The sequence below is a fragment of the Chelonia mydas genome, chromosome 1, assembly GCF_015237465.2.
Source record: "Chelonia mydas isolate rCheMyd1 chromosome 1, rCheMyd1.pri.v2, whole genome shotgun sequence".
Lineage (NCBI taxonomy): Eukaryota > Metazoa > Chordata > Testudines > Cheloniidae > Chelonia > Chelonia mydas.
In genome coordinates this window covers 45,742,642-46,896,074 of record NC_057849.1, presented here as the reverse complement: position 1 = coordinate 46,896,074, position 1,153,433 = coordinate 45,742,642, and the positions used below count along the sequence as shown (strand labels likewise).

Below are 1,153,433 nucleotides of genomic sequence, written 5' to 3'. Positions count from 1 at the left end.
TGCTCAGGGTGTGAAGTTTCAGAGTAACAGCTGTGTTAGTCTGTATTCGCAAAAAGAAAAGGAGTACTTGTGGCACCTTAGAGACTAACCAATTTATTTGAGCGTAAGCTTTCACGAGCTACAGCTCACTTGTGAAGGTGTCCCTCAGACAGGCAGCTGTCATCCTCTGCCTCCCTGCTGTGCCAAGATATATGCACATATGGCATCCCTGGACCTGCTGAGAACTGGGACCAGTGTGCACGTGGATGGGATCCAGAGGCCTGTATAGATTTTTATAAAGCAGACTTGTCCTGATCCCACTCAGGACAGAAGCACTCCCTGTTGCCTTCACAAATGTTATGGAGTGCACGATATTTGATTACAAGAATGGTATTTGCCACATGGGCATCCAGACGGGTACGTAGGCACCACCACCACTAAATGCGCACTCCACAACCATTCTGTAGCCACTGTGTTTGCAACTGAATTCCCATTTTCCAGGGTTATTGATGTTGGGGTATAGTTTCATAAGCTAAGATATGACTGGGTACGGGGGGGTTCCTCAAAATAACAGTTGGCACAAACACACCATAGAGAATCATATAATTTCTGGGGAATAATGTCCCTTCTTCCCCCTTCAAAACTCAATCCCAATCTCCTCAGCACCATGGCATCATGGCCCTTTCCAGTGTCTCCCACTTTGGCATTCATGAATTGGCCTCTGTGGGCCACTAAGCCTCACAGAACGTATGAATAGTAACCTTTTTGGTTTATGTACTCACTATCCCCCTTGTGATGAGGAACGTACTGGATATGGATGCTATCCATGACTCATGGACAGTTTGGAAACCCCATCCTCTGAAATCCAGCTATTATTTCTAGAACTTTTCTTATGTCAGGCACCTGTGGGAAGATCACAATGTCAATTGTCTCACAAACGTGCGCAACCACAACCCCAGCAGTGGACTTTCTGACCCTGACAGTGGAATTTCCAACCCCAAAGTTGTTTGCAATGGGTCTATAGCTGTCTGGTGTTGCCAGTTTCCACAGGGAAATAGCTATCTGCTTCTGCACCAGCATGGCTTCCCTGAATTGAGTGTTCTGGTGCTGGAGGTTTGGTGTAACCGCCTCACGCAACTCCATGAAGGTCTATTTCCTCATTCAGGGAAGTTCTGAAACCACTGCTGGTCATTCAAGGTTTCCAAAACAATGTGATCCCTGGGTCTCCTGGACCAGAAGTGATGGCCCACCCATGGGCATACCGTGGCAATACTGGCATTCATCATATCCATAGCGTGGGAGCTGAATGAATTGTCCTTGACCTTCAAGCTCAACCGTCTTTGACATGTCAGAAAGTTCTACTCAAATTCCACCCAGGATATCACCGATCACCTACTCCACTAAGCATTTGTCCCGTGATAAGGAGCAGGAGCAAAACTACATCATCCCATTGTTCCATGTCTTCCTCTGAGTTTGGCAGGGGGAGATGTAAGCAGGAACTGCCATTCGCAAATGTGTGAAGGCAGGAGACAGTACCAACAACACACAGCAAAGTGGTTCCTAGAACATCTCCCTGTGATACACAGAACCTTGGGATACCTGAAATGGTAGCATGAATATCATGTAACAACCATGGCAGTGTGGACGCAGGTATACACGTGTACACAACATTATACCTGTGTTCCGCACAGCATAGGTGCACACTTGTCGCAAGTATGAGGAACATGTGCGAGCATGTACATGGTCAGGTAACCAAGTATGTGCACCGGAGTAGACATAGCCTTATCCTGGTGTAACTATTCCTGTTTGGGAAGGGAAATAAGCTATACCCACATAAAGCTTTTTTATGTTAATATAGCTGTATTAGGTTTGCCAGGTGTCTGGTTTTCGACCAGACTTTCCCATCGAAAGGGGACCTGTGCAGTGTCAGGTCAGTACTGCTGACTGGACACCAGAAATCAGGCTGCCGCAGTAACTGCAATCAGCCTCTGCCGCCAGGAGGGTGAGAAGAGCAGCTGCAGCTGGAGGAGAAGGGAACCTGATAGTATGTCCCGTTCGAGGAGCAGGGCTGGCTGCTAGGCTCGCCGCCTCTGATGGCCCATCCTGCCTTCTCAGCCTCCTGGGGGCCCAGCTCTCTCCTACCCCTCGCTCCGTGGACCTCCCCCTCCCGCGACTGGGCAGGCAGGCAGGCTTTGGCTCTGCAGGCGGCAGGTGAGTCCAGGACGAGGGGAAAGCAAATGACTTGGGAGCGGGGGTGTGGAGCGAGCAAGCAACAGGGGCGTTTTGAAAATTGGAAAGTTGGCAATCCTAAGCTGTATCCACACTAGTGGTTGTACCAGTACAACTATATTGGTAAAAAAAATCACACCCCTAGCCAAAATAACAGACCAGGCCTTAGAGTGGGTGCAGTAGAGAAGTTTGTAACAGCCATGGTGAATGAAGAAATGTTACTTACTTTGCCATCTGTCTTTATTTTGCTGTTCCGCTCTATTGGATGCTGCGATGCTGCCAAGAGAGGGGCTAATAGGTACCCCTACTGCGTGCCCTAGTTAGAGCAAAGGACAGAGAGAAGCGAGATTGAGAGGTGGAACACAGAGACCCAACGAAGGATAGAACAGGCTGAGCAAAACCTTTCAGAAGCTGGACCACCTGAGCAAACATGACTTCACGGAGATGCCCTCTAGCCCAGCCATTTCACGCTCTTTTAAACCTTTCTTGGCCTGGATAGCTTATAATTCTGAAATGTCTTCTTGGAGAAATTCTCTTTCAAAAATATTTTGCCTCGTATTTTTAGGTCTAGGCAGTTTGATTTGGATCCTCAGTAGTCAATCTACTGCTGCAGATTGATTTCAGGGTTTATTTTTTTCCTTTTTAAACATGCCACACACACACACGCCAAATCTGTGCACTTGGGGTTTTTTTTTCCATTAAAAAGCCTTTTTTTAATCTTAGCAAATGCTTGGTCTTTTCCACTTCAATAGCCTGAAATTCTCCCCAGGGAGTCATAAGCTCTTTAAATATTTTTAGGTTGCCAGATTTCTTATGTTCTCTCTCCAGGAAGCCAATTTGGTTTCTAGGCTCTTGAGAGTAGTGTAACTTCATCTTTTGCGCACTCACTGCATCACAATAAAATGCTGCCTAATTGCTGCCTTTGTGGAGTCCCAAAGGTGTAAGTGTTTGTCTCGAGGCTATCATTGTGGACAATATACTCTTCTCAGGCTGGAGTTAAGCCTTTTTATTATTTAAATCTGAGTCATGTAAAATTAGTTTACTAGAAAGAAACCCATAAGGATCTTGTATGAAAAATGAAAAGGAGTACTTGTGGCACCTTAGAGACTAACCAATTTATTTGAGCATAAGTTTTCAAGCTTATGCTCAAATAAATTGGTTAGTCTCTAAGGTGCCACAAGTACTCCTTTTCTTTTTGCGAATACAGACTAACACGGCTGTTACTCTGAAACCTGTATGAAAAATAACTCCCACGTATTGTTTTCCAGCACCATGCGAGGACAATCGGACATAAAGATTTTCAAATGGCTGATAATACTAGATGTAATAGAAATGCTGAATTTTATGTCAGTTGAAAGGAAACACAAATGTTTCTGTGGGACAAGGAGCTACTGACAGACCTCAACTAACCCTTGGTCATCCTCACTATGTCCTCTTGCTCATTTCAAGTTGGTTGGAGGAGCAGTTGCTCGTTTCCTAGCTGCCCCTTCAATCTGCTACACCTACCAAATAGAAAAAACAATCTGTAAGACTGATTCCCAGAGTAGACCAAACCTAAGAAACAAGAAAGATTCAGGGCTGGTCTACACAGGAACTTACATCAGCATAGCTAATTCTCTCCGGGGTGTGAAAAATCCATCCCCAGAGAGATGTAGCTATGCCGACCTAACCCCTGGTGTAGACAGCACTAGGCTGAAGGAACAATTCTTCTGTCAGCCTAGCTACCGCCTCTTGGGGAGATGGATTGCCTATGCCAGGGATGGCCAACCTGAGCCCGAGAAGGAGCCAGAATTTAATAATGTACATTGCCAAAGAGCCACAGTAATATGTCAGCAGCCCCCAATCAGCTCCCCCACCCGCTCCCAGCACCTCCGCCCACCAGGAGCTCCACCTGTCAGCACCTCCCCCTCTCTCCCTGCTCCTCCCGATCAGCTGTTTTGTGGCATGCAGGAGGCTCTGGGGGGAGGGGGAGGAGCGAGGGTATGGCAGGCTCAGGGGAGGGGGTGAGAAGGGGTGGAGTGGGGGCAAGGCCTGTGGCAGAGCCAGGGGTTGAGCAGTGAAACACTGGAAAGTTGGCGCCCATAGCTCCAGCCCCGGAGTCGGTGCCTATACAAGGAGCCACATATTAACTTCTGAAGAGCTGCATGTGGCTCCGGAGCCACAGGTTGGCCAACCCTGACCTTCGCTGATGGGAGAACCCCTCCTATAGGCAGGTAGTGACTACATTGAAGTGCTACAGCAGTGTAGCTGTGCCGCTGTAGCGTTTTAAGTGTAGACAAGCCCTCAGTGTAGACATACCTTCTAACATCTTTCTATCCCCTCTATCTTTCTTCTCACCCGAGACCTCTCATTTGCCCCTCCTTTTCATATCCTTGGCATAGAATCATAGAATATCAGGGTTGGAAGGGACTTCAGGAGGTCATCTAGTCCAACCCCCTGCTCAAAGCAGGACCAATCCCCAACTAAATCATCCCACCCAGGGCTTTGTCAAGCCTGACCTTAAAAGCCTCTAAGGAAGGATCTTCCACCACCTCCCTAGGTAACGCATTCCAGTGCTTCACCACCCTTCTAGTGACAAAGGTTTTCCTAATATCCAACCTAAACCTCTCTCACTGCAACTTGAGACCATTACTTCTTGTTCTGTCATCTGCTACTACTGAGAACAGTCTAGATCCATCTTCTTTGGAATCCCCTTTCAGATAGTTGAAAGCAGCTATAAAATCCCCCCTCATTCTTCTCTTCTGCAGACTAAATAATCCCAGTTCCCTCAGCCTCTCCTCATAAGTCATGTGCTCCAGCCCCCTAATCATTTTTGTTGCCCTCCGCTGGACTCTTTCCAATTTTTCCACATCCTTCTTGTAGTGTGGGGCCCAAAACTGGACACAGTACTCCAGATGAGGCCTCACCAATGCCGAATAGAGGGGAATGATCACATCCCTCCATAGGCGCCAACTTTTCCAGGTGCCGGTGGGTGCTCACCCTCGCCCCGCCCCAACTCCACCCATGCCCCGCCCCTCCCACCCTTGCCCAGCCCCATTCTAACCCCTTCCCCAAAGTCCCCGCCCCAACTCCACCCCCTCCCTGCCCCTATTGGACTCCTTCCCCAAATCCCCGCCCCAGCTCCACCTCTTCCCGGAGTGCACTGTATTCCCCCTCCTCCCCAGTGCTTGCTGCCATGAAACAGCTGTTTTGCGGCGACAAGCGCTGGGACCTAGGGGGAGAAGTGTGACGCGGCACACTCAGGGTCGGAGGTGGAGGTGGAGAAGAGATGAGCTGGGGTGGGGAGCTGCCAGTGGGTGCAAAGCACCCACCAATTTTTCCCCAGAGCACCCACAGAGTCTGTGCCTATGCATCCCTTGATCTGCTGGCAATGCTCCTACTTATACAGCCCAAAATGCTGTTAGCCTTCTTGGCAACAAGGGCGCACTGTTAACTCATATCCAGCTTCTTGTCCACTATAACCTGTAGGTCCTTTTCTGCAGAACTGCTGCCTAGCCACTCGGTCCCTAGTCTGTAGCAGCGCATAGGATTCTTCCATCCTAAGTGCAGGACTCTGCACTTGTCCTTGTTGAACCTCATCAGATTTCTTTTGGCCCAATCCTCTAATTTGTCTGGGTCCCTCTGTATCCTATCCCTATCCTCCAGCGTATCTACCACTCCTCCCAGTTTAGCATCACCCAAGGCATCACTTAACATTTTGCTGTCCCAGTTTAACTATTTGTAAATGTGATGTATTACTTCCCAGAGTCGTGTGAGAATTAATTAGGGTGATTATAATGAATTTTGGAATGAAAATCTAAAGTATAAGTGTAAAGTGACGATTGTTGTATGACCACCGCTTCTGGGACACTGCCTGAACTCTGTCTTTTCTGAAATCCCACTCCATGCCTCCAGCTACTCTACAGAATGCACTGTCCCCAGAACAGTGCCGACCTGGCTGTTCTGCACAAAGAAGCACCAGCATATTTCTCTTGGCCTCAGACAACTCCACAGGAGTCACATTCATTTCAGCGCCCAGTTCAACATTGCCCCTCGTTTCTAAAACTCTCCACAGCCTTCAGGCTGTTTCATTCCTTCTCTGTCTATTCCCCTCCACACCCTCTTTATCCATTTAGCACTGACTTTCCCCACTGCTTGTATCAGAGCCTTTTCTTCCACCCCATCTGGAACAGTCCTGCTGCCTCTTTGATTCCATAACCGAGGGCATAATTTTACCGCAGAACCTTCATTACTAATGTTGATAACCAAACCAAAAAGGACATAGTTTGACCTGCAGGTCTCAGGTTGCATTTGCTGGGGGGGCAGTTAAGAAAAACCATGGATTAACTCCTCGCCCCATTGAAATCAATGGGAGCTTTGCTGTTGACTTAAATGGGGCCAGGATTCCATTTGATATTTTTATCTGCAATTGGAGAACATTTATTTTGGAAGTCACAGTAAGTATTGAATCCCATTGTGCCATTTTTAGAGTAAGTTTTCAGAGTATAGCCACACTAGCTCTCGGTGCCTCCTTCATCCATCTGTAGAACTGGTATAATAATGCTGAGAGTGGAGTGAGGCTTAGCAGATGAATGTTTGCAAATTGCTTTGAGATGCTCTGATGAAAGGTGCTACAGTCGTGCAAAGCATCATTATACTACATTCTCTCTGTAATGGGGTCTACAAACCCCATACTGAGTTTAGGCAGGAGTGGGAGGGGAGCCTCTCCTGTCTGCAGGCGAGCAGCTTGACCACACCCACACGTAGCTGCCAGAGCTGCCAATCATGGAGGTAGGCACGCCCAGCTGTGCCCTGTGGGGGAAACAAAGCCTGCTATAAAGGAGAGAGTGCAAACAAGGAAGGGAGGCAAAAAGGTCTGGGACGGAAATGGGGTAACACCCCTGCTCCTTGCTGCCTCCCTGACTGCAGCCGAGAGTCTGAGACACACTTCTGGACTCAGTCAAAGTTCTGAATCAAAGAACCATCCTGAGCAGGGGCAAACTAAAAGGGGGTCCCGATGGGGGCAGCAGTGACTCTCCAAAGAAGCACACCCAGCGCCAGTGATGCTCCCGTTCTCTGTAAATCAATTTGTGATATTTCACATGAAGGATGCTATGCATAATTATTTGTATTTTATCTATATATCAGATATACTGATATATATATATATATATATATATATATACACACACACTCTTTATCTGAGACCTATCTATGGAAAAATATTTTATGTTAATATTTTAAGCACAATCATGTAAAGATTGTCTTTGTTTGGGTGGATGCGTTTATAAGGTTATCTTACATAGTCCTGTAGCATAATGCAGAGCGTATAAACAATATGGCTGGATTTTATATTTACTGCTTGGAGAACCATACTAGCTGATTTATTTAAGCATTGCTTCCAAGAAATGAGTATGTTTAGAATCTCAATGAAACTTTCAAATAGGAAAGATACTTTCCACCATAAATATTAGCCAATGACTGTGTCTAAAAAGGTACTCCTGGGGATATTTAGAAAACCAGTTTATATTACAGCTCTACGTCACACTGTATGTACATGTAGTCTGTACATTCCTTTTTATTAAAAACACTTAGGGACAAATTGTCCCCTGCGGGTTATTCCTGAATACAAGACTACAATCTCCACTATACACTCTATCTATAATTACACATGCCTCATATGTGCAGGTGACATTCATGGGATAAATTGCTAAGCTATGTTATATAATGTCCTATATTAGTAATTTGCATCGAATTATACTTGGATGATTTACGTGATGAAGAATATAATTAATATTGCATATATGTCATGGCTGACAAAGCTACACACAATGAGTATAATCCATTCCACTTTTTATATGCTCAACACCTCCACAGAGTCTCATTGGACTTTAGGATGTCCCTGTGGGATGGATTTTACATTTAGTCCTCTAACTTAGTGGAAAGAGTGTAGAATTGCTGATACAACTACTGACTACAATGTGAGCGGGCCCATGTGGGGTGCTTTATTACAGCTAGTATGTGAAATATCTTGTGCTCATGAATAGTGGTATTAGCTGCATTTGTTTTCAAAGGCTGTATAAAAATAATACAGTGGCACGGTCCAGAATCTCACCCCAGTAATTTCTCCAAAAACATAACTCGTAACTACTAAAAATAGTAAAAAGGTTGATTGTATTCTCGGTTTGTGGTCACCCATGGTAATTTGTGCTAATACACAAAGGGAGATTAATTACATGATGTATATGATATTATGTTATAGGATGAGACACATTACTGCTAGATATTGGACAAGCTCTCCTAATAGTGGCCATTATTGGAACCAAATACTGCTGAATTTGAGTGGCTTCTTGCAAGCCTTAACAGAGACTTAGGCCTATTCTATGCTACAAAGTTAGGTCAACATAAGTGGACTTGTGTCAACCTAGTTGTGAATACGTCTACACTACAATTTGTCTCCCGCCAATGTAAGCAGCCCATTACAGTGACGCAGTAGCATCATCTCCTTGACTGATGCAAGTGTAGATACTGCATTAGTTGTATTGACCCTTCCAGGCCTCCAGCAGCTGTCCCACAATGTCCTTGACACTTGGACAGTGGTCACAATTTTGAACTCCGCTGCCCAGGGATCACAGAGACCAGAAGCCTACCTGTACCCCCCTCCTTTAAAAATTCTGCTATGTTTTTTAATGCCTTTTCCTGATTGCCCACCTTGGTCAGTACACCTATCAGTTCTCCTTTGTTGTGTGCATCTGACCAAGCTGGCTCCATGTGCATAGACTACTGGACGTGTTCCTGGCTGGAGCAGGCACAAAGTCTTGTATCTCCTTGGCCTGTGGGGAGAAGAGACTGTGCAAGCACAGCTATGGAAAGCTATAGAAATATCAACATCTATGCGCAGAATGCACAAGAGATGTTGCAATGGGAATAGCCATAGTGCTGCATGAAAGTCAAGGAAATATGCCAGGCATATCACAAGGCATGGGAAGGCAGCAAGAAATCTAGTGTTGTCCCCGCAGACCTTTTACTTTTAGAATAACTGCATGCAATACGTTGGCAGTGACCCTACTAGCACTCTGCTGACAACTGTGGACATACAGAGGCACCTGAGCTGCCACAAACAGGGAAGAGGAGGAAGATGGGAAAGAGGGGAAAGAGAAGTGATGGGGGACTCAAACCATGTCATGAGCCAGGAACTGTTTGAAACTCTGCCTGAGTCAAGCCAGTCCTGACAGGCAAGCGCAGATTAGCCTGATGATGAAGGGCAAGGGAGCTTGGGTAAGTGTGTACATGCATTATTCCTTGTCTTTTTTGGCTTTTTGTTTCCTGAAATCTCCTTTCTCTCCCTCCTTCCTTCCATCCCTCCTTCCCTAGCCCTGGCTCTTCTTCCCGATTTAACAATGGCACCCATCCCATCCATAAGTTTAGAGAATACAAAGGTATTGAGTTTTGATTAATTTACTGGTGTAATGTTGTAAACTAAAATGTTAGGGACTAAATACACAAAGAGTAGTATGGCAATTTGATTACACAGTCCACACCAGATCAGTGTCCTGCGCTCAAGGGGAGGTAGAACAAACACAGAATTAAAGTCAGCATCGGCTTTTCATTTCTTCGGCTTGCTGACATAGATGGGGGTGGGAGGCATGCAGAGTAAGTTGTTGATCTGAATAGGGATGTCCCTTTTATCCTCTTGAAAGATCTTGAGGAAACTTTCATGGAGATGCTCTCCAATCCTCTCCCAAAGATTTGTAGGAATGGCAGCCTTGTGTCTTCCTCTGCAATAGGAGACTTTCCCATGCCACCAGGGCCGTGCGGAGGAATTTAAATTTGACCCCTTTTGGGGGTGGCACAGGGGCTTGCTGCCCCCCTTCCTTCTCCTCCTTTCCCCTGGCCCCAGGAGGATCGCTGCCCCCCCTTCCTACCCCTTCCCTGGCCCAGGGAGGAGCTCGCTGCCCTCCTCCACTCCCCTCTCCCAGCCCCGGGAGGATCTTGATTTTCCCTCCCTCCACCCGGCCCTGGCCAGGAGCTTGATCTTCCCTCCCTCCATCTTGCCCCTGCCCAGCCCTGGCAGGAGCTCAATCTTTCCTGCCTCTGCGGCCCTGGGGCAGGAGAAGTTCTGTGCCCCTGACCATTATTGGGGATGCCCCTGCTTGTCCCCCTTTGTGCACGCCTCTGCACGCCACTCTGCAATGAGTGCGGCTGGCACCATTGCAGTAAACAGGCTAGCAAGATATGGGCCTGGACATCTTCAGGAAGCCAGTAGCAGGTCAGTCCTCTGTGCTTTAGTCATCCTCAGGAGTCTGGTGGCAGCTTTTTTCCCTTTGCCTCACATATATTATGCAGTACACCATAGGCAGCTCTAACCATGGGATGTTTCTCTCACTGAGATCCAATATAGGCTATGTCTACACTGGCAATTGAACGACAAAACTTTTGTCTTTCAGAGGTGTTACTCCCCACCCCCATAAGACAAAAGTTTTGCTGTGACAAGTGCCAATGTGAACAGCATGTTGTTGGCAGGAGCGCTCTCCTGACGACAACGGAAATGCTGCTTGTTGGAGGTGGAAGGTTTTTTTCGGCAGGAGAGCCAACAAACAGCGGCTACGCTGCACTCCTTTTAGCAGCAGGCTGTAGTGACATAGCCATGTTGCTAAAAGCTATGTAGTGTAGACATAGCCATTGTGAGTAAACAGCACCTATGTCCCTTCAGTCTACCAAAAGCATTCAACAGTCAATCTGCATCTGCTGAGCTGGTAGTTCCATCTTTTCTTGGCGCTGTCAAGATGGCCAGTGTACGGCTTCATGAGCCAGGGGAGTACGGGGCAGGCTGGGTCCCCCAGAATCATTTCAACATCGCCAATGGTTGGTAACCAGCTGGTCAGGGAAGAATGTAGCTTTCTGAAAAGTCCTGTGTGCTTAGAGATGTGAGTATCATGCACCTTCCCTGACCTGCCCACACCAATATCAGTGAACCATCCCTGGTGATCTACTAGCACTTGCATAACCATGGAAAAGCATCCCTTGCTGTTGATGTACTCAGTGATAAGGTAGGCTGGTGCCAGAACAGGGATATATGCAGGGCCGTCCTTACCAATATGCAAAGTACGCAGCTGCGTAGGGCACCAGGAAATTTGGGGCACCAAATTTCCTGGTGCCCTGCACAGCTGCGTGCTGCTCCTTCCCCTGTCCCGCCTCTTCCCCAGGGCCCCCGGACCCCTCTTCCCCACCCCAGCCACGCCTCTTTCCCGCCTCTTCCCCACCCCAGCCACGCCTCTTCCCACCCCTGCTCTGCCCCAGCCCCGCCCCCACTCCTCTGAGCTCCGCAGCAGGGTTGGGTCTGCACTCACCGGTGGCGGGAAGTGCAGCGACCCGGCCCCAGCTGCGCTGCCGATGAGTGCTGGGGGGTGGTTCCCCCCTGCCCCACAAGCCAGCCCTGTCCCCCCACGGAGGCCTGGGGCCAGTCCCCCCGCTTCCCTCCCACAGAAGCCTGTGCTCCCCCTACCCCCACGGAGTGGGCAGTGGAGGGACGGCGTAGGGCCCCAGAATAGCTAGGGACGGCCCTGGATATGTGTGCTATCTATCACCTCACCACAGTTCAGGAACACAATGCTGTAAATCCATCCACTATTTCCTGTACATTACTGAGAGTCAGACTCTTGTATAGCAGAGGATGCCGAATGGCATTACACACTTTGGTGACCACGGCCCCCACTATGGATTTTCCACCTCCAAACAGATTGCCCACTGACTGAGAGCAGCCTGGGTTGCAAACTTCCAGAGTGTGATCCTCACTTTCTTCCTCGCTGACAACGCAACTCTCATTTTGGTGTTCTTGCGTCGGAAGGCTGAGTTGAGTTTGGCATACAGATCAAGGATGCCCAAATAAATCTGTTAGTCTTTAAGGTGCCACCGGACTCCTCGTTGTTTTTGTGGATACAGACTAACATGGCTACCCCTCTGATACTTAGATCAAGGAACGTAGCTTTCTGCAGACAAAAATTCTGCAGCCACTGTTCATCATCCCAGATCTGCATTTACAATGCAATCCTACAATGCTTGTTTCTCAGGCCCAGAAGTGGTGAACCACCATTTGGAGCTGCTCCACAAACACCACCAACAACCTGACATTTTGAGTTGCTGTGTCCATCAGCATCCAGTTATTGTCCTTGAACATCTCCACATGTCCCTCACAGCAATCTTGCTTGAGCAGTACTCTTTCAAACGTTGCAAATACAGGTGAATCATGAGTCCTGTAGTAACAACACTCATGCTTCTACCAGAGATAGCAGAGGCCAAAAAAAGTGCCATGTGGAACTATAGGAGTTTTAAAAAATTGTGTGAAAATTATGGGATGTGAAAAGTATTATGGAGAAAATGACATAATGGGAACTTGACCCCTAACTCCCAGAAAACCCTGAGTGAATCGCTGATATCCTACAAAACACTGGGATACCAACCATGGTGCACTGCATTTTACATGAGAGCAAACACTCCTGGGGACTATACGCAGTACCAATACAAGCACCCATATGTGCATGTGCCTGAGCGATATATGAACTTCGGCAGCTGTACACCATCGGACACCTTGGTCGTGTCCTTAGATCCATTTATAAAGTTTAGAATCCACCTTTACAGCATATTGATGATTCCATTAGACTACTTTGTTTAGTTTCTGAGCCTTTAATATGGATACCTGTGATATACAACCTGATTCACCTCTCATCTTACATTGATGTAAATCAATTGTAGGGCTCCATGTTTGTCACGGAGCCAGAGGTGCGGAAGTCACGGATTCCGTGATTTCCTGCAACCTCCATGACTTCTGCAGCGGACAGTGTGGCTGACCCCGGGGCCACCTGCTCAGAATGGGTTTAGATAATTATTTAAGAATGATGGGAGAGGACATTCTGTTGCTCTCCTGATACAGCTGTGTAGCTTCTCCAGCGCCTACCTTCTGCAGCATCTACCTGCAGACACGTACCATTTTGAGTAGACCTTCAAAACAGTTTTCATTGCATCCCTCCAAATGTAACCATCTTCTGTCTACTTTGATCACAGCACACCTGAGAGGACAGCTTGAAGATACTGATACTTTGGGATACCCACCCCAAATTTAACAGACTCACTGAGGCAACGGGAATTGGAGTGGTATGGGGTTAGTCCCCACCCTTCCCTCATTTTTCCTGGGGACAAATCAGGAAGCCCCTTTTATGCTCGGCTTTTGCCCTTCCCTTTGGGACTTGAGTTCTAAGAAGGGTCTTGCTGGCAGGTATGAGTCCGGTCCACTGCCTCAGCTGCCACCACAACAGAAGTTGGAGACTGTTCCCACTGTTCTCCTGAGCAAACAGGTGTTGTCATAATTGTCTTCCCCTTTACTTTTGATTCCTTTTCTCAAATAATCCACCACTTTATGAACATATTCCCTGTGATTCATTTTGTGAAGTTTTCTGAGGTTTCTAAATTGGAGGCAATATGCGTCTGGGGTATTTTGAAACCTACTGAACATAGACTTCTTATACTGGACATATTTCATAGCGTCACTTACATCCATATCATTGAATACTTGCAAAACTTTACAAGTAATTTGGGAAGTGAGTCATTCTCCAGGGGTTCTGTGTACCGTGCATATCCTTTTGAAGGTGGGTAAATAGTCTTCAATGCAATCAATCCCCCTGTAACTGTCGGGCACACTTTATCTCAACTGTGACTACCTGGTGAAGATTACCTACTGGCTGAGGGACCTGACTTTCTAATTTCAGTCTTTTGATCATGAACTGCCTTTCCAGCTCTTTCCTGAGCTGCTGCTTTCTCTCCTTCCCATTTTTGCCCTTCTAACTCGAGTGCTCTCTGGTGGGTCTCTTCTTGCACTGTGGTTTCTCTTTAGCTGCCCATATCTGGAATTTGCCAGAAGCTGGGAATGGGCGACGGGATGGATCACTTGATGATTACCTGTTCTGTTCATTCCCTCTGAAGCATCTGGCATTGACCACTGTCAGAAGACAGGATACTGGGCTAGATGGACCTTTGGTCTGACCCACTATGGCCGTTCTTATGTTCTTATGGACACGCATACAGTTGCTAGTGTACATGTAGTCTGCCTGTGTCCACAATACAGCCCTGTCTACACTTGAAAGGGTTTGCCAGGAGGGGGTTGAGATACACCAGCAGAGCTCTACCAGAAAACCCTCCTTGAGGAGACACAGCTTTTACTGGCAAAAGAGTTCCCCAAGTGGAACATGCGATACAAGCAAAAGGACTTGTTGCCGGTATAGCTGCATCTACAATAGGACTTTTGCCAGCATAGCTGTGTTGGTAAGGGGTGTGATTTTTTCACACTTCTAATCAACTTGGCTCTGCTGGTAAAACTTTTAGGTGTACACCAAGCTGGATAGATGGAGGGGTACGGGCATGGGCGGTGGGTATAATAGGCCCGGCACTGACGCAGCCGCCAGAACCCCGGTTGCGGGGTTTGGAGGACGGAAGTTTTTGTTTTATTATGCCCCATGCAGGTTCTGGGGCAAGTGAGGAGGCAGTATGTGCTATTCAGCTTCCCGGGTTCATCAGTAATGTCCCTGGACTCGAGAGAGATTATTGATGAACCCTGGAAGTTGAGTAGCAAATATCGCCTCCTCAGCTGCCCCAGAACCTGCATGGGGCACAGCAAAAGCTTCTTCCCGAGAGAGCCAGATGCTTTTCCCCGTGGTGGTTTGGGGTCTGGGGAGGGTTCAAAAGAGAACTAGATACATTCATGGAGGATAGGTTTATCAATGGCTATTAGCCAGGATGGGCAGGGATGGTGTCCCTAGCTTCTGGTTGCCAGAAGCTGGGAATGGGCAACAGGGGATGGCTCACTTGATGATTACCTGTTTTGTTCATTCCCTCTGAAGCACCTGGCAGTGGCCACTGTCGGAATACAGGATACTGGGCTAGATGGACTTTTGGTCTGAGCCAGTATGGCTGTTCTTATATTAATTCTCATTCCTTCTCCACTTTTGCCATCTCCAACATGGTGAACTCCAACTTCATGGCTGTTTCACTGAGACCTGTGCTTGCACATAACTTATCTTGTTCCTTGACTGAAAATCTCAATTCCTTCAGTATTTATTTCCTGAGTTGTGCACTGCTGGTCCAACTACTGCCTCTTTAGTTTGGAATACGATTCTTGCTTAGTCACTGGGTGCTATTGTCTGTTCTATTTCCCTTACCTGAAATAAACAAAAAGAAAATAACAAAAAATAATCTTTTTCATTTCTGTTTCCAGCCATCTCATTTGTGAATCTCTCAGTATCCATGGGCTGGTGGTCTACACTAGAAAATTAGATCGACCCAGCTAACGTCGCTTGGGGTGTGAAAAATCCACATCCCTGAGAGATATAGTAAAGCTGACCTAAGTTCCTGTGTAAACGGTACTAGCTCGATGGAAGATTTCTTTCATTGATCTAGCTATCGTACTGCCTAAGGGGTTACGCAGAGGTCTTCTGGGGGTACATCAGCTCATCTAGATATTTGCCTAGTTGTTTTATTTTTGCTTGGAGCTTCAGGGATGGCAGTTGGGAGCTTCAGGCTACATAAAAAGCACTAGCTAAGTCAGTACAAATGAATATTTCATACAGACAACTCGTTTGTACTACTCTACATGCTATACACTGAAATGTGAGTACAATATTTATATTCCAATTGATTTATTTTATAATTATATGGTAAAAATGAGAAAGTAAGTAATTTTTCAGTAATACTGTGCTGTGACACTTGTATTTCTATGTCTGATTTTGTAAGCTAGTTGTTTTTAAGTGAGGTAAAATTTGGGGGTACACAAAACAAATCAGCTTCTGGAAAGGTTGAGATCTACTGGTTTACAGTAGTATGTTTGGCCATGTCTTGATGGGCAAAAAGATAGGATTTTCTATCAAATTTGTTCAATCAAGTTAACATAACACAATTGACAAGTCTTCTTAAAGAGTGCTAAAATGTAGGTTAACACACTGGAAGTTGAAGATCCTAAGCTACAACAGAGCCACTTAACATGACTCTAAACATGTTAGGTTAAGTTAAGCTTTTCAGTTGTGTTAATCTAACTCAATTGAGCTGATGAGTGAAAAACACACCTTTTTTGTCTGTCAAAATAGGCTTTAAGACTGAGAGCAATTTTTGATTTTGGTTGCATGTCCAGAGTGGAAAATCCCACCTGTGTAAACTCCAAAAAGGTCAGATCTTGATTTAATAAATTGATCTTTAGAAAGCAAACCTCATTTGCCAAGGTATAAATTAGCTCTTATTGGTAAGGTTAAGATTTTGTCTCAGTTATTTTTAGTAAAAGTCACAGACCAGGTCACAGATAATAAACAAAAATTCATAGAAGCACATGACCTGGTCTCTGACTTTTACTAAAAATAGCTGTGACAAAATGGGGATGAGCCCCAGCCCTGCTGCGAGAAGGAAAGGGGAGGAGGATCCAGCACCCACTGCCACTAGGAGCTCTGGGGTCCCTCAGTGCCAGTGGTAGCTGCGAGCTCCGGGGTCCCCCTGCTGTCTGAGGTGGCTCGGTGCTGTGGGTCCTCGGCTCGGAGCTTCAGGGCTGGCAGTTGGGAGCTTCGGGGTCTCCCTGCCGCGCGTGGTGGCTGAGAGCTCTGGGGTACCAGGCAGCTGGGAGTTGCGGGGGCTCCCAGCGGTAGCTGGGAGCTTGGGGTGCCCTCCGCCCCCCGTGACAGCACAGAGCTCCTGGGTACCCGGGCAGCATGGCTGCAGCGTCTCCAGCCCTGGTGTGCCAGGCAGCTGCCCCAAACCCCAGTACCCCAGACGGTCATGTGGTGTGGCCATAGCACCCCCAGCCCTGGAGTCCAGGTAGCGCAGTCCTAGCACCAGCCACCCTGAGTCCCTGCGGGAGGCAGGCCAGCCAGCCAGCCCCAGCCCCAGACAGCCTGGCCATGGCAGAGTGCAGGGAACTGCAGAAGTGGGTCTGGGGGTGGAGCATGGGCAGGGCCATACCAGGCTGTTTGGGGCGGCACAGCCTCCCATTGTCTATGATACTTGCAGCCCATGGCTCCGGGGCTGGTGGCTCGCAGCTGCGAGTCTCCTCACCGCTCGCATCGGCTGGGAGCTTTGGGTCCCCCAGCAGTGGCTGGGAGCTGCTGGTGCACCTGCCACCCGTGGCAGCTCAGAGTTCTCAGGCCCACATTGGCTGACAGCTTCTCCCCTGCTGCCCCGGGGCTGAAGACATGGGCGGCGGGTGAACCGTGGGCTCAGGGAGGCTAGTCCCTTGCCCAGCCCACCCCTTCTGCCCAAGGCCTCGCCCTCGCAGCCCCAGGATGCCCGAACACCTCCAGCCCCAGAGTGCTGTGTGGGTGGGTGGTGCGTGGCCCCGAGCCCTGGAGCACCAGGCCCCACGGCCCCACTGCTGGGTGGCCTAAGCACCAGTATGGAGCTTTACCATGAACAACAATCGCTCAGTAGGCATATGGGCTTTACTTCTGCAAATGGACATGGAGGATAGTTTTTTGCAAATCAAATTGGAGCTCTCTTCCTCCTACAGCCCTAGTTTCCTAGGCACACTTCACTCCCCAGCCTGGGTGCTGCAGCCCCACACTTCCAGCCCCAGCGCCCCCAGCACAGGGTGGGCAGCCCCAGTGCCTCCAACTGCCCCCAGCCCTGGAGCACCAGGGGGCACACCCGGGGTCTCCCCAGTGCTGGGTGGCCCCAACTGCCCCAAGTCCCAGCCGCAGGCTGGCTGCCCCAGAAGAGAAGCAACCTGCCTGGGCTGGGGTCCAGGGGGAAGTGGCAAGCAGGAAGGAGCCTCAGGTGGAGCGTGGGCGGGGCCACATAGGGCTATTTGGGGCGGCTTAGCCTCCCCCAGCCTATGATATGCGCTGCCAATGGCTGAAACATCAGATGTCATGGAGGTCTCAGAAGTCACATAATCTTAACCTTACTTACTGGAAACTGGATGTGTGAAGGCATTGCTCATGAGCCATAGAGCCTTTCCCCTGTGCATCACCAATTTGATTTCAGCCCAGCTCAGCAGGATTAAAAATCATTCCCATCTGTTGGAAGTTCAGTGGGTGAGTGCCAGCTTCCACCTCACAGACTCACAAACAGCGTATGGGTACGTGGGAGGACAGGTGAAATAAGGGGGGGGGAGGCACTGTGTGGGTACGTGGGAGGATGGGGGACATATGGGCTGTGAGGGGACAGGCGTGTGGGTACGTGGGAGGACAGGGGTCAGGCAGAGTGTGGGTGTTGGGGGGACAGGCAGCGTGTGGATATGTGGGAGGACAGGGCACTGGCAGGCTGTAGAGTGGCAGGCAATGTGTAGGTGTTTGGGGCAGACAGCGTGTGGATACGTGGGAGGACTGGGGACAGGCAGTGCGTGGGTGTTGGTGAGACAGGCAGCGTGTGGATATGTGGGAGGATGGAACACAGGCGGGCTGTGGGTGGGGGACAGGCAGCATGTGGATATGTGGGAGGACTGGAGACAGGCACGGTGTGGGTATGTGGGAGAACTGGGGACAGGCAGCGGGTGGATACGTGGGAAGACGGGACACAGGGGGCTGTGGGTGGGGGACAGGCAGCATGTGGATACAAGGGAGGACGGAGCACAGGTGGGCTGTGGGGGGGGGGGGGGGGGGGAGGGTGGACAGGTGTGTCTGTGAGTCATCAGATACGCCAGAAATCACCATTTAGGCTTTTTAAAGTCTCATGAAGGGTGGTGTCTATGGAGTCGGGTAACCACCTGCCCCGGGTGTGGCAGGTGGAGGTGGGGGGTCTGTGGGGGTGGGTAACGCTGCTCCCCTGGGTGTGGCAGGTGGAGGGTGGGTGTCTGTGGGGTCGGGTAATGCTGCCCCCTGGGTGTGGCAGGTGGAGGTGGGGGTCTGTGGGGTCGGGTAACGCTGCTCCCCCGGGTGTGGCGGGCGGAGGTGGGGGGGGGGTCTGTGGGGTCGGGTAACGCTGCTCCCCCGGGTGTGGTGGGTGGAGGTGGGGGGTCTGTGGGGGCGGGTAACGCTGCCCCACGGGTGTGGCGGGCGGAGGTGGGGGGGGGTCTGTGGGGGCGGGTAACGCTGCTCCCCCGGGTGTGGCGGGCGGAGGCGGGAGGGCGGTCTGTGGGGGCTGCCCCCCCCGGCTGTGGTGGAGGAAGGGGAAGGGGTCTGGGTTTCACCCACCCCCCAGGGAGGCCAGCCCGCCCCAGCCTCTCTCTGGGCGGGGGAGAGGCGGAGCAGCGGGCTACCCAGACACCAGGGCCGGGCGTCGCCCCTCGCCTCCATGGCAACGTGCCGCCGCCGCAGCTCGCAAGCCACGGGCTAACGGAGCCGGCAGGCTGTGCCTCCCCCCACCCGCACGCGGGCACGCACCCAAGGGCAGAGGTGCAGGTGGCTCCACCAGGTGAGGGCAGGGTCTGACTGGGCCGCGCCTATCGCGGCTGCTGGGGCGGGGACGCGAAACAAACCCCGAGAGGCGCCGCGGCGCGAGCGGCGTTGGGCGACTGAACGTTCCTCTGTCCTGCCGGCCGCGGGGGGAGGGAGGTGCGGAGCCTCTGCCGCGAAGCAGGATGGGCGACGTAGTTCTTGGGCTCACGCGTTCTGTGACGCCCAGCAGAGGCGCGGGCGGGAGCGGACTACAGAGCCCAGCGCGCTGCGCGTAGCCGGGTGGGGGGGGCACAGCCTGGCTTTGCCCCGGCATCTGAGCCTTTGCAGGGGTCGGGGGTGATTTGTTGGGGGCCCGGAGGTGGGTGCGGCACCGGGGCCTGCGGCAGCGCCGGCTGCGCCCCAGCGTGGGGCCGCTGCCGCAGACGGAGGTCGTATAACGGTGCTGAGGCTGCTCCCCCGCCCCACCGTCTGTCGCGGGATGGTGGGGCCTCCGCATCTCGGGCGGGGCCCTGCGAGCGGACAAACCAGCGCCCCAGAACCAGGCAGGGGGCTGGGAAACGCTCCCCTCCCCGGGGCTGGGGGAGGGGGCGAGTTGTGCGTGGGGGCTGGAGGGTGAGTGCTGGGGAGAGGAGGGGGAGCTGGCAGGGGCGGGCTGAGTGCTGCATGACGAGGATGGAGAAGTGGGGGTGGGGAGGCTGAGAGCTGCATAGTGAGGATGGATAGGTAGGTGGGGGTGTAAGGGGGGGCTGAGTGCTGTATAATGAGGATGGAGAAGTGGGTGTGTAAGGGGGTGGGGATGAGTGCTGTGTGAGGGGACATGGGGGAATGAAGGAGATGTGTAAGGAGGGAGTGAGGGCTCTGGAGTGTCATCCAACAAATGATTTATTGTATGTTGTGCAATTCTAATGCACCTCTCAAACACTGACCCTGTTGAGTTAGCTGCTCTACGCATGCACACAGCCAGTTTTATTTTTTCATAGTTCCTTTTGTCTTTGAAATGCTCGGCTTTTCCATCCTGATTGCACAGCCTCCTCTCCCGAGGTTGCAGATTTAGTGTGTTCTGCAGCTTGTCCCTTTAGAAAAGACAGAAAACAAAGTTCCTGCTCCGAAAAGATTTAGCATACAAAAGTCTATGTTCAATATAGTAATTGGAGATGGAACAAAATGTTAGGTCATGCTTCATCCTGTAGGGATTAGTGCAGGATTTTTCCTTACAGTCTATTCTTCGGTGGCTTGTGTCCTCTACTTTTAAAATGATGGACATTTGTTTCTAGTGGGGGAGGAAAAAACATTTCCTATCCTAGACACACCATATTTTGTGCATTTTACTCTAGTTGTAGCAGATGCACTGAGATTTTACTTGAGCACCTGTGAGTGGTTTCTAAAGTGTCCAAAGAGGAAGGATTGATTGGTGAATTAGCATATGATTTAGGACTCTAGGGATTTCTTTCCCAACCGTTCCTAAGATATTCACAAATTGTAAACATTTATAATTTAATTACATTTGAAAAATTGCTATCTCTTGCTGTAAATGCAGTCAATACATTTAGTATGCTGCTCAGTTGGGAAAAGTTAAATATTTTCAACTTATTTATTTTATAGTACCCAAATGTGTGATACATCCATCAGAGAGGAGGAAAAATGCTGTCCCTACCCAGAAGAGTTGGTGCTGGTCTACACTAGAAACTTAGATTGGCTCAGCTATGTTACTCATTGGTGTGAAAAATCCATACCCCAGAGCAATGTAGTGAAGCTGACCTAAGTCCAATGTAGACAGCACTAGGTTGATGGAAGAATTCTTCTGTTGACCTAGCTATCACCTCTTGGGGAGGTGCATTACCTATGCTGATGGGAGAACCTCTCCCATTGGTATAGGTAGTTCCTACACTAACGTGCTGTAGCAGTTCAACTGTAGACAAGCCCTTGACAACCCACTCTTAGGCCATGTCTATACGTACAACGCTGCAGTGGCACAGCTGGTGAGAGCATTCCTGTTGGCATAAAAAACCCACCTCCATGAGCAGCATAAGCTATGTCGGCAGGAAAAGCTCTCCCACTGACAGAGCGCTGTGCACATGAGTGCTTATGTCAGTGTCGCTTATGTTGCTCGGGGTGTGGAATATTCACACCCAGGGTGATATAAATTTTGCTGACATGGGCTGTAGTGTAGAACATGGGCGGAAAGTGGACACCACTTTCGGGGAGGCTAGCCCCCTGGCCCTGCCCCATGCAGCAGAGTCCTGAGCCCCCCAGACCACCCCTCCTGCGTCCAGAGAAGCCCAGGGCCCATCAGAACCCTAAGCCCCCACCCCAATCTCTAGAGGAGCTCCAGTGCCCTACCCGAGCCCTGGTCCCCAGCAGCCCAAGCCACCCCTGGCCGTGCTGGCCTGAGCCACCTCCGTGCTGGCCTGAGCCACCTCCCTGCTGGCAGGAGAATGAGAAAGGCGGCACACCTCCCCCAGCCACCCAGCGGAAGAATGGGGAGCTCTTTATATGCACCATGCAGGTTCTAGGGCGGCTGAGGAGGCGGTATCTGCTACTCAGCTTCCTGGACTCTCTGGAGTCCAGGGAGATTAGTGATTACGGGAAGCTGAATAGCAGATACAGCCTCCTCAGTTGCCCCGGAACCTGCATGACGCATAATAAGTTAAAACTCTCAAACGGCGTCCTGTGGCAGCGGCTGTGCCAGGGAAGGCCTATTATACCCGCTGCCTGTGGTGTAAACATAGCTTTAGGCATAACACCATCAGTAAGGATTACAGCAATAGGGAGGGAGATAGTGTAAGGAGAATGAGGGTTACAGCAAAAGCATAATGCAGCTATTTGCTATAAGATGTACACATCTTAGTGCTTTTCTTTTTTAATGGGAAAATAAAACAGGTCACATTAAAACCAATGAAAATAATGGACTCATTTATTGTAGACATTGCAGGAAAAGTGAGAGTTTTTTTTTTGAGCACAACTTAAATGAGGCGAGGGTAGTGCCTTGGTAGACAAGAACAGGGAAGGTGTTGCTGGTATAATGGGCAGCATGAAAAAAGGCAGATAAGTGAATGAAAAGGGGGTAACGGCTGGTATCTTTTGCCTCTGTATTTTCTCAGCTGTGCTGCTCTTGGTAGTTAATGTTCCACTGAAAGCAAATGAAAAGTTAGGATTCTTGCTACTTGATGTTTATTTACAGTGACAGGACAAACTTATTCTACCTGGAACTTTTGGCATCAGTAAAGTTACTTATTTATAATAAGCTGCTAGAAAATATATATGCTAGGCGTATTCAAGTCAGACTTTCTAAGACTGGGAACCAAATACTGCTTGCTTTACTCATACCCATAGTCCCATTGAAGTCAATTGAAATACTTAAATGAGAGTATGGCAAGAAAGATTTTGACCCTGGATGTATAGTTTAAATTTTAGTGTCTGAGCACTGAGGGTATGGCTACACTTGCAGATGTAGAGCGCTTTGAGTTACACCCACCTTCGGAGAGGGCAGTAGGGAAAGCGCTGCAGTCTGTCCACACTGACAGCTGCAAGCGCACTGGCGTGGCCATATTTGCGGCACTTGCAGCAGCATTGGGAGCGGTGCATGATGGGCAGCTATCCCACAGAGCACCTCTTCCCATTCTGGGGCTGTGGCTTGTGGGAAGAGGGCGGAGGGTGCAGGGCATTCTGGGTCCTGTCCCAACGCCCCGTGATGCATCAGTTTGCATCCCAGCGATCCCTGTGCTTCTGTCCACATTTGGTGCCATCTTTCAACGTTTTTTGTACTGCGCGCTCTGTGTTCTCTTTTGGTCTGCGGGAATGGAGCCCGAACTGCTGAGGAGTATGCTGATGAGTCTTGCCAGCACGTCACATTTGGCAGTCAAGTTATTCCTTATGATCCAAAATGACAGTGAGGACTCCGACGATTATATCGACTCGAGTAACGCATATGACACGAGTTTGCTTGTGGCATTCATGGACATGCTCACCACCATGGAACGCTGCTTTTGGGCTCGGGAAACGAGTACTGAGTGGTGGGATCACATCGTCATGCAAGTCTGGGATGACGAGCAGTGGCTGTAGAATTTTCGGATGAGAAAAGCCACTCTCATGGGACAGTGTGAGGAGCTTGCCCCCACCCTACTGCACAAGGACATGAAATTGAGAGGTGCCCTGACGGTGGAGAAGCAGGTGGCTATTGCAATCTGGAAGCTGGCAACTCCAGACAGCTACCGATTGGTTGCTAACCAGTTTGGAATGGGAAAGTCGACCGTTGGAATCATGTTGATGCAAGTTTGCAGGGCCGTTAATCGCATCCTGCTCAGAAGAACCATGACTCTGGGTAACGTGCACGACATTGTGGTTGGCTTTGCACAAATGGGTTTCCCTAACTGCGGAGGAGCGATAGATGGCACACATATTCCAATTCTGCCACCAGCCCATGTAGCCTCAGAGTACGTTAATCGGACGGGGTATTTCTCTATGGTTCTCCAGGCACTTATGGATCACCGTGGGTGTTTCATTGACATTAATGCAGGCTGGCCCGGAAAGGTGCATGACGCACGCATTTTTCAGAACACCGGCCTGTTCAGGAGGCTGCAAGCTGGGACTTTTTTCCCAGACCAGAAGATCACTGTAGGGGAAGTCGAAATGCACACTGTGATCCTTGGAGACCCCGCTTAACCTTTAATGCAGTGGCTCATGAAACCCTATACAGGGAGCCTTGACAGCAGCAAGGAGTGGTTCAACAGGCTGAGCCTGTGCAGAATGACTGTGGAGTGTGCTTTTGGCGTTTAAAGGGCCCCTGGTGCTCTCTGTATGGGAAGCTGGACCTGGCCGATGACAGCATCCCCGTGGTTATATCTGAGTGCTGTACCCTCCATAACATTTGTGAAGGGAAGGGTGAATGATTCACTCAGGCATGGAACTCGGAGGTTCAACACATGGAGACTGAATTTGAACAGCCAGAGAGCAGGGCTATTAGAGGGGCCCAGCGCAGGGCTGCAAGGATTAGGGATGCCTTGAGGGAGCAATTTGAGGCTGAAAGCCACCAGTAATGTCTGGTGCCCTGCCTGGGAGTGAAGTGCAGTGGTTCCAATGTTAGTAGGAATCTGTGTTTGCTATGCTGACTTGCATTGCCTGTTTCTTTCCTGGACTAAGGTATCTTTTACTTTATGCAATAATAAAGAACGTTTTCAAAGCCAAAAAATCCATTTATTGAAAAGAAAATAATTCATTGAAAAGAAACACAACTTCTTGGGAAACAGAAAGGGCAAGGGGATGGGGTGGGGAATGGTACAATCACAGATTTGCGTATGTCCTGTTATCATACCCAGCCTTCCTGTCTGGAGTGCTGTGCAATGAGTGCTGCACTTCAGGATGGCTATACTGCATGGTGATGGAGGTTGAGTGCAGTGGGTAAGGGTCATAGTTTTCAGGGCTGGGTTGTGAAGCTACAGGTGTTGGAGGCAGCTGGTTGCGGTAAGAACCCGGATGTTGGGGAAAGTGGGTTGGAGGTGACATGGGGGCACAAGGGAAAGAGTTTTGGGACAAGGGCTGCAGGGGGGGGTCGGGCACGGTAGTGCTTCGCCTGCATGGCTACGAGCGCCTGGATCGAGTCTGCTTGGTGCTCCATTATGCTTATCAGCCAATCTGTGCTTTGCTGCTGGAGCACCGCACTTTTGTGCTAGCGATCCTCATTCTGCTGGCGGATCCTCCTTTTGCTGTCCCGCCACTCCTACACTTTTCAATTTTCATTACTTGAATGCTGCATTACTTCATGCAACATGTCTTCCTTGCTTCTACGTGGCCTCTTTCTGATTCTTTGGAGTCTTTCGGCCAGTGATAACATGGATGACTGAGATCTCAAGGTTGCATTTGTAAAGGCAAAATGCAACACTTAACAGAGGCAGCATTGTTCACACCAGACAGAGCAATGATTCCCCTGTACTTCAGGGCAAGCCCAGTCTACACAATAGCATAACTTGCCCGTCCCAAAGCGAGCGCACATAACCCACAGGAGCCCCAAAATGGTGAGTAAGCACAGGGTCAAGCTTGACTGACTGTTTCACGGCTGAACTGTCTTCTGGGTTTCTGTGTCTTGGGGAGAGTCAACAGCGGCAGGGGGCCCCTATACTGAACACTGTCCCCACATTTTCCACAGGAGTTCATCCTGGAAGAAATCTTGCTGCTGAGGGTGACCTGGGAAGCAAGGGAGGGTCTTCTACTGCAATGCGGATTCCACCTTGGCCCATATGCAGCCTGCCTGTGTGCAGCAATGGTCTCCCCGCCCCTCACGGCACAGTGTCGCGGACAAGTTAGCCTTACTGGGACAAGGAACACAGTGGCTCTCCCGAGAAACCTGCGCAAGCGCATTGCCCAAGTTCTGAATGAGACCTCTGAAGAGATCACTGAGCCAATTACCACGATGTGAGAGAGCGCATCAATGCCCTATTCCGTATCTAGGCATGCATGCAGCCCTAACCATCCTCACCCCAAGAGCCTGCACCGAATAACTTCCTTCCCAAAATAAAAGCCGCTTACTGGGAATCTCCTCAGGTGTTTGTCCTTCCCCAAGCACCAGCCCCCGCTACTGGCTACCTTCCTCCTGGCTTGAGAACAGCTACTGGCTGCATGCATGTAAGGATTCTGGGGTGTCTTCCTCCATCTCAGCACCCTCGCTCCCGCATTGCTGCTCCTCCTCCTGCCTTGTTGAACTGGGCTCTGAAGTGTCCATGGTGGTACTCTGAGTGGAGGTGGGGTCGCCCCCAAGTGTCACGTCCAGCTCTTTGTAGAAACAGCAGGTTGCAGGGGCAGCACCGGAGCGGCTGTTTGCCTTGCGGGCTTTGCGGTAGGCATTCTGCAGCTCCTTCACTTTATTCCTGCACTGCAGTGCTTCCCAGTCATGGCCCCTTTCCATCATGTCCCTTGATATCTGCCCGAAGGTATCATAATTCCTATGGCTGGAGCGCAGCTGGGACTAGACAGCTTCCTCCCCCCAACCACTGATGAGGTCCAGCACCTCGCCATTGCTCCATACTGGGGATCACCTGGCACGTGGAGTCATGGTCACCTGGAAAGATTCGCTGAGAGCACTCCACACCTGGCTGGGCAAACAGGAAGGGTATTTTCAAAATTCCCAGAGAATTTAAAGGGCAGGTTTGATGGTTGGTCACCTCAGGGGAGGGCAGTAGAGTTCAAAGTGATGACCAGAGTAGCTAGAACAGGCATTGTGGGACACTTCTGGAGGCCGATCAGAGCACACTAACAGACCAGGGAGTCCACACTCGCACCGCGGCGCTCCAGTAGGGGTGCACAAAATGTTATTCCACTCACCGAGGTGGAGTACCAGGAGCGCTTTAGCCGCGGAGTCAGAGCACTCTACATGCCTTGCCAGTGTGGACAGGTAGTGAGCTAGTGCGCCTGGGGCTCCTTTAATGTGCTGTAACTCGCAAGTGTAGCCAAGCCCTAACTTATTTTACATTTCATGCTGTGGGATAAACATTTCAATGTAGATCCATCCATTATTAACAATGGTTTATCATTTCAAAAATATACATCTTGCAGTAACAAGAACCATAATTTCTTCAGAAGATACAAATACAAATAAGATACAAATTCACTGAAGTTTCTGAGATAAAAAGACTGAAATTACACTGGGATTCAAATTTAAGAAATATTCTAAGTATCTGTTTAATCTTTTCTCATCCCCTCAAATTTATATTTTCAATCAATGACATTGCATTGCTTCTTATTATTTAAAGTAATATTTGTTCACAGTAGTGCAAACAATGCATGCCATTTCCAAACATTCAAGAAGGAATGGCAGGTACTCCAAGGAATGCACAATCTAAGGCTGGGAAGAGAAGTGGGCAGAAGTTAGGGCAAGGTGGATCAATAACAGGCCTTGTATATACAAATATGAGGACGTCTTCAACATAACTAATTGTCACTCAAAAGAGTCACCTTTTTAAAAATTGAGATATCGAAAGACTTGAAACCTGCCACACCAATAATAGAGAACTTGTCTCTGGTGTCTACTTGTCTAAACCAGGGGTTCTCAAACTTAATTGCACTGCATCCCCCTTCTGAAAACAAAAATTATTACACAACCCCAGGTGGTGAGGGGGACAGAAGCCTGAGCCTGCCCTAGTCCCGTTGCCCTGTTTCAGAGGGCCAAAGCCCAAGCTCCACTGCCCTGGATGGGGGGAGTCAAAGCCAAAGCCCAAGGGCTTCAGCCTGAGGCAGGGGGCCTCCAACCTGAGCCCTGCTGTCCAGGGCTGAAGCCCTCGGATTTTGGCCCTGGGCCCAGCAAGTCTAAGCCAATTCTGGCGACTCCATTAAAACGGGATCACGACCCACTTTGGGGTCCTGACCCACAGTTTGAGAACCGCTGGTCTAAACCATTATTATCTGAGTAGATAAATATCTTTAGCTTGTTCATAATCATAAGAAGACAATTAGTTTGATTCCTAGAGAAGTACAGTTTAAACGGGGAAAAGTACTGAGGCCTAAATTAAAGTAGTAGTATACATTCTGATCTTTATGGCCCTGGTTTACAAACACGTATGAGAGTAACTTAACATTAATTTAGGGGGAACCACTCATATGCCTTAAGTTACTAATGAGCTTACGCATCTGCTTGATTTAGCCTAAAGTCAGTTAAAATCCTTTATTGAAGGTTGTACCGGAAACAACTTTGAGATTTGAAGGAGGGACTAAAACTGGCAGTCCCGTCAAGAAATAACATAGCAATCTGTAATTCCTCTTTGTCAAGTACTTCAGAAAACCCTAGTACATAAGCATTAATGTGTTTAGGTTAATTCATCAGAACTTTAATTTTTCCATTCCGTAATAGCATACTATCTCTAATCATAACATTGATCAACTGCTTAGTGCTTTCTTCTTTAGTTTTGACTACCATTAACTTCTGAAATTTTTTTAAGATTCTGTTTTTGTTTGCAATTCAGGCAATTCAAATTTGTCCTCAAAAGAATTGAAACAAATCTCTTTTGAGAGGCAAGTGTTGATGCTACAGGCCTAGTACCTGGTGTCCCCTCTTCAAATATACTTGTAACATTTCAAAATGGATTTCACTTCACTACAGTCTGAAGACTGAAATGCAAGGAAAAAAACAACTTGTTGCTTAATTTTTTCAGAGCTTCCCTTGTGTACTTTTAGGGCTGGAGTGAGGAAGACATCCCTGTTGAGGACCACAATTAAGCACAAGCTCAGATCCTGAAGTCAATTGAAATGTAACCACATGCTTAAAATTAAGCCTGTGTTTAAGTGCCCTGTTGAAGTAGGGTCATGGAGTCTGCAAGGTGATAAGCATCATCAACTCTCATGGAAAGACTTGCTTGAAAGTTTGGGAACTTAGTGAAAACAAAGCTAATGGAGGGAAGCGTGGTGTGTGTGGTTTTGTGGGGGAGGGATTTTTGTTTTTCCCTACTGAAACTGGCAAATGCTCTTATTAGCATCCATCCTTCAGTTTATCTGATGGGCTTTAGTGAAGACTAAGGGTATGGCTAAATTATAGCGGCACAGCTAGCACATTAGTGTAGATGCTTCCTACGTTGACTGAAGGGGTTTTTCCATTGATGTAATTCATCCACCTCTTTGAGAGGCGGTAGCTAGGTCGATGGAAGAATTCTTCTGTCAACCTAGCTAGGTCTACAGTGTGTGTTTGGTCGACCTAACTGTCACACAGGGTGTGAAATTGTTCACAGCCCTTAGCTGTGTAGCCAGGATGATCTAATTTTTAGGTGTAGACCAGATCTCAGGGCAGCACAATTGCACCTACAGCGCTATAGCGTAGACACTTCCTACAATGATGGAAAGGGTTTTTCTGTCACTATAGTAAATCTACCCCATCAACAGGCAGTAGTTAGGTTGATGAAAGAATTCTTCGGTCGACCTAGTGGTGTCTACATCTGGGCTCAGGTTGGCTTAACTATGTCTCTCAGGGATATGAATTTTTCACAGCCCTGAGTGATGTAGCTAGGTCGACCTAAGGGCTGGTCTACACCACAAAGTTAGGTCATCTTAACTACAGTGCTCAGGGCTGTGAAAAATTTCACTCCCTGTGCAATTGTGATTAATCTGACCAAAGCCCTGGTGTAGACCCCACTAGGTCGACAGAAATTTTTTTATGTTAACCTAGCTACCACCTCTTGGAAAGGTGGTTTTACTACAACAACGGAAAAACCCCTTCTGTCACTGTATTAAGTGTCTAAGGCTTTGTCTACACTGGCACTTTTGTCTCTAAAACTTTTGTCACTTAGGGGTGTGAAAAAACACAAAAAGCGCTGGTGTGGACCGCGCTTCGTTGGCGGGAGCTGCGCTCTCGGCGATGAAGCTACCACCCCTCATTGGAGGTAGTTTTATTTTGTCACCGGGAGAGCTCTCTACTTGCGATAAAAAGCAGCCACACAACTGACCTTACAATGGCGCGGCTGCAGCCGCACAGCCACACCATTGTAAAGTGTGCAGTGTAGACGCAGCCTAAGCTAGAGCACTACAGTGGTGCTGGTGCAGTGCTGTAGAGTTTCTAGTGTAGAGAGGCCCTAAAGTTTTAGGTGTAGACTAGGCTGTAGCATCTACAATAACACAGATGGCCTCTGATGATTGACCTCAATGTGAGTCCTAGTTCCTGAGCAGGCGACAATGTTCGTTACAGACATCAGTGCCAATGATCCTAGGATGTAGAACCTGAAATGAAAGAAATCTATTTGTTACACACATACAAGATTAATTTAAAATATTATGAATAATTTAATATTGGATGAATAACCAGTTCGGAAAGGTTTCAGTGTTAAAAAACCCCTGTGCTATTGGTATTGTGAAGAAATATAATATGAAATTAAAAGGCTATGATATGAGAACATTCCTGCAGACTTGTAACAGGTGTGAGACTGGCTGAAAATGAAACTGGATTGGTTGCTTTTCTCTGTTTTGATAAGTGTTACCATTCATGCTACTCGTTCAGGTTCTGTTAACATATCTATTATGTTTATATTTTAAAGAGCTTACAACTTTGAAGGGAAAGTGAGAGATAAGATGGTTATATAGAAAGCATTGAAATAATAGATAAAGGGAGGGAGAGAGATATTCCAAATTGATCAAAGATATATAACTAAAGTGATGGCGTTAAATTCAAGAAGGGCAAGTTTAGATTAGTTGTAAGGAAAACCTTCCAGATGATATGACCATTTTAACAGTGAAACAGCAGCCAAGAGCAGTTGCTGAGACACTATTAATGGAAAAATGCAGAGATTAGGAAACAGACTTGGAGAAATAGCCTGTGCTTAGACACAAAGGGTATGTCTACACAGCTCATGGCAGCGAGCCTCCCAGCCCAGGTCAACAGACTGAGACCTGGTCTACACTAAAAAGTTAAATTGGCCCAGCTGTGTAACTCAGGAGTGTGAAAAATCCACACCTTTGAGATACATAGTTAAGTCAACCTAACTCCTGGTGTAGACAGCGCTAGGTCGATGGAAGAATTTTTATTGACATAGCTACCACCTAAGTTCCCTCTAAGCTATGTGGCCGGGGATTCCTCTCCCCCAGCCCGGGACTCAACCCAGTCCAGCCACAGACCTGCCACAGGTGGGGGAGACGGGCCCGGCCCCAACCCAGCCTGGCCCAGACTTGCCATGGCCGGGGGAGATGCGCCTCTCACCTAGCCCCAGACCTGCTGCAGCAGTGGGAGAGGCGCCTATCCCACGGCCCCAGCCCTGGAGCTGCCATGGCGGGAGAAGTGCCCCTCCCCGCCAGCCCAGGTGCTGCTGGGGGGAGTTCTCTCTCCCCGTCACAGCCCCGGGGGGAGCCTTCACCCCAAACACCTCATCCCCAGCCCCACCACAGAGCCCGCACCCCTCATCCCCCTGCACTCCAACCCTCTGCCCGAGCCCCCTCCCACATTCCCAACCCCTCGGCCTCACCCCCCATCACATGGATTTTGTTATGTGCACCAGTATGGAGGTGATGTGCCTGGATAAAAATTGTAAAGTTAGTAGTTCCTTCAGGAACATAGGAATTGTTGAGAAGACCGCTGGCTTTATCTCTGTTTTACATACAAACCATGTCATAATAACATTATTAATGTTACAATGTCAAGCATACAAAAGCTAGGAAATGGCAGAATGAAGGTTGCTGTGCAGCCATCGTTTGCCTCCCTTGTCCATATGCATTATGATACCGACGTTAATTAGATGGTCATATACTATTTTTTCCATAAAACTCCTGCCTCATTCAGTGCAGAGGATGGATGGGGCTCACTTAATGAGTAGCTATTCAATATTTTGTTTTCTTCTTATTGCTCACTGTGTGACCCCGTGCCTTATTTACTGCACGCTATTCAAAACCCTGTCTGAGTGCTTCACAAAATTAGTTAATCTTCACAATACCCCTGTCATAAATATAAAGGGAAGGGTAACAACCTTCCTGTACACAGTACTATAAAATCCCTCCTGGCCAGAGGCACAAAATACTTGTACCTGTAAAGGGTTAAGAAGCTCAAGTAACCTGGCTGGCACCTGACCAAAAGGACCAATAAGGGGACAAGATACTTCCAGGAGGGATTTTATAGTACTGTATACAGGAAGGTTGTTAGCCTTCCCTTTATATTTATGACAACCTCTGTCAGGTAAGGGGGAGATATTACCCTCGGTTTACATATGGGGAACTGAGGCATCGAGAGATTAAGGTTAAAAGTTTCCACCGATTTTGGGTGCCCAATTTGAGATGCCTAAAACCTGATTTTTTAGAAAACATAACATTATACAGTAAAAGCTCAGAGTTACGAACACCAGAGTTACAAACTGACCAGTCAACCACACACCTCGTTTGGAACTGGAAATACACAATCAGGGAGCAGCAGAGATACACACACAAAAAAAGCAAATACAGTACAGTACTGTGTTAAACATAAACTACTAAAAAAAAAAAGGGAAAGTTTAAAAAAAAAGATTTGAAAAGTAAGGAAATGCTTGTTTCATTTAAATTAAGATGATTAAAAGCAACATTTTTCTTCTGCATAGTAAAGTTTCAAAGCTGTGCTAAGTCAATATTCAGCTGTAAACTTTTGAAAGAACCACCAGAACATTTTGTTTAGAGTTACGAACAACCTCCATTCTCGAGGTATTCGTAACTCTGAGGTTCTCCTGTATAGCACTTTATATGTTCAAAGCGCAGCTCCAATTGACTTCAGTTGCGAGTGCCTAGCACTCCTGCAAATCAGACACCAATGTATTAAGGTGGGCACCCAGGAAATGAGGAACGTGCAATTAGTTTGAACATTTTGGTTTGTTTCTTGTCTATGGCAGAGGCAGGGATAGAATCCAATTATCCAAGGCAGCCTTTAGCTGTCTTAACTATCTTTTCTGTTTCTGCAAAAGCCTTCCTTATTCATTATACCCTTCCAACTTCTGCAACAAATGAGGCAGAAGTCTTACAAATAATAGCTTCCTTTGCTACACATCCATGATTCTGTGCACTGAATGAGATAGGGATCTTCTGGATAAAATAGGATGTGATCATGTAATTAAAGACTGTATCGTGCATGTGCACAAAGGAGCTGGGATTTCCTAACTTTTGAATGTTTGACTTTACAACCTTACTATTGTTTTATCTTAGGATTTTTATGTGTAATTTCCTAGTTTTTAAAGAAAGCAAACTGAAAAACAGATAATTCATCATGTGGCATCATATTGACACCCCCATGGTTCATCAGCAGAGTTGGAACCTTTAGCTCCACTGCCCAGTTCTCTGCTACTAATGAAGTAACTGATAGCAGTAGTAGGTTGTCATCCTTTGTGTGTACCACAAGAGGGGGTGTGAGACACATTTTGCTAGTGGTTTTCACAGGTATTTGCTGTCAGCAGAGGAATGATGAGACTTAGGAATTAATGGTTTTTTTTTTTTCCAGGCTGTGGAGAGGATTGTTCTCTGTTGGGCACAGACTTTTGCCCATTCTATCCCTACTCCCCTCAGACTTCATCCCTTCTGCTCAATCCTCTCCAATCTGTCCTAGTCCCATCTCTCCCCGACCCTGGCTCCTTCTCCCAGTCTCATTCTCCTTGCCTATCCTATTCCAGTCTTTAGTCTGCAGGTTTTTCCTGGCTCCTTGCCCAGCCACTCCTAGTTTGCTGCTCCTGGTCTGATCAGCCTCCCTGCTTTTTCACTTGCCCTCTGTTCTAGCTGCCTTCTCTGGGTTCCTCATCCAATCTCAGTCTATCTCCCTTCCTTGTTCCAGCCTCTCTTCCTCTTCTCCCGCAGATCCCAGTCTCCTTGCCCATCCATTTGTTGCCCCCCAACTCCCAGGAACAGTTTGTCCTTTTCCTGCCCCTTGTTCTGGATTTAGTCTCCTCTGCATCCCAGGCAGGCAGCAGTCTCCTCGTGCAGTGTGACTCAGCAGGGAGATCACTGACTTAGGTTATGTCTACACTAGAGACCTTACAGTGGCACAGTTGTAAGGTCTCCCATGTAGCCGCTCTGCTGATGGGAGAGAGCTCTACCGTAGGCATAATTAAATCACCCCAGCAAGCAACTGTAGCTATGTCAGCAGGAGAGCATCTCCCGCCAACATAATGCTGTCCACTCCAGCACATCTGTCGGTGTAACTTATGTTGGTCAGGGGTGTGGTTTTTTCACACTCCCGACAAACAAGTTTTACCAACAAAATTGCTAGTGTAGACATAGCCTAGGCCTCTTAATTTTTGCCTTATTTTTTAAAGACCCTGGCTATGCTGCATTAGCCTTACGATAGCTCATGTTTATAGAGGATTTATAGTTATTTTATTTTTTCCTTTTATTTTTCAGGAGAAGGTGGATTTTTGTTTTCTGAATTGTTTTCTTTGTTATTTCTCTGTGATCCAGTTTAGTTGATTTTAGTTTATTTTGCTTTTTCCATAATTGTGAGGACCACTTATTTATTTTATATATTTTGCTTAGTTTTATTTCTGTGTTCTACATCGGGGTTCTAACTTTTTTCTTTCTGAGGCCCCCGAACATGCTATTAAAAACTCCACGGCCCACCTGTGCCGCCACAACTGTTTTTCTGCATATAAAAGCCAGGGTTGGCATTATGGGGTAGCAAGCAGGGCAATTGCCCATGACCACACGCCACGGGGGGCCCCAGGAAGCTAATTTGCTCGGGTTTGGGCTTCAGCCTTGCCACAGCGGGGCTCCGGCTTCAGCTTTTTGCCCTGGATCCCTGCTTGGCAGACCCCCTCTAACCTACTCGCAGCCTCTCTTCCCCTCATCATGTGGCTCTTTCCTACACTAGAGTAAAACAGCTTCCCATCACGTCAAGACATCCTTAGAAATGTCTTAGTTCACGGAACATTGGGAAGAGGAACCATTTACAGACATTAGTGTCAATATAACTGCTACAGATGGGCCCTAAGTTTGCTTGTTAAAAATCCTGCACTAGCTAGGCTAAACAGGTCACAAGGGATATCAGTCTTCATTCTTTGGCACATAAGCTGAACTGATCCCTAACTGGGGTCAGGAAAGAATTTCTCTTCTGTGGCATACAGTTCACAACTCATCAAGTACATCAAGTATAAAAGGCTTTTTAGCCTTCTCTGGAGGATCATCATTATATTGGCTACTACCAGGGGACAGGTGTAGACAAAGCTGGTAGCACTATCTTTTAAGATGGCCCAATATTTCCCATTATGAGATCTGGTTTTTAGCTGCTTATTACTTGCCAAACTTAAATCATTCGGGATGAAATTCTATATGCTAGGTGTTTGGTTCAGACTGTTTTTTTAAATTTCAACCAAAACAATTCATCCACATCTGAGAACAAGGTTAGGGAAAAATGTATTTTACCCATGTTAAAAAATTCTGATGACCTTTTCTTTGAACAGCTCTGTTACCCCCAAGCTTTGAAGCAAAGACGTGAAATTGGGTAGGGAGTTGGCCTCTTAGAGATTCCAGTACAGAACTGGAGTCGGAACTGGTTTCCAGCCATTAGAAGTTCCAGTCTTCAGGCATATCCAGTTCCGGTTCCAAGAGAGGGTCTCAGAAACCCAAAGGTAGCTTTGGATGCCACACCAAATCCACTGTCCTTGGTGTCAGGAGATGGAGAAAAGAGGAATACAATGGCACCATTGCTCCATGCAGTCCTGTTCCTGAGGATCAGGCAGGCGATTGGCAATGAAAATTAAGGTGGAATTGTCTGGTGCTAAGGTAGGAGGTTCTTGTTATCAGAAGCCCATCTCCTTGGTTCTAAGGAGTAGGTCCATCTTATCTAGTTCTGATGGAAAGATTGTCTATTCTCCCCAGTTTCAGTCCTGGAGAGGCTACAGTTTTCATTTCAGGCTTCATTATCTGTTTTGCTGAGCAGAAATCCCACAATGCTCCACTTGCTAGGGTGACGTTAAAGATTCCCTTGGAACTGTGGATTTGGAGCTGAAGTTTCCTTATTGTTGCTTTGGTGCCATTGGAATAGAATGAGAGGTTCATTCTAGGGTCATTTAGTTCCTTTTGCCTCAAACTAGACCTTTCTTGGTTTCATCATCGGCACTGAGTACTTCAGTACATCCCTCTCGGTTGAGGTTTTGAACCCCACCTTCTGCCCAAGGGCTATTTTGCACATTTATCTGCCATGGGCCAACTGGCCTTCCTGGAGATCATAGTCTTGGAGGATAGGAATGGCAGTCACTTTTTAATCTCCCCCTTAGTATACCAACCTGCCAAACTCCTGTACTACCTCCTTCACTGAGATATGATTCAGATTCCACAGCTGAGGAAGAGTGTGTTGGCCATACTCCATACGACTGATGTTTCTCCAGAGGATGTTATGATAGACATTATCAGTATTATGGAAGATATAAAATCTTCCAAGACCTGCTCATCAGGACCATGGATGCATTGGTCTTTGAGTTATCTACTATTCAAGAAAAGTCTCACAAATTGTTGGATATTCTGGAAATGAGTCAGTTAGACAGAGGGGTTGTACTAATAATGGCCTCATGGATCCTACCAAAAATTTCTGGATGACACCAGCCTCCATCTCACCAAGTTCTCAGAAACTTTTCAAAGGGCTCCAAGCTTTGGGTCCACCCCGGTGATGTAGATCTGTTTTGACAATCTTTTTGAAGACATCCAGCGGCAGGGGAGTAACCTTGTTTTATGATTCAAGTAAAAGCAACATTCCTGGGACAAAGTGTGTCCAAGCTTTCAACACCACTGCCCATGTCATGTCCTATGATTTCAGAGAAGACTTGAGTTTCTATTGCTGTCAATTTGGCACGTTTCATGAGCATTGCAATTCATATTTGAAGAAAACCCAAAAAAGCTGACAAACATTTGCCTCATCAGACCTCGTTAGATACAATATGCAAATTAAAAGAAATTGGATAGTATACAGAAGTACATTTGTCTTTATAGTGCATGGAATGTAACTGAGCTCTTTAGACATAGAGTAGCTGGGAACTACTGGGTTAGAGATATCTTCAGGGCAACTGCTACTGAGAAGAAAATATTTTTAAAAGAGAGGAAGGATAGTCTCGTGGTTAAGGCGCATTCATATGGGAGTTGAGAGCTGAGGTAAATTCTTGACTCTGCCTCTATTCCCAATCTTCTGCTTGCATGGCCTTTCCCTTTCTCCTGTCCTTTCCCTGTCTTGTATATTTAAAATGTAACCTGGTTAAGATGAGGTCTTTTGAAAGTTCCTAACCCAGTGGGCCCTTAATGTTGATTTGGATCTCCTAATCACTCATGTAATACAAATAATATCATAAATGTAAAGCCTCATGTGATATATGATTCATGGGTAGCTGGTTGCTAATATATGTTGTGGTGTTACATAAATTAAAGCCTGATTCTGTCCACAAACACTTAGTTTGCAGTGAGATGGAGTATAAATGTATCCTGCACTAGCCTGCCATGAACCAAGCATCTATGATGTGGACCCTGTTGCCATGCACTAAAAGTTCCCTACTGCGCTTTGACTCGCTTTGAAACTGGAATGGATTAAAGCATACTAGTGAATTGTTAGTGTAAGGCAGCATGGTTCACACAGGCACTTACCCTGCACTAGCCTGCCGTGCACTATGTTTACACCCTAGCTTGCTGTAAACTGAGTATTGATGATAAGAGGGATCAGCATGGGTGCTGCAGTCCACTGGCATGCAATGATTTAACAGGCTCAGGGCAGAGGAAAAATACATAAGCTTTACCAGTCATCTGGGACAATTGTGGTTTTTTTGTCAATAATCAGTATAATAAGGAGGTACTATAATAATCTGTACATCTAAATGGTAAAATGGATGTAAAACAGCCATGCAAGGAATAGCAAAACAAAAACTGCCTAATGATTTTCTGAATCATTATATAGCCTGTATGAGTTTTCGTCTTACGATTAAATGTTATGTTTTAGGTTTGTGAGAGACGATGAATTTGGCTGAGATTTGTGATAATGCCAAAAAAGGGAGAGAATATGCGCTTCTTGGGAACTACGACTCCTCTATGGTATATTACCAAGGTGTCATCCAGCAGATTCAGAGACACTGTCAATCAATCAGAGACCCAGCAGTTAAGGGCAAATGGCAACAGGTATGATGAAGTGGTATTGCACTGTATGTGGTAAATTTGGAAAGAAATAATGCATTGCACAAGCTTTTAAAATTTAGCCCAAGTATATATTGGCTAAATTGAAGTTCAGGATATTTATGTGGCAGTATTTCTTGTGACATAGTTAGAAGGGATTCTTTAGTTCTAATTGAATCAATTTTCTTATCTTCACTGGACTAATTGTGTGTGACTGCCTATTTTGGAAATACTATTATGTTAATGATTTCCTTTTGCTGTCTCATCTTTCATCCAACTAATATGCAGTAAGCTATGATGTGAGGAGATGGGCTTGTATCATTAAAAAGATCAATATAGTTGCAATTATCTAAAAAGTTATCTGCAGATTTAGATAGTACTCTTAGGCCCTGATCTCACAATCACTTGGGCATGTGCTCAACTTTATTTGCATGAGGAGCACTGTTGAAGTCAGTGGGAGTAATCCTGGGCTGAAAGTTAAGCACTTACATAAGCACTTGAGCTTTAATGACCTATTCTGGCCACATTCAAGTAAATGGCAAAATTCCTATTGATTGCAGTGATGGAAGGATTGGACTTTTTAAATCATTTTGAAAACTGATCAGCTTGTCTTCAGCTTTCATCTTGGATTCCCTCTGTTATACAAAAAGTGTTTTCTAACATCAACAAATTAATCTTTGGAGGATATGTGTACAAAGTGTATTCATAGTACAGATTCTTATTGTATAAAATGTATTTTGAATGGGAGGCAATATGTCTTGTGCACTTTTTTTTTTTTAACTTGAACTAAGGAGATAATCTCAGGTAAGTATTTTAAGTTTTAATTTTTGCCTGTTTACAGTAGTATCACATATAAACATAAACCTGTATTGTCACCCTACTTTGTCCATTTTGCCTTGATAAACAGATTTTTTTTGTGTGTGTTTTGAATGGAGCTGAAGTTAACATAGAACATTTTGTCTACAACAACTTTAATTTAAATAGTGCCTTATATTTTGCCAACATGTGTCTGACATCAGTATCAATCTAATTATATGTGTTTGTTTAAAACCTGCACAGCACATAACACTGGATCAAGCTCTATCCTTGGTTGCCTGCAAGGGGGCTCCTACTAAAGCCATGATACCAGCATGCCCAGATCCAAGGACAGAATTTGTCCCATTTATTTTAATAGATTCCACAAAAATAGGCAGTTTTTCTGCCCACCCCTCCCTGCCTCCACATGTAGCCTGTTAACTAGTTTTTTTTTTAAAGTGATATTTGAAATCCAAGAGATTTACGCTGTAAGAATTTATCCAAACCCAGACTGACATAGATTCATAGATTCATAGATATTTAGGTCAGAAGGGACCATTATGATCATCTAGTCTGACCTCCTGCACAACGCAGGCCACAGAATTTCACCCACCACTCCCACAAAAAAACCTCACACCTATATCTGTGCTATTGAAGTCCTCAAATTGTAGTTTAAAGACCTCAAGGAGCAGAGAATCCTCCAGCAAGTGATCCGTGCCCCATGCTACAGAGGAAGGCGAAAAACCTCCAGGGCCTTCCAATCTGCCCAGGAGGAAAATTCCTTCCCGACCCCAAATATGGCGATCAGCTAAACCCTGAGCATATGGGCAAGATTCATCAGCCAGATACTACAGAAAATTCTTTCCCGGGTAACTTGGATCTTACCCCATCTAAAACCCATCACAGGCCATTGGGCCTATTTACCATGAATATTTAATTACCAAAGCCATGTTATCCCATCATACCATCTCCTCCATAAACTTATCGAGTTTAATCTTAAAGCAAGATAGATCTTTTGCCCCCACTACTTCCCTCGGAAGGCTATTCCAAAACTTCACTCCTCTGATGGTTAGAAACCTTCGTCTAATTTCTAATCTAAATTTCCTAGTGGCCAGTTTATATCCATTTGTTCTTGTGTCCACATTGGTACTGAGTTTAAATAATTCCTCTCCCTCTCTGGTATTTATCCCTCTGATATATTTATAGAGAGCAATCATATCTCCCCTCAACCTTCTTTTAGTTAGGCTAAACAAGCCAAGCTCCCTGAGTCTCCTTTCATAAGACAAGTTTTCCATTCCTCGGATCATCCTAGTAGCCCTTCTCTGTACCTGTTCCAGTTTGAATTCATCCTTCTTAAACATGGGAGACCAGAACTGCACACAGTACTCCAGGTGAGGTCTCACCAGTGCCTTATATAACGGTACTAAGACCTCCTTATCCCTACTGGAAATACCTCTCCTGATGCATCCCAAGACGACATTAGCTTTTTTCACAGCCATATCACATTGGCAGCTCATAGTCATCCTATGATCAACCAATACTCCAAGGTCCTTTTCCTCCTCCGTTACTTCTAGTTGATGCGTCCCTAGCTTATAACTAAAATTCTTGTTATTAATCCCTAAATGCATGACCTTACACTTCTCACTATTAAATTTCATCCTATTCCTATTACTCCAGTTTACAAGGTCATCCAGATCCTCCTGTATGGTATCCCTATCCTTCTCTAAATTAGCAATACCTCCCAGCTTTGTATCATCTGCAAACTTTATTAGCACACTCCCACTTTTTGTGCCCAGGTCAGTAATAAAAAGATTAAATAAGATTGGTCCCAAAACCGATCCCTGAGGAACTCCACTGGTAACCTCCCTCCAACTTGACAGTTCACCTTTCAGTAGGACCCGTTGTAGTCTCCCCTTTAACCAATTCCCTATCCACCTTTCAATTTTCCTATTGATGCCCATCTTATCCAATTTAACTAATAATTCCCCATGTGGCACCGTATCAAACGCCTTACTAAAATCTAAGTAAATTAGATCCACTGCGTTTCCTTTATCTAAAAAATCTGTTACTTTCTCAAAGAAGGAGATCAGGTTGGTTTGGCACGATCTACCTTTTGTAAAACCATGTTGTATTTTGTCCCATTTACCATTGACTTCAATGTCCTTAACTACCTTCTCCTTCAAAATTTTTTCCAAGACCTTGCATACTACAGATGTCAAACTAACAGGCCTATAATTACTTGGATCACTTTTTTTCCCTTTCTTAAAAATAGGAACTATGTTAGCAATTCTCCAATCATACGGTACAACCCCTGAGTTTACAGATTCATTAAAAATTCTTGCTAATGGGCTTGCAATTTCTTGTGCCAATTCCTTTAATATTCTTGGATGAAGATTATCTGGGCCCCCCGATTTAGTCCCATTAAGCTGTTTGAGTTTCGCTTCTACCTCAGATATGGTGATGTCTACCTCCATATCCTCATTCCCATTTATCATGCTACCATTATCCCTAAGATCCTCTTTAGTCTTATTAAAGACTGAGGCAAAGTATTTGTTTAGATATTGGGCCATGCCTAGATTATCCTTGACCTCCACTCCATCCTCAGTTTTTAGCGGTCCCACTTCCTCTTTCTTTGTTTTCTTCCTATTTATATGACTATAGAACCTTTTACTATTGGTTTTAATTCCCTTTGCAAGGTCCAACTCTACTTGACTTTTAGCCTGTCTCACTTTATCCCTACATATTCTGACCTCAATAAGGTAGCTTGCCTTACTGATCCCTCCCTTCTTCCACTCCCTATATGCTTTCTGCTTTTTCTTAATTACCTCTCTAAGATGCTTGCTCATCCAGCTTGGTCTACAACTCCTGCCTATGAATTTTTTCCCCTTTCTTGGGATGCAGGCTTCCGATAGCTTCTGCAGCTTTAATTTAAAATAATCCCAGGCCTGCTCTACCTTTAAACCCATAAATTCTTCAGTCCAATCCACTTCCCTAACTAATTTCCTTAATTTTTGAAAGTCAGCCCTTTTGAAATCAAAAACCCTAGTCGCAGATTTATTTTTGTTAATCCTTCCATTCAGTTTGAACTGAATTAGCTCATGATCACTTGAGCCAAGATTATCCCCTACAACCATTTCCTCTATGAGGTCCTCATTACTCACCAAGACCAAATCTAAAATGGCATCCCCCCTAGTCGGTTCAGCAACTACTTGCTGAAGGAATCCATCAGCTATCGCATCTAGGAAAATCTGAGCCCTATTATTATTACTAGCACTCGTCCTCCAGTCTATATCTGGGAAGTTAAAGTCTCCCATGATCACACAGTTTCCATTAGTATTTACTTTATTAAAAACATTAAAAAGGGCTCTATCCATATCCAAATTAGATCCCGGCGGTCTATAGCACACCCCAAGCACTATCCCAGGGGAGGCTCTAATAGTTTTCTTCCCCAATTTAATTTTTGCCCAGACAGACTCAGTCATACCCATTTCATCGCTTCTTATTTCTTTACATTCTATCTTATCATTGATATACAGTGCTACTCCACCACCTTTACCTTTATTTCGGTCTTTCCTAAACAGCACATACCCTTCAATACCTGTAGCCCAGTCATGACTACTATTCCACCAGGTCTCTGTTATACCTATGATATCTGGTTTCACTTCCTTCACCAGTAACTCTAGTTCCTCCATTTTGTTACCTAGGCTCCTTGCATTAGTGTACAAACATCTTAATTTTTGCTGTTTAGCCTCACTCACATTCTGTACCCTATTAGGCACGGTTATTTTACTACCAGTATAACCTATTAGACTTGTATCTACACTGCCCTTCCTCCTACCTACAGCTGTATCCACTCTTACTTCATTTTCTTTCCACTCTATGCTGAATTCTGGCGTGGAGATTACCTGGACATCTCCCAACCATCTCCCCCAAATTCCTAGTTTAAAGCTCTCTTAATCAGTTGTGCCAGCCTCCATCCTAGAAGTCTATTTCCTTCCCTACTCAGATGAAGTCCATCCCGAGAGAACTGTCCTCTATCCATGAATGCCTCCCAATGGCCATACATCCCAAAGCCCTCCTTATAGCACCACTGCCTAAGCCATCTATTGATAGTCATAATCTTGTCACACCTTTGTTGCCCTTCTCTAGGAACAGGCAGAATCCCACTAAAGATCACCTGAGCCTCAATTTCCTTAAGCGTCCTCCCCAGCCTAGCATAGTCTCCCTTAATCCTTTCCAGCGAGAATCTAGCCGTATCATTTGTTCCCACATGAAGGATAATTAGGGGATTCTTTCCCGCTCCCTTTAGAATCCTTTTCAACCTCAGGTCTACATCCCGTATCTTAGCACCCGGAAGACAGCACACCCTCCTATTTTCTGGATCAGCTCTGGTTACAGGCCTATCTATTCTTCTCAGTAAAGAGTCCCCAATCACATAGACCTGCCTTTTCCTAGTGACGGTGCTATTCTCCAGTCTATCCCCTGTTCCCTCTGGCTGCAAGTTCTTTCCATTCCCATTCTCCCTTGTAATCCTTTTTAACCCATCCTGTATCCTATTGGGGCTCATATTTGGTGTAATCTCCATTAACTCTTCCCCTTTTCCTATAGGACTAACCTCTCTTCTCTTCTTCCTTGCCCTGTCACCCTCAGTGACTACCTGCTGAGCCCCTTCTTCATTTTCCAACTCTGCAAACCTATTCTTAAGCTCTATTTCTCCTTCACTAGCCCGCCTTTTCCTCTGCCTAGTTCTTTTAGTCACATGCTTCCACTGACCACTTTCCTCACCCAGTCTCCCCTCAGAATTCCCTAGTCCTGCTTCCATCTGCAAGTCTGAGCTTTTCCCTTCAGATACCTCATGTCTTTGCTCCATAATCTGCTCAAACCCCTTCCTAAACTCTACCAGACTTTCCACCTGCATCTCCAAACCTCGGATCTTTTCCTCCATCAGCTCTATCAGACGGCACTTCATGCAGACAAAACTCTTACCAGGTGCCCCCTCCAGGATCATGTACATACCACAGCTTCCACATCCAGTCATCTTCATTGTGTCATCTGATACATGGGTCACTCCCACTGCCACCTCTGTATCTGTCATATCCTTTCCACCTAAATCCTGTTAATCTGGGAAACACAAACCACACCAAAACACCACCACCCACAGCAAATCCAAACCCCACACGAGCACCACAAGACAAACTCCCCTTTCAAACTCCCCTGTTTACAGCTCTGTTTGCTAGCTCCTGTGCCGCTGCAGCTGTCTGTGCCGCTGCCTGACTGGCTGCTACCTTAACTAGGACCCCTAGTCAGTGAAGCCCCGCCCCCTAATCAGGGCTCAGCTTCTCTCCCAGCACAAAGCCCCTACAAGCCTCTACACATACAAATACTACCAATACAAAACCAAGCACACACAAATACCTTCTCCTCCAACAGAACTCCCACTCAAACTCCCCATATGTGAGCTCGTGTGAGTTAATGGACTGCAGGATCCAACACTAATATTGTTACACTGTTGAGCTAACGCAAATGTTTTGGCCTAAAAACTGTGACATTATCCCTCAAAGATTTCACATCTGTTGTTAATATTGTGTTTAAGTGTTGAATCCATGATTTATGCATTTCGGCCCTTTTGTATGTTTTCCTTGCTGTTGGATTTATCTGCCTTGGAATCTAAGACAACACCTGCTTATAGCATTAAGTCATGCAGCACACTGTCTGCTGCTTATCTGTTTCTACTGCTATGCCAGTCTGCTTCTTCCACCTCTGCACTAACAAAGATCAGTAGCTCGGGAGCAATTTACCTCCCATTAGCACTACAGATTCGTTCTCACTCTTTCCATCGCTGCTAGAAGTTGACCCACAAATACTAAATATCATACTATTCATAGGTCTTTACATTGGGGCTATGAAAGGTCTTGGCACTTACTAAGGTTTGTCAAACTGCCACATTAACTTGACATTTCTAATACTTGGATTTCAAATTCAAATTAATTTAGTGCATTAAAGAAAAGGATTTCCTTGATTTCAGTGGGAGTTGGATCAGGCCAGGAGTCAACAGATAGTAGATTAACAAGTATGAGACAGATAATTCCTTAAAATGTATTTGAATGGTGCTAGTTATCTACTATATTCTCTGACCAGTAGAAAATGGAAGTTGCAAACATACAATGCAAGTGAATAACTTCACAGTCAGACTTCCATTATAAAAGTAAGAAAACGTGGCTGAAGTAATATCTTTTATTGGACCAACTTCTGTTGGTGAAAGACATAGGCACCGACTCCATGGGTGCTCCGGGGCTGGAGCACCCACAGGAAAAAAATTGTGGGTGCTTAGTACCCACCTGCAGCCCCCCTATCAACGGGCTCTCCCTCCCACCAGCGCCTTCTGCCCGCTGGTGGGTACCGCCGATCAGCATCTCCCCCTCCCTCCCAGTGTCTGCCGCTTGCTGTGGATCAGCTATTTCACAGCGTGAGGAGGCGCTGAGGGGGAGGAGCGAAGGCGCAGTGTGCTCAGGGGAGGGGGTGGGAAGAGACTGGGTGGGGCATTGGGAGAAGGGGTGGAGTGGGGGCAGAGACAGGGGGAGCCCCCCCCGGCAGATTAGAAACTCAGTGCCTATGGTGAAAGAGACCAGCTTTTGACCTCCATAGAGCTCTTCTTCATGTCAGCTTGTCTCTTTCACCAACAGAAGTTGGTCCAATAAAAGATATTTCCTCACTCGCCTTCATTCTCTCATATCCTGGGGCCAACATGGCAACAATAACACTGAAAACAAATTATAAAAGTAAGTCATGTTCCCAGTTTCTTCTGTTGCTTTAGTTGTCCTCTTAACCTAGGCTACCTTTATTGCCCCTCTTTCATATCTGTATTACTGAAAACATTTCCTGATGCTGTGGATGTATTGTGACTGTTCAGCTCTACAAGTGAACATCTCTCTCAAGTTTTGAACAATATCAGGGCATTGGATCTCGCAGCCCATACTCTCAAGATTCCATTGAAGTGTAATAGGAGTAGCCACATGTTTGAGAGCTGCTGGATTGGACCGTGTGATGGGTTGGATCACAGAAACCCCCTTGGGGCAGCCAACTGATGTGCCAAGACTACTTCTGCCCCTGCTTTCCCTGCCCTCCCAGCTTGGGACTTCAGTGCCCTGCCTGGTTTGAGCCAGACCTGCTAGCCTGCTGCAAACCCAGACCCAGGTCTGAACCACGTCCCCTAACAGCTGTAGGCTTAAACTGAAAGCAGCTTAAGAAGTGTTCCTGTCTTTAACACTCAGATGCCCAACTCCCAATGGGGTCCAAACCCCAAATAAATCCGTTTTACCCTGTATAAAGCCTATACAGGGTAAACTCATAAATTGTTCGCCCTCTATAACACTGATAGAGAGAGATGCACAGCTGTTTGTCCCTCCAGGTATTAAAACATACTCTGGGTTAATTAATAAGTAAAAAATGATTTTTATTAAATACAGAAAGTAGGATTTAAGTGGTTCCAAGTAATAGCAGACAGAAAAAAGTGAATTACCAAGCAAAATAAAATAGAACACGCAAGTCTATGTCTAATACAGTAAGAAAACTGAATACAGATAAAAACCTCACCCTTAGAGGAATTCCGGTAAGCTTCCTTTTACAGACTAGTCTCTGGGTCCAGCAATCACTCACACCCCCTTAGTTACTATCCTTTGTTCCAGTTTCCTTCAGGTATCCTTGGGGGTGGAGAAGCTATCTCTTTAGCCCGCTGAAGACAAAATGGAGGGGTCTCCCAGGGGTTTAAATAGACTTTCTCTTGTGGGTGGAGACCCCCTCCTCTCTCCTATGCAAAGTCATAGAATCATAGATCATAGAATCATAGAAAATCAGGGTTGGAAGGGACCTCAGGAGGTCATCTAGTCCAACCCCCTGCTCAAAGCAGGACCAATCCCCAATTTTTGCCCCCAAATGGCCCCCTCAAGGTTTGAACTCACAACCCTGGGTTTAGCAGGCCAATGCTCAAACCACTGAGCTATCCCTCCCCCCAAAACATATTTGCATTGGCCGGGAATTGAACCCGGGTCAACTGCTTGGAAGGCAGCTATGCTCACCACTATACCACCAATGCATCTGGCTAAGTCCAGCTCGAAGATGGAGTTTTGGAGTCACATGGGCAAGTCACATGTCCATGCATGACTCAGTTTTTACAGGCAGAAGCCATTGTCCACATGGTACCTTGGACATCCTTATGTAGACTTCTTATGTGGATTGGAGCCTTCCAAGATCCATTGTGCATTAAGTGCTTCTTGACTGGGCACTTAACTTGCAAATTCCTTTCTAAAGAAGCTGACCAAATGCTTTACTAAGGCTACTTAAAAATCAAGCAAGTACACAGCCAATATTCATAACTTCGAATACAAGAATGACACATGCATACAAATAGGATGAATATATTCAGTAGATCATAACATTTACAGAGAATTGTTACATGGCATATGTAGAATAAAACATATTCCAGTGATGTCATATATACATTCATAAGCATATTTTCATAAAGCCTTATGGGGTGCACTGTCACAGACTGTTAGTTTTTTGTAAATGTTAATTTATTCCACGGGAGTGAACATTTTCTAAACCTTTTTTTCTGTTGTAAATTGAGATTGTATATAAAAAATAAGACCTGTGCAAAAATTAAAACAAGTTTTTTCTGAAATCACTTGTTTATTTTGAAGGTCCGGCAAGAATTACTGGAAGAATATGAGCAAGTAAAGAGTATTGTCAACACGTTAGAGAGTTTTAAAATAGACAAACCTCCAGATATTCCTGTATCCTATCAAGATGAGCCATTTAGGGATCCTGCTGTTTGGCCACCTCCAGTTCCCGCTGAGCACAGGTAACTGGAAAGCACTATGGGATACTTCAAACTGTAACTCCACCCTTGAACATTAATCCCTCTTAGCAGTGGACAAATTGATTTTTCAAGAGTCTGTTGCTACCTAAAAAGAATGATGCAGTTCAAATGTGGGGGTGATTTTTGAGGAATTAGATGTGTGTGTACGGTGGAAGAGGAAGTGTGTTTGGGTATTATGGTGTGGTAAAGCCTATGTATGGAGGTTGGGCAGGATGTTAATGTTTCCATAACTGATTTTCTTGACTTTTGATGATTAGTTGCTAAGAAATTCACTCGAACAACTGTAACTCTCTAACAAAATTCTTTATTATAAATGCCTTGGAATCATAAAAATTACAGATAGAAGAGACCTATTAAATCAGCCAGTCCAGATCCCTGACCCTGTAGAATGGGTTATTCGCTAGTCTGAACAGTGACTGTTTTTGAGGTCAGTAATTGTTCAGGTATGGCCTAAGGTACATAATATGTTGCCTGAAGCCAAAAGCTTCAGGCATTGCTTTAGTACTGAAGGAGGTCTGCAGACAAGGTGATGCTTTGCACAGCTAGGGCCTGATCCAAAGCCCACTGTAGTCCATGGAAATACTTCCATTGAATTCATTGGGCTTTATAACAGGCCCCTAATGTAGGTCTCTAGTCTAACTATTTACAACATAAAAGTGTTACACATTGTAGTTAAGGAGGTCTCTGAAAATAGTTGAGTTGCCCATTTTGTTGTTTGAAAGAGTGGTCAGTTGTCTGATTTTTGATTTTTAATTTTTTTTTTTAAATAAACTATTTTCATGAAGTCCTAAAGGCTTTCATATCAGGTCATAGGAGGCTTTTTCTGCCAGTTGGAATTGAGGGACACAATAGAAAAAAGTAAAGCACCTATATTAGTTTTTGATGTCTCAAATGCCTTTCATCTGGAAGGATCCTGCTCAGCAGAACTGGAATACAAGCACGTGCGGGATGGTGTGACAGAGTAGGTAGTGGGGTGGATTGACCTGGGAATGTTGCGTGGGAGTTTTACTGGGACTGTCTGCATTGGTGATGGGGATATCAGGGTGTGATTTCACTTGAGGGACGACACCTGAGTATGTAACCTGAGCCCAGGATGGGGATTGGGGCCAGGTGACACCTTTGCCTGGGAAACTGGACAAAGGCTGGAGGAGGAGCTTGGGGGAGGCTGGGTGAGACTGCTGGAGGGGGTTTTTCAGTTGGGAGTTGACTGGGGAAACGGAGGGAGCCCCAGGTTTGGGGTCTAAGCTCCCTGCCCCCCAGATGGAGCTGACTGAGGGGGTCCTGTTGTCTGTACCTACAAGCTCTGATTTGGACTGTGTTCCTGTCGTCTAATAAACCTTCTGTTTTACTGGCTGGCTGAGAGTCACGGTGAATCGCAGGAAGTGGGGGGTACAGGGCCCTGAGTCCCCCACAGATGGACAACAGCAATCTGTGAAAGGAGGACGGGGCTGGCCTGCTCAAAGTGCTCTTGGGATATTTATCATCTTGCAAGATATCACTGAATGATGTAGAGCCGAGTTAGTACAATTGGGAATTTTCTACACGATTTAGGAAAGCTAGTGACTGTATTTGGTAGTAATTGGAAGCCATTACTAACCAAAGGCTATTTTGTAGCCTATATGAAATATGTTTGGTTTTCTTAGTGCATTACCTAGTGGACAGGGGCCTGATTCTTCATTGCTTTGCACCATGTGTAGTATTTACCCCCTGTTCAAAGTGGGTGTAAAACATTACCATAGCTTGCTGCTTCAATTTCCCCCATCTCTACCTCATTACACTGTTGTGAGTGTCAAGCTATTGCAGTGACTCCAGAGCATGAGTACCAACCTCAGGGCAGACTATTAAGAACCAGGGCACTAGCCCCAAATTGATTGTGAATTCTATACTTGGATTTCACCAACCAGTTATCAAGTGGTAAGGCAACTCCCATCTTTTCATGTATTTATATCTGCTCCTGTATTTTCCACTCTATGCATCTGATTAAGTGGGTTCTAGCCCACGAAAGCTTAAGCCCAAATAAATTTGTTAGTCTCTAAGGTGCCACAAGGACTCCTCGTTGTTTTTGCTGATACAGACTAACACGGCTACCACTCTGAAACCTGTCAACAATATTCAGGTTACTCCCAGTCCAAAGGACTAGTCATGTACCCAAGGTCAGTTGCACCTTAGATTTCACTCCAGAGACAATGCTTGTAACCAATCCTATAATAAATTATATACAGATTTATTAAAATATGAAAGGAAATAAGAGTTACTTACAAGGTTAAAGCAAATAAACAGATACACACAGGTGAGTTGCAATCTTAAATTTCAAAAAGTAATAGAAGCTTCTATAATAAACAAGCTCTATATGTTTTATAGGGCTAATCCAGGCTAAGCAGCTGTGGGGACCTCTCACTTATGCCTAGAAAACCTCTCTCTCTAGAGTCCAAGCAGCATAGATCTCCAGTTCCTTCTTATTAGGAGGTTTTTATCTCCCTCATCCCTTGTTCTCTGAGCTGCAGACTCAGCTGAGGGGGGGAATCCACTTACGTGACTCATCTTCATGTGGGGAAGGGCAAAACAAATTTATGCTGTCCTCTTTAATGTCCCACAATAGTCCATCTGGTGTCACTGGACCTTCCGTGTTGGACAGGACATAACACCTTCTGTGGGAGACCACCATTTCACACTAGTTAATGTCTCTCTCTCTCCTGTCTGGTGATTTACAGAGGTTTACAATACAACTTCTCAAATATTACCTTACAATATGGGATACAGATGTTATAAGTGAGATTAATGCATGCAGCAGCTCACAAGCATTCAATAAAATCTAAACACATTCTTATAATTCTAATACCTATTTTAACAATACTAACAGCCAGACTGGCTCCAGCTATGTGTCTGTCAATGTTCAGCTGAGACATGGGGACCTTAGTATGAGCTGGTACCTGGTCTGCCAGTGTCACAGTGAGCTTTAAAGTTTGCAGGCGATTTTGGATGAAGGGCAATATAAAGTGCAAAGTGGATTTATTTATTTATGTTGTTTATAGATTAAACTGTTTCTTGGTTTGGGTGTACGGTCATAGATGGGAGAGGTGACCCATCCCAGCAGGTCAGCACCACTTGTAAAATAAATTAAAGTCTCATGCAGCTGCAAATGAGTAAATAAAATTACTTTCAACAGTAACAATAGCAGCAACTCTTCTATTCCTTTACGTGTGATGAAAAATTATTTGAAGTAAACACTTAGTAATCACATCCAGTTTGTGAAAGTGTGTGGGAGAGACTTTTAAAAATGAATCTTTCAGGAAAGTAGTTGCAAGTTTTGAAACAATGGCAGCAAATATGAATAAAGGGATTTATTAGAGGGAACGTTAGTTTAAATTGATTAAATCTTGGCCATATATTTTGTTCTATATTTCAAGTCTAAACGGACCTCCCAAGCAAAATGAATATGACCTCTCAGTTTAATCTTAAAACCAAATTCTGCCCCCTCGTACCACTGCTCCGCTTCCATTAAGGTCAGTGGGAGATATACAAAGGTGTACGAGTATGCAGTTTGGTTCTATCTAGTCCTAACTTTCTGGACAATTTGTAAGTGTTGACACTTTCACATGGGGGAATCAAGATTGAGAAAGGGTCACTTTTTTCTCATTGTCTTGCTCTCTTAGATATTGAGGCCTGTCAAAGTTCTTAGCTGGCCTATTTCCTGGAATTTCTTCTATGACTGTGCTTTTGAATATAGCATAATTTAGTTCCATGATTTATAGCTTCAGGAAACTGAACTCAAACCCTGAAACTGAAATCTGATTTATTTTTTTCCACATGCATTTTGGTTTGTTATTGTAGGGTTGGTCACGGGTGCTGAGCTGTTGGTATTGATCCTTTTTTTTTTTTTTTTTTTTTTTTAAACCAGTGAAGCGTTTTTTTAAAAATCTCACACAGTCACATGATGCTGATTGACAAATGGAGGGGAATGAATAGAAGATGGAAATTTGGGCCTTTTGGATTTGAAAGTGATTTTTCAAGGGAGTTAGTGAAATATTAAAGCATTGTCATTTTTTTTTTTAACTGTGATTGATATGTTTTCTTTGTTTGCCAGGGCTCCACCTCAGATAAAACGTCCCAACCGAGAAGTTAAACCTTTGAGGAAAGAATCACCAGGATTGCAGCCACGAGGGCCTGTGGGCAGAGCCCACCCAATATCAAAAAGTGAAAAGCCTACCAGTAGCCGAGAGAGGGAATCTAGAGCTAAAGGGAGAGAGGACAAGGTAAAAACTGGGGAGGAGGGAGGGTTGTGTGTGCAGGGGGAAGCATTTTTTAAAAATAAATAAGCAAAAACTTAAGTTTTCCTGTGCAAGGGCAACGTGGAGGGTCTACATCAGATCGTGGACAAAGTGCATGTTAGAGTGATTCAATTGTAATATTACCAAGCTGGGTACCACTTTAAACTCTCAGCGCTGTTTTTAATCAGGAAGGTTTCTTTTTTATAACAGAACAGTTTACTGTAGCTTTATTTTTCTGCATGTTTCAGCAAGGTTATGGGCCTGATTCTAATCTCCTGTATAATAGTGTAAATCAGGAGTAAATTCTATTCAGTGTAAGAGATCAGAATTGGGCCCTATTATAAAGTTTTCCAAGTAAAGAATATAGAAGTGAGACCAGTGAGATTCATTAGATATTATGCATTTTTATTACGATTCTGCAGGATTTAAATTAAGATGAGTTAAAACAATTGAGATTGTTCTGTAAATTCTGCAGTGATCTACAAGTATTTACAAAAGTATTTTTTAAGTATGTTCTTAACTAGAAGGTGGAGATATACCAAATGCATACAAATTTAAAAAGACAACCAAGCTTTTAAAATAATCCTATCATTAGGAGATTATTATTATAAATAATAAAACATTTAGAGGAAGATGTTTCTTTGAAAAGCATTGTGGGGAAGACACAGTGTTCTGAATTAAAATGGGCTGGGAATTAAAGTTAGTTTTTTAAAAGGTTTGTTGTAAAAAGAGAAACAATACTAGAGGAGAGAGAAGAAAGTAGGAACTGATTCACCAACATATAACTGTAGAAGACATTTCAAAAGGAATGCTTTTTGAGAAAGTAAGATGCATGTGTGAAAAATTGGGTGTTTATAACTGAAACTGCCTCACAACCTTAACTGTGGAGTCACTATCAGGAAGCCATGGTATAAAGCAGTGATACGCAAAACTCAGTGGTTCAGGAGCCAAATTACCCAAAAGAGCCACAGTAGTGTGAATTTATTGTGTTGTTTACTACTATTCATAGTACTATTCATATTTAAACAGTCTGACAGGGGAAATACTTAGTTTTTATATACATATATAGTATTCGCACAGCAAATAAGTTAATAACTTAATTGGTTAACATATTAAAAGCATCCTGATTGGTTAATAACTTAGAGGGGTTAATAATTAAATCACACAGTGTTTTAATATTATGTGCTGCAAAGAGCCGCAGGAGACATGTCAAAGAGCCTCTTGTGGCTCACGGGTCGCAGTCTGAGTATCACTGGTATAAACAGTACAGGACTGGAGCATAATGAGATGGCTTTACTTTTGTGAGATACGCAGTCTTACCTGTTTGGAGGTCGTGGTATAATACAGGTTGTGATTGGTGAGTTAGAAAATATTTTGGTAAGTTTTCATAGCTACACACTAAATATTCAAGAATGAGAAAGGACTTAAAGGGAAGAATCCAGCTCTGTCAAGGGATAGACAAAAGTGACCTTTGTATCAGTCATTTTTGATTCTGCGGAAGAGGGTATTAAGCAACACTAGTCCTCCTTGTCACTGGTTGTTCGGATATAGTCTTCTAGCAGTGCCACTGAATAAACTTTAAATAAACTTTGAAATGTAAAGTTGAATCATTTTAGAAATCTCTCTCTGCATGCTTAGAACAGCAAGATTTACAATAACAAGGGAACACTCTGCAAGCTATAAAAAGCTTTTCAAGAACGGTGAAAATTGTTTACTGTTCTGCTAGTGAAATGAGGAACTAGAATCATGTTGTGTGACCAGTTTAATACACCAGGCACGTATGCATTCAAGTCTTGACTCTAATGAGGGTAAAACCATGCACTCTAAAGTTTCCTGTAAGGAGCATTATAAGGCTTTACTATGGATGAGCCGGTGCTGGTACTACTTCTAGGACAGTAATTATCTCTGGGAGTAATACTACTACTAATCTACATCAGGGAAGCCAGATGGAGAAGTTTCATAAATAGAAATATATTTCTATAGTACTTAACATTTTAAAATAGATTTTATCTGAATATTTTTAAAAAAACTTCTCATAGTTTACATTAATACCTAATATAAGCAAGAACTTAGATTTCTCCTACCAGTTTTATCCTTGTCCGCTAATAAGCACTGATGTCATGTAGTGTTTGGAATGGAGCTGAAATTAGCATACTTCTTTTTCTCAGCACGTCAGTTGACATGAGATCAGTTACTGCTTATGTTCCATTTATTTTTAAATGTTACTGGGAGTAGGGCACATGTTGAATAAAATTCTGTTGGTTGTTCCATAGGCACTTGTTGCTATAAATCATGCTGCTCTACAGCATGCAGAGAGATTTCTAAAATGATTGAATGTTGTATTTTAAAGGAGATTTGTTTGGTTGCCTGGCCAGGTCTTGCTAGAAGTTGTAAAGATAAGATTCTCATCCAGTAAGACATTGGTTGCAATGTGACTGGTTGTAGCTTGTGCTGGGTATGCTAATGATGATATATAGATATAAGTGCTCCCTTTTCTGGATTTGTAGCCAGAACAACCATCTCATCTTATGGGTTTGCAACCATCCTCTTCCCAAGCCATGTAACAACCTCTTCAATCTGATTGTAAGCAGTGTCATGGAGTTTGTCCTTTATTTGCCTGTAAAGTAATATGCATGTTTATGGTGCTACATAATTAATAATTTTAATTAATACTATCCCACTCCGCTGGTGCTTATGCACTAGCACCCCTTTAAAATGCTGTTTCCCAAGTGTTATTTTTTTTTCTTTCTCTGCTGCCCTGAAAGCCTTGAGGCTGGTTGTTGTGGTGCCCCCCGCTGGAATATTGTCAGGAATTTCAGCCTTTCAACCCAGCGGCTTATTTTAAATAGGCAATATGTGTATGTTACTAAGGTTGTATAATGCCCCATGAGTACCCTAGGAGAATGTTTGGGAGTATTCTGAAAATTAGATTAGTGTCTTCTAATAGGGAAGCCACCACAAAGCCATGCAGAGCAGTTCTACCAACTTAATGCTATAAAAGGAGATGCTGTTATGCCTGGAAAAGTATTCAGAACCACCCACGAATGTATAACTCAACCCTTATTTGGGCAATTAATCCTTAAATCTGTGAATAATACTATTTACGTTAATAATGGAGCTACGTGCAAGACTAGTGATTAATTACCCAAGTAAGGGCATCAGAATTGGGTTTATTTGTAACTACTATTAATCATTTTGTTGCATGTGAAAACTATAAATATTTTAAATCTTACTTTATTTCAGTTGTAGATAAGTAATAAAATGCCCTGTTCTACAGCTTGAGTGTCAATTTGGCAGAGCGTCTATTTTTGAGGGTTTATTAATTTCATTTTTTGGAGTTTATTTTTTAGCAATTTCTGAGTTTTATGTAGTGTCCAAAGAATCAGGGTTTTTCAGGGCTCTTTATATATTCTGTAATGAGTAATGTATGCAATATACATTGCTCATCACAGTATGTAATGTAATGCATAATCTCTTTGTAAGGTTCCCTAGTGAACTTTAATGTAGTACTGTTTCAACCAGCACTACCGTTAAGTGCATTAGGGAACTTCTAGTGTGCAGCAGCAGGGTCTAAACAGGCCAATTAATGTGCAACACATAAGTGTGCTTTAGAAATTACACCCCTGTTGTCCTCATTATTGCTCCATGTAGACGAGCCCTTAAGTAACCCTTTCCAGTGTCTTTCCATTGTTTATTGGATAAACACTGATTTCATTTTTATTTTGTTACACCCCCACCACCATCCATTTCAGGAAGGGTTTACTCAATACCTTCCCACCAGTATTCAAGCCCAGATCCCTGAGGGACCTTAATCTCGTTATCTCTGCTCTGACAAAGCCACTGGCAATGTGCTCCCTCTCCCACCTCTCCATGAAGGTGATATTCTCAGTAGCCATTACCTCAGTTAGATGGGTCAGTGAACTGGCGGCCATGATTGCAGACCTCCCTTACACTGTATTCCACAAGGACAAAGTGTCCTTACAGCCACACCCTAAATTCCTCCCAAAAGTAGTGTCGAAGTTCCACCTAAATCATTGCATCTACCTACCAGTTTTCTGCCCCAAACCACCCCCCTCCCATGTGGACAGGGTCCTGCACTCCCTTGATGTCTGCCGTGCACTGGCATTTTACCTCCATGGGACTTGCTCCTTTTGCACATCGCCAAAACTATTTGTGGCCATTGCTCACCAATCCAAGGGCCAAACCCTCTTCTCCTAATGAGTCTCCAATTCGGTCTCTGGGTTTATCTGCGAATGCAACACACAATCCAACATTCCCCCACCCAATGGAGTCACAGCGCGCTCTACACGAGCGCAAGCATCCACACTGGCCTGCCTTGCTGATATCTCATGGCACGAGATCTGTAGTGCAGCTACCTGGCGCTCCATCCACATCTCACGAGCGATGGATATGGAGGTTGCTGTAGGCCAAGCAGTACTGCAAACTGTACTGTACTTCAACACTGCTCACTAATCACCCACGTATGGCATACGTATAGCGACCATCACTCGAAGAAGAGGAAGTTACTTACCTGTAACTGGAGGTTCTTTGAAATGTGTGGTCCCTACTTATATTCCAGTACCCACCCTCAAGTCCTCTGCTGCGGGCGAGACTGCACTACAGTAAGAGGGACCCTGGTGAGGCATCGACCCAGCTGACCTATTATATCCTTGGCTGCGAGCATGAGGGGATGCGCTACACTTGTGCAGGTCAACAGACACTGCTAAGAAACACTTCCAGTCTCAGGGGCATGGTGTGCATGCGCACCAAGGTATGGAATATAAATAGGGACCACACATCTTGAAGAACCTCCAGTTACAGGAAGTATCCTCCATTTTTCACCAGGACTAAGATTATCAAAATGTCTGCAAAGTGGCATTTCGTTCAAAACTAACTCTATGGCTGCAGGAAATTCAAATGAGTTATGTCAGAACAGATTGTTTATAACGTGACACTGTTTAAAAAATAAGATCTGCTGTGGAGGCAAATTTTCAGATGTGATTGTTTAGTTTATAAAAATGATTTATCATATAAATGAATGCATACAATTGAGAAGGCTATGCTAGAAGGTTGCCAACTTGTGAAAGCTGTGCATAAGAGGACCATGAAGTGGAGATGAGAGCCTGTAGCATTCTTATATTTTATTTTTATTTGGCATAAGATTGATTTACTTATGCAGTTATTTTCAGACAGTACTTGTAGTATCCTTACAAATCCCTTTGTTCATGTTTTTCCTTTTATGCTGCCACCCTGTGGTTGTTTGTAGTAATTACATGGTTATGTAATGGTCTTAGTTGCAAGTGGATAAATAAAGTTGTTGGCATGCTCCCAGCACGCAGCAGCTGGGCGGATGGCTCTCTGGCGTTGTCTGTTTTTTGTTTTCACTACATAGATCTCACATTATCTTCTGCAATATTTTGTTTATTTGTGTACCATCTTTTTGCATAGCAATAATGTACACTCTGGTTTACCCAAATGTTGGAGCACACCTCAGATATGTTGTTCAGCCCTGCTGCTTTCTTTCACCTTTGCCGTGCACCAATAGCCTATTGAAGTATCCCTTGGCTTACTGCTATTAAAGCTTGGCTTAATTTTGTTTCAATTTAAAAATTCTCTTAATCAGCTTTTCAGGGTGCAGCAAATCCTTCCACTGTAAAAAGAAACCCCCCTAGCTCATTGTAGGGGGATAAGAGAGAATTCAGTGTCAGAGAGAGTCTGCAAACACCTTTTTGTCACTGTGAATACTGTTCTTATTTTTGCCTTGATAGGTAGGTAGGTAACTCCTGTCTTTTAAAATCTTTTCAACACTATGGGTCCCTTCTCATTGTTCCTTTTCTTCCTGACTGTGTCGTTTTGACAGCAGTTTCTGGTCCCAGTGCAACTTTCAACTTGCTGGCTATTATAGGTTCAGTTTTGTAATAAAACTGAGAGTTGAAAGAAGCTAGAAGGGCACAGACAGCTCCCTGAAGGGCATGTGGGTTAATGGGCAAAGGGAAGAGGCATTGTTAACTGCCCCTTTCTCCTCTGCTAGCTCATTTGTCTCTCTGGCTCCCTCTTCCTGTGCTGCCTCTGTCTACTTTCCCAGAGTCTGCTTTTCTGAGGCAGCTGGGATACTTTAACTTTGTTAGTAGTACTTAGAGGCTGTGTTAGGAACTCTAAACCAGCTTCCAATTTAGCCTAGTTCAGTTAAAAGCAATGCAGCTGCTCCTCAGGCTCCACTTAGCCCTGCTGTTGGGCTGGGAGGGGAAGTACATTCCTACTGAAGTGTTAGAGGAGGAGAATTAGAAGTGTTGCTTCAGAGGGAAGATGTTACGTCACCCATAAGATCAGCAGAGCTGTGGAACTACTGACTTTGGAGTTCATGATCAGTTTGGGGCTGAGGCTGTTTTATCCAATTGTGGGACAGTTCTGAACACACCAGATGCTCCTGTAATAAAAACAATAATTAGGCTCAAATGTAGGGTTGCCAGCTTTCTAGTTTCTGAAAACTGGATGCCCCTGTTTCGCCTCTTCCCCCAGGCTCTTCTACCCCCGTTGCTTTCCCTCTCAACTCCAGTGTGAGTTGCCCCAAGAGACTTGCAAAGCCCAGCTCCGGCAGGCGGCCTGGGAATTCAGGTAGCAGAGAGCTGCCGCCGTGTGGAAGCAGCCAGGCAGCCGCACTGGTGAGCTAGGACGCAGCAGTCCTGCATGGCAGCCTCCCACCTCCTTCTGCGTGGCTTGCCCAGCAGCCCCCTCCCCTGCTCGCTTGAGCCCTTGCCACCCTGGAGTTGCCTTAGCGTGGCCAGGGGAAGCACTGGCTGGTGGGGCAGCTTTCTTTGCTTCCCTCCCGCAGAACATTCTGTGTCCACTGGGAGCCCCTTAACCCACTTGCTATGGGCCCCCACACCTGTCCTCCGCCACAGTCCTGCAAACTGTGCTCCTCAAAGGGGCAACAGACTACCCCTCCCCTCCCCCCTCATGGTAACTGGACTTTCCAGTCAAAAAGGGTTGCCAACTCTGACTGAAGCTATTCCAGGAGGTTTTTTCCCAACATGTTGTAATGTCATTTTCTTAAAATAGCCTATTAAAATCTCCCGGATTGCTTTCAATAGTCACTGGGAGATCGATGCCGATTCTGGGAGACTCCAGGCCAATCCTGGAGGACTGGCAACCCCAGACTCCTGACAACCCTACTTTAGGGCTCCTAATGCAGCCCTTTAAATGAACTTTAAAGTATCCTGATTGTGTGGGGGATTGTGTTGTGAGACAGAGAAAGGGAATAGGAAATAGACAATTGTTGGAGTTGGGGGAAGAGAAGCAGCCAAGCAGGGAAGACCTTTTCTTTAAGTCCCGACTATATTGAAATAAATAAATAAAATATATATCCGTTAAAAACCAGGCAGAAAAAAATCTTATTTCTCCCATCAAAGAGAACAGGTATAGGGATTCAAAAAATTTTTTTTGGTGGTGGTAGGATCTAGATCTATATTAGTACCAGCTGGCCAGCAAATGTAGCATCATCTGGCCCAGCTAGCCAATCAAAATGCACCTTTGGACAAACTTGTCCTAAGATGGGATCTAATATAGCATTACGTCACGACAGAGTATGCAGATAGGCTTGTGCTGCATCTGCCTCGTATGTTGAACATCATGAGAAGTGTGCTGGTAATCTAAAGAGTGATTTATTGCTACTAGAAAAGGAGGACTTGTGGCACCTTAGAGACTAACAAATTTATTTGAGCATAAGCTTTCGTGAGCTACCGCTCACTTCATCGGATACATCCGAGGAAGTGAGCTGTAGCTCACGAAAGCTTATGCTTAAATAAATTTGTTAGTCTCTAAGGTGCCACAAGTCCTCCTTTTCTTTTTGCGGATACAGACTAACACGGCTGCTACTCTGAAACCTGTCATTATTGCTACTAGAGTCTAGTTTGTAAATTAAAAAAAACCACCATTTTAAACTGATTTTGGGATCAAGGTAACACCCCTTTATGAAAGATGTGGGACTCTATAGCACATTCTGTTGGACTGGCGATAGTGACAAGTATCCGGAGACCGTGGAGATAAGAAGTGAAAAGATTGTGCTTCCTTGCCTTTTGCAGGAATGAGACAGCCCAAAGTTCTGTGTAAAAATCTGAAATTTCTCTTGGCTTAAACATAGTAGCAACTGAACAATTTTACTCTATGATTCAAATCTTGGAGCTGTTCAAAGTAAAAGTTTCATTATAGACTCCTGTGATTTCTTAACGTTCCTAGGGAAAGAAAATTCCACAGGAAGGTGCTGGTGATGGGGAAATTCAGAAATTTGATGGAGCAGGATATGATAAAGACCTGGTTGAAGCACTGGAAAGGGACATTGTATCAAGAAATCCAAGCATTCATTGGTATGAGAATTTTCTCAATTAAATTCTTTAGCCAGGTTGGAGGGGAAAGAGCATGTCCTCTCATTAAATTGGGACCTTAACTCTTTTAAAATGGCAAACAGTCATGACTTTCCAAATAGGGGAAACAAGCTTCTGGTTCTAATCGCATACTAATTTGATTGCTGAGTAAGACTTTCATTCTTAACCAGTATGATATGCAAAATGTCCATTACAAGTACCTACTCAAAAGCCTAACTGCACCCCAGAGAACATTAAAAGTATTGTTTTAATGATCACCAGGGATCCTAGAAATCCATTTGCAATGGGGAAAAACAAGGAAAACCATGGATTTTGCGTTTTCACAGAGAATCTTTAGTTCTTACATTTTGTGAAAAAATAAAAACATATATTAACTGTTAACTATATTTTACTGAAAGTACCAGTGTCACTTATTCAGCGTGTGCAACCTCCCCCTCTTGTGGTTGATTTTTGAATGCGCTTTAAATTTACAGTGGAACCCTGTTTATCTGATCTAATTGGGACCAGGGCCAGATTGGATAATCAAGAGAATTTGCAAGAGCTTCCTACCCTTATTTCGATCCCAAGCTGCTGATGGTTCGGTTAATATGGAGAGCCAGATAATGGAGGCTTGGCTAAACAGGATTCTACTGTATATCAATAAAACATGGTGTTCAACTGATACCTATATGTACTGAGGGTAGTTCAGCGTTTCATTTGAATCAAGGAAAACCACAGATATTTGATTCTTTATTAGAGAGTTTTGGTCTTTTTAACATGGAAAATTAGGGTCCCTGATGATCACGTGAGCCAAAACAATTTTTAATTGAGTATCCTAGTAACCTTAGCTGAAAGTAATTTTTTTCCTGCCTTTCACAGGAGAGGTCAACGTAAGGTCACAGATTTATAGCAATGGTCTCAATAGGAACATACTGGCATAATAGAAAGGATAGTGGTACACACAATACTTTTCTCTGTTTTTCATGGCTTAAAAACAAAGTGAAATGTTATGCTTTGTAAATTTGTCCCGGTCTTTTGCAGGGATGACATAGCAGATTTGGAAGAAGCCAAGAAATTATTAAGGGAAGCGGTTGTTCTGCCGATGTGGATGCCTGATTTTTTCAAAGGGATCAGAAGGCCGTGGAAGGTGAGAATGCACGACCACGTTCTGCAGACTGGTCATGGCGCTTTCATGTATGCCAAGTTGTATCTACATGAGCGTAGCATCGTGTGCTCATGCTTCCTTGCAGTGATGGTATACTGTAGTATGTATAGCTATTAGACTGCCGTAATAGCCTAAAATACACATTTATTGAGCAAAGATGGATAATTGTTTAATTATAATAAATGTGGGATTGATCCAGAGTAGCTGGGCCTCAGTAAGTGAGAGCCCAATTTGGATCTGGTTCACAACTTGAAAAAAAAATTGTTGAGGAAGCATGTGAGCTGCTGTGTAAACAGAAAATGAAATGACCTAGCTTTTGGTTCGGGACTAATTGTCCCTTATTCAGCGAATGACTTACGATACAGTTGTGGAAAAGAAGCCCTTGAGGAATTCCACCATGATTTCAACAATTTCCATCCCACCATCAACCTCAGCCTGGACCAGTCCACACAAGAGATCCACTTCCTGGACACTATGGTGCTAATAAGCGATGGTCACATAAACACCACACTATACCAGAAACCTACTGACCGCTATTCCTACCTACATGCCTCCAGCTTTCATCCAGACCACACCACACAATCCATTGTCTACAGCCAAGCTCTACGGTACAACCGCATTTACTCCAACCCCTCAGACAGAGACAAATACCTACAAGATCTCTATCAAGCGTTCTTACAATTACAATACCCAACTGCAGAAGTGAAGAAACAGATTGACAGAGCCAGAAGAGTACCCAGAAGTCACCTACTACAGGACAGGCCCAACAAAGAAAATAACAGAACGCCACTAGCCATCACCTTCAGCCCCCAACTAAAACCTCTCCAGCGCCTCATCAAGGATCTATAACCTATCCTGAAGGATGACCCATCACTTTCACAGATCTTGGGAGACAGGCCAGTCCTTGCTTACAGACAGCCCCCCAACCTGAAGCAAATACTCACCAGCAACCACACAACAGAACCACTAACCCAGGAACCTATCCTTGCAACAAAGCCCGTTGCCAACTGTGTCCACATATCTATTCAGGGGACACCATCACAGGGCCTAATCACATCAGCCACACTATCAGAGGCTTGTTCACCTGCACATCTACAATGTGATATATGCCATCATGTGCCAGCAATGCCCCTCTGCCATGTACATTGGCCAGATTGGACAGTCTCTACATAAAAGAATGAATGGACACAAATCAGACGTCAAGAATGATAACATTCAAAAACCAGTTGGAGAACACTTCAATCTCTCTGGTCACTCGATTACAGACCTAAAAGTGGCAATTCTTCAACAAAAAAACTTCAAAAACAGACTCCAATGAGAGACTGCTGAATTGGAATTAATTTGCAAACTGGATACAATTAACTTAGGCTTGAATAGAGACTGGTAGTGGATGGGTCATTACACAAAGTAAAACTATTTCCCCATGTTTATTCCCCCCCCACACCCCTCACTGTTCCTCAGACTTTCTTGTCAACTGCTGGAAATGGCCCACCTTGATTATCCCTACAAAAGGGTCCCCCTCCGCCTCTCCCCCCCCCGCTCTCCTGCTGGTAATAGCTCACCTTACCGGATCACTCTCCTTACAGTGTGTATGGTAACACCCATTGTTTCATGTTCTCTGTGTATATAAATCTCCCCACTGTATTTTCCACTGAATGCATCCGATGAAGTGAGCTGTAGCTCACAAAAGCTTATGCTCAAATAAATTTGTTAGTCTCTAAGGTGCCACAAGTCCTCCTTTCCTTTTTGCGGATACAGCGTAACACGGCTGCTACTCTAAAAGTTGTGGGCTTGTCACTTCATTGAGTTAGTTATGATGATGAAGTCCAGGAAGATATTTCCTATTGAATATCCTCTTTATGGCCCTGATTCAGCAAAGCTCTTAAGCATGTGATTAATGTTAAATACATGAGCAGTCCCAGTACTTAAGGCCCAGATTCAGCAATATACTTAAGCACATATTTGTTCTAAATACCTAACCCGTTAGTAGTTAGGGTGGCATTGTGGCTTCCCTTTCATGGCTGGAGCTTTTCTTCTTCACTTTGCCCTGTGGGAGAAGCAGACAGAATGTGGCTGTTAACCCTCTCTAAGCAGACTCGTGTGCCGGTGGTCCTGTGTGGGGAGGGCAAGGCCCCTCTTCCCTCCTAAACCCATTGGTGCTCATAGGCCAGCACTCTTCCTGACTAAACATAGGCGTCATGCATTTGCAGCCATCACTTTCTGAACATCCAAGAGTGGTGGTTTCCTTTCTCTGACCTGCGTTTGTGCCAAGAGGGCCCTGTCTTTAGTTGGGCATCCCACTGCTCCACTAGTGGTAGTTAACCCTGCAGTGATTTCATCAAACCACTTACTCCCTGCCGTGCATATTAGCTTCTTATTGGGAAATACTGGATCAACAGAGCCAAAGAGGAAGAGTAAAGAAGGCTTTATGTTTATAAAAGTTTTTAACTAGTCAGTAACTGCCAGGCTCATAGGTTGTATAGAGAGAAAGCCGCTCATACTTCCCCCTCCTTCCCCCTTGTGCATCTGTCTAGCTTAGCTAGCAATTCAGGCTCAGTGTGCACCGATCCCTGTATCTTGTGCATCCCCAGTTGACATCATTCTCCCACTGCTTTGAACCCTATGAGGTCATTCACACCTGTGCAAAGTAAATGTAAAATGCTACCATTCCCACTTGGTAATGTTACACCCTGTTTACATAGGGATAAATGATGACACAAGGTGTAAGACAGTGAGCAGTTAGGCCCCTTGAATTCATTGGCATTGGATGGGGTATATTTCAAGACAGAACTTGGCCCTCTGTATCGCTATTCATTTTAAGACTGAAGCCTTGTCTAGAGTGGGTTTTTAGCCTCCAGTTTAGCCAGACTGGTGCAAACCCCTAACGTGAACACAACTTGCACAGGTACAGTGTGATTTGAACTGGGGCAGTTTAGCTCTGCTTTCAATCCAAGGTCAGCGCTGATGCAAATCAAGTTGCACCAGTGTAAACCATGAGATTAATAGATTTTAACTCCAGAAGGGATCATTGATCATCTAGCCTGACCTCCTGTATGTTCAGTACCCCCTCGTTATAACAAACCCCTCAGGATCCACACCATTCGTTTGTTAGAGCCAGGGGTTTGTTATAGCAAAAGAGCTCTTCCAGCACAGGGGCTGCGGCTCGAGGTGGGATCCAGTGGCTGGGTTCGTTACTGTGAAGGGAGTTATAGCAGGGACGTACTGTACAGGCCACAGAATTGTATCTAGTTACCCCTGTGTACACCATGGTCCTCCACTAGTATTGCTGTACGGGTGGAATTCTAGCAGGGACTAACATTCCAGTGTAGACCATGCCTGATGAACTTGCAGAACAGGAGTCCATTTATCTCTTATAGTTGCTGCCTGGGAGTTTAGGATAACTTTGGCATCCTTATAAAGGGAGGTGCGGTGTCAGCTCTCTGGAAGGAATATGATCGTTCGTAATTTAATTTACCGATGAATGTCTGTGGGAGCTTGCAATAGCTAAGTGTTAAATGGCAATAAAGGTATTAATGGTTAATGGAAAATGTAGGCACAGAGAGGCTATTGCTCTTGATGAGCATGGGGGAAAACATTTTTGAATAATTGTATTCCCGGTTGATTTGTTTTTATAGATTTCTTCCATGTCATTCTTTGTGCTCCTTGCGGTAAATTTTGTGTAGAACAGACACAATTTAATTTGCAGCATGGATCGCGTTTAACAGATATTTTATTGTTGTGGTATTTTATGTAAGATATTAATTGCAAAGCACATTATGATGTGCAAATCTAATTCCAGCTCATTTGATTACCCTTGAAACACGGTATGACTTTACCTTAGTAAACTCTTGTTAGTATGAAATCAAATCTTGCATTTGCAAAAGAAAGCTGCTCAGAAAGCTGCCATATTTGTGACAGCAAAGTATTTGGAATCTCCGTATTTCTTCTTGTCCTTTCTGGGTGGAGAAAACATTGTGTCTTTCATTACCACGATGGCTGCGGGAGGCCCACAGTTTGGAAAGCAGATTTTCAAAGTGTCTTGATGAATTCTATTTAAAGTAATTAATTAATTATCAAGTATTACTCCCCTCCTCGGGGCAGTTCTAACCCTACTAGAGAAGGGGAAATGGTCGTTACCACCACTCATTTTTAGGAACTCTTGACATGAGGGGCCTTTTAAAAACTAATGTCTTTCTTCAGTCAAGACGATTAGCAAGCCCCAGCATGGACGCCTAATTTGGGCCCTGAGAACTTTCTGTCCATCCATAATATCTTGTACACTTCAGTGAACAAACAGGCACTGATGTAGAGGAGACTAGTGCTCTCCCACCTTGCCCTCTCTTTTACCTGGATGGGAGATGGAAGGATGGTTAGGCCACTAGCCTGGGACTTGGGAGAACTGGGTTCATTTACCTGCTGGGCCATGGACTTCCTGTGCGATCTTGGGCCAGTCACTTAGCCTCTCTGTGCCTCAGTTCCGTCTCTGTACAGTGGAGATAATAGTCCTTCCCTACCTGATAGGGGTGCTGTGAGGATAAATACAGTAGATTTTGAGACACTCAGATACTGTGGTAATGGGGGCCATGTTAGTACCTTAGTAAGAATAAATAACATGAGAAACCCACATATGCAATTAATGGTTTTAGTGAAACGAGTGCTTGGGAACAAAAAGGAGGCCCAGGCATATGGCAGAGTTATGTTTTTAAGCAATTAAAATGCAGAACTTGGGTCACATTTAGACCTAGTGCAGCTCAGCTGATTGTTGTGGATTAGCATTTTGCTTACATCAGGGCTGAATTCGGGGGTCTCATCTTGTCATTTATTTATTACTCTGTATGGAATTTTAGGGTGTTCTGATGGTTGGCCCCCCTGGGACTGGCAAAACCATGCTAGCAAAAGCCGTTGCTACGGAATGTGGGACAACATTCTTCAACGTTTCCTCCTCCACTCTGACGTCCAAATACAGGGGCGAGTCTGAGAAGCTAGTCCGCCTGTTGTTTGAAATGGTAAGTCCTCAATGCTAGGGACCTTTGTTGGTTTATCAAGGCCCTCACAGCACATTGTTGCAGGATTGAGTTCACTATCCCTGAAATCTCTCCAGTGGATGGGTGTGCACGCTTATATAGCAGGCCCTTCTTGATCATAGAATCATAGAATATCAGGGTTGGAAGGGACCTCAAGAGGTCATCTAGTCCAACCCCCTGCTCAAAGCAGGACCAATCCCCAATTTTTGGCCCAGATCCCTAAATGGCCCCCTCAAGGATTGAACTCACAACCCTGGGTTTAGCAGGCCAATGCGCAAACCACTGAGCTATCCCTCCCCCCAAAATGTATTTTTTATGATGTATTTTTGAGGATTATGGAGTAAATTACCCTTGTTTCTAGAAGCAAAATGTGTTTCATCTATTTTCTCTGTTCCAAACTGAAGGTTGGTTTCTGAAAATCAAGGGCCAGATCCTGAACTGCAGCTGAGAAATATTTACACACAGTCTCACCCCAGGAACTGTGCTGTGTGTGTGTGTGGGCGCAAATATGCCATTTACCCTCTCCTCATCCTTATTTGCTTCTGCACTTCCAAGATGGTGCCCATTAAAACACCTTGCGATTTTTAGATAGACTGAAAACTGAATCTTCCCTCCCCTCCCAACCTTTGCCTTCACAAGAAGCACAATATGTATATTACAAATAGTATATTTTGATTGATCCCCCACCTCCTTTGCAGGATCAAGACCTAAGAAAACAAAGTTCAGATGTAGAATAATTGCTATCGGTCCTCATCCTCAAAGGAAAACTGCACAACACTTTCAAAAGATGAGCCTGGGAGCTTGTGATATACCCAGGGTACAATCTAGACCAGGGGTGGCCAGCCTGTGGCTCTGGAGCTACATGGGGCTCTTCAGAAGTTAATATGCAGCTCCTGGTATAGGCATCGACTCCGGGGCTGGAGCTACAGGCGCCAACTTTCCAATGTGCCGGGGGGTGCTCACTGCTCAATCCCTGGCTCTGCCATGGGCTTTGTCCCCACTCCACCCCTTCCCGCCCCCTCCCCTGAGCCTGCCGTGCCCTCGCTCCTCCCCTTCCCCCTCCAGAGCCTCCTGCACGCCACGAAACAGCTGATTGGGAGGTATGGGGAGGGAGGGGAGGTGCTGATTGGTGGGGCTGCCAGTGGGTGGGAGGTGCTGGGAGTGGAGGGGGGAGCTGATGGGGGGCTGCTGATGTATTACTGTGGCTCTTTGGCAATGTACATTGTTAAATTCTGGCTCCTTCTCAGGCTCAGGTTGGCCACCCCGATCTAGTCTAACGAGTATCTGTGTCTCCCTTGCCCTATAATCTTTAAACTGATTTGCTGCTGTCGCCTCTAGTCTGGACTGCTCACAAACAGCCTCCCGCATGCAAGTCTATGTCTGCGTGTGTGTGCTGCAGGGTGACCTCAGCCCACTCCCTGTCTTAAATTCCGCCCCCCCTCCCCCCGAGATATGTGTCCTGTACTGCCCAGCCCTCTCCTGGACAATACAAGTATGTTAAGTCCCCCCCTTTTTTTTTTAAAGATGATGATATACCAGCTTAGTATTTCAAATAGTTCTTCAGACACCTCATTTGAAACATACTGGATTAGATAAAACCGTAAAACAAGTTTATTAACTACAAAGAGAGATTTTAAGTGAATACAAGTAATGAGGCATAAAAGTCAGAAGTGGTTATAAGAAAAATAAAGATAAAACACAACTAGCGCCTTAACTATGTTAAATGCAAAGCAAAGTTTTTCTCACCACATGCTCTCAACAGACTTACTGGCCAAACTTCTTAGGCCAGGACCCCTTCTTCTGTTTAATGGCTGCTTCCTTTGTCTCTTCTCGTGCAGTGAATTGATGGGCAGAAAGAGAGGGAGGAGACAGGGTGCCTTGGGGTGTTTGTCCCCCTTTTCTGTAGTGTCAGCCCCCCATTTGGAAAACATTTCCAGCTGAGATTCGGGAGACAGAGAGTCTACAGAAAGGGATCTTCCCAGCTGCTCTTTTTTCTTCTTTTGTTTTCCTTCCTGCTTGATGACTTTGTTTAGTTCTTAAATGCAGATTAGGGAGAGCACATTCTTTTGTTTGAGACAGACCTGTTGCCACCTCAGTTTGGAACATGTGTTGTTAACAACATACAGGGAAATCTTCAGGGGGGCGGGTCACACAGGCTGGGGGCAGCTCAGCCTCCCCAAACAGCCAGGCATGACCCCGCCCCCTGCTATAACTGCTCCCTGCCTGTGGCTCCAGTTCTCTGGCTCCAGCACCCCAGTGCTCCGCTGGTGGGGCTGGGGCCCCGCACTGCCTGCCTTCCTGTGCTCCTGAGCTGAGGAGGCTGCGACTGGCAGCCACCCGCTGTGCCAGGGAGGCTGGGGTCGCCCGCCTTCCCGGTGCTCTGGGGATGGGGAGGCTGGGGCCATGCACCGCCCGCCCTCACGGCGCTCCTTTGGGGATAGAGGGCTAGCTGTGGCCATGGCCGGGGTGCGTGGAAGGGAGGGCTCAGCTCTGGTGGGGGATGGAAGGGGTGGGGCCTTGGTCGGAAGAGGTGGGGCTAGGGGTTATCCTCCCCCAGCCGGCGGTTCATGCGCTGCCCATGGAAATCTTATAACTGCACATTCAGTGTTGCCGCACATTTTATCAGGACAGCATTGACGAGCAAATTGAGTCTTCAAATGATACCTTACAAGGTATACTTTGTATAAAGATTATTACAACAGTGTGTAGGGTGTGGACACAGGTACATTCTGTCACAGAGCTGAAATTCATTACTCTGCTAGTGGCTAAAAATCATGGACTGAACAGAGACGCTGGATTTATGGTTTATTACAACAATCCGTACCCATCCCCTTTTTGTCTTATGACTGCAGAGGTGTTAATGGGCCACTCTACCTTGAATGGTCCCTTAGAATTAGGGTGACCAGATGTCCTGTTTTTAAAGGGCCAGTCCCGTTTTTTGGGACTTTTTCTTATATAGGCACCTATTACCCCCACCCCCTGTTCCATTTTTTCACAGTTGCTATCTGGTCACCCTACTTAAAATGCATGCTAAAGAATCTGTTCCACCTTGTATTTAGCTGTGCCATTTGGAGTACCTTTCCCGGACCCAAAGAGCTCTGTGTTGCTCAAAAGCTTGTCTCTCCCACCAACGGAAGTTGGTCCGGTAAAAGATAATCCCTCACCCAGCTTGTCTGTCTAATATCCTCAGACTGACACAGCTACAACTACACTGCATACAAGAAAACAAGTAACACACACAGACTTCTGCACATGCTTAACTTTCGGCACTTGTGAAAGTTAACCATTGACTTCAGTGGTACGACTGTGTGTGTGTGTGTGTGTGTGTGTGTGTGTGTAAAGTTCGGCACGTGTGGAAGTCTTTGCAGGGTCAGGATCTTAGATGAATTCTTCTGTGCCTGGGACATATCTTCCAGTTGTTCAGCACCTAGCACAATAGGGCCTGAAGTCTGACTGGGGCTTGTGCTTGCGCCTGCAATCTAAGTAATTGTATTTTCACTTCAATAAAGGCAAGGTTTTATGCGCCAACAACAATCTTCATTGATGAAATCGATTCCATCTGCAGCCGCAGAGGCACTTCCGACGAACATGAAGCAAGTCGCAGGGTCAAGTCGGAGCTGCTTGTTCAGATGGACGGTAATTGGTGTTTAGATACCTCAGCGTGGAGCTGCTGTTTCTCTTCTGGTTTTGTGACATGCTTTGTAGACACTTCATTGTTCAGAAATGAGTAGAGCTGGCAGAAGACAACCACTGCTTTTTATTGGGGGAGGACGGGGGCGGAGGAAGCGATCTCTTTAATTCACCATCTTTTGGTGAATGAGAGAGTCCAAAATATTTAATTTTTTTTTAAAGTATATTTTTTTATAAACATGACATGGCTGCGAAAGTTTTGTTTAAGCTATTTTTGATAAACTTTAATTTGAAAAATGTAGCCTGCTTTAGGAGAAGCATATTTTGAACATTCATGCAGTTTAACACAGACCTTTGTGTGTGGTGCAGTGCACGGGGGGTTTCTGCAGTACAAAGTTGTGAACAAACGTCTTCTTTGATTCTCCCACGCAGGGCCTCTTTGTTGGATTTGACTAGACCAGACCTTGCATTGACGACTAGTGTCATTTCATTAATAATACGTACCATTGGATCACTGTTCTCTGTATATGTACCATTTAACACCAGCATCAAAGGAATATTTATGGTACAGGGGTCTGACCACCCACCACTCTGTCGTTGCTGTTAGTCATTGTAGGGCAGCACCTCCAAGTGTGTAGGCACGCCCAGAGGCGGATTAAGGTTTCCTCGGGCCCTGGGCCAGAGCAAGTGGCGGGGGGGGGGGGGGGGGACACACGACCCACCGCACCGCACCCCTTCCACCTGCTGTCCTGCCCCAGTTCCACCCCCACTGCCTGCAGCCCTGCCCTTGTTCCCCCCTATTCTGCCCCTCCACTGCGGCCCTGCAACCCATTTGCTACTTTCTAGCCCCCACCCCACTGGGGCCTTAAGACTGGAGAAGCTCTGTCCCCCCACCACAGTCCCGGCTGCAGCGGAGAGTGAGAGCTCCCTGAGGCCGTGGCAGGTAGCGAGATATCCTCCAGTCCCAGGGCCACAGCAGGGGTTCGGGTGCTGGGGCTTCCCCTGCTACCCCGCAGCTTCTGTGGGGGCCCAGGTTAGGGGCGCTGGAGCTTCTCCCACCTGCTCGGCGCTTCTGCTGGAGAGTGCGGGGGAGCTTCCCCTGCTGCCACCCTCAGCTTCTACCTGGGATGGGGTCGGAGGGCGCTGGGGCCTTTCACTGCTGTCCCCCAGCTTTTGCCGGGAAGCTGGGCCAGAGAGCGTGGGTGCTTTCCCCGTTGTGCGGGGGAGCAGGGTCGGGAGGTGCAGGGGCTTCCCCCGTTCTGCGGGAGAGTGGGGTCGGTGTGCGGGGGCTTTCCCTGCCATCCCCAGCTTCTGTGAGCGATAGGTGTGCTGGGGGCTTCTGCCAGGGAGTGTGTTTGGTGCGCAGGGGCTTCCCCCATCCCCCGGCTTCTGCCCAGGAGCCATGTTGGAGTGTGCGGGCATTCCCCGCCACACCTGCCCAGCGCTGCTGTCAGGGAGTGGGGTCGGGGAGTGGGGGGTTTCGCCTGCTGGGAACAGCTGCCTGGGAGTGGGGTTGGGCGCAGGGGCTTTTCCTGCCCCTGCTGCCTGGCGGTTGGGGCTCCGGGGCCCCCCAATGGGCCGGGTCCCTGGGCACAGGCCCCGTAGGCCCAGTGGCTAGTCCACCACTGTGCACACCACAGAACATGAAGGGACAACAGCTTTTTGCCCAGAGGGAATCAGTTTCTTTTTTAATCTAACTGCTTGGGTTGGGAGGTGACTGAAAGTTTTTTACCATCTCTTCAGTGGCCAATACAGAATAAGTTGGTCGTTTCAGTTCAGTTCATAGCGGGCAAGTGTCCACGCACCACAAAACGAGGTTGTTGGCAGTCTGGCAGCGGCCAAGAACCGAACGGTCAGGCAGAATAAACCGTTCTCTCCTCCCTAGAAGTAGGTGCTGCCTCCAAAGCAGAGCTGGGGTATGTTGGGAGAGTGGGTTAGAGAAGCTTGCACTGCTGCGGCCCGTGCTGTACCCATGTACTGACAACTGCAGTGCCGCCTTCTCCAAGGTTTGTCAGTCCAGCACCCTGAGCAAGCATGGTATTTGCTACAATCATTAAAATGACTCTTTTTGCTACACTGTTGGACTTGCAGGAGTAGGTGGTGCACTAGAAAATGATGACCCTTCCAAAATGGTGATGGTGCTGGCTGCTACAAACTTTCCCTGGGACATCGATGAAGCGTTGCGAAGAAGATTAGAGAAACGGATTTATATACCTTTGCCAACAGGTACGATTGCTACAAGCATTTTCCTTTAAATGTTTTTTTCTAGGAAACTTGTTCTTCACTGTATCTCTTAGAATTGTTAAGACCCTTGATATGTCTGTTCTAAACATTGCATTTGAGGGGTTAATAACTTGGCTGGCTGGTTTCTTAAAAAAATTGCCTGGAGCTCAGAAACAATGAGCTATGGTATTTCATTGCAGACCCATTGATGGGTTCTTATGTTTTGAAACCAAGTTAGTTTTAATGAGCCTGGAATTATTTTAAATGTTGCAGTCAATCCTTGAGTGATCATCAAAGGCGGCCTTTGGACTTTTTAAGAAATATTGCAAATGCATTCCCATGCCCTTGCAGATGAATGCAGAGAAGTGGATCCATGAATTATCACTTCCAAGCTTAGCATATTGTAAATCACTGCTTGCCGGCTTTTATGCCTAGACTTCAAGTCACTCAAAATGTAGCAGGCTGATTGCTCTCCTGCCCAAGATTCCTTGGCTTGTATTGTCATTCTTGGCTGTCACTCGTATATCCTATTAATTTCAAGATTTGTATCACTTGAAGGTTGTATAGCTTTGTTTCTTCTTGGGACAGTGAATGCCTTGTATCGCTGCATGAGCGCACTAGATAACAAGATGCGTGTTCATGGTGACAGCAATTGTGATTGAGTTTAACAGGTATAAGGACATTTTAATAGGTATACAGCTTGTCTTTGCAGCTCACAGACAGTAATAGCTCATCACAGGATGACTGGCTTTATGACCAATTAAGTGTAAAATTTTATCAGTTTGCTCTTGTTTCTAATTGAGCAAGACTTGCTTTTGACATAGTGTAATACACCCTGCACTTCTTACATGAGGTGGATTGCCACTGTAGTTGTGAGTTTACATTCTATCATCTTATTCCGCCTGTGAGGAAGTTAAATTGTTCCGTGCATCTCCAGATGATGTATTTGCATTCATGCTTTGTCATTGGAGATCACCAGGGATTTCAGTTGGGAAAAGTTTAAACCAAATAAATAAATTGTAGGATCTGGTGTAGTGTGAATTTTATAATGTGATATTTCTAAAATGACATAAGGCCCTGGAAAAACTTAGGAAAATATTCTGTTTCAGAGAAACAATTCTGCATGTGTGCCATGTGCATCTATGGTGTTCTGTAAATAATCAATAACCCTTCTAAAGAAAATGCCATCTCTCTGTACAGACTCTCTCTCTGGATTATAGGTAATTTTGTAAGGCACTTAAGGTACCACAGTAGTATAAATACTTTCTATATTTTCTTTTTCACTGTTCTCCGTTAGTCACCAGGGACACTTATAAAACAGGAGTTGTGTTCTTGAGATTTTGTCTGCTCATCTTGCTGCTTCCCCCTCAAAATGGTCATCCTCTGTTTTTAAGGCATCAAAGCTGGTTGCTGTAGAAATGAAGATGCTGATGTAGTGTACATTTTCCCTTGCAATAAAAAACTGACAAGAAACCCTCTTTCTCTTCACCCCCACCCTTCAAAACAACATAAAGGGACAAACTTTCAAATGTGGGTTCTCAAAGCACAAGCATAGGACTTGCATATGCACATGCTATGTGTGCAGAAAGGTTAAATTGGCTGTGTAAATGGGTACTTATTTAGTCAGTTACCTTGCTGTGCACACAGCATCTGTGTTTGAAAATTGGCCAATGCAATTGTTTCTAAATATAATTTCTGTTTTCCATGAGGCTTCAGCAACTCTGTTGGGCCCCGGTTCAGCAAAGCACTTAAGCATGTGCTTAAAGTTTAGCATATGCTTAAGTGCTTTGCTAAATGCTCTCTACCTCTATGTAAATGGAAATATTTGTGTCATCAAGTCCATGGTGTGTCTAATAAAACCATGTAAATATTGTGCAGTCCAACTTCTGAAAAGACAGGTGTATCATAGGGGTCAAGAGGAGAATCAGAGGTTTGTAGGATCACGCCTTTGTTTCTTGTAAGAATAATATTCCCTGCTGGTCAGCTGTGTACAGTGAGAAAATGATGCACAACAAGGTATGTGGTTATACCAGAGACAGTATCTGTTTGTCTCAGGCACATTGTGCAGAATGAGGCAAATGGCTAAGTGCTTTCAGTCATCTGAGAAGAGTAAGCATTTGGTATGATTGCACTTCCTGAGCTGTTTTGCGGTTTTATGAAGTGTCTGTACGGGATATTTTTTAACTTCATGCTCTGCCAAAAATGTGCTCGGTTTTGTTTTTCTACTGTGTGAGTACAAAGGAGATCACTAACCATAGGTGCTGCCCAGTGTTCGGGCAGAGCATGCCAGGTTCTTTTCTTTCCTGGCACCTCCTGTTGAGAACTGCTCTAGTCTGTGATGGTGTGCTCCTTCTGTGACGCAGCCCTCCTGCTGGGTGTCATGTTGATGTCCACCCCTTCTGGAGTATAAGAAGAATCCAGCAATGGGGTAGCCCTCTAGGTAAAGCAAAGGGCTCCCGAGTCAGGGTCTTGACTCGTCTGTCTTTAGTGCCTTCTCTCATCTAGAGTGCCCATCATGGTTAGACTTCTGGCTTTGATACCCCTAGCCTAAGGGATGGTAGGGCAAGCTGGGACCACCCTCTCCACCAGCTTCCAATCCAGGGCTCAGTAGTAAGCAGCTACATCCTGCACCCCAGAGTGCTACACTGCTGCTTCTCTGGGTCACTTTGCTACCTGTCCCCTCTTTTCACAACAGATAAAGTACAGTAAAACCTCAGAGTTACAAACATTTCCAAGTTACGAACAACCTCCATTCCCGAGGTGCTCATAAGTCTGAGGTTCTACTGTAAAGATTTTTAATAACTGGAATCAGAGATAAAGTCTCAAACCTTCAGAGAATCTCTAGGCTCTTCCCTTTGGGTTGTGGCAACTTTGCCAAAGGCAGGCATCAGGGGCTCCTGCAGTGCTCCTTCCCAGGAACTCAGAATGTATGTCACTTCACCTCCACTGTATGCTGCCTTACTGAGCTGACCCGTTCCTTTTGTGCTCCTCCTCCTCCTCCAAGCCATGCATGCTTTGCAGGTGTGGCCTGGTGAGGCTGCCTGGGTCTGAAGCAGCTGCTTATCTCCTTCCTTGTTGGTGCTAGGTTTGTATAACCCATCATAATAAGTCTTTTCATCTGTAGTTTCCATTTAAAGCCTAGATCGTGTTTGTCTTTTTTTGAGTATGCGTGTCAGTGACTTGAACAAAAGTATTATTAAACTTTAAACAAGTGATTCTTGTATCACAGCAAAAGGTAGAGCAGAGCTGCTTAAGATTAATCTTCGGGAAGTAGAGATGGATCCTGATATACACCTTGAAGAAATTGCTGAGAAGATCGAAGGCTACTCTGGTGCTGATATAACTAATGTTTGCAGGTATTTTGTTCACTTTATTTGCAAACAAATATAAAATCAATTGTTATGTTACTCAATAAAAGAGAGCAGCACCAGGCCCTGCCCACAATAGTCGAAAGCATGCTAGCAGCAACTATGTTTAAGACTTGAATACACTTGCTAGCACTATTCCGTACAATAGGATGGTTCTTAGAAAGCTCGGAGACTGTGTCAAGATGTGACGGTGTCTGCTATGGTCGTGGGAGAACAGACAGCCTGAGCAAATGTTTTGTTACCATTGTCTATTTTCACCGACTCCTGTTTTAATCTTCTAATCTAGTATAAAGCCGGGTTGTTTGGGGTTTTTTAACCTTGTGGATTTAGGAGCTGGAATTTCCTGCTGCAGAGAGAAACAAGATATTTTACTTATTCCTATATAATATTTTCTATTGCATTTGTGTCCAGAGACCCAATCAGGACTCAGCTGCTCTCTGTGCTAGATAGAGCTGGCTGGAAACTGGAATCCCTATTCCGCAGGATATTCCAAAATTTATAAAACATATTGCTTTGAACCAAAAAGAACAATGACATTTCCTGCAGAACGGGAATTCCAATATTTTGTTTTGAAAAAGTCAAAATGACCTCTTGTTTTGATCTTTGTCAAACATTTCAGTGGCTTCCTGCGCTCACAGGAACACTGTCAACTTTCCAGGCAGGGAGATGGGCAACTTGGGGACCCACAAGCCAAGCCTGGGAGCTTGGGATCTGTGGCTTCCAGGGCCTCCAGGCTCCCCCAGGCTTTCCAGCAGACTGCCTGGTTTCCATCAGAATTTCATCAAAATCCTTGTTACTGCAAAACATTTCAATTTAGAAGAATCAGCATTTTCTAATAGAAAAAGGTTCTGCTGGAAAACGTCCAACCCGTGCTAGAGCTAGGGGCTGAACATCAAGTACAAACGCTTGGTCCCTGCCCAGAGTAACTTACACTCTACGAACATGTCTCAAGACTGTGGTCACCCATATTTCTGCTGATTAAGTGGCCATTAACCTGTGTTGAAATGACTCCAGAGTTTTGAAATCTTTGTGTTGAACTGTACAATAGTTAGGTTAAATGTTGTCCCTCGGGCCTATATTCTCCCTTGTTGGGAAAACTGCAAAAAGAGAATCCATAGCTGAAAATTCCACATGGGCCATGCTGTGAGAAATGAGCGACGTTCTCTTTTTCTGGTGAGCAGGGCTTAGAAAGGGCCAGGGGAAGAGACTACCAGACGAAAAGCGCATAAGGATCTGCAGGCATCGGTGTCCTCAGCCCTGTGGATTAATATGTCATGTGTGCTTTTTGGCTGCCACTCTGCACTTTCCGGACCAAGTGACCCTGCCAAAACTGGCAGCAGGGCTGAATTGCATGTCAAGCTGCCATTGGCTCCCCCACCAGGGACTGCGCACTGCTAAGGAGGTTGCAGCCATGGAGTGGGAGTTAGTGCTGCATCAGAGGGGAACAGAAGCTTGAATGTTTCAAAAAGGAGGGATCAGTTGAGCACAGTTTTTGTTTTCATGAGTTTAGTGACTGCATTGAAGTCACAAGATTCATCTCCATGAATCATTGTAAAAGGTTTTCAGTTTTATAGTTTTAATTATCTCTGCACATTTACCATATGCTTAAATGGATTTGGGTACCAATGCATTCTTTACATCAAATGAATGTAGTGATCTTGGAACATAGAAGCGAAGAAAGATGTATTCTACATCTTAGAAGTTAATGCATTCTTAAGTGTTCCTTCCAGTGAAGCTTGAGAATATAATCAAAATTCATATGGCTCACAGCACACAGTACTGACATTTAGTTCCCATGTATTTTCCTTTGTTTCCAGGGATGCCTCTTTGATGGCAATGAGACGGCGCATTAACGGTTTAACCCCAGAAGAGATCCGTGCACTTTCTAAAGAGGAACTTCAGATGCCTGTCACCAAGGGGGACTTTGAGCTGGCTCTGAAGAAAATCTCCAAGTCTGTTTCAGCTGCAGACCTGGAGAAGTATGAAAAATGGATGGCGGAGTTTGGATCTGCTTAACATCAGTGACGTCTGTTCTGGGCAATAGTTTTTTTTATCTTTTTCTGTTGTAAACTGTAAAATGAGTTAAAAATGTTTTAAAAGCTTTAATAAAAGATTTGATTTTTTTCCTTCTGGTGACAAGAATCCCTCCCCCCCCCCCTTTTAAATTTTGTTACTCTTGAAAGGAACAAAAATGGTAACTCACACGAGACATAAAGATGCTTTTTGACTGAATAGTAAAATGCATAAATAGCAAAGGGAAAATACACTTTTGAAGATAAGCTGCACTTTTCCAGTGAATTTCAGTGTTCCTTATTTTCACACACACTAGTCTTTCGTGGCCCAAATCTGTAAATCAGGCATGGGAGGGTGATGAGAGAAGCTAGCAGAGATTTGCTGCACACCTTATTTGTAGGAATTGCTGTATTTCTAGTAAGGATCGGGTTCCTTGCCCTTGTATGTGGCACTGAAGTTACTGTTCGGCTGCTGCTTCTCCTTTCATTAGGTTATTCTGAGCAAAGTAAGTGGGTAAAATTGGCCTTGTTTACAATAAGCAGAGAGCAGTTTGCATCAAGACTCAAATTGTTAATGATTTTGTTGGAAACTTTTTCAGCCTAATTTTCCTCTCACTCTCACCAATTTTATACTGGTGTAACTTCACAGACTTCTGTGGTGTTACTTCTGACTTTACGCCAGTGGAAGTGAAAGGAAAATCGGGGCACTTGATTTCTTTTGGTCAAGCTTAGGCCACATTTGCACCAGTGTAACCAAAGCTGTGATTTTTTTTTAACTGATTTTAGTTGACCTTCCACTCTTGCACTATTACGCATCCCCCTATATTTTGTTTGTGTTTTCTAGATATTTTTTATTCTTATTTATTAAACACCAATAGTGTGCTTGACTCAATTCAAGACTCTAATACCAAGCCCATTCCTGCTCCTAGAAGACAGACACTGGACATGGAGCTCTTGTTTTCCTATCAGTCACAAACACTCTCTTTCCTAGACTTGGTACAGGACAACATTTGTTTACGCTGTGGAACTGTTTTTGCAGTTAAAACTTTTATGCAGTTTTCTTAAATGTGTAAAAATGCTTTGACTGGGAAAATGATTAATTTCAGTAGATTGTCTCCTACCCCAAGCCAATGTAGTGCTGAAAAATGCTGGATTGGCAGCTTTGGCGCATGAAGGCCTCCGTCCCAGAGTGTGGCTGTCACACTGGAAGTAGCTGTGCTGGCCCCTCTCCACATGAGTTTGTGGCTCTCATATCTGATGTACCGGAGCTTCCTCTGCTAGGAACAGAGAGAGAGTTCAGTTTCAGTGGCCATCCTGTCCTTGGCCTCTCTGCTGAGGCTGTCAGTAAGGCTGCCAGTTGTGACGGTGGGGATTGTAACATCGACCTGTTCTTTAGGAATTAGACCGAGTCCACTTTTCGTATAATCGCCAAACTGCTGTGGCATGCAAGCAACTTCTTGCTATAACTGACTTTGACCAGACCTAGAAAGGTTCCAACTACCATTATTACTCCACCGAGCTAGCCAGCCCTTCATAGTACCTGCGGGAGATGGCCAGAATTGTTTAAATGAATTGCTGGTGCAAACACAACTCTGGTGCCTCACCCATTCACTTGTTAGGGGAGAAAGATGTCTGGGATTTATTCTAAACAGTTCTACAGCACATAACTGGTTACGTAGGCTACATTTGCAATAGTTTTGCCATGGATTCATTATCTGTAGATACCTTGGACGTAGACAGCACCTTGGGCTGAGCCTGTGAATGGTACGGTTTGCTCTTTTCAAACAAAGGGCCTGCTGTAACTTGAATGGAAAAAATCCCAATAAATGTCCTGATGACTCTCATTCATGTTGCATTGTACTTTTGTTTGGATGCAGACTTTGGGCTCAGCTGTGGCTCTTCTGGCCCAGGCCCCTGTGGCTGACTTGGGCACGATGCCTCTTGAGCTCTGGCAGTGCAAGGGGAGCACAGCTGGTGCAGAGACCTTCCAAAGGATGCAGCATTCGCTCCATTGGCCAGAGCTGTGGGAAGGGAACTGTGGGCCCTGCTGTGCTGTACCCCTGCCGGGGGAGGCTACCGGGCTCAGGGAACACATGGACTCTCATTGTGGTCATCCCTTGAAAGGTGGAGAGAGAAGGCTCCATTTGCCCTCTTTCCCCTGACTAGTTTGCTGCACTTGTGCAGGGCTGGGCACATTTGGACCCCTTGTGTTTTCACATATCACTAATGATATGTGTGACCATCAGACTAAATAAAGGGGCAGTCTCGGAAGTTGCAAGAGGAGCAAGTGGAAACCAAGTGTAATCTATATTGTTCTAGAATAGAATTCATCCCTACTCAGGCGGTCAGCACAAGCCCTGTGGGCTTAAATGGGATTTAATTGGTGCATTGCCCTTTGCACAAAAATGAATGTCACCCCTAGTGAATAGCTAAGCCTTTCCTGGGGGGTGGGGGGAGGAGGGAGAAAAGCTTTTAAAAAATAGCAAGCTTCTATAATTACTCCTTGTTCCTTCGTGGGTGGTGAAGCTGTCAAGCATTGCACTTTCCTGTAATTACTGTTGTTCATTTGATTTTAATATTATTCTTTCATGTGGCTACTAGATGGACGCTGCAGAAATTAAAGGACCCAATGAGATTCTCTAATTAGTACTACTGGAGTAGTGCCTTGGTCCCCCATTGTGCTAGGCACTGTACAAACAGAGAGAGAGAGCGTCCCTACCTGAAGAACTTACAACCTAGGCAGACAGAAGACTGAAGGGGAACTGGAGGCAGGACGTGACTTGCCCAAGGCAATGCAGCAGCTCTGTGATAGAGCTCCTCCTGACACCCAATCAGGAGCCCAACCCACTAGATCATGCTGCCCTCCTCTGTAGATTCATCTTGTAACAAAAGTCTCCTTTGCTACTGTGATTTGCTAGGGTTGGTTGCCTCAGTAAACAGGGGTCACTCGGGGGGAATCATAGTCATGGACTTTTCCCTCCTACCCATCCGAATTCTGATCCCTGTTTTGGGCTTTGAACATTACACTTCAACTTCCGATCTGGTGGGCGCAGCTGTAACTCCAGTGAAATCAAAGGGGTTGTACCTGCTACAAGTGACCACAAGACTCTAACATTGCTGTTTGGGCTGCTGCACAATGCGAGTGTCCCCCGCAAGGTGCATTCAGCCACCGTGATTCAGAAAGTCTCAAATGTCCGCATGTTCTTTTGTGTCATGTGAGGCAGGGACCCGCTTGCCAATGAGAGCACTGGGAGGATGGGGTGATCTTAAGAGAGGTTTCATTACCCTTAGCTCCTCACTCAAACTGCCACTCTAAAGTGTTAAGCCATTATGTCATGTCATTGGAGCCATATGTGAAACAAAATTCACTGTGGTGGGACTTAAATGTTCAAACACCTTTCGAACCCATCCACACACGCAAGACCAAAATGTTATATCACTGAGCCCCCGATCATGAGCCTTCTCTCCCACACCTCAATCAATTTTCTCATGTTGATGGTGCCCTTATAGAAATGTATTTCACAGCTGCAGAACAGACTTGTGAAAATGCCCCCAAATCACAGATTTTATTCTTTTATCTGTATCATGGTAGAGCTCAAAGGCCCCAGCCAGGATCAGGGCCCCATTGTAAAACCACACTCTAAGAGTCTCTGCCCCAAAGACTTTGCAAGATAAGGCCCTGTCAAGGTTCCTCCCCCACTCTGAACTCTAGGGTACAGATGTGGGGACCTGCATGAAAAAAACCTCCTAAGCTTATCTTTACCAGCTTAGGTCAAAACTTCCCCAAGGTACAAAATATTCCACCCTTTGTCCTTGGATTGGCCGCTACCACCACCAAACAAATACTGGTTACTGGGGAAGAGCTGTTTGGACACGTCTTTCCCCCCAAAATACTTCCCAAAACCTTGCACCCCACTTCCTGGACAAGGTTTGGTAAAAAAAAGCCTCACCAATTTGCCTAGGTGACTACAGACCCAGACCCTTGGATCTTAAAAACAATGAACAATCCTCCCAACACTTGCACCCCCCCCTTTCCAGGGAAATGTTGGATAAAAAGCCTCACCAATTTGCATAGGTGACCACAGACCCAAACCCTTGGATCTGAGAACAATGAAAAAGCATTCAGTTTTCTTACAAGAAGACTTTTAATAGAAATAGAAGTAAATAGAAATAAAAAAAAATCCCCCCTGTAAAATCAGGATGGTAAATACTTTACAGGGTAATTAGATTCAAAACATAGAGAACCCCTCTAGGCAAAAACCTTAAGTTACAAAAAAGATACACAGACAGAAATAGTTATTCTATTCAGCACAATTCTTTTCTCAGCCATTTAAAGAAATCATAATCTAACACGTACCTAGCTAGATTACTTACTAAAAGTTCTAAGGCTTCATTCCTGGTCTATCCCCGGCAAAGACAAAATATAGACAGACACACATACCCTTTGTTTCTCTCCCTCCTCCCAGCTTTTGAAATTATCTTGTCTCCTCATTGGTCATTTTGGTCAGGTGCCAGCGAGGTTACCTTTAGCTTCTTAACCCTTTACAGGTGAGAGGAGATTTCCTCTGGCCAGGAGGGATTTTACAGGGGTTTACCCTTCCCTTTATATTTATGACACGCCCCCCAAATCTCAGCTAGGGTGAAACACTGGCTGGGATTTCTTCCTGGAGCTCTAGGAAAAACAGAGTTAATAAGACACATGCATCTCTAAATATACTACCACGTACATAAAGACTAACAATATTTTCTACATCTCAAGGACGATTTTAACCAGTTGATTCTGGGAAACTTTCACGGGAGAGTGCATCAGCCACTTTGTTAGAAGCTCCTGAGATGTGTTGGATGTCAAAATCAAAATCTTGGAGAGCTAAACTCCACCGAAGAAGTTTTTTGCTATTTTCTTTGACCGTGTGAAGCCACTTCAGTGCAGCATGGTCGGTTTGCAGGTGGAAACGCCATCCCCAAACATATGGGCGTAGCTTTTCCAGAGCGTAGACAATGGCGTAACATTCTTTTTCAGTGACTGACCAGTGGCTTTCCCTCTCAGACAGTTTTTTGCTGAGAAACACTACAGGGTGGAATTCTTGATCAGGTCCTTTCTGCATTAAAACTGCTCCCACACCACGCTCGGACGCATCTGTGGTTACTAGGAACGGTTTGTCAAAGTCTGGGGCCCTTAGTACAGGGTCAGACATGAGTGTCGCTTTAAGCTTGTTAAAGGTCTTCTGACACTTTTCGGTCCACTGAACCGCATTTGGCTGTTTCTTTTTGGTTAGGTCTGTCAGTGGGGCGGCGATTTGGCTGTAGTGCGGTACAAATCGTCTGTAATAACCGGCCAAGCCTAAGAAGGATTGAACCTGTTTCTTTGACTTTGGGACAGGCCACTTTTGGATAGCATCCACTTTGGCCTGTAGGGGGCTGATAGTTCCTTGACCCACCTGGTGTCCAAGGTAAGTCACTCTGTTTAGGCCTATTTGACACTTCTTAGCCTTAACAGTTAGTCCTGCCTCCCTTATGCGCTCAAGGACTTTTTGTAGATGTTCCAGGTGGTCTGCCCAGGAATCCGAAAATATGGCCACATCGTCAAGGTAGGCGACTGCATATTCTCCTAATCCCGCTAGGAGACCATCTACAAGTCTTTGGAAGGTGGCGGGTGCATTTCGCAGCCCGAAAGGGAGTACATTAAATTCATACAGCCCGAGATGTGTGGTGAAGGCTGACCTTTCCTTGGCAGATTCATCTAGCGGTACCTGCCAGTACCCCTTGGTTAAGTCCAAGGTAGAGATGAACTGGGCCCGTCCCAGTTTCTCTAATAGTTCATCTGTGCGTGGCATTGGATAGTTGTCTGGGCGAGTTACAGCATTTAGCTTACGGTAGTCCACGCAAAAACGTATTTCCCCATCTGGTTTGGGAACTAGAACCACTGGAGATGCCCATGCACTTTCAGAGGGGCGGATTACACCCATCTGTAACATATCCTGGATCTCCCGTTCTATAGCAGTTTTAGCTTGACGAGACACCCGGTAAGGTTGGACTCTAATTGGGCGAGCATTACCTGTGTCAATGGAGTGGTATGCCCGTTCAGTCAGTCCTGGGGTGGCTGAGAACTTTGGCGCGTAGCTAGTGCACAGCTCCTGGATCTGCTGTCGCTGCATACGCCCAAGGGTCATGGAGAGGTTCACCTCTTCCACACCACCAGCACATTTCCCTTCGTAGTAGACACCTTCAGGCCACTCAGCGTCGTCTCCTCCCTGGGCTGTAAACTGACAAACCTTTAATTCTCTGGAATAAAAGGGCTTTAGAGAATTAATATGGTACACCTTAGGCTTTCGATTGGAGGTGGGGAATGCTATGAGATAATTAACAGCTCCCAGGCGCTCCTGGACTGTGAATGGCCCTTCCCACGATGCTTCCATTTTATGAGCCTGGAGCGCCTTTAAGACCATGACCTGGTCCCCTACTTTGAAGGAACGCTCTCTGGCATGTTTATCATACCAGGCTTTTTGTTCTTTTTGAGTATCCTGTAAGTTTTCTTTAGCAAGGGCTAAAGAGGTTCGGAGGGTGTTCTGTAGGTTGGTTACAAAGTCCAGAATGTTAGTTCCTGGAGAAGGTGTAAATCCCTCCCATTGCTGCTTCACCAACTGCAATGGCCCCTTAACCTCACGGCCATATACAAGTTCAAATGGGGAAAACCCTAAACTGGGGTGTGGTACAGCTCTGTAGGCAAAGAGCAACTGCTGCAACACTAGGTCCCAATCATTGGAGTGCTCATTTACGAATTTACGTATCATGGCCCCCAAAGTTCCATTAAACTTCTCCACCATGCCATTTGTTTGATGGTGGTAAGGAGTGGCAACCAAGTGATTTACCCCATGAGCTTCCCAAAGGTTTTTCATAGTTCTTGCCAGGAAATTAGTCCCTGCATCTGTGAGGATGTCGGAGGGCCAACCTACCCTGGCAAAAATGTCTGCTAGTGCCTGGCACACACTTTTAGCCCTGGTGTTGCTTAGAGCTACTGCTTCCGGCCATCGGGTGGCAAAATCCATGAAAGTCAGTATGTACTGCTTTCCTCTGGGTGTCTTTTTCGGAAAAGGACCCAGAATATCCACAGCTACTCGCTGAAATGGAACTTCAATGATGGGGAGGGGCTGGAGAGGGGCTTTGACCTGGTCTTGGGGCTTTCCCACTCTTTGGCACACCTCACAAGACTGGACATAGGTAGAAACATCCTTGCCCATTCCCTCCCAGTGGAATGACCCCCCCAAACGGTCTTTGGTCCTGTTCACCCCAGCATGGCCACTAGGGTGATCATGGGCTAAGCTCAAGAGCTTGGCCCGGTATTTAGTTGGAACTACCAACTGTCTCTGAGGATGCCAGTCTTCCTGGTGTCCACCAGAAAGAGTTTCCTTGTATAAAAGTCCTCTTTCTACAACAAACCTGGATCGATTAGAAGAGCTGAGAGGCGGTGGGTTGCTCCGTGCCGCCGTCCAAGCTCTCTGGAGGCTTTCATCTGCTTCCTGTTCGGTCTGGAACTGTTCCCTTGATGCTGGAGACATCAGTTCTTCATTGGATTGTGGACCTAGGCTTGGTCCCTCTGGAAGCGATATAGGGGATGGAGCTGTTTCTGTTGACTGTGAACCGCTCTCCGCTGGTGCACTATGTTGGGATTCAGGCTCCGGCTGAGCCTCTTGTGTCGGGTTATCGGCTGCTGCCGGTTCAGGGTCGGTGGGGCCCTCTAGTGTTGAGGTTGCAAGTACTGGATTCAGGGCTGACAATGGGTCTGGTGTTGGTTGTTCGGCTGGTTCCGGTTCTGGGACTGGTTCCATCTGGGTCTCTGGGACTGGATCCACTACTGCTGTCGCAGACATTGGCCTGGGGTCCGGGTCCATCACCTCTGACCGGGTCCTGATAGAAGTTTTCGGAACAGAGCTAGGCCTCACGGCTTGTTTAGCCTGGCTGCGGGTGACCGTTCCCACCCTCTTGGCTTGCTTCACATGATTGGCCAAGTCTTCCCCCAACAGCATGGGGATGGGATAATCATCATAGACTGCAAAAGTCCACGTTCCGGACCAGCCCTTGTACTGGACAGGCAACTTGGCTGTAGGCAAATCGAAAGAGTTGGACTTGAAGGGTTGAATCGTCACTTGGATCTCTGGGTTGATTAAATTGGGGTCCACTAAGGAAGCATGGATAGCTGACACTTGTGCTCCGGTGTCCCTCCACGCGGTGACCTTCTTCCCGCCCACACTCACAGTTTCCCTCCGCTCCAAGGGTATCTGGGAGGTATCTGGGCCTGTGGACCTCTGGTGCGATTCCGGTGCAATGAACTGTAATCTGTTGGGGTTCTTGGGGCAGTTGGCCTTTACATGCCCCAGCTCGTTACATTTAAAACATCGTCCAGCTGACTGGTCACTGGGGCGAGGAGGGTTGCTGGAGAACGGGGTGGAGGGACGATAAGGGGTCTGGAGGGTTCTTTGGGAGGTAGGTGGGGCTTTGGGCGGCCCCCGGTAATAGGGTGTGGTCTGGGGTTGTCCCTTCTGGTCTCCGCTCCAACTGCGACCAGTTTTCTTCTTCTCTGCCACCTCCACCCATCTGGCTCCAATCTCTCCTGCCTCGATTACAGTTTTGGGCTTCCCATCGAGGATGTATCTTTCTATTTCCTCAGGAACACCCTCTAAGAATTGTTCCATTTGCATTAGGAAGGGCAAATTTACTGGAGATTCAACACTTGCTCCGGATATCCAGGCCTCCCAATGCTTCACAATGTGGTAGGCATGTCGGGTAAATGACACATCTGGTTTCCACCTTAGGGCTCTGAACCTCCGACGAGACTGCTCGGGTGTTATCCCCATTCTGACTCTTGCCTTGGATTTAAACAGTTCATACTTGTTCATGTGTTCTTTAGGCATTTCAGCTGCCACCTCAGCTAAGGGTCCACTGAGCTGCGGCCTCAGCTCTACCATGTATTGGTCAGTAGAGATGCTGTACCCAAGGCAGGCCCTTTCGAAGTTTTCTAAGAAGGCCTCAGTATCATCACCTGCCTTGTAGGTGGGGAACTTTCTGGGATGGGGAGTGGTACCTGGAGAAGGATTGCTAGGGTTTGTTGGTATATTCTGCTGAGCCTTTACCTTCTCCATCTCCAATGCATGCTTCCTCTCTTTTTCCTTCTCCTCCTCCACATGCTTCCTCTCTTTTTCCTTCTCCTCCTCCTCATGCTTCCTTGCTTTTTCCTTCTCCTCCTCCTCATGCTTCCTTGCTTTTTCCTTCTCCTCCTCCTCATGCTTCCTTGCCTCCATTTCCCTCCTGTGGGCAGCCTCCTGTACCTCCTTCTCCAGGCGCATGAGTTCTATCTGTCTTTCATGTTCCTTTTGTTTTTCCTCAGTCTGAAATCTGGCTAATTCCATCTTTTGTTGTGCCGTGGATTCTGTCATCCTAAACTCTCTGTTTTTTAACTAACTTTACACCCGAGGTTTAGAAATAAACAAAACTTGGCTGTAAAATTTTGCTGTGCTGGAATAGAATACCTATTCTCTGATAGTGATTGTCAGCCTACAAAAAAAAAAGACAATTCTCTTGTCTCTGCTCTGGGCCCAAATCAAAGCAAAAACTTCCAGCTACTTTGAAACCTGTTTACCCAGCCCAAAGAAAAACCAAGTTTCCTTTTTAACTTGTGCTCCTTGTAAAAAATCAAAATCCAAAAAAAAAAAAACCCTGCCCCTTTTGTCTCCAGGCAAATGGGTAGAACACCCCCCCTTCTATTTACTTTTAGGGAAAAAAAAACTCTGGGTTGGAAGACTGTGAATTTCCCTGCAGGAGTTAAGTACCCTGCCTCCAGGCAAAGAGAACCTGCAATTCACAAAGATAATCCCCTTTTGTCTCTGCTTGGCCACAAAGCAGAGAAAAAAACAAGCTGCTTTCAGTTTCAGCTGCTTCTGGACTTCCTTTTTAAAAATCTGTATTTCTAGTTCAACAAAATCTCAACTGGATCTCAAAATGATTTCAGGTTAATCCCACCACTATGCCACCATGTCAAGGTTCCTCCCCCACTCTGAACTCTAGGGTACAGATGTGGGGACCTGCATGAAAAAAACCTCCTAAGCTTATCTTTACCAGCTTAGGTCAAAACTTCCCCAAGGTACAAAATATTCCACCCTTTGTCCTTGGATTGGCCGCTACCACCACCAAACAAATACTGGTTACTGGGGAAGAGCCGTTTGGACACGTCTTTCCCCCCAAAATACTTCCCAAAACCTTGCACCCCACTTCCTGGACAAGGTTTGGTAAAAAAAAGCCTCACCAATTTGCCTAGGTGACTACAGACCCAGACCCTTGGATCTTAAAAACAATGAACAATCCTCCCAACACTTGCACCCCCCCCTTTCCAGGGAAATGTTGGATAAAAAGCCTCACCAATTTGCATAGGTGACCACAGACCCAAACCCTTGGATCTGAGAACAATGAAAAAGCATTCAGTTTTCTTACAAGAAGACTTTTAATAGAAATAGAAGTAAATAGAAATAAAAAAAAATCCCCCCTGTAAAATCAGGATGGTAAATACTTTACAGGGTAATTAGATTCAAAACATAGAGAACCCCTCTAGGCAAAAACCTTAAGTTACAAAAAAGATACACAGACAGAAATAGTTATTCTATTCAGCACAATTCTTTTCTCAGCCATTTAAAGAAATCATAATCTAACACGTACCTAGCTAGATTACTTACTAAAAGTTCTAAGGCTTCATTCCTGGTCTATCCCCGGCAAAGACAAAATATAGACAGACACACATACCCTTTGTTTCTCTCCCTCCTCCCAGCTTTTGAAATTATCTTGTCTCCTCATTGGTCATTTTGGTCAGGTGCCAGCGAGGTTACCTTTAGCTTCTTAACCCTTTACAGGTGAGAGGAGATTTCCTCTGGCCAGGAGGGATTTTACAGGGGTTTTACCTTCCCTTTATATTTATGACAGGCCCTAATCCTGCATTGCAGCTCCCTGCAGATAGATCCTTGAACCGTCACAAAGCCCCAGTGAGGCCAATGGGGGCTCTGCAGGAGTCTACCTCACCTACCAGCTTGCAGGATGTAAGAGTGAATGGGGAGGGAGGGCAAGGCTGACCGTGACAAGAGCTCATGGTTACCTAGATTAGCTATGGGCACAATTAGCAGGAATCAGTTGACTTAAAAAAAAAAAAAATCTCTGCAGTTGTGACACAGTAAGTCATCGCTCTCATTTGGTGATGCCTGAACTACCATGGGCACAAAGTCCAAATGAACCACACTCTGGGATAACGATTGGATCATTTTGTGTATATATATATTGTTGTTCAATGTGTGGCCTCTCAGTATTTTGTACCTAAATTACAGGGGAAATTGTTTTAAAACAGTATTAAGGTATCTTTCCAAACATCTGCGAACATCTCTCCTGCTGGCACCGTTAATGTCGTAACCTTAATACATTGGTTGTATTGATAAACATGGAGAGTCTTTCTCTGTTTGCTCTCGCAAACGTTTTCCTGATGTTCAATCTAGGAGTCTCCCACCTGAGAGTGAGATTTTTTTCAGCATGTGGTGTTGACATTTGAATCACTAAAACCCTCGGCAGCCAGGGACTGATGTTCACAGAATCTGTGTTTTGGATCTAATCATCAGTCATACTTTCCATTCTCGGCATGCCTTTTGTGGCCAGAAGCTATAAAACAGTGTATGCTGCATGGCTGATGCTGATGGAAGAAATGGGAAAGGCCCTCTCTGATTTTCAGCAGAGAGTTAATGCCCTGCTCAGACCTTACACAGTTGTTTAGCTCTACTTTTTTACCTGCTCCTGAAAGTCTAATCAGGCACTCAAGAAGCTATATGATTAACAGACCCCATCTGGAGCAAAACCTATGGCACCTCCTGTTCTACCTGGTGGTGAACAAATCCACTTGGGATAGTGACTGCTACCTCCGGGTGGAGCACCTACTCGTGGTGAGAGGAGAAGTCCCTGCTTAGGTGATCTGCTAGCATGTTCTTGGCACCCGGAAAGTGACACACTTCTAGATGAATTCTGTGGTCGATGCAGAAGTCCCAGAGATGGAGTGCCTCTTGGCAGAGGATCACGCTCCCTCTTGTCTCTTGTCTGTTGATGTAGAACATTGAGGCTGTGTTGTCCGACAGGTGAGGTAGGAAGACCGCACACGCTTTGTGCACTGCCCTGAGGTCTTTGAAGTTTATGTGTAGCGTTGACTCCTCTGGGGACCACATAACATGAGTCTGGAGGGTGCCAAGGTGTGCAAGGGTGCCGAGGAGTCCGAAACCAACTCGGCTGAGTGAGGAGTGCTGACAAAGGGAATTCCTTCCAGGACTTTCCAGGGGTAGGTCCACCATCGCAGCGAGGTAAGTATCATTGGAGGGATGGTAACGACCTTTTCCAGGTAGTCCCTGGACTGGGAGTAGACCATCGCCAGCCATTTCCGCAGGGGTCACATCCGGAGCCTGGTGTGGTGCACCACATATGTACACACTGCCACGTGACCTAGTAGGTGCAGGCAAACCCTGGCCGTGGTCAGAGGAAATGCAGAAACTTTCACAATGAGGTCCATCAGTGCCCTGAATTTCTCCAGCGGCAGGAACACCCTGGCACAGGTCGAGTTGAGCACCAGTCCAATGAACTCGATCCTCTGCACCGGAACCAACGTGGATTTTTTGTAATTTACCAGTAGGCTGAGGCAACGGCAGGTGGCTAACAGCATCACGGCATCCCTTTTGGACCTGGGACCGGGAGCTGCCCTTGACTACCCAGTCGTCAAGGTATGGGTAGATCTGGACACCCCGACATCTGAGGTAAGCAGCCACCACCGACATGCACTTGGTAAATACCTGCGATGCAGTCGCTAGGCCAAATGGGAGGACCGTAAACTGATAGTGGTTGGGACCTACCATAAACTGGAGGAAGCATCTGTATCCCTCGAAGATGGCGATGTGGAAGTACGCATCTTTCAGACGGAGGGCGGCGTACCAGTCTCCCGGATCCAGGGGGGGAATGATGAAGGCCAGGGAGACCATGCGAACTAGGAAGCAGTTCAAGTCTCGCAGGTCCAGGATAGGTCGCAGACTGCCCTTGGCCTTTGGGATTAAAAAGTAGCGGGAATAGAACACCCCTGTTCCTGTACTCTGGAGGAATGACCTCCATCACACCTAGCTGCAGTAACCCCTCTACCTCCTGCGAGAGGAGACTCTTGTGATAAGGGTCCCTGAAGAGGGATGGGGAGGGGGAGTGGGAAGGAGGGGTAGAAAATAACTGAAGGGTGTAATCCCGCGCCACCGTACTGAGGACCCATTGGTCCAATGTTATAGGTGCCCATGCAGGGAGGAAAGGAGAAAAGTGGCTGGCAAAAATAGGGGAGGGAGGATCCTGAGAACAGTCCAGTCGGTAATCCTTGGGCATACCTTCAAAATGAGCGCTTGCCCGCCTGCGTATTGGGGTTGAGCTTGACTGAGAAGCCTGTGGAGGCTGGTGGCTAGGACGCTGCTTGTAGGCTCTGAATTTCTTACAGGGAGGCTCCTGGCGAGAGTGACTCCCCGGCCCTGAGGCTGCTGCGGCTTAAACTGCTTGCAGGGAAGGCCGGGCATATACAGGCCCAGCGTTTTAAGGGCCGTGCGGGAGTCCTTTAGGCCATGGAGCTTGTTGTCTGTCTGTTCCGCAAATAGGGCTTTCCCATCAAAGAGAAGGTCTTTCATCGACTGCTGAGCCGCCGTGGACAAGCCAGAGAGGAGAGGCCAGGATGCCAGGCGCATGCCAACGGCCGAGGCCATGGTTCAGGCAGCAGTGTCTCCTGCATCCAACGCCACCTGGAGCGTTGCCCTGGCCGCAGTCGTGCCCTCCTCCATAATATCCCGGAACTCCTTCCTAGAAGCCTCAGGAAGAAAGCCCTCAAACTTGGCCATGGCTTGCCACATGTTAAAATCATAGCGTCCTAATAGGGCTTGATGGTTGGCCACCCTCAACTGGAGACGAGAGGACGAATAAACCAAACAAGTCTATTCTCTTGGAGTCTTTGTTCTTAGGGGTAGCCCCGGGTTGACCTTGTCACTCCTGGTGGTTAACTGCTTCTACCATTAGGGAGTTGGGAGCAGGGTGGGTGTACAGCTCCTCGTGGCCTTTGGATGGCACAAAGTACTTGCACTCAGCCCTCTCGGAGGTGGGTGGCAGGGAGGAGGGAGTTTGCCACAGGGCATTAGTGATCTTAGAGACCCCATCATGAAGGGGCAGAGCCACTCTGGCCAGTGCTGTGGAGTAGAGGACATCAAAGAGAGAGTATGAAGGCTCCTCTAGCTCCTCTGCCTGAAGACCTAGGTTGGCAGCTACACTCTTCAGTAGTTCCTGGTGCGCTTTAGCATCATCCGGAGGAACCGGGGGAGGGGGCCTCATTATAGCCTTTTCCGGTGATGATGAGGAAGATGCCAGTGACGTAGGGTCCTCCAAGACCATTGGTGGCCTAGTGGCTTGTTTCCCTGCTCCCTCTTGGACCTGTGGGGTCCTCACGCCTGAGGCTTCATGCACCGGAGGAGGATGGGAGAGAGAGGCAGCTGATCTCTCTGAGGCTCCAGACACCGAGCAGGCGGCATGGGAGGGCTGGGTGAACCCCGCAGGTTCCATGGGTACCTTGGCACCGGCCACTGTGCCTGGGGCCATGGGGCCAGTTTCAGTGCAGACAACATAGCCGGTACTGAAGCTTGTCCCGCCATCAGGGAACCTTGTCCAAACCAGGCTGGATCCTGAGCAGTCGCTCTAAGGTGACCAGGATGGAGCGGAATGGTGGCTTTGTCCTGACTGATGCTGGTCACTCTGCCTGGAGTCCGATCAAGAGTGGGGTCTTAGGGACCAGTGCCACTCAACGGATCTGTGACGGCTTGGAGCCGGTGATCTACATCTCGCACTTGCCGAGTGGTACCGGGATGAGGAGCAGGACCAGGAGTCAGAACAGGCCCAGTGCCAGGAAGCGCCTACCTGCGGTGATGCCCTCCTAGGGGATTGGTGATGGTCTGAGGAATGGTAACATCGATCCCTCCACAGATCCCTGGAGCAGTACTGCAGTCTCGGAGATACTGGGTGGCGGGATCGGTACTCCTGCTGGGGGGCGTGTGCCTCCAAAGGTCTGCGCCCGGTGGCCAGTGAGCTGCGCCTTGAGCCTCTCTGCCCATGCCCAAGGTCCGGGGACTGAATGGGGCTGCGTTGCTTCTGCCTTTCGTGGTCAGATGTGTGGTGGCTACGGGAGGGCAAGCACTGGCGGGACATCCCCCACGATGGGGAATAGTGCCGCTGAGTTGGGACACCGAAGTGGTCTGAATGCGGGTTTACCCTGTGACCGGGGAACCACAGGAGCTGGTGTGGGTGGCACCAGGAGGGACATGATCTCCTACGCCGCCTGCAGGGCCTCTGGTGTGGACGGTACCTAGAGCTGATGGAGGCCTCTGCCACTATCCGGGGTAGCTGGCAGGAAGCAGGTTGGGCTACATCGCTCCACCGGAGCTTGGACCCAAGATCCCGACATGGGTGAAGAGTTGCCCAGCATGGGACCTCACTCACATCCAATCTTATCCTTTCCCTTGCAGGAGGTTGGAGACTGGCCTCACCCTGCCTTCTTGGACTTCTTGGTCGGAGCCACAGATCAGGACCGGTGCCGGCCAGTGGACAGTCCCGGTGGGGTGCTGCGTACCGAGGTCACGGTACTCAGTGCTGAGTTGGAGTGTTGCTCCGGTGCTGGGGTGAGGGCCGACTCCATGAGGAGCGCTTTTAAACGAATATCGCACTCCTTCTTAGTCCTTGGCTTGAAGGACTTGCGATTTTGCTCTTCTCACTAATGTGCCCTTTGCCCAAGCAACACAGACAACTGCTGTGTGGATCACTAATGGGCATGGGCCTCTTGCAGCGATCACAGGGCTTCTAGTCTGGGGACTGGGGCATGCCCCATCCCGAGGCAAAGTCCTGTTCAGGACCTACGAAGTCTCTAACTGTAGCTAAGGGATTTATAAAGACTAACAGAAAACTCTATATGCTATCATACAAGAGATAACTAGTTTGTATGAACGAGCAGCAACAGCACTGGCTGAAGCAGCCACAGTTCCAGCGCCATCTCTGGTGGCAAGAAGGAACTGAGGGTGGGGGGAACTGGCAGAGCCCTCTATGCTGCAGCATGTGTGCACCACTCCAGGGGGTGCCAGAGCCGGTACCCTACAGACACTGCTGAGGGAAAAACTTCCTGCACCGGTGCATGTGGCGAGCACACGCACCTAAGTTGAATGGACATGAGCAAGCATTTGAAGAAGAACTTCTGAAGCCAGTTCACTGTTCAGCTGACAACCCCATGGCTACAATTCCTCCAGTGTCAGCTGTTTACTGTGGCAACTCTCACGCCCACGACTGGTGGTTTTATACAAGTTTTATTCCATCATGAGCGCACTGAGAGACTGCCTGGCTGCATACCTGCCACTGGCTTAGGAATGGTGCCTTTGCTATGTGGACACCTGAGTCAAATCAGGCCCCATCCACCCATGATTACACCCACTTACTTTACATTGGTGAGTAATGAATACCACTCACACTCTGCACTCTCCCAGGTTTTCACTTATGCACAAATGGGCAATAATATAATTTGTATTATAGTCATGCTCAAAATGTGCCAAGCACTGTAATTGCAGATAGGAATAACAGTCCCTAATTGAAGTTTACATTCCTGGACCTGATTCAGGACAATTTATTCCAAAATTGATGGGAGATTTTTTTCACATTTCCTCCTCGGTTGGTTTCACATGATCTCATTGTTTCTCTAGCTATCCAGATAGTTTGGTGCACTCTCTCCCTTTACAAGGTGTGTGCACGTTCTTTCATCTTCAGTGACCAGAGCAGTATGGTGCAACTTTGTATTCTCTTTTTTTAAATGGACGTACTACAAGTTCTATGTGAAATTACCTTCCTTTCAGCTGGTGGAATGGGTCAACAGGTTCAGCAATGGAAAGAACAGTCCTTTGGTCAGCAAGCTTCATTCTTGAAGTGTTGGAGAATATGGTGACCACAAAACACCTTTAAAAAAGTTAACATAATTAGAAAACAAACACACACAACTTGGGCTCAGGAAACCTGGGGTCTCATGTGCCCTCTCCTCTGACAGTTAGGAGTGTCCCTGCTTTTCCACCTCCCACTTACATAGCTGCTGTGCGGTTGTGCTGAGCTTTATGATCCCCATATGCCTTGACGTGTGTAGATGTTTTCATGTCTCTTCACAGATGTCTTTCACACATGGATTGGTTCAACAGGCACCTATCTTGCTTAGCAATGGGTATTCTTGTATAGGCTGTTTGTGCCATGTATAACTGAGCAGGTTGAGTGTATGAGATAAAGTGAAATAAAGGTCATTGGGCTGGTGAAGGTGAGAGGAAGCGTGCGGAATAGCAATTGGGTGGAAAGTAACAGAAACCATAGCAACTCTGTGAAGGGTTTATAAATATAACAAAAGAAAAGGGAATAGCCTGAAGGAGCTGCTGTGCTGACAACACGCTGCAATATGCATGTTGATCAGAATAATGCCGTATTCACCTCTGGGCCAGTACATTTCTGTACTGTAACAAACTGTGTCTGCTTTTGAGACTGAAGGAAGGACTGCCTCAGTCACTAGCTTCTTAACCTGCCTGGTTTCTCAGTGGTTTGCCGGTCTCTATATAGGATTGCGAAGGACGCCAAAAGGGCTCTTTTATTTAGTCTGTCATGGAATCACAGGCTCAGTGCCCTGGAACTGCTCTGTATGAAGCCAGACAGGATTCTGGCGTAGCATGCCTCAGCCATTGTCGCCAGGGCATGAAGCCTTTTCGGCTATGGCCTTCCTGGGTCCGACCCGCGTTCTCACCATGCACCCCAACTTCACAGTCAGCAGTGACTCTCAGAAGGGTTTATTAGTCAACAGGAACAAAGCATAGAACAGAGCTTGTTAGTACAGAAAGCAGGACAATTCAGTAAAGTCCATCTTGGGGAAAGGGAAACCCAAGTCTTGGGGGTCCTGGCCCTCCCCCTTGAGTCCCAAACAGGTGACTGAAACAGTTCCAGCTGCCTGGCCCCAGACACACCTGTTGCCCCTTCTCTTCCTTTGTCTCTTTCCCCAGCCAGCAGGTCACCTGATCTGCTTGGACACCTCTGGCTAATTCTTTCAGAAGAGGGGGCTTGGTCATCAGTTGCCAGGCTACAGAGTGTCAGCCATTCTCTGTCCCAGGCAGCCAGCTGCAGTCACACCTGCCCTCTAGGGATCACTGAAATTATCACACACTCTCATTCCAATTCCTAAATACTTGAGTAACACATAGGGGAAACTGAGGCATGCACACACTATTCAGAGAAGACATTAAGAACATTCCCAGTTTGTCACATTGGCATATTTGACTTCCAGCTCAGATTTTCTTTAAATGGCTCATTGGTGTTCCTTGATATGATAAGGATGATGAATAAATAATAATACAGTGATGTATTATTGTAGCACCTCGCAGCCCCAGCTGAAATAGGGGCTGCCTGGTGCTGAATACGAATATATAGTAAGTAGTGATCTCCTCCTGGAAGGGCTTACAAGCTGCATAGATAAGACAGACAAAAGATGGGAGGGGAAACAGGTGAAGTGACTTGCTCAAGGTCATATAATGGGTCAGAGCCAGGAATACAACCCAAGTCTCCTGACTCCCAGGTCCCTGGACCATGTTACGTGCCAGTCTTAACAGAACTTGTTAAAGAAGATGCCATGTGATGACACTGTTGATTATAAACGTACTTTTTGCTAGTTTGATTAAATGGATGCGACCCATGGGATGCGAGGTTCTATAGGGGAATTCATTTACAGTGTTCGTACAGTGAAGGTTAGCATATTGTCAGCATATGGCACAATTGTTTAAAATAAATATTTGATTGTTCTTAATTTATGCTTGTGCACTAAGGTCTCTGAACATTCAGATCCCTTTGTCGATCATATCTAAATAGCTACCTAGGCATTTATACCACACTGCTAGGAAACTCTGCCTCTCCCTCCTAGCTGGGGATCTGAGCAGTGATTCCTGCATTTTTCCTCTCCAGACTGGATTCCTGTGTGTAGGATTCATACAAGGTTTATGCGCTTGGCAACATTCAGGGCACACCCGGAGTGTTGTGCTGGACCTGTGCACACACAGCTCCTCTCAAGGGCATGAACCTTGGAAACTCGCCCAGATGACATGAACCGTGGGAAGCCTCCCAGGACTGGGCTCAAGGCCCGAGAGCAAGGAATGCAGTAGATAGAAATTGGTAAATAAGAATGTTAAACAAAGCCAGTGTATTCCTTTTATCTGTTGGAGAATGTAATGCGCAGGGGGAGAGAGAGAATAAAGGGGAAGGTGGAAAGCTGACAGGCAGAAGCCTGTTAGCAGAGACCAGCTTGCTTGCTTGCTAAAAGCTGTGTTCCGTCTTGTCATTGAACCGCCACACCTGTGTCTCGCTATATGTGGGTGAGAAGGTGACAACAAGGCAGAGGCCCGGGCTCATAGAAAAGGCTTCACTGGCCAAGGCTGCCAGGAGCACATGGCCCCTATGTTCTCCATTCCAGTCTTCTTCCATTGCCAGTTCAATGTCCTGGTCCTGAGCCTAAAAGCCATCAAATGAGCCAGCTCTCAACTCCGCTCAATCAGTGACTGTACCTCTGTCCACAGCCACCAAGGGAGCTACGCTCCCCTGGGACACTGATGCTTGGAAAAACCAGAATGAAGCATGTGAGAGCAAGACAAATTGTTCTGGGTCTCAGAGAACAAGCTTCAAGAGGAGATCAGGCTAATCTAGCCTGCTTGTTGTCAGGGCATGCTGATCCTCATGTCTGGTAACATGCTTCCACCATATTCAAATTCATGGAGGGTGAGGGGCAGAGAAGAATGCCACCCTGTGCCCAGTGGAGAGATACCAAGCATAGCTCCCTCTGCCATGGCTGGGAGAAGAGCAGGAAACTCCATGACGTTCACTAGGGACCTTGCCATGCAGATCTAATTTATCTGGGAAGCGCTTAGCCACCGTGGTGGTGATGGGCCCAAGAGAAAAGCCTATGCTAGGTCCATCACCAGATCATCTGGGTGCCTTGAAAACTCTAAAAACAGGCACCTTAAGAGATCTCTCTCCAGGTCATTCCAGGCCCCGGCGGGGGTTTGTTTTGTGCTGTTTTTTTGGATGTTTGGGTCCTTTCTGCTCTATGCAGCACGGAGAGAAATGGAGCATCAGCCTGAGTTCTGATTTTTAAGGCATCTTCAGGCTGGGAGTCTATTGTCAAGTTGTCTCTTGCTGCAGGTGAATGACTAGCCCAGACCATGCATGCGGCCGTGTCCCCTTTCACTGCCAGCAGCCCCTCCCTTTGTGCTCAGATATTGTAGCTTCTATCTCCATGACTCTGGGCATAGGGGCAGCCACAACTTGGCCTTGAGACTGTAGACTCCTAGGAATTTAGCTCTTGTTTGTGTCTGATACTGTACATCTCACTTGTGTTGGGGACACTGGGGCATGGCCACTAGGTAACTCGAGGGGATGGAAGACCACGAGTGTCGATGAAGCCCCCTCGCACTAGGCCCAAGTGTCCTTGCCCCCCGCCCACCTCCGGCCTGGAGGCACTCGCAGCAGCTCTGCGTACTAGGCCCAAGTGTCCTTGGGCCCCCCCCCCTCCCCCCCACCTGGAGGCACTCACAGCAGTTATGTTGCGGAGTCAGACTGCCTGAAACGAAGCAAGGCCAAACAGGGCAGATATGGAAGAACAATGCTGAATAAAGCAGCTTTATGTATGGTTTAACAAATGATACAGAGAACTTGGGAACTGGATTGGCTGGCTATATGGATACTTAGGGCAGCTTGCTGTTGGATAAGTATGCTGGAAAAAAGGGTGTATAAAAGCCTGTGTAACTTCCTGCTCTGGGTGCAGGATTTGAGATTCTATTCTCCCTGTACCTTTTTGCAGCTGCAAATAAACTTTTCTGCTTCTCCACTCCATTGTGATGATTGGGTGTAGCACACCGGGTAGCGAACCAACCCCAGCTGTTGTTTAGCCTCTCGGCACTGGGTGCCGGCAACAGCTTTTGGTGTCCCTGGGTGGGCGATGAGGCTGCTATTTAGCCTTGCCCGGACCCCTCCTGGAGGTCGAGGATTGCGGCAAGAACCGACGCCCAGCGCGCACCGGTGAGTTCATTGGGGACCTCGGAGGAGACGCGATTTGATCGACCCCGGAGGGCACAACGATGCAACGCACTCATATAGTGGAGAAGCAGCTGTGGACGACGGTGAGGAACCAGTCCCTTGCACATAGGGGAGGAGCAGCTGCGGACGATGGTGAGGAACCGGTCCCTTGGATAAGGTAGGAATCTTTTGAAATCCGGATTGTATGCTCTGTTGGAACCTGGGGACGCCCAGAGTTACCCTGTAGGTATGGGACAGGGACAGAGCTCAGGGGTTAGGGCACGGTGTACGCCCCTAGAATGCATTCTAGCAAACTGGAAGGTATTTGGTGCGGATCCGATGACTAAGAGCCAATTAAAACGATTCTGTACAGTTGACTGGCCTCAATATCAACTAGAGGACCAGGAGTGGTGGCCACCAGGAGGGTCAATTAATTACAACACGATCCTTCAGTTACTCCTGTTCTGTCAGAGAACAAGGAAATGGAATGAACATATGTATGCGCATTTGTTTCTGACTTTATGTACTCGACCAGATATTTTACAGCGCTGTAATCTGACTCCGACTGGTTCGGTAGCAGCTAATGTTAGTCCCCAGACCTCCACCCCCACTGTAATGGCAGAGCCGGTGTCCCCTTTGGCCCCTACACCCACACCTTGTAAGTCCCCAGTGGTTGGCCTATACCCCTTACTCACCGAAACTAAAGTCGCACAGTCTGGATCGGACAGGCGTCCGGCCACGACTATGCAGGTTTATACTCATGTGCCCTTTAATCCTATGGATTTGGCTGCTTTCAAAGCACAGGCAGGAGCGTTTTCCACCAACCCAAGCAGGTTTATATCAGTCTTTGAGGGGTGCCTCAGGAGTCACAAGCCGGACTGGGATGATTGTAACATCCTCCTGAGAACTCTGTTGTCTGAGGTAGAGGGATCAGGTTACAGCTAAGGCAAGGGGAGCATCAGCTTTCAAGCGAAAGAAAGGAAGCTATCTGTCAAGTTCCTACCCCAAGTAATCGTAAGCAGCTCAGGGCATTTCTGGGTATGGCAGGCTTTTGCAGGATATGGATCCCAGAGTTTGGACTGTGGGCTAAACCCCTGTACGACTGTGTAAAAGGAGCAAATCATGACCCCTTCTATTGGACCCCAGAGGCTGACAGGGCATTTAAAATCCTAAAAAGAAAATTGATGGAAGCCCCGGCTCTGGGCCTGCCGGATCTCTCTAAGCTGTTTCAGTTGTATGTACATGAGCGAAAGGGGGTGGCCCTAGGAGTGCTTACACAGCTGTTAGGAGCATGGAGACATCCCGTAGCTTATTTTTCGAAGCAACTGGATCAGGTTGCAAAGGGTTGGCCGGCATGTTTACGGGCAGTCGCAGCTACTGCCCTAGTGCTTGAGGAAGCCGAGAAGCTAACATTGGGAGGGGTTATGCAAATCTATACTCCCCATATGGTCCGAGCCTTATTGGATGCAAAGGGAGGGCTTTGGCTCACCCAGGCTCAGATTGCTCGGTACCAGGCTAAGCTGTTAGAGAACTCTGAAGTCACCTTACAGCCTTGCCCCTCCCTTAACCCAGCCACTCTCTTGCCAGAAACAGAGGAACAAAAACGTGACTGTTTAGAGATCATAGATGCCCAGTACTCCAGCCGTCCGGATTTAAAGGATGTACCCCTCCCAAATGCAGATTATGAGTGGTACACTGATGGTAGCAGTACTGTAATGGATGGGCAAAGGAGGGCGGGTTATGCTGTTGTGACCCTCCATGACACTGTGGAAGCTGAAGGTTTGCCTGCTGGGACCTCTGCCCAGCTTGTCGAACTAATAGCCCTGACCCGTGCACTTGAACTGTCAAAAGGAAAGCGGGTCAACATTTTTACTGATTCAAAGTATGCTTTTGGTGTGCTACATGCTCATGCTGGCCTATGGAAGCAAAGGGGAATGCTGACAGCCCAAGGCTCCCCAGTCAAGTACGGGCCCCAAATCCTCCGGCTCCTAGAAGCCGTACAACTTCCCTGGGAAGTGGCGGTGGTACACTGTAAAGCCCATCAAAGGGAAAATCAAGCTGTGGCTAGAGGTAACGCCCGGGCAGATAGAGAGGCTAAGCATGCTGCCACCCTGCCATCCCCTCAGACTGAGAACGCCCATATGCTGCCCTTATCCCATCGGTAGGGGAGCTTCCAACCCCTCAGTACTCTGGGGAGGAGAGACAGCTAACTGACAAACTCGGTCTCCGGGAAAAGGAGGGATGGCTCCATTCCCCGGAAGGGAAGGTCCTCTTACCAAAGGGCCTGATCCGGCCAGTGCTGCAGAAACTACATCAAACCACTCATGCTGGCAGGGAAGCACTTATCCAGCTAATGGGAAAATACTTTATCACTTCCGGACTCCGACCCCTGGCTGCCCAGGTACAAGCGGACTGCTTAGTCTGCCAAAAGAATAACCCCTGACCGGGACATCCTGTGCCACCAGCTGCCCTAGAACCCACTCCGGGCCCTGGACAAGTGTGGCAAATAGACTTTACTGAGTTTCCCCGGACCCAAGGGTTCAAATATCTCCTTGTCATAGTGGATCGGTTTAGCGGATGGCCAGAAGCCTTCCCATGCCGTAATTGCACTGCCAGAACAGTGGCCCTCAAGTTTGTTAAGGAGATCATTCCTCGCTTTGGACTCCCCCTGTGGATGGAATCTGACAATGGGACACACTTCACGTCAAAAATCATTCAAAGCATCTCACATGCCTTACAGATCCCCTGGAAGCTCCATACGCCCTGGAGACTGCAAGCCAGTGGTGTAGTGGAACGTACCAATCAGACCCTTAAACAGCATCTCTCAAAAGTGTGCCAAGAAGCCTCACTGCGATGGCCTGATGCTTTGCCCCTCGTCCTACTTCGTATCCGTGTTCTCCCTAAGGGTAGATTAGGACTTAGTCCCTTTGAAATTATGTTTGGAAGGGCATGGCCTATGAATGGCACCCTGGTTCTGTCAGGGGAATGGGAGCTGGGTAATGGTTTTTTGTCTCAGTATATGCGTTCCCTGTCTGCTGTTCTCTTGTCTCTTCACAGGTATACCAAGGATTCCCAGCCTCTCCCCTTGGACTCTCCCGTCCACTCCTTACAGCCCGGTGACTCTGTGCTTGTTCGTACCTGGAAAGACGAGCCTCTCCAGGAAAAGTGGAAAGGACCCTATACCATCCTGCCGGTCTCCCATACAGCGGCAAAGATCGAGGGACACAAGAACTGGATCCACCACTCTTGTCTGAAGGCAGTACCCGCCCCCTCGTCAGCAGAACAGTGGACCGTCCAACCTGCTGACTCCTCATCTAGTGACGATCTCGGGCTAAAGCTACTGTTTAAAAGACACAAATAGTGGGCACCTTTACGCTAAAATGGGCCCACCCAGGTACTGGAGACCCTGGGTTGGGAAGACTCTGCTGATAATTAATTGGGTAACATTGTTATTCTCTGTATTGGTATTTCCAAACTGTGCATATCGGGAGCATAACTCCTTTGTTTTGCTTGCGCACCATGTTGCTACTTTAACAAACCAGACTGATTGCTGGGTATGTGCTCCAACTCCACTGTCCCCCAAAACGGGAATGCCCCTTGACATGCTGCCCCTGACCCTAGCACAATTAGCCGCCACCAAAGAGCAGGAAAGAACGGACTCACCATTCTGGAATAAGACCTCTTTACAGCAAGCCATCTATCAGGTCCAGGAGTATTCAGTTGCAGTACTCACTGAGGGAGTGTTATGTTTTACCCGAAACCAATCTGATCACTATGGGCGTCCTGTGGGAAAAAGCTCCTGTGTTATTACACAGTGGGCTGATGGGTATTGGATAAAGACCAAAAGGGGAGGACAGCAGTGTGGGTGTAATAGTTCCTCCCCTGTTAGGGAAACTCTTACAAATAATCTTACCACAAAAAAAAAAAAAGGGTTTGGAAATATAACTTGCCATCCAGTTAATATCTCCAATGTAGCAAGCCAATGGTGGCTTTGTAGTGGTCCCTATGGCGAGTGTAATTTGAAATGCACAATTAGAAACGCCCCCACTTGTACCCAATCAGGAGGATGGGATGCCCCCTTAGGGGCATATGAACTGTTTGGAAAAACAGCCTTAAATATCCCAGGAATCCCCTTAAGAAACAGTCCTTACTGGGCCCTACAGGATCACTATTTTGTATGTGGCCGAAAGGCTTACAAGGTGCTGCCAGCCAACTGGACAGGTAGCTGTTATATAACTCATGGAGTTCCTCATCTTTCCATAACTGCCACACTGCCCAAAGGAAAGATTAGAAATGCCCGAGACACCGCTGTTGAGTCACGAGAAAAGGCTGAGTGGCTTTTCTGCGGCGATTGACTACGGCATTGGAGGGCAATAGAATCATAGAATCATAGAATATCAGGGTTGGAAGGGACCTCAGGAGGTCATCTAGTCCAACCCCCTGCTCAAAGCAGGACCAATCCCCAATCAAATCATCCCAGCCAAGGCTTTGTCAAGCCTGACCTTAAAAACTTCCAAGGAAGGAGATTCTACCACCTCCCTAGGTAACGCATTCCAGTGTTTCACCACCCTCTTAGTGAAAAAGTTTTTCCTAATAACCAACCTAAACCTCCCCCACTGCAACTTGAGACCATTACTCCTTGTCCTATCCTCTTCTACCACTGAGAATAGTCTAGAACCATCCTCTCTGGAACCACCTCTCAGGTAGTTGAAAGCAGCTATCAAATCTCCCCTCATTCTTCTCTTCCGCAGACTAAACAATCCCAGTTCCCTCAGCCTCTCCTCATAAGTCATGTGTTCCAGACCCCTAATCATTTTTGTTGCCCTTCGCTGGACTCTCTCCAATTTATCCACGTCCTTCTTGTAGTGTGGGGCCCAAAACTGGACACAATACTCCAGATGAGGCCTCACCAATGTCGAATAGAGGGGAACGATCACGTCCCTCGATCTGCTCGCTATTGTTAAGAAAAGTTAGCACATGTGACTCCATTTTGGTTTGGGGCCCACCATTGTCTAAATGCCAGCACATCATACACCAGGAGGAGTAATCCTTAGGTACTGAATCCGTGTGAAAATCCTCCTCCTTGTCTCCAGCCTGCCTTGATTTGCAGTATCTGGTTTTTGTCAGCCTCTAACTCCCTGTCTCTTGGCCTTGATGTGAGGCCTCCCATCCTGATAATAAAAGTTACTGATGCATGGCTTTAGGACCATGCTGTATAATTAACACACTGGTATAGCACGAGGAATGCACCAAGCAGGGATAGGTGGTAGATAAGACAAGGGTTTGTTTATTGGCTAAGGTTTCTGATGCACGAGGGCAACATGCTTTGCTAAAAAGTATATAACCTTTGTATAATCTGTATTCAGGGTCCCCTCCTGGCTAGCAGGGGGGCACCACGCTCGAGCGTAATAAACTTAGTGCCTTTTGGGAACTCTGCAGTTGTGGACTTTATTTCTGTGCCTCAGCCTAGATTCGAACTGTGCGTGTCCTATCAGGTATAATTCGCAGCACTTGTGTGCGTGTCCTAACAAGGTGTAATTCGTAGCGCTTGTGTGCGTGTCCTACCAGGTGTAATTCGTAGCACTTGTGTGCGTGTCCTACCAGGTGTAATTCATAGCACATGTGTGCGTGTCCTATCAGGTGTAATTCGTAGCACATGTGTGCGTGTCCTATCAGGTGTAATTCGTAACAGTTTTGGCGACCACGAAGGGACTCTAGGCTCGCCCCAACAAGCGAGACTACACTCCTCCTCTCGGACAGCTCCAGCCGGCACAGGGTGAGTTCACCTTTGAGTACTCCGAGGAGGGGGGGTGTGAGCCGTCGCTTAGGCGATAAGGTGGCACATTTTGTGTTCTTTTGGTAGCCCACTATGGGTTCTGGGCAGAGTATAAGTAAGGGGACCCCTTTGGCTGAAATTCTCGAGAATTGGGAAAATATTTCTGGCACCCATGGGTTAGGAAGGAAAAAAGCTGTTATTTTGTGTAAGGTTGAGTGGCCAGCACTAACAACTCAGACCTCTGTTGAATGGCCACCGGATGGGTCTTTTGCTGGGGATACATTAACGGCGCTTAGAAGGAGGCTGGAGGACAAAGCTCCAGCCCAGATGGATTATTGGTATGTATAGGACAACTGGGCTTATGCGCGTGCGAAAGGACGTCCTCTTTCCTCCTCCTATTCCTATCTATCTCAGGGGTCTTCAGCCCCACTCTGTGCTATGCCTGTCTCTTCTCCTCCCCGGCCTGCTTCTGCCCCTCCCCCGGCTTACCCCCAGCTTTCTGATTTATGCCTATCATCTCCCTGCTCGCCACCCCCCTGCCCGTGCGGGCCCACCATTGACCCACCGGTTACTTTGCAAGCTCCCCTCATTCAGCAACCCCTTGTTACTCATGGCACGGACGGGAGTGAACAGTTTGCTTTCCCCTATGTTCACCGCCCTTTTGGCCCAGGCGATTTAGTAACATGGCAACAGCAGATGCCTCGCCTGCGTGACGATCCAGAGAAGGTTCTGCAAACCATTCGGTCTGTATTTACCGCATTTAACCCTACATGGGGAGATGTCCAGGTAATCCTGGACACACTTTTTACCCCTGATGAGAAATATTCCATTCTGGATGCTAATAGGCGCTGGGCAGGGGAGGATAGTACCCGGGCTTCTTGGCCCCTGACTGATCCCAATTGGAATCCTAATGTGACCACTCAGATGGGCCTTTTAAAGGCGGGTAGAGACGGCCTTTTAGAAGCTGTACGTAAAACGGCTAACTGGTCTAAAATTCGTGAATGTCAGCAAGAGCTCACTGAGCACCCCTCCGCCTTTTTGGCCCGGTTGTCCAAACAAGTTCGTGTATACGGGGGCGGCATAAACCCTGAGGCGGAGGAAAACCGTCCTATGATGGTCTCCTTTTATGTTGATCAGGCAGCATCAGATATAAAAAAATACTTTTCTAAGCATGTGCCCAATTGGCCAGGAAAACCCCTCCAGGAGGTTGTCCGCCTGGCCACCTTTGTGTTTAACGGCAGGGATGAGGAAAAAGCACGGGAAAAACGTAAACAGAAGAAGGAGGAGGTAAGTATGTTAGCTGCTGCCTTGCAGACTCCTTCGGGAAACCAGCATTGGCAAGGGCGCGGAGAGATGAGGGGAAGGGGGCATGGACGGGGGACAGGAGGAGGGGGAGGTTGGGATAGAATGAGGGAAGGGAATTGTAATTATTGTAAACAATCAGGGCACTGGAGGAGGGAGTGTCCCCTGATTCCCCGAGGGGCTCCTTGGAAGAGCCAGGTAGAGGCTAATCCTTCTTTTCCCCCTAACGCCCCCCAGAACCTTGTTAACCCCCAGTGACTAGAGGCGGAGGTTTTGGGGATTTTGGGAGAGTTGGAATGGGACTTGGGATTACAGTCACAAATTTATTTAAAAGTTGGGGGACACCTTGTGCCTTTTCTAGTAGATACTGGGGCCACCCTCTCCACTTTAACTTTTGTTCCGGGCTCTCTGTCCGATACAAGGGTTTGGGTGCAGGGTATAGAGGGTAATCCCTGCCCGGCTCCTTTATCCTACCCTGTCCCTATCGAGCTTGGTTCTTTAAAGCTATCACATAGGTTTGTTGTAATGCCGGAGGGCCCCGCGAACCTCCTCGGGCGGGATGTGCTGGGCAAATTGGGGGCACACATATATTGTGCCCCCGAGGGGCTCCGCATGTCCGTCCCGGATTCGTCGGTTGCTTCTCTTATGGCATCGGTTACCCCTATTCCTGGTGTGCCCTCTAAATTGTCCAGTGTTCCCCACACTTTGTGGAGCACAAATCCTACTGATGTGGGTCTTCTTAAATCAGCAGTTCCAGTGAGTCTGAAAACAGGGGGCGGACTGCCTCCCTCCGTAAAACAATACCCCTTGCCGAAGGAGGCGGAGGAAGGCATCTCACTCCTTATTGACAGCTATTTGACTCAGGGAGTTTTAGTCCCCTGCAGTTCACCCTGTAATACTCCCATTCTTCCAGTAAGGAAGCCTAAACCGGGACCAGACGGGCGTCCAGTCTATCGATTTGTTCAGGATCTACGGGCTATAAATGGTTATGTTATAGCCCCCCACCCAGTTGTCCCTGATCCGAGCACTATTCTAACGCTAATTCCTCAGTCAGCTACTTGCTTTACTGTCATAGATTTGTGTGCAGCATTTTTCAGTATTCCTTTGCACCCTGATTCTCAATATTTATTTGCATTTACCTGGAAGGGTCAGCAGCTAACATGGACACGTCTTCCCCAGGGGTTCTCAGGATCCCCTACTATTTTTTCCCGAATTCTCACCGAGGATTTAAAAGACATTGTTTTGCCTAGTTCGTCTGTCCTGGTTCAGTATGTGGATGATTTGCTAATTGCTGCCTCAGATTATAACGCATGTTTAATTGACTCTGTTGTTTTGTTAATTGCATTAGCTAATAAGGGTCATCGTGCATCTCCATCCAAGTTGCAGCTGTGCCTAGATCAGGTAATTTATTTGGGCTTTGTAATTAGGCCTGGGGAGCGTTTACTATCCCCTGATAGGGTGCGGGCAATCCAGGATTACCCGCGTCCGACTACAAAAAGGCAGTTACGGGCTTTCCTAGGGGCTGCGGGGTTCTGCCAACCCTGGATTGTGGCTTTTGGGGAATTGGTAAAACCATTAGTTCAAGCTACTACAACACTGACCCTCGATCCTGTCTCCTGGACCCCGGAAATGGAAAATGCTTTTAAATCCATCAAGAAGGCTCTGATCTCTGCGCCCGCCTTGGGATTCCCGGATTACGGTAAACCATTTTCTCTTTTTACTCACGAACGGCAGGGAGTGGCTAGCGGCGTCCTTTTGCAATACCTGGGGGGTCGCCCACGCCCCGTAGCCTATTATTCCGTACAACTGGACCCTGTAATTCAGGGCTCTGTCTCCTGTGTACGGTCTGTTGCTGCTGCTGCTGTCATGGTTGAACGGTCACGACCTATTGTTTTGGGGCACCCTCTGACTGTTTGGGTCCCTCATGAGGTTGAAATTCTTTTAAAACAGCATTCTACACAGGCATTGTCTCCACAGCGGGCTCACAAATATGAACTAATTCTGTTGGCTGCTGACAACGTTACTTTACGCCGCTGTAACGTCCTCAATCCAGCCACAATGCTACCCCTCCCGGAGGACGGTACCCCTCACCATGTATGCATGGATGTCGTTGCGCAAGATGGTAAGCCCCGCCCGGATTTAGTGGACTCCCCTTTAGTTAAGCCCGATTTACTTCTTTTCACAGATGGGTCCTCGTACTATTTAGATGGCCACCGGGTCTCGGGCTATTCGGTTACCTCTCAGGCAGACGTTATCGAGGCTGCCCCCCTACCACCTTCCTTCAGGCCCAGGGTGCAGAGTTACACGCACTTACCAGGGCTTGTTTGTTGTCTTCAGGGAAAACTGTTACCATTTATACGGACTCTAAGTATGCTTTTGGGGTTTGTCATGCTACAGGCCAGCTCTGGAAGCAACGAGGATTTTTAACCTCCTCAGGCACGAAAATCGCTAATGGCCCTCTCATTTCTACCCTTTTGGAAGCTATTCAGGCCCCTCGCCAGGTGGCGGTGGTTCATTGTTATGCGCACAGGCAGTCTAACAGTGTTGTGTCTCAGGGCAATGCATTAGCTGATTCAGCTGCAAAGGCTGCAGCTCTACAGCCCCTTCTGGTTTCGGCTTCCCTCCCCCTGGATGTGTCCTTCCCACCTGCTGACTGGACACTGCTGTATGCTGACATATCCTTGGAGGAGCTGCACGACTGGAAACGCTGGGAGGGATCTAAGGGCTCTGATAAGGTTTGGCGAATCGGGAACAAACCTATTCTCCCCCGTCGTTATCTACTCGCAGCTGCTCATTATTTTCATTCCCTGGGTCACGCTGGTATTCAGGGCACAGTGGCTGCCATACTAAAGTCCTGGGCAGCACTGCATGTTTATCCTGCGGTAAAGCGAGTTCTTGGCTCCTGCCCTACTTGCCTGGCCTTCTCTGCTAAGACTCGGCTCGATGCCAATTCAAAAGGGGGGAGACCCTGGGCAAACTTCCCGTTTCAGCGCTTGCAGATGGACTACGCAGAAATGCCTAAATGCGCAGGGTTTCACCACCTTCTTGTTATAGTGGACCAACTTTCCGGATGGCCTGAAGCAATACCAACCAGAAAGGCAGATGCAAGATCTGTGGTCAAGTTCTTAATGAAAGACATTGTACCCAGGTTTGGTGTCCCTGAAGTCATTGATTCAGATCGGGGCTCACACTTTACTGCAAAGATTTTGGAGGAACTGTACCGGTGCTTGGGGATCACTCGACAGTTACACACCCCGTACCACCCCCAGTCTGCAGGCCAGGTGGAACGCATGAACCGAACAATAAAGACTATGGTAGCAAAGTTTTGTAAGGAAACCGGACATAAGTGGCCAGAGGCCTTGCCTATAGTTTTATGGCATATAAGACGGACGCCACGCATGCCCCTAGGCCTGTCCCCATTTGAGGTGCTGTTTGGGAGGCCAGCTTTAGTCCCGGGAACTTATGTTCCTGTACATGCTAGCCTCTTGGATGGAGATGAAACTTTGGCCAGATATGTTGCTAGACTGCAAAAGGAGCTGACTGACAACCAGTCTGAAGCTCAGTTGTTTCAAACCGCACCCTTAGGGTTACAGGTTCATTCCTTTAAGCCAGGGGATTGGGTAATGGTAAAAAAGATCCCCCGCACCGACCCCTGGAACCCCGGTGGGAGGGGCCGTACCAGGTTCTGTTATGTACTTATTCTGCTTTAAAAGTTGCAGGTAAAGGTTCCTGGATTCACCATAGCTACGTCAAGTTGGCAGCAGAACCCCCCACCTGACCCTGGCGAGCCAGCAGACGAGCCACTTCACGAATGAACACTACAACCAACCCATGGACTGAGCTTTCCAGCTACTGGGACCTTCACAGCCCACCAGGACTTTTTGTGTTCCTGTCTATTGGACTTACATTAGGGGTAGTGTTTTTTTGTATGGTACAGGGGAGGATGTCGACATTGGTATGGTTTGCCTGGGGGGCCCTCTCCCTATTCCCAAGTCCAGTACAAGGATGGGAGGGCAATAGCTTCTTAAATTTAACCCGTGCTATCAAACAGGGTTGTAAATCGAACGCAGTGTTGGATTTGTATTCATACCCCCACATATTTAGGTCAGGGGGTCCCGTTGGTAGGGGTACCAATCCCCCTTAATCGAACACTTCAAACTAAGCTATGGGCAAACACTACATTTAACTGGAATGTTACAATCCAAATATGGTCTATTGATATGGTGGCCCAGGGTAATTATGCTTTATGTGTGTCACGACGTAAGGGCATAGAAAATACAGTTTTTGTAGGGAATTTTGTGGGGTGCAAGGACACCACCCAAATCAGCTCTGGTGCAGGAGGCCCCTCTACCTACTCCAGAGCCCCGTGGCCAGTCCCCGAGGGGTCTGGCTGGTATTGGTTATGCAATCATACAGCCTATAAGGTTCTCCCAGCAGGATGGTGTGGTACATGTACCTTAGGGGCTGTAGTACCCGCCGTGACAGTACACCAGGACCTGACCCGGGGAGAGATCCGCAATCTAGTATGGAGGGACCGACGAAGTATTCCTTTAAACTCCCTTTCTCAACGGCCCAAAGGCTTTCACTCCTTTGTGCGTTGGTTTCTGCCATGGTTGGGAGTAAGCGAGCTGGAAAAAGCTATAGTTAATATTTCAGCTGCTTTGGAATTAATGGCAAATGCTACTGCAGATGCTCTGTCGGCCCTTCAAATTGAAGTCACTCAGCTATCCCAAACTACATTGCAAAACCGCCTAGCCCTGGATTATCTCCTTGCAAATCAGGGGGGGGGTTTGTGCTCTGGTCAACTCAAGCTGTTTGTGTATTTGTAAATCAGCACCATAGGGTGGAAACTGACATCCACATCCTCAAGCAACAGGCAGCCCTATTCCACCCGCATCAGCCTCGACACTACCAACGCCGGATTCCAGGAGGTCTGGGACTGGCTCACCGCATGGCTCCCGGATGTGGGGACTTGGGGACGGCGTATTTTGTATTTACTTTTTTTGACTGTTATTGTTTTTGTGTTATTTTTTGTATGCCTGCAATGCTGCAGTATGTGCTGTCGGCAGTTGCTAACCCTGCAGCGCGGTTACTCAGCCCCGATATAGCTTACTGACGTACAAAAAGAAAGGGAGGACTGTTAAGAAAAGTTAGCACATGTGACTCCATTTTGGTTTGGGGCCCACCATTGTCTAAATGCCAGCACATCATACACCAGGAGGAGTAATCCTTAGATACTGAATCCGTGTGAAAATCCTCCTCCTTGTCTCCAGCCTGCCTTGATTTGCAGTATCTGGTTTTTGTCAGCCTCTAACTCCCTGTCTCTTGGCCTTGATGTGAGGCCTCCCATCCTGATAATAAAAGTTACTGATGCATGGCTTTAGGACCATGCTGTATAATTAACACACTGGTATAGCACGAGGAATGCACCAAGCAGGGATAGGTGGTAGATAAGACAAGGGTTTGTTTATTGGCTAAGGTTTCCGATGCACGAGGGCAACATGCTTTGCTAAAAAGTATATAACCTTTGTATAATCTGTATTCAGGGTCCCCTCCTGGCTAGCAGGGGGGCACCACGCTCGAGCGTAATAAACTTAGTGCCTTTTGGGAACTCTGCAGTTGTGGACTTTATTTCTGTGCCTCAGCCTAGATTCGAACTGTGCGTGTCCTATCAGGTATAATTCGCAGCACTTGTGTGCGTGTCCTAACAAGGTGTAATTCGTAGCGCTTGTGTGCGTGTCCTACCAGGTGTAATTCGTAGCACTTGTGTGCGTGTCCTACCAGGTGTAATTCGTAGCACATGTGTGCGTGTCCTATCAGGTGTAATTCGTAACACTATGCCCCTACTTATGCATCCCAAAATGCCATTGGCCTTCTTGGCAACAAGGGCACACTGCTGACTCATATCCAGCTTCTCGTCCACTGTAACCCCTAGGTCCTTTTCCGCAGAACTGCTGCCGAGCCATTCGGTCCCTAGTCTGTAGCTGTGTATTGGGTTCTTCCGTCCTAAGTGCAGGACCCTGCACTTATCCTTATTGAACCGCATCAGGTTTCTTTTGGCCCAATCCTCCAATTTGTCTAGGTCCCTCTGTATCCTATCCCTGCCCTCCAGCGTATCTACCACTCCTCCCAGTTTAGTATCATCCGCAAATTTGCTGAGAGTGCAATCCACACCATCCTCCAGATCATTTATGAAGATATTAAACAAAACCAGCCCCAGGACCGACCCCTGGGGCACTCCACTTGACACCGGCTGCCAACTAGACATGGAGCCATTGATCACTACCCGTTGAGCCCAACAATCTAGCCAACTTTCTACCCACCTTATAGTGCATTCATCCAGCCCATACTTCTTTAACTTGCTGACAAGAATACTGTGGGAGACCGTATCAAAAGCTTTGCTAAAGTCAAGAAACAATACATCCACTGCTTTCCCTTCATCCACAGAATCAGTAATCTCATCATAGAAGGCTATTAGATTAGTCAGGCATGACCTACCCTTGGTGAATCCATGCTGACTGTTCCTGATCACTTTCCTCTCGTGTAAGTGCTTCAGGATTGATTCCTTGAGGACCTGCTCCATGATTTTTCCGGGGACTGAGGTGAGGCTGACTGGCCTGTAGTTCCCAGGATCCTCCTTCTTCCCTTTTTTAAAGATTGGCACTACATTAGCCTTTTTCCAGTCATCTGGAACTTCCCCCGTTCGCCACGAGTTTTCAAAGATAATGGCCAATGGCTCTGCAATCACATCCGCCAATTCCTTTAGCACTCTCGGATGCAACTCGTCCAGCCCCATAGACTTGTGCACGTCCAGCTTTTCTAAATAGTCCCTAACCACCTCTTTCTCCACAGAGGGCTGGCCATCTACTCCCCATGTTGCGATGCCCAGCGCAGCAGTCTGGGAGCTGTCCTTATTAGTGAAGACAGAGGCAAAAAAAGCACTGAGCACATTAGCTTTTTCCACATCCTCTGTCACTATGTTGCCTCCCTCATTCAGTAAGGGGCCCACACTTTCCTTGGCTTTCTTCTTGTTGCCAACATACCTGAAGAAACCCTTCTTGTTACTCTTGACATCTCTTGCTAGCTGCAGCTCCAGGTGCGATTTGGCCCTCCTGATTTCCTTCCTACATGCCCGAGCAATATTTTTATACTCTTCCCTAGTCATATGTCCAACCTTCCACTTCTTGTAAGCTTCTTTTTTATGTTTAAGATCCGCTAGGATTTCACCGTTAAGCCAAGCTGGTCGCCTGCCATATTTACTATTCTTTCGACTCATCGGGATGGTTTGTCCCTGTAACCTCAACAGGGATTCCTTGAAATACAGCCAGCTCTCCTGGACTCCTTTCCCCTTCATGTTAGTCCCCCAGGGGATCCTACCCATCCACTCCCTGAGGGAGTTGAAGTCTGCTTTCCTGAAGTCCAGGGTCCGTATCCTGCTGCTTACCTTTCCTCCCTGCGTCAGGATCCTGAACTCAACCAACTCATGGTCACTGCCTCCCAGATTCCCGTCCACTTTTGCTTCTCCCACTAATTCTTCCCTGTTTGTGAGCAGCAGGTCAAGAAAAGCTCCCCCCCTAGTTGGCTCGTCTAGCACTTGCACCAGGAAATTGTCCCCTACGCTTTCCAAAAACTTCCTGGATTGTCTATGCACCGCTGTATTGCTCTGCCAGCAAATATCAGGAAAATTAAAGTCACCCATGAGAACCAGGGCGTGCGATCTAGTAGCTTCTGCGAGTTGCCGGAAGAAAGCCTCATCCACCTCATCCCCCTGGTCCGGTGGTCTATAGCAGACTCCCACCACTACATCACTCTTGTTGCTCACATTTCTAAACTTAATCCATAGACACTCAGGTTTTTCTGCAGTTTCATACCGGAGCTCTGAGCAGTCATACTGCTCCCTTACATACAGTGCTACTCCACCACCTTTTCTGCCCTGCCTGTCCTTCCTGAACAGTTTATAACCATCCATGACAGTACTCCAGTCATGTGAGTTATCCCACCAAGTCTCTGTTATTCCAATGACATCATAACTCCTTGACATCACCAGGACCTCCAGTTCTCCCTGCTTGTTTCCAAGTCTTTGTGCATTTGTATACAAGCACTTGAGATAACCTGTTGATTGCCCCTCCTTCTCAGTATGAGGCAGGAGCCCGCCCCTCACAGACGTTCCTGCCTGTGTTTCCTCCCGGTATCCCGCTTTCCCACTTACCTCAGGGCTTTGGTCTCCTTCCCCCGGTGAACCTAGTTTTAAAAGCCCTCCTCCACTAGGTTAGCCAGCCCTGCTCGCAAAGATGCTCTTCCCTCTCTTCGTAAGATGGAGCCCATCCTTCTGCCCAGCACTCCTCCTTCATGGAACACCATCCCATGGTCAAAGAATCCAAAGCCTTTCTCTCCGACAACCACCTGCGTAGCCATTCGTTGACTTCCACGATCCGACGGTCCCTGCCCCGTCCCTTTTCCTTCCACGGGGAGGATGGACGAGAACACCACTTGCGCCTCAAACTCCTTTATCCTTCTTCCCAGAGCCACGGTAGTCTGCAGTGATCCGCTCAAGGTCATTCTTGGCAGTATCATTGGTGCCCACGTGGAGAAGCAGGAAGGGGTTAGCGATCCAAGGGCTTGATGAGTCTCGGCAGTCTCTCCGTCACATCACGAATCTTAGCCCCTGGCAAGCAGCAGACTTCTCGGTTTTCCCGGTCAGGGCGGCAGATAGATGACTCAGTCCCCCGGAGGAGAGAGTCCCCGACCACCACCACCCGCCTCCTTCTCTTGGGAGTGGTGGTCGTGGAACCCCCCATCTCAGGACAGTGCATCTCATGCCTTCCAACCAGCGGAGTCTCCTTCTGCTCCCTTCCCTCAGACGTATCATCTGGTCCACTCTCCGCATATGAAGAATTCCCTCACAACCGAGAAGCTTGTAGGGTGCTCTGTACTGGGAATAGCACCACTGTTTACCGGGCCAGCTATGGCATGCATAGGCCGCTATACTGTAAGACTGCAAATGGTACTTGAGAAAGTGGCCTTAGAGTTAGAGGACTCGGTTAGTAATTTAGGGTCAGCAGTAAAAACATGAAATAAAGAGGTACAGCAGCTCAGGATGTTTTCCCTCCAAAACAGGCTGGCTTTGGACTATCTCTTGGCACCCCAAGGAGGGGTTTGTGCCCTCGTCGGGCCCCGATGTTGTGTATATGTAAATGATAGCAGTTATGAAATCTATGAAAAGGTGTACAGGCTGAGGCCCATGCCCGAGCTGGAGCACAGGTTGCCTATACTGCCCCAGAGAGCGATTGGTTGCAAACCTTGTTTTCAGGCTGGGGTTTGTCGTCTTGGCTTGGTGGTTTATTTAGCCTGTTATTGAAACTTCTCTTTCCTGTATTGCTTGTATTAATGGTATTATGCTGTGCAGTATCATGTGTCAGGGCCCTTTTGCAAAAGTTAATAAGTCATTCTCTTCAGGGCTATCACAAAGTGCTTATGCAAAGTCCTATTGTAAAGAAATAAGTAGCCCAAGTGAGAAAACTCAGAGCCAAGGCTATTGAGTGTTCTCAAAGGAGGGGGTTGTTGGGGACACTGGGGCACGGCCACTAGGTAACTCGAGGGGATGGAAGACCACGAGTGTCGATGAAGCCCCCTCGCACTAGGCCCAAGTGTCCTTGCCCCCCTCTCCCCCTCCCCCCCCCCGCCTGGAGGCACTCGCAGCAGCTCTGCGTACTAGGCCCAAGTGTCCTTGGCCCCCCCGCCTGGAGGCACACACAGCAGTTACGCTGAGGATCTGCAACGATATGTTGCGGAGTCAGACTGCCTGAAACTAAGCAAGGCCAAACAGGGTAGATATGGAAGAACAATGCTGAATAAAGCAGCTTTATGTATAGTTTAACAAATGACACAGAGAACAAGGGAACTAGCTGGGAATTGGATTGGCTGCTATATGGATACTTAGGGCAGCTTGCTATTGGATAAGTATGCTGGGAAAAAGGGTGTATAAAAGCCTGTGTAACTTCCTGCTCTGGGTGCAGGATTTGCGATTCTATTCTCCCTGTACCTTTTTGCAGCTGCAAATAAACTTTTCTGCTTCTCCACCCCATTGTGATGACTGGGTGTAGCACACCGGGTAGCGAACCAACCCCAGCTGTTGTTTAGCCTCTCGGCCCTGGGTGCCGGCAACACTTGTAAAAGAACAACACGCCCAGCCATGGGGGATAGACAGATACTAGGCTGGGCTGCTAATGGAGGCTCCTCTAGCTGAAGGGACAGCAAAGCCTAGGTTGTGCCACTTGTGGCCACTCAGTCACATTTGCTACTCAGAGACAGAAGCCAGAGCGTCTATCCCAGCTCACCGCTGAGCCTCTACCACAGGGCACAAGCTGACATCTTGGGGAGGACAGCCTTTGAGTGCCACACCCTTCCAGGAAGATGTTCTTCATTTCAAAGCAAACTGGGGGAGGAATAACTTGTAGGAAAAGTTTGCCTCCGCCAGTGATGGGGAATATGCTCCCCACTGGTGTGGAAAGAGTTCACTGTAGCCAGAGAGTGGATTAGCCGCATGGGTGTACCCAGAGGGCGGAGCAGGCCCAAATAAAGATGAGGCCCAGCTGTGAGGGTTGGGGGGTGGCTAATGAAAGAAGGACTTTGGGAGCGTAGGTGTTGGGATCCTCTTCTGAGATGGGAACTCTGGCAAAAGGCCAGGAAAGGCACTGAGATGCTAGAGGGATGGAGCAAGTGCCTGTGGTGAGCCTGGATAAAAGGGTAGGAACCAGGCCCCCGGACAGACCACCCTGGGAGGTGTTGCTTACTACCAGAGCCAGAAAGGGTATGGGAATGGGGTCTAGAGACAATCAAAGGTAGGTAGTAGTCCAAGGAGTCTGAGGAAGCAGATCTTAACCGCTCACTACAGGGCCCTTGGACACCCAGAGCAGTGGGAAGGCCTAGGTTCACCTACCAGCTGCTGAGGGGTAAATACTCTTGAAAGTCCTGGGGAAAAGGGTGTAAGGACCACTGGGCCCAGAGTTGCGGGCCAAGACCTGATGTAAGGTCATTGGACTATTGATTGGGGGACTCTCCTACCTATAATGTGTGGTAACTCTGTAGGGAAGAAGAGGTCTGTCATTCAGCTTTCAGTTGTTTGATCTCTGTGATGTCATAACCCTACTTGTTTCCCAGTTGTCTGCACAGACTTCAGACGAAAACCAGGGTAGAGAGAGAACCTCAGTTCTACTGTTTAAATAAAAACAAAATACAGAAACACTCATTTCAAGCCTACTTTATACAGGATAAAGAAGGGCCTGAGCCCACTTGTGTGTTTCCCTTTGCTGGTCACCCAGTGAGAGAGGAATGACACAACAAGGCTGTGTAATTCAACAGCCTTCCCCACCAAGTCATGCTCCTCTACTCTTCAATAAAACTTTCCATTGGGATCCCGTTGCTAACTCCTGTCCATACAAACTGTTGCAATTGCACATGCTTCCACAGCTTCGCTGTGATCTCCCCTGGAAATACCGTGCCGACAGGCCTAAGGTTGCTGGAGAATAGGGTGTTCAGGCTCTGTCCAGTGTCAAAGGAGGATTCTTTCAGAGAGAGCTAGAATTGCTAGTGCTGGTTGTTTTGGGAGAATCTGGAAATGAGCCAGATACACTCTCATCTGTGCAGGCATGGTTCAGCTCGCAGTGAAAGGGAGAAATCCAATCCGGTACACAGATGATGTTTTATGTTTTTCCAGCCAAAAAAAAAAAAGTTTTATCTCCGTGCCAAAGCGCATGAGATATAAAGATGCTGGGGAGCGCTGGCATTCTCAATGCTCGGCAGGATTTCAAAGGATGTCCTGCAGGGTCCAGTAATAGCTATCCAGGGCCTTGCAGTTGGCAAAGAGTGGTGAAGGTGCCATGCGTTCTGCCAAATACTTAACCATTCTTTCCTGCCAGAGGCTGACGTTCATTTCTCTACCCTGCGTGGCTCCAGGGGAAGGAGGTGTAGCACAGAGAATGGTACAAAGCCAGTGTTCTGCAAATCACAGTTCAGTCCCGGCCTGAGGAAGAAGTCCCGAAGTGAGCTCAATTTGTAAGATAACCCAGGTCTGGCTTGTACGAGAGATGAAGACCTTCTGGGCTCCATGAGCCAGAGCCAGGGGGATGTGCAGGCTTGGTAGGGAGAAAGATGGACTCAAATAAGTGAGCTGTAGCTCACGAAAGCTTACGCTCAAATAAATTGGTTAGTCTCTAAGGTGCCACAAGTACTCCTTTTCTTTTTTCAAATAATTTGGGGTCTCAATATACTATACCAGAGGTGCTGACGGCTATTTGGGTTTGGTCCTACCTGTAGATTTTTGTACATAGGCTGCTCAGGCAGTTTGTTAACCAGTTCTTGAAAATGTTTGCTCTGAATTCTCGCTTTGCACCATTTTTTGCGGGGGGGAGCATCCAAAAATCCTGGTTAACATCGGTTCAAAACATGTACCTGTACATTTAGCTCATTGCCCAGTGAGCGGCATCACCAAATCCTTTCATCACCCTTCTTGCCATCCCCGGTCAGTTTATGCCCTGGCTACTTTATATTCTGGTGTCCATAATTGGACTCAGTTGTCTGAATGTTGTCTGAGTCCTACACACTGTGCTAGAATAGTATTTTCTCCCATCTCCAGTGGTCCTCTTGATTATATATCCAAGTACTTCGTTTGTTTCTTTGACAGCAGCCATACATTGTGCTGACAGTTTCATGATTCTTTCCTCTGTCTCTCATTGTCAATAATTATTAGCTAACTTGCCCTGGGCTACACTGAAAATCGGCCCACTTTCTCCTTGGATGTTACAGGCAGTGTCCTCTTCCACTTTCTTCTGTCTCGGAAAGAATCTCTGCGCATTTCTCTCAGCCCCCAGACAGTATGCAAGGCCACGTTGAGGCTGGCTAGCGTCTGGGACTGCTTGCACTTATAAATCAAGTTTACTTTGCAGTTCAGAGGCAGAATCCATCATTTACCTGCTGTGCATTAAAGACACACATTTTTCTCATTCTCTCATGCAGAATATCGTGCACAGATGGGAGGGAGCTTACGGCCTAATGTCAGTGAATGCGATCCAAATCCAGTGGAAATAGGCCAGGTCCACAGAGGGGTGCGGGAGGAGAGAGAGAGCATGCATGTGTATGTGCGTATGTTTGGGGGGGGACTCGGTAGCTCCCTGTTATGGTTCTTCCTCCCCACCCCTCTGCTCTTGTTGAAGCTCCAAGTCAGCAAGGCATTTAAGCTTGTGCACAGTCCCTATTAAAGTCAATGGGACTAATCTAGTTAGCCAGTACTTAATACTTTGCGAGAGCAGAACCTCTCAAGTGATTGCACCAGGAGCCTGGTGGGGCAAAGCTGGGGGATGGCCACTCTCTGGAGCATCACCCTGCAGCAAATCCGTGGGGATTCCCCCTTGGGAGGTGATGACCCCTCTCTCTGTCTCTGTCTCTCCTGTACAGTGAACCCAGCCACACAAAGCCTGGTGGGAGACAACTACCAGCAGGAGGCCATGACAGCATATGTACACAGAGCACCATGGGGCAGGGCAGTGTGTCTATAGGAATAACTCCACATAGTTTATGAAACAACAAATTATTTTCACAGGCTTGAATTTTCTAATCCCTCTCTACAAGTTTGCCAAGAAACCCAAAACATCAGAGCTATTATACATAAAGCCAATCCCTAAACCTCACATACAACATGAAAAGACACAGTATAAAAGAGAAAACAATCTGCTGAATATTACAACCTCAGCATCTCTCTGGAGCCAACACAGATCGAACCCTACCATCAAATCCAATTCCAACAAAATGAAATTGGGCTGTTGGTCATGGTGATCCCTTCTGGCCTTGAATTCTATGAATTCCCCCTGTGTGTTCCTTCTTCATAGACCATGGGGGAGAATTGTATTGGTTCAACATGCTTGTAACACTCACTGCTGTGTATTAAGACAATGATTATAATCAAATCTCATGCTTCAGGGCTTCAAATGATTGCTTGCTGGGGTCAGGAAGGTGTTTTTTGTTGTGTAGTTTTTAACCCCAAAGATGTGTCCCTAAATTATGTAACACTTTTTGGTGACTTTTTTTCCAAGTCTCACCCAGTCCTTGTAACACTGAAAGAAAAACATGCAAACTTAAGGATTACCCACCCCATAATGTGTTACATAATTTGTAGATTGCCCCCAATACATAACTGGCCAGATGTATTCTGGGTCTTTCCCCCCGAAGCATCTGGAGATTGGCCACAGCAGGAGACAGGACACCAGTAGTTCCAGTGCAGGGGCCTCAGATATTGGTGGCACCTCATTCTTCCCTATTCTCTGCATGTGACACACAACGGTTTAGTCTTCAGAGAACTGAAATGTTTTAGTCTCACTAAAGTCTTTGGGCTCAATATGGGGGGTAACTGGGTGAAATGTAATGGCTTGTGTTATGCAGAAGGTAAGACGAGATGATCACTGGTCCTTTCTGGCCATGAAATGCTACCTTTGCAAGTAACCAGACTGTCTGAGGCATTAAATAAGGCAGATGGAGGAAATTTCATATGCTGGGGTGCAAGAAATACTCGAACTGTATTCTTTGAAAGAGCGCCATTGTGGTATGGCCAGGGAAGTAAAGTTAAACATTCCATTCTTGTTCTTTCAGGGAAAGGGGATCATTTCAGTTCAGATGTACTGCTAGTATTATCATTTATTACTGATCACATCTATTGCAGTAGCATCGAGAGGCCTCTTCTAGGTTGTTGCCCCGTTGTGCTAGGTGCTGTACAAGCATAGAGAAAATGATAATCCCTGCCCCAAAGAGTTTACAGTCTAAAAGACAAGATAATGTAGACAAGCCAATGTAGGGTGTGTGTTTGGCCGGGAGAGGGGGTGTGCGTGGAAGAGAGGAAGGAGTAATAAAAACATGGCATGTTCTAGCACAGATTTGCTGTATGCCCCATTTTTAGCCAGTCAGTAGCAGCAATGACTATAATAGCAACATGAACAATAACTGGCAACAAAATAACTGTAAGCACTACCACATTCTGGCCAAATCTATTTCAGATATTATTTACTATACATAGATGTAACTAACTTGGCGTAAGAAGCTGTGACATGAAGCACCCCTGTATTCATATCCTACGCAGTATTGTAGTAATCTTTGTACAAAATATGCCATATGAGGTATCGTTTGAAAACTACCAATTCATTGATCATTATTCTTGTGCGATGTATGTCTGAGATGTGTATTGAGAGTCTGAGTTTATGCTGGAATTATAACAAACGGTTGTGTAGACCAGGTGTGTCAGCGGGAGTTGTTTAACATGTTTCTCCTAAACATAAAGAATGTGTGTTTACCTCAATTTACATATACACAGTAAACAGACTCATCAAACTATCAAGGGATGGGGGCAAACCTCACATTAGGAAAGGGGGAGGAGACAGCCTGGTGTCTACACCCCCGCAGGAGAGAGAAGCTTGGTCTGGGTTTCAATTTTCAAATAATAAATTGCAAAGCTTTACTAGTGGTGGTGGGCAGGGGGGCTTGAACCTCAAGTGATAAGGAACTGAATCAGGTGACTGTCTACAGTACAGAGTGAGGTCTTTTCTAAAAGCTAATGACAGACTGGCGATTAATATTGTGCAATGTATGGTATTAACACTACGTAGGGAGTTACGGATACTCGTTGATATTAGGCTGTACAGTCTGCCCAGATACAAGGTGTTGTGTATTTGGTTGTCGTGGTAATATCACCTTGTTGTTGCTATGGTAACTGAGTTAGGTTATTAGGGGATAGTCCAGCCAGTTTTGGCTGGTTTGGTTAGTTCAGTGTGTGAAAATAAATGGCTGCTTTCATGTTCTCTATATATATAAATCTCCCCACTGTATTTTCCGCTGAATGCATCCGATGAAGTGAGCTGTAGCTCACGAAAGTTTATGCTCAAATAAATTTGTTAGTCTCTAAGGTGCCACAAGTACTCCTTTTCTTTTTGCGAATACAGACTAACACGGCTGCTACTCTGAAACCTGTCGCAGCTCTCTGTGTCTCAAGTGATTTCTTCCTAAAACTGCTGCCCCCAAGGATACAACAAAGTGGCGACGAGGATGGGATCCCTGTGCTGCCCCAGCAACAGAAGGAAGTAGAAGTCAAGGTTTTAAAAAAAAAAAAAAAGAAAGAAAGAAATTAAAAAAAACCTACCAAAATCCACTAGCTGTTGGAAGGGGGTGAGAACTGGCTTGTTTGCACTGACTGTGAAACCTGAAACTAAAACCATGGCTACACTTACAGGGCCACTGGGACCTTTTGAGGAGAATATAGTGCAATGGCATGTGTGTACTGAGCGTTTTGAGCTTTTTGTTATTGCAAATGACATTACAGAAGAGAAGAAGGTGCCAATATTCTTAAGTGTTGTGGGGGCTAAAACCTACTCCCTGCTACGCAGCTTACTACACCCTGTTAAGCCTGAGACCAAATCTTACAATGACATTGTGGAAATCCTGGGGTCCCATTTTTCCCCAAAACCACTGGTAATTGCTGAAAGATATAGGTTCCACAAAAGAGGCCAAAAAGAAGATGAAACAGTTGTACAATTTGTAGCAACTTTAAAAAGGCTAGCAGAACACTGTGAATTTAAGGAGATGTTATATGATGCCCTGCGTGACAGGTTAGTGTGTGGCCTGTACAGTGAAGCTCTACGGAAGCGCCTATTGACAGAGGCTCAGCTTACCTTACAGAGGGCTGTTGATCTTGCGGTCTCCATGGAACTGGCTACAAAGGAGGCACAATACATCAGTGCATCCCCTAGGGAGCATAAAGTGTCAGAAGAACCTACCCACAGAACTGTGCAGAGTCAGGAATGTTACCACTGTGGTAAGCCGGGTCACCAGCCATCAGAATGGTGGTGTAAAGACCTGGTTTGTCGACACTGTGGCAAAAAGGGACACATTGAGCATGCCTGTAAACAAAAGAAAAAGAGGCCTGTGGTCTGGCCGACCAAAAAGGGGACCCTGCATACCCTAGAGCAGACCCAGGATGACCAAGGAGACACCTCATCACAAGAAGAAGTGCCACTGCACATTTTGTCTTTGGCCGTGGGCTCACATGAATACTGGGTAACCCCGTTGTTGGATGGCAAACCTATGCGCATGGAACTGGACACCAGTGCAGCCGTCTCACTGGTCTCCAAGACTGTGTATAAAGAAAAGCTACAGCAACTTCCCGCTTAAGGCAACAAAAACTGTTCTGAAGATGTACATGGGAGAAGAGAGACCTATTGCTTTTTGCTTCACACACTCTAAGCAAAGCAGAAACTAACTATGCCCAAATCGAACGTGAGGCATTGGGAATCGTTTTTGGAATTTGGAAGTTTCATCAGTACCTGTTTGAGCGGAAGTTTAGTCTTCTTACAGACCATCAACCTCTGACGTCAATTTTTTGTTCCCTACACAGGCATTCCCCCATTAACTGCTAGTCGTACGCAACGTTGGGCATTGTTACTTTCAGCACACACATATGAAATCAAATATCGGAAATCCACTCTGCACAGCAATGCAGATGGTCTCTCAAGGTTGCCTTTGCCAGTCAAACATCAAGATACCGCCCAAAAGGAAATCTTCTACTTTGAACACGTAGAGAATACACCCATCACTGCTACTCAGATAAAGAAGGCAACTCGCATTGACCTAGTATTGTCCCAAGTTATGGACCTGGTGATGCATGGGAAATCTCGACAAACCTCTCCGGTCCCACCCAACCTTGTTACCTACATGTCCAGGAGGATGGAGTTATCGATCCAATCTGGTTCTTTGTTGTGGGGGAGACGTGTCATTATCCCACCACCACTGAGATCACAGATGTTAGAACAGCTACATTCTGGTCACTGTGGACTAGTGTGCATGAAGGAAATTTCACGAAGCTATTTTTGGTGGCCTGGATTGGACAGTGCTATGGAAGAGAAGGCAAGAGCTTGTATGTCATGTCAGGGTGTCAGGAATGCACCCCAGTGGGCAAACCTACACCCATGGGACTGGCCTGAAAACCCGTGGCAACGTATTCATGTTGACTTCACTGGCCCCCTTGAAGGAAGCATGTTCTTGGTGGTGGTAGATGCCCATTCTAAATGGCCAGAAGTCTCTATAATGCAGTCCACTACTGTAGAGAGTACTATTCAAAAACTACGGGGACTCTTCAGTCATTTCGGTCTGCCAGAACAACTTGTGAGCGACAACGGACCGCAGTTCATCTCTCAGGAGTTTCAAAATTTTATGAAGACAAATGGGATACACTACATCACTTCAGCACCATATCATCCATCCACCAATTAGCTGATTAGCTGAAAGATTTGTGCAAACAATGAAACAAGCTTTGAAATCAGCAAGGGGACAACACTCCGTTCAAAAGTGTCTGGACACCTTCTTACTTTTCTACAGAAACACACCTCATGCTACGACCAAGGCATCCCTGGCCTTTCTAATGATGGGACGACAGCTGCACATTTGCTTTGATCTGCTGAAACCTTCTGAATCCAGACAAATTGTGCAATGTCAGCAGCAATATCAAGTCATCAGACATGCACCCAGAGCAAAAGAACGAACCTTTACCTCGGGACAGCCAGTTTTGGCTCGGAATTATACTTCTGGAGCTAAATGGGTCCCTGCCGCGATCATCGCTCAAACAGGACCTGTTTCCTACACAGTCTGGATTGCAGAGAATCTCACCTGGCAGCGACATGTAGATCAGCTGGTGTCAGGTCATGCCAGTCCTCAGGATACATCTTCAGTTGAGTTGTCTGACTTCACCTCTTCTGGCGAGACACCGAATCAAAAATCACCTGTTCCTGACTATTCTCCTCCATTACTGCCAGTGGCTGAGATACCCCCTTGCCCGGAATAAGCTGATACCACGTCCTCACCCGTTTGCGCTACAAACCCTGAGCCCATTGTCAGGCCTGCGCCCAAGGTACTTTCGGGTGCAACAACACCAGAAGTTCGCTGTAATCCACCTAGAGACAGAAGACCTTCTCAATGGCTGGATCTTTAGCTAGGGCAAACCCACGGTTATGGGGCAAAATAATCCCTGGGGTTTAGCCGGAAATGGAGGCAGTCTAGTTTAGTGTTTGTTTTATTTAGGGGATGTTCTTATTAAGTGGGGAGGAATATGTTGTGTATTTGGTTGTCGTGGTAATAGCACCTTGTTGTTGCTATGGCATCTGAGTTAGATTATTAGGGGGTAGCCCAGGCAGTTTGGGCTGGTTTGGTTTGTTCAGTGTGTGAAAATAAATGGCTGCTTTCATGGCTCACGGCTCTCTGTGTTTCAAGTGATTTCTTCCTAAAACTGCTGCCCCCAAGGATACAATACAAGGGAGTGTCACAGCCATTTACCTGTCTCCTATGTAAATTACGGTGGAATCAGAAACAATGGAAGCCCCATTTACATACAGGGGTGGGAAGCCCACAGGAGGGGAAGAACAGTGTGAGGCCATCCTGTGCTCATTGAACGTTGGAAGATATAAGCAAGGACAGAAGCCATCTTTGGCATCCATCACTAGACAGACACAAGAGGCTAGAGCTCTTGTAAGCTGAGAAAGATGGGTGCTTCCGCCAACGAGGGGTTGAAGTCTCTGGAGCTGAATATAGGTGAGAAACCTGCTTAGGTAAAGATCTTTCAGCTAAGAAGCCAAGGGAAGACAGCACCTTGTATTCTTTCCCTCAGGCAAGATCTTCCACGAGTCAGCCATCAGGGCTGTCCCTACCCCTACCCACCCCTGCTCCGCCTGCTCCGCCCCTGAGGTCTGCAGCAGGGTTGGGCCTGCACTCACCAGCAGTAAGTACAGTGACCCGGCCCTGGCCGCGCTGCCGGTGAGTGCTGGGGGGCAGTTCCCCCTTGCCCTCCCAAGCCAGCCTCCCCCCGCCCCACACACGGAGGCCTGCCCCCCTGCGGTGGGGCTAGGGCCCCAGGTTAGCTAGGGACAGCCCTGTCAGCCATGACTGGAAGGAAGAATGGTTAGTGTGAAAAACCATCTGGAACAAAGCCTGTATCTTGCTAGAGTGTTTTAGACTTTTAGAAGTGTGTTTTGTTTTACTTGTAACTCCTTCTGTCTTCATTCCTTATACTTGAATTCACTATAGCCTATGTATATTTTGTTAATAAATATATTTCATTTTTACCATAAACCATCCCAATGTAGTGTTTAAAGGGAAGGGTGTATTTACCCACAGTTAAGTTAATAAGCTGTGATGTGTCTTAAAGGAACCAATGAACCATATCATTTCTCTGAACTGTCCAGGAGAGGGCTGGACATTGCAGAGCACGTGGTTTTGGGAAAATTCGGGACTGGGCAAATGTAACCAAGTAGTAGGAGGAACCAAGGCTGGTGGAAGCCAGAGTGGGGGTGGAGGGCTGGAGACAGGCTGCTGGGGTCAGAGCTGCTGAACCAGGGCCATCTAGCACACAGATGCTCAGGGTATGCCCTGTAGGCTGGTTGTGAGTGGCCCAGGTTGGGAGTTACAGGTACAAAAGGAAAGCACTGTAAGGCATCCAAAGTTACAGGACAAGTGGTGACACCCCTCACTGGTCTGATTTGTGCCCCTGAACTGTGACACGCTCGGACAGAAGCGTAGACCATTTCTATCAAATATGACCTTGGCTAAATGAAGTTACCCAGTCTACTGATGTCTTGAGAGCTCATCTGACAGCCAGCCAACTCCCTCATACAGCCTAATTCTTTGGGTAGCCCAGGGTGCTTGAGAAGTGTTATGCAGAGTCTTTCTGAAAAATGGGTTTCTCTCTCATGTCATTGATTCCTACAGCATTTGGCAAATTTTTTTTCCTCTCAAAGAGAAGCAGCAGGACACTGCGCAGCTCCTCGCTGAGGCATTTTCTGAAGCCCTTTCTGCTCCCAACGTCATTCTCTCACTGCTATTGTTGTACACTGCATAACTAGAACACGTGTATTGTGGATGTAATGCCCCATAAGAGGGATTTGTTTTTGCCTTGAGTAGCAATATCCCATACTATAAAACATACATTTTTGTATTCTCCTCTTTCCTCCTTGAAAACTAACAGCAGGAATTAGTCTCTCGGTCCTAACATTGCATTCACATTTTTATTAAATTTTTCAATAAAGAAGAACAGAGTATAGAGAGATTCAGCTTGTAAGTTCAGCCAGTGGAATTCCCTTGAACTCACAAACTGAGCTGATTTGAAGTTACTGTTTACAAAGTTTACACCAGCTTTAAGTGCCTATTCCTTAAACCAGTGGTTTTCAAACCATGGGTCGCGACCCAGTTCTGGAATGGAAGGGACTGAGTCACAGCGGCTCTGGTCAGCACCACTGACTGGCGCATTAAAAGTTCCATCGGCGGTGCTGCCTGGCTAAGGCAGGCTAGTCCCTACCTGTTCTGACACCGCGCTGTGCCCTGGAAGCAGCCAGCAGTGGGTCTGGCTCCTAGGCAGGGGGCCACAGGGCTTCGCACGCTGCCCATGCCCCGAGCACCAGCTCCGATGGGAGCTGAGAGTGGGGCGGTGCCTGCGGGCAAGAGCCATGAGGAGCCACTTGCGTACCTCCGCCTAGGATTTGGACCTGCTGGTGGCCACTTCTGGAGTGCCCTGCGGTCCAGGGTGCTAGCACAGGGGAAGCCTGCCTCTGTACCCCAGCTCTGCCACTGACTGGGAGCCGCCGGAAGTAAGCCCATGCCCCAACCCGGCGCCTCAATCCCCTGCCCCAGCCCTGAGCCCCCCTAAACCCAGAGCCCCCTCCTACACCCCAAACCCCTCATCCCCAGCCCCACCCCACAGCCAGCACTCCCAGCCCAGAGCCCTGACCTCCTTCCGCACCCCAACCCTCTGCCCCAACCCAGAGCCCCTTCCTGCACCCCAAACTCCTCATCCCTGGCCCCACCGCAGAGCTTGCACCCCCATCCCAGAGCCCTGACCCCCTGCCCCAGCCCAGAGCCCCCTCCCACATCCTGAACCCCTCATTCCTGGCCCCACTGCACAGCCCTCACCCCTGCACCCCAGCCCTCTGCCTGAGCCCCTCCCATACCCTAAGCCCCTCATCCCCAGCTCTGTTGGGTCGCAGTCATCAAAAATTTTCTTCAACTGGGTCTCCAGAAAAAAAGTTTGAAAACCACTGCCTTAAACCACAGGCCTGGCCTACATCTAAAACTTAGGGTTGACCTAGCTATCTCACTCGGGGTGTGAAAAAGTCACACCCCTGAGAGGCATAGTTAAGCTAACCTAAGCCCCAGCGTAGACACCACTAGGTTGATGGAAGAAGTCTTCCATGGAGCTAACTACAGCCTCTTAAGGGGGTGGATGTATGACAGAAATGGAAAAACCCCTTCCGTAGGCATCTACACTCCGGCAGAGTAGCGGCAGCTGTGCCACTGTAGTGCTTGTGATGCAGACATACCCGGAGGCTGCAGCCTTGCATAGCTTAAGAGCTGAACTGGAGCAGGACTGAAATTTCACAGAGCTCTGGAAGCCCTACAGTTTGGCTTTTGGAGCGAACAGATGCATGGTGAACTCAGCCATCTGTAAAACTAGGTCCTTAAGGAGTTGAGACAAACTGCTTTAATTAATTTCAGGCCCCTTAAGCACTTCAGGAAGTTTTAAGAGCTTAAGTTAGCTTAACAGTGGCCTTAAGTGCTCAGGAACCTTAAAGTCTGTGAAAGCAGCTGCTAAGCCAGTCCAAAGGCTGTGAACAATTAAGGGCCTCAACTCAAGGCTGAAGTGGTTTTAATACCCGCCCTTCACTCTAAACTGCTTTGAAACAAGCAGAAGTCAAATGCACGTATGCACAAAATCCTATCTTTAAACATCCACAACCTTAAAAACCAGTATAGAGCTGAGCTCCTAAAAAGCTGGCTTGTCTACAAGCAACTTTTAAAGCAAGCTAAATTTGAAGCGAAATCTTAACGTCCCCAAGCCCGTCATCATTTTTCAAGTAAGAACATGGGAGGAAGGATTCTTCATGTGCTCAGAAAGCGGTAACCATTTAAAAGTCAGCGTTTACTCCCACTTCCCATGGAAGCTGGTGGAAATGTTTGTGTTTTCAAACTGTGCATGATGAAACATTTTCCAGTAAAATGTTGTTGGTAAATATTGAACCTGCTGTAGTCAGCACCATTTCCCCTCTGTACTTAGAATGGGAAATAGTTATGATACCAGTGTGATAGGAAAGGTATAAATCTAGGTAGAGGTATATTGTATTCTCATCCTGAGGCTCTACACATGTGAGTGGTCCTACTGAAGTCAATGGGACTACTCATGCCTGAGTGTCGATAGGATCAAGGCCCTAGATACCGGTCACCAATGACAAAGTGGCATTGGCTTTTTAGTGGCAATTGTTTTAATGTAAAATGGCTCAACTGACTTTGTTCAGACTTCAAACAAACAAACAAACAAAAATCGGGGGAGCAAATATACCCAATTTTATCCCCAAAGGAATTTGTCTGAGGAAGGGACAAGCAATTAAAAAAGCAGGTTTAGAATGAAATTTGGAACTCAGTCTTTTATCAAATTTGTATCGATTACCATAGCACCTAGGTGCTCAGTAGTGGCCCAGGACCCCATTGTGCTAGGCGCTGTACAAACTCAGAACAACAAGACAGTCGCTGCCCTAGACAGTTTACTGTCTAAATGATATCCAATGCTACCTATGCCCATTCTATGTTCGGGGCATGTTGGCCCACGTTTTCCAAAGAGCCCAGCCTCTTTGTAGGCACCAAAAGAGGTGGGCAGATTTTCAGAAGTGTCGAGCATATTGAGTGCTGAGCTTTCTAGAAAATCTGTCCATTGGTGTCACAATGGGAGCTGCTGGGTGCGCAGCACTTCTGCAAATCTGCTGTTGTGAATATTGTAGAGCCTTTCAGGACGGCTGGTGAGTGGGAGGGCAAGTGTCTGGGTTAGTGGGTGCTGCCCGGCTTCCACAGCAACCTCCCTAATGAGAGGAAAGAGACAACAGGCATAATTGCTTATTTTGTCAAGTCACACCCTTATTCCTCTGCCTCCCCCTGCCTTGTGCTTGCACCCATTTCCCAGGATCCAGGTTCACATTTGGATGGCTGCCTTCTTCAATGGCATGGGACAGATTTTCCTAGTTCAGCTGAGCACGATGCATTCTGGGGGAGCAGCTTGTGGGCCTGTGAAGGGGAGAGTATGCCAGAAGTTTTCTTTCCCTCACACCTGCCCCCAGGGAGTGAGCAGATACCATGAGTCTCTGCTCCCTCCTAATACAGTGGAGGGTATAAACTGGTCCCCACAGAGGAGAAGGAAGATGCTGGGCCATTCCTGCACCCTTTGCACTAGCCAACAGAGATGGGTACAGAAAGGAGAGCTGTCTGCATCATCCTGCATATAGGGACATAGGTGCTGGAACAAGGGGTGCAGAGGGTGCTGCCACACCCCCTGGCTTGAAGTGGTTCCAGCATATAAGGGTTTACAGTTTGGTTCAATGGCAGTCAGCACCCCTGCTATACAAATTGTTCTAGTACCTCTGTGTGGGAGCTCTGGGAGGGATAGCATCTGAGACACAGCGCCTCCTGTAGGCAGTGTGGCTCTGCATCACCCTCCCGGCACGGCTGGTGCCTGGCAGACACATGACCTCTATCTGAATCAATTAGAAGGAGACTGGAGAGAGTCTGAGCTCAATTACACTGGTATAAATTAGGTGTAAATTCATAGAAATCCATTTAAATTCGCCGCTCGCCCCCACACATTCCTCCACACCCCACTTTTTTGACAAAAGTGGGCATTTGGCCTGTTTGCTCTTGCCAAATGATCAAGTTGGCAACAGCAAATGGGACAAATGCCCACTTTTGTCAAAAAAGTGGGGATGGCCAAGACAGGGCTTAAAAAACTGACTGTCCCAGCCAAAACAGGACATATGGTCACCCTACAGCCAAAGATTACATTAGCCCTCTTTGCCACAGCAGATGGCAAAAGAGAGCCCACATTTAAGAACTGCGAAACTACATAGTGATATTAAAAAAAGAAAAAAGGAGCCAAGAGGAAAGCAGCATAACACACCAAAGCAGCAGTAACAGCCCAGTGTGACGCTAGCCTGCAGAAATTGGTCAATATAGAACGCCGATTAAAACAGTTTCTTCTCCTTTAGAGACTGTTACAGCCACGTTGTGGCTATTTCCCTTTCCTTTAAGCTGTGATGACACCTTGATGGGCAAGCCACGAGAAAGAGACGAGAGCGAGCAGCTGTGCGATTTGAAGAAGCCGACAGAGGTGACGCAATACGAAGAGGATTGGTTCCTGCTGTACTGCAGGGCACACACAGCCTCTTGTTAAAATTCTGTCCCCAAGCCGACTTTTGGCTGACTTCCCTCCCTCCCTCCCCTGGGATCACCCCTCCGCTGGATGCTGCCAATTAGCCCTGCCAAATGTGCTTTATCCTCAGGTTTCAGAGTAGCAGCCGTGTTAGTCTGTATTCGCAAAAAGAAAAGGAGTACTAGTGGCACCTTAGAGACTAACAAATTTATTTGAGCATAAGCTTTCGTGAGCTACAGCTCACTTCATCTTTATCCTCAGGGCTCACACAAATGCTAATGAAGAGCACTTTTCTGTTGCAGGACATGCAGATAGTTCACCACGCAGCAGGTGTTTTCCTAAAGGTCTTCACCCACCCATCTTTCCTTTCAAATAACACATACTGAACATGGTGCTATCCTGGACTTGGTATAGTTTTCAGGAACAATCTGTGACAATTTCCAGCATCCCAAATGTTCCCAAATGTACTTGCAATATGCTGGTCTGCCAACCAATGCTGTCCCCTTCCTGTGTCACAGTTAACAGGAAATTTGGGCCTTTTCCAAAACCCATGAAAATCAATTGGAGGCCATGTCTGATTGTCTCAGAGGTAAATGAGAGCAAGGATGGTCCAGTGGTTTGAGCGCTCCCTTTGGATGGGGGAGCGCTGGGTTCCAGGCCCTGCTCCATCATTGGCTTCCCATGTGATTGCATGCACTATAGCGCCTAGAAAATCATGGGAACAGCACTGCTATCTGCAAAGGCAAGTGGGCTCCCTGTACAATGAATGAGGTGAGACAGGCACCTTAGATTGCAATCCAAAAAATTCTGAATGTTATGTGGGGAGCTGTCTAAGCTAGCCAGTGGGAAATGCCAACCAAAGGGAAGTGTGCTAAACCCTGCCCCTTAAGTTCCTAAATCTGGGCTGTATGAAATTTTAGTTTGTACTGACTTTGCTAGTGCTTTTTATGTAGCCTGTTGTAAAACTAGGCAAATATCTAGATGAGTTGATGCACCACCTGGAAGAGCTCTGCGTTCCCCCAGGGGTACGCGTACCCCTGGTTGAGAACCACTGGGCTGTAGAGTCATTCTCTCTTTCCCAGTGACTATACATGTATTTATCAACAGAGGAACAGCTTCAACAGGAGAGACCGAAGGAGGCCCACATCAGAATAGTCCCTAGCTTTGTGCTTGGAGCACTCTCCTGAGAAGTGGGAGACTCCTGATCAAATCCCTGCTCCTCATCAGGCAGAGGAGAGGAATTGAACCTGGGTCTCCCACATCCCAGGGGAGTGCTCTAGCCATTGGGCTAATAGTTAAAAGGTGGGCAGTGCACACCCCTCCCCTGCCAGATTTTGAATGGGACCCAATCTGGTTGGCGGCCTCTGAGCTTGCCTACTGGACTGGGCCCTGCATAGGAGAGAGGAAGGCGAATGCCTATCTTCCCCTGGTTTGTGGATCATCCTGGGGCTTAGGTGGGAGATAGACATCCAGATGCCTAGAGTCACAGGTGCTGACTTTCCAATGTGCTCTGCCCCATGCCCCGACCTCACTCCACCCGTTCCCCCAAGGCCCCACCCCACCCCGTCTCTTCCTGCCCCAGCCCCACTTCTGCCTGCCCCCGGTCCATCCCTGCCCTGCCTTTTCTGCCCCCTCCCCCAAGCTTGCTGCACTCATGCTCCTCCTCCCCAGAGCCTCCTGCATGCCACAAAACAGCTGATTACGGTGGGCGGGAGGTGTGGGGAGGGACACAGAGGTGCTGATTGCCGACAGGAAGCACTGGGGTGGGGGAGCTGATAGCGGGGCTGCCAGTGGGCGCTCAGCATCCATCATTTTTTCCCTGTGGGTGCACTGGTCGACGCCTATGCTTAGAGTGAGAGAGCAGTGCATATGCACAGCAGCAGCAATTCAGGCACCAAGGGATTTTTTATCCTGGAAATGTAGATGCTGAGTGAGTTTAGGTGCCAACAGGGTTTGATGGATGGTTTGTGGGTCCCAGTTGAACTAGCAGCCAGAGCAGAGCTGACCATGTGGTGACTGACCTCACCTAGGGAGCTGGAGGGATAACGCAGCTTGGGTGGGGGAAGGTTTCCCAACAAAGCTCTACCAACTGGGAGTCACCTTGGAGAGGGAAAGGCTCACGCTGAGGGATCTTGCTTTCAGGTCCCCAGAGGCCAGTTCTCTGCAGGAACCCTGAATGCAGGCCTGGGACTCATCAACTCCCCACTAGGGTTGCCAACTTTCTAATTGCACAAAAGTGAACACCCTTGTCCTGCCCCCTGCTCCACCCTGGCATCTCACTCTCTATTGCTTGGCAAGCAGACTCTGAGTCTGCCCTTGGCTCCCCTTCCTACCAGGGACAGTGCGCCTCTCCCTGAGGTACCAGCACACAGGGCCCCAGGATTCTGGTAATCTTGAGGGTTGCATATTTTGCCCATGGAAAAACTTGCAGTCTGAGCACAAAGAGCATTTGCTTTGCGTTTACCAATCACGTGTCTGGGCACCAAATGCAAACAAGTGTTGTCACAAATGAACAGAGCACTCCAGAAAATGTGGTCTCCGTGTCACAGAAACCAAACACAAAGATCCATTCTGCCACGTAATTAAACAAACAAACAAATTGAAAACCCTGTTAAAACAACTACATCTTCAGCACTTTTCAAAGATCATGGTACCTAACCCATTTAACATCGCTAACAGGAACTTAGGGTATGTCTGCTTCCATATCATAGAAATGTCACCTGAACTATATAAAAAGCCGGCCCCCACCAACATCTGTAACATCTTCTAAGTACCTTAAAGCACCCAGTACTTGTAAGTGTACAGCACCACAGAACTCAGAGTTCAGCAAAACACCGAGACATGTGCATACATGTACAGCAAGCGTCGCATCATTCATAGGTTCAGAAAAACACACAGTGTAATATTTATAGCAAGCACTACACAATTCCTAACAGCACCCAAACCTTCATGACCAGAGCTCTGCTGACCGATTAGTATAAGTGGTGGAAAAATGAAGATACTTCATGAAAAATCTTGAAGTTTTCATTCCGCAGGGCTTCAAAGGACTCCATTATCTTTCCTTTTGAAAATTTTTGAAATGTTTTAAGCAAAATCATGTAATTTATCAAACCTTTTATTAAGCAACTGTTATCAACTTTGATTAAAGTCTACCAGTTTTCATTTTTAATGTTAACAATTCTTCACAAAATGTGTTTTGAAAAAAGGGTATTTCTCAACAACAAAAACGACCTGCATTGTGAAAGAGGGCTTGCTGCCAGATTGCTTATGGTGGCTGTTTCCCCACCTGCAGTCCTAGGAGAGACCACGGTTTTCTGGCTTCATGAGAGAGGGTTTGAATAGGGTCCACCCGCTCCATTGCAGGCTGACACTTGTCCTGTAAGAGGGAGCAGGGCTGGACCGGTGTACCTTTGACTCATCAGCTCACAACTGGGTTTTAAGAGAGGGCACCTGGGCCATATAAATGGGGGAGTAGGTGAGGACAGAGAGTGAGTCAGGCAGGAGACTGGGGGAGGTCTCTGAGCAAAACTGCAGAAAACTCTGTCGGAGAGAGGGAAGAAGTATTAGCAAGCCAGTGGAGGGCCTGGCCTGCTGACTTCCAAGAACCAAAGCCAGTGCTGAAAAGGGCTGAGGGCCAGGAAGCTGGCATCCTGCAGCTGTCCCATAATCACAGTCCAGAATTCCCCAGCATCATACAAACAATACATGCAACTCACCAAGTACAGCTCCAGCATCACTCACCACACTTCACACAACCTTCAGCCTTCTCTGGCCCCCTACCTTCAGCTCCCTGGCACAGAGAGCCACCAGTCATCTCACACAGAGAGACTTTAATCAAAGTTGAAAAGTTGTTTACTAAAATGTTTGATAAATTATGTGATTCTGGCTCCTAAGTACCTTTCTTCTGTAATACATTAACCCTCAAGGGCTATTTGTGCTCAGACTGTTTGGACTATTTCTGGGGATTCTAAAGAAGGGAAACCGAGGCAGGTGTACATGTTGCGCTGCGGCCTGCCACAGGAGGGTGTTCCAGGCAGGGCCACCCTATGACAAGCACATTGTCAAAGGGCTGAACTTGGGTGATAGATGGAAGAAGTCCCTCTCTCTGAAGTAAATGACATACAAGCAAGGCCCTTTGTTTTCAGTATTCATTGAACAATTCCTGGATTTTACAAAAGCTGTTTGTTTCCATTGATTTTACACTTAAAATTTGGACCACTCAAGTACATGAAAATACTGATTATGTCAAGCAGATTCAATACTTACATTAGGTAGATGTGTTTATGTTAATAATAAGTTAGCCTAAGTGTAAATGCAAGGCTGTCTGTGAAAGTAAGGCACTGTAGTGGAAGATATATATATACACACACACATATATCTGCATACAGGCACATCAGTGCTCAAGTGCTTTAAAAAAAAAAAATTCTGGCTCCCGGCTCTGGAAGGAGAGATGGTTGCTCGGTAACCTGGGTGACCCAGATAACCAGGCAACCATCTCTCCTTCCAGAGCAGAAACGGTGGAGGAGACAGCATGAGGAGATAGTGCACTTGCCCCTTCCACCTCTGGGCCCATTTTTCTCTTTGTTGCCTTTTTTTTTTCTGTCCCCCGATATTTACCCAGAAAACCGTGAAGTTAATTTTTTGCACCGATTTTTTTTACCTATTTTTAATTTTTTTGTAATAAACAGATAAATTCCTGGGAAATGTTAAACAAAATGAAAATGAAGGGCCTTGTGTACACACATTCAGTGAACAGATCTGGCTTTGCTAACCAAAGACAATTGCCTCGAAACTAGCTCTCTGCGGCTGATGGTGCTGCCACAATTCCCAAGCTACAGAACCAGCTGACTAGGGCTGGTGCCGATAGTAGGAGGCTGTTGTGGAATGTTGAAGACATGGGGACAGCAAGTCGGAGCCCAGATCGCCTAAGCTCAGCTTTGCAACAAACTTACTGTGTTACTTGGGCAAGCCACTTGCTCTGTGCTTCAGTTTCCCCAGCTGATAATCAGAGCCTGGTGCAAATCATGATTAAAATCTCCCCACTTTATTTTCTACTGCATGCATCCGATGAAGTGAGCTGTAGCTCATGAAAGCTTATGCTCAAATAAATTTGTTAGTCTGTACGGTGCCACAAGTCCTCCTTTTCTTTTTGCCATTAAACAGTAACTTTTACAATAAGTTACAACGCAGCGCTGCAGGTGCTAGTGCAGTTATTTCCTATTCGAAGCACAGAGAAATCCTGCACTCCTTAGCTACACTAATTGTTGCTAAATACTGACTTTTTAGTTGTGATCCCTGTACCATAAGTTCACTGTAATAATAGTAGCACTTTGCAAACACTTAGGCACTTTTGTTCATAATCTTTCTCTAGGACAGAAGTTGGTAATCCTTTATTATTGAGTAAACTCATCACCTGTGAGGCAACTAATGAGTCACAGATGGAACGAAGCATAACTCCCTTCATTGGCTACCCCCACCCTGTGACACCTCCTGCAATATTGTGCTGGATCAAGCCCAGAGTGATGAGTACCTTATTCTTCAAAGGTGACTACAAATTTTGGGGGCCGAGTCCCTTTTGAAAATGGAAGCCATTGTTTATCACAACTTGCCGCCTAGAAACAGAAACATGACACGAACACACACTGCAGTGCCTGTAAGTAAATAGATCAGAAAAAAACTCACTAGTCTTTGAAAAGGCAGAGCAAGAGCCTTTGGGATACTGCAGGCAGCCAGTAACTTTTCCTTTATCTCCAAGTCTAGAGCAGGCAGAGCAAAGAGGTTCTTTAACCCAGATCTTGCTCTGTAGTGGATTCTAGGGCCAGAGGGAAACTTCCTTACAGAACCACAACAAGCCTGGTCTGGAAGCTCTTCTCAAAGAGAGAATTTACCGGCCGGCTCCACAGACCCAGTGGTCTTGCTTGTCTCAAAGTGAATTATTTACACAGAGTGCAGTCAGAAATCCTCGCACTAGACAGTTGTCTGTTGGTATGATTTTAAAATGATCCCCACCCTTTTCTTGAGCCCTTAATTTTTGGGGTGGGAGGGCTGCCTAGTGGTTAGAACACTGAACTGGTCTCCATGTTAGGAATTCTGGTTTCTGTTCTTGACACTGATTCTTTCCTCTGCAGATGACGTGCTGTACTGCCTTTAGCAATTCATTCAGGGACAAATCCAGGCCCCAGGCAAGTGACTGGGTTAGGTGTTGGGGGATGGGGCTAGCAACGATCCTCTACCAACGAGGGTGATGCTCTCTAGAGCCTAAGACACCTGTATGGCTGGCTTAGATTATGCAGGTCCTTTACACAGGCCCCTGCTAGGATTGCCAACCCTCCAGGATTGGCCTGGAGTCTCCAGGATTAATCTCTATTTAAAGACTCTCATGTGATGAAACCTCCAGGAATCCGTCCAACCAAAACTGGCAACCCTAGCCCTTGCTCACCCCCTTGTAGTGTGTGTGTGTGTGGGCGGGGAGGCAGGATCTGTACATCATCATTCCTAAGGCTAAGATTTTGTCATGGTTATTTTTAGTAAAAGTCCTGGACACGTCAGGGGCAATAAACAAAAATTCACGTCCCATGACCTGTCCCTGATTTTTACTAAAAATAACTGTGACAAAATGGGGAGCAGGGGCTCCAGCACCAATCCCTGCTGCTGCTCCTGCTTCCCACAGGCACCTGTGGTGGCTCGGAGATCCAGGTCCCCCCCGCTGCCCATAACGTCTGGGAGCTGCAGGGGGTCCCCAACCACTTGCAGCGGCTGGGAGCTGAAGCAGGAAATGTCATGGAGATCTCTGGAAGTATGGATTCCGTGACATCATCTTAGCCTTAACATTCCCACTCATTGCCCCACTCCTTATGTGCTACTGCTTAAGGGGTTTGCACGCAGAAGGGCTCTGCAATACACAGTGTGACTTCACCTCTTGTGCAGGCACCACTCCCCACGTCCCGGCTGCACCCTGCACAGCAGAACCACACTGCACGTGGCGTCTCAGGGTCGCAGAGCAGGGGGCTGGATTTGTCCCTTCATCTCTATTTCTTGCCCCTCACCCCCTGGGAGTGTTGTTGTGCGGCTCCATACGCTAAGGTTGTACAAGGCTTTGAGATTTGTGGATGCAAAGTGCTGCAGGAAATATTTTTTCTCTGTCCCCTACTTTGGCGCTGGCAGGTGGGAGGCATGGGGTTTAAAGAGTGGATTTCAAGCTTTGGTTTGACCTTTAGGATGGTCTGTTTTTCTTTACCTATTTTTAATGTCCATTTCAGTATGATGTCTGTTAGGCCTGGTCTAGTCAGCAAAGCAGACCCGTATAGCTATTGCGGATTAATAATAATCATTAGGTCTGGTCTTATTCCACAATAAATCTTCTTGCGGACACTGGTGTGCAATAGCTTATTCCCACTGCAACAGCTATTCTGGTCAGTTTCCCTACGTTGCCAAGCCTAAGATATAGAAACCCTCTTGATATATGTGCAGCTTGCTGAATAAGAACATTGAAACTGTGATGAAACTTTCCTGATTTCAAAGGCTTTATCTTTCTAGGACAATCATGGTAGCTACCCTGGGTGGCAATATCTTTTGATTTGATCGGGGGCTGTCCCTCCCCTGAAAGGATTGCCTGTAGTTAACAGCACAGAGCAGAAGGAATGACAGCCTGTGCATCCCAGGGCTAGACAGCTCTGAACATATCGCTGTGTATCCATGGCCTCACAAAGGAGTTTACAGGCCTGCCAACTTGCATTCATTATGCGTTTTAAGGCAGGAGAAGGTGTCTTGTCATTGTTCAGTAGGCTAGCTACCTAGACTGGGGTCCAGAGGGGCAGAACAAAATAGCCTTATTATTACTGGAGAGTGTCTGTTTGCGATGATAAAAGGTTAGGTTTTTGGGGTGGGTTTTTTGATCAGAAATGACACTTCATAAAGATTAACAGATGACAATTCTTTCCCTGTGTTAGTTAGTGGCATGGCTCATTTCTCGCTAGTAAAATAACCTCTTCAATTAAGCTAATGAGGTTTCAAACCAGGCAGGACGTTGTTGCATGGGAGTGGAGGAAGGAGGCATAGGGCATGAATCGGTGTGGGGGGGGGGGAATTAGGGACTCTTTCCAACAGTTACATGAATGTACCCTAATTGCACGGAAAATAAGTAAATACAATTTTCCCTTGCCAAGTAATCTTCATAACATTCTCTCTCTGCAGCTAAAGAACATAGGGGCAATCATGCCAAGATGACACACATGGAAAAGGGTCATGATGGGTGTTAATTCTTGTCTTATAGAGTATATAGAGAGCTTGCAGGGGACTTCAAATTCTCCAAAGGCTAATCACAGGGAAGGGAGGGAATGCCATTGCAATGCCTGGGGGATGGGGACGAGTTCACTCACACACTTCTTTTCAGTCCCCTTGCCATAACACTGCCTAGCGAAGTGGTCAAGGTGAGCAGGAGAGAGAGGATAGGTTAATAGCCACAATTGTAAGTACTCAGTATGTGTTTGCTTAGTATGATTAGCCCTCCTTATGGGGAAGCAGACGGTCCAGGGGACAGGGCACCGGCCTTGACAATGGGAGGCTTGGGGTCTGTTCCCAGCATAGGTGCCAACTTAGAATCATAGAATATCAGGGTTGGAAGGGACCTCAGGAGGTCATCTAGTCCAACCCCCTGCTCAAAGCAGGACCAATCCCCAACTAAATCATCCCAGCCAGGGCTTTGTCAAGCCTGACCTTAAAAACTTCCAAGGAAGGAGATTCTACCACCTCCCTAGGTAACGCATTCCAGCGTTTCACCACTCTCCTAGTGAAAAAGTTTTTCCTAATATCCAACCTAAACCTCCCCCACTACAACTTGAGACCATTACTCCTTGTTCTGTCATCAGCTACCATTGAGAACAGTCTAGATCCATCCTCTTTGGAACCCCCTTTCAGGTAGTTGAAAGCAGCTATCAAATCCCCCCTCATTCTTCTCTTCCGCAGACTAAACAATCCCAGTTCCCTCAGCCTCTCCTCATAAGTCATGTGTTCCAGTCCCCTAATCATTTTTGTTGCCCTCCGCTGGACTCTTTCCAATTTTTCCACATCCTTCTTATAGTGTGGGGCCCAAACCTGGACACAGTACTCCAGATGAGGCCTCACCAATGTCGAATAGAGGGGAATGATCACGTCCCTCGATCTGCTGGCAATGCCCCTACATATACATCCAAAATGCCATGGCCTTCTTGGCAACAAGGGCACACTGTTGACTCATATCCAGATTCTCGTTCACTGTAACCCCTAGGTCCTTTTTCTGCAGAACTGCTGCCCAAGCCATTCGGTCCCTCGTCTGTAGCGGTGAATGGGATTTCCTTCAGTCCTAAGTGCAGGACTCTGCACTTGTCCTTGTTGAACCTCATCAGATTTCTTTTGGCCCAATCCTCTAATTTGTCTAGGTCCCTCTGTATCCTATCCCTACTCGCCAGCGTATCTACCTCTCCTCCCAGTTTAATGTCATCTGCAAACTTGCTGAGGGTGCAATCCACAACATCTTCCAGATCATTTATGAAAATATTGAGCAAAACGGCCTGAGGACCCTTGGAGGCACTCCACTTGATACTGGCTGCTAACTAGACATGAAGCCGTTGATCACTACCTGTTGAGACCGACAATCTAGCCAACTTTCTATCCACCTTATAGTCCATTCATCCAGCCATACTTCTTGAAACTTGCTGGCAGGAATACTGTGGGAGACCGTGTCAAAAGCTTTGCTAAGTCAAGGAATAACACGTCCGCTGCCTTTCCCTCTCATCCACAGAGCCAGTTATCTCATCATAGAATGCAATTAGATTAGTCAGGCATGCCCTGGTGAATCCATGCTGACTGTTCCTGATCCCTTTCCTCTCCTCAAGTGCTTTCAGAATTGATTCCTTGAGGACCTGCTCCATGATTTTTCCCAGGGACTGAGGTGAGGCTGATTGGCCTGTAGTTCCCAGGATCCTCCTTCTTCCCTTTTTTAAAGACGGGCACTACATTAGCCTTTTTTCCAGTCGTCCGGGACTTCCCCCGATCGCCATGAGTTTTCAAAGATAATGGCCAATGGCTCTGCAATCACAATCGCCAACTCCTTTAGCACTCTCGGATGCAGCGCATCTGGCCCCATGGACTTGTGCTCGTCCAGCTTTTTTTAAAATAGTCCCAAACCACTTCTTTCTCCACAGAGGGCTGGTCACCTCCTCCCCATGCCGTGCTGCCCAGTGCAGTAGTCTTGGGAGCTGACCTTGTTCGTGAAGACGAGGCAAAAAAAAGCATTGAGAATACATTAGCTTTTTTCCCACATCCTCTGTCACTAGGTTGCCTCCCTCATCAGTAAGGAGCCCACGCTTTCCTTGACTTTCTTCTTGTTGCTAACATACCTGAAGAAACTCTTCTTGTTACTCTTAACATCTCTTGCTAGCTGCAACTCCAAGTGTGATCTGGCCTTCCTGATTTCACTCCTGCATGCCCGAGCAATATTTTTATACTCATCCCTGGCCATTTGTCCAATCTTCCACTTCTTGGAAGCTTCTTTTTTGTGTTTAAGATCAGCAAGGACTTCACTGTTAAGCCAAGCTGGTCGCCTGCCATGTTTACTATTCTTTCTCCACATCGGGATGGTTTGTCCCTGTAACCTCAATAAGGATTCTTTAAAATACAGCCAGCTCTCCTGGATTCCTTTCCCCCTCATGTTATTCTCCCAGAGGATCCTGCCCATCAGTTCCCTGAGGGAGTCAGTCTGCTTTTCTGAAGTCCAGGGTCCGTATTCTGCTGCCCTCCTTTCTTCCCTGTGTCAGGATCCTGAACTCGACCATCTCATGGTCACTGCCTCCCAGGTTCCCATCCACTTTAGCTTCCCCTGCTAATTCTTCCCGGTTTGTGAGCAGCAGGTCAAGAAAAGCTCCGCCCCTAGTTGGTTCCTCCAGCACTTGTACCAGGAAATTGTCCCCTACATTTTCCAAAAATTTCCTGGATTGTCTGTGCACTGCTGTATTGCTCTCCCAGCAGATATCAGGGTGATTGAAGTCTCCCATGAGAATCAGGGCCTGCGATCTAGTAACTTCCGTGAGTTGCCGGAAGAAAGCCTCATTCACCTCATCCCCCTGGTCCGGTGGTCTATAGCAGACTCCCACCACGACATCACCCTTGTTGCTCACACTTCTAAACTTAATCCAGAGACACTCAGGTTTTTCTGCAGTTTCATACTTGAGCTCTGAGCAGTCATACTACTCCCTTACATACAGTGCGACTCCCCCACCTTTTCTGCCCTGCCTGTCCTTCCTGAACAGTTTATATCCATCCATGACAGTACTCCAGTCATGCGAGTTATCCCTCCAAGTCTCTGTTATTCCAATCACATCATAATTCCTTCCAGGACTTCCAGTTCTCCCTGCTTGTATCCCAGGCTTCTTGCATATGTGTGCAGGCACTTGAGGTAACTCGCTGATCATCCCTCTTTCTCAGTATGAGGCAGGAGCCCTGCCCTCTCGCGCGCTCCTGCTCGTGCTTCCTCCCGGTTATCCCACTTCCCCAATTACCTCAGGGCTTTGGTCTCCTTCCCCCAGTGAACCTAGTTTAAAGCCCTCCTCACTAGGTTAGCCAGCCTGCTTGCGAAGATGCTCTTCCCTCTCTTCGTTAGGTGGAGCCCAACTGCCTAGCACTCCTCCTTCTTGAAACACCATCCCATGGTCAAAGAATCCAAAGCCTTCTCTCTGACACCACCTGCATAGCCATTTGTTGACTTCCACGATTCGATGGTCTCTACCCAGGCCTTTTCCTTCCATGGGGAGGATGGACGAGAAGACCACTTGCGCCTCAAACTCCTTTATCTTAGCGGGTGCTCCAGCACGAGAGCAGCACCTGGCGAGGGCCTTGAGGGAGGGATTGGAGCACGGGCAGCAAGAAGCGGAGTGAGGTTGGCACCTGAAGTGGGGCAGAGCAGGGACGGGAAGAGGTGGGACAAGGGCAGACGGGGTGAAGTGGAGGCAGGGCATTGGGGCAGAAAGAGGGTGGAGCACCTCTGGGGAAAAATAAAGTCAGCACATATAGTTCCCAGCTCTGCCACTGACTCACCGTGGGACCGTGGGCGAGTCGCATCCCCACTTTGTGCTTCATTTTACAATTCTGCTCACCCCCTCATGAAAGCACTTTCAAATCCGTGGCTACAATTCCCTAGCTAAGTGCTGTTATTATATAGGGTCTGTAATTTAGCACAGTGCTATGAATAGATTTCAGTTTCTGTTTTGACTTTAACACAGCATATGCTTTCATTGCATGCTTAACAACCCCCCCGTTCTAATGTGTACTTGGAGGGAGATCCTTCTCACGGGCCTACATGTGACATTGCAGCCCTCACCTGGGCAGCGTAATTGGCTATACAGTTGTCTGTCGGTAACCACAGCTTAGTGTGTTCAGTGCACAGGCTCTGGAAGAACACTGGGCCATCCCCTCTCACCAGCTGGGGTGAGGGAAACTGATTTCTGGAACGAATGCTGTGGAGCAGTGTTGACTATAGGGATTTTGCTGCCCCGGGGCAGAAAACGATTTTGGCAGCTTCCCCCCCCCCCCCCCAAAAAAAAAAAAAAAAAAAACCACACCAAAAAAAACCCCAGCTGAGCAAAAAAACCCAAACAAACCTGATTTGGTACCCCCAGAAACTGGCACACAGGGCAACCACCCTGATCGCGCCCCCTCCCGCCCCGTATGGGAGTCACAGTGCCACCAGCTGAATTCAGAGTCTGACTTCCCAAGCCCAACTCTGTTTAAAAGACAGTCCTGCACCCATAGAACGACAGACAGAGATGCAAACTACATTTGCAAGGGCAGGGATAACATCACAGTGAAGAATGTTTACACCCAACAGTGACATTGTTCAGAACATGAGAATGGCCATACTGGCTCAGACCAATGGTCCATCTAGCCCAGTATCCTGTCTCCCGACAGTGGCCAATGCCAGGTGCCTCAGAAGGAATGAACAGAACAGGGTAATTTATCAAGTGATCCATCCCATGGCGTCCAGTCCCATTGTTGTCCTTTGCTCTTTACACAACAAACACAAAGGAGGAACCACACGGTTACTTGGACTCCATGGTGCCCATGTTTGTTGTATATGTACGACAACAACAAGCACTGCCTAGCTACATAGGCACCCTGCTGGTTTCTGGTGTCTTCTAAAACCCAGAACATAGTGAGAGCCACTAAAGGGCTCACAGGCTATTTAAAGGGATACTCCCCAATTTTTATACATTACAGACATCACAGGTTTTATTTGATTTTGCTCAATATAAACATAAAGTTGGAAAAGGATGAATGATGCATACTTGTGGGCAACGAGGAAGAGGTAAAGGGAGAGTTGCAGTTTCATGGACTGAAGCAGACAAGACCTTCCCGGGGGCAAGGAAAAGAAGCACAGAGACACTGGAGGGAAAAACAGAACCCTGCGCCATTAATGATAATGGGAGCTTTGCTATTGACTTCAGTGAGTGCAGGATCAAATTGGGTAAAATATCTTCAATGGGATTACTCATACTTAAAGTTATGCATGTACTTCAGTGCTTTGCTGAACTGGGGCCTTAATCTGATGCACCTAATTGTGTTTAAAACACAGACCTTCACATGCTGTGTTGGGTTGTTGCTAGCTGCCATGCTCCAGACTATGCATCATGTGTGACAGTTGTGAATTAAAGGTGGTGGCTTTTGAGGAGTGGACTGCAGTGTCTCCCAGGCGGAGGACTCCGACACTGGCTGCTTTAATTCACTTGTGACAACTTTGTTATCTAGCCTTGTTCACCTGAGAAGATCAGTCAAAAGTGAAACCTAGATGGATATTGTCGGCATGCCTAAAACGAAGCCAGACTGCGCTGCCTCTGTGTCATGTGTTTATTTTTTTTTAAATAAACAGAAGTGCTCAGACCAATATACTGTGTGTGCAGCAAAGTTCAGGATCTGCTATGCAAAATACACCACTATTTGGATAGTCGAGTAAATAGCAGCAGGGTGCAAGAGCACTGCATTCCCTTATCGGAAAAAAAATATTTTTTGAATATTTGTTTGATACTCAAGAGCTAAGAACTTCCCTCCTCTACCTTTTGTGGGAGTTGCACACCCCTCAGGCATGTAACTGAGAGTTAGCCCTTTCTCAAGGAAAAAGGAGTTTAATGACTCATGGAAATTCATTCTTTGCTCAGACTGTGGGCTGAACGCTGCTTTTCATGTACAGAACATGACGTTCATACGGAAACAGCCCAGTGTTTTATGAATAGGGCCCCTATGAAAACTTAAAGCTCTCTGATTTGGGGCTTTACAGAAATGGCATGAACTGAACCTTAAGGATAATTGAATTTGACGCAAACATTCTTTCTAACGTTTTATTTAAGCAATCAGTATGTTAGAGTTCAAACAAGCTATTATATTATTCGTGTGTGTGCGTCTGCGTGTGCATATGACTAACCTCTTGATGCCAGCTGGCAGAGGGCACAAGGCGCACATATGAATCACGGGAATCCCTCTGGGTCTGGTATTCACATTATAGTTCATCAAAGAATGTCATGCAAGGTCTTTAATCTGTGAGGACAAAAAGCTAGCTTGATTTTAGGAGAAGAGGTCTCAACCAAACTGGTTAAAAACACTGGGGAAAGAATTTGAGGTAAGCTATCTGATAAGAGATAGGTGAATGCCTTGTTAGTTAAGTTTACTCTCTAGAGAGCATGTTATGATTTTGTTTTATATTAGGGCTGTCGATTAATCGCAGTTAACTCATGAGATTAACTCCAAAAAATTAATCGCGATTAAAAAATGTATTGCAATTAATTGCTGTTTTAATCACACTGTTAAACAATAGAATACCAATTTAAATTTATTAAATATTTTTGGATGGTTTTCTACATTTTCTAATGTATTGATTTCAATTACAACACAGAATACAAAGTATACAGGGCTCACTTTATATTATTATTTTTATTACAAATAGTTGCACTGTAAAAATGATAAGCAAAAGAAATAGTATTTTTCAATTCACCTCATACAAGTACTGTAGTGCAATCTCTTTATCGGGAAAGTGCAACTTACAAATGTAGATTTTTTTTGGTACATAACTGCACTCAAAAATAAAACATTGTAAAACTTTAGAGCCTACGAGTCCACTCAGTCCTACTTCTTGTTTAGCCAATCGCTAAAACAAACACATTTGTTTACATTTACGGAAGATAATGTTGCCCGCTTCTTATTTACAATGTCACTGTAAAGTGAGAACAGGTTTTCGCATGGGACTTTTGTATCTGATATTGCAAGGTATTTATATGCCAGATATGCTAAGCATTCGTATGTCCCTTCATGCTTTGGCCACCATTCCAGAGGACATGCTTCCATGCTGATGACGTTCGTTAAAAAAATAATGCGTTAATTAAATTTGTGACTGAACTCCTTGGGGGAGAATTGTATGTTTCTGGCTCTGTTTTACCCACATTCTGTTATATATTTCATGCTATAGTAGTCTAGGATGATGACTCAGCACATGTTGTTCATTTGAAGAACACTTTCACTGCAGATTTGACAAAATGCAAAGATGGTACCAATGTGAGATTTCTAAGGATAGATACAGCACTTGACCCAAGGTTTAAGAATCTGAAGTGCCGTCCAAAATCTGAGAGGGACGAGGTGTGGAACATGCTTTCAGTAGTCTTAAAAGAGCAAAACTCTGATGCGGAAACTACAGAACACAAACCACCAAAAAAGAAAATCAACCTTCTGGTGGTGGCATCTGACTCAGATGATGAAAATGAACATGCATCAGTCCGCACGGCTTTTGATTATTATTGAGCAGAACCTATCGTCAGCATGGACATATGTCCCCTGGAATGGTGGTTGAAGCATGAAGGGACATATGAATCTTATATGAATCTTTAGCACATCTGCACATAAATATCTTGCAACACCAGCTACGGCAGTGCAATGAGAACACCTGTTCTTGCTTTCAGGTAACATTGTGAACCAGAAGCAGGCAGCATTATCTCCTGAAAATGTAAACAAACTTGTTTGTCTGAGTGATTGGCTGAACAAGAAGTAGGACTGAGAGGACTCATAGGCTCTAAAATTTTACATTGGTTTATTATTGAATGCAGTTTTTTTTGTACATAATTCAACATTTGTAAGTTCAACTTTCATGATAAAGAGATTGCAGTACAGTACTTGTATTAGGTGAATTGAAAAATACAATTTCTTTTGTTTTTACAGTGCAAATATTTATAATACAAAATGAGCACTGTACAATTTGTATTCTGTGTTGTAGTTGAAATCAATATATTTGAAAATGTAGAAAACATCCAAAATATTTAAATGAATGGTATTCTATTATTAACAGTGCAATTATTCATATGATTAAAAAAATTAATCATGCGATTAATTTTTTTAATCGTTTGACAGCCCTATTTTATACGTAACCAGTTTTTCCAATATTCTTACTCACTATCACTTGAATCTCTTTGATAATAAACTTATTCTTGTTTTCACTATAAATGTATCTAAGTGCTGTGTGTTCAGCAGAGCTGTATTCTAAGGTATAACCAGTAAGCTGCGGTGTACTGTTCCTTTCGGAACAGCAGGCCTGATAATTCTGTGAGTCTTCAGTGAATAAGGGTCAGGACTCTACAGGGATGCTCAGAGGACTCGGAGAGTGGGAGGTGTGCTTATCACTAATGTGTACAGAGAGAGGGAGGCCTGCAGAGGCCTGGAAAGCAGTGCTCATATTGCCAGAGGCTGATGGAGTCAGGGAGCTGATCCACAGTAGGAAGAGACGGAATTTTCTCATGCTAAGGGCAGGTAGTGGTGAGGTGCCTTACAACCCTGGGTACCCATGGGAAGCGTCACAGTGTATGTTTAAGGAATAAGTATGATGCTTTTCTAAAGCCTGATTCTGTGAGGTGAGTGCCTCCAACTCCTGAGAGGGGCCCATAACTTTGGAGGATTGGGCCCATGCTGTAACTTTTCAGCAGATCTCTGTGTTCCACAGAGCACAGATTCTATCAGATCCTTCCCTTTCACAAACGCGGATCTCACTCTGTAGATCTGGCTAGGGTAGAGATGTGAAGAATTCTGCCCTTTCCCAATCCATGTGAACAGCACTTAACTCTAATCCCATATCTGGGGCTAGATCTAAGCACTGCTTGTAACAAGGAGACAAAGTTTTCTCCAGGATGTTTTAAACTCCAAACAGAACTAACGCCTCAGTAATTTTTTTTTTACTTGAGTTACATGGAAGGACAGATTGTGACAAACGTAGGGGTGCTCACTGGTGAATATTGGTCTCAAAATGTGTCTATGGATAGGACTCCTGAGGGGGAGGCTTGGAATGTCATGGGGAGAAGACAGTTTCAGCGCACTCTCCCAGTCACAAGATATCTGATTGCAAGCCATTGCACCTGAATGGCTTATAGACTGCCAAACGATGGAGCATGGTAGTAGCAGCCATGTCAGTCCCAGCACAGGAGAGAGACAAGGAGGGTGAGGTAATATCTTTTATTGGACCAACATCTGTTGGTGAGAGATGTGCTTTTGAGCCACACAGAGCTCTTCTTCAGGTCAGACCCTCACCCACCTGGCTAAACAATGGAGCAACCATTACGGGGCACTTCTAGATGGCCAGGCTGGCTAGTCTGAGGTAAAAGGAAGACTGCAAACTTATGCACTGTAACAAAGACCATTGGGCAGCATATCTGGAATTACAGGATTGCCAGTTCATTCCAAGTATTTAACATGCATGTAAAGGCCAGCTTGGACACTCCCCACACAGTTCTTGCAGTCTACAAATGTGGCTAACCCATAGGATGAACAACATATGTTTGCATCCTGGAACAAAAGACAAGTCCAGTGAAGCTGAGCGCTTTGTCTCTTGTGTGAGCCGGGGCCTGTGGGGCTTTGAGAGAAGGCAGTTTTTCCTGAGAGAAGGAACTTGGGAAGCAATTCTGGGAGACATTCTCTGGAATGAAAACTGGTCCTGAGAGCTCCTTGGCTTCCTAAAGGAATTCAAGGTGGTTCTGCTTTTTTCCTGTAATTCAAGAGGGAAACCCATCTAATTTAGCTTGCAGTGAAGTGTTAGATTCAGTGAGACTGGGTGTAGGCTTTTTGAAATCATTTTCTCTAGTGCTCAGTTCTGTTTTCTAATGAACATACTTGTTTTAAGAAGGCTGTTTCCCCTCTGTTCCACTGATCACAGGCTCCTGAAGGGAAGACATGCAGGTGTCCAGTCAGACTCACAGGTAAGGGGAGCCGGAACAACTTTCACCACAGCATCCTCTGCACAGTGTGACCTTGAACATGTGTGCGAGGTCACGCCAGAAGGGGCGTTCTGGTAGTGCACAACCTATTCAGGGCTGCACCATTGGTCGCACCTGTGTGCTAAGAAGTGATTGGCAGAGATAGGGTGTTGTACCCAGATTCCAATCCAAAGCTGTCTACATGACAGTGGCACAGTTGCAGTTACACCACTGTAGCGTTTGTAGTGCAGACACATGTGTGACACTGGCAGACCAGGTGCCAGCTCATGCCAATGTCCCTATTTCGCAACTGAACACTGACAAATACGTAGCTGGAATCAGTCTGGCCCACCTGTTTATTAGTATTATTAAAATGGGTATTAGAATTATAAGAATGTGTTTGGTGTTTAGAGTTTATTGAATGTTTGTGAGCTGCTGAATGCACTAATTTCACTTATAACATCTGTATCCCATTTTGCAAGATAATATTTAAGTGGTTGTGTTGTAAGCCTGTGCGACAGTGTAAATCACCAGTCAAGAGAGAGACATTAACTAGTGTGCAGTGCTGGTCTTCAACAGAAGGTGTTACGTCCTGCCCAACCAAAAAGGTCCATCAACACCAGATGGACTATTGTGGGATGATAAAGAGGACAAAAGGCATTGGCTGTTCTGCCCTCGTCTCTGTCAAGACAGGTCATGCAAGTGGATTCTTCTAGTCAGCTGAGTTCACAGCTCAGAGCACAAGGGAGGAGGGGGGATAAAAACCCCTAACAAGAAGGAACTGGATCTCTAGACCACTTGGGCTCTGGAGAGCAAGGTTTACTAGGCATACACAAGAGATCCCCATGCTTAGCCTGGATTATCCTTCAAGGATATATAAAGCTTGCTTATTATAGAAGTGTGACTGTTGTTGCTTGGAGGGGCCATACTGAGATAGCTCTATTAGGGCAAACTGCAAAAATGGGGCAAACAATCCCCAAAACTGGTGGTTATTCTAATAATTAGATTCACCAAGCCAGCAACAAAACAGCTTCCACAACACCTTACTGGTTACCCAGAAGCCAGAAATATAGTTCCTTTAAAGCAACCGAGCCTTGGGCTCCCACCCAGACAGCCAAGTCAAATATGGTCAGGATTTCTGAAAATATTGTTCATCATAAATAAAGTTCTACCAGTCCCAGGGGATCGGACACATTACCCACTAGGTCAATGAATATTTCAGATCTTACCCAAATACACTCTTACAGCCAATTCATATTAATTAAAGAAAAGAGAGAGAATATTGTGGTTAAAAGATCATCATACATACAGATATGAATAAAGATCTTAGGTCAGTTTCATAGTAGAGACGGTAAGCTGCTGAGTTGCAACAAGTCCTTTCCAGAATCAGTTCATCCAGTCATAGTCCAAACAGGCAGTCCATATATAGAGTTTGTTCAAATTATTCCATGAGAATTAGCAGGATAGTCCAGACTGGAGCTGGAGACCTCAGTCTTGCGACTCAAGCTTCCCCTGACCAAGCTTAGGCAGATCTAAGATAACAGGATCAGGGCCCTAGAGTTCTTTTATAGATCTCTGGCAGATTATCGATAGCCTCTTGACAGCAGGTATTCCTTGGGTGAAGCATTGTGGCTTTGAAGTAAAACCTCTTATTTCCTATGTATATACAGGTAATTGGGTGCATTCATCAATATAAGGTCATTATCCATTAAGCAGTTCATAGACGGGTTACTACAAACTTCAAAAAGAAATATAGACAATGATATTATTACACCCAAGTTTCATCTAAATGTTAATATTCCCTTTTGCTCTCTGAATCAATAGAATATAGTAACAGATGGGAACCTTCTGGTTACATGGTTAACCTCTAACAAGATATAGGTAAACACAGACCAATACAATCACTATCTTCTTCTAATTCTCTAACAATACAAGTCTTCGTTTCAAAGCTCTAATCTATCTAACATGGCTTTGTTAGTTATTTATAAGGAATGGCCTTAGTTACCATTTATATACTTTTCTAATTTGTCTTTAAAGGTTGAATGTGAGTCATTTAGCCTTTAAGTTGCTTAACCCTTTCTGGCTCAGTGTCACAAGAAGCTTCTATTACTTTTTGAAACTTAAGCTTGTAACTCATGTGTGTATATAAGTTTACCTGCTTTTAACCTTGTATATAACTTTCTTGTTTCTTTTTCCTACTTAGTAAATCTTTATATAGTGTATTATAGGATTGGCTAGAAGCACTGTCTTTAGTGTAAGATCTAAGGTGCAATTGACTTGGGGTAAGTGACTGGTCCTTTGGACTGGGAGTAACCTGAATATTGCTTGTGATTCTTGGTATAAGGGACCATCTGTCACTAAGATATGCTCACCTGTGTAGCAAGATAGATTGGAGAAGTCAAGACTGTCCGTGACTCCATGTTTACGCTGTTACAGTGCCTAACTATAGGAATTTACACTTGATAATTGGTTGGTGAAATCTAAATATAGCATTCACAGCCAATTTGGAGTTTGTGACCTGGTTCTTAACAGTGTGCCCTGAGATTAGTACTCATGCTCTTGAGTCACTGCAGGCAGCTTGACAACTTGTTACAGTGACAGAAGGGGTTTTTCCATCACTGTAGTAAATCCACCCACTCAAGAGGCAATAGCCAGGTCGATGGAAGAATTCCTCTGTCGACCTAGCAGTATCTAAACTGGGGCTTAAGTTGGCTTAACTGCATCTCTGACGGATGTGAATTTTTCATGTCCCTGAGTGATGTATCTAGGTCGACCTGTGCAAACCCGGCCTAAGAGTGGGAGAATCATGAGTTTCCATCCCAAGATAAGTAAGAACATGTGTCTGGGCAGCTGAAGGGGTGCACCTAGACACTAGAAAAGGGCCGGGGTGCAATCGGCCTCGGAACCATGTCAGAAATATTCCAAGAACCTACAATATCTGTACTTACACCTATTTGTGCATGCAACAGACATTACCATGGCAGGCACAGAAGGCCTGATTGCATGCAGAAGTGCTCTTTGGCACATGAAAATTGGTGCATTCACAAAAATAATGAGTACTTTTCAAAGGGGCTTTGGAAATTTGGCTTTTGTTATCTTCCTAACGAGGAATAGCATTACCCAGAGCGTCCAGTAGCTAATTGGAAAGACTGCTCCATCGTGGGTTCTCTCTAACTGTATTTAGAAAAACAGCTCCAATCACAAATAGGGATCAATGAGAAGGCTAATAATGATAACATATTAGCAACATCAAATGTCAGAAGCTTACACAGACATTGTATATCAGCAGTTGTACAGATCTTGCCATTACAGTGATATAGCCCTCCTGTTTTCAACATTAGAAAACTCAGTGGCTTCCAAACACTGTGATGTTTCTAGTGCAGAAACACAACATACCTGAGTGTCAAGCACCACAGCATTATGTAGAAGGAGTAGTGGCAATATGTATCATGCATGTCCATGTAGCAAGAGACGTGTCTCAAACTCATTTTACTATGATGGTGAGTCACTTAGGCTTAGCTGCCAAACTGCTTGCTTGTGGCCGTTCATGCCACAGCCAAAAATTTAAGTATTTATGTCATGTCTCTTATTTCAACATGCCCCACATGTGCCACAAAACACCATGATCCCTTTCACTCTTGGCACAGGCAATTTCCATATCATGGTGTCTCCTCACAGACACTGGTGTAAAATAATAAAAAGAGAACTGCAGTGATTTTTCTAGCCCAGCTGTCTGAAAGCCTAGAAGATGGTGCCAGCTTAATTGTTGCAGTCACTATTCTTTTTCTTCATTTATTCATGCTTGGAGGGACCTCTCTCCTCATGACATTTAGAGTGCTGGTGCGTAGAAAATTGGTACAGTTTCCTTTAGCTTTCAGGGGCAATACAGGAGTTGGATTATATGTCACAATTGAAAATACAACAGCTGTGCTCCATGCTAGCCATTCCTTTTCTTCTGGATCCAAAGTCTTCAAGGGAGTATCACAAATCCACATAATGATTCTGAATGCCAGGTTTGACATTTGGATCTCTAGTTTGGATTAGCGATAAGGGAAAACACATATGGTCAGAAAACTGACTCTTACAGCATGGACACATCTGTGCATTCTGGTGAGTGCAGGTTAATACTGACTTCTGCAGGAATAACTTGAGTTTAGAGTTTATTCTCCATATCCAGCTGCCAGTTGTCCAAGTTCCAGGCACTGATGAGAGAGAAAATAATTCCTAGGCTGTGAGTTATGATGCAAAATAACAGAGTTCATTCTACTACACTAGTTAGGATTTTTAGTTATTTATTTAAAAATGATTTGCAGATAACTTTTTTTAAAATTGGGGTTGTGCCCTTTCTTGCTGCTTTAAGATGTATATGGAAATCGTGTTCTTTTTTTAACAAAAAGCCATATGTTTTCTTTTCCACTTGTATTTTGCCTTAGAAATATCAGGAACGTTGATTGAGGCTTTCCGTATTTCTGCGGCAGGCTTCCTTGGTGGTTTCAGAGATGCATATTGTGAGCTCTCCCACATTAAGGTGTCTAATCTTTAACAAAAAAATCCTTTTTCCAGTATGTCCATTAGGCGTTATAGTTAAATATATGAAAACAAAAATCCATATGTCTTTGTGTCAGATTCAAGGGCATTTTCCTTCTTCACCAAAGGCTGACATGGAGGTCTTAGGAGCCAATGTACTGCATAAATGATAGTGAGACCAGAAACTTAGGTTTTGTGAATGTTGAACACCAGTCTTTCAATCATAGCTGATTTTCTACTGATTTGAACTTTTATGTGCTTGTTTTATGACATCAGTTATCTTCCCTTGCCTGTCTTTGATTTACATACCACTCTGATCTTCCTTACCTTTATGTCCACCCTTTCCCCCTGGCTCCTCCACTTCATGCTGACCCCTCTCCGGCTTCTACTCCTTCCCATATCTTAATTCCTCAGATTTCTTCTTCCCTCACATACTCTCCCACCTAACTCTCCCACCTTTGTTCTATACCCATCCCACCAAAAACAGCACCTGCATTTATTTAAATGTACGTGTACATATACCCAGACTGCATGTGTTTATGTTCATGTCAATATATTATATAACCATCAGCACATACATATAACCCCATATAGCTGCTGAATCTCAGTTTTGCAACTCTCAACTTGCTGTCCACATCTTTGCATCACAGTTTGCTGTAGCTGCTCTTTTAGGTTGTGATCTTTTCGGGACGGAAACTGGCTGTCCTCTGAGGCGCCTAGAAAATTTCAGAGCACCAGATAAATAATAATGCTATCAGCTTCTGCACTGCCTGAACACTCGCATGTGAAATGAACTTAAGCCAATGTAATTGAAACACTATGTAAAAGATTGACAGCCACTGAGGATCTGGGCCTATATCCAAAAGATACTATTTGGAATAATTTGCAGCCCATGGGTCTACAATTATTTAATTATTTGGCTAGCACAGCCATTTCTGTTACCCAGCTTGTGTGAGCTCTTAAAGAATGGGCATAAGGGGCCTATGCAGATCTCAGCCTGCCCAGGGAGGTTGAAGATAAGGAGCTAAATCAGAAAATGGTGCCTACTGAGTGGCGTGTTTCATGATCCCATCAGGCAAAATATCTGGTTTACCTTAGCAGTACTATACTCACAAACAATATTTTCTGTGTTTAAGCAGGGTGGAGCTGCCCTCTACTGTTTCAATTATGTACGACTGTCCACTTGTTTATTTAGAAAATAAAGGACCTGTATTGATATAGTCTTCTGTTTTTTAAAAAAAAAGCCCCTCCCCTTTGAAATGAAGCAGTGTGTAGTAAAACTGCAAATATATTCCTGGAAGTGTTGACAAATTGTATTTCTTTCTACTGTCTGGCAACTTCCCCAGAGTCCGTCACACACCGTATGACGAGTGATGAAGTGACATCTGAGATTGCCCCAAAAGAAGCATTGTGGAATTTGCATTGCATCTGAAAAGGGGGGCAAGTGGAGACTCGTTGTTCTGATTTTGAAAAGCTTTAATGCCCCTGGATGCTATTTATGAGCAGGGATATCCTGATGTTTATACCCAGTTTCTCAATCGTCTCTGCTGCTCTTAGAGAAGCTTTGAGCTGTGTTAAGATTAGGACGATCTAAATTTGATTTCCAGGGAAAGGAATGAAAGGAAGAGAGGATATTTAAATACCAATGGATTTAAAAAGAATTCTCAGCTATCCTGCCACAAAATATTCCTGGTATTGTCAAGGTGCACTTTCCCATTCTGTGACTGCATCTTGGATGAACAAAAGCAAAATGTGTCACAGATACCTACTGTCATGCCAGTTCCACTAGGCTTAACTTTATTTCTAGAACCAGATTCTCAGCTGCTGTGAATCAGCACGACAGCACTGTCATCATCAGAGCTGCGTCCATTCACACCAGCTGAGAATCAGATTCCTTGTGTCTTGCTACTGGCTTTCATGTTCTGACTTCAAACTAACAGGCTGAGTGCAGAAAGTGCAGGGTCCTATGAGTCATAAGTATCACTTGTCGCTTCTTGTTTGGCATATTCTTGAACTGCTCTTCAGAAAACCACGATCATGCCCTATAACTGAGCAGCGTGAGAACAAATATCTCACAAGCAATGCCCCAATTTGGGCTTTTGGCCTGAGACCCTCAGGATTGTCCCCACGTTTCTCAGCCACAGCCGTTGTAGCTACTGCAGTCATGAAAGCAATCTTCAGTAGAATAAAGGGAGAATACAGACATGTGTCTTGGGTCCATTCTAGCTGTTAAAGCAGATAGTATTTGGATTCATCGGCCATAGGGGTTTGTTACTGTCCTGATTTTTTTTAAGGACTTTCCCCCCACATGTATTCGAGGGAAATTGGCGTGGCGGGTGGGGAGATGGGATGGTTATCTCAGCCAAGAACAAAATCTCAGGCTTTCTAAATCCCACTCTAGCTAGTGTGTTCCTGGGCCTATGACTGTGTGGGGAGATCTCTATAGATGGTTTTTTTAGTGTACAATAAAATGGTGAGTCAAACAAAAACACCAAAGTGCGTCGATAAGCCAGGTGATGTTCATGGTGGCAGGACCTGCTGTGGGGAGGAATTCCCCAGGCCTAGGAAAACGATGTATAATTGGCCGAGTCAGGGGAACACTGCTGATCCAGAACACTGGAATGACACCAAATTTGATTGTTTTAGTGGGCCCCTGTTGGAATGTGAATTGGGTTAGGTTCCAGGCCAGCCATTCTATTAGCATTAAAGTGGCCCTTTGCACTCCCTGTTATAGCTGTTCAGAGCAGCCCAGGACTCTGAAAATAGAAAAAAGGGACAATGAAGGGACGAGAGTAACAAAAAGCACTATGTAGTGGGAGAACACAAGGGTGCTAATTCTCTAGGAGAGCCTGCAGCAGTATTTCCCCCGAGTGTAATCCTGTCAGATCTCCTTAGCTAAGCAGGGTCTAATCAGTACTCGAGTTGAGGCCTTGCTAGGGAGAAAAAGCCTAGCAGGAAGTGGTGCTGGTGCTTCAGTAGGTGGCGCTCTTCTCTCTGAATTAATGCTGAACCAATGTCCCAGCATACTGTTAAGGGATGTTGTGCTACGGGAACAGAGGTATTTGGATAAAATGTAAAACCATGATCCTGTCCAAAGCAAGACCTATGGTCTAAAATGGCACTTTTTACATGAGTTTGTATGTTAACCTGGGTGTATTGGAGAAATTCTAATTTGGGGAATTACTTTCCACCTACCTTAAAATTCTCCCTACACTTCCACTGAGGGCAGTCCTCTGGGGTGCTGAGCACTCTCAACTCCCATGTAAGTAAAGGTGTTGAGCACTTCATTGGACTGGCCCCCTTAATTTTTCTATTAAGGTTCTTATACCTTGGCCATCACCACCGTAGCATCTGAACGCCTTCCGGTACTGCACTAAGTAACATGATTAACATCTGTCACATGTTTGTTCTCTCATTCTCCCCCCTGGGGAAGAGGTCTGTGTGCAGTGGGGTGACTTGTTTTTGTACAGTGTCTCTTGTATTTTAGTTTTATTTTTGAGTCTCTCTCTGTGTATGTGTAATATACCTGTTGCTATGTATTTGCTAGAAAAGGCAAGGTCAAAGAAATACACCTTGCCCCTAGAGCGGAAGGTGGTGAAGTTTGTGATGGTCCTTAGTCCTGCGGGAGTTCATTACACAGTCTTGAACTGGCCCCAAGAAAGTTCTGTGTCCTGCACAAGCAAGTTTTACCATTCTGGTTAAGAGTTCTGTTGTGCCAGAGGAGTGAAGTTATTGACATTGGTCTTTGTCCCAGAGCCTTAGGTGATCTTTTCGATATCCTGGGCCCAGGCCAATGAGTGCCTTGAAGATAAGGACCCAGCCCTTGAACTTGATTTGAAATTCTTTGGGAAGCCAGCATAGAGAGCAGAGGGCAGGTGTGATGTGCTCACATTAACCAGTATTGTTGAGGAGATGCACTGCAATGTTCTGTGCTAGATGGAGTTTCCTAAGTGCTGAAGTTTTCATGCCCAGGTATATCACATTGATGTAGTCCAGGTGAGGGGTGACAAAGGCATGAATAACTGAGGCCAGGCCTTCATCCACCAGGATGGGATGGTCTCCTAGCCAGCTGGCAAAGGTAGAAAGCGTTACTTATGGATGCTGCTGTGTGAGCGCTTAGCGTGAGTGAGGAATCCGGGAGCACTCCTAACCTTGGGCTGAACTGACCGATTGTGAGTGTGAACCTTCGACCTAAGAGGACTGCACTGTGTCTGCACGCTCTTCAAAATGCTTTCCTCAGCCCACCAGCATCAGATCTGTCCTGCTTGAATTCAGCTTCCACCAGCTGCTCTTCATTCATGAGCTGATCTCATCCAAGCAACTAGGCCATCTTAATGGCAGTGGGCTGGTCGTATCGGGTGAAAGAGAGGTAGAGCTGTGTGTTATCTGTGTATTTCTGGCACTGGAGTCCATGTCACCTGATCAGTTCCCCTAGGTTATGTTTACATTGCAGCTGGAAGCTAGTGTACTGAAAATAGCAGTGTGGGCGTTAGGCTCTGGCCGAGACTTGGGCTAGCCACCTGAGCTCAGACCCAGGGGGTCAGCTGCTGTGCATGCCACAATGGCCACACTGCTATTTGTAGTGTGTTAGTGCGAGTCCTGCTAGCCCAATTCTGTTTATCTACTCTGGGAGGCTCACTCCCAGCTGCAGTTAGACATATCCCTAGTGGCGGCATGTCGATGTTGAAAAGAACCAGAGGGAACTGATCCTTGTGGAACTCCACAGATGAAGGGTGTAGTGGTGGAGGTCCAGTTTCCCATCACTACTCATTGGGTGAGTCTCTCCAGGAAGGACTCAAACCATTTTAGCACATTACCTTGGACCCCTTCCATCTCTTTTGGGTGAGACTGCAGTATTTCATGATCAACAGTGTCAAGTGCTGCAGAGAAGTTTTGACCGAGTGGGAATTTTTTATAATATTTTGGATGAATATTGTGTGTGCCTCAGTTTTCCCTATGTGCTGCATGGTTAAGTAGGTGTGGGCAAAATGTTGTTTTGCAGAGATCCAGGTTTGATTGGTGCCTAGCTGTCTGGGGCCTGGGCCCAATGTCCATGGAGGGCCTAAGAAGACAATGGCTACTCCTGGACATCTGGTACCCAGCAACTAACGAGTAGGGAGCCAGCTGGCTGGGACCACCTGGAGAACAAAGGGCTAAGGGCAAGGCCAGGTGACCATGCTTCCCAGGAACAAGAAAAAAGGACTAAAGAGGGGCTCTTTGGGGTTGTTAAGTGTGGGCTGCTGGTAGCAGGAGACACTTCTGGGTTGAGACTACAGGGGGTCAGAGAGAGCTCTTGACTGACCCAGATGGACTTTGCTGTAACTTTCTAATCTCCGTGTTAACCAAGGACTCTCTGCGCTGTGTGCCAGAGATCTAATAAACCCATCTGTTTTTGCAACGCAGGCTGAGAGTCACTCCAGAGTCAGAAAGTCGGGGGTGCATTGCTCCCATTGGGTGCAGAAGTCTTCCCCAGGTGTCCAATGCAGGTCAACTTGCTGCAGAGATCTTATGGCGTAAAGTGGGGGTGCTGAAGGCTCTGAGGTTCGGTCTCAGTGAAGCCAAGGGGCTTACCCCAGTGAAAGAGTGTGACCCTAAGGGGGTTAATACGCTGAAGGGGGGTCCTCCCAGGGATTGTCCCATAGCTGGTCGTGAGCACTGGGCCTGTGGATCCGTAACAGAAGTCCAGGCAGATGAGAATGGATATCTGTCTCTTATCCATTGACAGCGGGAGTTCATCCATCAGTACCACCAAAGCAGTTTCAGTTCCATGTCCTGGCCTCAATCCAGACTGAATCCACCACTACTATGTATTCTTGCTCTGCCTATTGACAGTTGCCCCAGTTTATCCCTAAAGTTGGGAGCACTTCAGTGGTGGACAAAATGTTGCTCTATGACATAGTTCCCAGTTCTGCAATTAGATCTATGGAGGCAGATGTCCACATGTCAGGAGATCCTTTTCTCCTTCTCTGTTTTGGCACCAGCTGAGCTCTGTGGGGACACAAGGGTCTAACTCAGGGGTGGGCAAACTGTGGCCCGCGGGCCGGATCCGGCCCCTCAGGGTTTTGGATCCGGCCCGCAGGATTGCCCCCCGTGGTGCCGCAGGCCCTGCGCCACTCTCAGAAGTGGCCGGCACCACGTCCCTGGGGTTCCGGGGATGGCGGTGAGGGTGGGCAGAGGGCTCCGTGAGTTGCCCTTGTCTCCAGGCACTGCCCCCGCAGCTCCCATTGGCTGGGAATGGGGAACTGAGGCCAATGGGAGCTTCAGGGGAGGTACCTGGAGGTGCGACAAGGGCAGCGTGCAGAGCCCTGTGCCCCCCCTCCCCCAGGGGCCGCCCAGGGACGTGGTGCCGGCCACTTCCCGGAGTGGCGCGGCATGGGGCCAGGGCAGGCATGCAGGGAGCCTGCCTTGGCCCTGGTGCGCACTGCTGCTACCCCAGAGCTGCTTTAGGTAAGCAGCGCCAGGCCGGAGCCTGAACCCCACCTCCCAACTCCTTGCCCTAAGCCCCCTGCCTGCAGCTTGCACCCCTCCTGAACCCCTCCTGCACTCCAACTCCCTGCCCTGAGGCTCCTGCTGCACCCTGCACCCCCGAGCACCCCAACCCCCTGCCCTGAGCCCCCTGCCGCACCCCACACCCCTCCTGCACCCGAACTCCCTGCCCTGAGCCCCCTGTCACACCCCGCACCCCTCCTGCACCCCAACCCCCTACCCTGACCCCTCATACACCCCGCACCCCTCCTCTGCCCCAGTCCCTTGCCCTGAGCCCTTTCCTGCACACCACGCCCTCTCCCACACCCCACACTCCCTCCTGAACTCTGGCCCTGCATATAATTTCCCACCCAGATGTGGCCCTCAGCCCAAAAAGTTTGCCCACCCCTGGTCTAACTGCACAGATCCAATTGCAGGACTGAGGCCATAATTTGCAAAATGCATTGGGCTCCCCCTGACAAAAGGCACTATTTATTATCATTGGCAAGGGAAGTCCCAGCACTTTGGAGCCATTAGCAAAACAGCAAAAACATAGTTGAAAAAGCTCTGGACACAATCTCCGCAAGATGAAGCGGAAAGATAAAACTTCTTCTTTCACTTGCTCAGCTTGAAACAGAAGGCGATCATTTCAAACAGAAATGTAACCATCAGGGGGTTTGTTTCGGATTTGTTTTTTAAATTCAATGTGATTGATGATAAATGTGTTGGACAACAGCAATTGATGCAAATAGCTTGGCGTAATTCTAGGAACTGTAGGAATTTTATATTGACTACATCTGCTGAATCACTAGTGGACACTGAAATACATAAATGAGAAAACCCTTCTAGGATGATTCATAATCGTAACAGCAAAGACAGGAATAACTGTTGTTTTTTGGGAAAGTGGAAACTGAAGTAATTTAACGTGAAATATTTTACACATAACGAGTAGCTTATGAGTGTTTAATTAAAAATGCTCACAGTAAGTTGCTCATTTTAGTCCATTCAAACAAGAGAAAAACATTGATTGACAGTAATATTTTGTGCATGCTGTCATGGAGTCACCGGGCAATGCTCTGGAACTACTCCATACGAAGCCAGTCAGGACTCTGGGGGAGCATGCCTCCTCTCTCTGAGCATATTGTCACCAGGGCAAGAAGCCTACACAGCTTCGACCTTCCTGGGTCTGACCTCGGAGCATTCAGCATCCCCTTTTCATACTGTGCGCTTCCCGCAGGAGTCCACCTGGACGGGACTCCTGGGGAAGCCAGGGGGTCCTGCACCCCAACTCCGCAGTCAGACGTGACTCTCAGCCAGCGTAAAACAGAAGGTTTATTCATCGACAGGAACACAGCGTAGAACAGAGCTTGTTATTACAGACATCAGTGACTTTCAGCCAAGTCCATCTTGGGAATCCTGGGCCAGATGCCCTGGATTCCCTCTCCTCCAGTCCCCCCATGCAGACTGCCAGCCTCCAGCCACCCAACCTCCGACACCCCCCTTGATGCCCCTCCTCCTTCTCTTTGTCTCGCTTCCTCCTCGGGCCAAAAGTGTCACCCCATCACATGCCCTTCCTGGGTCTCAGGTTACATAGGTGCAAATAGCTGGGCTGTCTCACCTGCCCTGAGGGCCTCAGCAAAGTCACACACCCAATTCCCACCACCGAAGCATTGGTGCAGTACACTGAGAAACTAAGGTACACACAGTATTAGTATAGGACAGTAAGACTCACATGCAACATAACAAGATGAATAAAACCCCACTCGTCACACATGCATAACACTCTTCCTGTGAGGCTCTCACAGGTCTCTACAGAGCGGGAGTATTATCCTGGTTTGACAGTGACAAAACTCGGGCACAAGTAAGCTAAATGACTTGTCTAAGACCAGAAACAAAGTGAAAGCTGCCCACAGAACTCAGTTCCTGCTCTAAGCACTAGACTGCTAGGTCCAATTCTCCACTGCCTTGCACTTTGTGGAGTCATCTATTCCTGTGAAGAGTAGGTGTTTTAAAAAAAAAAAAAGGTACAAAATCAAAATTTTCCATTCACTCACACACCAGTGGCAATGCTTTACCTCCATTTTGCTGTTGCTTTGCATGGGAGTAAATGACTATATGAGATACCAGGCAGTGGAGAATCAGGCCCCCTATCTCCTTAGATGTGAATCAGTGTACGGAATAACAAGGAGAGAACACAGACTGATTGGCAGGTGTCTTCAAGTGCTAACGGTCAGCTCATTACTACTGCTGAAGATTATCCCAGTTTATGCAAACTCTTCCAAGTCAGGAGTATCAGCTTCTTCCCTCTGCTTCCCAGCTTCTTTCTTTATTCCTCTAGGCCAATTCAGTTCCTTCTTTGCTTCTTGCATGTTGCACACTCCTTTCTCCTATTTCTTGTCTTCATACACCCTGCTGTGAGTGATATTCCACAAGGGCTTGGTACAAAGCCCACTGAAGCCAATCGGAATCTTCCAAGAGACTTCAAAAGCCCCGATTCAGCAAAGTACTTATGCAAGTGTGTTCTATCTTTTCTACGTCATTCATTATTTTATATAAAGCAGCTAAAATAATGAATGGGATAGAGCAGATATAAGACAGGGAGAACAGAAGCTCCTGATCTAACACAAGGACAAGGGGATAGTCAATGAAACGAAAAGGTGGCAAATTCAAAATTGATAGAAGGAAATAGAAAAGGAGTACTTGTGGCACCTTAGAGACTAACCAATTTATTTGAGCATAAGCTTTCGTGAGCTACAGCTCACTTCATCGGATGCATACTTTTCCACAGTATGCATCCGATGAAGTGAGCTGTAGCTCACGAAAGCTTATGCTCAAATAAATTGGTTAGTCTCTAGGGTGCCACAAGTACTCCTTTTCTTTTTGTGAATACAGACTAACACGGCTGTTACTCTGAAACCTGTCAGAAGGAAATACTTTTTCATGCAATGCGTAATTAGACTGTGGAACTCATTGCCACAGGATATCATCAAGGCTGAAAATTTAGCATGATTCAAACATTTATATGGATAGCAAGAAGTTATAACAGTTAATGCTAATGCTAAGGGATATTAAACCTCATGCTTCAGGGCATAACTCAGTCTCTAACCATTAGTGATTCCCAAGAGATCTTCATGGGGGACAGATTTACCCTCATCTGCCTCTCGTGGGGTTTCTTACACTTTCCTCTGAAGCATCTGGTGCTGAGCACTGTTGAAGGACTAGATGGACCTTGGGTTTGACGGCAATTCCTTTTCCTCTATGTTCTGTCCCATTTGAAGCTGGGCCTTAAGCATGTGCTTTAAGTTAAGCACGAGTTTGAGTGCTTTGCTGAGAGAGAGTTGGGGGAGGAGGGAGGATGTCGAAGGTCAGTTATGCTCTGCAGGTTTCTCTCTGGTTTCTCTCTTTGAATCACAATGCTCAAAGCCTTCCCGAGGGCAGAGGTGCCTCAGAATATATTGCTCTTCCTCTGAGCTGTGGAGGACTCTGAAACTGCAGCTGTCCTAGCTGTCACTGCTCAATCTGCTGAAATGGATTTCAGAAAAGAGAGGAGACCTAAGAGAGGAGACCCTCCCATCCTACGTCTCCCTCTACCCCCCATCAAAAATATATTTGTCTTATAATCCTGTGCCTCGCACGCTATTTCTGCCTGGTCATCACTCCGAGCGTTGCAAAGTCTAAAAGGTACTATTGAGATATTATATAGCTGATTGCTATCATGTATACAGTTTGATATTTTCAGTAATTGCAGCTGCCTCTGGGAAGCCCGACCGTGCATTGTCAAACTCTCTGACCATGCCTAATGTTTCACCCAGCTGTGCTATGTGAAGCCTGAGCCCTCACAGCTCCTTTTGCATACCAGACACGAGTGTAATACTGCAGAGCCCACTGGGTGCATAATTACCAGCACAGGTGTCTATGCCAATGTCGTAAATTATAGGATGGATAGTGCAGGAGAGCATCTAATTGCATTGCTAGTCGTAGTGCTAGTACTCAATGCTTCTCTGTACTTGAATACAGTATTTCTTCCTGGGAAGAGAGGGATAAGTATGTGGGTTTGTATTTGCCCCTTCAAGCCTTTTTTTTTTTGGCTGCAAGGGCTAGCAGAGACTTCAGAGCCAATACGATAAACTGCATGTTGGGAAATGCATGTTAGTGTGGTAATTGTATGGCAACTGCTGCCTGTTCTCCAGGCCTCTGAGCCTCAAGTCCTTGGCTCCCTGGTGCAGTTCTGTAACGCAGGGAGACAGGATGCAGGGGACCCCATGCCTGATGCAGAATGCAGAGCCGTGCTTTGTGGGGAGCTCTCTGTGCCTCAGTGTGTAGGGGCTTGACAGAGGAGAGGCAGTGGATCTGTGACTATGTAGAGCCACAACTCTTTATCCAGACAGGTGACGGAGGAGGAAGGGGCTACTGGAGAAGACAGGGCTGAGTACAGGGCCTTGAGGCCGCAGTAGTGGACGTGGAGCACTCTGGTGTCACTCTGCATTCTGGAGTTCAGATTGTCCCTCCCCCATGCCCCAGCTCCTGTGCAGATCCCCAGTGCCACAGCCTGGTTTCCAGGGCTGTGGGACCAGGATTTGGCCAGTTCAAGTGGTAATCAAATGAGTTTGTTCAACTATTTGTAGGCACATCAAACTGTATCACATGTCCCACAGACTCCCGGAGCTAAATCCTGCCCACTACTGCATGAGGGAATAGGGTGACTCCTCTGCCCATACAACCAGCAAGGCAGATGGCCTTCGTCATGTTACTCGGGAGCCCTGGGGAGGAGGGAGCGCCTAAAGCTTTGTCTTCATTGCCAAACCAGGTATGTGTTTAGCAAGGGATAACTAATATGCGCTCGCTAACTGCTGTAAAAGTCCCTTTTTGGGCACGAACACCAAGCCTAACGATGTGTCAGCCTGTGACCCATGTGTCCAACAGGATGATCTGCTGCTCAGCAGGCATGGCTGCGCACCCTGCCTGACCGCAGACGTCTCCACCATTGAGCAGCAAGTCGCAGCTTGACACACTTTTCACCACTCCTCTGAGCAGAAGCAGTGCATCCCCTGCATGGAGACCTGGCCTAGTCCTACCCTGGCCAGTAGGGATCCTATAACAGAGGATGTAGCAAGCAGCATCTTTGCTCCCCCGGTAGCACTTGCCACTGCAGGACTCAGTCGTAGAAATTAGAGATGAAAATTCTTTTGCCATCCTCCAGGGGGCGATGTGGGACTGTTCTCTCCAGTGTTTTGTCTTGTCAAGGGCTAAATGTCCCAACCAAACAACAGTACTTCCATGGCTTTCGGGAGGCTACATCTCTCCGTGTCAGGAAGCTTTAGCTGTCATTCAGCCTAAATTTTTATTTTCTTAATTTCATTCTTAATGTTCTTCACCGAAGCCCTCAGGGCAATAAACAGAAGCCAGGTTGGTAGGAATAGCTCAGTGGCTGTAATGAGATTTCTGCACTGCATGGTTTTGCCTTCTCATTTGTCTGCCTTATGCCACTTCTGGACGAGTCAGCATCCTTCTGAGACATATCGCTCGCTGAGGTCTTTCCCGGGGTTTTATTTTTAGTTTTGTTGAATCAGGAGCAATTAGCTCCATATGCATCTGACTGTCTTACCTGGGGCTGGCTTTGAGGGCTTTTTGTGTCCTAGGAAAACTGAAAATTACAGGCAGGCCTTTCCCAGCTCACAATTTCTCCATCCCTCCATCACTGGTTCTCTCACATTTGTCTCACTTTTTGCAGCATTTGGGTCTTCGTTCTTGCTCTTATTTTCACTCAGATTCTGCTCTCTTTCTTCTGGGACTTATTTTATTACTTTGGTTTAGATCCTTTGAGCTAATTTTCCCTGTTACTCTGCTTTCTTTTCATTCTCCTTCCCTGCCGGCTCCCTACCTAATTTTCTTATTCAGTATTTGTCTTTCTTTTCCTGGTTCTATATCCATTTCCATACTTTTATTCTCTCTCTGTGTTGTCTATAAGGGGCTCAGAGTGGTGGGATGGCTTATGGAAAAGTCCACAGTGACCTCAGCTTGGTAGGAATAATAAAATAACAGTAGTACCATGGTTAGTAAAAATTCTACAAAAGACTGCTGTGGATGAGAGATGGCTACCAGAGAGAGAGAGATGGCATGTCAATAGCAGAATAGACTCTTTAATTGTAGGATTTGGCTCCTAGCTGCCTTGACACTAAACGTATTCTCATTCCAAATATTTTATTGCTGCTCTGTCCCTTCCATTTCCTATAAAGCCCCTTCTTTGGTTATTTAAGATGTTTGCCATCTCAGCTAGTAGGAAGATCTGTAAGCTAAGCCAGGGGCTGGAGTAGATGAGATTAGTTTATTTTCTGTTTTGTCATCTCCTAGGATCTGTGACAGGGGTGGGGAACCTATTTTCTGTCATGGGCCATTGACCCACAGAACAAATCAATCGTGGGCCACTCACCTGCCGAGGACCCCAGGTGGGGCGCCGAAACTTACCGTGGGCCAGATGAAATTAATCAATGGGCCAGATGCGGCCTGCGGGCCGTGGGTTCCCCACCCCTGTGCTAGAGCAATCTTCTTATGCCTCACAGACTTCTGGCCATAGACCTGATTGTGTTTTACAGCATTGCAAGACTCATTTTTGACCACCTGGGCAGCTCTTGGAAGCCACTTGTTGGGTGAATCAGCAAGTCATACTTGGACTATAAGCTCCTTGGGGCAGGGGGGTCATGGTTTTGTTCTGCGTTTTGTACGTCACCTAGCACAATGGGGTCCTGGTCCATGACTGGGGCTCCTAGGTACTATGGTAATAGCAAAAATAATAAATAATTAGCCCCCTGGCAGACGAGTTAAACATGAAATGTGGACTATGAAACTAACTCTAGCTTCCAAACTCTGAACACAGACCTTCAGTAGCAAAGGCATCATCACAACAACATACAAGCCACAAAGGGTCTTAGTTAGTGTCTACACTACAGCCTTCCTCTCACCAATGCAAGTGCAGTAATACGCCGACCTAATAACTCCACCTCCACAAGAGGTATAAGGCTTATGTTGGTGTAGTTAGGGCAACACAATGTCTGTGTAGACACTGTGTCCCTTACATCAGCTGTCTTGTCAATTTCATGGCAGGAGCTGTGAAACTGACAAGAAAGCTCAGGCTCTGCTGGAGAGCTGGCAGCTGGACCCTGCTTCCAGCTGGGAGCTGAGGTGAGAAGCCCAGGGCGCTTGCTCCCACTCCTAGGCCGGAGCCGAAGCCAGGGCAGCTTTGGACCCCCCTCCCAGCTGGGAGCTGGGCTGAGAAGCTGAAGTGGCTTTGGACCCCACTCACAGCTGGAAGCGGGGGTGAGAAGCCCAAGGGGCCCCATGCCTGCGCCCTGCCAGAGCTGGGCAGCTTTGTCAATTTCAGGGCTCTGTGAGCCTTGAAATTGACAAGGCTGCTGGGCTCCCTGCAGGGAGCAGATGGGTGCGGAGAGGGAGCTGAGAAGCCCCAGGCGGCTTCCCCCTGCTCCCGCCAAGGAATGGGGAAGAGAAGCCAGGGCTTCTGTCCCTGGCTCCCGGTGGGGAAGCAGGGAAGAGAAGCCCCAGGCAGCTTCCTCCCACTCCCGGCAGAGAACGGGGAGCGGAGAGGGAAGGCAGTCCTCTGGGAGCCTGTGGGGGAGCTGGGCTCCCAGCAAGGAGTGCCAGCAGAGCTGAGAGACCGGGCTCTCAGCTCCCCACACTGCCCCTCTTAGGTCGGCGGAAACACTCTTGGTGAGGACACGCACCACCGACCCAAGGAGGGTAGTGTGGACATGCAGCTGTAAATCGAGCTAATGTAGGTTGACTAACATTTCTGGTGTAGACATACCCTCAGCGGTAGCTGTATCTTGAACTAGGGGTCTGGCCATTCCACAGTGGATCTCAGGGAGTGCAGTGCCTGGAGCCGTGGCCCAATTGAGCCCGGGCTTTGCTCAGCAGAGGTGCACTAGCAGCTGCAGTTCTTCTGTAAGAGAAAAGAAATAATAAAAGGCATGGTATCATTATGAAGGAGAAATCCTTCTCCTCCTCTGACTCTCTCTCCCCCTCTCCCCAGCCTGCTCAAAATGGAGTCTGCTTCAACTTGAACTTCAGGCCTACAGATAAACTGTAGAGCAGGTGTCTTTGAAGTGAAATGTATACCCGAGAGGAGATTGTCCTGTACATATTCAGATTTGCTTTTACCTGTGTGTTTCCTTCCCAAATATTGGCCTCTTCCCATAATGTTGATCACTTCTGCCTATCTCCCAGCATTTCAGGTGGCTAAAATGGGATGCATCACCACTCAGGTTTGGCCGGGTTGCCCCTCTGTAGATGGAAGGTCAGCCTCTCCCTAGTCAGAGAGGGAGGGTCAGCCGGGCCAGACCTGAGTGGTACTGCAAACCCATGTGCCAGGTAACAACAACACTCAGTTTAGGGACCCTCAGGGAGCAAACTGCCTGGAACAAACTGCCCCTTTTGTCACTCCTCTCCCTCACCGCCACCCTCAAGAGCAGCCTTGAATGTGGGAAATGTTCACTTCAACCAGGACAGTAGGGTTGGGAGATCAAAGTGGGACAGTCCTGTGAAACCTGGGACTGGTGGGAGGTCTGTGGGTGAACCCCCTCTCCCTCTTTAACAATTCAGTTTACTAGCTCCGCAACTGACATTATTTGATGTGCTTGGTAAAAAAGAATTTCTCCCTGGGGCAATTGGGGTAGATTGGTTCCCTTTGTGGCATCTCTCTGATTTGTATAGATCACAATAAATATAGTCTCCACCTCTGGTTATTCGGACAGTAACTGGTCTGGTCAGGGTGACTAAATCCCAGGGGTTTAACTTTCTTATATGCACCTTTTCTTATATTTTGCCACCTTAGACATTTTCTCTCAGTTTTAACTAACATTCCCCATTAGTACAGCTAAATAGCATTCCCAGTCCAATGCTGGGGGTTTTGGAACAGGTTCCTCTACCTTTGCTGTGGGATGAGACTGTGAGTTACAAGATACTTTTGGCTGAAAGGAGAAGTTCCATTCTAAGTATATAGCAAATTAACACCACAATTAGTACTGCTGCAAAATGATGCACTTGTTGCTACAGTCATCAGAGTATGTCTCTCTTACCGTATGCAAACAGGCCCCAGCCAGCCAAGTACATCAGCAAATGCGTTGTCTCAATGACCTCAACGAGACTACTCACATGGTCGATGTCAAGCATGTGTTTACCTTTGCTGGATCAGGCCCTCAGGAAATGCCCAATAGTTCTGAGACAAAACAGACACAACAGGTTCTAAATGAAATAGCTCATCAAGAGATTCTTTGGAGGATGAATTCGCTCTGGGATGTCCCCATGCCTTTCCTTAGCTCCCTCTCCCCATCCAATCCCTCCTCAAAACCCACCTCTTTCTTCAATCTCGCTCTCTGACAGTGACCCCCCTCCATTATGCCAACCTCACAACTGAAAGAGACAAAAGCCCAACAAACAAACAAAGGAGTTAACATAGAGCCTGATCCTGCAAAGACCAAGATCTGACTCATGGCAGTAAAATTACTCTTCTGTGTATGGCTTCACAGGACTGGCTCATCCCGTGCACCATTCAAAACAAGCCACCTCATCCTTTGTTGTTGTTCTTAATTTCTCCCTTCCTCCTCTCCCCCCCACCCCCGCACCCATTATCAGTCCCTGCATCATATCATAGATATATTTAACCTAGATTATGAGATTCTTAGGGCTGTGACTGTCTCCAGTGGCTATGTAAAGCACTATGCAAACAGAGGGGTCTAAATACATGTTGAACCATAGTATTCACTAATAATGGTCAATGGAGCCAGCTCTCAATGCCACTAGCTTTCACAATCCGATTCCTGTTCTGTGATTCCTGTTGGTCTTTGGTGATCGCACATGGCCCTCACTGACTTTCTCTGGCCTAGCACTGGGCCTTCACTCAGCTATTCATGTAGCCTTCAGCTCAACTATGCCGCCAACAGTTCATATGCTGGAGAATGAGTCTTTCTAAGGGTATGTCTACACTACGAAATTAGATCGATTTTATAGAAGTCAATTTTTAGACATCGATTTTATACAGTCAATTGTGTATGTCCCCACTAAGCGCATTAAGTCGGCGGAGTGTGTCCTCAATACTGTGGCTAGCATCAACTTACAGAGCGGTGCACTTTGGATAGCTATCCCACAGTTCCCGCAGTCTCCGCTGCCCATTGGAATTCTGGGTTAAGCTCCCAATGCCTGATGGGGCAAAAACATTGTCACGGGTGGTTTTGGGTACATGTCATCAGTCGCCCCTCCCTCTCTCCGTGAAAGCAATGGCAGACAATCGTTTCGCACCTTTTTTCCTGGGTTACCCATGCAGACGCCATACCACAGCAAGCATGGAGCCCGCTCAGCTCACCGCTGCTGTTGTGAGCATTGTAAACACCTCGCGCTTTATCCTGGAGTAGGTACAGAACCGGGCTAAGAAATGCCAACACAAGGACGATTGTGAGGAGGACATGGACACAGACGTTCCTGAAAGCATGGGCTGTGGCAATTGGGACATCGTGGTGGCAATGGGGCTGGTTGATACAGTGGAATGCCGATTCTAGGCCTGGCAAACAAGCACAGACTGGTGGGACCGCACAGTGTTGCAGGTATGGGATGATTCACAGTGTCTGCGAAACTTTCGCAAGCGTAAGGACACTTTCCTGGAACTTTGTGAGTTGCTTTCCCCCGCCCTGAAGCGCAGGAATACCAAGATGAGAGGTGCCCTGACAGTAGAGAAGCGAGTGGCGATAGCCCTGTGGAAGCTTGCAACGCCTGACTGCTACTGGTCAGTTGGGAATCAATTTGGAGTGGGCAAGTCTACTGTGGGGACTGCTGTGATCCAAGTAGCCAATGCAATCACTGATGATCTGCTATCAAGGGTAGTGACTCTGGGAAATGTGCAGGTCATACTGGATGCTTTGCTGCAATGGGGTTCCCTAACTGTGGTGCAGTGATAGACAGAACGCATATCCCTATCTTGGCAGTGGACCACCTTGCTAACCAGTACGTAAACCACAAGGGGTACTTCTCAATAGTGCTGTAAGCACTGGTGGATCACAAGGGACGTTTCACCAACATCAATGTGGGATGGCCAGGAAAGGTGCATGACGCTCGCCTCTTTAGAAACTCCGAGCTGTTCGAGCAGTTGCAAGAAGGGACTTAATTCCCAGACCAGAAAATTATCATTGGGGATGTTGAAATGCCAATAGTTATCCTTGGGGACCCAGCCTACCCCTTGCTCCCATGACTCATGAAGCCATACACAGGCAGCCTGGACAGTAGTAAGGAGCAGTTCAACTGTAGGCTGAGCAAGTGCAGAATGGTGGTAGAATGTGCCTTTGGATGTTTAAAAGCTCGCTGGCGCTGTTTGCTGACTAGGTTAGACCTCAGCGCAACCAACATTCCCATTGTTATTACTGCTTGCTGTGTGCGCCATAATATCTGGGAGAGTAAGGGGGAAACGTTTATGGTGGGGTGGGAGGTTGAGGCAAATCACCTGGTGACCGATTTTGAGCAGCCAGACACCAGGGCAATTAGAAGAGCACAGCAAGGCGCTCTGCACATCAGAGAGGCTTTGAAAACCAGTTTCATGACTGGCCAGGCTACGGTGTAACAGTTGGGTGTGTTTCTCCTTCCTGCAAACCCGCCCCCTTTGTTGATTTTAATTCCCTGTAAGACAACCACCCTCCCCCCTTTGATCACAACTGGCAAAGGAAATAAAGTAACTATTGTTTTGAAACCGTGCGTTCTTTCTTTATTAATTAAAAAAAAAGTGAGATAACTGACAAGGTAGCCCGGGTGGGGTGGGGTGTGGGAGGAGGGAAGGACAAGGCCACATTGTTTATTGGAGCCACACTACAAATCAAAACTGTTTGACAGTCTTCTGTTGTTTTGGCATCCTCTGGAGTAGAGTGGCTGGGTGCCCGGAGCCTCCCCTCCGCCCCACGTTCTTGGGTGTCTGGGTGAGGAGGATATGGAACTTGAGGAGGAGGGCAGGCATTATACAATGGATGCAGTGGGGGTCTGTGCTCTTGTTGTCTTTCCTGCAGCTCTAACAGACACTTCATCATATCCGTTTGCTCTCCCATTACCTCAGCATCGCCTCCTGCTGCTGCTCTTTGTGCTCACTTAATGCTTTCCTGGCCTCTGCCACTGAATGTCTCCATGCATTAAGCTGTGCCCTATCAGTGTGGGAGGACTGCATGAGCTCGGAAAACATGTCATCGCAAATGCGTTTTTTTCGCCTTCAAATCTGCGATAACCTCAGGGATGGAGATGATAGGGGAAGCATAGAAACATTTGCACCTGGGGGGAGATAAAAAGGGAGAGTAAAATTTAAGATGATACATTTCTGAGAACATAAGGGAGACTCTTTCACAGTGAATCAAGCAATTCACAGAAGACAGCACATGTGCTTTAGGTACAAGGTCGCATTTTGCCTTTTATATTGAGCATCTGCTGGTATGGTGTCACATCACAAACGGCTGGGCAACAGAATTCGGTTTCCAGGCAGCCATGGTAAGCCTTTTGGTATGCAGGGTTGGCTTCCTAACATGTGGGAATGGTTTCAAACTGCAATGCCATCCTTTCCCATAGCAAGCAATGCTGGCTGGGTTTCACATTTAAAAGGAGGGGCTGCAGTTTTCAGGCGGATGTGCAGCACACACCTCCCCCAACCCCACTGCATAGCTATTCTCTGGGATGATCCCTTCAACTATCCCCCCGCCGCATGGCTATTCTCCGGGATGATCCCTTTTAGCCAAGCACAAACAACCCAGCATGAACGAGGGCCTTTTATTGTTCCCTTAAAAAATTACCCTATTTCAACCAGGTGACCATGAATGATATCACTCTCCTGAGACTAACACAGAAAGATATAGACTGAATGTTGTTGAATGCAACCAAAACCGAGGACCACTTGCTGCCATGCTTTGTGCTGCAGTGATTCCAGACAACTTACTACTGGATTGGTGTGGTAAAGTGTCCTTCCGTGGAGGATGAAATAAGGCAGCCCTCCCCAGAAACCTTCTGCAAAAGTTTTCAGAGTACCCCCAGGAGAGCTTCATGGAGATGTCCCTGGAGGATTGCCGCTCCATCCCCAGACACGTTAACAGACGTTTCCAGTACTGGCCGTAAATTCATCCCAAGTCTTCAGGGCGAATCAAACATTGAACACTATTGCTTTTAAACCCTGTACTGTAGTTATAAATGTGCACTCACCAGAGCTGCCTTCTCCGGCTTCAGGGTCAGGGATCCCGCCTTGGGAGGGTATTGGCTCCAGGGTGATGAAAAGGTCCTACCTGCTGGGGAGGATGGATTTACCACTTGCCTTCTGCGCATTCTCCTTCCTCCTCCTCCTCCTTCTCTTCCTCATCCACAAAATCCTCCTCCCTGTTCCATGAGACTCCCCCATTGCAGGTGTCCACAGACAGTGGTGGGGTAGTGGTAGGTTCCACCCCTAGAATGCCATACAGCTGATCATAGAAGCGGCATGCATGGGGCTCTGACCTGGAGTGACCATTTGCCTCCTTTGTCTTTTGGTCGGCTTGTCTGAGCTTCTTAACTTTCATGTGTGTCCTTGTAGCCTCTTTCCACCATGCCCTGTGTGATTCTGGCATATATTTTAGCATTTCTTGTTTTTGATCAGAGTTCGGCCTGCACAGATTCTTCTCCCCATACAGCAATCAGATCCAGTGTCTCCTTTTCGGTCCATGCTGGAGCTCGTTTGCAATTCTGGGGGGACTGCATGGTCACCTGTGCTGCTGAGCTCGCCATGCTGACCAAACAGGAAATGAAATTCAAAATTTCCCAGGGCTTTTCTTGCGTACCTGGCTAGTGCATCGGAGTTTAAAGTGCTGTCCAGAGCAGTCACATTGGAACACTCTGGGATAGCTCCCGGAGGCCAATACCATAGAATTGCGTTTGCACTACCCCAAATTCGACCCAGCAAGGTCAATTTTAGTGCTACTCCCCTCACTGGGGAGGAGTACAGAAGTCGATTTTAAGAGCCTTTTAGGTCGATGGAACAGAGTTGGTTGTTTAGATGCATTCGTTATAAAATCAACCTAAAGCGGCTAAATTCGACTTAACTCCATAGTGTAGACCAGGGCTAACTTCCCTCCCCTTACATCTTCCTCCCACTTCCATGCTTCAACCATTTTGTACAGTTCAGTGTGCTTGATCCAGTTCCATCACAGGGAATTTTCAGTGACCAGAAAGTAAAATCTAGACAAATGTAAAATCTAGACTTATGTTTTGAAAGCTGGGAGGATTGCTGCAGGTCTCTGTTCTCAGTTATTATTTCTGTGCCTAAGGATCCCAAAGAAGGATTGGGATCCTGTTAAACTAGGTATTGTACTAATAGTGGGCACAGAGGCCTTCTGCCCCAGAAAGCCTGCAATCTATGAATTAGGCCAGTGGTTCTCAACTTATTACACATTGTGGGCCGCATATGCGGCCCACAATGTGTTTCCTGGGCCACAGGGGCTGGGTGGCAGGGCAGCAGCAGCTCGGATCCCGACCCAGCACCTCTGCCACGTGGGGCCAGCCGACTGGCCGCTCTGGACCCCCGCCAGGCGGCTGCCCCAGGGCCAGACGGCTGCCCCGGTCCCCAGAGCTCATGAGGCTGGCTGGCAACCCCAGAGTCCACCACGCGGGGTAGGCCAGCTGCCGCGATGCCACAGCTCATGGGGACTGGTGGCTGGCTTGGACCCTGTGGGGCCAGCCGGCACCCCTGGATCCCTGCTGCGCGGCTGCCCTGACCCTGGACCCTAGACACAGCTGCTCTGACCCCAGACCCCCACTGGCAGATCCCAGCTCGCGGGCCGGCCTTTACCACACAGCTGAGTTGGGCCGCAGCTGCGTGCTAATTGCGCTGTGGGCTGAGAACTACTAACTTAGGCAATATGCAGTGCCTGAATAAAGAGACAAGCAAGGGGGAGAGGAGTAGGAGGACAAGATAAGAGCCAAGACATATCTCAGTAGCCCCAGTGAGCTAAGTAACCACAGAGAGGTGCAATTTTAGCAATGCTTGGCTCAAAATCAGAGAATTGTCTTTTTCCAGGTTTCAGCTACTGTACAGGGAAGGTCTCGAAATCCTGTTCTCCTTGGTCTGGTCTGGGCTAAGTACCACAGAAAATCTGTTGTTTTTTAATTATTTTTTGTTCATTGAATGTGGATAGTGACTATTTGGTATTCCAACAAATATAAAAGAGACCAGAAACCCCCCCCCGCCCCCAAAACCAACAACCCCACAAAACCCTGCAGCTAGAGACCATTAAAGTGGCAAAGTCAAACAGTCAAAAATTAGGAACTGCCAGAATTAAGGTTGCCTGTGCAGCCTTCATTTGGTCCACTTGCTTCAATGCATTATGATACAGTTTTTAATTGTGTGATCATATCACATCCACAGGACCCCCCGCCTTTTTCAATGAATGAGAAGTTATTCAATATTTCCTTTTATCCTCCACCTTCAGTGTGTGCCTCCAGGCCTTACTGAATGCATAGCAGCCAGCCCCTGAGCTGAATACATAATTATTAATTTGTTTATGGGCATTCCTGTGGTGTTTGCCCCATAATAACTGAGTGCTTTACAAATGCTAATGAATTTGATTGTCTTCATAAACTTCCTGTAAGAATAGGTGATATTATTATCCCCCTCTTATGGATGGGGAATTGAGGCACAGTGACCACTAATTTGAGGTGCCCAATTTGAGACACACGAGGCCTGATTTTTTCGAGTGCTTTGGTATGACATAGCTCTTTATATGTTCAAAGCCCAGCGCCCATTGACTTCAGTTCAGTTGCGAGGGCTGGGCTCCCAGAAAATGAGGTACACATAATTAGCATGAACATTTTGAATTGTGACTTGCCCAGCATTACATAGGGACTCTGTTGTTGCTGGAAGGGATGGAATCCAGTTCTCTAGGACAGCATTCAACTGCCTTAGCTATGAGAGGATCCTTTCTCCTCTTGCTACCGATCAGGGGTGAAAGTAAGTTAGAGGACTTACCGGTACACCGGAGTCCTGAGCAGGGAGGGTGGCCTCAACCGGAAGAGGCAGGGCCTTAAATCCCCGGACCCTTTACATCTTGATTTAAAGAGCCAGGGCTCCAGCTGCGGTAGTGGCGGCTGGGAGCCCGGGGCCCTTTAAATCACCCCCGAGCTACCAGCTGCAGAGGCGGCTGGGAGCCCCGGGGCTTGGGGGCGATTTAAAGGGCCCAGGCTCCAGCTGCCACTACCACAGAGGAGCCCCGGGCCCTTTAAATCACTGAGGAGCCCTGGGGTCTCCTGGCTGCTACCACTACCCCGGGGTTCTGGGCTCTGGCAGAGCTTTAAAGGGCTTGGGGCTCTGCTGTGGTAGCAGCTGCCGGAGCCCCGAGCCCTTTAAATTCCTGCCTGAGCCCTGCTGCCCGAGCCCTGGGGTAGCGGTGGCCGGGCTCCATTGGGGATTTAAAGGGCCCCGGGGCTCCAGCCGCCGCTACCACCCCAGCCCTTTAAATGCCCGCCGGAGCCCCACCACCGCTACCCCAGGGCTTTGGCAGCAGGGCTCTGGCGGGGATTTAAAGGGCTGGGGCAGTAGCAGTGGCTGGAGCCCCGGGGCCCTTTAAATCCCCGCCAGAGCCCCCCACCCCTACCCCAGGGCTCGGGCAGCAGGGCTCAGGTGGGGATTTAAAGGGCTTGGGGCTCCAGCCACCACTATCGCCCCGGCCCTATAAATCCCCTCTGGAGCCCCGCCGCCGCTACCCCAGGGCTTCGGCAGCAGGGCTCAGGCGGGGATTTAAAGGGCCCCAGGAGGGTAGCGGGGGCTGGAGCTCCAGGGCCCTTTAAATCCCCGCAAAAGCCCCGCCGCCGCTGCTACCCCAGGGCTCGGGCAGCAGGACTCAGGCTGGAATTTGAAGGGCCCTGGGGGGCTGGGGGGGAAGCAGTGGCTGGAGCTCTAGGGCCCTTTAAATCCCTGCCGCAGCCCCGCTGCCGCTACCCCAGGGCTTTAAATTGCCCTCTCGGAAAGCCGGTCCTGGTACAGTGCACTGGCTCTTACCGGTACGCCGTACCGGGGCGTACCGGCTTACTTTCACCTCTGCTATCGATTCCCTGCTTCATTCACTGAACACCTTCCAAATTCTACAGGCATCTTACAGCCAACAGCCTCCTCCTTCACTACACAACTCTAATTCGTCCCCAGAGCACGGTCCATTCTGTGCACTGAATGAGGCATGGGTCCTGTCTCAAACTAATGTGTGATCATGTAATTAAAGACTGTATCATAATGCGTATGCACAAGGGGTCCGAATTAAGACTGTGTACATATATGTAGGCTAGATGTTATGATTACAGATGGAGAGAGAATCCATCATACAACACTCTAGGACAAGCATTCTGAAAGATGAAGTTAACAGTTTACAGAGACTGGGAGTGGCTGGATCATTACACATATTGAATCTATTTCCCTATGTTAAGTATCCTCACACCTTCTTGTCAACTGTCTAAATGGGCCATCTTGATTATCACTACAAAAGTTTTTTTCTCCTGCTGATAATAGCTCATCTTAACTAATTAGCCTCTCACAGTTTGTATGGCAACTTCCACCTTCTCTTTATGTGTATATCTATATCTATATCTATCTTCTTACTATATGTTCATTTCTATGCATCCGATGAAGTGGGCTGTAGCCCACGAAAGCTTATGCTCTCATAAATTTGTTAGTCTCTAAGGTGCCACAAGTACTCCTGTTCTTTTTGAGGATACAGACTAACACTGCTGCTACTCTGAAACCTACAGAGCAGTGGTTATTTTTAGTTCTTGTTTATATAGCATCATCTAAATCCAGTTTAACATCAAATCTTATATCATGGCTGGGCCCTTTCATGTGGGAACGCAACACTTAGATGAAATCTTTGTGGTAGGATGTATTATCAAAACTTTACTAGTATGGAAAATAGAATCCAGATGAATCAGCAGCATGTGATTTGGGATGCTGAGTGTCAACAACAGTCCAAAGTAAAGGTGAATAAGCTGATGGGGTGAACAGCTGCTTTCATCCCAGACTGGCTCGTGTCTTCAGCACTTCCAGAGCTGTGATTTCATGACACACGTTAGTAATTAAACAATTTAGTAAGAGAATTACATACTACATAATTATACCTTCCACTTTAGTGGCAGGAGTCCCCATGCACAACAACTTAGTCATGGTGACATCACAGCTACAAGAAGCAGGAAGGTGGGACATCCAGTTTTATTATAAGGGCCGAATACTGACATCCTTACTCAGGCAAAACTCCCACTGTAAGTCTAGGAGTGAGGAAGGATTCAGGAATCAGCCCTAAATGTTCATAAGACTGAGGTGTAACAACATGTCCTAAATGTACTGTCCATTGTTCTCATGATAAAGTGATTCATACTTTTGCCTCCTTAAAACTTTGTTTTGACTAGCCAAAGCAAAGCTTTCTAAGGTCTGCATGTGTGTGGTGGGTGGAAGTGAGACCCATTACGGAGAGCTATCTGAGCTGAATATCAGCCCTTACTCATAAACATGAATGTCAAATGGAAAAGTTTGGGTCTCATTTGGGAGCCTGCACATGCATGAGTGGGAGGTCAGATGAGAGGATTTGAGCCAATCAGGGGCTAGATGTAGACTCCCAGTCATGTGACCTATGGGAATCAATCACTATGGTGTCACTTCTGCTTATTCCATTCTGAGCAAAGCAGGCTCGAAAATTTTGATGCAAACAAAATTTTTACCAAAAAAGAAGAAGAAATTTGCGGGGGATTCCCCCCAACCCCAGTTTGAGTACTGGCTGAGAGTGGAAGCAGTTTGCTGCTGCTCTTATGCCCATTAGAAGCAGCTGTGATAGCTCACCACAGTCAAATGCTTCTAAAACACCCCTTTTAAATTTAATAACAACCTGAAACTCCCTGATTTTCCAATCCTGTCTACTGGAGGAAGGGGAAGGGAGGGGATAAGAGCATCAGGAGTGGGGAGCCAGCAGTTCCCTGGCTCTGCAGCTGTCTGCAGTGCTGGTGTTATGGCAATCATGTAATATTAGCGGGGTTTAGGAAGGAACACAAACTGCAAACAGCAGGACCCAGCAGGGCTCTATTCTCCGGTGTACTCCGCACTGCAGTCAGTATGGTGGCGATTGCTGGCAGCTCAAGCTCCAAGGAAAGCTGTTTGCTGCTGCATAATGTTAGCAGCTGGGGCTGACTTAATTTTGAATTAATACTCCAGGTCCTGACATCGGATGGACTCTCCAGTCAGAGCGAGACTGTGATGATGTTAGTTTAGGGTCTGAGAGAGATCCAATCTGTCGTCGTCTTCTTTTTTAAACATTCATAGTATAAAAATAACCCTTCCTGCAGTTACACAGCAGCCTGGAGCTGACAGGGACAACTGGCAAACAGCAGCAAGGTTCCTGCATCATCCAGAGCTTGGTGACAGACCCAGAGTTCAGCTCCAATCGGCTCCCTGCTGCCAGCCTGGGCTACAGTTTGTTTTTGTAGTGACACATTTGGCGCGTGGGACAGTTTATTAGTCATACTGTAGTTTAGGGTCAGAGAAATTTATGTATTTCCTACAAACTTCAGGCATCTCAGCACAGCAACAAGCCCAGTGACAAACAACACAGGTCCACTTAAACTAGGCTCAGGACTCCTCCAGTCTCTGTGGCTTGTAGCTATGTAGTGATGGGAGCTACAGATTGTAGTGGTGGGAGCGACAGCTATTACTGCTTCTTCTTGCTGGGGCTACAGTCTGAGCACTTTCAGAATGGTACACTCTGGGTCAGCAAGGACTATTATTAATCATAGCCTAGCTTAGGTCCCCAGAGACCTGTGGGTTCTCTATTTTAAAAGTTGTAGACAACTCTCTGCAGGAGGAGGCACAATGGCAACAAGATGAGATTCCATACTCGGGGCAAGACCCTCGAGTCTCTGCCTTGGATTCCAGGGTCAGATGCTGGTGCAAATCCACAGTTCCTCAGCAGAATTCAGTGGAGTTACTCTGGATTTACTCACAGGGCGTGAGATCAGACTGTGGTTCACCAAGTTGTTCTGAGAGCCAGCATGCGGTTATTGCTGCTCTTGGAGGCTGTGTTTTAATTCCTTCCTGTGCAGGCCAGAGGGACTCTCCTAGTTCGTGCACTGGTGAGTCACTTCCTCCCCTGTGTCTTAAGTATAGATGGAAGTTATGTGACTTACCTAAGAACACACAGGGAGGCAGTAGCGGAGCTGGAAAACAAAACCCAAGAATCCCAGTGGCCCGCAGCCCCTTCAGTTTCACCCAGAGTGTCACCGCCTTCCTAACGGATGATAAATGTGAGCAACTTGTTTACAGAGAAACACTCCTTTGCACTCAGCTAGCTGTATAAATGCAATTTAAATAAGTATTATTTTAGATGGCAGGTGATTCCTAACAGAATAAAGGGTGGCTGCTTCCTGGCTTTGTTCCTCCCAAGACCTACTTAACAATTAACCAATCCACACAAGGGACTGCTCTTTCCCTGTAAACATAAATATACACCATTGTTTAAAAGGTGCAACCAATTGTTGACTACATTTCTGGTTTGTTATTTAAAACTAACCACGCTTAGCACGAAGAAAAAACGGTACCATACGAAAAGGAGATATACATACCCTCCTTCCCAGAGGGAAATCTTATCTTGCAGATGAAATTCAATAAAGACAAGTGCAAAGTACTATACTTAGGAAGGGAAAATCAGATGCACAACTACAAAGTGGGGAATAATTGCTTAGATGGTAGCATTGCTGCAGAGGATCGGAGGGTTATAGTGGATCGGAAACGGAATATGAGTCAACACTGTGATGCAGCTGTGAAAAAGGCTAATATCATTCTGGGGTATATTAACATGAGTGTCAGATGTAAGACATGGGAAGTAATTGTCCTGCTCCTCTTGGCACTGGTGAGGTCTCAGCTGGATTATTGTGTCCAGTGCTGCGCACCATACTATAGGAAAGAGGTGAACAAATTGGAGAGTGTCCAGAGGAGGGCAACCAAAATGATAAAAGGGTTAGAAAACCTGATCTATGAGGGAAGGTTAAAAAAACTGGCATGTTTAGTCTTGAGAAAAGAAGATAGGGGAAGGGGACCTGATCAGAGTCTTCAAATATGTTCAGGGCTGTTATAAAGAGGATGATGATCAATTGTGCTCCATGTCCATGGAAGGTAGGACAAGAAATAATTGGCTAAATCTGCAGAAAGGGAGATTTAAGTAAGATATTAGGGAAATCTTTCTAACTACAAAGGTAGTTAAGCTCTGCAGTAGGCTTCCAAGGGGGATGTGGAATCCCCATCATTGGAGAACTGGTTAGAAAAACACCTCAGGGATGGTCTAGGTTGACTGGGTCCTGCTTCAGCACAGGGGCCTGGACTCAATGATTTCTGGAGGTCCCTGCCAGCCTTACATTTCTATAATGCTATGATTCTATGCTCACCTTACACAGAAGATGTGTGCTACAAAGATATGCCCTCAAACCCTCTTCTATTTACAGTAACTCCTCACTTAACGTTGTAGTTATGTTCCTGAAAAATGCAACTTTAAGCGAAATGATGTTAAACGAATCCAATTTTCCGATAAGATTTAATGTAAATGCGGGGGGGTTAGGTTCCAAGGAAATTTTGGGGGGGGGGCAGATAAAAGGCATTATATACTGTACAATACTGTACTGTGGTTGGGAGGTGCCCCTGGCTTACCCCACACAGGCACAGCCTGCTGCAGACAATGAGGCAGGCAAGGAGGCTAGGAAGCACCTTGCTCAGCAGCAGCGGCAGCTTCCCCCCAGAAGAACAGGTACCGACTTTGCCAGGGGATGCTCCAGGCCTGCCTCTTTCTGTCCCCGCTCCACTCCAGGCCCACCTCTTCCCACCCCCACTCCACCTCCTCCTTGGAGCACGCCGCATCCCCGCTCCTCCCCCTTCCTCCCAGTACCTCCCTGCTGCCAAACAGCTGTTTGGTGGTGCTTAGGACTTTCTGGGAGGGAGGGGGAGGAGCGGAGACATGGGCTTCCCCGCTTCCCCCCTCCTCCCCCTCCCTCCCAGAAAGTCCTAAGCACCGCCAAACAGCTGTTTGGTGGCGGGGGAAGTGCTGTGAGGGAAGGGGAGGAGGCGGAGAAGAGGAACTTGTGCAATGCTCCCTTGTAAAGTCGCAGCTCTTCCCAGAATCCTACAAGCAGTGGACAGAGCAGGCAGCCAAACGACCTTATAAGGGAGCATTGCACAACTTTAAATGAGCATGTTCCCTAATGAAGCAGTGACGTAACTTCGAAACAACGTTAAGCGGGAGGACGTTAAGTGAGGAGTTACTGTATACTGTAGTTGTTTGCAAGTGCAAAGCCCCTATATGCCACCCAAAGTTTAAGTTTAACACACTAGTTCGTACCAGCCTTGTCCTTGGTACCTCCCGATACTTTCCTATATCTCGTTTGGAATCTACGTTCAAGGCTTGATGAGCCATGACAGTGATTCGCTCGCGGTGCTTGGTACAAAGTATTCATGCAGCTTTGCTTTGACAAATGTCTTTTTTCTGATGCCAAAGCTGGTTTCAGCTTTGCAAAGTGCTGTGGGATGCTTGACATGGGTGGACAGAATTGTGGGAAGAGCATAATACATTTAGTGAACATAACTTCCCAACACCATATATATATATATATATATAATGTACATTTATACCATGGACATAATGCCTACTAATGTAGTGAATGCTACACTTAGCATACATGTAATGGATAATACCACCTACAGACAGCATCTGAAGAATCTCCCCTTCTTCCAGCAAAAGGCATCTAATAATATCTCCTAGCAACCTCTCCAATCCACCTCCCTCTCTAAGGATAGGTCTATGGGTATATCTATGGTGCCGTCGGAGGTGTGATTGCAGCTTGCGTAGACATACCTGAGCTAGCTTTAATCTAGCTAGTGTGGGTACAAATAGCAGTGACTTAACCACAGGCTAGCCACACAAGGAAGCAGCCAGGGTCCTGGATGGACTTGTACAGCCCATGTTGAAACCTTTGTGGCTGCAGTTTCACTGCTTTTGGTACCCGCGTTGGCTAGTTCAAAGCTAGCTCCACGCATGCTGCAACTACGCCTCTGATTGCAGTGTAGACAAACCCAAGAGGAAGGATGTGCTTTGCAGGATGTCCCAAAGGTTCATGGCGCCAGGCCCTAGAAGATCAAGGTGGATTTTGCATCCCAGAGTCGAGGCTCCTTCACCAAGGACATTCTGCCAGCAGCCCCCTCTCTTTGAGAGAGAGCTCCAGATTGAGCGTTTTTGCTGATCACAAGGTTGGCAGCTTGGCATGGGGATGGGGGAGGGGGAGGCAGTCTCTGGGTAGGCAGGTCCTACAGCATTCAAAGGTCAAAATCAGCACTTCAGTCTACACCTGGAAACCAACAAGCAGAGGCTAAGCTGGTGTTACTGGGATGCCATCTGTGTGCGGGGGTCTGCCTGCTTGGCTCTGGGGTGATACTTTGTTCCAAAAAGTCCTAGAGACTATCAAAGGCCAGGTATTCCAGAAACTGATTTGTGATATTCCGGTGTAGGAATACTGTTCGTGCAAATCTTTCCTGCCATGGTTACTGTTGTTCTGGGAGTGGAGTTCTGTTTTTCATATAGCTGTAGTCAAACGTAAAGCTACATTCTTCATTCTTTAAATATCAGGGGCCCAATTTTCATTTATGCTATTTATTGACACCCCTTTATTCTGCCACTGACTGAACTGGCAGCGTGTTACATGGTGACCTTATCCCTGTAGAACAGTGGTCTCCAACCTTTTTACGCCCAAGATCACTTTTTGAATTTAAGGGCAACCCAGGATCAATCCTGCCCCTTCCCCAAGGCCCCGCCCCTTCCCCAAAGCCCCTCCCCACTTACTCCATCACTCCCTCTCTCTGTCACTCACTCTCCCCCACCCTCACTCACTTTCACCGGGCTGGGGTTCGGGGGGGGGGTGCGGGCTCTGGGCTGGGGCCGAGAGGTTTGTAGTGTGGGAGAGGGCTCTGGGCTGAGCCTGGGACAGGGGGTTGGAGTGCAGGAGGAGATGAGGGGTGCAAGCTCTGGGAGGAAGTTTGGGTGCAGGAGGGGGCTCCGGGCTGGGGCAGAGGGTTGGGGCTCTGGGGGGGGGTCACGACTGGGGCTTGGGGTGCAGGAGGGGGTTTAGGGTGCTGGCTCCAGGAGGAGGCTCAAGGCTGGGGGTTAGGCTGTGGCCTCCCGCTGGGCAGCACTTACCTCTGGCGGCTCCTTGTCAGTGGTGCAGTGTGGCTGCTGCTAAGGCAGGCTCCCTGCCTACCCCAGCCCCACGCCTTGGCGCCACACTGGCTGCTTCCAGGAGCTTCCGGGCAGGCAGGGAGCCTGTCTTAGCGGCAGCCCTGCTGTGCCGCCAGAGATCGCGATCGGCGGGTTGGTGACCACTGCTCTATAAGCATGTTTAATACATTAGAAATAGCATTAAAATTAATTTCTGCTGCCACTAGAGGTCAGACAACATACCATCTGCATGAAGACAGCAGAACAATGCATTGTATTTCTAGATACACCAAGCAAGAGAAATATGTTGTAAGTTTTACATAAAAAGGTATTTCAGACCATGGCACCTTCTGTATCTACTTGTCCTCTCTTGGCTTTTGTGACTCTGTCCTCTCCTGGTTCTCTTCCTACCTCTTTATGCAGTCCTTCAGTGTGTCCTTTGGAGGATCCTCCTCATCCACCCTCCAACCTTCTGTGGGGGTTCCACAGAAAAAGGGCTTTGGTTTTGATCCCCTTCTCTTCTCTCTCTACACCTTATCGCGAGGTAATCTCATCCACAGACACAACTTCAACTACCATCTTTATGCTGACCATTCACAGATTTACCTCTCTACTTCAGATCTGTCTTCTTCTTTCCAAACTAAAATCTCAGCCTGCCTTTTGAACATCTCCTCGTGGGATGTCTGGCCATCAACTCAAGCTCATCATGGCTAAAACAGAGCTCCTAATCTTTCTCCTCCCCAAATAATCCTCTTCACTACCTCCCTTCTTGAACAATGAGGACAGCACCATCATCCTGCTTGTCACTCAAGCCCATAACCTGGGCATCATCTTCAACTAGCACCTCCCTCTAGGTCCTTGCTGTATCTAAGGCCAAGCTTTACACTATATCGGTATAACTTATGTCGCTCGGGATGTGATAAATCCGTACCTCTGAGCGACTAATTATACCGACTTAACCCCCTATGTAGACAGTGCTATGTCGGCTGGTGAAGCTGTCCTGTCAACATAGCTACCACCTCTTAGGGAGGTGGATTAACTATGCCAACAGGAGAAACTCTTCACTAAAGCTCCACAGCAGCACTGGTGCAGCTGGGCCGCTGTAGCACTGTACACAAAGACAAGCCCTCGATGTCATCATTCTTCCTGCATAACATCTCTAAGCCCTGGTCTACACTATGGGGTTAGGTCGAATTTAGCCGCATTAGGTTGATTTTATAATGAATGCGTCTACACAATCAACCCCGTTCCGTCGACCTAAAGGGCTCTTAAAATCGACTTCTGTACTCCTCCCTGGTGAGGGGAGTAGGGCTAAAATCGACCTTGCTGGGTCGAATTTGGGGTAGTGCAGACGTAATTCTATGGTATTGGCCTCCAGGAGCCAACCCAGAGTGCTCCAATGTGACCGCTCTGGGCAGCACTTTGAACTCCGATGCACTAGCCAGGTATACAGGAAAAGCCCCAGGAAATTTTGAATTTTATTTCCTGTATGGTCGTGGCGTGGCCAACTCAGCAGCACAGGTGACCATGCAGTCCCCCCAGAATTGCAAACGAGCTCCAGCATGGACCAAAAGGGAGACACTGGATCTGATTGCTGTATGGGGAGAAGAATCTGTGCAGGCCGAACTCTGATCAAAAACAAGAAATGCTAATATATATGCCAAAATCTCACAGAGCATGGTGGAGAGAAGCTACGGTAGGGACACACAGCAGTGCTGCATGAAAGTCAAGGAGCTCAGGCAAGCCTACCAAAAGACAAAGGAGGCAAACGGGCGCTCCGGGTCAGAGCCCCATGCATGCCGCGTCTATGATCAGCTGTATGGCATTCTAGGGGGGGACACTACCATTACCCACCACTGTCCGTGGACACCTGCAAGGGGGGAGTCTCATGGAACAGGGAGGAGGATTTTGTGGAGGAGAAAGAGAAGAAGGAGGAGGAAGGAGAATGCGCAGCAGGCAAGCGGTAAATCCATCCTCCCCGGCAGCCAGGACCTTTTCATCACCCTGGAGCCAATACCTTCCCAAGGCGGGATCCCTGACCCTGAAGCTGGAGAAGGCAGCTCTGGTGAGTGCACATTTGTAACTACAGTACAGGGTTTAAAAGCAATAGTGTTTAATGTTTGATTTGCCCTGAAGACTTGGGATGAATTTGCAGCCAGTACAGCTACTGGAAAAGTCTGTTAATGTGTCTGGGGATGGATCAGGAATCCTCCAGGGACATCTCCATGAAGCTCTCCTGGAGGTACTCTGAAAGCCTCCAAGGTTTCTGGGGAGGGCTGCCTTATTTTGTCCTCCATGGTAGGACACTTTACCACACCAAGCCAGTAGCAAGTAGTCTGGAATCATTGCAGCACAAAGCATGGCAGCAAATGGTCCTGGGTTTTGGATGCATTCAAGCAACATTCGGACTTTATCTTTCTGTGTTAGCCTCAGGAGAGTGATATCATTCATGGTCACCTGGTTGAAATAGGGGAATTTTTGTAAGGGAACAGTAAAAGGACCCCGTTCATGCTGGGTTGTTTGTGCTTGGCTAAAAGGGATCATCCCGGAGAACAGCCATGCAGCAGCAGGAGGGGTTAAGGGATCATCCAGGAGAATAGCCATGCAGTGGGGTGGGGGGAGGTGTGTGCTGCACATCTGCCTGAAAACCGCAGCCCCTCCTTTTAAATGTGAAACCCAGCCAGCATTGCTTGCTATAGGAAAGGATGGCATTGCAGTTTGAAACCATTCCCACATGTTAGGAAGCCAACCCCGCATACCAAAAGGCTTACCATGGCTGCCTGGAAACCGAATTCTGTTGCCCAGCCATTTGTGATGTGACACCATACCGGCAGGTGCTCAATATGAAAGGCAAAAGGCGACCTTGTACCTAAAGCACATGTGCTGTCTGCTGTGACTTGCTTGATTCACTGTGAAAGAGTCTCCCTTATGTTCTCAGAAATGTATCATCTTAAATTTTACTCTCCCTTTTTATCTCCCACCAGGTGCAAATGTTTCTGTGCTCCCCCTATCATCTCCGTCCCTGAGGTTATCGCAGATTAGAAGGTGAAAAAAATGCACTCGCAGTGTCATGTTTTCCGTGCTCATGCAGTCCTCCTGCACTGATAGGGCACAGCTTAATGCATGGAGGCTTTCAGTGGCAGAGGCCAGGAAAGCATTAAGTGAGCACAAAGAGCAGAGGCAGGAGGAGATGCTGAGGCTAATGGGGGAACAAACGGACATGATGAAGCATCTGTTGGAGTTGCAGGAAAGACAACAAGAGCACAGACCTCCACTGCATTCATTGTATAACTGCCTGCCCTCCTCCCCAAGTTCCATATCCTCCTCACCCAGACGCCCAAGAATGTGTGGCAGAGGGAGGCTCCGGGCACCCAGCCACTCCACTCCAGAGGGTGGCCCAAGCAACAGAAGGCTGTCATTGAAACAGTTTTGATTTGTAGTGTGGCTCCAATAAGCAATATGGCCTTGTCCTTCCCTCCTCCCACACCCCACCCCACCCGGGCTACCTTGTCAGTTATCTCACTTTTTTTTTAATTAATAAAGAAAGAATGCACGGTTTCAAAACAATAGTTTCTTTATTTCCTTTGCCAGCTGTGATCGAAGGGGGGAGGGGGTTGGCTTACAGGGAATTAAAATCAACAAAAGGGGCAGGTTTGCAGCAAGAAGAAACACACCCAACTGTCACACCGTAGCCTGGCCAGTCATGAAACTGGTTTTCAAAGCCTCTCTGATGCGCAGCGCGCCTTGCTGTGCTCTTCTAATCGCCCTGGTGTCTGGCTGCTCAAAATCGTTGCCAGGTGATTTGCCTCAACCTCCCACCCCGCCATAAACGTCTCCCCCTTACTCTCCCAGATATTATGGAGCACACAGCAAGTAGCAATAGCAATAGGAATGTTGGTTGTGCTGAGGTCTAACCTAGTCAGCAAACAGCGCCAGCGAGCTTTTAAAACATCCAAAGGCACGTTCTACCACCATTCTGTACTTGCTCAGCCTACAGTTGAACTGCTCCTTACTACTGTCCAGGCTGCCTGTGTATGGCTTCATGAGTCATGGGAGCAAGGGGTTGGCTGGGTCCCCAAGGATAACTATTGGCATTTCAACATCCTTCTTGCAACTGCTCGAACAGCCTGGAGTTCCTAAAGATGCAAGCGTCATGCACCTTTCCTGGCCATTCCACGTTGATGTCGGTGAAACGTCCCTTGTGATCCACCAGTGCTTGCAGCACCATTGAGAAGTACCCCTTGTGGTTTACGTACTGGTTAGCAAGGTGGCCAAGATAGGGATATGTGTTCCGTCTATCTCCCCACTATAATTAGGGAATGCCATTGAAGCAAAGCCATCCAGTATGACCTGCACATTTCCGAGAGTCACTACCCTTGATAGCAGAACATCAGTGATTGCTTTGGCTACTTGGATCACAGCAGTCCCCACAGTAGATTTGCCCACTCCAAATTGATTCCCGACTGACTGGTAGCAGTCAGGCGTTGCATGCTTCCACAGGGCTATCGCCACTCGCTTCTCAACTGTCAGGGCTTGGTATTCCTGTGCTTCAGGGTGGGGGAAAGCAACTCACAACGTTCCAGGAAAGTGGCCTTACACATGCGAAAGTTTCGCAGCCGCTGTGAATCATCCCATACCTGCAACACTATGCGGTCCCACCAGTCTGTGCTTGTTTGCCGGGCCCAGAATCGGCGTTCCACTGTATCAACCAGCCCCACTGCCGCCATGATGTCCCAATTGCCACAGCCCGTGCTTTCAGGAACATATGTGTCCATGTCCTCATCACAATCATCCTTGTGTTGGCATTTCTTAGCCCGGTTCTGCACCTACTCCAGGATAATAAGCGAGGTGTTTACAATGCTCACAACAGCAGCGGTGAGCTGAGCGGGCTCCATGCTTGCTGTGGTATGGCGTCTGCACAGGTAACCCAGGAAAAAAGGCACGAAATGATTGTCTGCCATTGCTTTCACGGAGGGAGGGAGGGTGAGTGGGAGGGAGGGGCGACTGACGACATGTACCCAAAACCACCCTTGACAATGTTTTTGCCCCATCAGGCATTGGGCGCTTAACCCAAAATTCCAATGGGCAGCGGAGACTGCAGGAACAGTGGGATAGCTACCCACAGTGCACCGCTCCATAAGTCGATGCTAGTCATGGTATTGAGGACACACTCCACCGACTTAATGCACTTACTGGGGACATACACAATCGACTGTATAAAATCGATTTCTAAAAATCGACTTCTATCAAATCGACCTAATTTCGTAGTGTAGACATACCCTCAGATACAGCATTTCTTATCCATCTGCTCAGCTAAAACCCTCATCCTGGCTGTCTTCCTCTCACGTCTCAGTTACCACAACATACTTCTCTCTGGCTTTGACAAGTGTGATCTGACTTTGTTCTGGGTTTGTGCAGTGCCTGGCCCAGGAGCAGGTTTCCTAGGCCCTATGATACTGTAAATAATAATATACAACTGGTGCCAATATTATATTTGTTTAACAGACTGTTACCAAACTCCCACCTATGCAGCAGAAAGCATGTGTATTTCTTGAAAGTACAGTTAGGATGTGGACAAAGTCCCATATGTCAATGACTTTGAGCCCCTCACTCCGTTTCCCATTGCCTCACATTTAATCGTGACTGAAACGTGTAACCGTGTTTGTATTCTCTTTGCACCCTAAGTAACATTTTACCAGAATGTCTTATTTATATATTTAATATAAGAACTCCCTGCTCTAGTATTCCTCTCTTTATAAGAGATGCAGACCCCATACATTTGTACAGGATGTTGTATTAATAATGATTCATGCTGCAATCCATAGACAAGGAATACTTCCCCGAGACACCTTACAGTACTTAGTATTTCATAGGGCTATCTATCATTTCCTCCTCCCCAGACTGATTGGAAAGGAAATTACAATCTTTAATTTGGTTGAGTTCAGTTGCAATCCTTTCTCTGATCAGCTAGCACTACCAAGGCTGCCTCTCCATCCAACTGCAGTCTCAGAGCTGTGGAAGATATAGGATTGTCCTTTCTGTTTCACTGAGATCCTGGCATGGAGGCTTAGGTTTTTCAATAGAGCTATCTAGTCATTCACTATTCAGCATCAGTAAATTTTTATAAGCAACTTCTAGTGCTAGATGGATTTCTGGAAAATTCAAAGAAGAAAGGTTAACTTGCCAAGATGGCTGGTATATGAAAGGCATTGTAGTATATTGCCTGTTCACCTGAGTCATATCTACTATAAATGGAACTATTCCAGAATGACAAGGGAGGGGTGAGAGAGAAAAAAGCTCCCCTTTTAAAGAGCTAATTAAACAGACCATGCTAACTCACTGAGGGCTCAGTGCTACACAACCCATTATTTTGTCAGTATTCGGATTGTATCTAGATAACAAGCTGGCCAGAACCTTATCAACAGGGAAAATGGAAAGATAGGGGTTATCGTCTGTTCTTTACAGTGATGTCAGGTAAGGGCTGACCACACCAGAACAGAGGGCTAATCTCACCAGAAACCTGAAGCTGGGAAATAAAAATTCATTTTCTGGAGTTAAGCCTCCAAATTCCGGACAACTTGTACATCAAGGCAGCAGATGGTGAATCTGCTGCCACTATTAAGACATATGGCTCTGCACCGGCTTCCATTTGTCCTGAGTGAACTAAAACTAGGGAGTCTGGCATGCGAGTGAGAGCAGCCAAACCAGTGAAGCCCAAATCTGACTTCCTTTGGGATGTTATGGTTTTGTTAAGTCATTTACTCAGTTGGCAGCTTCCCTTGCAGCAGCATGGATTTGGCTGCAAACTGACTGATTCTTGGCCCTAAAATGGGCTGTGAGGGCAGTGAGTGGAGAGATTAATTATGAATAGATGATCAGAAGAATGTAGCCGTTTTTCCCCATCAGTGTATTTTGTCATTCACATGCATTCACTGAATAGTTTGCCTGAGCATATTTCAGCCCACGGGTTGTTTGCAAACTCCATATTTGTGATAGGTGAGTAGTCACTCACGATAGGGTATTTGTTTCTGCTCCCTGGTTGGATGCCTACAACTTTTTTAAAGAGGTCAATGACGAATGGTGAATGGCACATAGGTCCCTGTTCTGATTGCCACTTATGCAGGTTCAAGGTGGTGTATGTGTGCAAAAAACTAGCCTCGATGTTTCACCTGCTAGAGCCACGAGGAGAATCTTCAGCAGGGGACGTGCAACTAGTTTCTACTCCCTTTGTGCTCCTGGGCAGTGCAAAGGACTGAGAGTACGTCTACACTGGAGCTGGGTGCACATTAAAAATAGAAATGTGGCTACTGCAGCTGGAGCAGTGGGAGGGGCTTGCCATCCATGTACTTAGGGTCTTGGACCTGATTGTACTGGGCGGCAGCGAGCTCGTCCCTCTGCTCATGCCACCATGGCTACACTTCTATCTTTAGTGTGCCAGCTGGATCGGAGCTAGCATGGGTGTGTCTACTCAAGCTGGAAATGACACCTACATCTCCAGTGTAGGCATACCCTGAGAGTGGGCCAGAGGATCTACCCTATAAGCCCTAGAGAAGGAAACCCCCAAATGTCTGAATTCTGTCTGGGAGGGCTAGAACTCAGTTTGGAACATGAGCTGTTAATTACTGATTGTTCATATTGCTGGCGGTTCTGGGGGGGAAATGGCTTGGGGCCAAATGAAATGTTTTGATTTTGTGAAAAGACGTTTGACTTTTTCAGACTTTTTCCTCCCACCTCCCGTCTTTTTTTTTTTTTTTTTTTTTTTTGACAGAAACAATTCAGTGGAACTGATACAAATTTTTGAAACATTTTGGTGTTACCAAATTTGCCTTTATTGCCAAAAAAGCTTCAGTCAAAAAATTCCACCCACCTCTAATTGCAATCCAGTTTTGCTTTGCCTCCTTAAGGTTTAGCAAGATCCAGAAGTCCTGTGTCCCTTCCTATGTTGAGCAATATAATGAAAAATCTGATAGGAGAGTCCCCCACAGGCCTGTGAGAACAAATGCAATAAAAGACTAGATTAAATCCCAAAGGTATAGAAGTAAAAGAGGGTGATTCTTGCAAACATATATGGTTGGATTTAAAAATGAAGAGCCCTCATGTCTCATCCATCTTCACACCCCTTTGGTGTTTACTCTACCATGGACATGCAAGCAATTGAGCTCTGCTCAGTTTACAGAGGGCCAGAGCTCAAGGGCCATGTACCTCTTAAGTCTGTCTTAAGAGGGATTTAACTGTTGCATATGACTTGCATTGGCCTTCTGCTTCAGTGTGGATTCATGGGAGGCTAACTTTAAACAGAGCAGTAAATGACCAGACTAAACTGTGGCCCCAGCTTTCCCTACCAGGCTGTCGATGAAGACACACCAGGATTTTGTGTCTATGGCTAGGCAATGAGAAGGAAAATACAGCCCAGTAAGTGAAATACCCTGACTATATTTTATACAGATGTGACACTGCTTGACTCAGCATAAGAACGGCCATACTGGGTCAGACCAAAGATCCATCTAGCCCAGTATCCTGTCTTCCGACAGTGGCCAATGCCAGGTGTCCCAGAGGGAATGAACAGAATAGGTAATCATCAAGTGATCCATCCCCTGTTGCCCATTCCTGATGGCAGGGGCACAAGGTTAGCAGAAACGCTGCCACAGTGGACATTAAATAAATCAGGCGAGGATCTGATCTTACACTTTGCAACTAGAACTGTGCATGTACAATTGACTAGGGTGATTACAAATGAACTCGGCCAATGGATCTGACAGCAGCCTCGATTCTCTCTGAATGATTCCTCAGGCAAAGCCTGAATGGCCAGAAAGGATGAAGTGACCCCATTATTTTTAACTTTGACAGTCATCTTTCTGGTGACAGCATATCATTTCTCTCTGACATCTTGTGGGCTCTGCTACCGGGCACGGTTATAAACCTTTAGGAGAAAAGTAGTAGGTTTAACGAATGAACTAATGAACGAACTAAACTATGTTTCACTCCCTTTCTCTATCACCTCAGCTATTCAGTAACTCCCTGGCTCCTGGCCTAGTTATCTGGGTGCCAGAGCCTTCTTGGGCCTGGTCTACACTGTGAAAAATGTCATACTCTGAGTGCTGTAGTTAGGTGGACCTAACCCCTGGTGTAGACGCAGCTAGGCCGACGAAAGAATTCTGGAAACCTAGCTACCGACTGTCTCTCGGAGAGGTAGCTTAACTACACTGCTGGAAAGAGCCCTTCCATCAATGTAAGAAGAAGAAGTGTCTACACCACAGCACTATGCTGGGCACTGCTGCCGCGCCATAGCTGGGCTGCTGCAGCGGCTAGACATGCCCTCAGTCTCTTAAACCCCTGTTGTCTTGGGCAATATTTACTCCTGCTGGTATGGGGAAGGGCTGAAGATAAAATGACTCTCACTCTAGATGGCTGTGGAGGCTTACAGGGAACCTGGTCAGGGCTTTGTACGAATCAGATTGTGCTCTTCTCAGTGGAATTAATAATAATGTCAGACCCACGCATACTTGCAAAACACAACTCTCCAGTGCAGCTTAGTTGCTATGGGCAACCGTCGAATGCCAAGCTATTAGAACACTGCTCCAGCACCCAACACCACAAGGTACCCGGAGGAAACATGCCATGAAAGCCAAGTGGTGATAAGCGGGGTCCGCTCCACTGTAGCTGCACTAGAGATAGGAAATTTAAGCCACCCAGGTAGAATTAAAGGAACGCAAATATAAACAGTCAGGTTATTATTCTCAAATGCTTGTGAAAGGATATTGAAAGGTATCCAGGTTTTATTTGCATCCAAAAATCAAAATATAGTTTGATTGAAGCCCTCTGGGCATTTGAATGTGGACTTTGCCAGGTCATATACACGCTTGACTTGAAGGCTGTTCCAGATGAAGTTTTTCTCTTTCCTCTTATCTCAGTTGATGTTATCATTTGTTCCTTGTATTTCCCTTAGCCCTGTGACCAAGAGGAATGTGGTGTTGTAAAAACTACCTTAGGGAGAAAACTGCCTTCTTGTTGCTGCTAGCTGCTGGCATGGTATCAATGAGGTGAAAGGTTCAGGATTAAAGGTCCCCGTTGAAGCAGCATTGATCCAATAAAGCATATTTAGTGGATTGCCCATTGATCTGTCTGGGAAATGCTGGTGGAGGATGCATGGTCTTGTGGCTAAGGCACTGAACTTGGGCCTGTGAAATTTGGATTAAATTCCTGAAGTTGCCTAACCTCAACGTGCCAATTCACAGGGTTTGGGGCTCGGTGGTGGGTAATCGGGACCATCGTGATCCCTGGCCCAGCCTGAGCACCTGCCTCTGCCCAGCACTGGCAGCCCCCAAACTCTTCCCTCGTTCGCGGGCAGGGAGTGCCTTTGAGGCGTGCTGGGGTGCCTGGTGGGTGACAGGCAGGGCTGCCAGGTGATCTGGTCGAGGCACTCAGCAGGCTGCTGAGGCAGAGGGTGTCTGTGGGAGCTGTCTGTGGCACCTGCCTGGTCTCTTCTCCTGCTCGCTGGCCCTGGTCCCTGCTGAAGCAAGGGGCCACACACGCTCTGCGGGGCCCCTCTCCCTGACAGACGCACGTTAATAGTGGGCTGCAGTGCCTATTGTAGCTGCACAGGTGGGTGTGAAGGAAAAAAGTTTGGGAATCCCTGGTCTAGGAGACTGAAATGCTTCCATTCTTCATTGAGCTGAGAGATGAATCATTCCAGTTAGTCCATTTTCTTTACATTTTAAAATAAATGCCTGAATAAGCCTTTTCATATCCCAGCATTAAAGAAACTTTGAACTTAAAAACAGACTGCAAGCTTCCTTCGCACTGTTTTCTACAGAGAGATGCCAGGTTGTTTTATTGCTGCTATTCTCTTACATGAAATAATTACTCCCAGAACTACGCCCTAACCTAGTAAGTGGGCAGACAATGGAAATATGTTGGCTTCTCTGAGCATAGTAAAACAAGAGCATGTTGTGTAAAAAGCCGAGGGAGACGGAAGGGGAGATAATGTTCATCGTGTCACTCTTCATTAAACTATCTAATGACCAACTATGCCTAGGAAATGTTAAAATGTATTTACCAAGCAGATGATTCAAGAGACTTTTCTACACCAGAGAATTTTGGTGAGCTCACCACTTTGTGGACTCTCTAGTGCTCCTATGATTGCCCCAATGCGCTGACCTGTTCTCGCTGGCAAAGGGTCCCTAAAAGTCTACTCTTTCTCAGGGCAAGGTTTCCCTGGCAGAGCACCAAGGAAGACAATCATAAGGCTGACATCCAAGACCCCCTTGCCAGCCCTGGCATAGGGAGCATGCACAGGATGAGAATGGAGGTAGGAGAGTCATGTTGGGGGCAGGGCCACAGCACGCAGCACCGGGGGGACTCCAGGCAGAGCTTCTGCCCATAGGGCAGCCAAATGAGACTGCTGTAATTTAGGCTCCCAGAGCTCTGTAAGTTACACTGGGAACCTCACCAGCCCCTGGAGCAGCCCACGCTCAGGAGGGTGCAAAGGTGGCTTACAGCCTCCTTGACTCATCTCTCCTTCTGGGCTGCGAGTTGTGTGCGGCACTCTGATAGTGTGTCTACACTGGAGCTGTAATTTCCAGCTTGAGGAGACCTCCCTGTGCTAGCTCTGGTCGAGTCAGCATGGTAAAAATAGAAGTGTAGCTGTGGCTGTGCAAGCAGACGGGGGGGCTAGCTGCCCAAGTACAGACCTAGGGCCTTGGACGGGGTGGCGAGCCTGTCCCGCTGCTTGCACTGCAGTGGCTACACTTCTATCTTTAGCAGGCTGGCTCAATCAGAGCTAGCACACGTGTGTCTCCTTCAGCTCGAAATCACCCCTCCAGCTGCAGTGTATATATACACGTTGAGCCCAGTCCAGAATTTCACCCGTTGTGTCTACTAAATTGGTACCAACCGTGTGTAGACATTCACCCCACTGTATGGATTGTACCTGCTCTGCACAAGGATAATCACTGTGCCAGTCTCCACTGGGCAGTGCCCGATGTCGCAGTTGCAATGAGGAAATTAGTCTCCCATCACCATCCCAGACTACAAGGGTCATTTGCTAGGTAGCCTCTCTAGTCAGGTTTCTGTACTCTACTTTGCCAGGGCTCAGTTTCCGGGAAGCCGCACGCTTTCTTTCCATCATCCACTTCTTTGTGCTCTCTCTGTTCCCAAGCCACTCTTGGGGCACGACTGAGAAGATTCCATGCTGTGACCATGCTGCACGCTGGCCCAGGACAGATGCCAGCACATGGGGCGATAGCATTCCAGCTCTGCTCTGTAATTTAGAATCCTTTGCCGTATGACCAGGTGTGCAGGTGTCTTGCCCGGGAGCCTATCACTCTCTCCAGAACACTGCCAGGAGAAGATAAGGATCTGAAAGGCCACACCTTCAGTCCTGGGCTGTCAACACCTACTCCGTGGAAGGAAGGAAAACTTCCCCTTCCATGGTGACCTTGGTCACCTCCTGTGCACTTACAGCCTAATCTAAGCCCACTGAGTTCTTTCCACTGACTTCAACAGGCTTTGGATCAGGCCCTTACAGAGCCAGATTTAATCATGGAACAAATCCAAGGCGCCTGGCTGTTGATAGCAGGACTTAACTACCAGGAACCAAATTCTGCTCTAAAGGGCAAATCCTGTCCCCTGTGCCAAACTCAGGTACAGGGGTGTGGCAGGGACAACGCCACAGGGGTTGAAGGGAAAGAACATTCCTCCAGACTGGGGAGCAGCAGTAAGCAGCTGTATAACTATTCCTACGCTTTCAGTGTTGCAACAGCCGTCCACAAGAGAAAACTCCAATAGGACAGCTTAGTGAGAGAAACACTGTATCTGCGCATTCTCCCATCAGTGTGGGAGGATCGCCATGGAGCTGGGATGTGCAACCCAAGAGCTGCTTATCCCTTACATGGGTTCTGGCATCCTGGCATCATTCCCCTTGTGGAGCAAAACTCCCCAGGGCTGTCCCTTTGCCCGTAAGTGACACCTCTGCAGCCCTATGGCCCAGTGCTTCTAGAATGTTCTTGCGTTTTGTTGAGGCAGTTTCGATATTGCAAATCCCCTGGGTTATATATATACTCCGTATTGTCTATAGACCCGTACACCTCTTTTCCCCTGGCAGATCACTTCAGATGGCTGTGGGTTGTGTTCCTTTTGTTCAGGGTTTTTTTTTTTCTTAATTTGACAGAGATAAAAATAGTAAAAAGAGTGTGAGTGGGACTGTCTTTTTTTTAAATACCTCTTCCCCTAAGTACAAGGGGTACTGGGCTTGCTTTTTTCATTTGAAAAGTGGAGAATTTTCCTGGGATCACAATTCACTTTTGTAGGCATGGCTCCTCTGAGGCAGCTCCCTGGGGCTCTGGCAGCTGTTCCCCAGGACAAGTGAAACTGACATGGCTTCCCCTCCTCCTCATTTTAAAGATTAAGAAAACCTCTACCCCACCCTCCCCCTGTGAAGAGATTATTAAAGAAAGGGGTCCAGGCTCTTTGCTGAGTCTGACTTAGAATGGGCTCCTCAGAAAGCGGGGCTGTAAATTATAGTTTCCTGATTCTTTGCTGCAGTCCTGAACAATTTATCGGCTTCTGGCCTGCCTTGACTGGACAGGCTGGTTATGGTCGCCTAGTGACCACAGGCAACCTGGGGATTGCCGGCTTCACCCTGCAACTGCTCCTCCAGCCTGTTCCTCCTCTGCCCTGTCACGTCCCCTGCACTGGGAGAGAGCTCTGCCAGCTCTCCACCTGCCAGGGACTCCCCAGTGCCGGGGTGGCCTCTGTTGGAGTTACAGGAGTTTTTGCTCCCCTGACTCCGTGCTAGTGACTGAAAGGGAGCAGACCCTTTCCCCAGGCATGAACAGGCAGAATGTCAATCCCACAAACCTGTGTTGCAGCACTAGTGATAAAGAATGAGATCCATGCATAATAAAACGATTGTGGGCCTAAGCTCGGTCACAGAAACCACCATAGGAGCAGAATCAGCCCACGAAGGCTTCCATGACATGCGTTTTTTCTTTACAATACCTAGGTCAGATCCTTAGCCAGTGGTCATTGGGACAGTACCATTGTGGAGCTATGCTGATGTGTACCCCACCCAGGAAGTTTTCAATAATCTCATGATTTCACATTAATGTATGGAAATTAAACAGTGAGATTACAACAGGTTTTTGTGGGCTGGCGGCACACGGGCTACATGCATTAAATATTGAACCTTGTAATGAGATGCAGCTGGGACTTACACAGAGCCGCTTTTCCTCTTATTGCTTCTAGCAAATTTTGAAGTGCTGGAAAGGGCCCGGGTATCCCTGAGCAATACTGAAGAACACCAAAGGCTGGAGAAGAGCCTCCTTAAATCTCCCCCAAAACTTTACTTCTCCCCATATTCTCGGGAAGATCCTCAACTTCCTGCTCAATTCAGAAGAAAATAAACCTCTTGGAGAACAAATTTTTTAAAGATAATGGGCCAAATTCCTCAGCTGGTACAAATTGTGCAGCTCCATTGAAGTCTGTATCTGAGAGGCTATTTTTCGGAGCTGAGTCAATGTAGTGATATCTGTTTACCCCAGCTGAGAATGCGGCCCATGACACGTTTTAGGCTCGCACTACAGCTGTTCTATTCACATGCTCTGGTTCATCTTCACTAGGAGAAGCAGTCTGTGGCGAGAGAGTTGTAAGGGAAGAAGATTTTTTTTAGGTGGTGGTGGTTGGGGAAATAATTCACGATCATTCCCAGGCAAGGCCAGCTTCTGTTGTCCTGCCTGTTGTGCCCCTTATAGGTTCACCATCATGGGGGCCTATGAGCATATTGTATACAAATACCCCCTATGGCCACACCAATTACTAAGGAGGGGTTCCCTGTCCTGCAGTCTTTAAGATCCAGTTACAAGCGGTGACCACAGACTGATTCTCTTCAGAACCAGAAGTGGTTTTTCTCCCTCCTTGGATTGAGAGAGGCTGGGAAGCATAAAAGACGCGATTCTAAATGCCTTCTGGCGTGTACAGTCAGTGTCAATTCAGCTGTACGGAGGGAACTGGTGTGGTTAACCCAGACAGAGAGAACCCCCTTGTTTCTTTTGCCCCCAATTTCAGTCATGTTTTGATCACATTTTTACTGAGAAATGTGACAGATGTCACATCATTTTAAAAAGGCAATCGCTTTTTCGCAACTTTTTTCATTTTTGAAAAAAGCCTTCTTTTTAATGAAAGAGTTTTTTGTTTAAGAACTATCGACCAGTTCTACTTCTAATACAACTTACACCCACTTTGTGGCCCCTTTACACTGGCCGAGCGGTGAAAATGGGATTGTGGTGTAAATGGGAATTGGGCATTTTATTTTACAGCCTGCCAGGTTATGCTGTGATTCATTCTGTGCCCTCGTGCTGTTGAATGGCACAGCCCTACCTAAGTATTCAAAGCCTCTGAGCAGCACCTTCCTGTTACAAATATTTCAGCAATCTAAGTTGTCTTACTTGTTTTTCCAGTCAGGTGTTTTTGTGGCACGCCGCCATATCTGTGGTTTCCTTTCCTCCATTTTTGTGTTATTCTTTTTAAGGAGCTCACAAGTGCCCAGGGGTGACACAGAGGAGGTCTTTCTCTTGGCAATTGCAGTGTTCTGTAGGTTCCTTTTCTTAAAGTCTATCATCACCTATTATCTCTGACCACTTTGTGAGCAGGAGGAGGGAGGGGGCATTTTTATGGCCCACCCAGGAGAGTAGAGAGCCATGTGTATGTGTCTGGGAATGTCAATGGGGCTTAGGCACTTTTGAAAATGTTAGCCTATATCTAGAAATGACCCCTTAGAATTCAAAGTCATATTCTGAACAGACCAAACAAGCTTGTTGTTCATATTTTATTTGTATTACAGTAGCACTGAGAAGTTGAAGCCACCATCAGGACTGGTAGTGTTAGGCATCATAAACACAGCTAGTCTCTGTCTTGTCAAAATTGAGGTTCTCTTCCTTTGTTTTCAACCACTCGTCGCCCTTGAAGATCACTCCCTGGAGAATGAACCCTCTCCTATATTGCAGATGTTCAATACCTAGAAAATTAGTTTCAAAATATCCATGGGAGATTCATCGTTACAATTCCAGGTTATCCACCTTCCACACCCTGAGCTAGTGTATTGGGTTTGTTCAACAACAAGGTAGTTTACTTCCTGACCAAGTTAACACCCTTGTCTTTGGGTTTTACATCCTGTGGACTCTCAGGAGTCATTATTCTTAATAGACTTCCAGTCTTCCTGTTGACTTTGTTATTGCTCAAGATTCAGGAAGCCTATTATGTCAGGTGTAACAAGGTCTTTGGTTTAAGGTAACCCACACAAGTGAGATCAGTGTTTCAAGAGTCAGCAGAATATGTGACGATAATTGTTATAGTGAATACAAATGAAAATCCTCAATTCAGGTAAAACAGTTAGAAACTTGAGTTAGAGTAAGTGAACAAGCACACAAATTAGAAATGCTTTCGCACAACAAGGATTTTATTAATTGAGGGCCAGAGTTCACACCCACTCCCCTTTCCTCACCCAGAGCACTACTTTAAACCACAAGTGGTTCCATTGCCTTCATTGGGCCTATTTGCAGAATAAGGTTACTCCATTGCACTTGGCAATGTACAGTATTATACATTGCGAGAGTCATGCAGTCTCACTAACATGAGACCTCACTATAGCACACCACTGCATTGTGACGTATTTCCTGTCAAGGACCCGCCTCTTTTTGGTAAGAATTACTGAACCTGCAGTGCAGATTGATTACTAAAGGGAGAATAGGCATTAAGGGAGCCAGAGATTCTTACCTTTAAAAAAGCTCTGAAAACAGAGAAAGGGACGTATCTGAGCGTGAAGCACCCTAGTTGTTATACCACGTTGGTTGTGCATCATTTTATCACACTCACTATTCCCCATTGCTTTGCAAGATGGAACACATTCTTTAACATGTTTCGCTGGCATGGAAACAAGTGTGTGACTGTATGTGACTTCTGGCAATGGGTAAGATTTCAAAATAGGCATTAAGAAAAAAACAGCTTTTTGTGAAACCGCCTTGGCCCAGATTGCAAAAGTAACATGGGGGAAAAAAATCAAGGTAGGTAGGGGGTGTGTGTGTGTGTGTGTGGCCTTCCTGTCATAATGAAACAGGAATGATCATCCTAAATCAATTAAACATGCCTTTCATCTTTAGTACACTTAAATTGGAGATGTCATGTAGGACAAGAATTAAACTAGAAACATCAACTTCAGTTGTAGGGAGTGAAGCTGAAAACTCGTGAAGGGAAAAACAAGGGTTGTGTGTACGATAAACAGTATTCAGTTAAATTTTGCAGCTCTTCTTTGTATCGTTCCCAATCAAAACTCCCAGTGGACTACAGCATTTGGCCAGCTGTGACTCATTTCAGCACTGCACTCAGATCTGCTACTCTCTTTTTAAAAATGCCATCAGAATTAATTCAGAACCAACATGCTTACTTTGTATTTGACTTTTCTTTTAAAACACTATTGTGAGAATAATAACAGAGGCTCTACGCAACCATTTGAGGTGGGAAATAATATCCTGACTGCCTGAAATATTTGACTTTTCTCCTGAGCAAACCTGGGATGCCCCTAAAATTGTGGATTTGCAAGGCAGAAACCTAAAAGGATTAATCAAGAAGTCAATAAGTAGTGGTAAATAACATGAGTGAAACTCACTGGACAAAGTATGTTCTGAAAAATATAAGCAAATAATATACATACCTTAACCATGGAGCTATGACCGGTACCTCCATAATTATCTAAATCCTTACAGGCCCAATGCTATGAGTTGTTGAGCATGTACTGTAAAGCGTTGAGTGTCCTTCCATTGAACTCCCATTGAAGTCAAAGGCCCTGAGTACTGAAGTGAGGAAAAGCACAGGCCAACATCAAGTGCTCAGACCCTTACTTTTTTCTACCTCGGGTGGTGTCTGTTGTATATAATTTTGCCCAGACATCTAGACCTCCAGCAGAGCTAACGGCCCCATCAAAGAGATGCTGAGCCAGGAGTGCCCTCTGTTCCCAGGGAATTCAACTGGCAGTGGAAGGCGCCCAACAGGCCCTCCTAAGCTTGGGCCCTAACAGAACTCTTTCAGCTCGTGATTCCTGGCCAACAAATGAACAGCCAGTGTTCTCTGCAGCAGGGAGAGGGGCTCATGAGCTCATTCTGGCCCCACTCCAGGATTACACTTAAGCACATGCTTAATTTTAAGCATATGAATATGCTCATTGAAGACATGGGCTCAAGTGCATTGCTTTATCCAGGCTTCTGTGCTGTTTTCAGAGGCAGGGTTAGAGTACGTGAACAAGCTATTGCCACTGAAATATTGTCTGGAACTCTCTTAGCGTTCTTATGATAACTGGCCCTGAAATACTAGAGGACTCCAGGAATCTGGAATATTCATTTTGCAAAACATACCCTTATTTCTAGACTACAGTCTGAATGCACATAGTTCCTTTCCTGTTCGAGGCACAGCGGTACTTATAGGAGGCAGGAGCAGCTCCTATTTTTGCAGCACTTCAAACCCACAAAATAATGTAAGATGTTCATGAAATCTCCAGCGTCACTAGCCGCACTTGCCCTTAGTTCCAGTCAGTGCTTGCAAAGGACGAACAGACATCGGTGTTAGAACGTTTTGGCCAGAATCAGGCTTCCTGAGTTAATACACTGAAGGAAATTGCTCTCTGTTGCATTTTCATTTTGTTTTTTTTTATTTATTCACTCTCAGCAAGAAAATTAAGCCCGACTTACAAAATATGCTTCAATTCTATGTATAGCCTGTAGGCAGGGTGGCCAACTTTCTAATTGCACAAAACCAAACACCCTTGCCCCGCCCCTGCCATGCCCCTTCTCTGAGACCCTACCCCTCACTCACTCCAGCCCCCACTCTCACTCACTTTCACTGGGCTGGGGCCAGGGGTTGGGGTGTGGGAGGGAGTGAGGGCTCCGACTGGGGGTGTGGGCTCTGGGGTGGGGCTGGGGATGAGGGCTTGGGGTGCAGGAGGGGTCTCCGGGCTGGAGCAGGGGATTGAAGTGTGGGAGCAGGCCCAGGGCTTGGGCAGGGGGTTGAGGTGTGGGAGGGAGTGCAGGTTCTAGCTGGGAGTTTGGGCTCTGGGGTGGGGCCGTGGATGAGAGGTTTGGGGTGCAGGAGGGGGCTCAGAGCTGGGGCAGGGGGTTGGAGTGTGGGAGGGGGTGAGGGTTCCGGGAGGGAGTTTGGGTGCAGGAGGGGGTGTGGGGTGTGGGCTCTGGGAGGGGGCTCAGAGCTGGGGTACGGGGTTGGAGTGCAGGAGGGGGTGCGGGGTTCAGGCTCTGGGAGGGAGTTAGGGTGCAGGAGGGTGTTTCGACCTGGGGCAGGGGATTTGGGGTGCGGGCTTCGGCCAGGTGGCACTTACCTCAGGCGGCTCCTGGTCCGTGGTGTAGTGGGCCTAAGGCAGGGTCCCTGCCTGCCCTGGCTCCGCGCTGCTCCCGGAAGTGTCTGGCATGTCCAGCCCCTAGGCGCAGGGGCAGCCAGGTGGCTCTGCACAGTGCGCACTGCCCGCTCCCGCAGGTGCCTCCCCCGTAGCTCCCATTGGCCCCAGTTCCCGGCCAATGGGAGCTGTGGAGCCGGCGCTGGGGGCAGTATGCGGAGCTTCCCTGATCACCCCTGCATCTAGGGACCAGACATGCTGGCTGCTTCCAGGAGCAGTGCAGAGCCAGGGCAGCAGGGAGCCTGCCTTAGCCCAGCTACACCACCAACCAGACTTTTAACAGCAGTGCTGACCAGAGCCACCAGGGTCCCTTTGCCCAGTCGAAAACTGGACACCTGGCAACCCTACATGTAGAATTAAAGGTGTTCCTGTGTTCAGCTCAGAAAAAGGCCTGATTCTCCTCTCACTTACATCAGCGCATTACTGATGTAAATCCACTGACTGTGCTGGGAATCGTGCCAGATTTATGCTGGCATAAACAAGAGGCAATCAGGCTCCTGGTCTTTAGACTTATATGGTGGATGTGCCAAATACTAAGGCTAAAAATGTCATTAGACATACCAGAGTTAGCTAACATGCTTCTTTTGTCTCTCAGATCCTCTGAAGTTGCAGATGATATAGGCCCACTCCATATGACAGTCCATAGGGCAATCTGCTGGTGGTTATCCAGGAGACAGAAAAGCAGGTTGATAAGGGAGCAGGGAAGGTTAGGTAAATGCCACGTTTTAGCGACTGTTTAGTTTTGCAAAGTTTCTTTGAAAAGATTATTATTTTAGACTTTGCAGACTCATGCAATCCACTTCTCATCCTGGCTGCTCAGGGGATTCAGCACAGAATTCTGAAGCTGGTGCATATTTCTCAGTGCTATTTGCTAATCATCTTTAAAGCCTTTTGACAATCTATGCTAATTTATTTAATTGGTGGAGATGACTATTTTACTGCAAGGCGGTGTGCAATCCATACCATGACTCACACCTGATTGGCCTGGAGTAAAATAACATAACATGGGCATTTTGTGCCCTGGCCTCCTATTGAGCCCGCAACAAAAGGAAGAAAGGTAAATTCAGGCTCCTTGCTCTCTGTGTGCTTGAATATCTGTTAGCTGCAGAGCAATGCTTGCAATGCGAACACTTCTTGTAGGCTGTTATTTTGAACTCAGAGCTGATACGAGGGCTTGTGGAATGCATATTTACAAAAGTCCTTATTTTACTGTGTCGAGTTGCCATGGAAATCTGTGACACATAAATCTGACTTTGGTAACTGTCAGTCATCTTTTGCAACAAGCAAGGCAGATTGCTGGGTTCCAGCTGCTTTTGTTGATTCTGCACTAAAAATCCGTGGCCCGCAGAGGGCCTGATTCTGACATGTCGATTAGTGCTTTACACCACAAGTAGACACACTGATTTCATTGGGATTACTCATGGAATAAGGTACTACTCAAAGAGAGTAGTGGCCCAAAATCAAGCCTGTATCAGGGTTTTGCCCAATGAGACCTGATCTGGCCTCTGCTGAGTTCAGTGGGAGCAGGATTAGATCTTCAAATACGTCTACACTGCAGTCACTGGGTGTGATTGCAGCTCAAGTAGACACACCTGAGCTAGTTTTTATCTAGCTAGCTTGGATCCTGGCACAGTGGCGCTGTGGGAGCGTGGGCTTCAGCGCAGGCAAGCCCCATGAATAATTACCTTGTACAACTGTGCACTGCTGCGGCTTCACTGCTCTGGAACCTGAGCAAAGCTCAGCTCTTTCTACATGAGTTGCAGTCGTCACACCTTGTGATTGCAGTATAGACATACCCTTAGTTTGTCAGGAACCGGACACCACCCTTCCTGTTTTAAAATATGTGATCTTGTAATGAAAGACGTCTCTGATCACCGATTAGTCTTCTACATCTCTAGAGCATTCCAATATGCCTGCCCCCAAAAGCCAAGCATTAGAGAATGCTGATCGTGTGCTACAGCTGACTATGATTTCATCTCAAAGAACCTAACCTTTGTCCATCCTCCAGATCAACAGAACATAGGGCCTTAGTCACTGCCTGCCTTTGCTAATTAAAACAGTTTGGCTGACAAGATTGTGACTCAAGAACCACTGGTTAACAGCTGGCAGGGGACACAAGGCTGCATAAGGGTTACAGGGATCCTCTGGGTCTTGTATTTATATACTAATTCACCAAGCAATGTCATGTAAGGTTTCTATTGAAAGCCTTGAGCCACACAGGTCATCATAGCCATTGTGAAATGTATGTGTGGATAATACGTAAGGAGATAGGTATATATGTTGGAAATTATGTTCCTAAGGCCTTGTAGTTAAAGGCAGGTCCCTCAGCTGCTTATCTGCCTAGCTGATTGTGTGTCTTACAACAGAAGTCCATTAGCATGCTGAGTAAAATGCTAATGAAGCGATTACAGGGACTTCAGAAGGAAAAATTAACAGGAAGATATAAACAGCGGGCCGGGGGATGCAAAGGGGAGAGGGGAACGAACCCTGTTTTACAGGTGAAGACCAAAGGACTGGTCTGATATATCTGGGCATGCGTAAAGATGCCCGGGCATCTTCCATCTCAGGAGAGAAGTTGCCAGTGGGTTTGGTCTCATGAAAGAGAGTCTCAGCCATTCTGGTTGAAAAACACCATGAGAAGGACTTTGGGGTAACGAGTAAGGAATATCTTATTAGATAAGAGAACATCTTGTTAGTTGAGTTTAGGCCCTAGAATGTGTGTTAGTATTTTATTTTATCTGGAGCTCTTTTTTTCCAATGTTTCTGCTTGCTATTATTTAAATCTCTGTTCTTTATTAGACAAACTTATATTTGCTTTCTCTGTAAACAAATATAAGTGTCAAGCTGCTCTTTAGTGGCTCAGGAGCGTGAGTACCAACCTCAGGGCAGACTATGAAGAAGCAGGGCCCAAACCCCAAACTGGTTGTCAGTTCTATACTTAGATTTCACCAACAATATCATGGGTGAACTCCTCAGGCATGGAAACAGCCTTAACATGGAGTCATAGGCAGTCCCCTTGGCTACTCTGATCTATCTCTCCACCCAGGTAAGCCTGCCTTTGTGATAGATGGTCCCTTACACCAAAGATCACAGCACTATTCAGGTTGCTCCCAATCCTGAAGGTCCAGTCACTTACCACAGGTCAATTTCACTTTAGATCTCACACCAAAGACAAAGCTTGTAGCCAACCCTACAGTAAATTATCTAAAGATTTATTATATAGGGAAAGGAAAAGAGAGTTGTTTATAAGGTTAAAGCAGGAAAACATATATATGTGCACAAATGAGTTCCAATCTTAAGTTTCCAAAAACAGTAGAAATGTCAATAATAAGCAAGCTCTATATTGGCATTTAGGGCTTACTCAGACTACGCACTGGGGATCTTTTACTTATGCCTAGTAATCCTTGCTCTGCAGAGTCCAAGCATCATAAAGATCCAATTCCTCCTTGTTAGAGGTTTTTATTTGCTTCCTCCCTTCTGCTTGGAGTTGCAAACTCAGCTGATGGGACGAATTCAGGAGAGTAAACAATGAAGTCTTTTGTCCCTTTTAATGTTTCACTCCAGTAAACAACAAAGTCTTCACTTGCAAGTCTCATCTTCCTGGATGGAAGAGTAAACACTGACGTCTTTGGTCCCTTTTAATGTTCCACTCTAGTCCATCTGTCCTTGATAGGCCTTCCATGTTAGACATAACACTTTCTGTGGGAGCCCAGCATTTCACAGGAGTTAATGTGTGATTTACACAGCCACAGAGGCTTACATTGCAGATTGACAAATATTACCTTACAATGTGGGATACAGATGTTATGAGTGAGATTAACCCAGGCAGCACCTCACAAGCATTCCATAAAGTCTAAACACTAAGCACATTTTATACCTCTAATATCTATTTAACAATACTGACATACAGCTGAGCCAGGCTGGTTCCAGCTATGTATCTGTCAGCGTTCATTGGAGACATGGGGATCTTGGCATGAGTTGGCACCTGGTCTGCCAGCATCACACTAAGTGCTGTGTGTGTCAAGCAAAGCGGGGGTTTAATGCTATGTCTACATAGCAACTAGACACCTGCAGCTGGCACATGGCCAGCCAACTCGGGCTCGTGGAGCTCAGGCTGTGGAGCTGTTCTGGGATCCTCCCACTTTGCTGTCCTGGAGTCCGGCTCCAGCCCAAGCCCGGAAGTCTACACAGCAATGAAACAGTCCCTCAGCCTGAGCCCTGCGAGCCCAAGTCAGCTGGCATGGCCAGCTGCGGGTTTTTCTTTGCTGTGAAGACATCCCCTAAAATGTAACCAGTAAGCCGTGGTGTACCATTCCTTTGGGAACAGCGGATCTGGTCATTCTGTGATTGTCCAGTGGATAAGGGGCTGGACACCATGTGGGGATGCTCAGAGGACTCAGGGGTTGCAGTGTGCCTACCGCTAGCCTGCACAAGGGACAGCAGAGCTCACTGGGCTGGGAGGGGAGTGCTTGTGCTGACTGGGGTAGGGGGTGTCGGGGAACTGACCCTGGCAGGCACGGACAAGGCTTCAGCGTGCTAAGGGCAGGTGGGAGCGAAGTGATCACAACCCTGGGGAGTGTCACAAAGATATTCTGATTAGCTGCTATTTTTCAAAAGATTATAACAGTGCAAGTAATGGTGTTTATAACATGCCCATTCCTTTCTTACTCCTTCAAAGTGATCAAGGCATAAATAAAATGAGCTGGAAATAATAGTTCAAATATTTTCCAGTAGACCAGAAAAACGAACCTACTTTTCCGGTAATCCCAGCACAGCGGGGCCTGCTCTGGCTGATCTCTGGGTACCACTGCAATACAAGTTAATTAAGACTCAATATACATGTCCAAAGTGGGAACCTTTCTATCTTCCCCAGATCTTCTTAAGGAGACCGTTCTTTGTCTCATTGAACTGTGATATCAAAACGAAATGCAAGTCCCGCCCACCCTGGTGAGTACTTACTGTTGTGAGTACCCATGTCAACATCGAAGGGATGACTCATGTGAGTGTGTGCTCAGCATCTCGAGAAAGGGTTGCACAACAGGGGCCTAAATATAGCCAAGATACTGTAGATAAAGCCCAGGGCAAGTATAATTGCTATAGCTTCGGGGCCCAATCCAGCTCCCAATAAAGAGAATGGGAAAACTCCCATTTGACTGCAAAGGCAGCTGTTACAAACCCAAGTCCAGAAGCACGTATTTATAGCAAGTATAATTTCTTGGATTCCGTCCAAATCAAGTACTGTATTACCTGATATTTTTTTACAACTAAGAGTAGATTTTCTAAACCAAAAAGGTGACACAAAGTATCTGTGATTCATTTTTGTTTTGCAGATTCTGAGAACTGAGGTTAAGTGCAGTGTGGGAAATGAGTTTGGACTGCAAGGAATGAATGACCTTTTTCTAACATATTGTACAGCCAGACTTGTATTCCCTCTTTAATAACATTCAGACACATCATTGCACCTGTGTTTTGTGTCACATTAATTTCTGTAAGATGGATAATGTATGCAAGCAGTGATATGCAACAGAATGTGCAATTATAGCATCACATATGCCATGCATGCTGTGGGTGTGATGTGAGTGACTCCCAAAATGCACATAGGTATGTAATACCAACAAGACTAACCTAGAATATTATAATTGCTCTTAAATTACATTGCTCATAGGAAGGTATTCACCTGGTACATTTTGTTTGTTGAAGTGACAATGCTGATGCTTTACTGTTCCCATGTTTTGTTCCTTGACATCTGCTAGTTTGCGTATGTCACAGATTCTGCAGGTTAGTCAGATAAAAAACATCCTGCCGAATGTCAGTCTGAGTTTAAAATCCATCATCACCGCAGGATCTATTCTTACGTATCTGCAATGATGGGTGCTGAACCACCTTCCACGATGTTGTAAAAACAGGAAGTTAAACTCGTGAAACAGGGCCTAATCCTGTGCGGTTCTGCATGCCTCCGGGCAAGGGGTGAGTGCTCTCTGCTGCCAGAGACTTTAGGAAGTGCCCAGCTCCTGATGAGATTGAACCATTAGGCCAAAATTTTAAAACTTGGGTGTCTATAGCTAGTCACCTAAAGACTTAGGTGCCTAAGAAATTGGCCTGATTTTCAGAGTTGCTTAACACATGCACTTCCCTTAGAAGTCATCATGGTTACCTGCGAATTACAGGTACTTAGCATCTCTCAAAATTGGGCAAATTATTTAGGAACCTAACTAATGTTAGACACTCATTTTGGAATACCTTTGCCTTCATCTTTGAGGGCCTTATCCTGCTCACGTTTAGAGAATGGGAATTTGGCCAGTGAGTTCAGAGGGTGCAGGATCAGCCCCAGAGTGGTGTTGTAAAGTAGAAAGAGTGCGTCTTTCGTATAAATTGAGGTCAAGTTTCAAAGGTAATGAAGAAAAAAGGAAAAGGCTTCTGACCAAACCATAGCACTGGGTGAGATGCACATTAGCAATTTACTGTTATGCAGGACTAGTCAAATGCAATCACTGAAGAAACTGTAGAAACTTCTAAGAGACAAGAACTGAAGGGAACGTGATCTGGCCAATGCAGTGTTAACTGATTATTAATTCCCTTGCTGTTTCCAGAGAATGCTTTTGTCCCAGCAAGTTTTCCAAGGAGCATCCAGTCAAATGACTGGCATGTCATAATATATATTCCTTCCATATCTGGAACACCTAGAAACAAATGTTATGGAAACATACTTGGCCCCTAATCATTAAGACCATATCTTCAGCAACAAAACCCGTGATTTTTGTGAGGTGGGATGTGGGGTTCGCTACAGAGTCATCATTTTTATCCTGTTCAGCTCCACTACATATTTTTACAAATTTGGTTCTGTATATGTCCAGTGCAATGGACTATGGGGCTTTCAATAGCTTAAAACTATTAGTTAAGTATTATGAAATGGTTTGAATAAAAGTTTATTGTAAAATCAAGGATATCCTTTCTCAGACTTAAATATTTTATGTCTGGACTCATCTTTTCTTTTTTTAAAGCTAAAATGATGACTTCCAATGGGACTTATGTTCCTAAGTCACTTTGGTGCTGTTCAAAGTCACCCTCTGTGACAGCTGGAGGGGGTGGGAGAAAGTCAGAGTAAACAGCCAATCAGCACTGAAGGGGTTCAGAAATTATGGCCTTTACCTGAGTGGATTTACTATCTAAGCCAATTTCACAGCTTTGAAAAATACATCTGAAACCCCAGAGGCATCTCACGTAAAGACTTTGAGACTCAGGTCAAGTGGTCAGTCGATTTTTTAAAGGTAAGATTTTTGCTGTGGGGTGTTTTATAAAGGTCCAGACAAAGAAGGGTCAGCCTTGACAAACCAGGAATTAGTATAATCTCAATGGGGAAAGATAAAGGCACAAGTCAAAATTTCAGGATCAATATGTATCAGAAGTGCTCTGGATGTAGTACTCAGGTACTTCTGATCTTTAGATGGCGCTTTGGAACTACCTCGGTGCTATACTTGCTTTTAAAATGTTGTGACGCTGGATCTAAAACATCTGAATTATATTGACGATGAGCCATTATGACCTGACTGTCAGGGGGACTGAGCACCCACAACTCCAGTTAAAGTCAGTGTGACCTACAGGGGCTCAGTATTTCTGGAAACCAGGCTATTACTGTACTAAGGATGATATGTTATATGTCTATATCGTGTAAAATGATTTCAAAACAAAATGCTTGTCATTGCGTGAAGTATGGTTATAATCAGAAGAATTACTTTAGAAATGACACTGCAGGGTTTCCAACACTACCAGTCTACAAGTAGGTAATAACAATAATTAATAAAATCCCATATTCATTCTTTTTTATTTACTGTCTGTACATTTAGACTGTAAGCTGTTTGGGCAGGGTCTGTCTCTGATTATACATTTGTATAGTATCTAGGAAAATTGGGCCATGAACTTGGTTGGGACAACTAGGTGCTAAGATAACACAATAAATAATACTATATATGAAATGTGCTTAATGTTCATGTTTAAAAACAAAAGATGGGTTTTTTCTAATGGCCATAATTGTAAATTCAAAATGAGATCTCTGCATCAAGCAGTTTTTGTTCTCTCTCATATCATTACTGTTGATAATGATTGTGCTACTAAGATTTAGCTGTCAATTTTGTTGGTGATACATGAGGCTTTCCCCTACTACAGTGCACTGGGCAGCAGAGATGTGTTGAATATGAAGGTCACTTTTCTGACTGTAACTACATTTAAAGGCTGCCGTGCTTCTCTTGACTATTTATTGAATTCCAGCTGATTTCTGGGCCTGACAAACTATTTGAGACTACAGTTACTCTGACTAATTGTCTGGCTCTTTGTTTTGTTTTTTTAAATCTGAGGCTTGTCTGTTTCTTTGCACTACTGGGTGATTACACTGCCTTTATTTTCTTCCAACTCATTATCAATGGCTGTTCCGTCCCCTGGCATTTCTGGAGTCAGAAAAATGGATGGTCAATGCAACATGAGAGGGGTCCTAGGGCTAGTGAAATTATTGACATGACTAAGCTCCTTTGTACTGCTGGTAACCAGCCAGCCTGTCCTTTCCTGTTTTAACTGGTTAACACTGGCAGTCCAGAGGTCACTCAATAATCTCCCTCGCCCTGAGCCATCACTTCAGTTGCTTTGACCATCCAGTTTTATGACACCGTTATTAGTATTTTTTTCAAACACCCAACAATGTGCAAACGCCTCAGAAAATGGAGCAAAGATGCAGTCTCTGCTCTAATGAGTGCACAGTCCAAATGGGACATAAAACAGGGGCCTGATCCAAAGCCCATGGAGGCCTTCAAAGAGACTTTCCGTTAGCTACATTTGGCTTGGGCTCAGGTCCTAGGTGAAAGTCAGAAATAGACCAGGAAGAAGGGAAGAGATAGGACAAGAGTGTCGGTAGTGATTTGATGTAGTTACCCAGGAAGGTGTGTACACATCTTGGTGGAACTTTTAACTTGTGGGGGGGGCTCTTAAAATATATATTTTTATCTTTACCTTTCCTCCCCCTCCCTCCTCGCAAACAAGAAAGCACAGGTTTAAGGAAGATTTGAACATGGTGAAACTAGATGCTTGAAAATAGCTTTAAAAATAGAGCTTTCTATGTATGAGGCTGCATTGGAAAAGATACAGATACTGAGGTGATAGAAGGGAACAGAGAGGGCACCAACGCTGGTATCACGAGTGAAACAGAAGATGCAGAAGGATAGTCTTATGATTAGGGCATTCGACTAGAGCTCAGGAGATATAGGTTGGTTCCTGGCACTATCACAGACTTTCTGTGTGACTTGGGCCATAGTTCCTATCCACAAAATGGGAATAATAATCCTTAAATTGGTTAGTCTCTAAGGTGCCACAAGTACTCCTTTTCTTTTTGCTAATACAGACTAACACGGCCGTTACTCTGAAACCAATCCTTCTTTTGTGCGCCTCATTTATTTAGGTTGTAAGATTTTTGGGCAGGGACTTTGTATAGCACCTAGCATAACATGGCTACAGTCTCAGTAGAGGCCTCCAGGCACTACTGTAACATAAATAATATATAATAACCTTGCAATTAGTCAAAGATAAGGTTAAAGATATTGAGTGGGCTGAATACAAGGAGAGAGCTCAGAGGGGACTAATATCTTAGTTGGTGCTTCAGGAAATATTCTATTGGAGAACAGTTTTTTCTTCCCTATTTTTCTTTTCTCTTTGTCTTTTTTATTGACCTGTACGTTGAGATTTGTGTGGCTGTGACATTTAAAAGTCATTAGCACCTATCCCTTTGTCTGTCGACCCTATCTCAATCATTGTTTCTGGCTTTCATTGTACTTCCCAATGTGTTTCTCTTTGGCAGTTCATCTCAGCCATTCTCCTGGAGGCCTTTTAACCACGTGAAACTAAAGTTTAGTTTTTATTAGCTCCTCTCTTGATTTCTGTGCTTCAAATACTAAACATTTTCAGTGTCTTTTGTAGCCTCATCTTGTTTTTACCTGCATAAACATATCTTGTATGTCTTATGCCCTTGATTATTCTAAGCAGACATGCCTGAGTATATGAGAGGATGTAGACTACAAAAATGGTTAGTGTGTTTATATCTGCTCCTATTACAAGGTATCTGATAGTTCCTCCTTGTTATCTAAGCTGCAGTATTCTGTCCATATTCCTGTCTAAGGGCACTAGCTGTGAGGGGCAGTAGCTATGTCGGTGGGAAAAGCTGGCATAGCCCTGTCCACACCACCACGTTAGGTGTAACTTATGTCACTTGTGTGTGTGGGGGGGGGGGTGATTTATTCACATCCCTGAGCAACATAAATTATGCCAAGATAAGCTGTAGTGTAGACATGGCCTAGGAGTTTGTAACAAGCATAGAAGAGACAATTCCCAGGGAATCCTTTCCACACTAAGACTGGAATGGGATTTGCGGAGTTTAGGCCTTGATTTAGCAAGGTACTTAAGCACACGTCTAACCTGAAGTCAGGGGACTACATGTTAAAAGTTAAGCACATTGCATAAGTACCATGCTGAGGCCTCAATCATTGCTGTGTGAATGTTCATGCAGTGTAGGTATGATTAATAAAGTCATGTACCCAATTACTGATGTTCAGTGGAAAACATATTTGCACAGCACAATGGGGGCCAGTGGTGAGTGGGGCCTTTGGGTTTATTGTAATCTCAAGAATAATAAATGCCCTGATTTAAGAATAACCAGGAACACAATACAAAAGTCACCCGTGATTTCTGAATGTTTTGCTCAGTACTGTCTCAGAAACCTAGCCAGATGGTGCTTTAGTTCATCACCCTTCTGAGTTCATCCTTACAGGATAAAAAGCTATGTACCATTCATATAGTTCACACTGGGGCAGTGGAGTGACTCTGGTTCTTGCAGGGTCTTCTGCTTGAAAATTTTCTTTAGATTTATTTGTGCATGTAACGATTTGGGGCCAGAGCATGGAAGAAGAATGGATTCATTCAGGCTAGTGGGACTATTGACATGATTAGTAACTGCTCACCTACGTGATTAGGTGTCCCATAATATAGAGCTAATTTTTCAAAATAGTACCTATGTTTCATATGCAAACTACTAGAAATTGCCTATTTTCTGCTATTAGCTCTGTATCATTAAATTTAGCAGCCCATGCCTTTGGTTTGAAATCGGAATTTCCCTTTTCCTAGCGATTGTGGAGGAAGACAACCAAGGGGAAGCCGAAGACTCGGTACTTGGACTAGATATCTGCAGACCTTAGACTCAGAAAGACCGATTTGCATAACAGCCAGGCATACAGTCATGAGTTTTGGAAGAAGGCTATAAAAGTTGCTGACCATGAACAGGGAACTGGCAAGAACAAGAATTAGCTCTGCATCTGTATGAACAACTCAGGTGCCTGTTCTTGAAAATTATCAGCTAGAGAGTCTCCTTTTCTATCTTATTCTTCCTTGTGATCTATGACATATACTAACTCTGGCATAACACCAAGGTAACGCATTCCTACTATTTAAGAAAAAATAAAAATCTTCTTCCACTGAAACCTTTCTAGGAGGTCGGAATTGTCATTGCCAGCAGCAAATAAAATCTGAATTGTATCTATATTGGCATATCTATTCTTACCATTCCAACCAGTGTCTGTGTCTCTGCCATGCATGGTGTCCAAATATTACTATAATTTTATAATCAACAGTAACCCTCATAACATATACAAAGCCATTGTATGGACCACATTGTAAAAATCCCATCAGTCTTTATTCTAAGTCACTTCATCATCTGACGTCCCTTAGAGTTGAGGTTAGATGTAATGATGCCCAATTTCTGTAATGAGATATGTAACATAATTCCGGTACTTGCCTTTTAATGAAAATGTTAGCTAATCCATCAAAATATTAGAGCTGAGTAAATAAATGATGTTTTTGATTAATTAGCTGAACCAAAAAATCTGGAAAAAAATTGCTTAGTTTCAAACTAAATGGATGACAAGATGAAAAACTTTTCATTTGGGTTGAACTAAAAATTTTGAACATTGTTTTGAATCCACATTTTGTTTTAGAAATGTCGATTTGAAATGACACAGTTTATTTCTAAATGAAATATTGAAACACTTCATTTTGAAAATGTCATAATGAACCGTTTCAACTTTTTTGACGTTTTTATTTGGCTAAAAATTGGTCGAATTTGACCTGAATTTGCAAATAGTTTCAGTTGCCCCGAAACTGCATATTTTGGCAAATTACTATTTGACCAAAAAATTTAGCCCATCTCTACATAGTGTACTAAACTCAATCAATCCACAGTACCTTGGAAGTAACAGAAACCTCTCTCCCACCAGTGAGCCTTTCCCTTTACAAATATGAATTGTTTACTTAGGAGCAAATTCATCCCTGATATAACTCTATTTATTTCAGTGGTGTTTTGCTGAGACTTATGTTGCCACTAGAGCCTTATCATGAGCCATAAGTAGAATATTTAACTATAGAGCCAACACTTTTGTTTCAATCTGAAATGCCCAAATGTGATCCCTCTTGCACATTGATCTGAACCATTGACGAGAGTGTCTGTATGAGCTGTTAGTCCAACCGCAGATTAATGCATACAGGAAATGTGACCTGAGATAAGCTAAAAATACGCAGGTATTGCATATATTCTTAGCGACAATTTTAGCTGAGCTTCTTTAACCATATAAAAAATTAAAACACATGCATATACTGCCATTTTCTTTCTCATACACTCCTGTATCTTTACCGAACAAATCCCTTCCCTGACTGCGAGAAATAGCGTAGGCTCTTTACTAGGCAACGCTTTCTCAAGTTTTATAAATAAGGGGGATCAGCCACATACTTGAGCCTTCTGGGAGTATTTTCTATAATAATCCTAAAGGAAGACTGCTCAAATGAGCATTATATTTTATATAATGTACAAAATGGTGTAATTATAAGCACTGGTAAAAGGAATCCTTGCTATATATTGAAGTTGCATTGTCTTCAATTCATCCTTATCAAGTAGTGGAGTCATTTTAGCAATGTCTGCTGAGTTCTGGACTGATTTTCTTGCACAGATAAATCAGTCCAGGACTCAAAGTACTATAATGGTATATGAGGGTAAGAACCATAGTATCGTAGAAATGGAGGGCTAGAAGGGACCTCCATAGGTCATCAAGATCAGCCCCCTGCACAGAGGCAGAACCAAGTAAATCGAGACCATCCCTGAAAGGTGTTTGTCCAGCCTGTTTGTAAAAAGCTCCAATGGTGGGGATTCACAGCCTCCCTTGGAAGCATATTCCAGAACTTAACTACCATTATAATTAGAAAGATTTTCCTAATATCGAAGCTAAATTTCCCTTGCTGCAGATTCAGCCCATTACTTCTTGTCCTACCTTCAGTGGACACAGAGAACAATTGATCACAGTCCTCTTTATAACAGCCCTTAGCATATTTGAAGGCTCTTATCAGGTCCCCCCTCAGTCTTCTGTTGTCATGCTCAGTTTTTTTAACCTTTCCTCATAGGTCAGCTTTTCTAAACTTTTTATCGTTTTTGTTGCTTTCCTCTAGACTTACTCCAATTTATCCACATATTTTCTAAAAAGTGGAACCAGTACTGAACACTGTAGAGCAGCTAAGTGGCAAGTAGAGCAGGACAATTACCTCCTGTATCGTACATTCAACACTCCTGCTAATACACCCCAGAATTACATTAGCCTTTTTTGCAACTGCAACAGATTGTTGACATATTCAACTTGTGATCCTTTGCAGCAGGGCTACCACCCAGCCAGTTATTCCCCATTTTGTAGTTGTGTATTTGATTTTTCCTTCAGAAGTGTAGAACTCTGCACTTATCTTTACTGAGTTTCATCTTATTGATTTCAGATCAATTCTCCAATTTAACAAGGTCATTTTGAATTCGAATCCTGTCTTGCAAAGTGCTTGCAACACTTCCCAGCTTGGTGTCATCTGCAGATTTTATAAACATATTCTCCACTCCATTGTCCAAGTTATTAATGAAAATATTGACTAGTCCTGAACCCAGGACTGACCCCTGAGGGACCCCCCACCCTTCATATGTCCCACCCATTTTGACAGGACATCTTTGATAACTACTCTTTGTGTATGGTCTTTCAACCAGTTGTGCACTCACATTACAGTAATTTCAGCTAGACAACAGTTCCCTAGTTTCCTTTGAGAATGTCATGTGGAACGGTGTCAAAAACCTTACTAAAATCAAGATATATCATGTCTACTGCTTATCCCCTATCTACTAAGGCCAGTAACCCTGTCAAAGATATAAATTAGGTTAGTTTGGTATGATTTGTCTTTGACAAATCCATGCCGGCTATTCTTTATAACACTATAATCCTCTAGGTGCATAAAAATTGATTGTTTAATTATTTTTTCCAGTGTCTGTCCAGGTTCAAAATTAGTCTGCTTGATCTATAATTCTCTGTGTCCTTTTGCCCATCTCCAGTCCTCTGGGACCTTACCCATTCTCCATGAGTTCTCGACGATAATGCTAATGGTTCCAAGTTTGCTTCAGCTAGTTCCTTAAGTACCCTAGGATGAATTTCATCAAGCCCTGCTGACTTGAATACATCTCACTTACCTAACTAGTCTTTAACCTGTTCTTTCTCTATTTTAGCTTTCGTTTCTTCCCTCTTGTTGTTAATATTAATTGTGTTGAGTGTCTGGTCACCATTAACCATTTAAGTGAAGACTGAAGCAAAATAGACATTAAACACCTCTGCCATCTTGAAGTCATTTGCTCTCCTTACCTCTGGAAGTACAGGATCTACACTTTCCTTTGTCTTTCTTTTGCTCCTAATGTATTTAAAGAACCTCTTTTTGCTTTTTATGTCCCTTGCTCACTGTAACTCTTTCAAGAAGCATTCTTGAATCTCACATTCCAGATTTACTCTTCCATGACAGCAAAGGGATATTTCCTTAGATCTGGACAGCTGGCTGTAGGGAAGTTCATCAACAAACTAGCCAGTTTGACACCTCTATAGATGCTTGTGTAACTCCCCCAATGGGTATTATTTGGAAGTGTCTATCAGTATGGGAATGCTCTCAGCAATGCTGTGCGATAGCCTTCCAACAAAACATACCCTCAAATGGAAGCTCTCACCTCGTTTCCCATCCCACTTTTTGCCCCACCTCCTTTTTCAAACGTTTATTTAAACTGTTGAAAAACCTGTTGGCCTAAGAGAAAACAGCCAAACCAAGAACCTCAGCATTCCTCAACCATTCCTCCTGCTCAAATACCTTTATAATCAAAAATAGAGCTTATTTATACATTTATTCTACCCATTCAGCTAGCCAATGAGATGGACCTTTCCTCAAAATCTTCTGTAATTTTTGAGAGGGAGGGATGACATTTTCTGTATTGATGTCTGTGTGTTGTCAAGCTCAAAGCTGAAGAATGAAGGAAGGTATTTAAACTCCTCCCTTCTCACCTTTATCCTTCAGTACCTATTATTGGTATTTGGATTAAAGGGTAAGGTTTGGCTCATTCTAGAGATAGGGGGTCATCTGGAATGTTTGGATCAGAGTCCAAATCCAGAGACAAACATTGCCAAAATGTAGGAGAATTTGGATCCAGAAGTTGATCCTGGCCTATCTCCAACATTTTATATTAACTTCTTATATTCGGGGGGGGGGGGGGGGGTGGACACCTGCACTGAAACCTCATACATATTTTTGTCAGAATTATACCATCACCTCCTTCCTACACAATGACTTAAAAAGTCAGCCAGAAAATCATCCAGTTTGGTTACTTTGTTCACTGGCAGGCTCTAATGTGGGTCATTTCCTCCTTCTGTTCTCCTTGCCTCTACTTCAGCCACACCAGCTAGTGTAATTTAGCCATATCTATGTTTATCCTTAGTATCCACCTGTTTAGTATTGATGGCTGATGGAACAGACGCTGGTAGAAATGTACAGATTCTTCCTTGGCTATTCTTGGGCCAGGAATGTTTAATATGAGTGATTGTGTCTATTCTAACCTATTCTGTATAGGTTCTTGTACCACATTCATCATCATAGTATCTGAGCACCTTCCAGTAGTGTGTTGAGCAATGTAATCACACATCTATCCTATGTTAACAGGTTTCAGAGTGCTAGCCGTGTTAGTCTGTAACAGCAAAAAGAATGAGGAGTACTTGTGGCACCTTAGAGACTAACACATTTATTTGAGCATAAGCTTTCGTGGGCTAAAGCTCACTTCATCAGATGCATGCAGTGGAAAATACAGTCGGAAGATGTATATATATACAGAGAACATGAAAAAATGGGGGTTGCCATACAAACTCTAACAAGACTCATCGATTAAGGTGGGCTATTATCAGCAGGAGAAAAAAAACTTTTGTAGTGATAATCAGGATGGCCCATTTCAAACAGTTGACAAGAAGGTGTGAGTAACAGTAGGGGAAAAATTAGCATTGGGAAATAGTTTTTAATTTGTGTAATGACTCCCAGTCTTTATTCAAACTTAATTTAATGGTGTCCAGTTTGCAAATTAATTCCAGTTCTGCAGTTGTTGGAGTCTGTTTTTGAAGCTTTTTTGTTGAAGAATTGCCACTTTTAGGTCTGTAATTGAGTGTCCAGGGAGGTTGAAGTGTTCTCCGACTGGTTTTTGAATGTTCTAATTCTTGACGTCTGATTTGGGTCCATTTATTTCATGTTGTTTGTTTTCTCCTTCTCTCCACAGACAAAGTGCAGTGGAGTATCTAGTTTACTGCCATCCCAATGCTCTATCAGTTCTGTTAATTTTTTCTAAGTAATGCCTCTTAGTTACCTGAATCATAGATTCCATTTTTGTTGTTTATTTTTCTGCTATTATTGATTTCTGCTATTAGCTTTGAGGATTATTTCCTCCAGGACCCATCAACAGAGTGAATCCTCTGCATTGTGATTTCCCGCCTGCTGAATAGAAAGGTGGGGATTGGTTAGCAACTTCCAGACCACCATCCTTCCATCCCAGAATCTGTAGATCCGCCTCTGAGAGTCCTAGGATCTACACATGGAGAGAGAGCGGGAGAAGACAGAGATGAAGGAGGGCCAGCAGGCAGATTAAGCCTGCCCTAATTTTTGTGTGAAGCTCTCTCTGCATTGGGAAAAATCTCCGTTCGGGGGAAGCTACCTGTGAGGTACACCCCAGCAGTGCATCTCAAGGGGAAACTCGCTTCCTGGGTGTCAGTAGAAGCAAGGTGGGCCCAGAGCTGTGAAGAGCTTAGGGTCTGCAAGCAGTTGGCCCTTTGCCTCCAGAAGATCCCCAGAGATCTCCAGGCTCTTGAGGCTAACCCCCTTGACAGGACCCTGGGGCAAGGAGGGAATGCCCTATCCTCTCCTCTGATGGGTCCTGGGGCTACCAGTTGTTCTCTCTCATGAGTTGGTCCATGCGAGGGGTCAGTGCTTAATTTGTGCCAGGGCTGAGCTCTGGCACCTCTGAGCTTGCTATGTCAGTTATGAATGTAAAAAAATTGCTTGAGCCCCGGCACCTCTTTAATTACAAATTAAACACTGCTGGGGTGGTCCCATACCAAGCCTCTGTTGACTTTTTGGTATTTTCAAAGGAGTCAGTGGGTGTTAGCACCCACTTCCCACTGATACCTTTACCATCTAGATTCAACACAGGGAATTCTTTGCTGTTCATCATTTTTAGCTAGACCTGATAAAAGGCGCGTTTGAGGAGGCTGAATAGAGAGAGAGAGAGAAAGATTGGGAAAGAAACATTTTTTTTTAAAACAAGCCTCCCCTGGGGTTGGCAAAGCCCCTGCTCTGAGGCACGTTAATTCAGAACAACACAGAATAAGCTTGGTGAGCATTATCTAAAAATGCTTAATGTTTGAGGCAAAACATAAAGGCTGTAGTTTTCAAAGGACGCTAAGGGAATTAGACCCACTAATTGACACCGAATTACATTTGCCGTACCCCAAAAGATGCTGCTTTTGAAAATGTGGCCATATATATAAAAGCCTTTCAGACTTTTAATCAGGTATAGCAAAAATTATGTGTTTCAGAATAGCAGAGAATTGCTCATGTTGAATCTAGACTGTGGAGTCCCAGAGAGAGAGAGAGAGAATATCGGTGCCTCCCTCCGGAGCAGCATGGGGCCTGCACTGTCAGCTGCCAGTCCCACCTTTAGATTTCCCTTGTGAGAAGCCTGATTCTGGCTGACTCTGTCTGAGGAGGGGTGGGTGGGGCCGAGAGAGCTCGAAGGCTCACACCGTCCTTGTGCACCAGCACAGGGTGAGCCACATGTCAGATGCTTGTGGGCCCTCAGTGATGCTGCTGTAAATTCTGGGGTTACAACAGTGAAATCAGCAGCTTTACTCTGGATTTCCACCAGTGATATTGGGATGAGGATCTGGCTTCCTGAGTTGCAAGGAGCATTAGTGCCACCAGTCGCACCAGGTGACTCCAGCGGGGAGCATGCCAGGAGAGTGGTAGTGAGCCCACTTCTTTCCACGCCTGTCAGCAGCCTGGAGGTAGATGCAGGCAGGATACAGATTCACAACCCCCCCCCCCGAAAGGAGAGGAAAGAGCTCCCTGTGCATATGCTCCTCCCCAATTCCCCTCCATGTACTCCACACACAGAATCCCTCCTGCCACTGGTGAACACTGTGTGCTGGGCCGGGTTCGCCTTTTTACCTCAGTATTTATCAGGATTGACTCAGCTGAGGTCAGTCGTGTCAGCGAGAGGGGACCCGGGCCCACTCTTTTTACTGTGGCTGTGCCAGCAATGCCGCCATCATAGAGGCCTTAATCACCTGGCATAATTTTAGCTGAAGTGGGAAAGCTGTTGTGGTGAAGAAAACTTTCCATTGGAAATTAACCCTTTCTTTTCTTTTCGAGGAAAAGTTGGGCAAGCTGGACTGTGGCATATTTGGCGGTCAAAGATGCACACTAAGAGGAGGATGCTTTGCTCCCCAGCTATCTGTTCCCAATATGCTGCTGTGAACGCCGCGTGGGAAGAGAAGCACCTTGGCATGGTTGCAGTGATGCCTGCAGTGCTAACAGCTGATAAGCAGTACAGAAGGGGCCATTTCTTGAAAGCACGTGTCCAGTAAAATTGTTCAGGGCACGTATGGGTTACCTGAATCAGGAAATATTGGCTCCATGTTCAAAAATAGAGGAGAAGAAGAAAAAAGACCTGTTTTTCGTTCCTTCATCCATAAATGTCTAATATGAAACATGTTTTCAGGTCGGAGAAAGCAGCAAGAACAATTGCAGATTGCACCTGGCAACATCCCACCCCAGGTGAGCCTTGATGAATTTGGATGTTTGGGTAAATTTCTCGTATTTTTATTGTGCTTTGGCTGTTATGGCTTCATTTGCAAAACAGCAAGGAAAGAGAGGTAATTGTTGGGTCGGGCGCTGGGTGTGCTAATGTGAGCCTCACTTGGGTTAAAACTGGTCAGACATAATTTGCAACCCACATGTGCCTAAAACCAATTTTGCATAATCTCCAGGGACATACAGTTAGTGCCTTTGTGAGTGCTGGAAGGAGCATTGCCTTATCTTTCAGTAAGGATATTACTTTTCCTTGAGAAACATCAAGCGAATATTCTCTGTATAAATAGAAAAGAGGAAACATTTTAAGAGCAGGAAAACTCACAAGTTAGCTTGCAGATGAAATCAATGTAATAAACAGGAAATGAATTTTCATATGAACAAGCTCATATGAGCCTGCGGGACAGGAATCCTCTCAGTCTGACATTTGGCATACAAAGGACATTTTATGTTTATATATAACGGATTTTCTATTTTTTCTGTACTTTGAAGTGAGGGTGAAGTTTGAGACAACAGGGAGGAGACACTGAACCATTATTGGCTCCAGAATGGACTGGGACTGAGGGAGAGCTGAGGAGAGATCACAAGCTTTAAAAAAATGTTAAAAAAAAAAAAACATTTGCCATTCAGGCACTGGCCCCAGAGTCATCTTCCCTATCAAGACAAACAGGTCTTGTGTTCGCCACTATGGTCCCACGCAAGGATAATGTACTAAAGCCATTGATTATCACTAGCACTTTTTATCTGTAGATATGATCCAGTGTTGCCAACTTTTGTGACCTCAACTCAAGTTGCAATATTTGGTGTTTGTCTTTAAGCATGAGACCCTGGAGTCAGGTGACTATACCATGAATTACAGGTGTTCGATTTTTTTAATGTAAGTCTCTAGGCCTCGTGGTTGTGGAAGAAAACTTGAAAGCAGAAACCCCGAAGGTTCAAAAGGCAAGTGAAAAGAATCCAACTGTATTATTTTATAAATTTCATGTTTTTAAGCAAATCCCATGATTTTGGAGGGACCTTATTTCAGATGTTGGGACACAGCTAAGAGCACCAATCTCAGGCCAGACTGCCAGAATACAGGGCATTCACCCCAGATGGGTGGCGTACTCTCTCATAAGATTTAGCAAGCCAGTAACCTATGTGTACTTCCAAAATACTATACTAGTTATTATGAAGCCACAGACCTTCAGGTCCTCTGGCCCCTCATGCACCACCCAGACAAACCAGACTTTATGTGAAAGGCTATTAAACCATAAGTCATCACACATTAGGTTCTTCCAGCTCTGGAGAGCCAGCCACTCACCCCAGGTCAATATGTTCTTCAGGATCTTACCAAAAAACCACGCTGATGCCAATCCTCTAGTAAACTAAAAGTTTATTAATAAAAAAGAAGAGAGTTATGAAAAGGTTAAAGTGAATCATATACATTACAGTTGATTTCAGAGTCTGTAGATCAGGATAATAGCAGCGATGTTAAATCTGCCAGCTTGTAGTAAGTCTTTCTGGTTCAATCAAACGATGAGGGTCCTCAGTATATTGTTCAAAGCTCCCCTTGTTAGAAGTTCAGAGATGTGGGGCAGGAATGAGACCAAGAGGTGCTGTCTCCATCTCCAATTTATATCTCCAGCCAGGTACTGGATCAAACACGGAGTTATGCATCACATGTTCTACGTTCCACGATGAACCATGGGGTCTCCATTGTCCATGTGCTCTTTGAGGCATCCTTGAGAAGGGCCCACTGGAAGAGTTGATTCTCCTGATTGGCCTATCAAGCATGGCTGTCTAGTCTGGATGTAAATCTGTCTTGTGGGTGTTACCCAGGAACATAACATGTTTAGTGGCAAGCAAAATTTCATAACTTCATACCCAATGATGATATATGCATTTCATCAAGTTATCACTGTTCCACAGATTACAGCTTTTCCAATGATACCTTACAAGGCATACTTTGTACAAGATTTATCACAATTGCGCAACAATGGTGACAATATTAGTGTAGACAGTCACCTTCCTTTATATCAGTGTCATGATTTTTAAGCAGATCCCATGATTTTGCGGGGACCTGACTTCTGACATTTGAATGCTTGTGGTTGGCAATACTGGATAGCAAAGGAGATTAAGTATCTTTATCCCCTTTAGAGAGATGGGGAAAATGAGGTACAGAGGAGCTAACTGACTTGCCCAAGGTCACATAGCTATTTGGTTGCAGAACTGGGAATAGAACATTGGTCTCTTGACTTTCACGCTGGTATCCTGTCCACAAGGCCACACTGTAAGAGCTGATGTAATGTATAGGGCCTTGTTTGGGCCCTCTGCACTATCAATTTCATTCTGTAATACTGAACCCACATGTCATTGTAATGGGGTTCCTCTCTTCCACTTTCTGGGTTGCAGGTGCATATGGTTTGAGAGAGGCTGCAGAAATGGAAAGTGAGAAGTGTTCTTGAGTTTGGTGCTTCCTGGGGACAGACACTTGCTGTGTGAGGACTTGGGTTGCATTAAGATAGGATTGCTAGATTTAAGGACAGTGTGCTGATCTACCTGGGGCCCAGCGTGTGTGGAGGAGGTGTGAGTCTCCCAAGATCCTGGGGTTGTCAAGATCTGTAGTTGTCATTCAGAGATGGATTTTGTGGCCAGTGTCTCTGGGGCAGCAGCCAGGTCTCCTCTGTGATGGGAGAAGCCCAAGGCTAATGGGGGGGTCACCTAATCCTGCCTGGGGCTGTCCAGGGCCCAAACCCTGATCTGGCCAAAATGGGGGCCTGGGCCTCCTGGGCTATATAAATACTGGTGCTAATAATGGTAGTAAAGTACTGCACAGTATTCAAGTTCTGTTTTGCACAAGGTGTTCAAGGGTTTAGGAATGTGACATAGAAAGGCTGGCATATTATCGCAGTGTTACATTAGAAATGTCTGCCTAAGTGGCTGAACAATGTGGTATTGTCTAGCATTTGGCAGCATGCACAGATTGCTTAGATAACTTACTGATTGAAATAGGACCTTTGACATTGATGGTGCCTGCTACATCCATCAACTGGTAAAATCGATGTATCACCTTATTATGAAGCAAAACCAGCTGTATTAGGCTCAGAAATTACAACCCAAAATAAGGGGCTTTATTGGAGACAGAAATGAACACTGTGTCTTAGGACACTTAAAAGACACTGGTTTCTGTATCTCTTTTTTTGAAGATGCAGTAAGCACTCTCCCCAGAAATGACCTTGGACCAACAGCTGTACACAATGGTGGAGGAGGATGGGCCTGTAGCCACACTCCCTTTGGGGGGCATGCTACTATTACCATAGCCAGCACAATGACGCCACTCCACATTGTGCTCAAGAACTCCTTGCACTAAGATTTTTCCTGCTGGGCGCAGGTGTGCCATGGTAGGAAGAGCTGCCTGTGTTTTTCCCCTCTCCTTGCTCGCCTGGGCAGAGAATCTTGCCCGATGAGTTCCTTTGTTAGCAGTAGGAGGAGCAGGAGGAGGAACAGGAGGCCAGTTCAAGCAAATCTATTGAATCTAGCAGGCTTTCTATCGCTGCGGGATCTAGGAATTGGACATGCGGCTTAGAAAGGGGTGGTCCAGATTCTCCTGTCATCCTGATTTTACACTGGTGTAATTCCGTTGACTTTAATGGAACCACTGCTGATTTATACCAGAGTTTGTGAGAGGAGAACAAGGCCCAGTGAGATCTGTCCAGAAGAGACAGTCCATTCCCCATCCCTCTCTTTGTTTGTAGCTAGGCAGCCGTGTGCACTGGCCCCTTTGGGGGGATGCTTTGCTGAAGGGGTGGGCTCTGCAATATGACCTGAAGATGGTGAGGCTCAGATATGAGCCTTGTTGGGGAAGGCTGTTCCCAGTTATTGGGCCTGCTATTAAAAGGCTCCTGCTCTGTATCCATTGACTCTCTACCTGGACTTCATTAGTCATAAGATCCTATCAGTCCATAAGGTACTCTGGGCCTATCCCATTAAAGGCTTTGTAGATCAGAACCTTGAACTGGGCCTGGTAATGAAGAGGGATACAGGGTATATTAGGGAGCAGTGGGGCAATATGCTGTTGTAATCTTCCCCCTGCTCACACAACAGCTTGGTGCAGTGTACCAGCTAAAGCTCCTTTTTTGCTAGACCCAAGTAAAGCAAACCATGATAACACATCCTGAAGGTGATGAAGGCCTGGATGGCAGGTCAGCAGTGCAGTCTGGATCCCTTGTAATGGCCCCACATGACTGTTAACTAGATGTTTTAATAAATATCTTCAGGAGGGGTCTGGAAGTCATTATTTGCACACACAATGGCTGTACTGGCATAGCTAACTATAGGTGCAAATTTGCAGGCTGTTTTTTTAAAACGTGACCTTCAGCATCTGTTAAGGAAGAGGGAATGATGAGGGAAGCAATGAGCAAAATGGACTAAAGCTAATCAAAAGGGAATAAGAAGGGATGGGGTGCACCTGTCCTTTACAACTCCCTACAGGATGGCCTGCGGTCCTATTACAACCTGCCTAAGGAAGCAGAGATATAGGAGGAAGGGAGCAGTGAAGGTGGGTCCTCCAGGCCTGCCTCTGGAGACCTGGTCCTCCAAGGGCTAGCGACAGCCAGTAAGAGCCCTGCAGGCTCAGATAAAATGATGCTGTAGGGCACTGGCAGGGCAGTCCATGGCTGGAAGTGGGGGCTGGGGAGAGAAGACAGGTTCTCCTCTCTGGCCAAAGGAGCCTGACAGTCAGGCAGGGTTGATGGCTGCCTGAAATTACACAGGTGGGACAGAAGGACCTGAGGATACTGACCTTAAGATAGGGCTGGAGATGACAGGGCCTGGTGGGAGGAGGCCCAGAGAAATAGCAGCAAAGGATTGAAGTGAGCTGTAAGTGCCTGCTGTACGCAGAGTCCCTGGGTTGGAACCTGGAGTAATGGGCGCTGCCTGGGTTCTCCTACTGCCACAAGTAAAGTAGTGTAGACCCCAAGAAGGGGACAGGGCTTATTTGGAAACCCAAACCAAGGCCTGGATTTAAAGACCTGGGGCTGACGACCTTACTGAAGGCAGAGAGATGGCTTATTTATTGGCCTCTTTCATTCAGACTTTGTGACTCAGCTGCAGGACCATGCCACTGAAGACCCACCAAGATTGTTCGGCACCTACAGGGGGCACCAGGGGTGAGGAAAGGACTGTGGTACTGCACCCAGTTACTCGGAGGTGCTCAAAAGGTGAGTGCCCCTTTCCAGGCCTTTACACATATAGCAAGGAGAAGAGAAGAACAAGGGAGGAAGTAGGTCACCGAATAAAGAAGGGGGATGAAGTTAATGGAGACTCAAAATATAACTGAGATGCTGAACATCTTTTAAAAATCTGACTTTAATACGAGAAACGGAGTCAAACAACTCTCCGAAGGAATGAAATCGATGGAAAGAAATTGAGAGATTATGTATCAGGGATGCTGGACTGAGACTCAAACTTTCTGAATCTCTAATTCTGCGATTAGGACTCAGGCAATAGTTTTTCAAAAACAACTCCATAAAACAACAGGACACTTAAAGAAGTGTGATTCTATAAAGCTCCAACCCAGCCTGGTGAGGACTGACTGACACACCGCAAAAGACCTCGCCACCAGTTTATTATTTCTTGTATTGCAGCAGTGCCTGCTGTGCAAGGTGCTGTACAAACGCATAGTGAGAGACATAATCTAAATAGGCAAAGAAGTGGGGGTAAACAGAGGCACAGAAAGGTGAAAAGATTTGCCAAGGTCACACAGCAGGGCAAGGACAGAGCTGGGAGTAGAAGCTAGATCTCCTGGCTTTCAGGCCAGCTTCCTACCCATTAGACACACTACCTCCTCAAGGGTTGGCATTGGTGTGATATTTACAGTTAGACGGTGTTGCATGAGAGATGATTGCTACCAGCCAAACATAACTTTTACATTGTAAATCATTTTGTGTTTGGTTACCATTGTCTGCCAGCGACCTTTGCCACTGCAGCTAGTCACACTTCTTGTAGTGGTTGGTTTCCCTTGGCCCAAGTAAGAGGCTTTTCCTTTCACTTCTTCTTTTCCCTGCTGCACACAGTCCCTGGGTATGCAGCCACTAAGCCTGAGTTCTTCTTTGCAACTTCCTCTTCTGAGCTGCTCCTTATGCACACAATTAACCTGATTCACCTTTTTGTTATTCCAGCTTTGCCTGGAATAGGTGGAGTTACCGAAGCAGTGAATCAGGCCAGCTGGGTGGACAATAATTTCCATACTGAGGGTTGCTTCTGTTCTTAGCCAGGATGCTGTGCTATGTCTAATATGCTAGAGAACACTTGAGTCATGCCCGTCCGCCAGGCGCCAGGCCTCCGTCCAGCTGTTATTTATGTTGCACTTTGCAGAAGTTTGCAGGCTGTCATGGACTCTTGCATCTGGGTCACGACATTGGCATTGCACAGGAAGCAGAACTGGGGACTTTCATGTAACACCAAAGACATGGGCGGTTCGTGGCATTGAAAATTGTCTCATCTTTACATTACCTATTTCCATATTTCTTCTGGTCATTTTAAGCAGTGATCCAACTGCACTGATATTTCTGCCAGGTGTAGCTTTAACCAAAGACACAATTAAATGGGCCCAGTGTTGTGGGGGTGGAAACAGTTTGCTGCAGTTTTAAGTTAGAAACTGGTTTCTTTAATGTTACTACTGTAGGGCTAGATTCTGGCCAGACTCAGCACAAGTGCACAAAAACCGGGAGGATACATCCTCTTCCCCTCTCCTCCCACCACGGCACCCCTAAGTAGATGCTGCTCAGAATCCCATTGGGGAGCACAGACCCTGCCTGCTCCCTCCTAGCAGCCCCATGAGTGCTAACTTGCATAAGGGAGCAGAGAGTATGAGACCTTTACCCCTCCCTGCACTGGTTTGTGAATAAGACCATAAGCGCGGCCATACTGGGACAGACCAATGGGCCACCTAGCCCTGGATCCTGTCTTCTGACAGCAGCCAGTGCCAGATGCTTCTGAACAGCGCAATTTATTGAGTGATCCATCCCCTGTCGTCCAGTCCCAGCTTCTGGCACTCAGAGGTTTAGGCAGTCAAAGGACCAGGCCAGAGTGCTACATCCTCTCCAAAGGCTGGTGGAGCTACAGCTCAGCGGGCCTGATTCCAAGCCCGTTAAACTCAGTGGGAGTTTTTCCACTGAGTTAACTGGATTTTGGCCCAAGTCCAGTGTGCACATCCTAGGGGCCCACTAGAACGAGTTGTGGATGAATCAGCCACAATTCCTCCTGGGGCCCCAGCTAACACACTGTCCCTCTGCAACCCCTCTGGAGCCCCAGAACCTTGCTCTTAATTATATTTTACACAGCTGATGCTGGGCAAGGGCTGAACTAGGAAACATGGGAGATTTTTATATATACTTTATTGAGGTAGGGTTTTTTATTATTAGGAGAAATAAAATAAATGCACAAAATGCTGTGATTTATTACAGTGGAACTTAATGTAGCTCATCTTTTGGGAATCTGTCACATCATTCTTCACCTGTAACTCAGTGTATTCTCCAGCTGGGCATGGATTCAAGGCACCTAATTCAACTAACCAAATCAGGTCTTTAACCAAGCAAATTCTTACAACCAGTACAAGCATGTTGGGTTATAGCTTCATGAAGATCCAAAAGAAATACTTAGAGGAATCTTCCTTACTCTATGACGTACTCAGAACTGTTGACTCTAAATGAGAAATTGCAACATTTATTCTGATCTTACGGCGTGCCTCCCACAGCAGTTACAGAATATTCATCTCAGATCTCAGAATGGAGGCAGGGATAATATACCAAACAACACATTTGAAGAGGCACTCTCAGGGTTAACAGGGCCCAACTTTCTCCTACATTAAAGCTGCTTTTTTTTTTCTTTTTCTTTCTCTAGCATCCTCATTCTCATCCTGATCCTGAACAGTCTTTCGAGAGACAGGTGCAGTCTAGTTCTTAAAGTGCAAGGCTAGGAATCAGGAAGTCATAAATTCTAATCCCGGGCTCTGACACGGGCTCTCTCTGTGCTTTTAGACAAGGCAATTATGGCTAAAATGGGCCTGCCTGTGTGCAGGTGTGCTAGAGTGGACAGGAGGCACAGGAATCTCCTTCCTTTCTTTACTGTATTTCTGCAGGGCACAGACAGACAGCTGATTTGCAGGGCTCCAGAGACTAAGCATCAGGGCAGGCTCCTTTTGCCTGCAGTGCTGATTGGGCCCCATCCCAAAGCATTTCTTTGTGGGATGTGAGCAGAATCATGGCCTGTTTATTTGTCTAGGCTCTTACATTGTGCTCATCCCTGCATTGTCCAAGTAGTGGGTTGACTGCGCTGTGAAGATTATTTGCACCACCCATGGGTGGTGGGTATCGCAGGCCAGGGGAGGCTGAGCCTCCCCAAACAGCCAGGCATGGCCCTGCCCATGCTCTGCCCTGAGGCCCCCTCCTGCTTCCTGCTCTTCCCCCATTGCCCCAGCCCAGGCAGCTCCTCTTCCCAGAAGCAGCTGGGGCTGGGGCTAAGGCAGGCTGGCTGGTGGCCCGGGACTCGGGGCAGCTGGGGCGGCACTTGGCTCACCCAGCGCTCTGGAGCTGGGGTCACTGGGGCCACCCGCCCGGCGATTTGGGGCTGGGGATGCTCAGGTAGGCCAGCTGAGGCTGGGGTGAGGGGAGCTGGCAGCCAGGGCCAGATGGTGGGCCTGGACTCCTGGCAGCTGGGGCTCGGGCAGAAGGGGCTGGGATGGGGGCTAGCCTCCCCGAACAGGCGGCTCACACGCTGCTCATGGCACCACTTTTTCAAAGATGAAGCCAGGGGCACGACTGACCTTATTCGCTCATGCCCCACTCTCATCTGGGCATCTCTTCCTCGTATGCAGAGCTCTCCAGTAGTGTGGGAGTTACAGTTTGACTTTCTCTCTCAGTTTTCCCCAATGTAAAAGGACTTCAGTGGAGCAGCACGTGCTTGTGCCAGTGGACAATTTAGCTTAGAAAGCATAAATGCAACATACAGCAAGTTATCACATTGTGGTGATAGGTGAGATGCCACTGTTATTGTTTGTACTATCTAGGAGTGTTGTCTAGTGGCTTGAGCACTGGACTGGGACTCAGGGGAGCTGGGCTCTATTCCCAGCTCTCTCCCTAGCCTGCTGTGTGGCCTTGAGCAAATCGCTTCACCTCTCCATGCCTGTTTTCTGATCTGTGAAATGGGGATAACAATACTTATCTCCTTTGTAAAACGCTTTGAGGTCTATTGAAAAGACCTAGGTATCTCTGGTAAATGTTGACTTTTTGATAACAACCACTGGCAGGGTTTGGAATGTACAAGAATCCTGCTCTCTGAAGTGATTTATGTATTTCAAACTCCTGCCTACTCACAAGAGTGAAGTCAACAGACAGAAGGATGAGGGGATGTGATTACGCTCGCAGGTGCTGTGTGCATGTAGGTGCTGTAGTGAACCAGAAAAAAAGCTACTAGGTTAAAGTCTGGCATGTGAAAATGTCACCTTCAGACAAAAAGGAGATGCCTTGGCACTGTCCCTTTAAAGTAAACACATCTGGATCGAAGCTACACCAATGCAGCAGACTGCAGCTTCCACTTTGTAACTCTACGAATCACTCTATACGGAAACAGAAAATGATTCTCAGATTGGAGGTAAGTCCTGAAAATTACATTGGCTTAGTGGGAGTCACACAGCTAATACTTCCTACAAATGTTTAGTAGCGTACATGTCATCGTAATCATTTATCTACATTTGTCCCTTTTCACTTAAATTCCATTGGGACAGTTTGGGGAAAATGTCTGTGTCAGTGTCCGAATTCCTTTTGGTTTGTGAAATAGTATTTATGACTGTAACCTTCGGTGTGGATTAGAACCTCCATTTTGTAGCAGAAACAGAGTAAGGCCAGGTCTATACTCTTGTCGGTATAGCTATACTGGTACACAACATTGGCAAAGCCCTCCTCGTATGGACACAGCTGAGACTGGCAAAACTGCACTTTTGCCGGTGTATCTTATTCTAGCCCCCTTGAGTGAAACAAGCTATACCACTAAGTAAAAGCACAGTTTGCCTGTATAACTGTACCTACACTCGGGGCTTGTGCCAGCACAGCAATATTGGTCAGGGACCACACTTCTTCACACCCCTGACTGATGGAGCTATGCCGCCAAAAGCTTAGAGTGTAGACCTGGCCTGTGTCTGAGAAGCTAAAACAGGGTCTTCAAGGGGCTGCCAACAATTGAATACTGTAGTGCTACCTTGGTGGGACAATAGGGTTGCTACTGGCAGAGCCATTGACTTTTAATGACCCTCTGCCCAACATCCAAGAGGGGGTTGGAGCATGGAACATCCACAGAGGAAGAAGAGAAAGAAAAAATGGGTCTCAGGCTGCTTTGAAAAACAATATACCCAATAGGCAAGGGAGGCAGCCCATCACCAGAAACAGGAGACCCCACTGGAGGAGTGGTGGCAGACAGGGCTTTGCTGTCCCTAGGGTTGCCAACTGTCTAATCACACAAACCCTTCCCCAAGGTCCCACCCCTGCCCCCCCCATTCACTTCAGCCCCCCTCCCTCTGTCGCTCACTCTCCCCCACCCTCACTCGCGTTCACCGGGCTGGGGCAGGGGATTGGGGTGTGGGATGGGGTGCGGGCTCTGGGCTGGGAGGTGGGGCTGAGGGGTTTGGAGTGTGGGAGGGGGCTCCAAGCTGAGCCTGGGGCAGGGGGTTGGCGTGCAGGAGGGGGCTTGGGGTGTGGGCTCTGGGAGGGAGTTTGAGTGAGGGAGGGGGCTCAGGGCTGGGGCAGGAGGTTGGGGTGCAGGAGGGGGTGCGGGCTCTGGGAGGGAGTTTGGGTGTGGAAGGGGGCTGGGGCAGGGGGTTGGAGTGTGGGAGGGAGTTCAGGGTGCAGGGTCTAGCCTGGCGGCACTTACCTCGGGTGGCTTCCGGAAGTGGTGGCATGTCTGCCAGCAGTTCCTAGGCTCCTGGGCAGCCAGGTGGCTCTGTACGCTGCCCCTTCCTGCAACCACCGCCCCCGCAGCTCTCATTGGCTGTAGTTCCCCATTCCCAGCCAATGGGAGCTGCGGAGTCAGCGCTTGGGGTAGGGGCAGCGCACAGAGAACCCCTGGCTGCGCCTCCTCCGAGGAGCTGCTGCCAGACATGTCGCCACTTCCAGGAGCAGCATGGAGCCAGGGCAGGTAGGGAGACTGCCTTAACCCTGCTGCGCCATCAAACTTTTAGCGGCCTAAAATCTCCCGGATTGGCTTCAGTAGCTTGCGGGAGATTGAGCCCAATTTCTGGAGACTCCTGGCCAGTCCGGGAGGGTTGTTAACCCTAGCTGTCCCCCAAGGGCACTGACCAACCCAAGGACCCTCAGGAGGGTTAACGACTCAGGGGGAGGGGAGAAGAGCATGTTCAGTGGTTTTTTGTTTTGCCTAGATCTGAAACTTTCCTTGGTTTCTAAAAGCAAAGAGAGAGAGAGAGAGAGTGTAAGAAGTTCCTGTGCAAAGCCTGAGTTCCTTGCTTTACCTGCCATGTGTCCTTGAAGAGTTAACTAGAAACCAGAGCACCCACAAAAGGGAAACTCTTGGTAGTGTGCCCAAAGGGCTGGCAAGGCTCGGGAGGTCTTGGGGCCTAGGGCAGCTGGACTGTGGAGTCCCAAGGACAGGCTACAGACCGGGAGTCTGTACCTGGGAGTGTGCCCTAGAGGCCCAGCACTACAAACAGGCTGGGCCCTGCCCAGACCCACGCGGCTTAGCTGCATGTGGGATCCAGAGGTTGGGCCCGATTAACTCAGTTTGGTGATCGTCAGACAGGTCTGAGACATTTATTTCTTGTCAAATGTTTTTCATGTTAATTTTATGGTTTTCTTAAAGTCATTCCTATAATAATAACCCGGTACCTATAGACCCCTTATCACAGTACTGTATGAGCACCTCCTGGTCATTGACGGGAGGGGGTGAGCTTCAGAGCCTGAGCCGCAACTTCAAAGCACTCGTACTAGCACGAGCCCCCACTAGCCTGCGTCTGTCGATCGGGGCTGGGAGGCGCGCTGCCTCGGGCCGTGTGGACATTACCAGAAAGTCTCTGGAGAGCTGGGAGCTGAACACAGGCCTCCAATGTCCCAGTCCCGTGTGTTAACGGCTACGCCTTCTTCCGCCGTAATACCGCAATGCTGTGACATTAACCTCTCTCTGTCATAAAGGTAGCCACACAAAACACTGCAGCTTCTGAAACACATTGGCAAATCTTCACTTGAGTTCCCCAGCAATGTACTAATATGGGGAAAGAAATTCTGGTTCTGAAATGATCGTTGGTTCCTGTTGAGCGAAGTATGAGATGACACATGACATGACTGAATGTACTCAAGAAAAGTCGGTAAATCCACAACATGTGTGGTGCTCAGCCTTGTACCACAACGCTTAACCAGTGAAGAAGCATAAGTGTTTCCACACGTGCCGCTTGAACCGTGATGCATATAATACATAATATATCGAGAAAACCCCCCATGAATTCAAAATAATGTATTAATAAATTGATTTCTGTGACAAACAATAGCAGCGCATTTATTGCTTCCAAAATTAGTACACGGGATGTTTTCAGTAACAATAAACATTTTTCCTAAAGCAAACCTTAATGTTACATTATGAAAGCAATTTGATAAATGGATCTTCTGCCTCCCCCTCTAGTTCTTACCAGCAGGTGGCATCAGTACATTCATATCTTGAAAGACAGGCAGGCTGAGCTACACTAGGGAGGGTAAAGCTCCAGGCCTTGGGAAGCACAGGGAGGGATTTCATGCCAGCTGCCTTTCCCCACGCAAAGTTATTACTGTTGCTTTGAGTTTCTAAACGGTGGAAGGATTCTGGTAAGAAAAGTGCTGATGCATATGAGGATGTGAGAACCTGTGTCCCATCACTGCTATGTCTTCCGGTGGCCAAGCCATTTTAGGAAATGAAACAATCATCACATTTGTTTTGAACCTGAGGGACAGTGAGCAGAAAAACGTCTCACTGGTAAATTAATCGAACACAAGGTGCTACAAAAGGCTGAAGCGCCTGATTCATGAGAACCCAAGCAATGCTTAGGAACAATACACTATTTCTTCGTTGAAAGCAAGGGCCTGAACCTTTGAGGTTCCGAGCACCCTTAAATCCCTTTGACTTCAGGGGGAGTCAAAGTTTTTCAGTTCCTTACAAGGGGTATTCAGACTGAGCCCCAAGAAAATCTCTGTCGGATGACAACACAGACCTCATTAGCTGGTATTATTCACCTGTGACATAGATAAATACACAATGGGTTCTGATCAATATCCCATCCCTATATCAGTTCATCTTTTTTTATTCTGTGCAGAAGCAGCCCTTTCTCCAATACTCTGAGCAAAGCTATGTGAGTTGGCAAAATCAGACTGACTAAGCATTTACATACATACATGAATGGATTCTCTGCTTAATCAGGGGCACAACATACAAGATCTTGCAGTTTTTTAGCAGCCATTACTTATGCACTGATTGTTTACCAGCTTTAAAGTATCTATTTCCTCTATTTGAAAAAGCAGCTACCTTACAAAATTCCACTGGTATGAGATTTAATTTCCCTCTTCCTAGTAGCTATGCCAGTGGTGGGCAACCTGCGACTCACGGGCCGCACTCAGCCCATCAGGGTAATCCGCTGGTGGGCCGCAAGACAGTTTGTTTACATTGCCGTCCGCAGGCATGGCTGCCTGCAGCTCCCAGTGGCCGTGGTTCGCCGTTCCCGGCCAATGGGAGCTGCGGGAAGCGGCGCGGGCCTCAGGGACGTGCTGGCTGCTGCTTCCTGCAGTTCCCATTGGCCGGGAATGGCAACCTGGGGCCACTGGGAGCTGTAGGCAGCCGTGCCTGCGGATGGCAATGTAAACAAACTGTCTCATGACCCACCAGTGGATTACCCTGACGGGCCGCAGGTTGCCCACCACTGAGCTATGCTGTACTTTCTGAAAGAAACACAAACCACTATATCTTGTCATCTGTCGTCATACACATCTATATTTCTTGCAGTGTGTCAAAGGGTTAAGTATATTCTGGTTTGCACATGCTGTTAATGATTAACAGCTGTCTGCTAGAGTAACTGGTTTTTTCCTTCATTTCTAAAGTCAATAGCCATCTTTAGAGGAGAAAGAAGAGCAGCATTGCACTGGATTCAGTAGGGACTTGTAAATACTGCATTGATGATACAGAAGATGACAAAGCATTTGGAATCTGTGCCACAGCTTTTAGCTGGTCTGTTTGCTATTAGGTTTCAAAATGTGTATGAACAGAGGTGCATGAGAGAAAGGATGGGCTTGGGGTTAAGGCACTGGATTGGCCTGAGACTCAGAAGATCTGCATTAATGTCCTGGCTTCGCCACAGACTCTCTATGTATGACCTTGGGCAAATCACTTAATGTCCTTGTGTCTCAGTCCTCTACCTATTAGATGGGGATAATACTTCCTTCTCCCACCTTTTGTCTGTTTGATCTCTGTAGACAAAGCTTGTCAGGGCAGGGATTGTCTCTTACTGTATGTTTGTGCAGTGACTAGCACAACAGGGCCCTAATCTTGGTTGGGGCTCTACATGCTATTCTACTACAAGTAAAAACTAAGGATATTAGCAGTAGGACAGATTCTGCACTGACTCACTCCTAGGTGTTCACTGTGCTTATCTTCAGGTCTCTTAGAGGGCTGGGACCAGGTACCTTATCAATCACCTCTGTCTCTGCATGGCAGTGGTCCACCATGACAACTGCAATCACCAGAAACACTAGAGTTGGCTGTGCCTGGGCTGAAAGTCACAGGAGACTGGACATTCTGTGCAGCTATGGAACTCCCTTCCACCAGACATCAGAGTGACCACAGATGTCACCATCTCCTGAGCGACATTTGGACTCCACCTCTTTATGCTAGCATTCAGCTCAGATGGCAAATGAAAATAAAAACGCCAAAGATTTAGATTGTAGATGATCTAAGCAAAGATTTACCCATCTGTAAAGGGCTCACAAATATGGGTTCTAAAGAAATTATTTGTGTACACATGTATGTAAAGGGTTTAATTCTCCCCCACAGACCCACATGGAAGGGGCAGGAAACTGAGCCGGTCAGAACTTCCTCCCACTCCTTGTCTTGTCTTGTCTTGTCTCTGCGGAATGAGTAGAGGAGTTAGTCCCTAAGCCCTTGTAACGTGGCAAATCTGTGGATATGAGGGAGACCTGCAGAGGGCAAAGCCATAGGCATGGAGGCCCATGCTTCCACTCTGCATTCCAGCAATCCCCAGAGCTTCTTTGAAAACTCACAGCTGCTTCTGTCCTTGAAGCCGAGGCAGACATTGCATACAATACTGCTGACAATGTTACCATTAGCTTACGTGATGAATGAGGGGGGATGATGCTGCAAGCTATAGCCACCACTCTAGCCCTGTCCCCTTCCGACCTGTGGCCCTCCTGCTCTGTGGAGCACCCACTCATGGAAACTGAGGGATGATCACACGCCCGTTGTGAAATTTGCCATTGCTTGTTATCTTTTCTAGAGTGTGGTTCAATAACGTCGAAACAATGGTGAAATAATCACTAATGTGGATTTTAGGAACCGTCCACTGCATCCACTGTTGCTCCTAAACATTTTGGAAAACTAGTTTCAGACACAGTTATAAAGTAGTAGGACTGGGACTGTCCTGTGGTGAATATAAGCTGTATAATATGTCTGTACTGTGTGTACTATACCAGTATGCGTGTACTGCTAATATTCCCGTAGTTAGAGCCAGAGGCACCGACTTTCTACGTTCCCGGGGGGTGCTCCACCCCTGCTCCACCCCAGGCCCCACCCCCACTCCACCCCTTCCTCCAAACCCCCACGCACCCCATCTCTTCCCGCCCCTGCTCCGCCCCCTCCCCCCGCAGTGCCGCCTGCACACCGCTGAACAGCTGGTCACCGGTGGGTGGGAGGCACTGGGAGGGAGGGGGAGGAGCTGATCTACAGAGCTGCCAGTGGGTGCTGAGCACCCACTGTTTTTTTGCTGTGGGTGCTCCAGTCTGCACCTATGGTTAGAGCATGATCAGGGACTCATACCCAGCAATTTCACATGCTTAAAATCCATCAGCCGTTCATTTAGCCCTTTTCTTCAAACCCACATGCTTGTATTTCAGTGTATAGATACAGTGCATTCCTCAACAGAAATCTAAAAATTGGGAGGCTCCTACCAGAGACTCCACAATTAACACTCGGCTATAATTTCACACTGCAAAATTTCAAGACACTGTGTGCCAAAAGCTGGTAGATCTTGCTCATGTAATGGTGGCCCCTTTGCGAAATGTGACAGCGAACGCCCTAATTAATCTTAGAAATGTCAGAGCCCACTGGAAGTAATTGGGCCTGACAGTTCGAGGGCTAATTAACTTCAAACCATGCATCTTATTTTTGCTTCCTCCACGCTTGTAGGTCACTTCTTTGCTTTATTTTTACATGACACTTGTTCTGTTTGGAGCTGTATTAGTGCCTGCCTGTTTGTGCGGAGGCTGATGTAAAGGTTGAGAGCAAAGTGTATCTAAATAATTGCCAGGTTGGGTGTATTGCAGGCAGTCACAGGAAGTCCCCTAGTGTATCCTGACTTGAAGGGAATACAAAACGGCAGTAAACTCTGGGCTAGCCCCCTGGGAACCGCTCAGTGCAGGAGACTGTAAGAGTAAAACCTCATGAGGTCTCCTATTCCCATGCCTCAACAGTGTCTAGAAGCAGAGCCGTAACTAGGCATTTTAGTGCCTGGGACGAATAACCATATTTGTGCCCCCTCCTGGTTTTTTTAATAATTTTTCCGCCCCCGCAGCTTTGCGCCATGGGCAGCTGCCCCCTTCACCCCGCCCTGGCTATGGCCCTGTCTAGAGGCATAACAGTTATCACTTTCAATCCCCAGCAGAGTGGTGGGTGAAGCCATTATCATGCTTCAACATTGTCCAGCAGCCATAATGAAGTGGCTGCACAGCGCAGTTTTATTAGGCCCGATCCCACTCCAGTTTAGCCGGAGACTGCAACATGAGCAGGATCAGGTTTGCTGTGAGCCTCTGCTAAGCCAAGAAGGTGAGGATTTTGTGCTGCACAGAGCTAACGAAGAATCCTAGGCTCCTCTCCTTCACTCCACCACCTTCTACTTTAATCTCCTCTTCTTTCCCTGTTTGTAACTATTTTTGTAGGTATTGAATACGCGTGAAAAGCATTCAGTTGGTTTCAACTCTTGCAGTTTTTCTCACGCGTCAGTCCAGGCGCACAAATTCCTTCTTTCCAACATAGACAGTGGGTTTTGAATAATAGAATTTTGAAAGGTACGGTACACTCCTGCGGCTTAGTTCACCCCCACTGGTGCAGGGATGAATATATGTGCAACTTGCACTCCCCTGCATCAGCAGGGACCACTGCACCAAAGGGGGAATTCACCCCAAGGGAGGGCAGCATTAAACTGTGACCAGGATGGCCTAGGAGCCCTACCCTTGGAGGCTGCCTGGGTAGTGTCTTGAATTGGCTCAGCTCCCTGACTCCCCAGCCATCTCACCCACCCTCAGCAGTGACTCCTTTTGAAGTGTCTTCAGGTTCCTCAACAGAGTAGGGATTGTGAGTGCTCTGTGCTGGTCCATACCCCCTGTCAAGCAGACTTTAGTTTTAAATGTCTCAAGTGGTGGGGCTCCCATCACTTCCTTCGCAGACTGTTCCATAGCCTAATGCTGTAATTCTCACTCCTAGAAGGTTTCTCCTTTTATTTAGACTACAGTTTCCTCTTGCTTAATTTCATCCCATTACTACATATTATTCTGACTTGTACCAATTCTTCACCCTACTTGGCTCCTGATCTGTCCTTACCTTGGTAAAACTCCATTGACTTCTTCAAAGGATATTGCCTGGGGAATGATCACAGAATAGGTCCCTTGGCTCTTACATCATTCAATGTTTATGGAAAGGCATAGAATGGGATAGAGAGGGAAAGTAAGGGAAAAGGGCAGCTAGTAAGGGCTTGTCTATATCAAGAAATTGCCTAGAGTAGCTATTTTGGAATACCTCCCCATAAGGATGCTCTTATTCTGAAATAGCTATTCTAGTCAATTTCCCCATGTAAAAAAACCGTAAATGGAGTTGGAAGGAAATCCCAATTTAGACTGTATGGCGGTTCAATGACAAGACGGGACACAGCTTTTAGCAAGCAAGCGGCTGGTCTGCTAACGGGCTTCTGCCTGTCAGCTTTCCACCCTCTCCTTTATTCTTTTCTCTCCCCCCGCGCATTACATTCTCCAACAGATAAAAGGAATACACTGGCTTTGTTTAACATTCTTATTTACCAATTTCTATCTACCGCATTCCTTGCTCTCGGGCCTTGAGCCCAGTCCTGAGAGGCTTCCCACGGTTCATGTCATCTGGGTGAGATTCCAAGGTTGATGTCCTTGAGAGGAGCTGTGTGTGCAGAGGTCCAGCACAACACTCCGGGTGTGCCCTGAATGTTGCCAAGCGCATGAACCTTGTATGAATCCTACAAGACTGTAAGGTCTTTAGAGCCGGGACTGTTTCTGTCTGTACAGCACCTAGCACTGTAGAGCCCTGATTCTGATTTGGGTTTCTGGGTGCTACAGTAATACAAACACTAACAAGGAGCCTCTCCTTCTTAGCATCACAAGAACTGGGGTCCAATCTGGTGATAAGGCTATCTGTGGGAGTCAGGTCTGTCTATGCGGAGGCAAGGCACTTGAGATATGAACTATGTAGTACCCAAGTAGGAGGATACACTCCAGAGAAGGAAAATTAGGAAAAGTGTGAGAACACTATACCTGATTGTCATGGGGTTCATTGATCTTAATTTCTTTTCAGCTAGCACTCTTCTTCAGCTGCCACTTCACACTGCTCCAGCCAATATCTAATTATCCATCTTATGCCTGGCACAGGAGTATCTAAGTGCCTAGTGAGTGTGGTACCTCGTTAGCATTCACCGAAACCTGTTGTAAAGGGACAGTACTGAAAAGAAAAGACTCAGTTCATTAATGAAGTTGCTTAGCCCAGGTCTACACTACGAGTTTAGGTCGAATTTAGCAGCGTTAAATCGATTTAACCCTGTACCCGTCCACACAATGAAGCCATTTTTGTCGACTTAATGGGCTCTTAAAATCGATTTCTGCACTCCGCCCCGACGAGGAGATTAGTGCTGAAATCGACATCGCCGGGTCAAATCTGGGTTAGTGTGGACGCAATTCGACGGTATTGGCCTCTGGGAGCAGGCCCACAGTGCTCCATTGTGACCGCTCTGGACAGCACTCTCAACTCGGATGCAGTGGCCAGGTACACAGGAAAAGCCCCACAAACTTTTGAATTTCATTTCCTGTTTGGCCACCGTGGCGTGACCACACAGACAGAGCTCATCAGCAGAGATGACCATGGAGTCCCAGAATCGCAAAAAAGCTCCAGCATGGACTGAATGGGAGGTACTGGATCTGTTCGCTGTATGGGAAGATGAATTCATGCTATCAGAACTCCGTTCCAAAAGATGAAATGCCAAAATATTTGAAAAAATCTCTAAGGGCATGAAGGACAGAGGCTATCACAGGGACCCGCAGCAGTGCCGCTTGAAACTTAAGGAGCTCAGGCAAGCCTACCAAAAAATCCAAAAGGCAAACGCTTGCTTGGGGTCAGAGCCCCAGACATGTCGCTTCTATGATGAGCTGCATGCAATTCCAGGGGGTGCCCCTACAACTACCCCACACCTGTATGTAGACTCCTGCAAGGGAGTCTCACGCAACAGGGATGAGGATTTTGGGGATGAGGAAGATGATGGGGAGGGGGAGGTTGAAGATAGCGCACACCAGGCAAGCAGCGAAACCATTCTCCCCGACAGCCAGGAACTGTTTATCACCCTGGAGCCAATACCCTCCCAACCTGGGCTCCTGAGCCTTGAAGCCAGAGAAGGCACCTCTGGTGAGGATACCTTTGTAAATATAATATGCGGTTTAAAAGCAAGCGTGTTTAATGTTTAATTTTCCCTGAAGACTTGGGATGCATTTGCGGCCAGCACAGCTACTGGAAAAGTCTGTTAACATGCCTGGGGATGGGGCAGAAATCCTCCAGGGACATCTCAATGAAGCTGTCCTGGAGGTACTCCCAAAGCCTTTCCAAAAGGTTTCTGGGGAGGGCAGCTTTATTGCATCCTCCATGGTAGGACACTTTAGCATGGCAGGACAGTCGCACGTAGTCTAGAATCATTGCATAAGAAAGCATGGCAGCATGTGGTCCCAGTGTTTGCTGGCATTCAAGCAACATCCGTTCTTTATCTCTCTGTGTTATCTTCAGGAGAGTGATATCAATCATGGTCACCTGGTTGAAATAGGGGAATTTTCTTAAGGGGACATCAGAGGTGGCCGTTCCTGCTGGGCTATTTGCCTGTGGCTGAAAAGAAATAATCCCCGCTGTTAGCCACGCGGTAGGGGGGAGGGGTGAAGCGATCATCCCAGAGAATTGGGTGTGGGAGGGGTTTAGTTGGGTTTGTGCTGCACGTTAACTCGAAAACATCAGCCCCTCCTTTTAAATGGCCAATGTGTCTTTTTCAATTTTAATCTCCCTTTTTTTCCTCCCGCAGCTGCAAATGTTTCAACGCTGCGACTAGCATCTCCGTCCTAGAGGCTAGCGCAGATAAGAAGGCGAAAAAAATGCACTAGCGATGAAATGTTCTCTGAGCTCATGCAGTCCACCCAAACTGAAAGAGCACAGCAGAATGCGTGGAGGCAGACAATGGCAGAGTCCAGGAAAGCACAAAATGAACATGAGGACAGGAGGGACGTGCGAGAGGATAGATGGCTGGAGCAACACGAGAGGTGGCAGGATCAAGAGGACAGGTGGCGGCAGCATGATGAAAGGAGGCAGGATGCAATGCTGAAGCTACTGGAGGATCAAACTGATATGCTCCAGCGTACGGTTGAGGAGCAGGAAAGGCACAGACCGCAACTGCAGCCCCTGTGTAACCAACCACCCTCCTCCCCAAGGTCCATAGCATCCTCACCCAGATGCCCAAGAACATGGTGGGGAAGGGGGCCTCCGGCCACCCAGCCACTCTACCCCAGAGGACTGCCCAAGCAACAGAAGGCTGGCATTCAATAAGTTTTGAAGTGCTGTGTGGCCTTGTCCTTCCCTCCTCCCCTCATCCACCACCCCACCCAGTGCTTCCCTCCTCCCCCACCCCTCCTGGGATACCTTGGCAGTTATCCCCCTATTTGTGTGACAAATTAATAAAGAATGCATGAATTTGAAACAACAATGACTTTATTGCCTCTGCAAGCGGTGATCGAAGGGGGGAGGAGAGGGAGGCTGGCTTACAGGGAAGTAGAGTGAACCAAGGGGGCAGGTTTTCATCAAGGAGAAACGAACAGAACTGTCACACCGTAGCCTGGTCAGCCATGAAACTGGTTTTCAAAGCTTCTCTGATGCGCAGCGCGCCCTGCTGTGCTCTTCTAACCGCCCTGGTGTCTGGCTGCGCATAATCAGCGGCCAGGCAATTTGCCTCAACTTCCCACCCCACCATAAACATCTCCCCCTTGCTCTCTCAGATATTGTGAGGCACACAGCAAGCAGTAATAACAATGGGAATATTGGTTTCGCTGAGGTCTAACCAAGTCAGTAAACTGCACCAGCGCGCTTTTAAACATCTAAATGCACATTCTACCACCATTCAGCACTTGCTCAGCCTGTAGTTGAACAGCTCCTGACTACTGTCCAGGGTGTCTGTGTATGGCTTCATGAGCCAGGGCATTAAGGGGTAGGCTGGGTCCCCAGGGATAACTATAGGTATTTCAACATCCCCAACGGCTATTTTCTGGTCTGGGAAATTTTCTGGTCTGGTCTGAAACCCTTGTTTCAGCTGTTCATACAGACCAGAGTTCCTGAAGATGTGAGCATCATGTACCTTTCCCAGCCATCCCACGTTGATGTTGGTGAAACGTCCCTTGTGATGCACCAATGCTTTCAGCACCATTGAAAAGTACCCCTTTCGGTTTATGTACTGGCTGCCTTGGTGAACCGGTCCCAAGATAGCGATATGGGTTCTGTCTATCGCCCCACCACAGTTAGGGAATCCCATTGCAGCAAAGCCATCCACTATGACCTGCACGTTTCCCAGAGTCACTACCCGTGATAGCAGCAGCTCAGTGATTGTGTTGGCTACTTGGATCACAGCAGCCCCCACAGTAGATTTGCCCACTCCAAATTGATTCCAGACTGACCAGTAGCTGTCTGGCGTTGCAAGCGTCCAGAGGGCTATTGCCACTCACTTGTGAACTGTGAGGGCTGCTCTCATCTTGGTATTCTTGCACTTCAGGGCAGGGGAAAGCAAGTCACAAAGTTCCATGAAAGTGCCCTTACGCATGCGAAAGTTTCCTAGCCACTGGGAATCATCCCAGACCTGCAACACTATGCGGTCCCACCAGTCTGTGCTTGTTTCCCGGGCCCAGAATCGGTGTTCCACAGCATGAGCCTGCCCCATTGCCACCAGGATGGCCAAATTGCCGGGGCCCGTGCTTTGAGAGAAGTCTGTGTCCATGTCCTCATCGCTCTCATCACCGTGCTGCCATTGCCTCCTTGCCTGCTTTTGCAGGTTCTGGTTCTGCACATACTGCAGGATAATGTGCCAGGTGTTTACAATGCTTATAACTGCCGCGATGATCTGAGCGGGCTCCATGCTTGCAGTCCTATGGCGTCTGCACGGGCAATCCAGGGAAAAGGGCGTGAAATGATTGTCTGCCGTTGCTTCCACCAAGGGAGGGGAGACTGACGACAAGGGCAAATGCAAGGTGTTTATTTACAATGCTCACAACTCCAGCGGTGATCTGAGCAGACGCCTGCTTTCAGAGCTATGGCGCATGCACGAGCAATCCAGGAAAAAGGGCGCGACAGGATTGTCTGCCATTGCTTTCATGGCTGGGGGGGGTAAGGGGGTGACTGACGACATGTACCCCAAACCACCTGAGGCTACCTTTTCCATTATCTCATTTATTTTTAAGTAATAAAGAAAGAATGCATGGTTTCAAAACAATAGTTGCTTTATTTCGAAGGGGGAAGGGTGGTTGGCTTACAGGGAGTTAAATTCAACAAAGGGGGTGGGTTTGCAGCCATGAGAAACTAGTTTTCAAAGTCTCCGTGATGCACAGCGCACCTTGCCCATCCCGCCATACACGTCTCCCCTTACCCAGGCATCGCGTAGCACACAGCAAGCCGCAATAAACAATGCAAATGCTAGTTGCGCTGAGGTTTGATCAACAGCAGCAGCGAGCTTGTTAATGTCCAAAGGCACATCGCACCACCATTGCTCCTTACTACTGTCCAGGGGTCATGAGCTGTGGGAGCAAGGGGTAGGCGGGGGTAGGTGCGGCCGTGCGGTGCTGCTGCCTGTGACAGCAGCCAGGTTGCTGGAGATCAGGATGGCAGAGTTGCAGCGGAAATGGCGGAGCGAGCAAAGCAACACTGCATTGCCGCTCCGAGGACAGTTAAAAGTCATAATTAGGACGACGGCTTTCAGGCCTATTGCACGATCGGCTGCTGGATTGCAGGAGCTCGGGATGGCAGAGTTGCAGCGGAAGCGGTGGAGCGAGCAAAACATCATTGCCGTTCCAGATGGCTACAAGTCCTACTCATGAGGACGGCTGCAAGACTTCTTCTCCGGCGACAAAGGAGATGAATATGATGCGCCTAAAATCTAAACAGTCCCGCACATGTCCCAGAGTCACTACCCTTTAGACTTGCCTGCAACAGCAATGGTGATGGAGAGCTGAGCGGGCTCCTGCTTGCAGTGCTATGGCGTCTGCGCTGTTAACCCAGGAAACAAGCCGTGAAACGATTGGCTGCTGTTACTTTCACAGAGGGAGGGAAGGAGCGAGGGTTGACTGATGACAGTTACCCAAAACCACCCGCAACAAATTTTTGGCCCCATCAGGCATTGGGAGCTCAACCCAGAATTCCAATGGGCAGCGGGGACTGCAGGAACTGTGGGATAGCTTCCCACAGTGCACCACTCGGAATGTCAACGCTAGCCACGGTACTGTGGACGCGCTCCACCGACTTAATGTGCTTAGTTGGGACGCACGCATTCGACTTTATACAATCTGTTCCCAAAAATCGACTTCTATAAAATCGGCCTAATTTCATAGTGTAGACATACCTTTAGAGGAAAAGAAGTGCTATCACATGGCTATATGTAACATCTCCTTTCATAGCTGTTGGATTAGGAGTTCAGTGTAGTCAAGAAAATGTACAAATATTTGCAAGATACTATATGTAAGGTTTTGTTGTTGTTGTTTCAGTTTTTAAAATAATAAGCACATTTTCTGTTATTTGAACTGTTGTAACAAATCAGAAGTTACATGGGTTACTGTGAATTATTTGTACCTAAATAAAGAGGCCCAATTCTGATGGACAAAGGGGCTTCTGAGAAGTTTGTGGCCTGTTGCAATGAAGTGGCAAATACTGTAAAATGGAAAAGACAGCATGAATCCCTTTCATACATGCATTGTAATATTTCCTCTGCAATCATGTCTTTCTCCTTCTTACCATTTGAGGGAGATAATTTTGTTGAATTTCACTTTTTCTTGGGCAGTTGTTACATTTTTAAATCCTGTGTGAAATGATGTTGTGATGGCAAAAGTTCTACATGATTCACTGCAAAACAAGGTTTTTGTGAATAAAACCACAGATGAAAGAAAGCCAAGATACGGATTCATCAGACACCAGAATCCAACTGCAGAAATTATCAGTCTTTTGCTTTCACTAGGAGGATTCCGTAAGTGCTAGGAAATCGCCTTCACAAGCATCTCCTCATCCACATTAGAAATGAACCATATGGTAACATGGCAGGAGCTGTCAAGTCACTGTTGGGGAGGCAGGGGGAGACTTTGAATAATGGAGCAATGAGTGGGCTATATGTGTTCAAATTACTAAAGCTCCCACTAAACTAATACAAGCCTCATTTTTAATGTAGTTCTTAATTTACCTTATCCTGGCTCTGGCTACAGCTACTTTGTGTTGCTCTCGTGACGCACATGGCCATGATTCTAGTTTAACCAGCTGGCGGAAGGTTCCTCTAGAGTGAGGAATCCCCAAGTGGTATATTATTGATTGATTGATTGATTGTATTTGTATTACAGTAATATCTACAGACCCCAATCAGAGACCAGCACCTCTGTGCTAGGTGCTGCACAAACCAAAAAGATGCCCCATACCTCATGGAGTTTATAATCTAAGTAAGCTTCTGTAATGGTTCTTCTGCCATTCCTTACCCAGCATAACGATAGTGCCTGGGAGGAAAAGGCCTCACTGTAGGCCGGTGTGCATAAGTTAGAGCAGCCTCCTATGTAAGGGACCAGTCCAGTCTCGAGCCAGCCCCAGGATCAGAAAGCCACTTTGCCTCTACCCGTGAGCAGCAAAAGATCACGGCCTTTATCTTTAGCAGGTTTATTTTTTCAAAGAAAAAAGACCCCCTCAGTGAGTGAGCGCTATTGCTCTGTAAAAATGTTTGCACTGGGGCAGGAGATTCTAAAAGTGTAAATATTAAAGTTTGTCCTACTTGGGATGTCTATGAAGACCAAAAGGAGAGTTAACAGAGATTCTAAAATCCATTTATGTTCTGCCAGATGAGATAAGGGCACCTGAATGTATGCGAACCTTTCAGATGATTTTCTTTCTGAGTCAGTCTGAAGTACCATGCACACAAAGTGGCATTGCTTGTTTGGGTTCAGTGCAATTCTTTTTATTCTGGAGGTAGCATCTCCCCCTCCCGCAATCTAAGCATTGTTGACTTATTTGAATGAATTATGTGACTGTTTGGAGCAGCGACTGCATGTGCAAAGTCTGGCACAGCAGGGTGTCCATCTGGATACAGATAATAGGGCTTCCAGCTTACTCTCTGCAAACAGGGTGAACCTATGGCATTTTCACACTAGAGAATTGTATGTGCTCTGGAAATAATGAGGGAAACTAACTACTGGTTGGTGGTCAATTTGCCCTGATATTGTGAATGTTGTGCCTGCACAGATCTACATAAGAACATAAGAACAGCCATACTGGGTCAGACCAAAGGTCCATCCAGCCCAGTATCCTGTCTACCAGTGGCCAATGCCAGATGCCCCAGAGGGAGTGAACCTAACAGGTAAGGGTCAAGTGATCTCTCTCTTGCCATGCATCTCCACCCTCTGACAACCAGAGGCTAGGGACACCATTCCTTACCCATCCTGGCTAATAGCCATTAATGGACTTAACCTCCATGAATTTATCCAGTTCTCTTTTAAACCCTGTTATAGTCCTAGCCTTCACAACCTCCTCAGGCAAGGAGTTCCACAGGTTGACTGTGTGCTGAGTGAAGAGAACTTCCTTTTATTTGTTTTAAACCTGCTACCCATTAATTTAATTTGGTGGCCCCTAGTTCTTATATTATGGAAAAAAGTAAATAACTTTTCCTTATTCACTGTCTCCACACCACTCATGATTTTATATACCTCTATCATATCCCCCCTTAGTCTCCTCTTTTCCAAGCTGAAAAGTCCTACCCTCTTTAATCTTTCCTCATATGGGACCCGTTCCAAACCCCTAATCATTTTAATTGCCCTTTTCTGAACCTTTTCTAACGCCAATATATCTTTTTTGAGATGAGGGGACCACATCTGTACGCAGTATTCAAGATGTGGGCGTACCAAGGATTTATATAAGGGCAATAAGATATTCTCCGTCTTATTCTCTATCCCTTTTTTAATGATTCCTAACATCCCGTTTGCTTTTTTGACTGCCACTGCACACTGCGTGGACGTCTTCAGAGAACTATCCACAATGAGTCCAAGATCTTTCTTCTGATTAGTTGTAGCTAAATTAGCCCCCATCATATTGTATGTATAGTTGGGGTTATTTTTTTCCAACGTGCATTACTTTACATTTATCCACATTAAATTTCATTTGCCATTTTGTTGCCCAATCGCTTAGTTTTGTGAGATCTTTTTGAAGTTCTTCACAGTCTGCTTTGGTCTTAACTATCTTGAGCAGTTTAGTATCGTCTGCAAACTTTGCCACCTCACTGTTTACCCCTTTCTCCAGATCATTTAGAAATAAGTTGAATAGGACTGGTCTATAGGATAGGATATCTAGCTGTTACTGGTTTTTTTCTTACTTTCTATCAAATATGCGACTTGTATTAAGCCCGTGATGCTTGGCTCAGACAATTTCATTGGGCTTTAGAAGCTGGAGTATAATGGCATATGTACAAGTAAATAGTATTTACTTTAACTGTTTTTTACTCTTTTTATTTAACTGTTCCAAATGTGACAGTGCAAATAATTATGGACATTTTGCTACTGTCTTGATAACTATGAATGTTTATGTAGCCGCTTACATTTTGGCAAATTGAAACCTCACTGTTAAATTCACAGCTGCATAGTCAATTTGCAAGGAAGGGCTCAAGCACTGGACTTCCTTGTTAAGCTGATATGAATGCTTCCTCTTTCTTCTCTTCCTATACCCAAAAAACAAAATAAAGAAAATAAACTGATGTTTTCTCCTGTCAAAACCTGAGTACAGTTGATAACATCATTAACCTCTAAAGCTGTGTGGGGCATGCAGCTTCTCCAGATGTTTTCTGCAGTGTTGAATTTGCCAGCGATAGGCTAGAAAACCCTTAACCCTGCACTCAGGTTTCGGTAAGTAATTTAAATTATCAATGATTTTTCAACTATTTTGTTGGACTAAAGTTTAAAATATGCAGCACCTACATAAGCGCTTTACAGTTTCAAAGTGAGAAGTATAAATAATCGGATACCAAATTTGGATCTTTAGCATTTTTAACTGGCTTACTTTATTTGTGTACAAAAGCATCTTTGCTCACCTATAAGCAGACTCTGATGGCTTTGGATATAATATAAGTGTGATCTACCTGGTCTCTGATCCCACTCCCACTGACTTCCTATTGACTTCAGTGAGAATTGAACCAAGCCCCTGACTTCTACCGAGCTAGAGGGATCTTTGGTCTGACCCAGTCTGACCCAGTATGGCCGTTCTTGTTTCTATAGCATATGCAATATGAAATCAGTATATTATGTTTTGTGACAAAGTTCCTGCTCTACCTTGGTGGGTCTTGCGCTTATTGGCAGATTTGCTTGCCTTGGAGCTTCACGGCAGCCCTCAGCTTGGCTGTTTTTCTGAACCCACAGTCCAGGTCGACTCCTCCTGTGTCTGATCAGGAGTTGGGAGGATTTGGGGGGAACCTGGGCCTGCCCTCTATTCCAGGTTCCAGCCCAGGGCCCTGTGGAATGCAGCTGTCTCGAGTGCCTCCTGGAACAGCTGTGTGACAGCTACAACTCCCTGGGCTACTTCCCCATGGCCTCCTCCCAACACCTTCTTTATCCTCACCATAGGACCTTCCTCCTGGTGTCTGATAATGCTTGTACACCTCAGTCCTCCAACAGTATGCGTTCTCACTCTCAGCTCCTAGTGCCTCTTGCTCCCAGCTCCTCACACGCACACCACAAACTGAAGTGAGCTCCTTTTTAAAACCCAGGTGCCCTGATTAGCCTGCCTTAATTGATTCTAGCAGCTTCTTGATTGGCTGCAGGTGTTCTAATCAGCCTGTCTTAATTGTCTCCAGAAGGTTCCTGGTTATTCTGGAACCTTCCCTGTTACCTTACCCAGGGAAAGGGACCTACTTAGCTTGGGGCTAATATATCTGCCTTCTATTACTCTCCTATAGCCATCTGGCCTGACTCTGTCACAGTTTCTAATAGTATGTTCCCTAAAAGCTGCACTGTATGATGCTGTTAGGCATGAATATGCTGTTAAGGTTTCATTATGCGGCTGTATGTACTCGTGTTTTTATGTTCTGGGAGCAATAACATGGAGGTGTTCTGTTCAACATCTGTAGCCATAAAATTGCTGAAGGACTTTGTTATACTGAATGTTGTGACCTTCACCACTACCTAGGACAAGACCTCTGCTCTGATCATTAGGAGGGTTAGAAGGAAGAAGGATTTTGGAAATGGGCCAGTGGGTACTGGGTAACTAAAATGAGAAAAGTTAGGCCATGTTTACACTACAGAGTTAAGTCGACCTAAATTTTGTCGACGATCATAAGTTGCTTTAATAACATCGGTGGAGCATGTCCACATAACACTCCTTGTAACACCTGAGTACGTCCACAGTCATTGCTTTTGCATCAACAAGAGAGAGTGTTGCATCGTGGGTAGCTATCCCACTGTGTAACTTGCCACCCTCTGTCACCCTTTGCCACTGGGAGCTCTGGGAACAGATCGTGGTGCATCATGGGGACATGCTCGGAATCCTGTGATGTAGTTCTTTCCGTCCCATCATTTCATGGGTTTCATACTTCCTAGTTGGTTTCACACCATTTTTCAACAGCCCCTATTGAACAGAAAACCACCGTCTCTGCCTAACAGTGTGGATCCTGAGCTGCTGACCATTGTGGTGATGAGCATTATGAACACAACTCAACTGGTCCTGCAGTATTTCATGAGCTGCAAATCAGAGAGAGAATCAGTGATGCTTGTCCTGCTGTTTGCTATAGAAACAAATAATTCAAGATTGCTGCTCACATTCACGGAACAGCTTGCCACAGTGGACTGTCCGTACTGGGCTCGGGAAAAAAGCACTGAGTGGTGGGATCGCATTGTAATGCAGGTCTGCTATGATGAGCAGTGGCTACAGAACTTTCGGATGCGCAAAGCCACCTTCCTGAAACTGTGTGTGGAGCTCGCCCCAGCACTGTGGCACAAATAAAACCCAAATAAGAGCTGCCCTCACTGTGGGAAAGCGAGTGATGGTCGATTGTGGAAGTTGGCCACTCCAGACTGTTACTGGTCAATTGTGAATGAGTTTGGAGTTGGAAAGTCCACCATGGGGTTGTGGTGATGCAAGATTGTGCTATCAGGGATTAGAGCATTTAGAGCAAACAATGGCTAGCAGCATTGGTCTAGATTCTGATCTAGCTAGCTCGATTTACTCTGGATTTCCATGAATAGAACAGAACAGAACAGAACAGTTAGTTGCTATTTTCTTTAATTGAAAAACATTCTTTTAAATAGAAGGGAAGAGGAAGTATGGGGACGGATATTGGCAACAGAGACACATTCACACAATTCTAACAGCTTAACTCAAACAACCGGTTTAGTATAAGAATCAACATACACTACACCAAGTATGCTGTTATTTATTCATACACATATGAGAAATCAGACCTAATGTTGTTAAATATTCTCTAATCGCTCATTCACTGGAAAAATATTTTTCAAGTTGGCAAGATCATTCATACTAAAATACCAGTCTGATCTTAAGATCTCTCTTTTTCATTTTTCTAGTATGTTTTGAGCCTTTTGACTTCATCTCATTATCAGCATCTGAGGGGTTTTATTTACATTCACCAGCATGTCCAGATCCACTCAAATAAAACCCCTGTCTTTAGAAGAGCAAGCTGATAGAACGCTATTAGACTATTTCCAGCCAGAAGAAATCAGCCCATTCACATTTACGGGTAAACACTCCCTTTTATCCATAGAAGTAATAATCATATGATGTAGTGATCCTACATTCATTAGTGGGCTAGCCTGGCATTTCAGTCAATGGAATAAAAGCAAGTATAATTTTGCTGCATTCCAGCAGCAATAAAGATGGTATGCTAGAGAACCCAGAAAGCTGTTCAAATCCTTTTCCTTCCTAACTCTGAACATTATCTGCTTTATGTGTTTCTACTGCTGGAGCAAAGGAAAAAGAAACATGGACTATATAAAAAAACTACACAGTTTGAAATTATTGTAAAAGTTGGATTCTGGAAAACAATGGCAAAAAGATTTTTTTAAAAATAAGTGGTTTTGATTTCATAACTGTTCACATCATGTGCAACAGCACACACAAGGTTTTTGTGCTCCACCAGAAATGTGGGGTGAAGGCTATACATAGGTGAAGTAGTGTTAAGTGCAAGGTGTTGTGTCCTCTGCAAGGACTGATAGTAATTCTGAACCTCTTGATGCTCAGTCACTTACCACATGTTCAGGGTAAAAAAAAAAAAAAAGGTCAGTGGGGCAAGGTAGGGCAGGACAGTATTGGGGAATGGGTGTGTCAGGAAGCATGGGGAATGGTGCGGTGTTTAAGTAATGGTTAGCTATATGTTCCTCTCATAGGTCTGATTCCTGCTACTGCTGCTAGCTATTCCAGGGTAGTGCTCTTATTAATACAGAATTGGGCTCCCATGCTCTGTATGTTCTGCTCATTAATTTTTAACCTTTGTGATCGAATGCACCCCCTGTATTCACTCCCTACACACTATTGTAATAATCATGGTGCAAAATATGCCTTGTGAGGTATCATTAGAAAGCTCAGAACTTGCTGGTCAATAATATCATGGAGAAATGTGTGTCGCAACATTATATGTAAAGGTATTAACATAAGCTGAAATTATGACTGAAATGTGTTTACCAGACAAGTCTGGGAAGGGGGTAAACCAGTTCCTCAAAGACAAAGGGCAAGCTGACACCTCTAGCCAGGTGTCATTAAAGTTGATTGGCAATCACCAATCAAGTGTCCATTCTTTGGCAATGGAGGTGATAGGGACAGATCGGTCTGCATTTTAACAAACAACAACATGGAACTTCTTTCACCATGAGACTCCATTTCTCTGTCTTCACAGCAGGAAGAAACTGTACCTAGGGATAACCCTCAGGAAAGTGCATTTCGAAGGGGTACTGGGCTATAAAAAGTGAGGGACAAAACACCCCAGGGATTCTTTCTTTCTCTCTCACCTAAGAAGACACAGGAACCAGCCTAAGGACTTTGGGAGGGGTTTTGACCTAAAAATGTGGTTAGCAGCGTTGCCGGGACCATGTGGTAAGGATTTTATCTTGAACCAAGTCTAGTTTAAGTTTTAGTAACTAGAAAGGATTTTATCTTTTGCTCTTGTAACCATTTCTGACTTTAATGCCTTATACTTGTACTCACTTAAAAGCTATCTCTTGTAGTTGAATAGACTTGTTTTATTTTTTTAATCAAAACTAATCCAGTGTTGTGTTTAAACTGAGCTGTTTGGTAACTCCAATTAAAGTAGCAAACTGTTGTATATTGACCCCTTACAGGGGAGATGGACCTCTAATGTCTGAACAGTCCAGGAGACGGCTAGTCAGTGCAGAACACACATTTTTTGGGGGGGAAGGGGGGAATCTGGCACTAGGAGTGTGTTGGGGTCACCTTGCAAGTAGTAACGGAGAGTGTGACTGGAGTGTTGCTGGCAGGCTGCAGCTATATACATTCAGGGGGTGACCTGCATGCTGTCTGGGAGGGACTCAAGGAGGGAGCTACAGCAGCAAAGTATTTTGAGTACCCAAGGTTGCAGGGCAGGTGGTGACACAACCCCTCACTGGTCTGGATTGCATCCCAAAATGTGACATATTTGCAGCACTCCACATTATAACATTGTTGAGAGTCACTAGAAGGTGCTATTACAAATGGTTGTTAGTTTAGATTAACAGATTGTATAAATTTATTGTCAGCTGTGCTGCACTTCTCTTTTGATGCTGAAAATATCACCAGTCAAATCTGTTCTGCCTGAGTCTGTCTCTGACTGAATCTATTTTTAGGTGTAACTTGCCTACTAATGCAAGTAAACAAAACATTACGTGATGCCTGTCCCAGTTTCAGAGTAACTGCTCCTGAATTCCCCTCTCCGAGGTCCACTCCCGAAGTGCCCAGTCAGGTCTCAGGTCTCCAGCTGTCACCTGTTGCTGGGCAGGGACCCATGTCCCAATCCATTCTGACTAAGGGATTTTAAGGCTGCACAGCTCCCTGCTTTACACTATGATGTTCCCAGCAAGACGGCCTGCCTAATGGCCAGTCCCTGTGTGTTGCTTACTCTCTGTGGGCTATGACAGGTGTGATTTACCAGTATGACCACACAGCTCTCTCTGCAGTACATTTATTCTTAAGGTAAAAGCATTACAGAGAAAAGATATAAAATACAAGAAAAGTTCCTACGTGTTTATTAAAATCTTGCCCAAAGTAACTCCCAACTCCAACATAGGGCTCCGGTAGGTGTCAGTCTTCCCAACCCTTCCACAAAGAGGAGTCCTTCTAGGACCCAAGGTCCTGTCAGTTTGTTGAGTCAAAAGGAAGATCCTATATCAGTTTAAACTCAGGCTTTTATACCAAAAGCCCTTCTTTGTCTCTTGGTCTCCGGAAAACCCAGTTTGAAGCAGTATATGCAAACCATCCTGGGGGTGAGGGTGGGGGTCGGTGGAACTTCTCTGGAGTTCTTTATAATCACCGGGGTAATCACACACACCCACACCCCAACACACACACACTGTTTAGTTTCTCGGGGAGCTGTGGTAACCCTCCCCAATGGAGTAGAACACAATCATACATAAACCATTCATAAATGTAATGCAATAGTCCCCAAAGATACTGCATTATAGTGAGGCGGCTGCCCCATTCCTGGAGAAAAGGGGTTAAAAGCAGCCAAGCTAGGCTGATTGGGCAATCAGCCACAGCTGGGGTCATGCCAATCAGGTCCCAGCTGGCCCTGATAAGAGGGCTGGGGGGTCAGGAGCTGAGAGGAGTCGCTTTCTAGCTGTTGAGAGAGAAGGACCTGGCTGCCTGGGAGCTCAGGGTACCGGCATTAGAGCAGTGCAGGGGAAAGGCAAGAGTAGCTGGGGAGCTCCAGCCTGGCAAATCCCCAGGCTGTGGGCCTTGCTAAAGGCCAAAGCAGGTACTCGGGTTGCAGAGGTGCAGCCCGCGGTTAGGCAGAGGCAGCTGGTCCGACCCCCTTGCCAACGATGAGTGGCCTTTACAGACTGCAGTTTGCCCCAGTGACAGGGGGTTAGATGATGACTGGCAGTAGCCACTGAGGCAAGGTGGATGAGAGGGTTGGTGTCTCCCCTGGGTGGGGAGACCCAGAGAGTGGGACCCAGGTACTCCTGGTGCCAAAACCCTGAGGAAAAGGGGCACTGGGGTCCTGGAGGGACATGGGGCCTGAAGCAGGTAAGACACTGGCCAAGAGAGGGCGCTCTGGAGCTGGAGTGAGGTAATCCCCAAGATGACTAGCAGGAGGTGCTGTGCCTGTGAGTCGTGGACCCTGCTACATGCATGACGTTGCTATATCTGTCACAAGGCCAAAACATTACATGGTGGCCGGAGCCCTGTAAGTGCAGAACCAATTTATGAAATAAACTGACCTGCTTTACAGAATATGCTGGAGTCCAGCTGCCCAAAAGGAATTGGGGAAAGCCCGAATCTTCTTTTGGGATGAAAGAAGCTCGGTCAGCATGGAGAGCTGTGTAGGAACAACACCTAAGTACAGAAGTGTTTTTACAAATGAGCTCTGTATCAAACAGATTTCGAGGGTATATATGCATGTGGCGATTATGACAAAATGTATTTTTCATTTCATTATGTAGTTCATGGTAGTCAGGAATAGTACAAGTTAAATCTGATGACAGCTTTCACTCCATTTCTTTTACGGAAAATATTGAATAGCTTTTTTGTTTTAAGGTGCATGCTTTGCTCCTTTAGACTAATACTCAAGCCATCTCCCACTTTTTAAAGTACCATTCATGCCCTTCTTAGGTCCTGGGAGAATTAGGTTTTCATACAAAGTTGAAGAGGTGTTTCATCAATAAGGAAACACAGATTTTGCTTTTACTGCAGTCATTTATTACAAAATGGCTGAGAAGTGAACAGCATCTTTGTTTGGTGGCATTTCTAATACTTTGCAAAATACACTGTATTGTTCTGCATTAATATTCTGTGTTAAAACATACATTTTGCTGGATCTGCGAATAAATTTGTTCCAATAAAATAGAAAGTATACAAGTATTTAATCTCACAATGAAGCTGCCCGGAAGAGAGCTACCTATATTTTCCCCCTTTCAATTTTTCTTCAATTTATTTTTTACAAGTTTTTATGGAGTCTCTCACCACATCCTCAGTGCTTCAGAAAGGGAGGCTTTCTGGAAAGTGAATGGATTTAGGATCTCATACAACTCTCATGGTAGGCAGTGGGAGTCTTCCCATTTGTTTTAATGGCAGCTGGACTGAGGCCCCCATCTTGCAAACACTGATGGGCATACTTAACTGCAAACTCCAGTTGCCACATTGTAAATGTCTATAGCAAAGCCAGTGATGAGTTTTCGTCTATTTCTTATGAGGTTTAAATATTTTCTTAAGATACCATGACTGCAACATTTGTGAAGTCACACGCTCATTCATCTGTTTGAAAAAGTATTATTAATTAAGTGCCAGCTGCATACTCAATGTTGTAAAAGAGATAAAATAAGACAAGATTCTTGTCCTGAGGAGCTTACAATCTAAAACCTCAATCCTGCAAAAGTTTACAGACAGATTTAACTCTTAAGCACAGCACTAGTCCTGTGTGTGCTAGTTAATTCTGACTTCAGTGAGACTACTCCCATGCTTTCAGCTGAGCACAAGCATAAATGTTCACAGGATCCTGGACTTTGGATCATAGGCTCTTTGGAGCAGGGATCATTTCTCATTCTGCATGTCATACTGCACCAGGAACATTGTTAGCAATTAATTAATAAATAATACACTTTTAAACAGAGGACTGAATGTGTGACCTTGCAAACATTGGATTTATGGTATCTTTTAAGAAATCATTTACACTCTAATAAAAAGAATTGAAATTTTATCACAGATTTTGTGTATGGACAAATATATATGCCATTACAGTTGTATGTGGGTGTAGTCTCCAGGCACCCAGATTCTAATAGTGATGGATGCTTTAGCACTGAATGATGAGATAAATGTGCATTGAATTCTCCTTTTATTTAACTTTGAGTTAATACAGCTTATAATTGAGCTTTTAAATGAATGATAGAAGCAGGTAGTGCCTGCTCAGCACTATTAGAAATCGTAACCAGCTCAAACGCTGTTGTTAAAAACTGTTGTGTGGGTGTCTCAATTATATGATTTTTTTTATGCTAGTTATCTGGTTTGGGGGTACAGGTCTATACTATATAAATACTGCTACTGTACATCTATGCACAGGGGGTAGATTTAATTGATGCACTCTGGAATTCTGCAACCTGTCATCAGTAACTCAGCCAGAGGTGACGGGTGGGCGAGGTTCAGTGTCCTTCAGTGTGCAGGAGGTCCGACTAGATGATCATCGGAGGCGGATTAAGATTTACCGGGGCCCTGGGCACAAAAAACATTTGGGCTCCCCACACCTTGGGGGCTCAGCGGCGACGGAAATGGAGGGGCCTTGCCTGCCCACTTTTTAATCTGGGCGTAGTAGCCTTGGGCAGGTGCAGAGCGGCTGCAGCAGGGGCTGCGCTTCACAGCTGGGGAGCTGATCAGCCTCTTTCGAGTGCAGGGGCTGAGGTGGCCCTTAGTCAACGCTCAGTACAGGGCCCCACCCCCTGCTCCTCCTCTTCCCCCTAAGGCCCTGGCCAAATCAGAAGCTGGAACCGGGAGGTGGTAAGAGGCCCCCAGAGAGCCTGGGCTGCTACGGAAAGCTCTGAACTAGGCTGTCAACTTTCTAATAGCAGAAAACCAAACACCCTTGTCCTGCCTCTTCCCCAAGGCCATGCTTCTGCCCCACCCCTTCTCCAAGCCCCCCCCCTCCCCCCAGCCACTCGCTCTCCCCCACCCTTGCTCACTCGCTCATTTTCACTGGGCTGGGGTAGGGAGTTGGGATGCAGGAGGGAGCGAGGTCTGGAGGTGCAGGCTCTGGGGTGGGGCCAGGGATGAGGGGTTTCAGGTGCAGGAGGGGGCTCCAGGCTGGGGCAGGGGATTGGGGTGCAGGAGGGGCTGAGAGCTCTGGCTGGGGGGCTGGGCTCAGGGGTGGGGCCAGGGGTGAAGGGGATTGGGGTGCAGGAGGGGGCTTTGGACTGGGGCAGGGGATTGGGGTGCAGGAGGAGGCTTTGGACTGGGGCTGAGAGATTCAGGGTGTGTGCTGAGGCAGGTGGTTGGGATGTCAGAGACAGTGAGGGCTCCAGCTGGGGGTGCAGGGTGGTACCAGAAATGAGGGGTTCAGGGTGCAGGAGCGGACTCCGGGCTGGGGCAGGGGATTGGGGTGCAGGAGGGGGCGAGGGCTCCGGCTGGGGGTGCGGGCTCTGGAGTGGGGCTGGGGATGTGGGTTTTGGCATGCAGGAGGGGGCTCCAGGCTGGGGCAGAGGGGTTAGGAGTGTGGGAGGAGGCTCCGAGCAGGAGCCGGGGGTTGAGGTGCAGGAGAGGGTAAGGGCTCTGGGCTGGGGGTTCAGGATGTGGGAGGGGACTCCGGGCTTGTGGAGGGGGTTGAGGTGTGGAAGGGGGTCTGGGCTGCAGGCTCTAGGAGGGAGTTTGGGTGCAGGAGGGGGTGAGGGATGCAGGCTCTGGGCAGCGCTTACCTCAGGCAGCTCCCGGAAGTGGCGACATGTCCCGATGGCTCCTAGGTGCAGGGGCAGCCAGGGAGACTGCACACGCTGACCTTGCCCGTAGGCGTCGCCCCTGCAGCTTCCATTGGCTGCGGTTCCTGGCCAATGGGAGCTGCGGAGCTGGCACTCAGGGGCAGCTCACAGAGCCTGCCTGTCTGCCTAGGAGGCAAACATGTCGCTGCTTCTGGAAGCTGTGCGGAACCGTGCAGGGAGCCTGCCAGCCCCTCTGTGCCACAACCTGACTTTTAACAGCCTGGTCAGCAGTGCTGACCGGAGCCACCAGGGTCCCTTTTCGACTGGGTGTTCCAGTCGAAAACCAGACACCTGGCAACCCTACCCTGAACCCTCTACCTTCCCTGGGTAGTGTAGACGCGGGCCGGGGGCTGCTCTTGGGCCTCCGGCCCCCACGCCCAGTGTAGGTGGAGTGTCCAGGGCTCCCCACAGCGGCCCAGGATCCCTGGGTGGCTCTTACCACAGCCCAACTCCAGCTTCGGCCTAGCCAGGGGGCAGGAACTCAGGGGGAAGAGGAGGAGCAGGGACAGGGCCAGAGTTTTGGCACCAGTGGCCCCACCACCTCAAAACAGGTTCCTGCACTTCTGCAGGGATGCCCAAATTGTCTGGGGCCCTTGCGTATGGGCCTGTTAATCTGCCAATGATGATCATTACGGTGCCTTCTGACCTGATGGTCTGAGTCTATGCCAGTGCCATGACTGAATCTTAAAGAAAACAATCTGTCACAACAGCTGCAGCATTCTAGATTATCTGGGTCTGGCAATATAAACAGAATAAAATTCAGATTGAAATGTAATGGAAATTCCAGTTAAAGGGCCTGCTGCTGCTCTCCCATCAGTGTAAATCATGAATAACTTAGTCAATGGAGATACACTGGTGGTATGGAATTAGTTTGAGATCATAATCCAGCCCAAAGTCCCCACTTTTTTTAAAAATTAAAAAAAACAGTCATATATGTACAACTCCATTCCCCAGTACTGTTATTTTTCCCCTTTACATGTAAAAGAAAGCAGAGCATTCAGCAAAACAAAAAAAAGGATTATTCACATGTTTCATATACTGACAACATTCATCCTCAGGAACTCTTTGTTGATTGTTCCTAGTAGCTCTAGTAATAAATTTAAAGAAATACAAAACAGTGGTGTCCCCGTACCCCATAGACGACACTATACCATTGTCCTATTATGTTTAAAGAATGTAACAGTGACTGTAAAGAGTTTCCTGAGCAAACAGCAAGTGGTAACCAAAGGACAAGTAGTCTCTTGAGTCAATTAAAAAAGCAGAATTTCTAAATGCTGCTTTATTCAGATTTTGCGGCTCGTGAATGTTAGAATATAAGTCACATTGATGGTTTTTTTACACTGATGTAATAATGTATGCAACCAATAAATACGTGCTTGGTATAAAAAGGTCTATTGTTGCTAATTATGACATCATAAAAAACACAAGGACATATTTTGATCTTGGTTAAACCATATAAATTCAGAGTAATTCCACTGGCTGGTGTAGTTGAACTGAGAGGAAGTGTTTCAGAGAACGAAAAAAATATAGTTAAGATCCTTAGGTAAATGAATAGAGCCCTGCGTGGATACAAAATTATATCTGCAGATTTGCAGGGCTCTAGATATAAAATTTGTATCCGCATCCGTCAGCGATCCACAAACATGGTCCATGGATATCCGCATTGGCAAATATTGGGGATTATAAAGTGGATATTCACAGATATGCAGGGCTCTATAAATGAAAACTTGTCTTAGTACAGTACTAGGAGTCCTAGTGGAGTTTATGTAATGCAAACATAAACACTGAGAAATCAGGAATGGGAGCCCTAATAATAGTAAATGAATATAGCATTGCTTCTCTGTGCTGCAAGTCCAGAAAATACCCTGTGTTAGTCAGCAAAAAATAGAAATGACAAACTGTAACCGTACTCCAGATTCCCCATGAAATTTGATTCTCTGAAGACAACAGGCTACATTCAGCCCTGGGCTACAATGGCTTCTGCAAAACATAAATGCAGGCTGGGATTCTGGTGACACTAACAAACACCCTGAGCATCACTTTTCTTCCTTAAGATTTGTTAAAGCCCTTCTTATTCTCCTTGAACTTTTTCTTAGAAGTAAGAAATTCTGTTTTCTAGTGCTCTTCTATTTCCCTCCTAACTTAAGCATGTATTTTTGTTTTTTCCCCATTTCTCTTTCCCATGCAGTTAATTTTATAAACTTGTTGTAGTGGTCATTCATGAAGCTGCTGCTCCTTGTTCCTTTTTCTGAAGAACTGCAGTCCATTGTACTTTTATTATGGCACCCTTGGGATTCTCCAGCCTTCTCCAATGCTGACAGTTTTAGTACTTCTTTGCTGCCACACCTTTAGTCACAAATTTTTTTAATTTCCCCAGATTTGATTTCATGATGTTTAATATCCTTTTACTGCTGTGGTCTGAAACCCATTCCTCACAATGCTAAATTCAAGCTCCTGGCTCAGATCTTCCCTATTATTTCCAATGTTTTCCTTCAGTTCCACCTTGTTGGTAGGAAACAGACCCCAAGATGGATTGTCGTCTGCTTGGATTTTTTTATTGTCTGGCTCTTGTCTTACATATGTAACTTAGGAATTTCCATTTGCTTTTTTGGCTGTGTTTGTTACCTCATAGATTTCTGGGTAGTTAAAATCCCTGAGTATAGCATCCTGGCGCTTCATATACTTCCAAAAGTAGTTCTAGGAATGTTTTTGCTTTGTTCTCTTCATACCTACTACTGTATCCCACCCCCACCCCTTTGTTTTTTCATTCCTTATGTCCTACTCCATCGAATTTTACTCCATACATTCTTCATTGTTGACTTGCAGCTCATTGGCATAAAAATGTTTGATACATGACACCAATATTCCATCTTGCCTTTTCTACCACTTGTATCCATTAATACTGGCATTGCACTATTGCCTCCAGGTTTAATTTATGACAACTAGATCATAATTATCATCACTTTGTAGCACTTCTCATTCTTCTTGTTTGTTCCTTACATTCCTTACCTTTGTATATAGATACTACAATATAAACAGGTGCATGGAAAAAGTAAACCCTTGAAACATAAAGGGATACTGTTAATGTTTTAGACCCACAATCTGAGTTGTTATAGTATTTTTAATTATATCAGTCTGACACCTAATATTGAAAAAAAAGTAACCACTAATGTGTAATGTAAACACTGCAAAAACTCAAAAGTTTTCTTTTAATCTCCTTACTGGCTCTGAAGCAGAAGTTAACTAATAAATGTTATTCCCAGAATGCTGCTGACATCAATTGATGTGGCTGGTACATACGCTGTGTTGGCTTGACATAAGCAAAACTTGTGAAACAAACGAGGGAAAATCAATATTTTGCAAAATGAAAAGGAATCATTGTAGTAGGGGGGAAATATTTCCAAACTTGGAGTCAAATCCTGATGTCCTTATCAAGGCCCAGTCCTGGGAGCTGCTGAATATCCTTACCACATAGCGTGGACAATGGAAATTGACAATGCTCAGGACATATCAGGAGGAGTTCAGTGTGACAGATATGGCAGTTTCTTGCAGTATCAAGAAATGGGACTACTTGCAGCCCATAAAGTTAAGCACATGTGTAAGTCTTTGCAGGACCTGGGCCTAATCATAGTTTGGGGACAAAATTATTATCCGTTGGACCTGTTCACAGTTCCTCAGTCTGTCACAGATTTAACCATGCATGCACAGGAAGAATGTGTCTTATGAAGGATGGAGAAATATTGCTGACTGAGACTCCCTTATGGTTGGTGTTCTACAATGCTCATTATTTTAAATTCTTTTTGTGATACATCAAAATACAAAGAGCTTAGCTCTTTCACATAAAAACCCACCAGCAACTCCAAAACTTGAGAATTACCAGAGAGATCAATACAATCAATGCCCCTAACACTATCCTGCTGCTCCCACAACTACCAGTCCTTTTATTATTATTTCTGGTCATGTAGTGCCAGCCCTAGAAGCCCCAGCTGAGAGCAGGGCCCCATTATGTATGGAACCATATACACAGAGTGAGAGTCAGTCAGTGAGCTCACAGACTAAACAAGCAAGAATGACCAAGGATAGCAGGGAAAACAGGCACAGAAAAGTGAAGTGATGTGTCCAAGGTCACACAACATAACAGCAGGGGAGCTGGGAACAGAAACCAGATCTCCTATTCACATGGCCTCTCCACTAGCCCTCTCTTGTAACACTGCTCATGCCCCCAAAACTTTGGTAATGAGTTGGACCTTGCTGCAAGCGATGGAGGTCAACAGCTTTGTGGTATTTTGGGCCAAGGAGTAGAGAAATGCATTCCAAACCGGAGGACCCATCATGAAGAACATCCTGCTGTGAGTTCCCTCTGTATTATACTGAGAGGGCTCCTGCTCAAATGCCTCCTCTGAACACCACTGCTGTAGTCTAGCGTGGGGAGAGAGGCAGTCTCTAACTTTCTGAACTATTGAACTTAGCCATATTTTGATGTGGGTTTACAGGAAACTTATGACCCATAGACACCAGACTGAATGTGTAGATGATAGTGAACCATCCTTAAGGAAAAAGAAAAGGAGTACTAGTGGCACCTTAGGGACGAACCAATTTATTTGAGCATAAGCTTTCGTGAGCTACAGCTCACTTCATCAGATGCATTCAGTGGAAAATACAGTGAGGAGACTTATATACACACAGAACATGAAAAAATGGCAGTTATCATACACACTGTCAGGAGAGTGATCACTTAAGATGAGCTATTACCAGCAGGAGAGCGGGACAGGGGGGAAGAAAACCTTTTGTAGTGATAATCAAGGTGGGTCATTTCCAGCAGTTAACAGGAACGTCCGAGGAGCAGTGTGGGGTTGGGGGGGGGAGGGGGAATAAACATGGGGAAATAGTTTTACTTTGTGTAATGACACATCCACTCCCAGTCTCTATTCAAGCCTAAGTTAATTGTATCCAATTTGCAAATTAATTCCAATTCAGCAGTCTCTCGTTGGAGTCTGTTTTTGAAGTCTTTTTGTTCTAATATTGCGACCTTTAGGTCTGAAATCGAGTGACCAGAGAGATTGAAGTGTTCTCCGACTGGTTTATGAATGTTACAATTCTTGACATCTGATTTGTGTCCATTAATTCTTTTACGTAGAGACTGTCCAGTTTGACCAATGTACATGGCAGAGGGGCACTGCTGGCACATGATGGCATATATCACATTGGTAGATGTGCAGGTGAACGAGCCTCTGATAGTGTGGCTGATGTGATTAGACCCTATGATGGTGTCCCCTGAATAGATATGTGGGCACAGTTGGCAATGGGCTTTGTTGCAAGGATAGGGTCCTGGGTTAGTGGTTCTGCTGTGTGGTGTGTGGTTGCTGGTGAGTATTTGCTTCAGGTTGGGGGGCTGTCTGTAGGCAAGGACTGGCCTGTCTCCCAAGATTTGTGAGAGTGATGGGTCGTCCTTCAGGATAGGTTGTAGATCCTTGATGATGCATTGGAGAGGTTTTAGTTGGGGGCTAAAGGAGATGGCTAGTGGCGTTCTGTTATTATCTTTGTTGGGCCTGTTCTGTAGTAGGTGACTTCTGGGTACTCTTCTGGCTCTGTCAATTTGTTTCTTCACTTCAGCAGGTGGGTATTGTAGTTGTAAGAATGCTTGACAGAGATCTTGTAGGCGTTTGTCTCTGTCTGAGGGGATGGAGCAAATGTGGTTGTATCGTAGAGCTTGGCTGTAGACGATGGATCGTGTGGTGTGGTCTGGGTGAAAGCTGGAGGCATGTAGGTAGGAATAGCGGTCAGTGGGTTACCGGTATACGGTGGTGTTTATGTGACTATTGCTTATTAGCACCGTAGTGTCCAGGAAGTGGATCTCTTGTGTGGACTGGTCCAGGCTGAGGTTGATGTTGGGATGAAAATTGTTGAAATCATGGTGGAATTCCTCAAGGGCTTCTTTTCCATGGGTCCAGATGATGAAGATGTCATCAATGTAGTGGAAGTAGAGTAGGGGCATTAGGGGACGAGAACTGAGGAAGCGTTGTTCTAAGTCAGCCATAAAAATGTTGGCATACTGTGGGGCCATGCGGGTACCCATAGCAGTGCTGCTGATTTGAAGGTATACATTGTCCCCAAATTTGAAATAGTTATGGGTAAGGACAAAGTCACAAAGTTCAGCCACCAGGTTTGCCGTGACATTATCGGGGATACTGTTCCTGACGGTTTGTAGTCCATCTTTGTGTGGAATGTTGGTGTAGAGGGCTTCTACATCCATAGTGGCCAGGATGGTGTTTTCAGGAAGATCACCGATGGACTGTAGTTTCCTCAGGAAGTCAGTGGTCTCTCGAAGATAGCTGGGAGTGCTGGTAGCGTAGGGCCTGAGGAGGGAGTCTACATAGCCAGACAATCCAGCTGTCAGGGTGCCAATGCCTGAGATGATGGGGCGTCCAGGATTTCCAGGTTTATGGATCTTGGGTAGCAGATAGAATGCCCCAGGTCGGGGTTCCAGGGGTGTGTCTGTGCAGATTTGTTCTTGTGCTTTTTCAGGGAGTTTCTTGAGCAAATGGTGTAGTTTCTTTTGGTAACCCTCAGTGGGATCAGAGGGTAATGGCTTGTAGAAAGTGATGTTGGAGAGCTGCCTAGCAGCCTCTTGTTCATATTCCGACCTATTCATGATGACGACAGCACCTCCTTTGTCAGCCTTTTTTATTATGATGTCAGAGTTGTTTCCGAGGCTGTGGATGGCATTGTGTTCTGCACGGTTGAGGTTATGGGGCAAGTGATGCTGCTTTTCCACAATTTCAGCCCGTGCACGTCGGCGGAAGCACTCTATGTAGAAGTCCAGTCTGTTATTTCGACCTTCAGGAGGAGTCCACCTAGAATCCTTCTTTTTGTAGTGTTGGTAGGAAGGTCTCTGTGGATTAGTATGTTGTTCAGAGGTGTGTTGGAAATATTCCTTGGGTCACTCGATTTCAGACCTAAAGGTAGCAATATTAGAACAAAAAGAATTCAAAAACAGACTCCAATGAGAGACTGCTGAATTGGAATTAATTTGCAAACTGGATACAATTAACTTAGGCTTGAATAGAGACTGGGAGTGGATGTGTCATTACACAAAGTAAAACTATTTCCCCATGTTTATTCCCACCTTGATTATCACTACAAAAGGTTCCCCCCCGCCCCCCGCTCTCCTGCTGGTAATAGCTCATCTTAAGTGATCACTCTCCTTACAGTGTGTATGATAACGCCCATTTTTTCATGTTCTGTGTGTATATAAATCTCCTCACTGTATTTTCCACTGAATGCAACCGATGAAGTGAGCTGTAGCTCACGAAAGCTTATGCTCAAATAAATTGGTTAGTCTCTAAGGTGCAACTAGTACTCCTTTTCTTTTAGCGAATACAGACTAACACGGCTGCTACTCTGAAACCCATCCTTAAGGAATCATCTGCTTGATTTTCTTAATATTTCCTTTGACACTTTTACATGAGCAGATATGTGTGTCTATACATCTGCATCTTGGTTAAACAGTTGGACATCAGTTTTTCCTTTTTAGAGGTGGAATATCTCTTCCACCTGACATTACCTTTACTTAGTCAGGGCTGGGATTCCAAATCAGACTGTGGTAAGGCATAAATTTTCCTACAGCCTCCTTTTAAGAAAATTTGGCCTTGAAGTAAGGAAGCATTTGGTGAGGGACCATTTTCCTTTTGAAACTGCAATAAGTCATCATTTCTGCTATGGGTCCCATTGGAGCTTTTCAGTGGAAGAACTACGCAGCTTAGAAAGAATGGTCCAGACTAGAAATGACTGATATTTCAGGCTAAAAAAATCGAAGAATTGAGAAGTACAAAGAAGTGCTGTGGCACCTGAGACATGCGAACCTGTGATATGAAGAAATAATTCTCTTCTACTCAGCTGGAAAATGTACAGGAACAAAACATACAACCATATTTTGTAAATAATACCATCTAAAAGGGCTCCCAGTGGTCTCCAAGTAGCTGTAAAGTACGTTACAGCCCACCTCATGAAAACAGTGCAATTCATTTAATATTTACGTGGAGGTTTATAATATATAAAGAAAACAGGTGCATTGTAACACATCATCACTTTCAGTGACTGTGTCTCAGTTGGTGCCTGGCCCCTGGGCCAAGCTCACAGAAGTTGCACTAGGAACATGGAGTGAAATCCAGGCTGAGAACTTTGGAAAACTACATCTGCTTGTGGCCCAGCTGGGTCTGTAAGGAGCTCAGGGAACTGGGTGCCCTGGTGGTGCCAAGCTCTGCAGGTGGCCCAGCTTCCAGCCAGAGACTTTGGAGAGCAGGGTGACCATTGGGACTGCAGCAGGGAGGGGCCCTTGGAAAGTGTGGGGCTTCTAGGCTGGAAGCCCCCTTGGGAAGTGTGGGCCCCCCCTGAGCTTGCAGCCCCCTTGGGAAGTGTGGGACCCCTCCGAGCCAGGGAACTGTGGTCGAGGCGCCCGGCCTTGCTGGCCCCCACATGCTCCCCCGTGACAACACGGCGGGATACCGCCCCCACGACCTGTTGCCAGCCCTAGCAACCGTTGCTGAGTGAGGGCGGCGCTAGACTCTCCGGGCTGTTCGTTCTTGGGGCTTCCCCCGCTCCGCGGCCTACAATCCCCATGGTGCCCCGCGGGGGATGCCGTACGTGACGCACGGGGGCGGGGCGGGACTCGTCTCTCCCCTGCTGTGTCCCCTTCCCTCGGCTCGGCGGGCGCCATGTTGGCTTGAGAGGAAGATGACAGGCAGCGGCTGCGGGCGCGGGGCAGAGAGCGGATCGCACTGAGACGGCCCCAGCCCACGGCGAGACGAGGCAGGGCAGCCCGCCCGGCAGTGGGGTCCCCGCCGGGCCGCTGAGGGAGCCGTTGGACGGGGGAGGCAGCGGCGATGAGAGCAGAGACCTGAGGCTGCTGCGGGCTGGAGGCGGCTGCCGTTTAAATTCCCCTTGAGGCGCTGCCGCTCCCGGAGCGGTGTGGGGGAGGGCACCCCGGGCCGGGGAGAGACGCTGCCCTTCTCCCTCGCCCGCAGACACCGTGCAGGGTGGTCCGCCCCCGGCACCCTCCCCGCCTCCTGGGAGGACACAAACTTCAGCCGCTCGCTCCGGCCGCCGGAAGGTCGCCCAGCCTGTCTGGGTCGCCCGCTTTAATGAGGAGGTGACTTGGGCGCAGAGCTATCCCGTGAATCATCCCGTCATTATCCGTCTGGGCTGGAGAAGGAAGAAAAACCCCCGCCCGCAGTTCATGTCACTGTACAGCCCTGCCTGGTCCACCTGGCACCGCTGCTGCTGACAAGGATCTGCTGCCATCTCCGGGCTGCTGCTGTGCCCGCTGGAGACCGGCTCCTCTTGGATATTTCCCCCTCAACAAACAGCCTCGTCTCTGCGTATCCACCACTCACAGTAACATTGAACTTACTGCCGCCGTACCGGGCGCGGATCCCTTGCTGTGCGAGCCTGGTATTATTTTTTTTTTAAAGTTGTTTTAAACCACTAGAGTATAACAGCAAGATGTCCAGCAGTGTCCCAGCTGACATGGTAAGTACCGGGCCCCTTATTTGCTGTCGTTACTACAGCCATTGGTTGACAGTCTGTTGGGTGTGTGTTTGGGAGATGAAGACGGAAAAAGAGAGGGGTTCAGCAGAGAGGGTTAGCAGAAAATGACATTCCTGTCCCTTAAGGATGTAGGGGACAAAAAGTTCCAGCCTTCTAGTGTCTCCTTCCTCGCCCACCCTCCCCCCATACGTCCAGATGCTGCTTTGATTTTTCCTAAGGGAATCGGGGAGCTGCAGTGTCGTCTTGTATGTAGTAAGGCAACTCGGAGAGGTAATTGTTCTTCTTCTTTACCTACACCAGTGAATAGCTGTCTGCGTCTTTTCATTTTGTGTAGCTGTATTGTGTAACTCTGTGAAGCATTTTTGAATTATAATGTGTGAGCGAGATGCTATACAAAATAAAACTGTACCGGAAACCATTTGTGTCCAAACCATAGCATACTGGAAAGCGTTTATCCTCCAGAACCAGCTGAAATTCGGCCCTATTCTCTCCTCCCACCTCCCTGGCTTCCCACCAACACTTTGGCATCTAGCATTGATAGGGAGATAATCTCTTCACTTGATACAGGTGAACAGGCAAAAACTCACACATATATTTACACAATAAGATCTCTTGTGTACTAGCTGCAGTATTGACTTTTTTCAAGGACAGTTGTATTTCTTTTAGTGAACTATACTTTGACCAGTATAGTTCTCTGTTGAGCTCCCGTTGGACCTGCCAGATCAATAAATTTAAAACCAGAAAGGTGTATAGATGGGCATGTTCTGGTGCTTTGGGGGGAGGAGGAGAGAGTTCTTGCACTAGTCTTTCAGGTCTGCTAATTAATCTATTTGCAGCATGAATTTTCTGATGTTATATATTGAAAGAAACTGGTTAATACATTTTTATGTGTTACCTCTTTATTCTTACAGCAAAACTCTTCCACATATCACTTCATTCTTCATATTTCAAGGTGATTGGTGGTGACTTTGTTTTAGAGCAGAAGACACGTCCATGCTTCTGTCATTTGGTGTGAAATTACATTTTGCCTTGATAACCTAGTGCTGTAGAAAGAATGTAAAGATGGATAGCCCTTGTTTCAGGCATAGTAGGTATGCAGTTAATGTGCATATTCATGCTAATCAGGCTGTTGGAATAGTGGTACCATTTGGGAGCTTACTTTCATTGTTTCTTGCAGAGTGTCATTTTGGCTGCTGTAGAAAAATTAAATTTTGCCAAAAAAAGAAGTAATAAGATAAACGATTAAAAAAAATCGGTGGCTGTGGGCTTTTTTTCTCTCTGATATATTCTGTATATTATGACTTGGAGGATGGGGGGACTGTTGTCTCTGAGTTTGAGTCCTTTGCAGTGTAATTTTCAGTCATAATATTATTTAGTGTATGTTTCCTTTCAGGGTCTCCTTAGCCCTGAGAATACGCTGAATAGTCTTTCCCCTTCCCCTCTCTGACTAATGCGTCATATCACAGCAAATCTTACTCTAGCTGAGGAGGGCTGGATGCAAATCCCTTAGCATTGTTTTTGAAATTTGCTGGAGGGGTCTCTAGACAGCAACAGGAAGCACTCTTCTCTCCCCTTTCCCTGAGCTGAGCAAGTTGCCCCTCCACAGTACTCCTGGACCCTACCTACTTGGGAATCATTGTGCTGTCACTAGATATCTTGTGCTGAAGACTTGATTTTATATCAATGCACACATTTAAATGATAGAAATAAAAAAATTTTAGCTATAAAAACTGTTCTATCTTTTAAAAGTAGTAATTCTGATGCCATATTGGCACATTGCTAGTAGTAAAATCTAGGCCTAAAGATATGCCATTTGTTCATAATCAAGAAGATTGTTAGCAGTAGTGATTTTTTTGGATATATGGGGATGAAATATCAAATGATAACATCAGTATCCATTCATTTTAACTGGGGGTATAAATTCATGCTGGCTTTTTCAGGACCATTTCAATAGGTTTCTGCATTTTTTTTTTTTTTAGCTACAGTTGTCTTGTCTTAACAGGCTTGAGTCATATACACTGTGGAAAATTGGGCTATTAAGTATGGATAAATTGTTAGAAGGAACATGGGGAAATGACACCCCCCTGAGTGCTGCAAGTTTCAGTGCTGTAAAATGCTAATATAGACAGTGCACCCATGCTGGTAGCCATGCCCCTCGTGGAGGTGGGTGTTTTAGAGTGCTGGGAGACCTCTCTCCCAGCGCTCTGCTGCAACTACACAAGCCAAGTTAAAGCGCTGCCGTGTAGACTAGCCCTTAGTCTCCTATTATCAACAACCTCCTCACTCCAAAAGCTTACGTTTGCTAGTAATCGCTGTTTAAACTGATTGTTCCTAAAAGAGAAGCATTTATCAGGCTGTCACCTTGTTTGTTTGTATTTACTGTAGAGTCTTGGTAATTTTGCATTTCCCTAATCCACCCACTCCATAATTTGTATGCACAAGCAATGGTCTTTTTCCCAGTTCTCAACGATTTAATAGCAGTCTAGAGGGATGTCGTATTACTAAAATTCATTACGTTTACAAAACCTTTTACAAAACACTGAACTATTATAATAAATAATTAAAACTAAACTGTATTTGTCAGATAAATGATTTAGTATCTGCTTTTTATTATTTTAATGGCTACTTTGCAAAATGTAGTTATTTGTAATAGCTCTTTCTATCAGTGGAAATTAGCAGTGTTCTGTTGTGTGTGTGTGTGTGTGTGTGTGTATATATATATAGTCTGAATTTATATAAATCTATGGAAGCTGTACAGAAATTTCAAGCTAGTACAGTATTTGAATATGTGCAGAGCTTTGACCTCTTTCTCTTCAGTCACGTTTGATTGACTTCCTCTAGAATTAGTCGCTTTTTATGTTGCTAAACATTTCAACACATCAGTCCTAAATGATTAACATAATAATTCTTTATCATTTGCATTCTATTAACAAAGTAGATTATGACACGCCACATTCCAAACATCATTTTGTAAGTATGTGTTTTGCTGCTACTGTTGCAATACATGCTACTCAAAGGTTAAGGCTCCAGTTCTTCAATGAAACCTGCTAGTGTTGACCTATGTGGCTGTGTGGCTTTTCATCAACTAATTAGGACTCTAGACATGTGTAGGGGTCAGTGGTAGCAGATTGTATTGCAGGATTGGATCATAATTTTGTTTGTTTTCTCATAGTTCCCTGTTTTAGTAAAAGAATATTGGGGGTGCCAGTGACCATAGGGATCATCTCTGAATATTTCAAACACTTTTACCAGAAAATTGACCATTTTTGCCATGCAGTAGTGGTTGGAAATAGATTGTAGATAACAGGTGATCTGTTATCAAGTCATATTTCTTCGGTAAAAATAAGAAGGCACTAAGTGGTTTGTGGATTCATATAGTTAATTTGACTCTACTCTTTTAACTTAATGAAAATATTTAGTTTTCTGTTTGAGTTTTGATATAAACATAGTTGAGTGTTTTAGCACAAGTGACTCAAAACATGGGCTCAGTACAGAAGCTATTACTTAAATGAATAATTCCAGGGATTTCAGTGGGACTGTCATGTGAGCCATGTCTCTTGTACTGTTACTACACTCTTCCTTACAAATCTAATTTCTTTTCAAGGACTTCCATCTTTGAAAAGCACCTTGTATGGCTTAGTCTCAAACTGGGCCCTTCCTGCACCTTCAGACATTGCTTAGGGCATGAACAAGACTTTGCCACCCCTGAATATCCAGGGCCACCCTTTGTATGTCTTCTGTGTTGTTAAGTCCCATACGTTTTCTCTCTCTGAGTAATGTTCGAGGGAGATATTCTTTTTGTTGACCCCTTTTGCATAGGCACCATGTAAACAACAAAACATTTATAAATTAGGAATTTATAGACTATTAAATTATTTTATACAGTCTGTTTGAATCCATATACTAAGACTTAAGCAAAAGACATCATGGTGTGTGGAATGCCTATTTTTAGTAAAACTTAATTAGCGTCTATCGTGCTAGGCACTTAACAGACGCAAGACAGGTGCTTGTCGGGCAGAAACACTATTGTCTTAATGGGTAATGAGGATAGTGGACAAAAGAAGGGCGGCAACAACAACAAAAACTGGTTCCAAACTTATTCCACGGTTTTTGAAGGGGTTTATATGTGTGCCTGTACAAGCTATTTCAGGAAGTAAAAGGTAGGGAGAAGGTGGGTGGCCTAGTGTATACTGGCACCTGTGAATTGTGATTTCATGAGGGACTTGATGGAGAAAAGCAGACCGGGACATGGCCTCAGGCAGATTGCGCAGCCTGAAAGAAGGTGCAGTAAGACAGTGGAAGAAGAACCTGAAGAAGTAGTTGTGTGCAGTTAAGTTTCAGTATCCATCAACCAGTTTAAAAATATTCTAAATATAAGAATACTTAAGGAGAATATCAACATAATATATTGGAAATAAAGTAGTTAAACATATTTGATTTTATTCACAGCATTTCATTTATGGGGATAAAATTCAAAAAGTGGTGCATCTTTATCCTCTTACCTTATTTATTTTAGTTACTGTTCCTCCTTTTACCTTTTCATAGGCTTTGTGACAGAATCTGAAATAACTTTTCTTATTTTTTAAACTGATTAGATACCAAGTTGACTGTGATAACTTTATTAAGGAGTGCTTGAGGGAGTGACTAATAAATGCTAAAATGTTATTTCTGTGCATTTTACATCCCCTTCTCCAATCTGAAGAGTTTAAGTATTTATTCATGGTATATTGTGTTCTGTATTTAACTGTAATATGTTATCCAGTTTGCAGCCAGGAAGCATTTGGGTATTCTTTCTTTCCTGATACAGTAGAGAGTGAAACATATCACAGTGTACCATTTCCTGTGTTGTCGTGGTTTTCCTTTTTGTGTGTGTATGTCGGGGATGTGGGAGGGGATCAGGATGAAGAAAGCTCCTTTTCTGGTTCCCTGTATGTTGAATCAGGGTGTGTAACATATTGCAGTGCTGCTGTTAAAGGGACAAGACATTTCTCCCTGCCTGTCTTCCAACACTCTCTTGTTGCCTGCAGCTGTGATCAGGGCCATACATGCTCAAAGCTGATGTCACATATATACTTGGCAACCTCTACTAAAATTATCTGAAAATATTTCCCCTGCCCAACAAACAAAACGGAACAACCCATGTATCTAACCAGCTGTACCAATCATTATTATGATCATTTGTTTGTATACAGGACATTGTGTACTCCGTGGCAGAATAGGACCAAATTCCACAGTACCCATCCATAACTTTTAGGAAGTGTTAATTTACTCTTTTCACAATAAAATGCCCCATATCTTATTCCCCCACACGAACACAGATCTGTGTCTCATAGTTGAAAATACTCAGATGTAAAATTTGTCAATGGTTATTTTTGAAGATGAGGTTTTTTTGCTATGCTCTCCAGGTGGCCCAGCTCCTCTCCCTGGGCCTTGGCTCCTATGTTGTTATTCAAGTTGTTTGGCACAGAACTTGCGTCCACCATTGTGCAAGGAACTGACAGGGCTTATAGTCTGCTTCATTGGGACATTTCCTCCTGGCCTTGGCTGCTGCACTGTTTTCCAGGCAAGTTAAGTCATCAGCCTATTTTCTGGTTCCCCCTGTTTCCTGGCTGCAAGCTGGACTCCAGTTCTTGCTCTCCAGCTCCCCCTTGTCTAGTTCCATGAAACAGTGCAGGGAGCACACACTGTAATCCAATTAATTTCCCCTTTTGGGGAATGCTGGGGAGCCAGAGGCAACTGCTGGCAGGTCCTGGAAAGACTGAGAGACGGAAAACAAAAGCTGGGTACCTGGAGTAGCAAAATGATGAATTCTACAGCAACAAAAGTTGAATTTTGTCAAAAAATAGCCAAATTCTGCAGCTCTGGAGTCCACAGGGCTCTGTTTGAGATAAATGGGGCAATTCACAGTTCTCAGAGCTATTGTTTTGGTCTCTGTGCAAATGCAGGCAGGTAACAGTGTTGATGCTTTCAAGGTTTTTTCCATGATCACTATGACTATAGACCAGCGTTTTCCAAACTGTGTTCCACGGAACACTGGTGTTCCACACAATGTGAACAGGTGTTCCGTGAAAGAATCTAGAATTTAATTTTGACTCTTGCTCTTGATTTTTGTACCTCTTTATACGCGTTTTCCAGTTAGAAATTGTTAGTTCAAGTTATTTTAAATTTGTATTTTTGCTTTGTTTTATAAAATAAAATATATTTGAGCATAAATAACGCAATTTTTTATTTGAAAACCAAACGACTACAAAATAATATTATAAATGTTCTGTAATAGGCTAAAAAGTTTGGGAAACGCCGCTATATATAAATAGAAGCTCAGATTCTGGAGCACAGCTCTGTAAACGGGGTGAAATCTGAGGCTATGCAACGTGAAATACGTGGGGCCTGCTTGTGTATACACTTATATCCAGTTTTTGTCTGTTTCTATGCTTTAATAAGTTTTAGAGTATAAGGTTTGAGGGCTGGAACTGTTTTTTCATATATGCTTGTACAGTGCACAGCACAATGGTGTTCCAGTCCTGTCTGCACCCATTGAGCGCTACTGTAAGATAAATGCTAGAAATAATGTGGGAGAAACTGTGGAACTGACTATATGCAAAGTGCTGTCAAATACACAAAGTAAATAATCTGAAAAAATAGTGATGTTGCAACAACAGCAATCCCAAATCCCCAAAATAAAACCTGTTTTTCCCCACAGAGAAGCCAAGCCCCTGGATCTTAGAGAATTTTTTCTGTTTTTTTGTTGTTGTTGTTTTTTTTAAACTTTTGACCTTCTTCCTCGCTCTGAAGAATTTACATTATTCTTGGGAGGGCAGTCTTGCAAGATTCTAGGCACTTCTGGAAAGTTCTGGGTAATCTTGATGGTTCTGTATATGGCTCCTCTTATTTTTCAGTCTTCTGTCTGCACTATTGCATTCACTAGATATTGGCCATTTATTCTAAATTTAGTAACAGTGAAAACTTTTGATTCCATCATTGTCATCTAATCCTAGCCATGATGCTGATTTAAGTCTAAATTTCAGACCTTTTAGCACATCTACAACTTCAGCTTAGTTTTGGAGTAGTCTCTGGTTTTGGTATCCAAAAATTGGCAAAGATCAATCTATGACTATGCTATAACAACAACTTGCATTTGATAGGATTTGCAACCTCTTACTATGCTAACCACCTCCAGGGTAGCACAAAATGATCAATTTAAAGAAATGACTGAAGTATTTTGGCCTGGCTATACTTCCCAAAACAAATTTAAAATGGCAGGTCCACCACCAGATGCTACTTGTGATGAAAATGAAGAAATATTGAAGGAAAAAATTAAAGAACGAACATTTATAATTGTAAGGACTGTTGGTCAAATATGAGAAAATTCTTGAAATTGTGTCTATGCAGCCAAATGCATTCTAAGTTAATGCTATTGATTCTACATCAGAAAAGAAAATTTAGAGAATAATATGTCAAACTTGCTGAAGGGGCCTTCCAAGAACATTGGTAAAATTGTGTCAAGGATATCTTCGTTATTTGTTATGCCAACGGAAAAAAGATGAGACTTCTCAGTTGTAGTCATTCTAAACTTCTGATGTATAAGTCTTCAGAAATATTTAAACCTTGTTAAAGAAGTAACATCGAACCGTCCTAAAGCATGGAGTGAACACTGAAATATTCTTTGACAGCCACTCTCAGTTTCAGGATGGGTTGGTTGGTTGTTTGACAGAGAAGGATTGATATGTTCTAGTTTGACAATTGCAGTCAGTGGAATCCGTTGGCAGGTTCTCTCTAAACTTGCATCTAGTAATCATCATAGATGTGTTTGAAATTTGCACTAAAAAGGAAGAGGGCGTTGATCAAAACATACTATAAATTTTCTCCAAAAAGAGTCTTCACAGAGAGCCACTAAACTTATAAAAGCATCTGAAAGAGGAGGGAACTTGACACATTGCAAGGTGATGATGCCACTGACGCAGGATTGGACTCTTTTCAAGTAATTTTTTTCTATAGTTTCTGGCAGTGGCTAAGTGGCTTAAAAATAATTTGTCAATGTTAGGTCCACATGTCTATATTTCTTACCTAAAATTCTTTGGGAGATAGATTTCAAAACTTCATGGAAAGCTAGTGGTAGAATCCCATACAATTAATTATCTTTCCAATTAAGATATTATTTTGTTCCATGATAGTTATTATGGAGATAGAAATAAATATAAATTGACTGAGTTTAATGTATCCCATTTTTATTAGCCAAGTCATAAAACAGATGTAAATAGGACCAGGTCCTGTCCAGCACTGTGCCAGATTTGTGTTAGCCCTCCACCAAAAAAACTTCCCTATACTTTAGTGGGTCCAGCTCCTGGATAATAGTATCTCATAGTCACCAACTAAGAAGTGTGTCTATGGCACTCCTACACTGTCTATCTGTTGGAATGGCCCCTGATTGCTCCAGGTAGCTGTCATCGATTCAAGTACTGTTCAGGCTCATCTGATTTACACCAAAGGCCTGGACCTGTGCCAGGACAGCCATAGTAGATTCAGGGGGAAACAATCCTGGCTCTCTTCTTTTAGTGCTATTCAGTTGCAGATCTGGACTTCAATTTGTAATGCCAGTATTTCAGGTATGGATGAATGCTTCGACCATGAAAAACTTGGGTCTTTGCTCTTTTGGAAGCTTTCCTATGATCTTTCTTACACCATATTATGTTATGTAAGATAAGAAATTCTCTTAGATGTAAATGTGGTACCTTTTTAAAATAAACATAACATGGTGGGGTTTTTTCTTCTTTTGAGATTAAACAGCGAGAAGAATGTGTTTTATCTCCAAAGTAATTTCATTTCAGAGTTGGATATTGCAACATTGGTTAATATCTCCTCTGTGCAGCAAGCATGATGTCCCAGTGCATTGTGGTCTAATAGTCGCCTGTGCCACACTAATCTGTTTCTGAACTCTAACAAACATATCAAATGATACTGCTTATAGTCCCTTAGAATACTGACGTATATATTTAATATAGAGATTCCATTATTGTTCGTAATAAAAATAAATAGTGGAGATCAATATTTAATCAATTGTGCCTTTCAGAACTGCGGTATAACTTTAAGATGCTGATGGTGTGTTGAGCTTGATTAGTTATCCAACAATCCCTATTTCCTTGTTACCCTAATGAGTCATCAGGAGCGCACTTCAATTATTTTAGATCGTGGCCTTTATTTATATATAAAAATATATATATATATATATAAAAGTTTATAGTTTCCAAAGGAGCTTAAGTACCAGGTTACCTTGGCTCAGATATTCTTTTCATAGCATTATGTATTGTATTATTAGTGACTGAGAGAATGGCTAATAATGAGCTATACAATATCAATAAGGTTTAAAATTGTGGATGTAATAGATTTTGTTACACATTGGTACTTGGATGGGCCGGTGGCATGAATGTGACTGTTTGGAATAATGTTCAGTTACTTTAGTTGTTGTACAGTGTACTAATAAGGGTTGAAGTTTGTATGTCATCTTGGTGCTATACATTTTTAATTTTAGTCTTTACAAAGAAGAATTATGCAGAGTAATTAATAGCTGTTGTGAAACCAGGGTGGATAAAAATCAATTATTTAAAAAATAAAATAAAAAAAATCTGATTTTATGTATATAAATCAGATTTTTTTTTATTTTTTTTTTTTTTTACAAAATGCATCCAGCAATCATCCCTCCATAATGCCAGCTATAATAAACTTCAGAGCTAAGGGTGAACCATTCAAGAAATATGTTTGCTGATGATGTTTTAAAGAAAGTCACACCAGTGAACTGGTGGAAGTCACTTAAGCAGTTGGATTCAGAGACTGTTGAAGTGATGATAATCTCACTTTTTAACAGCAGTAGCTTCTTCTGCCGGTGTAGAAAGAATATTTTCTTCCTTTGGACTAATTCATTCCAAATTGAGAAATCGTTTGGGACCTGAAATAACCAAACAATCATTCATTTTCTGATATAGCTGTAAAACTAATCTGAAAAGTTTTCAAAATAAATCACTTTAAATATGTATAGTGTGTACCTTCTAAAAATGAAACCTACATCTGTCTCTGAGTTGTGAAGAATATGTATTAAGGTTATAACAACCAACAAAAATGCACTTTTATGTAGAAATCCATGATTAAATCGAGTCTTCCTGACTTGTAATTTAAATCATGATTTAAATCAAATCCATCCTGTGTGAAACATCATAAAGCAAATATAATTTTCATTTGTGAAAACTGAATTACTGATGTAAATGGACACATAATTACATTTCTTATTGGATTTACGTAGTTATGCATGTTGTCTTAATCTTTACAGTTTAAGGTAAATCATTATATGGGGACTCATCTGTATTTGTATATATGATACTTGTATGCAGCTTTTCTTTTTTCTGTTTACAACAATACCAAGACTGGTTGCAAAAATATTTCAGATTTTGATTTATCAGGTTTTTTTAATGAGAGAGGTAGACAATCGTGAACTCTTTTTATCTTGCTAATAATGAAAATATTGGAACAGAATTGAAAATATGTAAAAGAATTGGTGACTCTTTACAGTTGTATTGCATCAGGTGAGCTGGTAATATTACTAACTATGTACCTAAAATGAAAGTACTTTTACGTGCTGTTCGCCGTCATTCTCTGAAAAAAGAACAGTATATTATTATAGGTAGGGCTGGTAGTGCTGTCTGTTACTAAGGTTACCTGATACTTCCCATTTTGTTCAGTTTCTTATAACTTTACCACCATGTTTGCCTTAGGCTTTGTTTTTTTATGAAAAACTTCAGCCAAAACAATTCAGCCATTTCAGAGAACTAGGTTAGAGAAAAATTGTTTTGACCACATTAAAAATTCCAGTAATCTTTTTTTTTTTTTTTTTTGAAACCCACTAGTGCATCCATGCTTTGGAGCAGGGATTTGAAATTTTGGCAGGGAGTTGACCTTTGTGTCAGTGATGTCTTTGCCATCCCTGTAAAAATCCACCCAAATTTGGCCAAGTTGCATTTTGTGCATGCTCAGTAGAGATTTAATAGAACTTTGCTGCTAAATTCTTCAAAGATTCCATCCACCACCAAGCATACTGTAGTCCAGGTTTTCAGCAACCCAGAATCATCTTAGTTCAGGTACTATGTCTTTGCTATCTCTTTACTTTTATAAAGACAACCTGCCCTATACATGGATTATAGGCTGATCACTGATTAGTCCTTCTATCTACAAGTATGTTATTTTGTGTGTGCTTGATTATATGAGTTGAGTTTGAAATTGTAAAAGTGAGGGACTAAGAATTCTGGGTAGAGCTGAGCCAGGCATAGCCTGTAAGTACCTAACTTGCCTTTCTCAGTTGGTTCTGCCACTTCACATCAGTCCGACCTTCAACACTTTTGTTAGTCTTGGGCATCTTCTGAGCAGAGACAGACAATTGTGACCAATTACTGTATGTAGTATCTTTCTGATTGTAATAACCCATCATTTGGGATTAGGTTGAAATCAACCAATTTGTTTAATTTGTGACCTGAATGAGATCTATACTTTGACCTGTCATCTCTGAAGGTGTGTAGGTATTAACCAACGACCCTTCACAGCCATGGAGTATATTTTATAATATTAAAGCCCTTAAAATCGTAAACAAATTAGGTCTTTATTGATGATAAACCTGCCATTAGGAGATGTTCATTTTCCCCTTAGCTTCCCCCATCCTAAAAACTTAGTTTGAGTATTCGAATGTACTATTTTTCAGTGTATGAAAACAGCTGAAAGGAAAAAATGCTAAAATTCATAGACATGAGAGGAAGGGAAGAGTAGTAACCATAGGTAGTAATTTCTGGGTGGCTGTGTGTGGTGGACTGTTCATATATATTTTTGGCCCTTTTTATCCTTCTTAATACTGAAGATACTTTCATATACCTTGTCATGCCTGAGCAGCAATGAGCTCTATGTCAGTGGCTCTCAACCTTTCCAGACTACTGCATCCCTTTCAGGAGTTTGATCTGTCTTGTGTCCCCAAGTTTTACCTCACTTAAAAACTACTTGCTTATAAAATCAGACCAGTGTCAGAGCACACTATTACTGAAAAATTGCTTACTTGCTCATTTTTGCCATAAAATTATAAAATGAATTAGAATATAAATATTGTACTTACATGTCGGTGTATAGTATATAGAACAGCACAAACAAGTCATTGTATGAAATTTTAGTTTTTACTGACATCGCTAGTGCTTTTTATGTAGCCTGTTAAATATCTAAACGAGTTGATGTACCCTCTGGAAGACATCTGCGTACTCCCGGGGTACACGTACCCCTGGTTGAGAACCACTTCCCTATGTTATTGAATAGGTATACTTGGCTCTGCCTCAGCATGGGGGAGATGGATTTAATGACCTCCCAAGGTCCCTTCCATCTCTACATTTCTATGGTTCTATGAAAGACTGAAAATAAAACATGACAGATATTGTTTACATGTTACTGCGCCCAGAGTTTTTTTTGTTTTTTGCACTGAGTAGGTATTTCATACTAAAATACTGAAACATGTTCTAAGAAATATGATACTTTTCCCCCAGGAGAACCAAGATTCCTATTTATACCCTCTATCCCTGAAGATCAGTTCCGATTTGCTGTTATATAGAGGAAATTGAAAGGTCCTCCTGTAGTTAAGGTTGCATAGTAGTTTGTTATAACCCAGTGTTTGTATTGTGGCTCATAGCAAGTATATGTTGTTCAAACAATTCTTGAGAGTTACAAAAATATTTAAAAATCGAAATTTGTATGTTGAAAGAAAGGCAAGACTACCTACTCTCTGCCTGTTAACTTTGAGGGTAAAGCCAGTTGGCTGTTTTTAGCTGTACACTGGGTGCTGCGTTAGGAACAGTAATAGCCAGCTTCAGAGTGTCTGAAACTCTGAATATCAGCCAACCAGCCATAGAATTGTAGGACTGGAGAGGACCTTGAGTGGTCTTATAGTCCAGTCCCCTGCACTCAAGGCAGGACTAGTTTTATCTAGACCATTCCTGATAGGTGTTTGTCTGACCTGCTCTTAAAAATCTCCAATGACAGAGATTCCACAACCTCCCTAGGCAATTTATTCCAGTGCTTAATTACCCTGATAGTTAAGAAGTTTTTCTTTATGTCCAACCAAAACTGCGCTTGATGCAATTTAAGCCAATTGCTTCTCCTATCCTGAGAGGTCAAAGAGAACAATTTATCTCCCTCCTCCTTGTAAGAACCTTTTATGTACCTGAAAACTGTTATCAGGTTCCCCCTCAGTCTTCTCTTCTCCAGCCTAAACAAACCCAATTATTTCAATCTTCCTTCACAGATCATATTTTGTAGATCTTTAATAATTTTTGTTGCTCTCCTCTGGACTTTTTCTCATTTGTCCACATCTTTCCTGAAATGTGGCTCCTAGAACTGGACACAGTACCAGTTAAGGCCTAATCAGCACGGAGTAGAGCGGAAAAATTACTTCTCGTGTCTTGCTTACAACACTCCTGTTAATACATCCCAGAATGATGTTTGCTTTTTTTGCAACAGTGTTATACTGTTGACTCATCTTTAGCTTATGATCCACTATGACTAAGGCTGTGAATTTGTCATGAAGGTCATGGATTCCGCGACTTTCCGGGACCTCTGTGACTTCTACAGCAGCCGGTGCAGTTGGTCCGGGTGCCACCTGAGCAACTCAGTCAGCCCCTGGGCCAACTGCACCAGCCACTGCTGGGGCAGTCTTGGGCCACTGCGCCCCTTCCCCCCGAGCAGCAACAGGAGTTTGTGTGTGGGAGGGGTCTCAGGGTTGGGGTCTGTGAGGTGGGGGTGAGGGTTCTGGGAGATGCTTGCCTCAGGGGGGCTCCCTGGAAGTGGCTACATCCCTCAGCTCCTAGATGGAGGTGTGGCCAGGGAGCCCTGCACGCTGCCTCCACCTGCAGGCACCTCCCCCACAGCTCCCATTGGCCTTGGTTCCCAGCCAATAAGAGCTGTGGAGTCAGCGCTCAGGGCGGAGGTAGTATGCAGAGCCCCATGGCTGTGCCTCTGCCTAGGAGCAGAGGGAGAGGGATGTCACCGCTTCCAAGGAGGCACGGAGCCGGGTAGGGAGCCTGCCAGCCCCGCCAATTCCCCCTCCACAGCCTCAGCAGGGGTTCCGGGCCACGTGTCCCCTGGGCTTCCCCCCCCCCCACAGCATCCGCAGCTCCCCCCAGGTGGCCTCCCCAGCACCCGCAGCACCCCCAGGCCTCCCCTCCCCGCCCCTCAAGATTTAGTCAAGGATATATAGTACAAGTCATGGACAGGTCACGGGCTGTGAATTTTTATTTACTGCCCGTGACCTGTCCATGACTTTTACTAAAAATACCCATGACTAAAATGTAGCCTTAACTGTGACCCCCAGATCCCCTTCCGCAGTTCTCCTTCCTAGGCAGTAATTTCCCATTTGGTGTATGTGCAACTGATTGTTCCTTCCTAAGTGGAGTACTTTTCATTTGTCTTATTGAATTTAATCCTATTTACTTTAGACATGTAAGAGGAAGAGGAAATTTGCTGTATCGTTTTATCAGTAGTTCTAGTTGGGTTACTGGTGGGAAAGAACAAATTCACTTTCAAGGGTAGGCATTGTGAATTGTATTTAGACCTTGAAGATTCTGTGGTTATAGCTGCTGTAAAGGGTTGGAAGGAGAAGTCATACAGTCAGCCAGTGAGAAACCTACAAATATTGGAAAGAGGGGAACCAAAGTTAACAGACTTACTTATGGGCAATAAATTAGCACATAAGCATGGATGGACAGCCGCAAGAAGTCATGTAAAGTAAGGAATATAGTTCTGAATTAAGAAAATGCCATCTCATACATTTGTAGGCTTATTGGCCAACTTCTATTATAAATCGTTTTTCTGACATGTCAGATGATGATGATAATGCAAACCCTTACCCATTCCTGAATCTGTTTTTCCCTTTCTTTAAATTTTTTATTTATATGCATTATTAAACTAAAAAAAAATTATCAATACAGTCTTGTTTTAAGATTGAGTGGAGGTAGCACTAGACATCAGTGTATGCAAGTGCAACAAGGTCTATCCGTGTGCAGCAGAATGTTTGCTTCAGCCTTTAGAAGTAAAACTTCCACATTTAAAAGTAGGGCTATAGTGCAGCAGAACACTTCAGAATGTTTAGAGATGTATGAAGTCCAGTCTTGGCCACAGTATGTGTAACATTTACATATATTTGTTTTTGTAGATGGCTTTCCTGTAGCTCACCAGTTTTGAAGTACTTAGGTTACAACAAATGATAATTCTCCCAGGTATTATGGTTGCTCCTGAAAAAAGTTGACTTTCATATTTAAAGGTACAAATTTTCCAAATCACTGGAAAACAAATATAATCAACAATTTTTCCAGTGCTGGGAATGTATGTCTTTCCTCTTTCACACTGATCTAGAGGTTTGAAGGAGAATGAATTCACAGATCAACATGGATATTTAGTGGCACGTTTATAGTGCTTATTGCCAAAGTATTGGAGTGCTTCATAAGACTGAGTACTGAGAACTAGTAGTATTTTTTCTTCCTTTAACTAAGTAAGAGAGGAGACAATTGAAACAATTTTGGGGGCGGGGGGAGGGGTGGAAAGGTGGTGGATGGACAATTTAGCACCAGATTACAAAAATGTAACAGATTTTACCATGTTGAGTAAAATGGTCAAGTTCTGAACCTTGGTTGAAAATAGTCTTATTACCAATACCAGGAGTTTAAGTATAATGTCAGTCATAATTTTAGGGGAATGTTGTTTATTATGTATGTCTTTATAAACTACTAAAGTTTGTAATACTGTTTAATTTCTTGTAATGTATTTTTTCTGTGCTAAAGATGGAACTGGTAAACGGTTATCTTGTTACTGTAGTTATATCAAAAATAAGGTTCAAGGCAGCAGTTGCAGAAACTGTTCTAAAAGGCTAAGAATACAGATTGTGACATTTTATGTAGAATGTCACTCTAAGGGCTGTTGGCTTAGTGTTTCTGTTTTATTGATGATCACTTTCTAGAAAAGGAACCATTATTGTAAAGGGCTTTATGGCACCTGAAATTCATGTAAAGTGAATTGCAACAGTACTGAAGCCCACTACTACAGCTAGTAGATTTTCAAGCCCTTGAGTACATTAAGTAAAAGAGATGATACTTTTATTTCTATTCTACTAAAGAAAATATAATGGGTATAAAATATAACAAGGTAATATATAACATGTATAAGACAAGTCGCTGTCCCATCACTTAAAAGGCAGCCCCTGTCAGGATGGAATATGACTGTGTTGCTGGCACAGAATGGCTAGCTGGCATTGTTGCGGGTTTTCTGTTTTTGGATGGAGGTGAAGGTGAAGGAATGTAATATTAAAAGCAATTAAGTCTTCCATTTTGGTATGCATTTCTTCAAACTGTACCCAAAAACCTGAAAATGACATGGTGGATCACTCATGTCACCGTGAAGTCCAAAGAGTTTTTAAATTTGATATTGTGCTATTGGATATAAGATTTTTATATTGTGATTTTTAAAGGCGAGGAGTTGTGTGTTACTCCCTTAAGTCCTCTAAAAAATCTCAGTCATGGCTAACTTTTGCATACAATTTTTAATTTGTCTAAAAAGTAAATGGTAAATTTCTAGAGACCGTTGACTGCATCTATTAAATACATGTTACCACTTCTGAGATTCGATCAGTAAGAGAATCTGGGAAAAGACAGCAAAAATAGCATTTGATAGTAAAATGCTCATTTGCATTAACAGATACGAATTTGTGAAATGAAGTATGTAGCTCTAATTTGGTACTGATTGCCACCAAAAAGCTAGCTGTTGAAAACATTTTTGGTTGGCAGCTAGGTCCTGGTGAACTGGCAGACCACATTGCAAGTGGGCATGATACTACCCTACCAGATGAGCATTAGTGAAGACATGTTAGAGAACTAATACTTACTCCTGAGGGCATTCTGCGCCAAAAAATTTAAATTCTACACACAATATTTTACAATTCTGCAAATTTTATTTGTCAGATAAATGTGGAGGCTCCAGCATGGCATTGGGGAGCACAGGCCACTGGCTGCAAAGAGTTGGGAGATCACTGTGCAGTGCCCCCTCCCCCCCCCCTCGGGACATAGACTCAGCAGTGAGGCTGCACCCAACCATGATGCAGTGCAAGGACTGGGCCTGCCCCAGGAACACCCCAGGGCCCTGCCCCTCCATGCCAAATGCACCAAGTGTGGGAGGCAGGCTCAGCAAGGCAGGATCCAAATGTGGAGGGGCTTAGTGTGGGGGGGATCCAGGTGTGGGTTGAGAGGGTTTTGTGTGGGGCAATCTGGGTGTGGGTGGCTCAGTGCGGGATCCGGGTGCGGAGGTGATCTGGATGAACGGGGGCTTGTTGGGGTGTTCTGGGTGCAATGGTAATTGGACTTTGCAGAGGGGTCCAGGCAAAGGTGGTTGGGGCTCAGCGGGGGTGTGTGTCTGGGTTTGGGGAGCTCAGTGGGGGGGATCCAGATGTTGGGGGAGTGGGCTCAGTGGGGTGGGGATCCAGGTGCAACTGGTTGGGGCTCGGTTGGGTGGAGATCTGGGTGCGGGTGGCTCGTCAGGGTGGTCCAGGTGCAGGGGAAGTGGGGCTCATCAGGGGGGAGGGGGGTTCTGAGTGCAGGGGGGTGAGGCTCAGCAGGAGGGTCTGGATATGAGGGGGTCTGGATGCATGGGCGTTGGGCGGATGGGGAGCAGCTCCCTGTACAGGGATCCCTCCTCCTGCAGCTGAGGAGCGATGGGTGCAGGAAAGAGGGGGGAATAGGGAGTTTGCAGAGCTTCCTGCAGCTGGGGGAGAAATCTGGAGGTGGGTCTGACCTGGCCCCAGATGCCGTGCAAGGGAAGAGGAAGTCCCAACCTCCCCAGCCCAGATTAGCAGCTAAACTCGGCACAGGGTAGGAACCACAAGCTGGGTCTTCCCCAGTCCCACCTCCTGCCCCACAGTGACTTATCTCTCTACCGGCTCCTCTGGACACCCGAAACATACTGCTGGGGAGGGTTGCATGACCGTTCTTGTGGCTATCCTGCCAGGAAGTCATTTTTCTGGGGGGAAGCAAAGAAATCTGTAGGGGCCATAAATTCTGTGCATGCACAGTGGTGCAGAATTCCCTCAGGAGTAAATACTGCATAAACTTTGAGTTTAATTATTAGGATATATATTTAATTTCAGGAATATTGAAGTGATATCCCATGCAGAGTATTCCTATCCAGAGTTAGGTGGATAGGCTGTTGCTTCTCCAGTTCAGATGGATTAAATCCATAAATACTGTAGCCTCCTATATGCTTGCAAAGTGACTTTTAGATTCTGGTAAATGTGAGAGGTTTTTGCAGAGGAATGAGAGTCACTTTGTGTATTAGTTTAACCAATAGCTGTTTTCTTGCACCTTTTAAGGAATTTATAAAAACTTGGTATGCTTTCAATACAGCATATAAATAGATGGTTTTTTATCTACTCTGAAGGGATTATGTATTTTACTAAACGATCCATCATGGGAATGAATCATAGAATATCAGGGTTGGAAGGGACCTCAGGAGGTCATCTAGTCCAACCCCCTACTCAAAGCAGGACCAATCCCCAACTAAATCATCCCAGCCAGGGCTTTGTCAAGCCTGACCTTAAAAACTTCTAAGGAAGGAGATTCACCACTTCCCTAGGTAACACATTCCAGTGCTTCACCACCCTCCTAGTGAAAAAGTTTTTCCTAATATCCAACCTAAACCTCCCCCACTGCAACGTGAGACCATTACTCCTTGTTCTGTCATCTGCTAAATGGAATGGTAACGCTTAGTCTCATGGCTCAGTTTCAGATGTTAGAAAAGAACTGGGACTTTACCCTTACAAATTGGAGTAGTGTGAAGTAGAATATACAATATTAATCAGCTAGGAAGCAATTTGTATGTGACTTATTTTGATACAGACTAAAAAATTTAGCATAATTAAATTGATATGAGATTAGGGGGAGGGGTATGTGTGTGTGTTTATTTCAACTCACATTTAGGTATTTGACTTAACAATGAAAAATCGTGTAAACATGAATTCCACACCTCTATATCATGGACGTGATACCACTAATGCTTGAAACATTTCTGCTGCACTCTTTTCCTCTGATCTGTGCTTTCATCTCTTTCCACTTAAGTTTGAAACTGCTCCATGGAGTCTATCCATGCTTAGAAATGTTTTAAAATACTTTTATGTATTATATGAGATTTACAATTATTTCTGCTGAATGCAAAGCTGCTTATATTAAAAGCAAGATGTATGGAGTTTAAAGTTACAAACATTTTATTGTAAGTCGCAATGTTTGGATTATAGTAGGTTATGAATGCCCCAAATAAAGAGGACAAGAAATAGATCAGCACACTTATAATTACTTCCACTCACCTCTTTCTGATGTCAACATAACAAAGATTCTGCCACCCAGATGCAAAGGCTGGTTTAGGCTTAAGATGGATGCCCTGATGTCCTAAAGGCTGATGAACAGTGCTGAAGACTGGTGCATGTCAAGGGGGCAAATACATTAACTTTCCCCAGTATTGTATATTTAAAAAGTTAGGAAATACTATTTTATACTGTAGCACTTGAGATTAATATTGAAGACTTAAAAACACCATGCAACATTGAATGGAGATGGAGGCTCTTGTTTTGTCTTTATAATAATCAGGTTTCAGTCCCTGGTATGGCTTGATAGGTGTAGCATCACCAGCAGAATGAATGCTGGGATATCATGAAGCTAGAGATCGTGAAGCAAGACAATGGGATCCATGGATGGAGTGATTGTGGAAAGTCAGCCTGTCAGATCTGAATAAGCAGTGCGGTGTCCTGACTCCATGCCCCTTTACCCTTTTTACTTGAGGCATAAGAAAATAACCCTGAAGTTTTATTTTTTTTAATTTGCAGATTCTTTCTATTGCTGGAAACTGATAGGTAGTAACACTCAGGGTAGGAGATACTCTACAAATGTATGTATCACACATTCTTATGTTTAAAATATTCAGATGTTCAGCTTTGTTTCATCAGTAGAATTCTAAACTATAGTAAGATGGACTGTTTAAATATTACAGTTCAGCTGAACATTGTAAAAGATTATGTTAAGAGACAGAAGCGAAGCCCAATCTCATAACCTGTGCCACCATCTGCTAACTACACTACAAGCTTATGTTTCCTTCTGGAGGGGGTTTAGCCAGCTGTCCATTTTGGACTGCTGACTGGATGAAGGTATGCATTTAAGAGCAACACAGGACTCACAGGAGGCTTTCTGTGAGTTGACGACAAAAGCTTTTTCTGTTTTGATCTGAAACTCTTTTAATTTGTCTATTCTTTTTTATATTCAGTCTTTGCGCAAATGAGAGGAATGTATTTGAAAATTTTCTGCTGCATTCCCTTCCTCTGGTCTATGCTTTCATCTTCTGCCACTTAGGGTTGGAACTGCTCCACAGAGGTACTACCCATGCTTAGAGATGTACATTCCTGCTGAATTCTTTGTGAGGAACGTTGATGTGTTTTGTAGCTGTAACTCTCAGTGCATTCAAATTTTATTGTCATGTAACCCAAGTAGCATTTAGGTCAGTGGTTTTCAAACTTTTTAGGCTCTGTACCCCTTTCCAAATAATGTAGTCTACCACATACTCCCATCTGAGATAGGGTCATAATATATCTATTATTAGATTGCCAAGTCTCACTAAATAAAATACGTTGTCTCGTGTGTCCCCAATCAGAGCTTGGGTACCCCATTTTGAAAACCACTGATTTAGGTAATCTGTCTGACATTCTTCTTTCTTTCTGATCCATTGAGACGATGCAGCTTTTTGTAACTTTTAGCTAAGGGATAGCGGTGTCGTTGTTCTAATTCAAGCTGTATAAATACTGGGGGGTTTTTTGGTTCTCTGGCATCTGGAGAAAAAAAGGTCATTTTGGGTCAACCGCAACCAACATTTTTCAGACTTCTTAGGAAATTGAAATCCGCTTTGTATAAAAAATATTCATTGGGCCAGAGAGAGAGAGAATGACTTTGTTAGTAGGTTGTTTGGGCAGTCACCTGGGAGAGGGGATCTGAGAGTCTCTTCAATGAATATTCAAGTATTTTATACAAGTGCAGCACTCACCTAGTAGGGGAGAGATCTGGGTTCAAGTTCCCACCCTCGAAAAGGGAATAAAACCTGGGTCTCCCACATCCCAGGTGAGTGCCCTGACTACCAACCTGTTTGGTATAAGAGGCAGGAGCACAACTCCTCTTCCTCCATTTTAGATTTTCCTTCATTTACTTATTCCTGGCTCTGTGCAGGTGGCTAGATTCGAGGTCCCTTCCAGCCCTATGAATGGGACAAACGTCCCCTTGTGAATCTACCCCCCAAATCGAAACATTTAGTTTTAGATAATGCTGAAATTAACGTTTAGTAGTTTCTGAATCTTTTTTTCTTCCTTTTTTGACCAAAACAATTTGCCAAAATCAACATGAATTCGTGAAATTTTTCAGTTAACCCAAATCTGTGTGTTCTGCCCCTCCCAAAAGTTTCAGCCAAAATGTTTTGACCAGCTCTGGCTGTAATACAGACTAGTGATGTTTATTGAAAATATACTTCTTGAATGTTTACTTTTGTTTAATTACAGGGTTATAAACACTCTAGCATGGACATAAACTGAAACTGGCAGATATATTTAACTATTGTAGCTATTGCAATTTAATAAACAACATATTGGGGTGTTGAGATCAAGAGAACATTTGATATTAATTCTGCAAAAAGACAGTACATTGTTATTGTAGGTCAGTTATATAATATAATTGCATTATTCTGCCATTCGTTGTGCGGTAAAAGTAGACTTATTTTTAAATCTGATATCAGTGTTTTTTTCTATAAAATTACTGAAAGCAGTTCAAGATTACAGGTCTCCTTCAGACTGAGAATTACTTGAAATGTCTTTAATGTGATCTTAAAAGTAAATGTTGGGAAATCATTCTGCCATCTTCTACAGGAACTATGCTCTGTTGAATCAGACTGTAAGACTTCAGTGAAATCTAGCAGAAATATTTTTAAGGAACTGAATGAGATAATGTATTGTATATTTACTCAGCTAGTTTTCCATGGAATACTCGGTGGATCTTGCAGTATATTGTACAGAATTGTGAGTTCTTCACCACTGGCAATGTTACCATTCTAGTAGCAGGCTTTCCCTGCTCCTTCAGGCAGGAACAGAATTGTCAACTGAAGAAAGACTTCATTCCACCCTATGGAAAATCCTCACTTTTTTCTGACTCCTAGCAGAGTTATCCGGTGGGTCTACAGATTCATAGAGCGCTGAAAAATTGTTAATTTGCAAAGTTTAGGGGGTTCAGGGATCTTTCTTAGTTATGCCAAGCTTTATTTTCTGGGCTCCGCAGAAGAATAACATTTTATTTTGACAGGGCACTCATTCTGATCCACTCAATGTGGTAAATAAACACACCAAAAAGAAGCAAAAAGGCAGGGCTGTTTTACTGATGTCTTTATGGTGTCCTATAGTACTCATTAACCTACTACGTAAGTGCCTGAAATGCTTTGCTCTTCTAATCTCCTGCGTGGATGGGAAACTGCCCTGAAAAAAAAATGAAGCATTTTCTGCAGCCTCTACTGCTGCTACATGTTTTGCAGGGGCTACCTCCATGTGGCACTGTCTCAGCATCAGAGGATCATTCTAGGCAGATCAAAGACATCAAATCTACCCTTTTAAAAAATTCTCTTTTGCCGCAGTCTTGGACTCTCCGATGCCTCACTGAATGCTTGCAGCTACAGCTATACTATTTAACACTGATGCAAGAGAGCACCTCTGAAGTCCTGACAAATGAAGAGCCAAGCCAAGCACTTAATGGTCCTGTTCAGATAACTGAGGGCAAATATCTTGATGAAAGATTGGATAAAACCATAGTCTAAATTAAGGAAAAAAGTTCCATTTCTTTTCCCATCTAGCCTTCAGAGGAAGGACAACAAAAATTGATACAGAGGTAATAAGTCTTTTTGTCATAGGGTGACCAGACAGCAAATGTGAAAAATCAGTATGGGGGTGGGGGTAATAGGAGTCTATATAAGAAAAAGACCCCAAAATCAGGATTGTCCCTATAAAATCGGGATATCTGGTCACCCTATTTTGTCACGTCTTCTCCTTCCCCGGACGATGACTTAGCATTAGTTACTGACCAACATGAAAGAATACTAATATAAAATTCAAATTTCAGTCAGAAATCAGGCTGTATGGAAACTCAGTTTGTGAAACCAAATGTACATTTGTGAGCAGCGAATTAATAGTCGGTGATCTACTGAGAACACAAATTCGGAATTTGCTTAGAACGCCAAAATCAGGCCAGATGGCTTTAATTTAAAAAAAAAAAAACACTAGCTGCCTGGTTGATTGGGCAGAAAAAGCAAAATAAAAGCACTATTTAAAAAAAATCAAATAATAATAAAAGGCTGCCAGGGAATCTCCAGATGTTTTACACTTCTTTGAAAATTGTAGCTATTATATTGAATGAGTACATCTATTTTTATAAAAAGAGACTGTTTTTGATCCACCCTCCGATTCATGAGGTGGCAATATTGTTTGGTTTGATTACCATATATTCTTCTGTTCAACCAAAACCCCTCTCCCCTTTCTAACTCAGTCTCTTCTTCTTTTTAAATCTCACATTAAAAACCTTCCTTTTCTCTTCGACTACAGTGTGACTGTCTCACTCTGAAGTTTTTAGTGATGTCCTGTTTGAAGAACACTATATAAACTCTACTGAACTACAGTACAAGAACTTTTAATTAGGTGGGAATGTGAATTTTTATTAGTAATAATACTAGGCCAAACTTTTAATCAGTGCAACTTGTGAATCTGCAGTTGTTGTACCTATTCATTTCAGAAATGTATCAGTTGTCCCAAGAGATTGGTACTCACATTCTAACCCGGGTGTTCTCTCTGAATACTGGTGGCAACAGCCAAAGGCCATCAGCTGGTGCTCAAACACTGTGGTAATGGGTGGCAGTACGAAATCCTAAATTAAGTCAGAGGGTCTTCAATTCCCATTTTGCTTGGGTTCTGAAGTGGTTGCAGTTCTGCCACTTTGGAGAGCATGTTTTTGTTCTGTGTTGGTACAGAGTCTAGCACTGTGGGTTCCTGGTCCATGACTAGGGCTGCTATGTGCTATGATTGTACAAATAATATATTAATAAGGGGAAAGTGATGAGATAGACATTGTCTTATATATATATCCAAGAGGGGGAAGGGTCACAGAACCTCAAAGTTATAAGAATGTTGGTGAGTGTGATACCGAGCAGTGGGGAAGGGTGAAGGGGTCAGGGTTTGGGAATAAAAAATAAGCTTATTTTTGGCCACATTCAAATTGGGTTAGCAGCAGATCAGTCAGGAGGAAATACCACAGGGTGTGTCTACACTGCAGCTGGTAGTATGCCTCCCAGTCTGGGTAGAAAGATATATACTAGTTCCGCTTGAGTTAGGGTGCTAATAATTGCAGATTCGATGATGATGCCTGAGCTTGGACCCAGAGATTGGGTGGTCTTGCACTCAGGCAGCTAGCCTGTGCTGCAACATCCATATTGCTAATTTTAGCTGGCTCAAGTGGAGCTGGCATGTGTCAGTCTATCCAGACTGGAAGGCATACTACCAGCTGCAATTTCAGCACACCCAGAGAAAGAGATTTGTGGGACTGGATGAAGGGGGCAAAGGTAAACATGAGTCATCAGCAAAGAAAATGGTAGATAAATGTGTGCATATGGTTAAGTCAGCAAAAGATAGGATGTTTCTAGAACAGGGATGGGCAAACTTTTTGTCCCGAGGGCTGCATCTGGGAATGGAAATTGTATGGCGGGCTCGGGGTGCGGGCTCTGGGATGGGGCTGTGGATGAGTGGTTTGGGGTGTAGGAGGGTGCTCCGGACTAGGACAGAGGGGTTTGGAGGGTGGGAGGAGGATCAGGGGTGGAGTTAGGGGGTTGGAGCGAGGGAGGAGGTCAGGGGTGCAGGCTCTGGGTGGCACTTACCTCAAGCAGCTCCCAGAAGCAGTGGCATGTCTCCACTCTGGCTCCTACATGGAGGCATGGCCAGGCAGCTCTGTGCACTGCCCCATCTGCAGGCACCACCCCCACAGCTCCCATTGGCTGCAGTTCCTGGCCAATGGGAGCTGCGAGGGTGGCACTTGGGGTGAGGGCAGCGTCCGAAGCCCCCTGGCTGCCCCTACATGTAGGAGCCGGAGAGGGGACATGCCACTGCTTCTGGGAACCACTCGCAGCTATGGCATGCACGGAGTGGGGCAAGCCCCCTGATCCCGCTCCCCGGCTGGAGCGCTGGAGCAGGGCAAGCCCCAAATCCCGCTCTCTGGCAGGAGCTCGAGGGTCAGATTAAGAATGTGACCGGCTGGACGCACCCTGCGGGACATAGTTTGCCCACCTCTGCTCTAGAGAGAAGAGATTGGTACCAATAGCAGTGCCAGGAGACATGGGGAGAGGTCCTGGAGGCCACATTTAGGCTGCTAGGTAAGAGATTAAAGTCCAGGACCTCCGTGGTAGCATCCTCTGAAATGCTTCCAGTTCCATCTGCAGGGCCAGTTAGACAGGCAGAACATTAGAGTCTCAATGCGTCGAGCAGACGATAGGGTAGGGAGGAGAATTTGGGTTTTTTAGGAACTGGGAAACCTTTTGGGAAAGGAGGAGCCTATACAGGAAGATGGCTCCACCTAAACCAAAAGGGGACCAGATTTTAGGCACGTAAAATTAAAAAGGCCATAGAGGAGCTTTTAAATTAAGGGCTGAGGGAATGGGGGCAAAGCTGACAGGTGTGGAGGAGCGCATAGTTCGGACAAAGATGTCCCATAGGGGAGGTTCTATTAATGGGTATTCTTTAAATTCTAGTAAAGAGGAGAGGATAGAAATTGATAAAGTACAGGTAGGAATAGGAGGGAAACAGTCAAATGAAAGTGTCCCTTTTAATTACAGAACATAATGGCAGACAACTAAAAAGTGACAAATTTTAAAAGTGCTTGTATATGAATGTTAAAAGTCAAAATTTTAAGATGAGTGAACTTGAGTGCCTGGTATTAAATGAAGGTATTGATATAATGGGCATTGTGGAAACTTGATGGAATTAATATCATCAATGGGACATAATAATACTAGGGTACAAAATATACAGGAATGACAGAATAGGTCATGCTGGTGGGGAGAGACACTATATGTGAGAGAAAGCAGAGTCAAATATAGTAAAAATCTTAAATGAATCAAGCTGTACCATAGAATCTCTATGGATAGAAATTTCATGCTTGAATAATAAGTGTATAGCAGTAGGAATATGTTACTGACCATCAGACCAGGCTTGTGATGGTGATTGTGTGAAATGTTCAGAGAGAATAGATTGGCTATAAAAACAGAAAACTCAGTAATAATGGGGGATTTCAACTATCCCCATATTGACCGGATACATGTCACCTCAGGATGGGATGCAGAATTAAAGTTCTAGACACCATTAATGGCTGCTTCTTGGAGCAGCTAGTCCTGGAACCCACAAGGGGAAAGACAGTTCTTGATTTCGTCTTTAGTGGAGCACAGGATCTGGTCCAAGAGGTGAATATAGCTGAACTGCTTGGTGGCAGCAACCGTAATATAATTAAAGTTAACATCCTTGTGGGGGGGATACCAGAGAAGCCCACCAAGTAGCATTTCGTTTCAGGGGAACTATACAAAAATGAGGAAGCTAATTAAGTGGACATTAAAAGGAGCAGTCACAAGAGTGAAATGCCTGCAAGCTGCATGGAAACTTTTTGAAAATGCAATAATAGAGGCTCAAATTAAATGTGTACCCTAAATTAAAAAAGAGTAAGGATCAAAAAAGTACCAATATGGCTAAACAATTAAAAGAAGCAGGTAAAGGCAAAAAGGCATCCTTTCCAAAATTGGAAGTCAAATCCTACTGAGGAAAATGGAAAGAAGCATAAACTCTGCCAAGTCAAGTGTAAAAGTATAATTAGTCAGGCCAGAAAAAAAAAAACTTGCCGAGCAACTAGCCGAAGACACATAAACTAACAGCAAACCGTTTTTCAGTACATCAGAAGTAGGAAACCTGCCGGATAATCAGTGGGGTCACTGGATGATAGAAGTGCTAAAAGAGCATTCAAGAAAGATAAGGCCATTGCAGAGAAGCTAAATGAATTCTTTGCATCAGTCTTCACTGCAGAGGATATCCATTTTAGGTGACAGATCTGAGGAACTGTCCCAGTATGATGTGTCAGTAGAGGAGGTTTTGGAATAAATTGATAAATTTAACAGTAATAAGTCACCAGGACTAGAGGATATTCACCCAGGAGTTCTGAAAGAACTCAAATGAAATCGCAGAACTACTAACTGTGGTATGTAACCTGTCACTTAAACCAGCCTCTGTACCACATGAGTGGAGGATAGCTAATGTGAAGCCAATTTTTAAAAAAGGTTCCAAAAGTAAGCCTAACTTCAGTACCAGGTAAATTGGTGGAAAGTATAGTAAAGAACAGAATTACCAGACTCATAAATGAACGTAATTTGTTGGGGAAGAGTCAAAATGTTTTTTGTGAAGGGAAACCATGCCTCACCAATCTATTAGAATTCTTTGAAGGGAGGGTCAACAAACATGTGGACAAGGGTGATCCAGTGGATATAGTGTACTTGGACTTTCAGAAAGCCTGGGACAAGGTCCCTCACCAAAGACTCGTAAGCAAAGTAAACTGTCATGGGTTAAGAGGGAAGGTCCTCTCATGGATCAGTAACTGGTTAAAAGATAGGACACAAAGTATGGAAAGAATTGGTCAGTTTTCAGAATGGAGAGAGATAAATAGTGGTCCCTCAAGGATCTGTACTGGGACCACTTCTGTTCAACATATTCATAAATGATCTGGAAAAAGCGGTGGCAAAACAGTGATGTGGGAAAATTTGCAGACGATACAAAATTATTTAAGATAGTTAAGTCCAAAGCAGACTGTGAAGAAGTACAAAGGGGTCTCTCAAAACTGGGTGACTGGACAACAAAATGGCAGATGAAATTCAATGCTGATAAATGCACATTGGAAAACATAATCCCAACTTTACATAAAAAATGATGGGATCTAAATTAACTGTTAACACTCAAAAAAGTGATCTGGGAGTCGTGGATAATTCTGTGAAAACATCTGCTTAATGTGCAGCAGCAGTCAAAAACGTTAACAGAATATCAGGAACCATTAGGAAAGGGATACATAATAAGACAGAAAATATCATAATGTCACTATATAAATCCATGGTACGCCCACACCTTGAATACTGTGGGCAGTTCTAGTTGCCCCATCTCAAAAAAGATATATTAGAATTGGAAAAGGTACAGAAAGGCAAAAAAATGATTAGGGGTATGGAACAGCTTTCTTATTAGGAGAGATTAAAAAGACTGGGACTTTTCAGCTTGGAAGAGAGACGACTAACAGGCGATATGATAGAGATCTATAAAATCATGACTGATGTTCTGTGAAAGGGTAAATAACACTTTCTTATTCACTTTCTCCACACAAGAACTAGGAGTCACCCAATGAAATGAATAGGCAGAAGATTTAAAACAAACAAAAGGAAATACTTCTTCACACAATGCACAGTCAACCTGTGGAACTCATTGCAAGGGTTATTGTGAAGGCCAAAAGTATAACTGGATTCAAAAAAGAATTAGATACAGTAGAACCTCAGAGTTACGTGTACCTCGGGAATGGAGGTTGTTTGTAACTCTGAAATGTTCATAACTCCGAACAGAACATTTTAGTTCTTTCAAATGTTTACAACTGAACATTGACGTAATACAGCTTTGAAACTTTACTATGCAGAAGAAGAATGCGGGTTTTTTTTTAGTAGTTTGTTTAACACAGTACTTTGCTGTATTTGCTTCCCCGCTCCCTCTGCTGCTTCCTGATTGCATACTTCCGGTTCCAAATAAGGTGTGTGGTTGTCTGGTCAGTTCGTAACTCTCGTGTTCGTAACTCTGAGGTTCTACTGTAAGTTCATGGAGGATAGGTCCATGAGTGGCTACTAGCCAAGACAATCAGGGGTGTTACCCCGTTCTGCGGGTGTCCTAAGTCTCTTACTACCAGAAGCTGAGAGTGGACAATGTGGGATGGATCATTCAATAGTTGCCTTGTTCAGTTCATTGCCTCTGAAGCATCCAGCATCAGCCACTATGGGAAGACAGGATGCTGGGCTACGTGGATCATTGATCTGACCCATTGTGGGCATTTTTATGGTCTTATGAAGTTGAGTGGTGGGGGGTGGGGGAAGAGGAACTTTTCCTTTTAGTTTTTTGCTTGTCACATTGATATTTCATTAAATACTGTAGTTCAGCTATTTGTATGTTCATTAAGATTTTTTTGTTCCTGTGTCAGCCAATACAATATTTCATGAGGTTGGCCAAAGATTGGTGGCTCCTCTTTGCTATGTGGTACAAAGCCATAACAGACCTAAAGCAGTTAAAGCAGGAAGTGGCTTCTCAGAAGGTATTGGGGAAATTGGCTGTTATGCTGGTGTTTCAGTTGGGAAATTGAGCATTGATACTCTAGAGTTCATATTACAGAATATGCTTAAAGATTCATTTTTTTAAATGAACTGTTCATCGGCTTTAACACAAATAGAATCTTGAAGCAGATACTGTCTCTGGCAGAGCTTAAAGTCTGTGATCACATTTGGTTTGTTGTGAATCCTAAGTAGGAAACCAAAATAGAACTTCAGTTAAAGAATGTTTGCCTAGAGAAGGTTAAATACTTTTTCATGCATTAGTTGCCAAATAGAGATCTGGGGACACCTGCTCTTAAATAAGGCAAAGCTGTTTCCAGATGGGCATAGTGGTGCCTGTTCAAGTAAACAGTTTTATTTAATTGCTAAAATACTTTATTTTTCTTTGTATTGGAAAGTTCCTACATATGTACATATGTTAAAAATTGAGTATATGTGGTATGTAGTTGTTTTTAAATTTACAAATGTGTATCTGCCCTTCCTATTTTCTGCTTTCCACTTTCAGTCATTTTGGGTTAGAGCTGTTCAGAAAAAGATTGCTCTTTTTTGTAATGTGAGAAAGTACTTCCTCCTCTTTCCACTCTTTTCAAAAATGACTGAATTGTTCTTACTCATACTTTTAAAAAAAAAAAAAAAAAAAAAAAAAAAAAAGACTCTTGAGCAATGACCAGGTTTGGGAAATTTCAACCTGAATTTGAATGGTGCAAGGTTCAGAAAGTTAAGCATGAGTGATAACCGAAGGTTAAAATGGAAATGTTTGGGCAACCTTAATTGTAGCTTCCATTCTAACCATATCTGTTATACTGAATATGTTCTGAACATAATTGGGTTAAATTTATAGCCTTCTGTGGAATTTCATGGTTTTCAAGAGCCATTAAAATGGTTGTGACAAATTCTAAGAATAGTGAATATTCTGCCCAGAATAGGTCTAATGTGTTGTGCAATAAAGATCTAATACATGTCAAGGTATTCATTATTAGCAGTCTGTGTACACTTAAATGTTTGCTTTAACCAAATGAGAGGTAAGTAATCAGTGTTACTTCATGAAATCAAATATTTCTTCTACGTTTTGTACTGCTCAGGCTTGAGTGTGTAAAGGGAAATAAATTTTTTTTATTACTGGTTCTAATTTCAATGCCAAGGCACATTTTAGTTAAATAATATATATAAGATTGATATCTTTAGAATAATTTAAATCCAGTCCCAATAAAGACATACTTTTGGCCTGAACCCATAACATCTCCGTCTGTAATCTCACCAGATCCCATAAGCTAATCAAATTCTACTTTTGTCAATACTTAGCTTTCCTCTAAGATCTCCTAGTTATGTTGACCACAGACAGTAGGGGTCATGGTGATTCAGTAGATGGTTTTCTGGCCTCTGAGTCTGTGTTAAACCAATGCTCCAAGTCGGGGCTTCAGTGCTGGAGGGATGGGCTTTGAAACTTAAACCACAGGCTCATACTTTTGAAAGAGTGGTGTGTTTGCATCCTGGACAAATTCCAGTTCTGGAAATTGCATTCTGCCTGCCTAAATAACCATTGCAGATTAAATTGGATTGAACTGAAGTTCTTCTTTTGGGACTGGGCTGTGTCTTGTTTTTGTAGAGCTCAAGTACACTTATGACATTAGTTAAATACTTAATAATCAGTTGCTCAGAGTTCAACCCACATAAGCGGCAGCACTTTGCTGGAGAAATGATTGCCAGTGTGTCTGTTTCTGTAGCTTGACTGCCACCAGTTTGGATAATGAGTTATATTCTTCACTGTGTGTCAGTTAGGTAGATGGTGGCCAGTCAGAAGCGATTTTTGCATCGAGTCCTCTTTCTCACTATGCTCTTTTTGCAGGTTTTCCCCAGTCTTTTTTTGGTTGTTTCTTTTGTTTTAAGTCCTCTCTCTTACAGTAGTATAGCAGCTAGGAGAGCTACAAATCAGAAGGCCTCATACTTCTCAGGAGGAGTGGAGATGAGGCTCTTTCCACTTCACCTGTAATGTGCTCCAGTTGGGAGCTCACTGTCCACCATGAAAGCAGCTAGCAGAAGAACAAAATGTTTCTACCTTCTGTTAATTTTCTGTGGTTGACAACGTCAGTTAGACTCGCTCCCCAGCAGCCCCTCTCTGGCAAAGCAGCCAGTACAATACTAGATAGGGTTAGTCTCCACTATACTTTCATATGAAAACTTTCATAGTCAGCATCATCATTCTCAAGGCAAATCCAGAAGTGATGTAGCCTCCTTGTAGAGTGTAGATCAAGTGTTACCTAGATCAATTTCTATTTAGGTCCTTAAGTCTGGATGTTCATCACCTGAGGAATACCTACAGATAAAGTCTAAGAGGAGGAGGAGGAGGAGTTTATACCTGATAAAATTGTATTTGATTCCAACCAAATGAATAAATTGAAATGCCTCCACATGAATTACGTTAACGTTAACCTTAAGTTAGGAAGTAATGTATTCTGAGTAGCTGTAAATTGCTTTGTTGTCTTCTAAACTCAAGGAGAAATATGGAATGCACACATTACATGAAAGGGTAAGTATACCATTCTTGGGTAAGATTACACTATTTTTTTCTGACATCCTTAAGATAAATAGTCTTTTTCAAAATATAATCAGGTGAGTATTGGGTGTGGTTGTTGGGGGGTTTTTTGAGTGGAAAAAATACAGGAGTAATATACAGAGCAATATTAATTTCATTAGTTGAGATAAGAAAAGATATGTAAGATAAGAAATTTAAGGTGACGCAATGTCTTAAGAAAGGCTATTCATATTTACTCCTACATTACCTTTCCCATTATACAAGGACAAGGGATAGTTATGGAATTTAAAGGTGGCAAATTCATAAAAGGATGAAGGGGAGCTTTTTGGAAGGTATATAATTAATCTGTGGAATTCTCTGCTGTATGGTGGTGTTGAGGCAAATGGAATAGTTGAGTAAAAACATTTTTTAAATTACTTTTTGAATAAGAGTATGTACAGTTTCGTGAAGATAAAAATCTGAGAGCTGTTCATCTTCTTCCTTGAAGCATGAAAATTATCATGAACCAAGAAAAAAAATCCCCAGTGATATAGCTTTGCACAATTTAGGCTCATTGTAGGATTTTACTTCTTCCTCTGAAGTATCCAACATTAGAGTATGTCAGGGATAGGATCCAGATGGGTTAGACCATTTGTTTACTCTTTGATGGTATTTATATTCCTAAACTCAGTTTCTGAAGCAAATAAAATTCTGAGTAATGTTTGACCATTTCCCCCACTTCTTCATATTTTGCATATTTATAATTTTGCTGCTGTATGTAACTTCATGGAAATGATGCAAAATGACATTTTGTCTTTTCTGATTTAATATTTTTGTTATACTGCTTTAAAATTGTGCACTAAGGCACAGATCCTCCTACACAATTGAAGTCAATGAGAATTGTGGGGATTGGATCAGGCCCTCAGACAATAACTTTTGGGGACTGCGTGTGGTTTAATATTAATAAACTTAGAGCTTGATCCTATGATTGACTGCACAGACACAGTAGTCTAAGGATACATGGAGCCCCATTGACTCCAGTGGCACTCTGCACAATGCAGAATCCCATGCATAAGCTATCTGTCTCCTGATAAGGTCCTTATTTATTTATTGCTTTTGGATTAAAACAGCAAACTATAATACAGTACCAAGTGTTTCAGTAATTCATTCAAAATATTTCTTCTAAATGACTAAAACAGTGTTTCCCAAATGGTGGGTTCCAACACACCAGTGGGTCTTGGGAAGGGTGCAGGTAGGCTGTGCGTGCCCTGGAAGAGCTTCCTTCCTTCCTCGCTTCTAGAAGGCCTCAGCAGTAGCACAAAGGAAATGGCCCAAGCCAGTGAGTGAGCTGACAGTCAGCAGCCTATACCTGCTTTGTCTGAGTGATAGCCATGTTAGTCTGTGTCAGCAAAAAGAACGAGGAATATTTGTGGCACCTTAGAGACTAACAAATTTATTTGAGCATAAGCTTTCGTGGGCTAAAACCCACTTCATCGAATGCATGCAGTGGAAAATACAGTAGGAAGATATATATATACACACAGAGAAGATGAAAAAATGCACGTTGCCATACAAACTATAACGAGAGTGATCAATTAAGGTGAGCTATTATCAGCAGGAGAAAAAAACCTTTTGCAGTGATAATCAGGATGGCCCATTTCCAACAGTTGACAAGAAGGTGAGAAGAACAGTGGCGGGGGGAGAAGGGGGGAATAAGCATGGGGAAATAGTTTTACTTTGTGTAATGACACATCCACTCCCACTCTTTATTCAAGCCTAATTTAATGGTGTCCAGTTTGCAAATTCATTCCAATTCAGCAGTGCCTCGTTGGAGTCTGTTTTTGAAGTTTTTTTCTTGTAATATTGGGACTTTTAGATCTGTAATCGAGTGACCAGGGAGATTAAGTGTTCTCCGACTGGTTTTTGAATGTTGTAATTCTTGACGTCTGATTTGTGTCCATTTATTCTTTTATGTAGAGACTGTCCAATGTGCATGGCAGAGGGGCATTGCTGGCACATGATGGCATATATCACATTGGTAGATGTGCAGGTGAACAAGCTTCTGATAGTGTGGCTGATGTGATTAGGTCCTATGATGGTGTCCCCTGAATAAATATGTGGACAGAGTTGGTAGCGGGCCTTGTTGCAAGGATAGGTTCCTAGGTTATTGGTTTTTTTGTGTGGTTGCTGGTGAGTATTTGCTTCAGGTTGGGGGGCTGTCTGTAGGCAAGGACTGGCCTGTCTCCCAAGATCTGTGAGAGTGAGGGATCGTCCTTCAGGATAGGTTGTAGATCCTTGATGATGCACTGGAGAGGTTTAGTTGGGGGCTGAAGGTGACGGCTAATGGCGTTCTCTTACTTTCTTTGTTGGGCCTGTCCTGCAGTAGATGACTTCTGGGTACTCTTCTGGCTCTGTCAATCTGTTTCTTCACTTCAGCAGGTGGGTATTGTAGTTGTAAGACCACTTGATAGAGATCTTGTAGGTGTTTGTCTCTGTCTGAGGGATTGGAGCAAATGCGGTTGTATCGTAGAGCTTGGCTGTAGACAATGGATCGTGTGGTGTGGTCTGGATGAAAGCTGGAGGCATGTAGGTATGTATAGCGGTCAGTCGGTTTCCGGTTTAGGGTGGTGTTTATGTGACCATCGCTTATTAGCAATATAGTGTTCAGGAAGTGAATCTCTTGTGTGGACTGGTCCAGGCTGAGGTTGATGGTGGGATGGAAATTGTTGAAATCATGGTGGAATTCCTCAAGGGCTTCTTTCCCGTGGTTCCAGATGATCAAGATGTCATCAGTGTAGAGCAAGTAGAGTAGGGGCGTTAGGGGACGAGAGCTAAGGAAGCGTTGTTCTAAGTCAGCCATAAAAATGTTGCAATACTGTGGGGCCATGCAGGTACCCATAGCAGTACCGCTGACGTGAAGGTATACATCGTCCCCAAATGTGAAATAGTTATGGGTGAGGACAAAGTCACAAAGTTCAGCCGCCAGGTTTGCCGTGATATTATCGGGGATACTGTTCCTGATGGCTTGTTGTCCATCTTTGTGTGGAATGTTGGTGTAGAGGGCTTCTACATCCATAATGGCCAGGATGGTGTTTTCAGGAAGATCACCAATGGATTGTAGTTTCCTTAGGAAGTCTGTGGTGTCTGGAAGATAGCTAGGTGTGCTGGTAGCGTAGGGCCTGAGGAGGGAGTCTACATAGCCAGACAATCCTGCTGTCAGGGTGCCAATGCCTGAGATGATGGGGCATCCAGGATTTCCAGGTTTATGGATCTTGGGTAGCAGATAGAATATCTCTGGTCGGAGTTCTAGGGGTGTGTCTGTGCGGATTTGTTCTTGTGCTTTTTCAGGGAGTTTCTTGAGCAAATGGTGTAGTTTCTTTTGGTAACCCTGAGTGGGATCAGAGGGTAATGGCTTGTAGAAAGTGGTGTTGGAGAGCTGCCTAGCAGCCTCTTGTTCATATTCCGACCTATTCATGATGACAACAGCACCTCCTTTGTCAGCCTTTTTTATTATGATGTCAGAGTTGTTTCTGAGGCTGTGAATGGCATTGTGTTCTGCATGGCTGAGGTTATGGGGCAAGTGATGCTGCTTTTCCACAATTTCAGCCCGTGCACGTCGGCGGAAGCACTCTGTCGAAGTCCAGTCTGTTTTGATTTTCAGGAGGAGTCCACCCAGAATTCTTCTTTTTGTAGTGTTGGTAGGAAGGTCTCTGTGGGTTAGTATGCTGCTCAGAGGAGTGTTGGAAATATTCCTTGAGTCAGAGACGTCGAAAATAGGATTCTGGGTCACCACAGAATTGTATCATGTTCGTGGGGGTGGAAGGGCAGAAGGAGAGGCCCCGAGATAGGACAGATTCTTCTGCTGGGCTAAGAGTATAGCTGGGTAGATTAACAATATTGCTGGGTGGGTTAAGGGAACCACTGTTGTGGCCCCTTGTGGCATGTAGTAGTTTAGATAGTTTAATGTCCTTTTTCCGTTGTAGAGAAGCAAAGTGTGTGTTGTAAATGGCTTGTCTAATTTTTGTTAAGTCCAGCCACGAGGAAGTTTGTGTGGAAGGCTGGTTTTTTATTAGAGTATCCAGTTTTGAGAGCTCATTCTTAATCTTTCCCTGTTTGCTGTATAGGATGTTGATCAGGTCGTTCCTCAGTGTCTTTGAGAGTGTGTGGCACAATCTGTCAGCATAAGCTGTGTGGTATGTAGATTGTAGTGGATATTTTACCTTCAGTCCTTTTGGTATGATGTCCATCTGTTTGCATTTGGAAAGGAAGATGTCTGTCTGTATCTGTACTAGTTTTTTGATGAAGTTGATGGATTTCCACTTCATACAGCTAAATGCCGTGCCTTGCATGGTGACAGGTTTCAGAGTGGTAGCCGTGTTAGTCTGTATCAGCAAAAAGAACAAGGAGTACTTGTGGCACCTTAGAGACTAACAAATTTATTTGAGCATAAGCTTCCGTGGGCTAAAACCCACTTCGTCGGATGCATGCAGTGGAAAATACAGTAGGAAGATATATATATATATATATACACACAGAGAACATGAAAAAATGGGTGTTGCCATACACACTATTAGGTCCTATTCAGGGGACACCATCATAGGACCTATCACATCAGCCACACTATCAGAGGCTCGTTCGCCTGCACATCTACCTATGTGATTGATATATGCCATCATTTGCCAGCAATGGCCCTCTGCCATGTACCTTGGCCAAACCGGACAGTCTCTACATAAAAGAATAAATGGACACAAATCAGACGTCAAGAATTATGACATTCAAAAACCAGTCGGAGAACACTTAATCTCCCTGGTCACTCGATTACAGATCTCAAAGTCCCAATATTACAAGAAAAAAACTTCAAAAACAGACTCCAACGAGAGACTGCTGAATTGGAATGAATTTGCAAACTGGACACCATTAAATTAGGCTTGAATAAAGAGTGGGAGTGGATGTGTCATTACACAAAGTAAAGCTATTTCCCCATGCTTATTTCCCCCCCCCACACACACACACACACTGTTACTCACACCTTCTTGTCAACTGTTGGAAATGGGCCATCCTGATTATCACTGCAAAAGGTTTTTTTCTCCTGCTGATAATAACTCACCTTAATTGATCGCTCTCGTTATAGCGTGTATGGCAACGTGCATTTTTTCATGTTCTCTGTGTGTATATATATATCTTCCTACTGTATTTTCCACTGCATGCATCCGATGAAGTGGGTTTTTAGCCCACGAAAGCTTATGCTCAAATAAATTTGTTAGTCTCTAAGGTGCCACAAGTACTCCTTGTTCTTTTTACCTGCTTTGTGTGTGCCTTGGAGGCATTCCCCTGCTCCAGGCTCTCACTTCCCATAGTCATCAGGCAACAGCATTTTGGGGAGCAGGATCCAAGCAGCAGCGCGGAGGAAACGCTTCAGGGGCATGGGTGGGGAAAGCACAGGCTGCTTCCTCCATGCTGCCACTGCTAGGTGGATCCTGAGCTCACTTCCTCTGGTCAGCAAGCAGCAGTGTGGAGGATGCAGGCAGTGGCAGAGCCAGTGAGCAGGCAGACAATCAATAGCTTAGTGTAGTGATCTTGGCCTTGCTGTGAGGACAGAAGAGCTGGCTGGGGTACAGGAGGTGGCATGGCTGGGAGAGCGAGAGCAAGGGATTCTTGGGGGGAACCAAAGAGGGGGCTTGGCCTGAGAAGTGGGGGACTGGAGGGCTGAGAAAGGAAGGGGAGTGATAGCAGGAGTAATGGTGGGTCCCCCAGAAAGTCAAAATGCAGTTGGTAAGTCACCTTAATAAAAGGTTTGGGAACCGCAGAACTAAAACGTTTTGCCTGATTTAGCGGAGGTCTTTATGAAGAGTAAATTATGATAGCACGTATTATATGATAAATGACAATAATTGCTAACTACAAATGAAAGCTTCCCAAAGAGCGTCTTTTTAAAAAAACACAAATCTGTATACTGGCAATTATTATGGAATGTAGTACTGAAATACTGTCTCAGTTTGCTTTTGTCTTTATGCAATGGCAAACAAATTTTCTCAGAGAGAATTCTACATAAAATTTTAGTATTAATATTTTATGGGTATGTAATACCTCCTGGAATTATTTTTCCCAGGAACATTTTGTATGGAGATTTATCTTCCAGTCTGGTATAATTGACGTGGCCCAGCATTAGCATTCTAGATGGCAGTGAAAATGTTCTCATCATTTGTATTCGTTTTTATGTTTGCTAACAACCTTGTCTCTCTCCTGAGATGCAATAGTATGTCTGATTTATATTTTGAACTTTCAAATAATTTATTTTGTCCTTTATTAATATCAAAGTTATTATCAGACATTCTATCCCCAGAGATTCTTATTTTGTGTTTTAATGGGTTGGAATCTGGTCCATTATATTTGTCTGATATGTATTCCAATATAATGACTTCTGCAAGTCTAGTTCTTTTACCTACTATACAGGGATTTTTTTAATATAGCATAGGTCAGTATTTAAACTTTTTGAGCTGAGGTTTCCCTTTAAGTTACAATTTTTGGTTTTGACCCCTTCTTCCCCCCTCCCCCGACTAAATAGACCCACATACTGGGTGGCTCACTGAGGTGAGTCAGGGTAGCTGTGACGTTATGTCCCCGAACATTTCTCCCACACGGGGCCAGCCCGAACATTCTGCTGCGCTCCCTAGGGGGCACGCACCACAGTTTGAAAACCTCTGGTATAGGTCAACTCATTCTCCTGACATCTAAATAATGGGCTAATTGTAAATATATTGATGTGTTCTCTGCTCTAAGAAGCCTTGGAATGACTGCAAACACTGGGAGTAGTGTAGTATCAAGTGCAGAGCTATATTCATTCTAAAGAACTGCACTGTAGCTGCTGTAGTTTGAGAGAGAGATTGCAGCAGGTAATCACAATAATAGTCTCTTCCTTCACAGCACAGATAGCCCCCTGATGATTTTAGTGACGCATTTAGGGAGGAAGGTGAAGATGATCAGCTGGTTCAGTACTTGCATCAAGAACTAATTAAACTTTTTAATACTACCTTTGAGGCAGATATTGGAAAGGTCCAAAATACCATGGGTTTAGATCTGGGAGAAGCTCACTTATTGTCAGTACTGCAGTTTAGTAGTGAGTTGTCAACTTTTAAAATTTGAAATTAAATTTTAGTGAGGACCTAATAGAAGTAGAGTATTTATCATGTTTGTCTGATGAAAGACTTTAAAGTGTTTCTATCAAAAGTAGTTTCCTAGTACAGTTCTAATCAACTAAAATTATTTGGACAAGCTTTTATTCTTGGCTGTAATGCACAGTTTGTTACTTTATTGAAGCTTCAGTGAAAGTCCTCAAGAATTTGGAGAAAGGGCATGGATTAGTACACTAATTATTCAAAAAAATTGTAGGTATTATATGCCCCCTCTTTCCCCAGTGGATTGATGTAAATCAAAACAATTTAAATAATTTTAATTTTGTTTAGTATTTGCATTAACTGTTTTCCTAAAGAAAGTTTTATTCTTATTGGCTGGTAACGATTAAAACATTGATTTTTTTTCAATTAAATATAGCCTTTACGCTATATTTTGGTGCTTTTTTGCTAACCAGGAGGATACACCATATCTATCCACATTTATTTAAGCAATTAAAAATGGTGAATGATGTATTTCTTATTTACTAGATAATGATTAATTTTCAGTTGTGATTTTTGCCGAGCTCTATTTGGATGGAAATTAAAATGCATAAAACTATAATTTTAAAATGTGTTAATTAAATAAGGCTCTTAAATGTGCTGGATACATAAAGTTTATCAGAAACTTTATATGAAATTGCTTTTAATTTAAAACTGAATTGATTTATTAAAGAAAATAAATATTATCTGTAGCTAGTGAATGGAACTGTTTGGTTTTGGTCATTATGTCCTTTGAGATTTTTAGAACTAGTAGATCTTATCCTCTGGCATTTGATTTTTATTAATAGATTGGAAGCTTTTCTGCTTTTTTCAACTCCCATTAGTTTATTAACTTTCAGTAAATGCCTCATTGAACTGAACTGGTTGAATAAACTGAAATGAAGAAAATATTCTCTCCGCATCTGCAGAAAAGGCTACTGCTATTCACAAGCTGCATTAGCCCTTCGGCAAACTCTGGTGCTTGGCCAGTGACTTCCTTCAGTTCAGTGGTATGATTTTCTTTAAAACTTGGCAGCAAACATATGCTGCTTAATATTATTGTTTTATTCTATTTAAATTATTTTAATAAATTACAGTAAATTTATTCTTTAATGTAACTTGTCATAATTTAAATTTAAAATTTAAATACAGGGTTTTTTAAATGTAAGTTAGGTTTATTTTAAATCTCATTTAAATAAAAAACTGATTTAAAAATTGGATTTTTAAAAATTTGAATAAAATAAACCCCAATTTTTATCCGCTCTGCATGTCCTTTCAGTAGTATCTGAATGTCTCACAGCACACTTGTGACATAGGGAAGTACCATTATCTATATTTTACATGTAGGTGAATTGTAGTACAAAGATTGTGGCTTGCTCAAGGTCATACAAAGTCTGTAGCAGAGCAAGGAACTGAATCCAGGTCTACCAAGTTCCAGGCTATTGCTATCCACTGGACCGTCCTTCTTGACATCAAAGACAGATTTTAGCGCTGATACAAAAGTTATAAAGAGACAACTTGTACCAAAAGCAGTTTACCAGTACTCTTACATGGATACATGTTCTCCCTCAGCACAGCTTCTCCTTCTTGATACTATGGGGAAGTGCTTAATTCTGTATCTATCAGATGGGTCTGTTGCTGTGGAAATTATGTTGAATCCAGGGTCAACACTACGGCATTTCTGCAAGATCAAGTAGTAGGAGAGGGGGTTGAGAAGAAAAGCAAGTCCTTGTCATCAATACCAATTGAGAAATAGGAATTTTAGTAAGAAATACGTAGATAAACAAGGGAAAGTTAAAAAATCTTTGGTAAATCTAAGTCCCCCAGTGCACAAGTTCCTCTTCCCATAAAAATTTCATGTCACAAAATATGTGCTCATGAAAACTTAAACTTACAAAACCAGTTACATTATCAACAAGACATTTATTGTGCTTCTGCTTTTTCAAGGAATCCTCAGTGATTTGTATATCGGGCTATTGCAATGGGGCATCCGCTCACCTGCTGATTGTATAAGGAAGCTGATGTTAACACCTCTCTAATCTCTTAAAAAAAGAAAAGGAGTACTTGTGGCACCTCAGAGACTAACAAATTTAGTTGAGCATCAGCTTTCATGAGCTACAGCATGCATCCGATGAAGCGAGCTGTAGCTCATGAAAGCTTATGCTCAAATAAATTGGTTAAGTCTCCAAGGTGCCACAAGACTCCTTTTCTTTTTGCGGATACAGACTAACACGGCTGCTACTCTGAAACCTCTCTAATCTCTGTTACCATAGTATTTTACCATGTGTGAGCATAGACTGATGTACTCCACTTCTTATATAGTTTATATAATTTAACTTTTTCATACGTGTGTGTTGATTAAAGAAGTCGGGTAAGTTTATCATGTGTGAATATGTGTTTTCAGCTTCCCTGCATTTAAATAACTCCTACATAACAGCTGCATGCGAGTAGATGTTTGTTGTGGCTGATTTTGAATATTTCCTCTATGCAGTAATGAAATGACGCTTTGATTCCCTTCATTTGAGTTTTAATAAATAAGTTCTTAGCTAGATATGTTAGTTATGTTGAGGCTGAGACAAATGTGTGTGTATGTATCTTGCTTTATAGTTTTAAGAACTAATAGTATATTCTGATAACGTACAAATGTACTTAAACTCTATGCAAAGGTTGTTTTATTTTAAAGGGCAGAAGGGACTACTGGACATTCAGTCTGATCTCCTATATATCACAAGCCACCAAAACCACCCAGCACCTGCACCTTAAACCCAACAACTGAAATTAGACCATTATTACAGCCTATAGGAGACTAGATTATTATGTGCCATAGGCAGAGAATAGGAGGGACTGAGGTGCACCAGTTCCCAAGGCCCCCGCAGAAGAAAGGAAATGATTGTTAGATATACTCAGATAATCCTGGCAAGTAACCCACACCTACGTGCTGCACAGGAAGGTGAAAAAAACCCAAGGTCACTGCTAATCTGACCTAGGGAAAATTCTTTTCCAACCAAACTGTGTGGCAATCAACTAGACCCTGAACATATGAGCAATAACCAGCCAGCCAACCACCTTGGAAAGAGAATGCTCGGTGCCACCTCAGAGCTCTGTCCTTTCTCTTCCAACGTCCAGTTTCCAGCTGTGGCTATTCCTAATGCTTCAGAGAAAGGAGGAAAAAAATACGGTGAGGGGTGAAGTGGGGAATCCCTTCTTAACGCCTATAGATGGGTAAATATGAATAAATAAATGTAAACGCATTCTCTTAGATTATTATCTGAGTTGCTTACAGTCTCAGCAGGTCTGATGATGAAGAGATTATAAACTTGATTTTTAGCATTATGGATAATTTGATGCCTGCACTAAAATTCATTTTTTAAACAAGGATCAGCTTGCTCCTAACAGCACCATGCAGTTGTTCAGCCATTTAAAACCCGCTTAGTTCCATGACGATGTAGTTTGTGTGTGGATGGAGAATAGGGCTTTTATTGTACTTATTTTGGTATGTTTTGAGTATTGATGGCAAAACACATGAGATCAACAAACATCTTCAGGCCACATGCCAGAAATCAATTTGAATGAAGCTTTAAAAGATGCTGCCAAGTCAGTTAAGTCAAACACGCATCTTTAAATTTGTCTCTGCTTATATATGGGATGATCCAGTGGATAGGGTGCTAGTTTAGGACTTGCTAGACCTGGATTCAGTTCCCTGGTCTTCCACAGACTTTGAGTGAACTTGGGCAAGTCATTTAACCTCTTTGAGTCTCAGTTCCCCAACAGTAGAATGGGGGTGATACTTCCCTACTTCACAGGGATGTTATGAGGATAAATACATTAAAGATTGTGAGGCACTCAGATACTCCAGTAATAGGAACCATATAAGTATCTGATAGTCTCTTAAATAGGTGGTGTGGGGGTGCTTTTTGTTTCTTTTGTTTTAAAATTTAACTATGTATACTCCCAGCTCAAAAAACTCATAAGAACCCCAGATGTCATGCACATTAGCAAAACACTTCATGTATACCATGTATATGCTGCTTGAGTTATTGAGATGGCTTGTGTGTGGTAGATATAGAGGATGGAAAGGAGGTAAAAACAAATTGAAAAGATCAATTAAAGGAAAACACAACTGATTATTTTAGGCAAATTTCCTAAATTTCTGTCCTATTTTTATATATATAAATAACTGTATTCGCTTTTTTCTAGTGTTTTTGATGAGAAAGTTGAGTCTTTCATTCCCACTTTGCATCATCAGATTGTCATGGTGTCTTCCTGTTTGTGCGTTTTTGGTTTTAAGCTTAAGACATGTAGTGTACAACATCACCTTGCTTCCCGACAGCCCCCCAACCTGAGGCAAATACTCACCAGCAACCACACACCACACAACAGAATCACTAACCCAGGAACCTATCCTTGCAACAAAGCCCGTTGCCAGCTGTGTCCACATATCTATTCAGGGGACACCATCATAGGGCCTAATCTCATCAGCCACACTATCAGAGGCTTGTTCACCTGCGCATCTACCAATGTGATATATGCCATCATGTGCCAGCAATGCCCCTCTGCCATGTACACTGGCCAAACTGGACACACTTTACGTAAAAGAATAAATGGACACAAATCAGACATCAAGAATGATAACATTCAAAAACCAGTCGGAGAACACTTCAATCTCTCTGGTCACTCGATTGCAGACCTAAAAGTGGCAATCCTTCAACAAAAAGACTTCAAAAACAGACTCCAACGAGAGACTGCTGAATTGGAATTAATTTGCAAACTGGATACAATTAACTTAAGCTTGAATAAAGAGTGGGAGTGGATGTGTCATTACACAAAGTAAAACTATTTCCCCTTGTTTATTTCCCCGCTACTGTTCTTGTTAACTGTTGGAAATGGCCCACCTTGATTATCACTACAAAAGGTTCTCTTCCCCCTCCCCCACCCCCACCCCGCTCTCCTGCTGGTAATAGCTCACCTTACCTGATCACTTTCCTTACAGTGTGTATGGTAACACCCATTGTTTCATGTTCTCTGTGTATATAAATCTCCCCATTGTATTTTCCACTGAATGCATCTGATGAAGTGAGCTGTAGCTCACGAAAGCTTATGCTCAAAAAAATTTTAGTCTCTAAGGTGCCACAAGTCCTCCTTTTCTTTTTGCGGATACAGACTAACATGGCTGCTACTCTGAAACCTAACATCATTCTGGGCTACTGTTGAATCAGTCAAGAAACTGTTCCAAGTTTCTACGTGTTCTTCTGTTTGCTTGATGGTGAGCAGGGGACATCTTCCTTGCCCCAAACCAGTGGATCTCAAACTGCCCATCTGGGAGCCCTGTGCTTCTCCAATGTACTTAACCACCATCTGCTCTCTCTGGATGCGACCCTAGTGCTCCTTTCAAAGAGAGATTGATCCAAAGAGTGAAGAAGGGAAGTGGATTAAATTAATGTTGATGAATTCAACATTAAATTACCCACACATTTTGTGGGGTTGATGAAAATCCTGCTGTTTCAGGTACCACTAGTAAGAGAGAGTGGATTGGGACAGATATTGCAGAAAAATGTTTCTTGGCAAGGGAGGGGACTAGAGGAGTTATATACATGTCAGGTATATGACAACTCCTCTTCTGGTCCAGAAATGTTTATTTTTTAGGTTAAATTAACAAAGAAAAGTCCATTCAATGTAGCTTCCCTTTTTCATAAAAATCCTTTTTTCTCTGCTTCGTCCTTCCCCTCCACTAGGTGAGGTATTTTGTGTTTTTTCTCCTTCCTACTCGTTTCCTTTGTTGCCTTAATTTAGGCATAACAAATCAAATTCAGAACTATGGCATCCATGTAATGCTATCGTCCAAGTGAGACTGAGAGCAGAATTTGGCTCGTGTTCAAATTTGGGAACTCTCTTCACCATTTTATTCAGTGTTCCTTTGGATGACTACATCTGTCTCGCTTTATAATACATTCATCACCATGGTATTTGAGCACCTTCCTTTAGCTACTGTTCTTCCGCTTTCCGCCATTATTTCTGGAATCCTTTGTTCTTCACAAGGCCAAACTGGTGTTCACTCTCCATGAGTTTAATTTTCAGTTATTCCTTCTGCCTGTCATCTTTATTTTCTCTCGCGTGCTACTTCTGCCAGTTTCTTCATCTTTGTTTTCTGGGCTGCACCTATCTCTGCCTCAGTTAAGAGCTTAGTAGTGGTCTTAAATTTACTATAAAAGTCTGAGACTTCAACTAGAAATTCAATTTAAGTTTTAAATGCTGGCCAAAGTTCTATGGGGCAAATCAGAACTAACTGTCCCGAATGGTGCTTCTCCGTGCAGAAGATCTGACACTTGGGCAGGTTCATGGAAATAAAATTATATATGCAGCTGTATTTTTGTCCTTTCTACCTAATTGTTCCAAAGACAGCAAGAGGTGCAACTTTCTTATATCGTGTGTTCAGGGGATGGGGAGGAAAAATGCTAGACAACGTCTGACATTACATACATTTATCCACCTACTCAGCTCCTCGGTTTCTGATACTACGCAGCTGTGCAGTATTTGTAACAGTCATCCTGTATAACTTGATAGTCTATTTATTTCAGCTGAAGCGTCTTGTCTGTTGAAGAAATCAATGAAATACAATTGTATTCACATGAGATTTCATAAATGTTCTAAAAACGCTAATTTATAAATAAGAATGGTAATAGTAAAGCAGATGATGCCATAGCTGTCTGTGGCACCACTAAGTGACAGTATCACTAGTCGCAGGTTGATGCAAATTGTCTGTGGTTAGCATGGATAGCTTGAGACAATAGTTTTCTTGATAACTAGTTTGTAAAACAAATGCAGTCTTCTTTTTAAACACCAGTTCCTCCTTTCAGCTTTGTACAGTGATTTGTCTGACAAACATATTGGAAAGAATAGAATAGCTTTAACTATGTGGATTTTTTCTCTCTTCATATTGAACAGCTGTTTCTTGTATTCATTGTAGTGTCCTATGATGGTACACTTCAGTTTTTGCAAGACAGTTGTGGAATTGTAAATGTAACTATGCCATGACTGTGACGGAGCTCATCAAACATCATCTAGGGAATTGTGAACAAATGGATTTCCTAGCTATTCACAAAATACCAATAACTCCCACTTGTAACCCCCAAGTCAACAGTACTTTGTATATATTTTTCATAAAGATTTTGTGTACACAGGGTGGTGACTTGTTCCAAGGGCAATCAGTTTAAATTACTTTCTGATACTCATTTATACCAGAACGTGTAGTTGAAGTAACGTTTATAATGCCATGACAACAATTGTAAAGAGATTTTAAATCCCAGTCTTCCATAGCCAAAAATAAAGCATTTCTCATGTAAACTCTGAAAATCTCTATGAAGTTTGAAGGCTTGTCTCATCCATCAACAGAAATTGGTCCAATAAAAGAGATTACATCACCCATCTTGTGTGTGTCAAAAAATATATATATATATTTTAATTCCTGTTGTTAGAAATGACCTGGCACAACTGAGTTATGCCTGCCTCCATAACTCTGAGTTAAAAAGAAGCAGTCCTAACAAGGAGTATTTCTTTCTGATATATACTGTAATATCTACCCTCCACCCCCTCATTGGCCTGTACCAAAGGTTTAGTTACTCTTATTTTCTGAGGAGTAGCTCTTCTTCATCACTTGTGTTGATTAACCCTTTAGTCAATAATCTCTTTTAAAACTAACGCTCAAGTAAATGGTTTCAGAGTAGCAGCTGTGTTGGTCTGTATCCGCAAAAAGAAAAGGAGGACTTGTGGCACCTTAGAAACTAACGAATTTATTTGAGCATAAGCTTTCGTGAGCTACAGCTCACTTCATTGGATGCATTCAGTGGAAAATACAGTGAGGAGATTTATATACACAGAGAACATGAAACAATGGGTGTTACCATACACACTGTAAGGAGGGAGATCAGGTAAGGTGAGCTGTTACCAGCGGGGGAGGCGAGGAGGAGAGAACCTTTTGTAGTGATAATCAAGGTGGGCCATTTCCAGCAGTTGACAAGAACATCTGAGGAAGAGCGGTGAGAGGGGAATAAACATGGGGAAATAGTTTTACTTTGTGTAATGAGCCATCCACTCCCAGTCTTTATTCAAGCCTAAGTTAATTGTATCCAGTTTGCAAATTAATTCCAATTCAGCAGTCTCTCGTTGGAGTCTGTTTTTGAAGCCTTTTTTTTTTTTTTTTTTTTTTTTTGAAGAATTGCCGCTTTTAGGTCTGTAATCGAGTGACCAGAGAGACTGAAGTGTTCTCCGGCTGGTTTTTGAATGTTATAATTCTTGATGTCTGATTTGTGTCCATTTATTCTTTTACGTAGAATGTGTCCAGTTTGGCCAATGTACATGGCAGAGGGGCATTGCTGGCACATGATGGCATATATCACATTGGTAAATGCGCAGGTAAAAAAGCCTCTGATAGTGTGGCTGATAAGATTAGGCCCTATGATGGTGTCCCCTGAATAGATATGTGGACACAGTTGGCAACGGGCTTTGTTGCAAGGATAGGTTCCTGGGTTAGTGGTTCTGTTGTGTGGTTGCTGGTGAGTATTTGCTTCAGGTTGGGGGGCTGTCTGGAAGCAAGGACTGGTTTGTCTCCCAAGATCTGTGAGAGTGATGGGTCATCCTTCAGGATAGGTTGTAGATCCTTAATGATGCATTGGAGAGGTTTTAGTTGGGCGCTGAAGGTGATGGCTAGTGGCGTTCTGTTGTTTTCTTTGTTGGGCCTGTCCTGTAGTAGGTAACTTCTGGGTACTCTTCTGGCTCTGTCAATCTGTTTCTTCACTTCAGCAGGTGGGTATTGTAGTTGTAAGAATGCTTGATAGAGGTCTTGTAGGTGATTGTCTCTGTCTGAGGGGTTGGAGCAAATGCGGTTGTATCGTAGAGCTTGGCTGTAGACAATGGATCGTGTGGTGTGGTCTGGATGAAAGCTGGAGGCATGTAGGTAAGCATAGCTGTCAGTAGGTTTCCGGTTTAGGGTGGTGTTTATGTGACCATCGCTTATTAGCACCGTAGTGTCCGGGAAGTGGATCTCTTGTGTGGACTGGTCCAGGCTGAGGTTGATGTTGGGATGGAAATTGTTGCAATCATGGTGGAATTCCTCAAGGGCTTCTTTTCCATGGGTCCAGATGATGAAGATGTCATCAATGTAGTGCAAGTAGAGTAAGGGCATTAGGGGACTAGAGCTGAGGAAACGTTGTTCTCAGTCAGCCATAAAAATGTTGGCATACTGTGGGGCCATGCGGATACCCATAGCAGTGCCGCTGATTTAAAGGTATACATTGTCCCTAAATGTGAAATAGTTATGGGTGAGGACAAAGTCACAAAGTTCAGCCGCCAGGTTTGCCATGACATTATCGGGGATAATGTTCCTGATGGTTTGTAGTCCATCTTTGTGTGGAATGTTGGCGTAGAGGGCTTCTACATCCATAGTGGCTAGGATGGTGTTTTCAGGAAGATCACCGATGGATTGTAGTTTCCTCAGGAAGTCAGTGGTGTCTCGAAGATAGCTGGGAGTGCTAGGTAAATGCCTTTATTTTAAAGTAATGTGAGTAGTCTGTGAGAAGCATTATGAGATCCATTAAAATATCACAGAATTATTCAATTTTAACACATATGGTGTTAGAGATCAGGACCCCATTTTAGTGATGACTTTACAAGTGCAGACCCTTGATGTTTACTGTTTAAATAGACAGGAGGAACAGAGTGTAGAAAGAGGGAAGGGTTATTATCCCCATTTTTCAGATGAGAACTGGGGACAGGGAGGTGAAGTGACTTGCGAAGTCTGTGGCAAAGACTGGAATTGAATAAAGAGGGTTCCTGAGTCTCATTCCAGTGCTTTAGCCGCAAAAGCATCCTTCCTTTCAAGGTTTAGTTCTATCATGGTATTAACTGTGTTTGTGCCAAATATACTAAACATAAGTGGTGAAAACATGTTCTTGAGGATATTGAATATGATTGATTCTAATCACTCATTCATTCATCATTCAAGGCAAATCCCAAATGAATGTAGCCTCCTTGCAAATAAAGTGCCACCCAGATTGATGTGTAGCTAGGTCCTTAAGATGGTCTGGTTGGATGTTCAGTCTCTCCATCACTGACGATCTTATGGTGACATTGAAGTTTCGGCAATTGTGTTATTGCTGACCATTTGTAGCTGCATTGCTTGGTAAAGGAACTTCATAATTCATTGATCTTCCATCCTAAAATGCCTGCACCAAGAAAGGTGTCAAAACCAAACCAGTGCTGATGGAGGCGATTGCTGGGTTTGGCTACAAGTATCCTCATTGTTGATCTTGTCCTGCCACTTTATTTGGAGCAGCTGACAAAGACAATGAGAATCAAAACGGTCAATCTGCTGCTCTTCAGCGTCCAAATATCCTAGGTCTAAAATTATCCTATGCCAGGTGTGATGGAAAAATGCTGTTAGATGGGGGAGGGGGAAAGCCTATTAAATGTGGATTGTCATACATTGTGCTGCATACATGTTCGAATCAGTTGTGCTGTAGACTTATTACTAAATGGTAAGAAGCTTATGAAAGTTATTTTTGTTTACTGTTGAATCATCTAAAGAGAATACTTCAGAGTGCTTTACAAACAATTATTAAGATGCAGAGAACTGCACAAGTAGGCCAAATTTATAGAGCCTAACCTTGCTCACTTCTTTGGTGAAGCATATCAGGTGGCTTATCAGAAAAGAATTGTTTTTGGATGGAGGAAAAAACTTGCTAATATTAAGTCTTTCTATTTTGTAATCACTGTGAGGGATATTAAAGTGTCTCCCAGGCAGAGCCTCCTGTATCAGGGAAGGGAGAAAAAGCACTAGACTCCACAAAATCCAATAGACATCTTGGTGCAGATCCAGTTCAGCTGGAAGTTCTTCGCTACTATGGCAATGAATGGTGTATAAAACCCTAAGAGAGGCATCCGGGGTTGTTATGAAATATTGGATTGGGAACTCAGGGCTGAAAAGGGATCAAGTGATCAGATAGCAATTGATAAAGTACAGGTTTCTTTATAGAAGTCTACAGTAGATGTAGAAGAAACATTCAAAGCGGAAAAATTGAGTAATGATCTCTACCCATTAATAACAAGTAGCTAGTACATGCTGCCCAAGCTCCCTTTGTAAGGGAAGTGGTATAATCGTAACTTTTGTCTACCTACTGATTGGTAGGATACATGCAGTGGACTGGCATGATACAGCAAAAATCCAGAAAAGCTACATTTACCCTTTTTAATATACAACTGAATATACTGAACAGAATAGTACCTGGGTCAAACTTAATCTGTGATGTAATGCTTTTGATGTCAGTCAGTTGACTTCAGTGGGGCTGCATCAGCGATGAATTTATCCCATCCCGTTTGGTGTTTGAACAAAACAAATATGTACATTTCTTTAAAAGCAAGTTTTATGTTTTATTGTGCTTTAAGCGTTACTCATTAAGGATGAAAACCTCTGAAGGTAAGGAATGACCATTGGCCTGCTCTGAGAAGCACATTCAATGGCCTAGATCATGTTGTTGGCTTGTAAGGAGTTTTGTTCTAGGGGAACTAGCAAGTAACCTCACAATCCTTAATCCTCTTATCATGTGATTAAATGTTTGCTATGGGCTATATTAGGAAGAACCCAATTAGGAAGAAGGGATTTTGCTTTCATTCATGTCTGAATTGCTTACTTTCACTTGAGTAAACCAGATCTATAGTTACTTAAACAGCCATTTCAATTAAACTTTACTATCTTTTGCATCAAAGATAAAAATATCTTATGTCCTGTATTTTGCCTTTAATTATCACAGCTCAATGGTTTAGATAGTGCTTTGAAATGGCAAAATTCTGGCTGACTGCCATGGTACACAGTAAGTCCAATGAAACTTGGAATCAGTTGCTGATGATAAAAATTTAATTTCATGGTATTTCTGCTCAAGTGAACTGAAATCTGTCTCTGCTTCAGGGTGTAATTCTCTGCTTTGCTCACTTAAAAAAAATACTTGTAAGTACAGAATTTTTTCAGTTTTTCTTGATACTTGCAGTCGAGGCTAGAAAAACTTACCAGATGCATAGTAGCCAAGCCATAGAAACAAGAGAGGACTGTGGGTCCCACCACCAGGACTCTAGGACAACACATTGGTGAGAAGCACAAATTCTACCATGTTCATCTGTTGGGTCGGAAAAGAGTGCTGAGGTTTCTGTAGGGATGCTGACCCTGGGACCCTTCATGGGACCACCATTTTCCACATCATTTTCTGGCTAGTAACTTATGTGTAGTGTGTTTAAAGAATAAGCAATGACCTCACTACATGAATGGCCAATAACTCTTCACTTCTCCCTACACTGCAGCATGGCCATTTTTTTTCTAGAATTATTCAAGCTGTGTCTAAATTCAGTGGCAGATATTGTTCATTTCAGCATTTCATGTAAAATTATTGCACTTGTTCAAAGATTTCTATTTAAAACACTTCTGAATACAGCATTAAAAACATAACAAATGCAACATGCTTTACAATAGAATATGAATAGAACAGAAATTTGAGCTGGATTAATGGCTGCATTACCATATATAGGTTCAGCATTTTGGCCGTAGGCTTGTCCCTCTTTCCCTTGCCACCCTGGATGGGAGCATGTTGGCATTCTCTTGTACCCATCCACTTTGGGCCCAAACAAAGAACAGTTTTAATAGCTTTCAGAAGGAGAGCTATCCAGCCTTCGTCTGCTGGTGGGAGACTCACCATGACATTAGTCCATATGCTCTGATACATGGGACTCCCATCTCCATGAAAAAACAAAATAATTTTGAAGGATGAAGAAACTCTCTCTTTCTCTCCCCCCTGAGGTCTTATATCTTAAGACTTTCAAGGAAGCTTCTAAAATACCTTAACTACCTTCGTTTCTCTTTTGGTAGTAAAACATGTCATTCATAATTTGAAAAAAAATAATACACTCTTTAACATGGAAATGCTCCTCTGGTCCTGCTCTGTTCCTAATGTAACCTGGGCTCATGGGAGAATCCTGGTGTGGCTAAAGTAAATTTTGGAAAACTGAGTGCTCCTATGTATATTGTTTGTTGTTTTTTAAACCATTTTTATTCATTTTAATCCATTTAAAATAAATGTAAGTAAATAAATTAGCTCCCTAGGCAATGCACAACTGACATTCTTAAATTAGTTCAGAGAAATTAGTATTCACAGTAAATGCAGTATCACTGAATGAGCATTGTCTATCTTAATGTGCTGGAAAATTAGTGTATTGGATCTAATGAGATCACATGACCATACATCATTTGCACTCCTAAATATGCTGACTTCATTGCCAGTTAATAACACAGATCTGAAACGTTCGGTTTCATATTGTGTGTTTTAGTGACATCCTTGTATTTGATTTTCAGCTGAAGAGCCAAATTCTGGTCCCGTTGAAGTTAATAGAATTTTGCCCTTAATTTCAGCTGCATCCGGATTTACATCTGGAAGCTTGTATTCATCTTTGCCTATGGTCTCACTGACTTCTTGATTCAGGCTTTAGAGTTCCTCATGTCTCCATGTCCAGCTCCACTGCACAAGCTTCCCCAGTCTTCAGTGTTCTCTGCTTCATTCCCTTCTGTCTCTCAGCAGGAAACCCAGACTGCCATTTCACTCCCGCCTTTTCCTAGTGCACGAGGACCTTTCTATATGCTCTCTCTAGTGCACCAGTAATGTCTTTCTTTCTTCCTCTCCTTATAAGGGTCATACATGAAAATATGTAGGAACATGAATAAAATAAAAGTTGCTAGCCATAAAGCAGCTGTCTTAATTTTTTTCCATTTTCTTTAGTCATGTCTTTCTTTCTCTTCCACAGAGCGTGTGTGCACTCACATACCCCTACCTCCAAATTGGGAGGCCCACGTTACTGTTGGCACGGATAATTTTGGCTCCTCCTGCCCCACTCCTTGTAGCTCCTCTCTACATGTTTGCAGGCTCTTTAAAGATGACTTTGTGGGTAGAATACACTAGTTTTCTATGGGACTTGGTGGATACTACTCCCCTCATTGGTCCAAAATAACCAGAATCTACTGACATTGAGGGAAAGATGCTTCTGTATAGAAGGGCTGCTTAAGAAGCAAATGTTATTGGGGTGATGTTTATGGGAAGTGAGGAATTTGGGATTGGGGGGAATGGGGCTGCTGCATTAATTTAATAATAGCATATATAAATTATGGAGTTTCTGTTTCTTCTTTGAGGGTTTTTTTGTTTTTTACAATAGAACTAGAATAATTCCAGTGGGCTGCTTAGCCATATGCAATAGCTTTCCAGGGGGAGACAATGGATAATTGTAAACTGAATTAACAGGAGCTGCGTAGCCAGACATCCGACGGCAGGTAAAAATAATTGATTTGGGAGGTGAACTTTGTCCATTTGACCCTGAATAAGTTAGCCTCCTATGGAGCCAGCGTCTGGGGTTTGCATTGTCCAGGTGGTTCTGAATCTTTTGATCAGTTAGGCCAATAATAATTATTTTTAGTTTTGGTCATATAATAGTGTTTTAGATATTTCACGTAACAAGCAAAGGTTCACTCCCAGTCCTAAAGATCTTTGGGGAGACAGGGCGAGAAAAGGGGGATTGAATGATAAGGAATTTTTTGAATGCAGTGTTGTTTTAGCCACGTTGGTCCCAGGATATTAGAGAGACAAGGTGGGTGAGGTAATTACCTTTTATTAGACCAACTTCTGTTGGTAAAAGAGACAAGCTTTCAAGCTTACACAGAAAGCTCAAAAGCTTTTCTCTCTCACCAACAGAAGTTGGTCTAATAAAAGATATTTCCTCACACACCTTATCTCTAAGAAATTTTTTGAAATGGTCATTATTACTGTTTAACAGAGCTCTAGATACAGAACAAATCAATTCAATATCTGAGTTGTATTGGAATGAAATGTAATTTAATTTAACAAGTTTAGTGTTGTCTCTGTTCCCCTTACTTGCTTCTCCAAACTTTGCCAATGTATATTGAGACTGCCTTACCTGTACAAAGACTTCCTAATCATTCCTCACTTCAAGGGGCCAATTACACATACAAAACAAGTCTGTTTTTTTCTTTAAAACTATTTGTTTCCCTATAAAGTGATCAGTGCTCCTGTTATAAAAATAGTTACATAGTTCATATAAATCTAGAGAGTGAAGCACTGCATACTGTAAAGTTTTTATGGCCTCATGTTTGGGATGACCACCTTTTTCAAAAGTGGTGTGGCTACAAGTGAGTTATGCAGGTCTACCAAATGAATGGCAATAAAACTTCATAGTGCTCCATGCCATAAATTTGTTTTTGTCACTTACTTTCTTTAATCTTTGTCCATTGTTCATCTCCCTCTGCTTCAAAATAAGGAATTTACTATAGAAATAGGGCCATTTTATGGGCAGAGCTTAGTGATTTCCACAAGTGCTGTATAAGTCAACTTATAATATGTATCTTCAAAACATATCCATTAATGGAATAGCGTTTGTAACATATGTGATATGGTAACTATTAAAATAGCAGTCAACTTCTTTGCCTCCCCCCCGCCCCTCAGTTATTTCAGGGGCTATACTTGTCACCAGCTAATATGTGTGGTTTTATAGTCACAGCTCATAGGCCCCCATCCTGCATTCAGAAGCAAGCAGGTGGACCCTCTTTGACTTCAGTAGGGGCTCTGTGTGGACATGGATATGACTGCATGGTCCTCGGTGCAGGTTTAGGACCACATTTTCCTATTTTTTAAAAAAACTGATTTTCTTTCATGTTGTGGGAAAGACCTGTAGATACTCAAGGAAACTGACTATATTTAGAGTTGGAAGGATTAGATTTTTATCATTAAATGTTGGTAAATGTCGATTTCACTATACATGTACAAACAAACAAATATTTCTGTCAATAATATAAATTTACAGATAAGCAAAGTAAGAAAAATGCTGCTTGAAAACTTATTTTATTTTGATTTTAAGGATATTTACTTTTCTATTTTGACGTGATATTGACAGTTTGTGTTTTAATGGTTATAAAATTTAACTTTTTGAATCTCTGTGACAGCCATTAAATAACTATAGTCTGACACCCTCTCACCCCATAATTTCCCACAACTATGAAAATTTAAATAGATAAAAATAAAAAAATGCTTGAAATTAACATTGATATCAGTCAAAATTATAAAAAATAAAAATTGAATTCTGCCGAGCCTAACTATATTGGAGAAACAGTGAACCTAACTGCACCAGAGTAAACAAACCAAATACAGGGAGACTAACTTTTCTCCCTCTAATCTCTTCGCTATAGAAGTCTTAGGTAAAAAATGTCAGAGTAGTAGTTCCTTTTAGGAAATATAAAATAGTTAATCAAAGTTTACTTAAAGGTGAAAGTTCTCCAAAGCCATTTCTTGCATTGTCAGTTCTCTTACAATAAATAGAATAACCAATATTGGAAACATTATTAAAATAAATTTTATCATGTCATGTGGATGTATTTTATGTTGTACATGTTTTTAATCAGGGGTTTTATCTATTTTATTAAGTAGTATATAAAGTTTGTAAAGTGCTCTGGGTTCCTTTGGGATGAAATGATCTTGTGTAAAATTACATTCTGGTTTAGTTTTTATTTTAGTCATAGCAGTATAAAGAAGAGCATGCTTCTGAAGAATGGGACATTATAAGGGTAAAATGTTTTTTTTAAACATATATTCATAATTAGTTTGAGGTCCCTGAACAGCAGAATACTGTAAAATGGTATTCCTGATCCTGAAAAACTAGAATGATTGTTTTCAGAGTAGCAGCCGTGTTAGTCTGTATCCGCAAAAAGAAAAGGAGGACTTGTGGCACCTTAGAGACTAACAGATTTATTTATTTGAGCATAAGCTTTCGTGAGCTTCATCGGATGAAGTGAACTGTAGCTCACAAAAGCTTATGCTCAGATAAATTTGTTAGTCTCTAAGGTGCCACAAGTCCTCCTTTTCTTTTTGTAGAATGATTGTGTGGCGCTTTAAAAAATATTTGGATATTTGACAGGTATGTGTTTGTGTTGCCTGCTAGGACGTCCCAGAGATACAAAAGAGCCATGGCATACTCAGAAAAACAGTACAATCCTCATAGTTTTTGGTGGAGGAGGGGGACCTCACTTTTTAGCCTGTGTGTTCCAAGAACCTTAGCATTGATCCAAGCTTTTTCTTCAAGCCACTGGTTTGATTTTTTCAGCTCTTTACAATCTCTGTTAAGCAAATCTGACACTGATAAGTAAAGTTTGTATTGTGTGGTGATGTGTACCTAGAGACAGAGAGGCCTTTTTCTGGGCTAGTGATACTGAATCTTTAGGAGCCCCAGATTTATTTTTAAGCTTTGGAGAACATCTCTCTCTTTTAAAACATTAATTATGAAAAGAACCAGGAACTAAATATATCAGACTGCAAAAAGGGAAACTTAAATCTCTGTGTTCCTATATGCTGTTTGCCACCCTCTCTACTCCCTTGGCCCAACAAGTTTTTCATGTAAACATATTTCCTGTGCATGACAGAGAAGAAGTTTCCTTCCCACAATTTAGTGATCATTAATGATCTGGAGGATTGCGTGGATTGTACCCTCAGCAAGTTTGCAGATGATACTAAACTAGGAGGAGTGGTAGATACGCTGAAGGGTAAGGATAGGATACAGAGGGACCTAGACAAACTAGAGGATTGGGCCAAAAGAAACCTGATGAGGTCCAACAAGGACAAATGCAGAGTCCTGCACTTAGGATGGAAGAATCCCATGCACTGCTACAGACTAGGGACCAAGTGGCTAGGCAGCAGTTCTGCAGAAAAGGACCTAAGGGTTACAGTGGATGAGAAGCTGGATATGAGTCAACAGTTTGCCCTTTTTGCCAAGAAGACTAACAGCATTTTGGGCTATATAAATAGAAGCATTGCCAGCAGATCGAGAGACGTGATCATTCCCCTCTATTTGGCATTGGTGAGGCCTTATCTGGAGTACTGTGTCCAATTTTGGGCCCTACACTACAAGAAGGATGTGGAAAAATTGGAAAGAGTCCAGCAGAGGGCAACAAAAATGATTAGGGGCCTGGAGCACATGACATATGAGGAGTGGCTGGGGGAACTGGAATTATTTAATCTGCAGACGAGAAGAATGAGGGGGGTTTTGATAACTGCTTTCAACTACCTGAAAGGGGGTTCCAAAGAGGATGGATTTAGACTGTTCTCAGTGGTAGCAGATGACAGAACAAGCAGTAATGGTCTCAAGTTGCAGTGGGGGAGGTTTAGGTTGGATATTGTGAAAAAGGTTTTCCTTAGGAGAGTGGTGAAGCAGTGGAATGGGTTACCTAGGGAGGTGGTGGAATCTCCTTTCTTAGAGGTTTTTAAGGTCAGGCTTGACAAAGTCCTGGGTGGGATGATTTATTTGGGGATTGGTCCTGCTTTGAGTAAGGGGTTGGACTAGATGACCTCCTGAGGTCCCTTTCAACCCTGATATTCTATGATTCTATGAATTTTGTAAATGTTGCATACTTTGTGGAAAAATAATACCCGCAAACCCAGTCCCAAGTTATCTCAGAGACCTCATCATAGTCTCAAAAACAACGAGGAGTCTGATGGCACCTTAAAGACTAACAGATTTATGTGGGCATAAGCTTTCGTGGGTAAAAAAACCCACTTCTTCAGATGCATGGAGCCCACGAAAGCTTATGCCCACATAAACCTGTTAGTCTTTAAGGTGCCACCAGGCTCCTTGTTGTTTTTGGGGATACAGATTAACACGACTACCCCTCTGATACATCATAGACTGTAATTATTCAGGACAGGTACTAACACTATGTATGTATAATGTATAGCTTTATGAAGGTCCTTTTTTTCCTGATTGGAAGCCTCTAGTCATCACTGTAATATAAAAATTGATAATATCAATATCTAAATTAAAAGAATAGGATGGAAATACTGTAACTTACTTTGCTCACTTCTTGCTATTTACAACGGTTTACAGTATTCTTGTGTTGCAGAATCCTATCTTGGGTCAGAAAATGAAACTCTAGGGAATCTGCAGCATTTAAACAATTTTATAGCCTGTTTTTCAAAAATGGCTGTCGTTTTCACCCAGTAAACACGCTTGCAGTGAAGAAATTTGTTCACCAAGTCACTTCCTTCCCCACATTTACAGTGTTCATAAAAACATTTTAAGCTGCAAGAAATGAGGGTTATGAAAGATAATGTTAAGTTAGTGACTTTATATGCTTAAAATGCTCAAACATAATGTTCATAATTTGATTCTGCAAGAACCAACCAGAGTGGACATAGTCCAGAATTGACACTAAATATTACTTCTAACATCGCTGGCTCTTTTCACCTTTCATCAATAACATCTCAGTTGTTACTACAATACAGAAACTTGAATTTTAAAATTCATAGCAAAGACTCTGGGGTTGTCTTGCCCACAGCAAGAGGCTGGAACCTATCTTCTGTAGTCTTCATAAAAAGAATCACAAGACTCATTGTTATCCTATCCCCCCATGGAGGGACAAACCAGCCACGATCATGAAAAGCACAGAAGGCATAACAAGGATAGAGGACCTCCTTAGGAAGAAGGAAGAAAAATAACTCTTTTTGGTAATCATCTGGGGACACATTTTAATTCCATTGCAGCCTTTCAAATGATGAGATATGATGTATTATACAACTGGCATCTGAATCATTGTATAACCGTAGGAGTTTAAAATTAGCTACTTGTATATTAGATAACTCGTCCATTACTCAGGCTCTCCCCTACTATATGCATTCAGACTCTCAAATTTGCAATAGTATCTTTAAAAAGATCATCTTAATCGGAGAGTTTTGCAGAGTAAGTAGTATAGGAGTTGAATGCCTATAACAGTTCACGGTGCCTCAAGGAGATTTTAAAGACTAGACTCTCAGATTCAGACCTTGTGAGACTGTCACACCACAATGAACAGTAAGATTCCTTCAAGAGAAGATTTAAAAAAATAGATTTAAAATTTAGACAAGCACGCACACTAAAAATATGACTATAGTCTGCATTGCTATAAATAAGAAAATATTTAACCATTTATTAGAGCAGTTGTTTCCTTACATAACTTGACATAACATCTGTTTAAGTATTTTAGGGATTTGCTTCAGGCTTTTGCTAATATTCAGTAATGGTCACATTTTGAGACAAAAACCTTGGTCTACATATAGTTGTAGTGTATACTCTTTAAAAATTTGTTAGCGTTAGCTGAAGCATCTTGATATTGGATCACAGGGTCATGTGAACCTCTGAGACAATAGCAGAATTTCAGCAGTAATGGAGTCAGCCATGTAGAATGAAATGTCAATGAACATTTTTACTCACTTTTTCATTTCTGTTGCTTATCTTCATTTTAAATTCTGTATTTACTCAGAGATGTGTAAGGGACAGCATTAGGTCCTGACAAAAATGTTGCAGTTACTTTAACTTTACTTACATTTTCACACTATTTTTACGTCATTTTTGTTTTCTGTAGTGAACCTGACAAGCCTAAGAAGCAGAAAAACAAGGAAATATGCCATCCCCTAAATACTATACTAAGTGGGGAATAAGTTCTCTGATTAATACAAGGACTATTGCCTTAGGCATTGCTCTGTTTGTTTTAGCTCATCAGTCTTTGGCAGTGCTGGACAGTCAATGTTTGGTGACAAGACTATTCAGCACCTAAAAAAGTAGTGTAACTATTTTAGATTACGTGATCCTTTCTCAACCTTCTGGATTGTTTGGCAATTCAGTGAGAGTAGAGACAGTAGTTGTTAAAATATAACACAGATTGTTGAAACAGATTAATCTAGTACTGTAGGTTTAGAGGTTTTTCTGTAGCATTGAATATCTCCAAACACACAAAATTCAAACAGTCCTTGTATATGCTGTAATGTGTGTCTGTGAACAGCCTATTTGGCAATCTTCTGTTGCTTTCTCAGTATAACTGTTCTTAAGTTTTTCGGTTGGGGTTGGTCTGAGCATTTGAAGAATCTTCCTTGTTTAAACAACTTTTCTACAACTCCTGCCCCTTCCTGCCTTACATCTGCTTTGACTTTATCTGTGTTTTACAGAACAATGCAAACAATAATAAATACTGTGGTATACCATAAAATTATTTATGGGCTTTATGCAAAAATAAATAAACATTGACATTTGGACTATCGTCAAAAAACAAGGTTTCTGCCATTATGACAGGAGTTTAAGAAAAAGAATAATCATTTCATTTGTACAGTAGCCTATTTTCCCCCTTACTGGATTCCTAAGGGAATTTCAGACAAAGAAAAAACTGATAGAAATATCATGTCCTGTAGAACTTTTAAGCTGAATCTCTGTTCAAGCTCCTATTTGTGAGTAATACAGCAAGTGGGAAAAAAACCCTATTGAATACAGGTCAAAATCCAGTAAAGCCTCACTTTTTATTGTTATAGTAATTATTCATTGTCTTACAGCTCAAGGGCTGAAAAGGGGCAAGAGGAACCATATATCTAAAGGCATTTTGTCTAGCACACCCAAGTGTGCTGCGGAGGTTAGCCCTGTGGTTATCACTATGCTCAGGACCGGCTCTAGGCACCAGCAAAGCAAGCACATGCTTGGGGCGGTACGTTTCCAGGGGCGGGATTCCGGCCATCCTTTTTTTTTTTTTTTCCCCCGGCTCTGCTCAGTCAACCAATGAGCCCCTGCGTGGGGCCGGGGCGGTGGGCTCAGCGCAGGGGTCCTGGCCCCGGGGGCGGTCCCTGCCCTGGCCCCACGCCACTGGGGGAGTGGGGCGATGTGGCTCCGCCCCCCCCCGCCTGCCCCTGCAGCGTGTCACAAGTGGCAGAGGAGCCGGAGCTGAGCAGAGCCCGGGATCGGGGCAGGACCCGCAGCCAGTAAGGGACCTGCTGCCCTTGGCAGCTCGACGCTGGGCGGGCGCCCGTGGTACGCCCCCATCCACGTGGCTGACCCACCCCCCAGCCTCTCTGTCGGTTACTGTCCCCTCTGCAGGGGTGGGGCCGGGTCTGAGATTGGGCGGGGGGCCCATGGGCGGGCTGTACAGCCCCGAGCACCTCACGCCAAACACTGCTATAGCATTACGCATTCTTTTAACATTTACCAGTATCAGTGACTTCTGGGGAGCGCAGTTTCTCAGAACTGAAATTACTAAAAAATTATTTGAGGTCCTCCATGTCTGAAAATCGTTTGTCAGGACTCACATGAATTTCAGTTGAAAGTACCATTGCACAAAATGTAGATTTCACTGAATTATTAAAAGACTATGCAAGTATTAAAACCAGAAAAATTTAGTTCATATAAATTCTTTTAATTAATGAAAAACTGCGCGCACCAGAAGACACTAATGTTTTTCATTACACTGTATAGTTGAACCCAAATTGTTTGTAATTGTGATTTTGTTAAAATTAAATGAGTACACTAGTAGGAAATTTGTTTTATTTCACTAACTACAAATTCTCTGTTTTCATTTTTTTTAAATTTTAAACAGTCAAAAAAACCCAAAACAAACAAACAAAAACATTTCAAAGTGCAAACATGTGTAAAAGCCAAAAAAAAAAAAAAAAAAAAGGGCGGGGACACTGCCAAACATTTTTTTGCTTGGGGCTGCAAAAAACCTAGAGCCGGCCCTGACTAAGCAATATTACTTGGAACAGAATGGTAGATGGTGAGGGGGTGGGGATGGAAATTTAGGCTTTGAAAGTCATTTAGCCACTACTAATATTGCTGTAACCAGGACCGTTTTGAGACCTAGACATTAGGACGTCTTTCTATCATTTTTTGGTCTGTGGGCTGGGTCCTGTAGGGATGGAATGTCTTGATTCAGTCCATTAGTAACTCTCAAACAGAAAGGGGGGAAATAATAACTGAAGATGCCAATATCTGGACGTATTGTTTGATGACATCTAAGAGAAAAATTATGGTGTTATTAATTACTTCACGGAGTCAGGATCTTATTCTCCTTGGGAGAAAAGTAAAGTTGCAAGTTAGAGAGATCAGCAGAAGATTCAAAGTCCTAAAACATACAGGCACTGTCTAGAGGCTGTTTGACTTTCTAATATTCTGTAGTGGGTCCATGTGGTAAAGTCAGGTCTGACAGTCAAGGTGCAGATATACAGAAGAGGGGTTTGGAGTTAATCTAGGGTTTAATTTTTAGAAGCAGAATTTCATATTTTTAAATTTGCATATGTTAAGGAAGCAGGTATTCTTATTTTTCTTCCTTCAGTTAAGTAAAAGGTCAAGAGAAGATGAATTCTTAGCATTTAGCAATGTTCTTTAATGAACTTATTTGTTCCTTGAAAAACTGTATTTGATGGTACTGTTAACTAATAAAAGGCATTTGCATATATTGTGATCAAATTAAAGAGCCTTAATATACATGATACATTTTATTAGTATAATTGTCATCTTCTTGGCCCAGCTATAGGAAAACTCCCTTCTGTCCATCCTTTTTGGTTGATGCAAATACGGTTGAAATACGGTTGTCTATATTTAATATTGTCTGTTAAAATCTGTTGTGATTTTTTTTCCAGACTAATTTGGACTGATTAGTTGCTAAAACCAGTGAATGACTTTGGCAATTTAAATAGCCTTTTGATTAAATAGTGCATTTGTATTTATTTTTAGCAAATCTTCCTAATGTTCCATTTTCTTTACAGATAAATTTGCGCCTCATCTTGGTAAGTGGGAAAACGAAAGAGTTCTTGTTTTCACCAAATGATTCTGCTGCAGATATTGCAAAACATGTGTATGACAACTGGCCTATGGGTGAGTCATTCTTATGTGTCCTTTAGCTGCTAACTGTCCAGTTAAAACTGTTTACTCTTCTGTAATTAAGACTGAAATGTTAACAATTTTATCACTGTTCTTCATATTCAAATGGAAGTTTATATAGAGATATTTTATCCTCTGTTTTCAATGGTACAAAATTTGAGATGTTGAAGTATGGTCCATTACCCAGTTTACTTCTGAGGCTACTTCTCATATTCATTGTGCCCTACGTACTGCTTTTCCCTCCTCTTGAATTTTTTTCTAGACAGACTTGGTACAAATCTAATAACTGCAGACTGATCCTGGTGGGTGTTAGATATTATACCCTTTGTCTAAGGATGAGTAAGGAAAATATGCCATTTTATATGAATGAAATAGCAAAACTGAACCTCAAATATTTTGTATTTTTGATCGCTTTGCCTCAGAAACAACCTACAAAAATACAGTAATGTCCAGAAAAAAGGTAATGATAAAAGGCAATTGTAAATGACTTTAAAGGATGAGGAAAACTGGGAACAAATTTAAATATGAAGATATTTTAAATTATTTGGGAGTATTTATTTTGGAAAGTAGAAGTATAAACTGAGATGGTGTGGGTGTAAGTAAAATAATGAATTGTTCAACAAAAACTGATCAGGCAATCTTCATATCCCTGTCATATCCCTGTCCCTCAATCCAAAACACAAGCCAAAACTGAGAAATGACGTTAAATTTGATGAAAGAAAATACTTATACATTCTCTGATACTGGAGGTCATGGGCGGCCATTAACTTAGTGTTGCAAGAGGGCTAGAAAATTACCGCACATGAACAGGAATAATGTGCATCTGTGCTTTCTATGTCAATAGGAGTATCAATAATTCATGCTTAGGCCCTAAACTGGTCTCCTCTGAAGGTTAGGAAGGAATTTTGCTGTCCCTGATGCAGTTTTACACAGTTGACAAAAAGCACAATGAGGAGGTTTGTGGTCCTCTAAAGTATTAGATACAGAGACACGGCTGTTGGAGACTTTTTATACCAAACTAGCTGGACCAATGTTTCTCTTTGGTATGGCAACTCAGTATCTACTGTACATCGTTTTAGTGTGCTTCTGGAATACAACTGACAAAATAAAATTTATCTTGTGTGCATTTGTGTGAATTAGTAATGACTGAAACAACTGTTTTTCCTCTTAAATTTACTCCTGAGTATATTACATTGCAGTTTCAAGTCGGCACCCTGCCTAGCTATTAAGGCGCATAACAGGCACTATGTAACACAGAATCAGGGATTTATATTTTGTGACTCTTATTTATGTGTCAATGAATCTAATTAGTAGCATTTCATCACATTGACTACTTCAGACTTTTGCAGCAGCAATTAAAACTGAGATTTGTACCTTGTACACATAACAAAGAATGAAGAAAATTACGTATTTTAATAGGAAGAAAGCCATTCCATATTACCTAAGGAACGACAGCTAAAGTTAATGTGTGATCATAGTATGCAACATGTACAAGAGAAGTGGCTCATAGGCTGAATATGATTACAGATCAAGTTGTTATGTGTATGTAAATCTTTAGAACAAATAGCTGCTAATGGCCTTATTTATATTGTAGGAGAAAGTACAGTGCCTAGATTTGTCAGTGAAATTGTGATCTCTCTTCTCCATCTCTTTAAATCCCATTTCATGTGTTAGGTTAGTTCTGAGAGGAAGAAACTGGAATTATTTAAAATTGAGGCAGCTCTGAAATTAATTATTGACTTGTTTAAGCCTTCCCAAGCAATGAGCATATGTGAATAATCTCTTGTTCTTTAAAATTTGAAAACTATCTTTGTTACAAGAGTTGATTATAACTGACCTAGAATGACACATTAAAATTATTTAAAGAGGTGACTATGTTGAATCTGTTCCCCCAAGTTTTTTATTTGTTTGATTTGTCCATAAGATGTGCAGAGATGAATTTGCCTTGGGGTCTTTCAGAGATATGAGCGAAATTGTGCTCTTAGGTACAATAATACAGATCCAAATTAACATCACTGAGTTTGGTGGAGATAGTCTCGGTTTACATCACTGCAACTGAGGGCAGAATTTTGCCATATATCTGAAATGTCCTGTCAGCTGCCTAAATTTGATGATTTTAAAGGGTTATAAACTATCATGCTTAAGCCACCTCTCTTCTATTCCCTTCCCCCCATGTATAGGTTGAAATACTCTTAATTTAAAAACTTCCTCACTCCCAGTGAGGCTGTCCAGTTTGATTCATTTGCTCAGACAGACAGTTGATATCCAAGCTAGAAAAGTTTCTCTTTATTCCCTCTTTTCTAAAATTACTTTATCCTTGTTGGAATAATTAAATTTTCTCTTACGATGATCATCTGATAAGCGTTATGACACTTTTCAGTTGAACTTTTTTTCATTGGTTTAGCTAGTGGAGAAGTGTTTTCATTATGAAAATTAAATATCCCGAGTGACTGTTTAAGGGGAAGAATTCCTGAGACTCTGCCAAGGAGCAGGGATTAAAAACATAAAACGGTGGATCATCAGTCAGGAATTAATATACCAAATTGCCACTTTTCATCTTCTGGCCTCTTGTATTATTGCATCTTTCTAGTACTACAAATTGGCTAAACTTTAGTACTGCAGTCCAGATGGTAGTCAGAGAAGTGAAATCTTAAAGCAGAAAATTATAGATAACGTTTCGTCAAGCAGATAAATAGCTGATACTAATAATCAGGATAATTGTAACACTTCATTTTAGCTACTCTATTGACAGCATATCAATGCATTGCAATTAAAACAGGTAGTAAATGAAAACATTGAATTTCAGATGGTTTCAGTTGTCTAGGTTGATCATATCTTGTAAGGCATCTAGTAAATATTGCCACTTCTACACACTTTCCGCTCATACTTGTTTCTGATGTCAGCCCGAACTTTGTAGTGCTCTGTACACCTCTAATCATGTGTCATTGTGCCTGATGCCTCTAAAAGTGAACAGACATCAATTGTAATAGTTCCTTTTTCACTCTTCTCTTCCTGCATCTTTTCCTACCAGATGCTGGTTGCACACTTTCCACAATGTTTAAATACCTTTCCCAACACCCCCGTTTCATTTTCTTTTCCTCTCTGCCCATTGTATCCATTGTGTATTCTGGGCATACAGGTTGGCTTCTCCTATCCCTTCTTGAATATTCGTGTGTGCTTTATAAATGTTACAATAGATGGAGCAGAGCAGAAGCAGATTTGTGAACAGTTGGTATCAGATACCTGGTCAGCATTCTGAAAGAGCAGATTGAAGTTAAATAATTTTGTTAACGTTTTGCAATATTTACCCTTAAAACTTAAGGCAGATTCGCTGACTTGTTTTGAAAATTGACAGAAATTTCAAACAGGAATAATAAGTGATCACCTAATCTTATACATTATTTACTTTAGCTAAAACACTTCATGGGAAAATACATGATTCTTACAGCTAATTTGTGGTACATAAATCTGTACAGACTGTGCTATGAGAAATTTCCTGAAATCTATCAATATGTCTCTCTTCTGCAAGGGTCAGATGCTTACCATTCAGCTTTTCCAGGAATTTCAGGGTATGTTCAGTTCATTATGCCCTCTGGAAATTCAACTGGCTAAATCTAATCCAACACTGCCCAGTAGCCACAGAGAGGAGCACTTCTGCTTACTGATTTTAAATGATTTTCAAATCAGAGAACTGATGTGTTCCCACTATATATGTGGCTGCTTATCAGTCCTAGACTGAGGCTGAACTCAGCCAGTTGAATGTTGGAAGGCAGAGAGATTGAGAATCTCCTGCCACTGCAGGAAAATGGAACTAAATTAACCAGATGGATATTGAGTCTGAATGGGAACAGGAAGTGTCTTCCTTATCATCCATTTAAAAATAGTTTGCATAGGAACTTATAACCATATATATCACTTATAACCACTAATCAAGCAGAAGTAAAGTGAGGCACAGAATAGTTATTGCCCAAGATTGAATGGGGAAGTTAGGAACAGAATTTAGGAGTCTTAACTTCAGATCCTCTCCACTAAGCAGCAGGCCGCACTGTCCTGTTAGTACTGAACTGGAAGAGTTCTGTTTTCTCTTTTCTACCCTGGATGGGTGGGAAATAAACAAACGATACATATGCTGGGCTGTTTCTGACAAAGCCCTCTTCCTTCTTTTTCAGATTGGGAAGAAGAGCAGGTCAGCAGTCCAAATATTCTGCGGCTTATTTATCAAGGACGCTTTCTTCATGGCAATGTGACACTAGGAGGTAATGAAATAACTTGGGTAGTATAATTTAGCAACTTTCCCCAGACAAAGTGAATATTTATTTAAAATACAGTAAATTCTCATTTAAGTAAAACCCTCTCTAGACTTCAAGGTCACAGCATGGTTTTCTGCACAGTTTTGCTGCAGCATAACATGAGATACTCTTGTTACCTTTATATTTTTCCATCCTGCTAGAATCGGGTGTTAGACTATGGTATATATCACTGTGTAAATTAATTCTTTTTTCACATAAGGAATAGTTATGCTATCTTTATTGTCTTTTAATGGAAGAGGGATGATTTTATTCCACTTCTCATATACTTCATTTATAGTGTAAACCATTTCAGAAATCTCTAAGTATATTAAAAATGATGGATAAAGATTATGAGGATTGGCTAAACAATACTAGGGAACTTAGTGTAATGAAGAAAGACACCCTGTGAATTAGAATGAGGGAAAATATTTTTGCTATCTAGCTCTGTCCCAAGGATACAATTGTATAGTTATGTGAGAACAAAAGTAAATGGCTTCACTTTGTATGGTGAGGAAATACAGCTCAACTGTGCCCCCTTGTGTCATGTTTTCTAGTTATATTTTGTAGATTTATTTTTTATTTATCAGAATGTAGTACAATGTATTGTAATTAACAATATTTCCTTTCAGAGGTGGTGGCAGCTATATGAATCTTAAGTAAAATCAATGTCTAAAGAAAATATATCTCTCTTCTCTTTGCTCTTACCAAATCTAAGAAGTGAGCTGAAGGGCCTATTCTCTCTGTCTACAAATTCCTTCTGTTAATGCTGTTGGTAATTATGAATGCACAGGGAGGGGAAAATGTAATATAAAGTCATACCTGGGGTAGCTGTCTGAAGTTAAAGGTAAACCTGGAATGACTTTTTATTCCTTTGTATTTATCATTTTGGTTTGTTTGTTTTCTATCACTCTGTGGTGGCACTAGTTAGAAACTTAAGTCTTTGGCATCCCACAATATCTCACAATATAAAGACTCTGGAAAACAAATGCAATATATTACGGGGAAAGTTTCATATGTGCCCTGTCAATGTGCCTCCACACCAACTCGGAGAGATTAGCTGTAGAATGACAGGGCAGTTCATTCTATTTTTCCCCTTTAATTGTTGCCCTATTTGCTGATAATGGTAACCAGGTTGTCATTTTTTGCTAGTTGTGATATGGATACTTCTCCATTAAGAACTGGACTGGAGCCACCAATTCATTGTAAATAGATTACTATACTGCTATCCGATAACTGCTTTTAGCCATTACTAACCTGGGCTGCTGATCTCCTTTTGGACAATTTATCCTCCATATGGTTCAGTTTTCTAATGCTGCTTTATATACTGGCTAGATAATGATAAACTTCACTGTGTACTGCTTAGTAGTAACTCTCACTTACTTGTGAAATTTTTATTTAGGCTTCAGTTAGTTAATATACGTAATCTCTATTGTGCAATTTTATGGCCCACTCGTGAAAGTAGTGAGAAGTAGTGTGTTCTTAGCATCAGTGAAGATATTGCCTCTTTTCCCCTACCCTTTGCCTCATCCCTCCAACCCCAATCTTGGATCATCATCAGGTTCTCCTCCCATGGTGTCTTGTCTCAGATTATCATTCTCCAGCCAAAGATGGCTATACAAGATGTTCTTTGGTATTCATCTGTAGGTGTTTCTGTGCACCACTGTTACTCACTTTCTTAACTGAGATCAGACTGGACTTCACAGTACGAACAAGAGTCAATGTTATTTATCCAGTTCCACTGGAAAAGAATAGCTAGCATGCTTTTGATTGCTACATTAAGACAGTTTCATGTATTTTAAATGCATACTTAGAATCAAGGAATTTTAGTTCAGATTAAAAGAAAAGGAGTACTTGTGGCACCTTAGAGACTAACCAATTTATTTGAGCATAAGCTTTCGTGAGCTACAGCTCACTTCATCGGATGCATTCAGTGGAAAATACAGTGAGGAGATTTATATACACACAGAACATGAAAAAATGGGTGTTTAGCTGCTAAACACCCATTTTTTCATGTTCTGTGTGTATATAAATCTCCTCATTGTATTTTCCACTGAATGCATCCGATGAAGTGAGCTGTAGCTCACGAAAGCTTATGCTCAAATAAATTGGTTAGTCTCTAAGGTGCCACAAGTACTCCTTTTCTTTTTGAGAATACAGACTAACACAGCTGCTACTCTGAAACCTGTCATTAGTTCAGATTGCTGCTCACTGATGTATTGCAATTTAATCATCACAGCTTCACCCCAGGGATATTTCATGTGTTGCAAAGGTTTATTTCTGTTATATTTTAGAGGTTTGTTTTTAAACATTTATTTCAACACTAATGAAATAATGTAATAAATTTCAACCTGGAGTAGGATTATACGTCTGAGGTATAAATTCCTGAAAAGGAATGTTGATTCAACCTTTACTAAAGCAACATGGATACATTTCATAACAAAAGAAAATAGTAACTTAATGTTTAGTCCAGTATGCAGTTTCTCATGACGTTATAATATTTTGCATTTCTATAGTGCTTTTCACCCAAGGATTTTAGGGGTGTTGAATTATAACATTTATAAAGAGCATTTCATTTGTCTCCAGTGGTTAGTGAATATTGACTGGAGTTTGGGCTTGCTCACCACTGAAAGTCATTTAGTCAGTTGGAGAGGCAACAGTACCCTCAGATTGTCTCTGTGGGAACTAAATATCATCTTTGGTTCTTTTTGTCAAAGTGTGGCAGTTTTCTACTTCTAAACTCAAACTTTATCTTGTAAATACTGACTGAAGTTGAAGCTTAAAACAAACAAACAAACAAAAAAAGTCTTGAGCTTGTTTGCCAGCCTGTGTTAACGCATCTTTTGAAGTATCTGCTGATGCAAGAATGACTGAGGAAACAGCAAAAGTATCAGTGGAAACGGTAATAGAAAAAAACGTTTGTCTCTCAAGTCTGCAGTGTCATTGTTGCAAGAAGTGCCAGATCCATCATTTTCTGTTGCTGCAGTAGTCAGTGTGTGAAAAGATGGGTGGAGAGAGAAGAGAGCATGCTGTCCAGATGCCACCACAACAGTTCATTACTGTTGATAGTTGATTATTAGACTGGTAGCTTGTGGTTGAACTAATTTTACATGAGGTACTGAATTTCAGAAGTTCTCCTTCTCCAATCAGATACTGGGAGGAGGCAATAGAGAATTGCTCTAATATTTCTTCTTTTTATTTAAAAAAAAAGACGAGAGAGAGGACACTGGAGAGAGAAGGCAGAAGAAAGACTATTACAGAGACAGGAGAGTAGAACTAAATTAAGAGAATAATATCAAGGTTGAGGAAAAGAGAAACAGAACCAAAAAAGTCAACAGGGAAGGAGAACTGGGGCATAGATCAAAGATGCTTCTGTCTCCCTTCCTGTACCCCAGTCCAGGGAAATATTAGAAACCATTGACAAGGACTTGTGTAAAAATTATTCAAGCCATTAATTGAAATATTAGCACACTTTTGCTTAATTACGGTAAATAATCAAGCTCCACAGTTCACTAATCAAAGCATAGTCTCCTCTAGTGTCCTTTTGAGTTTAGGTAACGTTTCCCTAATGTGATTAGTTTGTAACATTTTGGTCTTTCTCTAATCATGGCTTCTTAGAGTTCACATAAACTAGATATAAAGGGATTTTCTTCTTTAACTGACTTGTTAATATAGCCTTTGTAGAGTTATCAGTTGTATCAAAGACTCAAAATACTTATTCCTTTCAGACTTAGAACTATCAACAGCCTTTATGTGTAGGCACAGGCAGCTTTCCATAGGGTAAAAACATCCTTCAGATTTAGGCTATGTCTACACTGGCAATTGAATGACAAAACTTTTGTCTTTCCGAGGTGTTAATCCCCCCTCCCCTGAAAGACACAAGTTTTGCCGTGACAAGTGCCAGTGTGAACAGCGCGTTGTCAGCAGGAGAGCCGACAAACAACGGTTACACGGCACATCTCTTAGCGGCACGGCTGTCGTGATGCAGCCATGTCACTAACAGCAGTGTAGTGTAGACATAGCCTTAGTTTACTACGTAGCTTGTTCTCGGGGAAGTACAGATGTCAGTTGTATTTCAAAGGGGTTTCAATGTCTCTCTTTCTCCCGGTTAAGATAATTGCCTGTTTTACAATGAAAATGTTTACAAAGAGAATGTTTGGCTGCTTAGAACTAAATTCATTACATTAGTCCATCTAAACTAGGGATCAGGTGTTTCTGCCCAGCAAGTGCCAGGTTTAGTTTTATATCTGATTCTCGGATCTGCAATAAACTGATCTGAAATGGAAAAGAGAGACTGTTGGGATACTCACTCTCCATCCTCCCTCCGCAGTTACTGTGAGATGGATTATTTCTCAATGCAGATGGCAGACTGTGAGGTGAAAATGGAAGCTGTGACCTGCTCATTAGAGGTTAAGGTTCTGCTTTAAGTCACAGTGGTTATGTATTTGGGCACAAGTACTAAGGGACTGGGGAGGAAGTACCTTGAATTCCTAAAGAGAAACTGAGCTGGTTCATCTATTGCTGATGATATTCCCTGATTGATTGATTGATCTTTTTAATGGAGCATGCAGCGGAAGATATTTTTCTCCTAATTTATAGTGGAAAATTTAAAACCTCAGGAGAAAGTGAAGCTCTAGAAATGTGTGAAACTTTTACAAATAACCATCCTGACAAATGCTGTCACAAAGCTGTGGTCCAGAACATAGAAGCCTTGAGGGGAGCATTGAAAAAGGGTGGGTCAAACCTAATATGAATAGGGTATAAATGCTTTTGTGGTTTTTTGTGTTTTGTTTTGTTTTTTCAGTCAGTGAGATTGCAGTGGAATATTTATCAAAACTCCAGAGTGTTGAAAACGTAAACACGATATTATGAAAACTGGAATATGAAGCTGACCATCTAGTTTTACTGCAGAGTGGAATGAATTGTGAAAAGAAAATCAGATTTTTTAAATTCTTTCAATTTCAATGATACAGAGTAGTAATAGTATGAAGGAAAACACTTTGTCTTAAACAACTGGTTTTAAACAACATTTTAAAGTTTCTGGAGATGCACGGTTCTCACGTACTACTGATGTGATGGGTGTTCAGTGTCAAAGCATGAGGCATCGCAATGAGAGCTTCCATGAAATTATTTGTAAACATCACATCATATCAGCGGAGATTTGGCTTATTTACTCTTCAAGAGAATGGAAAAATGTCAGGGTTCTGGTAATGCACGCTTTAGTGTGCTGTTCAATTCCTTGACAGTAAGTGTTTATATTATGGTTTAAATTAGTCACATTGGCCTAATCACATGCTTAAAATTAAGCACTTTGCTGAATCAAGGTATAAGCGACCATTCCTGCTCCCACTGAAGTGAATTGTACCACTGACTTCAAAAGGAGCAGGGTCAGGCCTCAGAACTTTATCATTCTCACAGTGACAAACATTAAAAGCACAGTATTTAATCTGATCATTCTATAAGACTCTGATCTATGTAACATTTATACAAAACTTCTTTCTAGGATTGGTAAATAAGCAGTATGAATTGTAAAGTGAGAAATAGGAAGCTGTGAAACAAGCGAATCCAGTTAAAGTTATGGATTCAGTTGTGTGTGTTCTGTAGTGATGAAAAGAGTGATTGTGTTAATAAATCATCCTCTATTTTTCACACAGCATTAAAACTTCCTTTTGGCAAGACAACAGTGATGCATTTGGTGGCTAGAGAGACATTGCCAGAGCCAAACTCTCAAGGTAGGCTATACAGTAGGTGAGCTTCCAACTTCAGCTGCATAGGCACGTGTTCAAAAATGTCATGGTTTCTATTGGTTGTTTTGAAAGGAGAAAAATCGTCATGGTTTATGAATAGTTCCTGTCAAGCAAGTAACCAAATGTTTTTGGACACACTAAAATAAAAAGCATATTTCTTAATTATGTATCTGAGTAACATTTTTTGTATTCTCCAGAGCTTATAAAATTGCACAAGATAAAATTTTTGCATCGTTCTTGTATCATTAACGATTATCCCCCCCTCACCCCAACTGAATGTTTTGTAAATGACTTGCAAGCAAATCTTCTTTTCATTGTTCCACAGGTCAGAGGAACCGTGAAAAAACTGGAGAGAGCAATTGCTGTGTGATCCTGTAAACTCTGTCTGCTTTACCTGCTAAGTGTGATGTAATATAGTCTTTGTCTTTCATGCTGCTGCAATAGAAGAGGGCCAGCCTTGCGTCAAACATCTTTAGGAAGAGCCTGTCAGTAAATCCATTGAACTGAAATATTACATAAACACTGTCACATTATTCTCTTTTTCAAAGGAGAGATCTATGAACAATTGCATTATGATTTTATTTCTATTTTTTCTTGCTGAATAATCTTGTAATACATCAGTTCTTGAATGCGTTCAATCTCCAGAAAAAGTTAGTGTTCTCTTCCACAGCAGAAACCATTTTGCTGCCACAAAAATCTTCATTAACCGGAACTAATCAATCAAGCTTTCTAGATGCAATTTGCACTAAAAACAGTTGACAGTATGTTTCTCTTCGGCAATCTCTAATGATATTTGAGACACATAGAAATAATCTACAATATGTAATACAACACTGGAAAATAGAATCCATAATTTAAAAAAGCTCACTAATGGCCAACTCAAAGGAAAAACTGAAGTCAATTCTACCAAGTCAACCTTGGTGGCCGAACTGGCACAGAATACTAACTAAACCGAGCCTCGCTATATATATTTTCACTGCAACAAACAAACAAAAAAAACTATGTGCCTGTAATTTAAAAGCACTCTGTAGAGGGCTGTTGAAACTGGTTTTTTTTTCATTATTATATGCACTCTTTTCTCCTACGTTAGTTGAGTGCTTGTTCATACAGCACAAACAAGTGCAGAGTGCATTTCCTAGCCTTAATATGGGAGGGGTAATTTCCTGTAGTTCATAGGCTTTTATTATTGTGCATAAATATTAGAAGACTTCATTTACTAATCAATTTTATGTATTTGAATATCAGCAATTGATGTTTTTCGGTAATTCTTACTCCTCTGTATCTGTGTCCAGAGTCATGCTTACTCATAAGAGACTTCAAAAGAATTATTAAAGTTAAAAGAAAAAAACCTTTGCCATAGTACTAGTTTTGTTTCTTTATGTAATCTGCATTTGGTATTAGTGCTTGCAAGTGTATTAAAATCAGAAGCTGATTTTTAAAGGCATACATAATTAAAAAGGATGCCATTTTATTTCATATCAATAATTTAAAGGTTGATATGCTAAAGAAATTTGCACAGCACTAAAGCATGAGCTAGTTTCATCTAAACCTGTAAAAATATAAAAGATTTTATATTTTTTTCACTCGGGAAGAATTCTTCCTGGATGAAATTACAAATAAGTGTAGAATATATTTAATAAAAATCTTATAAAATGCATAACTATAGAACTTAAATATGGATTGGCGTGTAGCATAATAAAACAATATTCCATATAAATAGCATTAGCCTTAAAAAAAATAAAAAAATAAAAAAAAGTCACAGGTTGACATTGTGTTCTGTACTTAATAAGTGTTCACAGCCCTTACAGATGTTCTGTGTAATTGTTTTTTCAAATGGTCAGCATCATTCAAATGTAATCAGGTTATTTTACCCATTGTTACTGCTTTGATGAAATGCTTTATATGCCATAGGCCTACAAAAATATTGTTCATACTGATCAGAATTAAATTTGTATAGAGCAGAGTTTTAAAACAAATTGTAAATAGCACTAAACATTTTCTTTCTGCAACCTGTACTGATAGATTCTTCTGTAAACTAAATAAAAGAATATTGTAGTGCATTTTGGTGGTGATCTAAAATTAATGACTGGGTCTGTAACTGGTTTGTGTGTTTTCACAATCATGAAAACTGGTGAAGTGTCAAACCTTGTTCCCCTCTGATTGAAAAAATAACTGTTATAAGATTATTTATAGAACAATTCTTGGTTTTAGTCCGTGTTCAACATCATTTTTTCTTGAGTTTCCTTGGTTGCTCAAACATGGAATAAAACACCCTGCCCGAAAGAGATAAAAATAGATGAACAACGAGGAGTCCGGTGGCCCCTTAAAGACTAACAGATTTATTTAGGCATAAGCTTTCATGGGTAAAAGACCCACTTCTTCAGATGCATGGAGTGAAAATTACAGATAGAGGCATAAATATATATTGGCACATGAAGAGAAGGGAGTTGCCTTACAAGTGGAGAACCAATGTTGAAGGCCAATTCAGTCAGGGTGGATGTGGTCCACTCCCAATAATTGATGAGGAAGTGTCAATACCAAGAGAGGGGAAATTGCAAGAGGGAAATTATATGGGAAAAGGATCTACCACATAGTACAAGAAAAAGGAATGAGATGAAGTATGATTCGTGTCTTGTTAGTTCAATAAATCTTTAGTGTGAACTGGTGGTATTTGAAAAATGATTATCTAGTGTGTTGCTGATAGCTTGAAAATTATATATTAAATACTGAAGAGATAGATCTTGTGGTGGTAGCCTAAAATTAAGCAATTTCCTCTTATGTTGTTCAGTAAGTTTGGACACTTAAGAAGATAACGAGCTTCAGGTATAGTAAAATAATTTGTAGTCATCTAAGGTATTAATACTAATGCCACATTATATACTTATTAGAAAACGTGTGACCCTTCTTTGATCCATTTAAGTAAAATTGCTGGATATTTGCTATTTTGCAAAGAGATTAATTTTAATAGAAATATCAGCATGCTTTTGCCTGCTCTTGAGGAGAACAAAGTACACACACAAGAATGTTCAAATAAATCCTTTAAACTCTGCTCAGCTTTAAAAGTCACTACTTGTGAATATGCAAGGTCTCTAGAAGCAAAGTAGAACACTTTTATGCTTGTTTCCCTGCCAGCTTCCAGAATGGTGTTCCACCTATTCCATCACATTGCTATTGTGTGGACTCTGGGAACAAATGTGCCTGGATAGTTAAGGGTAAGGTTTGTTCGAGACATGTTATGTTTTAAAATACTTAGACATGGAAGCATGAGAAGGAGCAGTTTATCTCCCACTCCCTATTGTAAATTGGCCATATCAGGTACAAAAGATACATATGGGGGATTATAGCCCGATAGTACTAAGATGCTGTACAGATTCTAGTGTTCATAAATCACAGCTTGAATAAATCTGTTGCAGCAGCCTCAGGGCTTGCCTAAGCTACCAACTGGAGGAAGAAAGCATGGTAAATGCCTTTCCGAATTATTCTGTAGGCATTAGCAATGTGCTGCATTGATGTTCATCCAGTACTAATAATTTGTCTGTCTCTAAAATTCCAGTTATAGTAGGCAGCACCTACAACCACTGATACTCTGACCTTTATTTTAGAAGAGGGAAACATGGTACTTAGAAAAAGGTCAACAAGTAGGAATTTTTCATCATCTTCCTTATCAACATATGAAAAGATGCTCTTTCCCTCCAGTATGTGTCTTCAGTACCTGCTCCACTGATACTGTCTCATGAGTTTTGTAAATATGCTGAAAGGGCATGCAGCCAAACAGTTTTTGATCTCTTCTTCAGTTAGCGTGCACTGCAGTCACAGGCTGCTAACATTGCCAGCATACAGACTTTTCAGCACATCTGAAAGCAAAGTCATGAGCTGATTCTCTGTCATCCTCCTGCAATTTTAAGTTGTGTTCATAGGTTCCAGAGCATAGTTCAAGAAGGGAAATCGTGTGCAGTCTGTGGCTCTGTAGTCTGATTGAATGCACCTTTGCGGTCTTTGTTCAAGAGGCAAACTCACGGATATGCCATTTGATCTAAACTTCTCCTGCTAGTTCTGCCTGAGCGTACCCATCTGATTAGTACAGAGTTAGGGTCAAGCACTGCCTTAGATTGGTACTGGGAGCTCCCAGAGATACCAGTTGCACTACTGAAATCAACGGAAATCCTGTATGCTGATCAAAGGGAATATAGAAGCATTCCATGACTGTCAAAGAAATGATTCTACCTCTTTCTTTCCACTGAAATATTTAGAGTTCCTTAGACTTGTATCGTCCTTCTGTGAACTTGAGTGTCAAAATCTAACTTCAGAGTGCAAGTTGAAAAAGAGTGGTTTTCCCTAGTAACAGTGTATTAGGTCTGTCAGTATCCTATCAACTAAATTTATAATATGTTAGTACTATCTGTATTGTAGCAGCACCCCCAGATGCCAACTGGGATCAGGGTCCTTTTGTCCTGGGGGTTGCACTAAAATACAGTCCCTACCCCGAAGATCTAATTATGCCACATAATATATAATGAGAAATATAATTAACAAAAATAATGTTTATTCTGTTCTAAGATTTCTGAGTGCTTTTGAACAGCTACCAGTTTGATTAATACATTTCTTAATGATCTGGAAATGGAAGTGAGCAGTGAAATGCAAAATGATCAGATGACACAATTATTTAGGTTCATCAAGTTCAGAGAAGAAAAGGAGGAACATTAGTGGGACATAACCGACCTAGTTGAGTGGGCAGCACAATGGCAAAGGAAGTTAATGTTGATGAATGCAAAATAATGCACATTGGAGGGAAACATTTAAACTACTCACACAAATTTCAGGGTTCTACAGTAACTATCAACTCAGGAATGGGAGCTGAGCATCAGAGTGGACAGCTCAGTCAGAGAAGAACTCAGCTCAATGGGAAGCTTCACCCAGAAAGAAAAGATGTGAGTATGCATAGCGAATAGTATGGAGAATAATATGGAAAATCTAATAAATTATATATATTACATATTATAAAAGTCAGTGGTGCAGCCTCATCTGGAACAATGTGTGCAGAATCGGTCACCCCATCTCAAAAAGAATATTGCAGAATTAGAAAAGGTTCAGAGAAGAGCAACAGGGATTAGGGACGTGGAAAATCTCTCATATGATGACAGAGTTAAACGATTGGGATCGTTTACCTTAAAAAGGCGGCATATGAGCGCAGATGTGATAACCGTGTGTACAGGAATGGATTAATGGTGGCTCGTGACATTTTTGATAGGTGAGGCATAAATCACAAAATAGATATTTCCTCCCCCGCCCAGCGTATAATTTAATCACTACAAATAAGGTATGTTTTAAATAGCTAAGAAGCAGCAGGCAGACCCAGGAGCTGGAGCTGCCATTGTTGCTACCTGAGCCACTGGGGTTGGGATGGGGCACAAGGCAGGCCTGGGGCTTAGGTGCCTGGTGCACATGCACAGTGAACACCCTGTGGGGGCGGGAGCTGGGGAGTCACAGGGCACAGGCCCCATCCCTACCCCCTGCAAGCCCCCTACAGCTCAGATTTAATCACTACAATCCTGCCTCAGCCTCACCAAGCAGTGGTTACCACGCCAACACCCTTAGAAAGTGACTCTGGGGAGGGGGAAATTACCATGCTAACAAAGCAGTGTCTTGAGGCATTATTGGCTGTACCGAGATTTGAGCCTCATGAAACACTATGTTCTTCAAACTTTCTGGTGTTACGTTTTGCTATTGGAGTGAGTTGTGGCATTAAATCAAATCACAATTTGTCCTTTAGTCTGTATAGATTTCTCAAGTAAGTAAAGAAGACTACGCAAAAGGTATTTTGTAGCTTTGGGGAAGTCTTGGTTATCCTCCCTTGCCGGGGCTGATGAGCCGCCCTGTAATGTGTGCTATTGAGAAAGTAGGTCAGGAGCTTCTGGTTCTCCCTATCTCAAAGCACAACAAGAAGAGGCTGTTCAATGAAATTAAAAGGTTGCAAAAGCAAAACTAATAAAATACTTCTGCTGCAATGTGTAATTAGACTGTGGAACTCATTGCCACATGAAGTCATTGAGGCCAAAAACTTACCAAGTTTCAAAAAGGGATTGGACATTTATGTGGATAACAAGAATATCCAGAGTTATAATTAATAACATTTTGGAAGGGATATTAAACCTCATGCTTCAGGGGTTAAAACCAATCTTTAATTATTAGGGATAAGGAGGAGACCTGATGTGAGGCCACATTATCCCACATCTGCATACTGTGATTTTTTTGGACCTTCCTGTGAAACATCTGGTATTGATCACTGTTGGAGGCAGGATACTGGACTGGATGGACCAGGGATTAATCTAATATAGCAATTCCTGTTCCACTCTGCAACTCCCAGGTTTTCTCCTCTTCACTGTATTTTATTTATCCACACCCTGAAAATGTGCTAATGTCCACTGAACATAAAGAAAGCACAGCCCGTGTCCCAAAGATCTTACAACCTAAAAGTAGGCCTGATCTAACAGGCAGTAGCAACAGACAGCTGTGGAGAAATAGGATAACAAGTTGATGCCGTTATATAATTAATCATGTTTCTTACAGTAGTGCCTGAAGACCAACCAAGAGTGGGGCACCATCGTCCTAGGCACTGTACAAACAGGGTAGCAGATAGGCCTTCTTTCAAAGAGCTTACAAGACAGATTGGTTTTAACCCCTGAAGCATGAGGTTTAATATCCCTTCCAAAATGTTTGTTATTAATTATAAGTCTGGATATTCTTGTTGTCCACATAAATGGGGGAAGGGGCATAACACACCAGCAGAATGAACAGCATGATGGCAACGAATGTTATGTTCGTTCCATAATAATATAGGGATTAAGGCATATGTATTGCAGCTGTTCTGTGCTTGAGTGCTTTTTCGGAGCTGACTTGGAGAGAGTTGGGTATCTTGGCGTTGTCATTTATATAATTGTCATTTGTCAATTATACCTTTGTCATTGTCTGACAACCACCTGCTGCTGTTTGAGGTGAAAAACACCGCTGCTGTTTGATCAGAGCATGTTTAATTCGGCTGCCCATGGAAACTAGTGGTTGTAGACCGTTATAACAGAGACTACTCTGTTAGTGTTCTGCTCAGTTGGAGGCTGGGTGGTAATAGGATATTACAAGCAGCTGAACCATGGGGTAGTGGTCAGCGCACCCATGGCAGAAATTGCTCACCAATGGTGATCACTTGTGACGGAGTTTCTTTTCAAGTCTTGTGCTACAAGTATAAAGGAGGCATTTTCTCCACCATTGCTACTGGGGATTCTCACCCCGGGGCGCTATTCAAGCTGTGAGGTGGTTGCAGCAGCCAGTGTTGCTGAGGGGAGACACTACAAAGTTCAGTATTAGGTGGCCTTTCCTAATAACTGAGGGCTTCATTCCCAGGTATATCACATTGCCGTGTTCCAGCGGCGAGATGATGGAGGGGAGAATAACTGAGGCCAGGTGTGATGGGGTGTACAAACCCCACATTGGGCAGCCAGGGGTTAAGGCGCCGCTCTAGCCTCAGTCAGCCCCCCTTCTCCCCTCACCTGGAGGAGGAGTTAAAAGGCAGGGGAGCAGCTTACTTGGTGGCAGACCAGGGAAGAAAGCAGACCTGCAACCTGCAGCTCCAGCAGAGGAAAGCTGAGGGAAAGGCAGGATTTCTCCCCACGACAACTGCCCAAAAGTCCCTCCCTGAGGGAAGTGAGGACTTGAGAAGGAAGCATTCCCTTCTCCCTCTCATATGGACTCCTAGTTCTGTTAATTCCCCAGCCAGGGAAAGCCCTGGGACTGATCTGGCCTAAGAGGGTGGGCCATACCGCAGAAGGAGACAGTTGCTACCCTAGAAAGGAAGAGAGCTATCCCGCTACGTGCAGCCACCAGAAGGTGCTGGGTGGTGAGCTGACACACTTCATACCACCTGGACCCAGATGGCGACTGAACAACTGCAGGGGGTTGGGGGGTGATAGGAAGTGGCCCAGGGAGAGCAGCTTTAAGCAGCCCCTGGCTGTCAGATCACTGATAACTCTCAAAGGACTCTGCGTGGGAGCCTGCTGGAACAGGAGGCCCCAGGTTCCCCTACCAGCAACCCCCTTGCAAGTCACAGGCCTAAGCCCTGCCCACTAGGCGACACTATCCTACCAACCAACCCTTGAGCTAGGACCATCACCAGGCTATAGTCCACCCGGGTGGGATGGAGTCTCCTAGCCAACCAGAGATGGTACAAAATGTTGCTGACAGATGGAGCTTACTGGCAGCGAGGAACCCAAGGGCACTGCTAGACTGCAGACTGGATTGACCATAACTGGTGTTGCCAGTATCACCCCTGAGTTCTTCCATTCTTTTCTCATTGAGAGATCCCCAAGAGTTTGGGGCAAATGCTCATCCTGCCGTAGGGAATCACTTGTGAGGGGTTCTGCAAGGCTCCTGTCTGATGGGCAGGCACGGCTGCTGAGGGAGAGAGCACAATGATTTGGGCTGCAATGCCATCAGCACCTCTGCAGCATGCGTCATTTTTGTCTGACCCCAGTTGTCTGGTGTGTCTGCTTTTTTCAGGGGCTGGCTGCGAATGAGAGAACAAACTGGCTGAAGATTAAACCAGACAAGACACAGAGGTAATGCTAATGGGGTTGATACAAGGCTCTGGAGTGAGTGGCAGAACTGGATCCTGCCACCACTACTGACATAGTGCGCTCCACTCCAAAGGGTCCGCAGTGTGGGGGTGCTTTATAATCCCCTGCTGGCCAGGAAATCCCAATTGGCATCACTAAGAAGCGCCTTTATTTGATTCAGGGAAGGTGATTGCCACCGTTTCTTTTGGATCCGGACCTTGCTACAGTAATCCATATCTTCAGGACTTTTGCATTGGCTCGTTACAATGCAGTCTACACAGGGCTCCCCCTGGAAACTACCACTGGGCAGAAAGCAGCTGCCTGCCTGCTTGGTGTTTTTAGCCACAGAGCACATGTTGTCAGACATTATAAAACTCTGGCTTCTTTGATTCTGGCTGCAATGGACGCTGTTGGCCTTGATTTATAATGTTCTATAGGACTTTGGTCCTGGCTTCCTGAGCAATGGTCTCTCTCCCTACATACTCTTATGGCCCCTGAGATCAGCTGAGATTCTTGAGTGGTAGATTTAAAGGTGAAATCCTGAGCACATTGAAGTAAATGGGAGTTTTGCTATTGGCTTCAGAGGATGCCAGGATACCACCTAAAATGCCTTGTAACATCAGAGAAAGCTCTCCCAGAAGAGAGCCCTTGACTCTATATTAGCTTCACTTGCCTCACAGATCAAACAGAGCAAGAGTCTATTGCAAGACTCGACCCTTTACTCAAGTGTTTATCTGCAGGGGGAGTTTGGGGGTAACGGCTAGTTTCTTTTTGATTGCTGGTTAAAAGTAGTGAGAATTCTATTGTTCTTCAAGTGATTGCTCCTGTGAGTTCCAATCAGGTGTCTGTGCGTGCGCTGCATGCACAACAGCTGGAATATTTTTCCCCTAGCAGTATCCATCGGGTCGGCCTGAGTGCCCCCTGGAGTCACGCCTTCATGTTACTCAATATAGGGCCCTGCCAACCTGCCACCTCCTCTGTTCCTTCTTACCGCCAGTGATGGCTAGGTGGAACGCTCATTCTCTTGCTTCAGCAAGCTTCCCCACTTTTAGCAGTGAACTTTTTCCTGTTTCTGTATATAGTTAGCAGTTAGTATTCATTATTTAGTGGTCTATAGGTTTAGTTGGTGGTTCCCCCCCCCGATTCCTCTGTTCTCTCCCAGCACCAGGGTTTTAAAGCCTGTGAGGACTATGCCCAAGAGTGATCCCCTACACTTCATGTTTGAAGTGTCTGGGAGAGAGTCATCTCAAGGAGTGCTGCAAGGTTTGTCGAGGTTTCCGCCCCAGGACCCTAAAGGACCAGGACCAGTGCCTTTGTATCCTCCTGATGGAGGCCATGCTCCATCCTCAATCAGACCCTGGCTGGGCGGAGCCGGCCCCAAGCACCTCCTCCACAGTGCACTGGCCCCGAGGAAGGACTCATCCAGAGACCCTCGGCATCACCATGACTCCACCCACAGAGCCCCGGCACGCACCTCTGTGAGGCACCGGTCTCAATCCTCAATCCCCAGAAGAGGAGGAGACCAGAGAGGAGTCGTTCCCCAGCCGAGTCTAAGGACCAGTCGATTGGGAAGCCCCCGTCAGGCCATGCCACCTCAGTACAGTTACCAAGGGTCAGGTTGTGGTTCTACCCGCTGCATAACGGGCAAGACGGCTCCTGGTGGAGGAAGAGGAACTCCAGAAAGAGACCTCACCCTTCTTCAGGCCGGGTCTCTGGCCAGTCGAAGCCTTCCTCAGGCCAAAACCAGGCCTTTTGAAGGTGCGCTCTAGGACAGCTCACCAGTATGAACACTGGATCCACCCTGTCTTACCTTCTTGTGCTGACTATCCCCTTTCTACCCTGCATGGGCCCATATTACATCAGACCGTTGGGTGCTCCACACAGTAGAAAGGGGATACGCCCTCCAATTCTCAACCCTACTGCCCTCCCACCCCCTTCCAGTCCCTCTTCATGACCCTTCTCATGAACAACTCTTCATACAGGAGGTGTACTCACTCCTATCACTAGGGGCAGTGGAAGAGGTTCCTCAGGAGCTAAGGGGCAGGGGCATCTATTCCCAGTATTTCCTAATACTGAAAGCCAAAGGTGGGCTCAGGCCCATCCTAGACCTGGGAGATCTCAACAAGTTCATGAAGAAACTGAAGTTTCACATGGTCTCCTTGGCCTCCATCATCCCTTCCTTGGATCCAGGGGACTGGTATGCCGCCCTCGACCTAAAAGACGCTTATTTTCATATTGCAATCTCTCCATCCCAGAGGAAGTACCTCAAGTTTGTGGTAAACCACATTCATTACCAGTTCAGAGTCCTCCTGCTTGGCCTCTCAGCGGTGCCTTGCGTGTTTACCAAGTGTATGGCAGTCGTGGCCGCATTCCTGCGCAGGCGACAGGTTCAGGTGTTTCCATATCTCGATGATTGGCTGATCAAGAGCAGCTCCAGAGAGCAAGTGGAGGCACAAGTCGACTTCATAAGGGCAACTTTCGATGAACTGGGCTTCTCCTGAACATGCGGAAATCGACTCTGTCCCTTGTTCAGCGGATAGAATTTACAGGAGCAGTACTGGACTCAACACAGGTCAGGGCATACCTCCTGGAAGCGAGGTTCCGGGCCCTGGGTGATGTTATTCGAGGTCTTGGGCAGTTCCCTACCACCATGGCAAGGAATCGCCTGAAACTCCTGGGATATATGGCCGCTTGTACCTATATGGTGCAGCACACCAGGCTCAGACTTCGCTGCTCCAAGCTTGCCTAGCCTTGGTGCATCAGCCGGTTTGGGACAATTTGGACAGGCTCATCACACTGCCTCGCCCAGTCCTCGACTCCCTCCTGTGGTGGCTCGACCCACAGGTAGTGTGTGTGTGTTGGGGGGGGGGGTTCCATTCACCAGACCTCAGCCATCCCTCTCGCTGCTGACGGGTGCGTCAGCCTTGGGTTAGGGCGCACATTTGGGAGACCTCAGGACACAAGGTCTCTGGTCTTAAGCAGAATTCGCTCTCCACATCAACATCAGACAGCTGAGAGCGGTGCATCTGGCATGCCAGACCTTCTGTGTCCACCTGGCAGAGAAATGTGTATCGGTCATGACTGACAACACCACAGTGATGTTTTATATAAATAAACGAGGGAGTGCACACTCCATTCCCCTTTGCCAGGAAGCTTTCATGCTGTGGCACTTCTGTGTAGCTCATTCGATACACCTGGAAACATTGTACCTCCGCAGAGTACAGAATAAGTTTGGCGGACTATTTCAGCAGGTTGTTTCACAGCCACGAATGGTCCCTGTACCTGGACGTCATGAACTTCATCTTCCATCGGTGTGGGTTTCCCCAGATAGACCCATTTGTCACATGATGCAACAGGAAGTGCCAGCAGTTTTGCTCTTTCCTGAACAAGAACCCAGGCTCCATCATGGATGTGTTCCTCCTTCTTTGGAAGGGCCACCTCTTCTACACATTCCCTCCCATCCCCTTTGTTCACAAGGTGCTCCTCAAAGTTTGGAGGGACGAGGCCTCGGTGATATTGATAGCTCCAGCCTGGCCCCATCAACACTGGTACACATCTCTCCTTGAAATGTCGGTGGAGGTTCCAATCACCTTGCCGCTCTTTCCAGACCTGCTAACTCAGGATCACAGCCATCCCCAGCACCCGAACCTCGAGTCCTTGCACCTCACAGCATAGAAGCTCCATGGCTGAACCCAACAGAGCTCACTTGTTCAGACCTGGTCAGACAAGTCCTCCTTGGCAGTAGAAAACCTTCCACGAGGGCTACCTACCTGGCCAAGTGGAAGAGGTTTTTGATCTGGTCAGCACAACACCATCCGTCTCCAACGCTTGTGTCCATACCCTTTATACTGAACTACCTTCTTCACCTTAAGCAGCTGGTTTGTCCATGTCATCAATAAAGGTTCACTTGGCCACCATTTCTGCCTTCCATCCAGGCATAGAGGGCCAGTCTGTCTTTGCCAACCCCATGGTCAGCCATTTCCTGAAAGGTCTCCACAGGCTATATCCGCATGTCCGACAGCTGGTCCCAGCCTGGGTCCTTAATTTGGTCCTTTCCAGACTGATGGGGCCACTTTTCGAAGTGCTGGCGACATGTTCTCTGCTCTACCTCTCATACAAGGTGGCGTTTCTGCTAGCGATAACGTCAGCTAGGAGGGTGTCTGAGCTTAACACCTTAACCTCGGAACCTCCTTACACTGTGTTCTATAAGGACAAAGTTCAGCTCAAAGGCCACATCCTACATTCCTTCCTAAGATTGTCTCCCAGTTTCGCGTCAACCAGGACATCTTTCTTCCAGTTTTCTACCCTAAGCCGCACTCAGCAGCAGGGAGCAAAAACTTCACTCGGTCGTTCACCGGGCATTGGCCTTTTACATGGAGCGAACGAAACCGTTCCAGGAATCCATCCAACTGTTTGTTGCTGTAGCAGACAGGATGAAAGATCTTCCAGTCTCCTCCCAGAGGATCTTGTCATGGATCACGTCCTGTATCTGGGAATGCTACAACCTGGCAGGGGTGCCTACCCCTCTGCTCATAGTGCACTCCACCAAGGTGCAGGCTTTGTCAGCGGCACTGCTGGGGCATGTTCCAACCTAGGAAATATGCAGAGCGGTGGTGTGGTCATCAAAACACACTTTCACCTCGCGTTATCCGATGTGCTAGACCCGGGCCAGTTGGGTACAGCAGAGTATTAGAAGGCAGATATACTGGCCACTGGATAAGCAGTTTTCTGTTCCCTGACTGACCAGAGCAGGGGCTGCTCCAGGCTAGGATGGACACATGATTCCAATTAGCCTGCAAAGAGGCAGTTGAAGCCTTTAGACTAATGAGAACACCTGACTCCAATTAACCTGCAAAGAGTCAGGTGAGGCCGTTAAACTAATGTGAACACTTGACTCTAATTAAGGCCCCTTTGATACTATAAAAGGGCTCACTCCAGTCAGGCTGAGGAGAGCCAGGGAGCCAGAGGAGAGGAAGTGTGGCCGAAGGGCTGAGTAATGAAGACACCCTCAAGCCACTGGAAAGGGAGCCCTAAGGTAACGGTGAAGAAGGCATTGAGAGAGAAGCGGGAGAGCTGTGGGGAAGTGGCCCAGGGAAATGTAGCAGTGAAAGGTCGTCTGCCAACAGCTGCTGCCATTAGGGTCCCTGAGCTGGAACCCAGAGTAGAGGGTGGGCCCGGGTTCCCCCCAACCCGCCACTACAGAAACACCTCCTGGGAGGGGAAGACAGTCCCCTGTCAGGATAGGAGGCTAAACTGTTCTGGAATAAGCTTATAGAGACAACAGAGACTGGGAGTTCTCTCACCAACCTCCTTGCTGGCTTATGATGAAAAGGGCTCAGTAGACTGAAACCATGACCCTAGAAAGAGAAGGGCTACATGGAGGGTCGCAGTGAGCCTCTGAGGCTAGCATAAACCACCTGGAAGCGTGGGATCCATGGGGACAAGGTCGGAGCTCTGCCACAGCGATTACCCAGCAGGCCAGAGACGATGGTAGAGAGGTACTCCAATCAGTGGACATTTAGGCTCCGACCCTGCCTCTAAAATTTAGGCGTGGGAATCACCTAATTGGAATTGACATGAGCAATCATTCGAAGAAGAAAAACCGGTTACTAACCTTCTCGTAACTGTTGTTCTTTGAGATGTGTTGCTCATGTCCATTCCAATACCTTCCGGCAAGAAGGAACTGAGGAGGCGGCGGGTCGACAGGGTCCTATATTGGACGCCATGTAGGTGCGACTCCGGGGGGGCCCAGGCCGACCCTACGGATACTGCTATCTTCCGGCTACCGCACACATGATTGGAATGGACGTGAACAACACATCTCGAAGAACATCAGATACGAGAAGGTGAGTAACTGCTTTTTTTCTCTGAAATACTGTGCATGTGCCTTGAATCGGACCCATTTCATCCACTGAAAATTAATAATGGTTAAATTCCCCAGTGTACATTTGGGCTCAGCTTGGCCACTCTAATTGCAGGCGTTTGTGCATAATGCTCCACAGTTAAAAGGAAATTCCTTTTGTGCGTGCATATGTAACACAAACTACCTTGGAAGAGAGGTCTGCCTTGTCCGTGCTTGCCCCTGCAGTTTGTGTGTACGTGGGAACAACCTGAATATATCTGTGACCAGGGTCCTAGGGGAGCCACACTGAGATTGCTCAGTTAGGGCAAACTGCAAAGAATGGGGCAGACAATCCCCAATACTGGTGGTTATTCTAATACTTAGATTCACCAAGCCAGCAACAAAACAGCTTCCACAACACCTTATTGATTACCCAGAAGCCAAAAACACAGTTGACTTAAAGCAGCCCAGCCTTGGGCTTCCTCCCAGACAGCCAAGTCAAATATGATGAGAATTACTGAAAATCTTGTTCCCCTATAAAAAATTCTACCAACCCCAAAGGATCAGACACATTACCTGCCAGGTCAATGAATATTTCAGATCTTTCACAAATACACTTACAGCCAATTCTCATTAACTAAACTAAACTTTTTTAAAAAATAAAAGAGAGTATTGGTTAAAAGATCATTATAGATACCGATTTGAAACGAATTCTTACATCAGTTTCACAGTAGAGATGGTGAGCTTTAGAGTTGCAAAGAGTTCTTTCAGAATTAGTCCATAGATTCAGTCCAATGTCCAGTATCAGGGCGATCCAGATGGGACTGGAGACCTCAGTCTTTCGGCTCAAACTTCCCCTAATAAAGCTTAAGCAGATCTGAGATAAAAGGATCAGGGCCCAAGAATTCCTTTTATAGTTTGGGGTTTTTTTGCAGCCTTTTGACAGCATGCAGTCCTTGGGTGAACAATAGGCTTTTGAAGTAGCCTCCTATTTCCTAAGCATCACCAGTAATTAGCGACATGGATTAACATAAGGCAATTGCCTGTCTCCAGCCACTTACAGATAATTTACCACAAACTTCAAAGAGAAATTAAGACAGTGATATCACTACATTCACGGTTCATTTAAATGTTGTCTCCTTTTGAGCTCTGAATTAACAGAATACAGCGATAGACAGGAGCTGTTTGGTTACACCGTCAACCTCTAACAATATATATGTAAACACACAAAAACACCATCATTATTTACTAATAGGTCTCTGAAGGTTGAATCTGGGTCAATTAGCCTGCAAGTTGCTTAACCCTTTCTGGCCCTGTGTCACAATGTCAAAGATTGCAGGCACTATTTTAAGGGTTGCGTGAAAAAATGTGGACCTGAAGACTGATGGGTTTAGTTGGTTGTTGAGAAATCCTTAGTCCTACTGTGAGAGAACAGAGTCTTTGCTTTATGGAAAAGGTAAACAATTTGCAACATTGCCCCATCTTGTTCCCCTTGTTTTTGATTGGCTGACAGTTTGCCTGAAGATCTCTTGGCTGAAGGATGAGATTCAATAGTCTACTTTTCTGTGCATGCCCCCATAGGAGAGCATTGGTCAAATCAGAAGCCACATTAGACCTCTCTCCTTACTACCTAATGTAAACTTAATGTACAAAATCCAGCAGCAACTCAGATTAAAACTCTGAATGAACCCTCTGTGATGTTCCCCTGGTGTTATCTGGACCGGTGATCTGCTAGGTCACTCCCATCCTTGACTTTGGGAGCCAGCCTTACCCTGCTCTGCTGTGAGAACCCCCACTCCTGGGCTGTTCACGCACAGCCTCTGGCATGTGAGCTGCTTCCAGCTACTTGCAAGCGAATGACACTAGCCAATATTTCCAGTCCCAGACACAACCCTAGGAACCTCCGTCTTGCAGTGTCCAGTTACGCCCGCTGGATGCTGCAAGCTTATATGAGTTCATCAGTTTAACAAAGAAATTGATATGTACCAGGCTTGTTAAACCAAGGGGAGTCTCTGACACGCTTACAACCAAATGCACTGTTTACTCTACCTGAAGCAAACAGATTTATTAACTACAAAGACAGATTTTAAGTGATATTAAGTGATAGGCAAAAAGTCAGAGTGGTTACCAAAATAAAACATAAGCACGCAGTCTAAACTCTCAACCCTATTAGACTGGGCAACATCTAGATTAAGCAGTTTTTCTCACCCCACTGGATATTGCAGTCCTTAATATACAGGTTTGGTCCAGGTTTAAGGAACAATCTCCTCTGTTTTCTTCTTCTCACTGTCTTAGCTGCTTGCAGCGAAGGTAGGGGCAGGAGAAGGGCCCAGTATGTGTCCACTCTGTCTGTTTTATACCCTCAGTCCATGTGCTTGGGGAGCACAAGTCCAGGCAGGTCTGGGGGGCATTGCTCAACCTTGCTTGGAGAGACTCAGCAATTCCCTTGGTGGGTCTCATGCAGGTGAGTCATTGCATTGTAGCTCCCTTGCTGGACAATGGTTGTTGATGGGTTGTTTGACACCCCACCCAGGCATTGGTTACTTTCCTTGCTGTTGCCTCTGGGGAGCTAATATCTGGCTGATTCCCCAACTTACAGCATGTTTTAGTGACCACCATACAACACAATTCTCATAACTTCACATGCATTAATGATACACATACATGGATAGAGAAATGACTTTCAGCAGATCATAATCTTTCCCCTGACACCTTACAAGGCATGCTTTATATGTAAGATCACGACTATATGGAAATGAGGAATATGGGGGTTACAGTGTGGTCCCCCAAGGTATAGAATGTCGCACCCTCCTGATACTGCATGCTTGTTTCAGCACTTAGTGAACCATCCTCTATTTCGCGGTGAAAAAGAAGAGATGGAAATCCATTCCTACCTTTGTGAGTCACAGAAATCATGAGGGACTGGAGCCAAATTAAGCCACTATAATTAAAATATAACTGAGAGCTTATATGTAACTCCCCTTTCCAGCTGATGGCCTGTTACATATCTTTTTTAACAAGCTGCAGGTTCAAATTGCATATCTCTGGAATACTGGACAGGTTGTTATATCTGGAATATATTGGAGAACTCTCATATACAACCTACAGGACACAAGAGCTGATTAGCTAAATAGAGGATTACAACTCCCACCCACCCCTTCTGCCCAGAGCTTTCCTTTTCCCTGGCCAGGGAAGGGTCCTGAACCGGGAAGTGGCTGGGCTCTGTTGAGAAGCAACAGTCACATGGCAAGCTAGGAGGTGCAGAGAAGGCAGGTGCAGAGTGTAACCCTCAGGAACTGTATGCAGAGCCATGTGTGGAACAGGCTGCGATGGCTGGACATCACAGCTGCATGCAGGTCTGTGTGGGACTTATGGGGAGCAGCAGCAGCTGGGCAGGAAGCCAGTGCAGAGGGGCCCCAGTGAAAGACTAACTGAGCCTGGCCTGGAAATCTGCAACGTCCTATTTGCTTGAATAGCAACTGCACTGGAGATGACACCCCAGGCACTAGGCCTGATGATTGGCCTGCCGTAGGGTCCCAAACAGGAATCACTGTCATGCTTACTTTTCTCTGTAACGGTTTAAATCTCTGTACCTAGTGTATTTGCAACCTTTCCCTCTCCTGCCAGCCCCAGAAAAATACCCTTTAACTCAGCCATGGGTCTGAGGGGTTATTAGGGACCCACCAGGGCTGGTGCCTGCAAAGCCTAGCTGCTGAAACACTTGCAGTGCTTGCCTCCAAATCCAAGTACACCAGGCACACTACCGGCACCCTAGGGGGTTGGTGTACTCCAGCAGCCCCAATATTTACACTGGATTCTAAAGGCTCAAAGCATTCCTCTCTCCCTCTCCCTCCAGAAAGGTACTGGGAGTTATAAAAATACAGGCTGAAACCTATTATCTGCTGGGTGAGAAGCCACTGAAACTCGATAGCCCTTAAGTGCCTCACAACCCCAGTAGACCAAAGAGCGTTCCTTCCTTCCCAGACATGTTGGAACCAGGGAAGGGTGGGGGCGGATGGGCACAGCATCCTCTCCGACAATGTTGCAAGGTGCAGCTATCCTTGGATTTTCTAAAACATATGATGAGGTTTAAATTTGTGGTGTATGGAATCTCCTCTTGTCGTATTTGGCCAAACATCTCAAAGTGGTATTCGGCCAAAGCTGATTTAGAAGCCAAATATTCATAGAGAAATCAGAGTCACATGTATTATATTTATTCATTTGCTGAGGCAGGATGTTAGTAATAAAATCCAATACCAAGAGTTAATCAACTTAGCCATGCAGAACATACCATAGAGAACATCCCATTGAAAAAGCATTGCACACACGCTACCGTTTCATCAAGTCTGGATGAAGCAGGTGTATCCCAGTTTCTGAGCACCAAAATCATAACTAAAGGCTGTTTATCATTTATCATAGGAGCATTTTTATAAATAATTCAAACTCTGGCATTTATCAGAAACACTCATGGTAATGTCTAGTCCCTGAAATTTATTCTGATGAATTTTTACTACTTCTATAAAATGGGAAATGCCATGAGTGCCTAGAAATTACACCTTCGCAATAAGAACTGGTACTCGATAGCTGATTTGACTACACTGAAAAATGCGAATGTGACCAGTGTAAAGAAGCATGTAGCAGAGGTAATGGCTGTAACTTTGTAATATGCACTAGCCAGATTCTGCTGCATTGCTTAGAAGTATGAACTATGAACCAGAACCTCACCTGGTGTAAATCAGCCTAGCTCTATCCAGTGGATCCATGTAGCTGGTGTAATTTCGCATAGCTCCATCCCCTGGATCCAGCTGCAGATCTAGTGCTATGTCTGCTTTTGAGTACTAAGAAGATTATAATAATATTAAAGTAAGGGCTTAAATATGACCAACAGAATTGCTGTCAAATAATAAACATGGATGTGGTAAATTATAAATCAGCCTGAAGTGTCGAGTCATGTGGTACCTTAAAATTCATAATCTGGACATGAAAGCTGTAGCATCTTTTGAAAGACTGAAAAGACAATACACAATATGTTAATGGGCAGATATTGAACTTAAAATAAAAATTGAAATGATAAACAGAAACAATAGATCGGAATCTGATCTGACTAAAATTTCTGTTCTTCGAGCTTCTTTTGCTATGTGATGATACAGAGCTTGATTATCAAAGCTCCTTTACACCTCTGTGATAGCATAAAGGGGTTTTTAAGTGGGGGTACATGTCAGTTTCAGACATTTTAAGGCCCTGTTATGCTGACAAAGTGATGTAAAGAGGCTTTAGTGTAAATGAGAATCAGGCTCATAAAGTCTAGAGTTCTCCTCCTACATTCAAAATTAAGTGTTATTCTGGATTTGTGGACCAGACACTGTGAACCTAGAGTGTATTCTGAAAGTAAGGAGAGAGGATAACTTCTTGAAAAGAACTAATAAAGACCTTTGTGGTCTTCCCAAGAAGAAACTGTATGAAACATAATCCCGACCATTAGAGAACCAATATCAACAGAGTTACTCTGCAAAACTTTAATTAGATTAAACTTTATTTTGTCAAATGATCCTTGTTATGGGAAACAGTGGTGTGTCTAGGCCTGGCTTCACATGAGTAATTGGACACAGTTGAGGCTCATTTCTTGGGAGAAATGGAGGATTAGGGAGGTAAATGACTCGGCAGGCTGGACATAGAATGTCTGTGCTAGCTAAGATAAGGGAGAACGCCCAGGGAACCATTTACAAAGAACAAGATAGCAATGGATTAGATAAACCTGGAACGTAAGATGAGGTAAAGAGTAAGCCGTGCATGGATAGTGCATGCAGTACAGGGATTGGTTCCTACCAAGTAACCAAACCAATCCCAAAATGTGTTGATGCAATATACAGTAAATTCAATGTAATGGGTAAATGTATATAACGTAGGGCTATCAAGCAATTAAAAAAATTAATCTCTATTAATCGCACTGTTAAACATTAATAGAATGCCATTTATTTAAATATTTTTGGATGTTTTCTACATTTTTCAAATATATTGATTTCAATTACAACACAGAATACAAAATGTACAGTGCTCATTTTATATTTTTGATTACAAATATTTGCACTGTAAAAAAACAAGAAAAAGTATTTTTTCAGTTCACCTAATACAAGTACTGTAGTGCAATCACTTAATCATGAAAGTTGAACTTACAAATTCTGTACCAAAAAAACTGCATTCAAAAATAAAACAATGTAAAATTTTAGAGGCTGCAAGTCCACTCAGTCCTACTTCTTGTTCAGCCGCTCAGACGAACAAGTTTGTTTACATTTGCAGGAGATAATGCTGTCCGCTTCTTGTTTACAGTTTTCAGAGTAACAGCTGTGTTAGTCTGTATTCGCAAAAAGAAAAGGAGTACTTGTGGCACCTTAGAGACTAACAAATTTATTTGAGCATAAGCTTTCGTGAGCTACAGCTCACTTCATCGGTGAGCTGTAGCTCACGAAAGCTTATGCTCAAATAAATTGGTTAGTCTCTAAGGTGCCACAAGTACTCCTTTTCTTCTTGTTTACAGTGTCACCTGAAAGTGAGAACAGGCGTTCTCATGGCACTGTTGTAGCCAGCACCGCAAGATATTTACATGCCAGATGCATTAAAGATTCATATGTCCCTTCATGCTTCAACCACCATTCCAGGGGACATTGGTCCATGCTGTTGACGGGTTCAGCTCAATAACAATCCAAAGCAGTGTGGACCGACACATGTTCATTTTCATTATCTGAGTCAGATGCCACCGGCAGAAGGTTGTTTTTCTTTTTTGGTGGTTCAGGTTCTATAGTTTCCACATCAGAGTGTTGCTCTTTTAAGACTTCTGTTTAGCATATCTGGCACATAAATACCTTGCAATACCGGCTACAAAAGTGCCAAGCAAATGCCTGTTCTCACTTTCTGGTGACATTGTAAATAAGAAATTTCAGTTGGTAGTCTATTATTTAACAGTGAGATTAAAACGGCAATCAATCGCGATTAATTTTTTTTTAAAAAGAAAAAAGAAAAGGAGTACTTGTGGCACCTTAGAGACTAACCAGTTTATTTGAGCATGAGCTTTCGTGAGCTACAGCTCACTTCATCGGATGCATAGCATATCGTGGAAACTGCAGAAGACATTATATACACACAGAGACCATGAAACAAAACTTCCTCCCACCCCACTCTCCTGCTGGTAACAGCTTATCTAAAGTGATCATCAAGTAGGGCCATTTCCAGCACAAATCCAGGTTTTCTCACCCTTCTTCCCCCCCCCCCCCCCACACATACAAACTCATTCTCCTGCTGGTAATAGCCCATCCCTCTTTGAAACCTCTCTTTATAATGCGCATGATAATCAAGGTGGGTCATTTCCAGCACTAATCCAGGTTTTCTCACCCCCCCCCCCACACCCCCCTCCAAAAACCACACACACAAACTCACTCTCCTGCTGGCAATAGCTCATCTTACAATGTGCACAGCAATAATCCAAGTTTAACCAGAACGTCTTGGGGGGGCTTTGTAGGAAAAAAACAAGGGGAGATAGGCTACCTTGCATAATGACTTAGCCACTCCCAGTCTCTATTCAAGCCCAAATTAATAGTATCCAATTTGCAAATGAATTCCAATTCAGCAGTTTCTCGCTGGAGTCTGGATTTGAAGTTTTTTTGCTTTAAGATAGCGACCCTCATGTCTGTGATTGCGTGACCAGAGAGATTGAAGTGTTCTCCGACTGGTTTATGAATGTTATAATTCTTAACATCTGATTTGTGTCCATTTATTCTTTTACGTAGAGACTGTCCAGTTTGACCAATGTACATGGCAGAGGGGCATTGCTGGCACATGATGGTATATATCACATTGGTGGATGTGCAGGTGAACGAGCCTCTGATAGTGTGGCTGATGTTGTTAGGCCCTGTGATGGTGTCCCCTGAATAGATATGTGGGCACAGTTGGCAACGGGCTTTGTTGCAAGGATAGGTTCCTGGGTTAGTGGTTCTGTTGTGTGGTATGTGGTTGTTGGTGAGTATTCGCTTCAGGTTGGGGGGCTGTCTGTAGGCAAGGACTGGCCTTTCTCCCAAGATTTGTGAGAGTGTTGGGTCATCCTTCAGGATAGGTTGTAGATCCTTAATAATGCGTTGGAGGGGTTTTAGTTGGGGGCTGAAGGTGACGGCTAGTGGCGTTCTGTTATTTTCTTTGTTAGGCCTGTCCTGTAGTAGGTGACTTCTGGGAACTCTTCTGGCTCTATCAGTCTGTTTCTTCACTTCCGCAGGTGGGTATTGTAGTTGTAAGAATGCTTGATAGAGATCTTGTAGGTGTTTGTCTCTGTCTGAGGGGTTGGAGCAAATGCGGTTGTATCGCAGAGCTTGGCTGTAGACGATGGATCGTGTGGTGTGGTCAGGGTGAAAGCTGGAGGCATGTAGGTAGGAATAGCGGTCAGTAGGTTTCCGGTATAGGGTGGTGTTGATGTGACCATCGTTTATTAGCACTGTAGTGTCCAGGAAGTGGATCTCTTGTGTGGACTGGACCATGACGTTGTGCTGTTGTGCTGTTGTGCTGCACCTGTTGTGCTGTTGTCCTCATGAATAGGTCGGAATATGAACAAGAGGCTGCTCGGCAGCTCTCCAACACCACTTTCTACAAGCCATTACCCTCTGATCCCACTGAGAGTTACCAAAAGCATCTACAGCATTTGCTCAAGAAACTTCCTGAAAAAGCACAAGATCAAATCCGCACAGACACACCCCTGGAACCCCGACCTGGGATATTCTATCTACTACCCAAGATCCATAAACCTGGAAATCCTGGGCGCCCCATCATCTCAGGCATTGGCACCCTGACAGCAGGATTGTCCGGCTATGTAGACTCACTCCTCAGGCCCTACGCTACCAGCACTCCCAGCTACCTTCGAGACACCACTGACTTCCTGAGGAAACTACAATCCATTGGTGATCTTCCTGATAACACCATCCTGGCCACTATGGATGTAGAAGTCCTCTACACCAACATTCCACACAAAGATGGACTACAAGCCATCAAGAACACTATCCCCGATAATGTCACGGCTAACCTGGTGGCTGGACTTTGTCCTTACCCATAACTATTTTACATTTGGGGACAATGTATACCTTCAGATCAGCGGCACTGCTGTGGGTACCCGCATGGCCCCACAATATGCCAACATTTTTATGGCTGATTTAGAACAACGCTTCCTCAGCTCTCGTCCCCTAACGCCCCTACTTTACTTGCGCTATATTGATGACATCTTCATCATCTGGACCCATGGAAAAGAAGCCCTTGAGGAATTCCACCATGATTTCAACAATTTCCATCCCACCATCAACCTCAGCCTGGTCCAGTCCACACAAGAGATCCACTTCCTGGACACTACAGTGCTAATAAACGATGGTCACATCAACACCACCCTATACCGGAAACCTACTGACCGCTATTCCTACCTACATGCCTCCAGCTTTCACCCTGACCACACCACACGATCCATCGTCTACAGCCAAGCTCTGCGATACAACCGCATTTGCTCCAACCCCTCAGACAGAGACAAACACCTACAAGATCTCTATCAAGCATTCTTACAACTACAATACCCACCTGCGGAAGTGAAGAAACAGACTGATAGAGCCAGAAGAGTTCCCAGAAGTCACCTACTACAGGACAGGCCTAACAAAGAAAATAACAGAACGCCACTAGCCGTCACCTTCAGCCCCCAACTAAAACCCCTCCAACGCATTATTAAGGATCTACAACCTATCCTGAAGGATGACCCAACACTCTCACAAATCTTGGGAGAAAGGCCAGTCCTTGCCTACAGACAGCCCCCCAACCTGAAGCGAATACTCACCAACAACCACATACCACACAACAGAACCACTAACCCAGGAACCTATCCTTGCAACAAAGCCCGTTGCCAACTGTGCCCACATATCTATTCAGGGGACACCATCACAGGGCCTAACAACATCAGCCACACTATCAGAGGCTCGTTCACCTGCACATCCACCAATGTGATATATACCATCATGTGCCAGCAATGCCCCTCTGCCATGTACATTGGTCAAACTGGACAGTCTCTACGTAAAAGAATAAATGGACACAAATCAGATGTTAAGAATTATAACATTCATAAACCAGTCGGAGAACACTTCAATCTCTCTGGTCACGCAATCACAGACATGAGGGTCGCTATCTTAAAGCAAAAAAACTTCAAATCCAGACTCCAGCGAGAAACTGCTGAATTGGAATTCATTTGCAAATTGGATACTATTAATTTGGGCTTGAATAGAGACTGGGAGTGGCTAAGTCATTATGCAAGGTAGCCTATCTCCCCTTGTTTTTTTCCTACAAAGCCCCCCCAAGACGTTCTGGTTAAACTTGGATTATTGCTGTGCACATTGTAAGATGAGCTATTGCCAGCAGGAGAGTGAGTTTGTGTGTGTGGTTTTTGGAGGGGGGTGTGGGGGGGGGGTGAGAAAACCTGGATTAGTGCTGGAAATGACCCACCTTGATTATCATGCGCATTATAAAGAGAGGTTTCAAAGAGGGATGGGCTATTACCAGCAGGAGAATGAGTTTGTATGTGTGGGGGGGGGGGGGGGGAAGAAGGGTGAGAAAACCTGGATTTGTGCTGGAAATGGCCCTACTTGATGATCACTTTAGATAAGCTGTTACCAGCAGGAGAGTGGGGTGGGAGGAAGTTTTGTTTCATGGTCTCTGTGTGTATATAATGTCTTCTGCAGTTTCCACGATATGCTATGCATCCGATGAAGTGAGCTGTAGCTCACGAAAGCTCATGCTCAAATAAACTGGTTAGTCTCTAAGGTGCCACAAGTACTCCTTTTCTTTTTTCTTTTTACGAATACAGACTAACACGGCTGTTACTCTGAAACCAATTTTTTTTTAGTTAATCGCACAAGTAAACTGCGATTAATCGACAGCCCTAATATAAAGGGAGAGTTTCGTTGTGTAACTTTGGATGCGTGGTATATCATATACCTGCCCCCTGCACTTGAGTCTGAGCAACTCCATGTAGCTTCGCTGTATGCCAAACAGAGGAACCTGAGTGACGAGGCTGGAGTCAGGCTGAGTTCTTGGGGAAGCAAGTGGTCTCAGGGGAACTCCAACAATGTGCTAGCACAAATAGCCAGTGCAAGGATATTGATTTTCTGAATACACTAACAAATTAGGAGCAAGGTAAGGGGACTAATATTTTGCTTTGTAACCATCTCTAGGATTGCCTAGAAAGAAGAATAAAAAGGAAAAGGTACTGACAAAAGCACTTATAAGCCTCTTCCGATGCCCATGATAGTCAATGGAAAGTCTCCTACTGGCTTCATAGGCTTTGGATACAGCCCATCATGAGCACCTTTAATAAGTAAACCGGGCCAGATTGTGGCTAGTGGTTCATAGGTTCACAGAAGTGGGGGAAGGACAGGGAAGAGGATGTCAAGGAGCTTTCCCACCCTAAACCCTGGCGGCATCCAGTTTTGGGCCCCTCACTACAGAAAGGATTTGGATAAATTGGAGAGAGTCCAGCGGAGGACACTGAAAATGATTAGTGGACTGGGGCACATGACTCATGAGGAGAGGCTGAGGGAACTAGGCTTGTTTAGTCTGCAGAAGAGAAGAGTGAGGGGGGATTTGATAGCAACCTTCAACTACCTTAAGGGCTGGCTTGACAAAGCCATGGCTGGGATGATTTAGTTGGGGTTGGTCCTGCTTTGAGCAGAGGGTTGGACTAGATGACCTCCTGAGGTCTCTTCCAAGCCTAATCGTCTATGATTCTATACATCCTATGTGGGGGCAACCAATCTCCCTACTTGCACTCCCCTACTTTGAGTCCATGAATCTAGTGCCACCATCCCAAAGGGGGTTGAATGGGCCAGGGTTCCACCTCCTCTATCACTTTGGTTGGATCAGATCCTGCATTCTGTAAAAGGCCAGCTGCGCTCCAGTTCTTGTGCACTTCCCAATATTCTCATGGAAAATCTGTGTGCCTGAGAGCCACAGAAATGACTGAAAATGCACTTTATAGAACTGAAAGAAGCTTTTTAATGCCCATGTCTCCAGACATCTCTCCTGCTGGGTCAAGTTAAAGTGGGAGGGGAGGGCAACATATTGCTCAGAAAGATTGTCCTGAAACCTGGGGCTTGTTTACACAGGGGTACTTGGGAAAGTTAATCCAAATTAACTAAAGGTTGAATTACAAGTGCATTAGTTAAACTGCATTAAATCTCTGTGTGGACACTTTCATTCAAAATTAAATTCAGTTTATCTTAATTCACTTTGGTGTTTCTCTGGTTTTCAGTGCAACAGGCCACTATATTTGGGGGTTGAGAGGTGTGTGTGTGGAATGTGATCCTTTTTGTTATGATCACTGAGTCGGCTAGAATGTCTCTGAACCCTCCTGTTACTACACAGCCCTCTCCCCAGTGCAGGCTGTGACTGAAAGTCACACTGAAAGCTTTCCTGCAGTATCCACATCTTGCTGCAGCATGTGCTCTGAAGGAGACTTTCATAAGTGCTCTGTACTGGTCTAATGCTGCTCCCATTGAGGTCAATGGGAATTTTGCCATTAACTTACTTAAATAGGAGCAGAATTAATCCAGCACCGAGTACTTTTGCAAATCTCATCCCCCAGGCAGGGGAACTATTGTGGTAGATACAATACCTTCCTAAGGTGTGTTTATTTTGTAATGGGGGCCACCAAACAGAACCTGTCAGCCTTGGGAACTCTGCCATTCTACTCACCTGGGAACAAGGAACACATTAAAGAATCAGCTGCAGCTTGGCGCGACTATGTACATCTAAAGCCTGGTAATTTGTGCTTTAATCATGTAGTAATAAAAACCTTGGGCCAGATCCTCAGCTGGTATAAATGGGCATAGACTGGAATAGGGCTAAGCCAATTTACGCCAGCTGAGGATCTTGTGCATTGATCTCACGTGCTTCCACAACTGTCTGGTTTTGTTTTATTGCAATGCCCAGTGTACAGACGAAACATTAAGCCTGCAGGCTGCTTTTGTTTTGGTGAGCGTTTCAAGCTATTGCTCCTGATTTCTGTAGAGGAAAAAAGAAGAAACATACAGCACAGATTCTTATTAGGTGCTGTCCTAGTCAGTAGTACTAAGCCCATAAGAGAGACTAGTGCTGCCCATGAATAAGATCTATTGCCATGATGGATTTCCCATCATAGTTTATCACAGGAAGCAGACGGGGGCGGGGGTGGGGAGGGGAAGGAAAGGCCAGTCCACAAGTATATATTCTCCTTCTGGTCCAGTTAATAATGTAGTTAAACCACTTTGGAGGATGGATGATTCCGGATCAGCATTAGCAGCTAGCCGACCACTCTAAGCACCTATGTATTTGTACAGCAAGTTTCACAGATGGATTGCCAATAATGAACAACAGCACGTCTCATTGTCAAAAGCTGCCCAGACTTGAATTTCTCTGCGTGTTAATGCTAATGAGAGTTAAATAAATACTACCACCTGCACACCCGCATACCACCATCGTCGTCGTCTTCCTAATGCTCTGAATACCAAATATCAGCAGCCATCTTGTTGGCTAGCAGGTCTCCATCTGGACAGCTAGTAATGTCACATTTTGCATTATCTTCTGCTAAGCTTTTATGTTCATACACTGAAATGTAGCTAAATAATGGCACACCTGATGCAGGCCTCCAGGTATGTCTGTTGACAAATACAGATGCCAGTGAATGGGAAATGGATTAACTGAACTGCAGAGACCAGGGAAGTTTCCTCCTCACCCTAGGCTAGGAGAAGCTGTGCTAGTTTTTAGCCAAAATTCCACCAAAGGAGGTAAACCTCCCCGGCTTCTCTTCAGCTAGGGCCTGGTCTAGAAACAGTTTTTGTACTGGGGTTTTAATATCGGCTGGGGGGTGATTTTGTTACAATTTCTGGATGTTGACGAGGCCTCTGACAGGCTAGGACAGAGAGGGGAAAACTACGGCCCACAGACCACATCCGGCCCGCAGGACCCTTCCCTCTGGCCCCCGAACTCCTGCCAGGGAGTGGGGTCAGGACAGGCTTGCAGAGGAGCCAGCCCAACTCCCCGGCAGCAGCGTGGTGAGTGGGGCGGAGGCTAGCCCCTGGTCCCTCCCCTTCTGTTCCCCTCCTTCCCTGCCTCCCTCGCAGTCACAGTTCCCCCAGCACCTGGGCAGCGTGGCTGCTGCTCCGGCCAGGTGGCATGGCTATAGCACGGCCCAACCTGGTGCCCCAGGGCGTGGTGGTCAGGGGGAGTTCTGGGGGGGAGGCGAGGAACAGAGGGAGTTGCAGGTGGATGGTTAAGGGGCCTGGGCCCTGCTGCCAAGGATAGGGGCAGAGCAAACCAGCCCCCCCCCCCCCCCCACCTCCAGCATGCTTGGCCCCTGTCCCCAGCAGCCAAGCCCAGACAGGGAGCGAGCCCTGCCCGACTGCCAGGGAGAGCAGCCAAAGGAGCAGGGGAAATGCACAGGGAAATGACTGAACCCCTCTTTCCCCCACCCCACAGGTTAATGTGGGGCAGGGAGGGTTGGGTAAGGGATGGGGGGGCAGTCAGGGGGTGGGGAGCAGGGGAGATTGGATAAGGGCAGGGGTGGCCAGGGGGTGGGGAGCAGGGGGGGATTGGATAGGATGCAGGAGTCCCAGGGCGCAGTCAGGGGTGGGGAGTGGGGGGGGGGAGGTTGGATGGGGGTGGGAGTTCTGGGGGGCTGGAATGGGGGCAGGGGCCATTGTGGAGGCATCGCCTCCCCCAGCCTTCCCTACCCTGGCCCTCCATACGATTTCTGTACCCGATGTGGCCCTGGGGCCAAAATGTTTGCCCATCCCTGGGCTAGCAGCTCTCCATAGGTAAATGTTCCTGGTATTGTAAGCTCTTCCTCACTATGAGTGCAATTCATCCCAGGGCACAGGGCCAGCATGGCCCTGTCTGCCTAGCATGTCCCACGCAGCCCCAGGAGATGCAGGGGCTGACATGGCTTTAAACCACCTTTGAGCACTTTCCCAGTCCTGGGCTGCTCCAGGGGATGACATCCACTGTGTAATGTAGACAGCCCGGTCTAAGAGATTCCTGTCTGGAATCTCCGCAGTGCGGTGGCCCCACCCCCAAAATGCCCCTGCTGCTCTTAGCCTCATCTCTGGCACATTACCTACTCCAGGGCTTGCAAAGGGGTCCTCAGGAGACACACATCTGCAGTGCATTTGTCAGGGGAATGCCCCCTCTGCCAGTTATGGGGTTTCTAGGCCCTCTTTAACCCTGTTCCAGCCCTTTGGCCAAGTGTAGCACATGGAGGGGCCAGAAGGGAGAGTGGGGAATCTCACCGGAGGTCTTAACTGAGTCGTAGTTATTAGCAGGCTTGGCAGAATTCAATGTTTTTTTCCTGCAATTTCAACGGCTAATATGGATATTTATTTTTGATCAGCGTTTAAAATTTTTATAGATTAAAATGCTCACAGTGGAGCAAAATGAAAAGGAGTACTTGTGGCACCTTAGAGACTAACCAATTTATCTGAGCATAAGCTTTCGTGAGCTACAGCTCACTTCATCGGATGCATACTGTGGAAAGTATAGAAGATCTTTTTATACACACAAAGCATGAAAAAATGGGTGTTTACCACTAGAAAAGGTTTTCTCACCCCCCACCCCACTCTCCTGCTGGTAATAGCTTATGTAAAGTGATCACTCTCCTTACAATGTGTATGATAATCAAGGTGGGCCATTTCCAGCACAAATCCAGGGTTTAACAAGAACGTCTTGGGGGGGGTAGGAAAAAACAAGGGGAAATAGGTTACCTAGCATAATGACTTGGCCACTCCCAGTCTCTATTCAAGCCTAAGTTAATTGTATCCAATTTGCAAATGAATTCCAATTCAACAGTCTCTCGCTGGAGTCTGGATTTGAAGTTTTTTTGTTGTAATATAGCAACTTTCCTGTCTGTAATCGCATGACCAGAGAGATTGAAGTGTTCTCCGACTGGTTTATGAATGTTATAATTTTGACATCTGATTTGTGTCCATTTATTCTTTTACGTAGAGACTGTCCAGTTTGATCAATGTGCATGGCAGAGGGGCATTGCTGGCACATGATGGCATATATCACATTGGTGGATGTGCAGGTGAATGAGCCTCTGATAGTGTGGCTGATGTTATTAGGCCCTGTGATGGTGTCCCCTGAATAGATATGTGGGCACAGTTGGCAACGGGCTTTGTTGCAAGGATAGGTTCCTGGGTTAGTGGTTCTGCTGTGTGGTATGTGGTTGCTGGTGAGTATTTGCTTCAGGTTGGGGGGCTGTCTGTAGGCAAGGACTGGCCTGTCTCCCAAGATTTGTGAGAGTGTTGGGTCATCCTTCAGGATAGGTTGTAGATCCTTAATAATGCATTGGAGGGGTTTTAGTTGGGGGCTGAAGGTGACGGCTAGTGGCGTTCTGTTATTTTCTTTGTTAGGCCTGTCCTGTAGTAGGTGACTTCTGGGAACTCTTCTGGCTCTATCAATCTGTTTCTTCACTTCCACAGGTGGGTATTGTAGTTGTAAGAATGCTTGATAGAGATCTTGTAGGTGTTTGTCTCTGTCTGAGGGGTTGGAGCAAATGCGGTTGTATCGCAGAGCTTGGCTGTAGACAATGGATCGTGTGGTGTGGTCAGGGTGACAGCTGGAGGCATGTAGGTAGGAATAGCGGTCAGTAGGTTTCCGGTATAGGGTGGTGTTGATGTGACCATCGTTTATTAGCACTGTATTGTCCAGGAAGTGGATCTCTTGTGTGGACTGGACCAGGCTGAGGTTGATGGTGGGATGGAAATTGTTGAAATCATGGTGGAATTCCTCAAGGGCTTCTTTTCCATGGGTCCAGATGATGAAGATGTCATCAATATAGCGCAAGTAGAGAAGGGGTGTTAGGGGACGAGAGCTGAGGAAGCGTTGTTCTAAGTCAGCCATAAAAATGTTGGCATACTGTGGGGCCATGCGGGTACCCACAGCAGTGCCGCTGATTTGAAGGTATACATTGTCCCCAAATGTAAAATAGTTATGGGTAAGGACAAAGTCACAAAGTTCAGCCACCAGGTTAGCCGTGACATTATCGGGGATAGTGTTCTTGACGGCTTGTAGTCCATCTTTGTGTGGAATGTTGGTGTAGAGGGCTTCTACATCCATAGTGGCCAGGATGGTGTTATCAGGAAGATCACCGATGGACTGGAGCAAAATGGTGTGTTTTAAAGCACTTTTTTCTTTTGTATCTCCTTAAGTTTTCACAGTTGTGGGAAACTATGGAGCCAGGGTCAGACAACAATCTCTTAATGACAGTAGTTCTTGAGATTCAAAAGTCAAAGCTTTATAACCATTAAAACACAAATTGTCAACATCACGTGTCAAAAGAATAATAGGGGAGATGGGTAGGAAGGTAAATAACAGCCTCTTGATGGCAGTGTCCTCATGTATAGCTCTATGGTGAGGACAAGAGCAGCCTTTAGGCCTCCCCATCCCAACACAGATACTGCAGCAATGTCAGCTGTATGGGAACCTAAATTGAGAATCTACAATGGATTGATCAGATTATTGCTAGCTAGAGAGATGCTGACAGCAGCCAGTTCACACCAGTGAATTGGCTCAGTTGGAAGCCCTTTGAGGTTCTTCAGCCCAACAGTGATTCCTGCCAACATCTCTCTCCTAGCTCTCTCACTTCCTCTCCCCTAATCCCTGCTGTCCATCTTTTTGGTGTTTTAAAGCTACCTCTACTTCCTACTCTGGTATGGTGCATTGTGCGGCTTGGCAGGACAATCTAGCCTGCTGATTTTTAGACTGAGATTCAACTAATCTGAAAACACTCAATATGAACAAATTCACGCACAAATCAAAGGTGAATCCAGGCCTGGCCCATCCCTGAAGATAAGGAACCAAAGTAATGAAGGGGGTTATATTGGTCGAATGGGTTCAAAATCATGTTGGTGCAGTAAGATGCAAAGGAAAGTCCGATTGTTTTAGCTGAAGCTGTAGAATTCTTCCAAGCAGTGAGAGATCTGCCAACAGGAAAGGATGAGCTGCACAGGAAATGGACTCCTTCGTACTTATTCACTGTGTGTGTTTTTGGTGGAACAATACGCATTGAAGACATTGCCAAACCAATGAAGAAAATAAACTATCCTTTTTCAGTCTTCCTTTTTGCACATGTATCATAATGTGGATCACATTTTTTGCTCAATAAAACTAGCATGCAAAGGTGCTAATACACACGTGTGCCTTTTACTCCTTGCTATACTAAAAGCACCACAGTCCCAGAGAGCATTTTGCAGATCCTTCTCCCATTTTAGTGTGCTGCCTTTGGGGAGACAGGGGTGTGAAAAGTTTGCAGGAGAGATGCATCCGATGAAGTGAGCTGTAGCTCACGAAAGCTTATGCTCAAATAAATTGGTTAGTCTCTAAGGTGCCAAAAGTACTCCTTTTCTTTTTATGGAAATCTAGGTATTGTTGGCTTTATCTACTCCTATCTGCCCAATCTGTCTATTAGCGAGACATGGTGGTTGCCGTAATACCTTTTATTGAACCAGCGTCTGTTGGTGAGAGAGACCAGCTTTCGAGCTTACACAGAGCTCTGCTTTTTCAGGTCTGGGAAAGGGACTCAGAGTATCACAGCTAAATAAAAGGCAGAATGGATTATTTAGCATAAGTAATTAACACGTATTTCAAGGGACCATTCAAAATGCAGTGGCCTGTTCACACCCCTCCCGTCATAGGTGGGGAAAGAAGGGAGTGGGGAAAAGGGCAGCTGGGGAGGGTTGTTAGTGGGTTATAGATTGTTGTAATAAGCCATAAACCCAGTGTCTTTATTAAGACCGTGATTTTTAGTATCTAATAAAGTTATGAATTTAAGTTCCCAGGCTCGTCTTTTGAAGGTGTTGAGCAGGTTTCATAGATTCATAGATACTAAGGTCAGAAGGGACCATTATGATCATCTAGGCTGACCTCCTGCACAATGCAGGCCACAGAATCTCACCCACCCACTCCTGCGAAAAACCTCTCACCTATGTCTGAGCTATTGAAGTCCTCAAATCATGGTTTAAAGACTTCAAGGAGCAGAGAATCCTCCAGCAACTGACCCCTGTCCCATGCGACAGAGGAAGGCGAAAAACCCCCAGGGCCTCTGCCAATCTGCCCTGGAGGAAAATTCCTTCCCGACCCCAAATATGGCGATCAGCTAAACCCTGAGCATATGGGCAAGATTCACCAGCCAGATACTACAGAGAATTCTTTCCTGGGTAACTCAGATCCCACCCCATTTAACATCCCATCCCAGGCCATTGGGCCTATTTACCATGAATATTTAAAGATCAATTAATTGCCAAAATCATGTTATCCCATCATACCATCTCCTCCATAATTAAGTCTTATATCATCCTGTGAGGAAGATGAATAATACCATCCTCATTTTACAGATGGGAAAACTGAGGCACAGAGACACTACGTGACCTACCAAAGATCACAAAGCAGAGCAGTGGCAGAGCTAGGAACCAGACATTAGAGTGGTGCAACGGGTTCTTAGTGTGAATGAGAATCATGACCATTGATTCTGATTCTCTTCTGTCACATCAGTGTAAATCCAGAGAGACTCTGCTGAAATCATTACAGGTATGCTGATGTAAAGTCTTCCTTTGGAATGAGGACAGAAGTCAGATAGAGAGTGATGGTTTTGTGAAAAGTGTTCACCCACAGGTGATAGTGTCTTTGTCTTATATTATTTTATTGTGTGCATCCATGCGAGAGCGCAGTGATTGTCTTGTTTCACCCATATACAGTAGTTGTTGTTGGGACATTTAGTGCACTGGACGAGGTACAACACACATAGTAGGCACATGGAGGACCCATGGATCTTAAAAGGTGTGTTTGGTGAGCGTTGTTGATCACCATAACAGTGGTGAGATGTCTACGGATTTTACATCTGTTTCTGGTAGGCTCTGGTGCCACTTTGAGTAGGTATTTCCTGGTCTGTGGGGAGCTTGGAGAGGCTGGGGGGGCGGGGGGTTTGAAGGCCAAAAATTGGGATTCAGGAAATATTTTTTTTAGGACGGGGTCCCCAGGGAGTATGGGTTGTAATTTAATGACACCCCATATCAGTTCCAGTGCAGGGTGGTAGATGACAACTGCGGGGGGGGGGGGGGGTGCGGTTGGAGGTGGTTTTATTTCCATATTGAAGCAGGGTGTGTCAGGGTATTTGGGTGGCCCATTCCATGATGCGATCTACTTCTCTGCTGGAGTGTCCTTGTTTGGTGAAGGTGGTTCTGAGTGTGTTAAGGTGTATATCCCAGACTTTCTCGTCAGGTCATTCTGTGGTATCTGAGTGCCTGGCTCTATAGAACAGATTGCTTGGTGTGTTTGGGGTGGTTACTGTATCTGTGAAGATAAGCGTGGTGATCTGTGGATTTCTTGTATACAGAATAGTTGACTGTAGGGTCCCATTCTTGAACCCAATTGTAGTATCCAGGAAGTTGATGCAAGTGTGGGAGTGTTTCAGAGAGAGTTAATGGATGGGTGATGGTTGTTGAAGTTGTAGAAATCTATGAGGGAGCTTAGGTTATCTGTCCAGAGGATGAAAATATCATCAATGTATCTTGAGTATATTATTGGTTTTGTGGTGCATTCGTCCAAAAATTCTTCCTCATTCTGTCCGAATAACAACTATGTGGGTGAAACCAGACCATCACTACACTCTCGAATAAACTCACGCAGGACAATAACAAGACAAAAACACACTGTTGCCTGTGGGTGAACACTTTTCACAAAACGATCACTCTCTTTCTGACCTCCCACTCCTTATTCTCAAAGAACATCAGCACAACAAGATGAGTTTGGGAGCTAAAATTCATAACTTTGCTGTACACAAAAAATCATGGACTGACTAGAGACACTGGATTTATGACTTTTTACAACAATCTATAACCCACAAATAACTCACCCATCTGTATTATTCTCCCTCCCTTCCTTCCCCCCTATGAGTGGAGGGGTGTTAACCTTGAAATGGCCTCTTGAAATACTTGTCAACGACTTATGTTAAACAATCAGTTCCACCTTGTATTTAGCTGTGGCATTCTGAGGCCTGGTCTACACTAGGAAATTAGGTTGGTATAATTATGTCACTCAGGGGTGTGAAAAATCCAACCCTCTGAGTGAGGCAGTTCAACTAACCTAACCCCCAATGCAGACAGCGCTAAGTCAACAGGAGAATTCTCCTGTCATCCTAGCTACCACGTCTCAGGGAGTTGGAGTACCTATACTGACCGCACTGAAGTGCTACAGCAGTGCCTCCGCAGTGTTTTAAGTGTAGACAAGCCCTGAGTATGTTCCCCAGACCTGAAGAAGAGCGCTGTGTGGCTCGAAAGCTTGTCTCTCACCAACCGAAGTTGGTCCAATAAAAGACATTACTGCACCCACCTTGTACTCTAATATCCTGAGACTGGCACAGCTACAACACTACTGCAAACACGCTGTCCATGGCATATGTGCTGTGCATATCGTTATGGTATCTGAGCAGCTAGGTTTAACTGACCAGTTGCATTCTGTCCTGGGTCTGTGCACCAATCCCACTGCAATTAAAGGGAGTTTTGCATCTGTATCAGGTGGCAGAACTAAGTCTACTGACTTCTCCTCTGATCTGCCTTTCTTCTTTAGCATTTCTAGTTGTATGGATAAGATTGTGGGAGTGTCTGTCTACTACTACAGCATACTAGTATCTCACCAGACCTATCGGAATACACAGTGTAACACAGAAGATACTGACACGCACTATGCTATCCTGGTTTCAGAGTAACAGCCGTGTTAGTCTGTATTCGTAAAAAGAAAAGGAGTACTTGTGGCACCTTAGAGACTAACCAGTTTATTTGAGCATGAGCTTTCGTGAGCTACAGCTCACTTCATCGGATGCATAGCATATCGTGGAAACTGCAGAAGACATTATATACACACAGAGACCATGAAACAAAACTTCCTCCCACCCCACTCCCCCGCTGGCAACAGCTTATCTAAAGTGATCGTCAAGTAGAGCCATTTCCAGCACAAATCCAGGTTTTCTCACCCTTCCCCCCCCCCCCCCACACACACACATACAAACTCACTTTCCTGCTGGCAACAGCCCATTCCCCTTTGAAACCCCTCTTTATAATGCGCATGATAATCAAGGTGGGTCACCTCCAGCACTAATCCAGGTTTTCTCACCCCCCCCACACACACACACCCCCCTCCAAAAACCACACACACAAACTCATTCTCCTGCTGGCAACAGCTCATCTTACGATGTGCACAGCAATAATCCAAGTTTAACCAGAACGTCTTGGGGGGGGTTTTGCAGGAAAAAAACAAGGGGAGACAGGCTACCTTGCATAATGACTTAGCCACTCCCAGTCTCTATTCAAGCCCAAATTAATAGTATCCAATTTGCAAATGAATTCCAATTCAGCAGTTTCTCGCTGGAGTCTGGATTTGAAGTTTTTTTGCTTTAAGATAGCGACCCTCATGTCTGTGATTGCGTGACCAGAGAGATTGAAGTGTTCTCCGACTGGTTTATGAATGTTATAATTCTTGACATCTGATTTGTGTCCATTTATTCTTTTACGTAGAGACTGTCCAGTTTGACCAATGTACATGGCAGAGGGGCATTGCTGGCACATGATGGCATATATCACATTGGTGGATGTGCAGGTGAACGAGCCTCTGATAGTGTGGCTGATGTTGTTAGGCCCTGTGATGGTGTCCCCTGAATAGATATGTGGGCACAGTTGGCAACGGGCTTTGTTGCAAGGATAGGTTCCTGGGCTAGTGGTTCTGTTGTGTGGTATGTGGTTGTTGGTGAGTATTCGCTTCAGGTTGGGGGGCTGTCTGTAGGCAAGGACTGGCCTTTCTCCCAAGATTTGTGAGAGTGTTGGGTCATCCTTCAGGATAGGTTGTAGATCCTTAATAATGCGTTGGAGGGGTTTTAGTTGGGGGCTGAAGGTGACGGCTAGTGGCGTTCTGTTATTTCTATCCTGGCCATTCGTAAGTTCCATTTGACTATTTTCTTTGGTTGTTTCCAGCTCCTTAACGCTGCGGTCTAATGATTATCTAATGGAGATAATTCATACAGCTGGGATCCCTCAGCAGACCTGGGTCTATATGTAAGCCCTCGTTTTCAGCTTGTGACATAAGGCTTCAGGTATGATAGGAGAGAGGCCGGCTCTCTTTCATAATTGTTATGTATGATTGATCTGGTACACAGAGTATTAACTGGAGTAATAGAAATCTACAGCTGCAGAAAATCCATCACTTCTGAGAATTCGGGGGCCACCTGCAGATTTGAATGTACTCTCTGAAATCTGCTTTTCCCCTGTTGTTTTGTTGCAGCTGCTGCCAGAGAGAAATGATAGCACCAAGAGAATGGTGCACTTACCGCTTCCGCGGAGGTCAGTGGAATGTTAACTATTTCATCCTCGCTGTCTTATCAGCAACATCTCCCTAATGCCTTCATCCTGCGAGGCGGGATATAGCTGTCATTCTTGATATTCTGTTCCTTGGATAGGACGATAAGGCTGTAAATTCTGAGGAGGTGAAAGTCACTCCTGTGCAGAGGGCCAGTGCAAAATCTATATACCACTTAGGCCTCACTTAAGTGGTGCATAGACCTTGTTCTGGCCCTCTCCACAGGAATGGATTTCACCTAATATTAGCAATAAGCCACAAGAGAGTGTGCATTAGCAGGCAGGTTTTATGGTCTGCTCTGTGTGTCCTTTGACCTCTTGCCCACAGTCACCCAATAAGTGCAGATGACCAATAGCTACATCATGGCACAGCCTGATATGGATTTTTGCTATTAGAGTACAGACCTTTTAAAGTAAAATATCCCTTCACGGTGGAAAAAAGACTTTATGTTAGAAGGATAAGAGGAAAATAAACAGAGCAAAGGTTCCGTTGGGCCAGATCCTTGACAGAGTTGACACAATCGGTTCATGTTTTCAATCTTACTGTGAGGTTCCATGGGTGTGTCGGATCTCTCCATCCGTCTCCATAACTCCCAGCAGCGTGCCTGCCTTTTAGTAGCACTCTGTGGCCTAATTGTCACTTTAATTCACTTCCTATTATCTAAACGCAACCAGGCGCTATTGAAGAAATGCTCCCAATTCTGTTTTATAATAAAGTGGATTCAAAGTGGCTATTGGCCCACAAAGGCTGCTGTTGGAAGGGCAGCGGGCTAATGGGATGAAGGGAGTGGCACCATTGTAGAATTACCACTTAGATTCCGTAAGCATCATCTTTTCCCTTTTCTCTTGTCTTCCTCCCCTCCCCCGTCAGCGCTCATCTTCTTTTAAACATTTATGGTTTCTTTAAAAGACTGCACTAGGTGCTCTGAATCAGCTCCGAATTCGATTTCTTAAGTAAAAACTGATTTTAAAAGAGCTTGGCAACTTCTTTAGCACTGCGAGTACCTTGGTCATGCTTCAGGGGGGAGGCAGTATGTACCCTGCCATTGACCTGTTAGGCCATGTTGTCTGTTTTTTATGCAGATAAAACACACTTGATAATTTGAAGTCATTTACAGCTATATAACGATGTTTGCAAACTTCTGTAGACTGACTAAATCTGTCTGTATTCTGCAAAGTATTCTATTAGCAAGAGATACTGGACCAGCTCCTCAACTGGTGTAAATCGATATAACTTGAAACTACACACATTTATACCTGATACCATTGCCATTGTCTGCGAACACAGTGCCAGCATAGTGAAATGGAGTCTGAACGTGAACAGTGTGACCATTTAAAACTCCCAGGAGGATAATACCATTCTTCAGTGATTAGCTCTAACACGCTCCCTTGTTCATAAAGACTTGCTTTGCAAGCATATTGCACTGAAATCTAGTAGATAGTGATGTAAGACTTGTAACTTTCCTTTGACTGTTAAAGCACTTTAGCAAATCTCATGTGTAATGTAGGACATTCTTCTATCATTGATAATGTTACCCCTTTTGACCTGACCAGTTAGCCAATATTTGAGGGCTTACGGGTTGTTTCCGTCAGGAAGAGAAATTGATAATAGAGTCAGGTATTTCTTTGATGCAATTCAGTGTATTTACACAGACTGTACCCAAAGTTCTGTTTCCCCTGAACACAGTTGGAATCAAACAAGAGGCAGTTTCTTTGCTCATAGATCTAAGCCAGGGGTCTCAAACTCAATTTACCTTAGGGCCAGTGCCAGTCCTCAAATCCTCCCAGCAGGCCAATAATGTCACTGAAGATGGTGTTCAGAAAAGAAAATGTTTATATTGTATTTTTTATTTTGAATTTCTTAGAAATAATAAAACTGTCATACAACTTTGTACAATTCTTCACCTGCCAGCGAGTTTTTAGTGTTTGCCAGACACCTGGCAACACTTTAGTTCTGTCAGTTTGTTGATGTTTGGCCTCAGTGACCGAGCAGTTGAAACCTTCAGGATTGCAGCAAGGTGGGCATCAGATAGTTGTGTTCAGTATTTTGACTTGTTTATATTCATTGTGGAAAAAAGTGACGCTGCCTGGCAACTAATGATGCTGCCTCCATGGCTGACTCTGCCCGGCAACTAATGATGGTATCTCTGTCCCTCTCCCCCAGCCTGTGGGAACTGTGGGGGGCGGCGCCTGCAGCAGACTTTGCCGGCAGCGTGTCTGCATGCGTCTCTCCTCCACAGGCCGCAGTGGGGAGGGTCTCGGGCCGCAGATGGCCTGCAGGCTGGGACTTTGAGACCCCTGATCTAAGCCTCTTTGCATCCTGCACTCTGCCCCAAAAACTCCCTCTCTTGGCTTTCTCTCAGGCTTCTGTGTCACAGTACAGGACAACTGCACCTGTACTCCCCCTCAGTGGTCCAGCAAAGGCACCCACTCTAAGTTTCCAGTTCCCCACCCATTGCCTCTTTTGGGTGGAGACCCACATCTCTCTCCCTTCTGACAGGGGTATTTCTGGGCTGAACCATTCCTTGCCTTCACTGTGTTATTCCCAGCAAAAGACAGTCTGACTAAGCAGGCCTGCTTTTTTCTCTTCAGAGGCTCATAACAAAGTAATTGCCAACAGTTATAAATTACCACTCAGCACTTTCTAGGTAAGCATATTTATTCTTAGGGTAGAAGCATTGCAGAGAAAACATTAAAACAATAAATGAACCCACATGCATGCTAATAAGCTCACCAGAGATCCTCTCCAACTGTCTGCAAAATGGGCTCTGGTCTGGTCCTCCAATTCCCCCAAAGGAGTCTGTTTTGGAGTCACTAGTTTGTGACAGTCTCAGCTCAGAACTAGCACCCTCAGGAACTGCTTAGTCCATCCTTTATGCAGTTTAGGGATCTTCGATCTGGAGTTTCCAGAAGCAGGTAGTCAGTAAACTATGGGTCTGTCACGCGGCACAGCTGCAAAAGGGTAGACTCGATGCACATTTAGACTGCCAGAAAAGACCTGCTGCACTGCCTGCCGTAGCTGGCCAGAGTCAGCTGACTCAGGCTCGTACCCAGAGATTGCCTGAGTCAGTCGTCTAGAGAGGTTAGATACAAGCCCATAATAGCACATACACAATTGCATTTTTAACATAATGGACCCCAAAGCTATTCAACTTAAATTCAATAACGTTTATCTTAATTCTGTAAGGTTTGGCCAGGATATTGTTATATCTGTCACACCATGTCTCCAAAGCTTCTCTTGCTGTCTGCTTGGCTTTTTTGGTTGCTTCTCCTGCCTGTTCTCTGGCAGCTGCTGTGTGCTTCTGCTCTCTGATGCACACCTGCCTCCATCAAACATTAGCCAGTGAAACCCCTATGCCCACATAGCTCAGGTCCTCACCAGCCTGGCACATGGCCCGTATTTTGAGCGGTGGCTCCTATTGTTTCAGCTCTCTACTCTATAAAGGAACTTCGTTGCTTCTTACATTTATGCTGAACGATGGGCAGCTGTCATGCACTTCCAGCTTCAATGCAGTTTCACCGAACTTCCAGCGGAGCAGCACCTTCGGGATGGATATTTTCAAAGCATAAAGGACAGTTAAGTGCCAAACTCGCCTTGAAAGTCAATAGCAGTTAGGTGCCTAATTCCCATTTGTGCCTTTGAAAATCTCTCCTTTTAAAGCACACAGTTTAAAACTGATTGGGAGTGTAATGATCTTAGCCGTAAGTAAAGTCCCCTCTGACGTAGTCACTTTACTATTTCAAAGAATTATGAAGCGGGTTTAATTTAGATTCCCAAAGACAGCTACACCTATTGCACTTTAAATACAATCTGATTATTTACCAAGCTCTTTATTGAGTAGTAACTGTGTATTAGATACCAGGAGGCATGTGCCAGACTAAGTGCACTGAGACCCTCATATTTACTATCTAGGTATCTCTGTGGTCCATGTCGCTTCTGAGTCCCCCGCAGTCATTAATGAATACAGCCTCTCAATGGCTTTCAGGAGGGCACAGAAGTATGATTATCCCCACTTTGCAGATGCAGAGCTGAAACATGCACCGAGTAAGCGACTGGCCCAAGATAACACAATAAGTCCATGGAAGAGCCAGGAGCTGAACCCAGTTCTCTTAAGTCCCTGTCTGGAGCCTTAACCACAAGACCACAATACACTGGGGCTGAAGCCTGTGGTCCATCCAGGATCATTGCTCCCATTAAGGGGAGTTCCTTTGTGCCAGCCTAAGCAATCCTGGGGATGGCCAGACTGGCGTAATGTTGGGTGTTGAGTAGCTACTTATTTTGTGGGACCCTGAAATGGATTAAGGGGAGCTCCTGCAAGTGAATTCCCCACTGTCTGTCATTTAGCTGCAGATCCTGACACTCTGACTCCTTTGTGCAGGTCTTGAGGCTGTCGGTTGCCCCACGTGGAGCAGCCAGCGGGGGAAGACAGGGGTCTGGGGGTTAGAGTGCTCATTGGGAGCTCCCAGAAAAGTTAGTTGATGGGAGGTTTGAGGGGTTGTTGGGAGCTCTGCCAGGCTGCCGCCCCCGATTGTCCAAAAGGGTGAGGTTCCGTTAGCCCCAGGGACACCTACCCAGTGGTGAGCTGGAGCTGGTTCGCACCGGTTCGCGCGAACCGGTGGTTAAATTTTGAAGCAGTTTTAGAACCGGTTGTTAACCCGCTTCCCTGCAGGGGGCGCTGAGGCTTTGATGGGCTCCGGCCGGGAAGTGATGTAAATCCTCCTCCGGCCGCCGGGGGCGCTGCGCTGCGGGAGCCATGTGGGCTGCCGCCTGGCCCTGGGCACGAGCCCTGTTGCTGCTGCTGCTCCCCCGACCCCTGGCCCTGGGGCTCCTGCTGCTGCCTGGTGGGTCCCCAGCTGCTCTGCTGGGCCTGGGTGGCATCCTGCTGCTCGGGCTGCTCCGAGCCGCTCTCCCCACGAGTACCCAGCACCCTGCCCGCAGCCAGCCCCTGTCTCCAGCCACCCCCGCACCCCCTGCCCGCAGCCAGCCCCTGCCGCACGCACCCCCTGCCCTGCCTCCAGCCAGCCCCACACCCTCCTGTCTCCAGCCAGCTCCGCACCCCCTGCCCTGCCCGCAGCCAGCCCCACACCCCCTGCCTCCAGCTAGCCCTGCCCCACGCCCCTGTCTGCAGCTGGCCCCATGTCCACTGGTGCCCTGCAGTTCCCAGGGCAGTAACCCTGCACACCTGCTTCAATGACGGGGGCAGGGAGCAGCTGGGTGCACATGTGCATACCCTAGGGTGACCAGACAGCAAGTGTGAAAAATCAGGACAGGGGGTGGGGGGTAATAGGAGCCTATATAAGAAAAAGACCCCAAAATCGGGACTGTCCCTATAAAATTGGGACATCTGGTCACCCCAGCACACCCCCAGGGAGTGGCGGGGACCCACATTTGTGAAAGGGAGCTCATTTCTAGTTCAGGCCCATCTTTTTAAAAAAGAACTTTAGGCAGGGTGAACACACACCCGTATTTTCCCGGCAGGTCAGGCTTTTTGGTTCTTAAATCGCCGTCCCGGGAAAATACAGACGTATGGTAACCCTGTTGGTACGAAAAATACATACTGGGGCATGTCCCTTACATCAGAACTTTTTACAGGGAACCGGTTAAGATTTTGGGAGCTCACCGCTGCACCTACCCCCTCCCCATCCCAGCTTTCCAAGTGACAGCTCTACAAGCCAACCACAAAGCTGTCCGTTCTCATCACTCTGGAGACTTAGGGCCTGATCCAATGCCCACTGCAGTGAAGGGGGAGCTTCTCACTTACTTTAATGGGCTTTGGTTTGGGTCCTTATGCTCCTTTCTCCTATTAATCATAATGGTAGCCCGCTATGCAAACAGAGTATGAGACGCTTATAAAGGGGAGTCATCTGGTCCCAGCCAAGCAAAAACTCAAACAATCCATTCTAGAAGCACAGAGGTCTCTCTCTCTCAAGTTAAAGGGTCGGGGAAGGGCTGTATTTAATGCAAAATGGTTGCATAATCTAAAGCGATTACTTGAAAGCAAACATCCCTTGCACAGGTTTCACCAACTAATCCTTGTCATTTTGGAGAGCTGGAGATCTTACCCTGCTGCTTTGCTCTCCTTCAGCCTTTCTTAATTGCTGAAGCCATGCTGAATTTAAATTTAAAAATTACCTCTCAGTTCAGGTTGCTGTTCAATAGGTACTTACATAAGGAATGTGTCTGAGTTATAACTAGAACTCAGTGAACCCGGCAAAACCGTTTCCATGAAAATCCACTCACAAGGACTTTGCTATGGTGCAGCTCCTCGATAATATTGTATGAAATCAGATGGATAGTGGAGGAAGGGGTCCGACATATCCATCAGCGAGTGATACTAAGTGCTTCAAAGGCTGCTGCCCATGATGGAAGAACTCAAGTCTTTGGCTATGACACTGTAATTTGATTTCCCCCAAAGGCCTAATGGGTGGCATGCACTCTGCGGGGGTAACTCTCAAAAGTCTGGTGTGATGATCTTCGGCAGCCCTGGTTTGATCGCTATCTGTGTGCAAAAATGTGTTCCTAGCACACTTGAATTCTAAGAAAAGCTGTTTTATTTGGAGGGCTGTATCTCAGGAACCCCTTGTTTAAAAGACCCCCAAATTTAAATCACTGACCTAATTGCGTGCCTTATGAGGCATGCCCACTTTCCAGGCAATCTGAGTAAGTGTATGGATTTTAGAACACTTTGAACAGTCAAGCTTTGAATAAAAAGTTGGTCTTACCCTTAAGTATGGCAGAGTTAGTGCTCTGCTACAATGGGGCAAATACGGAACAGGCTGCAATTAACAGAGTTTTTAAAAACGTGACTGATTCTTGAATGTGTTCCAGGAAAACACAAGCTGTTCACGGATATTCCATGGACAAAAAAGAGGCTAATTTGTTATCTAAATTCTTCATTGCAGATTTTTTTTGGTTCAGCGCTGAGCATTACCCAGACTTAGTACAAAGGTTACATTAATCCTGAGGAGAAGCTGGGCATTGGGAGAGACAGACATGTGTCAGCAACCTTCCACAAAGTATGAAGGGGCTATTAGAGTGTTGAGAGGACTTGGTTAGAAAGCACTCCTTGAAACACTCCTTGAAAGGCCAATGCACTTTGGGATGGCTTTCTACAATGAGAGCAGGGAAGTAGGAAGCTAAGCAGGTAAGATAGACCAGAGGTTCTCAACCTCTTTCTTTTTGAGCCGCCCCACTCCGACAAGCTATAAAAACTCCATGGCCCACCTGTGCCACAACTGTTTTTCTGCATATAAAAGCCAGGGCCGGCGTTATGGGCTAGCAAGCAGGGCAGTTGCTCAGGGCCCTGCGAAGCTAAGTTGCTCAGGCTTTAGCTTCAGCCCCGGGTGGCAGAGCTTGGAGCCCCGGACTTCAGCCCCAGGCAGCGTGGCTTCGGCTTTCTGCCCTGAGCCCCAGCAAGTCTAATGCTAGCCCTGCTTGGCTCTCCCCCTGAAACCTGCTTGCAGCCCGCCAGACCCCTGGTTGAACCACTGAGATAGACATAGCTAGAAAGGACCTTCACAACACTGGGACCATGTTAGAGCACAGATACATCCTGCTAGTTTTTGCTTAGCCCTGTCCCCATGCAGCCTTGAGACATAGCTAGAAATGGTGGTCCTTACGTATACTAGGTCAGCGCAAACCATGAATGGAGTCAACTATTTTCCAGGCTGTTTTTAATCTCTATAAAACTCTGTAAAGTGATGACCTCTGGTAGAAATGCCTTAGGAGCATTTTGTCTTACCTAATTTTTTTTTAACTAATAAATATTAAGATTCTTCTTCAAGTTGTTGTCCCTATGGGTGCTCCATGTGAGGGATAGGAGCACACTTCTACACTCTGTCAGAGATTTTTCTGCTCGTTGTGCCTGTGGCCCTGTATCTATGCTGTACGGCTCCTTGTGCTCCTGTATGAGGGCATACAGAGAGATGCGGACCCATGCCACTCCAGTTCCTTCTCAGCCACCTGCAGCTCGAGGTGGAGTTGTGTGGCACCCGCCACCTAGCTGAAGCAATTTTTCTTCTGCCCCTTTTACTTTTAATTTTTGTTTTATAATTAGTTCCTTAGCTATTTTGTTTTTAATTTACCTTTCCAGCACAGTTTGTGCCTTGAAGGGGGTTCTCCCTGTGACATTACACCCCGTATCCCTCATAGAAATCTGGTTATGATATGAATATGGCATAACTAAGATATACTTTATGCAAGATGACTCATGTAAGATATCATTGGAAAGGTCATAATTTACTGAATGTGATTATCCAATTTGTATGCACGTATCATTTCAGTATCTGAACTTAGGAATATTGACTATGTAATAATTACAACTGTGTGTGTACTTGGGAAAATGCCCACCAGACAGTAAGCAATCATCCTGAATGAGCCATTTAAGAAGGACAATAGAACTCTGAATATACTAATCTCCCACCTTCTTGAGGAGTTTCCTGGGATGCTACATTGGTCAGGTGATAATGTCACCTGATGCAAAATACCATCTTGGACACTGCTGGTACTTTTTCTCTGTAGAGGGATGAGGATCAAAGAAAGGTTTCCTGCCATAGGTGGATCCATTTTAAGGCTGGGGAGGGAGTTGGTCTTGTCTCCCCTCCATTGCCTAACCAAGAAGAAAGACTGCTGAAAGTTTCTGAGGGGAAAGGCAGGGGTGAGTTTAGACTGAGACAGGGATAAGAAGAGAGACCTGGAACTCTAAGCTACAGAAACTCTGCATCCTGCCTTATTCAACATTTAGGGTGAGAAATTACATTTTGTAACCTGTTTCCTTAGTGAATCAAGCTTAGTTTGTGTGTTTTGTTTTATTTGCTTAATAATCTGCTTTGTTCTGTTTGCTTTCCCTTATAATCACTTAAAATCATTCTTTTGTAGTTAATAAACTTATTTCTTGTTTATAACATAACCCAGTTTATGCAATCCATATCTGGGGGTGGGAGCAAGAAGCTGTGCATATCTCTCTTCACATTGAGGGAGAGGGCGAATTTTTATGAGTTTGCGCTGTGCAGATTTTTCTATACAGCGCAAGACAATATACCTTGGGGTCTGCAGCTGGGTGTGGCCCTGCCTCTGTGTGTGCTAGAGGAGGCTTAAGAGCCTGGCTCAGTAAGACAGGGTAAAGGGAGCCCAGGGTGATGGAACAGGTGGGCTCCGTGGTATCCCAGTACATCAGTAGCACCTTAAAGGGGAGCAACCTGTCACACTCCCCAACCTTTTTCTATCTCTTTCTTTGAGGCCCCCCTTTTCTCTCAAGCCTTCTTGATTGGTGACATTCTGGGAGGGAATGCTCAAGACCCAAGAATTCAAGTGTCAGACCTGCCACGGGTCTTTTCCACTTAGTGATGGGCACTCCAGCTGCCTCAACTGCCTTGGAGAGGTTCATGCCCCATCCAAGTGTAAGATCTGCTCTGGCTTCAAGAACAGATCTCGAAAACCTTGAGACAGATCTTCTAGATTCATAGATATTTAGGTCAGAAGGGACCATTATGATCATCTAGTCTGACCTCCTGCACAACGCAGGCCACAGAATTTCACCCACCACTCCTGCAATAAACCTCACACCTATATCTGTGCTATTGAAGTCCTCAAATCGTAGTTTAAAGACTTCAAGGAGCAGAGAATCCTCCAGCAAGTGACCCGTGCCCCATGCTACAGAGGAAGGCGAAAAACCTCCAGGGCCTCTTCCAATCTGCCCTGGAGGAAAATTCCTTCCCGACCCCAAATATGGTGATCAGCTAAACCCTGAGCATATGGGCAAGATTCATCAGCCAGATACTACAGAAATTTCTTTCCTGGGTAACTCCGATCCCACCCCATCTAATATCCCATCACAGGCCATTGGGCCTATTTACCATGAATATTTAATTACCAAAACCATGTTATCCCATCATACCATCTCCTCCAAAAACTTATCGAGTTTAATCTTAAAGCCAGACAGATCTTTTGCCCCCACTGCTTCCCTTGGAAGGCTATTCCAAAACTTCACTCCTCTGATGGTTAGAAACCTTCGTCTAATTTCTAGTCTAAATTTCCTGGTGGCCAGTTTATATCTTGGAAGACTGCCGGAAACTGCTTCTCATGGAACGCTCCCTTAGACCTGTGTGGTCAGTGTCCCCTGCCTCTACATTGAGCTCAGCCATGGAGAATTATCCAGAGACTTCATTGGCTCCAACCTCCAGAAACCAAGGGACAATTTCAATCTCACAGAAGGCAACGAAATGTAAGAGACCCCACTCCCCTGACAGACTGTCTAAAACAGGGGGAGGCAACCAATGGCACGGGTGCCAAAGGCGGCACATGAGCTGATTTTCAGTGGCACTCACAGTGCCCGGGTCCTGGCCACTGGTCCCGGGGGCTCCGCTGCTGGCCTGGGGTACCAGCCGCCGGCCCCCTGGCAGCCAGGGTTCCGTCCGCTGGTCCCGCTCAGCCCACTGCCGGCCCCGGGTCCTGGCCACTGGTCTGGGGGGCTCTGTTGCTGGCCTGGGGTCCCGGCCGCCGGCCCGGGGCTCTGCAGCCACTCCCAGCGGTGGCCCACTGGCCCCAGCCTGGGGCTGTGAGGGGTGCAGACAGAGGCAAGAGGGGGCGCAGCTCAGCACCCCTGCCTTAAAAATTGTTCCAGCACCACTGTGCTGGGATATTTTTAAGACCTGATTTGCTGCTTACATCATTATCCTGCCACGTGGAACAGCGCACTGCGTTTGACGTTGAGATTAGAATGTACGTGCAAGAACTGGAATCTGAATTTTCTGACAGATTTCAAGCTTTCCAGCAATTTGGCCCAATGCTTTCTTTTCTAATTAAAGCTGAAAAGTTCAACGAAAGCGACTTTATTTCAGTGGATGGGTGTTGAAGATTTCGAAATGCAGCTCATTCAGTAAAAAGCTTTGAATTGTGGGCATCAAAGTTTAGAGATCTGCGGAGTGCACTTGAAGTTACTAAGAGAGATCATGGGCCTCTATTCTGGACATCCCTGCCAGTGAAATTTAACTGGTTGAAGAAAATTGTGTTTGCAATGCTTTCAGCATCTGGATCCACATAACTATGTGAACAGATGTTTTCACACATGAAATCTGTCCTCTGTCCCTCTGGGAGCCGGGTAACAACTGATCACTCAGAAGCCTGTGTGCAGCTTAAAGTATCCAAATACGTGCCAGAAATTGGAAAACTCAGCAAGGAAAAGCAAGGGCAAGGATCACATTAAACTGATAAGATCTGCATTTTAATTTAATTTTAAATGAAGCTTCTTAAACATTTTAAAGTCTTATTTACTTTACATACAACAATAGTTTAGTTATATATTATAGACTTAGAGACCTTCTAAAAACGTTAAAATGTACTACTGGCACGCGAAACCTTAAATTAGAGTGAATAAATGAAGACTCAGCACACCACTTCTGAAAGGTTGCCGACCCCTGGTATACTGGAAATATCGTGCTCCACACTAGTCCCCTGCAATGGTAGTTTCGCTCTGTACAGCTTCTTTGTTTTGTAATCCTTTAGCTCAGGGATCGGCAATTTTTGGCACGTGGCCTGTCAGGGGGTGGGGGGTAATAGAAGCCTATATAAGAAAGACCCCAAAATCAGGACTGTCCCTATAAAATTGGGACATCTGGTCACCCTAAGCAGAGTAGTAGATCACAGCTGCAGCCCTCTGAGAGAAAGGCCACGGCAGGAAGTCATGCACTGAAGCTTCAGTAGCTTTTTGGGTTTCCTCTTTGTCTTGATGTGTAAGAAAATCCCTTTGCATCTCTCTCATGTGTTGGTGTTTTTAAATGAATTTTTGCATGGTAGCAAACAGAAGCAAGTATTGAAATGAATAATCCTACAACAGTAAATATGGACACAAAATGGTGTACAACAGCTATTCACATAAAGACAAAACTAGATCTTGTTGGAAAAACCTTGGATGGAACAATTTTCCATTGGAAAATGGAGTTTTGTCAAAATCCAAACGCTTTGAAATAAACATGATTTTGCTCAAATTTCATTTGAGAGAAAAAAACGGGGGAAAGTTTTAACAATGTCAATGCCACATTTCTAGGTTTTTGGAATGAAACAGTTTGATTTTTCCTTTCAAAATCACTTTTCATTTTCAATTATTTATTATATTTTATATAATAAAATTTTAAAAAGTCAAAATTGAAACAAAACATTTTGATTCTAAATGAATTTTTTTTTCCAAATTTTCTTTCATGGAGAATTTTGAAATTTTCAGGTTTAATTCCAAATTGGAATTAAACCAAATTTCAGAATCCTCTGAGAAACAGAATGTCCATTCTCTGCACAGCTCTAGACAAAACACTACCCATTTTTGTACTGCTCAAAGGACAATAGACTTTCTAGCTTTTTAGGCATGTATATTAGATTAACTAAAAGTCACAAATGAAGCCCAAGTAGAAAAATAATATGGATTTTTTTTATTGATGAAGTTGTTTTTAAAAAATGTATCCTCCATTGTAAGGGTATCCCAATTTGCATTGTCTCAGATGCTCATAGAAGCAACATGCTGCACCTTTGGGCAGCAGTAGAAAGTACTGCAGCTATTTAAAAAAAAAAGTCATGGAGGAGGGAATCAACTTGTCTAGTTGGAACATCACTGTTTAAAATTCACAATAACAAACAGCATTCAAAAATCCATATAATAGGATGTGCATCCCACTCTAATAAGCACTCTCCAACAGACATCATGGAAATGAAAACCCCCTCCAGTCGCTCAGCCTAGCCTGCCACCACCCCAATGCTCAAGCAACCTTATAAAGACGATCACAGTGGCACTCTGAGCTTCCAGTGTCTCCTAAGAGAATGAGGTTTATTAGGGCATGAAAAATGATTTATGGAAAATTACAGGCACAGATTAAACATTTTTTTTCCTTAGGAAAGATTGTAGCTGAAAATATGAAGTGGCCATCGCAGGTTTGATCAATAGCTCCATCAGGTCAGTCTCTTTCCCAGGATTTAACTGTCAGTTAAACTCAGACAGTCACATGCTGATTCTGTCTGCTCTCCTTTGTGTTAATCACTGCTCTGTAAATCCCAGCCAAAGGCTGATGTGATCTATTAGCAAACCCGGCTGCAGCCAGCTCCTTTCCCTCCCTTTGTGAGAGTACCTGCATATGATGTTTTTTGACTAGTGTTGCTAGAGAACCTGTGTCACCTGCGTGAGAGGAATAAGAAAAGCCTCGTGCTCTCCGTCGGGAGCACACCATCACTGTCTCTCTCTCTCTGTGTCTATTATTCTAAATTACTTCAAAGGCTATTGAACCAGAACAGTGTTGGTATAGCAGTGGCATCCAGTGGCTTATCCCCAGGCAGGACTCCAACACTTTCCAGAGACGTGAAGCAGGAAGCTGTCAGCTCTGGAGGATTAGGACAAGTGATCCTCAAAGCATAAGCTGCGCATTTTACAGACACCCAGCGTTCATTCTGTTTCCCAGAAGCTGGGAATGAGCGACAGGGGATGGATCACTTGATGATTGCCGGTTCTGGTCATTCCCTCTGGCCACTGTCAGAAGAAAGGACACTGAGTTAGATGGACCTTTGGTCTGATCCAGTGTGGCTGTTCTTATGTGATGTTCTTATTCAGCATCGCAATCAGCCTGTCGCCTTCACCCCAAGGAAAGCCTGTTGCAGTATCATCCCCAGTCCTGCTGTCTGAGTGCGGGATTTCCTGACTGTAGGCCGGTGGTGAGCTGAGACAACTGTGCCTATGCCAAATGTGCTTTTTCACTTTCGTCTCCATGTCACAGCCCAGCTGATTTGTCTGTTTTGTTCGCCTGTCATGTCGTGTCACAAAGCTGGCTTGGGAGCAGTCTTGTTCTTATTATTTCTTTGTATAGTGCAGAGCACAATGCAGCCCTGATTCTTGACTGGAGCCTCGAGGGAACTACTACAATATTATCTCTGAGCAGAACTGTTCACCTTACTTGTTGAAACCAATTTGTTTATTTATAGACTTTAGACCTTTTTTTCTGTATGTCAAATTTCCATCCTGATTTATTATTCAAACCTGTTCAATGCACTGGCATTAGCCACTGTCGGTAGACAGGATCCTGGGCTGGATGGACCTTTGGTCTGACCCAGTGTGGCCGTTCTTATGTTCTTATGTAATGCGCAGTTTTTACAAACATATTTCAGCGTATGCTCAGGAACCATTCACAGTAAAGGCTTGATACTTGCAATGTACTATTTGTGATGCAGGATTGGTCACCTATGTCACATGGTATTGTTTCTGTTCCCTGACTGGAGGACCATCAGGGAGGCAAGAGGAAGCCAGTGGAATAAAAGAAGCCAAGGAGGGCACGGTAGAGGTGCTGATGATTTCTACAGTGCTGTCTTTAGTGTGATGGACGGGCAACCAATAGCAGCAGAGGGGGCAGCACCTAATACACACCATAGGCTGACATGCTGGGGGTGGAGGGCTGGTGCTGCTCAGTGCTGTTACTATTATTATTAGAGTGTGTTGGAAATTTTCCATCGGAAAATGCCATTTTGTTGAAACTGAAACGTTCAGCAGAAATGTGTCAATTCTGATTAAACTTCACTTAAACAAGAAAATGGAAAAGAAGACTTTTGGTGAGGTTGTAATGTTACATTTCGACATTTTCAGAATGGAACATTTTGATTTTTTGGTTTGTTTTGAAATTTATTTTATATTACAAGTTTTTTAAGTCAAACTTGAAACAAAACAAAAAATTGAAACCAGAAGAATTCCCAGCAGGGAAAATAAACCCAGCTTTTTTCTCCTGTTGTCTGTCCCAGGACAGGAGGGAGTGGGACAGAGATTTTGATATACATAAGTAGGCTAGGTCAGCATTTCCATCATGAGTACACGCACATTCATACATGAATACACTTCAACACCAAAGGAAAAGCTCCTCTCCAAACATTTATGCAATGAAAACCAGGTTTGTGCGAAACCAGAACAAAAAGGGATGAACTGAAAAATTATTTAGAATTTGATGAAATAGTCATGGACAATTTTTCACAACATTAATTCATGCCTTTATTTTACATTAGGCTTCCATCTGGCAGTATCACAAATTATAGCGCTTTCCCCAAAACCGTCAACCACAGAAGCTCCAAAACGCTTTCTGCTGTTACAAGGGCTAGGACAAGTTATTAGAGTTAGGCATTTGTAATTACAAGCATACATTTGTGTGTACCTCACTTATGCATGTGAATACCTGAAGTGAGCATGCAGGCATATTTAATATTAGACTGGTATGTGCACATTACAGGCTCACTAATATGTGTGTGCAATTGCTCATTGAAACCCACGCTCTTTATTTTCCAATGCATTTCAGTTTCCTCATAGCAAGACTTGAGTTGGATTGCCATTTCCCATAAATGAGAAAACAGACAAAAACAAGGCACTCCAGGTGAAAGCCACTATCAAATCTTTCAGACTGCAGCTCCTTGAGGCAATAACTGTTATTTATTAAATGTTTGCACAGTACCTGCTACAAAGGGACCCTAATCTGATCAAGGTCTCTAAGAACTACTCCAATATAAATGGTAAATAAAATAAATAAAATAAAACTGATCTTCTTAATATATTTACATAGAATCTATGTTAGAGTCTGTATGCAATCTGTTCAATTTTCTATATAATTTGCAACATCAAGTTACAGTACAAATTGACTAGGAACACATTCATATCAGACATTGCTCTGTTCAGTAAAAAAAATATGGTTAAAAATCTGAACAGTGGAGTAAAGGCATAAGTTCATTTGATGTGCCAGAAAAAAATAATTCTGTATTATTAAAGAACAGAGCATAATGTGGCTTGGTTTCTCGTTTTATCTTCCATGATTCATAGACTGACTCATTTCAGAACATTGTCAGTTACATAATTGATATATTCTTGAAGAGATACAGTGTTCTAAAGTTTTCATGATGAATAAAATTCATATTGAGGCCTCTATTATTATATTACTGGATTGCATCAGCAATGAGACATTCTTGAGAGAAGTAAAAACAGGCTGTAGAAAAGTATGGTTAGGATGGAGTCAGACAAGTCTGCAGCTTAAAAGTTGGAATTTTTAGAATATGCACTAGATAACAGCTTTCTGGAGAAACACCCTGCTGGTGCTTAACCCTTGATGTCAGTGGCGTTATTCTGGGTTCAGACGGGTATAAATCAGAGCAGGATTTAGTGACCCATATATTTGCTTCCTAGTTAGAAGTGAACTTCAGAAATTTGCCTTCTCTCAACAGTGCATGGCTATTGCAGTTCTCCGAATTGTTTAGGGTCAAGACACTGGCAAATGAACAGAGCGCTTTTGACGTCTAGGTTATCAACTGAACCTAGCATAGGTGGTATGACCAAAAGAAGAATTATTTTCTGACAGCTCTTCAGTAGCTTATATGGCAGGAATTGGTGACCTCAATCCAGTTCCTTATGGCCAGCTGTTTACATTATATCATAATCCCAGGTGGTCTCAACAGAAAAGACCAGGCTTGGGGATGAGCATGGAACCTGAAATACCCTCATCCCGGGACATGGGCCTTCTCAAACAGGGTCAAGGCACATGACAATAGCTGCCACTACAAGTTTTATCAGTACAGGGGCTGAAGTGTGTTGGTGCTGCCCATATCCCTCCCACGCTGCACCTTTCTCGCTGCAGAATGTCGTAGCACAAGAGATGTTTCAGGCTGGTGTTTGGGGTTCAAGTTTAGTTAAGAACTTTTCCATTTATTTATTTTAGTTTATGCTTCCATTTATAAGATGCACCTATTGTCAGCAGCCAGGTGCATTTACAGTATAAACAATGGACCAAATCTTGAACCTTGTGGTCATTCTTTATACAGATTAACATCAGACATTTACCTAAGTAAGGACTGAGTAGAAACTGAGTAAAGACCTCAGGATTTGGCCTAGTAAAATCACTATGACAACCAAAATACAGTAATGATAACCAATGTAATCAAATAATCACTTCCCCAAACAACCTGCTTCCCCCCACCCTCCAGTCTGGGAGAACATGCAGCATGTCTTAAAGGGTTCATGGGAGACATGAAGTATTGATGCATTGGCTCTGGGAACAGTAAATCTGGGCAGGACCATAAAAGGGAAGTGTGACTAGTGTGGAATGAACGTAATAAGAGGCAGGACGGTTAGGCCCTGACCCTACAATCCTGTTGCACACAAAGCTTCCTTTGAAATCCCCTTGAATTTATCCCTAATGAAACTAGTCAATGATAATTTGCTACATGGCAGGGTTGTAGGACTGAGTTCTTAGTCTCTTATAATTGTCCTGTACAACAAAGGGAAATCAACCTAAATTGAAACAGTACTGTGGGCTATGTATGCCACCAACCATGATGATGAAGAACATGTGTCTGTTTGCACTGACAAGCAATAACTTTCAAGTGCCAATCTCATTTACATAAAGGCCTTGCTCTGACAGTGTAAAAAGGCCTTCATGTGCACCCATTTTAAGGCCTCTTTACATGGCTCAAGCCGTGTGAAGGAGTCGTAGTGTAAATGAGGGTCTAGGCTTTCCCAGATGCATTTATCTAACTAAATAGCATTGGTGTTGAAAAGGGTTCTCAAAAAAAACAACCTAGCAACCTCAAATAGAGAAGCTCAGATTTCATCACTAAAACATCAGATTATTTCCTCAGTGTTTTATAATTTAATCCTTACTTATGGTTTGGCTGCATATCTGGGGGATTAAGAAGTTGTAGCAAATGCAAATAGAAACTTGAATCATTTCTTCTTGATATTTTGTTAAGCAGAACACTTGAATTCCTTTTGTGTTATTGTAAAGTACTGTATGTAATAAGTCAACTTTGTTATGGCCACTGTGGGCAAAGTTGCCAAATATCCCACAGGGCAAATATGAGAAAAGAGCACCACGGAGATTCTGTACGAATTAGACTTTATTGACTTTTTTGTCTCACCTTCAAATGCCTCAATCAAATATTATCGGAGATTGTGATTTCACAATTTCATTGTGATTCCAGGGGGTAAGTGATAAACGATGCTTACACTGAGATTGACATAAGACCAATTTTTTTTCTTTTCTCTAAGTAAAACAAGAAGAGCATAAGCACGGCAAGGAGAGACATAAAGGTAATTGAGAACAGGGTAACAGTGAGAGAGCTTGATTGAACTCCCACTGAAATCAATAGGAGTTGGACCAGGTCCATAATGAGGAGACGAGGAGTAAGATGGAAAAGTGTAGCTCAGCATCAAAAAGAAAATAGTGACATGACTCCTGAGTTGATCAAGAAACTTTGGATCCCTCGTTTAGTTTATTTTCTTTTTATGAAAAAAGGAGACACTAAAGTATCCATTTTAGTCTGCTACAGAGTCTTGGTCTGCTTTTATTTGCAGCTGGCAAAATCCTGAAGTTTTGGCTGAGTAAAAATGGAGTCAGAACTTCAGGACTTGGCCTTATGTGTTCCTTCAGAGCATTATTTTCCACAAAGAAATGTACTAAACAGCAGAAGCAGCAAGAAGAAAAGCTGTGTAAGAGGCGTGGGTGCTAATACAGACTTTATTGATTAACACAAGAGAGGAATTATCAGTTACGATCAAATTGTTCTTTGTTACCTTGTAATGGATGGTATGCATACTCTACACTACAAGGCTGTTGCTGTTAGCAGCAGGATCTATTCTTGTGTGCGCAGCCTTGAATCTGATTTCCAAAATATCTTCATTACTTTCCAGCTGAGCCAAGATCCTGGAGTGTTACTGCTGGAATTGTCTGCGACTGGTTTTCTCTGTCTTGGCAATTACTTCCCATTTTTGTGTAGAATTTATTTTATGAAGGGCTTAGTCCTGCAATCCTTGGTTTACTCCAGTGGCAGTTCTGCATACAGACAGCTTGTGAGATCAGGCCCTTGACTGTGACGGAGATCAAATCTATGAAATGAAGGCTGTGTAGGGGATTTAGACACATTTTCCATTAAAATTAAAGGAAGATGTATATCTAAATTCTCTGGACCGCTGTGAAAAACTTAATAATATTTTGGCCACTTTTGCTGTGATAGCATGGAGATGAAAAGCAAGGAATGGGAGAAGAGTATTGATGTCTGCTGGTTAGCTGAATTCTCTCATGCTAGCCGCTGCCCACAGTGACTGTGCTGAATGGGAGAAGCCATGGCTGAGATTGTGGTCTGACACTGAGGTCAGTACCCTGATCACAGTCTGGTGTGAGGAGAACAGCTAGGCAGATCCTGAGTTGGCTAAAAACCAGTGAGTGTATCTCACCTCGTGTCAAGTTGACTGGAGAGCCCCTGAAAAATCAAGGCACTCCTCCACTGGGAGGAGTGGTAGATACGCTGGAGGGTAGGGATAGGATACAGAGGGCCCTAGACAAATTGGAGGATTGGGCCAAAAGAAATCTGATGAGGTTCAACAAGGACAAGTGAAGAGTCCTGCACTTAGGACGGAAGAATCCAATGCACCGCTACAGACTAGGGACCGAATGGCTCGGCAGCAGTTCTACAGAAAAGGACCTAGGGGTTACAGTGGATGAGATGTTGGATAGAGGGTTGGACTAGATGACCTCCTGAGGTCCCTTCCAACCCTGATATTCTATGATTCTATGATTCAATGTCAGTGCAGTATTACTGGGTGAAAGACCAGAATCAGATGCTGGCTCATATTGAGAGTCCTATCCCTTTGATGAAGATCTGGACCTGAGTCTCACTGCCAGACTGACCTCCAATCTGAGTCACATAATGCAGAGGTACATGTACCCTACTGATGGGGATGATATGGGGGGTGGGGGAGAAGAAAAATTCAGGGCCTGTAATAGATATTGTTTGATCTTTATTACAGGTGCGGGAAGTGGAAAGCCCAGGGGTAATGTGGGGGTGGTAGATTGGTGTGAAAGAAGATGTGAGGGCCAAAAGGTGAGTTATTTTTGTGTGGTGTGATGGTTGTGCTGGGGTGTGGGAACTGGGATGGTGTGGGTCCACAGAGAGTTGTTGACCCAAAGGAACATGTTATTTATTGTGGTGGTGGTGGTGTGCTCTGAAGCACAACAGCCACTCATCAGTATTTATTGTGGGGCTGCCTGCTGGGGCATAGCCTCCCCAGTTCCTAGTTACCAGTCACCCTTTCAACAGTCAGCAGGAGAGAAGGCTAAACGCCAGGCCCCGACTGTTTACCTATCAAATGAGGAAAGGCTTTATTAGAGACGTGCAGCTAATGCAATGGAAAGGGGATATATATGAGCAGGAAGAACCAGAGGTGCCTAATGAAAAGGAGTTTGATTTCAGAGACAGTTAACTGCTAAGTGCAGAAGGTGAACAACCGCGCTCCTGAAAGCACCTGGTGATGGGGTATAGGGCTTTCCCCAGCTTCCCCTTCCTCTTCCATGGGTGCTCAGGAGAGCTGTGCGGGTGGATAGTGGGGAGACAGAGACAGGAATATGACATTGCAACTGCACACCTAGGGCTCACGGGACTGTGATGACCTGCAAATTGGGGAATATTCTGTTCTCTCTATTTTTGTTTATGTTGAGTTATTTTGGTTTCCCCCTGTTATGAGCATGATTCTTTAAGGGCAACTGAAGCTGTGTTTGTTTTTAATGCTGAGGCATTCCATCCTCTTGTCTGTGGTTAGTTTGCCCCACGTATTGGGAAGGGTCCTTTGAAAGATGGCTCTCAATTCTGATTTTGAAGCTATTACCAAAAATACTGTGCAATGCTTGCCATGCATAAAGAACAAGTCGAGTGAAACATGTCTAAAGCAACAAGTCAACAAAGCCTGGTTGCTGAGCAGAGTTTTCTAAAAAACTGTGGAGGAGTATTGTACTCAGGACTTTTACAACTATCTTTAGAGGGTCTTTTAAGAAAGGTGGCCAGTAAGGGTAGTTTCCATATAGGTTTTGCTGTAATTGGAAAATGGATCCCCTGTAATCAATCAAATATATAACACACAGGCTGACAGCTCACAGTCTATTACCTTTCTTAAATGCTGCATTTCTACAAGATAATTATTGTAATGGAGAGAGAATTCTATTTTTGAATAGTGCAAAGACTTTTTATCTGGTAGTGTAGGTGTAACTTTTAAAAATCCTTGCCATATATCAATTTGCACTATAATTGATCAGTTTAAGTCTCTGTGAGATCCAATCCCCAGAAAGGCAGGATGGTGGTGTTGTACAGAGTGTTTGAGAAAGGAGGTAGTAGAAACATGATTCACCACCGATTAGCTTGGACAAAGAAGCCTCAGTGCAACCCACAGAGAATTTGGGTGAAGGAGGGAAAAAATGTTATCACAACCCTTTTAGGTCCCTGACTTCTTCCATGCATAACTGATCCTCTGCCATTTTTATGAAATTGTCCCCATAGTGTACCTCTGTCTAGGACTTAACCCTTCCAAGTCCGTTGTTGAAGTAACACAGGATTTACCATGGCTAAGATTGACTACTCCCACTTGGATACCTTGATGTCTTCTCCCTCTTAGGAAAAAGACAAGATGGTAGTGGCTACACTTCTATTTTTAGCATGCTAGCTCAATCAGAACTAGCGTATGTCTACTCAAGCTGGAAATTACACCACCAGCTCCAGTGTAGACACATGTCTTGGGGACTCTATGCCAACTACAATCTCCCCAGCTGTTAGTAGGGAGTGCCTTATCTGCAGCATTGGCCCACAAGCAGGCAAGGGAAACACCACAGTAATAATAATAATACTTACCTGTTACTATAGGTTGTTACTTTCGTCTGTTGATCTCAAAGCATTTTACAAAGGAAGGTAAGCATCATTATCTCCATATTACAGAAAGGCAAAGTGACTGCCCAAGGTCCTACAGCAGGATAGTGGCAAAGCCACGGAGAGATCTGTCTATTGTTCCCAAGCCCAGTGTCAGATCCATCGGTGCTCACTGCCCGCCACCCTCTCCCCCCAGCAACCGCATAGCCTCATATCAATTGAAGAAACATTCCTACAATTGCTCCACAGAGTTGATGAAGATGTCCCAGTGTTCACTCATGAGAATGGGAAAATGGTGCTGTGCTGAACTGCAGGGACGGGGCAGAAATAGCCTGCGCAGCCTGGAAACAATAGTGGTAAATTTTTCTCAGCGTCCACTCATGGTAGGACAAGAAGTAATCAGCTTAGTTTGCAGCAAAGCAGATTTAGGCTGGATATTAAGAAAAGCTTTCTAATTATAAGGATAGGTAAGTAATGGAACAGTTACATAGGGAGGTTGTGGAATCCCCATCATTGGAGGTTTTCCAAGTTAGACAAACATCTGTCAAGGATGACCTAGGTATATTTAATCGTGCCTCACTGTGAAGGGATGGATTAGATGACCTTTGAAGTCCTTTCCAATCATACATTTCTATGATTCTATGCAAAGGACATGGAGGTTGTCCGTTTTGACTAGAGATTAGTTAATGATACAATAAAAAAAAAAAAGTCTGCAAGTATTCCTTGAGTTTTTATATGAATGCCCTTTTGTGTTCAGTCTCCATCAGACTTTGGTAGGTGGCGTTGTATTGATGTCTCTAGGGGTATGTCTACACTCGCGCTGGAAGGTGTCAATTCCCATTTGAGGAGACACATCTGTGCTAGCTTTGAGCAAGCATGAATGCTAAAAATAGAAGTGCCACTGTGGTGGCACAAGCAGTGGGAGGGTTTAGCTGCCTCAAGTGTATGCCTAGTGTCTGGAATGGCATTGTCCTTGGAGAGTTTGCCCTCTCCTGCCACTCATGCTGACACGGCTACACATCTATTTTTAGTGTGTTAGCTTGATCAGAGCTAGAGCAGGTATGTCTCCTCGAGCTCAGATTTACACCTTCCAGCTCTAGTGTAGACATACCCTAGAAAACAGCTGGCAAAGTCATTACGGCAAGTTTTTATGTTAAGCCATTCTACAGTTCCTGCTGTGGACTATCTGAGCTGGAACTCTTGCTCACTGGTCCATCCAGCTAATGGTAACAATGCCATGTAACTTAAAGCAGTCACCCAGACAAAACTTTCAATTACCATGTAGCTATACTGTGTGATTTCAGTGTCAGCAGTGCTCCCGGCGCATTCACTGTATTGAGTGCTGAGGGATCTGAGTGAGCACTGGGGTAATCTTGTTTAGTTATCAAATGCAAAATTAGAAAGAACTTCAGGGTGACCGCTATACCTGACCAGTCACAGAACGCTATTAAGAACTTCTCAGGCACCTCTAGTGGGCTACCTAGACCTTGGGTACAGGTGTGTAAGAGTAAGCAGGGCTACTTGCTCACTGACTCCATCCCCTGAGTAGGAACATGAGGAATAGGTGGGGAGAGGGAAGACTTTGTTCAAAATCCCCTCCACCTCCCCTGACTGGCCAGAATAATAGTAATTCACTGCTGTTGGTACAGGGCAGCAATCAGTTACTACTACCTGGAGGTAAAGAAGCAGATGAAGAATTGTGACTGAGCGTAGTGTTTCTAAGTCCCAATGCCTCCCAGTGCTAGTCTTGGGGAGGCATAGCTTATGTACCATCCCTTGCTCTGGGCTATGCCTCCAGGCATAATCAAGGCCTGTGAATATTTGTGATGAATCCAGGATGTGACTAATACAAAAAGAATAAATCTGAAAACAGATTGACCCAAGGGAATCGTGCTCTTGGATATTATACAAGCAGAAAAATAGGCACACTTCAAAGAATGAAGAGCTCTAATTTTTAGTATACTGCCTATATGGATATCAATGCAAACTTCAAAAAATAAAGGCCTCTAAATTTTACACTCTCATTGTCATTATGTTTGCAGTAAATATGGAGGCACTCATCATAATTGATTGAATTCTGTTTCGCATTTAAAACAAGGATCCCATCCCTCTGTTTTGTATGAAAAATACAGTGTATCCTCCCCAAACTTACAGCACTTACTCCCAGAGTACAGAATGAATTTTCTGAAAAGTTACAAGTAAATCTGTTAACTAATATATAACTTAAAATTATTAAATATTGGGCCCTTTAAGAAATCTAGCATTTGTGACAGTCTTTTCTTTGTCCTGAATGATCTTAACAGTGGAATAATGCAGACCCTTCAAATTTTCCTTACAGTTAAAAATAATAGATATGTTGTGTATAGGCTATATTTGAAACAAATTAAGTTGTAATTAAGCTAAGTTATTAATGATTGTTGTATCTAATTGTTATGATTATACAGGCTACAGACAGGGTCAAACCAACAGCTCAGGTAATTCAATCAATCACCAAACTTTATCTATAGTTAATTTGCATGCTATAATTGTATTGGTTGTGATGAATCAGGAGTGTGAAAGAGACTGGATACGTATGTCAAAAGTTCTCATTAGTAAATTACTTAGTCTGTCAATGCTCTTCAAAGCTTTTGCGGCTGCATGTTTTCATACACTCCACTTTACTGCCATCTTAATGCAGTGTTTTTATCTGGGACTATATTAATAGGCTATTCTTGGTGCTCATGACTATAGTAACTGAGCACCTCAAAAACATCAATTTTGCCTCCCAACACACCTATGAGGTACAAGACTTTTAGTATAATGCAAACAGATGAGGCAGCTGTGGTACAGTGAGGTATGTCCAAGGCTGCATGGGAAGACTGGCAAACTTGGAATTGAGCCCCACTTCCCAGTTCCATGCTGTTACCACTGGGTATTTGGACATTCAATGAAAGCTATACTGTCTTTGAAATTTGGCCATCTTCAGATGCATGGAGTGAAAATTACAGATGCAGGCATTATATACTGACACATGAAGAGATGGGAGTTACCTCACAAGTGGAGAACCAGTGCTGACAGGGCCAATTCAATCAGGGTGGATGTAGTCCACTCCCAATAATGGATGAGGAGGTGTCAATTCCAGGAGAGGCAAAGCTGCTTCTGTAATGAGCCAGCCACTCCCAGTCCCTATTCAAGCCCAAATTAATGGTGTTAAATTTGCAAATGAATTTTAGTTCTGCAGTTTCTCTTTGAAGTCTGTTTGGGGGGGGTCTCTTCTTGGCTGCCTGGCTAGGTATCCCAACTCCCAGTAATGTACAGATGGAGGGTAAATTACCCTTGATCTGGGAATTACTGAGGGCAAAATTGGGCAAACCAAGCAAGCTAATGGGCAGACCAAAAGTAAGAATAAGGGTATGTCTGCACTGCAGCTGGGAGTGTGCCTCCCAGCCTGGGTAACAGACACACGCTAGCTCTGCTTGAGCTAGTGTGCTAAAAACAGCAGTGTGGACGTCGCAGCACAGGCTAGCGGCCCAAGGTAGAAGCCCTGGCAAGCCCCTTGGGTCCATACTGGAGTGGCTGGCTTGTGGACTTCCCAGGCGACATTGTCCACACTGCTATCTTTAGCATACTAGCTTGAGCAGAGTTAGTGCATGTCTGTCTACCTGGGATGGGAGGCACGCTCCCAGCTGCAGTGTAGACATATCCTCAGTCTCCTGTGGGCATTGAGTTGCCTGGCTTTATGCTTCACCAATCAGCTAATGCAGACAGGACAACATACCTCTTGCCTGGTTGTGATGTAAGGAGGTGGAGGTACCCATCCACTGGACTGCATCTCTTCGCCAAGCACCATTTCACTGGAGGAAAATAGAGGTGGAAGCCGGCCGGAACCATTTCTCCTCCCAGATGCTGATGCTCCAAATTAGAGATCCCATGCTGTAAAGCGTCTTCTGCCAGGTGCTAGTGTGCCATGGCTAAGGCACTGGTGAACCATCTCTTCAGGCCACAGTGTCATCTCCTTGCTGGATCCCCAGCCCTCCATGTTCCTTGGGTCAAGTGCTTGTGCACACTTTGACATTAACACCCTGCCCTGAGGTCAGATAAACGAGCCCTTAACCTCCACTGCAGTGATAGTCCAACTTTTTTCATCCTGAGGGCCAAACCTATTATTTCTAAAAGGTCATGAAGCCACAACCAATATTTTGGGGAAGTTTCTTTGCCCTATTCTACTTCATCTGCACCCTCGAGCAGTGGAAAAAGAGCAGAAACCATCATAAGCCCTTTGATTTGGGGGAGCAGGCATACAGCTGGCAGAGCTGGCTCCTAGGCCTCTCTCCCTGCAGCCCCTGGTACAGGGGGCATGCAGGGGGAGTGGCAGCAATGGGTTTTGCTCCAGCTGACCTATGACCCCTTGGTTAGGTGACCATATTTTTAAAATGAAAAACCAGCCACGTCTGTGCTGACATTTCTTAGCAGTCAGACCAAAGACAGGAGTGCACTGTTAAAAATGCGGGCTGGTGTCACTACTGCCAACTTCAGACTAAACAGCCGCACAAACATATTTCTCAAAGTGGAGGATTCTTCCAGTAACAGAGTGTTCTGAACTAATTTGTCATGAAACACTGAACAAATGTCATTAGCAGTCACTTGGAGCAAAAGAACAGCTTTGATGTTCAGTCAACTTTTCTGTTTACCCCAAACCCTGTCCACTCGTCCTCTTAGAGCGTGTCTACACTTGCGGCGGTGCGTAGGGAACCTGTAGTTACATGCCATGGCGAAAGGCAGGCTGTGTCCACACGTACGGCAGTGAAAGGCTCATGCAGTGGGGAGGCAGCAGGGGAAAATCATCAACAGAGGGACACTGTGCCTCTAAAAATAGCAGTGTAGCCTTGGGAGGCACTACATGGGTGTGTAGAGTAGGGTATATGCCCGAGGGTTCATATGCCCTATGCACGTAGGGAACTCTACTCTGCCATCTACACTGCTATTTATACCTAGCTGAGCCCGCAGTGTCTGTACTCTAAATGTATGTCTACATTTGCAGTGGTGTGTAGACTGTGTTCCTGGTAAACAGAGAAAATTTTATTTGGCACAGCAATACAACTTGAACAAGCATTTATAGCTGTAAACAATATTTTGATTGATGATAAAAAAAGAAGACATTTTAGGTGTCCCAAAAGAAGTTCCTGGGCCACCAAGACACCATATGAAAAAACAGAGACTGTTCTGGTAGAAACGGGACATGTGGTCACTTTGTCCCTGGGGAAACCGCCCGCTGGTGCAAGTTAGAACAGCCCTCAGGCTGCTCAACCTGTGCCGGGGCAGGGTAGGGCCGAGAACTGGCAGCTGTCACTGGCTGTAAGTCCTTAGCTTCTCTTCTTTTCGCCCTCTGCTGGGCTGCCTTGAGTGGCTGTGTCCTTAGGTGATGGCAAAGCAAGCTGAGCTCTTACTCTGCTCTCCCTGGAGCTCCCACAGCATGGAAGGGAAGCAGGCAATGGAGCAGCCAATTACTCTTTGTTCCCTTCTCTGTCATGCAGCAGGCAGTCATCAGGGAGCTGCTGAACAGCTGAAGCCAGGAAGGGACAGCAGCTGCTCAGAGTGCTCCCAGCTCACGTCAGACCTGCTCCTGGGCTGGAGGGCCACTGGTGCCTCCTACCGCCTTCTCAGGGTTGATTCAAACACTTGGTTTAAAAATCACAGGGTGACACACAGGGAACACATTTTCAATTCCCAATCAAACACAAATGTCCATAATGATTGGCCTTGAGGGCCACAGTTTAAGTCTCAATGGCCACATTGTCCAGAGGTTGGAGAAACTGCTCTAGCATCTTTCTCTACTCACAGATAGGGGAATGTTCCTTAACAACTCCAGAGGCTAGAGCTGTAAGTTCCAAAAGCCTGCACCAGGGGGTGCCACCTCCAGATACGCCATTGGGAACATCCCAAGGGCTCTTCAGTGAGTCACAGATGGGAGAGATCTCCACATCGGCCAGGTCCTGTCAGAAACCAGGACGAATGTTAGAGGTAAGCTCTCCAAACCCTGCCAGGAAATAGTCAGCACAGACTGGCTAGGCAGATAGAAGTCCTGAGGACAGAGCAACCACCCTAAGGTATCACAGTTAAGAAAAATCGCCCTAGAAAAAGCAATATCTCCAAGCTTCCACAGGCAGGAAGGCTAGCACATAGCTGCCACAAACCCCCAGACCCATCACTCCTCAGAGGAAAACAACCACTGCTTTGAAGGGAAGCCACTACTTAGAGCAGAAGCTCAACACCAATCGATAAATAATTGCACTGGAATGACTGAGGAAGGAGACACCAATAAAGGATACTGCAAATCTGTCTGAAGTAAAGAGAGCATCCCAAGTTGACTAATAGTAGGTACACCGAAGCTAGCTCATGTATGTTTACATCTGCTGCCATCACACCTCCTGATTGCAGCACAGGCCTGCCATAACACTGGTGCATAGCTTCTGTGGAGAGCTGACCGCAGACCGAAAGGGACTGACTGAGAAGATGCTATGCACTGGGAGGGAGCTGAGTCAGCTGTAGTTGGACTGGAACATACTGAGGGTGATGGGGATGCAAGGGGCGAGGCCAAAATGCCTGTACCTCTGTGAGCTGAAAACACAGAGAGCTTGGATAGTTCCCACCTGTCTGATGCTAGGGGGAATCCTATGAGCGGTGTCTTCAATGACAAATTAATGAATCAAAAATACCATGACTGAGAAAATTTTATTGAAACTGACGTTACACTGAGCTAACAGGACTCAGTAGCAGGCCAAGTTCAGCCGTACATTTGAGATCAGTGTCCTTTTACCTTCCCAGTGTAACTTGCTTGTTAAAATACTGTAAATATGCGACTGGTCTGAAGGAGGAACCTGAAGGGCAGAGTAATTATCCCTTTTGTGATGAAAGGAAATGTGAGCTAAATCTGTCATTGGAGAAAGGTTCATTTGATATCCTTGTGACTTAAGATGATTGCTTCCATTTTATTCACAGAATATACTTTATGCTGCTCTAATCAGTGAATAATAGAGACTCTAGGACTAATTTTCTCTCACTTCTACTTTATTGCTGCATAACTCCATTGACTTCAATGAAATTATTCCTGCTTTGTGTATTATTAGTAAATAAGATCTGTCTATCTAGGTATTTACATAGAGATACTTTCTGTATGACCTTGGGCATGTCATTTAGGCCCAGATACTCAAAGGTATTTTGGCTCCTAACTTCCACTTATTTCAATGGGAGTTAGGTGTCTAAGTACCTTTGAGGATCTGGACCCTAAACCCTTTTCTCTGCATTTCACTCCTGATTAGCTTAGGCGGCTCTCCACTCAGCATGCTAGCTTCGGAGAATCCCTTACTTAGACGCCTAACTCTCCCAGTACAGCGCATGGAGAACCTGGGTACCTCGCTTCAGGCTGTGACTTCCAGTAGGCAGCAGGGCACCTAGGAGTTGTGTCTCTTTGTGACTTTAACCCTCTGTGTCCTTCCCTACCTCTCAGAGGTGTTGTGAGAAAAAATAAACTGAAGATTGTGAGGTGCTCAGATACCATGATGATGGGGGACATATAAATATGTTAGTAGATTCGATAGATAGACAACCCCATTGTGATTTGCTGAATATGATTATCCTATTTGTATGCATGTATCATTTTTGGATCTGAAGTTATGAATATTGACTCTGGATCTGTGTTTCAAATGGGTTTACTCTGGAAAACACCCACAGCCAGTCTTTCAGGTACAACTGTGGTGAAGCTAGATAGTACTAGTGACCCATCAGCAAAGACAATGGAATATGGAAAAGCTTAGCCCTCCTGTAAACATTTCAGCAAGCCTGTAAGTAATGGCTGCTATGACTCAGCAAAAGCATGAGATCAAACCGAATGACACTGAACTCCATTTTGGGTATTTGTATTTTTCCACAAACTGGGCTGGGAACTGTTTTTTCCTGCCATATGTTAAAGCTATATAAGGTGGGGTGTGACATCATCTAGGGGCCTCAATCCCCACACAGGGACACTCCTGGAAAACACCTGAGGAACAAAGACTGAACTGGGGGAACTGCTGGTCCCAGGCTAAAAGGATTTCTAGTCTGTGTATGGAAGCCTGGTGGATTGCAGTTGTATCGTCAGCTAGGGTGAGAAATTGTTAATGCATATACAATCTGTCTAGTATTTTAGGCTATTTGTGGTTTTGATTATTTGCTAGGTAATCTGCTTTTATCCGTTTGCTATCACTTACAATCACTTAAAAGCTATCTTTCTGTAGTTAATAAACTTGTTTTTTGCTTTATCTAAACCAGTGTGCCTTTGTGTGAAGTGCCTGGAGAAAAATCTCAGTTTGGTTAACATAGGCTTGTTGCATATTCCTCTCCACACTGAGGGTGGGGCGAACTGAGTAATAAATTCATACTGGTTGGGATTTTGACCAGGGCAGGACAGTACAGCTCTGGGGTCTTAGGCTGGGGGTTATCTTGGCTGTAGCCTCTCTATTGTTGGTTCATGCAGTGGCTGGATGTAACTGCAGCTGGGTGTGTCCCTGCCTGTGTCAGTGTTTATGTGAGTGTAGGACTGGGAGTGATCTACAGCTTGTCACAGATAACAGTGTGAGAGGGAGCCAGGATGGTGGGTCAGAGGGCCGGTGTTACCCCAGTTCCAGGTGGCACCCCAGGGAGAACGCTTCACACCCATCAACACAGCATTTGAGTGCCTCACAAACATGAATATATTTATCCTCACAACTCCTCTGTGAGGAAGGAAAGTTTTATAATCTCCTTTTTGCAGGAACTGGCACACAGAAAAAGTGATGCCAGGATTTTCAAAGCTTGCCCTTGGTGCTTATTGTGTTTGGGCATTCAGGGGTTTTCAAAACAACTTGTTAGCTGTGCCTATGCGCTCGAGCTCTCTGGGAGACAAGCGCTCACAGAGGGTAGGGCAGAGGCGTGGTGAAGATGCTGGCTGCAACTTGACGGAGATTTTAAAATGCACTCGGAGGCTCCCACATGTTCAGCTTGGTGCTGCTGTTCTATCTGTGCTGGGGCAAGGTTGGATCAAACGATGTCACTCAGGCACCAGACTCTGCTTTGCCTACGACATACCCAAGAAACCCACCTCCACACTAATTACCCCAAACACTCCGGCAAGCATGAGATTGAAAGACAAACAGACAAAGAGCAAGTGAGAGTCCAACGTTCAGAAATAAAGAGAGCAGTTTTCCAGAGGCTTTTGGGCTAGGGCCAAGCCAGGGAGGGAGGGCAGGACGTTAGATTAGCCAAGGACAAGAGAGGGGAGGACTTCTGGGGGAAGATGTTTCTTAGGTCTGGCATTTTGGGTGTGAAGAGAAGGAGATTGTGTCAGCCATTGCATGCCGCATGACACCCAACAGCGTTAAGGTAGTACACGCTGGGGGAGAGGAAGACTTGCCATGGCTTAGAGATGGATGTTATGCAAATACCCCCACTCAGAGCAGTTTCTCCACCTCTCCTAGTGGATGTGGAGCACTGTGCTTTCCAGCAGAGTAAGTACTGGGTGATGAAGCTGTAGGACAGAGGTGGGCAAACTACGGACCATGGGCCACATCCGGCCCGTGGGACTGTTCTGCCCCTGAGCTCCTGGCCTGGGAGGCTAGTCCCCGGCCCCTCCCCCGCTGTTCCCCCTCCCCTGCAGCCTCAGCTCACTGCACTGTCAGCGCAATGCTCTGGGCAGCAGGGCTGCGAGCTCCTGGGGCAGCGCAGCGGCAGAGCCCGGCCTGACCTGGTGCTCTGTGTTGCACGGTGCGTGGCTGGCACCAGCCAGGTGGCGTGGCTCCCTGTCCTGGTGCAGCCGCGCCACCAGCCACGGGTGCTCCAGGCAGCACGGGAAGGGGGCAGGGAGCGGGGGGGGGGGAGTTGGATAGAGAGCAGGGGAGTTCGGGAGGGTGGTCAGGGGCCAGGGGTGTGGATAGGGGTCAGGGCAGTCAGAGGGCGGGGAAAAGGGGGATGAATGGGGGCAGGGGTCCCGGGGCGGGGAGTCAGGAAGGAGAGGAGGGATTGGATGGGGCAGTGGGGGGCAGTCGGGGGTTCCAGGGCAGTCAGGGAGCAGGGGTGGATGGGGCAGGGGTTCCAGGGGGTGCAGTCAGGAATGAGAGGAGGGATTGGATGGGGCAGCAGGGGGCAGTCAGGGGGCGGTCTGGGAGAAGAAGTGGTTGGATGGGGCAGGGGTCCCAGGGGGCAGTCAGAAAGGAGAGGTGGGGTTGGATGGGGTGGCAGGGGGCAGTTAGGGGGAGTGGGTCCGGGAGCGGTCAGGGGAAAGGGGTGGATGGGGCAGGGGTCCCGGGGGGGCCATCAAGGGGCAAGAAGCAGGGGTGGTCGGATGGGGGCAGGGGCCGGGCCACGCTTGGCTGTTTGGGGAGGCACAGCCTCCCCGAACCAGCCCTCTATACAATTTCTGAAACCTGATGTGGCCCTCAGGCCAAAACGTTTGCCCGCCCCTGCTGTAAGAGAACCAGGTGTGGGGTTGGGGTAGAGGCAGGTATCAATGCATCAGAAGTGAGTATACTCATTATTTCTGGGTGAGGGATGTGTATGCAAACTTTAAGGGCTCATCTTGGGTTTCAGACTCAGTCCAGTATAGTGATGATGGTAGGGAATTAGTGCTTGGAAAAGGGGAGTGGCCAAACACAGCCCAAGTACCTGTGTCTACTGAGCCACGGGAGAGATGGATGATGGGGAAGCTGGGAGTGCTGCAATGTCTAATCTATTAACTGTTGGCCAGTGTACATAAAGAATGCTACAGATTCTGCAAGCCTCCCTAGGAACTCTCTCATTGATGGCTGTACATTGCACATGTTTTTCAGAGTAACATTGATCCAGTATATTTCAGCCAGCAGTGAATGGATTAATGTAATGTGTGACTCAGAGCACTGGCGATTTATTTATCCAGTGTGCACGCTCTTCCATCATAGTGAGCCTCTTCCTCAGTGGATCCACCGAAAGGTGCTTCACCATCTATATGCCCTGGGCCATCAGAAGCTGGAGAGTGTGAAGTGGCATAAGGTCCTGGGTAGGTATGAAGAGGAAGTCTGGCCTCCAATACTTTCTCATTCCCAGAGGGGAAAAGGGAATGCCCTGCCTGGGAGACAGGATCAAGCCTTGGGATGTGGTTTCGGATGGTAACTTGTTGGAGAAAGCTGTTAGTCTCTAAGGTGCCACAAGTACTCCTTTTCTTTTTGTGAATACAGACTAACACAGCTGCTACTCTGAAACCTGGAGAAAGCTGCTGTATCTAGTGGCTCCAAACCCAACATAACAGTATTCTCCTCTCCAGCCACCTGAGTTCTACATGCAGAAGATGACCCACAAGTGACTGCTTCTTCAGCAGTAAGTTCCCTTCTGAGAATCATAGAATATCAGGGTCGGAAGGGACCTCAGGAGGTCATCTAGTCCAACCTCCTGCTCAAAACAGGACCAATCCCCAATTTTTGCCCCAAATGGCCCCCTCAAGGATTGAACTCACAACCCTGGGTTTAGCAGGCCAATGCTCAAACCACTGAGCTATCCCTCACAGGTACCTGTGAAAGCAGGATCTGGAAGCAAGGAGGAGGCCACTCATCACTTTCTACAGGCAACTCAGCCACAAGCAGTGATGATGACATCGCCAGGATATTGGCCTCACAGCTACAGCACCCTGCTGGGTGAGGATTGTGAAATTAGGCAATTCGTGATGATGTGCTTGCTTTGTGTGGTCTGTTACAGCACTTCACAGGATTAGGGGGAAGTGTACACACTGGAGGAGAGTGCCCCAGACAAGGGCTCTCTTAAGATGAGATTGCTGGTATGTGGGTCTGTCAGCACAGTGTTCAGGCACTGAATAAAAGGAGAGAGAGAGAGGATAATCATTATTTCTCTGCTTGTATTTCCAGATCTCCAGTCCTCATGATGGTATACATAGGGGTGCCCTGAAGGGCTGTTTTATCCTGGGCAGTGAGGACAGGGGTGTCCTCTGGCTGGCTTGGTGATCCATTCAAAGGAAGGAAATGAGATCTTTTGGCTCCCCTAGAATCTTAACTTAAATATTTTAAATAATGGTGTGAATGATATTTTCTCACATGTGGTTCTTGTCCGCTTGGGAAAAGAGCCTATAGAACGTAACCCTGCACCACTGGAGATTTTCAGCTGACTGCAGTGGAAGCAGGATCAAGCCCATGCTAAGCAGAATGGACAAATCACAATGCATAATTTTAGGTAGAAATTCTGACCCCATTGAAGTCAATGGGAGTTTTGCCATTGATTTCTGTGGGGCCAGGATTTCATCCTTACTCTTGAATATGTGATTGGTATTTGTCTGTTCCATCCTGAGTGAAATTTTACATGCTTATTTTATTTCCATTTTTTTAATTGTAGTTTTGCCTAATTTGCTTTAATTGTATATCTGAAAACCTCACTAAAAATTATCAACATTCCCTAAAATAACCAAAACTGTTCTTCAGTCCAATATGTGACAAGTCTACCTATATGTACTCTGCGCTCCACTTTTTTCAACTGCAAAATGCGAATGATACATGTATTATATAGAAAATACAGCTTCCACAGTGGATCCTATCAACTTGTCCTAAAGCATTTCAAACTCTCTCTCAGCACTGCGAGGTGTGGGGCTCTTTGGACTCTTAACTCGCATCACTTCATAGCTGGGAACAAGCAATGCAGCCTTGCCCAGAACTATAATTTTTCAAGAGCAAAAGGTACAAAATATTTTTTCATTGGTAGTAATTTTTATAAAGCATGAAACATGAACTACACAAATATTTCCCAGTAAAGTCATCACTTTATTTCCCCCCAGATAAACACAGGCATCCATCCACCACAGCCCAATAAATCTTAACTGGAGAACAAAGTCATGTTGTAAGATGATGAAGAACTTAGACAAGTTCTCATTCAACAGGTGAAAGGATCTGATTGGGAAAGGATGGTAAAAGAACAATGTTGTTAATAATCGGGCCAGCCCAAAATAGTACCAAGATTTTAGCTCCAGTTGTTTTAAGAAAAGTTTACAGGATGACAAAAGGATGGGACTGTAGATGGTCATTTCAGGGGGGAAATAAATAAATAAATAAATCACAGTTCTAAAGTAGTACAAAAGGGTTCATATCACAATACCCCCCCCCCCTACAAACTGCCTTGGCTGAGCACATTCTAGGAATCTCTTTATCCTGATGAGAAAATTATGTAAATGCATAGGGCATGATTCTTCTTTTACTTCTACTGCTGTAAATATGGAGTAATTCCATGAACTTCAATGGAGGCACTCCACATTTACAGTGCTGGGAGAACAGAATTTGGCCTCCAAGGGTTAAAATTCCTTGTCGGAATTAAAGGTGTCCATTAGCTCAATTCTAGTTACATCAGCTTTTACTTACCTTTTATCTCTGGATTCTTGAACTGTTGCTGAATTCTTGCTTTCACCAAACCAGGAGCAAAGCAAAAGAAATGGAATAAACCAGAAACAGTGAAACATGAGAATACTGGTTGCAGTCAAAGCAGGAAAGATTTTTTTACTGAAATGGAAATTCCCCATCTCCGAATTATTTTCCAATAACCTTATTTGTGAGAGGTTATTTCTACAAGGGTTGCTAGCTTGGAGAGAGGTAAAATAAAAACACCTAACTCAAGAGGGCTGGAAAAGGACAAACATGGTATCTATCTTTAAAAACGGGAACAAAAAAGACCTGGGGAATTATAGACTGGTCATCCTAACTTTGATACCTGAAAAGATACTGGAACAAATTATTAAACTATCAGTTTAGGTAAGCACCTAGAGGATAATAGAGCCATGCTCGCTATTCCTTATAACCCTATCAAAAACAAATCATGCCAAACCAAATTTCCTTCTTTGTCAATGGATAGTAGGGAACCAATAGATGTGATATATCTTCATTTTAGAAAGGCTTTTGAAACATGACATTCTCATAAGCAAACTAGGGAAATGTGGTCTAGATGAAATTACTGTAAGGTGGGTCCGCAACTGGTTGAAAAATCGTACTCAAAGAGTAGTTATCAGTGGTTTGCTGTCAAACTGGGAGGGTCTGTCCTGGGTCCAATACTATTTAATATTTTCATTAATGACTTGGATAATGGAGTGGACAATATTCTTATAAAATTTTCAGAAGACACCAACCTGGGCGGGGTTGCAAGCACTTTAGAGCAGTGGCTCAACCTTTCCAGACTACTGTACCCTTTTCAGGAGTCTGATTTGTCTGCATACCCACAAGTTTCACCTCACTTAAAAACTACTTGCATACAAAATCAGACATAAAAATTCAGAAGTGTCACAGCACACTAATACTGAAAAATGGCTTCCTTTCTCATTTTTACCATATGAAAATAGATTAATTGGAATATAAATACTGTACTTACTTTTCAGTGTATAGTATACAGAGCAGTACAAACAAGTCATTGTCTATGAAAATTTAGTTTGTACTGACTTCACTAGTACTTTTTATGTAGTCTGTTGTAAAACTAGGCAATTATCTAGATGAATTGATGTACCCCCTGGAAGACCTCTGTGTACCCCCTGGTTGAGAACCACTGCTGTAGAGGATAGGATTAGAATTCAAAACAACCATGACAAATTGGAAAATTGGCTTAAAATCAACAAGATGAAATTCAAAACAAGATAAGTGCAAAATACTACACTTAAGAAGGAAAAAAATCAATTGCATAATTTCAAAATGGGGAACACCTAGCTAAGCTGTAGTATCACTGAAAAGGATCTGAGGGGTTATAGTGGATCACAAATTGAATAGAAGTCAACAATATGTTGTAGTTATGAAAAAGGCTAATATCACTCTGTATTAACCGGGAGTGTTATATGCAAGACATGGGAGGTAATTGTCCCATCCTTCTTGGCACTGGTGAGGCCTCACATGATTTGGGTGCCACACTTTAGGAAAGATGTGGACAAATTGGAAAGAGTCCACAGAACCACAAAAATGATAAAAGGTTTAGAAAACCTGACCTATGAGGAAAGGTTAAAAAAACAGGGCATGTTTCGTCTTGAGAAAAGAAGACTAAAGGGGGGACTTGTTAACAGTCTTCAAATATATTAAAGGCTGTTATAAAGAGGATGAGTGTTCAGTTGTTCTACATGCTCACTGAAGGAAGGACAAGAAGTAATGGGCTTAATCCGCAAGGGAGATTTATGTTAGATATTAAAAACTTTGTAACTATAAGGGTAATTAAGCTCTGGAATAGGCTTCCATGGAAGGTTATGGAATCCCCATCACTGGAAGTTTTTAAGAACTGGTTAGACAAACACCTGTCAGGGATGGTCTAGGTTTACTGGGTCCTGCTTTAGCACAGGGGGTTGGACTTGATGACCTCTCGAGATCCCTTCGAGCCCTACATTTCTCTGATTCTATTTCCAAGAAACAAGGGGACAGGACAAAGACAAATGAAATCAAAGGCTTATTTGATGTATTGGGTACAAGCACTCAAATATTAGGGTGTTGAGCGTGGTATAAAGGCTTAGATAAATGGACTTATCTTACCTGTAACTAAAACAAATCAGTGATTCTGCTTTTAATTAAAAAGGTAGAGATGATTTAAAGTGCTGCTAGGGTGCAATTCGCCTTTCTCTCACAAAGCCTGAGTAACCGGGCTTTGTGTGGAGAACTCCAAAGGTGTAGTGGAGGGAATGGAAATCAAACCTTCAACCCATGGGCAGCCTGTGGGGATGCAATGTAGCCTCTCCACAGCTACAACTCCAGCCCACGAGCTGGAAGAGGAGTGCAGCCCCGGGCTCTTTTCAGGTTGTAGTTCCTTACCAATGGCTCTGGATCTGATACATGCATACAACAGTGGATACTGATACAGCCTTTAATGGGGTTGCAATGTATACTCCCTTGCTCTAGCCAAGATCTGTTGGCTTGTGTGCATGTTTGTGTGCATTTTCCACAGAGGCTAGGGTACTATAGCTGCTGTTGCTACTAGACTCTCCCAAATTTAGTATGGTCTGGGGTGCAAGGACTAAGGTGGGGCCTGGGCCCTGTGCAGTTGAGTGCTTTTTCAAATCCCAGCCCTTGTGCCTTCTTATATGTACTTCTGCACAGAGTTCGGCCCCATCTATCCTTTTCTCTGCAGGAAATGACGTCTGTACATATGTAATAAAAATTCCAAAGCTGGTTTATAATATTGCTCCTCATTTGAGTGTCAGCAGATTTCAGGGCCTTACAAGTCAGTCTCCTAGTGGAAGATAAATCATTGTTATGGAGTCTGGGTATGTTCTTAGTGCATTTTGTTTTATTTACACACTTACAGCAATCCTAGATCAAAGGTCATCACATGAGGCAACCAGGCAAACCCTCTTTCAGAAATCTCAGCCCCAGCAGCAATGCCTGGTTATCAGAAAGCAACTGTGTACCAAAAATTGCTCTCTCTAGTGAGAGATTAAGGAAAAGATCATATTCTCCTGGTGTTTGCTACAGCTTGCCCAAGAGCCTGCAGTGCAAAACTAACAACACTACAGCATTTTTTCAAAGGCTGAACAGAAGAGAACTTGTAAAACTATGACAGGTTTCAGAGGGGTAGCTGGGTTAGTCTCTAAGGTGCCACAAGTACTCCTCGTTCTTTTTGCTGATACAGACTAACAGATTTATTTGGGCATAAGCTTTCGTGAGCTACAGCTCTCTTCATCGGATGCATGCAGTGGAAAATACAGTAGGAACACACACACACACACACACCCCATGAAAAAAAAAAAAAAAAAAAAAAAAGGATGTTGCCATACCAACTCAACGAGACTAATTAATTAAGGTGGGCTATTATCAGCAGGAGAAAAAAACTTTTTGTAGTGATAATCAGGATGGCCCATTTCAAACAGTTGACAAGAAGGTGTGAGTAACAGTAGCGGAAAAATTAGCAGGGAGAAATAGTTTTTACTTTGTGTAATGACCCATCCACTCCCACTCTTTATTCAAGCCTAATTTAATGGTGTCCAGTTTGCAAATTCATTCCAGTTCTGCAGTTTCTTGTTGGAGTGTGTTTTTGAAGTTTTTTTGTTGAAGAATTGCCACTTTTAGGTCTGTAATTGAGTGATCAGGGAAGTTGAAGTGTTCTCCGACTGTTTTTTGAATGTTATAATTCTTGACGTCTGATTTGTGTCCATTTATTCTTTTGCATTAAGACTTTTTTCCCCCTACTGTTACTCACATCTTCTTGTCAACTGTTTGAAATGGGCCATCCTGATTATCACTACAAAAGTTTTTTTCTCCTACTGATAATAGCCCACCTTAATTGATTAGTCTTGTTAGAGATGGTATGGCAACACCCATTTTTTCATGTTCTCTCTCTCATATATATATATATATATATATATATATAATAGATAGATAGATATCTCCCTACTGTATTTTCCACTGCATGCATCTGATGAAGTGGGTTTTAGCCCACGAAAGCTTATGCCCAAATAAATTTGTTAGTCTAAGGTGCCACAAGTACTCCTCATTCTTTTCGCTGATATAGACTAACACAGCTACCACTCTGAAACCTGCAACAAAAGAGAATTTCTCAGACCATTTCTTAAAAAGCCTATATTGAGGGCTATTTTCTCAAGCCGTTGCCAACCTTACTGATGTGATCAGTCCCACTGAATTGTGTGTGAGGAAAGTGAATTGGTCCTTTGTAACAATGATCTATATGGAGCAAAATGGACTGTAGCTTTACATACACTGGAACTCCTTTATAAAAGTAGCCGAATATAAATGAAAAATCCACAGCGAGCTACTTTGCCCACCAAAGGTAAACATCTTAACATTGTGGGATTGCAGTTTAGGAAGCACTTTAAAAGGGAAGGTCCAAGCAGGTTTCAGAATGATTTGCTCAGATAGCACTTCACAGATGGTCACTCGAGTACTTCTTCAAAGGGGGCTTTTGGGTAGTGTTCTCAAGGGAGCTGTTCCACCTGAGAGAGACAGACATGAGAAGAGAAGGTTAAAGATTTTGAGAGGAAGGATTGCTTTAAATTAGTATATCATCAAAAAGGAACATTTTGCATTATGGTGCCAGAATCCCATCAGAAGATCTGTTATCCTGTTTTATAGAACAGAACTCTCATGAAATAGCATTCCAGATTACATCAGCACCAGCAACCCAAAGCACAGAGAAGATTTTAAAGCAAGAATTATATTTTTGCTGTTTGCTTTCTGTTTGACAAAGAACTTTCAAAACAGAGATCCTCAGTTAGTGTAAATTGGCAACACAGCTCCATTGATTTCAGACAGTTTGTTTGCTAAAGTGATTGGTGATGAAATTGTTCACAATGGCAACATTTTAATTGTCATCATTAGGCTTCTGAATTAACACCGCCTGGAAATGAATGTGTACAATTCACATTTCAGAGCTACAGTTTCAGGCTGTCTGTGCATACAGCAAGTCCACATTCCAAGAGTTTCTTAACAGCCATAAAAGGTTAGAAATTTAATATGTTTCAGTAAAAGAAAGCTCACATTCCGCAGAAACAAATGGGAGCACCAGCCTATGGCATACCACTGAGTACAGGCTCATTCAACCACATACCAGCTCAGTCTAATCCGTAGCCAATCATAAAAATGGCATGGTCAAATTCATAGATTCAAAGAGTTTAAGGCCAGAAGGGACCATTACATCATCTAGTCAGACCTCCCGTATTTCACCAGTTAGTCCTGTACTAAGCCCAAACACTTGTGTGTTCACTAAAGCATAACTTTCAGAAAGGCATCAGTCTTGATCAGAAGGCATGAAGAGATGGAGAATCAATCACCTCCCTTGGTAGTTGGTCCCAACGGTTAAAACTATTGTGCCTAATTTCTAATTTGAGTATCCGGCTTCAGCTTCCAGCTATTCGTTCTTGTTATGCCTTCCTCTGCTAGACTGAAGAGCCTTTTAATATCTGGTATTTTCTCCCCCTGAAGGTACTTAGACACTAATCAAGTCAACTGTCAATCATCTTTTCGGTAAACTAACCAGCTCCAGCTCTTTAAGTGTCTCACTGTAAGACATGCATCCAACGAAGTGGGTATTCACCCACGAAAGCTTATGCTCCAATACGTCTGTTAGTCTAGAAGGTGCCACAGGACTCTTTGCCGCTTTTACTGTAAGGCATGTTCTCTAGCCCTCAAATCATTTTTGTGACTTTTTCCTGCACCTTCTCCAACTTTACAACATCCATTTAAAACTATGGACCCCAAAATGAACAAAGTATTCGAATATCCATCTCACCAATGCCCTTTCGAAACAAAATCTCCTACTCTCTACTCCCCGGTTTATACAGCCAAGAATTGCATTGGCCCCTTAAGCCCCAGCATTGCACTGTGTCCAGTCAGTTGCTCCCAGTTGTCCATGTACCACCTCACTGCAGTTAATGGGATTGCAGACACAAAACTGAGAGCAGAATTTGGCCCCTGGAGCGGAGAACAGAAGCTGGCAGCATGCAGAAGGGAAGGCGTGAGTGGGAGGGAATGCATGTGTGCGAGAGAGAGATAAGGTCGGGGAGGTAATATATTAGATTAACTTCTGTTGATGAGACAGACACGCTTTGGAGGGAGGAAAAGTGTGGGGGGGGGGGGTGTTCAGCAGGTGCTAATAGCTGCAGGGAGGTTTGGAGGTAGCTTTGGTGGCAGATGAGTTTTCTTGGGGGGGGCATCATCGAAGGGGGGGGGGGTTACATTTTTATCTTTAAAATGCAGGCAGTGGCCCTTCTAAACGGGCAGCCTCGCTCTCTGTGTTTCTCCAGCTCTCCTCCTCGCCAGGCCGAAGAAGCCTCTCGGGGGCTCCATGAGGCGGAGACGTTATGCAATTACCTGTCCTCGCCTGCCCCCCACCCCGGCTCCCCGCGGCTGGCAGCCCGCCCTGCACATCCGGACAGCGCCGGCAGCCCACCCAGCCCGGCGAGGCGCGCACAGGCAGGCGGGGGGCGGCCCCGGCTGGATCCCTTTGTGTGCGCGGGCTGAGCCTGCGCTCACACCCCGGTGCCTGCTCCATACAGCGCTGCCCTCAGCCCTGACCGCCCAGACCCGGCCCTTACCTAGCCTCCGCGCTAACCAGCCCGATCCGGGCTTTGTTCCCAGCCCTGGCGGAGACCCTCTCCTTACTTAGCCCCACTCCTAGGCGCGCCCCCCTTCCGGCCCCCTGGTACTTTTGCGCGCAGTCTTTTCCCGGGCGGGCAGGCGGCGAGGCGCTCGCAGGAGGTGAGCGGAGCTCCCACAATGCTGCTGTCTGCGAAAAGGGAGGAGGCAGGGGGCTCCCCGGTCGGCTCTTCGCAAGCCCGCCCATCCCCTTCTCTTTCATCCAGGAGGGAGGAGCCGCGGAGCCTACCACCCGGCAGGGCTGCCACGGACCGGACAGGAGGCGAGGTGTGCAGAGAGCCTGAAACTAAGCCCGTGTGCCCTGCACGTAGCCGCCCCCCTCCCGCAGCAGCACCTGCACCGTCTCTTCCTGAGGGCGCCGGCCGGGGACTGCGCCTCTCTCCCTCGGGCCCCTGCGCCGGTCTCAGCGCCCTTGGCACAAGCCTGGCCCATCTGCTGCTGCAGCCGCCCTTCCAGCCGGACACAGGCAGGGTGAGTGTGATGCGCTGCCCTTGCTCTGCCCCGCGGCGGGCTGCTGCTGCTTCTCACCTTGCCGCGCGCCCAGGGGACAGGCGGGGCTGGCGCTAATGCGGAGAAGCCATGGCCGTGCGGGCTCCACGCGGCTTTCTCCCGGCTGCTGTGCCCGCGTGTGATCCGCCCGGGGGTGCGGGCCTGCTCGCCCTGCCGCGGGCATGTGGTGTCCTCCCGCTGCGGGGGCTGCTTTAATTCACTCTCGCAGCGCGGGGATCCATTTTACTACGCGGCATGGTGCATGATGCAATATTTATACTATGGCGAGAGGAAGTAGCGCCAGCTTCATTGAGTCGGTCAGTGCGCGCGCGGGGGGGGGGTCCCCTCTTGTAGACGGACTTAACCCCCCTCCCTCTCCCCAAAACGCTGTTACAACGAGCTTCCGGGGAGCAAGATCCCTGCTCACGCCCCACATGCAGAGACAGCCGGACAGATCTACGGCTGCGTCCTGGGAACCTTGCCTTACATGGTGCTTCTGGTTGTAATGAGTCGCCGTTTATCGCCCTCTCCTCCTTGCCGAGGTAGTGCCACGCTGCTAGCTTCTCCCACCTCGCAGTGATGCTTGTAACTGGCTGTCCTGGCTTGCGGGGTGGGGCGCTGAATGAAAAGTCAGAGCTGGCGAGCTACCTGCTTGTGGGAGGGAAATGGCCTGGCATATCTTTAGCAGAGGTAATGGCGATCCCACATTTATAGGCATCAGATCTCACGTTTATAGGCAACTAATCTCTCTTGATTAGAATAGAAAAAAACGTCCGATGAATCCGCTCAAACACACGTTCGAAGTCTAATAATGACTACAGTGGCCGCTGTGGCCGGTGCTTTCCCCCCCTTTTTGGGTAAGAGGTGGGGGGAAGCTGGACTTGTGAATTTGGTCAGATTCCCTTGTGACTTTTTTCAATCAATCACATTTTGTCATTGTTCACCCCCCTGTGCGAGCTGAGTGGTAGAGTAAAAGCCATTAAGCCACGTACTGGAAAGGAGGGCCTGTGAGTACTTTCTAGTTGAATGCATGGAGAATCTGTCGCTTCTTTTTCTTGAAGTAGCTAGTTCTCTTTAGTTGCCTAACATCATTCAAGCATGATTGCAATGCCAAGTTTCTTTTCTCTATCAATTGCAAGGGAAGTTTGGTAATACTGGAATTCAGCTATTTGTTGCTTAATTTTTAAAGGAACACCATCAACTTAAAAATCACACTATGTCTGACATTTTTTACCTGCTGTTGTCACAAGTAACACCTGAGATTACTATAATTGAACAAAGATTAGTGAAAATAATGTTTTTGTCTACTTAGGTAGATGCTGACACCATTACACACAAAAAAGAAGTGGATAACCTTTTGTTTGTTGGTTTGAGACCTTGGTAACTATTTTGCATACATATTCTACTCAGCTGTGTCTTTGATCAGTAATTTGAGAAAAACATTGTTTTGGCAACTCTGGAATCCTTAACCCTGCGCCGGCTGCTTTGTGCTGCTTCAGTGGGACAAAACAGACCTAAATTGGGCTTTTCAAGACCCTTGAGGATTTCCTTGCTTTGGGAAATCATCAGGTGGCATATAGCCATGGTAGTGGCACCTAAGGCTTTGTCTACACTGGAAACAGAATGACAAAACTTTTGTCGTTCAGGGGTGTGAAAAAAACCCACCCTCCCCCGAATGACAAAACTTTTGCCGACAAAAAGCGCTGGTGTGAACAGCGCTTTGCGACAAAGCTACCGCTGCTCGTTGGGGGTAGAAGTTTTTTGTCGGCGGGAAATCTCTTTCCTGCTGACAAACAGCAGCTGCACTGCACACCGTTTAGTGGCACGGCTGCAGCGCCACAACCGCGTCGCTAAAAGGTGTGTAGAGTACACAAAGCCTAAGTCCGTACCTTCCGTCCCCCAGCATAGGGGATATGACTGAGATAAAGTCATGGACTATATCTACACCCTGATGATTCTCACATACCAGAGTGGTCCTGTTGGAGGATCTGGGAGCTAGCCATCTTTGATTCCTCTCCTGGCTCCTTTGCCCCCCCCTTCTTTTGCTCTGAGTACAGCTTGGATGGATCACAGCATCTGGTCCTCTGTGTCCCAAGAAAAAGATATCAAAAGATCAATTGAAAACCTAAGTGTATTAACCATCTGTCTGAAATGTATGCAGCAGTGAATCGGGCTTGATATGCTCATATAAATGGCTAATGCAGTGACTGAATAATGGAGAGAAAGAATCAGAAGCAAGAGACTCAACCGTGAATTTGAAAATTGGGTTCACGGACTTGTCAGTTGTAGGACTGGGTTTATTTTATGGAAGTGGGTCTTATCTTACTTGTTAAGGGGTTCCAATTAGAAATGTTAATAGTATTATGCATCTTTAAAAATTATTCTAAGTACATGGGATTTGATGGCTTTAGTAACAGAATATGGAGTCTTCCATCTCTGCATTGCTTATTAAAATCTAACCTACTATTTGGTGGCCTATGTAAAAGGGATTGAGACTGTGGTCCTTTATACTCCTTCAGTAGGGAGTTCCAAAGCCTTGTGTAGGAAGCTAACCTACTCCTATGAGTTTTCCCCCTTGAGGGTTATAGTTTAATAGTTCTTGAGGAATGTCCCTGTTGCAGGAAGGCATTCTTGTTGGGAGAAATGTGGTCTGTGGGATAGACTGGGCCTTGAAGATGAAGCCTGAGACTTTGAAATTGATCGGTCTGTGGGTAGCCATTGTAGTGAGTGGATCCTCAGAGTGATGTGCTCTCAGTGGCTTTATGGCTGAGCTAATTTTCTAGAAAATCTATTTAAAGTGGTGGTTGCTAGAGGTTTTCATCGCTCTCTCTGAGCCCTGGTATTGAAGGAACCTGGCTTGCTGGTGGAGTAATACAGAAAAGATTCCTAATAAGACTTCTAGAAACTCTCTAAAAACTCCTGAAATAGTTTTTTTTTAACATATGTATATATACGGACTGCACAATGCTGTGGTGTGGAAAGATCTTTACTGTTCTAGTAGAACCACTAACTGATGATAGTATCCTTTTCTTCCTGCCTTATCTTCCAAGGAAATAACAAAATACAGCAACAGCTTTCATTTTCATCCCATGGTCCAAACTTTTGGTGATAACAGTAATTAACATTTTTTCCCAATAATTCATCTTGTTTTAAACTATCCAGTGTTATTTTAAAGTCCTCCTTTCCCCCCCTAAAGCCTGGGATGAAACTAAAATGTTACTACTGGCTGTCATTTAAAGGCTCTAATAGTATTAGCACTTATTGTATATGTCTGACATACAGTGCCTTCAGTATCTGATTCTACATAACTGCTCTGTAGGGATGAGATGGGATGTCCAATGGGGTGGTTCTAGGAGGAAGGTATGTTGAAATATATAACTCAACAATATATCCAGATATTGGCTGAAATCTGCTGTTTTAAAATATGATGACAAAGGTGAAACAAAATTAAATAGTGTTTTCCTTGAAAAATGTGGGCATTGATGACAATGCAAAAAAGAACACTATTTTGGTCTTAAAACATCATATGACAAATTTTTCTCAAGGAAAATGTGTACTTGCTTCATAAAACATCATTGGGTTGATGAGGATGTTATCTTGTTGTGGATATAAATATAGTCATCTCCGATAATATTGGGTACTAAGTGATTTCACTTATTTCTATCATGGAGTTCCACATCAGTAACGTGAGAGGCCCAGTGATAATATTGTCAAAGCATGTTCTCAAAACTAAGTACAGTTGAATGAGTGACTTTTAAGGGATAGGAAGCAGGCTTTTGTCCAGACCTGACTTCCACAGAAATAACCATTGATGTAGGCAGATGTGAATGTAGATTGCTATAGAAGCAAAAAGACTGAGTAAGGTTTTATTATAGCAAAGCAGACAACGTGCAGTCTGCCAGGATTGTAAAAGGAGTTATGGAAAATCAGTTAAACTTTTTCAGAGTCCATCTCTTGTATAACTGGACTTCCATTTTAGAATGAGTCAAAATTAACTTTCATGGTGGAGACATGATAAGACTGTAAGAACTAGATTCCCACAGGGCGAATTAGAAAGCAAAATCAGAATGCAAACAGAATAAAGTTTAATGGTGTTGTACAATGACTCTCATAATAGAAATGTAGGGCAAGAAGGGACCTCAAGAGGTCATCTAATTCTAACCCATCTCTCAACACTGAGGAAGAATCCTAGAACACTTTACAAACTGTGGTCCAAGTTAAGGCTCCGATAAAGGAGAAGAAGGTCACCTCAAAAGGATCAGTCTTTAGAGGTAGTATACCTGCATTATTAAGCATGCTATTGAAAGCCCCTATTATACCGTTTGGAAGGGATCCAACTCAGTGGGCTCTCTGCTTGCTGTCTACAGTGCATAGCATGGCTAGGGGCCCACTCTGTCCAGACATGCCTCCTACAGGTCATTCTGCCCTGCCAATAATGTTAGCTGCCCATACTCTGCATGTGGGGCATGCAAGTAACCAAATTATGGCTGCTTTCTACACTGGAGCAGTGAGAGAGGAAGGAGTTCTGTGCACCCTTTTGGTCCATTCCAACACACTTACATTAGAGCAGCCATAGTTTGGTTTTATTAGAGTGGAATGGTAGCACCACTATAGTTAAGGTTGAGTCTGCCTTACTATTGAAGAACTGATTTTTTAAGTGCTCTAAAATCCACATGCTTACTTGGATTGACTTGAAAATTATTGTGACAGATGGAAAGCTGAGATAAGGCAAGTGGTCCAAATGTGAGATTGTTCAAGCCAGGGGTTCCTGAGATTCAGCCCCCATAACAAATCATGTTACATCAAAATTGTATAGTTCTTGTAACTTTTTTTTGCACACACCTGGAGCTCAAACTGTGACTCTGAGCCTCCCCAAGCTGATAACACCCTCTTGGTAATTATCTTGGCTAATGTCTGACATCCACTGCCCCCTTCAGGAAGTGATATTTAAAAAGCTATCCAAAGCTTATGAAAACAGGAGAATATCAGATGTACTAATGCAGATTAAAGAATGAGACAGAGGGAGTGCTAAATATGCAATAGAGATAGAAAACAGTGAACAGTCCTTCTCCATTTCTGTGTTCTGTCAAACTGGTTGGAGGGGAGGGGGAAGGAGAGGAGGGAGTGATTATTGACCAATCTCCTCCAAGCCTGGGAGTTTGACTATTCAGTAGTTTTCTCTCTTTATCACGTGCTCACACTCAGAACCAATGTAACTCTGTATGCTGTAGTTTTCAGAGTATTGGTCCAATTGATGATCTGGAAGGGTACGAGGCAGCGATGGGCAACCTCTGCTCTGGATTAGTGAAGTTTTTGGGCAGTGATACACATACAGCATCACTGAAATACAGCCAGCCTTGGGATGGAAGTCAGAAGCCATAAAGCAGGGAAGGGGTGGGAGGATTTTTAGCCAATGACAGTGGAATAAAGCCTTGTTGGAACAGAAAGTGCCATGGGATGTTCAATGACTATCCAGAGCAGCCAGGATCTCAGTAGTTAGGGTTTCATAGAAGAAACTACCCCACACACAACCCTTTCATAAACTGCATCAAATTCATCTACCGGCCTAAAAATGAGGGGCGGAGCTAATCCTGGTGAGATTTGAATCTGTATTACACAGGGCCTACTTATTTCACACACATGTTTAGCTTACTGAGTCATCCCCTCTGCTTCCGGAATCCTGTAATTCTCCCTGGATTTTTCCCCAAACTTCTATAGTTTGAGCATACATGACACTAGAGATAAAATCATTTCAGTGCTCCTCAGTGTGGCTTTCATTTGGGCTTTGCTTACTGGTCACACGCTATTTAATAATAAAGAACTGCAGAGGAAAGGAAAACTTAGTGGATCAATTATCTCACAGTCTCCTTACCCCCTCAGAGTTTCCTGATTACTATACAAGCAGAGGTCTTACGTAGAAAATTTCTAACAGAGTGACTTTAATGAGCTTTCTAAATACATTTCTAAGTACATTAACTCCCATTAAATCGGAGCAGAACATAACAAATAAATAAGATCTGTGCTTGGTTTAAAAATGCAGTGATTCAGCTGCCTGAATGCCAGTGAAGGTAACACAGCAGTGCATAAAAATCAAATGTCCTGTCACCCAAAGGGCAAAGGCCTGAGACTCAATTTCCCTGTGCTTTGTGGAGTCAATTACATCTGTGCCAAGTGGGACCAAAAGGCTACCGAATCCTGGGGGCGGAGGAGGGAGGCGGACAAAGGTGGTTTTGCACTGCACCCTATGCTGGAGGTGTTGGGGGCTGGTTCAGCACTTGGTGCAGGATAGAGAAGCCTCAGGTTGTAGAAACTGGGAATAACTGGGGTGTAGAAAGGTTCCTGGCCATTCTAGGAACATCTTTGGCATGCTTCTGCACCCTGGACTTTTGTGTCACCACCCAGAGGCAGCCACACTGACTCTTCATCTGTTAGGGACGGTCCCTGTGTGAGGAGAATTCTATGAGAGGCACTTACAGGCGGTGTTGGCCACTGATAAATCTGGCCCTTGGCATGCAGGCATGGGGAAAGATGTGAAGCCTCAATCTAAAAATCAATGACACAGGAAAATCTAAAGCACTTTATTTTTTAAGTATCAGTAACATTATGTTAATCCTAATGAGAACTCACTGACTGGATTGAAACACAACAGTGGTGCATTGTGATTATTTAGACTCAAAGACTTTAAGGCCAGAAGGGACCATCATGATCATCTAGTCTGACTTCCTGCACATTGCAGGCCACAGAACCTCACCCACCCACTGCTGTAATAGACCCATAACCTCTGGCTGAGTTACTGAAATCTTCAAATCATGATTTAAAGACTTCAAGTTACAGAGAATCCACCATTACACTGGTTTAAACCTGCAGGCGACCTGTGCCCCATGCTGCAGAGGAATGCAAAAAACCCCCAGGGTTTCTGCCAATCTGACCGGGGGGGAAAATTCCTTCCCAACCCCAAATATGGTGATCAGTTAGACCCTAAGCATTTGGGCAAGACCCACCAGCCAGACACCTGAGAAAGAATTCTCTATAGTAACTCAGAGCCTCCCCATCCAGTGTTCCATTGCTGGCCATTGGAGATATTTGTTGCTCGCAGTTGCAGATGGGCCACATGTCATTGTAGGCAGTCTCATACCATGCCTTCCATTTATCAATCTCAGCCTTGAAGCAAAGTTTTTTGTCCCCACTGCTCCTCTTGGAAGGCTGTTCCAGATCTTCACTTCTCTGATGGTTAGAAACCTTCATCTAATTTCAAGCCTATTGGCACTTAAATAACTCCTCTCCCTCCCCAGTATATATCCCTCTGATATATTTATAGAGAGCAATCATACCTCCCCTCAGCCTTCTTTTGGTTAGGCTTAAACGAGACAAGCTCTTTGAGTCTCCTCTCATAAGGTAAGTTTTCCATTCCTTGATCATCCTAGTAGCCCATCTCTGCACCTGTTCCAGTTTGAATTAATCTTTCTTGAACATGGGAGACCAGAACTGCACACAGTATTCCAGATGAGTTGGAACTGGGATGCAGCTTTTGTTATGTGCTGTGATGTGGAGAGATGATTGAAAGGCTGTGTGTGCCGTGTACCTGACTCTTGTAGAGAGATAAACTACATGGGGGGTAGGTGGATGGAATCCATTCCCAGTTTATGACAAGGAATAGGGCAGCGTCACAACCCCTCTGTAATTGCTACCCCAGTCCATAGGCTTTAAATACCTTAACACCCCTCCTCGGTGGTGATTTGTGGACCTGGATCTGCATGATTTCAGACACACTAACCATGACCCTGCCTTTCCTTTAATCCCCTTCTATGCTGGTCAACATGGAGTCCAGCTCCACTTCCATAGAATCATAGAATCATAGAATATCAGGGTTGGAAGGGACCCCAGAAGGTCATCTAGTCCAACCCCCTGCTCGAAGCAGGACCAAGTCCCAGTTAAATCATCCCAGCCAGGGCTTTGTCAAGCCTGACCTTAAAAACCTCTAAGGAAGGAGATTCTACCACCTCCCTAGGTAACGCATTCCAGTGTTTCACCACCCTCTTAGTGAAAAAGTTTTTCCTAATATCCAATCTAAACCTCCCCCATTGCAACTTGAGACCATTACTCCTCGTTCTGTCATCTGCTACCATTGAGAACAGTCTAGAGCCATCCTCTTTGGAACCCCCTTTCAGGTAGTTGAAAGCAGCTATCAAATCCCCCCTCATTCTTCTCTTCTGCAGACTAACACTCACTCACTAACACTAGGGTGTGCCGGGTCCTGCTGCACTCATGCTTTGCCATCACCTATTCTTCTGTTGGGTGGAACAGCAGCAGTTCAGCTGCACTGTCCGCCATCCCTATGTTGCTGGGGACTTCACAGCAGCAGAAGGTTCATGTGGCTGAGATGTAGCCATGAAGAATGGACTTTCATCTTGAATGGTCCCTGGCAAGGCCACCCTATTACACTCCGAGCAACAAGGCAGGAGTTTTCAGGTGACGGGATTTGCAGAATGATGATTGCTTCCTTCATTTCTCTAAGCTCAATATGGCTAATTGTATCAATGGGCCTGACACATGTAGTTAGGGGACTAGCTGGGTTGTGCTTTATGTGGGACTTAAATGGCCTTATGAATTTCATTCTATGTGAAAGTGAATGCAGTGTGCACTTACCACAGAAGGAAGCACTTTATATACAGAAACGTCTCTGAAAAATAAGTCCTAAATAAACTCTTACTGATCTTTAAGTAAAACTAAAATAGCACGACAGTCTCTCAACCCACCCTGTAGTGCTCCTCCTTATATACCACATAAGTGCCTTTTAGAAATAGCTAAGGCAGCTATTGATCATTCTTCAGGGAGGTTACCCTGTCTGGTCTGCCCCTTACATTGGCATAACAGGAATATTTGTATTCTGCCTCCTTTCATAGAGGCTTTTTATAAACTCCTTTTATAGCATCCTCTGGGGTTTTTTGCCTGCTGGTATTATACCCTCCTTTCCTAGAGGCTTATTAGCCAGTCTAAGTTCTTCCCACACAAATTTCTTCGTGAGTTGGAGCACACACCCTGTCTTCTACAGCTCCAACAGAACTGTCAGGTAAGCTTGTAGAAGATGCCTTTGGAACTTCCGTGCCTGGTTTCTATGACAACACTGCAATAGTAGTTCACACTTCTCCCTCACAATTGGCTAAAAGTCCAGGTTTAATCACCATCTCCCAGGAATCTTCTTGTTATAGAGGGTGCTAGTTATGACCCTATTATTAAGGTTGCCTCTTACTCTCCGTTACAGGGGTTGGCAAACTACGGCTCGTGGGCCAGATCCGGCCCCCCAGGGCTTTGGATCCGGCCCACGGGATTGCCCCCTGTGGTACTGCAGGCCCACACCGCTCTCAGAAGTGGCCGGCGCCACATCCCTGGGGTCCGGGGGTGGGGGTGGGGGCAGAGGGCTCCATGTGTTGCCCTTGCCTCCAGGCACCACCCCCTGCAGTTCCCATTGGCTGGGAACAGGGAACCGTGGCCAATGGGAGCTTCGGGGGAGGTACCTGGAGGTGTGGCAAGGGCAGCGCGTGGAGCCCTGTGCCCCCCCCTTCCCCAGGGGCTGCACAGGGACGTGGTGCCAGCTGCTTCCCGGAGTGGCGTCGCGTGGGGCCAGGGCAGGCAGGCGGGGAGACTGCCCTGGCCTCGGTGCTCGCCGCTGCCACCCCGGAGCCGCTTTAGGTAAGCAGCGCCAGGCCGTAGCCCGAACCCCTCCTGCACCCCGCACCGCAACTCCTTGCCCTAAGCCCCCTGTCGCACCCTGCACCCCTCCTGCACCCAACCTCCTGCCTTGAGTTCCCTCCCGCAGTCTGCACCCCTCCTGCACCCCTGCCCTGAGCCCCCTCCTGCACTCTGCATCCCTCCTGCACCCCAAACCCCTTCCCTGAGCCCCCTCATACACCCCGCACCCCTCCTCTGCCCCAGTCCCTTGCCCTGAGGCCGTTCCTGCACACCGCACTCCCTCCCACACTCCAACCCCCTGCCCCGGCCCTTCATACAATTTCCCCACCCAGATGTGGCCCTCTGCCCAAAAAGTTTGCCCCCCCTGCTCCATTATAATCACCCGATTTCAACTGATTATAATTTTGCTAAGCTTCAGCCACTGAGGCTGAAATTTTCTATGCACGGTCTCTGCCTTAGGTTGAATTTTTGGGGAGTTTTAGCTGAAAGAGGGCTTTCTCTCGCCCCACCTTCCCCCCCCTCCCCCCCAAGGAGCAGGCTGGTTTAAAATATATGTTGACTAATTTTTGTGTCCATTTTTTTTAAAGAGCTCTTGCACCTCCAGAGGTTGGAGCAAGAACTTGAAATCTGGCAGGGATGTAGTCCTGGGATCCGAGTATTACCTTGTCCTGCTCCTGTGAAAATCTTGCTAGATATGGCCAAGTTATAAATGACAGTAAATCACCATTTTCCTATGTGCAGTATAATATGCTAGAGGCTTGTTTCTAAAATCTCTGAATATGTTCACTGAGCATATTCCCCAGCCCCACTGAGCCTTCTGAAGCAACCACACAGACTAGAACTTTGGGGTGGGACACAGACGAAATTGATAGTCGTCTTTCTCCTAGACTGTAGCCTCATTCACCACACGGTCTTAATTGACTCACTGAGCACTAGCCATCCTGTGCACTGAATGAAGCAGAGGGCCTTGTGAAAAAAATAGGGAGTGAACATGTAATTGAAGACTCTATCATACTGCATATGCTCAGGGGGCTGAATTAAAGTTGCAATGAACAACCTGACTTTGGGACCTTAATATCATTTTTTAAACAATTTTATTCTGTATGTAGTAGCAAATATATTGTTCAGAGAAGCCCCAGTCCTGAGCCAAACTATTCTGTTCCGCATCAGGGCCGGGCTTTGAGATGCAACATACAGAGAGTCAAGTTAAAAACACGGCATTTGCTCTCGTTCTGCTTCATGCATAGTAAACACAGCACAGAAAGATGAGCAAATGGTACAACTGTTACTACAAATAATTCAGTAGCTACGAATACAGTATTCATTACATGAGAACTGATTTTACATCCACTGTTCTGTGATGTTTAACTCTATTTTACCCTCTGTAAAATGGGAAGGATAATGTTACTGACTGGCCAAGATTTTCAGTTAGGCTCCTAAATCTATATTTAGGCACCTAAATCTAAGTGGTCTGAGTTCAGGATCCTCGAGCAGCTACAAGTCCCATTGGGACTGAGGACACTTGAAAAATCAGGTAGGTGCTGAGCTGTGGGTTTAGGAGTCTAACTTTAGGTTTGAAAATGGAGGCCCTAATTTTCATGGGTGCTGTGCAGATGAATTCGCTAATGCGTATAAAAGGTGCACTTTGAAGAGCTGAAGTGTTACTGACTGAGTGCTAAATTTGACCGTGACAGCCTGCTGTGTTGTATGTTGTGGTTTTCTTTTGTGTAAGACTTTTTTGTTTTGACATTTTTTGAACAACAGACCAGTGACCCTATTTCAGAGGGTCGCTTGTTATATTAGCCAGGACTCCCTTCCCACAGAGTGCTGAGCTTTCTCCACTGAAGTGAATGGGAGTTGAAGGAGCAGAGTGCCTCACAGGATCCTGCCCAGAAACAAACATGAGTGACTTTCAGTTAAAATTTTACATTATACAAAAGTGGATCAGTCTGTGGGCGAGGCTGCCATGGCAATGGCTTTTAATGTGCCTGGGAACTGCCAAGCTGTACAGTGTTGATATTATTGATTACTAGGACGCTGTTAAAATGGCAGGTGCTTTTTACTCATGGTAGCTGGGAGCACAGGAGAGGCTGGCCTGGGGGGGTGGGGAGGAGTGAGGTAGAGGGGATGATGCAATTCAAGAGGTTCATTGCAAGTTTGGCAGTCAGTACAGGATGGCAGCATTACTGAGAAGTGACAGCAAGGGTGTGGGGTTTGAAGAAAAATATGGTCAGAATGGTTGAAACCTGACCTTTTTAATCCCAAATTAGAAATGACTGCTCGGTATCCCTGTCATAGCGGGTGGAGGTCAAAGGGATAGTACTCACTCAGGAATCTGGAACAAAACAATAGTATCCATTGTCCATTCTCTGTATCTCTTACAAAGTGTTTCAGGAGAGTTGAGAAAAAATGGGGAAAGTCTATAGCTGTGCTGTGCTCAGTTTGTGTGCAGGGTGGGGGTGGGCAGTGTTTAATTTGTAATGAAAGAGGTCCTGGGGCTCCAGCAATTATTTTACTTTCATAACTGATGCGGCAAGCCCAGAGATGCAGGGGCTCAGCTCTGGCAAGCCCCAGCACAAATTAAGCACTGGGGGTGGGGTCTCTGCAGCAGGGGAGCTTGGGTGCATTTAGTCAGGGTTGTTATGCAAACAGAATAGTGGAAAGGACCCCTACTTCCGTCCCATCATCTACCCCCTTGCACAGCCCCATTCTTTATTTCCTCTTCCCCCGGCTTTTTTCCCTACCTTCTTATTTCTTCTTTTCTCCCCTTTATTCTGCTGTAGCTGTCTTAGTTACACCACGTTTGCTAATAAAGTCAGCACCACTGTATTTCCCCCAACTGAAGATCTGGTCCCCTAGGGCCTTCTTTCCATCTATTTCTCCTTGGTTGCTCCTCCCAAAAGAGTCACCGTCCAAGTAAAAATTATTAGTACAATTTACTGTCAAGGGAGATATACCATAGTTAATAATAATAATAATGTAATGTACTATGCTCAGTACATAGTGTCTGCCTCAAGGCACTTTAAGTTTATGGTCACTTCCATGATCTTGATACTTCTCACTTGTGGTTTAGGGGGGAACTCATGTTTCTGCAGCTGCAATGTAGCCTACTCTGGTCAGCTGCCTGCTCCCACCCACTGCCTCATGTGGGAGCTGAATGACGAATGAGGAGGGGAACAATGATCAGCAAGCCCGGTGATGTTGTAGTTCTTCTCTATAGACAATCCCAGGGATTAGGAGGGTCGCTCCAGTCCCACTATACCCCCTCTAAGTGATTCAGAACAGAATGGGTGTCACATTATTTTCCCCTGCCTACATCTCCGCTCTCATTTCTTTTTACTTTTCTAACGCTGCCTGTTCTCTACTCTACTTACTGCTCCTTTTGTATCTTCCTTCCACTCCCAGTCTTTGTGCCTTCTTCCATACTGCTCCTTACTTGTGCCAGGAACGCCCTCCTGTTCCATGTGTGCTAAATGGCCACCGTCTCCTCTTTCAAATCCCGCCTTAGAACATACATCTGTACAGTAGTCTGTTAACAATAAGCCACATATATGGTTAGCCTACATGCATACTTAAAAAAAGGCACCACCTCTAGATTCTCATGATTATTCCAATGCATTATTAATTATTATTTATATTCTCTTAGAAGCCACTGTCATGGACCAGGGCCCTATTTTATCTGAACTATAATGCCTTCCTAATTTAGGGCTTGATCCTGTGAGATGCTAAACACCCTAAATTCCCTATGGTGTCAACAGTTAGCCCAGCACTTAGGCCTTTATGCTCTAAGGCAGGGACTGTGTTTTCTTCAGTATTTCATACAGTATTTCAACAATTCATTCAATTTATGGCATCTGTTCATTTTGTTATAGCCTGAAGGTGTTTGATGTATGGTCATGTATGGTCAAGCAGAGGAGAGGGACCTAGACAAACTAGAGGATTGGCCCAAAAGAAATCTGATGAGGTTCAACTAGGACAAGTGCAGAGTCCTGCACTTAGGACGGAAGAATCCCATGCACCGCTACAGACTAGGGACCGAATGGCTAAGCAGCAGTTCTGCAGAAAAGGACCTAGTGGTTACAGTGAACGAGAAGCTGGATATGAGTCAACAGTGTGCCCTTGTTGCCCAGAAGGCAAACGGCATTTTGGGCTGTATAAGTAGGGGCATTGCCAGCAGATCGAGGGACGTGATCGTTCCCCTCTATTTGGCATTGGTGAGGCCTCACCTGGAGTACTGTGTCCAGTTTTGGCCCCCACACTACAAGGAGGATGTGGAAAAATTGGAAAGCGTCCAGCAGAGGGCAACAAAAATGGTTAGGGGACTGGAACACATGACTTATGAGGAGAGGCTAAGGGAACTGGGATTGTTTAGTCTGCAGAAGAGAAGAACGAGGGGGGATTTGATAGCTGCTTTCAACTACCTGAAAGGGGGTTCCAATGAGGAGGGATCTAGACTGTTCTCAGTGGTAGCAGATGACAGAACAAGGAGTAATGGTCTCAAGTTGCAGTGGGGGAGGTTTAGGTTGGATATTAGGAAAAAAAATTTCACTAGGAGGGTGGTGAAGCACTGGAATGCGTTACATAGGGAGGTGGTGGAATCTCCTTCCTTTGAGGTTTTTAAGATCAGGCTTGACAAAGCCCTGGCTGGGATGATTTAGTTGGGGATTGGTCCTGCTTTGAGCAGGGGGTTGCACTAGATGACCTCCTGAGGTCCTTTCCAATCCTGATATTCTATGATTCTTAGTGTCTTATTGAATAGTACTTCAGTGGAGATTATTTAGCTACGTGGGGTGACTTGTGCAAGCACAACCTCTGTGACTGCACACACACAATATTAGTGTATATCTATGTGTGTGTACAAGGGGATATGAGAGTCCAGACCAGTAACTGTGCACTTAATTACTTGATTTACACATACAAATCCTCATGTGTATATGCAACAATTGCATGTCAGACTTTGGAAGATGCTTTGAAAAATCTAGCACTTTTTTTCCTCAAATTCTAAATCACCTGTAGGAATGCTAGTGCCAAAGCCAACCTTTTTAGTTAATTTCGCTATAGGTTTCTTTTATATGCTGTATTAATTAAAATCACAGGAATGCAACAGTATTAGATTCATAGTCATGATAATGCCCTTGGAAGTTAGTAATATAGTTTGGAATGCAGCTTAGTTGCTTATAGGAGAAATTAACTTCACTCAGTATAGAAAGGGAGCAGTTTTAAAAAACAAAACAAAACTTTTTCATTGTGTCAAATCATTTGCAAATCTGATGAAATTGAATATAGGTCTAGGGCTCACCCTGACCTGATTCAGAGCTCCGTGCATGGATGGCTTGCAGGAATGGCCTCAAAATCAGTGGAAACGTTCCTGGATTAAGGAAAGCCATTTCTAATTAATTGATTTGGTATGCATTGTAATCCCATTTATCCCAATTAATTTTTTAGCAGGTCTAGTGTAATTCAGTATCAGAAGATGCAGTTCTACTGGGAAGATGGTAAAATCTGTCTTGAAAATGTATAGTCAATCTGTTCTGACACTCTGGTGGAGTCGGCCCCTTGGAGCTGCAGTAATATCTTTTCCCCCCGCCAGCTGCATTATTTATTCACTAAGGGCTAAATCCTCCCCCTGGTGCCAATCCCGAGTAGCTGGTTTAGGATAAGGCATTTGTGTGAGGCCTGAAGGGGGAGAAATTTCCCCCCCACAAATGCCACAAAGCATCAATGGAGCCATTGCTACTATCTGTGGTGAGCTTTGGTCCGATTGCACATACTGGATAGTAGAGCACAGAAGTTAACACCACATGTACAGAACATATTTTCAAGGGGCTCATTTACATTTGCTGTGGATAAAATTTTCCCTTTCCTGCCCTTTTTAAAGCCTAACAACTGAACTGTTGTGCTAACATTTATGCCACCCACGTTTTAGTGTCTGTGCGTAGCCCTGATGCACTGTATTTGTGTTTTCGCATACTGGTAACCACCCCCCAAATTATTAATGATAAATAATTAACCATGAGTCCACCCGTTATGTTGTAGGTATACACACCAACTTGCAGAGTGTAAGAGTTCTATATGGGTGAGTGAACTGAGCTGAGGACAGCTGGCTCCAGACCCTCTGCCCCCTGGTAGGGATGTGGGGGGGGAGGGGGCATAGAGGGTATCCATATCACTTGTGTGCTGCAGAGTGAGCTCCAGGCGAATTCTGAATCATTGTAATCGGGGTGGGAGGGGCATGTTTGAGCAGAGGAGTGTAGGCTGCTGGGTCCTGGGTTATGTGGATTCACGAATCCTCATGTAAAGGGTGTGGAGGAGCTGCAGATGCTATTCCAGTCTATTAGTTAGTATATTGCCCGCACAAATGCTGCACTGTGGCCTTATTGGATGCCCCTGGGATGGGGAGGTGGATTTTATCCAGTAGCACAATTATTTGGAAGTAATTCAGTTATGGGTATTTTCACTCCTGGATTATCTTGCCAGGTGTATACAGGTAAACCCACAAGGTTATGCCTAGTTTTTCTGCCTGCATATGGAGAAAGTAGATTTGGGGAATTCTGAGTTCTTTGCCTTCTGATACATACATACCAAAGCAGACTGCAGAGATACAAAGCTCATACTTTACCCCAATGTGTTGGAAGCACCCCATAATGATGCTTTTTCCAGGCCCCATCTGTCTAACTCAAGGAAAATTGCTGATGTCCCATGGAGAAAGCCACATCTAGTCTTCCTCTGCTGGATGGGGGAGGAACAGATAGGATCAGAAGAGTTCTGAGGTCTCCTTCGGTCACTGGGGGTGAAAGCGAATTGAAGATGTGTTAACATTAAAAATACCAGCTACAGATGTCCAAAACTATCAGATGCACCATTCTCCTAGGACAGGGGTTGGCAACCTTTCAGAAGTGGTGTGCCAAGTCTTCATTTATTCACTTTAATTTAAGGTTTTGCGTGCCAGTAATACATGTTAATGTTTTTTAGAAGGTCTCTCTCTGTAAGTCTATATGTTATATAACTAAACTATTGTCATATGTAAACTAAACAAGGATTTCAAAATGTTTAAGACGCTTCATTTAAAATTAAATTAAAATGCTGATTTTACGCCGCCACCCCGCTGCCAGCCTGGAATTCGGTTCATCTAGGCCAGCAGCAGGCTGAGCGGGTCCTGCAGCTCGGACCCCGGCTGGCAAGGGGCCGGCAGCCAGAACCTCAGACCAGCAGTGGGCTGAGCGGGTTTGGCGGCCGGGACCCCAAACTGGCAGCTCAGCCTGCTGCCACTCAGCCCGCTGCTGGTCTGGGGTTCCGTCCGCCGGCTCCTGCCAGCTAGGGTCCCGGCTGAGGGCCCCACTCAGCCCCGCTGCCGGTCTGGGATCCCGGCCCTGCGCACATAGAGTGGATACCTACCTTCTCCCTGGTTCTAGCCCATTCTCTTCCTCTCTTTCACTGCACTGAGCTGAGGGTGGGAGTGCACTGAGCACAGGGCTGGGGGTGAAGGAGCAGGCTGGGGGTTGGGGTGTAGGGTCTGGCCAGGAGCTAGAATGAGGGAGGGGGCTCAGAGTTGGGGCAGGAGGTTTGGGTGTAGAGTGCTTACCTGGGCAGCTCCCATTTGGTGCCAGGGGTGCAGGTGGGAATGTGGGTGTGTGTGTGCAGGAGCTCCCGTTTGGTGCTCAGGGTGGGGGTGGGAATGTGGGGGGTGCAAGAGTCAGGGCATGGGGTGTGCGGGGGCTGGGTATGTGTGTGGGGGGTGCAGGAGTCAGGGCAGAGGGCTGGGGGCATGTGAGGGGGTTGCAGGAGTCAGGGCATGAGGTGTGTGGGGGTGCTGGAGTCAGGGCTGGGGTCGTGGGAGGTGCAAGGGTCAGGGCAGAGGGCTGGGAGTGTGTGGGGGAGTACAGGGGTCAGGGCAGAGGGCTGGGAGTGTGTGGGGGGAGTGCAGGGATCAGGGCAGGGGGCTGGGGGTGTGGGCTAGGGTCGTGGGGGTGCTCCCAGCCCACTGCCCAGAGCGGCTCACGGCAGGGGGCTGGAGGGGATATGCCCTGATTCCACCCATCTTCCGCAAGGCCCTGTCCCCACCTCTTCTCCGCCTCCTCCCCCCAGCGCGCTTCCCCTTCCTCACAAGGGCCATCAGCTGATCTCGGTGGCAGGGAGGGAGGGAGAGAAGGAGGGGCAGGAACCCAGCATGCTGGAGGAAGAGGTCGGGGAGGAGGGAGCTTGCCTGCCCTGCAGCAGCAGCCAGCAGGACCAAGCTTCTTCACCCTGCCCTCGTGGGGGGGCGGAGAAGAGCGGGCCGGGGTGGGCAGGATTTTTAATGGCACGCTGCTGCCTGCCAGGGTCCCAGCCGCAGGCCCCGCTCAGCCCGCTGCCGGCCTGGGTTCGGCAGTGGGCTGAGCGTGCCATTAAAAATCGGCTTGCTTGCCGTCTTTGGCACACGTGCCATAGGTTGCCAACCCCTGCCCTAGGATACGTTTCAGTGGCTAACCTTTTTATAAAGTACCCATTAGCCCACGGTGCTTTGGAAGTGGGAGGTGAAATACAATGTCAGAAAATATAAAGTCATGACTACATCCTGTCTTTTCCTCTTCTTATTTGTTCAGTAAAAGGTCTTAAGTCTGGCTGAGAACATTATGTCTCTTGGTCTCACTGCCCCATTCAGTAAACTCTGAACGTGCTGTCTGAAGTACCTTAAAATGCTTTCCTCTGGAACAGAGCTATAATGCCAGCCTGGCTGAGGGGTTTGGCTCTGGAAGAAAAAACTTGTTGTATTGCAGAACTGCCTTAAATAAAAATTATATTTACCAATAGTCTACAGTATGCTGGAGGGTGTATGTGGATTTTCAATGTCTGGATTTAGAAAAGCGGAAGGAGAATCAAAGACATTTACTCTGTACAGATGAGTAAGATGGATGTGAATCTTTAATAAAAATTCATAGAATATTCGGGTTGGAAGAGACCTCAGGAGGTTATCCAGTCCAATCCCTTGCTCAAAGCAGGACCAACACCTGAGCAAGGCAACCTGAGTGAAGCCTCAGGAAATCTCTGTGAGAAAACTAAAATAATCTACATGGTTAGTAGTGTAACCAGGGCCGGCTCTACTGATTTTGCCGCCCCAAGCAGGATGTCTGAAGACAGAAGCTGCCGCCGAATTGCCGCCGTGGTAGCCAGAAGAGTGAAGCTGCCACCGATTTGCCGCCGCGGCGCAGCCTGCAGAGTAGAGCTGCCGCCGAATTGCCGCTGCCGCGGAAAGACGAGTGCCACCCTGACGGCACACGGACTGCCGCCCCTTTCACAGTGCCGCCCAAGCACCTGCTTGGAACGCTGGTGCCTGGAGCCGGCCCTGAGGGTAGCAACTTTATAAGGGGAGAGACTGCTGATGTTGTACCTATATATGAAAGTGTTTTGTGCCACTCAGAAAATGTTGGGATTATAAAGTACATGCACATTTTAAGAATTTAAAGATTACGGAATGTATCGTATTCTGGTACAGAAAAAGGCAACAAAAATGATTAGGAGTACGGAACAGCTTTCGAATGAGGAGAGATTAATAAGACTGGGACTCTTCAGCTTGGAAAAGAGATGACTAAAGGGGGATATGATAGAGGTCTATAAAATCATGACTGGTGTGGAGAAAGTAAATTAGGAAGTGTTATTTACTCCTTCTCATAACCCAAGACCTAGGGGTCACCAAATGAAATTAATAGGCAGCAGGTTTAAAACAAATAAGAGGAAGTATTTCTTCACTCAGTGCACAGTCAGCCTGTGGAACTCCTTGCCGTAGGATGTTGTGAAGGCCAAGACACTAACAGGGTTCAAAAAAGAATTAGATAAATTTACGGAGGATAGGTCCATCAGTGATTATTAACCAGGATGGGCAGGGATGGTGTCCCTAGCCTCTGTTTGCCAGAAGCTGGGAATGGACAACAGAGAATGGATCACTTGATGATTACCTGTTCTGTTCATTCCCTTTGGGGCACCTGGCATTGGCCACTGTCGGAAGACAGGATGCTAGATGGATCTTTGGTCTGACCCAGTGTGGCCGTTTTTACATTCTTCTGAGAATGACTTTTTTCTTATTGCACTTAGGGAGAGTGTGTGCAAAAAAACCTGTTATGTTATTCATGATTAAAGAGATACTGCTGAGTAATAGAAACTGTCAACAATGTTACATTTTTCTTTTGATCACAATTGTTTTTTTAATTAGATGAGAAATGCGTTGCTTGGATACCAGCACATAGATCTGCCACACACTTTTGGGAACTATGCAGATTTCTGTTCCCGGAGCTATGAAAGGCTGGGACGATGTGTCAGTTATGTATTCTCCATTTACCCTACAGCTCAAGGGTGGAAGGGGGAATTCCTTTAGTTTGTAGGAAAGCCTGGTGTCCTGCCCTCTCTTCCAAATTGCATTCCCCTTGCAAGCAGCTGCATAGTGAAAGAGGAAGCTTGAATTAGGCAGAACAGTTCAAAATGAAGAATTCACTATGGCCAGGCATGCACTAAGAGCAACCTGCTGGTATAGCTGTACCAATGTACTACACTGGCAAAGCACTCCCTCTGTGGATACAGTTTATAGTGGCACAACTGCGCTTTTGTTGATATAACTTCATCTACGCTGGATGTTGGCACAGCTATGTCAGTCAGGGATCATCCCTTTTCATACCCCTGACCGAAAGCTGTGCTGGCAGAAGTCTGCAGTGTAGACGTGGCCCAAGACTCTGGTGCTACTTGCCGAGTCCCAGACAGCTGTATGGGACGCTGGACCTCACCTGACTGCTCTTTACTGAATCGCCCCCTTTGCTGTTGTTCTGAACACCTTTTAAAATTACTTCTTCTGTTTTGGCAAAACACACTGCAAGACTATTTCATGGTTTAGCTCACACAGTGTGTCCTAAAATCTGAGGGGAACTCTGTTGGTAATTAGACTGGACAAATGAGAGCCTGTGACAGATTGCCTTTTTATTTGATATGGAGTAGATTAACTCTGTGTTCTGTGAAATGACATTAAGCATGTGTGCTTCTTCTGTATCTTAAAGCTCAGATAAAAAGCTGACAATGATTTACTTAGTTTCAGGTGGGCACCTACAGTCATGTCAATTAACATACAAAAATCATGGTCATTAGGCTTGAATAAAGAACAGGTGCTCTTTGGAGTAAGGGATGCTTATTAGGGAAATAAAATTCCAACCTGGGCTGAGAGAAAACTATCAAAATGACTTTGTGTGTTGTTAAAAATGATACAGGGGAAAAAAAATCAGGCCCCCCGGGACATTCATCCAAAGCAATAAATGCCATCTTGAATAGATTGGGCTACATAGAATGGACGGTATTGCAAGGGGCTGTCTTCTGCTCCTTGAAGGGTGGTATAGCTGGGTAAATACCTTTGTAGGTGAGATCACAGGAAGCAGATCAAAGTAGCTTGAAAGGTTGATGGACTGCAGAGAGACAAAGAGAAGGGAAGGATGTCACTGCACCAGACACACATGTGCACTGATCTCTTGCTGAGGTGTCTAATAAGACATTTTAGATTTTTTTCCCTCAAATAATATAGTGGTTGTGTGTGTGTGAACTAGGAGGTTAAAGATTTTAACAAGCATACTGACACACTGTCTTTGCACCAGCTAAATGTGTAATTGGGATGCATTTGTGGCCCGAGCCAGCTCCCACTAAAGTCAATGGAAAGACTCTGTCACGTCAGTGGGAGTTGGATTGGGCCCTGCCTCATGACAGCTGCCATGCTGGGATGTCTTCCAAGAAACCTCTTTAGCAAATGGCCGTGACTGTATTTTTATCGGGATATAAACTTTTTTCTCCATTGGCATGCACCTGTGTGCTGCTACCAAAATTTTGTCTTAGCCAACTCTTAACATGGGCTGGGGGATCACCTACTACACTGGATGAGTTGCCAATTATTCCTGTCGTGTGGTTGTTCAAAGGACACTTTGGGGACATAATGCAAAACTTAAAATCTGTGGGACCTCTTTATTTGTTGTTCTACTGAAAGATCCAGAGAAATACTTTCAATTGCAGTAGATTGACGTGGTAGAAATTCTCTTCCATTGTCTCTCTCCACACCTGTGTGATTTGTTGACCAGTGTATTAACTACATAGAGCCCCTTAAGTCTTTCAAAAGCTAGAATTCTTGAAGGGATACATATTCTTTGAACCAAGCAGACATACTTCACACAGGAATCCAGGGAGGCCAAACATCTTAAATTCCAAATGTTACTGACCTGTTCCAATGACAATGACCCCTAGTCACTCTATTGCTGAGTGGTATAGGTCTCTAGGCCTTGTGTGGCTCCAGTTTGTGGTCTTAGACTTTAAGCTGTCTGAGGCATGTATTCCACTATTTATCTGGCACACCTGTCTTTTGTACAGTGTCTAGTGTACATCTGTGGGGCTAATGGAAATGCTAAGGGCTTGATTCTGCCACCCATACACCTTTTGAATAGCACCTTTCTTTCTTGTGAATAGGCCCTCAACAGGTGCTACTAACACAAGTAAAGATGGTAGAATTGGCCTTTTAAGAACAGTTCTGTCAAATAAATACATTATTTTACTCCTCAGGGAATTCTGCACTACTGCACACACACATAATTAATGAGCCCCGCAGATTTCTAATTTTTTGCACAGAAAAAAGCTTCTGCCAAAATGTTGCTGCAGTTCTGCATTTTTCCCACCAGAGGACTCTGTGGCAATAGAACAAAGCTGCAGCTCACAGCCAGCTAAGGAAGAGAAAGAGCCTGCAGAGCCAGGTCAGGAGACAGACAGCATGGGGGGGGGGGGGGGTCAGACAGGGGCTCATAAGGGCTAGTGGGGGAGGACAGACTGGGGCAGGGGCTGAATGGGAGTGGAGGCACAGAGCTACAGGGGGAGGGAGGTGCAGAGACACATGGGGACAGGGAGAGGGTGCAGAGCTACATAGGGATGGGAGTGGATGGGAGGAGGCAAAGAAACACATGAAGCCTGGGGAGGGGGTACAGGGAGACATAGGGACAAAGGAGAAGCTGGGTGAGGGTACAGAGACACATGGGGACAGGGGCAGATGTGCCTGACTGAATGGGAGAGGCTAGGGGTCAGCCAGGGTCTGCATGGGGGAAGCTCCGTAACAATCGCTCCCCGTCCCCCCAACTTTTCCCACCCATACCTAACCACCCTCCAAGTTCACACCCAGTCTCCTTCCCAGCAATTTACTTCCCTCTCCCTCAGCTCCTCTGTTACCCCTGTCTCCCCCAAGGCTTTGCACTGCTTCTGAGGCGTGGTTCTGTATTGTAGTTTAAATAAATTACTACTCCAAGTTCTGTATTAATATGCCTAGTAAGGAATCTATTTGTCAAAAAACAGTTCCTGAATTTTTATTGTCGTCTGTATTGTTACAGACATACTTGCTGACAGGTATTTTGAAATAAATGACCAAAAATAATTGAAACTGGTGTGATTATATTGTGTTATTTTGACAAATAAAATTTGCAGAATTTTAAAATATTGTGCAGAGAACTTTTAATTTTTTTGGTCCAGAATTCCACCAGGAGTAATTATTTGAGTGCCACATCAAAATAGGCTTCTTTAATGAGTGCTTGTTCAAGGCCAAGTCTACACTACCCGCCGGATCGGTGGGTAGTGATTGATCTATCAGGCATCGATTTATCACGCCTAGTGTAGACTCGATAAATCGATCCCCGATCGCTCTGCCGTCGACTCCGGAATTCCACCATGGCGAGAGGCGGAAGCGGAGTCGACACGGGAGTGGCGGCCGTCAGTCCCGTGCCACGAGGACGCGAAGTAAGTGATTCTAAGTCGACCTAAGATACGTCGACTTCAGCTATGCTATTCTCATAGCTGAAGTTGCGTATCTTAGATCGATTCTCTCCCCTCCCCCCTTCCCCCCCCCCCGTAGACCAGGCCCAAGAAGCAGGCCTATTTTTAAAAGACTAAAGGCCAAACTTACCCTAGGTGTAATGCCACAGTTTGTCAAAAACAATTGTTTTGCACAAGTAAAGCTGATTGTTCTACTTGGATATTAGTAATGAATCCCAGTGATATCTTTTCATGTTTATAGCTATGTTGGGGGAGTCATTTGATGAAGATAAAAGGACATTGAGGGAGAACTGAAACTGCTCATTGGATTGCACTCTAGTATGATGAGAGATGGCACTGAGTGCAGATAACTCTCAAACTCTTCTTTTGTATAATGCATTATAGTAAAATAAATTCAAGTCTAAACCTTCTGCTCCCGTTATCCTTCTTCAACAGCAAATATAGAACGATCCACGGGATCTTCTGTTGCTCATTGTCTCTTTCCTTAAAAGAGGTGCCTGAAGATTTAGCTAAAGTGTGCTTGGCGACTTTATTATACATGAATGCAGTTTTTCTCTTGCTCTGTAGATCATTCCACCTTCTGCATAATCCACTTTGATTTAGGTTCATACACACACTGAAGTTTACTTCTGAGAGCAAATTCTCAAGAACTATTTCAAAGCTCTGTAGATAAGAAATTGTTTCCAGAAGGGAAACAAAATGTAATTATTTAGGAAGAGATAGCACTGTTTATGTAAATTTGTACCTTATCAGCTTATTTTACATGTGGAGTTTTATATTTAGCAGGACAGATGCTTGTTACATTTTCCTTTTTCCTATTAATCAGATGTGAATTTTCTCACCTTCTTACTGCATTGTTCTGAAAGATGTTCCTTTCTTAAATGTCATTAATGGGGAAACCTGATATAGTAGGTATGTTAACCACAATGTAAGGGGAGGAAGAATGCAGGAACTTTGTTTTATCATAAATATAATCATGCACTTGATTTTGAACACAAAGAAACAAAGGCAAAATGCATTAAAAAGTTGTTCTAATAATAAAGCAAAGATATAAACCAATAAGAATGGGTGGAATCAGGGGTCTCAAACTCACTTTACCTTAGGGCCAGTGCCAGTCCTCATATGCTCCCAGCAGGCCAATAATATCACTCATGCAGCCCAGAACCCACCCTGCAAAACTTCGCCTCCCCAAACTCCACCCCCCACCTGCCTAAGGCTCTGGGAGGGAGTTTGGGTGGGGGAGGAGGGCTGGGGTAGGGGATTGGGTGCAGGCTGTGGGAGGGAGTTTGGGTGCAGAAGGGGTGAGAGGTTGGGCTCTGGGATGGAGTTTGGGTGCTGGGTGCAGGCTCTGGGCTGGGGCAGGAGGTGGGGTTGCAGGCTCTGCGAGGGAGGTTGGGGGCTGGGGAGGAGGTGCAGGCTCTGGGCTGGGGCAGGAGGTGGGGTTGCAGGCTCTGCGAGGGAGGTTGGGGGCTGGGGAGGAGGTGCAGGCTCTGTGAGGGGATTGTGGGATGCGGCGCTTACCTGGGGCTCCAAGGTGGGGAGGGGTGGGAGGCCTCCGAGCGCTGCTGCCCCCCAGGCACCGCCCCCATAGTTTCCCATTGGCCGCAGGGGCGCTCAGGGCTGGGGCAGCCCACAGAGGCACAGCCCTGCCCTGGGGCTGCAGGGAGGGGCCGGCAGACACGTGGAGCGAGCATGCAGAAAGAGCATGCAGAAAGCCGCTCAGCTCTGCTGCGCTGCTGGTGGTGGGCGGGGTCCTGGCCCATTGTAAATCGCCCGGGGGATGCACGGTGCGGGGAGTGCTTGGGAGCGGTAGGCGGGGCCAAGGGAGAGACCCGGCCCCAGAATTGCTGGAGCCCTGCGGGCCACATTGGGGAGGTTCTAGGGCCACAGATGGCCCGTGGGCCGGGAGTTTGAGACCCGTGGGTGGAATTCTGATTCCAGTGAAGTCAGTGAAAGAGGTTGTCAGACTTCTTTATGCCAAAGGCTCAGGGACCAGCCCCTCTTGTAGATCAAGCATTTCAAATGTGAGGGAAGCAGGAGCCTAAGCTAGTGTCTCTTGTAAAAAGCATGGATCAGAAGACTGATGGCCAGCTCCATGGGTCTAATACAGCTTTTGGGGGGAGGGAAATGGGGGTGAAGATTCATTTAAATCCCTTTGTGTTCCTTCTGATCCTGGGGTCACCAGGCTTTAGCCCATCCCCCTGCTGAAATGTAAAGCAGAGTGAAGACTACTCTACGTTACACAGCAGCTTTGCGGAGTCTGAACAAAATGGCTAAGGTATAAAGAACCTGCTGGTGCAAAGTCAACATACATATTTCTTTCCCCAAAAGTGGCACTCCATCTTTCCCATTTCCTTCCTGTTCCCCATAAAGGCCCTGCTCTCTGGCAACCTTCCCGCAGGCAGACACTGTTCCCTCTGTAATTGATTGGTGAAGTCACTAGGATGTGACAATGGGGAGTGCTAAGCAAGTGCTGCGAATACAGGGAGTGCAGTGCTGGCTCAGCTCCAACTTGGATCCCTCTTTGGGAGTGGATAGCTGTGCCTCTAGCCGACAGGGTCAGCCCATCACTATTCATTGTGAATGCAGGGCAGCACAAGGCCTACGCAACTTAAGGCCAGTGGGACTGAAGTGATGTCAAATGTAAAAATCCCAAGCAAGGGGTTTCCACCACTTCCCTGAGATGCTATTGCACAGTCTAAAAGGGATTCTGGGGCTGATCCTTGTCTGGCTTTAATCCACATAGCTCTGTTGGATACACTGGAGCTCTAGTGAGTTTCAGTTGAAGAACTGGCCTGGGAATGTCACAGGAGTGGGTGGGTGCGGTTCTGTGGCCTGCAGTGTGCAGGAGGTCCGACTAGATTCTGACCTTAAAGTCTATGAGTGTGCTAACCTTCTGCACAGGGGTGAGTTTCATACTCAGGCTGTTGCTATCGTATACAGTAACTCCTCATTTAACGTCTTCCCGGTTAACCTTGTTTTGTTGTTACGTCGCTGATCAATTAGGGAACATACTTGTTTAAAGTTGCGCAATGCTCCCTTATAACGTTGTTTGGCAACCACCTGCTTTGTCCACTGCTTGCAGGAGGAGCAGTCCATTGGACTAGCTGGTGGGGGTTTGGAACCAGGATGGACCAGCAGCCCCCCATCAGCTCCCCTAAGTTCCCTGTGCAGCAGCTTCCCAGCAGGCTATCAATTGCTGGACAGTTCAGGTGTCCCTCACCCCACTGCCGAGTGCTGCTCCTGCCCTCTGCCTTGGAGCTACTCCGGGGAGCCTCCTGCTTGCTGTGCAGGGGGTGGGGGAAAGAGGGGTGCTGATGTCAGTGTCCCCCTCCCCCTGCTCCTGCCCCCCTGCTCCTGTGCCCCATCTCCACAGAGACAGGACTCAGGACAGAAGGAGCTTGCTGGCAGCAGCTGGTGTCTCAACTTGCTGATCTGCTTAAAAAGGCAATGCACTTAGAGTGGGGTTAGTGTACTTAAAGGGGCAATGAGCGTCTCTCTCACACACACACACACACACACACACACACACACACACGGTGTATGTCTGTCTCACACACACATGCACCCCGCGGCACTTTGGAAAGTGGAGGGAGTGGTGCATTACAGTGGGATAGCATGGGTTCAGTTCATCCTGTTCAGTTTTGGCAGGGAATGTTTGCAGCCACTGCCATGCGTCTATTGTGTCTCCTCCCTCCATTTGTGATGCCTTGTAGAGTGTGAGGCTACATTAACAGTAGTGTGTTAACCCTTGAGGGCCCAGCTGAGTGAAAAATTTCCGTGGAACCTAACCCTCCTATTTACATTAATTCTTATGGGGAAATTGGATTTGCTTAAAAACATTTTGCTTAAAGTAGCATTTTTCAGGAACATAACTACAACGTTAAGCGAGGAGTTACTGTACCAATCTGAAGTTTATAGTTCTCTGGTACTTCTGGATTTTGGGAGTGAACGGCCATCTGTCTGAAGAAAAATCTAGCAGATGTATCTTTGCATTTGGTCCTAACTCAGAGAATTGTCAGAGGGTGTTGACATGCTAATACAGTTAGATAAAGAGTTCTGCCTTCTATATGAAGGGAGAAAATACTTTCCTCATCCTGTGTGCTTTGGAACGCCTACAGTTCAGCAGCTTTTTCTGAGATTTGCCTTGCTGCTTGTTTGAATTCATGTAGCTCATGAAAAGCTTTACTGTTAGCATTGACTTAGATATTTTCCTAAACACTAAACAGGGGGGTGTATGAAATCCTAAACTTTCTTCCTGCAGTTGTAATAATGATTTTTACTGAGTAAGAGCCATTGATTTATATCACGGGGTTAAGCCAGGGTGTGGCTAGTGTCTTCTGAATAATGAATTTGTTTGTTCCTTCAGCTAATGTCTCTGTTCCATGGGTCGATATTATAGATTTCATAGCTGGTGCAATGAGTTCAGTTTCGTAATATAAATGTATTTCAGTTAAGTGTTATATCACCTTTTACACTGTGTATAACCTAACATCCGAAATGTAAATTTCACATGGCCTTATTGTAAATTTTATTTAGTATTTTATACATATATGTTGTTCTACGAGCAGGAGTGATTTGACTGTGCACTAAGCAGATAAAACTCTGAAGACCCAGGCAGCCAGTTTGTAGAGTCGAAAGGTGTAAAGTGAAAAGGTTTTGTTCTTTAAATACAAGAGCAGTACGGTATTACTATGCAGAGATGACGTTTCCTGAGTTACCGCTGGTTTAACTAATTATGCAGCATCTTTCTAACAGGTCTCCACAAAAGGATGGGTTGCCAAGGACTTCTCAGTTTTGGAAAGAAGCTGCTTCGCCGGAAAGTTGTGGACTGGACCAGAGAAGAGAGCCAGCTGTCACGATGCCTCAACACTTTTGACTTGGTAGCTCTTGGTGTAGGTAGCACACTTGGTGCGGGTGTCTATATACTGGCTGGAGCAGTGGCACGAGAAAACGCGGGACCTGCGATTGTTATCTCTTTCTTGATTGCCGCATTGGCTTCTGTGTTGGCTGGACTTTGTTATGGAGAATTTGGTGCTAGAGTTCCAAAGACTGGGTCTGCTTATCTCTATAGCTATGTGACTGTGGGTGAGCTGTGGGCATTCATCACTGGATGGAATTTAATTCTTTCTTATGTGATTGGTAAGTACTGAGGGGCATGCGGAAATACTGTAGCATTCATCCAGAATGCCTGTCTTATTTGTACACTAACTTTCACTTGCACAGTCAGATTGTTATAAAAATAGAAACTACAGAATACCTTGCACCTACAGCAGCCTTCAGATCTGAGCATTTCAGAGCTCTTTCTGGAAATTCAGTGAACTTGGTAAATATTATAGGTTAACAGTTTGGATCAGTGCCAGGTTGCCACTCCCGCTTCCTTTAGTTTAAACGGATTTATGCAATTTTGGCTTGAGGCCCTGCTAGCTATCTACCAGGAATCAGGAGTTTTCCTTCTGCTATGGAAGAAAAATCTGATGTTCAGCTGGCAGGGGGGTCAGCTTCTCACTGCTTCAGCATCTATGGTGTTTGCTGATTAAGGACCCAGTCCTGCTTCCATTGAAATCAGTAGGTATTTTGCATTGACTTTACTGGGTGCAGGATTGGGCCCAGTGTGGGTTGCAGCACTCAGGCTCAAATTTTCACAGATATTTAGGTGCCTCACTTCCGCTGATTTCAGTCCAGTGCCCAATCCAAAGCCCTTTGAAGTCAATGGAAAAATCTCTGGTTGACTACAGTGGGCTTTGGCTCAGGCCCTGAGTAAGTGGACAACTCAGTTCACACTTCTAAGGTTTAAAAAGAAACCGTTTTGGTTAATTAAAGATTCGTCCATTTAATCAAGTTATCAAACATTTCAAGTGTATTATGGTGCCACTGGTCATGGCGCCAGAGCTCAGGCTGAAATCACCATACCAGTTAAGGGAAGAACTCCACTAGCTACAATGACAAACAATTTGCTATTATATTATTGGGGGGGGCGGAGGGGTTAAATTTCACTTTATGGGAAATATTACCATTAAAACTGAGATTGGTTTCCAGGGTGCCTGGCAGGAGATCAGATAAAGACTTGCTTGGTAACATAATTGCTGCTTGTCTTGGCTAGTATTGATTCCATTCTGTATGTTACATGAAACCTCTTTACATTCTAGATTTTGTGTATAAAATGAGAGAGTGACAGGTAAGATGCCCAGAAGTTAGTGTTCGGATATTCTTTTTGAATTGGGTTGATGTCAGGAAGGGGATAACATGTAGTTTAAAAAAACTCCAAACAAACTGATCCTCCTCTCCCCCCCCCAATATCCAAAATAGGTTCCTCTCAAGGTGTTTTGTTCTATAAAAAAATGTTAATTTACCTCTTACAGATGCATCCTCCAGGGTTTAATTGTGGCAATAAACAGAAGACTTCTGTAGTCCAGCAGTTCTCGTTTATCTAGATACTGTACTTATAAGGCCTTTATCACCACGGTATGAGAGCACCAATAAAGCAGAAGCTGTCAGGGGGATTTAGGGCTAGATAGGGTCTCATGGTCCTGATCCTGCAAACACATTCACTTGAGCAAAGTTCATCATAGCATCTGGGCTTAGATGGGCCTGTCCCCGCCTGCCAAGGTGCACCGCCTAGGGCAGGTGGAAGTTCCAGGGCTTCCCACAGTGGCCTGAATTCCCTGGGCAGCGCTTACTACTGTCCAGCTCTAGCTTCTGGCTTGGGCAGGGGCAGGGCCTGGGGCGGGTGGAGCAGGGGGCAGAGCCTCATGGCAAGAGGGGGCCCACCTCAGCCCACCCCACCGGAAAAAGGCTGGCACCACCCCTGAGCCTTGGGCACAGAGCAGCACTGCAGGGAATCTGGGACAAGTGCTGTCCCGGAGTTGGGTTGCCAACCCTCCAGGATTGGCCTGGAGTCTCCAGGAATTAAAAGATATTAATCTTTAATTAAAGATTATGTCATGTGATGAAATCTCTGGGGATACATCCAACCAAAATTGGCAACCCTATCCCAGAGTCATGCAGCCCAGGACTAAGACTTGAACTCTGCATTTCAGCATTGTCCTGCCCAATTCTGGATGGGTGGTCACCCTACTCCATTCCCTTCTTTGTCAGCTTGCTCACAAGAGGGAGTAGTGACTTGTAACACCACCCCTTTGTGGGGATTGAACTGGGGCCCTGTGGCTTGAGCCTTTACTGCCTGAGCAAAAAGACCTACCTATGTTAGCCTAGGCCAAGGCTATAGCTCATCAACGTCTGTTAGAGGGGGGTGATGCCCTGCTAAATGGGTCTGAGAAAACAGGGACAGATGATAAGGGAGCTTGCTTTCCCCTAGCCCCTTGTGCTTGGACTTGAGATATGGGCAAGCCCTGCAGGACTCAGTTATGCCCTATCTTTTCCTGCACAGCTGTATTAGTTTATAATGATCACAAGACCTTCACTCAGGTCTTTTTGGCTAAATAGTGGATCTGTGAGAATTAGTTTGTCAGCCCGTATTTTCAATTAGAATTCTCGTTCTTGGTATTAATTTCATTTTCAGGTGTAAGAGCGATTTCATATCAGTGTTAACAGTGAAAAAATTACAGTTGTTAGGGTGAAAAGTTTTATAAAAAATGGTACTATATAGTCACAAGGGGTCATTGGTGGGGCCTAACCCTGCCAGTACTCACTCCTTGGAGTAGTACCTACTGCTACACTTCATCCTATTGAAGTCACTGGGACTACATTGTGTCTCAGCAGGTTTTGGCTACAGCTACTGGAATGGCACTGAACGATGTTGGTCCCTGTCTACTACACTTGCATCTGAAGTGTGGTCAGCATTGGATCAGCTGCACCTGTTGTCAGCAATGGGGAACTTCTGTAGCCTAAACCACAGTTTTGAGGATATATATTTAAAAAACAAAACAAACAAAAAAACCCTAGATAAAACCCAATGTGAATGCTGGTCTGTTCTGTAGCTCCTTGGATGTGCATTACATGCATGCACTTGAAGAGGTTAGACAGTCAGGAGAAGGAAAGGAAGTGTCAATGTTGAAAGAGTGTTGAGGGATTTTTAATCTTCAAAAGCTCCAAAGTTATTTACATCTTGTCCGAATTTGCGAACTGCATTTCAGCATTTGTCTTGCAGTGCGGTATTTTTCTGTCCCTGCTGTAGAACTTGAATATGAATTTACCCAGCACTCCAGGATTTCTCTTATTTTGTATGATAGCTTCTATTTCCTAGGCAATGCTTCAAGCTGGGGGGTGGCTGAGTTGCTCAAGAATTGGGTTTGAAATACATGGGGCCTGCTTTGCTCTCTGTTAAGGACTGACCTGGCTCCCACTCTCCCATTGAGTCAGCCGGAATCAGTAGAGTCTCTGTGGATTTTCAGCAGTGTGACGGAGCAGATTTTATCTCCCTGTAAACCTAGGTTTGAATTGCAGAGCAGGGGTCAGTTTGCATTTTCCTTCAACTCCCATTCAATCAGTGGGAGCTGTTCCTGCTCACGGGAGGGATGGGCAGCACTGGGGAAACACTGTGACTTAAAAGGAGGAGGCCTGGTATATCTTATACCCTCCTGTGATTTGCTTTTCCTGCTAACCTGCTCATCCCCCTTTTCCCGTCTTAGTGCCTCTTTCTCCTCTCACACCAACGTCTACACTAGCGGAACGCCTTTGAAGTCAGTGGTTTACTCCAGTGTGAGAAGCGGTTTCTGCACAAGGGGCCTTGGGGGCATGAAGGCTGCTGGGGGGAGGGTAAGCAATTGCTAGGCTAGGTCTTCTGCAGGAGGGGCTGTCTTCTGAGATTTGGGTTTGTAGAGAAGCCGAACCTCCAAGTGGACCTGGGGGGGAGGGTTCACTGTTTGCCCCTGCTAACTGAATAGCAGGGGTCAGCTCTGCCCTTCTTGGGCTGATCCCTGCTGCTGTCATGCAGCACTCAGTGTGCTGCTCATTTAGAAATATTTTCTAGTCATGAACAGTGCTCTGCATCCTTCCTGTCTTCTGGTAGGAACATCAAGCGTGGCCAGAGCATGGAGCGCGACGTTTGATGAACTCACAGGCAAGCACATCGAGCGCTTCTGCCAAAAGCACATGACCATGAACGCTCCGGGGGTGCTAGCAGAATATCCAGACATCTTCTCCGTGTTCATCATCTTCATCTTAACAGGTAAAACCTTTGGGAAGGTTGCTGGGACAATACGTTCCTTTTCTGTAATTTCATTCTTTGCTTTTGGTGGACAAGCAAACGCCCTCATTTATTTTGGACAATTTATTAAAGGCTCCTTTGTTTGCCCAAAGTGTCGGATTGACCTATTTAGCAGCTCTGGAGTTCAGACTCTGCACGTCCTGTTTGCAGGCTCTTTCATTAGGGGAGCATTCAAGGTGTTTACAGGAAAACTTGGAAACAATCAATCTTTATACCATGTAGAGTAAGACAGGGAGATTTGTTACCCTGAGACAGGTATGGAGGGCTTTTTTTTTTTAAACTATCGCAGGGGGACTCTGTTCTATTACTCTAACTCCCACTCTGATGATCTGCCAGTTTATATAGCACACTGGCCAGGAAAATGTGGGGGGAAAGGACAGAACTAAGTAACACCCTGGTGCCTCACTGTTTATTTTAAAATATGTGGACTTCAATTTGCAGCAGTGATTGCAGGACTCAAGAGAAATAATTCTGCATGAAAAATAAACTGGTTTCTCTCTTTCCATAACATGCAAAATATGTCTTTGGTTTTCGATCGGAATGCAGGGAGTATTTTGTACAAGAGCAGGAATTAAAACGAAAACCCAGCTGAACTTTCACCCAAATATCAGCTGAACCTTTCAAAACTTTGTCAAACTTCATATTAATTAAAAGAAAATAATTTTCCTGCACCTGTATGCTTCCTAGCAGGTAGGCGATACCATGATACCACAACAGAGGCTCTTCTTGCAATACTTTAGGCCTGATCAGAAGCAGGAAGTGTCAGAACTCTCACAAGGAACCATGTTCTTATGAGGTTCCCAGCCGAGAGCCCTGACCTTGCAAGCCCTTTGATGAGTGTAGAACTCCTATGAAGTCCATCGGAACTCCTCATGTACAGGACTTGAAGTGTTGAGCTCTGAGTTAGAAGATGTGAGGGCAGATTCTGTACTCCGTTAATCTCGATGTAAAGTGGTCTGACTGATCAGAATTTGCCCCCTGAGGTTCCATTTGGGTTTGTTTTGGATCAGTATTCAAACGTATGTGCTTACTTCCATTTCTTTATCTGGAGAGTTTCACTCACTGCTATTTGAGAGTAAAACTGAGTCAGCAGCTTTTTCCTGCTGCATGGGAAAACTCTTCTGATTTTGAAAACTTTGCAAACAGGCTAAACCTTGGCAGCTTCAGGAAGCTTCTGAATAAGCAGCTTTATTGCCACAGGTAAGCAATGGCAGAGCTAGGTTTTGCAACTGGGCCATTGGTGGCAGGCTGGAGAACAAGCCCACTCCACACCACGCAGCCGTGGTGGCTCCCGGCTCCCAGGCTGGGACTGGCTCCTCACTCCTGACGTTGTAACGTGGCGCACGAGCTCACAGCAACATTCAGGTTTGGCCCAGCATGACAAAGGGGCGACCGGGTGAAATCTGACTGAGTGGTGTTGGCACACAGGGTCACGTAGCACTGCGACCCTCTGCTTCATGTCACAGTGCCTGAAGCAGGGAGCTGGTCCCAGCTGCTGCTGCCAGGTGAGCGCAGGGCAGACTCTTGCTCCAGCCCTGTGAAAAAGGAGCTACACATGCACCTAAAGCCCGTGGTCCCTCCCTCGCTCCCTCCCTTCTACTAGCTCTGCCACTGTATATATGCCCTGTAGTTTATGCCTGTCTCAGCTCTCGAAATCACTTCCTTTTTGGTGCTTGATTTCTTATTTTCTGGTTGCCCACCCTGCTTTATCTAGACCTTCTGCTATGTCCACCGCCTATTTCATGGCTTATTTCCTTATTTAAACAAGACAAACTTGGGCATTTGTTGTGTAGGAGGTCAGACCAGACAATCACAATGGTCCTTTCTCACCATATAATCTATGAATTCCACATCTGTGAGTGAAATAAACTCACTGTTGGCGAAATCCTGGTCCCCATCACAGTGTTTCCCTCCCCCTCCTCACACCCAGTGCTTAATTTGTGCCAGGGCTGAGCCCCGGCATCTCTAGCCTTGGCAGTTCAGAGCCCCGGCACCTCTCGGTTTGCAGCATCAGTTATGAATGTGAAAAAATTGCTTGAGCCCTGGCACTTAATTGCTTGAGCCTCAGCGCCTCTTCCATTAGAAATTAAGCACTGCTCACACCTTACATTGGTGTTTATCACTAAGACTACATGTTAGATTTTGGTACACAGGTAACCTCTTTCTTAAACAGCAAGCAAGGGAGTAGGAATTCTAGTTATTAGCTAAAGATCGAAAAAGAGAAACAAAATCCGTTATTCTGAATGTAGAGTGCTGACTCATTGTCGTTATTGCTCGCACTTTTAAAAACATGCTATTCCTCAAGATGAAAGTTTTTTAAGAAATGGGCTGAAAACTTGCTCACAGCGAAGTCAATGCCAGAACTTCCCTTGGCTACAGTGGGGTCAGGATTTTCCCCATGGCTTCTTCCTCTGTGATTTATAACACAAGAACTAGAGGTCATCAAATTAAATTAATAGGCAGCAGGTTTAAAACAAACAAAAGGAAATATTTCTTCACACAATGCAGAGTCAACCTGTGGAACTCCTTGCCAGAGGATGTTGTGAAGGCCAAGACCATAACAGGGTTAAAAAAAGAACTAGATAAATTCATGGAGGGTAGGTCCATCAATGGCTATTAGCCAGGATGGGCAGGAATGGTGTCCTTAGCCTCTGTTTGCCAGACGCTGGGAATGAGTGACAGGGGATGGATCACTTGATGGTTACCTGTTCTTTTCATTCCCTCTGGGGCACCTGGCATTGGCCATTGTCAGAAGACAGGATACTGGGCTAGCTGGATCTTTGGTCTGACCCCGTAGAGCCGTTCTTATGATTCATTCAATTTAAGTGTCAGATAACTGACCTGCTTTGTCTGATCCCTACACTGGCATGATACCTGCCCATCTTCCCAAGGAAGTGTTGAAGATGGCTGGTATTGCTGACTTCTGCTCTTTAGTCAGGGACTGCATGACCACAAAAAGCTACTTCACAAAAACCACCAGTGATGCTTTCTCCAAGGCCTAGAGCTAATCTGATCTGTGGTCTCTGGATGAAGTTTGTATTTACTAAGGGCACAGTCCTATTAACTTTAATAAGACCGTTTTCATGAAAAAAACAGTTTGCAGGATTGGGCCCTATCTTTTTGTATTAGACTTTTACTCAACCTAGCAGCTTTCCAGTGTAGAGAGACCACTTAAATGGTATTTTATTAGCACAGTAATGCAGTGAGAGAGACATGCACAAAAAGTGAGGGCTTCCCTTTGCTCTGCTGTGGCTGGGCCATGTGCTGTTGTTGAAGGAATGTCTGATTGTTCTTTAAAAGCGGCAAAGAGTCCTCTGGCACAGGACTCTTTGCCACTTTTACAGATCCAGACTAACACGACTACCCCTCCGATGATTGTTCTTTGTAATTTTTCCAGGGCTTTTAACTTGTGGAGTGAAAGAATCTGCAATGGTTAACAAAATATTCACCTGCATCAACGTTCTCGTCCTCGGCTTCGTTATGGTGTCAGGCTTTGTGAAGGGATCAGTCAAAAACTGGCACCTCACCATCGATGACATCTATAACACGACCAATGATTCACCTAGAAACAAGTACGTCAGAGCATTTCTTCTCTTCTCAGGTTTGCGTAGTCAAGTCGATCTGTTTTCAGGGACCACCTCAGAGATTCATGTGTAGTCATTATGGGCCAAATTTCACGGCTTTGCCAAGTGGTCACTCGGTCTGCACTCAGGCAGAAATTCCATGAATGTCCGTGGGAGCTCTGCATGAGGGAGGGTTGACTAGACACTTGGGACTAGAACTAGATCACCCATGTTTAAAAACCACAGCTGGGAGGCCCTGTGGGAGAAAACCCCTGTGAGGATCTCTTTGCTAGGAGGGTGAGAGGGACATGGACACGGTCCGGCTCTGAATGAGGAATTTAAGGTTGAGCTCTGTTTCTGTAACAACATCTCATAAGTGCTTACATTGGATGAATCCTACAGTTTCTGAAATCATTTGAGCAGTGAAATGTTTTTTAGTTGTTTTCCACCATAGCTTGGGCATATATACAGTACTGGAAGGCATTTAAATGGTCGTTGCCCAGCTTGAGTCATTTAAACCAGTACATTTACTAGGAGATTTTCTGTGAAGCTAATGGCTCGTTCCACTTCTAGTAACGCTGTCATCACTGTGCACACTTCAGCACTGTCAAATTATCCCTCTCTTTTCCTAAACCTGGGACTGATCACCTGGCTTTCTACCTAAGCCCCTTGTGCTGGAGTGCAGGGAAATCCCAAAAAGCATAGTTCTACAGCAAGCTAGAGTGGTGCAGGCCCCTGGCCTGGGTTCCCCACATCCTGCCCACCCCTCTGCATTGCAGCCATTTGATTCAGATGCATGTAGGGCCTTTAATGGGCCGCATTTGGTTTTCAGGATTCAGCCCATAGTGGACTTATTCTCTGGTAAATAATTCCCTCTGTAGAAAAGGACACAACATGACTCAGCACCAGCATTGCCCTGCATGTTGTGATAATTATTCACTGTAGTTATAGCTTTTTAACCCATTAGATTTGCATTTTGGTGACATGTGCCAGAGGAGCTGGGGTTTGTGCATAGTTTAGCTGCATCTCCAGAAACATCAACATTGGACTGTCTAAATTATTTTCACATGTAATGGGGCTTCCAAAGCTTAGGGGACTTAGCTGTCTATATAGCTGACTGAATTGACAAATCCAGGGTTTAGATTATTTAATGGCCCTAATTTAATTTTTATTAATGCCTTAATTATAGGCGCAAAGTTGTGCCCACAGTTATTTACACAACCAAAACTGGAGGCCAGTGTGAGAACATGTGGCTCATGATTGCATTTGTAGGCCACCTTCTTTGCGCCCTGATCACTTGCAATCTATGCATGTGCTTAACTCACACTCTGAGAGTAGCCCTGTTTACTACAATGGGACTGCTCAGAATGCAGCATGGGTTTAAGTCTGTTCAGGATTTAGGGCCTACCTAAAAATCCTTACAATAGTAAGCAGGAGATGTAATATTTGAAAATAAAAATCTGATGAGGCCATATTTTGGCCAGAGTTATTTAAAATAAACTTTTGTTTAAAATAGAAGATCAACGGAGGACCTGAAAGTAGGTAAACTTCCTTTGAGCATTTGTATCCATTCACCATTTTCAGAATTCAATAAGTTTAAACTTTTTGCCAGGTTGAGATGTTAGGAGACCAAGTTCAGTCTTTCCTCCCCACTCCTCCTCCCACCTCAGCCATGTTAATAAACCCTAGAAAACCATGGACGATCTGAACAAGCCTTAAATGCTGAGTGTTCAAAGGGTTCCCGAGCTGTTCACAGGCTGACTCAAATCTCTATGTAGTGTAAGCTGTAGTACGTGCCATCCTGTCCTCTATAAGTCTGTTGATCGTGTGTACCTGAAACCACACTCCCTCCAGCTCCAGTTATGGTGGATTCTGTTACAGGCTGCAAGAACGCACTTCAGATAGGTGTCTGTACCGAGGCAGAACCTCTCCTGATCTCTTGTTCTTTTCAGTCAAACCCAGGTAGGAGATCTGGAGCGTGGTGTTGGGGGCTTTATGCCCTTTGGAGTCAATGGAGTCCTCTCGGGGGCAGCCACATGCTTTTACGCCTTCGTAGGATTTGACTGTATCGCCACCACAGGTAAGCAGAAAGCTCTCATTGTGAGAGAACGCTTGTTTCCCATTACGAGCTTGGCTGCCCTCAGTAACTTCACATGACACAGTTTACAAATAACTCAAACCTCTTTTCAGCTGAATCAGGAAATCATGCTGTGCACTAGCTGTCCTGTGGAATCACTTCATCTTTTCAGTTTTAGGGTCACCCATCCATCTTCTTCTCTTGCCTATTCTTTCTAAATTTAAGACTTGCATTATACACTCTGAGACAGGGAATATCCTTTATTCTGGATTTGTACAGTTGCCAGCACATTGAGCCCCTGATCCTGACTGGGAGCCTCTAGTTGCTACTACAATGCAACTAAATAATATTTCTGATTTCGTTCACTGAACAGCACATCCAGATGGTGCCCGTCCATTCTTTATTCTTGTGAGATTCCAGGACTTCCCATTTTCTGTTGGTTTGTAAAACTTCAAGAATAGGCTTCCACTGCACTGAGTCCTAGCTGAAACCAGGAAATGCAGCGGTGCGCTATGCTGAAGTGTGGGGCAGTGGGGAGAAATGATTTTGGGCTAAGTACAGGATTGGGGGTCAGGAGACAGGGTTCTGTCCCCACCTCTGATACGGTCATCTTCTGTGACCTTGAGACAGGCTCTTGGCCTCATGGGTCCTGATCTACAAGGTGCTCAAGAGAGCTGGCTAGTCACAGGTTTTAATGGTGGGGTTTTTGGGGGGTTTTTTGGGTGAGGGCTAGAAAAATGGCCTTTTTTCAAAATTTAGAAATTCTGGCAAAACATTTGTTTTCAAAGTTTTTGGTTTCATAATATGGAAACGTAGGTTTTGTGGAGTTTTCTCCTCTTTATTTCCCCCGGAATAAAATGAATAAAAGAAACTGAGATGGGGGCTAGAGAGGAGAAAGAATGGACAAAAAAAGAATGGTGATAAATTAGAGAGGGTTCAGAGAAGAGCCTTGAGAATGATTAAAGGATTAGAAAACCTGCCTTATATTATTAGATTCCAGGAGCTTAGTTGATTTAGCTTAACAAAGGGAAGGTGTCATAAATATAAAGGGAAGGGTAAACCCCTTTAAAATCCCTCCTGGCCAGAGGAAAAATCCTCTCACCTGTAAAGGCTTAAGAAGCTAAAGGTAACCTCACTGGCACCTGACCAAAATGACCAATGAGGAGACAAGATACTTTCAAAAGCTGGGAGGAGGGAGAGAAACAAAGGGTCTATCTATATGTTGCTTTTGCCGGGGATAGAACAGGAATGGAGTCTTAGAACTTTTAGTAAGTAATCTAGCTAGGTATGCGTTAGATTATGATTTCTTTAAATGGCTGAGAAAAGAATTGTGCTGAATAGAATGACTATTTCTGTCTGTGTGTCTTTTTTTGTAACTTAAGGTTTTGCCTAGAGGGATTCTCTATGTTTTGAATCTAATTACCCTGTAAGGTATCTACCATCCTGATTTTACAGGGGTGATTCCTTTACTTCTATCTACTTCTATTTCTATTAAAAGTCTTCCTGTAAGAAAACTGAATGTTTTTTCATTGTTCTCAGATCCAAGGGTTTGGGTCTGTGGTCACCTATGCAAATTGGTGAGGATTTTTACCAAACCTTTCCCAGGAAATGGGGTGCAAGGGTTGGGAGGATTTTGGGGGGAAAGACGTGTCCAAACTGCGTTTCCCAGTAAACCCAGTTAGAGTTTGGTGGTGGCAGTGGATATTCCAAGGACAAAGGATAAAATTAATTTGTACCTTGGGGAAGTTTTAACCTAAGCTGGTAAAAATAAGCTTAGGAGGTTTTCATGGAGGTCCCCACATCTGTACCCTGGAGTTCAGAGTGGGGGAGGAACCTTGACAGAAGGTTAAGGAGTGACTTTATCACAGTCTGTGGGTACCTACATGGGGAACAAACGTTTAATAATGATCTCTTCAATCTAGCAGAGCAAGGTATAACCTGATCCAATGGCTGGAAGTTGAAGCTATACAAATTCAGACTAGAAATAAGGCATACATTTGTAACGGTAAGGATAATTCATCATGGAACAATCTACCAAGGATCATGGTGGATTCTCCATCACTGGCGATTTTTAAATCAAGCTGGGATGTTTTCCTAACAGATCTGCTCTAGGAATTATTTTGGGGAACTTCTATGGCCTGTGCTATACAGGAGGTCAGATTAGATGATCACAGTGATCCCTTCTGGCCGTGGACTTTATGAATCTGTGACGTGTCAAAACCAAAATGGATACATTTTCACAGAAAATTTTGAATACATGAAAATCCAGCCTCCCCCTTTGGAACCTGTGGAAGGAAAGCGACTAATAGTTTCCACAGAGAATTTTTTGATCCATTTTTCCAATTAGCTCAAGTGCTTCCTGATAGGAGTAGAGCACCTTCCATTTCCTTTGACCCGCTGGGGCACCTAGGACCAAAGTCTTCTCTGAAATCACTGAATTTACACCAGAGATGAACCTGATTCAGAGTGCCCGATGCCCCTCTGAATTAAAGATGAGAGCAACTGTATCGGGGTGAAGCACACAGCCCTCTTTTGGAACAAATGCTGGCTATCTGAATTGTAGTGATAATGATTCTTTTCAAACATTCAACTCTAAAACTTGTCACACAAAGCGTTGGCAGTTCCCTTTAAGGAAGTGATTATGAGGAAGATCTCCAGGGACATAAATGGCAGGCAGGCACCTGGCTCCTCTTGACTGTCATTAGTACCTGGCCACCTTACTCTCCCTGGCTCCTTTGAAAGCCCCTCCTCGCCTGTGAGTCTCGTTGAATTAGTCTCTTTGTTTTCTGTGGCTGTAACTTAACTGTCTTTGTTCTAGGTGAAGAAGTGAAAAACCCTCAGAAAGCGATTCCCATTGGCATCGTCGCCTCACTCCTGATCTGCTTCGTTGCTTACTTTGGCGTGTCAGCTGCTCTCACGCTCATGATGCCCTACTACTTGCTTGATCCAAACAGTCCTTTGCCCAATGCATTCCAATACGTGGGCTGGGAGGGTGCCAACTATGCAGTGGCCGTTGGCTCACTTTGTGCCCTTTCTACTAGGTGAGATGCATTGTCTTGTACCCTTCTCAGTGCAGATTTATATTTCCATTGTCTCCTCTTTCTGTGTTTTACGAGTTAAGAGCCTTAGTCCTATGTCCCTTACACTGGTGTAACTCCATTGACTTCAGTGATGTTACTTGGATCTATGCTGGGGTAAGTGCCAGAGGATTCAGGCCCTTTGGGTCAAATCCAGGCCCCACTGACTTCAAAAGGGTCAGGATTTCACCCTGTGTCAAAGGGTTCAAACAAATTCTTAGAATTGGTTTCAGAGCTGCAAGCTCCCATTTGTGACTCAGGAAATCTCCATCTTAAGGACCATCTGAAACGGTGTGTCTCTTGAATACATAAAAAGGAAGCACTCCTTTACCAGTAGCCCTGGGGAAACAAGACACGACTGACTCAGACAGACCAGATGTAAGTGGGAGCAGCTCCATGGAACCAGTGGGGTTTGTGGGTGTTCCTCACCTCTGAAAATCAGGCCACTTCCATGCAGGAGTCGAAATCTGGATGTAGGGCACAGATCCTCCAAGGTCATAGGCACCTAACGCCATTGAAATCAATGAGAGTTAAGTGCCTAAGGACCTTTTAAGGATCTGGGCCTAAGTGGCTAGCTTTAGGTATCCAAATTTGCACATCTGACGTCTTGTTCCCAGTAGTAAGTAGTATGTCTGTGTAGTGGAGGCAGCACTGGGGAAGACCTTGGAATTTGAGCTTTGTTAACTAAAGCCATTCCGCTATTGGGCTGCGATGAACGCACTTCCATTTTTCTGCCTTCGGCCCGTGTGTAGTATGAGAGCTGTACTAGTAGATAATGCCTTTTTCTCTCCTTAGCCTTCTTGGCTCCATGTTTCCGATGCCTCGAGTAATTTATGCTATGGCAGAAGACGGACTGCTGTTTAGATGTTTGGCTACGGTCAGCAAGAGGACCAAAACCCCAGCAATAGCTACGGTAACTTCAGGGGCTGTGGCAGGTAAGTGCCAAGAGTTGCATGAATCCACAGAAAGCAAAAATATGCTCCTCTATTGGGAAAATACAGCAACTCAGCTCTAGTTCTCCATATTGTGTTCTGTATTTCCACAGCATGGCTTCCTGACTTAGTTCTGGGTTCCCAAAGTCTGAATAGCCCAGGACTAGGGAAACATAAAATATCTTTGTATGTGGATATAGATCTTTCTCATGGGGTCTCTCTCAGAACCCACTACTGCCTTCCTTACTCACGCCAAGTAGCACTGTACTCCACTCACTGTTCTTGTCCCAGAGCACCGCTGTGGGTTTTAAAAAAAACTAGCTTCGTGCAGAAGGTGAGCAAGCCCAACTCAGGGTCCCTGTGGCTGTAGCCTTGCCTGTGCCTATGTACCATGGCCACAGACACTGTATAAAGCCTTTACCTAGCAGCCGGAGCTGGGCAGATAAGAGCAGGTAACTGTGTCGGGTATCTGCTCTGTGGCCTACGCATTTGTTAACCAGTTTCTTACAGCAGGTAAGATTGCCTCCCAACCCTCACAAATCTGGGAAGTTTAGCCTCCCGGCTATCAGAGAAAAGCAAAAACTCCCTAAATAGTTAACAACTAACTCTGTGCATGCGTCTCCGCGTTACCCCCAGCCCCAGAGCTGGGACTGGCAATTGATGCTGGATGCGCCACATGTGGGTGCTGTGGACATTTCAGCTCTTATGAAACTCTGACCTTAGTTGTGGGGGCTGAGCCTGTGTCTCAGCTTTAAGGTTATTTTTATAATATTTTTCTTTAGTGTCTTCCAAGTGTTTAGCTGGTCTCCTTTCTAAAGCTCCATATGGCTCTTTTTAAAGCCTCCTATGGGGGCATTGGTTTAACTTTCTGATCAAGATGCATGGCCAGTAGAAATAGCCATCCTCCAGCTGGATGGGTGGCATGATGCTTTGCTCTAACATGATCATGTGACCCTAGGAGCTCGGGCCCTAAGCATAGGCCTGTAGTGCCCCTATGTCTTAATCCTGCCCTGGTGCAGGGTTTAACAGTCCTCCCTCACCCCCCCCCCCCTTTACCCCCCCCCCCCCAACTGGGACCAGAGTATCTCTTCTCAATGGGTCTCCACCAATCAACCTTCATCACACAAAATCAGTAATCCTTCCCCAGCTTGCTCACTCCTGGACCAGAAAGGAGCCTTATATTGTCCTGCCTTCTTCCCCATCAGGCCTTGCTGTGACCTGAAGTCACCTGATCTGGGAGGAAAAGCAGCACAAGCAGGAGCTGGGGCCTGAGCTCTTCTTTAAGGCCCAACTTACACTGTGACACCTCCCAAAAATGAGTTTGCAATGCACGGCCAAGGCCTGCTCCCCTTCCTGATGTGATTAGTCCCAGGGACTCCGGTCATGTCTTTGCTACACGTTTTTACCAACATGACGTTAAAACCTCTGTGGGGTTTGTAAACTTGAGCAAACATTACAGGCAGAGAAGGGTCACAGACAGAAAGAGACTGGAATGCTTCTTTCCTGTGTTACGCACCCCACCTCCTCTTGAGCTGTATACAGCCTTTACCTAGCAGCCTGAGGTGGGCAGATACTAGTAGGTAACTGTGTCAGGAATCTGCCCTGTGGCCTTAGCATTTGTTAACAAGTTACTGAGCTTTGACTAATTCCTCCTGGAATGCCCTTTGGGTCTGTTCTGTTCCCTGCCTGATTAGAAGAGGGCCAATCTGCCACAGTCTGGTTCTTGTTTCCAGAGTATAAGGTGGGAGGGAAGTGTTTTGGAGACCAAACAAAGCTCTTAGAGTCATTCTAGGCTGCGTTAGTGTGGGAACCAGAGAGAAATACAGGATCTGTCTGTGGCAATCAGCAGCAATAAAGAGTTTGGTATGTATTCATTACACCTGAGTCACATCTCTCCTTTCACAAGAGACACTGCAAAGCCCAATGTGTCCTTGGGGTTTCTCTCAGTGCAGATCTGAAGACAGAGCAATGGTCTTGCTTCAACTGTATTGAATTTGACACTCCCATAATGTGACTCTTCTGCAAGCTTATCAGTTTCTGTTTTCCACATTCCTCAGCTGCCATGGCCTTTCTTTTCGACCTGAAAGATCTTGTGGATCTTATGTCCATCGGGACCCTGCTGGCTTATTCCATGGTGGCAGCCTGTGTATTGGTACTGAGGTATGGATTAATGTGATAAACTGTTTGCCAGAGCCTGGGAATGAGTGACAGAGAATGGATCACTTGATGATTACCTGTTCTGTTCATTCCCTCTGGGGCACCTGCCATTGGCCACTGTTGGAAGACAGGATACTGGGCTAGATGGACCTTTGGTCTGACCCAGTATGGCTGTTCTTATGTTCGTATGATATCCTGGAACCCTGCACAAAGAATCATCTCTTGGGAACACAAAATATCCTCAAATGTAGCACACGTGCCAACACATGACAGGGGCATAGCCATGGGTGGGCCTGGGTGGGCTGCGGCCCACCTACTTAGCATCCAGCCCAACCCAAATCTGAGCAGGAGTGTAGTGCTGTGGGAGATCTCCTGTGTTTATTTACTTTGCAATCTGCCTCCTCTGGGCAGCGGTCATCGGGGGCTCACAACCCTGTCCCCACAGGGCAGTTATTATTTGCGCAACACAGAATCCGTTCGACACCTTGGACTGAGCCCTCCATAATGACTTTCTTTTTTGTCCAGGGTGGGCTTGCAAACCTCGCTGTCTAGATCCTCCTTCCTTATTAGCATCTGCTACAAAATAAAATGCGCTGGCAACCCTGAACTGATACAACTCTGTTCAAAAGGGGTGCGATACAAAGTCCTAAAGGCAGCCAGCCTCCTCCTTCGCTCTCCACGCAAAGCACTGAATAGGCACGTCATTGGTGCAGTTACAACCCAAATCCCTCCCACCCCCTTAGCAAAGTGCCTCCCTTCCCCAACTGCTCTGGGTGGCGGGTGCACAGCTCGGATTTTGCATTCTTTCTTTTTTATTATTATTATTTCTTTGCAAAGGGACTTGGACCTAATTCTCCTTGCAAAGAACAAAGAGCAAAGGGGCTTTTCATGCCCAATGCCTTAAGCCGCTCTCTCCTCACTCTTTCTCCTCCCCAGATGTGGTTTGGTTTGGTTTGGCTCGTTAATAATATCCAAGAGATCCCAAGGCAGCCAGTGGCATTCAGCTTCCTGCAGGCACAGGGTGGCTGTGGAGGCTTAAGCCAGCCTTGGGGGACAAGCGGGCAGGCGCTCAGTAAAGTACAATGTGCAAGATCATCTGCCTCTTTTTTTTTCCATCCCCCCCTTGCCCCCACCCTTTTGCAACACCCACCACTGTCACCAAGGGGGAGGTAAGACGAGGACGCTGCAGGACCAAGGCTGTCATTTCATTGTAAGCCTTTTTTGGTGTGGAGATTTTTCCTTTTGGCCTCAGTTTAAATGTCAGCTGTTTTAAACCCAGAAAACCAATTTTCCTGCATGGGTGAAAGGGGTCACTGAACGCCTAGTCCAGACTTCAAGTCACTGTAAATGTCTGATGCACCCGGACTCTGCTGCCACAGCTCCCCCTACATGAACCACCAAGGAATCCACTCCAGTGGTAAAGCCACATTGCCTTGTGCAAGGATTCACTGCCTGCCCAGGAACCCTGCCGTTGGTTAGGTGGGGATCTGGGGGGAAAAGCCAGTACGGGGATGCCTATCAGTGGAGCCTTGCTAAGAGCGGGGAGGGGATGAGCTGCAGAGGTCAGTGAGACAAATCCCTTGAGATGTGAGAAGAAATCCTGCCCCAGGGTCTTTTGGAAACGTTGCTAGAGGAGGAACTGTGTAGTTTTCCTCTGTCCTTCTTCCCACCTGTAGGAAAGCGTGTGCTTCAGGAGATTAGGGGCCATGGGGTCTAATGATTAGAGCAAGAACTGATCACAGGGCTCCTGTGTTCTATTTCTGACTCTTCCACAGACCTTGGGTAAGTCACTAAGGCCCTGATCCTGCAAACACTTAGCTGTGCTGAACTTTAGTACTGTAAGTAAATAGTAAAGCTAAGGAAAGTAATAGTGGTAAAGTTAAGCATGTGCATAAGTGTTTGCAGAATTGGGGCCTTAATGCCTTTTAAAAAAAAAAAAAAAAAAGAAGAAGTGCTGAACACCCACACCTCCCACTGACCGAAACTCATGGTCAGCACGTCTGAAAGCTGAGTCTCTAGCTGCTTTGTGTCTCAGTTTACTCAGCTACCAGGGGGATGATAATATTTTCCTGCTCCACAGAGCAATTATAAATTCCACACCCCTCATGTTTGTAACAAGCTCGGAGCTGAAAGGTGCCAGGTGACTGTAAAGTATTTATCATTTATTCAAAGCCTGGATTTATTCCTCGCTGGATTTCCCCTGTCCAGGCACCCCTGCGTTTTCATTTTATTTCCCAGTCTCCTCTCCTGTGTAGCAATTGCAAAATAGCAGCTCCCTTCCAGTCCTTCAGATGGGCAGGTGGCTCCCTTGTCTGCTGCTACAAGCTGCTGTGTGTTTCATCTGGCATGCAGGGCTGCACTCACAAGGCCTCAGCCGTATCCCGGTAGAGCTAGTGTTGTAAGCCACAGCTGCTTACAGGCCTGAAGAATGGAAGCCTGAGTTCAGCTGAGCTTCAGTTTCCCACTTCGCTGCCTGATGTTGCAGCGTTTGAGTTGCTGCGTAAGTTGTTAGAGGGTCTCACTGCTGGTGCAGTCTTGCTGAGCTTGCACATCTACAAAATCCCACATGCATCCTCATTTAAAATACACCTGCAAGAAGAGATTTAAAAGGGGCCCTTTGAAATGGCCTGTTCCTTTAATTGAAGCTGGTGGTATAAACCTGCGGAGATTCACCAGTAAGGCTCTTGGTTAAAAGAGAGTTAAGGGTGAAAGCGTGTGTTAGAGGAGTTTTTCTTTCTGTTGTGGTAGGACCTGATCAGGCGTCAAGGCCCCATTGTACTAGATACTGGACACACGTAATGAAAACCAGTCCCTGCTGCAGACAGCTTACCATCTTAACATATGAGACAATAGGCAGATACAGCAAATCGATAGATGGGGTGGGGGAGGAACAAGGACAAGGCAACTGTGAGATGATCAAGTTTTGTATAATAAACAGCAGCTACAGCATGCCAGCTGTCTAGCTGTTAGTCCAGCTATCCCGCCTCCAAACCGAAATAGCTGTTCCTTCAAAATTAACTCCCAAACATTAGAAAGTCTGGAAATGAATGATTAAAAGAGCCAGCCAGTTCCCTACTGCCATATCCATTACTCACTGTCACAACCCACTGCTTAGGTACTGTGTTTTGGTGCTACTCCACTGGGGTGATGGCCCTGTGGGGGTCTGCTAGAAGCTGGTGTGACAGAGCTGCCCTGAGGCTGTTCTAAATTGCTCAACGGGGTGAACTGGTCTCCAGCTGCCCAAGGGATTTGGGGGCATTCAAAGGTGACATAAAAGCCACCTTTGTCTCCCGTCCCTGGTTCCTCTGCTGAGCACAGCTCAGACACACCCAAGAATCGGGGCCTATGTGACCCAACGTGCAATCCTCCATCTAGATCTGAGCAGCCTCTGCTCAGCTGAAGGACAGAGCATTGAATTCTGGGACGATAACACAAGAGTGTGGGAAAGGACCTATTAGGACATCTAGTCCATGCTCCTCCCAAATCCAGGATTGCTGCCTACAATATGTATTCCATACTCCAGCCCCCATTTGTGTGCTCCAACCCCCAGTTGCCTAATCCCTGAGCAGTGTCCTCCATCTGTGCATACCAGGTGGTTCCCTTCGGCTCCAGACAAGTAGCCAGTGTGGCTCCCATTTCAGTAAATTTTGGCCACAGCATGTCTTCTGAAGCCTCGCAGGTGTCCGTAACCATGTGGAGAGCTCTGAGCAAGCTTTCTTCTAATTCTGGATGACAGTTTACTGTACCAAGGCAGTGCTCTTTTGGTTTTGTTTTCCTTCTCCAAGGTACCAGCCAGAGCAGCCTAACCTGGCCTACCAGATGGCTAGTACAACGGAGGAGCCAGACACCAACGAGTCTGCAAGCACCAGTGAATCGCAGGCTGCGTTTCTGCCTGAAGAGGAGGAGAAGTATTCCATAAAAGGCATTCTGTTTCCCCCAAACTCAGATCCCTCCAGACTCTCTGGTTTGGTGGTGAACATCTCATCTTGTATCATAGGTGAGTACTGTGAACTGGCATCTCTCTTGCAGTGAGCCAGCTGCCAGTCTAGGGAAGCTCATTCAAACTCTTCTTGGCATCTTAATCGATAATTTATACGTTTGATTAACTGTTTGGAAGCCCATACGCTTGCCTGAGGCAACAAAACAGACATAGAAAACCATAGATTAAATGACTGGTTTAAAAATAAATCCCTCAAACAGTGAAGCTGAACATGCAGAGGCTGGCTCAGAAATTACAAATGTTTTGCTCAGTCACAATTCAATAAACATTGGCCCGTCTTGTTCTCAGGTTTACTTATCGTCAGCTGCTGTAGCTTTACTGTCCTTGGCAAAGACCTGCTGATAAAAGGGACTCCGGGGGCTATCGTCGTGATTGCCATACTCGTTCTCCTTTGCCTCATTGTCGGTTTAATTATTTGGAGACAACCTGAAAGCAAAACCAAGCTCTCGTTTAAGGTAAGCAGCCTGTGAGGAAGGAATGGCAAAGAGCTGTTTGGGAGCTGGCTGTGCATGTGTGTGAGAGGAAAAAAGAGAGAGGGAATTGTGGTGCATATTAGTGAGGGGCTGATCTTCTTGGCTAAAGGTGGGCCTAGTTCAGGCAGGGACACTGGGCAAGCCATCCCACACCACTGCCAGTGCAGCTCCAACCTGACTGCGAGCGCTCCTGTTGTTCCAGCACTAGCCCTCGAATATGTAGAGAAATGTCCTGCGGGAGCGAGGCAGAGATTGCCAAACTCACTTTCCTCTTGTGATCCAAACCAAAATTAAACCCAGATTCCCAAAAGCAAAAGATTAGTGTGTTAACAACTGACTGCCCCTCTACCAAGCCCCTGGAGACAGACTTCATTCTCTTGTATTATCTAGCAGAGTGCTGCGCAGCAAGAGAAGCTGAGCCAAGCAAATCACAGATCAAAACCCTGAGGGGCTTATGTTCTGTGGGCACAAACTGATTCAGTTCAGAACAAATAGTCGGTGCAGTACAGAAAGGAAGCAACAGGTGGTCACTGAAGCTGGAATGTGCCAAGGAATGGGCAGGGTTTTGACGTAGGAGAATGAAGGAGCTTTGCATATGTTAACTGTGAGGCTGTCCTGTGGGCAGGGAGGCACCAAGTTAGGAGAGCGTGAGAAGAGTGGCACTTGGGGCAGAACAGAGGAAGCAGGCGGGGGAAGTGGAAGAGAGGAGGGCTGAAATGTAAGTGGGAGCGCAGAGCCCAGGAGGTGAAGAGGAGAGGCTGGAATAGAGGAATCTTTTGCAGAGAGTCAAGAAATAGGATGATGTGGCCAGAGCAGCAGTGAAGGGAGATGGTTTTGGCAGCAGCTCTTTGGGTGGACTGGGATAAGGAGAGCGGGTAGAGAGGGAGGCCACAGAGGAGGGGGATGAATTGTAGGAGGAGCAGGAACAGGATTAGGTGGGGTCCTGGATGTGAGATGAAAAAGACAGCGAGGAACCAAAGCTGACTCCCAGGTAGAGGAGGATGAAGACAGTGCAGCTAACAGTATCAGAGCAGGGTAGTGGAAAGGGCTTTGGAAGGAAGATGATTAGTTTGTGGCGTCACCTGGAGGGGAAATCCAAGCCAAAGGGCTTTCTGCGCACGCGGGGCTGGTGCTCATGGTGGTCCTCACCTTGGAGAATGGAGAGCTGCGTTTTGACAGACTCATCACTTCTCCAGGAGCCTCTGGCAGATGAGGCTTGGATGTTAGCACAGCTTCCGGCTTACAAGGGACATTCATGTCTCTGTGGTATCATGACCTGTGGACGTCACTGGCCTCTCTTTCTTTTCAGGTACCTCTTTTGCCTCTACTTCCTATTCTGAGTATTTTTGTGAATGTTTATCTCATGATGCAGCTGGATAAAGGGACCTGGATACGGTTTGCTGTCTGGATGTTTGTGGGTGAGTTTAAAAATGTGTCTTTTTCGCCATTTGAGGTTGAGAAACCAAACTTATTTTGAATGTGTACGGCCAAATTCTGCCCTCCCGCGTGTCCTTAAGGGGTTAACCTCATTGACTTTAGTTGCAATGCTGGATATTGCTACGATCTCAAGCGTTAGCAAGATTAGTGTTAGCTGCCAATACATTTTATTGAGACTAAGCGGCCCATAAGTGTGAAAAGTAGCTTTCGCTTGGTTATAGTGCTGACGTTTCCCCTCCTTCGCTCCCACAGGCTTTATCATTTACTTTGCATATGGAATGGGGCACAGCGTGGAAGCTCCATATTCAGCACCGTCAGATCCAGAAAGAAACACGGACACCAACTCGGACAGCGGTAAATGACAGCGTGTTCGGCTGACGAGCAACCCAACCGTCGCTTCAGATGAGGAAGCTTCATCTCGGGGACCCTGAACTACTTCCTCAGTCAATGCGTGCAGCAGAGCATGGGATTCCCAGCCCTGCTTGCTGCAACTTGAAGCTCGCTTTACTTTGATGATGCAGTTAAAAGGGATCCCAAGGAAAATGCCGCACCTCTGGCATACGCCCAACAACACTGTTCCCTGAGGCTGCCGGCGCTCGCTCTCTCTTCTATTTTAAATGTATAGAAAGAAAACCGCTCCTCTGTGTGCCAGTTAACCTTCAATGCTGCTATGAGACTAGGCCTCCTGAAAGTCCTTCTTTCAGTAGCCCTGTGAATTAACTCCCTAGGTACTTGTTTGTAAATGGAGCAGACTCTGCAATGCTAATGTTGTTCCTAGATCAGATCCTTGGATCAAGTGATGTGGGCTGTATCACAAAAAAAAAAAAAAAAAAAAAAGCCTCTCACCAAAAATAATCTCCCATCTGGTTACGAAGTGCCTACAGTGAGTTACATTTTAAAGAAAAGCATCCAGTGGCTTTATTTTAATTGTATTTAACTTCTGAATAGGTACTTGTATACTTTAAAATGCAGCTTTGCCATGATGTTTAGGGGAGCTGCTCTTAGGCTGAATTCCCTTTTCCTTCATGCAGCTAGCACAGACAAATGCTTCTGTGAATAACAGACCCCATCGCTCACTAGAGGGGCCTCCAGCTGTAGCTGTAAATCTGCTCGGTGTAAGTAGTTCAGTGGTGCTAGGCGCAGGTGTCTCCAAAGAGCCCTCCGTTAAAGTCAATGGAGATAGTCCTGATTTATGCCAGTCAGAGTTAGAAGAGAAGCTGACCCTGGGAGTTTGCTTTTGACTTCAATGGGCACAACAGGTTGAAGCCCGTAGAAAATGACGCACAAAAGAGTCTCACGGTACTCAAAATTCTGTGGGGGAAAGTATCTGAGACTCTCCTGGCTCCTGCCAGCTCTCCCAAGCAACCCCCATGTGCAATGTAAAATATCCCCTTAGCCATTCACACAATGGAGCATGCCACCTCCTGCCCAGGCTGAGGGAAGCTGAAAGGCCTGATCAACGCTGCTAAGTGTAAGCAGTTAAACCCACTGTGTGGACACGCTTATTCTGGTATACAAGTGACTCTTTTTGGTTGTGCTTACATCCCTTCCCAAGCAACGTACACTAAAATGAAAAAAAGGGACTCCTATGCCAGAGTAAGTGTGTCCCCACAGGAGTTATACTTGTGTAATTATATCGGGTTACATTCACTCCTTCGCTTTTGCTGAAAAAACTTTCCAGGAGTAGACAATTCCTTATGGTGAAAGTCTTCTCTCCCACCCTGAGCAGAGCTCTGTCTAGGTATCTCAGGTATCTATAAGGGCCCCATTACTATAATGTCTGAGCACTCCGCAAACTTTAATGTGTTGGTCCTTATAATGCCCCTATGTTATCCCCAGAGTGGATACTAAACCTATACCTGTCTATACCTCAAGTTGGGGCTGTGATTCCCAGCAGCTGCAGGAGACACACAGGTGCTAGCCTGAATGTAGCTACAGCGGTGTGAGGGGTTAGTCACCCAAAGGATGTGCCTAGGGTTTTGCATGGGATTGTATTCAGGCAGCTAGCACCTCCTGCCACTTCAGCTATACTGAGAGCTAGCCACAGGTATGGCTCCTCAAGCTGGGAAGCAAACCCCCAGCTTACAGTGTAGCTGTCCCAAAGACCATACAGGCAGTTTGGCATGCAGCATGGAATAGAACCCAGGTCTCCCGCTAGTGACCTAACCACTTGACCATCCTTCCACCTGTTACACCAAGTAGGGCTTAAATGGTGTAGAGCAGGGGTCTCCAAACTTTATGAGCCGAGGGCCATATTAGCTTTTTAAAGGGGCTTCGCGGGCCGTAGCGACTGTGAAAGAAATTAAATATATGCAAAACCGTTAAAAAAATTGTCAGTATTGCTTTAAATTGTAAATCAGGCTCCCCTTTTTGGGTCTGCTCTGCCCCGGGCCTGCTCCCTTCTCCCTGTGCCTGCTAGGCGTGCCTGCTCTGCTGGAGAAAATGACACAGGACTGAAAGTTTGGCTGCACTTTGGTAAGAGAAGCTCCAGGTTCCCATTGTTGGTTGGGACTGTTTGGTCCTATTAGTGCTGTAGTTAAAATTTAACCATTATGAAATTTGTTAATTTCTATCTTCTTTACTCCATTTATTGGAGATGCTTCTGGCTTGTATTTTTACTCTAAGGCAGGGGTCCGTGCCTGCTCAGCTGCAGCAGCAACTCTCCCCTAAGTTGGCTCCCCTTTCGCGGGGACACTGGCTGCTGGGGGCACCCACCCCTCCGCACAGCTCAGCTGAGCCCCCTTCCCCCGGTGCGAGCTGCTGCCAGCGGCCCCTCCCCTTGCCTGCTCGGCATGCCTACTCAGCTGTTCGCTTGTCCCCTGTTGGTCGGAGGGCCAGACAAATGGAAGCCCCAGGCAGGATCCGGCCTGCGGGCCGTAGTTTGGAGACCCCTGGTGTAGAGACTTTGTCCTGGCTTTCTGCATAGGAATGAATTTAACCCATAGCCCTTTTTTGTAGGACACTGCTGATCTGCCACAGGTTCAGAATTTGTCTAGTGCCATTTCAGTGATAACAGTTGGTGGGACTTCAGTAACACACGGATCATTTTAACACTGTTCCTTGTGCTGCTTATTGTACGAAATAAAGGCCACGTCCTGCTCTTGGAGCTATACAATGGCTCTTGACTGTCGGTCAAGTCTCTTCTTGCCTCAGACATGTGAAATTCCAAGAGTTCCACTCAAGCGGGAAGGAAGAATGTCAGACTGTGCAGTTCTCATCCTTTTATCCTAAACGGAGACACTCTTAGTACACTTCACATGCTCAAAACAAGCACTGATGTCAGAGAAAACCACTGATGTCAGAGAAGGGAACGTTTCCTGTGGTACCAGAAACAGCTGAGTGCTTTCTTCAACTTGGGCTACAGCTTTTAAGCAGTTGTTAAATTTAGCACTGCATGACTATTTGATAGGGGTGAGCGCTGGCTGAAAGGTGGGTTTTGAAAGGAAAACTATTTAAATTTAGGCAGATTGCTTGCTGTAAAAATGTTTTGATAAATGTTAACTTATTTTTTTTTTGTCTTGCATTTTTTGTCGTCTTTGGGACCTGCTTGGTCTTCATGTTCCACTGCTTTAGCTCAGCGAATTACACATAAAGTGTCGAAAATAGTAGCACTTAGAAGAAAAAGGAAATTTTTGGTGGGAGATCATTTTTCTTTCATTTCCTTTTCTGTGAGAAAGTTCAGAGGAAAAAAAATCCTATTTAATTATAAGAGGCAGTTAAATTATCTCTTATGTACACGTGTCCAAAGTTTTCTTTCACAAGTTGAAAGGCAAAGTTCCACCAAAAACTTTCTAGGATAATGACATCGATTGTGCTAAATATATGAAGCCCTTTTTTCCCCCTCTGATGTCCAAATGTACCATAGCTCAAGCTGCGTATCAGGGAAGACATGCAAATACTGCTGTAATCTTGCTGTTGTGAAGAACATGCCTGCATTGAGTTGAGCTGCTTTTGTAAATAGTTCAGTAATTATTCTATGTTTATAAGAGTATTTTGTATAGCTGCCAGAGCTTTTCTCTGTATATAAAGTTGGGTGTAGAAATGATGCCTTCTTTGGGATAACGAAAGCAAGAAGAATTGGCCACTTTTTTTCAAAGGAGAGGCCGTGGCAAATGTGGCCAGTCGGAATTTTCAAGGCAGCCTCTTCCCTCAGGAATTTGATCTCGTTTGAACTCTATTTGCTCATACATATCTGAGGGAAGGTGCCTTCTAGGGGAGACCTGTAGATGTTTATTTTTAGGTATAGTCACTAGAGCCTCTTAACATTTTTCAAATGAAAACTTAGGTCAAAAAATGGTCTGTTTCAAAAAGAGGTATTTTTATGTGCGAAACCTATTAGATTTTTTTTAAAATATTTTTTCTTTGAAAATGGTAAATGAAAAATGTAACCTGTTGGGTTTTGTCTTCATTTTTCCTCTTTGTTTTCCATTACTGTTGAGTTCCTCATGTATGTGTTGAGGTGCTGATTTCTTCTTGTTACTCTTTGCAGTCTTTATCATCCTGAGTTGTTGATTTCTTACTTGCCACTATTGATTGATCACCTTAGTTGCTTAGTGGGATTTTTTTTTTTTCCAAATTAAAAAATAAATCACTTTTGAAAACTACTGATTTAAAAAAATGCAGTGGAAAAATTTAGAAAAATAAAACATCAGCTTGCTTCAAAAACTATCGCAAGTAAATTTTCAGATGATTTCCGGGATGGGTCTTCAACTATCTTTTGAAGGAAAGGCAGATAGATGACCTGATTGCTTCTGTTGAAGTCAGTGAGTGACAAAACGTCGGTTAACTTATTTGGCTAAATTCATCCCTGGGGAGTTGGACAGATGAATTTTCTACCAGGGATGAATGTGACCCATTGACTTCAGTGCAAGCAGGGATGGGTCCATGATGAAAACTCTGCAGATGGTTAGCAGACTGAAGTCCCAAATGGCTTCAGTGCTCTGTTTTGCTGGTTTTAGTGACCATCTGTTTAGAGTTAGTGTTGGAAAGGTTAGGTTTTAATTAGCAAATGTTTGCAACTGTCATTTTTGCCCTTTAGCTGAAATGGCTGAAAAGAAATTCCATCACTAACAATAAAAAATGTACAGAGAGGGAAAATTAAGAACATATCATATGATATGTTGCTCTTGTAGATATCTAGCTTCCTCCTCTGTTGCTGTCAGTTCAATTAACAGACAGCAATGTGAACTATTCTGTATTTTGGACAATCGGTCACTACAGTTTATACAAATATTGCCTTGATTTAAAATTTTTAAATTCCCGTTAGTACAAAAATTTCCACTCATGAACACTGAAAAAGATAGTGAGAAATGCTCGCCCGTATCATCTGTCAAAAGTAATCAAGACAATCAAAACCTGATCCTTCCAATCCTATGCACGGGGAATGTGTTCCAAGCAAACCAATGTGCTTACTAGCAGAGAGGTCTGCTGGTTTCTCTCTCGCCTTCGCTTCAGAATGAATATTGAGCCAGTCTTTTATTTTAAGAGAGTGGCTGCTATCCCCTTTAGCACAAGAGCATATTTGTTTCTTAGGCCTTGAGGTGGATACACTTTCAGCATCATGAGCTTGATTATTGGACATATATTTACTGGGACGTTTCAGTGAAACGTCTAAATCCTTTTTAGCCAAAAAATGTACTTCGTGTTAAGTGTGTTGTTTTAAAAAATCCCTTTTGTTCTCCATTGTACATGTGGGTTTACTGACCACACCTGCGTTAGGGGCCCCATGACTTCCTCTTTACAACTCACTGCATCCTCCTACTCATTGGATGCCAGTGGGTGGCCGTTTCTTAGTTGAAGCCAAAACTCTGATGTGTTTGAGGCTACTGGAGTGGGGGGGTGTCATGTAAGTGCAATAGTATTTCCCGCTCCCCACCACCCAACTGTCAAATCCACATCAGGATATATTTCACTGGATTGGAGAGTGCCACAGATTTGGTACATCATTCACTTGGATGAAATTCAACCCCATCCCCCAGCCTCCCACTCAAGTAGAAGCCCCTAGAGACTTGGCACCACTTGTGTTAAGTTTTTTTAAGAGGTGCATAGGCCTTTGTGCAGGGTTGCAGTTCACCCTTATTGTAGAATTTATTTTAACACTGCCTTCTGTTGACTCTCATCATTCTTTGCTTGCACACACGCTATTGACAGGGTAGCTGGGTGATGCGTTCCCAGACTTGGGGGGCCTGTCGGAAGATCCAAAAGCACGTTCTAGTTTTTTAACTGCATTACCCAAGTCTTATTGAAATCATGAAAAGGCAGAATTGTGTACAAATAATGTCTATTTTTGTGTGTATTTGATTATGGTGGGATGGAATAGTTGGGGGAGGCATGGGTGGTAGGCACTTCATAGGATTAAGGAGGGGACTCTATTTTACGAGGATAGTTGGAATTTCTAGTGGAATGTTTATTGACGTGCTGGTATGAGAAGCCATGTTCTGTTCAGCATTTCATCACTGTAACCATGATGCCTGATGCAATTTTAAAGGTTTGCCCCTATTCGCACTATTCCTGTTTCAGCAGTGGGAGGGGTAGATAATTCACTGCTTTTAATGATGAATGAGGTTCAGAGCATGTTACATACGCATATGTATCATACAAAAACTTCCAGGCATTTGACATGGAGAAAAGGGACATGAAAAGGCCTCTAGGTTTTCTGAACCCTTCATGTTTAGTCAGTTACTAGCTGATTTTTATCATATTAAACATGTCTGATAACCAAACTGGAAACCAAATGGTGTAAGAATGCGCTTGTTATGAAACTCCAAGCCACGGTTTCCTCAGGGTATTTGCTTTTAGCTCATGCTTCAAGAAGTGAGGTTAGGCCAAGACGTGGAAACTTCTAAGCAATAGGGCATCTTTTCCCCACTGATAACTTACAGCAAGTCTTTGGCATAGTAACATCGGTGTTTCCAGATGATGGGATGGCTGTGACACGTGTTTACATTGTGCCTTTCAGCTTCAATTGATCGTAGGAGCACAAAGACTGATGACAACTTTGGGTCAGTTTATGTATCACAAACCTACCCAAAACAGGGGGGGTTTCTTCAGTGAAGTTGCTTTTACTGACCAAGAAGCCATGGAAGAGTTTACCTACTTTTTTTATTCATCAAAATGTACATACGTTTCTGTTGTTTGGTTTGTTCAATATTGCTAATGATTTCTCAGAATTTCTTACAATTATGATAAATGATTAGACTCCTAGTCCTAGTTCTGCAAATCTAGTTTTTGTCTCTGTGTGGGGTTTGGTTGTTTTGTTATAAATTCTTTTTTAAACTGTGTACTGTTTAGACCATAGAATTACGTTTAAAAAATGTGAAACTTTCACCGAGAGCACAGCATGGGCAGACAGACACTTTTCAACAGACAACACTGTAAATAAATCTCCCCTGGACTGTGCTTTTTGACTTTGGAAATCGACTTGTAATTAAATGGCACAGTATTAAAATGTTTTCATGAAATTCAGACAAATTACTGATTCATCCTTTATTTTCCATTCTGGTTTGTATATTCCCACTTGTTTCACCAAATCTGTCAGACATGGTCTTACGTGTATAAATCCATCCTTCAGAAGTCTATTGTTAATCTGATTCCCAATATAATTCTGTCCCTTACCCACACTCCTGGGATCTTTCTCCTCAACTGTTGACAGGTCTGTAATTTAATAGATTCTCCTTTCTTAACTGCTCTAGCAACAATCCAGAAGCTGCATCTTCATTTAATTGGGCCTGACAAAGACTTTCCTATTTCTCTTATTACTTCACAGTCTTTAAGATTTTTGGGGTGCAGTTGTCCTAGGGTGGGTCCATTTTTATTAGTGTAAGGCCCTGCTCCTGTGAGTTGCTCAGGGCCCTGTACTTCTAGTGAGGCACTCCTCCACTCCTAAGGACTGGCCCTTGACTTCTTTGTGTTTACTAATCCATGAGCCAGTGGAAGTTACTGATGCTGACCCACCTTTGTTGAGTACTTTGGCTGACAAGTTCTATATAATGTGCCAAGAATTATGTATTGCACTCTCCTTGGTATTATTTGTCTAAGTGCTAATATGACCCCCAATACTGCAGTAATAAGCTTTTTTTTTCTTCCCTACTATTTCCTTTCTATTTTTGCATTTTTCAGTCACATCATGAACCATTCAAGTGCCTCATAGAAACCTTTTCTTTTTGATCTCACCTATATATTACATAATGGGGGAAGGGATAGCTCAGTGGTCTGAGCATTGGCCTGCTAAACCCAGGGTTGTGAGTTCAATCCTTGAGGGGGCCATTTAGGGATCTGGGGCAAAAATTGGGGATTGGTCCTGTTTTGAGCAGGGGGTTGGACTAGATGACCTCCTGAGGTCCCTTCCAACCCTGATATTCTATGAACTCCATTAAAAGAATGCAAAGTCAAGAACTCAAAAGTTAAGAAATGCCAGAATGAAGGCTGCCTATGCAACCTTAGTTCATCCCCCTTGTGCATATGAATTATGGTACAGTCTTTAATTACATCATCCCATACAATTTTTTTCTACAGGTCCCCTGCCTCATTCAGTGCTCTGGATGGTCATTGCTCACTTAACCAGCAGCTATTTAATATTTCATTTTAGCTCCATTAGAGGTGTGGCACCCATGCCTTGTTCACTGCACCCCATTCAACCACCGGTATTAATTTCCTCATGAGCTTTTCTATAGTGCTTATCATTACAGTATCTGTGTGCATCACAAATATTCATGAATTTATCTGCACAACATCCCTGTATTATTCCCATTTTACAGATGGGGAACAAAGGCACCAAGAGATTAAGGTCAGACGTGTCCGGTAATTTTACATCCCCAATTTGAGACACCTGAACCCTGATTGCTCAGAGTATGTGGCATTATGTAGCACTGTGTATCTTCAAGCACAGCTCCCATTGACTTCAGCTGCAGCTGCGAGGGTTCAGCACTTCTGCAGATCAGGCACCAGGGCCTAGAGCCTTACATGTACGTAAGTGTTGCAACATCGAGGTGCTCCGCCACCCAGTGGAATTCCCAGCCCTGAGCTCCCTGACCAGCTGCCCTGTAAAGTGCCTGGGGAGAGGCAGGTGCCTCAGAAAGGGGTTCTCGGAAGCCAGCAGGAGCTGCCTAATTGAGTCAAGAGTGATCTGCTGAGGAGAGGGGAGGGACTAGGAGAGGTGCTGAGGCACCTAGGTGGCTGACTTTGTGCACATGGCTCAGTGCATTGCTCCACGTGGGAATCTCAGCCATGAGCCCTCTCCTGGAGTTAGGCACTGTAGTCAGGACAGTCATGAAGGCAGCCCATGCCTCAGCAGTTGAAACAATCTGTCTCCTGCTCATGCTTGTTACTTTGCTCCTGCTCGCCCTGTGCCTCCATTTTCGTGTGGATGACATGCTGCCCTTCAACCTATGGGTGGCCTGCCTGCAGCCTGCCTGCTGTGGGGTCTGACAGGTGGCAGGTGTTAGGCATGATTAGGGCTGAGCCCCACTGGTGAGAAAGATATTACCCCCACTTAGCTTGAGAATCCCAGTTTGGGGGCTGTGGGGTTTCAGCCGGACGCTGCCTGAACCCTAATTACATATATCCCACAGCTCCTGGGCAGCTCAATTTTGCAAATGCTGACCAGTAGCAAGGGGGGACTGGAGTAGGTGACAGCTATGAAAATGTCAGTAGCACCTCAGGGTGGACTTAGACTGCTAAATACTTTTGAGGCTCTGGGGCCAAGTGGCTCAAAAGTTGGTTACCCAGGAAATAAGGAACAACCAATAATAATTCCTAGCTCTTATACAGAACTTTTCATCCGTGGATCTCAAAGTGCTTTACAAAGGAGGGCAGTACTATTATTCCCATTTTATAGATGGGAAAACTGAGGCATAGGGAGGTGAAATAACTTGCCCGAGGTCACCCAACAAACCAGTGCTAAAGCTAGGCGTTGAACCCAGGTTTCCTGCATCCTAGTCCAGTGAACTAATCATTACGCTACACTTCCTTAAGTTTGGTATAAGGAGCTCACTGGCAGAGACAGGGATAGAATCCAGTTCTCCAGGCCACCATTCAATCGCCTTAACCATGAGCCCATCCTTTCTCCTGCAGTTTCCTGCCTCATTCACTACAGACCTTCTAACTTCAGCAACAAATGAAACAGGGGGGTCCTGCAGACAACAGCCTCCTTTATGACACAAACCTGCTCAATTCCCAGAGCATGGGCCATCAAGTGCACTGAATCAAGCAAGGGTGTGTGTGGGGGGGTCTTTTAATGTAACTTTTGTAAATATAATTGTCTAAATTTTATAAAAGTAAACTGAAAACAAACACGAACCACACAAATAGAAATTCCATGATGTGGAACCATATTAACACCACGTGGTTCAGCGGTAGGGTTAGAACCTTTGACCCACAGCACAGACCTCTGCCACTTCAGTAACTGATAGCAGTAGTAGGTTATCATTCAGACTGTCAACTGATTAAAACAATTAATTGCAATTAATCACAAGACTAAAAAAAATAGTTGTGACTAATCGCAGTTTTAAGCACATTGTTAAACAGTAACAGAATACCAATTTAAATGTATTTTAAATATTTTTGGATGTTTTTCTACATTTTCAAATCTATTGATTTCAATTACAACACAGAATACAAAGAGTACAGTGCTCACTTTATATTAATTTCGATTACAAATATTTGCACTATAAAAAGATAAAAAATAGTATTTTTCAATTCACCTCGTAGCAGTACTGTAGTGCAATCTCTTTATCATGAAAGTGTAACTTAGACATGTAGATTTTTTTACGTAACTACAAATATATAAAATATTAATAATAAAACAATGTAAAACTTCAGCGCCTACAAGTCCACTCAGTCCTACTTCTTGTTCAGCCAATTGCTAAGACAAATAAGTTTGTTTACATTTACGGGAGATAACGCTGCCTGTTTCTTATTTACAATGTCACCTGAAAGTGAGAACAGGATGGAGAGTCTGGGAGACAGCAGGGGCCAGAGGTGGGTGGAGGAGGCAGTGGGGAGCCAGAGCCCGAAGCCCTGCGGCTGGAGGATGGGGCCCAGGGACAGAGCCCAAAGCCGTGCAGCTGGAGCCTGGGGCTGAAGCCCAAAGCCTGAGCCCCACTGCCCCGGGAAGGTGGGAAACTCACGTGCTGCCTGCTCCTCCAGCGTTGTGCCCAGGTGTGCCCAGAGGGGGGCAGGGACAGGGCCCAAATCCTGCTGGCGGCCCCAGCAACCAAAACCAAGGCAGTGCATCCAGGAGCACCAGGGACTTTATCACAGTCTATATGTACCTCTATGGGGAACCAAATCAGAGCCCAGGAGCCTATGGCTGCAAGAAAAGCCCCTGGTGGCCGCATGTGGCCATGGTGGCTGCATTTGTTGCTTTAGAGGCAGGATGAGACATGCACTTTGCCAGTGAGTGTCACAAGTATTTGCTAAGAGGAGGCAAGTGCTGCAGGACCCCCGGGTTCTGTTCCAAGCTATGAGATTGTATTGTAGTGGTTATAGACCCTTCTGCTGCTAGCCCCTCCAGCCTGTCTGTCCTTGTCCCAGTCTCCCCCTGCCCTCTTCTATCCCCTGTCCCCCTCAATCCCACATCCCAGTTCCCCCAAGCTGGTCATCCCAATCTCTCTCCCTCACCAGGCCCACCTCCTTTTCCTCCTTGCTAACAAGTCTCTATTAAATATGTGAAAACAGACAGTCAGAGGCTTATAAATTGGCTACATTCTAGCAAATTTTCACAGGGAATGGAAAAGGCACATCCCCGGCACCACTGCCAAATTTCAAACACAGAGGTGCTAGAGCTTCTCAGTTAAAAGATTGTAAGATTTTTTTAACATTTGCAAGCAACATAGTTTCCCCTAATCTCAGTCTGTGAAATGGCTGAGCAGTTTTGCTGACATTTTCAAAGAATTTCATCTGCAGGCAGCCAATCGGGCATGCAAAATTACAGCCTGAAATGGTTGTTCAGCAAAGTTATACACGAAAATAGGGCCTTTCTTATGATGATAAGTGTCAGGCAATCCTAACTTGAGGTGACTGAGTCCAGTAAGTGCAGGTTCCCTGTGTGTTTCTTTGCACTAGCAAACTATAGGAGAATTAGCATTGGAAATATATGTCATATTGTCTAAAGGCTTTATCCTGCTAGATAATGGACATGTCCAGGAAGTCTAAACTCCTATAGAAGTCATTGTAAGGCTCTGACTAACTCATAGGGTCACAGATTCCAAGGCCAGCAGGGAACAACTGTGATCATCTAGTTTGCCCTCTTGCATAACAGAGGTCACAGAACTGCTCCACAATAATTCCTAGAGCAGAGCTTTTAGAAAAACCTCCCAGCTTGATCTGAAAATTGGCAGTGATGGAAAATCCACCAGGACCTTGTGTAAGTTCTTCCAATGGTTAATTACTCTCACTGCTAAAATATACAACATATTTCCAGCCTAACTTCACCTTCCAGCCATTGGAGCATTCTCTGCGAGACTGAAAGTATTTGTTCCCCATATAGGTACATATAGACTGTGATCAAGTCACACCGTAACTATTTTGTTAAGCTAAATAGATTGAGCTCCTTGAGTCTATCACTATAAGGAATGGTTTCTAATTTTTTCATCATTGTCCTGGCTCTTTTCTGAACCCTCTCCAATTTATCAACATCCTTCCTAAATTGTGGGCACCAGAACTGGACATAGTATTCCAGCACTGGTCACACCAGTGCTAAATCCAGAGGTAAAATAACCTCTCTACTTCTCAAGATTCCCCTGTTTATGCATCCCAGGATTGCATTAGCACTTTTGGCCACAGCATGGCACTGGCAGCTCATGTTCAGCTGGTTATCCATCAATCTTTTTCAGAGTCACTGCTTCCCAGGAGAATCTCCCATCATGTAAGTATGGCCTACATGCTTTGTTCCTAGAGGAATACAAAAATGCATATTGTTTGCTTGCACCCAAGTTACCAAGTGATCCAGGTCGCGCGGTATCAGTGACATATCCTCTTCATAATTTACTGTGCTCCCAATTTTTGTGTCACCTGCAAATGTTGTTAGTGATGATAGTTTACATTTTTATTACTTACCTGGAAGAAAACAAACATAGGGCCAAGGTTGACCCCTGCAGGACCCAACTAGAAACACATCTGTTGAATGATGAGTCCCCATTTTCAATTACATTGTGAAATCTATCAGTTAGCCAGCTTTTAAGCCACTTAATGTGTGCCATCTTAATTTTATATGTTTCTAGTTTTTGAATTAAAATATCATGTGTTAAATGCCTTACAGTAGTCTAAGTATATTCCATCTACACTCTTACCTTTATCAACCAAACTAGTAATCTAATCAAAAACAGATATCAAGTTAGTTTGACAGGATCTATTTTCCATAAACTCATGTTGATTGGCCTTAATTACATTACCCTTCTTTAATTCTTTGTCAATCGAGTCCCATATCAGCTGCTCCATTATGTTGCCCAGGATCCATGTCTCTTGAGTGAGTGCCACCCATCTCTTTCACGTGTACAGTTCCTAATTTCAGGAGAGGATCAAGAATAAGGAAAATATATTTACTGAATTTAGACTTCGGAGAAATTTAGTCATTAAGATTTTAATCTAATTTATAGCATGGGAAATGCAGTCATGTACCTAATCAACCAGACCTATTTCCCCCCACGCTCTCCCTCCAGCCACACATACACAGCCATAAAGAAAACACCGCAAGACACACCAGTTTGCATGCTTCCATCCATATTTTTGCTGGAGCATGAATTTATTATCAGGAATATATTACACTCATCTGTACATCATAACAGAAATAATACAAACTTTTCCTGTAATTCATTAACCACGTATTAAATCAGACTACAGAACTCCTACTGCGTGGGAAACACTTTACAGAAGGATCCCCAGTGTGTCCATGGGACACAAATGCAATCAGTGCAGAGACATAAAATACCTGATTTTGTTAGTTTGTTTTTTTTTCTCGCCAAAAAATGAACGTAACCATTAGGTACCTGCTGATTTATCGTAAGCAAATTATTTCAGTGAAATGCAGGAACTTAACTACTGATCTGATTTATGCAAATTTCTTAGTTGCAAGAATTCAAACACTGCTCATGTCCCACAGACAGATGTGAAGAAAAAAAGAGACAAGAAAGAATTTGTTGCTCTCTGACTCTTTTTCATCATTTGCCTCTAATAGCTGGTCTACACTAAAGCTGTCAGTCGACCTAAGTTATGCGACTTCAGTTAAGTAATTGAAGTTGACGGAACTTACATCGACTGACAGCAGTGTCTACACAGTGCTGTGTCAATGGCAGATGCTCGCCCGCCGGCTAACCTTCCGCCTCTCGGGGAGGTGGAGTACAGACATCAATGGGAGAGTGCTCTGCCATCGACTTAGCTTGTCTTCACCTGACCCGCTAAATCAACACCACTGCATCGCTTGCAGCAGTGCTGATTTAGCCAGAAGTGTAGACAAGCCCTAAGTAAGGCTGCTCACCAGCTGGGTGTGGTCTCAAGGAGGCCCTGCTTCATATGCTCATTCTTTCTGAGGAAGACACTTTTTGGGTGGGAGGAATTTGAAGATGGTTGGGGGCGGATGGGCTCTTTAAAAAACTCTCTCCAGGGACCATCCTTGGGTCAGGGGCCATGGTTTAATTTGTGTTTGTACAGCAACTGCAATGGCGCCTTCAGTCTGATAGGGTCCTTTGGGTGCTGCTGCAGTACAGATAATACATATGCTTAAGGCCAGGCCCCCAAATAAGCTTGCAGTTGTATTTTTATAGAGCAACTGTGACATCCAATGGTCCCCAGGAGTAATTATTCCCTATGTATATATCACCTGCATTCTTTTGCTATCTAAAAGGTAATAGCAATAATCAAGTATCATTGACCTGCCTGGCTGAGTCATCTCTGTAAGGGACAGGGAGTGGAAGAATAATCACATAACGTGTGCTACCTACAGGCCCTGTGCCACCAACGTTACACACACACCCTCCCCCCGCCCTACCCATTGCTGAGCCCAACACTGATCAGTTCACCTGCTCAATACTTACAAACTAAATGAAAACTAAAGTCGAATGCTATTCATAAACCAGTCACGATCTTGATGCTCAAGTGATGTGCCATGAATGGGAGCAATCCGACTACTCTTGCCAACTTCCCCTTGCTATGTCCTAGAAACGGACTGAACCAAAACCTGCCTTCTGACCACCCCCCCCGCAACATTTGGACAGAACCTCATTTCAGATGCTAGCCCTGTGGCTTAGTTGTATTAATGAAAGCAGGACCTAGTGACCTATAGAAGTGACGGTAATTCTGCTTTAGCTACTGGACAGTTTGAGTTTGCAGTGGAGGTGGAGGAAAAGAGGGATTTATTGTATCCTTCCACAGTTAAAGGCATTTCCATTATAAAATGTGGTTTTACAGAGGTTTACAGCACAGCCATAATTATGTGCATTGAATTACAAACTTAGGCCAAAATGTTCAAACCTGGATGCCTAAAGTTAGTAAAACCCACACTTAAGCATCTAAGTTAAACTAGCCCGATTAGGAGAATTGTTGAGCATCCACAAAGCCCACTGAAGCTCAGGCATGTATTCTGGTTCCTTTATTGTAAAATTGTTATTTCACTTTCTATTGGATGGCTTCCAATATAACAATAAAGTCACTTTTAGTAGCTAAATAGCTGTCTTTGTGGACATTTGCTGTGGAGGAAAAGTATACACTCTGTAGCCCTTTGAGAGATGCAGAAACTCTAATGATTAGTGGGTACAGGGCTGGCTAAATCAAAGAGTGGTTTGGCAGCCTTTACTTTGTATTCTCACAGCGTGGGTTAATGAGGAGAGCAAGCGGAGGAACTGATAGGGTTCCTCCATAATTAAGTCTCAGGAGCACTTGCCTTGTAAAAGATAGTCCCTCTCCCCACAATCCTTATTCAGCCTTCACTAGCCGGTAGGGTTTATTTGTAAGTGGATCATTTACTGTTCTGGTATTGAGGCACAATGCATGAACAGCCCCATGCTAACCAACATTAAGAGCATGTGCTGACAGGGTGAGAACTCCAGCTACAATCACAATGCTTTGCTAGCCTGCTGCTGTTTTGGTATAATATAATGACATTTGTTTTGACAGTGAATCCCCACATTGTTACGGTCTAGGACATACGATGCACCATAGTTATGTGCTTGAAAATCCTGCTATTTACACTGGCTGCAAAACATAGATAAATTCAGCCAATAAACTGTAATCCTCCCCAAGTGTCTTCCGCAGGCCTGCACTCATGCCATCAGGAAATGCTACTGTAACAGGGTGAGATTCATCTCTCCTGGATTCAGAGTAGCAGCCGTGTTAGTCTATATCCGCAAAAAGAAAAGGAGGACTTGTGGCACCTTAGAGACTAACAAATTTATTTGAGCATAAGCTTTCATGAGCTACAGCTCTCTTCACCGGATGCCTGTGCTGTGGAGCTAGAGGCGATGCATTTTACCAACCCAGCCCACAGGCAACCTGGGGATCTGTAGCAGTGCCCCATTGTGGTTGCTATTTAAACCCAAGGGCTAAAATAGGGTTGCTAGAGTCACTGAATCCATGTAGTCACAGATCTCTGGGCACCCACAGTTTCAGCGTGCTTAAAGAACTCCTGTACAGCAGGACTGTCCTTGGCCCCTCTTCACCCAGTAGCTCTTTGATGGGTCTTACATAAGTTTACAGGGCTCTGAGCTGATTCTTCTTTGCACTGGTGCAAATTTTCCCCCTAACATATTTGCTCTTTTCTTGTGGCTTGGTATAGAGGATAGGCCCCCACTGACTTTTCCTCTGAATAGATAGTGATGAGTTATCAAAATCCTGCTGCTTCTGCTTTTTAAAACCCTATCTAGAGCCCAGTACATTTCCTGTCATTTCAGCCAACACCTTAACGATGGTAGGTGAAAGATCAGCCAAGTCAGCCACAAATGTGTTGCTGCCTGAAGTCCAGCCAGTAAACAAACCCAGGTCCTGAAAACAAAATCTTTCCCCCAACCTACAGACCTGGGTACTAGCTTCCTAGTGCACCTGTGACTCCCACTGAAATTTTAGTGGGAATTCTGGTGCACAAGGTAAACAGGTTTGGCTCTTACTGCATTCGCTTCAATGCCATTCTTGCACCAGACAGTTACATCTCCCTGGCCAACCACTTCATGCCAGCAGATGTTAGTGTTTGTAAGTGGAGGTGTGGGCAGGGAAAGAGGAGGGGGGATGGGTGCTAGGTTAGGAAACAAGATTATATGACAGAGGGGCAGTGTTCTCCACTGCCATTTAAAAAAGCTTGGTTTATGGATTATACTGGAGGGTGATATGCTTACCACTTGTCAGGGAAAGGCTCACTGGTGGTAATACTGCTGCTGAGGGCTGGTCTATACTACACAGTTAAGTCGACATAAGGCAGCTTACGTCAACCTAAATATGTCAGTGTCTACACTACAGCCTTCCTCCCACTGATGTAAGTGCCCTGCTACACCAACATCATAACTCCACCCCCACGAGAGGCGTAAGGCTTATGTTGGTGTAATTAGGGTGACAGACACTGCGTCCCTTACATCTACCCTTGGCTGTCTTGTCAATTTCATGGCAGGAGCCCTGAAATTGACAAGAAAGCTGGGCAGCTAGAGCTCAGCTGTGTCACTCTGCTGGGTGGCTGGACCCCGCCCCTGACTTAGAGCCAGGGCTAGAAGCTGGAGTGTGTGGGGGGGAGGGCTTCAGACCCTGCTCCCAGCCAGCAGCCAGGGTGAGAAGCCCCAGCGGGCCCCCCTCCCCACCAGCTCCCTGCCAGGAGTTGGGCAGCCTTGTCAATTTCATAGCTGAGCTGTGAAATTGACAAGGCTTCCCAGCTCTGGCAGGGAGCAGAGGGGGAGAGGGGAAGCCCCAGGCAGCTCCCCCCTCTCCTGTAGGGAACCGGGAAGAGAAATCCCGGGTGGCTTCCCCCTAGGGAATGGGGAAGAGAAACCCCGGACAACCAACTGTAGTCACATGAATAGAAGCATCAGCATCCAGTGTCAAACACCATCAGGAAATGACTATTATAAGACAGGGAGAATAGAAACGACACCAAATGATGTTGGGGGTCGCCGGCAGCCCAGTCTGCCCACCACTAAAGCCCCAACTCCCAATTCATTGCTGGGAGCATCCATTGCATGTGCATTTAGCTGATAAAAGGATGAGTAAAGCACCGTAAACAGAGAAATGATGAAGGAAAACAGACTGGCTTAGCCAGCTCAGATCATGACAGTAAAACGTTTTAGTGAGTAGCACATGGGATAATTTAGATTAACATCATGGTAACAACTCGTACCGTAATAGAACACATTGCACTAGACTGGAACATAACAATGAAGTAGGTATTGCAGAGTACCTGTGCACTGAGCAAGTGCAGTATGAAAGTGACTAAAATTATAGTGAGAGTGGTTTTTATTCTTTAACAGCTCTCCTACTTTCAGGGTGTACTTGCTGAACACATACAATCTAGTCATGTATTTCAACGGTGTTAGTCAAATATGGCCTGGTCTAGTCTAATAAGATGTTCAACGTACTCAGTATCATAATATCATGCAAACCTGCTACAAAAATAAATTTCTCTAAAAAAAAAAAATTAACCTAATTTTTACACCTTGGGATGGGCCAAAAACACTTAGATTGAAGCTGGCTGTACCTAAGCTGCAGCCTGAGCATTCTGAATACATCACAGGAAAGCTGAAGCATATTTCAAGTGCAAACAATGCGCATGTTTGCTGGAGTAAATGCCTTCCTGCCTGCTTCCATGCGAGTCATTAGCTGTATACCCACCTTGTGACAACAACTCTTTCACATTGCTTCATGACCCTGGAATATTTTCTGTACGTATTTACATCCTGGCTGTAACTTGGTCAGGTCCTGGAGCACACAGTGTGCTCTGTGAATAGGCAGGAAAAAGTGCAGGGTCTTTGCCACAAACTGAAAATAAAAGCATCATATCATTTAAAAAATTGTTTTTGCTTTTGTGTGGGTGACTCACACGCCTACCCTCCCTACATCAAATGCTTTCACAGTCTAATACAAACAAATCTGATACAAATGCTGGGACCCACATTTAGAGAACATCAAAGACAACAGGACCTCGCTTGGCTTTGTGCAGTTCCCTTCCTGTACCCAGGATCCAGATCAAATACTGTTAACCCCTTCTCATTCTAACTGCTGTTTGAGGTGCTGTACCCCTGGGAAACCAGCGTGTTCACTCAGCATGGTGTGACATTCCATCTGGTCTAGACAGGCACTGCACTGAAAGTTACCGCTGCAACACACGCATGGTTAACAGCTGCAGCAAAGGGGGTTAATATAACAGGGAAACCTAAGAGTATTTGCATTTTGCCTGGAAGGCAGAGGTTTAAGGTAGTCTGGCCTCAAAATATATGGGTTATATGCCGAGGGACAAAATTCTGGCCTCAGTTGGATCCATGAAGCCCCATAGATCTTCCCTGAGGTTCTCCTGGCCATTAACAAGGGCAAACAATAGCCTAGTATGTGCAGGATCCCCTGTACCCTGAGGCAAACTGGATCTAAATTCTTAGAACATCCCTCTAGGGGTTTAATGCTTTTGGCCAAATGTCAAGGTCACAGCAAATATTTTTTTCCTTCTTTCTAGGGCTTGCAACAAAATAATCTGGGACTGGATTTGTTATAGATTCGGAGTGCTTCCAAAAGTGTTCAGTTAAAAAAAAAAAAAGGATAAACTAGGGTTTATCCTAGTTTACTAGTATACTAAAAATAAGGATAACTAGGGTTTGAGAGAGTAAAATGGAGTCACTCTTTCAAATAAACTGTATGGAATGTGCTAAAACCCTCTGGGTTTCGGTCTCTATCCTACATCCACTCACAACATTGATGCTAATAATAATTGAAAGTTGGAGACTGGAATGCGTGGCCTTATCTGGCATTGAGTATGAAGGTGATGGTTTTGAAGGCAGTACTATTTTAGAATCTCATTGTCGCTGGTGTTCACGGTATATAGTGTACCACTTGGTGGTAGTTTGGAAGGCGCTTCTATTTCTAAGTAACTTTCTTCTATTTTGGGTAGAAATATTCCTGGGAGGCTTGACAGAAATGCATTTCATTTAGCTATAAGTCTTAGGCACAAGTTACAAAACTGCTGACCATAATGAAAATATATCAGCACTTAGTAGTGTATCCAACAATATAAAAAAATGCAATTCAGAACATCTTCAACTCCATATATGTTGTGTGTGTCAATATATACACCTATATAGGATGAATACATACATATATATAAACACACATACATATATAGATATTCAAAACATGAACTGTTTGTAACTAACCTGAAACACTGCAGCAAAGGTTCATTTTGATGAACCATTAGTAGTAGGATTTTCTTTCTTTTGGCTCTAACCATGGCAAAATGTTTACACATCAGACTACACTGGTTATACTACTCTACGACATCAGTGTGCCAGTACCGGGAGCTTCTATGATAATAGTACACTGATAATAGTACACTGCCTAGCTTACACTTATGCAGCTACAGAGCATGCTTGCAGTAACCAACCCTGGGTATCTATGGTTGTTAATACTTTCTTGGATGATCACATTCAGCGGATTGGAAAAATGTATAAAAGCCCAGTTAACTTCTGCAGCCGCGTGGAGCGGTCATCTTGGCACCGTGCTGACTTTTGCGGGAGTAGGAGGCCCCGATGAACAGCGATAAATTGGTGTAGGAGACGTAGGAGACAGTTTAACCGGGCTCATGGGCTCCGCTGTCTGGAGCTTCCAAAGTAGCTCTTCATTAGTCCTGCTTAACCTCTTCTTTTCCTTGGTTTCTTTCTCCACGTAGTCTTGAAGATTAGCATTTTCCTCAGATAACTGCCTGAAGAGGGAAATAATGCACCAGTTAACATTTCACAAGTCTAAACAGTGCTGGACTGTCATTAAAGCAAATATGACAGCTGCTGAGGCCACTACCCCCCCACAGCTGTTAAAGTCACCCCCTGTGATAGCTTCATACCAGAGCCATGCTGGCATAGCAATGGTTCGCTCCTGATGAAGCCAAGCAGAGTCTTTCAGGTAATACACCTGCAGTTCCTGGCACAGTGTTTCCATCGCACGATGCTGAGTCAGATCACAGTGACCTAACGCAACCTGACAGAAAATTCCCGGCCCTTTGTATTCTATTTACTGTCATTTTCGACACCAGGTGTACTGCATGTGAGCATGAGGGCAAACCCTCTTGAGTTTGTTATTAAGCAAATCAGTTATTCTGAATACTTTAGAATTGTGTATTTTTTCCCAGATGACACAAAAAACAGTAAATTTTAAACAAATCACAGAAACAGGGATGGGACTGGATGGCTCATGGGCACGTAATGGGATTGGAGCCTTTCAAGTCTTTGTCACTGGGGTCTGAATTAGGTCCAGGTTGGGAGTGACTCAAAGTTGTTGCCATCCGATGGGTGTTTGGAGGACCACATGAAATATTGGGTAAAATTAGTCTGATTCCTAGTGGACAGGTGTCCACACTGCAAAACAAAACACTCCCCCAATTACTATTGGCTCTTCCTGGTATCCTTGATGGCAGTCACAGCATATGCAGCCAGGATGAAAAGATCATGAAGGCTAAATTGATGCTCCCTTCGGGTCAGGCTTAAAGCATGTTGGTGGGGCACTGTGTAACATGCTGTTCCTTTTCTGTGAATAAATAGGACATGTTCAATCTCTAGGGTGGTCAAGCTAACATTGATCATGAGCACAATGGGCCACTTAGCTCAATGCCATGGACGTCAGGTATCGCAGGCCAGGGGAGGCTGAGCCTCCCCAAACAGCCAGGCATGGTCCTGCACATGATCTGCCCTGAGGCCCCTCCTACTTCCCGCTCTCCCCTCCCGTGGGCCAGGGTTGGGGCTGGTGCTAGGCAGGGCTGGCCTGCGGCCAGGGGCTCGGGACGGCTGGGGCCCTTGCTCAGGCCACCCGATGCTGGGGATGACCACCTGGCACTCCAGGGCTAGGGGTGCTTGGGCCGCTTGCCAGGCACTCTGGGGCTGGGGGTGCTCGGGCTGCCCGCCAGGCACTCTGGGGCTGGGGGCGCTGGGGCTGCCTGCCGGGCGCTGGGGGTGCTTGGGCCACCCGCCGGGCTCTCCGGAACCGGGGGTGCTGGGGCTGCCCGCCAGGTGCTCTGGGGCTGGGGGCACTGGGGCATGCCACCTGGCAATGGGTGTGCTGGGGCCTCGCTGCCCGGCACTGAGGGCACTGAGGCTGCGCCGACTGGCACTCTGGGGCTAGGGGTGCTCGGGCAGTCCGGAGCTGAGGGGAGCAGCCGGGGCCATGGTGGGGATCTCGGGGCTCCAGCGGGGGCAGGGCGGGACCAGGGGCTAGCCTCCCCAAATAGGTGGTTCACGTGCTGCCCATGCTCTATTCAGAAATTAATTTGGCTTCATGTTTACAACATTTATTAAATATCAAACTGAACGTTTTTGGAGAGATTTCTACCCAACTCTTTAACTTTTCCATGTATGCTCTGAGCTGCAAGAGGAGAGTGTGTCTAAGGAGACTACCAATGAATTCGTTTTAAAGTGCTGCCCACCACTGCAGTATCTGAGCACCTGCCCTGTAAATCCACAGCAACAGCGAAGTTCTTAGGGGATCTCATGGAGTCTCTGACACGGCTCCTTTTTCAGGGTCAGCTTGGGGGAGGGGTTTTGATTTTTCTTAAAAGACTGTATTACTTTCCTCTTCCCCTGCCACCGCACAGCAATGTGGGCCGTAAAGTTTTTATGCAAGCCCAGATAGGCCAACAACCAACCAATATGTGCCTGCCTGTTTTCTGAGAACAGTTTAGCAGGATGCTCATTGAGCACATTTAGGGAGTAACCCTACAGATCTTACTCCCGTGAATGATTCTCAAAGCCAGTGAAGGCAATGGGGCTGCCCTCATAAGCAGAAATACGCATGCAGCAGCTGGAGAATCAGGCCCTCAGAACACATTAGCCTCTTTTACATGTAATACTGCTTGCCAGCTACACAGAGCGATATCCAGTATTACAGTGAACTTGGTAGACTGTCAGCCAATATACTCTCTTCTGTGACACTAATAAACACTGCAGCTGGCGGCGGGGAGGAAGGCTGTGAGTTATATGCACAACCTACAGGTAATTTAGAGAGACATTTGAGTAGAATAGTGCCTTCATAGCCAAGCACCCGTGAATAGGTTGTGCAATACAGACATGTCCTCAGAAGACAACCTGCTTTAGCATGCAGATAGGAAAAGAGCCCTGGCTTGTAACACTGCTTGTTTCATCTCCCACATGCTGTGTCAGGATAGCGCCATTTCTGCTGTGTCATCTGATGTCATGTAACCAGACACAAGGAGAAACAAGTGTCACATTGCATTGGAGACTGAGGTGGCTTTTCCCTCCTAGGTAGAATACAGTGCTCCTGCTGCCTGTGTGCTGCCACGTACTCCAGCAACCCTGCCACGTGCTTGGTCACATTATGCCAGCCTTGCCCGTGTCATTTTATTCACAGAATCATGGATTCCAAAACCGGAAGGGTCCACTGTGATCATCAAGTCTGACCTCCTGCATGGCACAGGCCATAGAACCTCCCCAAAATAATTCCCAGAGCAAATCTTTTAGAAAAATATCCAATCTTGACTTAAAAATTGCCAATGATGAAGAATCCACCAGGACCACTGAAAAAATGTTCCAATGGTTAATTACTCTCCCTGTTAACAATTTACACCTTACTTCCAGTCTGAAGAGCTCATTATTAAATATTTGTTCTCCATGTAGGTATTTATAGACTGTAATCAAGTCACCTCTTAACCTTCCCTTTGTTAGGCTAAATTGACTGATGAGCTCCTTGAGTCTGTCACTATAAGGATTGGTTTCTAATCCTTTAATCATTCTCATGGATCTTCTCTGAACCTTCTCCAATTTATCACCATCCTTCCTGAACTGACACAGAATTCCAGCAGCAGTCGCACCACTGCCAAATACAGAAGTAAAATAACCTCTCTACTCCTACTTGTGATTCCCCTGTTTATGGATCCCAGGATTGCCTTAGCTCTTTTGGCCACAGCATCACACTGGGAGCTCACATTTAGCTGATTATCCACCACAACCCAGAAATCCTTTTCAGAGTCTGTGCTTTCCAAGACAAAGTCCCCCATTGTGTAAGGATGGCCTACATTCTTTGTTCCTAGCTGAATACATTTGGAGTTAGTCGTATTAAAATGCATACTGTGTGCTTGCACCCAGCTTACTGAGTGATCCAGATTGTTCTGAATCAGTGACCTGTCCTCTTCATTATTTACCACTTCCCCAATTTTTGTGTCATCTGCAAAATTTATCAGTGCTGATTTGAGGTTGATGGCGTATGAACAGATGCAAAGTGATTGCACATTAACAATACACACACTGCCTATGAAGACACATGCCCCAACTAGCTCTTTTCCATCTTTCAAGTAGGATTTGTCATGGGTGCTATGGAAAAGAAACCAATTATTATTCTTGTATCATCTAGAGACCCCCCCCAATTGAGAGCAGGACTCCACTGTACTAGTCACTGTATCAGCAGAGGTAAGACACACTCCCCTGAAGAGCTCGCAGTTTACAGAGCCAGGACAGACACAGAGTGGGGGAAGGAAGGATTACTATTCCCATTCTATAGCATAGGATTTAGGGGCTACAGTGGATGAGAAGCTGGATATGAGTCAACAGTGTGCCCTTGTTGCCAAGAGGACTAACGACATTGTAGGAGCATTGCCAGCAGATCGAGGGACGTGATCATTCCCCTCTGTTCGGCATTGGTGAGGCCTCATCTGGAGTACTGTATCCAGTTTTGGGCCCCACACTACAAGAAGGATGTGGAAATATTGGAAAGAGTCCAGCGGAAGGCAACAAAAATGATTAGGGGGCTGGAGCACATGAGGAGAGGCTGAGGGAACTGGGATTATTTAGTCTGCAGAAGAGAAGAATGAGGGGGGATTTGATAGCTGCTTTCAACTACCTGAAAGGGGGTTCCAAAGAGGATGGATCTAGACTGTTCTCAGTGGTAGCAGATGACAGAACAAGGAGTAATGGTCTCAAGGGGGAGGTTTAGGTTGGATAATAGGAAAAATTGTCATTAGGAGAATGGTGAGGCACTGGAATGGGTTACCTAGGGAGGTGGTGGAATCTTCCTCCTTAGAGGTTTTTAAGGTCAGGCTTGACAAAGCCCTGGCTGGGATGATTTAGCTGGGGATTGGTCCTGCTTTGAGTAGGGGGTTGGACTAGATGACCTTCTGAGGTCCCTTCCAACCCTAATAGTCTATGATTCTATAGATGGGAATCAGAGGCATAGAGAGGTTAAGTGATTTACCCAACACCACATAGGAATCTATGGCAGAACTGGGAACTGAACGTGGATCACCAGCAATTTAACTGCAAGCAATTCTTCCTCCTTGGGAGACCAGCCCTCTCCTCTGATTGCTAAAACCCCAGGAGTTCTCAAGGAGGAGGAGGAGGATGTAGAAAGGATTAGAATCAAATATTATCTCCTCACTGTCTCCATCATCAGCCACCTATTTTAACACTATCTACTGTACGCTGATTCCCGCCTTCCACTGTGGGAGCCCCCCACCATGCCGTCTGATTGGGCCCACCCCTACAGTTATGCTGATGCCTGTATATACAGATCTTTTCATGTCCCCACCTCAGAGTGGGGCTGCCTCTCTCCTTCCTAGTGAGGTCAAGCAGCAAGGGTCACCCCTATTCCCTGCATCTGCCCAGAAGGCGCCAAAGGAACAGGGGGCTTGGGTACTGCTCACTACATGATCTTAGATTGCCCAGTACATGAGCCCACCAACCTGTCCGAGTTGCTCCATGCCTGTACATTACTGAGCTTAGGGTTTGGCTTGTGTTACCCACCTGAGTGGCAGATGGCTTTCTGGAGCTGGCCTAGTGCAGGGCTGAGCTACGTGACTCTTAGAGGTTTACGCTGTGGACTGGACAGAGCCCTTGTTGAAGGAGGCAAGTAGCGTCATAGATTATTTTAAAGGATTACACATTTCTGTGAATGAGAATAGCCCCTGCTGTTACACTAGCTAAGATAAAATGATATGGGTTATCCTCCTGTCTGTTGTTCAACCTGACCACCAACTGAGGGCAAGAAGACATTTCACTCCATACATAACGGGTGAATTGTGGGAGTTTTATATTTTCCTCTGAAGCATCAGGCATTAACCACTGTTGGAGACAAATTACTGGATGTCATTAGATTGCCTCTGTGTGAAAAATCTTATGTTAACCCCTCCCTATACCCATATCTTTCCTTAGAGGTTTTTAAGGTCAGGCTTGACAAAGCCCTGGCTGGGATGATTTAGTTGGAGATTTGTCCTGCTTTGAGCAGGGGGTTGGACTAGATGACCTCCTGAGGTCCCTTCAAACCCTGATATCCTATGATGCTATGATCTGACAAGGCTGAAAAATGATTTGCTTTAAAGTTGACTTTCCAGGTAGATCTTAAGTTCAGGATCCTCTCTGAATAGTTTATTTTTAAAGCAACATTCCCCACATTGAGAAATGTATATAAAAGAAACAAAACACAACACCTACAGGTGACTGTGGTAACCTATCTCCTAGAGCCATGGTTTTCAACCTTTTTTCATTTGTGGATCCCTAAAAAATTTCAAATGGAGGTGCGGACCCCCTTGGAAATCTTAGACAACCTGCAGGAGTCTGTGACCACAGATTGAAAACCACAGTCCTCGATGAATGCTGATGGGGCATATTTGCTTTTAAATGTCTATGTTCAGGAAGCTTTGGTTCATATATATATTAGGGAACTCCTGAAGTTAAGACCCATAAGGAAACCCAGCCACTAAGGAAAAACACTCTTAACTTAGCAGCATCCTTTCTGCAAATATGTGTAGAAAATAACTGTATCTAACTGACATTGAGTGTTAACCTGGTGAGCCTGGAAATGGTCGAGATGTGATACCATTTGTTGGGCCACAATGCCTACAAAAAACTTGACAGTGGTCAGGTTGTTGCTGTGCTTGGCCCACAATATCAATATTGTCTCACTGTTTCCTGGTACTCCCCCGTCTCGCTGTATCCGTCTGGTGTCTTGCACTTAGATTGTAAGCTCTTTGGGGCAGAGATTGTCTTTTTCTTCTCTGTTTATACGGCGCCTAGCACAAAAGGTTCTACTGCAGTATATAATAGAACAGAAAACGCTAAAGCAGCCTTAGGTACAGTGACGCTACCAGCACAGTTAGTCTATTACAGTGCAAACTGCTAGCTCTCCCGCACCCGGTAGCTGCTGACTAATAGTGCGGCATTGTCCCAGTTGCCTCTGAGTCCGGAGTCTTTTGTTCTCAGTGGCGAGGCCAGGAGCTTAATGTAACATGGTTATGTAGCCAACCTCCTTTATGCGAAAATAAGCACAAGGGAATTAAAATGAGTTTCGGGGGGGGGGGGGGAATGCTCTCGAAGGTGCTGTTAGCCCCGGGTAGTTGTAATGTTACTGGTTCCTGTAAAACTCAGGGTGGTTCCCAAGTCTCTGCACGAACCTGGTCACAAGGGTATTCCGATCAATCCGGACTCTCATGTCTTCGTTCTGCTGTTGCAGGACCTGCATTTTTTCTTCCAGTATTGTGTTTTTTTCAGCCTGCAACACGAGAAGGGCTTGTTGAGTTTGCCGCAGTCGCAGCATTTGATGCGGGGGAATTTGGGGTTTAATCCCTAGGAAGAAGCTCTCTTTTCCTTACAGTAAGAGCTAACAGTCCTTCTCAGGGGAAGGTAGATTATCCTGGCTGCAGATGCGATTTTAGGTTGTGAATGGTTCACCAGCACGTCACTCCCATGAAATCAGTGGGGTGACACTGGTATGGCACAGGAGTGAGGCAGCGGTGAATTAGGTACAATGTTCTGAGTCAAGAGAGTCAACCTTTCCCCCCCTAGTACTCCTGTTATCCGTACTGGACCCCTCTGCTCCGCCCGCAGAACCTCCCGAACATGTGTCTGAGTTCCCTCTCCCAAAGGGTAGGGGAGTCATGGTCCCCTGACATCTGCTGGGGTCACACACCCCACATTGAGACCTCCTGTAACAGGGTTATATAAATCTTATCCCTCATGGAAGCAGAACCCTACTGTCTGGCATGGCTGAGAAACAGCACAAACAGAATGACTGGAGACCACCTAGGCCAGGGCATGCCACTGTATCAGCTGTTTCCACATTCAGCTTTAGCTTAAGGAAGCAGCAGCTTAGAGAATGTTGTTAAGAAGTCTGAGCTGCGAAAGTCTATTTCACCCTCTATCCGTTCAATCAACTGGGTTCCCAAACTTCCCCATAAATAGAAACAAAGCTTGCTAAGTGCTGTGCTAAAGCAGCCAGCCCGGCTGCCCCATTGTGGCAATGGCTCATCCTGTCACTGTGTTAGAAGCCTGCTGTAGTTAACACAGGTCAAGTCTCATAAAACGGCTTCACTTTACAATGAAAACATAACTCCTGGTTAAAACTGAAAAGTTCATACCTGGGGAGACCAAAACACAAATAGAGAGAGAATAGAGTGGCTAGGATGCAGTGTTATCTTTATAGTGGGGAGCTATAATTCAAAGCACTCGCAGCATGACCCTAACCTGGGATTTCTGGTTGCACCCTTGCTAATTTACACTACTGAGCAAGACTTCTCACCAATTACTGAATTAAGGAGCGTGACACGGCACAAGTGTCCTCTCCTTCTTCCACCCATGTTGCCCCCACCTTGTTGGCTGCCCCTACTCCTGACTTTGGAGGCAGGGGACAGAGACAGCTGGTGCTCCATACTTAGCTATAGGGATGCAGGAATCACAGCGGCCCCCCTCCTCCACTGTCTCCTCCCCTAGCTAACCTTCCCCTGCAAGCGGAGCAGATTTCAAAGTGAAAACCAGAGAGACCATCACGGGGAATCATGGAGAGGTTTTGGGGGATGTTATGGGGGTTGAAGGAGGCTGGTGGGGAAGTAGATAAAAAGAAGCACCCCCTTCCCACTCTCCCTTTCAGAATGAAAAACTGGGACATTTCACAGGAAAGTGCAGGGGGCAGAAAACAGTATTTAGCCCTCTGTGATCCCTTCATTGTGTTTTTCCAGTCCCAGCCTCCTCCCACTCCAGTTTAGCTCCTAGCTTCCTATCTCCCTGTTCTGGGAGGGGAAAATGATAACTGACCAGCTTTTCCAGTTCCATGATCCTCTTTTCCTGTTGATGAATTAGCTGATTTTTCATTTCCAAAACCTGCTTCAGGCTATTCATATCTTCTTCTAAGTGCTGATATGGAGCTAGTGCAACCTAGGAAAAAAAGGATGACAGTGAATTCTAAGTTTTCCAACCGTAATCGTGTATTCAGCCACTTGGTAAAATTTTCCCAAACACCCAACTGATTTAGAGCCTAACTCCCATGAAAGCCAAGGGGATGCAGGCTCCGAAATCACTGGGGGTGTTTTGAAAATGTTACCCACTATCACCATTCAATCATTTTAGCTATATACCTAACTTCATAAGAGAGACACGGTGGGTGAGGTACTTGCAGTAGGTGAAAGAAGTCTGAACGTTACTCAGTACCCATGACCCAACCCACTGCTAGGTCTCCTAATATATAGGATTGTTTATGTCTGTGCGGAGCTTTACTCTTTCCGGAGAAGAGCACAAGTGTGAAATAGCAACAAAATTCGGAGACGGGGCCTGGGTGTTTGCAGGTTAGAACAATAGCGGATCACGCTGGTCTGTGGTGTATGTGGCAAAACAGGTGAACTATTCATAAAGATTAAAGTCCCAGAGGGGAGAAAGACAGTGAATCGGGACACCAAGATACTCCCCTTTCCAGCTTAGTACCTCTGAAGTTCGGGGGCTAGGGTTCAATTTACCAAAGCAGTATTGGCCCACACTTTTTTCTCTATTACACTGAATGGAATCCAGAGTAACACCAATGACTTCAGTTACTTCGGCTTTACAACGGTACAACTCGCTCCACTGTCGCTGGTGTCAATACTCCGGATTTACAGCAGTGTACCTCAGAACAGAATCTGATCCTTTACACATATTTTGCTCTGAGAGGGCAAGTTCACCGGCATACCCCAGTTGTTCTGGCTGCTCAGATGGAAAGAAGCAGGCGCTGACCTCAATCTAGCCCATGGAAAGTTCTAGAAAGGCACTAGAAAGCAGGGAGTTCTGCATTCTCAAAAGGTATGTGGGGCCCAATGTTAGAAAATGGTCTTCATTAGGTCCAATTTCCTACAGAGTCTGCTAATAATGGGCTTCATTTCGACCACCAGCTTTAGGGATTCTATCACTTTGTTGTATTTTGAACAGGATGTTGATGGAATAAACCTCTCCTGTGATATCCCCTGGGCCAGACAGTCCATTACAGGAAAAATGAGGACGGATAGCAAAGAATCCCAGCAGGGTGAGGGGGAGAGGCACATTAATATGAAAAGATGTGAAGAGGAAGGAGAAACACCACAGAGGGGAGAAGAGAGAGAGGACTGGGGGTACTAAAAAGTAATGGAGGGAGACAGAGAAAAAGCCCAAGAAACAGAACTACAGAAGCAAGTGAGAAATAGACAAAATGAAGCAAAACCAGAAATGGATGGATAATGACCCAGTAATAAGAGAGAGTGGGAGATCTTTGTATCCAGAGCCACGTGTAGATTCCAACCCCCCCCCTACAAAGCTCAGGATCCAGAGCTTTGGTTTGGGCCCATTTGAGCTGAGATTTCCTTTGCTAATAATCTACCAATACAAATGTGGGCCATATTTACAAGCAGGTCCTGCTGTTTTTAAAATGTATATTAAGGTTGTTAGCTACCTCTAGTTGCTCTTCAGTGTTTTTCTTTAAAGCCTCTTCAAATCGCTTTGCCTTGTCCCTTAGAGAATGGCTCTGGAAGGTGAGGGTATCTACTTGGTCCTGCAATTAATGACAAATAAAAAAACCATTAGGCTCTAATGATGCAAATCATTTCCCACCACTGCCAAAGTACATGGGGGAACTGAGTAGAAGGGCTTAGAAGCTACTGCGAGGGGACATTTTTACATGAAATCACTCAAACTCGCAGTGGAGATTTTGATAACTTGGTAACTAACAGAATCAGGATTTCACGTGGAGAACCTGAGATTAATCATGTGGTTAGCTTAAATTGGCCACCAACAGCTGCTTCTAAAACTGTATCAAGCTAAGACATCCCAGCCCTTTTGGCTGTGTGAGACCCAGTCCACTTGCTTTGAAGGACAGGCATGTTTGTGTCATACTCATGAAGCAGATAACCTCTACAAGGTTAGTGCTCCTCAGGGATCAGCGTGGGGAGGTACTCAAATACTGCCCACAATCCCAAGCTTCAGAGCAGCTAGAAGCCTCGGCTAAAATGATAAGCAGTGAAAGAGTCAGGAGCGGTGCCAGTTTCTTCCCAGTGGGGAGGCTGAGGTGGGCTACACAGAAAATTGTGGGGGCTGCACCTCACATCACCCCAAGACCACACCCCCTGTTCCTCCTCAGGTAAGTTCTGGTCCCACCTCCTCCTTCCCCCTTGGGCCCCCATTCCCAGACCAGGTCGGAGGCCGGAAGCCAGAGTCAGGCAGTGCAAGGCAGCTGATGCGCTGGCTGGTGCCATGGTTTGAGGGGCCATGGCACTCCCCCGTCTTCTCCTCCTGCTGTTGTTGCTTGGGGCCCCAGGGTTGCAGCTCCTCCTCAGCTCCCCACCACCCTTCGACTGCTCGCAGCCGACCTGGCTCCAGGGCTGGCAGAGCCCTCAGAGAGCAGCAACCATGGCGGCAGGGCCCAAGAGCATGGGATGGAGCGGGTCAGTCCAGGCCGCTGTGGGGAACCGTGGACCCTCCACCTGCCCTGAGTGGTGTGCCCCGGCAGACGGGGACACAGGCCAGGGGCTGCTCTCAGGCCTCCCGGCCTCCTGTCTGGGCTTACTTCTGCACTGCTGCTGGTGACGGCACTGCCTTCAGAGCTGGGTGGCCAGAGAGTGGTGGCTGCTGGCCGGGCACCCAGCTCTGAAGGCAGCACTGCTGCCAGCAGCAGCTGAGAAATAGCTGCATAACATTTAACCTTTGCCCTGGGAGGGGTGGCTATAGGAGGCTAAGACAAATTTTGGGGTGGCTATAGCCCTTGCAAGCCTCCCCTCCCCCCAGTGCCACCTCTGGAAAGAGTTAACGTTATTGACTTTGGACGGTCATCATTATGTTTCAGAGTTAACACTCCACTAAGATGAAAGGGGGTTATTCACAGCACTCTAAGGACCAAATGCTAAAGCCCAAATAAATGGGCTTTGCTAGGAGGCATCAGATGGGTTAGGGGAAAATAATTCCCTCTCAGTCCAGCAGCTTGGTTCAGAATAGTTGCAGAGCCGCTATCCATCAGCTTTAGCAGCATCTGGGATCTCTGCCATCTACGTGAGGAAAACAATGAGGTGGAGAATTAAGGATTGTGGAGTCAAGTAACAAAGGATCTGCTTGCAACTCTTCTTCCTTTGCCTTGCTAGAAAATTTAACTTGGGATCTGAAAACTACGCTGTGTTCTTTTTGCCTCTTGCATCATTATCAGTGACAGATTCTGCAGTCAGAATGTAGGTAACTCTTTTGATGATGATGTATGAGGCAGAACAGAATCCAGCTTACTCTTTCGTCACGGCATTAGCTCTGCAGCACTAAAACAATACTACAGGTTATAAAACAACTCACCTAGCCCAGTGATGGGATTCAAGAGACACTCAATGTACTTTTGACCCTGGTGAAGGCTTCAGACTGAAACATGTAGGTGCTATTGATCCTACTGCTGTAGCTAGTCTCTTTAATTACTTTATGGAATAAAGGATTTTAAATGTTAACCTCAGTGAACCACTGTCTTGGAAGTTTCAGTACTCATGCAGGTGCATTATTTAACAGTTATAGCTCTGCCTCATGCTGAGCACAGAGTTCCTGATTGTGGCCTGTGGATAACTTTGCACGATAGCAAGGAAATCTTGTTTTTGTAAGTAAGCAAGATACACAGCAGGGGACCAATGATTTGAGAAACAATCTGATCAGAAAAGTGATTGTATTAAAATGGCGCATTAATAGGTCAAGATTTTAATATTCCGACCTTACGTACAGCATCTGCAAAAGCTGCAGTTGCTGTGGAGGCCAATCATTTTGATGTTCTGTCTTTTGTCTGCGTAAAATCTTAACCATAACCTTCCATTAAGGTAGTTTATTGCACCGAATAATAGAACCACAGATAGAATTTTCAATTCTATAGCTACACAGTCAATGCTGCTGCAATAGCTGTGTGGAATTGTGCAAGTTACTTGTTTTTTGAAAAGCAAAATTAGTCTTTGACTAGATAAACAAGCAGCGCTAACACCATTTAACATGGCACCTTTACTTGTTCATACAAGAGCTGCACATTTAGCATGCATCACAGGGACAGACTTTCTCCTGGTGGATTTCGATCTCAGTCTAGAGAACAGAAAGCTGAATTTCACTATACCCATTCTAAGTTGATCTGATTTTCAGCTGGTCATTATGGGGAGAAATTCTGCCAGGCAAACAGAGACAGGATAGTGCAAGTGACAGATTAGAGCTGCAGAACCCAAAGGGGAGATTTTACAAATTGGTATATAAAACTATTGTGAGGACAAGAGTCCAGCTGGGATGGATGAGGAAAGCTAGATTTTGCTCCCATTCACTTGGCTGGGAGCAAGATGGGCCTGAAGAAGGCAAATGAATCAAAACATTTTTTAAAAAAACTTCTTAAAATCTATTTCCCCAGCTGCAATTTCTTTGCTTTTGGGGTTTTCCCTCTTCTCCTTCAGGCACACTTAGCATTTTGCTGCTTCCACTGGTGGGAGAGAAGCTGAGGAGGCATCTTTGTAGCTAGCATACAGCTTGAAAAGAATGAGCACAAGAGCCGAGCAGAGCAGATAAAATGTGCATAATTGCTGGACAGTCCTTTAAAAATCATCATACAGTAATTATGCAAATCCCTAAACTTGGATTGACTAATAACGACAATTAGCCAATCAGAGTGCCGGGATTCACATACTATAGTTATTGAGAACTATTGGCATGGTCATGTTGCAAATCAGACATCCAGAACCCATCCGTGTGTGGGGGACTGCCTTACTGAGAAAATGCTGTACAGTTAGGGGGCAGTAACTATACAGCAGCCCTCAGACTGGCTGAGAGAATTCCATGTCACTAAAGTGCTATCATAATGACCAGTTTTGCAGCATCATTGGGCTTTGGACATAACAAAAGTATTAACCTGGAGTGACAGCCGCAGTTTTTCAAAACTCTCTTCCAATTCTTTCTTTTCCAGTTCGTGGGCAGACATCAGTTCTAGGGAAAATCCACAAACATTACATTGCTAAATGGGTCTAAGAAACAGTATAAATCATGGACAGTGAGTACATTTATCTTCCCTATCATGAACCAAACTTTATTAGGAAGGCAGCTCTAGTGGACTGAGCAGGGCCTAGGAGCCAGGCAATAACTCACAGAAGCCTAAATTTTCAAAAGCATCCACTGATTTTGCGTGCCTCCATTTCTGAAGGCCTTGTAATCAGAGGTACTGAGAACACACAGCTCTCGCTGAGTCTGACTGGAATGGTGGGCGCTCAGACCTCTGAAAACCAGGCCCTTAATATTTCCAGGCATGCATCAAAAACTGAGGTACCCCGAATGAGTGGACAATATTAAGTTTGGGCCTTAAATCTCTTGTATGTGTCCAGGTCCCCATCTGCAAAAATGTGTGTAAGAATATTTACCTAGGATTCTTCACAGAAATACTGGGAGGGTTAATTAATTAATGAGCATGTTGTACTTTGAAGATCATAAAGTACTATATAAGTATTATATGATTCTTTTTATAATTATTGGAATAAGTCACCCAACTATGATTTAATAATCAGAAGTAGATTAAAGTTTAATAATTAAACCAATTGTAACAAACTGTGATTGAATAAATAAAATCAGCTCTCTCTGATCAGCCTTGCTCATGAATGCTTGGAGTACATTACAATTTAACTGATGCAATGCCATTTTCATCCACAAGAGGGTACTTGAAACCTGTGCTAGGAGAAGAACGCACAAAAATTCTGACAGCACATGCCTCAATAGTAACACTAGAGTTCCATCATTGAAAAATAAAGTAGTTGAATAGTTAAAAATATCCTCAGTCAGGGAAGAGTTTTGTTTTCAAACGAAATAATAATAATTTTAAAAGATATCAAACTATTTTCTGTCTATAGGATGAGGAAACAGGTTGCAGAGTTCAACTAACATAGAGTAGATGGTTCTGAACTGTGTTTCTAAAAGGCTGAGCACAAACCTAAGCAATATTACTTAATTCAGGAGTGTAATAGAAAAATCTAGTACAGTGGTACAGGGTGCATAGGCCAAGAGATCCCTTGCTAGAGGCTTCGGCGTCCTGCCACACCCATCCCAAGAAAGGAGCAGTAGAGGACTCCTCCAAGCAGCCTAGAGTGGCTGCAGGGGAAACAGCCGATCAGAAAGGCTGCAGGAGGGCCATATAAAAGAAGCTCCAGAGCCAGAGACAGTTCCTTGCTGGAGCTAGAGCAGTGGCTCTCAGCCTTTCCAGACGACTGTACCCCTTTCAAGAGTCTGAATTGTCTTGCGTACCCCCAAGTTTCACCTCTCTTAAAAACTACTTGCTTACAAAATCAGACAAAAATACAAAAGTGTCACAGCACACTATCACTGAAAAATTACTTACTTTCTCATTTTTACCATATAATTTGACTCTGTGTCTGTCACAGAGGTCATGGAAGTCACGGAATCCGTGACTTTGCATGATCTCTGTGACTTCTTCAGGGGCCAGTGTGGCCCCAGGGCCACCTAAGCAGCTGGCTTTGGGGCCAGCTGCTCAGGTGGCCCCCAGGACAGCCACACCAGCTGCTGCTGGAGCAGCCCCGGGAACAGCCACACCAGCTGCTGCTACTGTGGCCCCCGGCAGCAGTCCTGGAGCAGCCATGGTCCATTGGCCACAGCAGCGGTCCCCGGGCAGCTGGACAGAGCAGCCATGGTCCGTGGCCCCAGCAGCAGTCCCTGGCTGGCCATCTGGAGCAGCTGCGGTCCACAGTCCTGGACAGCTGGTGTCGCAGGCCCTGGGTGCCCCCCCTTCCCCCAGCAGCAGCCCTCCCGGCTCCCCCCCCAGCAGTGGCCCCCATGGATGTCCCCCAGCAGCGCCCCCACACCCTCTCAGCATCCCCCCCAGATTTAATCACAGGTATTTTTAGTATAAATCATGGACAGGTCACAGGCCATGAATTTTTGCTTATTGCCCGTGACCTGTCCCTGACTTTTACTAAAAATACTCGTGACTAAATCATAGTCTTACATAGAATTATTTTCTTACATAGAATTATAAAATAAATCAATTGAAATATAAATATTGTATGTATATCTCAGTGTACAGTATATAGAGCAGTATAAACAACTCATTGTCCGTACGAAATTTTAGTTTATACTGACTTCGCTAGTGCTTTTTATGTAGCCTGGTGTAAAATAGGCAAATATCTAGATGAGCTGATGTACCCTCTGGAAGATGTCTGCATGCCCCCCAGGGGTATGCGAACCCTGGCTGCGAACCAGGGAGATACAGGAGTGCAGATGGTGTTCCTGGCTGGTCACAGGGAATTGCAATATCATAGACAGCTCAGTGCTTGCAGGGACCAGGGGAGCGAGGAAAAGCTCCTGCCTGGCTGCTGGGCCTGAAATTAGATGAGTCCTGAGGTAAGGGTGAAGCTTTGGTGAAGGCTGGGGCTGTGGGGAAGTGGCCCAGGGAACTGAAAGCAGTGTAATTAAAGAGACATGATGGCATGTGGATGCTATTCTTATGGTCCCTGGGCTGGGACCCGGAGTAGTGGGTGGACCAGACGTCCCCCACCCATAGCCACTGTGGAACTGGCCTACAATCGGACAGCAATAAACGCCCAGAAGGGGAACTGAACTACTTAGTGGCCCAGCTGGGGAGCTAGGAACCAGAATAGACTATGAGGGCGAAACTATTGCCTCCAGGCAGGAAGCCCTGGGGGTACAGCCTGATACTAGGGCCAGGACTATTTAAAGACAGCAGACACACCCAATCAGAAGGGGTGCTTGAGAGAGGTGGGGTGCCATGCCGTTACATAGTTATTTAAATATTAGGCATCCGGTGTTTGTGTGTGTGTGTGTAAGAGAGAGTGGTACCCACTGCATATCAATCCACACAAGAAAATTGATGTGTTTTGTGTTTTATTCTGAAGTGCCTGTGTTCTGATTGTCTGATCAGATCACATGGACACACAACAATAAGGCAAAGGATTGAGGGTAAAATTTTCATAAGTGTCTAAGTGACTAAGAAGCATATGTCTATTTTCCAAAGAGATTTAGGCCCAGATTTTAAAAGGTACTTAGGTGTTGCTCTGCTCAGCACTGCAAGGCCTAAGTTATTTTGGAGCTTAAATCTCATTTTCAAAAGTGAAAGTCAAGGGGACTTAAGTTCCTAAATGCCTTAGTCATTTTTGAAAATGAGACTTTGGTTCCTAAGTCTCAAGGTATTACAGTGCTGATCGGAGCAACATCTACATATCTTTAAAATGCAGGTCTCGGAAACCTAATTCCTATTGACTTTCAATGAAGTTTGGGCTTCAAAGTATCTATATCTCTCTTGAAAATGGGATGTAGGCTTCTAAGACAATGAACATTTTTGAAAATTTTACCCTAAGTTCTGGATCTCCATTACCTGGGAATATGACCAATACAGGCAGAATTCAGCTCTCAATTGCAACTATGCAGTTCCCTGTGACTTCAAAGGGAGTCATGCATTTGAATCTCATTTGGCATAATGCAGACTTCTCATACTGTGAGATCCTGAGTGGTGCAGAGAGCCCCCAAGTGAAGCTTTGGGAAGCTGAGTGCTCAGCACCTGGTGGGATCAGGCCTGAAGTTGTTCACAGTTTGCTGATCACAGCATGACAGTTCCTTCCAATCTGAGTGAAGGATTCCTCCCATGCAGTATTTCGGTCTGAAATGCACTGGAGCACTAACTGCTTCCTTTTTTAGCTCCCTTTATAGGTGTTTAATGCTACTCACTGGTGGGCTTATATACAACACCATTAGCACCAGGGTCTTCATTTTAAATCATATCACGGCTGCATTCTCCAACGCAGCCGTTTAATTCCTTTTGTCTCCACGGTTAATGCTCACCATCCTTCACAGCCTAAGACTATTAGCTAAAACTAACATTTCATTTCACGAAAGGCCTGACTGTGCATGGTCCCCAGTACCTCTCAATTCTCACTAACCCCCAGAGAGCGGAGGGCAGGTGTCACCTTGCAGGGTCCAGCTTGACATTAGCAGTGACATGTCTAGTTTAAGGGTGTAACCATGCTGCCATAAAAACAATTGTCCTTTCATTATTCAGGGGTCAAAATCATTTGCACATACTGTAGATATCTATTATACACCACATCAATCAGTATAAATTCCCTAGAACTGGCCAGAAATGTAGGCTTATGACATTATTCTCATCAAAGCCCCTGGTGTAATAGAAAAGCTGGCATGCAGTTTTACAAAACGAAGGGGAGGAATTGGTGACTACACTGGGCTGGATTCTATGTGCCTGCCGGGAGCCTCTCTGCAGTGACAATGTGTGCGTAAGGTCTTGCATTTCGATAGTGGCTGATCAGGAAGGGGAAGGTGTTGGGGAGCAGCCATTCTACAACGCTGGCGCCCATAGCAATAGCCCTTAACTTACACCTGGCAAAATCAAACCTCTGCCCATTGCAGCACTGACTCTAAAGTGCAGAGTTATTCCCTGCCCTGTATTTATGAGTGGGTTCAGTCTAATTTTAAATGTGTACAACAATGATGTTTCCATTAAGAGTGACTGGAGTCCTCCTGTGTTCTGGAGTGGATGTTGGGGTATACTAAGCAATCAAAAGGCATGGGTTCTGCCTTTTCTAGTCAACCCCTATCTTAAGCATTATGCATGTACTGAGGTGCTTTTCTGCTCTCGTCCTTGGCAGCCGATGAAGGTTTATAGGGTTTCATTGTGGAATATTGTTTCCTCCCTTTATCACCTCCCTACAGTGCAACTACACAGAGAGAATTCAGTCCAAAGTTAGAGGGCCAGGGTTATCGGTCAACTGTGATTTTGTCATCTGATGGGGATTAAGGAGCTTCAAGCCTATCTCACAGCACTCCCAACTTTAGGACTAGGATGGCTCCGTATGTATAAGTGTCCCAGGATTACCTTGAACTTTGTTGTCATGCTCATCCTGGAGTACTGCAATGGCAACTGTATGATTGTTTTCTATCTCTAACATTGCAGCTTCGTGAGTGGCTGAAATATCTTCCACCTGTTCAAAAGACAACAAAATGAAGTTATGGACAGAAAAATATTAGTGCTATGAAGCACCAACAGGAGGAACTATCAGAAAACACCAGGGATGTGGAAAATTACAGATGACATGGATTGAGTGCAACAGTTCTTACGTTATCGAGTGTAATGATTAATTGCAAAAAGTGTGTTATGACTCCCCAAGTGATGGCATGTGGCCACTGCAGCCTGCTTTGCTGCTCTTGCAACTTAATGGTAACAATAATGGTAATTAAAAAAAAAACCACAGGCTGAAAACCTTTCATTTGTCAAGGCCATTTATGTGTTCGGAAACCTCAGCAGCCCATAAACTGAAATGTTATTAACAAACCAGACTCTCCTGTATGATCTGATAAACAGACCCAATTCCAAGATATCCTGGGTTTATTGCCCTTCATAGTATTCTACTACAATTATTTTTATTTTAAACCTTGAATTAACCTCAATGGAAGATGCCAAAAAGATTTAGCATTTATTTATAGAAAAACAGCGAAAATAATAGCTAACGGCAAATATAATTTGTTAATTGAACAATAATTATTTAGAGAATCATCATTACAAACTCCTATTCCCAGCTAAAATGCTCATATGCTTATTAATCCAATCCCAGTAAATCACTGATACACTCTGTTAATATAAGCACACGCATTTTCAACTTGGTGCAAAACTAAATGATTGAGATGCCCCTGAAATCAGAAAGTTTCCCTTCTTCTTCTCTTACTGATCACTGAAAGCTTTCCTGTTATTTCAGTCAGATGCAAACAACGACAAAAGCTACATGATAATATATAGACCAGGAAACCTTTCCACTGCCTACATTCAGATAACACAACTGTTGGTTTTGTGTAAGGCGCGACAATGGATCGTTCCTTCACATCTTTTATTATAGGGCCTGTGGATAAGATATAGCCAGATTCCAAATTTTTCTTGTTATGTCCATGAGACCCAGGAGTGAGAATATAGAATTACTTGACTGCAATATTAGGCCAATCCAGTGGCTAAATAGGCAAGGAGGTGAATATATTAAGAAGTGGTTCAACAAAGTGCACTTTATTCTTCAGCTCCCATTGGTGGATCACACACTGGTTTATTTTTGATATGATAATGACAATAAAGAATAAATATATATAAATAAGACTAATGGGAGTTTTGTCTGATAAATCACATAGGATTAAAACCTCTTAATCTAGCTGAGATTCATTCTTAGCACCAGAGATGGGCATCAAGTCAAATATAATGGAATTGTGTCATGTAGCTGTTATCAAAACACAATGCTCATAAAAAAATCAAGTAAAACAGCCTCAGCCTTTTGAATATTCATTCATACTTGTCCGGTGACAAATAGTCACCCTCTCATTCTGATTAACTATTGCAAAGATTCTACAACTACATTGTTTCTTGTGACAGCGCTGATCAGACAATTAATCTACCACATAAGACACTGGAATCATTTCAATCTCTTTTACAGGTGGCTTTCCCCTGCACTTTATATTTTGAGTACAGTTAGTGTTCTTGAAAGGTGTCAGGTTGGCACCCCTGGAGACTGATGCACCTGGCATCTCTATGGAACAGACACATCACAGGCTGTGACAAGATAAACTGTGACAAGATAAACTTCTCCAAATCGTTCTAACCTGGAGCTGGAGGAACTGCCTCTTTGTTTGGTCTCCATGCTTGTTCAAACCTTAGACTACAATGGTGCCATGTAGTATCAGTTGCAGTGGTGGTTTCTGTTGATTTGGACAACTGTCCTAATGGAAATGGACTAGAACCATCAACTCACATCATAGCAGGCTAATGAAAAAACATCAGATGGGAATGAGTCCTTGCCACTATTGACCCAATGACCTAATGCTGAAAAGATCTGTATCCCATTTCCAATTTCCTGGGCCCTCCAGCCTCCTTCAGAGTAATTTTCTGATTGCCACATATAAAGGACTATATAAGTCACTTGCTCTTCTGGGCTTTGTGAGTTATAATGATCACATTCCCTAATCAAACATATTCTCTTGTGTTGTTTTGTAATGTGGTATATCAATTGTATTTTTTAGAGTGAAACAGCTGTTCACTGTGAAGTTGCTTCATGCACACAGCTGTTTTATTTACACAATGTTAGATGAGAGAACAAAGACAGAGCTACAGAACTAGTGTGGATAAGAATAAATGTTTTACTACATTTAATCATTCAAAATATCTAAGTTAGCTCACCCATTAGCTGCCACATTTCTAATTAAATTAGATACATTTACATTTAGAATGAAAAATATACATTTAGTTTGGAATTTGAAATTATACAAACTTGTCTTAATGACAACGAGAAGAGAGGGTGCTATAGTTAAGAATTATTCAGAAAACAAAGTGGGATTTAGTTGCTGAGATGAGCTCTAAAGTGTGAGTCAGTAGAGGGCTGGGTGGCTTAGTGAGCTGGTAACAGGGGCAGCTCTACCAATTTTGCTGCCCCAAGCAGTCGCCGCCGATTGCCGCTGCGCACGGAAGAGCGGCAGGGCTGCTGCTGAATTGCCGTCGTGGGACACGGACTGCTGTCCCATTCTCAATGCCACCCCAAGCGCCTGCTTGAAAAGCTGGTGCCTGGAGCCGGCCCTGGCTGGTAATGTGTATGAATACCATCAACCCCTTCCCCTAGTATGTATATTCTCTTTGTTTGTATGTCAGCCTACCAACACCTCTGAAGCACTGCCAGAATTCTTTACCTTGTGCTTGCTTAAATCTTTTTTCATGCCTTACTTGCTTTCTGTATGAACAACACTCCATTGGAATGACAATGCTAAATCCCTAATCTTCTGAGATCTAGGAAACAGGAGCAGAGTTCCTCTCGCCACCAGCTTCACTGGCAGGTTCCCTCTCAATGAAGCCAAAAAGCTAGTTTTCAAAAATTTCTCCACGGATTTGCCCAGCCTACACTTCTGACTCCATACCCATTTTCCTTCTGGCTCCCGTTGTTCTCCCACTGTGGCCTCCTCTGCCCCTTTTCATAGTAGGTCGATTCTTTCGCACACGGCATCAGATCTCCTGGATTCTAATCTCAGGTCTACCACTGACTCACTCATTAATCTTGACAAAGTCACCTAACCTCGTTTTCCCATCTGTAACAACTACCTCCCAAAGGAGTTATAAGGTGTAAGAACATAAGAATGGCCATGTGGGGCCAGATCAGTGGTTCAGAAGACCTGTCTTCTGACAGCGGCCAATGCCAGATGCTCCGGAGGGATTGAACAGAAGATGGCAACTGTCGAGTGATCCATCCCCTGTCATCCAGTCCCAGCTTCTAGCTGTCAGAGGCTTAGGGACACCCAGTCCATTGGATTGCAACCTTGACCACGGTGACCATATTTCCTATGCTGAATACAGGACACCTGGTAAAATTACTTGTATTCAAGAGAGTTCAATGGCAATCAGTCAGAACTATGCAGTACAAATGTTCAAATTAACATCAAGTTGATTGAGCCCCTGTTAAAAGAAATACTGCGTACTTGGATTCTTTTTATTTACCTTCTTATCTTTAAGGCTTTATGGTTCACACGGAGAGAGGTGACACACACAAACTCCCATACACCTCTCTTACACGGGTTGTGGGGGTGACCGACCGACCTGACCCTCCCTGCCTGGTGCCCTCTGCCCTCCATGCCTGGCTGGGCCTCTGAGATGGACCCGCCTCTCCTGGTACCGGGTGCCGCATCTTCCCGAGGGAACACGTGTGGGGGCATGCCGGGTCACATGCCCCCACTCCCCAGATTTCAGCCACGGTTCAAACCAGAATGTGGACTGTAGCAGCCTTTCAGCACTGTGTGGGAGGGAAGGGACAGGAGCTGCTTCCAGCCGTGAGGGGAGGGGAGAGGAGGTTTGATCTGGCCCATGTCTTTGCAGAGCTCATCTCTTTCCCTCCCCACCCCCTGCAGCTACCCTGTGGCTGGAAACAGCTTGTCCATTCCTGCCCACACAGTGTGGAAAGGCAGCTAACACCTCCAGCCTGCAGCTGGCCACCGACATAACCCAGCCGCCTCCTGTCCCTTGGCTACAGCATGGGCAGGAAGGGGTTAAGCCCTAGCATTGTGCACCAGGGCCTAGGGAACCAGACTGCAGGGGCTTCAGCGAACTGGGCCAGACAGGTGGCTCAGCAGGGGAGGGTGCCTGGGGGACGGAGCAGCCCCACACTCCTGGGCGGGGAGGAGGCACAGGTGAAGAAGCCCTAGGGTAGTGCCCTGCTACCGAAGCCCTAGGATAGTGGCGGCGGGGCTCCAGAGGGGATTTAAAGGGCAGGGGTGGTAACGGCAGCTGGAGCCCCAGGGCCCTTTAAATCCCCAATGGAGCCCAGCTGCCACTACCCCAGGGCTCGGGCAGCAGGGTTCAGGCGGGGATTTAAAGGGCTCGGGGCTCCGGCTGCCGCTACCACAGCAGAGCCCCAGGCCCTTTAAAGCTCTGCCAGAGCCCAGAGCCCTGGGGTAGCAGTGGCAGCTGGGAGCCCCCAGGGCTCCTCAGTGATTTAAAGGGCCCGGAGCTCCGCTGCGGTAGCGGCAGCTGGAGCCTGGGCCCTTTAAATCGCCCCCGAGCCCCGGGGCTCCCAGCCGCCTCTGCAGCTGGTAGGGGGTGATTTAAAGGGCCTGGGGCTCCCAGCCGCCACTACCGCAGCTGGAGCCCCGGGTCCTTTAAATCAAGATTTAAAGGGCCCGGGGATTTAAGGCCCAGCCTCTTCCCAACTTTTTCTTTAAAGGGCCCCGGGGCTCCAGCCACCGCTACCACCCCAGCCCTTTAAATCCCCTCCGCACTACCCTAGGGCTTTGGCAGCAGGGCTCCGGCGGGGATTTAAAGGGCCGGGGCGGTAGCGGCGGCTGGAGCTCCGGGGACCTTTAAATCCCGCTACCCCAGGGCTTTAAATTGCCGTCTGGGAAAGCCGGTCCCGGTACGGTGCACCGGCTCTTGCCAATATGCCGTACTTGGGCGTACAGGCTTACTTTCACCTCTGGGACACTTAAATATGGGACTTAAATATGGGACTGTCCCCTTAAAAACAGGATGGCTTAAATATGGGACTGTCCCCTTAAAAACAGGATATCTTGGTATTCATCTCTCTTTGAAATGTACTGTGAATGGTGGAGGAACAAGCAAATTGCCTTATGTTAATTCGTATAGCTAAGTACCGGTGATGGACCTCCTTCAAAGTCATCCTAATTACCCTTTCCCCCCACTCCCAGGAACTCCAACTTGTCAAAAAGGACATGAAATTGCATAAAAGATCCTTGGGTCCTGATCCTGTTCATCTCAGAGCTGCTTAGGCTTCATCAGGGAAAATTTGAGTCGCAAGACTGAGGTCCCAGTTATGCTGGTACGCCCTGAATATGATATTTGAACATTGGACTATAACCTATGGACATTTCTGAAAGAACTCTTTGCAACTACAAAGCTCACCATCTCTGCTATGAATCTGCACCTCAATGAACTGAACTCATGTTTGTATATATATTGATCTTTTAACCATGCTCTCTCTCTTTTGTTTTTTAATAAAGTTTAGTTTAGGTAATAAGAATTGGCTGTAAGTGTGATTTTGGGTAAGATCTTGAATATTCATTAACCTGGGAGGTAACTTGTCTGATTCTTTGGGATTGGTAGAACCTTTTCTTTTATATGATGAAATAAGGTTTTCAGAAATCACCATATTTGACATGGGTACCTGGATGGAGGCCTGAGGCTGGATTACTTTAAGGGAACTGTGTTGTTGGGACTTCTGAGTAACCAGTAAGGCAAAAAAGAAGTTGTTTTATGCTGGCTTGGTAAATCTAAGTATTGGAATACCCACCAGATTTTTGGGGATTGTCTGCCCCATTCTTTGCAGTTCACCCTAATTGTGTGACCACAGCTGGCCCTCACTGCGACCCCAGTCACATATGTGTACTTAGCAAAAACTGCATGCAGGCTAGCCTACCCAAGCTAGCTTGAATCCACCTATTGCGGGTAACAACAGCAGTGAAGACAGCGTAGTGTGGGCTTCAGTGTGGATAGTATGAGCCTGGCATAGACCCTGGGTATATACTCAGCTCGCTAGCCCACTCTGAAGCCCATGCTGAGCTGTCTTCAGCACTATTCTTACCCATGCTAGCTTCATTCAAGCTATCTGGGGTAAGCTAGACCAAGTACAGCTTTTGCTGTGTACACATACACAGTGTCAACCCCGCTTCCCGCCCCCGCGGTGGTACTGGCCCACGTTCACACTTCCAGGAGAAAGCCCACAGGCAGACAAAATCTAGAGCAGGCCGGAGGACAACAATTCTGTTTCACGACAACTTTTGAGGTTTCAAAGTTTGTTTTCATTCCACATTAGAATGAAACCAAAACCTTTCCAATGTTTTTGGGCGTGTGTCAAAACGCCCATTTTCAGACTAAAGAGGTCAGGTTCTGGACTGGGGTTTCTCTCTCCCTGGTCAGAAATGACCAGAGATCCATGGGCCTCAAAAAACTTCCAGTCAAGAACTTAAGTCAAAATCAAGAAATCTCCAGGGAATTTTTCTACCTGGACAAAACATGGTACTTCAATGAATATATATTTTGTGGAACATGTTTTGACCAACTCTACTAAAATGCCAGCAAACCCCACCAGTAGTTTGACACTCCTTTACTTCCTGGAGGATCGTCTCCTCTTGTGGGAAGGTTTGGGGGTGGAAGAGAGGGTAGGGGCTGAGGTCTACAAACCCAGTGGACCCCTAAGATGAATGAGGACAGCAAAAATGGACCTCATGGACTCCAGGGGGTCTCAACTCCCACTCGGGCAGCACTGCTCCTGTAAGCTAACCCCCACCATCCCTGCATCCTACCCTGACAGAAGACACATGCGAGGGAGTTAAAGCTAGTTCAAGAAGCAGTAACTCTAGGCATCTTTTCCATTGAAAATCCTTCTGTTAAGAGAGCAGCTGCCCTCTATACTGCCGTCTCCTCCCACCCCTGAGTCCCTACCAAAACACACAGGTGGTGGGGAGAGAGAGAGCCCTGCTGTGTTTGGGGATGGGGGAGCACACAGTGGAGCATGAATGGGGGGAAAACACATTGGAAAGCGCCACAGGGAGCCCTTTACAGGGCTCCTAGAACATAAAAAGGGGAGTGGGAAAGGAAAGCTTGAATAGTCAATGGCAATCTTTCTTCAGAGAGCACCAGATAGACCAGTCAGAACCCACAGTACTAGAAGAATGAGGGGAATAGATAAGACATTAGAAGGGTTAAACTGAAGGAGTGAGGCTAAATGATAATGCTATTTTCAAAATAGCAGAGCTAGAGGCTTTGAGTATCTTTAGTGATCGTGGGAGGGAAAAGGTCCAGAGCAGGGAGCAAAGAGGAGTGTCTGGCAAAGAGACAGACAGACAGACTTACTTCCATTACTTCAGATGGCAATAGTGTGGAGGATTAAACCATAACAGACTGGGAAATGAGCAAGATAAAGATGCTAATGGTCCAATCCCAGAACAACCTGTCTGACCTGAGTAAGAGCAAAGCACCATACTGCCCAATATCTCTAAGAGCTGCCCAAGAAATAAATAGAAACACAGCACTGCAAAGAAAACAAAGAACAAAAAACAAAAAAATCCCAAAGCTTAAATCCTCAGCAACTGAAAGTCTCCCCTATGAGTTCCTGAACAATTAGTAATGTCTGATAGTATATAGACTTCACAACAAGACATCTTTAACCAACAAAAATGACTCAACATAAAGGGGTAAAAACAACAAGAAGTATGTTTCAGTATAGATAGTAAAAGATTAAGAAAGAAGATAAGGAAACTCTCTAGCTTAAAACACAAAGACCCTTTGACTCAAACTTTCACAACACTTCCCACCACATACTAGGAAATCAATGCTCAGACAGAAGCATTGGGTAAAACAAGCACAGTTGGGAACGATTTAAGATCAATAGCTACAAAAGGATTTAGCAATTCAGAATGGTCAAAACCCAGCAAGAACACTCCCATCCCTGCCATAAAGGAATCAAACCTTACATAGCAGACTGAAGGAAAACATCCTTGATAAAGACATTAACTAGAATCTGCCATAAGAGATTATCAGTTCATCGGCTGTGAGGAAAAAAAACCCAACAACATGTGAAGAGACACCTTCAGGCTAGAAATGGAGGAGCACGGATATTCTCTATGTACATTCCCAGACAAAAAGCTTCCTTTTGCCAACAACTCCCTTTTCAGCATGAAGCTACATTGGAGAGCTTGTGGCTATGCAGTTATCCTGGCTAGAGCTAGTCAGGATTCAGAGCAGGATCTTATGTCACCCATGTCCCACGGGCATGTCCTAGCCACTGGGCTATAGGCTATTTTAGGATGTCTCTCTTTCTCCCTAATTTTGGAAGGTCTCATTTTCAACCCGATGCTTTGAAATCTTGACAATTTTCGCAGGACGGGAAGACTGTTTCCTGTCCAATTTTAATCCTGGCAACTCTAGTGCTAGCCCCTCTGGTTGTGAGTCCTAGATGCACGTTTTCCACCATTTTCCTTCTCTGCATACCATCCAGACGATAAGACAGTAGATAGCAACATAACATGGTGCAGCACCCCATCTCTTCCAGGCCAACACTCTAAGCCTCCATAAGGAACCATTTGATAAAAATAAAATCAACATCTCCCCACTTTGTACTTGTACTCTCTTTCCAGGATCTCAAAGTGTTTTACCACACACTTGGTACAGAACGTGAATAATATCCTACCCATTTCACAGACAGATGAACTCAGAGACATTGTATCTCCTTCTCCATATCTTGCACCATATGTAGTCATTTACCGTTGTGCAAAGTTAGGGTCATTTTGACTGATTAGTGCTTTACATCCACCTCACACAATTGCAAATGATTACATACAAGGATCAGGGACAGAAAAGTTAGGTGTCTTGCCCAAGATCACTCAGTGTTTCAGAGGCAAAGCCAAGAATAGAAGAACCCTGGAATTCTGAGTTTCAGGCTTTTGCTCCAAACACTAAACTATGAGATACATATTAAAGAATCCAAGTACTGTGAAATTTCAGCCAGGAGACCCTGCAGGCAACAGGACTAGGCTGTCTCTTAGGTTTCAGGGTTAGATTCCACCCAGATATGATGAAGATACAGAAATTAAAATGAGAAGAGCCTTCCACAAATAGCATTTGGTAGGGCAGGTCTACACTACTGTGTAAGTCCATTTAACTTACGTTGTTCAGGGGTGCAATAAACCTTCCTCCTTGAGAAACACAAGTTTTGCGCTGTCCGTGCCAGCGCTGTCAGTGGGAGACGCTCTCCCGCCAACATAGCTTCTGTTTCTTGTTGAGGTGGAGTAATTATGCATACAGGCGAGCGCTCTCCCACCGGCACAGTGTGTCTTCACCAGATGTGCTACAGTGGTGCAGCTGCGCCAATGTAGCGCTGTAGTGTCGATTTGCCTTTAGTCTTCGGGTAGAGTCTGTCAGGGCTGAAATCTTTTTAACCATATCAATTGTTAATTGTGTGCAATATGAATAATTATTCAAAGTCAATGGAAGCAGTCATTTCCATAAACCACAGCAGAGCATCCTGCTAGCACATCCGATTCTACCACAGTCTACACACGAGTACAGTAATAGGCCCATATGTGAGTTAAAATGGCCCTTCAGTTAACTTATTAAAAAATGAGGCTAAAAATACTGTGTAATTCAATTTATTTAGGAAAGAAAAGCAGGAGAAATTTTGAGGCTTATAGTCAAAGTTATGTGCTCGGTTAGAGGCAATAATGTCAAATGGTTGAACAACAGAAGTCAGAAAACCTGGATTTTATCCTTTGTCGTTGACAAAACATGTGCCATTGGGTAAGTCACTTCACCGCTCTTGCCCCACTTTCTCTGTAATTTGAAATATAACCGGGCAAGCTTCTGCTGCCCTTATTTGTGTTGAGAAGTATCTTACTTACATGTAGAGTCATTCAAATCAATGGGAGTAAGGTACTGCTCATTGTGAGTAAGGGTTGTGGACAGGGCCCAATATTTATATTTGGTACCACACAAGTGAGTTATTTGTAAAGCGCTTTAGGATGTGTGAATGAAAGCCATTGTACAGTCAGAAGCATGTGCTTTTCTTTAGACTAGGAAGGGTAGGAAACCTGGATCTTCTACTAGTTATCAGCTTGTTACCAATGTCTTCATACTGGAGAAGGTCACGACATTCAGCTGGCCAGTAACCTGCACTGTAATTGCATTGCTCTATCCCCCTAACATGAATAACTTATGGCTGACCTGTTCCTGGTGCTGACACTTGATCCTCACAAGTTGAAGACTGTGTTCCTCTTGCAAGAGGTCCATTTCACCCCTGTACTGTAACTGCAACCTCTCCTCAAGTGCACGCAGCTCTTCTTGCTGTTGCCAATGCAGCTTCCTCACCTCCTCCTCAAACCTTCTCTCCAGTTCCTCCTTCTCTTTTTGTAATTTCTCACATCTTGCTGTGTTGAGGGCTGTGGAGAGAAGAAAGCACAATCGGTAAGGTCTGAGATAGTAATTTCTATGGGGCAGGGACCATCTTTTTGGTCTGTATTTGTACTGTGCCTAGCACAGTGGAGTCCTGGTCCATGACTGGGGCTCCTGGACACCACCACAATACTGTCTGTATTAAACAAATAATAACAACGTTGCAGTGGCTACAGAAATGATTACCACAGACACGCACACACAGACACTTCAACTCGCAATACAGATTTAACAAGGCATTATACGTTGCCTTAGGAAAGGCAATTCTATTGACGTCATAGGTGTTACTCTGGATCTAGAATATGAGTCTAGGTTTCTGATGCCATAATTTTTATTTCTGTTTTCTGATTCTGATTTAATGCTTTGTCTAACAATAATTAATAGGAAAGAAGTGGATTTCCACTGCTCTCTGTTGAGACACAGTGAAAAATCATTCTATCTACATGAAAAACTGGAGCCTAGATAGAAACTAAATAGCACAGTCCTGGTTCAGCAACAAATCACATATAAAAAGAAGATCTTGAAGAAATAAATGCCCACTTTTTAAAGTTGTTTTTGTATTAAGTGGTTTGTGTGTTTCATGGACCTAAGGAATATAAATGTAAGAGCAACATTTAAGGCAACAAGCGATGGTGGGATTTACACTCTCATGATCCATCATTATTATTATTCCTCTGAGTTAAGGGACCATATCAGAACTGCTTAGGGTGACCAGATGTAAGGGACAAAACATGGGGGAAGCAAAAAAAAAAAGTGGATGGAGTTGCCGAAGTAAAAAAAAAAAAAAAAAAACACCGCTGGAGCGGCCAAAGCCGTTAAATGGCATCCCAACCATGCATCGGTCGGGATGCGGAACAAAGAACTAAAAATCGGGACAGTGCCGATTTTATCGGGATGTCTGGTCACCCTAGAACTGGTGTAACTGGGTGCAACCCCAACAGAAGTGCCGGTGAAGTCAGTGAAGTTTAACCTGCTTCCACCAGGCCTGAATTTGGCTGTAGGAGCATACAGATATTGTTCCAAAACTCTGAGTACATCAATGGTGTGGATGGTTCTTTGTTTTCTTCACCCATCTGCACCAGAGAGTTTCAAAATCCATGTCTGGGTTCAAGCTGAGTGAAGTTGGATAGAACCCACTGATAGAGCAAGCTTGCTAACTTTTTTGAGATCTTTCAAGTAGGGGAAGATTGAAATCAACAGGAAATTTAAAGTGAGAAAAAAATTAGTAAAGCAAGGAAACAGATGTGTTTTGAACTGTACTATGGCATTCCTCTGTCTGAGATCCTTCACCCATAGACATAGCTTGTTTGGAAGAAGAAGCAGCTTTCTGAGGAGACTGGCTGCACCAATTAGTTACCCCTCCTGCCTTCCCATTTCAAATTGCCTCCCCATTTCAAATCTCGAGATTGCTGACCAGAATAATGGCATAAATTAGAATGGTGGATGTTGTTGCAAGTCTCGGTGAACAAGGTTCATATCGTTTCATAAACACACTTGCTCTATAATTTCCATGTCACATTCACTCAGCTTACTTGCCAAAGCCAGTGGTTACTACTTTTATCACTGGTCATGCTCTTTTCTCCTTTTTGCTATGTCTTCAGTCTGAGCCCATTCTTCATGCAGAAGCTGCCATGGTAGCACTAGTTTGTCAAATAAGGTACATCTACACTGTGTACTACTTTCAGTGGCCTGCAGAGTACATACAGTACAAACATAGCTATAAACAGATTGTGCATCCGATGAAGTGAGCTGTAGCTCACAAAAGCTTATGCTCAAATAAATTGGTTAGTCTCTAAGGTGCCACTAGTACTCCTTTTCTTTTTGTGAATACAGACTAACACGGCTGCTACTCTGAAACCTGTTTAGTTTATATATTCTAGAAATCCCCTCATAATTCATGGAGTCATAGAAATGTAGGGCTGGATGGGACCTCGAGAAGTCATCAATCCAGCCCCTTGCAACTAGGCACAACCAAGTAAACCTAGACCATCCCTGACAAGTTTGTGTCTAACCTGCTCTTAAAATCCTGCAATGATGAGGATTCCACAACCTCCCGTCATTCCTTCCTGCAGAAAAACCACGGAAAGGGGAAAATGATCCAGGGAAATATGTGTGTTTGTACTCCCTGAATTCCTGAAGCCTAGTCCTGCTGGTGGGATGGCAATTGCAGAGACGCCTGGAGGCATGGCCCTAACAGGTGTAATTCAGCTCCCAGTGAAGTCCCTGGGAATCTTTCTACTGATTTCAGTTGGGCCCAAATGCATTGATGTTCTAAGATTCAAGGATCTTGAAACAGCTACACAGGTGATCTGCCCCTCTGCACTACTCTTCGGACTCTCCTCTTCCACGGCACCATGGCTGATCAGGAGCCAGGCTGCCATGCCTGCCACCCGCCTCTGAGCCTTGGAACCCCTTTTGAGGGGGCTGACAGCATGGAATGGAACTTGTGGAAGTTAATGATTTCAGGGTCGCTATTAACTTCCATAAGTATTTGCCAGCAGGTTTCCTGGAGGAATGATGTGATGCACAGCAGCTGATCACCCAGTGCCACTACCTTCACTCAGCCATGCCCCTATCAAAACCCAGGGCCCTGACCATTGGTTTTTGCACAGATGAGGTTTCACAGGACTGGAGGGAACAGTTGGATGCTGCTTCTCTGCGTGTGTTTCCTGCCATCTGATAGTTTTGAGAGCACTGAAATGAGTTTCTGCCCTTCCCACATCTTCTGCACCCTACAGGGGGAGGGAAAAACCAATAATTTTGCAAGATCAATATACGCAATGTATGAAGTCCTATTACATGCCTTGTATGTGAAGTAGAAGATCAGTAATTTATATGGACATTAGATGAAGTTTCTTTCCTCTTGCGGTTTTGTGTTATAATTTTAAACGTTCTCTTATTATTTTGTTGCGTGACTATGCAGAGCTACATTTTGTATTAGCTTCCATTGCTGTGTGAAACTATCAAAGAGCCAAAGTACAATGAGCTCAAGCTTCAAGCTCTGTATTCATTATAACTGAAACCTACTCAAGCTTTATATTGGAATTATAATGAAACCTGTCCTTCAGCAGTCTCTTTAATGAGATTGCTCAACACACAGGCCAAGGCTACGAAATGACACTTTTTGAACTAGAAGAAAGTAACTCTCAAACACAAACCATAAACCAACATGTTAAAAAAGGTAACAAAATCCTTCAAATACAAAGCAATTGCAGAGGTCTGAATAGAAAGCCCACTAATTTTGCTAATGGGGGATGGGGGATGGATCACTTGATGATTACCTGTTCTGTTCATTCCCTCTGGGCCACCTGCCATTGGCCACTGTCAGAGGACAGGATACTGGGCTTGATGGACCTTTGGTCTGACCCAGTACGGCTGTTCTTATGATAATGGATCTTGCTATCAGCTAGTGCAGAGGTGGGCAAACTACAGCCCGCGGGCCACATCCGGCCCGCAGGACCATCCTGCCCGGCCCCTGAGCTCCCTCCCCCGCTGTACCCCTTCCCCCACAGCCTCAGTGCACCGCGCCGCCAGCTCTCTGGCCCATCGCTCCTGTCGGGCAGCATGGGTGGCATGGCTGCCTCCGGCCGGGCAGCAGGGCTACAAGCTCCTGCTGCTCTGAGCAGCATGGTAAGGGGGTGCGGTGGGGGTGGGGGTTGGATGGGGTGGAGGTTTTGGGGGGGCAGTCAGGGGACAGGGAACTGGGGGGTTGGATTGGTGTGGGAGTCCCAGGGGGGCTGTCAGGGGGTGGGGGTGTGGATAGGGGTCGAGGCAATCAGGGGATAGGGAGAAGGGAGGGTTGGATAGTGGGTGGGGTCCCATGGGGGGGCGATTGGGGTGGGGGTCCTGGGAGGGGGCGGTCAGGGGACAAGGAGCGGGGGGGGTTGGATGGGTCAGGGGTTCTGAGGGGGGCAGTCAGGGGGTGGAAAGTGGGAGGGGGCGGATAGGGAGCAGGGGCCAGGCTGTTTGGGGAGGTACAGCCTTCCCTACCCGGCCCTCCATACAGTTTCACAACGCTGATGTAGCCCTTGGTCCAAAAAGTTTGCCCACCCCTGAGCTAGTGAGTCACTGGTATTGTGACACTGAGCTTTTCCTTTTCTTAACATAGAGAAATTGCCACACAATGCAGTAGCAATGTGAAATAAATGCCTGAAACCCCAGAGCTTCACTGTCACGGTGACAGATGGCAAATTAAAAAATATAATGTTCCTCAGAGGAGCAAGTCAGTGGAGCTATAGTGATCTACACAAGCTGAGAACGTGACCTTTTAGATTAGATGCCCTACATACTTACAGATATAGATTAGGTGAGATAGACAGAAAGATTAAATACAACAAGTAAAATGAGAATTTTAATTTAGGAGCTCCACTCTGCCCTTTAGAAGATCCACACCCCATAACTTCAAAGTATTGTTGGATCTTTGTGTGCAGGAGGAGCAATAGAACTGAGATCATAGTTATGCTCTTTGATTTTTCTGGATCTCTTCTTGAGCATATAGCATTATCAGATCAAAACCCCTTTTAAATAAGGTCCATATTTAATGCATGTGTAACCCTACATTTTTGCATTTTCCTTGTTGTCACATCTTGGCTTTTCAGGCAATGAAAAAGGATTCCTAGTTAACATTACGTGGAAATAATTTGGCCCAGCATTATTTGAAGTTCACCTGGGACTGATCTGACACGTATTATTTAAAAAGAACCATCTGTGATTTGGTTAGAGCTTGGGGCATACTATGAAGAGGAAAGTGCAAAGAACACAAGGAGTTCTCTTTCCCTCCCTTGTGCCTCTCTGTAGGCTCCAGACACAATCCTACTGTCCAGACACAAAACTACTGGGGAATACAGGCATTGCTCTCTGCTACTGCCCCTGCAGGTGCTAACTAACCTAGGGAGGTAGCTCAGAGGGTTAGGTGGGGCCATCTCTCTTATCTCCTTTGCACTGGTTACCACAGCTTTCTGGGCATGGAGAGGAGCATCCATGTGGCATGCACTGAAGGGACGGCAGAGCTGGTGCTGTATCATGTGCTCTCTGGGAGTCTTCAGGAAGAATTCTGTCAGAGAATTATTCCTGGGGGCTCCTGGTGCACCCTGGGTCCTGGCATCAAACTCACAATGGGGCCCTACATATATTTAATGAAAAGAAGACAATAATAACCAGTGATTTATGGCCAGAATGGCCTTGCTTATGGGTTGGTCTGTTTGTTGGATCATATTAAAGAAGTTCTGTATTAAAATCACAAATGAGTTTGATTCCCCAGGGTATTACTAATTAAGAGGTCTCTTGGTTTTTGGTCTCTTATTTTTACTGTTTCTCTCCCTCTGTGTGAAACTTGCAAGCTGCTAATTGTGTTAGTACATCCTAAGACAGAGTCTGTTCTCAAAGCAATACTTTGTAACAACAACTACTCCCACAGAGAGAGACTCAAAGCGATACTTTGTAACAACAGAAACAGCACACAGAGACTCCCTGCCCTTTTGTTGTATTCATCTCGCTTTGTTAACAATTGTGATTAAAATAGAGATAGAGGATGTATGTGGATCAATGCTTGGTGTGGATAATAAATGAATGATCAGGGAGGTGCCAGCGTCGATCGGCGGAAGAAGGCATCAAGTGGAAATAACCAGAGGACCCCCGGAGGGCAGACTGGAATCCACCCAACAGCCTCAAGGATGGGAGAACCGAAGAGCAAGATAACATCTGGCAGCACGGAGCCGTCAGGAATGTGCCATCTGCTGATTGATTCAGCAACAGCATAGTGAAGCAATTCCCATAGACTGGCATAGGAATAAATTCCTATAAAAATGGACTCTAGAAACTGAGAACTTTGGGGTCTGATTCTGGAAACCAACTTCCAGGAGCATCAGATGAGCATCTGACCAGGCCCTGCTCCCTCCTCATGTCCAGGCCACCTGGCCAGTGGCTTGGCACGAGCAACTCTAAGGCTGGTAACTATGATAACAACCTTGCAGAACCTGTGTGTGTGTATGAATGAATCTGTGAATAAATATGAAATTGAATGGAATGTTATAGCTATAACTAACTGCTTACTATGATTCTTTCTGTATTCACAATAAATGTGGCATTTTGCCTTTTCCCCTTTAATAAGATCCTGCTGGTTTTTATTGTATTGGTATAACATGTTAACCCATATTTAACAGTCATTTCTTCACTATGAAAATGAATGCCCTAGCCCCCACTTTTGGAAACAGACGTGGGCTTCATTTTATAGTACAAAGCTTCAGAGGAGAGTCCAAAGCACAATGCATATGGTGCAACGGCACGAGGCCAAAGTCAGGATGAAGGCAGTGTTTATTGCTAACAAACAGAAAGTCCACATGTGCCCAAACAAATGCAAAATTTCAAAAATGTAGGTGCTCTTGGAAGTTACTGCAGTCACTGACATAGTAACAAAACAAAATCTACATCCCATCAAGAGGATTTCAGGCTGGATATTTTCCCCCGCAGATATTTCACTTGTGCTTTCCAGGCTCGAAGGGACTTTGATATAAAATGACATTTACTAGGATGACAACCTGCTCCAGGTTAAATCACAGAGTTGACATCACTGCTCCTCAGCTTTCCTAGCACCAAGCTGATATTATTTCCCTTGGTGAATGACCTATAGACTATTGTATGCAACAGCCAATCAAAATGTATTTCAGGCCCAGTTCACAATGCAAGGAAGACCTAAATGTCACCAACGGCATGTCACTCCAGTGCCTCTCGCATGAAACTAAACTGAGCAACGTATTTTTATATTCAGCCTTTATGTTCAAGGGGATTGCTAAACCGAGTGCTGATGCAGTGTAACCGCTCACATAGTTGACCTGGTTGCAGTGTTGCTGTAGCCGGGTTGGTTGGGAGCTATGGTGTTTTTGTCACCCAAATACTCCGAGAGAACTGAGAGAACCTGCTTCAATATGAAAAAACAAACAACCCCCGGCGAAACATCTCCGATGGCACACCTCTAGCTGTCACCTACAACATCACACTGGAACCCATACAGAGTATCTGTCATAACCATAAGGGTAGCCTAAAATTCTTCCTTACTTGGAAGGGGTTAAGAAGCTCAAATAACCTGGTTGGCACCTGACCAAAGGAACCAGTGGGGACAAAATATATTTTCAAATCGGGGCGGGGACGGGGGAGGGTAGAGGCTTTGTTTTGGGTTCTTTGTTTCTGTGTTCATTCGCTCTTGGGACTAAGAGGGACCGGACATCAATCCATGTCCTCCAAACCATTCTGAACCAGTCTCTCATATTACAGAAATTGTAAGTAACAGCCAGGCAAGGCGTATTAGTTTATCTTTGGTTTCTCAACTTGTGAATTTTCCCTTTGCTGGAGGGAGGTTTATCCCTGTTTTGTTGTAACTTTGAAACTAAGGTTAGAGGTGGTTCCTCTGTGTTTTGTGCATCTTTTATTACCCTGTAAAGTTATCCTCTAACCTGATTTTACAGAGGGGATTTTTACCTTTTCTTTTTTTTAAAATAAAATTCTTCTTTTAAGAACTGATTGATTTTTTTTCAGTGTCCAAAAATCCAGGGATTTGGGTCTGTTTTCACTTTGTAACCAATTGGTTAGGATATTATTCTCAAGCCTCCCCAGGAAAGGGGGTGTAAGGGCTTGGGGGGATATTTTGGGGGAACAGGAATTCCAAGTGGTCCTTTCCCTGATTCTTTGTCTAAATCACTTGGTGGTGGCAGCATACTGTTCAAGGACAAGGTGGAATTTGTGCCTTGGGAAAGTTTTTAACCTAAACTGGTAAAAATAAGCTTAGGGGGTCTTGCATGCGGGTCCCCACATCTGTACCCCAGAGTTCAGAGTGGGGAAGGAACCCTGACAGTATCATTAAACAATTACAATCCATACAGAATGGGGACCCCATCTTGAAAGAAGTCTTTCCTAGTCCCCCTCTTTTGGCCTTTAAACAATGCCCTCAGCCTCTCCAAGCTCATCATCAGAAGCAAGCTCCTCACAGGCCAGGACACACCAACTCAAAGCAACACCAGCCCCTGACAGAACAACAGATGCAAAACCTGTACTCATATCCCCACTGTTATGATGATCAACCCCCTACCCCACACCTTTCAAGATCTAGGGTAGGGTTGCCAACCCTTCAGGATTGTCCCAGAGTCTCCAGAAATAAAAGATTAATCTTTAATTAAAGATTATGTCATGTGATGAAACTCCATGAGTATGTGTAACTAAAATTGGCAACCCTATCCATGGGTCCCGCACATGCCTATCACAACATGCGGTATACCTCATCCAGTTAATTAAATGCCCCAATAACAACTATGTGGGTGAAGCCAGACAATCAGTACGCTCTCGCATGAATTCACACAGGAAAATGATAAAAGACAAAAACACCATATTATCCGAGGGCAACCAATTTTCACAAAACTATCACTGTATCTGACCTCTCAGTCCTCATCCTCAAAGGAAACTTGCCCAATACCTTCCAAAGAGGAGCCTGGGAACTTAAATTCATAACTTTGCTAGACACTAAAAATCCTGGTTTTAAAAAGGACCCTGGATTTTTGGCTTATTACAACAATCTGTAACCCACTAAACCCCCACAATTTTTTGTCCTATGATTGCAGAGTTGCTAACTGGCCATTTCACCTTGAATGTTCCCTTACAATATATGTTAACTGTTTATGCTAAACAATCTGTTTCACCTTGTGTTTAGCTGTGAGTTCTGAGTACCTTTCCCAGACCCGAAGAAGAGTTCTGTGTAGCTGCTCGAAAGCTTGTCTCTCTCACCAACAGAAGTTGGTCCAATAAAAGATATTACCTCACCCACCTTGTCTCCTTCAGAGTTTATCTGTTTCTGATCAGAGGGCTGGCTCTACAGTTATTGTTCAGAGATTACGATCCACACATCTTTAATTACATATGGGCTCTCTTTTCCTGAACCTTATTTCTGACTGATCATCCTCGTCGACATCAAGGTCTCCTTTGAGAACAGGACCCCGGCTTTCTGCGAAGCCCGAGCTCATAAGCTGGAAAAATACACCCCCCTGGCTGACACCCTGAGAGCAAAGGGCTACGAGGTGCAGATGGATGCCCTGATCGTCGGAGCCCTGGGCACTTGGGACCTCTGCAACTAGCGTGTGCTGCAGACCTGTGGGATCGGTCGATGCTACGCACGGCTCATGCGGCGCCTCATGGTCTCGCACACCATCCGATGGTCCAGGGACATCTACATTGAACACATCACCGGCCACCGACAGTACCAGAAGGTATGAGCCGGTACGACATCGTGCATCCACTATGGGAAAGGGACTGAGAGACTTTTTCCATTGGACCATATGAACTGGAACCATAAACTCACTGAACATTAAATCCCACCAAATGAGGGTAAATCCAACCTCATCATCGTATCCACTCATTATACTCCACACCTGAACATAGCCATTATATGAACAACATATCCCCATATCTCAGTGTCTGTACTTTGACCCGTTAAACTTTTACCCCCGATCGGGGAGATTGCAGATTATGTATTCCTTACGCCACCCACTCCTAAACCGAATTTCACACCCCTTGATAATCTGTACCTTATTCCCTGATAACCAGAAACTTTTATGCTTAAACTCTGTACCGTTTTCTTTTTACTTCAACATCATCTTAATAAAATTATTAAATCTGTTCTTGTTAAAGATGTGCTGAACAGTCATGAAGCCAGTAAATTGGATTGCACTCCTTCCACAGAGGCAGCGCAATGGTGCACACTGCATGTGTCCAGAGGGCAAGGGACTGGGCACTTGAGTGTAACAAAGTGGGGTGTGTACCTAACCTGCAGAGGGAAAACGTGGGGCTTGTGAAGCCCAGAGTGGCATACTTGTAGTGCCAGCGGCTAGTAGCTGGGGATATTTTCCCCTGGTGGGCAAAGACAAGGCTCCCTCCTGCTGCAAGCAGGTGATAGTGATTCACTCCAAATATCTTGGTTAACCCTGCAAAGTGTCACACCTTCCCTTACTGCTCCCTGAGTTACACATGCCCTGAAATAAGGAGTTTATGCATTTCTTCTTCATCAAGATATATGTAGCTCCTGTTTTGCATCACTACTATTAAAAAAAAAAGCAAAAGCTTGTGCGAAAGTGAAGAGATATCATAAATCTTTGCACTCATCATTCCCCTGGCCCACAGACTTAAAACACGAATTCTTTTCTTTTATTGAAGAAAAGGCTAAAAATAAGCTGTGTAGAACAGATTTTGTAATGAAAAAAATATTAAATAAGTCAGCTTATTGTAAAATATGCCTTCCTTAAAAACCCATTAAAAAGCAGAGAAGTTCATATTTCATATGGATGGATATATACCAAAAAGTGCCCTGCTGATCAGTTTTTTTAATACTCTGCCCTTGTGAAATGCCTGCACACTTTCGTCCTTCAATCCATGACTGGAAAATGTCCTACCAAGATCTCCTTCCTCCTGACTTTTTACAAGCGTTTTTAATAAAAACTAAAAATTCACAGTTCAGAGCTCTGTTGTACTGCCTCAGGCCTCCTCAGAACCCGACTCCAGTGTAGGATGTCTGCTTTTTAAAAATAATCTTGTTTTATAAGCATGCAAGGAGCAATAATAATCCTCCAAAACAGGAGCCTGATTCAAAACCCATTGAAGTGAATGGAAAGCCTCCCTTTTGAATTCAGTGGCCACTGGGTTAGGGGCCCTGTGTGCCCAGAAGATATCTCCTTCTCAAGTATTTGAGCTCTGTAAGTATGTTACAAGTCCTTGTCTCACTTTGAATGTTAAGAAGAGAAGGCAGAAACTTTCTAAGGCAAAACCAATACTATGTTAAGGAGAGTTCTTTGTTTGGGCATTAGGGATGGCAGAAGTTACTCAGATGTTTAAACAGAAAATACTGTACTATGGCCCAGATCCTTAGCTGTACTGCAGCCATTTTGTGTTGACCTGCTGGCACAAAGGGACCCTGTAGCCTTCTAGCAGACCATGGGAGGATTACCCCAGTGTAGGGGGAACCCTCCAGTGGCATGGAGACAGTGTAGTAGTAAGAGGTCTGGTCTGGTCTGGGTTAAGGGGGTGAGGCCAAGGTGTTCTTGTGACCTATTGTTTCCTGGCTTCTATGTTGGCCCATTTTGACTTTTGGCAGCCAGTGCAAGTTAGCTCACACCTCAGACTGCTCTATCTCACACAGGGGACAAGGTCAGTGACTACCCTAAAGCCACCTTTGTGATGCCCTCCTGAGGTGCGCTGTGTGCCTCTTGGTCAGTGCTGAGGATCTGGGCCTGTACAGCTACTGTTTGCTGGTCTTTGAAACACATTCTGATAAGAAGAATTATAAGTCGGGAAAATAGTTGTCTCCATTTTTAAGCATACCACTTTTTCTAATCCAGTGTTTACAAACTACTCTCATAGGTTGTCTCTTTCCCAGCATTCCTTCCCTTTAACAGTCCACCCTTCTGCATGACTACTTCACTGACACGAGTTAGGAAGCCTCTCTGGCTGGGGATGAGAAGCATGATGACAGGTACATTAAGAAAGTGGATGGACACAGGTTAGGATCATTAGGTTAGAATCCCTCTATGCTGGAAGCTGGGTGCAAAGATGTACATTGATATACCCTGCCCTTCGCTAAGTTGTGGCTTGGTCACTATTTGACTAAAGATGCAGAGGAAAAGTATATATATCGTATATGGCTGCAGCAATTGTGTTGTTAATTGGCCTTTTGAATTGGACAGATTGTATGAAATCCTGAGCCTTTGGCTACGGCACATCCCCAGCTCTTTGGAGGACATTTTCAGTATGCAATACTGCTTTTTATTAGGTGCCTTCACCTCCCCATTTGGGCCTGTGATATGTTTAAAGACCATTTATACACCAGGCGTTAGGGTGAAGTTGGCTTTGATGATTAAGAAAAAAATCCAACTAGTCATTCAAGTGCATCCTGCATTTTTTATTATGTAAATAATATATCTATTATTTCATTTTAAAACAGCAAGGCAAACCCTTGTTAGTGCACGTGGCGTGTAACTCTCCGAATAACACAGCTAAATTGTGACAGGCTCTGCCCTGCGTAGGGGGACACCTTCTCTCCTGGCACTGCTCCTGGTGCATAGGGATAACAGATTAATCAACCACGTGCCCCAATATAGACAGGATGGAGTGGGAAGGGGGCGGGGGAAGGCAATGATCCAGTTATTTATCCTCCCACTTTTAGGCATCTTGCTCCCCAGTGGGGAAATGGAATGAACAACCTCTTCACTCCCCAGAACTCAGGGAGCGAAGGGACTGCTACTGTGAGAGGACCTTGCACAGACATGCAAGGAGGTGGATGAGGGGAGTCTTCTTGCACATCCCTCTGCCCCTGTGCACCCATGAGAGCGCTTCATAGAATCTGGCCTTGTATAGACAACTTTGCAATCTTTCTATTGCAAGTTTTCTACAGAAAGCACACAGGAGGATGGGAACACCCTTTCTAATCATTCCAAGGGGTCCTGCAGGTGGGCCTGATGACTAACTGACACAGATCCTTTCCAAGCACACACATGGGAGCAAATGACTTTTTCTGTTATCTCTGTTTGCAAAACCGATGTGTCTAGAGTAAAGAACGACAGGGCTCAATTCAGCCCTGGTAAAATGAGTGCCATTCTGGTACTGCAAGGGAGTCCCGCCCACTTATCCTGGGCCTGAGTCTGGCCCAGTCTGCATATGGTTGTATAAGGAATCAGTGGAGTCCGATTACAGTTGTTTGCCACCGATCTGTTGTTTACAAGTTAGAATAATTATTTTTAATATCTTTATATATGGCTGTTTTGCCCCTGCTGTTTAAAGCCCCAGTCCAAGGCCTATTCAAGTGAGTGACGGTCCTTCTACCAGCCCAAGTTGTGCCCTCAGTAGTGTTATTTATTCAGTGATTGCTGTCTCTGGGGAGTAAGAGCAGGTCACCTGCTATCTTTGGTGGGAGGCATGGCCGAACTGCAGCCTCTCCTCAAAGCCTTGCTGTCTCCAAGAAAGGTGCTTTGTTCAGGGGCACGACAGGCCAGTAGTGGCCTCCTCTCAGATGTCCCTCCTGTGACCCGAGGAAAGGGCTGGGCTGCCTCACAGGATCCCTTCAATCTCTGAATGGGAAAGTTGATGGTCAGTAAATGATCTCTTACGCTTCCTTGGGATGGAGACAGCAGACACCTGGTGCTCCTGGCTATAGCTGAGCCTAGAAGCAGAGACCATTTCAGGTGCATTTTATTTCCTTAGGCAAGCACTTAAAACAGCTGCCTATGTTCCTCGTCTGGGATTGGATCCTGCACAGCAAAGGTGTCTATTGTTGTGTATATAAGTGCCAGGTAAATAGTGACGAGTAGGGCAGGAAGCAAAGAGGAACCTGATCCTGCATTATTGAGAATGCTGCAGTGTGACCTCTAGACTGTGTACACTGGATTACACCTTCAGCTCCCAGCAACACTGGTGTAAATCTGGAAGGAGCTCTATTGACTTCAGTGGATTTACACTGGCATAAAGCTGGAGCAACTGGGAGCAGAATCTGGCCCTAGCCAGCGCTTCTCTTTCCCTGCGCCGGCACTCACAAATGCATTGGAGTGCAACAACCTTGTGCTCCCTACCGTGCACTCTTCAGACTCAGAGACAGGCAGGATCAAAGCCAGACTGTTAGTGATACACAGAATTTGAAAACAGGGAATAGGTCTTTGAACCACAGCAGAGCCCTTCAAGTGTTCCCTCCCTGCCTGAAAAGCAAAAGCACCACAGCAATTCTTTTGGAAGGGGAAGGGGAATACACAGCAGAGATGAAAACAGAGATAAAAGTGATATTGCAAATGTGATCTCGGCCCCCGCTGGACCATTCTGTGGGGATGGAGAAGCGAAGCCCTACCACAGTCTGAAAATTCCTACATCAACAGTAGGCCTTGGTAATGCAAATCCCTTTGAGGGCACAGCAGGGAGCCCAAGTTATTGAGCTCCAGCACAAGTGTCAGGGAAGGGTGGTGTAAAGGTTTTTAAAAATGGAAGAAGACAAATAAAGTTAAACCCGAAGTAAAGTCCTCTGCATTCAGTGGGTGTCTCATGCTCTTGAATGCCTGCTCTCTGACTCTCCAGGGTGTGGGTTAAAAAGGAACTGGATGTGGGGGACTCAGGATGGCAGGGTCTGGGGAGACATGGCTTTTTCACAAGCCTGATCAAGCTAATAATCAGACTTCATATTAAGGTTCTGTTTATAGAGGGTTACTAAATGGTTACTATATGTTATAAGCATGTTGGAGTATGGGTTATCGATGATTATAAGCCATTGTTATAAGCAATCACTTAACCTGACGGACTCTATAACAATTTATATAAAACACCTATTGACCATTTATTAACCCTTTATGAACCATTTTAAAATGGAACCTTCATATCAAATGCAACCAAGTTAATGAGGCTCTTAGCTACCCTTAGTCTTGCCATGAAGCAGGAGTAATGTGGAAGCTGTACAGCCATGCTTTCATTGAGACGCGTTCAGTTGTCCCTGCACCCAGCACCCCGGTTCCGTTAATCATTTTTTGCTCTATGGTAAGCATAACACACCCCACCTATGCTGGGATGATTCAGGTACAAAGAATTCAGCCTGATGTCTGGGTCCTGAGGAGGACCCATTTTCCTCTCCCTAGAGATGCAATCAATGTTCTAATGGTCACTGCCTTTCCTATCAGCTTCCAGAACAGAACAAAAAAGGGAAATGTGCTCACCCAGATGTACATAGAATAAATGGGATGAGTGGCACCAGTTGAGTTAGTCCCTGCCTTTCAAGGCACGGAGAGATTATAACCAATTTACTAAGTGTTAGTTTTTGTAGAACACTGATTTTGGGTTTTGACCTTGGTGCTCTTCCATTTGTAACCGGAGTGCAGTACGTGTAGACTCACACAAGCAAAGTAATGAATTCCTAGCTAACAGTGCACTGCCGCAGCTGAAAGCTTTTTGAGCTGGGTGGCATGTTCAGATGCTGTTTGAGAACAACGCCCCTCTGCCATGTACATTGGCCAAACCGGACAGTCTCTACGCAAAAGAACAAATGGACACAAATCTGACATCAGGAATCATAACATTCAAAAACCGGTAGGAGAACACTTCAACCTGCCACTCAGTAGAAGATTTAAGGGTGGCAATTTTGTAACAGAAAAGCTTCAAAAACAGACTCCAACGAGAAACTGCTGAGCTTGAATTAATATGCAAACTAGATACCATTAACTTGGGTTTGAATAGAGACTGGGAGTGGCTGGGTCATTACACATATTGAATCTATTTCCCTATGTTAAGTATCCTCACACCTTCTTGTCAACTGTCTAAATGGGCCATCTTGATTATCACTACAAAAGTTTTTTTCTCCTACTGATAATAGCTCATCTTAACTAATTAGCCTCTCATAGTTTGTATGGCAACTTCCAACTTATCTATATGTATATATATATATCTTCTTACTATATGTTCCATTCTATGCATTTGATGAAGTGGGCTGTAGCCCATGAAAGCCTATGCTCTCATAAATTGGTTAGTCTCTAAGGTGCCACAAGTACTCCTGTTCTTTTTGTTTGAGAACAGAGGATACAGATTTATAGATCACCGTCTGTGAATAATAAAGATAATGCAGGATTAGCTCCAGTGTATATGGTTATGAACCTGTCTCCACAACAACGAGGTAAAATTATTGTTCCCTGCAAGGCCACAAAAATTCACCACTGGGCTTAGGAAGATACTTTATTACAGCTCTGCAGGTTTCCTTGTACCACACAACAAGGAATAACTGCTTTTATTACATGCGAGAAAGGACATTTTTCACATTGTTAGTATCTGAAGCCCTACTTACCAACTTCATCCCTGATGTTTGCAAGCTCCACTGACAACTCCTTTTCTTTCACAAGGGCACTTTCATTCTGTTAAAAAAAATAAAAGGATATGTATAGTGTTAGGATATAGATATTCAGGCCTGTCTGTAAAGGCCTATACTTTAAGAATTTAGGTATACATTTATCATTTAGCTAGTTATAGAGGTATAAAAGAAAGAATCAAAATCACTATCTGCCTGTGTAAGGGCCTTCTCTCACTGTGACGTCTGAGGCCCTGGTCTTAGGCTATGGCCTTTGGCTAAGCTGCGGAGGCAGCCGTAAATTGGGAAGCAAACGGTCACATCCTCACATTCCAACCTAGTCACATTGAAATAAGGCAATCTGGGGCTGTTAGGAAGGTGATCCGATCTATCACTTCCAGAGAAAGGGAAGAGCCTAGAAGATGTAAAAGGAAATTTAGTTTGATAATTTTCTGTTTGGTAAGAACTTACTTATCAATAGACACAGCTGGGAAACACTTATGTCTTTATAGATGTAGTTGTGAAATCCTCATTTCTGTATTGTTTTGTCATTATAGTTTCCCCTTTACAATTGGTTTCAGAGTAACAGCCGTGTTAGTCTGTATTCGCAAAAAGAAAAGGAGTACTTGTGGCACCTTAGAGACTAACCAATTTATTTGAGCATAAGCTTTCGTGAGCTACAAGTGAGCTGTAGCTCACGAAAGCTTATGCTCAAATAAATTGGTTAGTCTCTAAGGTGCCACAAGTACTCCTTTCCCTTTACGATTGTTTATTTGCATGGTCTCTGTCTGGTTCTGTGATTGTTTCTGTCTGATGTATAATTAATTTTGTTGGGTGTAAACTAATTAAGGTGGTGGGATATAATTGGTTAGCTAATCATGTTACAATATGTTAGGATTGGTTAGGTAAATTTCAGTAGAATGATTGGTTAAGGTATAGCTAAGAATATTACTATATAAATTAGGGGCAAACAGGAAGTAAGTTGGGATTCGAAAATAAGGAAAAAGGAACTTGGATTTAAGCTTGCTGGAAGTTCACCCAATAAACATTGAATTGTTTGCACCTTTGGACTTCGGGTATTGTTGCTCTCTGTTCATGGGAGAAGGACCAGGGAAGTGGGAGAGTGAAGGAATAAGATTTCTAACATCTAGTCCCTCGATTTATCCCAGATAAGCACTTTCACATGTTTATTTACTAAGCTGGATTAGGTAAATTCTTCAGATCTAGTTTTGTAATTATTATGAACTAATTCTCTTTTAAAACCAACTGTGGAAGACAGCATTGACACAATCATGTTTCATGGAAGCCTAAGGAAGACAATATTATATTTACATACACATCTGCATTTGCAAGTCAGTGTTTGTGCGTGTCTGTGTTCCAGTTTGTGTGGACAGCACATATAAAATGGTATTAATGATATTAACATAGACAAACATATTTGTGTCCCTGCATATAGCAATAGAGCTAGATCTAGATAGTGCAATATACACATACACATAAATCGGATTGTGTATATTAATATATTTATAGCATTATGTAGATAGTGTACACAGTACACACACAAATACCAGTAATAACCCGACTTTCAAGTCTATATTTCCAGCTTTATGCATGGATATGGTACATTTTAATTAGACCAGAAGAAAAAAGACCACCTCAAAAAAGGAACCCCTGAATTCTTTTAACATATAACAAAGAATTAAGACAAACATTTAGCCGGAAGAATATAAAACATATTTATATTGGCAATACTAAGATGTCTCTACTAAAGAGTCAGGATTTTGGTAGCAGATATTTCATAAGAGCTGAATGAATCACGAGAGAAAGCTAGCTGCAGGGAAATCCACAGGAGAGTGATTTAGTACAAGTGATCCCAGAGTAACAGCATGCACATAAAGCCACTTTTAAATTGGAATGTATCCTGTGATACATTAGGGAGGAGACAAAGGAACATATCCTACTGGGAACGTCACCAATGATTAGGAAAACTAAATCAAGCTACTATATAAATATGCCCCCAGCAAGGAGAGAACCAGAGTCTTTAAAAGGCACTACAGAAAAATCATATTCAGGGGAACATGCAAGGTAGTAGCAAATTCAATGGAAAGGAATCCCAGCAAGTAAACTGGTCAGCACTATGCAGGGCTGAAGGGAATCCAGGCACTTTAAGGACCAGTTCAGCAGCAGGCAGTATGAAACATATGGCAGAAAGCTGGTGATTCTGTAACTGATTTTTATTTCCCTGCAGTCCAACAGTTAATTTAACAAAAATATTAACAGAAATACATGAAAAAAAAAAAGATAAAATTAAGAGCTAGAGAAGAAACTTTCTATAAAAAGGGCAGAAATACCGATTAAAAAAAAAAAAGATTAATAGACTCCCCCTCCTGTCCCTGTTGTTTCTTCTTTAGCCTGCAGTGAGCACAATCCCTTTGCAACCTTCCTGTGCTCCCGTGTGTTCTGCTTTCACACTGCCTCCGTAATCAGCATGTCTCAGCAAAGCCTCTCCCACCCGGTGCTTGTCTCTATGACACAACACCATTTGACTGGTTTTAGGCCATCTTGGATGAACTGTAGCAAGCATTTTGAGAAGAAAGAAAAAAAGGAAAATATATATTGTTTTAAAATCTAGGCCATATTTTAGAGTAGAAACCACATGTACATACACAAACACACAAATGATTTATAGTCTTAGAAAAGAGCTAGAAATAATTTTAAATGCACTATTTTATGGTTGGGAGCAGACTGTAGTCGGGGTGATTCTGCAGCCCCTTTTCATTGCCACAGAACTGCAGAGCACCACAGTCCCTAAGAAACCCAGGGCCTGATTTCCATTCACACTTAGGTCACTTTACACCACTCTGGAAGTGTGGAGGGGCCTCAAAGTGGGAGTGATTTATATTTATACCCACTTAAAGGTCCTTTTTACTTGACTACAACAGTATAAAATGGCCTTAACTTAAATAATTCAGCTGGTTTAAACTCTTAGTAAATGTGAAGGTGATATCATAAAATATCCAACACAAACAATCAACAAGAATTAGAAGGTCCAATTTATCAGAATATATTATATATCTGCTATCAAATATGTTCCAACCATTAGTCAGTGAGTGTGATACTGTCACCACACTCACTTGTCTATCCACTGCTGCCAGGCTGTCTGTTACCACCCACTTCGGCTTCCAACCAGTGCTTTCATACACCAACTGGTGTATGTTCCAACCCAACCTTCCTCCTCCTCTTCTAGTTCGTTCCTCAGTTTTTGGGATGGGAACCGGCAGCAGGTAAGCAGGTGGCATTGGGCGCGCTACACTGGGGATCAGTGAAGGTTTCTGGAAGTGGGGAGACCAAGTGAGTTGAGATTTGTGACCTGCCCTGCTATGTCCTGCACCAGACTTGGACTGAGTGGTACTTTGAAAAAAATAATGTTCTAAACACTATGTGAATGAAATGACAATATTTACTGGCTAAGCTTCTACAGCTGTTAAGGTCAGTTTATGCCATAGGGCAGCATTTCTCAAACTGGGGTCCGTGGATCCCTGTGGGTCCCTGAGGGTACTCCAGGGGGTCCGTGGGCCCTGCTGAGAAACTCCTGCCCATCCCTCAACTCCTCCCCCTGCCTCCCAGCATGTCGGGGAACACGCTTCCTACCTGCCCCAGCTCCGTTCCGCTCCCGGAAGCGGCCAGCACATCCCTGCAGCCCCTGGGGAGCCTAGCCACTATGGATGTAGAAGCCCTCTACACCAACATTCCACACAAAGATGGACTACAAGCCGTCAGGAACAGTATCCTCGATAATGTCACAGCAAACCTGGCGGCTGAACTTTGTGACTTTATCCTCACCCATAACTATTTCACATTTGGGGACAATGTATATCTTCAAATCAGCGGCACTGCTATGGGTACCCGCATGGCCCCACAGTATGCCAACATTTTTATGGCTGACTTAGAACAACACTTCCTCAGCTTTCATCCCCTAATGCCCCTACTCTACTTGTGCTACAATGATGACATCTTCATCATCTGGACCCAGGGAAAGAAGCCCTTGATGAATTCCACCATGATTTCAACAATTTCCATCCCACCATCAACCTCAGCCTGGACCAGTCCACACAAGAGATCCACTTCCTGGACACTACAGTGTTAATAAGCGATGGTCACATAAACACCACCCTATACCAGAAACCTACTGACCGCTATACTTACCTACATGCCTCCAGCTTTCATCCAGACCACACCACAAGATCTATTGTCTACAGCCAAGCTCTACGATACAACCGCATTTGCTCTACCCCCTCAGACAGAGACAAACACCTATTAAATCTCTATCAAGCGTTCTTACAACTACAGTACCCACCTGCTGAAGTGAAACAAACTGACAGAGCCAGAAGAGTACCCAGAAGTTACCTACTACAGGACAGGCCCAACAAAGAAAGTAACAGAATGCCACTAGCCATCACCTTCAGCCCCCAACTAAAACCTCTCCAACACATCATCAAGGATCTACAACCTATCCTGAAGAACGACCCATCACTCTCACAGATCTTGGGAGACGGGCCAGTCCTTGCTTACAGACAGCCCCCCAGCCTGAAGCAAATACTCACCAGCAACCACACAACACACAGCAGAACCACTAACCCAGGAACCTATCCTTGCAACAAAGCCCGTTGCCAACTGTGTCCACATATCTATTCAGGGGACACCATCATAGGGCCTAATCACATCAGCCACACTATCAGAGGCTCGTTCACCTGCACATCTACCAATGTGATATATGCCATCATGTGCCAGCAATGTCCCTCTGCCATGCACATTGGCCAAACTGGACAGTCTCTACGTAAAAGAATAAATGGACACAAATCAGACGTCAAGAATTATAACATACAAAAACCAGTTGGAGAACACTTCAATCTCTTTGGTCACTCGATTACAGACCTAAAAGTGGCAATTCTTCAACAAAAAAACTGCAAAAACAGACTCCAACAAGAGACTGCTGAATTGGAATTAATTTGCAAACTGGATACAATTAATTTAGGCTTGAATAAAGACTGGGTGTGGATGTGTCATTACACAAAGTAAAACTATTTCCCCATGCTTATTTCTCTCCCCCCACCCCACTGTTCCTCACAGGTTCTTGTCAACTGCTGGAAATGGCCCACCTTGATTAGCACTACAAAAGGTTCCCTCCCGCCCCCCGCTCTCCTGCTGGTAATAGCTCACCTTACCTGATCACTCTCGTTACAGCGTGTATGGTAACATCCATTGTTTCATGTTCTCTGCGTATATAAATCTCACCACTGTATTTTCCACTGCATGCATCCGATGAAGTGAGCTGTAGCTCACGATAGCATATGCTCAAATAAATTTGTTAGGCTCTAAGGTGCCACAAGTACTCCTTTTCTTTTTGCGGATACAGACTAACATGGCTGCTACTCTGAAAAGTGGGGTGTGTAGCTACCCTGCAGAGGGAAAAAGTGGGGCTTGTGAAGCCCAGAGTGGCATACTTGTGCTGCCAGCGGCTAGTAGCTGGGGATATTTTCCCCTGGTGGGCACAGACAAGGCTCCCTCCTGCTGCAAGCAGGCGACAGTGATTCACTCCAAATATCTTGGTTAACCCTGCAAAGTGTCATTACACAAAGTAAAACTATTTCCCCATGTTTGTTTCCCCCCCGCCCCCACTGTTCCTCACACGTTCTTGTCAACTGCTGGAAATGGCCCACCTTGATTATCACTACAAAAAGGTTGGGTTTTTTGTCCCCCCCCATCCCCCGGCTGGTAATAGCTCACCTTAACTGATCACTCTCCTTACAGTGTGTATGGTAACACCCATTGTTTCATGTTCTCTGTGTGTGTAAATATCTTCTTACTATATGTTCCATTCCATGCATCCGATGAAGTGGGCTGTAGCCCACGAAAGCTTATGTTCAAATAAATTTGTTAGTCTCTAAGGTGCCACAAAACCTCCTGTTCTTTTTACACCACTGTTGTTTACTAGAGTGAACAGTAAACCCATCAGCATTGTTACATGATATTTGTTTTGCAGTAATGCCTGGAGGCCTGAGTCAGGACTGGAGACCCCACTACACTAGGCAGCGTGCAAAGTTTTGTTGAATAAAACACGCAAAGAGGTGAGCTGAACTGGTTGAGAAATGTATGGGTATGTTCAATGCTCCTCTGCTTCCGCCAAGCGCTCTCTGTTGGTGTCAGTATACTGGCAATCTTGAGTGCTGTTTCCCAAAGCAGCAGCCCTGAACAGGATCCCCTTTATGCAGAACATCACAGCAACAGCTAATACCGGTTGACCAACACAGTGGGGTCATTTTAAGAAGAATTTTAATGGTGACACAGTCAATAGAGATGTAATAGATTTGTGGGGGGTGGAGGGGCAGGGCTGCAGGCAGACTGTGAGAGGGTACACTGGCTATTTTATTGCCAGGTACACTCCTGCAGCTGGGCAGCACTTACTTGTCTCACCAGCTCTCACCTTTTCAAACAAAATCTATTTAATGCAAGGAAGAACTACATAAACCAATGACAAACACATACATACATACCAAAGTCAGACCGACACTTGTTATTATTCTACTTAAATGAAGACACTGAAAAACAAGTAAACAATTATGACGTTTTTGCAAAAAAAAGAGAGAGTGTTAAAAATGGAACTTCAGCAAATTTCTGCCAAGTTATTTATCTTACAGTTAAAATTAAAAAACTAAAATAAAATCCCGTGATGAAACCCAGCATGAATGAATGCATAAGCTCTCTTCATAGGATCATTTTATGCTAACTTGTAACTTGAAGTGGTGAAGCAGTTCACATACCTGGGGTCCACAATCGCAGTCAATCTTTCACTTGAAATGGAACTCAACGTTTGCATTGGAAAAGTCACCACAACAATGTCTAGACTGAACAAAAGGGTCTGGCAAAATAACAAACTGACAGCACACAAAGATCTATGTGTATCGTGCATGGGTTATCAGCACACTTTTGTATAGGAGTGAGACATGGCCTTTTACTCTCATCAGGAAAAAAGACTCAACAGGTTTCATGTATGTTGCCTTCATCGAATCTTTGGAATCTCCTGGAAGGACAGAGTCACCAACACTGAGGTGCTCAAGCGGGCCAGCACACCCAGCTTGCAAACACTCCTCATACAGAGACACCTCCGCTGGCTTGGGCATGTGTGCCGAATGAATGATGGGTGCATCCCAAAGGGCATCCTCTACGGCCAACTGGCATCTGGAAAAAGACCCAAAGGATGCCCCAAATTGCATTTCAAGGTCGTGTGCAAGCAAGACTTCAAAGAAATGGACATGGATGTGGACAACTGGGAAGATCACACTCAAGACTGCAGCCTTTGGAAACAAGAGCTTAACAAAGGTCTCCGGAGTTATGAGAGGAAGCCGTCCAGCTTAGCAGAGGGGAAAAGAGCTTGCAGAAGTCAGAGCCCAAAGGGTCAAAACATCACCTTTAAATGTGACAGATACGGCAGAGATTGTCTCTCTCGAGTGGGTCTCTTCAGCCACAGATGCCATAACACCAACTGAGTAAATTCTTTACCTCTCAGGGGCACATACCTGTAGTCTCTTGAGATTGAAAGACGCCTGCTACTACTAGAGTGCTGGGAACAGAAGACATAGAACTGGAAGGGACCTCTTGGGTCATCAAGTCCAGACCCCTGCTATCACAGGCAACCCTGTCATATGGTCCTGTTCATGAATTTATCAAACTCCATCTTAAAACTAGTTGTGTTGTTTGCCCCCACTATTTCTATTGAAAGGCTTATCCTAGTCTTGGAGATGACTGATATATTGATTACTCTCTCCAAAATAACAACGTTTTCTCTGAATGTGTTATGCTCTCTGAATACAGAGGATGTGCAATAACTAGACACTGGGTTCACTCATATAAAGACCACAGTGCTACCACTCATAGCATCCCCTGGGCTCTGCACTGTCAGTAATAGCCCAGTTTATTTATTGGCCAGAGATTTCTGACTGCCTTCCTCGATCTTGTTTTGCTGTTTGCTGGATGTGAGATGTGTAGATTAAATTCAGTGCCAAATTTTAAAATACCCCTCTTTGAAAAAGATTTTTTTCTCTTTATTAGAACAATGCCACATACATTCAATTTTCCAATTCTTTATAAACATCCTTGAGAAATAGCCCTTGATTTCCTTTGACCCTTTAACTGATGATTTGGAGATTCGCCTTTGGTTTCTCTCTCTGACAGAGGAGATAGGTATGGCATTAGCTAATCTTCATAACAACCAAGAATATCCTGGATGTGCAGTGAACTCACAAATCCCTGACATGTTCTATTATTTTAATTTGCTTTGTCCGTGGTACATTATGTGTTTGGACTGGAGATATTTGTGAGACCAGTGTAAATACTACACTAATATGAAATGAAAAAGCCTCTCTTCATCTTCATCAACACGACTCTACTCAGAGCCACTACTTCAATCCTGGTAAATAAAGCCAGCAAATCAGAGATTCTAGCACCAGTTAAACAAAACAGGACTGCAAAGTCAAACTGAATCCGATGAGAAAACACAGCATCATCACATCCAGTGCTGAGGCTCATTTGGGTCTAGTGTCAAAAACATCACTACTTTTACATAACTCCCCAAAACAAAAGCTAACGTCTGCCAAAATAAATGTGTAAGCATCAAAATGAACATGACAGACCACTGAATTAATCCACCCCATTAATATTTATAGCAACAAAGAATATGTAACAGAAGACAAAGGAACAATCATGCTCCCTAGCCCTGAGCCTTAATAATCAAGCTTCATGACTAGAGGGCTCAAGGGATTAAAGGGATCTGTAGCCTTTTCTTCTCCAGGTCACCAGTTTGAACCCAGCCCCCGGTGACAGTGGCCAAAGGCCAAATTCAGCTCCAGTGTAAAAAGGCCCAACTCCAGTGAAGCCAGTGCCACATCTTATGGTGTTTCCATTTCCACTAGATGAGAAGGGAATAAAACTATGAGCCTGATTGTACATTCCTCACTCAATCAAAACTCCCTTTGCACAGATTCTGACCTCACTTACATTGCTGTAAATCCAGAGTAACTCCAACAGAGTGACAAAAAAGAAAAAAACAATTCATCCAAATAAATAACAGCGGCTAATCACAGTGATAGGTTATGCCATCATCTGTGGTTAAGTGATTTGCAAGCTCCATTCTGCATCCAGGTACCAGGGTGACTGGGCATTTTTAAAATGCCTTGATACGACAGACAAAGAGATACACTATATTTATACCTTAGAGAATAACCAATTTATTTGAGCAATTTATTTATTTCTTTTTGCGAATACAGACTAAACATGGCTGTTACTCTGAAACCTATATTTATACCAGGAACAATGAAATGAGACACTGGGCACTTGGAAATTTGCCTCGTTAAGGCAGGCAGGATTGGGACCAAAGCTTATGGAGCCTGTTTTACACCAGTGTAACTGCACTGATTTCAACAGAGTTACACCAGGGTAAAGCTGAAGAGACCCACTGGAGAAACAGGCTCTCCATGTAACCAGCCTCTGACTCCATTGTATTCACGCAGCCTTATCAAGTGTGATTTTTGTTTTTAATAATTGTATTTGTATTGCTCAGAAGCATTTGCGGCTACATCCTATGAAGTAATGCACATAGTTACATTGCACATATTATGGACTAGTGCAAACTAAAAATATGGTCAAGATGTAGACGTAAACTGGAGTAATAATAATCATTATTATTATATTTACTAATATTGATCTGTATCCTGTAACCCTTAGTCCTTATTCAGGCAGAAGTGTTGACTTCCAAAGGGATTTGCCCTGGAGAGCCTCTTATCTGAGGATCTCAGAGAAATACTAATTATTAAATCTCATGGCACCTTGTCAGGTAGGTAAATATTATTGTTCCCACTTTACGGATGGGTAAAATTAGCCAGAGAGAGGTGTAGAGAATTGCCAGGTGCTACTTGGGAAGTCAGCAGCAGCTGGGAACTGAATATGGGAGTCCTGACACCCTGTCTGTGCTCTTTCCTCAGATCATACTCCCTTCCGCCACAAGGTCTTTAAGAAGGACACTTTTGGTGTGTTATATTCCAAGTTATAACCATACATGTAGTACCACCCTGAGCATTTCTTCCATTTGAACTATATCTAGTACAAACATGCATTGCACACAGATGCTCTATAGCATTTGTGATTATAGCCACTGTTTTATGTCACCCCTCTGCACCTATTGCTTTGAAAATATTTCAGAATGTTTTAGTGTGGAAATGGTGCTTAGTCACCATTGTGCTTGATTCACAGTCACTTGGAGCAAGGTCTTATATTATCATTGGAAGGGCAAGCAGACACATTCATAATACCCTTACAGCAATAAATATTTCAGCTGATTCTTGAAGACGCAATAATGAAATCCATTGCAACGGATGTTCATAAGGACTATCTTCCTTTCCAAAAAGGGGTGACTTTAAAAGTGCCATTTTAATCATACTAGATAGCAGGCAACCTCCCCCCATAATTCCCCTTAGGTTAAAGTTCCCAAGCAGAACTGATCACCAGGATGTTCCCCGGTGACTATATTTTAATGAGTTTTATATTAAACCATATATTTTCCTTAACCTGGCTGGCAACATACCTCAAGCTATATTTGAACGTATATTAAATAAATGGGAAGCAGGAGAGCTTTTCATTAGACCTATTATACGGATCTTTCAAAAATCCAGCCTTTTATGAAATATACTGCACCAGCAAGTGTTCCTGCCAAGATATTTTCTATTAAGCAAATTAAAATCATATGTACTTTCCCTTCCTGTTCTGTATATGCTCAGAAATCTAGGCAAGTGTCCAAAAGAATAGTATGACGAGCTACATGTTAGAACTGACATACAAATTCTCTCCCACATGCTATCCTCTAACTACCTGTGGCTATGATCTTGCTCTTGGTATTGACACATGTAACACAGTTCAGTTCAGTGTTCAAGGTTTTGCTTGTCTACAGATTCACCCTGACAAAGGAAAATGTATAGTTTGCCTTGTTTCTTTTCTAATGGATTCTATAATGTCAGAAAAGGAGGAACAATAGAGAGATAAAATCTTAGGATAGCATGAGAATGAATAATCTCTGCAAGTGAAAAGCTAACTTTAAAACTCCATGCAGGGATCCTGCATAACTCGAGCTCTGAAGGTCTATGAAAAACGTATGAAAATCATAATGACAAATCAAGGCAGCTGTAACTAGAGCCCATGTCCCTGGTACCTTATTGTTTTATGAAAATGCAATTGTCACTTTGAGACTGCAGGATAAAATTATGTAAGGCACTGCAGTGTATGTGAAACCAATGGTTTGATTTGATACTAATGAATGAGAAGTCAGCACATTCTAAATAAGATGAGCATTACACCCCTTTTAGTTACGCCAGGCACATTACCTACATTAGCTAGAGGAAGGAGCACAGATTTAATCAGCGTAACGGCTAGCTCTCTGCCCTTTCAATGAAGCATAAAAAGGAAGATGCAAAGTACCGTCTTGTCCAGGCACTGAAGGCAGTAATAAAGCTTGCAGCAGCACTGGCCCATCCTGGCAGGCTTGCTGAAAAGGAAACCAGCTTCATTCAGAGTGAAATTCCCAGGCAGCAGTAATGTCACAAAAGGCAGGTGCACACTGCTGCAGGCTGCCACAACTTGCATGTGGTCCCCTCAGCTCCCTTATTTCTCTTAATAACTTCGGGAATCCAGAAGAAGGAGGTATAGGAAGAGGAGGCGGAGCAAGCAGAGAGTGAGCAGCGTGTCAGCATCCTGATGTAAGAAGGGAGAGTCACTTTGCCACGAGAAGGTTCAGAGTGAGGCAGATCAATAGAGACGCAATAATAGAGCCTTTACGAATTTCATCACCCTCCGAGGACAGCCAGACTTGTCCCTGCAAACTAACGGCCACCAGCTTGCCCTGCTCAAGCCTCTTCAGCATTATGATCTGGTTTATCTGACACGTTTGCCCACAAAAGACAGTAACGAAGAACACGATTTGTATTCAAGCAAAGCAAAAAAGGAAAAAGATTTTGAAACTTAACAGAGTAAGCACAAAATACAGTGGAATCTAGCTGCGGATCCGTTTTCCCCAGAAAAGGTGGGTCTTTATTGTCCTGGTCCTCAAAGTTACATTGAGTTATTTGCAATGATGATAATAATAATACTGTGCAATTATATACTGCCTTTCATCCAAACATCTGCAAATTCTTTATAGATTCATAGATATTTAGGTCAGAAGGGACCATTATGATCATCTAGTCTGACCTCCTGCACAACGCCGGCCACAGAATTTCACCCACCCACTCCTGCAAAAAACCTCACACCTATATCTGTGCTATTGACGTCCTCAAATCGTGGTTTAAAGACTTCAAGGAGCAGAGAATCCTCCAGCAAGTGACCCGTGCCCCATGCTACAGAGGAAGGCGAAAATCTGCCCTGGAGGAAAATTCCTTCCCGACCCCAAATATGGCAATCAGCTAAACCCTGAGCATATGGGCAAGATTCATTCTTTCTTACAACATCGCTGTACCAGAAGGACGCACTAGTTGAACACCCAGTTGAAAAGGAACCCTGGCGGCTCACCGACTGGGCCATTAAAAGTCCGGTCAGCAGCGCAGCGGGGGCCCGGGGTTATGGCAGGCTCCTGCCTGCCCTAGCTCCGTGCAGCTCCCGGAACTGGCCACCAGTCCCTGCAGCCCCTAGACGCATGGGCAGCCAGAGAGGCTTCGCGTGTTGTCCCTGCCTTAGGGCCGGCTCCACAGCTCCCATTGGCCGGGAACTGTGACCAATGGGAGCTGTGGGGGCGGCGCCTGCGGGCACGAGGGCAGCACATGGAGCCTCCCTGGCTGCTCATGAGTCTAGGGGGCTGTAAGGACCTGGCAGCCACTTCCCAGGAGCCATGGTAAGTGCCGCCGGGATCCTGCACCCCAAAATCTTTCCCGCACCCCAACCCTCTGCCCCAGCCCGGAATCCCTTCCCACACCCAAACTCCCTCCCAGAGCCTGCACTCTGTACCTCCCCAACACCCCAAACCCCGGCCCCCTCATCCCCAGCCCCACCCCAGAGCCCACACCCCCAGCTAGAGCCCTCACCCCCTTGCAGCCCAACCCCTGTCCCAGCCCAGAGCTTCCCTGCACTCCAAACCCCTCATCCCCAGCCCCACCCCAGTGCCCACACCCCCAGCCAGAGCCCTCACCACCTCCTGCAGCCCAACCCCCTGCCCCAGTCTGGTGAAAGTGAGTGTGGGTGGGGAGAGTGAGCAGTTGAGGGAAGGGGGATGGAGTGAGTGAGCGGAGCAGGGCATTGGAGAAGGGGGGTAGGCGCAGGGCCTCAGGGAAGGGGTGGGGCAGGGGTGTTTGGTTTTGTGTGATTAGAAAGTTGGCCACCCTAAGTATTTGCCCTGTTTTATGGTTGGGTAAACTGAGGCACGCTGTTGTGCTATGCTCAGTGACACACTGACAGCAAGTCAATGGCAGAGACAGGAACAGAAGACTTTTGGACTCCCAATCAATTGCTTTAACCACTAAGCCCTCTGTGCAGGTAGCATGATGCAGTGTATACGACCGTGGCTTGGGATTGGGAGACCTGGGTTCTGTTCCTGACTCTGAGACTGACTTGCAGTGTGCTCTTCAGGGCCAGATTTCCCATTAGGCACAGCAGGCCCGTGCCTAGGGGTGCCAGCATTTTAGGGGCACCTAAAAATTCAAATGTTGCTGCTCCTCAGTCCTGGCAGGGGGTGGGGCTGGCTGAGCGGGAGACAGCCCCACATAGCCCTGCTGGAGCACTCCTCGCTCAGCCCGGCGGACAGCGTCACCTCCCAGCAGGGCCAGAAGGCAGGGCTTGGGAAAGTGGGTCTCTGGAGGGGGAGTTTGTGGGGGCACTCTGGGCAGTGAGAGGGCAGGGGACGCTGGGCTGTGGGAGTCTGTGTGGGGCACTGGGAAGTTGTGGTGGGGCTGAGACGGGAGCGCTGGGCAGTGGGGGGTCTGTGGGCAGGCGAGTGCTGGGCGGTGGGATGCCTAAATTTAAAAGTGGCAGGGTACCCAGGCCACTCGCGGTGGTTAGGAACTCTGAGCTGCTGCAGGTGGTGGGGGTACCCTGCAGCTCCCAGCTGCTTCCGAGTGGCAGGGGTCCCCGGAGCTCTGAATCACTGAGGGTGGCGGGGTGACCCCACAGCTCCCTGCTGCCACAGGCAGTTTGGAGGGGAGCTCCAACCCCCTGCTCCTAGGGGCACCCAAAGTGTAAATCCAGCCCTGGCGATCTTGAATAAGTGACTTCACCTCTGCATGCCTCACTCTCTGCATCTATAGAATGGGAATAATATTACCTCTTCTCCTTTGTAAAGCATTTAAGAAATTGTGGGATGAAACGTGACATATAGGCACTAAGTATTATTATTATGGTATGAATGTGTTTGGTTTGCCTTTTTCTGCCTTTCAGAATTCCTCGCCCAAGCCTGAAACTCTAATTGCTGCTTTTTAGATTTGTAGACTGAATTTTCATTTATTTCGTTAGTTAGTTACTGGTGTTACATGAGATTTTTACACTAAATACATAATTGAGTCTGTAACTGCTTGTGAATTTTTATTTAGTTAATTACTGGTGTTAGATGAGATTTTGATGCTAAATACATAATTGAGTCTGTGACTGCTTGTGGCTGGGTAGTACAATCCATTAGAGTGCTTGTATAATTAACCCTGTGTTTATAAAAGGCTTTGTACCCTCCAGGCATCCTTCTACTGAAATACCTTAAATGGGCAGCTATTTATAAGTGATTTAGCACTTTTCATAGGGTAAAAAGACCCACATTAGGGGAGTCCTCTTCAGAGACCCTATATATATACAGAGAGAGAGAGAGAGAGAGAGAGAGAGACTAGACCTTTGTTTTTTTATGTCGCTGAAAATAGACAAGAGAGCCTGTTGATTCACACCCCACCCCTTCCCTATTTTTAGGAAACATGTGTACTGTAAATGTTAAAGGAGTCGAAACAGAAAAGTTAAGTGCACTATTTTTCCACAAGCCTAATCTCAAACCAATCAAACATACAATACATTTATACTGCCTTTCAATTAACCCAGAACAACTCTCACTGTGGGGGAACTACTCAAGTGTCATGCTAGCATAGCCAGCCCAGATGGCAGAAATTCCGGGCCCCAGGGCCAGGGCCGTCCCTAGGGTGGGCAGGGCCCAGGGCGCAAGTGATGAATACGCCACTTCTGGGACTGCCCATGCTGGCCCCCCAAAGCGCAGGGCTGCCCGCCCGGGCAATTTAAAAGGGCCCAGGGTATCCAGCCACGGGCCCCCAGGCCCTTTTAAATCACCTGGAGCTCTGGGCAATTGCCTCCTTTGCGACCCCCCCGTCGGCAAGTCTGAGCATATCTCAGTTCTAGGTGTCCCCAAGTAGGCACAGTTTTTTTGTTTTCAGTCTGTTCAGGGATGTGTGCAGTGTCTTGGATAAAAGAGGAACCAACAAAGAACCTTTGATCAAAATTTGAGCCAAACCAAATCTAAAGGTTCAGATAACTCCCTGGTCCATATTAGCTTTCATTTCTGTGAACCTCTGTTCTTCCTGCGTCCAATGAGGGCTGGAGCAAAGTGTCAGACTATCAAGGATGGGTGAATTTGAAAAATAAAGGAATAATCCCACTCTGTGGCCCTGAGTTTTAACAATCCCATTCAGAGAATCAAAGGTTTCCACATAGCACCTGGAAATTATTGAGCTGCTGGATATTCAGGAGCAAGAGGGTAAGGTTAGAAGGCAATGCCAAAGCATTTCATCCTCAGTGGGAGGATTTAGACTCTGTCCCGTGACTCAGGCTATGCCTACACTACAAGCTGAGGGTGTGATTCCCCTGCTTGGGTACCCATACTCATGCCAGCTCTCATTGAGCTGGTGCAAATATAAATAGCAGCATAGGCATGGTAGCCCGGATAGAGGCACTGGAGGCACGATTGAGCCACGCTGAGCACATACCCAGCGGTTTCAGCAGGGTTTGTACTCAGCACAGCTGGCCAAGTATGTGCACACCAGCAGGGGAATCGCATCCCTAACTTATAGTGTAGACACAGCCCCAGCCCCTCAAATCTGTGATTTGACTCATAGATTTTAAGGTGAGAAGGCACCATCATGATCATCTAGTCTGACTTCCTGCACATTGCAGGCCACGGAACCTCGCCCACTCCCGAAACAGACCCCTAACCTCTGGCTGAACGACTGAAGTCCTCAAATCATGGTTTAAAGACTTCAAGTTACAGAGTCTTTAGACTCTGCGCCCTCTCAGTTCCTTCTCACCGCCAGCGACGGTTGGTTGGAGCACCTTTTTCCCGTTGCCTAGCAAGTGGTTAGCAGTTCTCTCCTTCCTTCTTTCCAAAATCTCATGTCAGAAGAGGAGCACAAATTGCACTCTCTGGACATCAGAAGAGCCCTGGCCTTTTACATCGAAAGGACCAAGCTATTCTACAAGCTGATGCAGTCGTTCGTCGCGGTGGTGGACAGGATGAAAGGTCTTCCAGTGTCTGGCCAGAGAATTTCATCCTGGTTCACTTCCTACATGCGTTTCTGCTATGATCTGGCGAAGGTGCCTCCACCAACAATTGTAACCACCCGCTCAACTAGGGCGCACTCCGTGGCGGTGGCATTCCGGGCCCAAGTGCCCATTCAAGATATCTGCATGTCTGCTACCTCGTCATCCATCCATCCACACATTTATGTCTGATTATGCACTTACCCTGCAGGCCCAAGACGATGCTGGCTTCGGTAAGGCAGCGTTGCAGGCCGCATGACCGTGAACTCCGAGCCCACCTCCAGGGATGCTGCTTGTGAGTCACTTAGAATGGAATCGACATGAGTAAGCACTCGAAGAAGAAAAAACAGTTCGCTACCTTTCGTAACTTTTTTCTTCAAGATGTGTTGCTCATGTCCATTCCATGACCCGCCCTCCTGCCCCTCTGTCAGAGCTGTCAGCAAGAAGGAACCGAGAGGGCGTAGGGTTGGCGGTGCCTAGTGTACCGACGCATGAGTACGGGACTCAGGGGGGTGCCACAGACGACCCTACAGATACTGCGAAGGCACCAGCAGCCAGGAAGGCTAAATCACACCAGGAGTTGCAGCTAGCTAGAGATGTTAAGAGTAACAAGAAGGGTGTCTTCAGGTATGTTGGCAACAAGAAGAAAGCCAAGGAAAGTGTGGGCCCCTTACTGAATGAGGGAGGCAACCTAGTGACAGAGGATGTGGAAAAAGCTAATGTACTCAATGCTTTTTTTGCCTCTGTCTTCACGAACAAGGTCAGCTCCCAGACTACTGCACTGGGCAGCACAGCATGGGGAGGAGGTGACCAGCCCTCTGTGGGGAAAGAAGTAGTTCGGGATTATTTAGAAAAGCTGGACATGCACAAGTCCATGGGTCCGGATGCGTTGCATCCGAGAGTGCTAAAGGAATTGGCGGATGTGATTGCACAGCCATTGGCCATTATCTTTGAAAACTCATGGCGATCGGGGGAAGTCCCGGAAGACTGGAAAAAAGGCTAATGTAGTGCCAATCTTTAAAAAAGGGAAGAAGGAGGATCCTGGGAACTACAGGCCAGTCAGCCTCACCTCAGTCCCCGGAAAAATCATGGAGCATGTCCTCAAGGAATCAATTCTGAAGCACTTAGAGGAGAGGAAAGTGATCAGGAACAGTCAGCATGGATTCACCAAGGGAAAGTCATGCCTGACTAATCTAATTGCTTTCTATGATGAGATAACTGGTTCTGTGGATGAAGGGAAAGCAGTGGACGTGTTATTCCTTGACTTTTACAAAGCTTTTGACACAGTCTCCCACAGTATTCTTGCCAGCAAGTTAAAGAAGTATGGGCTGGATGGATGCACTACAAGGTGGGTAGAAAGTTGGCTAGATTGTCGGGCTCAACGGGTAGTGATCAATGGCTCCATGTCTAGTTGGCAGCCGGTATCTAGCGGAGTGCCCCAAGGGTCGGTCCTGGGGCCGGTTTTGTTCAATATCTTCCTTAATGATCTGGAGGATGGTGTGGATTGCACCCTCAGCAAGTTTGCAGATGACACTAAACTGGGAGGAGTGGTAGATACGCTGGAGGGTAGGGATATGTTACAGAGGGACCTAGACAAATTGGAGGATTGGGCCAAAAGAAAAAGGTTCAACAAGGACAAGTGCAGAGTCCTGCACTTAGGACGGAAGAATCCAATGCACCGCTACAGACTAGGGACCGAATGGCTAGGTAGCAATTCTGCAGAGAAGGACCTAGGGGTTACAGTGACGAGAAGCTGGATATGAGTCAACAGTGTACCCTTGTTGCCAAGAAGGCCAATGGCATTTTGGGGTGTATAAGTAGGGGCATTGCCAGCAGATCGAGGGACGTGATCGTTCCCCTCTATTCGACATTTGTGAGGCCTCATCTGGAGTACTGTGTCCAGTTTTGGGCCCCACGCTACAAGAAGGATGTGGAGAAATTGGGGAGAGTCCAGCGAAGGCCAACAAAAATGATTAGGGGTCTGGAACACATGACTTATGAGGAGAGGCTGAGGGAACTGGGATTGTTTAGTCTATGGAAGAGAAGAATGAGGGGGGACTTGATAGCTGCTTTTAACTACCTGAAAGGTGGATCCAAGAGGATGGATCTAGACTATTCTCAGTGATAGCAGATGACAGGACAAGGAGTAATGGTCTCAAGTTGCAGTGGGGGAGATTTAGGTTGGATATTAGGAAAAACTTTTTCACTAGAAGGGTGGTGAAACACTGGAATGCGTTACCTAGGGAGGTGATGGAATCCCCTTCCTTAGACGTTTTTAAGGTCAGGCTTGACAAAGCCCTGGCTGGGATGATTTATTTGGGGATTGGTCCTGCTCTGGGCAGGGGGTTGGACTAGATGACCTCCTGAGGTCCCTTCCAACTCTAATATTCTATGATTCTATGATTCTATGAAATAAACTTATGGATCTGCTCTTCTCCCACTGAAGTCAATGGCAACATTCTCTTGGACTTCAATGGTGCAAGATCAGACCACAATAATCTCTCTAGGTTGAAGTCAGTGGGAGTTTGGCATAAGTAAGGACCACAGGATTTGTCCCCCAAACATTTTAAATAGGTACCAGGGGTATTGTGAAAGCAGTGCGTGAAACACACAAGGCCAGATTGGAGCTAGGCCAATTTACCTCATCTGGCCCATGGTCCCCTTCGAACGGAATGATTTATAGTCTGAGCAAGTTCAAAAGCTAATGTGCTCTCCACAGAGATAATGGGTGCTCTGCAAACATCTTTACTGGATTTAAAAATACTGCAGCAGAGATTCAGAAGATTAAAAATAGTACAGAACATACCATATATTTTACAGTTTTGAGGAGGATCTTTACATAAAAGATCTGTAACTGTGAGGTTATTTTATTTACAGGATTTCCATGCAAGAAGCACTTAAATCTCCTACTTAAAATATTCTTATGCTCTAGCTTTATTCTTTTAGCAACAACACAAAAAGTGCAAGAACTATGATATGTGTCTCTTCTCTTAAGTCTGCATTAGATGGTGCCACTTCCTATATAAAAACATGTTTTATTATTTATGCACTTGAAGGCTTTCCTATGGCCTTCATCACCATAACATTGAGGTGCCTAACAAACATGAACAAATTTATTCTTACAATATCTGTATAATGCACAGTAAGGGTATTTCTACACAGCAACTAGACACCCATGGCTGCCCCATGCCAGCTGACTCGGGCTTACGAGGCTTGGGCTGCGGGGCTGTTTCTTTGCTGTGTAGACTTCCGGGGTCAGGCTGCAGCCTGGGCTCTAGGATTTGGTGGGGTGGGAGAGCCCCAGACCTTGGGCTCCAGCCTGAGCCCAGAAGTCTACACAGCAATGAAACAGCCCCGCAGCCCGAGCCCCACAAGCCCTAGTCGGCTGGCTCAGAGCTTTTCTTTTCTGTGTAGACGTACCCTTATTCCCATTTCACAGATGAGGAATGGAGGCACAGAGAGATGAGGTGCCTTGTCCAGCGGCACATAAGAAAGTCCATCACCGACAAATTTTAAATCAAGCTGGGATGTTTTTCTAACAGATCTGCTCAAGGAATTATTTTGGGGAAGTCCTATGGCCTGTGCTATATAGGAGGTCAGACCAGATGATCACAATTGTCCCTTCTAGCCTTGGAATCTATGAAAATCTGCATCAAAGGCAGGAAGAGAAGCCAATTGCCCAGAGTCCCATTCCAGTGCCTTCTCCACAAAACCATCCTTCCTCTCTTCTAGAGCAGAAGGCTCTATCCCCCATTCATGGTACTCCTAAGTAAACAGCTCTCTTCAGTCCTCATGACATATTGGAGATGGAGCTGAGTTTTGATAGGGACTGTTCTTTATTATAATGCTTCACATGCAGATGGAGCATTGAATAAAACATGCAAAAAGTCTGTATTGGAAACAAAACTTTACAAATGTGCAATAAAATAACTGCTGCAATAACAGCTCCAAGGAAAAAGTGGGGCCTTCCCAACGTGTTAGTAATATGAGCCGAACAGTTTGGATCTCAGCGTTATTAACCTGCACTAGTTGTACTAGGGTAGTGCCCAGGGGCTGCAGCTAGCACAGGAGCCTTATGGTGCTGTACAAACATAAAAGAAAAGACAAACAGAAAGACAAAAAACAAAGCCATCTGTCAAGCTAAGATTCAACTAACTCCAAGTTTTCACAAAGTTCAGGAGAGGGGAGGGAGGCTCAGGACCAAGGTTCTGGCCCACTGATAATACACATGCATTGTTCAGGTTACAGTCTCTTAGTCCTCTTCCACCATGAACCAGAAGAAAGAAGCAGTCTCTCTCTCTCCAGAAGTCCCCACACTGCAGCTCTGGACAAGGTCAGAGATAAACCTGTCCTACTAGTCAGAGTAATGCTCCCTTTTAATTCATCTGAAAATAAAACTGTGTGGTCCAGTGCTCAGGGCACAGGACTGGGTGTGTGAGCATCCCTATAGAATCACAGAAGCGTAGGACTGGAAGCGACCTTGAGAGGCCATCTGGTCCAGTCCCCTGCACTCAAGGCAGGACTATGTAATAACTATCTTGACAGGTGTTTGTCTGATCTGTTCTTAAAAGAATCTCTTGTCAGAGTGAAAAGAAAAGGAGTACTGGTGGCACCTTAGAGACTAACTAATTTATTTGAGCATGAGCTTTCGTGAGCTACAGCTCACTTCATCGGATGCATACTGTGGAAATTGCAGAAGACATTATATACACAGACACCATGAAACAATACCTCCTCCCACCCCACTCTCCTGCTGGTAATAGCTTATCTAAAGTGATCATCAAGTTGGGCCATTTCCAGCACAAATCCAGGTTTTCTCACCCTCCGCCCCCCCACAGACAAACTCACTCTCTTGTTGGTAATAGCCCATCCAAAGTGACCACTGTCTTCACAATGTGTATGATAATCAAGGTGGGCCATTTCCCGCAGAAATCCAGGTTCTCTCACCCCCCCACCCCCCTCCAAAAACCACACACACGGACTCACTCTCCTGCTGGCAATAGCTCATTTGTGCTGGAAATGGCCCACTTTGATTTTCATGCAGGTTGTAAGGAGAGTGGTCACTTTGGATGGGCTATGGACTGTGCCCACATCACATCTCACTGTTTGGTCCAACCAATCAAGGGGAGAAACTGGATTTGCTGCTTAACCTGACAGTGGCTACAAACCAATCTGATCAATATAGGAACATGGGAATTGTCAGATTAGATCAAACCTGTGGTCCATCTAGTCCAGTGGCCAGTCTCTGACTTTGGCCAGTGCCAGATGCTTCGGGACCTGCAAGAAACCCCAGAGTAGACACATGAGGGATAATGTGTGCTGTCTATCACTCATTATTGTTTTGTGCTTCTGTTACATAAGGAGTATGTTCATAGCTGGTCTACTTATGCAATGGCCCCTAAAACGCAATATCCTGGAGGTCTGATTCTCATTTAACTCACACCAGATTTACAATGGTGTAACTCCATTGACTTCAGCGGGGTTATTCTTGATTTACATTAGTGCAAGAGGAAAATCAGACTATGTTGCTATGTAGGATAATTTCCCTTTTCTGTGCTGGCAGAACTGTGGCCAATCCTTTTTCTAACACAAGAAATATACATAATAAACTTTGGGCTGCTAATCATAAGCCGGTACACAATGTCTACTTCACCTCGTGGGTGCTGGCTAATATCCACAGCAGACAGATTGTGCCTTTCATGAACTTCCTCAAAGTGCCAGTCTGAGCTCAAGTGAGTTTTAGTAAACACTCTGCTGCTGGGAGGGAGAGCAAATAGCCTGAATGGAAGACAAGAGACAGCTCACCGCAGAGATGATACCGCTGCGAACAGACTTACTAAATACACCCCATGTGAAAGGAAATAAAGGTAGTAACCTGGTGCAATATCTATATCACTGAGCAGGGGTTTCCTTATGTAAACTGTGTATTATTATTAAACTTTTATTATGCACTGTAAGTGCACACTGATTTGCACAGAAGAAGTATATCTAATAAATATTAAACCTATGCTGAATGGATAATGGTCCAAGGACACAAGCTGTTTCAAGTGCAGTAAAGAACAATACAATGAAGCACAAAGGTGGAATGCCTCAGGGAACACGTGGGTTTTAAGGAGTTGTTTGGAAGGAGAGCGTATGGTCCTGAGATATGTTAAGTAGGAAGTTATTCCATTTGTTAGGGAAGAAATAAAACTGGGAAGGAGACAAAGGGAGAGGTTAGAAATGATGCTCAAGAAGACTGATGAAAGCAGGAAGAATATCGGAGAGGATAAAGGACAGAAATGTGAAGTTGGGGGCTGAATTGCAGAGAATTGACCTTGCTGTTTAGAAGAGGGGAAACCAGCACACACATTCAAGGAGGGGGATGACACACGGCAGGAAAGGAAAAGGCTTTTGGAGGCTCTCTTTTGGAGGGCATGGAGTAAGATGGCAGAGAGGGAGATCAGAGAGCAGGGGGCTGCAGTAGTTAAGGCAACATATAAGTAACATGTTTTGAATGGGACATATACATGGCTACTAACTAATAGTGTGACCTTATTGCTGTAACTGTCATCTGCCCAGCCTCTCATTTCCTCGCTTGTTGTTGATCGCTCCCACTTGTTGCATTGTTCTGCTATTAGGCTAGAACTCTTCTGGCCAGGGAATTCGTCAATGCATCCTGGCACACTGAGATGCTTTGAATAAATACAATATAAGCCAAACCTGGGTGCCTAATGTTAGGCATCTTAACCTACATATAGGCACATATAGCTGGGCGTGGGGGTGAAGGACTGATTTTCATGTTTATTAATCATCCCCAGCTCTCATTAACTTTAGGGAAAATTGTGAGTGCCCAAGCTCATGTCAAAATCAGACCACTTATTTCAGTGCCTAACCTGAGGGATCCACATTTGAAGATTGTGGCACTAGTGTTCCATGATGGTCCACCAGCACCACCTTTAGCAGGGGATGGAAGCTTGTTGTCTAAGGTAGCTGGAGTCTGGGTAGAATGAAGCTGTTATTCAAGCCACATGTTAAGAGTGAGAGATTTTGGAGTTTATTTGGAAGGTTTCTTGTGTGCAGAACGTTGCAATTACTGATAAGGATAATAAACACAACAGGAAAGACTGAGATCCAGCAATGCTTACTTCCTGAGATCGTGGAAAAGTGATTGTATGGAATCCTTATTCCTCTTCACCCTAATGTCTTTTCAGCCGGCTTTTCATAGCAACTCCAGTTATGTGTGATGTGAGGCTTGGGGATATGCAGGTGGTCTTTGTCAGATTATTTGTGTTTATGCAACCTATTAGGCAAGAGCAATTTATCGGACAACAGCAGAATTAAGGCTGATGTTCAAATTGTTGTCATGTGGGGTTTCGAAGTATCTTGTAATAACCAGGCAAGAGCCTGGGGAGTGTAACCAACTCTTAATGGTATTTTCAACATTTTTAATTTGCCATGGTCTGTTTCATGTTGCAAGCAAAGGTCTGAAATATGATCTTACTCAATCCAAGAATCTCTTCAGAGTCTTTGGCTTTTGAGAGTGACAGTCACAGAATTTTTCTGTCACAGTTTGGAGAGAATCTTTTCATAATAGCCTTACAATGTACTGCAGTCAATCTAGAAAAGACAGTATTTCAAATAAATGAAAAAAGCAAACACATTTTATTAAGTATCAGAGGGGTAGCCATGTTAGTCTGTATCCACAAAAACAAAGAGGAGTCTGGTGGCACCTTAAAGACTAACAGATTTATTTGGGCATAAGCTTTCATGGGTAAAAAACCCACTTCTTCAGATGCATGAAAGCTTATGCCCAAATAAATTTGTTAGTCTTTAAGGTGCCACGGACTCCTCGACATTTTATTAATTTGCTCTTGCTTTCTGAAAGTGTATGACTAAATGTATGACTTAAAAAATGGATGCGATTTTCTTTGATGTAACAACACTTTTGCTCCTGCAAGACAATTCCCCTTCAGATTTGCACCTACAATAATTGAGCGCATAAATAATAGTACTTACATGACCCAATCACTTGGATCTATGCCTCCAAATCCAGCCTTTGGACATTTAGCTGCTAAAATTTGCAATGACAATCCATTCTGAATGTAGATACAAAACTGCACCCAGGAAATCAGAGGTCATATGGAAACTTTCCTAGATTCACGGACTCCAAAGCCAGAAGGAACCATTGTGATCATCTAGTCTGACCTATATAACACAGACCACAGAACTTACCCAAAACAATTCCTAGAGCAGGTGTTTTAGAAAGGCACCCAACCTTGATTTAAAAATTGTTTGTGATGGAAAATTGACCACATCCCTTGGTAAATTGTTCCAATGGTTAATTACTCTTGACTAAGCTTGACTGAAAAAAGCGAATAGTGTCGCTCAAGAGCTTGTCTATATTAGGGATGTTTGCACCAGTGTAGCCAAACCAATGCAAACCCCTGAATGTTGTTTAAAGCATGGCTTGGACTGGTGTGACTTACCCCAGTTTCAAGCCCTGATTGACAATGGAGCAACCCATCTACACTGAGAATTTGCAGCAGTGTAGCTACATCTGTGCAACTATCGTGCTGCAAAAATCCGTAACATACAATACCTCTGTTGATGGATTGATGGATTCTCATGAGAAGAGTTACGTTATTAACAGTCCTGTCCTCTGGGACTGCAACAGTAATTTAGGAGAGACAGTGAGTTATACCAGGAGGGCATTTATTTATTTATTAATTTATTTAACTATATGTGATAGCGAGGGAAGATGGTAAATGATCCTCCAAACTCTTTCCTTCTGCAACTGGTGATTAAAATTGTTTGGGGGAAAAGCTTCTCCCCCATGCCCCAAGATCTGAAGAACCTAGGCAACTGGAATATATTCAAAAGTTCTATGTTTATTAATTACACTCAGAACTGTAATGTGTCTACAGTCATTTTCTTTCTGAGCAGCCTGTACTGTTGTACCGTATAACTGAACTTAGAGATTCCTGTTGCAAAGACAAAACTTCTGGCCAAATATTTGGAATCCGATCACCAATCTAGGCACAAATCTTGATGGCCTTGTGCATGCTGTCACAGCTCCTGGGTTGACTGCGCCTTTCACCCCTTCGTGACCTCCTTGGAGGCCTTCCACTACTCAGGTCTGAGGCCTCTACCCATCACCTCTCTCAGCATGGGACCCACATTCCCCTCTGCCAAGACCAGGGATTTAGGTTACAATTGCTTCTGCCCTTCAGTGCGATCACCTTAGCAAGTCTGAGTTCACGCCAGCCCTTGCTATTCTGTTCTCTCCCAGGGGAAAAGAGAGGGTTAACCAGCAACCAGCCAGCCTTCATAGAGCAAAATATTTATTTACAGAAAAAAACATATAAAACAATGAACAGCTTGCTTGCATGCTTACCAGACAATACCTGTCTACCCCTAGAACCCTAGCAGGGATCAAAGTCCTTCAAACCCTTTCTGCAGGGCCTATCCCTCTTTGTCACAGTGTTGCATCAGTTCTTGGATCCCAGTGAGTGTGACCACTCCTCTGTAGCAGGCTGGTCATTTGGGTTTATTCATTTCTTACCTGCTTTGTTTGGGTAGCCTCCTTTAAGCAGTTTCAACTGGTATATGCATTTTCCCCCCCGGGGGTGAGGTTTCTCTCCTGACTTGTTTACTCGCCTAGGAATTTATATTAATAGCCTACCTCCTCCAGCGATTTTAGTTCCTGCAGGAAATTCCAGTAACTCCCCCACCGCCCCCAGGCCATACAAATATATATAACATTTATAAAGTGAAGGAGGAGCACCTTAGAGACTAACAAATTTATTTGAGCATAAGCTTTCCTGAGCTACAGCTCACTTCATCGAAGTGAGTACTGTTACTCCTTTTGACCCCTGCAGCTAGCCCAAAATTTCAGTCTACTAGGTTGTTTTAGTTAGGAGAAATTGGTGATAGGTATTTCTCGGATGCAGTTTTGATTACAAAGAATGCCCAAAGTCTTCTGAACACAGAAGGAATCCACGGCCAGGAAATAGCTTCTTTTGCTCGCAGCACCAAGAACACCTTTTTCAACCCGCACCCTGACCCAAAAACCTCTCCCCAGGTTCCTTCCATGGTCAGACACTGGACTTTTAGCTGCTCCTTCAGGTTGTCTGTGTGGTTCTCTGTGTTCTGCCTCCTCTCCCCCCACTCCTTACCCAGATAATACTTAGTGAAGTCCCTCTGTCTACTCACTCCTAAACTCCTGAGTGGGTCCACATACCACTTTTGTCTTAGGTGGGGGCTTGTGATTAATTTATCCTTACAGATATTTTAACTGAAGGTTAACTCTCATCAGTCTCAAGGAGGATTGTGATCCATACAGTCACCAGTATCTCTCCGCATAACGCTACACTGGATTTTGAATAGTCTATGATTCTATAGCTCAGTTTATAGGTTGACAGTCCTTGGCAGTTTATACACGCTTATGTGATTTCCACCCCCATCATAGCATTGCCTGTCCTGTTTCCATAATGAACTTCGCCGCTTCACACCCACTGGGTGACAATTCTGAACTGGATCATACATTTCCCCCCCGCCCTCCATAAAAATAAATCCGATGTTTTATAGTTCTTCACACATGCCAGGTTCTATTGTACGGGTTCTCAACTTGGGGACCACAACCACCCTCTCTTTTAGATGGAAGGGGGTTCCTGAACCTTTTTTTCTGTTGTGACATGGGTTTACTGTGTGGAAAAGACTCAGAAACGTGTTCTGTCAGGCCAAATTAATTCCTGTGCCACCCCATTCAAGACACCAGGGATGAATTTATTCCATCTAGGGTACTAATATGGCCCCCCATTACTGTAGTACCTGAGCACCTCACAATATTTAATAATTCACCCTCACATCACTTGGAGACTATTAACCCCATTTCACAGATGGGGAACTGAGACACAGAGAGACTAAGGGTATGTCTACGCAGCAGCTGAGAGTATGCTTCCCAGCATAGGTAGACAAGCACCTGCTAGCTCTGCTTGAGTTAGCGCACTAAAAATAGCAGTGTGGTCATAGTGGCACCAGTTGAGTACAACCCTGCCCCACCCACCGGGTATGCACTCAGGTGGCTAGCCCGAGCTGCTGACTGTGCCATGCTGCTATTTTTAGCACACTAGCTCGAGCAGAACTAGCACATCTGTCTATTTGCACTGGGAAGCACGCTCCCAACTGCTATGTAGACATGTTCTAAGGGACTCACCGAAGGTCACACAGAAAGTCTGTGGTGGAACAGGGAACTGAACCTGGGTCTCCTGGTCTGCACTCTGACCGCACGACCAGCCTTACTCTCTGGCCAATGGGACTCCTCAGGTCAGTCAGGTGAGCAGGGTTGGGTCCTTACTTCAGGAACTTCTTGGATCACCTCATCCTGATCGTTGCTTCAAACACGACGGCTCCTTAAAGTTTTGCTCTTTGTTCCATAAAGATTGCTAGCCTTTCGTCATCATCATCCTATGACTATGTCATAACTAGTGCACTATAGAAATCGCTCCACTGTCTGATTAATGTTAGTGTCAAAATATGGATCTTCATATCTATGGCAAACATACCCTCTATCAACATTAGCCAATCACATTTTGTTATATCAGCATCCAGTGTTTACAGGTTTTCTGTTTTATTTCCTGTATATCTTCTGTTTCATTTCCCTTCAGTTATCATGTTTCATATTATATAATTCACAGCTGCTCCCCCTCTTCAATTTCTTAGGCAATCCCTCCAAGGATTCCATTGAAAATATTTCACTTCCCCACCAGTGAAACCAGAGTGAGGCAATTAGAATGCCCCAGAAACTCACCGTATCTCCAGTGATGCCTCTCCAGTGAGGCCATCACTATGGAATATTGCCTATGAAATGTTACAGTGCTCATTTCTGTAAAGCTCTGGCCACACACTGCGTGCTTAAAACACAACAAAGGGAAAGAGGTGTACAGCCGTGGCATCTTATAACCTGAGTGATTCCGAAGGAATTCCAGTAGGAATTGTTGCTGGGGGCTGGCCCGCAGCACTACAGAAGGAACATGTTGTGGGACGCCAAATATTAATCACATTCATTCGGCGTAAATTAATACGAACCCCAACAACATCCCTGTCGACAGAAAAGGAAAACAGCACTTAATGTAGCCACTTCCGTATTTCATATGTGCGGCGTGCACACCACCCACCCTTGTTGCCTGTATTTCAATCAAGCCACACAAGTAACCACGGCCTTCAGGTCCTCCCGCTGACATAGTCAGAAGCTGTCCTGCTGACATAGTGCTGTCCACACCGGCGCTTAGGTCGGCGTGAGCAACATAACCTGTCATATAGACAAGCCCTCAGTTAGTCATATTTTTTCCTTTTCTTTTAACTCATCTAATTCCAGTCCAGAATGCATGTTTACCCCTTTCTCCACATAATTAAATTAAACAAAACATGCAAACGTTATTTATAGGGATGTTATTGCACTGGGAAACACGTGGGTAAAAATGGATGTTTGAAATAACGCTAAAGTTCCTGGTTTGTGATGGTTAAAAACAAATCAAGGCAATTGTGTGCTGAGCCTGCTGTTTCTGCCGTTGAAAAGTGTAAATGGCTTGATGGACACTTAATATTGTGGTCTCATTACCCTTTGTTATCGGTAATAAGTTGTTCATCTTGCTATGTTACAAAAGTAACAATAAAAAGCCCTAAACAAACCAACTTTTGTTATTTTTAAATATTTATATTATGGGGGGTGGGGATCAGGGCCCCATTGCACTGGGTGATGTATAGACACAGAAAGAGAGATAATCCCTGCATAGGAGGGACCTAAAATCAAAATCTACAGATAAAACATAAGGGAAGGGGGTACAGCATACAAACACATGAACATGGTGACAAATTGGAACTAAAGAATTCCCTGCCCCTAACTCCTCGTGAGAAGTAACTATAAGCATGGCAGCACCACCGCACTGGCACTGAATGCCACAATCACAGCGTCACTGTGCATGCACTTGAGAAGTCAGTTGTGATGTGATACCAACAGGGGACAGGTGTGGCAGGGAGGCAACCTGGCTCTACGTGGCCTCAAGGGCACCTGAAGCGCGTCCCGCCTGTAAAGCGCTGCCGATAAAATCACAGCCTCCACCTGCTCACCCTCCACGGTACTGACGGGACAGGCAGCCTGCATTACTGTGAGAGGCGAGGAAGCTAAACGCTACAGGTGCATTTGTAGGCAGGTGGATACGTCAATTCTCACTTGTGCAAAAGCATCATTTTAAAAAAAGCCCATGAAAGCAGTACATGTGCAGGTGGAGCCGGGAGATATGTGTCTGTGCACAGGTATGACTCGTCAGGCAGCTGCCCTTAGGAGGACGTGGAAAGGATAAGTGTATACGTGAAGGCAGGCCAGACCATGGAGAAATTCCCATAGCACCAGTGCTGCGCTGTGGCTTCACGGCTGAATACACAAGAGTGTGATAGTTCTGTTATTCTTGTGCCGAGTCCTGCCAGAGCAATGCTATCATAACTATCCCCTCGAGATAATACCTATTGTATAACATAAGTAGTTGTCAAATAACTCGATGGTTGGAGAATTCATAACAAATACATTATTTGCCCCTTTCACAGGGCTAATCATGATTTTCTTGATATCATTTGTTTTTCAGAATTTTTCACGAAATCATTTTTGGTAGTTTGTATGTGAGCCGCAGAGCCGACTGGAGGATGACAATTCTGTTTCTTGGCAACTGTCAAGGTTTCAAAATTTGGTTTTGTTCTGCACTGGAACCAAATCAAAACCTATTGAATGTTTTCAGGAAAATGGAATTGTGCAGAAATGCCCATTTTCAGATCAAAACCTGAACTTTATGATTCAGGGGTGTATGTATCTGGGTGCTCAGGGCACTGGCCTGGAATGTGAGAGACCCAGGTTCAAGACTCTGCTCTGCCTTACTCAAGACAGAGGTTTTCCATCCCAGATAAATCTGAATCAGGAACTTGAACCTGGGGTTCCTACTTCTCTGAGCGGTGCCCTAACCACCCAGCAATACTATAAAGCCCGAGTCTTCCTTTCCCAGCACCCCCAATAAAAACTTCATCAAAACAGATGTGTCTCCTCAAAACATTTCAACAGTTCAATTAGCCAAAAATGCTAGCATGCAGTCCCACTGTGAATATTCAATATCAGAAATTCAATCTCTTTTTATTGGACTCGTAGGCCATATGGTATGTTTGTGTTCCCTGATCGGGTGAGTATAATTCTTAGACTTAGGTTTCGGGTGTGAATAATGGGTTAATATACAATTATTTCATTTCCCCAAATATTCCTGCCCGAAAACTCGTCTGCTACCGATGAAGTGAGCTGTAGCTCACGAAAGCTCATGCTCAAATAAAGTGGTTAGTCTCTAAGGTGCCACAAGTACTCCTTTTCTTTTTACGAATACAGACTAACACGGCTGTTACTCTGAAACCTGTCATTATGCAAGGCACTGCATTTAGCCGCATGGAGTGGAAATCTATCAACTGCATGAAAAAACTTGTACAGATACAGACAGACATCATCTTCCTTTCCAAATGCAAACAGATGGACATCGTACCAAAAGGACTGAAGGTAAAAAATCCATTACAATCTACATACCACACAGACTATGCTGACAGCTTGTGCCACACGCTCTCAAAGAAACTGCGGAATCACCTGATCAACATCCTCTACAGCAAACAAGGGAAGATTAAGAATGAGCTCTCAAAAATGGATACTCTCATAAAAAACCAACCTTCCACACAAACTTCCTCGTGGCTGGATTTTACTAAAACTAGACAAGCCATTTACAACGCACACTTTACTTCTCTACAAAAGAAAAAGGACACTAAACTTTCTAAACTACTACAGGCTACAAGGGCCCACAGCAATGGTTCCCTCAACCCACCCAGCAATATTGTTAATCTATCCAACTATACTCTCAGCCCAGCAGAAGCAGCTGTCCTATCTCGGGGTCTCTCCTTCTGCCCCTCCACCCCCTCGAACATGATACAGTTCTGTGGTGACCTAGAATCCTATTTTCGACGTCTCCGACTCCAGGAATATTTCCAAAATACCTCTCAACAACATAATGATCCACAGAGGCCTGCCTACCAACATTACAAAAAGAAGGATTCTATGTGGACTCCTCCTGAAGGTCGAAACAGCAGACTGGACTTCTACATAGAGTGCTTCCACCGACGTGCACGGGCTGAAATTGTGGAAAAGCAGCATCACTTGCCCCATAACCTCAGCCGTGCAGAACACAATGCCATCCACAGCCTCAGAAACAACTCTGATATCATAATCAAAAAGGCTGACAAAGGAGGTGCTGTTGTCATCATGAATAGGTCGGAATATGAACAAGAGGCTTCTCGGCAGCTCTCCAACACCACTTTCTACAAGCCATTACCCTCTGATCCCACTGAGAGTTACCAAAAGCATCTACAGCATTTGCTCAAGAAACTTCCTGAAAAAGCACAAGATCAAATCCGCACAGACACACCCCTGGAATCCCGACCTGGGATATTCTATCTACTACCCAAGATCCATAAACCTGGAAATCCTGGGCGCCCCATCATCTCAGGCATTGGCACCCTGACAGCAGGATTGTCCGGCTATGTAGACTCACTCCTCAGGCCCTACGCTACCAGCACTCCCAGCTACCTTCGAGACACCACTGACTTCCTGAGGAAACTACAATCCATTGGTGATCTTCCTGATAACACCATCCTGGCCACTATGGATGTAGAAGCCCTCTACACCAACATTCCACACAAAGATGGACTACAAGCCATCAAGAACACTATCCCCGATAATGTCACGGCTAACCTGGTGGCTGAACTTTGTGACTTTGTCCTTACCCATAACTATTTTACATTTGGGGACAATGTATACCTTCAGATCAGCGGCACTGCTATGGGTACCCGCATGGTCCCACAGTATGCCAACATTTTTATGGCTGATTTAGAACAACGCTTCCTCAGCTCTCGTCCCCTAACGCCCCTACTTTACTTGCGCTATATTGATGACATCTTCATCATCTGGACCCATGGAAAAGAAGCCCTTGAGGAATTCCACCATGATTTCAACAATTTCCATCCCACCATCAACCTCAGCCTGGTCCAGTCCACACAAGAGATCCACTTCCTGGACACTACAGTGCTAATAAACGATGGTCACATCAACACCACCCTATACCGGAAACCTACTGACCGCTATTCCTACCTACATGCCTCCAGCTTTCACCCTGACCACACCACACGATCCATCGTCTACAGCCAAGCTCTGCGATACAACCGCATTTGCTCCAACCCCTCAGACAGAGACAAACACCTACAAGATCTCTATCAAGCATTCTTACAACTACAATACCCACCTGCGGAAGTGAAGAAACAGACTGATAGAGCCAGAAGAGTTCCCAGAAGTCACCTACTACAGGACAGGCCTAACAAAGAAAATAACAGAACGCCACTAGCCGTCACCTTCAGCCCCCAACTAAAACCCCTCCAACGCATTATTAAGGATCTACAACCTATCCTGAAGGATGACCCAACACTCTCACAAATCTTGGGAGAAAGGCCAGTCCTTGCCTACAGACAGCCCCCCAACCTGAAGCGAATACTCACCAACAACCACATACCACACAACAGAACCACTAACCCAGGAACCTATCCTTGCAACAAAGCCCGTTGCCAACTGTGCCCACATATCTATTCAGGGGACACCATCACAGGGCCTAACAACATCAGCCACACTATCAGAGGCTCGTTCACCTGCACATCCACCAATGTGATATATGCCATCATGTGCCAGCAATGCCCCTCTGCCATGTACATTGGTCAAACTGGACAGTCTCTACGTAAAAGAATAAATGGACACAAATCAGATGTCAAGAATTATAACATTCATAAACCAGTCGGAGAACACTTCAATCTCTCTGGTCACGCAATCACAGACATGAGGGTCGCTATCTTAAAGCAAAAAAACTTCAAATCCAGACTCCAGCGAGAAACTGCTGAATTGGAATTCATTTGCAAATTGGATACTATTAATTTGGGCTTGAATAGAGACTGGGAGTGGCTAAGTCATTATGCAAGGTAGCCTGTCTCCCCTTGTTTTTTTCCTGCAAACCCCCCCCCCCCAAGACGTTCTGGTTAAACTTGGATTATTGCTGTGCACATTGTAAGATGAGCTGTTGCCAGCAGGAGAATGAGTTTGTGTGTGTGGTTTTTGGAAAGGGGGGGGTGGGGGGGGGTGAGAAAACCTGGATTAGTGCTGGAGGTGACCCACCTTGATTATCATGCGCATTATAAAGAGGGGTTTCAAAGGGGGATGGGCTGTTGCCAGCAGGAGAGTGAGTTTGTATGTGTGTGTGTGTGGGGGGGGGAAAGGGTGAGAAAACCTGGATTTGTGCTGGAAATGGCTCTACTTGATGATCACTTTAGATAAGCTGTTGCCAGCGGGGGAGTGGGGTGGGAGGAAGTTTTGTTTCATGGTCTCTGTGTGTATATAATGTCTTCTGCAGTTTCCACGATATGCTATGCATCCGATGAAGTGAGCTGTAGCTCACGAAAGCTCACGCTCAAATAAACTGGTTAGTCTCTAAGGTGCCACAAGTACTCCTTTTCTTTTTACGAATACAGACTAACACGGCTGTTACTCTGAAACACAAGAGTGGGGCAGACCCAGCCAGAGCCAGTTCTTTTAAAGATCTGAAGGAACTTGGGTAGAAAGTGTTTTTGCAGGCTTTGCCCAGCTCCAGTTAATGCATTTTACTGCTAAGTGTGGGAGATGGGTACTAGGTCAATGCCATTAGTAAAGTGCTGATCTTTGCACAGTCTGGAATGGAGCACTTTGTGGTAAAGGTGGTTAGTTGATGAGGTGTAATGTTACAGTTGGCATTAAGGCAATTTAAAATCCATAGATTATTAATTCAATAGACGAGAACAACTATTGTGTAATCATTGCCATTTATCTGGTGAATAGAGACTGATGTTATATGTATATTTAATGCACATCATATTTACACAATTGCTCTACCACGGGTCTCAAGGCTGGATGTGCACATTATCTGTGAAGGACTTTTTAAAGACTCATTTCAATTAGAGACTGTAACATGGCATGTGTTTATATGCATAACAGAAGTTACTGTGATATTTCTGACATAAAAGACGTGGCACTAACGCAGCAAAGGGCTGACCCAAAGCCCTCTGGAGTCAATGGGAGTCTTTCCATTGACTATAATTGGGAGCTGGAGCAGGCTCGAAATGATTTTTCAGAAATTGTGTTAAGGATGTGCCTGTTGTCACTGTCATGAAACTTCATTCAAATTTGTCCAGGCTAAAAGCCTCAGAAAAATGTCAGGTTGCGCATGATCAGCAGAGAGGTTAGCGTTTGGCAGCTAAATTCGCTGAAGATTCCATTGGCACTGAGCATACTCCAGCCCCTCACAAGCACTAACTGCGCCCAGCTGGCCACCATGTTGACTGAGCATGCCCCATCCAGGGCTGCAGGGGCTGACCTGAACTTTCTCTGCAATTGCTCACTCAGTTGCCAGGGGCTGCTGTGATGCTGGGCACTGGAACTGCCTGCAGAGAGACTGTTTCCCTTGTGCTCTCAGTGCTCCTACTTCTGGGGCCCAGACAGTGTTGGGGAGGAGGAAGATGCTATACTGGAATGCAAAGGAGTGAGAAATGGAGTGGGGGAGGGGAAGAAGGGCTTGCAATAGCCAGAGGAGGTGGGTTGGATAGGAACAGCTGGGGGACAGACACAGGCTTGGGGCAGAAGAGTCTATACTACAAGTACAGACTTCCCTAAAGAACTTGGAATTGAACCCAGGGCTTTCCATTTCTGTGCTATCAGTAAATAGATGTGAAACCCATTTGCAAGGTGTGTCTCATCCTCCATCTAGTGACTGGTCCATATAGAGGATAACAGCCTACTACTGGCTACCTGTTACTGTTAGTTCAAGTGGTAGAGCTCTGTGCTTTGGATCTAAAGGCTAAGCCCTGATGATGATCCAAGCTGGAGGTCAGTATGGTTCCAAAAGATTGATTTTCTATTTTAAATTGTTTTTTAAAATAAATGTAGGAAAGTACATACAAAAACGACTTAACAGAATGTAAAGTTGCAAAATCAAGGACTCAAAGGTTGTGTAGTGTCAGAATTAAAGTTGCCTGTGCAAACTTTAATTTGTTGTCCTTGTGTTTATGCATTATGATGGTCTTTAATAATGTGATCATATACATTTTTCCCCATGGGACTCCTGCTTCACTCAGTGCACAGGTTGAATCAGAGTTGTGCCGTGAAGGAGGCTGTTGGCTGTGGGACCCTGTCACGTGATGTGTCCCCCACATAGGCTCCAAAAGCGTTAATAAGGAGAACAATTAACATACCAGGCTGCACCTGGAGGGAGAGCCATGTTTAACTGAGGATGAAGCCCAGCTAGGGAGGGGCTGGGAGAGGACTATAAACAGAGGGAGTTGAGAGCAGAAGAGGGATGTAGGGGAGGAGTCTGCAGTCACTCTCTGGGGCTAGAGTCAGAGATTCCAAACCCAGAAGGGACCATTGTTATCATGTAGTCTGACCTCCTGCATAACACTCCCCAGAATAACTCCTAGAGCATATCCAATCTTGATTTAAAAATGTCAGCGATGGAGAATCCACCATGACCCTTGGTAAATTGTTCCAGTGGTTAATTACCTTCACTGTCAAAAATCTATGCCTTATTTCCATTCTGAATTTATCTAGCTTCCTGAATGCGTCTAGCTTCAACTTCCAGCTGTTGGATCACATTACACCTCTCTCTGCTAGATTGAAGAGCCCATTAATAAATATTTGCTCCTCGTGTAGATATTTAAAGACTAATCAAGTAGCCCTTAACCTTCTCTTTGTTAATCTAAATATATTGAGCTCTTGTGTCTATAGAAACATAGGGTGAGAAGGGACTGCAAGGGTCATCCCTCTAGTCTAACCACCTATCAAGACACAGTATTTGTTGTATCTAAACCATCCAAGACAGATGGCTTTCCAGCTCTTTTTTTTAAAACCTACAGTGAAGGAGCTTCCACAACCTCTCGAGACAGTCTGTTCCTTTGCCCTGCTGTTCTTACTTCTTAGGAAGTTTTTCTTGAGATTTAATCTAAATCTGCTATGCTGCAGTTTGAACCCACTGCCTCTTGTCCTGTCCTCTCTTACAAAAAAGAACAACTTTTCTCCATCTTTTTTTGCAGCAGCCTTTCAAGTATCTGAAGACAGCTATCATGACCCCCTGCCTCCTTAATCTCCCCTTTTCCAGACTAAACATACCTGTTCCTTCAGCCTTTGCTCACATGGCTTGCATTCCGTCCCTTTGATCGTCTTTGTCACTTGCCTCTGAATATTTTCCAGTTTCTCTACATCTTTTCTATACATTGGTGACCAAAAATTGGAAACAGTACCAGAGTGGTACTATCACCTCCCATGACTTGCGTGCTATGCCTCTGTTAATGCCACCTAAAATTGCATTTGCTTTTTTTGCAACAGCATCGCATTGGTGACTCATGTTGAGGTTGTGATCCACCACAACTCCCAGATCCTTTTCAGCAGTGCTACTGCCAAGCCGGTTAACCCCCATTCTGTTTGTGCATTTGTTTTTTCTTCCCTAAATATAGCACCTTACCTTTGTCTTTGTTGAATTTCTTTTTGTTGTCTATAGCTCAGTTCTCCAATTTATCAAGATCCCTCTGAATATTAGCTCTGTCTTCAAAAGTATTGGCAACCCCCCCACCACCTTTGTGTCATCTGTAAACTTGATCAGTGTGCTCTCTATACCTACAGCCAGGTCATTAATACAGATGTTAAATAACACTGGACCCAGAACAAAACCCTGTGGAACCCCACTTGAGACCTCCTTCCAATCCAACACCATTTCATTAATAGTTACATTTTGTTTCCATCATTAAAGGCAGGTTTTCTAGCTCTTTAATTATTCTTGTGGCTTGTCTCTGAATCTTCTCCAATTTATCAACATCCTTCTTGAATAGTGGGCACCAGAACTGGACACAATATTCCAGCAGCAGTTGCTCCAGTGCCAAATACGGAGATGAAATAACCTCTCTAGTCCTACTTGAGATTCCCGTTTATGCATCCCAGGATCACATTAGCTCTTTTGGCCAAAATATCGTGCTGGGAGCTCACGTTCAGCTGTTTATCCACCACAACCCCCAAATCTTTTTCAGATTCACTGCTTTCCCAGGACAGAGTCCTCATTCTACAAATATGGCCTACATTCTTTGTTCCTAGATGTATACATTTACATTTAGGCACATTAAAATGCATACTGTTTGCTTGAGCCCAGTTTACCAGGCAATCCAGATCACTCTGTATGAGTGACCTGTCCTCTTCCTTATTTACCACTGCCCCAATTTTTGTGTCCTCTGCAAACTTTATCCGTAGTCATTTGAAGTTTTTTATCAGCGACCTGAAATAAATGTTAAATTGCATAGGGCCAAGAACTAAACCCTGTCAGATGCTACTGGAAACATACCCACTTGATGACAATTCCCATTTAGTTACATTTTGAGACCTATCAGTTAGCCAGTTTTTAATCCATTTAATAAGTGCTGTGTTAATTTTATATTGTTCTAGTTTTTTAATCAAAATGCCATGTGGTACCAAGTCAAACACTTTACAGAAGTTTACGTAAGTATATTACATCAACACTCTTACCTTTAGCAACCAAACTTGTAATCTCATCAAAAAAAGATATCAAGTTAGTTTGCCAGGATCTATTTTCCATAAACCCATGTTGATTGGCATTAATTATATTATCCTCCTTTAACACTTTATTAATCAAGTCTCATATCAGCTGCTCCATTATCTTGCCGGGGATTGATGTCAGGCTGACAGGCCTATAATTACCCAGGTCATCTCTTTTCCGTTTTTAAAAAATTGTCACAACATTGGCGTTCTTCCTGTCTTCCCCAGTGCTCCAAGAGCTATTGAAAAAGAGAGAGTAGAGAAACTCAGGAGAGAGGAGATAGGGAGTTCCCTCTCTTTGGGAAGGGCCTGGGTGAGGCAGACTGAAGACGACCACAGGGACAGAATTAATCCTGGGCCCCGGAAAGGGGACAAGGCGTGGAGAAGAAGTCCTGAGGGTCAATGTTCCACCAGAGAAAAGAGCTGGGAGGACCTAGGGAGAAGTCACAGGACTGAGAATCAGAGGAGAAGCTGTATTTAAGCACCTGCTACAGGGAAGCAGCACATGGGGCTCAGAGGTAGCAAGTGGCCCAGGGAAACAGCAGCACATCTTGAAGGACCAGACCCACCTACTTAATATATCATCCCTGGGCCAGACCCCAGAGCACCAAATGCAAGTGGGTTCCCATAACAGCCCCAAGGCATGAGCACAGAAATCTGATCTAAATACTTTTGAGCCCAGAGTGGGGCTGAAGACTGAGACTAAAGGAGAGGTAAAAGGAACAGCCCAAGACAGGATAGAAGGATCTTTTGTTTTTGGATTTTTACTTGTATTTTTTTTATCACAAAGGGAAGGACTGGACCACTGCCATTCACCGAATAAAGCAAGAGTGCTGTGCAAAAATGGCATGTTACCATGTAATTAAAGGTTATATCATAATGCATACACACAGAGGGGATGAACTATTCTTGCATTTCCTAACTTATGAGTGCTTGACTTTGCAACTGTAGTGTTCTTTGAATATAGTTTTTTTTAAATGTAATTACCAATGTATATGAAGAAAGAAAAGTAAGTCTACATGTGGGTGGGCTTGCTGGAGCAAAGTGGGGGTTGCTGGGTGGGTAATGCAGGGATATAAGAACACTGGGGCAAGGTAGAGAGGAGATGGAGGTGAGCCCTCTGGTGGGAGGGTATAAAGTTGCAGAAGATGATGACAATGCAGTCACTGGAGGGGCAGGGTGGACTCACCAGGCCCTGTAAATTTTGGCTGTGGCCCTGGATACTGCCTTCATGGCACGTGGTTTTCTTCAGGAGATCAGCTGACCTGAAAAAGGTTCATCCCCCATAAACCAAATCTGACAAACTCTGGTGAAAGGGGCTCACAAAGAGGTGAACACAGGTACATAGTCTCACCCTGTGAGCTGCACAACTGCCTGTCCTGGGTCTATCTATATCTCTTCACTGGGGACATGTAGCCCATGGAATCTGTCAGAGGGGGCATGGAAGTGGAAATGGGGTGGTGACTCCTGTCCACCATCATCCAAGAATGTGGCGAGCATGTCCTCTTCCCCGTCACTGCAGTTATGATGCTGGGGAACCTCACTGCCACAGTACAGAGAATTCCCCCTAATTGCCAAGAGAACTAAATGGTGTTTTCCTCCTTCCAATAGCAGAGAAACAGGAGTCATCTTCAGCCTAATGGGCCCCGCTCCTTCTCCCTAGTTTAGCTCTAAAATATGGCTGTCAGCAAGAGAGGTCCTGCTACACTGAGCAGCAGGGCAGGGGAAAGAAAAACATGTACCAGAAATGGAAATGAAGAAAGAAATGGAGGCAGAAAACTATTCCTCTGTTCTGCCCTCTCAGTCTCCACAGAAGAACTATTCCAGCAGGACCTACTATGTCCTCTGTGGCAACAGAGTTAGAAAAGCCCCTCCTCTCACCAGAGTCACCCACCAAGAGGAAATAGGAAGAAGGAAGGACTTATCACTAGCTACAGGTGTGAGGAGGGCCCAGCAGCAATGGCATTTAAAGAGAACATGAAGTAGGCAGCATCAAGCTGATTTCCCTATCTCAAATGGTAAGTATGCCGAGGCCCTGAACAGAACTACACTTAATGACAAGTACTCGGGTCTGTTTGGTCTCATTCAGACTGAGACATACCTAGAAAAGTGGCAGATGAAGAGTTAATTGCTTAATGAAAGGCTGCTTTCTTGCTCTGTGCCAGAAGGAGATGCCTCTGAACATGCTAATTAGACAAGTTTGGAGGCCTAGGGATTTGCAAGTGGAACAGGTACAAAAATGTATCTGGTGTTAATTGAAGACTAATTATCTTCATCAAGCAATGGGCGGCCAGATGTTCAGGGCTGGGGAGAGGAAAAAGAGAGGAGAACCAGGGAATACAGGTGTGAGAAAGTTGGGTTAGGAATTTCATTCTCTCCCTGACTTGTTTTTCCTAAGAGCACAAGCTCTACGCTGTCCACATTTGTGCACACTGAGCTTGGACAAAAAGTCTCTAAGGTGCCACAAGTACTCCTTTTCTTTTTGCGGATACAGACTAACACGGCTGCTACTCTGAAACCTGAGCTTGGATAGCCACCTTTACAAATCTGGCTCGGAAAGTAGGAAATATTGTGCACTCTTCCCAAGCCTCCCCCTGTCCCTCAACCCCAGAGTTCCTATTCGTCACAGCGGTTACCTAGCAATGTGCAATACTCATTATTTGTTACTTACACAGTGCCACCGACGTGCAGCACTTTACAAAATGCATAGGTTAGATATGGCCCACGGCACTAACGTCTAAATTGGATGGAAATAATACAAACAGCAATGGGTGAGAGATCAGCAGGGATGGAAAGGAAGAGGGCGTGAAGAAGAGACTCCAATGTGGAGATGTAGAATGGCTGTGAATGGAAAACAGGAGGCAGATATAAAGGGCAGGATGGAAAGAAGCATTTTTCACATTTGATCCACAGGAAATCCCTCTTCTTCTGGAATACTAACCCTGGGAAGCTCTGGAGACTTTACTGCAGTAAAAGCGATGGACATACTGTGTTTAGATTTCTATGCCTGACCCATAGATGTCTTGTGCCTCTCCATTCTGGGGTGTGTGTGTATGGCATAATCTAAAGGGGAGGACATGTGACTGCCCCATGTCTCCTCTGCCCAACAACCTTCCCCCGACCCTGTGCCTAGTCCGGAGCTACGGTGCTCTGCCACCCCATTTTATCTATGTGGGGGAGGGCTCTGTCCTTCCCCCGCTGTACCTCTGGCATGTTCAGCCACTCTCCCTGGCAGCCAGGCCCGGGTGGAGAGCGTGATGAGGCTGCTTCTCACACAGCTGAAGCTGGATGCTTCGGGTCGCTGCTCAGTGCAGTGCAAGCTGTCTGAGACAGCTGGCTGGGGAGGAGGTGGGGGGCTGTCCCCACACCCAGGCCTGGCTGCTGGGGACAGGGGCAGAGCGATCTGGAAATGTGCCGGGAAGGGGAGAGTGGGAGAGGGGACCCTGGCTCGCTCAGCCCCTGTCCCTGGCAGTTGGGCTGGGTCGGAGGGCGACCTGCCACCACTTCCCTGGCCAGGCTCTTTTGGAGTGGCCGGTGTGAGAAGTGTCTGTCCTGCCCCTGCCGCTTCCCACCTGGGCCCAGCTGCCAGGGACAGGGGCTGAGCATGCTGGCGGGCGGGCCCAGCAGGAGAAGGACAGAGCCCCTCTCCCTCTCCACCGTGCAGGCCAAGCAGAAATCTCTGGGGAGGTGAGGGGGAGTCACTTGACCCCGCATGCCTCTTCCCCACCACGTGTTGCTTATGGCCTGACCTCATCTTCTGTAACGTTTTTTGTTTCATAGTACAGCTCGTGATGTCATCTCATGCTCCATGACACCTTCTGGAGTCTCATACCCAGCAGAAACAAGGCAGCTAAGTTGCAAAATGCTAGTTTCCTGGTTCTGGAGCTGTTCAGCTGCCAGCATTTGCCAATGAACAAGCGAGGATCCTGGAGGCAACTGCAGCTAGGGGAGTTCCTGGCAATGTGGCACTGTTGGAGCCATGCTGCCAAGGAGGGTGGCCGTGACTGCTGCTGTGGCATGGAGCCTCTATGCAGAAAGCTCTGGTCTCCTGCTGAAGCCCCTGAGATTTGTGCGGCTCCGGAGGAGTCCATGGAGTCTGGCCCTATGGCCTGTTCTGCAAGACAGCAAACTCCATCTGAACAATAAGGAAGAAATCTCAGGTACAACCTCCCTGGGACTTGCTCCCCTTTAGCCCCCTCCCATGGGTTTTCTCTACATTGTTTACGGGGAATGTAGTGTTCCAAGATTTGTATGCTCCCCCTGGGAGAACACATTACATTGTTGCAATAGGGTTCATTCAAAGGACAAAACCACTACTCTTCAGACACATACAGAGAACAGTGTTTGAACGGAGAGGATAGGGGCACTTTCCTTGGCTTTGTTATATTTCTCTGGACACAGCGAAAGTTTCCTGTCTATGACTACTTATCTGATTCAAAGATCTGTAAATGAAGTATTTTATATATACTCAAACAATGGCCACCCTTATTAACATACCAATTTTGTCTTTGATATGATTACATTAGTATTTGCAGTATCCCTGTATTTCCCTGTCAGCACAACAAGGAACACCTAGGGTACTGCAAATGCACACATATCCCTCCTTAGGTATAAAGATTTCTCTGTAAAGCTCCATTAATATTTATGACAATGTATAAATAATAATAATAATAATTAGAGCTGGCTAGAAAATCTTTGATGGACCCACTTCCCATCAGAGAATGCAGTTCTGCTGAAATTGAAATGCTTCATGAAATCATGTTGATTTTGCTGAAATTTTATTTTAGGGGAAAAGTTCCAAAACACTTAGTTTTTTCTTTTCAAAATGACCCTTTGTTTAGAAAGGTTTTATTTTGTATTATAGTGTATATTATGACAGAATGTTCAATTTTTAAAAGTCATAATTGAAATGAAATGGAACTTTTTTTGGAACTTTCTTTCAGTCAATTTCAAAATGTTCATGTTTCGTTCCTAATTGGAATAAAAGAAATGTGAGATCTTCAGTGAAATGAAAGTTCCAATAACAACATCCCTACACATTATATAAAGAGCAATTTCTTGCAACAATTTTATTTGAGAAAGGTTGGGAAGCTCTGTACCTACTTACATAGGCTCCTCATTTACCCAAAGAATCAGGAGCTTGTTAACAAGGTATCTCCACTGTTTTTCAAACTTACATCTAAGCTGGAACTGGCAGAAGAGGAGGTGATGCCATTATCACAGAGCTGCCCAATGCACTGGGGTGGTGTGGCCATGCTAGTGTTCAGCGGAAAAAGCTCTATCTATAAATACGACAGAAATATTTAGATATAGTTTGTCTATTTTTTATTTAAATAAGGGATTCCTTTCCAAAACATGCATCCGATGAAGTGAGCTGTAGCTCACGAAAGCTTATGCTCAAATAAATTGGTTAGTCTCTAAGGTGCCACAAGTACTCCTGTTCTTTTTGCGAATACAGACTAACACGGCTGCTACTCTGAAACCTTTCCAAAACTTGTCACTTGGGGCTACTCTCCTGTAGATGGCACTATTGCCACTTCTAAAAGGCAATCTGCAACACAAGAAAATCCTTTGGCTTTAACACAGGGCTTGAAATTGGGCGAGAAATTTCTTTGATTATCAGGCTAAACTAGCTGGTGGAGGTCAGTAGTGACCAAAGTCACAGAAGGCTGTTTATATTGTATTGTGTGAAATGACTGGATAATCTTAGTTCAATTCCTCGTGGACAGTTTCCTCACTTCACATAATATACCATCACAATTGGTATCCTCAGCACATAAGCTGAGGACAGAATTAAGCATTATGAATGTGAAACATTAAGCAAGAACTATCCTGTTTCAGATAAGTCTGAAATTCCCACTGAAGTCAATAGGAGTTATGCATATATATCTGAGGGCAAAATTTGACCCTAGCTAATTAATCTGCTAATTAATTATTAATTAAAATATAGCTGTCCACAGGCATACCAATCATTACCCTTCATAACTGGCTAATGGCCTGTGTAAAAACCACTGCTTTCATTTTCCTTTGCTTTCTGACTCTGAGTCAGCACCACATTTGTTATCTATCTTCTAGATAACAAGGTGGCAGTCTGTTTTAGTTGCAATTTGATGGGTATTTAGTAAGCATTACTTTGTGTTTCAAATTCCTTGGTACTTATTGGTTTTACAACAGTTTTTAATCTTTTTTTTTTTTTAAGGATTTGTTCAGTGGAGGAGGAGAAAGGAACATTCGTTCTGAGATATCATTGAACAGTCAAATTTCTCTCAGAATGGCTGTCAAGACATATTAGTATAGATTAAATGGAAAAAGCTCATGAAACTTTAAGGTTGCAAGGTTAGTCACTTAAAAGGTAGGACATACTAAAGTTAAGGTTGCACATCTAACCTTAACTCTATCCCTGTTGGTGTACACACTGCAATACAGCCTTTATCTAAAGGAGAAATAGAATACTGCCATGTAACTAAATTAACTGTATAGTTTTTGTCTGAAGAAGATCTTTACCTTAGTAAGGGCCAAATCTGCACAAATGTTAGTGTGAAAGCATGCAAGAAAACTTGCCTCTCCCTTTGCATGGCTGCACAAATGCTTAATCACAATAGCCATCACCGTAAGCAGGGACTGCTCATCCCTTCATTGAGCAAATTACTCAAAGAAAGGGAGGAAGTGACCATGGCCCTGTCCTCTCTACTGTCCTGTAGGATAGGACTAGTGCATTGGGGAACTTGTAGGGTGCTTCCTCACACATGATCTATTCTGGTGCTTCCCACCCGTGAGGGGGTGCAGTTCTATACCATCCCCAATGCAGGGCTGTGTGAAAACTGCAGCATCTAGCCCAACAGCAGCAATTGTGCAGTTAGTACCATTGAACTGAATGGGACTACTCCCAAGGGTGACTACTACTCAACTTGAGTAACAGGTGCACAGTCAAGCCCTCCAGAATGTTTGTTCATGAAAGAGGTGAGACTGGAACTCAGGAACTGGCTCCCAGGCCTGTGTATATTCCTCAACCTCAAGGGAGCATTTTGGCTGGGAATAGAGCAACAGGAGGGAGGGGGGAGAGGATCTTTTATTAGATCCTGGCTTTCCCCCAAAATCTGGACATTTATCTGAACCAGATGGGAGCAACTCTGAGGCACAGCAGAAAAGATAGCATTTTACTTGTATGCAGCACATTATTCCTTACATGCACATTTAGATTCCCACTAATGTCAATGGGTGTTGGATCAGGACCTCTGCGAGCTTAGCAAGACATCACCATGCATTCAGAGCATGGAATTTTCAAGCACTCATTGCTTGTACAAATTAAAACTAAATTCTTCAGGAACAAAGCCATGTCTCTCTCCTTAATTAGGACTACTCCCCTGCCAAATTGCCTTTTAACTCAACCCTCAACCGTTTTGCCTGTGCAGGGACTTCTGTACTCTTTTGTATTTCCCTCTGCTTTTAATCAAGAACACGCCACAGTCAGCTCAGAAAAGAGCTTCAAAAATGCCCAGAAGTCTCAAGGCTGGAAAAAAAAAATAAAGGAAAAAGAAACCCTCAGAAAAATATTTTAAATATTTAGTGTTTCACAAAATCCTCCCGTCACCCAATTTTTTCCCCCTCATTCAGACTCCCCAGCCAACCAGCTAGATCAACTCCTACTTGGGAACAAGGCAGAGCTTCTGGTGCCCCCTCTAAGGCAGCTCTCTCCTGCCCCATCAAAACCACAAACCAAACATAAAAAAAAAGCATGTAAAGCGTTTCAGAATTGTTTTAGAAGGTTTAAAGCTGGGCTCTTTTTTTCTCCACTCCGTGCCCAAAAGTATAGTATTCGCTGTTCCAAACTTAGAGACAAACTGACAGTTCTGGGATGTTACAGAAATCCCGAGCCAGATCCACTGAGACCTCTGTCTGCTTTGCACTGCCCCAGCAACGCAAAGCAGTCGCAAACCCGGCTTCACCTGGAGGGGTACAAAGCAAACAGAACAGACTGGTGAATCTGGCCCCACATCCCACAGCAAGCGGCTTTTGAGGAAAGTGATAGTTAAAACCCTTCAAGAATACCGTGGTTTCTCTTTAAACCTTCCCAATGTTGTCCTGGATTTGGTAAACAGATATGCTTTTCTAATTATTTTGTTCCTGCTATAAGGGATACTGCAAATACTGAGGTATCGTTATTTCATGTATTTAAGGGAATTGACAGGTTTATAAGAGTGATCACTGTAATTTGGATGACAAGTCAGCATTACCCAGCCTGTGGTGAATGGGAAGTGTACAGGTATAGTAGGAAAGTCTCTTTTCCTCCCTCTGCCACACTTTGAGAGATTAACTCTATGACCAGTTTGCACCTTTGTTGCAGCTTTCACAATTTTAGTGAAGTTGTCCATTCCAGCGCTAATGTACAGATGGCTGGCACCTTTTGTTTCTGCATGTCTTACATCCTTAAATCCATTCTAAAACCCCTCCACCTTCATTACAAAGGCATCAGTTACAGCACTCTCCTCTAGCTCGATGCGCCGATCTTCGATTCCCAGCTACATAGTATCTAATTATAATACCCTTCTCATAGCAACCGTTACAATGAAATTATACACTTGGCTCCCAAGAACAGAGTTAAAATTGGGCTGGAGTAATGAGTAGCTCGCGCAGATGACTAGCATTACGACACAGCATTAAACACCTTCATGAATGCTTCTAATGGGGTGCACTTACCTTCCGAAAGAAATGCTGTGTTGTTACAGCGAAGACCTCAAAGCCACGACTGGCCCTTTTAAGTTCCTCTTGAATACAGCTGAATTGCCTGGACTGCTTGTCACACTTTTCCTTCAGCTGCTGCATGAACTGCCGTTCGGCCTCTCGAGTCTGCAGATCTGCCTTGGTTGAAAATCCATTCCTTGGAACAGCTGCCCTTTGTTTAGGGTGTCCTACAAGATGAAATAAAAAAACCAAGACCATAACCAGTTACTGTATATGCATGGACACAGCCTCTCATGTTTTGACGGCTCCTGGAACTCGACTAAAACAATAGCCTGCTGCATTCACACAAGCTTTCTAGTGAATTTACTTGTAAAAAGTGCTGGTACATCAAAGCACAAGTTACTCCTTTGGGCTTGATCCTTCAAGGAGCTAAGGGTGCATCTACACTGCAATTAGACACGCACAGCTAGCCCATGCCAGCTGACGCAGGCTTGTGGGGCTCGGGCTAAGGGGCTTTTTTAACAGCGGTGTAGACGCTTGGGCTGGAGTCCAAGCACTGGACCCTCCCCCTTTGCAGGATCCTAGAGCCCAGCTTCCAGCCCAAAAGCCTGAACGTCTACACCGCAGTTAAACAGCCCCTTAGCTCGAGCCCCGCAAGCCCAAGTCAGCTGGCACAGGCCAGCCACAGGGTTTTAATCGCAGTGTAGACATACCCTAAGTGTGTCCTGCGTGGTGGCGAGCACCTTGAGCTCCCACTGATGCAATGATAGTTTAGAGCATTCAACACCTCACAGGAGGTGTCAGTGCAGTGCAGGACTGGGCCCAATGGTCCTCCTCTCATTAACAAACCTGTGCCCCTTGTCAGTATTCTGTACACCCTCCAGTTACATACAAGCCAAGACGGGCACAGAATCAAAGGAAAGGCATGTTCTGTCAGACAAATGTCATACCCTTCTAGAAAAGCGAAACAAGAATTAGGGTGACTGTCAGGTATATTTGCTCACTTGTTGTGAAACTGTTTTGTGAGTATGGATTTAAGGTAGTCTTCTTCTCTGAATACACTACTCTCTATGCCATCTGGCACACAGGTAATCAAACTCACAGGTCAGTGGCTTTCCGAAGTCTGATTCAGAATCCATGTAGCTAGAGATTGGAAAAGGGGGAGGAGGAACAGGAAGAGATTCTGCCTTTAAAAGAATGAATTCATGGAAACAGGGATCCAGGGGACTAAGCACAGGAATGGAGACAGAGGACCCAAACCTCAGGTGTGCCAGAGAATTGATTGGTGCACCTGGGAGGGCTCTAAAGGTAGCTTTACTTCACCTTTCTGCCCCTCCTCTGAACAGGGTGATGGCCAATTCAGCTTTTGGTGCAATTTAGAGCAGCTTTGGGGTTGCTCTAAATTGAACGAGCATTTAGTGATACCCACATCCACGAAGGGCTGTAACACTGCCTGTATTTTGCCAGAGGATTGTGCTCTTGTTAACCCTGCTATGCCAGTACAGCCCAGAGAGAGCAAGCTGGATTCTGTTCATTTTTGTGCCTCATCAACAGATATGTGAGCACATTCCAATTACAGGACCAATCACGTATAGTTGTGCAACCCAACTGAGGACAACGGAGTTGCACACGTATCACTGAGGACGCAGTATAAAGAAAATAGGATTGCAAAGCCATCACTGATAGCCTGTTCAGCTGTCGAACCTTTACATCTGGTGATGATGGGTGAGGAAGAAATAAACCAGTCTGACTAACAGTGCTGGGGATGAGTTCGCAGGGTTGGCAGTTTGAAAAGCTGTTCTGGAGTCACTGAGACACAAGCCATACAGAACCCCCAATATGCTATTTTTACAGTTAGTTTTTAGAGCAGAACTTAAAATTTCAGTGCTTTCTTCCATCTCTAGAAGTTATAATTAATTCTCCATTGACTGACTGACTCACCAGAACCCAAAGGAATTACTTTGCAGGTCTATATAAAAAACATTAGCTTGGAAATATAGTGCTCAAACTTTATCATCACTTCCCTCTTTTTTGGGGGGTGGGGGGGTGGGGTGGGGTTCTATTATCCCTGTGCAGCATTAGCAGCCTTCCTGATGCTGTCGCTGAGGGAAGTGCTAAGGGAGTCAGCCACAGTGACAGCAACTCTGGACAAAACTCATAACCAGCAAGCAGCAGGTAGTAGTTAAAGCACCACTGGCTCGTCATGGGTTCAGGTCTGCTCTGAGACTTTTGAAAACATTGATGCATTTTTCTGAACTACGGATAGTCTGCGCTCCGGAGACTTTACACCAGAGAACGTTTCTACCACCATTCCACAAATCAGGTTTGAGTTGTCACTCCCTGAAAACAAAACCCCGCTGGCGTTCACTGGTTTGTAATATACATAGGTATTTTCAGTACCATCATTTCTTAGATCCCATCTACAGCTATAACAGAGTCCAGGCAGGAACCCAGTTACAAAACAGTTACAATTTGCAATGTACAATGGATGGGACTTCTCTATGTTCCAATAAACATGTTAAAACCCCAGACAGTCCATGGCTTTAGTGAAATTCCGGGACAAAAGTAAGTCCTGTCTACACTACATCTTTTTATTGGGTTGTAAATGGGCTGTGAGACTTGTTAATAGTTATAGAGCAGATAGGGCCTTATTGTGAGTATGTTGACCTGATATTCCCTAGCCTCCGCATGGCTGGTCTGTCTGAACTGTCAGTCATACTGGAGCCACTTTATATGGTCCCTCAGTAAGATATGGTCATGTTCCAAATCCTGCTCTGATACTTAAGTAGCATATAGCATTTCCCTAGGTTTTATTACTCAGTCGCACTGAAGAAACAAGGAAAGGTGATGTTCCGGAGGTGTTGGCTTCATCGCTTTGGAAATGTGCTCTGGCTTCATATTTTTATTAAGGAGCTTCCACATCAAACGCTTTGTGTTCTACTGGGCAACACCTTGCATGGATTACGACACTGTCTCCCTCTTCATCTCTGATCTCTTTATATTTTTTAGCCCCTCCTGCACACCATGCTGGAACATTTTAGCTCCTACAGGCTCATCTACTTTAAATCTCTCCTTGGGTCTCATTGGTTGAACTTTCCTCCCAGACCTTAGTCCCAGAGGCTCTAGTCAGCAACGGGGAGAGAAGAAAAGGGTCAGACACCTTGTTAATAGGTGCTCCAGTAGAAGATAGACTTGGCCTAGGTACCATACCCAAAATGAGTGTGTGTGGGGGTGTTAAGAGGAAGGCAGAGGTGAAGACAGACTTCCGTGTGTGCATGCACGTGCATACCATGAGTGTGGATGGAAGGGAAATGTGAAGAAGGGCGTGTGTATTCGTGAAAGGGAAAGCTAAAAAGGGAATATGCGTTTGTGAGGGAAGGCTGAAAAGGGGAGGAGGTTACATGGCCCTGCCAAATGTAAAAATAAAAACGGGACATTCATCTCCAACTACCCTTCACCACTAAGTGTGACAGAAAAGCTTCCTTAATTCTGTAGCTATTACATTGAAAAGACAAATCTAACCCAGTTACAAAGGAATAAATAGCTCTCTCATACAGCAATGCAGAACTCTGAACTGATGTTACAAATGAATGAGCTTACATTTCACACAACTGCCAAGAAGAACAAACAGAATTTTAACACAAAAGCTGCATGAACTTTAATCCTCAGGGAATTCACTGATCTCATTTCTGGCAATATGGCAACAGGTGGGGGTTAGAAAATAGCTGTAATTTTTGTAGGACAGCCAGTCTACACACCAGTGACATTACATAGTTTAATGGGCCAGCATTGACATTTTGGGACCCACAAGTATTTGCAAGTATGATTCAGATATTGTAGATACTTAAGTACCCTATTTGAGTGTGCAGTTAGGTTCTTAGATCTGCAAATGACTTAAATGACAGCTACAAAAAATCCAGCATTCATGATTAATTGTGTCTACAACATATGGCTGCAAAGGAAGCCAGATTTAGCAACATTTCATAACTGAATACTTTATGATTAGGGCCCTATGAAATTCACTATTTTGGTCAATTTCACACCATAGGATTTTAAAATAGTCAATTTCACAGTTTCAGATGTTTACATCTGAAATTTCATGGTGTTGTAACCATGGGGACCCACCCAAAATGGGGCTGTAGGGGGGTCGCAGGATTGCCACCCTTACTTCTGCACTGTTGCTGGCAGGGGTGCTGCCTTCAGAGCTGGGCAGCTGGAGAGCAGCGGCTGCCGGCTGAGCACCCAGTTCTAAAGCCAGTGCCACTGCCAGCAGCAGTGCAGAAGTGACGGTCTCAGGTATGGGGAGGTTGTAACTTTTGCTGGGGGGGAGAGGCAGGATCAGCCTTACAAGTGGGCAACCACTCAGGGCTCCATGGTCAGGGGGGCACCATGGTCCAAACAGTCCAAGGCCCCTTTAACTCCCGAGCACTGGGCCTGGAGCTGGGGCAGGGCTGGGGGCACCCCAGCAGGGGCTCCTACTGTGCACTAGACTCTTGCTGCTAGTCCGGTGGGGCTGGGGAGGGAACAGGACTTCCTCTTCCGCTGCAGGGGCCGCTCCCGGGGCCAGTCAGACTCACCTCTGGGAACCTCCTCCTGGCGGCAGGAAGCTCTGTGGCTGCGCTGCCTTCAGAGCTGGGCTCCCAGCCAGCAGCTGCAGAGCTTCCTCCAGCCAGGAAAGTTCCTGGAGGTGGGTCTGACCCCCCGGGAGCATCCCTGGCAGGGGAAGAGGAAGTCCCGTCCCTCCCCAGCCCGGCCGGAGCTAGCAGCTGGAGCCCAGGGCATGGTAGGAGCCCCCCTCCCCTACAATAGCCAGATTTCATGGGGGAGATCAGATTTCATGGACTGTGAGGGATTTTTCATGACCATAAATTTGGTAGGGCCCTAATTATGATGCAGCACTTAAATACTGTAGTGATGGGTGCTACAGAAAACTCTGACAGTTAAATAGATGATCACTTTTCAGACAGGCTCAACTATGACACTCATCACTTTGTACCCATTTCCCTCACCGCTGTTTGTCTTTTCTATTTAGACTGACTTCGGTTAAGGGAATAGTGTCTTCCTGTATGATTGTACAGCACCTAACACAATGGAGCTCCTTTCTGACTGGGCCTGTAGGTGCTACCACAATACAAAATATTTAATAATAACTGTGTTTGTCTGTCTTTTTGATAAAAAAGTCTTTCACTGCTTAGACACCATGGAGGTGGTGATGCAACAAAAGTCATAAACGCAAAGAGAAAAAACTAATCACCTTGAAATCAGTCAAGATTAAATTAACACAAACTATTAAATTGTTTAGTTCCATTCTAAATTTCCCCTGCCTGCTAACATTTGAAGTGTGCATCTCTAAGTTGTCCTTGACAATGGCATAAATTGTCCTTGTAAATTAAACTGTGATATTTTCCTCAGGGATAAATCTGAACTTCTCAGTTCCTCTGGGTTTGAAAAGCAGCTCACTAAGCTTCTTCTGCCCATTGATGTTTGTGTTCTGTTGCTCTGCACAGGATGGGAAATACACTGACAATGCTGGCCCTGATCCTGCTTCCTCTTGTCAATTAGAATATGGGGTGCTGTGGAAAAGCAGGACCACACGCATTGTACTCGGAAATCCAGGAATCATTGATAGCTTCAAAATTCTTAGCACTTTTTTCAAATTAACTGTTTGAAATAAAATATTGTAATAAATACCTAGTGATATTTAATACAATCCATGAAGATTTAGATGTGGTACATGAGCTAATACATTTTTGTCTCCAGTTTCCAGTATTCAGATAAAGAAAGTGAAGAAGTAATTTTGAGGAGGCTGATAATAAGCAGATTGGACAGTGTTAGCTACCACAGTGATAGGCACCTTAGAAATAACTAAAATAGAGACAAGGACTCTAATCTGTCAATCACATTCATGTGGGTGGACCCTTGTGTCTGTGCAAAGTCCCCCACAGATCGAATTGTAGGATCAGGGTTATAGTGATAGATCAGATGGAGGTTCAGGAATGTTGAATTCTTAAAAAAACACTCTCACGAGAGCTTTGGGGAAATCCAGATCCGGATATTGATCCAAACTCTGAAGGTCAGACCCATTGATAAAACACACCAGACAATCCCTCCTTCTGTGGCAGCAATAGGGGTTTATATGGCAGCCAAAAAACAACAGTGAGGGACGGGGGGTGTATTTGAATAGTACAATAATAGAAGGAAAATAAACTTGTTATACTAGGAATAGCAATTTTTCACAGCACATTATCTAAACTAATTTGAATAGTTTGTAAGTTTTCAGAATGCTGTCATAGAAAACTACTCTATTTGCAGTACAATTTTCCTTTGTCATTATTTATTTTATTTTATTATTTTTGTTTAAAGAAAGCAAAGGGCCACTGAAGAAATGTAGACTTCATTTAGATTTTGGTTTAGGCCCAAATTTTCAAAAGTGACTAATGATTTTAGGGTGCCATCATTTTGGGAGCCCCAACCTGAGACACCCTAAAAGGACCCAATCATCAGAGGGCAAGTGCTCAGTCCTTTATGCAAATCAGGGCCCTTTAAGATGTCTCAAGCTGGGCACCCAAAAATTAAGGCACTGAAAATTATTAGCCACCTTTGGAAGTTTAGGCCTTTGTAAAACCCAGCAGCTTTACAAAGCCAATAGAAATGTTCCTGTGATTTCTTTTCAAATTCTAACGGAAACAATTGTTTTTAACCAGCCATGGTGCCAAAACAGCTTGAATGCTCATCTTTTAACCCTGGCATCTGAAGGAGGGAAGGAATTCTGAGGTTAGTGACTGGGAAAGGAAGATTGGTTTTAACCTTTCACTTGCTTGGTTTTGTTGGCTGGGGGTCACATGCAATGGAATTGCTGCAGTTTATTTATAACAATGGGAATCCTGACGTGTGTGTTTTAAGTGATGTAAGTGATGACTAAAGTGAATGGACAGATGCTCTTTTGCTTATTAATTTAGAGTTATAAAACATAATGTTCCCCTTGAACTCTTCTTAACCCAAATACGGTTGCACTGAGAAGCTGAAAGTGAAACTAACGTCAGTGATTTTAAAGGTCTGACCTGAAAAGTCAAAGGGCCTGAACCAAAGCCCACTGAAGTCAATGGGCTCATGATTTCAATGGTGTTTGTTTCAGGCCCAAAGGGACAGACTTACGGCACCGATCTGCCTCTTTAGGTGCCTAAAGACATGTGTAAATCTGGCCCAAAGAGCATTAAATAGTAAGAAGTACTTTGGATTTTTAAAAATGATTTTAGCTGTAAAGAATCTAAGGTTTTATTGGTAACACCGAGTAAAGAAATGTGTTTGTTTACAACATTAATTTTTAAGTTGACAGTGTTGCTATAGCTATCTGAAGGTTATTTCTAAAGATCATCTCTTTCCCAGTTATCTACAGAAATAACCTAGAAAATGTAACACTTCGGCACATCAGTGACCTTCGATATCAAGTGGTGTACTGTTACTGTTGGTGATTGTATTACATGTGGTTTTTGGTCCCTGTATTTGTTTTCTTTTTTTTTAACGTAAAAATAATAAAGATTTTTTAAAATGATCCTTGTACCCTTAAACATTGAAAAGCAATGACTCTGTTTTGGAAGACAAATTTGACAAGTTTAAATCTTCCCTCAAAAGAGCGCTCTGGCGGTTTATAAATACCTGGTGAATGGAGCTTGGTGGCTGATACTGCTAATCTCTTAGGGGATGACACAGTGGGTTTATTTGCATCTTGATCTTTTTGTACTTCTTTCTTCACACCTGCTTTAAAAAAAGAAACCCAATCTTTACTTTATTTGCCATCACACAGAAGCATGCCTCTAACAAGAGTAACAGCATGGCAAAACACAAATACGTTTTCAGTATTACTTTTGGGCCAGATACTGAAAGCTTTGCATATGCCTTTGAACGTGCACAATCACATATGCCTCTTGCCTTAGACACTTAACTGACCATGTGCCTCTGCAAATACGGAACTCTGCACATACAAATAGGAGTGAAATTCACCACACTAATGAGGGCCAACACAAGGCCATGCACACTATGCAAATCCTCTGGCCTTCTGCATGTGGTGTACTTCACTCATGCACACACACATCCTTAAAATTCTGGCACCTGATGTCTATTCTGGTTTACAGCACCATGTTATGTGTGAGATGCTTTACCTGTTCTTATCAACAAGCATTTACTTTCTGAGTCCGGACAGGATGAGTACACTGTTGTCTCACTCATCTTGCAGGGCACCTTGGTGCACAGTGGCGCTCTCTCCTGAAAGCTCAAGGCTGTCTGTAAACTAAAGCTTCCCCTGTTATTGATCAGACTACTGGGGAAAAAATTCAAATAGAAACACAGGTTTGAAATAAAAAGCCTCTGATCAGAGTATGAGTTGGGCCCTGCCATCCCATACTATGGAATGCACTGTTATGCCACGTGAACTGCATAAAATGAGCCCCAAAGTGGAGCTAATTGCAAAGCCAGTATCATTATCAGAGAGTCCATGTTCCCTGGAGGGACTGTTATTGAGGGGGCACCAGTGGAACAGGGAAAGGGGGCAGGTAGGAGGGAAGCAACTCAGCCTCAGGTACACGGAGTCCACAGGGTTTAATAAAGTTTCATTCGTTCAACTTAAACTGCATTCAGCGTCACGCTTTGTGAGTGAAACATGGCGGCAGCGTCTGAGCTGTGAGTTCTCTGCAGTGCAGCAGCTGGCAGCGTGAGCCATGGAAGGTCCCTGGAGCCCTGGATTTTGCAGACACAAACCTAGCCCAGGGATGGACCCAGTGGATGGAGGAGTTTGAGCGGTACAGGGATCTGGCCATGCACAAAAGTAAAACTCTTACCTTACCTTACTGGGGACCAAGGCAGAAAGATCTGCAGCTCGCCACTGCCTCGAGCATCACAGAACTCCTTGGAGCCCTGAGGAATGAGTGCTCCCCAAAGCAGAAGGAAACCGTGGAGCGGCAGGTTTTTCACTGGCAACCAGTCCAAAGGGGAGAGAATAGACCCCCATGCTGCAGTCTTACACACACTGGCTGCTACGTGCAATTTGTGGGACTTGACAGACTCCTTGATTTGGGACTCCCTGATTTGGGACAGGACTTGTGGCACTTGGGATCACCATGTGCAGGAGCAGCTGCTCCAGGAAGACAGTCTCACATTAGGTGCTTAGCTCTGGGGCGTGCAGCGGAGGCCTTGAGAGAAAGGATGAAAGCCTGAGGAGGCACAACACCCCCAGAAGTACAGGCAGAGAGACAACAGCAAGGGAGAGCCGGTGGCCAGGGCTCCATACCTGTAGTGATGTGGGAGAGAACATGAGCAGGTAAAGGAGAAGTGCCCCGCACTAGGACAGCATTGCAAGGAACGTGGCAAGTTGACCCACTTTATTAGTTTCTGCCAGAGCAGAGGAAAGTCCCAGAAAAATTCAGTCAGACCTGTACAAGAGGGGGATGGCACATCAGATGACAGCTTTATTCTTCTTGAGTCCAAGAGCAAATCAGATTCAGGCTGTCATGACAGGAAAGCAACAAGAGACTATACCAACCTCTGTGCATGCAACAATGTTAACAGAGAAATGCCCTGTGCAATTTCAGCTGAACAGTAGGGCCTCCTGCAATGTGATTCCTCAGGGTGAATTGGGCTCAAACACTCCTATTACGTGAGCAGGTGCACTCAAATAACATACAATCAGAGCATAATGCAGCCCACAGGAGATTGTGATCTCCTAGTAACTAACCCCCCAAAACACAGACCGCACCAACTGCAGTTTGTGGGTGGATGGGAAGCACCACAGACCCCTCTTGGAGAATACAGCCATACAAGACAGGATCTGATATGGGTGCAGCATCAGAATTTTATAGCTGCAAGAAGCAAAAGGGGGAGTCCATGGATAATGAAAATCATGAGGGGATGTTTTCAAAGGTGACACGTGCCTTGAAGGAAAGCTGTGACTGGAAGTAGACTCCAGAGAGGAACCTCTGTGTTTACCACTGTCAAGGTTCCTTCCCCACTCTGAACTCTAGGGTACAGATGTGGGGACATGCATGAAAGACCCCCTAAGCTTATTCTTACCAGCTTAGGTTAAAAACTTCCCCAAGGTACAAACTTTGCCTTGGCCTTGAACAGTATGCTGCCACCACCAAGCGTTTTAAACAAAGAACAGGGAAAGAGCCCACTTGGAGACGTCTTCCCCCAAAACATCCCCCCAAGCCCTACTCCCCCTGTCCTGGGGAAGGCTTGATAATAATATTCTCACCAATTGGTACAGGTGAACACAGACCCAAACCCTTGGATCTTAAGAACAATGAAAAATCAATCAGGTTCTTAAAAGAAGAATTTTATATAAAGAAAAGGTAAAAGAATCACCTCTGTAAAATCAGGATAGTAAATACTTTAAAGGGTATTCAGATTCCAAACATAGAGAATCCCTTTAGGCAAAACCTTATGTTACAAAAAGACACAAAAACAGGAATATACATTCCCTCCAGCACAGCTTATTTTACCAGCCATTAAATAAAAGAACATCTAACACATTTTTTAGCTAGATTACTTACTAAGTTTACAGGAGTTGTAAGGCTGCATTCCTGATCTGTTCCTGGCAAAAGCATCACACAGACAGACAGAACCCTTTGTTCCTCCCCATCCAGATTTGAAAGAATCTTGTCCCCTCATTGGTCATTTTGGGTCAGGTGCCAGTGAGGTTACCTTAGCTTCTTAACCCTTTACAGGTGAAATAATTTTGCCTCTGGCCAGGAGGGATTTTATAGCACTGTATACAGAAAGGTGGTTACCCTTCCCTTTATATTTATGACAACCACCAAGGAAAATTCCAGTGGCACTACATAATCCACTACACAAGGAGTTTGAAAGTCTGCAGGGCAGGGGTATTGTAGCACCTGTAGAGGCCAGTAGGGACTGGGTGAGCAACATGGTGGTGGTAAAGGAGCCATCAGGAAAATTACACATCTGCATAGACCCAAACCCACTGAACTGGGCATAGGCGCTGGAGCACCCATGGGGAAAAATTAGTGGGTGCTCTGCACCCACTGGCAGCCAAGCTTCCCTTCCCCTGCCCCACCTCCTCCTTCCCCCCCCCCCCCCCGAGCGCCTCCTTCCCAGCGCTTCCCCCCGGCTGCCACCAAACAGCTGTTTGGCGGTGTGCTGGGAGAGAGGGGGAGGAGCGGGAACATGGCGTGCTCAGGGGAGGAGGTGGGGAAGAGGTGGGGCCGGGGTGGGATTTGGGGAAGGAGTTGGAACAGGGGCAGAGAGGGGGCGAAGTTGGGGCGGGGACTTTCGGGAAGGGGTTGGAATGGGGGCGGGGCAGGGGTGGGAAGAGGCAGGGCAGGGGTGGGGCCACAAGGAGGGGGAAGAGGGAGGGTTGAGCACCCAGGGGAAAGCAGGGAAGTCGGCACCTATGGAACTGGGCATTGAAAAGATGCCACTATCCACAGCCCACAATTGATTACATCTTACCAGAACTTTCCAAAGCCAGAATTTTTATGGTCTGTGATGTGAGGGAACAGGTTTTGGTACGTAAGCCTGGATAAAGAGTCCACCATGCTGACAACCTTTGCAACACCATTTGGTTGCTCCAGATGGCTGAAAATGCTGCTGGGCACACCAGAGGTGTTCCAGAGAAGACTCACCCAAGGATTGGCTGGGGTGAAAGTAATTGCAGATGATATCCTCATTATAGGTGAAGGGAGCAATGATACAGAAGCTGAATGAGACCATGACAGAAAACTATAAGCTTTTCTACAGCAATGTAGGGACAAGAACATAAAACTCAACCTAGAATAAAACACAACTGAAACAGTATCCAGTGACACAGACTGGACATCTGCTCACAGCAGAGGGACTGAAAGCAGATCCCAATAAGATCAAGGCAGTCAGAGACATGCCAACTCCAGCGGATGTGAAAGGGATACAGGGCTTTATAGGAATGATAAATTTTACGTCCAAGTTCTGTCCACAACTGGCTGCAGCAGCAGAATCCATATGTCAGATCACAAGGCAGGATGTTGAGTGGGACTGGACAGGTCCCCAACAGCAAACATTTGACATGCTGAAACAAATGAATACAGATGCTCCTGTCCTGTAGTACTAACAGTCAGGAGAGCCACTGACACTCCTGTGTAATACATCAGAGAAAGGGCTGGATGTAGTGCTTTTGCACAAACAGCCGTGTCATAAATCTATCCATGGCAGAGCACCCCCTTCATGAGCTACGGGGAAGCACAAGTGTGCATGTCCAGTTGCCCCCATCCCCATGGACACTGCAGGGTGTATGAGTCTAGTGAGGCCACTGCTCAACCCTCTGGCTGAGGCCTTCTCAATATTTTTCCCTATCTCAGGTTCCCACAGTCAGCAAACGAGGTTAAATACAAGCATAAAGGAAAAGAAAGAAAACCTGTAGGCAACTTCATCTTGAGGTTTGGTGGCCTGCAATGTGCAGGAGGTCAGACTAGATGATCATGATGGTCCTGTCTGAACTTAAAGTCTATGAGGAAATTGGCCTCTCTTCAGGGGTGAAAGTAAGTTAGAGGACTTACCAGTACGCCGGAGTCCTGAGCAGGGGGTGTGGCCTCAATCGGAAGAGGTGTGGCCTCAACCCGAAGGGGCAGGGCCTTAAATCCCCGGGCCCTTTAAATCACTGAGAGCCCTGGGGGCTCCTGGCTGTCACCGCTACCCCAAGGCTCTGGCAGAGCTTTAAAGGGCCTGGGGTTCCACTGTGGTAGCAGCTGCCGGAGCCCTGAACCCTTTAAATCCCCACCTGAGCCCCACCGCCGCTACCCCAGGGCTTCGGCAGCAGGGCTCAGGCGGAGATTTAAAGGGCCCCGGGAGGGTAGTGGGGGCTGAAGCTCCAGGGCCCTTTAAATCCCTGCCAGAGCCCCACCACTGCCACTACCCCAGGGCTCGGGCAGCAGGACTCAGGCGGGGATTTAAAGGGCCCCAGGGCAGTAGCGGCAGCTGGAGCTCCGAGGCCCTTTAAATCCCCGCCGCAGCCCCGCCGGGAAAAGATGGGAACATACTTATTTACCTTACATGAAAAAGCAGTACTTAATTACAGTACTACTATTCAAAGGTTTTGGAGGTCCATGTCCTGCCTGATACAAGAAGCAAGTCAGTGATTGGCAAACTGAAGGCCCACTTTGTGAGATATGGCATTCCAGACACTGTACTCAATGAAAACGGACCCCAGTTTGCCTCAGAAGAATTCAAGGATTTTGCATGCAAATGAGAGTTTGACCACCATGCCTCCTCCACAGCATACCCCAAAGTATTGGTAAAGTGGAATCAGCTGTGAAAACAGCTAAGAGACGGTTACTCAAAGCTGTTTCTTCTGATTCTGACCCCTTGTTAGCATTCTTGGACCACAGGAATATCCCATCCCAGGGGTGCCAAAGCAGTCCAGGACAGGAAGAGATGGGACAAAGGGACATAGGACCAAAGCCCTGCTAACCAACGAAGGGAGACCAGTTGCAGCTATAAGGATGGTGATACCACTAAGAGGAGATGGCCAACAATCAGAGAAAGCAGGCACTAGAGTACGACAGGTCAGCCAAGGACCTACTGACCCTGGAAACAAGCACTCCTGTGGGGATCCAGCCATTAGAGAGACACCAGAAGGAGTGGACTAAAGGAGTTGTGAGGGGCGCAGTGACACCCAGATCACACAAGTTGACTATGCAAGGGGGACAACTGATCCAAAGGAACAGGAGGCACTTGTGAGTCTGCAGACACAACACCCAGAGAGAGCCTGTGGAGATACTGAGATCGTCACAGAACAGACACACAGAGACCTATCCAGTGGCCAGCCCCACATGGAGGGAGGAGATGCCAGAGAGAGTTTGGTAGACTCGGAGACAGGTGACAGGGAGATAGGGCTAGGTCTTTCCCAGTGTGGTTGCCTGTTGAGGAGAGCAAACTATCTCAAAGACTGTAATCAGCTGACTCTGTGGTAAAGATGAGACTCCAACATGACTACCTGCCAGCAACCTCTGGCTGAAGATACACCGGGGCAGGAGTCTGGCCGTGTATTTGTTTTTTATGTTTATATTAAAATGTTTGTAAAATAGGGAAGATATATCCTGATTAGTGGAGCTGGAGGGCCAATGTTCCCTGGAGGGACTGTTACTGAGGCGACACCAGTGGAAGAAGGAAGGTAGGGAGTTAGGCTGGAAGCAACTCAGCCACATGGACAGAGCAGTGCATGGGATCTAAAACAGTTTCACATGTTCAATTTAAACTACAGTCAGCTTCACACTCAGTGAATGAAACAGAGCTGAGCCTCTGAGGCAGGCTCCTGTGTGCCCAGCATAACTCCTCATCAAATTTGAAGATCTACAGGTCTGCTAGGGAATGGGAAGAGGGGTGGAAGGAGGAAGAGACTTCCCTAGGAATAGCTGATGCCATGATAGAAATTGTAAATTAATGCCAACCAAATCAGTGCAAGAGCTGATCTGGCAGCCCCAGGTGCCAAAGGGATCCATGCCATTATCTTTGCTGCCCACGAGGCTGAGCCAGCATATGGTTCTAGTGCACCGGCAGCCCAGTACGTGCCCACTCACCAACCCAACACTGGCTCTGCAGGTTCCATGCCTTCTGTCTAACATTTACCCCTCCCCGTGCAGCCACTAACCCCCTCACCCTGCCCTTCCACTGAGAGTGATGCATTGGAGATTTCATTGGCTATGAAGCCACGGAAACTCTGTATTAGCTTTCCCCCTTCCATTAATTTTTTAAGCAGGAGAAAGTAACATGGCCTTTATTATTGCCTCCTCCAACCTGCAGAGTTTTTCAGCTGCTGGTTCTTAAAAGCTCTTCAGTCCTCTAGGTTTCCCAGTCAGAGAGGGTAGATCCTGTACCGAGGAACTGCTTTCCCTCTTAGAAGCTTATGTGACCACCTAAGTCTAGAGTTATCGCCTCTGCCCACCATGATTGTTTCATTCACAAAGCATAAAACCAAATGCATCTTAAGTTGAATCAGTACAATTTTATTAACCCCATGCACTGCCCTGTCCATATGGCTGAGTTGCTTCTGGCCTAATGCCCTGTGCTTCCTATTCTACTGGTGTCCCCCCAATAACAGTCCCTCCAGGGAACATGGGCCGTCCAACTCCAGTTTCACTGATCAACATACTGTACAATGAAAAATCACCCTGAGCACAGTAATGTGAAAACATTGCTCTCCCGCTTTCCCTGCCATGTGACAATCACAGACACACAATATTCTACTCAGTCAATGATAAAAAGCTCTTTACGTGCGTAAGTTATGAAGAATGAGAAAACAAAAGCTAAAAGCCAACCATTCAAATATATTTTCCCATTTGTTTGCCTTTTTTATTTTTAAGTACTTGCAATTTTTTTAAATTGTAGTTCTCAGACTGTATAACAGCTATTGGAAATACAATGCAAACAAAGGGAACACAAAAATGGTTTCTGGTAGAAGATAAATAATGTTCACATTATAAACGTCCAAATCTTTCATGTGTACATTCATATGTCCGTTAGGGAAATAACAAATAGAACAATTACATTGCACTGTGTACCCTGCAGGATATCTGAAGCAGAAAAACAAAGCCACTGTTGATACAATTTAAAAACATTTTGCAATTATCTAGTCCTGCATCTGAGACCCTATTCCATTTTGCTTCATGCATATCTGTGTGCTGCACACAGAGAGAGGACAATAGAATTTGGTAATCTTATATTAAGATTAAAATCCTGCCGGTAAATTCTTGTTGGATTAACATAGTTTTCATAATATTCAAAGCTGTAGTTAGAGTTACAAGTTAGGTCCCATGATATGCCCTGTTTTTTGACACACCACCTTCCCTTTACCACATCTTGATAGCTGCATGAAATGAGCTACACACAAGAGGACATTTTCAGTGAACAAGCAGTTTATTAGTCATACAATACCATGAACTACGCTGCATATTCTTTAGTGCCATCTTCTGGCACTCTGTAAATTAAACATTTACATACAGACAGACATCTCTCTTTTATAGAGCACTCCTGTAACAGCACACACAGAGACTGAGCTAAATTCTGCTCTCAGTTATACCAGTGTAAATTTGAAGTTATTCCAGTGAAATTATTCCAGATTAATAGTATTGTAACTCAGAATAGAATGGTTGCTTTATATGACAGATTTGGAGCTGCTCTGTAATAATTTATGAACATTGTATGTTGGACTTGTTATTGGATTGTTTTCTGTATGACTATATTGGTTTAATACAACAAGAGTCTGTCTGGAAAAATAGGAAGGAAAAAATGTCTGAAAATAACCACCCCTTAGCAAACAATTAAGCTTTGTTCAGGGACAATGTCAGAACGTTTAGCTTTTTGTAAGAACTTTTTGCCTCCACCTCCAGCTACCGTACAAAACTGATTTTGATAAGAACAAGAAAAGGTCCTCAGACACAAAACAACACCACTCTGGCAATGTTAAGAGGGAGGCAGAAGGTTGTTTGGGGGAACTGGACTGAAACATGAGACCCTCCCCTGGATGTGTCTGAAGAAGTTAGGCCTGCCTAGGTTACCATCAGGGTTGGTAAGCCTTTAAGTAAGATAGACATGTGTGTACACAGTTTGTTGTATTAAAACCCCTTTTTTCTCTCGTGGCTTGTTCCTCTTGTTAAAACAAACAATACCTTTGATCTAAGAAAGCTCTCTGATCACTGCATACCGCTGCTCACACATTCCCAAAAGGAAGAACCGCAGGTAACCAAACTCAGTCAGACTTGCTGTGTAAGAAAGGTTGACACACATGGTACTGGAGTCCAGGGCCCAATCTAAGAGTGGGAGAACAGCAAAATTCCACCTCAGGTCAGGAAAAGGCAGGAGGGCTGCTGCATGAGGGGGTGCCCTTAGAGAGACCAGAAAAAAGACGGGGCAGAATTAGCCCCAAACCAGGACAACCAGGACAATATATTCTTTTGTTTGTTTCCAAAGGGAGGCAGGGGGAAGAATACTTTTGGATTGAGGTTCTTATTAGAATTTCGTTCACAGAGTTTGAAGGACACGGTGATTCTCTTTTAGAGTGATAGGTAAGTAAAAGTCTCACATGTGAATAGATTTTTTGTTTTCACCTGATACCCATGGATGCGACTCACAGTCAAAGGGCTTGTCTTCACGTCACTCAAAGTTGTGAAAAATCCACACCCCAGAGTGACGTAGTTAAGTCGACATAACGCTTGATATAGACAACACTAGGTCGATGGAAGAGTTCTTCCGTCAACCTAGCTACTGCCTCTCATGGAGATGAATTAACTACAGCAACAGGACACCCCCTCCTGTTGATGTTGTGAGTATCTACACTGAAGCACTACAGCCATGTAACTGCAGCCTTTCTAGTGAAGACATAGCCTAACACAAACTGAAATAGCTGGTAGGATGGCACACAAAGAGAAGAACTAACATCTTCTTAGAGTCGCACCATTCTGAGAAGTTCAGATAAGTTCTAATCACCTCAACATTCAGCACTGGATGGTAAAGGCCTATCAGTGAATCTCCATGCAACCCCAGTCCTGGGAATGAGGACAATCCCCCTAGCACCACGACTTCAGAACATTTCTAATATATTCTGGGACATTTGTAAACTGGAAATATTGAGGCCAAGATTCACATTTGTGATTAACACATTTCACAATGAAATGCCTGAGGATATAAATTTTCTGGATCTGGCACCTGCTATACAGTACTTCACAACATAAAAACAGGTTTATATTGCCATTTCATTGCCAACGACTGAGTGAAAGCTACCTGTGATGGGAGCTGTGAGACAAAAGAGAGAGCTCATATTACAAGCTATAATTTATGTAGTTACAGAGTCAAGAATTATTTTTTTCATGGCAATGACGCCTGGGGGAGGGGGGGGTTTCTGTGGTTTACCAATAAAAATGTGATGCACAAGTGGGCCATCCGCCAGGACACTCAGAAAATGAATCTCAGGGTAATACTGATAAAAGGAAATGCTTTCACTGGAGACAAGGGACATACAAAACTATTTTGATTTTTAAGAAGACTTGAACAAGGAGCTCATGGGGAATTAGTACAGGCTCTTGCCCCCAAACACCAGGCAGGCAGCAAAAATCCAAAAAAGTAAATCTCAGTTTAAATAAAGGAAGCAACAAGGAAAGAAAGGTATCAACCACCAACACAACTCCTCACTAGTAAAACACAATTTTTTTATGTAGCATTCTTTATGGTAAGGGCATATATTACTTTTCCTGATAGCAATCAGAGTTATACCCCGGAACCGATGGCAATACATGTCACAAAATATCAAAGAACATTTTGCAAGAAGGGATAGCGTAGTAGAGAGATGATTCTTTACGGAGCGGTGGACAGCAGCTCTGAAGCAGGCTGCAAGGGAAAAACAACATACTGTACTGTGCAAAGCTGGAGCAGAGCAAGAGCAATGAAGGCTGAAATCTACAACTAGAAAAGCTACAGATTGCTATTTAGTAATTTATTTTATATTGCAGTGAGGGAAGAACAGAACAACGAGTAACAAAGCAGGGAAACAGGAGTGGGTTGACATCCTTCAGCTTATATGAATGGGAAGGTTTGTAACGTCACATTTGAAAAGCAACTCAGTGACTCAAGGAGAGGTGAAGAGGAAATTCTAAGCAGATGGAGCAGCACAGCGACAGAATGACCCCCAACTGGGAAGACGAGGAAAGAGGGGATAGAGAGTGGTGGAGCAGAGCGAGTGGGGGAGGAGCAGGTGGATACAAGGTCAGAGGAGTAGGATGGAGCAAGTCCTTGGAGAATTTTAAAAGCCAGGAGGGCAATTTCTAATTAGATATGAGGTTAGCTAAGGAGCTGATGATGATGATAGGGGTTGATGACTGTGAGGTCTTGCTTTCTGGAGGGAGAGTAGTCTAACTGTAGCACTATGGACCTCCTGATGTTTAGAGGGAAGGGATTTAGGAAGTCCGTGAAAGGCAAAAGAAAGCAGCATAATCCCCAAAAGCAAACACTGGCCTTCTCACCAAGCCCATCACCCGCAGGCAAATTCTTGAGAAAAGAGTTGTCCCTGGCACTGTATCCTAAAAGTCAAAAATGTAGCTTCTCTCTGACCAGCTGGGGGATCAGATTTATGAATCAAGGGCCTTTTCAATGAGAACATCTCACCACTAGCACCCAGACATTAGGGTCTGTTAGATTCTGTGTGGCAGCTGACCTTAACCGACAGATCTTGTGGAGAGAGGTGGTCCCTGAGGCAGCCAGGAACCAAGCCATGTGCTATTCATTGTTGTATTTATTTAAAATAAATCTCTGTACCACCTTTCCAAAGGCTTTGGCTTAAGTACTGTAGCTCTCTTTAAGCCTGTATTTGCATGTGGAAACGGGCATTTCTGTTTGCAATATGGGTAACTGCATGCATAAGCACCTGTCAGTGGGTGCAAAGATGGGTTCAGTTTGTGCAATTTAGGTGCTAATTTTTGAACATTTGTTCACGTGTGTGTATTTAAAAATATTTAAATTTCCAAATTAGAACTATGTAATTTGCTTCAAACTGTACACAAGATGCAAAGATAAAGGTATAAAAATCAAATGTAGCACTTAAAAATGGGAGCTCTTATGTTATCAAAACAATACAGAGGTGCTGAGTCATTCATCAGGAATTTGGCTATGGGCAAACCCCCAAAATGTGTTTGTCTTTTCCCAAACTGTATAGAATCTGATAATAGAAATTAGAAATAAAAATCATCTATTATATTATCTAGGCCATTTTTCTGAGGCCAGTGCAGCATAGATCCATACTGTGTATTTGCCAATCTAGTCTTTAAAAGCCCACATAATACAGCCTTTAACATTGGTTCAATTTGCATTTACCCTTCAGACTGAAAACATACTGGTGAATAAGTAATGAATATTCATTCCTAAACAAACCCTAACATGCTATATATATCATTAACAATGCAGTGTAACCACTGGCTGTGAGTTTGGACTGCAATTGTTCTCAGGCGTATTATATATGTTAATAATGCATTTAGTGAGTTAAAAAAAAAAGCCAAGGAAGTGTTTTCCAGTCGTGAACTGACAGACAACCACACCAAGCTTCTTCTACTCCTCTCCCTCAGTGATAATCATGACTAGTCATGTCCATGGTGAGTAATGAGACTTCCGTGCACACATTGTTTGAGACAAATGAGCAAAGTTAGAAGTATGATGGATTCTCTGGAATAGGAACAATCCAATTCTCTCTAGAGACTCCATACATCCTGTGATCTATGAGACACTGAAAGGTTGTGAATAAATAAGTAGATGTAGAAGAAAGACTACGTTTGTCGAACGAGAAACAGCTAACGCTTGTAGTTTTTCCCTTTGTGTGTTTTTCAAGTTTGAAGTCACCTGGTAAGAGATAAGAGGACAAAGACTATTTCCTTGGCATATATGAAGGTGATTATTTTCTGACATTCTTTAAATGGAGACAGTTTTTCATAAATCAGCTGGTGTAAAACAAAAATAAGAGAAAAAAGACAAAAATATACTAAACGATCACTCCAAAATCAAAGTCTGGCATACAGGAAAATTTATTAAAAAGTTCCTTGAAATAAGTGCAGCATTTCAGGGTAACTTTATTAACACATCAGAGCTCAATTGCAGAGATAATATAAAAACTTGATCTCTTCCTTATATTGTGGATTTCATGGACTCATGTAATCCTCTTATACACAATCCTCCCCATTTTGAGGGTTGAGTCTCTGGGCCAAATTCTTGGGGGAAGGTTGAGGCTCAGTGTCTTACTATAAACTGCTCCCTAGTTTGTCAGATATGAGTTTCCACCTCTCAGATTGAGGTGTCAGTAGAGGAGGTTTTGGAACAAATTGATAAATTAAATAGTAATAAGTTATGAGGACCAGATGATATTCACCCAAGATTTCTGAAGGAACTCAGATATGAAATTGCAGAACTACTAACGGCGGTATGTAACCTATAATTTAAATCAGCTTCTGTACCAGATGACTGGAGGATAGCTAATGTGATGCCAATTTTTTAAAAAGGCTCCAGAGGTGATCCTGGCAATTTGAGGCCAGTAAGCCTCACTTCAGTACCACAACAGTATAGAACAGAATGAACAGACACACAGATGAACATGATTTGTTGGGGAATAGTCAACATGGCTTTTGTAAAGGGAAATCTTACCTCACCAATCTATTAGAACTATTTTAGGGAGGTCAAACAAACATGTGGACAAGGGTGATCCACTGGACATTGTGTATGTAGACTTTCAGAAAGCCTTTAACAAGGCCCCTCACAAAAGGCTCTTAAGCAAAGTAAGCAGTCATGGGATAAAAGGGAAGGTCCTCCATGGATCAGTAACTGGTTAAAAGATAGGAAACAAAGGATAGGAATAAATGGTCAGTTTTCAGAATGGAGACAGGTATATAGTGGTTTCCCCCAGGGATCTGTACTGGGACCAGTACTGTTCAACACATTTATAAATGATTTGGAAAAAGGAAGTGACAAAACAGTGAGGGGGCAAAATTTGCAGACGATACAAAACTACTTAAGAAGTTAAGTCCAAAGCAGACTGCGAAGAGTTACAAAGGGATCTCACTAAACTGGGTGACTGGGCAACAAAATAGCAGCTGAAATTCAATGTTGATAAATGCAAAGTAATGAACACTGGAAAACATAATCCCAACTATACATATAAAATGATGGGGTCTAAATTAGCTGTTACCACTCAAGAAAGAGATCTTGTAGTCATTGTGGATAGTTCTCTGAAATCATCCACTCAATGTGCAGCGGCAGTCAAAAAAGCTAACAGAATATTAGGAATCATTAGGAAAGGGATAGATAATAATGCAGAAAATATCATAATGCCACTATATAAATCCATGGTACACCTACACCTTGAATACTTTGTGCAGATCTGGTTGCCCCATTTAAAAAAAGATATATTAGAATTGGAAAAGATACAGAGAAGGGCAACAAAAATGATTAGGGGTATTGTCATAAATATAAAGGGAAGGGTAAACCCCTTTAAAATCCCTCCTGGCCAGAGGAAAAATCCTCTCACCTGTAAAGGGTTAAGAAGCTAAAGGTAACCTTGCTGGCACCCGACTGAAATGACCAATGAGGAGACAAGATACTTTCAAAAGCTGGGAGGAGGGACAAAAACAAAGGGTCTGGGTCTATCTGTGTGATGCTTTTGCCGGGGACAGAACAGGAATGGAGTCTTAAAACTTAGTAAGTAATCTAGCTAGGTATGTGTTAGATTATGATTTCTTTAAATGGCTGAGAAAATAGCTGTGCTGAATAGAATGAATATTCCTGTCTGTGTGTCTTTTTTGTAACTTAAGGTTTTGCCTAGAGGGATTCTCTATGTTTTGAATCTAATTACCCTGTAAGGTATTTACCCTCCTGATTTTACAGAGGTGATTTTTTTTTCTTCTATTAAAAGTCTTCTTGTAAGGAAATTGAATGCTTTTTCATTGTTCTAAGATCCAAAGGTTTGGGTCTGTGGTCACCTATGCAAATTGGTGAGGGTTTTTACCAAACCTTCCCCAGGAAGTGGGGTGCAAGGGTTAGGAGGATTTTGGGGGGAAAGACGTGTCCAAACTATGTTTTCTCAGGAACCCAGATAAAGTTTGGTGGTGGCAGTGGAAGTCCAAGGGCAAAGGGTAAAATAGTTTGTACCTTGGGGAAGTTTTAACCTAAGCTGGTAAAAGTAAGCTTAGGAGGTTTTCATGCAGGTCCCCACATCTGTACCCTAGAGTTCAGAGTGGGGAAGGAACCTTGACAGGTATGGAACAGCTTCTGTATGAGGAAAGGTTAAGAAGACTGGGACTTTTCATCTTAGAAAAGTGATGACTAAGAAGGGGTATGATAGAGGTCTATAAAATCTTGACTGGTGTCGAGAAAGTGAATAAGGAAGTTCTATTTACTTCTTCATGTAACAAAAGAACCAGGGGTCACCCAATGAAATTAATAGGCAGCAGGTTTAAAAACAAACAAAAGGAAGTATTTCTTCACACAACACAAAGTCAACTCGTGGAAATCATTGCTAGGGGATGTTGTGATGGCCAAAACTATAACAGGGTTAAAAAAAGAACTAGGTAAGTTCATGGAGAATAGGTCCATCAATGGCTATTAGCCAGAATGGTCGGGGCTGCAACCCCATGATCTCAGTGTCCCTAGCCTTTGTTTGCCAGAAACTGGGAATGGGCGACAGGGGATGGATCACTCAGTGACTGCCTGTTCTGTTCATTCTCTCTGAAGCACCTGGCATTGTCCACTGTCAGAAGACAGGATACTGGGCTAGATAGATCATTGGTCTGATCCAGTATGGCTGTTCTTATGAGTATTTAAAGTTTTGAACTGACTTCATGTTTTATCTGCTACTTTCTTACTATTCATCTATTTACAATTTTATGGCGAAGTACCCGAACATCTTATAAAGAGAACATTGTCGCAATTAACCAGTGGACTAGTTTCCGCCCTACATCTCCAGACACATAGAAGTTTTTATTTCTTTTCCCCCACTGCCCTCCCCATCCTCTTCTTTGTTGCTGGCTTTATTCTGGCCGTGAAGAAGCTAATTCAAAGAAGTGCAATTGTACTTTACTGTGATATGGTGAGATCTGTGAGCATACTGGGCTCCTGTCCATCACACTGATTGCACTTTAGATCCTACACTGCTTATTTACGATCTACCAGTACCTGTGGAAGTGTGGAGATGCTGTTTACATTGTAGTTGCAACAGAAACATCTTTCTTTGGTTAATTCAGTTTTCAGAGCAATGCTTGTTGTCATTACTTCACTAAAGCAAGCAGAGAAAACCCAACTACTTGTGAATTTCTCACTGATGCTGTCATTTACACTCAAATTATGCACAGTCTTAGAGAGGGACAGCAGGAATTTGTCCATGAGGAGAATACAAAGTAAAAAGAATAATCAGGCAGAAATAGTTATTCCATCAAAAAGTATGTGCATAGAACAGAAAATCCTTCCACTCCCTAAAGATTTAAAATGCATTTTTTTCTTTTTATGTTCAAATGTATAACGATCCTTCACCTCCTCACGTGTGTAATTCCTGCTGGCTGCTATGGGAGTCTCACACTCAAAGGCTATGGTCTGTCTACACTTTCGACTTACATTGGTATAACTATGTTGCTCAGGGGTGTGAAACATCCACACCCCTGAGCAACATAGTTATACGAACCTAACCCCTGGTGTAGACAGCACTAGATGGCAGGAGAGCTTCTCCTGTCAACATACCTTCCGCCTCTCAGGGAGGTGGATACGATGCTAAGGGGAGAGCTCTCTCCCCTCAGTGCAGAGCGTCTTCATTAAAGCATTATAGTGGTGCAACTGCACCAAGGCAGCTGTGCCAATGCAGCATTTTACAAGTGTAGACCTGCCCTATGTCTTTGTTGCAGAGTTAACTTGAGTTATCTACACTCAAATTACTCCTCTCAAGTTAGCCTAGTTGAAGTGAGAGTGGCCACACTGTGAAGTAACCCTGGAGTTGCTGCGTCTACATGTTTGCACTGGTGCTGTACTCACTCGTGTGTGGCACTAACACGTCTGAGGGCACATCTAATTGTTTTTAGTGCTGCACTAAGCTGAGTCGCTTATGAATTATTTCCCAGTGAATCCTGAGGGAACTTGTCTGACCTTTCTGGGCACAAAGGGAATTGTGGGAAAGCACTGGCAGTCTAGCGGCACTTGAGTGGCACTAGTTTATGCCCATAATACACAGTGGTCATGTTAGCAGCTGATGAGTCGCTCTAACTTGAACTGGAACTATACCCTGGTGGGCCAGCCAACTTGAGTTAACAGCAACACCACACTTAAGGGTTTTAGTGTGTGGATGGGACTTGAGTTAGAGGCTACACTTGAGTTATAACTTGAACTTGCATTGAAAACAAGCCCAAACACTTGCAAGAATGAGACCACAAATGGGTGAAAAACTGCTTGCACACATTCTTAGAATACTTCCTCTTGCAGGTGTCCCTGTATATTCAGAGATGTACGGTAGAAAATCCAGTATTTATGTGGCTCGTAGATCATACATGACAATTACCCCTATTGAAAAAGACAATCCATTAAAAAAAAAATTAAGGGATGGCTCTGAACTACAAAGTTAGCTTCCAGATCAGAACTTCTCAAAGCTCAAAGGTGCATGGCTCTAGGGTTTAAAATAAAATAGAAACAAAATGTTAATCATTTTTCCACTGCATTCCTCAAGACAACTCTCCTAGGCTAATGTATTTCAGTGGATTTAAAGGATGTGTCCCAGTTTTCCTACTCAAATGAATTCTTTTTTTTTAATCTTTCATACATTGCCAGGTATGCAAAAATGAAAGAGGTCCAGTAATGCAATGCACAAAAAGCAACGTACAAAAAGATTAATTAAACCAAATTAAATGTATTGCTTTCACAGACCGATAGAAAAGCAATCAGTTCATGTCATCAAAACAGTTTGCATGACAATGATCTTCTATTGTTATTGTCCCATGCTAGGTCCCCCCCCTTCCCTGCTTTTTTTAACTGCCTGAATCACTGTAGAGCAGCAGCTATAGGAGCCCATTTGCGTTAATTCAAGGAGATCTATCCCCTAGTCCAATTTAGTTGACAAGCAGATTTAGTGAAATACCAGTAATATAATCTCTCTTGAACTTACTATTTTTAATGAGAATTTACTGTTCAGGTGGTCCTTTTTCAGGTAGAATCTAACACATGAAAGGTTTCACACGATGCTTGCTGGTTATTTTTTTCTCATTAATACATTTGGACGTGTGCTTTCACAAATAAATATCCTACTTAGAATGGTTATAATGATGTACGTTTTCAAAATATCCAAACATTTCAAATCTCACCTCGTAACGCTCTCCCTCAGAAATGTTTTGCTTTAAAATTAATGCCAACCTTTGTGCAAGACTCTTCCCCTCCCCCTACATTATTTAAAGTGATGCTGCAGTATATAATTTATATAACGTTAGTGTTGCTATATTTTAACTCTGCCTGTGCAGTGTTCCGAGCTTTATTTGGCTTTAGTAAGGCAGGTGGGTTGCACAGGAGCCTTAAGAAATAAATATATTTATAATAACTGCTACAGGGCTTGGTCCTACAAACACTTAGTGAGTAACTTTACTTATGTGAACAGGCCCAATGGGGAGGGGGGATTTTCCACCCTGCTTTTAAATCCCCATGTGGAGAGGACACTCTAGATGTAGATCTGCTGCCCTTTGGCCCTCTCCGCCCCAAAAGAGCTGCTCAGCTGCCACCACAACACCACCATCCCTCTGCCAGACTCTGTGGAGGCTTTTCCACTTGTTCAAGGATCCACAAATGGAACGGGAGCAAGCACTGGGTAGAAGACACATCATCCCCACACAGGCCAAGGAGAGGATTACCCGTGAAAGGCAATACAGCCAGCTGGATGGAGCTGTCTCATCGTCCCCATGGATCCTGCACAATGAGCATCCTCCTTTAAGTGGAGTCCTGGAGGCAGCTGTGGCCAGGTGAGGCATGGTAAATAGGTTCCCCAGGAGCATTCTACATAGGGGTCCTGCAGCCTGTTCTGTGAAAGGGGAACCTTCCGATGGAATGATGGGGAAACATCCACAAAGGAATCCGTGTGGAGTTTTCTTCACCATTTTAGGGGCTTTGCTGCACCCTTTGACTTTAGTGGCACTGCTCAGGTGAGCGATGAATGGAGCTTGTAGTTTGTAGCTAAATGCAAGAGTCCAACAACAACATCACATTATTTTTCTATGGCTAGAAAATCACCCCGCCTTTTAAGATGATGTCAAGTGATGGTTAAAAGTCCCTCATGCCAGAAATGTGAATTCCTCTTCAGTCTATAAAGGTTTATCTTCCAGACAGAGTGATCTTTTCACCTGATGCTCATCACTGGACGCCCCACATGGAGGAGCCCCTCCTCTCCTTAGGTGCAGCCTTCTGAGCATTTGCCCAACTTGTCTCTCTGCAAGGGCTGGGAAAAAAATCCTATCTTGTGGATTTCTTTGCTTCCAACCCTCACTCCATTCGATCTGGTCTGATGGTGTATCTGTTCTGCAGGAACTTGGAAATACCACTGAGATGGAAGCTAGACCTATTTCCAACCAACCCTCCACATAGGTATTTTCCTCCAGTTCCAGACCATATTAGGAGACCAATAACAGACAGGGTCAGGGTCACATATCCACTGACTCCTTGGACAGCCCTCTTCCTTCTTGGGATGATATCCTAATCTGAGAAGAGGTTAATCTTGCTTGAATGTGAATCACTTCCCCTTTCACCCTCCAAAGCTCTCACAGGTTCCTGAAGGCATGTCTACACTACAAAATTATGTCAACTTAATTTACATCAGCATACAGCCACCACAGTGATTAAATTGCTTCTGTGTGGGTACACTTGGCTCCTCATGTCGGTGATGCACTTCCTCACCAGGAGTTCTTGTATTGATTGTATTATCAGTGTGGGGCATTATGGGATGGCTCCTAAAAGCCACCAACAATCAACATAACCAATGAAGTGTCTATACTGCCACTGCATCAACGTAATTACACTGACTGTGACTCTATGCTACTGGTGGAGGGGGTGTTATTAAGTCAGCGTAGAGAGGCACTTATGTCAGCGGGAGAGAAATTTAAGTGAAGATACTTCCACAGCGAGCTCGACACACAGCAGCTTACTTCGACTTAACTGTGCAGTGTAGACCAGGCCAAAGACTGCATATCTTGATCACTGTTAAGTGTCTTGTTAGGGAGGACTGGGATGGACAGACTTCAGTAAATGAAGGAGATCTATGCTAAAGTCTAGACCCGGGGTCAGCAACCTTTGAGAAGTGGCATGCCAAGTCTTCATTAATTTAAGGTTTCACGTGCCCGTAATACATTTTACATTTACAGGGGCCCCCCAACAGAACCCCAGACTGGCAGCGGGATAAGCGGTACCCGCGGCCAGGACCCCAGCTGGCAGGGGCCGGCGGCCAGAACCCCAGACCAGCAGCCCGGGCGGCAGATGGAACCCCAGACTGGCAGCACACTGAGCCACTCAGCCCGCTGCCGGCCTGGGGTTCTGTCCGCTGGCCCCTGCCAGCCGTGGTCCTGGCCGCTGGCCCGGCTCAGCCCGGGGTTCCGTCCATCCAGGCCGGCAGCGGGCTGAGTGGGGCCAGCAGCCAGGAACCTGGCTGGCAGCAAAGTGCCACTAAAAATCAGCTCACGTGCCGCCTTCGGCACGTGTGCCGCAGGTTGCCAACCCCTGCCAACCCTGGTCTAGACCTTCTGAGATTTATTGTAGATGCTCTGACTCTAACCTTAAATACTCTGTATAAGGGCAGCTGCCTCCTGCTCACCCTCTTTGAGCATGTCTACCCTGCAAAAAAAGACCTGCATCAGCAAGACTCAGAGCCCAGGCCAACTGACTTAGGCTTGAGGGGCTCACACTAAAAGGCTAAAAATAGCAGTGTAGCTGCCCCCAGTTGGGCTGGAACTCGGGCTTGCTCCAGTCCGAGTGGGAATGTCTACACTGCTATTTTTAGCCCTGTAGTGCCACTTGACCTGGGCTCTGAAACTCACTGCCATGGGGTTTGTTTTTGCAATGTAGACGTGCCCTGCCTCTGTTTCCTCTCTTCAGTCTTTCTTGCGGCTAATTGCCCCTGTACTCAGGGCTGGTTTAATAACAGAGGGAGCTGAACACAATCCGCAGGCTCCCAAAATCAAGTCTATCGCCACAACACAAAAGTTCACGCTCAGCTCTGGCTCTGCTACCATACACAGCGCTATCCTTTTGTCCCTGTCTGCTCCTCTCGAAGCTGCCACTGCCAGCCCTTTCTCAGCTCCTGGCTCTGGCTTGCTTCTCCTGCCAGACTCTCCCTGTTCGGAGGGAGAAGGCAGCACATGTACTGTTAGGGTGACTAGATGTCCCGATTTTATAAGGACCGTCCTGATATTTGGGGCTTTGTCTTATATAGGCGCCTATTACCCTCCACCCCCAGTCCCGATTTTTCAGACTTGCTGTCTGGTCACCCTATGTATTGCCCTTCTACAGAGAGCAACTCCTGGGTGGCTGGGAGAGAGGGGTGTTCTGCCTCACCCTACGGTACAGGGCTCCTGGTCCCAGGCCCTTAAAGGAACAGTCTCCTGGGTTTTTCTCATTCAACTACTAATTCCCTAGGACCGCTTCCTCTCTTCCAGCTTTGGACGTTTCATGAGCCTTTGTTCCAATGTTCCTGGAACGGTGTCTTTGTGACATGTAATGGGATATGTAATGGGATATGCTGCCCTTTAAGCCTAGAGGGGGCCCAGTGTCAGTGCAACTGCATCTATAGTCTGCCTCTGTGGTCCACCAAGGGCTCCCACTTTAGCCTTCTGGCTCTCAACCATCCCTTCCTTCCCGACTCATTACTGGCTGCTGAATGTCACTTTATCTCTGGCTTGGAGCACCGGTAAGGGTTCTTTTAGTGATGAGGTTGGCATTCTCCCTTACCATTTCTCCTAGAAATTACTTTTCTCATCTTTATGACATGTCAGTGACCGAAAGTGAGAGGGTGGGATAGATTATTCTTTAATGACTTCTTCAAACATTTTTAAACACTGATTTCACCTCTGCATTCCCCTATCCTTTTTAGTCTGCCGTTCTTTGATGTCCATTGATAAATGAGGTGAAGCTACAGTGCCAATACAGATTTGCCCAGAGCAGAATTTCAGCCACACTAGCCATTATTCTTTGCACTTCGCAATGTCTCAATGTGGCATAAACACTTTGAAACTTCAGACTGTCTCTGGACTATAGGACGTCCTTTTGAAGGATAGCCTTTTCAGTCTGCATTTAGACACCCAGACACTTTCCTCTGTCAAGTTTAAAATATCAAACCTGACACAACAGCAAAGACCATTTGTAATAAAGCTTTGTTTGTCTGGGACCAGAAAACCCCAAAGTAATATGAACACTCCACTTTCCTCTTTTCCCCTTCTAGGTCATCTTTAGCATTTTCCTCCCAATTTAATAAAGAATTTAATTTCACAAAGATCTTTTAGTGCTTTATCATTTAGGAGACGGGAAGAACTGACAAGAAGATGCTTAAGTGGACTGAACAAAGAGAAGTGCCAATAACTAAGAACATAAAAAGATGGTAGCTTGTAGGTGGCTTGTAGGTGGCTCCATATTGCAAAAGGATCTAGACAGCATGCATAGATTCTGGTATGGGAGCTAGAATCAGACTTGTGCTAAAGTACTTGTATTTCTCAATCCTTTGTTTATTTTGTCCTCTGTCTCCATAAAATATTTAGCATTGTGAGGAACTGGAATACTGTTCTCATAAAAAGAAATGTATGACCAGTGCATAGATGCACCTGCTGGTACTCTGGCTCTTACAAAAATAAAATAAGACAACTGAACTGCACATATTTGCTTTTGTTCCTGCCCATGTTATGTATTATAACAGCAACATACAGCACCTGCCAATTGCACCTGTTTAGCAGGGTCTGTTTCTATCTTTTTGCAAAATATAGCTGTTTTTTTTCCACTTTGCACATTTATTTTGCTTCAGAAATAAAACAGGGGAAAGAGTTAATTGTTTGAACTGTACTGCCTTGCCTAATTTAGAATATAAGATCTTTAGGGTAGAGATAGTGGGTTCAACCCATGTTGTATCCAGTCTTTTCTGGATGCAACCAGGAGTGGAGGAGCTGGTTTAGGCTTCCTGGTCTGGGGCGGGGAGGGGTCAGGGAGCCCCGAGCAGTTTAGAGCAGCATCAGGGCTGCTCTATGCTATACCTAGACTGCACCAGCCTCTAATGGGCCACCTGGCAGTTGGGGATTGCCAGAGTGCAACACATTCCTCTTATGTAGGAGAAATCCCCAGTTGGCTGGTCATGGCATCTTTGTGCCCCCAAAGCAGCATAAAAGGGCCACAGTGGGACTCAGCACTGAGCCTTGTGTCTTCCACTCTGTATGTGCAATGCACTGACAGTGCTCAGTCAATAAAGTGATGTTAATAGTTACACAGTAGGAAACAAAATGTGGGCAAGAAGCATGAGTCAGAAAGTATCAGATTGCTGTACAACCACCCAAATAATGTGATATGCTACATAGACAACCAAAACCCCAACAGGTACCATTGGGTAGCATAAAGACAGGAACAAGCCCTTTGAATCAGACACACTAAGATTTAAAAATGACACACCCAATCTTGTAATAAAATAGTGACATGATATAAAGCAATTAGCCAAAAAATGTTTCTTTGGTAGGGAAAATGGAAGGTGTTCTTTTAATGGTGCCAAGTTTTATAATGGCCTGGTATTTTTCAGCTGCTTCTTCAGATGTAGTGAGAGTCAACAGAAGTTTTAGTCCTTTATGTATGAAAAGCAGTAATACACACAGTATAACCAAATCAAAGATCCAAGAGAGTTATTTTTCTTCTATAATAGACTATTAAATACCAGAAAAAACAACAAATCACCCTCATGGGGAGGAGGGCACTGGGGTTTCCAGAAGATAAATCTCCAGATGTTCTTACACTTGAATATTTCCATAGGGGCTGCAGACATGTTCGTCTTTTGCCCCTGAAATGGGCCCCATTAAGTGCTGCCAAAGAGATCCACATGAGGATCATTCACCTTTCCATACATTAAAGCATGCCAGCAAGGGTATAGTTGCTTACCCCAGTCCCTCCTCTGCCTGCCAGGCAGGTCTGACTGTGACATGCCTGGCTGTGTAAGGGCTTTCCAGGGCCACACATTCCCTGCACATGAACAGTAGATCTTTACTAATCTCCTATATTTCAGGCTCTACAGGGTATCATCCTATCTGACACAGACTCACTCACTGGCACAGTTATCTGTGTCTAAGACCTTGTGTCCGTGGCGCAGTGTGAGTGACTACACTACAGAAGTGCTACTCAACGTTAACCACAGTAAGTCTGTCCTTCAGGGAGAGAAAGCAGTGAGGGAGATGGATAACGGATTGATTTTGAGCTGGCTAATGGTGGCGACTGATTTGGGCACATACTGTTGATGAGGGCAATTGGTCTAACTTCACAAATGCAGTAAACACACTAAGAAATCTGTGATCTATAGCTAGGCATTCAGACACCACAGAATATGCTCCAAGGAGAAAGTCTGGGATATACATCTTAACACACTTAAAACCGGTTTCACCAAACCAGGACATGCCACCAGAGAAGTAGAATGCTTCATGGAACAGACCACCCAAATATCCCAAGAGAACCTGCTTCAGTACAGAATTAATTCCGCCCCCCCCCCCCCAGTTGTCACCTACCACCCCACACGGGAACCCATACGGGGTATCATCAAACAGTTACAACCCATAGTTGATGGGGACTACATCCTGAAAGAATTATTTTCTGAACCCCCTTTTCTGGCCTTCAAACAACCCCCCCAGTTCATCATCTCATCATCAGAAGCAAGCTCCCCAGAGACCAGAACATACTAGCTCAAAGCAGCACCAGACTCTGTCAGGACAACAGATGCAAAACCTGTAAACATATCTCCATTGCTATGATGATCAACACCCCCACAATACACCTTTCAAGATCCATAGGTCCTACAACATGCCTATCACAATATGCGATATGTGAAGGTGCACCCCATAAGGCTTTATGGAAATATGCTTATGAATGTATATATGACATAACTGGAATATGTTTTATGCTACATATGCCATGTAACATATCTATGTAAAGGTTATGATCTACTGAATATATTCATACTATTTTTATGCATGTGTCATTGTTGTATTCGAAGTTATAAATTTTGGCTGTATACTTGTTTGATTTTAAATAGCCTTAGTAAGGCATTTGGTCAGCTTCTTTAGAAAGGAATTTGCAAGTTAAGAGCCCAATCAAGAAGCACTTAACAGACAATGGATCTTGGAAGGCTCCAATCCACATAAGTCTACATGAGGACGTTCAAGGTAGCATGTGAACCGTGGCTGCTACCCGTAAGTTCTGAGTCATGCATGGGCATGTGACTTGCCCATGTGACTCCAAAACTCCATCTTGGAGCTGAAATTCTACACAGGCGGGAGGGGTATTGTAGCCAGACAGCCAGCCCCCCCTCAGACCAGCATTGCTGGAAACACAGGAGCCAAAACAACAGGGCACTCAACATAAATTCCAGCACAGCCTTTGAAGCTGTGAGAAGCACAGGTGTGCTGTGACAATGTGCCTCTGGGAACATATACAACGATTAGGCTCACAGCAGACAGAGAAGCTGTGACAGACATGGCTCTTAGCCCCTACTAAATAGCGTGATGCACACACCCCAACATCCTAGGTGGGAAAATATTTACCCTGATAAAAGAAGTGTCCAGTAGTCGAAACTTATTGTTTCTCCCTTGCAAGTGTGAACTACTCTTGCGAGAGCTGGCGTCGCCCAGACAGACCAGCCCCAATTTGGCATAAGAAAGGAGAAAGAGAATAAAGGAGTACAGAGGTATAAGTATGGGACCTACAGCACCATGATTTTTGAGTGCTTTTCACTATCTATCTGCTGGTCAGATAAGTGACAGCCTCCCAAGGCTTCTGCAGCTAAGAGGGTCCCTAAGCCTTGTCCCTTATTCGTCTTTCCGCGGAATTGAGTGACCGATCCTGGCTTGGCACCGCTGGAATCGAGAGATGCAAGGAGGGTAAGAAGCACCCACACCTGATCTCCTATCTTTAGCGTACACATATTTTGAAATAGAGCTCTATACTTTGTTTTCTTTCTTTGGGATTGTGGCTTCAGTTTTGTAACTTGTTTGTGTGTGTAACATCTCTACATTTAAATAAGTAGGCACTAGCAATTTTGTAACCACATGATTAGAATCTAGTTTAATAAATTTTGGTAACCATTGTGCATAAGCCTGACTTGTTTCTCTGGTTTACTGTAAAGCAGCCAACACAATTAAAGAACCTCAGCCGTTTTTGGCTATAAAGCCTGGCCATTAGGTGAGAGTACTAAGAGCCTAGCGTTGAGTTGTGCCGCCTCCACGGGGCAAACTCTTGGGGCACCTGTCAGTCAATCCTGGCTGCCCGCTGCGAAGGAGCTCTGAGCTCTAGCAGTTAAAGTCACGGGTGTGGAGAGGCTCTTAGTGCTGCCATTGGGGCACCTGTCAGTCAGTGTTGACTGCCCGCTGCGAAGGAGCTCTGAGCTCTAGCAGTTAAAGTCACGGGTGGTTAGGACCTTGGGGCATCCGTCAGCCTAGCCCGGGCTGCCCGCCGCGAAGGGACAGTGCGTCCTAGCGGTTAAAGTCACGGATGGTATAAACGGGCATAGCTGGCACCTCACCAAACATCCCTGGCCATCGGCTAACAGATTTGGCGTCACGAACAGGATTGTGATATAGGCTGCACTACAGTAACACAATGAAACCAGTCATGATAAACACCACAGAATTCCCTGAGCTAGAGAAAAGTTTGACCCAAGAGGGATGGGGAAATCCTCTGTGGAGCAAAGAACTGCTGGAGAAATATTGGGGAAAACCAGCAGAGATCTGGCAGCATTTCTGTAACTGGAGAACTGCCTGCAAGATGAAGAAAGGGAAAGGAAAAGGTGCTTGTATATGGCTGCTTACTAACATTTGGCAAGCTACCTGTAAAGATTATCATAGTCTGGCAATAGAATTTAATAGGCTACAACAGGAAAGGGACGCACTGCGCAAGGAATGCCAGAATTTAGATACCAGAGTAAGAACACTGAATAGGGATATGGAACATCTTCAGAAAAGATTACTTCCCTTAATTGAGAAAGAAGGGATAGAACGAAGGGAAAAGCTGGAGACTAAAACACGCAGAATCAACCGGGCTAAAGTTGAGACTGCTCTCTGGCTAGACCCTGAGGAATGGGATGGAGACATTTGGGATTCAGCAGATGAGTCCCCCTCCTCTGAGGAGGAAGGTCCCTCTGTAAAATTAAGACCAGCTATCACACATCACAAATCAGAAGAACATGAGGGAAATTTGAGTGGGGCAGAGCTGGATGAAGAAGGGGATGATAATGATCCATCCACCTCTTCAAAAACAAAAAGGGGAGGTAAAAAGGGAAAAGGGAGTAAAGCTCCAACACACTTTACCAAAATTACCACCCGCCAATATACTCCCATGGAGTTAAAAACAATCCAGGGAGATTTTGCTAAAAAGCCTGAGGAAGGTATAATAGAGTGGCTGGTCCGCCTCTGGGACACTGGGGGTGGATATATACGCCTGACAGCCCAAGAAACTGAGCGCCTTAACTTAGGTGCAGGAATATTCCTGGAACACTCAGAGGGGAACACCCCTAAAACACTTTGGTCTCTGGCTTGTCGATGGGCAAGAGGAATTTACCCAGCAGACCGAGATGAACCCACAGTAATGCACTGGACCAACATAGATGAGGTAAAAGCAGTTCTATTAACTGTGGCTGTCATTAGCATGCTTGGCCAAAACCCTCAAGAGTTAGCCTATGAAAGTCCATGGGAGGGTCAGGTAAATGTAGAGGATCTCAGACCCCTGCTTAAGGGAGCTCCGAGTAACCATAGGGCTGTGGCACTGTCCCTTAGATCAGAAGCTGCAGCACATAACAGTACCTTTCGGGCACTGCTAAACCTTCTGGTGTCATACTTTAGAGAATTCGGAGACATCAGAGCACTGACAGGCAAAGCTAAGATGCGTTCCCTTCAGGGAAACAAGGGGGCACCATCTAAAGGACATAAAAACAAGCGAGAGCCAACCCAGGAGGAAAAGGAGCTTAGAGCCAAGTTGTGGAGACAATGTCTGGCTTTAGGGTATCCCAGAGATGTGATAAATGGACTGCCCACAGAGCGGCTAAAATTATTCACCACCTTTAAAAGAGCTGACTGGGAGACAACTAATGCTACTCCCAGTGCACCTCTGCAGCTCTCTCCTCCTTCCCCAGCTGCAGACACCCGGTATACTCCATTGCTGCAGCAACTGCAAGAGTTACCAGAGCAGGGAAACTAGCTTGCGGGGGTCACTCTCCTCTCCCAATAAACCAGCTTAAATCCAAAGAGGAGAAAACAACAGCAAAAGACCCCCGGATATATGTAACTGTAAATGACAAACACATTGTTCCTTTCTTAATGGACACAGGGGCTCAAATGTCCATGATTAAGCGAGAAAGTTTTCAGGGCTCGCCACTTACTGGCCGAAAGCAGGTACTTGTTACAGGAGTAAATGGCAGTACCATAACTTACCCATTAGTTAAGATAAAACTGGATATCCCATTGCAACCCCACCATCAGCCCCGAAAATATGAGGTGATTTTGGGCAATGCCAACATACTGGGCATGGACGTTTTAAGAGGAAAGAAGGGAAGGATTAATGGGGAAAGATGGGCTTTTGGAGTCAGTTCTGTTCCTCATGCCACCCACCTGGAAGAGGAAAGCCCTCCCCACTATTCTGTAAACTTACTTAGCAGCGCGCCTGCTCTCCCGCCCTCAACAGTAACAAACATAAAGCAGTATAATGTTCCAGCTGAGGCCATAAGCCCTGTTACTGACCTGATCAAAGATTTGGAACAGCGAGGAATTTTAATTCGTACCCACTCTCACTTTAATTCTCCTGTGTGGCCCATCAAGAAACCAAATGGCAAATGGAGACTCACTATAGACTATAGGAAGCTAAACAGTAACACTGGACCATTAACTGCAGCAGTCCCTAGCATAACAGATATTGTAAACACCATACAAACCTGGGATAAACCCTGGCTAGCAGTATTAGATGTAAAGGACATGTTCTTCATGGTCCCTTTGCAACCAGCTGACCAGGAAAGATTTGCTTTTACTTGGAAAGGTGTACAATACACTTTTACCCGAATGCCACAAGGGTTTAAACACTCACCCACTATTTGCCATGGGGCACTGGCAAAGGTCCTAGATGACCTTATACTGCCACCCAATATACAAACTGTGCAATACATTGATGACATCTTAATAGGTGGGAAAACCTCAGAAGAGGTACAGGAGGCTATGAATCAAATCAAAGAAGCACTAGAAGCCCTTAATTTAGAGTTACCAGCTGAGAAATGCCAAGGTCCCTCCCAAGAGATAAAATTCTTAGGTACTGTATGGATGGGAGGTAGGAGGTCTGTGCCTAATGACACTGTGCAAGAGCTAAATCAGGCATCCTCCCCTGAAAGTAAAGATCAATTGAGACAGATTTTGGGAACCCTGGGGTTTTGGAGAAAACATGTACCTGGCTTTGCCATTATAGCCAGACCATTGTACAATTTGTTAAAGAAAAGTGCTGCCTGGGAATGGGCTCCTGCCCATGAGGAAGCCCTCAGGCAACTGATAGGGGAGATACACACCTATCAGGCTCTGGGTCCCATACATCCTGAAGCCCCATTCCATTTGTACCTAACTGTGGGAGCCACTGGAATGTCTTATGCTCTCTGGCAAGAAAGTGACACTGCTCCCAGACGACCAATTCAGTTTGGTTCCAAGTCATGGCAAGGGTCACAGGCTAACTACACGCCTTATGAGAAGGTGCTTCTGGCAGCTTACACAGCCTTGAGAGAAACTGAGGAATTAACTCAGGATAAGGACATCACAATTCACACTCCTCTTCCAATCATTAAACCTATATTGGAAGGGAAAGAGTTACCACCTGGTGTAGCACAAAAAATGACTGTCCAAAGATGGGCACTTTACATACACCACAGGGTAGGTAGTGCAGACACTGCACAAAACCCCACTATGATTCAGGAATCCCTATGGAAAGTAGGAATGCCTGATGAATACAGCCTACCTCCACAGCAATCTCCCATTAAGGATGCTGCCCCATTTGACCCTTCTAAGCCTGAGGGAGTATGGTTCACTGATGGCAGTGCCAGGCTGGTTAAAGGAAAATGGAAGGGAAAAGCTGCAGCAGTGCCTGCAGACACCTCTGCAGCACCCCTAACTGCTGAAATTGATGGGTCAGCACAACTTGCAGAATTGGCTGCAATTAAACTGGCCTGTGAAGCAGGAGCCACCGCAGTATATACGGACTCCTATGCGGTATGGGCAGGTGCCACTCAGTGGATCACTAACTGGAAAAATAACCACTGGGAAATAGGAGGTAAACCAGTATGGGGACTGGAATACTGGAAGTGGTTATATCAGCATGCCCTGCAACAACCCCTGTCTATAGGACATGTCTCAGCTCATCAGAGGAATAATACCCCAGCTGCACAGTTAAACAATTTAGCCGATGCAGCTGCCCAGCTCTTTACCACACAAGTAGAATGGGAACGCTTATATTCATGGTTACATGATAATTTAGGACACACAGGAAGTGATGAGTTAGTGCGGCAAGCACATATCAGGGGGTGGCCTATCACCCACAGACAGGCTAGAGACCTGGTGCAAGCCTGCGCTATTTGTGCTGAGACTAGAAAACATATAGCAGAAGGACAAAGGTTTGCCAGGCTAAGAGATGGAAAAACACTATGGGCAACCTGGCAGGTCAATTATGTCGGACCACTGCCCACTACAAGGCAGAGGTGGAAATACATCTTGACTGGGGTAGAAATTGTTTCAGGGATTGGTTTTGCATATCCAACCCGATTGGCAACAGGGTTGTCCACAATTATGGGACTAAACCGCTTAACAGCAATTGTCCCAATGCCTCAAGAAATCCAATCAGATAATGGTTCGCATTTTAAGAATAAACTTATAAGGGAATGGACCCTTAACCATGGAGTCCAATGGACCTTCCACCTTCCATATCGACCTCAATCTAATGGCATGGTCGAGCGCTGGAATGGGTTGCTAAAGAATCACTTGAAGCCTACTGATGGCACATGGGGAGACAGACTGGACGAAGTGGTGCAGAGATTAAACAACAGACAGACTCCTACAGGAAGTCCAATCAGCAGGGGATTCTTCCCTACAGGGAAAGCTATCTCCCCTGCCAGAACACCACTGCACAGTTCCAAGTATGCTCCCGGGGACACTGTTGTGATTAAACACCCAGCTCTGGGAACCTTTACCTGCGTTTTGCACGCCTATAAAGAGAAAGGTGTATGGGGTGCCTTAAATGCTGATAAAAGGCTAATAACCATTACAGAGGCTTGGATCGCATCCAAGACCGGCTGACCATGTGATTTATTGCAGGAATGGTCCCATGGTTCCGAGCAACCTGCCAGCTAACCTGTCAGCAAAATGGACCATGCAGCAGACCTGTTTGATCACTAGAGACTACTATGGACTGTTGATATATTTGCCATTACTTATAATAGCAGGTGTAATTTTTGCTTTTGGTTTTAAAATAAGTTTTTTAGCTAGAACACGACCACCAGAGATATGTTCCTGCAAGCCCTCATGATCCTTCTGTTGGCTCCAGTCACCATGGCAATACCAGAACATCCTCTTCGGGGAGCAATCCAAACCATCGCCTCAGCTGCTGGTGCTACAAATTGCTGGATGTGCACCTTGCTAAATTCAACCAATGGACTGGGAATTGAATTTGTACCACTCAGCCTAAATGATTGGTGGAACAAAAGCGACATCTTTCGGTGGGGACCACCAGCATGGTACACCACCAACCCTCGCATTGACTCGGGGGGAGGTGGGACAATGGCATCGCACTGTTTGGGGACGGCCTGTGGAATATGTAACGGGATACACTTGGGATTTTCCCTCTCCCCGTTTTTACATTCAGTTGTAAATACTGTTTTAACCATTTTAATTATTGTAATTGTTTTTTGTGTAACTTTATGTATTATGAAGCGTTTGATTCAAACTGCTCTTTCCTCCACACAAATCAGATACCTAGAGCTAAAAGGGATCCTAACCAATTCCGTGAACCCTCATCCTCTAATTTGGTTGTTGGGTATTTCTAGATTTCCCCAAGGAGGGCAAGAGGTGCTGGCATCACCGCCACCTTGCAATCTGGGATGTAGTGTGGTGCATCAGGGGGTGGAATGTAGCCAGACAGCCAGCCCCCCCTCAGACCAGCATTGCTGGAAACACAGGAGCCAAAACAACAGGGCACTCAACATAAATTCCAGCACAGCCTTTGAAGCTGTGAGAAGCACAGGTGTGCTGTGACAATGTGCCTCTGGGAACATATACAACGATTAGGCTCACAGCAGACAGAGAAGCTGTGACAGACATGGCTCTTAGCCCCTACTAAATAGCGTGATGCACACACCCCAACATCCTAGGTGGGAAAATATTTACCCTGATAAAAGAAGTGTCCAGTAGTCGAAACTTATTGTTTCTCCCTTGCAAGTGTGAACTACTCTTGCGAGAGCTGGCGTCGCCCAGACAGACCAGCCCCAATTTGGCATAAGAAAGGAGAAAGAGAATAAAGGAGTACAGAGGTATAAGTATGGGACCTACAGCACCATGATTTTTGAGTGCTTTTCACTATCTATCTGCTGGTCAGATAAGTGACAGCCTCCCAAGGCTTCTGCAGCTAAGAGGGTCCCTAAGCCTTGTCCCTTATTCGTCTTTCCGCGGAATTGAGTGACCGATCCTGGCTTGGCACCGCTGGAATCGAGAGATGCAAGGAGGGTAAGAAGCACCCACACCTGATCTCCTATCTTTAGCGTACACATATTTTGAAATAGAGCTCTATACTTTGTTTTCTTTCTTTGGGATTGTGGCTTCAGTTTTGTAACTTGTTTGTGTGTGTAACATCTCTACATTTAAATAAGTAGGCACTAGCAATTTTGTAACCACATGATTAGAATCTAGTTTAATAAATTTTGGTAACCATTGTGCATAAGCCTGACTTGTTTCTCTGGTTTACTGTAAAGCAGCCAACACAATTAAAGAACCTCAGCCGTTTTTGGCTATAAAGCCTGGCCATTAGGTGAGAGTACTAAGAGCCTAGCGTTGAGTTGTGCCGCCTCCACGGGGCAAACTCTTGGGGCACCTGTCAGTCAATCCTGGCTGCCCGCTGCGAAGGAGCTCTGAGCTCTAGCAGTTAAAGTCACGGGTGTGGAGAGGCTCTTAGTGCTGCCATTGGGGCACCTGTCAGTCAGTGTTGACTGCCCGCTGCGAAGGAGCTCTGAGCTCTAGCAGTTAAAGTCACGGGTGGTTAGGACCTTGGGGCATCCGTCAGCCTAGCCCGGGCTGCCCGCCGCGAAGGGACAGTGCGTCCTAGCGGTTAAAGTCACGGATGGTATAAACGGGCATAGCTGGCACCTCACCAAACATCCCTGGCCATCGGCTAACAGGTATCCACCCACAAGAGAAAGTCTATTTAAACTCCTGGGAGACCCCTCCATTTTGTCTTCAGCTGGCTCAAGAGATAGCCTCTCCACCCCCAAGGATACCAGAAAGAAACTGGAACAAAGGACAGTAACTATAGGGGTTTTGAGTGATTGCTGGACCCAGACTAGAAGGAGACTAGTCTGTAAAAGGAAGCTTACTGGAACTCCTCTGAGGGTGAGGTTTTATCTGTATTCAGTTTTCTTACTGTATTAGACACAGACTTGCATGTTTTATTTTATTTTGCTTGGTAATTCACTTTGTTCTGTCTGTTACTACTTGGAACCACTTAAATCCTACTTTAAGCATGTGCTTAAGTCATATTGATTCCAATGGGACATAAGTAGATGTGCTTCGCTGAATCAGGGCCAAAATCTGTAGGACAGGGATTCTAATATAAGTAACAATCTCTGCTATTGGGCCTAAACTGTTATCATTAATCCAGGCAAAATGGACATTCCCACATGCATACAGAATATTTCCTATTTTGGCCATGATGGATTATAATATTTAGCTCTTATATAAGATCATGTCATAAAAGAGATGGCCCAACCAAGCCATATTTCCAAAAGGAAAATATGAAATGGGCAATGCTCATTTTGTCCTTCTGAGCCAATGTCCATTCCAAGCAGACAGATAACAGGGAGTCAGGTTTAGGGATTCATCTTGTCGTGTCCTCATACTGCTTCCTAACACATCCATGCACAGACCATTGCCTAATCATTGCACTCCACCAGGTCACTGGAAGAGCATTCACACTCAAGCAGCTGGCATCACAGGAGATGCTTCGTATTTTGAGGCTCTCTGCCGCAGCCAGAGGTATTGGGGCCAGTGATATAGCCCCAGGTGATCATCACTTCTCTAGACCCACTCCAGTGCACTATTGATTAAGGGAAGTCCAGGGTTGATCTGCACTGGGTGGTAGGTGCTCGACTGGTGGGAGCCAGAGCACACAGGCTACAGAGTCGTTCTCTACTCTTGTTTGCCATAACTGAACCTTTGCTGGGTGACAATGTTTTGTGTTTAATGGTGGCAAGAAAACTTTGTTGCGACTTCAGTCGACTCAGCATTGGTGTTGTGTAGCCGAGCGGATATCTTGGATCTGTGCATTGCCTTGTGTGTTTGACTCTACAAGCAATACCCAGCACATATCAGGAGGAGCAATACCTGAGAGGATGAAGAGGCTGTGACATGGGTAGGCTTAAGGCATCCTGTAATAAAGCAGCAGGCAGTGTTAACAGATGGAAGAAGGTTTAGGGAAGGAAGAAGCAGAGGGATCAGAAAATCAATGGAGAGTCTTAGCAGAGGTGGGAGCCCAACAGCGGGAAGTCAGTGAGGCATCTTTTCCTTGGGAGGCAACAGGGAAATCAGTAAGGAGTTCAAGGGTCAAGAGTGCAGTGAGCAATGAGAAGTATGAGCTGTCCAGAAACAGAGGCAGGAGAGGGAGCATGGGAGCCATTAGAGAATCTCCCACCTCCAATTTCCGGTTGGGTGTGAGCAAAGCAAGCTGCTCTGAACAACTGCTTGGCTTCGGAGAAAGGCTTTTTTTGTCCAGTTGATGTAGGATAAATCCAGTACACTTCAAGTGGAATTAGCTCACATTAGCTGTGTTACACCATCAAACTATACCATCCTAAGAATGTTTAACTGGCTGGAACATTAAGTTTGCTTTCATCCCCAGGAAACCTTTTGGGATAAAGATGCTGAAAACTCCTGGCCTGGTCTGTCCATATACATTTGTTCACTGCCATAGATTTGGGGTTACTTTGACTCAGCTACACCCTCATAATGGCTTGGATCAAATACAGCCTCAAAATGACAAAATATGACCCAGAGCCTGTAAACCCTCATTCTGACATGCTGCTTCATTGGTATCATTGTCCTACGAGCAAGGATTACTCCTGTGAGTAAGGGATTTCAGGGCTAGTCTCTATGCTGAGGTACTTTCAGAAAGATGAGAAATAGGTTCATCTCAAGAAGAGCTCTGTACTAGCTGCAACTTAATGTGAAACATTTAGATGAACAAAGACTAAAGAAAAAGAAAAATCCACTTGTGAGTTAAATAACAAGAAAATGTTACCAGTGAGTATATACTTACCCGCCCCCTCAGTTTATTTGCCTAGAAATGTGAATCATTTAAGGCCAGATGCTGATACTTTTACTCTGGTTTAGTAACCCCACTGACTTTAGGGGGTTACTCATGAAGTAAGGTACTATTCAGCATGAGAAAGGGCATCATAATCTTAAAAGTTAATCATGCTGGGTCTGATTCTTTCACCCATACACTCACTGAGCAGCTTCTTTCTATGCAAGGAGTCCCAGTGAGGTCATTGTATGAACCATGACAATCTTTTTTTCCAATTTATTATGCAAAAATATTGATGCTTTTGAGTTAGAAAAGAAAGAAGAAAGAAGAAGTCATCAGTATTACAGTAATACATGGATTATTTCATTGGAAAGCTGACGACATATAGTAGAAAAAACACTTTGATAAAGAAGCTTATCCCTTTTCTTTTTTATTTCTAAAATGTGGCTAATTCCTGCTTTGAGCATTTTGATACTTGATCAAACATTTAATTCACATTTATATATAAAGAAATTATATTTTAAGAACATGTTCTTCTGCTCGTTCCCTCCTCACTCATGAAATTCTTCTGGGTTAAGGCCTGTACTGTTAGGGAGACTAGGAATGGTTGTAGGCCTGTTTGAAGAAATCAGTCGTGATGGATTTGAAGGAGGATTTAGTTACAGGGAGGATTTGGAACCAGAATTCCCAGGACTTTTTACCCTGGTTGATTTCTTTTTTTCTTTCCCTCCCTCAAGTGAAAATGTCATGAGTTCCTTGGTTTTGGAATGCCATGTCGTTGTCCTTGGAAATATAATTCACAATGAATTATCTTCTCAGAGGAAGCGTTCAGTCTCTAGAGAAGTTTCATGTCTTCAAAAGGCCATTTTATGGGTATTTTAATGAACATGAATACTGTACACAGCGAATCTGTGGCATGTGCAGTCAGCAGCACTGAAAGCCTTGAACTCCAGAGATTCTTAAGTTTGCAAAATGAAACTACCGCTGTGTCACTAACTGAGGTTCAAATAGACCATGGCACCTTACTGGCAAACGGAACCAAAATCAGATCAGTTTTGGTAATATGTCTCAGAGCCATGTGAAAGGTAACCACACAAGAAATAAAGTATATTAGTAATATTATTTAAACAGAACTTAGGTAATGCAGACGGCGACTTGAATACACAAGCTTGAAAAACTTACCAGCAGGTGTTATGGTAGTTTTTGGTGCTGGAAGTAAACTCCTGCGGGGAGTTGCTGTGCTGGTTGATACCTGCAGTGCAGTCCTACTGGTCCCCTTGGGTAAATCTTTAGAAGGCACAGATGCCTTAGGAGGGGTTTGCTCTTCACTGCCAAAGTTTGAACCTGCAGGAGGCCAAAATTGCACTAATTATAACTTCATAAAAAATGTATGCAAGTTCTGGAGCATAGACTGAGCTCATGTTTACAATTATAAGCTATAAAGGCATATTCTCCTCATTACTCAGACTGGCTCTGTTACATGTATATTTCTCCCAGTGCCACCGGTTATTCACAGGTAAAGGGTTCCCAATACTGGATTTCTACTATGTTAAGTCTAGGCTGCTTTTAGGGCCTTTTTCTGACAGCACTTACTACCGGCCTCCTTAGTGCTTACTACTGTGAGCATTTTTGCTTGACTACTGTCCATGGAACCTCCGATGGCAGTAAGCACTGCCTCTGGTATGTAAGATCAGGGCCAGAAGGCTTAGCACCTTGCAGAATCAAGTCCTTAATCAGCTAGGGTTTGTTACAATCAATTCTTCTGATCTTATACAGAAATTTGAATGATAACATGAAAAGAAAAATCTGCTTTAATCAGCACATACTTTTCAATCATATTCTCGTACTTAATCTAAGGTTGCCAAGGTTTCCATTTGATACAAACCTTTCAAAACCCCTGTACGTGTTCACTTGGCTTTCCTCTATTTGCCACCTAAGAAATAATCACATCCTATGCTCCTTGCAGATATAAGGAAATCAGTTTTTTTCTACATTTAAAAAAGAAACAGTGGAGTGTCTTCTTATCTATTAAGTAGAAAGCCTAAGCGGAGTGAGAGATTACAGCAGGTTTGGACTTGAACGTTCGCAGGAATATGAAGCATTTGCTTGAAAAATGAGCACAGACACTGGCAAGAAAGATACAGAATTTCACAGAAAGACTATAATTTTTTATTTTCATTATTTTAAACAGAGAGGAATAAAATGCTATTTAGGTATGGCCTGGAGTGAAATGATAGCATTATTAAAATAGCTAGCATGCCAAAGTCCTCAGTCTTTTTAAGATGTAGGCTTCTTATTCATGCATAAAGAGACTTTTAATTTTCTTTCTGAACATCTTAGGATCTGTTATAAAAAAGGTGCACGTTTCAAAAAGAAAAGCACCTTTTCTGATAAAAGGAAAAACTGTATCACCCAGCTTTGAAAAAATACCTTAAGATTTGCTGTCCCTTGCGTGCCGGTCTTAAGTTAAAGGAGTGTGCCTAAAGTCTACATGAATTGCTACAAACACATTTAAAAGACAAGGTGGGTGAGGTAATATCTTTTATTGGACCAACTTCTGTTGGTAAGAGAGACCAGCTTTTGATCCACACAGAGCTCTTCTTCAGGTCTGGGAAAGATAGAAGGAGCTCTGTGTAGCTCGAAAGCTTGTCTCTCTCACCAACAGAAGTTGGTCCAATAAAAGATATTACCTCTCGTGCCTTGTCTCTCTAATATCCTGGGACTGACACAGCTGCAACTACCCTGCATACTACAAACTCATTTGACCTTTACTCAAATAACAAGCAACATTAAAAATTCAAATTAAACCATCTACTGTATTTGAATGGGAGCAGAAAAACCACAAGCATGTATCATCCTAACACTGCCATGCACATAACACCCCAAATACATTACACAGTTGTGTTGCTTCAGAATTACAGGAATTTTTCACCAGTTTAACAAAGGTTAAAGATTATGGAGCTAATTCTCCGCTGGCAGAATTCCATGGACTTGAATGAAGTTAGACCACCAGGAAATTTGGCCCAACCTATGTAATGTCCACTGCAGTTGTGCATGCTGAAGGCTCTCCTGGATGTTAGTGATATTTTATTGGGCATGCTCTCATTTAATCATTTAACCACGTGCTGCTAAAATTATTAACTGTTCTTTGAAATGTGCTCACACAGCTGATCTGGGATGATTTTTTTAAAGTATAGGAGCTGTCTTCAAGAGGAAATATTTCTTGTTATTTGCAGAGATATACACATCAAATGTCCTTTTATTGAAACCTCATATGCCTCTCTTTTATTCTCTTATGTGAAATTTATTATACAGAGAATATTTCAATTTAGAAACCTGGCTAGCTTCCAGCAGAGAAGCAATTCTTCTGTCTGAAGCATGAGGTGTCAGGGGAAGCTATATAATCTCTTCTGAGAGAGATCTTGCATTACAAATAAATAAATAAATAAATTCAGTTTTTTAGTATGAAGTGTAGCTGGCAACAAAAAGCCTTGCCCTTTGAAACACAACAGAAGAGGGCCAATAATTAAAGAATCATTACAGGCTGAATGGAAAGCCATCTGAAATGTGATGTGATCATATACCAGGTATCCAGAAATGCCCAGTACCTGGAGAGTGATGTTAAAGCCTATGGTCATTTCCTGTCACATACACTGTTGTGCTGATAATAGAACAGAAGAGGAACAAATACTCTCAGAATTTTTTAAATTATTTGTTCCGTTATTCATCTTTTAATAAGGAGATACTGACTTCTTGAGGATGTCAAGTTGAATAGCAAGATTTATAGATCCAAGAGGTACCACGCTGAGGTCAGTGTTTTACTTAAGGGACAATATATCTCATCTTGCTGTTCACCCAAATATGAAGTCTATACACATGTGAATGTGTGTGGGAATACATGTGTGCACACAGACACACGTATGTTTACATAATCTCAAGGCTGTTCCCGCTGATGTCACTGGGGACAGGATTGGGCCCTCATTGTTCCAATCAGTCGAGCAGCAGGGCTGGAATTCCAGCTTGCTACATACACTTCCGGAATTTTTCTTTTCTTTTAAGCTAACATTCTGAAGCAGAGAGTAAATTAAAACCCACTATTCCTCACCTCCTGAGAGGAGAATAATAGTTTCAATTAACTCAGTGCAGCTACTTACCTCTCGGAAGCAAATTAGGTAACGTGATGACTCCTCACTTAACAATTTTCCGTCAGTCATGACAGCATGTTTCCATCTATGGCCCTGTAGTGGGGTGGTCACCCGCTCCTGCGTTAAAAGGCTTAAAACAGCCCGGGGAGAGCCTGTGGCAGGGAAGGAAAAGTGGGGCTGACTGGGAGAAGCAGCCTCAGCTGGGGGCCATGCCCCAGTCAGGCCGCGGCTGGCTTAATCAGGGCCCAGCTGGCCCTTATAAGAGGGCAGTGGGCCAGGAGCAGACAGAGTCTCCTCTAGCTGTGGAGGGGGACGGGCCTGGCTGCTGGGGAGTGTACCAGGGTACCTGAGGTGAAGCAGGGCTGAGGAAGGCCAGAGGAGCTGGGAGGCTCCAGACTGGAAAAGCCCCAGGCTGTAGGCCTGGCAGACAGCCTAAGCCAGGGTACTGGGGTTGCAAAAGGGCAGCCCACGGGTAGGCAGAGGCAGCAGGTCCAAACCCCCCTTGCCTATGATGACTGGCTTATACAGACTGCAGTCGGCCCCAGTGAAAGGGGGCTAGATGGTGACTGGCAGTAGCCCATAGGCTGAGGCAAGGTGGGGATAGAGGGTGGGAGGTTCCCCGGGGAGGGGAGACCCAAATCTGTGGGGTATTGCCTGGAGGGGCAGCTCCCCAGGCAAAAGGGCACCGGCGTCTGGGAGGGACACGGGGGCCAGTGATGGCGAGACACTGGCAGAGGGCGCTCCAGAGCTGGTAAAAAGAGCTAATTCCTAGACAGCCAGCAGGAGGCGCCGCTGGGTGAGTCTGCGCCCTGTTACAGGCCCATGAGTGACTCAATATTATTTGCTCTCTTAAAATCTACCTATTCCTTATTTTTTTTACTAAAAAGCGTATACAGAAACAGCAAGATGAGCAGATGCATGAAAGGAGTTTCCACGAGATTACATTGCTGTAACCTCCATTCTTCCTTGCCCACTCCTCTTTATACTTTGCCCTCAATTGTTGTGTCATGTGTAAAACTTAAGCCATGTCTACACTTAAAAGCTTACATGGAACAGCTGTATCGATACAGCTGAGCTCTCCCGTTGACATAATAAAACCAGCTCAGTGAGTGGCAGTAGCTATGTTGGCCAAAGGGGGCCTAGGATACACTCAATGAAGCCATGCCAGGTGCATAAGTATAACCAGTTTTATTGCCAAAGTATAAGAAGCTTCCCAGCCTTCATGCATTACTAAATACATGCTTTTCAGCAAGCAAGCAAGAATCAATGCTTATGCCCCTTCTGCTACAGACAGTCCCAGACCCTCCTGCCTTGTCCTTGAGGGCTCGTAGCAGGCGCTGCTCCAGCGTGGGGAATTCCTGGGCACCCACAAGGCCTAGGTCCGCAGGGAAGACTGTTCATCTAAAACAATTCGCATAGCTTCTTTTATCACCACCTCTTTCTCAGGGGAGCGAATTCACCCACAAGCAGGCTCTGGCAGGAGAAACTGTTGCTTCCTAGTCCCAACAGCGGGAGACGCTCTCCTGGTTTTTTCACACCCCTGAGCGACAAAAGTTTTCCCGACATAAGTGCTAGTGCTAACATAAGCTGACGTAAGTGCTCGTGTAGACATGGCCTTAGAGCCTAAGCTCTTCTGTGAAGCACCTGGCGCATCTCATGGGTGCTATAAAAGAAACAAATACACATATATTGTTCTTAATAACACTTCCTGAGTATTAACAACCAGCTGAGTGGCTAAGGGCCTTCTGCTACACTCCTGGTTATCGACTCCTTACTGCAAGTCGTTGATCCCCAAGGATTCCTTCTTCCCTTTCTGTGGAAAAACATGTGGAAAAGGAACAGATTTGTGAGCCATGGTTGCACCCCACCCATCCTCTACACTGTAGGGCATGTAGAGATATGGAAAGGCCAGAGGTGGGCCAAGTATTGTAGGCTAGGGATTTAAATGAAATGGTGAATCAAAACCAGGTTCCCAGCCCGATACACAGACAACAGGCTGTGCACCTCACAGCTCCCTACTCTCATCCTGGTGGCACAGTTAGCAGATTGGTTAGATGTCTGTTAGCCTTTAAAAGAGGCAAGTTTTTTTGCACATACCAGTAGTTCCTAATTTTTTAAATTTAACAAATACCAAATGAAAAAAATTAAAAAGCACGAATAGTTACATACATTTTTTAGGCAAAAAAGTCAGTGGGAATTTTTAAAAATCCTTTGTTTAACTTGAAAGAAATTCAATCATTTTGCCAAGGGAACATGTCACTTTGCGCACATGATAAGTATGAGCAGAGTTCCATTCTTGAACGGTAAACAGTACAGAAGATTTTGACACAGAAGATTTTGCATGTAAGACTCGCCAATGGCGAGTGGGCTAGCATAGTGACAGCTTTCTTTATCTCTATTTGTTAGTGTCCTACAGTTTCTTTCTGTCAGAGAACTTGAGCAGGCTCTGTCAAAAAGAGGCCTGTGTCTGGCAATATTTTGAACTTTTTTGTTTTACTGATAAATAAAACATGAAAAGGGACAAGAGCATTTGGAGCCAGTCCTCTTCTATGGCTCAGTGTCTCATGAGCTGCAACGTGAAGCCTCTTAGATTGAGTAAGTTTCCGGATCTTCACAGCAGATCAAGCATCAGACTGTTTTGGCAGTGAGCTGGGAGATGTTAGTTACCTACTGCAGCTATGATCACACCCACGAGGGAAACACAGAGAACGCATCTGCATACATATATGTTCAGTGAAGCTCTCACGTTCATCCAGAGCAGTACCTGAGACCTTTCTGTTTTCAAGTTTCACAGACACTACTTGATGTCAAGTTTAAAAACAATAAAAAGTATTTCTAGTTGTTATAGGCAGGATACCACATAATAAATAGTAATACTACTTAGCAGTTGTCATCCACGTATCTCAAAGTTCTTTACAAATAGGGAAAATGAGGCACAAAGGGGTCAAGTGACTTGCTCAAATTCACACAGCAGGTCAAGGCAGAGATGACTATAGAGAGCGGAGAAAAAGCATGATCATCAGAATGATTTAAAGATGAACATTCACCTGCAACATTTTGGCCTGATTTTCTATCTGGGCTTTATCAGGTTACACTTTGGTGCCCACAGTTTTGCTACAACAAATATTTGTAGGTGCAATTTTGCATCTATGATTATTTGTGGGTGTAGCTCAGGTCATTTAAGCACTTTATTTGTGGACCCAGTCTGGTGCTTAGATGCTTCACTGACCTAAATTATACCTGCAAATAATTACAAGGAGAATAATGGTGATTAGCTTTGGAAAATCTAGCCTTCTCCTCCCAATGAAAGGTATGTCTGCAGTGTTACTGGATCAGAACCAGGATGTCCTCTGAGACTTCACAAGTAAATAACAGTGTCAAACCGGGCAGATGTGAAAATGAAAAAAGCAAGACTCAAACCACTGAGACCACGTCAGAGAACAACAAATGGTTGTACTGTGACATGCTGCATAACTCAATGGGAAGGACAATACTTCTTATCCAGTAACGATGGTCCCTAGGAACAACATAATAAGGTTTCAAAGATTACAGAAAAGATGTTATCATAACTTACAGTCAATGTCTGGTGCTCTGAGTAATACTCTGAGCAGGAAAATCCCTAAACCATTGTCAATAAGCCAGTGACATTTAAAACAAAAATACAAGCAACATATTTCACTAGCTTAGATCATTTTCCTGTACATTAATTATTAAACTGCCTACTTCAGTTGTGATTTCTTCCCGATACTTTGGCAATCAATTTGTATACTTTAATGATAAGCTGCATAATGAGTCAGTTCACTTTCATATTGCATTAATTTCGCAGTCTTCTTTTCAGTTCAGTCTTGTTTAATTATTGATGCATACAATTCCTTTTACACATCCACTTTCATACTTTTCCACTTGATCTGTAGCTATTTAATTGATCAAGAAACATAATATGAATGAATGCTAGTCCGTAAGGGTTACTATGCTGGCACAAGGTTACCATTATAGAATGGATTATTAGTCCAGCTAATTCACCTTTGCTAGCAGCCAGTATCAGATATTTCAGAAAAAGGTGCAAATCCCACAATGCATCAGGCCAGCTGTGTAATCGATCATTGAGAGTAGTGATGAGGTGACAGATTTTCAATCTAGCACATGATCAGTTCATACCAAGAGGCATGAGGATTGATATTCATAGTATTTTCTTTATCCTAGTTGAAAATTTTTTTATTATTGAACTTTATTTTACTGACTTCAAAGTGTACTTTTGTTCCACATTAAACTGAACTAACATTTTACCAATGCAACTGTATAATATAATTACTGTAGTATATTGTTTGTCTACAGATATTCACACACACACAGGTCGGAATTTTAAAAAGAGCACGACATTGAAAATTAGAATCTGATTTTCAAAAGAGCTCAACCTATTTAGGCACCAAATAAGGAACCAAATTTTCAAAAGCTCTCACTCAGCACACAGTGTCACAACGGGGTGCTGAGCGCACTTGAAAACCTAGTGCTAATTTTGGTTCCTAAATTGGAGCTGAGTTTTTTGAAAATTTAGGCACAGCTGGGGCTCCTGACCTTGGCCCCACATTAATAAAACATATCACAATTTAATCTGAAAAGTCTGGTATGTTTCTAAACCATTGAAATGCAAGACAACAAGAGAAACACTTTCAGCTACTCTATTTCTCTTTTACATGTGTACGTTTATATCTTTTATTTGGCTTTCACAACACAGACCTACACAGAAATAAAGAAGGAAAAACATTGACCATATGTATCAAATGCTGATCCTGCAACTTGGTTTGTGCAGATGGACCTCTGCACCTGCACAGACCATCTTGCAGGATTGGGGCCTTTCTTTGATGGAAATTGTAAAGCCCTCAAATAGTTCAGTAATGAGAGTAGTATAAGTTGACATAATGATTGTTTTAGCTCCATATAGAATCATAGACTTTAAGGTCAGAAGGGACCATTATGATCATCTAGTCTGACCTCCTGGACAACGCCGGTCATGGACTCTCACCCACCAACTCCTGTAACAAACCCATAACTTATGTCTGAGCTAATGAAGTCCTCAAATCATGGTTTGAAGACTTCAAGGTGCAGAGAATCCTCCAGCAAGTGACCCGTGCCCCACGCTGCAGAGGAAGGCAAAAAACCCCCAGGGCCTCTGCCAATCTGCCCTGGGGGAAAATTCCTTCCCGACCCCAAATATGGCGATCAGCTAAACCTTGAGCATGTGGGCAAGACTCACCAGCCAGACACCCAGGAAAGAATTCTCTGTAGTAACTCAGATCCCACCCCATCTAACATCCCATCACAGGCCATTGGGCATATCAGGGGTTCTCAAACTGGGGGTTGGGACCCCTCAGGTGGTCGCCATGTTATTACCTGGGGGGTCACGAGCTGTCAGCCTCCACCCCAAACCCCGCTTTGCCTCCAGCATTTATAATGGTGTTAAAGATATAAAAAAGTATTTTTAATTTATTAGGAGGGTTGCACTCAGAGGCTTGCTCTGTGAAAGGGGTCACCACTACAAAAGCTAGAGAACCACTAAACAGATGGTGCCTGGGGGTGCTGTAGACCATAAGGCCAGTTTGCTAGCTTGCTATATGGCATAATGTGTTTTCTTTATTGGTTTGATTCATATTATTTTATTATTATATCCTACTATTATTGAGTCATCTTATTTTCTTGAGTTTTGTTTATGTTGAATTCCAGTATATACTATTCATAATAGCTATTCATGGTTATTCATGGCTGTAACGCAAGCAACCTACAGGCATAAATCTGGTTCGATTAGCTAGAGCAAGTCAGTATGAGTGTTTGTAACCTTTGGCATAGATAAATGGCCTACCGGTTACCTCTCTTCACTTTGGGGAACTGAATGGGGGAACCGAACAAAGAACTGAACACATTTATCATCAGTCTGGAACAGACCGGTAACCACAGGGCACACCGCGGAATGTGGAAGTCATGTGGAAGGGTAACGGTTTCAGGCATGAGATAATCGATATTAATACATAAGAATATATGTCATAACATGTTAACCTATAGAGTAAGTGTACCCGAAGATTCATTTGGATGAGGAAATAAGATTTCCAGAGACGAGGCTGGTCCTCTGTCTCCTACTACCAGGTCTTCAGGGAAGGGTGTGAGGACGCTAGCTTAAGTACTCTTTTAGAATAGAGATGTTACCACCAGGGGTCATAGAATGGTATTACTTCTTTGTGACTCGGTGTTCAATATCATTTATTGTTCTTTCATTCATATTAATAAAGATCTTATCAATTTGGTATTGTCCTCAGTGTAAGCGTCCTTGCTGCACAACCCGAGAGTCCTCTCACGATATTGAACTCTCTGTGTTCTCTAACCCTGTAGCCTGAATTGGGACAAGAACCTAAAATATCTTCTGATCAGATCAGTGGCGAGCCATAGTAAACAAGCCCATACATTCAGGTCTACAATGCCTTTGCCAGCCAGCACCCCGTCATGGCTGCAGGTAGTATAATGGCAACTCTGCCTCAGTTTCCCCGCTCCAGCAACAAGTCATTTAGCCCTGTGCTGGGTAGCTTTCCTCCATCTGGCCGGGTCATTTACACTCTGTTTTCTTTCAAGGCAATAGAATAGGCAAGAAAAGGAGCCCAATGACCCTAATGAAGAGTTGATAATATCAGACCCCTGCAGAGTCCTGACCCCCCTTCGCTCCAAAGGGGGTACCTATCTCCTTTGCTAGAGATCATATGGAAACCAGGCCTGCCCACTCCTCTGGGGTCCAGCCAGGGAACCTGTGTTAAGCAGCTGGGACCAGTTCCTTACATTCCCTTGCTGCCTCCTAGGGCTGCTTCCTACCTTGCCTCTCTGGAGGGCTTTTCCAGGCTCTTATTCTCCAGTTCTCCCTCTCTGACTTCCTAGCCAGCTTCCTGCCAGTTTGCTACTGAAAGAATCTCATTTGAGTAGTCCCTCGGTCACTCTGGCAGCCACTCCTCTCCTTTGATCACAAATCCATAGATCTCCTTTGATCACAGATCCATAGATTACAAGGCCAGAAGGGACCACTGTGATCATCTATAGTCTTACCTCCTGTATAGCACAGGCCTAGTCTTACCTCCTGTATAGCACAGGCCACAGAACTTCCCCAAAATAATTCCTAGGGCAGATCATTTAGAAAAGCATCCAATCTTGATTTTAAAATCGCCAGTGATGGAGAATCTACCACAACCTTTGATAAATTGTTCCAATGGTCAATTATTCTCACAGTTAAAAATGTACACTTCATTTCTAGTCTAAATTTATTTAACTTCAGCTTCCAACCATTGGATCCTGTTATACCTTTCTCTACTAGATTGAAGAGCTCATTATTAAATATTTCTTCCCCATGTAATTACTAATAGACAGTAATCAAGTCACCCCTTCACCCTTGAGTCTATCAATATACGGCCTGTTTTCTAATCCTTTAATCATTCTTGTGGCTCTTCTCTGAACCCTCTCAAATTTATCAATGTCCTGGAATTGTGGACACCAGAACTGGACACAGTTTTTCAGCAGTGGTTGCACCAGTGCCAAATACAGAGGTAAAATAATCTTTCTACTCCTACTCAAGATTCCTCTGTTTATGTATCCAAGGCTCGCATTAGCCCCTTTGGCCACAGCATCACACTAGGAGCTCATGTTCAGCTGATTACCCACCATGACTCCTACATCTTTTTCAGAGTCACTGCTTCCCAGGATAAAGTCCCCTATTATGTAAGTATGGCCTACATCCTTTGTTCCTAGATGTATACATTTACAATGAGCCATTTTAAATAACATTGTTTGCTGTAGCCCATTTTACCAAGCAATCCAAATCTGCAGCCCTCTTTTTGCCCAGCAGTTACTGACCCAGCAATTACCGGCGGCTAAGGAGACAGCTAGCCTACTTGTTAACCTCTTGGTGGCTGTGGTACAATGGGGTCTATAGCCCATGGCAGATGGGTCTAAGACCAAACCCCAACCTAAACATACTAAAGGTTTTTTGGGCACTGAGTTTTTGAAATCTAGATCCAAATTTTGTGGCTTGGGCCCATCTCCAGTGTCCTTCTTATGTATTTGTTTAGTAAAAATGCAGCCAGTGCTGATGCAGTGCTGTGCACCAATATGGTATTTTAATTTTTGAGCTTGCCTTACCTATTAAACTATATCTTTCAGTAGATACAGTGTCACCTGTTTTGCTAAATGAGCTTTATAATTGAGTGGAGTTACATGCTGCCACTACTGAATTGTTACAAACATTGCTGACCAAGGTGAGTATTTCATTACTTAGTAAAATTTCTATGTACTTTGGTGGAAGAGATGCATACAACTTGCTGACCGTACAGCAGAGTTCTATAACACATTTAATTTGGGCTCATTTACATAATTGGCAAAACAAAGTCACATCTGGCATGTAATAAAAGCAACTTAATACTTTACAGAAGAGCTTTAAAATTCAAGTGGCACATTTAACGGAACTTACACATTTTGTAAAAGGGCCTGCTTTTTAGAAACTATTCCCACTGTTGTTCTACTTGGGATGTTGCTGGGTGACGTTCAGATGACATTGGTTCTGCTGTGATCCATAACAGGCAGACCATAAAACTGTAGAATCATAGAAATGTTAAGAGTAACAAGAAGGGTTTCTTCAAGTAGGTTAGCAACAAGAAGAAAGTCAAGGAAAGTGTGGGCCCCTTACTGAATGAAGGAGGCAACCTAGTGACAGAGGATGTGGAAAAATCTAATGTACTCAATGCTTTTTTTGCCTCTGTCTTCACGAACAAGGTCAGCTCCCAGACTACTGCACTGAGCAGCACAGCATGGGGAGGAGATGACCAGCCCTCTGTGGAGAAAGAAGTGGTTCGGGACTATTTAGAAAAGCTGGATGAGCTTTTCTAAATAGTCCCGAAAAGTCCATGGGGCCGGATGCGCTGCATCCGAGAGTGCTAAAGGAGTTGGTGGATGTGACTGCAGAGCCATTGGCCATTATCTTTGAAAACTCATGGCGATCGGGGGAGGTCCCGGACGACTGGGAAAAGGCTAATGTAGTACCCATCTTTAAAAAAGGGAAGAAGGAGGATCCGGGGAACTACAGGCCAGTCAGCCTCACCACAGTCCCTGGAAAAATCATGGAGCAGGTCCTCAAGGAATCAATTCTGAAGCACTTAGAGGAGAGGAAAGTGATCAGGAACAGTCAGCATGGATTCACCAAGGGCAAGTCATGCCTGACTAATCTAATTGCCTTCTATGATGAGATAACTGGCTCTGTGGATGAGGGGAAAGCGGTGGACGTGTTGTTCCTTGACTTTAGTGAAGCTTTTGACACGGTCTCCCACAGTATTCTTGCCAGTAAGTTAAAGAAGTATGGGCTGGATGAATGGACGATAAGGTGGATAGAAAGCTGGCTAGATTGTCGGGCTCAACGGGTAGTGATCAATGGCTCCATGTCTAGTTGACAGCCGGTATCAAGTAAAGTGCCCGAAGGGTCGGTCCTCGGGCCGGTTTTATTCAATATCTTCATTAACGATCTGGAAGATGGTGTGGATTGCACCCTCAGCAAGTTTGCAGATGACACTAAACTGGGAGGAGAGGTAGATACGCTGGAGGGTAGGGACAGGATACAGAGGGACCTAGACAAATTAGAGGATTGGGCCAAAGGAAATCTGATGAGGTTCAACTAGGACAAGTGCAGAGTCCTGCACTTAGGACGGAAGAATCCCATGCACTGCTACAGACTAGGGACCGAATGGCTAGGCAGCAGTTCTGCAGAAAAGGACCTAGGGGTTACAGTGGACAAGAAGCTGGATATGAGTCAACAGTGTGCCCTTGTTGCCAAGAAGGCCACTGGCATTTTGGGCTGTATAAGTAGGGGCATTGCCAGCAGATCGAGGGACGTGATCGTTCCCCTCTATTCGACATTGGTGAGGCCTCATCTGGAGTACTGTGTCCAGTTTTGGGCCCCACACTACAAGAAGGATGTGGAAAAATTGGAAAACGTCCAGCGGAGGGCAACGAAAATGGTTAGGGGACTGGAACACATGACTTATGAGGAGAGGCTGAGGGAACTGGGATTGTTTAGTCTGCGGAAGAGAAGAATGAGGGGGGATTTGATAGCTGCTTTCAACTACCTGAAAGGGGGTTCCAAAGAGGATGGATCTAGACTGTTCTCAGTGGTAGCAGATGACAGAACGAGGAGTAATGGTCTCAAGTTGCAGTGGGGGAGGTTTAGGTTGGATATTAGGAAAAACTTTTTCACTTGGAGGGTGGTGAAACACTGGAATGCGTTACCTAGGGAGGTGGTGGAATCTCTTTCCTTAGAAGTTTTTAAGGTCAGGCTTGACAAAGCCCTAGCTGGAATGATTTAGTTGGGGATTGGTCCTGCTTTGAGCAGGGGGTTGGACTAGATGACCTCCTGAGGTCCCTTCCAACCCTGATATTCTATGATTCTATGAAATGTAAGGCTGGAAAGGACCTCGAGAGGTCATCATGTCCAGCCCCCTGCGCTGAGGCAGGATCAAATAAACCTAGCCCTACCCTAACAGATGTTTGTCTAACCTGTTCTTAAAATCACTCAGCGACAGGGACTCCACAACCTCCCTTGGAAGACTATTCCAGATTATAGTTGAAAAGTTTTTCTTAATATTTAACCTAAAACTCCCTTGTTTCAGATTAAGCCTCTTACTTCTTGTCCTACCTTCAGTGGACATGGAGAACAACTGACCACAGATGCCCAAGAATGTGGGGGCAGGGAGAGGCTCTGGGCATCCAGCCACTGCACTCCAGAGGATGGCCCAAACAACAGAAGGCTGTCTTTCAAAGAGTTTTGATTTGTAGTGTGGCTACAATAAGCAATGTGGTCTTGTCCTTCCCTCCTCCCCCACCCCATCCTATGCCTCCCTCCCCCCCCCCACCCCGGGCTGCCTTATCAGTTTTATCCCTTTTTTTTATTATTTAATTAAAAAATGCATGGTTTCAAAACAATAGTGACTTTATTTCCTTTGCCGGCTGTGATCGAAGCGGGGAGGGGGGCTGGCTTACAGGGAATTAAAATCAACAAAGGGGGTGCATTTGCATCAAGGAGAAACACACACAACCGTTACACCATAGCCTGGCCAGTCATGAAACTGGTTTTCAAAGCCTCTCTGATGTGCAGCGCACTTTGCTGTGCTCTTCTAATCGCCCTGGTGTTTGGCTGTTCAAAATTGGCAGCCAGGCGATTTGCCTCAACCTCCCACCCCACCATAAATGTCTCCCCCTTACTCTCACAGATATTATGGAGCACACAGCAAGCAGCAATAACAATGGGAATATTGTAATCATTTTTGTTGCCCTTCGCTGGACTCTTTCCAATTTATCCACATCCTTCTTGTAGTGTGGGCCCAAAACTGGACACAGTACTCCAGATGAGGCCTCACCAGTGTCGAATAGAGGGGAACGATCACGTCCCTCGATCTGCTCGCTATGCCCCTACTTATACATCCCAAATGTCATTGGCCTTCTTGGCAACAAGGGCACACTGCTGACTCATATCCAGCTTCTCGTCCACTGTCACCCCTAGGTCCTTTTCCGCAGAACTGCTGCCTAGCCATTCGGTCCCTAGTCTGTAGCGGTGCATTGGATTCTTCCGTCCTAAGTGCAGGACCCTGCACTTATCCTTATTGAACCTCATCAGATTTCTTTTGGCCCAATCCTCCAATTTGTCTAGGTCCTTCTGTATCCTATCCCTCCCCTCCAGCGTATCTACCACTCCTCCCAGTTTAGTATCATCCGCAAATTTGCTGAGAGTGCAATCCACACCATCCTCCAGATCATTTATGAAGATATTGAACAAAACCGGCCCCAGGACCGACCCCTGGGGCACTCCACTTGACACCGGCTGCCAACTAGACATGGAGCCATTGATCACTACCCGTTGAGCCCGACAATCTAGCCAGCTTTCTACCCACCTTATAGTGCATTCATCCAGCCCATACTTCCTTAACTTGCTGACAAGAATGCTGTGGGAGACCGTGTCAAAAGCTTTGCTAAGTCAAGAAACAATACATCCACTGCTTTCCCTTCATCCACAGAACCAGTAATCTCATCATAAAAGGCGATTAGATTAGTCAGGCATGACCTTCCCTTGGTGAATCCATGCTGACTGTTCCTGATCACTTTCCTCTCCTCTAAGTGCTTCAGGATTGATTCTTTGAGGACCTGCTCCATGATTTTTCCAGGGACTGAGGTGAGGCTGACTGGCCTGTAGTTCCCAGGATCCTCCTTCTTCCCTTTTTAAAGATGGGCACTACATTAGCCTTTTTCCAGTCATCCGGGACTTCCCCCGTTCGCCACGAGTTTTCAAAGATAATGGCCAAGGGCTCTGCAATCACAGCCGCCAATTCCTTCAGCACTCTCGGATGCAATTCGTCCGGCCCCATGGACTTGTGCACGTCCAGCTTTTCTAAATAGTCCCTAACCACCTCTATCTCTACAGAGGGCTGGCCATCTCTTCCCCATTTTGTGATGCCCAGCGCAGCAGTCTGGGAGCTGACCTTGTTAGTGAAAACAGAGGCAAAAAAAGCATTGAGTACATTAGCTTTTTCCACATCCTCTGTCACTAGGTTGCCTCCCTCATTCAGTAAGGGGCCCACACTTTCCTTGGCTTTCTTCTTGTTGCCAACATACTTGAAGAAACCCTTCTTGTTACTCTTGACATCTCTTGCTAGCTGCAGCTCCAGGTGTGATTTGGCCCTCCTGATATCTTTCCTACATGCCCGAGCAATATTTTTATACTCTTCCCTGGTCATATGTCCAACCTTCCACTTCTTGTAAGCTTGCGCTGAGGTCTAACCTAGTCATCAAACAGCACCAGCGAGCTTTTAAATGTCCAAAGACACATTCTACCACCATTCTGCACTTGTTCAGCCTATAGTTGAACTGCTCCTTACTACTGTCCAGGCTGCCTGTGTATGGCTTCATGAGCCATGGGAGCAAGGGGTAGGCTGGGTCTCCAAGGATAACTATTTGGCATTTCAACACCCCCAACAGTAATTTTTTTGGTCTGGGAAGTAAGTCCCTTCTAGCAGCTGCTTGAACAGCCTGGAGTTCCTAAAGATGCAAGCATCATGCACCTTTCCCGGCCATCCCACGCTGATGTCGGTGAAACGTCCCTTGTGATCCACCAGTGCTTGCAGCACCATTGAGAAGTACCCCTTGCGGTTTATGTACTGGTTGGCAAGGTGGTCCGGTGCCAATATAGGGATATGGGTTTCGTCTATCACCCCAACCACTGTTAGGGAACCCATTGCAGCAAAGCCATCCACTGTGATTTGCACATTTCCAAGAGTCACTACCCTTGATAGCAGAACGTCCGTGATTGCATTGGCTACTTGGATCACAGCAGCCCCTACAGTAGATTTGCCCACTCCAAATTGATTCCCAACTGACCAGTAGCAGTCAGGTGTTGCAAGCTTCCACAGGGCTATCACTACTCGCTTCTCAACTGTCAGGGCAGCTCTCATCTTGGTATTCCTGCGCTTCAGGGTGGGGGAAAGCAACTCACAAAGTTCCAGGAAAGTGGCCTTATGCATGTGAAAGTTTTGCAGCCACTGGGAATCATCCCATACCTCGAACACTATGCTCGAACACTAGGTCCCACCAGTGTGTGCTTGTTTGCCAGGCCCAGAATCGGCGTTCCACCGTATCAACCACCCCACTGCTGCCATGATGTCCCAATTGCCACAGCCCGTGCTTTCAGGAATGTCTGTGTCCATGTCCTCATCACAATCGTTCTCATGCTGCCACCTCTTAGCCAGGTTCTCGACGTACTCCAGTATATTGTGCGAGGTGTTTACAATGCTCAGAACAGCAGCGGTGAACTGAGCGGGCTCCGTGCTTGCCATGCTATGGCACCTGCATGGGTAACCCAGGAAAAAAGGCATGAAATGATTGTCTGCAGTTGCTTTCATGGAGGGAGGGAGGAAGGGGAGACTGACAACATGTACCCCAAACCACCCACAACAATGTTTTTGCCCCATCAGGCATTGGGAGCTTAACCCAGAATTCCAATGGGCAGTGGAGACTGCAGGAACTGTGGGATAGCTACCCACAGTGCACTGCTCTGTGAGTCGATGCTAGCTACGGTAGTGAGGATGCACTCTGCCGAATTAATGCGCTTAATGGGGACATGCACAATCGACTGTATAAAATCAATTTCTAAAAATCAACTTCTATAAAATTGACCTAATTCCGTAGTGTAGACATAAGTGTGGCACAGAGAACTGGACACAGTACTCCAGCTGAGGCTTCACCCAATGAGTAGAGCGGGACAATTACGTGCTGTTTCTTACATTGAACACCCCTGTTAATACAATCCAGAATTATATTAACCTTTTCTGCAATTGCATCACATTGTTGACTCATATTCAATTTGTGATCCAGCTCCTTTTCAGCAGTACTACCACCCAGTCAGTTATTCCTGATTTTGTAGTTGTGCATTCAACCATGATAACATTGTCATTATCTACCCCAATTGCAAGCAAGGCAGAAGGATGCCTACTTCCAGAACAAACATCTAATGGAGAACCCAAGTAAAGAACCCAGTGGCTTTTCCCTCCCAGGGAAAATATGGTCCACTTTGAACTGCATCCACATACCACACAGCAGGTGCACCTACCTCCTCCAGAAATGATCAAACCCTGGTGGTATCTCTGCCATCCACTCTGTGTCACCAGAGACAATCAATTGGATCACTAACCTAGGCTTGGATCATCTAACATTACTGTTTTTAAGCCACATGGAAGAAGGAAAAGATTTTTAAAAAGTGTTCAGTACCCATTCTCTGAAAATCTGGCTTCTTTTAAGTATCTCAAGTTGGGCACCCAAAAATTGAGGCACCAAAATGTACTGGTCACTTTTGAAAATCTTTCCCAAGGAATTTATTCAGTCCAATGTACGATTATTGTCAAATTGACAAGAAGCAGCCTCAAGTTATTATCATCATGATGAAATGTCTGATGAGATATTTTAAGAAACAGATGTGGTGAGGGTGAGAATGTTTGTTTTTTTTAATTGCGAAGAAAGAGGAATACCTGCATATATATGGATCTTCTGGGGATATGGGTGGGAATTTCTGACAGAATAGAAGATGAGCAGGGATCCTAGATATCCGTTAGCCACCAAAAAATGCGGAAAAATGCGGAATTTGCATTTTTACAGAGAATCTTTAGTTTTTTGCATTTTATGAAAAAATAAAAACATATTAACAATTAACTAAATTTTACTGAAAGTACTAGTGTCACTTATTCAATGCACACAACCTCCCCCTCTTGTGGTGGATTTTTGAATGTGCTTTAAATTTACAGTGGAACCCCGTTTATCCGATCTAATTGGGACCAGGGCCAGATAGGATAATAAAAAATTGGGATAATCAGGAGAATTGGCAAAGAGCTTTCCATCCCTTATTTTAAGATGTGGGGAAAGGGTACAGCTAAAAGGATACAACGCTGGTAAAGGTGACCTGCCAGTGGAGTTAACTAAATTCCATCAGTTTTAGCAGTGTGTGCTGGCGGCCGCATCTCCCCAGACTAACACAGGGGCCAAGCAGCACCTTAACAACTGTCAGCATTTTAGGTAGGTAACATCCAGTCCTGTTCCTGCCTGCCAGCTCCCAGAATGATGCTGATGATGTCAGCAAACATGGAACCCTGCTAGATCACGCAGCAAGCACGCATGTGTCTCTTTTCACTCTTTGGCACTGTGAGGCAGAATAGTGCATGCTGTTACATTGTTATGGGGAAGGGAGCTGGCAGACTGGATGTCATGTGACATAAAGAGTGGTGGGGTGGAGAGCCCACAAATGGATTTCAGATAATTAACTGGGTTTTATTAATTCCATCTTTTGAGACAGCTACCCATAATGAAGCTTCCATAAACTGTACTTTCTGTCAGGCACCTCACTATCACCATGGCATTTCTTTTTTATTATTCTTTTAGGGAGGAACACAAGAGATATGCTGCTAGCTCACAGAGAGGAAAATGTTGCTATAGTGCACTGACTTCTGAGTGGGATCAGGAGACCTGTATTCTAATCCTGGCTGTGCCACTGACTCCCTGCGTTACATATGTGCAAAGTACTATAGTTATCTTCCTCCTTCCCCTACATTAATCTGGATGATCTCAGAGGCAAATAATGAGTCTTCAGACACTGTCTGGACCAAAGCATCAGACAAAGCACTGAGAAAAATCCATGATCTCATTACATTCTGAAAGTGGCAATCATGCTTTCTTTCTCCTCATCTGTATTGCAGGGTCTGACCACTTACGGCAGACAGGCTGTTGCAACAGAGTTGTATTCCATGCACTTTAATTGCAAGAGCTCTTTGTACAGCCCTCCTCAGATTTTGCCATTTGTGTTTGGGAGCCTCATTAACTCTGGGTGTGCAGTGAGGCTTCTGAACCAGAGGCTGAGAATGGGCAGTCAGTACTGAGCGCACCCAAGTCGAACAGAATGTACAAGAACCTCACCTACACTTTGGGAAGACAAGAGGCCAGCCATCCGCCTCTTCCTAGGTTGCTGCTGCCGTCACCTAACCTATTGTTTGTTCCTCAGTTGTTGCGTAAAGGAGAGAGAAAGAGAGAGTAAGAGAGAGGCGGGAAGAGGGAAGATCAAGGGACACCTAGGTCAGATCCAGAATTGCAAAGTATCCCCTGCTCTTGAAGACCATGGACTGAAGCAGAGGACAATGCTATAGCTCATGAAAAAGGAAGTGCTAGAGCGGCATGAGTGCTGATGGAATGGGAGTACACAGCTGCTTTCTGGTATTATAAAGCGTCAGAGCTGAGATCACCCTTGCCCGGGAGTATGTCAGACATAATGTGAGCACGTACCCATGTCCGGAACACTAAGGGTACATCTACGCTGCAATCAGAAACTCACGATTGGCTCATGCCAGCTGACTTGGGCTCACCGGGCTGTTTAACTGTGGTGTAGATGGTCAGGCTCAGGCTGGAGCCTGAGCTGTGGGACCCTCCGACCATGCAGGGTCCGACAGCCTGGGTTCCAGCCTGAGCCCAAATGTCTACACCGCAAGTACATGGCCTCTTTGCCTGAGTCAGCTGGCATAAGCCAGCCTTGGGTTTTTAATTGCAGTGTAGACATACCCTTAGTGGCAGAGTTTATGTAATGTGTACATGCTCCCCTTCGCTGGGGAAAAATGTATTTAACCCCCCGTCCCATTGGAGAAAAAACAGAATGGAGAAAAGAAAGAGACCGGCCTGTTTAACTGTTACACTGCAAGTTTCATTGGTGGCAGAAATGTCTGAAAACACCAGGGAACCCTGTTTTCCTCCATAACCTGTAAATGGCAGGGATGAGCCTGAACCAGGTCCAAAGACCCACAACTTTTGCATGTAGAGTCCCAGGGCCAGATTCACAAAGGTAATTAGGACATTAAAGATGCAGATGGGCACTTTAGTAAATCTCACTGAGTGCCTAAGTGAGTTAGGTGCCTAACTCCCATTGAAAGTCAATGGGAGTTAGGTACCTAACTCGCTTAGGTGCTTTTGCAAATCCCACTACGTGCCTATCTTCATCTTTAGGTGTCTAAATACCTTTGTGAATCTGGCCCCAAACCCCAACCTGAATCTGTATTTTACAGTTAAGGCCCATCTGTAATAGCTACCTGTCTAGCAATCTTACAGAATAAAATTGCATTTAAGAGAAAGTCCATAGAGGCAACAATACTAAAATAAAAAGTAGATAAAAATCTTGTCATGCACCAGGGCTCAGATTGTCAGACAGCCTATTTAGCTGTGGGAGGCTTTATTTTCCCGTATGCTAGATACCCTGCTTTTAGTTCTGCAACAGTGAAACTGACTACATTAAGCTTATTGAGTTTTGCTGTTTAAACAACATTTTCCCCCGCCCCACAAAAAAACATTTCAACTTCCTTAATCAAACTGAATTTTTCTTTTAATAAATTCTTTCACTTTGGAGGTGCTTGGAAGAAAACTGCAATTTGAAAATCTCTGCAAAATAAAAAACAAAAGCAAAACTGGTGCTTTAGATGGTTATTATTTATGGGGAGAAAACATATACTTTCCCATGGGACCTACTGAAAATCTGCCCCATCAAATGTTTGCTGAAAACAATTACTTTAATTAGATTCCTTTGAACATGATCTGGTTACTTTGCAAACCAGCAATTCTAAACACTGTGACCCAGTTTAATAAGTTTTTCAAAGTTTGTTACAGATATAATTGTGCTTCTATGAACTAGAATAATCTAAAACATTTGATGCATAATATTTTGCAGTGAGTAAACAGATGTTAAATTGCAGATACTTTGTAAACAACAATTCTTAAAAGTACATGAAATAAAACTTGCAGTTAAACAACAGAAGTTAAATGGATTTTTTTAAATTTATTGTTCAGTTGTTAACACTTTTATAACCAAAATTACTTATTTCAGAGTAACAGCCGTGTTAGTCTGTATTCGCAAAAAGAAAAGGAGTACTTGTGGCACCTTAGAGACTAACCAATTTATTTGAGCATGAGCTTTCGTGAGCTACAGCTCACTTCATTGATGAAGTGAGCTGTAGCTCACGAAAGCTCATGCTCAAATAAATTGGTTAGTCTCTAAGGTGCCACAAGTACTCCTTTTCTTTTTGCAAAATTACTTAAATTTTCTCCTTCTTAAAACAAAGATCAAACATAACATTTACTTGTTCATTTTTGCCCTGGTCTTGCTCTTCCTACTCAAAAGATGTAGGCTGGATTATTGTCTTGAAATGAGTAGACTCCTTTTATTATAAGAAACACTAATAAATAACAAAATAGTAATAGGTTTCAGAGTAGCAGCCATGTTAGTCTGTATCCGTAAACAGAAAAGGAGTACTTGTGGCACCTTAGAGACTAACACATTTATTTGAGCATAAGCTTTCAGGAGCTACAGCTCACTTCATCGGATGCATAGTAATAATAAATAATAATATGCAGGGTCACCTAAATGAGACTCAGAGAGATTAGCACACAGATGCTCAAAGGTATTTAGGTGCCTAACTCCTACTGATTGTAATCCAGCCTGCATCATTTGGATAGGAAGAGCAAGATTGGACCATAAAGCATTTCAATGGGAGTTAGGCACATAAATACCTTTGAGGAGCTGGGTCTAAATGACTTGCACAATGTCACACAAAATCAGTGGGAGAACCAGAAACAGGACATAGGAACAGGAATAGGATACAAGAATCCTGATTTCCAGTCCCGTGCTGTAATTGCCACAAATCACTGTCTGCCCATATACCATAAACAGTAATATTATATATTATCTTCATCCCCTGTGCAAAGTCAGAATACCTGAGCTTTTGCAAAGGTCCTCTGTATATGTTGAGAATGGACTCCTTCTATTCCAGATACAAACCAACTAAGGCTCATAATAATAAATCACATTATAGAACTGTCCTGCAGCTGCAGCAATAGAGAACCATGCTTCGTGCTCCCCCTCTCTCATGTAACAGAGGTAATTTCTGTCATAGAATCATGTCATGCATCACACAAGCATTAGGTGTGGGTACTGAATGCGTAGAATCCACGACCGATGCTTCCCTCCTCTGCAAGGTGGGAATGAGGGAACTGAAGAGTGGGTCATTATCTTTGTAGTTGTGGACTCACTGGACAGTCCCTTGCTTCTGCTTTCTGCATTACTCATGAGAAATCAGTCACCCATTGGTAGCAGTACTCTATAGTGCACTGGGGACATGGAGTAGTTCCCCTGCATGGCCTATCTGTTCCCTGAAAAGTGAAACCACTAACATTCCACTGTCTTTAGGTCCATCCAGACCCCTAAAGAAGAGGGACAAGGTTTCATCTATTGGTAGAAAATCTTCAGGGCTTTGTCTTTACATAGCCTCCTCTGATCCTCAGATAGACAAACAACAATTTAAAGCATGAACTGTAGGATTTCTTGGGGAACTGTTATTTAACATCTACGCTCTTCATGCATTATATGCATAATACAGCAAACAGTGAAGACTTGAATCAAGAAATCATTTTCCCGATCTTTGTGAGCAAATTGGTACAGTAATTCCACATCTCTACACTTTCTTCACTTACACATATCTTTAAATTAAAAGTTAACTCACCGCCAATGTATGGCATTGACAGCTTTAGGCCCTTACACAGCACATGATGAAAATTGTTTTAGTGCCTATTCTATGGGAAAACACAATTCCAAACCTACAGTGGATGATAAGGGACTGACATCTGCCAGTCATGTTGGGAAAGGAGTACTGCGTAATATGTCAAAGTTCAGTTTATATAGGAAGGATATATTGTTTTCCCGTTTGGTTTGTTGAATATGAAAGGTACCAGCATTAAAATCCTCTGTTCAGAGATCAAGTACAGCCGGACAACCAAGCGCAAGGTTCCTTACGCTACCTGCCCAATGTACCTTAACTCTGACCTAGAAGGACCATCCCAAGAGGATGAGACCTATTTCATTTTCATCCAGTCCTCATTTCTAGCCTGAGACAAGGGTGCCAATTAGTGCAAAGACAGGTAGTGGTTTTTGTTATAGCAAAAACTGTCCATAAGAAAATGGACTGAGGCCACCAACTCAGTTCACTCAGGCCACTGAAGCACCACCCGAAAGTAATGATTTTTAGCAATTTTCAGTAACAGATTACCATTAGCTGAAAGGGCTTGGTGTCTCATTACAAGTACCCTAAGGAATCCTGTCTACCAAAGGAAAAATACGAATGGCCAAACTGGGTCAGACCAAGGATCCACCTGCCCAGTATCCTGTCTTCTGAGTGGCTGGGGCCGGATGGTTCAGAGGGAATGAACAAGACAGGCTAATTTATTGAGTGATCCATCCCCTGTCATCCAGTCCCAGCTTCTGGCAGTCAGAGATTTACAGACACCCAGAGCATGGGGTTGCATCTTGGCTCATAGCCACTGATGGACCTGTCCTCCATGAACTTATCCAATTCTTTTTTTGAACCCAGTTATACTTTTGGCCTTCATAACATCCCCTGCAAATGAGTTTCACAGGTTGACTGTGCGTTGTGTAAAGAAGTGCTTCCTTTTGTTTGTTTTAAACCTGCTGCCTATTAATTTCATTGGGTGAAACCCTGGTTCTTTACTTATGTGAAGTGGAAATAACACTTCCACATTTGCTTTCTCCACACCATTCACGATTTTATAGACTTCTATTATATCACCCCTTTGTTGTCTCTTTTCTAAGATGAACAGTCCCAGTCTCTATAATCTCTTCTGATATGGAAACTGTTCCATAACATTTTTTGCCATTCTCTGTACTTTTTCCAATTCTAAGATATCTTTTTTTGAGATGGGGCAACCAGAACTGCATACAGTATTCAAGGTGTGGGCATACCATGGATTTATATAGTGGCCTTATGATATTTTCTGTCTTATTATCTAACTCTTTCCTAATGGTTCTTAATGTTTTGTTAGCTTTTATTGTTTCCCTTTGTTTGGCAGAGTCTTGCCAGGTGGATTAGTTTCACTGAGGTTTTTGTAAGAGTGCATTTCTTTCCTAAAGGACCCATATAATACATCATTGTATCTTGGGCTACTTTTATGGTAACAGTGCTTTTATTGTTAAATAAAAGGCTGTCAAAAATCAAGAAAATTTTAGTCCACTCACAGATTCTCCCCACTGACCTATCTGCTGGATTATCTGCCTAAGACTAAGATATTTGGGGTATGAGAGGAGATCACAATTCCAAAGATCGTCATTGGCTGCTGGAGCCAGTGACCAGATGGAACATCTACAGAACAGCCATTAATCTTATCCTGCTGCATGGAGCAGTTTGTGGCCAGCAGTTTGTGAGTAATCCCTTTATTCACTAGGCACTTTTGATATGGTATAGCCCCACTGACAGCCAATCAGAAAGCTACAGAGTTTTATGAAGTTTACAATACTGTATCTCACAAAATCTCTCAAACCTGATAAAGGGATGATGCTGTGCTCTAGAAACAATTATTGTTCATAAGGAAACCTTCAACCTATTCCAACAAGCATTCAGTCACAGTGTTTTTACATTATTTGGTTTGAAACTGAACAAATCTGTCTCCGTCATTCCTCTGGGTCACATCCTTATTACATGGTACCAGAAGAAAACTTGAAGATTGGTGGTGATTCTGCTAGTAACTCGGGTGGTATTGTCACTCTGAATTTACATGTTAGGAATTTTTCCCACTTAGGGACAATGCAAATGGAACATCAAATAGTAGGGTGAAATAGCATACAATTATATCCTGAGAAGAACATTCCCTCATTTCTCTAAAAGCTCAGACTGAATATGAAAGTATGCCTAGCGTACATACAATCATGCTGTCTAGCTGGAAATAATGCACTCTCTTAAATAGCATCTAACAAAACCCACCATGCAACAGAATAAAATGACAAGCATTAAGGGGCCCCAAGCTGCTCTCAAGCCAGGACTCAAAGTCTATGTGAGTTGCATCTCATAATTTATTGTTTACATTGTGATATTAACCAAAATGTACAAGGCACAGCGTAGACTGAAGGCAGCATATGGCCTGTAGTAAATACTCCCTTTGCCCAATTACTGTCCATTGTAGGTGTAAGGATGGTATCCTTTCTTGTTCAAAAGACATATTCTTCTGTTGTTTATGTGCACATTGCTTGGCCAAGTGGCATTCATTGCATCATCCAAGAAGGAGAGGGCAAAAGTGACTGCATGTCACCTTTATATGTATTTGACCCTGGGGAGGACTGGAGGCCAGTTCAACCTTCCATATAAATTCAAATTGCCTCAGGGTTGCTCTATCTTATGCTAGCTCGGTAACAATCCAAGGGTCACTTACACCAGCAAGACAGCACAGTGTGTTCCCTTCTCTTGGGCATACCTTCTGGCAGGAGAGGCGGTCAGGAAGAGGTGGTGTAGACCAGGATAATCTGGCTATAAGCTAGCCAGGAAATCTTAGCTGTCCAGTTAGGCCAGCTTCACTTTCCTTTAGTGTGATGTAGACTATGGCCTGATGAATCCCCTGCTATGATGGTATAAACAGACGTGAACTGAAAGGCTTTTCCGAAAATCTAAACTCAAAAAGCTTTTAAGATTTAACATTAATATTTAGTTAGCCTTAAAATGACTGATAAGTGCATTTTAAAAAACAAGCAGGAAGGATTTTTTGGTTTCTTCCTACCAAAAGCAGAGGTTCTCTGCTAACAAAATGCTTGGTGAAGGATTCAGTGTTTGCAAAATTAGGAAAGGATTTTCAAATAATAAATCTGGTTTGATAATTTATTTGTAAATTCAAGATTACCCACTTGTTCTGTTCCAATCCAGTCCATCAGGAGTGAAATGGGCCCGCCGAGGATTTAGTTTCTTAGCAAGTATTTCTGCATTTATAATTTTAAAAGCATTTCATTTCCCCATTGCAATTATTTAGTTTCTAAGTCCATTGCCTTTGAAAAACAAGGTACTGATGTTCCAAGGAGGCAGCTATGTAATTACAATCATCCTTACCACAGCTATTTTTCTTAATTAGGATATTTGCTGATACATCCACTTGCCCATCTCCAGCACGTAAAAACTGAGCTATGGTATTAACCAGGAATATCCAATTAATTTCACCTCTGTATGAATACTTCAATAGTTAAGACTTTGAGAAGACTATTTAATGGAAGATTTTTAATCATACGTTTAGTACATGGGTTATTAAAATGGAAGAGCTTCCGATTTAGCTCAAGTTAAATCCTGCTAAACTTTTCATTAGGATACATACAATTATTAACAGCATCAAAAACTGGGGATCAAATTATGTAAAGGAAGCAGAAAGAACAGTCAGAAGTATAATTTAGACTGGTTTGTACCAATAAAAAAACCCTGGTATCATAGATTTGTTTAACTATGTCAATGACAGCGAAGGAATAGAAATTGTGAGATGATAAAACCAAGCTTCGCTTAATACATGTTTGTAATTCAAGTATTCCAACTTCAGGAAAAGTCTTCAAAGCATCAGGGGATGCTATTAACAAAGAGCTCTTATTCCAGTAAATGCTTATTCCAGGGGTCTTGGGGAAGTATGACTCTGCCAGGATCCCCTTGAGGAGATTTGCCTTTATGATGCTGGCAGACCAGGTGCCAGCTCATGCCAAGGCCCCAGGCTTCCCTGAACACTGACAAATGCATAAGCTGGAATCAGTCTGGCTCACCTGTGTGTTAGTATTGTTAAAACAAGTAATACATTTATAAAAATGTGTTTAGACTTTACAAAATGCTTGTAGGATGCTGCATGCACTAACCTTACTTATAACTGCTATGCCCCACGTTATAAAGTAATATTTATATGTTTGCTTGGTAACTATAAAAATATTTGATCTGAAACTCTAAACCCAATCAGGAGAGAAGCATTACTCAGTGAAAAATCCTAGTTTACCATAAGAGATGTCATCTCCTCTCCAACAAAAGAAAGGCCCACAGGCTTCAGACAAGCCATTGTGAAACATCAGTGGACAAAAGACTTTGCTGATTGCTCCCCCATGCACATCAAGAGGAGACGTGCACAAACTTGTCCCATCAGCTTGAACTCTGGGGGAATGGAGTAAAAATCCTTGTCAAGAAGAAATTGTTATTTCTATGCTGCTTGAACTATGAGGGGTGAAGATTTCTAAGCATAAGCAAGAGTTCCCCAGTGCTTCGCTGGGTTATCCCTAAAGGGCATACAGAGCTTGCATATTACAGCAGATTCTATTACACTTTTGGAACCTAAGACTGTAACTCATTTGTGTGTATATGTTTACCTGCTTTAACCTTGTAAATAACTCTCATTTCTTTTCTCCGTTAATAAATATTTAGTTAGTTTATTATAGGATTGGCTACAAGCATTGTCTTTGGGATGAGATCTGAGGTAGATCTGATCTGGGGTAAGTGACAGATACTTTGGGACTGGAAGTAACCTGAATATTGCTGTGATTTTTGGTGTCATATCATAAAGGCAAGCTTGGCTCGCTGGCAAGATAGACCAGAGCAACCAAGGGGACTGTCTGTGACTCCATGTTTAGGCTGTTGTAGTGCCTGAGGAGTTCACACTTGATACTCAGTTAGTGAAATGTAAGTATAGAACTCACAACCAGTTTGGAGTTTGTGCCCTGCTTAACAGTCTGCCCTGAGGCTGGTACTCACGCTTGTGAGGCCCTCCAGACAGCATGATAGATTTCCCTGTGTTGCTCTGTCAGTTGGATAGGGTTTTATTGCCTCTTCCCCATCATGGAATAGGCCTGCAGGCCTGCCCCAAAACCTATGGATCCTGGGGGATCAGCAGGAGGCCTGAGTCTCTGCAGCAGCAGCCATCTGACCATAGCAACACTGCATGTTGCTAACTCTTGCAATTTTATCATGAGTGTCATGATATTTGGTGTTTTCCTTAAATCCCTGGCTCCTGGAGGCATGTGATTAAATGAGAATCTCAGCTCTCATTTAAAAAAAAGTAAGGAGTTTAGCAGTCATGGCTGTGGCCTAAAACTTAAAAATGTGACCTGAGTGCACCCTTAAGGTTCTTCATTTTAAAGAAATATTCTGGACAGATGGGGCTCAATAGCCATGGCAGACGGGCCACCTAGGAGAAGGGACTCAGATTTCAAACCAAGAATGTCATGCAGTTTGTAAAAGTTGTACCTTTCACACACACTTTACGGGTCTTTGTCTTCAAGGAATACATCAGTATGATGGTAGGGCTGTCCCTGGAAGCATGACCACTTCCCCAGAAAACGGGAAAATGGGGAAAGCCTACTGCATTCTGGGTGCATGTGGCTAAAGAAGTGAGTCTGAGAACTATATTTGGCTTCTCTGACTGTGGAAACAATGACTGGAAATCAAGTGAAGTAGCTGAGATATTTAAAAGAAGGAGTGTGCACATTGCCTGCATACAAGAAGCAAAATGGAAGGGATCAAAATCCATGAACATTGGGAGAGTTACCAGATAATGTATCATGGCTCAGTCAAGGAGAAATGGAGTAGGAATAATCGTAGCAGAAATATTACAAGATAAGGTAGCAAACATCCAAAGGAAGAGTGGCCAGCTAATGCAAGTGAGAATAGCACTGAGTAGAGAACAAATATTTAATGTTATATGTGGAGACACACCACAGGTTGGTTGTATGATTGAGGAGGAGGAATTCCAGATAGCGCTGGACCAAGTGATAAGTGAAGTACAACAAGCAGAGTACTTGATTATCAAAGCAGATCTCAATGGACATGTGGGAGAACACAATGAGGGCTATAGTGACTGTCATGGAGGATGAAGCTTTGGAATCAGAAATAAAGAAATGTTAGAGTTAGCCAAAGCCGATGGTCTGATTGTTGCCAAAACATACTTTGTAAAGAGAGAAGAGCACTTAATTACACACAACAGTGGTGCCAACAGGTCCCAGATTCCAGGATTACCTCCTGACAAGGGAAGAGATGTAAAAAACATAAGAGACTGTAAAGTGATCCAGGGAGAGCAGACTGCAGAGCAACACAGATGGTTTGTAATGGACTTGTGTGTGAAAAGGCTAGTGGGGGACAAAAGACGAGGTATGGAACACAGAATAAAGTGGTAGAGGCCCATGGATAGGGAAAGTTAGTCTGAGACTGAAGGATGAGGTTCTGTGGTGGTTGGACAATGACCAAACCAAAACGACGCCAGCAAGGTTTGGGGGGAAATATCCAAACATATTACACGACAGCAAAAGCTGTCTGTGGCCAAAAGAAAGGAAGGAAATTTCCTGGCAAGGAGACATGACAGTAGTCCAGTGATGTGCAGGAGGCAGTAAAGAAGAGAAAAGTTTTAAGCGATGGCAGAAAGTTATGAGGGAATACAAGCTGGTAAAGAAAACCATAAAAAGAGCAGTTGCAGAACCTAACTGTCAGGCATTTAAAGCCTTATACACAGGACTACTAAGCAAAGTATGGGGGAAAGAAATATATAGCTCAGACAAGATTAGGCAAAGAAGCAGAGAGGACTTGGGGGCTGTGAAGTGTGTCAAAGATGAAAAGGGAAGAGTATTGATGGCAGACGTTGAAATCTTTAGGAGACGGCAGTGATTTTATGAGAAATTCCTCAATAAAAACAACGTGAAAAAACCACTGAGGGAAGTATGAGCAAGCAACAATGTTACAAGACCTATCATCATGCTGGAGAATCAGACATGCTAAAGATGATGAAATGTGGGAAGGCAGTAGGACTGGACAATGTACCAATTGAGGCATTTAAAGCATTAGGCCATGAGGGAGTGGTGATAATGACAAACTTTTTCAGTTTAATTCTCCATCTTGGAAATTGCCTGACAAATGGAGGAAAAACACATTGGTTCCTATCTTCAAGTGTCAAGGAGATGTGCAAGAATGTAGTAATTGCTGATCCATCAAGTTAATTAGTCACACGATGAAATGGCTGGAAACAATTATTGAGAAAAGACTGGGAGAAACTGGAGTATCGAGTAAGTGACAACCAATTCAGGTTTATGCCCGGAAAGTCAACAATGGTCCCTGCAGTCTGAATATTGCAGGAGAAGTACAAGCAGAAACATAAGGAACTATACGTCAATGTTTGTGGATTTACAGAAGACTTATGACAGAGTTCCCAGAGAATTGTTGTGGTCCTGCCTTCAGTCGCACAATCCACTGGAGACATATGTTCAGACCATCATGGACATGTAGGAAAGTAGCACAACAGTATTGAGAAGCAGCTGCGGCTACAGTTGGTCATTCAGTATGAAAGTAGGCCTATATCAAGGATCAGCCTTAAACCTGTTACTATTTGTAAGGACACCTTGACTCACGAGATTAGAAGGGGACTCCATGGAGTATGCTTTTAATCAGTGATGTTATGTTGTACCATGAAGATAAATACGAACTGGAAAGGGACCTAGGACTACGGAGGGCTGCATTAGAAGAAAATGGCTTAGGAATCAGTTGACAAAAGTCAGAACTCTTGTGATGCTTCATTGAGAGGGACAACCAGAAGCCAGTACAATTAGATGGTACAGAGTTAAAGTCTGTGCAACAACGTAAATACGTTGGGTTAGTGTTGAACCACAATGAAAATGTGGATCTGGATGTTAGAAGCTACATGAAGAGTGCTTGGGGTAAATTGAAGTAGTTGACGGGAATTCTCTGCAGTAAGAATATGCCAACTAAAGAGCAAAGTATGCAATCATGAATAGCCCAGCCATGATGCTGGCCAGTGAGAAAGAGAGAAGAACAACTATTTCACAGAGCCAAAATAAGAATGCTCGGTCGATGCTGGGTTAGACAAGAGCTGATAGACTATGCAATGAAACAGTTTGATGCAGCCGTGATGCAGGTAGCCCCCATCACAGAATGCCCGAAGGAATATCGATTGAGACGGCTGGGTCATGTGAAATGATAAAATGTAGGATATGTTGGCCAGGAAGTTCAAGAGCTAATAGTCACAGACAAAGACCATGAAGAACACCTAGAAAAAGGCGGTTTGACATGCTGAAGCAAAACCTGAAGAAGGCTGGAAGACACCCTTGACAAGAACGCTTGGAGATTAACTATAAGAGCCACCAACCCCGATTGACAGGACAAGGTGGAGGCAAAGGAGAAGAGGGTTTTTTAAATTAAAAATGGTTTATACAATAGTGGGAGGAATATGACTTTAAAGGCATTTTACTCTGAGAGGTAATTTTTTAAAAAAATCATGATTTCTAAGTTAATCTCATGACTTTTTGGGTCTTGATTCATGACATTTAAATGCTTAGGATTGGCACTACTGGCACGGCTGCACTGGAACCATGCTATGAGGGGCTTCCCCGGCAACCAATGCCCCAGGGAGCCCCTTAGAATGGGGAGGAAGTGGATTCCTACTTCAGAAAAGATAAAACAAGTTCAGGCTGTATTCCTTTCCATGTGAACTCCATGGGACCAGATGGAGGGTAATATACACCAGCCCCAGCTACCTATTCATCCACCCTTCCAAGTCCTTTCCCAACCCCCAAAGACCCTTGAAGCAACGGTGGGCATCGATGGGGAGTAGGAAAAGCAGAGGTAACTGATTGCCCCTTCCACATGGAAGAAGGAACTGTGTGTGCAGAGGGACTACTGACTTCAGAGGCTACTGGGTCCTAGAGCACTTAGGGCTTCATGGTTAATAATTAGCAACCCAGTATGGAGTCTGAATCACAAGTGCAATGTGCTTTTGTCAGTCTGTCCTGCTTCAAAGATGGGGATCCATATTCTGCACTAGTTGAATTTTTCCTAGGCTGGAGGTGATGGAGGGATACACGTTTGCAGCAAGGTCCATATCTGAGAGGAAAGCATACAATCCATTGGACAAATGGAGACAAAAAAAATTCTGACACTAGCAAGATCTATGCTGCCTCTATAACATACTGAGGTTTGAAACCTGAATGACAGGGGCCCCCAAAAATGAAGTAAACAAAGATGCTATTGGATTTGGCCTGATGCCACCTTCTCCTTAAAGGAGGAGTTTAGGGACTGGGCTACCATAGTGTGGTCACAATTTTCAAGTGAAGGTATCTTGATTGACGTTCAGCGTTTAAGGGCTAAGAGCAATTTCTCTTCATATGTGACAATTCCACTGAAATCAATAGGGGCTTAGCAATGGGCTACTCAGTGTGAGAAATGGTGGGAGAATCTGACCCTATGTGACCTGGGGCAAGTCAGCCTCGTTTCTGGGGCGTCTCAGTTTGTTCCTGTGTCAAATGGCGATGATAATTCCCTCTCATCTCCCAGGAGCGCTCAGAGGATTAATTAATGTAAAATGCTTTATTGTCCCTGGATGAAAGGTGCTATGGAAATGTAAAGTACTATTATTAAGCAGCATTTGAGAAAAATAAGAGGAGATACAGATAAGAGGACATTTTTCATTTGTGCCATTCAAATTCTTGTAAATGTGTGTCAAATTACCCCCAGCCAAGTTGCTATAGCCTTAGGTGTAATATTGCAGTGGTAATTAGTTAATGAAACCCATCTTTATCTTGAACAGCTTTCATTTTTAAACAGGATGGCAAGTACTGCTGTTTGCCTAGAGAGAAGACATGCTATGCAATGAGTAATTCATGGGTTTAATAGGAAAGCAATAAATTGTTTCTTAAAATATTTATAAAGTGCTAGTAAGTTTCTATCTGCCAAGGACTTCTCAGAGTAAAATGCCTTCAAAGTCATATTGCTGCATAAACTGGATGAAAACTAACCTCCACCATTGGATCAACAATATTTTAATATACAAATAATATTGCTTTAAAATGAAAGAAAATTCTGAAAATAAATTGGCACGAGGGATCTTCACAAGATATGATGTAGAACTGGACTGCTGTATCATGGAGAAGTAGCACTCCCTGCACTTATTCCTACAACTTGATTGACCTTATTGTCCTGCCATCTTATCATCCCCATCTACGAAAAACATAGAGAAGAGATTGTGGGGGTTCCTGGGGTGGTGTATCTTGTAGAAATATGAAAAATTCTCCTGGCCAAGTCATTTTCTGGAACAACAAGGTGAGCTATGTCAAACTATTTTGCTTGCAGAATAATCAGTTTAGAAGACTAGAATCCATACTAGAAGCCACCCTCTTTCAGACCAGTATTGCCCAAAGTATGCCTTGGTTCCCTAAGAGTGTTGGTGGTGGGTCTCCACCGAGTGTGTGGCATTTACATTATATAAACATCTAAACATGGGGCATTTTTCACTTTACAGTAAGCAGAAACCTGACATCTAAATAAACACCAATATCTCTTGAAAAACGAGGAGTACTTGTGGCATCTTAGAGACTAACAAATTTATTTGAGCATAAGCTTTTGTGGGCTAAAACCCACTTCATGCATCCAATGAAGTGGGTTTTAGCCCACAAAAGCTTATGCCCAAATAAATTTGTTGGTCTCTAACGTGCCACAAGCACTCCTCGTTTTTTTTGCTGATACAGACTAACACAGCTACCACTCTGAAAAATATCTCTTGAGTTCAGAACACAACCATGTGTTATAGCTGCATAGTAGTGTAGTGAAATGGTTTGTTGTGTGAAAGTGACAGTGAATGATGTTACTCTCTAGAGGCTGACCTAAATTGAGGACAGGATAAGGGACTTACTACTACTGTTGCTAGCTAAAGAAGTTTTCCTTTTGTTCAAATGGTAGAAACCGGTGGGATTTTTATTCAAAGGACCAGGATTCCAGTCTCACATCCCCAGAGAAATAATAAGAACATAAGAACGGCCATACTGGGTCAGCCCAAAGGTCCATCTAGCCCAGTATCCTGTCTTCCAACAGCGGCCAGTGCCAGGTGCTTCCAAGGGAATCATCGAGTGACTGGTAATCATCAAGTGATCCATCCCCTGTTGCCCATTCCCAGCTTCTGGCCAACAGAGGATAGGGATAGATATATGTGTGTGTGTGTTCATGATATATTAACTGTGTTTGCAGTTTCACCACATGGATTTTATACACTGGGTATGTGAGAGAGAAATCTTTGCATCAAGCTAACAGTCAAATGGAACCAGAAGCAGTAAGGGCATAAACGCAATGGCTTTACCAAGCTACAGCACTCTAGTCTCTGTCACCCATAAAATAAGGTAGATTAGTAAATGTAAAACACCCGATCTATGACTTCCTTCCACCAACCACACTTGCTCTTGCTATGAATATATGGTTAGTAGCCGAAAGCAATCATGTTGTTATAAATCTGTCCTGCAAATATTTATAAAGAACCTTTTGGAGGAGGAGAAAGGGGAAAAACCTGCAACAAATATTATTTTATTTACTGGCATGTGGGTGGACTTTAACTTCCTTGTACTACATTTGCTGAATTTACTTTCTGAGCCCTTCCTCAACACCGTGTCCCCCCACATAAGGGCAGGCAGAATTTAGCCCTAAGGGTTTGTCTACCCCGAGCTGCAATGCACACTAGAGAACTGTGATTTCTAACACGCACCAATGTGTTGTGCACTAACTGGCCCATGTAGACCTGCTGGTGTGAACTAAAAGTTCCCTAGTGCACATTAATAAAGTGTGATTTCAGTTCTACATTAATGCATGAGGGAACTTTTAGTTGATGCCAGCAGGGTCTTCAAGGGCCAGTTAGTGCACAACACATTGGCGCACTTTAGAAATCACACTCCTCTAGTGCATATTGCTCTACATAGGCTCTAAATGGTTAAAATTGTCTTGTTTCACACCCTTTTTCCTTAGTGCTCTATTTTTGGCAAACATTTTACAACCGTTCAGGCACCAGATTTCCACACCAGGCCAATCTATTCATACTACTTTCTCACAGAAAAATCAGTGGGATTACTTGGAGAACAACATACTGTTCAATGAGAGGGTGGCGGAATTTGGACCTAGATTTGTGGGGGCTGGGAAAGCTCATATTGACTACTTTGCTAGTAATTTCCATAGGGAGTCAAAGTTATTAATTCAGATACAAGCTGGGTTAGTGATAACATACCCTCTTCGGAATATCCCTAGAAGCGGAAGACAGTCACTCAGAATGTTGCTCTTTAAAGTCATCATCAGCACAATTGGTCTTTTAGTGTAAGTTCCTACCATCATGTATGACGGTCAGGCTAGCCTAGTGGTTATTTGTTACCAGTTGGTCAAATTCTCGCCATTGGTTATATGTTCCAGGAAATGAGGTTTCTCAATAGATTACAAGGACAAAAGCGTTGTTCTGCAACTTTTTGCTGTGGCATTACAGAAACTGAATCATTTCAAATGCCTCCATATACGTGATCCTTTCTTTTGACACTATTGTGTCAATATCAAAATATTTGAGCAGGGAAATGAAGAAGATATAGACTTCAAGGGCAGTTCTGATGATCCTCAGACAGAATACATTGTAGTGGACACCTGGAAAACCTAGGATCACTATTTGGGTTGGTAGAATGGAAATGACCATAGGCAGTTTGTAAGCGCAATCTCATAGCAAACAATGGTACTAAGGGATGAACTAAGCATCACTGAAATGCATCTAGTTGAGTCCAAAACATGTTACGCACTTAACCCAAAGCCATGGACTAGTATCTGAAGAGGCGTAACACAGAAAGGTCAGCAACAAGCTCTCAGATGGTCTTTCATGAGTGGAAACTCCAAGAAAATTTGCCAGGCCACTGTTGTCTTTTGCCTGAAAAGAAGAAATAGTGCTGACCACGTAGGACACAGCTGGAGGTAACATTGGTAATGTAAACCACTTCTCCTATGCAAACTATGCCTATTGTTAGAAGTATGTTAACAGAGCTCCATTCTATCAGGATCCCAGGCTTTAAAATATTCAGTAGCATACTGGTAGCTGGATAAAGCCAATCAGCTTCAGATTGCAAGAGTGTCGCCAAAGCTTTCTGCTAGATTTACTTGGCACAGCTGCATAACACTCCCCTGGGTTTTACTCTAACTTTTTGTTTTTCATACAAACCAAAAATATAATGGGAAACTCAGAGTGGATGGCGATCATCATCAGATGAGGCCAGACATTTACAAGTGAGTTTGTTAGATTTCATAGTGAAATCCTAGCACTTATTACTTGTGAGTTTCAATCAAACTTTTTGAATTCTCTTTGTATTCCCTGGAATCCAGAAATGGCACAAAGATTTAGCAAAAGATTCCAGTGAGCTAGGAAAAGTTTCAAGTTTGCAGCACAACTAGACAAAAGGAAGTTTGGCTTTCCTCATGAATATTTCACCTAGTTCTTCCCATTAGTTGAGTGCAGGGAATCTAAAAACAGATGTGTATTTGTTTTTCAGGCTGATCTTCTGCATGGTTGTATTTAATGAGCTTATGAGAACGATCTTGCTCTGCTTAAACACCAGCGTCCTCTCTGAGCTCCCCTACTGAAATCATTTTGTTAAAAAAAAACAAAACACCTCAGGAAAAGGGGCATTTTATGACATAGTTTAGAAGTGGAAAGGAGAGAAGACTTTCCCTGCATAGGCGAATGGGGAGACACCAAGATAGTCAAGGTGTTGCCCAAGTCAGAACTCTGAGTTACTGTAGGAGTGTGGCAGTAACCTTGGAATCATACTTAGCCTCTCTGAAAGGTGAGCTTTGGGAGGTATGACAGATGCGCACAAATCCAATTGAAATAAGAATACAGCACTAAATGAGGACATTTCCCAATAAATCCAGCTGTCATAAATCTTGATATCAAAATGAGAACTATTTATGTGAAATATATTAACTTAACCACTATATGAATCCTTCAGAAACAAAGACTTTGAGTGGATTACCGAAAAGGAAGTGCTTTCAGCCAATGTTTAATAGATGTCTTATTAAGTAAAAGCACTTCTGACTGTGTTCAATTTGATTATGACCTGAAATCAACTTCAACTTGCCATTTGGGTTTGTCAAAATTGTTATTAAACTCTTTATGCTTTGAAACAATCACTTCAGAAAGAAATGATTACTTTTAAAAACATGCCTCTTTCAAAATGTAAATATGTGGTTCGAATAGTCAGACTACTTCAACCTTGAGGACTGGACTCTGTTGATGCTCATTTCTTAGAACCAGGACTATCCAAAATCCAACTATATGTGTGTGTGTGTGAGAGTGTGATAATAAACAAATTTTGACAAGCACTTCATATCCCATCAACTATGTACAATACTGCTCCAGATGTGGACATATAAAATGGAATCTTATATTAACTGAATTAATTACTTCCTTCCTGAATCTGAAACATTCGGGGTGAGAAAGTTGATCTCCCCAAACTCATTCTCCTCTCTCTCTTTTAAGCAGCCATTCTAGCAGCCTTTTGTAGATTGTAAATTGAAATGATTACTAAGCAGCTGTGTAAACTATGTACACATATGCTTTATTCCTTTATTTTTATATTCTTCCACCATGTGTTTTAGTTTTCCATGAAAAAAAGATTATGCCAAATTAAGTAAATTAATGACATTTTGCAACTAAATTAGATTATTATGTATTGTTTAGTGTTAACTTGGTTTTTAAGTATGCTTTTTAACAGTTAAACCAATTAAGCATACTTACGCATTAACACTGTGGGGCAGATTTTGCTACCCTGCTCTGCTTCCTAGTAACAATACATGGACAGACACAGATGATAAAGCAAATGTTATCATCAACAGTTGATTGGGTTTTTCCACATTGAAGATTTAGGCCAAGATTTTCAAAAGTGATTTTGGGTGCTTCAATGTGACACACCTTCAGAGGTCTGATTTTCAGAAAGTGCTCAGTACCCACCCCCTGAAAATCAGGTCCCTTCAAATTATCTCAAATTGGGCACCCAAAATCACTAGTAGACATTTTTGAAAATCTTGGCCTTAGTGTACCTCTATCAGGGTATATATGACTGAGGTAGCAGTGTATGAATATTTTATATATCAAGTGACTAGCTGCTTAGCTTTGGAGTCATATGAACTGGATTCTTTTCCTTTCTCTTAGAAGAGATGACTGGCTTGTGGTCAGCTGGAGTAAGACCAATAAAGAGTCTTAAGCCTTGTCTACATTTGCGGTGGCATGTAGGGTATGTACAGCTACAGGCTGCAGTGAAAAGCAGGCTGTGTCCACACTGCAGTGTGTAGCTACACATGGCAGTGAAAGGCTCAGGTGGGGAGAGGCAGTGGAGAAAGGCTCCGGCAGCAGGGAGATGCTGCAGCCTTTCCCTGCTGTGCCCCCCTGCTAGAGCCTCTCCTTGCTGCTGGAGCCTTTCTCTGTAATGGAGAAAGGCTGAGGCAGCAGGACAAAACACTGCTAAAAATAGCAGTGTAGACTTCCAGATGTTAAGGCCAGAAGGGACCAAAACAATCATCTAGTCAGACCTCCTGCACGTTGCAGGCCACAGAACTTCATCTGGTATGTCTTTGTTCATCTAAACAGCGCTTCATCATCTACACTGCTGTTTATGCCTTTTGTAGGAGGGCATGCAGTGTATATATTCTACACACCACCATAAGTGTAGACATAGCCACAGTGACTAGAGGGTTGGAGTTCTTTTGGTAGGTAGGAGTGAGGTAGGTGAGCTAGTCCTGACTTTCTTTTTCCTTTCCTTATCTCTCTTGGTCTGAATGGACATACATGTTACGGATTGGTACTATGTATAAGTGGTGTATGTATATATTAATTATAATTATATTATATTACATTTAAAACAGTGCACTATTTAAAGATTTCAAGCACACAGAAGGCAAACAGGCTTCTGTATTGAAAACAGCATGGAAACCAGCAAGACTGAATAGAGACGTACAAATCCTCTTGTAACATCCTGTCCTAACATCTGGAGGCATGGACAAAGTTTCTGAGAAATTTCTTTCTGTTCAGGGCCTCAGTCCCTTTATTGACTTATTGCAACATCAGTGTTTATCAATAATTGACTCAGCAGCTTTTATTGTAGCATTCTTCTCTGAGATGTTTAGTGGCAAATGTAATCAATTTCAGGTTACCAGATATTATTATTAAATATAGGTTCTATTAAGTTTACTGATTTTCATTTCCCAACCATACTGTATATTTCACAATTGCCAAGATGTTTGCAAATCAAACACCTGGTTACCAAGAGACCTCGACAGGATCAATTAGTAATTCACCTTTACTGCCACTAGAGGTCAGTCATTATCCTGTTTGTTGTAACAGCTTGTCTCCCTCACCAATAGAAGTTGGTCCAATAAAATATATTACCTCACCCACCTTGTCTCTCTGACATACAGTAAAGACAGGATAAAAATTCTTTCTTAGATTCTCTGACAAGATTACATCTTCAGATCATCCTACCTTGACTTTGCTTACTTAATTGGATGTAGCAAAAGTAAACATTGCTAAAATACCTCAGCCACACTCCAGTTCCCGTTGTCTTCAGTGGACTTGCATCCAGCTTTTGATGAGGTTGGAGGGTTCGGTTCCCAAGTACAGCAAGACATTAAAATGTTTTAACTGAAATAAGACTGAAATGAAATACAGGGATGTCTACCTTAAGCCACCACCTGAATGGACCAGCAAACACTGGTCTCTACTAAACTACATTGCATTAGACACATTGGGGGATATTTTAGTTGTCACTTAAGATAGACTTGTCTGTTGAAAGTGGTTCTTAGTGTAAGTTTCAGTGTAACTTTGGAATTTTACCCAGAAATGATGGGTAGCTAACACAGGCAATCTCATTAATCCACATAATTTGCATAATGAGAACAACAGAACAGAAGGGAAAAATCACTTCTGAGACATCGGACTGAAAATCCACATTCATCTGTTCAGCCTCTCTGATCCACTGGCCCAGGAAATTATTAACCTGACCCTGTTTAGCTTATTTGTAAAGAGACTTTTTGTTACTTTTAAAGATGTAAAATGCTCCTTGTGAGAAATGCAAAGATCACAGCCCAACCTGTTACAACACAGGGAATGATACATTAAGTCACAAGAGGTCAGTCACTGGCTTTTTGGAAACAAACACTGTCAACAAACTACATGGTTTACATCAGCTCTGTAGGATCACCATAGCCCTGGACTATGCATTCTCACACTATAAAATACAGATGTGAAATATAAGGTGGTTGGTTTGGGACAGTACAAATGACGCAAAGCTAGGATGCCATTTTCAGGAGAACTTCAGATCCTTTTCTCATCCCATGTCTCTAGAGCTACACATGGCTCTCCACTGTCCTACTTGCAGCTTGTCAGGGAGTGCAGAATGCACTGTGCAAATGGAACAGAGATTGCCTTCGCTCATGGAGGGAAAGATAAAGAGCTAATCAAATCTTTATTACTTATTATAAATAAATTATTATTTATTTCTCTGTAAATCTCTGCAATGGAGAAAGGCTGAGGCAGCAGGACAAAACACTGCTAAAAATAGCAGTGTAGACTTCCAGATGTTAAGGCCAGAAGGGACCAAAACAATCATCTAGTCAGGCTTAATTCATATTTATAAAATACTTTGAGATCCTAAAATAGAAGTACTGTATTATTTGATAACGAGGAGTCCAGTGGCACCTTAAAGACTATGGGCATGTCTACTCTTACCTCCAGAGCGATCGATCAAGCAGGGGTCGATTTATCGCGTCTAGTGAAGACGTGATAAATCAACCGCCGAGCGCTCTCCCGTCAACTCCGGTTCTCCACCGGAGCGAGAAGCGTAGGCAGAGTCGACAAGGGAGCGTCAGCAGTCACTTACCGCAGTGAAGACACCGCAGTAAGTAGATCTAACTAGCTATGTTATTCATGTAGCTGAAGTTGCGTAATTTAGATCGATCCCCCCCCCCCCCCCCTCGTGTAGACCAGGCCTAACAGATTTATTTGGGCATATGCTTTTGTGAGTAAAAAACCGCACTTCTTCAGATGCATGAAGAAGTGGGGTTTTTTACCCACGAAAGCTTATGCCCAAATAAATCTGTTAGTTTTTAAGGTGCCACCAGACTCCTCGTTCTTTTTGTGGATACAGACTAACACAGCTAGCCATCTGATATATTATTTGATTTCACTGTTTTGATAAGCAGTAAAGACATTGAAACAGTAGAAGAAGGGTGCAAGTGCACCTAAGTGTTCAATAGTTAGTCAGTGGGCTTGGTTTGGAAATAAGTATTATTTACTGTTTGAGGCCCCAATCCAGCAGAGCAGTTAAGCACATTCTTAATTCTTCAGGTTTGAAGAGTCCCAGTGAAGTTAATGGGACTTCTCGGGCGCTTAGAATTACCTCCTTAAGTGCTTTGCTGGATCACAGCCCATACCATTTGCATTCAGATTATTAGAGTTACATGGGAATAGAGGATTTCTCATACTGGATCAGATCAGTGGTCTATCTAGTATGGTATCTGACTCTAAAAATGAACAATTTCAGAGAAAGGAGAAAAAACCCTATAATGAATGAGGCCAGTTGTGCAATGGCACAACATGAGGAAAACATTTATTTTGAAAGGACTACTTAATACTAGCAGCACTGTGGATTAGTTAATTTTTATTCATGCATTTGTACTGTACAGTCAGAGAAAATGTCCATTGCATTAGTGCACTGCCTTGATGTCAGTGACTTCTAGGAACTCATGCCTGTACAGAAAGAAGTCTTTCATCCATTATTCTTTGTCTGGGATCAAATAATGCCAGCTTTCTCAGTGTAAAATAGCTTTCTAAATCAGAAGATTTAGCAAGCCATCTAAGTCACATACTTTTTCAATTGTAATTTTCAAGAGATAAGAGTCACCCTGAAGAAACAATCTTATCCTAAAAATCTAGGATATTTCATAGACTAATTCTTTTAAAGCATGAAGCCTTTTGGCCAAAATCACAGGGTACAGTTTTTATTCAGCAAAACTATTTCAGGAACTACAATAAAACAACGAAAGTTATGCTCTAAAGATCACATCATTAAAATCAATGAAAACAGGCACAGTGCCGGGGTGTGAAGAGTGGGCCACTTGTGATTGAATAGTTTGATTGGTATCTTAGCTGGCAGGTACATGTTTGTTGATCAACAGCCCAAGAATTTGAGAAAAGATGGGAAAGAATGAAATGGGTTGATGCTTATTTGGATTGTCGGTGTTTCTACATTTCTGAAAAGCACTGTTTTATTTCCCAATCATGAGAAAAAACACACTCCATGTTTAGATGTATAAGATTAAATAAAATGAATGGGATGTTATAGGATTGCAAAAAAGCATTTACTTGCAATAATTCAGAATCCAACCAATACAACATTAAAGAAACATATTCTTTCAATGCGACAACAGTCGCATTGAAATGAACATAGATTTTCTGTGCCCAAACTGAAGGGGAAAGCATGCCCCTACCACATCAGAACTGAGATTCTATAATTTAAGAGTGGAAAAAATGGACACCACAACTTGAAGACTAGTCAGTTTAAAAAAAAAAATGAATCAAAGTGGTTTTCTAAGTACTACTCCTGCTCTGGAGAATCCCTGCTAGACTTTGTGGTCTTCCTATTTTTACAAACATTTTCTCTCTCCCCTCTTGCTACACAAATAGAGGAAACTGCTTAATTGACCATACAGGTGAAACAGTGAAACTGACTATGTGCAAGATTCTGTTAGCTGTATAAAGTAAATAATGTGTAAAACTGAGAAAATATTTTCCTGCAATATTTCTTTTATACTGATCTATTGTAATAATAGTACATTTCAAAAACAATCAGGGAGAAGTATGTTTTTTAAGATGACAATGACCTGTTAAGTGATATTTGTTCATTATTAGGCACTCATTCAGAGGATCCTATCTGATTTGTAAATTACTGGAAGGCCCTGGAGTCCTGGTATAACCTTTTGAGTTTACATGATTATTATTTTTATATTGCATGGCATAAAACTTACTGCACAGACAGGTAAAGTTAACATATACAATTAAGAAATAAAGAGAGAGCAACGTTCAAGTGCAATGTACATTGAACTGGTGAGGGTTATAAAGCTGTCAAACATCTTCCACTGTGGAAAAAATTCACATGAAACAGACTGTGAAAGGCTTTTTACACTAAAAAAAAAATATATATATATATATATATATATATATGTAACCCTTCTGCTCGTCAGAGTTGGCAGCAACAAGGGCCAGGTTCAGTATCTAGGGGTTCCATTTCAATAATACAATGCAAAACCGGCTCGAGCCACCACCCAGTGACCTGGGACAAATACATACCACCCCCGCTGGGCGCCTCAAAGAGGCAATACTTCCCCTCTTGTAAGCACAGAGTCTGAGTGTAGCAAAAGCCTTTTAATAACAGAGAGAAACAATGTGGCATTATGCTGGGGAAATACCACCAACAGGATTCATACCACAATCCATGAGCAAAACCCATCCCAAGCAAATTGGGCCGTGTCCTTTGCCTTTGGTTCTTGAGTCCAGCAATCCAAAAGTCACCCAAAGTCCCAAAAGTCCAACAACCCAAAAGTTTCTGTCCCTGATCAGTGCAGCCCCAGAGTTCGAAAATTTAGCTGCAGAGTTTTACCTCCCAACCTGGGTGGAAATGGGAGGGTTAAGGGGCACCTTACGTGGTCCAAAGCCGATTGCCCCACCTCTCCATGGGGCTCCGCTCCGCTCTACCAGCCGTCCCACGAATCGCTCTGCTCTGCCAGCCCCCACGCATGAGCCGCTCCAGCCATCCCACAAACTGCTCCGCTCCACCAGCCACTCCGCTCTGCCAGCTGTCCCATGAGCCGCTCCAGCCATCCCACAAACTGCTCCGCTCCACCAGCCACTCCGCTCTGCCAGCTGTCGCATGAGCCGCTCCAGCCATCCCGCAAACTGCTCCGCAATATATCTTCAGGCTCCCCCACTACTTAACACAACACTTAGTGATTTCAGCTTGTAGTAGGGGAGCCTCAGTGCTGGTGCACCATTATCCCAAAGTGAATTCAGCACAACAGCCTATAACTAACTCCTAATAGAATCAAAATTAGCTCTGACATTCCACAGTGGAGGAAGAAGGAAGTGCAATTAGGATGTAGGGCCCTCATCAGGGGCCCACACCATCAGGTAGTAATACCTATCCCCAACCTCTCTCAATTCACTGAGTTTTGGAACCCATGTCCCTTGCCTAGCGAGAGCTACTTAGTTGATGGCGAGTCCCTCCATCATAACAAAAGGCCAAGTACAGTTCCACTGTCCTTGATTCACATAATCAGGATAACAACAATTTATTCTTCTTGCCCCAATAACAGAGAAACTAGGGATCCCACAGCAGCCAAAGTGACCATTTGGGCAGCTATGGGCTCACGCTAGGCAGGTTGGGTGTGCCTATGCAAATGAGATCAGCCCCTGAAGTTCTTTTCCACAACTTGCCACAACTCACCACCAGATGTCAGGGTGGAGCTCATCCTGACTCTGCTTACATCTATAAAAATATAAATGAGGATGGAAGCAAAGTGTCTAATGAACGACTTCTAAAAAAGAACCTCTCTTTGGAAAGTGATAAATTTGATACATTTCTGATGATGTTCCACTATAGCAGAGAAATTATCAATTACATATTCAATTTAAAAAAAATTAACAGCAAAAGATCAATCAGGGACATTTGCTGAAAAGAGGGAAAATGTAGAAAGCTATAATTAAATATTGTGTGAATTGTTTTAAAATCAGATATTTTCTACTTAGCAAATTTCACATCTCATTGAGCAGCACTATCTGAGTAAGACAACACGAAAACTATCTTGGGTGAAATGTTAAGACAGCCCCACAAAAAAATCAGGAACAATTGAGATGACTTCAAAGGTTAGTCAAGGCAAACAGTTGCCTTTCACTTTTCATGCAATCAGAAATGCATTGTGCTGAAATCTGCCATCAAGTGCATTCATAGCAAACTAGAATTGAGCAGAGGAAAAACACAGATCTTGGCAAAGATGTAACTTAATAATACATTTAGAAATTTCTCTGGTTAAGGGGCAGACAAACATTTTGACCCAAAGGTCAAGACGTCCAATAGGCAAGCAACAAAAGGCCACTTCCTATCCAGCCTGAAAAACAGAATAAGACCACAGAAAGCACAGAAAGAAGAAAAATGAAGTGGGACTGCTCTTTGCCATTCAGTCTATACAACATATCTGAGATGCCATTCCTCCCTGCTCTCAACTGCTGCCCAAATGGTGCTCTGAATTAGTCATCTGTGATTTCTGTGCAGGATTATTTCTTTTGAACCCATGCAGGATGTATTCCTTGGTTAGCAGCCTCACAACGGTTGTCAGTAGGGCAGAATGGGAATTGTTCCCAGATGATGGAACCATTCCTAAAAGTTTTAATACCAATTAATGCAGACCCCAAAAGATGTACAATAACCTCCTTTCATCAAGAGCTGTGTTTTGTATTTGTTCCCAAATAAAAATCCACTCAAAATGCATTTTCTGTGAAAAATGTTGAAGACTAAATATCAGGGCTGATCCATACTCATTTTCAAATTAATATGAGTTGATTATGAATGCAGATCATCAACGCTAATGGCTGCTGTTCATGCAGCTTTCCTAGAATGTTTCCTGCTGTTTCTTTTTCTTCATAGGTAGATTGTCAGAGGAAGTGTGATCAGGCACAAGTTCTCCAAAGCACTTTGCTATTGTCTAGATGTTATTCCATGTTTTAGTTACTTTCTTACTTAATTACTACAACCTCCTACTTTTCTCTCGTCTCTCTTTCTCCAGACCATCTGAGCCCTGCCACCAAGGTCTTTTTTGTCTGCTCTTACCACCTATTCCATTCTGCTTTGGTTTAGGTTCTTATACCACCACCATAGCTGTGGTATTTGATTTAGAAAACACTGCTGTATTGGCTGCCAGGTCTAATGACATAAGTGAGAATTCTTGTGCTGAGCCACCAGCTTTCCACCTTCTTGAACCCCTGAATTGGCATCATCTCCTCCTCCATGTAAAATTCAAACTCTACTTTATTTCCAGCGCTCCCCATAATTCTATAATCATTTGCACCTGTGCCTTCATCTTCTGCTCTTTGGTCTATCAAGTGTTACACTCCTCACGGCTCCCTTTGTCTCCCCTTCCGCCTCCGCATGTCTATGTGCTCTGTCTCATGCTTCCCTCTATGCCTGGGACAATCTCCCAGATTCACAAGTATCCTGCTCCCCTCAGTCTCCTTTCCAAATGCTACTGAGAACAGATCTATTAAGGGAAGAATCCCAGCTGCAGTGGCATCATACCACGATTGCCTAATAGGCACTTGTCCTTGTTGTTTTGGATGCTGTTGTATGCACCTGTGCCTCGATGAAAGGAGATTTTCTATTCTTTGTGGTACAGTCAACATATTGCAAAGAGCCCTACATACTTAATGCTGATGTACTAGGTAATAAAGGATAGGAAAGAAAGTCTTATAAAAGGCCATTGTCATGTTACTGCCACATTCTTCCTCTGTTACTCTGCCTATTTTTCCCCATAATTTGTCATTGCCGACTGTTCTGTGCTTACACGTCAGTGCCATTACTAAGGTTTCTTTGACATACAGACCCAACATGAGCTGAGGGCACCACATTCTTTATTATACTTCATAAGTCATCTCCAGCTGCTGTCAACAGAACAGTTCCCTCTCCCCCAGCCCTATGCCCTTTGTGTTACCCACAACTACTCCTCAAATGCCATTCCCAATTGATACATTGCATCCATTAAAAAACCCAAACCTCTGGAGAGAAATACTGGCCCCTTTGAATAGAATGAGAACTTTCAATGGTGCCAGGATTTCATCCCTAGTCTCTCGCTTTGCACATGCAATTTAGATGATGGCTTAGGGTGTTATCCCTTAGAGCAAGCCACTCCACTGCTTACCTTTAAAAAAAAACCCACAAAACAATGTCCTTTCAAAAGAACACTCCATTCTTAAGATTTTCCTGGCAGTATTTATAATTATTACTATTCAGAACTGAAAGTTAGCCTTCCAAAGATTCAAAAGCAATACAAATGATAACTCCTATCATGCACAGTAATAATTTTACCATTGCTATACAGAATATTCCCTTTGTTTTTGCCCTCATTGCCTACAGCAGCTCTCACAACTCAGGCTTCATGTCTACCTATTTTCTACTCATAGCATGTACACCAGAGATAATTTGTTTGTTGGTTTGAATCATTTAAATAGCCACGCATCCAAGATCTAAGTGTGAGGCATTTATGTAAGATTGCAGCCAGGAAAGATGAGACAGTCTCTTTTGATGATAACCACCTTTCTGTCTAGTGACTAATTAGTGAGATTTCTTCAATCTGGTTTGATTTCTTAAATTGTGTGTAAGATTCAAAGCAGTGATGTTCTGTCAGGAGCAGAAAGTCAGGGGCTTAGAGGCTTTGAAATCGTGTAAATATCTTTGTAGAAATCATCAATATTTAGCAAACTAAAACCTCAGAATATTTTGGAACAAAGCTAATGTCCCTACAACATGGAAACAAAGAAGGCAAAGCATCTTGTATCATAGCATTTCCAAACCCAGCACTGCTTCACTGCCAGAGTGCTTTTAGATTCATTTAACAGAGCAGGTGGGAAGCCAAGGTGATATGCTTTTATTTTTAAGGAGGCTCTGTGGTGCAAGAGCACAGGCACAAGGAGCCTGGAGGGTCCTGGGATCTAATTCAGTCTGTGTCCCTGTCCGACAGTGTGACCTCAAACTGGGCATATCACTCTACCTTCCCCTTGCCTCATGCAACCAAGCTGTAACTGTGGGTAAACATGCTCATGGAATACATTTGAATGGAAAAGATGTTCCAGGTACTCACAATATGCAAGATTCAAAAGTCAAGTTATGCATCTTGATTATTGGGTTCTACCTGAATTGGAAGATGGCAGATTTAAATATACCTACATTCACCTATTATCTGTAGGAAAGTGCTACAAACCTGAGCCAGGCTTGGAGGGGTGAGAAGAGGAGCATTAGCCAGGCATTAGTCAGACAGGATCCAGCTGGAGACTCCAGCCAGCAAAGGCAGAAGTAGCCAAATCAGGGACTGCTGCACTGCGGGGGTAAGAACTTAAAACAGGGCCTCCAGTAACCGCCTGGACACAGAACTTTGCTGGGGGGCACTAGAACCCAGATAGTCCCTTCCCATCCCCACCATGTGGGCTGCAGGGAGGAGCCAGCAAGAGCCTCCAGCCAATAGGGGCAGAAGCAGCCAAAGCAGGGACCTTTGGACTGCTGAACATTCAAAGAACTTTCCACAGTTTTAACTGGACTTTTTCTGCCCTGTGCTAAGTGGCTGTTTGCTCCAACTCGCCCCCTGCCCCTCCCACACAGTCTCTTCACCTCAGCTGCACTCTACACCTACCTCTCTGACCTCTTCTCCCTGCCCTGTCATCCTCATCCCCCATGCCCTTCACTTTTCTCTCCATTTAGCTGATCCCCTCCTAACTAACCCCCCCCCGCCCAAATCATGGAACTAGCCTGACATTTGCTGCCATCACCTTGTTCTCTCTGTTGGTGTGTTTATATCCCTTCCCCCACCCTGTGCCTGTCTGGTCTATTTAGATTGTAAGCTCTTGTGACAGGGACTGCCTGCTATTCTGTGTTTGTACAGCGCCTAGCACAATAGGGCCCCATTCTGGGCTGGTCCTTAGGCACTGCCATAATGATCATGTGAAATTAAACAACCCGAGCTGAGCTCCTCTTGGGCATTATGCCTGTGCAGTGCTGGAGCAGGCATAATGGCCCCAAGGGGCCTTGCCTTTGATACTTGCTACTCCTGTTTTACAGGTGCAAGCCTATGCTTCCTGCGGAATTGTTCTGCATTTGTCAGCTGTTCATGGGGATGGGAAGGGTGGATGGGGCCATAGCTACTCCTCCTTTAGGGCCTAACATGCTGCAGGCTGTTCTGGCTGGCCACCCCTGTGTTTTGATACCAAATGGACATGTCCAGGGCAGCCCTGTGACTCCATGGATTGTTGCCGTTACTGAGGATCGTGATGGAAAATTTCTCCTGCATGTGACACCAGAACCATTGGTACCATGGCTGCAGCCACAGTGGGAATTTTTCTTTTTTGCTTTCAGGATCTTCCACCTGCTGCTCAGCTCAGCATTTTACTTTGTCTGTTCGATGACTCTCTTTGAGTGCAGTGGTGCATGGGCCTGCCTAGTGGTACACAACAGGGAGCTTTTTCAACAGACTGGGAAATGAAATGAATCCTCATATATCCACTTATGCTCTTGCACCCATTATATTCTTGGACCCTGCACAGGTCAGACTCCTCCATTCTGGGACAGTTCTCTTCACATTCTGGATAAACTGTAAACACTCTTGTTATTCTGGACAAGAGAGGATATTGGAGTTGCTCTGGGGGAATTGGGTGGGCCTCTTTATTTTATTGTGTTTTTTAAATAATGCCAAGGACACCCAAGAACATTGGCTAAGCACTCTGTACAAATCGAAATAAGGAAATGATCATGGTTAGTAGTTAGGAGGAAACTTTCCCTGGGGATTTGTTATCCCATAGCTACCTAGGGCAGAGTTTTTTGCACCTTCCTCTAGAACAGTAGGTACTGGTCACCCCTGGAGACAGAATACTGGACTAAATGGACCACTGGTCTGATTGAGTACAGAAATTCCTATGTACCTATCGTCCTTACACATAGTAAAAATGTAATGTTCAAGGGACAGATTGTGATACTCTTCATTTCACTGAATAATGCCATTGAAGTCAATGGGACTACTAAAGTAAATATGATTCAATATGAGGAAGAATATCAGGCTCTGGCCCCCAGTTAACTAGGAAGCTCTGTCTCAGTGAGGCCTATGACCTGCATGGTATGCTAATAGGTTTGATCAACCTTCATAGTGCAGTAATACATGTCAAGAAAGTGATAACATCTTCATGTACATAGCTTGTAGTGTGCATTTTAATCACAGCAGCATTGTGTTCTTCAGTGCGCTCATTGTATGTATTCATTTTAATAATTGAAGCATTAATTTAGCCTCAAGTCATAATTATCATGAAGGCAGGATACCAATAAAACATATTTGACTAACATGTGGAAAATTAAAGTGATGTATATTTCTCTTAGAGATGAAATAATGCTTTTCCTTTCTGGCCTAACTTGGACAGAAAGTGGTCAGATGAGCTAATATAAAGTCTAATTCAATCTATTCCTAGAAATAGATGGCAAAGATTGAACCTGAGATGGAAAACCAGTCTTATACCAAGATAAAATACTAAGTGTAAAGGGTAACTTTGACTATTGGACAGTTGAGACCAAATCACACCGGCCCTAATCTTGAAATTTACAACACAGACTGCCGAGCCTGTGCAGAGTTGACTTCAATGGCCATTTTGCCTATACATTGTACGTTGCCTTACAGTTGTAAGTTGCCTGTAAGTTGTTCAGAGAAAGCAAGCTTGAAATTCTAGCAGCATGGTAGAAGGTGGATAATTACCCACATGATTCATTGGAACCCACTAAAATAGCAAAAGCTTTTTAAATGATTATAGTGCTTATATGTACACTTTTTAAAAGAATGAACTTCCACTTCAATAAAAAGAAAAGTGCAATAAAAATCGACCCCTTAAAAGAATAAATCTGTCAAATCTAAACATATTTCATAGAACTGCCAAGCCATTTAAAACGAAACCACTGATGTCGACTGGAGTTTAGCACCTAGATCGAGGAAAATGTATGGCAGTGGACCATACAGAAATCTCAGTAGTTTTGATAAGGTGCCATTTTTACATTCTTTCTAAGCACATCCGTTTTCTCGGTGCACTAGGAGTCTGAGCACAGAGCCTGTGTATTCTAGTGACAAAAGTAAAGATTTTACTGCTTTCTACTTCCTCAGAGCCAACACAACTAATAGACAGTGAGATGATTTCCTTCTTTTTTGTGTATCGTCAACAGAATTATTTACAAAATTCCAGCTACCCTTATACAAACCCATCCAGGGCAATGGAGTCACACAGGCGGAACCCCAGAATGGTTAGTACTGGTGCTCTGCAGGAGGGAAGGGACCCATTTTGACTCCTATATCCCAGCCTGACCTTGCTGGCTAGCAGTTAAAAACAAACATCCTTTTACCTGGAAATTGAGTGTTGTTAATATGGAAATCACTGAAGATTTGTATCCAGCGTTATATCTTTTTTATAAGGGGCAGCTGATTATTCCCTGTCCAGCGAGCCAGCTCGATGTGTCAGGGCATAAAGGGTAGAGGCATGACCTTCCATTTTGGGGCACAGCATGTCCCTGGGGTAATGGGGGAGGAAGTGGCTCCTGCATTTTCCTGTCATGCAAATGGCTAACCTTACCACCTCCCATTGCAGTCCTACAGAAAGGCCAGACAGCAGCTGGCCCTGAGACAACACAAAGATGTAATCATACTATGCCATTTTTATGTCACTTTTCAGAGTAGAGCCATGCTTTACACTGACCTGGGTTGAATTCAATGATGTGACTCTGAAAGAGCCCAGAATTTAATGTAACTTAATACAGACCACGCAAAAACATTAGTACAGCTAGAAAGAAGGCGCTCAAGACAAGAATTCACAACACATTCACTCTGCCCCACATGACAGCCTATGGACTTTTATAGAGACAGTCAAACCTATTTGTTGAAAAGACATTGCTAATTTATTTCATGTGCATTTCATGTGCACGTTTCCTAAAGCGTCTTGTCATGAACTGTGCTATTCATCACATCGGAATCCCCTCAATGGAAAAAAGTATTAATTAGGCAAAGGTTGCCAGGGTACTGTAGTAGAAAGGATACTTGGTTTATAAATGTGTATGCTAATAATAAGGCTGGTGGATATATTTAGTATCATTCCTGACATGCATTTAGATTTGAAAACATACTATATAGGGAAAAGTTTGTTCAGCCCAATCAGAGCTTATTCATGCTAATCATAAATCCTTCCCAGTACATTGATAGCTAGCTGTTTTTTTGAAGAGGCCCCCAAATGCTCTGCCTCAGACATAGGTGGGTTCAATCGTTCCATGTACTTATTTAAGCTATTTGGCAAAAATGATCTTTTTATGTTTCTTCTGAGCGTGTCCCCTTTTAGGAGTAAAGACGCCAATGAGAATGATAGCAAGGAAGGAAACTTGACTGTTTCACAAACTAATCTGATCCAGAAACGGGAACCACACAGTGACTCTTCTCATTCTTATCCCAGAACCATTCCATGGAAGGTGGCTAGTTGGGCAAGAGAAGAAGCAAATTTATTTCAGATAAATGCAGCAGAAATGCTGGTCTCTAAAACAATAAAGACTGTGTCTCAGTTGGCAGATGATACCAGGGTCAAAATCTTCTGCTGCTGTAAACCATCATAGCTCCATTGAAGTCACCGATGGAGCTATGCCAGATTATACCAGTTGGCTCAAGATCACTGCTGATGGGGAAAAGACTGATGAAATATATGACATGTTCTTTCTCCATTGTGGCTTTCTAGATCTGACCCTGTCAAAAACATTCCAGCAAGTCCAGTTCCAAACATTTTTTAACTTTCATTTGTACGTGTTTGTACAACCTTACAGGCTGAGACGGAAGAAATAATCTAAAGTGACAACTACATTGTTTATGATTTTATCCACTTCACTTCTGGTTTTCACATCACAAACACACACACAAAAGCGGCACTCAAGAAGAATAAGGCTATTCCCATGATTTAAAAGAATGAACTGTAAGGACAGGCTAAAAATCAAACTTATCCTTTAAATAAAGAAGGCACAAAAGCGCATAACTGAACAAGAACTCCAAGTGGGATTTGCCCACTACACTAGATAATCTCATCATAAGCTTCTTTTCTTTCTATTCCACTATTATAGCCATATGTCTGAATAGTTTAATTTCTTTTTCAAACTGATTCTCAATACCACTTACATTTTTCTTTTAGAAATAGTGTAGGGTTGATAGCTGCTCAAAATTCACTTTAAAATACTTTCTAATCTGGCTGGATACTTGATTTTACATTTGTATCATTTTATTTTAGTGTCAAATATTTTAGCCATAAAAAGCACTAAGGTACATGTCTCTGGGACACCTTTGTCTGGATTTTTAAAACTACTGGTGCCTTTTTGAAACACCATTTTTAGCATAGTGTAAAATGTAAATGAGAATGATTTTAGGTCTATGACCTTTTAGGAAAGCCCCAGGAATACATCCGAGGACAGTTGCCGGTCAAGAGGCTATAAAACTAGCATAGAACGTCATTGCTGATAGTCAGTGACAAACTCCTACAAGCTGGATTTCAGTTTTGCTGATTCCACTTAACGGAGACAAAGGATGCAATTTCAGAGTAAAGTGAAAGATAACTAATAAAAGCATTTTTTTTTTCAGCACAGTTCATTTTTAAGGATGCCTGCAAGCATTAGGACAGATTGTCTTGGTCTTTAACTCCCTCCTTAGTCTGAGCTTAGACCTGCCTTGTCTCACTCCCTTTCCTCTCAACAGGAAGTGATTTATGCATCTAGTGCAGACCTGGTTCTGGAGACAGTGTATGCAGTCAGCTCAACAATATCTCACACCCAGAGCACAGTTCACTTTTTCCTGAGAGTATTATAGTTAAAGGCCTCTCAAACACAGTCACTCCATTTTCCAGATTCATGAGAAGGCCCTCACAGCAGTGGCTAAGGATGGCTTTGCTTCCTCCATTAGTCATCATCCAGCATCTACCCACTGGGAAGTCTGAGATTCACTCACGTGATGGATGCTGCCAGAAAATGCACAGAGGGCAGAATGGTTTGGTCTTCTGTCTTTTTGGTGGTGACTGTGACAAATGCCTTAGGGACAGTTTGAGGGGCCTACCTGATTCATCCAACTATTCAAAGACTTTGGAAACCTGCACTCAAGACTATGAAAAGACTACACTCAAACGTCCTAGAGACCTACAGCGTGTTTCACAGCTCTCCACCCTCACAGAGTTTTACCTTTCTTTAAATGTTATAATATGCATTAAAAAAAATCAAACCCCTGGGATGTGCACATGCAATGTAGTTGTATTGCTGGAAACCTAGTCCTTTCCTGGCCCATTCCCATCCCACTGTTTGTCACTGCCATTCACTGTGCCCCATGGAAAATGTAAATTGTAAGTTCTTTGGGAAAGGAACTGTGTCTTGCTTTGCCCTCTGTGAAAAGCCTCATGCACAGTATCTAATGCAAATAATAGTAATAGATCTAAGGTCAGTGGATCTGGCTTCCAAGGCCCTTCCCCCTGGACCACAGAAGTAGTATGTTCTCCATTATATCTCACCTGCCTCTCTCTAGGTTCTTATACCATTGCCATCACTGCCAGGTTTTTGGGCATAAGCCATGTACATGCAGAGAACTGAAGCAGGAACCACACAAATGATCCGTGAACAATGCAGAAGTCCTAGCCCATTTTGCCCTATCTTGGTATGAATGGGACAGGGGATGGCAGCAGCATGCTGGTGAGGAGTTCCCTTAGCTTTGAAATCTCACTTCCTGCCACGGCGTGCCGAAGCCCTATGCAATAGATTTCTAGGCACAACCCCAGAACCCAGTGTTTTCTGGGCTTTTACCGGGTGAGGAGTGGAAGAGAAAAATAAGCTGTGGCTGAAAGACAGAGGTGGTGTCTGGGGTGGAGAGAATTTTTAAAACCTCACTCCTTCCCATTACTTAGTTGTTGATACCCTGTAATAAAAGCTAGTTTTTATATCTATAATGTACCTAGAACAGGAAATAAATAATTAAAAAATAAGTTGCCTTTCTTTCTCATCTGTACCAGACAAATTCTTGATTCTCTGTTCTTCATATTACCTCATTCTTTCAGTACACGTGAAAGGGTACAGATTAGAACGAAACCTGCTTACTCAAAATGGTGCTGTCAATAACTCTTTCCATATAATTCCCAGCCTGTAGGCCAAATGATTAAACACTGCTTACTTTCTCCAGATTAATGATTTGTGCTGGAAATGGCCCAACTTGATTATCCTACACATTGTAAGGAGAGTGATCACTTTAGATAAGCTATTACCAGCAGGAGAGTGGGGCGGGAGGACGTATTTTTTCATGCTTTTTGTGTGTATACAATAAGATCTTCTATACTTTCCACAGTATGCATCCGATGAAGTGAGCTGTAGCTCACGAAAGCTTATGCTCAAATAAACTGGTTAGTCTCTAAGGTGCCACAAGTACTCCTTTTCTTTCTCCAGATTGTGTCTTTACTTTTCGTCATAGCTTTGAAAATTATTTCTCTCCATCCTAATGCAGTCTTTTCTATTTACTACCTTCTGTAGGAGTGGGAGATTTATCTGTGCTCTTTTGATATCCGTAAGAAAGTTAGTTATTTTGCGAAGATTTATTATATATGCATTAATAAATAATAAGTGATTCAAGCAATTTGTGTGCTTTCATATTTTATAAAATATGCACAATGGAGGTCCCTGTTAATGGCTCTCTCTTGGGAATCTCTCAGGAATGTATTTTTTAAATTAAACATTCTTCTCATGTAAGGAATACAATTAACAAGAGATATGTAATGAATTCAGATGTTGGAACGGTGCTGAGAAATCCAGAATTGCTTCGAAAAATTAAGTGCCTGATACTTAAGCAAACTGTACAGAGAATGTTATATTTCAACCACAGCAGATTTGTGGCTCTGGACCTTTAATATTTAAAGAGCAAATTCAGTTCTTCCAATCTCTACAAGGAACAGAAAAGGGCACTGAAAACCACTTACAAACCCAATGTTCAGTTTTAGCAATGTTACGCTAGCATAATTCGGGCAAGCCACAAGATCTTTCAGGCTTATCACGTTTAGGTATTCTTTATGTAGTTGAACTGCTTGTTAGACTAGCCATGTTCTTGTTTTTTTTCAAAACACCATTTCATTTTCTGCAGCTGAGTTAACAAACCAGGGATGACCTATAGACACACACTTACCACTCAAGTGGCTTAAATGGATAAAACTCAAAATGCAGTACAGGCCCCTACATCCAGTGTGTAGTAAGGGAGATCTCGATCCTTTGAAGCACAACAAGGCTAATCTACGCAGCCTGTTGGGTGAAATCCAATTCTGCAGATCTCACAGATGTGAAAGACCAAGTACTACAGAATACCTCCTACTGGATAAATCTTACTCTCACATTTTAAAAGCATCTAATTAATTATCAAATCCAAATGAATTGCTTCCTGCAATGGATTAATGAATCCAAAGCAACGAACAGAGGGAGCAATTGTTAACTCCTTAGATTGTCATTTTGTCAACATTTTGAATTATTTGAAAAAATCTGACCCAGTGATTACAATACTGTGCATATTGTAGTGAATGTATTGTATTGTACATCTTGAAAGAAATTCTCTGAACCTTAAACCCATTTCAGGCTATAAGAAAACCGTATTTGATTCAACTTCTCTTGAATTTTAAAATGAAACACAATTTATGAGCCATTATACATTATGCTCTCTTTCTAAAAAAACTACCTGCTTACCTAAACCAAAAACCACAATAACTTTGGCACCAATTTACTAAGATTTCCAGATTAATAAAGACAATTAATTTCAGCTATGAAAAGTCCTATCACTGATGCCCATGGCTTTAAGCTCAGATAAACTATTCAGTTCCTTCTTTCACAATCATCCTTCCTGAAATAATCTTTCAGCTGATGGCTCATGATATGATTCATCAGTTGAATGACAGTGGCAATTCTGCAAACATGTGATGGCAGCAGAAAGGTAAGACTGAAAGATTACATTGTCGCAAAGCATTTTTGTTATACAGAAGGTGGGAAAGTGCATATGCTGCCACTCTTAAAATTAACAACACTGCGAATATTACTGGAGATTTTGAACCATTTGTGGCTGAATAAATTTCACATAAATATTACAATTCTCACAGATTTCAGAGTAGCAGCCGTGTTAGTTTGTATTTGCAAAAAGAAAAGGGGTACTTGTCGCACCTTAGAGACTAACCAATTTATTTGAGCATAAGCTTTCGTGAGCTACAGCTCACTTCATCGGATGCATTCAGTGGAAAATACAGTGGGGAGATTTACATACACAGAGAACATGAAACAATGGGTGTTACCATACAGACTGTAATGAGAGTGATCAGGTAAGGTGAGCTAATACGAGCAGGAGAGCGGGGCGGGTGGGAAGAAAACCTTTTGTAGTGATAATCAAGGTGGGCCATTTCCAGCAGTTGACAAGAACGTCTGAGGAACAGTGGGAGGGGGGGAAATAAACATGGGGAAATTGTTTTACTTTGTGTAATGACTCATCCAGTCCCAGTCTCTATTCAAGCCTAAGTTAATTGTATCCAGTTTGCAAATTAATTCCAATTCAGCAGTCGCTCATTGGAGTCTGTTTTTGAAGTCTTTTTGTTGTAAATTGCAACTTTTAGGTCTGTAATCGAGTGACCAGAGAGATTGAAGTGTTCTCCGACTGGTTTTTGAATGTTATAATAATTCATGTCAAGATTGGAGAGCCAATCAGGGCAAAGGAAGAGGCAGCCAATCGGTGCTGGGCTGGGCCCTATATAAAGGCTGCCTAGCAAAGGAGAGGGCAGTCTCTCCTTGGCTAGCAAAGGAGGAGGACTGGCTCCTGAGGTAGCGGCTCGGCTCGGGGGCAGCAGGGGAGAGCTCTGGCCCAGTTACTTGCCAGGCTGCGGCCCCTGCTAGAAAGGGTCAAGAAGGTGCACTGGGCCAAAGGAGAAGTGGCCCAGGGAAGATAGATGGACAAGAGGGGAAAGAAGGAGGGCAGAGAGAGGCTGCCACTAGAGGATCCCTGGGTTGGGACCCAGAGTAGTGGGTGGGCCTGGGTCCCCCTCTTCCCCTGTTTACATTGCACCTGGCCACAGAGGAGTGTGGCCGAGACAGACTGCAACTTGCCCTGAGGTGAGGGGCTAGACTTTGGGGTTGTGGTTGGCCACTGAGGCAGGTGCAAGCCAAAGGACTGTTGTTACCTTCCCCTCTCCCGGAAGGGGGTGTGAATGGAGTAGTGGGTGCTGCTGGAGGGCAGTGTCCTGAAGCGGACACCGCCGAGCGGAGAGCAAGGTGGTTTCCAAATCAGCAGAGCAGACAATGGGTGAGACACCCACGCAGAGGGCACTCCACAGCTGACAAGAGCTAATTCCCGGAGCAACCAGCAGGAGGTGCTAGCGGTGGTAAGTCATGACCCCGTTACACCAGGAAAGAGGGAAGGGACAGCGGATTCTGTTTCTCTTGACTTTCTTTATTGAAAAGCCCCGTTTTCCCCTTTTATTCCAGGTTTGCAAGACTGTCCAGTTTTACGAATGTACATAGCAGAGGGGCATTGCTGGCACATGATGGCATATATCACATTGGTAGATGTGCAGGTGAACGAGCCTCTGATAGTGTGGCTGATGTGATTAGGCCCTATGATGGTGTCCCCTGAATAGATATGTGGACACAGTTGACAACGGGCTTTGTTGCAAGGATAGGTTCCTGGGTTAGTGGTTCTGTTGTGTGGTTGCTGGTGAGTATTTGCTTCAGGTTGGGGGACTGTCTGTAAGCAAGGACTGGCCTGTCTCCCAAGATCTCTGAGAGTGATGGGTTGTCCTTCAGGATAGGTTGTAGATCCTTGATGATGCGTTGGAGAGGTTTTAGTTGGGGGCTGAAGGTGATGGCTAGTGGCATTCTGTTATTTTCTTTGTTGGGTCTGTCCTGTAGTAGGTGACTTCTGGGAACTCTTCTGGCTCTGTCAATCTGTTTCTTCACTTCAGCAGGTGGGTATTGTAGTTGTAAGAATGCTTGATAGAGATCTTGTAGGTGTTTGTCTCTGTCTGAGGGGTTGGAGCAAATGCGGTTGTATCGTAGAGCTTGGCTGTAGACAATGGATTGTGTGGTGTGGTCTCGACGAAAGCTGGAGGCATGTAGGTAGGAATAGCGGTCAGTAGGTTTCCGGTATAGGGTGGTGTTTACGTGACCATCGCTTATTAGCACTGTAGTGTCCAGGAAGTGGATCTCTTGTGTGGACTGGTCCAGGCTGAGGTTGATGGTGGGATGGAAATTGTTGAAATCATGGTGGAATTCCTCAAGGGCTTCTTTCCCTGGGTCCAGATGATGAAGATGTCATCAATGTAGCGGAAGTAGAGTAGGGGCATTAGGGAATGAGAGCTGAGGAAGCGTTGTTCTAAGTCAGCCATAAAAATGTTGGCATACTGTGGGGTACCCATAGCAGTGCTGCTGATTTGAAGGTATACATTGTCCCCAAGTGTGAAATAGTTATGGGTGAGGACAAAGTCACAAAGTTCAGCAACCAGGTTTGCCGTGACATTATCGGGGATACTGTTCCTGACGGCTTGTAGTCCATCTTTGTGTGGAATGTTGGTGTAGAGGGCTTCTACATCCATAGTGGCCAGGATGGTGTTTTCAGGAAGATCACCGATGGATTGTAGTTTCCTCAGGAAGTCAGTTGTGTCTCAAAGATAGCTGGGAGTGCTGGTAGCTTAGGGCCTGAGGAGGGAGTCTACATATATGCCATCATGTGCCAGCAATGGCCCTCTATGTACACTGGTCAAACTGGACAGTCTCTACATAAAAGAATAAATGGACACAAATCAGACGTCAAGAATTATAACATTCAAAAACCAGTTGGAGAACACTTCAATCTCTCTGGTCACTCAATTAGAGACCTAAAAGTGGCAATACTTCAACAAAAAAACTTCAAAAACAGACTCCAAGGAGAGACTGAATTGGAATTAATTTGCAAACTGGATACAATTAACTTAGGCTTGAATAGAGACTGGGAGTGGATGGGTCATTACACAAAGTAAAACTATTTTCCCATGTTTATTCCCCTTTTCCCCCCCTCCCACTGTTCCTCAGACATTCTTGTCAACTGCTGGAAATGGCCCACCTTGATTATCACTACAAAAGGTTCCCCCCCCCCCCCGCCCCGCTCTCCTGCTGGTAATAGCTCACCTTTAAGTGATCACTCTGGTTACACCCATTGTTTCATGTTCTCTATGTATATAAATCTCCTCACTGTATTTTCCACTGAATGCATCCGATGAAGTGAGCTGTAGCTCACGAAAGCTTATGCTCAAATAAATTTGTTAGTCTCTAAGGTGCCACAAGTCCTCCTTTTCTTTTTACAAAATAAAATTGTTTGTTTGTTTTGGGTACAGATAAGAAAACATCTGAGAAGAAAAAACACACGTACTCTATTTCTTTCCCCATGTTTCTGTTTTAAACTTTTCAATTTTACAGTATTCACAGTCAGGGAGACTGCTACAGAGGAAGTGAGGAATAACAACTATATTTTTGCGTTTGTATTGTGATGCTCTAAAACCTTTTTCAATAGCCCTAGGGAGAAAATATCACTGCTTCTTGCATTTGGAATGGTGTCACTCCCCATTCTCCATTTAGCACACTGCACAATATACATATTTGAAAGTTCCAAACATTTGAAACCCAGCCAGTACTATTGCATTTGAACAGAAAATGAGAAATAGAAACCAATCTCCATTCAGCCAATGAACACTGCAGATGCAACTTTTGTTACCTGATTTTCAAGCTTGTAGATGCTCAGGGTCACAAGATATGGAGGTTAACTCTGTCTCTGGTGTGGGATTGATTATTGCCAAGCTTGCAACTTAGACCAGTGTACTTCGGGAAGGAAAACATATTTCTGTGGCAGTTTCTTTTTTAATTGTTACTTGAAGCTGCTCAGAGGATTTCGGCATTAGAATAATTTCCACGTGAGCTGAATTAATAGGCAGAATGCAGGTGACTATCGAAGGAGCATGCTAAATGCAATCTAGCATTTGTCCAGCACTACTTACATATGTGTATATGTATATTTGGGGGACACCACCCCACTATATACATGTGTGTATTATAGGCAGTGCACAGAAAGTATTATAAGACACTTTGTATTATAACATCCTGTTTTCCGATGCTTATAACTTCCCAAACTTTATCCATTTGGGATGAAACTCTACATGCCGGGTGTTTGTTCAACCTGAAAAAAAAATCAATTATTCACCCAGTTCTGCTTGAAACTCTCGGGTCTTATTTGCAGAACTGCTAATCACTTAATCCTTTCCCAGCCACTGTGGCAGCCTCAGGCACTGGTGCACTTCTGTCGCTCCTATCCTCTGCCGGTGGCAAATAATAGTCTAGCCTTGTTGTGGGCTGTAATACTTTGGTCTCATTTCAGTGGTTTGATTTAGTGTGTGGGTGCTGGGTGGTGGTGGCGGTCTGATATACAGGAGGTCAGACTAGATGATTTTGTGTCTCTTCTGGCCTTAAATTCTATGACTCTATTCACAAGTGAAGTCAATGAGAGCTTTGCTTTGAACAAATAACAGGGGTGTTGTGAAAATAAAATTCATTGGTGTTTGTGAAGCACGAGAGTTAATATCTCCGTCTGCAGAGCCAGGCTTGAATAGTGTGTAGTAAAGAAAATATGGAGGCACAGTTCAAATGCATGATTCTGCAGCCTTAATGTTCTTTTAACATAATTTTTGTCATCGTCTGCATGTGCATGTGTGTATATTTAGAGAGAGCACACACTCGTGTGCACACATGCACTTAATTATACACTGAATGAATAAAAAATGAAGAAACAAAGCTCCAACTTTTAAACAAAAAGATAATGTAAATTGCTCTTGCCCCAAAATTTTTTCATGTCTTGGAGCAAGAGTCTTCGTTAGTATAACGTGACTGGGATATTGCAGTCTCAATTTTTCTTTTAGAGTACAATGCGAAGCATATTCAATGAGACAACATTCCACAACTCTTTCAATATTTTATTAATAATGCCTTTTGGCTATATTAATTTACTGTACCAGTCAGAGTTAAAGGAAGTCACTCGCTGCTTAATATCAGCTGAGGGAGTGAAACAGAAGTCTTGAAGTGCTCGTTATCAGCTCCACTTCATAAAAAACCCATGTTTGTTTCCCTCTGTAAATTGCTCTTTTCTTCCTTACAGAAAGAAAAACACCAACAACTTGTTAAATATATGAAAGTCTTTCATATAGTTCCTGTACGGAGGCAGCACAGTAAGATCTTGCACCTTTCCTTGTTTTTCTTAGTTGAGAACATGAACAGTTTCAAAGGAGTAAACAAAGCACTTGATTCTAAAGCATGTTGGCTGAAATACTGGCTGAAATGGAAAGCTTAAAATGTGAGATTCAGAAGGAATTGCAGAATTGAGGCCGAGAGTTACAAAATGCGTTTGATGTTTCCGCTACCATTAGTGTGGCAGCAGAAAGGCACACCATTTCAGACTCCCCCTTTCTGATGATTTTATGTAGTTCAGTGGAGGGTAGTATTTCGACAATTCCAGAGGGGTTCTCTGCTGCCACACTTATCCATGCTGTTGTGCCACTCAGAGGAACAGTGCTTGAATATGATAGATTGCTGTCGAAAATTGTCCCTGCTTAGAGAAAGAGTTGTGCAAAGAAAAAACGCAATCATGCACAAGGTTCCTTTGTCATGCCTGCAGAAATGTTTTTCCCAAATAAAGAAAGAGTGTGACTGGAAAATGCTGAACTGCCCATGCATAGCATTGCTTCATTTTGATTATCCTCACTCACTTATGCCTTTTTGAATTTGTGAACTGAATTTCTGGGATACGATTGTGGTATGAATGAACTACAGTAATAGCCAGTGTGTCATTTTCCATTTGCCAACGAAGGTGAGAGCATGGAACAGTAACTTTCATGACACTGTAGCCTGTTTAGACTTTGGCATTGGCAGCAATACCAGATTAGCGGGTTAGCAGAAGATTCCATCACAGCTAAAACCTCTCATCCAGGTTCTTATCTCATGCCTCCATTACCGCAGCGTCTTCTCTGGCCTTGACAAATGCAGTCTTGCCCTGCTCATATCTGTTCAGAATGTGACTGCAAAGATCATTTTCTTAGCCTGCCACTTTGACCATATCAAGCCTGTCACAACTGGGGCATGGGCAATCGTGCCTACTGGTTGGAGCAGGAGACAGGTACTGGAGCCAAGAGCCAGAGCCGGAGTCAGAAACCAGGAGTTGAGCCAAGGGTCAGAGTCGCAAGAGGGAAGCAGGGATGGAGCAAGACAGGAACAAAGCTGAGAACAATGCAGACACAGAGCAATTGCAGCTGCTGCTGAGCTTCAAAACACGCCTGCTGGATCTCTTCAGCAAATCAGGCAGGCCAGACAATCAGCCAGGCTTACCACAACCCAGCTGAGCTCATTAATCTGCCTGGAGGCTGAGCTGGCTAGTCCTCAGGATCAGTTGAAGGAGCTCATCCTGATGGTACTACCCACACCCCCATCTGTGGTGACTTCGAGGGGCCCTCAACCCAGGCATCTCAGGATGAGCTTGGTGGAAGTCCTGCAGTAGATCTGGTGCATGAGCATTTCCCACTGGCTCCCAGGACTGGCCATCAGGTCCACTGCCTTCCCAATCCACTAGGCAACGAAGCTTACCCCACACTTGCTTGGAGTTCAGAATCCGTTGGACTAAGTATTCCTCTTGTCCTTGGTCTGTTATAGGTGGTGCTGGTAGGCTGGACTGACCAGGGAATAGGCTTTCTATAAAAGGTTTTAGGAAGGAGACATGGAATACCAGGTGGGTTTTCATTGACTCAAGTAGCTGCAGTTTGAATGTCACTGGATTGATTTGCTCCATGATCTTGACCCGACCTATGTATTGATGGTCTAACTGGGCTGATGGTTGCGTTGATCGGAGGCTTCTCGTAGACAACCAGACCCTGTCCCCTATGGTAAGGTTAGGTACAGCCTGACGGCCTTGATTGGCATAGCGCTTGTAGCTATGGCAGCTTCCAGATGTTGTGTGTGTGTGTACGTGGTACAGATAGGTGACTAGATCCACTGCTGCAGGGACCAGGGAAACTGTGGGTAATGCTGGGTGGAAGTGTGGTGCCGTAGCTGACAAAGAATGGCTCTGTTGGGTAGACACATAGACTGAATAACTATAAGCCAATTCTGTGAAGGGCAGCATGGAGACCCAGTAATCCTGATCATTAGGAAGCAATGGAGGTTCCAAGAACTGATTTACCCATTCCATCTGTTCATTAGTCCATCAGTGGTATGCTGACAAGGTAAGAAGTTTTACATCTGTAAACTTAAAGCATGTGCCAGAAGCAAGAGATAAATTCTGGGCCTTGATCTGTTCCTGACAAAGCTTCTCTTTGCATCTCTTCCCTGGCTTCCTCCTCCCTATCATATCAAACATAAGCTTACTTGTCTTAACTTTCAAGACCCTTCATGACTATCCCCATTCCTATCTACCATCTCTCATTCAGTATCAAAAGGTCAACTCCTATCGGCCCATGATACCAGCCACTATCACCCCCTTGCTATATGTCCTTCGTGCTTTTCTCCCATGCTGCTCCTCACACTTGGCAGAAGCTCCTTGTAGATAAAACATTTTGTCCTCCTTCAGATCTCTCCTCAAAACTCTCCTTTGTCATGAGGCCTATAAAAACATGACAACTGTTAGGCCACTGGTATGCTGAGACCACAGATGCTCATGCTGATCACTATTGTTTCCTTGTATTACCCCATCCGTCTGTATCCATCTGTTGTCTTGTCTTATACTTAAATGGTAAGCTCTTTGTGGCAGTAACTGTCTTTGTTCCGTGTTCATACAGTGTCTAGCACAGGATTCCTAGGCACTACTATTCAAAAATAATATTAGCACCATTGTTCATTATTTTGAGTACAGAAAAGGAGGCTTGCAACAGTAAAGGGATTTACTAACACATCTAACCTTTCAACATCTGCCAGAACCATCTGCCTTCCGGGCTACCATTTTTAATGTATTTTGATTTAATAAACTTGCTGCTTTGACAGCCATTTTTCAAACCCTAACAGGTGTTTGTCCTCATTGGCACATTCCCATGACAGTTAAGGAGTAGGTATGGTCAGTATTTATTTTCTGATCACTTAAGACTTTTTTATATGTAAACTGAATTTTCTTCAGACTTTACAAAGACACCTCTTATTGATGACTATGTCAAAGGTATCTGAAAATTAACCCACTTTCAATTATCTCAGTGCAAAAAGCATGATGTGGGGGTTGGGGGTTGCACCATAAGCATTTTGTGTAAGACGTGTGCTTTTCCCCCCATGCTCAGATAGCTTGGGGAAAAAAGCAGAATTTTGTTGAACCCTCTCCTGGAAATTCACCTTACGGCTGAGATAAAGAATGAAAAATGTCATCCCTAAATGAACATTTACAACACTTTTGATTGTGAAAATAGTTTTGGGAAAGAAAAGTCTTTCCAGCTAATAACTTAGGGTATCGTTGTTGTTAAATTTCTTTTAAGGTTAGAAAGTAAAGAATGCCAGAGTTAAGGTTGCCCATGAAATATTAACTACCCCTTTGTGCATGTGCATATGATACAGTCTTTAATTACATTATCACATACTGTTTTTTCTGCAGCCTCATCCAATGCACATCTTGGATGGTGTGCAAGGAATGAGATAGTGGGGAGGGGCTTGTTATTGAACAGTTAGGATGAAAATAAATATTGAGCAGCTGGCTCACTCAAGGTGTTGTGTAGTCTCCATCTTGAGTGATAAAGAGGTCCTGTGGAACTAAGCATATTGCATCTTTAATAAAAAAATATAATAAACTTTAAAAAGTTTTCTTTGTAGCTGGTCATCTAAAACTGCATACCTTGTTGTATCTAGGACAGAGGAAATCCAATTATTTTTGTCAAGGTCCAAATTTCTTGGTCAAGATATAGTCAAGGTCTAGACTGGAGAAAATAATACAAAAATAACAACGATGATGTTGATGATAATCACAAGTAAACAAAAAGACTTCACCGTCCATTCAGAAACATCTGGCACTCCGGATTTGGCCCCCAGCGTGCCTATTCGCTATCCCGATCTAGGGTAATCCAGCTCACAAAACTCTATAAGCAATAGCTAGAAGAACTAAGAAGGTTATAAATATTTCCACACTAGTAAGCCTACTAAATCATACTGACAGAGAATGAATCTGATTAGTTCACTATTTTGTGCTTCAGCCTAAAAGTCAGGCCTAAAGGACACTCTACGTTCCCCAAAACTTGCAGAAGAAAAATTCAGAAATTTGCTGTGCACGGTTTTCTTCAGATGGGTTAATCAAAGATTAATAGAGTATTGTGATGAAACACAGCTATATAAGTGACTAGAATTAGAGGCCTTTCATTCAGCAATCTACATGAAGTTAAGGAAATACACATATAGGTAATGAAGGCTGTGAACAGGACCAGGGAGTAAGATGTAAATGAGTGATTAAGGGAGCAGATGGTGATGTTTAATTTAGAAACAGGAGACAGTACAGGAAAGAACAGGAAATAGCTGAAAGGGAAGAATTTAATATTCAAATGGTCTGTTTGGGAAAGAGCTAAAGGTCAATTCATTAGAAATAATTAAATTACAAAGATGAATGTGAAGTATGGGCACCAAGATACCCTGCATGGACGGGAATCGGTGTTCCAGTTCTGAACAGAGTGATACCAACTAATGCTGCTCCAATGAGTTTGTCTAATATGTAAAGAGGTGAGTGCTAGCACTTTGTGACACCCACAACAAAATGACAATTAATGATTGAGGGGGCAGTTGGGTATATTTGATATGTAACTACTTAATAAAAAACAGCCAATATACATAACATACACAAAAAATGTGCCTATTTTGACTATATCTTTCACCAGCACCCTCCATGCTTGTCATCTTAGACTGAAACCGTTCAGGGGCAAGGACAGTTTTCCTGTGTGCATGTAGTATAGCACATTTTGAGTGCTACTACAGTACAAACAATTAACGGGATATCTACACTGAGAACAAGAGAAGTAACATAAAGGCAGAAGAGAGATAAAGCTTGAAGTAAATGAGGAATCACTAGTGAAAAGAAGTAGAATGGTGGGAATTGAAGTAATGAAAGAACTTAATTAAACGAGTGAATGGGAAATATTAAGCGTCACATGCTGTTAAAATCTAAGGCCCCGATCCTGAACTGGTGTAAATGGACATTTGTGCTGAGTATGGTTTCATTGATATCAGATGGACTCGTTCACCCCATGATGTGTCTGCGCTTTTCCCATTAATGTCAATTAAATTACATCCAGGGGAGAATAGACCCCAGTATTATTACATTAAGAAGGTACTGAAGAAAGAGACTTAACATTAGCTGTTTGGAGGTCAGAACTTTGGTTATGCTACGGGTGAGCATATAACTGATCTTCTGGTTTGTCTAAACTGAAACTGAAGTTTTGGGGCTTTTTTCCCCTCATCAAAACGGAAAACTAAAAACATTTTGTTTGAGTAAACCAAAAGTTTCCAAGGTTGTTTTGAATTTCCAAATGAAAGGCTTATCTTCCAAACGAGATTTCAAAGGGACATATCAAAACAAAATGGTTTGTTTAGAAACAAGATAGCAAAATGGCTTGTTTCAAAAATGTCAGAATGAATCATTTCGACTTAAAAAAAACCCCACTTATTTTTAATTTGGCCAAAATGATTTGCAAATAGTTTGTTGCCCCAAAACTGAAATTTGCAGCAAATTTAATATTCAACTGAAATATTCTGCCAGCTGTAGCCTACTCTAATGTGGAGCATCAAGAGATGGAAACTTCCTAAGTATTCTTAGGAATAATTATTTGTCATACAGTACTAATCCCCTTGCTTTGTGTCTACTAATAAGCAAGGAAATTTAACAAGTCACTTAAACTCTTAATCTCAGAATTTATAATCAACATAATTTTACACTACCTCCTGTACTAAACTGTGAGCACATGTCACATGCTGACAAATCTTGCCCTACGTTGTTGTGATGGGCACAGTTTAGGATGATCCAAGGGGCTGGATGAGATGCCCTTTGTAGTACAAGCTTACTGACGATACAGAAAGGAACAGAAAACTCCACTCTCCTAGCATCTGTTGTCAAATACATCATACAAGCAAGGATGCTGCTTTGGGCACATCTGCAAGCCAGCACACCATGGGGCCCACAGTATTTAGAGGGCTTTAAGAGGGTATTCTGTCCTGCATTAGGGATAGGAGTTCTAGGGAAAGCAGGCGGAGAGGCCTGCCTATACCCACCTTCTGTACACAACATATGGAAAGACTTTCATTCCCAACCTCACTTACCAAATGGAAGGAGGTAGGATACCTTCAGACCTCTAGATACACATTTCTCCACACTGTAAGAATCTTTGTGGACCATATTCAACCAATTCTTACACTTTAAAACTAAAATTACACTCAGTTTTCTTATGCACACTTGCATAAATCCAATGGAATAATGAACGAGTTTCTATCTGGTGTAGCCACCCACTCAATCCATACAGGCATACATAAGCCATGAGCCAAGAGAACGTCGGCAGACGGTTTTGTATTATACCGAAAATCATCATGCACATGTGAAGTATGTTTTTTAAACCCTTGTTACCTGACCAAAATCAAAACCTATTTTTGTCAAACCATCAAAAGGCACATTTACAATCTGGGCATTTTCATGTTTTTAGCTCTAATATCTCAAGTGGGAGGTACAACTTAAAAAAAAAGCCACAAATACTATTCTGAAGAAGAGCTGTGTGTGGCTCGAAAGCTCATAGAAGTTGGTCCTATAAAATATATCACCTCACCCATCTTGTCTCTCTAATATCCTGGGACCAACATGGCTAAAACAACTCTACAAACAAATACTATTTGTTAGTGCAAAAGCCCACCCTCTCCATGCTTGAAAACAGTTCAGTTTGGTATGCTTTTGATAAAACTGAAAGCAAGCATACTAAATTTCAAGCAAAAAAGTATAACATTAAGAAAGTGATGAGAAATTAAAAATGATCCTTCAGAATGGGAAAGCATGGGAAACCTTAATATAGATGACACCGTATCCTGATATATGCCAATGCTAGTAAAATAGTATTGAATATGAATTCTGTGACCAAGTTATATATATGTGTATGTGTGAGAGAGAGAGAGAGAGAGAAGGCAGTGATGACACTCACCTATGTTGTTTTAAGTGGTACCAGACCTAAGTGAGATAGTGAGTTGCGTGCTTCATGAAAGCTTCTCAGTTCGTGAAGAGAAGTCAATTCAGGCATAAAAAAAAAGTTATGAAATGCTGACCTTTAAGGAATAATTTACCACTCCAGTATTAAAGATGTATAAATTATTTAGCCCTCCCATTGCGCAGTTTCTCTTCAGCTGCAGAGGAACCAAACCAAGCTCTGTGTATGAAAAGAAAAATAACCCACTACAGAATATAGTCCCTGTTAAGTACTTCTGACTAGAGAAGTAACTGAAACACGGGGAAAAAAATCTATTAAGGCACAAAAGCATTAAGAGAGAAATGGATTTTTCTTCAAACATATTTTACCAGCTCCTCGTGTTCGAAGGAGAGAAGCAAATTCATTGCATCCCCCTTGTGAAGATACTGTACTGGTGCCGGCTAACATCACCACCATTATGGGACTGCAAGCCTTTCCATAATAAAGTTCATGTTTATTTATAACTCAGCCCTAAAAATTCTCCTCAGGCAGAAACCTAAGATAGATAGCGTTATTTTGAGAGAGTTCAGTTTTCTTACACTCATTTTGTGCCACAAGAAAACAAAAGCAAAACAGAATCTTTCTAGGCAGCTCCTTGTGATAATTATCTCAAAAACACCACCACCTTATACAACAACGTTTTACAGGGGGGATTGTTTTATGAGGTGGATTGATCGGTTTAGGTATTGACCAATTAACAGGTAGATTTATCCAGTGGAAATTAAGGACTTTAATAGGTGGCTACCCGCTTAGTATAACCTGCACTCCTGAGGCTCTGAGGCACTACTGCTTGGCTGTGTAAGCCGCAGGGCTAGGCTCCGAGAGCGAACTTTGAGCCGTAGTCCATGGCTTCTGGCTGGTGTACTCAATACAGCATCCTGACAGATGCAAGCAGCAGCACTGAGAGCAGCAGTGGAGCACAGATCACAACTCCCTCACCCTGCCAAAATCAAAGTTTACCTTCCGCCCCTGCAGAGGAGAGGAAGGGCCCTGCCCTAGTCTCTGACCTGAGGAAGAGGAGAGGGAAAGACATAGCCCGATGCACCCTATTTCACTGTGGGGTGGGGCGAAGGTGATGCTCCATTAGCTCTCTTTGGAAGACATTCCCCAGGCTACCCTCTGGATAAGAGAGAGGAGCCCTAGCCCCTCCATTCACATTTTAGGGCTGTCGTTCTCCTGTTCTTCATGGACACCAAGAAACAAACTGCTGTCAGCCTGCCTGCCCCCTGGTGATGCTGGTCCTGGGAATGGAGGTGAATGGCATCTGCATGCACTGGAGGATGCACATGGGAGGGGAGAAGGGGTAGAAACTGGGGATGGAAAGAAGATGTGGAACATGGGAAAGGTTGGGAAACAGCTGTGTGACGGAGGACAGGGAGCAACTTCACATTTTCGTTTGGCAGCATGTCTAAAAATACCAAGCATCTTGTGGCTACTATACACATGTGGCTATTAGCAACGGCATGCCATAGAGATCTCCACTATTTAGTACTGCAAATCCTGTGACCCCTTGTAGGTGCTGTGTGTGGGCACCAAAAATTACAGAGCTGAAAAGCGCCGCCTGCATCATGTAGTCTCGCTCTCTACAGAATGCAGGACCAGTCCACACAGCTACTGTTGACACATCTTAACAACCTGCTTTGCCAAATGGTTTCATTGTCTAAATAACTTCACTGTTAATAATGCTTTCTTAATATCTAACGCCTTTGAGTTTCAGGCCATTAGACCTTATTCTAACAACTTCACCCATTTAAAATAATGCCTCACCTTCTTATGTTATTACCCCTTAAGTATTCTTAGATTGCTATTATATCGCCTTGTTTCTTCTTTTTAGAAGACGTGGACGTGTTTAAATTCCCTAATCTGCCTCCTTTGATCATTCCCTCTAATTCTTAGAATGTTTGCATTTGTATCTCCTTTGGATTCTATCAAGCTTATTTTTAAAAAAACCAACAACAGACACTGTTTCATACATTGCTTAACCAAAGCTGTACTAAAGGAAAACGATTACTTACTCAGTTGTATATCTGATACACTGGTAGTTGTACATATATCTACATCTATCCTTATCTATCTATCTCTGAGAGTTCATATCTAATTTGCTGCCACTATTATTTACACAGCATTGGTGCTAGGTGCTTTAAAGGCAAATATGAGGAGAGGTCAACGCATATTTTAAAAAAATATTCCTAAATGCAATCTTCTGCAGCAGTGCCTACCGGAAAAATGATTATGTCCACACTTTACATTTTAAAAAATTATTAAATTGCCTGTTATTTAATAGCATTTGTCACAATTCAGGCAACTGCGCCTGTAATCTTCCTCCGTGATCCACCAGGAGCACTCATTCTAGGCTCCTGGCTTCTCAGTCATCACCACTCTAGGGCAGAGACTTGCGTGTCTTTCCTTCCTAACCAGGGTTTTGCAAGGCTGTACAGCTCCCTGTATACACTGTGATACTCCCAGCTGGTCAAACTGCCTAAACAGACCAGCGTCTGTGCTCTGCTTTCTCTTCAAAGGCTTTGAATAACATAATTGCCAGCAGTTATGAGCAACCACACAGCTCTTTATAAGCAAGCACATTTACTCTTCAGGTGAAAGCATGACAGAGAAAATGCATTAAAAACAAAAGAAGTTCCTATACACATTCTAAAAGCTCACCAGACATCAACAACATCAGTCTTATGGGGCATCAGTAGGTCAAAGTCCTTCCAACCCTTCCCAGGAGGAATTGGGCCCCCCTTGGACAGACGGTCCTGTCCGTTTGCTGGATCAGAAGGAAGGCTCTGAGTCAGTTTAAACTCAGACTATTTATCCAAAAGTCCTTTCTCTGTCTGTTGGTCTTGAACCAATATATGTGAGCTTCTCCAGGTGGTGGTACTTCTCTGGATGTGTTATCACCTCCCGACTGTTCTTAGTTCCTGAAGGGCCGAGGTCACCCTCCACCATGGAATTACGTACAGTTCCTGGCCCATAATGATACATAAACTTATTACAGTATGATCTCACAAAGATACTGGAGGAAATTGCCATATCTGTCTGTCATAGCAATGCACTAGCACCAAGAGGCCCCATTCAGCTCAAGGGCCCAGCTGTGGTAGGCACTGTAAATATACACATGTGTAAGGTAAGAAATTAAATACCTCACCCCTCAAGTTTCTGGTGCAAAGTATATTCTCTTCACATGACCAGCAAATCTATCACTTGGGATTGGGAAACTTTGCAGGGACCTGTCTTCTGCTTGCTTCCTGTGAATCATGTTTCACACTTGTGGGCATCATAAAACAAACAAACAATAAGCCAAAAAGATTCTTCCCTTTTACAATTTACAATCTAAGTATTGATGAGGGGTTAGCTGTAAATAAAGGCAAGGGAGAGAACCATGCTGTTTAGCTCATGTCTTGTTGATCTCAGTTTTTTTGGATTTCAAAAATATTGTTATTTTCTAATACTTGCCAGAGTCACAGAAGAAGTATATTGGAGAGTTAGCGGAGACTTTAAGGAGGTAGTGATTTTATGTGTTCTTTTCAGGAACTTTGTTCCAAGAATAAGTGTTAGAATAGAAGAAAACACGACCATGCTTATGGCAGAAGTAGAATAATGAGTGATAAAAGCTTGCTCCATTGGTGGATTAAAGGCAGCAGTCAACAACACTATAATAGGAAAGGTAAGGCATGGCTGAAGCATGAAGGTCGTTAAAGATAAGGACATGAGGCCTGTTTGAGGTGGCTGAGAAGGCAAATTCAGTGGACAGATTCAAAGAAAGGGGTGGCACAGTAAGAACAGCAGGACAAAGAGATAAGGTGGGTGAGGTTATATCTTTTTTGGACCAATTTGGGTTGGTGAGAGAGACAAGCTTTTGAGCATGCACAGAGCTCTTCTTCAGGTCTGGGCTAAAAGGGCAAAAAGAGAGCAGCAGTGTTCTGCATGGATTTGAGGCGGACGACTTTATCCCAGGGGTCAGCCTGGCAGCCAGATACCCGTAGGATTAGTCAGCCACTTTTGTGTTTGGCCACAGCTCAGAATCTGGGCCTTAAAATGAACTGTTTACTCTAACTAGTTCATCCAGCTTTTCCTCTGCAGTGTTAGTTAAACCCACGGTATGGTTAAATAGGAATTTTAATGTTATGGTGCACCTTTGTTATTATTATGGGTGATTTTAAGTACCCTTCTACATATTTACACTGGTTGAATGGCACACCAGGGCGCAGTTTAAAGTAGCAACTTATTGGTGGCACACATTGCTTTCCAGATCACTTGCCTTGGCACAAACAAGTTGTTAACAGCTTTTTCAGATGTGGTTCTAAGGCAATCATACAAGAGGAAAATGGAGGCACTCTGATGCATGGTAGAAGTCTCCACAGGACCATTAAGTTTGATATCATGTTGAGTCCCCTAAAGGCAACACAGTGCGGCCAAAGTTTTTCAGAGGGCGGACTTTAAAACGCTAAGGAAACTAGCAGAAAGCTTAAGGACAAAGCAAGAAATGTAGGACACTGAGGTGCCAGGTGCTGAGGACTCCTGTGAGGTGCTGAGTGCCTTCAACTTCCTTTGAAGTTAGTGGGAGTGGAGGGCTCTCAGCACCTCACAGAAGTGTTCAGTACATGGTAGGACCGCACCCAGAGTGTGCTGCGCTGGAGTCACAAATAGTTTGTATTTAGTCAGATAAAAATAAAAACAATGCCAAAAGGGTGCGGGAGGAGCGGGGGCAGGCAGGGGGAGAGTAGAAAACCACCGCAATGGAGCAAGCGTCTTTTCCCTGCTCCAGGAGTTGTCTCCATATATTTTTATGGTTCCCTTCTTTTACTCCTTCCACAAGTGCTTTCAATGTTACGTTATTTCTTTCCTCCTTATTCTCCCAATCATCCATTGTAAGCTGCAAGTCAATCTTTGCTTTCAGTCACATGACGATTCTTAGCAGCATTCAGTCAGTACATGGGAAAGTTCACTTACCCCTGCTTTCCATCAGTCACTATCAGCAAGTTCTTCTGATTCTTTAATGAATTCCCTGGAGGTGGTTTGCATCTCAGACTTCATGGATTTTATTTTAGACAAGAATTCTCGAAAAGCTGCATTGGTGGCCTTTCTCCACTGTACTTTGTCAGTGGGACATTGGCCCATGAGGTAATTTTTTGAAATCGCTTATGACTTGCAAAGAAGCTCTTAATATTAGAATCATATTTCTGCACAAACATCTGGATATTAGAGAACTCCAGACCCTTGTTAGTTGGAGATTTACTGCTAGAATAGTCTTTGCATCTTCTTCCTTGTAGGGTCCCCTATATTTAGAACTCACCTTATGGCCTAATTCTTTTACTAAAGAATAAATTAGTAAAATATATTGTTTATATCTACACACTCTGGGATTTCAAGGGCAAGGGTGGGGGGAGAGAGAGAAAAGGAGGTCTCAACTAAACAAAAATAATTTATTAGTTAAATCACAAGTCTCAGTCTTATTCGTCTAGAGGCATCTTTAATGTAGTGACTCTTATATGTGACCTACGTTTCATATGTGATGCAGATAACATTGAACAGAAAAAAGCTGAAACAATCAAATAACTTCCATGATACATTCAGTTTCCATCTGCCTGGGACAAAAAAAAAAAAAAAATCTGAGTTGATTCCCAAACTAGGGTCTGCAGCTGACAATATTACGGAGAACAAAAAAGATCAAAAGCCCACAAGATGACCTTTGCTGTTCAACCAGAGTAATGTTTTACCTGACAATAATTTAACAGTGCAAAATAACATAGTGCATTTGTAGGAGTCATCAGTACTGCACTGGAGCTTAACTCTTAATGGTTATTTTCTGCCCCCATACTGAAAATGAGCGTATGCCGTAGCTATCTATGAAATGTTCTCTCTCCACAAAATGCAGTCTCTTTCTTTAATTGACAAAATATTATTAGAAAAACAAACCCAAGGTATTCCAATAAAATTACACCGGAATAGCTCACCTACTGAAAAACAGTATGTTTTGAGGCATGAGCAAGGCAAGAAAAACACCATGTTATCAACTGCAACAGACAGAGGTTTCTTTGTTTTCCTGGAACAAATCCTGCATCTTCACTCATGATGAGAAATACCTTGCCCATTAATTGCAAAGAGACTAGTAAACAAGTACGGTACTACTTAGTGGGAGTAATGGTGGCAGAATTTAGTCCTCAGTGTTTGGGAAACCAAGATAAATGAAATAAGTGAAACGTGAAAAGTGAAAAGTGGGGGAGGTTTAGGTTGGATATTAGGAAAAACTTTTTCACTAGGAGGGTGGTGAAACACTGGAATGCATTACCTAGGGAGGTGGTAGAATCTCCTTCCTTAGAAGTTTTTAAGGTCAGGCTTGACAAAGCCTGGCTGGGATGATATAATTGGGGATTGGTCCTGCTTTGAGCAGGGGGTTGGACTAGATGACCTCTTGAGGTCCCTTCCAACCCTGATATTCTATGATTCTATGACACCCGGGGCATAGGACCAGCACATAATCTATACATTACTGAAATCCCACTTAAGTGCTTCAAGGGCCTTGTGCTGATCCTTTGGTCAAGCAGAATTTATCCCGTAGAGAATTAACAATAAATCATTTACCAAACAATATCTCTCCCTGACAATTGAACAAGTCTAGCTTTTTAGTCTTTTTTTGCTCTGAAAGAATGCACATGGTTAACTGCTTTTAACAACTGAGGTGGCTGCATTTCAGTGACAGATGAAGTGATTCTTCTACTGTGTATACAGTAGTCTGATAAAACACTTGGGGATGCTTCAGGGTGATAAGGCTATATAAATGTAAGTTTTTATTAGTAATGTTATTATGCACATAAATCTCTATCACAGAGATGAGAATATATATACCCCTGTGCCTGAAACATAAAAAGTGTCTTCACAGACAACTGAAATATGATAACTTTTATACCCTTTCTTATCTAAAATCTCTGTAGAAAACACCTAATAATGGAAAATTTGAAACTTAGTACTTACATTAAGCACTCAGCTACTCTGGTGATGAGTAGTAGTGAAAAAAACTCTGGACAGACAGATTTCCAAAACTTTGCACACCACATGAATGTATCACTCAAAGCTCCCAATCATGCCAAAACTTAGCACATGCTTAACTTTACTACCATGAGTTACTCCATTGATTAGGCTACTCCGGTAGCAAAGGTAAGCACGTGGGTTAGTATTTGCAGAATTAGTGTCTAACTCCCTTAATGGCATCCTGCAGTTAGATATCACACAAGAATAAATGGGGAAAGAGAGCAGAAGTCAATACATATCGTCTTCCAATCTCTCAAGTAGAACTGGCCAACATATTTTTCTCTGAAACATTTTTTAATGAAAAATGGCCTCTCTTAAAACAAAAACAAAAAACCCAAAAAATATTTCTCCATTTTTTTTACAATAAAATATTGCTATCATTTTCATTTTCAACATTTGTGTTTGTTTCCCCTGTTTCTTCCCCTCTTTTTCAATAGCAAAGAGGGGGAAATGAAAAGTTGAAAAAACCCTGAAAAATTCTGGCAAAAAGTTTGCATGAAAAATTGTTCCTGTTCAAACCTGCAGAACGACAATTATTTTGAAATCTTGCCCAAAAAATTAGCAGCTGTTTTCTACAGCTCAAGTCGTGTTAAACAGATACGCAGCGTCATTTTAAAAAAAAACTGTAACAAATGTGCAACTACTTCCACGCCAGCCACAAATAATGAAGGGGACGGAGCTACAATTATAATGACACATTTGTAATTTTGAAAAGAAAGTTGTGTTGGTGTAGGCAGTTTCCATTATGCCTGAGGAAGCAGAGATGAATGAAAATATTGACAAAATAATCTCGGCTATTATACATGTGTATAACTCAAAGCAGGAAAGCTGCTGAGATGCTTCTGGAACACTTAGAAGTATTCAGGCCTGACTCTGTAATTCTTATGTTGATGAGTACTTACTTATGTGAGTAATTGTTCAATAATTTCAATGGTCTACTAGCATACATAAAATTGTATACATGCGGCTCTTCAGAAGTTAATATGCGGCTCCTTGTATAGGCACCGACTCCGGGGCTGGAGCTACAGGCTCCAACTTTCCAAGGTGCTGGCGGAGGTGCTCACCACTCAACCCCTGGCTCTGCCCAGGCCCTGCCCCTGATCCTGCTGTGCCCTCACTCCTCCCCCCTCGAGCCTCCTGCATGCCACAAAACAGCTGATCGGGAGGTGCAAGGAGGTAGGAGGAGGCACTGATCGGCAGAGCTGCCGGTGGGTGGGAGGCACTGGGGGGCGCGGGGGAGTGAGCTAATGGGGGGCTGCTGACATATTACTGTGGCTCTTTGGCAATGTACATTGGTAAATTCTGGCTCCTTTTCAGGCTCAGGTTGGCCACCCCTGCTCTAATTCTAGGAGAGCAGAACTCTTCATTTGCTTATTGGCTGTAAAATTCATATTTTACCATGGTTAATGTTATTGAATTAAGACCTTTTTAATTGGTTGAATAGGTCATGAGGGGCCTGATCCAAAGCCTAGTGAAGTCATTGGAAAGACACCTATTGATTTCAATTGGCTTTGGATTAGGAACTGAATCAGTAAAGTGAGATGTGTCCTTAAGTGAGAGTAGGAAGCTGAGTTTGCCTTCACTCCAGTCTTATTTATGCATAAGGATCAATTGTTGGGTACCCCTGGTTCACATAGAAAGGAAAGGATATTAAGAATGTTCATGGGGTCTAGCTACAAGACAAGGCTATGAACAGTATTTTGTACAGGCCTCCTCAGTTAGGCAATAATCAGATGCATATATATGGAAAGTGCAGATTGCTTCCAATCAGGACTAAAGGTTATGTTGTCACAAAACGATTACAGGAGATGTATCCTTGCTGATTAATACAGAATCATGGAAGCTCCACACGTACCATTTTCTGATTTGTTTAAATATCTTCCACTTAACAAGCAATATTGCCGCTTAAATTTTATGCCAGCATTAATCTATCACAAAAATGGAGACTTGATAAGGAAGCTTTCAGTGAGGACGCTTTCATATTACACAACAGAATAGGGATACTCATTTAAAAGGATGCACTGGTATTCTGTGTTATTGCAACGCTCCCTAAGATTATCAAAAGTCAATACGAAGCTGTAGTGACAGATAGATGGAGCATGGTGTATCCTTTTATTGTTACCAGCTGAAAGCAATTTTTAATCAATTACATACACCCATCAAACACGAATTACATATTGGCTAAAAATTATTGCCATGGTTATTGTTATTGTCAGTTTTTGCTGTGTCAGTGCCTACAACATTTTCAAGCAGCAATAAATGATCCTAATTAAAAAATAAATGTTGGTAATTAAGCAATGAGGAATAACAACTGCAGCCAATCCAAACAAGCCATAAAATGAATTTAACCCTCTTTTTTTGTAGGACTGCTTATAAAAAATAGCTATTTCAATTCAGATTCTCTCAGTTTGGAAGACGGATGTATAATCCAATACACTAGTTATGCTATACAATGACTGTGTTGTGTGTCTGTATTTACAGTAAGAATGTAATGTTAGTTTTGCAATACTATATTTAATAGTCATTATTATGTATGGAGTCTGTAAGTGCAGAAAGTCATAAATATAAACCAGAATCAATACTGAGATATTCGGAGGGTCACAAGGAGGTATTGTATAGTATTTGACACATTTTGCTTTAAAAAGTTATAGCTTTAAAAGTAAAAACTTAGTCTTACAAAACATTCAGTAGATAGTATCACAGTTCATTTATTTCAGGCAAATACAAAAAACTCTTCAAATGCATTTAAGAGTTTCTCTACATTAATGATATAAGGAAAGACAAAGCAGGGTTGTAGCTGAATTGGACCACATACTATAAACGTTCAAAAGACACCATTTTAGATTTACTACTTGAAAAACCTATTAAATTGTTTTCTCAAGGATGAGTTAGTTTAATGAGAAGTGAGTTTGAAACAATGCAAAATAATGCATTTTTAATCAAACTCTGAGCATGTATGCATCACAAAATGCTACATAATTTAATTCATCACTCATGGCATCACGATTTAACATGAAACCCAAGATTTTCCTTCCACAGTTTCAAATATTTAATGTTCCATAATCCAACATGGAGAGCCATGAACCACACTAATGACAGAGTACACAAGTTGCTGCTCTATTTTTGATAGCTCACTGATTTTATTTTTAACACTGCTGCTTAAAGCGTGTGAAGGATTTCTCAAGGGTAACACAGTAAATAGAAATGTGCAAACTACCATGGGTCCCTCCTTTGTCGTCAGGAAATTGGTTTCCGATAATCTCAAAGGTAAAGAGAATACATTAGAAGCGTGCATCCAAACATATGCTATGAAAAGGTGCCAGGTTATGCAAACTAAATGGTACATGCCTGTCATTATATGACTTCCAGGCTGCAGGAAAAAACAACTGAAATCAATGAAGCACGTTTTCTAAATATGTAAAGAATAAGCTGATTTAAAGGGGGAGGAGGAGGAGAGGAGGAAAGCAATGACTTACCTGAAAGCTAGTTTTCCCTCAAAATTAACATAAATACAAATTTAAATGCATTTAATAGGTATTTGTCAAGGTTAGAGTGCATCAACCCCCAAAAGGAAATCCAGGCCAGCAATCCAACAATTAAGCACACAATAGCATAATGCTAAATATGAAAACATTCACGAGGGAGGAGAAAGTACTTCAATAATACTTTAAACTGCTGCTGCTTTACCAGTTTCAAGCTTCTTAGTGGCCAATATAAAAAGAATATAATATATTGGATGTAGAATTCCGAATCCATAGGGACTTTGGCTGTTAAACTGAAACCAAACATAAAGCAAGTGAAGGTGTCTACATATGGCCAGATGTAGGCGCTTTTACTCTGGACACAAAAAGGAATTGTTGCCTAGAGCCAGATTCTGCCTGGCTCCTTACAGGGGTGTGCAATGGCTAGGGCTCTTTGAAATAACTGAATATTTGGTGCAGATGCAGGTGTGAATGAAAATTAAAAATAAAAAAATCATTTGGGGCCAACCTGAAATGAAAACGTTTCCAAGTTTTCCATCAAACAATGTCAAAAAGTTTCATTTCATGTCAACCAAAATGCTTCGGTCAACTCTAAACAAACTGTTTTTGTTTCAGTTTTGAGGTTTTAAAAATATTTTAAAATGTTTTTTCAACAATATTTAGGGACATTCTGAAACAACACATCCCTCCAAAACAAAAAGTCAAAATGTTCAGTTTTGGAAATGCCCAAACTGAATCATTTTGATATTGCTGAGATTTTTTTCTTTTGTTTCCGACTGAAACAATTTGTCAAAACTCGCCCAAATTCACAAACTATTTCAATGGACTTAAATCTGTATTTTTTGGGAGAAAAGTTTTCATCGTGAAAAACTTCACCCAAATCTAGCAATGGCAGAGAGCATGTATGGAACCCCCTTCATACAGCGTACCCAAAGGTCATGCATAGCTACAGCCCCAGTGCAAGCTGTTCAAGGTAATGCCTTTCTATTCCCCCCTGGAAATGCACAGTGCGTAAAGCGAGAGAGCTACGGTGTTGGCCACTCCTCACCACTCCCCTCTTCAGAGCAGCCTAAAAGGAGCAGGACTGGTGCAGCAGGGGTAAGTAAGCTGCACCTTTGAAGGGATGTAGCAGTGAGCATGTTCCTCTTTTGCACCAGGATCTTAGGGGTGAACTCCCCCAGTGGTGGTGCAACTTCACACCACCCAGACACAGGGCTCAGTCTAAATGGTGCCATTGAGTCTCATGACACAAGCATTGCAACTGCTACATTATAACAAGGCAAAGTAACAGTTTGCTTAGAAGTGTTCAAACAATGCATTATCCCTTCATTCATTATAGTGTCCAATCAATACACTCTTTCTTCATTGATAAAGCACTCAGCATTACTCTTAATTGTAAATCCTCTTCAGAAAGAGGAGGAAATGCATTATGCATTCCATGATATAATCTCAGCCATTCACCGTTCTTTCAGACAAAATAATATAGCGGCAGTATCCCTATATTCCAAGTTTAAATCTTCTAAACCATTGAAAATGATCTTAGGGTTGAGTAAATATTTAATGCTTCAGTGTTAAAAACTAAACTTACAAATTCACTGTGCCTTTTGGGTATGCAACTGTCCAGGCCCAGCGAGCAAGGAGATGACAATTTTGTATGAGTGCTTACTATTGATAGTACTCATTTGTACAGAAAATTACAGTTGGGCATATGCTGTACGCAGGGGAGATCTTCAGGGCCTGGGCCCTTCTGAAACAAGGATAGTTGACCTACTTGTCCCACTGCTGAACCACAGTGAAATTGTTCTGCTGGATACCGCAGTTTCTGACAGCCTAGGAGATGAAGCCATGTATTCAGATCAGATGCAGCACTGTTAACTAAGTTTAAAAGGCACCAGCAGGAGAAATAAAAGGAGAAACTACTGGAGAAGAGAGAAGTATAGTGGCAGAAGAAGGAAGAGAGTTAATAGAAGAAGGGGAAAATATGATAAATTAGAGATGAAGAGACAACAGAGAAATGAAAGCAAAGAAAAAGAAAACACGGTAAGTAGAGAGATTTTTTTTGTTTATTTCTACTTTATATCACATAATACAAATTCAAACAATATTTTTACTAAAATATAATCATACCTATAGCACAGCTAACATAATAAAAACAATAACTCCAAAATAAACTAATAAAATTGCTTTCCCTCTTACTAACCCTTCCAGTCTTGCACAGGAGAGAATGACAAAATAGATTGGTGAGGTATCCTAGATAAAAGATTCCTCTAAGCAGATGCATACTTGGCTGAAACCACCTTTTAAGAGGTCTCTGAAAGAAAAGAATGGAACCACTCCATCCATTACTGCTAGGGACTACAGCTGTGTCAACAAAACTGCACAGATCAGCGGCATCAAAGGTGGCTGACACACAGACACTTGAGCTTCATCTATCACTAGCAGAACATCAACCAATTCAAACAGTGCAGTTTCAGTACTATACCTATGTTAATTGGTCTAGGACCAAGAAAATCTAAGAACTCCAGAAATTAGCAGTTATTTAGACACAACCTTCTCACAAACCTTTCCTCAAGATGGAACATTAGACATTGTTTGTCAGCATCCAGTGACAGTTTCTTGAGCAGAGGCCCAAAAAAGGCTACTGAAAGGATAGCTGGCAACTGACCCTCCATAGTGAGATACAACAACCTCCACCAACAATGACCCCTGTCAAGGTTCCTTCCCCACTCTGAACTCTAGGGTACAGATGTGGAGACCTGCATGAAAACCTCCTAAGCTTACTTTTACCAGCTTAGGTTAAAACTTCCCCAAGGTACAAACTATTTTACCCTTTGCCCTTGGACTTCCACTGCCACCACCAAACTTTATCTGGGTTCCTGAGAAAACATTGTTTGGAAACATCTTTCCCCCCCAAATCCTCCCAACCCTTGCACCCCACTTCCTGGGGAAGGTTTGGTAAAAATCCTCACCAATTTGCATAGGTGACCACAGACCCAAACCCTTGGATCTTAGAACAATGAAAAAGCATTCAGTTTTCTTACAAGAAGACTTTTAATAGAAGTAAAAAAGAATCACCTCTGTAAAATCAGGATGGTAAATACCTTACAGGGTAATTAGATTCAAAACATAGAGACTTCTAAAATACAATTAAAAGGCAGGTGCAAGTTGACAAAACCTTAGGTAAGGAATCAGTGTAACTGTCCCCACGATATCCAGTGAAAAAGACCATTCACCAAGGCTTCCATGAGATGTGAGGCAAGCCATAATACAGATTAAACTAGATTTCCACATCTGAGTCATTCTTTTTAGGTGACAAATCTGAGGAACTTTCCCAGATTGAGGAGTCAGTAGAGGAGGTGTTGGAACAAATTGATATATTAAACAATAAGAAGTCACCAGGACCAGAGGGTATTCACACAAGAGTTCTGAAGGAACTCAAACATGAAATTGCAGAACTACTAACTGTGGTATGTAACCTACTGTTTAAATCATCACCTGTAGCGGATGACTCAAGGATAGCTAATGTGACGTCAATTTTTTTAAAAGGCCCCAGAGGCGATCCCGGCAATTACAGGTCAGTAAGTCTAACTTCAGTACCAGGCAAATAGGTTGAAACCACAGTAAAGGACAGAATTATCGGATATATAGATGAACATGATATGTTGGGGAAGAGTCAACACAGCTTTTGTAAAGTGAAAGCATGTCTCACCAATCCATTAGAATTCCTTGAAGGGGTCAACAAACATGGGGAGCCACTGGACATAGTGTCCTTGGACTTTCAGAGAGCCTTTGCCAAATGCTCTTAAGCAAAATACACAATCATGGGATAAGAGGGACAGTTGTCTCATGGTTCAGTAACTGGTTATAAAACATAGAAAACAAAGAGTAGGAATTAATGGTCAGTTTTCACAATGGAAAGAGGTAAATAGCAGGGTCTCCCAAAAATCTGTACTGGAACATCTGCTGTTGAACATATTCATAAGTGATCAGGAAAAAGGGGTAAACAGTGAGGTGGCAAAGTTTGAAGAAGAAACAAAATTACTCAGGATAGTTAAGTCCAAAGCAGACTGCGAAGAGTTACAGAGGAATCTCTCAAAACTGGGTTATTGGGCAACAAAATGGCAGATGAAATTCAATGTTGATAAGTGCAAAGTAATGCACACTGGAACACATAATCCCAACTATACATACAAAATGATGGGGTATAAATTAGCTGTTAGCACTCAAAAAACAAAACAAAACAAAACAAGGTCTTGGAGTCATTGTGGATAGTTCTCTGAAAACATCTGCTCAATGTGCAGCAGCAGTCAAAAAAAGCTAACAATATTAGAAACCATTAGGAAAGGAGTAGATAGCAAGACAGAAAATATCATAATGCCACTATATAAATCCATGGTACAGGCACACCTTGAATTAATAGGCAACAGGTGTAAAACAAACAAAAGGAAGTACTTCTTCACACAAATGCACAGTCAAACTGTGGAACTCGTTGCCAGGGGATGTTGTAAAGGCCAAAAGTGTAACTAAAAGAATTAGATAAGTTCATGAAGGATAAGTCTATCAGTGGCTATTAAGATGATCAGGGATGCATCCCATGCTCTGAGTGTCCCTAAGTCTCTGACTGTCAGAAGTTGGGACTGGACTACAGGGGATGGATCATTGCCCCGTTCTGTTCATTCCTACTGAATCATCTGGCACCGGCCACTGTTTAGAAGACAGGATAATGGGCTAGATGGACCATTGGTCTGACCCAGTATGACCACTCTTATAGTAGAAACACAATTGCAGTTAGGACCTGAACATGATAGGGCTCAAACATAAGAGCTGTACTAGACCAGCCATATGAATGTAGCTGTTAGATTTCTGAATGCTGCAAATGAATAGAGCTGGTCACAAGTCTTCTGACAGAAGAGTTTTCCATCAGAAAATGCTGATTCCACAAAAATCAAAACACTCAGTGGGAATGGGTCAATTTTGTCAAAATTTTTGACAGAACCAGGCAGGCAGCCAATCACCTTCCTTGCCTGGTTTTCTGCCAGCTCATCCACCTGCCTGCCAGCCTTCCAAGCTTCCTGGCTCCTCAGCTTCCTGACTGGTGGGTTCAAAGGGAACCAGTCACTTGTTTGCTGGCTCCATGGGTAGCCAGCTCTCAGACTCTGCAGGTGACTGGTTCTCTGAGCTGGCTGAATCTCCTCCAGGCTACCCGAGGAGTTGAATAGCCGGTGAGATCCCCGGTTGGCTGCCTGGTGGAGACATGGGGCTCCCATGTTCCTTGGGCTGCCTTGCTCCTCATCTGGCAGGCAGCTCAGGAAGCTACCCAGCCCAAGTGCTCACTCACCAGGCAGGCAGCTGGCACACTGAAAACATCCCCAAACTTTTTTTGCCTTTCCTCCCTGCAAAAAATTGAGATTTTAATTTTGTTTCAATTCAGTATGATTTTTTTTTAATGTGGAAATTTGTTACAGAATGGAAAATCCCATTCTCACACAGCTCCACTAATGGATTACATTTTGTATTAGTCCTAAAATGTCCCTCTATAAATTGTTATGCTCTCTCACTGAGTCACCAAACAACACTGAATATTTGTATTTCCATGCAATCTACGTCTTAGCAATATTTTTGTTCTTTTTTCCTGTCCTGTGTCTGTTAGGCCATGAAGGCAGCAGAGTCACACATTTGGGGTTTTCCTACTACTCAGAGTAATGCCTCTCAAAGCAACAAGGAAAGAATCTTGTCTGTGTAAGTGGACTGAGTGAAACCCAGATGAAATCAACAAAGTCCTTAAGAGAAGAAAGAGGAGGAGGAGGTGGTCGGGCTTCAAGATCTACTCACACAGAAACTTGTTAATATAATTTATTAATTTTAATATTGTGAACCACTGACAGCGGTAAGCAAGTACCCAATAGGAGTAGGTGGGTTGGCATCAGAAAGGGGAAAACAGAAATGAAGGCGGTTGATGTATTATTCTGAGTGTTAGCCTTGTTGTTCATCGAAAACAAAATCAATACTTTGTACAATGCCATGATGGCGAAAGGCACCATGTCAGCAGCGATGCAGTCAGAAGTCCTCTGTTCACAGAGGAAGTGCTTGTCCAGTTTTATTGCCTAAATACAGTTACATTCTTTGATTTTAGTCTGCTTTTCAGGCCTTCTGACTTGGCATGCAGTCTAATGCTTTAGCCTTTTGCAACTGGTAGGCAGGGGATTGGATTAGAATTAAGATCTCAAATAAAATGAAACTAGACACCGATTAGAGAGACGACCCGTACTACATGAGTGGTTTGAAATCTCCTCCCCACAAACCCACTTATTGAGTCCTACCTATGCTGTGCCAAAGCAATCTGTGTTTAGTTCAGGTACTGTTCATGTTCAAGGCAATTTCTTTTGACTTGTCATACTGTATATACATGTTCCACAGCATGGCCCTATTCCCCAGCATAGCATAGAACCTCCCTAATTATAATTTCATCTGTCCCTTCTATATGACCCATTGCTCCGTAGCATACGAATGACACCATTATATTCTCTACTGTCAGTCATTTTTTATATGAAACTTTACTATAAAATCCCAATTATCTATATCCATATCATCTGTATGTAGAAAGAAGTTTGGTCATCATAGATTGGGTCCTACTGAGCATTTCCTAGCCATCTAATGCTTCAAAAGAAAACAAGCAATTTTAGGGGAGACCCAGGAATAAAATACATGATTCGGAAGCTCAGGATCAAGATACACGGTTGATATTTTATTGCTTTAAAATTTATCTGTGAAATCAGACACTTGCATTTACTACTCTATCATCAACAACTTGCAAAGCAAGCAAACATCAAATATACTTTGACTCACACAGCAATATTCAGAATCATAAATGACAGACACATCAGCATCAATAGATTAGCCATTAATTGTAAGCAAAGGTGTTGCCTATAAACTAAACTTATTTCTGAACTATGTATATCATCAATATGGCCCAAACAGAATTTCTGTGCTGATATATTAGAAGCAGATAAGCCAGGCATTTTCCAGATTAGCTGGTAAATTCATGTTCAGAACTGTAAACTGTGATGGACTGTACAAATCCCACACAGGGCATGAAGGAGTTAAAGGCCAATACTGGACCCAGGTAGCCCCACCCCTGCAGGCCTAGTGAGTTCTGGTGGGTGGGCAGGCACAAGCCCACTCACATCTGAAAACCCCCTCCCCAGACTAAGGGGAGGAGCTACCAAACCCAGGGCTCAAGCAAGGTCAGGGGACAAGTAATGGCAAACAGGGTCAGGAGTGAGGGTCACAGATTTAAAATCAGGGATCCGAAAGGATCCTGGACAGTGCTCACTGCTCCTCAAAGGTGTCTAGGGAGCCAGCAGACTCGGCACAGGGGAACACTCCCATCCCTCCAGACCTGCAGAGCATGATCCTTCTGGAAAGGAAGCTTAAAAGGGAGCAACTCAGCTCAGATGGGGGAGGAAGACAGACCTACCCCAAAGGCTCCTGAACAAGGGTCTCAAAGAAGCCTCCCTGTGAGGAAGAAAGGCTATCTGCTGAGCCTAGCTGGGGCTGAAGGTTTAGTTGTCTTTTCTTTTGCTATCTTATACTGGACTTGGCGCCATGGGGGTAGACAGATGGTAGGAACTGATCCAGGGAGGTATCTTTGGGGCACTCCAGAGTGCATGATGCTGTTGTCTCTCATAGGGTCTTGGAGTGGAAGGACCTGAGCTCCCTTACCTACTGCCCCTGCTGTAGGCTAGGCATAAACCTCATTTCCACCCCCCACCCCCTCTAGCTAGAAGAGGGTAAGGACGTTGAAAACCCTGAGGTGAGTCAGAGCCCAGTGGAGTGGGAGGGCCTAGGCTCCCCTACCAACTGCCCATGTTACTGGAGCGGCATAAACCTCATTTCTCCCCAATGCCTTCTAGTAAGGGGTAGGTAAAGATGTGGAAACCCCTGAGATGAAGATAAGCCACAGACAAAGTTAGGAACTGGACTGAAGGGCCTTCTTGCTGGGAGGCCTAACCACTAGGTAACCTGCCCCTCAGAGGACTCTATTACATAAGCATTTTAACATTTTACAGTCTTTGGGACAAGGTCTAAATCTACTTATGTGACTGTAGAATGCCTAGCACAGTGGGGCCCCCACTTCTGATCGGGGCCTCTGGGTGCCATTTCAAGGCAGTAATACAAAAATAACACCTACTACTGCTATGTGTGTGAGAGAGAAAGCACTCTTCCCCTGGACTGAGAAGAGGAAGGCTGAATTTGTTCTAACAGTCAGCCCTGGTTGACTGGAATATTAAACTGTACTAGACTTGATCACATAAAGGCCTAACAAGGCAACATAGTCGCTTTAAGTGGAGAACAGTGATTATTTCACTGATTTATCTTCAACCTTGTGATAACTGAAAGACAATCATAGAATATCAGGGCTGGAAGGGACCTCAGGAGGTCATCTAGTCCAACCCCCTGCTCAAAGCAGGACCAATCCCCAATTTTTGCCCCAGATCCCCTAAATGGCCCCCTTAAGGATTGAACTCACAACCCTGGGTTTAGCAGGCCAATGCTCAAACCACTGAGCTATCCATTCCCACTGCACAGATTATGTTACCAAATAGTTTAGGGGGGGAACTGTCCTCTTTAGACACACCATCCACTGTTTGTGGGAGAAGCCCATTAGAATTGCTGTCATTTGTGTTATCATTTCCTTTCAACAGCGGACACTACGAAGAAAAGGTTACTTTTTGCTAGTTATGACTTTTACTGAGAAGTTATTGTCATTCATTTTGGCAGAGGGTTAGATTTTACTTTCATATCAGCTTTTATAATGGAACTTTCCACTTGCAAGCAGTAATAGCCAATATTATGCAATTTAAATAATAACCTTGACATATCTATGAGGTTGGCAAATGACTGAACAAATCATATAGTGGATATAATCCTATAAAATTAACAATAACTCAAAACCTTGCATTAGAATATATGCAGAAGTGAACCCACAAAGGGTGCATGCACAGTCAAAAGGTAATCTGTTGAAGTTGAAAGAAAATTAGTGGAAAATATCATGCAGTATTTGCTTCGTTTTAATATTAAGGGATGAAAAGCAAAGAACAAACATAACTGCATTCAGCTGGGTTCTCCCTTTCATATTGTAAAGGCTATAATGTGAGCCTGCAGACATCTAAAGATGATCTCTAAAAAAGTTCACAAGCATCGGAGCCAAAGAAAGCTAATCAATAAGTCCGCTCTTCAGATCCTAATACATGAGTTGAGCCTGATACTGTTGTTGAGGGCATACGTTACACAACAAATTCAGAAGAAGTAACATTTCTGTCATTTCTACGGGCTTGAAAAGAGATTGAGAAACTTGCTTGTCATAATATATCAGCTAGGAAAAAGTTAGCCGTTCTTAGCGGAAAGCAATAATAGAGTTTCTCTTCGAAAAATAACCACACAACCTAGTGCTAGCTGCAATGTCAAAATCAGAAATGCTCACATAAAATAATGCTTACATAGTACAACCTTCTCAAATATGGGGGAATCCTGTTATAAAGATAATTTAATGCTGCCACCCCTTTTTCAGCATGAGCTTCACAAATTAGATATGCGCAAAGAAGCAAAATCACCTTTTTATCACAACAAAAGGTGTCCTGCTAAGCATTTTAATCTATTTACTGCAATTTGTAAAAACACACCACTTTGATGCTCTAGGTACACGCACTAACGTTACAGGTTAAAACAATTTGAACAAAATCCCAGTTTCACTAACAACCTCTCCAAACCCCTCCAGATAATCTGTAACTGGACACTGCTGTTTGGGCAAGTTAGTACTGGGTCTATCTGTCAATCCAACAAGTGGTAACACTTCATCTGCAGCACAGTAGCACTCAAAGAAGTGAAATTCTTTCCTTCCTATCTTTGAAGATATCAAAGAAAATGACAGAAATCCATTGCGATATACCCCACTGATCAGCATAAGCAAAAGGAATCAGCAACAATGGGAAAGGTTTTTTTTATTTTTGTTTTTTTGTGTGTGGAAAATAGGATTTTAAATCCCCAACGTTCAATGATACTACAAAGCAGTGATCAACAAATATAAACTCCAGTGAGAGTTGACGTGTCCATGATATTTACTTTGTCTTTTTGTACTTGATAGACTATCACAAATATATTTGCAGGTCACTTTTGATCTTTTCTTTTGCAGATGCAAAATCCTCAGTCTAAATGCAGAAAAACGATAAGGAGAACATAATATCCATCCATTCCTATGCAACCTTACAGATCTTTTCCTTTTATAGCCTGTAAGCTAAATCTGTACTATTTTTCTTATCAATATATATTTATCAGAACACAAAAAAACAAAGACCATATAATGAATGGAAGACAAACTGAAAAGACTCCTAGAAAGGAACAACGATATCAAGGTAGCTTTGCAACTAAGAATCTTTTACACTTCAACTCATTTAATTGCAAACAATCCACAGATATGTCTCATACATGCAGTAAAATGTAATGGGAAAGACTGTTGTTGTGTTTTTGTATTTCTGATACATACATCCCAAGGTGCACTTATGAATATGCTCTCTATCTTGGAATATTCTTTTTACTACTGCTTAGTGCTACAAAATAGATGTGATCATCTATACTTCAATAGGCTTATTAAAGACAGATTAATAAAACCAATTGGCTAAATATAAATGAATAGCAAGAAACCAGCAAAATTTCTGTCAGAGTAAATTGTCCCTGGCAAACCTGGTAGAACTCTTTATGTGGACAAAGGGATACTAAAGCAGACAGTTTATTTGGATTTACACAAATTGAGGAGACTGCACACAATAAAATACAAATGATACTTTGTAAATATCCAGGGAAATGCAGAATCCTTTTGTGGATTAAAAGCAGAGAAAAAAAGCATTGAAAGAAACTATAGGGTCTTTTGTCAGGGTGAATATTTGGGTGCTCTTAATAACAGTGCTATTCAACTAATTTAGTAATAATCTTGAGGATGAAGTAGGCAGCAAGATATTGAAATTTGCTGAGGAAACAAAATTATTTAGGTTACAGAAACTACTGAGGATTGTGAGGAATTCCAGAAGGATCTAATCAAAGCTGGTGACTGGGCAACATGATGGCAGATGTATTTTAATGAAGGTAAGTGTAGGGCAGTGCTTACTAAGAGAAACAATACTGATTAGCCAGCATATTTCAGGGAAAAGAGCTAGATATGACTACAACAGTGTCTATATTGCTCCATGCTATGATAGAGGAAAATCGCTGAAGAAAAATATTGATATTTATGTTTCTTTCATTCTAAATCCTGTAGTTAGATTGCTTTAGTGTCTATGACCCATGTCAACAGTAAACTCACACAAAGTATAAAATGTTTATAAAATAGCTTTTTCCCTAAAATGTGTGGGACAAACACGATCTGTAAAGTTGTGGCAAGTGAAGCATTACTTGATGGCAATGAGGGTATTCCAAACTCATGTCAAACAAGGGCTGGCACCCTATGGCTATCTCAAATAGCAGGTTGGGGGCCAAAATGTGCAGTCACATCCTTGGGCGGGGCATGGTGGCTGCTAACCAATTGTGGCCCTCCTCTGTTAGGGAGGCTGCCATCAATATATTCCCTACATTTCTTTTAAGCACTGGGATTGGCTAACCTGCCCATAAAGAAACAACAAGGGGTGGAAGTGAACCTCTTTTTGATCTACCCACTATTGTTGCAAAATAAAAATCACCACATTGCCATCTGATTGTATGCAGTGCAGTATACTTTGAGTTTTGAGGCAGACACTGCGATTGGCACATGTAAAGGGTGCCAACAGACCACTTTATGTCTTGCCCCAATTTCACTTTCAAAAACAATAATTTGGTGTCATTTAATTGGCTTCCATATTTCAGCCATTCTCAAGCACATTCCTATCTAATCTGGAAAAAAACTACAATTTAGCTAGCAGCGAGAAACCCGCCTTTCAGGGTATTAGGTATCAGTGTTTAGATGTGTATTATTAATGGCTCAACAGACAAAACCATATAACCACCCATGGTCAGCTGTATGTGCAGTACTAGGGAATGATGCGGGCCAAATCACGACTGGTGTCTGTGCAGGAGATCGGGACAGGAAAAGAAGTGGAGAGCACTGAGGAAGTGGGAGTGTGCTGGTGGCAAGAGTGGAGAGCAGGGACTGCCCCGTCTATGTATCCCCTGAAGTGTATATCGCCCTGAAAGGGAGCAGGAAGGAGACAGGGCCACAGTCCCGCACCTCCCCACAGTGCCTCACAGAGTAGACTAGATGCACTGGGTGGGAGCAGGATGCACAATTCTAAAATATGGGGTAGCTTGTGCGTATATAACGCTGACAGACCCTGGTTGTTGGCATGCAGGATCGATCTGTGGACCTCTGGAGCTTACTGCAAGAGCCCCTACAGCATGAGCTAAAAGCCAACTGGCTGTTAGCTAAGGCTATAGAGCAGACTCATCCTATCTCATCTCTAAGTGGTCTCGGTGCCGTTAGGTGGGACAGAACACCATAACCAGGAAGTGTTTATTACACGTACACACGGACCCTCCCCCACTCACCTGTGGGAGCTCCCTGTAGGGCAGTGTGGGCGCACATCGTCCCCAAAAAGCAGTGCTGTGTCTAATTGGCAGAAGATAGCTTCATAGGAAGCTGTGCTTCTTTTTAAAAATGATGAAATATGTGAATTTAATCCAAACTTTTCAGATTATTTTAACTTGTTATTTAGCATTTACGATGTGGTAGCTCTCAACCTCTTCAACCAGCGTGGGGTCCTACTGGGCTAGTGAATAACAGTTCTTGGCTCAAAGACCTTGCGATCTAAAGGCCAGTATACAATACACCAACCTCTGCTGATACAGCTATACTGGTATAGCTATACAGACAGACCCCCCCCATGTAAATACAGGGTATGGCTACACTTCAGTTAGACACTGGGCCATGCCAGCTGTCTCGGGCTGAGGGGCTGTTTAACTGCACTGTAAATGTTTGGGCTCAGGCTGCAGCCCAAGCTATGGGACCCTCCCTACCTTGCAGGGTCGACAGCTTGGACTCCAGCCCACGCCTGAACATCTCCACAATTAAACAGCTCCTAGCCCAAGCCCCATGAAACCGAGCTAGCTGCCCCGGGCCAACTGTGGTCTTTTGGTTGCAGTGTAGACATACCCACAGAGTGTACGACAACAGGAGGAGTTTTTTTGCCTGTGCACGAACACCAACTCTCCAAACGACAATTAGCGATGCCAATGGAAGAAATCTTCTGTTGGCATGGCATGGATTTTTTGCCAGCACAGCTATGTCGGCTCTTGGGTGTGGTTTTTTTCATACCTCTTATGGACATAACTAAGCTGACAAAACTTGGTAGTGTAGACCTGACTCAAAAGACAAGGCATAATAGACTAATGAAACAAGCAAGCAAGTGGACTGGGTAACAAGAAGGCGATATTTTAGCATAAACTAATTGTATGGACAATTCAGAACTCTGGAACACTGAAAAAAAAAAGATTAAATGTGGGATCACTGACTCCTATAGTAATGACAATGAGAACTGGTAAGAGGTATGGTGTCATCAAGCCTACCTTCCCGACAGTGTGGGTTTTTCTCTATAGCATATTTTCATGTTTCATCCAACTACCTTTCAAAGTCACAGTTTCTCTCCCACCTCTACCCACGATATTCATCCCATATTTTCCTGTTCTCTGGCATACTCCAGTAGTTCTTAGGCAGAACTCCAGATAGACTTCAATGGGGAGATTAACCCGAGTAAGGACTGAAGGATCAAGCAATAATTTTCCTCTTGATACCAGGATATACAGCCTGTATCAATTTTATACTCTAAAATGAAAAAAAAATCAGTTTAATCAAACTGAACTCCTCTTTACATATTTTCATACTGAAACGAGTGTGTATACACTGATTCAGATTTGGTAGGCCAGGAACATAACACAGCTTGTCAATAAAACATTATTTACCCTGTACTGGGAAAAAATTATAATTAGGGCTGTCAAGCGATTAAAAAAATTAATCGTGATTAATTGCACAATTAAAAAAATTAGTCAAGATCAAAACAATGGAAAACTTTAGAGCCTACAAGTCCAATCAGTCCTATTTCTTGTTCAGCCAATCGCTCAGACAAACAAGTCTGTTTACATTTGCAGAAGATAATGCTGTCTGCTTCTTGTTTACAATGTCACCTGAAAGTGAGAACAGTATCCATGCTGATGACGGGTTCTGCTCGATAATGATCCAAAGCAATGCAGACCGATGCATGTTCATTTTCATCATCCGAGTCAGATTCCACCAGCAGAAGGTTGATTTTCTTTTTTGGTGGTTTGGGTTCTCTAATTTCCGCATCAGAGTGTTGCTCTTTTAAGACTTCTGAAAGCATGCTCCAGACCTCATTCCTCTCAGATTTTGGAAGGCACTTCAGATTCTTAAATCTTGGGTCGAGTGCTATAGCTATCTTTAGAAATCTCACATTGGTACCTTCTCTGCGTTTTGTCACTTCTGCAGTGAAGGTGTTCTTAAAATGAACAACATGTACTGAGTCACCATCCGAGACTGCTATAACATGAAATATATGGCAGAATGCAGGTAAAACAGAGCATCAGACATACAAGTCTCCCCCCAGTGAGTTCAGCCACAAATTTAATTAGTGCATTTTTTTAACCAGAGTCATCAACATGGAAGCATGTTCTCTGGAATGGTGGTTGAAGCATAAAGGGACATATGAATCTTTAGCGCATCTGGCACGTAAATATCTTGCGATGCCACCTACAACCAAGCCATGCAAACATGTGTTCTCACTTTCAGATGACATTGTAATTAAGAAGTGAGCAGCATTATCTCCCGTAAATGTAAACAAACTTATTTCTCTTAGCGATTAGCTGAACAAGAAGTAGGACTGAGTGGACTTGTAGGCTCTAAGTTTTACATTGTTTTGTTTTTGAGTGCAGTCATGTAACAAAAGAACCCTACATTTGTAAGTTGCACTTTCATGATAAAGAGATTGCACTACAGTACTTTTATGAGGTGAATTGGAAATACTATTTTATATCACTTTTACTGTGCAAATATTTGTATACAAAAATAATATAGTGAGCACTGTACACTTTGTATTGTGTTGTAACTGAAAACAAATTTCCAAATTTCAAAAATCTATTTGAAAATGTAGAAAAACATACAAAATATTTAATAAATTTCAATTGGTATTCTATTGTTTAACAGTGCGATTAATCTCAATTAATTTTTAAAATCACGATTAATTTTTTGAATTAATTGTGTGAGTTAGCTGCGATTAATCAACAACCCTACTTATTATACAAAGAAGGGTTAACATGATGGAGTTAAATGTGACTTTGCATAATTGCACATGGGATTTGAAAGAACAGACTGGAAGAAAAGATTAAAGCTTTCAAAAACTATTTCATACTAATAATAAATAATAAATAATAATAATAATATATACACACCACTTACATTTCCTCAGCTGAAATTTCTTGCTGTCTGTGCAGACATTTTCAGACATTAATGGAAATAAAGACACAACATAAAACACAGTATATATCAAAATCCCAAGTATTTCATGCATAAAAATTCCATCCCAGGCAGTGGTAGCTATCATTATTTTAGTCCCTTATTTACAGTTTCCTAACTAAAAAATACCATGCTGCTATCTGGCACCTCCTAATTCTATATTAGCATTTTCATCCTTGTTAAACGTGCAACTAGGAAGTAATCTGCTTAGCAACCAATATAAACATATTGCACAAGAAGAAAAGAATGGTTACTAGAGAAGTAAACTTGGCTAGGGGCCAGCGAGAGACCTAAAAACACGTCGGTAAAACGTCTGCATTTTCTGTATATTCTATAAATTCAGAAGGGAAATAGCAGGGATAAAATAGGTCAACAGTCATTTCTTGGGATACTGAGAGAGAGGAGACCTTGTTTAGGCACTCAGTTATGGTAATGGTGGCTTTATGAGCAGATAGAATTCTAGATAATTTAATCCTCACAGCTGCAACAAATAGTTCACATTTCCAAAAATTATTTATCAGGACTGTAAACCATCCCAGCAAACCAAATCCCATGGCTAGCTGATTTTGGTTCAAAATCTTAGATTACTGTACTAGTGCCTTTGTAACTTCCCAGCATAGCATTTGAAAGGCATCCTTCTTTGAGACAGTCTTTAAAAGAACAAATCCACTGGGTGTGGGCAGCCTCAGAAATGCAGTGCTTTTGTGTGTCATTAGGAGGATTCTGTCATTACAAAGTAGTATAATCTATGCCACAATCCAAATATAATACTAGTTGCTTGGTGATTAAGGAGGAGGCTTGTACTATGTTATTATCATTAAATTACCAGCCAACAAACAACTATGCCTCACAGCAACTCATTGTCATCAGACTTTCAACCCTAAATTATAGTTTTGAAAGGGATTAAACTACTCAAAACTTTATTTTAATTAAACATCTTTGCCCACCTATAATCAATTAGATTAACTGCTTTTGATATAAAGGTTGTTTGCAGAGTTGTTGTAGCCATGTTGGTTCCAGGATCTGAGAGAGACACGGTAGGTGAAGTGATATCTTTTAAAGGACCAAACTCTGTTGCGAAAGGGACAAGCTTTCGAGCTCCACAGAGCTCTTCTTCAGGTTTAAAGGGGCATTATTGCCCTGAAAGCTGTTATGTGACTATCCTCTCAAAACTTAAGCTCCTAGCTTCCCTCCAAGTGTGCAACACACAAGAGGGAGCAAATGAGTATATAGGTGCATCAAATTCTCCCCACAGGAGTGCCACCAGGTTGAGCACTCTCCAATGTGCATATAATGCACCAAGTGCTGATGTACACCAGGAAAGATGGGTCTAACCACACAAATTTGCATGGGCTCTTGGCCATGCATAGGAATTCATCATGAGGACAGTATAAATTAAAGCAAGTCATAACTGCTTTAAAGTGGGAGATCTGAAGTTAATACTGGTGCAGGACTGGCAGAGGGGGAATGGAGGCAGCAGGTACACAAGGGAGACATGAGATAAGAAAAGGGAAAGAAAGAGGCAGGAGGGGGTGGGGGCAGGTGACCAGGAGACAGAATGAGAACAAGCGAGGGAAGGGGTGACAACACCTCTATCCCTACCCCAGTAGAATCTCCCTCCTACTTGCCTATAACAGGGTAGCCGGCCCCTTAACTAAAATTGGGCTCAGCTCTCCTGTTTCAGTTCAGGTGTGCCCCAGTTTGGTGTAATGAAGAGGGTGGGGCTGCCCCTAGGAGTTATACATGAGAGTCCAGAATGCTGAGAGACAGAACTTGGAGGGAGAGTTTACAACTCAGTGTTTAGAAAGGGACAGAGGCCAGAGAGCTCAGAGGAAGATCAGAGCTGGTCTGAGCGCTTCAAGGAGGGGATACTCCTGATGGAGGGAGTGGTCAGCATTCCCTGGCTGAGCAGTGGACTCAGATTAGGCTGGTGAAAGTAGAAGGTAGGAAGGCAGTCAGGAGGTCACCTACAAACTGTCCCAGGCCAGACAGCAGCAGCCTGAGATGGCTGGAAAGGACTGAAGACGGAGCAGCAGAGGGAGATGTCTGCTGGATCTCTGAGCCAGAGAGATTACACCAGAGAGGGCTGAAGGCTGGGGAATGATGATGGGGTGAGTCGAAGATGTCTCCACACAAGAGCTGGAACTCTACCTGGGAAGAAAAATGGGGTGGAGAAACGCCAGGTGTGGAGAAACAGGGAGGGTTGGGCTCTGAGGAGACATGGAGCATTCTCTCTCTCAAGTGCTTGGCTGGCTGGCTCTTGCTCATATGCTCATGTGTAACTGTTTGCCATATGTGGGGTTGGGAAGGAATTTTCCCTCAGGTCAGATTGGCAGTGACCTCGGGGGATTTTCGCCTTCCTCTCCACTGTGTGGGGGTGGGGCAGGATTATCTGGGTATTTCTCAATCATTTCCCTGCCTTTGCGGGTACCGCGAGCACTGGTGCACCTTGGTCCCTCCTGTTCTCAGCCTGTGGGACATAATAGTCTGGTCTCCTGTGGGCTGTAATACTCTGGTCTCTTTTGGGTTGTTGGCGTTACTGCATAGGTGCTGGGTGGTGTTGGTGGCCTGTGATATACAAGAGGTAATACTAGATAATCTGGTGGCCCCTTCTGATCTCAAACTCTAGACTCTATAACCCCAGCTAGAGCGGTGGGGGTGAGGCATGGTCAGAGAAACTGGAGCCGTACCTGGAGTTGCTGGGGACCAAAATCCTGTTTGGACTGTGCTGGAGTGATTCTGATTTATGGTAAGCGGACTTTTGGTAATAAATTAATGCTGCAAAAAGGGCTACTTACATATGCCAAAGGCTGTCCTGAGTTTGAGGAATCAAGAAAGAAACTGAGGGGCCACTTGCAGGCAGGGGCGGCTCTACCAATTTTGCTGCCCCAAGCAGTCGCCACCGAATCGCCGCCGCCGCAAGCTGCCGCAGCAGGAACAGCAGCGGAGCTGCTGCCGAATTGCCGCCGCGGGACACGGACTGCCGCCCCATTCTAAATGCCGCCCCAAGCACCTGCTTTGAAAGCTGGTGCCTGGAGCCGGCCCTGCTTCCAGGGCTGCCCTGAAGCCATGCATTGACACTGCCAGTGAGGAGGCGCCTCTTCTGTGCAATGCATTTCAGGTTGAATTTTCAAGTTAAATTAATCTCACACAGATCAGGAGAGGGGGAGCTTTCTCTCACAATTAAATAAACAGAAGTATTTCAGACCAAAAACATGAGACTAATTTTTTTTGAAGTTTAATGATATTTTAAGAGCGTCTCATGATTTTGGGGGTTCTGCCATGTGGTTTTTGAACAGAGGCTTGGAAATACCGGTAACACATAGCACAGTGACCCAATGGCAAGGAAGTGTCCTTGGGTGTGGGACACATGGATGACAATCACTCTCCAGCAACTACAGGGAGGACTACAGAGACACCAACAGAGGGGTACCGGGATAGGCTCCTGTTGGGCTATATACCCCATAGGGGATCTGTTTTGTTTCACATACAGACTGTGTGTGCAACTCAGCTGGAGTGCCAGGTGCTTAACATTGTGAGAGTGCTTTTCATTTCATGTCTGATATGGGCCACTGCGACAGAGAAAACTTTGTGAAGATTCTGGGAGCAGTGGCTATTCTGAAAGGAAGCATCCTGTACTGGAAATGGTGGGTGCACAATGTGAATCTCAGGAAACGTCTCTGGGGTGGATAGATATTGATGTGAAAAGAAAAGAGGACTTGTGGCACCTTAGAGACTAACCAATTTATTTGAGCATAAGCTTTCGTGAGCTACAGCTCACTTCATCGGATGCATACTGTGGAAAGTGTAGAAGATCTTTTTATACACACAAAGCATGAAAAAATACCTCCCCCCACCCCACTCTCCTGCTGGTAATAGCTTATCTAAAGTGATCACTCTCCTTACAATGTGTATGATAATCAAGTTGGGCCATTTCCAGCACAAATCCAGGTTTTCTCACCCCCCCCCCCCAAGAGCAATAAACCACATGCCTTTCATAGGGATGGAACAATCACTGCCAACATGACCATAAAAACCTGAATATGTGGATGACGCAAATGAGATGGCTGAGATCGAGGATTAGTCTCCACCCACCTTTCTTCTTAGATATCAGGAAGTAAGTCGAATAGAACTCCGTTCCTTGATATTCCGGGGGAACATGTTCTACACTCCCCATTGTAGTAAGGAATTCACCTCTTGGGTGAGACTGCTGTCATGAGAGTGGTCCCTGAGGAGGCATAGGGAGGGGAGTTTTGGAGGAAGTAGCATGATGAATTCGATCAGATAGCCACGGTGGATGATGTTCAGCTCTCCATTTGTCCATTGTTATTGCACTCCAAACTGGGGGAAAGAGTGCTAAACAACCCCCAAAGGGGGAGGGAGGTTGTGAGGTGGTAGGCAAAGTGGTTAGCAGCTTTCAAGGTTGTCTCAGAAATATCTTTTGGTAGGAGGTTGTAGCTGTGAGGTGAAAGCCTGTGAAGGGGGTCCCAGGAGGTAGGATCTCTGGGTTTTCTGTTGTTTCCTTGGTGCTTCCTTCTCAATGGAGAAGCAGGTGAAGGTTCCCTTGCAGTTCAGGCTGGTTCTGAGGGAGGGTGTTGGGACCAGGGTCCCCAGTACAGACAATAGGCTGGATCTGGGGGATGTTGAGGCAGTCCCCACAGCATGCGGGACCAGTGACTCCAGGGTGGTTGAAGTGGTAGTTGTTGCCAAGACCAGGACAGCCTCTACAAATGCACATATGGATGGTAAGACATCAACAGTCCCTCTCCAACTTCTGATTTTTTGGAGGATGAGAAGGCAGACTCCAGCTCCACTGGCGATACCGTTGGAGCTGGTGGAAGGGTGTAGCAAGGGCTCCCACAGTGAGGGCATATCACGAGGGGGAGAAATAATCTCCCTAGAGGTAAAAGGGCCCAACAGACAGGGTGACCCTGGTTAAGGCGAATAAGTCCTGGGGCACAAACACAGTTCCTGATCTCCCTGGTGTCAGAGGTACCCTCCCTTTACTCAGTACCGATGTTGATGCTGTGGACTTCCCCGGAGCAGGTGAATCCCATGTCTTGTGGGGCACCGGTATGGACGGTATCATGGACCAGTGCTTGGAACTGCCAGATCCCCATGTTTGTAAGACTTCTTTTCATGTCTATGGGATTCGGCGCAAGCTCCATCTCCATGCCTTGAACTCATGGAAGGAGCATCCACTTTCTTTGCCTTTGAGGAAAACTTAGTACCATGCTTATGGGTATGCTTCCTTACCTCCCGACTGGGCCCCAGCACGGGATCCATAGGGATGGTTCCACCAGTATCGGATTTGGACTCAGTAGCAGGAGGTGCACTCCTTGCAGTTTCAGGCGATGTGTGTCCCCTGGCTTCGGTCCACGTGAGGCCTCATGGTGAGTTCCATGAGGTGCCTCTGGAGGCAGAGAGCCTGACCTTCTCAGGTATGGCTGGGGAAGGACTGGCAGATTCTGCACCTAGATATGATGTGAGCTTCCTGGACATAGTCCTGGAGCTGCAGGTGGGTATGGGGGATTGCAGAGAAATGAACCCCCAATCTATCTAAACTAAGCACTGAAAACTACAATAAAACTGGTAAAAATACTACAAAACTCGAAACTTTTTACAACTATGCATTTAAAGGTGCATCAGAGACGAGGTCACTGAAAGTTCCGACCCAGAGCATGCGGCGGTGAGAAGGAACTGCCGGCGCAGTTGGTCCGCTCCACCATTTATCACCTTGGACAGAAGCACAAGGCGAGCCAGGGTGTATGCGCAGACCAACGGACACTACTGTCAAATCCTCTGACTCTGGGTGTATGGTGCGCGTGCCTAACACTCAGTGGAATACAAGAGGGACCATCACTCAAAGAAGAATTTATGACATTCCAGAAACCTAGCTCAAGTGACAAGAGTTTATTATGCCAGAAATAAGGAATAAATGGTTTGATCCTTAGAACAGTCTCACTGAAGTCAATAAGAATACTTTTGAGCTCAATTACGCCATTTAGACACAGCCCCCAGTAAGGGACAGCGTGAACCCACGCCGCCTGATTCCGTGAGACAATAAGCCTCCTGAAACGCTTGAGCAAACAGAGTTGGAGTGGCCCCTGCTATGCGCCACTGTGGGGTGCAGCTTACTTGCCAGCATGTATGGAGGTGCCAAGCAATGACACTGCCTCAGCCCTACCCGCTTTTGGGTTGCACTAAGGAGAAGGAAGCTCCTTGTGCCCTCCTCCTCCCACCCATCACTATTGGAAGGGCCAAACTCTGATCTTGAGTTAGACAAATTGACTTGTGGTGTTGGGTCCTATGATTGCACTGCACAGTAGGTACAGTAGGAGAACAGGAAGGGTGAAGAGAAAGTCTTTGTTTAAAGAGACACTCCCAGGCCACACATGGCTCATTTTTATATATATAAAAAAGTCCCCATGGATTGCTTGTTAAAAACAAACACATTCCATAGGTTGCTGCTGCAGGAGAGGCTTGAAGTTAAATTGACTAGAAACAGGCTAGGAAAAAGGAAAACTGACTAATCTAATTTCACTGTGCAAGTTGGTGAAATGTCCAAGATAGCAGACAATATAAAAGCAAACTGGCTATTTTTGAGCACTTTTAGTTTTAACAACCTCAGGTGGTGTTTGTAACAAAGAAGGATTGTTTTAAAATACCAGTTTTAACCTGGCTGTCTCCCTCTGCACACTGCTATTCTGTCATAAGCAGTTACCAATGAATGCAATGAAAATCTTGACAGTTCAGCAAAGTTGACATCTATTGATAAATATGTTATTTTCCAGTAACAGAACTATTAATAGTTTACTGCAGTATGTTTAAAGACAAAATACTTGTGCATTCATACTGTGAAGACAAGTATAGCAACTGCTGTCTCTTGAAGCAATAAGCATTATATCACTTCACAGCTTTTCACTGTATAAACCCCTAGCCTTCACCTCTCTCTCTCTCTCTCTGGAACAGCAAATAACCCAGTGGTAACAGTAGTATTCAGTCATAAAACTGGTCCTCCATGGCTAGCCAGCCTCATAAGATAAATCATAAATAGATTATGGTTACTGGGAGATAGGATGTAATTTAGTTTAAGATTAGGATCATCACTCTAAACAAAACATTGTATTTGTTTCATTTTGTATTGCAGGGAAGATTTGGGTTTAAAACCCAACATTTGTTTGGATTCAGATCTTTCAGGAAATATACAATATGTTTCTTTGTCACAATACTTCTAATATCACTGCAGCTGCCAGCATATAAGTCTCTCACCAAAACTAAAACGCTTGAAAAGGATCTTTTATTGTCATACAATTTGTGGCACTCTAGGTCAGCTAACTAGCGCTGGGAGTATAATGCTTTGCTTTGTTCATAAAAGCAAACAAGAAAGTGTAGCTTATACTTTTTATGCTCTGATTGCTTTGACCGACCTATATAAGGATCTGGCTGTACATGTCCAGACTTCTGACACATGTTTAAAACCCTTATTCCTGCAGTATTACCATCTCTGTGATCTTTAGTAGCATGGTTTTAGTTCACTACATGCCTTGTTCTGTCTGAATAATCCAGACCAGGCTTCCCAGCCAGTTCATTTTATACAGGGTTGTAAGGGCCTACATTGACCAGATCGCCATACTGGTACTAATGCAAACATTTATATTCATGAAATTCTCTCAGGATGGGGAATTCTATTATGAATACCTTGTTTCTGGATGCTTTTCCAGAGAAGCGGGTTCCCCACCTTCCACTCCTCCTCCCTCATTGACAGCAAAAAACAGGGAGAGGATATTAATGCTTGGGATGGATTTGGTTCTCTCTACATGACATGGGTGTGTGGGGGAGAGAGGGGGAGGGAAGGAACGATGAGGGCATTAACTGGCATGATTTGTCCTGATTATCCACAATTCCGTGCACTTTGGATTTTTAGTTCCATGGGCCTGGCTGGCTGCCTGTTTTTTAAAGAGAGGAGACCTGCAGGTCCGCTGCCCTTTTCATATGCTATGACACAAATGTCATGATCCTCTCCAACATGGGTTTGTCATGTCATAGGTAGCAGTGGCTATCCTGCTTTGCATGACTTTACGAGCACTACTGCCCCACTTGTGCCATGCTCTTATGTTGGGGTTCCTAACAAACGTCTCCTATTTTGACATTGTTTGGGGTGGGGAGTGGGCTTTCCGGTGCCTATTCTTTGATTATATCAGTAGGTTTCAAGGATGGAGGATAAGATCATTTCTATTGCATAGCACCAGTTTTTCTTGCTCTGGGGGTCGTGGGTGGTGATGGCCCCCTCTGTCTGTCTAGTTCTGAGTCTACAAGAGCACAGGCTAGTGGAATAAGCCCCCTTCCTACTTATCTTGTCTCATACATGATGTTATAAAGAATGTAAAGGGTATTTAAGTCTTTCAAATTAGATTACTTTATTACATGAAGACTATTATCCATATCACACTGATCTAAATTAAAAGAAAACAAAGTTGTCTCAGGTTGGACACCCAGAAACAGAAGCACCTGAAATCAGTGGTCACTTTTGAAATGTTGGCCTTATTCGGCCGACTCCACAATGCTTCTGAATTCATGGCCCCTGTCTAACGTGCAGTCAGAACAGGAGATATGATAGAATTTGGATGCCAGCCCTTCGAGCTTCTCTGTACAGGCTGCCCCCGGTGCCTGTGCAGAGCCCCACTGAAGTCACTGGGACTCTGAAGGGGTAGGGGCCTGCGTGTGGAGAGCAGAGCAGAGGCCTTAGACCCTGATCCTGCACAGACTTGCACGTGTGCTTTATGCAATAAGTAGTCCCTCTACTCAAAGTGCATAAAGCTAAGCTTGTGCTTGTGCCTTCGCAGGACTGGGGGCTTAGACTGTAAATTGTTCAAGGCAGGGAGATTGTGGCCTTGTAGGTGCAAAACACCAAGCATGCGTGTGAAGCTGTCGAAATAATAAATAGTAATTCATCAAAACTAAGTCTCACACATGGCAGCACAGAGCACCACCGGGCCACTAAACCATTCTGAGCCTGGCTCTCTAAATAATCATAAATGCACAGGTTTAAAAGATTCAGTAGCAGACTGTACAGATCCTGAAGGATTTTAAATGCGGATATATTTATTAACTAAAATATCTCCCACAATTGTTCTAAGTGAAAGACAAGCCACCTGAAAATCAATTCCTTGTGTAGCTTTAATTACTCTTGAATTTAAATGAGTCTAGCAAATGTATTCAGGAGAATAAAACACCCTTAACTGTGTGTGAAAATGGCACCAAGAGCTTATACTAATAGCCCTTTGAAGACGTGCCTCCTGCATGCCCAGAGGTAGACCTATTTTTTATCAGCAGAGCACCAGCAGAACCGGTGCACATTCATAAAGCTGTAATTATTGCCCTCGTCTTGCACTGGAATCCCTCTGGCACTCAATAGGTTAAACAATTGCCCAAGATTAAACGAGCACACTGGATTCCACTGTGTTAAATAGGCTTGGTTCTTGCTTTTTAAAAATCACAGCTAAACTACACCAGGCTAATTGAGAAGAACAGATACAGCTTAGCCAAAAAGAATATGCAAACACACGTCTGAGCCATTTCACGGATGTATAAATTATTTGAATACTAATTAGAATTTTTTTCATCAGATAGAATAGGGTATGTTTGCCTCATGCAGCAGAAGCTGATTGTGCGGTTCTGGAAACAGCCCACAACTAAGAGGAGAAATCTGAATGACCCAATATTCTCACTACTAGGAGAAATATTTTTGCCAGTTGTGCAGCTCACGTTGAGAAGCTTCTCTTCCAATTTACTTTTAACTTACTAGTATTTTTACTTGCACAGATTATGAAATTAAGGGTCTAATAGTTCTGTAGAGCCAGATATAATAGGACATGTAGGTTACACGCAGGTTTCTTTCAATTGCTTGGATTGTTTTTACTAATGCATCTCTGAATGAGACAAGTAAACTTGTTTTAATGAATAGTTTAAGGAAACCTTAGATCCCAGATTTCCAATGTTAAAGATTAATGTGTTAAAAAGCTGCAATACCAAACCTCCAAAATCTGTGGACCATATTATCAAACATGGTGCCCAAATTAAGTGTCTACAGCCAACATCTGGGAGCTGAAACAGTCATTTCAACATCCAAACGTGACTACGATCTTGATCCTGAACAATGTTTAACATAGTGCTGGTTGGGAATTTTTCGCTCAAATATTGTTTTCCACTGAAAGCTGCTAACTTGAATCCACTGAAAATTTTCTTTGGAAAGGAGATCAATTAAAAAAAAATTCTTAAAATCAAAAATCCTGTCCTGATGTTTTCAGAATGAAAAGTTACATTTTTTAGATCGAAACAACTTTTTGTTTTGAAATTTAAGTTCATTTATAGCATTTTTTAAAAAAATAAGGATTGAAATCCAAATTACGAAAACAAAATGTTTTGACTGACACTAGCTAATTTTTTGTCTGGATTTTCAGTCTGTGAAAGTTTGCGATTATGACTTTTTCACCCAAATTTGGGATGGGAACATTTTTGAAATCTCAAATTTTCGGGGTTGGGAAAACTGTTTCCCATTCCGCTCTAGTATTTAGTGTTCTCAACTCTCATGGATTCAGAAGATGCTCAGCATCTGGCCTCTATTACTGATACAAGTGTTCAAATGTTTGGAAGCTCGTATTTGGACATTGTATAAAATGTTTGAATAGAAGGCTTACTAGTGCTATCATGGGAAAGATTAAGAGGGGATGACTCTGATTTATATAATGTTCTGGAGAAAACAGAGAAATAACGAAGGCAGATTTGCAATAGTGTCAACACAGGCAGAAGGGGCACACACTTAAACTGAGAAAGAGCTGAGAACTAAAGAAATTTAGGTAGAATTGCTTTACACAGAGAATAAGTAACACACAAATTGGATATGTATTTGGAGAGGGAAGTATTCTAGAAATGGTACATTCTAAATTTCACTAATGAGAGACTTATAAATTACCATTTTGCAATGGGAGGTAGTGTTGCCTAGTGAATAGAGAGCATTGGACAGGGATGCAGAAGATGTGGATTCTATTCCTGCCTCTGCCGCTAGCCTGCTGGCTGACCTTGAGCGGTCACTTCATCTCTTTGTGCCTCAGTTTCTCCAGCTGTAAAATGGGACAATGATACAGTAAAAGCAGCCCTGGAGAGGGCTGTGACTGGGAAAAGCAGTGAAAGCACCTGAGTAGCTGACCACAGGTTGGCCAGCTCAATTAAGGCCCAGCTGGCCCTGATAAGAGGGCTGGGAGCCGGGAGATGGGGGAATCTCACTCTAGCCCTGGAGTGGGAAGGGCTAGCTGCCTGGGAGCAAGGTACCTGAAGCAAAGCAGTGCCGGGGAAAAGGGCAAAGGGAGCTGGGGAGCTCCAGCCTGGTAAACCTCCAGGCTGCAGGCCTTGGTAGAGGCCTATGCAGGTACGGGGGCTGGGAGGAGCAGCCCAGGGTTAGGCAGAGGCAGCTGGTCCAACCCCCTTGCCAACGATGAGTGGTTTACAGACTGCAGTCTATCCCAGTGAGCGGGGGCTAGATGATGACTGGCAGTAGCCACTGAGGCAAGGTGGGGATAAAGGGTTGGGGTTTCCCTGTGAGGGGAGACCCAGAGTGTGGGGGCACTGCCAGGGGCAGGACCCCAAGATAAATGGGCACCGGGGTCCGGGAGGGACACAGGGGCCAGTGGCAGGCGAGACACCGGCCAGCAGGAGGCGCTCCATATGCTGGAGAGCTAATTCCCAAGACAACCAGCAAGAGGCGCCGTGCCGGTGAGTCATCACCTCGCTACAGATACTCACTTCCTTTGTAAAAGCGGCAAAGAGTCCTGTGGCACCTTATAGACTAACAGACGTATTGGAGCATAAGCTTTCGTGGGTGAATAAGCACTTTGAGATCTATGGATAAAAGTTCTATTTGAGAGTTAGTTATTACCACTACTGAGAGTCCTAGCTAATTTTTAGGTTATATCCATAAAAAATACTTCATAGTCCGCTATTATTCATTATCAATTCTGACTGAGAAAAGTAACTATTAGATTTTGATTGGCTTTTTTCCCATGGGAGACTGTTGTATTCAGCTAATTACCATAGTGTAGGTCTTTATCTGAATACAGAAATATATGCATTCTGTAAATATATCCGTCCCCTCCTTTTGGTTTCTAGATGGAAAGGGCAAAATGTCTTGAACTTGTTTCTATATTTGCTTTGATTAGCTTACATAGAAAGTCATTCTAATTTCAGTACCACGTTAAAGAAATAACTGTTCCTTAATTCCCTATTTACTGTCAACATGAAAGTTGCCCCATTTCTCCCATTTCGTAACAATTCACCCATTGAAAAAAATGAATGCCTACAAATTGCTTTATAATTTTTAGCATGCAGTGTTGTGTAGCCGGGTTGGTCCCAGGACTTGAAGAACAGCTCTGTGTAAGGTCAAAAGCTTGTCTCTCTCACCAACAGAAGTTGGTCCTATAAAAGATATTACCTCACCCACCTCGTCTCTCTTATAATTTTTAATATGTTGATATGGTAAGCTCAAAATCCATCTATATGGAAGGCCAGGACTGTTGTGCACCTTCGCTTGGAGTGCTTCCCATGCACATTCTCCCTGTATTCGGGAGGGACCTGGGGGAGCAGATGTGTTATCTAAGGCAGAATCCCAATCAAAGCTTGCCCCAGGCAGGTGCATGGTGCAGCTTCACACCACTCTCAGTGTTATGGGTAGCTAAATATAGCACTAAGTGTCCTTCAAATATGTTCACTCTTATCATGACCGCCTCAGTCGTCACTTAGCCAAGCCAGCTCTTTAAGTTTTACTTACAAGTCAGTCTCTGCAATCCCTGATCAGATTCTGTTGATGCTCTTAGAGCTCTCATCTCTACTACTACATCCCAAACCTGCCTCTATGGAACACAAGAGACCTGGAGTGGTCAGGACACTCTACCCCAAACAAGAACAATTTTTAAAAATTCCATGTATACCTAATCCCAATTTGTGCCTGAAAATGGGCTCCTAAATGGTTATTTGCTTCCATGCAAGGTTTGAAAAATACGGCATTAGTCTCTTTGTACCTCAATTTTCCCTTCTGCAAAACCTGGGATAAGATGTACTTATCACACATGGGTACTGCGAAACAAAAGTAATGTTTGCCATATGCACTTAAATGACAGCTGCTAGAGAAGTAGTACGTAATATTACTGGGCTTCCCAAATGTAAATATAGTGGGAACATATTGCTCTGTAAGCACACCACGATATGGATTTCCAAGCTGGTGCAAGAGCGTTATGTTAGGGCCCAACCTTGCTAATGTGCACTACACTCAACAGTCCCACTGAAGTCAGTTAATGAAACTATTTGAGATAGTAAGCAGTACAGACTGGTACTGTAAGTGTTTTCAGATTTGGTCCCTTAATTGCTTTCTGCATTTTTACTATTTAATCCATATGAAAAGAGTCTAACATTGGTCAGGAACTTTTCTATCCTCTTTGATCCATTCTCTTTGATTAACTATAAACAATTATTTAACTGCAGGCACAAATCTGTAAGAATAGAAGAGAAAGTTAAAACATCTATCAGCTCAATGTGCGCGATATAATGTAGTTTCTTATGCTATCCTTGTTAAAATGCATCTGTGCTTGAATAGTTAGTTTGAAAATCCACTAAGCAGCATTTAAGGTTGCTGAGCAACAGAAGACTGCTGCCAACTGTAGCAAATCTATTGTTAATTTTTATTTTCCCCTCAAGTTTTTAGGCTAATGTTAAAGAGATGTTGAATTTAAATATAATTTCTACCCACTGTAACTGTGTGGTGTAAACACAAAACCACTTGATAGGAATATATAACTTCATATTACAACATGGTAAAATGTACAACGTACTGTAGTAGCCTAGTTTTTAATTTCTTTTCTAAATTGCTTGGCAAGGCACCATCTTCCTGCATTTTAGATTTCATTGTCAATGTGCAGTTTTGTTTAATATTAGCAGGCTTAATCTTGAACCATGGGTAAAATTCAAGTAATGGGTCTCTACTCCATCTGGGCCAGGGACTGCCTCTCACTATGTGTTTGTACAGTGCCTATCGCAATGTAATCACTGCAACTATATGTGGTGGATCCTTGTCCAGCTGCCAGTAGCAGGAGGGAAGGAAGGAGAAAGTTTACCAGGACAGAACAGGAAGGAGCATAAAGTGACTGGACCTGGTGAGGGGTACGTGGGGAAGAAGCATGTGGCTCTCACATCTGACCAGAAGAAGGGAGGGAGTATTTATACCCCGTTCAGTCCCAGATGAGCCCCCTTTGACCTGGATCAGAATGGGAGCCTTCACCCATTGAATCTGTAAAAGGACCGAACTTCTGTAAAAGGACCGGGCTTCTGAATCTGTAAAAGGGGTGGGCCCCGGGGGTGCTCAACCCCCCACACTCTGCCCCAGGCCCCGCCCCTACCTGCCCCCTTCCCCAAACCCCCACCCCCATCTTGCCCCAACCCCATCCCTTCTCCCAAGCCCTCACCCCGCCCCTTCCTGCCCCCACTCCGCCTCATCCCACCCAGTTCCGCCCCCCTCCCTGCTCCTCCTCCCCCACCTCCTGCACGTCGCGGAACAGGTGATCGCAGTGGGTGGGAGGCACGGGGAAGGACAGGGAGGAGTTGATTCGCAGGGCTGCCAGCAGATGGGAGGCACTGGGGGAGAAGAAGGGAAGCTGGATGCCAGTGGGTGCTAAGCACCCACTAATTTTTTTCCATGGGTGCTCCAGGGCTGGAGCACCCACAGAGTTGGCACCTATGTTCTTCATCATCTGCTGTGGGCATTACGCTAGCGGCTGGTCCCCCTTTTCCTTGGGGGCTGGGAAGGAATTTTTCCTTCACTGTCAGACTGGCCAAGACGGAGTCGGTTGTTGCAATTTAGTACGTAAAACTTGTGGCAGATGTCCAGTGCAGCTACTCATTATGAAAGGGATACAGTCATCAGATAAAATGGATTGGAAAAGGATTTGTGCAAACTTTTCCAGCAGCACCCCCTTTACCATTCATGGAATTTGTCGCTCCCCCCGTTACTGCTCCCCCTTCTCTTGGCGCTGCTGCTGGCAGTGGCGCTGCCTTCAGAGCTGGGTGGCTGGAGAGAGGCAGCTGCTGGCCGGGGCATTGCCACCCTTACTTCTGCACTGCTGCAGCGGCGCTGCCTTCAGAGCTGGGCAGCCAGAGATCAGAAGCTGCTGGCCAGGGAAGTCATGTTGTTTGCAGTGTCGGAGGACTATTTTTTTAATCCCACCCCGCAATACCCACTCTATTTTTATCCCGCTCCTTCTATTATGGTAGCGGGTCCTGCCCAATCCAAGTTTCTTCACGCCACCCCAAAGAACCTCTTGTGCACCCCACCACCGAGGGGGCTCACTTTCCAGTTTGTACACCACTGGTATGGCATTCTCCCCTCCCTAAGCTGTTATTTCCTGAAAACCCTCTTTTGAGGGACGTTTGTGCAGACATAGGCAGCCTGCAACATAGCTCCTGCAGGAGCCTGGGGGAATAGGGGCTTCCTTCTCTGTGATCTCTGGAGGCCCCCCCAGACCTACCCATCTCATGGGAGAATGTTTTGGAAACTCTTGGAGCTTAAACCCTGAAAAAAATCTCCTAACCCCAAAACCTACTTCCTTAGCAGTTTTGAAGGCAGGTACAGGTTCACCCAATCATTCAGTAATATTCAGGAAGCATTATCCAGAGCTAATCGAATACCTGTAAATTTCCATTGTTAAGTAAGGACTGTGCAGATTAGTAGAGACACTTCCTTTTATGAAAGGTAGTTACAGTTGCTCTTACATTAACTTTTCCCAGTATCTGATAGATTATGTCACCCGGAGTGTACACGGTGCAGCACAATAGGTGAACAGCACCAGACAGATAACAAATCACTGATCTGAAGAGCTCTAAGGGACATGAGACAAAACAGTACAACACAGAATAGTGCAGTGGTCCCCAAACTGTGGGGCACACCCCGTAGGGCGGCATGGAGGAACATTTGGAGGGGCGTGGTGGGGTTCAGACCAGCCCCCAAAGGGGGTTGGGAAGAAGTGCCACCCAGCCCCACTCTGCCCCTAGCTTCGCTCCAGCCCTGCCCCTCAGCCCCACTCCCAGCTTGGCCCCTGGCTCCCAGCTGCAGGCGTGGACAGGTTCCATTACGGGTAAGGGGTGGGGAGCACGACGGAAAAAGTTTGGGGACCACTGGGATAGTGTATGGTCATTATGACAGGAAATCTTCAAGGAACAGTTGTATTTTCAAACATGTGTGAGAGAAGAAACTTGGCATATCATCATTGGCAGGTTCTTCCAGGCATGCCGAGTGGTATTAAAGACGGCAAGAAGTCAGGAGTAGGTGAAATGGACCAAAGCAGAGATCAGGGAAGCTTGGGTGGTGAATAGGGATGAGAGGATGAAGAAGGTCTGAGGAGGGCAGAGATGTACCATAGGCAAGCGCCGGGTTATGGAGCTCCTTAAATGTTAGAACAATAAAGGCTAATGTAGCAATTCAAAGTGGTATCAAAATTAATTTTTCTGACTTTCCTAAAACAAATTCTAGTCCAAGATATTCCACATGCAAAAACAAAAACAAACAAAAAAATCAGTTCAGTCATGTAAAGATGTGAGATCAAATTCTGCTCTCACTGGAGCCAATCACCTCCACTATTCCCCCCCATGCCAACCAATAGGAGACAGAGAAGCACCTCCCCCTCCTCCAGACACTTTCCAGTGTTCATCAAAGGCCAGGGGTGGGGCTGTCTGGTAGTATCCCTCTTGCCTCCCAGCTCAACTGGGGAGAGCATTTACCCCAGTATACAGTAACTGAGAGCAGAATTTGGCCTGTGACAGCTGGAAAAGCATCCATGTTAGGAAAAGATTAACCATTTAAATCATCAGGTTAAACAAGACATGGTTACAGATAACTCAACCAGCTCCCTGTGGTAGGATTCATACAAGAATCATTTTGTTTTAAAAATAAGTTACACTTGCATGAATTATTGTTTTAGAAGACGTTTAGGAAAATTAACATGTTTAGCCAGTGAGCTCTGAACTGGGGAAGACAGACCAAATTAGTACGAAATTATATTGTGTCTAGTTTGATTGATTCAATAGCTAACTCTTTTCTACTGTGACTTTTCCTATAGCTATATTATGCCTTTATACATGGAGGGGGTTTTGTTTTTTAATTTGGCCTTTTATCATATGGTGGACACTGGTTCAGACAACATATAGATAACAGTTCTGCACTAAATAATGCACACCTTTTCCACAAGTGTTTCTTTTGGCACAAGGATCCAAGCTCCAATGTGCTTCTAGAGTTCTGGCAGCGTATTTATTACTAATACAGGTATAATTTAGTGGGCTAGCTACTCTGGCTGCTCCTGGATCAGGATATTGGTATGACTAGAACACATATGACTAGTATACCAGGGGTGGGGGTGGGGTGGGGATATGTACTATTTTTATTTTTATGCATCTTACTTGTAGATTTGAATTTACTTTTAGTTGTGCATTAAACATTTTAAACGTGCATTCGTTATTGATCTGTTTGGAAGGCCTACAGAGAGCTACAGCACCACCTCTCTTGTTTTTACTTTCACATACACTGCACAGTGTGCAAGTCTGTTTTGTATCTACATTTACAAGCTGTTATAACAAGTGATAAATACCTCAATTCTAAACAGCTATTGTGTACCTAGGAGATAATTAAAATTCCTTTGACAGCTGTCCATACTACATAAGTATTTAGTAAACACTGGAACATGTCAGAGCAGGGTTGTTTTATCCCAAGACACTTCAAGTGTTTCAAAATAAAATTTCTGATTAAAGAACAGTTTTGCAATATTGTTTAATGGGAAGGCCCCTTTTTTCAGATTACAAATTCATTTTCACACCATTCCCTATCATTATTGGGTCTGTGCTGGGGATACATCATAAGGTTTTACAATAAATGATGAATGCATTATATAAAATATTTTCGCTGTTCTTGGGGTTGCCAGGCATCCAGTTTTCGACCGGAACGCCTGGTCAAAAAGGGACCCTGGCGGCTCTGGTCAGCAGAGCTGACCAGGCAGTTAAAAGTCTGGTCAGCAGCACAGCAGGGCTAAGGCAGGCTCCCTACCCAGTTCCGCGCAGCTCCCGGAAGCAGCCGGTATTTCCCTCTGGATTCTAGGCAGAGGCTTGGCCATGGGGGCTCCGTGCACTGCTCCTGCCCTGAGCACCAGCACCACAGCTCCCATTGGCCGGGAACCACAGCCAATGGGAGCTGCGGGGATGGTGCCTGTGGACAGGGCAGTGCGCACTGCGCAGAGCTGGAGCCCACACCTCACACCGCCTCCTGCGCCCCAACCCCCTGCCCCAATCCTAAGCCCCCTCCCGCACCCAAACACCCTTCCAGAGCCTGCAACCCCCCCTCGCTCTCCAAACCCCTCAGTCCCAGCCCAGAGCCCCCTCCTGAACCCCAAACCCCTCATCTCCAGCCCCACACCAGAGTCCGCACCCTCAACCAGAGACCTCACCCCACCCCAGCCCCCTACCCCTACCCCAGCCCAAGTCCCCCCTCCGCACCCTGAACCCCTCATTTCTGGCCCCACCCCAGAGCCCGCACCCTCAGCCCAGAGCCCATACCCCCTCCCACACCCTATCCCCCTGCCCCAGCTCGAAGCCCCCTCCCACACTCGAAATCCCTCATTTCTGGCCCCAACCTGGAGTGCACACCCCCAGCTGGAGCCCTCACCCTCTCCCGCACCCCAACCCCGTGCACAGCCTGGTAACAATGAGCGAGTGAGCCAGGGTGGGGGACAGTGAGCAACGGAGGGAGGGGGAATAAAGTGAACTGGGGGCAGGGGCTCGGAGAAGGGGCAGGGCAAGGGTGTTCAGTTTTCTGCAACTGGAAAGTTGGCAACCCTACTTGTTCTCGATTAATTCTTTCATCCCTTTAGCACAAGAAATCCTACTGAAACACTTAAAATTGATTTTGTTCAATCTCCACCCATATCCATATGTTTGTAGCAGTACTAGGAAAGCAACTAAGGGTTTCTCTTTGCTGGTCCATCATGTGATGTTGCGAATAACACGTGCTCTATTCAAGACCCACCCTCATTCAGTTTTGCTTTACTCACCTTTCCTGAAATGGCTAGGTGGAAGGTGCTGTAGCCCTAATGTTTACTCAAAAAACATGTGGGATTTTGATTCAAATATTTTTTCTTTTTTTAACCATTGAGTAAAATAAGTTACCATGGCAATCCTGGGACACACACACACACACACACACACACACACACACAACTTCTGACACGCAAAGCGCCTGAAGGAAACACCCTGCAGTCTGACAGTTACATTGAAAAAAAATAACTTCCAATTCATATTTGTCAATTAAAATCCTATTTTCTTCTTTCTTTTTCAATAGTTAAAAAAAAAATATAGGTCTGTGTATTGGAATTTGTGTGCCTTAAAAACAACAAAAAAGAAGAAACGATTCCATGTACTGGGGGAGAAGGGTCTTGGTGTTGCTATGAAGGCGAGCAGAAGTACTGGAGCAAGCTGCTCTGTTTCTGTATTGTTGCAGTAGGGAGCAGCATGGAGAATTAATGTTTTTGTGTTTGGTAGTAATAAATTACTGAAGCAGAACATAGCCCATCAGCCAGTGCCCGATTTCTCTCTCTCAGGATTAGGAGGGAGGTAAATTGTGTGCACTGTACATGCACCCAAGTATTCTAAACCCTCTTTCACGGGGTATGGAGGAGCACTGAAGTGCTGCATTGGTGTTATTAGGAGTCTATTTGCCTGACTTTTTTTTCTAATAATCAATTGCTGCTGTTTTTGGAGTAAATCCTTCGCCAGGTGCTCAAAACACCAGCAGCCAGACTGGAGCCTGGACCTTCCCCCCAGACCAAGTCCAGTGAGCAGCTGCAGAGCTGCATTGTGGAGTTGAGTCGAGTCCAGTGGCCATTGCTGAGCACCCACTATTCCAGCTGCAGTCAGAGGGTACTTTGGGTGCTCAGCAGCTCTGAAAATCAGACCCTAGAGGTCTCAAGCTGGGCTTTCAAAATTAGAAGCTGCTTTTGAAGATGTGACTATTGAGGGCCACTCTGAAATGTAATTACAAATATGCAAGCACACCGGGTATGTGCAGAAATTCCACGGTGCACACTTTTAATTGAAGTTTATGCATACATACTGCAATGTGCTTATGCAAATCCCAACATGCGCCTATGCTTTGAGATATTTATTCACCGACACTGGCGGCTCAATTTTTTGCAAGCTTCTGAAAATGTAGCCTTTTCTGCAAAGAATGATAACTTGAGATAAAGAATATGAAAACACATCAGCAGCCTATGAGATGTTATTCTGTGTAAATTAAGAACTCAGACTCCTATTCACTCCACATAATCCTGGTTAATTTACTTATTGTTGCCATGAGAAAAGGAGTCCAGTCTTGACTGTAATTTGCAAACAAGTCTAACAGCGGTCAACTTTTCCTGTAATGATATTGACACCACAGGTACACATTAAGGCTAACTGCATGGGAGGCATGTTACCATTTTTCAATCTCACATCCAAGGGAGCAGAGTAAATGGTTGTTAGCAGCTGACGGCTGTGCTATAGATGTCTAGTGTGTCAATTACCTATGTTTCCTATAACCGCTACTCAGAAGGAAAATAATGTGCAACTGTTTCTATTTTATTCAGGTTTATGGTTTTTTGTCAGGGGGTCTCCATTTGTCATTTTTTCTGCCACTACTGTTTTGACTTATTTTAGACCTCAACCAGCGTCTGATTAACACCTAAATTAACTTGAGACACCAGAATTTCTGGCAGAAATTGATGGCTTGTGGTCTTGCACCTAAAGCAGTGCAGAAGTTGACCAAATTGTTAACTCTTTACAGCATCATGCAGTCTTAGATGAGACTCTAGAGAACGTCCAAACAGCAAGATTGAAAGAGCAGCTGTTAAAGCTGCAATCTCCGTTCTCAAATCACAACTAAAAGACTTTTGGCACTATCAAGTGATGCGATTTCTGCATTTTACTGCAGAGAACCTCAAGAACAAATGGAGAGCCTACTGGTCTGACCTTAATTTTACGCTCTTTGGACTTGTCAAACATGATGGAAAATCATCATAAGGGAGATGCCAACCCACCCTATAATGCTGGAAAAGTTTGTTCAAGATGTAGAGTTTTTTGTTCTTTTGGCTATACTCACTATTGTTGTTACTAAATCAGAATTCAAAAGTCTACTACAGGCAGTCATAAGGGGATCAAAGACTGGAATTGCTTTGAAGTTTGCCTTGCTTTGCTCTATTATAAATCCATACCTGCACTAATTTAGCAAAGTTCCCCGATACTAAGCAGTCTCTTCCCCTCCGTAAAAAGAAGAGACATTGTACACACATTTTTCAAATCCCTGTTTGTTTGTGCTCATCATCCATATTCATTTTGCAAGGGCGAAAGATTTAATTTAACCAGTTGTGAACCATGTAGTACAAGGAGGCCAGTGCTGTTTACAGATAACTGTGGGCTAAATGAGGTCTATCAAGAACATAGAGCAATATCATTTGGGCTTTTTAATGTAGTTATTACTAGTAAGGAACATAGTGCTTTATTTCTACATGTGACAAACTTCAAAGGTTTGGCTGTCCACAGCAGATGCTAACTATATAATCTTAATGAGATGATCAACAGCATGTCTAACTTTTTATTTTATTCTTTCCTCTTCCTGGCAATACAGAGCAGGGAAAGCTTTTACCTGGCCTTCGTTTCCTGTTTTGTTTGAGAAAAATGTGCTGGGTGATTTAAAACAATAGTTTGCTGCCATTACAGGGAAGCTACATATAATAAACACATGTTTCATCAACATGGAATATGACAGAGAGGTAGCAGCCTCTTAGGGGTGCAACCAGCTTCCATTACAGAGTGCAATTTTAGCTGTAACTTTAGCTTACAAAATTCAGTTAGTCTGAAAATTGCCAGAGTTACTGGGAAGGCAAAGGAGAAAGTTTCTACAAAGTTTAAAGAAATTGGATCAAAGTCATTTTCAGTTAAACGTCATTTTAAAAATTACTCTGATTTGAATTTTTGACTTCTCTGGCATTTCTTTGCCTCCCTCTAACTCAAAAAACGTTTTGTGACAACTATGGCAAATTTTCTATTCTGGACTGTTAAATCCCCTTGAATGCTTATTCATCAGCTATATTTGAAGAAATATATAGGAATACAGCACAGTTCATAATGATTTTTGTCACTGACAGTGTTTGGTTTGATTGCGCACTCATAGAGGCATATACCTTAAAGCCAGAAGGCACCACTCTGATCCTCTAGTCCAGGGTTGGCCAGCCTGTGGCTCCAGAGCCACATGCAGCTCTTCAGAAGTTAATATTCGGCTCCTTGTATAGACACCGACTCCGGGGCTGGAGCTACAGGCGCCAACTTTCCAGTGTGCCGGGGGGTGCTCACTGCTCAACCCCTGGCTCTGCCACGGGCCTTGCCCCCACTCCACCCCTTCCCGCCTCCTCCCCTGAGCCTGCAGTGCCCTCGCTCCTCCCTCCCAGAGCCTCCTGCACCCCACAAAACAGCTGATCGGGAGGTGTGGGGAGGAAGGGGGAGGTGCTGATTGGTGGGGCTGCCGGTAGGTGGGAGGCACTGGGAGTGTGTGGGGAGAGCTGATGGGGGGTGGGGGTGCTGACGTATTACCGAGGCTCTTTGGCAATGTACATCAGTAAATTCTGGCTCCGTCTCAGGCTCAGGTTGGCCTCCCCTGATCTAGTCTGACCTCCTACTCAACATAGGCCATACAATTTTACCAAGTTTTTTTGCTATTGACTTCAGTGGGTGCAGGCTAGGACATTACTGCCTATATTTTCAACAGTGGCTTTCATTTCAGGATCATTCAATTTGTGTGCGCCTAATTTTGGACACCTACAGGCCTGAATTTCAGACCCCGCACCAGAGCTCCAGCTGAAGTTAATGAGAGTTCCAGGTACTTGGCATCTCTGAAAATCAGGAGACACGCTATTTAGACACTCCAAAACAGAGGCACCCACAACTGGTGAACACTTTCTAAAGGTTGACCTATATGTGGCTGTGAGCAAGAGAGAGAGGGGGGTGCAAAAGGATTGTTTGTGGAGCTATAGGACCACGGTCTTTGGCCCAGCCCTGCCAGGGTGTGTGGTTTACTAATGGGAGACTGCTAAGATTGAAACCATGGTTACATGATAAGGCTGATTTAGCTTTGTAACTCCAAAAGAAAAACAAAACTAACCAACCAAAAAAATTAAAAAAGCCCCAGAAGAGTCTTTTTGTTTTAAGATATTATCACTGGCACCTGATTTAGCAGTGCTCATCAAAAGGGATGGGACAGCTCACACCTCAGATCTACTGGTTCAGCTTCTCTACATGCTTAGGCAGACAATGCTGCATCAGTTATTTCATGCTTTGAAGGTTTTCTTCACACCTGTAACGCTAGACTTTTTTGTTTTTAATGAAAGCCAAGACTCTGGAGAATGGCTGAGAGGCCTTTCTGGACCCTGTTTTCCCCTGGTTAGTTTTGTGTGCCTCCTTAAGGGATGTGACCCACACTTTGGGAAACACTGGCCTAATACAATTTCTGTCTAATGCAGTTGAAAATGTACTTCCTACTAGAGGACACATCACAGTATTCAAGTCAGGGGGAAAAAGACAAGTGGAAAGGAAAAATAGCTGGATTTGGGGGCTGGAAAAATCAACAGGAAGACATATACACAAAAATATACAGAGATATTCTTTTCATATGTAAAAAACATTCTGGATTTACACAATTACATATTTTAGATGAATATTTCATGGCACCAAGTTACACTTCTGATGTTTCTACCTCTCTAGAAGCAATCAGCAGTTGATTTAAGATTTCTGTGTCCACTCTAATTTCTCATTCTCTCCACTCACCTGCATATGTTTGATTACTCTGATACCTTTGCTTAATCTTATGGAAATCCAATATTAATAAAGCAAGCAAAGAAAGGCCAAAAAAAGTGTGAAGATGTGTGGTAAAATGTGTAGGTTGTAAGAGATAAAACCAAAATAAAATTAGACTGAAGAGTTTCCTATTTCAACAATTTTAACCATCAAACATTTGCTGACCTGATATATTATTAGTGAGGCTTATAGAAGCACCCATCACCCTATCCTTTCTCTGCCCCACATTAAAGGAATTCTTTAACTCCTAGAATGTTGGGTAGAGACTGACTAGTGCTATCTTTTCTAGTCCATTCCCTTGCCAAGGGAGAACTGCTTCTTACACTACGCTGTTATTCTATTTTAAGAATCTTAAGCAATAAGGCTTTCACCACTTGACTTGGAAGATTATTTTTACTAATAGATTTTATGACTACGAAGTATTTCCCTGATTTAAAACCTACATTTTCCATGTCTTGAATTCATCCCAATTATCTCATTCATACCATCCGAAACAATGTTTCCTTTTTTGCATTTCTCCCCAATTGAGGCTGTATTACACTGTTTGGTGAAGTGTTTTCTGTACAGTACTTACAGCACTTTGGAATCCCTTTGGATTAAATATACAAAATAAATTAAATCAACATTATATTAAATGAACCAGGAGAAATACCGATACAAGCAACACAGATAACATTAAAGCCAAGAATTATGAGAATTACGCTTATAACACATACAACTGAAACAAAATCACAAACATTGTAATATTGCTATATAATAAACTACAGAAGTGTATAAATTAGAAATTACATGACAAACAGAAAACTTTAGCATACTGTATGGAATTCAGCGTCAAAAACTTTAAGACAAATTACGTGAGAGGTAGATATGGGAGGAGCTAAAGAACTAAAAATCTTAAATTCTGAAAGAAACAGTCATTTCACAACTGTTGCAGGACTCAGTCCTACTCAGATCCAACTCTCACTGACTTCAGCCATTACCTTATTACGTCTTTATTTCTCAACCAACTCTTCCTCTTACTTGGCAAAATTCTCAATCTCCCAATATGAAAATTAAATACATGGCACATTTTAACTTCTGTATTCTCACCAATTCTGGGTATACACAACATTTTAATAATTTTCCTACGGTGTGAAAAAATCCTTTCAAAACCCATGCTCAATTAAAGGAAAATGGCTCATCACATTTATTCAAACCCTCACAATATTAAGCAGCGGGGCTGAAAGCAAGCATAAATTTGTAGCTCATGGTTAATTTTGAGCAAAAAGTGGTGCTTGAAAATCTCCCCCTATAACGTAAAGCTAATTCTGCTACTGTTGCTGATATGCCCATTCCATCCTAAACATCTTCTTTCAAAGGTACAATGGCAATTAAGTGCTGAACTTCAAAGTCATTGTTAAGTCTTACCTATCTTCCCAGATAAAAAACCTCCACTAGGTTAAACTGGAATTAATGTTGAGAGTACAGATCTGTAACTTAAGGGTAGAAAACAAAACACAAAAACAGTCATGAGATTGTTGCAGTTAAACCCAAAACAAGTATTAAAAACCCAGGAAATACCGAGGTACGTTTAAACTTAATACATCCAAACACAGAGAGATCATTCCCGAGAAACGTCTAACAACTGCTACATACCTTACAGGACCGAGTTTTACTTAATTTTAACTGAAACTGATGAACATATGTACTTGAAACTTCTCAGAAAATTCATTCTGTACTCAGAGTAAATATTGTAAACTTGGGGATGATGCACTGTCTTCTTCATATAGAACAAAGCTGCTCAGACAAAACACAAATCAAGCTTTACTACAGAGTCACAGCTAGTGCCTCCATAATGTGTTTATGGACCGGATATCCCTATGACACTTGTGTGATTTATGAGTAACCACACTGAAGCCAACATATGGTTGCCTAACACATTTCTTTATAACCTTGTTTTACACACACACACACCCCTCTGTGTGGGGGGGCAAATGCACTCAGAGAATCCATGTGATAAGTTGTAGAACCCTATGGTAAATTGCAAAAATATGTGATTAATTAATATATGGTGTACCTTTGACCATCTCACTTGCTTACTAAGCCATCTCCCTATGACTTGTTCTAACAGTTCAAAACCCCAGAGCAACAAAACACCTTTTTTTTTAAATCAATCTGCCAGAGAAATGTTTCCTCCTCCTCCTGAGTGCGAAGTTTCTCTGAAGTTGTCTACTTAGTCACTAGTATGCAGAATTTGGAAATAAATCTGTGTTTCCTAGCATGTGTAAATTTATGAGGTTCTACGGTATCTACTTAGAATGTATTGTGCATTACATTGTTTATAGAAATAAATACTTCTGTTAATGGAAGTCAACATTCTGCTCCACCCACAAAGATGTGGCCTTTTACATTTTTGCAACCAGGTATCTATTGTAAAAAAAATTAAAGGTCAAGTTTTGCAATATTAATTGCACAATTAAGCACACTTAAACCACAACAAATTGCCCACATTTAATGCTACAATTGTTTTATATTGTCCCAGTTATTAAAAGCATGCTTGCGTGAAAGCAGAATTCTTAACAGTTTGTTCCACTATAACAAAACACATTTTTACTGACAACTAAAGTACAGCATTATTGGACACAGTGTCCACTGCATCGGAGTGAACACTAATATTTTGGTGCAGGAATTTTATGTATTGACTCACTATTGTTTCATAAACAAATATGGAACAGGACACTGCACTAAATCCTATCCAACATCGCAGACACTGAGTCAAAAACTTGTGTCAAGCACCAAAATAAATATAAAAATGCCACTTTTGGTTTTCATAAAGAAAACCATCATTCTCACCTCAGCCCACCCATTATTTCTGGCCCTCAGTTCTTATAGAGTGGAAAAAAATGGAGGAGCCATCCAGTCTACAGTACAACAATAATAAACCAGATGGACATAATGATCAAAATCAGCTCTGAAAGAATGGCTCAACTCAATTGAGACCCTCCCTACACCATCCAGCCTCCAAGGAAAAGGGTAAGCACATGAGCTGATCTTGCAACACACCTCGAAGGTGAACAAATTCAGGACCAAGGGGGTAGTGAGATACTGATTGCACCCAACATCTTCCCCAGATCTTAGAAATAACAATGTAGGGTCTGTCAGATGTCTGAGTATGCTGATCTAATATGTTTTTATTTATTCATGCATAGTTGGGTTCTTGTGAGAAGAGACGTGGTCTCTAAGGTTTCGACTACACTATGAGCTAGGGTGGGATTTTCCACCTTGTGACACATACTTGCCCTACCTCTCATCCAGCTAGTGGGAGTACGATAGCAGTGTAGTCACAGTAGCACAGGTAGCAGCAGAGGCTTCCCAAGTACATACCCATCAGTTTTAAGTGGGTTTGTACTCGGCACGGCTCAGCCATGCCACTGCCCATGCTATCACAGCTACACTGCTATTTATACTCATTAGCTCTGTGAGACCTAGTGTAAGTATGTGCACACGAGCAGGGGAATGACACGCTCAGACTATAAGTCTAGCCTAAAATACCCAGGCCTCGGAGAATAAAACTAACATCTTAACTGCATCCAGAAACTAATCTGAAACCCTTGTAGACTAGATAGCACAGAGATAACATGTTCCCTGCATGAAACACTAATATGGGTTCTGATCTTGCAAGTGTGCTCAAAGACAGGCCTCACACCCCCACAGAGACCCACTCATTTCAGTGGGGCTCTGTACAACTGCAGGAATCTGTCTGTGAGCATCTCACTACAGTATTGGGACTTAATTGGGCAACCACATTCTATCCCAGCAGAAGACTCCAACTGGTCTTCTGTGATGAGTGCATTGTGGTAATCCAACCTGGAGGTGATGAACACTTGGATAACCCTGGTGTGGGGACTCTGTATCTAACAGGGAAGGTTGCAACCTCCTTGTCAAGTAGAGATGAGCAGTCAATAGGGCATAAATAGCAAATCTGAGTTACAGAAGATGGCCAAACCAGTAAACTGTAATGAAATCATCCACTCAATGTGCAGTGGCAGTCAAAAAAGCGAACAAAATGTCGGGAATCATCAAGAAAGGGATAGATAATAAGACAGAAAATATCATATTGCCTTTATATAAATCCATGGTACTCCCACATCTTGAATATTGCATGCAGATGTGGTCGCCCCATCTCAAAAAAGATATATTGGAATTGGAAAAGGTTCAGAAAAGGGCAACAAAAATTATTAGGGGTATAGAATGGCTTCTGTATGAGGAGAGATTAATAAAACAGACTTTTTAGCTTGGAAAAGAGGTGACTAAGGGGAGATATGATAGAGGTCTATAAAATCGTGAGTGGTATAGAGAAAGTACATAAGGAAGTGTTATTTACTCCTCATAATACGAGAACAAGGGGCCACCAAATGAAATTAACAGGTAGCAGATTTAAAACAAACACAAGAAAGTATTTTTTCATGCAACGCACTGTCAACCTCTGGAACTCCTTGCCAGAGGGTGTTGTGAAGGCCAATACTATAACAGGGTTCAAAAGGGAGCTAGATAGATTCATGGAAGATAGGTCCATCAATGGCTATTAGCCAGGATGGGCAGGAATGGTGTCCCCAGCCTCTGTTTGCCAGAAGCTGAGAATGGGCGAGAGGGGATGGATCACTTGATGACTACCTGTCTATTCATTCCCTTTGGGGCACCTGCCATTGGCCACTGTCAGAGGACAGGATACTGGGCTTGATGGACCTTTGGTCTGACCCAGTATGGCCATTCTTATGTTCTTATGACAGATATCACTTTCTGCATTCTTCTGCTTGTTTTTCCCAACCCATCAGCTGTGTTGTTCTCAGTAAGGCAGAGAGAGTTTGTCTTTAACAATTAAACTAACTTTATTTGAACATGGCAGAACATTCTAACCAGAGCCTGGTGTCTGCAGTAATGTGGCTCCCTGATCTGTCTGCAGTCCTCAGCTTCCCCAGTCAACCTGGATAGAAGTTGCGCCAACATCAGCAACAACTCAGTCTTGCCCAGAATGAGCTTCAGATAGCTGCTAGCTCCCACCCAAGCTCCAGGCTCAGCCAGCCACTGGGAAAGCTGTGTGATCTCACCATCCAAGTTTGATTTAATGGAGACCTGGGGCCAGATTCACCAGTGTGTGCTTGATCCACTTTGCCCGTAAGCAGCACAAAGTGGATTTAAAATGGCCAGAGATGGCCAGTGCAGAATTGCTCTGTGCAAGGAAACTTCCTGCCAATAGAAAGCTGGTTGAGAGACTTTACCTCCCCCATAGGCGGCACATGAGTCTTCCATTTGTGGAGACTTACATGCAAGCCCCTCCCCCACTCTGCTCCCTCCCCCGAGACCCCCCCCATTTGCCTGCCCCTCTCCCCCTCTTCCCACGAGGACCCCCCTTGCTCACCACTCGCTCCTCTCCACAGAGAGAAGCGAGCAGCTGGTGGGATGGCGCCATGGGGGAAGAGGCCGAGTGGGCAGTGCCTCCCCACACTTCTAGGGATCTTCGCTTCCGGCGCTCCAAAGGTGGTGGGCCGGTGCACCTCCAAAGGGAGGTGACCCACGCCGCATCTGTAGCATTTGTCCTCCTGCATGGTCAGCCTTATTTGGGGAAGCTTAGCCTCCCCACGCCTCTTATATTCAACATCCATTACCCCCTCTGATTCCAGCCACTTCTCTGTCCCCAGCAGAGAAGCCAGCAGGATCATGAGGAAGCATAACTCCACTATGCCTGCTCCTCCACTGGAGCTGCTCCCCTACAACTCGATCTGCCCCAGGGAGCAATGTCATCAGCAACTGAGGGTAATGCAACCTAAGCTCTCACGCGATCTCCCATAGCAGCCTAACTTACATGCTGCACCAGAGGGGGGAGAGAATAGAACGCTGTGGAACCCCACACAGGAAAGACCTCACAACTAAAGCTAGAGCTGGATGATTTTTTTTTGGCCAAAGAGTTTATTTACCAAAAACTGCAATATCGGCTGACCCAAAACTGTTTGTGAATTTGACCTGATAATTGTGCCCAAGGAAAAGTTTTTCAGGACCAGTAAACTATGTGAGCGTGCAACCTTTTATAACCTATATCCCAAAGGGTAGGATGCTTGCCAGGCATGGGGGAGACCAGGTTTGATTCCCCACTCTGGAGCAGGTCCTTAAATTCTGGTTTCCTCACTGCCAGGGCTCTAACCACAAGGCCATCGGCTATTCTGGGATGGGTCGCTCTCAATTTCTCCTGTTGCAACTGCTGCATGTTTTATAAATATTTAAATATGCATTGTGCCAATGACCAACAGCAATGAGAACGACTCTACAGCCTGGAGACTAAGGCACTCGCCTGGGAGTTGTGGATTCAAATCCCTCCTCTGAACCAGGCAGAGAAGATGTGGACTTTTCCAACTGGCTGACAAATCACAAACATTTTCTGAACCAAACCAAGTATTTTCCCTGATCTTTTTGGTTCCCTGGCAGTACTAAAAAAATAAAAATAAAAAAAAATCAAATCTATTATTCACTCTATTCACAACAAACAAGAAATCACATCACTGGGTCCTCTCTAAGTGAAAAACTGAGCAACTCAGATGTAATTCTCTGTACGAGAATCAGCAAGCACGCAATCTTTATCCATTGCCATAATGAGACTGTAGACCAAGGAAACCAGAACAGGATCTGTGCCATACCCACGCTTAAAGCCTTCAGGATGGTCAAGAAAAGTTGAGAATTTGGTGTAATGCCAGAGCTGCCTCCCCACAACCTCATTAATAAATTTCTCCAAATAAGGAATGTTACCTATCTCCTTAGACAACCATAATTCAAAGCCATTTATCTGTGTAGAGGGTATTTAATGAACCCATATTAATTTGCCAAAACTAAACAGTAGTATAGTTGCTTTGGAAAGTAATATGACCATTATGTACCACTGCAAGAACTAGCATCTTGAAACATCCAAGAGTAGAGAAAAAAGAGACAGGAACACCTGAGGAAAAGATCATCTGGATCTAATATTGTCCTTTACTATATGTCCCCCCACTCTGCAATTACAGATATCTGCTTGCAGAAGCAATATTTTACCATTTGCTTGTGTTTGTTTGTTTCACTATAACACAGATCAGATCCACAACTATATGCCCCTCAATTTACTGTATATTTGGACTGCCAAGGCGGTTTCAATAATATTCTGTTTTCCTGATACACAGTGGTGCTGCTTGAATAGGAAATCATGTTATCTTTAAAGATTTATAAGGATTCATCATTTAGCACTCTGCACCCCACTGAGGCAGGATATAAATATTCAAAATTTACCCTGCCCCCTGCTCAGCAAATGAATCTGATTTAGTTACATCTTATGATCCAATTTAGAAGTTATAGAATCAGCTATTTATATTAAATAAAACCACTCTTCCAATGGACAGCAAGGGAAAATAAATCATTTATCCTGTTAAGATTTGTTAGATAGTTTCCTCCCCACCTCCCCTTCTATTTTGTTCCATGCGATAGATGCTCAGGTACCTCGGTGACCTTGGTGGAATAGAAACCTCACTGGAACAGAATAAACGTTAGTCTAATTCGAGTACACTAGGTGTGATACCATTGGTTCAACTTTCCTTGATCTACAGAGTATATTCAGGAGGAGTTGGGAGTTTCAGTTTGATAATATTTCTATTACAGTTAATTATTCAACAGTAAGAAAATAAAATGCAATATCTCCTATTAGTTATTTAGAAATAAATCCATCTGACCAAGTTTAAAGGATAGGGAGAGAAGGGTTAATTATCCATATTGGGTTGAAGACAAAATAAAAATAGGTTTTGCTTCTAGTTCAGAAATCTCCTGGTTACGATACATCTCATGTACAGACACAGCACTTGGAAGATGTTTACGGCAATACAAAACTCACCTCTCTGTCCTTCAAGAAAAGGATTTTCCCATGTATTCAGATGAGGAGAAGACTGTTCTTTACACTTCTTAAATGCAAAAAGTGATCTGGTGGTCTGATTGTGGGCAACAGCATGGCCCTGGCAGACACAGTGGATGTATTGTTTCTTGACTTTAGCAAAGCTTTTGACACGGTCTCCCACAGCATTCTTGTCAGCAAGTTAAGGAAGTATGGGCTGGATGAATGCACTATAAGGTGGGTAGAAAGCTGGCTAGATTGTCGGGCTCAACGGGTAGTGATCAATGGCTCCATGTCTAGTTGGCAGCCGGTGTCAAGTGGAGTGCCCCAGCGGTCGGTCCTGGGGCCGGTTTTGTTCAATATCTTCATAAATGATCTGGAGGATGGTGTGGATTGCACTCTCAGCAAATTTGCGGATGATACTAAACTGGGAGGAGTGGTAGATACGCTGGAGGGGAGGGATAGGATACAGAAGGACCTAGACAAATTGGAGGATTGGGCCAAAAGAAATCTGATGAGGTTCAATAAGGATAAGTGCAGGGTCCTGCACTTAGGACGGAAGAACCCAATGCACCGCTACAGACTAGGGACCGAATGGCTAGGCAGCAGTTCTGCGGAAAAGGACCTAGGGGTGACAGTGGACGAGAAGATGGATATGAGTCAGCAGTGTGCCCTTGTTGCCAAGAAGGCCAATGGCATTTTGGGATGTATAAGTAGGGGCATAGCGAGCAGATCGAGGGACGTGATCGTTCCCCTCTATTCGACACTGGTGAGGCCTCATCTGGAGTACTGTGTCCAGTTTTGGGCCCCACACTACAAGAAGGATGTGGATAAATTGGAAAGAGTCCAGCGAAGGGCAACAAAAATGATTAGGGGTCTAGAGCACATGACTTATGAGGAGAGGCTGAGGGAGCTGGGATTGTTTAGTCTGCAGAAGAGAAGAATGAGGGGGGATTTGATAGCTGCTTTCAACTACCTGAAAGGGGGTTCCAAAGAGGATGGCTCTAGACTGTTCTCAATGGTAGCAGATGACAGAATGAGGAGTAATGGTCTCAAGTTGCAATGGGGGAGGTTTAGATTGGATATTAGGAAAAACTTTTTCACTAAGAGGGTGGTGAAACACTGGAATGCGTTACCTAGGGAGGTGGTAGAATCTCCTTCCTTAGAGGTTTTTAAGGTCAGGCTTGACAAAGCCCTGGCTGGGATGATTTAACTGGGACTTGGTCCTGCTTTGAGCAGGGGGTTGGACTAGATGACCTTCTGGGGTCCCTTCCAACCCTGATATTCTATGATTCTATGATTCTACGATTCTATGACACAGGAGCTGATAAGGTTCTATTTTCGGTCCTGCTCATGAGTCACAAACTCAGTATGTGATAGGTAACCACCAATAGTTACAGACGGGTCCAGCCAAAACCCCAATTCCAAACGCACAAACTTCGGAGTTGTTCAGAAATCCTAAAATGAATCTAAGTTTCACTTGTACAAATGGTTACAATCTTTAATCAAGTGGCCTGAATCAAAATCTCTGATCCAAACATCTCCACAAAAACTATGGTGTTGGAAACTTGGATCCAGACGTTGTGGACTGGGTCCATCACTACATATAAACTAAACTACCTCTGTATTTCAAACTCACCAAAACTTGGACTCAGCTGCCTGGCTTTCATATGACTATATACTTCTTCCAAAGTTTATGAGGTTTTGTAATCCTTGGAATACACACAAAGCTAGATTCTGATCACATTTTCATCAGTGTAAATCCAGAGTAACTGCACTGAAATCAACAGACACCGGATTTTGGAGTTGAGAATCTTACTCAGAGAATTTACTAAAATTAAAATATTCTAATAGAAGAGGTTGGAATTATAGGTATCAACAATATCTACTAAGGTTGTATTACATCTGTATACACACAGTTTCTAGCCAAAATACGGTAGCTTGGATTAAACAAATGCTGACATGAGTTTTTTTGCCCCCCTACAAAGGCCTTAGTACCTGATAAAAGACAAATTTTATGAACACACAAAACTGGGGGGAGGTAGGGGACAAAAAAACTTCAGAACAAAAGAACGTTCATTATGAGACAGGTAAGAATAAAGAAGAGTCCAACAGTGTAATAAGGATTCTAACATACGTTTAGCTTTCAAAACCATTGTGTGTGTCAGAACTCATTAGATGTATTAATCGCCTGCATTTCAATGACCCCATATAAAAAAGTGCAAAGAAGAAGAAATCCTGAGGATTTTTTGTGTATTTTTGTTTTTATTTAATGTAGTTTATTTAAAAATTACGGTAATATAAAATCTAAAAGATTTAGGACCCAACAGCATCCTAAAGCCGCTGGAATTTTATGCAATCTGGCACATTCAATTTGAACCACTTCAAGACTGATAACAGTTGCTTTGAAATTGACATGGTTCAGGCTGAAACCAGTCTTCAAAGAAAAACTGGCATTAAAAATCCTCAATCTCCGTTTATGTTCTGAGCCCATGGTATGTGTATATTTCACAAGGAGTGCACACTCCAGCTTGCATTATTTAGTACTTAATAAAATTAACATTAGCTGCAGAAAATAGGATTTGAGATGACATTTCAGCCAAGAGATCTTTCCAAGACTGGAGAAGAGACCACAGCTAAGAAACCAATTCTGATCCTATTTTGTACCCCTCGCATTATTTGATTAACTTTCTAAACCTAGGTTAGCGCACAACACATTAAGAGATGTGCAGAAAAATAGTAAATGAGAAAGAATATACTATTCAGTTCATATAATTTCCCCCCTAAAATGCCTGTTGTCCATGACTGCAATGTGCTGACCAAATACATCTATTGTATTTATTTACTAAAGAAGGAAAATTCTCCAAGTAAAAATAGAGTACAAAAATGAATTAAGTGCATCCTTTAAAGCAATTTCCTCTTCAACAGGGAGAGCAATCCCCCCTATGCAATTTATCTCTAGTAATTATTCATCCACCATTATTTATTAAACATTTTCAAATGGGAAAAATCAGAATTCTAAACCCCCAACCTTATGGAACAGAAGAGACTGTTAAGTTGTCACGAGGATTAAACTAACCCTTCCACCCAGGCTCCCTTTTGAGCATATTTGGGATACATCTTTTTAATATTAAAATACAGAACATTTTTTCTCTGACTTACGGTTGGTTGTTCTGCTTTGATCACTCTGAACGCTGTCATTTGACTGGTTGCTTGAGACAGAGGATACACTCGAGCTCCTGACAAAACCAAATGCTGCCAACTTAGCTGCTGGCAAGCGTGAATAGCCAGGAGGACGAAGTCCAGATTGACATGGCTTGGGGAGATTGGATTTTGCAGCATTTGGGCACGGGCCTTTTTTTAGATCAACTGAAAGAAGAAACAATTTGGTATTAAAACTAGGAAACCAGGACACGTCGCAGAGTACTTAAAATAAATCAATAAATTAATGTAATATGAAAATGAACATGAGTATTAAAAGCTGCCTAAACTGCATGGGTATCTTGGCCTTTCCTCAGCCAAATATACATTTAAAACAATTACAGTTCACAATGGATTGCAAAAGGTGAAATACATTGAGAATCGGAATGTATGAAGTCAAAAATCCATCCAACTAATGGACTAACAAGCAAATAAAATCTTTTATAAATGAGTTATTGTATTACCTTCCACCGTTAAATCCTATTTTAGTTCTGCAAGCTAAAAAAATTATATATATATATATATATATATATGAATGATTTTGGAAGCTACATGGTAGAACGATTGTTTCAAAAATGGCAGCATAAAGCTGTATTCCCACAAAGAAAAGGATTCTGTAAAAACCAGATAAAGTTGCTAAATGAAATCACCCACCCACTTAAACTCTTAAAAGAAAGGAAATGTCCACATCAGATTCCAAGACCAGAAAGGATCATTGTGATAATTTATTCTGACCTCCTATAACACAGACCAGAGACGGTTCCAAAATAATTATCTTTCAGAAAAATATCAAATCCTGAATTAAAAATGGCCAGTGATGGAAAATCCACCACAACCCTTAGGAAGTTGTTCCATGGTTAATTACATTAATTGGTAAAAAGTTATGCCTTATTTCCAGTCTGAATTTGTCTAGGTCAACTTCCAGCCATTGGATCGTGTTATATCTTTCTTTCTTAGATTGAAGGGCCCCTTATTAAGTATTTATTCCCATGTAGGTACTTATAGACTGTAATCAACTCACCCCTTAACCTTCTCTTTGTCAAGCTAACTAGACTGAGCTCTTTCAGTCTATCACCATAAGGCAAGTGTTCTAGTCCTTTAATCATTCTCATGGCTCTTCTCTGAACATCTCCAATATATCAACAACCTTCTTTAACTGTAGACACCAGAACTGGACACAGGATTCCAGCAGCGGTTGTACCAGTGACAAATACAGCAGTAAAATAACTTCTCTACTACTCAAGAGTCCCCTGTTTATGCATCCAAGGATTGAATTAGCCCTTTTGGCCACAACATCACACTGGGAGCTCATGTTCAGCTGATTATTCACCATGACGGCCAAAGCTTTTTCAGGGTTGCTGCTTCCCCCACCCTGTAAGTATGGCCTACATTCTTTGTTCCTACCATTGTGTAAGTGTGACCTACACTTAAGGTATGCTTAGTTAGTACACCTTCACCCCTAATATCCCACATTCACCACTTCTACTGTCAGACTCCTCCCTGCTACAGAAGTTCAACCTAAGCAGATGATGTTTGGCTAAGTTATAAACTACTGAAAACTAGAGTTTAAAATGGAAAATATTAGGCAACCTCAGCAATAGAAATTGCCACCAGATCTACCTATAGTACCTATGATAGCTGTTAACTGACCATTCTTCTCCACTCTACCTCTGACCTTATTGTTAACTGCTATGGCTCAGCCAGACTTTTCTAGACAACTCAGGAATATCATTTCATAACTTTCCCAAATTATCTTCAACTAGGGATATATGATCCTCCAAAGGTTTGGAGTTTGAGTTTTGTTTGAAAAGCACAAAAAGTCTGGATGCTTAGCCCAATTAGATCTAAATTATGCAAGCCCCTTTAGTACACAAAATTTGGTTAGAAGGCTTGCAAGAACAGGTTTTCTTCTGAGTTTTCTGCTATTTCTTTCCTCCAGTTAGGCTACAAATACTGCAGTTCTCTCCTGATATTTTGGCACTTCTGGGTTTCCATCCCTGTTGGAATCCAGGTGTGCAAAGGCATACAAAAGTGACAAAGAAGAAAAATAAATAAAAACCAAAATTTTCCAAAACTTTCTGAAAAATTGGGTTCTAGAAATGTGGAAAGATTCAGAGTCTGCACAGGGGTAAGAAAGTTATGATTTTTTTGAACCTATCCCTACTTTCATCTGCCCTGGAAGTTCTTCAAGAAAGTAGTGGGATGTTTAAAAGCCAGCAAGGTTATATGTTTATTCAGTCAAACTCCTCTCCCCACTTTGTGAAACCAATTTACACATTAGAATTGAAGAATATTTCAAATTAAGTGTATATTCATAATTGTATAGGGGAAATGGGAATTAACTGCATAGAAACAAATACAGCATTCGTATTATCACAATATTTAAATCCACCGTAAATTATGTAGGTCATAGCCTTATTATGTTTAATTAGGGATTACTGTTTGACAAGACTCTACGGAAAACAAAAGTAACTATCTGTCTGAACAGAAAAATAGTTTTAAATAATACTGGAATTTGACATATACTTGCGAATTTCAGCACAATAATACTAACCAGATATTTTTTAAAAGAAAACAATATATGTAACAGCAATGCAAAAAAATCCCCAATCTGTTTTTTTTAAATGATTTTCCTTTAAAGTACTCGACATAAGAGTAAAAGATTATCCACTAAGACAACAATGGGATTTACATGGTAATCCCTTATAACTGTACTTAGAAAAACATTTAATAACTTCTCAGGATTTTAGATAAGTACTAACATTTAAGAAGCCAGGTGTTTGAGTATAAAGTTTTTCACAGGCCATCAGATGACAATGGGCACACATGCACAAAAAAGATTTTTGCTTTTACACTTCTGCATTATTTTGTTAACAAGTGTATTTTAAGTGAGCTCTACTTTCTCATCTTTTTGCCTCCGAATTATTACACAAAAATACAGCACAAATTCTTTCATGCATTTTCTAGTGTTTGATCTGACATGTGGCAACAACTATTACTTGACTTAAACAAAGGAAAAAAACTGGGGAAAAAACAGGGGGGGGCCCCCCTCAGGTACTAGCTTACCTACACTGTCCCTCCATGGTGCTATGACTATGACCTGGAGGGACCACCCCTAGAAACTGAGAGGATAATTTGGTCTCTTTTGACCATTAAATCCTTTGAGCCTGATTTTCTCCTGCCTTGCATCATGTGTAGGTGCCATTTAGACCTGTGTAAAATGAGCTTGAGACACCTCTCTAGGCTGCTGGCCTGCCTCCCCAGCCCATGAAGGACTCGCTGCCATGTCCCAAGTCTGTTTTATTCTTCAAACATAAAACTTCAGCCAAAAAAAAATATCTAAACAACACAGTTCTTCTTCCCAGCATGGGCTACAGCTCCCCAAGGCTTTTCTCCTCGTCTCTCTCAGTGCTAAAAGGTGGACACACCACATCCCACTCCACCCTTCCGTTTCAGGGTCTACTGCAGGAACCCTCTCCCTCCTGCAACTCCTCTCTCAACTGAGCCACTTACCGGCTTTTATAATTACTTGACCCCTTTCCAGATGGGGCTTATAACTGCCCAGGGCTAGCAGGCCCCAGGCCCCTGACCCTTAAAGGGCAGACTACCCTGTTACAATTACCAAACGTGAATTCTTCACTCACACAACATGTGGGACTTTACAGTCACTTTACATGGAAATGACTACACAAGGGACAAGGCACTGGAGACCTGGGTCTTGATATTTTCCTGTCACTGCCAACAAGGTTGGCAATGAATGCAAATCATGTTGGTTGTTTTTATTTATTTTCTTTCAATTAAGAACCATAAAAAGTGCCCAAAACACAGGCTCCATGCACCCCACCAGTTATTTAAAATTGAAATGTGTATTTGGTTTTGTAAATAGCAGCAATCCATACAAATACTAAGACCTTCATGCATTGGCCAATATTTCAAAGGCCAGGCAAAACAAATGGGCCTCTGCAGTGTGGACATTTGAGTAATGGGTTCAGGAATGCAATCACCAACTCATTTCCTGTAAGCCAATGAACAAATGATGACTGTTACAGGTAAAACATAAATAGCTTTCAAGCACAACTTTCTTGCCTTACAGTTCAAGTACTAAGGCTTGGATTCACAAAGGGATTTAGGCCTTGTGACACTACATCACAACATCTAACCTTTAGATGCCTAGAAAATTACAGCAATTCACAAAGAGTTTGTCTCCCTATACAACAAATAGGGGAAAGACAGATTCCTTAGACTGCACTCCACAAAAGGAGCCACCTAAGTTAGCCAATGGGAGATGCCAACAAGAGGGGTGTGTGCTACGTCCCATCTCTCAGAGACAGGTACCTAAATTTGGATTGCAAGTGTTTGCTTATCTCTGCTAGTGATCCACGAACAGGGGAAGACAAATGTTCCTCCACCTTAGTCACATGCAAGGCCCAATCCAGTAGTGTGCTCAGAGGCTGCCTAACTCAGAGGCTGCCTAACTCAGAGGCTGCAAAACAGCTAGAGGAGGGCCTCCCTTTAGCCCAGTGGTTAGGGTACTCATGAGGGACATGGGAAACATCTAGTTCAAATCCCCTCTCTGCCTGATGAGGACAAGAGATTTGAACCACCTCTTGGTTGAGTACCTTAACCACTGGACTATGGGAGGTAGATCTTCCTCAATCTCTCTTACTGAAGTTTTTTCACTTTAATTAAATATTAGTTGGTCTAGTAAAGAGTGAGAATTACTCGGAAACCCAGCATTTAGAGCAGGAGGGTCAGACACTGGAAGGGACAGCATCCATACTTTGTTAGGTACCAGTATTGGTACCAAAGATGGTAGCGGGTAGAGAACAGTGCCTTGATGGAGATCTTGTAACACAGTGCCATGGATGAGAAGCCCTGGATTCTTTTTATTCTTGGCTGGCAGCACAAAGATGTTTCCCTGATGGGAACCTCTATGGGAAAAAGTTTTCCGGCTCCAACACACTGGTGTGCAGACACCTGAAGTGGAACGGACACATGCAAGCACTCCAAGAAGAATTAAGTTATTTTAATGAGCAGCTTTCATTTTAATAAAAATCTGCCAAAATAAGCTAACAAAAACTGGCAAAAAATTTTCCAGCTGTCTACCTGCTTGAAGCTAATTATAGAATTAAGAATTGTTGCCTGTACATTACATGAGTCAGTTTCTGTGAGACTTCAGCTGTTTCTATCTGGGAACGAGAAAGCGTTTGCAGGTGGTCATTGGTAACGCAAGACAGACGTGCCTTAGAAGCCTCAAGGAAACTACTAAGCAATCATTTTGTAAGCATTCGTGCAGCATGTAAACTATATCTCCACAGATGCGAATAACTAAACAATAACTTTCAAGTGAGCTCTCTGTGAAATCTGAAAATGTTTCAGCTAAAACAAACAATAAGTAAAAGAAAATGGCTGTGTACATTTTGGTATGCATGAAAGGGATCTGTAGCTCAACAACTCAAACCCTCCTTGAAATTCAGGACCCTTCAAGTTTTTGGTTTTTTGACATATTTTCCCCCAAAGATACCATTTTCCCTCAACAGGGACTTGAAATTGGATTTTCTACATCCCAGGCCAGTAGCCAAACCTCCTCACCCAACACACACAGGCAGCTGGGCTGCACCTTAGGTCAACCTAGCTATGTCACTCAGTGTTGTGAAAAATTTACACCCCTGAAAGACATAGTTAAGCCAACCTAAGCTCTGGAATAGACAACGGTCGGTCGACAAAAATGTTCTTCCGTTGACATAGGCTTGAGTGGATGGATTTACTACAGTGATGGAAAACCCTCTTCCATCCTCATAGTAAGTGTCTATGTTAGAGAGGAGCAGCTTCAGTGCTGCAGCTGATTGTTTGCAGGGCAGACATACTCTTACTCTCTTTTCAACACCTCCTACTGAAATGAAAGCCTCAGGTTTTGTATTTCAAAAACTGAAAATTCAACACAATTCCATTTTCATGAAAATATTCAAGGTTTTCTTTTCATTCCATTGAGGGGGGAAAAACGGTCAAAAACTTGAAAGTTGTCACAAAATGGAACTGACGTTCTACAGCTAGCTCTAATGGTTACCCCCATGTTAAATATGGAGAAACTGAGGCAGAGGTGAAGTGAGTAGTCCCAGGTCACACAGCAATCAATGATGCCGCATGCATATTTTGGATGAACACAGAAGGTAATTCAATCTTCGATCTCTTCTGGAACTTCCAACAAGTGTTCCAATCAAGGATTGATAATTTTCCTGCTATGGTCACCGGGAGTTTTTATCTGAGTAAAAACCTTAAAATGGATCTTAAGATGTTTTGCTACTTGTACATGAACAAGAGTCACTGGACTGCATGCAGTACCTTGGATTCCCAGGTGTTCTCCCACCCAAGTACTAGCCAGGCCCAGGACTGTTTGGCTTCCAAAATTAAAACAATAGTCACTGGACTGACCATCAATTAATGGCAACCAGCCAATGGTAACAAGTTTTCAAATAAACCTGGGTCAGATTTGAACCAGTGACCAGAGTCAAAAAAGCTATGTGTCTTGCAGCCTGCTGAGCAGTGGTGTAATGGTAAAAAAATTGAATGGGTAAACTGACCTTTCTGCTGTTCCAGGCTGGGCAGTGGCAAACATCATGTTTCCCAAATGAGAAAGGAGTAAACTCTGTTTACCCGCATTTGCCCTCAACTATGTTACTGCTCCTGAACAATCCAGTCTACAAAATCCAATTGGCCTCCTTTAGGAAATTTTCACTGCACAGAAGAACCTTGTTAATTTGCACTTAGATTACAAATCCACATTGGATTTCCATGTTTGCAATTTACTGAAGTACAGATCAGGAAGGTTCTGCTGGAGCTGCCAGTGCAGATAAAATAACACTCCCCATGAGACTCCCTGACCTCAGACTGAGAACGCAATACCACCCTGAAAAAGGTAAGGCCACTTAGCTGTCTGTCAACACTGCTTTTCCTTCCTCCAGTTGCGGCTGCTCTGATACAAGATGGACTCTCCATGTAGCGGGGACTCTGCTTGGCATTTCGTCATTCAGCAAGAGAGACAGCCACCTCTGCTTGTGTGCTCCCCCAAGGCACTGTGCCCAGCTCTAACAAGCAAGTGAAAGTAAAAATGGCTGCCACTACCTTCCTGTGGTGAAGGGAATAGCTGGTCCCCAGCTCTGCCTTTGTCCTTTCAATAAGAAAACTGACAGAAGAGCAGAACGATACTGAGAGACAGGTGGATGGTCAACCAGTCTCCATTCCCAATCCTCTAAGCACTCAGCTCCCCCGCCCTCCTACACTTCTTGCTCTTCCTCATCATTTCGCCCTCCAGCTAGCACTAAAATCCTTCTCTCTCTCAAAAATATCAGGAATTAACATGTTAGATGAAAAGAATTTCTTTGGAAGGAAGGTCAGCTGTTAGCTAACATATAATCGCTATGGTTAGGAAGGGCCACATTGCCAGTGCCAACACTGCTCCTGTCTCCTCCACCTACACCTGTATCCAGACAGAGAAGCTAATCATGGATGCCTCTACCCATATCCTGGTGTGGATTTGCAGAGACTGGGCCTCTGCAAATCCAGGCTATGGGAGGACCGTCCAGCGTGAAAGGTGTCTCCTGGTAGAATCCCTCAGGAAGCAGGTGGGATAGCTATGGGATAGAGAACTAGAGAGGATTGCTGTCATGCCCTGGGGAACGGGGATATGGCTCTGTCACAGGGAGGATGCTGCTGGTTTCTTTTGGCAGCAGGCAGTACTCCACCCCTACTCCGAACCCACCCATCATAGTGATGAAGAACTTTTTTGTTTCGATTTTCACCAGAAAGTTCAGTATCAATTGGACATCTAATTTATTGAATGCCAGTAAAAATGAGGCAGGATCAGAAGCTAAAATAGGGAAAGAACAAGTTAAAGATTACTTAGACAAGTTAATGTCTTCAAGTCACCAGGGCCTGATAAAATACATCCTAGAATACTCAAGGAGCTGACTGAGGAGATTCTGAGCCATTAGTGATTGTCTTAGAAAAGTCTTGGAAGACGGGAGAGATTCCAGAGGACTGAAAAAGGGTAGATATAGCGCCAATCTATAAAGAGGGAAATAAGGACAACCTGGGGAATTACAGACCAGTCAATTCAACTTCAGTACCTGGAAAGATAACGGAGCAAATAGTTAAGCAATCAGTTTGCAGACACCTAGAAGTTAATAAGGTGATAAGTCAGCATGGATTTGTCAAGAACAAATCATGTTAACCCTACCTAATAGCTTTCTTTGACAGGGTAACGAGCCTTGTGGAGGGGGGGGGGAAGTGGTAGATGTGGTATATCTTGACTTTAGTAAGATTTTTGATACTATCTCGCATGACCTTCTCATAAACAACCTAGGGATATAAAACCTAGCTGGAGCATTATAAGGTGGGTGCATAACTGGTTAGAAAACCGTTCCCAGAGAGTAGTTATGCATGTTTCACAGTCAAGCTGGAAGGGCATAACGAGTGGTATCCTGCAGGGATCAGTTCTGGGTCTGACTTTTTTCAGTATCTTCATCAATGATTTAGATAATGGCATAGAGGGTACACTTATAAAGCCTGTGGACTATACCATGCTGGGAGGGGTTGCAAGTGCTTTGGAGGATAGGATTAAAATTCAAAATGATCTGGACAAACTGGAGAAATGGTCTGAAGTAAATAGGATGAAATTGAATAAGGATAAGTGAAAAGAACTCCACTTAGGAAGAAACAATCAGTTGCACACATACAAAATGGGAAATGGCTGCCTAGGAAGGCGTACTACAGAAAGGGATCTGAGGGTCATAGTGGATCACAAGCTAAATATGAGTTAACAGTGTAACACCGTTGCAAAAAAAGTAGGGCTGTCAAGTGCTTAAAAAGATTAATCATGATTAATCGGTTGATTAAAAAAATTAATTGTGATTAATTGTGCGATTAATCATGATGTTAAACAATAGAATACCATTTATTTAAATATTTTGGGTCTTTTTGACATTTTCAAATATATTGATTTTAATTACAACACAGAATACAAAGTGTACAGTGCTCACTTTACATTTATTTTTATTACAAACATTACATTGTACATTTGTACATTTTATTACATTGTAATAAAAGAAATAGTATTTTTCAATTCACCTAATACAAGTACTATAATGCATCCTCTTTATCATGAAAGTTGAATTTACAAATGTAGAATTATGTACAAAAAATAACTGCATTCAAAAATAAAACAATGGAAAACTTTAGAGCCTACGTGTCCACTCAGTTCTACTTCTTGTTCAGCCAATCGCTCAGACAAACAAGTTTGTTTACTTTTGCAGGAGATAATGCTGTAATTCTTGTTTACAGTGTCACCTGAAAGTGAGAACAGGTGTTCACATGGTGCTGTTGTAGCTGGCGTCACAAGATATTTACATGCCAGATGCACTAAAGATTCATATGTCACTTCATGCTTCAACCACCATTCCAGAAGACGTGTCCATGCTGATGAGAGGTTTCGCTCAATAACATTCCAAAGCAGTGCAGACCGATGCATGTTCATTTTCATCATCTGAGTCAGATGCCACCAGCAGAAGGTTGATTTTCTTTTTTGGTGGTTTGGGTTCTGTAGTTTCCACATCGGAGAGTTGTTCCTTTAAGACTTCTGAAAGCATGGTCCAGACCTCGTCCCTTTTAGAAGGCACTTCAGATTCTTAAACCTTGGGTCGAGTGCTATAGCTATTTTTAGAAATCTCACATTGGTACCTTCTCTGAGTTTTGTCACATCTGCAGTGAAGGTGTTCTTAAAATGAACAACATGTACTGAGTCATCATCCAAGACTGCTATAACATGAAATATATTGCAGAATGCAGGTAAAACAGAGCATCAGACATACAATTCTCCCCGCAGTGAGTTCAGTCACAAATTTAATTAGTGCATTTTTTTAACCAGAGTCATCAACATGGAAGCATGTTCTCTGGAATGGTGGTTGAAGCATAAAGGGGCATATGAATCTTTAGCGCATCTGGCACGTAAATATCTTGCAACGCCAGCCACAACCGAGCCATGCAAACGTGTGTTCTCACTTTCAGATGACATTGTAATTAAGAAGTGAGCAGTATTATCTCCCGTAAATGTAAACAAACTTATTTCTCTTAGCGATTAGCTGAACAAGAAGTAGGACTGAGTGGACTTGTAGGCTCTAAGTTTTACATTGTTTTGTTTTTGAGTGCAGTTATGTAATAAAAAAAATCTGTATTTGTAAATTGTACTTTCACAATAGAGACTGCACTACAGTACTTGTATGAGGTGAATTGAAAAATACAATTTCTTTTGTTTATCATTTTACAGTACAAATATTTGTAATAAAAAATAATATAAAGTGAGCACTGTACACTTTGTATTCTGTGTTGTAATTAAAATCAATATATTTGAAAATGTAGAAAAACACCCAAAAATATTTAATAAATTTCAGTTGTTATTCTATTATTTAACAGTGCAATTAAAAGTGCGATTAATAACGATTAATTTTTTTAATCACGATTAATTTTTTTTTAGTTAATCGCATGAGTTAGCTGCGATTAATCGATAGCCCTAAAGAAAGTGAACATCATTCTGGGATGTATTAGCAAGAGTGTTGTAAGCAAGAAATGAGAAGTAATTCTTCTACTCTATCCTGCACTGATTAGGCATCAGCTGGAGTACTGTGTCCAGTTCTGGGCATCACATTTCAGGAAAGATGTGGACAAACTGGAGAAAGTCCAGAGAAGAGAAACAAACATGATTAAAAGTCTAGAAAACATGACCTACAAGGGAAAATTTTAAAAATTGGGTTTGTTTAGTCTGGAAAAGATAAGACTGGGTGCGGGGGGGGAGGGTTACACATGATAGTTTTCAAAGACATAAAAGGTTGTTACAAGGAGGTGGGACTGGACTAGAAGACCTCTCAAGGTCCCTTCCAGTACTACATTTCTATGATCCTATATTCTATTCCTGGAGCCTGTTCTGGATCACAGATTTCCACACTCACTGTGTCCAGAAGCTTGTTGATATTAAGCAAAGTCTCATGAGAAACTGCCTTAGGAGTTAACTGAATGGAAATACTCAAGAAGATGGCTAGAATGTATTTTGGAGAATGGCTATAGTCCACTTACAATTATGTCACACAATGGATAGCTCTCTCCATTTCCAACTGCCTTTACTCCCTCCCTTCTTAACTAAGGGCTGCCTCTAACTCACCTACTTTTTTCACTCTTGTCTCATTCCACGTTTCTCCTTTTTCATTATCCACTTTCACCTTCACACCTTTTCATTTCATTTACACACTGATTATGGAATTATGTTAAGTCCTCTCTTTCTGTTTCCTAACTCCCCATGGAAATGCATCCTGTCAGATTTTCTACGCTAGGGTGAGATCGAAGCGGTACATAAGCACTTAGTATTTAATAATCACTTTAGCATTTTCCTTGCACTGTACAAAAATACAGATCGATGCAACGTATTTCAATACTGTTACTGACAATGTCTGTGGCACCAGGTGTAGAATTACGTGACACAGAAGAATGGAGACACCCAGAGAATGTGGCATGTAAAACGTTACAGCGGGTTGTTTACTTTAAACCGGCACTATTAGCTGAGAGAGGGGAGGGAGAGTAGAGCTAGGTTTCTAAGGTGGCAATAATTGTCCTTCATATAATTCTTCTGAAGAGATAGGTCATATTGAGACACTTCTAAATCTCCACAAAAACATACAAATCACCATTCCGCCTGCTGAAAAAGTAGGCAGTGCCATTCAGAATCATTACGCCGGAGTAACTAGGAGATACAGAACAGAGCACTGTCACATATTCCTCCTTGAATTCTGAGTGTGTGATCTCTCTCTTCCAAAAACTAAGAAGCTCAACAGCTCAGATCTGCCCCCAGACCCAGGTTTATCAGATTGCAGAACAAATGAATGAAATTGAAGCCTGAATAGCATAAATACAAAATTACAGGAAGCAACTTCAAAGTGCAATTCTTATCTTCAAATCTCATTTGATATTCAGTAGCCCTGAGTGACAACATAAAAAATAAAGACGACTCGGAAGGAGAAAGCTGCAGAGACATAGTGGCACTAGTGATGTACTTTACATATGTGTGTGTGTGTGCGCGCATGTGTGGGAGAGAAAAATACAGTCCTGTTTCTATCTTTTGGAAGAAAAAAATACATCTCCAGTGGGAAGATGGGAACTCTTGGGAACTCTTAGCACCTAGATGGGTGTGCTGAGCACCTGTCAGGATTAGGCCCCAACTCATTAACAGAGAGAAAAGTATAAGCGCTTTGAGTATCCTTTTATTAGTAACAGATTTTGCTTTGACTCAATTTCCATTGCGTGGAGTTGGTTCAAGATTGCCACAAAATCCTAAATGGTAAACGTCATAAATTAAAAGGGGGAGAATTTAATTAACTCACACTCCACAAGGAAAAAATATTCATAAACATCAGGAAAAAGTAGCAGACATTTAATTTAATTGAAAAGATGGTCAAGGGATCACTATTTTACTTTTCAAAGTCAGATAGTCTGCCAATCAAAATCAGCCACTTCACACAAACATTACCATATTTGCTCCAAAAACTCTCCATAACAGAGGAAAGCATATTAACAACTTATACATTACAGACATAGTGTAAAGTGTTATTAAATACTTGTTCAACACTTGGTGGCTCTTGTAGAAGAGGTAAGGAAAATTTATGCAGAATAAATGAGTGTTAAACTCTGAGAGAGAGAGAGAATGACACCCAACTCCCTTTGAATACATCACAACTCATTGACTTACTATACCTCCTATAGCGTTGAACACTTTTCCCCATAACAATAACACTTTCTTACTCCTTGCCTGCCCACTTTATATCCTCTTCTTAAAGTGAGTCATCCATTTAAGCGTTTCTAAAGAACAGTACCACTAAATACGAAAATGACAGTATAACACATGCAGAGGTGCACCATGGACTGAATATATAACAGATACAGAATTGTAATCAATTCAATCACATTTTTAGCCTCATCACGGGATGTTCACCAGCATTATACACAGAACCATTCATTATTAGATTTCCCCTCCACAACACTGCCTTACTGGAGTGCAGTAATCGAATGAAGACTATAACTGCTTGAAACTAACAAGATCCTTAATGCATTGCTCTGTGGCTTGTCTGATAGCAGGCGTTCAGGGATTTAATGCTTAACTGCTTTAGAGACAGGACTGTCTTCATTATCGTTATTGTCTGAGAGCCGAAATACTCAGTGCCACAGCAACACCAACGCTGGTTAAACGAGTTGCTGTGCTAGAGAAGGCAGAGCGGAGAGGAATAAAATCTCCATTACAAGGCACTGGTTCTGCCCTGGCTCCTGTACTGTGGCAAGGCAGATTCATGTAGTAGTAACATCACACTGTGGAACCGGCTAGTTCCTTCCATTTCCACCACTTGAACACCTAATCCTGCAAAACTGAAATCCGTGAAAGGCTTGTCGCATTAAGGGCTCAAGACCAGCCCTCAAGTGGGTGCTCACTGACGTTTCTTGCTTGTAGTAATGGTAGCCTAGCAAGGGAAAGCACTTATGATACCACAGCTGATTATGCTTTAATCTAGCAAACCTATAAATGTGCACTTTTAAGAACAAAACATTGCCTTTATTTATATCAAGGAAAGGGCTTTGTTTTGTGTGTTTCATTTGATTATATTACGTTTATCTAAGCTATAGTTCATCCTGTTGCTCTAATACCACATACAAAACAATAAGGCAGATAAAAGGAAATAATTTAACATAACACCACAACAGCCTGTCAAATTAAGGGAAATAAGTTGACAGCAAGAGATAAAAGGTGTCAAATTCCTGGAAACATAATAGGTTTGTTCTGACCATAAAACAGTTAGATTCAAACAAAGCAAATACTGATATTACTCTATCAGATCTGTATGTCATAGTCAGTTCTCTGGATGGGATGGGTTCTGCTAGATTGCTCTTTTCATTTCAAATTATAAACCAATGCTTCAAAAATTATAAACAAAATGGAATTCCACTCCTCACTTCCAGTGCAAAAGTGAGAGCTAAACGCAACCATTTACATAGACTGGGTAGAGTAAATTTTAGTGGGTTCAGCATACGCGAAAGTGCCAGCTTGACAGGCTTAGACAACGAAGTTCTCTATTTTTTCACAGTACACATACAGCAACAGTGCAAGCTTCCCAATCTTGCTTCGCCAATGTGCCTTAATCCTTCTGGATCTGAGACAGTAGTTCCAGGCCCATTCCTTCCTTGTCTTCTCCACTAAAGTGATGCTGTATGATTGAATATGACCATTTGTATTATTAATGCTACCACTGTTACCTAGTTGCAACAAATCTTGTACAAAGTAAGTCATGTAAGGTGTGAATGGAAAAGTTATAATTTGCTAAGTATGATTATCCTGTTTATATGCATATATCATCTTTGTATCTGAAGTTAGGAATATTGGCTATGGATTGGCATCTTACATATGTGTTCTATTTCTGGGTAACACCCCCCCAGAAAGAATTTATATTAGGGCCAACGAACTATGTGATGATGGCCTACTAAGGACAGTCAGCTCACAATGGGCCTTTTAAGAAATTCATCCCACCCAGTAAGCCTTTCCTGTGGATGCTTCAGGAAGAATATGGGATCGCTGCCTCTGTGAGTCATCAGAGCACGTACGGATATTAGGGTTGCCAATTTTCTAATCCCACAAAACTGAATACCCTAGCCACGCCCCTTCCCCAGGGCCACACCCCCACCCCACATCTCTTCCCCAGGGCCACACTCCCACCCCACCCTTTCCCCACAGCCCTGCCCTCGCTCACTACATTCCCCATCCCTCAGTGGCTCGCTCTCCTCCACCATCACTCACTCACTTTCACTGGACTGGGGCAAGGGGTTGGGGTGCAGGAGTGGATGACAGCTCTAACTGGGGGTGCGGGTTCTGGGGTAGGGCCAGAAATGAGGGGCTCAGGGTGCAGGAGGGGGCTCCGGGCTGGGGTAGGGGGTTGGGGTGTGAGAGAGAGCAAGGGCTCTGGCTGGGGGTGCGGGCTCTTGGCGGGGGCTGTGGGGATGAGGGATTCAGGGTGTGGGAAAGGGCTATGGGTTGAGGCAGGGGGTTGGGGTGTGGGAGGGGGTGAGGGCTCTGTCTGGGGGTGTGGGCTCTGGGGTGGGGCCAGGGATTAGGGGTTTGGGGTGCAGGAGGGGGCTCCAGGTTTGGGGGTGGGGAAGAGGGATTCAGGGTGTGGGAGGGGGTTCTGGGATGGGGCAGGGGGTTGGGGTGCAAGGGGGTTGAGGGCTCCGTCTGGGGGTGAAGGCTTTGGGGTGGGGCCGGGAATGAGGGGTTTAGGGTACAGGAGGGGGCTTTGGGTTTCGGAGGGCCTCAGGGATGGGGAAAGGGGTTGGTGCTCACGGTTGGGGCACGGGCTTACCTCCGGAGGCTCCCGGTCAGAGGTGCAGCTGCGGGGGGGCTAAGGCAGGCTTCCTGCCTGTCCTGGCACAGCAGACTGCGCTGCACCCCTGAAGCGGCCAGCAGGTCCAGCTCTTAGGCAGAGGCACAGCAAGCGGATCTGCGCACTGCTCTCGCCCGCAGGCACCGCCCCCACAGCTCCCATTGGGAGTACGGAGTACTGCCAATGGGAGTACGGAGCCGGTGCTCAGGGTGGGGGCAATGCATGGAGCCCCATGAGGCCCCTCCCACCTAGGAGTTGGACCTGCTGGCCGCTTCCGGGGCACAGAGTGGAGCCAGGACAGGTAGGGACTAGCCTGCCTTAGCCCCACAGCCCCGCCGACTGGACTTTTAATGGTCGGCGGTGCTGACCAGAGCCGCCATGGTCCCTTTTCGACCAGGCGTTCTGGTCGAAATCCAGACATTTGGACACCCTAAAAGGCATGTGATATGCTCATGTGACCCTGGAATCCATCTTGGGCTAGTAATTTTCCATGTATCTGGGCTGTAGGCTTTGTTTGGGACATTAAAATTCCATGCACATGGCAGAGGATGTAAAATGGAGATGTTTCAGTGGTCCCTTTGACTTCATTTCCTGCTTCATTTCCCTGGACTGGTTTTCTAACAAGGAAACTCTAAATAAGGAATAAGGACTGAAATCTGTTTTCCTGACATTTCCAGAGAGACTTTTGCAAGTTTACTCCATAACTGCTTCAAACCTGACATAAGGACTTCGCAATCACTTGTATGTATATGATCTATTAACCACTTATAACTCTCTTCTACTTTTCTTTTATAATTAAACCTTTTTTAGTTTTTAGTTACTAAACGATTGGTATCAGTGTGATTATTCGGTAAAACCTGAGTTACAGATTGACCTGGCTAAGTGGCTGATCCCTTGGATTAGAAGGACCCTAATTCTGATGAAACTGGTTTTCAGTAACCACTCATCATAAAGTCCAGTGTCTGGGTGGTGAGCCAAAGGCTGGAATCTCAAGGAGACTGTGGTTTTGACTTCTTGTTAACCAGTGTGGAGACACAGAAGTTCACTTTTGTTCTGGGTTTGGTCTAATCTAATGATAGAATAACCACCAGTTTGGGGGACCTTCTTTCTCCGCAGTGTGTCCTGAATTTGGTATTCTCAGCTGTGATTCACTGAGGCACAGTGACAACGAAGCCAGCCAGCCAAACAGGCAGTTGTGAGAACGGTACTCACTCCAAATGCTCATTTCACATGAATCATTCAATGGCTATCAGAAATTAATGGGGTTCAGCAACTGTTCACCTGAGCTGGATCCGAAGAGATGACTGAGAGGTAAAAGCTCTGTATCAAATTACCAAATCATATGTGCCATCAAGTAAACTGAAACAATTTTTACTATATGATGGCTTGCGGTTTAGATGAAAGAAGATATTTGTTTCAGAAGGGGTTCTAATAGAGAGGTATCCACAAGACAAGAATCACTTTCACAATTATTGTGAATTGATACTTTCATTGGCAGTCTAATCATTGAAGCAAAGGGTAGAATAGGCACGAATGGTAGACTGAACCTCAGTTTGTTCTAGAGAGTGAAACATATTGCTAGAAACCTGTGCGGAAGCTTACACTGCCACTGCTTATATTATGCTCGTTCCACGGTTAAAGGACATCATTTTCCAATGCTGTCACTCTGGCATATTTCATAAGCAATATATTCCTTTTCAGAGACATGGTTCAAAAAAAAAAAAAAGACGGATAAAGATGGCTTAAGAAGTCAAAAAGCTGTCAAAGGGAAAAATGGGTTGTATAAGACTTAAGGAAAGAAACTATAAAGATGACAAAGAAAAATACTAACCAATACTGCATGGGTATTAAGGAAAGAAAATACTGCAAATAAAAGAGGAATTGCCCAGGAAGTAAAGGAAAACAATAGAAGATACTTGTAATAAATAAAAAGAATAGATCAATAAGGAAAGCCAGTGAATCACCAGACAGCAGTGGAAAGAACTTAACAACACAGGAACAAGATACGGCAGAAAAATTAAACAAGTTCTTCATCTCACTGTTCATAAGGGAAATTGGAGGTGAGATGACAGAAATGGAAATAACGTGTCTGGGGCAACACAATGAAAAACTCAAGGCATTAGGCAATCATTCCAGAACAAGTTTTGTGTAATTTAAAAATCAATAAAAAACAGATGGAATGCCAAGGTCAGATGGGTTACACATCAAGATACAGAGGGAGATGGCACAACAGATCGTAAGCAGTCCAACAAGAGTTATTTTTAATAGTACCTTTGAAATTGGTGAGATAACAATGGGCTGGAGAGATGCAAACATAATGAAATTCTTTAAGAAGGAAGCTATGGGGAGCGAAGGAATTAAATCTGGCCTCGGTGGCAGACAAGATCCTAGAGATAATCAGTGATGAGATCACAAAATAACTAGAAAAATATGACTTGATAATTAATGGCCAACTGTTTCATAAGGGATAAATCTCGTCAATTAGAAACTTTAAGATGACATTACAGAAAAGAAACAGAGGCAAGGTACAGACAGATACTGCTTGGATTTCCAGATGGTGTTCCATACAGTAAGAGATGCGGTAGGTGAGGTAAAATATTTTATCAGACCAACTTTTGTGGTGGAAAGTACAAGCTTTTGAGCTCCACAGAGCTCTTCTTCCAGTCTAGAAGAGGAGGCTCAATCCAGAGTGTCTGAGCTAAACACAAGTTGGGATAGATTGTTAAGCAGAAGGCATAGCGTGTTGGAGCCAGTCACTTGCAATGAAGTGGGCAACTGGGCATTAGATTGTTATACACAGATTGTTTAATTGGGCAATTAAAGGTAGCAGGCAATGTGGTGTGGTACAAACTGTTATAATGAGTCATAAAATCAGTGTCCCTGTTAAAGTCCATGTTTTTTGGTGTCTACCTCACCTACCTTCTCTCTCTTATATTCTGGGACCAACATGGCTACAACACCACTTTAGTGAAGTAAGACACAATGCATAATCTAGACAAGTCTAATACATGGAAGACAGCATGTCCTTGAATGAACAAAGAAATGGACTGGCAAAAGCAGAGACTGCAAAATGAAAAGTACAGAGTGAATAAAATCATTTTATTTATGAAGAGGGTGAATAAAAATCATTCATTTGAACCATCAGATAAGTGACTAAATATGTTAGCATGCCCATTCCTTGTGTTTTCCTCTCCCTAAACTTACATTGTCTCTGAGTTTCCACCTTTTAAGGACTGTCTCATCCTTCCCTTCCTTCAAGCTCTTACATCTCCACTCAGTGTCAGTATTGTTTCTAGCTTCCTAGCCCTCCACTCTGGTCCACCTATATTCCTGTGTCACTTACAGCTTTACTACCTTATTCTGTAATCTTGTAAATTCTCAGAAGTTATGCAGAGACGGGTTTGCCCAATATTTGCAAATAGGACCACAGAGAAAAAAATCCAGGTACTGAGGCAATACAGCACCAATTTCACCAAGATGGCGATAGGAGGCACTGTGCTGCTGGAGGTACTGACTTTCTGATGAGATGCAAAACTAAGATCCAGACAACTTGTGCTTTTAACTATCGAACGGCACTCTTTTCAAGGGCAGAGGCGGTGTTAAGCACTATGTTGGGGTCATATTCCATTCTGCCTACCTAAATACCTTCGGGAGTTTTTAACTGCAGCTTTACTTCTTGTCCTGCATTTCTATGTAGTATGGTATGCTGTTAAGTGGCTACCATGTTCCACTCCAGAGAAGGCTGCATTTCAGTGGTCTGTGAACCAGATCTTATATATACACTTTCTAACAATCTTTGATATCCTTCAGGATGAAAGCCATTATGGATAAATTGTGTAAGGTCTGATGATGATGAGGAGGATTATTTCTGTCCTGCTGTGTTTGACTCTTTCCCTCACATTCTTCTATTGTTCTCTCCCTCCCCCTTCATATTAGTCTGCTTGATCTTGCGCTGTGTTCAATGTTCTGGCACAGAAGAGGTCCTTGCCAGGCCTTCAGAAGATCAGGACTGTAGTAAATTTCACTTCTCTGCCAGCATATTTTAACACTGTGACGCACATCAGAACAGAACACAGTGTTATGGGGGAGGGGGTGGAATGAGATAGTGGATTCTAAAAAGGACTTTCGTGATGGGGCAAAAAGTGTTCAATTAACTTCCCTGGTACAACAGCAAAGGTAACTAACCTCCGACTATTGCGGATAAGACATTTCAGACACCTACAGGGAGGAGGAGGATCAGGTACACAAGCACTGTAATGACTGGTACTAAACTGATCCTTCCTCCTTGGCAAGAGACCCAGTAACCTTCCTACAAGCCCCAGGCTCCTTAGTCAGCAGAGTCTTACCTCAGACTGGATAAAGGCATCTTGTAGAGTGATATTAGAGCTTTCTGGTATCAGGCCAAGGTATTGCTCATTTTGTCATATGCCTGTCTGAAAAAATAATTACTGATTACAGTTAAAAGAAAGGAAGCGTTTGTAGTTTACCTGAAGCCTCAGGATGATAAAGGCTGGACGCATTTGTTATTTGTCCTGGTTGATGGAGGCAGCTATCTGAGGACCTTTGACTTGCAATCAAAATCCTACTTTTTGCAGAGGGCAACCTGGAAACCGCACCCAGTCCTAACTGTGGTTTAAGTATCATGGCAGATCGATAAAAACTTGGGGATACCTCATAGTGGGTATACGGCGGAGAACAGAATTCTTCTTTCATAGGCCTTTTCCCAACCTATAGAGAAACAAATGAAACAGATATCACTGCAGTGTATTCACACATCCAGGAGCTTACATTTGCTTGTAAAGACTATGACTAATTTCTCCTCTTTGTGGTTGCTGCTTTGAGATCAGCATGGGAGATTCGAAATGTGATGGTTTGATCACATTGATCACTAGCCATGGAATAAAAATTTCATTCACAACCCAGCCAAATGCAACACACCGCTGACCCTTGCTCTCAGAAAAAGCCTCAAGTAGTGAAAATGAAGCAACACTATTAACACCTGAAAGGTAAATCTCCTTGACCATGGAGAATGATGTGCCAAGAAAATGAGTAAAGGGAATTTTTTTGGATGTTATTTAAAATACTCCTTATTGGAAGATAAACCAGAGCTCTATTTTTTTTAAAAAGATACTCATCTTGAGCAAAGTTTCTTGGATGAGCAAGTTGTCTTTTATTACAGGAATGTGGAGAATTTAATTTTTACACCATGATGAATGAAACAATTATAAACAAAGTTAAAAGTACTTTTAGCTAATTTCATCAGAAAAATAATCTCATTTGAGATTAATATGTTCACATTCATTGTGATGAAGGTATACAAAGAAACTTGGCCTTATTTGTTCACAGAATGACCCTGAGTCCTATGAATTTATTTGCTATTCATAAGCATTTGCCAGATAGTTTGGTATGAAACACATTACCATATGGGCTAATCACAAACTGTTCACTTTGGCTTTTGTTATTCATTATTCATGGTATGTAGTAGGTAACCTAAATCACATGGTGCTGTTTCTGCTCCCGGAAACTGAAGCTTCTTAAAAGAGGGAAACGTTTTTGACAAATGTGTGGTCCAATTCATGAACCTTTCAGGATTCATATAAACTTTCAGGATTCATGTCCCAAATAAACGGGCTGTTGTCTGAATCCTGATGAAAGGCACAGCCCCACAAACAACAGCAGAGCAAATTCTCCACATAAAGGCCGTGAACCTGGAAAGACCTATATATGTGCTTAGCTCCACACACGCTGAGGCTCGGTCTACACTACAAACTTATGTCAGTTTAACTGAAATCCACCCCATGAGCGACGTAGTAATACCAACCAAACTCCCAGTGTAGAGAGTGCTATGTGAATGGGAGGACTTCTCCTGTTGGCATAGCTACCAACTCTCAGGGAAGTGGAGTGCCTAAGCTGATGGGAGAAGTTCTCCCGTGAGTCCCGTCAGCTTAGGTAGCGTCTTCACTAAGCGCTACAGCTGCAGCGCTTGAAGTGTAGACCTGCCCTGAGTCCACCTCTTCAGGCTGTGGCTGCTTTCCATGACTTGGGATAAAAGAAGACAGCGATGTCACATACCTATGGGTGTTCACTTCTCCACAATTTGCTAAGACACATTTACACTATTGACCCGATTAGCACTCTGGGTTGGAGTCCAACTTTTGTAGACTTTTCTTTTAAAATATAAATCATAATTCTCTGTTAAGGACCCTTTAATATTTTCCAGTGTGTCCCAGTTAGGGGTTTGGGGTTATTTTTTGGGGGGGGGGGGAAGTGGCTTGGAAATCAGGGCTAAATTTATTTTAAAAATTAATCAAAAATAGCCTCAGGCCATCACATATGCAGAAGAATATCTACTGATTAATTAATTCTGCTGTAAATTACAATGTATTTAATATGGCAAGCCCATATCTTTTCAGCAATTATAAGCATTTAGAGGATGCACTTTAACAGGGACTATAGGAGCTTTGATCCTAGCAGATTCATAAGCACATCTTTAACATTCCAAAATACATAAGATTGGCCTTAAACTATTACAGAATCAGTTTAGAATCTTTTAGGGTTTTGCATATTTTATACTGAAATTCTGATAAGACAGATACTGTAGATATTTAGGGCTTGTCCACACGTAAAACGCTGCAGCTGCACTGCTGTAGCACTTCAGCAAAGGAACAACCTATGCCAACAGGAGGGGGTTCTTCTGTCAGCGTAATTCACCTCACTGAAGGAAGAATTCTCCTGTCGACCTAGCGCTGTCTACACCAGAGGTTAGGTCAGTTTAACTGTGTCACTCACAGGGTGTGGATTTTTCACACCCCGGAGCAATGCAGTTATACCGATCTAATTTCCTAGTGTACACCAGGCCTGAGCATTTTATCTTTGCTCTACATTTTTCAGCATAAATGTAGCCTCGTTTTCCACCATTAAATCTTCAGTAACATTCTTCTTTCTTTGTATTATACTTATATGACCTACTTTTCTATTTTAGAATTCAGGTTTTTATTACATATGTCTGATCCTTGATGCCTAACTTGTATGAAAAGTAAATTATCTTAATTTTTCAAAATTAATCAATGTAGTAGTTTTACTGAAGCTTTTAGGTGTGAGATTTTTTTCCTGGATAAGATTTAGTTACCTTTTCTCCTCATATCAGCATATTTCAGTCAGATTGCATTATACACTTCCTATCATTTTGTTTATAACTGGCAGTGAATAGACCAACAACAAATTCCTAAACAGAAGGAACAGAGAAATTCTTTGAATACAGAGACCATGCATTTTTAATAAGCTGAGTTAGTTTTGCCAAGGCTTCAAACTACTTGTGTTATCTTTATTGACAGTGCTCTATAGGTAAGACAGCAGGGCTGCAGACATGAAATAAGGTGACCAGATGTCCCAATTTTATAGGGACAGTCCCGATTTTGGGGTATTTTTCTTATATAGATTCCTATTACCCCCCACCCCCGTCCCAATTTTTCACACTTGCTGTCTGGTTACCCCCTAACATGAAAAGATTATCACAAATTTAAAATGAATCCTCTGATGGAATCCAGGAGGACTTGCCTGATCATTTCTCAGCAAATACAGTAAATATGTTTGTTTAAAAAAAAAAATTCCACACACAATTGCTCTATTCTGAGTGAGACAAAATTGCTGTTTGTAGATTGAGTCCGTTTTTTTGGTTTGTACTTTGGGACAAATGTAGATAGGGTGTAATCTGATTGGCTTCAGTGGAGTTGTACCTGATTACAAGGCTCGTTTTGGCCTATAGTATTCTGCATTAGCTGTTTGGGGCTTTTAAAGAATGAACTGATATATCCTGTTAAAGCTCCCAACTCCTGTAATTTTAGACTTCTGATTTCACATGCCATGGTATGCAATAAATATCTCCTACTCACTCTATGTATAAACCAGTGTGCTGAAGAAAGCTTCCATCACTTGAAAAGTCAGCAGTTAAGTGCAAATTAGCAACTGAAACTTCCACAATATGGCTAATTCTCAACAGAACTGGTAGCAATGCCTACAGTTAAGATTGCCCAGCATTTTCCATTATAAGACTTTACAATCTTTACATTTAATAAACTTTACATTCAGGACAAGCTTTTCCTTGGGTGTCTGCGCTCTGGTGATTTATTTATTTATTTATTCATTCTTTTCGTTCAACCTTTCCTGAGAATGAGACAAGGGAAAATTATGGAGACAAGGTGGGTGAGGTAATATCTTTTATTGGACCTACTTCTGTTGCTGAGAGACAATAAAAGGTGGGACCGACATGGCTACAACTACACTGCATACAAGGGAAAATTATGTTATATGACCCATGTAAAATAAGATTCCTATAGCCCTTTCATTGAGAGGTTCTACTGGCCTCCATGCTTTGGAGCAAGGACTTGAAATTTGACAGGCAGCACTACCAGAACACATCCCCATGGTGTGGCACTGAAGTCACCCTGCCTTGATTTCCCTTTGTCTCCATTAGTTCTTTACGCCTTCAGCAAGGTTCAGTTATAGAGGTGACTTAGCCTTACGGCTAGGCTATAGAATGCAACCCCTTCCAGGGTAACAAAAATCCAAAGTACAACACCAACATCAGTTTTCCACTCCGGACCTGTGCCAGGCAGAGCCCTTCTCCACAGGGTCTGACTGTTCCATACCACAGTCTTTGGCCCTTCTCTTGGGCTCAGCTTCCAGCCCTCCTGGGCTCTGGTCAGTCCCTTTCTCTCCCCTTACTAGCAAGAGTAGCTGCATCCCCTCATAGGGTGACAGCATTGGGAGAACACACACCTAACCTCTACTGTGGCTTCTTGACCCTGGGAACCCTAAACTACTGGCCTATATGCTACGTAATTCAAACTCTAGCTCATTCTACCTTTCCTTCTTAGAGCTTCTTCCTACGTACCAGCCTGGCCTCTCTGAAAAGTCTTTTTCCTCAAGTCTTTTCAGCTCTAATCCTCAGCTAAAATTCCTTTCCCCTGTGAACAGTGTATCCACAGCCTTCTTTCCTGGGGCTGTACTTTAATCCTGGCAGGCCTCCCTGGCCCATCAAGATTCTGGTTCTACCCCCTCAGAGTCATCTCTCCTGACTCTTGGCCTTCCCCTCCACTGAGCTAAGAGTGGTCCTTCATAATGCTCAGGAGGTGGTCACCTGATTCTGGCATTTGGCCCCCCGTTCCCAGCTTGGTCTGCTGATTCTTCCTGAATAATTGAATTAAAGGTGCCATGTTCTAGAACAGGGTTGGCTGGCCCCGGGGCCCACTGTCCTTAGCTGGACAGACTGCCCTGTTACAGCACCTGAAACTAGTGGATACTTAGGCCTTAATTTCTGTGCCTCAGTTCCCCATCTGTAAAATGGGAATAAAAAATACCACCTTACTTGACAGAGAGTATTACAAAAATAAATTAATATTTGTGAAGCACTCAGATACCATGGTGATGAGTGCCACCAACAAACTCATTAGAAATTAATAATTCCATCTTCAAAGAGGGGTTTGAATTGTACGTGGTTAATAAGGCCAGGGCCACACAGTGAACAATGAGGATAAAACAAAATATTGAATAGCTGCTCAGACAGTGAGCACCTTTCATCCTGTGCACTGGGAGTGTGTGTGGGGGAATGTGGAAAAAATAGTATGTGACCATGTAACAACTGTATCATAATGTACCACAAGTCCGAAGTAAGGGGCAGTAAGTAGCTGTCCCACAAACTAACCAGGGACCCAACTGTGACCCCTGCTTGCCCACTCCCCTGCCCTTCTGCACTGGAGGGGGCGTAGTGGCACAGAAGCAGTCTGTAATTGACAATGGGGGTAGAAAGTGAACCGTGATCTTGCCCAGAGTGACCAAACTGGAAGCAGACATCTTGGCAAGGCGGTACTGAATGGGCCATAGGGAATTCAGTTATCCTCTGACTGCATTGAGAAACAGCTGGGGAAACGAAAATTCTGTTATTTTGAGAGAATGGTTAATATACCCGTCCACTTCAAAATGAACCAAGACATAAACATTTTACTAAACATTATAAATTGTCTTACAGCAGCTTTGAAAGGCCCTGTTTTTCAGTTCATCCAAATGAGAGGCAAACTCTTCTAGTCCTACTGCATGTCAACAGTCCAGAGCTCTTGCTGGACATACCTGCCAACCTTCCTCTGGAGGAGGAAAAGCTCCTGTTTACCAGCAAATAGTGACCATTTTCTTCAGCTGTCTCTTCAAAAGGCTTGCCTAGACCCATGTATGTCAATGGAGTTAAGAGACAGGCCTTTTTCTCTCTCCAGTGTTCCCATTTATAGCTTTCAAATATTAGGGGGCGACTGTGTGCTTCTGGGAAGCACTGTGACAGTACAATGACAGCTTCCAGCAACAGACTATTCGTCGAAACAGTTAAGGAAATTTGTTTACAATGCCCACATATATCCCAGTATTGATTTACTGTTTTCAGGTTTTACAGCCAATCTCTGCTATTTTCCTCAAAGAAACAAGCAAACAAACAAACGTCAATAGGTATACAAAAGAGGTGGTTATCTCCTTACCTCCTGTAAAAACTTTTCACTCATTTGACCAAAATGATGCCCTGGGGGTTTAATGCCAGATACCACGAGTCCTGAACCATAGATTCTTGGCTTTTGCAAGTCGGGTTTAAATTTGTCATACAGAATGTTAGATGGTTTAATGTCCCCACCACTCAATATCTGCTGTTCTTTTGCCATGGGCATACCGCACACAGGGGGACCATAGGGCAGCTCAGTTGAGGCAAAGGAAGGGTCAAGATGGTCTATAGACTGAGGATTTCTTCTAATGTAAGTGATGATCTTAGGTCTCACATGTTTGGGTTTGGGTATGGCAGGTTTTATCTCAATGTTTTCTTCACGCTTTTCACTGCTGTCGCTCTCCACATCACCTTTGGCTGTAAGGGAGCCCTTGGAATGGACAAGGATTGGTTTGGGGATTCCACTGTTGGCAGCAGTCTTGATAGGCACTTTAGGGGATATATTTAACAACTGGGTACTGTCAATGGGAGATAGGACTGAGGAGGGTGACAGCTTGTCAACATGAAGTGAATAAAGATCCTTTAAATTGCTGTTTGAAATTGTGGGCTGATTATTAACATTCACAGTTGCCACTGGGCGCAAGGAAGTTGGGACACAGAAAAAGGCATCAGCCCTTGCTGAAATTTTATAACTCTCTGATGCTTCATCTGAAAGATATTTCTTTGCAATAGCTGTCTTTTTATTCTGAACTGAAAAGCTTGTGGTTTCCATATCATTATTCTGGTTGTTTGGGTGTTCATTTGACATTGTTTCTGTACTAAGCACTCTGTGTTGATCTGAGAGATCAGAGGCAGACATTGTGGTGTTTTCAGTGTTCCCTTTGACTAGCATCAGTTTATTCTCATTAACTTTCATGGTTTTGCTGTAAGGAAGACTAACGTTGTGTAGAAAAGATATATGCCCACCAACTGTCTGAATGCAACTTGTACCAGCTTCAAGTAAGTTTCTATTTCTTGTAGGTGTCAGTTTGCCACTGGATTTGCTATCATCACTAAGAGGAAATACAGATCCAATTTCTTTGTCTGTTATGTATTCCTGATGACCTTGATTAGCTGCCCTGTTTTCATCATTACTGCTTCCTCTTCCTAACCCAGGGCAGGTGTTATTACCACTTAGTAGTCTGTCTTCAGCATAGGCTACCACTTGGTTTAAGAGCGGATCCCCTACTTTACTACAAAAGTCTTGAAACTGGGGAGCTTGCATTTTGGACACTTCAGCTCCACATCCTTTCTTCTCTTGTACTAATGTACTTTCTTCTCTTTGACATCCTAGAAATTCTACCAACATAATTCTCTCAATTTTTTGTTGACAAATATTCTTAGATGGTACAAGTGGTGGATTTTTTAGCTCCAGTTTTTTACTCTTATCACCCTGACCTAATTGTGCTTCTGACTTACTAGAGACTTCACTGGGCTTACCACTTAAATTTAGATCTATGTGAGTAGGATGCAGTGTGCTTTTACTGTTAACATTTGGTACATCTTCCACTTCCATTTGGATCTCCGGAATATTTACTTTCTTGTTTTCTGAGGTAGATGGTTTTGAAGAAAACACTGTATTTTCCTCTGAGGTATTGTCAAGTGGATGAAAAACCATACCTAGAAAATGATCCACTGGTGTTTTCTGTGATTTCTCAGTATCACCAATCAAATGATGTGATGTATCAATGGAATCCAGTGATGCAGAAAGCGAACGTTTACACGACACACGTTCTTTTGAAAATGCTTCTGTTTTAGTAGAAAATTTACTTGATCTTCCCAAAGAAAGCCTTTTTATTCCTTCAGCTTCCATGGTCCTGATCATTTTATCCTTAGAAATATGCCGGGTAAATTCATCATCATCTTTTGAAAGAACCCCTGAACTGGTGTCATTTGCACTGCTCTTCAAATTAGACAGACTTTTTCCTCGGCTAATTCGAATTTTCTTTGAAGTATCCTTAACTTCATCAGTCCTGTAATCTTTACCCAATTCCTTGTTTATGGTAGGAGGCAACCTAAATTTTTGAACATTGATGTCACAAATCTGAGATTCCTTAAAGACCAGAAGTTTATTCTGCTCTGTATCCAACTGCGTAATGTTCTCTGACTCACCAGTATGCACACTTCCAGGATCAGCTGTCAAATCACATCTCTGGACCTCCCCTTCAGTGCTTCTGACCTTTGTCATAATTTGGTTGGCATTTGTATCTCCCATACTTATTATGCTTTCATTGTTATTTTTTATTTCATTTCTGTTGTCCTGCAGCTGGGTGTAACATGGCTCACTTGGTACCAGTGATGCACTCATTTTGAAATTTCAGGTTACTGCTTTTTTGACAGTCCGATTTAAGGAGCAAGCTCTCTCTTCAACCAGTTTAACTATTATGCATGCTTCAGTTAAGGATTTAAATTACAAACTGATCAGTAGAAAACTCTTTCTCAAGCTGTTTGGAGTCTTGTTAGATTCACATTTTTATGCTGCTTCAATGGCTTTCACAGCAGCTTCCTGACTTGAGAAATCTTTTTGTCATACAGTAGAGATTTATTTAAAGCAAGATATATACATTAGGTTCCCTCAGAATGAGAGCCAGTTAGTCCATTTAACCTATAAGGGAAGAAAAAAAAGTTACATTAGGTCACGGGGCTTAAAAAAAAACCCACACATGTTGTTAACTCAAATGATGTCACTAGCAATACTCACTGTTGCATCCGCAGATTAATGTCTCATAACACTTTATGTAAATTTTCAATTATTGCTAATAACAAATATTTGTAGACCATGGCCTGGTGTACACCAGAAAAGGTGTATCATCATAACTATGTTGGAAAGGGGTGTGATTTGTGTGTGTTATACCCATATAAGCACTAGTGCGGATGTAATTATATCATAGCTTTTTTCGCTTCCCATACAGGAAAAAGCTACACGGGTATAAGCACTTGTATACTGATATAACTGAGAGAGTTATGCCACTTAACTATCCCACTATAGTTAAAATGGCAACACTTTCTAGTGTACACAAGTCCTGAGGAACAAAATTCTGGCAACGTCAGGAAAAGTTTACTTGGCTTCCCTCCCTCCCCCAGATGGCAGCGATACACACGCTAAGGCTATATCTACTCTAGGAGCTAGGGATGGGCTTCCATGCTTGCAGACACATACCCACGCTAGCTCAACAAGAGCTCGCGTGAGCATAAATAGCAGCCGTGGTGGCAAGGGTAGCTGCAGTGGAGGCATGGCTTAGCTGTGCCAAGTGCGTTCCCACCAGTCAGGCAGGTTCGTAGTTGGCATGGCTAAGCCGTGCGGCCGCTACCACGGCCAGTGCTCCTGCACTACTACTTTTGGCATATTAGCTCAGATCTGAGCTAGTACAAATACGTCTACACGAGCTGGAAATCACACTTTTTGTGCGTAGTATAGATGTAAGCTATGTTACAGCCATCAAAGCAGGCCCTCCCTGACTTTTTGTAGGGCGCTCAAAGAGAGCAGGCATCCTCTGTCAACTGCAATGGCAGGAAGACAGCTTTCTACACTTGTGTCCTCACATTTTATCTCAAGTAATTCAAAAGTAATTATTAATATGAATAATGTTTAACATGTAATAATATGTGCATTTGGAAAACTAGAAATGAGCCAAAGCTGAAAAACTGAGACCCAGATTTGAAACCTCCACCTTAATACCCTAAGATATTGAGATTCCAGTTAGGAGGTACTGGATCAGCCCATTTTGGAGATAGGCTCTATCTATAACATCTGGATGCAAGTTTAGGATGGAATTTCAAAATCCCTCTAGACTCAAGGTTCCAGTTCAGCTCATTATACAAAAAGGCCCTGATCCTAACTTTCAGATCAGAGTTCAAGTCCAGATTTGTGCACGTGCGCACACACACACAGACAGACACACGGTTGGGTTTGGATTCCAGTTTCTGGCTCAGTTCCCTCTCTAGAACAAACATTAACTAATTACATTAATTCATGAAACAGAACATTATATCAGACCTCCATTTCAATATCACAAAACCGTGTTATTATACATCTTATCCTTGGAGCACTTTAGGATATGAATTTTAAATTAATGTTATGTTCTGCCCTTACTCCCAGAGATTAAATTATTGAACTGATTGTAGATATTTAAAGGTTTTATTTAAAATTTGGACTTTCTCCAATTAAAATATTTTGCAGAATTACAGTACCAGAATTTACGCATTAATTGTGAAGGCTAAACTCTCAACCTATAGGGGATGACTCATGTTGCTAAATGGCGACCCTCGGGTTCTCTGGTAGACAGTCAATGGTTAGGGTGCATGGCATCAAAGGTAAGGGATTTTAAAACAAAAAGAACAGCAAGGAGAGCATCAGGGCTTAGAAAAGGATGGGAAAACTCAAATTCAGCCTCTACCCAACATCCCTTCCCTCTTCCTAATTCCATCTTGCCACCTCCAAAAAACCTCAAACACTATACATAATACAATTGCACTAATAAAGAAATTAATAGAGAGACTATCTAGCAGAATCTTATTTTCATTGTGTAATTGCTGAGAAGGAACAAAAACCAGAACTGATATGAAGCGATGGGTTTCCTTTCCTCACCACTCCTCCTGGGGTTAGGGAGAATAAAGAGAAGACTATCATAAAAATTACGGTTCCCAGGTACGTAACCCAAGTTAATGCTATGAGTCACTGTTTGACTTATTTATTTATATGGTCAGAATCAAAGGTATGAACTATGCTTACTCAGAACAGATGCTCAGTTGTCAGTGTTCCATGCCTTTTGGGGGTGGGGGGCAGCGGGTGGAGGGAGGGGAGCAATGCTATTGTCATTGGCTGATTTGCATTCTGCTCCATTACTTTTGTATAGAATGTATGAACAAAATAGTATTTTAACAAGAAAACAAACAAACAAAACAAAAACCCCAACCTCCTCTTTGTCACTTTACTCTCACCAGTAATGCAGTACACGCAAGGAAATATTTTTCTCAAATTTGTACTGTGCTTGCCAAATACAATTTTTCAACCAAATAAAAAACAAAAGCCATATATATTCACCTCTTAGTCAATAAAGTAAACTTGTATTTGCTGAGCATGTGGAATGCACATGATTAATTTTATTGGGCATATGGTTTCCCTGTAGTGGAAAGTCGACCAATCTGACTAAATTGAAGAGATGTGCTCAGGCTTTGTTCTTCAAATAGAACTGTATTTCCCTCAAACGGAAAGCGAAACTGACAAGGACAATAAAATTTATTTTTTTTTATTTTAGTAGTGCGTGATCTTGGTGTCAGATATTTTGCAATAATTTAAGTTAGTTTAAAAAAAACTTTATCATGTTCTCTGCAGATTAGCAGGGATGACATCACTAGGGAATGTCACTCTCCCTCCCCCCCCCCCCCCCCCCACTCCTGCGGAGAAACTAATAGGAGGAAATCTCTGATATTCCCTCACTGAAATTCTCCCCAGTCATTCTGTCAGCTCACCAGAGGGAGGGGCTCCCCCCAGACAACAAGCAGCAGGGTCCACCACTGAATTCCATGAAATCCCCAGGATCTGATGAATCCCCAGAACCAAAAGAAGACCAAGTACGTTCACACAGAGGCCTCATACCCCTGGGTCTCGGGCGCATCCTGCAGCAGAACTCCAGTGGAGCTACACTGACAGTACTTCTAAAGCAAGCAGCAGCTGGAAGGAGCCCCCTTAAACAGGATCCCCACTGCGAAAGTAAAGGCTAAGATTCAATATTCCCAACGTTGCATTATATACTCTTCCTCAATAGCACAAGGCTGATGGACCCCTCTGGCCTTGGGCCACTAACTCCTTGTCCCTTCCCCGCTTATGGATTCTCGGACCAAGGGAGAACAATCTAGGCACTACAGCAGCACAAATGAATAAATAAATAATGCAGCTTGCAGGTGCACAATTAGATCGTACACATTTTTAAACGTGCAATTCGATTAGCAGTGTAGCCTGTTGATAGTTTTTAAATAAATGTCTTACAAAATGTTAGAAGGGAAATAAGTGAGGTATTTAAGATTGTGGTGGATAAGATAAACACTAGTTAGTACCCCCTCTTTACACTGCTCCATGATGTGAATACAAGTGGGCACTCAATGAAACTGATGGAAGGTAAATTTGAAAAAAAAATTAGAAACACTTCACAGAACATGTGCTTATCCTGGAGCATTCACTACAGTGGAACATTACAGAGCTAAAATGAGGTAGTCAAATGTCAAGTTTTGGGGCATAAACTGATCACTGATTAATTTACAGCATCAGGTGTTGGCCACTTCCCAAGGGAGGGACCCAATCTACCTCTAGATTCTAAGATCATCTAGTCTGACCTTCTGCATAACATAGGTCAGAGAATCTCAGCCAGTGATTCCAAATCCATTACTTCTGTCTCACTTGGAGCATCTCTTTTAGAAAGACATCCATTCTTGATTTAAAGACTTCCAAAGATTGGAGAACCCACTATATCCTTTTGGTAAGTTGCTTCAGTGGTTAATAACCCTCACTGTTAAAAATGTGTACCTTATTTCTAGTTTGAATTTGTCTAGTTTTAATATCCAGCCATTGGATCTTTTTTATGCCTTCATCGGCTAAGTTGAAGAAACTTTTAGTATCAGATATCTTCTCCCCACAGAGAACCTATATATGGTGATCAAGTCACCTCTTAACCTTCTCTTTAATAAACTACATAGCTTGAGCTTAGAATCATAGAATCATAGAATATTACGGTTGGAAGAGACCTCAGGAGGACATCTAGTCCAATCCCCTGCTCAAAGTAAGACCAACACCCACTAAATCATCCCAGCCAGGGCTTTGTCAAGCCGGGCCTTAAAAACCTCTAAGGATGGAGATTCATTCTTTAGTCTTTCACTATAAAGCAGACCCTGACTCATTCTCATGGCTCTTTTCTGAACTTTTCCCAGTTTTACAACATCCTTTTCAATGTGTGGACACTAGATTTAGACACAGTAAGTGAAATCCTGGCTTCATTGAAATCAATGGCAAGACTCCCATTTGACTTCAGTGGGACAAGGATTTCACCCAGTAATGGTCTCACTAACGCCATATACAGAACTAATGCCACTTCCTTACTCCTACCCAATATTCTCCTATTTATACATCCCAGGTATGTGTTAGCTCTTTTAGCCACAGTATTGCACCATCAACTCCTGTTCAAACGGTTGTCCACCGTGACCCCTATGTCCTTTTCAGAGCCACTGTTGTTCAAGATACAGTCCCCAATCTTGTAAGCATGACATACATTCTTTGATTAGATAGACCAATAGTTGGATTTATGCCATATGATCCCTGTTTCAATAATCGAAAGTTATGCAATGTAAATATAGCTGTCAGGATTATCGACTCAGAAGAATGCGGCAGTGGTGTTGGAATAAATCTTAAGGCTCCACTCTGACTTAAAATATGCTCAAAGCTGTAGGTTTTCTGCAGAACCAATGCATAAAATAGAGATAAGAATCCATATGTTGATTAATAAATATACTGTTTATTCAGGCTTCTGTGATAAGGAATCCAAAACATTTTTTTTGTTTGAGTCAGCACAATAAATATTTTAGGTGACTATGACAGATATATTTGAGTGTAAGATTTATAGTTTTGTATTAAATGTAGGCACCTACTGCATCTGATCATTCTAATATAGATAACTTCTATGTGAATAAATTATGTCACTGGGGATTGAGCTGCCTAGCTTCCCCTAAGTGGCATGTCTAACCCTAGCTTCAATAAGCTGTTTGGGAGTCATTAGGATGAAACAAATATCAAGAGGGAAGTGAGGAAGGAGATAAATGTGTCTGAGTTCTTTCTAAATCAACTTGTTAGCAACTGGTCACACACACATAGCTTACATCACTTCTTGCAGCTCTGGAAGGTCTTAACAATTCCTAAAAGGCAACCTTTTAAACCTAAACTACTGACATTAGATACCAAAGACAGTGGCATCACATCCCCTAGAAGCAGTGCCGTGCAGATCCCAGATAAGGAGTAGGACTGAAAGATTTAAAGATTGGACTTAATACACAAAAGTCTCAATGTGGGTAAAAGTCTCATATTACAATATGAAGCAAGGTAGAAAATGTTTCTTCTGAATTTGTGGGCGTGGAAATTCACGTTATGTTACAGCTCTTGAAATCATGGCAGGATACAATTTCAGTATGCTGTGAACAAAGTATACAAAGCAAAATAGAGAAGCTGGTGGGCAGAATAAGACAAGCCATCAATCTATGATTACTGGCGGTTCCTATAGGGAAGAGAAAAGTTCTGAAAAGCCTGAGACGCTGCTAAGTAATTTTGTTAGTTTCAGCAACCTCCACTTCCCTCCCAGATGTCTGACTTCAAGAAAGTTCACCTCTGTATATAACCACAGGACAATGATGATTGCTTGTGAACATGTAGCTATCACAAATCCAAACTCCGAATTCCCACTGACCTGAAAGGGAGATTCCATGCATGGAATTATTTTAAAGATTGAACACAGAGGACATAACCACAATTAAACAAAAGGGGTGGGGGAAAAGATTTGAGAAAAAGAAAAATACAGTGGGTGGGGAGAGAAACAATTTACTTTAGAACATTAAAAAATGAGAGAGTGAGATTTGAAATCATAACCCCAAGTGAAAAGCAGCAGAAAATAACGATCAGCTAAAAACAAGGCAAAATAACTGAGGAAAAATATACTTTAAATAAATAAAATATAAAATCTGGTCACCATAAAATCTCATATGGTCACCATAATCCAGTAGGTGGTCATCAAGCTAACTAAGGATTTCTTTCAAGCTGTAACAAGGTCCCTAATCTCACATGCCCTGGCCTCTCCTAAACTTCATTCTTACCAGCTGATTCCAACCTACCACGTGCAACACAAGGAAGAAGGTGAAGGCAGAACTGGAGGATCCTGGGAACTACAGGCCAGTCAGCCTCACCTCAGTCCCCGGAAAAATCATGGAGCAGGTCCTCAAGGAATCAATCCTGAAGCACTTACATGAGAGGAAAGTGATCAGGAACAGTCAGCATGGATTCACCAAGGGAAGGTCATGCCTGACTAATCTAATCACCTTCTATGATGAGATTACTGGTTCTGTGGATGAAGGGAAAGCAGTGGATTTATTGTTTCTTGACTTTAGCAAAGCTTTTGACACGGTCTCCCACAGTATTCTTGTCAGCAAGTTAAAGAAGTATGGGCTGGATGAATGCACTATAAGGTGGGTAGAAAGTTGGCTAGATTGTCGGGCTCAACGGGTAGTGATCAATGGCTCCATGTCTAGTTGGCAGCCGGTATCAAGTGGAGTGCCCCAAGGGTCGGTCCTGGACATTGGTTTTGTTCAATATCTTCATAAATGATCTGGAGGATGGTGTGGATTGCACTCTCAGCAAATTTGCGGATGATACTAAACTAGGAGGAGTGGTAGATATGCTGGAGGGCAGGGATAGGATACAGAGGGACCTAGACAAATTGGAGGATTGGGGCAAAAGAAATCTGATGAGGTTCAACAAGGATAAGTGCAGGGTCCTGCACTTAGGACGGAAGAACCCAATGCACCGCTACAGACTAGGGACCGAATGGCTAGGCAGCAGTTCTGCGGAAAAGGACCTAGGGGTGACAGTGGATGAGAAGCTGGATATGAGTCAACAGTGTGCCCTGGTTGCCAAGAAGGTCAATGGCATTTTGGGATGTATAAGTAGGGGCATAGCGAGCAGATCGAGGGACGTGATCGTTCCCCTCTATTTGACATTGGTGAGGCCTCATCTGGAGTATTGTGTCCAGTTTTGGGCCCCACACTACAAGAAGGATGTGGAGAAATTGGAGAGAGTCCAGCGAAGGGCAACAAAAATTATTAGGGGTCTGGAACACATGACTTATGAGGAGAGGCTGAGGGAACTGGGATTGTTTAGTCTGCAGAAGAGAAGAATGAGGGGGGATTTGATAGCTGCTTTCAACTATCTGAGAGGTGGTTCCAAAGAGGATGGTTCTAGACTATTCTCAGTGGTAGAAGAGGACAGAACAAGGAGTAATGGTCTCAAGTTGCAGTGGGGGAGGTTTAGGTTGGATATTAGGAAAAACTTTTTCACTAGGAGGGTGGTGAAACACTGGAATGCGTTACCTAGGGAGGTGGTAGAATCTCCTTCCTCAGAAGTTTTTAAGGTCAGGCTTGACAAAGCCCTGGCTGGGATGATTTAATTGGGGATTGGTCCTGTTTTGAGCAGGGGGTTGGACTAGATGACCTCCTGAGGTCCCTTCCAACCCTGATATTCTATGATTTATGTCCTACCACACACTGTGGGGACAATAATACCACATGGACCTTTTTAACAGAATAGGATCAGCTAGACCAGGAAGGTGACAGTCCATTTGAAACAACAGTAGCAATTTTTCCCTTTGTTATAGTAAAACAGGCACCTTAGGAATAACACTGGCGGCATGTGTTGGCTGTATTCTCAGAAAGTGCTACATAAAAGAAAAAAAGATAAAGCCTCACCATATTATTGGGGCTTTTTCTGTTTTTAATAAGAGACCAAAAACAGAGCATTGATAATCTTGAGGTCCACAGAGGGATGCTCAAGAAACATTACAAGAAATAAAAGCTAGAAGCAAAGAAATAAAACCAGAAGCTGGTTGCAATTGTTGACCAGCTCTAATAAAAACTATTTCCTGAGCATAGAATATCATAAATATTCCCTCATCACCAGCACTGCAATTCTATCAACTAAATATTTATGATGTTAAATTGATGCTAAAAATGCATTGGCTGCTACAGTACAGTACCTAGAGCTTATGCTGACAGCTCTTTCTGGTTTCTGATTTACAAGAACCAGGGCCGGCTCTAGGTTTTTTGCTGCCCCAAGCAAAAAATTTGCCACCCCAAGCTCCGAGAGCGCAACTGCCCAAGCAAAAAAAAAAAAAAGGGTGGCCACAATAGGGGTTTTGCTGGCATAGCTATGTTGGCCTAGGGGGTGTGTTTTTTCACACCCCATCAGATATAGCTTTGCTGACAAAACCCTTTGTAACGTAGTCCTGGCCTTTAATTTAAACAGGTGCACAGATCGACTTCCTGTTGTCATTTATCTGCAAGCTGCTGAATCTGAAATCCTCTGGAATTGCCCTCCAGAGGCAGCGGTTGTACTTGCTGCACTGCCCCGCACATTTTCGGTGTGTACCTGTTTGTTGCCGTTTTTACAAGATTTGCCCTCCATTTGCATTGTGAGACTGTTTCCCACAATGAAAGCTTGGAGTGTTGCACAGGTCGTGCTTCCTGCATGACGCCTCGTGTATTTGTTGCACAGATTACATAATGATGCTGCTCCCTGACATCTTTAGTAGCTGTCTTCCTTGATACAGCAAATTTTAGTGCACATTGTGGGGTCAAATTAATCTTGTCAATAGCTGGTTTTGGATTGTTTCACTTTGCATACCACATACCAATATCTCTCTTAATGCATCATTTAAATTCTCTCTAAACTGGCAATGCTCTGTTAATTTCCTTAATTCAGCCACATTCAGAAATGTTGAATTTTCTTTTGGATTCTGTTTATAAAAGCATAAACATTCTGCAAGCACTAGTGGCTCTAGGGACAGGTGATTTTTGTAGCATTTCCACAATCTCAGCAAATGCTTTGTCTGCTGGTTAATAGGAGCCATGCCCCAGGTTACAGGTTTTAGCCCCCATGACACTAAGCAAAACTGCTACTTTTCTCTCATTGTGATATATTTATTTATATCATTCTATCATGCACAATTGGCCAGATGTATTCTGGAGTTTTTTCCCTACCTTTCTCCAAAGTATCACAGATTGGCCATGGCTGGAGACAGGACACCAGGCGGTGAATTAGGGCTCTAAGGTGGTACAAAGAATCCTCTCTCTCAGATGCCTGGCTGGTGTGTCTGTAGGGCAGGGGTGGGCAAACTTTTTGGCCTGAGGGCCACATTGGGGTTGTGCAACTGTATGGAGGGCTGGGTAGGGAAGGCTGTGCCTCCCCAAACAGCCTGGCCCCCGCACCCTATCCACCCCCTCCCACTTCCCGCCCCCCTCAGAACCCCTGACCCATCCAATCCCCCCTGCTCCTTGACCCCTGACCACCCCCTCCCAGGATCCCCCACCCCTAACCGCCCCCTGGGACTCCACCCCATCCAACTCCCCCCGCCCCTCCCCGCTCCCTGTCCCCTGACTGCCACGACCCCTATCCACACCCCGGCCCCTAACCACCTCCGGGACCCCATCCCCTATCCAACTCCCGCTGCTCCTCGTCCCCTGACTGCCACCCCCCCCAGAACCTCCACCCCATCCAACCACCCCTGCTCCCTGTCCCCTGACTGCCCCTCGGGACACCCTGCCCCTTATCCAACCCCCCCGCTCCCTGCCCCCTTACCATGCCGGAGCCAGCTGCGCTGCCCGAAAGGAGCAGCGGGCCAGAGCGCTGCCCACGCGGCGGCATGCCATGGGAGAGGGGAGACAGCGGGGGAGGGGCCAGGGGCTAGCCTCCCTGGCCGGGAGCTCAGGGGCCAGGCAGGATCAGGCCCACGGGCCGTAGTTTGTCCACCTCCGCTCTAGGGTGACCAGGTGTCTGTTTTTCCACTGGAACACCCAGTCGAAAAGGGACCCTGGTGGCTCAGGTCAGCACTGTCACCCGGGCCGTTAAAAGTCCGGTCGGCGGTGCTGCGGCGCTAAGGCAGGCTAGTCCCCACCTGTCCTGGCTGGCACCGCGCTGTGCCCCGGAAGCAGCCAGCAGATCCAGCTCCTAGACGGGAGGGCCACAAGGCTCCATGCACTGCTGGTGGGGGGGGCGGTGCCTGTGGGTGAGAGAAGCGCATGGAGCCTCCCTGGCCCCCCCGCCTAGGCCCCGGACCTGCTGGCTGCTTTTGGGGTGCGTGCAGCGCAGTGCCAGGACAGGCAGGGATCCTGCCTTAGTCCCCCCCACTGCACCACTGACCGGGAGCCACGCGAGGTAAGCCCGTGCCCCAACCCTGAGCCCCAACCCCCACCCCCAGCCCTGAGCCCCCTCAACCCAGAGCCCCCTCCTGTACTGCAAACCCCTCATCCCCAGCCCCACCCCAGAGCCTGCACCCCCAGCCCAGAGCTGTCACCCGCACTGCAACCCAACCCCCTGCCCCAGCCCAGAGCCCCCTCCCACACCCTGAACCCCTCATCCCTGGCCCTACCCCAGAGCCCTCACCCCCTCCTGCACCCCAACCCCCTGCCTCAACCCACAGCCCCCTCCTCCACTCCAAATCCCTCAGCCCCAGCCTAGAGCCCCCTCCTGGAGCCCCCTCCTGCACCCCAAAACTGTCATCCCCAGCCGGAGTCCTCACCCTCTCCTGCACCTCAACTCCCTGCCCCATCCCAGAGCCCCCTCCTGCTCCCTGAACCCCACATTTCTGGCTCCACCACCCAGCCCGCACCCCCAGTTAGAGTCCTCACCCCCTGCCACAACCCAATGCCCTGCCCCAGCCCAGTAAAAGTGAGTGAGGGTGAAGGAGAGCAAGCCACAGACAGAGAGGAAATGTAGTGAGTGGGGGTGGGACCTTGGGGCAGGGGCAGGGCCTCGGGAAGGGGCGGGGCTAGGGTGTTCTGTTTTGTGCAGCTAGAAAGTTGGCAACCCTATGTATCTCGCTCACATGCTCAGGGTCAAACTAATCACCAGATTCAGCACCAGGAAGGAATTTCCCCCAGGTCATATTAGCAGGGACACTGGCGGGATTTCACCTTCCTCTGCATGGCACATGGATCACCTGCTAGGATCATCTGGACATATCTCACTTAATGAATTCTCTGACATTGCAGGGGATTCAGGCATTGATGGCTCCTCGGTCTCTCCTGTTCTCTGCCTGTGGCACTGAACAGTTGTCTCCTGAGGACTGAAATGCTTTAGACTCACTAACGTCAGTGGGCCCTATTATAGGGTAGCTGGGTAAAATGTAATGTTTGTGTTATACTGGAGGTCAGACTAGGTGATCTAATGACCTACTATATAACGTTCTGGCCTCTCCGTATAGGTGAGCCAATCTTCTGTTGAGCTATCAAAGTCTAAAATCCATTTGCCCTACACAGATGCATACTTTAAGCCTTCTTTCTCCCTAAATCAACAGTGTTCTCACAGTCCCAGTGGCTGGAGGGCTTTTCAATTGTACCAGGCCACCGCAGGCACTCTCTGTTCCACTGTATTCCTGGATCAGTATCCCATGCTCGCTGCCAACTGCTGTGTCTTTCGCTCTTTACGCAACAAATGTAATATGAAGCAGTCACATGGCACAGTGGAGGTCAAATAATCATCTTTACTAACTACATGCAACATGCAAGGCTGAGTTCCATACATACAGCACTGCTCTGGCATGTTTCTAAGAACACAGAGAGCACCACCAGAGGGCTCACTGACTATTTATAGGGATTCTACCCAATTCCTATACAAGAAAAGAACCCAAACAGAAAAAGCCAAAAAGCCTTCAGCCTCCTTCCATTTTATTTCTCTACCTTAAGCTTCAAGGGAATATCTAGGAAGTGAATTAATTCCCTGTTTGCTGGAAATCAATGGGGATTTCTTCAACTCGTCACACACGGCATTCCTGAAAGAATAGCCAAAATTAAATTCAGGAGAGCCACACTCTTCCCACCCCACAATGGGGGGAAGGGGAGCTCAGCATCTCAGTGCGCCTTACACAACCTGTGACTCACCATGAAAGAACAGAACTGAAGAATCTTGTGCCAGCAGGCACTGTAGGAGCAGATTTTTGATATCCCGGAACCAAGCAATGTGTTTAAACCACTGCCAGTTGCTGCAGTACTAATTGTTATGCTTATTGCTGAAAGCAGCTAAAAGAAGGCCTTTCTGAAACCTTAGCACAACTAACAGACAAGGAGGGGAGAGGGAAGTGAGTGACCTCGAGGAGTAAACATGATCCTCTGCCCTCCTGACTTGAGTTGTTTTTCCCAAGCATGCGGTTTTGCAAGATTGAAAGTCTGACAATAGTTAACTATTGCTATACAGCTGGTTAACTGATGGAATACTCTCTGCCTGACAAGCTGGAAATCTCCACACTCAACTTAGTTTCTGCTCAGCAGTTTGTTTGGGTTTTTTTGTTTTGATGAACAAGCTATGTAATAATAACAAATTGGGTATAAAAAGAGGGAGAAATCTGATCTCTATGGACACCTGAACACCTCTCAAGGTCCCCCGCAGACAGAAGACCGGCCACTGGACGTTTGCAGTTATCCACTCGAGATCTCTTCAAGGCTTTGGGTAAATACAAATCTGAGATTTTGTGGGGGGTGTTTTACTAATCTGTTGTGGAAATAGGGTTGCCAACCCTCCAGGATTGGCCTCGAGTCTCTGGAATCAGCATCGATTTCCCGGTGACTATTGAAAGGAATCCGGGAGATTTTAATAGGATATTTTAAGAAAAGGACATTACGTCGTGTTGGGGGGAAAAATCTCCCAGAATAGCTTCAGTCAGGGTTGGCAACCCTATGTGGAGGTGTATAAGTGCTTGAGACTAAAAGTATAGCTTTCAGTGAAAGCACTCTTGTATTGTGCTGTTTGTGCAAGCCATCTATCGGTTGAACATCTGTGTCTCTAGTGATTTATTTCCTGCCACCACTTCATCAAGAGTAAAAGTTACCAAGAGCTCTGGGTTCAGAAACCCTGGGTAACAGCACTACGATCTCTCATTGCTTCTGTCCATTTAAGGGGTGCATGATCAGTTTACAATTCACTTTCCTTTTTGAGTAAAAAACCAACAGCACTTGCCCCACTAGAAGCATTTTGATACAGTTTAACTTCCTTGTGCATGGCATGTGGTGGCAGGGAGAAAGGAGGCCCTAGCACAGGAGGGATAGCAAAGGGATTATGTTGCCTTCAGAGCTGCTAACTCTAGGGATTTTTTCAGGAGTGACAGGAGTTTGGCCAGGGTTGGAGCTTGTCTTATGACAAGGTGAGATGCTCCCACCCTCTAGCCAATTAAGACCTGCCAGAGGGGGATGGGACCTCCTCTGATTGGCTGCCTATCCCACTAACCCACCTCCGGGGGACAGAACAGCCAATCCAGGCTGCTGCATAAAGCGACAGAACTCCCTCCTGCTCCCCTCAGACACCATCTTTCTCACAGGAGGGGAGGTGGCGGGGGGAGCACAGGGCCCAGCAGCTCACTCCCTCTTCTCCCTCCCTTCCTGTGAGCAATGAGACGCCTCCTCTTATCCTCCCCCCGCTGCCTGCAACACCTAGCCTGGGAAGGGGGCAGAGGAGGGGTGAAGAGCCCCTGGAGCTGCCCCTCCAGACTGGAAGGGGGAGAGGAGACTCTACTGCAGCCCCCAGGTCTGGAGAGGGGCTGAAGAGCTCCAGGAGGATCAGAAATGTGGCAGGGGAAGGGAGGGTGTGGCACAACCAATCGGCGCTGGGCAGATAGGGCTAAGGAGACTGTAGGATTGCCACCTTTGAAGTACAAAAATCAGGATATCCCTGAGCTGGGAAGGTGCAGGGGAAGATAGGAGGTGGCTCGTGGGTGTGGATCAGGGCCCTGCTGAGCAGGAATAGCTGCCACTATGGCGAGAAGCAAGGCACTGTGGGGCTATTTCCTTGAGCTCTTTTTACTGCTCTGAGAAGCTTGTTGGCCAGGTAGGAAGCAGCTGCTGCTGCTGAATGGCTTCTTTGCGGCAACTGCATAGCAGCCAGTAGCGTGGAGGAGCAGCAGCACGAGGAGGAGAAAGATGAGACTCCCCCACCCCAGCAGCAGCCCAAGAGGTGACTCAACGGACAAAAAACAGGAGTTAATTCACTTTTAATGTCCTGGGACAGCTACCTCAAAAAAAAAAAGGGGGGGGCAATCATTGGAAAACCTGGACGGCACCAATAGAACAGATGTGGGGGAGGATTTGGAGGTTTGGGGAGCAAAGTTAATTGCTGGGCAGGAGACCGGCAGATGGGGATGTGAGAGCTCCTGTAGTGAAAGCCAAAATCAACTTACTCAGTAAATTTGGGAGAGTGGGCAATGCTAATGGTCATACGCTGGGGATGGGCAGAAGGGGGTTCAAAAACCAAAATACAATATTTTTAAAACCTCATGGTTTTGGGCGTCTGACTCAGAATTTTTGAACTTTTGGGGCTGGCAATACTATGCGTGTTTCACAGCCAGAGACCCCTTTTCAATAAGGGGGTAATTGATTTCACAGGTCTGTTCCTGAGAGGAAATGGCCACTGCCACATGCAAGTCTGGCTGACTAATGGGAGTTGTGAGTGTACAGCTTTCTAGGGAACAGGCCTACAACTTACCACACCATAGAAGAGGCAACAGCAGTGTAGAGGGCAACAAGCCCTCTATATCTCAAATAACATTTCCCCAGTTACACTTTGGGGTACAGTGCATTTTACATGAGAACAGATCTCAGATCAAAAAACTTCTGAGAAAATATATCCAATATTTTTTTCATAAGTTACCTTATGAATGCTTTTCAAAACCAGCATATTTTAAACAAAAATGTGAAGAGCTAACCTAATAATTTATTACCTGTCAGTCTGTAATCCCCAAGGACATTATGTGGAAAGAATCCTGCTTTCTGTTATTTCAAAAGAATGTAGGCTTTAGGATTAAAGATCCTGATTATCAAAACTGACAAATTATTTTAATAATTAGCATCAAACAAGTTTCTATAAGGCATAAGTCATAATAATTGTGTACTTCCAACCCTAATTTTTAAAAAATTCACAGTTGGAGAACTTCACATAGTGCAATATAAGCAATCCTATTAATAAGGTTCCAAAAAGCCATATGTCTCTGATCTTCTGAATAAAGTCAACCACAAAGCTAATTAGATTATCATTTCAACTACTCTTGAACAAGTTTCATTTTTATTTTAGTTTCAGATTAGGTTGCTTGTTTAAACATATTGGAATTTGTGCATACTATCAGAAAATTGAAGCTTTCCATTTAATACAGTACAAGTTAAGGACTAAAACCCAGGACAACCCAGGATTTACCGCTGTGGAGAGATACAGAGCTAGATGAGTGCATATTGTCAGTCCAAAGGGTAAAAAGAGCAAGTGGGTAAGTAGAAGCGAAGCCAAGTCAGCAACGTGAGATTCCAGCAAACTGTTCCTGACCAGTGAGGTCAGTAGCACATACCCACAAGCAGCCAGGGCAACATAGAAAGTGTAAAAAGAGGGCAGGAGCTTGAGCCAGATAAAGGAAGTAATGTTGATCACATTTAGATAGACCAAATTAGTAATATGAAAATGGTAAAAGCAAGAGTCGACAAGGAATTTCTTTTAGAGGGAGATGCTAAATATATGTAGAATGATCCCCCCCCACACACACACACACTTTTCTAAAAGAGAATAGAACTGGAACTTTAAAGGACAGTACGAAGTAGAGAAAGAAAGAGTAGTGAGGTGTACTAGTAGCTTCCAAGCTCCAACAAATGTGACATCAGCCAGCATTTCGGGTGCATTACAATCAGAGTTCAGACCCGGGCAAAGCATAGGGTCAGAACTATAGGCACTTAAAGAGGAATCCATTATGGCCATAGACACAGGCACTGTCTCCATGCTCACATTGCTGGATCTCACTACAGCTCTTGATGCAATAAATCACAAGGTTTTGCTAGCCTGCCTGGATGACATAGAAGGAGTAGATGGAACAAGCACTACAGCGGCTCCAATGATTCCTCTCCAGCAGAACTCACAATGGTAATGGGTACCTGCTCCTCTCTTAAGTTCCTCACCTGTACCATCATACATGGATCGATATTATATCTGCTTCTCTTCACTGATCTCATGAGACCATTGAGAGAGCTAGTGAAATAGCATGGGTACAGCTGACAACAATATGCAGACAACACAACTATCTAGCCCATTCCCAGCTGATGCAAGCACCATCACAACTGAGATGTCGGAATACCTCCTTGGATAAAGACCTGCTGGTTCAAGCTGAACCCAGGCAAGACTGAACTGATGCTGGTTGCGTAACGCCGACAGACCCCTGTCAACGGTGGGCAGGATCGAACCGAGGACCTCCAGAGCTTAGTGCATGAACCAAAAGCCAACTGGCTGTTAGCTAAGGCTGTAGAGCAGACTCATTTTATCTCTCTCTTTAAGCGGTCTCGGTGCTACTAGATGGGACAGAGCACCACGCCCAGAAGGTGTGTGGGTTACATACTTCCCCTAGCTGAGGAAGCGCGTCCCAATCTTCAGAGTCTTCCCAGCTGAAATCCCAGACGAGCCCCCACTTGTAACACTGATAGACCCTGGTTGTTGGCAGGCGGGATCGAACCTGGGGCTTCTGGAGCTTAGTGCATGAGCCTCTACCGCATGAGCCAAAAGCCAACTGGCTATTCATGAAGGCTGTAGAGCAGACTCATTTTATCTCTCTAAGTGGTCTCGGTGCCACTAGATCGGACAGAACACCAGATCCAGAAGGTGCGTGGATTACAGTTGCAAGGGGGAAACACTTCGAAAAACCAGCTGAGATACTGTCTGCACAGATGTACAGACCCCATTAGTCAAAGCAGAGTGAGGCCTTCAGTCTGGTGTGACTCCTCATTAAGACTGGATGACCACACAGCATCAATGTCTAAAAATGCCTTCTTTCATCTCCAGCTCTCCAGGAAACTTTGCCTATTTGTCACCTCCAGGCTTGATGACTCTGATTCACTGTATCTGATATTGAATGTAAAGACAATGCACAGTCTCCAGCTGGTACAGAAATCAGCCACCTGTTTCCTCCATAGTCTTGACTCCCAGGAGCATATAAGCACCATGCTCAAGTCTCTCCGCTGGCCCTCAGTCAATTTCAAATACCAGTTTAAGGTCTTGGTCACAAAGTGCAGGATAATGCACAGGAGAACAGGGGACAAAGCATTTCCATCAAGGGGATCTTGCTATGGAACAAACTTCCAGAGGAGATTACACTAATCCAGAGTCTTTAGGAAATGCTGAAAATCTCTCCTCATTAGAGCCCTTTTACCACAGCAAGAAGGATACTCTCAACATTGAGTCCCCATCTACCCATACCTCTACCCAAATATTTTAAACTGTAACAAATCAACCAACCTGCGAAAAAGAAGTCAAACCCCTCAAACAATAAAAAATACCCAAAGCGGAATGTTTACTCTAAAAAGGGAGATGAGCCAGACACTTCATGAAATCCACAAGAGACTTCACTATTGCTATAGATTTTACATAGAAGTTGGTCAGACACTCCAGAAATGGGCAGAAGTATAAAATCCTAAAATAGATCAATGGATGCATGGATGGTTGAGGGAAGGATTTCTGAGAAAAGGTAAACACTAGAAGTTGATTATTGGGCTTTTTCTGCAGCTTTCTCAACTTCATTCCATTCTATAAAAAGCAAGATGAACAGATCAATATAACGCACCTCACAAAACACAAACTACGGATTATCATAAAATCTACTAACACCTGAAGATCAGATATTTTGGGCCCCCACTCACTTTTCTACTTAATCTATTGTTCTACAGTACCAAACCTGTACATAACCTGTGAAGTGTGTAACATTTCAAAAGTGATGCATTTTGTTAAGATTTTTAAATTATTCCCCTCTTGCAAAACAGCTGAGAAAGGGGGAAAATGTATATAGTTGCAAAATTTAAGCACGTATAAGTTTGGAATTTTGCTTTCTAAGAAGCAAGAATGAGAAACTCATAAACCTTGTCTATTTTAACAAGTTTACCCATTGCTGATAATGCAGTTACAACTAATGCTGAATTCAGTTTAACTGCAAGTGTAGCCAAGGGTAAACTATCTTCAGCACCAGTTTCTGAATCCTGCTGAAGTCAATGGCAGGTAAATGTGCTCAGCACTTCTGAAAATATGTGAACTCTTATATAGGTCCTGCGACAAAGTTCCTGCTCTACCCTGGTGGGTCTTGCGCTTATTGGCAGATTTGCTTGCCTTGGAGCTTCACGGCAGCCCTCAGCTTGGCCGTTTTTCTGAATTCACAGTCCAGGTCGACTCCTCCTGTGGCTGACCAGGAGCTGGGGAGGATTTGAGGGGAACCCGGGCCCGCCCTCTACTCCGGGTTCCAGCCCAGGGCCCTGTGGAATGCAGCTGTCTAGAGTGCCTCCTGGAACAGCTGTGTGACAGCTACAACTCCCTGGGCTACTTCCCCATGGCCTCCTCCCAACACCTTCTTTATCTTCACCATAGCACCTTCCTCCTGGTGTCTGATAATGCTTGTTCACCTCAGTCCTCCAACAGTCCACGTTCTCACTCTCAGCTCCTAGTGCCTCTTGCTCCCAGCTCCTCACACGCACAGTCACAAACCTCATCCGATGAAGTGAGCTGTAGCTCACGAAAGCTTATGCTCAAATAAATTGGTTAGTCTCTTAATGTGCCACTAGTACTCCTTTTCTTTTTGCGAATACAGACTAACACGGCTGCTACTCTGAAACCACAAACTGAAGTGAGCTCCTTTTTCAAACCCAGGTGCCCTGATTAGCCTGCCTTAATTGATTCTAGCAGCTTCTTGATTGGCTGCAGGTGTTCTAATCAGCCTGTCTTAATTGTCTCCAGAAGGTTCCTGATTGTTCTGGAACCTTCCCTGTTACCTTACCCAGGGAAAAGGGACCTACTTAGCCTGGGGCTAATATATCTGCCTTCTATTACTCTCCTATAGCCATCTGGCCTGACCCTGTCAACACTACGGGGTTGGGCAACTTGGGACGTCAGGCAGTGTACTCGTGACAAGCCATCTGCATTGCCATGGTGGCTTCCAGCCCGGTGTTGTATAGTGAATTGGAAAGGTTGTAGGGACAGGAACCATCTGTTCACCCTTGCGTTCTTCTCTTTATTTCGCTGCATCCACTGGGGTGGTGCATGTTCGGTCACAAGGGTAAACCGTCGTCCCAGAAGGTAATAATGTAGTGTTTCCATGGCCCATTTCACAGCTAGGCACTCTCTTTCAACCACGGCATACTTCTGCTCTCTCGGGAGGAGTTTCCTGCTGAGGTAGAGGACTGGGTGTTCTTCATCTCCGACCATCTGCGATAGGACAGCTCCCAACCCTACTTCAGATGCATCTGTTTGTAAAATGAATTCTATGTTGAAATCTGAGGCTATAAGCACGGGGTTACTGCAGAGGGCTGTCCGTAGATCCATGAATGCTTTCTCTGCAGCATCTGTCCACTTCACCATGTCTGGACCCCCGGCTTTTATCAGGTCTGTCAGCGGACTCGCTCTGGTAGCAAAATGGGGAATAAATCATCGCTTTTACCCCACCACACCCAGGAATGCCCGGACTTGCTTTTTCCGATTCAGCCGGGGCCAATTTTGGATAGCCTCTAGTTTGTTTAGTTGGGGCTTGACCATGCCCCTTCCTGCAATGTAGCCAAGGTATTTAGCCTCGGCTAGCCCTATAGCGCACTTGACTGGGTTGGCTGTGAGGCCAGCCTGTCTTAGCATGTCCAGAACCGCTTCTACCTTTCCTAAGTGGGTTTCCCAGTCAGGGGTGTGAATAATCACATCATCCAGGTATGCCGCTGCATAACTGGTATGGGGCCGTAGGAGCTTGTCCATAAGACGCTGGAAGGTGGCAGGTGCCCCATGCAGTCCAAAAGGAAGAACAGTATATTGAAACAGACCCTCTGGTGTAGAGAATGCCGTCTTTTCTTTCGCATCTTTGGCAAGGGGAATCTGCCAGTATCCCTTTGTTAAATCAAGGGTGGTCAAAAATCGGGCATTGCCCAGGCAGTCAACTAACTCATTGATACGGGGTATACATCCAATTTGGATATCTCATTCAGCCGGCGAAAGTCATTACAAAACCTAGTGTTGCCATCGGGTTTGGGCACCAACACAATCGGGCTTGACCACTGACAGTGGGATTCTTTGATGACTCCCAGCTCCAACCTCCTTTTTACCTCTGCCTTGATCTCCTCCCTTTTTGCTGCTGGGACCCGATAGGGCCTTAAAGTTACCTTTGCCCCAGGGTTTGTGATAATGTGGTGATATGCTTCAGTGGTCCAGCCTGATTTGGTTGAAAACACGTCCTGGTATCGGTTGATCATCTCAGTTACCTCCTTCTTCTGGTTTGGTGTCAGATCAGTGGATATCCTGATCTGCTCCTGCATATTATTTCCCTGGATTGGGGTCTCTTGGGCCACTACACACACCTCTCGTTGGTGCCAAGGCTTTAAGAGGTTAATGTGATAAATTTGTTCTTGTTTCCGGCATCCTGGCTGCCGCACCTTGTAGGTTACTTCCCCCATGGGTTCAACCACCTCATAGGGCCCCTGCCATTGGGCCAAAAGCTTGCTTTCTGCCGTGGGTAGCAACACCATCACCCGATCCCCTGGTTGGAACTGTCGGACTTTTGCCTGGCAATTGTAATGGGTTCACTGGGCCTCCTGTGCCTTTTCCAAATGTCCCCATACAATAGGGGTGACCTGGGCTATCCGTTCTCGCATCTGCAACACATGGTCAATTATATTTCTCCCCTCATTGGGTTCCTCTTCCCAGATTTCTTTTGCAATATCTAGTATGCCACGGGGGTGGCGTCCGTATAATAATTCAAAGGGGGAAAACCCAGTTGAGGCCTGAGGTACCTCCCGGATTGCAAACATAAGGTAGGGTAGTAAGGTGTCCCAATCCTTCCCATCTCGACTTACCACTTTCCTTATCATTGCCCTGAGGGTTCGGTTAAACCTTTCTACCAGCCCATCGGTCTGCGGATGATAGACTGAAGTTCTCAGGGTATGTATATGGAGTAGCGTACAGAGGTCCTTCATTAGCTTCGACATAAATGGGGTACCTTGGTCTGTTAATATCTCCTTTGGTAGCCCCACTCGGGCAAAGATCCGCACCAACTCTTTAGCTATCGTTTTAGAGGCCGTGTTCCGCAGGGGGACGGCTTCTGTGTAGCGAGTAGCATAATCCAGAACGACAAGTATATATTGGTGGCCCAGGGCTGTCTTCTCCAGGGGTCCCACAAGATCCATGGCTATTCGATCGAAGGGGACCTCTATGATGGGAAAGGGTATTAAAGGTGCCCTCAAGTGGGGATGGGGACTGTGCAGCCGACACTCCGGGCAGGACGCACAGTACCTCCGCACTTCTTCATGTACTCCGGGCCAGAAGAATCGTTGCAGGACCCGTGCCAGGGTCTTCTCTACTCCCAAATGCCCCCCAAAAAGATGACTATGGGCCAGACTTAATACAGCATTCTGATTAGGATCTGCTGTACCTTCTGCCCCTGTACTGGTGCAACCCGGTATAAGAGATTCTTCTTCATTATGAAGTAGGGTCCTGGTCCCTGGGTTTTCCCTTCCACGGGGACCCCATCTATTTCGGTCACCTCCTTCCTAATGTTGTCGTATCTTGGGTCTTCAGCCTGGTCCCGTCCAAAATTTCCTCTCCCGGGGCTAATCTGCCCGAGATCTAGGGGGCCAGTCTCTGTTGCCTCTACTGGTTCAGCGGCTTTAGGGTGTGGGTCAGACTCGGGTGCTTCTCCCTCCTCGGTGGCCTCCTTTTCAGCTGCTCAGGTCCACCTACCTACGAGAGCGACCCTCTGGCTTTGGGCCAGTATTCGGGTTCCCAAGGCCTTAGCTGCCCTTCTTTCCCTTTTCGTCTTCTACGCTGTCTGGGAGTGGAGAACAAATCTGGGGATATTTCAGAGAAGGTTGGGGGTTGACAGTCTACTGTGGATACCTCACTACTTTCAGGGCTTCCCCCTTTCTCCAATTCCCCTACCGGGAGTAAGTCTCCAAACCCTGGGAAGTCCCTCCCTATGAGCACTGTGTATGGGAGTTTAGGGACTACACCTGCTGCTACCTCAGTAGTGTTCTCCTGAATCTCGATTTTTACTGGGATGGTGGGGTAATAACCAACTGTCCCATGGACGCATGTTATCCCCGTACGCTTGGCCCACAGCAGCTGACTACGCTTCACGAGCTTCCCCGAGACAAGCGTGATAGCACTCCCCGAATCAACCAGTGCTGTGGTCTCTACCCCATTTAGCTTCACTGGTCTAGTATACATATGTGGGGTTAGTGAGACCCCCACAAGGTGGATTAGGGAGCATGGGTCGGCCCAGTTCCCCAGGTTACACTGCATAGGCTCCTCAGCATTGGGACACTGTGCAGCTATGTGTCCCCACTCCTTGCAGGCGTAACATCTGTATGGAGCCCTAGGCATTCCCCAGTCTCTTGGTTTGGGTAGTCTAACATCATGATCCTCTTCCCCCTCAGTGCTCCGACTCTTTGTGGCTTCTGGTGGGCCTTCAGCCCCTCTCTTTTTCCACCTGGGCTCTCCTGGTGGCCCAGTCACCGGAGCTCTAGGGCTTGGTGCTGCTAGTTTAACCCGGGGTGCTTCTTCCTTAACTGGTCGGGTCAGCTCCCTCGCCGTCCCTCGCCCTTCTACCAGCACGATAACCTCATCATAGGTGGAGGGTTCGTTCTGGCTTGCCCAGGCGCGAAGGTCTGGCGGTAGTCCTCTCATGTACCAGTTGATGACCAGAACCTCTAGTATCTCCTCCGGACTCCGGGACTCAGTTCGTAACCACTTTCATGAGAGATGGATGAGGTCATATAATTGGGACCACAGGGTTTTATTTTCCTGGTTCCTCCACTCATGATATCGCTGGGCCCGCACTGCGGTCGTTACCCCAGATCTGGCCAGGATCTCTGCTTTCAGCTGGGGGTAGTCTGCCGCAGCCTCTTCAGGCAAATCACAGTAGGCCTTCTGGGCTTCCCCACTCAGGAATGGAGCAAGGATGCCAGACCACTGTTCTCGGGGCCAAACCTCCCGCAGGGCTGTCTCTCAAAGGCCAGGAGGTATGCCTCTACATCATCCTCCTGCGTCATTTTCTACAGCCAGTTGCTGGCCCGCATGATCTGCATCCCATCACGACCGCGGTTCAGCTCTGTAAGGGCCTTTACCTGGTTTACCAGTTCCCGCAACATAGCCCGGTATTGAGCAGCCTGGTCCATCAGCAGGCGATTAGTCTCTTGCTGCAGCAGCACTGCCTCCTGTTGGGCAGCTGCCTGGACACGAGTAGCCTCCTGCTGGGCAGCTGTGGCTTGTATCAGTGCCCGAATTACCTCCCGCATTGTGGTGAAAAAAATAAAAATAAACCCTCTTCCCTTTTTTTTTCTTTTTCCCCCCCTTCCAAACACCCTCCTTCTTCTGCCGTTCTGTGGACACCAGATCCCACTTCTAACACCAATTGTGACAAAGTTCCTGCTCTACCCTGGTGGGTCTTGCGCTTATTGGCAGATTTGCTTGCCTTGGAGCTTCACGGCAGCCCTCAGCTTGGCCGTTTTTCTGAATTCACAGTCCAGGTCGACTCCTCCTGTGGCTGACCAGGGAGGATTTGGGGGGAACCCGGGCCCACTCTCTACTCCGGGTTCCAGCCCAGGGCCATGTGGAATGCAGCTGTCTAGAGTGCCTCCTGGAACAGCTGTGCGATAGCTACAACTCCCTGGGCTACTTCCCCATGGCCTCCTCCCAACACCTTCTTTATCCTCACCATAGGACCTTCCTCCTGGTGTCTGATAATGCTTGTATACCTCAGTCCTCCAACAGTCCACGTTCTCACTCTCAGCTCCTAGTGCCCTCTTGCTCCCAGCTCCTCACACGCACACCACAAACTGAAGTGAGCTCCTTTTTCAAACCCAGGTGCCCTGATTAGCCTGCCTTAATTGATTCTAGCAGCTTCTTGATTGGCTGCAGGTGTTCTAATCAGCCTGTCTTAATTGTCTCCAGAAGGTTCCTGATTGTTTTGGAAACTTCCCTGTTACCTTACCCAGGGAAAAGGGACCTACTTAGCCTGGGGCTAATATATCTGCCTTCTATTACTCTCATATAGCCATCTGGCCTGACCCTGTCACAGTCCCTAAGTGGGGATTTAGAAGCCTAATTTTAGGCATCCAGGTTTGAAAATGTTAACACTATAGAATCTATGCTAATTTAGGTTAACTGTCAAATCATCAAAAATATCACTGCAGACATGTTGAACCAGTTAATAAGTATTAACAAAAAAATACAACAACCACAACACACACACATGGTCAAAAATACTGTACATTTCCACTAACCTGTAATTCAGAAAAAGCGGAGATAATTTGCTCTAAACTTCCAAAACCTGTTTATGCTTGACCTGAGACTCAATGGTCAAAAGTTTTTATTTAACAAATTGGAGGGAAGGGGTGAGATGAAAATAGTGGTTAAATCTAGATTACAATCTTAATTATGGGACCCTGATTCCATAAATTAAAACAACCCACTTTGACTGGCATAGTGAGGTCAGTTAGTTCATTCTTTAGTTAATGCTCCATCACCATATCTTACAAGGGATATGGGTTAGATTCCCAGGCCCAGTAAGAACCAGCAGCAATTTCAGCTATTAGGGAACAAGGAACTCTGTGTTGTTCCATTGGAACCCCTGTGACTGAACAAGAAGCTGAACTGATGTGTGTCAGAAGAAGTAACATCCAGTCCCTCCCCTCTTTCTTGGTGTGATGGGGCGCCTGCCCAGCACTGGCCGTGAGAGGGTTAAAACCAGCCTAGGGAGGCTGAGTGGCAGACAGCCAAAGGAGTGGCTGCAGAGGAAACAGCCAATTAGGGCGGCAGCTGTAGACAATTAGGGCAGCCGTTGGACCAGCCAATCAGGGCCCAGCTGGTTCATATAAAAGAAGCTGCAGATGAGAGCAAGTATCTGCTGCAGGGAAGGGCAGGTGCTAGCAGGGACCTGGGGAGCTTGGGAGAGATCCTGATGGGCTGCCAGGACTTGCAGGCTCGAGGCCCTGGGAAGAGGACAAAGGAGCTGGAGTCAGAGGCAGAAGGAATCGAGGCTGCGGGGAAGTGACCCAGGGAATAGAGACAGTGAGCAGAAGGAAGAGGCAGCGGGAAGCTTCCATTTGCAGGGTCCCTGGTCCAGGGCCCGGAGTAGTGGGCGGGCCTGGTGCCTCCCTCCCTTCCCCACTAGCGGATGAAGGAGCAGCCCGGCTGTGGACTGCCAAGCTACTGCGAGGAGTGGCTGGAATCTTGTTGGAGAAGTCCCCTGGAAGGGGGGGAAACCAGATGGTGACATGGCCAGAGGGCTGTGCCATGCAGCAGATGCCGAAAGAAAGGAACTGCAACGGGTCTACAGGAGGAGGCAAAGATGGGAGAGCTACCACTGCCTGAAGGCACACTCTCTGGAACTGAGCTAATTCTCAAAACACCCAGCAGGAGGTGCCAGTGTGGTGAGTGACCCTGTGACACTTGCCCAAGCAGGTTTTGGTGATTTTGGGCCTATCAAGGATGAAGAAGAAAGAAAATCCTCGTTAAGGATCACAGAGGACAGAACCCAAACCTTGTCATTTAGAAATATCAAGCACAGATAATGTATCACAAGTCTGCTGTTTAATTAATCTTGAAAATACTACAAGGGAAATAGATCACAATGATCACTTCTCTGTAAGCAATTATGTTTGTTCTGTTTAGAAAAATGTATATCTTAAAGCCATTTTCTGAAATTTGTCTGTCACATAATTGCATTCTCCTTTTCACAAAACAGGGAAACAAGCAGATATTCTTTATGTGCCTTTAACATTTTCTAACCTCCTACCATTTCTAATTCTTATAGACAAAATAAAAACCATTCTCATTTCAGTTTTTTCTTCCATGCAAACTTTACAACAACAAGAATACATGGATTCTAGTGGGAAGATTAAATACATTTACACTCTTTTTTTTTATTTATTTCAGTTTCACCTAAAAATCACCTGTACAAAAGCTCACGGTATCTCTGACATTAGAGATACAAATCAACTTAAACACCACAAATGCAAACCAGCAGTCTTGTCGAGTCCCTCCCCAAAGAGGAGAAAATGACACCCCATTCAAGTCACTGACCCCAGCCCAAAATATTCCAACAATCCACTTCTTCTGGCCTGAGATTCTTATCTCCTCTCTCAAAAGTTGGGAAAAGATAGGAGTTTTGCAGCATGCCCTTAAACTCAACAGATTCTGGCTATTTCCGGCAAAGTGGGGAAGTGAATTCCAAAGACTCAGCCCTGCATGAAAAACAGCCTGCCAGCCGCCCCACTCTGTTAAAATGAGGAGCTTCAGATTGAATGCCTCTGTGGCTCAGGCACAGAGTGGGACATGTAATGCACACTGACCTGTGGGTTACATCAGCTCATATAAAACCAGCAGGTATGCGCCTCTGATGAAAGGGGAAGAGATAATCCTCACTATAGTTTCTCATTGCTTCCTTCATAGTACTAACATCACTTCTATTTTATCTGAACTGAGCTCTAAATACCAGAACTGTATACTGAACCTGGAATTTGAACATTACACTGAGTTCCTTCCTCCTCATTAGAGCTCAGTGGGAAACTGATTTTTAGTCCTGTGGAAATTTTTGAATTTTCACAAATATATTTTTCATCCCAAATTATTACAAAAAACCCTCAATTTTTTGCTGAACTAAAATCCTGCAGAATATAGTGTTTCCAAAATGAAATATGCTTGCCGGGATCCCTGGCTGCCCATCTGACATGGTACAGGGAGCCAGAAACCCTGGAAGCCTTGGTAGCTGCTGACTGAATTGACATAGTTGTCAGTTTCACTGCTGCCCACAAGGAACAGCAGGTGAAACAGCCAGAGTAGTATGACTAGGCTGGTCAGTTTCACCACTGCCATTCAGGGTCCCCATCTCCATGGCAGCCCACCTGGCAGGGACCCGGAGAGCCTGGAAGTCCAAGAAAACTTGGCTCCTTGGTAGCCCACCTAGAGGAGTGATAGGGAGCCGATAGCTTGAAAGACCAGCTTCAAGGCTCAGCAAAATCCCCTGGATAGGGTTCGAAGTTTGTCAAAGTCAAACCTCTTGTGCTAAATATTTCAGTTGCAACTAATTTGCATTTTTCTGACTGGCTCTACTTCTCATACATCACCACCAACAATAACAATATTTCTGCAGGCCAAATTATTCCCTCAGTTACACCTGTGCCATGTCTTTGTCAGAAAATTATGTCCTGTGGAAAATATGTGCCGTCCCAATGCCTTCAATATGTTTACACAGGTCTAACTGTTTAGAACTCCATAAATAATCCCACTGATGACATATAAATAGGAATAGAATCCATAGCTCACTCTCAGCTCTGCTGGGCTAACAGAGGTTGTTTTTTTTAAAAGGACAGCTAAAAAAAACTTAATTTTTTATCACAAAAGTAAGTAGATATGACTTTGAATACACACAAGGACCAGATGTGCTGTGCTTGAATGTATCATTTCTGTAGTCACTTTTCAGACTAGAACCACACTATCACTTTGGGGCATTTCCACCATATGGGTGGAAAAAACTGCCTACTGAACTACAAACTGCTACCATTGATCTGATTAAAAGTTTCATAATATACTCAATTTGTGTATGGTAAGATACGGTCTGTACAGTGTTCGGGTTATCCGATGGGAATCTATAGATTGTGATCTTGCTCTTGTGTTTTAGTACAGTACAATTTTTCAGGGTTATTGCTGGAACAGAACTACTCCTACTGTTTTAAGTTGAAATGGGTTCTGTATAAATACTGTAAAAAAGATTAAAACCCTTCTAAGTTCCTGTAGTGACTGATATCCTAAATGATGACACTGAAATCAGGAACCTCTCTGATGCAAGGATGTTAGCCAAAGTTTGTCTGGGCCAGGTTTAGGCACAGACAAGGAGTTTAGTAAGGTGGCACTACAGTAGTGTCTCCCCTTGATAAAACGATGTATTATGCACCAAATTTAAATATGTAGTGGTGCCTACTATCCAATAGCAAATCTGCAGTTGTGCACTTCAGAATCCTTTATCCACATGGCAGTTGCCATGGCTCCTCTGAACCCAACGGTGCAGCCAGTACAAAACCTTCCGTTGGCAAGTTTGCAGGAGAGAAGAGCTCCAAACCCTGTTATTGCCTTTTGCACTAGCATGCTTGGCCTATAATCCATTTAAAAAAAAAAAAAAAGAGGAGCTTTGGGTTTTTTCCCTATACACGCATCTCTCTTTTAAATTCAGACAGTAACATACTTGCCAGATTTGCTGTCCTATTTAATTTGCTGCCCTAATTAATTTGCTGTTAATCGCCTTATCATGAATACTGAAGGTGTTACATAAAAGTGGCCCTATCAGTCCCTGGCCACCCTACTCTATCTCTCTCCACAACTCAATACATCACCATTTGCCATTCCTTTCTCTGGGGTCCTTCGGACAGCTTTCATTACAAGTGACTGTACTCATATCTACTTCAATTTGAAGTTTGAAAGTACGATTTCAAGCATCCTGAAAAAACAACACAGTCATTCTACACAACCTTACAGTAGAAAAGTATAAGGAACAAGAAATGGTCACTGTGACCCTAGGAGGGCCTGCTCCAAGGCCTATGGGTTAAAAAATACAAAAGAAAACAGCAGGAAGTGGATAACTGCAGAGGGAATCAAGGAAGAACATCCAGAGTCAGGTAAGTATTGCAGAGAAAAGATAAGAGCAGCAGAAAAAGCAATATATGTTAATAGTAGCTCAAGGTCTTCAGAAGTATAAGAATAGCTTTATGAACACATCAGGAGTATATGAAACTCTAGAGAGAAAGCAAGCCATTAAAATTGAGCTATGATTCTGAAATGAAGAGAGAGAAAAACAACTCTGATTCAAAATCAATTCTCCGATGTTTTTTAAAATTACTCTTTAACAAGAGGAGGAATTAGGCGAATGAATGATCTTGTCAGTACATTGCATAAGGGAACACTTAATAGCAGTATCAGCATAAAACTACTGGGCCGGATTCATCATTGTGTTACTTCAATTATACAGTGGCATACCTCCATTAGAACCGTGCCTTCTGCACTCTCAAGAAAACGGTAACTCACCGAACTGGCAGCAATTATTTCTGAGGGGAGGGGGAAAAAAGCAATCAGAAAATCCCGGAAGCACCAGCCAAATGGAATAAAGCAAGCCTGAAGGCAATTTTCAAAAGGGAAAAAAACAAAAAACAAGAATCACAACCTCTCCAATAACTATAATTTCAATACTTTGCAAAGCATTCGAGAAAATATTAATCTGAATAAATATGTAACTACACAGAAATGAACATAGCCATGATCAACACAATAAGAAATGCATGGATGGGATAGTATATGTAGCTTGAGTAACTATACATTGGTCTAGCTCTACAGCAGAGCATCTGTCCCCTCTGGCCATCTCCACCATCACACCATTGTCTTTCTCAGAGCCACCTTGACTAGTGGTGCACTGGACCCCAAAACAGAAGACAAAAGTCTGTTATCTACCCAATTCCTTCCATAACTTCCCCATTTTGTGCATCTGTTGCATCGCAGAGGGGCCCCAACCATCCTTCTTAACAGTTTTAATTTGTTCATTTTTTTTCTCTCTGAACTATTTTCCAACACAGCGATAGTCAAAAGGTCCTTGGGCCTGGCCCCGACAGACAACATTCCCACTGATGTCAGTGCAAGTTTGGCTTATGGAAATTCCATGGGATTACTTCATTTATTTCTCAAAAAATAATCTATTGTTAACTCTCAAAGGGTTCTGTCATATTTTTGAATTACTCTAGTAACAATGAAGCTACATCAAGGTCAACATTTACTTGGCTATTTGTGCCTTCTCAGCTGGTTGAAGCTACTTAGCCTTCAGACTCATGTCCCACAATTAGGCTGACCAGATAGCAAGTGTGAAAAATCGTGATGGGGGTGGGGGGTAATAGGAGCCTATATAAGAAAAAGCCCCAAATATCGGGACTGTCCCTATAAAATCGGGACATCTGGTCACTCTGCCCACAATGCACCCAATGCATGCACCACAATCAAATAATGATCCATGTGCACCTTATTTTTGGACTTAACTGGAAAGACACTGTAGCTGTCTGGAAGAAAGTGGTGTGAAAAAAGACCTCAGGATCATAATGAACTTCAAATACGGTATGAGTTGCAAATGAAATATGGCAGAAATAGGCTGTACGCTGATATTTTTATCTACTATATTGTTTTAAATTATTTTAACTGAGTTTTTTAACAGTTATCAAAAGCATCTGGAGAGGCACTTCTTAAAGATGTGTCAATCAAAATAAATAAAGATGATCACACAAGTTGTATGGCCTGTGTTATGCTGGAAGTCAGACTAGATGATCGCAGTGGTCCCTTCTGGCAATAAAATGTATTAATAAGGTTTCATGAGAACGGCCATACTGGGTCTGACAAATGGTCCATCCAGCCCAGTATTCTGTCTTCTGACAGTGGCCAATGCCAGATGCTTCAGAGGGAATGACCAGAACAGATAATCATCAAGTGATCCATCCCCTGTCGCCCATTCCCAGCTTCTGGAAAACAGAGGCTAGGGATATTCAGTTCATGGTTTTGCATCCCTGCCCATCATGGCTAATAGCCATTGATGGACCTATCTTCCATAAATTTATCTAGTTCTTTTTTGAACTCTCTTATAATCTTGGCCTTCATAACATCCTCTGGCAAAGAGTTCCACAGGTTGACTGTGTGCTGTGTGAAGAAAAACTTTCTTTTGTTTGTTTTAAACCTGCTGCCTATTAATTTCATTTGGTGACCCCTAGTTCTTGTTTTATGAGAAGGAGTAAATAACACTTCCTTATCTACTTTCTCCACACTAGTCATGATTTTATAGACCTCTATCATATCCCCCATTACTCGTCTCTTTTCCAAGCTGAAAAGTCCCAGTCTTATTAATCTCCCCTCATATGGGAGCTGTTTCAGACTCCTAATCATTTTTGTTGACCTTTTCTGTACCTTTTCCAATTCCAATAGATCTTTTTTGAGATGGGCAACCACATCTACACACAGTATTCAAGATGTGGGTGTACCATGGATTTATATAGAAGCAATATGATATTTTCTGTCTTATTATTTAGCCCTTTCTTAATGATTCCCAACATTCTGTTATCTTTTTCGACTGCCGCTGCACATTGAGTGGATGTTTTCAGAGAACTATCCACAATGACTCCAAGATCTCTTTCTTGATTGCCAAAAGCTAATTTAGACCCCATCATTTTATATGTATAGTTGGGATTATGTTTTCCAATGTGCAGTACTTTACATTTATCAACATCAAATTTCATCTGCCATTTTGTTGCCCAGTCACCCAGTTTTGTGAGATCCTTTTGTAACTCTTTGCAGCCTGCTTTGGATTTAACTATCTTGAATAGTTTTGTATCATCTGCAAATTTTGCCACCTCACTGTTTACCCCTTTTTCCAGGTCATTTATGAATACGTTGAACAGCACTGGTCCCAGTACAGACCCCTGGGGGACACCACTATTTACCTCTCTACATTCAGAAAACTGAGTATTTGTTCCTATCCTTTGTTATTTCGCGCTTCAGACATAGAAGCATCACATCACTGACCGAGAAGGTAAAAGTCTCTTATATTGATACAGATAAGACTTTTGCCTAGAATTAGGTGTGTGGTTCTGAGCACTTCATATACCAGAACTTGGCAACAAATTAGAGGACATAAAGAGAAGAGCAACAGAAATTATTAAAAGGCTGGAGGTGTTAACATACGTTGTGAAGAAACAGAAAAAGAACTAAATGTGTATAACTTGGCTAAATTATAACTACAGGGGGATATAAGCAGTAAAGTTAAGCACGTGCCTAAGTATCTACAGAATCAGGACCATAATACCCACCCACTGTACAGCATGGAGGGAGCATATCTGTTCAGAGTTTTCCAAGAGGGTGTTCACAGTAGGAATGGGATAGAAATGAGCAGAGGAAGACTTAGGCTAAACTAATATCAGGAAACATTTTTTTTTCTCTATTAGGGCTCTGTCTTGGCCCACCAAAGTCAATGGGAGTTTTTCATTGCCTTGAACAGGAGCAAGTTCAAATCTATTGCTGGAATCATTCAAAACTGCTTAAGAGAAAGTACTGGAAACTGTACTGTAAGCAACAACTCTGTCCTGGCCACAGGGAATAGACTAGATCAGGGATCGGCAACCTTTGGCATGTGGCCCATCAGGGAAATCTGCTGGTGAGCCGGGACAGTTTGTTTCCCTGCAGCTTCTGCAAGTTCAGCCTATCACAGCTCCCACTGGCTGCAGTTTGCCGTTCCAGGCCAATGGGGGCTGCAGGAAGCAGTTATACCATTATATTAGACTACCTCACAAGGACTCAATCAGCTAATGTGTTAATGTTGGGTTTAGAACAAACACTAAGTGGACATTTTAATAGATAGCTTCTCTGTGCTTTGTACGTTAATTATTTTTCTTCCAACAAAAACGGTTGCCAAGTAATAGATGCCAAACCCCCTTGGTAACAGTGTTGTAGCCGTATCTGATTTGAGGAGATGTCAAAGTCTATATTGTAAATATGTATTTAGGAACTTATTAACATGAGGAATCTATTGTCTATTGCACAAATATGTACACTGTTGATAAAACATGTCAGAACAGCTGCTCCAGAGTTATTTCTAGCAAATGGGCTCAGTGCAATTAACATATACACACTTGAAATCTACATAGTAAAAATCCATCTTGAAATTAGGGTGACCAGGTGTCCAGTGTTTGACCAGAACACCTGGTAGAAAAGGGATCCTGATGGCTCCAGTCAGCAATGCTGACCGGGCCGTTGACTGTCCAGTTGGCAACGCCGCGCAGGGAAGCAGCCGGCATGTCCTGCCTCCAGCTCCTATGTATGGGGCAGCCAGGGGGCTCTGCACGCTGCCCCCTGCCCCAGTGCTGCCCCCGCAGCTCCCATTGGCTGGGAACCACGGTCAATGGGAGCTGCAGGGGTGGCGCAGTGTGCAGAGCCACCTGACCGCACCACCACATAGGAGTTGGAGGGGGGACATGCCGCTGCTTCCGGGAGCTGCTTGAGATAAGTGCTGCTGGGAGTCTGCACCCCTGACCCCCTCCTGCGCCCCAACCCCCTGCCCCAGCCCTAATCCCCCTCCCACCCTCCAAACCCCTTGATCCCAGCCTGGAGCACCTTCTTGCACCCCAAACCCCTCATCCCCAGCCCCACCCCAGAGCCCACACCCCCAACCCCCTGTCCCAGCTCTGATCCCCAGCTCGCACTCCGAACCCCGCAGTCCCTGCCCAGAGCACCCTCCTGTACCCCAAACCCCTCATCCCACCCCCAGCACCCCAACCCCCTGCCCCAGCCTGGAGCCACCTCCTGTTCTCTGAACCCCTCAGTCCCAGCCCGGAGCATCCTCCTACACCCCAAACCCCTCATCCCTGGCCCCACATCTCCAGCCGGAGCCTTCACCCCCTCTCGCATCCCAACCCAATGCCTCAGCCTGGAGCCCCTTCCCACACTCTGAACTCCTCATTTCTGGTCCCACCCCAGAAGCTGGCAATGGGCGACAGGGGATGGATCACTTGATGATGACCTGTTCTGTTCATCCCCTCTGGGGCACTTGGCATTGGCCACTCTTGGAAGACTGGATACTAGGCTAGATGGACCTTTGGTCTGACCCAGTACGGCCACTCTTATGTTCACCCCAGAGCCTGCACCCCCAGCCGGAGCCCTCACCCACTCCCATATCCCGGCCTCCTGAGCCAGCCTGGTGAAAATGGGAGAGTGAGTGAGGGTAGGGAGAATGAGCGACAGAGGGAGGGGGGAACAGAGTGAGCAGAGGCAGGGCCTCTGAGAAGGGGCGGGGCCTCAGAGGAGGGACAGGGCAGGGCAAGGGTATTCGGTTTTGTGCAAGTAGAAAGTTGGCAATCCTACTTGAAATGCTTGATAACAGAAGTCACTGCATATGATCAGTAGCCACGCTTCTATTCAAAATACCTTTGTCTTTTCACTTTTCTTTCACCGCACTGAATTATGGACAGCTTTTCAAAACAGCTCTTGCTTGTGTAGCAGTTTAAACATGTGAAGTGCTATATACACACTAACTTAAAATGTGGCAAGTAGCCATTCGAAAAGGCTCTTTTCTTTTGTTTGCACGTTTGTAAGTTAAAATGCCAACCCATTTTTTAAAATAAAATAAATGTTCAGGGCTGAGAGACTACATCATAAATTTTGACCCAGAGCTAATCTTTTATGAATTAGTTTTAAACCACTGATAACAGGGTTTCAAAAGGGAGACAGTGATAGACCCTTCACTATAATAATGCTAGAGGGCATAGCCATAATATGATATAATGCATAATCAGGATTTTACAAGTGGTGGGGCATATTTCTGCAGGTCCTGAATCCTTGTAAAAATCTATCTGGGTTTTCATTGCTTCCTCTGTAATACATGTATACCTAATAATGTCTCAGCTTTCATCTTCTCTCTTTCCTATACATTCTTGCTTTCTAATGTTCTATTCAGAGCACAAGTCAAGCAAAATTATTTTATCTTACCCCTAGGGAATGTGCAAAGCATCAACCAGAGGTAACAAAGTCCCTCCAGCATATATCCTCTTTATTAATTGAAAACTACTAGCCAGTATTATATTTTGCAGCAGTGGGCAAAAATTCTTCTGCTTCTGAGTGCACAAGGAAACAGGTGGATTGAGACACTGAAGCTCTTATCTGACCTATTCTGCACTGTCTGAAAATTAAATCCACACCCTTAACATGCAGTGAAAGTAAATTACTGCACTGTTACTTCTGCAACAGTGTGTCAAAGACCAAAGTTTTGCATACTGTGTTCTTCATGGTTCTTAGCTACATTCCTCGGCTGTTCTCTCTCTGGCCCTAGGATTTAGCAAGAATATTCTCTGTTAAAGCACAAGACTCAATTCCAAACAGCTTGCTGAGCATGGAAAATAATTATTGCTCCGCCCTATAAAGAAGTGGCAAAGAGTCCTGTGGCACCTTATAGACTAACAGACATATTGGAGCATAAGCTTTCGTGGGTGAATACCCACTTCGTCAGATGCACAAAGGTATAAAGAAGGTATTTTATAGCAGGGAGCATGATTAGGGCTCTAGACCCGGAGTCAGGAAACCAGATTTCTATTCCCAGTTCTGTCACTGGTCTGCTGTGTAACCTTGGTCAAGACACTTCATCTCTCTGTTTCCTCTACCACTGTTTGGTCTGTCTTGATTATGGAGACTGTAAATGCTGTGCAGCAAGGACCATCTTGTATTACACATTTGTAGAGTGCCTAGCATAAAAGGGCCCTATCTCAAACACTGCTGTAATACAAAATAGAGCAGTCCCAAAGACAGGTTGGCTAGCCACCCATAATTTGATGTTAAAATTTATAAAAACGGAACAAAGATCACACAGTGAAACAGATACCTGAATTTATATGCATTAAAATTGCAGGAAAAAGATGGCGCTCAAAGAAACTCCTCCTCCTCCTTTCTGGTGGAATTATAACTAAATTTATCTTCAGACATTTTGCATTCCCACCAGTTTAAAATGCATGGGAATGAATCTTTGTCCTCAGGTTTGTTTAGCCTATATCAAGTCAATTCATGCTCATTTCTAATCCATTATATTCATATACTTGCATGCAGCCACTTATGCAGCTATGAGAAATCTTGACACAGAGATCACACTGAAATCTTTGATTTCCCAACTTCTCATTTTAAGAGTTCCAGTCATACAATTAAGAAGCAAAAACACCACGTGACCAGTCACACACCAGAAAAAACAAATATGGTAAAAGTCACCTCTGTGCAGAGGGTCTGATCAAGTTAAGGTTTAACTGAGACTTAAATAAGCCTGATGTGAACCCGGTGCATTGAGAACACTTAAATATTCAGAGTCCTGTGGAAGATCTAATTTATTCCTGAGTTCAGACTATCAAGTAAAGAAGCTGCCCATTCACTCCGATTAGTGATAGGGGAAGTTACTGACTAAAGCTCAAGGAATACTGGCTCTTGCAGGTGCCACAACCTGGTTCCTCTACCACTCCTAACACCTGGAACACTCTTCCTCTAGTCTCTTCACTCTCTCTCCATTGTTTAATACTTAAATTTATAACTCTCTTATTTAACTCCATAAAACATTTTGGAATCCAGCTTATAGGAAAAAATGCTATAGAAAATACATCTGTATTATACTTGCTGTTCATAATGAAATAAATATTATCAGTAGAATTCCTCAGAGAACAGGGATGGCTCTATTGCCCTATGTCTTGCATAAGGTTGAGACCTAGAGCCATAACCAGGGTAATACAACACCTGTGCAACACCTGGCTCTTAATCAATAGCATTTATTTCAATTGAACTGCATGACGTATAAAATACTGCAAATTTTCACCCTCTGGGTGAAATCCGAGCCTCGCTGAAGATAATGGCAAGATTCCCATGGACTTCAATGGAATCGGGAATTAATGTTTATTAGAGCTGGTGAAAATTTTTCTGTCAAAACTTTTTTGTGGTTGTCTAGGGTTGTTGGGTTTTTTTTTTTTACTCTCTAAAACAAAATCTTTCAAAAGATTTCAAAAATTTTCATTGAAAGACACTCCCTCTTTTTATTTCCCCCCCTCCTGGAAAAATGGAGGGGAGTAAAAAAGTGAGAGAGGGTTGTTGTTTTTTTCTACCAAATCAACTGACATTTTTTTAAAAAGCAGGTACATTTTGAAAAATGTCATTTAAAAAACTACCACAAAAAATCATTTCAAATTTCTAAGGAACAATAATGTTTCTTTTGAAAATGTTCACGTATTATACTATTTATTTGACCAATTCTAGTTTTTATGTTGAGCTTCAGGAACAGGTAAGCAATATGGTTGGGGCCATTCTTGGTTATGCTCTTCTGATGTGTCTCACATTACACTGAAGGGATTTGTCTGCAGAGAAAGAGGAAACACTCCATTAAATAACATCAGTCTGCAGATAGCATAGTGTCTATGACATGACAACATACCAGAGAGCTGAAGAATTTTGCAGAGACAAGAAGGGGAGGAAAGATGTGGAAACACCAACACATGAGGAAGGAGAAGAGTTAACAGATTATAGGAGATAAAAACTTAAAAGGCAGGGAGAAAATGAGGAGATTAGCAATGGAAAAATACAATAAGGTTAGGAGAAAAGACACAGGAAGGCAGTATAGACAAGAGAAAAAGTAACAGCAAATACACCCTGGGTGGGAAAAAAGTGTCTCTTGTCTATCTCAGACAGAACTGTTGCTTCCAAAAACCCCAATTCAGGCTTGGGAAACAGAACGAATAAGAAAGAAGCACAATTTAAGTGACAGACAGTAGGAAAACTGGGGATGTGGAGGGGAGAGAGAAAGGAAGGATAAGGAGTGATTTCATGTTTCCTTTGGCAACTAACTGGTTCCAAGTTGCATCTGTTTTTCGAAGTTCTTCCAAGACAGGATGCCCATGAGCTACCACCTCCCACCCACATCTGAGAACCTAAACCTAGAGCAAATTCTTCTCCTTTCCTTGCCATCTCTTAATCCTCTCTTCTCTTTGTCTCATTCAGAATCAGTGGCAGCCTGTTGCTGCCTGCCAGGGCGTTGCCAATGGACCCAACTAGGGGCATAACCAGACTAACCCCTCAACTAAATAAGGCTACCTCCATTATGCCATTCTGCCTCCCCAGCAAAACACATTTCCTCCTGCATGTGCCACTGACTCAGAAGCAGCTTTCTTTGATCTGACCCTGCTGGCACCAGTTATGGGGTGCCAAAGTCTGGCTTGTCCAAGGAAATGTTTGATCACAGGTGGGTTGTGCTAAGCTCTTTAATATATGAATTAAGTGTGTGATTGTTTAGCCTGGATTCTGCCATGCTATTCTAACTACCCAATCATCATCTCATTTTTGTCACTAGTAGTGCATACACCTTTTTTACAGGCATTATCCATCAGAAGGGTTAAAAAAAAAAAAGGTTCTCATTTGCCAGTTTCATCTCCCAGAACAAGTAACCTTACTGGGTCAGAAAACTCTGCATAAAATCAAAAACTATTCTTCCTTTTCTATAAACTTAATTATGATATGATAATTTTTGAGAACCACAAATGCAAATGAGTTGAACAGCAATGGCTGTGCCTTACAGAAATGATATAGATTCCTCCTGATAAGCAATGTAGCTGTTCTGAAAATTCCTCCTGGTTATAATGCAAATCTAGGATGTTCTCATGTAGAAGGACAAAGGAAAATATGAAAGAATTTATTTCCATTACTTTCATGGTTCTAACTTTTGTTGTTGGGTTTTGGGTTGTTTTGTTTTGAAGAATATTGAAAGCAAGACATAACCTGGCATCTGAACACATGACTGGGAGCTAGGAATTCTGAGTTCTAATCCTGATTGATTCTCTGTGGCATTCAGGAGGTCACAACATTTCTGCCTCATTTACAAAAGGATCCAAAAGAGGGGCATTGTATTAGTTAGTGCTTGTCAAGGTCTGTGAAGAGAAATTCTACCATTTTCCACATTACCTGGTTCTGAAGGCCCTAACTCAGCATTCAGATCCACTATTGCAGACTTGTTCCCTCTATACAGTCTCATTTAGACCCCACACTAGCAGCTCCTGATACAGGATCAGGGCCAAAATTACTTCCATTACAGAACCTAGTTCTTGTACAGTTTATATGTAGCTCCTTTGTATGCTGATTTATGTTTTTAAGGTAGATATTTTGCCTCTTTCCCAAAACAAAGTGAGTCTGTATTTAAGCAAACATGTCCATATACTCCAAAAATATCATACTCTCTTTCCTGCAAAAATAGAGCATGTTTTCCTCTCTTCTGTCCCCTTTAAAATTGATACAGAAACCATACCCAAGACAAAGCAACTGATTTAAAGAGAAAAAACTGGAGAAGAAAACACACCCAATAGAGATATTTATTAATATTGAGCTAAAGTGAAACATCCTTACTCACAATGAACAGCACCTTATACCACAAGTAGCCTCTCTGATTTCAATGGGCAGGTTCCAGGAGTAAGGTACTAGTCACCATGAGTAAAGGTTTCAGAATCTAGTTCATACACGTTTTAGTAAATGAGCTAGCTATTGCCAACAGTGTATTTTAATTACATAAGGCAGCCGTATGACCCACTTGGAAATATCCAACATTAAAAATCAATCTAATCCAGTTACTCTCTAGGGACTTCAGGGGTCAGGTGTGACAGGAGCCATTTGGGAAATGGAAGAACATCCTGAGAAGTTTTATAGATTTTTCTCCATGTATTCTCTGAAGTTACAGTGAGAAAGTATTTCTGGAGTGCTTGTAGAAAAACAGAATTAGCCAAGCCTCTTTCTGAGAGGCCAGAGCCTGCCCTGGAAACTTCTCCACAAGCAACACAAGAGTCTTTTGTTAAACAGGAGAAAAACAAATCTGTGAGTGTGTTCAATAAAGTTTTGGGCCAGATCCTCAGCTGGTGTATATCAGCATAGCCCCACTGAACTCAATGCCGTGCTTCAACTCAAGTGGTGTCCTGAATTCGTTTGATCTGCGTTGGCCTCTGGATGTCCTCCAATAAACAGCTGATCCAAAAATAAGATCAAATCCAGATGAATGCTGTGGGTACATACTAAGCCCCTTTTTCAGTTATGGAGAGTTCCCCACTGCCCTACGTTCTCTTACCTTTTGTCTATTGTGTCAGTTTAGATTTATCCTTTTGGGGTCAAGGGCTGTCTCTTGCTATGTCTCTGTATAGCACCCTGCACAATGGAGCCCTGATCTCTACGTGCTACTGTAATATAAATAATAAACAACTGCAGTGGCTTTACTGTATCTCTCATTGAGAGAAAGCGAGCCCTTTTTATGAATGTCAGAATAGGATATTGTATGATTAATGCAGGTTCAGCAAGTAACATAGCTGTTTTCTCTTAACTGCCCAAAAGCTAAAGGAGAACCTCCTGCCTACATAATCTTCAGGAGCTCCAACAGAGATCTAAAAGACCAAAGACAGGATCTGAAATTTGGGAATGTGATACATTTATCTCATTTCCCTGGGTGGAGTAGTTTGTTCTCAAGTCCATCTTTTGTTGCTTGAACCTGTCCCATGCAGCTGCCTAGATTGGTGGAGAAACTTCTTAGTGGGCAAAATGGGTCAGGGATTGTCATGGCCAAGAGAACATCCTTGTCTTATACCTTTATATTTTACAAAATATTGCTGGGCATTCTCTGGCAACTTTTATCATTTTTCCCACCAAGCTTTGAACATTTTTGCCCTGCCCCTCCCAAACCCAAGTCATTCTCCCATTTGTCGCCATATGTACACATTCTTAAACACCTTTAATTCACCCATCCCAAGTGCCCCATCTTTAAATTGGTTTCTTGATTTACGATCCCTGGCACTATATGAACTCATCAATGTGTGTCTTTTCTCTGCTGAAGTACCATGTGACTGCCCTTCCCTCCCCTCATCTTCACTTGAGATTTTCTTTTAGCCAGTGGATATCTGTCTTTTGAATTTGTATGTTGCTCCACTGGGTGAATGTCCCATTGTACAGTACATAAGGCAAGGCATCTGTTTTAACAACAGAAGAACCTGCAGGAGGTTGCTACATCAGACTGTTTTTCTACACCTTAGGTGTCAAAAGACCTTGAAGCTATAGTAAACAACAGAGAAGGTCAAAGAAAACCTATTGGCATGTTACTACTGAAATTATTCTTAATGAGGGCTTTACAAATTTGTACATAAAAGAACAATGATTTCTTGAGTCTTTGACTAAGTTTGGAATTATACCATGTTTGTGTTTTGGAAAGAAAATAATGAGAAATGTGCAGTATGCAAAACTAATGAAAGCAAAATCAGTTTACAACTTTAAAATATTCTTTTGTATTTTGATTTAGCATAATTTCCATCCTCATTTTAATGAAAGCCCTGACAGAAAAGAATTAATTTTGTTGTGTTTTGTCAAATTACTGCTACTTCTCTATTCATATCATAAATATTGAAACAGCAAATAGAACAAGTGATTTTCTGTATTTACATTACAGCATAGTACATAAAGTATAGCATTTTAATTTCTGTACAAATAAAAACCATGTTAGTTACAGTATGTGTTATACACAAATAGAGAAATCATCTGATGCCTGAGATTTTATTACTCAATTTCTATTGCTACATTTGAAAGCAGCCAATGCAGGAAAAGTACTTTACATATTATGTTAACAATAACTATTAGACGTTCACAATTTATGAGGGGAAAGTTTAAAAAAAAAAGCAAAGGTTTTTTTGTCCAGTCAGTATACTCAAAAGAAAAAAAATCCACAATCAAACAGAATTTGGAAAGAATCTAGCTTCTTAGATCTGTAAATGTAATAACATCCATAGAAAATTGAAGTAAATTACATAATATATCCTGTGATATAGGAATGTTGTACACAGATGGTGATGTTGGGGCAGAATGCCAACATACAGAATCACAGCAATCATAGGCATAATAATTAATGACATTTCTAATAGCATAAAACCCCAGAAACACTCATACCACACCATAGAGTGCTTGTCAGCAATATTAATCTAGAAAATAATTAGTCCCTGTAAAGTTACTTCACACTATTTTACCAGATGGCCAGGAAAGATAGTCAACTAAAATCATGCTGGTTCAGCACTGGAGGAAATGTCAAACATTTCATTATACTTTATATTATTCAATGCAAGATTTGGGTGCTGAAAGTTTTAAATGTGATTTAATTCTCACAGGCATCCAAACCCCTTACAATATGTTTCAAAAATCCGAAGAAGCAATTAGCTTTCAAACATAACTCAAATATTTGCTTTAAAAAATAGCAGGCTAAAGATGTCTCACAAATATAATTGTGCACAGTCTTTTTAACCCTAAAAGCTTATTTTCTGGTTACTGTTCTGTTTGTTTGATCACATTCAATTTATTAAGGTGCTAAGGTTTAAAAAAAAAATTCTCGCATAATAATGAATGTTCTCACAAGTATGAAATTTTACTATACACCAGACATGCCATGATTGTCTAGTGCAATGGTTCTCAAACTTTTGTAATGGTGACCCCTTTCACACAGCAAGCCTCTGAGTGCGACCCCCCCTTATAAATTAAAAACACTTTTAAAATATTTAAAACTATTATAAATGCTGGAGGTGAAGCGGGGTTTGGGGTGGAGGCTGACAGCTCGTGACCCCCCCAGGTAATAACTTCGCAACCCCCTGAGGGGTCATGACCCCCAGTTTGAGAACCCCTGGTCTAGTGATACTTGAGGAAAGCTTAGTACATCCCTTCTCCTTTATCCCCTTTTCTTCCGGTAGGGAGTCGGGGTCAATCCCGACCTTCTTCAGGACACACCGGGCCTCAGGTTCTCCAAAGCCACCAAGTGGGGTCCGCTTCTCCTCCTCTAGGAGCTGCATTGTGGGGAGCTCCAGTTGCCCCTTTTCTCCCACTAAGGGGCTTGGGCTGGCCATCTCCCCCGCACCTCCTTCCCCTCTTCCTACCCTATCTGGGCTCTTTTTCTGGGGTTTCTGTGTTCATTTCCCTGAGGACCCTGCTCGTCTTCCTCCCCAGGGCTTCTCAGTCAAGGGATCTCTGCCCCCTTCTTCGGGGAGCCTTTCGTTTTCCCTCCAGTGAGAGGGCCCCAGTCCGTACCCAACACAATGGGGTACGGTAACCCCTCTACTACCCCAACCTGCTTCCATTTAAATCTGCCCCATACTTCTAGGGGCACCTGGGCCACCAGACAATATCTCCTGTCCCCATGACTACACAGTGTACTTTCTGCAGGTGGGGGATGAAGGAACCCCATGAAAATGATGCCGAGGATCACCAGGAACAAGGGGAGAGACTCCCCTGGCTGAATCCCGCCAGTAGTGGGCGGAGAGGATGAGGAAGGACCAACCTGGTGGTTCATAAGGGGGGAGGTATGTGACAGGGTGCAGGCCTCTGTCCTGCCCACTCCAATCAAAAAAGGGGAATTGGAGCTGGCTGAGTAAGCCCAGGCCTGAGTGGCAAACGGAGAACTGCTGCCAGCCTCGTTAGCCAGGGGCTACATAAAGGCTGGCAGGAAGGAAGCCAGAAAAGGGAGGAACCAGAGATTTAGAGGGAGTGGGAGCTCTTTCCTGCTGGCTGCAGGAGCTAGCAGTCCCTGGGGCTGTAAGACTGAAACTGTTGGTAGCTATAAGGTGGTGGGAAAGTAAAAGATAAATAAAGAGCACAGGTGATTACACCAACGCAGAGGTCTTTGGCTGGCTTGTAGGCACAGCGGGGTTGGAAGCAAAGAGGGACCCAGCTGCACCCTGTTACACCCCCTATTTGTTAAACTTTTGAATATCTTATTTTTATTGCATTTGTAGCCCTTTTCACGACTTTTATGCACAATTTGCATGCATGATTTATCCCTGTCACATAAAATGATAAATTTGCATGCTAGGATCTGTAAATCTGTATCTCGTCATGCCGTATATAAGCAAATAAAAAATTGTTTCCTCTAAGCTTATAGAAACTTTTTAATTTTAAAAAGTCCTTAATTTCTTCTGCACTGGGACAACTGCTACTGCCTAAACCCGGTCTATGTTGTTCTGTTTCAGATATTTTCCCATCAGATTTGCCCCTTGCTGCAAATAGATGCAATTGAGCTTTTCGCTTCCTATACTGAGCTCCTGAAGGCATCTTCAGGGGCATCTTTTATTTTCTATGCAGGAAAAAACAGACAGTGTTTGGGAGAGCCAAAGTCCATGTTCTGCAGTATTAGAAAGTCATCCACACTGCATGTTAAGCATGGCAAAAGAAGTAACAGTATTTCTTTTAGATAGTTGCATGGAGAGGGGTTCGACAGATAACTCTGGCATCTCATTAAATATGTTCTTTATTAGTTGCTGTTTACATTCTTCAAGTCTTAAAACGCGAGTACACTTCCACAATAAAACAAAGGTTCACAATATCATAGCGGGGCTCACTTCACTTCAGTTCATTCTTATATCTCACTGACTGACTGGCGATGCCCTGCCCTTATATACCTGCGAGGGCATGAATGACAACATTCTAGGAGGTTCGAGGAAAATGTAGTTCCTCAGAAAATCTGGAAGATTTCCCAGGATTCTACAAAGGTCCAGAGCATTCTAGAAGGGTAGTGAAAAATTAATCCACATACAGAATACCTGAAACATTTTATTTCAAAAACATTCTGTTTTCCCTTTTATCAATAACAACAAAAACAGCACCCTAAATCTGGCACCCCCAGGCCCAGCACCCCAGGCGGTCACCTGCTCCTAAATCCGGCTCTGGTTCCATATATTTGCCCAGAAATGAAATACGGGTACTGGAATACGATAATGAATCTTCTATTATATATGACATCTCTTTATCCCGTAGCTAGCTCAAGGGGTTTGGAAGTAAACAGGAGAATGGGATTTTCAAAATAAAATGGAGTGGAGTATATGGCATTCGACATAGCCCATCAAGGAATTCTGGAACATTTACACAGCTCCATCGTTAATTCATTAGGAAGCTCGATGCTGTTGGTGATAAAACAATAGAGGAGCCAAAAGCACCGTTACAGTTGAAGCTGTATTACAATTACCATTTCAAACCCTGGTTTGCAGTGATCTACATCTCTATTATAAATATTTGTTCCAAGCTAAAATTTGGCATAAAAGTTTCCCAGTAGGAAAAATTTAAAAATGACAGAGCAAGTTGGTTTTGCACTACCTCTAGTGGAGACTGCATTCTTTGGTAGGAAGTGAGATAGAAAGAGACAGTGGGGAGGGGAGGGGGGAGAGGTAGGAAACCAATTCATTTTTAAAAAAATCAGACATTTGGGCCTTATGGGCTTTCATCAAGGGCCAACAGCAATACCAACTGTAAGCCCTTTTATACATCTCTTAGCCACATGAGCAATCAGAGGTGACCCCTTAAATGGGATCCTTATGAGTCAATACCATCTTAGGGCTTGTCTTCACCTGAAAACTGAGTCATGTCTGAACACGACAAACTTAGAGTTACATTTGCTGACCCAGTGCTGATGATCATGTCTGACCAGCCAGTGTAGAAGAAAACAAATCATAATACTTTGTATCAGTATAACCTCAGCAGCTTTTAATTACAATTCGCTGACACAATTTGGCCTGATCTCCACTGACCAGTTATAGTCAGCATTTTGTCAGCTAACTCAATTCCACATAGTTGTGTTCAAATCCCAAACAATTTTCTAGTCTTAAAACCTTAAAGGGGCTTCCGTAATCCCAAACATACCAATCCGAATAAGGAAAAGATCTATGTATGGTATTCTTGTCTCAGAATCACACATTCCACATCATAATATGTCAATCACTCAGGACTAGAGTTGTAATGCTCTGCCCCGAGTTTGCAGCAGACCATTGGTGGGGGTGAGGGGCTGCACATTGTATCTTCAGTTTGTTGATTTGGGAGGCAGAATCCCTCATGCAATGGCAAAATTATGTTCCTCATTCATGAAAATTAAGTGAAAATCCAAGATAGGTACATGGTACACAAGTGGAAGCAAATTCTATACTACTTTATAGAGATTCTTATACCATCTTCATCATTGTAGGCCTGAGAGCCTTCCAAAAGTGCATTGTGACATGACTAACATCTCATATGTGTGGTTCATTCTCTCGCATCTAGTTTAATCATCCTATCATCAATATTTGTTATGTTTCCCACCATGAATGTAATCACAACCTCATACATCTTTAGTTAATTTTTTAGACAGCAGCTCACATTTTTCAACTATAGTTCCCTGACTGTGGAGAATGAAAGTAAGCCATGAGTTCTCCACACCAAACATTCACTAGTTCCGATAATATACTAATTGCAAGAAAATATTGGGGGGCATTAGTATTTGATAATTGGAACTCCCCTTTGAACAATATGCATGTTACAGTTAACATAACATATCCTGTCACTATTAGCCATATTTTTGTGTGGTTTGTTTTCTTTGTGAGAGCAGAGAGTAATTCAAGCAGTGAAGCAATCAGTGAGTTGATCATTAAAAACTGCTCCTTTGCTCATTTATTTTGTGAACCTGACGTTCAAGATTTTTTAAATTTTAGAAGAAATAACCCCTTGTGCACACCAGGGTCGACAGCATAATCTTTTTTTAACTAACTTTTTTGGTTAGCCCAAAAGTAAGAAAACATGGAAATGTGAAAAATATTCAGTCAAGCCATGCAGTGGAAAAATTGAGATAAGCACAAGTAAAGACTTTCTAGAGAGGAAAAAAGAAAAGAAAAAGCTCTTCATGTTTTGTACTGAAGTGTTTTTGGATACAACAAAAATCCCACCTTCTGTTCAAGACAGAAATGCTTATTACTGCATAAGAATGACTTGCACTATACAACATACAGATGCATTAATACTCCAGTTGCAAAATCAAATTGATTTCTCTGATATGCAAAAGAAGTTATATTTCCTCCATTATTTTTCTCCCGCCAAATCCTCTCTTTATTGCTCACAGCAATGATTTGCACTACATTTACAGGGGTATAGTGTATTAATGATATCAAAATGCTAAAACCGATTAGTCAGTTCTGTGAAGCTGGGATAGCACACTGGAGTTATTTGCCATTATCACTATAAAGCTTTTGCACATTAGAAATAGGCATTGAAGTGAGAAGCGCTAAGCAATTAATTGTCTGTGTTGACCTGGAAGATTGGGTTATGATTACCATAGACCCTTTGGGTGATTGCCACTTTGTGAAAATACAAGCTGAAGTGGGAGTTCACATAGTAAGCAGAAGAAGCAAAGGCAGGTTAACATTATGAGTGACATTCCTATTTCTTTCAGGAGGTTTTCTGAATCAGTTAAACCAGGGTAAATCCTGAGTAATTCCACTTACTTCACATACACAGATGTAATAAGAAAGGAATCTGTCCCTTGGGGCCTAACTTTTTAATATGGAGATATACCTATCTCATAGAGCTGGAAGGGACCTTGAAAGGTCATTGAGTCCAGTCCCCTGCCTTCACAGCAGAACCAAGTACCAACCCTTATCTTTGCCCCAGATCCCTAAATAGCACCCTCAAGGATTGAACTCACAACCCTTAGTTTAGCAGGCCAATGCTCAAACCACTGAGCTATCCCTGCCCCTTCCACTGCCACCCTCAGATATGCTCACAGTCAATCTCAGGCCTCAAGGGAGGTGTCTCTCCATGGTCATGTCTAATAGCCCAAAGGTGCTGAAAAGTGCATACTAATTTGCGGGAAGGTGTTTCTCTTCTCCATGTTCAGTTTCAGTACTAGACACCGTGACTGCTGGAGAATTCAGCTCTTACCAAATGTCTCTACAGAGGGCAATTTTCAAAAGCCATCAGTGTCATACTACGCCCCATATTCTTCATAGAAATATACTTACGATATGAAAATGGCATAACAGATGTATTTTATGAAAAAGGGGTCATGTGAGGTATCATTAGAAAGGTTATGATTTACTAAATATGATTATCCTATTTGTATGCATGTATCTTTGCTGTATCTGAAGTTAGGCATATAAGATCTGTATCAATTGCAAAAGTGTTTGCATCTGAGAAACATCCACCAGCCAGTAAGCAATCAGTCTGAATGGGCCATTAGGAAGAACAATAAGACTTTGAAGATACTAATCTCCTACCTTCCTGAGAAGCTTCCTGGGTTGCTGCTTTGACACTGCAGGATCATGTGATCGTGTCACCTGATACTAGACCCTCCCCCGGCCCTCCATCTTGGGCTTCCAGTGTTTTTCCATTAAAAGAGGCGGTGGGGGCCAGACTGGGGGGAAAAAAAAGGTTCTGGCCACATGTAAATTCTATTTAAGGGTGGGCAGTGAATTAATCAAGGCTCTTCTCCATTGCCTCCCCATCCAAGAAGGAAGACTGCTGAAAACACCTGAAGAAACACAGGAACTAACCTGGGGTGGGCAGGGGGCTGAGTCAAGGTGAAACAGATCAGCCTGTAAAAGGAATTCCTGGAGATTTAAGCTGCAAGCAGTGCAGTTTACCATCAAGAAACTCTGCAACCTGATTAAAACAACATTTAGGGTGAGAAATTACTTTTTGTAACCTATTTCTTTAATGTATCCAGCATAGTTTGCACATGTTGTTTTATTTGCTCCGTAATCTGCTTTGTTCTGTTTGCTATCTCTTATAGTCACCTAAAATTTACCTTGTATAGTTAATAAACTTGTTTCTTGTTTATTCCAAAATCCAGTTTGTGCAATTCATAACTAGGGGAGGGAGTTGCCAAAAAGCTGTGCATATCTTCCTCTGCATTGAGGGAGGGGGCAATTTTTATGAGCTTTTGCTGAATAGATCTCTACATAAGATAATATAACCTATAGATCTCTATGCAAGATAATATAATTTTGGGTTTGCATCCCAAAGGAAGTGTGCACTTGAATGCTGGGCAATCCCCAAGCTTATTCTTTCCACACAGAGCTGAACTCAGTGTCTCTGTGACCATTTGCAGCTGGGTATGTCCCTACCTGTGTGTGTGCTGGAGAAGGCTTGAGGGCCTAGCACAGTGGAACAGGGTGAGGGAGCCCAGGCTGGTGGAACAGGTGGGCTCAGTGGGACCCCAGCACATCAAGTGACACTCCAGAACGGGGGGTCCAACGCATCACAATCAGATTAAGCTGATCAGAGTAAACAGCTATTCAGCCTAGCTGAGATAGCCATTAGAAACTGATCTCACTAATTAATAAACTTGAGGCCATTGGATCCATCAGTTGGAACCTAGAAGGAGAGAGCAGCAGTTCCCCAACTGTGGGTCATGACCCCAAGTGACCCTGGTGAAGACTAGTGTGTCGAAGACACCATTTTGCTCCACACAGCATAACCATGCATGTATGATGCATGCGAGGACACAATGCAGGGAAGACACCATTTTGCTCTACAATATGACATCCTCCACACAGCATGACCTTGCATGCCTTTTACGTATGAAGTCATGCTGTGCAGACAATGCCACACATATAGTGCATGCAAGGTCACACCGTGTGGAGGATACCATTTTCCTCTACAGAAATGTGTCCTCCATGCTGTCTGAGGTGCCAGGAGGAAATAATGCATTAAAATGGTGTCATGCCTGCAAAGTTTGGGAACCCCTGTGGTAAAGTGTAGAGCAGAGTGCCATAATGATTAGTCACTGAAAGAAACAAAATATATGGAGAACAAAGTAGACAGCAGAGCTAGTTAGAAAATGAGAGAAATCCTGTGCATTTTTTCCTCCCTATAAGCCACATTTGTCATTAAAATTGGTGGTGGTGGGAATCATTAGCTCAGTGGGCCAAGACTCTCCCCCTCACAGATTTCCCTTTCAGAGCTATCAGGCAAAAAACATTATTTGGGCTACATGGCTCTTTAAATGTGACATATCTTCCATGACATCGGTCAGCTTAGGAGACATCCACCCCCCCACCCCAGTCCAGAAGCACATCCCAATGTCACTCCTATGCCACATTCCACATCTAGGCAGGGGACCGGACTGAGACCAGCATTGTGTAACCCTTCTGCCACGTGAAGCCAGCAGCAACAAGGGCCGGGTTCAGTACATAGGGGTTCCTTTTCAACAATACAATATAAAACCGGCTCAAGCCGCACCCAATGACCTGGGACAATCATACACCACCCCTTGGGCACCTCTAAGAGGCAATACTTCCCCTCTTGCAAGCACAGAGTCTGAGTGTAGCAAAAACTTTTAATAAAAGGAGGGAATTAACTCAGCATTAATTTGGGAAAACACTGAAACTAAGGTTCATAAACACAAACCATGAGCAAAAGACCCACCCCCAAGTAAGTTGGGCAGTGTCCTTTTCCCCTCAGGGTCTTAAGTCCAGCAACTCAAAAGTCCCTTTAACGTGCCTGTCCCGTCTCTGTACCCCACTCACAGTTGCTGTCCTTGGCCAGTGCAGCCCCAGAGTTCAGAGGTTCATCTGCAGAGTTCACCTCCCATCCTGTGTGGAAGGTGGGGGTGGAAAGAGGCACCTTATATGCTGCACTGCTCTGGCCCTCTCCACCAGCTTCTCTGCTGGCCGCTTGCCACATCTCTCCCCAAGCCGCACTGCTGGTCGCACCTCTCTACCAGCTGCCCTGATAACCACTTGCCACACCTTTCCACCAGCTGCCCACTCACCAAGATGTCTTCAGGGCCCTCCCCACACTTAACACAGCTCTCAGTGATTTCCGTTGTTAGTGGGGGAGCCTCACTGATGGTGCACCCTGTACAGTCTCTTGCAATAGAGACACTGTCCCAAAGTAGGACTAATACTTAGACCAAGGCATCAGTGATTTCAGCTCCGCAGCATGTAACAAGACTCTCAAGTGAGTCTAAATTAGCTCTTTTATTATACCAAGGAAGGATCAAATAGTGTCTAGGATCCTTAAACAGGAGCTACACCCTCTCTAAACTCATTGGGCTTTGGAACCCATGTCCCCTGCCTAACAAGTGATGTTCAGTTGAGGGTGAGTCCCTCCATTGGGGTATTCCAGGTACAGTTCTGCTGCCCTCGGGTCACACAACGGGGATAGCAATCCTTTATTACTCCTGTCCCAATAACAAAGAGACTGGGGATCCAACACCAGCCACAAGTGACCATTTGGGCAAACAGTCCCATCATGCTGAGCATCTAGGCAGGGTGGGTGTTTCCATGCAAATGAGATCACCTTCTGAAGTCTTTTTCCACAGCTCACCACTAGATATCAGGGGAGAGCTCAGCCAGACTCTGCTTACAATTGTGTGCCCACTTTCCCAGGAGAAAGTGCTCTCCTCTCTCAGAAAAGAGAGGGCAGTTTTCACAATAAGCAGCTGTGGAGGCAAACCAAGGCTGGGCTGCAGCCATCAGTACAGGAACAGAAAAAAGATCACGTACAATAAATAGTTTTGATATATGAAAAATTGTGATTTTTTTTTATCATGAGCACAAATACTTCTGAAAGGGGTGAAATTTGGAGCACAGGCATAAAGTTTCTTTATGATCCTTTGTAAAACAGACAGTAGGGTTTCTAGATGGAAGAATTACTATGTGAATTTACAATACTTTCCCAACTGAAAACAAGTACTTATCACTTTCAATTTCAATTGACTAAAACAATGAAAATTTGATAGGCAATTCATGTAACACACACAGATTCTCTCAGTTGAAGAGACATAATTCTTTTTAAAATTATGGAATGGCAGTATCTGTGTTTACTGTGGAATAAATTCAGAAATGAATGGCATAAAAATGAACTGAAGGGACAAGTCACAAAGCATTCAGTCACACAAAATTTACTAAGTTACACACTGTTTATCTACTGGTATATGTCATAAGAAGTACAATTTAAATAAACAGCTTCTTTAGTAGGTAGTAAAGTGCTATTGATCTTCCAGCCTCACAGTGCATTCTGTAATCATCAGTCAGGGTTATTCTCAACCTTTATTAATTTGCAACTTTGGGAGGCACTTCAGAAACAGCACATTAAGTTAGGTCTTGCAGCAGAGACAGATGTTCGAGGGAAACCAAAATTCAAAGTGCAGTCCTTTTTATTCTTTTTTCATTGATCAAACTTTTAACAAAAACAAGCCATTTTTATTTGTTACATATATTGTGAAAAATGTTCTGCTGTAAATTAACATCCACAGCGCACCAAGAAGGTCCACAAAGGCATTCGACAAAGAGATTATACCACAACGTTTTTAATCAACAACACTGGCATTTCTGAGAGGGATGAGGAAACTAATGAAATCAGTAGGAGAAACTACTGCAAACCAAACAAACCATTTTCTGAGGTTCATTCAGATTCCGTGTCCTCTCCTGATTAGAGATAATTATCTAAAGTGGTCCTTGCAGTCCTCGCATGTTATCTGCTATGTTGACTTCTTGCATACAAACAAACCATTTTTTGAGGTTCATTCAGATTCCGTGTCCTCTCCTGATTAGAGATAATTATCTAAAGTGGTCCTTGCAGTCCTCGCATGTTATCTGCTATGTTGACTTCTTGCATAAGGAGAAACCAGAAATGTACTGTCCTTTTTGGTGAATCTTTCTGCTCTTCAGAAGACCCTGCTATCCTTTCTGGCTTCAGGATGTCCTTTTTCAGGAGTTGCCAGGCTGTCCGTTGATTTAAGTCTGTCCCGCTGGAGCTCATACCTTCCACCCAAGGGACTCCATTGTTAATTCAGAATGGGGGAGAGGATTTGAGATCCCAAGACAGGATCTGCTATCCTTGTGCGAAGGGATTTCACAATACTGTGGATGAGCTTTGGGATACAGGTTACAGAATGCCTTTTAAAACTGTAAAAGTGTACTTAGATTTCCAGAAAGCCTTTGACAAGGTCCCTCACCAAAGGCTCTTACGTAAATTAAGTTGTCATGGGATAAGAGGGAAGATCCTTTCATGGATTGAGAACTAATTAAAAGACAGGGAACAAAGGGTAGGAATAAATGGTAAATTTTCAGAATGGAGAGGGCTAACTAGTGGTGTTCCCCAAGGGTCAGTCGTGGGACCAATCCTATTCAATTTATTCATAAATGATCTGGAGAAAGGGGTAAACAGTGAGGTGGCAAAGTTTGCAGACGATACCAAATTGCTCAAGATAGTTAAGACCAAAGCAGACTGTGAAGAACTTCAAAAAGATCTCACAAAACTAAGTGATTGGGTAACAAAATGGCAAATGAAATTTAATGTGGATAATTGTAAAGTAATGCACATCGGAAAAAATAACTTCAACTATACATACAATATGATGGGGGGCTAATTTAGCTACAACTAATCAGGAGAAAGATCTTGGAGTCATCGTGGATAGTTCTCTGAAGACATCCACGCAGTGTGCAGCAGCACTCAAAAAAGCAAATGGGAATCATTTAAAAAAGGGATAGAGAATAAGACGGAAAATATCTTATTGCCCTTATATAAATCCATGGTATGCCCACATCTTGAATACCGTGTACAGATGTGGTGCCCTCATCTCAAAAAAGATATACTGGCATTAGAAAAGGTTCAGAAAAGGGAAACTAAAATGATTAGGGGTTTGGAATGGGTCCCATATGAGGAGAGATTAAAGAGGCTAGGACTTTTCAGCTTGGAAAAGAGGAGACTAAGGGGAGATATGATAGAGGTATATAAAATCATGAGTGGTGTGAAGAAAGTGAATAAGGAAAAGTTATTTACTTGTTCCCATAATATAAGAACTAGGGGCCACAATGAAATTAATGGGTAGCAGGTTAAAAAAACAAATAAAAGGAAGTTCTTCTTCACTCAGCGCACAGTCAACCTGTGGAACTCCTTGCCTGAGGAGGTTGTGAAGGCTAGGACTATAACAGGGTTTAAAAGAGAACTGGATAAATTCATGGAAGTTAAGTCCATTAATGGCTATTAGCCAGGATGGGTAAGGAATGGTGTCCCTAGCCTCTGTTTGTCAAAGGGTGGAGATGGATGGCAGAAGAGAGATCACTTGATCATTACCTGTTAGGTTCATTCCCTCTGGGGCACCTGGCATTGGCCACTGTCGGTAGACAGGATACTGGGCTGGATAGACCTTTGGTCTGACCCAATATGGCCATTCTTATGTTCTTATGTTTAAAATGACAAATGAGTGGAACCCAGCAGAGGGACTGGGTCATGCTACTTTTTGAGGACATCCACAGAAAGCATGAGTGGGTAGCAGCTTGCCCAACAAAGAGAAACAATGCTTTATAAAGGGTGGGGCTAGCAGCAGGTTCCTGGCCCTCCCTGAGAGAGTAAGAACATCCACCCCTGAGGGATAATAGGCTGCCAGTCTCTTCCTCTCTCTCAAGAAGAAAAATACAACAAGGAGAAGAATCCAGGCCTGTATGTGGGACAATGTCAGTTGAGGAAGTGGAGGGGAGGGCTATAGGGTTTGATGGAGCCTTCCTGGACCAGACTTGTCCTCCTTCCAACATTTAATATGTTGTGCTTTGATAACTGCTGGGCATATTTTCTGCTGATAAACATTTTGGTGAAAAATGACACCATTTCTCATACCAGAAGTATGGGAATCCTAAGAAAAAATTACAAATAAAATTCTGTCATAAGCTGTTTCAGCATTAATGCAAATCATTAGCATTTAACTGTAATGTGTATACATCTAGTTTGTGTTAATCTTCTGATGTAGATAACTGGTTCACAATTTTCTTAAACTGTACTACTATATTGCTGGTGTCAATGATTATGCACATTTTCAGGGTGCCAGACATCAGCAGAAGATTGCTCAGAAATGCCACTCTTTATTCAGAACTGTGGGTAAGGTGATGGCCTTCCCCAGGGGAACCCACAGGAAGGAAAAGAAAAGCTCTGAGGGTCCCTGTGATGAGGTGGACTAGGCCCTGAGGCCCTCTGCTGGAGGCCTTGTGGCCCTGCCACACTCCTCCCCAGAAAAAGGGCAGTAGGGAGATCCTCCAAACTGCCTAGAGCAGCTGTGTGGGAAGCAGCCAATCAGCAGGCTAATATAAAAAGAACTGCACTTCCCTGCAAAAATCCCCACAGGTTGCCCCACAGGTTGGCACTATATATCTAGTGGATGGTGCGTGCCACAAGAAGGGTGGCACCGAGCACATACCAGATCACAGCTCAAGGGGTGGAGATGTTAGTGGCGTAAAACATTCACTTCTCAAATCAGGTCTTGGCAGGTATGTGAAGGAGAAATTGATTTTCAGCTGTTCGTTTTTTTCATAATATATAATGTTACTTGGAACTTTAAAGTCTAATAGTATATGTATAATGAACTTTGATATAAAAATATTTTACAAAAGTATTACTGGTTATATCATTCATTTCATATGAATATGGAATATCCCAAATTCAGGGTGATATTATACTATCAATTTCTAAGTAGAACTCTCCACTTGAAATCAATGGGGAGTGCTGCTGAAAACTTGACACAATACAGCCTAAATTTACCCCAACTCTGTTTCAAATAAAAAATTGAAACAGGAAGTTAAATAAAGCTTTAAACTCTGCCACCTTCTACAATTCTACCCTTTGTGACAGGGTCGGGCCGGATGGCTACAGGAGAGTAACAGAAGGCAGATATATTAGCCCCAGGTTAAGTAGGTCCCTTTTCCCTGGGTAAGGTAACAGGGAAGATTTCAGAACAATCAGGAACCTTCTGGAGACAATTAAGACAGACTGATTAGAACATAGAATCATAGAATATCAGGGTTGGAAGGGACCCCAGAAGGTCATCTAGTCCAACCCCCTGCTCGAAGCAGGACCAATTCCCAGTTAAATCATCCCAGCCAGGGCTTTGTCAAGCCTGACCTTAAAAACCTCTAAGGAAGGAGATTCTACCACCTCCCTAGGTAACGCATTCCAGTGTTTCACCACCCTCTTAGTGAAAAAGTTTCTCCTAATATCCAATCTAAACCTCTCCCATTGCAACTTGAGACCATTACTCCTCGTTCTGTCATCTGCTACCATTGAGAACAGTCTAGAGCCATCCTCTTTGGAACCCCCTTTCAGGTAGTTGAAAGCAGCTATCAAATCCCCCCTCATTCTTCTCTTCTGCAGACTAAACAATCCCAGCTCCCTCAGCCTCTCCTCATAAGTCATGTGCTCTAGACCCCTAATCATTTTTGTTGCCCTTCGCTGGACTCTCTCCAATTTATCCACATCCTTCTTGTAGTGTGGGGCCCAAAACTGGACACAGTACTCCAGATGAGGCCTCACCAGTGTCGAATAGAGGGGAATGATCACGTCCCTCGATCTGCTCGCTATGCCCCTACTTATAGATCCCAAAATGCCATTGGCCTTCTTGGCAACAAGGGCACACTGCTGACTCATATCCAGCTTCTCGTCCACTGTCACCCCTAGGTCCTTTTCCGCAGAACTGCTGCCTAGCCATTCGGTCCCTAGTCTGTAGCGGTGCATTGGATTCTTCCATCCTAAGTGCAGGACCCTGCACTTATCCTTATTGAACCTCATCAGATTTCTTTTGGCCCAATCCTCCAATTTGTCTAGGTCCTTCTGTATCCTATCCCTCCCCTCCAGCGTATCTACCACTCCTCCCAGTTTAGTATCATCCGCAAATTTGCTGAGAGTGCAATCCACACCATCCTCCAGATCATTTATGAAGATATTGAACAAAACCGGCCCCAGGACCGACCCCTGGGGCACTCCACTTGACACCGGCTGCCAACTAGACATAGAGCCATTGATCACTACCCGTTGAGCCCGACAATCTAGCCAGCTTTCTACGCACCTTATAGTGCATTCATCCAGCCCATACTTCCTTAACTTGCTGACAAGAATACTGTGGGAGACCGTGTCAAAAACTTTGCTAAAGTCAAGAAACAATACATCCACTGCTTTCCCTTCATCCACAGAACCAGTAATCTCATCATAAAAGGTGATTAGATTAGTCAGGCATGACCTTCCCTTGGTGAATCCATGCTGACTGTTCCTGATCACTTTCCTCTCATGCAAGTGCTTCAGGATTGATTCTTTGAGGACCTGCTCCATGATTTTTCCGGGGACTGAGGTGAGGCTGACTGGCCTGTAGTTCCCAGGATCCTCCTTCTTCCCTTTTTTAAAGATTGGCACTACATTAGCCTTTTTCCAGTCATCCGGGACTTCCCCCGTTCGCCACGAGTTTTCAAAGATAATGGCCAAGGGCTCTGCAATCACAGCCGCCAATTCCTTCAGCACTCTCGGATGCAACTCGTCCAGCCCCATGGACTTGTGCACGTCCAGCTTTTCTAAATAGTCCCTAACCACCTCTATCTCCACAGAGGGCTGGCCATCTCTTCCCCATTTTGTGATGCCCAGCACAGCAGTCTGGGAGCTGACCTTGTTAGTGAAAACAGAGGCAAAAAAAGCATTGAGTACATTAGCTTTTTCCACATCCTCTGTCACTAGGTTGCCTCCCTCATTCAGTAAGGGGCCCACACTTTCCTTGGCTTTCTTCTTGTTGCCAACATACCTGAAGAAACCCTTCTTGTTACTCTTGACATCTCTTGCTAGCTGCAGCTCCAGGTGCGATTTGGCCCTCCTGATATCTTTCCTACATGCCCGAGCAATATTTTTATACTCTTCCCTGGTCATATGTCCAACCTTCCACTTCTTGTAAGCTTCTTTTTTATGTTTAAGATCCGCTAGGATTTCACCATTAAGCCAAGCTGGTCGCCTGCCATATTTACTATTCTTTCGACTCATCGGGATGGTTTGTCCCTGTAACCTCAACAGGGATTCCTTGAAATACAGCCAGCTCTCCTGGACTCCCTTCCCCTTCATGTTAGTCCCCCAGGGGATCCTGGCCATCTGTTCCCTGAGGGAGTCAAAGTCTGCTTTCCTGAAGTCCAGGGTCCGTATCCTGCTGCTTACCTTTCTTCCCTGCGTCAGGATCCTGAACTCAACCAACTCATGGTCACTGCCTCCCAGATTCCCATCCACTTTTGCTTCCCCCACTAATTCTACCCGGTTTGTGAGCAGCAGGTCAAGAAAAGCGCCCCCCCTAGTTGGCTCCCCTAGCACTTGCGCCAGGAAATTGTCCCCTACGCTTTCCAAAAACTTCCTGGATTGTCTATGCACCGCTGTATTGCTCTCCCAGCAGATATCAGGAAAATTAAAGTCACCCATGAGAATCAGGGCATGCGATCTAGTAGCTTCCGTGAGTTGCCGGAAGAAAGCCTCATCCACCTCATCCCCCTGGTCCGGTGGTCTATAGCAGACTCCCACCACTACATCACTCTTGTTGCACACACTTCTAAACTTAATCCAGAGACACTCAGGTTTTTCCACAGTTTCGTACCGGAGCTCTGAGCAGTCATACTGCTCCCTTACATACAGTGCTACTCCCCCACCTTTTCTGCCCTGCCTGTCCTTCCTGAACAGTTTATAACCATCCATGACTGTACTCCAGTCATGTGAGTTATCCCACCAAGTCTCTGTTATTCCGATCACGTCATAGTTCCTTGACATCACCAGGACCTCCAGTTCTCCCTGCTTGTTTCCAAGGCTTTGTGCATTTGTATATAAGCACTTGAGATAACCTGTTGATCGCCCCTCATTCCCAGTATGAGGCGGGGGGGAGGTCAGGGGATGTGGAACGGGGGGGTGGGTGGACAGGCATGGGAGTCCCGGGGGGCCTGTCAGGGGATGGGGGGGTTGGATAGGGGTGGGGTCCCAAGGGGCGGTTAGTGGCAGGGGTCCTGGGAGGATGCAGTCAGGGGACAAGGAGTAGGGGGGTTGGATGGGTTGAGGGTTCTGAGGGGCGCAGTCAGGGGGCGGGAAGTGGAAGGGGGCAGATAGGGGCGGGGGCCAGGCTGTTTGGGGAGGCACAGTCTTCCCTACCCAGCCCTCCATACAATTTGGAAACCCTGATGTGGCCCTCGGGCCAAAAAGTTTGCCAACCCCTGGTTTAATGTATTATCCCCCAAGCTGGGAATTTTCTCCCTGAGAAATACAGTTTGATATTCAAAGCAGGCTAGAATAAAGGGACATTTTGCGGGCAAGCACAGAAAAATCAACATTCAGTCCACATTGCACACCTGTCCTCAGTTGTGCTTTCTTTTTTATTGTTACTCTGAGAAAACATTTGAAATAAATTTATGATCTCAAAGTGCTGCTGGAACACACCTCATTTCTCAAATTCCATACTGCCTCCCATTTACCCCTTCCCTCCAGCCCTATTCTTTCCCTACCTCTTGGGGAGTGGGAAGGCAACCAGCAAAGAAAAAAACCTTTTAACAGAAGTATACGGCAGGCTGATCAAAGTGTGAAAAGCAATAAGTGGGAAAAGTAGATCATCAGTTGCCACACATAAATATTCTCTTATCTTCACTGTTTCAGTGAAGAGATTCTGTTTTCTGGCTTGGAGGATTTAAAGGGTCCCAAATATTATCTATGTCCCATGAAATATCATCATTTTTTGATGTTGCATTTTGACATGCTTTATGAAGAACGAATTTATCCAGAGAACCAACAATTCCTGGTGCCAACACATTAATCTGATTATTTTGCCAAATGTGCGTGTCCAGATCTGGCTGTATTTGGGGACTCCATATCTTGGGTCTGGTAAATAGTCATTTTCAAGCAAATTTTAAACAAAATAAGCATTTCTGCTTAAGTTTAGGTCTATTACTGTCCAATCCAGAATGGCCTTCCTAGCTATTTCTTTACATGATGGGTTAGATCAACATAAAACATGGCAATTAAAATATGAGAAATAAGCAACATTTTTGCCTCAAACTATGGAGTCCAAACAGCATATCCAGCACATCTATGACAAGGAAATATATCATATTTGGCTATCATTTTTCCACTCACATTGCAACCATATATTACACAATACATAGCACAATATTACCTGAAAAACTCGTACCGCAGAATTTGAGAGTTGGGACTGCAGTATTTTGTGGCATATCTCAGTGAAGTGAAAGGCATGGGATGTCGTCTTGAATGTGATTTGCCTCCTAAAAACCAGAGTATGTTTGCTTTTCACTTCACTTCTCCATCAAATGCAGCAGTCACCCTGCATGGCTTGTATAAGCAATTTCCAGTCAGGTGTGTTATTTCGCATATGGTGTTCTAAAAGCAGTTTAATATAGTCCAGAGTATTCCAAACAAATATCAGTAAATGTGTATTGAATTTGACTTGTAATCTTTAGAAAATAAAGAATATCTACTCATTTCTGTCACCAGATGACCAGCCATATATCTGGGGCAATATAATCCATTCATTTACATATAGATCCAAAGACTCCCAAATCTATAGGATATCCCCAACTGACAGAATTTGCATTAATGTAACTGATTTAGCTGAGAGATATGTAAAAACCACACAGAGGTAGATAGCTCCCCATTGACTATGAGGAGGCTACGTTTGTTGTTTTCTTCCATTATAGAATATACAGTGCTCATGAAATGTGCACTTGTTTCTGATAAGCTTATGCAAAGAATTGCCATCTAGACCAAAACTGTAAGGGCCTGATTCTCAATCCCATGTGTACATCAATATCATCTGGAAATAGAACAACAGGTATGTATGAGCAAGAAATAGTATCTATGCTAGCTGTCCAGTACAGTCGGTCAGAAATTTTTTGATGAAACTGTTATTGTCAGCAAATGCCAACTCATTGAAACAAACTTTTCTCAAGAACATATCTGTTTCAGTGAAATTTTGTCGAGAAATCGCTTCTTGGGTCCAGAATGGAATTTCTGGCCAAAAGGCTACCCCAGAATAGGCAATAGCCCAAAGGTTTGATCAGGGACTTATACCGGGGTCTCCCACATTCCAGGTGTGTGCCCTCACCACCAGGCTATTGGGAATTCCGGGGTGGGTCTCTCTGTCTTTCCTGTTAGAACTGTTTCACTTCGTGGAAACAATTAAATCTCAAATTTTTTCATGGGACAGGAAAGTAGTTTCCCATCCAGCTCCAATGTCCCAGGTATGTCTATTCAGACAACCTGTGGAAGGGGGCATGCAGGACTTGGACCCAAGCTATTTGCATACTTGTGTCAGAATAAAAGGCATCACGTATATAACTCCTAACAGCAATATTTTCCACATTAGCTGAAAACCCATGCACAATATATAATCTCAGACACTTAGTCAATGGAGAGCTGTCTATGTATAATTTTGTATATCTTTCAACTAAAATCCAAATCCTAATTTAAAATTTCCAGTTCAAGGATATTATATTGATTTTTTTAATCACCTTTGGAGGATTTTGGGGTCCAGAAACCAATGAACTGGTGTTATTCATTTTTAAAAGTTCTGTTTTTAAACAGTGGTAGATTTGTGAGAAATGCTTTTTGTGTAATAATTCAATACAAATTACAAATGAGCCTAATTCTCTTATCACTGGGAATGAGAACAGGAGAAGCTGGAAATATTTTCCATTTTTTATTTATTTATTTATTTTAAAAAATTGAATAAGCTACCATTATTTGCATACTTTTGAAATATTAAAACCATAAAACGCTGCACAAAATATAAATTCAAATAAAATTAAATCAAAACTAATGGTATCAACCCAAAATGTAATAGAATTTGTACAACTAAAGTCCAAAAATAATCCCCTTTCCACAAAAGTCCAGGATTACAGATGGGTTTTACACTAGGTTAGGTGATACATGGTCAGTTGTCATACTGACATACAGTTTGGAATCATCAGCATATTGAATATAGAATTATAGAAATGCGGGGCTGGAAGGGACTTCAAGAGATCATCTATCCATCTCCTCCACACTGAAGCAGGATTGTGTACCCTAGAGCATCCCTGACAAATGTTTGTCTACCTGTTCTTAAAAACCTCCAAGTGATGGGGATTCCACAACCTCCCTTGGAAACCTATTCCCATACTTAACTATCCTTTTAATTAGAAAGTTTTTCTAATATCTAACCTTAATCTCTCTTGCTGATGATTAACTGAGTCCTTCTTGGTCTTCTCTCAGTGGATATGGAGAACAATTGATCACCATCCTTGTTGGGATATGTAAGGGTTAAGTAAAAACTGGGGAAACTGCTGATGTGCTGACATGGTATTAGGGAGTAGAACCCGGGCAGGTACAGTTACTGCGCTTGATAGATAAAGTGCCATCCCTGTCCCTTCCCTTCTGCTTGTTAAGGATTGATAAGCGTTGCAGCTGCATAAGGAATGTGGGTGTCTAAACAATATCCTTTGTGTAAAGAAGCGTTATCGCCCCCTCCCTTCCTTTCCCAGCTACATAAACGACCTTGGGGTCATGGCCCCTTCCTCCCTTACCTGTGAACTGCTGCTCAAGGAAATTTGTGGCTGCAATTGCTGCAGAGAAATGTATCTTCAAGGTAAAAATGTCTGTAGAATATGCTTAATGCTGTAAACAGTAAACAGGGACGGGAATAAATATATTCAGCATATAGCTATTAATATTCATTGTATGGGTGTTCATATTACTCTAAGGTTTAGGGGGTATTGTAGTAAAAGTAGGTATTTACATATTAACTTAGATAAAAGAGTGTGATGTGATTAGCTCAGTGCTTACTCGACAATTGGATCGAGGGGAACAAGTATCGCAATAAAGAAGCTCGTTTACTCAATACACCTTTGGGTCAGCCTGCTCATTCTCTAACAATCTTCTTAACAACCTTCCACATATTTGAAGACTTATGTCCCCACTCATTCCTCTCTTCTCCAGACTAAGCATGCCCAATTCTTTCAGCCTTTCCTCTTGGATATTTTTTCCAAACCTCTTATTTTTGTTGATCTCCTCTGGACTTTCTCCAATTTGTCCACATCTTTCTTAAAATATCCAGGTTTGGGTAGGAGATATCTTAATATGGACCTTAACATCACGCTACTGCTCTCTTTATTTAACTCTTCAGAACGCTATACAGGAAGAATGGAAATTGATAATATAAAATGTAAGAAGGGATAATTATTATTTATTATTTCTATTAGAATGTCTGTTAGAGGCCTCATTGTGCTAAGCACTCTTATTCACAAAGAAAAAATGGCCTTACAAATTTCAGTCTTAGATTTGTATTAGCAGGAGTGTTGTAAGCAAGACAAGAGAAGTATCGTATATACTCGTTCATTAGCCCATTCATTTATAAGCTGACCCCCCAAGATGGATAGGTAAAAATAGCAAAAACTGTATGACCCTTTCATAAGCCGACTCTATATTTCAGGGGTTGGCAAACTTTGGCTCCTGGCCCATTAGGGTAAGCCGCTAGCGGGCCTGGATGTTTTGTTTACGTGAAGCTTCTGCAGGCATGGAGTCCCTCAGCTCCCTGTGGCTGCAGTTCGCCGTTCCCAGCCAATGGGAATGTGCCACTTCCCGCAGCTCCCTTTGGCTGGGAACAGCGAACCGCGGCCACAGGGAGCTGAGGGACTTCATGCCTGCAGAAGCTCCATGTAAACAAAATGACAATGTATTAGGTATTCAATTCAATGATTCCATAGAGCTTAAAATCATCAAATTTTGGTGTAGACCCATTTATAAGCCGACCCCCGTTCTTTGATGCGTCACTTTTTTTACCAAAAATATTCGGCTTATGAATGAGTATATAGGGTAATTCTTCCACTCTATTCTGCACTGATTAGGCCTCAACTGGAATATAGTGTCCAGTTCTGGGTGCCACGTTTCAGGAAAGATGTGGACAAATCGGAGAAAGTCCAGAGAAGAGCAACAAAAATTATTAAAGATCTAGAAAACATGGCCTATGAGGAGGATTGAAAAAACTGGATTTGTTTAGTCTGGAGAAGAGAAAATAGAGGGGACATAACAGGTTTTAAAGTACATAAAAGGCTGTTACAAGAAAGAGGGAGAAAAATTGTTCTACTTAGCCTCTGAGGATAGGACAAGTAGCAATGGGCTTAAATTGCAGCAAAGGCTGTTTAGGTTGGATATTAGGAAGTTTTTCCTAACTGCCAAGGTGGTTAAGCACTGAAATAAATTGCCTAGGGAAGTTCTGGAATTTCCATCATTGGAGATTCTTAAGATCAGGTTAGACAAACACTTGTCAGGGATGGTCTAGATAATATAGTCCTGCCATGAGTGCAGGGGACTGGATTAGAATCGTGACCTCTGGATGTCCCTTCCAGTCTTACCATTCTATGATAAAACATACAAAAAGTGGAGGAAGAGGAACACAACAGAACTAGGTACAAATTTTATATAAACTATATTAATTCACTCAGTCATTTCACTGGTACAGTATCATGTTTATTGCTCTCTTTATATATAGCTCTCCAGCTGTGTGCAATCAAAGACTATTTATGTAGCTTTAAGTACATCATAAAGGCAATACATTTTTTATTAGTGACTAATTCTTCTGTGTTGTACTTTCACACAGCTACTTTTCTGGAACCAAAATACTTGGTCTTTCCTTTTTACATTAACATTTATTGGCTCTCCACTGGAGTTGTGTGTTATACAATAGAGGACTTTTAACATTTTCTTCATCTAGAAGGTAGATGTGACAGTTCAACCGGACTATATCAGCACAGTCTAAAAGCTGAACAATTTTGATAATGCAATTGATTCCTTACAACATGATGCCAGGGAAGAGATTATAGAGACTCACTAGGATTAGAACCCATGGGGCTTGATTGTGATGTCAGTGCAAACCCAGAGTAATTTAATTGATACCACTGGCTCTAGATTTACACCATTGTAATGGAGATCAGAATCAAGCCCCATAACTTCCATTAGAAGACTGCCTTTCACTTCTTCTTGCATAATTTCAGTATCATTCATAGTAATAATTAACTTTCTAAAAAAATACAAGACAGTTTATTTTATGATTTATTGTTTTTAAACCATCTATTAGACACTGCAGAGCAACATAGTGCATTTTAAGCTGCTAGGTACATTGCTAGCATACAGTTTGAAATGGTTTCCTCATTACAAAAAATAAATATCATTCACTTAACAAACAAACAAAATTCCATTCACTGAGATGACTCCTCAGGCCACAAGAAAGACTTTAACATGATCAATTTGCCAAGTCCTTGACCCACAGCATAAGCAGGGCCCAAGCATATAGATTAAGTGCTGGGTATCTCCATGGAGAACAGGGAAGAAAGAATCCTTCCCAGAACATTATTTGATGACCCCTCTTTAGGAGATTTAGCCATTCGGTCCACACAGCTGCATCCTCTCCTTACCTTGTCCTGCCCTAACTCAGCCCCTAACATCCCCTTTGTGCTGCTGCAGAGAGTCACTGCAAACCATTGCTCCATGACCACCGCAAGGGATGGACTGTGCCCCAAATAGACTTTCACACTGTGCATACTGAAATCACAGAGGCTCTGCTGAATTTAAGCCTCCCTCCCCCCTCCACACATATGGAAGAAGAAAGGATTTTACCTTATGTCACTAGGATTGTATTTAAATTTGAAAACTGAAAGAGACAAACATCAAATTAAATGTGGCTGTGCAATATGTGTTTAATATGAGGCAATCTGGATCTATTCAACTCATCCTAGGAGCTGCTACAAGGTAGTTTCATAACACAGATGCGCCCCACAGGAATAATGATTGTCCAAAAACAAGCAAGCCAGCAGGTCCTCGCTTGTCAGACTGTTTTCCATTCCTCCTCTCCTCTTCTTTCCTGCCTTGCCAGTAATACACCTGCCAACCACTTTTTCTTTTCACCTCTTATGGATTCTTAGTTCTTTTTATTCTATTTTATTTTCATCTTCCTAATATGATTGGATGCAGTGTTGTAGCCGTGTGGATCCCAGGATTTTAGAGACTCTCTCACCAACAGAAGTCTGTCCAATAAAAGATATTACCTCAGCCACCTTGTCTCTCTAATATGATTAGCAGTTACATAATATATATTCATCTGCCAATTAGATAGTATATGCATAATTTGAAACCACCCACACATACCCCTCAATTCTCCATATCTTCAGTCAGCATGGGAATGGGTGGGAAGGAAGGAAAAAAGATGGCTTCAAGCAACCTTTGAATGCCCTGGATTCTCAGCCCAGACTGTAAATTAGAGGTGTGTGATGGGGTGTACAAGTCCCAGAATGGTGAAGTGAGGTTAGAGACCAGCTCTGGGCCCAGAAGGCCCTGCCCAGCCGCACCTGCTGGGCATTCTCCCGTTGGAGGCTGGGCTCAAAAGGGAGCAGCTTAATTCAGTCTGGGCAGACAGAGCAGGGGAGAAGTCATGCACTGAAAGCTCCTGCAAAGAAGCATTGGGGCTCCATGCACAAGACCCCACTGCCGAGCCGCCACAGGCCCTTCACTCCATGAAGGCAGGGAACGATGGGCCGTGGCTGAGAGAGGAAGACCTGCTGGAGTGTGATCAGAAAGAACTCCAGGGAGAATCCAGAAACTGATCAATTGTGCAGACAGAGGAACCGAAGCTGGGGTAGGAAGTGGCCCAGGGAACAGGCCTAAGGGCATCTGCTCCAGGCCACATATTTGAACTATTGTTCACAGGGCCCTGGTTTGGAAGCTGGTGGAATAGGGAGCGCCTGGGTTCCCCTACCCCCACCCTGGGTTCTCACCACTGGGTGTTACAGCCCAGACCATTGCTACTAGGTGGTACCGCCAGGTTTGGACCTCAGTGCCTCATGACAGGCTGCTCTAATTTATGTTCTTATTGGCTTCCAATGGGCCATCCACCACCCAACACTAGCCAGAGCACAGTAGCACTCTGGTCACAATCCGACTTTCCTACATCACACTACTAGTTCACCCCATACTAGGGACCAGGATGGTGGGCAGCACAGAACCATTTAAGGAACTTTGTGGTTTTGGGGGAACACACCCTTTATGCTCTTGGTATTCTCTGGGAGCCATCTGCACTCAGTTTACTGCCTCTGCTGAGTGAATCCATGTAGTTAATTCCTTTTTGAATAGCTACCTTTCAAATTTGATTGGTAGATATGGATTGTGTATAATTTCTGAGAGATCACAAAAACCGATGCAATTAAGCTCTCAACCATTTAAGATCAGCTACACAAAAATCTTGTTTTGCTTTTGTTTTTCAAGAGCCATCAGTGACTGAGGCCAAAAGATAACCGAAGAAGAAATCCCTCAGCAGAAAATCTGTTTCTTCAGTACAAACACAGAAACTCACTCTAAACCATCTCAAGCCCAGTAGGTTAATACACACATAATAGAATTGCATTCTATGTCCCACATTTATTTTTACTTCAACTAAACAGGCACGTGTGACCTAATTCTCACACTGATTTTTATCCGAAAAGAGAAGAAGTCTCCATTCCACCAACTCTCGGGGATAGCATCCACTCTGTGCCTCTCCTTGTCCTACATTATTAGCAGAGTGCTTCCTACCATTAGACAAAAATTCCACAGATGGTTTTCATTATCAATGCCATGCTAATGGTTACATTTTGTACAAGCAGGAGCCCTTATGTTGTAGCTACCATTCTGAGAGCGGCAAACTATTGAGCCATACCTTTCAACAAACCAGTTAGTTCTTCAAACACATTCTGTAACTGTGGAAACAATCTCACTAAATAGATTTGTGAGTCCTTCTCTAAGAGCAGGGTGTACGGGCAGCATGTAACAAAATGAAATTCACTTAGGAAAAATAAAAGAAAAAATATTTTTGGGGAAATTATGATAATAAAACATATATCTGGGAATTTACTCTGCACTTTACAAAACAGATGAGACATGTTCCCTGACCCGAAATTCTTACAATCTAAGTAAGAATACATACATTCAAGACAAGAAATATATAGCCGCTAGTCTAGCTCAGGGTCTACAGGGTATTAAGGCTATATCTACACTTGGAGCCAGGGGTGTGCAGAGTACAAACCCACTCAGGTTGGTACTCTGCATAGCTAGCCTGTAGTGCCACTTGCTGCTGTCCGTGCTATCATGGCTACACTACACTACTATTTTTAGCGCACTCGCTTGATGAGAGCTAGAGTGAGTATGTCTATGCAAGCTGGGAATCATACACTCCGCTCCAAGCACAGACATGACCTGAACGATAAGAAAAGGGAAGGATGGATCAACTGAAGAGGTGAATTTTAAAATGGAATTTGAAGGAAGAAAGAATGCATGTTGTTGAATGAGGACATGAAGATGTTCCGGGTGTAAAAGGCACAAGGCCAGCAAAGGAGATGATGATGCAATGGTGGTTCAGCGCACAAGGAGCTGGTGCATAAGGAGCTTGTATCCCACAAGGTGAAGTGATAACAAAGATAATAGGAGAATGCTACATTATACAGACTTTGTAGGCAATAAAAAAAATGACAGGTGAGAAATATTCAGAGGGAGGGGAGCAATGTTGAAAGACTTCACTGTAACAATGAACTAAATATATGCTCAGAATACAATACGATGGCAAAAATCCTATGCGAATTTGGGCTGGACATCAGATTCCAGACCAGAAAAAAGACAGCTCCTATCCATGTAGCACTGGTGGGACCTCTCACAGAACAATACACACAGTTCTGGGCACCTGGGCAGCATATCCTCTAACTGTCCTTATTCTGCAGGTACAATACCTGCATTAATAAATGCAACACTTGCCTAAGACCATCTGTTCTACAACTCCAGCTCCATGCACTACCACACAGAAGAATGCTTTGGTTTTCTAAATATTAAAGGGTGGTTCCTTCAGTACATTACAGGAGACTGAATATTTGAGGTTAATAATTTAATTTTTCAGAGGCAGAACATGGACTTCTCATCCCTGTAGGAAGCACACGAGGCACACACTTAACACACATTCCTTCTATACATCCATGAGGCACTTAATCATTTAACACAACACAGTTGAGCTGTAGTTCCTTCCATCTCCACTTTCTATGTTTATGTAGAAGGAAAAATATTGTCTCATAACTGGCTACAAAAGTCATGTGACAAATAAGCAAATTTGTATTATTTACCCCTCAGATGTAAACCCTGAGATCTGGAGTAACAGTGAGAGTTAAGAACACAGTTAGGCTGAATGTGCTCACTGGTGAAAATTTGGTGAAATTTATTATGTTTACATTATAGGTTTCCATGCCCAAAGGCCTCTGGGTACCTAATAAAATACTATGCTGTAATTTAATGCCTAGCCTAGCAAATAACAAAACTGACCAACAAAAATTCCCAATAAACCACTTGCCAACGTTCCAGAAAGAGACTCTAAATATTTTTTTTTAAATTGCTTCAGTTCCAAGGGCACCAGAGTTGTCTGATGGTATAGATTTGTGGGAAGAGAAGGCCACCATCAAATATATTAAACATCATCTATTTCCTATCACTGATTTGTAGCTGAGTTATGTTCACTGGGATGCACTGAAGAATAAGTGGCAGTGTACTAGCTTGTATTATAATAAAGCTTCTCTCTCACTTTGCTAAGTATTTCCCTACTGATTTTCCTCATTTAATGAAGTTCCTCTAATACAGTCTCAAAAACACTTGTGCTCATATTGGGAATGGAGCATGACAGAAACACGTCCATACTCATGTCCTCTGGGATTTCAGAATTTATAGTAATCTCTTAGTTCACATATTTCACATGACACAAGTTAATTAAATGGCACAACAGGACACTTCCAAAGCAAATGCATAGTCTCACTGAAATGCAGCCAGCCATTTTAAGAATGTAGCTAAACCAGCCATATTTAACCACATAGAAAGAATATCCATTGTTAGGCTATTTGTCTTTATATAATATAATCTCAAATCAGAGAAAAGAAAAAATAAGCAGCCACTGAATTTCAGGGAATATTCTGGAGCCCACAATTATCCACATTCACAATAAAAAGTGAATTTCTATCTCCCACCTAGAAGAAAACCCAGTAACTGAAAAAGAAATTAATCAGATAACTATAATTTTACAATATTCTAGTTTTTGCTTTCCTCAGATGTATAGTAAACAGATGGAAAAATTATGGCACATGCACTGGGAGATAATGTTTTAAGGCAAAACTGTTTATGCAAAAGTTCTTTTTGCATCTAAACGTTTCTGGTCTCGAAACTTTAATCGCATTTGGTTGCATCTGCTGAAATATTTGGCTACCGGCTGATAACAGAGTTTAGCACTGATAATGGCTTTGTCATTTGAAAATACTTCTGGGTTTGCACATTGTTCTTTATATTCAGAATGCTGGCAGTGAATGACATGAAATGTACAAGATAATTACAAGGTGTTAATTTTGCAACTTGGGCATATAGTAGTCCTAATAATAGTGGAAGTTTAATACTGATATTGGAAAATCTCATACTTAGGGAGAGACAATGTTTTTACTACATGAAGAAAGTTGACGCTATAACATTGGAAAGTTATTAGTGATTCATTTATTCAGCAATTACTGGAGCCATAACACTGTGGGCTGTGACCTCATTAGACTCCACTAGCTAAGCTGGGTCTCCCTGGCTGGAACAGGTACCTGTGTGCTGCACTTTTCTAAGAGCCTGAACTGAATAAACAACCCAGAGTGTTGTTAGGGGCAACTGTGTTGTTAGAGTGGGTCATCTTTTGGAGGAGACTTAAAACAAAACCCTGAGCAGTTTCACAAAGAGTGATCCTTAATAACCCTGAGTAGGAGATATTAACTAGAACTGTGCAAATAATCATTTTTGCTTCATAAAATTGTAGGACTGAAAGGGATCTCGAGAGTCTTCTAGTCCAGTCCCCTGCACTCATAGCAGCACTAAGTATTATCCAGACCATCCCTGACAGGTGTTTGTCTAACCTGTTCTTAAAAATCTCCAGTGACAGAGATTCCACAACCTCTCTAGGCAATTTATTCCAGTGCTTAACCATCCTGACAGGAAGTTTTCCCTAATGTCCAACCTAAACTGCCCTTGGTGCTATTTAAGCTCATTGCTTATTGTCCTATCCTCAGAGGTTAACAGTTCACTGGATGAACTGAAAAAAAACAGAGAGATTTTGCTTCAGATCAATCCGAAAATAAAATGTTTTGACTTTTTCAGCAAAAGTAAAGAAAACAAAACAAAATTAGTTTTGGGTCAAATGAAACATTTTGTTCAATTCCAAAACAAAAATGTTTTGATTTTGGGCTTTCACGGAACAGGGGGAGGAACTGTCAATGCCCCTCCCACAGTTAAGGCACTAACCTGGGATGTTGGAGACCCAAGTTCAAGTTACTGCTTCAAATATGGCAGAGCAGGGATTTAAACAATGTTAGAGGTGAATGCTCTAATCTCTGGGCTGTAGGGTATTCTTCAGTGGGGGGGTGTCATAAATATAAAGGGAAGGGTAAACACCTTTAAAATCCCTCCTGGCCAGAGGAAAACCCCTTTCACCTGTAAAGGGTTAAGAAGCTAGGATAACCTCGCTGGCACCTGACCAAAATGACCAATGAGAGACAAGATACTTTCAAAAGCTGGGGGGAGGGAGAAACAAAGCCTCTCTCTCTGTCTGTGTGATGCGTTTGCCGGGAACAGGAAAGGAATGGAGTCTTAGAACTTAGTAAGTAATCTAGCTAGATATGCGTTAGATTCTGTTTTCTTTAAATGGCTGAGAAAATAAGCTGTGCTGAATGGAATGCAGATTCCTGTTTTCGTGTCTTTTTGTAACTTAAGGTTTTGCCTAGAGGGATTCTCTATGTTTTGAATCTGATTACCCTGCAAGGTATTTACCATCCTGATTTTACAGAGGTGATTCTTTTTACTTTTTTTCTATTAAAATTCTTCTTTTAAGAATCTGATTGCTTTTTAATTGTTCTTAAGATCCAAGGGTTTGGGTCTGTGTTCACCTATGCAAATTGGTGAGGATTTTTATCAAACCTTCCCCAGGAAAGGGGGTGTAAGGTTTGGGAGGATTTTGGGGGGAAAGACATTTCTAAATGGGCTCTTTCCCGGTTATATATCTGCTAGATATTTGGTGGTGGCAGTGATAAAGTACAAGGGCAAAAGGTAAAATAGTTTGTACCTTGGGGAAGTTTTAACCTAAGCTGGTAAAAATAAGTTTAGGAGGTTTTCATGCAGGTCCCCACATCTGTACCCTAGAGTTCAGAGTGGGGAAGGAACCTTGACAGGAGGTCTCTCAATTCTTCTGCTAAAGCTGTTCTATTTTGTATAAACAATTAAATAGGCATTACAGCAGGGACTGGAAACCAGGTGTCCCTTGTCCCCTTCAGGAAAGTGCCCAAACCACCAGGCTAGAGAGTCTGTCTCACACTCTTTCACTGGCACAATGAATATTTAAGTATTTCATACAAAATGGAACAATCTCAAGAGGAGAGACAGAGAGACCTGTTGCAATAATTGGGCCTACAAATTTACCCTATTTGTGAGTTCTACTGTAAAAAGAGGATGACCAGTTCACAAAGTGCCACAATAACCTATAACAACACAAGCAGAGGGGAAAAGCTGGCTACTGGCAACAATGGCTGACTGAAAGGGGAAAGAGCGATCTTAACCATCATGGCTGCTGCCCCCACTTCCCCTACCCCATCTCCTGGGACCCAGGGATCCAGAGTGAGAACCCTGGACAGTCTTTATCACAGTCGGATTCCTGAGAGATGTCCTGACCAAACCAGGCCAGAAAAAGAAGGCGCCAGCTGCCACTGCCCCTTCCACCAGCAGTGGATGAATCCTGAACACCACCTAGAAAGTGAGACTGTCATTCGACCCCCAAGAAGCATCCTTTTTCCCCCCTATCTTATTTCTTCTCTTTCTGATCTCTCTTCTTTTTCCTTCTGTCTAATAAGAGCCTGGATAAGCCAGCCAAGATTTTATATTTTGCAGCAACTGCTGCAATCCTGACAGAAGCAGCTAAAAGTAATGCCCTAAACAGCCCAATGCTGGTACAAGTTTGCCAGGTCTTGGTCTTGTGCCAGGCCTCTGTTTCTCCAGAAGTCAAGACCAGCGGCAGAAGCTGCACTTTCTATGTTTGTTATTCTTTTCTCTCCCATTCTGTGTATGTTTGTTTTATTTTAGGAAATTTGATCGGACTTTAACAGCAGCAGCAGCTCCAACCCATCTCAACTAACTTCTTCTCTTTTTCCTCAAAAGGACAGCTTTTAGCATCTTTGATACCACCTAAGAGACTGTGAAACAAGGGCAAGGGCAGTATCCTTCTAAAAATTCTCTCCATCTAAAAGGGCAAGGGGACAAGTGATGCTGTTAAAATGAAAGCTTTAATACATTACATTTCAAATGCTTTAACTGTTTTTCCCTCTTTTCTGTATCTTTAATAAAAGGTTAAAGGGATTTTTAATGATGTGTTTGTCACGGTACTAAGCATACTGAGATCTCTGTATACCAAACCTTGTTTAACACTGTTTAAAGGTGGACAGTGATTGGGTTTTGTTAACACCTTTGACACTTTGGCCCATATTCTATCTAAATTAATGCAAAAGTCCTATCACAGAATAGCCAGGTCGTAAGGATATTTGCCTGGATGTGGGAGATCTGGCTTCAAATGCTTGCTCAAACACAGGAACCTGAATGCTGGTCTCTCACCATCCAGGCGAGTGCCTTAACCTCTGGGCTGTTGGTCACAGGAGGGTGCAGCAGCAGCACCACCACCACTTGCTGAATGGTGTCTGAGCCACCTTCTGGAACGCACCTGAATTTTATTTTTGGAGCTGAAAGTATTTGGCAAATTTGACACAAATTCATAAGAAGTTTCAGATTAAATGAAATTGCATTTTTTGACAAATAAACTATTTGCCTGAAAATGTTCTAATATTAACCTCAGTGATCTAACCTAATTCCACTGTGAATAATTACATTTCGCCTTCCTAAATTCCTCCCCCTAAGTTTCAGATTCAGTGTTATCCTTATGGAGATACAACGTTATCCTTCAGTTACCGTCCGAAACTCCTTGTCAGCTTAAGCCCAGAATATCTCATCTAGCACTCTAAAAAACACCTTTTGATGTAACCCATCTGCCAGTTTCTGACTGGTGTTTAACCTGTTGTATGCAGTGTAGTTGTAGCCTGGTCAGTCCCAGGACATTAGGTGACCCGAAGAAGAGCTCCGTGTGGCACAAAAGCTTCTCTCTCTTTCTCTCTCATCAATAGAAGTTGGTCCAATAAAAGATATTATCTCACCCACCTTCTCTCTGGTATCTAACCTATCATTCTGGAGCAAAAGTGAGATGCTGTCTGCAACATCTAACCTCTCCTAATACCTTACATGGCACAGTTATGTTTCAGTCTAAGCTATAGCACCGAGTCTGGGCTGGCCAGGTGTATGGAGAATCTCATCTCTAATTCATATAAAGGACCAGCATTCATCTTCATTCAGCTATCAGCAGCATTTGACACAGTCAACTATAAGGTATTACTAACTTGCCTGAGAAAACTAGCGGGGTGGATGGGTGTGCATTATGCTGGTTCTGGGCCTTCCTCAGAGAGAAAGGACAGTCGCATGGTCAGGACACTGGCCGAGCAGATAGAAGCCCTGGGTTCAATTCCCTGGTCTGCAGAGCCTCCTTGGGTTAGTCACTTATTGCCTCTGCTCCCCATCTGTAAACGGGATGTGACACCTGGCCAGAAAGGGTTAAGCAGCTAGCCGGCTAATTGACCCAGATTCAACCTTTAGAGACATGTTAGAAAAGTATGTAAATGGTAATTCCATGTTAGATAGGCTAGAACTTTGAAATGCAAACCTGTATTGTTAGAAAATTAGAGGTGATACTAACTGTATGTGTTTACTTATATCTTGTTAGATGTTAGCCATGTAAACAAACAGTTCCTGTATATTACTATAGCTATTGATTTAGAGATCAAAAGGCAATATTAACATTTAGATGAAACATGGGTGTGATAATGTCACTGTCTATATTTCACTTCAAGGTTTGTGGTAAACTGTCTATAAACTGCTTAATGAATAATTACCTTATGCTGATGAATGCAACTAGTTACTTGGGCACGCCCAGAGAATAGGTAGTTCTACTTCAAGGCTGCTATTCTTCATCCAAGGAACACCTGCTGTGAAGAGGCTATCATAGCCTGCCAGAAAACTGTACAAAAAGACTCTTGGGACCTGATCCTTTAATCTCAGATCTGCTTGATGCTTCATGCAGAGGAAGCTTGAGCCGTTAGACTGAGATCTCCTGTCTCACCTGGATCACCCTGGGTATGAACATTGGACTGAATCTATGGACTAATTTTAGAACTCTTTGTAACTCCAAAGCTCACCATCTCTACTATGAAACTGATCTCAGATCTTTACTCATGTCTGTATGTATACTGATCTTTTAACCAATACACTCTTTCTTTTTTAATAAATTTTAGTTTAGTTAATAAGAATTGGCTATAACAGTGTATTTGGGTAAAATCTGAAATATTCATTAAATTGGGAGGTAATGTGTCAAATCCTTTGGGATTGGTAGAACTTTCTTATATAATTAATAAGATTTTCAGTAATCTTCATCATATTTGACTTGGGTGTCTGGGTGGAAAACCAAGGCTGGGTTACTAAAAGGGAACTGTGTTTTGGATTCTGTGCAACCGGTAAGGTATTGTAGAAGCCGTTTTGTGCTGGCTTGGTAAATCTAAGTATTGGAATATCTACCAGCTTTGGGGATTTTCTGCCCTATTCTTTGCCATTTGCCCTAATTGAGAAACCCCGGTCACATGGGGAAAATAGTTCTTCTCTTCCTCACAAGAATATTGTGAGGTGCTCAGTTTCTAAGGTGATGGGGGCCAGATAAGTACCATTGAGAGGTCTTATACATGACACTTTTGTGACCGAATAACACAACACTGTTTTATATAAAGGAAACATAAAACCAAAAAGCTTTCCCAGCATATATAAAAACAGCATTAGACCAGACTATTTAGATTAACTATACCCTTAACTATTCACTTTTACTTATAGTTACTGCTTATCAAATAGATTTCAAAAACACTGAGTGGGAAAGTATTGGATGCACAGAACATGATGTCTCCTGAGAGTCCACAAACACCACACTTCAATGTTCTCTTGCAGCAAACTTCAGAAAATAAAAATGTGGCCTCACTAGGGAGTAGTTGAGTGCCTGTTATTGTATGCAGAGGAAATAGCCTTGTCCCATCATGGAAAATATGGGCATTTTTCTTCTTTATACAGTGTGAATCCCTGTACCTAAAAGTGACAATTCTTCAACAAAAAAACTTTAAAAACAGACTCCAACAAGAGACTGCTGAATTGGAATTAATTTGCAAACTGGATATAATTAATTTAGGCTTGAATAGAGACTGGGAGTGGATGGGTCATTACACAAAGTAAAACTTTTTCCCCCCCCCCCCCCCACCCCCCACTGTTCCTCAGACGTTCTCGTCAACTGCTGGAAATGGCCCACCTTGATTATCACTACAAAAGTTTTTCTCCCCCCCAACCCCCGCTCTCCTGCTGGTAATAGCTCACCTTACCTGATCACTCTCCTTACAGTATGTATGGTAACACCCATTGTTTCATGTTCTCTGTGTATATAAATCTCCCCACTGTATTTTCCACTGAATGCATCCGATGAAGTGAGCTGTAGCTCATGAAAGCTTATGCTCAAATAAATTTGTTAGTCTTTAAGGTGCCACAAGTACTCCTTTTCTTTTTGCAAATACAGACTAACACGGCTGCTACTCTGAAACCTGTAATAATTGAACACCTGTCAGTCATTATTTCAACTTCTCAGTCTCAACTCCAGTCTCCTCAGTCACTTCACCCCTGTCTGAGTACGGTACTAAGAGTGTAAATACTCTAAAACTAATTTTCGCTAAGCACACCAGAGAAGGTTTAAATTTAAAATTGTTCAGCCCTCTTTATCATATTAGTAAGTACATAGAGATCAGGAGGTATACAGGGTTTGGCTGACATAAAAAATCCAATCTTCCATCATATATTGGTCAGGCTGCCATCAACTTTTGAACCAAACCAAGCAATCACTTTTCATTGTTCACTCTGTTTTCTTTAGATCTTACAGTCCAGAGATGGAAGTCATCTACTCCATCTCTTTGCCTGTGCGTGTGGTTCTTCAGTGTGCATTTACTAGCTATTTGTCTAACTTCATATGCATTTTTGAATAACTATTCAATACTTCAAGCTTGTGTGTGTGTGTGTGTGTGTGTGTGTGTGTGTGTGAGGGAGCAGTTATGGCAAAAGTGAACAATCAGACCATTTCAGAAGGATGTTCGTTTCTCCATCCTGGCCCTGAAGCATCAATGACAGACACTCCTCCTCTCTTCTTTGTACCTCAGTGGCATTGTAGATCTGTAGGATAAATGGCATAGTGCCAACTCATCACCTTTTCTCATTTTGTCTCTCCTGTATGGATTGTACCTATCTATATTGACATTGCAATTCACGAGACACATTGCATCAGGTCTCAGTGACACTTACTAGATCATAATATCCATCATTTAGCGTGATTTCTAGTTTAACTCCCATACTCCTTGCATTTGTATATACATTTTTGTACATTAAATATGTCACCTATTCTGTTGCAGAACACGACTTGTCTTGCTTTGAATGCTGGAAATACACATAAAATTATTTAAAATCAGATAGAGAAGAAAGCATTGGTGATTTATGATGTCTTCCTTCTTATTCCATCTGTTTAGCTTTGGTTTTTCCTCAGTGATTTTGATTGCTGTTTGAACCCCTGCATCTTCCCCTCTAGAAAGAAAACCAACTTTCACTTCATATGTTAGCCCTTCTTATCTTAGTTCAGAAAGAGAGACAGACAACTTCCACAATTCAACCACGTTGGTCATTCTGTTCCCAGTTGATGTTATTACTTCAAAGATACCACTTGGCTTCATAGAATCTGTCATGTCATGAATGAGCTTCTGCCTCTTGGAATTTCTTCTAGTAACTCCACTGTTTGCTGTTCGCATAGTTTGCTTAATCCCAGACCTTTATACCTGCCTTTGTAACATTTCTTCATGATCAACAATAGCTTACAAACTTTGCTGGTCACTCAACCCCAATGACGCTCAGCCCTAAGAATGCATCAGCCTTTTTTGGGGCCCTCGCCACTCTAAGTAAAGTATCCATAGTTCCTCCAAAATACCACTGTAGTCTTCCCCGCTCCTGCATAGTACTAATAGCCTGGCACAACACCAAGATAAAAGAATACACAACACATTTCTCACTGAGACTTTTTTTTCCCCTGTAAGGACCTACTTACAAGCCATGAGACAGACACTATATGGGGTTGCCATCCAAAAACAATACATGAAATAGCATCTGCAGTCCCAACAAGGCATTTCTTTATATTGCTTTTAATTGTTAATCTTAAAACAAACACACACACACACACACAGCTAGGTACTAGAGCTGGAGAAAGCTTATAATTACAGCACCAAAGTACCACCCCGCTTCTTCATCAACTCTCCGTGTAAATGCAGCTCATCATGTTTCCTTTGAGTTTTACAGAATGAGGTGTAAAAGAAGCTTGAAACACATTTATAACATGCAAAGCGAACATCTCTTGTTATCTGTCTGTCACAAGAAGCACATCCCTGCTGCATAAGAATGGAAAATGAAGTTACATTTGTAAAATGTCACATACCAGCCACATGTTTCTTCTTCTAAAGATTGAGGATAATATATTTACCAAAATGAAAATTAGCTATTTTCTGCATGAAAGAGATCTGGGTGAAAATGTGGCTCCACTGAGATCAATGGCAAAACTCCCACTGATTTACATTTCACCTCTCGTATTTTATTTTAAAAGAATCATGCTGTGTGTTCACTGTTATTTGAAAATGCCGTGACAGGTAGGTTGTGTAATATTCCCTCAGTTTCTCCATAGCATGTTGAAGGAGGGAGATTTCTTTTGGATCTTTGCTTGCAAGTCGGTTGGAAAGTATTTAGGCTCTATGTGTGGTGGCTTTAGTGCCACAGTTCAGAGAACCAAGCTTTCCTTTGCCTTAGACTAAGTATATGTTTCTGTTTCACTCAACGATATTCCTCTCTGGGCACTACCTCTTTGTTGTAGGTTGGCAGGGTGCCCCTTTATTACTGGTTCTGCATTGTGTAAAGGGATATACATTTTCCCCCAACTACATATACTTGAAGAAAATCAATGTTTCAGTAAACATACAGGAGCTGTAGAACCATGGAACTAGTCCCATTTGCCAGTCCACTACTGGAGATCGGGCTTAAGATAAAGTTTAAATATGAGACCATAACTACAGAAGAGAATGGAAGAAACAAGCAAAACAGATAAGTACAGAAGAACAGAATTTCATTTAACAATAGAGAAGTCAGGAGGCAATTGTAATGACTAACACAAAAAAAGTGAAGCATTCATAGATTCCAAGGCCAGAAGGGACCATTCTGATCATCTAGTCTGATTTCCTGTATAATACAGACCAGAGAAGATCCCCAAATAATGCCTGGAGCAGATCTTTTAGCATAACATTCAATCTTGATTTTAAAATGGTCAGTGATGGAGAATCCACCACAACCCTTGGGAAGTTATTTCCAGTTTGAATTTGTCTAGCTTCAACTTTCAGCCATTGGATCATGCTAGATTGATGACTCCATTATTAAATATTTATTTCTCATGTAGCTATTTATAGACTGTAATCAAGTCACGCCTACCCTTTTATTTAATAAACAAAATAGATAAACTCAAGGAGTTCAATCACAATAAGGCAGGTTTTCTAATCCTTTAATCATTCTTGCGGCTCTTCTCTGAACCCTCTCCAATTTATCAACATCCTTCTTGAACTGTTGACATCAGAACGGGGCACAGTATTCCACCAGCAGTTGCAGTAGCGCATACAGAGGTAAAATAACCTCTCTATCCCTACTCAAGACACCTGGTTTATGCCTCCAGGGATCTCATTAACCCTTTTGGCCACAGCATCACACTAGGAGTTCGTGTTCAGCAGATTATCCACTACAATCCCCAAATCTTTTTCAGAGTCTCAACTTCCCAGGATACAGTCTCCTATCCTGCAAGTATGGCTTCCTTTCTTTGTTCCTAGATGTATACATTTACATTTAGACATATTAAAATGCATATTGTTTGTTTGCACTCAGCTTATCAAGCAACCTAGATCACTCTGTATTTGTGACCTGTCCTCTTCATTATTTACCATTCCCCCAATTTTTGTCATCTGAAAACTTTATCAGCGATGATTTTATGTTTTCTTCCATGTCATTAATAAAAATGTTAAATAGCATAAGGCTACGAACTGCTCCCTGTGGGACCATACCAGAAACACACCCACCTGTTCAGCGACAATTCTCTGTTTACAATTACATTCTGAGACCTATCAGTTAGCCAGCTTTTAATCCACTTAATGTGCCAGGTTAAGGAGGTTTCATTTAAATCAAAATGTCACGTGGTACCTAGTCAAATGCCTTACAGAAATCTAAGAATATTAGATCAACACTATTACCTTTATCAACCAAACTTGTAATATCACCCCCCACACACAAAAACAGATATCAAATTAGTTTGACAGGATCTATTTTCCATAAACCCATATTGATTGTCATTAACTATTTTACCCTCCTTTAATTCTTTAATAATTGAGTCCCTTATCAGTCGCTCCACTATCTTGTTTGGGATCAATGTCAGACTGACAAGCCTATAATTAACCAGATCCTCTCACTTACCCTTTTAAATACTGGCGCAAACATTAACTTTCTTCCAGTCCTCTGGAACTTCCCCAGCATTCCAAGACTTATTGAAAAATCAATGAGTCCAGCTAGCTCCACAGCCAGCACTTTTAAAACACCTGAATGTAAGTTACCTGAACCTGCTGATTTTCAAATGTCTAACTTTAGTAGCTGCTGTTTAAGTGAAATCTGCGGAACAAGACAAACTCTTATGGAAGTTTAGAAAGTGCAATGTAAACCAAAACAATGGAATACAAAACCTGGGGTCATAAACAGTTTAATATACAACAGCACAACTGATCTGAAAGGGACTAAAGTACACACAATGGAAATGACAGTCACACCAGAGACATTTAGCTCCATGTATATATCACATTATATGGTTAGTTGGATGGCAGTCTTTGAATGGAAGCTTTGACATTAAATATGATCACGATATTATTACAGCTGTCTGTATTTCACTGATCATGCAACAGAAGTGTCATCCTATTATTGGATCTGGAGTGAATGCATTTCATTTGAAACTATAAACTATTCAATTTGCATTTTAAAAGGAGGTTTCTTTCCCCACACAGAATTCATAACGTAATGACACAGCAAAGCACAGGGATTATTAGAGGGTGTAATAAGGCATGGCTGCCCCGTAGCATCCCCTGCTGGTTGAGTATGGCACTGCTGGCACTCTCTGCCTCAGTTCTTTTTCCTCAAGATGGGTCTCCTTGGCTTTTCACATTAGTCTGTGGTGGAGATGTGGTTTAGCCTTCTGGACAAATCACAAACAAACCTAATTCCTTTTGGGGTAGCAAAAAGGACAAATAAGTCCCAATGGAAAAAATATTCTTCTGCCCTTCAGGGCTTCTCTTCAGCCTGATATCTGGGCCCTGTTCCTAGCCCCTTTTTGGGTTACCTTGAAGAATTTTCTGGCTCTGGGACAGAGCACTTGGCTCCCAGGTTGGTTCCCCTGGAGAAACTGACCTCCTATAGACCCTGGCTCAGGGACTTCCACAGAAACCTGCCCATTCCCTGTGGTTCTTCTCAGATGGAGGTGTCTCAGTCCTTTTATGAGGTTCAGATGTCCATTAAACTATTACCTCGCCTCCACCCTCAGGCTGGAAAGCAACTAATTAATTATGGCACAGGTGTGGCTGGCTGGCTGGCCCCATCGACCCAGAAAGGAGCCAGTCACCCACTGACAGTGAGTGACATTTAAAAAAAACAAAACACACTTCTTTGGGTAGTAAGCGTCAAGTTGTTAGTGTGGCCCATGGTATGTAACATTAAAACTCATCTATGACGTTGGACTAGCAAAACAGATTGGCTTTACTTTCCTGTATTGATGTTACTCTGCTCTGTTTACTATTTATATCAGTAATTAGTGTCACTACCTTATCCGTAGGTGGGGTTACTTGAGGGATTAAAAACAATGGTCTGTTTTCTCTCTCATTCTCCACTGAAGTGTGTGTATACACTGTAATAAGTGTGTTTGTTCATACTATGTTGAGAATAACTGGAGACAGAGAAACTGAATACATCTTACATATTACGGGACATGTTCTACACTTGGTTTGTACATAGAACTTGAATTGATGTCAATGAAAATTACATGTGCAAAGTATGCCCTTGAAAGTTGATATGACTGCAAGATCATTCATAGCATCAGAGTCAAATTCTAATCTCCAGTGAGTGGCATGCAAAACCAGAAACAATCTGTTACTGTGTTTGTGCATGAAAGCACAGTACAAAGTTTTTCACGTTACAAAACAATGCGCATCATATTAGAGGTTAAAATCTGGCCCTAGAAGTGTGCTGAGTTCTGGGGCGGCTCTTAGGGGGGAAAGAAAATACTACTACAAGCTTTTAAACTACCCTGCCTTCTCTTTATACATAACCCTCAGCATCCAAACATTTTGAGTGTTATAAACAAATTTATAATGAGAGCACTTTCAGCTGGGCAATTAGAGTGTGAAGGAACATCCAAAGAAGTGTTAGAACTAGCAGCATAGTGAAGAGACTATGTATAGTGTTTCTATTCTGGTCTGTGGAGTTACTTAAAACAGCTTTATGATCTTGTTGTTGTTTTAATAGTGATGGAATAAAATTAGCACGTTACACCAGATTGGGTGGAATATGTAGCACACAGATGGGCCTCCTGACTTGAAGGGAAATTCTCTGAGTCCTGAAGCCCAGGCCAGGGAAATAAACTCTCTGCCTACCCCTGAACAGGGAACCAGACGCAATACAGAGCATGGTGATGGCAGTGTCTCCCGCCAAAAGTAGAGACAATGAGGCAGTTGCGGTGCTCTGCCAAATCTAGAACACCCTCCATAAGGTGAAGAACGCCCAAGTACAGTGTACGACAGATGCTTGGGAGAGGATAGCAGTAACTACAGCCAGGAAGAAACGGGAACGTCTCCTCCCAGTCTACAACTGCCCGAGCCTGGTGGGAGAAGAAATGCTGTGGGCCTTGACTCAGTATGTGGGGATCAAAGGGCCACCCCAGTAGGGTGGAGGATCAACATCCTCCCACTCCCCTCGGAGAAGCTGAAGTTAAGAAACCAGAATCCCCAGTCCCCAACCTATGAGGAGATGGGGAAGAAAAAGAAATTTGGCCATGGGGAAAGCTTGAAGAATCTCCCTTACTTGCCCCCTCTGATGTTAAAAGCAGCACATGATTATGAGCTGCTTCACAAGGAGCCAGCCCTGCCTTGTTTCTCGTTTTTTGAGTGGGGCTGGGAGACCCTCAAACCACTGTTGGGGCAGCTGACCCCTTGAGTGACAAAGGGACACCACACATACTCCCTAGGAACCGGATGGGCGGTGGGAGTGGAAGAACCAGGTCTCAAGTTCACAGCCAAAGATTTGGCGTGAACAACAGTACAAGAGGGTGTGCGAGAGGTTAGCCCATTGGTTCTACCAGGAGAAATTATACAGGGTAGTTGTTGAACGGCTCTGTAGGGGTTTTTGAAGGATGTATGCTGGCATGCTAGCAGAATGTTTATTATATATGTAGCCCAAGTTCCTGTGTGCTTCAACAGCAGCCTTGGGAATGGCAAGTTGTGCACTACAAACTATGGCACGTTGGGAGAACTTCCTGGTTCCTGCCAGGACGTACCCTCTGCCCTCCCAGTAAGAAGTCTGAGAGCTGACTGAGCTGGGAGCACGAGGCAGGAAAGCAGAGAGGAGGCTGCTGGATTGTAAACCCATTCTGTGTTTCTTTACAGAATAAAACCTTGTCCCTGGTGGTTTGTCTGAGTGGGTCTAGTCTGAGGTGAACACACACTGACACACAACACAGAGCACATGGAGGAGCCTCAGGCCCAGTTTCCCAAAGTTGTGCAAAAAGTCACAAGGCAGACTTTCCCTATCTTGAACAACCTAATACTAGGCCAGTGAACAGGAGAGAGCCACATAAGCATATGTAACCCCCAAGGAGATTACATAGATTCCTGGGACTCTGTCTGCTGGCAGCTCAGGGAGAGACACACTGTCCTGGGAGGGAGGGGGAGCCAACGCAGACTCAGAGTCCGCCCAGCAACCAACAGGGAGTGAGAGGCCCTCCCAGGGAGAAGCCATTTGGGAGTGAGTCCGGAGCCAGCCAGGAAAAGGGGAGGACTGGCTATGTGGGGAGCTGGTGAGTCCCAGGCCCGCATGCAGGGTTCCCCCTGAGAACAGGCCTCTAGGGACCTGACAGCAGATCCCTCAGCTGGGTTTTTTCCTTCCCCACTGATGATTCCCAATTTGTAGCATTTGCTGGGAAACTTCCCAGCCAGGCTGAGTTCGCCCTCCATCTCCCTAGGTGAGACCAGTCACCACGTGGTCAGCTCTGCTCTGTCTGCTAGTCCAGGGAAGCTGCCTGCTGAGTCTGTGACTGGAGGCTGGGCTAGGAGGCGACCGTTTGGATGTTAGTGCAGTTGTGTAACCTACACCTTGAGCCCTGCACCCCTTTGTGGTGAGGGGAAATCCTGGGACCGACGCAGCCAGATTCCTGCCTGAGGAGGATCCCTGCCAGCAGAGAGCAGCCCCTCTGCAGTGACTGAGGAGTCCAGAGTCATCTTCGAACCTGAGGATCATTCATGGAGTTTGTGAGTGCACCATCGTTTAGTTAGTTAGTCAGGGAATTTGTTCTGGGGACCCCCTACTCCCTGAACTGTGTCCTCAAGCCAGGGAGTAAGGGTTTGAGGATTTTACAACCTGCTGCATATTACACCTGTGGATGGATTTACCACCTTCTCCCCCTTGTGAGTCCTTTGGGCTGTACTGAACCCAGTCAGCCACGCTGCTAAACCACTGCAGAGAAGAATTTTGTGGTTATAGGTCATAAAGGGCCCCAGCAAAGTACGCTTACCAATGGGACACTAATTTTACATTTGCTACATCAAGTCACAGGTATTTGCAGTGTGGGCAGAGGTGACTAAAAATAGTGTTTTACCCTGTTATGTTGTATTTGTATCCTGTTTAATATAATTATTGTGTTGAATATATTTTTATGTGTTTGTGTTATTTCTTGGAAGTCTCCAACTATCTGGCAAGTAATTGGGGATTACTCTGTAGTTAGAATTTTCCACCCAAGCTGCCCTGGTGATCCTGCCAGGAAGGAGCGAGGGGGGTGGAGGCACCGCCAAATAATTTCATAGGAAAAAAAAGAAAGAAGATACACCCTGCTGAGTGGGTGGCGGGATCCCAAAGAACCCAGACCTGTCCATCAAAACCTGTAAGAAGATTGGCATTAAAGGAGGTAACCAGGTGGAGAGGGGGCGCTACACATAGTTGAAATAAGAAATTCTGATGCCAGTCAAGCAACCTAGTTATACCCACTTCTCCAGGGGGGAGATGTGACAGATATGGCATTTCCTGTAATATCCTTGAAAGACCTAACTGTATTAGGTTTATCTATCATCAAGGGACTGGATTGAATGTAACCTCTCTAGGAGGGAGATGTTACAGATGTGAGACCTGGGAGTCCAAAAGACTATATTGAAAATGTGCCAGACAAGGGGGGCTTTGGGGACAATAAGTGTTAAGTAGATTTCCTAGGGAATCCCTAGGGAGAAGTTGATGCAAATTACCCAACTTGGGTTATGCAAACACCCAACACTGAGTAGCTGTTACAGAAGGCCAAGATTAAAGGTCTAAGCTGTACAAAGAAATCCCTGATCTGCCCATTTGGGGGTTCTGGTTCTAAGATGTATGAACTTGTAACCAAGGGAAAAAACCAATTGTGGGTTTTGAAGGACTGAAACCTACCAGAGCCCCGAGCTGGAATAGGGGGTAACCTCTGGTACACTTTCTAGGATGCATGTAGGTTCTTTGTTTTGTTGTTTGTTGTTTGTTAATGTTTTCTCTGTAATGATTTTATCTTAAGAATAAATGTGCTCGCTTAGAAGGGCTGTGTGGTAGTTTATAACTACGAGCAATACACTGGTCATAGCCTTCAGAAAGCAAAGAAACTTTGTCAGGGATGGTCTAGATGATACTTAGTCCTACCTCAATGTAGAAGATTGGACTAGATGACCTATTGAGGTCCTTTCCAGTCCTACATTTCTACGATTCTAAGCTGGTCTTGTAGGCAGTCTGGCTTGATATCACAGTGTCATCCAGTGAGCTGTGCAGCTTTAAAACCCCCAGTTAGGAGACAGTGAGATGTGGATCTCTGCCCAAGAGAGGAGATGACTGGGAGCCAGAAACCTTTAAGTGGATGCCCTTGCAGGTCCATGGGGATTGGGGGAGAATACAGGTGCAGTTACACTGAAAATGTGACAGGCTCATTAGTTTATCTGTTACAGACTTGCACTGTAGAATCATTCAGATTTCCCAGCAAGGTGTCTTTCTAGCAAATGCCATCAATTTTTGATGTTGATGGAAAGGTTTCTCCCTTAATTGCCCATTTGGGAATTTTTACCTGGCAATTTAAATTAATCTACAGTCATGAAACTTATTTGTTACATTTTATTTTTTTAAATGTGGCAAATTCACTGGTAATACTATTGGGTGGAGGACCACTGACTGCAATGGAACTGTATATGCTTCTGTCAGTAGTGAATTAGTCCAAACAATTGCAAGATTCTGTTTTACTAGACGGGTCAAACAAACAAACAAACAATACAGATCTTGGATTTACAGAGTACTGTAATGCCTGCATAATAATTGTATAGCATGATGAATAAAATAATTATCAAAACTGAAAAAACTGTCTTCTCCTAGGTCTGCAAAAAAAAAAAATCTGCAATTTCAAGTTGTGCAGGTACAGTTAGAAACAATAATGATAGTATGAATAAAATCCTTCCTCTTTTCTTGCAGAGATAGGCAAGTGCCTCCTCTTCCTTTTGCCTTCTGAGGCCCTTTCCTCAGCATTTCACTGGCTCCTTTTTATAGCTCTGCTTTAATAAGTCTGCCGAGTGTCACACAAGCACATTTGGCAGCTCTGTTACATCTCCCTCCATCTCAAATGGATTGACAGCCAGCTGTGCTGTGGCAAGGCTAGAGACATTTGTCTGAATTTCTGCCTTTTGCTGTGGCATCTGATAAGTAGGCGGTCAGGCACCACTTCTTTTGCTGTGCCCCTGTTGGACCAGGACCAGGAACAGGCAGCTGAAAGGGGGTGGAGTGATTCATAAATTCCAAGGCCAAAAGGGACCACTTCCATCATCTAGCCTGACCTCCTACAGAACACAGGCCATAGAACTTCCCCGAAGTAATTCCTGCAGAGAAGTTGGCACAGCAGGATAGTCTATCCCTACCCCCACCTCCACTAGGTGAAGGGCCCCATACCAACCCAGTCTCAGCCTAGTCCTAAAAGTCCCAGCACCCTCTCCCACACGGGTATCCTGTTACCCCACATGAATCCCAGCAAGGGGCGCAGGAATGGCGGGGGGGGGGGGCGCAGTACTCCCACTTTTCGCCACAGGCCCGGCCCCCTGCCCCTCCTCTTTCCCAGAGGCCCTGCCCCCCGTCCCCCACCCAGGCCAGAAGCTGGAGCTCAGCCCAGGTAAGAACGGCCCAGGGAGCTCAGGCAGCTGGGGAAGCCACAGACCCTCCACCAGTCTGGGGTGTGGGGGTCTGAGAGCATCCCCGGCTCATGTGCCTGCCCAGCTCTTACCCTGACCTGGGGAAGGGACCTTGGGGGCCGAAAAGGTGCAGCTGAGCCATAGTAAGAGCCGTCCGGGCAGCTGTGGGGAGCCGCGGATCCTCCACCTGCCCTGGGCAAGGGGCCCAGGCGGGGAAGGGACATGGGCTGGGGGCTACTCTATGGCCCCCCACCCTGGGAGGTTGGAGGGACCGGGGCTCCCCGGTCTAGCTCTGGCTTCTGGTTTGGCCAGGGGGCAGGGCCATGGAGGGGGTTGGGCCTCATGGCCTCTCACTTTTAGGAAAAATCCGTCACCCCAATCCCAGCTCGTCCTATACCACCAGCACCATCAACAGCCTGAATTGCCCACGCATTAAATTACCCCCTCCCCCAGTCACAGCAACACCCTTTAGTACCCAACCAACCGTCAACCCCAACAGAACTGCCAGTTTTCTGCAGCTTCATGTCCAGTCCCCTCCACCGTTTACAACAGGAGGTGTTACCCATAAGCTTATGGTAATAGTCAAACCATTTATTAATATGCAAACTTATTCTGTATAAAATATCACATGAAGCAGAACAAAACTTAGTGTCTATGCTTTAATGAGCTTCTAATTAACCCTTTCCCACCTTCCCTCGGTGTGGGGTATCACAAGCTTTTTCTACTGAACATCTTTGTAATTTACCCATTAGCTCCCCCAAAATCTCCACTACCGAAAGGAATTTCTTCGAAGCAACACCAATGCAAAGCAAGTTTGGAATTTATAGGTCAAGTTATTTTGTAAACCAAAATGCCAAAAAGAATTAGAAAATTTTTCAAAAGTGAACTGAGGTAAGTTTCGCAAACACCCCTATCTTCCAAACTCCGTTACAAAAATTCCCAGAAGTTCCAGGGATAAGCTGCAGCATGTGAAATTTCAGAGGAATTGGTTTATTTGGGGGGAAGTTATGGGAAGGAATTTAAAACTGAAATTTTCTTAGTTCAGATTAGGAGTTACTGGTTTTGTATCAGAGAATCTTCTACACTCCCTCTAACAGAATGCTAACATGTATTATACTGTTCCACCAGAAGGTAGCACTGTATATACCATACCTTATTTAAGCTAACCTTAGCCATACTTGTCAGTGCATTAAAGGATTTTATGATGAACACATCTGGTGTGTATCTTGCTCAGAAGTAAGCTCTGTAGTCATAGACAGGAGCATGATATGGTATCAGAAGTAAACTAGTGCCAGCGGAGAAGAGAAACAGAAGAAACAAAGCAACAAAGATTGCAGGATCTCATCAACATCCCCCTCCACTGCCCCAGAGAACTTCAGTTATGACAAAACTTCACAATGGACAGATTGGAAGCAGTATTTTGCAAGATTTCAATTGCAAACAAGCTCCACAAAGAAACTGGAGATATACAGATATCTTCTTTAATTCATGCTGTGGGGAAGTAAGCAGAGCATATCTTTAAATCCTTTGACTTTACTGAAGACAGTCGCTAAGATGATTATGAAAAGATTCTGAGCTATGTTTGAAGCATACTTTGTACTTCAGAGAAATGTGGTTTAAGAAAGAGCATGTTTCCACCAGATAATTCAAGAACAAGGAGAACATGCTGGATGTTTTATAAGAGCGCTGCATACATTGGCTGAAAACTGATTTTGGCATTGCAGAACATGAAAATATCAGAGACGCTGCTTATTGGGTAAACAGATAAAAAAATCTTTCACAGCAGCCACCATTGAACACAGACTTAACCATAGACACAGCTATTCAAATAGCAAAGCAATCTGAGCTGGTGAGACAGCAAAACCAAGAGCAACTTGCCAAACTTAAAAAAACAAGAAACTAGCTTAGAAGCAGTAGAAAGACTCAGCATGACTCTAAAAAGTCATTATCATAAGACCCCTGCGACTAAAAGGGACACATTCCAGCCTATACTCACAAGGTGTTGAAAAAGTCATATCCCAAGAGATGATGCATCTCCAGCCAGAGGAAAAGTGTATAATAAATGCACAAAATATGGACATTTTGCTGCTGCTTGCCACACCAAAGCCATCAGGGAGTTGACATATTACAGACAATCAAGAGCTATTATTTTTGGGAGCTATTGTTTGTCATGTCACAGTCTGCCTGAAGAGTGAAATTGAATATTCATGGCAAGACTGTTGACTTTAAAATTGACTCAGGAGCTGATGTCACAATCATCTCAGAAGGGACATACAATCACCTTCAATCCCTCCCAGAGCTGATGTCACCTGACACAGTTCTGACTAGCCTTGGAAATATCCTGAACTGCATAGGCCAGTTCACTACAGAAACAACTTACAAAGACAAAAGCTTTGAATTCAGAATGCATGTGATCAAAGGAACAAAGACCAACAACTTTCTCATCCGCAGTGTGGCAGCCATGACGACACTAATGAGAAAGGTGAAGAATTTGATTGCGGATTTGAGGATACTGGGCTTTTGAAAGGAGATCCCATACAAATCAATTTAAGAGATAATGCTGAACCACACCAAACACCCCTACCAGACAGACCTTGGAAGAAACTAGCTGCAGATTTATGCCAATTGAGAGAACATCCTTACTTGGTCATAGTGGACTATTTTTCCGGGTACATGGAAATAATGTACTTGAAAGACATAACTTGTCACAGTGAAATAGAGATACTGAAGTGCACTTTTGCTCACTCTGGTATTCCAGAACATCTAGTGATGGACAACGGACCACAGTCCACTCCAGCAGAATTTAAATCATTCTGAATGAAATATAATTTTAATATTATTAGCAACCCACATTACCCACAAGCGAATGGAGAGGGTTGAGAGAGCTGTATAGACAGCCACAAAAATCCTATAGCACGAAGATCCATTCCTTGCTTTTCTGAGCTACAGATCAAGACCAGTAGCAACTACTGGATACAGTCCAGCACAACTCCTAATGGGGAGACAGCTCAGAACTACTGATCCCATTTTGGAAAAGACTATCTCCAAAGTGGCCAGACATGGAGAGAGTAGCCCAATTGGATAAAAAAGGCTAAAAGAGCTTATGGATTCTTTTACAAAGGAAATCACTCAGAGAGCTTTCAGGTCTAGAACCTGGTTCTGTGTTCATGACAAATTGGATGGAGAAAAAGGATGGACAACACCAGCTGTTGTAAAGAAAAAGAATTCAGTGCCTCAATCATATGTGATTGAGATGGTCAGTGCAGAGTTCCACAGAAACCGTTGACATCCACAGTTTGTTCCTCAGAAAGAACAATCAACAAAACAAATTCTACAGATGGTGGATGCAGAACAAGATGACGATAACTCAGTTTCCAAACTGACCACGGCCAGTTGTTGCAACTAACAGACAGCCAGATGACCAAACTGTTACGCATTCGGGTCATGTAATGAGAAAACCAGTACAATTCAAAGGTACTTAATAGTAGGAATGTAGAACTTAAAGGGGGAGATGTAATGGAATGCTAAACTGTATTATCTGATTGAACTAACCTCATTATCCCTAGCCTGATTCTTGCTTGCATATTTATACCTGCCTCTGGAAATTTCCACTACATGCATCTGACGAAGTGGGTATTATGCTTATGCTCCAATACGTCTGTTGGTCTATAAGGTCCCACAGGACTCTTTGCCTGTATTACATTGTTCATCCACCAGGGGGCTCTGTGTGTAACAAACCTTATTTAAGCTAACCTCAGCCATACCTAACAGTGCATTAAAGGATCTTGTGATGAACACATTGGTGTGTGTCTTGCTCAGAAGTAAGCTCTGCAGTCAGTCTATATCTGATATAGGAGCAAGACAGTCCCAACAAAGAATTTTCACATAAACACCAACCAACATATTTGAACTGCCTTGCAGAAAATTTTCCTTTAGCTCTAGTGCTTGAGTGTCTATTTTCAATCCAACAATCCTTGCTTCAAGTCCCAGGAGAAGCAGAGGGCTCCAACACACACAGTGGGCACAGGTGTGTGTAAAGCTTGGTGCTGTTTAGTTTGTGCCTGCTGGAATGGGATAGATACCAAGTATTTATGAGCTGAAAGCGTATCCCTTTCTGAATGTAGGAGCAGGTCTGTATATGGCAGTTTTGCCCTCTAGTGGTTAGAAGTCAGGAAAAAAGCTTTTGAGCTCAGGGTCTTAGGTTCTAAATCCCTATAGGATTCAGACCCACATTAGCTGCCCATATGCAGGTAGGTTTAGTATGTGTGCATGCTTGATGGAGAGGATATAAAAGGATAGTAATTCCCTAACTCACAGGGGTGTAGTGAGGATAAATCCACAAACGCGTGAGAGGTACTCAGTATTAGGGTGATGCATACCATGTAAGTACCTAGATAGATAGACACCAATACCATAGAGGCTATATAAAAGCCCATGAGAAACCGAGATTTGGGGTGGTAAAGTGGATGACAGTAAGAAAGAGAAAAATTAGACTGATTGTAGGGAAAATATTCTGAGAGTTCAGGATTCTTCCCGACGGCAGAGGTGAGGTGGAGGGGAGGAGGTCACACGGGGTCATGTGCCCTGCCAGATTTCTGCCAGGATTTTCATTTATTTTTTTGTGAGGAATGGGTTCAAAATATGTGTCCCCCCCACTACCAACAGTTACATGTTGCCTCTGCCTGACAATGTGTTTTCTAGTTATTTATCCCATCTAATTTTTAGAATACCACAAGTGATGTAACTTTCACCACTTCCCTTGAGAGTTTGTTCCACAGCTTAATACTTCTCGCTGTCAATAAGTCATTTTTCTTAAAATCAGCCTAAATTTTCCCTCTCTTAATTTCATCCCATTATCTTTCATTATATCTGCTTGGTCCACTCAGTGACCAAGCTTTCCTAGATAATGAAAGCATGCATGTGAGAAGGCAGGTGACTAAGGTGTCAGAGGTTTCAGAATTTTGACTGTGGAATTGTAGAGACCTAAATGAGAAAAGACTTGTATACAGTCTCTTCAAGAAAAGGATACATTATAAAGCAGGGCTACCATATAACTTGTCATAGGTTTTCTTAGGACACATTGTACTGTTTCATAATTAAATACAAACAGCTACATTAAAAAAACATTGACACTGCAAACTGAGGAAGGTAAAAATCTGGAGTTAAGATTCTTATTTCATTCTTAAGTCCCTCTTCTGTGCTTTATTAGTCCAACAGACATGCTATAATCTAGTCACTTTTTTCTATGAACTTCCATATAGCGCCTTTCAGAGAACACCAGACTTTCCCCCCACAGTGTTCAATCATTTGTCCTTCCCTGTCCTAGAAGGGATAGTGAGGAAGACTGTCTTCAGCCACATTCATTTAGGACTCTGATCAACGTCCCCATTATGCTCAAAGGTTAAGTAACTTGTGCAATAGCTTTTGCTGCTACTAACAAGGTCAACTACCCAATCCTGTAACAGATCAGCACACAAAACTCCAACTTCAATATGGGTTCTGTACACATAATGGCAGACCCTGTAACTTTCACATCCAATACCATCTCCTCATTTTCCCCTCTCTCTTTCAGTGCTGATCTCAGTCTCAAGACATCTGAAACTTTCAGACTTTGGCATCCAAAGCCAAAGTGTTACTTTGGTTCCATGCACACATTCATTCTTGTATTGGGGTAGTCCCTCTACAGAATCCATCTGTCTGGCAATACAGAAAGAAGAACCCAGCTGCAGAAATTAACTGGACAAAAAAGAAACCTTGAATATTCACCAGCTTTTTGATTTTCTATGTAGAATACATTTTGTTTACAGCTTTCTGTGATTTTTGTATCCTAAATATACAGTGCTGCCTCATGTATTATTGTTGGAACAGATGTGAATTCTAGAATGCCAGTGCATTATTAATCCAAATGATTTTTATGATGAAAGCTTAACAAGACTAATCAGGCAAACTCTTTCAAAACACTATAAACGTGTTTCTCTTCACTGGGCTGCATATTAATTTTAAATAATAATTGTACAGAATCCACTGCATCAAGGGGATTAAACAGAACAAATAAACTGTAACAGAATGGATAACTCTTGGCTGCTGAGGAATCACAGGAATGCCAGCAGCGATAAAAGGCAATCTGTAATTGCTAAAGTATGAAGAAGAATGTACCTAAGAACTATATTGTGTTCTAAGTAAGTGTCTCTCTCATTGGTTACTAATTTTTTCACGTGGCTGTAATTAGCCCACATCTGAATGCTCTGATGCAGCCGGATTCCAGAAGCTGTCATTCTAATAAAATATTCTTCAGCTGCAAATCCAGGAATTTATCACCTACCTCCTAATGCTAAATCCAAGTCAATCCTATTTAACAACCAGAATAGTCATTATTAGCTTGTCAGCACTTTAATTTCCCTAAATGATTTCAGCTGACTTTTAGTAAGCACTGCTTCCAGTTAAAGTTTAACAAAATTAACTCACAGCAATGCTGACCAGCTTTGAGTCTATTTGGGAAATGGACTAGAATGAGTTGTTTATTCTTTTATGTCTTTGCAATTGATTTTTTATGGTTAATTTAATTGCTTTGAAATGAAAACCCTTAATCGTGGATTAGAGATTTATAGCTGTAACATTTCAAGTTGTTTCCCATATTTAAAAAAATGATTATTTTAATAATATTGTCTGAATGCATACCACTTTGTGCTCTGACCTCGGTAGCTCTTACAAGTTAAACAGGGTCAAGTTAGCTTGGTACCTGATTCTGAGACCTATGGAACAGGCTGGACTTGATTCTCCACTGCCTTGCACCTTGTGTGGCTGTTTACACCTGGGTGTAAAATGCCACCATTCTGACCTGGCAGTGCTTTACATTTAGTTTTCTCAAGTGTAAATGACTAACTAACATGCAACTAATGGAGATTCAGGGCCCCAGAGTGCTGCCAGATAGTTACTGTGATTATATAGGCATTTCTCCTCATTCTGAGTCAGTAGCATTGAACCAATGCCTCAGCAGAGCATCTAGGCACACAAGGTAACAGGTTTGGAATGAGGTACTGACTGCTTCCAGTCAAAAAAAGATCCCACAAGAGATGAGTTGTCTAGTGCCCTACCCATATTTCAGTATAGCTAGTTTCACACTGCCCAGCTAAGTGTCTTCTACCACTTCAAATCAATATGGTATTTTTCACTTCCTGTCTAAGGTATTATTATACATTTTCTGGGGTTCAGCCCACAGGTGGCTCCATTTCAGCGGAATCCCTATGTATGGTTTGTAAAACTCTCTAAGAACATTTGGGATGAAAAGCACTAAATAAATGTGAGACGTTATTTCCTTTTCACATTGCCCTAAACAAACAAATCGCTAAAGGTGTACTAAAATGAAAGAGATGCCTTATATATTGGACTTGACACATAAAAGTATTTTATAAGTAGTGAGACTCCACAGAGACAATATGGGAAACATGGTCAATAAAAGTGAGAAAAGGTGAGGATTGGAAGGAGTTATTGGATGCTTTTTGGTTGTTTGCTGTAGGTTATGGTGTTATGGTTTTATTCAAGTATGTACTCATGAAATCAGGTTTCCACTAAAGTGTTAAATGTACAGACAGTGTCCATCGTGGTCTTTTCTTTCTTACATTATCACTGCATACTACAATTTTTAAATCCAAAAATATCATCCCACGTGTCCTATTTTTCCTAGTAGAAAGCTATGCAAATTCTTTGACTGAAAAAGTGTAACAGGATTCTCATTAGGCTTTCCTGCTCTCTTTACTCTTTGCAATAGATCTTGCACTCTCCTATAGACCCTCTAATGCTTTCCACAAGTTCCATTTTAGGGATGAAATATGAGCATCTCCTTTAACAAATGGCTGGATCCAAAGCCCATTGAAGTAAATGTGTTTTGGATCAGGCACAAGAGACTTACAGAGAAGCCACAAGACAACTTGCATCCCGACACCCAACACAACCAGAATCAGAATCCACAGCATGGTGGATAAAAGAAATTCCTCTATGGTCAGCTGAAACTGAGACCAGCATGGTGGCATTTCTTCTCCTTCGCCCGACCCTTATACAGAAACAAGATCAAGAAAAGAAGGGAAAAGCGTATATTTATTTCCCCTCAAATGTATATCACCAACATAGGATCGTGAATAAAATGATTCCTAACAGGGAGGACTTACATCAAGCCCTAAGCAAACACCCAGAGGGACTCAAATGGGTAGCTTCAGTGAAGGTGCTTCACAGGTGAAGCTCTTCCTCTATTTCTGTCTAGACGGAACCTGAGGATGGCGAGCAGGTTTCTGTGGTAGCAAAAATGGTTACACACCACTGGGAAATCATGCATTGGCATCTGCTTATGTTAGGACTGATTTGACTCTATCTTCTTCATCCCCAGTCTGTCTCTCGCAAAAAGACAGCTGCTGTCAGGTGCATGTGTTAAGCTACTCTAGCCATACAAGTTAATTATGCTAGATATTTGTGTGCAATTCAGAGTAATCCAAGATAGATGATTGATCCTGACTTTTAGCATCTTGACTTTTTAAACAATCACTATCACACATGATTCAGAAGAGACCTTACATTAAAACAAATACCTTTTATTTGGAGAGTTCAGTGAAATACCCAGTAATTAATATTTAGTGCATTGTAATCTGTACCCCTATTTTCAGACAAGTAAAATTATTTCTACTATATTTTACAATATCCTGAACAGATTTGCTGCTCAAGATATTTTCTTAATTGTTACTCTAGTTTTCCATAGAGGGAAAGATGGACTACACCAAAAAAGAAAAACCACCCCTTGTGAGCCAAGAGGAAAACAGAATGTAGAATCTCCATTTCTCAGGGCATTAGGTAAATAGACCACTCACCATAAGTAGTGATTGGAAAGATGTAATGTGTGAAGCTGATGTTCTACCATCATCCTAATATGAAAGAAAAAAGACAAACCAGTGTTTGTGGAATACACAGAGCCCACACAATGTTTGTTGGGCTTAAAATCCTTTACCTCTTCCAAAGTACTATCTTGGTAACCAAGTATGGAGGAAAGTTCCCAAAGGGGAAGAACAGATGGATTGATTGAAGTGACCTATTAACAAGAGAGCTGCTGGATCAATTAAGAGCAAGCTATTAGAGATAGAAAGAGAAAACTATGTCCTGTCTCTCACTCTAGGTGGTTTTGCTACACTTACTCCACCTCCCAGAGCTGTAGAACACGGTGTAGGTGGAACGTAAGTGAGATGATTACACTTCCAATCGTGAAATGGATCTGCATGTGCAAATGCTGGTGTGGTTCCCTCTGCAGATTTAGGACCTAAATACTCAATCTGTTCTGGTCTATTGTAATTTCCTTTTTGTGTGTGATTCGTTTCTTGTGAAATACAATGGTCACTATTAAAAGGTCAATATTCAGAAATAATTCCATACTGGTGGTATTGGAGAAACTGTAGTCACTGTCTCACATTTAGAAGAGGAAACGACGGCAATATCTGAGATACCTCCATGCACTAACAGTAAATATCACCTGTTTACAGGCAGCGGCAGTGTGGACACCAATGCCAACCTGGAACTCTCTCCCACCCAGTAGTCCTGTTTGACCCTGGTAATAATGGAAAAATTAACTGTGCTTTGTAAGTCATGAGCAATGAGTAACCACCACACGCACAGAAGAATTTTCATATTTGAACATTATTTCAGCTATTTAAATACTTTAGGGCCCGAAGTTTCCATGGGAAAAGAAATCAGTGTTCCAGACTCCCAAGTATTACAATGATTCACATACAAAAAATGTCTGCCCATATCGCTAGTATTTCCTAAAAATAGTTACTATCTGCCAATTTACACACAGATCCATCTCCAATAGAGCGCTTTATATGCCAACAATATGCTTCACAACTGTCCTTAATTTAGATTTATAACAGAATTTCTGCAGATAAACACAAGTTAGCAAAATATTGGTTATACTACAGGACTTTCATTTTCCCTGGAGAGGGGGAGATGCCAAATTGTGATAGAACCCCAGGAGGCCACAAAGACTAAGTTGTAAGTCCCCAGACACTGTATAGGGAGTCCAGTAAGCAGTTCTTTTCCCCTGCCAGAAGGATTGTGGCTGAGTTGCTGCATCTGCAAAACCCAAAGGCCTTGGCTGATCAAAATTACTTTCTATCTGGGTACAAGCTTTATGGTAGTTTGCTTCCCAATCCCTGAAAATCATAAAATATTTACAAGTCTGAGTATAAGTCCCAGATGAATACATTAACTATTCTCTTACCCTCAGAGCTCATTAGCAACAGAAATGATTATTCTGATGCTATTTTATATTTTATAAATACTGCATTTGCTGAGCCTGCTGTGCTACTCCAGATTGTTACATTTCCTTTCTTACTTTTATTTTAGAACGTGAATTTTTTGTCCCCCCCCCACCCCACCCCGCATATGCATAAAATATCCCACTTTCTTGAAAAACAAGTTAACCTAGTAAGCAAGAGGATGCAATGGGTTTCTGCAAAATCTGCCTAGACAGGGAGATTTACTGTTAAAATATTTCCTACCCATTTTTTTTTCAGGATCTTTGTCACTAAACCATCACTGACAGCTTCAGTGAGTCGAAAACTGTTGTTTTAATTCAACTAGTAAATGTTTACAGCCTAACCTGAATGATAATACATGTAGAATTCCAGGGCGGTTACAGAAAGAGTGAGGAGTTAGGATGTAAGGGGCCAGATTCTCTACTGGTGTAAACTGGTATAGATCCATTGAAGTTAACGGAGATGATCATTTACACTAGCTAAGGATCTTGCACAAGAATTTTCTCTAACTACTTTTACTCCATTAGTAACTCCGTGAATAAAAGTCGCCCTTGGATCTGAAGAGGTCTGAATCGCCTTGCCCATGAATAGGAACAGAATGGAATCTTCATCTATATGAAGGTAAAGAGCCCTCAATGGCAATTGGGCGCACCCTCTAATATCCTTTGACCTGTGGGCCCAAGTATTTGTAAATGTTTTGTTGGGCTCATCGCAACCTTTACCTTGCTGTGATCTCTCTCCCCTTCTAACCATATTAGCTGTGTTGCTTATCAGCTTGGGAGGCTGAGAATAGTGGCCCCAGTTGAATATTTGGTACCTGTGATGGGCAGCACAAGCTGTTTTAGGTCAATAATTCCCCCTTTCTTCCTACTTTTCTTGCTGGACTACAGCAAACCCTCCTTGTCCCTGTAAAAGGTGTAGGGACAGTGACAGCTGCTTATGATCCAGTGGTTAAGGCACCAGCCTGGGATTTGGGAAACTTGGGTTCAGCCCCCTCCTTTGCTGCAGACTTGGTCAAATCTTTGTGCCTCAGTTCCCCATCTGTAAAATGGAAATAATACACCCTCCTTACCTCATAGGTGTGTTAGGAGGATAACTACACTACAGGACATGAGGCACTCTGAGACGACAGTAATCAGAGCTTTATAGGTAAGGCTGATAGATAGCCATTGCTCCCAGAGCCATAGGAAGGGTTACAATAATTTTGAATCTTTGCAATCTAAGCTAGATCTTTGGGGTTCCTAGATGTGAATCTCCTGAAAAGAAAGCAGGCAAATGGGAATTCCCCCTCCACAGCTTATCTGGATTGGTGGCTGGTCCATGACTGTGCATTATTCGTCAGGGAAGGAAACCTTCGCTACCTTAATAAAGTCAAGCAATTTAAATGAGGATTGTCTGGGTTATTTTAAATTGCTGCATTTCAATTATATCTTTAAGTTAGACCAAGGGTACCTAGCGCGTATGGGCAGGCAGACTTGTTAGCATTTTTAGAAATTTAAATAAATAAATACATACATACATACACCTTGTCGGCTGGACAGATCCCTTAGGTAAAAGTGATGAGAGCAGGCTTCAGGGCTTTGCTATTAGCTACATAACCAGCCTACACTGAGCCAAGAAGAAAAAAACGAACAAAATGGAGCCTTATTTCACCACCCAAGCATATGCGCGTATAAGACTCTTGCCAAATACAAACGTGATATTTGCTAAAATTAGAAAGTTTAATTACTGTATGGTACAAAATCTCAAAATTCTCGTGCTGAACTGATAATGTTGCTATGGAAATAAGCCTAATTACTGCAGGGTGAGCAATAATCTTTACAAGCAATTTCCTCTCTTGAAAGTTTCAGGCTCCCCCCCTCCCCCCCCTTCCTTGAATGGGACTAAACATCTCTGTTAGTTTTAATGTAATTTCAAAGGGCCATCAGCGTAGACTGTTCTGAGAATCAGAACTATTTTATAGAACTAATGGAAGGGAACAATGAATACATCAGTATACCAATGCCACAATTACAAAGAACTAAAAATAAATTTAAATCAATCTGATGCATGGAACATCCCAATAATGCTAACTTAGTACGTTTTAGGTCTGTATGTGCTTCTTTCTCTTCCCCCACTCTGTGCCTTTACCTTGTGAGACTATGTTGAGGGAAGAAAAATTGTGGATAAAACCACACATGCCTGCGCAGAGAGGGCACTGCTTCTTCTTGCCCCTGGAGCTAAATCGCATTGATGTTTAGTGAATGGCTACTCTTGGAACATACGTCTATATTTAGATGTGAACAAGGGGATTCACAAATTAAAAAATGTATTCACTATTCGCTGTCTGTCATTCATTTAAATGGCATTAATTCTCTCTATCATTCATCCTATTTTAAAAGTTGCAGGAATCCAGTCAAGGAGCAGAACCAATATCATGTGATGAAGGTGACTAATTACACTCCACGAATAACCAAACAGTGAATAGTCAACGTGAACTTTGCAAACACCCAAAGGCTGAAAATCTCATTCAAAGTATTCCCAGAACTCAGAAGTGGTTTGCAAATTAGTCACTAACAGGAAAAGGGGGCAAATTTATTCAAGAATTTATTCACAATGAATAATTCAAACAGCTCTAATAAAAAAACTAATAGCCAAATATCCACCTTTGCAGTGTGCCAATGGTTAATCACCCTCACTGTTAAAAAGCTGTGCCTTATTTCCCAGTGAAATGTGTCTGACTGTGGACACCAGAATATTCCAATATAGGTCTCACCAATGTCATGTACGGAGGTACAATCATTTCCCTACTTCTACTCACTACTCCCGTGTTTTTACACCCAAGGATCGCATTTGTCCTTTTTGCCATAGCATCACACTGGGAGCTTGGCCACTATGACTCCTAAATCCTTTTCAGAGACATTTCTTCCCAGGATACAGTCCCCCATTCTGTAGGTCTGGCCTGCATTCCTTGTACCAAGCTTTACATTTGGCTGTACGGAAGCACAGTTTATTTGAATGGGCTTTGTTTACCAAGAGATACAGATCGCACTGTATGACTGCCCTGTCCTCAAATTTATCACTCTATCTTTATCTCAAATCTAAATAAAAATCAGTTTGTGTAAATATTTACATAACTTCAGACATTTTTGCTTTACACCAGGTATTTTGGAAAATGCAGTGATGCAGATATCACACAAAGCCTGTTTGTGCTACCAGATGGAACACTTCAATCTAATCCTCCTGGATGGCCTCACTCAAAACAAACAGTGTGGCTTATTCTATCTAAACCTTCAGAGAGGAAGTGCAACGTGTACTGATGCAGAAGAGAAATTCTGCTGCATATTGAAATTAAATATCCCACATACACGTGTGATTCGTGTGATATAAAGGAGTGAAACCTTTCTTCAAAAGAACTCTGTCAAGTTTAGTTTTCTATAGATAGTGACACAATTGTGTTGCTAAGAACAGCAAAACCAAAACAAAGGGCCTGGTTGCACCTATGTGGAAGGGGCTGTTCGTGCAGATCTCTCTCATCCAGCACAGGAAAGGCGGAGGCAGCATTATCCCCCTTTCCAGGTACCTAAATCCAGCCAAAGACAGGAAAGGCGAAGAGGGTGCATCCTTCCATCCATAGCCCCAGGTTGTGTTTTCCTGCAGCCTGCACCCAAGTGGCTAGGATTTGGAACCTCCTTGTAAGGAGGGCCCTGGGAGCAGCTGCCAGCTGTGGAAGCCATGTCAGCAGCTGGGACACACTGTGCTGCTAAAGTCACAGAGCTGTTTAAGGCAGCTTTGGCCTTCAGTAGATCTCTGGGGAGCTGCTGGTTTTGCCAACCAGCCCAGAGGCCTGTTCTATGGGAAAGCAAACCCCACCCTACTGACAGAACCACTGAGGAGAAAACTCCCCAAGGAGAGCCTTGCCGATTTCTTCCCTCTTCATCCTGTAGAAAGGGACAATCAGACCACTCTCCAGAGGGGGGGTTTAGCAAGGATCACAAATTCTCTGTATGATGGAGCACTTAGCCTTTTGCACAATGTTTGAATAAATACTGAAATCATTATACCTAGGTCACTAAATAATACACACATGCACCACTGAAGTCTACCAGGGATAGCTTCCCAGGTGTGGTAGGGCTGCACCCAGTCAAGGGGTGTGTCACAGTGTAACCCACACATCTCCTGGGTGTAGTGTTCTGTCCCATCTAGTGCCACCAAGGCCACTTAGAGAGAGAGAGTTACATGAGTCTGCTCTACAGCCTTAGCTAACAGCCAGATGGCTTTTAGCTCATGAGGTAGAGGTTCATGCTTTAAACTCCAGAGGTCCCTGGTTCGATCCCGCCAGACGACATCTGGGGTCTGTCGGTGTTACAATAGCACGGCCTACCCAGTCAGGCTTTAGGCTAACTGCTGCTGCCTCAGTTTCCTCTTCAGATCCAGAGCCAATCACCTGCCCACATTCACCCAACCTTCCCAGGAAGGACTCACTGTCACTCACACAAAGGATACTGGGACCCAGAGGCCTCTCTCACCCCCCCATCCCACTTCCTTTTTTCTTCCCTCTCTCTCCTGGGCTAATCACAGGAGCCAACCTCCCTCCTGCAGCTGATGTTCAACTGAGCCCTCTCAGCCCTTTGTAGAGAACAAGGATCACTTCTCAGTTGGGTCTGATAAACTCAACAGGGCTGCTGGTTCCAGGCACTGTGGCCCTTAAAGCGACAGGCCACCCTACTATAGAGCAACACACTGGCCATGCTCCAAGCCACACTTCCTCCTGCCCAGTCCCCTGCCCAGTCCCCTGCCACTTACTGCTTGGGCCCAAAGATCCTGGTTTCCTGAAGGCTAAACTCTACACTCCCAGTTAATGCTACCCCTGCCTCCCCACCCCCACCACAAAACACAGACACAGAGTAGGCTGCCTCTCCCCTGCAATAAATCAATTTAGGCGGAGCCCTACTGCTACACAGGTTTCCTTTGTTTTTGCTTCTGGTGCCTTCCTAGCATGCAAATGGCACTTGGCCTCCTAACGAGTTCTCCTCTGCCCCTGGCCCCCTGCTCCTATCCTAACTCCCAGCCTGTGAAAACAGCAGTGACTCTAGCCCTGATCTGCTCCCTGTCAACCGATTCCTCTACCTTGAAAGATGTAACAGCTCCATCTGCTTGGCTCCCTCCCACTCAAAACCAACGAGCAGCGCAGAGGCTGTTCAGCTCCCTTCTCAAACAAGCAGTGGCACTGTTCTACGTGCATCCCCACACTTGCCCCTAGAGAAAGCAACAGTAGATCATTGGTTCCACTCACCCCACTTGCATGAGCAAAATTTCTGCTTTTCCTGGGCAAGCTGGTTTCTCAAGACCTGATTCGTCATGTAACACAAAAGAGAATATAATGATGACTATTGTAATATATACAGGGGCAGACTTAAAGCCAGACATTCAACCTTAATTTGGTGTATTTATGTCTTGAGTACTTCACCATGCAGCTTTAATATGGAATTCTTATAGGCCTGTTCTCAGCTCTCGACTTGCATGTAGCAGGGATTACATATGAATATATAAAGCGCAGCAGCCTGGAATTCTACCAGGCTCTGGGGAGGACAGGAGCAGCCAAAACACCGCTGGCGGGAGCATGAGCCATTCTGTTCAGCAACAGCAGGGCAGTACCCAGTTCTGGCATCCACACTCAGACAACAGAACTTCAGGTTTCAAGGACTTGTCTGAAGAATCCACATTGTAAACAGACGTCCCCCCAGGTTAGCTACCCTGAGCATGTCGGCGGTGTGCTTGTTCCCCTCGGCACCGGGGGGCCAAAAGCCTTTCGCTGCTGCCAGAGGAAGAGGCTCCTTTTATCGGACCCGAGACATTTGAAAAGGTTCCTGGGATGGTTTGGAGCATTTCTTTTGGATCTGGCGGTTAGCTATAAAGCTACCTTACTTTTAAGTCCCTTCATTTTCAGTTTAAACCGATTTTTACCAAAAAAATCCTTGGTTTTACAAAAAGCATTGTTCTTTTTCCCCCCCCAATTTTCACCCTACTTTTGTATCATTCAAATATATATATAAAAAACCAACAACTTGTTTTATTAGGAAAAATACAATACATTGCATGAGATATATGTATTACGATAATACCTTAGCCTGTGTATATGCAGAGCTGCCTGTTGAAGCAAGGCTATGTATTAGTCTAGAAGATAGACAACAAATAAACAGGCATGCATGCACGCATCTGAATGTACAGACGAATCTCTTGCCCACCATGTATACATTTCAAGCTGTTAGCAGATAATGGTTTAAAGATCTGACACACTGAAATGGGAAGAAAATTAAAATCTGTATCAGAGTAAGTTCCAGAACACAAGCAAGTATTCAAAAGTTTAAAAAAACAAAAACAAAAACGATGAAGTTGAGCGTATGCAGTGCAAATGGTGTGGCCCAATTATTAAATGTAAATATTTATAGGCTAATAGTTTTATGTCTGCAACAGTAAACTGTTAATTCAAATGAAAAGGTTATTTGGGGATTAGAGATGTATTGTTTCCTTAAAGTCAGAGGTGGCATTGTGTTTTGAGTTCTGTTTTAGTTCTGCAGCAAACCACATTGAATTCCGTTCATCAAAGCATTAATCTACTAAATATGTTTTCCCTCCATCCTTCCGTCTACCAAAATAAACCCCGATATTTACCCAGCAAAATTATTAATATTTTTCCCATCAATTTTCACCTGTTTTTGTTGTTGTAGTAATAAACACCATTAAATTCCCAGGATAAATTAAATAAAATAAAAACCGAAAATGAAGGGCCCTACTTACTTTGCATGCATATCCAGTTCATATGGGGATTTACATCACAACTTACGAGGTAGTAGTGTTTTCTACCATATGCACACCTGCGCTGATTTTCAAATAGCCATTACTCCATTATTTTACACATTTTCTGAAACATAGCGAACCCTTAACTGTATAAACAGGACCAAATTTTTAAGTTTAAATTTGCACACAATCCCACCAAACGAAACACCACAGAAGTTCTTTAAAATGGGAACATTTACTTTTTCACTCTCCCTTCTCTCAAAAGTATTGGACAGGATATTGCTCAATCTTCCATAAAAAGATTGGTTTCAGAGTAGCAGCCGTGTTAGTCTGTATTCACAAAATGAAAAGGAGTACTTGTGGCACCATGCATCCGATGAAGTGGGCTGTAGCTCACGAAAGCTTATGCTCAAATAAATTTGTTAGTCTCTAAGGTGCCACAAGTACTCCTGTTCTTTTTTCATAAAAAGATTGTCAACTTTTGACATGGACCATGGAAAATTTCACCCCAAAAGACAGAGGTTTCAGAAAGTTATGAGCAAGTAAAAATCTGAAAGCTTGTAATGGAAACTGTTCTGCAATCTTATCTATAACTGTCGCCTCTTGCATCCTTTAGAATACACACACACACGCATTAATACATATGGGAACTTACAATATCCTGACAGTAGTCATTCAGCAAGTACATCCAGCAATGTATAAATCCACAAAACATTTTGGCTTCTGCTGTTTCAGGGGATAATAGATGTCTGACTGGCTAGGAGATAAATGATTACACACGCACGCACACCTGAGCAAAATGAATGGTTGGGAAAAAAAAGTCTCTGATTCTCTAAGGAAAGTGTAGGCATCACCTCAGGCCAATTTTTCCGCTTTTCTTTTATTGATTTGCTAAAGGCAGTACTAAACGGAATGTACGGTACTGGAGACAATTACCTTCTGAATGATTGATGTGAATGCATTTGAATTTTACCATAATCTAGGCTTTACACTTCACCAAATCCAAGGGTAAAATACCCAATTTTATCCCTGATTTGATAAACTCATTTGCCTGCAAGGGTTCATACTAGATGAATTTGTATTGCTCTTGAGACAACTATCGTTTCATTATTCTCTAGTTACCACCTGCTTCACTCTATTCACAACACTTCTACATTTGCACAAATGGTAACACGGTGCTATCAATAGTTATGCAGCACACTGAAGATGAGGTTGGCAGAATTCAATTTTTATTTTTTGAATAGTTTTGATGGATAATATCAATGTTTATTTTTAAGCATTTTTCTATTTTAATCCATTTACATTTTCACAGTTTCAGGAAATTACAGGGGGTCAGACAATTACTTAATGACATAGATACTGATTTTCAAAAAGTTAAAGCTTATTGACTCTTAAAACACAAAATTGTCATCACCACATGTCAAAATACACAAAGTAAATATCCTTAAATCAGACTCTGAAGTTCTCATGCAGCAGTTTTCTTAGTTTGCTTATCTGTACATTTCAATTATTATTCATAGAAATATTTTTTTGGTTTGTATGTGTATGATGAAATTGAGGTTTACCGACATTTATCCATAAAAATCTAATCCTGCAAAGCCTAAATATGCCATAATTCATGCACAAATGACAAACAGCACGGTAAGATTTATATTTTACCTAGAGCAAAGGATATTTTAAAATGTGTGCTTGTCTGAACTTAACATGTTGTGTTCAGACAAAGGACTGAACAATTAAAATCTTACTAGATCAAAGATAAATTTTCAAAGCATTTAAGCAATTTAGGAGCCTACGTCCTATTTGCAAAAGTAACATGCACTTAGGGACATGTGTCCCATTGATTTACAAAATGAGATTTAGGCTCCAAAGTGCTTATGTCCCTTTTGAAACTGGGATTTGCTTTTGAAAATTTTACCCCAAATCAAAGAATAAGATTCTGACCCCTTTTTCATATTGAATGATACCTTATTCTGCAAGTGATCCCATTGAAATCAATGGGATTACTCAAGGAGCCAGATGCCACTCAACATGAGTAACTGTATCAGACTCTGACCCTAATCATCATCATCATCATCATGTTCCTATTATGCCTCTGGCGTTTAGGGCAGCGACGAAGCTCCTCCACTCCTGACTGTTTCTGGCAAGTCTTTCAATGGTTCCCCAGCTGTGCCCCAGGTTTTTCAGCTTGGCTTCCACAGCTCTTCCCCATATTGAAGCTGTAGCATCTCATCTCTGCTGTGACCTGAGCTAGCTTCCCCGTTTCGTACATTGTCCGTATGTTCCAAAAACCAAGTTTGGTTTTTGTCTTAGTGTTGAGCACTTCGGTCTTCATGCCAGTGGCTTCCTTTCGGCTGTCACCACTGGCAATTATATGGGTCATCACACACAGCAATGGTCGATTTTTCCATAACATTGTTCGGTTTTCTACGGCAGTGGTTCTCAAAGCAGATCCACCGCTTGTTCAAGAAAAGCCCCTGGCAGGCCAGACTGGTTTATTTACCTGCCGTGTCCACAGGTTTGGCCAATCGCAGCTCCCACTGGCCACGGTTTGCCGCTCCAGGCCAATGGGGGCTGTGGGAAGGGCGGCCAGCATGTCCCTTGGCCCGCGCCGCTTCCCACAGCCCCCATTGGCCTGGAGCGGCAAACCGCGGCCAGTGGGAGCCACAATCGGCCGAACCTGTGGACGTGGCAGGTAAAGAAACCGGCCCGGCCCAGCAGGGGCTTTCCCTGCACAAGCGGCGGACCGGCTTTGAGAACCACTGTTCTACAGGACAGGGTTGTTAGCCCTGTGACTAACCCCCAACCTGGAGGACCAGGGTGTCTGTTTTGTCTGGCCTCTCCACCACAGACTAATCCGGCATGGTTGAACTTACCAGGAGAAAAGCCCCCACTGACACAGACTCTGGGGATCGTTAGAGCACGCAAGCTGCCCTGCCACGACAAGGCACGGACACCAGAGGACAGTCTGACCCTAAATAGGGCACTTAATCAAGTCCTCCTGGGGCAACAGAAACTGGACATCTAGTTTAATCTCTGTAGGCCCAATGTGAACCCTTACTCATGTTGAGTAGTACCTTACTCTATGAGTAGTGCCATTGCATGTACTGCTCAATTTAAGAGTGGCAGAACCGGCCCACAGTGATTAAGCTTTAGGGCTTCTGTTACTCAGAACAAAGGCTGGATTAGCATGCCTTATGATTTAGAGAGATTAAAGATGGGAACATTTTTTAGCAGCAATTTTCAACAATAAGAAGAAGATTTTTAGGATTTCCATTTCAAATGAACGATGGCAGTAGCAGCACGTCTTCCCTTCATGGCGTTAGTACGCACAGACGTTCCTGAGGTCACGGACGCTCAGGGATAGAAAGTCAGAGTCCCTGAAGTTGAAAAACTCTGTCTCAAGAGGACAAAAGCTTAGACTTTTAGGTCCAAATGCTGCAGTGATTAATTAATTATTTTTTATTATTATTAGCAATAGATGTAATAGCAGTCCTGCTGCTTTTAGGCTCTAATTTGAGACAAGACACAACAAGCAAGCATAACAAACCAAAAGAGGGAAAGGGGGAGGTGGGAAATGAAGATAAAATCATAATTACTTAGGTAGCTTGATGGCTCCTGAAGCTACTTAACCTTCTATTTTTAGGGTTACCATATTTGAACATCGAAAAATAGGACACTCCACGGCGGGGACGGGTATTTGCTCGTGACCCCCCCACCTCTGGCCCCGCCCCAACTCCACCCCTTCCCGGCCCCCATTCCAACCCCTTCCCCAAAGTTCCCGCCCCAACTCTGCCCCCTCCCTGCCCCATTGGACCCCTTCCCCAAATCCCCGCCCCAGCCGCGCCTCCTCCTCTGAGCGCACCACGTTCCCCCTCCTCCCCCCTCCCTCCCAGCCACGCGAAACAGCTGTTTCGCGGTGCAAGCACTGGGAGCTAGGGGGGAAAAGCGGGCACACTCTCGAATGATCAGTATTCACTCTCTTTCTTGAATGGTCAACCCTTCTTTGGGGAAAAATAATAATGGCAAAATCCTGGACATTTTTAGATATTTTAAAATTCCTCCCGGACAGCAATTTAAGAACCAAAAAGCCGGACATGTCCGGGAAAATATGGACGTATGGTAACCCTACTATTTTTAAATAAGCCAGTATCCCCATTGAGCTCAGAATCTAGCAAACAACATAATATACTGTACATAGACCCAAGGAAGGTTTCCAGAGTTTCGGTAGGGGGATGGAATGCCCCACTACTCTTGACTAGAAGGGGAGCTTTGCCTGAGTAGGGACTGAATATGTTCTACAGGTTATAGGATGAAATTTTAGTCCCATTGAAATCCATGGGAGTTTTGCCACTGACTTCAAAAGTCAGGATTACACTCATAGTCTTTAGGTAGAGGCAGTAGTTGTTTTAAAAGGAAAAGGGAAAAAAAGCGTTTAGGCCCTTTTGTTTCTTTATGATGTATAAAGAAGGCCTGAAAGGGTTGTCTAGGATTTGCATACCACCACCACCACCACCCCTCCCAAGTGTGTGTTTTTTTTTTTTACAGTTTTGTCTGCCCTCTTCGACGTGGAAGGCTCTCTAGCTGACTGGAGAACTAGAAAGATTAGGACATCGTGACAGGGCTGTCTGCTTAAGTGAAGGAAGTCATTTCTATTCAGACTGTTTAAAACTGTCCTGTGTGTTGTGCTTCAGCTATTTAATTTAGATACCATATAAACCGTTGGGAGAAAAGATCTGCATGCTAATGACTCAAAGCCTTCTGCCTTTTCAATGGAGGGTGGGGAAAGCTCACAATACACGTCTGAACCCTCCAAGAACATCTAACCGAGGAAGAGGAGATCTAACACTCCTTATACTTCTCAGATTTAAAACAAATCGTAAAAAAAGCCCACGACATGATAATACACCTCAGGCCATCTTTAATCCTCACAATGAAGGGGAAATTGGCAAAATCCCAATCTTCTTTTTCCTCCGCCGCGGATCACCTTGAAAGATAGAGCAGTTTGTAGAATGTGGCCTGTGTGTACAAGGCCCATTGAAACCAATTGTAACTCCTTGTGCAAAGCAGCTCAGGCCCTTCAAAAAGAACCGAATCAAACACAGCAGCTTTCTGTAGGAGGCAAATAAGCCCACAGAACACCTGCATCTACCAAGTGGCACCTCCAAACTGGTTTCCCCTACAATTCACCTTCAAACAGCTTCTAGGACAGATCCCGCTCCATTTTTCCCCCCACACAGCACCCTCCCCCTCCATGAAGTCATTCAGTCTACTTATATCAGTAAAGTAAGCAGGATTTGAATTTGTAAAAGTTACATGAGTAAGTCAATATGCTGCTTATATTTCCTATTTTCATATTTCACTTGCTAGAAGGATCGTGTTCATTCCTGTGCCAATAGCTCCTACAGAGTTAGAAGAATTTCCGGACCAGTGATGCAAATAAAAGCAGAAATGCAAAAGAATCTGGAAAGTGTTATAATGGGTCCAGTCACTGCAGTGCTACTACATTTAACATTTGGTCACTACTATCTTTAATCTCAAGGGTTTACAACTCTGACACACAGGAATTCCCCTCAACTGCCACTTACTAGAAAATCACTCATATCAAAAGCATATTTTATTTTCTTAACAAACTCTTCTCAAAAGTTATGGGGGGAAAATTCACTTGCAGTATAGAATGGCCATCAAACCAAGGTGTTTGAGCTATACAATAAAGTAAAAGTGGTAAATAAAAACCAATTTTTACCAATCTCACATTCTCTCTGAGTTTCTAGAACTCAAAACCTGTTTTGCTCTTGAAGACAAGTATAGTTTAGCCCATTACTTTTAAATAATTTTTTTTTAAAAAAAATCTAAACACACTTAGGCCCAGAATGTGATCAACAATACAACGGGTACCCATACATACTAATAGGCACAATTAACTAAACTGTAAATATTTTTCCTCACTTGCTTTTGTAAAATCCACTGCTCTGTTATAGAGAAATGTTAAAGTTACTGTTGTAAATTGAAAAAAAAATTAAATCACACACACACACAAAGTTATTTTAAAGTAAGGCACAAACAATACCAGGACTTACCATCTGAAATGCAAAGCCAGACAGATCGCTACATGGCTAACAAAGCCTTTTTGGAAAACTATGCTGATACACAGTAATTTATTACACCCTCATGGTGTTGATAGCAAATGAGGAAATATATAATTCAGAGCTACTATATATTTGCTTTGTATTGAAAAAGAATCAAGAGATGTTTTTAAAAATTCCAGTGGTTGCCAGAAACAAAAAAAGGATAAAAGACAAAAATGTCATTTCCAAGCTTTCAAGAGGGTATTACAACCAATGATAAGGAGAAGACTATAAAATGTAAAACAATTTAAAGTTTCTTGAAAACAAGTTATGGAGGAACTATATCACTTATGGGATTGGGATTTGTAATTGTGTGGGGATATTTTATACTTGTTAAAATATTGCCCGGGATAGCAGCCATTGCAATATACTGGATAAAATATAGGACTGAGTCTGGAAATCTCTGTATGTCTACTTCCCCTTCCACCCTTGGTCTGTCTTGTCTATTTAATCTAATCTCTTCAGGGAAGAGACTGTTCACTAGGTTTGTCTTGTGCCAACCACAATGGAGCCTCACTCTCATTTGGGACCTCTAGGAACTACTATAATACAGCTGTTAATTAACATTAAGCTGCTCTGTTACTCTGGACAAGTCACTTCACCTGCTTGTGTCTCAGGTTCTCCAGTCTGTAATATGGGGACAGTGATACTTACCTATCCGTGTGAAGCATTTTGAGATCTACACAGTAAAAAAAAACCCCATGATGGAAGCAATCAATCATCTGCAGGCACCCTATCTGAAATGTGCTTTTGCCATTACTCCAGCTCCCAGTGGAACAGTGGATTGATTGCCAACATTGCTGCTGTTTTTTGTTTTGTAATCAACAAACACCAAGAGCATGATTCAATGAGCATGGAGCCAAAAAGAATGAGCCTGGAGGCTGAACTCTCTCTCACTCCTACAAGTGAGCCTCCTGACCGGTGCTGAGGGAATGCTGTTGCCCAAGTTGAACCTGCTGGATGGACATAAAGGGCTTTGGTAGTGCTGCCTACATGACACCTCCCAGGAACACTAATTCAATTGAATTGAACACTAATTCAACGTTAAGTTTTAAACCACATGCTCCTAAAACCACTTGCAGAAATATTTAAAATTTCCAAGTTATAAGCATGAAAAAATAATTATTGTGCATGCACAGGGACTATCGTCACAATGGTGTGATGGATCTGCTAAGCAGGTAACTACAACTCCCATCAGCCCTCTCCCCACTACACACGTCCTTTCTCCTGGACAGGTAAGGAAGGGAAAGGGCCAGAACCAGAAGGTGATTGTGTTTTGTTTGGAAGCAGTGGCCAAACACCAAGCCAGGAGCTGCAGACAAGCTGGAGGAGAAAGAACTCCCTAAGAATTGTATGCAGAGCTCCGTGCAGAACAGGCTGTGACTGCCAGATATTACAGCTGGGTGCAGGTAGGTTGCCAGATGTCCAGTTTTAAACTGGAACATTTAGTTGAAAAGGGATCCTGGCAGTCCAGTCAGCACAGCTGACAGGGTTGCAAAAAGTTCGGTTGGCTGCAGCGGGGCTAAGGCTGCCTCCCATCCTGGGAAGCAGCGGCATGTCCCTCCGGGTCCTAGGTGGAGAGGCAGCCTGGGGGTGGCAGCTAAGCAGTTCCCATTGGCCGGGAAGCCAGGGCGGGTGCAAATCCAGGGTGCCACGGCCAATGGGAACCGCAGAGCCAGCACTCAGTGTGGTGCCTGCAGTCGGGGGCAGCGCACAGAGCCCCCCTGGCTGACCTTCTGCCTAGGAGCCGGACATGCTGCAGCTTCCTGGGAGCCACGTGGAAGTCCTCCATCCCAGGAAATGCTGGGGCAGAGCTGGTGCGGCTGCAAAGGGGGTCCACCTGAGGTCAGTGCCTCCCAGAGACCCCACAAACCATATCAGCCAGAGCCGCCCAGAGCCCGCACCTCAAACCCCCTCCTGTACCCCAACCCACAGTCCCAGCTCGGAGCCCCCTCCTGCACTCCAAACCCCTCATCCACAGCCCCATCCCCTCCCACACCCAAACTCCCTACCCCAGCCAGAGCCCCCTCCCACACCCTGAACCCCTAATTTCTGACCCCACACTGGAGCCCTGACCCCCCAGCCCAGAGCCCATACCCCCTCCTGCATCCCAACCCCCTGCCTCCCATCCTGCACTCCGCTCCCTCACCCTAACCCCCAGCACCCTCTTGCTCTTCCTAGCAGCTTCCTAGGACCACCTAGGGGTCCTGCTCCCCACAAGCAGCCCTCAGCTGCTTGAAGAGGAGGCATCAGGAGGAGATGCTCCAAATTTGCAGCTCCCTTCCCCGGCTACCCGGGAGCCTCCACTTCAGCCCCTCTGTGGAATCTGGGGTATGTTTACAGTGCAATTAAACATCCTGCTGCCTGGCTCAGCAGACTGGGGCTGTAACATTACTGTGTAGACATTTGGGCTCTCTGAGTCCCTCCCCACTCAAGGGTCTCAGAGCTTGGGCTTCAGCTAGCCCAAAAACAGCCCCACAGCAAGCCCCAGTCAGCGAACAGGGGGCAGCCAGCTTTAATTGCTGGGTAGACACCCCCCACACACACACACACACCCCTTCCCAGCAAGTGGAACACAGCAGCTGCTAGCCTAGATGGCTGTGCAAGCCAGTCCTCCCTGCAGGAGGTTCATGTAGATTAGTGTGGTTTTGTGCGTGTTTCTGTCAGTGGATCCAGGGACAGTGCACTGGGGCTGGTCAGGCCTCCACCACTGTGATGGCCACTGCCACCCACCTAGTCAGCAGGGCACATCAGGAGCCATGCCAGCAGCCAGACATCGCTGTGCACAAAGCCTGGCACTTCACATAGAATCATAGAATATCAGGGTTGGAAGGGACCCCAGAAGGTCATCTAGTCCAACCCCCTGCTTGAAGCAGGACCAATTCCCAGTTAAATCATCCCAGCCAGGGCTTTGTCAAGCCTGACCTTAAAAACCTCTAAGGAAGGAGATTCTACCACCTCCCTAGGTAACGCATTCCAGTGTTTCACCACCCTCTTAGTGAAAAAGTTTTTCCTAATATCCAATCTAAACCTCCCCCATTGCAACTTGAGACCATTACTCCTCGTTCTGTCATCTGCTACCATTGAGAACAGTCTAGAGCCATCCTCTTTGGAACCCCCTTTCAGGTAGTTGAAAGCAGCTATCAAATCCCCCCTCATTCTTCTCTTCTGCAGACTAAACAATTCCAGCTCCCTCAGCCTCTCCTCATAAGTCATGTGCTCTAGACCCCTAATCATTTTTGTTGCCCTTCGCTGGACTCTCTCCAATTTATCCACATCCTTCTTGTAGTGTGGGGCCCAAAACTGGACACAGTACTCCAGATGAGGCCTCACCAGTGTCGAATAGAGGGGAACGATCACGTCCCTCGATCTGCTCGCTATGCCCCTACTTATACATCCCAAAATGCCATTGGCCTTCTTGGCAACAAGGGCACACTGCTGACTCATATCCAGCTTCTCGTCCACTGTCACCCCTAGGTCCTTTTCCGCAGAACTGCTACCTAGCCATTCGGTCCCTAGTCTGTAGCGGTGCATTGGATTCTTCCATCCTAAGTGTAGGACCCTGCACTTATCCTTATTGAACCTCATCAGATTTCTTTTGGCCCAAACCTCCAATTTGTCTAGGTCCTTCTGTATCCTATCCCTCCCCTCCAGCGTATCTACCACTCCTCCCAGTTTAGTATCATCCGCATCCGCATCACCCACATTGGTGGGTGCCCGCCTGAGTCTGCAAAAGGTAAGTGGGTCATATGGTCTGATGGTGCCAACCCCACAAGTAGCACAAAAGGGTCCTGGCAACAGGGAATGCACACCTTCACTAGGACTGATGGTCGTGAAACAGAAGAGTTAGTCCCTGGCTATGGTAATCTCCCTCATGCCCCTATACAAACCCTTTATGTTTCAAATAAAGGACAACTTGGAAATTATAGGAGAATTATATATAGGAAAATTACGTTTTATTTGTGACACACACTCAGAGAAACACCACATTGTATTAGAGTGTACAATCCTTTGCATGATTATTGCTGTATACAAGACTATAGTTATTGATTTGATGTGTAATGTGGAACATTGGGCACCAAACAAAGGACAGGTGGTCATGCTGTGTGCAACATTCTAAGGTATTTCCTCTCAACCTGCTTTGGGACAAATCTGGGACACAGTACAGGTGAAAAAACTTGAAACGAAGAACCCTGGAAAATCTACTGGTTAGCAGGATGGTAAAATAGGGAGGGGTCAGTTTCTGCAGCATGAATTACATTTTATGGAACCTTACCTCTTAACATGAAAGAGCTATAATGAATTCGTAAAATAACATCAATGCAATATTAAGGTTATATATTTAAACATAAGTGTCAGGAAATGTGAACATTAAGACTCCCATAACGTTAATTTGTCCACATTGCATATATTGTCTATTAAAGCGTACATTTAAACAATTTAACTAGTCATTAAACATGGAACAGCATAACTTTTTTCCCCTGCTATACAGTTCATTGTTAGGTAGGGAAGGAGTCAGTCAGTGGCTGCAGCACTACTGGATCCTCTACCAGGACAGTTGGGAGAAGGCAAGAAAAATCAAGCTCCTGCAATAGTCTCTTTACTCTCACTCATTGCGAGTGAGTGGGACTCTTTTGGGGGGCAATTAATTTTACAATAGTGTTTAAAATTTCTCCCTGGCGAGGTGAAGGCTATTTGAATCACGCATTCCATCTCCCACGTTCAAACTTTTGCAGCTCCTGGCCATAGGTGTCGACTCCATGGCTGGAGCACCCATGAAAAAAAATTAGCAGGTGCTTAGCACCCACCCTCAGCCAGTTCCCCTCCTCCCTCCAGCACCTCCCCCATGCTGGCAGCTCTGCTGATCAAGTTCTCTCCCTCCCTCCCAGAGCCTGTACCTCCTGCCCACCGCAGATCAGCTGTTCCGTGGCGGGCAGGAGGTGCTGGGAGGGAGGGGAAGGAGCGGGGACGGGGCGCACTCCGGGGAAAGAGCGGAAAGAGGTGGGGCGAGAAGAGGTGGGCGGGGATGAGGCCTTGAGGGAAGGGGTGGAGTGGACGTAGGGGCAGAGCGGGGGTGGGAAGAGGCAGAGTGGGGATGGGGGCTTGGCCGGGGGGGGGGAGTCAAGCACCCCCCAGGTAGAGAGGAAGTCAGCACCTATGTTCCTGGTGCCTGCTTGGGCCTGGCAGTGAAAATGAGCAAGTGTGGGGGGAGAGAGAGCGAGTGAGGGAGGGAGAGGGGATGAAGTTAGCCGGGGTCAGGGCCTCAGGGAAGGAGCGGGACAGGGGTGTTTGGTTTTCTGCAATTAGAAAGTTGGCAACCCTAGGTGCAGGTCTCCGTGGGGGAGCAGCAGCGGCTAGGCAGGGAGCAAGTACAGAGAGGCCTCAATGAAAGACACTAACTGAGCCTGGCCTGGAAATCCACAAACTCCTATTTACTTGAATAGAGACAAGACTGGAGAATGCACCAGGCTATAGGCCTGCAGAGCTCCAACTCTCAACTGGACTTCCCCAGGGACCCAAACATTTAGCTCTATTGCTCACTTTGAACGGTAACTGTCTAAGTCTCTGTACAACCTTTCCCGTTCCTGCCAGCCCCAGTATGGGAATAAAAGAGATGTTCAAATTGTGAGTGTCACTTTTGGGGGAAAAAAAATCTACCCTGCAATTGGCACTGAAGTTGTGCATTTAGAAGTTCATGGCTGGGCTCTGAGGAGCAGCAGAGACCCTGCAATCTCTGCAGGCATGGGGAAGGAGTGTGCACAGAGGTGTAAAATATTACCTGCTTTAAAAAAAAAAAAAGCCAAAATTCCTTAATATGCATTTACATGACAGGACTATAATAGCTTCAGAGACAAGGTAGGTGAGATAATATCTTTGAGAGTCAAGCTTATAGTTTATACAGAGCTCTTCTTCGGTTTTTTTGTTGTTGTTGTTTTTTTTCCCCTCAGCTGTCCCTTTTCACCAGCTATTTTTGGCCATTCCTCCCTCAAATTAAAAAAGGAGGGGGGGAAAAAACCAAGTACACAAAAATGGACAAGTCAGGAGTTAAGATTGGAACTTGTATCCCTTGCTAGGTAATGCCACAGGATGTATTATATAAGACTGCTTACTGTTTATAAATCTCTGGCAAAACCAGCCTTAGCCACGCAGTACTATTCATTCTGAATTCCTGGTATTTGTCGGTTTAAACTAGATATTAGAAGAGTTTTGTGTTGTTTGCCCTCCCCTGTTTTCTCCTACATGTATAAAAACAAGATTCAAATGGTCTCCTGGAAAAATAGTACAAATAGTGAACAAATAAAATATATTAAGAAATGACAAAATGACATTATATTAAGTCTTCTTCTAAATAATATTCTTAATGATGCATCCGAAAAATTTGTGAATGTAAACACATTTTCTGTTATGAAGGTAGAATTACATCCACTCCAGTGACCCAAATCATTGAAAGGGTCATCAGTATTCTATTGAGAGACACCAAATGATGCATTACATAATTCAGCTCTGACGTGCCTCTCCACAGCAATGAGCTACGTTCATGTAACTCAATCAATCTATGTTTACTTAGTGTTTTCCCATCCCTAACAGTGTAGATTTTGTAAATCCCTTTGGGAATTAAATCTAGATATTAAACCAAGAACTTTCAATATGTGACCTGACAGAATTCAGCAGTGACAGATGGACATTTATGTTTTTCCACAGATATGGAAAGCAACAACATATTCAACTCAGGTTACTATTCCAAGTGTTTCTTTCACACAAAGGCTACTCAGCTATACTGAACTCCGTAGATAACACTGTAAATCTTGGTAATAAAATGGAATTAGTCATATAAGCAAAATGCTTGTGGCTAACAAAATAAATGCGTTTATATTTACCAAAAAAACCCCAATATTTTGAACACATACAGAATATGCTTAATTAACCCAACTAGAGCTGGTATAAAATTCAGGGGACTTACTCAGAATTTTTGGTGTTACCCCTGTAACAGGGCAGTGGGATCTACAGCCTCAAATAAGGATTCGGGACTCTTCCACTGATCTAGCCTATTAACAGGTTACAAAGCTGCATACAACTGCTGAGTAAATTCTGCCGATTCACTGTGGCATGTGAAGCTTGTTAACTTCAACCAGTTATAAAAAAAGATGGTCATGACCCCCTTTACCCTGAGGGAACTAGGAATAGTAATAGTGTTTCTAACTCTGGCCATATTTAGTGTTTTTACTTAAAGCTCCACCTCCGAGATGCATGTGCTTAGGTGAGAATCTCAGCTTTCATTTAAAAAAAGAAGTAGCCAGTCCTCTTTGTCCTTGAGAAAATATTACAAATGTGAAGCAAGTGTACCCTAAAGGCTCAGCAGACAGAAAGCAAATAAAACCCAAACAGTTTTTTTGTTTATGGGTTTGCTTGTTTTTTTAACTCATGATTTTTAGAGCCTGACTTAGGATTTTAGTATGTTTGGTGTTGTCCAGGCTGCTGCAGGAAAACCTAGGAACAGCTACACCTGAGGAGAAAGCTTAGGTTGAGGCTATTGTCAGTTACTGAATTACCAATAAGGCCCAGCCCAAAGAAGGAGGCAAATCTGACTTTATACAGTGAGTGCAGACTTGGAAAATCACCTGCTCATAACTCCAAACCTGCGTCTCATGGGCTTATTTTGTTTCAGAGGGTCAGGCCTTGCACCCCACGGAATCTGCCAGGTTTCTTCATGGCCTAGTATGCTCAGAAGGGCGGGGGGGACCTGCTCAGAGAATTTCATGCTACTCCTTCCTGTCATCCAGATTCTCCCCTCCTCCAAAATCCCCTAGGGGGTTAGTATGTTGCAAACCCTGAGTGTTCAAAAATCATCTGTCAGGCCCCAAGAAATCATGAGATTTTAAACAAACATATTTGGATTGTTTTTATTTACTTTTATTTTTAAACCTTTAGGATTCATTTGGGTCATGTTTTCAAACTTTTCTCCACAACCATGAGGGCTAGAAACTTACTTTTTATTTTTGTTTAATTAAACCTGAGGTTTTTATGTATTCACATGAATCCAGGAGATGGGGCTTTAAGATAAACACCGAATAGTGCATGACTCATGATAAAATTGCAAGAATAGGCAACACTACTATTGCCGTTCATTTTATTAGTTGCCCAGGAGAAACTAGGCTACAATTCCTGGGCATCAACTAGAACACACCAGAATTCAATCAGCTGTTATTTAAACAAATTATTTTTTTAAAGAAGGGATCATATGTGAAATTTCATTTTTAAACTCATTTGCCTGTATCTACATCTCAAACAAGTACAAATACCATCCTATATGTGGAGTCCTATTACACATTCCGATTTACAGATGCTTAAAGCTAAATATGGACACAGATTTAAAAGATTAATCAACCATTACCATTAATTTAACACCAAAGTAACTCAGTCTCAGTAGTGGCTCTTAAAGTGTGAAGGAAAAAACAGTCAATTGAGCCACTTTTTTAGGTTATATCAATATAAGAAAACATTATTTGTTTCTGACGTTTGCAATTCCAATGAAATACATTCATCTTAGCGTAAGCACAACATGACTCAGGTGGCACATGATCAGGATTCATCACCAAATTTGGTCTGCTGGTTGGATCATTAGCTGCCCCGGCTTGGGCCAGGTACTGAGTGGGAGTGCGACGTGAATGCTGACCCCCCCCACCCCCAATGAAATACACTGAAATGTTGTAAGACACTAGTTCACAATTTTTTTGGTGGGACGAGGAGACACATTTTTAGACCAAACAGTTTATTCTGCTTATAGATATGGCTACTGTATATTCACAGTACATTTGTTAAGCAAATGTCATTGGAATTTTCAACAGGAATTTCAGCGACACTTACATAAATGAATAGTAATAATTCCGAAGTTTAAAGTCTTGGTGAGCCACAAATTAACAAGCTTTCAACTATAGCTATGGCAGATCATAACAGCTGTGAAAAGTAGACCTATTTAATCTAGAATCTGTAGGCCAAAACCCTATTAATATGCTTTTATTGCCTAAAGTTTTCTTAATAACTGCTAACTGAAATACACTGTGTATTCGCTCTACTCCATGCTAAAGCCTCAACTGGAGTATTGTGTCCAGTTCTGGGTGCCACATTTCAGGAAAGATGTGAAGAAATTGGAGAAAGTCCAGAGGAGAGCAACAAAAATGATTAAAAGTCTACAAAACATGACCTATGAGGAAAGACTGAAAAAAATGGGTTTGTTTAGTCTGGAGAAGAGAAGACTGGGAGAGGACATGATAACAGTTTTCAAGTACATAAAAGATTGTTTCAAGGAGGAGGATGAAAAATTGTTCTCCTTAACCTCTGAGGATAGGACAAGAAGCAATGGGCTTAAATCGCAGCAAGGGAGGTTTAGGTTGGACATTAGGAAAAGCTTCCTGTCAAGGTAGTCAAGCACTGGAACAAATTGCCAAGGGAGGTTGTGGAATCTCAGTCATTGGAGATTTTTAAGAACAGGTTAGACAAACACCTGTCAGGAATGGTGTAGTAAGTAATCCTGTCCTGAGTATAGGGACTGAATTAGATGACCTCTCAAGGTCCCTTCCAGTCCTACATTTCTATGATTCTATGTAATTTTATTTGCTCGTTTCATACCTGCTGTTAAAAAAACCAGGTGATTATTGTGCATAAAACAATGTTACAGTAATTGAAGTTCTTAATTTTGGTGATGTCTCACTAGTTTATGTGCCCGTCTCTCTGATTTAAATGCATAACTCCCCCCACCCACCCCGTCCCGCCTGCCAGGCCAGGGTTAAGGAACTTCTGTGGTCTCAGTCAGCTCAGTCTGTGAGCTCCCAGACTGCGGCTCCATGGCACTAACTGATCTACAACTTGCAAACACTGCCTGCCCCAGTCCTCTGAGGAAGACGACAGACCAGGCTGGTTTTCTGTGTTGAAATCCCTCCATGATCAAACACCGATCTTTCCTCACACTCAGGAGCGGGAACGGAGACTGCTTCCCTCTCCCTAGCACAAGAAGGGGGTCAGGGAGGTATTTTCCTTTTGTTTGGACTGCTTTATATCCCCCAAAAGTGAGTGGACTCTCAGAAAGGCCCAGTTGGAGGGCCAGAACCAGACCACAGCGTTGTGGCTGCCCGTAGAATGACATAGGAGTGAAGCGATGTGGCAGCTGCCACCCCAAAGTGGTAACCTTTGGCGAGTGGTGGAGAATAGAGGCAATAGTCTCAGCTCTGTAATAAGGTGTGGTGTAAACAAGGTTGAAGGTCTGTGGACACGAAAAGACATAGACCAAACGAAGCCTGGATATAGAACAGAAGTTGAAGTAGTTCGCCGAGAACCTGCAACAGCAGGCGGCCCAACAACAACAGTTTCAACAAGTATTACAGCTGTGGGTGACACAACAGCAGCTCCAGACTGCCCACCAGCCGCGGCTGTTATGCAAGCTGGCTACGCGGCAGTAAGATCAACAACAGCTGCCAGTAGAACAGCGAATGGCAGGATGACAGCCAGTTGGGGCAGCCGGAGGCCTACCAGCAGGAACCATGGATTCAGGACTTGCACGACCACCGGTACTCGTGAAACTTACAAAAGATGGGACCAGACGATGACACCAAAGCATTCTTGACCACCTGTGAACAGGTGGCAACTTCCACACAGAGGCCACAGGAAAATTAAACCCTTGGCCTGTCCCCCTATTTGATTTGCCCAGCACAGGCCACCTACCAAGGACTTGAGCTTGTGGCTGCAACAGATTATTCACCTCTAGATGCATCATTTCATCTTAAAACATCAATATAAATGCAGTATATAGTTGCATTGTAATGTCTGTTTGCTTTTAATTAACTATTTTATTTTAAATGAAGTTTTTAATTTTATCTCTCATTGTTATTCACAGTCCTCCCCTAAATTAGATTACCTGTAACAGCTCTAAAAGCTCAACCCTTAAAATTCAGTTAAGTTTTATTCCTTATCTTTAAGTTACTAATTTTAAATGTTACACTGCTGGCACTGACAATGGCCTGAACAGTGGACCGGTGCCCCAGTGGCAGAATTAATCTTGGTAGAGCAGTTTATACAAATACTCCTGGCCGGGGGATGAGAAAGGGTGTTAAGACACTGCCAGGGACATTGTTGGAAGCAATACAATTAATGGAGAACTTCATGGCCGCTGAAGAGCCTGCAGGGATGGGAGGAAGGATGTACCCAGGGATTAAGAAATTGACCTGACCTGAATTAAGTCCTGATCAGCGGGGTTTGCCCTCCACACATCAGGGACAGGTATCAGTGACACTGGCCCCACCAGTACTCAAGCCGACTACTCCAATTTCCACCTGGCTCCAGCAGTAGGCAGAGGATGCTCAGTGAGGTGCCAGAACTGGCTGAATGGTCTCACATGGAGGGTCCTGTTCAATCCTGAGATCTGACTTCTCTATCAGGGAGACTCCTTACCGAATGAGGCAACAGGCTTGGGCAGTAACCCAGTGACCTCCTTCTCATGTGGACTGTTGTGACTATTGGGCTCACAAAATATACCCCTATTGTTTGCTCAAACGTAAAAGGTATGTGAAGGTTCATAAGATGTTACGATAACCATAAAGAATAGGTCAAGCTGTTTATGGCAATGAATGTTGTAATAAGTGCAAGAGAACCAGACAAAGAAGCTGGATTAGTCTAGACCAAAAAGGCATGTTTATATAATCCAAGGACTATTGAAATTTTGCATGGTAAAAACACAAGATAAGGAACTAGAAGTTAAACACATCAAAATTGGTGTGATGAATCTTAGGCCTAATTGGTTGACAAAATAATGAGGGGGATGAACTATGCCACCCACTTTTCCCTTTTTGGGTTTCTTTAAAAGAGACTTTGAAAAAACATCCCTCTTATCCTTTGTCCCACCTTGCATCCCAACTCGTCTTGTCTCATCTTCCCCCAGCTCATCCTCTGAGCTGCCAGCACTGCAACTCATCTTGACTCATCTACAGGACTTTCTTCTTGCTTTTGTTGAAAAAACTTTGTTTTCATCTGTGAGTGCTGGAAGTCATCACATTAACATGACATCCAGTCCTTGGCCCCTGCACTGGGGATAGCTAATTATCCGCACAGCAAAGGCATGTAAGAGACTGTGTTGTATTCCCTTGCCTTGTTGTGTTATTTTCTGCACCTCTTTTTTTCCTTCCTATCCTACCTCATTCTCTTGACTTCTCATTGAATCCTGATGCCAGTCAGATTGCATCCATCCAAACATGCCTTGTCTAAGGAGAAACGATCCAATGAGATGATGGCCCTGACCAGATCATAACTAAACTGAACAAAAGCCGTATTTCACCCATCTGTTGTACTGACTCTCTCCTCTACCTTGTGTCTGCCTGTCTGTCAAGGACAGGTTCAGTGAATGTCTTTCATATCAAGACTGAGAGTAAAATTAACTCTCTACTTTTCATCAAATAAAATTCTCTTTGACTCCAGAAGGAGAAAGACTTTAATAAGGTTTGACTATGTTCATTTTGCAAAATCCCTCAACCACAGTTTCAGTATACAATGCCTGTTTTAATTTCTTGTTCATTCTTGTGTATAATCAATAAACTTTCAATTTGTATGAATGCTTTTGGATGTTTGCGAAGTAACCAAGTAAAACCAAAGGCTCTTAAAAATAATCCCAAACCCATCAGCCACATTTTAATGTTGGACAGTGAGTTTATAAACACCTTTAACTCTTTGGGCCTTTGTGATCAATATCCCTATGTAACAAGGCGTTCACTTGCCCACGCAACAAATCAGCCAGAGACCCCTTCTGGGTGCAATCACCCGTGCTTTTTATTTTCAGTGTCAGCTCCCACCACCTTCTATTTACAATCTGCTCCAAACCAGCACCCTGGGGGACAGTTAGCTTCTCCAGCCAGCAGGGATGCACAGCCGGCGCCGGCTGCGGCTCCTCCCTTTCCTTCCCTTCCTTCCTGCCTGCCAGCCTTACATAGCCCCCTGGCTAATAAGGCCCGCAGGTGCTTCTCTTCTAGCAATTAGGTGTTGCATACTCAGCCAGCCCCAATGCATACTTCTTAATTGGAGCTGGGCTAACAGGGGCCTTGCTCAGGACCTCCTGGCCAGCACCCTGTTACACACGTCCCCCCTTAAGAACCACAAGGTCCGGCCAACCTTGGCCCTTCCGCCCTCGGGGCTCCTCCGGGGAAGTTCCCCGTTCTTGTCCAGGCAATCCCTGGCGTCCCTCCCCGTCCCGCTAAACGTACACTGCTCAGGGAGTGGCTGCCCCCATAGTTCCGCCTCTGCCCGCAGGTCGTCACACCAGTTGCACCCTGGCAAGCGTCCCATCCCCTGTTCCCCCTTTACTTTTGGTAGGGATCCATCCCACCGTCCTCCAGGGGCCCTCTGTGTTTCCCCCACACCACCCAGCAGGTTCTGGGTCCTTTCCCCAGGGAGCGGTGTTGTGGGGTGCTCCAATTGCTCCCTCTCCCCTTCCAAGGGGCTCAGGCTGGCCGACTCCCCAGTACACCCTTCCTGCAGGTCTGCTTGCTCTGGGCTCTGTTGTCTAGGGTTCTCTCCTTTGTTATTTCTGGGACTTTGCTCGTCTTCCCCACTTGGGATCCTCTGTTTAGGGACATCTGCCCCCTCCTTCAGGGCACCCCGCCGCTTCTTTCTAGGTAGTGGGCTCCAGTCCCTACCTAACACCACCAGGTATGGTAGCCCCTCTAACACCCCAACCTGCTTTCATTTGAAGTGGCCCCTCACTTTGAGGGGCACCTGGGCCACTGGGCAGGACCTCTTGTCCCCACGGGCCATCCTTGCCCCCACAATCAGCCAGTGCAGCTTCACCAGCCCCCTCTGTACAAGCAAACAGGCTGACGCAGTATCTATCAGACCTGTTTGGGGGTTCCTTCGAATCCTCACTGGGATGGTGGACAGTTTCTGCCCCACTTTTTGCCCTCCAACTTGAGTCCAGCCACAAAACTCATCCCGCCCACACTCCATATCAGGGCAGTCATGTTTTGTGTGTCCAGGTCTCCCACACTCCCAGGAAACAAGCTTGGCGGGCCTCTCGGGTGCTCCTTGGGCTCCCCCTTTCTCTCCAGGCCATTCCTGGAAAAGGGTTCTGCCAGTTTCTTCCCCGACTCCTTGTCTTTCCGGGGTCTGTCCTCCCTCTGGGGACTCTCTGCCTCAATATATTCCTCGGTCAGCCTGACGGCTGCCTCGAAAGTGACAGGCTGGTGACTCCTCACCCAGACGCTTATGTTCTCGGGAAGGCTCTGCAGCAATTGTTCTAGGACGAATGTTTCCATCATTTCTCCCACCATGCGCAACTCCGGCCTCAGCCAGCATGTGGCCCAGTCCATTAGTCTCTGGGTGTACATCCAGGGCTACACCACCACCATCCATTGGGCCGCCCGGAACTTTTGGCGGTACTGCTCTGTCGACAGGCCCACCTGGTCTAGAATGGCAGTCCTCAGGGCCTCATAGTTCTGAGCTTGCTCATCGTTCAAGGCCACATAGGTTTCTTGAGCCTTTCCCGTCAGGTATGGAGCCAGTCAGAGGGCCCAGGTTGCCCTCTCCCAACCGGCGCCCGTGGCTAGCCGCTAGAAGGTCCTGAGAAAGGCATCCAGATCATCTGCCGGGCTCATTTTACAAAGTCCCCAGCCCAGCAACTGGGTGCCATCCCCTCCCGCAGGACTCACCACTCATTGCAGGAGCTGCTGTTGCATGCCGATCTGCTCCCATATGAATTCTCGCAGACTCTGCTGTTGCTCGGCTTGCCAGGTCAGTAAGGCCTGTCTCTCAGCCTGATGGGACTGCTGAAAACTTTGCAGAGCCTGCTGCATCTGCTTCTTCTGCTTGACCAGCCATTGCAGGGTCTCCACCATATCCGGGCCACAAACCACGTTCGCTGGCACTTGGATCCCAGACAAGCCCCCACATGTAACGAGGCCTTTGTTTGCCCTCGCAAAAAATCAGCCAGAGATCCCTTCTGAGTGCAATCACCAGTGCTTTTTATTTTCAATGTCAGGTCCCACCACCTTCTATTTACAGTCTGCTCCAAACCAGCAACCTGGGAGACAGCTAGCCCTCCAGCCAGCAGGGATGCATAGCCTTTGGCTCCTCCCTTTCCTTTCTCTTTCCTCTCCCTGCCCCCCCCCCTTCCTTCCTGCCTGCCTGCCAGCCTTACATAGCCCCCTGGCTAATAAGGCCCGCAGGTGCTTCTCTTCTAGCAATTAGGCGTGGCACACTCAGCCAGCCCCAATTAATACTTCCTAATTGGAGCTGGGCCAACAGAGGCCTGGCTCAGGAACTCCTGGCCAGCACCCTGTTACACCCTACAACAGTACAATGAGGTCACCTTTGATAGGAAAGCCCTTTAATGGAGTGTGGGTATGCCCAGGTATGGACAGCTGAGAACCAAGTCTGTATACGAAGGTCTGCCAACCTAACAGTTCCCAAGTGGATCAATAGGACCAGGTCAAGGGCTATTGGACTTGGGGTGCAACCAGACTTTGATGCAGACTCATCAGCTGGGAACAGAGGCGGTCCCAAGAGAAACAATATTCCTCCAGTGAACCACATGTATATGAAGGCACACCCAAGTAGATGGCTGCAACTAACCATGGGACCACACACAGAGGTGCTCCTGATAGGATTGTCTCTGACCTTGGCCTATCCTGTTATTATTGGGGCTACCATTATTGACACGGGAAATGGGGAAGCAATGTACCAGGACAAATGGCAGTGGCCCTTTGTTGAAGGTGGTCCCAGAACTGGTCTAGCTGCCTTGAGGGTCACAGTTCACCTAACACCACCCCACAGAGAGGAGGTGACTCAAGAATTGGTGCTACCCATCTAGAGGCACTAGATCATGACACAGATTTTATGCAGGAACAGAAGGGGGCCAGACACTGAGCTGGGCCTATGAGCAAACAGCCTCTGTAAATGGCCAGGTAGTGGAACCCCAGTGGGTCAAGCAGTGGCCACACATTGTGCTCCATGATGAATGCCTCTGTTGTGTCAGACTAAATAAGCTAACAGGTGAGGTGAGAATCCAACTACTGGTACCTCGCTTGTACCTCTGGATGGTACAGTGCCTGGCACATGACACTCCTTGTGCTGTGCACCTGGGCTGGAAGAAAACCTTTTAATTCTTTACAAATTAAGCACCACATTTATCCTGCAAATGGATGCCGGGAGCAGTTCACCTGGTGGTGAACAATAGTGACTATCCTGTCCTCTATCTCAGTCCTAAGCCGTTCCCCAGAGAGAGAGTGCCAACATGGTGATTGAAAAAGTAGCTCTCACCATCAAATGGGTGATAGATGCCTTCAGCTATTATTTGCTGGGTAATCTTTTTTATCTCATTACCAATCACACCCTGCTGAAGTGGCTGAATTCCATGAAGGAGCCAAACCCCTAAATAATTCATTAGTACCTATTCCTCTAACCCTATAGTTTTCAAGTCCAGTACTGTAAAGGAAAAGAACACAACAATGAAGACTTCTTCTCTCAAGAAGTGGGTGAACCAGGCTTGGAGGATGAGACCCTGTCTTGGGGGAAGGGGAGTGGTATGTGATGGGGCAGATGCCCCCTCCCTTCCACCAGCCAGGCAAGGGTTAAGGAACTCCTGTTGTCACAATCAAACCCGTTGCACCTGTCTGGCCTGGAAGTGGGCCCTTAAAATGGAGGAGCTCAGTGCAGTGGCGGTGGCACTCAGAAACAAGCAGAGCCAGGGCTCTCAGCTCCCAGACTGGGACCCCTGTGGCACCAACTGACCAACTTGCAAATGCCACCTGTCTGAGCCCTCTGAGGAAGTCATCAGGCCAGGTTGGTTTTCTTGTTGAAATCCCCCCAAGATTAAGCCCAACCTTTACTCAGACTGAGGAGCAGAAACTGAGACTACCTGCAGGGCCTGAGAAACTGCTTCCCTCTCTCTAGCACAAGGAATGGGGTTGGGGTGTATTTTCCTTTTGTTTGGACTGATTTGTATCTCCAAAAGAGAGTAGACTCACTGAAAGGCACAACTGGAAGACTGTACACTGTACCCCAGAAGCATACCACAGGGTTGCAACTGCCTGGAGAATGACATAAGAGGTAAGCAAGGTGCCTGCTCTCAGCCCCAGGGGGCAACCTCAAGACAGTAACCTTTGACACTCTGTAATAATAGTATACTAGCACTTATCAGTAGATCTCAATATATAAATGAAACTTGAAGATGCCCTAAACACTGATTTGACTAAGGTGGCTGAATATTGTAGTCGGTGGCATTTACAGCCAAGGATAACCAAGATGGTTTTGAGTGTGTTCCATCTTTACAAGGCCAGAGCAGACCAAGAACAGAATATCTTTCTCAATGGACCCTGCCTGAAACGCGATTCCCCCCCAGTCTACCTCAGACAAACCTAGACAGGTCTCTCACGTATCTTAACCACTTAAAGAAAAACGTGCCTAAGCTGAGGATGAATAACAACCATCTAAACAAACTGGCCATCACTTCATGGGGAGCAAACATTCAAACTCTCCAATCATCCAGTTTAGCCCTCTGTTATTCTGCACCAGAATACTGTGGTCCAGTCTGGCTCTATTCATCTCATGTCAATTTGGTTGCCACACAACGACCCACAACCATACACATCATAACTGGAATGATTCGACCCACACCAGTAGCATGGCTCCCCATGTTAAGCAACATCACTCCTCCACAAATCTATCCGATGCTACACCCAGAATGGTTAAGAAGCTCAGGGCAAACAAAGCCTACCACTATGCACAGACCTCTTCAATCACCCAAGAGCACACTGGTCGTTGAGGCATCCGTTGTGGGCCCACTTGCCCTGCCTAGATTTCTCTGCAACTTCAATCTGAGTGAAGAATGGTCTGCAGCTGACATCAGAAACCAGTCTCTTATAACTGACCTGACCATGCATGTACCTAGCTTTGATTTGCCATGCCACTCGTGGGCCCTTCTGAACTGATATCAAATGGGCAAGAGTCAACATACAGCCACCCTTCACACCTGGGGCCAACGAGAGGATCCCACATGCAGTTGTGGCCAAAACGACAATGTCACACATCATTGACGACTGCCCTCTGACCAGATTTGATGGTGGTCTGAGAGCTCTCTACTTCGCTGATGAGGCTGCCACAGCTTGGCTTGGCAAGCTCCGCACCAATAAGTAGAGGTAGATAAATGCTGCAATATCTGGGATCAATAGAACTGAGTGTCAGCCTTAAATTTTCTGTTGTTTTGGGTGTTGGTTTAGAAAGATGCCATGCTCACAGCCTCCATTTAATTCTGGCTCCATCAGCGGAGCATGGAAGGTCGCCCCTGTGTGGATCTGCCCCATCTCACAGGGAGTGAATAGGGAATCTGCTCCAATGCCGATCACTCCTTCCCTCCCACCCGGTGCTGAGGAATAGGCATGGGGGAGATGAATCAATCACTTCTGAGGCACTACTCCTCCGCCACTACCCACATTGTGGAACCCAAAAGAGCCCTTCATAGGGTCCAAGCCCCATGACCTCAGAGTACATAACATTTTCTGTGTCCCCTCCACCCAGGCACAAATCCCTGGCACAGCCAGTGGCTAAAGATTCCCTGAGGCCAAAGTAGGGACCAGGAAATCTGAACTGGTGCAGGGCGTTCATACAGATCCTACAGATAGTTAGGTTTTTGGGGGGATAAGACTGCTGCCGGTTTTGCATGGGGGAAGCACACTCCCCCCCACATGCACACACTCTGAATGACTAACAGAAAACTCTGTGAGGAGTCCCTCATGGTTCTCCCAAGACCCCTCCTGGGGGTGGGGGTTATGGGAGCCTCAGAAAACAGGGGCAGTAGCATATGTAGCACTCAGTTAAGCTCTGTAGTATACCACAGATTTCACCATCCTGTCCTGCCTCAACTATTCTTCTGGAGAGATCAGGTTAAAAAGCAAGCCTGACCTAAAATGTACTCCTAACTTTGACTTGTGGACTTCTGGCAAAACCTTCATTTTACTTCAATGCAGGCAGGGGGTTTTGCCCGCATCACTTTACCATACGCAAGCACACACACAAAAACCCACACCACGATTTGCTCCCATCAGTTTCCTAATTCAAAAACTTTTAAAATACTGTAGCCTCTATGTTTTAAGGTAAACAGCCTTAAAAATGCAGACAGCCGTCAAAACACGATGCTGTTGAAAAACCTATTGCCAATCAATATAAAATTTGGAGCGAGAACTCTTTGTTCAAAAAAAGTGGCAACGATAAAAATGCCTTAAGAAATTATGCAAAAAATTAATTTTACGCATTTTAAACAATTCCCTTTAGCAATTCCTACGCTATTTAATACAGCCACCTCTTAAATGAGATACAGTAGCTGCTGTGCTAATCTATTATCTTGATACACACTCTGAAGAAAAAGTCCATAAAATAAACCTTAACATTTATTTCATTCAACATCTAAAATAACCTGGATTTTATGGCATTATAGTTCTTTCTTATCGTGTACTGAAGAAAAGCAAATATTTTAAATGCAACACTGGAGATCTGAGATGATTTATTTATTTGCCATGGATTTGTACTGGTTATAGTTCTGTGAGGCAAGATGTCATTAATGCCATAAGGAACAATACCCTAATCAGAAAAGGATACATGCAAGAATGAAACACGATCTGCCCTTTGTTCGCACCATGCACATAGAATACTTCTATAAGGTTTGATGCTCACCAGCTTCTATCAAGAAAGACCACAGTTCTCCTTCAACAGTGAGTCCCCACACAGAAAAACATGTTATTTTGCAGCAGTGTGGCCCAGCATGGGTTACATTTAACAGTGCTTTGGTCAAATAGTAATAGTAGTAAGAAGGGAGATGGTGGTCACTGTTAGCTGCACTACCAATTTCACTACCCCCATTTGTTTAACAGAACCAAAATGCACTGGACACGTGTCTCATGCAGCCAGAAAACATCTCCTTGCTAATTAGCATCAGAGTCACCTACCTGGGGAGGCACTGCACTGATCATGAAAAATTAAACACCACCAACTGAAAAAGAAGCACTCGCTCTCCGTGTTAAGTCTGGCACCATAAAATCAGATGAGAGATTCAATAGCATATAGTGAACCTGGGAAACAATGGAAGAACGCTATTCATGAACCACAGCTTACGAAGAGTTTTGCTCTGGTGAGGAGTCAAATGTTTTGTTCTCAGATCTGTTTGTGGGAAGCATTTTTAGTTCATTCAGCAAAGAAATCACAAGAGAATAGCAATTACAAGAACTGCAACAGCTGAGCTTTCCAGACCATCACTCTAGTGTATCCCCCTTCCCCAGCAGAATGTTCCTATAGGGAAAACCTGATATTTGCTCCACATTACTGATCTTTCCAGTGTGGTTCAATCAACTGGATATTTCTGAGTGGAACAATAACGATACGACTGAGAAATATTTCATTCTTACAAGAATGAGACATTACGTTACAGAAGCCAACCGCTGCAGTAGATTTATTGCATATTATTCCATAGTGGTTATTTTTTCTGCCAGTTTTAATTTTATAGCACACAGTGGTTCCTTGATATTAGAATAATTTGCATAATCAAGTATAGACTCATTTTCAAACACACTTACAATGGAATCAAAATGCCATGCTGTAAAGCTCTAAGGGGTTTGCAATGGTATGTCAGGTTTCAGTCTTGCTATTAAATCTTAATACTTCCTGAGGGTTGTGTAGTCTTATTTCTACCCAGCGTTTCTACCACAGCACTAAGTATAGTTTCGTTTCAATCAGAATCAGATTTTAAAAATGCACAGATTAGTCTGATCTGTATGTCTACCAAGGTTTCTGAATCCTGTTTTCTCTGGAAATCTAGAAGCAAAAGATAAGCCACTGTATGAGGCAAAAGATAAAACACGTCACAGTATTGTTACAAAAAGTGAAACACTAAGGAACTGGATCGACTAAAACTCCTGATGTTCATTCAAAGACTCAGGATCCAGGGCTCTTGGCAGCTAGCCTAGAGATTTCAGTTTGCTTCCTGCAGGTCCATAAAAATGTTCTGTTTTTTCTTTTCTTTTCTCTTTTTATTTTTTTTATTGCACTGCAGAAATAAGTTAGAAAACCATTGCATGCTTCATGGTTTTAGATCAGATTTTAAGGAGAGCATTCTTTGTAAGAGAACATGCTGTCCCACATTTATCATACTTTAGAGCAGAAAATGGGTTATACATTCTCGTTTTATTTTGGTCTACAATTCCAGCACCAAGTACTGTAGTTGAATGGCTGTTTACCAGGATGGGCAGGGATGGTGCCCTTAGCGTTTGCTTGCCAGAAGCTGGGAATGGGCAACAGGGAATGGATCACTTGAGGATTACCTGTTCTGCTCATTCCCTCTGAAACATCTGGCATTGGCCACTTTTGGAAGACAGGATACTGGGCTAGATGAACCTTTGGTCTGACTCAATATGGCCATTCTTATGTTCTTAAATATCAAACTAACACTCAGTCTGGATATTACACATTTTAAAATGGTACATTTGCGTGCTATAACTGTGGATATGGTAAAGTTATAGCTTTGTTTATGTTTGGGTCCACACTAAGGACTGGATACCATTCTGCATGTGGTGCTGCCATCCTAGTCCTGGGTGCGAGGCTTTCTTCTTTTTTTATTTTATTTATTTTTTCTCAGTTATTCAATGTTGGAATGATCAGCTTAGAGAAGAAAATGATCATAGCTGAGTGCAGAATACATCAATACATACTGTATAATACAGGACAACCTAAAAAGAAATTGGCAAAGGACGACAGGGGGTTGATCATGTACCAACTGAAGTCAATGGTATAAAAATCCCATTGATGCCAGTGTGAGCAGCATTGGGCCCTAAAGGTTCTAATTAATTTGCAAATGGAAAAGTCCTGTGATTCTTGGATAATGCTAAAACCTGGAGCTTAAACCATTAAGCGTCTTTTAAGAGGTACAAGTTCTACAATGTGCTCAGCACATGTCATGGGTTTAGATTTACTTTAAGAAAGAGCAACCGGAATTTTTCACAACATATTTGTAAAACAGTTTATTTTTTCAAATTAGCATATGATTAAAACTACAAAAAAACTGACTGTTTCTCCTGCCCTTCCCACCTGTCCTATAATGGAAACATCTAGAATGGAGAGCATTAGAGAGAACACAGCTAGAGGAATAAAACATAGGACTGGGAGGGAAAGGGCAGAGAACTGCTGAGTTCTAAAACTGGCTCAGCTATTGATTTACTGTGTGGCTCTGAGTAAAACATTTAGGATCTGATTCAACTCCCACTGAAATCCATTGGAGCGAGATAAGGCCCTTAATTTCTCTCTGCCTGAGGCCTGGTCTACACCTAAAACTTAGGTCAACCTAACTACATTGCTCAGGGCTGTGAAAAATTTAATGACTTGTGCAATATACTTTAGGTTGACCTAACCCCCACAGCAGATGCAGCTAGGTCAATGAAAGAGTTCTTCCATCGACCTAGTTACCGCCTCTCAAGAGGGTAGATTTACTACAGCAACAGAAAAATCCCTTCCGTCATAATAGGTGTCTACACTACAGTGCTACCGCAACAGAGCTGGCAGTGTAGACATACCCCTAGTTTTTCCATTTGGAAGATGGCAATGACAATGTTTACTTTAATGTGTGTAGAGCTCACAGAAGACACAGTACATTGTAAATGCTTATGACACCAACTGCGTAGAACGAAAGAGACAAATAGCCCTGTCAGTTACTGCCACCTAAGCCCCCTTCTGTCACCTCAGCCTGGATGCAAGGGTGTCCTTACCTCAGTCTGCAGTCTGAAAATTTCTTCCTGTTTCCTAACTGCCTTCAGCCCAAGAGGAAAAAAGAGAAGACAGAGGGAGGGGAAAAGGACACTCAGAAAAAGGAAGAGGGGTGTCACAGTTACAGAGTGAGATGCATTTTAGATCCCTTTGAGTACCCCTTGAGTGCACCCATCTGGTGACAGGCTTCACAAGCTTCATCCCTCTCTGGGTGGTACCACATGGTCCAACCTTTCTTAGATGGAGTCTGGGCTACAGCCCCCCTGTTTACCAACCATGTTAACCTGACAGGACCAACTGGGTTCGGCACCTGTAAGCCCTTTTCCTCTGGGGACCTCTGACCAGCAGCTAATTAAAATGACACCAAAACATCTTCTTCAAAGCATTATTTAGTCACCCAAAGGGGCATCATGCACAGAGCAATGGGATAGAACAAAAATCCTAACTACCTATTTCCCCTTATCTAAAACTAAAGCCATGGCTCTATGTACAGTGCTGCAGCTGCACCACTGCAGCTCATCTGCTAAAGATGCTCTATGCCAACAGAAGAGCTCTCACGTCGGCATAAAACTCCTCCGCGAGTGGCAAAATCTATGTTGGTGGGAGAAGCTCTCAGGCCAACATAATGCTGTGCATATGACTGCTTATGCCACTGTAACTTATTTCGCTTGGGGGTAGTTTATTCACACCCCAGAATGAAATAAGTTATGCCAACATAGGCTGTAGCACAGACATACCCTTAATCACTCCTTGTAAGTTTTCCCTTCAGCCCAGTCACCTTCATATCTGGGTTGGGAGAGACAACCTGCTTGCTGCCGTTTTGGTCTCTTTCTCAGAGTGTCTCTGTCAACATCTCACTCTTGGGCAGCTGCTGACAACCCGATCAACACCCCCCCCCCACACACACACACACACTTTTTCCTTAAGCCAGCATCCTTATAGTTTTAGGATCTTCTTTCTTTCTTTCTAGCCTCAGGTTTAGGAAGAGTCAACTTTGCCAGCCAAGATGGAGCCAAGCCAAGGATACTCCCCAATTAATATCTTCCCCATTGTTTCCCCAAGGACCTCTGCTTTACGCTAGACCGTACCTTATCTTTGCTATTATTTTGTTCACTGTTGGTTTCCCTTGTGTTCAGCCAGGCAGACACACAGGTAAATTGAGGTGAACAGGATATTTTAAAAATACATATAACTCCCTTATTTGCCACAAAAGATCAAAGAGAAAGCCCTCTAAAGGAAAAGCACTTTGTGGCTCTTGACCTCTTGTAAGTGTATAGCCCCTTTAGTTACATTTTATTTTCAAAGGCCTGTCCAAACATTAATCTTCACAGCAACTGTGTGAGGTAAGCGGTGTGAATATTTTCATCATCCTGCTATTTTATGGGAATAGGGGAACAAACACAGGGAAGGTCACAACACCCCTGGGGGGTGAGGTGTTGGTATTACCCCCATTTTACAGATAGGGAACTGAGGCACAGAGAGATTAAGGTCAAAAGTACCACTAATTTCGGGTGCCTAATTTGTGGCATCCAGGACCTGATCTTTCAGAATACTTAGCATTATATAGCACTGTAAGTGGTCAAACCGCAGCTCCCATGAACTTCAGCTGCAGCTGGGAACACGCAGCACTTCTGCTAATCAGACTTCAGGATCTCATGTCAGGAACCCAGAAAATGAGAAACACACAATTAGTGACCACCTGTGAAATATTTGTTTTAAGTGTCTTCTCTAGCATCACAGAGGAACTCTGTGGCAAAGGCAGAGATAGAATCTGGCTCTCCAAGGCTGCATTTAATTGCCTTAATCATGAGACCATCGTTGCTCTTCCTGCAGTCCCCTGCCTCATTCATCACTTGCCTTCCAACCCTAGCCCTCCAGAACTCCTTAGCGGGCTCCTGCCCCACAAGCCTCCCTGGCAGGCCCCAACATGCCACCTGAGTTGGCTGAATGACATTCAGCCAGTCTGTCTCTGAACCGCACCCAGGAAACATTTGTACACACTCATGTTTCATACCATCCACTTTCTTGCCCTCATGTTCCACCCCAACAGCAAGTGTTCTAAAATCTCAGGTCCTAAGTGTCACAACGTGGCATAGAGGGGTATAGCTTGTTCAGGAAGGACAAGCAGGGTAAAGAGGGACCAGGTGTTGTATTATAAATCAGGAATATATACACTTGTTCTGAGATCCAGTGGGAAGTGGGAGGCAGATCGGCTGAGTCTCTGGGTAAAGATAAAAGGGGTAAAAAATAGAGGTGACATCATGGTAGGGATCTAATATAGACCACGAAATGAGGAAGAGGAAGTGGATGAAGCATTTCTAGAACAAATAACAGAAATATCCAAAATACAAGACCTGGAGTAATGGGGGTCTTTAACTATCGTTGAAAAAGTAATACAGCAAAACACCAAGTTTCCAATATGTTCTTGGAATATATTAGGGACAACCTTTTATTCCAGAAAGTGGAGAAAATAACCAGGAGGACAGCCATTTTAGACCCACAGGGAGGAATTGGTAGTGAATCTGAAGGTAGAAAGCAATTTGGGTAAAAGTGACCGTGAAATGACAGCTTTCCTAATTCTAAGAAAAGGAAGGAGTGACAGCAGCAGAATAAGGATAATGGATTTCAAGAAAGAAAAAGCAGATTTTAACAATTTCAGAGAATTGTTAGGTAAAGTCCCATGGGAAGAAAATCTAAGGGAAAAAGGGTTTCAGGACAGCAGGCAGTTTCTCAAGAAGAGAATATTAAAGGCACAACTGCAAACTATCCCAATTCAAAGGAAAGATAAGAATAGTAAGATGCCAATATGACTCCATCAGGAGCTCTTTAATGACCTGAAAATCAAAAAGAAATCCCACAAAAAGTGGAAACAGGAACAAATTACTAAGGAGGAGTACAAAAGAAAGGCACAAGCATGTAGGAACAAAATCAGAAAGGCTAAGGCACAAAATGAGTAACATCGACCAAGAGACATTAAAGAACCTCTTCATAATACATTAGGAGTAAGAGAAAGAAGAAGGAAAGTATAGGCCCTCTACTTAATGGGAAAGGAGCTGAGGTATTTAATGTCTATTTTGCTTCAGTCTTCACTAAAAAGGTTAATGGTGACCAGATACTCAACACAATTAATACTAACAACAAGGGAGAAGGAATGCAAGTCAAAATAGAGAAAGAACAGTGTGACACTGCACCCCATATTAATCAGGTGAAGGGCAGGCCTTTAGCTTTGGGCAGGCCGGCCATCTTCCAGAAACCCCAACAGGTATACATCTTCCAACTTCTGCAAGAAATGAAGCAGGAGACAGCAGTCTCCTTCACTACACAGTCCTGATTCATCCCTAGAGCAGGCCCATCCTGTGCAATGAATGAGACAGGGGTCCTGTGGAAAAAGATAGGATGTGATCATGTATAAAAGACTGTATCATAATGCATATGCACAAAGGGGCTGAATGAAGGTTGCACAAACAACCTTAATTCTGGCATTTCCCTATTTTTGAGTGATCGGTTTTACAAGCATAATAATGGCCTTTTAACAATTTTTGGTGTGTAATTTCCGAGGTTTTGGGTTTTTTTTAAGCAAACTGAAAAAACAGAAGTTTCATAATATGGCATCATACCGACACCCACATGTTTCATTAGCAGTGTTAAAACTTTTAAATCCTCTGCACAGCCCTGTGCCACTTAAGCTAATGGAGTAACTGATAGCAGCAGTAAGGTGTCATCCTCTGTGTAGGCCAGCACTAAAGGGGGATGGGACACCTTGTCAGTGGATTTCACAGATATTTGCTGACAGCAGAGGAATGGTGAGACTCAGGAATAATGGATTCTACTCTAGAGCTAGATCCCTTCTGCTCTGTCCCCTCCAACCTGTCCCAGTCCTGTCTCTTCCCCACCTCTGGCTCCTTGTCCTAGTCCCACTCTCCTCACTTAGCCTCATTATTCTCCACCCCACCACACTCCCAGTCCTCCCAGCTCCTGATCCAATCTGTCTCTCTCCCCTACTCTGACTTCTAGTCACCCCACCACCACATTCCCTACACCCACGGGCTCCAAACCCCAATCTCTCTCCCCAGCCTTCACACTCAAACTCAGTGTCCCTGAATCCCCACCTCCCTGACTCCCAGTCCTAGTCTCCTTGCCAAGTCAGGCCCAGCACCACCACCTGCAAACTCAGTCCTAGTTTCCTTCTCCCCTCTCCTCACCTGCCTCCAGGTCCCAGTTTCCACCACTCCTCAAGCTCTTTGTCCCAATCTACTCCCCCTACCCTCTCTGCAGGTCTGGCTCTTGTCCCCTATGCATTCGGACCATGTTTCCTCCTCCACGCTGCCTAGGCTCAGAAGGGCATAATTGAGAGCACAGTAGAGACAACTACTGCCAGTTACAAATCCACTGAGTTGTTTGATTCCCCCAGACAAACAGAATTTAGTAAGAGAACAACCATGCAGGATTTGACCTCCCCTTTCTAAACACAGTGGGAGGCTACAGCATACATCCATTAAGATACAGACTCTTGGGTAATAGCTTTTAATGTGGGAGTTTGCAGCTGTTCACTAGCTGCCAGGAAGAGCTCATATTGCTCCATGAATGTAATGTCACAGAAACAGCAAAAAGCAAGGTGTTTGTGCTACAGTGTTCAAACAAAATGCCCATGTCAGGGTTCCTTCCCCATTCTGAACTCTAGGGTACAGATGTGGGGACCCGCATGAAAGACCCCCTAAACTTATTCTTACCAGCTTAGGTTAAAAACTTCTCCAAGGTACAAACTTTGCCTTGGCCTTGAACAGTATACTGCCACCACCAAGCGTTTTAAACAAAGAACAGGGAAAGAGACCACTTGGAGACGTCTTCCCCCACAATAACCCCCCAAGCCCTACACACCCCCTTTCCTGGGGAGGCTTGAGAATAATATCCTAACCAATCTGTTACAAAATCATCAAAGACCCAAACCCCTGGATCTTGGAACAATGGAAAAATCAGTCAGGTTCTTAAAAGTAGGATTTTGTTTAAAAAAAAAAAAAAAGAAAGAAAGAAAGGTAAAAATCATCTCTGTAAAATCAGGATGGAAAATACTTTACAGGGTATTCAGATTCAAAACACAGAGGATCCCCCTCTGGGCAAAACCTTAAAGTTACAGAAAACAGGAATAAACCTCCCTCTTAATACAGAGAAAATTCACATAAAACAAAAGATAAAGTAATCCGCCTTGCCTGTTGTACCTATACTGGTTGCAATATTGGAGACTTGGATTAGGATGGGTTGGAGAAGATGGATTTCTGTCTGGCCTCTCTCAGTCCCAAGAGAGAACAACCATGTAAACAAAGAGCACAAACAAAAACCTTCCCCTCCCCCCAAGATTTGAAAGTATCTTGTCCCCTTATTGGTCCTTTGGGTCAGGTGCCAGCCAGGTTAGCCGAGCTTCTTAACCCTTTACAGGTAACAGGATGTTGCCTCTGGCCAGGAGGGATTTTATAGCACTGTATACAGAAAGGTGGTTACCCTTCCCTTTATATTTATGACAGCCCACCTGAAGTCAAGGGAGTTTCCAGCTGCAAAATCAGGCCCAATATGTGGCCTTTCATTCAGACCTAAGATCTACTAAGAATGCAAAATTTTCTAAGTCAGATGCAACATAAACTTCAATGCAAACAAATATGAAGAGGGAATGGAAAAGAATGGGGTGGAGTTTCCAACTTGTTTGATATATGTCCCATTTCTGAAATATTTTGTAAAAGGAAGTGGATCTGTGGGAGCAAAGAATAGTTTCATGCTTAATACTGTCATGACGCTAACACAGCTTCCCCCAAAGTTTTAGCTTATATATGCTGTAGATGCTGATTTGGTGGGGGGGAAGGGGGGAAGAGAGGGAGAAACAATCACATACAGCAAGTAGCATTCTGAAACTAGAGATACTCCCCAGATCTTAGTAATATTTGAACCTGCTCCATGAGACATGGCAACACATTGCTATGCACAATATTAAAAAAATCATGTCTGAAAGATCAAATTGCAAGTTACAGATTAGAGTTAGATGAATAACCTTGATACAGCAGACAGTTATTTTTTCAGCAACTTTATTCCTTTTGGGCTAAATTCCTGCGGTTTTTACTCAGTTTACTACTGCTAAAGTAAATTGGACGGTGCCTCAGTACAAACTGGGTAAGGACCACAGGAATTGGCCATTTAGCAGGCATTTTAGAGAGTTCATAATACAGATTAATATTTTCTCAAGTCAGTTTTCTATTGTGTTCCGCTTTTGGGGCATAAAAGTTCTAATCCTTTTATCTGCTGTAACATCATTTTTTACTCACTTGTAGGAAATGTTTCAATTTTTTAATGATTAGTATTAAGAGAAGTACTGTGCAAACACGTAAGTAAGAGACAGACCTTGTCCCAAAGAGCTTACAGTTTAAACAATTAAGACAAACAAAGGGTGGGAGTGGGGAAACGGAAGGGTGAAGTGACTTTCCCAAGGTCACAGAGCAAGTGAGTAGCAGAGTTGGGACTAAAACTCAGGTCTCCTGACTCCAAATGCAGGACCTTATTCACTAAACCATGCTGCCTCCCCTATTGATCTTCTTCCTTCTTCATCTCTTTCAAAAATGTACCACATGTGGCTGGATGAGATCATATATTGCATGTTCGCTTTCAGGTAAAGTCTGAAACCTCAAAAACAAATGATATTCTAGAAGTGCAAATCCAAAATGCATATACCCAAATGAGTGCTTTTTGCAAGCCATAGTCTGAAACTACATAGCACATGTCAAGTTTCAGCTGAGAAAATTCACAATCAACCTTACAGGGGATGTTATTGTATTTATGAGTTGCTTATCCAGCCTATACAGCATAAATATAACTGTTAATCCCTGAAAACATAAAATGTTGGATGAAGCAGTCTCAGTGAAGTGTATTGATCAGCAAGATTTATTTTGAAATCAAACCCTATAATGTCCTCTGTGTTTATGCTTACCCAGCTTATTTCAGTGAAGACATCCAATCCAATAAATGCTTAAGTTACCTGAGCTCTATACAGTAGGCTGTTCTCTTTTCTTTTTGTACTTCTGCCCCTCCCTTTTTTTTTGGTTGCAACAATGAAAGTCATTTGCAGCATTGATATGCTTACACCTATACTGTGCATAGGCTTTTTCTCCAGTGTAGAACAGTATGTACTATTGAGTTCTTAAAGATTTTTCTTTACATGCTTCAGTAAAAAAAAAAGGCTTTTTCCACCCCTTCCTTCAAAAAAAGTATATGTTTGTGTAAAATGTTCACTATCAAACCAAAATGTCCAACTCTCAAGACACACAAAAATGTGCTTTACCATTGTGCATTATTTTAAAGAGAATTCAGAGCTTGTGAAAGGTGGCCAAAGTCCTCTGGTCATACACAGAACAGGGAGCAGATGTGCCAGCTTCCCTATCACTACCCTACAACGTGTCATAACCACTGACCTGGAGGGTCGAACTTGGTCTCAATGGCCTCTCTGGTAAGTCTGTGAACTAAGGTGCCAAAAACTGGTGGTTTTGGCCATGTGAACTCCTGGGCACTAGGAACTGAATTCAGATCCTACTGCTATTAGAAGGCAAAACCCAATCTTGATGGTGCCCTCTAAGCACTAACTCAACACAAAATAAGTATTAAGTCCCTGAAGATGACAAATGGTTGACTTAATACTTATTTGCCAATCACCAAAATATAATCCATTCTACAGTCTGTATGTAAACATGCATGTGTAGCTGTTCTAAGTTTTCCAGATTTTCAATGCACAAAGAACCACTAAATATTGTAAACAGGAAACAATTAAAATTTTGTTCTGATTTATACCAGAACCTGTAAACATGGGCAGGGAGAGGATCAGAATTGCAGCTGAGGATACTTTGGGAAGAGAGCTAGCCTCTCTGCTCCAGAGGCTGATTTTCCCTCTGGTGAACTTCCAAAGGGAAGTCCTGGCTGGACAAGACCAGAGTGTGTTCATCGATTCAGAACTCTAGCCAATTGGGGTGAAGATCTCCCTTGCAGTCTGGATCACTGGTGGCTCCTTGCCTTCCCCATCCCAGCTCTCCTTCCTATTCTCCCATAAGTGCTCTTTGTTGTATCCATGTTACCCTCATATGAACACTTTCTCAGACACTGCCTACCCCCCTTAGGAACAGGAACGGAGCATGGGGATGAGCAGAAATATGGGAGAGGTAGGTGGGTGGGTATGTGGGACAGAGGGTTAAAGGTAATGGGTATACCCAATGTTGCTCCACTAGGATAGCTGCATTGAAAGAACACCCCCTGACATTGCTGCCTCAGGGAAAGCAAGATTTTGGTTGCTCTTGTTTGAATTCTCTAGAATTGATAGTGCTGTATAACATAGGATGGGCCATCTCCCAGATCTGTTGGCCCCCATGCATGCAGTCCATAAATCTCCCGTGCTTTTTTCCATGGTTAAAGTACTCTTCATTACAGGCTCAAACTAATATTTTGTCCACTATCATCCCAAATTCTTTGGCATTACTACTTATGAATTATCACCCTCCCATTTAAAATTTGGGTTAGATCATTTCCCCCAGGTGTGTCAGTTTACATTTTTCCTATTTGAACCTTATTTTGTTATGTACTGTCTATATTTCTATTATTTCTAAGTTCTTTGTTATGAAATTTCTCTATCTCCACTGGTATTCTCAGCACCTCTCAATTTAGTATCTTCTCCACATTCAACTGATGTGTGCTTTATATTTACAGATCATTAATTAAGGCCAAGTTTAGTACTAATTCCTATGGGACCCCAATGGCCAGTACCTCCCAATGTGATATATGATTGTCTATCATTTAGTACCCTTCACTTACCGTCTTTCATGAGGTCTTCAGCATGTGTGATAGTACTCCTACACATGCCAATTTAAATTAATTTGTTAGGTAAAGACTGAGAGAATCTATCAAATGTTTTAATATAACGTCAAGACCAATGGCAAATACCGTATTCCTGTATTTGTCAACATTTTTTTTAATTCTTCCAAAACCAAATCAAGTTTGTATACTGCAGTTTGTCCTTTATGAATCCACGTTATTTATTGCTCACAAGTCCATTATCTTTAAGATAATTTACAAATTTCTGTCTTAACAGGTGCATGATTATTTGGATTTAGCATTACCCAATAGTAATTGTCAGGAGCACTCTTTTAATCCTTCTTTGAAGATCATTACAACATTTCTTCCCTCAAGACTTCTTGTACTCCAGCTCTCCATGACTCTTCAAAAATCAATTAGCAGGGGTTTGGTAAATTCATAAGTAAATTCCCTTATATCACCCAAGTATACATGTCACCCGTAATTGAAGATATGCATACTTCCAATTTTTTCTTACTTTCTGTTTACGAATAGCTATTGTAGAAAGGCTTTATTTCTCAGTCATCACTACCATATTATTAGTGTATTGTTGTTTGCAATCCTGTTGGTTTTTTTAAATCATAAAATGTGGGGGAAAGAAATCTATCACATATGAGAGGTTCCAAGAAAATCCTTTTGAAAGACCTACTCCAATCAGTTTTGGTCACCCATCTTATCATATATGCACAATCCATATTCTGGATAGACACATAAATTCATCAATTAGGTTTCCGAGGTTACATCCACTGTGGCACAGTTTCAAAGCAAACAAACAGATGCATGCTATTGCAAACCTCAGCATTACGTGTTGATAAGTACAGCACTCTTATTTTCTCTTTACAATCCATATGAGCAGTTATAAAGATTTAGACCTCTTTTTATACTTGCTCCAAGCGTACAGCTAATTACTGTTCTCCTTCAAATAACATAGCAACTTGGCAGATGTAGGTTGCAAATGCTAAGCTTCAGAATACTTTTTTTTCCCTAGGACTCGCATCTAGATTTGAGTCAGTCCGCTCAGTTAGTGCATAGTCCAACTCCATTGATGGCTGTGATAGCAGCTCTGGAATTTGTCTGTCAGCCTTCTTTTAAGATTAACCTACTAGTACTCGCGGTGTGCAGTTACATAGGATATTGCTCATTGGATCTGCACCTAGGTAGCTGAGAGCAGAATTCGCCCAATAATTTGGAGCAGGATTCAGCCAGAAACTCACATTTCTCAGAGGCTGAAGGCATGCAGTCTTTTCACCTATTGACTCACAAAGCACTGTGCCTGAAATAAGAAACATCCTGTGTGACTACACACCAGCTGGTGAATCCTGAATCTTTGTATAACATTTTGTACTGGCATATACAGTTAAGACAAATATTGTTCAAGTATTAACTCTACTTTACTTAATTTTATTTCTATCCTATTTTTTGCTATTATATCTGCCAGTGGTTTATACAAGAATGCGTGTCTTTATTGTTACCTTTTTATCCCACCGGTGAACTCTAGAGCAGGGACTATCTTTATTTTACTTATTTGTACAGTACCTAGCACAATGAGGCTCTCATTTCTAATTGGGGCCTCTAAGCGATATTACAATATTACAGTTAAAGGTTCTATAGTCATATAAATAAGAAGAAAACAAAGAAAGAAGAAGTGGAACCACTAAACACTGAGGATCGAGTGGAGGTTAAGGATAATCTAGGCATGGCCCAATATCTAAACAAATACTTTGCCTCAGTCTTTAATTAGGCTAATGAGGAGTTTAGGGATAATGGTAGGATGACAAATGGGAATGAGGATATTGAGGTAGATATTACCACATCCGAGGTAGAAGTCAAACTCAGACAGTTTAATGGGACTAAATCGGGGGGCCCAGATAATCTTCATCCAAGAATATTAAAGGAACTGGCACACAAAATTGCAAGCCCATTAGCAAGAATGTTTAATGAATCTGTAAACTCAGGGGTTGTAACATATGACTGGAGAATTGCTAACATAGTTCCTATTTTTAAGAAAGGGAAAAAAGGTGATCCGGGTAACTACAGGCCTGTTAGTTTGACATCTGTAGTATGCAAGGTCTTGGAAAAAAATTTGAAGGAGAAAGTAGTTAAGGACATTGAGGTCAATGATAACTGGGACAAAATACAACATGGTTTCACAAAAGTTAGATTGTGCCAAATCAACCTGATCTCCTTCTTTGAGAAGGTAACAGATTTTTTAGACAAAGGGAATGCAGTGGATCTAATTTACCTTGATTTCAGTAAGGCATTTGATACGGTTCCACATGGGGAATTATTAGCTAAATTGGAAAAGATGGGGAGCAACATGAAAATTGAAAGGTGGATAAGGAACTGGTTAAAGGGGAGACTACAATGGGTCACACGAAAGGTGAACTGTCAGGCTGGAAGGAGGTCACTAGTGGAGTTCCTCCGGGATCGGTTTTGGAACCAATCTTATTTAATTTTTATTACTGACCTTGGCACAAAAAGTGGGAATATGCTAATAAACTTTGCAGATGACACAAAGCTGGGAGGTATTGCCAATACAGAGAAGGACCGGGATATCATACAGGAAGATCTGGATGACCTTGTAAACTGGAGTACACCTCTACCCAGATATAACGCTGGTTCGCATACAATGCGGTAAAGCTCTGACACGCTGCTCTGAGCAGCGTGTTAAGGGTGCCAGGCCAGGCCGGGGTTGAGGGGTTGGATAAGGAGCAGAGGGTCTCAGGGGTGGTCAGGGGCTCCCCCCCAGGGTCTGGGAGGCAGGAGCTTGGGGGGGGCACTTTTGGGGGCCCCACAGTCCCAGAGTGGCCCAGGGGATTAGTGGGGGGGCCGGGAGCAGCCCGCTCCACTTCCCTCACCCCAGCTGTGTTGCTCAGGGGAGGGGGCTTGGGAGAAGGGATCCCGTCTGCACTCACCGGCAGCGGCGGAAGCGGAGCAGCCCGGCCCCAGCCCACTCTACTCTGCCGGCTCCCAACCGCGGTGCTCCGCTTCCTGCGGCAGGTGAGTGCGGGACCTTTCCCCAACACCTCCCCCCAAAGCGACACAGCTGGGGCCAGTGCAAGGAAAGCGGAGCGGGCTGGGGCCGCGTCACTCCGCTTCCTGCCTTCAGTGAGTGCGGAGGGCATCCTTTCCCCAACCTCCCCGCACTCACCAGCAGTGGGAAGTGGAACAGCCTGGTCCCAGCCCTCTCTACTCCACCAGCTCCCAGCCGCGGTGCTCCGCTTCCCACTGCAGGTGAGTACGGGGGGCGTCATTTTCCCAACCTCCCTGCACTCACCGGCAGTGGGAAGCAGAGCACCGCGGCTGGGAGGTGGCGGAGTGGAGCGGGCTGCTCTGCTTCGCGCCACCAGTGAGTGCCTGTCAGGAGGCAGGGGGTGTGGATAGGGGTCGGAGCAGTCAGGAGACAGGGAGCAGGGGGGGTTGGGTAGGGAGGTCTCTGGAGGGGGCGGTAAGGGAACAAGGAATGGGGGGGGGGGGCCAAAGCAAGTTCAATATAACGTGGTCTCACCTATAATGTGGTGAGATTTTTTGTCTCCCAAGGACCACGTTATATCAGGGTAGAGGTGTAATAGTAATAGGATGAAATTTAATAGTGAAAAGTGCAACGTCATGAATTTAGGGATTAATAACAAAAAAATTTTGTTATAAACTGGGGACGCATCACTTGGAAGTAACAGAGGAAGAGAAGGACCTTGGAGTATTGGTTGATCACAAGATGACTATGGGCCACCAATGTGATATGGCCGTGAAAAAAGCTAATGCGGTCTTGGGATGCATCAGGCGAGGTATTTCCAATAGAGATAAGGAGGTGTTAATACCATTATACAAGGCACTGGTGAGACCTCATCTGGAATACTGTGTGCAGTTCTGGTCTCCCATGTTTAAGAAGGATGAATTCAAACTGGAACAGATACAGAGAAGGGCTACTAGGATGATCCGAGTAATGGAGAACTTGTCTTATGAAAGGAGACTCAAAGAGTTGGGCTTATTTAGCCTAACCAAAAGAAGGCTGAGAGGAGATATGATTGCTCTCTATAAATATATCAGAGGGATAAATACCAGGGAGGGGGAGGAATTATTTAAGCTCAGTACCAATGTGGACACAAGAACAAATGGATATAAACTAGCCATCAGGAAGTTTAGACCTGAAATTAGACAAAGATTTTTAACCATCAGAGGAATGAAGTTCTGGAACAGCCTTCCAAGGGGAGCAGTGGGGATAAAAGACATATCTGGCTTCAAGACTAAGCTAGATAAGTTTATGGAGGGGATGGTATGATGGGATAGCCTAATTTTGGCAGTTAATTGATCTTTGACTATTAGCGGTAAATATGCCCAATGGCCTGTGATGGGATGTTAGATGGGGTGGGATCTGAGTTACTACAGAGAATTCTTTCCTGGGTGTCTGGCTGGTGAGTCTTGCCCACATGCTCAGGGTTCAGCTGATCGCTGTATTTGGGGTCGGGAAGGAATTTTCCTTCAGGGCAGATTGGCAGAGGCCCTGGGGATTTTTCGCCTTCCTCTGCAGTGTGGGGCACGGGTCACTTGCTGGAGGATTCTCTGCACCTTGAAGTCTTTAAACCATGATTGAGGACTTCAATAGCTACGACATAGGTCAGTGGTTTGTTACAGGAGTGGGTGGGTGAGATTCTGTGGCCTGCGTTGTGCAGGAGGTCAGACTAGACGATCATAATGGTCCCTACTGACCTTAAAGTCTATGAGTCTCTGATTCTATGATACAATGTTAATTTATTAATTAGAAATAAGAACAGAGCATACTATATGGTCTGTACCCTAACTTAGAGTACCACTTCCTATCCACCAAAATCACCTTCAACCAACCAAAGGTATGTGGTGTTGGAACAGATTCACAATAGTCCACTGCATGCAGATTTCCCTACCATCTACTCTGCACAATGCTAGGAATGGGACTAATGATAAAGAAATTGTTTTTTGTTTGTTTCAAAAGGAGCTGAAGTTTGACAAAGTTCCCATCCTGGAAGTGCCTGGATTGTTTCAGTTTAAAAAAAATTGAGGAGAAGGGGAGTGGTGCAACTTTTAACAATTGTGAAAAGAATTGGTTTGTTGTGGGGGAGGAGTAAAAAAAGTCAATTATTTTTAAGTGCTCTTGCAGGCCAATACGGACCTAGAGCCTTCAGATATTTCACAAACATTGAAAGAGACAATATATTAATCTAGGAATGCAGCTACTCCACATATGCAATAACTGCTTCTCAAAGATATTTAAAAGGCAGGTACTTCTTAAGAATCCACAGATTAAAGATTTTATAAATACACCTTCACACAAAATATTGTAACAGGCCTGCAGATTATAAAATGTCTCATATTTCCAAATCATATTGTATTGATTGCAAAGAAGTAATTTCAATCAATGGAAGTATCAGAATAATTCCACTGAAATCTTGAAGCCATTACAGTTTAATGCAGTTTGGCTTTTTGAAAACAAAAAAGAAATAAAAAATCCTGTGTTTAAAACCTTAATGTTAAAAGGAAGGAAATTCTGATTATTTAAGCTCTCTCAGTAGACCTTTCTAACAAAGTGGCAGAGGCTAGCTGTATGACTCCATTCATGTTTGAAAATTTATCCCATTGTGTCCTTGTCCTATATTTCAAGAGCTGGAGAACAGTGTATATTCTTAATATATGTACAATATATGCAGCAATACCTCAGAAATCACGCATAAAGAGGGAGTGGGTTGTCCTAACTCTGGTTTTCCAAGCTCAGTGGAACTGATTAGTTCAAGTCAGTCTCTTAACAGCATAAACTCAAAAGACAGCATATAAGGTTTGTGTGTGTTTGCATGGCCTCCAGATTTGATTATTGACCTGAAGAAGAGCTCCGTGTAGCTCGAAAGCTTGTCCCTCTCATGAACAGAAGCTGGTCCAATATAAGATATTTCCTCACCCACCTTGTCTTTCTACTATCCTGGGACCAACACAGCTACAACAACACTATGAACAACAGATTTGATTACTGCAATTCCTAACTGGGTATGAAGCCACAAACTCTAGCTCCAACTGATGCAAAATACAGCAGCCAGTCTACTTAGTAACACAGGTAAACAAAACACCAAACCCCAACAATGGAAGAACGACCGACTCCATGAAGTTCACTAGAAACTTTGCTATTGCTAGTGATTTTATCTGGAAGGTGCTAAGAAACCACAGTGATGGGCAACAGTGTAAAACCCTAAGATAGACGGGTTGATCCATGTGAACTCATCGCCCAAATGCTCAGATTTTTGTACTGGTCCCTTTTGAATACAGAGTCCAGTCCCAGGTCTCTGCCCCGATAGTCAAACCTCTATGGCAGTGGTTCTCAACCTGTGGTCTGAGGAACCTTGAGAGTTTGCAGACTATGTCTAAGATTTCCAAAGGGTTCTCGCTTTCATTCAAAAATGTTGAGGTCTGCAAATGAAAAAAGGTTCCGAACCATTGCTATAGCTACCTGAGAGATCACCTTCCCCTCCATACTAAACCATAACCTCACATGAGAGTTATTCTGCAGCAAAACAATGAAAAGTCAATTCATGGGGGAGGCAGGTGAGTTCAGGAGATGGAATTTTCACAAGGGTTGGACCTAGGCTGTAGAAGTCCTTCCTGTAACAGGTAAGAATGACCACAGACCTCACCACATTTACAATTAAATGCAAAACTAGCTCCTTCAGCTTAGCTTTCCTACAATAAATTCTTGACATACGAACAATGAAAAAAACCTCTCTAAACCAAGATATTTATCCCACAGGCTGGAAAGAAAGAAAGAGAGAGAGATTGTTACAGCCATTTCCATTTTTAAATGCTTGGGAGCTTCACAGATGCTAAGGGGATGCTGCCATAGATAAGTACCTATACCCATTAGGAGTGAACTGACTCGGAGGGTGGGGGGCAGAGCAAACAGTCTCCCCACTCCCATGGTTTCAGCGAGAGCTCTAATCAGACTGCTGAGTTAGAGTGTTCTGTTACCACACTCACCCTCACAAGTTTATTTATCCTTTTCATGCAGCTCTGTACTTCTGGGGTCCTGCAGGAGCAGATGCACTAGCATACCACTAACATGTCACTGGAGCCTATTTTTACTCAAGAGTGCAAAATCTGTATGTGTTGTGTCCTGGATTTTACTGTCTCTTCTGGATGGCCATGCCCAGAATGCTGCACGGGAGCCACCACTGACAGATTCTTCTGCTATGTCTGCCAGGGGAATCCCGTGATTACTGCTCAAATATTTCTGCCTCAGCATTACTCAGGTAAATCTGTGCTGCTCCCCCACCCCCTTGCCCCAGGTAGCACTGCACAGCGCTTCCGACTAGTTCTCCTTGCTCCCTACCACTTCTCCAGTGCCTCTCCCAAATTCTTAGCAGTCCATAGGGGAATTAATACAGTGCTGGCAGCCGTTAGTCTTGCAGCATATCTGCCTAAAATGGGAAAGTAACAAGCCTGAGGTTTTCACCTTGGCTGCGTCCCACCTCATATTCCCTTGTCCGTTTCTTCTTTTAAAATGGCCACCAAATTTAATTTTGTTTTTAAATAAGGAAAATAATCACCTCCTGATTCTGAGTGCACCTGGATACCAACGGAGCTCAAAAATCACGTTCTTTGTAGCTTCTTGGGCAGGACCCATCAGTGTATTTCTCCTTCATTCTGGGACTGTTGCCGTCCCATAGAAATTTCCTAAGTCCTGAGAGTTTGGAGGCATTCCTGAAAAATCCTACAGCCCAAGTCTCATGTAGGTGCACCTTGCAGAGACCCTGAGAAGCTAAAGCAGACTACAGGGCAATTTGAGGAGGGAGGCAGTTTCAAGAGGGAAATTTGGGCAAATCTGGACAGGAAGAAGAGAGGGGCAACTTTGGACTACAGGCTGTGCCAGGAAGAAGAAAAGACTAGGAGAGAAGAGCAGAAGGGGAAGAGAGACTTTTTTTGCAGGGGGTGAGAATGGCAGTGTGCACACAGGAAGAGGAGAAGGACTTAAAGAGATAAAAAGAGTAAACTGGTAAGTAAGTAAAGTTTAGAGCTATAGAAAAAGCACTGAAATAGACAAACAGCAGGGGAGAAAGGGGAACAGAACTGAAAGAGGAAACCGACTCAGGAAAAGCATTCTATAATAAGAAAGAGAAGGAGAAGGGTAGTGTTAGTCAAAAAATAAACTGCCACTTGAAGTCGGAGCTTAGAAAAATACTGAAAACAAATAAGGAAGAAATTAAAAACAGAAATCATCCCAGTTTAAAATCCATTTATTAATCTAGTTAATCATGGAGAATTAATCCCAGCAGAGCTCATGAGATTCACCCTCAATTACACCAGTGACTCCTATAGAGATACTCCTGTCTTACACCAGTATAAGCAAGAGACCATGTTAGTATAGTCTGAACTACTACTGTGATGAGTTGAAGAAGCACTTCTACACCTGTGATAATGGATCCGGTGCAGAAGAAGGCACTGAAAAGTTTTGTGCATTCCACCAGGAGCCAGATGCTGAAGCATGAAAGCTTACAGTTACCCTGGACTCTTTGTCCAGGTGGCATGCACCTCTTGTGTGCAGAAGCTGATATTTTTCAACCTGGACATACCATCCCAGGTTGGGATTTGGTTACAAGGTTTGCCGATGAGTTATGTGACATCTGTAGTAGTTTATCCTGGCCCTAGCGGTTATATTTCCTGTGGCAGCATTATAGTTATTGGGGACTGAAGCTTGGATGTTACCATGCCTGAGGAGATTGAGAGAGGGGATAATGTCTTATCCTCAAATTAATCATCATTAATTTTCTCTGTTAAAGGGGGATGGACCTGCAGGAATGTCCAAGCTCTCCTTGCTTGTTTTCCCCAAAAGTAGCCTACATGGGGTTGCAGGCCTTGGAAATGCAGTGACCCAATGAAGCCTTAGGTTTAAGTCGGTTTCTTAGGCTTCTGACAGTTTGGATGCATAGGATTTGAGTATCAAATGGAGTACAGCAGGCCAGTAAAAACCTACAACGGCTGTTCCCTTCCCCCTAACTTTCACTGACACTAGTTGAGTTTGCCTTTATGTGTTAACTTGTTTGCTTATAATACTGTGGCTACATGGCCTAAATCTACTGCTTGTGTTGTTCCTCATTTGGCCCTGTTACTTGCAGAAAATTGGGTGTAAGGAGGAGGCAATATTGTATGTTTTCCATAGTCTGATAACTCAAAAACTATGCAAGAAAATTAGTTCAAATTTTCTAAAATAAATTACCCTTGAGCTGACACCAAGCAAGTAAAAACTTCATCCCAAAAGAATTAAAAACATTAAGAGACTGACAACAGGGGTTAGAGAAGCAGTAACTTGACAATAACAGTTGCTGTACAGCAATGGCTATATTTACACATTTTATGCCCATGAAAAAAAAAATTCAGTTAAACTCAGTTTATGAGAAATGCGGCCTTTTTCTCATTCAGACTTGTATTCAGTCTTGGTAGACAAAAGCCAGCCTTGCGTGACAGCACTAAAACTACCCATTGTAGTTTAAATGAAAGCTAACCCACATTTTTTCTCTCCCCCCTGCCCTTTCAATTTACAAATCATAGAACGTACATATACAGTGTGCCTAGACAATCAAAATCATGGAGATTTAGCAGATTTCTTTGGCTGCCACTAACTCCCTAGGGCCTGACTCTGCTCTCAGTTACAATGGTGTAAATGAGGAGTACCTCCTTTGAAGTATAGCTTGTCAGGAATTTCTCAACAAAACCCAAACTTTCTCAGTACCCGAATGAAGTTTCTGGTTGAAGAAACAAGGCATCTACCCCCGAATAACCTAGTGGTCAGGCTAGTCTCCTGGAAAGTAGGAGACTCAGATTCAAGTCCCTGTGCTACCTGGAGTAGGGACTTGAACTTGAGCTTTCCATCCACTGGGCTATTGGCTATTCTAGGGTCTCACTCTCTCCCCATCCTGAAAATTTTTAAAAAGGTCTCCATTTTATCCCAATCTGGAACAAAAACAAGCATCAAACTCAAAAATCTACATGAAACAGAATTTTTATTTTCCAGCCAGCCCTACTCTGAAATCAATGGAGAAACAGTTGAAAAAAAATGGTGCAAGTGAGATCCGAATCAGGCACAGATTGTCTGTTATATGGTATGTTCTGCAGGTTTATTGAAAAGAACAGGGCTGCATAAAAAAAGGACATGACCATAGTTATGTTTTGCATGTGTATGTTTGCATGGCTTTTGCAATTAAAGTGATTGCACATCATATTTTCTTTGTCAAAAGGGTGAACAAGGTTGAGATGTATGTGGTTTACCATTTTCCCTAACTGAAGTAGTAACAGCTGGGCTCCATTCGAATGAACTTAAAAGTTACATAACAGCTATGTTTAGATGACAAAAATGATATATTTCAATAGTAAACAAAGTGTGTCTGTCATTCCCCACAACACTCCAATTAAATATTATCTTGTGCTGGACTATGGCCCACAGAAGTAGAAAGGTATGTTTAATATAATTTAGGGGCGTGGTTTGCAAAATCCTTTGAGTGTGAGCATTTTAAATTTTTTTTGAAGTTCTACAAAGGTCTGACCACCTCTCTTGTTTGGATGCTAACTACCTAATGGCTAAAAAATTACCCTGAATATCTGTGATCTTTATTTTTTCAAGAAAGGACTTCTGGTTTATTTATTATAAAGTCTTATATTTACGCGCAGCACGCACACACTGTGAACAACACTGTTGGTAACTCCTGTAGGGAATCTCTCTACAAGCTACAGACACATCTTCATGGTTTATCATCACCCTACTTATTATCTCTCATTCGTCAGTGAGCTGTTGATGTCTGCCTCTGATTGGCCAGCCTCCATCTACCACTTGTTACATTTTCAAACAAGCATCTTTGTGCTTTTCCTACATGGCCGCTCATGCTTAGGAGAAGCTCCCTGTAAATATGAGCAATGCTACCTCATTGACTTCCTTCAAACCACGCCTCAAAACTTTCCTTTTCCATGACACCTACAAAAAATATTTGACAACAGTTAAGTTGCTGATGTGCTGAGACCACTGCCTATCATGCTAGCCAATACTGTTTCACTGTTTCCTTGTACTCTCCTGTCTGTCTGTCTGTATCTATCTGTTATCTCTTATCTTATATTTAGATTGTAAGCTCCTTGGGGCAGGGACTGTTTGTTTGATTGGTTGGTTTTTGCTGATATTCTGTGTTTTTACAACACCCAGCAGAGTGGGGTCCTGATCCATGACTATGGTTCCTAGGCACTACAGCAAGACAAATAATAAATTAGATTATTGTTATTTATCTTGCTTGGTTTTACAACCCAGTTTTGATGCAGAGTCAGGCAGGTGGAGGAATGTCCTATCATGAATTCCAGGATCAGCAAAGAGAATACTGGCTCAGCAAAAGAGGATATCTGTTTTTCCATTGGGAAAGGGCTGGCAACTTACTTAATATCAACATTCCTCAAAAGTCAAGCCAGCAACAGCACAGCAGAAATGTACAAAAACCTGTTTTACCCAAGGCTACAAAGGAATATACGACAGGAAAGCAGCTGGGTCTGAAATCAGATACAACAGGAGCAATATGCATCACAGAGAACAGCAGTGCCAGAAATGAAATCTGAAATGCTTTTATCACATGGCAAGACCTGTCAGTCACCAGGGTTCGTACAGCTCTAAAATCAAATTCTACATTGTAAGTGTTTTAATCACAGCTTGTGTGAACACATCACTGGTTCTCTTCAGAAAAATATATTTGAACTAAACAAGCCAGCATGTTCAATCAGTTTTCTGTCTAAAGTGGAAATATCAGAATATTAATACACAAATTGTCTGATCAGTGCTAACATCTGCAATAAGCTTCGACCTGCAATAGGCTCCATTTTCCCTTGAGATCGGCATACATAATTTCCATTACAAATGAGAATTATGTGCTCTTATTATGGGGAGAAGAAAGCCCAATTATCTATAATGTGTTTTTAACATTCAGTTCTAGGGCACTTGTTTAATTTTTTAAGTGAATTTAGTGCTTGTGAGAAGTGCCAGATTGACAGCTCCAGAAACTAAAGTCCTATTTGTCTACAGGGCAGCACAAGTGAAAATGAAATCTTCCTACCAGGCTGCTTGGATCTGACCTGGGGGGGACCACCTTTAGGTCTGAGAGAATGGTTCGGTTGTTCGATGCACATTGAACTGCTAGCCTTTCTGATAAAGCTGCCAACCGGTAGCAGATCATTGTCTGGCATTTATTCTAGTCAGATTCTTATAAAAATACCATGGGTATTTTATGCCTTGAGCAGTTTCCTATAAAGAAAAGCAGGGATATTTTCAGAGAGGAACATATGAATCACCATACTAAATCAGACCCGAGATCTATCTAGGCCAATCTATCTATTCTGTCCCCAACAGTGATCAGTACAAAATGGTTCAGAGGAAGGTACAGGAACCCTGCAGTAGGTAGAAGTGGGATATGGTTCCCTCCACCCCCGCCATTAGGCATCATCCTGGTCTCCAAATATTACAGATTGCTTAAGCCCTGAAGTATAAGGTTTAACATCCCTTCCAAATTTTTTGTTAGCATTCACTATTATAACTCTGGATATTCTGGACAGCCACATAAATGTCCGTTCTCTTTTAGAAATGTATTAAATTATTCACCTAAATGACTTTCTGTGGCAATGAGTTCCACGGGCTAATTATACGTTACATAAAAAAGTATTTCCTTTTGTCCGTTTTGTATTTGCCACCTTTCAATTTAATCGAATGTCCCTGTTGTTCTTGTGTTGTACTACAGGAAGAAGAGAAATTCCTAATGGTGTGTAAACATATTCTCTGAAGGTTTGTTTCATTGGTCAAACACAACGGAATCTTTAACAGTAAACTCTGGAACAACCTTCTTGTTTACTCTCGTTTCACGCTGTGTAACTGTGCACATACCAGCATACATACCAGCATAAGAGCTTCACAGACTCCAGTGTAAATTCTCTTTCTTCCTAATTCAATTGTATATTATTATTTGTATTACAGTAGTGCTGACTAACGCTGGAGCCCCATTGTACTAAGCCCTGCCTCAAAAAGCTTGTAATTTAATAGACAAGGCAGAGAAAGAATAGGAGAGGAAACAGAGGAACAGAGCGGTGAATTGACTTGCCAGGAGGGCAGGCACCAAATTAGGAGCTGATCTGGGAATAGAATCCAGGTTTCCTAACTCCCAGGGTCAGTGCTCTATTCAGTAGACCATACCGCCTCTAATCTCGCCTTTGGCATTCAAAAAAAAACCGAAAAATCTGACCATGACTGATTGCTTTCCTGCCATGGGACAAAGAAAGAAACCAAAAGCATAACGTTTTTTAGCTCCTAAATGGCTGCTACTTCCTCTCTGATTTCCAGAACTCACACAGTGGCTGGCACATATAAGGGATGGTATCAAGAGACTGCAGTAGTATAGAAGAAACTATGCTAGTACCTGTGTTAAGCCTCCAGCATTCCCAGTGTGAATTTGGTATGTCCAAATACCAGAGCAGAGTCAGTATGAGCTGAGTGCTCACACAGTTAACGATGGCCATGCATTCTCTCCTGAGCACATACTAACCAGTACAATGTACACTAGAAATGGGGAAGCAACACCATACGCGCAGTTCTAATGAAGACTGTGCACAATGCCATAGCTAAAGTAATCTACCTCTCCTGTCCCTCTGACAATTTCACCTTCTTCTTCAAAAACCTTCATTGGCTCCCTGCGCCTTACAACATCAACTTCTAGGTCCTCATCTTTACCTTCCAGGCCCCTTCATAATCTTACATTTCTGATCTTATTTCCTTCTATTCACTCCTTATTCTCCTCCCAGTCTTCTCACCTACACTGCCTCTTAATCTTTCTCCCAGTCTCAGCTTCATGCCTTCCAGTGTTACCCCATCGCTCAATAGCCTTCTTCTCCAAACGCTGTCTCCCCCTCTTTCAGATCCACTTCTTTCAGGAACACTTTTCACCTTTTCCTCTCAAATAAGTGTCTCTGCATGCTTCTCCCAGCTTCGGGAACTATTCTTCTCTGTTTCTTTGCTGACAATTGTAGGATCTTTGAGGCAAGGATGAGGTCTTACACAGTGCTTTTAGGAATTACATACAAGTGACTATTTTAAATAATATTCTGGTCATGTGAACTAACTTCAATGTGCTTGTTAATTTTTTCACAGGATATTCTATCATGAAATGTAATAACCAAGGCTCCATAATTCTACAGCCATACGATTTGCTCAAAATCTTCCTGAATCTAAGCTTCCATTTACAAAATTTAAGTTTCTAGCCCTTGTGGTTGCAAAGGAAACCTTCCAAACAAATTGAGTGCAAACTCATGTAGTGTTCTCTTTCCGAGGCCTTGTCTTGACTCAACTGTTGTCTCTCTCGAGTGTTTGCTCCTAACTTGAGTCCCATCCACACACAAACCCCCTTCACTCAAGTGTGATTTTGCCCATTGTGTGTGTGGGGGGGGGGGGGGGGGAAGAGTACAGGCTCAAGTGCCATTAGTAGTCCAATAAACTGTGCCCAGAAAGGACAGCCGAGTTCACCCATAACTCACTGAGAAAAAAAATTCATAGAGCAGCTCAGCTTACTGCAGCGGAAAGTACGAGATGCGTCCCCAGAAATCTCAATGCCACACTCGAGAGTGCAGCGCCAGTGTAGACACAGCAGCTCGAGTGTTATTTTGCAGTGTGTTGCTGTTATTTGAGCTAGGCTAACGCGCTGTGAGTAACCCAAGTGTCGGTAATGTGAGTAAACTCTGCAGTGAAGACATACCTGCAGGCAACCCAAAACAGCAGCTCTGGGAAAAGTGTGAACCATTTCCATTTGTCACAATAGCGTTTTAACTTTGAATTCTAGTGACGACAATGCCAATATCAATGTTAACTATTTAAATGATGATAATTTTAGAAATAGCCTGATGTGCATGTCCCACAATCCTAAATTGCCTCCCACACCTTCCCAGGTGAAAGAAGTCCAAAGGGTGAGTTGTTACTTGGAAAAAAGGTGTGTTCTTAACCTGTGTTAGCTAACACATGGTAAATAACATGGGGATAAAACCAGGATGAAGACAAAGCAGTGTGTAGTTTTCACACAAGTTAGCAGGTCGAAGTTACCTCTTGGTAACTAACATGAGTTAAGAACACACCTTTCTGCCTAATGAAGAGAAGGTCTAAGTGTCCTCTCTCCAGCTTCCCAAATCTTCAGCTTCATTCCCACTCCTGGCACTTTAGCTATGCAGTTATGCATTTCAATAAAAAATACTGCAGCAACTTGAAAATTAAAAATATAGATGCAGCATAGAACAAACAGAATTTAGTATCAAATTAAATAAGGGGTGACATTATAGTGATTATATTATTCATTTTCATATATAATTTTAAAATCGAGGTTTTTACTGAATGTATCTGCACCTGCCACAGAATCTCTACTCTGTTGTAGAAGTCATGTCAAACTTGCTATGGAGTATATGGAGCCTTGGTAACAATTCTGGATAGATACAAGCAGGGACATTTTCCGGATATGGGGAGTTTTTTGCATGTACAAAGTGGTGTTCTTTGGCCTCTGAGAATGGCAACAGCATCACTGAAGCAGCATGTTTAATAGATACAAGGTAATAAGCAATAAAGGTGTCTGATTTTGCCAGACCTGTGGGAAGATGACTTCTCAGCAGAGTAATAGGTCTTTTCTGACATCTAAAGATTTTTCATAAAGGAAATATTCTTCTGTTACAGATAAAAGGTTAGATTGTCTAAGCTGTCCTGTCCTACTTTGACTGATGGCAAAATCCATATGCTTAAGCACACTTACAAATGAAAGATGGGCTCTTCTTTCACTGGTTGTGATGCTCTGGGAATCTCTGCAGCTATTACTGGCTCAGTTTTTTTTTTTAAAAAGTTGTTCTTTGCAATGTTCACTGTCTGTTTCCTGCGGTGCTGTTGGCCTGGGAACTGGAGAAGAGGAGGACAACAATGAAAATCAGAAGCCCCATTTTCCACCGCCTTGAACCTTGTGCAGTTGCCTACCGCTCTGCAATGGGCTACCAACCCAGACTGGAAGTCTTTTGCACCTCCTGAGTTCAGCATAAGTCACTGCACAGGATTCAAAGCAGTGGTGAATCAGGCCAAGTCTTAAGCCATTTTTACAGCAGCATGCAGTCAGGTTTTTACAGAGGTGCAAGTCACGGTGCTTGTCTGACACCCAGACTGCAAATCCCTTTAGCAATAATTACAAAAATCCCCAAACATAAAAACTTTCATTATTTTTACAGTTGGCCCATTTTCATATTTAAAGACCAGTTTTTTAGAGGACTTTACTTACTTAGAGGGCAGAGACTCCATGTTCTTGAACCTACACTACGTGCCCAAAATAGATCCTTAGGGTCATAAACATCAAGTAACAATTCCCAAATAGCACCAGGTGCATTCTGGAGGTACCTCAGGCCCCAGAATAAAAGTAAATTGCCTCTAAAGCCGCATCTGTGAGACGAAAAGAGGATTTATGAGTCCCACTGATGGGCAAGGAATTGACAACCTCGAAGACATTTCTAGAGGATTTAGAAGGATGCCAACCTCAAAACACTTAGGACTAGGGGCGCCAGCAAACCAGTGAGCCCAGGGCCTGCTGGAAGAAAACTATGATTCAAAAAAGCATGGCCAGGTTCACCCAAAAGATCAGTAAAGCTCAACAACTCTTTCTGCAAAGCAGGGCTGAATTTTGGGCTAGTTACTAAATCTGAAAACAGACGATTTGTCTGGTTTCATGTTCCACTCCAAAAGCCGTAATAGGAACTTTAACGAGCACAAGTGATCAGGACTTCTGTTTTCTATCTCAACGCAGAGATGCCACCTCCGTCAGCACAGTGTCTCCTAGCAATATGCTGAGAAGTGACTTCCTGGGAAGACAGTTTGCAGAATGACCCTCACCACTGTAATTTCCTGTGGAGTTTTCCCTCTAAAAGAGTCTGACCATCAGAAGAAAACATAGCTCACATCAATGCACATACAAATCCCACTTCACAAAGACATTATGCTTTATTGTCTTTCACTTTAAATCCCCACTTTAGTCACTGCACCACACAATGAACTTCCATAAAGGGCCTCTCACTGACTCCTGTGTAACTCAGGTGTAATTCCACTGAAGTCAGTGGAGCTGCTCCGGAGTAAAAAGTGTGTGTGAGAGGAGAATCAGGCCCTCAGTAATTTTCTTTGTATTTCCTCACCACCGGTTTGAAGTGGTGTCCTTAATTGACATCGGGGTTGAAAGCTTTTACAAATTGATAGGTTCACAAAATACAAGAGAAGAAAAGCTGTAAGAGAATAACTACTATCAGCAGCCATTCAAGACACAAAGACAGTTTTCCAGGTAGAAAATAGCAGCTTCTCCATCTTTTTTTGTTAGCAATTTTCTGCAGATTGAAAAATCAACATGAATATTGGCCTGTTGTTATCCACTAACCCCTAATTTATTGCTGCGAGACTACTTTTCACTGGCATCTTCTCTGCATTGGGATTGTTTTACCTATTCATTATTGGTCTTGTGATCATGTCCAGAATTGCCAGTCAGGATCAGGACTCATTATGTACAAATATATGCAGATACAGCCCCAGCCCCAAAGAGCTTACAGTCTAGTTTAAGACAAGAGGGTGTAACAAACAGCTGGAGGAAAGGAGGTGAGAAGATGACGATAACCATAATATGGTGTGTTTACATAGAGAGGCAGTGTGGCCTATTGGGAAGAGCACTGGACTGGGACTCAGGAGACCTGGACTCTGTTCCTGACTGCTGCTGGCCTGTTGGATGACGTTAGGCAAGTCGCTCTGCTTCTCTGTGCCTCAGTTTCCCCATCTGTAAATGGGGATAATGATACTGACCCCCTAAAGCTCTCTGAGATCTACTGATGAAAAGCGCCATTGAAGAGCCAGGTTTTATTATACAGATCTATGTGCTCCACTTAATCATTTCAAATAGTTTAAAAGTGGTTATTATGGTTTTAATAAATAATAATCAGCAGTTCCCTCTAGCCCCTAGCTAGCCTTTATCAGTTGGTATAATGATAGTGGGGGGGTGGGGGGAGAAGGTAGTTTCTTTACAGATGTGTTCTAACAGGCCATTCCATGTGTAAAGAGCAATGTGGAAGAATTGAAAAAGTGCTTGAGGGAGAATTGGACAAGTGGGCAGAGGAGGTGGGCATCACTGAGAGCAGAGGGTGACTGCGTGGTATACAAGAACAGATACATAAGGATGGGCAAAGCTGCAAAGAACCTTAACAGTGAAGATAACTTGAATTTGATGTGGCCACAAAGAAGAGCCACTGGAAGGATTCAAAGAAGAAGGTGATGGAGAGACAGCACCAGAGCAGCTGTGTTTGAAATGGACTGAAGTGGGTGATGTGGTGTCTAGAAAATAGTCAAAACAGAAGGTGATGAGGGCCTAGCTGAGAGAGTATTAGCTGTGCTGACAGACAGAACAGACTGGATCTAAGAGATGCTATGGAGGAAGCAACAGCAAATTTGGGATGCATGGAGCAAAAGAGGGAAGAGAGAGATGGAGAAGATGGTGATGCCATCAACAGTGACAGAGAAACGTGAGCAGAAGGAGAGGAAGAAAAGTTCCATGTTTGCCATGTTAGTTTTAAATTGAGGATGAAACATTCAGGAGATGTCAGAGAGAAAGGCCAACATGTAGGCCTGGACGGTGGGAGTCAGATCAGGAGTGGAAAGGCAGATTTGTGGATTGCTGACATAAAGTTGTTAATGGAAGCTGTGTGAGATGAAAAATATATCTAGAGAGGGTGCAGAGCAAGGACAGATCTCCGTGGAGGTAAGAAACAGAAGGAGGATCACCATCCACTGAAGGATCAACCTGAATGGTAGGAAGATAACTAGGAGAGGATGGATTCATGAAAGCCAAGGGAGTGTAAGATTTCAAAAAGCCTGGTATGATTTAGAACTTGTTGGGAATTTTCTGATTACACGTTTTTGATGGAAAGTGCCATTTCTACTACATGTAATTTGGGGGAGGGGGGGATTCTGATTTTACTGAAATTTTTCATTTTCCATTAGGAAAAGCAAAGCAAAATTTCACTGAGTAAGTTCAATCCAGATCAAAATATTTCTTTCTGTTGAATGGAAGCAAAACTTTGTTACAAGTCAACATTAAACTGCATCTACTTATGCTTCTGCAGTGTTTCATGGGAGCTATAGTTTGGGTTTTTCATTCCCCCATTTGCTTCTCTGCGGCAGGCTCCTGGCCTGGATTACATCTTTCATGATGCACTGCAGCCTTCCCTTTAACCAAATGATGTGGTGCATCATGGGAGATGTAGTCCAGCCAAGGAACCTGGCCCATAGGCAGATGCAACTGAAAGCTGAACGCTCTCAAAACATTGTTTCGATTTGATTCAGCACACTAAAACACAACATTTCAGTTCAGGATTGTCAAAGTGTTCCAATCAAAAATGTCAAAACAGAAGTCTGGCATTTCAAAATAGGATTTTTTTGGAAATGTTCATTCCATAAAAATGTTGATAGTTTGAGTTTTTGCCCCACTTCAGTATGAAAATAATAAAGCATTGGAATTTCCTGTGGATGGAAATCCTGATTTTTGCTCAGCTCTAGAATGCTTAATTGTATCAAAAGCAGAAAAGTGAAGGAGGATGAGAAGGTGTCCTGAGATCTCACCATGCAGAGGTCATTAAGGATCTTAGCGAGAATAAGTTCAGTGGAGTAGAGATGGCAGAAATCAGACCAGTTGGAGTTGGAGGAGAACCTGAAACAGCAATTGTAGGCAGTACACTTGAGCACAGAGATGAAGGGAAGACAGGATATAGGGTGCTAGCTGACAAGGCAGGTGGGGTTAAGAGAATGGGCTGTTTTAGGAAGGGAGAGGCCAGAGAATGTTTTTATTGTGAGTGGGATGAACTGGAGTCTATATAAAAATATAAAGCAAATATACTTCATGTACAGGAACTCTGAGTTTGGGTTTTTGGACTACCCACTCTCCTCCTTCCCCAACTCTCCCAGAAGACTACAGTACAGTAAAATCTCCCTCTAGCTCTGTATGTTACTACTTAGCAGAGCAATCCCTTTCATATCCTTCAAAGTTTCATCTTATTCATTGAACATTATCAGTGATCCCCAGAGTTCTAATTTATATCCTATTACAGTAGTACAGGGGAATTAAATTAACAGATGCCAAGCCAATTGCCCAAGAAGTTTTACCAAAGTAGTCTTTGAAATTTAGTATGAGTGGAACATGTATGCAAAGGGAAAAAATTAGTGATATTAAGATTTCTTTTAAAAGCTGTAGCAGGTTCACAAATTCATGTATTCCACTCTAGTTTGGCAGTAGCTTAGGTCCCTAAATACAAAGTATTTTTATTCTTCTTGTGAGTGAAAAATGGTAAAATGTACATTTTAAAGCAAGCTATGCACCTAAATTCAAGTTTCCCCCTATTCATAAAATCTTGAACACAGATGAAAAATATCCCTCAACTTCCAGCTGTGTTTCTCATGAGAGTACAGGTCTCAAAAAGAAAGGATCTCAGTTTAGCTCTGATCTTATCTCATATTCAAAATGGGAACATCTTGATTTTTTTAATGCCAACAGGCACTCTTGCTCCAAGCAGAAACTGCATTTGAAATTCACATCTGAGTTTTTCTTTTTATCATACACTTTAGACTATTGATATTTACAGAAACAGATTGCTGAGCAATATGAAAGACCACTAGTGAAGTAAGAATGCTACTGTAACTCAAAAGACTGGAGGATAAACTAGAAGTTCCCTACATTTGTTTTTGAAAACATCATATGCTCATGGAGAACTCCCACTTTATTCCCTGGATTATTAAATGCACTTAATCAAGAACAATAATGCAATAAATCCATCCCTTGGAAAAGAAAGTGAAATATTGATGATGATGGGAGCTTCACTGATGCACTGGCCAGTGAGCTGGCCCACGGGCTTACATTAATGGGGAAACCGAGGCAGAAACTGGGTCTGATGCCAGGTATGGGGTGACCCTTTCACAATATACTTGAGTTTCACTTTGTGTTTTGGGTTCAAATGAATTTTCAAAACAAATCTGATACTGAATTGTTTTAATTTCTTTGTGTGTCAAAAGCACACAAAACTGTGGGTGCAGCCACACTAGGGGGAAAAAAGTGGTGGTGGGATTTAACCACATGTTATCTGACACTCACATGGCTTCAGTGCGAAACCCCACAGCTAAGAACCCACTGTTCCCCAAACTAGTTCACTGAGAGAGCCTAAGTGACTTTACCTCATCCTCATTCCCCCTTCCTGTACAGATCGGAAGGAAAGGCAACGCATATCACAAGAATCCAGTCACACTGCTTTATATTACGGAGTTCAGGCTTACGTTGAAGACTAATACAGAGCATATGTAACAGATATAACAGGCCAGGACAGACTAAATAGAAAAGGACAAGACAATAGAAGTGAGCCACTAAAGAAGATATTTTTTAATAAAATTACAATTTACACTAGAAGTCAGGAAATCCCATTGAGAGAGGCATTTATGATAATAAATGCTTCAGTGGCTGCCACTATTAACATCATTATAAGAGTTAATTATCTCTATATATCATATTCACTGAAGGTTTTGTTATCTCTAAAACATGGCCCCATCCATGAAGTTGAGGTCCAGATCCAAAATTCCTTAAGTGCTGAGCAGCCACCCTCTGAGCGTACACCTACACAGCAACTAGACACCCGCGGCTGGCCCATGCTAGCCGACTCAGGCTCAGGTTGTGGGGCTGTTTCATTGCTGTGTTGGCTTCCAGGCTTGGGTTGGAGCCCAGACTCCAGGACCCTGCAAGGTGGGAGAGTCCCAGATCTTGGGCTCCAGTTCAAGCCCAGAAGTCTACACAACAATGACACAGACCCACGAGCCCAAGTGAGCTGGCACAGGCTAGCTGCGGGTTTTTCTTTGCTGTGAAGACATACCCAGTGTGTCAGTAACAACCATCATTAATGTAATTTCAGCAACATTCTTGTTCTCCAAAGGGAAGTGTAAGTTACCCCCACCCCTTTTCAAGAGAGTCACTCTCCTGGATGATCTGTAGAATAGTTTTGTCAGAAGCTCCAGAAGAGGCCACAAGTATTTCTCTGACATTCAGAGGAAAGGTTGTTGCAGCTTTTCTTGATATGAGCAGATGCAGCCTTTGAACTATCCTTTTGATCTTTGCTTCACTGTAGCACAGTAAGCTATTGATATTTACAAAGTTAGTTTCCAGAGCAATATGAAGAATAGAAGAATGGCCATACTAAATCAGACCAATGGTCCATCCACTCCAGTATCCTGTTCTTCAACAGTCGCTGGAGCCAGTTACTTCAGAAGGAATGAGGGAAGAAGATGGAGAGAAATTGATAGGTGTGTGAGGAGCTTCAGGGAAGGAAAAGCTGCCCTGACTGAAAACATGGTCACAGCCTATGCCGAAATGCTGAGGGGGGAAAGAGGGAATAAGGGGAAAGTCTGATATATATTTAGGCCTAGGAGAATTTGATTTTTAGAATTTCAGAAGATATCAAATGTTCATTTCAGCATTTTTTCAATTTTTAATTAATGTAAATTTTCACAGTTGAGCAAAATTATGGGTTTTAAGCACTTTTTGTTTTTATCAATTTAAAATGTTCACAGTTGCAGGAAATTACGGATGGGGGTCGGACGACAGCAGGGTTATTCACAGACATTGATTTCAAAAAGTTCAAGCTTTAGAGCAGTTAAAACAAATTGTCAACATCACATGTCAAAATATACAAAGTAAATATCCTGATATCAAACTCAAATAAGTCCTCAGGGAGCATTTTTCTTACTTTGCCTAGCTGTAATTTTCAATTTTTATTAATGGAAATATTTTTCAGTTTGTGTATGTACAGTGAAATCAATGCTTACTGACATTTACTATAATCTAATCCTTGCAAGCCTATATATACATACCTATACACACAGATTACAAATTAGACAGATTTCAATAATCAAACAATATAAATATATAATAACTGGAGTCTACTTTCCTGTATTGGTTTCATTTTACAATGCAGATAAAAGAAATGCTGTGTTTTGTTTTAGCTGAGACACAAATCATGCTAACATCTTGAGGCGGCGTATTCACCATCAAATGCTTCCTGACATCTCATTTGTCTATTTTACCATAAAATTGACTTTTGCATGATTAATTATGAAAAATAAACCTAAAATGCTTTTATGCATCTTTACTTCACAGCCAAGATCAAACTGTTTTGCAATCCAAAAAGGTGCTACCAATAAATTAACATGCCCAAAGATCTTTTGCAAGTAACTTTGCATTGGTGGGCTTATCTAGAACCTTATGAAGCTATGCCTTCTATTATGTCATTGCAAGCTCATGGTATCTGGTCACATCCAGTCTACACTCCTCATTTTATACCATAATAGCGTATAAAAGCTTGTGAGTGGATCAGCTCATCACCAGCACCAACTTGTGGCTGGAGGTGGCTTGGCAGCTGTCTCTCTCTGCTGGGGTCTGCTGTCACTGGTTGCTCAACCTCTGCAGTGGCCTGTCTCTTCCTGTGACTTGGCCCTCTGCCCAGGTCCATAGGTGTGGGAACTAGAGGTGTGGGGGTGCTGTAGCACCCCCAGGTTTTGCACGGGGCCTTGGCTGCCAGCCCCAGCCTCAGCCCCTTTACCCCTGTCTGGGTCCCCCGCTCCCGGAGACATGGCCCTGCTCCCAGCCCCAGCTGGGGGGGGGTTGGGGAGCATGGACAGGGTAAGGGGGCTGGCTTTCAGCACCGCCACTATTAAAAAAAGTGTTCCAGTGGTACTGGCCAGGTCATTTCAAAATCTCTCCCCTTCCGGGGTAGTTTGTAAACAAAACCTAGGGACCTGGTGGACTCGCCATCATTTGAAGTCTTGATTTAAAGATCAGATATCTTTCTAAAAAATATGCTATGGCTCAAACAGAAGTGATGGGCTTGATGCAGAAATTATTGGGTGAGTTCCTTTGACATACATTATGCAGGAGGTCAGACTGGATGATAATAATGTTCCCTTTTAGCCTTAAAAACCTATGAATCCAGGATATAAAGACACAGACATTATTAATCCCTTTGGTATTTAATGCAATAAATTTAATCATGATTAATCCATCTGACATATCGATGGTGCTGTAAGTACTTCAGTAGGATTTCTACTGTAATCCAGCATTAATTAATAGGATGACTCTGTAAAGTGTTATCAGATTGCTTGCTGGAGTATCTGCTTTTAATTGCAACAGTAGCAAAAAGCCATTCATCTTTGACTCATTCTACCAGCTAATTATACAAAGGTGCAGGAACAGTATTAAACATTTGACCCAAATCCTTGTATGCAAGCACCATGATGACCTATTACTTTAAAAAAAAAAAAAGGACTATTATAACCCCATCATATTTCTTTGGTGATGTTTCAAGTTACTTCCTATTATGTGCAGTTGTGTCAGTCATGTATTGTAACAAAATTCAATTGTTAAAACAAGGTCATATTTCTTTAAACCATTGACAAGAAAAAAATCCTGGTTTTGATACAGACTTCTTGAATTATGCTGTTGTCCAAATAGGACTCACTCGGGCTCTGGGAAATACAAAGGGACCCGTTACCCTGCCACACAATTCTCTAAGATCCATACAGAAAAATAAGTGCCACTTTATTCCTTCATATACGCACTTTGGTCCTGTTCCCCTTGAAACAATACATTTTAGGAGATCAATAACTCAGTCTTCTAAATGAAATGTCCACTTTTCTAGATTTGCAGAAAGCATTCATATTCTGAGGCACTGCCTGATATCTGTTGCTCTATTTGACCTCTATTAATTTTGCAATTTTCTTCTTAAAAAACTCACTGAAGTATTCAAAGGGTTTTCACACGCTGAATATTCCTGAAAATCTCATTACATGTAGCAAATTCATTTAAAAGATTCCTCAGACTTTTTCAGCTGGTACTCTTTGGTCGAAGAATCATCCTCTTGGTTTAATGATTCTGAGAGGAATCAGACTTCAGATTCAGCTTTTCAAATGCCATACTTTAAATACCACCAACAGATTAATTCATAAAAATGGAACCAAATGCATTAAATTAATGAAACCATTTGATGCCTGTTAACAGTGAAACTTAGAGGACTTTATTAATGAGCGGGAACATCTTAATTATGGCATTTAGAAGGGGACAACTGGAGAAACTAATCCCTCGCCTGTTTATATTTTCTTATCTCCTTTAAGCATGGTTATACAAAAATTAAAAATATATAAAGTTAATAGAGCAGTGCTATCTACCGTGGTACTGCTATGGACCGCATCATTTTCAGCCAAACACTGAAGACTACTGAAGCAAACTGGGAAAGACAAGGACATTTATACAAAAGGAAGTATATTTCACATGTACTTTTTTCTGTTTTCCCCTCCCTATTGCAGTTAAGTGCATCTTCCCTTTGGCTCTGAAGCAAAGTCATAATCATGGGCCAAATTCCAGGTCCAATCCATAGCAAGCTCCCATTCCCATGCAGTATCAGGCCATTTTCTCAGATATACACGTGCAAGTCTAACTGAAGACCTTCTCTTCACACAAAAGTTGTACTGCTTTAACTATACTGGTATAGATAAAATTGTAGAACCCCTCCCACACCAGTGTGGACGCAGTTATACAAGTACAAATGTTTACACCGGTATAGCTTATTCCTATACGGGAAGGGGAACAGGCTATAGCAGCGTAACTACATCCACAGTAGGGGTACTACTGGCATAACCATTTCAGGAAAAATAATCGTACCGCAAACTGACTTACACCAGTACAAAAACTGTGTAAGCCGCACCAAAAATCAGTTGGAACTGCAGGTTACAATTTCACTCATACGATTTTGAGATCAGAGTATGGCCACCTCTCCCCCACAACATCAAAAAACCATTACCACCATGGTTATGTGACTGTCCCACAAATGGCTTTAATACTCCACTAGAGAATTGTGACAGGGTGTACCAGGCCCTTTAAGGCCCCCGGCTGGAGGCCTCATGGTCCTACCAAACCTCACCCCAGAAAAAGAGCAGTGAAGGTGGGTCCTCTCTGATTGCCTAGAGAGATTGCAGGGAAGCAGCCAATCAGAGAGCAGAGGGCTCAGTTAAAAGGAGCTGCAGGGGCTGAGCAGATGAGTTGCTGGCTGGGACCAGAAGGGCAAGGAAGGCTGTGTGACTCTCCAGGTGAGGAAGCCTCAGCGAGACCCTGCTCAAGCAGGGAACAGACAGAGAACTTCAACCCTGAGGTAAGGGTGAAGAGGAAGGGGCTATATGGGAAGTGATTCAGGCAATAGCAGCGGCAACTGAGTTAAAGGAAGCAGCATGTGGCTGCTATTTGTAGAGTCCCTGGGTTGGGACCCAGAGTAGTGGGTGGGCCTGGCCCATGCTGCCCTGCAAGCCACTGACAGGGTAGCCAAAGCCCCAAGGAGGGGACAAGTTTCATTTAGAATACCAACCATAAGGTTGTCCCAACCATTTGTTGAACTCTGTTAACCCCCCATCCCCAGAAGGGGACTGAATGTGAGAGGTGACCTGGCTGGAGGCCTGAGTCAGTGAGAACTGCAGAGGACAAAGAGTCTCCAGGAAGAAAGCCCTGGGGATGCTGCTCTATAACAGGGCAGGGGTAGTCTTAGAGCTAGCCCAACTGGGGCTGACAACTGAGCCCAAAGACAGCTGCAGACATAACCAAGGGCACAGGGACAGGCCCTGTTGGACCTTTTACCCTCGAAGGGGTTCCTTCATGTGTGTAGAATATTGTGACTTAGCTGGAGGGCTGAGCCATTGAAGACCCACTTGACGAGTTAACCGCCAACAGGGGGCACTAGGAGCAAAGAGCGAGCGCACAAGTTCACTCACCCCCAGCAGAAGACGCTCACGAGAGGTGAGTGCACTCTGTTACAAGAATCAAACCAGAAGAGAAACTAGGTAGTGAAGGAGCAAAGCTTGGTTTAGACATGAATATTGTATTTACTATCAATATAGTATAACTGCCAGACACAGTAAGAAATATTGTGAACATTTATTTCTATTTATGCTTGACAGTTTCTCCTGGTATAAAAGTCTCACTTTTAATTATGCTTTCAAGTCACCTCTTTCAACTACTGTACTGTTTACAAGAATTGTTGAAAGGTTCCCCATTCTTCCCCACCATGAATAACAGATTTGGTACAAAAATGAAAGATACTGTTCTTAAAATGTCTTTAGATTCAAATGTAATCATAGAATCAATCAACAACACAGAAAACAAACTCACCCAGAACGCTGGAAAACAAGTTTTACTGCCATGGGTGACAATTTGCCCGAGAAGACAATCCAACGCTGGAAACCTTTTTAAAAAGGACAAAAGAGGCTTTAGAATCAAACAAATGGGTTGTCAAGAGTACACACATGGTGCATCCTATTTTGTTTTGTAAACATCTTGCTTAAAATTAAACCTGTCAAAAAAATCTCTACTTCTGATTGTGCTTATTTCTCAGTTTCCTGCAACTAGTTCACAGATAAATTGGTCCATATTTTGTTGGGTTTTTTAAAATACTGGGAGATACAGGCCCTTGTGATCCAAGAACTCCAAATGTTCACACTGTTCCTCTATCAACCCTGCTTACAACAATCTTCACAGGCAATTAATAAACTAGCTATGTCTTTGGGTACTATCACTTAGGAGTACATCAGTTGAACTGGGGGGAAGATTAGTACTAAAGCTGACAGATTTCTAAAGAAGAGCTCTGTATAAGCTTGTCTCTATCACAAAGATGTTGGGTCCAATAAGATATTTCCTCACCCACCTTGTCTCTCGGGTTTCTTTGGGGAATATTTTATTTCAGGGGGGCAGAGTTGTTTGGATTTGGGTGATTTTTCAAGTGTAAGGGCTAACACCTGTCCCTTTGTCACATTTTGTTGGGACGGGGGGAAGGGCACTCATTCATGGCAAGGGCCTCTGGTGACTAAATACAAAGCATAAGAATGGCCATACTGGGTCAGATGAATGGTCCATGTTTTCAGGCAGTGGCTGGTGCCAGATGCTTCAGAGGCACAGGACAATTATCGAGTGATCCATCCCCCTGTTGTCGAATCCCAGCTTCTAAAAGCAAGGGGTTTAAGGGCACCCACAGCATGGGGTTGCATCCCTGACCACCTGGGTTAACAGACCCTGATGGACCTGTCCTGCATGAATTTATCTAATCCTTTTTTGAACCCAGTTATACTTTTGCTCTTCATGTCTCCTGGCAACGAGTTTCACAGGCTGACTGGAGATTTGTAAAGCACTTCCTCATGTTTGTTTTAAACTTGCTGCCTATTCATTTCATTGGGTGACCCCTGGTTCATGTGGTATGTGAGGGGGTAAATAACACTTCCCTATTCACTTTCTCCACACCATTCATGATTTTACAGACCTCTGTCGCACCCCGCCTCAGTTATCGCTTTTCCAAGCTGAACAGGCCCAGTTTTTTAAAACTCCCCATATATGGAAGCTGATCCATACCATTAATCATTTTTCTTACCCTTCTCTGTACTTTTTCCAATTCTAATATCTTTTTTGAGATGGGATGACCAGCTCTGCACACAGTATTCAGGGTGTGGGTATACCATGGATATATATATAGTGGCATGATGATATTTTGTCTTATCTATCACTTTCCTAATGGTTCCTAAACATTTGTTAGCTTTTTTGACTGCCACTGCACATTGAGCAGATGTTGTCAGAACTCAAGATCTCCTTCTTGAGTGGTAACAGCTAATTTAGACCCTATCATTTTGTATGTATAGGTGGGATTACATTTTTCCAATGTGCATTACTTTGCATTTATCAACATTGAATTTCATGTCCAGTCACTGCAGCAGGAAGCACCTTCCACACTGGCAGCTGATCTTTGGGTTCCCATCCCCGACACAGGTATTTTCTAGCCACTTGTAGTAGAAGAGTCTGAAGCATGGGCTTAGCACCTGCGGGCCTTGCACCAGGCCCATGCTTCAGGCTCTCTCTTTCTACTATACCACTTGAGCTCAGTGCTAGAGGAGACTCCATAGGCCACAGCAGAGAAATTGGAGAAAGTAGGCAGGGAGGAGTAAATGTAACTAGGAAAGGGAGAGCAGACAAGGCCAGCTAGGGAAGTAAGCAGAAGGAAAAGAATTCAGGAAGAAAGGAGAACAGAGCGGTAAAGAAATGGGGTGACAATAATTGGGTAAGGAAGATGAGGAGCTGTAAAGGGAAAGCAGAGAAGGGGGCAGAAAACAGTGGGGGGAAAAGCCATCCTTTCAGGTGAATGCTAGATTTTAGGGAGAAGACAGGTGAAATGTGGAAGAGCAGGAAAGAAAACTGTAACAAACCAGAACATTCAAAGGAAGCTGGGGAACACTCAGCGGTGAAAAGAGAAGCAAGAAATAAAGTAGGAGTTGGACAAAGGAGAGGCCTACACAGACCAGGGTCAAACTTCACACAGGAGACTGGGGAGAGAATCATGAAAGAAAATATCAGTTTCCTGAGTTTTGGGGGGAGGAAGAACAGCAAAGGCTAATACCCCTCCTACTGGGCTGATTCAGAGGGGAAGGAATTCCTGGGATGAGGGACTTTGATAGGTCCTGCCAGTAGGCTGCTTGAGGCTGGAGACCACTTCCATGTAGAAGGTTCTGGAAAACTGCACACCAGGTAACCTCTGCTGGGTCATTATATAAAACTAATAGATTAGGGTTCTTGTCACTCCACCAGCTGCTGTCTTCCCTCTTTTTCAAAAAAGACTTTCTCCTTGTTATCAGGTAGTGACATAAAGAGAAGCAGTCCCCTCCAAGACTCTCAGTCACTACCCATTCTCTACTGACTTGCCTCGGTCTGCCATCTTACAGGTACTTTTTCCTAGCATGCCTTGGTGGCGGAAATGGACTGGCCCTTTACATTTGGCAAAAACATACATGCCGCACCTTTAAAGCAACAATTTTGAGACTGGTGGCTGCACAGGCGCCGACTTTTGGTTTTGCCAGTGGGTGCTCCACTCCACCCCTTGCGCTTCCTTGGGAGGAAGCGGCCAAGTGACGGTGGGGCCTTGGTGCAGAGGTGGAGTCTTGGGAGGGAAGATATTGAGTGGGGGTGGGATCTCAGAGCGCAGTGGGGGAAGAGGGGAGGGAGCTGGTCTGGGCACTGGGGCCCACAAAAGATTGATCTGGCCCTGTGTGTGCTAAACAGCCCATAATTTCTTTTCAGTGGGTGCTTGAGCCCAAGAGCACTCATGGAGTTGGCCCACATGGGTGGCTGTGTATCTCGCCTCCTTCTGATACGTAGTTTCAACCCGTGTTGTGTATTTTTCCTTCTATTTCAGTACATGCCCTGTTGTAGGACTGATCGAAATTATATTTTTCAAGCCTGTTGAAGTTATGCATTTAGTTACACACAAACATTGTGACAAGGAGAGCTAATATGGCTCCTGGCCCAGCAGCCTCACAGGAAAGATTATTTTTCCCCCTTTCCTCCCATTTATTTTCTAAGTTTAGAATACACCAACTGGACAGTGAAGGCAGGTGCTGTCTCAGAATTTACCATTTCTCTTCCCTTCATGTGGTATTAAAATATATTTCTGCATGTACATAGTTGTGATGTGTGTTTGAATCAGGAGTTAAAAATGGAGGATAGGTCACTTATAAAAATGAGCCCCTCCAATGGAAAGGGTTACATCAGAGGCACAACTAATGCCCTATAGCTATAGTTTTGGCTCTGAGAACAATTAATTTGGATTAGCGCCTGAGGATTTGAGATTTTAACCGTATGTTAACACTAAGACAATACATACTGTCATAAATATAAAGGGAAGGGTAAACCCCTGTAAAATCCCTCCTGGCCAGAGGAAATCTCCTCTCACCTGTAAAGGGTTAAGAAGCTAAAGGTAACCTCGCTGGCACCTGACCAAAATGACCAATGAGGAGACAAGATACTTTCAAAAGCTGGGAGGAGTGAGAGAAACAAAGTGTATGTGTGTCTGTCTATATTCTGTCTTTGCCGGGGATAGACCAGGAATGAAGCCTTAGAACTTTTAGTAAGTAATCTAGCTAGGTTTCCAAGTAGTTGGAAGTTTTTTGCTTTGATTTGGGCCCAGAGCAGAGACAAGGGAATTGTCTTTTTCTGTAGGCTGACAATCACTATCAGAGAATAGGTATTCTATTCCAGCACAGCAAAATTTTACAGCCAAGTTTTTTTTGTTTATTTCTAAACCTCGGGTGTAAAGTTAGTTAAAAACAGAGGTTAGAATGACAAAATCTGCGGCTCGACTACGGCTGGAATTAGCCAGATTTCAGGCTGAGGAAAGACAAAGGGAACATGAAAGACAGATAGAACTCATGCAGCTGAAGGAGGAGGAGAAGGAACAAGAAAGGGAGGCAGCGAAAGAGGCAACGAAAGAGGCAGAACAACACCAAGCGGCTGCTCACAGGAGAGCTATGGAAGCAAGGGACAAAGAACTGGAGGAGAAGGAAAAAGAGAGGAAGTATGTGGAGGAGATAGAGAAGATAAAGGCTCAGGAGAATATCCCAACAAACCCTAGCTATCCTTCTCCAAGTACCACTTCCCATCCCAGAAAGTTCCCCACCTACAAGGCAGGCGATGATACTGAGGCCTTCCTAGAAAACTTCGAAAGGGCCTGCCTTGGGTACAACATCTCTACTGACCAATACATGGTAGAGCTGAGGCCGCAGCTCAGTGGACTCTTAGCTGAGGTGGCAGCTGAAATGCCTAAAGAACACATGAACAAGTATGAACTGTTTAAATCCAAGGCGAGAGTCAGAATGGGGATAACACCCGAGCAGTCTCGTCGGAGGTTCAGAGCCCTAAGGTGGAAACCAGACGTGTCATTTACCCGACATGCCTACCACATTGTGAAACATTGGGATGCCTGGATATCCGGAGCAAGTGTTGAATCTCCAGTAAATTTGCCCTTCCTAATGCAAATGGAACAATTCTTAGAGGGTGTTCCTGAAGAAATAGAAAGGTACATCCTAGATGGGAAGCCCAAAACTGTAATCGAGGCAGGAGAGATTGGAGCCAGATGGGTGGAGGTGGCAGAGAAGAAAAAAACTGGTCGCAGTTGGAGCGGAGACCAGAAGGGACAACCCCAGACCACACCCTATTACCGGGGGCCGCCCAAAGCCCCACCTACCTCCCAAAGAACTCTCCAGACCCCTTATCGTCCCACCACCCCGTTCTCCAGCAACCCTCCTCGCCCCAGTGACCCGTCAGCTGGACGATGTTTTAAATGTAACGAGCTGGGGCATGTAAAGGCCAACTGCCCCAAGAACCCCAACAGATTACAGTTCATTGCACCGGAATCACACCAGAGGTCCACAGGCCCAGATACCTCCCAGATACCCTTGGAGCGGAGGGAAACTGTGAGTGTGGGCGGGAAGAAGGTCACCGCGTGGAGGGACACCGGAGCACAAGTGTCAGCTATCCATGCTTCCTTAGTGGACCCCAATTTAATCAACCCAGAGATCTAAGTGACGATTCAACCCTTCAAGTCCAACTCTTTCAATTTGCCTACAGCCAAGTTGCCTGTCCAGTACAAGGGCTGGTCAGGAACATGGACTTTTGCAGTCTATGATGATTATCCCATCCCCATGCTGTTGGGGGAAGACTTGGCCAATCATGTGAAGCAGGCCAAGAGGGTGGGAACGGTCACCCGCAGCCAGGCTAAACAAGCCGTGAGGCCTAGCTCTGTTCCGGAAACTTCTATCAGGACCCGGTCAGAGGTGATGGACCCGGACCCCAGACCAATGTCTGCAACAGCAGTAGTGGATCCAGTCCCAGAGACCCAGACGGAACCAGTCCCAGAACCGGAGCCAGCCGAACAACCAACACCAGACCCATTGCCAGCACTGAATCCAGTACTTGCAACCTCAACACCAGAGGGCCCCACCGACCCTGAACCGGCAGCAGCCGATAACCCGACACAAGAGGCTCAGCCGGAGCCTGAATCCCAACATAGTGCACCAGCGGAGAGCGGTTCACAGTCAACAGAAACAGCCCCATCCCCTATATCGCTTCCAGAGGGACCAAGCCTAGGTCCACAATCCAATGAGGAACTGATGTCTCCAGCATCAAGGGAACAGTTCCAGACCGAACAGGAAGCAGATGAAAGCCTCCAGAGAGCTTGGACGGCGGCACGGAGCAACCCACCGCCTCTCAGCTCTTCTAATCGATCCAGCTTTGTTGTAGAAAGAGGACTTTTATACAAGGAAACTCTTTCTGGTGGACACCAGGAAGACTGGCATCCTCAGAGACAGTTGGTAGTTCCAACTAAATACCGGGCCAAGCTCTTGAGCTTAGCCCATGATCACCCTAGTGGCCATGCTGGGGTGAACAGGACCAAAGACCGTTTGGGGGGGTCATTCCACTGGGAGGGAATGGGCAAGGATGTTTCTACCTATGTCCAGTCTTGTGAGGTGTGCCAAAGAGTGGGAAAGCCCCAAGACCAGGTCAAAGCCCCTCTCCAGCCACTCCCCATCATTGAAGTTCCATTTCAGCGAGTAGCTGTGGATATTCTGGGTCCTTTTCCGAAAAAGACACCCAGAGGAAAGCAGTACATACTGACTTTCATGGATTTTGCCACCCGATGGCCGGAAGCAGTAGCTCTAAGCAACACCAGGGCTAACAGTGTGTGCCAGGCACTAGCAGACATTTTTGCCAGGGTAGATTGGCCCTCCGACATCCTCACAGATGCAGGGACTAATTTCCTGGCAGGAACTATGAAAAACCTTTGGGAAGCTCATGGGGTAAATCACTTGGTTGCCACTCCTTACCACCATCAAACAAATGGCATGGTGGAGAAGTTTAATGGAACTTTGGGGGCCATGATACGTAAATTCGTAAATGAGCACTCCAATGATTGGGACCTAGTGTTGCAGCAGTTGCTCTTTGCCTACAGAGCTGTACCACACCCCAGTTTAGGGTTTTCCCCATTTGAACTTGTATATGGCCGTGAGGTTAAGGGGCCATTGCAGTTGGTGAAGCAGCAATGGGAGGGATTTACACCTTCACCAGGAACTAACATTCTGGACTTTGTAACCAACCTACAAAACACCCTCCGAACCTCTTTAGCCCTTGCTAAAGAAAACTTACAGGATGCTCAAAAAGAGCAAAAAGCCTGGTATGATAAACATGCCAGAGAGCGTTCCTTCAAAGTAGGGGACCAGGTCATGGTCTTAAAGGCGCTCCAGGCCCATAAAATGGAAGCATCGTGGGAAGGGCCATTCACGGTCCAAGAGCGCCTGGGAGCTGTTAATTATCTCATAGCATTCCCCACCTCCAACCGAAAGCCTAAGGTGTACCATATTAATTCTCTAAAGCCCTTTTATTCCAGAGAATTAAAGGTTTGTCAGTTTACAGCCCAGGGAGGAGACGACGCTGAGTGGCCTGAAGGTGTCTACTACGAAGGGAAATGTGCTGGTGGTGTGGAAGAGGTGAACCTCTCCATGACCCTTGGGCGTATGCAGCGACAGCAGATCCAGGAGCTGTGCACTAGCTACGCGCCAACGTTCTCAGCCACCCCAGGACTGACTGACCGGGCATACCACTCCATTGACACAGGTAATGCTCGCCCAATTAGAGTCCAACCTTACCGAGTGTCTCCTCAAGCTAAAACTGCTATAGAACGGGAGATCCGGGATATGTTACAGATGGGTGTAATCCGCCCCTCTGGCAGTGCATGGGCATCTCCAGTGGTTCTAGTTCCCAAACCAGATGGGGAAATACGTTTTTGCGTGGACTACCGTAAGCTAAATGCTGTAACTCGCCCAGACAACTATCCAATGCCACGCACAGATGAACTATTAGAGAAACTGGGACGGGCCCAGTTCATCTCTACCTTGGACTTAACCAAGGGGTACTGGCAGGTACCGCTAGATGAATCTGCCAAGGAAAGGTCAGCCTTCACCACACATCTCGGGCTGTATGAATTTTATGTACTCCCTTTCGGGCTGCGAAATGCACCCGCCACCTTCCAAAGACTTGTAGATGGTCTCCTAGCGGGATTAGGAGAATATGCAGTCGCCTACCTTGACGACGTGGCCATATTTTCGGATTCCTGGGCAGACCACCTGGAACATCTACAAAAAGTCCTTGAGCGCATAAGGGAGGCAGGACTAACTGTTAAGGCTAAGAAGTGTCAAATAGGCCTAAACAGAGTGACTTACCTTGGACACCAGGTGGGTCAAGGAACTATCAGCCCCCTACAGGCCAAAGTGGATGCTATCCAAAAGTGGCCTGTCCCAAAGTCAAAGAAACAGGTTCAATCCTTCTTAGGCTTGGCCGGTTATTACAGACTATTTGTACCGCACTACAGCCAAATCGCCGCCCCACTGACAGACCTAACCAAAAAGAAACAGCCAAATGCTGTTCAGTGGACCAAAAAGTGTCAGAAGGCCTTTAACAAGCTTAAAGCGACACTCATGTCTGACCCTGTACTAAGGGCCCCAGACTTTGACAAACCGTTCCTAGTAACCACAGATGCGTCCAAGTGTGGTGTGGGAGCAGTTTTAATGCAGAAAGGACCTGATCAAGAATTCCACCCTGTAGTGTTTCTCAGCAAAAAACTGTCTGAGAGGGAAAGCCACTGGTCAGTCACTGAAAAAGAATGTTACGCCATTGTCTACGCTCTGGAAAAGCTACGCCCATATGTTTGGGGACGGCGTTTCCACCTGCAAACCGACCATGCTGCACTGAAGTGGCTTCACACCGTCAAAGAAAATAGCAAAAAAAACTTCTTCGGTGGAGTTTAGCTCTCCAAGATTTTGATTTTGACATCCAACACATCTCAGGAGCTTCTAACAAAGTGGCTGATGCACTCTCCCGTGAAAGTTTCCCAGAATCAACTGGTTAAAATCGTCCTTGAGATGTAGAAAATATTGTTAGTCTTTATGTACTTGGTAGTATATTTAGAGATGCATGTGTCTTATTAACTCTGTTTTTCCTAGAGCTCCAGGAAGAAATCCCAGCCAGTGTTTCACCCTAGCTGAGATTTGGGGGGCGTGTCATAAATATAAAGGGAAGGGTAAACCCCTGTAAAATCCCTCCTGGCCAGAGGAAATCTCCTCTCACCTGTAAAGGGTTAAGAAGCTAAAGGTAACCTCGCTGGCACCTGACCAAAATGACCAATGAGGAGACAAGATACTTTCAAAAGCTGGGAGGAGTGAGAGAAAAAGTGTATGTGTGTCTGTCTATATTCTGTCTTTGCCGGGGATAGACCAGGAATGAAGCCTTAGAACTTTTAGTAAGTAATCTAGCTAGGTACGTGTTAGATTATGATTTCTTTAAATGGCTGAGAAAAGAATTGTGCTGAATAGAATAACTATTTCTGTCTGTGTAACTTTTTTGTAACTTAAGGTTTTTGCCTAGAGGGATTCTCTATGTTTTGAATCTAATTACCCTGTAAGGTATCTACCACCCTGACTTTATAGGGGGGGATCTTTTTTTTATTTCTATTTACTTCTATTTCTATTAAAAGTCTTTTTGTAAGAAAACTGAATGCTTTTTCATTGTTCTTAAGATCCAAGGGTCTGGGTCTGTAGTCCCCTAGGCAAATTGGTGAGGCTTTTTACCAAACCTTGTCCAGGAAGTGGGGTGCAAGGTTTTGGGAAGTATTTTGGGGGGAAAGACGTGTCCAAACAGCTCTTCCCCAGTAACCAGTATTTGTTTGGTGGTGGTAGCGGCCAATCCAAGGACAAAAGGGTGGAATATTTTGTACCTTGGGGAAGTTTTGACCTAAGCTGGTAAAGATAAGCTTAGGAGGTTTTTCATGCAGGTCCCCACATCTGTACCCTAGAGTTCAGAGTTGGGGAGGAACCTTGACATGGTGTTCCTCCCCCACTCTGAACTCTAGGGTACAGATGTGGGGACCTGCATGAAAAACCTCCTAAGCTTATCTTTACCAGCTTAGGTCAAAACTTCCCCAAGGTACAAAATATTCCACCCTTTTGTCCTTGGATTGGCCGCTACCACCACCAAACAAATACTGTTTACTGGGGAAGAGCTGTTTGGACACGTCTTTCCCCCCAAAATACTTCCCAAAACCTTGCACCCCACTTCCTGGACAAGGTTTGGTAAAAAGCCTCACCAATTTGCCTAGGGGACTACAGACCCAGACCCTTGGATCTTAAGAACAATGAAAAAGCATTCAGTTTTCTTACAAAAAGACTTTTAATAGAAATAGAAGTAAATAGAAATAAAAAAAAGATCCCCCCTGTAAAGTCAGGGTGGTAGATACCTTACAGGGTAATTAGATTCAAAACATAGAGAATCCCTCTAGGCAAAAACCTTAAGTTACAAAAAAGTTACACAGACAGAAATAGTTATTCTATTCAGCACAATTCTTTTCTCAGCCATTTAAAGAAATCATAATCTAACACGTACCTAGCTAGATTACTTACTAAAAGTTCTAAGGCTTCATTCCTGGTCTATCCCCGGCAAAGACAGAATATAGACAGACACACATACACTTTGTTTCTCTCACTCCTCCCAGCTTTTGAAAGTATCTTGTCTCCTCATTGGTCATTTTGGTCAGGTGCCAGCGAGGTTACCTTTAGCTTCTTAACCCTTTACAGGTGAGAGGAGATTTCCTCTGGCCAGGAGGGATTTTACAGGGGTTTACCCTTCCCTTTATATTTATGACACATACAAAAAAAAGATAAATACCATAGTGTGTCTTATTCACTCATTTCTCCCCTGTAGGCTGTAGTCACCTTTTGTAGTTAAAATCCACCCAAACACTACAGATAAAAATCCTGTCCTGACTTAAGTCAGGGGCAAAATTTCCATTGATTACAGTTAGGCCTGGATTTCACCTTGTGTGAGTTAACTCAAGAGTCCAGATATGGACTATTATTTTCCACCTTCCATTCCCCATCACAAGGTACTGTGGGAAGTGTATTTTTTTTTTCAAATAACTGCATTAGTTGTATTTTCTGCCTCATTAACTTATCTATCCATTTCTTCACTGCTTTAATTAGATGGGTCTCTTTATACAGTTACCTCCAATCCCTCCCTCCCTCAAACCATCCCAGTAGGGATTTTTTTGTATAGTTCTTAAAAAAACCCAAAAAACAAAAAACCCACACACCTTTGTTTTAAAAGCAAAATTAGAGATTTACTCCTTTCAGCTAATAGATTTATACTCAAAGTCAAAGTTTAAACTGCGTGGGTCCAGAAAACATAGTGGCAGATTAGCGTCTTCCCTTTTCTGTCCACACTGTTTGGATTTTCTCCTGCATAATAGCTAAAGTCAACACACTTCTTCCCGCCCCCTCATGTCTGAGCCCACTGCTCCTATGCTTACATCCATGATACAGACTCTGGCAGTGTTTGCTTTCTAGCATTTAGGCTTCATCTTACAAGGGCTTACTAAACAGTATTATTTAGCTTTGTCAGCCATTTTCAGCTACTGTTTATATTAATTAAGGGAAACATCCTAAGATCCAAATATCAAAATTATCCCCATTCATTGTCTCCTTTCTGTTCTTTTGGGCTCTGACCCATATCAGTATGCTTTGTTCTAGACTAGCAGCCTCTGTCAGCGAGCTAAGGAGATAAAGATTCACAGTATAAAGACGACGGGGGGCGGGGGGGAGTGTTTTGATACTACAATAATGGGCACTAACAAAATATCTACTATAGCTAGAGCACTGACTGAAAAACTACAGCAAAGAGTGTTCTAAAAAGAGCAAAGTAGGTTTGTGCTTGTGACCTGTAGGTTAGCAAAATGGAATACCTGCCCAGTGTGCCTAGACTAGAGAGTACCAGTAATGGTAGGGTCCAGTGGTTAGAGCACTAGTCTTGGACTTGGGTGCAATTCTTTGCTCTAATATATGCTTAGTCTCTCTAGTCATAGGCCCTCCCAGCATTAGAGGAGTGTTGTGAGGATAACCACATTAAAGATTGGTGCTCACACTGTGCTAATGGGGGCCATGTAAATACCTTAGATAGGATTACGCAGCCCTCAAACTGTATCAACCAAAAAAGCCCACTGTTACCAAATGCATTTTGTATGTTAAACCAGTAGCAAGAAAAGAACTCATTCTGCCTAGTTCATTGAGCGACAAACACCTCTTAAAAAACAAACAAAAGAAAACAGTTAGATGGTTTTGTGGCATTAGTGTAGCAGATTGTGGAGAACACGTGAAAAACTCTGGTTGGTACACAAAGAGAATACAAACAGCTGTGCTCTGGTATTTGCTGTGCACAAATAAGTACAAGATTCAGAAAACAAAATAAATAGGCAAGAACTAAAATAAAACTCAGGTTGGATCCTTCAGTCCTTATTTAAGGAAACTCATAACCCAATTCTGCCCTGGCTTATAGTCCCTGAAACACTGATTTCAATAGCTTTGCACAAGGAGTAAGTCAGGGCTACACTTGGCCTATTGGCTTCAATAGGAATTTCACCTGAGTAATAAACTCTAAAAAAAAGCAAGTTATAGGCTACATGGTAAATTATATTTTAAAAAGATACTAAATTGGTATTTAGTCTTTAAATAATCTCTCCACACTTCACTCCCTAGCAGGTATCAGACACCAAAACAAATCCCCCCCCGCCAACCACCTTTGTGCAATTTTCATTTTGCCCTATGCTCACACAGGGCCAAACCCTGCAGGGCATCCTCAGTATCCTGTTCTCCCCTCCAATAAGGCTCCTCTCTGCCTGCCTAACTGTGCAGAACCCACTGGGGAGGAAGACGACTCCCTGCATGGTAGGATCCCCCGCCACCTGAGCTCAGAGTCAGACTCACACCCAAATTTCTCACTGGAGCTTGGGAGCAGCAACCCTTTGCATTATACTTCCCTACATACAATATGGAGACGCGGTCAGGAATGAATGACACTTCAAGCAGCATTAACTCCTGCCTTGTTGCCTCTGTGGCTGCTACAGCACAAGTGCATGGGGAAGCAGCCAATGACATCATGGCAAACAGCCATGTTACCATGGTGGAGTAGGTGGCAGAGGCAGCTATCTAGAGCCGTGGTTCTCAAAGCCGGTCCGCCGCTTGTTCAGGGAAAGCCCCTGGTGGGCCGGGCCAGTTTGTTTACCTGCCGCGTCCGCAGGTTCGGCCGATCACGGCTCCCACTGGCCGCGGTTCGCCGCTCCAGGCCAATGGGGGCGGCGGGAAGGGCAGCCAGCACATCCCTTGGCCCTCACCGCTTCCCACAGCCCCCATTGGCCTGGAGCGGCGAACCACAGCCAGTGGGAGCCACGATCGGCCAAACCTGCAGACGCAGCAGATAAACAAATCAGCCCGGCCCACCCGGGGCTTTCCCTGAACAAGCGGCGGACCGGCTTTGAGAACCACTGCACTACAGTCCCTCTTCTAGCAGAAAGGGACTATAAACCCATCAGACCTGTCTGGCAGGGACTCTCCTGCAGTGTAGCAACTCTGCTCCATATTATCCCTGCAGCCTCAGCATAGGGAGTGTGGCTATGACATCTCTTCTCTCTAGTGCTATTCCTAGTTGCTGGAACAGTTGCTGGAGGTCATAGGCAGCCAGGCATAGATTAGTGCAGCTTCCATTTGTTATGTAATAGACATATTGCTTGTGGCTTCTCTAAAATTCCAGAGACATTGCTATTGTATAAGAGGAACAAACAGTGCAGATTTTCTGTGAGTTGATGTTTAAAAAAGCTGTGCATTTAAAAATTGTTCTGGGTTCATTAGACTCTAATGTTATAGTTTCAGTCTGATAGGTTTTATCTTAAGGCTGCTCTAATTTATGCTGGAGATGACCCAGCAATAGAACTGGAGATTCATAGAGGTGGGATTAAGCCACCTTTGCCCCACATGCACGTGGGTCCTGCTCCGAGTGCAATTTTGGGCTTTTAGGCTTCTTTCTCCAGCATTAGTATCACAGTCTCTTGAAATCAAGAGAGTCAATTTACATGAGTAAAGGCTACAGAATTGGGCCATAAACTCTGCTGTGTCATCTAATAGTCTGTAAACTTGCACTGTTCTCATTTCATATAATAGGACTTTGATCAATGAGAGCTGTAAGATGAAACCTGCATCATTTTTAGTTACATTTCTTTTCCAGTTAGACTAAACAAAACAATTAGACTGTACACAGGATCTTATGCTTCCATGCATGCAAACACAGCTCATCTAAGAAATAACACTTAAGAGCCACCGCTATATACAGATCAGCATGTACATACTATGTTAATTGATGATTAAGACTATGTTTTAGTCATGGGTATTTAGTAAGTCATGGACAGGTCACTGGCAGTAAACAAAAATTCATAGGCTGTGACCTGTCCATAACTTATACTATATACCCCTGACTAAAACTTTAGGGGGTGGGGGCCTGGAGGACATCACAGGTGCTGGGGCAGGAGGTGGCACGTGGCCTGGTACCCCTGCTGGTGCTTGGGGGGCAGCTGGCAGGGCTGGCAGACTCCCTACTTGGCCCCACACCTTCCCAGAAGCAGCAACATCCCCCTCCCTCAGCTCTTCGGCAGAGGTGTGGCTAGGCAGCTCTGCCTCTGCCCTGAGTGCTGGATCCGCAGCTCTCATTGGCCAGGAACTGCAGACAATGGGAGCTGCGGGGGTGGTGCCTGCAGGTGGAGGCAGCATGCAGAACGCCTGGCCACACCTCCCCCCAGGAGCAAAGGGATGTTGTTGCTTCCAGGGAACTCCCCTCTCCCTCCCAGGTACGTGCCACCCAGAGCCCTCACTCTCTCCTGTGCCCCAGCCCGGAGCCCCCAACCCAAACTCCTGCTGCTGCTGGGGGGGCATGCACAGAGGCCCAAGACTGCCCCAGCAGTGGCCGGTGTGGCTAGCCCCAGGGCCACACCAGCTGCTCAGGCAGTCCTTGGGTCAGCTGCACCGGCTACTGCAGAAGTCATGGAGGTCCCACAGTCACAGAATCTGTGGCTTTCATGACAAACTCGCAGCCTTATCCATGATCTGTAAATATCTAGGACAGATAGGTGCAATTGTCTCACTTCTTCACAAAGGGAAGAATCCAGTTAAGTCATCTTGTCCAGCATGCTGCCAAAGTAAGGTTGTTTCCTTCTAGTATATTTTGCAGTTTTGTCCAGTCTAGTTTTTAGATATTTGCTCTACAGTTTGCAAACTAGGATTAAAAACCCCTGATTTAAATGTACTTTGAAGTTCAAACCCAAAGGCAGCATCCATCTGAGAAGCATCAACCAAGGAAAGCATGGATTAAAGTTCATGTATCAGCCTTGCATATTTCCATAACAGACATGTCCTTTAGAAGGGCCACAGATACAGAGTATGAGCTCATAGAATGAGGAATGATCTTGGGATACAATCAGTGGCACTGGAACTGGGGGTCGCCCTCCCACTTTTTTGAAAGAGGTGGGGAGAAGGTGTGGGGTTGGGAACACCCCCAGGGCTGAAGGAAGCTAGTGCCTATGTCTCTATACATCCTCAGTATAGGGCATGAAGATGTGTAGGGAGCTGTCATAAATATAAAGGGAAGGCTAACCACCTTTAAATCCCTCCTGGCCACAGGAAAAACCCTTTCACCTGTAAAGGGTTAAGAAGCTAGGATAACCTCGCTGGCACCTGACCAAAATGATCAATGAGGAGACAAGATACTTTAAAAGCTGGAAGGGGGGGAGAAACAAAGGTTCTCTCTGTCTGTGTGCTGCTTTTGCTGGGACCAGAGCAGGAATGCAGGTCAGAACTCCTGTAAAGGGCTAATAAGCAATCTAGTTAGATATGCGTTAGATTCTGTTTTGTTTAAATGGCTGAGAAAATAAGTTGTGCTGAATGGAATGTATATTCCTGTTTTTGTCTTTTTGTAACTTAAGGTTTTGCCTAGAGGGATTCTTGATGTTTTGAATCTGATTACCCTGTAAGGTATTTACCATCCTGATTTTACAGAGGTGATTCTTTTACTTCAATTAAAATTCTTCTTTTAAGAATCTGAATGCTTTTTCATTGTTCTTAAGATCCAAGGGTTTGGGTCTGTGTTCACCTATGCAAATTGGTGAGGACTTTTATCAAGCCTTCCCTAGGAAAGGGGGTGTAGGGTTTGGGAGGATTTTGGGGGGGAAAGATGATTCCAAGCGGGCTCTTTCCCTGTTTTATATATTATTTATATATATATGTTAGACGCTTGGTGGTAGCAATAAAGTCCAGGGGCAAATGGTAAAATAGTTTGTACCTTGGGTAAGTGTTAACCTAAGCTAGTAAAAATAAGCTTAGGGGGTTTTTCATGCAGGACCCCACATCTGTACCCTAGAGTTCAGAGTGGGGAAGGAACGTTGACATGGTGGCAGAGCAGTGGGATTAACTTGAAATATTGAGATCAATTTGAGATTTTTTGAATCAGAAGCACAGATTTTTTTAAAAGGAATTTTTTTTTCCTTTGGGCTGCTGGAAAGCAGGTTTTAAGTTGAAAGCAGTTAAGTTTTTTTGTCTCTGCTTGGGGGCCTTGTCTTGTCTTTTGTGAGCTGGGGTTCTCTACCTAAAGGCAGGTTAGTTAACCTCCTGCAGGGAAATTCACAACCTTCACAGACCTGAAGTTGTTTTTTACCGAAGAGCAACTAGAGGGGTTTTCTGTCTATTTGCCTGGAGACAAAGGTGTTAGGTTTGTGGGGGGGTTTTGTTTTGTTAAGGATTTTTCTGTAGGCTGACAATCACTATCAGAGAACATAGGTATCCGGTTACAGCACAACTTATTTTTGTTTTGACAAGCCAAGTTGTTTGTTTTTTAGTTCTAACTCTCGGGTGTAAAGTTAGTTAAAAACAGAGAGGCAAACATGACAGAAACCAAGGAAACAGCCAAAGAGGCTGCCCACAGGAGAGCTATAGAGGCAAAGGAAAAAGAAATGGCGGAAAAGGAAAAAGAGAGGAAGCATGCACTGGAGATGGAGAAGGCAAAGGCTGAGTGGAATCTACTGGATAACCCTAACCATCCTTCCCCAACAATCCACAAATGGGAGCGACTATGACCCCAGTATGATGAATCCAGTGATACTGCTAAATATTTTCTCACCTTTGAGAGACTGCACTCTCCATAAAATTCCTGAAGTTCATAAGATGACCACATTGGTCGCAAAATTAACTGGAAGAGCTCTGGACATATTCAATAAGATGCCTATTGATGAGGCTTTTGACTATAATAAGTTCAAGGATTTGGTTTTAAAGCAATTTCAAATTACATCTGAAACATACAGAATAAAATTTCGAACCCTTGAGAGGGCCTGGACTAAGTAATGTGGCTTATCTGAACCAGATGAAGGATCTGTTAGATAAATGGGTCCAAGGAAGGGGTGTCACTAGCTTTGACAGAATGTGTGATTTGATAGCTCAGGAGCAATTCCTGAATATGTCCAAGGAGGAAATAAAACAGTGTTTATGGGATAAGGAAATGGACTCAGCAGAAAGTCTTTCTTCTGATGCTGATCGATACGAGCAGTCCCAGACTGCCAGAGATGTGGGGCAAGCCTGAACAAAACGGGTAGAAGGAGGAGAGAGGAACAACCCTGGTCGCAGCTGGAGCGGATACCAGAAGGGACACCCTCAGACCACACCCTACTGCCGGGGGCAGCCCAAGGCCCCAGCTACACACCAAGGAATACTCCAGACACCTTATCGTCCTGCCACACCATTCTCCAGCAACCCACCTCGCCCCAGTGACCTATCAGCTGGATGATGTTTTAAATGTAATGAGCCAGGGCATGTAAAGGCCAACTGCCCCCAGAATCCCAACAGATTACAGTTCATTGCACCGGAATCACATCAGAGGTCCTCAGGCCCAGATACCTACCAGACACCCTTGGAGCGGAGGGAAACTGAGTGTGGGTGGGAAGAAGGTCACCACGTGGAAGGACACCGGAGCACAAGTGTCTGCTATCCATGCTTCCTTAGTGGACCCCAATTTAATCGGCCCAGAGATCCAAGTGACAATTCAACCCTTCAAGTCCAACTCTTTCAATTTGCCTACAGCCAAGTTGCCTGTCCAGTACAAGGGCTGGTCAGGAACATGGACTTTTGCAGCCTATGATGATTATCCCATCCCCATGCTATTGGGGGAAGACTTGGCCAATCATGTGAAGCTAGCCAAGAGGGTGGGAATGGTCACCTGCAGCCAGGCTAAGCAAGCTGTCCTGCCTAGCTCTGTTCTGGAAACTACCAGGACCTGGTCAGAGGTGATGGACCGGACCCCAGGCCAACGTCTGCAACAGCAGTAGTGGATCCAGTTCCAGAGACCCAGACAGAGCCAGTCCCAGAACCGGAACCGGCAGCAGCTGATAACCCTACACAAGAGGCTCAGTCGGAGCCTGAACCCCAACATAGTGCACCAGCGGAGAGCGGTTCACAGTCAACTGAAACAGCCCCATCTCCTACATCGCTTCCAGAGGGACCAAGCCTAGGTCCACAATCCAATGAGGAACTGAGGTCTCCAGCATCAAGGGAACAGTTCCAGATTGAACAGGAAGCAGATGAAAGCCTCCAGAGAGCTTGGACAGTGGTACAGAGCAACCCACTGCCTCTCACCTCTTCTAATCGATCCAGGTTTGGTGTAGAAAGAGGACTTTTATACAAGGAAACTCTTTCTGGTGGACACCAGGAAGACTGGCATCCTCAGAGACAGTTGGTAGTTCCAACTAAGTACCGGGCCAAGCTCTTGAGCTTGGCCCACGATCATCCTAGTGGCCATGCTGGGGTGAACAGGACCAAAGACCGTTTGGGGAGGTCATTCCACTGGGAGGGAATGGGCAAGGATGTTTCTACCTATGTGTGGTCTTGTGAGGTATGCCAAAGAGTGGGAAAACCCCAAGACCAGGTCAAAGCCCCTCTCCAGCCACTCCCCATCACTGAAGTTCCACTTCAGCAAGTAGCTGTGGATATTCTGGGTCCTTTTCCGAAAAAGACACCCAGAGGAAAGCAGTACACACTGACTTTCATGGATTTTGCCACCCGATGGCCGGAAGCAGTAGCTCTAAGCAACACCAGGGCTAAAAGTGTGTGCCAGGCACTAGCAGACTTTTTGCCAGGGTAGGTTGGCCCTCCGACATCCTCACAGATGCAGGGACTAATTTCCTGGCAGGAACTATGGAAAGCCTTTGGGAAGCTCATGGGGTGAATCACTTGGTTGCCACCCCTTATCAAACAAATGGCCTGGTGGAGAAATTTAATGGGACTTTGGGGGCCATGATATGTAAATTCGTAAGTGAGCACTCCAATGATTGAGACCTAGTGTTGCAGCAGTTGCTTTTTGCCTACAGAGCTGTACCACACCCCAGTTTAGGGTTTTCACCATTTGCACTTGTATATGGCCACGAGGTTAAGGGGCCATTACAGTTGGTGAAGCAGCAATGGGAGGGGTTTACACTTTCTCCAGGAACTAACATTCTGGACTTTGTAACCAACCTACAAAACACGCTCCGAACCTCTTTAGCCCTTGCTAAAGAAAACCTGCAGGATGCTCAAAAAGAGCAAAAAGCCTGGTATGATAAACATGCCAGAGAGCGTTTCTTCAAAGTAGGGGACCAGGTCATGGTCTTAAAGGTGCTCCAGGCCCATAAAATGGAAGCGTCGTGGGAAGGGCCATTCACGGTCCAGGAGCGCCTGGGAGCTGTTAATTATCTCATAGCATTCCCCACCTCCAACTGAAAGCCTAAGGTGTACCATATTAATTCTCTAAAGCCCTTTTATTCCAGAGAATTAAAGGTTTGTCAGTTTACAGCCCAGGGAGGAGATGACGCTGAGTGGCCTGAAGGTGTCTACTACGAGGGGAAAAGTGCTGGTGGCGTGGAAGAGGTGAACCTCTCCATGACCCTTGGGCGTATGCAGCGACAGCAGATCCAGGAGCTGTGCACTAGCTACGTGCCGACGTTCTCCGCCACCCCAGGACTGACTGAACGGGCATACCACTCCATTGACACAGGTAATGCTCACCCAATTAAAGTCCAACCTTACCGGGTGTCTCCTCAAGCTAAAACTGCTATAGAACGGGAGATCCAGAATATGCTACAAATGGGGGTAATCCACCCCTCCTGCAGTGCATAGGCATCTCCAGTGGTTCTAGTTCCCAAACCAGATGGGGAGATACGTTTTTGCGTGGACTACCGTAAGCTAAATGCTGTAACTCACCCAGACAACTATCCAATGCCACGCACAGATGAACTATTAGAGAAACTGGGACAGGCCCAGTTCATCTCTACCTTGGACTTAACCAAGGGGTACTGGCAGGTACCGCTAGATAAATCCGCCAAGGAAAGGTCAGCCTTCATCACATATGTCAAGCTGTATGAATTTAATGTACTCCCTTTCGGGCCGCGGAATGCACCCGCCACCTTCCAAAGACTTGTAGATGGTCTCCTCGCGGGATTAGGAGAATATGCAGTCGCCTACCTTGACGATGTGGCCATATTTTCGGATTCCTGGGCAGAATACCTGGAACATCTACAAAAAGTCTTTGAGCGCATAAGGGAGGCAGGACTAACTGTTAAGGCTAAGAAGTGTCAAACAGGCCTAAACAGAGTGACTTACCTTGGACACCAGGTGGGTCAAGGAACCATTAGCCCCCTACAGGCCAAAGTGGATGCTATCCAAAAGTGGCCTGTCCCAAAGTCAATGAAACAGGTCCAATCCTTCTTAGGCTTGGCCGGTTATTACAGGCGATTTGTACCGCAATACAGCCAAATCGCCGCCCCACTGACAGACCTAACCAAAAAGAAACAGCCAAATGCCATTCAGTGGACCGAAGAGTGTCAGAAGGCCTTTAACCAGCTTAAAGCGACACTTATGTCTGACCCTGTACTAAGGGCCCCAGACTTTGACAAACCGTTCCTAGTAACTACAGATGCGTCTGAGCGTGGTGTGGGAGCAGTTTTAATGCAGGAAGGACTGGATCAAGAATTCCACCCTGTAGTTTTGTTTCTCAGCAAGAAGCTGTCTGAGAGGGAAAGCAACTTTTCAGTCAGTGAAAAAGAATGCTACGCCATTGTCTACGCTCTGGAAAAGCTACGCCCATATGTTTGGGGACGGCGTTTCCACCTGCAAACTGACCATGCTGTGCTACAGTGGCTTCATACCGCCACGGGAAATAACAAAAAACTTATTCAGTGGAGTTTAGCTCTCCAAGATTTTGATTTCGACATCCAACATATCTCAGGAGCTTCTAACAAAGTGGCTGATGCACTCTCCCGTGAAAGTTTCCCAGAATCAACTGGTTAAAATCATCCTTGAGATGTGGAAAATATTGTTAGTCTTTATATACTTGGTAGTATATTTAGAGGTGCATGTGTCTTAACTCTGTTTTCTCCTAGAGCTCCAGGAAGAAATCACAGCCAGCATTTCACCCATCTGATCTGGGGGGTGTGTCATAAATATAAAGGGAAGGGTAAACACCTTTAAATCCCTCCAGGCCAGAGGAAAAACCCTTTCACCTGTAAAGGGTTAAGAAGCTAGGATATCCTTGCTGGCACCTGACCAAAATGACCAATAAGGAGACAAGATACTTTAAAAGGTGGAGGGGGGGAGAAACAAAGGTTCTCTGTCTGTGTGCTGCTTTTGCCGGGACCAGAACAGGAATGCAGGTCAGAACTCCTGTAAAGAGTTAGTAAGCAATTTCATTAGATATGCGTTAGATTCTCTTTTGTTGTGCTGAATGGAATGTATATGCCTGTGTTTGTCTTTTTGTAACTTAAGGTTTTGCCTAGAGGGATTCTTGATGTTTTGAATCTGATTACCCTGTAAGGTATTTATCATCCTGATTTTACAGAGGTGATTCTTTTACTTCAATTAAAATTCTTCTTTTTAAGAACCTGATTGCTTTTTCATTGTACTTAAGATCCAAGCATTTGGGTCTGTGTTCACCTATGCAAATTGGTGAGGATTTTTTATCAAGCCTTCCCCAGGAAAGGGGGTGTAGCGTTTGGGAGGATTTTTTGGGGGAAAAGACATTTCCAAGTAGGCTCTTTTCCTGTTATATATTTGTTAGATGCTTGGTGATAGCCGCAATAAAGTCCAGGGGCAAAAGGTAAAATAGTTTGTACCTTGCGTAAGTTTTAACCTTAAGCTGGTAAAAAATAAGCTTAGGGGGTTTTTCATGCAGGTCCCCACATCTGACCCTAGAGTTCAGAGTGGGAAAGGAACCTTGACAGGAGCATATATTAGCTGAACGGGCACTGCCACCTAAAAATCTCCAATTGAAGGTGCATGCCATTAGGAAGAAAAGGAGGAGACAAAGGGGGCTGGCAGTTCCTAAAAGATGTAATAATAGAGCAGGGGGAGGCAACTTATGGCATGCTGATTTTCAGTGGCACTCACACTGCCTGGTTCCTGGCCACCGGTCCGGGGGTTCTGCATTTTAATTTAATTTTAAATGAAGCTTCTTAAACATTTTAAAAACCTTATTTACTTTACATGCAATAGTTTAGTTATATATTAAAGACTTCTAGGAAGACCTTTAAAATCGTTAAAATGTATTACTGGGATGCGAAACCTTAAATTAGAGTGAATAAATGAAGACTTGGCACACCATTTCTGAAAGATTGCCGACCCCTGTACTAGAGGCTCAACAAACTATTCCAATGCAAAAGATAGATAAGTGCCACAGGAAGCCAATGTGGCTGCACAAGGAGCTTTTTAGCTACCTAAAACCCAAAAGGGACACATACAGGAAATGGAAGGAGGGGCATGTCACCAAGGAAGTGAACATGGGAATAGCACAAGCATGTAGGGACAAAATCAGGAAAGCCAAAGCAAAGAATAAGTTACAGCTGGCAAGGAATGTTAGCAACACCATGAGGGGGTTCTTCAAATACGTCAGACAAAAGAAAGATCAGGGATGGTGTTGGTCCACTGCTCAGTGGGGAAGATGAGCTGGTAACGGAAGACAATAGGAAGGCAGAGCTGCCCAATGCCTACTTTGCTTCAGTTGTCTCTCAAAAAAACATGACTGGATGACTAGCAAAGTTATCATAGAAAATAAAGGGGAAGGGATGCACATCAGGATAAGTAAACACGTCAGATCTTCGACAAATCTGAATGAATTCAGGTGAGCAGGGCTGAAGAATTAAAGATGGAGAAAAGTTGTTCTCTTGCCACAGAAGGCAGGACAAGAGGCAATGGGTTCAAACTACAGAATAGCATATTTAGATTAAATCTTAGGAAAAACTACTTAACTGTAAGAATGATCTGGAAAAAGGGGCAAACAGTGAGGTAGCAAAATCTGCATAGGATACAAAACTATTCAAGATAGTTAAATCTGAAGGAGTTACAAAGGGATCTCACAAAACTGGGTGACTGGGCAACAAAATGGCGGATGAAATTGAGGATAGGTTCATCAATGGCTATTAGCCAAGGTGGGCAGGGATGATGTCCCTAGCCTCTGTTTGCCAGAAGCTGGGAATGGGTGACAGGGGATGGATCACGTGATGATTACCTGTTCTGTTCATTCCCTCTGAAGCACCTGGCATTGGCCACGGTCAGAAGACAGGATACTGGGCTAGATGGACCTTTGGTCTGATCCAGTATGGCCTATTTGTGAGCACCCATAGGGACACTACTTGAAGGTCTTGTACAGAGTGAAACTATCTGGTGAGCAGGTCTTTACTGGTATCTTGCGCTTTAGACAAGAACTCTAAAACATTCCCTCTGCACAACCCATCATAATGATTCTGGAATGTTGGCATCAGCAAATCTTGCCAAGGCTGTATAGATCTGTTACAATGCCCTGAATCTTCATTTTTCTCTTTAGCTTTCAACTTTACTTATGGCATAACAGCACCTGCTAATGCCATTATAGTATTGTTGTGCTGGTTTTTTTATCATAAAATACAAACTCCTCAGATCTGCTCCAGCCCCTTGTATTGCCCTGGCAGTAAAAAGGGGCTGTAAAGTCAGTTTAAACAGCGAAATGAGGATTGCCCCAGACTGGAGGAATCTCAGGTGGCAGAAAGAGCTCTAACAACATGATCCCACTCAGCCGTTGGCGTAGTGGGCATGTCAAGGAAGAGAACGTGGTTGGAGCATCTCTGTACTCAGGCAGCCCTTGGCTGATACAATGGCTGCCAAAGGGCCACTCTCAAAGTGCCATTCTATCTAGGCATAACTTAGAGCAGCCCAGCTCAGAGTCCAGGGAATCCAAAAAGTGGCAAAACGCCACTTCTCTTCCCCCATACCCACACCTGGGTCTTGCACCAAACCTTGGTATTGCAGCCTTTGTTTTTCCAGGAACAACGTTAAAAATGTATTACTGGGAGTATTTAACAACTTCCAAGCAAGGGCCCAAAGCAGCCCAGAAGTACAAACTGGGCATGGGACCTCCGCGGGAGCTACTTGGAACTTGTTTAGCACTGTCAGGAGAAGGGTGGCGTTTGGCTGATCACTTAACAGAGGCCTAAGATCCAGGCAGGGAATTTAGCCTGAGTGTGAACTCTATGGCTAGAGGGACAACACGTAAGACTGATTAAGCCAGAGGCAGAGAGTTTCTTGTGGAGCAGCTGACTGAAGCTTTTGTTTTGTTTTCATGTTGTCCTTTTCTGTTAAAAACATGATACCCACTGATGAGGATGCTTTTTAATATTAGAAAGGCCTTCTTCGACTTGTTTCACAGGTGATGGAAAACTAAGGCAGGGGCTCACCTGCAGCATCACACCTGACCACAGTGGTGCACTAGGGTGACCTCTACAAGAACTGTTCCTAACTAGTATGTTATGGCAACTGCTATCTAACCTAAACAAACTATTGCTTCCACCAATAATAAATTAAATTATATCTGCTAACTCTTTTGGCAATATTGTATTAATGCTACCCTATAGTTCTGGTGCTATGTGCAATACTATATTGCTTCAGAAATGTAGCTCTTGCTTAAAAAAAAAGAAAGAGCTGGCCTATCAAGGAAAATTTTCAGATAGCCCAAATGCAAGGCAAAATATTCAAAGTTACTGCGTAGAAACCAACCAAAGTCTATCAGAAAACCCAAAGGACAGAAAACCTAACCCTGTGTGAATTCTCATCCCAACTGGCCACCAACATTTAGACAAAACCCTGGAATTTAGGTCCTATTTCAAAATGCAATTTTAATTATGGAGTTGCTACCAGGTGCCTTTGTAACAATCTTATACCCATCTGTTGCAAAGTATACCATTATGTGTGTACAAATACTTCACACTAGACAATAATAAATGACAAGAGCCTCAGGGGCTTGCCCCTAGCAAATTATACTGGTCCCTACCATGTTACACTAATGTAGGGGGGAAGATTAACTATGACCTTATTCTGTAGTTATGGGTGTTTTGTCTGAGTAGGGATTGCAGAGTCAGGTCCTCTATCTTTAATGATTTTGTCATCTATTTCCCCCATGACTGAAGATATATGCCAGTTTATAATCCACAGTAGCTACTATTGTTTATACTCTTTAAAGAAAGTAACTAAGTGCTGCTAAAGAAATCTGACCACCACACTGGGTCAGATCACCACCTGAAGTAAATTAGGTCAGCTCCACTGAATCCAAGAGCGGTGGGTGCTCTGCACTTGTCAGTAGGCACCCAGAACCCAGCAGTGTTGCTGCTGTTAAAAGTGAGCACCAACCAAGCAACCTTTGGTCTTCATCCAGATGCTGTACAGGAGTAAATGGCACCTTAGCTATTTAATTCATTAGGTTCCTTAGAACTCTTTACTGAACGTATGAGAAATCCTGGTGACATTACTTCTCCCTACTAAGCATTTTAGGAATAATATCAACATATGTTTTCACCACAGGCAGTAATAGCTCTATCAATATTCAGATATTGAAACAAAAAAAAATCTGTAGACTATGTTTCAAAGAGAATTACATTAGTATTTAAAATGTAGTTGTAACATTTGGCATATTTAAAGTTCTTTTCTATGCATTTTCTTCTGTATTAACTTTTACTATACAAAAGTCTAAGGATTAAACAAACAAACTAGTCTCCTTCCAGGGAAGGCTCAAGCACATATCCCAAGATCTCTCTAGAGCAATTATATGCAAAATGAAAACAAATGCTCAGTGGACTCAATGAGCAAAGCACTACACAAGCCGAAAACAAAAAGCCCCTTAATAGCAATTCCTGTCAGAGGTCCTACAGGGAAGTGCTATCTTGAAGAAAGATTTTTTTTTTTTAATGTGCTTATGTCTATGGTAACAGGAGCGAGTTTAGGTTCAAAGTTTAGGCTGATGCATCAGCTTTCTGGTCACCCACTGAGGTCTCAGTGAGCGCTTCCACACACCAGATGTGCTTGCTCCACCTAAGCACAGCGAGGTAGGTGAAGGAGGCAGTGAACGCGGGGACTTGGAATTTCTTCAGATGCAGCTTTCACCTTACTCTGCGCCTCTAGGACACTAACCAGCTAACTTTGCCTCATCATACGCCCATCGTGCAACCCAGCTTCCCCCATCAACCCGTGCAAGTGACATGAGCAGCACTCTGAGGACTAGTAGCTGCCCAAGATGCTGCAGTACCTGTCCCAGCCCCAGAAGGCGAGAAATGCCTGATGAGGTCACACTATAGACAGTTATTAGCAACGTGTGACCCTTTCTCTGTGGGGAGCTGGGGGTGTTGTGTGGGGCTGGGGGTGCTAAGGTGTCTTGTGCCATGGGGGGGGGGGGGGGGGAGAGAGAAACAGCATCTTCTCCAGCCCTGGGAAATATACAACCTGCGCAGCTGGCCGGGGGCGGATCGCGCTACTCACAAAAGCGGGCAGTGGCGAGGTTGGTTTTGTTTGGGGGTCTGCTCAGCCTTGCGCGGTTAGGCTGGGGGGGGGGGCGTCCTGTGCTGCAGAGGACCATGGATGTGGAGTCCTCAAGCCCCCACCCGCGAGTGGCAGATGCCCGGGAACGAGACCCAGCTGAGGGGGTAAAAACTTGCCCAGGCAAAGCCGCGGCTGGAAGGATACTGGGCACACGCAGAAACCCGCATCCGCGTGGCCGGGTCCGAGAAGTCCCCGCCCGCCCCTGCCACGCGGGGAGCCGCTCCCGGGGGGCAGGGGTGGAGGGAAGGACGCACGATCCGTACCTGGCTCCGCGGTGCAGCCGCCTTCTCCTCCAGGACAAAGGGAAGGTGGGGGGGGGGGCACCAGCGCGCCCGCTCCCAGCCGAGGGCTCCTGCTACAGCCTCAGATCGCAGCCACAGCGAAGGGGAGATGCGGGCACCGGCAGGGAGCTATATATACACCCAGCGCGCAGCCTCCTCCAGCGGCGCCCGCTGCCTCCCAGCTCCCCAGCCTCCAGCTGCCGGCCAAGGCAGGAGCCACAGCGCCCTCTGCAGGCACACCGGCCGCCGTGCCCCTTGGAGGCTGGTTTCCCAAAGGAACTGGGTCCAGACTTGCTAAATCCCGCCGCTACAGCAAAGAAAGCCCACAGGGATGGATTTTAGGCTGCATGGAAAAATAAATAAATAAATAAATAAAATAAAAAGCAGCAGCTATGACTAATACTGTCCTATTTTTAATAGGGCTGTCGCCCGGCTCTGTGGACGCTGCTCATGGGACGTTGGCAGGTCCCCAAACACTTCCAGAAGCATTGCCAGCCCCAGGCAGCCGAAAGCGGAGAGTCAGCTGCCCCACAAAAATCAGGGGATTGACTTAAAACTCGTGAGATTTTGAAAAATTCATTTGCCTTCTGTTCTTCGAGCCTTTAGGGTTCACATTTTGAAGCTTTTCTCTGCAAACGTGAGGGCTAAAAAACATTAAAATGAAGGCTGGGATTCTTATGTAACAACAACAGCATGATTCCAGATGCTGGGGATTTAAAAACAGAAAAACACCAGTACTGTGAGATTTGAGATACAGTTGCAGTAGACAACACTGTTTCAGGGACCATTAGAAGCTAGCACTCTGCAATGCTACCACATGATGGATGATGATGTACTAAATCCTGGTGTCTGAAATGTGATAGCCCCTGGTCTGAAATAGCCTGAGTTTGCTGACCTTTAGGGCAGTGGTTTTCAAACTTTTTTTCTGGGGACCCAGCTGAAGAAAATTGTTGATGCCTGCAACCCAACGGAGCTGGCGATGAAGGGTTTGGGGTGTAGGAGGGGCTCAGGGCTGTGGCAAAGGGTTGGGGTGTGGGGGTGAGAGCATGGGAGGGGGCTCTGTGCTGGGGGTACAGGCTCTGGTGTGGGGCTGGGGATGAGGGGTTTGGGGTGCAGGAGGGGTTCCGGGTTTGGGGTGCAGGAGGGGTTCCAGGTTTGGGGGGGCTCAGGGCGGGGGTGTGGGAGGGGGTCAGGGCTTTGGGCTGCAGGTGCAGGCTCTGGGGTGGGAGCCAGCGCTCAGGGCGGGGGCAGCGCATGGAGCCCCATGGTCCCCCTGCCTAGAAGCTAGACCCGCAGCTGGTCACTTCCAGGGTGCAAAGCAGTGTTGGAAAAAAGGTAGGCACTAGCCTGCCTTAGCTGGGCAGCACTGCTGATGGCACTTTTAATGTCCCAGTTGGTGGTGCTGACCAGAGCAAGGTGATACAGGGTCTTGAAAAACACTGCTTTAGGGTACTCTCTTTACTGAGGACAGAATGTATGCTTAAGGCCTCCATTTCTGAGTTCCTATTCTAAATGTCAAGATTCTAATTTCTTGTATGCTCTCACTTAAACCTGAAAAGGAAAACAAATTGTGCCTATTGATGATGTATAAAGAACACCAAAAATGTGCCCCTCGAACCACCCTCCCACCCCCAAAAATTTGTTTTTTGTTTTTTTTTAAAAAAAGAACAAAACAAAACACACATTAGAAATTCAGGTCCTGTCTGATCTAGAAAACTATGATAACTGGAGAACAAATTAAGTGACAATACTGGACGCATCAAAAATGCAGGCTGAGCAACTGACTAGGAAAGGGATTTTTAGTCCAACAATAATATATGCAAATTAACTGTTAGTACATACAAACAGGAAACACACACACACACACACGACTGAATACCATATGCAGTTGTGGCAATTGTCAAGCTATCTGGAGTGGCTCAGAAGTACCAATCTCAGGGCAGACTGTCAAGAAGCAGGGTGGAATCCCCAAACTGGTTATGAGTTCTATACTTAGATTTCACCAACCAAGTATCATGTGTTAACGCCTCAGGCACTATACCAGCCTTAACATGGAGTCACAAACAGTCCCCGTGGGTACTCCATTCTATCTTGCCACACAGGCAAGCCTGCCTGTGTGCCATTTGGTCCCTTACACCAAAAATCACAGCAATATTCATGTTACTCCCAGTCCCAAAGGACCAGTCACTTACAAAGACAATGCTTGTAGGCAATCCTATAATAAAACTAAAAAAGAAATAAATTATTTATGAGGTAAAGAGACAAACACACACAATTGAGTTAGTCTTAGGTTTCAAAAGGTGGTAGAATCTTCTATAATAACCAAGCTCTGTGGTCCTTGAAGACTAACCCAGTCCAAGCACTTGGGAGCTTTTGCTTATGCTTAGTAATTCTTGCCCCTCAGAGTTCAAGCAGCATATAGTGTTTCCTTGTTAAGGATTTTAATTCTCTTCCCCCAGAGTTCAAGCTGATAGGATGAGTCCCCATGCAGATCTCTTCATGGGTGTGCAGGGAGCAATCAAAGTCTTTTGTCCTCTGATGTTCCACAATGGTTTGTCTGGTGTCTATGGGTCTTCTTTTTCTGGGCAGGAAATAACATCCCCTGTAGTAAACTAGTATTTCACACTCGTTAATACTTCTCTCCTGACTAGTGGATTTACAATTTCAGAGCAAACACTTAAATATTACCTTATCACATGGAATACAGATATTATAAGTGAGATTAATGCATGCAGCAATTTAGAAGCATATCATAAAGTCTCGACACATTTTCATAATCCAAATATCTATTTTAACAATACTAACACAGGTGAGCCAGACTGGTTTCCAGCTATGCATTTGTCAGTGTTCAGTTGAGGCCTGTTGGCCATCGCATGCGCTGGCATCTGGTCTGCCAGCATCACAGCTATGTCATATAAAAAGTAGGAAATTAAAGTGATGACAGTCTACAACCTGCTGTACAAACCATAACGGGTGCCTGGACATAGGAGCTTGCAATATAAGGGTCAGACCAGCCCTGGGATATCCAGAAGATGAAATAAAGAAAACAAAAATTATATTTAGTAAATATTTGTATGTTGATGGCATTTAAAGTATATGCCAATTTGTATCCCTGTTCCTTTTCCTATGAAGTTACCGGTTACATGTGCTAGTGGCCTTTTGAGTACAAATGGCCAACTTGCATGTGTGCTATTTTTTGCTGGCCATGGCTGATCCTTGATTGGCTACTCTCCAATCCTCTTCTCTCTTGAGGTTACCTTCAAAATATGCAGAGAGTACCCTGCACCTCTAAGTCCCTTTTTAAAAATAGTTTCTTCAAGTAATAATCTTTGCACTTTTACTTTTGAGCTATTGCCCAGTGTCTGGTTTAGTTCTACGTGAACTAAAAGCTCTGTGTGGCAATTCGTCTTATCTATATTTTTAAAGCTCTGTGTAAGTTTATACCACTATATTAAAGATGTTAAAGATATACTCCTGAAAAAAAAACCCAGCATCCATTGTTTCAATCAGCTCCTAAGACCTGCTATGTAAAATGAACCAGGTTTGAGGTTATGATCTGTCCATAATGTAACATATTTGGTACCATTCAGCACAGAGTGTCCATATGGAGCCTGACCCAACGCCCATTAACTCAAGACTGACTTCAGGGGGCACTGAATCAAGCTCATTATGACTCTGCTCTGTTCTTGTACTGTAGAGTAGTTCATCTGACCTTTTGCCTATATTTATATATATTATACACACACAATAAGTATTAGTAGGATACCATTTCTGCTCAAGGACTACTACCCAACCCATACTGCTTGTGTTAGTGTATAGTACAGAGGGCTGTAAGTACAGTACTTGTAGCATGACAAGCTAACATAGTGTAGCAATTCCCTTAGTAAGAAGTGTGCTCTGACTCATTAGTGCACGTGAAATTCATCTGTAGTGGCTTGGGTGTTGAGAGCTTTCAAGGACATGCCCTTTCAGTAAAGCTAGTTTTCACTTCAAAAAAGGACTTAAAGAATCCCATATAAGGAGGAGTTTGTTTTGATCAGGTGCAATCTCACCACTGATGTGTTTCCCCCAAGTTTCACAGTGCACTGTGCACAGGAACAGGAACTCAAGCCCAGGCCTGCATAGTCTGCAGGGAATGCTACAAAGACATATTCCCTCCAGTTGGGATTGTACACAATAATAATGACAATACCAAGATTACAAGCATCCTTTTAAGACGTCCGTCAGTTTAGTCATTAATCTCAAGAAAGTGGCAGGCCCACTAGTCATCCCCAAGGCATCACTGAATTCTCAATAAGGCACTCTGACAGAGAAAGCAATCTTTCAGTCTTCTTCCTATAATGGTACTTGCCAAAATTTACTAGCCATATCCACAGTGTGGAAAATAATTGGACATCCCCCACATTGGTCCAAAATATCACCAGATCAATCAAAACCTGATTTTCTGAAAGAGAGATCTGTACCTGGCCTTGAGAAGGCCTTTTTCTTTAAACACAACATTTTTCAGCCAATTAGCACCTAAATCATTAACACCCTTGATCACCTAGCTGTTTGCATTCCAGAGATCAATTAGTGCTATCATGACACCTAATCAAATACTATGTAAACACAGAACTTAGGCGTTTTTCTTGGCATTGGTTTCTGTGTGCAATGGGGACATCTCTGCAAAAGACAATTTATGTTTCTGGGAACATTTGGGAAAGACTGAAAAAACTGCAAGTTGCATTTAAGTTTATAGCAAGGAATGTCACAGTATGTGACTCAAGACAAGCAAAAAAGAGGAGACATTGCTTCCTCTACAGACAACGAGCAGGTCCAGCACAGAATAAAGGGGGGGAGAAAAAAAAAAACACTTTAAAACCTGAAGAAATGAATCCTGGGACAAACGAATGATTGAATTAAGGTACAGCAGTTTCAAGTACAAGGTCAAAGCTAAAACCATTTCAGTTAATCCAATTTAAGATGAGCCATCATGGCTGGTGGGTGTTGGCTGAATAGAGTCAACCATAGAGTTGGAAACAGAAGGACTCTCCAGTTGAGGAAGCTATGGGCCAGACTGTGGCCCATCCCAGCGCAAGTGGAGGAGCAGGGGAGGGCATCATGAGTTTCTGTCACAGATCCAGAGGCCCCGTGCTCTCATACAGCTTTAGAACAGTCCGTGGGAGAACCCCTGCAGTGAGCCAGCCTCCTTAGGGTAACTCTCACTGGGGTAATCCCCTTGGCTTCACTGCCTCCTGGGACTAAACCTCACAGCCTTCAGCACCCCTGCTTCATGCCGGGAGCTCCCTCCAGCAAGTCCACCTGCATTGGACCCCAGAGGGAGACTTACACACCCAACGGGAGCAATGCACCCCCGACTTCCTGACTATGGACTACTGATTCTCAGCCTGCATTGTAAAGACAGAAGAGTTTATTAAATGTCTGGATTGCAGTATAGAATGTCCCTGGTTATCACAGAGAACAGAAAGTTACAGCATAGTCCATCTAGGTCAGTTCAGAGCCCAGAGCTCTCCTCTGACCCCTTCTTAGTCCCAGTCTGGAAGCTTCTCCTGCTTCCAGAAACCCACACTTAACAACCCCAAGGGGCCCCTCGTTAGTCCTTTGATCTTGTTCCCCAGAAAACATGGTCATCTGGCCGTGTCCTTAGTCCTCTGTTCTCCAGCTGGTGGTAACCAGTTGGCTTCCTGCAGAGTGTAAGCCCTCCCAAGGGTGGGCCCCACCACAGTCATTAGTTGCTAGGTGCCAAAATCCAGCCAGTTGTCTTCTGGGACTCTCCAGGGTCATGGCCCCCAGGCCTAAATAGCCAAGCATCAGTCACATCTGGATCTCTAAAGAACACACAACCCCCCCCATGGGGAAACTGAGGCACACCATATTCATCCAAATTATTACGAAAAATTCCCCACTCTGTCACAGCCTCTCCCTGTTCTGCACACCTCTGCAGCTTGTGGCCATTGTTGTGGTTCTTATGTTCACAAGTACGAGGACGGCTTCCACCTGTAACACTAGTTGTGCTAGAGCTGGAAAAATCCACACCCCTCAGAGACATAGTTATGGCCGACTTAACCAGTGGTGTAGACAGCAGTAGGTCAATGGAAGAATTCTTCTGTCAGCCTCGGCAGATTACTTACATTGACAGGAGAACTCCTCCCATCAGCACAGGTGATGTCTTCACTGAAACACTGTAGCATTTTAAGTGTAGACAAGTCCTTAGGCACCTCAAGAGGAATAGGTAGGAAATCTGGCTCCGGATCCATCCTCTCCCCACAGTGGCCAGCCACAGCAGGAAGCATATGCTACACCCTCTTAAGGGACACTTTCCTTGTGCACTCAGGCCTCATCTACACCTAAAAGTTTTACCAGTACAACTATTTTGGTTAGGGCTGAGATTTGCGGTGGGGTAGGGTGGTGGTAGTACTGAAATAGTTATACTGGCAAGAGCCCTAGCATGGACACACTATATCACTAAATAGGTGACATAAGACCAATTTATTAAATCATGTTATTCACCTTCCCATATGGAATAGCTATATTTATAGAAGCATCTTTGTACTGATAACTGCATCCACACTAGGAGATTGTATCTCTTTAGTATCATTAACATGGTAAAATATATGCATTTAAACAAGCTTCAGAAACTGAGGTATTGTCTCCTCAAGCTCTTGCTGGGGGAAAATCTAGCTCTACTTCAACCCCAAAATGAGCCACTGCTTTAAAGATACAGCAGCTCGCCTAGGGCTCAACTATGAATCAGCTGATTCCTTTATCTGTAGAGGATGGTTGGCTAATTTAATGAAACAAAATATTGTAACCACAGGAAATTTGTAATGTCTGACACAGGACCTTTCTGGATACTTTTGCCAGAAAAGCACCGCCAAATTCCCCTTGATTCAAGTTATAAGGAACATCTCATATTCTTAAATTGGTGACTGACAAATCTATTAAACCATATTGCTTTAAACACAGTAACATGGATAACCTCCCTGTTTGACAGAATACAGCCAAGTGCATGGATTTAAATACTTGGATTATTTTAAGCCATAAATTCAGTCATCTGAGGTCACAACAGTTGCCTCTCAGAGCTGTATTACTGCTTCATAGGTGTCCCTAGCCTCTGTTTGCCAGAAGCTGGGAATGGATCACTTGATGATTACGTGTTCTGCTCATTCCCTCTGGCATTAGCCTGGCATTAGCCACTGTCGGAAGACAGGATACTGGGCTAGATGGATCTTTGATCTGACCCAGTATGGCCGTTCTTATGTTACATTGATAACAGCAATGACACACTAGACACAACTGATACTCATGCTAAATGGTGTTTTCTCCTGAAGGATACCATTGAAGACATTCATCCCATTGGGACCAAAGAATTCTTACCATAGTAAAGTGCACTTATGGTCAGATAAAAATGGCAGCCTGCTCAAAGCTATGCTTACTGTCTGAACGAATATAACTGAACACATTTTGCCTGAACTAATGGGAGTATTGATGTGAGTAATTTGTAATCATGAGTAAACGTCGCAGAATTAGGCTTGTAGCTAGTAAAGATACTTTTTTTTCCTAATTTTACTTCTGTTACTGTTAGAGAACTGATACAGCTCTAAAAAGAGTGAGCTGGGCTCTATTCTGGCTTAAGTCTCAATAAAATGGTTAGCTACATTCTGCCTGCAGAATCTTTATTCCTGATGAAGATTGGTGAATGGAAAAACAGAAGCTGACTTGCACACTGAAAATTAAGGTCCAGGACTGGGGCTCCTAGGTGCCACTGCAATACAAATAAATAAAAAATATAAGTGTTATTAATAATACCCTATTTTTCAGTAAGTTATTGAAAAACCACAATTTAAGATGGTGGTACTACAGACGTCAACTTCTTACAGTTAAGCTGGAGTCTCTGGTTCTCCAGAGTCACTTAGGTACCACAAAGTGACCTTAAAATGGCCAGAGAGCAGGTGGAGAAAGGGAACTCTCCCCAGGCAAAGCTGCCTCCTGCACCACCTATGGCACTGTAAAGAGAGGTGCCAGGGGCATTCCTGGGGAGAGAAGAGGCCTGGTGGAGAAGCAGAGCTCCACTATGCCTGATGTGCCCCTTGTGTCAGTAGTGGATGTTAGTAGGCCCCCATTGCTCTAATTTTCATTGGGGCCTGGTGGCCAAGGGTCCAGGAGCTGCAACTGGCTCCCTATGGCCAGCACTGTATCCAAACATAGGGGAGAATCAGTCCATGGTCTCAAAGAGGAAGATGAGGAGAGTTCCACAGTAGACGTTATAAAGTCTGAAAATTAAGGGTGCACTGTAATAGAATGAGATGAGAATAGATACCATGGTCAAATACTAGCTCAATTTAACATTGCGCCACCAAGACCTGCCCACACTGAGACATTCCTTAAAAAGTCTTCCATGAGTGTACTAATTCAGAGATGCAACTCTGCCAGTGGGTGGGAACTGGAAGCTCTAGAGCAAACAGGGTGACTGATGCTTTTCAGAGCATCCTGGGCTGTCAGACACCTTGTTGCCACCTGCTTCCAGCAGGAGGGAACCTTTCCTGTCGCAGCTGGATGTTAGCTCCCTAACACAGCCAGCCACTCAAGCACTCTCCTCAGGCCTATACCACTCTACCAGTTGACAATAGATGCATCCCAGCCCCTGAATCCCTTCAAAGTATCCCCCTGTAGTATCTAACCCCTGATCACAGGCTATCCACAAGACACCCCAGATCCTCCATTCACAAAGGAGCAGTGTACACCAATTTAACCTTAGCCCACCACTCCTATATCACACACAGCACTTATGTTTGATTGTAGTAAAATCAAAAAAAGTTTATTTTAAGAAACAGAGGTTCAAATAGAAACAAGTGTGAGTGATGGAAACAAATGGGTACAATACAAAACAAACAAAAGCACAAAACGTGAACTAGGGCCTACACTTTATTAATAGTTACCTTTCCTATTTTCAATTTTCGATTTTCAACCCAAAATTCAGTCTTTTGCAGTGTTTGCTAGCCTCAAGGAGACAGGGCCCAGTCTTTAATGGATTTATTTTTTTAGGGTACCTCCTCAGTGAGTGGTTACAGAGTTCTTTCTCTACGCTTCTATCCGATGAAGTGAGCTGTAGCTCACGAAAGCTTATGCTCAGATAAACTGGTTAGTCTCTAAGGTGCCACAGGTACTCCTTCTCTACCCTGTGATATAGTTCAGAGATCAAAAGAGAAGGTCTCAAATTTAGTGCAAGCTATGTTTCAACTAGACTCACAGAGGCAACTTAATTGCTCCAGACCTTAAAGGTACGCACTCAAATTTTGTATGGTGCAGAAGTATGAAGTGGAATGATCCTAGGATAGTGGTTCTCAAACTGTGGGTTGGGACCCCAAGGTGGGTCGCAAACCCATATTAATGGAGTCGTCAGGACTGGCCTTACTTGCTGGGGCCCGGGGCCAAAGCCCAAGCCCCATCACCCAGGGCCAAAGCCCGAGCACCACAGCCTGGGGCTGATGCTGAAGCTTGAGCCCCACCACCTGGGGTGGTGGGGCTTTTCCCTCCCCGCCACCACCACCACCTGGGGCAGTGGGCGTGGGTGGGCTCAGGCTTTGGTCCCCTTTCCTGGGGACACGTAGTAATTTTTGTTGTCAGAAGGGTGTCATGGTGATTGGAGATTGGAAGTGATCCAAAACAAGTTTCTTTGGAAAATTCTGAGTCTCCCAAATAATACCCCAGCCACTCTCCTTACAGCTAAGGCAGGCATTAATTCTATTGTGGCTAAAGTGCAATTCCATAATATCAATTTTTGGTTTCACATTCATAGTCTGCATCTGTTAGGGGGCTTATTCCTTCACCCACTTACTTCCCTGGTCCTTCTCGCATGAACAGAGAGCAACAATACCCGAAGTCCAAAGGTGCAAACAATTCAATGTTTATTGGGGTGAACTTCCAGCAAGCATGATTCCAGTTTCCTTCCTTAGTATCCTCCTTCCCAGCTCTGACACCACAGAGCCTTACACCTGTGTCCCTGTTCCCATTTCCCCCTTTAGCAAAACATGGTTCCAATTTCCTTACCCCCATTCCCTGTTCCCATTTCCCCCACCCACACGCCCACCCCCTCCCACCCACACCCACTCACTTCCTCATTGACTACAGATTATATAGTAAAACTTGAGTTCTGCTTAGCTATACCTTAACCAATCATTTTCCTGAAATTTAACTAACCAATCCTAACATATTGTAACATGATTATGTACCCAATTATATCCCACCACCTTAATTAGTTTACACCCAGCAAAATTAATTATACAGCAGACAGGAACAATCACAGAACCAGACAGAGATTATACAGACAAACAATAGCAAAGTGGGAACTATAATGACAAGACAATACAGAAGTGAGGATTTCACATCCCAGCTATTGATAAGTGAGTTCTTGCCAGACAGGATGCTATCAAACTAAGTTTCCTTTTACATTTTCTAGGCACTTCCCTTTCTCTGGAGGTGATAGGAATTATCAGGACAGGATTGTATTCCTAACAGCCCAATAGCACCTTCTTTCAATGTGACTAGTTTGGAATGTGAGGATGTGACCGGTGGCTTCCTAGCTTATGGCTGCCTCTGCTGCTTAGCCAAAGGCCTTAGCCTAAGCACAGGGCCTCAGACTGTCACAGTAAGAAAAGGCCCTTACACCGGCAGACAGTGATTTTGATTCTCTCTTTTATACCTCTAGAACTAGCCAAGTGATAAGAATACACCTAAATTCTTAAAGTACAGGCCTTTGCAGACAGGCCTGAATATCTATATCCTAACAGCATCCATAACGTTTGCCAAAGATAAGCACCGAGGAATTGCTCAGTCAGGCTTTGTGACGTAAATTTCCTTGGTTAGAGTGTATGCTGAATTCTTTGCATTCTCTAGGCCTCTCAGAATTGGAACGGATTAGATTTAAGTTTAAAAAATGGGAAATCCCTAATCAAATTGAAATTAGAGCATATTAATAAGCAACTAAACATGGCAGTTGTTGCCATTACAAATATGTCTTCTAGTTCACCCTTGTTAAAAAGGTCAGGCGTATGCTGCTTATTTAGACAGTTTGTCCAACAAGTTAAGGAGGGCCTTTACAGTTTTGTTTTCAATCTATGAAGCCAACTTGCTCAGAAGGACTATATAGTGGCATTGAGAAACGTAATCAACTCTGTCCATACAGCTCTAGACAAGTGGAAGACCTACCCCAAGAACAAAGCACAAGAACAAATCCGCACAGACACACCCCTAGAATACCCCTGGTCGGGGTTCCATCTGCTACCCAAGATCCATAAACCCGGAAATCCTGGACGCCCCATCATCTCAGGCATTGGCACCCTGATTGTCTGGCTATGTGGACTCCCTCCTCAGGCCCTACACTCCCAGCTGTCTTCAAGACACCACTGACTTCCTGAGGAAACTACAATCCATCGGTGATCTTCCTGAAAACACCATCCTAGCCACTATGGATGTAGAAGCCCTCTACACCAACATTCCACACAAAGATGGACTACAAACTGTCAGGAACAGTATCTCCGATAATGTCACGGCAAACCTGGTGGCTGAACTTTGTCCTCACCCATAACTATTTCACATTTGGGGGCAATGTATACCTTCAATTCAGCGGCACTGCCATGGGTACCCCCATGGCCCCACAGTATGCCAACATTTTTATGGCTGACTTAGAACAATGCTTCCTCAGCTCTCGTCCCCTAATGCCCCTACTCTACTTGTGCTATATTGATGACGTCTTCATCATCTGGACCCATGGAAAAGAAGCCCTTGAGGAATTCCACCATGATTTCAACAATTTCCATCCCACCATCAACCTCAGCCTGGACCAGTCCACACAAGAGATCCACTTCCTGGACACTACGGTGCTAATAAGTGATGGTCACATAAACACCACGCTATACCGGAAACCTACTGACTGCTATGCCTACCTACATGCCTCCAGCTTTCATCCAGACCACACCACACGATCCATTGTATCGTAGAGCTTGGCTGTAGACAACCGCATTTGCTCCAACCCCTCAGACAGAGACAAACACCTATAAGATCTCTATCAAGCGTTCTTACAACTACAATACCCACCTGCTGAAGTGAAGAAACAGATTGACAGAGCCAGAAGAGTAACTTCTGGGTACCTACTACAGGACAGGCCCAACAAAGAAAGTAACAGAACACCACTAGCCATCACCTTCAGCCCCCCAACTAAAACCTCTCCAACATATCATCAAGGATCTACAACCTATCCTGAAGGACGACCCATCACTCTCACAGATCTTGGGAGACAGGCCAGCCCTTGCTTACAGACAGTCCCACAACCTGAAGCAAATACTCACCAGCAACCACACACCACACAACAGAACCACTAATCCAGGAACCTATCCTTGCAACAAAGCCCATTGCCAACTGTGTCCACATATCTATTCAGGGGACACCATCATAGGGCCTAAATCAGAGGCTCGTTCACCTGCACATCTACCAATGTGATATATGCCATCCTGTGCCAGCAATGCCTCTCTGCCATGTACATTGGCCAAACTGGACAGTCTCTACGTAAAAGAATAAATGGACACAAATCAGACATCAAGAATTATAACGTTCAAAAACCAGTCGGAGAACACTTCAATCTCTTTGGTCACTCGATAACAGACCTAAAAGTGGCAATTTTTCAACAAAAAAACTTCAAAAACAGACTCCAGTGAGCGACTGCTGAATTGGAATTAATTTGCAAACTGGATACAATTAACTTAGGCTTGAATGAAAACTGGGAGTGGATGGGTCATTACACAAAGTAAAACTATTTCCCCATGTTTATTCCTCGCCCCCCCCCCCCCGCCCCCCAGACGTTCCTGTCAACTGCTGGAAATGGCCCACCTTGATTATCACTACAAAATGTTTTTCCCACCCCGCTTTCCTGCTGGTAATAGCTCACCTTACCTGATCACTCTCGTTACAGTGTGTATGGTAACACCCATTGTTTCATGTTCTGTGTGTATATAAATCTCCTCACTGTATTTTCCACTGAATGCATCCAATGACGTGAGCTGTAGCTCACGAAAGCTTATGCTCAAATAAATTTGTTAGTCTCTAAGGTGCCACAAGTACTCCATAGCTGAATGAGTGGTTGCCCTATTTGTACCATCAGCCACTAAAATAAGGCAAAGGCAAGTGGCATGATGATTATACATAACATAATTAGTTTTAAGTTTGTATTTAGATTTTACATTTTTTGATTTAGTTTTAAATATTATTGTAATATATTTTGGTTTTGGAACGTTGGCCTATGGCTAAGTCACTATTACTAAACTGGAAACCCTGTCGTATACTGAATCAGTCGTTTGTCTTTATTCCCAGTTTGGGAGATCCCTTCACTGTCCTATCGTTCCTTTTCGCTTCCTAGTGCTTTCAATGTTTATAGTTCATCTTTGATGGTTTTCTTTGACTTTTTTAGTAGTTGCAGTGGTGGACAACTGAGCAATACATTACATAATGGCCTAGAATGGGCCATTCCCCGATGACTCACTTTCACTCCATGACCATAAGGTATAGTTTTCAGTAGTTACATTATTCCTTAATCATTCCCTGTGCACATCTCACAATGATTATGAGTACTGATAAGTATGAGTATTAATAAGTTTCAGTAGACACCTCACCTAGCCTTTGTAGATAAATACCATGATGGTGTATTAGATCTGACAAACTCACTACACCTGAGACAGGAGTTGTTTGCAAAGACTAGTGAGCGCTTTGCCAGTTGGCACCAATAGCTGTGTCGCAGCCACCCTGGTTTTTAATCCCTGTGCCATCTAGGTTTGCTCTGAGCATGGTTAGAGGACAGTAATAAAGATAGCAGCAGCAGGTTTACAAGACAGCTTTCACCATTACTACCAGCTGTGAAGTTCCACGGCTGGGAGTACAATGGCTGGCAATTTTAAGGAAGAGCTTATTGTAGGTAATGGTTAAGTAGTGTGGGGACAGTCATAGTAACAACTGTGAAATAAGAAAAAGAACCAACAGATAGGACAGCAATGGAATTCACACTCTGAAATCATCAAGGAAGTGGATACAGAATAATGAGGGTTGTGGAAATATGTCTGACAATTTGGCTTATCCACAGCTCTGAATGACATGGACTCTGTTCCAGGAAAGAATATCTCAAATGAAGTGGAAGAGGAAAAAATTAACAATGACTGACAGATTCTGAGCCAGCAGAATGCTTTGAGAAATGCTTATCCGAGCTAGATAGCAAAAGTGACACAGATTGTGTGCAGCTTCTGTTACTGAGATAGCGCCACATAACAGCAGTAGAGAAAAAAGTAGTAGTAAAAAGAAAAATATTTGTGACAAATTTCTTCACACCTTAGCAGCGGTAACTGACATCTTACAAGAACCACCATTAAGTATACACAATGATTCATACAACAGTGCCTACTTTTGATTGTGATTGATCTCTCTCTTCACTAGTTGTGTTGGTTATTTCACGTTCATCTCACTTTCCAAACCCTCAGCTTCCCCTAGGTTTTGGGTGCCACCCACCAAAAAGTCTTTAGATATTTGAAGTTTTACTGTACATGGAACTAAGCATTTTTCATTGCAGTATTACTTATATTTAAAAATTCATAACAAGCCAATGAGCAGAAGCCATTGAATCATAGACTATCGGGGTTGGAAGCGACCCCAGGAGGTCATCTAGTCCAATCCCTTGCTCAAAGCAGGACCAACACCAACTAAATCATCCCAGCCAGGGCTTTGTCAAGCCTGACCTTAAAAACCTCTAAGGAAGAAGATTCCACCACCTCCTTAGGTAAGCCGCTTCACCACTCTCCTAGTGAAAAAGTTTTTCCCAATATCCAACCTAAACCTCCCTCACTGCAACTTGAGACCATTACTCCTTGTTCTGTCATCTGCTACCACTGAGAACAGTCTAGATCCATCCTCTTTGGAACCCCCTTTCAGGTAGTTGAAAGCAGCTATCAAATCCCCCCTCATTCTTCTCTTCTGCAGACTAAATAATCCCAGTTCCCTCAACCTCTTCTCATAAATCATGTGCTCCAGCCCCCTAATCATTTTTGTTGCCCTACACTGGACTCTTTCCAATTTTTCCATATCCTTCTTGTAGTGTGGGGCCCAAAACTGGACACAGTACTCCAGATTTCAGAGTAACAGCTGTGTTAGTCTGTATTCGCAAAAAGAAAAGGAGTACTTGTGGCACCTTAGAGACTAACCAATTTATTTGAGCATAAACTTTCGTGAGCTACAGCTCACTTCATCGGATGCATACTGTGGAAAATACAGAAGATGTTTTTATACACACAGACCATGAAAAAATGGTTCTCTCCCCCGAGCCTACTCCAGATGAGGCCTCACCAATACCGAATAGAGGGGAATGATCATGTCCCTCAATCTGCTGGCAATGCTCCTACTTATACAGCCCAAAATGCCGTTAGCCTTCTGGGCAACAAGGGCACACTGTTGACTCATATCCAGCTTCTTGTCCACTGTAACCTCTAGGTCCTTTTCTGCAGAACTGCTGCCTAGCCACTCGGTCCCTAGTCTGTAGCAGTGCATGGGATTCTTCCATCCTAAATGCAGGACTCTGCACTTGTCCTTGTTGAACCTCATCAGATTTCTTTTGGCCCAATCCTCTAATTTGTCTACATCCCTCTGTATGCCATCCCTACCCTCCAGCGTATCTATCACTCCTCCCAGTTTAGTGTCATCTGCAAACTTGCTGAGGGTGCAATCCACGCCATCCTCCAGATCATTAATGAAGATATTGAACAAAACCGGCCCCAGGACTCACCCTTGGGGCACTCCGCTTGATAGCAGCTGCCAACTAGACATGGAGCCATTGATCACTACCTGTTAAGCCTGATGATCTAGCCAGCTTTCTATCCACCTTATAGTCTATTCATCCAGCCCATACTTCTTTAACTTGCTGGCAAGAATACCAGAGACCTGCAACCCAGCTAGACCTTATGGACACAAAGGGTTTATTTAGGCTTTGCTCATACCACCATTTGTGGCAGGCACCAGGTGTACAGCCCTAAAATCCCTGTCTGTGGGGGCAAGGTTTCCTCAGCTATCAGTGCGACAGGGAGTTCAACTTTGGAGGCAAGGAAGGGTCCAAGAGCTCCCTGCAGACATGTGAAGTAACGGACCTTTCCAAAATGGACCTCCCAGTAGATATTAGACAGCTGCAGAACAGGGACGCTGCAAGGCACAGACTACCCCCTTAGACCTCTCTAACCTCCTAGCAGCTAACTTTTGGGGGTAGGGGGAGAGAGTAACAGAATCCCAGTCCCCAGACTCCTCTGCAGATGGTTTTACAAAGGTTATAGTAACCATTGGGTCCAGGGCTTCAGTAGCTTTCATGGAGCCTATCCAGGGAAGGCAAAGATTCAGTCAGGGAGATGAAGAGCCTCTTACAGTTCTCCAGTGAGCCTGACAACAGAACAACTGAAGTACCACATCACATCCCCTACCACACTACCCTCATCCACAGGAGCAAGTAGACTTGCATGATACTTCTATATGCAGCGGTAAGGGGCTAACATGCCTGTAATGGGGGAGAGGGGGCACTCACTTCTTGAGTCCCTCCTAGCAGCTGCAAGGTTTCCCCCACTCCTGGCACCCCCTGTAGGTTGCCAACCTGCCTAGGCAGATCTTCAGTGGCTCAGCCCTCTGGCCAACTCACACAGTCAAATGGACTCCTTCCAGGATAGCAGAATTCAACAAACTACGTGCCTTCACCAAGGTCTTCATCCCCATCTCTGAGCCCTTGAAATCCAGGCCTTTACTCAGATTTCTAAGGGAGCCTTGTTCCACTTCTGAGAGCTTAGGCTGCTTTGCTAGCGGCTAGTGGGGGAAATCAGGCCCACCCACTACGCCAGGTTCCAACCCAGGGACCCTGTAAACAGCAGCCACATGCTGCTTCCTTTAATTAGTTGCTGCTGCATTAGCTGGGCCTCTTCCCACCTAGTCCCTTTACCTCCGCCTATTACCTTAAGGTTAGAATTCTCATCCTCTCACTCCCAGATTTAGCAAATGCAGCCCATCAAGCTGCTCTGGCCAGAGCACAGGATCAATCCATCCTCACCCCTCTGGACCCAACCAGGAACTAACATGCTAAGGCCCTGCAGCTCCTTTTATTTAAGCCTGGCTGGTCTCTGATTGACTGCTACCATACAGCCCTTCTAGGCAGGCCTGGAGGACCCACTTTCACTGCTCCTTCATGGGGCAGGATGTAGTAGGACAGCAGGCTTCCAGCAGGGGTCACATACACCTGTCACAATGGCCATCAGGATTTTGCTCTGGGTGTTTGATCTTGCTTTGTGACTAGACTACGTGGACTTGGAGTTAGCTAAAACATCCCTGTTTTAAAATCCATCATGCAAATGCTGTTTGGAGAGTAGAGATTTATAGCCCAGTGTTATGGGCTACGTTTGAGCTTCACAGTAATCTCTGCCTAGGAAATTGGAGAGAAAGGACATGCATTGGCAGATCCATGTGTACTTAACAGTGTTGTATAAGTAATATATTTCCCTCTCTGTGGCAGCTCAAACACCACGGTGATCAGCATGTTCTCATCTCAGCCTCTGCCTTTTCTTACCCATTATGCTCATCTACACATGCTCTCCAGACTGATCCCTTTGCCTCCTCTCCCCAGTCCTTGTTTGTGCCTTCTTTCCTGACCCTCTTGTGAAGAGCCTGCTGTTCTAGCTGTGACAAGTGCCCTCCTTCCTTAGGACACACTTGTTTCAGGAAGCCTTCCTACACTGGTCTCACCAGAGATATTTCAGACCCTTCTGGAGTTTGAACTATTGTTTTCGCAAAAAGAAAAGGAGTACTTGTGGGACTCCCTCCTCAGACCCTACGCTACCAGCACTCCCAGCTATCTTCGAGACACCACTGACTTCCTAAGGAAACTACAATCCATCGGTGATCTTCCTGAAAATACCATCCTGGCCACTATGGATGTAGAAGCCCTCTACACCAACATTCCACACAAAGATGGACTACAAGCCGTCAGGAACACTATCCCCGATAATGTCACGGCAAACCTGGTGGCTGAACTTTGTGACTTTGTCCTCACCCATAACTATTTCACATTTAGGGACAATGTATACCTTCAAATCAGCGGCACTGCTATGGGTACCCGCATGGCCCCCACAGTATGCCAACATTTTTATGGCTGACTTAGAACAACACTTCCTCAGCTCTCGTCCCCTAATGCCCCTACTCTACTTGCGCTATATTGATGACATCTTCATCATCTGGACCCATGGAAAAGAAGCCGTTGAGGAATTCCACCATGATTTCAACAATTTCCATCCCACCATCAACCTCAGCCTGGACCAGTCCACACAGGAGACCCACTTCCCGGACACTACAGTGCTAATAAGTGATGGTCACATAAACACCACCCTATACCGGAAACCTACTGACCACCTGTGTCGTCACCATAAAATTACAAAGACATAAACTTAAAAGTGTTTTCAGCTAGAATGAGAAGGTAGCAGTGCTTTGTAGAGAGGAAGGAAGCTGGTCTGGTAGCTAAGGACCAGAACTGGGAATCAGGAGAGCTGGGTTGGAAATAATGCTTTCCTGCCTCATGAGGACGTTGTAAGACTATGTTCATTAATGTTTGTGCGGTATTCATATCCTACAATGAAGGACATAGAAAGATCTTTAAAAAATCAGTACATGCAAACAATTCATCCATCACCTAGTAATGTCTGATTTTAGGACTTGCTGAGCACGCAGACTTCTCTCTGAAGTCAGGCAATTAAATCCCATAGTATGACAATATTACCAGGATTTTAGATTCAGAAAGGCAGTTGTTACTTGTTCGGTCCAGTAGAAAATACTGAATTACAGCAAGCTTGCTTTTGTGCTTGTTCAACAGCATCAAGCAAAGTTTGACCTTTCATCTTTCCAGTAGTTAGTTGCAGACACTCTATAAATAATACAAATAAGCCACCCCCAGCCTAGCATGCTGTGAAGCTAGTTGCTAAGGCAGTAAATGATGCGTTTGTGTCAGTTCTTAATGGGGCATGATTTTCATTTCACTTCTATAACTAATTCCCCATGTCTATCACCAGCTGTTTCACATGGATATGATAAGCTGCCACTCTTTTCCTGGCCAGCTGCCATTTTGGTTTCCTCTCCTAGGCCCTCCAGACAGTTCATCTACCAGTCAGCAGCCATCTTGTGCTGATCTTATCACTAGTCAGTCCCAGCCAATGGTGCCAAAACTTAATCAATGCTGGATCCACCCTGCGAGAGGGAGGGAGCTGTCTGCTTTAGGAGATTATGGCAGAATAGATACTATTGGGATGCAAAGTGGCAAAGCTTGTGGTGGCAGCTGGGGATTACTAGGGTGCCCACGGTATTTCTCAAGTCTTATATGGGATTAGATATTTAACATGGTAATTCCTGTTTACATGCACAGGGTTTAATTCATCCCCAAGGACCAGACTGTGGCTGGCCTTTTAGGGGGGTGCACAGCCTGCATAAGGCTACAGCTGCAGTCCCTGTGTTCCTAGGACATACAGGGACTGCTCCTTCTGCGAGTATGTGTGCACTAGGGAGCTTCAGGAGGGTTTATGTTTCCACAAAGCGCAATTACTCTCTGAGCTCCTTCTGAGGTACTGCAGCTCCATACTGTCCCAAACCCAGGGCTGTGCCTTAGATGCATGATCTTGCTACTAATTTAAGATTGAAAATATGTCTCAAGCACAAAGATATCACAGCAAGTGTTTTCAGCTTCCCACCATGATGGGCACAGTATAAGAACCTGAATTGCACAGAACAGGCAGGGACCTTGGAGCATTGAGCACAGATCCTGTTAGGGTTAAATGACAGTGCTCCGATCTCCTGTGATTTTATTGTGAGTCTTGTGATATTTGGTGTTATTCTCAAAGCCCCAGCTCCTGGAGTCATGAGAATGTCCATTTTCATTTTTTAAAATGTAAGTTTCTAATCTTCATCGTTGAGGAGGAAAGCTTGAAAATGTGACCCATGTGTGTTGGGATAGTGCCAAATTCATGTGGCCATACTGAATGAATGGTGAGAACATGGCTTGACATGACTGAACTGCGAAAGGGGATTCTGGGAGCAGAATCCTTCTGTTAGCATCAGGCAGATGTCAGAGGTAAAACTGACTGGCTCCACGCTGTGTGTATGATCAGTACTGATCTTTGAGTCAGCAGATATGTCCACTTTAAAGCAAACAACATATGTAGAACATCCTGAGTGGAGCATGGGCTGACCGGGACATCTCGACCCTGTTGAAGGACATCACGCAGCGGACTGAAGTGAATGATTGATAAGGGAGTGAATGTGGGGTAATGTTCAGTTGGCACCACTCTGCAGTCTCCTCCTAAACTATTAATTAGGTAAAAATTGGTAGATACATGCCCACTGGGCATGCTTTTAAGACATGTGACTCCTTTGAGGAAAAAGAGTATAAAAATCAAGCAAATTAAATTACTGTTGAGGGATTCTTTAATTAACACTTAAAGAAACAATGCTGCTAGACAAAGTACCAAAACTCTGCTCCGTGGGCTCAGGTAGGACTATGAACCAGAGGGATCTCCAGGCAGCCAAGGCCTGGCCTCGAGGGAATCTGAGACAGACCAAAGGGCTGAGGAGACCACACCTGGAGAGAAGAAGCCATCCATAGTATTGGTAACCACCTTCTCTGTTGGCCAATCAGGAACTGTGTGAGGCTAGCACAGGACCTGTTTGTCTACGTTTGTGAAAGAGAGGCTAGCTAAGAGGAATGTATAGCTCTTAATGTATAGTTCCTTCTTAATGTCTAACATAGGAGATATGTGCTTAATGTAACCCTTTACCGCTTGTGTAATTCCTTCTCAAATAAACTGCAGTGTATGCAAGATAATTACTGTGGACCTTTTTCATTGGCATGACAGTAATCTGCTCCACTGGGAGTCATTAAAGATCCGTTCGGGGGCAATAGTCACCTGGTGTCAACAATGTACATCCTAAAGATTAAAAAACCAGACAGTGTGAACCCAATTTTTCTTTTAAGTCTCATGATTTCTGAGCTCATTTTCTGATTTTTTGGGGACCTGACTCATGATTTTTTGAATATTTGGGTTGGTAATACTAAGGTGAGTGGACTAATTTCATCTTCAACAACTTTTTAAATGTATCCTTCATTGCCAGTTCAACCTAAGAAATCTTCATTGAATTCATCACATTTTATATAGGGTTCTTCTGTAAGGTTCCTCATATGTTAACACACAGCATAGTACAGAAGTCAGTATCCTTTATGTTGTATTTTAATATCCCCATTGTTATATAACACTTCCTGAACTATCCTCCCTGTCCTGTATTTTGATTCACATTTGCCTTGATAACGCATAGTTGGCATATTTTCTGTCACTCTCTCAGTCTGTGATTTCATAACAGACACAGTGTTGACCTCTGTTCCTAAGATTCTAGAAAAGCTTTGTTATACCTAAGGAATTTTCTGTACTGCTTTGTCTTGTGTTTCTCATTCGGGTCCTTTTGCCCCATTTAAAAACATATAGTGCTAATGCTCTCCTTTGCTCGCTTGCATGCTACGATGACATCAAACTAATTCTGACCCTAGTCTTGCACATTCAGTTGAAGGTACCAATGGTGAAAGTGCTTGAGGCCATTATGTTTAGCATAACTGAAACATCAGGATGGTAAAAATGATAGCAATCTGTGAAGGCTGTTTGAATTTCAAATGTGTTATGAGTCACCTGAACAATTGACAAAGTAATTCAGGGCTGTAAGAAAAATATTCTATAGAAGCAAGCCCTTTGCTTTGATTTGCTTTTGTTTTCTGTTCTGTACATTAGAACAAACAAATTATTCCAGCATAGTCCACTTATTGTGTGTATTCCCAAACAAAATAATTGGTTTAGCTTGCCCTAGTGTATTTTACCATAATGCAAAAAATAAAAGGCAAGAACATCATCAGTTAAGGAAACAGTTGCATCAAACACAAACCCAATCTCTAAGCATTAGCCACCCACCACCATCATGACACTCCACTACACCCACTCATTAATACCCTCTCTAATACACACTTGCTTTCATTGTGACAATGCTATCATCCTTAGAACACACCTCGAAGAACTGAAAATCGCACTGCACAGCCTTGACTCTGATCTCGCAATGTTACCTTACCACAAAGTCAGAAGGAACCACCAAATTATCTAGTCTGACCTCCTGTATATAACAGGCCACCAATACCACTCAGCCACCTTTACACCAAGCCTAACAACCAGAATTGGAGCAAAGTAATACAGCCCTCAGGAGACTATTCCCATCATCTTATCATGCATTAGGCAGAAAATGACTGCAAAGTTGATTATACACTCTACATTATTTACCTTATCAAAAGCACAGACAAATTTAGTATATGGACCAGATCCACAAATGGGGCAAGTCAGTGGAGCTCCATATAGGATTTGGCCAGATCAGCTATACACACTGTGAAAATCAGTGTGTCAAGGTGGGAACCCAAAATCACTAATCATTTTTAAACAATTTGACTGGAGTCTCTACTGGTGACTTCATAATTCCAGAAGGTTAGTTAAAAGACAGTTAAGGTCATTCAAGTGCCTACTCATTAGTTGAGTCCTCACTCAGTCTTTGCAACTGACAGGCATGGTTTTGCCCTCTCCATGTAACCTCACTTATTTCCACTGCCTAGAAAACTCACTCTTCCTCACCCACCTCCTCACTGTTCCACACACTCAATGACAACTACTGGACTTGAAGCAGGTATTAATTCCAGGGAATTCTGGGGGCTCATGTTAAACAGGAGGTCATGCTAGATAACCACAATAGTCTCTTATCATAGAATATCAGGGTTGGAAGGGACCTCAGGAGGTCATCTAGTCAAACCCCCTGCTCAAAGCAAGACCAATCCCCAACTAAATCATCCCAGCCAGGACTTTATCAAGCCTGACTTTAAAAACCTCAGAGGAAGGAGATCTATGAATGTTCTATCTAAGTTCAGTATATAGACTCAGATGCTAATTTTGCATCTGAGATCTATGTGGCATAAGAATACTATTAGTTTGGACACTAGGTAACATACAAACATACAAGAAAGAAATTATCCCCACCCTGAAAAGTTTACAATCTAAATTAAATAGCACTGGTCCCTAGACCAGCTCTTGGGCACCACACTATTGACCTCTCTACACTCTGATGATCAGCCATTCACTGCAACTGTAGCTATATCTGAGAAATGCAGGGGTGTGGGGTAGAGTGCTTTTCATTTTAGAGCCTGATTCACCTTCCCTTTGCGCCAGTGGGACTCTTTCCATTTACTTTAACAGAAACTAGAATTGGCCCTTAGTGTAACGTGGGCTTCACTAGGTAGAATGTCTTCTCTTCAAGGGTCATAGGTTCACTCAGCCCAGGCTGGTTCTAGAACAGTAATACATCCCACCTGTTTTGGAGTTCTTCTCTCATAAACTCCAGACACAGTCAGCTGCATTTTTAAATTGACTTTACAAAAGCCCAAAGCAATCTCCTGAAATGTACAAGAGCAAATATTTTGACCAAGCGATTGCCTAGCAATTGTCAATGGATCATTGAGGCATGAAAGAGTTGACACATCAATCTAAAAGCCTGTTTTGACAGCCAGTAGAGGGCAGTGGTGCTCACATTCACAAGATAATTTAAAATGATGCACAGTCATGAAGAGGTAAAAAATCATTCTAATCTGTAAAATGTGAAAGTGACAATAATACCACTGTCTTGCTTCCTGACAGAGATAATCAAGGTTATGCAGTTTATCCCAGTGAGAGAACTGGGAGTTTATTAACCCAAGAACTGGATTACTGCTGCCTGATGAAAATAACACAAGGCCACTAATATTGGGCAGCCCATAACTGACAACCTTTTCAGTTTCAATGGTCCAAGAGCCATACCTCACTCCCCAAAAAGCAAAAGAAGCATATTAAGTATAAAGCAAATTATTCTATATATTTATTCCAGTGGTTTTAAGCATTGCATAGAGATAAAGGGGCACTTAGTCAGGTCTTGATGAGCATGAATATATCGGAGAATTTAAAATATTGTCTTCCTTCCACCAGTAGTGGACCAGAATCAGAGCATTTTGACACCCTCCTTCCCATATAGCACCATAAACATATATAGTGCTTTACAAAACATATAAGAAAGACAGGCTCCCTGCCTAAAAGAACTTGCAAGCTAACTCAGATACCTGCAGTACAAAGGGCAACATTTCAAGCTGCTTCCCCAACCCTCATTTTCTCTAGCTTGTTAATGTCCCCCTTAAAATGAATCTCATTTCTTGGTCCTCCACTTTTTGTTGTTGAGTTGCCCCTATAGCTAACAGGTAGAAAGGTATGGAGGCTGTGAACAGCTGACTTTCATACTGTTGTAAAATACCATACTCCACACATGCTGTGTGCAGTCAAAATTCAGCTTCACCCTAGAGTCCAACTTTACCAAAAACAAAATGCATAATAAGACAACAAAGTGCAGCCTAAGCCTTTTCCCCCGGTTTGGCTGCTACTAGGCCCTAGTCTACACTAGGCGTTGAGGTCGAATTTAGCAGCATTAAATCGATTTAACCCTGCACCTGTCCACACGACAAAGCCCTTTTTTTCAACTTAAAGGGCTCTTAAAATCGATTTCCCTTACTCCACCCCCAACAAGGGGATTAGCTCTGAAATCGGCCTTGCCGGGTCGAATTTGGGGTACTGTGGGTGCAATTAGATGGTATTGGCCTCCGGGAGCTATCCCAGACTGCTCCATTGTGACCGCTCTGGACAGCACTCTCAACTCAGATGCACCGGCCAGGTAGACAGGAAAAGGCCCGCGAACTTTTGAATTTCAATTTCCTGTTTGGCCAGTTTGGCAAGCGGCAGGTGAGTGCAGAGCTCATCAGCAGAGTTTTAAACTTTTAAAGTGCTGTGTGGCCTTGTCCTTCCCTCCTCCACCACCCCTCCCGGTGCTTCTCGCCTCCACCACCCCTCCCGGGCTGCCTTGGCAGTTATCCCCCTGTTTGTGTGATGCATTAATAAAGAATGCATGAATGTGAAGCAACAATGACTTTATTGCCTCTGCAAGTGGTGATCGAAGGGAGGAGAGGAGGGTGGTTAGCTTACAGGGAAGTAGAATGAACCGGGGCGAGGGGTTTCATCAAGGAGAAACAAACAGAACTTTCACACCGTAGCCTGGCCAGTCATGAAACTGGTTTTCAAAGCTTCTCTGATGCGCACTGCACCTTCCTGTGCTCTTCTAACTGCCCTGGTGTCTGGCTGCACGTAACCACCGGCCAGGCGATTTGCCTCAACCTCCCACCCCGCCATAAACATTTCCCCCTTACTCTCACAGATATTGTGGAGCGCACAGCAAGCAGTAATAACAATGGGAATATTAGTTTCACTGAGGTCTAACTGAGTCAGTAAACTCCGCCAGCGCACTTTTAAACGTCCAAATGCACATTCTACCACCATTCTGCACTTGCTCAGCCTATAGTTGAAAAGCTCCTGACTACTGTCCAGGCTGTCTGTGTATGGCTTCATGAGCCATGACATTAAGGGGTAGGCTGGGTCCCCAAGGATACTATAGGCATTTCAACATCCCCAACGGTTATTTTCTGGTCTGGGAATAAAGTTCCTTCCTGCAGCTTTTGAAACAGACCAGAGTTCCTGAAGATGCGAGCGTCATGTACCTTTCCTGGCCATCCCACGTTGGTGTTGGTGAAATGTCCCTTGTGATCCACCAGTGCTTGCAGCACTATTGAAAAGTACCCCTTGCAATTTATGTACTCGCTGGCTTGGTGCTCCGGTGCCAAGATAGGGATATGGGTTCTGTCTATGGCCCCACCACAGTTAGGGAATCCCATTGCAGCAAAGCCATCCACTATGACCTGCACATTTCCTAGGGTCACTACCCTTGATATCAGCAGATCTTTGATTGCGTTGGCTACTTGCATCACAGCAGCCCCCACAGTAGATTTGCCCATTCCAAATTGATTCCTGACTGACCGGTAGCTGTCTGGCGTTGCAAGCTTCCACAGGGCTATTGCCACTCGCTTCTCAACTGTGAGGGCTGCTCTCATCTTGGTATTCATGCACTTCGGGGCAGGGGAAAGCAAGTCACAAAGTTCCATGAAAGTGCCCTTACACATGCGAAAATTTCGCAGCCACTGGGAATCATCCCAGACCTGCAACACTATGCAGTCCCACCAATCTGTGCTTGTTTCCCGGGCCCAGAATCGGCATTCCACCGCATGAACCTGCCCCATTAGCACCATGATGCCCGCATTGCCAGGGCCCGTGCTTTGAGACAAGTCTGTGTCCATGTCCTCATCACTCTCGTCACCGCGCTGACGTCGCCTACTCGCCCAGTTTCGCTTTGCCAGGTTCTGGTGCTGCATATACTGCTGGATATGGCCAGCTGGTGCTGCATATACTGCGCATGGTGTTTAATGTGCTCCTAATTGCCAAAGTGATCTGAGCGGGCTCCATGCTTGCCGTGGTATGGCGTTTGCACAGAAAAAAGGCATAGAACGATTGTCTGCCGTTGCTCTGACGGAGGGAGGGGCGACTGACGACATGGCTTACAGGGTTGGCTTACAGGGAATTAAAATCAACAAAGTGGGTGGCTTTACATCAAGGAGAAACAAAAACAACTGTCACACAGAATGGCCCCCTCAAGGATTGAACTCAAAACATTTAGCAGCCCAATGCTCAACCCACTAAGCTATCCCTCCCTCTGGTATTTCAGGCAGGACTGAATCTCCATTAAAGTTTTCAAGGTGCCCCTGACAGACCTCACCAAAACAATTGTAGGCCACTGATTTCTTGGAGGGAGGGGGGAGCAAATGAATATAAAACAAATCTGGTCTATTTCTTGTTTTGATCCACTCCATCTATCTTTTACATCTTTGGCTGGCAGCAGATGGTGCAGTAGGACTGCAAGCCATCCACATCTCCTGGCTGCTCGGCAGAAGATGGTGCAATAGGACTGCTAGCCATCCTCATCTCCTGCCTGCTCACGATAAGATGGTACAATAGGACTGCCTGCAGGACTAAAGAGAATGACCTGGTCGAGTCACTCCTAATTTAGTCCCTGCACTCATGTCTGTACAGGCGCTCCTGACTGACCTTACCGAGGCGGCCAGGAGCACCTTGGACATGATGAGGATGGTTTTCAGGCCTATTGCACCGTCTGCTGCCACAAGGCAGTGGGTTGCTGCTGCTGTGTAGCAATGCAGTATCGCGTCTGTCAGCACCCAGGAGACATACAGTGACAGTGAGCTGAGCGGGCTCCATGCTTGCTGTGGTATGGCGTCTGCACAGGTAACTCAGGAAAAAAGGCGTGAAACGATTGTCTGCCATTGCTTTCACAGAGGGAGGGAGGGCCTGACGACATGTACCTAGAACCACCCGCGACAATGTTTTTTGTCCCATCAGGCATTGGGATCTCAACCCAGAATTCCAATGGGCAGTGGAGACTGCGGGAACTGTGGGATATCTACCCACAGTGCAACACTCCGGAAGTCGACGCTAGCCTCGGTACTGTGGAAGCACTCTGCCGAGTTAATGCACTTAATGCACTTAGAGCATTTTGTGTGGGGACAGACACAATCAACTATATAAAAACGATTTATAAAAAAACAACTTCTATAAATTTGACCTAATTTCGTAGTGTAGACATACCCTAGGAGTCCTACATCAGGGCTCCTCAGATCTGAAATCCCTCTGTCATTGCAGCCCAGTTCTGAAGCCGGGTTTCTCCCTTTTTCATTCCATACTATTGGCAAACCCTCCCTCACGATTAGTGGCAGGTGTTGTGAGGCAGGTTCGACTTTAGCCTTGGTTTCCTGTACAGACTTTTAACTCCTTCTTGTAGTGGGCCTGACTCTCCACTGCTTTAAATTTGGTGTAGTCATGTACACCTGTATAAAGTGGGTGTAGAAATGTTTCCACATGTGTAAGCGAGTGAAAAATTATGAATTGATAGTGTTTTACACCCTCTTTACACAGATGTAAATCTCACAATCTAAAGATTTTTTACTGCTGCCTATCACTGTAGTGACTACACAGGGTGTCTGGCAATGGCTGCTTACTGAAGGAATAGGTTTTAGGGAGGGATGTGATGGAGGAGAAGAATACCTGTCATATGGGAAGTAGGAGATTTTTCTGAGTGTAGGAGGAAGTGGTGTGGAAAAAAGCCAAGAGTGGGAGTTTGGGAGAAGGAATGTGTGGAGGAGCACAGAAACTGAAAAGGGTGTGTACTTCTTCTTTGCCTTTGCCTTGTCCTGTCAGTCAGGGTCGGCTTTGGTTCTTTGTCTCCCAGCATTCTTGCCAAGTGCATCTTCCAAGCTGACACCAACCTTCTTCATGTTCTCCTTCAGCATCTCAAACCACCTTTCTCTAGGTCTTCCTCGTGTTCTTTGTCCCGTGACTACTAGCTTTTGTAGTCTCTGGACAACTATCCCACACTGTGTAGTCTCACAGGACCCAGCAATCTCAGCCGATACTCCCTCAGCTTTTCAATGACGGATGCTACCTGTGTCATATCTTGTACCATTTCACTGTGTAGCCGATCAGCTCTTGTTTTACCCACTATCCACCTGAGCATTCTCATTTTGCAGTGTGTTCTTTTCTCTTCCTCATTGGCCAGCATTCCAACCCATATGTCATGGCTGGCCCGATCATGATCTTATACACTTTGCTCTGTAGTTTACTTGGCATATTCTTACCACAGAGAATTCCTATCAACTCCCTCCACTTACACCAAGTGCTCTTCATGTTGGGCCTAACATCTGCAGCCACATTCCCATGATGGCTCAATCATTGAACCAAAGTATTTAAATTGTTGCACAGACTTTAACTCTCTGCCATCTAGTTTTACTGACTTCTCCTTGTGCCTCTCAATGCAGCATCACATGTATTCCATTTTTTGTCAGGTGATTCCTAGGACATTTTCTTCTAATGCAGCCCTCCATAGTTCTAGGTCCCTTTTCAGTTCATACTTACCGTCATGGCACAACATAATGTCACTGGTGAAAAGAAGGCTCCATGAGGGGCCCGTACAATGAGACAAAATTAAAATGCATGTACAGTAGTAGTTCAGTATTTATAGGGTGCTAATTTACTTTCAACATACTTTCATTATTCAGTTAGACCACAGTGTATAGTTCAGTGTAAAAAAATCTACAACATTGTTCCTGAATTCCCTCAAAAGAGTGATCACACATGCAAGAATACTATTAATCATAACACCCACAGGAAAGGTATTCAAATTATAAATTAGATTTCTCTAAATATAAAAGAGATTTGTTCTGTTCAGTGCACGAGATATGAGATTAAAAGAGACCACATTCTAGAAGAGTCAGTCCACCTCAATCCTCACTTAAGCTTTGTATCTGTCTACAGGCAAACACATCACAAATCAAACTAAACCAGCGGAATGCTGGTGGCATACCAGTTCTCATCCAGACCGTAAGAATGGTCTCCAAGCTATGAATAAGAGGTTAAAAAAGAGCTGTCCTAGATGTTAATAAAACAGCCATAAGCGTGGCTCTGAATTACAGTGACATCTGTTGTGTACCCAATGAGTGATCACAGATAACATCTCTTCCCATAAGATTTCATCATATGGCCATAACCAAGAGTCCTTGTTCCAATATGTACAGCTAATTAGTCATAACCACATTTCAAATAAGGAGTAATTCCACTGTGAGTATTAATGTTCAGCATGAGAGTAAAATCTATGCATTATGTTTAATTGAGTTTTTGTAATTAAATTGCAAGTTGAAATTACTTCATATTCCTGAAAGCAAGACTCCATATCTCATCATCTAGTGCAGATCCTAATAGTTCTTCACAAGCTCTTCTTTACTTATTAAATGCTAGCAGAATTGAGCAAAATTTGATTTTATAAGCTGTGGATATTTTGTTCTAGTCATAGTATCATTAAATATGAGTTTTACAACGTGTTTCATATTACCAACTGTAGTGAGGCAGTGTGGCTCCCCCCTGGCCCAGAGAGAGTCAAGCCCCTCCAGACACCAGCGTGAGTGGAGCCAGGAAGCTCTGAGCCCACCCCTCAGAGGGACAGGTGGTGACCCGGACGTAGAAAGGTGGGCCCTCAGAGCTCACTAGAGGACCAGCCGCTGGGGAGGCCAGATGCAGCCAGCCTAGCCTGTGACTGGGAAAACCCCACGACCCCAGGTCCACGCCAGGATTGGCCTGGCCTGTCCTGCGCCCGCTCTCCAGGGGAGTTACTGGACCTGCCCTGCGCCCGCTCTCCAGGGGAGTTACCGGACCTGCCTTGCACCCGCTCTCCAGGGGAGTTACCGGACCTGTCCTGTGCCCACTACATAGAGGATTTACCGGGTCTGCCGCTTGTCTACTGCTCCATGGTGCTGGATCCCCCGGAGAACACTGCCGTGACCCAGGTACCAGAAGGAGGGGAGTTAGGAAGCAGCCCAGGGGCAGCTGACCCTAGTCTGGCTGTAACTCTGCCAGAACCCATGTCAGTGTGTTGCGGTCAGGATCCCCACTGACCCAGCAGCGGGTCATTTGCCGCTGCTAGGGCCCCGGGCTGGGATGCAGTGGAGTGGGTGGGCCTGCGTCGCCCTGCCACCCAACTTGTGGGTGGCAGTTTCCCCCTCTTCCAGGTCCTTGGAGGCCTGGGCTAATTCACACATGCTGAGTTGCTCAGCCCCTGCCTGAGGGCCTGACTATTTGTTGCCCCCCCCCGACCCAGGGCCTGGGCCTGCCTAATCTTGAACTGTTTGCTCTGTCCTTGCCTGAGGGTCTGAGCTACTGACTATTTGGTGCCCCACCCTGACTCAGGGCCCGGGCCTACAGTGCTCATTCCAGTTACCACAAAGTCTGCCGTGGGAGACTTCGGTGGCTGGACAAATTCCCCAAAGTCAACTATGTGTAGTGAGCCGATGTGGCTCCCCGCCACCCCGGAGAGGGTCGAGCCCTGGCCTAGCCCCTTTACATCAACATAAAGGGAACACTGATACTATTGACTAATAAAATGGCCAAGATTTTCAAAAGTGTTGAGTGATTTTTTTTAGGTAATTTGAGCCTTGTAAAGGGGACTGATATTCAGAAAGTGCTGAGTAGCCACCCTCTGAGGGTACGTCTACACAGCAACTAGACACCTGCCACTACCCTGTGCTAGCAGACTCGGGACGCGCCTGCGGGGCTGTTTCATTGCTGTGTAGACTTCTGGGCTAGGGCTGGAGCCCGAACTCTGGGATCCTCCCACCTCACAGGGTCCTAGAGCCTGGGCTCCCGCCTGAGCCCCAAAATCTATACAGCAATGAAACAGCCCCGCAACCCTGCGAGCCCGAGTTGGGTTTTTTTCTTAGCTGTGTAGACTTACCCTGAAAAGCAGGACTGGCCCACAACATTTTGGGACCTGACAGGGGGAGCTCAAGTGATGGCCCCCATCTCCCTCACTTGGGCCAAAACTTCGAAAGGTCTCAATTCTGCCTTCTTCCTGTTCTACTCTTCTCATGGTACTTCTCTGCTACCTACCCCAATAAAGGAGAACTAAGAACTTAAAATGTCTTGTTCAAAAATTTTAAGTAACACTTAACTTTCAAATGCCTGAACAGCAAATGTGACTTTTCTTGTCTGCATAGTAAACACTGGCATTTTTATCTGTTTGAATAATCAAAGTGGTGCTTTCTGTGCCTTCTTGGTTGCAAAGATTTGAACTGCTTCCTGAAGGTCCACATTCTGGGCCAGCTCATGCTCTATTGAGATGGTTGCAAGGCCAACCAGCCTCTCCTGTGTCATTGTGGAGTGTAGATGTGTTTTTATTATCTTCAGCTTGGAGAAGCTGCGTTCTCCACTGGCAACTGTTCCAGGAAGTGTTAGAATTATGTGCAGAGCAACAAAAGCATTTGGAAAGAGGGTGGTCATCTTATTTGTGCACATATATTCCAGAACAGCCTTTGGAATTGATCCTGCTGAAACATATCTTGAAAGGGCTTTCAGTTCATCACCTAAATCACTCGCATAAATATCGTGCATATCATCATGTGTCAACACTGTCTCTAATGCCCTGCATTGCTGGTATGGGTCTCCAGGTATAGTGAGGAGTTTTGGAATATCATACAATATCCCAAATATACTGCTGTGTTCCTTGAGCTGCTTGAAACATTCTTCAACTAACTGTATTGCACAATCTAGCACTGGTTAAAGAATTCAACTTTGAATTGTTGTTTGGGGTCTCTTATGGAATTATCCTGTGCCTCATAATCAAAATGTCTTCTTCTTCGGTGACTCTTGTATTCTTGAATGGGTGGGAAAATAGCTTCAGTGTGAAGTTCCTCTGCCAACTTCTGTGCACTCTTCAGAATGTTTTGAAATCCCTCATCTGACCGATAAGACTGTTGGTATGACTTTGCTTTGTCCAGTTGTTCCATTGCTCCAGATATATCAAGGTCATCACCTTGGAGTCTCTTGCTTACAACATTTATTTCAAACAGTATGTCATGCCAGAACACTAAACCACACAGAAATTTGAAGTTATATATGTTTCTGATGATTCCATTTCACTCTGCCACTGTTCTCCCATGAACAGTTCCTGTCATAGCATTATCCTTCATAATGGCAACTATGGCATCATCTATCTTCCGAATTTGGTATTTGATAGGCTTTATCGCCTCCTCTCGACTTTCCCATCGTGTGGCACTCAGTGGTTTCAGTGTCAGAGAGGATGTTCTCAGATGTTGCTTCAAAATTTGCCATCGATGCATTGGTGCAGAAAAAAATACATAGATGTTTTGAATTACATTAAAAAATTCAGCAGCCTCACTAGAAGCTGATGCTGCATCACTGACCAACAAGTTTCAATGAATGAGAACTGCATGGGACAAAAAAAGCTCAAGGGTTTAACTCTTGGATCCGTGTCTGCACTCCTTTGTTCTTTCCTCTCATGTTGGCACCATTATCGTAGCCCTGACCCCTCATGTCAGCTATCGCAATTCCCATATCTTCCAGCTTTTTAAGAAGCACGTTTGTCATACTAGCTCCTGTAGTATCAACAATGTCAATAAATTCTAGAAAATGCTCTCTGACAGTCACCATTGCAGGGACATTTTCACTAGGTTCTGTTGTTGTGACAAAACGCACCATTAAAGTAATTTGTTCCATATGGCTGATGTCAGGTGTGCAGTCCAGAATAACAGAGTAATATCTTGCTGACTTCAGATCTGCCGCAATCTTCTGTTTGACTTTTGTTGCCAGTAATGATATGATCTCATTTTGAATTGTTTTTCCAAGGTAGTGGTATGTGTACATTTCTTGGGTGGTAACTCTTCTTAAATGCTCCTGGAGTACAGCATCAAACTCAGCCATCAGCTCCACAATTTTAAGGAAGTTTCCATTGTTTGGCACATACAGCTGCTCTGAAGTGCCACGCAGCGCTAGGTTTTGGGTAGGAAGCATGTTCACAATGGCAATGAGCCTTTTCAGAACATTTTGCCGGTAAAGAGACTCTGATGCAATCTTCTCTTGGATGCTGATCATCTGTGGTGGCCTTTAACCTTAGTCTCATCTCAAGCTCTTTCCACCCATGGAATGCTCTCTGGTGATTTGCTGCCTTCTCATGGCATGCCAGATTTCTAGCCAGATTTTTCCAGTCCTTTGTTCCTGTAGAACTCAATGTGGCTGGAACATTAGACTGGAAGAGTTTGCAACAAAAACAGTATGCAGCATTCTGGGGTTTTGAGTACATAAGCCATGGCCTCTCCACTTTGTCACCATTGGGGATTTCACACCACTAATGTGTTGAATGGAAACTTCTATTTTCATTGTCTTTGGGGAACATGAAGTTTTTCACTTGCTGTGGCCCATGCAGTACAAGGAAGTCCCTCAGGCTACTGCTCAAGTGGGTCCACAGTCCTGGATCATCTAGACTTAAGGAACTAAACTCAGCAGCAGCTGTTTCTTGTGCCTCCACCACACTCTTCTCTGATCTACACTTTTCTTCAGGAATGTGCATGGTTACATCCACTGTTCCCTCTAAGCAGTGTACATGTGTGTGCGCACACAAATCCTAAACCCTGCGCACACAGTGAAACACCGCGCGCGCAAAAATTTGCACAGAAGAAATTTTTTGCGCACACAGCCTGTCAAAAATTAGAGGCAACACTGGTTACATCCATTGAGATGGAGATATAGATGCTGCAGTAGCTGCCAGGTCACCTGCACTCTGACTAACTGGAAGATCAGTCAACTTCTCACCACTCACATCCTCACTGGGGCCGGAAGGCTCACTGTGAACATTTGTGTCTATGTATCTCAGGAGAGCTCCTTCCTGCTTAGATAGAAAAGCTTCCTTTGCTTTCTTTCTTTTTCTGAATGCTGCCCCAGAGGGGCGTTTTCTTCTTTCACTCATGACTGCTGTTCTGTGCCAGCTATAGTGGCTCTCAACACTCAGTTGAAGCGGACAAATAAGCAGGTTGGTAGCAGGGCCTGAGTGAGGGAAGATATCAGCGTCTTAAGGGCCTAACTGGCTCCTACTGCTTCAGTTGACTGCCTGTTCTCCTCAAGTGGGTTCAGGGAAGCAGCAGGAAACAAGAAGCTCCTGGAGAAGCTGGTGTTAATCAGTCCAGGCTCCTGGGGGTGCCAGAGAGGTATAAGAGGCTCCTCCTCCTCTCTCTCCCTGCAGCTCCTGCTCCTTTCTGTTATTCCCTCTCACCTTTTCTCCTGCCTGCCTGTTATGTCTCTTGTGCTCTCCTTCCTCCAGCACAGCACTCCACCATCTCTGTGCATCTAGAGCAGAGAGAATACATATGTACCAGCAGCAGACACAATTTTCTACACTCTGGGTCCTAGTGGCGCCCCCCACAGTCTGGCACCTGAGGCGGCCGCCTCAGTTTGCCTCATGGTAAGGCCTGCCCTGGTGATGAGCTGTGGGGGAAAAGTCTTCAAGATCAGGCTGTATTTACAGCAACATACCTACTCTGCCTAGGTACCCAGCAGACAGAGTTGTGTTGCCCAAGTGATCAGTTTTGGCTGGTGTTGGGTTACAAATCGTTTTAGTACTGAATGCAGAGGTAATCAAATGTTATCTTCATTGTATGAGTAAAGGGCAGCAGAATTGTGCTTAGCCTGTCCTGGCTGATGGCGTAACCCTCAACCGAACTGAGCTCACTAAGCAGGGGGTTCGGATGCCAGATCCCAGTGGTGAGTGAGAGTGGGTGGACACAGTTGTTCCTGCCTGGTGCTCTGCAAAACAGCCCTAGGCACTATTTAACCTGCTCCTATCCACTGTTTAAAGATAGAGCTAATTAGGCTCCATTTTGAGTCTTTTGTTGTGTTAAGTGATCACTACTAGAGCGGAAATCACCAATAATCTGGTCTAAATGCTGCTTAAATCTGCTCTGGGACAGCGTTTCTGCACAAGAGACTGCCCAGCCTGCATTAGAAGTAAGATTCCCCCATTGAGAGCTGAAATCACTGAGAGCTGAGTGGAACCTCAAGGGACCCACTGACAGAGGTCTCAGCAGAGAGACAGGTGGCAGGAGAAGGTGAGGGCGCAGGGCCATCAGCGATGGAGCAGATGCTGGCACCATGGCACAATGAATGACAGCAGCGGAGTGAACGATGGTGCAGTGGTGGCAGCAGGCAGTGACGCCAAGTGAATGGCAGCAACTGTGAGCTAGTTGCAGTGGCAGGACATTTCTTGACAGTTCTCCTCCCCCCTCCCCCGAGTGGAGGTGATCTCACATGAACGCACCTCTGAACACTGGGTCTTCGCTGACTAAGGACAGCAGCTGTGAGTGGAGTGTGGCAGAGAAAAAGGGGAGAGGCGTGATAAAGGGAAATTGGTTCGACTCTCACACCACAAGGTGAGAAATGGAGGTTGTCAAGGTTCCTCCCCCACTCTGAACTCTAGGGTACAGATGTGGGGACCTGCATGAAAACCTCCTAAGCTTACTTTTACCAGCTTAGGTTAAAACTTCCCCAAGGTACAAATTAATTTTATCCTTTGTCCTTGGAATATCCACTGCCACCACCAAACTCTAACTGGGTTTACTGGGAAACGTAGTTTGGACACGTCTTTCCCCCCAAAATCCTCCCAACCCTTGCACCCCACTTCCAAGAAAGGTTTGGTAAAAATCCTCACCAATTTGCATAGGTGACCACAGACCCAAACCCTTGGATCTGAGAACAATGAAAAAGCATTCAGTTTTCTTACAAGAAGACTTTTAATAGAAATAGAAGTAAATTGAAATAAAGGAATCACCTCTGTAAAATCAGGATGGTAGATACCTTACAGGGTAATTAGATTCAAAACACAGAGAATCCCGCTAGGCAAAACCTTAAGTTACAAAAAAGACACACAGACAGAAATAGTCATTCTATTCAGCACAGTTCTTTTCTCAGTCATTTAAAGAAATCATAATCTAACACATACCTAGCTAGATTACTTACTAAAAGTTCTAAGACTCCATTCCTGTTCTATCCCCGGCAAAAGCAACATGTAGACAGACCCTTTGTTTCTCTCCCTCCTCCCAGCTTTTGAAAGTATCTTGTCTCCTCATTGGTCATTTTGGTCAGGTGCCAGCGAGGTTACCTTTAGCTTCTTAACCCTTTACAGGTGAGAGGATTTTTCCTCTGGCCAGGAGGGATTTTAAAGGGTTTACCCTTCCCTTTATATTTAAGACAGAGGTAAAGGACACTGCCCAATGTACTCTGTGGTGGGAGTTTTGCTCATGGTCAGATGTGTTCAAATCATAGTTGTGGTGTTTCCCCAAATTAATGCTAGGTTCCTTCCCTTTGTATTAAAAGTTTTGTCTGCTATACACAGACTCAGTGTTGGTGAGTGGGGAAGTATTGCCTCGTAGAGTCACCTAGGGGGTGGTAGTTAATTTTCCCAGATTACTGGGTGGGGGCTCGAGTCAATTCTGTATTTTATTGTTAAGAGGGACCCCTGGATATTGAACCCGGCCCTTGTTGCTGCCGACTCCACTTGGCAGAAGGGCTACATATGAATGTTAACTCTCTAGCTAAGTTAGTCATGTGTGCAGCTGTCCTGATCTTCATTGTGAATACTGGTAAAAAGTGCTATAAACTAATAGGAAATGACAAGTCAGAACCAAGAGGACAACTCCATGTTGTTGATTCTACAAGCAGCACCTAACCTGACAGGCTATATCATTGCCCACCTGTGTCACTCAACCTCTCTGTTTTTAGGTGTCCCATCCTTAAATATAGCAAATAATATTGTTTCATACTTACACAGATATTTTTCATCTCTAGATTACAAAGGCGAGTAAACATTAGCTTGATTTTGTACTTGGCCTAAACACAGTGAGTTGAAGCAATTTGTTTGAGAGGCACTGTATATTAGTGGCTAAGTTATATGTCTTCCAACTCAGAAATCAGGCTTGCATTTCAAACACAAATCTCTTTCTGTTCTTGTTAGTAAATTTTGTTCCTCAGTTGTCTCCTAAGAATGGATCCCATGCACATTCCTTCCAGGACAAAGGGACATCTGTGGGGGGATGGAGGGTGGTGTAGGAGAAGGAATAATCCTACTAGATCTTGGAATTCCTTTCGGTTTTGAAAAGGAGCCCAGGGTGGTTCATAGGTGGATGGTATAATAATCTCTGGCACCAGGCTTTCTTCTCTGTCTGCTTCACAGACAGAGAATTGGGCCTATTTTTCACATAATGGTGATTTCCTATTCCTGCGCTTGAAAACTACCTCTTGCCTAAACTAATGTCAAATTTTGCCTATGTTTCAGATGCTGTGGTGTACTATGATTTTGTTGGACAGATTGAAGGACACAATAAAACAGAAAATACTTTGCAAAAATGCCACAAAGACACTGTGTTACATTTTTTTAATCTGAAAAGCACTTGCTCACTTTTATCAAAATTTTCACAACATGTTCTAATTGTCAATTAAACTTAAAAATGTTAAAGCAAGAGGATTTCTCTCTGTTTTTTTTTTTTTAATTACTGGGGGAATCAAAATTACCTATATAATAGGGACTGTTAACTATCAACTACAGAAAGAGCTTTCCATGCTTTCTAAGTTGTAGCCTGCTAACAGAGAGCAACACACAAACACTCCTAAGTGCCTGAAAAGCTCCCATTGTACTTAAAGATCAAAACCTCCCTTTGACACATGTGAGCAGGATTAGGCTTCCACCTATTTACAACAAAAATAATTAAGAACTTTGCATAATTACAGTCTCTTTTCTTTAAATATAGCTGATGCACAAATGTTTGGCAAATGGAAGAGTATAAAGTTAGTAAGGTAAAAGTGATGGTCCAGCTCCTACTAGGGTATTACAGATTTAATGCATGTGTATTGGGCTATCACAAAAATAGGTTTAACAACTTACATTGTTATTAACACTGATTAAACCTCCAATTAAAATGGAGCTGATTGTAACCCTTGGATCCACATTCACAAATGGAAATGTCTGTGTTGCCTAGAAAACCTCACTTTAAGAATGGTAATTTTTCCACCATTGATGGCAGTGTTACAATACATATTCTGGGACAGATCTTCAGCTGGAATAAGTAAGTGCAGCTCTCACTGAGCTATCTGACCCTCTGTTTTTAAGGCACTCACTAAACTCTACTGCAGTGGAGGGACTATAGCTTCTGTATTCCAAAGGTAGATTGTGAACTCCAATAAGACACCAAATATGTTGCAGGTTTTCCAGTATCAAAAGTATTTCACTTATCAGTTTTCAGCAGAATAAAACAATGGACCTGAATTTCCTCTAACATAAAATAGTGTAAGTTAAGAAAAACTCCAGTGTAAATCAGTGGAGTTAAACCTGCGGAGACATGTGTGAGAGGAAAATCAGCCTCTCTAATTCTTTCTGATTCCCTAGCCTAGGTAGGAAGATCCTTACAAGTTAACATCTCATTTCCAACCGTATGACACAACATCCCACTTCTTATGATGGCGTCTGTTCTCCTTTACACAGACCCATAGGTGAAGACGCCCAATCTCAATTTTCCAGGCCATACATGTGCGAGGTCAGCTTCCACTTTCTCGCCAGGAATGCTGGTTTTCCAGCAGATCAGCCATGCTTCCATTGCTAGAAGATCATTGGCTTTCTGGATTAGCAGTGGGCTGCTCAGATGAACAGAACAGGAAATTGTCTAGTGCACCAGTAACAGCTGCTGTTCCCTGTTCAAGTCTTTACCAACCCATTTCCCTTTGCCATCCAGGTCCTGACCAAATAGCCAGTCCTTTCCTTGTCTTTAATGAAGTCACCACTGATTGTAGCCTGAGGATGTCTGAACTGATTTCCCCATTTTTTAAGAATGGGGGGGAAAGACACACATACAGTATTAAGAAGGAGGAGTACTTGTGGCACCTTAGAGATTAACAGATTTATTTGAGCATAAGCTTTCATGGGCTAAAGCTCACTTCATCAGATACATGCAGTGGAAAATACAGTAGAAAGATAGATATATACAGAGAACATGAAAAAATGGGGGTTGCCATACCAACTCTAACAAGAGTAATTGATTAAGGTGGGCTATTATCAGCAAGAGGAAAAAAAACTTTTGTAGTGATAATCAGGATGGCCCATTTCAAACAGTAGACAAGAACATGTGAGTAACAGTAGGGGGGAAATTAGCACGGGGAAATAGTTTTTAGTTTGTGTAATGACTCGTCCACTCCCAAAGACTCATCCACTCTCAAATAAATTTGTTAGTCTCTAAGGTGCCACAAGGACTCCTCATTCTTTTTGCTGATACAGCCTAACACGGCTACCACTCTGAAACCTGTCGACATACAGTATTGTAGTTTGGCTCTTATCAGTCTGATCCTCATAACTGAAACCACATATACTATAGAAATAATGCACAGTGGCTTTGAGGTTATACAAAATGAGCCTTCCTTCCTTGGCAGAGCAAGGCAGCCTAGTGCAAAATCATGTCGTCCGCGACTAAGCTAGGATAGGTTGGGTGCACACTGCTGGGGGTTTGTTTGTTGAGGGGGGGTGGCGTTTTGTGTTTTTAGATAAGGCGTGTGCTTTGATTAGAGCATGTTGCATGACAGTGAATACAGCATAACCAGGTGTCCTAAACACCTCTTTAATGCTATTACTTTATGTGCTGGCAGGCCCAACAGCCAGGCCTTCCTTAGCAATTCTAAATGCTAGACAGGAATGCAGCCATGCTCTGAGGCAGATGTGTTATGAGACCAGAGGAAAGACTTCCTGTGTTCTCTTCCCTGCAGCATACACGCACAACACAGGATGAGTTTTGGTCCTGTAAGCGCAAGACACCAGGTAACCCTTTTCAGCTTCCGGGACATAATTTATCTCAGACCAAAAAGAATGCCCAGACTTAATCTAAACAGTTCCAAGTTCTGTGATAGATGTAAACTAGAGATAAGTTGTTCCTGGCACAGTGTATGGGAGTGCAGGAAAATGCAAGAATTCTAGGGATGGGTTATGAAGTGGTTTAAAAAAATAATGGAAGTCACCAATTTATTTTGTTCAAAAGTTTGTTTATTGAATAATTTCTCAGAAACTACATTGGATCATTTTCAAAACTAATTCAAGGGCGTTACGCTGGTGACTGCCAGGAAAAACATTGCATCCCACTTGATCAAAGAAACAGCATCATCAAAGGAAGGTTGGACACAAGGGATTCAAACTTGCATGCCACTGGAAGAACACCTACAAAATCAGAAAAAAACTGAAGACCTCTCCTAGGATATGGTCAGACTTTATAGTCTCCCAAGATCTAGAGCTTAAAAAATTCGTATGTGCTCCATTTCAAAATGTAAAAAAAAATATGTATTAGTATTGCACGTTCAGCTATTAACTGCTTGACTACATGAGAAAAGGGGCAGATTTGCAGATTTATTATTCATATCCTGTTGACCATGGACACTGACTTTATTTTAATATGAACATTAAAAGGTAGAAAAGAGTTAAAGTAGCAGACTTTAAGCAAGTCACCTTTACATATACATAAAAACAGGTTAAAGCAGGTTGGGCAAATAATACCCACCTGCTGCCTTGAAAAATGATATGAGACCAATTCTCTGGTTACTGCGGCACTCCATAAGAAGTAGTTTATTAGGAGCTGTAGTGCCAACATGAAAGAACAACAAAAATGCTTCTGCAGCTGGAGGAGAAACTTGAAAACAAGATGCTGCATAACTCTAATAGCGTGAACTCAGAGTGACAGATGACATTATTTATAAAGCAATTAGGAACAGTAATACTGAAGACATAGGCGTTTCTTAATATAACAATCTTTTGATCAGTTATTTAAAAAAAGGTCTACCCGGCCCTTTGCCAACAGGGTAATTATAACAACTTTGACAGGCTTATTTGGACCTTTTCACGTTCACCCATTACAGCTGTTTATGTTCAGAGAGAGATTTAAAATACTCAAACAGCACTGCGGTGGTGAAGTCTACCGAACAGCTACACAAGCCCCAAAATCCCTGTTAATCGGCCAAAATCAGAGTCAGCAGCTTGCTCAGCAGTGTCACATGTGTGGGGAGGGTTGTGGGGAGGAGAGGCTGCCCTGGGGTGGGGATGTTTGAGTAGCAAGGCTACTCAGGCAGCTCGTAAACGGGCCAGGCAACTGCAAAATTAGGAAAAAGTGAGCAGCTATCGTGCTGCTGTTAAAGAGATCTGCTGGGACAGGAGACAGCTTTCAGGATCCATCCTCCGCACCGCAACTGCTCTGGGCAGAAAATTTTTTTGGTTTTGGGTGTCTGCTCTCCACAGTATCTTCTCCCAGCCTGCAGGGCCTGCAGATGTAAGTGATCCCTGCTGGTGGCAGTTTCAGGATTAATTTAGATTTGTGCCCTAGGGGCTGGTTGAAGGGCAGCAACAAGCAGGGCAACGCACAGGTATCATGTCACCTGCTGCTGGGTAGGGGTGCTGCTGGAGGCAGTGTGGAGACAGGGTCTCTGCACACATCATCCACCAAGGCTGGTGAGCTTCAGGGGCTACACATTCCTCAGAAGGGCAAATCTTACACTCACTCTAGTGGAGGCTCTCAGACACCATGGTGATGAGCATGGTATGAATGCCTATAGGCAGATTTGATAGACAATGGGGAACTCCAAAGCTGGAAGCTTGCAGCTTCCTGGCCCTATGCAGGAAGACGTGGCCCTTAATGTTTCGAAAGTACTTTGGAGAGGAGAAGGACTGTGACTATATAATAGCCAAGCAGCATTACTCTGACAGAAGTTAGAGAGATTCTGTGGTTATGTATATGGATTTTCTATTTGCTCCAGTGTATATTAAGCTAACACTAATGTACAACTTCAGGGCTAAATATGTCCATTGCACTGGTATAATTCCAGAGTAACGATGTTGACTTTACCATTGTTACTCCAAATCACATCAGTGTCAATGAAAGCACAATTTGGGCCTCAGAGTTTTATAACAGAAGTCTTCCAACCCGTATGTTCAGTTTACTCTGTATTGAATTATCTATAGTGGTATTTATCTTGTGTGTAGTTCAAGACCTCTGTCTCTAATACAATCACCGCAATTATTCAGCTGCCACACATGCTGTACTTTCATACTGCAGTCACATTCCTTGACAATGTGCCTGTCAAAATGTTGAATTATGCAGTTAAGTCTGAACTTTGGAGAATCTCCCGACTGAACTTGCTGAGAACTTGCTGAACTTGCTGTCACTGGTAATTTTTCATTTACAGTAAAAAAAAATTTTTTAAATGAAATACTGCTGCAAGGACATGGGAAGTGCACAGCCCCTATGACACCGTTGCTACACTTCGTTATTTTAAAATTGCCCAGCTTTGGTGTGTCTCCTGCAGTTCAGGACTGGTACACAACCTTCGACATCAGTGCGACAAACAGAAACAGACACCCGCATGGACGCACAGCACCCTATTTATCCGAGTTTGTAGAAATGGGAACTGGGGAGATGAGAATCCAGACTTTACTTTTACTAACATTCTGCAAATAGAACAAAGTTTGATTTTTTGCAGTTTGGCCAATTTGCAATCAACTGATATAATTTTGTGAAGGGTAAGTTTTATCATTTTAAACATCTTTGGGGGTTTTTTAATGTCAGACCACAAAACCAGAGTGTGCAACCATTCCTCTAATTTTTCATGCAACTTGGAAAACCATCACCGTTACTGAGTGGCAACTATTTTTTACCAAATAAACACAAATTTAGTGCTATAAATATTACTATTACTAAGCCTAATTTGTCCCTACAGGCTTAGGGGTTGTAATTTTCACCCTCTTTGTTTAAACATGATTTACCCTGTTGGAAGGGCAGATGATGGTGCAGCGACTGATCTCTGCCAGAGGTAGACTACTTTAAACTCCAACCTGGGCTCTATAATTATTCCACTAGCTGAGGCTCCCACGGAGATGTGCTGAATTGATGCTTCTCCAAAATGCTGGCACACCCATTGGCTCTGGGCTTCTGGCAGAGTGGGGTTGTCTTTTGCCACTGTACCATCTTTCCAAGTAAACTTTCTGCTGCCGGTGGCCTGCCACCATGGTTCTGCTGGAAGAATCAGCATCCAGGCAGTGACTCTGGACTATTAGAGATATGTAATACACAGAGGTGCTCCTTCCCTGTCCGTCCCCCCCACCCCACCCAGCGCCTCCTACACGCCGCTGAATAGCTGATTGCAGTGGAGGAGGTGCTGGGAGGAAGGGGGAGGAGCTGATCCGCAGGGCCTGCTGGTGGGTGCTGAGCACCCACTATTTTTTTTCCATGGGTGCTCTAGTCCCGGAGCACCCACAGAGTCAGCGCCTATGGTAATACAATACTGCAACAGCTTCCAGCAGTCAGAAAGATTTGGATTTCAGGATGGGCAGAGGAAGGAGTTGAGACAGACCCAGGATATCCTCTTCTCATCTGTTTGGAAGTATATGCCCTTGATAACAGGATCAGCTGTGTGTTCAGCTCCTCAGCCAGACTTTCTCTGCTTCTCTCTTATACTCTATCTCTTATTAGAATAAAGGTTCAAATGGCTGCTTTAACAACCTACCCAATATAAAGATAGCTATTATCCTCACTCATTAGCTAAACGGGTCACTGAGCTGGGTAGGTCTATAGTGGCCATTTACCATTTCCTCTGGGAGATGGAGACATTTGAAATTACTTTTATGAGTGGTACTGGGGAAGTGCTTATGGACCCCAGCAGAAATTATGGCCTCTTTGTGCTAGGTGGGTGCTGTACAAACATATAGCCTGGGGCAGTTCCTACCCCCCAGAAGCTCACAGTTTCAGTGTACAAGACATGCAAACAGTGAGAGGAGAAACAAAGATAGGAAGGTGACGTGAGCTGCTCAAGTTAAATACAGCAGGTTGGTGACAGTGCCAAAACTAGGCCCCAGGTCCTCTGACTCGCAGTGCGGTGCCCTAGCCACTATACAATGCTGCCTCCCAAATATGAGCGATGCCAATTTATTATTTTCCAATCTTTCTCATTTTAGTTGCCATCTATTTTTGCTTAGTCCACTAGTGGTGTTTGCAGGGGAACTCCTGTGCCTCCACATATTTCACTCCAAAGGCTCTTGTAATGTTCCCACTTCCTCTCATTCATTTCATTGCTACATTGGACCACTGCCAGTTCCCCAGTTCTCGCGGGTCACTGCCTTCCCCGTTTTTCCTAGATGTGTGTCCCCACATGGGCCACTATCACACCTCTCAGTGAACCCAAGATGGCCCCTCTATAGAGTGCATCTGTCCTTATATGGCATGCACCTCCATAAACTGAGCACTGCACCAATATTAATAAATTAGCTTCATAACTCTTCTCTGACGTAGGAAAGTATTATGAAAAAACAGCCAGCCTAAGAAGTGCCATTAGTCTCACTGCCATGGAGACAGGAAATGCTTATTAGTAGTGTTCCTTATAGGAACTCAAAACAATGGCCAGCAGAGCAATGGAGGCAGGTCAGAGGCATCATGGGCCTTCAGGGACATAGTTCCTACAGGATCAAATGCCAGGATGACAGCTCATTTGTGCCCATACATGGGATGGCTGTGTGTCTTCTTCTTCTTCCCCTATGAGAACTCTCATGTGGCTGTGGGTGTCTTCTGTCCTTTCCTGGGGCTGTAGCAGCTGTGCGGTGTGTGCATGTGATCACACTTACGTGCAGCCTTTTTGACAGCATGTTATTTTGGGCGTGTGTAGCTTATATGGAACAATGGCTGTATATCCTGAATCACAACCGCAATGAATTGCACAGAAGTGACACCCAAATACTGTGGCTGGATTCTAAAACTGGCAGAGTCCACGTCTTTCTCGTCTTTTTATAACACTGGGAACAAGTAACAATTCACAATTAATACAGCCCGTCACACGGTTATTACGGTATCCCAGGTATTTGTTAGCTGTTTCCCTGGGGAAAAAACAAACCAACCAACCATGGGCTAGATCCTGAGGTCCTTACTCAGTTCTTTCTCAGACAGGCCTCCCATTGACTTCAAGGGAGTTTGCCTGAGAAAGGACTACAGGATGATCCATGATGATGATAATGATGATGAGTGGCAGTAGTAACTCTTCAGCAGAGCCTGTTGTGTTAGGCAGTGTTCAATACTCACCTAGTGAAAAGATGATCCCTGCTCCAGAGAGCTTACAATGAGATTTGACTCATTTTTAAAGTATTGTAATTTAGAATGAAGCAGCACCTGCAGCATGCTATGCACTTTTCAAATACAAACGATTTCCTGAAGAAAATAAAGTCTAAAAATAGCATACGAGGTGCTTCTAATGTTGCTTCTGGCAATTATTTTGTAAGATCACTAATAATGCGCAGCGTGAAGAATGTGAATTATTCATACATGTTTCTCCTCCTCCTCAAACATTTATTGCTCAACTGCAGGCCTGCCCACACATATTTGCATCAATTCGGTTGTAAGTTGGATCTTGTGCTATACAAATGTTAGCAGCCATAACTGGAAAGCAGGTTCTCTAGAATGTTGCATGATCCTGGTCTCGTATCCATTTAATATTTGCATGAAGGTGGTAATGAGAATAGTGCCAGATGACAATGGGAATGGAAATGATATGACGTCCATGTGTTGCACTTCTCATTTTTCCTGAATAAAGAATCTTGTGAAAAGAGGAATTACAAGTAGTATTTATAACAGCCTTTCATAAACATCCCCCAGTTCCAAGCCGAACACAAAAGGCATGAATCATAGCACAGCAGGTGTTGTAGCTGGGGAAGTGGCCCTTATGAAGATTGCTTCCGTAATTTGGGTTCCATAATGATTGAAAATTGCTTTTAGAAGATCTGTAGGAAGTTGATAATGGCTTATTTAACTGTAGTATCACTACTAAAAATCTGGTTTCTGATCAAGAGCATTTCCTTAGCTAAAAATGTCATGATTCTTCAGGCCCTACTTTGAGCCTGGTGATTATGTCTGAAAATGCTGTAAAGCGAGAGAACCAGATTGGGACATTGTGGTTTATAAGCAGTGGCTGCAACGTATGGCTTTAATCCTCACCCTCACACAGAAGCTTAGAGCAGTGGTTCTCAAAGCCGGTCTGCCGCTTGTTCAGGGAAAGCCCCTGGCAGGCCAGGCCGGTTTGTTTACCTGCCGTATCTGCAGGTTCGGCCGATCGCAGCTCCCACTGGCGGCGGTTCGCCATTCTCGGCCAATCGGGGCTGTGGGAAGCGGCGCGGCCCGAGGGATGTGCTGGCCACCCTTCCCGCAGCTCCCATTGGCCTGAAGCAGCGAACCGTGGCCAATGGGAGCTGCTATTGGCCGAACTGGCGGATGTGGCAGGTAAAAAAATCTGCCCGGCCCGCCAGGCGCTTTCCCTGAACAAGCGGCAGACTGGCTTTGAGAACCACTGACTTAGAGCATCCACCAGTTTCTGCTATTTATTTTGGTCTCATGCTGGTGTGTTCAGGTTTCTGGGTGTCATGTTGATTGATCTGGTTTTTCTCAATATATTTTTCTGTGTAATTGTTCTCTAGGTCACCCTCTTTATCTCTTTCTGGGTGGTGTCCATTATCACTTGCCATGGAAATCTTTAAGGAGTGTCTTAAATATGTCCATCATCTTGTACCAGATTTGATGCTTTAGATTGGTTTGCTCTATTTAGAAGATACAGAGAAGGGCAACAAAAATTATTAGGGTTATGGAACAGCTTCCAGATGAGGAGACATTTAAACGCTAGGCTTGTTCAGCTCAGAAAAGAGATGACTAAGAGGGCATACGACAGACATCTACTCCTGTCATGACTGGTGTGGAGAAAGTGAATAGGGAAGTGTTATTTACTCCTTCACAGAACACAAGAACCAGGGGTCACACAATGAAATTCATAGGCAGCAGGTTTAAAACAAACATAAAAAAGCACTTCTTCATTCAACACACAGTCAACCCTGGAACTCATTGCCAGGGGATGCTGTGAAGGCCAAAAGTATAACTGGGTTACAAAAGAATTAGATAAGTTCATGAAGGACAGGTCCATCAATGGCTATTAGCCAAGAAGATCAGGATGCAGCCCCATGCATTGGGTGGTGTAAAACAATTTCGTTTAAGTGAGATACTGCAAAGGAGGCAAAAAGTGTGGCTAATATTTTACAGCCCTGTGACAAAGTTCCTCCTCTACCTTGGTGGGTCCTGTGCTTATTGGCAGATTAGCTTGCCTCAGAGATTCACGGCAGCCCTCAGTTTGTCCACTTTCGTGGCTCAAATCTGCCGTTCACTCAGATAACCTCATCACTGGCCAGCACGGGGAAAAGGAGAAGAACAACCCCGCGCAGTCTCTGCTGATCCACCATGTAGGTCGGGGAACAGCCCAGAGACCTCCCCTCTGGTGGAACCCACAGTCCAAGTCAACTCCTCCTGTGTCTGATCAGGAGTTGGGAGGTTTGGGGGGAACCTGGGCCCGCCCTCTACTTCGGGTTCCAGCCCAGGGCCCTGTGGAATGCAGCTGTCTAGAGTGTCTCCTGTAATAGCTGCGTGACAGCTACAACTCCCTGGGCTACTTCCCCATGGCCTCCTCCCAACACCTTCTTTATCCTCACCACAGGACCTTCCTCCTGGTGTCTGATAATGCTTGTACTCCTAGTCCTCCAGCAGCACATCCTCTCACTCCCAGCTGCTTACACACACCCCTACTAACTGATGAGAGGTCGTTTTTAAACCAGGTGTCCTGATTAGCCTGCCTGCCATAACTGATTCTAGAAAGGTCTTCACTGATTCTAGCAGGTTCCTGATTGCTCTAGGGCAGCCCCTGCTCTGGTCACTCAGGGAACAGAAAACTATTCATCCAGTGGCCAGTATATTTGCCTTCTACCAGACTCCTGTACCCCACTGGTCTGGGTCTGTCACAGCCCTTTATTACCTGACATTCAAAGATCTGAAAGCACTTTACAGACATTGATAAAATTCTGCTTTTACATAATTTCCCATTGACTTCAGTGATATTTATGCATGCCTATCTCACAGCACAAGTTTGCTCTAATTGATTAAACCCTCACAATAGCTCTTCAGGCTAAGTATTATTAGTACTCATTTTATGGATGGAGAAATACTGAAACATGGAATGTTTCAGGCCTCAAGTCAGTCACCCAAATCCACCTTTAGGCCCTTAAATAATCACCCAGAGGTACTGTACTCCAACTGCCATTGGAGTCAATGAGAGCTGTCGGTGCTAGTTACCTTTGAAAACCAAGCTAGTTATTTAGGTACCTGACTTTAGGCACTCACATTTGAAGATGTTGACCTAAATGACTTGCCCAGGGTCACACTGAGCCAGAGGCAAAGGTGAGAATAGATCTCAGGAGTCCTGAGGACTTCAGCTCTCCAGCTCGGATTTATATCCCCACTTTTCAGCTTGGAAGTCTGTCTTAAGCCAACAATCAAAGGAGTTTAATGAGCTCAGTATAGGGCTCAGCTGCGCCAGGAGGCATTGATTGGCAGGGGTTGGCATGCTGGGTCAATCGAAGCACTGGAAGGGGTGTAGAGTATGCTCCCCTGTGCACCTGGTTAGTTCTGTTGGCTGGTGTGAAGTAGAAGAGAACAAGGCCATGGCCTTGACTCCTCCTCCCCATCCCCTTTGTAGCGGGAACACTAGCAGCCTGGGAGTGCAGAGGCTGCAGTCACGCCCCTGTGGTGACACTGAGGGCACTGAGGATGTATGTAGATGTGGATGGAGGTTTTTGTACCCAGAGGCATGCAGAGCCAATCTTCTTTAGCAGATGTCTGTATGCATCACTAGGCTACCCCATAACTGGACACCATCAGTAGTTTCTGTTCATGACAGACCGAGAATTTAAAACAGCAAAGGTGCTGCAGGCCAGGATTCAGATGCATTGGTAGAGATGTGCAGGAAAGCTTGTACAATGTCTGCTGTCATCCCCCTCATGGCTAAGCACTGGGAAAGCAATATGCAGGTGGATAGAATGACATGCTAATGGGAGCATATCACTGAGAGGACAGGCCTCCAGACTGCCAGGACTTTAGTCAGAACAATGAAAAGAAAAAGCTGGAGAAGCCCTTTGCATAATGCCATCAATCTCTAGTACTGCAAATGGTATCTGACAGCTGCACTAAGAAAGGAGGAGGGATAAAAGCAGAGCTATCACAAGCAAAACTTCAAAACAAGAACAGGCAAAAAATTCCTGGCTCCCTCAGATGTCAGGCTGCCTGCAAATCATTCAAGAGAGTAATGATAGCCTCAAGGGGATAGGGAAGACAGAGCATTATGATAGCCACAAAATCAAATGTTGCCAGCTACCACATTAGTGATGCACATCAGGTATGGCTGAAATGATAACTCATGCTTCCTAATAACAATTTAACATGCCATATAATAGGGCCTGACATTCCAGAAAGTCGATCGGTGTTAGAAGTGTGGGGGAAAAAACAGTTTATTTCATAGAAATTTACAAATTTAATCCTGGCTGAAATATTTGCATTTCCATCATTTTTACATAAATCGTTCTAGCAAAATTGATTACATTCTGCCCATAAAATAATCTGGGATTTTCACTGTGGAAAAAAAAAATCACCTTTCCATTTTTTGGAACACAAGAAACTCGAGGTGTAATTAGAAAACAAGGCATCATTCTTTGACATTTTTGCCAATTGTGTGAATCTCCAATGCCCAGAACAAAATGGACTGTATTTTTCTTAATTGTTACCTTCGTTTTACAGTTGTTGTTTATCCTGTGATTATTAGGGGTGGGACTCAGTAGCTGAGTCAGGCTTGCAGTGAAAATGCTGACTGTCTCATAAGAACAGAACAACAGTTAAATTTTCTCCATTGCTTAAAAACGTGAGGGAACTTCTAGCAGACATCAGCTGTTACAAGTCAGTGACCAGTAACCATTATTAGAACAATATTGTAGCTGCATACACATTAGTCAGTCGATTGGCATTTGATGTTGACCAGAAGGACTTTAAGGCAATCATTAATTTTCACCTTGCTGAAACAAGGGCTTTCACCCTCCACCTGCAACATTGTCACCTTACTGAGAGCCAGATGTTTTTTTATGTTAGACCAGGCTGTCTGCTATTGAAAGGGAATATGTAATAGATCATAAGCCAATTCACAGGCGCCTATTTTTAAGTCACCTCTTTTGTCTTCCTATAATTCTGTTATCAACGTGCACTACACTAATTTATTATACTAGACACATTCATGACCCCCAACTTGTCTCTGTACCATTCCATCCATCATATCCAGGGTTCCACACAGTCAGAGGGGATGCAGTACTAATATTACTGAAAGATTATGATTTGTGACATTTTGCAAAACAAGTTTTTTTGTATGGAAAATAATAACCCCCCAAACCCTGTATATTTTGCTTTTCTTATTTCATTGCAAATCTACCTTTGAGGAAAATTCTAATCCTATTTTTGCAAAATGTCACCTTTTCCTGCTCAAAAATAGGTCAGTTTTCCTGGAAATTATCATGATTTTTTCCATAAGTGGAGGGCAAATTTTAAATTTTCAGTCAAGTTCAGAACTACTCAGCATTTGATTGCCCCTAAGATTGATTGTCCCTAAGAGCACCCCCCCACACACACTTTTAGCTTCTGCACAGCCTCTGGACCTTGGGTCCAGGCATACAGAAGTAAGGGGGTGCTGTGTGGATGCTATTCCTTTACCTGAGTAGGTGGGTGAAGAGGGGGCAGAACCTTGGACCCACCCTGTGAGCCTACCAGCAGCAGAGCTGAGCCAGTTCAGGGAGTAGCGTTGTAATTGGCTACTGGTTATTGTTTAGTAACAAATTATGACTCCCTGTCCTGGAACAAGGGGGAAGCCGGAGGAAATTGTGCCTCTCAGAGGCTCAGCTCTTTCCTGTGCTGCACCTCAGGTGATTCGCCCTATTTAAAGCTTACGGCAAGTACAATCTAGCTCTTAACTTGAAGTGTTCCTTGTTTCTTTATGAAATCTGCACACAGCACTAGAGATTGGTGCATTAACTGGAGACTACTATCTACTTCTGCCCTACAAGCCTGTGCGCTTATTCTATATGTTCACAGTATTAACATTGATTGTGCAGTCTGGGAGTGTGATGGTTTTTATAGGAGTTTGCTGAAACTAACTCAATATTGATTGGCTTTATTCTGAGGCCCCTAGGTGGTAAGAAGACAGAAGATTGTTAGTATGAGTGACACCCCAAGAGTGGAAAACTTTGGGTCCAGAACCACTGTGCTGGTGCAGAGAGGTGGAAATTACACTGGGTGCCAGACTAGGGGAGCGAGGACTTCCAGGGAAAGGAGAGAAGAGGGGCCTCTAATGGTCATCGCGGTGCTGTGTCTACTCACCGCTACCACTGCTAAGGAGCCAGGGGAATAGGGATGGGCTTGTTTTCTTCAGATAAGGAGCTTCGAAACACCACTGCTCAAGCTTCACCTTCAAGCTGCCCTGGTGCTTGTCCTGCCACATGTGCATCCCACCTGCCTTTTGCTACTTCCTGAGTTTGAATTTAGCATGCTACTCTGCTATGCCTCAGATCACGCCTCATTGTGCATAATACAGTAGCATGATAAGCCCGACCCTCCCACCAAACCGTCTGTGCTTCTTGGCCACTTTTTGCTGTAGTGGTGGGTGGGTCCCCCCCCAAAAAAGGTCTTGTGGATGTACATTCTGTTGGCCCTCTATCAGCCAGGAGTCACATCCACAGATCAATGGGATCCCTGCATCACGTGCCACTGAATAAGGGGGTATTGGGGGAGTGTATGTGTGCGTGGGAGGGTGTCCCTGGAATTGTCTGTGCTGGCCAGTCCCTCCGTGATTACATCTCTCTCCACCAACCTAGCCCCCTGCATTCCAAGGCAAGTCCACCCAATGGAGGGCAGGTGGTGATACTGTTGCTGTCCTCCCTCCACTTTTCACCAGGGAAGGGCAGCTTTTAATTATGGACAGTGGGGCTCGTAGGAACCTTGCTGGCCAAATCAGTTGCACAGAGGCACAGAATCAGCAAGACCCTAGCTGTCCTGGCCACTCCCTTCCATGGCCAGCATCACCCATATTAAACTGAACAAAATTATTTGCTTAAAAGAAATGATAGCATAGTAAACTACATTTCTGTAGTTCCTCTTTCTCACTTCTTCAGCTTTTCCCAGAGCTCTGGCCCCCAAGAATGGCCCACAGAAGCCTATTATCAACTGTGTTTCTTTCCAGTAATATGACCATTGCCAAATGTACATGCCAGACTAGGGGAACTAAACTGGACTAGTTTGGAAAATTTGCTTTGATCCTCTATAACTGATGGTTCATTAGAGAGATAGTGAGGGGTCTTGTACTTCTTTTTGAAATAATCAGTCTCCTTGTTACTATAAATTCCTTAAAGGAAAGAAAATATATTCATGTTGTCTGTTAAATCAGTTTGAAACTATACCCTGTTTTCTAGTAAATTAAAAACAAGCTGTTATAAAAACAAAATCTTGCTTGTAATGGTGAAAAATATAATATTCTTTCCCCTTTCATACAATATGCTGTGGGCCCTTTAAATGCACCCCGTGTCTTTAGTTGTTCTCATCAGAGGTGCAGGTAGTGTATTGTGTTTATAAGTGTGTCAGAGGTGACGATTTCACTTAACAGTTCAAATATTTTATGCTGAATGAACTGTGAGATTTTATGGGCTTTAGGACTTTGGCTAAAGAATTTCATTAGAAGGGGAAATTAAATGAGTCTTTGATCAATAATTTCAAGTTACTAACTTAGTACAAAGCAACCCTATTTTGCTCCTATAATAATAAATCAGGTTTGAGGCTATGTATATACAGTATATACATTATTTTAGCTGGCCTTCAAAGATGGATAAATAGTACCAAGCTCATTAAGAATAAAGAATCGAATTAAAAGAAAATTAATTAAAATACCAACACCAAATTTCCTTAGGAAAATACTGATGTACTGATTAGACCTGCAATTAATAGTTTCAGCCTAAGAAGGATGCATACAAACATTTGGATTATGCCTCCATTCCTGCTGGGCTCACATTAAGGGTATGTCTACACTATGAAATTAGGTCGAATTTATAGAAGTCGGTTTTTTAGAAATCGGTTTTATATATTCGAGTGTGTGTGTCCCCATAGAAAATGCTCTAAATGCATTAAGTGCATTAACTCGGCGGAGTGCTTCCACAGTACCGAGGCAAGCGTCGACTTCCGGAGTGTTGCACTGTGGGTAGCTATCCCACAGTTCCCGCAGTCTCCGGAAATGAGATTCAAAAGTTCGCGGTTCTTTTCCTGTCTACGTGGCCAGTGCATCTGAGTTGAGAGTGCTGTCCAGAGCGGTCACAATAGAGCACTCTGGGATAGCTTCCGGAGGCCAATACCGTCGAATTGTGTCCCCAGTACCCCAAATTCGACCCGGCAAGGCCGATTTAAGCGCTAATCCTCTTGTCAGGGGTGGAGTAAGGAAATCGATTTTAAGAGCCCTTTAAGTCGAAAAAAAGGGCTTCATCTTGTGGACGGGTGCAGGTTTACATCGATTTAACGCTGCTAAATTCGACCTAAAGTCCTAGTGTAGACCAGGGCTAATCTTGTTCCATTATGCTATGTTTACCTGGCTGCATTAGAGAAACTATGTCTGTTCTGGCCTGCCCTCCTGTCACAATTGGCTTTTGCTCACGGAGACTCCAACATAGCATCCCTTGCAATGCACTGTGCCGTGATCAAAACACTATGATCTGGACAGTAAATGAAAATATTTCAATTTCAAAGCCATCAGGGTTTACATTTATTATGTATTATTTTTTGAGTATGATAAAGCATGTTGGGGTCTCCCAGATATGTACTTGACTTGAAAGAGCTCACAGTCTAAGCCATGACACTTGTGATTGCCATAGGCAGATTTAGGCTTGATTGCAACCTAAGAATCCAGTCCAAGTAAGGGTTTACTTATAGCTGAGCTGTCTCTAAATCAGGACAGGAACAAGATTTCATCATGTGGTCCTTGCTTCCAGTAATCACTACCAGACCTTTTGCTGGTGCAGAGCAGTGAGCTGTAGCTCACGAAAGCTTATGCTCAAATAAATTGGTTAGTCTCTAAGGTGCCACAAGTACTCCTTTTCTTTTTACTTCCCCTCTGTGTCAGCTCAGCTGTGCTTGCTGTTTGGAGGTATGTGAATCAGAACTAAGACTCCACCCACTCCCTGTGCAGGAGAGACAACAACAACCTGGCAGAGCCTGTGCTCCTTTCCTTATGCCTTTTTGTACCTCTTCACAGGCATGCAGCAGGGCATAAACTGAGCCCAAACAATGGGAAAACAGAGAGGAAGTATAAGGACTACAGGAATAAGATTATGCAGCCACTCAATCTGCCATGTTTATTATCTATGATTTGCTTCCAGTATTGCTAAGCTCTTTCCACAGATAAAAAGCCAGCAGAGTCCCCGCCTTGCAGAACCTGTCTTGGCAGCTCTCTTAGGTTAGCTTTCTTTCGTTCTCACATTTCTTGTAGGTAACCGTGCAGAAGCACATTTTTAGGAAGGATCTGAATGAGGAGAAAGAGGCTGTTTGGTGAACAGGTTTGGGAGGCATTCCAGTTAGGGGGCAGCGTGGAGGAAGAGGCAGAGGTAGTAGTGGGAGAAACAGGGCTGGCCTCACAGATGGGCAGCTGCCCAGGGTGCTGTGGTCGAGGGAGCACTGAGCTCCTTGATAATGATTAATAGTTGTGCCCGCTTGGGGGGCAGGGGAGGAGATAAAGGAGGCTGCGGGGCGGGAGCCAGGCGCTCACATGCGTCCCCTTTCTGCCCTCCTGGCAGCATGACACCTGCAGCCCCACTCCACCTGCTGCTACTCTGCCCGCTGAGTGGTCACCCACTGCTCGGGCAGTCCAGACAGGGCGCGGGCACCTGGGTTCGCTTCACCCGCGTGCCTTACCCAGAGGATGAGCTTTTCATCTACAATACCTTTCCCAAGGGCTTCCTGTAGGGGGTGGGCAGCAAGCTTCCCAGGGTGCCATTTTCCCTAAGGCCAGCCCTGGGGAGAAAGGGAAGTCAAGGTAAATTTTTGTGAGATCAATTTTACTGGGGACCTTTAAGCCAATTTTTGTTTAAGTGCTTGTCCATTTTCATGTGCAAAATGAGGGATGTGGTTGTTAGTCTGTATTTGCTCCTACTGTTACAGTGAGTGTCCATAGAGTAGTTGTAGATACACATCATCTTTCAGATGTCTAAAGGGCCATTTACGTGTGAAAATATCCACTTTGTTCACACAATTGCACTTACTGTGCCCTCAAACGTAGGTGTGCTTGTGCATGAATTTCAGGCCCTGAGATTTAGTACAGACTAATACAACATTTTTTGACTAGGAAGGGCCTGTTTCTGCTACAGTTCAAATGAGTGACAACATTTTGACTCGCTTGGTTGGGCCCTGTTGTATCTAGCTAATCTAATGATTTATAAAATACACCAGTCAAATGTGTACCTACATCAGTGTTTTCCAAACTTTAGACAGCGGAGCGCTTCTTCAGCAAAATGATACCAACTGTGCCCCCTTTCAAGCCTGCTGTACATTGTTAAAGATCTGTCTAAAGAGTGGCCACTCCAACTAGATTGTGCAAAACTTCCTAATATAGTGCCTCTCTTTTTTCACATGCTTTGATGAGCCGTGAAAGAGGTACACCTGGTATTTAAAGAATTAGCATTGGCTTCTAAGTTAGCAACCATTGTAATAAATGGGACAATTCACACCTCCAAACTATCCTTTCAGGCCTTCTGTGAACTCAAGTAAACAGTGCTGCACCAGTCATATTTGGGTCAGATTTTTTAGGTCTTCTTTACAACTATAACAGCTAGAGGATTATTATATATTTAAATGGGACCGGAGACTCTGGAGAATAATTAAGAGGGCTGTCCGTATCCAACAGCTAATTCTTGGCCCTCCTTAGGGGAATCACTGTGCTGTGTGACCTGAGGAACTGCTAAAGCACCCATTATTGTAGTGGCTAGGTCCTAACCTGGGCTGGATCCCCACTTGAAGCCTGCACAGAGGCCAGGCAAAGTTGCAGTCCTTTCATTTTAACTGAGCACAAGGACTGTGCAAGGTTCAAACCGCTAGTGGTGATTAGACATAAGTAAGAAAAGCCAGAAAGAAAAAAGGTGCAAAAAGTTAGGGCACGGATTCTACTCCTTGATTCTCACATCAAATGGAGACCGCATAAATAGTTACAATTGTCTTTGCTATATTTTTTGTGGGCCGAACTTTTCTTCTTTTCCTCTTGTGTGGATCTCTCTATTGTATACTTTGCACTTGTTCCACATGCAGAACTCCCATTGACACCAATGGAGATCCATCCATGTCAAGAAAACCGCGAAGATATACCATGCAGGTCTCAGATAAGAATTTGTACACTTCAGTTGAACATATGGAGCTCAGACCTGTAATTGTTGCACGCCAAAAACTTTCTTTGAAGTCAAGAAGAATACTGGGTACTCAAGAAAAGCAGACTCAAGCACAAGAATGGTAACCCTTCAGCGCTTCAGGAATGATTATACAATCATTTAAGACTAAACAAAAACCACACTCAGGAAATACACAATAGAAAAGACAAAACTTCAAGCTGTGATTTTTCTGAATGAATGTGTCTCCAGTTATCTCTTAAAGCACTTATTGTTTTAAAACCAACAATCAACTTATGGCGATGTGAGTTTACCATCCTTGGAAAGTCTTAAACTATTGCAGTACTTTGAGCAAACCGAGAGAAAGAGAATACTTCAAGTGTTCTTAATGTCAAATGCTTAGACTTACACAACATATAAGTGATTTATGGTTCAAATATATATGAGTACAAACAGTGCATGTTTCACTAGTGATATTACTGGTGCTAAAAATGTATTTTAAAATAATGTGAATGGAGGATCATAACAAAGACAGCAACATTTCCACTGATGTTCATGGGAGCAGGAATAGTTTGGGTCCAAAATTTAGTTTTGTAAAGTAAATTTACAAACATAATATTAATAGAATTGTTCTGAGGTAATTGAAAAGAAAATGCATTAGATTGAAACCTCCCGTTCAATGGTTACAGTCCAAACATTGCAGCATTATAGCCATGGCACATGACAACACAGAAAGCGAAACAGACCAGAAACAACAAAGGTGAAATTAACTACAATAGCCATTCTCACAGAATGACTCTGAAATAGAAGCCAGATCTCACGATGTCAGCTCATCCATTTTGTTTCCAGCTGCTTTACATGTGCCTAGATTTTTTATTGCCTGGCGCCTGAACAAGCAGCTGAAAACAACTAGACTAAGATGGCCTAGCTGCCTCTGCAAGGATCTAGTGCTATACAGGTAGAGAGGAGAGGAAACAGGTGCTACCCTCAGAACTAGAAGCACCAATGAGACTGGAGCCACCAGAGACCATCATAGGATTTCAACAAGAGAGAAATGGTCAGGGGAGAAGAGAGCCAGGCAGCTGATGTATGGGAGAGGAGCATCAAGTCACAGAGAATTGTGAGCAAAGGGGAAGGAGGAAATCACCAGGTGGTAACAAAGCATGTAGAGGGAAGCAGAGGGAGAGAGAGGAACAGAACAGATGGGAGGTAGAGATATGGAACAAAAACACAAGGAAACAGGGTGAGGCCTTTTGTTTTGTTTTTCAAGAAGGACAAACTCTTGTTGCAGTCAATACTTTCCTAGTATTACTCTTCCACGTAAGCAGTTTTAGCTGACACAGGGATGTTGCACAAGCACAAATAGGTGGTGGAGGGTGGTCTGGCCCACTTGGTTGTCAATAAGAGAGGAAGAATCCATGAGACCCTTTCTCTATTATCATGTAATCCATTCTATGAAAATGTTTCAGTGTCCCCTTCCCAAACCCCACTTTGAAAAGGATGGTAGGCTTAACTTATCCCCACAAGCAAACTTCTTAGTTCCTAGGGGTACTCTTACCGTATGATCAAAGTCACTTGGTAGGCTGCATGGAAGATGTTTTAACTCCCATAGCTTCCAGACCCACAACACATCCAGGCCCATTGATATTTGCTCGGGTGTCTTTCACGTTCTTGGCTGCCAGCTGAAAAATACAGCTCTGGTGTGCAGCTCTCCTCAGTTAAAGAGCTTGCTGGTTCCCATCCTTTTTTAAAGGCCCAAAACAATTTTCCCAATGCCGATTTTATATACCTGATCTACCGAACATGGCAAACTTTCCCACCCCTTCCTACCCCTGTTTAAAAAGCCAGATCCTACGAGACGTTGTGAGGTTCATGGGAATGAACTGAGCACCCCCTGTGATGCTGGCAGACCAGGTGCGAGCTCATGCCAAGGCCCCTAGGTCTCAACTGAGCACTGACAAATACATAGTTGGAACCAGTCTGACTCGCCTGTGTGTTAGTATTGTTAAAATAGATATTAGAATTATTAAAATATGTTTCATGTTTAGACTTTATGAAATACTTGTAAATTGCTACATGCATTCACCTCACTTATAACATCTGTATCTCATGTTGCTCTGTAAAGGTAAATCACCAGATAGGAGAGAAGGATTAACAACTGTGAAATACTAGTTGCCAACAGGAGGTGTTATCTCCTGCCCAGCAAAAGAAGGCCCATCAACACCAGATGAACCATAGGGGAACATCAGAGGACAAAAGACTTTGTGGATTGCTCCATCCCGCCCAACCGAAGAGGAGACATGCACCTGAATTCTTCCCAACAGCTAAATTTGCAACTCAGAACAGAAGGGGAGAAGGAATAAAAAGCCCTAACAAGGAAAAACTCTCTTTTATGCTGCTTGGACTCTGAGGGACAAGGATTACTAAGCATAAACAAAAGATCCCCAGTGCTTGACCTGGGTTGGCATGCAAGGACATATAGAGCTTGCTTATTATAGAAGCTTCTATTGCCTTTTGAAATGCCAGACTAACTCATTTGTGTGTATAAACATTTAGCTGCCTCAACCTTGTAAATAACTCTCTCATTTCTTTTTCCTAGTTTATTATAGGATTGGTTACAAGCTTTGTCTTTTGTGTGAGATCTAAGGTGCAATTGACCTGGTGTATGTGACTTGCCCTTGGCCTGGGAGTAACCTGGATTTTTGGTGTAAGGGACCAAACTTGCCTGGGTGGCAAGATAGATCAGAGTATCCAAGGGGACTGTCTGTGATTCCATGGTTAGGCTGTTATAGTGTCTGAGGAGTTTACACTTGATGATTGGTCAGTGAAATCTAAGTATAGAACTCACAGCCAGGTTGGGGTTTGGACCCTGCTTCTTAACAGTCTGCCCTGAGGTTGGTACTCACACTCAAGCCACTGCAGGACCGCTTGACCCCCTCAATTTCCAATTAAGTGACTGAAAAGTGACAGGCTTTTGGCATTTCCAGGGTGTATTTAGCACCTCATAGAATTGGGTCCTAGAAATGTAGTTAAAAAATGTTTTACTGTTGTCTTGTGAAGAACAGGGGTAATGTAACCGCTCTCATAACTGTGCCAAACCAAAACTGACTGTGGTGTGAAATAAAACAAGCATTGAGATAACAGCAACAGTGGTCTCTTGAACAGGGTGGGAATAGGGTGAATGAAAAGGGAGGGCTGTGTTTTGCTGTGAGACTTTGCACACTCGGCAACCACATTCCATAACTAACCAACCTCATCCATCAACCCGCATCAGGTGTACCAGTGTCACATACGCTCAAGGCTGCCAGCAGTGGAGTAATTCTGACCTAACAGTTGGCAGTGGAGGGTGGGGGAAGACAAAGAGCTAGATTCACAGACAACCTCAGCCCCTTTATGCCCAGCAGGCTGCCAGCAGCATCCTGCCATGCATTTATACTTCAGCTTTACCCTGAACAATCCACTAAAAGTCGGTGTGTGGAATGACAGTGGGTTTTATAAACAAAAACACAATGAACATTTACATAACAAAAGAATCAACATCACAATGGCTCCCTTGTTTTCCTTCCTTCTCCCCACTCTTTTCCCCTAGGGCCTTCATCATATTCCCTCCTCCCCATGGCCACACCTTGGTGAAACCTTCTCAAAAGTTCACATCTGTCCCCCAGGAGATCCTACCAACCATAGGCTCTGTATCTCATCCTTGTTCCCCCAACCCCCTTCACACATATGGTACTTCCTCCATCCCCTCCCCTGCAAGTTCCCTGTGTCCCCCTGCACCCCAACACCACCATCCTCCTCCATTTCAGGGACTCCCAGCAACGCCACCCCCTCCCTCCTGCCAGGGACTCTGTGTGCTCCCCTGCTTTCCTTCCCCATATGCCAGGGGCTCTCAATCCTCCCATGCCAAGGGCTCTGTGTGTGCCTCCATTTTCTCCCACCGCTGAAGTACCTTTCTCCCCTCCACTGGAAGGGACAGGTGGATGGCTGGTGCCCTCTTTCTCTCCGCTATCATGGATCAGGCTAGAGAAGGAAGGAATAAAAAACTTCTTCCTCTCCAGCTCCCTCTGGTGCCTGAGCATAGGACTGCAGAGGAGAGCTCTTCTCCCTGCAGCTGGGAGGTGGCTCTCAGCCGGTAGGGCTGCTGGTGTTGTTGACAGCAGCACTTCCAGCTCTGGGGCTGAGTTCCCTGAAACCCCTCCCCCAGATTTTTTTCTGCAGGAGGGGCACTGTTGTCCCACCTACTTCTGCTGAAAGTTCCTGGATAAATGTCACTGTTAACATCCTTAAAATTAGGCCTATAGCTTCCAGACCCCCAGGCAGTCAGGAGTTGAGCCTGCATTGGCTATGGCTACTACTCTAGGTGTGATGGTGTATCACAACTTGGCAAATGCATGGCTGCTGGACTTCGAGAAAACCCAACTGTGATACCCTGGCATCCCCTTATTCATCACTGTCATATAATTAGGGTATGTTTTGCACAAAGTATGCCTTGTGAGGTATCATTCTAAAAGTCTTGATCTGCTAGACATTCATATCTTGTTGGATTGTATGTGCTATCTTTGTATGTGAAGTTATGAAGTTTGGTTACGTATGTTTTGACTGAAACATGTTGTAAGGTTGAAAAAACCCACAAGCAGCCTTTCAGGTACAACAGTAAAAAAGCCAAACAATGTTAATGGTTTATTGAGGGAATGCACACAAGCACAAGGATTACCCCAGGAACTGTGTACAATAAAAATGTCTCAGGGACAGCACCACACAATGGGGACTGTTTGACCCAGGTCACAGCAAAAGAGCGTTCCAGCAAGTGGGAAGAAGATATAAAAGGGGGAAATGACATCATGATGGTACCTCACTCTCCCTACAACAACACACCTGGAAACACCTGAGGAACAGGTGAGCCTGGCTGTTTAAAAAAGCCGGCGCTCCGCGAACCAGCTGAGCGGCGGGGGACAGCAGAGCAGCAAACAGCAGGAGTTTGCCTGGGAGTTCGCCTGGAGTGAGCCCACTGAGGCTTACACCCTAACAACTTCTCTGAGTAATTACTGCATCTCCTGAGGAAGCTCATAGTAGGAAGGTAATATGGATGGGGAGTGTTCAGCTGTTGTGACCTGCACTGGATATGCCATGTTTGTCTTTCTTCCAGAGGACAGAAGCGACTTTGTGTGTACAAAGTGCAAGCTGGTCTCCATACTGGAAGAGAAGGTTCAAGGTCTGGAGCAATAGGTATCGACCCTGCGTTGCATAAGAGAAACTGAAGATTTCCTGGATAGATGTCAGGATATGCTTCTACAGGCACAAGGTTCTGAAGATTCAGAGCAGGCTGCGCAGCACGGACAGGAGGAGGGTGAAGAAATCTGGCAACATGTGACCTCCAGAAGAAGAAGGGGGAACGTCCATGTACCAGCAACGCGGATACAGGTAAGTAACCATTTTCATGTTCTCTCCACAGGTACCATTGCGGGGAGTGGCCCAGATGATACGTCTGGGGGAAAGGAGCAGAAGGAGACTCCACCAGTTGAAAGGCATGAGATGCACTGTCCTAAGGTTGGGGGTTCCACGACCACCACTACCAAGAGAAGGAGGCGGGTGGTGGTGGTCGGGGACTCTCTCCTCAGGGGACTGAGTCATCTATCTGCCGCCCTGACTGGGAAAACAGAGAAGTCTGCTGCTTGCCAGGGGCTAAGATTCGCCATGTGACGGAGAGTCTGCCGAGACTCATCAAGCCCTCGGACCGCTACCCCTTTCTGCTTTTCCACGTGGGCACCAATGATACTGCCAAGAATGACCTTGAGCGGATCACTGCAGACTACGTGGCTCTGGGAAGGAGGATAAAGGAGTATGAGGCGCCAGTGGTGTTCTCATCCATCCTCCCCGTGGAAGGAAAAGGCCGGGGTAGGGATCGTCGAATCGTGGAAGTCAACGAATGGCTACGCAGGTGGTGTCGGAGAGAAGGCTTTGGATTCTTCGACCATGGGATGGTGTTCCAAGAAGGAGGAGTGCTAGGCAGAGACGGGCTCCACTTAACAAAGAGAGGGAAGAGCATCTTCGCGAGCAGGCTGGCTAACCTAGTGAGGAGGGCTTTAAACTAGGTTCACTGGGGGAAGGAGACCAAAGCCCTGAGGTAAGTGGGGAAGCAGGATACCGGGAGGAAGCACAAGCAGGAGCATGTGAGAGGGGAGGGCTCCTGCCTCGTACTGAGAACAAGGGGTGATCAGCGGGTTATCTCAAGTGCCTATATACAAATGCACAAAGCCTGGGAATCAAGCAGGGAGAACTGGAGGTCCTGGCAAAGTCAGGGAATTATGATGTGATTGGAATAACGGAGACTTGGTGGGATAACTCGCATGACTGGAGTACTGTCATGGATGGGTATAAACTGTTCAGGAAGGACAGGGAGGCCAGAAAAGGTGGGGGAGTTGCACTGTATGTAAGGGAGCAGTATGACTGCTCAGAGCTCAAGTATGAAATTTCAGAAAATCGTCAGAGTCTCTGGATTAAGTTTAGAAGCCTGAGCAACAAGGGTGATGTCGTGGTGGGAGTCTGCTATAGACCACCGGACCAGGGGGATGAGGTGGACGAGGCTTTCTTCCGGCAAGTCGCAGAAGCTACTAGATCGCACGCCCTGGTTCTCATGGGCGACTTCAATCATCCTGATATCTGCTGGGAGAGCAATACAGCGGTGCACAGACAATCCAGGAAGTTTTTGGAAACTGTAGGGGACAATTTCCTGGTGCAAGTGCTGGAGGAACCAACTAGAGGCGGAGCTCTTCTTGACCTGCTGCTCACAAACCGGGAAGAATTAGTAGGGGAAGCAAAGTGGATGGGAACCTGGGAGGCAGTGACCATGAGATGGTCGAGTTCAGGATCCTGACACAAGGAAGAAAGGAAAGCAGCAGAATACGGACCCTGGACTTCAGCAAAGCAGACTTTGACTCCCTCAGGGAACTGATGGGCAAGATCCCCTGGGAGAATAACATGACGGGGAAAGGAGTCCAGGAGAGCTGGCTGTATTTTAAAGAATCCTTATTGAGGTTACAGGGACAAACCATCCTGATGTGTAGAAAGAATAGTAAATATGGCAGGCGACCAGCTTGGCTTAACAGTGAAATCCTTGCTGATCTTAAACACAAAAAAGAGGCTTACAAGAAGTGGAAGATTGGACAAATGACCAGGGATGAGTATATAAATATTGCTCGGGCATGTAGGAATGGAATCAGGAAGGCTAAATCACACCTGGAGTTGCAGCTAGCGAGGGATGTTAAGAGTAACAAGAAGGGTTTCTTCAGGTATGTTGTCAATAAGAAGAAAGCCAAGGAAAGTGTGGGCCCCTTACTAAATGAGGGAGGCAACCTAGTGACAGAGGATGTGGAAAAAGCTAATGTATTCAATGCTTTTTTGCCTCTGTCTTCACGAACAAGGTCAGCTCCCAGACTACTGCACTGGGCAGCACAGCATGGGGAGGAGGTGGCCAGCCCTCTGTGAAGGAAGAAGTGGTTCGGGACTATTTAGAAAAACTGGACGTGCACAAGTCCATGGGGCCGGATGCGTTGCATCCGAGAGTGCTAAAGGAATTGGCGGATGTGATTGCAGAGCCATTGGACATTATCTCTGAAAGCTCATGGCGATCGGGGGGAAGTCCTGGAAGATTGGAAAAAGGCTAATGTAGTGCCCATCTTTAAAAAAGGGAAGAAGGATGATCCTGGGAACTAAAGGCCGGTCAGCCTCACCTCAGTCCCTGGAAAAATCATGGAGCATGTCCTCAAGCAATCAATTCTGAAGCACTTAGATGAGAGGAAAGTGATCAGGAACAGTCAGCATGGATTCACCAAGGGAAAGTCATGCCTGACTAATCTAATTGCCTTCTATGATGAGATAACTGGTTCTGTGGATGAAGGGAAAGCAGTGGACGTGTTATTCCTCGACTTTAGCAAAGCTTTTGACACTGTCTCCCACAGTATTCTTGTCAGCAAGTTAAAGAAGTATGGGCTGGATGAATGGACGATAAGGTGGATAGAAAGCTGGCTAGATTGTCGGGCTCAACGGGTAGTGATCAATGGCTCCATGTCTAGTTGACAGCCGGTATCAAGTAAAGTGCCCTAAGGGTCGGTCCTCGGGCCGGTTTTGTTCAATATCTTCATTAATGATCTGGAGGACGGTGTGGATTGCACCCTCAGCAAGTTTGCGGATGACACTAAACTGGGAGGAGTGGTAGATATGCTGGAGGGTAGGGATGGGATACAGAGGGACCTAGACAAACTGGAGGATTGGGCCAAAAGAAATCTGACGAGGTTCAACAAGGACAAGTGCAGAGTCCTGCACTTAGGACGGAAGAATCCAATGCACCACTACAGACTAGGGACCGAATGGCTAGGCAGCAGTTCTGCAGAGAAGGGCCTAGGGGTGACAGTGGACGAGAAGCCGGATATGAGTCAACAGTGTGCCCTTGTTGCCAAGAAGGCCAATGGCATTTTGGGGTGTATAAGTAGGGGCATTGCCAGCAGATCGAGGGACGTGATCGTTCCCTTCTATTCGACATTGGTGAGGCCTCATCTGGAGTACTGTGTCCAGTTTTGGGCCCCACACTACAAGAAGGATGTGGAGAAATTGGAGAGAGTCCAGCGAAGGGCAACAAAAATGATTAGGGGACTGGAACACATGAGTTATGAAGAGAGGCTGAGGGAACTGGGATTGTTTAGTCTACGGAAGAGAAGAATGAGGGGGGATTTGATAGCTGCTTTTAACTACCTGAAAGGTAGATCCAAAGAGGATGGATCTAGACTATTCTCAGTGATAGCAGATGACAGGACAAGGAGTAATGGTCACAAGTTGCAGTGGGGGAGGTTTAGGTTGGATATTAAGAAAAACTTTTTCACTAGGAGGGTGGTGAAACACTGGAATGCGTTACCTAGGGAGGTGGTGGAATCCCCTTCCTTAGAAGTTTTTAAGGTCAGGCTTGACAAAGCCCTGGCTGGGATGATTTAGTTGGGATTGGTCCTGCTCTGGGCAGGGGGTTGGACTAGATGGCCTCCAGAGGTCCCTTCCAACTCTGTTATTCTAAGAGTCTATGATTCTATGAACAGACTGAACTGGGGGAAGCTATGGTCCCAGGCTAAAGGAATTTCTAGCCTGTGTTTGAAAACCTGGGAAACCCAAGTTGAAAAGCAAAGGCAGCTTGTGCCTTAGGAATCTGTCAGACTGTTTATCACTCAGGGGGAGAATTTGCTAATTCATATCCTACCTATCTAGTATGTTAAGCTCAATTTGCGGTTTTGTTTATTTACTAGGTAATCTGCTTTGATCTGTTTGCTAACACTTATAATCACTTACAATCCATTCTTTTGTAGTTAATAAACTTATTTTATGTTTTAATCCAAACCAGTGTGTGTTTGACTAAGGTGTCCGGAAAAAATCTCAGCTTGGTTACCACAAGTGTGCACGATCCTCTTCACATTGAGGGAGAGGCTGACCAGGTATTAATCCCATATATTGGCCAGATTTTAACCAGGGTAGGACAGTACTACCCTGGGGTCCTAGGCTGGTGGTGAGAGAGCCTGCAAGTAACTGCAGCTGGGTATGTCCCTACCTGTGTGAATGCTGGTGAAAGTGTAAGCTTGGAGGGCTTTGCAGCTTGTCACAGCAGCACAGCGTGAGAGGGAGCCCAAGGTAGTGGGTGAGAGGACTCAGTGGTATCCCAGTTCCAGGTGCCACCCTGGGGGGAACCCATCACACCAACCATCTGTTTTTGGGAACAAACCCTTGATAATGGATCCTGAAAGTAGAAACTGGGGTAGGCTGTGCAATCCAGGTGCAAACAAACCCAACACAGCAAAGTGGAAAGATAATTCTGTAGCCGGGGGGAGAGGGGGAAGAAGGGGAAACAGATGAGAAAAGGCTTTTGTGAGGGAATAGCCTTAAAACTTTTACACCTGTTTTATACTCCTGGGGGAATTCACAAAGAGAATGGGAACAATTCACTAAGCAGGCAGGCTGCTACATTCTGTTCTGCCTGAGGGGACAGAGCCTGCCCTATGCATAGCTCCTCAGAAACACCCCAAAGTCCTGCCCCTCCACACCAAGCATGCTGCAATAGTAGGTGAGACAGTGTCTCTCTCTCTCACATGCATGACTGCCCAGCCCCTCCTTCCCAGCGGTGACTTACATCTCTACCGGCTGCTCCAGGTGCACAAACTGACCTGTCTGTGCTGCCGGGGAGGGGCGCATGACTGCTCTTGTGGCTTCCCTTTGCTTCCGCATCACAAGTCATTTTTCTGTGGGGAAGCAAAGAAACCTGTGGGGGACATGAATTCTGCACACGCGCAGTGACACAAAATTCCCCCAGGAGTAATGTATCAGTGATGTCCAAATGCACTTAAACAGAGCAGAACAATGACAATACTTTATTAATAATTAATTACAGTGATTTCAATGAAGGATTATTAAGCAGATCACATTGAAGAACGCTGTTCTACAGGTCTCCTCTGACAGACTAGGACAATCATTTGAAAAGTGAGAAAATGTTACAGTTAATAAACATTTTTCTGGGTAGACTGGAAGGAAAGCTGATAATTGGTAATAGTTAATTCCTGTCTCAGGTACCAAGAATAGCTCCTGTGATTCCTCCTTAGAAAATGCCATTAGCATCCAAACCATAGAAAGACAGAGTAAAATTCTGGTTCTGTTGAAGTCAACGGGAGTTTTGCCATGTCACCGAGGAAAGACATGTTAAATCAACCTCTGCTAATGGTATATTACCATTTAAAACTAGAATTGACTAGAAAATACGCCAAGTGTTGGAACTGTTATAACCTCCTTTCAGGTTTATGGCACAGCCTGTTGGGGCCTGATCCAAAGCCCATTGAAAGAAATCAATAGGAATCTTCCAATTGACTCCAAGGGGCTTTAGAACAACTCCCTGGATCTCATTACCAAGAATTTTTCCTGATATTTACCCTAAATTTTCATTTAATTATCTCACTGACTTGTAGCACCCTAAATATTATGTTGCTTTCTGCTTACCAATAGTTGTACACTGAGGCAAAATGTAACTGCTTTCTTTCTTACTGATGACAGACAATTGGTCTAATGTCTGAAAGGAGAATTTTAACAGAGCTGTGCAAAAACTGACATACATGCAGCAAAATTAAAGAGTCAAGTCTGCCTTCTTTCTGCTTTCTGAATGGGGATGGGAATGAGTTGTTATATAGTCCAGCATTACTTCTCAGAAGTGAAAAGGCAGCTTTCACTTGCAAACAAAAATATGAATGGTACACTGGAGATGTACTTCTCTGAGATGGAGTATTTAATTACATTCTGTTTAATGGATGCAAAGGACACTAATTCAAGGCCAACTAACAAAAGACATTTTAGCAAATGTAGGGCAAGTTTTAACAAGGTCCCTCCTACAACAGGAAAGAGTATGCCTCAGACCACTTCCTCTCTCAGTCCACACAGCAGCTGCTTAGTTTCACTTCCTCATCTCGCATGGAAGGAGTGGTTTATACCGAAAACTGCATAATCTAGATTTACATAGACATCCCAATGACGCAGAAAGGCTTCTGCAAACACCTGAAGTGGAAGCAAAGGTTGAAGAGGAAACAATTTGCTGAATACAAACACTAGCTATATGATGATCAACAGAGTTCAAAGAAAACCTTGTCGAGCAAAAAAGGGAGCTTCAGAGGAAAACTCCAGAGGACGTTAGATTAAATTAGCAAAAGCAGAGAAAAACATTGAGCTGTGCTTCATAAATTTCCCCCACTTGTGATGCATCATTAAGAACAGATAGTTAGCTACAATAAGCTTTGTGGGAGAGCAAGTGGGTAGAAATGGAGAAACTCAGAAGGAGGAATTGCACACAAGAGAGAAGAGATGACACAAAAATTGGGGGAGCGGTAAATAAAGAAGAGGACAAGTCACTAATACTTTCTACAAGTACATTAGAAGCAAGAGGAAGACCAAGGACAGGGTAGGCCTGTTACTCAATAAGGAGAAAAAAACAATAACAGAAAATGTAGAAATGGCAGAAGTGCTAAATGACTTTTGTTTTGATTTTCATCAAAAATGTTAGTAGCGATTGGACGTCTAACATAGTGAATGCCAGTGAAAATGAGGTAGGGTCAGAGGCTAAAATAGAGAAAGAACAAGTTAAAAATTACTTAGACAAATTAGTTGTCTTCAAGCCGCCAGGGCCTAATGAAATACATCCTAGAATACTCAAGGAGCTGAGGAGATACGTGAGCCATTAGCGATTATCTTCAAAAAGTCATGGAAGACTGGAGAGATTCCAGAGGACTGGAAAAGGGCAAATATAGTGCCCATCTATAAAAAGGGAAATAAGGACAACCCGGGGAATTACAGACCAGTCAGCTTAACTTCAGTACCTGGAAAAATAAAGGAGCAAATAATTAAGCTATCAATTTGTGAACACCAAGAGGATAATAAGGTGATAAATAACAGCGTGGATTTGTCAAGAACAAATCATGGCAAACCAACCTAACAGCTTTCCTTGACATGCTAACAAGCCTTCTAGATAGGGGACAGTTTTCAAGTACATAAAAGGTTGTTAGAAGGAGGAGGAAGAAAATTGTTCTCCTTAACCTCCAAAGATAGGACAGGAAGCAATGGTCTTAAAATCCAACAAGGGTGGTTTAGGTTGGACATTAGGAAAAGCTTCCTAACTGTCAGGGTGGTTAAGCACTGGAATAAATTGCCTAGGGAGATGGTGGAATCTCCATCAGTGGAGATTTTGAAGAGCAGGTTAGACAAACACCTGCCAGAGATGGTCTAGATAATATAGTCCTGCCATGAGTGCAGGGGACTGGACTAGATGACCTCTTGAGGTCCCTTTCAGTTCTATGATTCTATAATTCTAATAAAGAGCAATCTAGATCACTTGGTAAACTGGGCACAAGCAAACAATAAAAGTTTTAATATGGCTATCTGTAAATGTATACATTTAGGAACAAAGAATATAGGCTATACTTACAGGATGGGGCACTCTAGCCTGGAAAGCAGTGACTCTGAAAAAGATATGGGGGTCATGGTGGGTAATCAGCTGAAGATGAGACCCCAGTGCGATGCTGTGGCCAAAACAGTTAATGCAATCCTAAAATTCATAAACATAGGAATTCTTGAGTAGGAGTAGAAAGATTATTTTACCTTTGTATTGGCACTGGTGCAATCACTGCTGGAATACTGTGTCCATTTCTGCTGTTTCAAGAAGGATTCAAGAAGGATGTTGAAAAATTTGAGAGGGTTCAGAGAAGAGCCACGAGAATGATTAAAGGATTAGAAAACCTGCCGTATAGTGATAGACTCAGGGAGCTTAATCTATTTATCTTAACAAAGAGAAGATTAGGGGGTGACATGATTACAGTCTATATATACCTACACGGGGAACAAACATTTAAAAATGGGCTTGTAATGGGGTCGGCACCCACCTCTCACGAGCTCCCCCTTCTGGTCGGGTGTTAGCCTACTGCTTCTCTGTTTGGAATGGGGGTGGCACCCACCTTTCGCAAGCGCCCCCTTGGCCGATTGTTTCTTTGGCAGGTCTTCAGTGACTCAGCCCTCCAGCTGAGTTACACACACTGTCTGTAGATGGAACAAACAACAGTCTCTAACTTCTTTTTCACAGGCCGGGTATAGGGCCGTACTGTCAAGGCTTCCTTCCTGGAGACACTGCCTTCTATAACAGTCCAACCAGGGCCCATCGCGGTACCCTCACTTGGTGTGTCCTTTTTGGAAGCCCTCCCTGGGCTCAGTCTCTAAGCAGACCAACAGGGCCCATCAGGGTGCCCTCACTTGGTTTGGCTAGGTTCTGGGCTCAGTCCTTACTTGGTCCCCACAGTCAGCCAGGAGCTCCTTCTTAGCTCCCCCAGTCTTCAGCAGCCCTCCCTGGGCTCAGTCCTGCTCGCACTGAGCAGTTTGTGGTCATAGGCTCTGACTTCGTGGGTGCTCTGGGGCTGGAGCACCCATGGGGAAAAATTAGTGGGTGCTCTGCACCCACCGGCAGCCAAGCTCCCCTCCTCCCAGCCCCACCTCCTCCTCCTCCTCCCCCCTTGAGCGCGCTATGTCCCCGCTCCTCCGCCTGCCTCCCAGGGTTTCCCGCCTGGTTAGCAAGCTCTGGGAGCAGGGGCAGGAGCAGGAACGTAGCGTGCTCAGGGGAGGAGGCGGGGGCAGGGATTTGGGGAAGGAGTTGAAATATTGGCAGGGAGGGGGCGGAGACTTTGGGGAAGGGGTTGGAATGGGGGTGGGGAAGGGGTGGGAAGAGGCGGGGCCTCATGGAAGGGGTGGGATGGGGGTGAGGCCAGGGGCAGAGGAGGGGTCGAGCACGCACGTGAAAGAGAGGAAGTCGGCACCTATGTTTGTGGTCCTTCAGTGCACGAGGCAAAAACTTAGGTGATGAGGGAACTTTTAGCATGAAAACTTAGGTACCAATTGAGTTTGAGTTTTGTGAATCACGGTGGAGCCTAAAACTGGGATTTATGTGCCTAAATCTGGGGTTTAGGCATCTACATGCTTTTGTAGATCCCAGCCTTGGAGTCTAGGGTATATAGGCCACAAGGGTGGTATTCAATGCAGTTAATCTGAAACCGCATCTCCACTTAGATGGTATTTGCCTTGAATCACAGGTATGCGGACAAACCAGTTAGTCATATGAATTGGATAATCCATACTAATTAGCTTCAGTTTGGTCTGATTCTGAGCTGACAAACACGCGACAGGGTAGTGTTGTACACTCAGTATTCACTCCAGCCCCTAAACCTGAGACTGAGTAAATCCAGCCCACATGCTACTGACACAAGAAATGCTTTATTGCGGCTCATATGACCCATGTTACAGTTAATCTAATATCAAATCAGTTTATGAGGGAACTGAAACTTCGTGCAGATATAAAAAGAACTTCTGTTTTAAAAGGAAACACTCCAGAGGAAGGGGCTTCTCCAATTTTGAATAATTTATGGTTTAGAAATATTTGTGCTCATAAAGATTTGTAATGATATTTTATAACTGACAATATTTTAAGACTGAAATAGGGGCTTCTGAGCATGCCCAGGCTCTCCATCCTGTTAAACGTTACCTCTTTCTTTTCTTTATGATACCTCATAGGGCTGGATTGTTGCTAGCCTGGCAGGCGTCTACAGGGGTGGCGGCAAGCACGGCAGGGTGCAAAGAACACCCTCTACTCACCTGTGCAAGGGGCAGCGGAAGTCCCAGTCCTTGAACTCCTGGTGCAATGGGAATATCCAGTATTCAGAACATCATTAGAACCCCCAAAGCAGCCAGATAGAGGTGGCCTGTGGCTCTGCCCCTTTCTGTACTGGTCAGTGGAACAGGGCTAGTGAAAGGGAAACCTATTCTGCAGCCCTCAAGACTGTGACACAGCTCTCACTCTGGTGATGCTCCCAGTACTGTTGGCGACGTCATAAATTGTTGGTCTGGAGGAGATTGTAAGTACAGTGAATAAAATCCTTTTACGCAAATATCCTCCAGTCTGAAACTGCTGGGGAGAGAACAGGGGGAGCAATTTTAATGAAGAACCGCCTGAGAGCACCAGCTCACTTCCAAATGACCAGCCAATGGTCATAGCTTGTGCTTACCTAATGTGGCCTGACATTCCTGTCACAATCCTTATGTTTCATTGATGTGCAAGGACATTCCATAATACAAAGCTGAATATTCTGAATGTGCAATTAGTTGAATATCTGGATTATCAGGATAAATGAGACATTTATTACTGTACCCCCCTAAAACTGGGATGAAGTGAAGTTTATGATCAGGAAATAATTAAGTCTGGTTCAATAACAGGAAGGGCAGTTACAGATCCCAGTTCAAGACCCATGTGATTCCTGCAACAAATCAGCTAATCAGTTATGGTTTGGTTGTTCAAGAGAGGTGATTTCATTTACTGGGAAAAAAATGCAGATTGCTTGGAACCATCTGTAACTACTGAGTTATGCAATAGCTAAGTAACCACATGATCTTATTTTCATTACCCTCGCTACTTCTTTCCTTCAGTTTTTCTCATTTTTGTCACTTCTTTTCTCATATTATACTGTAAACTCAACAGACAGGAACTACCTCTATTCTTGTGATTGTGCAGTGCCTAAGAGAACAGTGCCCCATTCCTGACTGGAGCCACTAGACACCACCACAGTAAACATCAGATTAAGGCATAGGCACGGGCCAGGGACCCAACTCCCAGAGCCATGTAACTATATCAGAATTTCAGGTTTATTATGTTTCTGGACTCATAGATGCAAAGAAAAACTCCACCCAGGTGTGATGTTCACTTGAGTTTGTTGACAGCATGCACCAGACTAGGTGCAGCAGCCAGTAGAGCCATGGAGAAAGTTATTTGACTCCATCCGCAAAGCAGACCCTGCTGCTCTGAAGGAGACCCCAGCTGCCCATCCCAGTTTGGAGAAGAGTTTCCTGCATAATACATGCCCCCATTTGGTGATGTGCCTAGGACCCTGGATTGTCTTTTTGACGTGAGCACCAGCTCTGCACTCCCACTGGCCGGGAACCAGCCCTTAGTCCCCCCCAAAACCCAGAGCCCCCTCCTGCACCTCAAACCCCTCATCCCCAGCCCCACCCCAGAGCCTGCACCCCCAGCCGGAGCCCTCACCCCCCTCCCAGACACTAACCCATGGCCCAGCCCAGAGCCCCCTCCTGCACTCCAAATCCCTTGGCCCCACCCCCCAACCTGGAGCCCCCCTGCACTCCAAACCCCTCATCCCCGCCCCACTCCAGAGCCCGCATCCCAAGTCAAAGCCCTCACCCCCTCGCACACCCCAACTCCCTGTCCCAGCCTGGAGCCCCCTCCTGCACCCTGAACCCCTCATTTCTGGCCCCACCCCGGAGCCCGCACCCCCTCCCACACCCCAACCCCTGCCCCAGCCCAGTGAAAGTAACTGAGGGAGGGGGAATGTAGTGAGTGGGGGGCAGGGCCTCAGGGAAGGGGCAGAGCTAGGGTGTTTGGTTTTGTGGGATTAACGGGTGGGCAAAATACGGCCCGTGGGCTGGATCCAGCCTAACATTTCTTCACGTCCCACGATGACTAACATTTCTGTCCGGCCTCCTCTGCTCCCTCGCAATCTCCGAGTCCAGCCCACTAAAAGTCCTGCCGCACAGCGGGGCACTCAGGCAGACTGCGTGCCTGCTGTGGCCCCATGCCGCTCCCTGAAGCGGCCGGCTGCTGCTGGCACGTCTCTGCGCGCCCCTGGCGGGGGGAGGGAGAAGGCAGCTCTGCACTCTGCCCCCAGCCCCAGCACTGTCCTCACAGCTCTCATTGGCCAGAAACCGGCCAATGGGAGCTGCAGGGATGGTGCTTGTGGGCATGGGAAGCGCATGGAGACCCAATGCCCCCCTCCCTGCAAGGGGCGCACAGAGACATGCCAGCAGCAGCCAGCCACAGCCACTTCTGGTAGCAGTATGGGGCCATGTCATGCAGGCAGCCTGCCTGGGCCCTGCTGCACCGCCAGCCAGGAGCCGCCTGTGGTAAGCACCTCCCAGCCAGATCCTGCAACTTGCACCCCCTCCTGCACCCCACCACTCTGCAGCAGCCCGGAGCTCCCTCCTGCACCCAAACTCCTCCCAGACCCCCTCCATTAATATAGTAGAAATGTGCGGCCCGTGACAACTTACCAGAATTCGAAGAGTGGACGGCCTGCAAAAATTATTGCCCACCCCTGGATTAGAAAGTTGGCAACCTTAGGGGGAGAGCAAGTGAGGAGGGATGGAACAAGTGGGGGGAGAAGGGGCGGGGCCTTGGGGAAGGGGCAGGGCAGGGTGTTCGGTTTTGTTTGATTAGAAAGTTGGCGACCCTATTACTGAGATTAAGAGATGGGTAGAACCCAGTAGAAAAATCAAAATCAGCACCGATTTCTATTGTCCCTGAATATTGCTGTTCTGGGGAGTTTAGGATTTGATCCTGCCCCATTGAAATCAATGGATTTATACTTCCGGGAATAGAATTAGACCCATAGGTTTTATAGCTGATGTTAACCTAGCCCATACATTTACCCAGAGATAAGAAAATCCTCATTGCATTATTAGATGAAACAAAGTCCATTGCTGCAGATGTAGCAAAGCCTAAACTGGAGAGCAGGTTTACCTTAGAATCATAGAACTGGAAGGGACCTCGGGAGGTCATCTAGTCCAGTCCCCTGCACTCAAGGCAGGACTAAGTATTACCTAGACCATCCCTGACAGGTGTTTGTCCAACCTGCTCTTAAAAATCCCCAATGATGGAGATTCCACAACCTCCCTAGGCAATTTATTCTAGTGCTTAACCACTCTTGATAGTTTGGAAGTTTTTCCTAATGGCCAACCTAAACCGCCCTTGCTGCAATTTAAGCCCATTGCTTCTTGCCCTATCCTCAGAGGTTAAGGGGAACAATTTTTCTCCCTCCTCCTTGCAAAACCTTTTATGTACTTGAAAACTGTTATCTTGTCCCCCCTCAATCTTCTCATCTCCAGACTAAACAAACCCAATTTTTTCAATCTTCCCTCATAGGTCATGTTTTCTAGACCTTTAATCATTTTTGTTGCTCTTCTCCTGACTTTCTCCAATTTTCCCACAACTTTCCTGAAATGTGGCGCTCAGAACTGGACACAATACTCCAGTTGAGGCCTAATCAGCGCGGAGTAGAGCAGAAGAATTACTTCTAGTGTCTTGCTTACAATACTCCTGCTAATACATCCCAGAATGATGCTCGCTTTTTTTGCAACAGCGTTACACTGTTGACTCATATTTAGTTTGTGATCCACTCTGACCCCCAGATCCCTTTCCGCAGTACTCCTTCCTAGGCAGTCATTTCCCATTTTTGTATGTGTGCAACTGCTTGTTTCTTCCTAAGTGGAGTACTTTGCATTTGTCCTTATTGAATTTCATCCCATTTACTTCAGACCATTTCTCCAGTTTGTCCAAATCACTTTGAATTTTAATCCTATCCTCCAAAGGACTTGCAACCCTTCCCAGCTTGGTATCAGCCACAAACTTTATAAGTGTACTCTGTATGCCATTATCTAAATCATTGATGAAGACATTGAACAGAACTGGACCCAGAACCAATCCCTGCGGGACCCCACTCCTTATGCCCTTCCAGCATGACAGTGAACCACTGATGATTACTCTCTGGGAGTGATTTTCCAACCAGTTTTGCACCCACCTTATAGTAGCTGCATCTAGGTTGTATTTCCCTATGCAAGACAATATCAAAAGCCTTCCTAAAGTCAAGATACCACATCTACTGCTTCCCCGCATCTACAAGACTTGTTACCCTGTCAAAGAAAGCTATCGGCTTGGTTTGACATGATTTGTTTTTGACAAATCCATGCTGACTGTTATTTATCACCTTATTATCTTCTAGGTGTTTGCAAATTGATTGCTTAATTATTTGCTCCATTACCTTGCCATTTCAGGGGGAAGTAAAGTCACAACATGGCCCATGCTAGTGATTTGTTTTCACCCCCAGGCCAGCTCCTTCACTGACCAGTTTCCAAACCCAAACCCAGTGAGCAGGTGTCTAGATTTCATGGGGTTAAGCGTGGCCTGAGGCTCAGAGATTGCCTCTTCCACACCACAACCCAGTGGGATGGGAATGGCAGAGGGAAACTGCCTGATCGCCCCGTCGGGGAGTGGAGCCAGCCTGAGCTCCCTTAGCAGCGTGGCTGCAGCAGAACCAGAAGGCCGGGGTTCCCCCTATCCGCCGCAGAAACCCCCAGGGGCCCCTTCCGCCGCGCGGAGGGGGCTCCCCTTGGAAGCAGCGGCGGGGCCCGGGGGAGGGGAACACGCGACCCTTGGGGCCCCGGCTGGATCAGGCGGGGGCGGGGGCGGGAGCGAAGGTGCGGGGTGGCCGGGGCGCGCTGCGGGGCTGGCAGGTGCTGTCTCATGCCCGCCGCGGGACGGAGCCAAGGGGAGGCAGGGCCCGGGCGAGTGGCGCGGGGGATGAGCAATCACCGCGCTCCGTGGGACAGGCTCCGTGAGCGGGCACCCAATGAGCGGGTTCCGGCTTTGACGTGTCTATGTTTGGGAGCAGCCTGGCGCCGCCGCTGGCCGGGGAGCACGGGTCCCTGTCGCTGCCTGGGTCGGAGCTCTGCGGGCGCCAGCCGGCGGGGGATTCGCGGCCGCGAGCGGCGGGCACTGCAGAGGAGGTGAGGGCGCTGCCGGGGCGTGGGGCGGCGGGGAGGGGCATCTCTCCTCTTCCCCCAGCCAGCGCGCTGCACCCAGCACTCCCAGCGCGGGCAGGCACGGGCTGAGCGTGCACCCCCACCCCACAGCCCGCGCGGGGGAGACACACTGGGACTGGAACGCCCCCCAGTACCCGCCCGGGAACCCAGAGGCACATACAACACACTCACACAGGAAGAGAGGCCAACAGCACCCACCCTGCCACTCAGGCACCCTGGGTTGAAGCCCACAGGGGAGCCTAGAGTTGAATTGGATCTGCTCACCCCAGTTAAAAGCCCCTCTGCCCTGTCTTCACTGCTATTTTAACATGGGTTAGCTAAGGTGAGTGAAGACATTTTTTTTGCGGTGTAGACACATTCAGACCAGTGCATACAGCCACTCAGGCTTACTTGAGATAGCAACACGCACGTTATCAGACCAAGACGTGCCACACAGACATTCAGATGTACTCTGATACCTGAACGCTTAGATACACACAAACATGAATCTTTGCTAACACTGAAAATGGTTTGTTTTTTTGGGGGGGAGGGGCGATGTCACACAACAGCAAGTGATCTCGCTACTACTGCTTGTAATTTTGGTCATTTTGCACATCTGGACTTTGCATAACTGGGCTATATCTTGGAGCAGCTGAATAAACACCCCCAGAGAGAGTAGCAAGACCTGACATTTTATTTGGGGAGGAAAGATGTCTGCCTTTGGGTTCTCTAAAATGGTGTGATATATGAGTTTTAAAATGATCTTTTACTGATTAACTACTTTTAGAATTTTAAAATACATGTTTTTAAGAAACTGCTGAACATGGCAAAACATAAACAAGGTGAACAATAGTGAGGGGGGAAGACATCACCACCTTTAAAACATTCAGTTCTTTTTAACTAGTTAAATAATTGACAGGCTAAAACAGAAACTGAATTAAATGTGCAACTCATTTGTAACTCAGATTTTTAGCAATATAAATTACACAATAGCAATCTAAAACCAGGCTTGGTTCAAAACAGAGTGTAAGCTCCTCCCTAATTGACAGAGAATTACCATCTGACACTTCCTTTCTCTCTGCAATGTGCAAAACCTCCCACCTAAATTTTAGACTATTCTGAAACACTAGTATGTGCGTTCCTTTCATATCGGACAGCTAATACATGCTCTTTCTTTCTGAACAGAGAACTGAAGGGCAATCCAGACATGAAGAAGGTTTTGTTAGTGGAACCTGTCATCGTCATTTACGCTTTTGCCTCCTTCTTGACTGCACCGCTGATTCAGCAGTATATTTATCAGAGACTATGGGAAGAAGCAAGCAACTCCAGTTTAATAGAAAATAACAACACTACTTACTGTGAACGAAACAAAAGTAACCCAACCTATATCAAACAGAAGGTAAGTGCGGGGGGAGAGGGGGAAGTACCAATGAAAACGTATTACGAAGGAAAATTTGCAGTGAGTACTAGATAACTATGAAATTAACAGTGGTTTATTTTTTATAAAATTATGATTTCATTAATATCTATGTGGTGCCATAGGTGTGTATAGTGTTTACAAAGAATCAACTCAGCAAGATGCTGAGAACATTCAGTTCCCTCTGAAATCATTAGGAGTTGAGGGTGCACATTATCTTAGAGAAGTGGTTCTCAACCTATTTACCATTGTGGGCTGCCTATGCAGCTCTCTATGTGTTATGTGGGTAGCATCCACACAATATATATACTACTTGTATGGCCCTGAGGATGTGCTGCAGCTGTATGCTGATTGGGCTGTAGGTTGAGAACCACTCCCTTAGAGGGTTTGGCCCAAAAAGAAGATATTGCCCTTACTCTGAGAAGTATAGAAACCAGGGCCCTGATCGTGCAAAGACATATGCATGTGTTTAACTTTACACAGTGTGATTAGTACCTTTGACTTCAGTGGGACTTCTCCATGTGTCAAGTTAAGCATGTATGTCAATCTTTGCAGGACCAAGGCCTTGGTTAGATAAATATAGCATTATACAGAGAGAGATGACATCAGACAGGGATGCGGGACGAGGAGGAGAAGATTAAAGAGAATTTTAAAATATGTATTTAACTGAGCTGATCTTTCAACAACTTTGAAAATCTCTGATTTCTCATTTATGCCAGTGGTGACATTCATTTCCTGTATTGTCAGAATATAAGGATGGCAACTCTTCAATTTGATTGTTAATGATCCTTTTAAAAAATATGTAAAGCATATTTTAATATTATTTGTACAATTTACTCTTCTTGAATTAGATATTGATTAGAATCCCCTGTTAGACCACAGCTTCCTTTACGTTTAGGGGAAAGTGGTAGTTGACATGGATTTGTGAGTTATAAAAAAGGCATGTGTTAATGTGGAATCAGTTGACATCATTCCAAAATCAGACAAAGAGATTGTTACAAAACTCTAAGTAGCACTTGAAGTGAGGGATTTTGTGCAATCCTAGATCTGAATCTCTGGGATGCTACCATAAAATTACTAATTAGATATTCTGCACTGCCCCTTCTCAAGAGTAGAGCATCCAAGTTTATGTAGCCCACTTGCTATATATAACAAGGGCATGCTTGTCAATGCCATATGTAGACTCCATTGAACTTGCTCAAAGGAATAGGTCAGACTTTTTACCATGACAATGCGTTCTTCCTCATTTGACAGGAGACTAGTCAGCTAAGGAAAAACTTAAGAGGGCAAAGTTGAATTTTTGCCATAGGACTCTTGTTTTGTTTTTCGTTTTTTTTTGGCTGACAGATCAGCCAAGGTAGGCCATTTATGATTCCCATGAATCCCCTTTAGTGTTGATTTACTTGGCTTCTATCTACCAAATACTATCCTATGGGAGTCAGAGTCCAGTAGAAGCATAAACAGCTCTTCCTGGCTGACCCAACCCATGGAGTTTTAATTAAACAGCAAGAAAGCAGCTGTGCATGATCCACAGCTGCAATTGGGAAGAAGAGACCCCAGCAGCTTTCTGGTGATTGGGAGTAGGAGGCACCTTCTAGCAATCTGTTAATCCATGTAGAGATGCTAGTAGGCACTGATCTCACTAGCTCCGCAGCATGTAATTGAACACAAATAAACTCAAAACCCTGAGGCTGGGCTGCTGAGACCTTACTCGCCTCTCTCCCAGCATCAGACAGCCGGAGAGCTAGCTACTGGAATAACTTTTAGAGCACAGGAGGAGGAGAACACGTGAACTCTCCACTCCTCAAGGCTGCAATGTTTGGCTGCAAAGCTGTCCTTTTTGGAGGGGAAGAGAGGCTTCTATTGCAAGTCAATTTGACATTTAAATAGCTTGACCTGAACCAGAACTCAGGGTCTCCTGAGGTTCTTGTGAAGTGGAAGACTGTGGATGCTTTTGGCTAGATCAGGGTTTTTTGGTTCAGATCTAAAAGGGATTTATGTCCTACTGTGATCTACAATCCACCTGCACAGCTGCAGCCTAACACTGTAGGCACCTAATCTCACTCAGCACCTTAATTTTCATGTAAAAGTGCCCTAGCTGTCAAAGTTTGTGCCTCTGGACATGGCATTGCTCCCTCAGGCAGGTGACCTGACACCTGTCTCATGCCTAAGCCCCAGTGTGGTCCTCAAACCAGGTGAAAGTAGGTGTTACCCTGCCTAGCTTGCTTGCTCGGCCCAATTCAGCGAGCATGCCTAACTTTTCACAAAATGGCCACGAGGAGGAGACCTCCCTTTATAACCTGTAGCTCCTCAGTGGTTAGGATACTCACCCCAGGTACAGGAGACCCTGTTTCAATTCCCCCCTCTGCCTTGTGAGGAGAAGGGATTTGAAGAGGGGTCTCCCACTTCTCTGGGGAAAGCTCTAACCACTGGGCTATGGAATATTCTGAGGTGGGTCTCTTTTGCTGAAGCCATTCCACTTTTTGTATTAAACAATTAAATATTAATGGGGCTAGACAAAGAGTGAGAATGTGCTGGCGTTTATGGATTCTATTCTCAGGTGCCTACCTCTCCTCATAAATTGTATAGGGAACCTAGTTCAGGGTTTGTGAATTCCAGTGATTTTTCCAAGGTGCCTAAAAGTTGGGTTTGTGGATCTGGGCTTTTTCTCTTAGTAGTCTTTGTACATCACCCACAACAGGTATTTTCATCCAGTATTAGCTCTTACTGCATGCTGTGTTTTAGGTAGATGAATTTTGGCATATTGTGACTTTCTCAGGGTGTCCAGAACCAGAAGTCACCATGTTACCTCCTGCCTCTGTAAGAGACATACTTGCTGTCTTTCAGTTCCCTGGCACTCATGGTCAGTTAGCCACCCAAACAAACTCCTCAGAATTTTTCCAGCCCTTACTTTGCCTGCAGGTTAAGTCTTGGTGTATCCCAGTCCCTGAACCTTCCACAAGCATCCCTCCCCGCCTCCCCCGCCCCGGTAGTGTCCAGCGACTGTCGCTGGACACTCCCAGTAATTACCAGGTAAACTGTCCCTAAAGAGATAGCGTACACATGGCTAGGTGTTTACACAGCTGGATGGTTACAACTCAGGATTAGGTCCTTTATAGCAACACAGCACTGTAATTGTTTTTTAACAAAGAACAGAGATTCACGGATTCAAATGAGTATTGAGAAAGAGTAAGGGAAACAAAAATGGTTACAAATAAAACAAAACTATAACACACTTTCCAGAGATAAAAACTTAGGCTACAACCCTTGTCTAAAGTAGTTTCTCACCCTCAAAAGTCTTTCTGCAGAGCTTGCTTGTTTTCAGTCAATCTAGGATCTATTCCTTCACAAATCATCCCCTGCACTAAGGGTGTTCCTCAGTGAAATGGATAATGGGAGTTGTTCGTGCATCCCTGTTATAGCCCAGTAAACGTCTGAAAGCATTCCTGCTGTTTATTCTCCACTGAGCTGGTGCCATATTGTGTTCACATCCCTCCTGCCCCCTGTCAACCTGTTTTTCCTGTTGACTTTACATGCAAATGTAGCTCCCATTGTTTTTGGCTCATGATGCTTAATTTACATGTGACAGTGATACCTGTCTTTCCTCTTGGAAACCTCTTTCTCCCTTTGTTTGGTTACAGACTTTAAAGCATATTATCAGTACGTGTACACAGTTCCTCATATAGTATTAATACATATTCTTCACAATGATATTAATGGCCAGTGTGTCATTGGCTTTCATTTCATACCTCACACAACATTCTTTATGGATAACTACTGTGACAGCAATGTGTTAGGTGCAGTGAGTTTGTCAGGCCTTATTGGAGTTGCTGACAGAACAGTGAGCCCTTTGCCAGTTGGCATTGAGGGCTTCTTAGTGTCACACACAGGCTATGTCTACACTACAGACCTTACAGTGGCACAGGTGTACCGCTGCAGCTGTGCCGCTGTAAAGTCTCCTCTGTAGCAGCTCTGTGCTGACGGGCAAGAGCTCTCCTGTTGGTATAATTAAACAAGGCGCTGTCCACACTGGCGCTTCTGTTGGTGAAACTTATGTCAGACAGCTGTGTTTTTTTCACATCCCTGAACAACAAAAGTTTTACTCGTACTAGTGTAGACATAGTCATATACTGTCATGTTGTTTTCATTATAGCAACTACAAACCCACAAATGATGAAAAATCTGCCAGCCGCAGATTTCTGATCTGGAAATTTAGTTAAACTTCATAAAAACTTAGTTTGATTTTTTTTTTCTGTAGTTGACGTTTGCTGGAAAGCCCCTGAAATTCAAGCTGTTTTTTCAAAACACGACAGTACGTGCTTAGAAAAAGAAAACTTTTCCACTCAATGCAAAGCACTGAACCAAAGTGCTTATTAACCATGAGTCAGCTGAATTTCAAATGGCTTCTCGCAACAAGATCATTGTGAATTTACTCTTTCACACAGTTGCTCACTGCAATTATTCGACATAAAGGATGCATAATAAAAACTAGCTTTACATTCACTGTGCTTGGATAACTCCTTTCAGGGCAATGGGTCTCCAGTAAGCGGGATCTTGTCCTGCAGAACTTTTCTGTTGCCCATCCCCTGCCTATTTCCAGTTCCCATTATTCCATCAGTACAGGCCTCAGGTAGCTGTAAACTCTGAAATAATCATGTCTGTCTGTCTGTGTGTTTTACACCACACTCATCACCATAGCATCTGAGCATGAAATTCTTGCCCCATAGATGAAAATGGTAAAATCCCCTTTGGCTTCAAGGGGGCCAGGATTCCACACTAGAAAGAATTCTGTCTGCAAGTGGGTGAAAACAGGAGGCTGAGAAATTTAAACTCCAGACAGTTTGCTAAGATTATATTTGCACCAGGTATTCTGGGTTTTCCCGGGAGTCCAAGATATAGTGACTTTTATACATAGAGGGCCTACATTTTGCTGTGGTGTTCCTCAAATTCTGTTTCTGTCAGTCTCTCAGGAAAAGACAAATTATCCTCTCTCTTCATCCTGTGTAGTTCCCCCTTTTTTTTTTAGGGTTGGGAGGGGCTTTTCAATCTCAACAATGTCAGGGCAAATTTAGAATATAAATTTTAAGACGATAGGGGAGCATTTGGGGTCTGTAAAGATACATAAGATGTGGATAAGGCCTTTGTGGCACTTAGATTCATTGTCTCATAGGCGTTGGGTAAATGTATTCACTTTATAATTAATTAAGAAGAGGTTCAGAATTCACTGGAATGAAAGCTGGTGCTTTCTGATTACTGGATTGAACAAAATCTCTTTTAACTGAGCTCAGAGGAGTTATATTGCAGCATTATTTATCTTACAGTATCCTTTGCTAGTATGTAACATTCTTTAATTATATGAGCCACTATCAATTTGCCCTGCCTGGTCATTGTTCAGCCTTAGGCACAACATTCCTCACTTAACTAAAGCCTTATTTAAATCAAGGGATTCTTCATTTTCATCCACTTAATTTTGTATTCTAGGATTTTTTGTTCTGTATAATCATATTTTAGAGTGTATTGGATTTGCAGATTAAGAAAATATGGCCAGATTCTCTGCTGCTCTAAACCTGTGTAGCTCCATTGATTTCAATGGAGTTGTGCTCATTTGAACGAGCTGAGGAGTTGGCCCATAATTTTTTATGTTCATTTTCATTTACTTTATAAATGCCTGAACTGGTCATTGATCGTGTTCATGCATTCTAAATGAGGCATATGTCCCCCCACCTCTGTCCTTGAACTAGATCTGCTGGTGCAAGCCATGGTAATTCCAGTGAAATTAATGGAAATGGGTGATTTACAGGAGTTGAGCATCTCGCCCCCTTTTTCGCTTGTGTTGGACTTTCTCCTCCAAAACACACACGCACACATGCCATTTTTCTCTTCTTGTTGAATGTTATTAAGGCTGTTGGGTTTTTAGCTATCGTATCTGTATGAATTTTAGACTGTTTTATGGTATGGGTTTTTCAGTACCCTGAGCATTCCTATGTGGGATGGGGTGGGACAAGATGGTAAAGTACAGTTTTATTACCGAGTATTGGCATTTCTATGATGCTCATCACTGTGGTGTGCCAGCTGTAATATTGGAGTGCCAGCTTTAGTAAGGAAACATTGCATACAACATGGAACATCCTAAGGTTCTGTTTGCTTCTTAACGGTACAAAAAGTGCTACCCAGGAATCAATTTTTTTCTCGGTCTTCACAACTGCAGTTAATCCTTGTCTCACAAGATGCCTCTGCTTTGTTCGTTATGCCCATTTGTCTGCAGGCTATTGCTTCCCTTCTCATTGCTGCTGTCTCTGCAGAGCAAGTAGTTTCCCTTCCCATGCTCCCCTCTCTCTCACTCTTTAGGATAAATCACTTCCTTTCCTAACACCACTACTCTCCTTTCATGATGCTTGTCTTTCCTTTGCACCACTGCACTCTGTAGACAGGGCCCGTCCCTCTTTTTGTGCTGATTAGGTTGCTTCCTTTCTCACTGTCTAGGCTGGGGTTCTCACAAGAAATTTTTTTGGTGACCGCTCTGACAGTTTTTCCTAAAATACTTAATTAACTTTAGGAAAAACAAATAAATATGCACATATCCATGTCCAAATCATTGTAATTTATTTATGTAGGGTTTTTTCAGACTCAGTAATAAAAATTATGTACAGTTGTCTCTATTCCTTACTGGACCTAAACAGAATAGAACCATAAATAAGGTGCTTTGCACATCCTTGCCTTTTTTGTAGTTGTTTCTTTTGCCTTTTTTTTTTTTTTTAGACTTGCTAGCTAGTAAGTCTGCTCCTGTGAAGACTGATATTTGTAGGTTTGTTAATATCACTTTTCATAGCAGACGTACTCAACCCTGGCAAGCAGGTGAACAAATTAAGCTGTGAATGGAGAGGTGGGTAGGGAGGCAGTGGGGACCAGGGGCAATGGAGGGCTGGGGAAGTACTGGAGGTTAGTGATTTGGAGACTTTCTGAACCTGAGAACTCCTTTCCACTGGTTTTAAATGTATTTGCACCTGGTAGGTAAAGTATCCAGGTACTTCACACTGACGCTCTGCAGGAAGACTTCACAGACCTGTTGAGGGTCATAGAAGTGTAGGACTGTAAGATTTCAGTAGGTCATCTAGTCCAGTCCCTTGCACTCAAGGCAAGACTACATAATAACTAGACCACTCCTGACAGGTGTTTGTCTAACCTGTTCTTAAAAACGTCCAGTCACTGAGATTCCACAGCCTCCCAAGGCAATTTGTTCCAGTGCTTAACCACCCTGACAGTTTGGAAGTTTTTCCTAATGTCCAACCTTAACCGTCCTTGCTGCAATTTAAGCCCATTGCTTCTTGTCTTATCCTCAGAGGTTAAGGAGAACGATTTTTCACTTTCCTCCTTGTAACAACCTTTTAGGTACTGGCAGTGGTGCTGGAACACTTTTTGTAGTGGGGGTGCTGGAAGCCAGCTAAGGAAACTGTAAAGAAGTGGTGCCCAAACGTTTTACCTTGCACCCCCCTTATGCCTGTCTGTGCTCCCCCACCTCCCAGAGCCAGGGCTCTGGGAGGGGGACACGGACAGGGGTAAGGGGGCCGGGAGCTGGGGCTGGAAGCAGAGCTGCGGGTGCTGGGCCAGTGCTGGGACCCAGTGTGGGGCCAGGAGTGGAGCCCTGGGCATGGGCTGGAGGTGCTGCAGCACCCCCTACACCCCTACTTCCCACACCTATGCGTAGCAGAAAACTGTTATCATGTCCCCCCTCAGTCTTCTCTTTTCCAAACTAAACAAGCCCAGTTTTTTCAGTCTTTCCTCACAGGTCATGTTTTGTAGACCTTTAATCATTTTTGTTGCTCTCCTCTGGACTTTCTCCCATTTGTCTTTCCTGAAACGTGGTGCCCAGACCTGGACACAGTACTTCAACTGAGGCCTTATCAGCTTGGAGTAGAGTGGAAGAATTACTTCGCATGTCTTGCTTCTCGTGTCATGGAATACTATGTGATAATATTAAGTATAGATGTGTCAGTATGATTAGTTTTTATGCAATACACTAGAACCTCAGAGTTATGAACTGACCAGTCAACAATACACCTCATTTGGAACTGGAAGTATGCAATCAGGCAGCAGCAGAAACAAAATTTTAAAAAAACCCCAAATACAGTACAGTACTGTGTTAAACATAAACTACTAAAAAATAAAGGGAAAGTTTAATAACAAGATTTGACAAGGTAAGGAAACTGTTTCTGTGTCTGTTTCATTTAAAGTAAAAGGGTTAAAAAGCTGCATTTTTCTTCTGTATAGTAAAGTCTCAAAGATGTATTAAGTCAATGTTCAGCTGTCAACTTTTGAAAGAACCACCGTAACGTTTTGTTCAGTTACAAACATTTCAGAGTTGTAAACGACCTCCATTCCTGAGGTGTTGGTAACTCTGAGGTTCTACTGTGTCTCCTTGATGTGCATTATTATTTATTGATGTAGCACTATCAATATGCATGGCACTTTACAGATAAGTAAAATATCATGGGCTCTGTAATAATCCCATTCAGGGCCAGTTTCTGATCCTCCTTATCTGCATTAAATTGCATGTTTCAGTATGATTACGTGTGAGTAAGGGAATCAGCATCTGGCCATAAAGTAGTAGTAGTTTTATCACCGACTTCAGTAAGAGCAGAAGCAGACCAATGTTGCTGAAGGGCTCACAGCATAGGGGCCTGAACTTGCAAATGCGTGCTCACAACAGTAGTCTCGTTGACTCCGTTGGGACTACTCATCAAGTAAGGACTACTTGCCTGAATAAGAGTGTTCAGGATCATGTCCTAAGTTAAAATACAACAAGAAAGAGTGACAATATTAAGGGAAGGGAGAGGAAGGACAAAGGTTACAGAAGTAGAATTTTTTGGATATGTAACTGCTTCATATTTTTTTTTTTTTCCCCCATTTGCAGGAAGTCCAAGAAAAGGCCTCTCTTTTTCTTATGCAGTTGGACTTAACTGGCGCAGTTCCCAGCATTTTGGTTGCCATTGTCCTTGTAGCTGATGGGGATCGTCATGGACGCAAAAAATCTTTAGTTCTGCCTTCAGTGGGAGCTTTTATATCCAATGCTTTCCTCGGTGCATTCTCGTATTTCTCCCTATCCCTCTCTATTTTCTTTGCAGTTGTATTTTTTGGTTCACTGTTTGGAAGCATGGCAACTTTCCTCGGAGGAGCCTTTGCCTTTATAGCTGACCTATGTAATGAAGAGAAGCAGAAAACGATACGTATAGCTGTGGTCGATTTGATTTTTGGACTTGTATCTGGATTAGCAGGACTGACTTCCGGCTACTTCATAAGAGGATTAGGCTTTCCATGGACATTTGTGGTTGCTTCTCTGCTTCACTTTATTAATATTTTCTATATTACATTTTGGCTGGAGGATACAGTACGTGTACCTGAATTCCAGCAACATGCATTAGTATCTTGTACTGAAGGCCTTAAAGAAACATTTTCTGGAGTGTACATGCTTTTTAAAACTTCCACTTATAAAAAACGAACTTTAATCATTGTATTGCTTTTTACATTCATGATGTATTTTTTTACCTTGATTGGTGGGAGTTCTCTTTTTACATTGTATGAACTGGATGAACCTCTCTGCTGGAATGAACTCTACATAGGATATGGAGCAGCTGCATTCACTTCTGTTTCTCTGACCAGTTTTTTAGGAATATACTTTTTTTCACATTGTCTCAGGGACATCTATATTGTCTTCATTGGGATATTTTCTTACATTGGAGGAATGGTCATGGCTGCCTTTGCCAAAACTACACTGCTCATGTTTTTAAGTGAGTTCAAAAGCAGGCCCTTTAGATTCATGAAATACGTGAAAATTGTTATATTCTATATAATTAAGCCAGCTGATCCCTTAAAAAAACCTAAAGATATGTTTAAAAACAACAACAAAAAAGTAATGTTCAATCAAATCCATGTTGGATTTTAAGTATAAATTCAAAAATGAAAAGTGTGACAAGTTAATGAAAGCACTTCCTTATGGCTTTTTGCTTTTAATATCACATATATACACTGGGTTTATGAATGTTTCTCTGTGCTACGATAATTTAAGATGATTGTGTCACATACAATAGTAGTTATGGTTTGAATCTTCTATTGCTTTTACTATTTGGAGCCTTCAGTACATAAAATGCAGTTAGACCATTTAAAAAAAATGGCAGTTCACCTTTAAATTCTAAAAGTGCTGTTACCTGAGTGACTCATGACTAATATTGTTTTGCAGTGAGAGTGCCCTCTCTCTTATGTTTTATGCCCATTCCAGTTCTACGGTCCATGATGTCAAAAGTGGTTCTGACTAATGAACAAGGTGAGTTGAATTTATTAAAGAAACACAGTCATTAGGCATCTTCAAATAGGCTCTAAATTATAAAATGTTTTGAACATATTTGTGTGCAGAGTTTCCTTTTTTTTTTGCTTGTACTAGCTTTTAAAGGTAATTTCTTTAATTTCAGGCTCTGTTATCACACTACTTTATTTCAGTAAAATCCTTGTGACTTTTGTTTCCAAGTTAATGTAAACAAGATTAGATGTTAACACCTGGTCAAAATTTCTCCTTTGGGGAAAAACACCAAAAACCCTAAAAGATTGGTTAGCATTTTGGTTAAAAATAGTGATCCTCTGAAAACTTGAAGTGGATTTAAAGTAAAGATTTGTTATACAGTTGTGACTTGACAAGTGCTTTTAACATTCGGCAAGTTTTCACATTCAGAGAAATAAATAAATCTCATGTTTAGTCAGCCATTACACAGGGTGAACGGCCAATCTTTGAAACACTTGAAAGGATGAAAAGAAACAATTAAGGACTGTGATACTGAGTTATGCACCACTGCCTCATGGCGATAGTAAATTTCCCAAAGGACATAACATCAATTCTTACCTATATAAAACCATGGATGTTTAGATTTCAAACTAAAAACACTTTATATAGTGTAGTGCAGAAATGAAGCCTGTTATTCTGGAAGGTTTTCACTGATTTTTTTTAATTTTAAAGATGGTAAAGAATAGCTTATTGTTTGAAGTATGTATGTACCATATTTTGGCACCTCTAGCTCCAAATGCTCTCACAGAATTTTGAGTAGCCAAACTGATACTTTGTGAAAGTGCCAGCTCATTTATTGCAAAAGAGTTCTCTTAAGCTATTCATATTTATAATATATTTAGCGAAACAAAGATGTTTTTATCTGTACTGGTCTCAAATCATTCACATTGCCAAGAAACTACAAATGTGGAAATATCTTTCTTTAGGATTGCCTATAGTTGAGTGGCTTGATGTAGGAGACAGTTTGCCTTATAGTGATTGACTCAAAGAGCTCATTCTATTTAGCTTAACAAAGAGAAGATTAAGGGGTGACTTGATTACTGTCTATTTGGATCTACATGGGGAACAAATATTTAATAATGGGCTCTTCAATCTAACAGAGAAAAGTATATCAGAATCCAGTGGCTGGAAGCTGAAGCTAGACAAATTCAGGCCAGAAATAAAGCATAATTTTTTTAACGTTGTTTGCAGTTAACCATTGGAATTATTTACCAAGGGTCATGGTGGCTTCTCCATCACTGGCAATTTTTAAATCAAGATTGGATGATTTTCTAAAAGATCTGCCCTAGGAATTTTTTTGTGGAAGTTCTATGACCTTTGTAATACAGGAGGTCAGACTAGTTAATCACAATGGTCCCTTCTGGCCTTGGAAGCTATGAATATGGTGAATATGTGACTTCTTTATGCTGAATTATTAGTCATTTTATCTATATAGCACCATGAGCATATATAATGCTGTGCCATGGGCAAGCATGCCAAAAGAAGACATTCTTTCCTAAAGAGTATACAGTCTAAAGGTGTAATCTGGATGGAGTATAATACAAAAAATGCAGACTGAGGTAATGTAGGAATTTTTTATTTCTGGAAATGGAGGAAGAGGATAGAGGCACTGAAGTCTTGATCCATCAAAGCACTCGCTTTGTTGGATTAGACCCGTGTTGAACATTAGCTGGAAGCTGTTCAGCATATAAGAGGTAGCATGAATGAAACAACAAAGTTGGGAAAAGATGGACATAGAGAAAAAGTAGAAGAGGAGAGCAGGAAAAGGGAAGATATAGTGGGTGGCGTTGTACAGAACTTTGCAAGTGAGAATGAGTCGTTTGATATGGAAGGACAGTGGGCGTTACTGAAAAGATTCAAGAAAGGAGATACATGAGCAGAGTGGTCGTAAAGATAGTCTCCACTGGCAACATGCTCTTGTCTCTTAACAAATAATAATTTTGAAGGTGGTTCTGCTCCCCTCCGCCCCCCGGGTAAAGCATTCTAATAGTGATGCTGCACAGTAATTGTACGATGTGGAATTGTAACTGTAGTGGATCTTTTGTATTTTTTTATTAATCCTCTTCTCTGACCAAAGTGAATGACTTTAATTTCAATACATGCAGAGCACTGTATTGTTATCCAGATATTTTTTATTTTAACAGGTGCTGTGTTTGCTTGCATTGCCTGTTTGGAAGTTATGACTGCTGCCATTTCACTCACAGTTTTTAATAGTCTCTATGCAGCCACTGTAGCTTGGTTTCCAGGCTTTAGTTTCCTCTTAGCAGCTGGTCTTTGTATAATTCCCCTGGGCATCTTGTGGTAAGTATATATCATAAGATTTTTTTATTAGAGTAGAAATATATTTATGTATGAAGTGAAGCTGGGTGGTTTAGTGGATAAATGTTGCCTTTCACCTGTTGGCTCCATATTTAAGTCTAACTTGAGTTTCCTAATATGGGGCTAAATTCTACCCCTGGATGCATGTGTGTAGCTTCCATTGGCATGAGTGGGAGCCCTGTTTGAGTGTGTGCATCCTGGGGGAAAGTTTGGCACACAATGAGGGTAATTGAGCTGTATGAAAGCAGAGAGCTCAGTTTTGTTGTATATTCTCACCAGAGGGAGTTTTATGGGCCTGATCCAAAGCTCACTGAAGTGAATGGGAGCATTTCCATCCAGGCCCCTTTGCCTTGATCCTGCAGCATTAAAATCAACAGGGTCTTTGATATTGACATTTACTTCACTGAGCATGGGATCAAGCCCTGTGTAGACAAATCTCCATGCATATCAGAAAAGCTGTGGGAAGGACAAACTTATGTCATATTTACCCACACTCAACCAGCTGTATTTCAGTAATATTCAGGACAAATTACACCTTTCCTTGGCGTTCATGATATCTAAATTCACTTGCATTCTCTCTAACGTAAACTATGCATCTGAGACTTTGAAACATGAATGGAATTGACCCAGTTCATGTATACTCTTAGATTCATAGAAAGTTAAATATTTACAAAGAGGGATAGTGTTATTCTTCCTGAAGTCTTGTACCTTTTCACCTCGTGCTTAAACTTCACCTCAAATACCTTTTGTTCTGGATTAGCTGAGTTTTAAGATCAGAGTAAAAAGAAAAGGAGGACTTGTGGCACCTTAGAGACTAACCAATTTATTTGAGCTTAAGCTTTCGTGAGCTATAGCTTACTTCACCGGATGCATCAGAGTAATGAGACAAGAAGAACACTTCCGACTTCAGGGCCTTTCAACATTTCAAAACCTTGGACCTGATTCACTACTGCATCACTCCAGCTTTATGCCACTCTAATTCCATTGAATTACCCTGGCTTTAAACTGGAGTAATATATCAGTGATTCTGAACCACTAAGTTTAATGGAGTTGGAAGATAGAGTCTCATCCTGGAAGTGGACAGTATTTTAGAACATAAAGATACTGAGGTGCTCAAATACTCTGTTAATGGGGCCATATGAGTACCTTAGATATAGAGAGCTATAACAATCTATAATTTCCAGAATAACAGGGAAAGCTCCTTTCAAAAAGGCAGTGTTTTCTGTACAAAGGGTCATAGACATATACCAGTAAATTAATCCATCTTGGATCCAGAACTATAGAATAGCATGATAGTTATTTCTGAAGGTCCTCTCTTCCCTCTCCACTCCAGATTGTGCCTTATCATCTGTGGTATACTGCCCTTAGAATAACCTCACTCACCCTGAGAAACCATCCTTTCTGAGGGTGTCAGAGCAGAAACTGCAGCTTGTTCCAATTTGTGCTGAATCAGGCATGGTGGCTTAGCGCTTTTCACAGAGAACCAAAATGAGATTGTCTAACTTATGTTACATAGGGCAAGTATTATCATTGCTTTATTTATTAAGCCACCTGGACCTTTCTGTGCAGAAAGCCATTGGATGGTGTTGGTGCTGATTCAGCATACTGTACATTACTGTCTTGCTAAAAATGTCTTAGTGTCTTTTCTCTCTCTCTCTTTCAGCTGGCTTATGTGCACCAGTTGGCATGAAGAGGACTTGGCATCACTTGTATATGAAGAACAATCCAGTGAAGAGAGTATTGAGAGTTGAACAAAGAATTTATCTACCTTGGTTTTCTAGTCTGATACAACCTGTTACATACACACTGATAGGGGAGTGAGTGTGACAGTTGTAGATGAAATCTGGACAGTAGCCCTGTAAGTTACCATAAAACTGCTAGCATTTCCAGTCTTTGTATTTTATGCTAGAATGAGTTTAATCCTTATACTTAACTATGCAAATAGGGTGAGAGTGGAGGGTCTTTATCAGTTTTAAAGTATAGCAAAAATGTTTGATTTATGAATAAGAATTTAGAATGACTTATTTTTTTACATGCTGTGCTCTTGGATTTACAAATAATATCTCTTTCAGAATTAATAGAAAATAAGTGAAAGCCATATTTTGTTGTGTCTCAGGTTTGAAAATTATTTTAAATGAGGCATATGATGCAGCTGTGTGATCTAAACTTGTGTGACAATGATAGTTTGCCAGATCATCGGCTTGTATAAATCACTGTAGTTCTGTTGAAGCCAATGGAGTTATGCCAGTTTGCACCAGCGGAGGATCTGGCTTATAGTGTGCATCTCAAAGGACTTTTGTGTTACTGTGGGGCCTGTAGGACAGTCGAAAATGAGCAAACTATATGTGTTCTCTTCCAAAAGGCAAAACTGGGGAAATTCTGGCATATACTGTAAATTAAACCATTTTTCTGCAGGTTTAATTTATATGTGAAACATTTGTGAGTGTGGAACTCACCTGTAACTTTGTTCTCAAGATGGGTTTTCCCTCTAACGTTGTAATGAGAATAACCTGTGGCAATGAGAAACCAGCATGGACTCTTTCCAATGCATTCCTTCTCATGGCAGCTAGATGCACTCATTCCATTGGTGGGATCTGTGATATCGACATTTGGCCAGTTGGAACTAGTTTGAGGTTAATTCATTTCATACACAACATCAATCAGCTGCAATATTGTGGTAACTTTTGCTCATTGCCTTCAATTTACACTCTAATCTCTAGTCGTATTCCTACAATCATTGGATGGACATGGACAAAGTCTCACTCATGAGTAAGTTATTAATTTTACATAGAAACTGTTGTGCCAGAACAGACTCATAGTCTATCCACTCTCTGTCCTGCATGTGGCAGTAACCACAGTGAGAAGGGATATCTGTTCCTGACCCTAGCTAGCGACTGGTCTATGCTGTGAAGTAGAAGGGATTTTTTTATTAGTTATTTTAACTGCAGATGCTCTTCTATAGAGCCAGATCCTGGTCCATTTAAGTAACTGAGAGTTTTGCCATTGATTTCAACAGGCCCTGAATGTTTAAGCCTTTTTAATAATCTGCTAAATAATTTGTTTCAATAATATTCTAGGCTAATTATAGAGGCCGCGATTCTGCAAAGATTTAAGCACATGCATTTTCAGCACTTCAAATATTACTTGCATAGTGTAAACTTAAGTATGTGCATAAGCCAGATTGTATAAAAGGTTTTTGTTGTTTTTTTTTAAACCAGTTCTAAATATGCTGCCTTTTAACTTCATTGTGTCCTTTTTCCTCCCCTGTTATGGGGCAAGATATATATACCATTCATTTACCTACATCATAGCTCCATTTAAATCATTGTAGCATCTTTAAGAGCTCCTCTCTTGAAAGACCATAAGATCTTTCTCTTCTGTGGATCTTTCTTTATTTCTTTTATAACCTTGGTGAAGTGACTAAATCTGATCCACACATCTAATTGTTTTGCACTGAATGCACTCTAATTGTAATTAGAACTTGTATAGCACTTTTCATCTTCAAGGCACTTTACAATTATTTAAGTAATGAATTCTCACCCTCTGGGGTAGATATTATCATCCCTGTTTATGAGATGAGGAAACAGAGAGGTTAAGTGACTTATCCAGGGCCACAGAGCAAGTTAGCACCAGAACTGGAATTCAGAAGGAATTCCTGGCTCGTTGGTCTTGCAGTATGATAGCTTTATGCGCAAGTCAGGCAGGCAGTTGCATTATATAACGCACAACTCTGCCCTTCCCTTCTCACCCTGTTTTTTAAAAAAACCGATAGATAATTATTAAGCAGAGATTTGGTACAGTAATTAGAATAAAGTAAATTGGTTGGAGTTCACTTTAGCCTCCATATTAGGAAGGATGTTATGTTAGGAAATCAACTGTGAAATGTGAACTAACTGTATATGCACATACACTTTAAACAGCAAAAGGTCAGAATTCTGGTAAGGGAAACCTCTTTGTTACCATATAGGAGAGACAGACCACAAATCTGCACAACTCAAATGACCTTCCTCTCTTCTTTCAAATTCACTTTAAGAACACCCTACTTAGCTTTAGCAAAGCCTTTCAGAGGTAATCCACCAAAAATATTGGCACCATATCAAGATTGGTGCTAAAAGAGGTGTATATTCTGTGTATGATCTAGACTGCAAACTCTTCAGGACAAGGACTTTTTGCCTTCCTTTACTTTTGTACAGCACCAAGTACACTGGTGATGCTCACTAAATAGAGAGCATAAGTTCAAAGGAGAGTCTAAGGACTCTTAAACACAAACTGAAAAAAGCACTTGAGTTGTAAACAACTTTTTGCTTTTAACAAAAGCAAGGACATTTTTCCATAAGAGTGCTGTGATGATTTTTTAGGCTCTTCATATAGACCACACACAATGCTGATCTGCCTACTCTGCTCATACAGGTTATATAATATTTTCTGGCGTTAACTATGTAGAGTGAAGCTGCTGTGTAGAAATTAATAGCTCCTGAAAAATGTAGTGATTCAGAAAAGAGGAACGATACCTTCATTCATTTCCCATTCTTTATGGAGGTTCTGTCATTGTCCCTGGCAGTAATCTGAAAAACCTAGTTCTACAATGGGACATTCCATTGGCTCAAATGAGAATTTTCACACATGATCATATTACATGGGTGGGAGAATGCAACATTTTATGTCAATTTTGCAGCACACAATGTATAAAACCATGTTTTGTGGACTTGTCTATATGGAGATGCAAAATATTTCTGGTGAATATAGCACTTAGATTAAAATAAGTACGAGATTATGCCAAAATGTATGTAGAATCATTTCTCTCATTTATTCTGTATATAGCATGACACCAGATGGGTTGAGGCCTCCAGGCACTACTGTACTATACATTTTTAATAATAAAACCTTAAATTTTGTAGCAATTGAGTGATTTGACAAGTGAAATATTTTTGTGTAAATGCAAGCACCCTTTTGCTATAAGTCAATAAAGCAGAGATCTGTCTAGTCTTCTAAATGTTTGGCTCTTGTTCTTTTGACAGATAAGCATGCACAAAGCAATACAATTGCTGGAGTAATATTTAGAAGCTGCTCAGGCCACCACCATATTTAATTTCTTTTGCAGCTAGTGATACAAAATAGTATGTACTTGACACTCAAGTAAAATGACTGGAGATCACATTGTATACAAACAAAACAGCACTTGATCTAAGATGGGCTAGCCTTTCAGAGTTCTTACATGGACAGTAAAAATGCTATTCCAAAATGCTGTTTTGTTGTATAACAAGGCTCCGACTCCTGCAGCTCTCCAGTGAAGCAGACTGGAAATTCCACAACCACCTTAGGTAATTTAGAAATTGAAGGGTTTTTTCTTTTTATTAAGTTAAATATGAAAAATAATGCAGTCAGGAAAGTATCCTTTCTGGAGTGCAACATGCTGCCTCCACATTCTTCAATTTGCTGCAAGACTTTGTATTAAAAATGCATAACTGCACTGGAGAATTGGCAGGAAGGGAAGCTGGTTGTTTTGGCCCACAGGAGTAGGGAACAGCTGGGACTTTTGGTACACAGACAGGCATAGGAGATGCCTTGGGATTTTGGAATAAACATGTACCTGCATGTTTCTGTGGAAGTATTCAGCAATGCTAGAGTAGAGAACAAGGCTCACATTTAAGTTCTCAACATTATGCTTCAGAGTTAACATCCAAATCTGCTGAATGGATGCAGTTCCCATGTCCCACAATTAGTGTTTCAGGCCATTTACAAACCTGGGTAGACTTCATTGCATTAAGCTTATTTTTGGAAGGTTTTCTTTGCAATCATTGGGTTTTGAGATGGATGATTTTTTTTTTAATAGGACCCTGCTTCAAAAAGACAGCAATCCATAGCATTTAGGCTGGTTACATTCTCAAAGTGTACATAACACACTTTGACCACTGTATGAAGTAAGAGAACAAACAGAACTGTCCTAAACTTATTGCAAGGATTTGTAATATGTTATGCATATAATTAACTTTGAATAGCTTGTAACAGCCTGTGTAATTTAAATAAAAATACACCCTTTAAACTTACAGAAAACAGCTTTAATCTGGCTATTCATTTATAAAAGATGCATTTGTGTAGCTTAATTTTAGGCTCTCCCTTTGGTTATCCCCAGATAAGATTGTTTATTACAACCATTTTATGTTCTGCAGTTATGTAAAATAAAAATTCATGTTTACTGTAACACTTGTGATGCAGTCTGTCAGATGTGCCTTTTTCATGCAAACATTATGAATTTTACATTTACTTTCTCAACATTGGTATTTTTCCCTTAACCACTTAGCAGCATTTAAAGGTTATTTTAAGTTTCCATGTAGGCAGGAACATAGCCCAAAATAGGGCTACAGAAGCTCTCATTCTACAGAGCAATGGAGCCTGACGAGACTGTTGTGAAATCGAAAGGAGGGGTTCCTCCCACAAAAGTAGCTGGGTAAAGCTAAATTCAGCTCCCAACTCTTCCTAGGGAGCAGTGTCTAATTCTATCCTGAGGGGCAACTGAGCTCCAGTGAGTGAGCATCTTAGCTGGGGGAGACAAATGTGTGTGGCAGGTTTCTTTTCTACCCATGAGCTATTGAGGATCCTTAAAGGGACTGCAAGTGACAAGAGTAACATTGCTTGGGTTGAAGGTCAGGGACTTGAGTTATGATTACATATTTTTAGAAACCACAGCATTTATAGCAATTTATTTGTTTAAAAGATTTCAAGAACAAAAAGTGATTCAGTGGAAAATGCCTGTTTTATATTCAAAAAGTTCTTTTGCAAGAACATGCATTCCCTACATTTACTGAGTAATCAATTTTAAAATTCACATGCATTTCTGAACTCTTGTAGTATATGTATAATATTTCAAAAACTAAGCAGCTATTGTCCTGAGCAATATATGAAGAGTCTTGTACAGTTTTAAAATACCTAGTTCTAGGACATTTATAGTGACAGCAAGCAGAGAACAAATCATAATAGACTTTAAACATTTAATGTGCCTATTCATCAAGTAAGGCAACAGCTCTCCTGTGGGTAAGTTAACAAAAACATTGTATCAATGTAATATGAATATTGTACACTGAACCTGTAGTATAGTATAAAGACACATACAAGAAATGTTTTCATGAACAGGAGGTTCAGACTACATTTGTGTTACAATAAACCAAGTTTGTATTCCACCATTACATGTGGTTCTCCCATAACTTCACTCTGCGATGGGTCTAGAAAATAGATAGTAAAATATTTACAAAGTTAGTAACATTTTGAAACAAACCATCATACGACAAGATGACTACATTTCCTCTAGATGTATTTGTTTATAGCAGGGGTTCTCAAACTGGGGGTTGTGATCCCTCAGGAGGTCGCAAGGTGGATACATAAGGGTCATGAGGTGTCAGCTCTGTGGGGCTGACAGCCCTGAGCCCCCATTACCCCCCAACCCCATTTTTAATTTATAAGGAGGGGGTCATGCTCAGAGGCTTGCTGTGTGAAAGGAGTCACCAATATAAAAAGTTTGAAAACCACTGGTTTAAAGCAACGTGCACATCTTGATTACTGAGAGAAGTTCTGTAGTGTATGCTGCAAATCTGTCAACCCTGTAAATATTTGTTCTAAGCAACAACCAGGGGGAAGGAAATCTGGCAGGGGTTTCCTTTCTAGGGAAAGGGAGGGAGGGGGGAAGCTATGCTATGTTCAAGCACCAGAGAGTTACACATACAAGACCTAGGACAATAAATTAAGTACAACAGACAGAAAAACAACAAAGTTTTAAACTAAGTTGAAATGGCATATCAGCAACATGAGCGTGACAAAAGAAAGATTTTACAAAGTGATTATCAAAGCCCAGTACTTAGTTTAAAAAAAAAAAATTAGAGAATGGTTACAACACTAAAAAGCAACAGTGAATATTAGTTTCAAGTGGGTGCATGTGTATAGAAAGAGACAGAGCCCAAGTCTAATAGGTAAGATAGTATATCAAAAGAGAAATACCAGAATGAGAACTTCAAACAGAATACACTAAAAAACCAGCACTCATACTGGAGTGCAACCCAAACACCACATACGGTGCTTCATTTAAACAGGGCTTCAAGGAGCAAGATTATGCAAGGAGCAGACTGACTCCCCCTTCATATCAACCACTGGAGTGGGGGCAATGCACGTTGGGGAGCAATATGCTCTGCCCTAATGGATAGAACAGACAGTGCTCCTTCCATGCACAGTACAAACTTGGCCTCTCTGAGGCACATTCCCTTCAGCACTCCTCCAGGAATATGGAGGCTCCATAATTTAGCCCCAGATGATAAAACCACTTCTCCAATAATTTTTTATTGGCATTTATTCTCTTTAACTACTATTAAAACATGGGTTAGGGGATATGGTACACATCCAAATACAAGACACAATTTTGCTTTACATTTCCGGATAACAAGCAGCTTCACCATATTTATTTTTTTCCTGATACATCCCTTTTCTAACCCCTACATTTAAATTAATAAAAAACTAGATATTTTAAAAACCTAACTGTCGGGGGCACAGAAATCTTGACAGTTCCCAAATCTCACCTTTCCCTGATAGCCCTGAGAAAGTTTTGACAGCTTACAAAATCTTTGAAAGAAAACATATTTACCATTAAGAATATCCTCAAAACCAATGCATTCATCATTTCCTCTCAGTGTATCCAGCGCTATATTTGAGCTATGCAGAAACGGAAGACGCTGGATCTGTGAAAACACAGCAAGAGTCAGAAAAAACGCAGGCTTCTCCATATTCAGGCTTCCCAAGTCCAGACTGTAATTAAAAGTGACAGGCAAAGGAATTTGTTCTTTGGGAAATGATAACAGAATGATAACATGGACTCAAGTGTAGAGATATTCTAGCCTGCACACATTTGTCTCAAGACCTGTCTGGCACCTCGTCTTATAGTCAGGGCATAGGATCTAAACATCAGAATGTACTATTATGAAAGACAGTTTTCAATTTCAGTAGAAAAATATGCCCACTGTTTTCTGCCAAATATCTGTGAATGGTCACTACAAAGTATCTTTACCTTGAGAGTTACGTGATTAATAAACATACATTTCAATAATCTGGTTAGCTACTTTATTTTCAATTTTATTTTTTCAATCCATATATCAAAAGAGAGTAAAAAGCACATCAAGAGGCTATACCATTATTTTAATGAACTTATATGGCCTTCTCTAAGAGTCATTTAGGTTAAATTTAGATTATGGATATCATTTCTCCAATCTCCACCAGAAGCAGCCTTAATGAAGTCTTTGTCCATGATTAGGGCTCCTAGGCTCTACAATAATACAAATAAAACAACAACAAAGCTTGAGATTGGCTCTTGCTCAAAAGGACCGGTTTATGCCATATGAACCATCAGACCACTATATGATTGTGTAGGAAGGAAGGCTCCGCGCGTGTCACAGGCAACTGACTAAAACGAGAAGTAAAGAGCTCAGATCACAAGATGCACATGGGACAGCAACATATTTGGATTCACAACTGCCTCTGACATAGAAAAACTTTACTGGTAAGTTATTGCGAGTACTTGTTTTTTTATATATAACAAAGCATAGCTGTCTCTTGCTTGTGGATATACTGGATTTGTAATTATCCATAATATTCGCTAGTACAGCTGCACTTTAATCAGTTCCAATACTAATACTATTCCAACTCAAATGCTGTAAAAAGGTAAAGTTACCGTACAGGCACATATCAGTGGTGAGTTCATATTATCTTCTAAGAACATTAAAAAGATAACAATCAAAGGCCAACAAGTATCCTAAGGTCACAAGAATTTCTTCTCTCCTGCATAACTAAGGCGAGCCACACGTAGGGGGCAAAAAAGTCTCTTTGCTCTCACCACTCTCCCTTCCTGCCAGATATGCAAGAGGCTGTGGGAGAAAAAGCTCTCTTCCAACAGATCTCAGGAGATCTGCAGGGAGGAGTGACTGGGTGAGAGCAGGACAAATTCCAGCATTTCTTGTAAGTCTTCTGGTGTCTGCAGGGCAGGAAACCCACAGCAAACCTTATGAGGCTTGTTGTGGGCCAACGCTTAACCCTTAGGATGGTGTAGTTCCTTATTCTACCTCAAAACACACCTGTAGTAGGTGCCTCAGCTGTAAACAAGCCCAAACAGGCTTGTCAGTCTTTAATGACCTCAAATACATTCAGTGAGGACAAACAAGTCTACTATGGCTCCTGGGGGTGGAGTGGAGGGAAGACAGACGTGCAGCAGTCAAAGATTATCTCACAAGGGGGGTGGGTACAATCTCCCACTGAACTTAAACTTTGGGGGCTGGCTCCCAATGAACTTCCCACAGCTTACAAAGAAGGGCTAATGGAGGGGTGCACATAGGGTTTTACTGCCCTGATCTCTCCCCCATCTCCTTGTGTGCTCCAGCCCCCCAAACTCCTTTAGTCTGCAGAAGCAGAGTTCCCTTCCTGTGAATTCTCAGGAGGCTTGCCAGAAGGAACATTGGTCTTGGGGAAGGAAATCAGGGATATAACTTCCATTCCCGTGGTCCTCCTCCCAGGGCCCGCAGGATGGGAAAATCCCACACAAGACTTAAGAAGTTCGGCTTCACTTCACCTGGAATTTGCTGTGATAACAGAACTCTGAATGTTTCAAATAAGCAGCGTTAGTTTTATCATAAGTAATAGAGCCAGTTCTGCTTAGAGTTTGCTTGAAAAATGTACAGTAGATGAACAGCTGTTATCTAATGTATTTTGAAATAAACAAATGCTTTTTAAAAAGCATGTTTGCAGATATGTCTATAATTAACTAAGGCAATTCATATTACTAGAATAGTTTAAAGTGCCTACCTGCTTTGCTGCTTTGAATTCCATTTGCAGCTTTAGAGGTGCATGGAGTCCTTGAATATTTCTCAGAGTCGATAAATTCATTTTATCTTGGTTTAGCTGAAACTATCAAAAGAATTTTTTTAAAGCTGCATTTAATTATAGCTATAGAAAATATATTTGTAAAATTATACTTCAGTGAACATGCATATGGAAGTTGTCCACAGCACAAATAAATTAAAAAAAATGCAATAAATAGGTTGCTAGATTTATAAACCTCAGTGTGTAAGAAAACTGCCAAAACATTAACTCATTTGTTTTAAGCAACTGAGAAAGAAAATCTAATTTTAAAATCATTACATGCTGCTTGCTACTGGCTAAAACTGTATTTTGTTATTTTTGGCAAGCAGAATGTATTGGACTCCACCAAGTGGAGTAGTTGTGTATTACTTTAATAATTTCTTGAAATTGCTTAGTGATATTTTAATATATTAGTAGCCCAGAAAGAGGAAAGCCAGGCATCTTGGCCTAAAAGAATCCCTGGCAAGCCTTATAAACTGACAAGAAGAGTAACTTTTTTTTGCTATCATTGAAAAAAAATAAGAAGCCTATATTTGGCAAACTTTTCCTATTTCCAGTATGATGAAATTACTTTATATATGATCTCAGCAGATATTTATTTTTGTTAAATATCTTATACGCGAGTCCCACTGTTTTAAATCATTTAGGAAAGAAAGTGCTGAGTCTTGACTCCTTACTGGGTCCTCTGGCACTAATCAATAACAAGAAATATAGTATATGGATATCTACTTAATAGGTACTGGTTCCTGATAAAAGAAGTTGTGACTGGCCAAATAAACTTTTCAAGTATAAACTAAAAATCATTTTGCGTGTATTTGCAGTATTTAGTGGGGGGGTTTGGCTCCAGGTTTTGCATTGATGCTACTGAGATCAGTGACAGAAGATAGTGATTTTTTTTCTGATTTTTTTTTTTATTTTCTTAATATTCAGAAGTTATACTTGTAATGTTTATGATAACAATATATTGGTGTAAGAGCCATTGATGTTTCCAAAGAAGACAGTTAGCACAAACAAGCAGAAGTATAAGTTACAGGACAGGATACCATCTCTAGGCAAAACATCAAAGGTCTAGTCAGTCTCTGTAATTTTCATCAGAAGTTTAGAAGAAAAATATTAACTATACTTCCTCTCCACTCCCCAGCTTCACTTCTTTAACTTACTACATTAGCCTTGCCAGTGTCTTTTGCTATTTAAAAGTGGGGCTTATGACATACCAAGCAAAGACATTTAGTTTCTTTGCTATTAATGCTATTTGTAGAGTTTATAAACTTCTACAGCAAGAAGAACAGCCATAACCATTTCAGCATAATACAGGAGTAATATTTTGGAATATTACACTTTTAGGTTCATTTTAGTATCTCCTGAAGATGTTTAGTTCTACTGCGTCAAATCTCCTGTGCTGAGATAAACCCTAGCAGTTCTTTCAGCTATTAACCAACCCACCACCCCATCAAAAATTCATAATGAAATATCATTTTAATTGCATAAATTATATCAAAACAATACTATTGTTAGGCTTCTTTATTCCATTAATATTAGGATCCTATTCACCAGTGACTGAGATGCACTGAAATTGCTCTGGTCAAGAAGTTAACATTAACAGTGGCCCTTAATTAAACTTTCTAACTAACTGATGGTAAGAAAACAATAAAAGGTTATCAATTCAGCATTGCACTTACATTTTTTTCTGACAGTTCCAAAGGATGGCTCGGCAAAAGTTCATTTTTCACACTTGTAAAGCTACAAAGGCAAACAAAAGTTGTTTTTTTAAAGTCACAGAAGAACCAAAAATTACTGCACCAATGTCTAGTCTGACATTAATTCCAGATACAAACATCAGTGCTCATTTAGAACAAGGAAAAAACCTATGCAAGAATTTCAGTCTTTTTCTGCTTCAGTTTCAAGCTTAACATAAAAGCAGTCATGTTTTTTCTTCCCCTGGCTCCAGCTCACAAACAGAAGACAAATTTAACTTGAATACCTGAATAAACCCTGCTATTATTGGTTCACTTATGGATAATCTACATGTGTGACCCTAAGAGCATCCTTGTGCCAAAGGGCCTGCTTGGTACCCAGCAATGAGTTTCAGCTGCCCTGACCAACTCAATGTACTCAAACTCACTAATATTACAATCTGTATCTAAAAGGTGTAATGTAACATGTCACTGGAAAACTAATAACTCACCGATCATTAATATTCTTGTGTGACATATGTACGGTCAACCCATGAAGAACTTTACAGATAGGCTGGAAATATATGACTGAAAGGTGTTTATCAAATCCCCCGACATGCCTGGTTTAAACAGGTTTTCCCCAAACAAAGGAAAAAGGCCAGGTGGGGCCAAATTCAATGGGCTATTCATTTGACAAGCTGTATAAGAAATTGCAGGAAGAGATCATTTGCCTTGTAAAAGTCATTAGTGGAGGAGAAGACAACATAGAGTCTGCAGGAGGCATCCACACCCAGCAGTGAAAAGGAAATTTATCTAGGGGTACACTTCAGAAGAATACATTTCAAAAGTTTACCAGACTATAGAGGGGGAGTGAACCCCTAAATTATCCTTCACCTGAGGAGACAAAGGAACCAAGCACTTTAAGCTCTGTTAAGAGTCCTCACCAGAAAGTCCGGTTAGCCATACTGGAAAACAGACGTCAAGTATGTCTACACTACAATGTAAGCCCAGAATTTGAAGAACTCAAATTAGCAGACCCTGGGGTTTGTTAACCTAAGGCTTGAGCGTTTACACTCATTTGTAATCACAGGTTAGGAATTGTTGAAATCTGGGTCCTAACCTGGGGTTCCAGAGTTTACACTGCATTATGCAGGCCTGAGTCCAACCACCTATATCCCAGTCTTCTGAGCACCCTCCTAAAATGTGGCCACTCTAGCCCTTTGTTCATGGTGCAGCATGGGAAAACCTGACTGTCCACCCAACTTGACTGTTCAGAGGATAAAAAAGTCATCTCGTGGGATACTTTTAGCAGACTCCCAGAGCACAAGTCCAGTGGGGCTACATCTACGCTACAAAGCAATAGGGCTTGAACACGGGGTCACGGTTTGACTCAGGCTTGGACCTGCCACCCCATGGGGTCTTGGGTCCCTGGGTTAGCACAGTTTGTGTGTATACAGGCGGGATTAGGTTTGAGCCTGAGTTTGAACTCTGAGTTTACATTGAAGTGTAAACATACCCTTGGTGAGAAACACTTCTTTGAACAAGAGACTTAAACCAGATTTTAGTCTTAGAAGTGTTTTCACTTTTATTTCCTTGTAATCCTTTCTGTCTTTATTCTTGGTATCATCTATGACTTTTTGTTTAATGACCGTGTTTTACTTTTACCATAAATCAATTCTGTGCTGTGATTGAAATAAGAGCATTTGTAGCCCCCCTACCCCTATGAATTAATAAGCTGCAGTGTACTGTCTTTTTAAAGGAGCAACAAATGACTACTCTCTGAATGTTCAGGAGGGCTGGACACAGCACAGTGACATTTCTGGGGAGCTTGGGAGTTCACCGATTGTTACCTGCAAAGCAAGGTTTGGATAACAGAGCCCTGAAGAGTCTGCTGGCAAGGAGGACAAGCTGGTGTGTCAGGGAGCTGTCACACAGCTTAGCAGTAGCAAAACACTGTCCTGTAACTCACAATTCTGGGAACCTCAGCAGATTGTGGTAATGGTAGATGGTTCTGTGGAAATTCAGGACTGGGAAGGCATTGGGGTCACTCTGCAAAAAAGTAACTGGATGGTGGAAGCCAGGGTGTGACCTGCATGCTTGTAAGGCTGGCTGGTGGTATCAGGGCAGTGGACCATAGCAGCATAGCATTTGATGCACCCACAGTTGTAGGGCAGGTGGTGACACAATTCTTACCAATCTGGGTTGAACGTCACAACATGGTACTTGTTTTGACATTATTTCATTTTCAGAAAACCTTAATTCCCTGACTATACTGTTACATGCAAGCCTTGGATTTTCTCTTTCTGAATCAGTTTGATAAGCATTTTAAATTTCAACAGAAGTATTTATACTTCTATTCTACATGTATATTTTATATACTTGTGTGTATACAGATATGGTTCTGACCACCAACCATCTGAAACACTACCAAGTAGTGTAAAAATATTAGGCCATTTTCCACACTGTTAATACTATTTCATATGCCATTCATAGCTGAAGTCAACCATTTTGGCCAACATTAAAAGAGCACACGCAACTATTATTATTATTTTTTTTAAAAGACAAAGTTCATATATGCGCAGGGATGGAAATTAAGCTTTTTCTATCAGTTGTTTAAAGGTACAGCCTTATACAGATCACTAGTTACACAGCTGTTTGTATTTATTATTTGGTTCTAAGAGTAAGGTTTCATAGGAAACAAGTTCTTGACGCATAATGCTCCTACAACAATTATATGCAAAGTGACTACACCAGTGATTCTTAACCTGCACCCTAATCAGCACACAGCTGTGGCCCATGCGATGTACAGGTAGTATATCTATCGCGTGAATGCGGCCCACATAACACAGAGAGAGCTGCATATGCAGCCCACAATGGTAAACAGGTTGAGAATCACTGGACTAGACATATCTTTTGATATAAAGTATACGGCCAAGAAGCGTATGTTCTAAAACAGGTGCATAATACATAAAAACTTTCTTCCTACATACTTAGAATTTCAATTTGGTTATGGTAATAATATATTAGCAGGCAGACAAGGCATACCCTCTGCGTAGAATATCATGACCTCCAAATGCTCCACTAGCTGAAAATTCAGCAATTGGGATGCTGTCCTTAAGCTGAGATCCAACTCCTCTGGAATTCTGAAACAAAAAGCAAGGATTACTTTTACGGAATTAGGCCCCATTCAGCGCTTCTGTTAGCTCTGGCAAACAAAAATTTAGATTAATCTCTTGGTCTTTATACCAAAAAAGAGTTGTTTGATGTTTCTTTAAAACTACATAGGCACAAGCCTTAGTCTTCAGGGTGACTGCTTTTTAACTGAGACTATAAATGACATTTAATTAGGACACCTCAAAGTGATTTAGCAGTCCTTAGATCTCTTGGAATAGTGTAATATCATGCTGTTTGCTCCTCAAACTTGCTAAGGCAGAACAAAAAGAACAACTTAACGCTCTTTTACTACATATCTGGGAGCACCTACTAAACTGGGTCCCCATCCTGATTGGGGCTTCTGGGCACTACTATAACACAAATATGAAAATGACTGTGCCATCAACTAAGGTTTAGGAAGAAACTTCTGTGAGCAGATTATTCCATAATTGTCCACTACAAGGTTTCTTGAACTCTTCTCTGAAGCATCTGGTTCTAGCCTCTGTCAGATGGAGGATATTGGACCAATGGTCGGACATGGCAATTGCTATTTTTCTTTATGCAAAGGCAAAGGGTAATAAAGAAAGCAGAAGATAAGCCCTATAAAGTGGAACTGACTGGTGTAGCTGTCTGGGGAATTTTATATTCAATCCAGTTTTGAACATCTTTTTACCCCAGAAACATAGTAACAAATTAGAGGGAACTCAGGGAAGATCAACAAAATGTAGGTATTTATTTATTGGGGTGTGGGACTGAAGGCATTGACTTTCAAGGAAACACAAAACAGTTAAATAAATGTAGCGTCATCTACCGATTAGAGAACTGGACTGGCACTCAGGAGATCTGGGCTCTATTCCCAGCTATGCCATTCAGCTACTGAGACGTTGGACAAGCCACCGCGCCTCTCTGTGCCTCAGTTTTCCTTCTCAAACTGCCTGATTTGTCTATTTGTCTATTTAAACAGTAAGCTCTTTGGACAGAGACTGTTTCCTACTATGTGAAGGTACAGTGTTTAGCACAATGGAGCCTCCTTACACTATCACCACACATATTTGGAATATGAAAATACAGAAGAAATTATTATTGTACAAGAGGGAATGACTAGAAAACAATAGGATGAAGTAAAGTAAATAAAAGCAGAAAAACCAGAAATATTCCCAAGAGTGAAACACATCAAGTACTGCAAAAAGAAGTACTTGCTTATCCTTCATTTTGTTAGGCTAAACAAGCCAAGATCCTTAAATCTTCTCTTGTAAGGCAAATTCTCCATTCCTCTGATCATCCTAGTAACCATTCTCTGAACCTGTTCCAGTTTGAATTAGTTTTTTTTAAAAGATGGGAGACCAGAATTGTGCACACTATTGTAGATGAGGTCTCACCAGTACTATGTACAATGGTAATAATGCTTCCCTATCTCTACTAGAAATATCTTGACTGATGCATCCTAGGATTGCATGATCCTTTTTCACAGCAACATCATGTTTGCAGTGCATAGTCATCTTGTGAGTGATCAATATAACCATATCTTTCTCTTGTCACCTCTAACTGATATGATCCCAATTTATAGCAAAAATTATTGTTGTTAGTCCCTAAGTGCATGACCTTGCACCAAAAGCAGAGGTGGATACCTAAACCTTAATCTTTGCAAAGTCCTGGGAAAGGAATAGCAGGAGGCATTGCCAACTCTAGCCACTCTATCACAAGTCTTGCAATATTTGGTGGTGTTCTTAAAGCCCCAACTCCTAGAGTCAAATACTTCTGTAAAAACCTCAGCTTTCATTTCCTGGAAGTAGTTGTCTAGCCCTCATGGCTACCGAGCCAAGTTTAAAGACACCCTCAAATGCGCCCTCAAAGCTCAGAAACCAGAAGGCAAATAAAAAGATTTAACTCTCTCCTCCCCCCGCCCCCAAGAAAATACCCACAAGTGACATGAAATCAAACTCTCATATGCTGGAGCCGGAGTTCGGGATGCGGAGTAGGGAACAATCCCAGAGTGGGGGTGGGAGAGAGATAATCTAACAGATGTTCCCATCCGTGAGACACTGATCCCACAGGGGGTGGGCGGCGGGGCTGGTGCCATGGCGGCCCTGACACTGCACGGGGGGGTGGGGGGGGGCAGGGAGGGCGCCGGCCGGGAACGAGCTGCTGCGGGCGGGGGCGATTCGCGCTCCGGTTCACCCCCCCACTGGCCACTGCTCCCAGGTACCGAACCGCGGACCACGAGCCGCCTCCCCGCCGCTGTACACGCCGGGCCCGGCCACCCCCATGACTCAGCACAGCCCCGCCGCCCCTAGCGGCCAGACCCGGACGGGGGCCGCGGCGGGGCGCAGGGCCCACACGGCGCAGACGTAGCCGCCGCCAGCGAGCAGCAGCAGCTGAAGCGCCCGCGGAGCCCTGCGCCCCGAGCCCGAACTCACCATCTCGTCCCCTTCACGCACAAGCCACCCCTGCTTCCGCCTGCAGTGATGACGTCACTTCCGCTCCCAGCGCAGCTTATTGCGTCATACGCAAGAAACGCCGCGAGGCGAGGCAGGGCGGGGCCCGCCCAGGCCGTGAGCGGGCGCGCGCGCGCGCGGTTTGTAGCGCTGCCTCAGGTGCCCGAGCTGGGGCAGGTCGCGTGGGGCGCAGGGCCGGGCCTTGCAGCGTGTCCGACCGCGGGGAAGAGCCGCGCGGGCTGGACACGGGGTGGGGAGCCCGGCCTCGGGGCCACGCCGCTGACTCAGGCGCCGGCGCAGCTTTGTGCGGGGAGGTTGCTGGGACCTGTTGGCCCGGGCCGCTGTTTCCAGGCGCCGGCCAGAGGGGACCCCCAAGGCGGGATGAGTCCGGGGTGCGTTAGCAGGAGTGGGGTCCGCATGACGTCACGCGGCAGGTAACGGTCCCTCGTGCTGGTGAGCCCTGAGCTGGAGCACGGGGCGCGTCCAGCGCGGAGAGCCAGCCCCGAGGCCAGGCGGGGGCAAACTGGAGAGTCCCGCGGCAGTGGCGCGGGAGCAGGGGCCGTGGCCCCTCCCGCTTTTTACCAGCTGGAAGGGCGAGCAACAGGGGGGCAGGGCCTCGGAACAAGGGGCGATGCGAGGGGTGGGGCCTCGGGGGCAACGGGGGGGAGGGGCGGCAGGGCCATGGTTTGGGTATTGGTGCCCATCTCTTCCCCCCCCTCCCCCGCCCCCACTTCTAGGGACCTCTGCTGCTCCTGTCCAGAGGAGAGTAACCAAAATGATAAAAGGGTTAGAAATCCTGACCTATGTGAAAATGTTAAAAGAAGCCTTGAGAAAAGAAGACAGAGGAGGGGTGACCTTGATAGTCTCATGTTAAGGGCTGTTATGAAGAGTTTAGGGATCAGTTATTGTCCATGTCCACTGAATGTAGGACAGGAGGTACTGTAATGGGATCAGTCTGCAGCAAGGGAGGCTTATGTTGCATATTAAGAAAAGCTTTCTGACTATAATGGTAGTTAAGCTCTGGAATAGGCTTCCAAGGGAGGTTGTAAAATCCTTGTCATTAGAGGTTTTTGAGAATAGGTTGGAGAAACCTAGACCATCCCAGCCAGGTGTTTTAGTGGTCTCATATTAGCGCATGGGGCTGGATTTGATGACTTCTCAAGGTCCCTTTCAGCTCCATATGTCTATTATTCTCTTCTTGAGTGGAGAAGGGAACTGCCAGCCAGTCAAGAGGCTCTCAGCAACAGTCTTCTTGGTATTTATAATCAATTTATAATTTATGGTGATCTATAGAGACCTGTGTCAAATTTATGTTTGATTTTTACCTGCTATAGAAGACATAAATAACTTATGAAGACTTTCTGAAATCCATCAGCTCTTTGGAAGGTTAATGAAGTATGCATTCATTTGTTCCTCCACAACTCCAGACGTAAATATCCAATACCTATATTATTGATTTTTTTTCTAAGAACTGAAGTTCAGAAATTTGTCCACTTCACCTCACGTTTTACCAAAAATTGCTCTTTTGCTACAGACTTCATGTGTGAAATTTGATGTGCACGGAGTGTAGCTTGAAGGAGGTCATGTGTATGTGCGAAATCAATTTTATACTGGGAACATTATTTTTATATTTTGTTGTTATACAGTACACAAAAATAAAGACTTTGCTACAGCCTTAATTCCTGAGAGACTCATGCCAGTCAGTTTTTCTTGGCATAGGCGCCGATTCCATGGGTGCTCTGGGGCTGGGGCACCCATGGGGGAAAAAATGGTGGGTGCTGAGCACCCATCAGCAGCCCCCTCATCAGTTCCCCCCCAGCGCCTCCCACCCACTGGCGGGCCCCGCAGATCAGCTTTTTCGTGGCACTCTGGGGGGGAGAGGAGAGGAGCAAGGATGCGGTGTGCTCGGGGGAGGGGCGGAACTGGACAGGAAAAGGCAGGCTGGGGTCTTGGAGGAAGGGGTAGAGTGGGGGTGGGGCCTGGGGCAGAGCTGGGGGTTGAGCACCCCCCTGGCACTTGGAAAAGTTGGTGCCCGTGTCTCTTGGTTTTCCTCTAGCAGTAAAAGATCACCACTCAGAAAGTTCTACAAAACCAAAGTATTGGCCCTTTCTACATTTGTATCAATAAGACTTGCACTTAAATCACAGACTTCAAAAGGATGAGAGTGGTAGACAGTATCTTTGTTTTCTTTTATGGAAAGCAAGTTTTACCTTGTAAGTTTAAGTGGTGCTCAAATGTTTTGGTGTTGGGGCATTATCATAGACTAGATGTGAATACAAAAACAAGTCAAGTTCCTGTTTAACTGCAGCTTACACAGAGACCAGTTTTTTCAATGAATATATTTATTTATTGACTCTTTGAGTTTGTTGATCAGGATATGGCTGTCAAGATGAAACATCTAACTTTCAAAGTCATCTTTTGCAGGACACAGGATACAATCACTCCATGTACATTATTGACATCATTGCAATGCATAGTTTAGGCTGCATAACATAAAAGAATGTACATTGCAAGAAAGATCTGGTTTTCCTTTAAAGACAGACTTTCACACTAGGGGAAACTTCCAGACATAAACATAAATCACAGATATTTTTCTCATCACGTTACCAAGTGAATTTGAATTTGAACAAGGATTGCTTTTCTCACAGCCTATCTTCTCTTCCCGGTTGATCCTGTAGTAAAAGTTATAATGCTAGGTGATTGTGATATCTCTTCCAGTTCTATGGCAAGGGTCTGATTGTCACTATAGGTGCATAAATGCAGTTCCGTTTAAAGTCAGTGGGAGTTGCACATGTGCAACTGACAAGATGATCAGGGCTTGGGATCAGGCCTGGGAAGCCAAGTTGGATGGTGAAAGCTCCTGTTACTCAGACACAGTGAGATAAATACAAAGCTAGTGTGACTCCAGTAGCTTTAGTGAAGTTACAGCAGAGGTGAATTTGGCACATTGCTTTTAAAAGTGACATCTACATAATTTTTTAAGAATAAAAGTTTGCCCATTTTTCCTTCTTTGTATATAAAGCCCTGAAATGTTGTTTAAATGGCTTTGTTTCCATCCCTCTGACCCCCTCCCCCCCCCCTTTTTTTTTTTTAAAGAAATACCAGGAATGGCAAGTCTTGTCTCCCTGATTTTGCTGAAAAACGTCTTTGGGATTTCAGAGATGTACAGTAGAACCTCAGAGTTATGGACACCTCAGCAATGGAGGTTGTCCGTAACTCTGAAATGTTTGTAACTGAGCAAAGCACCATTCAGGCTCCAGATCCAGCAGGTGACACTCCAGGCCAGGTTTCAGCATCAGCTGAGCTCCCTACTCAGTGGTGGTATGAGTTTGCAAGCTTGTCCTCCTGGGGGGAGGGAAAGGGGGGATGAGTGAGTGAGAGAGACAGAGAAAAAACAGCCCGTCCCCCTCCAGGCGGAAGTGTGTGTGTGAAAGCGGCATAGACCCCAAGTGCTGCTCCTGCTCTGCTGGCTCTGGCTACCTTGGGCTGGCAGCCCCAGCATCTTGCTGTAGGTGGCTGCCCCCATACATGGAGGTGGGAGTGGGCACAGCCCAGATGTACCTACCTTTAAGACGCAATACAGGCACAGTATTTTCCTTTTTATTTTTTTGGCTCTGCTACTGCCTGATTGGTTACTTCTGGTTTCACATGGTATCCGGTTGACCAGTCAGTCTGTAACTCTGATGTTCGTATCTTTGAGGTTCTACTGTATATCATGAGCTCTCACACCTTATTTTAATGTTGAGGGTTTTGAATCTTTTAAAAGACATACTTTGTCTCAAATACCCATTAGGCATTGGGGTTAAATAGGTGTTAACAAAACTAAAACCCCAATAAACAAAAAGTTTTGAATTGCCTGACTAAAAATTAATTCTGAATTATGCGGCTTTCACTCTCTTGGCTCTTATGTCATCATTTCACTAGTGGCCTGTGCATTTCCCATTAAGTCAACAGGAGTCTTTACGCAGACTTCCTGGGAGGTGGATTAGATCCTAGTCACAATAGACTTTTCTAAGATAGACAAGACCTGAATTTCTGATGTAAAAAATAAACAGAAAAACACGTTGCTCCAGATCCTCAACTTGGGTCAGTAAGTCAGAGTAGCTCCATTAACTTAAATGGCACTATACCATTGCAGTTTTTACTTCTCCCTTCTTCAGGCCTTTTTTATGCATCATGGGGTGGGTGGGGGGAAGACACACCATTTTAATACTCTGCAGGTCCCAGTTAATAATAGCAGTAGGAACTCAGAAAAATACTGGCCAAGAAAACTTTCTTTTGTATCAACAATCTCTGATTTTGATAATGAACATCCCTCTTTAAAAATGTAATACCTTTGTAATGTCAGTGAGCAGTCTGTTCTGAGTACGTGAACCTCTATAGGAAAAAACGTTTATTCTGTTGGGGAAACAACTCTTTTCCACTAGTCTCTGTCAACAGCCAGTTAGAACCTGCTAAAGTGAAAGTACTTTTTATTTGTTTTAATCAAGTAAAATAAACACTTTTCCTTTGATCTTTAAGAAGTCCTTTCTTGTTAACTTGCTTTAGACTTTTATGTTTCAGTATTCATTGTAAATTTAATTATTTTAAAAGTTATTTTGTTTTAAATTATTAAACCTTTTCTGAATTTAAGATAAACATGGGCATGTTTTGATAAAGATTAAAAATAAATTTCACACAAAACTGCAAAATGTAACAAAGATAATGTGTAGGCGTCAGTATGTTCCAAAACAAGACTCTCTAGGGGCTCTTCTAAACACACGGCTACGTTAAAACTGTGTTCTGAAAAGGCTCAGGAAACCCCTGACTCTAACCCACCCTTTCCTGAAACTGGTGAAAGTATATTAAAAAAAGTTACTGCTTCAGTGAAAAAAATAATTGAATCTCAACATATTGCCAAAGCAGATGATTTTTTTTTCCTGTTTGTTAGCATATGTTACAGCTTTTGGGATTTTCTCCATGCTGAATTCACTTATCCTAATCGTTCAAATGCAGTGAGGAACTTGATGAATGACAAAAATAACCCATCTCAGTGAGGTGTGAAATGTTATTAATGATCACAATGGGGGAACAAACACCAAACATTTCCGAGCGTTTAGTTTATAGCCACTATCTGGTTTCAAGTGAAAATATAACATCCCTTCTGTTAAAACATTCTTATTCTCTGTTTTGGTGGTGATAGTCGAACAAGGACTCTCCATTGTCTAATATGTCAGGTAAGGTGCATAAGAAGGGGTCCCTCACCTCCCTGAGGTAGTGACTCATTCTGTAGCCTGTTGGTGTCTGTGTAATTCTAGGATGATTTGCAGCTGTCCCCTGTACAGTTGTCCTTAACCTATGTAATCCCTCATTCCTTCTCTTCTTTCCAGCAAGCTTCTGTTTTCCGTTCTGCTGTGAAGGCAAAAACCTGGAGGCAGTAACATTTGTAGCCAGTCACTAGGGGTTGCTCAGGAGTCAAACATGCTGAATCTTTATCATCCTCTATCATGACTGCCAGCATGAGCTGTTTGTTCCGTATAGGTACAGGTTAGATGGACATGAGGTGTTTTAAGTAACTTGGTCAATTAGTACCAACTTTATGTGAATGTATAAAAAGTTGTAGGTCAGAGATAGATAAAACCAGTAGAACATGTGCAAAGGACAAAAGTATAGAAAGTAATAAGGGAAATATAAGTGCAGTGTGTCCCTTTCAAGGGGTCGTATTGCAAGGTTGTATTGCACTATTGAGACAACATAAATCTTGTTATTTACTGGAACAAAGTCCCATGCTTTCCACATCCAGTTTTCACCTATAAGGGACAAAAATACTCCACTAGCTCAGTATTTACAAGCAGTTGCACTAACTCATAATGGCAGCAAAATCATAGCCCCTCTGTGAGCTCATAAAAAGATGTTTATATCCTCTCTCTAAATCAGTGCTGGTCTGTGGGCCTCCCAGACGTGGAACCATGCCCAACTATAGGTGAGCCTGAAAAGGGAGTTTCCTGTGAGTGCATCTTCCTAAAGGAAGCCTGAAAGTAATTTATAGTAATTCCAGCTCCAGTGTTTGAATGCAACAGTTACTTCCCATTCCTCCTACTGTGCAGGAAAAAATCCCCAATGAGTCTGCCAAAATACCTAGCAATGATAGAGGAGTCGGAGGTTGCTCTGAGTCACAGTCATATCCACATAAACAGGTTGGTAATTACAGGCTATCTCTAATTTCTACTTACAACTGGTTGGGGAAAAAAAAATTCTCCCATGGAAAACTTTGATTTTTGATGAAAAATGTAAATTTGGAAATGGAAAATGAAAAGTTTTCATGGCCAGAAACAAAAAAAAGTATTGGTTTGGGGATTTTCAGTTTTCCAACAAAAAGTCTACATTATCCAGGGGAAAGCAGATACTTTCCGACAAATCTTTTGTTTAGTGAGAAACTTATTTTTCTACCGCAAAATAGTGTCAACAAAAAAATTTCCACCAGCTCACTTTCTACAGTATCTTTTAAAGAAGAGCTAGATGCTTAGCTGGTTATCCAGCCATAATCTACGTCTTAATGTTTTAGCATTATAATTTGTCTCTAGATGGCATGGTGACCGGCACTGTACAAGTAACTAAGCGTCTGCTTGTATTCACTGGAAGTAGAGGGGGGCTTGAAGTTCCAAAACCATAGATACCCCTGACCTTTGGGCAAGTTTGGATCTGGATCTGAACTGTGCAATGAAGACCCATATCTAATTGGAAACTACAGTTCATATTTGCTGGATGAAACCAAACAGACTCACAGAATGTAATTAAATTAGCTCTACAGTCTACAATACGCTGCCTGTAAGCAGAGCCCAGTACCTGTATGGTGCCTTGTTGAAGTTAATGGTACTCTGCACATGAGCAGCAGTCCATCTGCATGGATCCCTTTGCTGAATCAAGACTGTAGTATAATAGAGTATTTTTGTAGAGCAAAATTGTTTCAATTTTTTTAATGAAGGATTTGTGCCAAATTTGACCATAAAGAGTGCTGATAGATGTTAAAATGTTTCTGTTTATAAACTGATTTACTTAGTATTCTAGTTGTGTTATATTTCCTGGGAAACTATGACTACACATTTTCCAAGGCTGGTTTTATTCATACTTCCTTATTATTAGTCATCTGAACTTTTATTGTAATTTTATTACCCTTTATACTGTGCCTCCTAATTTTTAGAATCTAGATCTACCTGTATCTTGAAATGAAGTAACTATTTTTGTTATATCAACATCTTAAATCAGGCTTCCATCTTCAAGTAATTGGTTGAAAGACAGTCACTGAATGCATGTACAGTTAAACTTCATTTTTACAATGCAAATTTCTTATTCAGTTTATGTCAGATTATTGGGAAGATCTTGAGACAAAGATTGTCAGATAACAGCATTTCTAGGACAGGGCTGTAAACAGCTCCAGCCCCTTGTTTTTTAAAAATATTACTGCATAATGCAGTAAATCATCAATATAAGTTGACTTGCACAAAGCTAACTGAGTACATACTAATATAACATTGCAAAGATGCTGTTGTCTGACAGGATCAAAATTATTTAAAAAGAAATGGAGCAAAATCAACAGTTTATCATTAGACAGATCCTCTAAGTGATATCTAGTGTTTTAAAAAATCCCAGTATTCAAATGCTGAGAGGCAGGACGAATAGTTCAGGGGGATTTATTGCCTTCTAATAGATTACCTTTAACTTGTCAATAATTCATATTTGATATAGAATAGAAAAAAAAAACCCTCTTCATTTTAAAGGAAAACCGAGAACAGGATTCAGACTGACAGATCCAGCCATAAAAATTAACACCCTTAAGCACTATGGTTAGGTTAGAACAAAGATGATGCAAATGTGAGCTGGGAGATCTATTGTGTGGATCCTCCTTCAAAACAACTTTTTTTAATTGTAAAAGGGTACAGGAAAAACATAAACTCAAAACTGTTTATCTGAAGCAGCAAATATAGCACTGGAAGGGTTGGGAAATATACAGAGGACATTTCATGAGAGATTGTCATACCCTCCTCTGACAATACAAATTTGTGAGAATACCTTAGTGGTGGAGGATCACAGTGGGCAGATCAAAGTAACCTAGAGACTCAAAGGAGACACAAAGAGAGCGAGGTTTACATGAGACCCCTTATACGAGACAGGAATTACACCTATATAGGGCTTCATCCAAAACCCATTGAAGTCAATGGAAAGATGCAAGATGACTTCAAAGGGGTTCATATTAGGCACCTGGAGTTCAGAGTCTGAGTCTCAGACATGCTGCCTGATGGAGGAGTTGGGGAGAAAGAAACAGCTGAACAGAGGGCATGGAGATGTAAGATTTTTGCTTTTGCAAACTATCCCCAAATAGTATCTATCTAGAGCATTGATGTGAAGTTTAAGACTAGATATTTTACTCATATGCCATTTTTATTTTTCAAATCTGATTTTCTCTCTTAGCTCTTAATAAACATTGTTTTACTGCAACTCATGTGGTTTTAGAACGTTGTTTGGGAATTTCATCCAGACCATTCTGAAGAGATGAAAAGACTTCTGAAAGAGTAGGGAAGGAAGAGTGTCGGGAATGTACTCCACTGGGTATTCTCTGTCTAAAGATCACAGAATAAGGAATTCTCTCCTATAAAGTGTCCTATCTATCTTCTGGCCTCAATGCACAGGAAGTGCCTAATGAGATGAGAACTAAGTTTAAACTCCACCCCATGAATCTTTCTCCCTGATTTTGACTCCTGGCACTCTCTCTCTTCCTCTCTTCACAATCTTCCACACTTGTCCTCGGTGAATCAGCCTCCATGTTGATGACCCATCTTACGCCACAGCTTCATGTTTCCTCACCTTAACCTCTTCACTCAACCTACAGCTCTGGTTCAACTCTCCCACTCACTAAAAGGGCTGATCCCTTGACTTGGACTTCACAGAGCTCTGCTATCCCTCTGATCTCTCTGTTGCTGAGTTTCCCCTCTCTGACCAACACTCGGTCTCTTTCAGCATCACCCGTCAGCACCCCCTCCCCCGCCCACTGCTGTCACTCACCTTCCCATGACTTCCAGGCAATAGTGCTGCAACTTCTCGTCTGTTCTCAGCCCTCTCCTTCCTACCCTGTCTTCTCCATCTTCCATCAGTATGGTTGTTTATTCTATCCATTGCTCACTGTTCCCCACCTTTGACTCTTTTGCACTCTCTCCTGTCACAAGGTCTGCCCTGCCACCAACCCCCACTCCTGGCTCACTCCCAACATTTGCTTCCTGTGCTCCTGCACTGCACTGCTTAGTGTTTGTGGGGGAAATTCCACAACCAGGCTGATTTCCTCCATTACAAATTTGTTCTCTCCTCTTTCAGTTCTGCCATCTTCCTAGCCAAACAACTCTACTTCTCCAACTTCTTTGAATCACCTTTGAATCACCTTTTTGCTGTTTGACTCACTCCTCAAACCCTTCATTCCTCCTGCCTCCACTTCTTTCTCTGCCCAGGATCTTGCTGATTTCTTCAAAGAGAACACTGACAAAATATGTGGCCTTCCCTCTCCCCTCAGATTGCTCCCCTTCCCCCCTATGACTCTCTCCTCCATCCCCCAGTCATAGATGCAGAAGTTTCTTTCTCCTCTCCTCCTTTAACTCCTCTACTTGCTCCAATGGCCCTATCCCATCTCCTAATTTCCCTTGCACCCATTCTCCTCTCATCCCTGGCTTTACAATACAAACATGCTTTAATTTCTACCATCTTAAAAAGCCTACCCTAGACCCCACATGCCTCTCCAGCTGCCACCCCATCTCCCTTTCATCTTATTCAAACTCATTGAATACAACATTTACAGTCACTGTTGGAGTTCCATTCTTCCAATTCCATCCTAGACCCTCTCCAATCTGGCTTCCACACCTTGCACTCCACTATAACTGCTCTCATCAAAGTCTCCAAGGTCTTATTCCTAGCCAAAGTTCAGAACCAGTACACGCATTCTCATCATCATCAATCTGTCAGCTACCTTTGATGCAGTCAGCCATGCTTGTCTTCTTAAAATCTTTTCCTCCCTCAGCTTCCATGACTCTCTCCTTTTATGGTTTTCCTCCTTCCTCCCTCTTCATCCCCGTCAGCTTCCACAAGGCTCTGTCCTTGGTCCCCTTCTCTTTTCCCTCTACTCCTTATCTCTGGATAATCTCATCCACATAGACAACTTCAACTACCATCTCTATGTGGATGATTCACACAGCTATCTCGCTACTCCAGACCTGGCCAACCTAAAATCTAAGCCTGTCTCTCTGACATCTTTGTTGTGGATGTCTAGCTGATAGCTCAAGCTCAACATCCATCCAGGATAAGTAGATAGTGAGTGAAAATTATTACTGCATGATTGCGGTTTGGTAAAAAGAATTTGGTAGTTGCAGCCCAGCCACCTGTAAAGTGGGGTTCACATGACAAAAAACACTACAACAATTGGTATTAATTGGCTCCCTTGTTGACAGTCTCAGCAAAAAAGCAAAAGATTGGCTGGGCATAGAGTCTGAACTACTCTTTAACTCAGGGACAGGACATGTGTCAGGAAGACACTTGCACTCTTGCTATCTGTTCTATACCTGTGTTTATGGAAAAAGGACATAAGGCTTCGAACTGTCAAGCCAACACTATGCATGAATACTAAGGGCTGCATGCCCAAAGGAATTAGGTGCCTACATCCACATTTTAGATGTTTAAGCCCCAGTTTCAAGATCACTGTGATGCACAAAGCTCCTGTTGAACCCTGTAGGCGCCTAAACTCATTCGGCACCTCAAGTTTTCAGGTGCTTCTTTGATGTCTATGTTCCTGTCTCTGGGCATGGGCACTGCTGCCTACCTCTAGGCATCCAGCTGCCTCTCTCTCCCACAGTGATTCACAAGCCCCGCAGTGATTCACAAATTGGGGGAAGATAGATGTTGGTCCTCCTAAGTCATGTGCAGCAATTTACTAGGCCTAGGTGATTCTCAGCATCACAATGCCCAACTTCTTTTGTGCATCCAGCCCTAAATTCATAAACTATACTATCTGAATCAGTGATACTTAAACCTCAGTGGTTCAGGAGCCAAAGTAGTGATCAGCATTACCCAAAAGAGCCACAGTAGTGTGAATTCATTGTTTCATTATTTTATTTATATATATATATGTATATATATGTATATATATATATATATATATATATATAAAATATAATTTTCACAGAAAAATGACTGACCAAGTATTCTACAATTCTAACATAGTAAAAGCATCCTAATTGGTTAATAACTTAGATTGTTTAATAATTTAATATCACAGTATTTAATATCGTGCAAAGAGCCACAGGAGACACATTAAAGAACCACGTGCGGCTCCCGAACCTCAGTCTGAGTATCACTGATCTGGATGTATTATCAATAAATCACATGCTATTCTAAAGTTTTACAGATCTACAATTTCCTAACCTTAAAAACAATATAAACTTGAATATTTCTCCATCTGTGAAATGGGGATATAATACTTATCTCATTTGCAAAGCGCTTCAAGATCTACTGATGAAAAGCACTATGTAAATGTTCAGTATTTATTATTATTATTATATTATATGCACTTTAGCAGCAAGCTGTTTATTTGCATCATATTTATTTCTGCAAATATTCTCAATTCTAACCTGCAGCATATGCTCTTGAAATTTTAGTCCTGGATTTCCTACAAAGAAAAACTAACAATTTTTTAATGCCTTTGAGATAAACATTAACTATGTATTACATGGACACCAAAGGCTCATTTTGTTAGTAATCTGAGACAGATTCATACTATCTAAAAGTGAAAGGCTAATGCATTAATCTACTGCTCTGTTTAGACTCAAAATTTCCACATATTTTCTCTGGCAATTTTCCTTAAAACCCTGTAAAATTATCTATATTTAATTCAGTATCTAATATGCTGTGAGCTCATGCTTTCTTTATTCTAATGACACATTTTGATGTGAAAACCTTTTGTTTTTTGATTACTTCATCTGTTCTGCTTCCAGCCCATGCTGAGGGGACTGATAATTTATTGACTTTTCCGCAATTTGTTTTTCATTTGTGATTTCAAAAATGTTATTTCAGATTCCAGAAGAAGAGGTTCCCTGTGAACTAAGATTACAGATTTCAGGACTATAAAATTGTGTTTTGTCTTTCATGTTAGATACATTTGTCTATTGTTAACCATTGTCTAACGTATATGAAAAGAAAAAGATGGGAATGCTACATTCTAGGAATGAAGTTAATAGATTTGGAGGATTATCTTTCTGTTCAAATTATTTGTTTCTACCATTCCCCCTTCCTCTTCACTCCTATAGAAATTCAGCACTTGCATAGTAGTCTGAATCCACAAAAAGAAAAGGAGGACTTGTGGCACCTTAGAGACTAACAAATTTATTTGAGCATAAGCTTTCGTGAGCTACAGCTCACTTCATCGGATGCATTCAGTGGAAAATACAGTGGGGAGATTTGTATATAAATCTCCTCACGAAAGCTTATGCTCAAATAAATTTGTTAGTCTCTAAGGTGCCACAAGTCCTCCTTTTCTTTTTGTGGATACAGACTAACATGGCTGCTACTCTGGTATTTGTAAAATGTTGTCAAAACATTACTTAATCTTCACATAATGTCTGAAGTGTCATCATCATTTGTAAGATGGGGAAAGTAACACAGGTAATTAAATAAGTCAAAAATGAGCCATTTGCAGAACTATGAATCAAATTCAGGAGCTTCTGTCTCCCAGTTCTGTGTCCATTTCACTAGATAAAGCTACCTGGTCTATAGGATGCAGTGTGCTTCTATAATGGAATCTGAAACAAGAAACAAACATCACAGCATTCTCTCTCATTTTTGTTTCAAATCTTTTCTGGTACTATTCATGTGGGAAGATGTGTCTTGCTGCCATCACAAAATGTTTTATTATTTTATTATTATTTGATATTTTATACATCTATTATGTCTCCATCCTTAGAGGTTTTTAAGGCCCGTCTTGACAGAGCCTTGGCTGGGATGATTTAGTTGGTGATGGTCCTGCTTTGAGCAGGGGATTGGACTAGATGACTTCCTGAGGTCATTTCCAAGCCTAATATTCTATGATTCTATATACCTCTAACACCTGGCAATCCTTTCCCAGCAATGTGAAGATGCAAGGGTTCACTATTCCAACACAGAGCTTCTCCATCTGTGGCATCATTGTGGGACAAGACCCCACCTCTGTCCCATACTCTGATGCCTTTGGATATCTTGGAGGTCAATGTACTCTTCTTCCTCCCCTGAGTGCAGAAACTCTCTCTTCTCCTGGGATGATCATTCAGCACTTGTTTCCCTCCTTACAAATGTCAAACCCAAATTACAGTTGCTTTAAACAAAAGACACTTTCTTTAAGCGACAGAGAAGAAACATGAAAACAGTAAAGAAAAGAATATACTTGTTCTCATACAGATGAGGACTGTGCTAAGATTCATTTATATCACCTTAATTACATATTTAGTCCTCAAATATCAGCACCAGCCTCTCCCTTCCTCATTCCATCACTGTTCCTTGGAGTTCACAATGTTTGCATTTTCCTAAAAATTCAGTGCATCTTCCTTCCCCTCCAGGAAGTGACTGGTTCTTTTATAGTGAGGCCAATCTTTGTCCCATCCAAATGCCCTATATCCTTTTGTGTCTAGCGACAACACCCACAGCTGTCCAGGCATGTTAAAGCTTAACCATTCTCCCCTCTTCCTATATGGAAAAACTGAGGTTTTCCCCAAATTGACATTATTGAAAACTTCATGTGGCTAAGAATGGCTCTCTAGAATTGTGATTTTGAACGGTTTATTTTTCCTTACACCATTATATGGTTTCCTCATAAATATATCTGTGCATTAACCTTATACTTTTCATACATCAGCCTGCATGGGTCATTTCTCTCTCATTCTTTCCCATGCTACAAAATAAAACAAAATGCGTCACACTATTTTTTGATTAAGCTAGACCCTAACATTTTAGAAATAAAGGATTGGCTATTAATTCCCTGTGGATTCTTTGTGGTCTACCGGTAGGGAATGCGGGGTGTCTAATAAATGTTATTTGACAACAGCTGAGGCTAGGCACCCTGCTGCTTTTAAAGAGCATGCTGAGGCAAACTGCTGTTAGGATATGCAAGACAGCAGATTTGTTTATCCTTATTTCTTCGCTCACATCCCGAACACATATGGTTGCTGTTTTTGTTTTGACTAATTTTGACTTGCCATAATGTGAGAAAAGTGGTTAAAATGACCTAATCTTTGTCAGAAGTTAGTACGCATGTGAAAGAGTGGAAATGCTGATAGACCTCTGACAAGAACAGTGTAAATAAGACTCTTATAGGCCTGAGCACTGTACTGACCATGCAACCCCATTCACTTCATTGTTCACAGAGACATTTAGGAGGAAACCATGTGGTAACATAAGGAAGCACAAACCATTCAGAGATGTAACTTTAGACTAGGACTATGTTTGGCTTCAATGGGATTACACAGGATGATAGCTCAGTCCAGAATCTGGCACAGTGTATGTGCGCCACACCTATTTAATCTATTTTAGGATTTTCAGCGGTGCCTACCACTGGATAGGCAATTAAGATTAGTATTAATCTTGTTTATTATGGTAGTGTACAAGGACTAACCCAGAATGGGGTTGTCACGGAGTCCCCGGGCAATGCTCTGGAACTGCTCCCTATGAAGCCAGTCAGGACTCTGGTGAAGTGTCCTCTCTGTGAGCAGACTGTCTTCAGGGCAAGAAGCTCACACGGCTTCCACCTTCCTGGGTCTGACCTTGGAGCATTCAGCATCCTCTGCCCTCTGTGCGCTTCCCACAGCGAGTCCGCCCAGGCAGTGTCCTGGGGAAGCCGGAGGGTCCTGCACCCCAACTTTGCAATCAGACTTGACTCTTAGTCAACCAGTAAAACAGAGGTTTATTAGATGACAGGAACATGGTCTAAAACAGAGCTTGTAGGTACAGAGAACAGGACCTCTCAGCTGGGTCGATTTTGGGGGGCAGTGAGCCAGACAACCACCTCTGCACTTCACTCCACGTCCCCAGCCAGCCCCCAACTGACTCACTCTCCACCGCCTCCCCCTCTGGGCTTTGTCCCTTTCCCGGGCCAGGAGGTCACCTGATTCTTTTGTTCTCCAACACCTTTAGCTATCACCTTGCAGGGGGGAAGGGCCCAGGCCATCAGTTGCCAGGAGACAGAGTGTCGGCCATTTATGTACACTGGCCCTTTGCTCTGCAACAATTACACCCCCTTATCCCATTGCCTAGCGACTTAAGAAATGCATAGGGGAAACTGAGGCACCCCTACTGTATTCAGAGAAAACATTAAGAACAGTCCCACTTTGTCACATGGGTCTCCCTATTGTAGGCACTGCACAGACACAGAGCAGAACACAGTCCATGCCTCAGAGAGCTTACAACTGAAAATCACTGGACAGTCAAAGGGTGAGGGAAGAGATGGAAACACACAAGCAGAGTGAACAATGTGATGGCAGCAAACATCAGGTTATTATTTGTATTATTAATAATACTAGTATTGCTCTAGAGTTCCATGATTTGTTTGGTGAAGGGTTAGATAGGAGGGGATAAGCTAAACGGAAAGTAAAGTAATGAGTTAGGGGACATTGAAGGGAAAGAGGTGAGGGGGACAGGGCAGAGGAGAAGGTGGTAAGAGGATCAAGTGTGGAGTGAAGCCGAGGTGAAGAGATGATGAGGAAGGGGAGGGATAGTGTCACAGCAAACAGCCAATCAGCACAGAGCACAGAAAGTCCAGTCAAAACTGTACAAAGTTCTCTGAATGGCTGTCTCTGGGTGGCTCCTCTGTAGTTTTTCCCCAAAGCCACATGGCGGTGTGTGGGTGTTGGGAGGGGTTCTCTCTTGTACAGTTCTGGGTCCGGGATGGTGCTGTGGGGAGGAGTGGGCCCAGGTGGGCCCCATTTTGCCCGGTCTCCCTCCCCATGCCAGTGCAGCAGCCCCTTCTTTGGCTGCTTCTGCGAGCAATGACCAAGATCGTGTATCTAATGGATTCATCTCCTCTCCTAAATTCCAGCTGTCAGCCCTCCTGTATGTGGATTGTGTTGTTTTTTATTATTATAAGTTATAACTCATTGTCTTCCCATGTTAGTGTTTTTCTGCCTTCTGTTCCAGTGAGAAGATTTTAGTAAATAAGTGGGAAACGGATGGTGTTCTGAAGATGGCCAGGCTGTGCTTAGTCTTATCTTCTCTGGTAACTCATTCCAGAGTTGAGCTCCCTTTACAGAGTTCACTCTGTCTCCAGCTCAAATGCTTGTTATCCTTGACCTTGTTAGCTGTTTTTTTTTTTTTTTTAATTTTTGTTGTGTCTTTTGTCAGAGGAGTGACTCTGCCTCAGAAGTTCATGGTTGGGAAGATAATCTCTGAAACACCAGATCCCAAACCACTGATAGTCTTGCAGAGTAAAACCAAAGGCTTGATTTGGCAGTGAAGCCCACTGGGAGCCAAAGTAGGGTTCTGCACAGGTGTGAAGTGTTCCAGGCAATCATCCTGCTGAGGAGTTTAGCTGCTGTGTTCTGGAAAAGCTTGGTGCTTTCCTGTTGCTTCCATCTTCAGTTTAGAGAATTAAAGTAATCGAAACCAGAGGTGAAGAACGCATGGGCCACTCTGGCCAGATCCTCAGTAGAGAGCAAGAAACACTGTTCCTACTAAACTGCAGGTGGAAGATGGCTGAGTTGCCTGTAACTGTACCTTTGGCCAAGGTTTACCTCAAGAGCGAGGATTTTAAGGGAGATGTCGCAGGCATTAGGAATCTGCTTGCTGCTAATATTTTAATAGGCAATGATAGCCATGTCTAAGCAGGTTAATAGAATTTGCAGTCAGAAAGAGTATGGGTCTACCTCACCTGTTTTGTCTGTGCACAATAGGGAGAGCTGTGAGAGGGTGGGAAATGCCCTCAAGTCCTTTGTCAGCGGAAAGTAACAGTTTGTCCTCAGGAGAGGGGTTTGGAGATTCCTCTGCACGTTTGCCAGAGTCTGCTCTTAAGTGAGACTGAAAGGGAATTTATTGAGACTCAACAGGCTGATCCTTCCCTAGACAAGGAGAGGGATGTGGCTCAGAATAATTCTCTGGCTGGGGAAAGGAAGGGTAAATTTTTCCTAGAGGGAGGTTTGTTGTACAGGGAGGCTCCCACAGGGAAAAAGTGAGGTTTGCAACCAGGTGCTTGTGCCTGATAAGTACAAGACAGAGTTGCTGCAGGTAGCTCATGATTGCCTCTTTGCTAGACACTTGGGTGTGGAGAGAACCTGTGACAGGCTTAAATAGAATATCTACTGAGACTAAAAAAATTACTGTAAAAATTGCGTCTTATGTCAAAAGCATGAGAAGTTAAATGGACCTTGCAAGGCACCTTTTCACCCATTGCCCATCATTGAAAAGGTGTTTGCCAGAGTGTCTGTAAATATTGTGGGGGCCCTTAACTAAGCCTTCCAAGAATGGAGGAAATATATACTAGTTGTGGTGGATTCTGTCACCAGATGGCCTGAAGCTTACAGCTCTGTCTAATGTACAGGGCCGGCTTCAGGCACCAGCTTTCCAAGCAGGTGCTTGGGGCAGCATTCAGAATGGGGCTGCAGTCCCGTGTCCCGCGGCGGCAATTTGGCAGCCCCTGCTAATATAGAAGCTGAAACTGTGGCTAATGCCCTCATTACCAGTTTTAGCAAATAAATTTTTCCCAGGGGAATCATGTCAGACCATGGTACAAATTTCATGTTTGTAGTTTTAAAAAAGTTATGGGAGTTGTGTGGAGTGAGGCATATAAAGGCTGCCCCCTATCAACCAGAAACTAATGATCTGGTAGAAAGATTCAGTGGGGCATTGAAGCCTATGCTAAGGACATATATTACCTTGTGAGAGAATGACTAGGATGTGTTGCTCCCTCATTTGTTATTCACATAAAGGAGTGTACTCCAAGAGCCCTCTTTGATCTGCTTGACAGGAGACAAGTGAGAGGACCCCTAGATTTAATTTGAGGCTCTTGGGATGGTAGTAAAGAGCAGTCTGGACAGCTTGTAGGGTAGTATGTCACTTGTTTTAAAGAGAATGTAAAGGCTGCAATGGACTTAGTGCATCAGAACCTTGAAAGGAGTCAGATGTCTCAGAAAGCTTGGTAGGACAGGCATGATGCAGAAAGATCTTTTGATATAGGTGACTTGGTGCTATTGTTGATTGCAGTGAGGAAGAGCAAGATGTAAGATTGTTGGGAGGGACCTTTTGAGGTGATAGAGAGAGTGAATGATGTTACTTTTGAGTAAGGACACCCCATGGCAGGGGAGCAGTGCAAACAATACATGCCAATAGATTGAAAGCTTACCATGAAAGGGAGATGGCAGTGAATATGATTTGTTGTGCTGTTGGTTGTGCTTTAATTGATTTGGTCAGGGAGAGTAAGGAAGAGACTCCTCTGGAGAGCTCTGAGATTTGGGAGGATTTGAACCCGAAGCAAAAGCAGGAGATGTTGGCCCTTTTGAAACCCCACAGGCAAGTTATTTTCCAACTGGCCAGGTTTAACTAACAAAAATAGTGCATTCCATTGAAACTACAAGGCACCACCCTGCTCTTAGCAGAGCATACCGTGCTAAAGGAGAAAAGTAAAAACAAATCAGGAGGAACTAGGAAGTGGAAAACATGCTGGATTTGGGAGTGCTTAGTAAATCAAGAAACCCCTGTGTGTCTCCTGTTGTGATGTTGCCTAAAAGAGAGAAAACCATGAGATTTTTTGTGGATTTTAGAAGGGCAAATGCCATCACCCAACCTGACCTTTACCCCACACCCTGAATAGAGGACCTATTGGATCTATTGCGGGATGCAAAATTCATAAGCATTCTGGAGTTGACTTGTGGGTACTGGCAAATTCCCTTTGACACTGTAATCCAGGAAAAAGCAAACCTTTATAATGGAATCTGGCCTATATGAGTCAAGGTTATGCCTTTTGGATTAAAAAATGAAGGGGCTACCTTTCAGAGGCTTGTCAATGAAGTGCTGTGGGGTTTACAACTTGTCTATTTTTAGTGACTCCTGGCAAGACCACATGAACCATGTGGGAATTGTATTGCAGAAGCGTAAAAACACCAATCTCACTGTCAAGATGTCCAAATGCAAAATGGGGGCTGCAGCAGTACCTTACTGAGGACACTGAATGGCCAGTGGGTTAGTTCGCCCTGACCCTTTAAAAGTAAAAGCAATTCTGAGTTGACCTGCTCCACAAACCAAGAAAAAGGTCCAGTCCTTTATTGGTCTGGCCATTTATTACCAGAGGTTTGTAAAGGGATTTAGTGACATTGTGGCCCCTATAACAAACCTTACAAAAAAGGGGAAGCCATACCAGATGGTAGGGACTGAGGCGTGTGAGAAAGCCTTCAAGGACATCAAAAAGGCTTTGTCTACAGAGCCAGTTTTAGTCAGCCCTTACCATACATGCCAACTTCCTCTCTACCCGGGGGGGGCTCGACCCCCGGCTGCCCCAGGCCCTGCCCCCACTCCATCCCTACCTCTAAGCCCACACCCCACCCCGCCTCTTCCTGCCCCTGCTTCATCCCAGGTTTTGCCCCACTCCACCCCTTCCCCCAAACCCCACCCCTGCTCCGCCCCCACCCTGCCTCTTCCCCGCCCCCTCCCCCTGCTCTTCCCCCTCTCTCCCAGAGCCTCCTGCATGTCACAGAACAGCTGATGGTGGCGGGTGGGAGATGCTGGGAGGGAGGGGAAGGAGTTGATTGGTGGGGCTGCCAGCGGATGGGAGGCATTATGGAGGAATGTGGGGGAGCTAAGCACCTGCTAATTTTTTCCATGGGTGCTCCAGTCCTGGAGCACCCATGGAGTCGGCACCTATGGCCCTGACTTCAGCAAGCCATTTGTGCTGTGCACTGATCATAGAATCATAGAATATTAGAGTTGGAAGGGACTTCTGAAGGTCATCTAGTCCAACCCCCTGCCCAGAGCAGGACCAGTCCCCAACTAAATCATCCCAGCCAGGGCTTTGTCAAGCCTGACCTTAAAAACTTCTAAGGAAGGGAATTCCACCACCTCCCTAGGTAACGCATTCCAGTGTTTCACCACCCTCCTAGTGAAAAAGATTTTCCTAATATCCAACCTAAATCTCCCCCACTGCAACTTGAGACCATTACTCCTTGTCCTGTCATCTGCTATCACTGAGAATAGTCTAGATCCATCCTCTTTGGATCCACCTTTCAGGTAGTTAAAAGCAGCTATCAAATCCCCCCTCATTCTTCTTTTCCGTAGACTAAACAATCCCAGTTCCCTCAGCCTCTCCTCATAAGTCATGTGTTCCAGACCCCTAATCATTTTTGTTGCCCTTCGCTGGACTCTCTCCAATTTTTTCACATCCTTCTTGTAGCGTGGGGCCAAAAACTGGACACAGTACTCCAGACGAGGCCTCACCAATGTTGAATAGAGGGGAACGATCACGTCCCTCGATCTGCTGGCAATGCCCCTACTTATACACCCCAAAATGCCATTGGCCTTCTTGCCAACAAGGGCACACTGTTGACTCATATCCAGCTTCTCATCCACTGGAACCCCTAGGTCCTTCTCTGGAGAACTGCCGCCGAGCCATTCGGTCCCTAGTCTGTAGCGGTGCATTGGATTCTTCCGTCCTAATTGCAGGACTCTGCACTTGTCCTTGTTGAACCTCATCAGATTTCTTTTGGCCCAATCCTCCAATTTGTCTAGATGCTTCTAACACTGGGCTAGGGGCAGTGCTAATGCAGTATAGGGTGGGGGACAAGAGGCACCCCATTACCGTCTTGAGTAAAAACGGATCAACATGGAAATAATCCATATCTAGGGGAAAAAAAATGTAGTGGACAATGCCTTATCAAGAATAGGGAGACCCTGAGGCATATTCAGGAGCGTTGGGGACACCCCTTCCAACACCAGTTTTGCGTTGGGATTCTGGCAGACCAGGTTCCAGCTCTTGCCAAGGCCCCTATGTCTCAGCTGAACACTGACAATAGCTGGAACCAGTCTGGCTCACCTATGTGATAGTATTGTTAAAACAGGTATTATAAAAATGTGTTTCACATTTAGACTTTATGAAATGCTTGTAAAGTGCTGCATGCATTAATCTCACTTATAACATCGGTATCCCATGTTATAAGGTAATATTTAAGTGTTTGCTCTGTAACTGTAAATCACCAGACAGGAGAGAAGCATTAACGACTGTGAAATACTAGTAGCCAACAGGAGGTGTTATCTCCTGTCCAACAAAAGAAGGCCCATCACCACCAGGCGAACCAGGGGGGAACATTAGAAGACAAAAGACTTTGTTAATTTGTCTGCCCACCCATGGAGAAGAGACGTGCAACTGATTTCTCCCAAAGCTGAATTTGCAACTCGAAGCACAAAGAGGGAAGGAATAAAAAGCCCTAACAAGGGGGAACTGTATCTTTTATGCTGCTTGGACTCCGAGCGACAAGGATTACTAAGCATAAGCAAAAGATCCCCAGTGCGTGGCCTGGGTTAGCCTTAAAAGGTATATAAAGCTTGCTTATTATAGAAGCGTCTCTTACCTTTTGAAATGTAAGACTAACTCATTTGTGTGGATATATGTTCACCTGCTTTAACCTTGTAAATAACTCCCTTATTTCCTTTTCCTAGTTTATAAATCTATAGGTTTGGCTACAAGCATTGTCTTTGGTGCAAGATCTAAGGTGCAATTGACCTGGGGTAAGTGACTGGTCCTTTGTGTTAGAGCTCACAGAGCTGGTACCTGGGACTATGGGGGCTCTGGCTGCTGATGCCTCTGCACTGCAACAGAAGACTCTGGACTCGGCTGGAATTACTGCCCTGCAGGACCTGTGTGGCAAGCCTGCAACCCTCCTGCTTTGCAGATACCAGGACTTAAACTAGGAAGCCATGAAGGGGAGCTGTGTGAGCAACAACACAGACTGCCTGGCTGTCTGACTCTGCTCCAGACCCTGCTTATGATAGACCATAGAATCCAGCTTCTGATCCTGGTTTGTCCCTGACTTTGCTATTGGATTGCTATCTGTAACCTGGTGCACAACCTCAGTCTCCTGGTAAACTGACTCTGCCCACCTCCTGGCACCAACTCTCAGTTTGCCCTCTGGCCTGTCTCTGACCTCCCGGTACCTTACTCAGCTTGACTCTGCTCTGACCCCCCTCATGCTGGTCACAATACTTTAGGACTGGGAATAACCTGAACACTGTTGTGATTTTTGATGTAAGAGACCATCTATCACAAAGGCAAGCTTGCTGGGTGGCAAAATGGAGCAGTCTTCAGCAGGACTGGCTGTGACTCCATGGTTAGGCTGATACAGTGCCTGAGGAGTTTACACTCGATATTTGGTTGGTGAAATCTAAGCACAGAACTCACAGCCATTTTGAAGTTAGTGGCCTGGTTCTTCACAATCTGCCCTGAGGTTGGTACTCACGCTCTTGAGCCACTGTGAAGCAGCTTGACAGTGTCTTTTGAAAATGAAATGTAGAGTTGGTTGTTGACAATGGAGCCTATAGCACCTCACATCTTCACCAAGAGTTCTTATGTAGACACTGAAGAGAAGCAGGTAGGATGGATCTTTTGGGGGCTCTGTATGTGAGAGCAGCTGAGGCAGAGAAGCAATTACCCATCACCACTTGCTGAGTCCTCTCCTATCTATCAGTCAATTTACCTGTCTCCTTGGACCTTCATCATGATAGTATTTGAGTGCCTCAGATATCAGTGGATTTGCCATTTTACAGGTGAAGGACTGAGGCACAGAGTTTGTGACTTGCCCCAAATCACATGGAGAGTCTGTGGAAAATCTTGCAAGTGAAAATAGATCTCCTGAGTTCCAGTCCTGCACCTTAACCATTCGACCATCCAAAGAGCAATCTTTGAAGCGATTTATAGCTGTCTAATCCTAATTGGTTCAGTAGCACCTTGGCCCTGATTCAGGAAACAGTTGAACATGTGTTTAAATCCCATTGAAGCCAATTGAACTTCAGGACATGCTTCAGTACTTCCCTACATTGGAGTCCTTGTGATTGTCAGTGTGAAAGCTGAGGAGTGGTCAAATATTAACACTACTGAGGTTTGACTTTTATTGATAGCCATAAGGAGGTCCACCATTAATTCTACTAGGGACATCTCCCTGCCACAACCTAGTCTAATTCCTGACTATAATGAGTCCAAGAATTCAGCAGATACTAGGTCTCATGGGATTTTGGTTTTAACCACATTTTTGATCTTGCTTTTTACACTGCGTAGTGCAATCCACCTCTTTATCTCAAGACTTTCCAAGTATTCCAGTTGAGGAGAGAACTGTTTTCAATGCAACACTAGCTTGATCCTGGGTATTCCTGTGAGATGCTGGAAAGGGTCTTCAGGAAAGGGATGCACTCAGTGAAGAGTTGGCAAAATGAAACACAATGAGCTAAAACGTGTGCTTGTTGTAACTCCAATTCAAGCCTGAGATGTTATATCAGGAATGAACATGGCCTGCTGGCCCTATGTCTATTAGGGAATGTAGCTTGGTGGTTACCCCGTTCCGGCCCTGAAGGGGTTAAAGCAGCCCTGGAGAGGGCTGCAGCTGGGGAAAAGCTAGGCTGATTGGGGGAAGCAGCCACAGCCTGCCCTATAAGAGGGCTGTGGGCAAGAAGCTGGAGGAGTCTCACTCTAGCCCTGGAGTGGGAAGCGCTAGCTGCCTGAGAGGATGGTACCTGAAGCAGAGCAGTGCTGGGGAAGGGCAAAGCCTGGTAAACCCCCAGGCTGAAGGCCTTGGTAAAGGCCCAGAAAGATACTGGGGCTGCAGAGTGGCAGCCTGGGAATAGGCAGAGGTAGCTGGTCCTAACCCCTTGCCAATGATGAGTGGCCATTACACTGCAGTCTGTCCCAGTGAGCGGGGGTTAGATGATGACTGGCAGTAGCCACTGAGGCAAGGTGGGTTTAGAGGGTTGGAGGTTCCCCTGGGAGGGGAGACCCAGAGTGTGGGGGTACTGCTGGGGCAGAACCCCAGGGTAAAGGGCACTGGGGTCCGAGAGGGACACGGGGCCAGTGGTGGGTGAGACACCGACCTGTAGAGGGTGCTCCAGGCTAGAAGAGCTAATTCCAAGACGACCAGCAGGAGGCGCCGCACCCGTGAGTCGTCGCCTCGCTACAGGGAAGATGACCTGAGGTTTGAGATCCTTAGATTAAAGGTGCTTTACAGAAGACAAAACTATAAAGCACATAATCAAATGCATTCCCGATATGATATACAAGCTGTATGCAGGGACTGTTTCATCCACCCCTGAAATTCAGAAGGAGAAGAGTATGGAATGACAAAAATTATCAGAGAAAGGTAGTGTTTCTAATTGAACCATAGTTTCCACTGACTAACCTTCTCAGGGATATATGTGGTCCTGAATTAATGACACAGTTCCCATTGGTATCAGCAAGAGTCCTACATGTGGATGTGTCACGATGAGCTGCAGAATTTTCCAAATTATCTCTGAATGTATGTTCAATACCTACATGAATATCCTAAGAGATGTATAAACTGGGAGTGCCATTTGCACTACTGTAGTTAACTCTGAGTTTCTATTGCTATTGTTTTCATCACTTACTTTACATTTCCTTCCTTCTTGAATGGGTTGGCAAACCCTTAATATTGCTTTAATTTGTTTTAGTTGACTCTTATTTAAGTACAAATACTAATTTTGAAGTGAATGTCTGAGCTATTGTTTGCCGTCTCTTCTGTGTCCTTGGCTGACACTTCCTATTATTTAAACAGCTAATCAGCCTTATTTTATGAGGTGTAAATGTGTTTCCGTGCTTCCACTGGCAATCACTAATCTCTAAACTTCAGTAGCATTTGATATTTTATTGCCTGCTACTTGTGCATAGAGCTCAGTGGCTTTTTTCAAAGTGAAATCACAAGCAATATGTCTAGTTATGTTTACATTATTACTAGGGCTGTCAAGAGATTTAAAAAATTAATAATCATGCTATTAATCACGCTGTTCAACAATAGAATACCATTTATTTTAAATATGTTTGGATTTTTACTACATTTTCAAATATATTAATTTTCAATTACAACACAGAATACAAAGTGTAAAGTGTTCACTTTATATTTTTTATTACAAATATTTGCACTGTAAAAAACAAAAAAATTGTATATTTCAGTTCACCTCATACAAGTAGTGTAGTGCAATCTCTTTTTATCAGGAGAATTGAACTTACAAATGTAGAAATTATGTACAAAAAAACTGCATTCAAAAATAAAACAATGTAAAATTTTAGAGCCTACAAGAGCACTCAGTCCTACTTCTTGGTCAGCTAATCACTCAGACAAACAAGGTTCGTTACAATTTATAGGAGATAATGCTGCCCGCTTCTTGTTTACAGTGTCACCTGAAAGTGACAACAGGTGTTCGCATGGCACTGTTGTAGCTGGCATTGCAAGATATTTACGTGCCAGATGTGCTAAAGATTTATATGTGCCTTCATGCTTCAACCACCATTCCAGAGGACATACGTCCATGCTGATGATGGGTTCTGCTTGATAATGATCCAAAGCAGTGTGGAGTGACATATGTTCATTCTCATATGAGTCAGATGCCACCAGCAGAAGGTTCATTTTCTTTTTTGGTGGTTCAGGTTCTGTAGTTTCTGCATCAGAGTGTTGCTCTTTTAAGACTTCTGAAAGCATGCTCCACATCTCGTCCCTCTCAGATTTTGGAAGGCACTTCAGATTCTTAAACCTTAAGTCGAGTGCTGTAGCTATTTTTAGAAATCTCACATTGGTACCTTCTTTGCGTTTTGTCAGATCTGCTGTGAAAGGGTTCTTAAAACGAACAACATGTGCTGGGTCATCATCCGAGACTGCTATAACATGAAATATATGGCAGAATGTGGGTAAAACAGAACAGGAGACATACAATTCTCCCCCAAGAAGTACAGTCACAAATTTAATTGACGCATTATTTTTTTAATGAGCATCAGCATGGAAGCATGTTCTCTGCAATGGTGGCTGAAGCATGGAAGGGGCATACGAATGTTTAGCATATCTGGCATGTAAATACCTTGCAACGCCAGCTACAAAAGTGCCATGCAAATGCCTGTCTTCACTTTCAGGTGACATTGTAAATAAGAAGCAGGCAGCAGTGTCTCCCATCAATGTAAACAAACTTGTTTGTCATAGCGATTGGCAGAATAAGACGTAGGATTGAGTGGACTTGTAGGCTCTAAAGTTTTACACTGGTTTTTTTTTTGAGTGCAGTCATGTAACCAAAAAAATCGGCATTTGTAAGTTACGCTTTCACAATAAAGAGATTGCACTTCAGTACTTGTATGAGGTGAATTGAAAAATACTATTTCTTGTTTATCATTTTTCAAAAATAATAATATAAAGTGAGCACTGTGCACTTTGTAGTCTGTGTTGTAATTAAAATCGATATTGAAAATATCGAAAAACATCCAAAATATTTATAAATTTCAATTGGTATTCTATTGTTATAAGTGCGATTCATCGCAATTAATTTTTAGTTAATCGCGTGAGTTAACTGCGATTAATTGACAGCCCTAATTATTACTACAAAACCCCATTGTGCTACTATAGTGAAAGTTCTGTTGGCATTTTCAATAATGCAGGAGGTTATGCCCAGCCATTTTAAACTATACCAGGCTGAAACTTGGGCTACAATTTTTCAGGCCGGGTGAAGTTCGAAATTTAAAAAAAATCCTAAGACCCATCACCTCACAAAGGTGGCGGGTTGCCATGCCTCAGCCCAGAAGCTCCTGAATTTAAGTGGTTTAATTTTCTGGCTCTCCCACTTCTGATGATAGTTTGTGTGTCAGATTGCATCCAATGGGAGTCATGCACATGTACTTGAGGGCAAAATTTGGCCCTTTTGTTTAGTACTTAAAAACAACAACTTTGGTCTCGGGGAGGGGGCAGGGTTTTTTTAGTGTATTCCATTGACATTGTCCTTGTACCATGTTGATGGAAGTGCCTCATATAATATGATTGAGCAACAATGCTGGCTGAAATTTCGCTAGAGAGACAAGGTAGGTGAGGTAATATCTCTAATTGGACCAGCTTCTGTTGGTGAGAGAGACAAGCTTTCACGCATCCACAGAGCTGGAGAAGAGCTCTGTGTACACTCAGAAGCTTGTCTCTCTCATCAACAGAAGGTGGTCCAATAAGAGATTACCTCACCCACCTTGTGTCTCTAATGTCCCGGGACCAGCATTGTCACAACAACACTGCATACAACAATGAAATTTCACTTCACTTTTTAAAGAGCTTGGTGTATGGCTCATGAACTCCTAACTGAGATTTTCTTAAATTATTCATCCACCCCCATCTTCCTGGACTAATCTCATTGTTGCTGAAAGGAAAATGTGAAAGATTGCTATTCATGGTTTCTAAGCCTGATGCTTAGGTCATATAGAGATGCATCAAATAACTTAGTCTCTCTTTCACTTCTGCTTTGAATAATCTAACATATACCCTGGCAATAAATCTTTCAACTAAAGAAACTATGAGGGATTGATAAGATAATACTATACTTTGAAACTTGAATACTTTGGTCTGGGACTTTGTATGTAACTCTATATAGAACCAAATTAACAGATTGCTTACACATTTTGGAATCCAAACATGATTCTTTTAGAACTCCTAAGGAAAAATGACTGTATGTCTCTGTAAGTGTTTGAATACAAGAGATAATGTGAGGGGAACCCATGTCCATGATTAAATGGTTTTGTTCTGTTCGGGCCCCATTCTCAGGGATCTAAAAATAAGTTTGTTGACCTTTTTATTCTAAGGCTTCATCCTACTTTTCCTTCTGTCACCATTTCCCTCTGTCTCACCTTCTTTCTTTAGATTGATCCTGCAAGTAGTTCTAGTCAAAATGTTCAAACTTTTGCATGCCTAAAGCTGGGCACCTAAATCCATATTGAGGTCCCAAAGTATGTATCCTTTTTTTTTTTTTCCTAAATGTGATGAGTACCTGTAGTTCCCACTGATTTCAGTGAAAGATGCAAGCACTCAGTACCTTTGAAAATCAGAACACTTATTTCGTTGCCAAACTTTAGGGATCAAAATACGAACATTTTGGCCTAAGTGTTCCTGAAAGGTACTGGACACTCACAAATCATACATACCGATCACAAAATAAGTCCCAAAGTATGCACTAAGGCATGCAAGAAACAAAAATATGTAAAAATATAATATATAAAGCTGTCAGAAAAGACTCCGTATCAGGCCAGCAGCTATATCGTGTCTTTGCTCTCTACACAACTTTAAGAATACAGGGAAGCCACACAGGCACTGCTGAGCTCCAAATAACTGTGTTTGTTAAATTACTCTTGGGGGAATTGTGTGTCACTGTGCGTGTGCAGAATTCATGTCCCCCGCAGACTTATTTGCTTCCCCGCAGAAAAATGACTTTTGACAGGGAAGCTGCAAGAGCGGTCATGCGCCCCTCCCTGGCAGCACAGATAGGTCAGTTCAGGTACCTGGAGAAGCCAGTAGAGATGTAAATCACTTCTGGGAGGGACGGGGGGCTGGGCAGTCATGCATGAGAGAGAGAGAGAGAGAGACAAGGTCTCGCTCGCTCGCTATTGCAGCATGCTCAGCGTAGAGGGACAGGGCTTTGGGGAGTTTCTGAGGAGGTAGGCATGGGCTAGGCTATGTCCCCTCAGGCAGAGCAGAATGTAGCAGCCTGCCTGCTTAGTGAATTGTTCCCATTGTCTTTGTGAATTTCCCCAGGAATATAAAACAGGTGTAAAAGTTTTAAGGCTCTTTCACATTGCAAGAGGGGTCCAAAGAACAGTATGGCCTTATAAATGCTTATGGTGCTTTCGTGATTAGACTAAATTTTTGGACTGAAAAAATTTCCTATCAAAATGTGCTCCACAAACTGTTTGCTACTGACTTTTCTGGAGATGGTCAGCAGCTAATATAAATTGTGAGTTTGATTCCCCAGCCTTCACTTGGTCTTCAGTTGCCTGTCATGTAACACTGAGCATATAGCTGCATATATTTGTTGACTAATAACTAGAAATAAAGGCTCAAACCTAGCTACACTACTATTAGGCAAGGGGGTTTGGGGATTTCCTCCAATGCTCCCCACTCCCATTCTCCATTCATTGTATTGTAGTTTAAATAAATAACGTAAATAATTGAAACCAGCATAATTATATTGTTATTTTGACAAATAAAATATGCAGAATTTTAAAATATTGTGCACAGAATTTTTAATTTTTTGGCACAGAATTCCCTCAGGAGTAAACTATGTACAAATACACAAGGCCTACTTATCTATGTTCCCTGCTACTATGGCAAGGTTCTGGTGGCTACCACAATAGAAGACAGGGGGGCCCAGTGGAGGCTTCCAAACTATTTAAAGGGATGCTAGCCAATTCCCCCTATACTACATTATAGGTGGAAATGTAAAAGTGCCAGTGTCATTGTGGAGTATCATGGTGTAATTACACAGTTGCATGGAAACAGTGTGAATGTTAAGCAGAAGCCAGGGGAATGATATATAAAATACATGGATTAACAGACTAAGTTTGACAGTAAAGTTGGTTGAAAAACAACGTATGAGGTATATTGAGATGCTTTGGATTTCCTTCCCCTCCCCCCCCCCCAAATTTTTCCTCCAAACTTCAAAATTTGAAATAAAATGTGAAGCACTTTGGCCAGCTCTGTATTGGTTGGTGTGTGGGGAATGTACTTGATGAAATGTATAATCAAAATGTTTCTATTATTATTTTAATTTGGAAAATTTCATCCAGCCTATGCTGCAGCAGTAGCAGAGGCTCCCCAGTCTCACATTTCCTGAAGGGATCACTACAGATGGAGAGCCCTGCAGGGGAAGTCTGCACTCAGAGGGGCTGTAGCACATCTCATAGTGATACCCTCCCCTCCTCCCCCAAAGTGAGTGTGAAGGGACACGCCCTCACCCTGGTATGGAGGAGGCTAAGAAGCTCATCTGGGTCAGTTCCATGCTACTGAGATTCACCTGCAAGGCTTGTTCAGCCTGGATGGGGAGGAGTTTAAAAGCAGGGAATTTACCGCAGGCAGGGGCAGTGGAAAGGAAGAAGTTTGCTCCGCCCAGGGACTGCTGGCAACAGAGGAGTCCAGCCGAGGAGGAGACAGCCACGAAATGCACTGCTCCTGAAGCTGCCCTCACCGACAGTAAAGCAATATGACCCAGGAAGAGGGGTATAAGGTAAACCTTGAAAAGGGGCAATAGACTCTGTTAGACTGAGCCCTTAGAGCTGACTCTCTAGGGGCTGCCTGAGAGCCTGGTCCTTGTTCCAGCCAGATCTTCCATCTCTTGCAAAGGGAAGGGAAGAACAGAAGCCACCCCGCAGCTTGTGGGTGGAAGCCTGCAGAGAGTTTCCCCAAAGTCTGCCAACGGGGGGGGGGAAAAGGGGTCAACAATGGCCAGTGGGACCTGGGTGGATCCAGGGAGCCCATTTCCCCCTCCCGCACAGTGAGTGTCCCAGAGGCAGGCGCACATTGTGTCTGGAAGTGAGGGACAGTACTGATGTATACAAGAGGGAATTCCTGAATCTCACAGGGGTCCAGCAGTAGCCAGTCACAATATTCACAGCAAGTCAGTCACAGGCACAAAATGACTTAGCTGAGCACTGACAGGCAAAGCACTTTTGGCAATAGGGTGACAAGATATCAAGTGTAAAAAATCGTGATGGGGTGGGGGGGTAATAGGTGCCTATATAAGAAAAAGCCTCCAAAATCGGGACTGTCTCTATAGAATCGGGACATCTGGCAAGCTGAGGTCTCAATACTTGCTTCTGTGTTCAGGGTACAATGGGAAGGTGAACAGAGGTGCTGACTGAATTTGGGAAAACCCATGAAGATTAATATATCCTGTTTGTTAAAACACAACATTGATCTTAGTCCACAGGTAGTAAAATGACGGAGCTAATATGTTTGAAGCTTAGTCAAGATTAACCCTATGGGAAGTCCTAGGACACCTGGGGAAAATTTTGTGTTTAAATGTAAAGTGTGTTAGAGTCATGCTAGAGGGAACAATCAACGTTAAACACAAGACAGTACAGTCGAGGTATAGTGAACAGGTACCTGAGGATCTCAGAAGCAGGGATGGGAAGGACACCTCCCTAATCACTGTTTGAGTGGCTAGGAATGTAGGTGGCAAGGGCATGAATTTCTTGCACTTGTCCTCATCAGATCAACAATTTCCTCATCACTTGGCACTGCCATCTATTTGGCTTCCCCTGTGTGTCAGTGTCTCAAGCAGCTCTGTCCCACGAGTCAGGTCCTACTTCCTGACATCATCATCAGCTGCTACTTCTAGGTTTCAGATCCCTTGCTCTTGCTCCTGATGATGTAAGAGGGCACTTGCTAATTACAGTGTCACACTAGGGAAGTTAGGCCCAGACTTTAAAAAAAAATTGGGTCTCTTTTTTTTTTTTTTTTTTTGGATGTTCAACTTGATACACCTTAAAGGCCTGATTTGCAGAGGTTGGGTGCTCATCACTGTCTGAAAATCAGACCCATTTAAGGTGTCCCAGGTTGGGCACTCAAAAATTGGGGCATACAATATCACTAATCACTCTTGAAAATCTTGGTCCTAATGATATATAAAATATATGCTTGGCACTGAAGTTCACTGGCCATGTTTACATTTTACAGTAATGTATCAGCTGTTTGTATTCTTGGAACACCATCCTGAAGTATGTCAGCTGATACATGATTTCCTGGCTGGTCACCATAAATGGATTGGGTCCAGAAAGTCCCATGGCCTGGCCGCTTGTCTGTTATTGGCTTGATAAACGTTTGAGATTTTGTTAAATCTTTAACTGCAACTGGGAATTTTGAGGGACGGGATAGAGGCCTCACTTATTTCTCTCATGTGTCTGGACATGGTGCTAAAACAGGGCTCTGTGGATTCAGGCTCTCTGTTCAGCATCCTGCTGCAAGAGGCAGTGGATGATGTTGATGTGAATTCAGCCTTCTTCCTGTCCTTCCACGTGTGAGGAACTCAAGGGCTCTGTTGCCTGCAAGTTCTATCACAGTAATTCCTCCTGGGGGAATTCTGTGCCAAAAAATTAAAAATTCTGTGCACAATATTTTAAAATTCTGCATATTTTATTTGTCAAAATAACACTATATAATCATGCCAGTTTGTTATTTTAGTAATTTCAAAATACCTGTCAGCAAGTATGTATGTAACAGTACACTCACACACAAAAATTCCCCCGGAGTAGAGAGTTAAAGAAACCCCTACAAAACCCAGTTCCTGTTTCCTTGCCCCTTTCCCCCCCCCCACCCCAGAGCCCAGCTGTGGGGCACCCCACCCCCAGCCCAGACACCTGCAGCCCTCCCTCCCAGAGCCCAGCTGTGGACACCCCCTTCCCCCCAGCCCAGACACCCACACTTCCTACCCCCCAGAGATCCAGAGGGAGAAGCAACCTGATGCTGGCTCCCGGGCTTGTATGGAATTTCTTGCATGCCGCCTCCTTAAGAACATACGAACAGCCATACTGGGTCAGGCCAAAGGTCCATCTACCCCAGTATCCTGCCTTCCGACAGTGGCCAATGCCAGGTGCCCCAGAGGGAATGAACAGAACAGGTAATCATCAAGTGATCCATCCCTGTCGCCCATTCCCAGCTTCTGGCAAACAGAGGCTAGAGACACCATCCCTGCCCATTCTGGCTAATAGCCATTGATGGACCTATCCTCCATGAATTTATCTAGTTCCTTTTTGAACCCTTTTATAGTCTTGGCCTTCACAACATCCTCTGGCAAAGAGTTCCACAGGTTGACTGTGCATTGCATGAAGAAATACTTCCTTTTGTTTTAAACCTGCTGCCTATTAATTTCATTTGGTGAGTCCTAGTTCTTGTGTTATGAGAAGGAGTAAATAGCACTTATTTACCTTCGCCACAGCAGACATGATTTTATAGACCTCTATCATATCCCCCCTTAGTCGTCTCTTTTCCAAGCTGAAAAGTCCCAATCTTACTAATCTCTCCTCATATGGCAGCAGTTCCATATCCCTAATAACTTGCCCTTTTCTGAACCTTTTCCAATTCCAATTTATCTTTTTTGAGATGGGGTGACCACGTCTGCACGCAGTATTCAAGATGTGGGTGTACCATGGATTTATAGAGGCAATATTATATTTTCTGTCTTATATCTATCCCTTTCTTAATGATTCCCAACATTCTGTTAGCTTTTCTGACTGCCACTACACGTTGAGTGAATGTTCTCAGATAACTATCCACAATGACTCCAACATCTCTCTCTTGAGTGGTAACAGCTAATTTAGACCCCATCATTTTATATGTACAATTGGGATTATGTTTTCCAATGTGCATTACTTAGCATTTATCAGCATTGAATGTCATGTGCCATTTTGTTGCCCAGTCACCCAGTTTTGTGAGAGGTTGAGTTTTGTCGAGGTTTTGAGAACTGCAGCTGCCAGGAACCCTCCATGTCCCTGCCCCTCCCCACAGCTGTCTCTTCTATTTGCAAGCTGGGCTCTGCCAGGTCCAGCAGCCCCTAGTGGCAGCTAACAGCTCTGCAGCCCATTTCTGTGGGGGCAAAAGGGAAATTCTGCATGCACATTATTTTCTGCAGAAATTCTGCATTGTGTAGTGGTGCAGAATTCCCATAGGAGTAATGCACTTGTCTCAATGCACAAATGACAAATGGACCTTCTTTTCTGAAGCACCAGTCAGCACTGTGATGGTTTGAACATGCTATTCTGATCACACTGGCCCAGCCTGTAAGGCTATAGGAGCAGGTAACGACCTCTTCCTTCCCTACTGTGATGTTATCCGATTAAAATATGACCATATAGATCGTTGTTGCAACTACTGTTATATATTTGCAACAAATCTTGTACAAAGGTCATCAAGTCTATGAAAAGGTTATGATTTGCCAGTTATGATTATGCTATCCGTATGCACGCATCACTTTTGTATTTGAAGTTATGAGTATTGGCTCTGTACCTGTATTTCAAATATTTGCTCCTAGGGTAATGCCCACAAGATAGTTAGCCAGCACATCTTGAAGGGACTTTTCAAATTAAGTGGCTAATCAAGAAACAGTTAACAGTGGATCATGGGAGATGCCCATCTACACTGAATGGACTGTCCTGCAAATGTTCCATCTGAAGTATAGGTACTGACTTCCTGAAATGACTAGGCAAAATGCACGGACATGTGACTCCAACCACCATCTTGTTACTGTACTTTTCCACAGTAAGAATAATGGAATTCCTTCCACATGGCAGAAGATGTAAAAGGCCCTGGAAACTCCTCCATTTTGCTTCGTTCCTGCTCAGACCCCTGGACTATGGACTTATACTAATGGGAGCATTCTAACCAATGGGCTGAGGTCCTTCCAATGATTTAGAAGCAGCCAGAGACTTGACTTAAGCCAGCAGTTTATTTCATTGCTGCTACAAGCCTGAACTAAGAACTTTGCAATTACTGTATGTATTTAATTCCTTTAACCAATTTTAACTCACCTTTCTTTCTTTTCCTTTTTATAAATAAACCTTTATATTTTAGATACTGAAAGAGTGGCATTAGCATGATTTCTGGGTATAATCTGAGTTATATAGTGACCTGGGTTCGTGGCTGGTCCTTTGGGATCAGAAGAACCTTTTACTTGAAGAGATTGGTTTTAAAGAACCACTCATCTCTAAATCCAGTATTTTGATGGTGGTATAAAAACTAGAATGCTTAAGGAAACTGCTTTTATGAGTTCTTGTTAGCCAGTGTGGTAAAACAGAAGTTTACTTTTGTTGCTAGTTTGATATATCCTATGGGGGATTAGCCACCAGTCTTGGGGTGTGTTTGCCCTATTTCTCAGCAGTTTATTCTGAATTTGGCATCCTCAGTTGTGACCCACTGAGGCACAGTTACACCTACACAGCCACTTGGTATTGCAGCACATTGACACACTGGACAATCCAATTTCAATATATGCTTGAATATATAATCTTGACAGGAAGCTGAAGTGGCGCACATGCCTGGCATTGCTGGGGGTATTCTATTCCATGAGCATATTTCTGACCTAAATTAATGTTGACAATATCAGCAATAGTTTAGATAATCCCTTCCTCAGGGGCTCTGTATTCTTCTCACTGACTGGATCTCCCTTTCTCTAGAGCTCTAACATCTCTTTCCTTGTCCACACCACTAATTTGTGGATACATGCATACATGGCATGATGCTGTGGAATCACCTTGCTTGGTCTTTCATGGCTTCTGTAGCTTTTCTTGCATTTGGTCAGATGCACAAAACTTTGAATTACACAGCAGTTTGGTTCTGCGTGAATTATCGATAACTGTGAAATAGTTTTAAAATGCTGGAAAAGTACTTCTGGGTGACTATTGGTTGCCTCGGATGGAGTTATTCACATGTCAAAGTGACAGAACTAGAATTCTATGGAAAGCTATTGCTGGTAGTTCCTTATTTCAATATTATAATTTAGAAATAAAAATAAAGCCCCAGGAAAGCCAAGCCCTATGACTGTTTGGCATTGTTGAAATTAAAACCAAAGAGCTCAGCTTTTGAACAAACGTTTTAAGATAATGTCACAATAATCTATAAAAGTACCCATGATGAGGCAAATCGTGCCATTCTAAAAGAATTGTGCATCTGGCTAAATGAAAGAAATAACATTGCATGGGAAAGCCACGCAAGACTATGCAGGGTGACTTTACACCATCAGATATGATTGGGCTGTTTCTGGCAAACATGTTCTGATTGGCTTAATATAAAAAGTATAAGCTTTACCTAAGAATTAGATTTGTTTAAATGGCTGCACAGAAGGTGGACATTTTGATAAATTTGCTGATAAGCATTTTTCCATTGATTTTTCAGCATTTTTCTTGATTACTCACGAACAGTTAATAAAATCTGTTTCCAGCTGTCAGGGTTCCTTCCCCACTCTGAATTCTAGGGTACAGATGTGGGGACCCGCATGAAAGACCCCCTAAGCTTATTCTTACCAGCTTAGGTTAAAAACTTCCCCAAGGTACAGACTTTGCCTTGTCCTTGAACAGTATGCTGCCACCACCAAGCATTTTAAACAAAGAACAGGGAAGGAGATCACGTGGAGACGTCTTCCCCCAAAATATGCCCCCAACCCCTACACACCCCCTTTCCTGGGAAGGCTTGAGAATAATATCCTAACCAATTTGTTACAAAATCATCAAAGACCCAAACCCCTGGATCTTGGAACAATGGAAAAATCAGTCAGGTTCTTAAAGAAGGATTTTATTTAAAAAAAGGGGGAAAAAAAGGTAAAAATCCTCTCTATAAAATCAGGATGGAAAATACTTTACAGGGTATTCAGATTCAAAACACAGAGGATCCCCTCTGGGCAAAACCTTAAAGTTACAGAAAACGGGAATAAACCTCCCTCAACACAGGGAAAATTCACATAAAACAAAAGATAAGCCAGGCAAGGTGGATTAGTTTACCTATACTGGTTGCAATATTGGAGACTTGGATTAGGATGGGTTGGAAAAGATGGATTTCTGTCTGGCCTCTCTGTCCCAAGAGAGAACAACCACGTAAACAAAGAGCACAAACAAAAACCTTCCCTCCCCCACCGCCCCTCCCAAGTATCTTGTTCCCTTATTGGTCCTTTGGGTCAGGTGCCAGCCAAGTTAGCCGAGCTTCTTAACCCTTTACGGGTAACAGGATGTTGCCTCTGGCCAGGAGGGATTTTATAGCACTGTATACAGAAAGGTGATTACCCTTCCCTTTATATTTATGACACCAGCCAATAGTTTGCTAACGTGCAACTGAGGCTCTGAACAGTTCAACAGTGTGTCACAGGTCCCTTCCTGCTTCCAACCAAAGGAGATTCTTGGAGCAGCAGGATGAGTTCTATCTTTGTTGTTGCCATGATGTTCTAGTTACTACAGTGTGTTGCATAGTGGCCTTGGATTTTACAATATATTCCCCATATTTCTTACCAGAAAAAAAAATGAGAAGAATTTATGACTTTGACATAAAAAAATCAGTCAAATGATTTTTAAGAGTATTTTTTATTTCTTTTTTTAGGGGCTAAGGGGCAGGATTGCCACTATTTCAGAAGCATAAAAAAATTGTTTCCCTACTGTCATATATTGTAGGTAATCTTTGATTTTTTTTCCCTTCTTTGTTAATGATTGCTTCAATGTATACAGCAATTTTGCCATTATTATTTTTTTCTTTGTACACCAGCGTCAATGCTTAATGTCAACACATTTTATAGGAATTGTGTTTTTCTTTTTTAGTTAGCTGCTGAGAACACTCAGCAGGGAAGCACAGAACACTTAGGGATTCTTAGACCAGTGGCTATTGCTCATCTGTTTGGAATTACTCTGTAATTATGTGGTGCAGATTTTAAAAAGTAAACGTTATTTACAATCTGGGAAGTTTTCCTCGGTGGATCATAACAGCCGCAAGGTGGGCCAAAGAAAATGACGGCTTTGTAGTTACGATACCATACAATAGACAGGGGATATGGGTTCTAAGACTCCTGAAGGAATTCTCTGCCAAAAAAATTAAAAATTCGGCACCAAAAATTAAAAATTATGCTCCCAATATTTTAAAATTCTGCAAATTTTATTTGTCAATAAATAAATGTGGCTCCAGCACGGCACTGGGAAACACAGGCCACTGGCTGCTATGAGGTGGGAGATCACCCTGAAGCTCCCACCTTCCCCAGTAGAGGGACTTGGCAGTGAGGCTGCACCTGACCCTGACACAGTGCAAGGGCTGGGCCTGCCCCAGCAACACCCGAGGGCCCTGCCCCTCTGTGCCAGGCAAACCAGGTGTGGATGAGCTGGCTCCGCCCAGCAGGATCCAAGTGTGGAGGTGCTTAGTATGGGGGGATCCAGGTTTCTGTGTGGGGCAATCTGAGTACTGGCAGCTCAGTGGGCTATCTGGATGCACAGGGGCTCATTGTGGGGTTCCGCGTGCAGGGGCAATGGGACTCTGCAGGGGATCCAGGTGATGGTGGTTGGGGCTCAGCAGTGGGGTCTGGGTGCGGGGAGATGGGGCTTCGCGGGGAAGGGGGTCTGGGTGAGTGGAGCTTGATGGGGGTGAGGATCTAGGTGCAGCTGGTTGGGGCTTAGTGGGGTGGGGGTCTGGGTGTGGGGGGCTTGTCAGAAGGTCCAAGGGTAGGGCTTGTCAGGGTGAGAGTTTGATGGGCCTGCTTAATGGGGGAGCCCCAGCTGCTGCTAAGGGGATGCCCCATGCCAGGATCCCACCTTTCCCCGTGATTCCCCTATCTTCTACATCCCCCTCCCTCACTCCCACATTCCCCTCCCCTGCCCTATTCCACCCCTACTTCCTTCTCCACTTCCTCTTCCCCTCCCCCTCCCTTCCGTCATTCCTCCCCCCCCTTACCCAGCCCCACTGTGGGCTCTCACTGTTCCACAGAAAATAGAAAGGCTCCCAGCACACAGAAGGGGAGCACAACTGGCACTAGGACCCAGGAGGCTGCGCTCAGCTGCTGGAGACAGCCTCCTTCAGCCGGGCATCTCTGCACTTGCAGAAATGGGGGGAGGGGAGCAGTGACACGTCTGCCCCCCCTCCCATACCTCACCTCTGTTTGGGGGGAAAATTCCTCCCAAAAAACTGTGTTTTCAGGGAAACACAGGAATTCGGGGGGAGGAAGGGGTGCATTTTCTGTGGGCACACAGTCTCGCGGAATCGCCCCAGGAGTAGTTCTATCTCCAGTTCTCCCACAGAATTCTCATGTGACTTGGGCAAGTTACTTAACCTCTCTGTGTCAATTTCCCCATTAATAAAATAGGAAGAAATCAACTTTAACGTGTCACAGCCCTTTCTGCGTGACATCATAGAAACCACGTAACAACCACAGTTGGTTTCCAGACAAGTAAACCTAAAGTCTGGATAAATGAGGGTATGTGTGAAAGAAAGGAAACAAGCCAAAGCAAACTTCAACTCCTCAAAAACATCTCTAGTAAAAGAAGTGGCAAGAAAACAAAAAACAAAACCACCTGTATAAAATAAAGGATGAAGCAGTAAAAAGCAGCATGAGAAGAGACACGGGTAAAAACATGGATTACATTGCCAAAGAAGCTGAAGCAGCTGCTGAAAGAGGTGATAGGCAACCAGGTTCAGCTGGCAAGTTCACACCAACTTGAGGGACTGTTCAGGATAAACAAAGAAAGATCCTGTCAGGGGTCTACTCGCTGCAGTGGTGTCTCCTACTGGCCACCCTGGAAATTAGCTCTGCCAGTTGCTGCACCCTCTTTAGATGGTGTCTCTCTCATCATCCTCTTGCCCTGTGGACCCACCTCACTCCAGGAACTGCAGTATCCTCTTCATGACTCATCCCTCTGGCCAGGTCACCATCTGAGTTTCCCCCTTCCGGGGTTACCCAAAGTCCTTCTATGCAAAAAATTCCAAGCAGTCTTCATTTGTTCTGCCCTGATGGTGCCACTTCTCCAGTGGCCAGTAGGGGAACCTGGGCCTGCCCTCTACTCCAGGTTTCAGTCCAGTTCAGCAATTCTGGGCTCTACCCTCTCAGACCTCACTGCTCCTTCCCTGGACTGCTTCCTACACTTCCAGGTTCCCCCCTTCTCTGGGGGTACCAGCTCCAAACAACTCCCTCCTCCCTCTTTCCAGGGACTAACTGCAGACTACCTCCCTTCAGCCTCCATACACTCCTCCTGCTTCCCAGGGTGTAACTGCCCTTTCACAGCAGCCCCCTCTGCTCTCAGCCCCCGGCTTTATAGGCTGAGCCTCATTTAATCAATGCCCACATCTTCAAGGTGCTGCCTGGGCAGTTAATTGGCCTACCTAGCCATCTTAGCCTCTTCTTATCCTGTGTGGGGTAGACTCCACACCACAGAGCCTAATAAGAGAAAAAGAACAAAGAGAGTGATGGGCAGAGCATTTTGAAGTGGTCCTAAACAGACCAACACCACAAGGAACAAAGGACTTTGATAAAGAAATTAAACATCCAGAACTAGACATCATAATATCTCACATCACAAACAAAGAAGAGAAACATGCAACAACAAAAAGCTAAACTCTGGGAATGCTTCAGGTGAAGATCAAGTCGCTGGAGACATGGTGAAAGCTTGTGATAATAGAGATAAAAGCATAGAATCATGGGACTGGAAGGGACCTCAAGTGGTCATGTAGTACAGTCCCCTGCACTCAAGGCAGGACTACGTAATAACACTAGACCATTCCTGATAGGTGTTTGTCTAACCGGTTCTTAAAAACCTCCAGTCACTGAGATTCCACAGGCTCCCAAGGCAATTTGTTCCAGTGCTTAACCACCCTGACAGTTTGGAAGTTTTTCCTAATGTCCAACCTAAACTGTCCTTGCTGCAATTTAAGGCCATTGCTTCTTGTCCTATCCTCAGAGGTTAAGGAGAACAATTCTTTTCCCTCCTCCTTGTAACAACTTTTTATGTTCTTGAAAACTGTTATCATGTCCCCCCTCAATCTTCTCTTCTCCAGACTACACAAACCCAAGGTTTTTTAAAAAATCTTTCCTCGTAGCTGTTCTGGCAGCTGCTGCTCCATGGCCGCTGGTCAGCTATTCCAGCATCCTCTGCTCTGACTGACAGCAGCTCCAGCCATGCCCCAGAAGAAGTCCCAGACCTCCTACAAAGTTATGGAATCCAAAGTGACAGAATCATATCTTTATTCATAGATCATATTTTCTAGACCTTTAATCATTTTTGTTGCTCTCATCTTGACTCCTTCAGTCTGTCCACATCTTTCCTGAAATGTGGCATTCAGAACTGGGCACAGCTCTTCAATTGAGGCCTTATCAGTGCAGAGTAGAGCAGAAAAATTACTTCTCATGTCTTGCTTACAACACTCCTGCTAATACATCTGAGAATGATGTTTGCTTCTTTTTTTTTTTTTCTGGCAACAGAATTACACTGTTGACTCATTTAACTTGTGATCCACTATGACCCCCAGATCCCTTTCTGCAGTACTCCTCCCTAGAAAGTCATTTTCCATTTTGTACGTGTGCAACAGATTATTCCTTCCTAAGTGAAGTACTTTGCATTTGTCCTTATTGAATTTCATTCTATTTATTTCAGACCGTTTGTCCAGATAATTTTGAATTTTAATCCTGTCCTCCAAAACACTTGAAACCCCTCCCAAATTGGTATAATCTCTATGCCATTACCTAAATCAGTAATGAAGATATTGAACCAGGGGTGACGGATTTTTCCTAAAAGTGGGAGGGGGCAAGAGGCACCGCCCCTCCGTGGCCCCTCCACCTCCCCAGGGTGACGAGGCTCAAGAACAGCCCCTGGCCCATGTCCCTGCTACCCAGACCTCCTTCCCAGGGCAGATGGAGGGTCCATGGTGTCCCACAGCTGCCCGCATGGCTCTTACCCTGACCGGGCTCCTGGCCTAGCCTGGGGGTGGGGCCTCAGGGGCCAAAGAGTCACAGCTGTGCTATAATAAGAGCTGCCCAGGCAGCTGTGGGGAGCCACAGACCCTCCATCTGCCCTGGGCGGGAGGTCTTGAGTGGTGGGTACACGGGGCAGGGGCTGCTCTCAGAACCCCCCAACCCTGGGCAGGTGGAAGGTCCGGGGTTCGCCACAGCTGCCCAGGTTCCCCTGGCCAGGCTCCAGCTTCAAGGAGAAGAGGAGGGACAGGGGGTCAGCCCATCCTCTTTCAAAAGTGGCAGGGCCATGGTGCCTTGGACCCTGTTCCGATGCCCCATATTGAACAGAACCGAACCCAGGACTGATTCCTGCAGGACCCCACTCAATATGTCCTTCCAGCTTGACTGTGAACCACTGATAACCACTGTCTGGGAACGTTTTTTCAACAGTTATGCATCCACCTTATAGTAGCTCTATATAGGCTGTATTTCCCTGGTTTTTTTTAATAAGGAGGTCATGCGAGACAGTATCAAAAGCCTTACTAAAGTCAAGATATACCACATCTACTGCTTTCCCCCATCCACAAGTCTTGTTACCCCGTCAAACAAACTATTAGGTTGGTTTGACATGATTTTTTTCTTGACAAATCCATGCTGACTGTTACTTATTGCCTTATTATCTTCTATCTTGCAAATTGATTACTTTATTATTTGCTCCATTATCTTTCCGGGTACTGAAGTTAAGATGACTGGTTTGTAATTCCACAGGTTGTCCTTATTCCCTTTTTTACAGATTGGCGCATTGCCCTCTTCCAGTCTTCTGGAATATCTCCCATCTTCCATGACATTTCAAAGATAATCGCTAATGGCTCATATCTCCTCAGCATCTTGAGTATTCTAGTATGTATTTCATCAGCCCTGCCAACTTGAAGACATCTAATTTGTCTAAGTAATTTTTAACATGTTCTTTCCCTGTTTTAACTTCAGATCCTACCTGATGTTCATTGGTGTTCACTATGTTAGACGTTTAATTGCTACTAACCTTTCTGGTGAAAACTGAAACAAAAAGTCATTTAGCACTTCTGCTATTTCCACATTTTCTGTCATTGTCTTTCCCCCCTTGTTGAGTAACAGGACTACCCTTTCCTTGGTTTTCCCCTTTCTTCTAATGTATTTCTAGGCTGTTTTCTTGTTACCCTTTATGTCTCTAGTTATTATTGAACCCTTCAATGTGTGGGGCCAGGAACAGCCTTAAGAACAATGGGAAAATGGCATTATAGTCAAGATACCTAAAGAAAGGTGACCTAGGTCACTGCAGCAACTGGCAAGCTGTTACACTGCTTTCAGTGATGGACAAAGTCTTCTGCAGCACCATTTAAAGCAAAATAAAGGAAGCATTTGAGGCAAAGCTAAGTGAAGAGCAGGCTGGATTTTGACCTGGAAGATCATGGCAGCCAGATTTGCACCCGAAGAATAATCATTGAAGACAGCATTGAATGCCAAAAAACACTTATCATAAACGTCACAGATTTTAAGTAAGCATTTGACAGCCTCTATCGTGATTCACTCTGAAACCTCTTGAAGTGCCATGGTAAGCCAACAAAAATAATTCACATCATTGATCAGAGTAACAGCCGTGTTAGTCTGTATTCGCAAAAAGAAAAGGAGTATTTGTGGCACCTTAGAGACTAACTAATTTATTTGAACATAAGCTTTCGTGGGCTACAGCTCACTTCATCGGATGCAACTGTAGCTCACGAAAGCTTATGCTCAAATAAATTGGTTAGTCTCTAAGGTGCCACAAGTACTCCTTTTCTTTTCACATCATTGAGGCTCTGTATCAGGGTGCAGCTTGCACAGTTAAAGTAAACACAAACTTGAGCAGCTAGTTCAGCATAGACACTGGTGTCAAACAAGAATACATTCTGTCACCTCTCTTGTTTGACATTGCCATTAATTTCACTACAAGAAAAAGTGTAGACAGATACAACACAGGCATTGCACAGTTCAACAATAGTACACTAGAAGCTCTGGATATTGCTGATGAACATAGCTCTAAGTGACAGCTTAACCAGTATGCAAGTAAAGACGCAAAAGACTGTCCAGTATTGCAAAAAAGACAGGGTTAACAATCAGCTATGAAAACACAGATCTAATGAGTACCCCAGCAACTGCCAACTTAGAATTACTTTAGCAGGCAAAGGAATACAAGAGATGAGTCAATTAACATTCTTTAGCAGTATAACCATGCCTTAGTGGGTCACGACTGAGGATGCCAAATGCAGGACAAATTGCTGAGAAATAGGGCAAACACAACCCAAAACTGGTGGTTATTCTTTTATAAGATATACCAAACCAGCCACAAAAGTAAACTCCTGTTTCACCACACTGGCTAACAAGAAAACATAAAGGCAGTTTCCTCAGGCATTCCAGTTCTAATATCACCACCAAAAACACTGGATTCAGAGATGAGTGGTTCTTTACAACCAGTCTCATCATATAATAGGTTCTTCTGATCCCAAAGGACCAGCCACACACCCAAGTCAATGTATAACTTAGATCTTACCCAAAAATCACTCTGATGCCAATCTTTTAGTATCTAAAATCTAAAGGTTTATTCATAAAATGAAGGAAAGAAAGAAAGAGAAAGGTGAGAGCTAAAATTGGTTAAAGGTATCAATTACATACACTAATGCCAAAGTTCTTGGTTCAGGCTTGTAGCAGTGATGGAATAAACTGTGGGCTTAAGTCAAGTCTCTGGAGCACATCCACAGCTTGGATTCATTCAGTCCTTTGTTCAGCGCTTCAGTTTGTATCAAAGTTCCTCCAGAGGTAAGAAGCAGGATTGAAGACAAAACAGAAGTGTTTCCAGGGCCTTTTATAGCTTTTGCCATGTGGAGGGCATCCCATTGTTCTTACTGTGGAAAATTACAGCAACAAGATGGAGTTTGGAGTCATATGGGCAAGTCCTAGGTTCATGCCCAATTTCCCACAGTCATTGCAGCCATTACCTACACTCCAGACAGCACGTTTACATGACAGTCCACTCAGTGCAGATGGGCGTCTCCCATGGTCCACTGTCAACCAAGTGTTTCTTGATGAACCACTTCATTTGAACAGTTCCTCCAAGATGTGCTGGCTACCTACCTTGTGGGCGTTACCCCAGGAGCAAACATTTGAAATACAAGTATAGAGCCAATACTTATAACTTCACATACAAAAATGATACATGCCTACAGATAGCATAATCATAACCAGCAAAACATAACCTTTTCATAGACACCTCACTAGACAACCTTTGTACAATATTTGCTGCAAATATATAACAGTGGTTGCAACATTGATCAATATGGTCATATTTTAATCAGATAACATCAAAAGCAGTAATGTTCAAGCAAGAAATAATGTCACAAATTGGGAAGGGGGCAGCTGCATTTATCAGTTTAACCAAGATTTGGTTATTGAAATTCTACAACTTACAGACCAAACCTCAAATCTTCAATTCAAATGTTATTTCTGAACAGATGGATGAGAAAAGTGGAAATCCACCAAAGGTACAAACTGTCTAAATGCCTTTGAAAGCAAATGCCTCAGGAAAATACTAGGTATGAAATGCAATTAATTCATAACAATGCTGAGATCCATCAGAATTCAATGCCCAATCCTCATGCCTAGAGTTACCCAGAAAAGAAGATGGGAATATCTGGGACACATGTTAAGAATGATGATCTATCTGGGACACATGGCCGGCATGCTATTGTGTAGCTAGAGGAACATAGAAAAGGAGCTGAGAGAATCCCTCCATCAAACAGCACACAGAGAGGGAACATTTATGGGACTTAGCAACATTGAGGACATGCAAAGAGCAGCCCAGGACAGATTGGCAGAGCCTTGTTTATGCCTTAAGCAACATCTCACAGTGTAGGAAGGATTCAGATTCAGAAAATGGGAATAAGAACACCTCCTACAGAGGGCCACTGCAAGTCTTACATTAATAGATTATCTCAAGTATTTTGAGATCCTCAAATGCAGGATGCACTAGAAGTGCAAAGTGAAGATATTATTAATTACACTTTTAACTTTCTTTTCATTCATAGGTGAATAGACAATTGCAAGAATTTTCCTTTTCCTCTCAGTTACATCGATGGTGGTTTTGTCTCCAGAAATAGTAACATATTTTGCACAATAAAACAAGGCAATATTCTCTTCTCCTTTTTCTGGAGAAAGCACTGGTTTCTCTCTTTGGCAGGTTGAGCAACAGCTCGTGGTGGAAGGGAGGGGCAAGGATAAGGAAGAAGAATAGTTAATTTTTGTTTTCTGTTGTCTGCTAACTTTTGCTATCACGTCTCAAGTTTCCATGATGTGCAGAAAAACTAAAGTAAAACCAGAATCACCTTTCAAGCTACATTTTCCTTACATTTAGTGCTTTCAAAAAATGACAGATTTTAAATAACCACAAAGTGGCCAGTGCCTCAATTTTATAAGCCTATATAGGGAGGCAGCATGGCCCAGTGGGATCAGGGTTCTATTTCTGGCTTGGCCACTGACCTGCTGTGTGGACTTGGGGAATTCACTGCACCACTCTGTGCCTCAGTTTCCCCATTGCTGCACTTGACAAGATTCTCCCTAACTGGATTTGTAACACAGGGATGCTGTGTGATCATGAAGCAGAAGGACCGTGTCCAGGCAATAATCTCTCTCTCTCTCATGAGGTAGCCCATGTTATGGAAAAGCCTGAGAATCCCTGCTACCTCATGAGAGAGAGAGGGAGATTATTGCCTGGACATGGTCCTTCTGCTTCATGATCACACAGCATCCCTGTGGCAACTTCAGCAAGAGTTTACATGGAAAAGTGATAGGAAAGCATTTAGCTATTTTTAACTCTTCCAGTGGTGGCTCCTGTTTCCTCTCCTCTTTTAAATGGCCTCATCTATCTCCAGTTGAAGTCAATGGAAAAACTCCAGTTGGTTTCAGTGGCAGTGGGATGGAGTCCACAAAGCAGTGGCTACTAGGGGCTCATCTTCCTTGTTTTCAGATACTTTTTACAGCTGGAATTTTTTCCCCATGAAGAACCTGGACAGCTGTAGAGGCAACCGGAAGCCTGGAGGGGCTGGTTATCCGCCACCATGTGAGCTGCACCATGAATGGCATACACAGACCACGGTATTAGTTTTTTGACTTAGTGTTGTGGTGATAGTAATTATGTTGCAGATCACGTGTCTAACACTGGTGATCAGCCTTTACCAAAAGCTAGAGGGGAAAATCCTCATATTTAAGAGCTTAACATTAAAACTCATTTTTGCCAGCAGGCCTCCAAAACCCTTGACAACAATCAGGCTGCCTGTGTGCAATGACTGCTGCTTATTGCACTTATCACAACAGTCGCACTGTTACCTGTGCTCCTCCCATCTCCGTGTTGTATCTAGCTTAGTTTCCAATCCTATACTTAAGCTGTAAACTCCTTGAGGCAACAACTGTCTCTTCATTTTCATTGTGAGAAGTGCCTAGCACACTGGGGACCTGATCCCTGACTGGGGCCTCTAAGCACTAATTTAATGCAAATATTAGATAGTAATAATTAAAAACAAAAATCCTTCCTTGCGCAATACCATGTGAGTATTTTAGACCACAGGTATGGCCCCCATGGTCATAGTATCTGAGCACCTCCGAATTGTTAATGTATGTATTTTCATAACATCCCTGTGAGGTAGGGAAGGACCATATGATTTTACTTATCTTCTTACCCATGGGGACAGGAGGCCCAGACCGATACTTGCTCAAGGTCACAGGAGTCTGTGGCAGAGAAGGAAAGTGAACCAGGATCATTGAGATCTGGGGCAAAAGATGGTACAAAAATTCCATCTCTAGGAGGAGTGTGTATGTCTCCCTCAAGCCCTGAGGAGCTGGTTATTTTCTTGCAAAGGATACAGAAAATGGTCAAGGTTTACTGCTGTGCACAGGACTTCAGAAAAAAAACAACTTTCTGTTCTTACTCAGGGAATCCAATTGTTTTTACATTAAAACCTGGTTGGGGTCCTTCTTACATGTTCTCAAAGTTCCCCAAGGATTTCCTGCAAACCAGCCATTGTCAGTTTTTTTTAAGGGTGTCAAAGAGGAACATCATGTTTCCTTTCTGATTTCAGGCATGCACATTTTCAAAAACTATCTGCATTTTCTCCTAAGCGCCAATTGTCTACAAGGGATTACCAGAGTCAGTAAAAAACAACTGAAATCCTAGATGCAGTGTAGTGTAGCCCTGTTGGTCCCAGGACATTAGAGAGACAAGGTGGGTGAAGTAATATCTTTTATTACACCAACTTTGGTTGGCGGGAGCCATAAGGTTTCAGCCCCACAGAGCTCTTCTTCGGGGCTGAGAAAGTTGGAAGGGCTCTGTGTGGCTGGAAAGCTTGTCTCTCAGCAACCGAAGCTGGTCCAATAAAGATATTACCTCACCCACCTTGTCTCTCTAATATCCTGTAGTCACTAGGTAAGTTTGGGGAGAGGGGCAATTGAAAAAAAAAAAATAGTGGAGACCAAATAGTCTAAACTATTCAAGGACCTGATCCGGTAATGGGAGTTTTGTCCCAATAAGCAGGGAGGATTTTGCTCTTAATAGGAATCTTTGTGGATAACAACAAAAAACGGTAACAATAAATGAAAAGAAGAGAGAATAGCCAAGATTTTCAGCCCTGCCTTCTTTTGCACTCATTGCAGTTGTTTGGTCTAACCTGATCTGTATATGAGGGGGGTAAAGTCAGAATGTGGTTCTGCTTTTGTGAATGGTGGCGCAGACGGCTTGCATGTGTGTGTGCTTGTTTTTAAGCCCCTGACAGGAAGAAGTGTCTTCCAAGCTGCTTTCGGCAACCCCGCGGCTCTTCTTCAGATGTTACTTATCTCTTCCGGCTCAGAAACGCCTGCGGCCCGCGTGGGCTCCTGGTGCTGTGCATCCTGCGGCACCGCCCCCAGCTCCAGCGCTCATCCCGGATCTGGCCGCACGGGCGGGACTGGTGGTGCGCGCACGCTGGGACCGGCTTGGGCGCCTCTGCTTGGTGCTTTTCCCGAGCTGGGGCAAAGCAAAGGCTCCATTTCTGGTCAATTCCCCGCCCCGATAAACAAGCGCACTTCAAAAAGCAGCTGGCAGGCTCCGATTGGCAAAGGAGTCAAAAAGGGGCAAGGGGCAGATTTCGCGTGGGTGCAATTTCCCGTCGTATCAGTGGGGTAACAGGCCCCGTGGCTACTCCCCCAGCTGAGTCTCCATGTAGCAAGCGGTGGCTAAGAGCAATGGCGCTGGCGGGAGTCCCGTGACGGGCCCTGTTGCTATGACAGGCAAATAAGGGCGCCCCTGGCTCGAGCCCCGCGGTGGGAGATAACTCCCCGTCGGAAGTGACTCCCTCGCGCTCAGGGCATCGGCCACCAACGAATCGTCCCGAGCCCGGAGCGGGACGTGTCCCACCCTGGCTTCTATCCGGCGATCAAGGCTTTCTTCGCTTGCCCGTCACGCGGGGCAGGAAGAGGCGCCTGGACGCCCCTGCGCTGGGTCGCACGCAGCGAAGCGTTCGCAGCGCCGGCGTCGTAGGGAGAAGACGGGGGGAGAGAGGTGTGTGCGCCGCCGCTCTCCAGCACGCCGACAGGGCGTGTGTGTGTGTGAACGCCCCTTCTCCCGATGAAGGGGTGTGTGCCTGTGTGTTAAAGTCCCTTCTCCCAATGAAGGGGTGTGTGTGTGAACGCCCCTTCTCCCGATGAAGGGGTGTGTGTGTGTGTGTGTGTGTGTGTGTGTGTAAGTCCCTTCTCCCAATGAAGGGGTGTGTGTGTGAACATCCCTTCTCCTAATGAAGGGGTGTGTGTGTGTGTGTTAAAGTCCCTTCTCCCAATGAAGGGGTGCGTGTGTGTGAACGTCCCTCCTCCCAATGAAGGGGTGTGTGCGTGTGTGTTAAAGTCCCTTCTCCCAATGAAGGGGTGTGTGCGTGTGTGTTAACGTCCCTTCTCCCAATGAAGGGGTGTGTGCGTGTGTTAAAGTCCCTTCTCCCAATGAAGGGGTGTGTGTGTGAACGTCCCTTCTCCCAATGAGGGTATATGTGTGTATTAAAGTCCCTTCTCCCAATGAAGGGGTGTGTGTGTGTGTGTGTGTTAACGTCCCTTCTCCCAATGAAGGTGTATGTGTGTGTGTGAACGTCCCTTCTCCCAATGAAGGGGTGTGTGCGTGTGTGTTAAAGTCCCTTCTCCCAATGAAGGGGTGTGTGTGTGTGAACGTCTCTTCTCCCAATAAAGGGGTGTGTGTGTGTGTGCACGTCCCTTCTCCCAATGAAGGGGTGTTCCCCAAGCCCCTAGGTCGCACCACCTACACTTTCCTCCCCTAAAGATCAAACGCGCCTCGCTGCTGCAAAAATCTGTTTTCTCAGGCGTCTTTCTCCGCCGTGGCTTTGTTAAAAGGACAATAGACTACTGGGTCCGTCTTGTTGGCACCAGTTTTGTACAATACGGGAAGCAGCATTTCCGTTCGGGGCTGGAAAATGAAGGTGGATCGCGCTTGTCCCTTGTTATGACTCATCCGCACGCACCCCGGGAAACTCGGCTCGCTGGTCCCGGAGCAGGGAGAGGAAGCCGCGGGGCAGCGTCCCTCCCACCTCCTCCCCACTGGACGTGCGGAGGGGAAAGAACGTAAAGGAAGCGAAGCGAAGCCGATCGGCCAAGCCAGTTCCTAACGTCGCCGGCAGGAAGAGAGGTGGGCGCGCACCCGCAGCACACGGCTGTACCCACACGTAGATCTCTGTGTGCCTGCCGTGCACAACACACACGCTGCATGAGAGCGCGAACGAGGATCTCTGGGAGTGGCTGCATGTTCGAGTCTCGTGTCATTCACACGCCATTTCCAGCGTGTCTGGGTCTGTCTGGGGCGTGTCGAATAACAATCTCCCCTTGCCTCTGCGTGACTCTCCAGCAAGGTGGAGATCTGTGCCCCTCCCACTCGTCTGGGCTGGGCATCTCTTCCGTGGCCTTATGCCAACATGCGGGATAACGCAGCACGCTGATTAATGGGCCACTTGATTAACCGACAGCTGCTTTTGGTAGCCTGAAGTTCTCTGTGGTGGGAGAAGACGCTGGTGGGATGTAGGTGATTCACTCCAAGCGAGATCCCAGAGCTCTCCCTCACTTGCTGGTCCAGAAGCCGGAAGAAATAATGACACCTTAATCTGTACATCAAAGCTTCAGCCCTTGTGCTGAAGACCTATTGGGTCAAATTACTCCGCAGTGTAACTCCCAGCAACTTCAATGGAGTCACACCTTCTTTGTGAATTGGGCTCACTTTGTCTTATTGCAGAGCGCAAAAATGGTCTCTTGGCTCTTTCTCATAAACGACCTTTCCTGGGCGTCCTTTCAGTAGAGACTCCTTTCACCTTTCACCCAGCCCTGCGGGAATCAGCACACTGGCTAGTCTGCATGCCCAGGCCTGGGGAGGGGAGGGGGGGGGGTGCTTCCTGCTACTTTGGTTAAAAAATACAACTTTGTTTTTAATCTTTGTCTGCTTCCGGGGGGGGGGGGGGGGGGGGGGGGGGGGGGGGGGGGGGGGGCTGTTCCTTATTGAAAGAATCTAAAATCCTGAGAGGTGATCTTGTTTCTTGTACCACGTGGAACCTGTAAAGTGTGACTATAGGGATGCATTTTAATTTACATCTTCCATTGGTCTAGACACATGAACAATACCTACCACAGAGATACAACGTCCCGTAATAGAACATTAAAATATCTCCCAAACCGAATTTACACATCTGGACTATCACACACCTACACACCCAGTATTACACAGTTAATGTAAACAGATGTGTGGATTTTATGTGTCTTTACTTCAAGGAGGGTTTTGTCTAAATAAGGACTGTAAGGTAGGTAGGTGTGCATGTGTACAATACACATTTCTTCAAGGCTTGATTGTCCCCTAAATAGTGTATTCCTTATTGCCTCCTACCAGACAGGCGAGTGAGTGTTTGGAGTCAGAGATTCCACCTTATTGCTCCATAGGAGTGCAGGGGTCCACACTTTCCCACACATTGGGACTGACGGGAGGTGAGTGGCAAATTCCATGGATCTTGGGTAACCCATGGGAGTCCTGCCTCCTCTGAGCTTCGAGGCCCCTGTTCTGCCATGGCCTCCCTTCTGGCTGCTTGGGGGGGAGGGATAGCTCAGTGGTTTGAGCTTTGGCCTGCTAAACCCAGGGTTGTGAGTTCAATCCTTGAGGGGGCCATTTAGGGATCCAGGGCAAAAATTGGGGATTGGTCCTGCTTTGAGCAGGGGGTTGGACTAGATGACCTCCTGAGGTCCCTTCCAATCCTGATATTCTATGATTCTATGCTCCCACCCAAACCTTCCCTCAGGAGTGGGGCTGGTATTTGTGTAGAGTGGTATAGCCCATAAATTAATGCTAACAGCCAGGAATTCTCTTGGGGTGAACCCATGCTGCAGAGCAGTTCTCCTCCTGGACCAGTCCCAGGCCTCAGCCACAGAGCATGGTAACCACAGAGCACCCCCAAAGGGGGTCACTGAGGTGTGGGGACAGGGTGGGAAATCATGCTACAGCTTCAGGGACCCTTCTTTGCCCCAACCCCCACTATCTCGATCTGTGGCTTTTTGTTCTTCCACATAAGAGGAAGCATAGGGGATTGTTCCACTCACAGTGTGGAAGTAACATTATGTCATTAAGGTAAAATCCTACTTCTCACTGTGAGCCTCTGACACAACTGGAAGAGAAACAAATCTCCCACATAACTTTTCCTGTCACCGTGAGTTTCTGGTTTATGATTTTAAAGGAAATTAAATGTTGGAAAAGTGATAAACTTAAAAGTTATCTCAGGTTGAAATATAGAGTAAAAACAATTGTAACCCATTGTGTGAACATTTAAGTCACAGCAAACATTTAAGTGAAATAGAAGCCACAAAAGATGTCTTAAAACACACACACACACACACACACACACACAAACACACAAAGAGTGTAATAACAAAACTAGTCCATATGTCAAGAATTTCCCATGCTAATAGTTCTGCTTTATTTAAATGTTTGCAGTAAGTTACCAAAAACCCCTGAAAACCCCCACAACCACAAACCTGCCAATGATAACGAACTCAAAAAAGGCCCTTTGCTGCTTTCTCAGACAGTGTAACCATCCTTATACCTTCTCTCACAGAACTGCACCCTTGCCACTTGCGGCTGTGCAACTGAACCAGTGGTAGCAGCAATGGTGTAATGAGTCTACCAACTGTACTGGTTTGGATACATATGGAGTACCATGCCTATCATGCCAGCATTACAGGGCCTGTACGGTGTTACACCTAGCCCAGAGTTCCCAGGAAGCTCCCAGGAGGATGGTGTCTATTGTAGATGACTGTTTCCACCTGTTCACTTTTTTATTATTTTGGGGGGCTTGTTGTAAGTAAGTAGGATGGAGCCGTTCATGGATATGATGTGGGGATGGGAGCTACATCCTGCTATACCTCATGCTCCCATTTCAGCTGCCCAGGGAAACCACTAGCCACTGTTGTATGGCCTTTATGCTTGGAGGCCCAGTGTCTATTACAATGAAGGAAACCCTGACTCTCTAAGGGATGGTGCTTGAGGAGGTCAGGTCTAAGGCGCTTTTGCTTTTACTTTAACACACTGCTTCTTTTGATGGTCTAGTTTCTTGTGGAGTTTTCTTTTCTTGAATATTTTAGTGTTTTGGTTTGGTTTTGCATTTATTTTCCTGATCTTCTGGTTGTCTCTCTCTCTCTCTCTGTCTCCCACTGAAATGCTATGAAGGGAGTGGTCCTGGGAGTAGATCCAGCTGGCTACTTCCCTGAGGTCCAGTCTGTTCCCTCACAGCTTGCTCTGATCTACTTCATGTAGTGGTGCCCACAGGGAAGGTACATATCAGCAGAGAGAATAGGGAGAGGAGAGGATCTTAGGGAGGCTGGGAGATGCAGGTGAGGCAGCTGCCTTGCTGTAATGCCACCCCAGCCACTCGTATGATAAGACCATGCCAGCGTTGCTGTCTGTGTGCATGCTGTCTCTCCTTTGTGCATGTAGATGTAGTGGGTATGCTTCCCAGCCTTTCGATATTGTATTTGTTCTTTGTAGGAGATAAACAACCTGATGGATCAAAAATGTAATGATATTTTTGTAGCTGTTCAGCAGCAATTCTCAATGCTCTTCTTGTAGAACAAATTGTCTAATGTTTTTACATAAGATGTATATTGTAATAGCACCTTGCTGTCCACAAGTTCAGTGGGGACTGGGTAAAGGAAGAGCACTGGCATTCAGCCTCATGGCCAGGCCTGGAAGAGGGAGCAGATACATAACAGGCAGGGATGTCATTTGCTGTGGGGCAAGGTGTGAAGTTGTCCCTACAGACTTTTCATAGGTTTATGTGCTCCATTATGTATTCCACGTTTGCCCCCCTCCCTGATTTTGCAGGATATATAATCACATATAATGTTCTGTATGATGACACAACTTTTCCCCTCTCTCCCCCTGAATTTTTCTGAAATGATCCTGATAACAGGGCAGCGCCGAGACCAGCCAAATATTACCTTGGATATTTTGGATCTGCATGCAGCTGGGAAGTGGTTGGTTTGACACGTGACATAGCCAGTGCTTTGAGCTGTCCAATCTGTCACTGAATGTTGGGCAGGAACATGGTGGGGCTGGCCTAGAGGGACTAATTGCAACGTGGTGGGAGATGAGGTGATGCTCAGCCTTTCTAAGAGAAAGTGCAGTCACAACAGCGGGTGTTCATCTTTATAGATACTTTTGAGTGTGGCTGCATGGTATGTTACAGATATGCCAGGGGCTTACCGTGGTGGTCGCAACAGCTAGATGCTGTAGTGCCGACAAGGCTTTCTCGGCCCTGTCCTCACTGTGTTTGAAAACAGTGTCGAACTCTGCTACTCTTGAGTGCAGCTTTTGAAATGGGCTTTCAATATGGGACATGCCCGCTGTTTCAATTACAATTGATAATAATAATGACTGGGTGATTATGTTTGAACTATGTTTTAATGACATGGTTTTCAAACACTACTCCTCTGCAAGGGGGATGATGGAATGGGGTGTGAAAAATAATTATAATGACTGGCGCAAGAACAAATGGATATAAACTCTCCATCAACGAGTTTAGGCTTGAAATTAGACAAAAGTTTCTAACCATCAGAGGAGTGAAATTCTGGAACAGCCTTCCAAGGGAAGTAATGGGGGCAAATAACCTGACTTGATTTAAGACTGAGCTCAGTAAGTGCATGGAGGGGCTGGTATGATGAGATTGCCTATAATGACATATGGCCCATCCACGACTGCTCTTAACAAATATCTCCAACAGCCAGAGATGGGACACTAGAAGGGGAGGGTTCTGAGTTACGACAGTGAATTGTTTCCTAGGTGTCTGGCTGATGGGTTTTGCCAACATGCTCAGGGACCAACTGATCTGCATATTTGGGGGCAGGAAGGAAGTTTCCTATAGGTCAGATTGGCAGAGACACTGGGAGGGTTTCACCTTCCTCTCCAGCATGGGTCATGGATCACTTGCTGGTTTGAACCAGAGTAAATGGCGGGTTCTCTGTAACTTGAATTCTTTAAATCAAGATTGGAGGACTTCAGTAACTCAGGCAGAGGTTATGGGTCTATTATAGGAGTGGGTGAGGTGAGGTTCTGTGACCTGCGATATGCCGTGGCCCCTCAGTCTGGTGACTAGACAATCAGATTGGCCTGCAGTGAGTACGGGTCATATAACGCCATTGGCCAGGAGGTTTAGTTGCAGGGCAGGTACAGAACTCCCTCAGATAGTACCAACTTTTATATGCTCTCTCCACCTGTGTGAACACCTTGTTTCTCTCTCAACCCTTCCCATATATAATTGCTTAGTTTCCTTTTTTAGTGTGCCCACTGGTAGAGGATTGTCATCTTTGGGGAAGGTGCTTTGCCATATCTCTCTGTGCTATTGCTCATACTGAAATGACCCCTGGTTTTAGATCTCAACCACCACTGGAATCAGGAAGGAATTTCCTGCTAGAATATTCCCACCCTAATTTGGTTTTATGGAAGTTTGTGTTTTGCCTCAAGTGGGTTTCCTCTCTCTTAAAGGTCCAGCGGAGTTTCACACACATATATTCATGTCCCAGCATATTTATTGGGGTTGGGGTATGATAACATCATTGCTAATAACGTATTTTCCAAGGGGGAAGCTATATCAAGTGATCTTCCCCACCCAGCGGGCTTGTGTTGAGAGCTTTAAACTACTCACATCTCCTGGGTAAGATCACTCTGTTTACAGTGGATGGTGTTTGACATTTGCATGAAAACCCAATATACCATGTATGACCATCGCTGGAGCATGAGTAGCAAGTCCCTAGGTTGAGCATATCAATGGCAATAGCTCGGATGGAGCAGTGTGATGGATTGTAGGGCGGTCCAAGTCACCAGTGCACATTAGTCCAGGGCAAGTCTGGCAAAGACTTTTTGCTGTGGGTAAGTTTAATTTGTTATCAGTCAACACTTCTGGCAATTGGACCCTACATCACACATCTATCTCTGACTCTGCTCTGCTCTGCCCCAACACGAATGCCAATGCCTACACAAGGCTCACCTTTTCACAAGCACCAAGCATTTATGAGCTGAGTACTGAAAGAGCAGGTCCAATTCAGTGTTTAGCTGAGATTTCACTAACATGGTAATGGTTTGGGGGAGAGCTGGGAATAATTTTTACGAAGAACTGACTTGGAAGAAGTTGGAATTAATTCAGCAGCCAAATAGATTCTCTTCTTCTTCTCTTCTGTTAGGTCAGCATTAACACTGAACACCCTGCAGTATACTCTCCTCGGAAAGGCCCCAATGTCCTATGCAGGAATATTTAGATTACTCACTGAAGGAGTGGCTACAGTGCATGGCTTGCTCATCTTCTGTGCTTATCTTCTACATCGCATGCTCTGTATAATACTAGAGACTTAGTGTTCTTGGGTCCTAGCAAAACAATTGTACATACTGTTTAACCAGAATGGCTGGGTAGAAGCCAACTTACTCCATAGCAAGAACTAGGGCATGCACAGTAGTTGGTACTATTGCGTTGTCAGCAGTGTGAGCAGTAAACACAGCCGTGGGTTAAAACTGCAGGGGGACCAAGAGCAGTAACACCCACTTTTTGGGAGCTGTGGTGCCATGAAGTTGATGACTCTCTGCAATTTCAAAAACAAGTAGGTCAGCTGTTAGAGGCATTTCCTACCCCTCACCAGAGGTCTGTAAAACTACAGACAAAGCAACTAGTCCCAATCAGCCCTTCAGCAGAGATGTTTGTCTCTGTTACATTTTAAAGATGTTTTAGTCTGAGTTGTTAAATTTGGCAGGTTTCCTTTCTAGCATTTGGTAATATTTTTTTTTAAACCAAATGTTGGAAAATAAATTTCGCACATTTCATTGCCAAAGGGACTGTGACAGGCCTTAAAACATATGAGGACAAAAATGTCTATCCGTATGCCAGGTTCTGGTGCAAAATAATCACACTCAGGGCAGTACACCTCTCCCCCTGCTTGCCAAACCCTCCACCAGCAGGTGTGTACATCTATTTGGTACTGACTCTTCTGTAGATCTGGGGTTGCTTATTTAATATCTATATACCAGTAACACCCACCCACAATCATTAAGATCAGGGCTTAAATAAATAGACAAGGGCAGTCTGTAGACCTGGCAATCTAAATAAACAAGATAGGGAAATAGTACAACATAAAATCAAACAAAATCTTGTAGGTAGTTCCCAGACCACCCTGCTCCTCTACCCACACAATATCCAAGTGCCTGGGCCAATGTACTCTGATTTGTCCTCCTTCCACCCAACCCATGCCATGCAAGCATTTGTTTAGTATTTAATCCTTCCTGTTGTATTTTATCCCCATGCATTTTGCTTTATTTCAATGTCTGTTGTCTCGTTCTTCTCTGCATCTCCCTCTCAGGGTCATTTCAATCCTTCATCAGCATCCACTTTCCTCCCCCCCCCCCCTTTTCTGGCTTCCACTGACCACTTCAGAGCAGATATCATGGGCTCTGAAAGTGCGTTCTTCATGCCCTGCTTCTGCTCTTCCTCTCTGTCTCTTCCTGGGGTCCCCTGGGGGAGGAAGCTGGTATGTCCTGCCTATGTTGTCTGGTGTTGGGAGGCCTCAAGGTGCTTGGTGTCCCAATGTCAGAGTTCTCCTGATGGGTCTCCTGCTGCTGTCCTTCCCTCTCTGTCCTGGGGAGCAGGGATCTCATGCGTCATCCTCTGGGAGAAAAAGCAGCCGGGCCCTTCCTACATGGTCTGTGGGGATGAGAGTGGAGGCTTCTGTATATAGACGTTTTATTTCTGGTCACAGTATTGAAGATACAGGATCAAGTCCTTAGATAAGTCACAGTCAAATTCCCCAGAGTTCACACAAACACTCTGATCTACTATTTTTAAACTTGAACGTTAAACTACTCATTTAAAAGCAGGCGTCGTCCCTTTTTCCTGCACGGGATGGTCCTGGGGGGCTCAGGCAGCTGGGGTCTATCCCTGGCGCTGTCACAAATTCCCCGTGACTTTGGCCAAGGTGCCTAGGTGCCTCCATTTCCTCATCTGTGACATGGGGGAAATTAGCACCTATCTGCCCCACAGAAGGCGAGGGGGGACTTACGCCCGGCACTCATGCCAGTGAGAGGACCACGGCAATCGGCACCCCGCAGGCAGGCCGGCCCTGTGGCTGTCCCCGCGCCAGCAAAGGCGCTGCA

General features: G+C 44.1%; 6 protein-coding genes, 3 long non-coding RNA genes and 1 other non-coding gene across 20 annotated transcripts; 5 read left to right on the top strand and 5 right to left on the bottom strand.

Moving 5' to 3' along the window:
- Nucleotides 1–12,854: 12,854 nt before the first annotated feature.
- On the bottom strand, nt 12,855–19,753 carry LOC119565534. Of its 2 annotated transcripts, none has more exons than XR_005224216.2 (3): nt 19,628–19,753; nt 18,121–18,227; nt 12,855–15,395 (listed from the first exon to the last, which is right to left on the bottom strand). It is a non-coding gene; the product is annotated as an uncharacterized LOC119565534 (long non-coding RNA). The 2 variants fall into 2 exon arrangements; XR_005224215.2 differs by having other exon boundaries at nt 19,533–19,694.
- KATNAL1 (katanin catalytic subunit A1 like 1) lies at nt 18,044–77,921 on the top strand. Of its 7 annotated transcripts, none has more exons than XM_043531402.1 (11): nt 18,044–18,245; nt 37,921–38,096; nt 47,582–47,742; nt 51,845–52,013; nt 60,264–60,391; nt 61,430–61,535; nt 66,401–66,559; nt 70,087–70,213; nt 72,299–72,433; nt 75,660–75,786; nt 77,616–77,921. In XM_043531402.1, the coding sequence occupies exons 2-11, from the start codon at nt 37,935–37,937 to the stop codon at nt 77,812–77,814; spliced, it is 1,473 nt and encodes a 490-aa protein (XP_043387337.1). In that variant the 5' UTR covers nt 18,044–18,245; nt 37,921–37,934; the 3' UTR covers nt 77,815–77,921. The 7 variants fall into 7 exon arrangements, with proteins under 7 accessions (XP_043387337.1, XP_037747724.1, XP_043387319.1 ...); XM_037891796.2 differs by lacking the exon at nt 18,044–18,245 and adding an exon at nt 19,270–19,563; XM_043531384.1 differs by lacking the exon at nt 18,044–18,245 and adding an exon at nt 19,611–19,703.
- On the bottom strand, nt 46,906–46,977 carry TRNAG-UCC. The gene has a single exon. It is a non-coding gene; the product is annotated as a tRNA-Gly (tRNA).
- A 191,607-nt stretch (nt 77,922–269,528) lies between the features above and the next one.
- UBL3 (ubiquitin like 3) lies at nt 269,529–345,554 on the top strand. Its single transcript, XM_027827129.3, has 5 exons — nt 269,529–270,497; nt 333,347–333,455; nt 337,631–337,717; nt 343,402–343,479; nt 343,820–345,554. Exons 1-5 carry the CDS (start codon nt 270,471–270,473, stop codon nt 343,870–343,872), a joined length of 354 nt encoding a protein of 117 aa, XP_027682930.1. The 5' UTR covers nt 269,529–270,470; the 3' UTR covers nt 343,873–345,554.
- Nucleotides 345,555–410,862: 65,308 nt separating this feature from the next.
- Nucleotides 410,863–415,477, top strand: LOC122463213. Its single transcript, XR_006286375.1, has 2 exons — nt 410,863–411,174; nt 413,871–415,477. It is a non-coding gene; the product is annotated as an uncharacterized LOC122463213 (long non-coding RNA).
- A 5,256-nt stretch (nt 415,478–420,733) lies between these two features.
- Nucleotides 420,734–423,318, bottom strand: LOC114020589. Its single transcript, XR_003565407.3, has 2 exons — nt 423,071–423,318; nt 420,734–420,970 (listed from the first exon to the last, which is right to left on the bottom strand). It is a non-coding gene; the product is annotated as an uncharacterized LOC114020589 (long non-coding RNA).
- A 33-nt stretch (nt 423,319–423,351) lies between these two features.
- SLC7A1 (solute carrier family 7 member 1) lies at nt 423,352–481,462 on the top strand. 3 transcript variants are annotated; one of them, XM_007064781.4, is made up of 12 exons: nt 423,352–423,602; nt 451,872–452,255; nt 456,085–456,243; nt 459,680–459,854; nt 461,798–461,925; nt 464,741–464,963; nt 465,795–465,934; nt 467,989–468,091; nt 471,874–472,085; nt 472,377–472,543; nt 473,871–473,979; nt 474,251–481,462. In XM_007064781.4, the coding sequence occupies exons 2-12, from the start codon at nt 451,886–451,888 to the stop codon at nt 474,358–474,360; spliced, it is 1,896 nt and encodes a 631-aa protein (XP_007064843.1). In that variant the 5' UTR covers nt 423,352–423,602; nt 451,872–451,885; the 3' UTR covers nt 474,361–481,462. The 3 variants fall into 3 exon arrangements, with proteins under 3 accessions (XP_007064843.1, XP_043387297.1, XP_043387301.1); XM_043531362.1 differs by lacking the exon at nt 423,352–423,602 and adding an exon at nt 423,643–424,162; XM_043531366.1 differs by lacking the exon at nt 423,352–423,602 and adding an exon at nt 423,673–423,937.
- A 6,238-nt stretch (nt 481,463–487,700) lies between these two features.
- On the bottom strand, nt 487,701–986,261 carry MTUS2 (microtubule associated scaffold protein 2). Its single transcript, XM_037891750.2, has 17 exons — nt 986,033–986,261; nt 959,302–959,374; nt 787,439–790,039; nt 781,406–781,646; nt 761,422–761,628; nt 631,063–631,224; nt 594,280–594,381; nt 586,639–586,850; nt 539,679–539,745; nt 523,619–523,833; nt 513,254–513,359; nt 508,262–508,335; nt 504,821–504,919; nt 503,185–503,304; nt 501,549–501,646; nt 493,762–494,867; nt 487,701–493,716 (listed from the first exon to the last, which is right to left on the bottom strand). Exons 3-16 carry the CDS (start codon nt 789,740–789,742, stop codon nt 494,651–494,653), a joined length of 4,224 nt encoding a protein of 1,407 aa, XP_037747678.1. The 5' UTR covers nt 789,743–790,039; nt 959,302–959,374; nt 986,033–986,261; the 3' UTR covers nt 487,701–493,716; nt 493,762–494,650.
- Nucleotides 986,262–1,062,904: 76,643 nt separating this feature from the next.
- On the top strand, nt 1,062,905–1,083,331 carry SLC46A3 (solute carrier family 46 member 3). The gene is given in 7 exon segments (XM_037891713.2): nt 1,062,905–1,063,027; nt 1,063,029–1,063,048; nt 1,064,249–1,064,462; nt 1,073,392–1,074,265; nt 1,074,715–1,074,798; nt 1,076,955–1,077,111; nt 1,078,793–1,083,331. Coding segments are annotated over 7 exon segments (1,545 nt in total). The 5' UTR covers nt 1,062,905–1,062,919; the 3' UTR covers nt 1,078,881–1,083,331.
- Nucleotides 1,083,332–1,083,800: 469 nt separating this feature from the next.
- On the bottom strand, nt 1,083,801–1,103,002 carry LOC102931746 (proteasome maturation protein). Of its 2 annotated transcripts, none has more exons than XM_037891738.2 (6): nt 1,095,260–1,103,002; nt 1,092,735–1,092,832; nt 1,089,696–1,089,756; nt 1,087,960–1,088,061; nt 1,085,756–1,085,849; nt 1,083,801–1,084,349 (listed from the first exon to the last, which is right to left on the bottom strand). In XM_037891738.2, the coding sequence occupies exons 1-6, from the start codon at nt 1,095,260–1,095,262 to the stop codon at nt 1,084,282–1,084,284; spliced, it is 426 nt and encodes a 141-aa protein (XP_037747666.1). In that variant the 5' UTR covers nt 1,095,263–1,103,002; the 3' UTR covers nt 1,083,801–1,084,281. The 2 variants fall into 2 exon arrangements, with proteins under 2 accessions (XP_037747666.1, XP_043387290.1); XM_043531355.1 differs by lacking the exon at nt 1,095,260–1,103,002 and adding an exon at nt 1,094,765–1,094,788.
- Between the last annotated feature and the right edge of the window lie 50,431 nt (nt 1,103,003–1,153,433).

Bases quoted from the DNA above. Each gene is read 5' to 3' on its own strand.
- KATNAL1 (XM_043531402.1), top strand. From the start codon at position 37,935: ATGAATTTGGCTGAGATTTGTGATAATGCCAAAAAAGGGAGAGAATAT. The intron at 47,743-51,844 runs GTAACTGGAAAG...TTTGTTTGCCAG, and splicing joins CCAGTTCCCGCTGAGCACAG to GGCTCCACCTCAGATAAAAC. The intron at 75,787-77,615 runs GTATTTTGTTCA...CTTTGTTTCCAG, and splicing joins GATATAACTAATGTTTGCAG to GGATGCCTCTTTGATGGCAA.
- UBL3 (XM_027827129.3), top strand. From the start codon at position 270,471: ATGTCCAGCAGTGTCCCAGCTGACATG. The intron at 333,456-337,630 runs GTGAGTCATTCT...CTTCTTTTTCAG, and splicing joins GTATGACAACTGGCCTATGG to ATTGGGAAGAAGAGCAGGTC. The intron at 343,480-343,819 runs GTAGGCTATACA...ATTGTTCCACAG, and splicing joins GCCAGAGCCAAACTCTCAAG to GTCAGAGGAACCGTGAAAAA.
- SLC7A1 (XM_043531362.1), top strand. From the start codon at position 424,108: ATGGTGCTTCTGGTTGTAATGAGTCGCCGTTTATCGCCCTCTCCTCCT. The intron at 464,964-465,794 runs GTGAGATGCATT...TTCTCTCCTTAG, and splicing joins CTTTGTGCCCTTTCTACTAG to CCTTCTTGGCTCCATGTTTC. The intron at 468,092-471,873 runs GTATGGATTAAT...TCCTTCTCCAAG, and splicing joins GCCTGTGTATTGGTACTGAG to GTACCAGCCAGAGCAGCCTA.
- MTUS2 (XM_037891750.2), bottom strand. From the start codon at position 789,742: ATGAGTGCATCACTGGTACCAAGTGAGCCATGTTACACCCAGCTGCAG. The intron at 761,629-781,405 runs GTAAACTACAAA...TTCTTCTTTCAG, and splicing joins TTATCATCCTGAGGCTTCAG to TTGATCTAAAAAAAGGCCCG. The intron at 494,868-501,548 runs GTTCGTGCAGAG...TTCCCTCTTCAG, and splicing joins CGGAATACCCTTGTGACCAG to GCAGTTATCTGAGGAAAATG.
- LOC102931746 (XM_043531355.1), bottom strand. The intron at 1,085,850-1,087,959 runs GTAGGCACTTTA...GTGTTTTCACAG, and splicing joins AATTCAAAGCAGCAAAGCAG to ATCCAGCGTCTTCCGTTTCT. The intron at 1,084,350-1,085,755 runs GTAAATATGTTT...TCTATTTTCTAG, and splicing joins TTTTGAGGATATTCTTAATG to ACCCATCGCAGAGTGAAGTT.